Below are 1153433 nucleotides of genomic sequence, written 5' to 3'. Positions count from 1 at the left end.
GTAGCTCAGCCGCCACCTAGGGAAACCTACCAAACCTGTGCATTTCTGAAAACTAGAGACCTAGGGGAATCCAAGATGGGGTGACTTGTGTGGCTCGGACCAGGTTCTGTTACCCAGAATCCTTTGCAAACCTCAAAATTTGGCTAAAAAAACACATGTTCCTCACATTTCTGTGGCAGAAAGTTCTGGAATCTGAGAGGAGCCACAAATTTCCTTCCACCCAGCGTTCCCCCACTTCTCCCGATAAAAATGTTACCTCACTTGTGTGGGTAGGCCTAGCGCACGCGACAGGAAACGCCCCAAAGCGCAACGTGGACACAACCAAATTTTTGAAGGAAAACAGAGGTGTTTTTTGCAAAGTGCCTACCTGTAGATTTTGGCCTGTAGCTCAGCCGCCACCTAGGGAAACCTACCAAACCTGTGCATTTCTGAAAACTAGAGACCTAGGGGAATCCAAAATGGGGTGACTTGTGTGGCTCGGACCAGGTTCTGTTACCCAGAATCCTTTGCAAACCTCAAAAATTTTGCTAAAAAAACACATGTTCCTCACATTTCTGTGGCAGAAAGTTCTGGAATCTGAGAGGAGTCACAAATTTCCTTCCACCCAGCGTTCCCCCATGTCTCCCGATAAAAATGATACCTCACTTGTGTGGGTAGGCCTAGCGCCCGCGACAGGAAACGCCCCAAAGCGCAACATGGACACAGCCAAATTTTTGAAGGAAAACAGAGGTGTTTTTTGCAAAGTGCCTACCTGTAGATTTTGGCCTGTAGCTCAGCCGCCACCTAGGGAAACCTACCAAACCTGTGCATTTCTGAAAACTAGAGACCTAGGGGAATCCAAGATGAGGTGACTTGTGTGGCTCGGACGAGGTTCTGTTACCCAGAATCCTTTGCAAACCTCCGAATTTGGCTAAAAAAACACATGTTCCTCAGATTTCTGTGGCAGAAAGTTCTGGAATCTGAGAGGAGCCACAAATTTCCTTCCACCCCGCGTTCCCCCACGTCTCCCGATAAAAATGATACCTCACTTGTGTGGGTAGGCCTAGCGCCCGCGACAGGAAACGCCCCAAAGTGCAACGTGGACACAGCCAAATTTTTGAAGGAAAACAGAGGTGTTTTTTGCAAAGTGCCTACCTGTAGATTTTGGCCTGTAGCTCAGCCGCCACCTAGGGAAACCTACCAAACCTGTGCATTTCTGGAAACTAGAGACCTAGGGGAATCCTAGATGGGGTGACTTGTGTGGCTCAGACCAGGTTCTGTTACCCAGAATCCTTTGCAAACCTCAAAATTTGGCTAAAAAACCACATGTTCCTCACATTTCTGTGGCAGAAAGTTCTGGAATCTGAGAGGAGCCACAAATTTCCTTCCACCCAGCGTTCCCCCACGTCTCCCGATAAAAATGTTACCTCACTTGTGTGGGTAGGCCTAGCGCACGCGACAGGAAACACCCCAAAGCGCAACGTGGACACAGCCAAATTTTTGAAGGAAAACAGAGGTGTTTTTTGCAAAGTGCCTACCTGTAGATTTTGGCCTGTAGCTCAGCCGCCACCTAGGGAAACCTACCAAACCTGTGCATTTCTGAAAACTAGAGACCTAGGGGAATCCAAAATGAGGTGACTTGTGCGGCTCGGACCAGGTTCTGTTACCCAGAATCCTTTGCAAACCTCAAAAATTTTGCTAAAAAAACACATGTTCCTCACATTTCTGTGGCAGAAAGTTCTGGAATCTGAGAGGAGTCACAAATTTCCTTCCACCCAGCGTTCCCCCATGTCTCCCGATAAAAATGATACCTCACTTGTGTGGGTAGGCCTAGCGCCCGCGACAGGAAACGCCCCAAAGCGCAACATGGACACAGCCAAATTTTTGAAGGAAAACAGAGGTGTTTTTTGCAAAGTGCCTACCTGTAGATTTTGGCCTGTAGCTCAGCCGCCACCTAGGGAAACCTACCAAACCTGTGCATTTCTGAAAACTAGAGACCTAGGGGAATCCAAGATGAGGTGACTTGTGTGGCTCGGACCAGGTTCTGTTACCCAGAATCCTTTGCAAACCTCCGAATTTGGCTAAAAAAACACATGTTCCTCAGATTTCTGTGGCAGAAAGTTCTGGAATCTGAGAGGAGCCACAAATTTCCTTCCACCCCGCGTTCCCCCACGTCTCCCGATAAAAATGATACCTCACTTGTGTGGGTAGGCCTAGCGCCCGCGACAGGAAACGCCCCAAAGCGCAACGTGGACACAGCCAAATTTTTGAAGGAAAACAGAGGTGTTTTTTGCAAAGTGCCTATCTGTAGATTTTGGCCTGTAGCTCAGCCGCCACCTAGGGAAACCTACCAAACCTGTGCATTTCTGGAACCTAGAGACCTAGGGGAATCCTAGATGGGGTGACTTGTGTGGCTCGGACCAGGTTCTGTTACCCAAAATACTTTGCAAACCTCAAAATTTGGCTAAAAAAACACATGTTCCTAACATTTCTGTGGCAGGAAGTTCTGGAATCTGAGAGGAGCCACAAATTTCCTTCCACCCAGCGTTCCCCCACGTCTCCCGATAAAAATGATACCTCACTTGTGTGGGTAGGCCTAGCGCCCGCGACAGGAAACGCCCCAAAGCGCAACGTGGACACAGCCAAATTTTTGAAGGAAAACAGAGGTGTTTTTTGCAAAGTGCCTACCTGTAGATTTTGGCCTGTAGCTCAGCCGCCACCTAGGGAAACCTACCAAACCTGTGCTTTTCTTAAAACTAGAGACCTAGGGGAATCCAAGGTGGGGTGACTTGTGTGGCTCGGACCAGGTTCTGTTACCCAGAATCCTTTGCAAACCTCAAAATTTGGCTAAAAAAACACATGTTCCTCACATTTCTGTGGCAGAAAGTTCTGGAATCTGAGAGGCGCCACAAAATTCCTTCCACCCTGCGTTCCCCCACGTCTCCCGATAAAAATGATACCTCACTTGTGTGGGTAGGCCTAGCGCCCGCGACAGGAAACGCCCCAAAGCGCAACGTGGACACAGCCAAATTTTTGAAGGAAAACAGAGGTGTTTTTTGCAAAGTGCCTACCTGTAGATTTTGGCCTGTAGCTCAGCCGCCACCTAGGGAAACCTACCAAACCTGTGCATTTCTGAAAACTAGAGACCTAGGGGAATCCAAGATGAGGTGACTTGTGTGGCTCGGACCAGGTTCTGTTACCCAGAATCCTTTGCAAACCTCCGAATTTGGCTAAAAAAAACACATGTTCCTCAGATTTCTGTGGCAGAAAGTTCTGGAATCTGAGAGGAGCCACAAATTTCCTTCCACCCCGCGTTCCCCCACGTCTCCCGATAAAAATGATACCTCACTTGTGTGGGTAGGCCTAGCGCCCGCGACAGGAAACGCCCCAAAGCGCAACGTGGACACAACCAAATTTTTGAAGGAAAACAGAGGTGTTTTTTGCAAAGTGCCTACCTGTAGATTTTGGCCTGTAGCTCAGCCGCCACCTAGGGAAACCTACCAAACCTGTGCATTTCTGAAAACTAGAGACCTAGGGGAATCCAAAATGGGGTGACTTGTGTGGCTCGGACCAGGTTCTGTTACCCAGAATCCTTTGCAAACCTCAAAAATTTTGCTAAAAAAACACATGTTCCTCACATTTCTGTGGCAGAAAGTTCTGGAATCTGAGAGGAGTCACAAATTTCCTTCCACCCAGCGTTCCCCCATGTCTCCCGATAAAAATGATACCTCACTTGTGTGGGTAGGCCTAGCGCCCGCGACAGGAAACGCCCCAAAGCGCAACATGGACACAGCCAAATTTTTGAAGGAAAACAGAGGTGTTTTTTGCAAAGTGCCTACCTGTAGATTTTGGCCTGTAGCTCAGCCGCCACCTAGGGAAACCTACCAAACCTGTGCATTTCTGAAAACTAGAGACCTAGGGGAATCCAAGATGAGGTGACTTGTGTGGCTCGGACGAGGTTCTGTTACCCAGAATCCTTTGCAAACCTCCGAATTTGGCTAAAAAAACACATGTTCCTCAGATTTCTGTGGCAGAAAGTTCTGGAATCTGAGAGGAGCCACAAATTTCCTTCCACCCCGCGTTCCCCCACGTCTCCCGATAAAAATGATACCTCACTTGTGTGGGTAGGCCTAGCGCCCGCGACAGGAAACGCCCCAAAGTGCAACGTGGACACAGCCAAATTTTTGAAGGAAAACAGAGGTGTTTTTTGCAAAGTGCCTACCTGTAGATTTTGGCCTGTAGCTCAGCCGCCACCTAGGGAAACCTACCAAACCTGTGCATTTCTGGAAACTAGAGACCTAGGGGAATCCTAGATGGGGTGACTTGTGTGGCTCAGACCAGGTTCTGTTACCCAGAATCCTTTGCAAACCTCAAAATTTGGCTAAAAAACCACATGTTCCTCACATTTCTGTGGCAGAAAGTTCTGGAATCTGAGAGGAGCCACAAATTTCCTTCCACCCAGCGTTCCCCCACGTCTCCCGATAAAAATGTTACCTCACTTGTGTGGGTAGGCCTAGCGCACGCGACAGGAAACACCCCAAAGCGCAACGTGGACACAGCCAAATTTTTGAAGGAAAACAGAGGTGTTTTTTGCAAAGTGCCTACCTGTAGATTTTGGCCTGTAGCTCAGCCGCCACCTAGGGAAACCTACCAAACCTGTGCATTTCTGAAAACTAGAGACCTAGGGGAATCCAAAATGAGGTGACTTGTGCGGCTCGGACCAGGTTCTGTTACCCAGAATCCTTTGCAAACCTCAAAAATTTTGCTAAAAAAACACATGTTCCTCACATTTCTGTGGCAGAAAGTTCTGGAATCTGAGAGGAGTCACAAATTTCCTTCCACCCAGCGTTCCCCCATGTCTCCCGATAAAAATGATACCTCACTTGTGTGGGTAGGCCTAGCGCCCGCGACAGGAAACGCCCCAAAGCGCAACATGGACACAGCCAAATTTTTGAAGGAAAACAGAGGTGTTTTTTGCAAAGTGCCTACCTGTAGATTTTGGCCTGTAGCTCAGCCGCCACCTAGGGAAACCTACCAAACCTGTGCATTTCTGAAAACTAGAGACCTAGGGGAATCCAAGATGAGGTGACTTGTGTGGCTCGGACCAGGTTCTGTTACCCAGAATCCTTTGCAAACCTCCGAATTTGGCTAAAAAAACACATGTTCCTCAGATTTCTGTGGCAGAACGTTCTGGAATCTGAGAGGAGCCACAAATTTCCTTCCACCCCGCGTTCCCCCACGTCTCCCGATAAAAATGATACCTCACTTGTGTGGGTAGGCCTAGCGCCCGCGACAGGAAACGCCCCAAAGCGCAACGTGGACACAGCCAAATTTTTGAAGGAAAACAGAGGTGTTTTTTGCAAAGTGCCTACCTGTAGATTTTGGCCTGTAGCTCAGCCGCCACCTAGGGAAACCTACCAAACCTGTGCATTTCTGGAACCTAGAGACCTAGGGGAATCCTAGATGGGGTGACTTGTGTGGCTCGGACCAGGTTCTGTTACCCAAAATACTTTGCAAACCTCAAAATTTGGCTAAAAAAACACATGTTCCTAACATTTCTGTGGCAGGAAGTTCTGGAATCTGAGAGGAGCCACAAATTTCCTTCCACCCAGCGTTCCCCCACGTCTCCCGATAAAAATGATACCTCACTTGTGTGGGTAGGCCTAGCGCCCGCGACAGGAAACGCCCCAAAGCGCAACGTGGACACAGCCAAATTTTTGAAGGAAAACAGAGGTGTTTTTTGCAAAGTGCCTACCTGTAGATTTTGGCCTGTAGCTCAGCCGCCACCTAGGGAAACCTACCAAACCTGTGCTTTTCTTAAAACTAGAGACCTAGGGGAATCCAAGGTGGGGTGACTTGTGTGGCTCGGACCAGGTTCTGTTACCCAGAATCCTTTGCAAACCTCAAAATTTGGCTAAAAAAACACATGTTCCTCACATTTCTGTGGCAGAAAGTTCTGGAATCTGAGAGGCGCCACAAAATTCCTTCCACCCTGCGTTCCCCCACGTCTCCCGATAAAAATGATACCTCACTTGTGTGGGTAGGCCTAGCGCCCGCGACAGGAAACGCCCCAAAGCGCAACGTGGACACAGCCAAATTTTTGAAGGAAAACAGAGGTGTTTTTTGCAAAGTGCCTACCTGTAGATTTTGGCCTGTAGCTCAGCCGCCACCTAGGGAAACCTACCAAACCTGTGCATTTCTGAAAACTAGAGACCTAGGGGAATCCTAGATGGGGTGACTTGTGTGGCTCGGACCAGGTTCTGTTACCCAAAATCCTTTGCAAACCTCAAAATTTGGCTAAAAAAACACATGTTCCTAACATTTCTGTGGCAGAAAGTTCTGGAATCTGAGAGGAGCCACAAATTTCCTTCCACCCAGCGTTCCCTAACGTCTCCCGATAAAAATGATACCTCACTTCTGTGGGTAGGCCTAGCGCACGCGACAGGAAACGCCCCAAAGCTCAACGTGGACACAGCCAAATTTTTGAAGTAAAACAGAGGTGTTTTTTGGAAAGTGCCTACCTGTAGATTTTGGCCTGTAGCTCACCCGCCACCTAGGGAAACCTACCAAACCTGTGCATTTCTGAAAACTAGAGACCTAGGGGAATCCAAGATGGGGTGACTTGTGTGGCTCGGACCAGGTTCTGTTACCCAGAATCCTTTGCAAACCTCAAAATTTGGCTAAAAAAACACATGTTCCTCACATTTCTGTGGCAGATAGTTCTGGAATCTGAGAGGAGCCACAAATTTCCTTCCACCCAGCGTTCCCCCACGTCTCCCGATAAAAATGCTACCTCACTTGTGTGGGTAGGCCTAGCGCACGCGACAGGAAACGCCCCAAAGCGCAACGTGGACACAGCCAAATTTTTGAAGGAAAACAGAGGTTTTTTTTGCAAAGTGCCTACCTGTAGATTTTGGACTGTAGTTCAGCCGCCACCTAGGGAAACCTACCAAACCTGTGCATTTCTGAAAACTAGAGACCTAGGGGAATCCAAGATGGGGAGACTTGTGTGGCTCGGACCAGGTTCTGTTACCCAGAATCCTTTGCAAACCTCAAAATTTGGCTAAAAAAACACATGTTCCTCACATTTCTGTGGCAGAAAGTTCTGGAATCTGAGAGGAGCCACAAATTTCCTTCCACCCAGCGTTCCCCCACGTCTCCCGATAAAAATTATACCTCACTTGTTTGGGTAGGCCTAGCGCCCGCGACAGGAAACGCCCCAAAGCGCAACGTGGACACAGCCAAATTTTTGAAGGAAAACAGAGGTGTTTTTTGCAAAGTGCCTACCTGTAGATTTTGGCCTGTAGCTCAGCCGCCACCTAGGGAAACCTACCAAACCTGTGCATTTCTGAAAACTAGAGACCTAGGGGAATCCAAGATGGGGTGACTTGTGTGGCTCGGACCAGGTTCTGTTACCCAGAATCCTTTGCAAACCTCAAAATGTGGCTAAACAAACACATGTTCCTCACATTTCTGTGGCAGAAAGTTCTGGAATCTGAGAGGAGCCACAAATTTCCTTCCACCCAGCGTTCCCCCACGTCTCCCGATAAAAATGATACCTCACTTGTGTGGGTAGGCCTAGCGCCCGCGACAGGAAACGCCCCAAAGCGCAACGTAGACACAGCCAAATTTTTGAAGGAAAACAGAGGTGTTTTTTGCAAAGTGCCTACCTGTAGATTTTGGCCTGTAGCTCAGCCGCCACCTAGGGTAACCTACCAAACCTGTGCTTTTCTGAAAACTAGAGACCTAGGGGAATCCAAGATGGGGTGACTTGTGTGGCTCGGACCAAGTTCTGTTACCCAGAATCCTTTGCAAACCTCAAAATTTGGCTAAAAAAATACATGTTCCTCACATTTCTGTGGCAGAAAGTTCTGGAATCTGAGAGGAGCCACAAAATTCCTTCCACCCAGCGTTCCCCCACGTCTCCTGATAAAAATGATACCTCACTTGTGTGGGTAGGCCTAGCGCCCGCGACAGGAAACGCCCCAAAGCGCAACGTGGACACAGCCAAATTTTTGAAGGAAAACAGAAGTGTTTTTTGCAAAGTTCCTACCTGTAGATTATGGCCTGTAGCTCAGCCGCCACCTAGGGAAACCTACCAAACCTGTGCATTTCTGAAAACTAGACACCTAGAGGAATCCAAGATGGGGTGACTTGTGTGGCTCGGACCAGGTTCTGTTACCCAGAATCCTTTGCAGACCTCAAAATTTGGCTAAAAAAACACATGTTCCTCACATTTCTGTGGCAGAAAGTTCTGGAATCTGAGAGGAGCCACAAATTTCCTTCCACCCATCGTTCCCCCACGTCTCCCGATAAAAATGATACCTCACTTGTGTGGGTAAGACTAGCGCCCGCGACAGGAAACGCCCCAAAGCGCAACGTGGACACAGCCAAATTTTTGAAGGAAAACAGAGGTGTTTTTTGCAAAGTGCCTACCTGTAGATTTTGGCCTGTAGCTCAGCCGCCACCTAGGGAAACCTACCAAACCTGTGCATTTCTGAAAACTAGAGACCTAGGGGAATCCAAGATGGGGAGACTTGTGTGGCTCGGACCAGGTTCTGTTACCCAGAATCCTTTGCAAACCTCAAAATTTGGCTAAAAAAACACATGTTCCTCACATTTCTGTGGCAGAAAGTTCTGGAATCTGAGAGGAGCCACAAATTTCCTTCCACCCAGCGTTCCCCCACGTCTCCCGATAAAAATTATACCTCACTTGTTTGGGTAGGCCTAGCGCCCGCGACAGGAAACGCCCCAAAGCGCAACGTGGACACAGCCAAATTATTGAAGGAAAACAGAGGTGTTTTTTGCAAAGTGCCTACCTGTAGATTTTGGCCTGTAGCTCAGCCGCCACCTAGGGAAACCTACCAAACCTGTGCATTTCTGAAAACTAGAGACCTAGGGGAATCCAAGATGGGGTGACTTGTGTGGCTCGGACCAGGTTCTGTTACCCAGAATCCTTTGCAAACCTCAAAATGTGGCTAAACAAACACATGTTCCTCACATTTCTGTGGCAGAAAGTTCTGGAATCTGAGAGGAGCCACAAATTTCCTTCCACCCAGCGTTCCCCCACGTCTCCCGATAAAAATGATACCTCACTTGTGTGGGTAGGCCTAGCGCCCGCGACAGGAAACGCCCCAAAGCGCAACGTAGACACAGCCAAATTTTTGAAGGAAAACAGAGGTGTTTTTTGCAAAGTGCCTACCTGTAGATTTTGGCCTGTAGCTCAGCCGCCACCTAGGGTAACCTACCAAACCTGTGCTTTTCTGAAAACTAGAGACCTAGGGGAATCCAAGATGGGGTGACTTGTGTGGCTCGGACCAAGTTCTGTTACCCAGAATCCTTTGCAAACCTCAAAATTTGGCTAAAAAAATACATGTTCCTCACATTTCTGTGGCAGAAAGTTCTGGAATCTGAGAGGAGCCACAAAATTCCTTCCACCCAGCGTTCCCCCACGTCTCCCGATAAAAATGATACCTCACTTGTGTGGGTAGGCCTAGCGCCCGCGACAGGAAACGCCCCAAAGCGCAACGTGGACACAGCCAAATTTTTGAAGGAAAACAGAGGTGTTTTTTGCAAAGTGCCTACCTGTAGATTTTGGCCTGTAGCTCAGCCGCCACCTAGGGAAACCTACCAAACCTGTGCTTTTCTTAAAACTAGAGACCTAGGGGAATCCAAGGTGGGGTGACTTGTGTGGCTCGGACCAGGTTCTGTTACCCAGAATCCTTTGCAAACCTCAAAATTTGGCTAAAAAAACACATGTTCCTCACATTTCTGTGGCAGAAAGTTCTGGAATCTGAGAGGCGCCACAAAATTCCTTCCACCCTGCGTTCCCCCACGTCTCCCGATAAAAATGATACCTCACTTGTGTGGGTAGGCCTAGCGCCCGCGACAGGAAACGCCCCAAAGCGCAACGTGGACACAGCCAAATTTTTGAAGGAAAACAGAGGTGTTTTTTGCAAAGTGCCTACCTGTAGATTTTGGCCTGTAGCTCAGCCGCCACCTAGGGAAACCTACCAAACCTGTGCATTTCTGAAAACTAGAGACCTAGGGGAATCCTAGATGGGGTGACTTGTGTGGCTCGGACCAGGTTCTGTTACCCAAAATCCTTTGCAAACCTCAAAATTTGGCTAAAAAAACACATGTTCCTAACATTTCTGTGGCAGAAAGTTCTGGAATCTGAGAGGAGCCACAAATTTCCTTCCACCCAGCGTTCCCTAACGTCTCCCGATAAAAATGATACCTCACTTCTGTGGGTAGGCCTAGCGCACGCGACAGGAAACGCCCCAAAGATCAACGTGGACACAGCCAAATTTTTGAAGTAAAACAGAGGTGTTTTTTGGAAAGTGCCTACCTGTAGATTTTGGCCTGTAGCTCACCCGCCACTTAGTGAAACCTACCAAACCTGTGCATTTCTGAAAACTAGAGACCTAGGGGAATCCAAGATGGGGTGACTTGTGTGGCTCGGACCAGGTTCTGTTACCCAGAATCCTTTGCAAACCTCAAAATTTGGCTAAAAAAACACATGTTCCTCACATTTCTGTGGCAGATAGTTCTGGAATCTGAGAGGAGCCACAAATTTCCTTCCACCCAGCGTTCCCCCACGTCTCCCGATAAAAATGCTACCTCACTTGTGTGGGTAGGCCTAGCGCACGCGACAGGAAACGCCCCAAAGCGCAACGTGGACACAGCCAAATTTTTGAAGGAAAACAGAGGTTTTTTTTGCAAAGTGCCTACCTGTAGATTTTGGACTGTAGCTCAGCCGCCACCTAGGGAAACCTACCAAACCTGTGCATTTCTGAAAACTAGAGACCTAGGGGAATCCAAGATGGGGAGACTTGTGAGGCTCGGACCAGGTTCTGTTACCCAGAATCCTTTGCAAACCTCAAAATTTGGCTAAAAAAACACATGTTCCTCACATTTCTGTGGCAGAAAGTTCTGGAATCTGAGAGGAGCCACAAATTTCCTTCCACCCAGCGTTCCCCCACGTCTCCCGATAAAAATTATACCTCACTTGTTTGGGTAGGCCTAGCGCCCGCGACAGGAAACGCCCCAAAGCGCAACGTGGACACAGCCAAATTTTTGAAGGAAAACAGAGGTGTTTTTTGCAAAGTGCCTACCTGTAGATTTTGGCCTGTAGCTCAGCCGCCACCTAGGGAAACCTACCAAACCTGTGCATTTCTGAAAACTAGAGACCTAGGGGAATCCAAGATGGGGTGACTTGTGTGGCTCGGACCAGGTTCTGTTACCCAGAATCCTTTGCAAACCTCAAAATGTGGCTAAACAAACACATGTTCCTCACATTTCTGTGGCAGAAAGTTCTGGAATCTGAGAGGAGCCACAAATTTCCTTCCACCCAGCGTTCCCCCACGTCTCCCGATAAAAATGATACCTCACTTGTGTGGGTAGGCCTAGCGCCCGCGACAGGAAACGCCCCAAAGCGCAACGTAGACACAGCCAAATTTTTGAAGTAAAACAGAGGTGTTTTTTGCAAAGTGCCTACCTGTAGATTTTGGCCTGTAGCTCAGCCGCCACCTAGGGTAACCTACCAAACCTGTGCTTTTCTGAAAACTAGAGACCTAGGGGAATCCAAGATGGGGTGACTTGTGTGGCTCGGACCAAGTTCTGTTACCCAGAATCCTTTGCAAACCTCAAAATTTGGCTAAAAAAATACATGTTCCTCACATTTCTGTGGCAGAAAGTTCTGGAATCTGAGAGGAGCCACAAAATTCCTTCCACCCAGCGTTCCCCCACGTCTCCCGATAAAAATGATACCTCACTTGTGTGGGTAGGCCTAGCGCCCGCGACAGGAAACGCCCCAAAGCGCAACGTGGACACAGCCAAATTTTTGAAGGAAAACAGAAGTGTTTTTTGCAAAGTTCCTACCTGTAGATTATGGCCTGTAGCTCAGCCGCCACCTAGGGAAACCTACCAAACCTGTGCATTTCTGAAAACTAGAGACCTAGAGGAATCCAAGATGGGGTGACTTGTGTGGCTCGGACCAGGTTCTGTTACCCAGAATCCTTTGCAGACCTCAAAATTTGGCTAAAAAAACACATGTTCCTCACATTTCTGTGGCAGAAAGTTCTGGAATCTGAGAGGAGACACAAATTTCCTTCCACCCATCGTTCCCCCACGTCTCCCGATAAAAATGATACCTCACTTGTGTGGGTAAGACTAGCGCCCGCGACAGGAAACGCCCCAAAGCGCAACGTGGACACAGCCAAATTTTTGAAGGAAAACAGAGGTGTTTTTTGCAAAGTGCCTACCTGTAGATTTTGTCCTGTAGCTCAGCCGCCACCTAGGGAAACCTACCAAACCTGTGCATTTCTGAAAACTAGAGACCTAGGGGAATCCAAGATGGGGTGACTTGTGTGGCTCGGACCAGGTTCTGTTACCCAGAATCCTTTGCAAACCTCAAAATGTGGCTAAACAAACACATGTTCCTCACATTTCTGTGGCAGAAAGTTCTGGAATCTGAGAGGAGCCACAAATTTCCTTCCACCCAGCGTTCCCCCACGTCTCCCGATAAAAATGATACCTCACTTGTGTGGGTAGGCCTAGCGCCCGCGACAGGAAACGCCCCAAAGCGCAACGTAGACACAGCCAAATTTTTGAAGGAAAACAGATGTGTTTATTGCAAAGTGCCTACCTGTAGATTTTGGCCTGTAGCTCAGCCGCCACCTAGGGTAACCTACCAAACCTGTGCTTTTCTGAAAACTAGAGACCTAGGGGAATCCAAGATGGGGTGACTTGTGTGGCTCGGACCAAGTTCTGTTACCCAGAATCCTTTGCAAACCTCAAAATTTGGCTAAAAAAATACATGTTCCTCACATTTCTGTGGCAGAAAGTTCTGGAATCTGAGAGGAGCCACAAAATTCCTTCCACCCAGCGTTCCCCCACGTCTCCCGATAAAAATGATACCTCACTTGTGTGGGTAGGCCTAGCGCCCGCGACAGGAAACGCCCCAAAGCGCAACGTGGACACAGCCAAATTTTTGAAGGAAAACAGAAGTGTTTTTTGCAAAGTTCCTACCTGTAGATTATGGCCTGTAGCTCAGCCGCCACCTAGGGAAACCTACCAAACCTGTGCATTTCTGAAAACTAGAGACCTAGAGGAATCCAAGATGGGGTGACTTGTGTGGCTCGGACCAGGTTCTGTTACCCAGAATCCTTTGCAGACCTCAAAATTTGGCTAAAAAAACACATGTTCCTCACATTTCTGTGGCAGAAAGTTCTGGAATCTGAGAGGAGCCACAAATTTCCTTCCACCCATCGTTCCCCCACGTCTCCCGATAAAAATGATACCTCACTTGTGTGGGTAAGACTAGCGCCCGCGACAGGAAACGCCCCAAAGCGCAACGTGGACACAGCCAAATTTTTGAAGGAAAACAGAGGTGTTTTTTGCAAAGTGCCTACCTGTAGATTTTGGCCTGTAGCTCAGCCGCCACCTAGGGAAACCTACCAAACCTGTGCATTTCTGAAAACTAGAGACCTAGGGGAATCCAAGATGGGGAGACTTGTGTGGCTCGGACCAGGTTCTGTTACCCAGAATCCTTTGCAAACCTCAAAATTTGGCTAAAAAAACACATGTTCCTCACATTTCTGTGGCAGAAAGTTCTGGAATCTGAGAGGAGCCACAAATTTCCTTCCACCCAGCGTTCCCCCACGTCTCCCGATAAAAATGATACCTCACTTGTGTGGGTAAGACTAGCGCCCGCGACAGGAAACGCCCCAAAGCGCAACGTGGACACAGCCAAATTTTTTAAGGAAAACAGAGGTGTTTTTTGCAAAGTGCCTACCTGTAGATTTTGGCCTGTAGCTCAGCCGCCACCTAGGGAAACCTACCAAACCTGTGCATTTCTGAAAACTAGAGACCTAGGGGAATCCAAGATGGGGTGACTTGTGTGGCTCGGACCAGGTTCTGTTACCCAGAATCCTTTGCAAACCTCAAAATGTGGCTAAACAAACACATGTTCCTCACATTTCTGTGGCAGAAAGTTCTGGAATCTGAGAGGAGCCACAAATTTCCTTCCACCCAGCGTTCCCCCACGTCTCCCGATAAAAATGATACCTCACTTGTGTGGGTAGGCCTAGCGCCCGCGACAGGAAACGCCCCAAAGCGCAACGTAGACACAGCCAAATTTTTGAAGGAAAACAGAGGTGTTTATTGCAAAGTGCCTACCTGTAGATTTTGGCCTGTAGCTCAGCCGCCACCTAGGGTAACCTACCAAACCTGTGCTTTTCTGAAAACTAGAGACCTAGGGGAATCCAAGATGGGGTGACTTGTGTGGCTCGGACCAAGTTCTGTTACCCAGAATCCTTTGCAAACCTCAAAATTTGGCTAAAAAAATACATGTTCCTCACATTTCTGTGGCAGAAAGTTCTGGAATCTGAGAGGAGCCACAAAATTCCTTCCACCCAGCGTTCCCCCACGTCTCCCGATAAAAATGATACCTCACTTGTGTGGGTAGGCCTAGCGCCCGCGACAGGAAACGCCCCAAAGCGCAACGTGGACACAGCCAAATTTTTGAAGGAAAACAGAAGTGTTTTTTGCAAAGTTCCTACCTGTAGATTATGGCCTGTAGCTCAGCCGCCACCTAGGGAAACCTACCAAACCTGTGCATTTCTGAAAACTAGAGACCTAGAGGAATCCAAGATGGGGTGACTTGTGTGGCTCGGACCAGGTTCTGTTACCCAGAATCCTTTGCAGACCTCAAAATTTGGCTAAAAAAACACATGTTCCTCACATTTCTGTGGCAGAAAGTTCTGGAATCTGAGAGGAGCCACAAATTTCCTTCCACCCAGCGTTCCCCCACGTCTCCCGATAAAAATTATACCTCACTTGTTTGGGTAGGCCTAGCGCCCGCGACAGGAAACGCCCCAAAGCGCAACGTGGACACAGCCAAATTTTTGAAGGAAAACAGAGGTGTTTTTTGCAAAGTGCCTACCTGTAGATTTTGGCCTGTAGCTCAGCCGCCACCTAGGGAAACCTACCAAACCTGTGCATTTCTGAAAACTAGAGACCTAGGGGAATCCAAGATGGGGTGACTTGTGTGGCTCGGACCAGGTTCTGTTACCCAGAATCCTTTGCAAACCTCAAAATGTGGCTAAACAAACACATGTTCCTCACATTTCTGTGGCAGAAAGTTCTGGAATCTGAGAGGAGCCACAAATTTCCTTCCACCCAGCGTTCCCCCACGTCTCCCGATAAAAATGATACCTCACTTGTGTGGGTAGGCCTAGCGCCCGCGACAGGAAACGCCCCAAAGCGCAACGTAGACACAGCCAAATTTTTGAAGGAAAACAGAGGTGTTTATTGCAAAGTGCCTACCTGTAGATTTTGGCCTGTAGCTCAGCCGCCACCTAGGGTAACCTACCAAACCTGTGCTTTTCTGAAAACTAGAGACCTAGGGGAATCCAAGATGGGGTGACTTGTGTGGCTCGGACCAAGTTCTGTTACCCAGAATCCTTTGCAAACCTCAAAATTTGGCTAAAAAAATACATGTTCCTCACATTTCTGTGGCAGAAAGTTCTGGAATCTGAGAGGAGCCACAAAATTCCTTCCACCCAGCGTTCCCCCACGTCTCCCGATAAAAATGATACCTCACTTGTGTGGGTAGGCCTAGCGCCCGCGACAGGAAACGCCCCAAAGCGCAACGTGGACACAGCCAAATTTTTGAAGGAAAACAGAAGTGTTTTTTGCAAAGTTCCTACCTGTAGATTATGGCCTGTAGCTCAGCCGCCACCTAGGGAAACCTACCAAACCTGTGCATTTCTGAAAACTAGAGACCTAGAGGAATCCAAGATGGGGTGACTTGTGTGGCTCGGACCAGGTTCTGTTACCCAGAATCCTTTGCAGACCTCAAAATTTGGCTAAAAAAACACACGTTCCTCACATTTCTGTGGCAGAAAGTTCTGGAATCTGAGAGGAGCCACAAATTTCCTTCCACTCAGCGTTCCCCCCCGTCTCCCGATAAAAATGATACCTCACTTGTGTTGGTAGGCCTAGCGCCCGTGACAGGAAACGCCCCAAAGCGCAACGTGGACACAACCAAATTTTTGAAGGAAAACAGAGGTGTTTTTTGCAAAGTGCCTACCTGTAGATTTTGGCCTGTAGCTCAGCCGCCACCTAGGGAAACCTACCAAACCTGTGCTTTTCTGAAAACTAGAGACCTAGGGGAATCCAAGATGGGGTGACTTGTGTGGCTCGGACCAGGTTCTGTTACCCAGAATCCTTTGCAAACCTCAAAATTTGGCTAAACAAACACATGTTCCTCACATTTCTGTGGCAGAAAGTTCTGGAATCTGAGAGGAGCCACAAATTTCCTTCCACCCAGCGTTCCGCCACGCCTCCCGATAAAAATGATACCTCACTTGTGTGGGTAGGCCTAGCGCCCGCGACAGGAAACGCCCCAAAGCGCAACGTGGACACAGCCAAATTTTTGAAGGAAAACAGAGGTGTTTTTTGCAAAGTGACTACCTGTAGATTTTGGCCTGTAGCTCAGCCGCCACCTAGGGAAACCTGCCAAACCTGTGCATTTCTGAAAACTAGAGACCTAGGGGAATCCAAGATGGGGTGACTTGTGTGGCTCGGACCAGGTTCTGTTACCCAGAATCCTTTGCAAACCTCAAAATTTGGCTAAACAAACACATGTTCCTCACATTTCTGTGGCAGAAAGTTCTGGAATCTGAGAGAAGCCACAAATTTCCTTCCACCCAGCGTTCCCCCACGTCTCCCGAAAAAAATGATACTTCACTTGTGTGGGTAGGCCTAGTGCCCGCGACAGGAAACGCCCCAAAGCGCAACGTGGACACAGCCAAATTTTTGAAGGAAAACAGAGGTGTTTTTTGCAAAGTGCCTCCCTGTAGATTTTGGCCTGTAACTCAGCCGCCACCTAGGGAAACCTACCAAACCTGTGCATTTCTGAAAACTAGAGACCTAGGAGAATCCAAGATGGGGTGACTTGTGTGGCTCGGACCAGGTTCTATTACCCAGAATCCTTTGCAAACCTCAAAATTTGGCTAAAAAAACACATGTTCCTCACATTTCTGTGGCAGAAAGTTCTGGAATCTGAGAGGAGCCACAAATTTCCTTCCACCAAGCGTTGCCCCGCGTCTCCCGATAAAAATGATACCTCACTTGTGTGGGTAGGCCTAGCGCCCGCGACAGGGAACGCCCCAAAGCGCAACGTGGATACAGACAAATTTTTGAAGGAAAACAGAGGTGTTTTTTGCAAAGTGCCTACCTGTAGATTTTGGCCTGTAGCTCAGCCGCCACCTAGGGAAACCTACCAAACCTGTGCATTTCTGAAAACTAGAGACCTAGGGGAATCCAAGATGGGGTGACTTGTGTGGCTCTGACCAGGTTCTGTTACCCAGAATCCTTTGCAAACCTCAAAATTTGGCTAAAAAAACACATGTTCCTCACATTTCTGTGGCAGAAAGTTCTGGAATCTGAGAGGAGCCACAAAATTCCTTCCACCCAGCGTTCCCCCACGTCTCCCGATAAAAATGATACCTCACTTGTGTGGGTAGGCCTAGCGCCCGCGACAGGAAACGCCCCAAAGCGCAACGTGGACACAGCCAAATTTTTGAAGGAAAACAGAAGTGTTTTTTGCAAAGTTCCTACCTGTAGATTATGGCCTGTAGCTCAGCCGCCACCTAGGGAAACCTACCAAACCTGTGCATTTCTGAAAACTAGAGACCTAGAGGAATCCAAGATGGGGTGACTTGTGTGGCTCGGACCAGGTTCTGTTACCCAGAATCCTTTGCAGACCTCAAAATTTGGCTAAAAAAACACATGTTCCTCACATTTCTGTGGCAGAAAGTTCTGGAATCTGAGAGGAGACACAAATTTCCTTCCACCCATCGTTCCCCCACGTCTCCCGATAAAAATGATACCTCACTTGTGTGGGTAAGACTAGCGCCCGCGACAGGAAACGCCCCAAAGCGCAACGTGGACACAGCCAAATTTTTGAAGGAAAACAGAGGTGTTTTTTGCAAAGTGCCTACCTGTAGATTTTGGCCTGTAGCTCAGCCGCCACCTAGGGAAACCTACCAAACCTGTGCATTTCTGAAAACTAGAGACCTAGGGGAATCCAAGATGGGGTGACTTGTGTGGCTCGGACCAGGTTCTGTTACCCAGAATCCTTTGCAAACCTCAAAATGTGGCTAAACAAACACATGTTCCTCACATTTCTGTGGCAGAAAGTTCTGGAATCTGAGAGGAGCCACAAATTTCCTTCCACCCAGCGTTCCCCCACGTCTCCCGATAAAAATGATACCTCACTTGTGTGGGTAGGCCTAGCGCCCGCGACAGGAAACGCCCCAAAGCGCAACGTAGACACAGCCAAATTTTTGAAGGAAAACAGATGTGTTTATTGCAAAGTGCCTACCTGTAGATTTTGGCCTGTAGCTCAGCCGCCACCTAGGGTAACCTACCAAACCTGTGCTTTTCTGAAAACTAGAGACCTAGGGGAATCCAAGATGGGGTGACTTGTGTGGCTCGGACCAAGTTCTGTTACCCAGAATCCTTTGCAAACCTCAAAATTTGGCTAAAAAAATACATGTTCCTCACATTTCTGTGGCAGAAAGTTCTGGAATCTGAGAGGAGCCACAAAATTCCTTCCACCCAGCGTTCCCCCACGTCTCCCGATAAAAATGATACCTCACTTGTGTGGGTAGGCCTAGCGCCCGCGACAGGAAACGCCCCAAAGCGCAACGTGGACACAGCCAAATTTTTGAAGGAAAACAGAAGTGTTTTTTGCAAAGTTCCTACCTGTAGATTATGGCCTGTAGCTCAGCCGCCACCTAGGGAAACCTACCAAACCTGTGCATTTCTGAAAACTAGAGACCTAGAGGAATCCAAGATGGGGTGACTTGTGTGGCTCGGACCAGGTTCTGTTACCCAGAATCCTTTGCAGACCTCAAAATTTGGCTAAAAAAACACATGTTCCTCACATTTCTGTGGCAGAAAGTTCTGGAATCTGAGAGGAGCCACAAATTTCCTTCCACCCATCGTTCCCCCACGTCTCCCGATAAAAATGATACCTCACTTGTGTGGGTAAGACTAGCGCCCGCGACAGGAAACGCCCCAAAGCGCAACGTGGACACAGCCAAATTTTTGAAGGAAAACAGAGGTGTTTTTTGCAAAGTGCCTACCTGTAGATTTTGGCCTGTAGCTCAGCCGCCACCTAGGGAAACCTACCAAACCTGTGCATTTCTGAAAACTAGAGACCTAGGGGAATCCAAGATGGGGAGACTTGTGTGGCTCGGACCAGGTTCTGTTACCCAGAATCCTTTGCAAACCTCAAAATTTGGCTAAAAAAACACATGTTCCTCACATTTCTGTGGCAGAAAGTTCTGGAATCTGAGAGGAGCCACAAATTTCCTTCCACCCAGCGTTCCCCCACGTCTCCCGATAAAAATGATACCTCACTTGTGTGGGTAAGACTAGCGCCCGCGACAGGAAACGCCCCAAAGCGCAACGTGGACACAGCCAAATTTTTTAAGGAAAACAGAGGTGTTTTTTGCAAAGTGCCTACCTGTAGATTTTGGCCTGTAGCTCAGCCGCCACCTAGGGAAACCTACCAAACCTGTGCATTTCTGAAAACTAGAGACCTAGGGGAATCCAAGATGGGGTGACTTGTGTGGCTCGGACCAGGTTCTGTTACCCAGAATCCTTTGCAAACCTCAAAATGTGGCTAAACAAACACATGTTCCTCACATTTCTGTGGCAGAAAGTTCTGGAATCTGAGAGGAGCCACAAATTTCCTTCCACCCAGCGTTCCCCCACGTCTCCCGATAAAAATGATACCTCACTTGTGTGGGTAGGCCTAGCGCCCGCGACAGGAAACGCCCCAAAGCGCAACGTAGACACAGCCAAATTTTTGAAGGAAAACAGAGGTGTTTATTGCAAAGTGCCTACCTGTAGATTTTGGCCTGTAGCTCAGCCGCCACCTAGGGTAACCTACCAAACCTGTGCTTTTCTGAAAACTAGAGACCTAGGGGAATCCAAGATGGGGTGACTTGTGTGGCTCGGACCAAGTTCTGTTACCCAGAATCCTTTGCAAACCTCAAAATTTGGCTAAAAAAATACATGTTCCTCACATTTCTGTGGCAGAAAGTTCTGGAATCTGAGAGGAGCCACAAAATTCCTTCCACCCAGCGTTCCCCCACGTCTCCCGATAAAAATGATACCTCACTTGTGTGGGTAGGCCTAGCGCCCGCGACAGGAAACGCCCCAAAGCGCAACGTGGACACAGCCAAATTTTTGAAGGAAAACAGAAGTGTTTTTTGCAAAGTTCCTACCTGTAGATTATGGCCTGTAGCTCAGCCGCCACCTAGGGAAACCTACCAAACCTGTGCATTTCTGAAAACTAGAGACCTAGAGGAATCCAAGATGGGGTGACTTGTGTGGCTCGGACCAGGTTCTGTTACCCAGAATCCTTTGCAGACCTCAAAATTTGGCTAAAAAAACACATGTTCCTCACATTTCTGTGGCAGAAAGTTCTGGAATCTGAGAGGAGCCACAAATTTCCTTCCACCCAGCGTTCCCCCACGTCTCCCGATAAAAATTATACCTCACTTGTTTGGGTAGGCCTAGCGCCCGCGACAGGAAACGCCCCAAAGCGCAACGTGGACACAGCCAAATTTTTGAAGGAAAACAGAGGTGTTTTTTGCAAAGTGCCTACCTGTAGATTTTGGCCTGTAGCTCAGCCGCCACCTAGGGAAACCTACCAAACCTGTGCATTTCTGAAAACTAGAGACCTAGGGGAATCCAAGATGGGGTGACTTGTGTGGCTCGGACCAGGTTCTGTTACCCAGAATCCTTTGCAAACCTCAAAATGTGGCTAAACAAACACATGTTCCTCACATTTCTGTGGCAGAAAGTTCTGGAATCTGAGAGGAGCCACAAATTTCCTTCCACCCAGCGTTCCCCCACGTCTCCCGATAAAAATGATACCTCACTTGTGTGGGTAGGCCTAGCGCCCGCGACAGGAAACGCCCCAAAGCGCAACGTAGACACAGCCAAATTTTTGAAGGAAAACAGATGTGTTTATTGCAAAGTGCCTACCTGTAGATTTTGGCCTGTAGCTCAGCCGCCACCTAGGGTAACCTACCAAACCTGTGCTTTTCTGAAAACTAGAGACCTAGGGGAATCCAAGATGGGGTGACTTGTGTGGCTCGGACCAAGTTCTGTTACCCAGAATCCTTTGCAAACCTCAAAATTTGGCTAAAAAAATACATGTTCCTCACATTTCTGTGGCAGAAAGTTCTGGAATCTGAGAGGAGCCACAAAATTCCTTCCACCCAGCGTTCCCCCACGTCTCCCGATAAAAATGATACCTCACTTGTGTGGGTAGGCCTAGCGCCCGCGACAGGAAACGCCCCAAAGCGCAACGTGGACACAGCCAAATTTTTGAAGGAAAACAGAAGTGTTTTTTGCAAAGTTCCTACCTGTAGATTATGGCCTGTAGCTCAGCCGCCACCTAGGGAAACCTACCAAACCTGTGCATTTCTGAAAACTAGAGACCTAGAGGAATCCAAGATGGGGTGACTTGTGTGGCTCGGACCAGGTTCTGTTACCCAGAATCCTTTGCAGACCTCAAAATTTGGCTAAAAAAACACATGTTCCTCACATTTCTGTGGCAGAAAGTTCTGGAATCTGAGAGGAGCCACAAATTTCCTTCCACCCATCGTTCCCCCACGTCTCCCGATAAAAATGATACCTCACTTGTGTGGGTAAGACTAGCGCCCGCGACAGGAAACGCCCCAAAGCGCAACGTGGACACAGCCAAATTTTTGAAGGAAAACAGAGGTGTTTTTTGCAAAGTGCCTACCTGTAGATTTTGGCCTGTAGCTCAGCCGCCACCTAGGGAAACCTACCAAACCTGTGCATTTCTGAAAACTAGAGACCTAGGGGAATCCAAGATGGGTAGACTTGTGTGGCTCGGACCAGGTTCTGTTACCCAGAATCCTTTGCAAACCTCAAAATTTGGCTAAAAAAACACATGTTCCTCACATTTCTGTGGCAGAAAGTTCTGGAATCTGAGAGGAGCCACAAATTTCCTTCCACCCAGCGTTCCCCCACGTCTCCCGATAAAAATGATACCTCACTTGTGTGGGTAAGACTAGCGCCCGCGACAGGAAACGCCCCAAAGCGCAACGTGGACACAGCCAAATTTTTTAAGGAAAACAGAGGTGTTTTTTGCAAAGTGCCTACCTGTAGATTTTGGCCTGTAGCTCAGCCGCCACCTAGGGAAACCTACCAAACCTGTGCATTTCTGAAAACTAGAGACCTAGGGGAATCCAAGATGGGGTGACTTGTGTGGCTCGGACCAGGTTCTGTTACCCAGAATCCTTTGCAAACCTCAAAATGTGGCTAAACAAACACATGTTCCTCACATTTCTGTGGCAGAAAGTTCTGGAATCTGAGAGGAGCCACAAATTTCCTTCCACCCAGCGTTCCCCCACGTCTCCCGATAAAAATGATACCTCACTTGTGTGGGTAGGCCTAGCGCCCGCGACAGGAAACGCCCCAAAGCGCAACGTAGACACAGCCAAATTTTTGAAGGAAAACAGAGGTGTTTATTGCAAAGTGCCTACCTGTAGATTTTGGCCTGTAGCTCAGCCGCCACCTAGGGTAACCTACCAAACCTGTGCTTTTCTGAAAACTAGAGACCTAGGGGAATCCAAGATGGGGTGACTTGTGTGGCTCGGACCAAGTTCTGTTACCCAGAATCCTTTGCAAACCTCAAAATTTGGCTAAAAAAATACATGTTCCTCACATTTCTGTGGCAGAAAGTTCTGGAATCTGAGAGGAGCCACAAAATTCCTTCCACCCAGCGTTCCCCCACGTCTCCCGATAAAAATGATACCTCACTTGTGTGGGTAGGCCTAGCGCCCGCGACAGGAAACGCCCCAAAGCGCAACGTGGACACAGCCAAATTTTTGAAGGAAAACAGAAGTGTTTTTTGCAAAGTTCCTACCTGTAGATTATGGCCTGTAGCTCAGCCGCCACCTAGGGAAACCTACCAAACCTGTGCATTTCTGAAAACTAGAGACCTAGAGGAATCCAAGATGGGGTGACTTGTGTGGCTCGGACCAGGTTCTGTTACCCAGAATCCTTTGCAGACCTCAAAATTTGGCTAAAAAAACACATGTTCCTCACATTTCTGTGGCAGAAAGTTCTGGAATCTGAGAGGAGCCACAAATTTCCTTCCACCCAGCGTTCCCCCACGTCTCCCGATAAAAATTATACCTCACTTGTTTGGGTAGGCCTAGCGCCCGCGACAGGAAACGCCCCAAAGCGCAACGTGGACACAGCCAAATTTTTGAAGGAAAACAAAGGTGTTTTTTGCAAAGTGCCTACCTGTAGATTTTGGCCTGTAGCTCAGCCGCCACCTAGGGAAACCTACCAAACCTGTGCATTTCTGAAAACTAGAGACCTAGGGGAATCCAAGATGGGGTGACTTGTGTGGCTCGGACCAGGTTCTGTTACCCAGAATCCTTTGCAAACCTCAAAATGTGGCTAAACAAACACATGTTCCTCACATTTCTGTGGCAGAAAGTTCTGGAATCTGAGAGGAGCCACAAATTTCCTTCCACCCAGCGTTCCCCCACGTCTCCCGATAAAAATGATACCTCACTTGTGTGGGTAGGCCTAGCGCCCGCGACAGGAAACGCCCCAAAGCGCAACGTAGACACAGCCAAATTTTTGAAGGAAAACAGAGGTGTTTATTGCAAAGTGCCTACCTGTAGATTTTGGCCTGTAGCTCAGCCGCCACCTAGGGTAACCTACCAAACCTGTGCTTTTCTGAAAACTAGAGACCTAGGGGAATCCAAGATGGGGTGACTTGTGTGGCTCGGACCAAGTTCTGTTACCCAGAATCCTTTGCAAACCTCAAAATTTGGCTAAAAAAATACATGTTCCTCACATTTCTGTGGCAGAAAGTTCTGGAATCTGAGAGGAGCCACAAAATTCCTTCCACCCAGCGTTCCCCCACGTCTCCCGATAAAAATGATACCTCACTTGTGTGGGTAGGCCTAGCGCCCGCGACAGGAAACGCCCCAAAGCGCAACGTGGACACAGCCAAATTTTTGAAGGAAAACAGAAGTGTTTTTTGCAAAGTTCCTACCTGTAGATTATGGCCTGTAGCTCAGCCGCCACCTAGGGAAACCTACCAAACCTGTGCATTTCTGAAAACTAGAGACCTAGAGGAATCCAAGATGGGGTGACTTGTGTGGCTCGGACCAGGTTCTGTTACCCAGAATCCTTTGCAGACCTCAAAATTTGGCTAAAAAAACACATGTTCCTCACATTTCTGTGGCAGAAAGTTCTGGAATCTGAGAGGAGCCACAAATTTCCTTCCACCCATCGTTCCCCCACGTCTCCCGATAAAAATGATACCTCACTTGTGTGGGTAAGACTAGCGCCCGCGACAGGAAACGCCCCAAAGCGCAACGTGGACACAGCCAAATTTTTGAAGGAAAACAGAGGTGTTTTTTGCAAAGTGCCTACCTGTAGATTTTGGCCTGTAGCTCAGCCGCCACCTAGGGAAACCTACCAAACCTGTGCATTTCTGAAAACTAGAGACCTAGGGGAATCCAAGATGGGGTGACTTGTGTGGCTCGGACCAGGTTCTGTTACCCAGAATCCTTTGCAAACCTCAAAATTTGGCTAAAAAAACACATGTTCCTCTCATTTCTGTGGCAGAAAGTTCTGGAATCTGAGAGGAGCCACAAATTTCCTTCCACCCAGCGTTCCCCCACGTCTCCCGATAAAAATGATACCTCACTTGTGTGGGTAAGCCTAGCGCCCACGACAGGAAACGCCCCAAAGCGCAACGTGGACACAGCCAAATTTTTGAAGGAAAACAGAGGTGTTTTTTGCAAAGTGCCTACCTGTAGATTTTGGCCTGTAGCTCAGCCGCCATCTAGGGAAACCTACCAAACCTGTGCATTTCTGAAAACTAGAGACCTAGGGGAATCCAAGATGGGGTGACTTGTGTGGCTCGGACCAGGTTCTGTTACCCAGAATCCTTTGCAAACCTCAAAATGTGGCTAAAAAAACACACGTTCCTCACATTTCTGTGGCAGAAAGTTCTGGAATCTGAGAGGAGCCACAAATTTCCTTCCACTCAGCGTTCCCCCCCGTCTCCCGATAAAAATGATACCTCACTTGTGTTGGTAGGCCTAGCGCCCGTGACAGGAAACGCCCCAAAGCGCAACGTGGACACAACCAAATTTTTGAAGGAAAACAGAGGTGTTTTTTGCAAAGTGCCTACCTGTAGATTTTGGCCTGTAGCTCAGCCGCCACCTAGGGAAACCTACCAAACCTGTGCTTTTCTGAAAACTAGAGACCTAGGGGAATCCAAGATGGGGTGACTTGTGTGGCTCGGACCAGGTTCTGTTACCCAGAATCCTTTGCAAACCTCAAAATTTGGCTAAACAAACACATGTTCCTCACATTTCTGTGGCAGAAAGTTCTGGAATCTGAGAGGAGCCACAAATTTCCTTCCACCCAGCGTTCCGCCACGCCTCCCGATAAAAATGATACCTCACTTGTGTGGGTAGGCCTAGCGCCCGCGACAGGAAACGCCCCAAAGCGCAACGTGGACACAGCCAAATTTTTGAAGGAAAACAGAGGTGTTTTTTGCAAAGTGACTACCTGTAGATTTTGGCCTGTAGCTCAGCCGCCACCTAGGGAAACCTGCCAAACCTGTGCATTTCTGAAAACTAGAGACCTAGGGGAATCCAAGATGGGGTGACTTGTGTGGCTCGGACCAGGTTCTGTTACCCAGAATCCTTTGCAAACCTCAAAATTTGGCTAAACAAACACATGTTCCTCACATTTCTGTGGCAGAAAGTTCTGGAATCTGAGAGAAGCCACAAATTTCCTTCCACCCAGCGTTCCCCCACGTCTCCCGAAAAAAATGATACTTCACTTGTGTGGGTAGGCCTAGTGCCCGCGACAGGAAACGCCCCAAAGCGCAACGTGGACACAGCCAAATTTTTGAAGGAAAACAGAGGTGTTTTTTGCAAAGTGCCTCCCTGTAGATTTTGGCCTGTAACTCAGCCGCCACCTAGGGAAACCTACCAAACCTGTGCATTTCTGAAAACTAGAGACCTAGGAGAATCCAAGATGGGGTGACTTGTGTGGCTCGGACCAGGTTCTATTACCCAGAATCCTTTGCAAACCTCAAAATTTGGCTAAAAAAACACATGTTCCTCACATTTCTGTGGCAGAAAGTTCTGGAATCTGAGAGGAGCCACAAATTTCCTTCCACCAAGCGTTGCCCCGCGTCTCCCGATAAAAATGATACCTCACTTGTGTGGGTAGGCCTAGCGCCCGCGACAGGGAACGCCCCAAAGCGCAACGTGGATACAGACAAATTTTTGAAGGAAAACAGAGGTGTTTTTTGCAAAGTGCCTACCTGTAGATTTTGGCCTGTAGCTCAGCCGCCACCTAGGGAAACCTACCAAACCTGTGCATTTCTGAAAACTAGAGACCTAGGGGAATCCAAGATGGGGTGACTTGTGTGGCTCTGACCAGGTTCTGTTACCCAGACTCCTTTGCAAACCTCAAAATTTGGCTAAAAAAACACATGTTCCTCACATTTCTGTGGCAGAAAGTTCTGGAATCTGAGAGGAGCCACAAATTTCCTTCCATCCAGCGTTCCCCCACGTCTCCCGATAAAAATGATACCTCTCTTGTGTGGGTAGGCCTAGCGCCTGCGACAGGAAACGCCCCAAAGCGCAACGTGGACACAGCCAAATTTTTGAAGGAAAACAGAGGTGTTTTTTGCAAAGTGCCTACCTGTAGATTTTGGCCTGTAGCTCAGCCGCCACCTAGGGAAACCTACCAAACCTGTGCATTTTTGAAAACTAGAGACCTAGGGGAGTCCAAGATGGGGTGACTTGTGTGGCTCGGACCAGGTTCTGTTACCCAGAATCCTTTGCAAACCTCAAAATTTGGCTAAAAAAACACATGTTCCTCACATTTCTGTGGCAGAAAGTTCTGGAATCTGAGAGGAGCCACAAATTTCCTTCCACCCAGCGTTCCCCCACGTCTCCCGATAAAAATGATACCTCACTTGTGTGGGTAGGCCTAGCGCCCGCGACAGGAAACGCCCCAAAGCGCAACGTGGACACAGACAAATTTTTGAAGAAAAACAGAGGTGTTTTTTGCGAAGTGCCTACCTGTAGATTTTGGCCTGTAGCTCAGCCGCCACCTAGGGAAACCTACCAAACCTGTGCATTTCTGAAAACTAGAGACCTAGGGGAATCCAAGATGGGGTGACTTGTGTGGCTCGGACCAGGTTCTGTTACCCAGAATCCTTTGCAAACCTCAAAATTTGGCTAAAAAAACACATGTTCCTCACATTTCTGTGGCAGAAAGTTCTGGAATCTGAGAGGAGCCACAAAATTCCTTCCACCCAGCGTTCCCCCACGTCTCCCGATAAAAATGATACCTCACTTGTGTGGGTAGGCCTAGCGCCCGCGACAGGAAACGCCCCAAAGCGCAACGTGGACACAGCCAAATTTTTGAAGGAAAACAGAGGTGTTTTTTGCAAAGTGCCTACCTGTAGATTTTGGCCTGTAGCTCAGCCGCCACCTAGGGAAACCTACCAAACCTGTGCATTTCTGAAAACTAGAGACCTAGGGGAATCCAAGATGGGGAGACTTGTGTGGCTCGGACCAGGTTCTGTTACCCAGAATCCTTTGCAAACCTCAAAATTTTGCAAAAAAAACATAGGTTCCTCACATTTCTGTGGCAGAAAGTTCTGGAATCTGAGAGGAGCCACAAATTTCCTTCCACCCAGCGTTTCCCCACGTCTCCCGATAAAAATGATACCTCACTTGTGTGGGTAGGCCTAGCGCCTGCGACAGGAAACGCCCCAAAGCGCAACGTGGACACAGCCAAATTTTTCAAGGAAAACAGAGGTGTTTTTTTGCAAAGTGCCTACCTGTAGATTTTGGCCTGTAGCTCAGCCGCCACCTAGGGAAACCTACCAAACCTGTGCATTTCTGAAAACTAGAGACCTAGGGGAATCCAAGATGGGGTGACTTGTGTGGCTCGGACCAGGTTCTGTTACCCAAAATCCTTTGCAAACCTCAAAATTTGGCTAAAAAAACACATGTTCCTCACATTTCTGTGGCAGAAAGTTCTGGAATCTGAGAGGAGCCACAAATTTCCTTCCACCCAGCGTTCCCCCACGTGTCCCGATAAAAATTATACCTCACTTGTGTGGGTAGGCCTAGCGCCCGCGACAGGAAACGCCCCAAAGTGCAACGTGGACACAGCCACAATTTTGAAGGAAAACAGAGGTATTTTTTGCAAAGTGCCTACCTGTAGATTTTGGCCTGTAGCTCAGCCGCCACCTAGGGAAACCTACCAAACCTGTGCATTTCTGAAAACTAGAGACCTAGGGGAATCCAAGATGGTGTGACTTGTGTGGCTCGGACCAGGTTCTGTTACCCAGAATCCTTTGCAAACCTCAACATGTGGCTAAACAAACACATGTTCCTCACATTTCTGTGGCAGAAAGTTCTGGAATCTGAGAGGAGCCACAAATTTCCTTCCACCCAGCGTTCCCCCACGTCTCCTGATAAAAATGATACCTCACTTGTGTGGGTAGGCCTAGCGCCCGCAACAGGATACGCCCCAAAGCGCAACGTGGACACAGCCAAATTTTTGAAGGAAAACAGAGGTGTTTTTTGCAAAGTGCCTACCTGTAGATTTTGGCCTGTAGCTCAGCCGCCACCTAGGGTAACCTACCAAACCTGTGCATTTCTGAAAACTAGAGATCTAGGGGAATCCAAGATGGGGTGACTTGTGTGGCTCGGACTAGTTTCTGTTACCCAGAATCCTTTGCAAACCTCAAAATTTGGCTAAAAAAACACATGTTCCTCACATTTCTGTGGCAGAAAGTTCTGGAATCTGAGAGGAGCCACAAAATTCCTTCCACCCAGCGTTCCCCCACGTCTCCCGATAAAAATGATACCTCACTTGTGTGGGTAGGCCTAGCGCCCGCGACAGGGAAACGCCCCAAAGCGCAACATGGACACAGCCAAATTTTTGAAGGAAAACAGAGGTGTTTTTTGCAAAGTGCCTACCTGTAGATTTTGGCCTGTAGCTCCACCGCCACCTAGGGAAACCTACCAAACCTGTGCATTTCTGAAAACTAGAGACCTAGGGGAATCCAAGATGAGGTGACTTGTGTGGCTCGGACCAGGTTCTGTTACCCAGAATCCTTTGCAAACCTCCGAATTTGGCTAAAAAAACACATGTTCCTCAGATTTCTGTGGCAGAAAGTTCTGGAATCTGAGAGGAGCCACAAATTTTCTTCCACCCCGCGTTCCCCCACGTCTCCCGATAAAAATGATACCTCACTTGTGTGGGTAGGCCTAGCGCCCGCGACAGGAAACGCCCCAAAGCGCAACGTGGACACAGCCAAATTTTTGAAGGAAAACAGAGGTGTTTTTTGCAAAGTGCCTACCTGTAGATTTTGGCCTGTAGCTCAGCCGCCACCTAGGGAAACCTACCAAACCTGTGCATTTCTGGAAACTAGAGACCTAGGGGAATCCTAGATGGGGTGACTTGTGTGGCTCGGACCAGGTTCTGTTACCCAAAATACTTTGCAAACCTCAAAATTTGGCTAAAAAAACACATGTTCCTAACATTTCTGTGGCAGAAAGTTCTGGAATCTGAGAGGAGCCACAAATTTCCTTCCACCCAGCGTTTCCCAACGTCTCCCGATAAAAATGATACCTCACTTGTGTGGGTAGGCCTAGCGCCCGCGACAGGAAACGCCCCAAAGCGCAACGTGGACACAGACAAATTTTTGAAGGAAAAGAGAGGTGTTTTTTGCAAAGTGCCTACCTGTAGATTTTGGCCTGTAGCTCAGCCACCACCTAGGGAAACCTACCAAACCTGTGCCTTTCTGAAAACTAGAGACCTAGGGGAATCCAAGATGGGGTGACTTGTGTGGCTCGGACCAGGTTCTGTTACCCAGAATCCTTTGCAAACCTCAAAATTTGGCTAAAAAAACCACATGTTCCTCACATTTCTGTGGCAGAAAGTTCTGGAATCTGAGAGGAGCCACAAATTTCCTTCCACCCAGCGTTCCCCCACGTCTCCCGATAAAAATTATACCTCACTTGTTTGGGTAGGCCTAGCGCCCGCGACAGGAAACGCCCCAAAGCGCAACGTGGACACAGCCAAATTTTTGAAGGAAAACAGAGGTGTTTTTTGCAAAGTGCCTACCTGTAGATTTTGGCCTGTAGCTCAGCCGCCACCTAGGGAAACCTACCAAACCTGTGCATTTCTGAAAACTAGAGACCTAGGGGAATCCAAAATGGGGTGACTTGTGTGGCTCGGACCAGGTTCTGTTACCCAGAATCCTTTGCAAACCTCAAAATGTGGCTAAACAAACACATGTTCCTCACATTTCTGTGGCAGAAAGTTCTGGAATCTGAGAGGAGCCACAAATTTCCTTCCACCCAGCGTTCCCCCACGTCTCCCGATTAAAATGATACCTCACTTGTGTGGGTAGGCCTAGCGCCCGCGACAGGAAACGCCCCAAAGCGCAACGTAGACACAGCCAAATTTTTTAAGGAAAACAGAGGTGTTTTTTGCAAAGTGCCTACCTGTAGATTGTGGCCTGTAGCTCAGCCGCCACCTAGGGTAACCTACCAAACCTGTGCTTTTCTGAAAACTAGAGACCTAGGGGAATCCAAGATGGGGTGACTTGTGTGGCTCGGACCAAGTTCTGTTACCCAGAATCCTTTGCAAACCTCAAAATTTGGCTAAAAAAATACATGTTCCTCACATTTCTGTGGCAGAAAGTTCTGGAATCTGAGAGGAGCCACAAAATTCCTTCCACCCAGCGTTCCCCCACGTCTCCCGATAAAAATGATACCTCACTTGTGTGGGTAGGCCTAGCGCCCGCGACAGGAAACGCCCCAAAGCGCAACGTGGACACAGCCAAATTTTTGAAGGAAAACAGAAGTGTTTTTTGCAAAGTTCCTACTTGTAGATTATGGCCTGTAGCTCAGCCGCCACCTAGGGAAACCTACCAAACCTGTGCATTTCTGAAAACTAGAGACCTAGAGGAATCCAAGATGGGGTGACTTGTGTGGCTCGGACCAGGTTCTATTACCCAGAATCCTTTGCAGACCTCAAAATTTGGCTAAAAAAACACATGTTCCTCACATTTCTGTGGCAGAAAGTTCTGGAATCTGAGAGGAGCCACAAATTTCCTTCCACCCATCGTTCCCCCACGTCTCCCGATAAAAATGATACCTCACTTGTGTGGGTAAGACTAGCGCCCGCGACAGGAAACGCCCCAAAGCGCAACGTGGACACAGCCAAATTTTTGAAGGAAAACAGAGGTGTTTTTTGCAAAGTGCCTACCTGTAGATTTTGGCCTGTAGCTCAGCCGCCACCTAGGGAAACCTACCAAACCTGTGCATTTCTGAAAACTAGAGACCTAGGGGAATCCAAGATGGGGTGACTTGTGTGGCTCGGACCAGGTTCTGTTACCCAGAATCCTTTGCAAACCTCAAAATTTGGCTAAAAAAACACATGTTCCTCTCATTTCTGTGGCAGAAAGTTCTGGAATCTGAGAGGAGCCACAAATTTCCTTCCACCCAGCGTTCCCCCACGTCTCCCGATAAAAATGATACCTCACTTGTGTGGGTAAGCCTAGCACCCACGACAGGAAACGCCCCAAAGCGCAACGTGGACACAGCCAAATTTTTGAAGGAAAACAGAGGTGTTTTTTGCAAAGTGCCTACCTGTAGATTTTGGCCTGTAGCTCAGCCGCCATCTAGGGAAACCTACCAAACCTGTGCATTTCTGAAAACTAGAGACCTAGGGGAATCCAAGATGGGGTGACTTGTGTGGCTCGGACCAGGTTCTGTTACCCAGAATCCTTTGCAAACCTCAAAATGTGGCTAAAAAAACACACGTTCCTCACATTTCTGTGGCAGAAAGTTCTGGAATCTGAGAGGAGCCACAAATTTCCTTCCACTCAGCGTTCCCCCCCGTCTCCCGATAAAAATGATACCTCACTTGTGTTGGTAGGCCTAGCGCCCGTGACAGGAAACGCCCCAAAGCGCAACGTGGACACAACCAAATTTTTGAAGGAAAACAGAGGTGTTTTTTGCAAAGTGCCTACCTGTAGATTTTGGCCTGTAGCTCAGCCGCCACCTAGGGAAACCTACCAAACCTGTGCTTTTCTGAAAACTAGAGACCTAGGGGAATCCAAGATGGGGTGACTTGTGTGGCTCGGACCAGGTTCTGTTACCCAGAATCCTTTGCAAACCTCAAAATGTGGCTAAAAAAACACACGTTCCTCACATTTCTGTGGCAGAAAGTTCTGGAATCTGAGAGGAGCCACAAATTTCCTTCCACCCAGCGTTCCGCCACGCCTCCCGATAAAAATGATACCTCACTTGTGTGGGTAGGCCTAGCGCCCGCGACAGGAAACGCCCCAAAGCGCAACGTGGACACAGCCAAATTTTTGAAGGAAAACAGAGGTGTTTTTTGCAAAGTGACTACCTGTAGATTTTGGCCTGTAGCTCAGCCGCCACCTAGGGAAACCTGCCAAACCTGTGCATTTCTGAAAACTAGAGACCTAGTGGAATCCAAGATGGGGTGACTTGTGTGGCTCGGACCAGGTTCTGTTACCCAGAATCCTTTGCAAACCTCAAAATTTGGCTAAACAAACACATGTTCCTCACATTTCTGTGGCAGAAAGTTCTGGAATCTGAGAGAAGCCACAAATTTCCTTCCACCCAGCGTTCCCCCACGTCTCCCGAAAAAAATGATACTTCACTTGTGTGGGTAGGCCTAGTGCCCGCGACAGGAAACGCCCCAAAGCGCAACGTGGACACAGCCAAATTTTTGAAGGAAAACAGAGGTGTTTTTTGCAAAGTGCCTCCCTGTAGATTTTGGCCTGTAACTCAGCCGCCACCTATGGAAACCTACCAAACCTGTGCATTTCTGAAAACTAGAGACCTAGGAGAATCCAAGATGGGGTGACTTGTGTGGCTCGGACCAGGTTCTATTACCCAGAATCCTTTGCAAACCTCAAAATTTGGCTAAAAAAACACATGTTCCTCACATTTCTGTGGCAGAAAGTTCTGGAATCTGAGAGGAGCCACAAATTTCCTTCCACCAAGCGTTGCCCCGCGTCTCCCGATAAAAATGATACCTCACTTGTGTGGGTAGGCCTAGCGCCCGCGACAGGGAACGCCCCAAAGCGCAACGTGGATACAGACAAATTTTTGAAGGAAAACAGAGGTGTTTTTTGCAAAGTGCCTACCTGTAGATTTTGGCCTGTAGCTCAGCCGCCACCTAGGGAAACCTACCAAACCTGTGCATTTCTGAAAACTAGAGACCTAGGGGAATCCAAGATGGGGTGACTTGTGTGGCTCTGACCAGGTTCTGTTACCCAGAATCCTTTGCAAACCTCAAAATTTGGCTAAAAAAACACATGTTCCTCACATTTCTGTGGCAGAAAGTTCTGGAATCTGAGAGGAGCCACAAATTTCCTTCCATCCAGCGTTCCCCCACGTCTCCCGATAAAAATGATACCTCTCTTGTGTGGGTAGGCCTAGCGCCTGCGACAGGAAACGCCCCAAAGCGCAACGTGGACACAGCCAAATTTTTGAAGGAAAACAGAGGTGTTTTTTGCAAAGTGCCTACCTGTAGATTTTGGCCTGTAGCTCAGCCGCCACCTAGGGAAACCTACCAAACCTGTGCATTTTTGAAAACTAGAGACCTAGGGGAGTCCAAGATGGGGTGACTTGTGTGGCTCGGACCAGGTTCTGTTACCCAGAATCCTTTGCAAACCTCAAAATTTGGCTAAAAAAACACATGTTCCTCACATTTCTGTGGCAGAAAGTTCTGGAATCTGAGAGGAGCCACAAATTTCCTTCCACCCAGCGTTCCCCCACGTCTCCCGATAAAAATGATACCTCACTTGTGTGGGTAGGCCTAGCGCCCGCGACAGGAAACGCCCCAAAGCGCAACGTGGACACAGACAAATTTTTGAAGAAAAACAGAGGTGTTTTTTGCGAAGTGCCTACCTGTAGATTTTGGCCTGTAGCTCAGCCGCCACCTAGGGAAACCTACCAAACCTGTGCATTTCTGAAAACTAGAGACCTAGGGGAATCCAAGATGGGGTGACTTGTGTGGCTCGGACCAGGTTCTGTTACCCAGAATCCTTTGCAAACCTCAAAATTTGGCTAAAAAAACACATGTTCCTCACATTTCTGTGGCAGAAAGTTCTGGAATCTGAGAGGAGCCACAAAATTCCTTCCACCCAGCGTTCCCCCACGTCTCCCGATAAAAATGATACCTCACTTGTGTGGGTAGGCCTAGGGCCCGCGACAGGAAACGCCCCAAAGCGCAACGTGGACACAGCCAAATTTTTCAAGGAAAACAGAGGTGTTTTTTTGCAAAGTGCCTACCTGTAGATTTTGGCCTGTAGCTCAGCCGCCACCTAGGGAAACCTACCAAACCTGTGCATTTCTGAAAACTAGAGACCTAGGGGAATCCAAGATGGGGTGACTTGTGTGGCTCGGACCAGGTTCTGTTACCCAAAATCCTTTGCAAACCTCAAAATTTGGCCAAAAAAACACATGTTCCTCACATTTCTGTGGCAGAAAGTTCTGGAATCTGAGAGGAGCCACAAATTTCCTTCCACCCAGCGTTCCCCCACGTCTCCCGATAAAAATGATACCTCACTTGTGTGGGTAGGCCTAGCGCCCGCGACAGGAAACGCCCCAAAGTGCAACGTGGACACAGCCACAATTTTGAAGGAAAACAGAGGTATTTTTTGCAAAGTGCCTACCTGTAGATTTTGGCCTGTAGCTCAGCCGCCACCTAGGGAAACCTACCAAACCTGTGCATTTCTGAAAACTAGAGACCTAGGGGAATCCAAGATGGTGTGACTTGTGTGGCTCGGACCAGGTTCTGTTACCCAGAATCCTTTGCAAACCTCAACATGTGGCTAAACAAACACATGTTCCTCACATTTCTGTGGCAGAAAGTTCTGGAATCTGAGAGGAGCCACAAATTTCCTTCCACCCAGCGTTCCCCCACGTCTCCTGATAAAAATGATACCTCACTTGTGTGGGTAGGCCTAGCGCCCGCAACAGGATACGCCCCAAAGCGCAACGTGGACACAGCCAAATTTTTGAAGGAAAACAGAGGTGTTTTTTGCAAAGTGCCTACCTGTAGATTTTGGCCTGTAGCTCAGCCGCCACCTAGGGTAACCTACCAAACCTGTGCATTTCTGAAAACTAGAGATCTAGGGGAATCCAAGATGGGGTGACTTGTGTGGCTCGGACTAGTTTCTGTTACCCAGAATCCTTTGCAAACCTCAAAATTTGGCTAAAAAAACACATGTTCCTCACATTTCTGTGGCAGAAAGTTCTGGAATCTGAGAGGAGCCACAAAATTCCTTCCACCCAGCGTTCCCCCACGTCTCCCGATAAAAATGATACCTCACTTGTGTGGGTAGGCCTAGCGCCCGCGACAGGGAAACGCCCCAAAGCGCAACATGGACACAGCCAAATTTTTGAAGGAAAACAGAGGTGTTTTTTGCAAAGTGCCTACCTGTAGATTTTGGCCTGTAGCTCCACCGCCACCTAGGGAAACCTACCAAACCTGTGCATTTCTGAAAACTAGAGACCTAGGGGAATCCAAGATGAGGTGACTTGTGTGGCTCGGACCAGGTTCTGTTACCCAGAATCCTTTGCAAACCTCCAAATTTGGCTAAAAAAACACATGTTCCTCAGATTTCTGTGGCAGAAAGTTCTGGAATCTGAGAGGAGCCACAAATTTTCTTCCACCCCGCGTTCCCCCACGTCTCCCGATAAAAATGATACCTCACTTGTGTGGGTAGGCCTAGCGCCCGCGACAGGAAACGCCCCAAAGCGCAACGTGGACACAGCCAAATTTTTGAAGGAAAACAGAGGTGTTTTTTGCAAAGTGCCTACCTGTAGATTTTGGCCTGTAGCTCAGCCGCCACCTAGGGAAACCTACCAAACCTGTGCATTTCTGGAAACTAGAGACCTAGGGGAATCCTAGATGGGGTGACTTGTGTGGCTCGGACCAGGTTCTCTTACCCAAAATACTTTGCAAACCTCAAAATTTGGCTAAAAAAACACATGTTCCTAACATTTCTGTGGCAGAAAGTTCTGGAATCTGAGAGGAGCCACAAATTTCCTTCCACCCAGCGTTTCCCAACGTCTCCCGATAAAAATGATACCTCACTTGTGTGGGTAGGCCTAGCGCCCGCGACAGGAAACGCCCCAAAGCGCAACGTGGACACAGACAAATTTTTGAAGGAAAAGAGAGGTGTTTTTTGCAAAGTGCCTACCTGTAGATTTTGGCCTGTAGCTCAGCCACCACCTAGGGAAACCTACCAAACCTGTGCCTTTCTGAAAACTAGAGACCTAGGGGAATCCAAGATGGGGTGACTTGTGTGGCTCGGACCAGGTTCTGATACCCAGAATCCTTTGCAAACCTCAAAATTTGGCTAAAAAACCACATGTTCCTCACATTTCTGTGGCAGAAAGTTCTGGAATCTGAGAGGAGCCACAAATTTCCTTCCACCCAGCGTTCCCCCACGTCTCCCGATAAAAATGTTACCTCACTTGTGTGGGTAGGCCTAGCGCACGCGACAGGAAACGCCCCAAAGCGCAACGTGGACACAGCCAAATTTTTGAAGGAAAACAGAGGTGTTTTTTGCAAAGTGCCTACCTGTAGATTTTGGCCTGTAGCTCAGCCGCCACCTAGGGAAACCTACCAAACCTGTGCATTTCTGAAAACTAGAGACCTAGGGGAATCCAAAATGGGGTGACTTGTGTGGCTCGGACCAGGTTCTGTTACCCAGAATCCTTTGCAAACCTCAAAAATGTTGCTAAAAAAACACATGTTCCTCACATTTCTGTGGCAGAAAGTTCTGGAATCTGAGAGGAGTCACAAATTTCCTTCCACCCAGCGTTCCCCCATGTCTCCCGATAAAAATGATACCTCACTTGTGTGGGTAGGCCTAGCGCCCGCGACAGGAAACGCCCCAAAGCGCAACATGGACACAGCCAAATTTTTGAATGAAAACAGAGGTGTTTTTTGCAAAGTGCCTACCTGTAGATTTTGGCCTGTAGCTCAGCCGCCACCTAGGGAAACCTACCAAACCTGTGCATTTCTGAAAACTAGAGACCTAGGGGAATCCAAGATGAGGTGACTTGTGTGGCTCGGACCAGGTTCTGTTACCCAGAATCCTTTGCAAATCTCCGAATTTGGCTAAAAAAACACATGTTCCTCAGATTTCTGTGGCAGAAAGTTCTGGAATCTGAGAGGAGCCACAAATTTCCTTCCACCCCGCGTTCCCCCACGTCTCCCGATAAAAATGATACCTCACTTGTGTGGGTAGGCCTAGCGCCCGCGACAGGAAACGCCCCAAAGCGCAACGTGGACACAGCCAAATTTTTGAAGGAAAACAGAGGTGTTTTTTGCAAAGTGCCTACCTGTAGATTTTGGCCTGTAGCTCAGCCGCCACCTAGGGAAACCTACCAAACCTGTGCATTTCTGGAAACTAGAGACCTAGGGGAATCCTAGATGGGGTGACTTGTGTGGCTCGGACCAGGTTCTGTTACCCAAAATACTTTGCAAACCTCAAAATTTGGCTAAAAAAACACATGTTCCTAACATTTCTGTGGCAGAAAGTTCTGGAATCTGAGAGGAGCCACAAATTTCCTTCCACCCAGCGTTCCCCAACGTCTCCCGATAAAAATGATACCTCACTTCTGTGGGTAGGCCTAGCGCACGTGACAGGAAATGCCCCAAAGCTCAACGTGGACACAGCCAAATTTTTGAAGGAAAACAGAGGTGTTTTTTGGAAAGTGCCTACCTGTAGATTTTGGCCTGTAGCTCAGCCGCCACCTAGGGAAACCTACCAAACCTGTGCATTTCTGAAAACTAGAGACCTAGGAAAATCCAAGATGGAGTGACTTGTGTGGCTCGGACCAGGTTCTGTTACCCAGAATCCTTTGCAAACCTCAAAATTTGGCCAAAAAAACACATGTTCCTCACATTTCTGTGGCAGAAAGTTCTGGAATCTGAGAGGAGCCACAAATTTCCTTCCACACAGCGTTCCCCCACGTCTCCCGATAAAAATGATACCTCACTTGTGTGGGTAGGCCTAGCGCCTGCAACAGGAAACGCCCCAAAGTGCAACGTGGACACAGACAAATTTTTGAAGGAAAAGAGAGGTGTTTTTTGCAAAAGTGCCTACCTGTAGATTTTGGCCTGTAGCTCAGCCGCCACCTAGGGAAACCTACCAAACCTGTGCATTTCTGAAAACTAGAGACCTAGGGGAGTCCAAGATGGGGTGACTTGTGTGGCTCGGACCAGGTTCTGTTACCCAGAATCCTTTGCAAACCTCAAAATTTGGCCAAAAAAACACATGTTCCTCACATTTCTGTGGCAGAAAGTTCTGGAATCTGAGAGGAGCCACAAATTTCCTTCCACCCCGCGTTCCCCCACGTCTCCCGATAAAAATGATACCTCACTTGTGTGGGTAGGCCTAGCGCCCGCGACAGGAAACGCCCCAAAGCGCAACGTGGACACAGCCAAATTTTAGAAGGAAAACAGAGGTGTTTTTTGCAAAGTGCCTACCTGTAGATTTTGGCCTGTAGCTCAGCCGCCACCTAGGGAAACCTACCAAACCTGTGCATTTCTGGAAACTAGAGACCTAGGGGAATCCTAGATGGGGTGACTTGTGTGGCTCGGACCAGGTTCTGTTACCCAAAATACTTTGCAAACCTCAAAATTTGGCTAAAAAAACACATGTTCCTAACATTTCTGTGGCAGAAAGTTCTGGAATCTGAGAGGAGCCACAAATTTCCTTCCACCCAGCGTTCCCCCACGTCTCCCGATAAAAATGATACCTCACTTGTGTGGGTAGGCCTAGCGCCCGCGACAGGAAACGCCCCAAAGCGCAACGTGAACACAGCCAAATTTTTGAAGGAAAACAGAGGTGTTTTTTGCAAAGTGCCTACCTGTAGATTTTGGCCTGTAGCTCAGCCGCCACCTAGGGAAACCTACCAAACCTGTGCATTTCTGAAAACTAGAGACCTAGGGGAATCCAAAATGGGGTGACTTGTGTGGCTCGGACCAGGTTCTGTTACCCAGAATCCTTTGCAAACCTCAAAAATGTTGCTAAAAAAACACATGTTCCTCACATTTGTGTGGCAGAAAGTTCTGGAATCTGAGAGGAGTCACAAATTTCCTTCCACCCAGCGTTCCCCCATGTCTCCCGATAAAAATGATACCTCACTTGTGTGGGTAGGCCTAGCGCCCGCGACAGGAAACGCCCCAAAGCGCAACATGGACACAGCCAAATTTTTTAAGGAAAACAGAGGTGTTTTTTGCAAAGTGCCTACCTGTAGATTTTGGCCTGTAGCTCAGCCGCCACCTAGGGTAACCTACCAAACCTGTGCATTTCTGAAAACTAGAGACCTAGGGGAATCCAAGATGGGGTGACTTGTGTGGCTCGGACTAGGTTCTGTTACCCAGAATCCTTTGCAAACCTCAAAATTTGGCTAAAAAAACACATGTTCCTCACATTTCTGTGGCAGAAAGTTCTGGAATCTGAGAGGAGCCACAAAATTCCTTCCACCCAGCGTTCCCCCACGTCTCCCGATAAAAATGATACCTCACTTGTGTGGGTAGGCCTAGCGCCCGCGACAGGAAACGCCCCAAAGCGCAACATGGACACAGCCAAATTTTTGAAGGAAAACAGAGGTGTTTTTTGCAAAGTGCCTACCTGTAGATTTTGGCCTGTAGCTCAGCCGCCACCTAGGGAAACCTACCAAACCTGTGCATTTCTGAAAACTAGAGACCTAGGGGAATCCAAGGTGAGGTGACTTGTGTGGCTCGGACCAGGTTCTGTTACCCAGAATCCTTTGCAAACCTCCGAATTTGGCTAAAAAAACACATGTTCCTCAGATTTCTGTGGCAGAAAGTTCTGGAATCTGAGAGGAGCCACAAATTTTCTTCCACCCCGCGTTCCCCCACGTCTCCCGATAAAAATGATACCTCACTTGTGTGGGTAGGCCTAGCGCCCGCGACAGGAAACGCCCCAAAGCGCAACGTGGACACAGCCAAATTTTTGAAGGAAAACAGAGGTGTTTTTTGCAAAGTGCCTACCTGTAGATTTTGGCCTGTAGCTCAGCCGCCACCTAGGGAAACCTACCAAACCTGTGCATTTCTGAAAACTAGAGACCTAGGGGAATCCAAAATGGGGTGACTTGTGTGGCTCGGACCAGGTTCTGTTACCCAGAATCCTTTGCAAACCTCAAAAATGTTGCTAAAAAAACACATGTTCCTCACATTTCTGTGGCAGAAAGTTCTGGAATCTGAGTGGAGTCACAAATTTCCTTCCACCCAGCGTTCCCCCATGTCTCCCGATAAAAATTATACCTCACTTGTGTGGGTAGGCCTAGCGCCCGCGACAGGAAACGCCCCAAAGCGCAACATGGACACAGCCAAATTTTTGAATGAAAACAGAGGTGTTTTTTGCAAAGTGCCTACCTGTAGATTTTGGCCTGTAGCTCAGCCGCCACCTAGGGAAACCTACCAAACCTGTGCATTTCTGAAAACTAGAGACCTAGGGGAATCCAAGATGAGGTGACTTGTGTGGCTCGGACCAGGTTCTGTTACCCAGAATCCTTTGCAAATCTCCGAATTTGGCTAAAAAAACACATGTTCCTCAGATTTCTGTGGCAGAAAGTTCTGGAATCTGAGAGGAGCCACAAATTTCCTTCCACCCCGCGTTCCCCCACGTCTCCCGATAAAAATGATACCTCACTTGTGTGGGTAGGCCTAGCGCCCGCGACAGGAAACGCCCCAAAGCGCAACGTGGACACAGCCAAATTTTTGAAGGAAAACAGAGGTGTTTTTTGCAAAGTGCCTACCTGTAGATTTTGGCCTGTAGCTCAGCCGCCACCTAGGGAAACCTACCAAACCTGTGCATTTCTGGAAACTAGAGACCTAGGGGAATCCTAGATGGGGTGACTTGTGTGGCTCGGACCAGGTTCTGTTACCCAGAATCCTTTGCAAACCTCAAAATTTGGCCAAAAAAACACATGTTCCTCACATTTCTGTGGCAGAAAGTTCTGGAATCTGAGAGGAGCCACAAATTTCCTTCCACACAGCGTTCCCCCACGTCTCCCGATAAAAATGATACCTCACTTGTGTGGGTAGGCCTAGCGCCTGCAACAGGAAACGCCCCAAAGTGCAACGTGGACACAGACAAATTTTTGAAGGAAAAGAGAGGTGTTTTTTGCAAAGTGCCTACCTGTAGATTTTGGCCTGTAGCTCAGCCGCCACCTAGGGAAACCTACCAAACCTGTGCATTTCTGAAAACTAGAGACCTAGGGGAGTCCAAGATGGGGTGACTTGTGTGGCTCGGACCAAGTTCTGTTACCCAGAATCCTTTGCAAACCTCAAAATTTGGCCAAAAAAACACATGTTCCTCACATTTCTGTGGCAGAAAGTTCTGGAATCTGAGAGGAGCCACAAATTTCCTTCCACCCCGCGTTCCCCCACGTCTCCCGATAAAAATGATACCTCACTTGTGTGGGTAGGCCTAGCGCCCGCGACAGGAAACGCCCCAAAGCGCAACGTGGACACAGCCAAATTTTTGAAGGAAAACAGAGGTGTTTTTTGCAAAGTGCCTACCTGTAGATTTTGGCCTGTAGCTCAGCCGCCACCTAGGGAAACCTACCAAACCTGTGCATTTCTGGAAACTAGAGACCTAGGGGAATCCTAGATGGGGTGACTTGTGTGGCTCGGACCAGGTTCTGTTACCCAAAATACTTTGCAAACCTCAAAATTTGGCTAAAAAAACACATGTTCCTAACATTTCTGTGGCAGAAAGTTCTGGAATCTGAGAGGAGCCACAAATTTCCTTCCACCCAGCGTTCCCCCACGTCTCCCGATAAAAATGATACCTCACTTGTGTGGGTAGGAATAGCGCCCGCGACAGGAAACGCCCCAAAGCGCAACGTGGACACAGCCAAATTTTTGAAGGAAAACAGAGGTGTTTTTTGCAAAGTGCCTACCTGTAGATTTTGGCCTGTAGCTCAGCCGCCACCTAGGGAAACCTACCAAACCTGTGCTTTTCTTAAAACTAGAGACCTAGGGGAATCCAAGGTGGGGTGACTTGTGTGGCTCGGACCAGGTTCTGTTACCCAGAATCCTTTGCAAACCTCAAAATTTGGCTAAAAAAACACATGTTCCTCACATTTCTGTGGCAGAAAGTTCTGGAATCTGAGAGGAGCCACAAATTTCCTTCCACCCAGCGTTCCCCCACGTCTCCCGATAAAAATGTTACCTCACTTGTGTGGGTAGGCCTAGCGCACGCGACAGGAAATGCCCCAAAGCGCAACGTGGACACAACCACATTTTTGAAGGAAAACAGAGGTGTTTTTTGCAAAGTGCCTACCTGTAGATTTTGGCCTGTAGCTCAGCCGCCACCTAGGGAAACCTACCAAACCTGTGCATTTCTGAAAACTAGAGACCTAGGGGAATCCAAAATGGGGTGACTTGTGTGGCTCGGACCAGGTTCTGTTACCCAGAATCCTTTGCAAACCTCAAAAATTTTGCTAAAAAAACACATGTTCCTCACATTTGTGTGGCAGAAAGTTCTGGAATCTGAGAGGAGTCACAAATTTCCTTCCACCCAGCGTTCCCCCAATGTCTCCCGATAAAAATGATACCTCACTTGTGTGGGTAGGCCTAGCGCCCGCGACAGGAAACGCCCCAAAGCGCAACATGGACACAGCCAAATTTTTGAAGGAAAACAGAGGTGTTTTTTGGAAAGTGCCTACCTGTAGATTTTGGCCTGTAGCTCAGCCGCCACCTAGGGAAACCTACCAAACCTGTGCATTTCTGAAAACTAGAGACCTAGGAAAATCCAAGATGGAGTGACTTGTGTGGCTCGGACCAGGTTCTGTTACCCAGAATCCTTTGCAAACCTCAAAATTTGGCCAAAAAAACACATGTTCCTCACATTTCTGTGGCAGAAAGTTCTGGAATCTGAGAGGAGCCACAAATTTCCTTCCACACAGCGTTCCCCCACGTCTCCCGATAAAAATGATACCTCACTTGTGTGGGTAGGCCTAGCGCCTGCAACAGGAAACGCCCCAAAGTGCAACGTGGACACAGACAAATTTTTGAAGGAAAACAGAGGTGTTTTTTGCAAAGTGCCTACCTGTAGATTTTGGCCTGTAGCTCAGCCGCCACCTAGGGAAACCTACCAAACCTGTGCATTTCTGGAAACTAGAGACCTAGGGGAATCCTAGATGGGGTGACTTGTGTGGCTCGGACCAGGTTCTGTTACCCAAAATACTTTGCAAACCTCAAAATTTGGCTAAAAAAACACATGTTCCTAACATTTCTGTGGCAGAAAGTTCTGGAATCTGAGAGGAGCCACAAATTTCCTTCCACCCAGCGTTCCCCAACGTCTCCCGATAAAAATGATACCTCACTTCTGTGGGTAGGCCTAGCGCACGTGACAGGAAATGCCCCAAAGCTCAACGTGGACACAGCCAAATTTTTGAAGGAAAACAGAGGTGTTTTTTGCAAAGTGCCTACCTGTAGATTTTGGCCTGTAGCTCAGCCGCCACCTAGGGAAACCTACCAAACCTGTGCATTTCTGAAAACTAGAGACCTAGGAAAATCCAAGATGGAGTGACTTGTGTGGCTCGGACCAGGTTCTGTTACCCAGAATCCTTTGCAAACCTCAAAATTTGGCCAAAAAAACACATGTTCCTCACATTTCTGTGGCAGAAAGTTCTGGAATCTGAGAGGAGCCACAAATTTCCTTCCACACAGCGTTCCCCCACGTCTCCCGATAAAAATGATACCTCACTTGTGTGGGTAGGCCTAGCGCCTGCAACAGGAAACGCCCCAAAGTGCAACGTGGACACAGACACATTTTTGAAGGAAAAGAGAGGTGTTTTTTGCAAAGTGCCTACCTGTAGATTTTGGCCTGTAGCTCAGCCGCCACCTAGGGAAACCTACCAAACCTGTGCATTTCTGGAAACTAGAGACCTAGGGGAATCCTAGATGGGGTGACTTGTGTGGCTCGGACCAGGTTCTGTTACCCAAAATACTTTGCAAACCTCAAAATTTGGCTAAAAAAACACATGTTCCTAACATTTCTGTGGCAGAAAGTTCTGGAATCTGAGAGGAGCCACAAATTTCCTTCCACCCAGCGTTCCCCCACGTCTCCCGATAAAAATGATACCTCACTTGTGTGGGTAGGCCTAGCGCCCGCGACAGGAAACGCCCCAAAGCGCAACGTGGACACAGCCAAATTTTTGAAGGAAAACAGAGGTTTTTTTTGCAAAGTGCCTACCTGTAGATTTTGGCCTGTAGCTCAGCCGCCACCTAGGGAAACCTACCAAACCTGTGCTTTTCTTAAAACTAGAGACCTAGGGGAATCCAAGGTGGGGTGACTTGTGTGGCTCGGACCAGGTTCTGTTACCCAGAATCCTTTGCAAACCTCAAAATTTGGCTAAAAAAACACATGTTCCTCACATTTCTGTGGCAGAAAGTTCTGGAATCTGAGAGGAGCCACAAATTTCCTTCCACCCAGCGTTCCCCCACGTCTCCCGATAAAAATGTTACCTCACTTGTGTGGGTAGGCCTAGCGCACGCGACAGGAAATGCCCCAAAGCGCAACGTGGACACAACCACATTTTTGAAGGAAAACAGAGGTGTTTTTTGCAAAGTGCCTACCTGTAGATTTTGGCCTGTAGCTCAGCCGCCACCTAGGGAAACCTACCAAACCTGTGCATTTCTGAAAACTAGAGACCTAGGAAAATCCAAGATGGAGTGACTTGTGTGGCTCGGACCAGGTTCTGTTACCCAGAATCCTTTGCAAACCTCAAAATTTGGCCAAAAAAACACATGTTCCTCACATTTCTGTGGCAGAAAGTTCTGGAATCTGAGAGGAGCCACAAATTTCCTTCCACACAGCGTTCCCCCACGTCTCCCGATAAAAATGATACCTCACTTGTGTGGGTAGGCCTAGCGCCTGCAACAGGAAACGCCCCAAAGTGCAACGTGGACACAGACAAATTTTTGAAGGAAAAGAGAGGTGTTTTTTGCAAAGTGCCTACCTGTAGATTTTGGCCTGTAGCTCAGCCGCCACCTAGGGAAACCTACCAAACCTGTGCATTTCTGAAAACTAGAGACCTAGGGGAGTCCAAGATGGGGTGACTTGTGTGGCTCGGACCAAGTTCTGTTACCCAGAATCCTTTGCAAACCTCAAAATTTGGCCAAAAAAACACATGTTCCTCAGATTTCTGTGGCAGAAAGTTCTGGAATCTGAGAGGAGCCACAAATTTCCTTCCACCCCGCGTTCCCCCACGTCTCCCGATAAAAATGATACCTCACTTGTGTGGGTAGGCCTAGCGCCCGCGACAGGAAACGCCCCAAAGCGCAACGTGGACACAGCCAAATTTTTGAAGGAAAACAGAGGTGTTTTTTGCAAAGTGCCTACCTGTAGATTTTGGCCTGTAGCTCAGCCGCCACCTAGGGAAACCTACCAAACCTGTGCATTTCTGGAAACTAGAGACCTAGGGGAATCCTAGATGGGGTGACTTGTGTGGCTCGGACCAGGTTCTGTTACCCAAAATACTTTGCAAACCTCAAAATTTGGCTAAAAAAACACATGTTCCTAACATTTCTGTGGCAGAAAGTTCTGGAATCTGAGAGGAGCCACAAATTTCCTTCCACCCAGCGTTCCCCCACGTCTCCCGATAAAAATTATACCTCACTTGTGTGGGTAGGCCTAGCGCCCGCGACAGGAAACGCCCCAAAGCGCAACGTGGACACAGCCAAATTTTTGAAGGAAAACAGAGGTGTTTTTTGCAAAGTGCCTACCTGTAGATTTTGGCCTGTAGCTCAGCCGCCACCTAGGGAAACCTACCAAACCTGTGCTTTTCTTAAAACTAGAGACCTAGGGGAATCCAAGGTGGGGTGACTTGTGTGGCTCGGACCAGGTTCTGTTACCCAGAATCCTTTGCAAACCTCAAAATTTGGCTAAAAAAACACATGTTCCTCACATTTCTGAGGCAGAAAGTTCTGGAATCTGAGAGGAGCCACAAATTTCCTTCCACCCAGCGTTCCCCCACGTCTCCCGATAAAAATGTTACCTCACTTGTGTGGGTAGGCCTAGCGCACGCGACAGGAAATGCCCCAAAGCGCAACGTGGACACAACCACATTTTTGAAGGAAAACAGAGGTGTTTTTTGCAAAGTGCCTACCTGTAGATTTTGGCCTGTAGCTCAGCCGCCACCTAGGGAAACCTACCAAACCTGTGCATTTCTGAAAACTAGAGACCTAGGGGAATCCAAAATGGGGTGACTTGTGTGGCTCGGACCAGGTTCTGTTACCCAGAATCCTTTGCAAACCTCAAAAATTTTGCTAAAAAAACACATGTTCCTCACATTTGTGTGGCAGAAAGTTCTGGAATCTGAGAGGAGTCACAAATTTCCTTCCACCCAGCGTTCCCCCAATGTCTCCCGATAAAAATGATACCTCACTTGTGTGGGTAGGCCTAGCGCCCGCGACAGGAAACGCCCCAAAGCGCAACATGGACACAGCCAAATTTTTGAAGGAAAACAGAGGTGTTTTTTGGAAAGTGCCTACCTGTAGATTTTGGCCTGTAGCTCAGCCGCCACCTAGGGAAACCTACCAAACCTGTGCATTTCTGAAAACTAGAGACCTAGGAAAATCCAAGATGGAGTGACTTGTGTGGCTCGGACCAGGTTCTGTTACCCAGAATCCTTTGCAAACCTCAAAATTTGGCCAAAAAAACACATGTTCCTCACATTTCTGTGGCAGAAAGTTCTGGAATCTGAGAGGAGCCACAAATTTCCTTCCACACAGCGTTCCCCCACGTCTCCCGATAAAAATGATACCTCACTTGTGTGGGTAGGCCTAGCGCCTGCAACAGGAAACGCCCCAAAGTGCAACGTGGACACAGACAAATTTTTGAAGGAAAACAGAGGTGTTTTTTGCAAAGTGCCTACCTGTAGATTTTGGCCTGTAGCTCAGCCGCCACCTAGGGAAACCTACCAAACCTGTGCATTTCTGAAAACTAGAGACCTAGGGGAGTCCAAGATGGGGTGACTTGTGTGGCTCGGACCAGGTTCTGTTACCCAGAATCCTTTGCAAACCTCAAAATTTGGCCAAAAAAACACATGTTCCTCACATTTCTGTGGCAGAAAGTTCTGGAATCTGAGAGGAGCCACAAATTTCCTTCCACCCCGCGTTCCCCCACGTCTCCCGATAAAAATGATACCTCACTTGTGTGGGTAGGCCTAGCGCCCGCGACAGGAAACGCCCCAAAGCGCAACGTGGACACAGCCAAATTTTTTAAGGAAAACAGAGGTGTTTTTTGCAAAGTGCCTACCTGTAGATTTTGGCCTGTAGCTCAGCCGCCACCTAGGGAAACCTACCAAACCTGTGCATTTCTGGAAACTAGAGACCTAGGGGAATCCTAGATGGGGTGACTTGTGTGGCTCGGACCAGGTTCTGTTACCCAAAATACTTTGCAAACCTCAAAATTTGGCTAAAAAAACACATGTTCCTAACATTTCTGTGGCAGAAAGTTCTGGAATCTGAGAGGAGCCACAAATTTCCTTCCACCCAGCGTTCCCCCACGTCTCCCGATAAAAATGATACCTCACTTGTGTGGGTAGGCCTAGCGCCCGCGACAGGAAACGCCCCAAAGCGCAACGTGGACACAGCCAAATTTTTGAAGGAAAACAGAGGTGTTTTTTGCAAAGTGCCTACCTGTAGATTTTGGCCTGTAGCTCAGCCGCCACCTAGGGAAACCTACCAAACCTGTGCTTTTCTTAAAACTAGAGACCTAGGGGAATCCAAGGTGGGGTGACTTGTGTGGCTCGGACCAGGTTCTGTTACCCAGAAACCTTTGCAAACCTCAAAATTTGGCTAAAAAAACACATGTTCCTCACATTTCTGTGGCAGAAAGTTCTGGAATCTGAGAGGAGCCACAAATTTCCTTCCACCCAGCGTTCCCCCACGTCTCCCGATAAAAATGTTACCTCACTTGTCTGGGTAGGCCTAGCGCACGCGACAGGAAATGCCCCAAAGCGCAACGTGGACACAACCACATTTTTGAAGGAAAACAGAGGTGTTTTTTGCAAAGTGCCTACCTGTAGATTTTGGCCTGTAGCTCAGCCGCCACCTAGGGAAACCTACCAAACCTGTGCATTTCTGAAAACTAGAGACCTAGGGGAATCCAAAATGGGGTGACTTGTGTGGCTCGGACCAGGTTCTGTTACCCAGAATCCTTTGCAAACCTCAAAAATTTTGCTAAAAAAACACATGTTCCTCACATTTGTGTGGCAGAAAGTTCTGGAATCTGAGAGGAGTCACAAATTTCCTTCCACCCAGCGTTCCCCCATGTCTCCCGATAAAAATGATACCTCACTTGTGTGGGTAGGCCTAGCGCCCGCGACAGGAAACGCCCCAAAGCGCAACATGGACACAGCCAAATTTTTGAAGGAAAACAGAGGTGTTTTTTGCAAAGTGCCTACCTGTAGATTTTGGCCTGTAGCTCAGCCGCCACCTAGGGTAACCTACCAAACCTGTGCATTTCTGAAAACTAGAGACCTAGGGGAATCCAAGATGGGGTGACTTGTGTGGCTCGGACTAGGTTCTGTTACCCAGAATCCTTTGCAAACCTCAAAATTTGGCTAAAAAAACACATGTTCCTCACATTTCTGTGGCAGAAAGTTCTGGAATCTGAGAGGAGCCACAAAATTCCTTCCACCCAGCGTTTCCCCACGTCTCCCGATAAAAATGATACCTCACTTGTGTGGGTAGGCCTAGCGCCCGCGACAGGAAACGCCCCAAAGCGCAACATGGACACAGCCAAATTTTTGAAGGAAAACAGAGGTGTTTTTTGCAAAGTGCCTACCTGTAGATTATGGCCTGTAGCTCAGCCGCCACCTAGGGAAACCTACCAAACCTGTGCATTTCTGAAAACTAGAGACCTAGGGGAATCCAAGGTGAGGTGACTTGTGTGGCTCGGACCAGGTTCTGTTACCCAGAATCCTTTGCAAACCTCCGAATTTGGCTAAAAAAACACATGTTCCTCAGATTTCTGTGGCAGAAAGTTCTGGAATCTGAGAGGAGCCACAAATTTTCTTCCACCCCGCGTTCCCCCACGTCTCCCGATAAAAATGATACCTCACTTGTGTGGGTAGGCCTAGCGCCCGCGACAGGAAACGCCCCAAAGCGCAACGTGGACACAGCCAAATTTTTGAAGGAAAACAGAGGTGTTTTTTGCAAAGTGCCTACCTGTAGATTTTGGCCTGTAGCTCAGCCGCCACCTAGGGAAACCTACCAAACCTGTGCATTTCTGGAAACTAGAGACCTAGGGGAATCCTAGATGGGGTGACTTGTGTGGCTCGGACCAGGTTCTGTTACCCAAAATACTTTGCAAACCTCAAAATTTGGCTAAAAAAACACATGTTCCTAACATTTCTGTGGCAGAAAGTTCTGGAATCTGAGAGGAGCCACAAATTTCCTTCCACCCAGCGTTCCCCCACGTCTCCCGATAAAAATGTTACCTCACTTGTGTGGGTAGGCCTAGCGCACGCGACAGGAAACGCCCCAAAGCGCAACGTGGACACAGCCAAATTTTTGAAGGAAAACAGAGGTGTTTTTTGCAAAGTGCCTACCTGTAGATTTTGGCCTGTAGCTCAGCCGCCACCTAGGGAAACCTACCAAACCTGTCCATTTCTGAAAACTAGAGACCTAGGGGAATCCAAAATGGGGTGACTTGTCTGGCTCGGACCAGGTTCTGTTACCCAGAATCCTTTGCAAACCTCAAAAATTTTGCTAAAAAAACACATGTTCCTCACATTTCTGTGGCAGAAAGTTCTGGAATCTGAGAGGAGTCACAAATTTCCTTCCACCCAGCGTTCCCCCATGTCTCCTGATAAAAATGATACCTCACTTGTGTGGGTAGGCCTAGCGCCCGCGACAGGAAACGCCCCAAAGCGCAACATGGACACAGCCAAATTTTTGAAGGAAAACAGAGGTGTTTTTTGCAAAGTGCCTACCTGTAGATTTTGGCCTGTAGCTCAGCCGCCACCTAGGGAAACCTACCAAACCTGTGCATTTCTGAAAACTAGAGACCTAGGGGAATCCAAGATGAGGTGACTTGTGTGGCTCGGACCAGGTTCTGTTACCCAGAATCCTTTGCAAATCTCCGAATTTGGCTAAAAAAACACATGTTCCTCAGATTTCTGTGGCAGAAAGTTCTGGAATCTGAGAGGAGCCACAAATTTCCTTCCACCCCGCGTTCCCCCACGTCTCCCGATAAAAATGATACCTCACTTGTGTGGGTAGGCCTAGCGCCCGCGACAGGAAACGCCCCAAAGCGCAACGTGGACACAGCCAAATTTTTGAAGGAAAACAGAGGTGTTTTTTGCAAAGTGCCTACCTGTAGATTTTGGCCTGTAGCTCAGCCGCCACCTAGGGAAACCTACCAAACCTGTGCATTTCTGGAAACTAGAGACCTAGGGGAATCCTAGATGGGGTGACTTGTGTGGCTCGGACCAGGTTCTGTTACCCAAAATACTTTGCAAACCTCAAAATTTGGCTAAAAAAACACATGTTCCTAACATTTCTGTGGCAGAAAGTTCTGGAATCTGAGAGGAGCCACAAATTTCCTTCCACCCAGCGTTCCCCAACGTCTCCCGATAAAAATGATACCTCACTTCTGTGGGTAGGCCTAGCGCACGTGACAGGAAATGCCCCAAAGCTCAACGTGGACACAGCCAAATTTTTGAAGGAAAACAGAGGTGTTTTTTGGAAAGTGCCTACCTGTAGATTTTGGCCTGTAGCTCAGCCGCCACCTAGGGAAACCTACCAAACCTGTGCATTTCTGAAAACTAGAGACCTAGGAAAATCCAAGATGGAGTGACTTGTGTGGCTCGGACCAGGTTCTGTTACCCAGAATCCTTTGCAAACCTCAAAATTTGGCCAAAAAAACACATGTTCCTCACATTTCTGTGGCAGAAAGTTCTGGAATCTGAGAGGAGCCACAAATTTCCTTCCACACAGCGTTCCCCCACGTCTCCCGATAAAAATGATACCTCACTTGTGTGGGTAGGCCTAGCGCCTGCAACAGGAAACGCCCCAAAGTGCAACGTGGACACAGACAAATTTTTGAAGGAAAACAGAGGTGTTTTTTGCAAAGTGCCTACCTGTAGATTTTGGCCTGTAGCTCAGCCGCCACCTAGGGAAACCTATCAAACCTGTGCATTTCTGGAAACTAGAGACCTAGGGGAGTCCAAGATGGGGTGACTTGTGTGGCTCGGACCAGGTTCTGTTACCCAGAATCCTTTGCAAACCTCAAAATTTGGCCAAAAAAACACATGTTCCTCACATTTCTGTGGCAGAAAGTTCTGGAATCTGAGAGGAGCCACAAATTTCCTTCCACCCCGCGTTCCCCCTCGTCTCCCGATAAAAATGATACCTCACTTGTGTGGGTAGGCCTAGCGCCCGCGACAGGAAACGCCCCAAAGCGCAACGTGGACACAGCCAAATTTTTGAAGGAAAACAGAGGTGTTTTTTGCAAAGTGCCTACCTGTAGATTTTGGCCTGTAGCTCAGCCGCCACCTAGGGAAACCTATCAAACCTGTGCATTTCTGGAAACTAGAGACCTAGGGGAATCCTAGATGGGGTGACTTGTGTGGCTCGGACCAGGTTCTGTTACCCAAAATACTTTGCAAACCTCAAAATTTGGCTAAAAAAACACATGTTCCTAACATTTCTGTGGCAGAAAGTTCTGGAATCTGAGAGGAGCCACAAATTTCCTTCCACCCAGCGTTCCCCCACATCTCCCGATAAAAATGATACCTCACTTGTGTGGGTAGGCCTAGCGCCCGCGACAGGAAACGCCCCAAAGCGCAACGTGGACACAGCCAAATTTTTGAAGGAAAACAGAGGTGTTTTTTGCAAAGTGCCTACCTGTAGATTTTGGCCTGTAGCTCAGCCGCCACCTAGGGAAACCTACCAAACCTGTGCTTTTCTTAAAACTAGAGACCTAGGGGAATCCAAGGTGGGGTGACTTGTGTGGCTCGGACCAGGTTCTGTTACCCAGAATCCTTTGCAAACCTCAAAATTTGGCTAAAAAAACACATGTTCCTCACATTCCTGTGGCAGAAAGTTCTGGAATCTGAGAGGAGCCACAAATTTCCTTCCACCCAGCGTTCCCCCACGTCTCCCGATAAAAATGTTACCTCACTTGTGTGGGTAGGCCTAGCGCACGCGACAGGAAATGCCCCAAAGCGCAACGTGGACACAACCAAATTTTTGAAGGAAAACAGAGGTGTTTTTTGCAAAGTGCCTACCTGTAGATTTTGGCCTGTAGCTCAGCCGCCACCTAGGGAAACCTACCAAACCTGTGCATTTCTGAAAACTAGAGACCTAGGGGAATCCAAAATGGGGTGACTTGTGTGGCTCGGACCAGGTTCTGTTACCCAGAATCCTTTGCAAACCTCAAAAATTTTGCTAAAAAAACACATGTTCCTCACATTTCTGTGGCAGAAAGTTCTGGAATCTGAGAGGAGTCACAAATTTCCTTCCACCCAGCGTTCCCCCATGTCTCCCGATAAAAATGATACCTCACTTGTGTGGGTAGGCCTAGCGCCCGCGACAGGAAACGCCCCAAAGCACAACATGGACACAGCCAAATTTTTGAAGGAAAACAGAGGTGTTTTTTGCAAAGTGCCTACCTGTAGATTTTGGCCTGTAGCTCAGCCGCCACCTAGGGAAACCTACCAAACCTGTGCATTTCTGAAAACTAGAGACCTAGGGGAATCCAAGATGAGGTGACTTGTGTGGCTCGGACCAGGTTCTGTTACCCAGAATCCTTTGCAAACCTCCGAATTTGGCTAAAAAAACACATGTTCCTCAGATTTCTGTGGCAGAAAGTTCTGGAATCTGAGAGGAGCCACAAATTTTCTTCCACCCCGCGTTCCCCCACGTCTCCCGATAAAAATGATACCTCACTTGTGTGGGTAGGCCTAGCGCCCGCGACAGGAAACGCCCCAAAGCGCAACGTGGACACAGCCAAATTTTTGAAGGAAAACAGAGGTGTTTTTTGCAAAGTGCCTACCTGTAGATTTTGGCCTGTAGCTCAGCCGCCACCTAGGGAAACCTACCAAACCTGTGCATTTCTGGAAACTAGAGACCTAGGGGAATCCTAGATGGGGTGACTTGTGTGGCTCGGACCAGGTTCTGTTACCCAAAATACTTTGCAAACCTCAAAATTTGGCTAAAAAAACACATGTTCCTAACATTTCTGTGGCAGAAAGTTCTGGAATCTGAGAGGAGCCACAAATTTCCTTCCACCCAGCGTTCCCCAACGTCTCCCGATAAAAATGATACCTCACTTGTGTGGGTAGGCCTAGCGCACGCGACAGGAAACCCCCCAAAGCGCAACGTGGACACAGCCAAATTTTTGAAGGAAAACAGAGGTGTTTTTTGCAAAGTGCCTACCTGTAGATTTTGGCCTGTAGCTCAGCCGCCACCTAGGGAAACCTACCAAACCTGTGCATTTCTGAAAACTAGAGACCTAGGGGAATCCAAAATGGGGTGACTTGTGTGGCTCGGACCAGGTTCTGTTACCCAGAATCCTTTGCAAACCTCAAAAATTTTGCTAAAAAAACACATGTTCCTCACATTTCTGTGGCAGAAAGTTCTGGAATCTGAGAGGAGTCACAAATTTCCTTCCACCCAGCGTTCCCCCATGTCTCCCGATAAAAATGATACCTCACTTGTGTGGGTAGGCCTAGTGCCCGCGACAGGAAACGCCCCAAAGCGCAACATGGACACAGCCAAATTTTTGAAGGAAAACAGAGGTGTTTTTTGCAAAGTGCCTACCTGTAGATTTTGGCCTGTAGCTCAGCCGCCACCTAGGGAAACCTACCAAACCTGTGCATTTCTGAAAACTAGAGACCTAGGGGAATCCAAGATGAGGTGACTTGTGTGGCTCGGACCAGGTTCTGTTACCCAGAATCCTTTGCAAATCTCTGAATTTGGCTAAAAAAACACATGTTCCTCAGATTTCTGTGGCAGAAAGTTCTGGAATCTGAGAGGAGCCACAAATTTCCTTCCACCCCGCGTTCCCCCACGTCTCCCGATAAAAATGATACCTCACTTGTGTGGGTAGGCCTAGCGCCCGCGACAGGAAACGCCCCAAAGCGCAACGTGGACACAGCCAAATTTTTGAAGGAAAACAGAGGTGTTTTTTGCAAAGTGCCTACCTGTAGATTTTGGCCTGTAGCTCAGCCGCCACCTAGGGAAACCTACCAAACCTGTGCATTTCTGGAAACTAGAGACCTAGGGGAATCCTAGATGGGGTGACTTGTGTGGCTCGGACCAGGTTCTGTTACCCAAAATACTTTGCAAACCTCAAAATTTGGCTAAAAAAACACATGTTCCTAACATTTCTGTGGCAGAAAGTTCTGGAATCTGAGAGGAGCCACAAATGTCCTTCCACCCAGCGTTCCCCAACGTCTCCCGATAAAAATGATACCTCACTTGTGTGGGTAGGCCTAGCGCACGTGACAGGAAATGCCCCAAAGCTCAACGTGGACACAGCCAAATTTTTGAAGGAAAACAGAGGTGTTTTTTGGAAAGTGCCTACCTGTAGATTTTGGCCTGTAGCTCAGCCGCCACCTAGGGAAACCTACCAAACCTGTGCATTTCTGAAAACTAGAGACCTAGGAAAATCCAAGATGGAGTGACTTGTGTGGCTCGGACCAGGTTCTGTTACCCAGAATCCTTTGCAAACCTCAAAATTTGGCCAAAAAAACACATGTTCCTCACATTTCTGTGGCAGAAAGTTCTGGAATCTGAGAGGAGCCACAAATTTCCTTCCACCCCGCGTTCCCCCACGTCTCCCGATAAAAATGATACCTCACTTGTGTGGGTAGGCCTAGCGCCCGCGACAGGAAACGCCCCAAAGCGCAACGTGGACACAGCCAAATTTTTGAAGGAAAACAGAGGTGTTTTTTGCAAAGTGCCTACCTGTAGATTTTGGCCTGTAGCTCAGCCGCCACCTAGGGAAACCTACCAAACCTGTGCATTTCTGGAAACTAGAGACCTAGGGGAATCCTAGATGGGGTGACTTGTGTGGCTCGGACCAGGTTCTGTTACCCAAAATACTTTGCAAACCTCAAAATTTGGCTAAAAAAACACATGTTCCTAACATTTCTGTGGCAGAAAGTTCTGGAATCTGAGAGGAGCCACAAATGTCCTTCCACCCAGCGTTCCCCAACGTCTCCCGATAAAAATGATACCTCACTTGTGTGGGTAGGCCTAGCGCACGTGACAGGAAATGCCCCAAAGCTCAACGTGGACACAGCCAAATTTTTGAAGGAAAACAGAGGTGTTTTTTGGAAAGTGCCTACCTGTAGATTTTGGCCTGTAGCTCAGCCGCCACCTAGGGAAACCTACCAAACCTGTGCATTTCTGAAAACTAGAGACCTAGGAAAATCCTAGATGGGGTGACTTGTGTGGCTCGGACCAGGTTCTGTTACCCAAAATACTTTGCAAACCTCAAAATTTGGCTAAAAAAACACATGTTCCTAACATTTCTGTGGCAGAAAGTTCTGGAATCTGAGAGGAGCCACAAATTTCCTTCCACCCAGCGTTCCCCAACGTCTCCCGATAAAAATGATACCTCACTTGTGTGGGTAGGCCTAGCGCCCGCGACAGGAAACGCCCCAAAGCGCAACGTTGACACAGACAAATTTTTGAAGGAAAAGAGAGGTGTTTTTTGCAAAGTGCCTACCTGTAGATTTTGGCCTGTAGCTCAGCCACCACCTAGGGAAACCTACCAAACCTGTGCCTTTCTGAAAACTAGAGACCTAGGGGAATCCAAGATGGGGTGACTTGTGTGGCTCGGACCAGGTTCTGTTACCCAGAATCCTTTGCAAACCTCAAAATTTGGCTGAAAAACCACATGTTCCTCACATTTCTGTGGCAGAAAGTTCTAGAATCTGAGAGGAGCCACAAATTTCCTTCCACCCAGCGTTCCCCCACGTCTCCCGATAAAAATGTTACCTCACTTGTGTGGGTAGGCCTAGCGCACGCGACAGGAAACCCCCCAAAGCGCAACGTGGACACAGCCAAATTTTTGAAGGAAAACAGAGGTGTTTTTTGCAAAGTGCCTACCTGTAGATTTTGGCCTGTAGCTCAGCCGCCACCTAGGGAAACCTACCAAACCTGTGCATTTCTGAAAACTAGAGACCTAGGGGAATCCAAAATGGGGTGACTTGTGTGGCTCGGACCAGGTTCTGTTACCCAGAATCCTTTGCAAACCTCAAAAATTTTGCTAAAAAAACACATGTTCCTCACATTTCTGTGGCAGAAAGTTCTGGAATCTGAGAGGAGTCACAAATTTCCTTCCACCCAGCGTTCCCCCATGTCTCCCGATAAAAATGATACCTCACTTGTGTGGGTAGGCCTAGTGCCCGCGACAGGAAACGCCCCAAAGCGCAACATGGACACAGCCAAATTTTTGAAGGAAAACAGAGGTGTTTTTTGCAAAGTGCCTACCTGTAGATTTTGGCCTGTAGCTCAGCCGCCACCTAGGGAAACCTACCAAACCTGTGCATTTCTGAAAACTAGAGACCTAGGGGAATCCAAGATGAGGTGACTTGTGTGGCTCGGACCAGGTTCTGTTACCCAGAATCCTTTGCAAATCTCTGAATTTGGCTAAAAAAACACATGTTCCTCAGATTTCTGTGGCAGAAAGTTCTGGAATCTGAGAGGAGCCACAAATTTCCTTCCACCCCGCGTTCCCCCACGTCTCCCGATAAAAATGATACCTCACTTGTGTGGGTAGGCCTAGCGCCCGCGACAGGAAACGCCCCAAAGCGCAACGTGGACACAGCCAAATTTTTGAAGGAAAACAGAGGTGTTTTTTGCAAAGTGCCTACCTGTAGATTTTGGCCTGTAGCTCAGCCGCCACCTAGGGAAACCTACCAAACCTGTGCATTTCTGGAAACTAGAGACCTAGGGGAATTCTAGATGGGGTGACTTGTGTGGCTCGGACCAGGTTCTGTTACCCAAAATACTTTGCAAACCTCAAAATTTGGCTAAAAAAACACATGTTCCTAACATTTCTGTGGCAGAAAGTTCTGGAATCTGAGAGGAGCCACAAATGTCCTTCCACCCAGCGTTCCCCAACGTCTCCCGATAAAAATGATACCTCACTTGTGTGGGTAGGCCTAGCGCACGTGACAGGAAATGCCCCAAAGCTCAACGTGGACACAGCCAAATTTTTGAAGGAAAACAGAGGTGTTTTTTGGAAAGTGCCTACCTGTAGATTTTGGCCTGTAGCTCAGCCGCCACCTAGGGAAACCTACCAAACCTGTGCATTTCTGAAAACTAGAGACCTAGGAAAATCCAAGATGGAGTGACTTGTGTGGCTCGGACCAGGTTCTGTTACCCAGAATCCTTTGCAAACCTCAAAATTTGGCCAAAAAAACACATGTTCCTCACATTTCTGTGGCAGAAAGTTCTGGAATCTGAGAGGAGCCACAAATTTCCTTCCACACAGCGTTCCCCCACGTCTCCCGATAAAAATGATACCTCACTTGTGTGGGTAGGCCTAGCGCCTGCAACAGGAAACGCCCCAAAGTGCAACGTGGACACAGACAAATTTTTGAAGGAAAAGAGAGGTGTTTTTTGCAAAGTGCCTACCTGTAGATTTTGGCCTGTAGCTCAGCCGCCACCTAGGGAAACCTACCAAACCTGTGCATTTCTGAAAACTAGAGACCTAGGGGAGTCCAAGATGGGGTGACTTGTGTGGCTCGGACCAGGTTCTGTTACCCAGAATCCTTTGCAAACCTCAAAATTTGGCCAAAAAAACACATGTTCCTCACATTTCTGTGGCTGAGAGGAGCCACAAATTTCCTTCCACCCCGCGTTCCTCCACGTCTCCCGATAAAAATGATACCTCACTTGTGTGGGTAGGCCTAGCGCCCGCGACAGGAAACGCCCCAAAGCGCAACGTGGACACAGCCAAATTTTTGAAGGAAAACAGAGGTGTTTTTTGCAAAGTGCCTACCTGTAGATTTTGGCCTGTAGCTCAGCCGCCACCTAGGGAAACCTACCAAACCTGTGCATTTCTGGAAACTAGACACCTAGGGGAATCCTAGATGGGGTGACTTGTGTGGCTCGGACCAGGTTCTGTTACCCAAAATACTTTGCAAACCTCAAAATTTGGCTAAAAAAACACATGTTCCTCACATTTCTGTGGCAGAAAGTTCTGGAATCTGAGAGGAGCCACAAATTTCCTTCCACCCAGCGTTCCCCCACGTCTCCCGATCAAAATGATACCTCACTTGTGTGGGTAGGCCTAGCGCCCGCGACAGGAAACGCCCCAAAGCGCAACGTGGACACAGCCAAATTTTTGAAGGAAAACAGAGGTGTTTTTTGCAAAGTGCCTACCTGTAGATTTTGGCCTGTAGCTCAGCCGCCATCTAGGGAAACCTACCAAACCTGTGCATTTCTGAAAACTAGAGACCTAGGGGAATCCAAGATGAGGTGACTTGTGTGGCTCGGACCAGGTTCTGTTACCCAGAATCCTTTGCAAATCTCTGAATTTGGCAAAAAAAACACATGTTCCTCAGATTTCTGTGGCAGAAAGTTCTGGAATCTGAGAGAAGCCACAAATTTCCTTCCAACCCGCGTTCCCCCACGTCTCCCGATAAAAATGATACCTCACTTGTGTGGGTAGGCCTAGCGCCTACGACAGGAAACGCCCCAAAGCGCAACGTGGACACAGCCAAATTTTTGAAGGAAAACAGAGGTGTTTTTTGCAAAGTGCCTACCTGTAGATTTTGGCCTGTAGCTCAGCCGCCACCTAGGGAAACCTACCAAACCTGTGCATTTCTGGAAACTAGAGACCTAGGGGAATCCTAGATGGGGTGACTTGTGTGGCTCGGACCAGGTTCTGTTACCCAAAATACTTTGCAAACCTCAAAATTTGGCTAAAAAAACACATGTTCCTAACATTTCTGTGGCAGAAAGTTCTGGAATCTGAGAGGAGCCACAAATGTCCTTCCACCCAGCGTTCCCCAACGTCTCCCGATAAAAATGATACCTCACTTCTGTGGGTAGGCCTAGCGCACGTGACAGGAAATGCCCCAAAGCTCAACGTGGACACAGCCAAATTTTTGAAGGAAAACAGAGGTGTTTTTTGGAAAGTGCCTACCTGTAGATTTTGGCCTGTAGCTCAGCCGCCACCTAGGGAAACCTACCAAACCTGTGCATTTCTGAAAACTAGAGACCTAGGAAAATCCAAGATGGAGTGACTTGTGTGGCTCGGACCAGGTTCTGTTACCCAGAATCCTTTGCAAACCTCAAAATTTGGCCAAAAAAACACATGTTCCTCACATTTCTGTGCCTGAGAGGAGCCACAAATTTCCTTCCACCCCGCGTTCCTCCACGTCTCCCGATAAAAATGATACCTCACTTGTGTGGGTAGGCCTAGCGCCCGCGACAGGAAACGCCCCAAAGCGCAACGTGGACACAGCCAAATTTTTGAAGGAAAACAGAGGTGTTTTTTGCAAAGTGCCTACCTGTAGATTTTGGCCTGTAGCTCAGCCGCCACCTAGGGAAACCTACCAAACCTGTGCATTTCTGGAAACTAGACACCTAGGGGAATCCTAGATGGGGTGACTTGTGTGGCTCGGACCAGGTTCTGTTACCCAAAATACTTTGCAAACCTCAAAATTTGGCTAAAAAAACACATGTTCCTAACATTTCTGTGGCAGAAAGTTCTGGAATCTGAGAGGAGCCACAAATTTCCTTCCACCCAGCGTTCCCCCACGTCTCCCGATAAAAATGATACCTCACTTGTGTGGGTAGGCCTTGCGCCCGCGACAGGAAACGCCCCAAAGCGCAACGTGGACACAGCCAAATTTTTGAAGGAAAACAGAGGTGTTTTTTGCAAAGTGCCTACCTGTAGATTTTGGCCTGTAGCTCAGCCGCCACCTAGGGAAACCTACCAAACCTGTGCTTTTCTTAAAACTAGAGACCTAGGGGAATCCAAGGTGGGGTGACTTGTGTGGCTCGGACCAGGTTCTGTTACCCAGAATCCTTTGCAAACCTCAAAATTTGGCTAAAAAAACACATGTTCCTCACATTTCTGTGGCAGAAAGTTCTGGAATCTGAGAGGAGCCACAAATTTCCTTCCACCCAGCGTTCCCCCACGTCTCCCGATAAAAATGTTACCTCACTTGTGTGGGTAGGCCTAGCGCACGCGACAGGAAACGCCCCAAAGCGCAACGTGGACACAACCAAATTTTTGAAGGAAAACAGAGGTGTTTTTTGCAAAGTGCCTACCTGTAGATTTTGGCCTGTAGCTCAGCCGCCACCTAGGGAAACCTACCAAACCTGTGCATTTCTGAAAACTAGAGACCTAGGGGAATCCAAAATGGGGTGACTTGTGTGGCTCGGACCAGGTTCTGTTACCCAGAATCCTTTGCAAACCTCAAAAATTTTGCTAAAAAAACACATGTTCCTCACATTTCTGTGGCAGAAAGTTCTGGAATCTGAGAGGAGTCACAAATTTCCTTCTACCCAGCGTTCCCCCATGTCTCCCGATAAAAATGATACCTCACTTGTGTGGGTAGGCCTAGCGCCCGCGACAGGAAACGCCCCAAAGCGCAACATGGACACAGCCAAATTTTTGAAGGAAAACAGAGGTGTTTTTTGCAAAGTGCCTACCTGTAGATTTTGGCCTGTAGCTCAGCCGCCACCTAGGGAAACCTACCAAACCTGTGCATTTCTGAAAACTAGAGACCTAGGGGAATCCAAGATGAGGTGACTTGTGTGGCTCGGACCAGGTTCTGTTACCCAGAATCCTTTGCAAACCTCCGAATTTGGCAAAAAAAACACATGTTCCTCAGATTTCTGTGGCAGAAAGTTCTGGAATCTGAGAGGAGCCACAAATTTTCTTCCACCCCGCGTTCCCCCACGTCTCCCGATAAAAATGATACCTCACTTGTGTGGGTAGGCCTAGCGCCCGCGACAGGAAACGCCCCAAAGCGCAACGTGGACACAGCCAAATTTTTGAAGGAAAACAGAGGTGTTTTTTGCAAAGTGCCTACCTGTAGATTTTGGCCTGTAGCTCAGCCGCCACCTAGGGAAACCTACCAAACCTGTGCATTTCTGGAAACTAGAGACCTAGGGGAATCCTAGATGGGGTGACTTGTGTGGCTCGGACCAGGTTCTGTTACCCAAAATACTTTGCAAACCTCAAAATTTGGCTAAAAAAACACATGTTCCTAACATTTCTGTGGCAGAAAGTTCTGGAATCTGAGAGGAGCCACAAATGTCCTTCCACCCAGCGTTCCCCAACGTCTCCCGATAAAAATGATACCTCACTTGTGTGGGTAGGCCTAGCGCCCGCGACAGGAAACGCCCCAAAGCGCAACGTGGACACAGACAAATTTTTGAAGGAAAAGAGAGGTGTTTTTTGCAAAGTGCCTACCTGTAGATTTTGGCCTGTAGCTCAGCCACCACCTAGGGAAACCTACCAAACCTGTGCCTTTCTGAAAACTAGAGACCTAGGGGAATCCAAGATGGGGTGACTTGTGTGGCTCGGACCAGGTTCTGTTACCCAGAATCCTTTGCAAACCTCAAAATTTGGCTAAAAAACCACATGTTCCTCACATTTCTGTGGCAGAAAGTTCTGGAATCTGAGAGGAGCCACAAATTTCCTTCCACCCAGCGTTCCCCCACGTCTCCCGATAAAAATGTTACCTCACTTGTGTGGGTAGGCCTAGCGCACGCGACAGGAAACGCCCCAAAGCGCAACGTGGACACAGCCAAATTTTTGAAGGAAAACAGAGGTGTTTTTTGCAAAGTGCCTACCTGTAGATTATGGCCTGTAGCTCAGCCGCCACCTAGGGAAACCTACCAAACCTGTGCATTTCTGAAAACTAGAGACCTAGGGGAATCCAAAATGGGGTGACTTGTGTGGCTCGGACCAGGTTCTGTTACCCAGAATCCTTTGCAAACCTCAAAAATGTTGCTAAAAAAACACATGTTCCTCACATTTCTGTGGCAGAAAGTTCTGGAATCTGAGAGGAGTCACAAATTTCCTTCCACCCAGCGTTCCCCCATGTCTCCTGATAAAAATGATACCTCACTTGTGTGGGTAGGCCTAGCGCCCGCGACAGGAAACGCCCCAAAGCGCAACATGGACACAGCCAAATTTTTGAAGGAAAACAGAGGTGTTTTTTGCAAAGTGCCTACCTGTAGATTTTGGCCTGTAGCTCAGCCGCCACCTAGGGAAACCTACCAAACCTGTGCATTTCTGAAAACTAGAGACCTAGGGGAATCCAAGATGAGGTGACTTGTGTGGCTCGGACCAGGTTCTGTTACCCAGAATCCTTTGCAAACCTCCGAATTTGGCAAAAAAAACACATGTTCCTCAGATTTCTGTGGCAGAAAGTTCTGGAATCTGAGAGGAGCCACAAATTTTCTTCCACCCCGCGTTCCCCCACGTCTCCCGATAAAAATGATACCTCACTTGTGTGGGTAGGCCTAGCGCCCGCGACAGGAAACGCCCCAAAGCGCAACGTGGACACAGCCAAATTTTTGAAGGAAAACAGAGGTGTTTTTTGCAAAGTGCCTACCTGTAGATTTTGGCCTGTAGCTCAGCCGCCACCTAGGGAAACCTACCAAACCTGTGCATTTCTGGAAACTAGAGACCTAGGGGAATCCTAGATGGGGTGACTTGTGTGGCTCGGACCAGGTTCTGTTACCCAAAATACTTTGCAAACCTCAAAATTTGGCTAAAAAAACACATGTTCCTAACATTTCTGTGGCAGAAAGTTCTGGAATCTGAGAGGAGCCACAAATGTCCTTCCACCCAGCGTTCCCCAACGTCTCCCGATAAAAATGATACCTCACTTGTGTGGGTAGGCCTAGCGCCCGCGACAGGAAACGCCCCAAAGCGCAACGTGGACACAGACAAATTTTTGAAGGAAAAGAGAGGTGTTTTTTGCAAAGTGCCTACCTGTAGATTTTGGCCTGTAGCTCAGCCACCACCTAGGGAAACCTACCAAACCTGTGCCTTTCTGAAAACTAGAGACCTAGGGGAATCCAAGATGGGGTGACTTGTGTGGCTCGGACCAGGTTCTGTTACCCAGAATCCTTTGCAAACCTCAAAATTTGGCTAAAAAACCACATGTTCCTCACATTTCTGTGGCAGAAAGTTCTGGAATCTGAGAGGAGCCACAAATTTCCTTCCACCCAGCGTTCCCCCACGTCTCCCGATAAAAATGTTACCTCACTTGTGTGGGTAGGCCTAGCGCACGCGACAGGAAACGCCCCAAAGCGCAACGTGGACACAGCCAAATTTTTGAAGGAAAACAGAGGTGTTTTTTGCAAAGTGCCTACCTGTAGATTATGGCCTGTAGCTCAGCCGCCACCTAGGGAAACCTACCAAACCTGTGCATTTCTGAAAACTAGAGACCTAGGGGAATCCAAAATGGGGTGACTTGTGTGGCTCGGACCAGGTTCTGTTACCCAGAATCCTTTGCAAACCTCAAAAATGTTGCTAAAAAAACACATGTTCCTCACATTTCTGTGGCAGAAAGTTCTGGAATCTGAGAGGAGTCACAAATTTCCTTCCACCCAGCGTTCCCCCATGTCTCCCGATAAAAATTATACCTCACTTGTGTGGGTAGGCCTAGCGCCCGCGACAGGAAACGCCCCAAAGCGCAACGTGGACACATCCAAATTTTTGAAGGAAAACAGAGGTGTTTTTTGCAAAGTGCCTACCTGTAGATTTTGGCCTGTAGCTCAGCCGCCACCTAGGGGAACCTACCAAACCTGTGCATTTCTGAAAACTAGAGACCTAGGGGAATCCAAGATGAGGTGACTTGTGTGGCTCGGACCAGGTTCTGTTACCCAGAATCCTTTGCAAATCTCCGAATTTGGCTAAAAAAACACATGTTCCTCAGATTTCTGTGGCAGAAAGTTCTGGAATCTGAGAGGAGCCACAAATTTCCTTCCACCCCGCGTTCCCCCACGTCTCCCGATAAAAATGATACCTCACTTGTGTGGGTAGGCCTAGCGCCCGCGACAGGAAACGCCCCAAGGCGCAACGTGGACACAGCCAAATTTTTGAAGGAAAACAGAGGTGTTTTTTGCAAAGTGCCTACCTGTAGATTTTGGCCTGTAGCTCAGCCGCCAGCTAGGGAAACCTACCAAACCTGTGCATTTCTGGAAACTAGAGACCTAGGGGAATCCTAGATGGGGTGACTTGTGTGGCTCGGACCAGGTTCTGTTACCCAAAATACTTTGCAAACCTCAAAATTTGGCTAAAAAAACACATGTTCCTAACATTTCTGTGGCAGAAAGTTCTGGAATCTGAGAGGAGCCACAAATTTCCTTCCACCCAGCGTTCCCCAACGTCTCCCGATAAAAATGATACCTCACTTCTGTGGGTAGGCATAGCGCACGTGACAGGAAATGCCCCAAAGCTCAACGTGGACACAGACAAATTTTTGAAGGAAAACAGAGGTGTTTTTTGGAAAGTGCCTACCTGTAGATTTTGGCCTGTAGCTCAGCCGCCACCTAGGGAAACCTACCAAACCTGTGCATTTCTGAAAACTAGAGACCTAGGAAAATCCAAGATGGAGTGACTTGTGTGGCTCGGACCAGGTTCTGTTACCCAGAATCCTTTGCAAACCTCAAAATTTGGCCAAAAAAACACATGTTCCTCACATTTCTGTGGCAGAAAGTTCTGGAATCTGAGAGGAGCCACAAATTTCCTTCCACACAGCGTTCCCCCACGTCTCCCGATAAAAATGATACCTCACTTGTGTGGGTAGGCCTAGCGCCTGCAACAGGAAACGCCCCAAAGTGCAACGTGGACACAGACAAATTTTTGAAGGAAAAGAGAGGTGTTTTTTGCAAAGTGCCTACCTGTAGATTTTGGCCTGTAGCTCAGCCGCCACCTAGGGAAACCTACCAAACCTGTGCATTACTGAAAACTAGAGACCTAGGGGAGTCCAAGATGGGGTGACTTGTGTGGCTCGGACCAGGTTCTGTTACCCAGAATCCTTTGCAAACCTCAAAATTTGGCCAAAAAAACACATGTTCCTCACATTTCTGTGGCAGAAAGTTCTGGAATCTGAGAGGAGCCACAAATTTCCTTCCACCCCGCGTTCCCCCACGTCTCCCGATAAAAATGATACCTCACTTGTGTGGGTAGGCCTAGCGCCCGCGACAGGAAACGCCCCAAAGCACAACGTGGACACAGCCACATTTTTGAAGGAAAACAGAGGTGTTTTTTGCAAAGTGCCTACCTGTAGATTTTGGCCTGTAGCTCAGCCGCCACCTAGGGAAACCTACCAAACCTGTGCATTTCTGAAAACTAGAGACCTAGGGGAGTCCAAGATGGGGTGACTTGTGTGGCTCGGACCAGGTTCTGTTACCCAGAATCCTTTGCAAATCTCCGAATTTGGCTAAAAAAACACATGTTCCTAACATTTCTGTGGCAGAAAGTTCTGGAATCTGAGAGGAGCCACAAATTTCCTTCCACCCCGCGTTCCCCCACGTCTCCCGATAAAAATGATACCTCACTTGTGTGGGTAGGCCTAGCGCCCGCGACAGGAAACGCCCCAAAGCGCAACGTGGACACAGCCAAATTTTTGAAGGAAAACAGAGGTGTTTTTTGCAAAGTGCCTACCTGTAGATTTTGGCCTGTAGCTCAGCCGCCACCTAGGGAAACCTACCAAACCTGTGCATTTCTGGAAACTAGAGACCTAGGGGAATCCTAGATGGGGTGACTTGTGTGGCTCGGACCAGGTTCTGTTACCCAAAATACTTTGCAAACCTCAAAATTTGGCTAAAAAAACACATGTTCCTAACATTTCTGTGGCAGAAAGTTCTGGAATCTGAGAGGAGCCACAAATTTCCTTCCACCCAGCGTTCCCCCACGTCTCCCGATAAAAATGATACCTCACTTGTGTGGGTAGGCCTAGCGCCCGCGACAGGAAACACCCCAAAGCGCAACGTGGACACAGCCAAATTTTTGAAGGAAAACAGAGGTTTTTTTGCAAAGTGCCTACCTGTAGATTTTGGCCTGTAGCTCAGCCGCCACCTAGGGAAACCTACCAAACCTGTGCTTTTCTTAAAACTAGAGACCTAGGGGAATCCAAGGTGGGGTGACTTGTGTGGCTCGGACCAGGTTCTGTTACCCAGAATCCTTTGCAAACCTCAAAATTTGGCTAAAAAAACACATGTTCCTCACATTTCTGTGGCAGAAAGTTCTGGAATCTGAGAGGAGCCACAAATTTCCTTCCACCCAGCGTTCCCCCACGTCTCCTGATAAAAATGTTACCTCACTTGTGTGGGTAGGCCTAGCGCACGCGACAGGAAACGCCCCAAAGCGCAACGTGGACACAACCAAATTTTTGAAGGAAAACAGAGGTGTTTTTTGCAAAGTGCCTACCTGTAGATTTTGGCCTGTAGCTCAGCCGCCACCTAGGGAAACCTACCAAACCTGTGCATTTCTGAAAACTAGAGACCTAGGGGAATCCAAAATGGGGTGACTTGTGTGGCTCGGACCAGGTTCTGTTACCCAGAATCCTTTGCAAACCTCAAAAATTTTGCTAAAAAAACACATGTTCCTCACATTTCTGTGGCAGAAAGTTCTGGAATCTGAGAGGAGTCACAAATTTCCTTCCACCCAGCGTTCCCCCATGTCTCCCGATAAAAATGATACCTCACTTGTGTGGGTAGGCCTAGCGCCCGCGACAGGAAACGCCCCAAAGCGCAACATGGACACAGCCAAATTTTTGAAGGAAAACAGAGGTGTTTTTTGCAAAGTGCCTACCTGTAGATTTTGGCCTGTAGCTCAGCCGCCACCTAGGGAAACCTACCAAACCTGTGCATTTCTGAAAACTAGAGACCTAGGGGAATCCAAGATGAGGTGACTTGTGTGGCTCGGACCAGGTTCTGTTACCCAGAATCCTTTGCAAACCTCCGAATTTGGCTAAAAAAACACATGTTCCTCAGATTTCTGTGGCAGAAAGTTCTGGAATCTGAGAGGAGCCACAAATTTCCTTCCACCCCGCGTTCCCCCACGTCTCCCGATAAAAATGATACCTCACTTGTGTGGGTAGGCCTAGCACCCGCGACAGGAAACGCCCCAAAGCGCAACGTGGACACAGCCAAATTTTTGAAGGAAAACAGAGGTGTTTTTTGCAAAGTGCCTACCTGTAGATTTTGGCCTGTAGCTCAGCCGCCACCTAGGGAAACCTACCAAACCTGTGCATTTCTGGAAACTAGAGACCTAGGGGAATCCTAGATGGGGTGACTTGTGTGGCTCGGACCAGGTTCTGTTACCCAAAATACTTTGCAAACCTCAAAATTTGGCTAAAAAAACACATGTTCCTCACATTTCTGTGGCAGAAAGTTCTGGAATCTGAGAGGAGCCACAAATTTCCTTCCACCCAGCGTTCCCCAACGTCTCCCGATAAAAATGATACCTCACTTGTGTGGGTAGGCCTAGCGCCCGCGACAGGAAACGCCCCAAAGCGCAACGTGGACACAGACAAATTTTTGAAGGAAAAGAGAGGTGTTTTTTGCAAAGTGCCTACCTGTAGATTTTGGCCTGTAGCTCAGCTACCACCTAGGGAAAACTACCAAACCTGTGCCTTTCTGAAAACTAGAGACCTAGGGGAATCCAAGATGGGGTGACTTGTGTGGCTCGGACCAGGTTCTGTTACCCAGAATCCTTTGCAAACCTCAAAATTTGGCTAAAAAACCACATGTTCCTCACATTTCTGTGGCAGAAAGTTCTGGAATCTGAGAGGAGCCACAAATGTCCTTCCACCCAGCGTTCCCCCACGTCTCCCGATAAAAATGTTACCTCACTTGTGTGGGTAGGCCTAGCGCACGCGACAGGAAACGCCCCAAAGCGCAACGTGGACACAGCCAAATTTTTGAAGGAAAACAGAGGTGTTTTTTGCAAAGTGCCTACCTGTAGATTTTGGCCTGTAGCTCAGCCGCCACCTAGGGAAACCTACCAAACCTGTGCATTTCTGAAAACTAGAGACCTAGGGGAATCCAAAATGGGGTGACTTGTGTGGCTCGGACCAGGTTCTGTTACCCAGAATCCTTTGCAAACCTCAAAAATTTTGCTAAAAAAACACATGTTCCTCACATTTCTGTGGCAGAAAGTTCTGGAATCTGAGAGGAGTCACAAATTTCCTTCCACCCAGCGTTCCCCCATGTCTCCTGATAAAAATGATACCTCACTTGTGTGGGTAGGCCTAGCGCCCGCGACAGGAAACGCCCCAAAGCGCAACATGGACACAGCCAAATTATTGAAGGAAAACAGAGGTGTTTTTTGCAAAGTGCCTACCTGTAGATTTTGGCCTGTAGCTCAGCCGCCACCTAGGGAAACCTACCAAACCTGTGCATTTCTGAAAACTAGAGACCTAGGGGAATCCAAGATGAGGTGACTTGTGTGGCTCGGACCAGGTTCTGTTACCCAGAATCCTTTGCAAATCTCCGAATTTGGCTAAAAAAACACATGTTCCTCAGATTTCTGTGGCAGAAAGTTCTGGAATCTGAGAGGAGCCACAAATTTCCTTCCACCCCGCGTTCCCCCACGTCTCCCGATAAAAATGATACCTCACTTGTGTGGGTAGGCCTAGCGCCCGCGACAGGAAACGCCCCAAAGCGCAACGTGGACACAGCCAAATTTTTGAAGGAAAACAGAGGTGTTTTTTGCAAAGTGCCTACCTGTAGATTTTGGCCTGTAGCTCAGCCGCCACCTAGGGAAACCTACCAAACCTGTGCATTTCTGGAAACTAGAGACCTAGGGGAATCCTAGATGGGGTGACTTGTGTGGCTCGGACCAGGTTCTGTTACCCAAAATACTTTGCAAACCTCAAAATTTGGCTAAAAAAACACATGTTCCTAACATTTCTGTGGCAGAAAGTTCTGGAATCTGAGAGGAGCCACAAATTTCCTTCCACCCAGCGTTCCCCAACGTCTCCCGATAAAAATGATACCTCACTTCTGTGGGTAGGCCTAGCGCACGTGACAGGAAATGCCCCAAAGCTCAACGTGGACACAGCCAAATTTTTGAAGGAAAACAGAGGTGTTTTTTGCAAAGTGCCTACCTGTAGATTTTGGCCTGTAGCTCAGCCGCCAGCTAGGGAAACCTACCAAACCTGTGCATTTCTGGAAACTAGAGACCTAGGGGAATCCTAGATGGGGTGACTTGTGTGGCTCGGACCAGGTTCTGTTACCCAAAATACTTTGCAAACCTCAAAATTTGGCTAAAAAAACACATGTTCCTAACATTTCTGTGGCAGAAAGTTCTGGAATCTGAGAGGAGCCACAAATTTCCTTCCACCCAGCGTTCCCCAACGTCTCCCGATAAAAATGATACCTCACTTGTGTGGGTAGGCCTAGCGCCCGCGACAGGAAACGCCCCAAAGCGCAACATGGACACAGCCAAATTATTGAAGGAAAACAGAGGTGTTTTTTGCAAAGTGCCTACCTGTAGATTTTGGCCTGTAGCTCAGCCGCCACCTAGGGAAACCTACCAAACCTGTGCATTTCTGAAAACTAGAGACCTAGGGGAATCCAAAATGGGGTGACTTGTGTGGCTCGGACCAGGTTCTGTTACCCAGAATCCTTTGCAAACCTCAAAAATTTTGCTAAAAAAACACATGTTCCTCACATTTCTGTGGCAGAAAGTTCTGGAATCTGAGAGGAGTCACAAATTTCCTTCCACCCAGCGTTCCCCCATGTCTCCTGATAAAAATGATACCTCACTTGTGTGGGTAGGCCTAGCGCCCGCGACAGGAAACGCCCCAAAGCGCAACATGGACACAGCCAAATTATTGAAGGAAAACAGAGGTGTTTTTTGCAAAGTGCCTACCTGTAGATTTTGGCCTGTAGCTCAGCCGCCACCTAGGGAAACCTACCAAACCTGTGCATTTCTGAAAACTAGAGACCTTGGGGAATCCAAGATGAGGTGACTTGTGTGGCTCGGACCAGGTTCTGTTACCCAGAATCCTTTGCAAATCTCCGAATTTGGCTAAAAAAACACATGTTCCTCAGATTTCTGTGGCAGAAAGTTCTGGAATCTGAGAGGAGCCACAAATTTCCTTCCACCCCGCGTTCCCCCACGTCTCCCGATAAAAATGATACCTCACTTGTGTGGGTAGGCCTAGCGCCCGCGACAGGAAACGCCCCAAAGCGCAACGTGGACACAGCCAAATTTTTGAAGGAAAACAGAGGTGTTTTTTGCAAAGTGCCTACCTGTAGATTTTGGCCTGTAGCTCAGCCGCCACCTAGGGAAACCTACCAAACCTGTGCATTTCTGAAAACTAGAGACCTAGGGGAATCCAAAATGGGGTGACTTGTGTGGCTCGGACCAGGTTCTGTTACCCAGAATCCTTTGCAAACCTCAAAAATTTTGCTAAAAAAACACATGTTCCTCACATTTCTGTGGCAGAAAGTTCTGGAATCTGAGAGGAGTCACAAATTTCCTTCCACCCAGCGTTCCCCCATGTCTCCTGATAAAAATGATACCTCACTTGTGTGGGTAGGCCTAGCGCCCGCGACAGGAAACGCCCCAAAGCGCAACATGGACACAGCCAAATTATTGAAGGAAAACAGAGGTGTTTTTTGCAAAGTGCCTACCTGTAGATTTTGGCCTGTAGCTCAGCCGCCACCTAGGGAAACCTACCAAACCTGTGCATTTCTGAAAACTAGAGACCTAGGGGAATCCAAGATGAGGTGACTTGTGTGGCTCGGACCAGGTTCTGTTACCCAGAATCCTTTGCAAATCTCCGAATTTGGCTAAAAAAACACATGTTCCTCAGATTTCTGTGGCAGAAAGTTCTGGAATCTGAGAGGAGCCACAAATTTCCTTCCACCCCGCGTTCCCCCACGTCTCCCGATAAAAATGATACCTCACTTGTGTGGGTAGGCCTAGCGCCCGCGACAGGAAACGCCCCAAAGCGCAACGTGGACACAGCCAAATTTTTGAAGGAAAACAGAGATGTTTTTTGCAAAGTGCCTACCTGTAGATTTTGGCCTGTAGCTCAGCCGCCACCTAGGGAAACCTACCAAACCTGTGCATTTCTGGAAACTAGAGACCTAGGGGAATCCTAGATGGGGTGACTTGTGTGGCTTGGACCAGGTTCTGTTACCCAAAATACTTTGCAAACCTCAAAATTTGGCTAAAAAAACACATGTTCCTAACATTTCTGTGGCAGAAAGTTCTGGAATCTGAGAGGAGCCACAAATTTCCTTCCACCCAGCGTTCCCCAACGTCTCCCGATAAAAATGATACCTCACTTCTGTGGGTAGGCCTAGCGCACGTGACAGGAAATGCCCCAAAGCTCAACGTGGACACAGCCAAATTTTTGAAGGAAAACAGAGGTGTTTTTTGCAAAGTGCCTACCTGTAGATTTTGGCCTGTAGCTCAGCCGCCAGCTAGGGAAACCTACCAAACCTGTGCATTTCTGGAAACTAGAGACCTAGGGGAATCCTAGATGGGGTGACTTGTGTGGCTCGGACCAGGTTCTGTTACCCAAAATACTTTGCAAACCTCAAAATTTGGCTAAAAAAACACATGTTCCTAACATTTCTGTGGCAGAAAGTTCTGGAATCTGAGAGGAGCCACAAATTTCCTTCCACCCAGCGTTCCCCAACTTCTCCCGATAAAAATGATACCTCACTTCTGTGGGTAGGCATAGCGCACGTGACAGGAAATGCCCCAAAGCTCAACGTGGACACAGCCAAATTTTTGAAGGAAAACAGAGGTGTTTTTTGGAAAGTGCCTACCTGTAGATTTTGGCCTGTAGCTCAGCCGCCACCTAGGGAAACCTACCAAACCTGTGCATTTCTGAAAACTAGAGACCTAGGAAAATCCAAGATGGAGTGATTTGTGTGGCTCGGACCAGGTTCTGTTACCCAGAATCCTTTGCAAACCTCAAAATTTGGCCAAAAAAACACATGTTCCTCACATTTCTGTGGCAGAAAGTTCTGGAATCTGAGAGGAGCCACAAATTTCCTTCCACACAGCGTTCCCCCACGTCTCCCGATAAAAATGATACCTCACTTGTGTGGGTAGGCCTAGCGCCTGCAACAGGAAACGCCCCAAAGTGCAACGTGGACACATACAAATTTTTGAAGGAAAAGAGAGGTGTTTTTTGCCAAGTGCCTACCTGTAGATTTTGGCCTGTAGCTCAGCCGCCACCTAGGGAAACCTACCAAACCTGTGCATTTCTGAAAACTAGAGACCTAGGGGAGTCCAAGATGGGGTGACTTGTGTGGCTCGGACCAGGTTCTGTTACCCAGAATCCTTTGCAAACCTCAAAATTTGGCCAAAAAAACACATGTTCCTCACATTTCTGTGGCAGAAAGTTCTGGAATCTGAGAGGAGCCACAAATTTCCTTCCACCCCGCGTTCCCCCACGTCTCCCGATAAAAATGATACCTCACTTGTGTGGGTAGGCCTAGCGCCCGCGACAGGAAATGCCCCAAAGCGCAACGTGGACACAGCCAAATTTTTGAAGGAAAACAGAGGTGTTTTTTGCAAAGTGCCTACCTGTAGATTTTGGCCTGTAGCTCAGCCGCCACCTAGGGAAACCTACCAAACCTGTGCATTTCTGGAAACTAGAGACCTAGGGGAATCCTAGATGGGGTGACTTGTGTGGCTCGGACCAGGTTCTGTTACCCAAAATACTTTGCAAACCTCAAAATTTGGCTAAAAAAACACATGTTCCTAACATTTCTGTGGCAGAAAGTTCTGGAATCTGAGAGGAGCCACAAATTTCCTTCCACCCAGCGTTCCCCCACGTCTCCCGATAAAAATGATACCTCACTTGTGTGGGTAGGCCTAGCGCCCGCGACAGGAAACGCCCCAAAGCGCAACGTGGACACAGCCAAATTTTTGAAGGAAAACAGAGGTTTTTTTGCAAAGTGCCTACCTGTAGATTTTGGCCTGTAGCTCAGCCGCCACCTAGGGAAACCTACCAAACCTGTGCTTTTCTTAAAACTAGAGACCTAGGGGAATCCAAGGTGGGGTGACTTGTGTGGCTCGGACCAGGTTCTGTTACCCAGAATCCTTTGCAAACCTCAAAATTTGGCTAAAAAAACACATGTTCCTCACATTTCTGTGGCAGAAAGTTCTGGAATCTGAGAGGAGCCACAAATTTCCTTCCACCCAGCGTTCCCCCACGTCTCCTGATAAAAATGTTACCTCACTTGTGTGGGTAGGCCTAGCGCACGCGACAGGAAACGCCCCAAAGCGCAACGTGGACACAACCAAATTTTTGAAGGAAAACAGAGGTGTTTTTTGCAAAGTGCCTACCTGTAGATTTTGGCCTGTAGCTCAGCCGCCACCTAGGGAAACCTACCAAACCTGTGCATTTCTGAAAACTAGAGACCTAGGGGAATCCAAAATGGGGTGACTTGTGTGGCTCGGACCAGGTTCTGTTACCCAGAATCCATTGCAAACCTCAAAAATTTTGCTAAAAAAACACATGTTCCTCACATTTCTGTGGCAGAAAGTTCTGGAATCTGAGAGGAGTCACAAATTTCCTTCCACCCAGCGTTCCCCCATGTCTCCCGATAAAAATGATACCTCACTTGTGTGGGTAGGCCTAGCGCCCGCGACAGGAAACGCCCCAAAGCGCAACATGGACACAGCCAAATTTTTGAAGGAAAACAGAGGTGTTTTTTGCAAAGTGCCTACCTGTAGATTTTGGCCTGTAGCTCAGCCGCCACCTAAGGAAACCTACCAAAACTGTGCATTTCTGAAAACTAGAGACCTAGGGGAATCCAAGATGAGGTGACTTGTGTGGCTCGGACCAGGTTCTGTTACCCAGAATCCTTTGCAAACCTCCGAATTTGGCTAAAAAAACACATGTTCCTCAGATTTCTGTGGCAGAAAGTTCTGGAATCTGAGAGGAGCCACAAATTTTCTTCCACCCCGCGTTCCCCCACGTCTCCCGATAAAAATGATACCTCACTTGTGTGGGTAGGCCTAGCGCCCGCGACAGGAAACGCCCCAAAGCGCAACGTGGACACAGCCAAATTTTTGAAGGAAAACAGAGGTGTTTTTTGCAAAGTGCCTACCTGTAGATTTTGGCCTGTAGCTCAGCCGCCACCTAGGGAAACCTACCAAACCTGTGCATTTCTGGAAACTAGAGACCTAGGGGAATCCTAGATGGGGTGACTTGTGTGGCTCGGACCAGGTTCTGTTACCCAAAATACTTTGCAAACCTCAAAATTTGGCTAAAAAAACACATGTTCCTCACATTTCTGTGGAAGAAAGTTCTGGAATCTGAGAGGAGCCACAAATTTCCTTCCACCCAGCGTTCCCCAACGTCTCCCGATAAAAATGATACCTCACTTGTGTGGGTAGGCCTAGCGCCCGCATCAGGAAACGCCCCAAAGCGCAACGTGGACACAGACAAATTTTTGAAGGAAAAGAGAGGTGTTTTTTGCAAAGTGCCTACCTGTAGATTTTGGCCTGTAGCTCAGCTACCACCTAGGGAAACCTACCAAACCTGTGCCTTTCTGAAAACTAGAGACCTAGGGGAATCCAAGATGGGGTGACTTGTGTGGCTCGGACCAGGTTCTGTTACCCAGAATCCTTTGCAAACCTCAAAATTTGGCTAAAAAACCACATGTTCCTCACATTTCTGTGGCAGAAAGTTCTGGAATCTGAGAGGAGCCACAAATTTCCTTCCACCCAGCGTTCCCCCACGTCTCCCGATAAAAATGTTACCTCACTTGTGTGGGTAGGCCTAGCGCACGCGACAGGAAACGCCCCAAAGCGCAACGTGGACACAGCCAAATTTTTGAAGGAAAACAGAGGTGTTTTTTGCAAAGTGCCTACCTGTAGATTTTGGCCTGTAGCTCAGCCGCCACCTAGGGAAACCTACCAAACCTGTGCATTTCTGAAAACTAGAGACCTAGGGGAATCCAAAATGGGGTGACTTGTGTGGCTCGGACCAGGTTCTGTTACCCAGAATCCTTTGCAAACCTCAAAAATTTTGCTAAAAAAACACATGTTCCTCACATTTCTGTGGCAGAAAGTTCTTGAATCTGAGAGGAGTCACAAATTTCCTTCCACCCAGCGTTCCCCCATGTCTCCTGATAAAAATGATACCTCACTTGTGTGGGTAGGCCTAGCGCCCGCGACAGGAAACGCCCCAAAGCGCAACATGGACACAGCCAAATTTTTGAAGGAAAACAGAGGTGTTTTTTGCAAAGTGCCTACCTGTAGATTTTGACCTGTAGCTCAGCCGCCACCTAGGGAAACCTACCAAACCTGTGCATTTCTGAAAACTAGAGACCTAGGGGAGTCCAAGATGGGGTGACTTGTGTGGCTCGGACCAGGTTCTGTTACCCAGAATCCTTTGCAAATCTCCGAATTTGGCTAAAAAAACACATGTTCCTAACATTTCTGTGGCAGAAAGTTCTGGAATCTGAGAGGAGCCACAAATTTCCTTCCACCCCGCGTTCCCCCACGTCTCCCGATAAAAATGATACCTCACTTGTGTGGGTAGGCCTAGCGCCCGCGACAGGAAACGCCCCAAAGCGCAACGTGGACACAGCCAAATTTTTGAAGGAAAACAGAGGTGTTTTTTGCAAAGTGCCTACCTGTAGATTTTGGCCTGTAGCTCAGCCGCCACCTAGGGAAACCTACCAAACCTGTGCATTTCTGGAAACTAGAGACCTAGGGGAATCCTAGATGGGGTGACTTGTGTGGCTCGGACCAGGTTCTGTTACCCAAAATACTTTGCAAACCTCAAAATTTGGCTAAAAAAACACATGTTCCTAACATTTCTGTGGCAGAATGTTCTGGAATCTGAGAGGAGCCACAAATTTCCTTCCACCCAGCGTTCCCCCACGTCTCCCGATAAAAATGATACCTCACTTGTGTGGGTAGGCCTAGCGCCCGCGACAGGAAACGCCCCAAAGCGCAACGTGGACACAGCCAAATTTTTGAAGGAAAACAGAGGTTTTTTTGCAAAGTGCCTACCTGTAGATTTTGGCCTGTAGCTCAGCCGCCACCTAGGGAAACCTACCAAACCTGTGCTTTTGTTAAAACTAGAGACCTAGGGGAATCCAAGGTGGGGTGACTTGTGTGGCTCGGACCAGGTTCTGTTACCCAGAATCCTTTGCAAACCTCAAAAATTTTGCTAAAAAAACACATGTTCCTCACATTTCTGTGGCAGAAAGTTCTGGAATCTGAGAGGAGTCACAAATTTCCTTCCACCCAGCGTTCCCCCATGTCTCCCGATAAAAATGATACCTCACTTGTGTGGGTAGGCCTAGCGCCCGCGACAGGAAACGCCCCAAAGCGCAACATGGACACAGCCAAATTTTTGAAGGAAAACAGAGGTGTTTTTTGCAAAGTGCCTACCTGTAGATTTTGGCCTGTAGCTCAGCCGCCACCTAGGGAAACCTACCAAACCTGTGCATTTCTGAAAACTAGAGACCTAGGGGAATCCAAGATGAGGTGACTTGTGTGGCTCGGACCAGGTTCTGTTACCCAGAATCCTTTGCAAACCTCCGAATTTGGCTAAAAAAACACATGTTCCTCAGATTTCTGTGGCAGAAAGTTCTGGAATCTGAGAGGAGCCACAAATTTTCTTCCACCCCGCGTTCCCCCACGTCTCCCGATAAAAATGATACCTCACTTGTGTGGGTAGGCCTAGCGCCCGCGACAGGAAACGCCCCAAAGCGCAACGTGGACACAGCCAAATTTTTGAAGGAAAACAGAGGTGTTTTTTGCAAAGTGCCTACCTGTAGATTTTGGCCTGTAGCTCAGCCGCCACCTAGGGAAACCTACCAAACCTGTGCATTTCTGGAAACTAGAGACCTAGGGGAATCCTAGATGGGGTGACTTGTGTGGCTCGGACCAGGTTCTGTTACCCAAAATACTTTGCAAACCTCAAAATTTGGCTAAAAAAACACATGTTCCTCACATTTCTGTGGCAGAAAGTTCTGGAATCTGAGAGGAGCCACAAATTTCCTTCCACCCAGCGTTCCCCAACGTCTCCCGATAAAAATGATACCTCACTTGTGTGGGTAGGCCTAGCGCCCGCGACAGGAAACGCCCCAAAGCGCAACGTGGACACAGACAAATTTTTGAAGGAAAAGAGAGGTGTTTTTTGCAAAGTGCCTACCTGTAGATTTTGGCCTGTAGCTCAGCTACCACCTAGGGAAACCTACCAAACCTGTGCCTTTCTGAAAACTAGAGACCTAGGGGAATCCAAGATGGGGTGACTTGTGTGGCTCGGACCAGGTTCTGTTACCCAGAATCCTTTGCAAACCTCAAAATTTGGCTAAAAAACCACATGTTCCTCACATTTCTGTGGCAGAAAGTTCTGGAATCTGAGAGGAGCCACAAATTTCCTTCCACCCAGCGTTCCCCCACGTCTCCCGATAAAAATGTTACCTCACTTGTGTGGGTAGGCCTAGCGCACGCGACAGGAAACGCCCCAAAGCGCAACGTGGACACAGCCAAATTTTTGAAGGAAAACAGAGGTGTTTTTTGCAAAGTGCCTACCTGTAGATTTTGGCCTGTAGCTCAGCCGCCACCTAGGGAAACCTACCAAACCTGTGCATTTCTGAAAACTAGAGACCTAGGGGAATCCAAAATGGGGTGACTTGTGTGGCTCGGACCAGGTTCTGTTACCCAGAATCCTTTGCAAACCTCAAAAATTTTGCTAAAAAAACACATGTTCCTCACATTTCTGTGGCAGAAAGTTCTGGAATCTGAGAGGAGTCACAAATTTCCTTCCACCCAGCGTTCCCCCATGTCTCCTGATAAAAATGATACCTCACTTGTGTGGGTAGGCCTAGCGCCCGCGACAGGAAACGCCCCAAAGCGCAACATGGACACAGCCAAATTTTTTAAGGAAAACAGAGGTGTTTTTTGCAAAGTGCCTACCTGTAGATTTTGGCCTGTAGCTCAGCCGCCACCTAGGGAAACCTACCAAACCTGTGCATTTCTGAAAACTAGAGACCTAGGGGAATCCAAGATGAGGTGACTTGTGTGGCTCGGACCAGGTTCTGTTACCCAGAATCCTTTGCAAATCTCCGAATTTGGCTAAAAAAACACATGTTCCTCAGATTTCTGTGGCAGAAAGTTCTGGAATCTGAGAGGAGCCACAAATTTCCTTCCACCCCGCGTTCCCCCACGTCTCCCGATAAAAATGATACCTCACTTGTGTGGGTAGGCCTAGCGCCCGCGACAGGAAACGCCCCAAAGCGCAACGTGGACACAGCCAAATTTTTGAAGGAAAACAGAGGTGTTTTTTGCAAAGTGCCTACCTGTAGATTTTGGCCTGTAGCTCAGCCGCCACCTAGGGAAACCTACCAAACCTGTGCATTTCTGGAAACTAGAGACCTAGGGGAATCCTAGATGGGGTGACTTGTGTGGCTCGGACCAGGTTCTGTTACCCAAAATACTTTGCAAACCTCAAAATTTGGCTAAAAAAACACATGTTCCTAACATTTCTGTGGCAGAAAGTTCTGGAATCTGAGAGGAGCCACAAATTTCCTTCCACCCAGCGTTCCCCAACGTCTCCCGATAAAAATGATACCTCACTTCTGTGGGTAGGCCTAGCGCACGTGACAGGAAATGCCCCAAAGCTCAACGTGGACACAGCCAAATTTTTGAAGGAAAACAGAGGTGTTTTTTGGAAAGTGCCTACCTGTAGATTTTGGCCTGTAGCTCAGCCGCCACCTAGGGAAACCTACCAAACCTGTGCATTTCTGAAAACTAGAGACCTAGGAAAATCCAAGATGGAGTGACTTGTGTGGCTCGGACCAGGTTCTGTTACCCAGAATCCTTTGCAAACCTCAAAATTTGGCCCAAAAAACACATGTTCCTCACATTTCTGTGGCAGAAAGTTCTGGAATCTGAGAGGAGCCACAAATTTCCTTCCACACAGCGTTCCCCCACGTCTCCCGATAAAAATGATACCTCACTTGTGTGGGTAGGCCTAGCGCCTGCAACAGGAAACGCCCCAAAGTGCAACGTGGACACAGACAAATTTTTTAAGGAAAAGAGAGGTGTTTTTTGCAAAGTGCCTACCTGTAGATTTTGGCCTGTAGCTCAGCCGCCACCTAGGGAAACCTACCAAACCTGTGCCTTTCTGAAAACTAGAGACCTAAGGGAATCCAAGATGGGGTGACTTGTGTGGCTCGGACCAGGTTCTGTTACCCAGAATCCTTTGCAAACCTCAAAATTTGGCTAAAAAACCACATGTTCCTCACATTTCTGTGGCAGAAAGTTCTGGAATCTGAGAGGAGCCACAAATTTCCTTCCACCCAGCGTTCCCCCACGTCTCCCGATAAAAATGTTACCTCACTTGTGTGGGTAGGCCTAGCGCACGCGACAGGAAACGCCCCAAAGCGCAACGTGGACACAGCCAAATTTTTGAAGGAAAACAGAGGTGTTTTTTGCAAAGTGCCTACCTGTAGATTTTGGCCTGTAGCTCAGCCGCCACCTAGGGAAACCTACCAAACCTGTGCATTTCTGAAAACTAGAGACCTAGGGGAATCCAAAATGGGGTGACTTGTGTGGCTCGGACCAGGTTCTGTTACCCAGAATCCTTTGCAAACCTCAAAAATTTTGCTAAAAAAACACATGTTCCTCACATTTCTGTGGCAGAAAGTTCTGGAATCTGAGAGGAGTCACAAATTTCCTTCCACCCAGCGTTCCCCCATGTCTCCTGATAAAAATGATACCTCACTTGTGTGGTAGGCCTAGCGCCCGCGACAGGAAACGCCCCAAAGCGCAACATGGACACAGCCAAATTTTTGAAGGAAAACAGAGGTGTTTTTTGCAAAGTGCCTACCTGTAGATTTTGGCCTGTAGCTCAGCCGCCACCTAGGGAAACCTACCAAACCTGTGCATTTCTGAAAACTAGAGACCTAGGGGAATCCAAGATGAGGTGACTTGTGTGGCTCGGACCAGGTTCTGTTACCCAGAATCCTTTGCAAATCTCAGAATTTGGCTAAAAAAACACATGTTCCTCAGATTTCTGTGGCAGAAAGTTCTGGAATCTGAGAGGAGCCACAAATTTCCTTCCACCCCGCGTTCCCCCACGTCTCCCGATAAAAATGATACCTCACTTGTGTGGGTAGGCCTAGCGCCCGCGACAGGAAACGCCCCAAAGCGCAACGTGGACACAGCCAAATTTTTGAAGGAAAACAGAGGTGTTTTTTGGAAAGTGCCTACCTGTAGATTTTGGCCTGTAGCTCAGCCGCCACCTAGGGAAACCTACCAAACCTGTGCATTTCTGGAAACTAGAGACCTAGGGGAATCCTAGATGGGGTGACTTGTGTGGCTCGGACCAGGTTCTGTTACCCAAAATACTTTGCAAACCTCAAAATTTGGCTAAAAAAACACATGTTCCTAACATTTCTGTGGCAGAAAGTTCTGGAATCTGAGAGGAGCCACAAATTTCCTTCCACCCAGCGTTCCCCAACGTCTCCCGATAAAAATTATACCTCACTTCTGTGGGTAGGCCTAGCGCACGCGACAGGAAATGCCCCAAAGCTCAACGTGGACACAGCCAAATTTTTGAAGGAAAACAGAGGTGTTTTTTGGAAAGTGCCTACCTGTAGATTTTGGCCTGTAGCTCAGCCGCCACCTAGGGAAACCTACCAAACCTGTGCATTTCTGGAAACTAGAGACCTAGGGGAGTCCAAGATGGGGTGACTTGTGTGGCTCGGACCAGGTTCTGTTACCCAGAATCCTTTGCAAACCTCAAAATTTGGCCAAAAAAACACATGTTCCTCAGATTTCTGTGGCAGAAAGTTCTGGAATCTGAGAGGAGCCACAAATTTCCTTCCACCCCGCGTTCCCCCACGTCTCCCGATAAAAATGATACCTCACTTGTGTGGGTAGGCCTAGCGCCCGCGACAGGAAACGCCCCAAAGCGCAACGTGGACACAGCCAAATTTTTGAAGGAAAACAGAGGTGTTTTTTGGAAAGTGCCTACCTGTAGATTTTGGCCTGTAGCTCAGCCGCCACCTAGGGAAACCTACCAAACCTGTGCATTTCTGGAAACTAGAGACCTAGGGGAATCCTAGATGGGGTGACTTGTGTGGCTCGGACCAGGTTCTGTTACCCAAAATACTTTGCAAACCTCAAAATTTGGCTAAAAAAACACATGTTCCTAACATTTCTGTGGCAGAATGTTCTGGAATCTGAGAGGAGCCACAAATTTCCTTCCACCCAGCGTTCCCCCACGTCTCCCGATAAAAATGATACCTCACTTGTGTGGGTAGGCCTAGCGCCCGCGACAGGAAACGCCCCAAAGCGCAACGTGGACACAGCCAAATTTTTGAAGGAAAACAGAGGTTTTTTTGCAAAGTGCCTACCTGTAGATTTTGGCCTGTAGCTCAGCCGCCACCTAGGGAAACCTACCAAACCTGTGCTTTTCTTAAAACTAGAGACCTAGGGGAATCCAAGGTGGGGTGACTTGTGTGGCTCGGACCAGGTTCTGTTACCCAGAATCCTTTGCAAACCTCAAAAATTTTGCTAAAAAAACACATGTTCCTCACATTTCTGTGGCAGAAAGTTCTGGAATCTGAGAGGAGTCACAAATTTCCTTCCACCCAGCGTTCCCCCATGTCTCCCGATAAAAATGATACCTCACTTGTGTGGGTAGGCCTAGCGCCCGCGACAGGAAACGCCCCAAAGCGCAACATGGACACAGCCAAATTTTTGAAGGAAAACAGAGGTGTTTTTTGCAAAGTGCCTACCTGTAGATTTTGGCCTGTAGCTCAGCCGCCACCTAGGGAAACCTACCAAACCTGTGCATTTCTGAAAACTAGAGACCTAGGGGAATCCAAGATGAGGTGACTTGTGTGGCTCGGACCAGGTTCTGTTACCCAGAATCCTTTGCAAACCTCCGAATTTGGCTAAAAAAACACATGTTCCTCAGATTTCTGTGGCAGAAAGTTCTGGAATCTGAGAGGAGCCACAAATTTTCTTCCACCCCGCGTTCCCCCACGTCTCCCGATAAAAATGATACCTCACTTGTGTGGGTAGGCCTAGCGCCCGCGACAGGAAACGCCCCAAAGCGCAACGTGGACACAGCCAAATTTTTGAAGGAAAACAGAGGTGTTTTTTGCAAAGTGCCTACCTGTAGATTTTGGCCTGTAGCTCAGCCGCCACCTAGGGAAACCTACCAAACCTGTGCATTTCTGGAAACTAGAGACCTAGGGGAATCCTAGATGGGGTGACTTGTGTGGCTCGGACCAGGTTCTGTTACCCAAAATACTTTGCAAACCTCAAAATTTGGCTAAAAAAACACATGTTCCTCACATTTCTGTGGCAGAAAGTTCTGGAATCTGAGAGGAGCCACAAATTTCCTTCCACCCAGCGTTCCCCAACGTCTCCCGATAAAAATGATACCTCACTTGTGTGGGTAGGCCTAGCGCCCGCGACAGGAAACGCCCCAAAGCGCAACGTGGACACAGACAAATTTTTGAAGGAAAAGAGAGGTGTTTTTTGCAAAGTGCCTACCTGTAGATTTTGGCCTGTAGCTCAGCTACCACCTAGGGAAACCTACCAAACCTGTGCCTTTCTGAAAACTAGAGACCTAGGGGAATCCAAGATGGGGTGACTTGTGTGGCTCGGACCAGGTTCTGTTACCCAGAATCCTTTGCAAACCTCAAAATTTGGCTAAAAAACCACATGTTCCTCACATTTCTGTGGCAGAAAGTTCTGGAATCTGAGAGGAGCCACAAATTTCCTTCCACCCAGCGTTCCCCCACGTCTCCCGATAAAAATGTTACCTCACTTGTGTGGGTAGGCCTAGCGCACGCGACAGGAAACGCCCCAAAGCGCAACGTGGACACAGCCAAATTTTTGAAGGAAAACAGAGGTGTTTTTTGCAAAGTGCCTACCTGTAGATTTTGGCCTGTAGCTCAGCCGCCACCTAGGGAAACCTACCAAACCTGTGCATTTCTGAAAACTAGAGACCTAGGGGAATCCAAAATGGGGTGACTTGTGTGGCTCGGACCAGGTTCTGTTACCCAGAATCCTTTGCAAACCTCAAAAATTTTGCTAAAAAAACACATGTTCCTCACATTTCTGTGGCAGAAAGTTCTGGAATCTGAGAGGAGTCACAAATTTCCTTCCACCCAGCGTTCCCCCATGTCTCCTGATAAAAATGATACCTCACTTGTGTGGGTAGGCCTAGCGCCCGCGACAGGAAACGCCCCAAAGCGCAACATGGACACAGCCAAATTTTTTAAGGAAAACAGAGGTGTTTTTTGCAAAGTGCCTACCTGTAGATTTTGGCCTGTAGCTCAGCCGCCACCTAGGGAAACCTACCAAACCTGTGCATTTCTGAAAACTAGAGACCTAGGGGAATCCAAGATGAGGTGACTTGTGTGGCTCGGACCAGGTTCTGTTACCCAGAATCCTTTGCAAATCTCCGAATTTGGCTAAAAAAACACATGTTCCTCAGATTTCTGTGGCAGAAAGTTCTGGAATCTGAGAGGAGCCACAAATTTCCTTCCACCCCGCGTTCCCCCACGTCTCCCGATAAAAATGATACCTCACTTGTGTGGGTAGGCCTAGCGCCCGCGACAGGAAACGCCCCAAAGCGCAACGTGGACACAGCCAAATTTTTGAAGGAAAACAGAGGTGTTTTTTGCAAAGTGCCTACCTGTAGATTTTGGCCTGTAGCTCAGCCGCCACCTAGGGAAACCTACCAAACCTGTGCATTTCTGGAAACTAGAGACCTAGGGGAATCCTAGATGGGGTGACTTGTGTGGCTCGGACCAGGTTCTGTTACCCAAAATACTTTGCAAACCTCAAAATTTGGCTAAAAAAACACATGTTCCTAACATTTCTGTGGCAGAAAGTTCTGGAATCTGAGAGGAGCCACAAATTTCCTTCCACCCAGCGTTCCCCAACGTCTCCCGATAAAAATGATACCTCACTTCTGTGGGTAGGCCTAGCGCACGTGACAGGAAATGCCCCAAAGCTCAACGTGGACACAGCCAAATTTTTGAAGGAAAACAGAGGTGTTTTTTGGAAAGTGCCTACCTGTAGATTTTGGCCTGTAGCTCAGCCGCCACCTAGGGAAACCTACCAAACCTGTGCATTTCTGAAAACTAGAGACCTAGGAAAATCCAAGATGGAGTGACTTGTGTGGCTCGGACCAGGTTCTGTTACCCAGAATCCTTTGCAAACCTCAAAATTTGGCCAAAAAAACACATGTTCCTCACATTTCTGTGGCAGAAAGTTCTGGAATCTGAGAGGAGCCACAAATTTCCTTCCACACAGCGTTCCCCCACGTCTCCCGATAAAAATGATACCTCACTTGTGTGGGTAGGCCTAGCGCCTGCAACAGGAAACGCCCCAAAGTGCAACGTGGACACAGACAAATTTTTTAAGGAAAAGAGAGGTGTTTTTTGCAAAGTGCCTACCTGTAGATTTTGGCCTGTAGCTCAGCCGCCACCTAGGGAAACCTACCAAACCTGTGCCTTTCTGAAAACTAGAGACCTAAGGGAATCCAAGATGGGGTGACTTGTGTGGCTCGGACCAGGTTCTGTTACCCAGAATCCTTTGCAAACCTCAAAATTTGGCTAAAAAACCACATGTTCCTCACATTTCTGTGGCAGAAAGTTCTGGAATCTGAGAGGAGCCACAAATTTCCTTCCACCCAGCGTTCCCCCACGTCTCCCGATAAAAATGTTACCTCACTTGTGTGGGTAGGCCTAGCGCACGCGACAGGAAACGCCCCAAAGCGCAACGTGGACACAGCCAAATTTTTGAAGGAAAACAGAGGTGTTTTTTGCAAAGTGCCTACCTGTAGATTTTGGCCTGTAGCTCAGCCGCCACCTAGGGAAACCTACCAAACCTGTGCATTTCTGAAAACTAGAGACCTAGGGGAATCCAAAATGGGGTGACTTGTGTGGCTCGGACCAGGTTCTGTTACCCAGAATCCTTTGCAAACCTCAAAAATTTTGCTAAAAAAACACATGTTCCTCACATTTCTGTGGCAGAAAGTTCTGGAATCTGAGAGGAGTCACAAATTTCCTTCCACCCAGCGTTCCCCCATGTCTCCTGATAAAAATGATACCTCACTTGTGTGGTAGGCCTAGCGCCCGCGACAGGAAACGCCCCAAAGCGCAACATGGACACAGCCAAATTTTTGAAGGAAAACAGAGGTGTTTTTTGCAAAGTGCCTACCTGTAGATTTTGGCCTGTAGCTCAGCCGCCACCTAGGGAAACCTACCAAACCTGTGCATTTCTGAAAACTAGAGACCTAGGGGAATCCAAGATGAGGTGACTTGTGTGGCTCGGACCAGGTTCTGTTACCCAGAATCCTTTGCAAATCTCCGAATTTGGCTAAAAAAACACATGTTCCTCAGATTTCTGTGGCAGAAAGTTCTGGAATCTGAGAGGAGCCACAAATTTCCTTCCACCCCGCGTTCCCCCACGTCTCCCGATAAAAATGATACCTCACTTGTGTGGGTAGGCCTAGCGCCCGCGACAGGAAACGCCCCAAAGCGCAACGTGGACACAGCCAAATTTTTGAAGGAAAACAGAGGTGTTTTTTGGAAAGTGCCTACCTGTAGATTTTGGCCTGTAGCTCAGCCGCCACCTAGGGAAACCTACCAAACCTGTGCATTTCTGGAAACTAGAGACCTAGGGGAATCCTAGATGGGGTGACTTGTGTGGCTCGGACCAGGTTCTGTTACCCAAAATACTTTGCAAACCTCAAAATTTGGCTAAAAAAACACATGTTCCTAACATTTCTGTGGCAGAAAGTTCTGGAATCTGAGAGGAGCCACAAATTTCCTTCCACCCAGCGTTCCCCAACGTCTCCCGATAAAAATTATACCTCACTTCTGTGGGTAGGCCTAGCGCACGTGACAGGAAATGCCCCAAAGCTCAACGTGGACACAGCCAAATTTTTGAAGGAAAACAGAGGTGTTTTTTGGAAAGTGCCTACCTGTAGATTTTGGCCTGTAGCTCAGCCGCCACCTAGGGAAACCTACCAAACCTGTGCATTTCTGGAAACTAGAGACCTAGGGGAGTCCAAGATGGGGTGACTTGTGTGGCTCGGACCAGGTTCTGTTACCCAGAATCCTTTGCAAACCTCAAAATTTGGCCAAAAAAACACATGTTCCTCACATTTCTGTGGCAGAAAGTTCTGGAATCTGAGAGGAGCCACAAATTTCCTTCCACCCCGCGTTCCCCCACGTCTCCCGATAAAAATGATACCTCACTTGTGTGGGTAGGCATAGCGCCCGCGACAGGAAACGCCCCAAAGCGCAACGTGGACACAGCCAAATTTTTGAAGGAAAACAGAGGTGTTTTTTGCAAAGTGCCTACCTGTAGATTTTGGCCTGTAGCTCAGCCGCCACCTAGGGAAACCTACCAAACCTGTGCATTTCTGGAAACTAGAGACCTAGGGGAATCCTAGATGGGGTGACTTGTGTGGCTCGGACCAGGTTCTGTTACCCAAAATACTTTGCAAACCTCAAAATTTGGCTAAAAAAACACATGTTCCTAACATTTCTGTGGCAGAAAGTTCTGGAATCTGAGAGGAGCCACAAATTTCCTTCCACCCAGCGTTCCCCCACGTCTCCCGATAAAAATGATACCTCACTTGTGTGGGTAGGCCTAGCGCCCGCGACAGGAAACGCCCCAAAGCGCAACGTGGACACAGCCAAATTTTTGAAGGAAAACAGAGGTGTTTTTTGCAAAGTGCCTACCTGTAGATTTTGACCTGTAGCTCAGCCGCCACCTAGGGAAACCTACCAAACCTGTGCTTTTCTTAAAACTAGAGACCTAGGGGAATCCAAGGTGGGGTGACTTGTGTGGCTCGGACCAGGTTCTGTTACCCAGAATCCTTTGCAAACCTCAAAATTTGGCTAAAAAAACACATGTTCCTCACATTTCTGTGGCAGAAAGTTCTGGAATCTGAGAGGAGCCACAAATTTCCTTCCACCCAGCGTTCCCCCACGTCTCCCGATAAAAATGTTACCTCACTTGTGTGGGTAGGCCTAGCGCACGCGACAGGAAACGCCCCAAAGCGCAACGTGGACACAACCAAATTTTTGAAGGAAAACAGAGGTGTTTTTTGCAAAGTGCCTACCTGTAGATTTTGGCCTGTAGCTCAGCCGCCACCTAGGGAAACCTACCAAACCTGTGCATTTCTAAAAACTAGAGACCTAGGGGAATCCAAGATGAGGTGACTTGTGTGGCTCGGACCAGGTTCTGTTACCCAGAATCCTTTGCAAACCTCCGAATTTGGCTAAAAAAACACATGTTCCTCAGATTTCTGTGGCAGAAAGTTCTGGAATCTGAGAGGAGCCACAAATGTTCTTCCACCCCGCGTTCCCCCACGTCTCCCGATAAAAATGATACCTCACTTGTGTGGGTAGGCCTAGCGCCCGCGACAGGAAACGCCCCAAAGCGCAACGTGGACACAGCCAAATTTTTGAAGGAAAACAGAGGTGTTTTTTGCAAAGTGCCTACCTGTAGATTTTGGCCTGTAGCTCAGCCGCCACCTAGGGAAACCTACCAAACCTGTGCATTTCTGGAAACTAGAGACCTAGGGGAATCCTAGATGGGGTGACTTGTGTGGCTCGGACCAGGTTCTGTTACCCAAAATACTTTGCAAACCTCAAAATTTGGCTAAAAAAACACATGTTCCTAACATTTCTGTGGCAGAAAGTTCTGGAATCTGAGAGGAGCCACAAATTTCCTTCCACCCAGCGTTCCCCAACGTCTCCCGATAAAAATGATACCTCACTTGTGTGGGTAGGCCTAGCGCCCGCAACAGGAAACGCCCCAAAGCGCAACGTGGACACAGACAAATTTTTGAAGGAAAAGAGAGGTGTTTTTTGCAAAGTGCCTACCTGTAGATTTTGGCCTGTAGCTCAGCTACCACCTAGGGAAACCTACCAAACCTGTGCCTTTCTGAAAACTAGAGACCTAGGGGAATCCAAGATGGGGTGACTTGTGTGGCTCGGACCAGGTTCTGTTACCCAGAATCCTTTGCAAACCTCAAAATTTGGCTAAAAAAACACATGTTCCTCACATTTCTGTGGCAGAAAGTTCTGGAATCTGAGAGGAGCCACAAATTTCCTTCCACCCAGCGTTCCCCCACGTCTCCCGATAAAAATGTTACCTCACTTGTGTGGGTAGGCCTAGCGCACGCGACAGGAAACGCCCCAAAGCGCAACGTGGACACAGCCAAATTTTTGAAGGAAAACAGAGGTGTTTTTTGCAAAGTGCCTACCTGTAGATTTTGGCCTGTAGCTCAGCCGCCACCTAAGGAAACCTACCAAACCTGTGCATTTCTGAAAACTAGAGACCTAGGGGAATCCAAAATGGGGTGACTTGTGTGGCTCGGACCAGGTTCTGTTACCCAGAATCCTTTGCAAACCTCAAAAATGTTGCTAAAAAAACACATGTTCCTCACATTTCTGTGGCAGAAAGTTCTGGAATCTGAGAGGAGTCACAAATTTCCTTCCACCCAGCGTTCCCCCATGTCTCCCGATAAAAATGATACCTCACTTGTGTGGGTAGGCCTAGCGCCCGCGACAGGAAACGCCCCAAAGCGCAACGTGGACACAGCCAAATTTTTGAAGGAAAACAGAGGTGTTTTTTGCAAAGTGCCTACCTGTAGATTTTGGCCTGTAGCTCAGCCGCCACCTAGGGAAACCTACCAAACCTGTGCATTTCTGGAAACTAGAGACCTAGGGGAATCCTAGATGGGGTGACTTGTGTGGCTCGGACCAGGTTCTGTTACCCAAAATACTTTGCAAACCTCAAAATTTGGCTAAAAAAACACATGTTCCTAACATTTCTGTGGCAGAAAGTTCTGGAATCTGAGAGGAGCCACAAATTTCCTTCCACCCAGCGTTCCCCAACGTCTCCCGAGAAAAATGATACCTCACTTGTGTGGGTAGGCCTAGCGCCTGCAACAGGAAACGCCCCAAAGTGCAACGTGGACACAAACAAATTTTTGAAGGAAAAGAGAGGTGTTTTTTGCAAAGTGCCTACCTGTAGATTTTGGCCTGTAGCTCAGCCGCCACCTAGGGAAACCTACCAAACCTGTGCATTTCTGAAAACTAGAGACCTAGGGGAGTCCAAGATGGGGTGACTTGTGTGGCTCGGACCAGGTTCTGTTACCCAGAATCCTTTGCAAACCTCAAAATTTGGCCAAAAAAACACATGTTCCTCAAATTTCTGTGGCAGAACGTTCTGGAATCTGAGAGGAGCCACAAATTTCCTTCCACCCCGCGTTCCCCCACGTCTCCCGATAAAAATGATACCTCACTTGTGTGGGTAGGCCTAGCGCCCGCGACAGTAAACGCCCCAAAGCGCAACGTGGACACAGCCAAATTTTTATAGGAAAACAGAGGTGTTTTTTGCAAAGTGCCTACCTGTAGATTTTGGCCTCTAGCTCAGCCGCCACCTAGGGAAACCTACCAAACCTGTGCATTTCTGGAAACTAGAGACCTAGGGGAATCCTAGATGGGGTGACTTGTGTGGCTCGGACCAGGTTCTGTTACCCAAAATACTTTGCAAACCTCAAAATTTGGCTAAAAAAACACATGTTCCTAACATTTCTGTGGCAGAAAGTTCTGGAATCTGAGAGGAGCCACAAATTTCCTTCCACCCAGCGTTCCCCCACGTCTCCCGATAAAAATGATACCTCACTTGTGTGGGTAGGCCTAGCGCCCACGACAGGAAACGCCCCAAAGCGCAACGTGGACACAGCCAAATTTTTGAAGGAAAACAGAGGTGTTTTTTGCAAAGTGCCTACCTGTAGATTTTGGCCTGTAGCTCAGCCGCCACCTAGGGAAACCTACCAAACCTGTGCTTTTCTTAAAACTAGAGACCTAGGGGAATCCAAGGTGGGGTGACTTGTGTGGCTCGGACCAGGTTCTGTTACCCAGAATCCTTTGCAAACCTCAAAATTTGGCTAAAAAAACACATGTTACTCACATTTCTGTGGCAGAAAGTTCTGGAATCTGAGAGGAGCCACAAATTTCCTTCCACCCAGCGTTCCCCCACGTCTCCCGATAAAAATGTTACCTCACTTGTGTGGGTAGGCCTAGCGCACGCGACAGGAAACGCCCCAAAGCGCAACGTGGACACAACCAAATTTTTGAAGGAAAACAGAGGTGTTTTTTGCAAAGTGCCTACCTGTAGATTTTGGCCTGTAGCTCAGCCGCCACCTAGGGAAACCTACCAAACCTGTGCATTTCTGAAAACTAGAGACCTAGGGGAATCCAAAATGGGGTGACTTGTGTGGCTCGGACCAGGTTCTGTTACCCAGAATCCTTTGCAAACCTCAAAAATGTTGCTAAAAAAACACATGTTCCTCACATTTCTGTGGCAGAAAGTTCTGGAATCTGAGAGGAGTCACAAATTTCCTTCCACCCAGCGTTCCCCCATGTCTCCCGATAAAAATGATACCTCACTTGTGTGGGTAGGCCTAGCGCCCGCGACAGGAAACGCCCCAAAGCGCAACATGGACACAGCCAAATTTTTGAAGGAAAACAGAGGTGTTTTTTGCAAAGTGCCTACCTGTAGATTTTGGCCTGTAGCTCAGCCGCCACCTAGGGAAACCTACCAAACCTGTGCATTTCTGAAAACTAGAGACCTAGGGGAATCCAAGATGAGGTGACTTGTGTGGCTCGGACCAGGTTCTGTTACCCAGAATCCTTTGCAAACCTCCGAATTTGGCTAAAAAAACACAGGTTCCTCAGATTTCTGTGGCAGAAAGTTCTGGAATCTGAGAGGAGCCACAAATTTTCTTCCACCCCGCGTTCCCCCACGTCTCCCGATAAAAATGATTTCTCACTTGTGTGGGTAGGCCTAGCGCCCGCGACAGGAAACGCCCCAAAGCGCAACGTGGACACAGCCAAATTTTTGAAGGAAAACAGAGGTGTTTTTTGCAAAGTGCCTACCTGTAGATTTTGGCCTGTAGCTCAGCCGCCACCTAAGGAAACCTACCAAACCTGTGCATTTCTGAAAACTAGAGACCTAGGAAAATCCAAGATGGAGTGACTTGTGTGGCTCGGACCAGGTTCTGTTACCCAGAATCCTTTGCAAACCTCAAAATTTGGCCAAAAAAACACATGTTCCTCACATTTCTGTGGCAGAAAGTTCTGGAATCTGAGAGGAGCCACAAATTTCCTTCCACACAGCGTTCCCCCACGTCTCCCGATAAAAATGATACCTCACTTGTGTGGGTAGGCCTAGCGCCTGCAACAGGAAACGCCCCAAAGTGCAACGTGGACACAGACAAATTTTTGAAGGAAAAGAGAGGCGTTTTTTGCAAAGTGCCTACCTGTAGATTTTGGCCTGTAGCTCAGCCGCCACCTAGGGAAACCTACCAAACCTGTGCATTTCTGAAAACTAGAGACCTAGGGGAGTCCAAGATGGGGTGACTTGTGTGGCTCGGACCAGGTTCTGTTACCCAGAATCCTTTGCAAACCTCAAAATTTGGCCAAAAAAACACATGTTCCTCACATTTCTGTGGCAGAAAGTTCTGGAATCTGAGAGGAGCCACAAATTTCCTTCCACCCCGCGTTCCCCCACGTCTCCCGATAAAAATGATACCTCACTTGTGTGGGTAGGCCTAGCGCCCGCGACAGGAAACGCCCCAAAGCGCAACGTGGACACAGCCAAATTTTTGAAGGAAAACAGAGGTGTTTTTTGCAAAGTGCCTACCTGTAGATTTTGGCCTGTAGCTCAGCCGCCACCTAGGGAAACCTACCAAACCTGTGCATTTCTGGAAACTAGAGACCTAGGGGAATCCTAGATGGGGTGACTTGTGTGGCTCGGACCAGGTTCTGTTACCCAAAATACTTTGCAAACCTCAAAATTTGGCTAAAAAAACACATGTTCCTAACATTTCTGTGGCAGAAAGTTCTGGAATCTGAGAGGAGCCACAAATTTCCTTCCACCCAGCGTTCCCCCACGTCTCCCGATAAAAATGATACCTCACTTGTGTGGGTAGGCCTAGCGCCCGCGACAGGAAACGCCCCAAAGCGCAACGTGGACACAGCCAAATTTTTGAAGGAAAACAGAGGTGTTTTTTGCAAAGTGCCTACCTGTAGATTTTGGCCTGTAGCTCAGCCGCCACCTAGGGAAACCTACCAAACCTGTGCATTTCTTAAAACTAGAGACCTAGGGGAATCCAAGGTGGGGTGACTTGTGTGGCTCGGACCAGGTTCTGTTACCCAGAATCCTTTGCAAACCTCAAAATTTGGCTAAAAAAACACATGTTCCTCACATTTCTGTGGCAGAAAGTTCTGGAATCTGAGAGGAGCCACAAATTTCCTTCCACCCAGCGTTCCCCCACGTCTCCCGATAAAAATGTTACCTCACTTGTGTGGGTAGGCCTAGCGCACGCGACAGGAAACGCCCCAAAGCGCAACGTGGACACAACCAAATTTTTGAAGGAAAACAGAGGTGTTTTTTGCAAAGTGCCTACCTGTAGATTTTGGCCTGTAGCTCAGCCGCCACCTAGGGAAACCTACCAAACCTGTGCATTTCTGAAAACTAGAGACCTAGGGGAATCCAAAATGGGGTGACTTGTGTGGCTCGGACCAGGTTCTGTTACCCAGAATCCTTTGCAAACCTCAAAAAATTTGCTAAAAAAACACATGTTCCTCACATTTCTGTGGCAGAAAGTTCTGGAATCTGAGAGGAGTCACAAATTTCCTTCCACCCAGCGTTCCCCCATGTCTCCCGATAAAAATGATACCTCACTTGTGTGGGTAGGCCTAGCGCCCGCGACAGGAAACGCCCCAAAGCGCAACATGGACACAGCCAAATTTTTGAAGGAAAACAGAGGTGTTTTTTGGAAAGTGCCTACCTGTAGATTTTGGCCTGTAGCTCAGCCGCCACCTAGGGAAACCTACCAAACCTGTGCATTTCTGAAAACTAGAGACCTAGGAAAATCCAAGATGGAGTGACTTGTGTGGCTCGGACCAGGTTCTGTTACCCAGAATCCTTTGCAAACCTCCGAATTTGGCTAAAAAAAACACATGTTCCTCAGATTTCTGTGGCAGAAAGTTCTGGAATCTGAGAGGAGCCACAAATTTTCTTCCACCCCGCGTTCCCCCACGTCTCCCGATAAAAATGATACCTCACTTGTGTGGGTAGGCCTAGCGCCCGCGACAGGAAACGCCCCAAAGCGCAACGTGGACACAGCCAAATTTTTGAAGGAAAACAGAGGTGTTTTTTGCAAAGTGCCTACCTGTAGATTTTGGCCTGTAGCTCAGCCGCCACCTAGGGAAACCTACCAAACCTGTGCATTTCTGGAAACTAGAGACCTAGGGGAATCCTAGATGGGGTGACTTGTGTGGCTCGGACCAGGTTCTGTTACCCAAAATACTTTGCAAACCTCAAAATTTGGCTAAAAAAACACATGTTCCTAACATTTCTGTGGCAGAAAGTTCTGGAATCTGAGAGGAGCCACAAATTTCCTTCCACCCAGCGTTCCCCAACGTCTCCCGATAAAAATGATACCTCACTTGTGTGGGTAGGCCTAGCGCTCGCGACAGGAAACGCCCCAAAGCGCAACGTGGACACAGACAAATTTTTGAAGGAAAAGAGAGGTGTTTTTTGCAAAGTGCCTACCTGTAGATTTTGGCCTGTAGCTCAGCCACCACCTAGGGAAACCTACCAAACCTGTGCCTTTCTGAAAACTAGAGACCTAGGGGAATCCAAGATGGGGTGACTTGTGTGGCTCGGACCAGGTTCTGTTACCCAGAATCCTTTGCAAACCTCAAAATTTGGCTAAAAAACCACATGTTCCTCACATTTCTGTGGCAGAAAGTTCTGGAATCTGAGAGGAGCCACAAATTTCCTTCCACCCAGCGTTCCCCCACGTCTCCCGATAAAAATGTTACCTCACTTGTGTGGGTAGGCCTAGCGCACGCGACAGGAAACGCCCCAAAGCGCAACGTGGACACAGCCAAATTTTTGAAGGAAAACAGAGGTGTTTTTTGCAAAGTGCCTACCTGTAGATTTTGGCCTGTAGCTCAGCCGCCACCTAGGGAAACCTACCAAACCTGTGCATTTCTGAAAACTAGAGACCTAGGGGAATCCAAAATGGGGTGACTTGTGTGGCTCGGACCAGGTTCTGTTACCCAGAATCCTTTGCAAACCTCAAAAATTTTGCTAAAAAAACACATGTTCCTCACATTTCTGTGGCAGAAAGTTCTGGAATCTGAGAGGAGTCACAAATTTCCTTCCACCCAGCGTTCCCCCATGTCTCCCGATAAAAATGATACCTCACTTGTGTGAGTAGGCCTAGCGCCCGCGACAGGAAACGCCCCAAAGCGCAACATGGACACAGCCAAATTTTTGAAGGAAAACAGAGGTGTTTTTTGCAAAGTGCCTACCTGTAGATTTTGGCCTGTAGCTCAGCCGCCACCTAGGGAAACCTACCAAACCTGTGCATTTCTGAAAACTAGAGACCTAGGGGAATCCAAGATGAGGTGACTTGTGTGGCTCGGACCAGGTTCTGTTACCCAGAATCCTTTGCAAATCTCCGAATTTGGCTAAAAAAAACACATGTTCCTCAGATTTCTGTGGCAGAAAGTTCTGGAATCTGAGAGGAGCCACAAATTTCCTTCCACCCCGCGTTCCCCCACGTCTCCCGATAAAAATGATACCTCACTTGTGTGGGTAGGCCTAGCGCCCGCGACAGGAAACGCCCCAAAGCGCAACGTGGACACAGCCAAATTTTTGAAGGAAAACAGAGGTGTTTTTTGCAAAGTGCCTACCTGTAGATTTTGGCCTGTAGCTCAGCCGCCACCTAGGGAAACCTACCAAACCTGTGCATTTCTGGAAACTAGAGACCTAGGGGAATCCTAGATGGGGTGACTTGTGTGGCTCGGACCAGGTTCTGTTACCCAAAATACTTTGCAAACCTCAAAATTTGGCTAAAAAAACACATGTTCCTAACATTTCTGTGGCAGAAAGTTCTGGAATCTGAGAGGAGCCACAAATTTCCTTCCACCCAGCGTTCCCCAACGTCTCCCGATAAAAATGATACCTCACTTCTGTGGGTAGGCCTAGCGCACGTGACAGGAAATGCCCCAAAGCTCAACGTGGACACAGCCAAATTTTTGAAGGAAAACAGAGGTGTTTTTTGGAAAGTGCCTACCTGTAGATTTTGGCCTGTAGCTCAGCCGCCACCTAGGGAAACCTACCAAACCTGTGCATTTCTGAAAACTAGAGACCTAGGAAAATCCAAGATGGAGTGACTTGTGTGGCTCGGACCAGGTTCTGTTACCCAGAATCCTTTCCAAACCTCAAAATTTGGCCAAAAAAACACATGTTCCTCACATTTCTGTGGCAGAAAGTTCTGGAATCTGAGAGGAGCCACAAATTTCCTTCCACACAGCGTTCCCCCACGTCTCCCGATAAAAATGATACCTCACTTGTGTGGGTAGGCCTAGCGCCTGCAACAGGAAACGCCCCAAAGTGCAACGTGGACACAGACAAATTTTTGAAGGAAAAGAGAGGTGTTTTTTGCAAAGTGCCTACCTGTAGATTTTGGCCTGTAGCTCAGCCGCCACCTAGGGAAACCTACCAAACCTGTGCATTTCTGAAAACTAGAGACCTAGGGGAGTCCAAGATGGGGTGACTTGTGTGGCTCGGACCAGGTTCTGTTACCCAGAATCCTTTGCAAACCTCAAAATTTGGCCAAAAAAACACATGTTCCTCACATTTCTGTGGCAGAAAGTTCTGGAATCTGAGAGGAGCCACAAATTTCCTTCCACCCCGCGTTCCCCCACGTCTCCCGATAAAAATGATACCTCACTTGTGTGGGTAGGCCTAGCGCCCGCGACAGGAAACGCCCCAAAGCGCAACGTGGACACAGCCAAATTTTTGAAGGAAAACAGAGGTGTTTTTTGCAAAGTGCCTACCTGTAGATTTTGGCCTGTAGCTCAGCCGCCACCTAGGGAAACCTACCAAACCTGTGCATTTCTGGAAACTAGAGACCTAGGGGAATCCTAGATGGGGTGACTTGTGTGGCTCGGACCAGGTTCTGTTACCCAAAATACTTTGCAAACCTCAAAATTTGGCTAAAAAAACACATGTTCCTAACATTTCTGTGGCAGAAAGTTCTGGAATCTGAGAGGAGCCACAAATTTCCTTCCACCCAGCGTTCCCCAACGTCTCCCGATAAAAATGATACCTCACTTGTGTGGGTAGGCCTAGCGCCCGCGACAGGAAACGCCCCAAAGCGCAACGTGGACACAGACAAATTTTTGAAGGAAAAGAGAGGTGTTTTTTGCAAAGTGCCTACCTGTAGATTTTGGCCTGTAGCTCAGCCACCACCTAGGGAAACCTACCAAACCTGTGCCTTTCTGAAAACTAGAGACCTAGGGGAATCCAAGATGGGGTGACTTGTGTGGCTCGGACCAGGTTCTGTTACCCAGAATCCTTTGCAAACCTCAAAATTTGGCTAAAAAACCACATGTTCCTCACATTTCTGTGGCAGAAAGTTCTGGAATCTGAGAGGAGCCACAAATTTCCTTCCACCCAGCGTTCCCCCACGTCTCCCGATAAAAATGTTACCTCACTTGTGTGGGTAGGCCTAGCGCACGCGACAGGAAACGCCCCAAAGCGCAACGTGGACACAGCCAAATTTTTGAAGGAAAACAGAGGTGTTTTTTGCAAAGTGCCTACCTGTAGATTTTGGCCTGTAGCTCAGCCGCCACCTAGGGAAACCTACCAAACCTGTGCATTTCTGAAAACTAGAGACCTAGGGGAATCCAAAATGGGGTGACTTGTGTGGCTCGGACCAGGTTCTGTTACCCAGAATCCTTTGCAAACCTCAAAAATGTTGCTAAAAAAACACATGTTCCTCACATTTCTGTGGCAGAAAGTTCTGGAATCTGAGAGGAGTCACAAATTTCCTTCCACCCAGCGTTCCCCCATGTCTCCCGATAAAAATTATACCTCACTTGTGTGGGTAGGCCTAGCGCCCGCGACAGGAAACGCCCCAAAGCGCAACATGGACACAGCCAAATTTTTGAAGGAAAACAGAGGTGTTTTTTGCAAAGTGCCTACCTGTAGATTTTGGCCTGTAGCTCAGCCGCCACCTAGGGAAACCTACCAAACCTGTGCATTTCTGAAAACTAGAGACCTAGGGGAATCCAAGATGAGGTGACTTGTGTGGCTCGGACCAGGTTCTGTTACCCAGAATCCTTTGCAAATCTCCGAATGTGGCTAAAAAAACACATGTTCCTCAGATTTCTGTGGCAGAAAGTTCTGGAATCTGAGAGGAGCCACAAATTTCCTTCCACCCCGCGTTCCCCCACGTCTCCCAATAAAAATGATACCTCACTTGTGTGGGTAGGCCTAGCGCCCGCGAAAGGAAACGCCCCAAAGCGAAACGTGGACACAGCCAAATTTTTGAAGGAAAACAGAGGTGTTTTTTGCAAAGTGCCTACCTGTAGATTTTGGCCTGTAGCTCAGCCGCCACCTAGGGAAACCTACCAAACCTGTACATTTCTGGAAACTAGAGACCTAGGGGAATCCTAGATGGGGTGACTTGTGTGGCTCGGACCAGGTTCTGTTACCCAAAATACTTTGCAAACCTCAAAATTTGGCTAAAAAAACACATGTTCCTAACATTTCTGTGGCAGAAAGTTCTGGAATCTGAGAGGAGCCACAAATTTCCTTCCACCCAGCGTTCCCCAACGTCTCCCGATAAAAATGATACCTCACTTCTGTGGGTAGGCCTAGCGCACGTGACAGGAAATGCCCCAAAGCTCAACGTGGACACAGCCAAATTTTTGAAGGAAAACAGAGGTGTTTTTTGGAAAGTGCCTACCTGTAGATTTTGGCCTGTAGCTCAGCCGCCACCTAGGGAAACCTACCAAACCTGTGCATTTCTGAAAACTAGAGACCTAGGAAAATCCAAGATGGAGTGACTTGTGTGGCTCGGACCAGGTTCTGTTACCCAGAATCCTTTGCAAACCTCAAAATTTGGCCAAAAAAACACATGTTCCTCATATTTCTGTGGCAGAAAGTTATGGAATCTGAGAGGAGCCACAAATTTCCTTCCACACAGCGTTCCCCCACGTCTCCCGATAAAAATGATACCTCACTTGTGTGGGTAGGCCTAGCGCCTGCAACAGGAAACGCCCCAAAGTGCAACGTGGACACAGACAAATTTTTGAAGGAAAAGAGAGGTGTTTTTTGCAAAGTGCCTACCTGTAGATTTTGGCCTGTAGCTCAGCCGCCACCTAGGGAAACCTACCAAACCTGTGCATTTCTGAAAACTAGAGACCTAGGGGAGTCCAAGATGGGGTGACTTGTGTGGCTCGGACCAGGTTCTGTTACCCAGAATCCTTTGCAAACCTCAAAATTTGGCCAAAAAAACACATGTTCCTCACATTTCTGTGGCAGAAAGTTCTGGAATCTGAGAGGAGCCACAAATTTCCTTCCACCCCGCGTTCCCCCACGTCTCCCGATAAAAATGATACCTCACTTGTGTGGGTAGGCCTAGCGCCCGCGACAGGAAACGCCCCAAAGCGCAACGTGGACACAGCCAAATTTTTGAAGGAAAACAGAGGTGTTTTTTGCAAAGTGCCTACCTGTAGATTTTGGCCTGTAGCTCAGCCGCCACCTAGGGAAACCTACCAAACCTGTGCATTTCTGGAAACTAGAGACCTAGGGGAATCCTAGATGGGGTGACTTGTGTGGCTCGGACCAGGTTCTGTTACCCAAAATACTTTGCAAACCTCAAAATTTGGCTAAAAAAACACATGTTCCTAACATTTCTGTGGCAGAAAGTTCTGGAATCTGAGAGGAGCCACAAATTTCCTTCCACCCAGCGTTCCCCCACGTCTCCCGATAAAAATGATACCTCACTTGTGTGGGTAGGCCTAGCGCCCGCGACAGGAAACGCCCCAAAGCGCAACGTGGACACAGCCAAATTTTTGAAGGAAAACAGAGGTGTTTTTTGCAAAGTGCCTACCTGTAGATTTTGGCCTGTAGCTCAGCCGCCACCTAGGGAAACCTACCAAACCTGTGCTTTTCTTAAAACTAGAGACCTAGGGGAATCCAAGGTGGGGTGACTTGTGTGGCTCGGACCAGGTTCTGTTACCCAGAATCCTTTGCAAACCTCAAAATTTGGCTAAAAAAACACATGTTCCTCAAATTTCTGTGGCAGAAAGTTCTGGAATCTGAGAGGAGCCACAAATTTCCTTCCACCCAGCGTTCCCCCACGTCTCCCGATAAAAATGTTACCTCACTTGTGTGGGTAGGCCTAGCGCACGCGACAGGAAACGCCCCAAAGCGCAACGTGGACACAACCAAATTTTTGAAGGAAAACAGAGGTGTTTTTTGCAAAGTGCCTACCTGTAGATTTTGGCCTGTAGCTCAGCCGCCACCTAGGGAAACCTACCAAACCTGTGCATTTCTGAAAACTAGAGACCTAGGGGAATCCAAAATGGGGTGACTTGTGTGGCTCGGACCAGGTTCTGTTACCCAGAATCCTTTGCAAACCTCAAAAATTTTGCTAAAAAAACACATGTTCCTCACATTTCTGTGGCAGAAAGTTCTGGAATCTGAGAGGAGTCACAAATTTCCTTCCACCCAGCGTTCCCCCATGTCTCCCGATAAAAATGATACCTCACTTGTGTGGGTAGGCCTAGCGCCCGCGACAGGAAACGCCCCAAAGCGCAACATGGACACAGCCAAATTTTTGAAGGAAAACAGAGGTGTTTTTTGCAAAGTGCCTACCTGTAGATTTTGGCCTGTAGCTCAGCCGCCACCTAGGGAAACCTACCAAACCTGTGCATTTCTGAAAACTAGAGACCTAGGGGAATCCAAGATGAGGTGACTTGTGTGGCTCGGACCAGGTTCTGTTACCCAGAATCCTTTGCAAACCTCCGAATTTGGCTAAAAAAACACATGTTCCTCAGATTTCTGTGGCAGAAAGTTCTGGAATCTGAGAGGAGCCACAAATTTTCTTCCACCCCGCGTTCCCCCACGTCTCCCGATAAAAATGATACCTCACTTGTGTGGGTAGGCCTAGCGCCCGCGACAGGAAACGCCCCAAAGCGCAACGTGGACACAGCCAAATTTTTGAAGGAAAACAGAGGTGTTTTTTGCAAAGTGCCTACCTGTAGATTTTGGCCTGTAGCTCAGCCGCCACCTAGGGAAACCTACCAAACCTGTGCATTTCTGGAAACTAGAGACCTAGGGGAATCCTAGATGGGGTGACTTGTGTGGCTCGGACCAGGTTCTGTTACCCAAAATACTTTGCAAACCTCAAAATTTGGCTAAAAAAACACATGTTCCTAACATTTCTGTGGCAGAAAGTTCTGGAATCTGAGAGGAGCCACAAATTTCCTTCCACCCAGCGTTCCCCAACGTCTCCCGATAAAAATTATACCTCACTTGTGGGGGTAGGCCTAGCGCCCGCGACAGGAAACGCCCCAAAGCGCAACGTGGACACAGACAAATTTTTGAAGGAAAAGAGAGGTGTTTTTTGCAAAGTGCCTACCTGTAGATTTTGGCCTGTAGCTCAGCCACCACCTAGGGAAACCTACCAAACCTGTGCCTTTCTGAAAACTAGAGACCTAGGGGAATCCAAGATGGGGTGACTTGTGTGGCTCGGACCAGGTTCTGTTACCCAGAATCCTTTGCAAACCTCAAAATTTGGCTAAAAAACCACATGTTCCTCACATTTCTGTGGCAGAAAGTTCTGGAATCTGAGAGGAGCCACAAATTTCCTTCCACCCAGCGTTCCCCCACGTCTCCCGATAAAAATGTTACCTCACTTGTGTGGGTAGGCCTAGCGCACGCGACAGGAAACGCCCCAAAGCGCAACGTGGACACAGCCAAATTTTTGAAGGAAAACAGAGGTGTTTTTTGCAAAGTGCCTACCTGTAGATTTTGGCCTGTAGCTCAGCCGCCACCTAGGGAAACCTACCAAACCTGTGCATTTCTGAAAACTAGAGACCTAGGGGAACCCAAAAGGGGGTGACTTGTGTGGCTCGGACCAGGTTCTGTTACCCAGAATCCTTTGCAAATCTCCGAATTTGGCTAAAAAAACACATGTTCCTAACATTTCTGTGGCAGAAAGTTCTGGAATCTGAGAGGAGCCACAAATTTCCTTCCACCCCGCGTTCCCCCACGTCTCCCGATAAAAATGATACCTCACTTGTGTGGGTTGGCCTAGCGCCCGCGACAGGAAACGCCCCAAAGCGCAACGTGGACACAGCCAAATTTTTGAAGGAAAACAGAGGTGTTTTTGCAAAGTGCCTACCTGTAGATTTTGGCCTGTAGCTCAGCCGCCACCTAGGGAAACCTACCAAAGCTGTGCATTTCTGGAAACTAGAGACCTAGGGGAATCCTAGATGGGGTGACTTGTGTGGCTCGGACCAGGTTCTGTTACCCAAAATACTTTGCAAACCTCAAAATTTGGCTAAAAAAACACATGTTCCTAACATTTCTGTGGCAGAAAGTTCTGGAATCTGAGAGGAGCCACAAATTTCCTTCCACCCAGCGTTCCCCAACGTCTCCCGATAAAAATGATACCTCACTTCTGTGGGTAGGCCTAGCGCACGTGACAGGAAACGCCCCAAAGCGCAACGTGGACACAGCCAAATTTTTGAAGGAAAAGAGAGGTGTTTTTTGCAAAGTGCCTACCTGTAGATTTTGGCCTGTAGCTCAGCCACCACCTAGGGAAACCTACCAAACCTGTGCCTTTCTGAAAACTAGAGACCTAGGGGAATCCAAGATGGGGTGACTTGTGTGGCTCGGACCAGGTTCTGTTACCCAGAATCCTTTGCAAACCTCAAAATTTGGCTAAAAAACCACATGTTCCTCACATTTCTGTGGCAGAAAGTTCTGGAATCTGAGAGGAGCCACAAATTTCCTTCCACCCAGCGTTCCCCCACGTCTCCCGATAAAAATGTTACCTCACTTGTGTGGGTAGGCCTAGCGCACGCGACAGGAAACGCCCCAAAGCGCAACGTGGACACAGCCAAATTTTTGAAGGAAAACAGAGGTGTTTTTTGCAAAGTGCCTACCTGTAGATTTTGGCCTGTAGCTCAGCCGCCACCTAGGGAAACCTACCAAACCTGTGCATTTCTGAAAACTAGAGACCTAGGGGAATCCAAAATGGGGTGACTTGTGTGGCTCGGACCAGGTTCTGTTACCCAGAATCCTTTGCAAACCTCAAAAATGTTGCTAAAAAACCACATGTTCCTCACATTTCTGTGGCAGAAAGTTCTGGAATCTGAGAGGAGTCACAAATTTCCTTCCACCCAGCGTTCCCCCATGTCTCCCGATAAAAATGATACCTCACTTGTGTGGGTAGGCCTAGCGCCCGCGACAGGAAACGCCCCAAAGCGCATCATGGACACAGCCAAATTTTTGAAGGAAAACAGAGGTGTTTTTTGCAAAGTGCCTACCTGTAGATTTTGGCCTGTAGCTCAGCCGCCACCTAGGGAAACCTACCAAACCTGTGCATTTCTGAAAACTAGAGACCTAGGGGAATCCAAGATGAGGTGACTTGTGTGGCTCGGACCAGGTTCTGTTACCCAGAATCCTTTGCAAATCTCCGAATGTGGCTAAAAAAACACATGTTCCTCAGATTTCTGTGGCAGAAAGTTCTGGAATCTGAGAGGAGCCACAAATTTCCTTCCACCCCGCGTTCCCCCACGTCTCCCAATAAAAATGATACCTCACTTGTGTGGGTAGGCCTAGCGCCCGCGAAAGGAAACGCCCCAAAGCGAAACGTGGACACAGCCAAATTTTTGAAGGAAAACAGAGGTGTTTTTTGCAAAGTGCCTACCTGTAGATTTTGGCCTGTAGCTCAGCCGCCACCTAGGGAAACCTACCAAACCTGTACATTTCTGGAAACTAGAGACCTAGGGGAATCCTAGATGGGGTGACTTGTGTGGCTCGGACCAGGTTCTGTTACCCAAAATACTTTGCAAACCTCAAAATTTGGCTAAAAAAACACATGTTCCTAACATTTCTGTGGCAGAAAGTTCTGGAATCTGAGAGGAGCCACAAATTTCCTTCCACCCAGCGTTCCCCAACGTCTCCCGATAAAAATGATACCTCACTTCTGTGGGTAGGCCTAGCGCACGTGACAGGAAATGCCCCAAAGCTCAACGTGGACACAGCCAAATTTTTGAAGGAAAACAGAGGTGTTTTTTGGAAAGTGCCTACCTGTAGATTTTGGCCTGTAGCTCAGCCGCCACCTAGGGAAACCTACCAAACCTGTGCATTTCTGAAAACTAGAGACCTAGGAAAATCCAAGATGGAGTGACTTGTGTGGCTCGGACCAGGTTCTGTTACCCAGAATCCTTTGCAAACCTCAAAATTTGGCCAAAAAAACACATGTTCCTCATATTTCTGTGGCAGAAAGTTATGGAATCTGAGAGGAGCCACAAATTTCCTTCCACACAGCGTTCCCCCACGTCTCCCGATAAAAATGATACCTCACTTGTGTGGGTAGGCCTAGCGCCTGCAACAGGAAACGCCCCAAAGTGCAACGTGGACACAGACAAATTTTTGAAGGAAAAGAGAGGTGTTTTTTGCAAAGTGCCTACCTGTAGATTTTGGCCTGTAGCTCAGCCGCCACCTAGGGAAACCTACCAAACCTGTGCATTTCTGAAAACTAGAGACCTAGGGGAGTCCAAGATGGGGTGACTTGTGTGGCTCGGACCAGGTTCTGTTACCCAGAATCCTTTGCAAACCTCAAAATTTGGCCAAAAAAACACATGTTCCTCACATTTCTGTGGCAGAAAGTTCTGGAATCTGAGAGGAGCCACAAATTTCCTTCCACCCCGCGTTCCCCCACGTCTCCCGATAAAAATGATACCTCACTTGTGTGGGTAGGCCTAGCGCCCGCGACAGGAAACGCCCCAAAGCGCAACGTGGACACAGCCAAATTTTTGAAGGAAAACAGAGGTGTTTTTTGCAAAGTGCCTACCTGTAGATTTTGGCCTGTAGCTCAGCCGCCACCTAGGGAAACCTACCAAACCTGTGCATTTCTGGAAACTAGAGACCTAGGGGAATCCTAGATGGGGTGACTTGTGTGGCTCGGACCAGGTTCTGTTACCCAAAATACTTTGCAAACCTCAAAATTTGGCTAAAAAAACACATGTTCCTAACATTTCTGTGGCAGAAAGTTCTGGAATCTGAGAGGAGCCACAAATTTCCTTCCACCCAGCGTTCCCCCACGTCTCCCGATAAAAATGATACCTCACTTGTGTGGGTAGGCCTAGCGCCCGCGACAGGAAACGCCCCAAAGCGCAACGTGGACACAGCCAAATTTTTGAAGGAAAACAGAGGTGTTTTTTGCAAAGTGCCTACCTGTAGATTTTGGCCTGTAGCTCAGCCGCCACCTAGGGAAACCTACCAAACCTGTGCTTTTCTTAAAACTAGAGACCTAGGGGAATCCAAGGTGGGGTGACTTGTGTGGCTCGGACCAGGTTCTGTTACCCAGAATCCTTTGCAAACCTCAAAATTTGGCTAAAAAAACACATGTTCCTCACATTTCTGTGGCAGAAAGTTCTGGAATCTGAGAGGAGCCACAAATTTCCTTCCACCCAGCGTTCCCCCACGTCTCCCGATAAAAATGTTACCTCACTTGTGTGGGTAGGCCTAGCGCACGCGACAGGAAACGCCCCAAAGCGCAACGTGGACACAACCAAATTTTTGAAGGAAAACAGAGGTGTTTTTTGCAAAGTGCCTACCTGTAGATTTTGGCCTGTAGCTCAGCCGCCACCTAGGGAAACCTACCAAACCTGTGCATTTCTGAAAACTAGAGACCTAGGGGAATCCAAAATGGGGTGACTTGTGTGGCTCGGACCAGGTTCTGTTACCCAGAATCCTTTGCAAACCTCAAACATTTTGCTAAAAAAACACATGTTCCTCACATTTCTGTGGCAGAAAGTTCTGGAATCTGAGAGGAGTCACAAATTTCCTTCCACCCAGCGTTCCCCCATGTCTCCCGATAAAAATGATACCTCACTTGTGTGGGTAGGCCTAGCGCCCGCGACAGGAAACGCCCCAAAGCGCAACATGGACACAGCCAAATTTTTGAAGGAAAACAGAGGTGTTTTTTGCAAAGTGCCTACCTGTAGATTTTGGCCTGTAGCTCAGCCGCCACCTAGGGAAACCTACCAAACCTGTGCATTTCTGAAAACTAGAGACCTAGGGGAATCCAAGATGAGGTGACTTGTGTGGCTCGGACCAGGTTCTGTTACCCAGAATCCTTTGCAAACCTCCGAATTTGGCTAAAAAAACACATGTTCCTCAGATTTCTGTGGCAGAAAGTTCTGGAATCTGAGAGGAGCCACAAATTTTCTTCCACCCCGCGTTCCCCCACGTCTCCCGATAAAAATGATACCTCACTTGTGTGGGTAGGCCTAGCGCCCGCGACAGGAAACGCCCCAAAGCGCAACGTGGACACAGCCAAATTTTTGAAGGAAAACAGAGGTGTTTTTTGCAAAGTGCCTACCTGTAGATTTTGGCCTGTAGCTCAGCCGCCACCTAGGGAAACCTACCAAACCTGTGCATTTCTGGAAACTAGAGACCTAGGGGAATCCTAGATGGGGTGACTTGTGTGGCTCGGACCAGGTTCTGTTACCCAAAATACTTTGCAAACCTCAAAATTTGGCTAAAAAAACACATGTTCCTAACATTTCTGTGGCAGAAAGTTCTGGAATCTGAGAGGAGCCACAAATTTCCTTCCACCCAGCGTTCCCCAACGTCTCCCGATAAAAATTATACCTCACTTGTGGGGGTAGGCCTAGCGCCCGCGACAGGAAACGCCCCAAAGCGCAACGTGGACACAGACAAATTTTTGAAGGAAAAGAGAGGTGTTTTTTGCAAAGTGCCTACCTGTAGATTTTGGCCTGTAGCTCAGCCACCACCTAGGGAAACCTACCAAACCTGTGCCTTTCTGAAAACTAGAGACCTAGGGGAATCCAAGATGGGGTGACTTGTGTGGCTCGGACCAGGTTCTGTTACCCAGAATCCTTTGCAAACCTCAAAATTTGGCTAAAAAACCACATGTTCCTCACATTTCTGTGGCAGAAAGTTCTGGAATCTGAGAGGAGCCACAAATTTCCTTCCACCCAGCGTTCCCCCACGTCTCCCGATAAAAATGTTACCTCACTTGTGTGGGTAGGCCTAGCGCACGCGACAGGAAACGCCCCAAAGCGCAACGTGGACACAGCCAAATTTTTGAAGGAAAACAGAGGTGTTTTTTGCAAAGTGCCTACCTGTAGATTTTGGCCTGTAGCTCAGCCGCCACCTAGGGAAACCTACCAAACCTGTGCATTTCTGAAAACTAGAGACCTAGGGGAATCCAAAAGGGGGTGACTTGTGTGGCTCGGACCAGGTTCTGTTACCCAGAATCCTTTGCAAATCTCCGAATTTGGCTAAAAAAACACATGTTCCTAACATTTCTGTGGCAGAAAGTTCTGGAATCTGAGAGGAGCCACAAATTTCCTTCCACCCCGCGTTCCCCCACGTCTCCCGATAAAAATGATACCTCACTTGTGTGGGTTGGCCTAGCGCCCGCGACAGGAAACGCCCCAAAGCGCAACGTGGACACAGCCAAATTTTTGAAGGAAAACAGAGGTGTTTTTGCAAAGTGCCTACCTGTAGATTTTGGCCTGTAGCTCAGCCGCCACCTAGGGAAACCTACCAAAGCTGTGCATTTCTGGAAACTAGAGACCTAGGGGAATCCTAGATGGGGTGACTTGTGTGGCTCGGACCAGGTTCTGTTACCCAAAATACTTTGCAAACCTCAAAATTTGGCTAAAAAAACACATGTTCCTAACATTTCTGTGGCAGAAAGTTCTGGAATCTGAGAGGAGCCACAAATTTCCTTCCACCCAGCGTTCCCCAACGTCTCCCGATAAAAATGATACCTCACTTCTGTGGGTAGGCCTAGCGCACGTGACAGGAAATGCCCCAAAGCTCAACGTGGACACAGCCACATTTTTGAAGGAAAACAGAGGTGTTTTTTGGAAAGTGCCTACCTGTAGATTTTGGCCTGTAGCTCAGCCGCCACCTAGGGAAACCTACCAAACCTGTGCATTTCTGAAAACTAGAGACCTAGGAAAATCCAAGATGGAGTGACTTGTGTGGCTCGGACCAGGTTCTGTTACCCAGAATCCTTTGCAAACCTCAAAATTTGGCCAAAAAAACACATGTTCCTCACATTTCTGTGGCAGAAAGTTCTGGAATCTGAGAGGAGCCACAAATTTCCTTCCACACAGCGTTCCCCCACGTCTCCCGATAAAAATGATACCTCACTTGTGTGGGTAGGCCTAGCGCCTGCAACAGGAAACGCCCCAAAGTGCAACGTGGACACAGACAAATTTTTGAAGGAAAAGAGAGGTGTTTTTTGCAAAGTGCCTACCTGTAGATTTTGGCCTGTAGCTCAGCCGCCACCTAGGGAAACCTACCAAACCTGTGCATTTCTGAAAACTAGAGACCTAGGGGAGTCCAAGATGGGGTGACTTGTGTGGCTCGGACCAGGTTCTGTTACCCATAATCCTTTGCAAACCTCAAAATTTGGCCAAAAAAACACATGTTCCTCACATTTCTGTGGCAGAAAGTTCTGGAATCTGAGAGGAGCCACAAATTTCCTTCCACCCGCGTTCCCCCACGTCTCCCGATAAAAATGATACCTCACTTGTGTGGGTAGGCCTAGCGCCCGCGACAGGAAACGCCCCAAAGCGCAACGTGGACACAGCCAAATTTTTGAAGGAAAACAGAGGTGTTTTTTGCAAAGTGCCTACCTGTAGATTTTGGCCTGTAGCTCAGCCGCCACCTAGGGAAACCTACCAAACCTGTGCATTTCTGGAAACTAGAGACCTAGGGGAATCCTAGATGGGGTGACTTGTGTGGCTCGGACCAGGTTCTGTTACCCAAAATACTTTGCAAACCTCAAAATTTGGCTAAAAAAACACATGTTCCTAACATTTCTGTGGCAGAAAGTTCTGGAATCTGAGAGGAGCCACAAATTTCCTTCCACCCAGCGTTCCCCCACGTCTCCCGATAAAAATGATACCTCACTTGTGTGGGTAGGCCTAGCGCCCGCGACAGGAAACGCCCTAAAGCGCAACGTGGACACAGCCAAATTTTTGAAGGAAAACAGAGGTGTTTTTTGCAAAGTGCCTACCTGTAGATTTTGGCCTGTAGCTCAGCCGCCACCTAGGGAAACCTACCAAACCTGTGCTTTTCTAAAAACTAGAGACGTAGGGGAATCCAAGGTGGGGTGACTCGTGTGGCTCGGACCAGGTTCTGTTACCCAGAATCCTTTGCAAACCTCAAAATTTGGCTAAAAAAACACATGTTCCTCACATTTCTGTGGCAGAAAGTTCTGGAATCTGAGAGGAGCCACAAATTTCCTTCCACCCAGCGTTCCCCCACGTCTCCCGATAAAAATGTTACCTCACTTGTGTGGGTAGGCCTAGCGCACGCGACAGGAAACGCCCCAAAGCGCAACGTGGACACAACCAAATTTTTGAAGGAAAACAGAGGTGTTTTTTGCAAAGTGCCTACCTGTAGATTTTGGCCTGTAGCTCAGCCGCCACCTAGGGAAACCTACCAAACCTGTGCATTTCTGAAAACTAGAGACCTAGGGGAATCCAAGATGAGGTGACTTGTGTGGCTCGGACCAGGTTCTGTTACCCAGAATCCTTTGCAAACCTCCGAATTTGGCTAAAAAAACACATGTTCCTCAGATTTCTGTGGCAGAAAGTTCTGGAATCTGAGAGGAGCCACAAATTTTCTTCCACCCCGCGTTCCCCCACGTCTCCCGATAAAAATGATACCTCACTTGTGTGGGTAGGCCTAGCGCCCGCGACAGGAAACGCCCCAAAGCGCAACGTGGACACAGCCAAATTTTTGAAGGAAAACAGAGGTGTTTTTTGCAAAGTGCCTACCTGTAGATTTTGGCCTGTAGCTCAGCCGCCACCTAGGGAAACCTACCAAACCTGTGCATTTCTGGAAACTAGAGACCTAGGGGAATCCTAGATGGGGTGACTTGTGTGGCTCGGACCAGGTTCTGTTACCCAAAATACTTTGCAAACCTCAAAATTTGGCTAAAAAAACACATGTTCCTAACATTTCTGTGGCAGAAAGTTCTGGAATCTGAGAGGAGCCACAAATTTCCTTCCACCCAGCGTTCCCCAACGTCTCCCGATAAAAATGATACCTCACTTGTGTGGGTAGGCCTAGCGCCCGCGACAGGAAACGCCCCAAAGCGCAACTTGGACACAGACAAATTTTTGAAGGAAAAGAGAGGTGTTTTTTGCAAAGTGCCTACCTGTAGATTTTGGCCTGTAGCTCAGCCACCACCTAGGGAAACCTACCAAACCTGTGCCTTTCTGAAAACTAGAGACCTAGGGGAATCCAAGATGGGGTGACTTGTGTGGCTCGGACCAGGTTCTGTTACCCAGAATCCTTTGCAAACCTCAAAATTTGGCTAAAAAACCACATGTTCCTCACATTTCTGTGGCAGAAAGTTCTGGAATCTGAGAGGAGCCACAAATTTCCTTCCACCCAGCGTTCCGCCACGTCTCCCGATAAAAATGTTACCTCACTTGTGTGGGTAGGCCTAGCGCACGCGACAGGAAACGCCCCAAAGCGCAACGTGGACACAGCCAAATTTTTGAAGGAAAACAGAGGTGTTTTTTGCAAAGTGCCTACCTGTAGATTTTGGCCTGTAGCTCAGCCGCCACCTAGGGAAACCTACCAAACCTGTGCATTTCTGAAAACTAGAGACCTAGGGGAATCCAAAATGGGGTGACTTGTGTGGCTCGGACCAGGTTCTGTTACCCAGAATCCTTTGCAAACCTCAAAAATGTTGCTAAAAAAACACATGTTCCTCACATTTCTGTGGCAGAAAGTTCTGGAATCTGAGAGGAGTCACAAATTTCCTTCCACCCAGCGTTCCCCCATGTCTCCCGATAAAAATGATACCTCACTTGTGTGGGTAGGCCTAGCGCCCGCGACAGCAAACGCCCCAAAGCGCAACATGGACACAGCCAAACTTTTGAAGGAAAACAGAGGTGTTTTTTGCAAAGTGCCTACCTGTAGATTTTGGCCTGTAGCTCAGCCGCCACCTAGGGAAACCTACCAAACCTGTGCATTTCTGAAAACTAGAGACCTAGGGGAATCCAAGATGAGGTGACTTGTGTGGCTCGGACCAGGTTCTGTTACCCAGAATCCTTTGCAAATCTCCGAATTTGGCTAAAAAAACACATGTTCCTCAGATTTCTGTGGCAGAAAGTTCTGGAATCTGAGAGGAGCCACAAATTTCCTTCCACCCCGCGTTCCCCCACGTCTCCCGATAAAAATGATACCTCACTTGTGTGGGTAGGCCTAGCGCCCGCGACAGGAAACGCCCCAAAGCGCAACGTGGACACAGCCAAATTTTTGAAGGAAAACAGAGGTGTTTTTTGCAAAGTGCCTAACTGTAGATTTTGGCCTGTAGCTCAGCCGCCACCTAGGGAAACCTACCAAACCTGTGCATTTCTGGAAACTAGAGACCTAGGGGAATCCTAGATGGGGTGACTTGTGTGGCTCGGACCAGGTTCTGTTACCCAAAATACTTTGCAAACCTCAAAATTTGGCTAAAAAAACACATGTTCCTAACATTTCTGTGGCAGAAAGTTCTGGAATCTGAGAGGAGCCACAAATTTCCTTCCACCCAGCGTTCCCCAACGTCTCCCGATAAAAATGATACCTCACTTCTGTGGGTAGGCCTAGCGCACGTGACAGGAAATGCCCCAAAGCTCAACGTGGACACAGCCAAATTTTTGAAGGAAAACAGAGGTGTTTTTTGGAAAGTGCCTACCTGTAGATTTTGGCCTGTAGCTCAGCCGCCACCTAGGGAAACCTACCAAACCTGTGCATTTCTGAAAACTAGAGACCTAGGAAAATCCAAGATGGAGTGAATTGTGTGGCTCGGACCAGGTTCTGTTACCCAGAATCCTTTGCAAACCTCAAAATTTGGCCAAAAAAACACATGTTCCTCACATTTCTGTGGCAGAAAGTTCTGGAATCTGAGAGGAGCCACAAATTTCCTTCCACACAGCGTTCCCCCACGTCTCCCGATAAAAATGATACCTCACTTGTGTGGGTAGGCCTAGCGCCTGCAACAGGAAACGCCCCAAAGTGCAACGTGGACACAGACAAATTTTTGAAGGAAAAGAGAGGTGTTTTTTGCAAAGTGCCTACCTGTAGATTTTGGCCTGTAGCTCAGCCGCCACCTAGGGAAACCTACCAAACCTGTGCATTTCTGAAAACTAGAGACCTAGGGGAGTCCAAGATGGGGTGACTTGTGTGGCTCGGACCAGGTTCTGTTACCCAGAATCCTTTGCAAACCTCAAAATTTGGCTAAAAAAACACATGTTCCTCACATTTCTGTGGCAGAAAGTTCTGGAATCTGAGAGGAGCCACAAATTTCCTTCCACCCAGCGTTCCCCAACGTCTCCCAATAAAAATGATACCTCACTTGTGTGGGTAGGCCTAGCGCCCGCGACAGGAAACGCCCCAAAGCGCAACGTGGACACAGACAAATTTTTGAAGGAAAAGAGAGGTGTTTTTTGCAAAGTGCCTACCTGTAGATTTTGGCCTGTAGCTCAGCCACCACCTAGGGAAACCTACCAAACCTGTGCCTTTCTGAAAACTAGAGACCTAGGGGAATCCAAGATGGGGTGACTTGTGTGGCTCGGACCAGGTTCTGTTACCCAGAATCCTTTGCAAACCTCAAAATTTGGCTAAAAAACCACATGTTCCTCACATTTCTGTGGCAGAAAGTTCTGGAATCTGAGAGGAGCCACAAATTTCCTTCCACCCAGCGTTCCCCCACGTCTCCCGATAAAAATGTTACCTCACTTGTGTGGGTAGGCCTAGCGCACGCGACAGGAAACGCCCCAAAGCGCAACGTGGACACAGCCAAATTTTTGAAGGAAAACAGAGGTGTTTTTTGCAAAGTGCCTACCTGTAGATTTTGGCCTGTAGCTCAGCCGCCACCTAGGGAAACCTACCAAACCTGTGCATTTCTGAAAACTAGAGACCTAGGGGAATCCAAAATGGGGTGACTTGTGTGGCTCGGACCAGGTTCTGTTACCCAGAATCCTTTGCAAACCTCAAAAATTTTGCTAAAAAAACACATGTTCCTCACATTTCTGTGGCAGAAAGTTCTGGAATCTGAGAGGAGTCACAAATTTCCTTCCACCCAGCGTTCCCCCATGTCTCCCGATAAAAATGATACCTCACTTGTGTGGGTAGGCCTAGCGCCCGCGACAGGAAACGCCCCAAAGCGCAACATGGACACAGCCAAATTTTTGAAGGAAAACAGAGGTGTTTTTTGCAAAGTGCCTACCTGTAGATTTTGGCCTGTAGCTCAGCCGCCACCTAGGGAAACCTACCAAACCTGTGCATTTCTGAAAACTAGAGACCTAGGGGAATCCAAGATGAGGTGACTTGTGTGGCTCGGACCAGGTTCTGTTACCCAGAATCCTTTGCAAATCTCCGAATTTGGCTAAAAAAACACATGTTCCTCAGATTTCTGTGGCAGAAAGTTCTGGAATCTGAGAGGAGCCAAAAATTTCCTTCCACCCCGCGTTCCCCCACGTCTCCCGATAAAAATGATACCTCACTTGTGTGGGTAGGCCTAGCGCCCGCGACAGGAAACGCCCCAAAGCGCAACGTGGACACAGCCAAATTTTTGAAGGAAAACAGAGGTGTTTTTTGCAAAGTGCCTACCTGTAGATTTTGGCCTGTAGCTCAGCCGCCACCTAGGGAAACCTACCAAACCTGTGCATTTCTGGAAACTAGAGACCTAGGGGAATCCTAGATGGGGTGACTTGTGTGGCTCGGACCAGGTTCTGTTACCCAAAATACTTTGCAAACCTCAAAATTTGGCTAAAAAAACACATGTTCCTAACATTTCTGTGGCAGAAAGTTCTGGAATCTGAGAGGAGCCACAAATTTCCTTCCACCCAGCGTTCCCCAATGTCTCCCGATAAAAATGATACCTCACTTCTGTGAGTAGGCCTAGCGCACGTGACAGGAAATGCCCCAAAGCTCAACGTGGACACAGCCAAATTTTTGAAGGAGAACAGAGGTGTTTTTTGGAAAGTGCCTACCTGTAGATTTTGGCCTGTAGCTCAGCCGCCACCTAGGGAAACCTACCAAACCTGTGCATTTCTGAAAACTAGAGACCTAGGAAAATCCAAGATGGAGTGACTTGTGTGGCTCGGACCAGGTTCTGTTACCCAGAATCCTTTGCAAACCTCAAAATTTGGCCAAAAAAACACATGTTCCTCACATTTCTGTGGCAGAAAGTTCTGGAATCTGAGAGGAGCCACAAATTTCCTTATACACAGCGTTCCCCCACGTCTCCCGATAAAAATGATACCTCACTTGTGTGGGTAGGCCTAGCGCCTGCAACAGGAAACGCCCCAAAGTGCAACGTGGACACAGACAAATTTTTGAAGGAAAAGAGAGGTGTTTTTTGCAAAGTGCCTACCTGTAGATTTTGGCCTGTAGCTCAGCCGCCACCTAGGGAAACCTACCAAACCTGTGCATTTCTGAAAACTAGAGACCTAGGGGAGTCCAAGATGGGGTGACTTGTGTGGCTCGGACCAGGTTCTGTTACCCAGAATCCTTTGCAAACCTCAAAATTTGGCCAAAAAAACACATGTTCCTCACATTTCTGTGGCAGAAAGTTCTGGAATCTGAGAGGAGCCACAAATTTCCTTCCACCCCGCGTTCCCCCACGTCTCCCGATAAAAATGATACCTCACTTGTGTGGGTAGGCCTAGCGCCCGCGACAGGAAACGCCCCAAAGCGCAACGTGGACACAGCCAAATTTTTTAAGGAAAACAGAGGTGTTTTTTGCAAAGTGCCTACCTGTAGATTTTGGCCTGTAGCTCAGCCGCCACCTAGGGAAACCTACCAAACCTGTGCATTTCTGGAAACTAGAGACCTAGGGGAATCCTAGATGGGGTGACTTGTGTGGCTCGGACCAGGTTCTGTTACCCAAAATACTTTGCAAACCTCAAAATTTGGCTATAAAAACACATGTTCCTAACATTTCTGTGGCAGAAAGTTCTGGAATCTGAGAGGAGCCACAAATTTCCTTCCACCCAGCGTTCCCCCACGTCTCCCGATAAAAATGATACCTCACTTGTGTGGGTAGGCCTAGCGCCCGCGACAGGAAACGCCCCAAAGCGCAACGTGGACACAGCCAAATTTTTGAAGGAAAACAGAGGTGTTTTTTGCAAAGTGCCTACCTGTAGATTTTGGCCTGTAGCTCAGCCGCCACCTAGGGAAACCTACCAAACCTGTGCTTTTCTTAAAACTAGAGACCTAGGGGAATCCAAGGTGGGGTGACTTGTGTGGCTCGGGCCAGGTTCTGTTACCCAGAATCCTTTGCAAACCTCAAAATTTGGCTAAAAAAACACATGTTCCTCACATTTCTGTGGCAGAAAGTTCTGGAATCTGAGAGGCGCCACAAAATTCCTTCCACCCTGCGTTCCCCCACGTCTCCCGATAAAAATGATACCTCACTTGTGTGGGTAGGCCTAGCGCCCGCGACAGGAAACGCCCCAAAGCGCAACGTGGACACAGCCAAATTTTTGAAGGAAAACAGAGGTGTTTTTTGCAAAGTGCCTACCTGTAGATTTTGGCCTGTAGCTCAGCCGCCACCTAGGGAAACCTACCAAACCTGTGCATTTCTGAAAACTAGAGACCTAGGGGAATCCTAGATGGGGTGACTTGTGTGGCTCGGACCAGGTTCTGTTACCCAAAATCCTTTGCAAACCTCAAAATTTGGCTAAAAAAACACATGTTCCTAACATTTCTGTGGCAGAAAGTTCTGGAATCTGAGAGGAGCCACAAATTTCCTTCCACCCAGCGTTCCCTAACGTCTCCCGATAAAAATAGATACCTCACTTCTGTGGGTAGGCCTAGCGCACGCGACAGGAAACGCCCCAAAGCTCAACGTGGACACAGCCAAATTTTTGAAGTAAAACAGAGGTGTTTTTTGGAAAGTGCCTACCTGTAGATTTTGGCCTGTAGCTCACCCGCCACCTAGGGAAACCTACCAAACCTGTGCATTTCTGAAAACTAGAGACCTAGGGGAATCCAAGATGGGGTGACTTGTGTGGCTCGGACCAGGTTCTGTTACCCAGAATCCTTTGCAAACCTCAAAATTTGGCTAAAAAAACACATGTTCCTCACATTTCTGTGGCAGATAGTTCTGGAATCTGAGAGGAGCCACAAATTTCCTTCCACCCAGCGTTCCCCCACGTCTCCCGATAAAAATGATACCTCACTTGTGTGGGTAGACCTAGCGCCCGCGACAGGAAACGCCCCAAAGCGCAACGTGGACACAGCCAAATTCTTGAAGGAAAACAGAGGTTTTTTTTGCAAAGTGCCTCCCTGTAGATTTTGGCCTGTAGCTCAGCCGCCACCTAGGGAAACCTACCAAACCTGTGCATTTCTGAAAACTAGAGACCTAGGGGAATCCAAGATGGGGAGACTTGTGTGGCTCGGACCAGGTTCTGTTACCCAGAATCCTTTGCAAACCTCAAAATTTGGCTAAAAAAACACATGTTCCTCACATTTCTGTGGCAGAAAGTTCTGGAATCTGAGAGGAGCCACAAATTTCCTTCCACCCAGCGTTCCCCCACGTCTCCCGATAAAAATGATACCTCTCTTGTGTGGGTAGGCCTAGCGCCTGCGACAGGAAACGCCCCAAAGCGCAACGTGGACACAGCCAAATTTTTGAAGGAAAACAGAGGTGTTTTTTGCAAAGTGCCTTCCTGTAGATTTTGGCCTGTAGCTCAGCCGCCACCTAGGGAAACCTACCAAACCTGTGCATTTCTGAAAACTAGAGACCTAGGGGAATCCAAGATGGGGTGACTTGTGTGGCTCGGACCAGGTTCTGTTACCCAGAATCCTTTGCAAACCTCAAAATGTGGCTAAACAAACACATGTTCCTCACATTTCTGTGGCAGAAAGTTCTGGAATCTGAGAGGAGCCACAAATTTCCTTCCACCCAGCGTTCCCCCACGTCTCCCGATAAAAATGATACCTCACTTGTGTGGGTAGGCCTAGCGCCCGCGACAGGAAACGCCCCAAAGCGCAACGTAGACACAGCCAAATTTTTGAAGGAAAACAGAGGTGTTTTTTGCAAAGTGCCTACCTGTAGATTTTGGCCTGTAGCTCAGCCGCCATCTAGGGTAACCTCCCAAACCTGTGCTTTTCTGAAAACTAGAGACCTAGGGGAATCCAAGATGGGGTGACTTGTGTGGCTCGGACCAAGTTCTGTTACCCAGAATCCTTTGCAAACCTCTAAATTTGGCTAAAAAAATACATGTTCCTCACATTTCTGTGGCAGAAAGTTCTGGAATCTGAGAGGATCCACAAAATTCCTTCCACCCAGCGTTCCCCCACGTCTCCCGATAAAAATGATACCTCACTTGTGTGGGTAGGCCTAGCGCCCGCGACAGGAAACGCCCCAAAGCGCAACCTGGACACAGTCAAATTTTTGAAGGAAAACAGAGGTGTTTTTGGCAAAGTGCCTACCTGTAGATTTTGGCCTGTAGCTCAGCCGCCATCTAGGGAAACCTACCAAACCTGTGCATTTCTGAAAACTAGAGACCTAGGGGAATCCAAGATGGGGTGACTTGTGTGGCTCGGACCAGGTTCTGTTACCCAGAATCCTTTGCAAACCTCAAAATGTGGCTAAAAAAACACACGTTCCTCACATTTCTGTGGCAGAAAGTTCTGGAATCTGAGAGGAGCCACAAATTTCCTTCCACTCAGCGTTCCCCCACGTCTCCCGATAAAAATGATACCTCACTTATGTTGGTAGGCCTAGCGCCCGTGACAGGAAACGCCCCAAAGCGCAACGTGGACACAACCAAATTTTTGAAGGAAAACAGAGGTGTTTTTTGCAAAGTGCCTACCTGTAGATTTTGGCCTGTAGCTCAGCCGCCACCTAGGGAAACCTACCAAACCTGTGCTTTTCTGAAAACTAGAGACCTAGGGGAATCCAAGATGGGGTGACTTGTGTGGCTCGGACCAGGTTCTGTTACCCAGAATCCTTTGCAAACCTCAAAATGTGGCTAAAAAAACACACGTTCCTCACATTTCTGTGGCAGAAAGTTCTGGAATCTGAGAGGAGCCACAAATTTCCTTCCACCCAGCGTTCCCCCACGCCTTCCGATAAAAATGATACCTCACTTGTGTGGGTAGGCCTAGCGCCCGCGACAGGAAACGCCCCAAAGCGCAACGTGGACACAGCCAAATTTTTGAAGGAAAACAGAGGTGTTTTTTGCAAAGTGACTACCTGTAGATTTTGGCCTGTAGCTCAGCCGCCACCTAGGGAAACCTGCCAAACCTGTGCATTTCTGAAAACTAGAGACCTAGGGGAATCCAAGATGGGGTGACTTGTGTGGCTCGGACCAGGTTCTGTTACCCAGAATCCTTTGCAAACCTCAAAATTTGGCTAAACAAACACATCTTCCTCACATTTCTGTGGCAGAAAGTTCTGGAATCTGAGACGAGCCACAAATTTCCTTCCACCCAGCGTTCCCCCACGTCTCCCGATAAAAATGATACTTCACTTGTGTGGGTAGGCCTAGTGCTCGCGACAGGAAACGCCCCAAAGCGCAACGTGGACACAGCCAAATTTTTGAAGGAAAACAGAGGTGTTTTTTGCAAAGTGCCTCCCTGTAGATTTTGGCCTGTAGCTCAGCCGCCACCTAGGGAAACCTACCAAACCTGTGCATTTCTGAAAACTAGAGACCTAGGAGAATCCAAGATGGGGTGACTTGTGTGGCTCGGACCAGGTTCTATTACCCAGAATCCTTTGCAAACCTCAAAATTTGGCTAAAAAAACACATGTTCCTCACATTTCTGTGGCAGAAAGTTCTGGAATCTGAGAGGAGCCACAAATTTCCTTCCACCAAGCGTTGCCCCGCGTCTCCCGATAAAAATGATACCTCACTTGTGTGGGTAGGCCTAGCGCCCGCGACAGGAAACGCCCCAAAGCGCAACGTGGACACAGCCAAATTTTTTAAGGAAAACAGAGGTGTTTTTTTGCAAAGTGCCTACCTGTAGATTTCGGCCTGTAGCTCAGCCGCCACCTAGGGAAACCTACCAAACCTGTGAATTTCTGAAAACCAGAGACCTAGGGGAATCCAAGATGGGGTGACTTGTGTGGCTCGGACCAGGTTCTGTTACCCAGAATCCTTTGCAAACCTAAAAATTTGGCTAAAAAAACACATGTTCCTCACATTTCTGTGGCAGAAAGTTCTGGAATCTGACAGGAGCCACAAAATTCCTTCCACCCAGCGTTCCCCCACGTCTCCCGATAAAAATGATACCTCACTTGTGTGGGTAGGCCTAGCGCCCGCGACAGGAAACGCCCCAAAGCGCAACGTGGACACAGCCAAATTTTTGAAGGAAAACAGAGGTGTTTTTTGCAAAGTGCCTACCTATAGATTTTGGCCTGTAGCTCAGCCTCCACCTAGGGAAACCTACCAAACCTGTGCATTTCTGAAAACTAGAGACCTAGGGGAATCCAATATGGGGAGACTTGTGTGGCTCGGACCAGGTTCTGTTACCCAGAATCCTTTGCAAACCTCAAAATTTGGCCAAAAAAACATAGGTTCCTCACATTTCTGTGGCAGAAAGTTCTGGAATCTGAGAGGAGCCACAAATTTCCTTCCACCCAGCGTTCCCCCACGTCTCCCGATAAAAATGATACCTCACTTGTGTGGGTAGGCCTAGCGCCTGCGACAGGAAACGCCCCAAAGCGCAACGTGGACACAGCCAAATTTTTCAAGGAAAACAGAGGTGTTTTTTTGCAAAGTGCCTACCTGTAGATTTTGGCCTGTAGCTCAGCCGCCACCTAGGGAAACCTACCAAACCTGTGCATTTCTGAAAACTAGAGACCTAGGGGAATCCAAGATGGTGTGACTTGTGTGGCTCGGACCAGGTTCTGTTACCCAGAATCCTTTGCAAACCTCAACATGTGGCTAAACAAACACATGTTCCTCACATTTCTGTGGCAGAAAGTTCTGGAATCTGAGAGGAGCCACAAAATTCCTTCCACCCAGCGTTCCCCCACGTCTCCCGATAAAAATGATACCTCACTTGTGTGGGTAGGCCTAGCGCCCGCGACAGGAAACGCCCCAAAGCGCAACGTGGACACTGCCAAATTTTTGAAGGAAAACAGAGGTGTTTTTTTAAAAGTTCCTACCTGTAGATTTTGGCCTGTAGCTCAGCCGCCACCTAGGGAAACCTACCAAACCTGTGCATTTCTGAAAACTAGAGACCTAGAGGAATCCAAGATGGGGTGACTTGTGTGGCTCGGACCAGGTTCTGTTACCCAGAATCCTTTGCAGACCTCAAAATTTGGCTAAAAAAACACATGTTCCTCACATTTCTGTGGCAGAAAGTTCTGGAATCTGAGAGGAGCCACAAATTTCCTTCCACCCAGCGTTCCCCCACGTCTCCCGATAAAAATGATACCTCACTTGTGTTTGTAAGCCTAGCGCCCGCGACAGGAAACGCCCCAAAGCGCAACGTGGACACAGCCAAATTTTTGAAGGAAAACAGAGGTGTTTTTTGCAAAGTGCCTACCTGTAGATTTTGGCCTGTAGCTCAGCCGCCACCTAGGGAAACCTACCAAACCTGTGCATTTCTGAAAACTAGAGACCTAGGGGAATCCAAGATGGGGTGACTTGTGTGGCTCGGACCAGGTTCTGTTACCCAGAATCCTTTGCAAACCTCAAAATTTGGCTAAAAAAACACATGTTCCTCACATTTCTGTGGCAGAAAGTTCTGGAATCTGAGAGGAGCCACAAATTTCCTTCCACCCAGCGTTCCCCCACGTCTCCCGATAAAAATGTTACCTCACTTGTGTGGGTAGGCCTAGCGCCCGCGACAGGAAACGCCCCAAAGCGCAACGTGGACACAGCCAAATTTTTGAAGGAAAACAGAGGTGTTTTTTGCAAAGTGCCTACCTGTAGATTTTGGCCTGTAGCTCAGCCGCCACCTAGGGAAACCTACCAAACCTGTGCATTTCTGGAAACTAGAGACCTAGGGGAATCCTAGATGGGGTGACTTGTGTGGCTCGGACCAGGTTCTGTTACCCAAAATACTTTGCAAACCTCAAAATTTGGCTAAAAAAACACATGTTACTAACATTTCTGTGGCAGACAGTTCTGGAATCTGAGAGGAGCCACAAATTTCCTTCCACCCAGCGTTCCCCAACGTCTCCCGATAAAAATGATACCTCACTTGTGTGGGTAGGCCTAGCGCCCGCGACAGGAAACGCCCCAAAGCGCAACGTGGACACAGACAAATTTTTGAAGGAAAAGAGAGGTGTTTTTTGCAAAGTGCCTACCTGTAGATTTTGGCCTGTAGCTCAGCCACCACCTAGGGAAACCTACCAAACCTGTGCCTTTCTGAAAACTAGAGACCTAGGGGAATCCAAGATGGGGTGACTTGTGTGGCTCGGACCAGGTTCTGTTACCCAGAATCCTTTGCAAACCTCAAAATTTGGCTAAAAAACCACATGTTCCTCACATTTCTGTGGCAGAAAGTTCTGGAATCTGAGAGGAGCCACAAATTTCCTTCCACCCAGCGTTCCCCCACGTCTCCCGATAAAAATGTTACCTCACTTGTGTGGGTAGGCCTAGCGCACGCGACAGGAAACGCCCCAAAGCGCAACGTGGACACAGCCAAATTTTTGAAGGAAAACAGAGGTGTTTTTTGCAAAGTGCCTACCTGTAGATTTTGGCCTGTAGCTCAGCCGCCACCTAGGGAAACCTACCAAACCTGTGCATTTCTGAAAACTAGAGACCTAGGGGAATCCAAAATGGGGTGACTTGTGTGGCTCGGACCAGGTTCTGTTACCCAGAATCCTTTGCAAACCTCAAAAATTTTGCTAAAAAAACACATGTTCCTCACATTTCTGTGGCAGAAAGTTCTGGAATCTGAGAGGAGTCACAAATTTCCTTCCACCCAGCATTCCCCCATGTCTCCCGATAAAAATGATACCTCACTTGTGTGGGTAGGCCTAGCGCCCGCGACAGGAAACGCCCCAAAGCGCAACATGGACACAGCCAAATTTTTGAAGGAAAACAGAGGTGTTTTTTGCAAAGTGCCTACCTGTAGATTTTGGCCTGTAGCTCAGCCGCCACCTAGGGAAACCTACCAAACCTGTGCATTTCTGAAAACTAGAGACCTAGGGGAATCCAAGATGAGGTGACTTGTGTGGCTCGGACCAGGTTCTGTTACCCAGAATCCTTTGCAAATCTCCGAATTTGGCTAAAAAAACACATGTTCCTCAGATTTCTGTGGCAGAAAGTTCTGGAATCTGAGAGGAGCCACAAATTTCCTTCCACCCCGCGTTCCCCCATGTCTCCCGATAAAAATGATACCTCACTTGTGTGGGTAGGCCTAGCGCCCGCGACAGGAAACGCCCCAAAGCGCAACGTGGACACAGCCAAATTTTTGAAGGAAAACAGAGGTGTTTTTTGCAAAGTGCCTACCTGTAGATTTTGGCCTGTAGCTCAGCCGCCACCTAGGGAAACCTACCAAACCTGTGCATTTCTGGAAACTAGAGACCTAGGGGAATCCTAGATGGGGTGACTTGTGTGGCTCGGACCAGGTTCTGTTACCCAAAATACTTTGCAAACCTCAAAATTTGGCTAAAAAAACACATGTTCCTAACATTTCTGTGGCAGAAAGTTCTGGAATCTGAGAGGAGCCACAAATTTCCTTCCACCCAGCGTTCCCCAACGTCTCCCGATAAAAATGATACCTCACTTCTGTGGGTAGGCCTAGCGCACGTGACAGGAAATGCCCCAAAGCTCAACGTGGACACAGCCAAATTTTTGAAGGAAAACAGAGGTGTTTTTTGGAAAGTGCCTACCTGTAGATTTTGGCCTGTAGCTCAGCCGCCACCTAGGGAAACCTACCAAACCTGTGCATTTCTGAAAACTAGAGACCTAGGAAAATCCAAGATGGAGTGACTTGTGTGGCTCGGACCAGGTTCTGTTACCCAGAATCCTTTGCAAACCTCAAAATTTGGCCAAAAAAACACATGTTCCTCACATTTCTGTGGCAGAAAGTTCTGGAATCTGAGAGGAGCCACAAATTTCCTTCCACACAGCGTTCCCCCACGTCTCCCGATAAAAATGATACCTCACTTGTGTGGGTAGGCCTAGCGCCTGCAACAGGAAACGCCCCAAAGTGCAACGTGGACACAGACAAATTTTTGAAGGAAAAGAGAGGTGTTTTTTGCAAAGTGCCTACCTGTAGATTTTGGCCTGTAGCTCAGCCGCCACCTAGGGAAACCTACCAAACCTGTGCATTTCTGAAAACTAGAGACCTAGGGGAGTCCAAGATGGGGTGACTTGTGTGGCTCGGACTAGGTTCTGTTACCCAGAATCCTTTGCAAACCTCAAAATTTGGCTAAAAAAACACATGTTCCTCACATTTCTGTGGCAGAAAGTTCTGGAATCTGAGAGGAGCCACAAATTTCCTTCCACCCAGCGTTCCCCAACGTCTCCCGATAAAAATGATACCTCACTTGTGTGGGTAGGCCTAGCGCCCGCGACAGGAAACGCCCCAAAGCGCAACGTGGACACAGACAAATTTTTGAAGGAAAAGAGAGGTGTTTTTTGCAAAGTGCCTACCTGTAGATTTTGGCCTGTAGCTCAGCCACCACCTAGGGAAACCTACCAAACCTGTGCCTTTCTGAAAACTAGAGACCTAGGGGAATCCAAGATGGGGTGACTTGTGTGGCTCGGACCAGGTTCTGTTACCCAGAATCCTTTGCAAACCTCAAAATTTGGCTAAAAAACCACATGTTCCTCACATTTCTGTGGCAGAAAGTTCTGGAATCTGAGAGGAGCCACAAATTTCCTTCCACCCAGCGTTCCCCCACGTCTCCCGACAAAAATGTTACCTCACTTGTGTGGGTAGGCCTAGCGCACGCGACAGGAAACGCCCCAAAGCGCAACGTGGACACAGCCAAATTTTTGAAGGAAAACAGAGGTGTTTTTTGCAAAGTGCCTACCTGTAGATTTTGGCCTGTAGCTCAGCCGCCACCTAGGGAAACCTACCAAACCTGTGCATTTCTGAAAACTAGAGACCTAGGGGAATCCAAAATGGGGTGACTTGTGTGGCTCGGACCAGGTTCTGTTACCCAGAATCCTTTGCAAACCTCAAAAATTTTGCTAAAAAAACACATGTTCCTCACATTTCTGTGGCAGAAAGTTCTGGAATCTGAGAGGAGTCACAAATTTCCTTCCACCCAGCGTTCCCCCATGTCTCCCGATAAAAATGATACCTCACTTGTGTGGGTAGGCCTAGCGCCCGCGACAGGAAACGCCCCAAAGCGCAACGTGGACACAGACAAATTTTTGAAGGAAAACAGAGGTGTTTTTTGCAAAGTGCCTACCTGTAGATTTTGGCCTGTAGCTCAGCCACCACCTAGGGAAACCTACCAAACCTGTGCCTTTCTGAAAACTAGAGACCTAGGGGAATCCAAGATGGGGTGACTTGTGTGGCTCGGACCAGGTTCTGTTACCCAGAATCCTTTGCAAACCTCAAAATTTGGCTAAAAAACCACATGTTCCTCACATTTCTGTGGCAGAAAGTTCTGGAATCTGAGAGGAGCCACAAATTTCCTTCCACCCAGCGTTCCCCCACGTCTCCCGATAAAAATGTTACCTCACTTGTGTGGGTAGGCCTAGCGCACGCGACAGGAAACGCCCCAAAGCGCAACGTGGACACAGCCAAATTTTTGAAGGAAAACAGAGGTGTTTTTTGCAAAGTGCCTACCTGTAGATTTTGGCCTGTAGCTCAGCCGCCACCTAGGGAAACCTACCAAACCTGTGCATTTATGAAAACTAGAGACCTAGGGGAATCCAAAATGGGGTGACTTGTGTGGCTCGGACCAGGTTCTGTTACCCAGAATCCTTTGCAAACCTCAAAAATTTTGCTAAAAAAACACATGTTCCTCACATTTCTGTGGCAGAAAGTTCTGGAATCTGAGAGGAGTCACAAATTTCCTTCCACCCAGCATTCCCCCATGTCTCCCGATAAAAATGATACCTCACTTGTGTGGGTAGGCCTAGCGCCCGCGACAGGAAACGCCCCAAAGCGCAACATGGACACAGCCAAATTTTTGAAGGAAAACAGAGGTGTTTTTTGCAAAGTGCCTACCTGTAGATTTTGGCCTGTAGCTCAGCCGCCACCTAGGGAAACCTACCAAACCTGTGCATTTCTGAAAACTAGAGACCTAGGGGAATCCAAGATGAGGTGACTTGTGTGGCTCGGACCAGGTTCTGTTACCCAGAATCCTTTGCAAATCTCCGAATTTGGCTAAAAAAACACATGTTCCTCAGATTTCTGTGGCAGAAAGTTCTGGAATCTGAGAGGAGCCACAAATTTCCTTCCACCCCGCGTTCCCCCACGTCTCCCGATAAAAATGATACCTCACTTGTGTGGGTAGGCCTAGCGCCCGCGACAGGAAACGCCCCAAAGCGCAACGTGGACACAGCCAAATTTTTGAAGGAAAACAGAGGTGTTTTTTGCAAAGTGCCTACCTGTAGATTTTGGCCTGTAGCTCAGCCGCCACCTAGGGAAACCTACCAAACCTGTGCATTTCTGGAAACTAGAGACCTAGGGGAATCCTAGATGGGGTGACTTGTGTGGCTCGGACCAGGTTCTGTTACCCAAAATACTTTGCAAACCTCAAAATTTGGCTAAAAAAACACATGTTCCTAACATTTCTGTGGCAGAAAGTTCTGGAATCTGAGAGGAGCCACAAATTTCCTTCCACCCAGCGTTCCCCAACGTCTCCCGATAAAAATGATACCTCACTTCTGTGGGTAGGCCTAGCGCACGTGACAGGAAATGCCCCAAAGCTCAACGTGGACACAGCCAAATTTTTGAAGGAAAACAGAGGTGTTTTTTGGAAAGTGCCTACCTGTAGATTTTGGCCTGTAGCTCAGCCGCCACCTAGGGAAACCTACCAAACCTGTGCATTTCTGAAAACTAGAGACCTAGGAAAATCCAAGATGGAGTGACTTGTGTGGCTCGGACCAGGTTCTGTTACCCAGAATCCTTTGCAAACCTCAAAATTTGGCCAAAAAAACACATGTTCCTCACATTTCTGTGGCAGAAAGTTCTGGAATCTGAGAGGAGCCACAAATTTCCTTCCACACAGCGTTCCCCCACGTCTCCCGATAAAAATGATACCTCACTTGTGTGGGTAGGCCTAGCGCCTGCAACAGGAAACGCCCCAAAGTGCAACGTGGACACAGACAAATTTTTGAAGGAAAAGAGAGGTGTTTTTTGCAAAGTGCCTACCTGTAGATTTTGGCCTGTAGCTCAGCCGCCACCTAGGGAAACCTACCAAACCTGTGCATTTCTGAAAACTAGAGACCTGGGGGAGTCCAAGATGGGGTGACTTGTGTGGCTCGGACTAGGTTCTGTTACCCAGAATCCTTTGCAAACCTCAAAATTTGGCTAAAAAAACACATGTTCCTCACATTTCTGTGGCAGAAAGTTCTGGAATCTGAGAGGAGCCACAAATTTCCTTCCACCCAGCGTTCCCCAACGTCTCCCGATAAAAATGATACCTCACTTGTGTGGGTAGGCCTAGCGCCCGCGACAGGAAACGCCCCAAAGCGCAACGTGGACACAGACAAATTTTTGAAGGAAAAGAGAGGTGTTTTTTGCAAAGTGCCTACCTGTAGATTTTGGCCTGTAGCTCAGCCACCACCTAGGGAAACCTACCAAACCTGTGCCTTTCTGAAAACTAGAGACCTAGGGGAATCCAAGATGGGGTGACTTGTGTGGCTCGGACCAGGTTCTGTTACCCAGAATCCTTTGCAAACCTCAAAATTTGGCTAAAAAACCACATGTTCCTCACATTTCTGTGGCAGAAAGTTCTGGAATCTGAGAGGAGCCACAAATTTCCTTCCACCCAGCGTTCCCCCACGTCTCCCGATAAAAATGTTACCTCACTTGTGTGGGTAGGCCTAGCGCACGCGACAGGAAACGCCCCAAAGCGCAACGTGGACACAGCCAAATTTTTGAAGGAAAACAGAGGTGTTTTTTGCAAAGTGCCTTCCTGTAGATTTTGGCCTGTAGCTCAGCCGCCACCTAGGGAAACCTACCAAACCTGTGCATTTCTGAAAACTAGAGACCTAGGGGAATCCAAAATGGGGTGACTTGTGTGGCTCGGACCAGGTTCTGTTACCCAGAATCCTTTGCAAACCTCAAAAATTTTGCTAAAAAAACACATGTTCCTCACATTTCTGTGGCAGAAAGTTCTGGAATCTGAGAGGAGTCACAAATTTCCTTCCACCCAGCGTTCCCCCATGTCTCCCGATAAAAATGATACCTCACTTGTGTGGGTAGGCCTAGCGCCCGCGACAGGAAACGCCCCAAAGCGCAACGTGGACACAGACAAATTTTTGAAGGAAAACAGAGGTGTTTTTTGCAAAGTGCCTACCTGTAGATTTTGGCCTGTAGCTCAGCCACCACCTAGGGAAACCTACCAAACCTGTGCCTTTCTGAAAACTAGAGACCTAGGGGAATCCAAGATGGGGTGACTTGTGTGGCTCGGACCAGGTTCTGTTACCCAGAATCCTTTGCAAACCTCAAAATTTGGCTAAAAAACCACATGTTCCTCACATTTCTGTGGCAGAAAGTTCTGGAATCTGAGAGGAGCCACAAATTTCCTTCCACCCAGCGTTCCCCCACGTCTCCCGATAAAAATGTTACCTCACTTGTGTGGGTAGGCCTAGCGCACGCGACAGGAAACGCCCCAAAGCGCAACGTGGACACAGCCAAATTTTTGAAGGAAAACAGAGGTGTTTTTTGCAAAGTGCCTACCTGTAGATTTTGGCCTGTAGCTCAGCCGCCACCTAGGGAAACCTACCAAACCTGTGCATTTCTGAAAACTAGAGACCTAGGGGAATCCAAAATGGGGTGACTTGTGTGGCTCGGACCAGGTTCTGTTACCCAGAATCCTTTGCAAACCTCAAAAATTTTGCTAAAAAAACACATGTTCCTCACATTTCTGTGGCAGAAAGTTCTGGAATCTGAGAGGAGTCACAAATTTCCTTCCACCCAGCATTCCCCCATGTCTCCCGATAAAAATGATACCTCACTTGTGTGGGTAGGCCTAGCGCCCGCGACAGGAAACGCCCCAAAGCGCAACATGGACACAGCCAAATTTTTGAAGGAAAACAGAGGTGTTTTTTGCAAAGTGCCTACCTGTAGATTTTGGCCTGTAGCTCAGCCGCCACCTAGGGAAACCTACCAAACCTGTGCATTTCTGAAAACTAGAGACCTAGGGGAATCCAAGATGAGGTGACTTGTGTGGCTCGGACCAGGTTCTGTTACCCAGAATCCTTTGCAAACCTCAAAATTTGGCTAAAAAACCACATGTTCCTCACATTTCTGTGGCAGAAAGTTCTGGAATCTGAGAGGAGCCACAAATTTCCTTCCACCCAGCGTTCCCCCACGTCTCCCGATAAAAATGTTACCTCACTTGTGTGGGTAGGCCTAGCGCACGCGACAGGAAACGCCCCAAAGCGCAACGTGGACACAGCCAAATTTTTGAAGGAAAACAGAGGTGTTTTTTGCAAAGTGCCTTCCTGTAGATTTTGGCCTGTAGCTCAGCCACCACCTAGGGAAACCTACCAAACCTGTGCCTTTCTGAAAACTAGAGACCTAGGGGAATCCAAGATGGGGTGACTTGTGTGGCTCGGACCAGGTTCTGTTACCCAGAATCCTTTGCAAACCTCAAAATTTGGCTAAAAAACCACACGTTCCTCACATTTCTGTGGCAGAAAGTTCTGGAATCTGAGAGGAGCCACAAATTTCCTTCCACCCAGCGTTCCCCCACGTCTCCCGATAAAAATGTTACCTCACTTGTGTGGGTAGGCCTAGCGCACGCGACAGGAAACGCCCCAAAGCGCAACGTGGACACAGCCAAATTTTTGAAGGAAAACAGAGGTGTTTTTTGCAAAGTGCCTTCCTGTAGATTTTGGCCTGTAGCTCAGCCGCCACCTAGGGAAACCTACCAAACCTGTGCATTTCTGAAAACTAGAGACCTAGGGGAATCCAAAATGGGGTGACTTGTGTGGCTCGGACCAGGTTCTGTTACCCAGAATCCTTTGCAAACCTCAAAAATTTTGCTAAAAAAACACATGTTCCTCACATTTCTGTGGCAGAAAGTTCTGGAATCTGAGAGGAGTCACAAATTTCCTTCCACCCAGCGTTCCCCCATGTCTCCCGATAAAAATGATACCTCACTTGTGTGGGTAGGCCTAGCGCCCGCGACAGGAAACGCCCCAAAGCGCAACGTGGACACAGACAAATTTTTGAAGGAAAACAGAGGTGTTTTTTGCAAAGTGCCTACCTGTAGATTTTGGCCTGTAGCTCAGCCACCACCTAGGGAAACCTACCAAACCTGTGCCTTTCTGAAAACTAGAGACCTAGGGGAATCCAAGATGGGGTGACTTGTGTGGCTCGGACCAGGTTCTGTTACCCAGAATCCTTTGCAAACCTCAAAATTTGGCTAAAAAACCACATGTTCCTCACATTTCTGTGGCAGAAAGTTCTGGAATCTGAGAGGAGCCACAAATTTCCTTCCACCCAGCGTTCCCCCACGTCTCCCGATAAAAATGTTACCTCACTTGTGTGGGTAGGCCTAGCGCACGCGACAGGAAACGCCCCAAAGCGCAACGTGGACACAGCCAAATTTTTGAAGGAAAACAGAGGTGTTTTTTGCAAAGTGCCTACCTGTAGATTTTGGCCTGTAGCTCAGCCGCCACCTAGGGAAACCTACCAAACCTGTGCATTTCTGAAAACTAGAGACCTAGGGGAATCCAAAATGGGGTGACTTGTGTGGCTCGGACCAGGTTCTGTTACCCAGAATCCTTTGCAAACCTCAAAAATTTTGCTAAAAAAACACATGTTCCTCACATTTCTGTGGCAGAAAGTTCTGGAATCTGAGAGGAGTCACAAATTTCCTTCCACCCAGCATTCCCCCATGTCTCCCGATAAAAATGATACCTCACTTGTGTGGGTAGGCCTAGCGCCCGCGACAGGAAACGCCCCAAAGCGCAACATGGACACAGCCAAATTTTTGAAGGAAAACAGAGGTGTTTTTTGCAAAGTGCCTACCTGTAGATTTTGGCCTGTAGCTCAGCCGCCACCTAGGGAAACCTACCAAACCTGTGCATTTCTGAAAACTAGAGACCTAGGGGAATCCAAGATGAGGTGACTTGTGTGGCTCGGACCAGGTTCTGTTACCCAGAATCCTTTGCAAACCTCAAAATTTGGCTAAAAAACCACATGTTCCTCACATTTCTGTGGCAGAAAGTTCTGGAATCTGAGAGGAGCCACAAATTTCCTTCCACCCAGCGTTCCCCCACGTCTCCCGATAAAAATGTTACCTCACTTGTGTGGGTAGGCCTAGCGCACGCGACAGGAAACGCCCCAAAGCGCAACGTGGACACAGCCAAATTTTTGAAGGAAAACAGAGGTGTTTTTTGCAAAGTGCCTTCCTGTAGATTTTGGCCTGTAGCTCAGCCGCCACCTAGGGAAACCTACCAAACCTGTGCATTTCTGAAAACTAGAGACCTAGGGGAATCCAAAATGGGGTGACTTGTGTGGCTCGGACCAGGTTCTGTTACCCAGAATCCTTTGCAAACCTCAAAAATTTTGCTAAAAAAACACATGTTCCTCACATTTCTGTGGCAGAAAGTTCTGGAATCTGAGAGGAGTCACAAATTTCCTTCCACCCAGCGTTCCCCCATGTCTCCTGATAAAAATGATACCTCACTTGTGTGGGTAGGCCTAGCGCCCGCGACAGGAAACGCCCCAAAGCGCAACGTGGACACAGACAAATTTTTGAAGGAAAACAGAGGTGTTTTTTGCAAAGTGCCTACCTGTAGATTTTGGCCTGTAGCTCAGCCACCACCTAGGGAAACCTACCAAACCTGTGCCTTTCTGAAAACTAGAGACCTAGGGGAATCCAAGATGGGGTGACTTGTGTGGCTCGGACCAGGTTCTGTTACCCAGAATCCTTTGCAAACCTCAAAATTTGGCTAAAAAACCACATGTTCCTCACATTTCTGTGGCAGAAAGTTCTGGAATCTGAGAGGAGCCACAAATTTCCTTCCACCCAGCGTTCCCCCACGTCTCCCGATAAAAATGTTACCTCACTTGTGTGGGTAGGCCTAGCGCACGCGACAGGAAACGCCCCAAAGCGCAACGTGGACACAGCCAAATTTTTGAAGGAAAACAGAGGTGTTTTTTGCAAAGTGCCTACCTGTAGATTTTGGCCTGTAGCTCAGCCGCCACCTAGGGAAACCTACCAAACCTGTGCATTTCTGAAAACTAGAGACCTAGGGGAATCCAAAATGGGGTGACTTGTGTGGCTCGGACCAGGTTCTGTTACCCAGAATCCTTTGCAAACCTCAAAAATTTTGCTAAAAAAACACATGTTCCTCACATTTCTGTGGCAGAAAGTAGTGGAATCTGAGAGGAGTCACAAATTTCCTTCCACCCAGCATTCCCCCATGTCTCCCGATAAAAATGATACCTCACTTGTGTGGGTAGGCCTAGCGCCCGCGACAGGAAACGCCCCAAAGCGCAACATGGACACAGCCAAATTTTTGAAGGAAAACAGAGGTGTTTTTTGCAAAGTGCCTACCTGTAGATTTTGGCCTGTAGCTCAGCCGCCACCTAGGGAAACCTACCAAACCTGTGCATTTCTGAAAACTAGAGACCTAGGGGAATCCAAGATGAGGTGACTTGTGTGGCTCGGACCAGGTTCTGTTACCCAGAATCCTTTGCAAATCTCCGAATTTGGCTAAAAAAACACATGTTCCTCAGATTTCTGTGGCAGAAAGTTCTGGAATCTGAGAGGAGCCACAAATTTCCTTCCACCCCGCGTTCCCCCACGTCTCCCGATAAAAATGATACCTCACTTGTGTGGGTAGGCCTAGCGCCCGCGACAGGAAACGCCCCAAAGCGCAACGTGGACACAGCCAAATTTTTGAAGGAAAACAGAGGTGTTTTTTGCAAAGTGCCTACCTGTAGATTTTGGCCTGTAGCTCAGCCGCCACCTAGGGAAACCTACCAAACCTGTGCATTTCTGGAAACTAGAGACCTAGGGGAATCCTAGATGGGGTGACTTGTGTGGCTCGGACCAGGTTCTGTTACCCAAAATACTTTGCAAACCTCAAAATTTGGCTAAAAAAACACATGTTCCTAACATTTCTGTGGCAGAAAGTTCTGGAATCTGAGAGGAGCCACAAATTTCCTTCCACCCAGCGTTCCCCAACGTCTCCCGATAAAAATGATACCTCACTTCTGTGGGTAGGCCTAGCGCACGTGACAGGAAATGCCCCAAAGCTCAACGTGGACACAGCCAAATTTTTGAAGGAAAACAGAGGTGTTTTTTGGAAAGTGCCTACCTGTAGATTTTGGCCTGTAGCTCAGCCGCCACCTAGGGAAACCTACCAAACCTGTGCATTTCTGAAAACTAGAGACCTAGGAAAATCCAAGATGGAGTGACTTGTGTGGCTCGGACCAGGTTCTGTTACCCAGAATCCTTTGCAAACCTCAAAATTTGGCCAAAAAAACACATGTTCCTCACATTTCTGTGGCAGAAAGTTCTGGAATCTGAGAGGAGCCACAAATTTCCTTCCACACAGCGTTCCCCCACGTCTCCCGATAAAAATGATACCTCACTTGTGTGGGTAGGCCTAGCGCCTGCAACAGGAAACGCCCCAAAGTGCAACGTGGACACAGACAAATTTTTGAAGGAAAAGAGAGGTGTTTTTTGCAAAGTGCCTACCTGTAGATTTTGGCCTGTAGCTCAGCCGCCACCTAGGGAAACCTACCAAACCTGTGCATTTCTGAAAACTAGAGACCTAGGGGAGTCCAAGATGGGGTGACTTGTGTGGCTCGGACTAGGTTCTGTTACCCAGAATCCTTTGCAAACCTCAAAATTTGGCTAAAAAAACACATGTTCCTCACATTTCTGTGGCAGAAAGTTCTGGAATCTGAGAGGAGCCACAAATTTCCTTCCACCCAGCGTTCCCCAACGTCTCCCGATAAAAATGATACCTCACTTGTGTGGGTAGGCCTAGCGCCCGCGACAGGAAACGCCCCAAAGCGCAACGTGGACACAGACAAATTTTTGAAGGAAAAGAGAGGTGTTTTTTGCAAAGTGCCTACCTGTAGATTTTGGCCTGTAGCTCAGCCACCACCTAGGGAAACCTACCAAACCTGTGCCTTTCTGAAAACTAGAGACCTAGGGGAATCCAAGATGGGGTGACTTGTGTGGCTCGGACCAGGTTCTGTTACCCAGAATCCTTTGCAAACCTCAAAATTTGGCTAAAAAACCACATGTTCCTCACATTTCTGTGGCAGAAAGTTCTGGAATCTGAGAGGAGCCACAAATTTCCTTCCACCCAGCGTTCCCCCACGTCTCCCGATAAAAATGTTACCTCACTTGTGTGGGTAGGCCTAGCGCACGCGACAGGAACCGCCCCAAAGCGCAACGTGGACACAGCCAAATTTTTGAAGGAAAACAGAGGTGTTTTTTGCAAAGTGCCTACCTGTAGATTTTGGCCTGTAGCTCAGCCGCCACCTAGGGAAACCTACCAAACCTGTGCATTTCTGAAAACTAGAGACCTAGGGGAATCCAAAATGGGGTGACTTGTGTGGCTCGGACCAGGTTCTGTTACCCAGAATCCTTTGCAAACCTCAAAAATTTTGCTAAAAAAACACATGTTCCTCACATTTCTGTGGCAGAAAGTTCTGGAATCTGAGAGGAGTCACAAATTTCCTTCCACCCAGCGTTCCCCCATGTCTCCCGATAAAAATGATACCTCACTTGTGTGGGTAGGCCTAGCGCCCGCGACAGGAAACGCCCCAAAGCGCAACATGGACACAGCCAAATTTTTGAAGGAAAACAGAGGTGTTTTTTGCAAAGTGCCTACCTGTAGATTTTGGCCTGTAGCTCAGCCGCCACCTAGGGAAACCTACCAAACCTGTGCATTTCTAAAAACTAGAGACCTAGGGGAATCCAAGATGAGGTGACTTGTGTGGCTCGGACCAGGTTCTGTTACCCAGAATCCTTTGCAAATCTCCGAATTTGGCTAAAAAAACACATGTTCCTCAGATTTCTGTGGCAGAAAGTTCTGGAATCTGAGAGGAGCCACAAATTTCCTTCACCCCGCGTTCCCCCACGTCTCCCGATAAAAATGATACCTCACTTGTGTGGGTAGGCCTAGCGCCCGCGACAGGAAACGCCCCAAAGCGCAACGTGGACACAGCCAAATTTTTGAAGGAAAACAGAGGTGTTTTTTGCAAAGTGCCTACCTGTAGATTTTGGCCTGTAGCTCAGCCGCCACCTAGGGAAACCTACCAAACCTGTGCATTTCTGGAAACTAGAGACCTAGGGGAATCCTAGATGGGGTGACTTGTGTGGCTCGGACCAGGTTCTGTTACCCAAAATACTTTGCAAACCTCAAAATTTGGCTAAAAAAACACATGTTCCTAACATTTCTGTGGCAGAAAGTTCTGGAATCTGAGAGGAGCCACAAATTTCCTTCCACCCAGCGTTCCCCAACGTCTCCCGATAAAAATGATACCTCACTTCTGTGGGTAGGCCTAGCGCACGTGACAGGAAATGCCCCAAAGCTCAACGTGGACACAGCCAAATTTTTGAAGGAAAACAGAGGTGTTTTTTGGAAAGTGCCTACCTGTAGATTTTGGCCTGTAGCTCAGCCGCCACCTATTGAAACCTACCAAACCTGTGCATTTCTGAAAACTAGAGACCTAGGAAAATCCAAGATGGAGTGACTTGTGTGGCTCGGACCAGGTTCTGTTACCCAGAATCCTTTGCAAACCTCAAAATTTGGCCAAAAAAACACATGTTCCTCACATTTCTGTGGCAGAAAGTTCTGGAATCTGAGAGGAGCCACAAATTTCCTTCCACACAGCGTTCCCCCACGTCTCCCGATAAAAATGATACCTCACTTGTGTGGGTAGGCCTAGCGCCTGCAACAGGAAACGCCCCAAAGTGCAACGTGGACACAGACAAATTTTTGAAGGAAAAGAGAGGTGTTTTTTGCAAAGTGCCTACCTATAGATTTTGGCCTGTAGCTCAGCCGCCACCTAGGGAAACCTACCAAACCTGTGCATTTCTGAAAACTAGAGACCTAGGGGAGTCCAAGATGGGGTGACTTGTGTGGCTCGGACCAGGTTCTGTTACATAGAATCCTTTGCAAACCTCAAAATTTGGCTAAAAAAACACATGTTCCTCACATTTCTCTGGCAGAAAGTTCTGGAATCTGAGAGGAGCCACAAATTTCCTTCCACCAAGCGTTCCCCCGCGTCTCCCGATAAAAATGATACCTCACTTGTGTGGGTAGGCCTAGCGCCCGCGACAGGAAACGCCCCAAAGCGCAACGTGGACACAGACAAATTTTTGAAGGAAAAGAGAGGTGTTTTTTGCAAAGTGCCTACCTGTAGATTTTGGCCTGTAGCTCAGCCACCACCTAGGGAAACCTACCAAACCTGTGCCTTTCTAAAAACTAGAGACCTAGGGGAATCCAAGATGGGGTGACTTGTGTGGCTCGGACCAGGTTCTGTTACCCAGAATCCTTTGCAAATCTCCGAATTTGGCTAAAAAAACACATGTTCCTCAGATTTCTGTGGCAGAAAGTTCTGGAATCTGAGAGGAGCCACAAATTTCCTTCCACCCCGCGTTCCCCCACGTCTCCCGATAAAAATGATACCTCACTTGTGTGGGTAGGCCTAGCGCCCGCGACAGGAAACGCCCCAAAGCGCAACGTGGACACAGCCAAATTTTTGAAGGAAAACAGAGGTGTTTTTTGCAAAGTGCCTACCTGTAGATTTTGGCCTGTAGCTCAGCCGCCACCTAGGGAAACCTACCAAACCTGTGCATTTCTGGAAACTAGAGACCTAGGGGAATCCTAGATGGGGTGACTTGTGTGGCTCGGACCAGGTTCTGTTACCCAAAATACTTTGCAAACCTCAAAATTTGGCTAAAAAAACACATGTTCCTAACATTTCTGTGGCAGAAAGTTCTGGAATCTGAGAGGAGCCACAAATTTCCTTCCACCCAGCGTTCCCCAACGTCTCCCGATAAAAATGATACCTCACTTCTGTGGGTAGGCCTAGCGCACGTGACAGGAAATGCCCCAAAGCTCAACGTGGACACAGCCAAATTTTTGAAGGAAAACAGAGGTGTTTTTTGGAAAGTGCCTACCTGTAGATTTTGGCCTGTAGCTCAGCCGCCACCTAGGGAAACCTACCAAACCTGTGCATTTCTGAAAACTAGAGACCTAGGAAAATCCAAGATGGAGTGACTTGTGTGGCTCGGACCAGGTTCTGTTACCCAGAATCCTTTGCAAACCTCAAAATTTGGCCAAAAAAACACATGTTCCTCACATTTCTGTGGCAGAAAGTTCTGGAATCTGAGAGGAGCCACAAATTTCCTTCCACACAGCGTTCCCCCACGTCTCCCGATAAAAATGATACCTCACTTGTGTGGGTAGGCCTAGCGCCTGCAACAGGAAACGCCCCAAAGTGCAACGTGGACACAGACAAATTTTTGAAGGAAAAGAGAGGTGTTTTTTGCAAAGTGCCTACCTGTAGATTTTGGCCTGTAGCTCAGCCGCCACCTAGGGAAACCTACCAAACCTGTGCATTTCTGAAAACTAGAGACCTAGGGGAGTCCAAGATGGGGTGACTTGTGTGGCTCGGACTAGGTTCTGTTACCCAGAATCCTTTGCAAACCTCAAAATTTGGCTAAAAAAACACATGTTCCTCACATTTCTGTGGCAGAAAGTTCTGGAATCTGAGAGGAGCCACAAATTTCCTTCCACCCAGCGTTCCCCAACGTCTCCCGATAAAAATGATACCTCACTTGTGTGGGTAGGCCTAGCGCCCGCGACAGGAAACGCCCCAAAGCGCAACGTGGACACAGACAAATTTTTGAAGGAAAAGAGAGGTGTTTTTTGCAAAGTGCCTACCTGTAGATTTTGGCCTGTAGCTCAGCCACCACCTAGGGAAACCTACCAAACCTGTGCCTTTCTGAAAACTAGAGACCTAGGGGAATCCAAGATGGGGTGACTTGTGTGGCTCGGACCAGGTTCTGTTACCCAGAATCCTTTGCAAACCTCAAAATTTGGCTAAAAAACCACATGTTCCTCACATTTCTGTGGCAGAAAGTTCTGGAATCTGAGAGGAGCCACAAATTTCCTTCCACCCAGCGTTCCCCCACGTCTCCCGATAAAAATGTTACCTCACTTGTGTGGGTAGGCCTAGCGCACGCGACAGGAAACGCCCCAAAGCGCAACGTGGACACAGCCAAATTTTTGAAGGAAAACAGAGGTGTTTTTTGCAAAGTGCCTACCTGTAGATTTTGGCCTGTAGCTCAGCCGCCACCTAGGGAAACCTACCAAACCTGTGCATTTCTGAAAACTAGAGACCTAGGGGAATCCAAAATGGGGTGACTTGTGTGGCTCGGACCAGGTTCTGTTACCCAGAATCCTTTGCAAACCTCAAAAATTTTGCTAAAAAAACACATGTTCCTCACATTTCTGTGGCAGAAAGTTCTGGAATCTGAGAGGAGTCACAAATTTCCTTCCACCCAGCGTTCCCCCATGTCTCCCGATAAAAATGATACCTCACTTGTGTGGGTAGGCCTAGCGCCCGCGACAGGAAACGCCCCAAAGCGCAACATGGACACAGCCAAATTTTTGAAGGAAAACAGAGGTGTTTTTTGCAAAGTGCCTACCTGTAGATTTTGGCCTGTAGCTCAGCCGCCACCTAGGGAAACCTACCAAACCTGTGCATTTCTGAAAACTAGAGACCTAGGGGAATCCAAGATGAGGTGACTTGTGTGGCTCGGACCAGGTTCTGTTACCCAGAATCCTTTGCAAATCTCCGAATTTGGCTAAAAAAACACATGTTCCTCAGATTTCTGTGGCAGAAAGTTCTGGAATCTGAGAGGAGCCACAAATTTCCTTCCACCCCGAGTTCCCCCACGTCTCCCGATAAAAATGATACCTCACTTGTGTGGGTAGGCCTAGCGCCCGCGACAGGAAACGCCCCAAAGCGCAACGTGGACACAGCCAAATTTTTGAAGGAAAACAGAGGTGTTTTTTGCAAAGTGCCTACCTGTAGATTTTGGCCTGTAGCTCAGCCGCCACCTAGGGAAACCTACCAAACCTGTGCATTTCTGGAAACTAGAGACCTAGGGGAATCCTAGATGGGGTGACTTGTGTGGCTCGGACCAGGTTCTGTTACCCAAAATACTTTGCAAACCTCAAAATTTGGCTAAAAAAACACATGTTCCTAACATTTCTGTGGCAGAAAGTTCTGGAATCTGAGAGGAGCCACAAATTTCCTTCCACCCAGCGTTCCCCAACGTCTCCCGATAAAAATGATACCTCACTTCTGTGGGTAGGCCTAGCGCACGTGACAGGAAATGCCCCAAAGCTCAACGTGGACACAGCCAAATTTTTGAAGGAAAACAGAGGTGTTTTTTGGAAAGTGCCTACCTGTAGATTTTGGCCTGTAGCTCAGCCGCCACCTATTGAAACCTACCAAACCTGTGCATTTCTGAAAACTAGAGACTTAGGAAAATCCAAGATGGAGTGACTTGTGTGGCTCGGACCAGGTTCTGTTACCCAGAATCCTTTGCAAACCTCAAAATTTGGCCAAAAAAACACATGTTCCTCACATTTCTGTGGCAGAAAGTTCTGGAATCTGAGAGGAGCCACAAATTTCCTTCCACACAGCGTTCCCCCACGTCTCCCGATAAAAATGATACCTCACTTGTGTGGGTAGGCCTAGCGCCTGCAACAGGAAACGCCCCAAAGTGCAACGTGGACACAGACAAATTTTTGAAGGAAAAGAGAGGTGTTTTTTGCAAAGTGCCTACCTATAGATTTTGGCCTGTAGCTCAGCCGCCACCTAGGGAAACCTACCAAACCTGTGCATTTCTGAAAACTAGAGACCTAGGGGAGTCCAAGATGGGGTGACTTGTGTGGCTCGGACCAGGTTCTGTTACATAGAATCCTTTGCAAACCTCAAAATTTGGCTAAAAAAACACATGTTCCTCACATTTCTCTGGCAGAAAGTTCTGGAATCTGAGAGGAGCCACAAATTTCCTTCCACCAAGCGTTCCCCCGCGTCTCCCGATAAAAATGATACCTCACTTGTGTGGGTAGGCCTAGCGCCCGCGACAGGAAACGCCCCAAAGCGCAACGTGGACACAGACAAATTTTTGAAGGAAAAGAGAGGTGTTTTTTGCAAAGTGCCTACCTGTAGATTTTGGCCTGTAGCTCAGCCACCACCTAGGGAAACCTACCAAACCTGTGCCTTTCTAAAAACTAGAGACCTAGGGGAATCCAAGATGGGGTGACTTGTGTGGCTCGGACCAGGTTCTGTTACCCAGAATCCTTTGCAAACCTCAAAATTTGGCTAAAAAACCACATGTTCCTCACATTTCTGTGGCAGAAAGTTCTGGAATCTGAGAGGAGCCACAAATTTCCTTCCACCCAGCGTTCCCCCACGTCTCCCGATAAAAATGTTACCTCACTTGTGTGGGTAGGCCTAGCGCACGCGACAGGAAACGCCCCAAAGCGCAACGTGGACACAGCCAAATTTTTGAAGGAAAACAGAGGTGTTTTTTGCAAAGTGCCTACCTGTAGATTTTGGCCTGTAGCTCAGCCGCCACCTAGGAAACCTACCAAACCTGTGCATTTCTGAAAACTAGAGACCTAGGGGAATCCAAAATGGGGTGACTTGTGTGGCTCGGACCAGGTTCTGTTACCCAGAATCCTTTGCAAACCTCAAAAATTTTGCTAAAAAAACACATGTTCCTCACATTTCTGTGGCAGAAAGTTCTGGAATCTGAGAGGAGTCACAAATTTCCTTCCACCCAGCGTTCCCCCATGTCTCCCGATAAAAATGATACCTCACTTGTGTGGGTAGACCTAGCGCCCGCGACAGGAAACGCCCCAAAGCGCAACATGGACACAGCCAAATTTTTGAAGGAAAACAGAGGTGTTTTTTGCAAAGTGCCTACCTGTAGATTTTGGCCTGTAGCTCAGCCGCCACCTAGGGAAACCTACCAAACCTGTGCATTTCTGAAAACTAGAGACCTAGGGGAATCCAAGATGAGGTGACTTGTGTGGCTCGGACCAGGTTCTGTTACCCAGAATCCTTTGCAAATCTCCGAATTTGGCTAAAAAAACACATGTTCCTCAGATTTCTGTGGCAGAAAGTTCTGGAATCTGAGAGGAGCCACAAATTTCCTTCCACCCCGCGTTCCCCCACGTCTCCCGATAAAAATGATACCTCACTTGTGTGGGTAGGCCTAGCGCCCGCGACAGGAAACGCCCCAAAGCGCAACGTGGACACAGCCAAATTTTTGAAGGAAAACAGAGGTGTTTTTTGCAAAGTGCCTACCTGTAGATTTTGGCCTGTAGCTCAGCCGCCACCTAGGGAAACCTACCAAACCTGTGCATTTCTGGAAACTAGAGACCTAGGTGAATCCTAGATGGGGTGACTTGTGTGGCTCGGACCAGGTTCTGTTACCCAAAATACTATGCAAACCTCAAAATTTGGCTAAAAAAAACACATGTTCCTAACATTTCTGTGGCAGAAAGTTCTGGAATCTGAGAGGAGCCACCAATTTCCTTCCACCCAGCGTTCCCCAACGTCTCCCGATAAAAATGATACCTCACTTCTGTGGGTAGGCCTAGCGCACGTGACAGGAAATGCCCCAAAGCTCAACGTGGACACAGCCAAATTTTTGAAGGAAAACAGAGGTGTTTTTTGGAAAGTGCCTACCTGTAGATTTTGGCCTGTAGCTCAGCCACCACCTAGGGAAACCTACCAAACCTGTGCATTTCTGAAAACTAGAGACCTAGGAAAATCCAAGATGGAGTGACTTGTGTGGCTCGGACCAGGTTCTGTTACCCAGAATCCTTTGCAAACCTCAAAATTTGGCCAAAAAAACACATGTTCCTCACATTTCTGTGGCAGAAAGTTCTGGAATCTGAGAGGAGCCACAAATTTCCTTCCACACAGCGTTCCCCCACGTCTCCCGATAAAAATGATACCTCACTTGTGTGGGTAGGCCTAGCGCCTGCAACAGGAAACGCCCCAAAGTGCAACGTGGACACAGACAAATTTTTGAAGGAAAAGAGAGGTGTTTTTTGCAAAGTGCCTACCTGTAGATTTTGGCCTGTAGCTCAGCCGCCACCTAGGGAAACCTACCAAACCTGTGCATTTCTGAAAACTAGAGACCTAGGGGAGTCCAAGATGGGGTGACTTGTGTGGCTCAGACTGGGTTCTGTTACCCAGAATCCTTTGCAAACCTCAAAATTTGGCTAAAAAAACACATGTTCCTCACATTTCTGTGGCAGAAAGTTCTGGAATCTGAGAGGAGCCACAAATTTCCTTCCACCCAGCGTTCCCCAATGTCTCCCGATAAAAATGATACCTCACTTGTGTGGGTAGGCCTAGCGCCCGCGACAGGAAACGCCCCAAAGCGCAACGTGGACACAGACAAATTTTTGAAGGAAAAGAGAGGTGTTTTTTGCAAAGTGCCTACCTGTAGATTTTGGCCTGTAGCTCAGCCACCACCTAGGGAAACCTACCAAACCTGTGCCTTTCTGAAAACTAGAGACCTAGGGGAATCCAAGATGGGGTGACTTGTGTGGCTCGGACCAGGTTCTGTTACCCAGAATCCTTTGCAAACCTCAAAATTTGGCTAAAAAACCACATGTTCCTCACATTTCTGTGGCAGAAAGTTCTGGAATCTGAGAGGAGCCACAAATTTCCTTCCACCCAGCGTTCCCCCACGTCTCCCGATAAAAATGTTACCTCACTTGTGTGGGTAGGCCTAGCGCACGCGACAGGAAACGCCCCAAAGCGCAACGTGGACACAGCCAAATTTTTGAAGGAAAACAGAGGTGTTTTTTGCAAAGTGCCTACCTGTAGATTTTGGCCTGTAGCTCAGCCGCCACCTAGGGAAACCTACCAAACCTGTGCATTTCTGAAAACTAGAGACCTAGGGGAATCCAAGATGGGGTGACTTGTGTGGCTCGGACCAGGTTCTGTTACCCAGAATCCTTTGCAAACCTCAAAATTTGGCTAAAAAACCACATGTTCCTCACATTTCTGTGGCAGAAAGTTCTGGAATCTGAGAGGAGCCACAAATTTCCTTCCACCCAGCGTTCCCCCACGTCTCCCGATAAAAATGTTACCTCACTTGTGTGGGTAGGCCTAGCGCACGCGACAGGAAACGCCCCAAAGCGCAACGTGGACACAGCCAAATTTTTGAAGGAAAACAGAGGTGTTTTTTGCAAAGTGCCTACCTGTAGATTTTGGCCTGTAGCTCAGCCGCCACCTAGGGAAACCTACCAAACCTGTGCATTTCTGAAAACTAGAGACCTAGGGGAATCCAAGATGGGGTGACTTGTGTGGCTCGGACCAGGTTCTGTTACCCAGAATCCTTTGCAAACCTCAAAATTTGGCTAAAAAACCACATGTTCCTCACATTTCTGTGGCAGAAAGTTCTGGAATCTGAGAGGAGCCACAAATTTCCTTCCACCCAGCGTTCCCCCACGTCTCCCGATAAAAATGTTACCTCACTTGTGTGGGTAGGCCTAGCGCACGCGACAGGAAACGCCCCAAAGCGCAACGTGGACACAGCCAAATTTTTGAAGGAAAACAGAGGTGTTTTTTGCAAAGTGCCTACCTGTAGATTTTGGCCTGTAGCTCAGCCGCCACCTAGGGAAACCTACCAAACCTGTGCATTTCTGAAAACTAGAGACCTAGGGGAATCCAAGATGAGGTGACTTGTGTGGCTCGGACCAGGTTCTGTTACCCAGAATCCTTTGCAAATCTCCGAATTTGGCTAAAAAAACACATGTTCCTCAGATTTCTGTGGCAGAAAGTTCTGGAATCTGAGAGGAGCCACAAATTTCCTTCCACCCCGCGTTCCCCCACGTCTCCCGATAAAAATGATACCTCACTTGTGTGGGTAGGCCTAGCGCCCGCGACAGGAAACGCCCCAAAGCGCAACGTGGACACAGCCAAATTTTTGAAGGAAAACAGAGGTGTTTTTTGCAAAGTGCCTACCTGTAGATTTTGGCCTGTAGCTCAGCCGCCACCTAGGGAAACCTACCAAACCTGTGCATTTCTGGAAACTAGAGACCTAGGGGAATCCTAGATGGGGTGACTTGTGTGGCTCGGACCAGGTTCTGTTACCCAAAATACTATGCAAACCTCAAAATTTGGCTAAAAAAAACACATGTTCCTAACATTTCTGTGGCAGAAAGTTCTGGAATCTGAGAGGAGCCACCAATTTCCTTCCACCCAGCGTTCCCCAACGTCTCCCGATAAAAATGATACCTCACTTCTGTGGGTAGGCCTAGCGCACGTGACAGGAAATGCCCCAAAGCTCAACGTGGACACAGCCAAATTTTTGAAGGAAAACAGAGGTGTTTTTTGGAAAGTGCCTACCTGTAGATTTTGGCCTGTAGCTCAGCCACCACCTAGGGAAACCTACCAAACCTGTGCATTTCTGAAAACTAGAGACCTAGGAAAATCCAAGATGGAGTGACTTGTGTGGCTCGGACCAGGTTCTGTTACCCAGAATCCTTTGCAAACCTCAAAATTTGGCCAAAAAAACACATGTTCCTCACATTTCTGTGGCAGAAAGTTCTGGAATCTGAGAGGAGCCACAAATTTCCTTCCACACAGCGTTCCCCCACGTCTCCCGATAAAAATGATACCTCACTTGTGTGGGTAGGCCTAGCGCCTGCAACAGGAAACGCCCCAAAGTGCAACGTGGACACAGACAAATTTTTGAAGGAAAAGAGAGGTGTTTTTTGCAAAGTGCCTACCTGTAGATTTTGGCCTGTAGCTCAGCCGCCACCTAGGGAAACCTACCAAACCTGTGCATTTCTGAAAACTAGAGACCTAGGGGAGTCCAAGATGGGGTGACTTGTGTGGCTCAGACTAGGTTCTGTTACCCAGAATCCTTTGCAAACCTCAAAATTTGGCTAAAAAAACACATGTTCCTCACATTTCTGTGGCAGAAAGTTCTGGAATCTGAGAGGAGCCACAAATTTCCTTCCACCCAGCGTTCCCCAACGTCTCCCGATAAAAATGATACCTCACTTGTGTGGGTAGGCCTAGCGCCCGCGACAGGAAACGCCCCAAAGCGCAACGTGGACACAGACAAATTTTTGAAGGAAAAGAGAGGTGTTTTTTGCAAAGTGCCTACCTGTAGATTTTGGCCTGTAGCTCAGCCACCACCTAGGGAAACCTACCAAACCTGTGCCTTTCTGAAAACTAGAGACCTAGGGGAATCCAAGATGGGGTGACTTGTGTGGCTCGGACCAGGTTCTGTTACCCAGAATCCTTTGCAAACCTCAAAATTTGGCTAAAAAACCACATGTTCCTCACATTTCTGTGGCAGAAAGTTCTGGAATCTGAGAGGAGCCACAAATTTCCTTCCACCCAGCGTTCCCCCACGTCTCCCGATAAAAATGTTACCTCACTTGTGTGGGTAGGCCTAGCGCACGCGACAGGAAACGCCCCAAAGAGCAACGTGGACACAGCCAAATTTTTGAAGGAAAACAGAGGTGTTTTTTGCAAAGTGCCTACCTGTAGATTTTGGCCTGTAGCTCAGCCGCCACCTAGGGAAACCTACCAAACCTGTGCATTTCTGAAAACTAGAGACCTAGGGGAATCCAAGATGGGGTGACTTGTGTGGCTCGGACCAGGTTCTGTTACCCAGAATCCTTTGCAAACCTCAAAATTTGGCTAAAAAACCACATGTTCCTCACATTTCTGTGGCAGAAAGTTCTGGAATCTGAGAGGAGCCACAAATTTCCTTCCACCCAGCGTTCCCCCACGTCTCCCGATAAAAATGTTACCTCACTTGTGTGGGTAGGCCTAGCGCACGCGACAGGAAACGCCCCAAAGCGCAACGTGGACACAGCCAAATTTTTGAAGGAAAACAGAGGTGTTTTTTGCAAAGTGCCTACCTGTAGATTTTGGCCTGTAGCTCAGCCGCCACCTAGGGAAACCTACCAAACCTGTGCATTTCTGAAAACTAGAGACCTAGGAAAATCCAAGATGGAGTGACTTGTGTGGCTCGGACCAGGTTCTGTTACCCAGAATCCTTTGCAAACCTCAAAATTTGGCCAAAAAAACACATGTTCCTCACATTTCTGTGGCAGAAAGTTCTGGAATCTGAGAGGAGCCACAAATTTCCTTCCACACAGCGTTCCCCCACATCTCCCGATAAAAATGATACCTCACTTGTGTGGGTAGGCCTAGCGCCTGCAACAGGAAACGCCCCAAAGTGCAACGTGGACACAGACAAATTTTTGAAGGAAAAGAGAGGTGTTTTTTGCAAAGTGCCTACCTGTAGATTTTGGCCTGTAGCTCAGCCGCCACCTAGGGAAACCTACCAAACCTGTGCATTTCTGAAAACTAGAGACCTAGGGGAGTCCAAGATGGGGTGACTTGTGTGGCTCGGACCAGGTTCTGTTACCCAGAATCCTTTGCAAACCTCAAAATTTGGCTAAAAAAACACATGTTCCTCACATTTCTGTGGCAGAAAGTTCTGGAATCTGAGAGGAGCCACAAATTTCCTTCCACCAAGCGTTCCCCCGCGTCTCCCGATAAAAATGATACCTCACTTTTGTGTGTAGGCCTAGCGCCCGCGACAGGAAACGCCCCAAAGCGCAACGTGGACACAGACAAATTTTTGAAGGAAAAGAGAGGTGTTTTTTGCAAAGTGCCTACCTGTAGATTTTGGCCTGTAGCTCAGCTACCACCTAGGGAAACCTACCAAACCTGTGCCTTTCTGAAAACTAGAGACCTAGGGGAATCCAAGATGGGGTGACTTGTGTGGCTCGGACCAGGTTCTGTTACCCAGAATCCTTTGCGAACCTCAAAATTTGGCTAAAAAACCACATGTTCCTCACATTTCTGTGGCAGAAAGTTATGGAATCTGAGAGGAGCCACAAATTTCCTTCCACCCAGCGTTCCCCCACGTCTCCCGATAAAAATGTTACCTCACTTGTGTGGGTAGGCCTAGCGCACGCGACAGGAAACGCCCCAAAGCGCAACGTGGACACAGCCAAATTTTTGAAGGAAAACAGAGGTGTTTTTTGCAAAGTGCCTACCTGTAGATTTTGGCCTGTAGCTCAGCCGCCACCTAGGGAAACCTACCAAACCTGTGCATTTCTGAAAACTAGAGACCTAGGGGAATCCAAGATGGGGTGACTTGTGTGGCTCGGACCAGGTTCTGTTACCCAGAATCCTTTGCAAACCTCAAAAATGTTGCTAAAAAACACATGTTCCTCACATTTCTGTGGCAGAAAGTTCTGGAATCTGAGAGGAGTCACAAATTTCCTTCCACCCAGCGTTCCCCCATGTCTCCCGATAAAAATGATACCTCACTTGTGTGGGTAGGCCTAGCGCCCGCGACAGGAAACGCCCCAAAGCGCAACGTGGACACAGCCACATTTTTGAAGGAAAACAGAGGTGTTTTTTGCAAAGTGCCTACCTGTAGATTTTGGCCTGTAGCTTAGCCGCCACCTAGGGAAACCTACCAAACCTGTGCATTTCTGAAAACTAGAGACCTAGGGGAATCCAAGATGGGGTGACTTGTGTGGCTCGGACCAGGTTCTGTTACCCAGAATCCTTAGCAAACCTCAAAATTTGGCTAAAAAAACACATGTTCCTCACATTTCTGTGGCAGAAAGTTCTGGAATCTGAGAGGAGCCACAAATTTCCTTCCACCCAGCGTTCCCCCACGTCTCCCGATAAAAATGATACCTCACTTGTGTGGGTAGGCCTAGCGCCCGCGACAGGAAACGCCCCAAAGCGCAACATGGACACAGCCAAATTTTTGAAGGAAAACAGAGGTGTTTTTTGCAAAGTGCCTACCTGTAGATTTTGGCCTGTAGCTCAGCCGCCACCTAGGGAAACCTACCAAACCTGTGCATTTCTGAAAACTAGAGACCTAGGGGAATCCAAGATGAGGTGACTTGTGTGGCTCGGACCAGGTTCTGTTACCCAGAATCCTTTGCAAACCTCCGAATTTGGCTAAAAAAACACATGTTCCTCAGATTTCTGTGGCAGAAAGTTCTGGAATCTGAGAGGAGCCACAAATTTCCTTCCACCACACGTTCCCCCACGTCTCCCGATAAAAATGATACCTCACTTGTGTGGGTAGGCCTAGCGCCCGCGACAGGAAACGCACCAAAGCGCAACGTGGACGCAGCCAAATTTTTGAAGGAAAACAGAGGTGTTTTTTGCAAAGTGCCTACCTGTAGATTTTGGCCTGTAGCTCAGACGCCACCTAGGGAAACCTACCAAACCTGTGCATTTCTGAAAACTAGAGACCTAGGGGAATCCAAGATGGGGAGACTTGTGTGGCTCGGACCAGGTTCTGTTACCCAGAATCCTTTGCAAACCTCAAAATTTGGCTAAAAAAACACATGTTCCTCACATTTCTGTGGCAGAAAGTTCTGGAATCTGAGAGGAGCCACAAATTTCCTTCCACACAGCGTTCCCCCACGTCTCCCGATAAAAATGATACCTCACTTGTGTGGGTAGGCCTAGCGCCTGCAACAGGAAACGCCCCAAAGCGCAACGTGGACACAGACAAATTTTTGAAGGAAAAGAGAGGTGTTTTTTGCAAAGTGCCTACCTGTAGATTTTGGCCTGTAGCTCAGCCACCACCTAGGGAAACCTACCAAACCTGTGCCTTTCTGAAAACTAGAGACCTACGGGAATCCAAGATGGGGTGACTTGTGTGGCTCGGACCAGGTTCTGTTACCCAGAATCCTTTGCGAACCTCAAAATTTGGCTAAAAAACCACATGTTCCTCACATTTCTGTGGCAGAAAGTTCTGGAATCTGAGAGGAGCCACAAATTTCCTTCCACACAGCGTTCCCCCACGTCTCCCGATAAAAATGATACCTCACTTGTGTGGGTAGGCCTAGCGCCTGCAACAGGAAACGCCCCAAAGTGCAACGTGGACACAGACAAATTTTTGAAGGAAAAGAGAGGTGTTTTTTGCAAAGTGCCTACCTGTAGATTTTGGCCTGTAGCTCAGCCGCCACCTAGGGAAACCTACCAAACCTGTGCATTTCTGAAAACTAGAGACCTAGGGGAGTCCAAGATGGGGTGACTTGTGTGGCTCGGACCAGGTTCTGTTACCCAGAATCCTTTGCAAACCTCAAAATTTGGCTAAAAAAACACATGTTCCTCACATTTCTGTGGCAGAAAGTTCTGGAATCTGAGAGGAGCCACAAATTTCCTTCCACCAAGCGTTCCCCCGCGTCTCCCGATAAAAATGATACCTCACTTGTGTGGGTAGGCCTAGCGCCCGCGACAGGAAACGCCCCAAAGCGCAACGTGGACACAGACAAATTTTTGAAGGAAAAGAGAGGTGTTTTTTGCAAAGTGCCTACCTGTAGATTTTGGCCTGTAGCTCAGCCACCACCTAGGGAAACCTACCAAACCTGTGCCTTTCTGAAAACTAGAGACCTACGGGAATCCAAGATGGGGTGACTTGTGTGGCTCGGACCAGGTTCTGTTACCCAGAATCCTTTGCGAACCTCAAAATTTGGCTAAAAAACCACATGTTCCTCACATTTCTGTGGCAGAAAGTTCTGGAATCTGAGAGGAGCCACAAATTTCCTTCCACCCAGCGTTCCCCCACGTCTCCCGATAAAAATGTTACCTCACTTGTGTGGGTAGGCCTAGCGCACGCGACAAGAAACGCCCCAAAGCGCAACGTGGACACAGCCAAATTTTTGAAGGAAAACAGAGGTGTTTTTTGCAAAGTGCCTACCTGTAGATTTTGGCCTGTAGCTCAGCCGCCACCTAGGGAAACCTACCAAACCTGTGCATTTCTGAAAACTAGAGACCTAGGGGAATCCAAGATGGGGTGACTTGTGTGGCTCGGACCAGGTTCTGTTACCCAGAATCCTTTGCAAACCTCAAAAATGTTGCTAAAAAACACATGTTCCTCACATTTCTGTGGCAGAAAGTTCTGGAATCTGAGAGGAGTCACAAATTTCCTTCCACCCAGCGTTCCCCCATGTCTCCCGATAAAAATGATACCTCACTTGTGTGGGTAGGCCTAGCGCCCGCGACAGGAAACGCCCCAAAGCGCAACGTGGACACAGCCACATTTTTAAAGGAAAACAGAGGTGTTTTTTGCAAAGTGCCTACCTGTAGATTTTGGCCTGTAGCTTAGCCGCCACCTAGGGAAACCTACCAAACCTGTGCATTTCTGAAAACTAGAGACCTAGGGGAATCCAAGATGGGGTGACTTGTGTGGCTCGGACCAGGTTCTGTTACCCAGAATCCTTTGCAAACCTCAAAATTTGGCTAAAAAAACACATGTTCCTCAGATTTCTGTGGCAGAAAGTTATGGAATCTGAGAGGAGCCACAAATTTCCTTCCACCCAGCGTTCCCCCACGTCTCCCGATAAAAATGTTACCTCACTTGTGTGGGTAGGCCTAGCGCCCGCGACAGGAAACGCCCCAAAGCGCAACGTGGACACAGCCAAATTTTTGAAGGAAAAGAGAGGTGTTTTTTGCAAAGTGCCTACCTGTAGATTTTGGCCTGTAGCTCAGCCGCCACCTAGGGAAACCTACCAAACCTGTGCATTTCTGGAAACTAGAGACCTAGGGGAATCCTAGATGGGGTGACTTGTGTGGCTCGGACCAGGTTCTGTTACCCAAAATACTTTGCAAACCTCAAAATTTGGCTAAAAAAACACATGTTCCTAACATTTCTGTGGCAGAAAGTTCTGGAATCTGAGAGGAGCCACAAATTTCCTTCCACCCAGCGTTCCCCAACGTCTCCCGATAAAAATGATACCTCACTTCTGTGGGTAGGCCTAGCGCACGTGACAGGAAATGCCCCAAAGCTCAACGTGGACACAGCCAAATTTTTGAAGGAAAACAGAGGTGTTTTTTGGAAAGTGCCTACCTGTAGGTTTTGGCCTGTAGCTCAGCCGCCACCTAGGGAAACCTACCAAACCTGTGCATTTCTGAAAACTAGAGACCTAGGAAAATCCAAGATGGAGTGACTTGTGTGGCTCGGACCAGGTTCTGTTACCCAGAATCCTTTGCAAACCTCAAAATTTGGCCAAAAAAACACATGTTCCTCACATTTCTGTGGCAGAAAGTTCTGGAATCTGAGAGGAGCCACAAATTTCCTTCCACACAGCGTTCCCCCACATCTCCCGATAAAAATGATACCTCACTTGTGTGGGTAGGCCTAGCGCCTGCAACAGGAAACGCCCCAAAGTGCAACGTGGACACAGACAAATTTTTGAAGGAAAAGAGAGGTGTTTTTTGCAAAGTGCCTACCTGTAGATTTTGGCCTGTAGCTCAGCCGCCACCTAGGGAAACCTACCAAACCTGTGCATTTCTGAAAACTAGAGACCTAGGGGAGTCCAAGATGGGGTGACTTGTGTGGCTCGGACCAGGTTCTGTTACCCAGAATCCTTTGCAAACCTCAAAATTTGGCTAAAAAAACACATGTTCCTCACATTTCTGTGGCAGAAAGTTCTGGAATCTGAGAGGAGCCACAAATTTCCTTCCACCAAGCGTTCCCCCGCGTCTCCCGATAAAAATGATACCTCACTTGTCTGGGTAGGCCTAGCGCCCGCGACAGGAAACGCCCCAAAGCGCAACGTGGACACAGACAAATTTTTGAAGGAAAAGAGAGGTGTTTTTTGCAAAGTGCCTACCTGTAGATTTTGGCCTGTAGCTCAGCTACCACCTAGGGAAACCTACCAAACCTGTGCCTTTCTGAAAACTAGAGACCTAGGGGAATCCAAGATGGGGTGACTTGTGTGGCTCGGACCAGGTTCTGTTACCCAGAATCCTTTGCGAACCTCAAAATTTGGCTAAAAAACCACATGTTCCTCACATTTCTGTGGCAGAAAGTTATGGAATCTGAGAGGAGCCACAAATTTCCTTCCACCCAGCGTTCCCCCACGTCTCCCGATAAAAATGTTACCTCACTTGTGTGGGTAGGCCTAGCGCACGCGACAGGAAACGCCCCAAAGCGCAACGTGGACACAGCCACATTTTTGAAGGAAAACAGAGGTGTTTTTTGCAAAGTGCCTACCTGTAGATTTTGGCCTGTAGCTCAGCCGCCACCTAGGGAAACCTACCAAACCTGTGCATTTCTGAAAACTAGAGACCTAGGGGAATCCAACATGGGGTGACTTGTGTGGCTCGGACCAGGTTCTGTTACCCAGAATCCTTTGCAAACCTCAAAAATTTTGCTAAAAAATACATGTTCCTCACATTTCTGTGGCAGAAAGTTCTGGAATCTGAGAGGAGTCACAAATTTCCTTCCACCCAGCGTTCCCCCATGTCTCCCGATAAAAATGATACCTCACTTGTGTGGGTAGGCCTAGCGCCCGCGACAGGAAACGCCCCAAAGCGCAACGTGGACACAGCCAAATTTTTGAAGGAAAACAGAGGTGTTTTTTGGAAAGTGCCTACCTGTAGGTTTTGGCCTGTAGCTCAGCCGCCACCTAGGGAAACCTACCAAACCTGTGCATTTCTGAAAACTAGAGACCTAGGAAAATCCAAGATGGAGTGACTTGTGTGGCTCGGACCAGGTTCTGTTACCCAGAATCCTTTGCAAACCTCAAAATTTGGCCAAAAAAACACATGTTCCTCACATTTCTGTGGCAGAAAGTTCTGGAATCTGAGAGGAGCCACAAATTTCCTTCCACACAGCGTTCCCCCACATCTCCCGATAAAAATGATACCTCACTTGTGTGGGTAGGCCTAGCGCCTGCAACAGGAAACGCCCCAAAGTGCAACGTGGACACAGACAAATTTTTGAAGGAAAAGAGAGGTGTTTTTTGCAAAGTGCCTACCTGTAGATTTTGGCCTGTAGCTCAGCCGCCACCTAGGGAAACCTACCAAACCTGTGCATTTCTAAAAACTAGAGACCTAGGGGAGTCCAAGATGGGGTGACTTGTGTGGCTCGGACCAGGTTCTGTTACCCAGAATCCTTTGCAAACCTCAAAATTTGGCTAAAAAAACACATGTTCCTCACATTTCTGTGGCAGAAAGTTCTGGAATCTGAGAGGAGCCACAAATTTCCTTCCACCAAGCGTTCCCCCGCGTCTCCCGATAAAAATGATACCTCACTTGTGTGGGTAGGCCTAGCGCCCGCGACAGGAAACGCCCCAAAGCGCAACGTGGACACAGACAAATTTTTGAAGGAAAAGAGAGGTGTTTTTTGCAAAGTGCCTACCTGTAGATTTTGGCCTGTAGCTCAGCTACCACCTAGGGAAACCTACCAAACCTGTGCCTTTCTGAAAACTAGAGACCTAGGGGAATCCAAGATGGGGTGACTTGTGTGGCTCGGACCAGGTTCTGTTACCCAGAATCCTTTGCGAACCTCAAAATTTGGCTAAAAAACCACATGTTCCTCACATTTCTGTGGCAGAAAGTTATGGAATCTGAGAGGAGCCACAAATTTCCTTCCACCCAGCGTTCCCCCACGTCTCCCGATAAAAATGTTACCTCACTTGTGTGGGTAGGCCTAGCGCACGCGACAGGAAACGCCCCAAAGCGCAACGTGGACACAGCCAAATTTTTGAAAGAAAACAGAGGTGTTTTTTGCAAAGTGCCTACCTGTAGATTTTGGCCTGTAGCTCAGCCGCCACCTAGGGAAACCTACCAAACCTGTGCATTTCTGAAAACTAGAGACCTAGGGGAATCCAAGATGGGGTGACTTGTGTGGCTCGGACCAGGTTCTGTTACCCAGAATCCTTTGCAAACCTCAAAAATTTTGCTAAAAAATACATGTTCCTCACATTTCTGTGGCAGAAAGTTCTGGAATCTGAGAGGAGTCACAAATTTCCTTCCACCCAGCGTTCCCCCATGTCTCCCGATAAAAATGATACCTCACTTGTGTGGGTAGGCCTAGCGCCCGCGACAGGAAACGCCCCAAAGCGCAACGTGGACACAGCCACATTTTTGAAGGAAAACAGAGGTGTTTTTTTCAAAGTGCCTACCTGTAGATTTTGGCCTGTAGCTTAGCCGCCACCTAGGGAAACCTACCAAGCCTGTGCATTTCTGAAAACTAGAGACCTAGGGGAATCCAAGATGGGGTGACTTGTGTGGCTCGGACCAGGTTCTGTTACCCAGAATCCTTTGCAAACCTCAAAATTTGGCTAAAAAAACACATGTTCCTCACATTTCTGTGGCAGAAAGTTCTGGAATCTGAGAGGAGCCACAAATTTCCTTCCACCCAGCGTTCCCCCACGTCTCCCGATAAAAATGATACCTCACTTGTGTGGGTAGGCCTAGCGCCCGCGACAGGAAACGCCCCAAAGCGCAACATGGACACAGCCAAATTTTTGAAGGAAAACAGAGGTGTTTTTTGCAAAGTGCCTACCTGTAGATTTTGGCCTGTAGCTCAGCCGCCACCTAGGGAAACCTACCAAACCTGTGCATTTCTGAAAACTAGAGACCTAGGGGAATCCAAGATGAGGTGACTTGTGTGGCTCGGACCAGGTTCTGTTACCCAGAATCCTTTGCAAACCTCCGAATTTGGCTAAAAAAACACATGTTCCTCAGATTTCTGTGGCAGAAAGTTCTGGAATCTGAGAGGAGCCACAAATTTCCTTCCACCACGCGTTCCCCCACGTCTCCTGATAAAAATGATACCTCACTTGTGTGGGTAGGCCTAGCGCCTGCAACAGGAAACGCCCCAAAGTGCAACGTGGACACAGACAAATTTTTGAAGGAAAAGAGAGGTGTTTTTTGCAAAGTGCCTACCTGTAGATTTTGGCCTGTAGCTCAGCCGCCACCTAGGGAAACCTACCAAACCTGTGCATTTCTGAAAACTAGAGACCTAGGGGAGTCCAAGATGGGGTGACTTGTGTGGCTCGGACCAGGTTCTGTTACGCAGAATCCTTTGCAAACCTCAAAATTTGGCTAAAAAAACACATGTTCCTCACATTTCTGTGGCAGAAAGTTCTGGAATCTGAGAGGAGCCACAAATTTCCTTCCACCAAGCGTTCCCCCGCGTCTCCCGATAAAAATGATACCTCACTTGTGTGGGTAGGCCTAGCGCCCGCGACAGGAAACGCCCCAAAGCGCAACGTGGACACAGACAAATTTTTGAAGGAAAAGAGAGGTGTTTTTTGCAAAGTGCCTACCTGTAGATTTTGGCCTGTAGCTCAGCTACCACCTAGGGAAACCTACCAAACCTGTGCCTTTCTGAAAACTAGAGACCTAGGGGAATCCAAGATGGGGTGACTTGTGTGGCTCGGACCAGGTTCTGTTACCCAGAATCCTTTGCGAACCTCAAAATTTGGCTAAAAAACCACATGTTCCTCACATTTCTGTGGCAGAAAGTTATGGAATCTGAGAGGAGCCACAAATTTCCTTCCACCCAGCGTTCCCCCACGTCTCCCGATAAAAATGTTACCTCACTTGTGTGGGTAGGCCTAGCGCACGCGACAGGAAACGCCCCAAAGCGCAACGTGGACACAGCCAAATTTTTGAAGGAAAACAGAGGTGTTTTTTGCAAAGTGCCTACCTGTAGATTTTGGCCTGTAGCTCAGCCGCCACCTAGGGAAACCTACCAAACCTGTGCATTTCTGAAAACTAGAGACCTAGGGGAATCCAAGATGGGGTGACTTGTGTGGCTCGGACCAGGTTCTGTTACCCAGAATCCTTTGCAAACCTCAAAAATTTTGCTAAAAAATACATGTTCCTCACATTTCTGTGGCAGAAAGTTCTGGAATCTGAGAGGAGTCACAAATTTCCTTCCACCCAGCGTTCCCCCATGTCTCCCGATAAAAATGATACCTCACTTGTGTGGGTAGGCCTAGCGCCCGCGACAGGAAACGCCCCAAAGCGCAACGTGGACACAGCCACATTTTTGAAGGAAAACAGAGGTGTTTTTTTCAAAGTGCCTACCTGTAGATTTTGGCCTGTAGCTTAGCCGCCACCTAGGGAAACCTACCAAGCCTGTGCATTTCTGAAAACTAGAGACCTAGGGGAATCCAAGATGGGGTGACTTGTGTGGCTCGGACCAGGTTCTGTTACCCAGAATCCTTTGCAAACCTCAAAATTTGGCTAAAAAAACACATGTTCCTCACATTTCTGTGGCAGAAAGTTCTGGAATCTGAGAGGAGCCACAAATTTCCTTCCACCCAGCGTTCCCCCACGTCTCCCGATAAAAATGATACCTCACTTGTGTGGGTAGGCCTAGCGCCCGCGACAGGAAACGCCCCAAAGCGCAACATGGACACAGCCAAATTTTTGAAGGAAAACAGAGGTGTTTTTTGCAAAGTGCCTACCTGTAGATTTTGGCCTGTAGCTCAGCCGCCACCTAGGGAAACCTACCAAACCTGTGCATTTCTGAAAACTAGAGACCTAGGGGAATCCAAGATGAGGTGACTTGTGTGGCTCGGACCAGGTTCTGTTACCCAGAATCCTTTGCAAACCTCCGAATTTGGCTAAAAAAACACATGTTCCTCAGATTTCTGTGGCAGAAAGTTCTGGAATCTGAGAGGAGCCACAAATTTCCTTCCACCACGCGTTCCCCCACGTCTCCCGATAAAAATGATACCTCACTTGTGTGGGTAGGCCTAGCGCCCGCGACAGGAAACGCACCAAAGCGCAACGTGGACGCAGCCAAATTTTTGAAGGAAAACAGAGGTGTTTTTTGCAAAGTGCCTACCTGTAGATTTTGGCCTGTAGCTCAGACGCCACCTAGGGAAACCTACCAAACCTGTGCATTTCTGAAAACTAGAGACCTAGGGGAATCCAAGATGGGGAGACTTGTGTGGCTCGGACCAGGTTCTGTTACCCAGAATCCTTTGCAAACCTCAAAATTTGGCTAAAAAAACACATGTTCCTCACATTTCTGTGGCAGAAAGTTCTGGAATCTGAGAGGAGCCACAAATTTCCTTCCACACAGCGTTCCCCCACGTCTCCCGATAAAAATGATACCTCACTTGTGTGGGTAGGCCTAGCGCCTGCAACAGGAAACGCCCCAAAGTGCAACGTGGACACAGACAAATTTTTGAAGGAAAAGAGAGGTGTTTTTTGCAAAGTGCCTACCTGTAGATTTTGGCCTGTAGCTCAGCCGCCACCTAGGGAAACCTACCAAACCTGTGCATTTCTGAAAACTAGAGACCTAGGGGAGTCCAAGATGGGGTGACTTGTGTGGCTCGGACCAGGTTCTGTTACCCAGAATCCTTTGCAAACCTCAAAATTTGGCTAAAAAAACACATGTTCCTCACATTTCTGTGGCAGAAAGTTCTGGAATCTGAGAGGAGCCACAAATTTCCTTCCACCAAGCGTTCCCCCGCATCTCCCGATAAAAATGATACCTCACTTGTGTGGGTAGGCCTAGCGCCCGCGACAGGAAACGCCCCAAAGCGCAACGTGGACACAGACAAATTTTTGAAGGAAAAGAGAGGTGTTTTTTGCAAAGTGCCTACCTGTAGATTTTGGCCTGTAGCTCAGCCACCACCTAGGGAAACCTACCAAACCTGTGCCTTTCTGAAAACTAGAGACCTAGGGGAATCCAAGATGGGGTGACTTGTGTGGCTCGGACCAGGTTCTGTTACCCAGAATCCTTTGCGAACCTCAAAATTTGGCTAAAAAACCACATGTTCCTCACATTTCTGTGGCAGAAAGTTCTGGAATCTGAGAGGAGCCACAAATTTCCTTCCACCCAGCGTTCCCCCACGTCTCCCGATAAAAATGTTACCTCACTTGTGTGGGTAGGCCTAGCGCACGCGACAAGAAACGCCCCAAAGCGCAACGTGGACACAGCCAAATTTTTGAAGGAAAACAGAGGTGTTTTTTGCAAAGTGCCTACCTGTAGATTTTGGCCTGTAGCTCAGCCGCCACCTAGGGAAACCTACCAAACCTGTGCATTTCTGAAAACTAGAGACCTAGGGGAATCCAAGATGGGGTGACTTGTGTGGCTCGGACCAGGTTCTGTTACCCAGAATCCTTTGCAAACCTCAAAAATGTTGCTAAGAAACACATGTTCCTCACATTTCTGTGGCAGAAAGTTCTGGAATCTGAGAGGAGTCACAAATTTCCTTCCACCCAGCGTTCCCCCATGTCTCCCGATAAAAATGATACCTCACTTGTGTGGGTAGGCCTAGCGCCCGCGACAGGAAACGCCCCAAAGCGCAACGTGGACACAGCCACATTTTTGAAGGAAAACAGAGGTGTTTTTTGCAAAGTGCCTACCTGTAGATTTTGGCCTGTAGCTTAGCCGCCACCTAGGGAAACCTACCAAACCTGTGCATTTCTGAAAACTAGAGACCTAGGGGAATCCAAGATGGGGTGACTTGTGTGGCTCGGACCAGGTTCTGTTACCCAGAATCCTTTGCAAACCTCAAAATTTGGCTAAAAAAACACATGTTCCTCACATTTCTGTGGCAGAAAGTTCTGGAATCTGAGAGGAGCCACAAATTTCCTTCCACCCAGCGTTCCCCCACGTCTCCCGATAAAAATGATACCTCACTTGTGTGGGTAGGCCTAGCGCCCGCGACAGGAAACGCCCCAAAGCGCAACATGGACACAGCCAAATTTTTGAAGGAAAACAGAGGTGTTTTTTGCAAAGTGCCTACCTGTAGATTTTGGCCTGTAGCTCAGCCGCCACCTAGGGAAACCTACCAAACCTGTGCATTTCTGAAAACTAGAGACCTAGGGGAATCCAAGATGAGGTGACTTTTGTGGCTCGGACCAGGTTCTGTTACCCAGAATCCTTTGCAAACCTCCGAATTTGGCTAAAAAAACACATGTTCCTCAGATTTCTGTGGCAGAAAGTTCTGGAATCTGAGAGGAGCCACAAATTTCCTTCCACCCCGCGTTCCCCCACGTCTCCCGATAAAAATGATACCTCACTTGTGTGGGTAAGCCTAGCGCCCGCGACAGGAAACGCACCAAAGCGCAACGTGGACGCAGCCAAATTTTTGAAGGAAAACAGAGGTGTTTTTTGCAGTGCCTACCTGTAGATTTTGGCCTGTAGCTCAGACGCCACCTAGGGAAACCTACCAAACCTGTGCATTTCTGAAAACTAGAGACCTAGGGGAATCCAAGATGGGGAGACTTGTGTGGCTCGGACCAGGTTCTGTTACCCAGAATCCTTTGCAAACCTCAAAATTTGGCTAAAAAAACACATGTTCCTCACATTTCTGTGGCAGAAAGTTCTGGAATCTGAGAGGAGCCACAAATTTCCTTCCACCCAGCGTTCCCCCACGTCTCCCGATAAAAATGATACCTCACTTGTGTGGGTAGGCCTAGCGCCCGCGACAGGAAACGCCCCAAAGCGCAACGTGGACACAGACAAATTTTTGAAGGAAAAGAGAGGTGTTTTTTGCAAAGTGCCTACCTGTAGATTTTGTCCTGTAGCTCAGCCGCCACCTAGGGAAACCTACCAAACCTGTGCATTTCTGAAACCTAGAGACCTAGGGGAATCCAAGATGGGGTGACTTGTGTGGCTCGGACCAGGTTCTGTTACCCAGAATCCTTTGCAAACCTCAAAATTTGGCTAAAAAAACACATGTTCCTCACATTTCTGTGGCAGAAAGTTCTTGAATCTGAAAGGAGCCACAAATTTCCTTCCACCCAGCGTTCCCCCACGTCTCCCGATAAAAATTATACCTCACTTGTGTGGGTAGGCCTAGCGCCCGCGACAGGAAACGCCCCAAAGCGCAACGTGGACACAGCCAAATTTTTGAAGGAAAACAGAGGTGTTTTTTGCAAAGTGCCTACCTGTAGATTTTGGCCTGTAGCTCAGCCGCCACCTAGGGAAACCTACAAAACCTGTGCATTTCTGAAAACTAGAGACCTAGGGGAATCCAAGATGGGGTGACTTGTGTGGCTCGGACCAGGGTCTGTTACCCAGAATCATCTGCAAACCTCAAAATTTGGCTAAAAAAACACATTCCCTCACATTTCTGTGGCAGAAAGTTCTGGAATCTGAGAGGAGCCACAAATTTCCTTCCACCCAGCGTTCCCCCACGTTTCCCGATAAAAATGATACGTCACTTGTGTGGGTAGGACTAGCGCCCGCGACAGGAAACGCCCCAAAGCACAACGTGGACACAGCCAAATTTTTGAAGGAAAACAGAGGTGTTTTTTGCAAAGTGCCTACCTGTAGATTTTGGCCTGTAGCTCAGCCGCCACCTAGGGAAACCTACCAAACCTGTGCATTTCTGAAAACTAGAGACCTAGGGGAATCCAAGATGAGGTGACTTGTGTGGCTCGGACCAGGTTCTGTTACCCAGAATCCTCTGGAAACCTCAAAATTTGGCTAAAAAAACACATGTTCCTCACATTTCTGTGGCAGAAAGTTCTGGCATCTGAGAGGAGCCACAAATTTCCTTCCACCCAGCGTTCCCCCACGTCTCCCGATAAAAATGATACCTCACTTGTGTGGGTAGGCCTAGCGCCCGCGACAGGAAATGCCCCAAAGCGCAACGTGGACACAGCCAAATTTTTGAAGGAAAACAGAGGTGTTTTTTGCAAAGTGCCTACCTGTAGAGTTTGGCCTGTAGCTCAGCCGCCACCTAGGGAAACCTACCAAACCTGTGCATTTCTGAAAACTTGAGACCTAGGGAAATCCAAGATGGGGTGACTTGTGTGGCTCGGACCAGGTTCTGTTACCCAGAATCCTTTGCAAACCTCAAAATGTGGCTAAAAAAACACATGTTCCTCACATTTCTGTGGCAGAAAGTTCTGGAATCTGAGAGGAGCCACAAATTTCCTTCCACCCAGCGTTCCCCCACGTCTCCCGATAAAAATGATACCTCACTTGTAGGCCTAGCGCTCGCGACAGGAAACGGCCCAAAACACAACGTGGACACATCACATTTTTTCATAGAAAACAGTGCCTACCTGTGGATTTTGGCCTCTAGCTCAGCCGGCACCTGGGGAAACCTAGCAAACCAGCGCATTTTTGAAAACTAAAGACCCAGGGGAATCCAAGATGGGGTGATTTGCGGGGCTCTGACCAGGTTCTGTTACCCAGAATCCTTTGCAAACATCAAAATTTGGCCAAAAAACACTTTTTCCTCTCATTTCGGTGACAGAAAGTTCTGGAATCAGAGAGGAGCCACAAATTTCCTTCCACCCAGCGTTCCCCTAAATCTCTCCATAAAAATGGTACCTCACTTGTGTGGGTAGGCTTAGCGTCCACAACAGGAAACGCCCCAAAGTGCAACGTGGACACAGACACATTTTTGAAGGAAAACAGAGGTGTTTTTTGCAAAGTGCCTACCTGTGGATTTTGACCTCTAGCTCAGCCGGCCCCAGGGGGGGGGAAATGCCCTAAAATAAATTTGACCCCCCACCCCCCCAAACCCCACCAGCCCAGGAGCGACCCTTGCCTACGGGGTCGCTCCCCCTGCGTGACATTGGCGCCAAAAAACAAATCCCCAGTGCCTAGTGGTTTCTGCCCCCTTGGGGCAGATTGACCTAAAATCGACCAATCTGCCCCCAAGGGCGGCAGAAATGGTCTAAATACAGTTTGCCCCCCAGGGGAGCGACCCTTGCCTGATGGGTCGCTCCCCATCTCTAAAAGAAAAAACACACAAAAAAAAATTGCCCTGGCGCCTAGAGGTTTCTGCCCCCCCCGGTGGCAGATCGGCCTAATAATAGGCCGATCTGCCCCCAGGGGGGGGCAGAAATGGCCTAAAATAAATTTGCATCCCCAACCCCCACCCCCCCACCAGGAGCGACCCTTGCCTACGGGGTCGCTCCCCCTGCGTGACATTGGCACCAAACAACAAATCCCCGGTGCCTAGTGGTTTCTGCCCCCTTGGGGGCAGATTGCCCAAAAATCGACCAATCTGCCCCCAAGGGGGGCAGAAATGGTCTAAATACAGTTTGCCCCCCAGGGGAGCGACCCTTGTCTGATGGGTCGCTCCCCATCTCTAAAAAAACAAACAAACAAAAAAAAACACACACAAAAAAAAAAAAGCCCTGGCGCCTACAGGTTACTGCCCCCAGGGGGGGGCAGATATGGCCTAAAATAAATTTGCCCCTTCAACCCGCACCCCCCCCCTCGGAGCGACCCTTGTCTACGGGGTCGCCCCCCTGCGTGACATTGGCGCCAAAAAACAAATCCCCGGTGCCTAGTGGTTTCTGCCCCCTTGGGAACAGATTGACCTAAAATCGACCAATCTGCCCCCTTGGGGGCAGAAATGGTCTAAACACAGTTTGCCCCCCAGGGGAGCGACCCTTGTCTGATGGGTCACTCCCCATCTCTAAAAAAACAAACAAACAAAAAAAAAAAAACACACAAAAAAATGTTGCCCTGGCAACAAGAGGTTTCTGCCCCCCCTGGGGGTAGATCGGCCTAATACCAATAGGCCGATCTGCCCCCAGGGGGGGCAGAGATGGCCTAAAATAATTTTGCCCCCCCCTACCCCCCCTGGGGAGTGACCCTTGCCTACAAGGTCTGTCCCCTTGCGAGACGGCGCAAAAAAAAGATCCCTGGTGCCTAGTGGTTGACATAAAATCGGCCGATCTGCCCCCAAAGCGGGCAGAAATGGCCTAAATACATTTTGCCCCTCCAGGGGAGCGACCCTTGTCCAAGGGGTCGCTCCCCATCTGTAAAACAAAAAAAACTAAAAAATCCCTGGTGCCTAGTGGTTTCTGCCCCCTTTGGGGGCAGATCAGCCGAATCAAAATAGGCTGATCTACCCCCCAGGGGGGCAGAAATGGCCTAAAATAATCCCCCCCTCCTGGGAGCGACCCTTGCCTAAGGGGTCGCTCCCCTTGCGTGAAATTCACGCAAAAAAAAAAACTCCCTGGTGTCTAATGGTTTCTGCCCCCCTTGGGGGCAGAATGGCCTCATCAAAATAGGCCAATCTGCCCCCAAGGGGGGCAGAAATGGCCTAAATACAATTTGCCCCCTAGGGGAGCGACCCTTGCCTAAGGGGTCGCTCCCCACCTAAAAAAAAAAGAAAACATAACAAAAAGAAAAAATAAAAGAAATGATCCCTAGTGCCTAGAGGTTTCTGCCCCCCCTGGGGGCAGAAAAGGCCTTCCCAAAAAATGCCCCCCCTGGGAGCGACCCTTGCCCAAGGGGTCGCTCCCGTTGCGTGATATTTGCGCCAAAAAAAAAAACTCCTTGGTGTCTAATGGTTTCTGCCCCCCTTGGGGGCAGATTGGCCTCATCAAAATAGGCCAATCTGCCCCCAATGGGGGCAGAAATGGCCTAAATATATATTGCCCCATAGGGGAGCGACCCTTGCCTAAGGGATCGCTCCCCACCTAAAAAAAAAGAAAACATCACAAAAAAAAAAGAAAAAAAAAAAAGCTCCCTGGTGCCTAGAGGTTTCTGCCCCCCCTGGGGGCAGATCGGCCTAATAATAGGCCAATCTGCCCCCAGGGGGGGCAGAAAAGGCCTTCCTAAAAAAATGCCCCCCCTGGGAGCGACCCTTGCCCAAGGGGTTGCTCCCTTTTGACAGTTTCATTGAAAAAAAAAAAATCCCTGGTGTCTAGTGGGGTTTCAAAAGCCGGATTGCAAGCAATCCGGCTTTTGAAACCCTGTGAGAGACTTCAAAGGGAAGGAAATACATTTCCTTCCCTTTGAAGCCTCTCGGGGCCTCCCCCATGGGATTGAAAGAGAAATGCAAAAGCATTTCTCTTTCAATCGGAGACCCTGTGACTAATCAGGGCGCGCTCGCGCGCTGATGTCACAGGGGGGGTTGGGGGGGTCGGGGGTGGGAGGGGAAGGGCTTCCCCTTCCATCCCTGACTTGGGGCGGTGGGTGGAACCCCACAGAGGGAGCACTAGCGCTCCCTCTGGGCTCTGTGCACAGGACGTAATGGTTACATCCTGGGCACAGCAGCACTGTGCCTCAGGACGTAACCATTACGTCCTGGGCACAGAAGGGGTTAAAGTCCCCACAATTTCTAGCTAGTCTCCCATTGTACAAGACTATGAGGGCTGACAGTGAACAACCATTTGAATTACATTACTTTTACAATTTGAAACTTTCTACACATTTCCTCAAGATAGACTCATGTTGACGTTCTTCTGCGGATGACAGCTTCTTCTGAATATTAACACTGTAGAAAATAGCACAGAACATGACACATAAACTAACATTATTTCCTGCCATAAACTAAGACCATTATTTCAACTTCAATAGTTAACACAAGGAAGTACATACTGAACAGAGTGAAAAAAGCAGTAGTTTTTCACTGTGAGCTTTCAATGGGATAGCTAATAAACACAGTTTGCAAAAGAATTTCAATGAAGTCAGCATAACATCTCAACACTGTACTGTAGAAAAATACTAAAGCTTAGGCCTTTTGACTAATGCTAATACAGGAAGAATAAAACAATTTTAATAACAACTCCATATAAGTATTATATCTAGTATTTTATGACTTAATTAATATCATGAAGTACCACATTTATACTTTATTAATCAGTCAATAATAATTTCACATAATTATCTTTTGTCAGTACAAATGGTTATGATTCACCAAATTTGTTTTCAAAGTTATTTATTATTTCACATAGAAGTCAATTTGATGGACACCACAATGTTAGTCACATTTAAAACATGCACGTTTTAAATTTTTAGTACGATTTTCTCTAAATAGGCCTTTTAGTGCAACTCATGTATATGATTTCTTTACTCATAATTTATTACAAATTCTTGCTCTCTAACACTATGCTTGGGTCCTAGGGCTAGAGTTTCTATTGGACCTAGGGGTTAGGGTTGGAGTGCTGATTGGCTGATAGGTCTGGGACTGTGATTGGCTCCTAGAGCTAGGGTTTCTATTGGACATAGGGCTTAGGGTTTAGCTTTGGGTTGGTTGCTAGGCTAGGGATGTGATTGGTTGAAATGGCCAGGTCTGCCATTTTTCTTAGGGCTTAAGGCTGGGGTTCTGACTAGTTAGTTTTATGGTCTTCATTGGACAAAGGTCTCCTGAAATAGGGTTTTTAATATTAGGGCTCAGGGCATCTCAGCCCGGGAATTGAGGTTAAGGACAGAGAGGAGAAGGGCAGTTTCCTGTTTGGGCCTTTCCGGGCAGGTTGGGCATAGGTGAGAAATGCTACCCTTTTTGCCATTCACCAGCCACCACCTTAACTCATCAAGACCTTCAAACAGAATAAAACACTCTGAGCAAATTCACTCTGTTTATTTACTACAAACTAGCCTGAGCTACAATTTAGTATTTCAACAACCACTACAAAACCCAACAGACCATGCCTATACACCTTTCTACCCCAACTACCACACACTGGCACCGTCACTTTCACAGAAAACACAACTTTGTCCTATACCATTCAAAAATCCACACATCACCCATTCAACACAAAGCCACATTATACATAACTTGAATACCATCCAGACACACACTTCCTGTTCATACAAAACACCAGCTCACCCTTTTCTTGCTCTAACAGACTCCTTACTGTCACCACCAAACCTATATTGAGCCCTGCATCATATTATTCACTAACACCCTCCTCCTTTTCTTATCAAAAACATGCAACCAAACAATCCTTACAATCCAAACCATCACACATACTACCTCTTACAGCCATCAAATCTAACACGAAAACTCATAACTTTTGCCCATCCTCCCTCACACACCACATACACTCTTTTCCACAACACATCACCACCTCCTTTATCATTCAACTTCCACTCACTGACAGTACTTTTACATACAAATCCTTCACAGAAAACCACTACATTATTATCTCTTCTAACTACCCCACAAAGAAAATTAACACACACACCAGCACATCAAAAGTTCACATACACACAGTTTCATATATATTCTGTCACAAGTCAGAAACATACACCTACTCCCACCCTCCTGACTACACAAATGATACACATCTTTACTCCCAAATTTTCTCTCTTCACCAACACCCAACACAAATACACAATAACTCTCATTCACCCAGCTCTCATTCATTGTACACTTTAGAGCTGTAATACATGACCCACATGCTCCACCACCACCCCAACCCATAGACTTTCCACCCTAAACAGACACAACCAAATTAAACAACATGCCACTCTTCACAACTTAGAATCCCCATATTTAATACACATCAAGGCAATCCAAGAGAAACAACACCTCACCAACTCACTCTCAACCACCATTTCTACCACCTACACATGTAGACCCTTCAAAGTGACTTCTCAGCCTGCTGCTCAAGGAATACAATATAAAGAACAACACAATTGCTATCCTCATAAAGCTAATACCAGCACTAATGACTCACCTTCTATAACTGCAAAATATAATGCTCACACTTCTTCAAAACAAAGTCACACCACCACCAAAACAATCTCTGAACTGCATACTAATAAATGCTCACTCACTCTCTAAAACTCTAAAAACAAGCACTACATCTACAATGTGATCACTGGCACACAACCTAACTTACTCTTCATTAATTTATAATGGTTGGGAGATGATATGGCCCAAAAAGCCATTCCTCCAGACGATCAAACTATCACACAAAATCATTTAGGCAAAAGGGGAGGTAGGCAAGCTGTTATATTCAAACAAACGATAAATCCCACTAAAGCTGATGACGTTTCCATACAAGGTTGTGAGGCCCTCATCACCAGATGCAACAACACCAACCTCCTACCTTAACTTTCTTCTCCTTTACAGGCCATTACCTAGCAAAGCAACATTCCCAAACACATTTCTAGACACTGTTTCAAACATTATAATAATATACTCCAAAATATGCATTTGTGGTGACCTAAGCATTTGGTTTGACAACCCCAATATGCCCCATCTAAAAATCATCATCACTAGCCTAGTCACAATGAATCTACATCAGATTGTACACAAACCCTCACACATTGCTGGGCACATCCTAGATATTATTGTTGCTAATCCTGAGCTAATTACCTTTCAAAGGATTACTCCAGTCACACCGTCAGACCACCATTAGCTAGCTTTCCAACATAAAACACCACAACTCAATGCACCTAAGACAAACTTACAGGCAGCCATCTATCGACCATGGAACAAACTCAACTTTGAATACTTAGAAACACGACTAACATACAACACACAAATCTAGACACAATAAATTCCATTCGAAAGCTTTATGAGTGCCTACAGGAAGCTTTTAAGATCCTAACAGTACAAAGAAGAACAAAAAAGGACAAAGGAAAACAAGTACCTTGGAGACATACATAACTAAAAAAGATAGAACAACAAATTAAAATGTTGCAACACAACTGGCTCAAAACAAAAAGCAGTCAAGACAGACTTTACCTAGAGAAACTTACCATAACCTACAAGTCAACAATCAAAAAAACTAAAAAGTTACTATTCAGAAAGAATTCAAAATGCTAAATGTACAAATAAATAATTTTTAAAAATTCTCATTGAATTTTGTGGACCTAAATGCACAGAAGGAACTCATCCCATTACTCAGGAATTTACTGACAAACTGGCAAATCATTACACAGCCAAAGCAGACACATTAGACTTCTATTAAAACAAAGGAAAACCACTAGCACCAACCCATTTCCAAAACTAGACTAACCTAGCCTCTGCATTCCTTCAAACAAATATCACAAAGTGAATTTATGGATCTTTCCTAAAGACCTAAAAAAGGCATACACATACACCCATTAATAAGGAAAACAAACCTGGACCTGCATGACCCCAACAACTACAGACCGACTATGAATGGACCTTTCCTGGGCAAACTGATAAAAAGAACAACATTCACCCAGATTTCACAATCTATTGAAGAAAACTACATATTTTTAGACTGCAGGCAGGATTCCACCCAAAATGAAGCACAGAATATGCCCTCGTTGCAATTTGGGATGACCTTAAAAACACAGGACCATATTTAATGGAAAATGACAGAGAGTGACACTGCGCCAAAATTGGCAGGTACACCCTCCTTCATTTTCATTCAATTAAATACAGTGCACCCCTGTGTTGTCTCCTGCGCTGGCACTAAATTGAGCTGCCTAGCACCAAATTAACTGAAGGAGAGGAAGAGAGAAAGAAAGTAAGAGGGAAAGAGATAGAGTTGTTTTCACGGAAATGAGTCCAGCTGTGCAACCTTCACACTGAGCTATAGGGATTGTGCTTTTTTATTATTATTTTTAGCCCTTTATGGGCTTTCTGGTACCACAATAGCCTTTTTTTATTTATTTATTGATTTGTTTATTTATGTTTTATTTTTATTTTTTAATTATTTTTAACTTAAAATTCCCTTTACGGGCTACCTAACTGCAGGGGAAGCCTTAAAGCTTCAGCTAGCACAGAACTGTTTTTACAGCAGCTCCATGCTTGCTGACACATTTTATCTCTGTCCCCTGCACACGTACCGGGGACAGAGATGAAACTTCATAATTTCACAAAGCGACCTGTTTCAAAGGTCCTGCTGTCAAAACCCAAAGTGTTTGCTATGGCGTGGCTGCAGCTGAGCCATAGCAAGCAGCTATGTCCCAGGGGTGGACACCTCAGTACATAGCAGGAGCCAGACCTAGGGGGTGGCAGTCACCAGGGCCATCTGTAGCTCCACAAAGGGGGGGTCCGCATGCCCCCCTCCAATGTGAAGATAGCCCTAGCTATGGTGGTCCCCGGCACTAATGGAGGTCCAAACCGAACCACCTTTTAATTCTTTCTGGACCAAGAGCTACCTTTATCCTAAATTTGGTGTAATTCCGGCAAGTGGTTATGCGCTATTGCTGTTCAAATTTTCCTATGCGAATGAACATTGGAAAAGCACTAATTTTCAACCTCCTTTATCTCAGCCGCCACTTGACAGATCACCCCAAAAGTTTCCAGACAACAGCTCACGTGACGGGCACATTTATTTGGGAAAATTTTGTGACGATTCGTCAAGCACCGCCAGTGATATAGGCAAGCAAAAATCAACTTTTTCTATAGAAACTAGTTCCCACCCATAACTAAATATATATGTGTTTGTGTGAGTGTGTGTATGTGTGTGTGTGTTTGTGTCTGTGTATGGGTAAGTTTGTGTGTGTGTGTGCCTGTGTGTGTATTCACTTAAAAAAAGCAATGTTTACAGGGTTGTTATAGTTAGGAAACAGAATACAAAACCTTACAAATTCACTGAAAAAAACAAAGGTTACAGGGACATTTTAGTTGGGCTCACATTTCACATTTCACTTGTACACAACCAGTAAAATTCAACAGATATAGTTACCTGAGCTAACTATTGCTTACTCCTCCGCAATGCACTGCTTATGAACTCACATATTACGTAACTCATTGCATGGTCAGTGACATCACTGAAGACATCTCAAGTGACATCAATAATGACAATAATGATGACATTGTCCGGTGAGTGTGAGTGTTTTCTAAATGTTTATGAGTGTTAAGCATATATACCAAGGTACTGCAAATGTTAAAATAGTAGACTTTCTGTACTACTAATGAGTTATTCTGTTTCAGACATATATCATGTGAATGGCTGTTTGTTGTGACTGTGTGTATCCATGTGTGAGTGGGTGTCTGAGTGCCTGTATGAGTGTGTGAGTGGGTGTGTGAGTGCCTTCATGGGTTTATAAGTAGGTGTGTGAATTGCTGTGTGGGTGAGTGGCTGTGTGAGTGAATATATTGCTGAGTGAGTGGGTGTTTCAGTAGCTGTATGCCAGAGTGAGTGGCTTCATGGGTGGGTGTGTAAGTGATGGTATGGGTAAGTGAGTGGGTGTCTGAATGGCTGTATGAGTGATTAACTGGCTGTGTAAGTGGCTGCAATGGAGAGTGAGTGGCTGTTTTCTTCAGTGAGTTGGTGTGTAAGTGGCTGTATTATAGAGTGAGGGGCACACCTATACTCTGTTTTCAACTATTAGGGTCATTTTTTTGTACTCTTATTTGGTGCAAAACTAACTCCATATTTATACTTTGGGGCTAGACCCGTCTAGTGCCAAAATTATGGAGTTAAAGTCATTTTTCGGAAGTGGAAACCTACCTTGCCTTAATGAGATGCAAGGTAGGCATTACCGTGCAAAAAATGACTCTATGGCCTTAACGCCATATTTATACTCCTGTGCAAAAATGGTGCACAGGAAGGAGGAGGGGTCCAAAAAATGGTGCAAAGTTTGCTTTGCCCCATTTTTTAACACCTGGGTCAGGGCAGGCGTTAGGGGACCTGTGGGCCCATTTCCATAAAGGAACACCTTGGAATAAGCACAGAGGTGCCCTCCCCAGGTCCCAGGGACACCCCACCCACACCAGAGGGAGAGCAGAGGATGGGGGACCCCATCTCAGGTACGTACAGGTAAGTACAGGTAAGTATTTTATCTTTTAAAGTGCCATTGGGACCCCTGAAATGGGCCTCCATACATGGCACAGGGTGCAATGGCCATGCCCAGGGGACCCTGGTCCTCTGTGCTGGTCATTGGAGTGGTGGGCATGGCTCCTGTCTTTTCTAAGACAGGAGTCATGTGGTATGGATTGTTTTGCATCAGAAAATGACTCTAAGCAGGTTAGAGTCTTTCTTTTTTTTACTCTAACCTGCCTAACGTCATGGTTTGGTGAAAAAAAAAAAACCTTCTTCCTTACCACCAGCACCACACCACTAAAGTCATTTTTTTGCCGCTAGCCTACCCTTTGCACCGGCTTGCACCATTCCATAAATATGTTGCCCGGCTGGTGCACTGAAATTTGCAAGCCGGTGTTAAACTTTTTGGTGCAAAACTGAGTTGGTGCAGTTTTGCACCAAAAAGTATAAATCAGGGCCTAAGTATCTAAGTGAATGGATATATGGATGAGAGAGTGGATGTGTGAGTACTTGTATGAATGTGTGAATGGTTAGAAAAGTGGTTGTGTGGGTGTGTGAGTGCTTGAATTGGTGAGTGAGTGGCTGTGTTGAGAGGCTGTATGGGTCAGTGAATGGGTGTGTGAGCAGCTGTATAGATGAGTAAGTAGGCATGTGAGTAGCTATATGGGTGAGTGTGTGGCTCTGTGATTGGCTTAGGCATGAGTGACTGGTTGTATGAGTAGGTGTATGGGTGAGTGTGTGGTTGTGTGAGTGCCTGTATGAGTTAATGAATGGGTGTGTGAGTGGCTCTATGCTTGAGTGAGTGGTTGTGTGAGTTTGTGTATGGCTCTGTAAATCAGTATGTGAATGGCTTTGTGGGTGCATGAGTGGGTGTATGAGAGGTTTCATAGGGGTGTGATTGGCTGTGTGAGTGCCTCTGTGGATGATATCATCAGTGATGTCTGTGACCATGTCATGAGTGATGTAATATATGACGTCATAAGCAGTGCATTGTGAGGGTGTAATTTATAGTTAGCTCAGATAACTATAACTGCTAAATTTCACCGGTTTTGTACGAGTGAAATGTGAGCCTAACTATAATGTCCCTGTAACCTTTTTTTTTTTTCAGTAAATTTCTAAGGTATTATTTGTTCTATTGCCTAACTATAACATCTCTGAAACCTTTGCTTTTTTCATTCAATTTCTAAGTTTATTTTAATGTTGTGTGAGTCTCTGAGTGGGTCTGTGAGTTGATGTGTGAGTCTCTGAGTGGGTCTGTGAGTGGGTACAGGAGAGCCTGAAAGGGTGTGTGATTGGGTACATGAGTCTCTGAGTGAGTTTGTGAGTGGGGGAAGAGTATCTGTGAGTGGGTACATGAATGTCTGAGAGGGGTCTGTGAGTGCGTGCATGAGTGTCTGAGTGTGTCTTTGAGTGGCTGTGTAAGTGTCTGTTTGGCTGTGTCATTACCCATGTGAGTGACTTGGCAACAAAGGAACCTCACCTGTCCTTTTGCCAAACAAGGGACCACAGCATTGCATAAAATAAATACCCAAATGGAGTTATTTGGTCTCCATGGGTAAATGTCCAGTGTGTGTTATACAATACAGCTGCATAACAGGGCACAAGGAAATGTCACCAGTGACCTGGTGTGTGTTTTGGCAATGTGATTGTTCCTGGTGCATCTTTATCCAGAAATATGAAATAGCATGAATCTTCCAATAGAGAGACCAACAAGACTGCAAAGACATAAATCTCCACCAAAGCAGGGTCCAACCTGTTATCTATAAGTTGTACGTTCTTCTTTGTTTTTGGAGATGTCCTCATCTTCCTTGGATTTAAAAACATGCCACAAAATTGGTGGAAAAAGCACTGGGGGCCCTTTGGTAAGCTGTCAAAAGAGGAAAAACATTTGCATACTACTAAGGTGGATGGGGCTTCCAGGTGATTTGAACATTTGCATGTTTGTAGCAATTTAAAGGGAGAACCATGGACTCTGCTCTCACCAGAAGATGGCAAGAAAGAACCCACTCATCACAGTCACATATAGATTGTGCTACAATAGATCAATGGTGCTTTCACCTCTATGAAGGATTTCAGATTGTTTTCCAATAAGGAATTGCAGAGAAAACAACGGATTTCAGATCATTTTCCAGTATGGAATTGCAGAGCAAACGCACTTGCTTTACCTTTGCCAACCCAGGACTTTGAATCATTTGGAGCACCTGCTATGTTTATATTTGCAAGTGCTTCCTGGTGAGGTTTAATGCCTGCCGGGGCTCCTCTGGAACCCCAAGAACAGCTTGTGGGTAGTGGTATTCCTACCCTGCCCTTTTTCTTTTTTTTACATTTTTGTGGGACTTCGAGTGCCAAGATGGCTGCCAACACAGCTTAAAGTATTGGCAGCCAACCAGAGCTCTGCATTTCCTTACACAAGTTTGTTATTCTTCGCAAAGTCACTGGGGAGGACCCAGAGCCCTAGATATACAAACATGGATTTTCTTAAATTTCTCAACAACTATTACACAGATTTACACTAAATAACAAAAAAGCTCAATCTGCTGAACAAAATCTACCTCTCTACTAAATGCGATGTTTTTCCATCCTGCAGTTCAGGCTTTAACAAGGGAAATGCATTTTTTCACCCCCTTTTTCTCAGCCCATGTTGGATGGATCACCTTTTTTTTGGTAAAGTTTGTGACGATCTGTCAAACTGCACCAAAGTTATAGGCAAGTAAAAAATATACTTCTCCTAACTATAACCACCTACTGGCGGCTGCCAGTAGGTAATATAAGTATGTGTCTGTATATACATATATATATATATATATATATATGTATATATATATATATATATATATATATATATATATATATATATATATATATACATATATATATATCCTCTCAGTCACCATATAGAAATGGAAATATGGTCTAAGGTCGCTCGTGACCAAGGGAGCTGTGACTCCCAAAACGCATTGGGTGATTTTTGTTTTTGCCAGATCAAATTAATTTTGAAAGATGACATCGAGAGACAGATGTTGTTTCTGCTAACGGAGGAAACACAAGGATCAACATATATATATATATATATATACCAACAAGAATTGCTGCAAGCCCAGAGGTAAAGATTAGCAGATTACAATTATTCACAGAACAGCACTTCAAACACCACTACGCGTTTCAACATTTTTTTCTTCCTCAGCTGGTTTTAGTTTGTAGGCACTCATGGTTCTCATTTACCTGCCTTATATAGAAACAGGAGCATTCTGGGAGTTATAGTTCAAAGTGCCACTTTCAGAGTCCTTCTTTAAATGTTGCTAACCAATATTTGCGTTCTGCTTATTTCACAAGTAAACAAACTATGAGAGGTCATAACAGTCTCAGTGTAGTTTATGCTAAGTGCTACTCACAAGAAAGTGCTTCAATGCCTCGTCTGAGGTAGTAAGCACTGTATAAATACAATTACAAGTTCCTCATCACATAGACTCTTCAGTTGGCTAGGCTTAGTAAACCACAACATTCTTCAATGGAAATAGTGTTATAGAATCAGAAATATAATGAAGTAAGCACTATTACAGGATATTGTGTCTTTGTGTATTTTGCCATCAGGAGTGTGATTGTAAACAACAGACACAAGCCCATTCAAACTGCCAAACACAAGGGATGAAAACCTGAAATATTAATATTTTACCAAGCAACAGTCAGTTAATAATTACAATGTATCTTCAATAAGAGTAAAACTATTCATCAGAGCTTGAAAGAAAACTGTTATGCACTCTGTCAGAACCTTTGAGAGGGTCACCGGGCAAACTGTAAGCACTGGGCCCAACTGTAGGGTTTGAGAAATGTTATTCCGGATGTCCCAGGGCCAGGCTTACTATGGGTTCTGAGCAAGTAGCCCAAGTTCCACCTCTTTAGCACATGAGTCTCAGTGGTACTGTAGGTGGGTCAAACATTGGGTCAAGTGGGATAGGTTAGTGCACTTAATAATATAAGATAGGGATGGTCGTATGAGGAAAGCACTCTTGCCTAAAGCACGCATGCCAGCAACACAGTCTTAAAAACGACTGCGTCTTTGCCACGCATGGCTTTACCACGCATGCATTTACAATGAATTATGATGTAAAAGCATGTATGGCAAAGGAAGATGTGAGATAAATTAACCCCTGCTCTTGGCCGTAACACTCCACCCCAGCCCTTAAAACTGACCACCCCTCCCGAGCCCCAAATCCCCACAGCCCTGAGCCCTAAAACAGATCACACTCTGTCCCTGAAACTACTTTGATTCCCTTCCTAATGCCTAAAACCTTGCCCCCTACTTAAAACTACCTTGACCGCAGCCCCCGACTCGAGCCCTAAAACTGTCCCCAGCCCTGCTAACTGTCTCTTCCCCTAGCCCTGAACCCTAAAACCCTTCCCCAACCCCTACAAGTACCCCAACACCCCAGCCCTGAGCCCTAAAACCCTTCCTCAGCCCTCGCAACTACTCCGATCCCCCCACCCTGAGCCTTAAAATCCTCCCCTACCCCAAAAAACTAACCAGACAACCCTGTCAAAAGGTAAACCAACCTACTCCCGCCCTGAGTCCTGAAACTACTCCCACCCCTCAAAAGTACCCCCTCAAACCCAGTCCCAGCCCCTAAAAACCTGCTACCTGTTTAAAAAAAAGTAACACTACTAACGTAACGACTATAACCTTGCCCCTACTTAAAACTACCTTGATCCCAGCCCCCAACCCTGACCTCCACTGCCCTGAGCCCTAAAACAGCCCCACCCCTCAAAAGTACCGCTCCCAAACCCAGTCCAGCCCCTAAAAACGTGCTACCTCCCTAAATAAAAGTAACACAACTTCCCCCTTTACGTAAAAATTAAAATCACGCCAGTGCATGGTTTAGGCAAGCGTGGTTTAGCTTGCGGGGAAACAACATGTGTTGCTCAGCATGCTTTGTTAAGGGAGTTTCCCAATAGGAAAACATTTTCTTTAACTGGTTCTGTGCCCTGGACGAGGTGACCTCGTCCAGGGCTACAGTTCCCGTGTGCCTTGGACGAGGTCACCTCGTCCAAGGCACATGGGAACTTGGGGGAGCGCTAGCGCGCCCCCCCTGTGCACCCCCCTCCCCCCCAAGGCGGAGATGGAAGGGGAAGACCTTCCCCTTCCACCCTGAACCTCCCCCCTCACCCCCCCCTGTGACGTCAGCGCACGAGCGCGTGCTGATTTGTCACAGGGGCCTCCCCCAGAGCTTCCAGCGTGATTGAAAGAGAAATGCTTTGCATTTCTCTTTCAATCACGTGGGGGAGGCCCGGAGGGGCTTCAAAGGGAAGGAAATGTAGTTCCTTCCCTTTGAAGTCTCTCCCAGGGTTTCAAAAGGCGGATTGCTTGCAATCCGGCTTTTGAAACCCCACTAGACACCAGGGATTTTTTTTTATTTTACAGAAATTGACATAAGGAAGCAAACCCCTTGGGCAAGGGTCGCTCCGGGGGGGGGGGGGCATTTTTCAGGAAGGCCTTTTCTGCTCCCCTGGGCGCAGATCGGCCTAATAGGCCTTTTCTGCCCCCAGGGGGGGCAGAGACCTCTAGGCACCAGGGATCTTTTTTTTTTTTTAGGTGGGGAGCGACCCCTTAAGCAAGGGTCACTCCCCTAGGGGGGAAATTATATTTAGGCCATTTCTGCCCCCCTGGGGGGCAGATTGGCCTATTTTGATGAGGCCAGTCTGCCCCCAAGGGGGACAGAAACCACTAGACACCAGGGAGTTTTTTTTCTTTGGGTGAATTTCACACAAGGGGAGCGACCCCTTAGGCAAGGGTCGCTCCTTGGGGGGGGGGGGGAATCATTTTAGGCCGATCTGCCCCCGGGGGGGGCAGAAACCTCTAGGCGGCAGGGCAATTTTTTTTTGTGTGGTTATTTTTTTTTTTTTGGTTTTTTTTAGAGGTGGGGTGCTACCCATTAGGCAAGGGTCGCTCCCCTGGGGGACAAATTGTATTTAGACAATTTCTGCCCCTGGCCTATTTTGATGAGGCCAATCTGCCCCTAAGGGGGGCAGAAACCACTAGGCACCGGGGATTTGTTTTTTAGCGCCAATGTCACGCAGGGGGAGCGACCCGTAGGCAAGGGTCGCTCCCGGGCAGGGGGGGTTTGGGGGAGGTAAAATTTATTTTACGGCATTTCTGCCCCCCCGGGGCCGGCTGAGCTAGAGGCCAAAATCCACAGGTAGGCACTTTGCAAAAAACACTTCTGTTTTCTGTGAAAAAATATGTTGTGTCCACGTTGTGTTTTGGGCCATTTCCTTTCGTGGCGCTAGGCCTACCCACCGAAGTGAGGTACCATTTTTATCGAGAGACTGAGGGGAACGCTGAGTGGAAGGAAATTTGTGGTTCCTCTCAGATTCCAGAACTTTCTGTCACCAAAATGTGAGGAAAATGTGTTTTTTTAGCCACATTTTGAGGTTTGCAAAGGATTCTGGGTAACAGAACCTGGTCAGAGCCCCACAAGTCACCCCATCTTGTATTCCCCTAGGTCTCTAGTTTTCAGAAATGCACAGTTTTGGTAGGTTTCCCTAGGTGCCGGCTGAGCTAGAGGCCAAAATCTACAGGTAGGCACTTTACAAAAAACACCTCTGTTTTCTTTCAAAAAATGGGATGTGACCATGTTGTGTTTTGGGGCATTTCCTGTCGCGGGCGCTAGGCCTACCCACACAAGTGAGGTATCATTTTTATCGGGAGACTTAGGGGAACGCTGGGTGGAAGGAAATTTGTGGCTCCTCTCAGATTCCAGAACTTTCTGCCACAGAAATGTGAGGAACATGTGTTTTTTTAGCCAAATTTTGAGGTTTGCAAAGGATTCTGGGTGACAGAACCTGGTCAGAGCCCCACAAGTCACCCCATCTTGGATTCCCCTAGGTCTCTAGTTTTAAAAAATGCACAGGTTTGGTAGGTTTCCCTAGGTGCCGGCTGAGCTAGAGGCCAAAATCTACAGGTAGGCACTTTGCAAAAAACACCTCTGTTTTCTTTAAAAAAATGGGATGTGACCACGTTGCGTTTTGGGGCGGGCGGTAGGCCTACCCACACAAGTGAGGTATAATTTTTATCGGGAGACTTGGGGGAACATAGATTAGCAAAACAAGTGTTATTGCCCCTTGTCTTTCTCTACATTTTTTCCTTCCAAATATAGGAGAGTGTGTAAAAAAGACATCTGTTTGAGAAATGCCCTGTAATTCACATGCTAGTATGGTCACCCCGGAATTCAGAGATGTGCAAATAACCACTGCTCCTCAACACCTTATCTTGTGCCCTTTTTGGAAATACAAAGGTTTTCTTGATAGCTATTTTTCACTCTTTATATTTCAGCAAATGAATGGCTGTATACCCGGTAGAGAATGAAAACGCACTGCAGGGTGCTGCTCATTTATTGGTTCTGGGTACCTCAGGTTCTTGATGAACCTACAAGCCCTATATATCCCCGCAACCAGAGGAGTCCAGCAGACGTAACGGTATATTGCTTTCGATAATCTGACATTGCAGGGAAAAGTTACAGAGTAAAACGTAGAGAAAAATTGATGTTTTTTTAACCTCAATTTCAATATTTTTCTTTTTCAGTTGTTATTTTCTGTAGGAAACCCTTGTAGGATCTACACACATGACCCCTTGCTGAATTCAGAATTCTGTCTACTTTTCAGAAATGTTTAGGTTTCTGGGATCCAGCATTGGTTTCATGCCCATTTCTGTCACTGACTGGAAGGAGGCTGAAAGCACAAAAAATCGTAAAAATGGGGTATGAACCAGTAAAATGCAACAATTGTGTTGAAAAATTGGGTTTTCTGATTCAAGTCAGCCTGTTCCTGAAAGCTGGGAAGCTGCTGAGTTTAGCACCGCAAACCCTTTGTTGATGCCATTTTCAGGGGAAAAACCACAAGCCTTCTTCTGCAGCCACTTTTTCCCATTTTTTAAAAAAAACTGAAATTTTCACTGTATTTTGGCAAATTTCTTGGCCTCCTTCAGGGGAACCCACAAAGTCTGGGTACCTCTAGAAGCCCTAGGATGTTGGGAAAAAAGGACGCAAATTTGGCTTGGTTAGCTTATGTGGACAAAAAGTTATGAGGGCCTATGCGCAAACTGCCCCAAATAAGCATAAAAAGGCCTGGCACAGGAGGGGGAAAATGCCTGGCAGCGAAGGGGTTAAGAGATCTCAAGTATGAGGTGAATGGGCTTTTTCCCTATAGAGGAAGTCAGGGAGAAAACTGGGCCAACTGCTTGTAAGAAACATGTTTTCCTGTTGGTAACACATGGTGCCCAAGTACAAGAACTGCCAAACATTAAACAAAGATACTGGAACTGTCTGTTGGAGGCTGGCCTGGCTTATAGTGGGTACCTTATGGTACTTACACCTTGTGCCAGGTCCAGTTATCCCTAATTAGTAGATTAGTAGTGTTCTAGCAGCTTAGGCTGATAGAGATAGCTATAGTAGAGCAGATTAGGCTGAACTAGGAGACATGCAAAGCTCCTACTATACCACTTAAATCATATAGCATTATATCATAAGAATCACAATACTCAGAGTTACTAAAAATAAAGGTACTTTATTTTAGTGACAATATGCCAAAAATATCTGAGAGCATATACTCCCTTAGGAGGTAAGTAAAATATACAAAATATACACACAAACCAAAATCAGGTAAGTAAACAGCTAGAAAAGTAGTGCAAACAATGTAGAATACAATAGGATGCAATAGGCCTAGGGGCAACACAAACCATATACTCTAAAAGTGGAATGGGAACCACAAATGGGTCCCAGGCCTAGTGTAGTGTGTAGAGGGACGCTGGGAGTGTAAAGAAACACTAAGAGTGTCCAAGATACCCCACCCCAAGACCCTGAAAAGTATGAGTAAAGTGACAAAGTCAAGGGAAATGGCCCTGAACAATGTGGGGGCACCTTGGCTAGTGCCAGGGTGCCCTCACACTTATTAACTTTGCACCTAACGTTCACCAAGTCAGGATTAGACATATAGGTGACTTATAAGTTACTTAAGTACAGTGTAAAATGACTGTGAAATAATGTGGACGTTATTTCACTCAGGCTGCAGTGGCAGTCCTGTGTAAGAATTGTCTGAGCTCCCTATGAGTGGCAAAAGAAATGCTGTAGGCCTAGTGTAGTGTGTAGAGGGTCACTGGGAGTATAAGAAAACACTAAGGGTGTCCAAGATACCCCACCCTAAGACCCTGAAAAGTATGAGTAAAGTGACCCTACTTCCACAGAAACACACTAAAGCCGTGATAGGAGATTCTGCAAAGACAACAACTGACTGCAAAGCACTGAAGATGGATTCCTGGACCTGAGGACCTGTTAAGGAAGGGGACCAAGTCCAAGAGTCAGAAAAGTGTCTGAGGGGGGCAGGAGCCCACTAAACCCCGAATGAAGGTGCAGAAGGGCTGCCTCTGGGTGGAAGAAGCTGAAGATTCTGCAACAACGGAAGGTGCCAGGAACTTCTCCTTTGCACAGAAGATGTCCCACAGCGTGCCGGAGGATTCAGAGTTGTTTTCACACAGAAACACAGCAAACAAGCATTGCTAGCTGCAAAGTTCATGGTTGAAGAAAATGGGTGCTACTCGGGCCCAAGAAGGACCAAGAGGTCGCCCCTTGGAGGAGGAGACAGAGGGGGTGCTCAGCAGTGCAGCGAGCCCAAGCAGAAGCAGGCAGTACCCGCAAAAATACTTGAACAGGCATTCAAGAAATTTGAGCACAGTGGTCATCGCAACACTACAAAGGAGGGTCCCACGAAGCTGATGGTCAACTTAGTGAGTTGAGCAATGCAGGATAGAGTGCTGGGGCCTGGGCTCTGCTGTGCACAAAGGATTCCTTCCAAAAGTGCACAGAAGCCCTAGCAGCTCCAGATCAGATCAGTGACACAGTTAGGCACCACACAGGGAACACATTAGGCCACAACCTATGAGCACTGGGGCCCTGGCTAGCAGGGTCCCGGTGAGACATATAAAACACACCAACAAATAGGGTTTTCACTATAAGCACTGGTGTCCGGGCTAGCAGAATCCCAGTGAGACAGTAAAAACACCTTGACATATATTCACAAACAGGCTAAAAGTCGGGGTAACAAGGCTAGAAAGAGGCTACCTTCCTACACTGGCTAACGTTCTCAATAGTCCTATCTTTAATGATCACAATAGTTTTTACATTTTTGGGGCCCCAGACCATAGTGAAGGTTTTTGACAAATTTGTTTTTAAGTTTCACTGTTTCATAAATAAGGCAAATGTGAAAAATTGGTGAGTTAAGTCCGCTGGCCATACTGGTGAGCAACACAGCATCATCTGCGTACAGAAGCACTGAAATAGGTTTTTTATTTACCGCTTGAATATCTGACCCATGAATCACAAGGGCAGATTCTAGTCTATTTATATTGATCAAGAACAGGATAGGTACCAGCACTCAACCTTGATCAACCCCTCCATTCTACCAGGTAGGAAGCAGTGCATTGCTTTCCCTCCTCAAATCTCACAGAAGCAACTAAGTCCAGATTTAGAGATTTCAGGAAGGCCACCAAACCTCGTTAAAGACCCATAGATTTAAAGTACCCCACTTTTGATCGCTTTTATCCTCCATGGCCCAGAGAAGCAATCTTTCCAGAACAACTTGCCCAATGATCTTTACCATAGAGTCAAGAAGTGAGATTGGGCCGTAGCATTTTGGGTTTGGTATGTTCCTCCTTTTTAAAACTGGCATAATTCTGGATGAACACCAGAAGGTTGGTCTTCCAACCTTAAATGCAGAATTTATAGTATTTGTGAGCAGGGAGGCCCAAAATCCAGGGTTTTCCTTACATAGATGCATGGGGATTCCATCAAGCCCGAGGTCATTTTGGAAGGGCTGTGAAGAATAGCTTCTAGCACCTCAATGGCAGAAAAGATTAGATATCTTGCGGGAGGACTGAACAATCACTATTCTCTTTAACCTGGTTACAATGATTGTAGCTTTAGATTTTACCAAAATGCCGTTTCCCCTCCTTATGGCCACTATACATGTGGACCCTATTGGAAGTACAACAAGAGGGGAGGCCAGCACATACTAGGAATCTTTGGCTTTGCAAGCATACATCTGTTTTTCCCAAAGTTCAGTCTTCAGATTGGCCTTTCTCTCTTTTAGCAACAGCGTGTATTCCTTCCATCAAATTCTTATTCCTTTCTTATTGTTGGGGGAATTCATTAATTCCTTTGTAAGCTATCATTTGCTTCTCTGCACACATTGTGGAACCATGACTTATTATCAGACCTGTTATCTACAGACCTGGTAAGCAAGGCCCCTACATTGGAGCTTAGCTCACAAGAGCTACCTAAAACTACAGCGGGAACATTCATATTCTGAAAGACAAGATTTAATTGGGCACTCACAACCAGACATATTTTCACACACAATAATCAACATATTTGCAGAGTACCAAGCTAGTGTGCTTCCAGAGTCTTTCATTGAGATAGGCTGCTTTGGGCCAACTACCAGCTTCTGCCCTTTTATGGGGATTCTTATTGTGATGGTTACAGGGTTGTGTTCACTATACATGGTGGGAAAAACTTTCCCTTTAGAAACATATGTATGCATTCTTCTAGACATAAACTGATGGTTTATTGTGGAGCAAGACCCTCTACCGGTATATATTGGTGAATCATGCTGCATCCGGTTATTCACAGCACTCTAATAGTCATAAGGCACCAAGTAAGTAAATAAAAGATGACCCCTTGATTCTGAGTTTGAGTCAGAACTATACTCACATTGGGAGGTGAAGGAGGTAAAAGATGACAAAGGGAGTCAATCACCCAGCTTGGCATTAAAGTCACCAGCCAGTAAAAGATTACATACTAGGTCCAAACATGAGTTCATATTGGTCACTTTATCTATAAATTCCAATAAGCAATAAAAGTTTTGATTGTTCTTGGCAGCAAAATAATTATTGCAAAAACGAATTAAGCCCAGACCAAAATTGGGTCCTCAACTCACATTGAATCCCTGCATATTACTCCTCCAGAGGGTGGCACGTAGCCATCAAAGAAACATTGTTTTGTGCTCAAGTCTCTTTCAGTAAAATAATATTAAAGTTATTAATAAATGTAGACCAATCTTTCATCTGGAGTTTGAAAGCTAATCCTGCATTATTCCAGCACAGCAGCTTCAGGTTGAAGATAGAAGGATACGTCTGCATGGCCCCTGGTCTGATACTGAAGACACTGACTGAGGGGAGATGAGATTCCAACACTGCTTATCCTCACCAAAAAACACTGATTCAGGTGCAATCTTGTAACCATCAATTTCAGAAGATGAGTCTACAGTACTACTTTGTTCCAGGGATTATTGGAAACTAACTGGAATGACAGATAGTGAATGATTACTAATAATGGTATGCTGTCAACCTCAGAGGTTACTAGCAAGACCAATTTATAGTTTTGATCCAGCTCCCTACAGCTTTGCCAGTCATTGTCCTTCAGTCCAGACAGGTCCATAAATCTGTTTGTAGATAGAAATTAGTTGGTATGATACAACTGCAAAAATGTACAATTTCATAAGTTTTGTGAAGGCAAGGAGCGATCCAGGTAACCATAGAAGATGACAAAGGGTAAACCCTTTCTAGGCTGTAGTGTTCTTGGCCGAGCTTGGGGCATAATTTCACTGTCAACTTTGTGCTGCAGAAAGTTGACAATTATTCAGTCACTTTGAAAGTTCATAGGCAGAGGACTCAACCCCCCTCCCCCACCCTGCTCAACACTCTCATTATAAAGTTGAACATTTCACTTAACATTAGAATGAAACCAGTGGGTCACCTTATTTTAACTGAGATGAGGGCTTCAACACACCAGGGCCCAGACTAGAAACATTAACCAGCACCACCACCACATCTGGACAGGTGTCTGCAAATAGGTGGATCACTGAAGTAGCTGGTTCTGATTAACAGTTGTAGATAAATGGTCAGATTGGTCATATTCTGGTGATGGAATACTATTCCCACAAGGCTAGTAGTGCAGAACTAGACCAAAAGAACAACGTCATACTACCTCTAATTATGGACTCCCGGGAAGAAGTTGGGGAAACTGGGGGGAAGGTTGGGTTAAATTAGCACAGGATGGCTGTCTGACGGTGCTACCGCACAACTCTCACCTAGATTACTCAGGTGTTTTTCAGTTGCGGCTAGGTGATCAATAATTGGATGCAGCTTTGACTCTAGCAATGCTACCTTTATTTTAATAAGTCCCAAAAAGCGATATCAGATATAGCTGTGTTATGGACCATTCTAGCCTGCTCTGGTGTCATTAGACTTTTTGGTTCTCATGTCCTAGGCTGTGGGCTCATTTTCTGCACTTGAAACAGGGCCGACTCCAGGAGATCTCTGTCCAGCTCCTGTATTAATAAACTCCTCCCACACTGCTGCTTGAGTATTTGCTAGTACATTGTCCATGTTAGGTGAAACATGCCCATTGGTTAGGTCTCTCTCTGCAAGTGGAAACCCATAAGTAGGTCATTGTCATCAGTGGGGAGCGAGTGCCAATGCTCTCCCAGTTCTTTGCTTTTCAAGATAGCTCCTACCACCTGTGCTAAAATTCCATCAAAGTTTGTATGGCCATGAGCCTGGGATTGGGCAGAAGCAGTTTTCTCAGAATGGCATTAAGAGAGAAACTCAAGTTACGATCCAAGAACAAATCCAACCGGTGCCCCAAGCATTTATAAATACTTAAGTGACTTGTCAACCAGTCCTAAGGGAGACAATGATCTGCCGGTCACAAGAAACAAATAGGAGGTGAATGCAAACTGCAATGTGCAAAGTATCCACAGCCCAAAAGAAAAAGTCAAGGAGGGTAGCCTAGCACAGTCTCTTCCTTGTGATGATGGGAGTTGATGGTCCGCTATGGGCCCACTCTTTGTCTGAGCTTATGCTCAGAGCAACTGCGGTGCTAAAAAGCTTATCCACCCGGCCCCCACCGGGTGGAATGTTGAGAAACTTAATAGAGCAGGCAGCTAAGAGTTTCTTGGATCCCTGCACAGCAGGAGACGTGTAGCAATTCAAAAAGTCACGTCCTCTGGGCCCTCACCCTCATTGCAAGTGCAGAAGGCTGAGAAATGTAGTCCAGCATGCTGCAAAGTGTCTTTTGGGTAGGTGAAAATAATTTTGCAGACCAGCATATTGTCAAAAAAGGTAATTCTTTCAAAATATCCTCACAACTTAGAATTTTTTGTCATTACTTTACAATAGTTCAATTTTAAATAATAAACTAATTAAATATAAATACAAAATATCTCAAATAAATAGTGTTTTATATATGTATATATGTATTTGTGTACATATAAAATAAAGGCTGTAAAAAAATGTAAGAAATAAACTACATTTAAATGAATAATAAAAAATATAATATTAACGTATATATAAAACAAAACATAAAACATTATATTAAAACACACGATTAATACAAAACTAACACAATTAAAATGTAAGTAACAAATAAAACATTTATTTTTACTAAATAAAAGTAAAAATATATATATTAATACTCCTAACTAAACGAAAGTAGGGAATGTGTTGGACTTTTGAAAGAGTAAGATTTACTATTCCCACACCAACATAAGCAACAGTAGATAGAGTGTTGGACTTTGGGAGACCCCGATTTACTATTCCCACTCCAAAGGGAAAAAAGTAGAGAAAGTGTTCTTCTAAAGAGGAAGGCAATCTTACCAGAACGTTGACCGAGCACTACCAATCCTATGGTCTTTAGCCTCATCAGTTTTCGTTTGTGTGACACGAAACTAGTGAATTGCAGTTCGTTTAGAATCCAAAATATGTGATTGGCTAAACCTGACATAATTTTGTGTTTGTTATGTCAATTATTAGGTCCTATGTAAGAAGTGTTTTAGCATTTGGAAACCCTCTGCTTCGGTAAACCAGTGGGATGACAAATGCTAAACTCTTTTTTAAAATATATTAAATATGTTTAACAATTAGGAAAAGTATTTTCAAATTTGTATATGGCTTTAGGAAACCATTAGGAATTGATATTTGTTATTTGAAAGGAGCAGGTGGAGGACATCCCTTCCAAACACAAAAATCTGTTTTCAAAACATTAATATTTCACCACAAACTCAAAGAATGTGGTAACCCTTTCCCCTTTGTGAATGTTGACAAAAACATTTTAAGAGTAGGCAATGGACTATCCAACACACTGCCTACTCCTATCCTTAAAAAACCATTTGTGTGACTTTCCATTTTTTTAAAACATCCTGTTTTCCTTTAAGGACAATGGGCTGCATTTAAATAAAGATAGCTTTATTTAAAAGAAATGTTATACATAGGGGTCTGCTTACCCCAGCTTGCCACTGTTCCTGTGGTTGTGGCCATTCACAATGGTACTCAGTTTGGAGGTTTGCTACTTACCACCTGAATATTGATAAGAAAGGTCAAATTGTGATCCACTCTGATTCAGTAATTTGTGAACTAATTTGCAAGTACTCAGGTTGGTTTGAAAAATACCAATGCATTCGGTAAAAGTCAGTGTACACCCTCTCTTACCAAATCAATTTTAGTACACTGGAAATAAGAAATTGCAAATTGTGAATCATTATTACTCCCAATTTATGATTTCGTATTTTGAATCTTTGTACATGAGGTTTGCAGTCTCTTTATTGGCAGTAAAACTGTGGTTTTGAAAAAGAGACTTTGCCGGAGTATAATGTTCATCAGTGTTACAAATATATTGTGTTTTCTGCAATCCACATTTTGAGGGCAGTAACTTAGGACAAGTATTTACAAACCTGCCCCACAAATAAAGCTGCTAAACCACAGCCTGAAATTAGCCAAATGTTAGTGATATGCTTTCTAAGAAAATAACCATGAATTTCAAAAGAGCATGATTTATTAGCCTAATTACCTTGCGTTTGGCTTCAGGGGTGGGTGTATTGAGGTGCCTGTGTATTCCTATTGGGTGCTAGCACTGTGTGTCACAATGAGGGACCACACCGAATCATGTGAACTGTGTACACTATAGCGAGTCCCCCACACATGGGGCATGGAAACCTGCTGCCCATGCCTGCAGTGTGAGCAGCAGTGTTCCTTTAGCACTGGCTCACCAACACCACAAAGGAGGGCTTTATTGTATGCGACTTAGCTGCTGTTCCTGAATCCTTGCATTGAAACCTAAATAGAAATTTGGAAACAGCAACAGAAATGAATGGCTCTGCAGAAAGGCAAGTTAAATTAAATTATCTAATTAAAGTCTCTATACATAGTGCCTCTGTGTCTTTTAATCTGTTTATCCCTAATCTTTTCACCTGGCCCTACCTCTTATTTATTTATTTATTTATTTATTTATTTATTTATGTATTTACTTATTTTTTAATAGTATTTATGGAGTGCATCAATTATCCCTAAGGTGATATCACGGCACTGAGATCGTTAATCTTTCGAGTTCAAGGGCACATTCGGGTTGAATTAAAGGAAAATGGTTAGCTGGGAAAAAACCAAGGCTTTTAACCTTTTCCTGAAAATTACATGATCCTCAGTAAGCTGAATGTCAAGAGGCAGTACATTCCATTGAACAGCAGCTAGGTGGGAAAAGGAGCGGCCACCTGACCTTACTTTTTTAAAGAATTTTGTTTTGGCTTGAGCTAGATTCTGAGATTTCAGATTCCTGGAGGGTATGTAAAAGTCAAGTTTAGAGTGAAGAATCACCGGGTCGGAATTAGGTAGTGTATTACGCGCTTAGCAGAGCATTTTAAACTTTGCTTGCTCGCGCATAGGCAGCCCGTGCAGTGTTTTTAAACCAGCCGATGCTGAGCTAAATTTATCTTTGTTATAAATGAGCCTGGCTGACGCATTTTCAATTACTTGGAGGCAGGAAAACAAATAGTCCACCATTCTAATGTAAAACGCATTCCCATAGTCGAAGTGGTTTGTTACTAAAGCCTGTGCTACGGTCCAGTGCAGATCTTCAGGAATCAAGTGAAAAAGTTTCCTCAAGAGTTTGAGTTCGCCCAAGCATTTCCCACAAGTAGAAATGACTTGTTCTCACAGCAACAGAGCATTATCAGAATGCCCAGGTTTCTTGTTATATTCATGGGTTCGGGGGCGGAACCTAGAGCAGACGGTCATGTAGAAGAGTTTCGATCTCTTAGGCTTTGCAGAATAGCAGTATCTCTGTTTCTGCGGCATTCAGTTTCAGGTAATGTGTCCTCATCCTGCTTAATACCTCTAAAAGCCATTCCGATCGGTTCTCCCTAGTTTTCTTGTGATTATCCCCTATTGAGATAAGCAGATGAGTGTCATCTGAATAGGAACAGATTCCAAATCCCCATTTTCTATGATATTTTGCTCTGGATAACACATAAACATTACAAACTGTGGGTCTCAGTGCGTAGCCTTGCGGGACTCCACAGTTGGAGACACAGGGAGATGATCTGAAAGTGGAAAGTTCAATGGATTGAGTTATTTTGCTCATGAAGGATCTCAACCCATGTAAGGTATTGGAATGGATCCTATATCATTTAAGATCTTTATCAGTAAATAGTGAGACACCGTATGGAAGGCCCCACCAGGTCAAATCAAATCAGGATTTATAAAGTGCAACAACTCACTAGTAAGGGTCTCAAGGCACTAAGAGGGTTTGTCCTCTGAGCTTCAGTCGAAGACCCAGGTTTTAGGGTCCTTGCTGAATTGGGGTAGCAATGGTGACTGTCTGAGGTGCAGGTGCCGGGTGTTCCAGCTCTTTGCCACTAGGTAGGCAAAGGATCTCCCACCAGCCGAGGTCTTTAGGATGGGGGATGCAGTGGCTGGTGCCTGTTGAGCGGAGAGGTCTGGTGGGGAGTAGAAGGTGATGCAGTGGTTGAGGTAGATGGGTCCTAGGTTGTGGAGGGCCTTGTAAGCATGGACGAGGAGCTTTAATTTAATTCTCTTCTTGATAGGGAGCATCTTCAGTGTCTCTTCGGTGATTAAAAATATGTTCATGGCAGGGAATGTCCAGGATGAGTCTAGCAGAGGCGTTTTGGATGTGCTGTAATTTCATGTTGTTCTTCTAGGTAGTACCAGCATACAGGGTGTTGCCATAGTCAAGTCTGCTGGTAAACAAGGCATGAGTTATGGTGCTGTAGCAGGCCTTTGGGTTCCAACTATAAAAGCAGGAGGAGGTGACTGAGTTGACTTGGCGGGTCATGGTGAGCGATGAGTCCAGGATGACCCCAAGGTTGCATGCATGGTTTGTTGGGGTGGGGGTGTGGCAAGGATCAATTGTCACAAGGAGTCATCGCAGGTGAATGGTCCCAGGAAGAGGATCTCAGTCTTGTCAGAGTTGAGCCTGAGTTAGCTGTCCTTCATCCAGGCGGTGACAGCTTTCATCCCATTGTGTAAGTTCCTCTTGGCAGAAATTGGGTTTTCGGTCAGTGAGATAATCAGCTAGGTATTGTCGGCATAGGAGATGATGTTTAGTCCGTGGTGCCTGACGATGGATGCGAGAAGGGCCGTGTAGACGTTGAAGAGTGTGGGGCTCAGGGAGGAGCCTTGTGGAACTCACCAGCTCATCGTCATAGGTTCTGACAAGTAAAGTGGTAGTCTGATTCTCTGTGTTCGGCCAGACATGAAGGAGAATATCCACTGTAGGGCCTTTCTGTGGATGCTGGCTGCGTGGATCCTGGAGCAAAGGGTGAGGTGTGAGATCGTGTCAGAGGCAGCTGATAGGTCCAGTAGGATGAGAGCTGCTGTATGGCTGTGGTCGAAGAGTGAGCAGATGTGATCTGTTGCAGCGAGGAGGGCGGTCTCTGTGGTGTGATTGGGTGGTGTCCAGGATGTTGTTATCCTTAATGTGCTTACATAGCTGAGCATTGATGGCCTTTTCAATGACCTTGGCTAGGAAAGGCAGCAGAGTGAGGGGGAAGTTATTCAGAGGGTCGGCCGTGGGTTTCTTCAAAGTGGGCAAATCGCTGCATGTTTCCAGTCCCCTGGAAAAGTGGCTGTCTCTAAGTAACTTTTGAGGGTGTGCCAGAGCTCGGGTGTAATGGATAAGTTGGCCTTGTTGAATATGTGGTGAGGACAGGGGTCCATAGGGGCTGCAGAGTGAATGCTTCTCGTGCAGGTCTCATCTGGGGGGAGGGTGGTCCAGCAGTGTAGGGTGTGCAGTGGATTGATGGGATGGATCCTGGGGGTTGTTGGAGGGCTCGGATGGTCTTGGGATCCAAAGCTGTCATATATGTCTTTGATTTTTTGATGGAAGACGTTGGCTAGCCTGTCGCAAAGGTCTTGAGATGGAGGGATGCTTGGTGTTTCTGGTTGGGATTGACAAACTCGTTGACCACAGTAAATAGCTCTGGCACTGATGCGGTCCTACTTACTTACTTACTTGTGACTCTGATGAGGTGTTGGTGGGATTTGGTGGCTGTGTTAAAAGCCTTGAAGTCTTCCGGGGACTTTCTGTTCCTTCATCTTTTCTCTAGCTATCTGCAAGTGTTCCTAGATTCATGGAGTGTGGGAGAGAACCAGCTGGCCTTCTTGCAGTGGTGTTTGGCTGAGGTCTCACAGAGAGGTGCTAGGATTTTGGTGCATTCAGAGATCCATTTGTGGAAGGTCTGTGCTGAGATGTTAGCGTCTGTGGTGGGGGGCAGGGGAGACTTGCTGAGGGTGCTGGAGAGCTGTTCCTCGGTGATCTGGTTCCATTTTCTGCTTGGGATTCAGTCTATGTGGAGGTGGATGGGTCGGTGAGGTGATGGTGAAATGGATGCAGGGGTGGCAAGTCCAGTGAAGTGTGGTCGAGTTAAATCAGAACTGTGGCCTTGCCTTGATCTACCTCAGATCTAATTATGTCCAAAATGGCAAGTAAAATTGAATTGGTGCTATTGTAATCTCTAAATCCTCTGAGAAGGATCAACCAAGTTGTCATGTTCTTGAAATGTGGTAAGTTGCAGATTAACCAGCCTTTTAAGAACTTTTGACATGTTTGGAAGCAAAGACATTGGAAAATAATTTGATAATATGGTTACATCAATCCCCTATTTCTTTGCTAAGGGGAGTATCAAAGCATGCTTCTCAGCATTGGCTATTCAGCAGTAAACAAAGATAGGTTAACATTTTTTGTTCAAAACAGACTCAAAATATGAAATATAAAATGGGGGTAAGGATCTAAAGGAGATTCTGACTTAACTTCCAGCATCACTTTTACCACTTATTTGGTGGAACACAGTGCAAAGCTTTCAATCGCCACTGAACTTGCCAAAGGGAAATTACACTGACACCAGGAGATTTTATCTAGCTTAGGTTGTTGTTTAAGGGAAGTATAGATACTGTCTATTTTATCAGTGAAGAAGTTGCTTATGTTTCACAATGAGAGGCTGAGGGGGTAATTGTCTGTGATAAGCAAACTGGTTGTGCCAATTCTTTGTTACAATTTTAAAAAGTTCTTTGGAAGAACATCTATTTTCATCCAAATGCTTGATAAAATATTCAGTTTTAGCTCTTTTAAGTAATCGATGGTAGACGTTCAACTCTTGCTTATATTTCTGGCATTCCCTTGTGCTCCTAGAGTGCCTCCAGACTTTCCCCAGGGATCTACACTTTCTTTTCTTTAGTTTTAGCTCGGGTGGGTACCATTTTTCAGACTGTGACTCCCATTTTATATTAACAGTCTTCATGGTGGCACAATTATTCAAAGAGTAAACAATGGCTGAGTTGACCTTCTCCAAATATTTATTCAGTGAACAGCCTCTATCTAGCAGTGGTGGAATAATTGGTCAAGAAATTATTCTGTATTTATCTTGCTCTATACTCTTTTGGAATTAAAGGAAGGGTCACTATATTTATTTCAACTTAATGGTAGGGTCAGAGCAAAGTTAATAAAAAAATGATATGGCCAGAGTGGAGGATTAATATTATGAATTGTAGTGGACTCGATGTTGGTAAACAATAAATCCAAAGTGCGTCCTGCAATGTGCGTTGGTCTGGAGACCCATTGTTCAACCTGGAGAATGTGCATATCCCTCCCCAGCCATCTGCAATTTGGGCCATCGAGATTCTCATAATGTAAATTAAAATCGACGATCACCAAATACTTCTCATGATTAAGAATTAGAGGAGGTAACCAGGTCAGTAGGCTATTAAACATGTAAGACTTATGGCCTGGTGGTCTATACAACACTGTCCCTCAGAGTATTCTCTTATCATTGTGTGAGAGTTGAAACACTAGTAGTTCACATTCTATAGAAGTAGAACACAGGCCCTGATTTATACTTTTTTACATAAACCTGCGTTAGCGCAGGTGTGCTTAAAAGAGTATACCGCCAGCTAGCGCCATTCCTGGCCACCAGCCGGGCACTATATTTAAGCTATGACGCTAGCCAGCGCTAAGACCCAGATAGCGTCAAAATTATTGACGCTAACCGGGTGGGGAAGGCATAGGGGAAACTGGAGGTTGTGCATTAAAGAATGGCGCTAGTCAGGTTAGAGTAAAAAAAATGACTCTAACCTGATTATCGTCATTATTTCCACGCACAACCCCCATGGACATGACTCCTGTCTAAGTAAAGACAGAAGTCATGCCCCCCAGCTCAATGGCCATGCTCAGGGGACTTAAGTCCCCTGGGCCTGGTCATGGGGCACAGTGCCATGTAGGGGGGCCCAAGTTAGGCCCCCCTATGGCACTTTGCAAAAAAAATAAAAATACTTACCTGGACTTACCTGGAATGGGTCCCTCCATCCTTAGGTGTCCTCCAGATGTGGGTGCTGGTGGGTGGGGGTGTCCTTGGGGCAGAAAAGGGCACCTGTGGGCTGTTTCCATGGTCTCTGACCATGGAAAAAAAGCCCACATGTCCCCTAACGCCTGCCTTGACCCAGGCATTAAATAATGGTGCTAAGCAGGCTTAGCACCATTATTTAAGGCCCTCCTCCTCATGAGTTTTGCACAGGAGGATAAATAAGGCACCAGGGCCTTTGAGTCATTTTTTGCTCGGGAACGCCTACCTTGCATCTAATTGACGCATGGTGGTTTTCTGCAGGCAAAAAATTACTTTAAATTCAATATCTTGGCGCTAAACATGTCTGGTGTCAAAATATAAATATGGAGTTAAGTTTGCACTGGATTTGCGTTAAAAAAAAACGCAAATCTGGCACAAACAGAGTATAAATATGCCCCTAAGTTTGATGGTACATGTAAAGTTATCTTTAAATAGGGCAGTCTGTTCTATTTCATTTCAACATTTTGTAGCCTGCTGGCAACAGAACTCTAATATCAGGTAGGGTACAATCACTAATCCAGGTTTTGGTGGCAATATCCAAATCAGGATTAGAATCATAAACAAACCCCAAATCTCAATACAATGTTTGGGAGGTGATCTAGCACTAAAATACATACAATTCAGAGTCAGTCCAGTATCCATGTGAGTGGTACTAGCTAAGATTGAGAACTATTTCTCAAGCATTTTTCCTCCCCACCTGCAGTTCATACAGGAGAAGGCAAACTTCTTATAGTCTGGGACTCCTACCATGCAAAGGGTTGAGCCGTACTTAATAGATTTTCCTAGGGCCGGAAATGGTTCCCGTGAATATAGTGTTCTTACTGATTTTTCTGATAGGCAACAGGCAGAATCCCTGGCCCCTGATTCCATTCAGGTGCGGACGGGCACAGATGGGGATGCCTTTGACATGCCTTTGGAGCACCAGCAGTCCATTTGCCCCACCCTCGCTTTTAAGCTTGACTGCCATGCAGCTAGACCACTAACCTCCAATGGCGGTCCAATCAGTGCTTCGTGAATTCATGAAAAGTGCCCTAAAGTTTCTTTACAGCTGTGAAAATGAATTAAAAGGCACATAACTGCATTATATGAGCCCCCAATAATATTCCAATTCAATGTATACATGATTTAAATGAGAAAAAGATCAGCGCAAATCAAGCTGATTTGCTAAAAATAGCTCCAAATTTAAAAAGAGATTGTTTTTCAAAGTATTTCAAATTTTACAACAGGTTTAGCACCAGGAATTGTGCAAGGTACGGAAAAGTACAAGTGCCTGGTATAACATGCAGGAGGCAAATATATTTAGATTTTAGGTATATATTTTATACCTATATCCCTATATATTGTATTTTAGGTTTCTTCAGGCTTGTAAGGACCCTTGCTCTCTCCACTCTCCATATATATCACTTAACTTTGTACCTACAGACAGTTACCTCTTTACCTAGCTTGAACCCATCAAGCTACAACAAACTGTCTTCTAGAAATGTGGCAAATATAACCTACTGGAGACAACAAACATAAACAACTCCCTGATGGCTAAGGAAGGGAGTGATTGGTGCCCCTACACTGACATAGATACTTGTGTGACCCAACTGGAAACTTTTGGCAAGACCAACTGGAGCATGCTTCCTGCAATCCTCCAATCATATCCATATTCCTTTGCCTAATTCAGCCTATGGGGTCCCAACACACCTGCAGTAGTAGCCACTAGCCCACATTCTCATGGTGCCAGCCGGTGCATAAAATTGGAACACTCTCCCCGCTGTGCAAGATGCCTAACTGGACCAAAGACTATGGGACCCAACACCCCTTGTGGCAGGAGACACTAGCCTGCATTCCCCTGGCACCAGCAGGCACTTAAAGCTGAAACACTCTCCCGCTATATGGGACACACATCTGGGCAAAGCCTGGGTGAATGGTGTGCCCGTCTGCACTTGTCCGTGGCCAGACAAGGCTGGGCTGGGCCACTGCTCTTGACCCCTGGCCATTTTAAGGTACTGCCTTGCATGCTGCGCCCCAACTATTATACTCCAACAACCCGGCTGTGGGCTCACAAACTGAGCATCAAATATCCACTCTCATAGACTCCCTTGCATATACGTGTTGGAAGAGCAGCTGGGATGTTATTGCTTTTTTTTTTTTTTACCTATAGTGTGGTGTTGCATATTTATAATTGTATTTTTATGCCAGTTGTTAAAGTAGATTCACTCCAAGCACACAGTCTAGTACCTTTGGACACTTTCTCCTGCAGTTGCTTTCTGCTCTCATTGGCCCTATCACCTTTTGCTTCCACCCCTTTTCCTTTACCAGCAGCTAGTGTAGTGGCTTAATCCTCAACATACAATGGGTAAACCCAAAGCAAGTGGTCCTGCTCCCGGCATGCGAACCCTTGCCACATCAACTAGAGAGCCTAGGAATTTCACCCTCAGTGAGATCGACCTCTTGTTAAAAGAGGTCGAGACCATTATCACCAACATTGACCATCCTATGGGGTCCCTGGGAAAAGTGCAAAGATAGGGAAAGTCCAAACACCCTCCACACACAATCACTACCCAATATATTTTAAAAAAAAACCATAGATGACAAATGCCTAGAAAAAGAAAACCCAGCTTTAAATTTATTACATTGCTTCTAGAACTGCCCGCTCAACCAGGGACATTGCATGGCATCCCTTTAGAACCTGCTATCATTTGCAAGAATTGGTTTCAGCCTTTGCTAACCCTTTCTTCTCTGATGGGAAGCGCCGATGATCCTGGGATTCTATCCAAATCTATTAGCCATGGTGTGGCGGGAGAGCTCTCTAAAGTAATCCATACACCGTGTCAGGAGCTCCTCAGGGTAGTGAGAGAGGAGTTGGGTAAACTACATGCCCTTATTACCCAGATTATGGCTAGACTGAAGGACTTGACAGAGGTGGTTATGGATTATAAAAAGGGAGGGGATTGAATCTGGGGTAGGAGAACTCAGGGGACCACTCTAGCCAGAACACCCCCTCAGACTGAGAGTAGAAGGGCTAGTTCTTGGCCAACAGTCAGAACAAATGGCTATGAACTGTATAGGTATTAGAGCTACACAAGCCATGGACCAGGAATTGTCAGTGCTCTATTTTTGCTCACACTTATAACCTTACAATTAAAGGATGTTAAGATGTGACCACCAAGATAGTGTAGATTGGCCATACTGTAGCAACATTTCCTGCTTCTCTACCAATAGTAGGGTCCCTTCTGAAAAGCCTGTAGCAGCCACATTTGATCATGTGCCTCAGGCAGGTAGGAATTTGTCTGTTAAGAAACCTGCAAACTAAGGTGGAGAGGGCAAATCAACTTCATTTGATTAATGTTTTTAAGCTCTCTCCCTCATCTGGATATGAAGGAGGGGACTCCCTGACCAACAAGGTAATTCAGTGGATTTGGCACATCAGAGGGTGTAAATCGGTAATCAAGGAGTATATCAACTGTGCTTGATGATTACCAGCCCAAGCTATGATTATACTGAATTGACATTTGCGTATAGAAGTATAATTGATAGTTTGGTAGCACTTGATACTAGGACATGCCTGCCAAATGGCCCGGCTATACAATTTAAATATCCCCAACTTGGCTTGACACAGAGGTCAGGGCATCCTACACCTAGACATCCTCTTTATTTTTATTTTATCTTTCACGATGTAGCAAAAAACTGATGAAAACATTAAAGTACAGTTATTTACAACAAATAATAATAATAAACCAAAGTGGGACTTCATTATGCCCAAATTGGCCCTTATACATTCATACACTAAATTGAGAAATAAAATGCCTAATTTCCACACCCGAGAAGTGGTTTACCTATCCCAGTTTTTCCATATTCTATTTAATTTAATTGTGGAACCGAATCTCTTCACGTATAATGTTTCCTGAGAAAAAACTTTATTCATTTTTTATAAGCATTCTGACATTAATGGAATTTTGTCTGATCTCCAATTTACCAAAATCAGGGATCTTGCTACTAAGGCAGCAATGAATCTCTAACAGTCGTAAAGCCAAATAATGCCATATGTGCATTAGGAAAGAGACGAAGCTGCAATATTTGGCTCAATTCCCAAAAACCTCTTTGCCAAAATATTTCCAAATTTGAGCATGTGAACATTATATGAAGCCAATCCCCTTTGGCCTGATTGCATCTTAAATAAAACAATGAAATCTCTGAATACATTCTATGAAGTTTAGCTAAGGTATAATATAGAATCCACTTGCTGTACAGGGGCATCCTCCACAGATTTTTGCCTCTAACCACCTTCTCAAACTCCCTATATCTTTTAACAGAGAGACAAATTAGGCCTGCCCCAATTTTGCAGCTATCGTCTTGTCTCCCTCAATATATACTGAGCAAAAATGCTTGATGTGAGCATAGCTGAAAAAAAGGGAAGCATTCATATTAGGGCTTAAACTCACAAACTGCTGCCATCAGGAAAATTGGCCCATATAATAGAAATCTTGTAGCCTATGGAATCCCAGGCCAGACCCACGGAGACAAGACCTGGGATCCAGTTGGATAATTTCAACGCAAGATGAAAGCCCGGGAACCTGTAACCTTCCCAAATTTTCTGGAACTGATATAGAATAGCACAAGGTATCTTGTATCTCGATTTTTTGAGTAACTTTGGGATTTTCAAAAAAGGACAAAGGACAATCTCTGACTCTTTAAGCATAAGTTTTAGAAAAAAATGTGCATTTTGGGAAGTCGAGCAAGAGGATCTAATTAACCAGTTGAGCAGAGATGTCTGGTAATAGATTTTCAAATTCGATAGAGCTAACCCTCCTTCTTCTAGGTGCAACTGCAAGGCTTACATTCTAAGCCTGGGTTTTTTCTCCGCCACAGAAAATGTCTGATTTCCCTTCTGACCGTCTAAAAAAGAAAACGTATTGAATTGTAATCATATTATTAGCAAATAAAAAAGAAATAAGGGGAGAATGGACCTTTTGACTAACGCCACCCAGCCCATAATTAAAAGGGGGAGGTCTTGCCATTGATTTAAAAGGGTAAGCATCTTTTGCAAAGTAGTCTTAAAATTGAAGGCATACAAATCTTCCAGTTTTGGAAAGGCCAAAATCACTAAATATCTTATAGGTTCTGTCAAAGAGTAATGAGACTGCATAGGTATTGGTAACACCTCTGGAGAACTGATGATCAGTATGGCCTTGGATTTCAAAGGGCTAATTGTATAGCCTTCTCCTTCCGTAAACTGGCAGATTTCAGAAAAGACCCGCTGTATATTAGCGCAGCCAAGTAAAGCACCATATCATCAACAAATAGTTTTAATTTGGCAGACCCCCCATCTGGAGCTAAAAATGTCTTACCCTACCGAGGGGCAGACGTCAATGCTTCTATGAATAATGCAAATAAAGTAGTGGAAAAGGAGCAGCCCTGGCATGTCCCACAACTTATTATCTGTCCTGCTAGGTTTCCATTGATGACTACAGATGCTTTAGAATCCAAGTAAAGATTTTTAATTATTTGGACAAATTGTGGCTGGAAGGTGAACTTCGTCAATACCACAAAAAAGGATGTTCCATTAAACCCTGAATGCCTTCTCTGCATCCTAAATTATAATTGCACCTATAGTTTGACTTGAAGTAATCAATGGCTTGGATTACATAGTGTGTATTGACTGACATGCTCCTACCTTGGAAGAACCCATTTCGGTCCAGATGGATAACCAAGGGCCCCGGTGAGGAAAGATGATTAGCCATAATCTTCATGAAAATGTTATAGTCAATGGACTAATGGGACAATAGGAATTTGCATCCTGTGCTTGCTTTTCTTTCTTTAAAAAGCTAACCACCACTGCTTGAGTAAGTGAGTGTGAATCTTGGTACTTCTCAGAATATTATTAAATAGAAACACTAGAAACTGATTCAATGGAGGCATGAACAACTTGTATATTTCCACTGGAATCCCATCTGCTCCGCAAGCTTTAGCGGTGGCGATTGCATCAACTGCCTGTTTCACTTCTGCTAGAGTAATAGAGAAGATTATTTATGGCACCCAGCTAGAGCATTATTAATGGAAAACGGTAAACAGCCTTTATAACACGGCTGGAGCCACGCAGGCCATAAGCACGCATGCGATACCACGCTTGCCTGAACCACGCATATGCCTGAACCATACACACGTGTGGTTCAGGCACACAGGAAGAACAGCCGGAAGAGGAACGCAGTGGCGGGTATGTGGGTCTGGGGCGAGTTGGGGAATTTTTAAGGAAAGGTTAAGGTAAGTTTTTGGAGTTCAGGGTGGGGTTGAGGATCAGGGTAGTTTTTAGGACAGCTTGGAGAAGGTTTTAGGGTTCAGAGGCGGTCTGGGGCAGCTTTTAGAACAGGGTGGTATACTTTTTAGGAGAGGGTTTAGAGTGGGGCAGGGGGTCAGGGTACTTTTTGGGACAGGGCAGGGTAGGTTTTATTGTTTAGGGAGGGCGGTCAGGTCGTTTTTAGGACAGGGTGGGTCGTTTTTAGGACAGTGTAGGTTTTAGAGTTTAGGATGGGGGTCAGGGAAGTTTTAGGGACGGGCAGGGTAGGTTTTAGGGTTTAGGGCAGAGGTGGGGTTTGGGGTAGTTTTTAGGACAGGGTAGGGGAGTGTTTAAGGTTTTGGGGTTTGGGTAGGTTTTAGGGCAGGTGAGAGAATATGTGTAGTTTTGAGGGTGGCGGCAGGAGGTCCAGGTATTTTTTAGGCAGGGTAGGAAAGCTTTTAAGACAGGGTAGATTTTAGGGTTTATGGCGGGGGTCAGGGTAGTTTGTAGGACACAGCAGGGTAGGCTTTAGGGTTTGGGATAGGGTAGGGGGTCAGGGAAGTTTTTAGGACAAGGTGATGGAGTTTTTAGTACAGTGTAGGTTTTAGGATTTAGGGTGCGGATGGATTGGGGAAATTTTCAGGACAGGGCAGGGTAGGTTTTAGGACAGGGCAGGGTAGCTTTTAGTACAGAGTAGGGTAGGAGTTACGATTTAGGGTAGGAGGTCAGGTAGTTTCTAGGACAGGATGGGGTAGGTTTTAAGGTTTAGGGCAGGGGGATCATTTGTAGGACGGGGTGGGGTAATTTTTAGGAAAGGGTAGGTCTTAGGGTTTAGGGTGGTAGGTTGGGGAAGTTTTTAGGACAAGGTGGGGTAGGTTTTAGGACAGGGTGTGGTAGCTTTTAGGGTTTTTGGCTGGGGCAGGTAGTTTTTAGGACAGAGCAGGGTAGTGTTTAGGGCGGGGAGGAGGGGTCAGGTAGTTTTTAGGACAGGGTGGGGTAGTTTTATGACAGGGTAAGTTTTAGGATTTAATGGGGTGGGGTTGGGTAGTTTTTAGGACAGAGTGGGGTATGTTTTAGGGTTCAGGGCAGGGGTTCAGGTTTGTTTTAAGGACGAGGTGGGGTCGTTTTTAGGACACAGGTTGTGTCGGGTAGTTTTTAGGGCAGGGTAGGTTTTAGGATTTGGGACCGGGGAACGGTAGTTTTTAGTACAGGGTAGGATTTAGGGCTTAGGGTGGGGGTAGGAGGTCTGGTAGTATTTAGAACAGCCTGGGGTAGTTTTTAGGACAGGGTAAGTTTTAGGGTTCAGGGCGGGGTCAGGGTAGTTTATAGGACAGGGCAGGATAGGTCTGAGGACAGGGCCGGATAGATTTTAGGGTTTATGGCGGGTGGGAGGTTGGGGTAGTTTTAGGACCGGGTGAGTTAGGTTTTAGAGTTCAGGGCAGGGGGTTAGGGTAGTTTTTGGGACAGGGCAGGGTAGGTTTAGGGTTTGGGTGGGGGTTGGGGTAGTTTTTAGGACAGTGTAGGTTTTAGTATTTAGGGTTGGGGTTGGAGTAGTTTTAAGTACAGGGTGGGATAGAGTTTAAAGTGCAGGCCAGGCCGTTTTTAGGAAAGGGCAGGGTAGTTTTTAAGGTTTGAGGTGGGGCTGGGGGTCGGGGTAGTTTTTAGGACAGTGTGAGGGAGTTTTAAGGACAGGGTAGCTTTTAGGGTTCAGGGCAGGCGGGGTGGGTGGGTAGTTTTTAGGACAGGGCAGGGTAGGATTTAGGATTTGGGTGGCGGTTGGGCAGTTTTTAGGACAGCGTGAGGTAATTTTTAGGACAGGTTACGTTTTGGGGTTTAGGGTGGGGGTTGTGGTAGATCTCAGGACAGGGCTGGTCAGTTTTAGGTTTGAGGGCAGGGGAGTTGGGGTAGTTTTGAGGACAGGGTGGGGTAGTTTCTAGGACAGGGTAGGGTTCGGGAAAGGGGCGGGGTTGGGGTAATGTTTAGGGCAGGGAGGGGTAGATTTTAGGACAGGGCATGAAATATGTTATGGTTTAAGGTGGGGCAGGGTTTGGGGCAGCTTTTAGGACAGGGCAGGATTATTTCAGCACAAATCTCTTTAACAATTAAAACAGTTACGCCCCAGAATACAACATTAGCTGAAGCATGAAAGGAATGCTGTATGAAGCTGGGAACTTTCATAAAGGATCCTGCTGATTTAAAGTGTGTCTCGTGCAACAAACTTATACTAGCCCGAAGGGATTTAAACCAAGTGAGCATTGCTCTTCATTTCAACCTATTTTTAAAGCGATTCATATTACATTATAAAACTGTTAGGAATCTATTGGCCAACAGATAGAAAACAAAATACCCACCAATCCTATGCTTAATAACTGACCCACAATTAGCCCTCTAGTTAGACTGGTACTAATATTTACTGTATCCCGACACCCCTGCCCCTACCTCCAGCTTGCCTCCAATCACCTAGTACACTTGCCCCCCTCCCACCACACTTAAGGCAGATTGACCCAAAGGGCTCTTGAAGGGAAGCCATCCACGTTTGACCAAACCATGCCTTGTTATAGCATCAAAAAAACCTCTCCTGGGTGGCCCAGCTGCCGACCTGTGAATAGAACATTAAACCAAACTCAACAGCAGATCATGACCAATTTGTCTGAAGCAAACTAAATTTAAAACCAGTTCGGAGGAAAACTGATCCAACATCCCAGCTACCAATTATCTAGTATTGTCTACTTACGTAATTAAATTCATTGTGTTAGATCTTCCATCCTTGGCGTGGTCTCCGATGTCTTTTTTGTCTCTGCTTCCCATGTTATTACTGTGTGCTGGACTCTGTTTTTGTGGTTTTGGTACTCTGGGCTCTTTACTACTACTGATCAGTGTAAATTGTATGTGTAATTGGCTTCTCCATTATTGGCATATGTGATTTGCTAGTAGGTCCCTACTAAAGTGCACTAGAGGAGCCAGGGCCTGTACATCAAATGCTACTAGTGGGCTAATCTGCCAATTCGACCTGGCAAGTGTACCCACTTGCCAGGCACAAACATTCCCTTTTTATACATGTAAGGCACCCCTAAGGTAGGCCCTAGGTAGCCCTATGGGCAAGGTACAGTGCATGTTAAAGGTGGGACATGTACTGATGTTTTTTACGTGCCCTAACAGTGAAATACTGCCAAATTCGGTTTTCACTGTTGCAAGGCCTATCTCTCTCATAGGCTAACATGGGGTCGGCCTTCAACTAACTTTTAAGTACAGTTTGCCTTTGGGAGCAGATAGAGATATGGAGTTTGGGGCCACTGAACTCACAATTTTAAAATACATCTTTTGACAAAGTTGTTTTTTAAATTGTCAGTTTGAAAATGCCTCTTTTAAAAAGTGGGAATTTTCTTGCATAAACCATTCCTGTGACTCTGCCTGCTTGTGTATTCCCTGTCTGGGTCAGACTGACAGTTAGGCTGTTTGTAAATCTCCACTAGACAGTGACACAAAGGGAGCTGGGGTGTAGCCTGCATATCCTGATTGGCCATCTGGGCTAGAGTGGAGGAAGGAGTGGTCACTTACACCTGAAAGGGCTGTTCTTGCCCTCTCACAATGCAGTCTCCAACCCCCTGGTGTGTGTCTGAGGCCAGGCCTGGGCAAGCCAGGATCTTGAGAACAACAGCGACATTTTTTTTAAGTTTGCCAACTTTAAAGGCAGAAAGGGGTATAGGTAGTGGACCCAAAACCCCTGATTTTCAGATTACTTCTGGAACCAAAACGAACCTCTGCCAACGAGAAGAGCTGGTGGAGTACTGACCCTTTGCCTGTGACTGTGCTTTGCTGGATTGGCCTGCAGTTGCTGCTTCTGCCTGAAAGAGAACAAAGACTGAACTTTGTGGTATATTCCTGCTTGTGAAATGTCTTCAAGGATTTGGACTGAACTTGTCTACTGTTTTGAAGTCTCAGGGCCACCAAAGACTTACCCTGCCAGCATCTGGACCCTCTGCTGAGACTCCTGCCCTGCCCAGTGGTCCCCTATCCAGCCCCTGGGCCCTTGAAAGGTGAAGCTGGAAGAACAGGGACTGAAATCCACGCACAGAAAGCCGTCCAGTGAAAAGTTTGAGACACCACCTGCATTACGGTTGTAAAAACAATGTGCCACCCGCCTCATGGCTGAACTCGACGCATCACCTGCATCACAGCTGGAGAAATTACATAACACCTGCTTGCAGCTGCTGAAAACAACGCAAACCAAACACATCGCTGTTTTCCATCAGTGTGCAGACGTATTTTTCAAGCACCATCGCTAGGCGTAAAAATCAAGGTAAACCTGTGCAGAACTGAGGTGCCCGTCTGGAAAACAATGCACGGCCTCACTTGCGAGTGTGAAAATGGCGCATCACTGACTTTATCGACGCCCGGGCACTTTATTTTTTACGCAAATCATGGACTTTGTGTCACAGCAACATTTCAATTGTTTTCTATGGAGTAAGAATCTGTTTTTTTTTTAATTCATAACTTTACTTGTGTATGTTGGATTTTTGTTGTTTTGATCTTGTTTGTTTTGTCAGGGGGATTTGTCAGTGGCCCTGAGCCCCTCTTTAGCACCCTCTTTAGTACTCCTCAGACTCTGTCTCACTGGTTTAAGATTGTAGTCCTCAGGGGGTTTGTGACACGACTTTGTCATTTTTACTGTTCTTATTGCTTTCGATTTCACATCGGAATACACTCTTGTTGTTGTTGAATCACAGAATGTAGCCCTATTAATTGATCCAATAAACCAGGAGAGGGGTGGCATATCTGCTAGTGTTGAAAACAAGCCATCCAGAAATTGCTAAAACAATCTGTATAAGTGCATTAGAGGGCTTTACACCTGGCACCTGTTGTGTGGAATTAAGCTTCTCCATTTGAATTTGCATTGCTCTGCTCTTGGAGTTCTACCCAATATGATGTTTCAGAGAAGCATTAATGGTGAGCTAGTGATATAGATGATGGTGAGGGTGGGGGGACTTGCGGTAATGAGGTTTCATGGTGCACGGGAAGCCACACTTGCATCTAGGCAGGCTGCTTCTCTGGTATGTCCCACCCTCCTTGCCGACTGTGAGGGAACCTAGTGTCACCCCTGGGAGAAACCACCAGTGACTGCACCTTATAATGTCCTGTTGATACTTACTCCCTTCTGCCCCTTGTTACACCTGCTCACCTGCTCCAATCCATGAGGTAGGTGCACCTTCCTCCATACCCTCACTCCGCCTGTACCACCAGATCTAACAGCCTTCTCCCGTGTTTCCATTGTACTTAAATCACATTCCAACTCACCACTGCAGCTGCAACCAAACTTTAATTCTAAGGGTTTAGCAGTCCATGTCCCAGCTTTGGTGCCTTCTTGGCTGGGTATTACAGGTCTAGCATCTCGGCGGCACCTGCTTGCTCTCACATGCTCACTGCATCATCAGATGTCATACGACTCTGTGATCTCTGATGTGCGGTTGCTCACCCAGAAGCAGCAGCTCAGAAACTGGGCATGACGGGAGTGTCCCACCACCGAGACATCCTTGAATAGACCCAGTCTCGTTTGCAACAAATAAGAACCACAATGACCACTACTCAGACCTGGCCGATGTGAACTTACTAAAAAGAGCAGGTACTTTGTATTCTTTATTTAATTAAAAAGAGCACTCTCCATATCTATTACTAGATTAAGTACTTCCAAAATGACTAGTAGGGCAACAACCACACTTAAAAGTTAAGCAAACATCAGCTAACAGTTCTCTCTTGGAATGTGACAGGCATAAAACCGAAACAGTTACCTTATTGGAATAACTTCATAGAAAGGTTTGATGTCTGGAGACCTGGAGCTTAGAGCCTGCTTTCAAGGTCAGCTATATCAACTACTGGATCCCGGCAAATCAAAGCATTGTATCAAACCATATGGAGGTTTGCTTATATGGATAAGATCTATACTATATCACTCTTTATATGAGCTGTCAATTAATTCACCAGATATTATGGGAATCTGCATCACCTTTAGGGGGGAGCACAATTGAAGCCTTCAATATTTATGCCAGACTAGTAAGCAGTGGCAAAAGGTCCGAAACACTTGACACCTTGGAAAGATATTGGGAAAACAACTCAAATGTTGATAAGGTTCTGTCAGGGGGGATTTTACTATGACATTCGAGCCTTCAGACTATAATGGGTTTTAAGTATCACTGGAGGAGGCTGAGTTCTGGTGCATCCCACAACTTGAAGTGCCCCCTATAAAAAAATGGACACAAGCTGCATTGCAGTTGCAGTGAATAATGTTATAGTATGGCCTTAGTGCCTTAAATGGTAAGACAAAAATGAACAATAAAGGTGCTTGCACTTATAATAGGCCCAACCATGAGAGTTGCATTGACTTCATAATCATTGATATTGGACTTTCGGGTGAGGTGATCGACATGGAAGTTGTCCAGAGAAGTGAAAACGACCACAATCCCCTTAGCCTTTACCTTTCCCCCTTATGGGCTGAGTCATTATAATTTTCTCTATCCTGTATTTCAGAAGGGCATCTTTAGCAAACAAATGAAAGGTAAAATCAAAAATGGCATCTGGTTATGGCCCAACATGACATTCAGGCCCAGATTTATCATTTTCATGCAAAACTGTGCTAACACTGTTTTGCATGAAAAAGTATACCACCGGCTAGCGCCATTCCAAGATGCCTGCCGGGCGTCATATTAATGGAATGACAGTAGCCGACGGTAAGGCTTGGCTAGCGTTGTGAAAAAGGACATTAGCCGGGTTAGGGGAGGCGTAGGGGGAATATGCTGTTGTGCGTCACAGGATGACGCTTGTATGATCAGAGGCATAAAAATGCCTCTAACCAGACCAGTGTCATTTTTTTACTTAAAACCCCCATGGACATGACTCCTATCTTAGTAAAGACAGGAGTCATGCCCAACACCTCAATGGCCATGCCAGGGGACGTATGCCCCATGTGCACGGCCATTTGGCCCAGTGCCATGTAGGGAGGCCCAAGTTATTCCCCCCTAAGGCACTTTTTAAAAACAAATAAAAAATACTTACCTGTACTTATCTTTCTTACCTGGATGGGGTCCCCCCATCCTGTGGTGTCCCTCTGGTGTGGGTGGGGGTGTCCCTGGGGCTAGTGAAGGGCACCTGTGGGCCCATTCCATGGTCTCTGCATGGGAACACCTATCTTGCATCTCATTTACCCAAGGTAGTTTCCCACAAGCAGAAAAATGACTTTAACTCCAAAACTTTGGCACTTGACAGGTTTAGCGCCAAACTATAAATTTGGAGTTAGGTTTGCGCCAAATTTGCATTAAAAAAATGATGCAAATTCGGTGCAAAGCAAGTATAGATCTGGGCCTCAGTCCTTAATTACTCCAGATCTTACAAAAGCGTTTGCAAACCTTAACTCCATACTCCTAAATAACACAAACTGAAATGAGGCAAGCAACATTCATACATGCTTCTTTAATCAACTTTCGACCATCTTTGCAGCTCTCCCATCTCGATCTTCTAAGAAGTATAAAAGGTGTAATCAAAACCAAAGCTTGTTCAAAAAGGCATGTTGACAGGCAAAAGGCAATTGTGGATAGCCATCAAGTAAAAAAATGTGGGTTTAAGAAAAGCGACTTAGAAAGCTTCTAAAGACATCCAGCAAAAATCAAACGAGAGTGGGATGACTCTAGATGGCAAGATATGCTCTTCTCATGTAACAATAAATATATTTCCAAGTTTTGGGCACTTGTGTTCTGGGGAGGGCAGGGAACCACCTAACAAACGCACAATCATGTGTCCCCCAACGACTTGATTTGATATCTTCCACAGCTTATATTCTTCCAGTTCATTGGAGCCGGGCAATATACTGACCCCAATGGAACCTAGTAAACATAAGACGCTCTAGTATTCTACTTAAGATATGTTGAAATGGCCCTTGATGCCATTTCACAAAGCAAAGCCCCAGGGTCTGATGGCAGCCCTGGAGACACTTTCCTTAGAGATAGGCGAAAATGGCAAAGTATATTTAAGCATTATCTATTGCAATCTCAAAGGGTGCTCAAATCTCAGACGCCTGGAAGGTAGCTGAGGTCATGCCAATATATGAAAAGTGAGACAAATGTTTGCCTGTTAATAGTAGGTTAATAGGTCTGTTACATACCATGGAAAAGGGTTTTGTCGCCTTGTTTTAGGATCAGTCCTTGACTGGATCAATGAGATCAACACTTTCAGCAATGCAGGCAGGTTTCAGGAAGAAAACAAGTACCAAGTCTTTCGATTTCTGCTAATGTGCTAGAAGACAGTGCTGATCGGCAGAGGCCATCTCTATGTGGCCTTTGTGCATCTGAAATCCGCCTTTGATCTGGTTCCTCAGAAAAAAACTGTTGTTTGTCCTTAAGGAAATGGGCATGCCCATTAATATTTTAAACATTCTGGTCTGGCTGCAAGAGCGACATCAGGCCAGACTATTCTAGGGGGATCAAGGCCAGTTCACAGGCCCTATCCTGATCAGTAAGGGAGTCAGACAGGGTGCGTCTTGGCCCATACTTTGTTCTCGTTATAGTTAAATGATGCTGTGAAGCTGCTGTCATCTTGCCAACTTGATACCCTAAGCATCAGAAGTACGACGACACTTCTGCTATTTGTCCATGACACCCTGCTAGCCCCAAGACCCCAAGCTGTTTCAGGAAACAAAAAACAGCAAATACCTCCAAAACTAAGTTTATGGCTACCAATCAACATACATCCTTTAAAGGGAAGATGTCCTACGGGGTTGTGAAATTGAGCGAGTAGAGGCCTTTCTTACCTAGGCATCAGGCTCAAACCCAAACGTTCCGGAAATTACATATAGAAAGAGCTGCGCTTAGGCACAAGCAAGTTGTAGGTGCTATCCTAAACGAACACGCAGCATCATGCACTAAGCCAGTTGCCCCAGCGCTGAAACTCTATGATGCAGAACAGTGGGAACAGCGTTCTAAAGGGCTGCGTTATGGTGGTTTCAGAATATAGCTGTTTTAGCTAAAACTGAGAATACGTTCCAGTGAAGCTTGATGCGGCTCCGGCAAAGTACTCCATTCCAGCCTCTGAATCTGGATATGGAGAGGCGGAACATAGCAGGCAAGGGCTCTATAAGACCCATTTTATTCTGGAGAAGGCTGAGAATAACTCTGGAACTCCACCTGGATGCCAAAGCCCTCCAAGAACTTATGGAATTAAGATAGATTCCATGTCATCGAATGTCTAAAAACCATTCCGAATTGCTTATAATGAATAGGGCTAATTGATTTACGTGACTTGTCTTCAACTATCTGCATTCCCTTTAAGGAGAATGTAAAAGAGGCATTTTGGCGGTGGGTTATTCAGAGTCCAGTTCATAGTACGACTTGTGGCTCACTAACGTCAGAATTTATTAAGTTCTAGCCCTGCAGCTAGCTCGAACCGTATCTTGATTTTACTCTACTGACAGTAAACTCTGCATCCAGATCAGAATTGGAACCCTACCAGTCACCACATTCAGAGCTAAATGGTCACCTAACACAGGGTCAGCATTGACCTGCATCTACAATACATCTAGAAAATCCATCGCACATCTGTTGTTTACCTGCCCTGCGATTGCTAGCTTAAGGAAGTCATGGCTTAGACCGGTCTGCCTGCGGATGGGCACCTCAAGCAATAGAGCAGCCTTGAGGATCTTAAGATCTGACCCTAACCCCCTTTATGTTTGTGCAGTAGCCAGCTTTCTGGGGAAGGCATGACTGCAGAGATGCCAAGCTTTAGCTGTAACTTGTAGATATACAGTCCATTCGCAGGTACCCTAAACATCTGGCCACGCTGAAATTCTGTGCCACCTGTCTGTTTGATTAGATCCTTAAGGTGGATGTGATTGCATTTGATTTGTGTTTTCATGGTACTGTGTTGATTAATGCTGTGCACAATTAATGGTGTATACACAACTCTGGTTCCTATTATTAGTATTAGTATATTAAAACTGTGCATTTTGCTTTGAGGTCCTTATGGGATCTTAACATAAAAACATAACTTACTTTACAGGGACACTTTGCACTTGCACCTTTACTGTTTTTAGGCTGTAGGGACGATGTCCTGCTCAAATGCTAAAAACATTGCACTGATCTCTTGTACCTATTGGCCGAACTTGAATTATATGAACTTAACGTGCATTCTGTAGTTTTATTGAACTGTGTCGTGCTATTTGTATTCCATATGCTGTCTTTTAATTCCTTCTTATTTGGTTCTTATGAATTTTATGGCGTAATTGTCGGAATAAAGTTTTGAATCATAAATATTTCATTTTATATATATTTTTATAAGGCCTTTTGAGATGGGTTTATTATATTCTTATTTATGTCTCCTTTCACTGCAGATCTTAAGAGTGGCACTGGGGAGAGCGTCCATAGCAGCGTTTCTTTTTCATGTATGTGTTTATAAGGGAAATAAATTCTGTAGTGTGCGGGTGCATGATATCAGACAGTCAGTGATGTCTGTGTGGTTATGATTGATTCAGCCTAGCATTCCATTGAAATAGTAAATATAATGTTGCCTATTATTTTTAAAGTGTTTGACGACTTGACATGAAATAAACAAGTATTCAGGTGTATGCTAAATGTGTTTTAAGTCGCGCCTGTGACAGCGCAAGTGCTATGGTTTGCAAGAGATATTGGGCCAGATTTAAGAAAACTGTTGCTGCACCAAGTGCAGTGCGACTTTTCTTGCACCCCTTAGCTCCCCCTTAATGCCACCATGTGTGCGCCGTATCTAAGATATGGTGCAACATGGCGGTAGTTAGGGAACTAGCATCAACATTTTTGACACAAATTCTGAGAAAAACTGTTGACGCTAATCCTGCAAAGCCCATTGAGGCCCATTGAAAACAATGGTGTGCCTCGTTTTAATGCCTGCTCTGAGCACGTGTTAAAAGTGCAGAAAAAAATCACCAAAAGAACTCTCTTAGATTTCTATGCACCATTTTTTCACCCCCCCTTAACTGAGGAACGCCACCTTTGCATACATTATGCCTGATGCAGGCACAATGTAGTGCAAAGGGTTACAAAGTGGCACAATGTATTGCACCACTTTGTATATTTGTCACAGCTATTTTGGCCTCTTTGGGTCACATTAGCAGCAAAAAAAAATGACGCTACTGTGGTACAAGGAGGCGCTAGCGGCTCTTAAATCTGTTCTTTTGTTTACTACAAGGGTCTCGCCAGGGGGTCGCAAAGGCCCACCTCATTACAATTAATGAGATGGGTCGCAATTTGTGACCGCATTGCGACTTGCAACACTCACAGGGATGGTGGCCTGCTTGAGACAGCAGACCATCATGTCTGTGACTGCTTTGAAATAAAGCAGTTTTTTTTTTGTAATGCAGCCCGTTTTCCTTAAAGGAAAATGAGATGCATTACAAAATGAAAAAATGAAATGTTTCAGTTTCATTTTTGTTTTCCAGGCCATTCACAAAGGGGACCCCTTTCCTTTTGTGAATGGGCTACCACCAGTGTGACACTGGTGGTAACTGCGATTGCTTTGCGACCGTGTTTGCAATCACAAAGCAATGCAGCAATGCAGCATCATGCTGCAACTTGCAAATAGGAAGGGGAACACCCCTTCCTATTTGTGACTCGCAGTCCCGTCTTGCGAGTCGGTAACCAGGTTACCGACTCGCAAAACGGGAATTGGGCATCGCGATGTGGGTTTTGCACGTCGCAAACAGCGAAATTCGCTGTTTGCGACGTTCAAAACCTTTGTTACATCTGACCCAATGTACTGCCCACCACAATATGACAGAGCAAACCACCAGGATTTCCGAGGTGACCATCAAAAGCATGGTGGAAACAGAACACAGAATACAAAAGTCTCACTATCAGAGCAACAGAGAAGAACAACGCCTCCATGGAACTGGAACTTCAAGTCTTCCCGATGTTCATCTACACCATGCTCCACCTGGAACACCAACGCCGACGAAGACGACGACAGTGAGTACAGCCACCTAGCACACAAGGGAGGGAGGAAAAGGAGAGTGACACACACACGCACAACACACACCATACACACACACCATACACACAACCAGCTGGGGAGGAAAATCAGTCTCACTGGACACGTCATACTAATGCAAGGACAACATTTAGCCAGAACTGATAGAGAAATGTGATGCCAACAGCCACCATATTGTCCATCTGACAAAAGATATATGAGTCACTGTTCAGAAAGGGCCAATGGCCAGTCCAAAGTACAAAAGGCCCACATGGCCACAGGCACAGTCCAAGGCCTAACTTGTTCCCTGATGAAATCCGCACTACAGTGTGCAGGGGCATCAATTTGGGAATGGCCAGGCACCTCAGGGGAAAGGGGGGTGGGGGCACCTCAGATGAAGTGGGGAACATTCCCACTGGTTCTGGAGGGGGCTCCATGCCCATTTCTCTTTGCTGGGGAGTGCAAGGTCAAAGTCTATGAGGTGGGGAGCTTGCCCACTGGTTTTTAAGGGGGCTCCATGCCCATTTCTCCTTGCTGGGGAGTGCAAGGTCATAGTCTCTGAGGTGGGGAACCTGCCACCTGGTTTTGGAGGGGGCTCCATGCCCATTTCTGTTTGCTGGGGAGTGCAAGGACACAGTCTTTGAGGTGGGGAACTTGCCCACTGGTTCTGGAGGCGGCACCTTGCACAACAGTCCCTGAAGGGTGGCCTACATGCCCTCTGCTGGAGGTGAGGGCTGCTGTGTCCCAGCTGGAGGTGAGGGCTGCTCTGTCCCAGATGGAGGTGAGGGCTGCTGTGTCCCAGCTGGAGGTGAGGGCTGCTGTGTCCCAGCTGGAGGTGAGGGCTGCTGTGTCCCAGCTGGAGGTGAGAGCTGCTGTGTCCTAGCTGGAGGTGAGGGTTCCTTGCCCACTGCTATTGGAGGGGAAACCCCACCAGACTCTGCTGGAGGTGAGGGCTCCTTGCCCACTGCTGTTGGAGGGGGCCTCTTGCCTCTCTCAGTTGGTGGAGTGGGAACCTTCCCTTTCTTGGGTGGTGGAGTGGGAACCTTCTCTTTCTTGGGTGGTGGAGTGGGATCCATCCCTCTCTTGGGTGGTGGAGTGGGATCCTTCCCTCGCTTGGGTGGTGGAGTGGGATCTTTCCCTTTCTTGCCTCCACAACTAAGAGGTGCCTCACTGTCCCCATGGACTGTTTGGCTGAGGTGCTGGGCTGGCTCGTTGGGACCCTGCTCTTACGGGAAGGATGGGGTGGAGGGGGAGGGAAGAGGTCAAGTTGGGCAAGGAAAAGCTTTTTAAGGATGGTCGGTTGGGATGAGGGAGGAGGGATGGGAGTGGAGGTTGAGGGAGTGGTTGTTGGAGGTATATGTCTGCTGGACTTGGGGGCAGGTGCATGGGCAGTATTCTGATGTGGGATGGATGGCTGTTTGGTGTCTGAGTGCATGCGTTAGTGTCTCCCAGGAGGGGGCAGAAAGGGTGGGAGAGGACACAGAGGACGCATGGATGGATGTTGTGGAGGTGTCAGCAAGTGAGGTGTGTGTGCTGCTTGGTGTGGTGCATGCAGGGGTGAGTGTGGATATGACAGTGAGGGAGGAGGAGGAGGAGAAGGGGAGACAGTGGAGGCAGTGGATGTTGTGTGTACAACTGTCTTATTGTTTGTGTGAGTACTTGTGGCCTGAAGTGTGCTGCCTGTGTTTGGCTGTGCCACTTTCATTTGATGTTTTGCTTGCATGCTTGTCTTTATGTGTGCTTGGGATGGATTGGGGTTGAGGAGATTGGGACTGGGAAGTGGTAGTTGGAGAGGGGATGGTAGGAATAGGGGCAATGGCTGCCATCAGAGAGGAGGCCAGAGCCTGGAACAATCTCTGTTGGGCCGCCAATCCACCGTGAATGACCTTCAGGAAAGCACTGCATTGCTGCATCTGGGATGCCAGCCCCTAGATGGCATTCACAATGGTTGACTGCCCTACAGTGATGGATCACAAGGAGGTCAATAACCTCCTCACTCAGGGCAGCAGGGCTCACTGGGGCAGGGCCTGAGGTGCCTGGGGTGAAGGAGATGCCCACCCTCCTGGGTGAGCGGGCACGGGCAACTCGCTGAGGTGCTACTGGGAGGGCAGTGCTGGTACAGGGTGGCGGCTGTACCTGCAGCTGGGGTGGTCACAGTGGTGTCTGCCACCACCAGGGAGCTTCCATCAGAGGAGGTATCAGAGTCTGTGTTGTCATCTCCAGTCTCTGCAGTGGTGCTCCTCTCGCTCCCCGTCCACCTGGTTCCCTCGGCGTCAGTGGACTCTGCCCCCTGGGTCCTGTGGGATGCAGCTCCCTCTGTCACCAGTGCCCCTGCTCCTCCGCCAGATGATGCTAATGGACACAAGGACAGAATGACAAAACAATAAGGGGGGGGAGAGAGACAAAGGATACACTGTGTCAATGACTTCACCAACACCACTATTGGAATACACATCACTGTCAGACACAGGGATCAGGATTGAGCACCATGCATCGCACTGGCATTCCATTGGCTAGTTACCACAGCAAGATGTGAGCCAATCCCCGCCAACTGCACCCCTACTAGGAGTCACTAAGCCCTGTCTGACATGGAATGCAACCTAGCTAGGTTACTAGATTTTGCAATGCTACCATTTCTCTTGAGCTGGGTCACTCTGCAATGTCTGACCTGGCGTTAAGTGGCATCCACTAACTGACACCCACTAGCAGGATCCCATGCCACCTACCAATTATAGTTGTAATGTCCACCGTACTTACCTCCTTGTGGCTGCTGTGATGCCCTCAAGCACCCATCCAGCTCTGGGTAGGCCACCTCCAGTACGCAGGCCATCAGGGAGGTCAGGTTCCAATGGGCACCCCGCCCTCATTGGGAGGACATCCCCAGCTGGGCCTCTGTGGTCTTCCAGGCCCAGCATCTTAGATACTCACACCTTTTACGACAATGGGTGCTTCACCTGCTGTAGACCCCAGGGTCCGAACGCCCTTAGTGATGGCACTTCACAATTCTTTCTTCTGATGGGCGCTGACCTGCAGAGGAAACACAGACAGGAGGACACCCATACCTACCAGCCTGTCACACATATGGCCCACAAATACCATTTCTAGCTCCATTGGCACACACATCACCCAGCGCTCACCATGTACACTACCACCAGTCATACCACCTCCCAAAATGACACGATGCTTACACACACATCTCCATGCAACCTTGTCAAATGCATTGTGCCCAAGGTGTACTCACCTGTTGGTCTGGAGGCCCATACCACTGTCCATACTGGGGTAGGACCCCATCTACCAAGCGCTCCAGCTCCTCCGAAGTGAAGGCAGGGGCCCTTTCCACCATCACACGGGCCATGGCACGATCCAGTCACAGGTCACAGCAGCACACGCAGTGTAGGTGTTGTCCTGTGGAAAATCAAGAATCAAGTGAGGATTTAGGTAGAAAATGGAGGTCACGTCCGCGGCGGTGTACACTGTCACCACCGCCGCTGATCCCCATTGAACACTGTACTCTATAGGGCCCCATATTAGCCAATGAGGATTTGCACGGCGGTGCAAGACCACCTTCTGCCATGACGCCCAAAGTCAGTGGAGTTGCCTCACTTCCACAAGTCCCTATATTCAGGACACGCGGTCGCCATTTCATGGTGGTGGATTACATTCAGATAATCCAGAACTGCGTCATTGCTACAATTTGCACATAAATCAACATTCCCATCGTCCCTTTACATCAATGATCAATGTGCACTGAGGAGGTGGATCCATTGTTCAAATTGTGACACCCTTTTCACTCTTGTGTCCCTTAGATACCTACCACTGCGGATGAATAGGAGGAGGAGACAAGACCACGTTTACAAACCCCTTGTGGACTTTGCTACACTGGAGGACAGGCACATAATACTCACCTATAGACTGGACAGGGCCACAATCACAGAGCTGTGTGCCCAATTGGAGCCTGATCTGATATCTGCTATCCATCATCCCACTGGGATCTGCCTTCTTGTGCAGGTTCTATCAGTGCTCCATTTCCTGGCAACTAGTTCTTTCCAAGCGACAGTGGGCATGGCAGCAGGAAAGTCACAGCCAAAGTTCTTAATCGTGCTGGCAAGGGTTTTGCCTGCGTTGGTGAAACACATGTGCAGCTACATTGCTTTCCCCCAGATGGAAGATTTGGCCACTGTGAAGGCAGGATTCTATGCAATGGGACATATACCCAATATTATTGGGGAAACTGATGGTACACATGTTGTGTTTGTCCCCCCGCCAGAATGAACAGTTGTTCAGGAATTTGAAGCGTTTCCACCCACCCAATGTGCAAATGGTGTGCCTGGCGGACCAGTACATCTCCCACTGCACTGCCAAGTATCCTGGGTCGGTGCATGACACCTTCGTCCTGAGGAATGGCAGCATCCCAAATGTGATGGCACAGCTACAGCGGCACAGGGTGTGGCTAATTGGTGAGCCTGACTCCCCGCCTTATGTATGTCAGTATATGCCTTCAGGTGTTAGCCCCATACTATTCTGTAAGGCTAATGTTTGTCCCTCAATACTTGCAGGTGACTCTGGCTACCCAAGCCTATCGTGGCGCCTGACCCCTGTGAGGAATGCCAGGACAGGGGCTGAGAATCGTTATAATGATGTACATGGGTGAACCAGGAGAATTATTGAAAGGACCTTCGGCCTCCTGAAGGGCACGTTCACATGCCTCCATCTAACAGGTGGATCCCTGTGCTACTCACCAGAGAAGGTCTGCCAGATAGTAGTGACATGCTGCATGTTGCAAGATCTGGCCCTCAGACGACATGTGCCTTATCTGCAGGAGGAGGAGACTGGAAATGCCCCTTTGGCAGCAGCGGACACTGAGGACAGTGAGGACGAGGAGGCAGAGAATGAGGATGTAGACAACAGAACATCAGTTATACGTCAATCCTTTCAATCACACACAGATGAGACAGTGGAACTGACAATTCCTCTGATTATTGATGTTTTCTGTGGGACTGTAGCAGGATGGCATTCACTTCCTTTGCATCTCTACTAACTGTCACCTAAGGCTTCTCATTTTGCAGATGTTGGTAATATAACAACTGTGTACTGATGTGATGACCACATACAGCTACAGGTCATTAAATGTATGCTATCACAGTGTTCAGATCATTTGCACATGATGTGACTGTTTCTATAAATGCACATATTCATCACATAAAAGACTTTCACTCAAGTTGTGTTCGAGAGCGTTTAATGTAGTGCAAATAATTGACAGAAAAGTGCAATGGAATGGGGTGGTCGTTGAGGAAAGTCCAGGGTATTGTTCCAGTCCGTTTATAGCACAGGAACAGTGTCCAAGAGGCCATAGGAAGGGTAGCAAAGGCGGTTGAAAGTGGAAAAGGTGACAGGGTGGGACACAAAGGGGACATTCAGTAGGGTCTCATTTCCTGGTGGTCTTGATCTTGGCAAGTATCTCTGGGTTCTGTCTGGGTCGCAGGGAATGTTTGCGGGGTGGTTCACCTTCTACAGGGGGAGGGTTTCTGGTTGCCTGTGGGTCCTGTGGCAGGGCCTTCTGCCCACTAGCTACAGTGGAAGTGGTGGGCTGGTCAGTAGATTGGCTAGTGGTAGGAGCCCGCTGGTGTGCTGTCCATTCCCTCGTGATGGCCATATCTGCCAGCCCCCCTGTTACGGAGACCATCGGGGTGTTGAGGGACTCCAAATCCTCCCTGATCTCCTGATGGTGTTTCTCCTGCAGCCTCTTGTTCTCCTGCAGGTTGGTAGGGATCTGGCCCATCTTGTCCTGAGATTGATATAAGCCCCCAGGACATTAGTGAATGCCTCCTGGAGAGTCCGTACCCATTGCCTGTCCTCCCCCTGGCCCACAGCAGTCCTCCCAGTGTCCCTGTTCCCCTGTGCCTGTGTCCCCGAACGGTGTGCCCACTGCCACTGACCCCACGTCCCTGATTGTCTTGGGGGTGAGGTGTGGACTGGGGTCCATGTACAGGTGGGCACACTACTGATTGATGTGTTCTGGGGACAGAGGTGTGTAGACGTTGGGTGGGTGCTGTGGTGTTGGATACAGATGGGGGAGGGTCTATGGTGGACTGTGAGTGGGCTGTGGTGGCCGACTGACCAGTGGTCCCTGATGGGCCAGGTAGTTCATCCAGATCCTGAAGTCCAGAGTTACTGTCATCACTGGGGGCATCTTCTGTTAGGGAACTGGACAGTCGTGGCACCTACTCACTGCTGAGATTGGTTGTGGCACTTGTGGGGATATAAGTTATGTATAATGATTCATGTCTGAGACATATTGTCCATACCTAGCTTCCCCTCTATTGTTGCTGTTGCCCTGCCACCTTTGTTTGTGTATGGTTATGTGTTGTGGGATTGTTAGTTGTCCATGCTGTGCATGCTTTGGTGATGGGTGTACAGGCAGGGCTGGGAGGGCTGTCCATGCATTGGTATGGCATGCATGGCTTGGCATTGGGGTGAGTCGGATATGTAGGTGCAGTGTGGGGGATGGAGTGGAGTGATGGGAGTGAGGGTGAGGAGGTGAGTTGGCATCAAGGTATGGGGATTCATAGGTAGTAAATATTGACTTACCAGTGTCCAGTCCTCCGGCTACCCCAGTGAGTCCCTCAGGATGAAATATTGCCAAGACTTGCTCCTTCCATGCTGTGGTCTATGGGGAAGGAGTTGGGGGTCCACCGCCAGTCCTCTGGATGGCGAGCTGGTGCCTTGCTGGCATGGATAGTACCTTCCCCCGTAGGTCATTCTTCTTCTTCCTGATGTCATCCCTTATTGTTGGATGCTGCCCCACGGCGTTCACCCTGTCCACATTTCTCCGACATAGCTCCATCTTCCTGGCAATGGATATCTGCTGTACCTGTGCTCCAAACAGCAGTGGCTCTACCCGACTATTTCCTCCACCATGACCCTCAAATCCTCATCAGTGAAACGGGGGTGCCTTAGTGGGGACATGGGTGTTGTGTGGTGTGTGTTGTGCAGAGGGTGTTAAGTAATGTGGTGCGGTGTGGGATGTGGGTGGGGTGCATGACGGATGGATGGGTGTTTGTGGTGTGTGTGTGTGTGTAGTTGTCTCAGTGGTCTTCATGTTAGTCTCGTGGCAATCATTGGTATTCCTAAAGGGTTGTGTGTAATGTGGGTGTGTGTTTTATAGTGATATGGGTGGGTGGGTGTGGTGTGTATATCAGTGTCAGGAGTGTGATTTTTGTTTAGGCCAATGTTGTGTTGTTTTGCATTGGGGTGGCCATTCTGAGCGGGCCGGTATGCACCGCCAATGGTTTCCCACCATTGAATGTCCGCCGTGGTGATTCGTGGGTCATAATGTGGTGGGTGTTGTTTTGTTGGCGTACCGGTATGGGTGTTCGTACCGACACTTTGCCACTGACCTGGGATGGTGGATTTGTGAATGTGGCAGTATTCTGTCTGTTTTGTGTGTGACTGTCATAATATGGCGAAAAGATATTGTCCACCACAGCGGTATGTTGACGGCCGTCACTGCAGCGGTGAGTGACATTTACCGCCAATGTCATAATGAGGGCCATTGTCTGTGTTGCTCTAACCTCACTGACCATAAGAAAAAGAGTACAATGATACGGCCAGCACTGGCATATCGTAGCACTTTAAGATCCTGTTGCCCATTCCCTGTCGTCCATTTTTCAAAAGCGCTATCATGAGGCAGCACTGGCTTCACTATAGCACTGTTTCCTACCTTTTTAAAAAGCAAAAAACAAGAGCAACAAACTTGGGGCCAGATTTACAAGAAATGGCGCAAAACTGTACTAGAGCAGTTTTGCGCCAAAAAACTTAACACCACACTAAGACATTTCCTAGATCCATGTGTGCACTATATTTACAATATGGTGCAACATGGTGGTAAGGAAGGCTGAGTGCCTCAGAAAATGATGCAAATCTTTGCGACATGTCAAAAAAAATGGCACTGTTGCCAAAAAAGTAGTGCTAACCTGATTTGATGCATGCTACATGATGATAATCAAAATTGCATCACTTTTCGGCTAAAAGTGCCCAGGAAAAGCCAGCTAAAATGCCAAACAGAAGCCTGCAAATCGAAAAAAAAGGAGAAGTCTGGACAGGAGAGAAGCCAGTGAGCCAGGTACCAGACAGGCTACACATGGAGAATCTCGGGAGAAGTGGAAGAGGAAGTGTTGCTTCAATCAGGAGGAAAATAACATCTTGATCACAGAGGTGACAGAGCACCATCACCAGCTCTAAATTGCCATTAGGTAGGAAGGAGACCATTTGGCAGTCCTTAGTAGATAAAGTCAAAATGGTGGCAGAGGTTAGAAGAACAGTTGTGGACTGTAAGAAGCGCTGGCACGTTTGCATGGGCAGTACTAAAGAGCAATTGGCCTGCAGCTGTTAGGCAGCACTGCAGACTGGAGGTGGAAGCCCTGAACCACAGGAGCAGCCGGATAAGCTTGAGGAGATGGTGGCTGGGTCATCTCCGATGAGCTGGTGGAAGGAGTCCAGCGACAGGACAGTGTAGCCTTACAGGAGCAACACCAAACACACAGTAAGTTTCAGTGGAGAGCAATTTTGTAACTCACAAGTGACCTAATGGGGAGGGGCATTGGATGCACTGTATGCATGCTAATGGGTTGCGTGGGGGCACAGTAACAGTTAAACACCAAATGCATGTAATGTCCACTGACTACTCCCCACATGCACAGACCACTTCACTACCTTCACACCACTACTTTCACTGTGTCAAATGTACCATCTAGCCACGTCTAACTTACAATCAGCAGCACATACCAGGCATGTTGTGGATGGGGGCATCAAGGCCTGGGAAAGGCCAGCCTTTACCACTGTGAAAGGGCACTAATTAATTGTACATAAAACAAATGGTGCTTAACTGTCATCACCATCTGTTCTGCCACACATTATGCTGCCACATGCCTAGGCAGGCACATCTGCAGCATACTGCAAGGGGGCCTGTTTTTAGGGGATGATTGCTGTTGTGCACGAAGGAACTACTTCCTGCATAACAGCAAGTACAAGTGCTGTGTTTGTTCCACTATATGTTAAACACATAGCAACACACATGAAAATGTAAAAAAACTAGAACCAACAATAACGTCACAGGCTCTCTTTTCACATACACGTCTTCTCTGGGGTGGAAGCAATGCATACAGCAATCCAGGACATACACATGTGTGAAGGCATCAGCAGTATGCTTGACTTTATCAAAGTTTACTTGTAAAGCTCCCAGCAACACGCATGAAATGCCACCCAGATGCAGTGTCAAGTGTCAAAGTTACACAAAAGTACCAGGCCGTAAAAAAGGCATGTAAGGCACCTACCGTGGCCTGGTAAATATGGGCTGGCATACTGCATCACTGGAGTGTCATGTAAACATAATACTCTGGTGGGGCACTGTCTGGGACATGTGGCCTAATGTGGACCATGTATGTTGAAATGGTACAGTGCAGTGCACAAATCCTGCTTGCTGTGCTGAGTTGCATCATTTGGAATGTGCAAGTATGCCTAGTCCTCACCAACATACATTGCTTCCCTGTAGTACCATTGTTGATGGGCCACAAATAGCAGCCCTCCAGGGCCTGGTTCTCCTCCCTTATGGGGGACCTGGCCTTTGGGGTCCCTGTGTGAGGCTTCCTACACTGTTCACAGCCGCCTGCATCCTTAGGGCGGCTGCTACAAGAAATCAGCACTTCGGTTGCAGTCACCAGCGTTCTTAAGGTGGCTGCCCTTGTAAGCGACCTCGGGGAATGCAGCGATCCTTCTGAGAAGCGTGCCCCAGGCCGCTCCTTCTGTCACCTCGGGCGACAGATCCCCCGGAAGCCTCCCCAGCCCCCACAGAGCGGGCCGGCCCCTCTTGTTCGGCGGCCTGGATGCAAGAAACAAAGGCATCAGATATGGATGTCAGTTTGTGGCGTGGGGCACCTTCGGTTGGCCTCCCACACCCCAGGGGCACCACCAGGAGCGCTCCTGCTCCTGTCTTCTCCATTCTCATGCTGCAGGGGCACTTCAAGGAGCGCGCTTTCGATGCACTCCGATTTCCAAAAACGCCCGGGGTCGCGGCGGGGATTACTCCTTCCAAGCACACGGCAGAATGCTCCTCACGCGCTCTGTCCCAACAAGGTGAGGAGCTCTCTCTCAAAGTGCTCAAAACAGGGCCAGAAAACAAGTGACATCACTCTGACTGGAGAAATAAACCAATGGAGCGCTCCTCAGGTGCTGAGCTCCAGCACAGGAGCAGGTGTGCAGCGCTGTCCTCGTGCTGGGAACTGAGTACTTGTAGGGGCAGGGGATACAGCACCCAGACTCTGGGGTCACAAAGGGAGTACAGGGTAGCAGGGCCAAGCAGCAGGCCAGCACAAAGGGGATTCAGACAGTGCAGTTACTCCAAGTGACCCAGCAGGTCACAGGTCAGCAAAGCAGCAGCAGTCCAAGACGGTTCCTGGTGAGTCCCTCCAGCAGCATTCTGTGTCGAGCTCCAGGTATGTTTTAGTCCATGGTGTTCCAAATTGTGGGGAAAAAATCCCTGTACTTATACTCAGTTTTGCAAAGGTTTACCAAAGAGGGGAGAGGAGGTTCCAACCAGTTACAACTGGTTCTGGGAGTTCCCTCTATCTCCCCCCATGACAGGCTCCAAACTTCAGTTGGGGGTAAATGAGCCCTTTGTGTAAGGCCAGGGAACAGCCTTTACAGATGCATGTGTGCCCCGCCTCCCCTTCTCTCAGCCTAGGAAGTCCATTCAAGATGCAGATGAACCTCTGTGACAGCTCCACCCTCTCTGTGAACAGGCTGTCTGAAAAGTATGCCCAAAGCCCAAATGTCACTCTGCCCAGATGTGTATTGAAGTGAAGCTGCAAAACACCAGAGTCATAAGCACAGAGAAATGCTCAGTTTCTAGAAGAGGCATTTCTGTAATGATAATAAAAACATCCACCTACACCAGTAAGCAGAATTTCTCACTACCATTAAAACCATACCAAACATGCCTACGCTACCCCTAATAAATCAGACAATACTCCCTAGACATAAGGCATGGCAATCCTATGAGAAGGCAGCACTCCCAGCAGTGAGAAACCAAATAGGCTAGTTGTCACTACCAGGACAGGCCATGAAAAAAGGCACATGTTCTGTATTCTACATACATAGCACCCTGCCCATAGGACTAGGTAGGGCCTACCTTAGGGTGACTTACACGTAGTAAACGGGGAGCTGTGGGCCTGCTTCCCATGCCACTGGATTCAAGCTAGCCTGGCTGATGAGGGGTGAAACCCCGAAGCCGGTCCCAGGATGCTTGTTTCCAGTCCAGGGAAGACCTGGCCTGGCAGTTCGGGCTGGACTGTTCCCATGGGGAACAGGGTCAAGACTGATTTGCATATGGCTGAGTCCAAACTGGAATGGCATGGGTAGCAAAAAAACAATGGATTAAACCCAGATCTGTGACTGGGGGTGAGTGTTTGCATTGTCAGCACTCTGTCCATCATTCTTTTGTGTTGTTAATGTCGTCCTAAGTGGGAAGGGTATGCCCAGACGTGGGTCCCGTGCTTCCCACGCCACTGGATTCAAGCTAGCCTGGCTGATGAGGGTTGAAACTCCTGAAACCGGTCTCAGGATGCTTGTTTTCAGTCCAGGGAAGACCTGGCCTGGCAGTTCAGGCTGGACTGTTCCTATGGGGAACAAGGTCAAGACTGATTTGCATTTGGCTGGGTACAAACTGGAATGGCATGAGCAGCAAAAAAATGATGGATTAAACCCAGATCTGTGACTGGGGGTGAGTGTTTGCATTGTCAGCCCTCCGTCCATCATTCTTTTGTGTTGTTAATGTTGCCCTAAGTGGGAAGGGTATGCCCAGACGTGGGTCCTGTGCTTCCCATGCCACTGGATTCAAGCTAGCCTGGCTGATGAGGGGTGAAACCCTGAAACTGGTCCCGGGGTGCTTGTTTCCAGTCCAGGGAAGACCTGGCCTGGCAGTTCGGGCTGGACTGTTCCCATGGGGAACAGGGTCAAGACTGATTTGCATATGGCTGGGCCCAAACTGGAATGGCATAGGCAGCAAAAAAACGATGGATTAAACCCAAATCTGTGACTAGGGGTGAGTGGTTGCATTGTCAACACTCCGTCCATCATTCTTTTGTGTTGTTAATGTAGCCCTAAGTGGGAAGGGTATGCCCAGACGTGGGTCCCGTGCTTCCCATGCCTCTGGATTCAAGTTAGCTTGGCTGATGAGGGGTGAAACCCTGAAATCGGTCCCAGGATGCTTGTTTCCGGTCCAGGAAAGACCTGGCCTGGCAGTTTGAGCTGGACTGTTCCCATGGGGAACAGGGCCAAGACTGATTTGCATATGGCTGGGTCCAAACTGGAATGGCATGGGCAGCAAAAAACCGATGGATTAAACCCAGATCTGTGACTGGGGGTGAGTGTTTGCATTGTCAGCACTCCGTCCATCATTCTTTTGTGTTATTAATGTCGCCCTAAGTGGGAAGGGTATGCCCAGACGTGGATCTCGTGCTTCCCATGCCACTGGATTCAAGCTAGCCTGGCTGATGAGAGTTGAAACCCCGAAACCAGTACCAGGATGCTTGTTTCCAGTCCAGGGAAGACCTGGCCTGGCAGTTCAGGCTGGACTGTTCCCATGAGGAACAGGGTCAAGACTGATTTGCATATGGCTGGGTCCAAACTGGAATGGTATGGGCAGCAAAAAAATGATGGATTAAACCCAGATCTGTGACTGGGGGTGAGTGTTTGCATTGTCAGCACTCCGTCCATCATTCTTTTGTGAAGTAAATTTAGATGCCAGGTCCCTGTGGCAGAAAACTGTGCACGAAGGCCCTGCCTAGCAGGCCTGAGACCAGTTTGAAAGGCTATTTCAGTGGGTGGCACATGCAGCGCTGCAGGCCCACTAGTAGCATTTAATTTACAGACCCTGGGTATAGGATATAACTGTACAAGGGACTCACAGGTAAAGTATATGTGCCAATTAGGTATAAGCCAATCACACTAACTTTAGAAGGGAGAGCACCTGCACTTTAGCACTGATCAGCAGTGATAAACTGCTCAGAGTCCTAGAGCCAACAGCAAGAGGTCAGAAAAAATAGGAGGAAGGAGGCAGAAAGTCTGGGGATGAACCTGCAAAAAGGTCCGGGTCCAACAAACACACATTGGAAGATGCAAAATATAGGACCACAACTATGTCAGTCATGTGTAGCACCACTGCAGTGGCACCCCTGAGGCAGTCTAGCTTCCTGGTACATTCACTTATCATCAAGTCTGGAAAGGTGTCAAGTCCCTATTCCACTCTTTATGTGTTGTAAGAGTAATGCAAGGGGGGGTAACTGTCACCATGCATCCTCTTTGTCACCTCTTTCTTTGTGTATTACCCTGCACCATCCATAGTAAGATGCACTTAACTTGTGTTTATGTGTCCATAGAAGGAGGTGCCCCTTCATGTACAACAACACTCAGCCCAACAATGCAGGCACCTTTCACCTATGCTGCATTGCCTCCTGCATTGTTGGGCTGAGTGCATCTATCACTCGTAAAACAGCCGGGCAGCTACAGTCTGTGGGACATGGAGTTTCTCTTTGGTTCTGTTTTTTCACATCATTCCAGTGTCTCAAAAACTATGGGGCATATTTATACTCTGTTTGCGCCGAATGTGCCTCAAAATTTTTGACGCACAATCGGCGCAAACCCTGCCCCATAGTTATACTTTGACGTCCGACCCCGCGGGCGTCAAAATTCCACCATGTGCGTCATTTTTTGGAAGGGGGAACCAGCCTCGTGGTAATTATACGCAAGGTAGGCGTTCCCTTCCAAAAAATAACTTTAAGGCCTGTGCCCCTTATTTATACTCTGACGTCATTTTGATGCACAGGAGGGGGCAGGCCTTAAAAAACGGCGCACAGCCTGAAGGGCGCCGTTTTTTAACGTCTGGGTCAGGGCAGGCGTTAAGGGACCTGTGGGCTCAGAAGGAGCCCAGAGGTGCCCTCCCCTGCCCCCAGAGACACCCCCTGCCCCCCTTGCCCACCCCAGGAGGACACCCAAGGATGGAGGGACCCATCCCAGGGAACTAAAGGTAAGTTTGGGTAAGTATTTTTTCCCAATTTTTTTTGTGGCATAGGGGGGCCTGATTTGGGCCCCCCTACATTCCACTATGCCCAATGACCATGCCCAGGGGACATAAGTCCCATGGGCATGGCCATTGGGCAAGGGGGCATGACTCCTGTCTTTGCTAAGCCCTGAGTCATGTCAATGGAGGTTGGGCGTAAAAAAAAATGGCGCAAATCCGGTTTGAGGCCTGAATTTTGCCTCAGACCTGACTTGCACCGTTTTTTGACGCACAACCCCCATTTTTCCATACGCCGGCGCTGCCTGGTGTAAGTAATTTGTTTTTACGCACACCAGTCCGCAGCGCCGGCTAACGTCATTCCATTAATAAGGCACCCGCATGGTGCGTTGGAATGGCGTTAGCCGGCGGTAACATTTTTGACGCACAACTGCGTTGGCGCAGTTGTGCATCAAAAAGTATAAATATGGGCCCATGTATGTTCCCACTTCACTCTCCCGCTGTTGACCAATCAGACCTAGGCACTATCAATGTGCCCCATCCCACATAATGGCAAGGCGATCATCTCCTGACTGTTGCACTTCTCTACTACCCATGTCTTATTACATATTCCCCGAACCTTGGAATCTGTTTGAGCATCCGATGAATTGGAATCTCTTCTTGGGTCTAACTCCTTTGCAATGTACTCACTCCACATTTCACAATAGCACATGTTAAGAAATGTACTTCACCCATGGTCTGTGTCACATCTGTGTCTAAGGTTGTAGAAAATTGCACTGAATGCATGTTGTGAAGCTAATACATTGAGGGGACTATGTTCAAAGAAATGGTGCAGTGCATTTCGACAAGTGAAGTTACTACACTACTACACTGAGGTGTGTCATTCCTAAACTGCTAGGTTGGGACGTATGGAAAAGAGCAATGTCAAAGTGTGTGCTCATTGTAGTGCAGTGTAATTTCCATAGCCTATTCCCAAAACAGACATCCAAACACCACGCTGCAATGTGTGGCATTGTTGCAGGTAATGGTTGTTTTTTTTGCAGGAATGTGTCCCTTTCAGACTGTTAACAGTCACTAATGTATACTTGCCCTCTTTATGTGTGTTGTAAAATTGTGTACATATAGCAAAAGCTAATCTGTGAAGCAATACTTGCATACATCCAACATGTCCAATGCAAACTCCCCCCTCCCCCCACCCCTGGACAGGTGTTAGTTCTTTCCTATCACCTTAGGTACACGTATCATTGGATTTGTGATGCAGTGTCAAACGCAATGGGTTTTGCAATGGTATGGCCATAGCAACACCTATTTTAATGCCCCTCTGCCGCATTACCATGCTGCAGGGAAGCCCAAAATTGGCATAGAGGCACCCAAAATGCCACAATGACAACTTGTACATTTGTGAAAGAAATCATTGCCACTGTATTGTCACACAAAATGATGGCATGGTGGCGTTAGTGCATTGTACATTAGCGACTCAGTACCTTCCTAAGGGATATAGGGGGTTATTCTAACTTTGGAGGAGGTGTTAATCCGTCCCAAAAGTGACGGAAAAGTGACGGATTTACCACCAGCCGTATTACGAGTCCATTATATCCTATGGAACTCGTAATACGGCTGGAGGTATATCCGTCACTTTACCGTCACTTTTGGGACGGATTAACACTCCTCCAAAGTTAGAATAACCCCCATGGTGTCTTTGTGTCTGGCACAATTCCACATATACTGACGGCAACATGATTAGGGTAACTGCGAACTATGACGAGACCCAAGTAATACTTGAAGCTTCCAAGCATGGCATGTGTCATGTAGCATGCCTGTATTGCAATACCAAGTACAACACATGGGACTGGCCCAAGCAAGTCTGGTTGAGCTTAGAACATCAATACAACAAAGACATGATGCATGTGTGAGAATGTAAGGGGCAGGCATGAGGGACTCTGTACCAAAACCTAGATTTAGGGAGAGTTCATTGACACATTTTCTATTGACACTGCAAGTAACATACCTTCATGACACAGTGATATGCATTGAGGTGACCTGTGTCAGGATATGTATCCATCCACAACCAGAGTGCCATGTACCTTGCAAAATTTGTCTTGATTAGCTAATGTAACACTATTGGCCACCGGACAGGAACTTCAGCATAGGAGATTCTATTGTTCCATATGCCGCACAATACTGTTGTCAATATCTCTGAGGATGACGTGTTGGCAATGTGGTGACTCACAATGCTGAGTAAGGGGTATGACGCCTCCATGGTGGTTGAGATGTGGGCATTTCTGAATTGTTGCACATTGCCCACTATACAGCATGAGGGAAGTAATCACATGGTGAAATATCTCACCATGAACAGAGTTGGCATGTGCTACTTGGGGCACACAGTGCACTCACATGTTTAGAAGACAACAGATTCACAAAGTCCATACACATGTCTGACCTTCAACTTCAAGCACATTTCACAACAGTCACCCCTGTTTTTGGAACTCAAATACCATGACACATATTTTCAAGGCCTTTTCTGTACATGTTGGCACCAGTGCATTTTTCACTTGGGAGTCACATCTTAAACATTTTGTACAAATCAGTATACATCCATGTATTACATATTAGGACTGCAATGACATACCTGCAATTGTTAAATGGCATCACAGATCACCAAAGCACATTTCACACCATACTTTCACCATATATTACGTATACATATTGACACTGGCAGATTTGGGGTCAGCAATCTTGGAGACCTCTCCGATGGTATAAGGAAGGGAACCACCTGCAAGAGTAAACATGTGACACTGCATTGTGAATGTGAATGAACAGCATGGACACATATTGAACATCACAGATTTAATGATTACTAAAAAAGGACAATTGAGATGTCTTTGTGACATACATTAATAGGCCAGATTTACATGTAAGCATCAGTGCAGTGACAATACATCCATGTCTCAGCCACATTTCCCACATGTTGCAAATGACTCATCAGTGCATCATTTCTAGATCATAGACAATTGTCATGTCACTCTGCACATACGTGACTCAAATGACACATTCAGGCATGATTTCCTTTACTCCTGCATCATTTCTATCATCACATGTACATGACTGCAACACACGACATCTGTCATTTCCTTAGTGTACAAGGACATATCTTCATGTGAATGTTTTTCTTTACAGCCATGACACAGTTCTGCCACCATTGCTGCACATCATACTTGTGTCAAAAAAACATTCATAAAATACCGGGGATCAGGTAAGATCATTTTACTGTAGTATGGTGCTTCACTGGCCTTTTCATGGATGCATACTTTTTCAATTACACAACACCCACTATTCTGCCCTGATGCTTCACTTTGTATATGTTGGCCTATGTCATACAGACATGAACTCGCATGTGCACAACAGGAGTCAACCAGAATGTTTTTGTACTCACCCACAGTTCCACCGACCTCAATGCCAAGGAAGTCCAGCAGATCACTCTCCCATGCATTTAGGTCTGCTCAGCAATGTTTTGGTTCCCAGACAGTCCTCTCCACTTTGAAAATCCTGTTCATATGGGAAAGGGCCTTGTCCCAATGCAGCTTTCTGGCCTCGATCCTGTACCCATTTATGGCTCTTCCACCCAGGGCCACCAGTTGGGGGAGGTAGTGCATGACTAACCTACCTTCTGAGCACCATAGTGATGGGCTCTTACATTCCCCTGCATCCTACCATCCTACAACACTCTAAACTCAACAAAAAAAAAAACCCTGACCTAACCCCAACTGACCCAACCACATAACTATCCCAATGATAAGCACCCCACAATACAATGATGAAACAGTACAAAACCAAATATCATACACCAAATGGATACAACAATCAGTACAGGGACACAACACACACAACACATCACTCCAACAGCACTCCAAATCTCTGCTCCAAGCAATACAACCTCCCTCCAAGACAGACAACAGGTCTGTGAGTTGAAAACGAAAGTGAAAGTAACTTTGCAGTTCTTGTTTTGCAGCATGGCAGACCCATTACCTCACTTCCTGTGCACATTTGGCACGTTTTCCGCAATGCATCTTCTTTTTATGCTACGCTCGATTGCGTTGCTTTTCTATGTCACACCAATATTAAAACATGGGAACCTTCATGTGTGTCGCATGGTATGCGTTATATTTTTGAGGCACAATGGATTTAAGAAACACACATTTAGACTACGCATCATTTTTGGTAGAAATGTGTGTAATTTTGTTTGAACATGTATGGTGTCATGTACACATCTCAACATTTCTCCAGGCATAAGGATTGTTGTCCTGCTTATGAATGTTTGTATGGCACTAATGCTCTCAACACGTGTCTAATGTATGTGTAATCAGTTTACAGGGGTAATGGTACATGCCTCACAAGAATAATTAAGTTCTAAGGCAACATTTTCGTTTATTCATATACATGAAAACTACAGATATTCTCATTCACTTTGCTCATATTGGAATATGAAATGTTGTCCTTTATTGAAACATCTCTCCTGTACCTAAGTGTGAAGAGGTGGTTTCCCCATACACCATACCCTATGATACATCTTTGCATTTGCCCATGTTGAAAGTTATGGTACACTCAATGCAGGAAGCAGCAAGGGGGTACTATAAGGTAGTAATTTGGGAAAATGTTCCTTACACATACCCTTTGACTCTGGACTTCCTCTCTATGTTTTATTTCACAGACTTACTTTTGGCAAACACTCTGCATGGCAGGGCTGCTGTCAGACAACAATGTCAGGCTACACATCAGTGCAGACTAAAGTGCAGTAACAGAAATGTTTGCTACACTCCCCTGCCCTATTATCTACTAGGGACATCACAGGTCAAATTGGTGTTAGCCTTGCCCCATCATCGACTAGGGGCTTACAGGTCAACTGGTGTCAGCATTGCCCTATCATGTACTAGGGACTTAAATGACACTGAGATAATTAGTTTTCATGCACTCCTTCTGTGCTTTAATACTTCATTTGTAAATATTGGGACAGGGACATGTGTGCAAACCTGGGGTACAAAGAGTGTCAGTTACAGCATGTCTCACTCATACCAGTTGGTGCTGGGGTAGCACATAGATGAACTTGCAGACAGCGTGAGTGTGATGTAAAGTATCTTACACAATGTGTAAGCTTGTGTGTGGGCTCACATAGCTACAAAGCTGAATTGTGTCCTGATTTTTTATATTTTGTAATGATTACCACACCTTGTGTACTGTAGGCTTCAGTTGTCACTCTGCTGCCACTGTTTGCAGATATTTTATTTGCTCCTCATCTTCCTCATCCTCGCTGTCCAGCCCTTCAGGCATGTCACAGTATTTGGTCCAAACAATACTTGCTACTATAATTTGATCCATCTACAGGACTTTACCTATTTGCTGTTACATTTTCATTGTATGCAGGATTAGTGACTGATTCTCACACATTTACAGACCTCAGCCGCAACACTTGTACAGTCTGTGAATGATGCTGACAAAGTGGCTGGGCCAGTTGAGTACAGGAGTTTTTCAACTGCCCTTCAAAATGTGTGTGTTTCACCTAAGTACTCCCACACAGCTGCAGCCAACATCCATTGTCAGATGCACAATGAGTGTGGGTTGCTTGTTATGCTATGAGTACAACATGCCTGTGTCAATATGTCTGTGTCCTAATTGCCACAGGCATATTTCCTACGTTTTGAGACATTGTGTGATATACATGCAACGTGACAACTGATTTGAGTGGGAAAGGGCTGTGTCCTATGTATTTCACTATTTGTCATACATGTGAGTGCCACTGTGGAGTTTGTTGGTTGTTTTCATCTGTGATAGTGCCAGTAAGACATTGATTTCTCACATAGCTCACAGTGACCCACTGATGCAGTCACTGCCTACTGCTGCCCTGCTTATGCCTAACATATGGATAATGTTCATCAACTGGATATTAATTTGGTCTGCTGTTACATTTCAATCTGACAGACTTGTGTGATATAAGTGAGCTATGTGATATCTATGTGCAACTGGCAATGCATACATTTCACTAGCAGATTCCTTCATCAGTGCATTGTGTGTGTGTGTGTGTGTGTGTGTTGGGACTTTTAGAGTGTGTGAATCCTTGTTTACCAACTGTTGTGGGCCAGTCATGGTTGAAGAGTTGTGGCTGATTTACTGTTGCATCCTAATGTTGAAAATACTCCAAAACAGTTGTGTGAATAAGTGATTTATTTACAACAATGGTGCACAGTGGCTAATTGCTTACAATGTTCATGAAAAAAAAAAGTGAACTATATTTCTGCGGTTCCCAGCAGCAGTATTAATCAGTCCTCACTTGTGTGGTGGGGCATCATTTTCCTAATTTTCCTTCCTTAAGTCCTCCACCTGTTCCTCCAAGGGGACATTGGTCCTGACACAAATGTTGTGCAATATGGCACACAGAAGTATTATTTTGCACACAAGTGGTGGTGAATACAACAGTTTGCCACTAGAGAAATCAAGGCCTCTAAAGCGGGCTTTGAGAATGCCAAATGTCCTCTCCACCACATTCCTGGTCTTTTTGTGTGCCTCATTGTATGCCTTATCTGGGTCAGTTTGTGGGTTGCCAATCGGGTTCATCACGCATAGCTGGATGCCATATCCTAGGTCCACTGCAATGGAAGAGAAGAGACAGTATTAGACTTGTACTTGTGTGTCTTTTTCACTCATCTGGCACAGTTTTGGTATGTGAATTAGGGAATCAGACTTTCAACTGGCACTCTGTGGTTCCTGTTTGCATACATGATTATAAATGTGTGGTTTGACACACCTTCCAGCCAAGTGTGCAGCCTCAGGGGCATGGTGATTGTGTTGTTTGAATGACATGACAGTTCACCAATGCAGGATGTGTGTGATGTTGACAAAGGTGGAAGTAATCTCTTGAAACATGTGACCTGCCAAAGAGCCATTTTGCGTGATTTTGATCCTTTTGTGTGAGTTCTATGCCATGAGATAGCTGTTGTGCCCTGTGTGTAGCCTGTGGACCACCCCGACCATGGTACTCCTCCTTTGCACAAATCACAATTTCCATATTTCCTGACACACTTGCATGTGTGTGTGGGCATCATGCAAGGTGTGGCATATTACCTTGGGATGTATTGGCATGTATGTGGATATTATGGTAGCCCTTGTGGCACAGGATGGGGCAGGAATTGTATTGCTGCACCACCCTATACCACTAGTACATACCAGCAGGGTGCCATGACTACTAGATATGGTGCATTGCTGTCCTCACCCACTGCGCTGACACTTACTCAGCTGCCAAGTTGCAACATAGACACCCTAGCACCTTGGTACTATGGTGCCTGCATTGCAGGGGTGATTGTTTATATGCATGAAGGTGTCCCTTTCTGCACATGACATGTCAGTGTTGATAATTTGATATTTCTATGTGTGCTGTAGACTGCTGCACACATTGGTAGACCAACAACAAGTAAAGTGTGGAGTATTTCTCCTTTTTGAACAACAGTGGTTGCACCCCTATTGTGTGCTTAATTTTTGATGCTGCCTCAGGTGTACATATTGTTGTATATGTGAGCCAATGCCAATATGCAATGTGTTATGTGGTGGCACACCCACATCATGACCCAATCTACGGCCCTTCCACACTTAGTGGTGCATGTGATAAGGCAGTACTGACAAAGCTGCGTTGAGCCACTGAACACCACCTTGTGAATGCACAGCAGGCATATGTATTGCTCATTGTTCCTCCATGTGTCCCTATCCATGTGTAGGGAGTGCTGTGTGTGTATTGTTTGCACCTTGTGTCTTGTGTGTTGTATATGTTACGTAATTGTTGTATGCTTACCTACGAGTGGGCCATTGCCATATGGTCCTTCCTGGAAGCATTGGTTGATGGTGAAATGCGGGAAGATGTAGGAATCATGCACACTTCCAGGATACTTGCCCAGCACATTGCTGAATAGTTCGCGATGGCTACAGTGGCCTGCACATTGATTAAATGTGTGTGCTTCCTTGCAATAAAAATGTTCTGTTTCCGCAGGAGGGTCAGGTAGCAAATGCATGCAGCCCATGGCACCAAGCACATACTGGAACCCAGCAACAGTATAAAATCCCTGTTTGGTCTCCTGCTGCAGTTTCTGGGTGTTGCGGAAGGTGATGTGGCAAGGAGTGAGGCCGATGATGGCATCCTACACAATTTGCAGTAAGGCTGAGAGAGAGAGCTGAGATAATCCACTAATTTCTGTCACAGTTGACTGGAAGGAGCCAGAAGCCAGCATGTGTAGCATAGCCAGGAGCTTGGTCATGGGTGGTATGTTGGTTGACCTATGCATCCTGGGTGTAATTGCTGGTGCAATGTGGTGGAGAAGCTGCACAATAGACTCTGGCTTTACCCAATAGTACCTTATGATGGTCTCCTTTCTTTGGCCATGGATGGATGTGCGTAGTCTATATACTCGCTCATTCCTCCTACCCTCTCTTTGTAGTTGGTGTAATGGTGATGGAGGATGTTGTGGTCTTGCGGGCAGTGCTTGGTGTTGTCGCTGTCTTCTTCTGAGTGAGCCTACCTGGAGCAATAACAGGGACATGTTGCCCTGTTGGTTGCCAACGTGCTTAATGTGTGTTCTCCTTATATTCCTGTGCCTGTGCGCTATTTTAATGCCTGGACTGACCAGGCGGTAAGATTTTGATGCTATTTGGTAATGGTGCAGTTTTTCCGATGCACACATGATTTTTCTGCAGGCTTGTAAATATGGGGTGACCGCCTAGTGTAATTTTTTTAGTAGGGAACGCCTGCCCTGCATGTCATTTTTATTAAACAGCACAGGGTTAGGCGGGGCTACTAAAAAATGGCACAATCTTCTGACAGGTCTACCACCACTTTGTATATATGGTGCTGATTATTTGCTGCCGTTTTGCCAAAAATTGTTGTGCAACAGTGGCACAAAATCTGTGTAAATCTGGGCCTTTAATTTAAAAATGCTGACTTTCATTGCAAATAATACACTTGTTAGGAGCCTGTCCTGCACACATTGCCTTTGGACCTTGTAATAATTATGCATCAAATTGTATGGCAGTGTTAAAAGATTAAGGCCTACATTAATACATTTTGCCGCCAAACTGCACAAACACAGTTTTGCAGCAAAAAGTATAGTGCTGGCCATTCCACAGGGCCAGCCGGGTGCTGTATTTGTGGAATAGCGCAAGCCAGCGCTAGGCTAGCGTCTTAGAAGAAGACGCTAGCCGGGTGGGGTGGCATTAGGGAAGGAGGGGGTTGTGAGCCAGAAAATTGTGACAGCTGGGTTTGAGACAAAAAAATGCCTCTAATCAGACTAGCGCTATTTCCTGGTACACAACCACCAAAAACATGACTCCTGTCTTAGAAAAGATAGGAGTCATGCCCACCACCCTAACGGCCAGCACAAGGGACAAGTGTCCCCTGGGCATGGCCATTGAACACTGTGCCATGCAGGGGGCCCCAAGTTGGGCCCGCAATGGCACTTTAATTTAAAAATAAAAAATACTTACCCTACTTGTAGGAAGCTGGGCTGGTTTATAGTGGGTACCTAAGGTATTTACACCTTATATTTCCAGTCCAGTTAGCCCTTATTAGTGAAATGTAGGTAGTGTTCTAGCAGCTTAAGCTGTCGAGAGGTAGCGGTAGCAAAGCAGCTTAGGCTGAACTAGGGGACATGCAAAGCTCCTGCAGTACCACTATAGTTACACAGGGGCATATTTATACTCCGTTTGCGCCGGATTTGCGTCGTTTTTTTTTTACGCCAATTCGACGCAAAACTAACTCCATATTTATACTCTGGTGTTAGACGCGTCTAGCGCCAAAGTCCATGGAGTTTGCGTCACTTTTTAGCGTGGACACCTACTTTGCGTTAATGATATGCAAGGTAGGCGTTCCCGTCTAAAAAATTGACTCCGAGGCATGTGCGCCGTATTTACACTCCCAGGCAAAAATCACAGCCGGGAGTGGGCGGGTCAAAAAAAATGACGTCCAGCCGATTTTGCGTCGTTTTTTAGCGCCTGGTCAGGACAGGCGTTAAGGGACCTGTGGGCTCGGAAGGAGCCCAGAGGTGCCCTCCCATGCCCCCAGGGACCCCCCCTGTCACCCTTGCCCTCCACAGGAGGACGCCTAAGGATGGAGGGACCCATCCCAGGGAACATAAGGTAAGTTCAGGTAAGTATTTTTTTTTGTTGTGGCATAGGGGGGCCTGATTTGTGCCCCCCTACATGCCACTATGCCAAATGACCATGAAGTCCCCTGGGCATGGCCATTGGGCAAGGGAGCATGACTCCTGTCTTTGCTAAGACAGGAGTCATTTCAATGGGGGTTGGGAGTTTAATTTTTTTTTGCCTCAGCCTGACTTGCCCCATTTTTTGGTGCCCAAGCTCCATATTCCCCTACGCCGGCGCTGCCTGGTGTACGTCATTTTTTTTCACGCACACCAGGCAGCTACGCCGGCTAACGCCGGCTAACGTCATTGAATAAATACGGCGCCCACATGGCGCTTCAGAATGGCGTTAGCCGGCGTTCGATTTTTTGACGCACAACTGCGTTGGCGCAGTTTTGCGTCAAAAAGTATAAATATGGCCCTAAGTGAGGCACGTTTATGTCGAAATCATCAGACTTTCAAAACAACAGTAAAATGCATGGGATTTTTTTTAATTAAGACTGCCTTCTTGAAACAACTGCTGCTTTGAGAACATTTTTACGCAAACGGTAATGATCATAAAAAGTTTTTCGATCATTGTCCAGGGCTGAGATTTTCTACTGTGTTCTTTTTATACATGTAGCATCGGATTCCTGAAGGAATAATGGTCAAAGGCACTTGTCCGCTGCACATCGGGAGTCAGGTTCGGACTACAGACACCAGCTCGGTAGAGATGAGATGTTCACCTTTTGAGAGTATCAACTAGTTGCTGATTGCCCAGGGAAGTTCAGTAGAGCATTGGAGTCTGCCTTGCATTCCGTTTTAGGATTATATGCAGTTTGTGATTAGCTTCAGGTAGAAACCTTTTTAGGTCTTGCCTAGGCATCTCATGGCAAACGCGAAACCTATTGGCTTTGCCGATGCTTGCTTTAAGATACTTATAAGGGTTCCCATTTGCTTTATTATGAATCCTTTAATATGCCTGCATCTGGACCTTGTGCAGTATAATATAACATTGTAGGATGCATTAGGATCCAGTGATGATTCCAATTGCAGGGTTGATCCTTCAATGGGTTCAACAACATCCGAAGAAGATCTGTAGGAGTCATTTTTGTTCTGAGATGATTATGGAAGCCAGCAATTTAACTTGTAATGATTAACATACATTTATTGTGACAATTCGGAGTCATGGGTGTCGGTGTTTTTTGTACATCAAAGCGTTCAACTGATAGATCATGGCTATGTTTGATTCTGTTCCAAGCGAGCACCATACATTTATCATAATATTTACCCAGAGACTAGAAAATCCTTCGAGGTAAATACACGCACACGAGGGTTTCAATTTACAAACCATACAGGTTTATTTAAATGTAAGCATCAGATATAGAAAGCAAAAGTAATTGGTTAGTCGCTTCAAAATAAGCAAATGCAAATACATGTAAATATTGTTGGCAGAGGAAATTAGCTAGAACCGAATACAATGTGGTAAAATGTGCAATTGGTAATGAGTGAGCATTTGGCATAAGGACTGCCATTTGAATAAGGAGAGAAGGTACATGAAAAATGCAAAGTTTAGAATATTAACAGGTAGACATAAAGATAGCCTTAAGGGAATCGGTGAAAAGCTCTCCCTCCTCTCCAAAATGATGAACCTTTATACACTTCTGGACAGGAAAACTGTACTATGGCGTGACAAAAGAAGCAACATACAATGTCCAATAGGTGGATAGAAAACACATCACATGGTAATAGTGACACTTGCCCTTAATCTAATAAATATGCTGCACTGTGCCTTACACAGAAAACAATACTACATTCAAAATATGCCTTCATTGTGGGTGAGGGAAATGGCCTTTCTTGCATAAAACCAAAGATTTGTTCTTCCAGGGAACATCAGAAAAAAGGCTCACATGTAATGTCTGCTGTCCATAGGTAGTGAGGGGGAGAGAAGTTCATGTTAAGCACATGCTTTAGAAATGTGAAAAATCTGAAATCAAAAGTAGGTCTAAAGCACCCCCTTCTGATGATGTCATCATCATAAATCTATAATCACAAAACCAAATTACAGTTTGTATGCTGCTTCTTTCTTGAAAACTCCAGTACACACAACTTATTAAACACATCAGCCACCTTGTCAAAAACCATGGGTGTTAGCAAGGGATTGACCACCCATGCGATCCCTCCCCTTGATGTAAAGTAATGCAAAGCTGCGCAGAAGGTTTTTTGTATTACTTTAAAGGCTACTTTCTGGTGCAAAAACAGTTTTGCACTGGAAAGTAAATAGTTTATCAACACATTTGTGCCACTTTTTGAGACTTTACATTGGTGCTAAATGTAGATAATTCTGCCACAGCATTTCTTGAGTGAGAGGACACGAAATGCCAGGTGTCCTCTGAATTAAAGAAGGCGTAGCAGTCTCCCCTCTCCACACCGGATGGCAAAACTCAGCAGGTGAGCTCCGATGTTTGCCATTAGGTGGCGAGTGAGAACAGGGCACTGGTATGCGATCCTGGCAGAATCAGAAACCCAGATACCTTAAGTGAACTGTGCCTCACCTGGATGCTGCTTGGGTAGCACGGAGAGCTTTCCTTCAATGCACTGAGAATTCTGCAATATGGTTTCATCAGTTCTATCTCATGTTCTCCTCGAGTTAGCATTGTGAACCTTTCTTTGACATTTATTCCAGGAGTTGTCTTATGTCCAATATTTTAACTTTCCATGCTACCATTCCTCATTTTCCTCCCCTGAATCCATTATGGTCCCAACCAGATTCGATGTTAACACTACCATCCCAATCCATAACGGGCACTTTTTTCCCTATGCCTTTTCTTTCTTTATCCTACCTAGTACTTCCTGTTTATCCCTAATTAGGGAACCTGAAGTAACATGCATTTTAAACACTCCTGTAATTTTTGGTTGGCGAATTTATCTCCCAGAACTACTGATTTTGTCCTTTTTTGATTTTTTCTGCATTTTTTCTACCATTCATTCTTGGATTTCCTGTTTACTCTTCATGGACCTAATCCCCATTCACTACCAATCAGGGCCCCTATTAAGCGCATTTTGGAAGTTTGCAAAATTTAAACAACAAAGATCTCTAAATAACCCACGAAGCCGAGAGTAGTAGCATTGTCCATAGATAAGGTTGCCATCTAACCATTCTTTTATGAGCATGACTAGTATATTAATGTCCTGGATTGTATAAATATCAGTAAAGTCGTAAAACAGGGTAGCATTTTCTTCAGATCAGCAGTTCAGCAGAGTGACAGTCCTATCAGCAGCACAGCAGTTCTTCTTTCTGACAAATAATTCAGAGGTCCAGAAGTGTACTTAAAAATAGGTGTCTGAGATCCAATAGTTATACCTGGTGCTCTCCCTCTGGAAGGTGGAAGAAGCTTCTAGAGGTCCCGCTTCCTTTGAAGTCCCCCTGCATCTTTCCTTCTCTGACCTGGCTCCAGACTAACTCTAGGGGCTATGCAGCCCTTTGTGTGGAGGCAGGACACAGCCTATTCAAGTGTAAGTAGGGCTGTGTCCAGGGCCGTTCTCTCATCTTGCCAGTGGTAGCCCATCCAGGCACACCTAAGCCCTCTAATTTAAGTGGCCGTTTAGGAGAAATACACAAAGCCCAATTTCCAGCTACATCCAGTCATGTGACCCACAATCAGGCTACCGGCACTGTAGGAGACTGGCCTGGCTTGTAGTGAGTACCTTGTGGCACTTACACCTTGTGCCAGGTCCAGTTATCCCTTGTTAGTAGATTAGAAGTGTTCTAGCAGCTTAGGCTGATAGAGGTAGCTATAGCAGAGCAGCTTAGGCTGAACTAGGAGACATGCAAAGCTCCTACTATACCACTTATATCACTTAGGACTATATCATAAGAAACACAACACTCAGAGTTACTAAAAATAAAGGTACTTTATTTTAGTGACAATATGCCAAAAGTATCTCAGAGGATATACTCCCTTAGGTGGTAAGTAATATACACAAAATATACACACAAACCAAAATCAGGTAAGTTAACAGTTAGAAAAGTAGTGCAAACACTGTAGAACACAATAGAATGCAATAGGAGACAATAGGCCTAGGGTCAACACAGACCATATGCTCCAAAAGTGGAATGCGAACCATAAATGGACCCCAGGTCTAGTGTAGTGTGTAGAGGGTTACTGGGAGTGTAAGAAAACACTAAGGGTGTCCAAGATACCCCAACCCAAGACCCTGAAAAGTAGGAGTAAAGTTACCCTACTACCCCAGAAAGACAGTAAAGTCAGGATAGGGGATTCTGCAAAGACAACAACTGACTGCAAAGCACTGTAGATGGATTCCTGAACCTGAGGACCTGTAAAGGAAAGGAGACCAAGTCCAAGAGTCACGGAAGTGTCCAGGGTGGGCAGCAGCCCACTAAACCCCGGATGAAGGTGCAAAATGGCAGTCTCTGGGTGGAAGAAGCTGAAGATTTTGCAACAACAGAAGATGCCAGGAACTTCTCTTTTGCACAGAAAATGACCTACGGCGTGCTGGAGGATGCAGAGTTGTTTTCACGCAGAAAGACAGCAAACAAGCCCTGCTAGCTGCAAAGGTTGTAGTTGAAGATAATGGGTGCGGCCTGGGCCCAGGAAGGACCAGGAGGTTGCCCCTTGGAGGAGGAGACAGAGGGGGCACTCAGCAATAAAGACAGCCCCTGCAGAAGCAGGAGGCAAATGCAAAAGTACTAGAACACGGGTTCAAGAAAACTGAGCACGGCAGTTGTCTCAACACTACAAAAGAGGGTCCACGAAGCCAGTGGTCAACTCAGCAAGTTGAGCAATGCAGGACGGAGTGGTGGGAACCTGGGCTGTGCTGTGCATGAAGGATTCCTTGCAAAACTGCAGAGAAGCCCTAGCAGCTACAGTTCACACAGTACATAGGATTACTGTCTGGCGTGGGGAGGCAAGGACTTACCTCCACCAAATTTGGACAGATGGACCACTGGACTGTCGGGGTCACTTGGATCCAGCTCCTGTATTCCAGGGACCACGTACGTCACGGTGAGAAGGGACCCAGAGGACCGGTGAAGCAGAAGTTTGGTGCCTGCGTTAGCAGGGGGAAGATTCCGTCGACCCACAGGAGATTTCTTCTTGGCTTCCAGTGCAGGGTGAAGGCAGACAGCCCCCAGAACATGCACCACCAGGAAAAAGTCAAGAGAGGTGGCAGGATGAGGCGCTACAATGTCGCTGTTAGTCTTCTTGCTACTTTGTTGCAGTTTTGCAGGCATCCTGGAGCAGTCAGCGGTCGATCCTTGGCAGAAGTAGAAGAGGGAGATGCAGAGAAACTCTGGTGAGCTCTTGCATTCATTATCTGAAGAGAAGACCACAAGAGAGACCCTAAATAGCCCTCAGAGGAGGATTGGCCACCTAGTCAGGTAAGCACCTATCAGGAGGGGTCTCTGATGTCACCTGCTGGCACTGGCCACTCAGAGGCCTCCATTGTGCCCTCACACCTCTGCATTCAAGATGGCAGAAGTCTGAGAAACACAGGAGGAGCTCTGGGCACCATCCCTGGGGTGGTGATGGACAGGAGAGTGGTCACTCCCCTTTCCTTTGTCCAGTTTCATGCTAGAGCAGGGGCTGTGGGATCCCTGAACCAGTGTAGACTGGCTTTTCCAAGGAGGGCACCATCTGTGCCCTTCAAAGCATTTCCAGAGGCTGGGGGAAGGCTACTCCTCCCCAGCTCTTAACACCTATTTCCAAAGGGAGAGGGTGTAACACCCTCTCTCAGAGGAAAACCTTTGTTCTGCTTTCCTGCGACTGGCCTGCCCAGACCCCAGGGGGGCAGAAGCCTGTCTGTGGGTTAGCAGCAGCGGTAGCTGCAGTGAAAACCCCTGACAGCTGGTTTGGCAGTACTCGGGGTCCATGCTGGAGCCCCGGGGATGCATGGGATTGGCACCCCAATACCAGATTTGGCATGGGGGTACAATTCCATGATCTTAGACATGTTACATGGCCATATTCAGAGTTACCATTGTGAAGATACATATAGATATTGACCTATATGTAGTGCACATGTGTAATGGTGTATCCTCACTCATAATGTCTGGGGAAATTGCCCTGAACTATGTGGGGGTGTCTTGGCTAGTGCCAGTGTGCCCTCACACTTAGTAACTTTGCACCTAACCTTCACCAAGTGAGGGTTAGACATATAAGTGACTTATAAGTTACTTAAGTGCAGTGTAAAATGGCTGTGAAATAACGTGTGCATTATTGCACGCAGGCTGCAGTGGCAGTCCTGTGTAAGGGTTTGTCTGAGCTCCCTATGGGTGGCAAAAGAAATGCTGCAGCCCATATGGATCTCCTGGAACCCCAATGCCCTGGGTACCTAGGTACCATATACTAGGGACTAATAAGGGGGGTCCAGTATGGCAATTGAAATTGGTAAATGAAGTCACTGGCCTACAGTGACAAATTTAAAAGCAGAGAGAGCATAAGCACTGAGGTTCTGCTTAGCAGAGCCTCAGTGACACAGTTAGGCACTACACATTAGGCAGACACATTAGGCCACAAACTATGAGCACTGGGGTCCTGGCTAGTAGGATCCCAGTGAGACAGGCAAAACACACTGACATATAGGTTTTTATCTATGAGCACTCGGGTCCTGGCTAGCAGGATCCCAGTGACACAGTAAAAATTCACTGACACACACTCACAAAGAGGCCAAAAGTGGGGGTAACCATGCTAGAAAGAGGCTACTTTCCTACACCCACCCCCTCCCCCCCAAATGAAGAACAATAAGGCTAAACTTGGCCAGTTGGGACTTTATTGTCTAAGTCGGGATAAGTGGAGAGTAGATCTTCAATATAGTGGTTAAGCCCTTTATCATCCACTATATGGTTACTTCCCTGTGGGGATGTAAACCACCCTGTTTGGAGATTTTTACCTAACCAACAGTGTAAGTGTAATTTCTCAGATGTCCTATGAGCATGTTTTAAAGTTGGGGAGTGGGATTGGTCCACTGGGCCTATGTCCAATGCAGGAAATGCTGGACAGGGATGCTGTCTCAATAAAGCCATAGCTGGGCAAAAACTTTGACCATATGGCTGTAAGAAAGAACAGGGTTGCTGTTTCTCTTGAGTTGGAGCAGGGCAGGGCTGCTGTCCTATAAGTTCCGCACTAGGACAGGGCTGCTGTCCTAAGTGTTTAGAGGCAGGGCTGCTGCACTAAGGTTTCTCTGGGATGACTGGAGGGATGCTCCATATTTACTAGAATGGTGCAATTTTGCATATCTGGTTTAGTAGTTCCACAGAGAGGTACTTTTACCTCTGGGAGTCCCGCTGTGGTAGCTGAGGGATCCTTTGGTACAGGTTCCACCCCAGGAGAGGTTTCTCCCACCACAGGAATGATATCCTTAGTGGTAGGGTGGGTAAGGGATACTTTGATACCCTTTTCACCTGTTGGTGGAGAGGGATCCTGAGATTTCAGGCCTTTTTCTCTCCTTTGCTTTTTCATTTAACCAGAAATGAAAGGAAGCAATTCCTCAGGGATACCCAGCATGGATGCATGGGTACTAAACTCTACCTTAGCCCAACCTGAGGCCTCTGGGTCATTTCCTAAGTGACAATCTACAGCTAAGCTAGGTGATAACACCACCTGCTTAGGGCCAGTAACTCCACCCCAACTAAGTTGAACTACAGCTAAGGGGAGAGACTGAGTGGAGTTATTGACATCAGTAACTTGGTACTTCTGTCCAAGGAGGTGTTGTGCAGGTGACACTAGGTTTTCAGTCACCAAAGTGATACTGGCACCTGTATCCCTATAGGCCTGGGCCTCAACACCATTTATTAAGATTGATTGTCTGTACCTATGCATGTTAAGGGGACAAGCAGCCAAGGTGGCAAGGCCAATACCACCAGGTGTGACAGTAACTGTCTTGGGACTGTCTACCCCAGTTTCTATTATGGTCCCAAAAGTTAATCCAACTACACCTTTAGTTTGACTATTGCCAGTAGTCCCACCACTATTACCACTACTGCTAGGGTCACTAGAGTCTGATGTCTTAGTGGTGGTTGGCTCAGGGGTTTTACCTGTGCAGGACGTATCCCCTGGCCAATGGCCTTTATTTCTACACACACAGCACCAAGGCTTTTTCTGATTGTGTGAAGAGTTTGAAGAAGATGAAGAAGTGTTATCCCCACCCCCAGAGGAGTATTTTGGACCTGAAGAAAGATCTCTGTGTTTACTTTTGTCCCCATGCTTGTCCTAAGATTTTTCAACATCTTTTTTCTTGCCATCCTTGTCAACCCCTGTATGAGCTTTTCTGCTCACCCTTGTTCTGACCCATTTGTCTGCCTTTTTTTCCCAATTCTTGGGGAGAGGTCACATCTGAGTACACTAGATACTGATGTAAAACGTCAGAGACACAATTATTTAAGATTTGCTATCTCAGAATCAAGTTATATAGGCTTTCATAATCAGTCACCTTACTGCCATGTAACCAACCTTCTAGAGCCTTCACAGAACAGTCCACAAATTCTGTCCAGTCCTGTGATGATTCCTTTCTGGTCTCTCTGAACTTAAGTCTGTACTGTTCAGTGGTTAAGCCCAGACCATCCAAGAGTTCATTTTTAAGAACGTGGTAATGATCTGCATCATCCTCTCTGACAATCAGAAGTCTGTCTCTACCTTTGCCAAAGAAAGATAACCAAAGGATAGCATCCCACTGTACATGAGGGACCCTCCGAACCTTACAGGCCCTCTCAAGTGCAGCAAACCACTTGTTGATGCCATCACCATCCTTTTAAGGAGGAACAACTTTTTGCAGATTCCTAGAATCAAATGAAGGTTCCCTAACATTCATATTTCTAAAACTGCTGCTACCACCATGGGGAACTAACCCCAAACCCTGCCTCTCTTTCTCCACAGCCAGGGATTCCCTGTCTAAAGCCAACTGCTGCTATATTAGCTTCAGTATGGCCTCCTCTAACCTCAGCTTTTTGAGTTCCCTATCTATGGACTGGTCCTCAGGATTAGAATTATGTGAAGACTCTGAAACAGAGGTAACATGAGAGTTTGCAGAGGCAGACCTATCTCTAACAGGGGCCACTCTAGTGACCTGGCCTCTGGGGCAATGAGGGGAGCCCTACTTGAGTGTGAACCCTTACCTCTACCAGTTATATTAGGGGGCTTGTTGCAGATATGTCTGTGGAAGGACCCTCCCCAGGATTGTCATCTTGCTCCTCTGAGCTTTCCTGGTTGGAGTTATCCTCTATCCTTTCCTTAGTGCTGATTCCCTGGTCATTCTGGAGGAGGAGATTTAAGAGGTACTCCTTATTGGTGTTCTTCCCAATCCCTAAATGTCTTTCAATGCAGAGCCCCTTCAAGCTTTTGTAGTTTAAATGCTCATAGGTAGTCTTGACAGCTGTAGGGGTGGCTTCTACAGAAGACATATTGAAAGAAAAAAATTTAGGAAAGTGAGTAAAACGTTAGTAGAATAACAGAGCTAACTTTTTAGAGAAAAGAAGAAAACTTTTCAGAACTTTGTAAAAAACTTTTGTAAAGTTGAAAGAACTTTTAAGAAAGTTTGAAAATTGTTTCTAGGTATATATTATATATGCTCTAAGTATTGGAGCAAGCTTTTCTTGTGAAAAGCACAGGTAACAAAATGGTAAAGCAATTGCAAGTACTGATCCCACTGCTGCACCACCAATGTAGGAGGCTAGCCTAGTTTGTAGTGGATACCTTGGGTACTTACACCTTATACTAGGTCCAGTTATCCCTTGTTAGTGAAGTAGTAGTGTTCTAGCAGCTTAGGCTGATAGAGGTAGCTCTAGCAGAGAAGCTTAGGCTGAACTAGGAGACATGCACAGCTCACTCAATACCACTTATAGTTGCACAGGTCTTATACACAAGTAAAGGCAACACTCAGTGTTGCCAAAAATAAAGGTATTTATTTGGGTGACACAGTACCAAAAATATCTTAGAGACAGTACTCCTTCTGGAGCTAAGTATTATACACAATATATACACTAGACACCAAAATTAGACAAGTAAATAGCCATAGAACAATGCAAACAGTAGGAAATCCTATAGAATGCAACAGTAGAAAATATGTCTAGGGGCAACACAAACCATATACTAACAAAGTGGAATGTGAATCACGAATTCCTCCCTAGACAAGTGTGGTGTGTGCAGAATCACTGAGAGAGTAAGAATACAGTAAAGGTAAGTAAACTACCCCACGCCAGAGCCCAGAAACGCAGGAGTAAAGTACTGCAAGTTTCCTTAGGACACACTACACCTCGTTTTGGGGATTTTGCAGCAGCCAACCAAGTCTGCAAAGAGCAAATGCTGGATTATTGGACCTGAAGACCTGCAAATGAAGGGGACCAAGTCCAGAAGTCGAAAGAAGTTCCAGGAAGGACAGGAGCCCTGCCAACCCAGAAGGGGCTGCAAAAGAAGAGTCCCCTGTTGGTCAAGACTGCAGAAATGCAGTCTACGTAGATGCCTGCAGGTTCCGGCATAATGCAAAAGATTTCCCACGGCGTGAAGATCGTTGCAGATGAGATTTCGTGTTGGAAGGTGCCATCAAGCCTTAGCTACGACAAAAGAGGTTTTTTGACAAAATGCAGCTAGATGGACCCAGGAGGGACCTGGGGTCCTCAACTCTGTGTCAGGAGGAAGAGGGGCCTCTCAGCACTTTAGAGAGCTCTCGGGATGCCAGCCAGCACCCCCACAAGCTGCAGGATCTGGGTTTAAAGGAGGTGCCATACTCAGTTGATGCAGCACAACAAAAGAAGGTCTCACGCCACCGGAGAACAACTAAGTGAGTTGCACGTTGCAGGGTGGAGTGCTGGGGACCTGGGCCAGACTCTGCATGAAGGAATTTTGCAAAGAGTGCACAGAGGCCTCAGGAGATGAAGAAGACACAGTACACAGGGGTACCGTCGTTCTCAGGGAAGGCAAGGTCATACCTCCTCCGAATTGCACCAGCAGGACCTCAGTCTATGTTGATGATGTCCACCCTCTGTGCCCTTAGGAGCCCCCTCATCATTGTGAGAGGAGTCCCAGAGTACTGGTCGTCATCTTAGAAGGTGCCTGCTTGGAGTAGGGGAGTGACTCTGTCACTCAAAGGGAGATTTCTTTGGTCCTTCTGGTGCAGGATGAAGCCAGGGAGCCCCCAAAGCGTGCACACCATGGAATATGTTGCAGTTGCTGACTTGGAGCTGAGGTTGCTGAATAAAATTTTCTCTTGTTGACACTTTGTTGCAGTCACAGCGTTTCTTGGAGCAGGCTGCGGTTGATCTGAGGTCAGAAGGGTCTGAAGTTGTTCCAGAGGACTCCTGAAGGAAACTTGCAAGCAGAATCTGAAGAGAACCCCCAGGAGTGACCCTAAATAGCCCTGAGAGGGGGATTAGCTACTTTGTCAGGTATGGATCAATCAGGAGGGGTCTCTGATGTCACCTGTTGGCACTGGCCACTCAGAGGCCTCCAGAGTGCCCCCACACCTTGCAAAGATAGATGGCTGAAGTCTGGGACACACTGGAGGAGCTCTGGGCATCAATCCCCTTTCCTTTGTCCAGTTTCCCTCCAGAGCAGGGGAGAAGGGGTCCCTGAACCGGTGTAGACTGGTTTATGCTAGGACGGCACCCTCTGTGCTCTTCAAAGCATTTCCAGAGGCTGGGGAGGCTACCCCTCCCCAGCCTGTAACACCTATTTCCAAAAGGGAGGGTGTAACACCCTGCTCTCAGAGGGAATGCTTTGTTCTGCCTTCCTGGGACTGGGCTGCCCAGACCCCAGGAGGGCAGAACCTGGTCTGTGAGGTGTCAGCAGCTGTAGCTGCAGTGCAAGCCTCAGAGAGCTGGTTTGGCAGTACTGGGGGTCCATGGTGGAGCCCCCACGATGCATGGAATTGGCTCCCCAACACCAGATTTGGAATGGGGGACGATTCCATGATCTTAGACATGTTACATGGCCATATTCGCAGTTACCATTGTGAAGCTACATATAGGTATTGACCTATATGTAGTGCACCCGTGTGATGGCATCCCCACACTCACAAAGTCTGGGGAAATGACCGTGAATTATGTGGGGGCACCTTTGCTAGTGCAAGGGTGTCCTCACTCTTAGTAACTTTGCACCTACCCTTCAGCAAGTCTAGGTTAGACATATAGGTGACTTAAAAGTTACTTACATGCAGTAAAAATGGTTGTGAAATAATGTGTGCATTATTTCACGCAGGCTGCAGTGGCAGTCCTGTGTAAGGGTTTGTCTGAGCTCCCTATGGGTGGCAAAAGAAATGCTGCAGCCCATATGAATCTCCTGGAACCCCAATGCCCTAGGTATCTAGGTACCATATACTAGGGACTTATAAGGGAGTCCAGTATGCCAATTGAAATTGGTAAATGAAGTCACTGGCCTACAGTGACAAATTTAAGAGCAGAGAGAGCATAAGCACTGAGGTTCTGGTTAGCAGAGCCTCAGTGACACAATTAGGCACTACACAGGCATACACATTAGGCCACAACTGTGTGCACTGGGGTCTTTTGGCTAGCAGGATCCCAGTGAGACAGGCAAAACGTACTGACATATAGGTTTTTATCTATGAGCACAGGTGTCCTGGCTAGCAGGATCCCAGTGACACAGTAAAAACACACTGACACACACTCGCAGACAGGCCAAAAGTGGGGGTAACCATGCTAGAAAGAGGCTACTTTCCTACAGTACACAATCACAGCATAAGTTTAGAAAGGCATAAGGGACATGTTTAGGTCTTCCCTTCCAAAAAGTAATTTGTTATGGTATGTATCTATGTTTTACAACTGTATTCCAGTCTCAAAATATTGAAAAGTTACTCACTCACCAGTGGGAGACCCCTTGTCATCTGTGAATATAAAAAAAAAAAGAAAAATGTTTTAGGCGGCAGTAGTCAAGGGGGTGCCAAATCGACCACCACCTTCAAAAAATAAACTTTTTTTAAAATGCAGCCCCCATTTCCTTTATGTAAAATAGGCTGTATTAAAAAAAAAGTTTTTCGTTATTTAAATGCAATCACAGACATCGGGATTTGCCGACCTTGATGCCATCTAATCATTGTGAGTGACAAGTTGAGACCTACCTCATTAAAGTGAGTCGGCATGTAACCCATTAGGATTTGGAATTTTTCTGACCCGATTTATCACCACTACATTGGTTTGCGAAATACTTTTCCATTCACAAAAAGTCGCATGCAATTTGCAATCACTTTTTGAAAATGGCAATTTCGTATATCAGGCCCCTCATGCCTTTATTGCAGTGTTGATAAGAAAGCGATTCAAAGCGTTAAGCTGTCAGAACAATCACCACTCAGGATGGAATTTAATAACTCACCAGAGGATACTGAAGTGTTTTTAATAACAACCAGCGTTATGTGTCGGCCATAACCCTACTTCAAGTCCCTGTCATATACTTAAGGCAGAGCAGCACCGAGATTTAGAGGAGTACTAGAAATATCAGCTGTCATCTTTATAACATATTGGAAACGGAATCTGTCACACACTTCAAGAACTTAATATATCACTTACGACGTTTAATTTTGGAAGCCGTGACCCATGCAGGCGGCATAATTAATAATAAAACTGTTCAGAAAAGCATTTGCCACACTTCTCCGTTGGTGTGCAAATCAACATTTTGATCCCAGCATGGTTAGTTTACAAGAAATCAAATCATCTGTTGCCTATTCTGTCTGTCAGTCCTGACAGATAATTGCAGAAGATGTTTTTAATGTGACAAACGTTTGTAATGGGAAGGGTCGCTTCCCCTGGTTTGAAAGAGAATGATCTGTCTCAGGACTTTAGTACAGGGATTCGTGATTTTTAATCAAAGGACTTCCTTGTATGAAAAAAAATTGGACCATGTGGAACAAAAGTGGTTTGAATTTAGTATGCCAGAAAAGTCACGGTAAGCACCTACATTTCCTTTGCAATTATCAAGGCAATATTTTGTTGTTGTAAAGGGGCAGACCAAGGTACTCGTTTGATTTAAAGCGAAAACAGATAATATCGCCCTAATACGGATTTTCGCAAATCAAAGGTTTTGGGTAACGCAAACGTTTGGTGATAAACCCACTTGTGTGTTGCAGTTTTACTATTACCCATGACGAGGTGAAATTACCCATTACCATCACCTTCAGCCTAGTAGTAAGAGCATATGTAACAAACATAGACAAAGCTAATAGTTCTTACCTGTTTGTAAAAGGACATGGGCGTTATTTAGATTTTGGCAGGCGTTTCATTGTCCCTCGAGGGAGACGAAGCATAACTGCCATATGTAGACATTTCTTTCTGCGTGGTGGAGATCTCTGTACATTCAGAGCAACCTGCTGTAACTTGAGCTGCAGCCATGTTTTTCACGTGGCCGCTTTCCAAAGTGTTTTTTTTTTTTTAAACAAAAATAACTAATGCCCTGACGTGCAGGGGAAAGGTCTCCTCATATAGTGGGGCATTCTCTTTTGTTTTCCTGTTTGGGACTACCATAATTTCCATGGTTACCCCGAGCAGAATATGTAATGGGCAGTTGGCCAATGGTTTCCGCCAATGGAGCCAGAGGAGGGTCTGCCGAAGAAAACATGCCAGTTTGTCCAGATGTTTGACAGATAAGGTTCTGGGCCACGTTAGTGCAAAAGTAACCTTCCCACCAAATTCTAAATACGGCTAATAGTTATTTATTGATTTGTGTGTGTATAGGGGCTAGTGCGTGAAAGGCTTGTTTAAAGTATGTGTGGGTGACTTGGAGTTGGATATGTTGGATAGGAGGCTCTGTATGCGTGGGTTTGTATAGATGCGTCACAGGCGGGTGTTTGGATATGTTTGTAGATGGAGTAGTTGATAGATGAACAGTTGAGCTAATTTATAAGTGAAACATTGATTGAGTGAATGAATGAATGTATGTATAACTTGAAGGACTGGCGGATGAGCTTCTAAAGTTGTGGATGAATTAGCCAAAGAACAGAAGAGTGAGTGACCAAATTAGTGAGTGTATTTATGGATGGGATTATATCAATATATGTATTTGCGTGTCAGGATGGTTTAGTGAGTGCCAACGAATGAGAAGATATATGTGTGCAAATTAGTCATGGATGTGTTTGTGTAAGTGGTCCTGGATTGATGTATTAATTGCTGCATTTGTGACTTTGTGTGTTTGTGTGCATGAGACTGGTTTAGTGGTGCAAAATTGGATAAATGAGGCTAGATTATGGGGGTTATTCTAACTTTGGAGGAGGTGTTAATCCGTCCCAAAAGTGACGGAAAAGTGACGGATTTACCACCAGCCGTATTACGAGTCCATTATATCCTATGGAACTCGTAATACGGCTGGTGGTATATCCTTCACTTTACCGTCACTTTTGGGACGGATTAACACTCCTCCAAAGTTAGAATAACCCCCTATGTCTGTATTTGTGCATGCATACTTGTGGCCATGTCAGAACCCGAGTTCCTAGGAACAGTATCACCTTAAGGCTGCACCAACTCGGTGAAGTTTTATCAACTAATTTATGACATGGATAAATGGGGAGAAGGAATGCGGCGGAAGAGATCAGGAACAAGACGAGTGAAGAACCAGTGAGTAGAAGTGCCCATCATTATTTAGTAAGTGCTAGTTGTAAAATTTAAAAAAGTTACATGTTAGCTATGACTTTTTTACGGGACACTGATGTATGCTTCTGTAAAGTGTACTTTAGGTCAGTAATCAAACATAAATTATACCAACCAGAGTATTGCAATCTACTTAAATTGTCTTCTAGAATTATCTCTTAGATAATTGGCTTCTTATTCAGCAGTGACGCATTTATCATGTAGTTCTGTGTCCTGTTCCGGGTTCTTAGGGAATGTTACTATTTCAACACTATGTCGGTCTTTTTTGTCAATTTAACCACTCTTAGACACAAGGTTCAAATCAATTGCTATTGAAACGTTTTTTTTTAAAGAATACTTGTCTTTTCTCTCACATTTGGGGAAAATCTTGCAGAGATTGATTGAAACTACTAAGCAATGTCTGCACTGGAAAATAGTCCATAATCACTTTCCTTGGGTCTGAATGCCCATTTCAAGGTTGACGGAGAACTCAATGGCCCTCTTATAATATATGAAACAGCCTTACCGGTTTGACAGAGATGATCAGACTCACCAAACGATGGCACTGTGATACTTCCCAAAACGCTTCTCTCTCGACTGGAACAACCAGGACTCAACAGTAGTCAGCACTTCTTCTCAATAGACTGCACTGGGTGAGATAGCTGCCAAGACTTTCTACACCTGCAAGACGACTTTTCTTCATCTTGTGAGATTCTACTTTCTTTTGTGCATTAAGCAAATTACATCAATAAAAACTTCTGATCATGCTACATTTCTTGAGTCCTTCAAAGGGACAAGGTAGGCCGACGAGCTTCCTGATGTTCTCAAAGGAGGTGTTATACCCGGCATCCTTGGTGAGGTCTCCCCTGTCTTTTTTGCCTCTGCTTCACATGTTTTGACTGTGTGCTAGACGCTGTTTTTGCTGGTTTTGTTACTCTGGGCACTTTACTACTGCTGACCAGTGCTAAAGTGCAAGTGCTCCCTGTGTAAAATATATGTGTAATTGGATTATCCCTAACTGGCATATTTGATTTGCTAATACGTTCCTAGTAAAGTGCACTAGAGGTGCCTAGGGCCTGTAACTCAAATGCTACTAGTGGGCCTGCAGCACTGGTGGTGCCACATACATTAGTAGCACAATAAACATGTCTCAGACCTACCACTGCAGTGTCTGTGTGTGCAGTCTGACACTGTCAATTTCGACCTGTTAAGTGTACCCCCTTGCCAGGCCCAAACCTTCCCTTTTTATACATGCAAGGCACCTCTAAGATAGGCCCTAGGTAGCCCCATGGGCAGTTCATGTTAAAGGTGGGACATGTACTGAAGTGTTTTACATGGGCTAACAGTAAAACACTTTTAAATTTTGTTTTCACTGTTGCAAGGCCTATCACTCTCATAGGTTAACAAGGGGCTGCACTTAAATAACTTTTAAGTGCAGTTTCCCTTTGGGAGCAGATAGAAATATAGAGTTTGGTCGGTCTGAATTTACAATAAAAAAATACATTTTTTGGTGAAGTTGGCTTTTAAATTGTCAGTTTGAAAATGCCACTTTTAGAAAGTGGGCATTTTCTTGCTTAAACCATTCTGTGACTCTACCTGCTTGTGTATTCCATGTCTGGGTCAGACTGACAGTTGGGCTGTTTATGAATCTCCTCTAGACAGTGACACAAAGGGAGCTGAGGTGTAGCCTGCATATCCTGATGGGCCATCTGGCCTAGAGTGGAGGGAGGAGTGGTTACTTATACCTGAATGGACTGTGCCTGCCCTCACCCAATGCAGTTCTCAACTCCCTGGTGTGAGTCTGGGGCCAGGCCTGGGGAAGGCAGGATTTTGTGAACAACGGAGACTTTCCTTTGAAGTTTACCAACTTCAAAGGCAGAAAGGGGTATAAGTAGTGGACCCCAAACCCCATTACTTCTGGAACCAAAAGGAACTTCTGCCAAGATGAAAGAGCTGAAGACCTGGAAGAGTACTGCCCCTTTGCCTGGGACTGTGCATTGCTGGGTTGGCCTGCAGTTGCTGCTTCTGCCTGAAAGAGGACAAAAACTAGACTTTGTGGTATATTTCTGCTTGTAAAGAATCTCCAAGGGTTTGGACTGAGCTTACCTCCTGTTTTGAAGTCTCATGGCAATCAACGACTTCCTCTACCAGCACCTGGACTTTCTGCTGAGACTCCTGCCAAGCGGTGCCCTATCCAGTCCCTGGACCCTTAAAAGGTGAAGCTGGTAGAAAAAGGCTGAAATCCATGCACAGGACGCCGTGCAGTGATAATTTAAATGCACCACTTGCATTGCGGTTGTAAAAATGATGCGCTACCTGCCTTGCTGCTGAAATCGACGCACCACCTGCATCGCAGCTGGGAAATCGAAGCATCAACTGCATCCAGGCTAGAGAAATGATGAAACACCCACTTGCAGCTGCTGAAAATGAAGCAAACCCCATGCAGCGCAGTTTTTCATCAACGTGCGGCCAGATACTTATCATCGCTTGGTGTCAAAAATCAACGTAAACCTGTGCTGACCTGAGGTGCCCCATCCAGAAAACGAAACACAGCCTCACTTGCGAGTGAGAAAACAAGGCATCGTTGACTTTTTCGATGCACGCTCGCCCGGGCAGCTTTATTTTTCATGCAAACCAGATACTTTGTGTAGTAAGAACGTTTCCATTGTTTTTCTATGGAGTAAGATTCTTTTTACTTTGAAAATTCACAGATTTACTTGTGTATGTTGGATTTTTGTTTGTTTAATTTAGATAAATATTGCCTATTTTTCTAAACTGGTGTGGAGTCCATTTTGCAATGTTTCCACTGTATTACTGTGGGTGTTGGTAAAAAAAATACTTGGACATTGCCTCTGAGATAAGGCTGACTGCTTGTGCCAAGCTACCAAGGGGTGAGCAGGGGTAATCTACGTGTGTATCTCCACTGCCCTGACTAGAGAGAGGCTTCCTTCTTGGACTGAGTGCAAACTTAGTGCCAACCAGAGACCCCATTTCTGACAAGAGGGTTTCCTATTTCTCCTGAACGTACAGAATAGTACTTATGGGATTTGGTTAATTGATGGAGAGTTCAGTTTATGTCTGAATTTTGCTGTAGATAGGTTAATTGATTAATGGATGGATGGATGAGGATAGTTGACTTTTGTGGTTGCAATTACGTGGATGTGTTAGTTAATTTCTGCTAGAAACATCATAGCTAAACAAGTTTGTATGTGTGTCTAGCTGTATGGATGATTTAGTAGGCTCTTTAGTCGATAGATGGACTTAATGTAAATTTATGATAATGGATGGTAGGTGTGGGTGGGCGAAAGTGTGAATGGTTAAAACTGTGTGCATTTGTGTAGTAGAGGTACTGGGTATACTCATTTAAATAAATACGTGGATTTGTGCATATGTGTCTTTAGGCCTGGTTTAGATTTGTGTGGACGGGTTAGGATAACAGTCATTGTTGGGACAGAGTAACCCGTCTGCCCTAAATCTTAAATCCATCCCTTTGTTTGGATGTTAAAGTGGTGATGTTTTTTTGTAACATTTATTGATAGGAGTGTGCTTAGTTTCATGTAATATGCCTTTGTGTAACTATGTGCAATTTTGGCCTAATTAGGTGAAATGAAGCATAATTATGCACAATGTAAACCTGGCATTTTGGACTGTGTTTTAGTATGAAATGTGCTAAAAACACTACAAAAAAGCATTGAGAACAACAGCAGCTCATCATTTGCTGTTCCTGTGCATTTACAGTAAATTTTCACAGCAAATGGTGCATAACAAGCATACCACAAACTTACCAAATTTACACAAAATACCCTGTAGTTATTTTAATTTTGCCCAGGTCTAATTATTAAACAGCAGCTTTGTAAACGTCCCTGTTGGAATTGGCCCTTTCTGCAGTGTCACCGCAAAATGTTTTGCCTGCCTCCTCCCATTGTTACTAAATTCATTTTTGTTGGCTTTAGGACTCTAGCCACTTTACCATTCCTAAACAGTGCTAAAGTGCATGTGCTCTTTCTCTAAAACATGGTAACATTTGCTTATCCACATTCAACATATTTAATTTACTTTCAAGTCCCTAGTAAAATTGACTACTTGTGCTCAGGGCCTGTAAATGAAATGCTGCTAGTGGGCCTGCAGCACTGATTATGCCACCTACTTAAGTAGCCCTTTAAACATATCTCAGAACATTCATGTGCAGTTTCACTGTCATGTCGACTTGGCATTTAAAACTCTTTGCCAAGCCTTAATCTCCCCTTTTATTACACATAAGGCACCCCGAAGGTAGGCCCTAAGTAGGTCATAGGGCAGGGTGCTGTCTAAGCAAAAGGCAAAGCATATATATTTTAGGCCCAGATTTATACTTTTTTTGTGGTGCATTTGCACAATTTTTTGATGCAAAAGTGGCGCAAACTTACAAAATACAATTATATTTTGTTGGTTTGCGCCGATTTTGCGTCAAAAAATGGCACAAATGCCCCACAAAAAAAGTATAAATCTGTGGCCTTAGTTTTATATGTCCTGGTAGTGAAAAACTCTCAAATTTGTTTTTCACTACTGAGAGGCCTACCCCTCTCATAGGATAACATAGAGGACTCCTTAATCCATTTATTAAATGTAATTCCTGATTGGAAGGACGTAGAGCTGTCATGTTTAGTACCTATAGAATTATAATGATAAATTATCTTCAATGGTAAAGTCAAATATATCATTACTATTTTTAAAATGCCACTTTCAGACAGTTGATGTATTTTCTGGTCTTAGCCCTGTGTGCCTACTGCATGCCTCCAATACACTTCCAGTACCGGGGCACCAAAGTATAAATACTGGACTTAATATAACACCACTCCAGTGCACCTCTGGACTTGTGGATGCTCTGCCAGGAAGAAGGACTGCTGTGGTGCTGAAAGGACTGGCACTCTGCTGGACTGCTACTTTGCAGTACTCCTGCTTTGCTGTGCTGACCTTAGTGCTTCCCTGTTGCCGGGGAGGGAGAAGGACTGCACCTGCATCTGTACAAACCAGAACCCAGAGTGACTCCAAGAGCCAGCTAAATGGCCTCCTGTTTTCTGAAGTCTCAATCAATCAATCACTCAACCAGGATTTAAAAAGCACAGCAGAGGCTTATTAGAACAGCCAGGTCTTGAAGGTCATTCAGTATTCCAGAAGTTCTCAGGAACACAAATCTGCCATCTGTAAGTCTGCCTCACCAAGAGGTACAACCCCAGTCCTGGATCCTTGGAAGTGGGCTTAATGTGCTTTGCCTTCTGTGGTCTTCACAGAAAGTGCCATGAAACCTTGCAAAGCAATGCCGTGCAGACTGCTCACTGGGATTGAAGGTACTGTGTTCAGCATACCTAGGTGGGTCCCAGTATCCGACTTGCTCTCTATCGTGGTTGGCATGAACTCTTGGATTTGTACCAGTCCAGCGAGACCAGATAACCACAGTTGGAGCTTTGCATTTGTACGTGCTATTTTCACTTAAATCTTTAATATGGCATAGATCAGGATCTACTTATTGGGTTTTAGTTGTTATGGTCTTGTTTTCATCAGATAAACATGTTCTGTGCTTCTAAACTGGTGTGAAGTCATGTTTGTGGTGTTTCACTGTGTTGCTGTAATTTAAGTGTTGCACAAATACTTTGGGGAGACTGACTGCTCGGTGCCAAACTACCAGCGGGTGAGCACAGGTTAATTTAGAGAGTTAAACTGATTTACCCTGACTAGGACTGTGGTCCCTACTTGGACAGGCTGCACACCGCTGCCAACTAGAGACCCCATTTATAACAGTTCCACATTAGAGACGCAGCAAAATTCACACACCCACAAAGCTAGTACACCATTTGCATCACTAGTGCCAAATTGCTTTAGTTTCTGAACATGTTCAGCATGTTCTGCAAGTGGAGCAAATATGTATTACACATCCTAAATATTTACAGCACAGTACTTACAAAGGTATCAGCGCCAACATCTCTCATACAATGAAAAGCCACTGCATGCACTGCAGCCCTGCAGGGTTCCATACACACAAAATGTGCATCAAGAGCAGCAGTGGTTGCAGCTTTTAGCACACTGTAAAAAGGTACAATAGCAGTGCTTAGTTTTGAGTTTTTGTAAAGAAAAAAAAACTTGTACCTTTTTAATACAGTACCATCTTGCCTGCCTTCCTTGTCACAGTCCATGCCCGATGAGGTGAGTTCTAGCCTACAAAACAGCTATGCATGATTTTTGTAAAATAGCATATGCTCCCTAAAAAACTTGGTGTAGGATAGTATAAAAAGAAAACACAACAGCCCAAAAAAAAAAACAGAACACAAGAAAACAACAACACCTCAACATCACATGAAAACAACATAGCAAAGCAACAAAATAACACAAGATGTTAGAGCACAACCTCAAAACACAACAGCATCCCACAACAGAACCACTGACACCACAATACAAAAACATGACAAAACAGGGTAAAGTAGAATAATACAATAAACAATAAATAGAAACACTTTAGCATAGCTACACAAAATGCAATACATTTTTCAGTTGCGTCACACGATGCTGTTTTCTACATTTGTTGTGGTGCGGAGACCATTGGAGTTGCACTCGTGTGTTGTTTTCATGTTCCTTTATTGTCTTTTTGTGCTGTGTAGCATTTTTGTGTGGTTACTTGTTAATATGTGCTATGATTGTGCTGGTACTTTTTATTCCTTTATGTTTTCTTACTATATTTTATTGTGTTCTGTTGTGAGTTTTGTTTTGGTCTGTGCTGATTGTGTATTGTGACTAACATATTCTACCAAACTAGTGCTATTACTGAGATTTTGCAAATGCACAGACAGATAAAAAGTTGAAAAAAATGAAGTAACAACATAGCTAGGGGAGGCCAGATATTATTTTTTCTCGTCAGCATCAGTGAATTGATACCCACAAATGGCTCATTTCAGACCATTGATCTGTAATCCCATCATGTGTCCCAGTCCTACAACACAAGCCCATTGCTTTTGATGATTGTGTGGTAGCAGCAGTCTTGTGGTTTAATTAAAGCCTCAGCATTAGACCTGTGGTATTTCACAACATTTCTTTCTTTCAGGAGCAAAATTGTTTGACTGAAAGTACTCAATAATTCACTTAATAGCTTGGTCTGTGTTGATGTACATGTATAACAATGGCTCCTCAGACCATTCTGCAATAAAAGAGTAGCTTCACATAAGCATGGGTGTAGATTAAATATTTAAGAATAGATGTGCTGGTGCACACAGAGTTGCATTTTTAGACCTGGCACCCTTGGGGTGGTCATCCCCCAACTTTCTGTAGCCTCTCTCCACTTTTCTGACACTGTGTTTGCTGGTTTTAGAACTCTGCGCACTTTACCACTCCCAACCAGTGCACATGTTCGCTCCCTTAAACATGGTAAAATTGGTTCATTCCCAATTGGCATATGTGATTTACTAGTAAAGTACACTACATGTGCCCAGGGGCCTGTAAATTAATTGCTACCAGTGAGCCTGCAGCACTGGTTATGCCACCCAAATGAGTAGCCCCTTAACCATATCTCAGGCCTGCAATTACAAGTCCTGTGTGTGCAGTTTCACTGCCACATCGACTTGGCTTTTAAAAGTACTTGCCAAGCCTTAAACTCCCCTTTTTCTACATATAAGTCACCCCTAAGGAAGGCCCTAGGTAACTCATAGGGCAGGGTGCTATGTAGATAAAAGGCAGAGCATGTACATGTGTGTTTTTTATGTCCTGGAAGTGGAAAACTCCTAAATTCATTTTCCACTACTGCAAGGCCTGCTCCTTTCATAGAATAACATTAGAGCTACCCTCATATAATGTTTGAGTGGTAGATCCTGATCAGAAAGGGGTAACCAGGTCATATTTAGTATGGCCAGAATGGCAATAGAAAATCCTGCCTATTAATGAGGTTGGATTTTTTAATACTATTATAGAAATACCACTTTTAGAAAGTGATCATTTCTCTGCACTTAAAATCCATCTGTGCCTTACAGCCTGTCTCCAATCAATGTCTAGGCTGGGCTGGTTGACAGCTTCCTTGTGTATTTCACCCAGACAACCACAAACACAGGATACTCAGTCACACATGCACTTATCTGCATGCTGAATGGGGTTTCCTGGGCTGGAAGGGTAGCTAGCCTGACACTAACATTTCAAAGGCTGGTAGCCTGCCCTCACACAATGGACTGCCTAAACCCCTACAGGGACCCTGGTAGACATACCAGTACTGAAAGGGGACCTTGTGCACTTGAAAACCACCCTTTGAAGTATCCTCCACTTGAAAGGCATTTTTGCGTATATAAACTGGGTCCCTCACCCCACCAAATCAGACACTTCTGGACCTGAACCTGCAACCTGTCAAGAGGAACTGCCTGGCTGCCCAAAGGACTCATCTGGACTGCTTTGCTGAGAAGAACCGATGCCCTGCTGTTGCCCTGCTGCCCGGCTGCCCTCTGAATTTTCTGAGATGTGCTCTCCAAGGGCTTGGATTAGGCTTGCCTCCTGTTTTCTGAAGTCTCAGAGCCAAAAAGACTACACCTCTTCAGGAAACACCTTGTGCACCGAAAATCGACACACAGCCTGCCAGAAATGACACACCAATGTTTTGCGACCTAGAAATCACCAGAGAGCTGAGCCCGAACAATGAAGCCCGGCTTCCTGAGAGAAGAATCGATGCATCGCTTGCTGTGCGACAGAAAAATAGACACATTGCAATACCGGATCGATGCAACGCCTGCGACTTCTTTCAGCAAATCCCAAGATTTCCCCGCATCATCCCTGGGCATAAAAAAAAGACCCCTGCATCCAGTGAGGAACCAAGACTGCATGCCGGAAATCTACGCAAAGCCCCATGCAACTTTGAAAGAAACAATGCACACCATATTTTTCCATCATCGCCTCCTCTGCAGTCTCTGTGCGTGTGATCTTTGACGCAAACCAGGTTCTTTGTGAAACCAAGAGACAGCTGTGGATTTTTAAGATTTAAGACTCTTTTTAATCCTGCAAAAGTGATATCTCAACTTGTGCCTATTGAATCTTTATAGTTTTGACTTTAATTTAACCAGCTAAATATCTTATACTTTTCTAAACCTGTGTGGTAAGGCTGTCTGGTGTTTTCACTGTGTTACTGTATGATTTATTGCACAAACACAGTACACATTGCCTTCTAAGTTAATCCTGACAGCTCAGTGCCAAGCTATGAGAGGGTGGGCACAGGGAAATTTGGAATGTGTGTGATTTACCCTGACTAGGATTGTGGTCCCTTCTTGGACATGGGTGTATAACTCTGCCAACTAGAGACCCCATTTCTAACATTGGTAATCAGCGGTGAGGATAGGACTTGTGTTTGTGCAGTGACACACAATACCTATGTGTACACTATCTACCAACAGCTAAAAGTCAATTTGATTTTTTTCTCTTTTCGCTACAATTTTTCCTCCTTGACATTTTAATCTAATCCTAAACAACATGTCTGTGGCTGGGTCTCAAGGAGGAGCTGGAGACTTTGATCTAGCTAAGCTGGAGACATACACTGTCAGACAGCTGAAAGGGTTGTATAAGGGGATGGGAGTACCTAGACAGGATGCCTCCACGAAGGAGGAGTACCAAAAGGTGCTGAGGGCCTGGGCAGAAGCCTGTTCACAAAAGAATTTTGAAGTAGAAGAGTAATAGGATGTCTCGCCAGAGGACTTGCCAAAAGCAGTGGGGGATGACACCCCTGGATCTGTGTCCCCTGCTAAACAAGGGAGCAGTGTCTCAAGTCACGGCCTGACCACAGAGGAAAGGGTGGAGGAGAGGGTATTTCAACTGCAATTGGCAGAATTAAACATGGAGGCAGAGGAGGGGACAGCTGAGAGAGATGCCAAACAAGCTGAGGCTCCAGTTGAGAGGGCTTTGGCTGAAAAGAAACTACATTTGGCTCATGAACTGACTCTAAAAGTCTAGGCAGCCTGAGTCCAGCAGTGATGGTGGCAGCATACATACAGGACCTGCTGGAGACAAAAAGATTTGTACACCCAGAGATGTGGTGCCAAGTTATGTGGTGGGAGATGCCATTGATAAATGATTCGATGCCTATGAAGTTGCACTAAGGGCTTATGGGACTCCTGAAAAGAAATGGGGGGTGGGCTTGTAGAAATATGTGCCAGCAATTGGGAGGGGCACACTCCTCACATTACAGAAGAAGGACCAGAACACATACCCGCTAATGAAAGCCATTTTAATTGCCAAGTTTGGGCTGACCCCTGAAAAGTATCACCAAAGATTCAGGGACAGTACCAAACTCTCCACTCAAAATTGGGTTAACCTTTATGATTTCTCTAGTAAGGAACTGAGTGGATGGGTGCGGGGCTGTAAAGTAGATGATTATGTGGGGTTATATAATTTGATCCTGAGAGAGCATATGCTCAGTATTTGCTTTACAGAGTTGTGCCAGAACCTGATTGACAGTAAGCTGACTGATCCCAGGAAGCTGCTGAGGAGGAGGACCTCTGGGCTAGCACCAGAGTGTCCAAAAAGGTATCTGGAGGGGACTCACACAAGGGTGGTCAGGGTTCCGACCAGAAGAAAGAGGGGTGAGAAAAACGTACAAATAAGGAGTTCTCAAACGGTCCCCAAAATAATTCCCAAGGGAATAGTGGTAACCACTCCCAGTCTGATTCTAAAAAGAAAGAGTTTTTTGACCAAAAGACAGGGAGGTTTGTACCCCTAGCGGCAGAGTGCTCAAAGTATGGTCACTCTAAGTGCGACTCCAAGTGTCCCAAGAGGGCAAAGCCCCCCCACTGGAGGGCAGACACCTGGGTTGGCTAGTGCAGTGTTCGGGGAGGAGGTAGTTCCTGTTAGCTTTGGGGAACAGATAGAGGTAACCCTAGTGTCCCTGGGGGATGCAGAGATGTGCCAAAAGCCCACATGCCTGCAAATACTTCCAAGTATAGGCAGTGGTTCACCATCAATGGGCAAAGGGTGGAAGCTCTGCGTGAGGCAGGAGCTAGTATGACTACTGTCATGGGTTAGCTGGTGTCAGCAGAGCAGGTCCTCCCGAACACATTCCACCAAGTCATAGTCGGTGACAATCGTGAGAGCCACCTACCAGTAGCTCTGGTTCCCTTTGAGTGGGGGGGCTCTGGTACTCTGAAAGTAGCTGTGAGTCATGTCATGCCTGTAGATTGTCTGTTAGGCTGCGACCTGAAGCACACCCCATGGAAGGAGATATAGCTAAGGTCTCACTTGGAAATTTTGGGATTGCCTGAGTAGGTCTGCATAACCACAACGTCCATGGCTACCCAGGTGGGGAGTCAAGGGCATCTGGAGCCTGGAAGAATGGCCCAGACAGCTGCAGAGGAGAGGGGCAAGCAGCTTGGGAAACCGGTCCCAGAAGTTCCCGCTGTATTTGATGGGGTCCCTGAGGAGGAGGCTCCTAAACCAACTGGGAACATTGCTGCCCTAAGTGACCTGCCTGAGCTTGCTGGCTGACATGTTGAGGGTTGGCCCACAAGGGAAGAATTCTGCAAAGCACAGACAGACTGGCCTACTATTTAGGGTTTGAGGCAACAGGCCTCAGCCTAAGCAGCAGGTGAAGCCTCTGGTGATCACCTTATTATTTTGGAGAATTATCTCCTTTACAGTGAGCCTAAGGTACCGGAGGATGGGGCAGCACATGTACTGGTGATCCCCCAGTGTTACTGGGCCTTCCTACTGGGCCTGGCTAACGACATTCCCCTAGCAGGACATTTAGGGCAAGACAAGACCTTGCTAGGCTTGTCACCCACTTTTATTGGCCCCGAATGTGGACGGCCTTGGATGCATTCTGTAGGTCCTGTCCCACCTGCCAGGCCAGTGGGAAGACAGGGAAAATGCTCAAGGCCCCTCTGACCTCACTTCTCATCGTTGGCACCCCATTTGAAAGGGTGGGCATCAGCATCATTGGTCCAATGGACCCCAAAACTGCCCTGGGCATCATCATTGTTTTGACCTTAATTTAACCAAATAAATATCTTATATTTTTCTAAACCTGTGTGGTGTATTTCTGTGGTGTTTTCCCTGTCACTGTATGATTTATTGCACAAATACTTTACACATTGCCTTCTAAGTTAAGCCTAACTGTTCAGTGCCAAGCTACCAGAGGGAGGGCACAGGATAATTTGGATTGTGTGTGACTTACCCTGACGGGTGTACACCTCTACCAACTAGAGACCCCATTTCTAACGCTGTGATATTTATATTTTGACCACTGACTCCACGTTGCACTTAGCCTAGCAGCACACCGTCCCATTAGTGACCACCAATCTCATTTTTCCTATTGACTTTATTTTAGGATTAGCCACTGCCACGTTAAAAGCTATAAGTATTTTTCCAGAATAATTTATTACAAGATAAGACTGATATCTACCAAGCGGTTGTGGGGAAAGCTGATTTTTCACATTCAAGTAATGAGGAGGTTAAAAAAGGTGGGGGTCAGTGTGAGCTATATGAGCAGAACGTAGTTCGTGCACAGCCAATATTTAGATGAAAAATACAGAGTAGCCCACAGATTTTGACAGGAGTTGAAATGCATTCTATAAAATATTACACCCAGGAAGAATTTGAGGATGTTAAAGATATATTCACAGAGCTTTTGCTGAGTAAAATGTTGCCAGGACATGGAGAGATGTTGCTACAAAAGATTTTGGAGTTTGCTACTCCCCGCAAAATGCAAGAGACACAGCGATTCATGGGATTGTTTGATTTTTGGGAGACAGCATGACCCTCATCTGAGTAAAATCTTAACCCTTTGGTACAAAGTGACAACAAAAAAAACATGCATTTGAATGGGGTGAAGAGCAGCAGTCTGCTTTTGATTTGGCAAAAGAAATAATTCAACAGGCTTCAGGCTTGTGAACAGTGGAGGAAGGAGACATTGTGTTGCACTATGTAACTATTCAGGGACAATATGTAGATTGGAGCAGGTGGCAAAAGCAGAGAAGAACAGGAGTGTTCCTGGGGTTCTTGACTAAAAGAGTATCTGACGGGGCTCTGAAAAACTGGAGAGAGCACTTAAACGAAGCCCTCCAGATTCTGAATAACAGACCATTACCAAATGCTGTAACTCTCCTGATACAAGCACATGTAGCCACCAACACCATTGTGTACTGGTAAGTAAAACCTGGAGCTTCAGCTCCTTACAGAGCCACACCAGAATCTTCAAGTCTTGACCTACATGCTAACAAAATTGCCCAACTTGTCATAAGTCCAGTGTATGCAGGATTGGTGAGGAAGGGGACTGCCCTAGCCCTTCTGACAGTACAAGGAAAGGGAGGTTTTAGTTCAACTGACAAAAACCCTGGTGCTAAGGTGTGGGTGGAATCCCCAAATGGCCCTCCAGAACCTGCAGAATTTATAGCCAAGGGCCATAATAATGTCCTGCTGATCATAAAACTAGGAAAGGAAAATGGGAGCACATTTCAGCTGACAAATGTTATGTGCAAGAAAGATCATACTTCTTTCTTTTACAGATCATATTACGACCTGCCTGTGACTATGAGTGTGCTGTGTGGTCTCCCTTCGGGTGTGTGCGTATGGGGTCGGGAGGGACAGCACCCTGACCTGAACCTGATTGATCGATCATGGTGCGCAGCACCCCTGCTGCTTTTGAAGGTCATCACCTATGGATCCTATTGGCGCAAGTTGTGCTTCACAGATCAAAGTTCTGCATGGGAATAATGCAGAGTACCATGGATGTCCTATCAACCTGTTTGATTTCAATTCTAATGGAACCAACAACATGGCTTTTTATCACCTGGTGACTGCTGCCAGTCACATTAAACATGTTTAAGTTGCCAGTTGGCTGACTATACTTGAGTGGGAACCTCACTTTTACCTACATTCTAGCAAACATTATAGGTGGACCGTGTACCTTTACATGATTAGGACTCATGATGTTTCCATCTAACTCTATACCCCCTCGTTATCCTAGAGACACTATTCAATTAAGTGAAGACTGTGATTCAGTTACTATCCCAATCAGAATATGTAAGCTTAGGTCTTTCTATTGTAGGTGTGTCTGGTTTAGCTGTCTAGAATATCTGAATGATCAATAAGTTAGCATGTTTAATGGTTAAAAAATATTCTATTGCTTTAAAGTGATTGCTCTTATAAATTCATTATGTTGCTGTGTACAGTACATACTTAATTTGCTTGTAATGTTTAAAAAAAAAAGAAGAGAAGTTGATTTTAGTACTATCAGGTATATGAGTCATTGGTCAAAAGGATGGAGTATAATGATATTTGTGTTTTGACCACTGACTCCACGTTGCACTTAGCCTAGCAGCACATCGTCACATAAGTGACCAGCAAATTCATTTTTCCTATTGACTTTATTTTAGCATTAGCCACCACCACGTTAAAAGCTGCAAGTATTTTTCCACGTTATACAATGTGCTCATGTTTTTATTCTGCGTGTTTGAGTGTTGTTTCCCACCAAGGGCTTAGTTTGATAAGAATGTACTAGGATGGCAGGGAACAGTTTTGTTTTGATAGAAGGCACCTTGAGATTTTGGCCAATTCCCGATGTGTTATTTTCAAAGCTGACCTAAAGTACCCATTATTTTTTGAATAATAAACTTATGCAGTGGGAGGGAGTTTCTAGAACTCTCCTCTCTTGTGTGATCAAAGTATAAGAGGCAGAGATCTGTTAGATCTTGGACATGCTTAGGACGCTGAGGTGTGTCATCCTTCCCATGAGGATAATTAATCTCTCTCTCGATTCTGGGATCTGGCGATCTGATGCTGATTAGGAGGTAGATAAAGCAGATTTGCCCTTGACTCATGGTGATGCAATTTTAAATGAATTATTTGCTTTGCATTGTGATATAGATACATATATTTGCTGTGTATATTGCAGTGGAGAATCATTTGTACAAGTTTTTATATCATTGCTGTGACCATTTTTAAATTTGTGCTTTCAGCAGGCTAATCTCCTTTACGATGATGTAAAGTTAATTAATAAATGTCTTCTTTAGACTAAGAAGAACATTCCAGAGATTTTTGTCAGTGCGGGAGTGTTTCATCTCTGTCATTAGTGAAGCAAAACAAACACATATCATCTTTGAGATGCCCTGTACCATGTAATTTAATCCATTCACTGCTGGACCTTTTCTCCCTCAGTGAGGAGCACACTTTTTTTTGCTATTTGGGAATATTTGTGCTAAGTGATTCATAACTTCTTTCCACATAAGGCATCCATGCCACACTTGTGCCCTTTTTCCAAAATCCAAGGAATTCTAAATGTACCTAGGGTTTGTGTGAATTCCCCTGCAGGAGACTAAGAAAATTGGCAAAATATAGCAACATTTTAATATTTTCCAGAAAAATTGTAAAAAAGGTGTCTATTTTTTGCCTAAAAATTGCATCAACAAACAGTTTGCTGTGCTAAAGTCACCAACTTCCTATCTTTCAGGAACATGCAGAACTGAATCAGAAAACCTGATTTTGTTCCACAGCTTTTTAAATTTTTTAAGAGGTAGACTAATTTTCCTATTTCCTCAGTGGTAGAAACCTTTCTGAAATCCATGGGTTTTCCAGGAAAGCTATAGATTCCTGAAAGGTGGACAAAATTCCAAATTTGGCAAGCCATATGTGTAGGTCCCTTATGGTTTTTGGTAAGGAAAATAACTGTTGAAATAAAGAAATATTGAAAATAAGTAGGAAAAAATGGCCATTTATAACCACATATTCATCTGTAACTGTTTGGCACAATGGCAGATTTACAAAAGCAATATACCATCGCATTCACTTGACGTTTCTGGTTGTGAGGATATATAGGGTTTGTAGTGTAGGATGCTGGCACTCTTGGAACGAGTTCGCGTAACCACTGAACAATACAGGATTAAGTTAAGAGAAACCAGAAAAGAGTCTTCACAAAATTGGGTAGACTTTGTGAACTGTTCAATGAAGGCTTTAGAAGGTTGGTTACATGGCAACAAAGTGTCGATTATGACTGTCTATACAATCTAATCCTAAGAGAGCATATTCTTAACAATTATGTGTCTGACTTGTTGCAGCAGTACTTGGTAGACTCAGATCTGACCGCTCCTCAAGAATTGGGAAAGAAGGCAGACAAATGGGTCAGAACCAGAGTGAGCAGAAAAGCTTATACACGGGGTGACAAGGACAAGAAGAAGGATGGAAAGTCTCATGATAAGGTGGGGATAAAGATGAAGAGTCAGAGTCTTCATCAGGTCCCCAAAAATCTTCTGAGGTTTGGCCCAATTCCTCTTCAAACCAACAGAAAAAGCCAAGGTGTTACCTATGTAAAATCAAAGGCCATTGAGCAAGTGATCACACTTGTCCCAAGAGGAACACCAAGCCTCCCACCACCACAAATCCTTGTGCTTCCACTAGTGCCCCTAGTAATAGCAGTGGTGGTGTGAAAAACACTAGTAATAGCCAACCTAAGGATGTAGCTGGGCTCACTTTGGTAATGTAGTGGGGTTTGTCTAGTTAGGGAGACCACTGAGGCTGTTTTAGTCTCAGATGGTGGCTTTGAGCTTGCCACCCTGGTTGCTTGTCCCCTTAAAATGGGTACGTACAAGCAACTACCCCTAATAAATGGTGCTCAGGTTAAGGCCTACAGGGACAGGGGCCAGTGTCACTATGGTGATGGAAAAATGTATAGTCCTAAGCAACACCTACTTGGTCATTAGTACCAAGTGACTGACGCCCATAATAACACTGTTAGCCACCCCATGGCTTTTGTGAATCTCAACTGGTTGGGGCGGTTACTGGTCCAAAGAAAGTTGTGGTATCCACTGACCTACCTGTAAAATGTCTACTGGGCAATGTTTTGGGGACTTCAGCTTGGGCTGAAGTGGAATTGGAGGCTCATGCAGCAATGCTGGACTTTCTTGGGCACATCCTTGTTCTCACCAGGGCTCAGGCCAAGAGACAAAGAGGACAGGGAAACTTGGATCCTGGAACAATGGACCAAGTGCTCCCAAAAACTAGGGGTAGAAAGGGCAGACCCTTGTCCACTATCCCTCCCTCTCCAGAACATTCCCCTTTTCATTAGGAGGAGTCAACTCCTTGTGCAGAATCTACACCAGAGGAGCTTCAGGCTGACACAACTGAGCTCTTGGGTGCATGGGGGCCTGCCAGAGAGGAACTGAGTGTGGCACAGCAGACCTGTTCCACATTGGAGGGATTAAGACAGCAAGCTGCCAAACAAGAAGCAGGGGATGTCAGTGACTCTCACAGAGTTTACTGGGAGAAAACTGTCCTTTATACTGAGGCAAGGGACCCAAAACCTGGTGCTACCAGGAGACTGGTCATTCTCTTGCCATATAGGGAATTCCTCCTAACACGGGCACATGACATTCCCCTCGCTGGACATCTGGGTCAAAGTAAGACTTGGGACAGACTGGTCTGTCACTTTCACAGCCTCACATGTCAGAAGACACAAAAGAGTTTTGTCGCTCTTGTGTCACTTGCCAGGCCAGTGACAAGACTGGTGGCACTCCAAAGGCCCCCTTAATCCCACTGCCTGTGGTTGGGGTGTCCTTTGATAGGGTTGGGGTTTACATTGTTGGTGCCCTTGACCCTCCAACTGCTTCTGGAAATAGGTTCATCTTAGTGGTAGTAGAGCATGCCACAAGATACCCAGAAGCCATCCCCTTAAGGACCACTACAGCTCCTGCAATGGCAAAAGCCCTCCTGGGAATATTTTCCAGGGTGGGCTTCCCTAAAGATGTAGTATCAGAGAGGGGTAGTAACTTCATGTATGCATACTTAAAAGCAATGTGGAAGGAATGTGGTGTCACCTATAAGTTCACCACACCCTATCATCCATAAACAAATGAATTGGTTGAGAGATTTAACAAAACTATGAAAGTCATGATCATGGAACTCTCTGAAAAACTCAGGAGGAGATGGGATGTCCTACTGCCATGCCTCCTTTTTGCCTACAGGGAGGTACCTCAGAAGGGAGTGGGCTACAGCCCCTTTGAACTCCTTTTTGCTCACCCTTTTAGGAGTCCACTTGCACTTGTCAAAGAGGGGTGGCAGCAACCCTTGCAGCCCCCTACACAAGACATTGTGGATTATGTGCTTGGCCTAAGATCAAGAATGTCTGAGTACATGAAAAAGGCCACTAAAAACCTTCAGGCAAGCCAAGAGCTACAGAAGCCATGTCATGACTAGAAGGCTGTCCTGACTGAGTACCATCCAGGACAGAAGGTGAGGGTATTGGAGCCTCTGGCACCAACAGCACTCCAAGACAAATGGAGTGGACCACATCCCATAGTGGAGAAGAAGGGTGAGGTCAACTATCTGGTGGACCTAGGCACTCAAAGAAGTCCTCTAAGAGGATTTCATGTGACCTGCCTGAAACCCTAAAATGATAGGGCAGACCTGACCCTACTCATGTTCAGTGACGAGGGACAGGAAGAAGAGAATGACCCTCTCCCTGAGCTTTTCTCCAGCACTGCAGCTGATGACTCAGTGGAGGGAGTTATCCTTGCAGACTGCCTTACAGCAGAGCAAAAGGAGGACTGCAGGAACCTCCTAGGTCAATTCACTGAATTCCTTTCACTTACATCTGGTCAGACCACTTGGTGTGAGCATACCATTCATACTGGAGGCAGTTTACCTGTCAAAAGTAAGATTTATAGACAGCCTGACCATGTCAGAGACTGTAAAAAAATCTGAGGTTCAGAAAATGTCAGACTTAGGAGTGATTGAGCTCTCAGATAGTCCCTGGGCCAGCCTAGTGGTGCTTGTGCCAAAACCTCATTCTCAGAATGAGAAAAAGGTAATGAGGTTTTGTGTGGATTATAGAGGGATCAACACAGTCACCAAGACTAATGCTCACCCTATACCCAGAACTGTATAAAATCTGAGGTTCAGAAAATATCAGACTTAGGAGTGATTGAGCTCTCAGATAGCCCCGGGCAAGCCCAGTGGTGCTTGTGCCAAAATCTCATTCTCAGAATGAGAAAAAGGTAATGAGGTTTTGTGTGGATTATAGAGGGATCAACACAGTCACCAAGACTAATGCTCACTCTATACCCAGAACTGATGAGCTGACAGATACACTGGGATCTGCCAAGTATCTGAGCACTTTTGACTTGACTGCAGGGTATTGGCAGATCAAGATATCAGAAGATGCTAAACCTAAAACGGCATTCCCGACCATTGGAGGGCATTACCAATTTACAGTTATGCGCTTTGACCTGAAGAATGCACCAGCCACTTTTCAAAGGCTGGTGAATACAGTCCTCCAAGGTCTGGAAGCTTTTAGTGCAACATATCTAAATGATCCACCTGTGGAAGGTTTTGGAGGTCCTGCAAAAGGAAGACCTCACTATCAAGGCTTCAAAATGTCAGATAGGGCAGGGGAAGGTGGTTTATCCGGGACACCTAATTGGTGGGGAACAGAGTGCACCAATACAGAGGAAGATCCAGACTATTTTAGACTGGTCTCCCCTTTTGACTGTGTCACTGGGATCCTGCTAGTCAGGACCATGGTGCCTATGGTTTATGCCTGCTTATCAGTGTGTTTGACTGTTTTCTAAATTGTCACTGGAGTCCTGCTAATCAGAACTCCAGTGCTCATGCTCTATTCTACATACTAGTGACTCAGTATTTCACTATAAGGCCCTCATTCTGACCCAGAGGAAGCACCGCCAACAGGCTGGCGGTGCTTCTGGGGCAATTCTGACCGCGGCGGTAAAGCCGAGGTCAGAAAAGGGGAACCGGCGGTTTCCCGGCGGTTTTCCCCTGCCCCAGGGAATCCTCCATGGCGGCGTTGCATGCAGCGCCACTATGGGGATTCCGACCCCCTTCCCGCCAGCCTGTTCCTGGCGGTTTACACCGCCAGGAAGAGGCTGGCGGGAACGGGTGTCGTGGGGCCCCTGGGGGCCCCTGCAGTGCCCATGCCACTGGCATGGGCACTGCAGGGGCCCCCTAACAGGGCCCCATTAAGATTTTCAGTGTCTGCAAAGCAGACACTGAAAATCGCACCGGGTGCAACTGCACCCGTCGCACCCCAGCAAATCTGCCGGCTCCATTCGGAGCCGGCTTCATCTTTGCTGGGGCTTTCCCGCTGGGCCGGCGGGCGATCTTTTGAAGATCGCCTGCCGGCCCAGCGGGAAAGTTAGAATGCTCCCCGCGGTCATTTGACCGCGGGGCGGTGTTTGGGCGGTTTCCGCCCGGCGGGCGGTGCCCGCCGCCCGCCGGGGTCGGAATGACCCCCTAAGTCCCTAGTATATGGTGCATAGGTACCCAGGGCATTTGGGTTCCAGGGGATCCTTATGGGCTGCAGCATTTATTTTGCCACCCATAAGGAGCCCATACAAAGTCTTCTACAGGACTGCCATTGCAGTCTGTATGAAATAGTGCATGCACTATTTCACAGTCATTTTCACTGTACCAAGTCACTTATAAGTCACCAAATATCAGGTTTTACAACCCTGAAGGCTGGTTGCAAAGTACCTGTGTGTGAAGGCACCCCTGAACTAGCAGAGGTGCCCTCATCCAGGCCAATTTCTCCGGACTTCATGAATGCGGGTATGACGTTTTAAGAGTGCACTGGACATAGGTCAATACCTATGACCAGCTTCACAATGGTAACTCCGAATATGGTCAAGTAAGGTGTCTAGCAACTGGGTATTGTACCCCAATACTGATGCAAGAATTTGTTGCACAATCCCATGCACTCTGGGGGCTCCACAGTGACCCTCGGTACTGCCATACCAGCCTTCTGAGGTTTCCACTAACTGAAAAAGACATGTTTCTCACATTTCTATGATGCAAAGCTCTGGAGTCTGTGGGAGCCACAAACTTACATCCCCTCAGCATTCCCCAAAGTCTCCCAATAAAATAGGAACGCACTTGTGTGGGTAGGTCTAGTGCCTGCAACAGGAAAAGGCCCAAAACACAACATGGATGCATAACATTTGTCCACTGAAAATAAACACTTTTTGCAATGTGGGTCACTTTAGATTTTGGACCTGAGTCCAGCTAGAACCCAAGGAAACGTAGCAATCCTGTAAATGTTTTATAACTAGACACCTAGGGGTATCCAGGGTGGATTGGCTAGCCCGGCATTTGCCAGGTTTTTGCCCAGAATTCCTTGCAAACCTCCTACTTTGACTAAACATTTTTGTGATGAAAATTTCTCAAATCTGTGGAAAGCCACAAACTTCTATCCACCTAGCATTCCCCCAAAGTCTCCTAATAGAAATGGTGGTATCTCACTAACTTAGCTGGAACCTAGGGAGACGTACACACCCTGTACTTTTTTTTAGAACTAGACACCTAGTGGTATCCGAGGTGGGTTGGCTTGCATGTCGCTTACCAAGTTTTATTTTTACCCAGAATCACCTGGAAAACCTCAAACATTGACTAGAAAAACACGTTTTCTCACATTTCCGAGATGGAAAGTTCTGAAATCTTCACAGGAGTCACAAACTTTCATCCACAATGCATACTAAATGTCCCCCGATAAAAATGGAACCTCATTTGTGTGGGTAGGCCCAATGCCAGCAACAGCACAACAGCCCTAAACACAACATGGAGGCATCACATTTTTACACTGAAAACACTCTGCATGATCTGCAATCATGTTGGTGGCTTGACACAACGCTAAGGTGTGCGTTACCTGAGGATCCATTTACCTCTACGGGACCGACTAGGGAAATAAGACGTCTATTTTGCATTGTTGGCTTTGTCCAGGAGCACTCCTGTATGTGTAGGTGTGACCACTTTCGCCATACAATAAAATATGTACTTCTCCTGAATAATTTGTTTACCCCACCGGGATTCTGCAACTAACCGAGCAGCCTGGTATACATTGTAGACTCCAGGCCTGATTTAGATATTGGTGGATGGGTTACTCTGTCTCGACGGAGACAGACATCCCGCCCCACAAGATATAATGGAATTTCTATTTCAGCGGATGGGAAATCCATAACCATTGTGACGGAGTAACCCATCTGCCAATACCTAAATCAGGCCCCCTGTCTTTAACCCCTTTCGCTGCCAGGCCTTTTCCCCCTCATGTGCCAGACCTTTTTTTGGCTATTTAGGGCAGTTCATGCTTAGGCCCTCATAACGTTTTGTCCACATGAGCTACCCACACCTTCTTTGTGTCCTTTCAACATCCTATGGATTCTAAAGGTACCCAGAGTTTTTGGATTCACCAGGAGGAGACAAAGAAATTAGCAAAAATACAGCAAAAATGTATTTAAAAATAAAATGGGCAAAAGGGCTGTAGAAGAAAGTGTGTGTTTTTTCCCCTGAAAATGGCATCAACAAAGGGTTTTCAGTGCTAAAATTACCATCTTTCCAGCTTTCGGTAACAGACAGACGTGAATCAGAACACCACATTTTTCCACACAATTGTGGCCCTTTACTGGTACATACCCCATTTTTACTATATTTAATGCTTTCAGCCTCCTTCCAGTTATTATTTTGAAAAAATGGGGCAATCCAGTATTCTGGGACCTGGGTAAGTGAATAATGTATCAAAAAATTTTTTGGTCCCTCCGGGGGAAGGATATGAATTAACCTCCAAACAGTTTGGTTTTAGTTTTCATGTAAATAGCGCTGCAACACTTATACTAACACATAATTCACTCACACAGGAGCACCTTGATTACTTTACTTTAAATTGTTGAATTTAAGTTTCCAATAAATATGATATATTACTTACACACCTCATTGGTACAGAACGTTCTTTATGGTACAACCACTGTCGTGGAGGTTAATTAATATCCTTCCCCCAGAGGGACCAAAACATTTTTTGATATATCCTTCCATTTATTGACAGAAATGGGTGTAAAACCAATGCTGGAGAGCTAACCATTTCTGAAAAGTAGACAACATTCTGAATTCAGCAAAGGGTAATTTGTGTAGATTCTTCAAGGTTTTCTTACAGAAAGTAACAGCTAAAAGAAAAAAAAAATTAAATTCAGGTAAAAAAAAGAGCAATTTCTTTCCACGTTTCCTTCTATAACTTTTTCCAGCTATGGCAGATTTTTAAAAGCATTATACTTTTATGTCTGATTGACTCTTCTAGTTGTGGGGTTATATAGGGCTTGTAGGTTCATCAGGAACCCTAGGTACCCACAGCCAATAAAGGAGCTGCACCTTGCCATGGGTTTTCATTGTATACCAGGGATACAGCAATTAATTTGGTGAAATATTAAGAGTGAAAAATAGGTATTGAGGAAACCTTTGTATTTCCAAAATGGGCATAAGATAAGGTGTTGAGAAGCAGTGGTTATTTGTGCATCTCTCAATTCCAGGTTCCCCATACTAGCATGCGAATTACAGGGCATTTCTCAAACAGTTGTCTTTTTTACACACTGTCTTACATTTGAAAGGAAAAAATGTAGAGAAAGGCAAGGGGCAATAACACTTGTTCTTCTATTCCGTATTTCCCAAAGTCTCCCGATAAAAATGGTACCTCACTTGAATGTGTACACCTAATGCCCACGACAGGAAACGCAACATGGACATATCACATTTTTACATTGAAATCTGATGTGTTTTTTAGAAAGTGCCTAGCTTTGGATTTTGGCCTCGAGCTAAGCCGCACCTAGATAAACCTATCAGACTTGTGCAATTTCTAAAACTAAACACCTAGGGGAATCCAGGATGGGTGACTTGGTGGTCTCTCACCATGTTCTGTTACCCAGAATACTTTGCAAACCTCAAAACCTCACAAAAAAACACTTTTTCCTCATACTTTGGTGATAGAAAAGTTCTGGAATCTGAGAGGATCCACAGATTTCCTTCCACCCAGCATTCCACCAAGTCTCCTGATAAAAATGGTACCTCACTTGTGTGGGTAGGCCTAGTGCCCGAGAAAGGAAATACCCCAAAACACAACATGGACACATCACATTTTCCCAAAGAAAACTGACCTGTTTTTTGCAAAGTGCCTAGCTGTGGATTTTGGCCTCTTGCTCATCCGGCACCTAGAAAAAACCAGCAAACTTGGACATTTCTGAAAACTAGACACCCAGGGGAACCCAGGATGGGATAAGTTGTGGTGCTCTCACCAGGTTCTGTTACCCAGAATCCTTAGCAAACCTCACAATTTGGCCAAATAAAATACTTTTTCTTCACATTTTGGTGATAGAAAGTTCTGGAATCTGAGAGGAGCAACAAATTTTCTTCCACCCAGCATTCCCCCAAGTCTCCCGATAAAAATGGTCCTTCACTTGTGTAAGTAGGCCTAGTGCCCGCAACAGTAAATGCTCCAGAACACTACATGGACACATCAAAATTATCAAATACAAAACTACCTGTTTTTGCGAAAGGGATACACCTGCGTTTTTAGTCCTGGGCTCAGCAGCCATCTAAGGAAACCTAGCAAACCCAGATATTTCTGAAACTAGACACCCGAGGGAGTTCACTGAGGTGTGACTTGGGTGAATCCCCAATGTTTTCTTACACAGAATCCTCAGCAAACCTCAAATCTAGCTAAAAAAAATCAAGTTTTTCCCATATTTCTATGTGGGATCACAGCACCGGCACCAATTTCCTACCACCCAATGTTCCCCTCAGTCTCCCAATAAAAATGACACCTCATTTGAATAGGTGGGCCAAGAACCTGTGACAGGAAAAAGCCAAGAACATGTCAAAATTGAGGGGGAACCAAAGCGGGTCCAAAAGGGCAGTTTGAAAAAAATACATTTTTAGGCTGACAAGTGGGCAGAGTTTTTATCGTTATAGATGTAACAATGCTGGGTCATAGGAATTTTGTGGATTCCTGAATATTCCGTAAGGTTCCATCACAAAAATGTGGGGAAAATGTGTGATTTCAAGCAAAGTTGGAGGTTTGCAGGGTATTGTGGGTTGGAAAATGGTGTGGGGTGCATGTGAAGCACACCACCCTGGACTCACCCAGATGTTTAGTTTTCAGATGTGTCTAGGTCTCGTGCATTTTTCTACATGGTAGCGTCCCAAAGTCCAAAAAGTGCAGCCCTCACCATTCCAAGTGGGACGATTTTGGGAGTTAGACAAGCTCTTGTGGCCCAAATGTAAAACCAAAACCCAAAATAATCAAATGCCCTCTTGCTTGCCTTTGAGATAAGATCTTTTAGTGTGTGGGGGAAAGCTGAAAGACTGTTACCCCCTTGAGTTGGGGTGGGGGCATAACCATGCCCATACTGTTTGGTAGCAACCACCCCATTATTTTTTTGTTTTTATTCTCTGGCATCTAGTAGGCTTTCTGCCCCCCGGGGAATAGATTGGGGGTAAGTGCCCCATCTGCCCACTGGTGGGCAGAACAACTTTGTCCCCATTTATTTGGGGTGGGGATGGAGTATGGCCATATCCCCATCCTCTTTTTTTGAAAAAATTCTTCCCTGGTATCTGCTGGGCTTTCTTCCCCCGTGGAGACAGATGGACCTTCCAAAAATAGGCTGATCTGCCCCCAAGAGGGGCAGAAATGGCCATCAGTAATGTGGCCTCATGTGGAGCGACCCTTGTCCAAGGGGCTGCCCTCACAAACAAAAAACACACACACCAAACCCTGGTGCCTAAGTGGTTTTGCCTAATAGATATAAGCTGATGGCCTAAAATAAATGTGTTCCTCAGGGGAGTGACCCTTGCCTAAGGGGTTGCTCCCCATCTATAAAAAAATGTTTTAAAACAATCCTTGGTGCCTAGCGGTTTCTGCCTACCTTGGGGGCAGATCGGCCTAATTAAAATAGGCTGATCTGCCCTCAAGGGGGGCACAAATGGCTTAAAATAAATTTGCCCCACAGGGGAGAAAACCTTGCCTAAGGTGTTGCTCCCCTTGCGTGAAATTGGTGCAAAAAAAACCCTGGTGTCCAATGGTTTCTGCCTCCCTTGGGGGAAGATTGGCCTAAGGAAAATAGGCATATCTGCCCCCAAGATGGGCAGAAATGGCCTAAAATAATATCCCCTCAGGGGAGTAACCCTTGCCTAAGAGGTTGCTCCCCATCTGTAATTTTTTTTAAAAAAATCCTTATTGCCTAGTGGGGTCTGCCACCCTTGGGCACAGATCAGCCTAATAAAAATAGGCAGGCAGAAATGGCCTATAATAAATTTGCCTCCCAGGAGAGCGACCCTTGTCTAAGGGTCACTCCCCTTATGTGTAACTGACATAAAATACAAAAATCCCTGGTGTCTAGTGGTTGGTCTAATAAAAATAGGCAGATCTGCCTCCAAGGTAATAGGAAATGGCCTAAAGACAATTTCCTCCCCACCCCCAGAGGAGTGATCCTTGCCTAAGGGGTCACTCCCCATGTCTAAAAAAAAAAAAACTATCCCTTGTGTCTAGAGGTTTCTGCCCCCCCACCTCCCGGGGGCAGATCGGCCTAATTACAATAGGCCGATCTGCCCCCAGGGTGGGTAGAAAAGGCCTTCAAAAAATGCCCCCAGGGGAGAGACCCTTGCCCATGGGTCCACTCCCCTTCTTTGTTCACAATATGTAAATAAAGATCACTAGTGTTAGTGGGCATTTTTGCAGCAAGATCGTGAAGCAGTCGGGCTGCATAAATACTCAGAGTGACATCAAAGGAAAGGACAAGCTTTTCCTTTCCTTTGATGCCTTTCTGCTTGCCCCCACGTCGATCGGAAGTGATCCCCTCATGAGCAGGGTGTAAGACGAGGTGCTTACGTCCATGGCGCCTGAGCGCCACACCTGAGGATGTAACCACCTCGTCCTGGGCACCCGGGGGGGTTAAGTCTTCTTGCACGTTTTGCTTACAGAATGCCTTTTTGAAGGTTCCAAGATTCCACGGTTTCTAGGGAACTTCAGTCAGATTACTTTTGTCAAATCTTCAACCAACATCCTTCCCTAATTTGCTTTCAAAACATTTTATGGTTTGTCAGGTGATACCATACATGAAAAGACAGGACATCAGCTTATTTTTGTTTTATATAAAATCATACACAGCCTTCAAATCTGTTCACTTTCTTGTTCTATTTTGTTCTATAGGTATTAGTTCACTGTCTGAGCAGTGTGTCATCTGCACTAATGTTGATACATACTGAAATGTTTATTGTCCAGGTACTAAAAATGTGAAAATCATCATCATGCAAAAAATGTGTCTTGTATCATTTTTCAATAACACTGATTATGATAAAAGTTACTAATTGACTTTGCACACTTTCAAAGTAGAAGTGTTGTTGAATGAGTCCCATGGGACGTTTGTTTGACTTATTACATTTACCCTGGCTCTCGTGGACAACCATGTTGGCCCATATGATATATATTTAGGTTCTCCAAATAGCACTTCAAAATCTAGTCAAGAATTTACAATTTTGCCACACAGGGTACCCTGTGACAACATGGTGTGTATTCCATCCACCATTATGTGCAGTGTGGAGGCTATAATGGACTTGTCAATAAATATGAGAACAGAACACCTAACACGTTCAGATGGCGGATAAAGTTGTTGAGCAGGCCATAAGCAAGTCCATGATTTCATCAAGTAGAAGAACATAAATTCTACTGTGGCTTGACTAGTAAAGTAGTGGCCATGGAAGGTAATTATCCCAATTCTTCACTTTTGTATGGTACAGCATAAACAAGTAGGAAAACATAGGACTGACTGAGATGGGGACTAGTGACTGTAGACTCTCCTGCCTCTTTCCTTGCCTAGAGCAGACTCTACAAGAATGATATGGTTCAGTTGTTTTAGCTGTTTCAGGAATGTGATCAGCAAAGTGTCGATCCTGCATCCTTGCCACATTCTCCAGAGAATATAAAGTGGAGGCTGCATCTTCGTCAATGACAATCAAATGGAAGTCAAGGAAAGACTTGAGTTTTCCCATGGTGGTCTGATGATAAACAACATAATCATGAATGTTGCCATCTGGTTCAGGTGGGTAAACAGTTTCTTATATCAAGTGTGAGTTTTAAGACTCGCATTGTATGGCTGGAGAACCTGGTCATTCTTATCCACTCCACTCATGTACTTGTTGTAACCAACCAAACAGGTGGGATTGTGAGCTTTGGCCATCTGAACCCAAACCAGTACAGGGGAAGCACTCTTTCCATGAACCGTAGTGAGCATGTACACATCTTGCATATTAGAGAATTTTACTGTGAGAAGTTCATTGGGATTTTTGGAACTTCTTACAAACAAGTTCCTGTGGGAATCACTTGCAGTGACAGCACCCTGTACCACATGCAAGTTATTCAGAATATAATAAAGTATAAAACTTCATAGGTTTGCAAACAACTTACTATCTGCAGGTTAGAAACACACTTCTTAGTATCATTAAAGTAGGTGACCTGGCGAAGCGAAGTGAAGTAGTTAATTTGAGAATTACGATTTATTACTCACGAGGTTTGCAAGTCGTTCATTTCCTTGCTACATATGTAGCGTATAAAGCGTATACCAAAGATATCCACCCGATGTGAATGATATACGATTTGGGAATATATGTCCAAGATGGCTGCCAAATGGGGACATCATGTGAAGGATGAGGGAATCAATTTGTATGACACGGATCATGTAAAGGGAATGACATGATCTGGAACAGGAAGAATATCGGCTGAAGGTAGGGCTCTGCTCGGTGTCCTATACGGAGCCAGAGATGGCATGAGAGGAGGCACTGGTCCCTTGACAAGATGAGGAGTAAATGGGAGAGAGGAAAGGGGGATGATTAAGAGCACCCCCAAACGTAATAAAATGCACACATTTGACCATACGATGACTAAAGAACCCCTGATAAAAGGGGTGAGAACATGTGATTACAGACTGTGAAGGAATGCTATTTTAACATGCTGTGCTACACTGAGAGCTCCGTATCTGAACATACCATTTGTTTTACCTAGTGTTTGACTACAGGGAGGTGCTCCCATTGGGCTCCAGTTTAAGAGCGATTTAATGAAATCTAGGTAAGTGCGAGATATGATGATGAGATTTATGGCTTGGGTGGAATCACTGCCGGGTGATGTGTCTTACAACAATATATTTTTTAACATGTGAAAGAGACAACACCGAGTCACAGATCTCAGGAGTTCTCATCCATGAACAATGACTGTATGTGTGTCATGATTGTTTCTCTACCCTTTTCATTGTAGATAATCCAGAGTGTGTATATGAACAAGGGTCAAGTGTGCCCGGATATGCATAATGATAGAAGTCCTGATTAATGACATGTAGGGGATAAAAAGGATTGGGGGGTCGAAAGGTCCTGATGAAGGCCGACTGACCTTTTTGGGCAATGGAAACGGCCGAAGCATGTTGACTGGAGAACAGAGGCTGGGGTGAATGGGTAATTGTGCCCTAAATATCACTTCCAGATATCTATTTTTAACCCGATCCATGGGGTCCCTTAATAAACAAGAGGGGTGGACACCATGACATAGTTTTAATGTACATCTGTGTGTCTAGATCCCCGTATGTTTTTGGTTTGTTGCCTATTGTTTTTTGTTCCCCGCCCCTACTGCTCCATTCCGACATGGGTACATGTAGGAATGTGTTTGCAGATGCCCAATGTTGAAGCATGCCACAAATAGTGCCCATTTAAGTAGGGTTGGGTTTTTCTACAATTTTTCTTGTCCCTTTTCTGAAAGTGGCTTCATGCAACAGTGCCAGCTTTGTTCAGTTCACTCAACAGCTCTACTCCTGTGTAAAAGTTGTCCACATAAAGGATATAACCTTTATAGGAGTGGCTGGACAAGCTTGCATACAAGCTTTCTTGTGACTCTTCGGGCATATTTACAGTGTCACCTTACGCCAACCTTTTGTCATTTTTTTATGTTAAGGCGGCGTTAAGGAGGACTTTCTCCTGCACTGTATGTACAAAGTAAAACAATGCTTGCATTGCACCACTTTGTAAACTCTTGTGCCACATTATGCCTGCGCCAGGCATAACGTATGCAAGGAGGGTGTTCCGAAGCAGGGAGGCCTAAAAAAATGGCGCAATTACATTTACAAAATTTCACTGCACCATTTTTTTCTGTCATTTTCAATGCCTGCTCAGAGCAGGCATTAAATTGACACACCCATTTTAATCAAAGGACCTCCCTCTGCTTCGCGCACTAATGTCAACATATTTGACGCTAGTGCAACAAAGCGGCACAATAGCATCAAAGAAATTTGATGCTATTGTCCTAACGACCACCATGGTGCACTGTATTGTGAATATGGTGCAGGCATGGTGTTGTTACGTGGGGTATGAGCGATGCAAGAAAAGTGGTGCATCGGGACCGATGCACCACATTCTTGTAAATATGCCCCTAGTGTGGGAGGGCAACCTACAGGGTTTAGTGTGGAATCCTTCCCTGTATCCACTCTCAAGCTGTGCACCTAGCTAGTAGAGCTCTCACACAGCATGTACCACTTGATGCCATCAGAAGCACTATTGATCCTAATACACTGCCTGAACAGCAGCAGCCTTGTGTACAGGATCAGAGACCCAACAATGGCTATATTCTTTATTTCCAGTAGTTTAAAACTCTGGAACCCTGACAGACAAATGGTCCGTGACAGGCCAATTTTGAGCAGCCTCTGATGGTCTGGATGGTCTTAAGCAATGAAGTAGAATTGTCATTGAAATGCATCATTCACTGCAATAGCGGTAACTGATTGCTGCTCATGGACGGTGCAAAGATGGGTGTTACCCAAACCCTTCGAGTAGACTAACAGGACTGCAAACGTGGTATGTGCACAAGCATATTTTGAGTGAAAGTCCCCAAAATATCTTCAACTTTTCAAGTGAAGTGTTTGTCTACTTATGTGCCCTAGAATGAGGCCCTAGATTACCTCCTTGCTCCCTCAGAAATTATTAGACATACAAATGTGTTTGCTGCACAATTTGCTCATGGAAGTCAACATCAAAAAAGAGATGGGTGTAGTCAATTGGCAAAACATTGCCCATATCGACTCTAGATCCAGTGTCGCCAGTGAAAGGTGGAATTTGGGGCTAAACTAAATTGGTAGGCTGTCAAAAGAGCACTCCATCTGAGCTTGCTGCTGCACAAGCCTGCTATGCTATGGTCGCTTCACTGCACTGAGTGCTCTTGCGAAGGTTCAGCAGCATTGCCAGCATCATGTCCCCCAGAATTACTGGAAGACAAGTTATTGGATGAAACTTCGCCAACTGAAAAAACACTTCGAGATTCTTCTCCATTTTCTTCTCTATCAGATGCTGTCTTAGTATCTGCCAAATCAGTCTCTGATCCTGCTGCAGAGCTGTTCTCCATAACTCAAGTTAGGGCCTAAGCAGTTGTCGTCCACTAAGATGCCATCTCTGCTGACTGTCTAAAACCTTCCTTCTCAACACTGTTCTACATAGAAGACAGAAATATTCGTCTAAATCAGTTGTTAGATGTGTGCATCTGTGAGATGTGTGCACCAGTAAATAAACAAAAAAACATATTATTTTCAATGAATCTGCTGATTCTTCAAATACCTTCAAAAAAGACAAAAAAAAATACAATATTACTTCATCTTTCCTCATACTCAACACCAGGTCAACCATTTGCCGCTCATGCAAAACTATATTGCTGGGAGACCTGCTGGGCCATTGCCAGTATAATAGTAATTTTCCTAAAGCTACAAATCTCCCTTTGATCTCAAGAAACATACATTCACATAGTAGCCACTGCAACTCACAGTGCTAACAACAGGATCAATTGAATTATGCAGCAGGAGAGCACCAAATTTTGCAACAGGGCTGGTTAAATTATGCAGCATGAAAGAACGCAGCACTTTTCTTTTTTTATAGTATTTCTTACTTATTTTATGAATGTCAACCATGATGATACTGCCAGGGGAAATATTTCACCTCATTTGTACCAGTTTACAAATGCAGAAATAAGAAACTGAAACAACTAATACACGTGTGCTCAGGCCCTTCCACTGTGTGCAAACATATTGCCACATCTGTTAGTATATACTGCATTTACCACATAAATCTACCATCTACTGCATAATCTGTAGATAGAAGACATGTGCTATAGGCAGTAAATATATATATTTTTGAAAAATGTGGGTTTCCACTGGGGGGGGTCACAATCTGTCCCACAGGGGAAAACACACTTTTGAAAAATATATATATATATATATGTATATATATATATATATATATATATATATATATATAGGGGCGTCGACCCCCTACCTACATTGCGTTACTTTTTTCTTTTTTTCCGCAAATGTGTGGTTCTGCTGTGTGCCAGTCACGGCCCCAGTGGAACCATACATTTCCCAGAAAAAAACTGGACCCCAAAGGAGGTCGGCCCGTGTGCAAGAGAACTGACCACCTGACAACTTCACTTTTTCTTGTTTATATTTTTTGTTTTATATTCCCTTGGGAGCACAATTGTACTATCAGTGATAAAAACACCTATTAAAAAACACCATCAGGAGGCTGGCCCGTTGCCCCGAGGGCTAACCCACTTACAGAATCCCTGTTGGCCTGGTGGTTTTCCTTGCTTTGGATCGTGGCACGATCATGACTCACAGACAGGAACCATTTCAGGGACGCCTTGCTTGAAAGGGGAGACTCTCCCCTTTAAACAAAGCCTCTCTGAAACCTGGGAAGGCTGTTTTGTGTTTTTGCTCCACACAGGACCAGGAGAGAGCACTTATGTTATCCTTTCTCTGGATCTGGTGGGTGAACTGTGATGTCATGTCATGTCATGGATAAGTGGGAGATGGAAGCAATTCCAGGTCGCCCAGACTGGTTTTTTAAAAAGTGAAATACTCCAGTGCTCACAACCGAGGATTCATTGGATCTTCCCCAGTGTCAGCCAATGGCCGACATCTTCTCTGGGGAGGGTGTGCGGGTGTCAGCCATTGGCGGACACCTGCCCCAAAAGGAGGAATGCTACTCTTGGGCAATGTGCAATCTTCCATCAGAAGGCAGCACTGGAGGGACCGTCATACAATGAGCCATAATACTCTGAGGAGTCCACCCCAGAGGAACTATGAACAACTCACTGGAGTGGACAGTGTATGACCACCTCTGGTATATGCTTTGATAAGTGATATGCAGGTGGGGGTTTTCAATGCCTGTGAAGCAAATGGCCACTCGTGCTGTGCAACTATTTGCTCACTTTGATAAACATAATATCTCCAAAAAACAAGACTGAAGTTGTAAGGATTGGTGCACACATATAATGTATTTTCATGTGAAACACTTGTCTTTTCACGTATTTTGTGTACCTTTTCTTTAGTTTGTGTACAGATTAGTAGCTGGGTTTTGGAAATGTTTATTTTTTGAGTTCCCAGAAACGACAGAATATGATGTTTATATAAAAGTTCACCTTTTTTTCTTTTGCCTTTTTAGCTGACTGCGCGGTACAGGCTTATGTGTGACATGAACTAGTGCTATAATTTAATTTATTTTAGATCCTTAAAGTATAGACTTAAAAAGACATTATCATTTCGTAATGTTGTCTATGCGTGCAGGTGTTTCTGCAGGACTGCCCGGTTAAGACTGAGCAAAAGTGTGTATGCCTGTAATGTTGTCTTGCATGTGTATATGTATGTCCTCAAGCTATGCTTGTAATACGCTTGTAATTTTGTCTGTCAAGTGAACTAGAACAAAGCCAGACCCATTGCTTTGCCATACTTCTCAGAGTAAGTTGAAAACACACTGGAATTACATCAAGACATCATGAAGCTAAAACTAAATAGGACACATTAACCATGAAGACATAACGAGTACAATGTGAGAATTTTCATAATGTCCGAGTTACTCGCATAATTCCTCTATTATGCAATAACACAGTTCAGTGTTGAGAACGCTGTTATAATCAATCGGTAAACTACGTTGCCATGGTAATGTAGCGGACTGTTCACAAACAGGGAATAATAATCAACTAATGCAATAAACTAAGAGCAGACACATACCCTTTGCCCCTAGCTATGCAGTCACTCTAAAATGAACGATAAAATAAAAAACAATGTCTGTCTTCCCCCTACAAGCTTTATGGCAGGAGGCTGTATAGACTTCCTGCAAAAGGCTACTTCCTTGCTCCTCAAAACAGGATTTTTCATTTACAAATTCGGAGAGATCTATTTCTTTCCTTGTTAGTCTCAACCCACTTTGGCTGTGGCCTTAATCAGTCCCCTTTCTACACAATACCAAGCCTTACTGTGTGCATGATAAACGAGCTTTCATTGGTTCTTAGAAGTCCTTCTGATTGCTGACAGAACACACACACCCTTGCACTATGATGCAAGGGTATGTGCGTTGTGACATTGCAGCCTTAAGTGCACCAGCACAGGGGCAGAGTAAAAGAATACTCCATATCCTAGTAAGTTTCGTGTTGTTTTTCACTCTCCCTTTGATGCAACACAGCATAACACTTTGGTTGCTGTGCTGCTTTTCATCACATTTAGTAAATGTACCCTAAACCTGCTATATTACGTTGCATTATATGTCAGTGCATTTGCCCCAAAGTTATATTGCTGTGTTCCATCACAGAGAGAGTGTGAAGCAGCTCCGTATTTACTAAGATATGACTTTTTTACCTCTCCCTTGAGTCGGCAAACTTTATACTACAATGCACCAACAAACACACATTGCATCGATGTGCAGGAGTGAGCGAGTTATGTCGAACATAGGTTTTGGTGTGGAATGGGAGCCATCTAGTAAAGACAAATATGTTTTATATATTTTAGTTTCCCATATTATGTTTGCTGTAGAACGCAGCACATATGCTTACTCTAGGCGAGCATAATGGTGGAGCAATGTTTTAATTTCTTTATACTTTTCAAACGTTATGTTTGAAAAGTATAAAGAAATTAAAACATTGCTCCACCATTATGCTCGCCTAGAGTAAGCATACGATTTTGGCACAACTCGCTGTCTACGATTGTTAGTAGATAGGTATTTGTATCAAAGTCCATGGGTGGTTAGATGGAAACACATATGAACTACCCAAGGAACTCACCTTTGACTCAAATTAGAACAAATTACCGCAAAGTAGGCCAAAGCATTGCTTTGGTCAACTTTCCAATGCAAATCTGAATTTGCATTGGACAGTAAAAATCACCACAGCGCAAGAATTCTGTTACGAAACTAATGCAAACCTTTCTTTGAATTGTGGGACTTGTAAACCTGTTTAATAATAAAATAAGCACCATCACAAGTCCCTGAATTCAAAGAAAAATCCCAGACTGGAGGAGCACGTAACGCATGGACCGAGAAACCTGGCAGGGCTGAACCAGTTGGTGTTTAAGAGTCAGTATATAAATAACAATTGCAATAGATAAAATGACCTATGATAGGAAATGACGCTTAAAATCACAAACTGGTATCAATATTGGATGACCTTACGTGTAAAAACTAAAAAAAAAATGTTTATCCTATATTTAAGTCATTAGGACATAAATTATATTTTCACCAAAACTGCATACATACCATGACCACTTGCAGTCATTGACTTTCAGCAACTCTCTGATTGCAGCTTTCAAATGGAAGCACTGGATGAAGGTGTGATATATTCCCTAAGTAGATTCACATACCCTATTATATCTAACACGAGTAGAACCATAGCCAGGGCCACTGGAAGTATGCGATTGTGTGGCCGCAGCGATTTTTGCACAAATATAGATTTGCTGCATTTGCCACATAATCCATCATCTGCCACATAGTCTGCATACTTTACCCCCAAATTTTTTTCTATCTCAAGCTGTTCAAAAGTTACTAGAAATGAAGCAACATGTGTTGCTGTTCAGTGATAGGCTCTTTGCAAAGCTGGACTTGTCACCTTTCTGTTGCTTATTGCTACATATGTGTATTAAAATGGTACCAATGAGGTGAAACCAATGCTCAGACATTATTACCAAATTAAAAAATGGCGAAGTAATTAAGTAATGCTGTTACGAAATATGCTGCATTACACCGCATAATTGCCTTTTCTTCCCACATAATTTGCTCAGCCCTGTCACATAATTTTGCCTTCTCCTGGCGTGTGATTGTAGTGGCCCTGACTGAAGCCCATTGTTAAGTATATAGCTCTGAAACCTAAGCATTTTATCCACTGAAATCTAAACCATGGGTTTCATACCTGTATGAAACAATAGAAGGAGTTCGCATGATTGACACATATAATTTCTGATAAATCAATCAAAGTTACATTCTCACCGATGTCTAGTACACATTCTTGACAGGTGAATGTCTCAGTGACTCGCCCATATGCTAAGAAATGTTTCAAGTAAAACTCCTTGATGGGAGAACACAGGAAGACTGTACCTCCAGTATTACAGCAGAGTGTGTGGCCAGTTTCTCTCTTGACTACATCAGCGTAGCTTCTGTACGAGGCCAGTGAGATTTTGGATGCTTTCCTTTGAACTACAGATGGACCTAACCTCCCCCCCCCCGTACATGACAAGAGACATGATAGTCACAAGAAGTCAAGACTGAAGCACCTTCCAAATGTAAAGATGTGATCTGTAAAAATTGTGCGGACGCACGATGCGAAGATTTGGGATTGCGCCACTCCTGAAAAATGGATATGTGTCACAGCTTTAAGAAATACGACAATTGGTGTCTCAGGAGGTTTGAGAGTAACACTAATAAGTGCAGATAATTTCACTTTAAAATACAAAGCTGGGCACACCCTACAGTTTTTTCAGAACCGAAATGCTTAATCTCCACACGTGCACTGAAAAATAGCTATCACAGAAGTGGGAGCTGGCTCCCTACTTAAGTCATGCACATGGCAGTTGTGAGGATTTGGTTGTACTGTACAATATGGCTGTGAGGCCTTATTGTGCAGAACACTCACAAATACAATGTTGGGCCCAGTCAGGCTTCTTTACTTAACCTCAAGCTCAATCCTGGGTAGCTGTGGCTGTGAGCGGTAAGGATCAGCAAAGGAACTATGTGTAAAGCATTTAACAACACCAACCAATGAAATAAGAAAGCAACAACACGCAAAAGACAGAAAACACCAATTTTTAACTCTAGATTAATTTTTTATTAATGTTTAGAGACCGTGATGAACAAAAGCCACTTTACGGTTTTGGACATACAGATTATAGAAAACATTATTATTTTAAATGAACTGCAAACAATCACAGTTCAACAAAAACTTTGGAAACTTTCAACAAGTTTGAAACAGCTAGTTTGGCTACTCTGGCTCAGGTTGGGTGACCAATTCCAGCAGGACAGAGGTCTAGGGGTCCAGTGTGGACACTTTGGATAGTTACCTTGGCACCAGAGCATTTTTGAAGCAACATTTAAACTTCACAGGACAACCGTTATAGAAATCAATGGAGTGGCCTGATGCTGAGGTATGCAGGTAAAAGCTGCTAAAAGGATGCTTCATTTGTGGTATGGTTGATGGGGGCATCTTTGTGGGTTCTCCTCAGTTCATGGCTGAAGTGAGGTCAACCTGGCCACAGAGATCAGGGTCCCTTGAAGAATTCTACATTGCAGTAGCAGGCCAGCCAATGCTGGGCTACTGGTCACTCTGCATTACAGTTAGGGCAAAATCCTTAGATGGGAGCTAGTTTTCCTTGCGTGTGATGAATACAGACTGGGATAACACTTCCTAGCCAGGCAATCTCAGGTGCAATTTTTGGCTATCTCAGATTTGTCCTCTTGGGGTCCCCGGCAACTGGTAGCGGCAGAACGTCATGGGTGACTACCAACTTGCTGGTTTAGGCTAATTCAGTTCTTGTGTCCCTGGAGCTGGTTCCAGGAGATCAGCTGACTGATATTTGGAGTCACTGGAGGAGGTTGTGGATGTAAACAACTTTTCTCTGAGTCAGGAGCCACAGGCACAGTCCAAACCTTGCTGGTGCAAAGTGCAGCAGGTGTGGTCCTTCCAATTGTGCAGCCTATCTTTGTGCACGTCCAAGGGCAGGTGGGCAGTCCTTTGGTCCTCTGTCCAATTCCATTATGATCTGATGGTCAGAGAGCAGGAGTGGCATATTTATCCCAGGAACGTGCCCTGCGAGGACCAATTGGTCACTAGCCAATGGGCTACTGGGTTCCCTCCTACCTATTGATGAAGGCCTTTTGATGTGTGGCATCTGACTATCCCACAGTGCCAAATTCTTACCCGTTTCAAGATGGCACGACCCTTCTTCGGCCATTAGCAGCATGGTAGTCCACCCTAGAGGTTACATGTCAACATTAAAACCTTTTGGAGGTGAGTTTTCCCTCCTTGATCCTCTCTCCACTTTGTCTGCAGGAACGAAAGGCATTCTGCTCAGGGATGTTGGCACTACTTCCCTCACAAAGGCAGCTTTACCTTTGAAGCTTGCCTTTTGGGTTAACAGCGTGAGTGGCCATCCTGGGAGAGGAGGTGACACCTTGATCTGCGGCAACTGCCTTTGTTCCTGTGCTGGGGAGTTGTGCACCCTTCTCCGCAGGTGGTCAAAAGCTGTCTGTGTGTCAAGGCATTTTTGAGGCCTCTGGCATAGCTGGATACAGAGTGGCAACTTTGTAAAAGTTGCTTAACTTTTAATAGTGGTATTAAATTTGACCTAGGCATCAGGATGAGTTTAATGCCATTATTAGTTTGATACCCTACATGATCAAGTTAGGTAGTCTCATTTGCGAGTTAGCTGGGTTGAGGTATCAACCGGTAACCCTGTGGTAGCCTGTGGGGCTACTAACATGATCCAGAGCAACACAACAATTTGGAAGTGTTGCTGTCAAAAAATATTTTAAAAATCTATGCCTGTCTTAACAAAATACAGCTCCCTGTCATAGGGCTGTATAGGACTTCCTTAGGGGAGGCTTATCCATAGTGTTAAGGTATGTGGTGGATTTATCATTGGTGTGAATAGCAAAATCGAACTGAAAGTGGAGACACTGTCATTCCAGTCTACAGTGGCAGGCTGGGGGCCATTTTGTACTTTGTCACGAACAGGGTGGCAAACATGGGCTGCAGTCCTGAGTGGACACTCTGCTTTACATGCTCTGGGTACCATACATTAGGGACTTATCAGTAAATCAGTCCTTGCAAATTGGGTTTATCCAGTCCGACATGCAATTTGCATAGGGTCAGCGCACTGGCACTGAGGTCTGGTTAGCACCCCTCAGTGCGCTCTCAGAGTTGAAAACCCATCAGCTTCAGGCCAAAAATGTGGGGGTAAAAGTGAAAATAGGCATTTCCTTATATTGTTGTACATTGCTTACTGTTGGAGACTTGTCTGCTTTGCTGTTTGTAATCAAAAGTAGAAATCAAAGAAACAGAGTTTCAGCCCTATACTTGGCAGGCACAAAAGAAGCTGAATTTGGTTAGCACTCTGTTGGTTCTAGCCAAAAGAACCATGAATTTGTTTATTGTGCAACATGAATAGAAATACCTAATATATGGCACAATAACGTTTGGTACTAATTTGTGAGATCTAAAGCCTCAACTGGAGGATTCCAAATCTGTAAAGTCAAACTGACAAATATTACACCCTTCTTTGACATGGATGTTCATTTAGTGGTTTTAACACTACAAATGTTCCACATGCATGAACCCTAAACTCATACCAATTGTATTCCACTTGAGGCCCTTCTAGCTCCATCATCATACACATGATAGACAGATCCAAAGTGAAAATTACCTATTTCCAAAAAATTCACTTGAGACTTTATTTACTTCCTTTATAATTGTTGGTTCCATTGAGTTCAATGAACAATAATTATGGTTATTTTCCTAAAAGTTTCATTAAAGTTTCCATTTTTTAGTTTATTAACTTTCCAGTAATATGTAATAATTCAATTATTTATATTAAACCCAAACTTGTTTGGGGCCTTAACGTCTGTAGTGTGAGTACTAGAGTGCTGCTTGAATTTCTGAACGCTGTATCATAACAACTTCCTTTACTTTAGTCTGCAGCTCTGTATATGTTATGTTAGATCTGGCAGCCTTAGGGTGGCCTTTCTCCAAACTGTTTGTCTGCTTACCTCCAATTTTTGTTTAAATGAATTTTTGCTGACCTTAGGACTCTGTGCACTTTAATACGACTAACCAGTGCAGACATGCTTATGCTCACTCCCCTATAATGGTTTGATTGGTATATACCTAATTTGCATATTTAATTTACTTAGACGTCCCTTGTAGAGTGGTATACCATGTATCGAGGGCCTGTAAATTGAATGCTGCCAGTTGGTCAGCAGCAGCTATTGTTTGCCACCCACTTAAGTAGCACTTTAAAATATGTCCATGTCCTGCTATTGCAGCCTGAACTGCCATTTTGACTTGCCATTTGAAACACATTACCAAGTGTTAAACTCCCTTTTTCTTACATAAGTCACTCCTAAGGTAGACCTTCAAAGCCCATAGGGCAGGGTGCTGTGTGTTTAGAAGGTTGGACATGTACATTTAAGTTTTACATTTGCTGGCAGTTAAAACTCCTAAATTCAATTTTCACTACTGTGAGGCCTACCCCTCCCATAGGATAACATTTAATGAAATACAATTATCAACTAGGAACTGACAACTATATCATGTTTGGTGTGTACAAAAGTGTAGTGAAAAGCCTCCTTTAATGTAAAAGTATGATTTTTCATTACAATTTTGAAAATGCCACTTTTAGAAAGCTGCAATTTTGCTGCCCTTAGCCTTTTGTATCTGTAGCCAGTATTGGTTTATGTGACTTTATGTAGCTGACGTTTAGAGCTTGTGAGTTACTGCCAGACAGTCACATAATGGGGGATTAAATGTGCCGCAATGTGCCATCTGCCGGCAGGATGGGGGTGGAGCTGAGCACAGCCCCTTAAAACTGAACAGCCTGCTCTCTCCCTTCACACAAAGGGCCTAACAACCCTGCATTGTCACTGCAGCTAGCTTAAAGTCAGGGCAAGGGAGTCAGGAAATTTCAATGCAATTCAAAGAACCTGTCCAGAAGCTTCTCCCACCTTCAAGAAGAAGGGCTGCAAGGTATTAAAATAGGGCATTCAGACACACTCTTCAGTTCCCTACTGGACCTGTGAAAGGACTCTCAGAAGACTGCCTTCTGTGATGCCCGCTGTGCACTCTGCCAAAATTCTACTGTACTTGGAAGAACCTCTTTGCTGCGTGGAGCCTGCCTTGAACCCTTAGAGGCCAACCCTGCTGTTGAGTCCTCCATCTTCATTTGCATCCAGGACTACCAGAAGTGACTCCATGGGCTAGTCTGATGGCTTTCTGTTTAGAGCCACAGGGACATAATCTTCTCCCACCATCTTTCACCTGTACCTGGATGCAGTCTGAGTGCGTCCTGAATCCCCACAAGGTTTCCCACCAGTCCTGGACCCTTGGTTGTTGTGCTAAAGGCGCTCAGATGTCCAATTCCAGAAACTGAGAAGTTTTGGTCAGAAACTGCTCTGAGAACCAGGAGGAGACCGGAAAAAAAACTTGATCTACCTTCTGCCTGATGCGCATGTCCAGTTGGATTGACTTTGCTACCTCTCCTGCTGTGTTATTTGCAGCAGCAAGTCCTTTTCAAGGGTCTGTTGCTAAAGGGGTGTCCAATCTCAAGGAACTGTCTTCGACCACACCTCTCTCCCTCAACCCACTTAAGATTTTCAACTTCGATTTCTGAACATAAATATCTTCACCACAGATTTGAACCAAGTCCATTCAATGATGTTGTTCCCTCCTCCTACACCTTCTGCAGCATTACTCTACTGATCTTGACCTTCTCAGGCACTTTTTCTCAGAATGTATTTTAAGTCCAAAGATAAGTGCTGACCAGGTCCAATCTGAATTGTGCTCAATCCCAGTCAACCATATTTTTTTTCCTTTGACCAGGTCTCACACTACTAGAGGTCCGCAGTTGGGGCTTAGATCTTTTAAAATTCATAACTCTGGTTTTACTAATTGGATTTTTGTCATTTCGGTGTCCAATAATTTATAAAAATTTACTCTAATGTCCAAAATTGGTTTATAATTTTCCTTGACATATGTCTTCACTTTATTACTGTTTGTGTGCTGCATAAATACTTTGCACATTGCTTTCAAGTTAAACCTGACTGTTTTTTGTGCCAAGCTCCCCAGGGTTAAGCACATGTTCATTTAGTGACTTTTTGTGGTTCACCCTGCAAGGGATTATGGCTGTTTCCTGGCCAAGGCTCACACCCCAGTGAACCAATAGCCCAATTTCTCATATGCTACGGAAAGGTATCTGTTTGCTCTAGATTGGGTCAAAGGCAATTTAAGGCAAATGGAGTGTGAGTTGGACACAGGGACCAGGTTCATCCTGGTAGAACATTTACATTCTGACTTATATGCTTTTTTATAGAAAGGTCCTTGTTTATGATGTGGTTGGTGGTCTGGGGTACCAGCTGAATCTTTTAGGCACTAATTTGTATTAAAAACCTTTAAAAAATGCATACTTCTGTCTCTAATAATAGGAGTTTTGTTGTTTTGTCGCCAAATAACTTACTAAAATGTAACACATTGTTCTAAAGTGGTTTGGGATTTTTTTACATCCGTCTTCACTTTATTACTGTTTGGTTGCTGCATAAATACTCTACACATTGCTTCTAAGTTAAGCCTGACTGCTTTTTTGTCAAACTACTCAGTGTTAAGCACAGGTTAATTTAGTGACTTTTTGGGGTTCATCCTGCAAGGGAGTATAGCTATTGCTTGCCCAGGGCTCACATCCCAGTCAGCCAACAACCTCGTTTCTCACATGCTACAAAAAAGATAGAAGTTTTGGTTGCATAGTAGCTTAGTCTCTGCTTTATCCAGAGGCCATGTCCTTCTATGTTATACCTGTGAGCCTAGTGTTTCCTTGTGAGAAATTGGATTATTAATTAAAATAGATGGTAGTCCTCTTCAGTAATAGTGGCATCATTTCTTACTTGGTTAACTTAGGTCTCAATAATTTAAACCTGTTTTCAACCCTTGGTAGCTATAGCACAGAGTAGATAGGCTTAACTTAGGAGAAATGTGTAAAGCGTTCATTAGTACAAAAACTGTTAAAATGTAGAAATCACAACAAAATAAAATAATTCCATTCTAATTTATAAACATAGAGTAAATTTTAGTGAAGAAATAGTCGACACATTGACAGCAACTTGACTTCAAAGTTTTATATATCTCTAGCCAGAAAGTGGAACCCTCCAGCCACGTGTACCTGGATGCATTAGACTGGGTCAATATCAAAATTTAAGGCAAAAGGAGCATGGGTTAAAAAAGGGACCAGGTTCATCCTGGTGGAAAGGTTACCTTCTGACTTACTTTTTTTTTTTTGTACAAACATTTTTGTTGACAACCTAGTGGGTAAATATGGGTGTCAGCTGAATTTGAACATCGACTCACCAACTGTGGCCAGGTGAAGCACAGGACCTTGGCAGAAGCCTTGGCTCTGGTGGGAAAATTAAGGCTCTCAACATCAATAATAGTCAAATGCAGAGTTTGCGAAGTCTGAAGCCAGGGCCCAGCAGGGCATCATTTTGTTGCTGCTTGGCATTGTTCCTTGTGAAAATCCTCTGCATTCAGACATAGAAACTTTTCTGGATGTCGTGATCCTTCCACAGAGCAAGCCAGCAAGTTGTGTCCAACTGACAGTTCAATAGTGGTGGCTCCAGCTCTTTGGAGGTCTTTTGGGCGGCTCTGGTTGTTTTTGCAGAAAGTTTGAAAAAGGTTTCTATGTGTTCAGTATTGCAGTTTTTGAGGGCGAAAGGGTACACTCTAACACGAGCCAAGAGTTTGGGGCCTTTCGGGTACCACTTAGTAGTTGGGACACTATCTCCCGGAAGCCACTAGCAGGGTCCAAGGCAAATGCAATTGAAACTAATCTGCAAGTCTCAGTAGAGATTGGACTTCTTGCATCTTTTGTGTTCCTGAAGCTGAACAGAAGGCTAGCCAACTAGTGCTTGGAATCCACTCTTTTGTTTTGGGGTGCATGTGGGAAGCAGGTACTGCCCTTGGGGTTTCTCTCCACAGGTTCAACAGCCTATGCAGGTCTTCTTCTGTCTTCCACAGTTCCAGAGGTGTTCTGAAGAAGGTATCTAGGGGTACCACTTGTGTGGCACTAGTTTGTGATTGGTGGAAACTAAGGGCAACCCTAAACACTTTCACATAATGCCCTGTGCATTTGGAGCTAAACAATCCTAAAGTGCCCTGCTCTACCAATTGAACATGGCAGAATTGTTCTTTCCCTGGACAGAGCTCTGGGTCCACCCCTGATGTGTTATTAGGGAAAGAAGAAACCCCCCTGCATACTGGTGCCACAGTGGCTACTTGAACAATGGCCAGGTCAGGCCCATGTGTGAGTTATATCTGCATGTGACAGGCCATGATTGTTGGAAGCTTATGGAGTTGGTGGGCACATTCATCAGGATATCCTATAAGAAGGAGGTCACAACTCTTCCCAGGCCAGACCCTTTTGTTTCCTTTCCTGGGAGCCATTCACACCGTTGGGGACTAGCTCTGAAAAGGTTACTAGAGGAATTAGGCAGGAAAATGCCAACTTTCTAAAAGTGCATTTTTAAAAGAATCATTTAAAATCAGACTTGACCATCAGATTAGGGCCCATATTTATACTTTGTGACGCACAACTGCGCCAACGCAGTTGTGCGTCAAACATTTTACCGCCGGCTAACGCCATTCCAACGCGCCATGCGGGCGCCTTATTTATGGAATGACGTTAGCCGGCGCTGCGGACTGGTGTGCGTAAAAAAAAATTACTCACACCAGGCAGCGCCGGCGTATGAGAAAATGGGGGTTGTGCGTCAAAAAATGGGGCAGGTCAGGTCTGAGGCAAAATTCAGGCCTCAAACCGGATTTGCGCCATTTTGTTTGACGCCCAACCTCCATTGATATGACTCCTGTCTTAGCAAAGACAGGAGCCATTCCCCCTTGCCCAATGGCCATGCCCAGGGGACTTATGTCCCCTGGGCATGGTCATTGGGCATAGTGGCATGTAGGGGGGCCCAAATCAGGCCCCACTATGCCACAAAAAAAATCCTTACCCGAACTTACCTTTACTTCCCTGGGATGGGTCCCTCCATCCTTGGGTGTCCTCCTGGGGTGGGCAAGGGTGGCAGGGGGTGTCCCTGGGGGCAGGGGAGGGCACCTCTGGGCTCCTTCCGAGCCCACAGGTCCCTTAACGCCTCCACTGACCCAGGCGTTAAAAAACGGCACCTATCAGGCTGTGCATCGTTTTTTAAGGCCCACCCCCTCCTGTGCGTCAAAATGACGTCAGAGTATAAATATGGGGCACAGGCCTTAAAGTCATTTTTTGGAAGGGAACGCCTACCTTGCATATAATTAACGCAAGGCTGGTTCCCCCTTCCAAAAAAGGACGCACATGGTGGAATTTTGACGCCCGCGGGGTCGGATGTCAAAGTATAAATATGTGGCAGGGTTTGCGCCGATTGTGTGTCAAACTTTTTGATGCACATTCGGCGCAAACAGAGTATAAATATGCCCCTAGATTTTTAATTCCTATTGATTTGCATCCTTCAACCTTGGCTCTGGCTATTTCCAAACAGAATGTATATACTATAAGGTGTTATAATGTATCCCAGCGCCTTTCATTGGGAAAGCCAACCTTGGTACAGTGAAAAAAAAATATGAGATTTTTAACTGTCAGGACACTTACAACCTAATGACATATGTCCTGCTCTTTAGATAAACATGCACCCTGCCCTATGGACATTAAGGGCCTTTCCCAGCAGTGACATATTTATTATAAAGGAAGATCTAGGCCTATTAAAAGGGTGATTTTAACAGGTTAAATGGCAATTTTTAATCTGCTATGCTAGACTGTTGTGGCAGTGGTGTCCTTTGGTGGCACAATAAATGCTACAGTCCACTGTGTCATTTAACATAAAATCCCTTGGACATACATGGTGCCATATACTACATACTTACAGGCACATTAAATACGTTAATCAGGTATTAGCCAATTGTACGCATGTTTCTAGAGTCCATGATCTTGGTGCTGGATGGCAGTGCTCAAGTGTTGAGAGTCACAAAGGGTATTTTCTTAAACTCCTATCGAGGTATCACAGGGTAATCTATGAAGGGGATCCAATAGTTCATGTGCTCCCAGCCCCGCATAACAATTTGTGTTGCATGTGGCCTATCATTAGGGAAAAACATTTGAAACACATTGAGGGGGTGGTCTGTTACATACTGCAGAACCATATTGTTTTATCACAGGACTGATTTATGATGTACATGTGGTTTATCTGTAAGGTGAACAATGTGCATATTTGTCAACAATTCTTTTTGTGGTATGAACATTGTGGTTTTGGATATGTGTATCTTTCTTCATAGGCTACAATTATATGACATAATTGTATTTACTGTGTCTAGGATCCTTCCCTCCTAAAATTCTCTCATGCTTTCTATCCACTTATCCCCTGCTATCAGATGCTGTTAGATATCCATAAATATACATGCATGAGTAAGGGTGGTATGATTCTGCACATTATCCTGTGGGATCAAATTCAAGGCCCCTCAGGGGACAGCTTATGTCAAATTGAAGATGTTGGAAGTTGTTCCAACTTCTATCTTTGCTAATTGTGGTTACTCTTATCTACAAATGTAGACCATCCATTTATTGCATATTGTTTTAGCTTGCATATGCACTGATGTGACCCAGTGCTGGTAGTGGAGTAATCTGATTAATCATCATGTTTTGCATAAAAATAAAACTGTGTGTAGGTTTGTTGGCGTTTCAGTATTATATTGTATTGTAATTTGGTATAGTTGCTAAGATGATGCAATACAGTTATATATTGCATCAGCTATGTATTGTTGTATTATTATCTGTATAATGGTTTTAGTTGTCCTAATATGCACTTTGAGAGCTTTAATGGAAGGTATATTCCAAAGTCTTGATGGCTTTTGTGGTTGGTATGAAGTTGAGTGACAGGTGGAGTGTTAAGGAAAAAATAGTTTGATTGTGCAGGTGTCTGAATCAAATCATCTTTCACTTTCCAGTCATTTGAGTCTGCATCCTGTTGTGTCCTAGGGGTCAGCTTCTCATGTCTGTGTATTTTTTGATGATGTAAATATATTGTTTCCATCCAACTTTCCTGGGGTCCGTGTGTCTGGCACTATAACACTTTTGTCCCCTCACCAAGCTTGAGCATACATCGATGTAGTTGTCGAAGAAGAGATAAGCAGGAGAGTAAGAGGTGTAGAAATGAGGATGCAAAGGGGAAAACAAACAAGGTAGATTGTTGTGTTAAGAAGCATGAGAGGAAAAGTGAAGGGGAATTGAGCAATGGTTAGGGGGCCAGAAGGGGCAGATTGAGACATTAGAGAGAGACAGGGTATGGGAGGAATAGTAGAAAGAAGACAAGGATGATAACATAGTAAAAGACAGTAAGTCAGATAGAGAAAAGGGAGTTGATTATTCCAGGAGGAGGGACTTGAGCACAAATGGAGGGAGAATAGGAATGTAAAGAAAGAAGTGGGAGGGAAAAGTAGGGTGTGTGGAAGAAGGAAGGAGATGCTGAAATAGAGGCAAAATAGTAGGAGTGTGGTGAGAGAAGGAAAGAGAAATAGAAATGGTCCAGGTGAGAATAAGAAGACAAGTTGTGGACAAGGCAGGGTAGACTAATGGCCTGATTTAGATCTTAACAGTGTCACCACCAAGCTTTGTTGGCGGTGGGCCCGAGAAGACTGTTAAGTTGATGGTGTTCCCCCCCACTGTATTTAGATGTTTCAGATCTGAAAGTGGAGGACTGGCAACACATTGCTGACAGAGGAAAATGGTGGTGGGACCCAATGTACTTCATACAAAGACAGGGGCTATGGAATAGAGGTAAGTGACACACACACAGTGTACCTTAGCCATATGTGTCACCCTGCACTGCACACTATACAACACACCACATACACACCATCATCCATTACAATTCTAATACAACACAACTAGTACATGCCAGAAATACACATTAACATACATCTATGATACAACACACACACACACCATTGACACTGCACCCTCTCAAGATTCAAGCACAACAAACAACACAACACACACTCAGCTACACAAATACACTCACACAAAAGGCACAACTAAATAATTTACATCAATGTACACCACATAACTTCATCACCCACCTGAATGTTTGACATGGCAACACAACATACACAAAAACGTTGGTCTCACATGCAAGTGAACACATACAGATGCAACCACATCACTCACTCCCATCCCCTCCACCTCAACCAGCCCATCCACACACAAACACACACACACACATATATATGTACTGAATCACATACACAAAAGATAGCAGAAACCTACCAGTACAGATCCCCTTGCAATTCGCACACATGGACACCATTGTGAAGTGTGAGTGTACTGTTGTTGTGGTGCCAGCATTCATTTGCCAATAAATGATAATACCACAATGACAGGTGTGTTTGTGTGCGATATGCATGTTGTACCATGTGTGACATAATTGTCTCCCAGACATATGCATTTCATAGTGATTTACAAATATTTCTGTGACTTGTACATGCCTGAAGTGGTCCCCACCTCCTTTGTAGTGCCCACCAAACATACCCTGGCAATGAAGCATTCCTACTTGTGAGTCCGGTGACAGGAGGGTAGTGTTTTCTACATTGGACGGTGGAAGCAGTGACTGCAGGTGTTGTCCAGTCATGTCAAGTCACATCCGGAGGTGGAATAGGGAAAAAAAGGTGAGTTTTTACCCCTTCCACCCCAACCAGCCAAAACAGAAGTTGAGATGGGATGCCACCTTTTTGCTTGAAGTTAAGGCAAATCCCAATCTGCACGGCAGGAAGGGTGGATGGGGTCCCATTGACATCCACTTTCCCTTCTCCTGTTATTGATGCAAGAAATGGCCATAAAAGCACATACATAAAACAATAATCAAAAGACATAATACAATAATGAAAAGGTTAAAAAACACCATTTGCAAGTAAAACACATAATTAATTTAATGGAAATATAAAGTGTTACAAGTGAATACAATTTATTTTAAGTCAGCAGGCATTTACATAGTTTATTGACAGACTTTAAAAATAGACCCATTCTAAAACATACTTCTTGAGAATGCAGTGACTATGGTTGTTAGAGCGTGGTTCTACAATTTTTTTATCTTCACATTCTGAACCGCTGGGATAAGCCGTAATACCTACAGAAAAACAAAAAGTTCATTAGGGTTTGGTCAGATGATAGATCGCTTAGGACAACCACAGAATGTGGAAACATCTTACTGACAAAGGGGGAAGCACAGTTTCCATCTAACGGAACCTATGCAAAATATGGTAAGGAGTGATCTCTCACAGGCGCTGTAAACCCACTCTAATATTGTTTGATCCCAGAGTTTGTTTGGATCTCCACATAGGGCCAGATATACAACCCTTAGTGTTTGCGGCTTGCAATGTGAATTTGTTTGGACACGTAAATTGCGTGTCACAAACAGTGAAGTACAACAGTGTCTCAAACACTGTTTGTGATTCACAAATGGGTCGCAGAGGATCTGCCTCATGAATATTCATGAGGCAGGTTGTATTTTGTAACCCATTAGGAATCACCAGCAGTCACAGGGATAGTGGCCTGCTGGGGTCAGCAGACCACCAAGTCTGTGACTTGTTTTTCATTAAAGTATTTTCTTTAATGCAGCTAGTTGTCTTCAAAAGAAAACAGGATGCATTACAAAACAAAATAAAAAGTTTCCACTGGCTGCTCTGAAAACATTTTGGTGACCCCATTCACAAAGGCTCCTGTGATTTGCTATTAAGAAGGAACACCGTTGGCACGCCCGCTCCTAATAGGGAGTCACAAACACTATTTTGCAAGTCAGTAACAGGTTACCGACTCGCAAAATAGGGTTGGTTCATGGTACAAGGCCATTTAGCAGTTTCAAACAGCAAATTGTGCCATTTGCATCTGCTAAAAAGCTTTGTACAGCTGGCCCATAGTTTCTAAAGAATCCTAAAGTGATTAATGCCATATCCCTGTCACTGATCCCTTTCAACAGGAAACTTTCTTTCACTCACCTCTTGTCCTCCTTCTTAAAAGATGTTGGGTCATTGAAGTGACTAGAGCACACACCAGACAATCCTCCATTGCATCTCTATTAGGATATGCCAGTGCATTGCACAATATAGAGCAGCACTATAAAAGGGAAGCTAGTTTAATGCAGTCTTCCACATAATCTAGGCCAAGCTCCTCATGCACCTTGAAGTTATTACAGCTGAGGGGAACCTCTAGTAGCTTGCAGAGCACCCTATTTTCTTCCAACTGCAAATTGGCATGTTAGAACAACCCCAAATCCCTGCACAATATGTCAAGATGGGGACACATCTACCTTTGTAGATCTCTACAAGTGGACAGATGGGCTTATTCCCTATGCACGCTAAAAGACTTTAAAATTCAACCCAGCAGCATGTGTAGAACTGGAGCACCTATTAACCATATATGAGGTCCTACCAAAGTTTTCATTGAAGGTGCCATCTAAAAAAGGAAAGGGTTTTACACTCTTGATGTGCTTTACCTTAATATAGGTTGTGTGAGTCTTCACATTCTTAGGACGACAAACCATTAGAAAACGTTTAGATCTATAGTACTCAGGTTAAGGTTCTCCATATAGCAAATGAAACCATCAAGGAGAGCCTTGAGTCCGTTCGAGGTTCTGGCTAATAAAACAGCATCATTGGCATAGAGAAGCGCTTGCACCACTCTTTTAAATTTTTGGGATGTCACTACTTATACCTACCAACACAGAGTCTAGCTTATTGATATACAGAAGGAAGAGAATCAATGCCAGGACACAACCTTGCATTACCACTTGCTATAGGCTCAAAGAGTCAGAACATTCCCCATTGCTCCCATATCTCACCCTAGCCTGCATATTCAGGTGCAATTTTCTTAGACCCTGTACTAGTCGCTTCTTCACTACCATATCAGTCAGAAGATCTCACAGCCTGGATCCGTTAAAGCCATCAAATGTGCTAGACAGATCCATGAATACGAGATGAATGGCACTTTGCTTGAGCAGTTTGTACTTATTTATTATGAGATTGAGATTAATACATTGTTTACTGGTGCTCATGATGGGTTGGAACTCAAACTAGACCTCCGACAAGATGTTATTTTCACTAATTCAGAGTTCCAGCATTTATAGGATAATGCAACTCACAATCTTAACTGAGGAATCCAAAAGAGAAATGTTGTGATAACGGGCTGGATTCTGTCTATTTTCTTTTTTAACAACTGGGACAGTGATAGCAGACCTCCAAGACTCAGGAAACCCAGCCTTACTAGAGAAATTAATGAGATTCATAAGCAAAGGGGTCCAGAAGTTAATATTATCCTTGTACAGGTCCACAGGGAAACCTTCAAGGCCAGATGCTTTATTGTCCGGACAATGCTGAATAGCTGTAATATCCTCATCCAAAGGTAATTAAATTTAAATGGGAAATCCAAATTGGATTGAGCAGGGAGCAGCCCACTTTAAAAACTGTCTTTCAAAGCATATATATGTTGAAAAATATTCCTCTAGTTTCTGGTGAAATGTTGCAATTGAAAGGTAGCTTTGGTACTTCTGCCAGGGAGATATTATTGACCAGGTTCTGGAAGGCTGCGTAATCTTTTAGAGTGCAGGACTGAACCAGCATATCCAAGTGCATGTTTCTCACTTCACCTTTCCTTGCCTCCAGGGCCCATGTATAATTTCCACCCTGTACTTTGTGGTTTTCCTAAGAACAAGGTGTAGTTTCCTACATGACAACCTACAGGGTTTGTCAAATCATGAATCCACACCCAAATCCTTTCCCTTGACCTTGTTCATGAGAATCACTGTCATAACAGCTCCCAAGCACACAAAGTAATCAAGTACCAGGTGTCAGTCAGTTTGGAAAGAAAGTCAGTTTGAAAAACTGATCTGAATGCCTGCCACAAGCTTAGCTAAACCTGAAGCAGTACCAGCATGATTCCATACCAATCTGCTCAGATTAATCTTAACCTTCATTAGGGAGTTACCCAGCAAAGTGCCCCTTTTAAGCATCACAGAATAATTGACAGAGAGAGGGAGAGCATTATGGACGCTGAAAACATTGGAAATAACAGAGCTGTGAGGGAAATGAGCACCCTGTTGCAGTACCCCCTCCCCACTTTTTGTCTGGTGTTGGATATGGCCCTTTCTGCAGGGTTATCCCAAAACATTTTGCCTTTCTCCTCCTATGTTTCTGACCTTCTTTTTTTATAGCTTTAGGACTTCTGGGTACTTTACCAGTGCTAATCAGTGTGAAAGTGTATGTGTTCTCTCTACTACAACTTGGTATAATTGGTTTACACCAGTTTGGCATATTTAATTTACTTGTAAGACCCTTGTAGAGTGGTATAATATATACCCAGGGCCTATAAATTAAAAATATGTTACTAGTGGCCCTGCAGTGCAGATTGCACCAATCATATAAGTAGCCTTTCAAACCTGCGCCAGGCCTGCTACTGCAGGACCTGTGTGAGCAATTTACTGCTGCATTGCCTTGGCAAGTAAAACTACTTGCAAAGGCCTAAACTCCCTTTTTACTACACCTAAGTCACCCCTGAGGTAGGGCGTACATAGCCCTATGGGTAGGGTGCTGTGTACGTAAAAAATAGGACATATATCTATAAGTGCTTCAAGTCCTAGTAGTGACAAACAGCCTATTTAGTTTTTCACTACTGTGAGCCCTGCTCCTCTCATCGGTTTGCATTGGTAATGCCCTAACATATGTTTCTGAGGTATTGTCTGATGTATGAGGGGTGGCGTAGGCATGTTTAGTATGGTTGGAATTGTAGTGAGAAATGCTGCATACTTGGTAGGTGATTTTTGTTTTATACCATTATAGAAATGCCACTTTTAAAAAGTGGGAATTTCTCTGTGTTTCTGATTTTTGTGTTTTGCAGCTTGTCTCTATCCGTGTCTGGGGCAGAGTGACAGCTGAGCTTTGTGCATACTTCTCGGAGGTGGAGGTGTAACAGGATTACATCTAAATACTGAATGGTCTTCCTGGGCTGGGAGAGATGAGGCACACATGCATCTGTCAAGGCTGTGCCCTGACCTCACACAAAGGGCTCATGCACCCCTAACTGATGTCTGGAGCCAGTACTGAAGGAGAAAGGGGACATCCCTGGCACCGGTTAGTGCTGGTTGTAACCCCATCCCCCCCTTTTGTAGAAGCTGTGTTAAATGAGTATAAGTACAGCCGGTTGTCCCCTATATTTTTAGACACTGCGTGGACCTGCCAGAGAAACCTGTTATGCTGCTATGAGGAACCACCATCAGAACTGGTCTGCTGTGGCTCTGACCTATGGCATGTTGGCTCACAAGGAGGACTGTTGCTGTGCCCCAAGGACCCTGATGGGCTCGCCCACTGCTTGCTTTACTTTCCCTTGGACCTTTCCCAGTGATCTCTAGGGGCTGGGTGATGTGTCCCTCATCCCCCGCTTCATTACTTCAATACAGAAGGAGCACTTCGGTGTTTTCCTGGTTCAGCATGGGCAGAGCGCTTTGTGTTTTCCTATTTCTGCATGAGGAGACCACTATATTTCCTTGGATTTATAGTACACTCCACTTTTTTGTCCCCTCAATGCATGGATAGTGCTTTTGTTTTGAATCTCGCTGGCTTGGAGGCACAAGGAAGCGCTTTGCCATTGTGGTTGTAGGCTCCCCACTCTACGATGCAGGAGAGGTGAAGAGGAGCCACTGGTAGTGAATTCCTTGGTGTGGATGAGGGGTGCTCTTAGAGGTTCTCCCAGGCACAGACTGGCACTGGTTTGGTGCTCTCACCGCTGCGACCTGGCCAAACCACGAGGAAGAGCACAGTGACCCTTCCGCCGGTCCCAGGAGATTGCTGCACCCCAACGATCATGGGGCCAGCCTGGCCTGAGAGTGGTACTGTGCCTTCACCCTCGGGCCTCGAGGAGACTGATGGGGGATCCAGAGACACAAGGAGTCCCTGGGCTGTCCCCAAGCAGTTCGAAGCGCAGCGGCATGCCTGCGGGCCACCCACTCTGGCGAGTGGGGATCCCTGACAGCGGGGAGCACTGAGGGAGGCCTCCCTGCCAACGCCAGAGGTTGGGTGCCCTCCCTCACTTGGGACATCACTTTAGGAGCACCAGTGCTCTGCCAATCTATGGAGTGAGGAGCTGCGTTGCCTTGGGTGCCACCTGCGGGGGCCTTGTGTAAGGCTCCACTCTTCCCTATGTGGGGAGACCAGAAGAGGTCTTCCCTGCTGAGGGAGTAGGTGCAGGGGCCCCTCCCCCCGATGTTGCTCCTACCATGAGGGGAGGCCTTGATTCTGGAGAAGGTAGAATATTACGGTTAGCACGATGTGAGGAAATACTCAATGGAGGTCCCATGCCTGGCCAGCCACCTCTAATTACTGTATTACCCCCAAGAGCAGCACAGGAGCACCTAGATGGGGACAAGTGTGTCCTGGTTTGCCCTCATTGTCTTTACCTCACTCACATAATCTGATTCCCCCTTGATGTCGTGATTACCCTTTTGGGAGGGGTGTGTATGTTTGCAAGAGGGGTATTACCGAATGGGCTTATGGCCTGCCATATAGGAATGTTTCCATGATATGTGCATTCAGGATGAGGTCTTGGTCTTCATGATAACATGTTTGTTATGACGTGCATTTTTTATAACAATGATGACCTAACCACTGCTTGTGTTACAGAATTGTCGTAACCTATGTGTTCATCTGACTACTGCCTGCTTTTGCAGAGTACTAGTAACCTATGTGATTTTCTGACAACTGATTGTGTAGCAGGGAATTACTGATACATTTTGTGTTTGGTTTATTGGTTAATGTGCAATACAGTTTATTTTTATATAACTTGTTGCAGCGTTTCCTTAGTGGTGTATTTATTGTGTCACATATGTTGTGTGCTGTACAAACACTTTACACATTGACTCTGGGTTAAGCCTGACTGCTCGTGCCAAGCTACCAAGATGGTGAGCAGGAGATGTCTTGGGTGTGTAGCTCCCTTGCCCTGACTGGAGTGGTGATCCCTGCTTAGCTGAGATTCCTACTCTAGCCAACCAGAAACCCCATTTCTAACATATGGTTTCTGGATGCAATTTGGTCTGGAATACACCGAGATCCTGCTAATCATCTCCCCAGTGCCAGTGTTATGTCCCTAAAATTGCAAAGGTATTGATACAATTGGAAACACCTTTAACTGCCATATAAGTCCCTAGTAAACGGCACCTAAGTGCCCAGGGCATGGGTGCTAAGGGTAGTCCCCTGAGGGCAGCTGCGCAGATTTATTGTCACCCTCATGGGCTATGCATCCAGAGGTCCCCAGCACTGCCATTGCAGGCTGAGTGTCCTTGTGAAATACTAAATGCAAATTTTACATGGCACATAGGCTGTGTGCCCTCTCCACTACACACTGTATGAAATATAGGTAAGTCGCCCCTCTGGAAGGCTTTCCAGTCCCAAGGCAGGGTGCAATATACTGTATGTGTGGGCACAAATGCATTAACAATATGCCCCTACTGTGTCCTTGCTAAACCTCGGACAACGTAAGTGAACAGAGCAGCCATTTTGAATTCACATGCTCGACACTGGTCAGTTCAAATTTCACAACTATGTTAAGGCTACTCTGAACCCTGAGTTGTTTTGTGTCAAATTACTCAAAATGATAAATCCAAACTAGTACCAGTATTGGATTTCTTGCCAAATGTACCCAGGGGCCATCTTAGAGGTGACCCCTACAAAGCTAACTAACACTTGCATGGTTGCTGGCCAGTTACAACCAGCCTGCCACCACCAGACAAGATTCTAGAACGCTGAGGTGGGAGCTCCTCCTCTCTGGATCCCAAAACAAAGCCCTTCCTTGGTGGAGGTATCACACCTCCCTCTGCAGGAATGTGCACTGCTCTGCTAGTGAGCTTCAAAGGGCTTACCACCTTTGAAACTCTACCCCCAGGCCTGCTGCTAACAGCAGAGGGCCACCCCCATGGGAAAACATGCAAAGGACAAGTGGAGTGGCCTCCATCAGCTTTCACCACCTCTAAGGTGTTGCATGCGAGGTGGCCTTCCATTCCATTTTCCTCCATCTTGCATGGTAGAAAAATAGCCTAACAGGAATATGGAAGTCACCTGTGCCCAAAGGTAGTGGTCACATAGTGGGTTTAGCCACCCTAAGGTAGATAACCCATTGGTCACTACTGGGTACTACCCCCTAAATCAGAGATCCAGATTCCAAGGACACAAGGAGACCAGCAACAAAGACCCAAGGCTCAGGAACTGAAATCATCGCTGAGGGATAGCTCTGACATCAGACTCTAAAAACCCTCAGAGGACCTCCACTCTTCTAAACATTGCCGAAGATCTCCCTTCAGAGTGAAGGCATCACTCTTTTGCATCGAAGACCCAAAAGCCGGTGAAGTCTAGTTCACTGACCGGCTGCTGACCAAGGAACCGGACACCACAGCCAGACCAAATTTAACCTGGTGGACCCAGAGAATGAACCTTGCAAGTGCACCAAGATTGGTGGCACTTCAACCTCCAGGGCTGAAGAGTGCAGTAGCTAGGGGTACTGGACCCCCAACGTCAGACACTAAGAAGGACAGTCGATCCATTATGGACTGAAAAAGGACCAAGAGGAAGCCCCATTTGAGAGACTTTGGAAAACACCAGGACCTCCCACCAGAGTGACCCTGCTGTCATGCAAGCGACCCTCAAAGTAACCTACATCCTGCTACCAAGGGCACCTTTTCACGCAGCTTTTAGCTCATCGATTCACTCTGCACTCAGCCGCCCTGTACCGAAGATCCAGCTGTGTACTAAAGGTCCCCCAACCCTTGCAACCTCGAGGCTCCAAGAAGACCCACCGGACACGCCTTGAAATCCACCTGTGCAGTGCTTTTCCAAGTGGTCCCCCACAGTGGCCTTGCTCCAGCTCCAAAGATATTCTGCAGCTGCTCCCGCAAAACTGGGAGCCACCTGAACTTCTCCAGCTGTTCCATAGGGCCCACTGATGACCTCCACCTACACCTGAGAGGAGACATCAGTAAATGCATTGCCTGATTGTATATGCATTTTGAAAGTATGTATTGATTCCTAGGGTGCGTAATTACCCACAGAACTGTGACATTTTCTAAAGGTTGAAAATTCATAACTTAAAAAGTACTTACCCAATTTTGATGATCTTAGTCTTAAATATTTGATGAAAATCTGAAGTTTGTTTGTAAATTGGTCTTGAGTTATTGTTTTGAGTGTGTGTTTTCATTTACTGATACTGTGTAAATCACTCCAAGATTAGCCTAACTGCTTCACCAAGCTACCATAAAAATTAGAGTATTAGGTGGTCTAGATACATAGAGGGCCATCCTCCAACAAGCCATCAACAATTCTAGTGGACACATTTTGGGAGATAAAAACATAATCAATGGTGGAGCACTGCCTCTTCTAGTAAATGTAGCTACCTTAGAAAGTTCATGGTCAAGGAAATCAAAGGCATTACACAGGTTGTGAATGGTAAGCATGGGAAAGAGTAAGGCATCGTTGGCATCACAATCCTCACATGAAAATGAATGGAATAATACAGAAGATTGACACTCAGTAATGTCTAGTGAATCCCTCAGGTTTGCGTCAAGATTTCCGACAAATAACAGGTCAATAATCCCCCATACAGACGGGACTAGGGTACAAAGGGTCAAGTAAGGAAGAAAGGGAAGTGCAATTCTTATTAACTTTGGTAGAAAAATCATCATGATAAAAGTTCACAACCAATAGTCCAGCATTTGATGCCGGTTTTAGATAGAAGGTCTGGATAAGTCTACTACCAGAATTAATGCTAGCTACAGTGCAAGCCAGGGTAACCTTAAACAATACTAATAGACTAGCACTAGCCCGCCCTTAAGTTGACTTGAGGGCATGTTGATCAAAACTTACAAAACTATCACAGAAGACATCCTCTGTAGCCAAGGTTTCCTGGAACAGGACAATATCAAATTGTTGGACCAAGTCCAACTAGGCTTGGGACCCCATTTTAGCATTAACCCCTGAGACATTCCAGCTGTGGACACTAAGGTTATGATGCCCAACATTGACTTTGCAACATACCACTGATACTAGCCAATGTGGACCTGGGTATCGGGACTATCAAATTACCCAATGACTCATTTGGGGATCCCACTACACTCTGTTGGGTGGCAAAGGAGTAACTGGCTTACAATAGCTATGCCACAGGTCAGAGTCAGTCCACTTCAGCCAGGGTCGAGAGTGGCTTGAAACAGTTAGAGATACTAAGCCCTGAGTTTGCACCACATTAATTGGGACAGCCAGGCTCCTAGACACGTGGGCCAGAATATTATGAAAATAACAAAAGGGGCAAAAGCTGGATCAGGTTGGACTTAATCAAGCTCTTATTTGCCTGCAATATCAGACCATCCACAGTCTTAGCCTGTCTATAATTAACAACAACACAGTCCCTATCAAAGCATTTAGGTCAGGAGTCCACCCACCCAACTCTTTGCACTACTAAAATGTCACCAGTAAGACAAACAGGTAGATTTGTTTTTTAACTTAACCAGTAGGTGACCTTATTTTTCAGTTCAATAGTCATTTCAGCAGACCCCATAGGGAATACTGGGGCACTGGCCAAGACAATCTTGTACAGACTTGATGCGACCTGCAGATGTAGAATATGAGCCTCCTCCCTACTTAGTCGCACACTCATCATAATTCCCAGTGGTTGAGTACTGCCAGGGAGTATGGTGTTCTCATTTCTAAGAGAACTACACTCAGCGACCGCAGGCTGGCAAGAAGTTCCAATAGCATGGTTGAAGCCATCATCTGTAGGTTTGTAAGAGCAGCTGGTGGCAGGGATGGAGTGAGTGTGACTTTCCTGCTCCACCGGCCCAGATGCAACTTACTTGCCAAAATGTGCTCCCTTGCATCCCATGATTTTAATCAACCTAGTTTGGATAAACACCAACCTATAGATAATGGGGCTGAGTTTGACACTCATTTCGGTGTCAAATTCTACCAAGGCACCCACTGAGCTCAGGAGCTGTCAAAATGCCCCCTCAGTTTGTGACTCGAAGCTGGTCAGAATAGGTTTCACTTTAGAGGTAACAGCCCCCCTCCCACATTTGCTCACCAGGCTCAAACATTGTGACCAGATGAACACCTGCACAGAATTGTTTACTGGTTCGTTTATTTGGACTGGTGCTGACAAGATGCACAATCTCAGCCGGGTGGACGGGTTTTTGGTGGGATAATGCACTCAAGTCTGGGCTGCACAGGACATACAGGAGAGGCTCCCATGGACTGAGTTCTACCTGGTCATTGAGGGAGGAGACTGTCCTCAATCATAGAGAGACAAAGCTCTGCAAGCGTACTCTTGTTTAAACAAAACCCCACAATGTGGGCCAGAAAATCATCAATCATAGAAATTCTTGGGTTGTCAGGAGGACATAAAGATTTGTTGGAGGGAGCCTTTCTTTTCCCCATACTTTGAGCTGGCTAGATTATAGAGCGACAACTGAGCCAAAAGAAACTGGGAAAAAGAGGAGACTACCTGCCACAATCCAGGAGAAAAACCAAGGGGGGGGACTCAGCCCGGCCACTGTTGGTTGATGACAGGCAAAGCCAGGATGGGTTTTCACCGGGCACATCCCGCAAGCTACCCACGTCTGCAGGAGTACACAGTGATTAGAAGAGCTCACCGGGAAAGCCCTGCCTCCTCAGAGCCAAGTGTCTCCAGGTGTCCCCAAGGAGTTGTTGTTCCTCCCAAAGCAACTGTTCTCCGTGGTGTGCCCTTTGCCAGTGCTACTGTTTTTAGGGCTGTTGGCTGAGAATTGGCTCTGCAGGATACAATTTTTCTAACATTTGTAAAACTGAAGTCAGAGAACAGATTTCCCTTTTGATGCTCTGCTTCCTTGTGAGTTAGTGAGTCTGTATTTTAGGTATTCAGAATGCCAAGATTTAGGCCCATATTAATACTTTTTACGCATTTGCGCCGCTTTTTGATGCAAAACTTACAAAATATAATTGTATTTTGTACGTTTGCGCACCTTTTGCTTCAAAAAATGACACAAATGCGGCGCTAACTAGTTTCTTTTCAGTGATACATTTTTGTAGATTTAGCTTCTTTCTTTAGCATGACTTTTCAACAAGCCAAGAATGGGTGCAACTCACATTTTTTCCCAAAGGCTGCATAATAAATCGTCCAGGCAATATGTCCTCCACTTACACTGATTTGTTTTGCACATTTTTCAATGTAAATTCAATAAAATTGCTAAACTTGTTGTTTATAATTAATCTGTACTTTTAAACTTCATAGGCACTGGTCCAGGCACCACAGAACACCATATTAGAAAATTGATACAAAATAAGTTTACGTCTCAGATTTTCTGAATAAATCAACCAATTTCATTTTTTTTTTTAAAACAAAAAAGATTTAATTTTGCAATTCAAAATTGTCAATACTGAAAAATGCAAGAGTAGCATTCATGAAAAAAACAATATTTTTATATTTCCTAATAATCTTGAGAAAACATGGAAATTTCACACAATAAGGCCCATATTTATACTTTTTTACGCTAAACTGCGCTAACGCAGTTTAGCGTCAAAAAATTTAACGCCGTCTAACGCCATTCTGAAGCGCCATGCGGGCGCCGTATTTATGGAATGGCGTTAGCCGGCGCAAGCAGACCGGCGCTGCCTGGTGTGCGTGGAAAAAAAACACGTAGACCAGGCAGCGCCGGCGTTGGGAAAAAATGACGTTAGGGCGTCTTAAAATAGGGCAAGTCAGGTTGAGGCAAAAAAATCGCCTCAACCCGATTTGCGCCATTTTTTTACGACGCCCAGACGCCATTTCATGACTCCTGTCTTAGTAAAGACAGGAGTCATGCCCCCTTGCCCAATGGCCATGCCCAGGGGACTTGTGTCCCCTGGGCATGGTCATTGGGCATAGTGGCATGTAGGGGGGCACAAATAAGGCCCCCCTATGCCACCCAAAAAAAATAAAACAATATAAAAAATTATACTTACCTGAACTTACCTGAATGTCCCTGGGGTGGGTCCCTCCATCCTTGGGTGTCCTCCTGGGGTGGGCAGGGGTGGCAGGGGGGGTCCCTGGGGGCAGGGCACCTGTGGGCTCATTTTGAGCCCACAGGCCCCTTAACGCCTACCCTGACCCAGGCGTTAAATAGTGGCGCAAATGCGGGGTTTTTTGACCCGCCACCTCCCGGGCGTGATTTTTGCCCGGGAGTATAAATACGACGCATTTGCGTCGCCGTCATTTTTTTAGACGGGAACGCCTTCCTTGCATCTCATTAACGCAAGGAAGGCGTTCACGCAAAAAAATGACGCTATTTGCCCATACTTTGGCGCTAGACGCGTCTAACGCCAAAGTATAAATATGGCGTTAGTTTTGCGCCGAATTTGCGTCGAAAAAAACGACGCTAATTCGGCGCAAACGGAGTATAAATACGGGCCCAAGTTCTTTATCCCAGTATTTTACGAAGTGAACTGACAGAATAGAGTTTTGAGGAAAACCTCAGTTCTAATTTCAACGAAATTCTTATGTTTAGCAATACATCAAAGTAAACTTTTGCAATAATTTCACAAACTGCAAAACAAGTTAACTATGGAAAATGTAATTCTATTCCCTGTATACTTTCTATCACAAATAAATGTTATTTGTGTACAAAGTAACGGGTTAAGCTTGAAACATTTGCATTAACTTAAAGGTTTTTTTCTAACATTTAAGACAGTGTGTTATTAAATTAAAAGTGAGTATCCTCACAATCACCACATAAATAAAGTACACCTCAGGGTAAAGGTTTTTTTCTAACATTTAAAAAAGTGTGTTTATTAAATTAAAAGTGAGCATGCTCACAATCACCACATAAATAAAGTACACCTCAGGGTAAATTCGGGAATATTGTTTGCACATTGAAATGAATGAATGAGTGATTGTTATTAGTAGAGTGCAATCATCAGCGCTTAAAAATACATCTGTAAGAAATTGGATATTATTTGAGTTGGGTGAAAAATTAACATAAATAATAAACACAATCCTTGTAATGGCGAACAACTGAAGTCACTTGAAAGTCACTTAATTAACGGGTGCTCAACCCTGGTAGCTATGGCACTGAGCAGACAAGCTTAAGTTAGAGGCAATGTGTAAAGTACTTATGCAAATGTAAAACAGTACTAAAGTTGAAATGCAAAACAAGTAAGATCCCCAAATTAATTAGATAGAGTAAATTTATTAAACAAAATGACACCAAACCTGCAAAAATCCAATAGGGGGATGAGAGATATGAATTTTTAACGTTTTTTAAAGTAGAAATATTGCCAAGAAGCGCAAAGTGACAATGATATTCAATGGTCTCGGTAGAATGGGACCTAGACACAATTGTTCTCTGACCACAATGGAGTGCGTTTTGAAAACACTGACTAGGTTCATTCTAGTCAGAGATTTTAGGGCCAGATGTATCACACGGTAAGTTTCACCATTTCTGAATGCAAAATCGCCTCTCACGATGTATGAAAGGCATTCGCTGTGCAAATATAAGGAATCGCTAAAATAGCAATTGCAACTGCGACGAGTAAATGCGAATCACATACTGCGATTCACAAATACAGATGTGAATTTGTGAATCACAGTATGCAAATCGCAAATAGCTACGTGAATTTGTGAATCGCATTCTGCAAATTGCAAATTCAGTATCGCAATGCAATGAATCAAAAAGTCACAATTTGTGATTATTCGCAGAATGTTTTTTTGCACGTGCAAATTACCACGAAGTGAAATCAGGTGGTAAACAGGTGCAACTTATATAAAGAGGTCCAGAATGACTCAGCCTCTTTTCCACAATGGCTGCACTGTACGTGATGGTGAGGAGAATGAGGACCCTGGCAGATTTTAGGAGATGGGGGAGGAGACAGGAGCGCATTTTCAGAGTGCGCATTACCCTTTTTGACCAGACAGAGGAGGAGATATAGGATAAGTATAGGTTAAACTCAGCCATGATGCTCAACCTGATAGCTGATCTACAACCCCTACTGCAGTGCAACACACACAGAACCAATAGCATACCCACCCATGTGCATGTATTATGCTCCCTGCACCTACTAGCCTCAGGGAGCTATCAAGGGGTCATAGCAGCAGCTGGAGGTGTTTCACAGATGGCTCTCTCCTGCTTTTTCAATGCATTTCTCAATGCCATGCTTAGCAAAATTCAACAGCACATTCCCCAACATCCCACAGGAATTACTGCAAACAAAATTCAATTTCTACCAGAGTGCCTAATTCCCACATGTAATAGACTCCATAGATGGGACACATGTAACTATCTGTCCACCATCAGTCACAGAGTATGTTTATTGGAACCGAAAAAGTACACATTCTATGAACATACAAGTAATAAGCAATGCCTCCAACATTATAACGGATCTCGTGGCCAAATACTCGGGTAGCACACATGACTCCTACATCTTCGGGCACAGTGGAATATACACAAGACTACTTGCTGGGGAGTTTGGTGAAGGATACCTACTTGGTAATGTTATAGTTGACAATGTCACCTTGATGTAGATGTGATGTCACGGATAACAATTACTCATTTTACTCTTGTGTCATTCTAGGAGACAGTGCCTATGCAGTGCGGTCCTTCTTACTGACGCCCTATCCGAATCCTGCCACGCCAGCCGAAAGGACGTATAATGCTGCTCACAGGACGACACGCAGCATTGTAGAGAGGACCTTCGGCCTGCTGAAGAACCATTTCAAATGCCTACTCAAGAGTGGTGGTGCACTAAATACAGCCCCGAAACCACTTGCAAAATCGTGGCTACTTGTGCCATGTTGCACAACATTGCAAAAACAAGAGCATTACCAGTGAAAGCCACCGAGCCTGACTCAGATGAGTATGATGATCCCTTGCCACCCCTTCAGTCAGCAGACAGAAGCAGTACAGAAGAGGGCAGACATAGACGTCCTGAGATCACAAGGAACTATTTCTGATGTAAGTAATGACAACACCACGTCTAATTTAATGTATTGCTGTAGGTATCATCTTTATTGCCTTTACTTCAGGTAAATATATGTGTGATTAGGATATAGGTATGTACTATACACAAACAGGTGCTAGTTACAGAATCACACTATTAGCATCATAGTATCACTGATTTGCTACATGATATGCAAGTCCCCTGTACCTCTCAACATTACTTTCTACGCCTACACACTTCACGTGAGAGCTCAGGGTTCTCTGTGGCACCTCTTGTTGCGGGTTCCAAGACAGTACTGTGTCTGGTACTGCAATGCCTAGGATCCATTACAAGGACTGTGAGACTGCTGAGGCTAGAGAGCTTCTCACTATCCCCACCACCCAGTTCGCTGTTTGTAGCACTCTGTGCTGTCTGCATGGTCTCCAAAACATTGGTGATTTGCAACAATCACTGTGAACATCCCGACTGCAATGTGCCATCTCCACTTGTATGTCCACAGCACGTCGTGATACCAAAGCAGTTGTGGTCGTGAGCCGATTGACAGATCTGCAGGACCCATCCAAATGGCCCATCAATTGGTGATGGCACCTACGGTGGCTCACATGTTCCTGCTGCATCACAGTGCAGAGTTCCTTAATGGCGTTTGCCATCTCCTTTGCGTTTTCTGCTGCTGTTTGCTGTCCCTCATGCAGCTTGCACATATTTTCATTGACAGACTCCAACTGCTTGTGTATTGATCCCATGTTTTCATTGAGTGCATCCAACTGCTTGTGTATTGATCCCGTGTTGTCATTGTGAGACTTAAACTGCCTGTGCTTTGCACCCATTTTATGATCGATGGACACCAACTGCCGGGCAATTGACTTCATGTGTTTACATTGCAGGCGCTGCACTTTCAGCATGAAAGCCTCAAGGCCACCAAACAGTGATGGGTCCTCACCTTCCTCTGTGCACCGTCTGCCTGCTTTGTAACGCCTCCTGAGGGGACTGGACTGACCCTGGGGCAGGGACTGCTGTCTGTCAGTGCTTCTAGCCTCTGGGGGGTGGTGTGGGTACTTCATCTGGCATTTCATCAGAGTCCAGGTTATACTCAGGGAGAAGCAGTACTCTTGCCCTGCGTCTAGTTGGTACTTGTATAAAGGACTCACTGGTGTCTGAGTCGGACTGTGGCTGAGTTTCGCTATCCCCACATTTCCACCTTCTGCTGAGTCAGGGCCCGGAACATCTGCAACAACAATGTGCAGCATGTCATTCTTGGATTAGTACTCAATTAGTTGCGTAATAGTTTTTAAATTTACACTGGCATAGTATCACTGGGAGTCTTTTGTGTTGTTTCTCTGTTTGGTGTTACACTATCTTGCTATTTATTTGGTGGTTGCACTTTAAGGGTGTGGACTACCACTCCCATAAGGCATTGTTGTGCTGTATGTAAAATGTGGCATGAATTACTGATCACACTGCATAGTGCCATTGCTATTTTCTAAGGGGCATTTGTACATGCACATATGGGGAAACACATGTTTGCCTGAGGTGTCAATGTCAGTGACATCACTGACATTTTCAAGATACCGTGTCGACTCTACCATGTCTTCTATTGGTGTAGAAGGTGCCTAGGTGGGTGGTCCTGCTCCGGTGTTCCTTGCCTCCTCCAGCCTGCTTGCTGCCCTCTCTTTGGCATGTGAACGCAAGTCGTACCAGCGCTTGCGTATCTTCTCGATGGAGCTCTTCACAACACTCGCATATTTTAGTCTGGATGTCTGACCACAGTTTCCTCTTCTCACTTTCAGGAACCTGTAGTGAGTGTTTTCCAAAAAGTTTGTTGTAGTTCCTGACCACCTCCTCGGTGAGCACCTCCAATTCCTGCTCACTGAATTTGAGTTTGCACTTCCTGTCTCCTTTCTCCTTCACATTCCCATCAGTAACCACAATCCTGTTTGGTCCTGGCTGGAGCTTTTGGAAACAGCATGGACTGACTCATTTCCTGGTTTGATGTCATCAGGATGTTCCAGGATGCCGTTTTCGCAATTTGCGATTTGCAAATACCGATTTGCTATTTTTAGCGATTCGTTATTTGCAACTCGGAAATTGCGATTGCAAATTTTAAGAAATCTCTATTACTGACTCGCAATTATCATACATCCCATTTTGCAATTCTAAAATAGCAATTTATTAAAATTTGCTATTTCAGAAATGCAAACCGGGAGCTTGATACATCTGGCCCTTAGATTCTACCTTTAGGGACTGATGTATCATTCTTCACAATAGCGATTACCTAATTGTGATTTTTAGCGAATCACAATTAAGTAATCGCTACTGGAATGTATGAAACTCCAGTTTCATACTGTGATTCGCAAGGCTCGCAAATGGACCTCCCTCAATAATAGTCATGAGGTAGGTCAACATTTTCGAGCCATTGCGAATGGCTACAATCTCAGGGATGGTGGCCTGCTGGGCTCCGCATACCACCATGTCTGTGATTGCTTTTCAATAAAACAATCTTATTTTCTTTTTGAAATGCAGCCCGTTTTCCTTGGAGGAAAACGGGATGCGTTTAAAAGTGAAAAATTAAAAGTTTTCTTTTCATTTTTTAAGAGTAGGCAGTGGTCCGTGGGACCACTGCCTGCTCTTTAAAAACATTTTTGCATGCATTCACAAAGTGGAAGTGGTACCTTGGGGACCCCTTCCTCTTTGCAAATGGGTTACCACCAATTTGAAATTGGTGGTAACTGCAACTCTTTTGCCACCACATTCATGGTCACAAAACAATCATACATACATCTGTGTTTCGGTATTAGGAAGGGACGCCCTTGACACTCCCCTTCATTAAACCGAATCAGTATGTAGTCACAAATCCAATTTGCGATTCGGTAACAAGATACTGAATCGCAAATTGAACTTTTTACTAAATGAAATGCATTTTTGATCTGATCTGATCTTATGACCCTGCAGCGGCAGGTGATTGATTGATCCTGCTTGGTTGCAACAACACAGTCGCCCAGTCTCTGATCCAGCCAATCATATTTAAGTCCAGGAGATGAGATGATTTCTGAAGGGCCTGAAGGGAGATCTTTCCGAGTGCTGACATAAAAATAGTACTCGTAAATAAACTTTGTGAATTCCTAAAGACATAGGGGGTCATTACAACCTTGGCGGATGGTGTTAAAGCGGCGGTAAGACCGCAAACAGGCCGGCGGAAAAACAAAGGGAATTATGACCGTGGCGGAAACCGCCAACATAGACAGCCACTTTAACACTCCGACCGCCATGGCGGTACAGACAAACAGACAGTCGGAAGACAAAGTACCGCCCACAGTATTACAACAGGCCAATCCGCCATCTTTTCCGGGGCGGATTCACCGTGGATAAAAACACGGCGGAAACACCTATTTCAATGGGAAAACGCTCACCTTAACACACTCCACGAGGAAGGAGGGCACCATGGAGCCGGAACTCCAAATACTCACTGCAATAGTGTTCCTGCTCCTCTACGAACATTAGCAACGGCGGCGCCGAAGACAACAGTGAGTACTGCACCTACGACATAGGGGAGGGGGGATGCAAAAGTCAGGGACACACACACGCAACACCCCCACCCCCACCCCGACCCTCGCACACTACAACACACACACCAATGCATTTCCAAACATCACAGTAACAACCCCCAACCCCCCCGGAAGAATACAAAGACAAAAGGCAATGAGTACAACCATTGCAATATATCACAATACAGTAAGCTAATATATACAGAAATATATACAAATGCCAAAAATATACATCAAGATCAGTAGTGCAGGTATGCACCATCCAATGTCCGTGGACCACTGGGCCCAAAATGCATGGGTGAGGCCCACACACGATACCTGTCCAGAAACGGAGAGAACACTGCAGGGGCATCAGATAGAAATACAAGAGGCACATCAGCAGGAAGGGAAGGGGGGGCACCTCAGCCGGATGACAGCATCACGCCAGATCCACGATTGATGTATCCTGGGGAGTGCAAAGCCACAGTCTGTCAAGTCTCTACAGTGGGTGGTTTGCCACTGGACCATCCTGGGGAGTGCAAAGCCACAGTCTCTCAAGTCTCTACAGTGGGTGGTTTTCCCACTGGACCATTCTGGGGAGTGCAAGGCCACAGTCTCCCAAGTCTCTACAGTGGTTGGTTTGCCCACTGGACCATTCTGGGGAGTGCAACGCCACAGTCTCACAAGTCTTTGCAGTGGGTGGTTTGCCACTGGACCATCCTGGGGAGTGCAAAGCCACAGTCTCTCAAGTCTCTACAGTGGGTGGTTTGCCCACTGGACCATTCTGGGGAGTGCAAAGCCACAGTCTCCCAAGTCTCTACAGTGGGTTGTTTGCCCACTGGACCATTCTGGGGAGTGCAATGCCACAGTCTCACAAGTCTTTGCAGTGGGTGCTTTGCCCACTGGACCATCCTGGGAAGTGCAAAGCCACAGTCTCTCAAGTCTCTACAGTGGGTGGTTTGCCCAATGGACCATCCTGAACAGTGCAAAGCCACAGACTCTCAAGTCGATAACAGTCTCCACTGGTTCTGGAGGGGGACTGGTGCCCAGAGTGCTTCATCCTGTTAAGGACTGAGGTAGTGTATGCCGTTCTCCACTGGTTGTGGAGGGGGACTGGTGCCCAGAGTGCTTCATCCTGTTAAGGACTGAGGTAGTGGATGCCGTTCTCCACTGGTTCTGGAGGGGGACTGGTGCCCAGAGTGCATCACTCTCCCCGTGACGGTCCCAGTTCCGTCACTGCCCCAGCCGCACATGGGTTAGCGATGCTTGAGTTGGCGGTGCTTGCCCTGTTCAGCGGTGCTTCTCCTGTTCAGCGGCGGTGCTTGCCATGGGGGTTTCTGTCCTGTTCAGCGGTGCTTGCCCTGTTCAGCGGTGCATGCCATGGTGGTTTCTGCCCTGTTCAGCAGTGCTTGCCATGGCGGTCTTTGCCCTGTTCAGCGGTGCTTCCGCTGTTCAGCGGTGCTTGTCATGGCGGTCTTTGCCCTGTTCAGCGGTGCTTGCCCTGTTCAGCGGTGCTTGCCATGGGGGTGTCTGCCCTGTTCAGCGGTGCATGCCATTGCGGTTTTTGCCCTGTTCAGCGATGCTTCACTTTGCTGTCTCTGACCTGTGCAGTGGTGTGTGCCATGGCGGTCCCTCATTGCCCAGAAGGGCTGTGGCTGCCGGGGCCCTCCTGGGCACTGACTCGGGCGGTGGTCTCCTGACCAGTGACGATTGTGCTGCCCTCCTGGGCACTGACTCTGGCGGTGGTCTGCTTACTAGTGACGATTGTGCTGCCCTCCTGGGCACTGACTCTGGCGGTGGTCTCCTGACCAGTGACGATTGTGCTTCCCTCCAGGGCACTGACTCTGGCGGTGGTCTCCTGATCAGTGACAATTGTGCTGCCCTCCTGGGCACTGACTCTGGGGGTGGTCTCCTGACCAGTGACGATCGGGCTGGAGGTGGCGTCCTGGGCAGCGGGGATGATGGCGGCCTTCTCCGCCGTTCTGCTCTTCCCAGACTTTGGCGCTTTCTTCTGCCCCTTCCCCACCTTGGGAGGAGTCACCGCTGACTCGACACTCCCCCCGGGACCCTTGTGAGCAGCTTTGCCGGCAGGAGTCTTCACCCTCTCCCGTCGGGCACTGTCCAACTTCTGGTGCTTCACAGGGGGAGGACTGGCTGTGCTTTGGCTCCGTGTCACACTGGCTGCCCTGGTGCCCGGTGCACTCCACATACCTCTAACAGGCACCACTGGTATCAGACTTTTTTGGGCTGAGGTGCCACTACGGGACCTATGAATTGGAGGGGGGGTGGTGGGAAAGAGGTCAACGTTGCTCAGGAAAAGTTTCTGACGAACACTGGGATGGGTAGCTGGAGCGGGTCTGGGAGTGGAGGAAGAGGAGGTGGTTGTAGGAGGTGTAACTTTAGGTGATTTGGATGCAGGTGCATGTTCTGGAGGCTGTCGTGAGGTGGATGGATGTTGGGTGTGTGTGTGCCCACGTTTGTGTACTTTGGGAGGGGGCGTCACAGACACACTGGGAGAGGACACAGGGGATGTGCAACTGGTAGTGGGGGTGGTGAGTGCACGTGAGCGGGGTGTGGTGCTGGGTGTTCTGGTGCGAGTCCTAGAGGCTGTAGTGGTAGTGCATGCAGGTGAGAGTGTAGACGACACTGGGAGGGAGGAGGGAGACGACGAGGAGGGGGACGCAGTGGAGCCAGTGGATGTTGCTGTGTCTGTATGTGGGTTGAGTGCCTGTGGGATGTGTGGTGCCTATGTTTGCCTGAGCTGCCCTTGTGTGTTGAGGTGTGTGCAGGCTGGTCTGATGGTGTGCTTGGGATAGGCTGAGGTACAGGGGATTGGGTCTGGGTGGAGGAAGTTGGAGGGGGGAGGCTAGACACAGGGACAATGGCTGCCATCAGTGCTGAGGCCAGAGATTGCAGGGTTCGATGATGGGCAGCCTGACCAGAATGAATGCCCTCCAGGAATGCATTAGTGTGTTGCAACTCCCTTTCTACAACCTGGATGGCATTCACAATGGTGGACTGCCCAACAGTGAGTGACCTGAGGGCAGCAGAGGTGACAGGGGCAGGGGCTGAGGTGCCTGGGGCGAAGGTGATGCCCACCCTCCTGGGTGAGCGGGCACGGGGCGAAGCCTGAGGGACTGCTGGGAGGGCGGTGCTGGTAGGGGGGGTGGCGGCTGTACCTGTTGAAGTGGGGGGCACAGATGGGGCCGCCACCACAAGGGAGCTCCCATTGGTGGAGGAGTCTGTGTCGCTGTTTGCTGATCCGGTGACCGCCGTGAAGCTCCACTCACCCTCCGTCCCACTGGTGTACTCAGAGTCCATGGTGTGGCCCTCCATGGCCATGTGGGATGCAGCCCCCTCGTGCTCTGGTGCCACTGTACCTACGCCTGATGATGCTGATGCACAAAAGAACAGGGAGAGCACAAAAAGGGGGAGGGACGACAGAAGAAAGACAGGTTGAGTGCATGGCTTACCGCTACCGTTGGCAGACAATACAGACACAGCAGCCCCCTGCACTACGCCGCGCTCTTAGCCTCTGCAGATGCAGTTCATGGGATATGGCCTACATGGCTATGGCCGACATCTGCACACATAGATGACACAGGGCCATGAATACCTGTACTTGGTACTCTACAGAGGTGGGGTGGGGTGCCACATGGCCTGCATTACGGAGGGGCCTAGCCTACGGAACTCACCCTGGCCTAGGGAATCCCATAGCCCTCCTCCCCCACCCAGACCCCTCCACTGCGCGCAAAGTCAGCAGAATGAGAGTGTACTCACCCCCTTGTGTCTGCTGTGATGCCCTCATGCCCCCATCCAACTCAGTGTAGGCCACCTCCAGGATCCAGAACATCAGGGGCGTCATGGTGCGACGGGCACCCCTCCCACGTTGGGAGGCCATCCCTAGCTGAGCATCCGCCGTCTTCTTGCTCCACCGGCGAATGTCCTCCCATCTTTTCATGCAGTGGGTGCTCCGTCTCTGGTGGACCCTCAGGGTCCGGACATCCTTGGCGATGGCACGCCAAATATCCTTCTTCTGGTGGGCGCTGACCTACATGACATGTACAGGGGAAGAAGAGAAGTCATTAACAACTGCACAGTCGAAGTGAGTGACCCACATCCCTGCCCTTGCCATGTGGCACATGCATTCACACTCATTCATGCTCTCTGAACTGTGCCCCCTTCCTTCTTACATCCAGCCCTCTCCACCCAGGCATAGCCCATACAACTTGCACCCTATGTACTCACCTGTTGGTCTGGAGGACCGTAGAGTAGCGTGTACTGGGGGAGGACCCCGTCCACGAGCTTCTCCAACTCCTCTGCAGTGAAGGCAGGGGCCCTTTCCCCAGACGCACGTGCCATTGTCTCTTCCAGACCGAGGTCACAGCAGCACTTGCAGTATAGGTCCTCTCCTGTCGAAGATCAGGTATCGAGTGATTGAACAGATAGAAAATGGCAGTCACGTCCGCGGCGGTGACGTCCAAGGCGGTGTGTATCATCACCGCTGGTGCACTTCGTCATTGGCTCCTGGGACCCATGGGGTCCAATGTTAACCAATGCAGCATTGCGCTGCGGTCTACGACCGCCTACCGCGATGGTGTACAACGCCAGCGCAGTTACCTCACATCCCATTGTCCCAGTTTAGAGGTCAGGCATGCGCCATTTCAGGGGCCCACATGGCTTCATTTTCAACTGCGTCACACAAACCGAGGCCTGGACTAAACACACATGCAGACAACTCTTTTGGAATTTGTTTCGTGTTCTGTGTAGCTGTGAGCACATACCTCTGAATTGTTTGACTCTGTGGTCGCTGTTGTCCTTCCCATGCACCGTCAGCTTGGACATGTGAGGAGATGGCGGAATCCTCCGGTGTACCGACCGCTGGTGGACCTGTTGACAATGGAGGAGCGACATTTAATAACCACCTACAGGTTTGACCGTGCCACAATCCAGGAACTGTGTACCCAGTTGGAGCCAGACCTTATGTCACCTATCCGCCATCCCACAGAAATCCCCCTCAAGTGCAGGTGCTATCAGTGCTCCATTTCCTAGCAAGTGGGTCATTTCAAACAACAGTGGCCATGGCATCAGGGATGTCCCAGCCTATGTTTTCCAACGTGTTGTCCAGAGTGTTGTCTGCCCTGCTGAAACACATGAGGAGCTACATCAATTTCCCTCAGGTGGAGGATTTGGCTACAGTTAAAGGTGACTTCTATGCCCTGGGACATATCCCTAACATCATAGGTGCCAGTGATGGGACCCATGTAACTCTGGTCCCCCCCCACAGGAGTGAACAGGTGTACAGGAACCAGAAGAGTTATCATTCGAAGAATGTACAGATGGTATGTTTGGCAGACCAGTACATCTCGCAGGTAAATGCTATGTTCCCTGGCTCAGTGCATGACGCCTACATCCTGCGGAATAGCAGCATCCCTTATGTGATGGGTCAACTCCAGAGGCACCGTGTGTGGCTATTAGGGGACTCTGGTTACCCCAACCTGTCATGGCTCCTGACCCCAGTAAGGAATCCCAGGACCAGGGCAGAGGAATGCTACAATGAGGCCCATGGGCGGACTAGGAGGGTGATCGAACACACTTTCGGCCTCCTGAAGGCCAGGTTCAGGTGCCTCCATATGACAGGTGGTTCTCTATTCTACTCACCAAGGAAGGTGTGCCAGATCATCATCGCCTGCTCTATGCTTCTCAATCTTGCTATGCGACGCCAGGTGCCTTTTCTGTAGGAGGATGGTCCAGATGACGGTGTTGTGGCAGCTGTGGAGCCTGTGGACAGTGATGAGGAGGGAGCAGAGGAAGAAGACATTGACAACAGGGACTCAGTCATACAGCAATATTTTCAGTGACACACAGGTGAGAACACTTTCTTTACTAATACTTTTACTTTCACACTTCTACCTCTATCCTGTCTGTCAATTTCAAGCAGTATTTGGTAACTGAGTTGTACATTTCCATTTCGGTTTCACAGGTGTGGTTACCAACGTGTGTCATCTGCTTGCATCCTTCATGGACTTGTGATGTGTGACATAGGTATGTTGACATTACTATTGAGAACAGATTTTGTCACTGTTATAGCTAATACACATTTTCAATATCACAGACTGACTCCAGATTGTTTTGTGGTTCAAGGGTGTTTATTGAAGTGCTGATTATTGGAGGGGGTGGTAAAATGGTGATGGGTGATGGTGGAGGAATGCCCATGGCAGAGTCCAGTCTATTAGTCTCACAGGTGCACTGCCCATATGGGCATAGGAAGTGGAGCTGGGCCATTTCCAATGTGGACCGGGTTACAAAGTGGGACAGTGGGATGACAATCAGGGTGGTCTCATTTCTTGGCGGGGGTCTTGCCATCGTGCTCTGTCCTGCTCCTGGATCTCAGGGAACGCTTGTGGGGTGGTTGTCCGTCTGCAGGGGGTGGGGTGCTGGTGTGGTGGTCCTGTGGCGGGGCGTCCTGTCCACTAGCGCCGGCAGAGGTGGTGGGCAGTTCATCGTCCAGGCTATTGTCAGGGGCTCCTTGGAGTGCCACGGTGTCCCTCATGGTGTTCTGTATGTCCTTCAGCACCCCTACGATGGTGCCCAGGGCAGAGTTGATGGATCTGAGATCCTCCCTGAAGCCCAAATACTGTTCCTCCTGCAGGCACTGGGTCTCCTGAAACTTGGCCAGGACCGTAGCCATCGTCTCCTGAGAGTGATGGTATGCTCCCATGATGGAGGAGAGGGCCTCGTGGAGAGTGGGTTCCCTTGGCCTGTCCGCCCCCTGTCGCAAAGCAGCCCTCCCAGTTCCCCTGTGTTCCTGTGCCTCCGTCCCCTGGACCGTGTGCCCACTACCACTGCCCCCAGGTCCCTGTTGTTGTTGGGGTGGTGTGTTATCCAGGGTTCCCTGTAGTGGTGGACACATAGCTGATTGACGTGTCCTGGGGACGGAGGTATGGGCCCGCTGGGTGGGTGCTCTACTGGTGTTTCCAGAGGGTTGAAGGTCAGTGCTGGGCTGTGCCTGTGCGAGGGGAACCGACTGTCCCGAGGCCCACGATGGTCCGGGCTGGTCATCTGGATCCAGTTGGACAGAGCTGCTGTCATCACTCTGGGCCTCTTCTGTGGGTGGGGTAGAGATGTCTGTACCCTCCTGTCTGGTGACGTTAGGTAGTGGTCCTGCAGGGGTATAAAAGCATAATTATTGCATCTGTGTGTGTCATGGTGTGCAATGGGTGGGTGAGCGTGTACCCCAGTGCTAGCATTCCTGTGTGGGGGCTTGTGTGATGATGGTTAGGGGTTGTTATGGGTATGTGCAGTGGGCATGCTTTAGTAATGGGTGTCCATGCTTTGTTGTGTCATGCAGGGCTTGGTGTTGGGATGGGTGGTTTGTGTTATTAGTATGTTAGTGAGGAGTTGGAGTGAAAGGGGATGGGGCGAGGGTGGGGGTGTGTGATAGCATGCAGGTAGGGTGGGGGATATGATAGTTAAGATTTGACTTACCAGTGTCCATTCCTCCATCGACTCCTCCGAGGCCCTCAGGATGCATAATGGTCAAGACCTGCTCCTCCCATGTTGTTAGTTGTGGGGGAGGAGGTAGGGATCCGCCGCAAGTACGCTGAACCGCGATGTTGTGCCTGGAGACCACAGACCACACCTTCCCCCGTAGGTCGTTCCACCTCTTCCTGATGTCCTCCCGATTTCTTGGGTGTTGTCTCACTGCGTTGACCCTGTCGACTATTCTTCGCCATAGCTCCATCTCCCTAGCTATAGAGGTGTGCTGCACCTGTGATCCAAATAGCTGTGGCTCTACCCGTACGATTTCCTCCACCATGACCCTGAGCTCCTCCTCCGAAAACCTGGGGTGTCTTTGGCGTGCCATTGGGTAGTGTAGGAGATGTGTGGGGTGGTGTATGTGGTGATGAGTGTGGTGATGTGTAGTGGTGTGTGGTGTTTTGTGCGTGGATGTTGTGTGGGTGATGGTGTCGTGTGCCTCTGTGTGGTGGGGTTGTCTATTGCTGTGCTCACTCTCTGGCCTATGTCTCAAATTTTTGGTCGTAGGGGTTTGTGGGTGATGTGGGTGTGTGTTTTATATTGTGTTGGGTGTGTGGGAGTGGTGTTTGTATGTGTATCAGGTCTGTGTATTTCGAATAGTCCAATGTGGCGGTGTTTTGGAGATGTGTGTGTATTTTGAGCGCGTCAGTGTGTACCGCCAATGGAATACCGCGGTTGAAAGACCGCCGCGTGGATTCATGGGTCGTAATAGCATGGGCGTGTTTCTGTTGGCGTGATGGTGGAGGTTTTGTTTTCGCCAGGTTATCACTGACCTTTGGTGTGGTGGACTTGTGTGGGTGTCTGAACTTCGGCGGTTTCCGAGATGTGGGTCATTATAGCTGTGGCGGAATTCCGCGGCCGTATGTTGGCGGTCTTCTGCACGGCGGTAAGCGCCTTTTACCGCCAATGTTGTAATGACCCCCATAAACTTAGACTTTTGGTCAAAGTTTAAACCAAATGTCTAAATTTACCTTTATAAATCTGGCCCTAAATATCCATAAAGGAGGGTGTGGGGTATCTAAAAGTAGGACTTGAGTACTTAAATTTTACATGTCCTGACAGTGAGAAATCTCCAAACACGGTTTTCAATGTGGCAATATTGCCTCTCCCATAGAAAAGCACTGGATTAAATTATAAAACCATTTAATACAAAAATTTAGGCCCTCATTCTGACCCTGGCGGTCAAAGACCGCCAGGGCGGAGGACCGCGGGAGCACCGCCGACAGGCCGGCGGTGCTCCAATGGGGATTCCGACTGCGGCGGTAAAGCCGCGGTCAGACCGGCACCACTGGCGGGCTCCCGCCAGTGTACCGCCGCCCCATTGAATCCTCCACGGCGGCGCAGCTTGCTGCACCGCCACGGGGATTCCGACCCCCCCTACCGCCATCCAGATCCCGGCGGTCCGACCGCCGGGATCCGGATGGCGGTAGGGGGGGTCGCGGGGCCCCTGGGGGCCCCTGCAGTGCCCATGCCACTGGCATGGGCATTGCAGGGGCCCCCGTAAGAGGGCCCCTACATGTATTTCACTGTCTGCTGCGCAGACAGTGAAATACGCGACGGGTGCAACTGCACCCGTCGCACAGCTTCCACTCCGCCGGCTCGATTCCGAGCCGGCTTCATCGTGGAAGCCTCTTTCCCGCTGGGCTGGCGGGCGGTCTGAAGGCGACCGCCCGCCAGCCCAGCGGGAAAGTCAGAATTACCGCCGCGGTCTTTTGACCGCGGAACGGTAACCTGACGGCGGGACTTTGGCGGGCGGCCTCCGCCGCCCGCCAAGGTCAGAATGAGGGCCCTAGTTTGGAAATAGCTAGAACTGTAGATAAACAACTCAAATTAATAGGAATTTAAAATCCACACAACTCTTATCTGCCCAAGGGCAATGTCTCCAGCTTTGTGGTGGGAACAATATTTATTAAAGGGTTACTTCTTTTGAAAGGGCTTCGAGAATGTGCAAGGTCCATCCACAGCACTGGAAACCCTTGCTATGGAAACTGAGGCATGCAGAAGTGAGAGATAGGTTCCTACCTCAATAGTAAGGGGCAGCTGACTCCTACTGGCACATGAAGGTTACTTTTGTAGAAACATTTGGACTCACACTTGAACAGTATAAACAAAAGATCAGAGACACCCACAAAGATACACAACAAACCTAGGTGGATTTTGTAGACATTTCAGTGAAGGCACTAATGGGTTGGATACAAGGTAATAAGATAACCACTTATGATGTGCTATACAATGTGGTTGTAAAGGAGCACATTCCAATTAACTGTTCATCAGATTTATTACTCCAGCACCTGGTTTATTCCAATGTGTCTAATCCTAGAGAATTGTGTAAGACAACTGTTTAATTGGAATATACCTGTGTATTTAAGAGATCACAGGGAGGCAATCCCAAGAAAGGAGGCTTAGGCCCACAGAAGGGAAAATAGGGGTTACAACAATGCTCAAAAAGAGACTTCCTAAGTGCACGAAAATTTGATGAAGGAAAGAGTCCAAACCACTCCTGGTAAGTGCAAAAGTGGAAACACAGAGGGGAAGAGAACATTAAGGGAGGGCCGGTGTTATGACTGTCAGCAGTCAGGGCACAAAAAAGGAAAGCTTCATGCCCCAGGAGAGAGGATAGAAATGATGAACCCTCCACTGGAGTGACTAGTGTCTAGATTGAGGACAGATTACCTAAATGAAGAGATATTAGTATCCTTTAGTTGGAAGGTGGGCCTAGAGGATAAGCTGGTGATAACTGGGAGTAACAAGAGTAACTTTCACAAGACTACAATGAAGGGGATCCCTGACACTGCTTTGAGAGTTATGGGTTCCAGCCAGACCATGCTGGTGGAGAGGCTGTTTTCTCCAGAACAGTATCTGCCAGGAGAAATCTGTAGACTAAGGAATGACCATTGGCAGGAAAATAACCACCTTATGTCCTTGGGGTCCCTAGAATGGAGTGAAGTTCTTAGCCAGAAGAGGGTGGTGATCAACCATGACCTCTCTCTACAAAGAAGAGGTGGCTATGCATCCAAGTTCGCACATCCTAAGTATACATACAATTGCTGGGGGAAATGTATTACATTGCTTTTAATGATATCCATTGGGTGCCACAATAGTATTCACACCCAACCACCAAGGGTGTGGCTGTACCGAGATCCAATCAAGACAGAAAAGTTTATTTCGGATTACCAAGGCACACCGAAGTAGTTTGCAAAGTCTATTTTGTATAAAGTATGTCAATAAAAATTCTGAACATGTCTTGTGAATGGTTAGGATATATTTCTTCCAAGGCACAATGAGTCGAAAGACAACAGCCGACAAGTGTTTTACAATCAAGACTTTCTTAAGGCTGCAAGAATTGATATGTGAAAGAAAGTTCAGTAAGATAGAATGACAATAACATATCATAAATGTTGCTGAGGTCCCAAGAAACCAAATATTAGTTTTCAACTTGTGATCTTCACTTGCAATTGTTGAAGTGAGTGACCCCCCAAAAAGGAGGGTGGTTTTAGATTAAGACCAAGATAATCACACACCTCTTATTATCCATAGTGCTAGATGGTGGGGTTATTCACAGTGCATTGATAAAGTATACATGCAAGGCATGATTGCAATGTCAAAAAATACCAGGTCGAAAACACCTACATGTCACAGAACAGTGAAACATTGTAATGTCGATCCAAAGAAACAACCACAGTCCCAAGTGATGAATGTGCAAACATCCCAGTGTGATGCAAAGTGAAGTCAAGCCAGAGAGAATGTACGAAAAGACATACCATATAATGATGAAAATATGTCCAAACTTAAAGAAGAATTTGTGCGGTCTAAAATGTTCTTAGAGAAAGGAGAACAATGGGGTAAACCAAAGGACTCATGACAATGTATAAGCATAAGTTCAATAGTATCTCTCACCATAAATCAAAAAATATAATCAGTAACCAGGGATTTAATTTGTACCAAAATACAAAGGAAGGAAAATGAGTGTTATTGTCAAGAAATTAACTTCTGTATGCAATAATGATATTACACCTGTTTCCATAGCTGAATTCGATAGAGAAACCAAGTCTTGGATCGGGTTATAAAAGCCAGTTATGATAGGGTAAAACCACCACTGCAAGTGTGTAGACAGACATGAACAGAAAAACATACCTATAATGGGTTGTCTTCCATATACTAGAAGATTTCAGAAAAATTCAAGGATAAATGGATATGATAAGCCTATGGTGGACATAAAAACCAATGAAAAAAGAGTGATTGTTGCTCTGAAAAAATCACATTCGTCAAAAGGGATAGCAAAAACCTAATGCTCCCCATGTTTCTTTTAACAAAAATGAATTAAGGTATCATGAAACATAAAGTAGAGGGGAGTCAGTATGAAAAGCTTCCCCTTTCAAATGCCCAGTCCTAATGTCAGCAATGTACAAATATCATTTGCAGTAAACAAAACTAAGTTATAGTCCTCCGCAACATCTTAGCATGCGTGGTGTGCGTCATTGGTAGGGTAAACGTAATAATGTCAAAAGTGCAGGTGCGAGTAGCGTTAAATAAAACATGAACGGACGACTAGAAAAGTAACTTGTGAAATAAACAATAGGGAGCAGTACTACTACTGAGAGAAAAAGACCGACTTGTTAAGCGTAGGCACCAGGGGCAAAAAACACCCGAGTGCTTGCAGAGCTAGGAAACGCATCCCTGAAACGTAATCTATATAAATCAGAGAAGCCACCGATTTCGATGCTTGAATTGACAGCTCAAAGACTCACCTTATATTTTTGTGTTTTGAAGAGTGGAAACAAATGTCGCAGTTGTGCGGGAGACACCGGTGTGCAGGTATGGATATAAAGAGTACGTGGTAGTAGAAAGAGGACTTGTTAAACACAAGAACCCATATTGTGGGTTGAAGAAAGCGGAGGCACCATCATAGAATGTACAAAATGGCATGTGAAACCATTGTTAATGGCAGGAATTATAAGGATATGAACTTCATGCAGCAAATGCATTTCCACTGCATAAAACCAACTATAAAATGATGCCCATGTTGTAGTCACAATTCTTGTAACAAATGTACATGTAGTAGAGCAGTGTCAGAGACACAGAAAAGGGCATAACATTTCCATGAATAGAATTACACATCTTCAATAACATTGAATTTGGATTAAGGCCGAGGCAACCAGAAAATACGACCCTCCAAAAAAGGACCAACAATCTTGTCCTAGTGTTGATTACCTCCAAAGTGTAAGTGTTCAGAGAGTATAAAATTTCATCTTACCTACAAATCATAACAATTCAATAATGAATGATCTGTGAGCCATCATTACAACATGTCACAAATTTAAATAACAGATGAATATGGTGTATAAGTTGTAACGAATTACATTTTTTTTACGGCTTTGAAATCAGTGGCTACTCTGATTTATATAGATCACGTTTTGGGGATGAGTTTCCTAGCTCAATAAACACTCAAGTGTTTTTTGCCCACGGTATCTACACTTAACAAGTAAGTCTTTTCCCCTCAGTAGTAGCACTGGCCGCTATTATATATTTCCCAAATTACCTTCCGCCTCGTCCATTTATGTTTTGTTTAACGCTACTCGCACCTGCACTTTTGGCATTTCTACATTAAGGCTACTGATGCCGCAAACCATGCATGCTTAGATGTTGCAGAAGACTATGTCGGTCATTCTGACCCTGGCGGTCAAAGACCGCCAGGGCGGAGGACCGCGGGAGCACCGCCGACAGGCCGGCGGTGCTCCAATGGGGATTCCGACCGCGGCGGTAAAGCCGCGGTCGGACCGCCAACACTGGCGGGCTCCCGCCAGTGTACCGCCGCCCCATTGAATCCTCCAAGGCGGCGCAGCTTGCTGCGCCGCCGAGGGGATTCCGACCCCCCCTACCGCCATCCAGATCCCGGCGGTCCGACCGCCGGGATCCGGATGGCGGTAGGGGGGGTCGCGGGGCCCCTGGGGGCCCCTGCAGTGCCCATGCCACTGGCATGGGCATTGCAGGGGCCCCCATAAGGGGGCCCCTAAATGTATTTCACTGTCTGCTGCGCAGACAGTGAAATACGCGACAGGTGCAACTGCACCCGTCGCACAGCTTCCACTCCGCCGGCTGGATTCCGAGCCGGCTTCATCGTGGAAGCCTCTTTCCCGCTGGGCTGGCGGGCGGCCTGAAGGCGACCGCCCGCCAGCCCAGCGGGAAAGTCAGAATTACCGCCGCGGTCTTTCGACCGCGGTACGGTAACCTGACGGCGGGACTTTGGCGGGCAGCCTCCGCCGCCCGCCAAGGTCAGAATGAGGGCCTATATCTTGATTTTGTTTACTGCAAATGATATTTGTACATTGTTGACATTAGGAATGGACATCTGAAAGGGTAGTCTTGTCATACTGACTCCCTTCTACCTTACATTTCATGATACCTTAATTTATTTTGTTAAAAGAAATATTGGGAGCATTAGGTTTGTGCTATCCCTTTTGACGAATATGATTTTTTCACAGCAACAATCACTCTTTTTTCATTGGTTTTTATGTCCACCATAGGCTTATCATATCCATTTCTCCTTGAATTTTTCTGAAACCTTTCAGTATACGGAAGACAACTCATTATAGGTATGTTTTTCTGTTCATGTCTGTACTCACACTTGCAGTGGTGGTTTTACCCTATCGTAATTGGTTTTTTATAAACCGATCCGAGACTTGGTTTCTCTAACAGAACTCAGTTTTGGAAACTTGTGTAATATCACTGTTATTTATGCGGAAGTTCATTACTTGACAATAACAATCATTTTACCTTCCTTTGTATTTTGGTATAAATTAAATCCCTGGTTACTGAATAGATTTTTTGATTGATGGTGAGAGATACTATTGAATTTATGCTTATACATTGTCAGGGGTCCTTTGGTTTACCCTGTTGTTCTCCTTTCTCTAAGAATACTTTGGACAGCACGAATTCTGCTTGACGCTTGGACAATTTTGTCACCATTATATGGTATGTCTTTTCATCATTCTCACTGGCTTGACTTCACTTTGCATCACACTGGGATGTTCACATATTCACCACTCTGGTCTCTGGTTAATTCTTTGGATTGATATAAAACATTTTCACTGTTCTGTGACATGCAGGTTTTTTCAACCTGGTATTTTTGGACACTGCAATCATGCCTTGCATGTATACTTTATCATTGTACTGTGCATAACCCCGCCAACTAGCACTATGGATAATGAGAGGTGTCTGATTATTTTGATCTTAATCTAAAACCACCCTCCTTTGGGGGTCACTCAGTTCAACAATTGCAAGTGAAGTTCACAAGTTGAAAACAAATATTTGGTTTCTTGGAACCTTAGCAACATTTATGATTCACTGTTATCGTCACTCTACCTTATGGAACTTTCTTTCACATATTAATTCTGCAGCCATGAGAAAGTCTTGATGATGAAACACATGCCGGCTGTTGTTTTTGGATTCATCGTGCCTTGGAAAGAATAAATCCTAACCATTCACAAGCCATGTTCAGAACTTTTATTGACATACTTTATACAAAAGAGACTTTCTAGACTACTTTGCTATGCCATGCCAAGTGTGCCCCAGAATTTCAGAGTTCTTGGGGTACTGTCCCCAAATGTGGGGTATCGAGGCCCAGTAAAAGAGGAAAGGTGAGAAGGGGGAGGTCACTCATAGTGGGTGGTCCGGAGCACTGGGGGTTACCTGCTCTTAGGAGGGAACCCCAAGACTGGCACTGGTGAGGACATTGCTGACCCAAAGGTGCTGCTTGCACTGCCCAAGCAACAAGAAACAGGAGATATAGGTCAGGCCGACTCCCTCGTGACACCACCAGAGTGTATCACCTTTGACGGGGACTGTGGCCAGGCACCTGCTCATTCCCAGGGTACAGAACTTGAGAGAGCAGAGATAAGAGTGGAAGGAGGGTGTCTGCAATGTGAGGTTTTAGTCACCCACTCTGAGAAACCTAAGTGGTCCAAGAAATCCTTAGGGAAAGTGGATGACTCCTTACCAGCACACTGGTTGGAAGTAAAGCCTATGCCGGGCCCCAGATTAGAGTTTCCACCTGTCAGTGGATGGCAAGGGGCTTGGTTCCTGACATTGACATCTGTCAGTGGCCTCTACTGGATACTTACCTTTAGAGCAGCACTGGCCCTATCTTCGGAATCAAAGTCTGATTTGGAAGGCAAGTTAGGGTGAGGCTACTTACCTGCTGAGTTACCCCTTCAGGTAAGCTAGGGTTAGCTGTATCCCAGTTGGCATCTGCTGGTGAGACAGGCTCCCTCTGGACCCAGTTAGTGGGTAAGGAGGAGCTGGAGAGAGGAGTAGCACTATCCAAGGCAGAATTGGAGTTTAGGTCTGAAACTGTTGAGGTGGATCCACTCCTCACAGGGATTGACAGAGACAGGAATATGTGAGGCTGGAACTGACCCTGCAAATATAAAAGGGCATTCCAAACCCTCTATGCTCAAAATTCAAAGAGAACTACACATGTTACAGTTGTCACTCTTTGCCTTTAGCTCAGGTGGTGGGGCTTGCATAAAGATATGTTGTTTTGACATTGTCACTTTCCTTACCGTTTGCTGTATTTTGTTGCTGGTGTATGGACACGGAACTCTGGGGTGCTGCTGTCTGGTGATAGATGTATGCACTCTGACCGCTAAAAAGAATTGGCTAATCCTTGTTTGGAATATTTAACTTACCCATAAGTCTCTAAGACATGGCACTCTATGTATCCATTTGTTGTAAGTTAAATGTCACTAGTGAACTGCAGCACCTATTGTGCCACCACTAAAGTGACAAAGCAAAGTATGTCAACAGGCTTGCTCATGCCACCCCAGTGTGCAATTTAAAACTGTAAAATAAACCTGACAAAGTAAAACATTTTTCAGTGACTAAACCTTCCATTTTAATATTTATAAGTCACTCTTAAGGCAAGCCCTAAATGCCCACCGTGCAGGGGCCTGGTAGTTAAAAAGTAGGAGATCTGTACTTAGGTTTTACATGTTCTGACAGTGAGAAATCTCCAACGGGATTTTTAACTGTGGCAAGGGTGACTCTACCATAGGAAAGCACTGGGTTATGTTATAATACCTTATAATGCATAACTCCAATTTGGGAGTAGCAAGAACAGAGGGTTAAGAACTCAAATGAAAGGCCTTTAAAATCCAATCCAATATTAAAGTTGGAGTATCAATTATTATTTTGAAAATGTCACTTTCAGAAACTTGACCTCCTCCTGACAGCATAGTCTATGGGCTGTTCCCACCAACTTTGCAAACATAAGGGCAGCCCATCTTACAAGCACATGTCATTTAAACCTTGTTCTGCCTCTGCTATTGCCCAAGTAACCAGAGTGGTACTAATCCCAGCTGGAGGAAATCCTGTCCCAAAACTAGTTTTGAAAAGGGGAATCCTCATTTCCATAGACAAACCTCAGGGGTGGGCCCATAGCTATGACCGGGGATGAATGATTCTCTCATGTTGGAGTTTTTCAAAGCAGGTCACTGTGATTTTATATAGAAGTTAACCACCAGGAAATTATGTAAACATGGGTAGGAATGCCAAAGGGAGCTTTTAACCAATGGGTAAGTAAGTCATCCCTACCCACAAGCTACTATCAGGCATAAAAGAGGTACCCCTGGGTACTCCTTCAGAACACTGATAGACCTGAAGAAGAGAGAAGAAGGACTGCACCTGCTGAACCCCTTGAACTGCAGAAAGAGGGCTACCCCTTCCCTAACATATGGAGAGAAACCAAAAGGTCTGGACCTGCTCCCACTTGAACCCAGGACAGAAGAGTGGACTATAAGGGATAGTAGGCTAGCTTTCTCTTCAGCTACAGGGGCATAAAACACATCCTGAAGAGCCCAGCTGACCTGTTCCAACTGGGTTTGCCCTAGACCCTACTGGCGCCTTCCCCTCAGTGACTTATAGCTCCTAAGCTGTATCCCAAAAGGTCCTGGGGCCCTTAGGTAAGGAGTGTACTCCTCCTGCCTAATTCAAAAATCTGGGACATAGAAACTTTTTCAAATATTTTGGACAAAAGAATCAGGGGCTACCACTGAACTACAAAGGAGTTGCATACGACAAAGCTGCACTGCTGGACAGATTCACCATGCTGGTTTACCCTGTTCACAGGATACTGCTTTACAAAATAGTTTTATAGTCCAAAGGTGGAAACCTTCACCAGGCGAAGGTGTCAAAGATATTTGGCCAGCATGGAACCTTCCTTGGGTGTGAATTTCAAACTTCCACTACTCAGAGCTTTCCTGCCAAAAGTTAACTGCTTCACCAAACTTCATCCAACAGCTATCTAGCTGCCTTGTCCCACTGAGGATTTTAGACTTTCATTCTGGAGACAAAGGGCCAGATGTAGCAAGCCGTTTGCATGACGCAAACTGCGAAAATCGGTACCGACTCGCAATTTGTGAATGCGACTCGCAAATAGGAAGGGGTGTTCCCTTCCTATTTGCGACTCGCATCGCAATTCAGAATTGCTTTGTGACCGCGAATGCGGTCGCAAAGCAACTCGCAGTTACCACCAGTGTCACACTGGTGGTAACTCATTCGCAAAAAGGAAGGGGTCCCCGTGGGACCCCTTCCCCTTTGTGAATGTTGACAAAAAGGTTTTTTCAGAGCAGGCAGTGGTCCTATGGACCACTGCCTACTCTGAAAAAACGAAACCAAATGGTTTCGGAAGATTTTTCATTTTGCAACTCGTTTTCCTTTAAGGAAAACGGGCTGCAAAATGAAAAAAAAAAACTGCTTTATTTAAAAAGCAGTCACAGACATGGAGGTCTGCTGACTGCAGCAGGCCACCATCCCTGTGAGTGCAGGGACTCGCTATGGGCCCACCTCATGAATATTGATGAGGTGGGTCTTTGCGACCCCATAGCGAGTCGCAGACGGTGTCTGAGACACCGTTCTGCATCCGAGATTGCAACTCGGAAATTGCGAGCCAGACAGACTCGCAATTTCCGAGTCACAATCTCGGAGTTTCCTACATGTGGCCCTAAGGGCCTAATTTAGCATTCAACTGATGGGTTTCTGCAAAGCAAACATGATGGATATTCCATCTGCTGTATTACAAGTAATTATGTACAATGGTAATTGCAATACGGTAGACAAGATATCCATCATGTTTGTGATGGACTAACCCAGCCACTGAACTGCAAATCAGGCAGAAGATAAACATTTCTACAGGATTGTACTTGGTCCCTGTAACTGACCAGTGCTCCAACACAGTTGACCTTAACTTTTGACTTTGACCAGGTCTAGCGTTACCAGGTACCTGCGGTTTGTACTTTGCACTTTGTAGTGCTAGAAGCATCTAAAATTAAAAAAACTCATATCTCCGGTTTTCTACAATGGATTGTTGTCATTTTGATTTGCCCATTAGAATGTTACTTTATGTTATAAATTGGGGTACGATTTTGATTGTGCTGTGATTTCTTCATTTTAACTGTTTTGGTGCAGAAAAATACTTGATACATTTCTCCTAAGTTAAGCCTTTCTGCTCTGTGCCACAGCTACCAAGGATTGAGCTCAGGTTTAAAATATTGAGGCCTACCTAGACCTAGTAAGGAATAGTACCATTGTTAGTTGAATAGGACTTCCTTCTACTTCAACCAACAATCCAATTTTTCACACACAATAAGCACTAGCCTGACCTTGCTCAACCTTGTTTCTTGGCTATAGCAGTAATCAGAAGCATGACAAACATTTCAACAGGTGCAATAACTGTTACAGCAGTTTCTTGCACTGTGTATGAGCTGGAGTGGGACGAAAGAGGTGGTGTCACTTCTGGGTAACTATTTCAAGTTGTTCAGCAAGCTATTTTGCCTCTTCCTGAAATGATGTGTTGCCAGGACATAAAGGCTGCTAGGGCTATCCATAGGTCAGTTCCTAAGGTCTCAGCAATACCAATAATTTTAAAAATATGAAGAGTTGTCTGCACAGAATGTAAACTAGAGTTGTCCACTGTTTAGGCTCTTTGCAAATTCAACACAACATATGTGTCTACAGAACATATGAGAATGCACATCCTGCCTTCAATAACACCAGTTGAAGCCTGAAGAAACATTCCTGTGCCATCTTCCTTTTGGGTGCAAGTTTCCAGTTGCTCTGTTGTAGTTGTACCACTTCATTATGAAGATATCACTATTTCTTCTTAAGTAACTACAACTTTACATTGATATATTGCTGCTGGTATTAGAATACCATGTAATCAAAAGTGATTTTGTTTGATTTGATAAACTTATAGGAATTCAGGTTATTCCTCTGCCACTATTTACCAAGCTCAGTTTATCTAAGAGTTTGTTTGCCTCTTGTAGCTTGCTCAGTGCTCTTCAGGCCAACAGTTGCATGGATGCCAAAATTAATATCTATTTGGTACTGATTGGGTATACTAAACTCATTTTATATGTAGGCAATCAATTTCAAGGAAAAATCTAGAAAGGTCTCAATCTTGTCTGATGTACTCATATGAACAATGAGAGGTCAATCTTGGCTCTGAATATTTACATCAGGATCATGATGTCCCTTACCCTCTTCATCATCTGCTGGTTTTAGGGTTCTCACAATATTTAAGTAGGCATGGCTTCCCTTTGTATTTCTTAGAGACACGGTCTGACAAAGATGATGGCCAATACTGTGTTCATGACAGAAAATCGTTTGACATCAATGAAAATTTTGACAAGCTATGTACAGTTCTGTCTTGAGTGGTTAGCCTCATCCACTATCCTAGCTATGCCTGGTCCGCACATCGTAATAGGGAATCAGGAGTTTTGTTAAGTCAATTGTTCCTCCAGTACCTTTTACTAGGAGCCTATTTTATTAACACCGGCATTTACTCTCATAATTTATGTTTTTTGTGAAGAAATGTCACATTCCTCAGGTGAACAGCAGCGTATTGTGCATGGTTATGGTGTTCAGGGCATTAACAGCCATTGAAGCTTAGACAAAGAGTAAATGTATGGAGCAAAACCCCTCTCAATGCTACTCTATTGCAAGTTAGTACTTCAAATCTGCGGTGGCTATAACTTTCCAAAATTGAAAACGAGTTGGACTATGGTAACACCCTCTAAGCTAGGATCACCAAGCAACTCAGCCAGACTCAACTTCAACCTTCAAAAAAGTCTTCACATTGCACCACACCATAGGGAACTCCACTGGCTATTAACACCCATGTGCACTCAATTCAAACTCCACACACACATTCAATGCACTACATAACTCAGGCCACACCTACATAAACAGCTTACCTCCTTCCAGCAACCACACAGCTCCGCAGGACTCCTAATCGCACATACTCAATGCATGCACAGAACCAGATCAGGAGGATGGGCATTCACTTACATCTTTCCTGAAGCATAGAATAGCCTGCCACTCCACATCTAAGCCCCTTCCTCTCTTCTTGAATTTGCAAGAAGCGGAAGACCTGGCCTTTCAATTAACCAACATGCAAAAAGCAGGGCTAGGGGCACATCCCTGCTCCGTTCCAGGATTCCTTCTCAAGTGATAGTGTGCTTTTCAAATGCACATGTCATATACATACATAACATAGCATAGCATAGCATAACATAACATAGCATAACATAACATAACATAGCATAACATGACGTAACGTAATGTAACGTAACATAACATAACATAACATACCATGACATACCATAACATAAAATGACATAACATAACTAAACGAGGGTATTTTCGCACTGGAGGCTTACTCCATCCTTCTTCAGAAAGCATGGCAGTTTGGCCTCCACTCTCACTGCAGTACTTCTTGCAAGCTCTATTCCTGCCTGTGCAAGCCACATACTGCTATTTAATGGGCCTGTGAGGGCTTCCTAACATGAACGGTTTTCAAAAAAGTGTCTGCTACCCCAAATTATGCAATTGTGACTTGTTAGAACCACAGTCTAACTGTTGCTGTTTAATTGGACTTCTAAGTACTTCAAGAGTGCCCTTTTCATGTGGAACTGAGCAAAAATATCAACATAAGTATTCATAAGTATCAAGCAAATTCCATTCCATTGTATTACTTTCATAGCACTATAGAGTTGCTGAACACGTCATTATTGGTATTTGACATTGTTCTGATAACAACAATGCAGTGACGGATCAGATTAACTGGCTTCAAATCATCTTGAAGTGAAAGGAGAATAGTTTTCATGGTTGTTGTAGATGGTTTCTCTTTAGACTAATTGCAGTAAAAAGCATACCAACTTGCATGAATATTTGCTTTGTCATTGCACTCTTTACAAGCAGCTCAGAGCTATGCCTGCACTAAGTATGCTCATCACCAACTCTTTTGTCTGCCAATGTTTTGAAAGATATGTGAGTTCAAGGAATAAGATAGGAGAACGTTTCAGCTTGATGACTGGAACTGGAATTACTAATAAATAGCCAGTAGGCAATTCTTATTATCTTCTTGGAAGTACTTATTCTAATTTTGAGAATTTCTACTACTCGTTTTCGTTTCCTTCACAGGATTCTGGAAGTAAGAAATTCAAGTTCCATGGCGTGGTCCCTCCACTCTTTTTGCAGAGGGGATGCGATCAATTGCATTAAGAGCAGAAGAGAAACGTTTTCAGTTTAAAAGGAGTAGCAGCACCAATATCATGAAAATGAGCCAAAGTTAACCCTTTGTGCTACATTATGCCTGTGCCAGGCATGATGAGTGCAAAGGCGGCCTTCCCCCACTAGGGGGGGGGGCAAAACAAAGACGCAAAGAAATGCAAGAGATTTCTTTGCATCATTTTATTTGGCACTTTTAATGCCTGCACTGAACAGGTGCAAAAAGAGGGATCTCATTGGTTATAATGGGCCTCTGAGTGCTTTGAAGGGTTACTGTCAGTTGCAGGATTAGCATCAGAATTTTTTACGCTAATCCTGCAAAGCACCAAACTAGTGAAAACAATTCTGATGCTAGTTCCCTAACTACCGCCATGGTACATCGTATATTGAAAACCCCACACATATGGTAGTGTTAGGGGGCACAAAGTGACGCAAGAAAAGTTGTGCTGCAGAGTGTACATCGCCACTTTTCTTAAATATAACCCTTAGTTTAGAACCTCAAAGCACAGCTGTATGACACTTCCTGCTGAAACAATTCAGGGCCTTCACAAAGTACTTAGACCCTATTTTGAGTGCAACATTGTGGAAGTTCTCTCTCTGAGCTTTAGCTGGTCTTATACATTTAGAGGACTGATGCCTCATCTTACAATTACTGAAAGCAGTTACTCTTCCTAAGTTTAGACTTGGTTGTGCTCTTAAATTATCTCTCCTTATATTCTTAAGCTTTACATTTTCATGGATGATAAGGTCAGAAGTGTAGAAGAGATTATATTTTGGCATTTGTCTTGTATATTCTAGAAAAGGGTGCTTGTTGTTCTGGTCTTGTGGATTTAACACTGGCTGAATTTCCATATGGCTGTCCAATTCTTCTACAGTAGAAATTGAGGTACAAGTTGGGGTGGTGAGTACCCATCTCAAGTAAGATCCTCAACCATTTTCAGAGTGAATGTCAGATCTGACATCTTTGGCGTGGTCTCCCCTATATTTTTTGCCTCTGTTTTATATGTTGAGGCTGTGTGCTGGACTGAGTTTTTGCTGATTTTGGTACTCTGGGTACTTTACCACTGCTCATCAGTGCTAAAGTGCAAGTGCTCCCTGTGTTAATTGTATGTATAATTGGCTTTTCCATGGTTGGCCTGTTTGATTTACTAGTAAGACCCTAATGAAGTGCACTAGAGGTTCCCTGGGCCTGATAATCAAATGCTACTAGTGGCCTTTCAGCGCTGATTGTGCCGCCCACATGAATAGCCCTGTAAACATGCCTCAGACATGCCACTGCAGTGTCTGTGTGTGAAGTTTTAGACTGCCAATTCGATACCGAAAGTGTACCCATTTACTAGGCCTAAACCGTCCCTGTTTGTAAATGTAAGACACCCCTAAGGTAGGTCCTAGGTAGCCCCATGGGCAGGGTGCAGTGTATGTTAAACGTAGGACATGTAGTGATGTGTTTTACATGTCCTGACAGTGAGATACTGCCAATTCGGTCTTCACTGCGGCAAGGCCTATCTCCCTCATAGGTTAACATGGGAGCTCCCTTTAAATAATGTTTAAGTATCGTTTCCATTTGGGAGCAGATAGAGATTTGGGGTTTGAGGTCTCTGAACTCACAATTTAAAAATACATCTTTTGGTGAAATTGGTTTTTATATTGTCAGTTGGAAATTGCCACTTTTAGAAAGTGTGCATTTCCTTACTTAAACCTTTATGTGACTGCCTGCTTGTGCATTCCCTGTCTGGGTCAGACTGACAGTTGGGCTGTTTTTGATTCTCCACTAGCCAGTGACACAAAGGGAGGTGGGGTGTAGCCTGCATATCCTGATGGGAAATCTGGGCTAGAGTGGAGGGAGGAGCTGACACACCTGAACTGGCTGTGCCTGCCCTCACACAATGCAGTCTCCAATCCCCTGCCGAATGTCTGCAGCCAGGCCTGGGCAATGCTGGATCTTGTGAACAACGAAAGCCTTTCCTTTGAAGTTTGCCTGCTTCAAAGGCAGAAAGGGGTATCAGTAGTTGACCCAAAACCCCAGATTTTTAGATTTCTTCTGGACTCAAGAGGAACCTCTGCCAAGGAAAAGAGCTGAAGAGCTGGAGGAGGAGTACGGCCCCTTTGCCTGTGTCTGTGCTTTGCAGGGTTGGCCTGCAGTTGTTTCTTCTGCCTTAAACTGGAGAACCACTGGAGTTTGTGGTATATTCCTTCTTTTGAAGTGTCCCCAAGGGCTTGGACTGAGCTTGCCTTCTGTTTGAAGTCTCAGGGCCATCAAAGACTTCCTATGCTAGGACCTGGACTCTCTGCTGAGACTCCTACCCTGCCAAGTGGTGCACACTTCAGTCCCTGTGCCCTTGAAAGGTAAAGCTGGTTGAACAAAGGTGGAAATCCACACACAGGACCCATGCAGGAAAAAATGTGATGCACCACGTGTAAAGCAGCTGTAAAAACAGCACACCACATGCATCACAGCTGGGAAATAGATGCATCCCCTGCATCGCAGCTGGAGAAATGACACAACACCTGCTTGCAGCTGCTAAAATTGACGCAAGACTCACACAGCGCGGTTCTTCATCACTGTGCAGCTGGATTTCGCACACATCGTAGCTTGGTGTCAAAATTGACATGAACCTGCCCGAACCCGAGGTACCTGTCTGGAAATCAACACATCGCTCTCTTGCAGGAGAGAAAAAGGAAACATCAGCTACCCGACCGGAGACAAAATGACGCATGGCTTCACATGCGAGAGAGGAATTGACACATTACTGCCCGTGCAGCTTTATTTTTGACGTAAACCAGGTACTTTGTGAAACAACAACACATCCATTGTTTTATATGGAGTAAGACTCTTTTTAATTTAAAAATTAATATCTTTACTTGTGTATGTTGGACTTTTGTCATTTTGGTCTGGTTTGATTTACATAAATATTGGCTCTCTTCAGGGACGTCTCCATTAGGGCGGAGGGGCGTCACCCCCTTCCAGCAGCAGCAGCTGCAAAACCAGTTCCAGAGAACTATAATAAACTGTGTTTATTATCATTTTCTTTAAATGGGGTGGGGCATTAGAGGTGACAAGCACTCAAGGGGAGTGCACAGAGCACATGTATGTTTGGCCGGCTGTCTTGGGCTGGCCAAACACACATGCGCAGTATGCTCCCTCCAGCCCAGCTACTCAGTTGCCGGCTTGGAGAGAGCCTGTACAGGTTCCCAGTCTGGCTGGGAGTTCCCAGCCAATTCTGATGCTGCTTTGAGCAGTGTCAGGATTGTCCGGAGGGTAGGCTGGGAGCCTGTGCCTGCAGCGAGAAGACAGAGGAGCAGAGCGGCACACATCGGAGGAAGTAAATGATTTTTTAAAATCTTTTTTTTATTTAATTGTTATTTACCCTCCTGTGTGCCTCCCCGCCACTTCAGGTTGTCGCGAGGTGTGACTGGCTATTTTTCTAAACTGCTGTTGGGTCTTTTTGTGGTGTTTTCACTGTGTTACTGTGTGTGTTTGAACAAATACTTTACACATTGACTCTGAGGTAAGCCTGACTGTTTGTGCCAAGCTACCCAGGGGGTGAGGAGGGATTATCTGAGTTGTGTATTTCCCTTACCCTGTCAAGGGTGGGGGTCCCTTCTTCGACAGAGTGCAAACTGACTGCCAATCAAAGACCCCATTTCCAACAGTGAACATGCAAAGTCACTAATTTAACCTAAGCTCACTTGCCTGTTATATATGGCAGAAAGCAGATAGGCTTAACCTGAAGACAATGTATAACATATTTATGCTTTACCAAAACGATAATAGAGACAAAACAGAAAACAAAAAAAAATCCAAACCAATTTAGAAACATAGAGTCAGTGTTAATAAATACAATGACATTAAAATGACAAAAATACAAAAAGGAAATTGGAGTTATGAACTTCTAAATGTTACATATGAACAGAGTACCAAAAGTGTTAAGCAACAAGCATGGCCACCTGGTTGACCTGACCTGTACCTAGGTGCAAGCTAAAGCTGACAGCTTGCACCGCCAAAACATCACTTTTTTAGACGCACCAATGGTGGAGGATGCCTTTCTCCATATCTACAAGGCCATGCAAGGTAACTGTGCGTGGCTTTTCATGGCCTTGTGGATATGGAGAAAGGCAGCACAATTCAAGTCGCTGTGTTGACTTACTCTGCATGAAAGAGGTGTTCCATGGGTGTTACAGTGAGTGTTCCCACGCAACACCCTTACATTTTGACATATTCCCTGATTTACAAGGATTTGTTAACCTGGGAATGCTTACGACTCCCCACTTGAGGCGTAAGGGAAGCGCAACCAGGAAAAACGCATTTATTTCTCCTAGTTGTTTCCTTTTTCTATGTGTGCTGCATCTGCAGCACCAGAGAAAAAACACCTCTTGTGATTGTTTTTGTGCAGGAAGGTGCCCCTTTCTACACAAAAACAATCATTCCCGCAATGTAGACACCTTTGCACCATGGTGCAATAAGAACAGATGATGGACGGAGTGGGGAATGAATCAAAAGTTCACCCCCAATCACAGATCTTTGTATAATCCATCAGTTTTGTTGCTTGCAGTGCCATTCCAGTTTGGAACCAGCAGAATGCTAATCAGTCTTGACCCTGTTTCCCATGGGAACAGCCCAGCCCGAACTGCCAGGCCATGTCCTCCCAGGACCAGAAACAAATATCCTGGGACCAGTTTCAGGGTATCACTCTTCCGCAGCCAGGCTAGCTTGAATCTGGTGGCTTAGCAAGCATTAGACCCACATCTGGGCAAATCCTTCTCACTTTGACAGACAAATGCAAAGAGAACAGGTGGTGGACGGAATGTGGAACGAATCAAACATTCACCCCCGTGACAGATCTGATTTAATCCATCGCTTCTTTTGCTTGCCATGCCATTCCAGTTTGGACCCAACCGTAATCAAATCAGTCTTGACCCTGTTCCCCATGAGAACAGCCCAACTTGAACTGCCAGGCCAGGCCCTTCCTGGACTAGAAAAAAACATCCTGAAACAGGTTTTGGGGTATCACCAGTCCTCGACTAGGCTATATTGCATCTGGTGGCATAGCAAGCACAGGACTCACATCTGGGAATACCATTATATCCTTATGGCAACAAATGCAAAAAGAACGGATGATGGACGGAATGTGGAACAAATCAAATATTTACACCCACTCACAGATCTGGGTTTATTGCATCAGTTTTTTCGCTTGTCATGCCATTCCAGTTTGGATCCAGCCATATGCAAATCACTCTTGAACCTGCCCCCATAGGAACAGTCCAAACAAAATTGAAAGTGCAGGTTCTTCCTAAACCAGAAGCAAGCATCATAACACTGCTTTTATCATATCACCTCTCTACAGCAAGATTCACTTGAATCTGGTACCATAGAAAGCACAGGACTCATGCCAGGGCATACCCTTCCACTTAGCGTAATAAATGCAAAAAGAAAAGATGATAGACGGAATGTGGAATGAATCAAGCATTCGCCCCCAGTCACAGGTCTGGGTTTTTATTCATCACTTGTTTTGCTTGCCATGTCATTTCAGTTTGGACCCAGCTGTATGCAAATCAGTCTTGACCCTGTGTTCCCCATGAGAACAGTCCAGCCTGAATCGCCAGGCCAGGTCTTCCCTGGACCAGAAACTAGCATCCTGGTACCGGTTTCAGGGTATCAATTCTCCTCAGCCAGACTAGCTTGAAACTGATGACATAGCAAGCACTGGGCCAATGTCTGGGCATACCCTTCCCACTTAGGACAACAAGTGCAAAAAAAAAAACAGATGATGGATGGAATGTGCAGCACACCAGAAATTTACCCTCAGACACATATCTGGGTTTAGTCCATCAGTTTTTTTGTTTGCCATCCTTTTTCAGTTTAGACCCAACCATATGCCAATCTGTCTTGACCTTGATCTCCACAAGAACAATCAAGCCTAAACTGCTAGGCCAGATCCTCTCTAGACCAGAAACAAACACTTTAGGACTGATTTCACAATATCACCCTTTCTTAGCCAGGCTAGCTTAAATTTGGTGGCATAGCAAGCACGGGACCCACGTTTGGGCATACCCTTACCACTTAGGGTGACAAATGCAAAAAGAACAGATGATAGACAGAATGTGGAGCAAATCACAAACATTTATCCCAAGTCACAGATCTGGGTTCAATCCATCAGTTTTTTAGCTTGCCATGCCATTCCAGTTTGGACCCCACTGTAGGCAAATCAGTCTTGCCCTTGTTCCCCATGAAAACATTCCAACCTGAACTGCCAGGCATTCCGTCCATCATTTGTGTTAGTTTGCATTTGTCACCCTAGGGCCCATATTTAAAAGAAAATGACGGGCGCAACATTGCGGCAAAATTGGCAGCGCTGCGCTCTATCATTTTTACAACGCAGGGATAAGCTCTTAATTGAATATGGCACACCCCTGTGTTGTCTCATGCACTGGCACTAAATTAAGCATCCTGCGCCAACGCAGGCATCCTTGCGCCTTCGTGCAAGGATGCCTGTGGTGAGGGGTTTGATTGTTTCAGTGTGGAAAGGTCTCCCTTCCTGCATATAAAAAATCACTATTGGCGATTTGGCACTTCTGTGCCAAAGCGTAATTTTGAAATTATTGTTTATGTGCCAGAAGGGACACCTTTCCACACATAAAAAATCACGTCTGGCATTTTGCTATTTCTATGCGTGCTGCAAAATGCAGCAAACATAGAAAAAGCAAAAATAAGGAGGAATAAAAGTATTCCTCCTCGTTGCGCCTTGCGGCGTTAGATGTTGGCACTGTTTCAGATTTATGAAATCACATAAATCTGAGGCAGCATCAAAATGCAATGGGTGCTGCTGTGGCATGCCCACAGCAACACCCATCTCACGCCCCTCTGATGCAGAAAACTGCATCGGAGGGGCCCATATTTACAAGGAGGCGTAACGCCACAAAAAGTGGCATTACACCTCCTTGTAAATACGAAGCAGAGGTCAGCTTCATAAAGTGACACTCCATTGATGCTAGGGGTTCTTAAGTATGCCCCTATGTGCGCAGTGTATACCCAGAAGTGGGTCCCGCACTCACTATGCCACTGGATTCAAGTTAGCTTGACTGATGAAGGGTTATACCCTGCAACAGGATGCCAGGATGCTTGTTTCTTGTCCATGGAGGACCTGGCCTGGCAGTTCAGGCTGAACTGTTCCTATGGGGAACAGGGTCAAGAGTGTTTTGCATATGGCTGGTTCCAACCCAGGGTGGCATAGTGAGCAAAATAACTGATGGATTAAACCCTGATCTGTGACTGGGATGAAGGTTTGATTGGTTCCACATTCCTTCCATCGTTTGTGTTTGTTTGTTTTTGTTGCCCTAAGTGTGCCAGGTTTGCCCAGATGTGGATCCTGGGCTCACTATGTAATGAACTCAACGTAATGGGGCTGATGAAGGATGATACCCTGAAACTGGTCTGAAAATGCTTGTTTCTGGACCAGGGCGAACCTGACCTGGCAGTTCTGGCTGGACTGGTCCCATAGGGAACAGGGTCAAGACTGATATACATATGGCTTATTCCAAACTGGTGTGAAGTACTGAGCAAAAGAATTGATGAATTCAAACCAGATCTGGGACTGGGGGCTAATGTTTGATTGGTTCCACATTCCATCCATCATTTGGGTTTGTTTACTTTTGTTGCCTTAAGTGTTCTGGGTATGCCCAGAAGTGGATCCCATGCTCACTATGCCACTGGATTCAAGCTAATCTGGCTGCTGAAGGATGATATCTTGAAACTAGTAGCAAGATGCTTGTTTCTGATACAGGGAAGACCTGGTCTGACAGTTCAGGCTGGACTGTTCCCATGGGAGACAGAGTCAAGACTGATATGCATATGGCTGGGTCCAAATTTGGAAGGCGTGATGAGTAAAAAAATTGATGGATTAAACCCAGATCTGTGACTGGGGTGAATGTTTGATTGGTTCTTCTTTCCATCCATCATTTGTGTTTGCTTGCTTTTTTTGGCCTAAGTGCGGCGGGTATGCCCAAATGTGGGTCCTGTGCTCACTATGCCACTGATTTCAAACTGGCTTGGCTGATGAAGGGTGATACCTGAAAACTAGTCCCAGGATGCCTTTTTCCAGTCCAGGGAGGACCTGGCCTGGCAGTTTGGGCTGGACTGTTACCATGGGGATCAGGGTCAGGACTGATTTGCATGTCGTTGGGTCAAAACTGGGGTGGGGTGATGAGCAAAAGAATTGATGGATTAAACCCAGATCTGTGACAGGGGGCGAAACTTTAATTGGTTTCACATTCTGTTCACCATTTGTGTTTTATTGCATTTGTTGCCCTAAATGTGCCAGGTATGCCCAGATGTGGGTCCCGGGCTAACTATGCTACTGGATTCAAGCTGGCCTGGGTGGTAAAGAGTGATACTCCGAAGCCAGGGATGACTGGCCTGACAGTTTCAGCTGGATTGTTCCCATGGGGACCAAGGTCAAGGCTTATTTGCACATAGCTGAGTCCAAATTGGTATGTTGTGGTGAACAAAAGAATTGATGGATTAAACCCATATCTGTGAATGTTTGATTGGTTGTGCATTCCATCTGTTATTTGTGTTTGGTTTTATCTTGGAGATACAACAGATTCTTGCTCTTTTCTTTTGACATAGGGCAGTACCGCAAGAAGGCTTGCAGCACTGTCCTTTGCCAAAATGTAGTAAATATACCGCAAGGTTTGACCCAGTTTGAAGTTTTAGCTTCAGACTTAGGGACTGACTTAGAGTTCATCAGATGAGATACTCCATCACAAAGGTGACAGGTATCCCGTCCGTTGAATTACAATTGCCATAGGAAATAATGCACTTGAAATACATTGAACGGTATAGCTGTGATATTTGTGATGGAGTATCCTATCGTGTTAGAAATGGGGTTTCTGGTTGGTAAGTTATGTATCTAATCCAGGTAGAACCCATCACTCTAGTCAGGGTAAGGGAGTTACACACCTAAGATAACCCCTGCTCACCCCCAAGGTAGCTTGGCACGAGAAGTCACGCTTATCCCAGAGGCAATGCGTACAGCGATTGCTCAACACACACAACACATGTGATGCAATAAATATACCACAAAGGAAACACAACAAGTCATATAAAAATAAACTCTATTGCATAAAGCATCATGAGGCCAAACACAACATATCAGTAATACCCTGCTACACAAGCAGTTGTCAGAACATCATACAAGTTACTAGTATTCTGCAAAAGCAAGCAGTTGTCATAGAAAACATGGCGGTTACTGGGGTTCTGAAACACAAGCAGTAGTCAGGCTGCCATTATTATCAAGAAGGTACGTCAGACTAAACATATCACCAAAATTGCTAGTACATTATCATGACTGCACCATCACCTATATCACACATGGGGCTGTAAACCCCTGCCCCCTAGGTAAAACGTTGGAGCTCCTGTGCTCCTACTAGTGGGAATGCAGAGGGGGAATAAACTTGCAACCTGTCCCCACACGGAGCTCACACACTCCTACTACACAATATGGTATTTGTTTTAAGGAGAAAAAACTGCGGCCCCGCTCATCTATCCGGGGCTGCCACAACCAGAAATATCTCTCCAGCTGGGTTTGGACCCATTTTGGGTATGGCGGCGAAACCCTCCTGGGCTTCCTCGTCGAAAAAGAAAAGGGGGGTACTAGGTGGCAGCCACCGGTGTCCACGCCTTCTGTGTGTAGACTGGCTGGTGCCCCCAGGGCATTCCAGACCGTTACCTCTCTTCCTGGGAGGTAGCCAAAGCCCATGTGGGCCTCCCAGCTGCAGGCCAGCTCTTTTCTTTGTATACGCCGAGGCAGCACGGGGTAGTCTCTACTGTAGAAGCCTGCCGGTGCCCCGGGGGCACTAGATGAAGCACACTTCATCTGTCCTCAATGAAACCTGTCGCTGCAGTCGCCGCGGGTTTCCTTCCATCCAGGCTTCCTTATTTACCAGAAGAATGCGACGCACACATATCGCAACCCAAGCACTTTCTTCACACCAAATTGTAGGAAAGAATAAAGCTTTCTCTTCATGCTCAGGGAATAAATAAAATACAGCACTTCCCTCAGGCTGCACAAACTGAAGTGCAGGGGGAAGGGTTATAGGAGGCTGCCCTGGTTTGTAGTGGGTACCTTGGGTACTTACACCTTATACCAGGTCCAGTTATCCCTCATCAGTGAAATGTAGTAGTGTTCTAGCAGCTTAGGCTGATAGAGGTAGCTATAGCAGAGCAGCTTAGGCTGAACTAGGAGACATGCAAAACTCATGCAATACCACTTATAGTTATATAGGCCCATATTTATACTTCTTGACGCACAACTGCGCCAACGCAGTTGTGCGTCAAAAAGTTTACCGCCAGCTAACACCATTCCAACGCGCCATGCGGGCGCCTTATTTATGGAATGATGTTAGCCGGCGCTGCGGACTGGTGTGCGTCAAAAAAAATGACTCACGCCAGGCAGCGCCGGCATATGGGAAAATGGGGGTTGTGCGTCAAAAAATGGGGCAAGTCAGGTCTGAGGCAAAATTCAGGCCTCAAACCGGATTTGCGCCATTTTGTTTGACGCCCAACCTCCATTGACATGACTCCTATCTTAGCAAAGACAGGAGTCATGCCCCCTTGCCCAATGGCCATGCCCAGGGGACTTATGTCCCCTGAGCATTGTCATTGGGCATAGTGGCATGTAGGGGGGCCCAAATCAGGCCCCCCATGCCGAAACAAAAATTCAGAAAAAAATACTTACCCAAACTTACCTTTCCTTCCCTTGGATGGGTCCCTCCATCCTTGGGTGTCCTCCTGGGGTGGGCAAGGGTGGCAGGGGTGTCCCTGGGGGTATGGGGGGGCACCTCTGGGCTCCTTCCGAGCCCACAGGTCCCTTAACGGCTGCCCTGACCCAGGCATTAAAAAACGGCGCCCATCAGGCTGTTCGTCGTTTTTTAAGGCCCACCCCCTCCTGTGCGTCAAAATGAAGACAGAGTATAACTATGGGGCACAGGCCTTAAAGTCATTTTTTGGAAGGGAACGCCTACCTTGCATATCATTAACGCAAGGCTGGTTCCCCCTTCCAAAAAATGACGCACATGGTGGAATTTTGGCACCCGCGGGGTCTGATGTCAAAGTATAATGATGGGGCAGGATTTGCGCCAATTGTGCGTCAAAATTTTTGACGCACATTCGGCGCAAACAGAGTATAAATATGCCCCATAGTACTTATACACAAGTGAAGACAATACTCAATGTTATCAAAAATAAAGGTAGTTTATTTGGGTAACACAGTACCAAAATTATCTTAGAGGCAATACTCCTTCTGGAGGCAAGTATAATACACATATATACACCCGACACCAAAAAAATACAAGTAATTGGACATAGAATAGTGCAAACAATAGGAAATGCTACAGAATGCAATGGGAGAAAAGAGGTCTAGGCGCAACACAAACCATATGCTAAGAAAGTGGAATGCAAATCACAAATTCCCCCAGACAAGTGTAGTGTGTGCAGAATCGCAGGGAGAGGAGGAATATAGTAAAGGTAAGTAAATTACCCCACCCCAGAGCCCAAGAAAAAAGAAGTAAAATACTGCAAGTTTCCTTAGGACACACTACACCTCGTGATTGGAATTATTGCAAGAGCCAGCCAAGTCTGCAAACAACAAACAACAAACAGTAGATTCCTGGACCTGAAGACCTGCGAAGGAAGGAGACCAAGTCAGTCCAGAACTCGAAACAAGTTCCAGGAAGGACAGGAGCCCCTGCCAACCCAGAAGATTCTGCAAAAGAAGAGTCCCCGGTTGGATGAAGACAGCAGAAATGCACCCTTGGAAGATGCCAGCAGGTTCCTGCATGATGTAAAGGATGGCCCACGTCGTGACTTAGGATGCAGACGAGTTTTGGCACTAGATTCCTCCAACAAACTGTGGTTCCGGCAAAGTTGCGTTTTGTGTCAACTAGGTGCTATCTGGACCCAGGAGGGACCTGAGGGCATCAACTCCGTCACTCTCCAGATTTCTTCGGTCCTTCTGGTGCAGGGTGAAGACAGGGAGTCCTCAGAGCGTGCACACTGTGGAAACTGTTGCAGAGTCTGGCTGGAGCTGAAGTTGCAGAGGAAAAATATCCCTTGTTGATACTTTGTTGCTGTTACCGTGGTTCCTGGAGAAGGCTGTGGTTGAGCCGAGGTCAGAGGATGAAATAGTAGTTGCAGAGGATTTCTGCTGGAAAATTGCAAGTAGAATCTGAAGAGAACCCAAAGGAGAGACCCTAAGTAGCCCTGAGAGGGGGATTGGCTACCTTATCAGGTAGGGACCTATCAGGAGGGGTCTATGATGTTACCTGCTAGCACTGGCCACTCAGAGCCCTCCAGAGTGCCCCCACACCTTGCAAAGCAAGATGGCTGAAGACTGGGACATTCTGGAGGAGCTCTGGGCACCACCCCTAGGGTTGTGATGGACAGGGGAGTGGTTACTCCCCTTTCTTTTGTCCAGTTTCGTGTCACAGCAGGGGACAAGGGGTCCCTGAACCGGTGTAGACTGGCTTATGCAAGGAGGGCACCACTGTGCCCTTCAAAGCATTTCCAGAGGCTGGGGGAGGCTACCCCTCCCCAGCCTGTAACACTTATTACTACTACTTCTCACAAGGGGGCACAACACCCAGCTCCAGAGACAGCACTAAGGTACAGGGCTGTAGAGGCCAAGCAAGTAGGCCAGCACAAAAGTTTACAGGCAGTGGCAGTTCCTCTCAGTGATCCAGCATGTCACAGGTCAGCACAACAGCAGCAGTGTCAAGGCAGTTCCTGGTGAGTCATTCTAAGAGGCCCCATTGTCCAGTTCAGTACTCCATTAGTGTCGAAAATGTGTGGGAAGACCCCCTGTACTTATAGTCATTTTGAACAGCATCAACAAAAAATGGGAGAAGGGGTTCTAACCGGTTTTAGGAGTCTCTCCTTTCTCCTTCAGAAGAGGCTCCAGGCATCAGTGGGGGGTAAAGGAGCCCTTTGTGTGAGGCCAGTGCACGGCCTTTACAAATGCAGATGTGCACCGCCTCTCCCAGCCCAGGATGACCATTCAATATGCAGATGCACATCTGTGACATTTCCACCCTCCCTGTGTACAGGCTGTCTGAAAGGTATACACAAGGCCTACCTGTCACTCTGCCCGAGCCGTGAATTTGAGGTACGCTGCAAAATGCCAGAGTCATAAGCATGTAGAAATGCCCACTTTGTAAAAGTGGCATTTCTGTAATGGTAAAAACAATCCATCTACACCAGTAAGCAGCATTTCTCACTGTCATTACAATCACACCAAACATGCCTACACAAACCCTCATAGATAACATAATACCACCTAGACATATGTTAGGGCATTCCCAATGCAATCCTATGAGAGAGGCAGCACTCACAGTAGTGAAAAACTAGATAGGATATTTGTCAATAACAGGACATGTAGCACATAAGCACATATAGCCTACCTTTCACATACACAGCACTCTGTCGTTAGGGCTAGCTAGGGCCTACCTTAGGGGTGACTTATATATAGTAAAAAGGGATTTCTAGGCCTGCAAAGAAAATTTAGATGTCAGTTCACTGTGACAGTAAACTGTGCATGCAGGCTCTGCAGAAGCAAGCCTGAGACAGGTTTGAGATGCTACTTCTGTGGGTGGCGCAAGCTGTGCTTCAGGCCCACTAGTAGTATTTAAATTACAGGCTCGGGGTATAGGGATACCACTGTACAAGGGACTTACAAGTAAATTAAATGTGCCAAGCATACCAAGTTTAGAAAGGAGAGCACATGCACTTTAGTACTGATCAGCAGTGGTAAAATGCCCAGAGTCCTAACATCAACAAAAAAGGTCAGAAAATATAGGCGGAAGTCAAAAAGTTTGGGGATCACCATGTAAAACAGGACAGGTCCAACATATCTGCTACCTCTAAATCAAGCCCTAAGGCCCTCATTATGACATTGGTGGTGAATTCTGAATTCTGCCGTGGTGACTACCACCAACATACCACTGCGGAAGTGAACATCCGTCCACCAGATTATGACACACACACACAAAACCGAAAACAGCCACAACCACAAATCCGCCAGAACAATTGAACATTATAAACTGACGGAACTACCACCTATACCATTATGCCACCAATACTACGCCCTCCAAATAATGACCCACAAATCACCACAGCGGACATTCAACGAAGGTAAACCATTGGCGGTAAACACCGCCACAATGGATATGGCCACACAAATACAAAACAAGACAACTTTGGCCAGAACAAAAAACCCACACCTAACACAAATACACACACCCCACACACCCACCAACAGCACTATAAAACACCCACCCACAAACCTTTGCAAACATGAAAAGACCGCAACAGCTAGGCACACAAATCACAGAGACGACTTCACACACACACCACAACTACCCATTCATCCATCACGCACCACATACCCCACACCCAACCACATTACTCAATACCCTCTGCACAATACACACACACCACACAACACCCATGTCTCCACAAAGGCACCCCAGTTTCACTGATGAGGAGTTGCAGGTCATGGTTGAGGAAATAGTCAGGGTAGAGCCACAGCTGTTTGGAGCACAGATCCAGTAGATATCCATTGCCAGGAAGATGGAGCTATGGCGGAGGAGCGTGGACATATTAAACACCGTGGGACAACATCCACAAACAAGGGATGACATCCGGAAGAGGTGGAACGACCTATGGGGGAAGGTGTGTTCCACTGCAGCAAGGCACCAGCTTGCTATCAAGAGGACTAGCGATGGACCCACATTTCCTCCCCCACAGCTGACAGCATGGGAGCTGCAAATCTTGGCAATCCTGCATCCTGAGGGACTCACTGGAGTTGACAAAGGACTGGACACTGGTGAGTCAATATTTACTACCTATCACCCCCATACCTGCATGCCACCAACACCCCTCACCCTGACACCCATCACCCCACTTCATCCCACACAGTGCACCACCACAATTAAAAAACCTAAATGCCAAACCCTGCATGCCATACCCACTGCATGCATGTCCCTTCCAGCCCTACCTGTACACCCACCACCATTATATGCACAGCATGGAGAACTAACAATCCCACAGCACATCACCATACACAAACCAAGGTGGCGGGCAACAGCTATAATATAGGGGAAGCTAGGGATGCAGATTATGTCACAGACATGTAACATAATACACCACTTAGATCCCCACAGGTACCACAGCCAATCTCAGCGGCGGGGAGGTGCCACGGCTACCCAGTCCTCCACCAGAAGATTCCCCTAGAGATGACAGTAACTCTGGAGTTCTTGATCTGGATGAACTCCCAGGCCCAATAGAGACCACTGGTCAGTTGGCTATCCCAGCCGACACCCATCCACCACAGAGCTTCCCCCCTCAGGTAATGTACAATGTTTTTAACTGTAATGATCTGAATTAGCCTGTATAAATTTCCAGTAACATGTTGATCCATCCAACAAATGTGTCTCAGCAGGCTGTAAACATCAAGGCAGTACAATGTTGGAACAACACCTAAATCTGCAATAAGGGAAGGCAGAGGTGACTGTCAGGTGGGATGTAAAGGAAATGACTTGCATTATGCTGCAGTCACTGAGCACAACACTAAAAAATAGAAATGTTTAGTTCAACAGTCTTACCTGAGTGTCATTGGAAGTACTGCAGGATCAAATGTGACCTGTTGTCCACATCCTCCTCCTCTTCCTCCTCCTCACTGTCCTCAGTGTCCATTGCTGCCACAGCTGCATTGTCACCCCCTCCTCCTGCAGATAGGCTACATGCCGCCTGAGGGCCACATTGTGGAATATGCAGCACACAACAATGATTCTACAGAACTTCCCAGGGCAGTAGTATAGGGATCCACCTGTCGTATGAAGGCACCTGAACCTAGCCTTCAGGAACCTGAAGGTCGTTTCTACCATCCTCCTGTTATGCCCATAAGATTAATTGTACCTATTTTAGCCCCTGTTTTGGGATTTCTAACAGGGGTCAGGAGTTAGGACAGGTTTGGGTAGCCTGAATCACCTTCAAGAAGTAAGGGACACACATTAACCCTGCACAATGGCATGGGCTATGACTCTTAAAGGCATACACTGACTTACATTGGGTGGGGACTCTGTGCCTCTGTAGTTGTGCCATCAGCTGTGGGACACTGTTATTCCTCAGGACAAAGGCATCACACACTGACCCTGGATACTTGGCAGTAACGTGGGAGATGTACTGGTCAGCAAGGCACACCATATGGACATTGAGTGAGTGGAAACTCTTCCAATTCCTGTACACTTCTTCATTGGCCCTGGGGAGACTAAGGCAATATGGTTCCAGTTGATGGCCCCAATAACATGTGGTATATGTCCAGCCTTCACAGTGGGTAAATCATCTACCTGGGGGAATGCGATATAGCTGCATATGCGTTTGAGCAAGGCTGCCAAAACCCTTTCAAGCACAATTGAGAACATTGGCTGTGACAACCCTGCAGCCAAGCCCTCTGTCACCTGGAAAGAGCAGTTGCCAGGAAATGGAACACTGAGAGTACCTGCACAAGAGGAGGGATTGCTATGGTGCCACAGATAGCAGGTATCAGATCAGGCTCCAATTGTTGACCCAGCTCTGTGATTGTGGCCCTGTCCAGATGATAGATGAGTATGATGTGCCAGTTTTCCAGTGTAGCCAAGTCCACAAGGGGTCTGTACACAGATTTTTGCCTCCTCCTATTCCTCTGCAGTGCTTGGTACCTAAGGGACCCAAATGTAAGAAAAGAGTGACAACAGGAACCATGAACACACTACGGCAGTGTACACAGAGCATGCTTGTATGTTGGACACTGGAATTGTGTAGGTGAGGACATTTGACTACAATGAAACACTTATCAATCTGTACATGTGTACCAGCATTACAAAATGGCACCCGCCTGTCGTGTGTTCATGGACAGGTGGAAGTGACCTCACTCCGCTGGTGTTCGCGTTCGCGTGTTGGCGGGAGGCAGTTTACACTGCTCTGCAATTCTTCATTGGCTAACATGGCCCTCTATGGAGAATGGGAATCAATGATGATCAACGCAGTGGAAGTGACCCCCATTTCCTTTCTACCACTTAACTTGATTCCTGACTTTCCACAGGATGACATCTCCACTGCATGTGCTGCTGTGACCTGTGTATGGAACCTGCCATGGCTCGTGCAACAGGGGAAAGGGCCTCAGCCTTCACGTCGGAGAAGTTGGAGAGCCTCGTGGATGGGGTCCTACCACATTATCTGCAGCTGTATGGGCCTCCAGACCAACAGGTGAGTACACCATGGGAAATGGCTGCATGGAGAAGTTTGTGTGTGCTGACAGTGTGTCAGATGGGAGTATGGCTGGTGGCATTGCCAATGCAGGGGTACGGGCCATGTGTGAGCCTGATGAGCAGATAATGCTTTTTGCGTGCCATATGTGTGACGAGCTGGATTTTCTTGTTCATGGTGTCCCACCGTCTGTGTTTCCTCTGCAGGTCAAGGCCTATCAGAAGAAGGGGTTGTGGTGTGCCATTGCTAAGAACATGCGGACCCTGCGGGTCTATAGCAGGCAGAGCCCCCACTGCAGGAAACGGTGGGAGGACCTGAGACGCTGGACCCGGAAGACCGCGGAGGCCCAGCTGGGGACGGCCTCCCAACGAAGTAGGGTTGCCCGTCGGAACCTGACCCCCTTATGGCCCGTATACTGGTGGTGGCCTACCCAGAGCTGGATGGGCACTTGAAGGCATCACGGCAGCCACAAGGGGGTGAGTACAGTGTGTTTGTCAACCAACTCTGTTGCCTGGCATGGGATTTGGGTGCAGGGTTCAAGTCAGTGCATGCCCCGATATGCCAGTTCAGACATTGCTGCATGGTCCAAATCAGGTTAATAGGGTGGAAAGCATGTATTGGATAGATAGGTGGCTTCCCATCTCAGACAGGGCTTAGCTGGTCCCAGTTGGTGTGTAGCTTGCAGTATTTGGCTCCTACCTGCTGTGGTAATTAGCCAATGGTATTGCAGTGTGGTCCATACTGCCCATTCTCAGTCTCAGTGTGTGACAGTGATATCTCTGCCATCTGTGCTGTTGGTGCTGAGATTGACCTGTGCTCCCTTTCTCTCTCTCCCCCTCTCTCCTTTTGTCTACCTATCCTTGTGTACCTTAGCATCATCCGGTGAAGGAGCAGGGGCACCAGCAAGTGAGGGAGCTGCAGCCCACGGGACCCAGGAGGCAGAGTCCACTGATGCTGAGGGGACCAGTGGGATGGAGGGTGAGGGGAGCACCACAGCGGGGACAGGAGGAGATACCACTGACTGTGATTTGTACTCCGATGGGAGCTTCCTGGTGCTGGCGGACCCCTCTGGGACCACCAGAGCTACAGGTTCTACCGCCACCCTCTGTACCAGCACCACCCTCGCTGTAGCCCCACCCAGTTGCCCGTGCCTGCTCATCCAGGAGAGTGGCCGTCTCCTTTGCCCCATGAACCTCATGTCCTGCCCCAGTCAGTCCTGCTTCCCTCAGTGAGGAGGCTATTGACCTCCTGAGATCCATCTCTATAGGGCAGTCACCCATAGTGAATGCCATCCAGGGGCTGGCATCCAGGATGCAGCAGTGCAATGCCTTCCTGGAGGGCATCCACGGTGGCTTGGCGACCCTACAGAGATTGTTTCAGGCTCTGGCCTCTTCAATGACGGCAATCAGTGTCCCTGTTTCACGCATCCCCCTCCAAGTACCACTACCTGGTCCCAGTCTCCTCACTCCACCCCATCCCATGCACATATTATGATAAGAATTCACCCAAAACAACACATAAGACTTGTACAGACAGACACAGGCAGCACACTTCAGTCCACAAGCACTCACACAGCGAACACACAGATGAACACACAACATCATCCACTGCCTCCACTGTGTCCCCTTTCTCCTCCTCCCTCAGTCACATACTCACTCACACCTGCATGCACTGCATCAACAGTCCCAGAACCTGCCACCTGTACAGCCTTGCCCACAGTCACCACAACAGCAGACTCGCAGACATGCACCCCACACACCACATGCGCAGTCACCACCACCACCACCACCTCATGCAGCACACCCACCTCACTTGCAGACACCACCACAACATCCATCCACATGTCCTTTTTGTCCTCCCTACACTGTCTGCCCCCTCCAGAGACACACACGCGCTCACACTCAGACTCCCAACAGCCATCCACCTCACACACGTACACTGTCCATGCACCTGCACCCAAGTCCAGCACACCTCCTCCTCCTACAACCAATCCCACTACCTCCACTCCCATCCTTCCTCCCACATCCTGCCTCATTGGCCCTAAAAAGCTTTTCCTTGCCTGCCTTGACCTCTTCTGTCTCCCTCTCCCCCATCCAGCCCATAAGAGGAAGGTCCCACCACCCTAGTACATCAAGCGCCCAGTCTGGCACAGCTCCACCCCCAAAGTCTCCAGCTGCCACTAAGGGGCACATGAGTCCAACGCGGGCCCCCCATACCAAGGACATTCCTCCTTTCCTAAAATGGAGGGCTAAAGTGCCACCTCATCCCAAACAGACTGACAAGACCATGGGGCTACCTCCAAAACCTAGATCCAAGGAGGCCTCACCCAAAGCCCAGGAAAAGGAAGCCCCAAACAAATCCAAGGCCAAGTAGGCCACACCCGTATCCCTGGCCAAGGAGGTCCTACCAAAATCCCAGGCCAAGGAGGCGACACCAAAATCCAAGGCCAAGGAGACCCCACCAAACCCCAAGGCCAAGGAGGCCACACCCACATCCCAGGCCAAGGAGGCCACACCAAAATCGCAGGCAAAGGAGGCCACACCAAAGTCCAAGACCAAGGAGGGCCCACACAAATCCATGCCCAAGGAGGCCCCACTCTAAACCATGGCCAATAAGGCCCCACTCAAAACTGTGCCTAAGGAGCTCCATCCAGAACCAGATGCTAAGGAGCACCATCCTGAACCAGAGGCCAAGAAGCAGCATCCCGAACCAGAGGCCATGGAGCAGCATCCCGAACCAGAGGCCATGGAGCAGCATCCCGAACCAGAGGCCATGGAGCAGCATCCCGAACCAGAGGCCAAGGAGCACCATCCAAAACCAGAGGCCATGGAGCAGCATCCCGAGCCAGAGGCCAAGGAGCACCATCAATAACTAGTCGGCAGACAGCCCCCTCCAGAACCAGTGGGCAGGCAGCCCTCTCCAGAACCAGTTGGCCAGCAGCCCCCTCCAGAATCAGTGAGCGGGAAGCCCCCTCCAGAACCAGTGGGCAGGAAGCCCGCTCCAGAACCAGTGGGCAGAAATTCACTCTCCAGAACCAGTGGGCATGCAGCCCCCTTCAGAACCAGTGGGCAGGAAGCCCCCTCCCAACTAGTGCCTCCCGCTCCCAGCCCCCCTACCCCCTGAGGTACCTGCCCATTTCCAACATGATTTCCCAGAACAGTGGAGTCCCGTTGTTGTCAGGAGTCAGGTTAGGGCTTGGACTTTGCCCTGTGGGCATTTGTGACTTTGTACTAGCCTTTAGGCCTGCATGTATTTATTTCTGCAGTTGTGTATGTTTTTGAATTTTACATATTCATACAACACGAATACAGTGATTGTAACTGTGTATGTGTCCTGGGTTTCTTTACTCCAGGGTTCTGTTACTGTTTTTTTCCTCTGCATCTGGTTCTGGGTGTGTGGTGTGTGTATGGTGAGTGTTGTGCGTGTGTGTGTGTGTCACGCTACCCACCTCCCTCCCTTGTGTACTAGGAGGCTATACTCCCCATCATTGTCTTTGTTAGCGTTGGTGCTTCAGGATGGCCATGGTGTGGTACAGCATCAGGAAGACTTGCAGTTCAGGTTCCATGGCGACCGCGGACTCCTCTGTGTCCCTGGAGGTAAGTATCTCCTTTTATATGATGTGTTTCCGCCAGGCTTTTGGTGGCGTTGGTACCGCCCCAGAAATCCTGGCGGTGTGCTATGTCATAGTATGGTGGGCGGATCCTTGTCTTCCGCCTGCCTGTAGGTGGCTACCACCGTGTTCGGTGTTCATATTACCCTGGCAGTTGGTGTGGTACATTGGCTGTCTATGGGAAGGCTCACCACCATTGTCATTATTTGGCGGTCTTATCGCCAGCCTGTTGGCCGCCACATTCACTCTGGTGGACAGAAAACCACCAGGGTCATTACGACCACCTAAGTCTCTGAAATGGAAGTAAAAAATAGTCAGCAGGGCAAGGCAGCAGGCTGTGGCAGAGGAGGGCTCCATATCATTAGATAGCCACTAGTAAAGGTCTTGGTGAAGCCATAGACCTTTAGAAGGAAAGCTCCAAATGGGAGGAATTTGAATTTCAGGCACAAAAAAGTATTTTTGTGTCTTTGCCTGTTGAAGATTTCTACCTTCTGACTCTCATGACTGCCCGAGGCCAAAGACATTGGAGGTGCTTAAAACTACAAAGGGCAGTCCTGGATCCCCAGCAAGCTCTGACACCTCACCTCTGGGGACAACCACAGAGGAGCTCAATTTGGGAGTGACACAAGAGATACAGGAGCTTGAGGCCATTCAGTCCATGGCTGTGGATCAGTCCAATGAGAGGACATAGGGGGTCATTCTGACCCTGGCGGTCTAAGACCGCCAGGGCCACGAATGACGGAAGCACCGCCAACAGGCTGGCGGTGCTTCCTAGCCCATTCTGACCGCGGCGTACCGCCGCGGTCAGAAAACCCGGGGCCGGCGGTTTCCCGCCGATTAAGCCCCGTCTGGGCTAATCCGCCATGGCAGCGCTATGGGGATTCTGACCCCCTTCCCGCCAGCCTGTTTCTGGCGGTTCTCACCGCCAGGAAGAGGCTGGCGGGAACGGGTGTCTTGGGGCCCCTGGGGGCCCCTGCACTGCCCATGCCATTGACATGGGCAGTGCAGGGGCCCCCTAACAGGGCCTTTGCCGGCTTTTCACTGTCTGCCTAGCAGACAGTGAAAAGCGCGACGGGTGCAACTGCACCCGTCGCACGGCCGCAACACCGCCGGCTCCATTCGGAGCCAGCTTCTGTGTTGCAGCCCTCCTTCCCGCTGGGACGGCGGGCGCTAACATAGTTAGCGCCCGCAGGCCCAGCGGGAAGGTCAGAATGCCGGCAGCCAGAGTCGGAATGACCACCATAGACTGTTAAAGGGAGTGCTAGGCCCTAATGCATAATCCTCTTTGGCACATAATGGCATTAGGAAGCAGGAGCGGCTTCTGCTCTTACCTGAGCCACTTCTGTAAGATTTAGGAACTCTCATGAGAGTTGGGAACTCTTGTGAAAATTGGAGCTCTTTTGGGGTGCAGTTTCCTATATAAGGCCATACCCATCTGACTCATGTAGCTATTATTCAAAACTTACCTGTTGGTGTGGTTGGGTCCTAGAGTGTTCCTGCTTCTTTAGATATCTCAACTCCAGCAGCCTTCTCTTCTCTCTTTGCCTCAGACCTGAGCATCCAGCAGCCCCCAGATGCTTTGAGCTTCAATCTTTGTCCTACCTGAAACTAAAAAATAGTAAGAGAAAAGGACAACACCATTCCATTCTTTGTATATACTAGTAACACACAAGTGTGTTGTACAGTAAACAAACTTACAGTCCTTGGGAGGACTCTCCCTTGCATCTCTTCACTTGTGCCAGACTTAGAACTACCTTAACCATGCAACTGAGACATGCTCTTCTGAGTTCTGCAAAAGACATAAGTTAAAAGAAAAGATTTAAACATTGCAAGAAACATTCAAACGTTGTAAGTGACTCCAAAGCTAAGCAATGCAATGTGCATTAGCTTTGCCCCCTTTGACTATTAGCAAATAGCAAGAAAGGAAAATACTATTACCCCTAAATCCACAGGAGTTGTGGGATTACAATGAATGGCAGGAATTCCTGACTTCAGAACCTCAACCCTCTGACACTTTAATCCAAATATGCTGTTTGATAGGAAAGGGAGGTGTAGTAACTCATGTAGTAAGATGAACCAGGACATCAGAAAAACCTTATTCTTTTCTATCTAGGGATTCCCACTCCCTTACTTACTGGCTCGTGGGAAAGAAGGATTCAAGAGATAAGACCAGTCATTATTAAATTCTGAAGTGGGGTTAGTTGATTGAGGGGAAATACAAAACACTCTAATGTTGAACCCTTACAGCTCATCAGATGCTTTCTCTGAATGACATGAAGCCTCATCTGATGCTGAGAGCAGCACATACGAAGGGTACAAAGCCACCAGACCAATACAAGACAACACAGAGGCAGTCTTTGTTTCTTCTTGCAATCCCATTCCCTCACCCCCCCCCCAATGTCTGACAGATTCTCAAATCATCTATTGGTGTTAGGTTCAGTTAAACCAGGGGTAGAGTTGAGAGCTATCCCGGTGACCTAATCATTTCTCAATGAGTTTTTACACCATAAAGGTTAGTGCTTAGAAACATGATACAGACATAGCGCCTGATTTACATTTTGGAGGTTGGACCGCCCAGCCACATCGATAGTGGACACAAAATGACCATCAACCCAACTATGTGCTGCCCACCGTACGTGGATGTTACAATTTTGCAAGTGGATTGAATGGTGATGGATTGTTGATGGAGGGAGATAGTGGCGGATCCCAATGGATTTCATACAATGGCAGGGGCTATGGAAGAGAGGTATGGAACACACAGACACACACACTGCCCCTTAGCCATGCGTGTAACCCTGCACCACATGCTACACAATGGATCATATTCCCACAATAACCCATTGCCATTCCAACACAACACAAACTGTACATGCCAAAAACCCATATTGACTTACATCAATGCCACAACACACACACCATTTACACGGCAGCCACAAACAACACAACCACAACAACCAACACAACTACACAGTCAGCTATACAAACACAATCACACACAAGCACAACTACTCAGAGCATAACAGTGACCACCAAAAACAACACTCACCTGAATGTGTCCCACAGCAACAAACCATACACAACAACATTGGTCTCACATGCAAGTGATACACATACAGACACAACCTCACTACCCACCCCAGCTCCCTCATCTCAAACAGCTACTCAACAAACACAAACACACACACATACATGCATACAGACACACATACACAACAGACATCACAAACCTACCCACAATGGTCCCCTTGAAATGTGCACAAATGCACACCATTATCCTGTGTGAAGGACACAAATGGGCACCGTCATTGTGATGCCAGCAATCATTTTGCAATGAATGATGACACCACAATCACAGTTGTGTATGTGTGCGATATGTATGTGATGCCAGTTTGTCTCAAGCCTTGTATAACACCATTGTGTTCCCCACATAGGCATGTCTCAGTAATTTAAAAACAATGCCTGTGACATGTACATGTCTGCAGAGGACCTGACCTCCCATGCAGCGCCCACGCAATGTAACTTGGCAATGTCGTGTCTCTACTTTCGAGACCCATGATGGGAGGGGGGAGCAGCGATGGCAGGTGTTGTCCAGCCGTGTCCAGTCGAAGACGAGGATGGAATGTGGAAAAAGGTGAGTTTTCCACCATTTTCCCCCAATCCACCATCTCAAACATGGAGGCCATACCGCCATTTTTTTCTTGGTGGTAAGGCTCATCCAGTTTTGCAAGACGGTAAGGGTCTCTGGGGTTAAGCCGTCAGCCACTTTTCCCTATTGTGCCACAGAGGCGAATTGTCTTTCTTGGAGGAGATGGCAGTTTGAATGAAGGCTTTCGTCTATGGGATTGCCAACATCTAAATACTATTGGCAGACCATTGCAGCAGCAGCCAGGTTTTCAGTCGAAAAGTTGACTGCTGGACCTTTACCATCAATGTTTATATCAAACCCTTACTCACATTTTTGGAGCCTAAATTCTACCAGTTGGGCCAGGCAATAAACTGTAGCCAAAGAGGGCTCCTCAAGGCCTAATAACTTCTCTGCAAGGTGCTTCTGCATTATAATACTTGCTGCAGAAAAGCTCAAATCACAAACAACCTGAATCTTTGGCCAAGTGGAAGCACACCTTTGTTGAACTGGCTTGGCAGGTTCATCCTAGTCCTTCAGAGGTCTTTGGAGCCAAAATATTTCTAAGTCTCAGGTTTTAGGAAAAGTCAGGAATAATCCATATTGACATCATCCAAGGGTCCAGGACCTTGGGGACAGTACTTGTGAGTCAGGAAGCACTCCAGCAGAGGCCCACAGCAGGTTCTAGGTCAGGTCCAGTTGGAACTGGTCAGCTAAGTAGTTGCAGAACCGGCCTTTATAGCTTGTTGTGTTCAAGAAGCTTTAACAGGATGTCAGCCTTATTAACCTTGGAGTCTACTTCTTTATCCTGGGTACAAGAGAGAGAGCTGGTTCATTTGTCATGGCTCTTCTCAGGTCACAGACAGCTGGTCCAGCTCTCTTCAGTTCTTCCTCAGGTCTAGAAAGTGCTCCAAGGAGGTCAGTGTGTGTGCCACATTTATGTCTGGCACCAGTCTGTGGGTAGAGATTACACTTGGCCCCTCCCTAACCAATATCATAAAAGTTCACAATAGCAACCCTGCTCATTTTGCAGTACTTCTTGTGTACCCTATTGCAAGCAATCCCAGGATGTCCCAACCTGTCTAAATCTAACATAGTGAAACCCTTCTCTTCTTGTGCAGAGTCTGTGTTCCCATCCCAGAGTTGTGGCAAGTAAAATGAGCAACCCCTCCTCTATGATCACTTTAAACTAGGTTTGAGGGTAGTTCCTCTTCCACTGGGATTGGTGCCTGCATTCCAGGGTGAACACAAAATGGCCTAATCCAGTTTGTGACAGTGTAGGCTACTCTTAAGGTAAGCAAGTTCCTGGGCACAGCCCAGGTGGTTGTACTGCCAGAGGAAGATAATACTTCTCCACCCAAGTCCTTTGTCTCAGCTCTGGTAGCAAATTCACAGCTCATCAAGGTGGCTTATTGGCTCATACAAATTGTATTCCAGTGGATTTAGGTAGGGCAAAGCCAATTTCCAAAAAGTACCCTTTCCAAAATATTTGTTACAAACCTGACTTAAAGAATGAATTGTAGTTGTAATGAATATTTCAAAACAAAATGTCTAAAACTAAAATCTGTAACTGTATCATAATGCTTTCTTATGGAACAGCCAACCCTGCTACAGTGAAAATAGCTTTTGGGACATTCTTACTTTCAGGACATGTTTGACATTAAACTTTTACACGCACTTTTAAAAATTATACACCCTGCCTTATAGGCAGTAAGAGCTCTATAGGGGGGCTTTAATAATATTTTAAAAGGAAAGTTTAGGTCTGTCAAAGGGGATATTTAGACATGTTGGATATGTAGTCTTTAAATTACACAGCCAGGCTACACATAGCAGTAATTTAGTGATGTGTTCACTATCACTATAGTGAATGGCACATTGTGTGCTGCAGTCCACTTGTGACATTTAACTTTTAGGCCCTATGTACACTTTTGTACCATAGACACAGGACTTATATGTAAGTTAAGTAAGTCAAGCAGGGGTATGAAAATGTCATCATGTTGAATGGGGGAGTACTGGCACTTTACCACTGGTTATCAGATGTAAAGTGCATAGAGTTTTACAACCAATACAAACAGTCAAGGCAAAAACCTGGGGATAAACCACACACAAGATGATCATTTCCAACACTGCCAAATTCTAAAAAACTATATAATTGCTTTAGATTATAGCAGCGGTTCCCAAACTGTGCACAGCGGCACCCGAGTGCACCGTCAAGAGTAGCCAGGGGTGCCGCAAGAAGATGCACACCATTAGCTCATTCCTGCATCTGCTTAAAGTAGTTGTGTGTGCATGTCTCGCGTACAGGGCCTCATCAGGGGTTGAGAGCTCTATATATAAATGTAATTTAAACACTTAAAAGTCTGATCCTCTAAGTGCTAATTGACCTACTTGATCACCTTAATAACAGATTACTGTGCATTGGTCATGTGAAATGGTCATGGCTGGTGTTCTCTTAGCAGCACTTTAGCGACTCATATGGTTAGGCATGCATGGCATATCAAAAAATAAGCCTGTCCACGGTACAACTAAGAGAGCATTTTTAGGGATGTTATCAATGAGGACGTTCTCTATTCGTATAAATGCAGGACATGTGTGCGGTGCTCATTCATAGCTTCTTCGCGTTCACATCACAGGTTGCCCCATTCATCTCCTTTCCACAGTTAAACACAGAAGGCAAAATTCCCATACGCTTCACCTCTGTGTGAAAATATACCTCTTTTCAGCTCAAGACGCTCTCACTGGATATCAATATTGTATGTATTAACTGCATTGCTCTCTTACAGGGGCTGCTACCTCATTACACAAAGAAACAATGAAAACATGCCTCTGAAAACATGTCTCTGTGTCTGTGCCTGTGTTCAGTCTCATCTGGAGTGTGGGTTAAATTTGCTGATATTTGGTGAAAACTAAGGGACTGTCTGGCAATATCAGGGTGCAAGGTAACCCTACCCAACATGCACACAGTGTCCCATAATATGGTATGCCCCCTAGTAACACCCCTACCCTCCTCCAAACAAACATCAATCTGACACAAAGCACCTAGAAAATATATGTAAAAATGTACAGTAACCTTTATTCCGGCATGTGGAATGAGTTAAAGGCCACTTCGCCATCTCACCAGCACATAAAGAACACACTCTCCCTTCTGAAACACCATGCTGGACACACAGTGCAATGTTTCACCCCAGCTCTGCATGTGTGCACATCACATTTTAAATACTGTTCACTCCCTAATCCTCTCTTGTGTAGCAATAGAGCTTCCTGACAGCATCACTCCCGTAGTACTCCTCCAATGTGCATGCACATCCAAAGCCGATTTGCTTCCACTGTGCACCAAACAAAGCGGCAGCATCACACTCCTGGCTTCTAGAGCGACCTCCTCTCTGCTCATTGGCATATACACTGAGCACTAATATGCACACTCTCTCTCTTGGTCCCATCTCTCTGGACAATGTTACAACTCAGCAAATAATTGGATGAAAACTGAGGAGCAGGGTTTGCCTCTCAGGACTCAGAACGTAGGGTGATTTTATCTTGTGAGAAATGGGGTCTCAAGTTGCCAGAGGTGATGACGCAGAAAAAGAGGGTCCAACATATATTCATGCATATCATGTAATCAAAAGCATATAATGTAGTGTGATTTTAGTAAAGAAAATAATGTACGAGGGAAATTGTGCCCTCAGGGTAGTTCGCCATCATTATAAACGAGCTTTATTAATCATGAAGAATTGAAAATGTAGTAATCCGTCATAATTGCAAATGTATGCCATGATTTCTTATTTGAAACTGTTTTGCTTAGCTTAAATTTAGTAGAGGCTTTGGCCTAGTTGCCTGGTCTCAAATTCTAACTGCGTGGCTTTTCCTTGAACTAATGAAACATATATTCTTGCTTGAAGTTGTATATTTCCAGCAGAGATGACTAATACACTTATCTCCAGGGTTTCGTACTAGGCCGGTTTCATCCCCTTTGATACAAGGTCAGTCTCTGCAGGTGCGGACAATGAATGTACAGATAGTAAAATAATTGGCAACCCATGTTACAACTTGTGTTCCAAGGCTCCAAGGACAGTGTATGCATAAATGAGCGCTAGTAAAAAGACAATTTTCATTGGACAATTTGAAGCCAACCTATGAACCCTCCAATTGAAGATCCTTCAGAATTTGGAATGTTTCTTACTTAAACCCACTGGACAAAGAGAAGTCAGCCATTTTCCTTGATGCCAATTTGAAGCCAGATGCCAGACTCCATTTTGGACAACACCCTGATGCCCTTTTCTCTATCTGAGAGAAAGAGACTTTAAGAATTCTCACCCTAGAGACTTTAACTTTGATTTGCCCCGTCTTGCCCATGAAGTAACTTTGCCCCATTTTCCTTGCCGCTGCAAGGAAGCTTGCCCTTAACTTTGCCCCCTTTGAAATCGGCCCCATGCTGATCGAACTGGTACCTGAGGGACGAAGACTTTTCTTGAATGCTGATTGTATTTGGTAAATATGAAAGGATAATTGTATTATGCATTGTGTTTTTTTTCCTTTTAGTTACCAACTGCTATTTTGATAGGGTCCAAGCTAGAACTTTTCCAAATTTGTGTTGACTAAATTTGTTTTGCATGAAGTCCCTCCTGCCAATGCTAATTAGAGGTTAGTTGAGGTATTCATTCGATGCACCATGCTAATTTGAAATCTCGTTATGCTGACCAATGTATGAAATTAGTCAAATACAGTTAGTCATATTAGTGACTTGCATTGCCATAACTGAGTGTACCATTATTCAGATTTTGCGTAGATTGCGTTTTTTTCATCGTTATGGACAGCCAGTAATGTTCATATACATATATCATTTGCTTTTGAGACTTATATACATCGTGCCAGCTTTGTTAATATAGGGAAATAAATTCACTAACTTTTAATAAACTGGTGTGGTTATTCATGACTGAAAGGTCATGGTGCGCCAAAATATCGATTGTTATTGATTTCTGATGTGTAATTTTGGTCTATTAATTGAGTATTGATTGCCGATTACAATAGTTATTGATTATTGATCTAAGTGACCCGACTATTCCAGGATGAGGAGAGCCCGACTCGGCTAAAAGATTCACCGACCTCCAACGTGTCCAGGGACAGGTAATTTATAAGGGTTGGACGTGTTATCAGTAGATGGTAGCAGAGGATGGTTTCGCCCTTTGGGACCCCATCCGAACAATAGACGGAGTTAAGTTAGAATTTTCTTTGATAAAACAAGTTGGAGAGATGATGATGCCCTAAGTTCCCAATGACTTTCCCGGAATCTCGGAGCTTGCGAATGAAGGACATGGAGGTGTGAGAATGGTTTCGGCGTTTCTAGTGACGGTATGAGAGAAGTTAGGGTTTTGCACTTGCACAGCTTATTGCCGCAGATTAATTGAGAAGTTTGTAAGGATTTTATGGGGTTATTAGAGGAGTGTTACTCCAAAAGTATGACAGTAGGGAAGTCGTCGAACTTCACGTGTGTGTAGCGCTTTGTGCAGAAAAATTGTCCACGTGGTTGTTGATGTTGAGACGGGCCCTGCGAGGTCAAGAGACTCCGGAGTATGTTGAAAAGTGTATGAGACACTTGTTTGATGTTGTGATCTGGTCGGTTTAATAGGTTGACCGGGCGTGGTCAACAAGTCGGTATGAATTTTGAGGAATGAAAGAAAATCTTCGACTTTGAGATTTGACGAATTCTAAAGTGCACTAGAATAGCTCATTGATCAGTTGAGAGTAAAGTTTGCGGGTCAAATTTTGCTTGCGAAAGCGGGAAACCGAGAAAGATGGAATAACTGCAGAGGCTAGTGAAAAATCTCTAATGTTTCTGAAGCGATTGTATTACCCTCCCTGTAGTAAACCGACAGATCTGTTTTATTCTTTTGGTTAGTGCTCACGTTATATTGCAGAAATGAGTTTGTGAATGAAGTCGAATGAAAGAGGACAAGCCGCAGGACTTTGTCAGCCGCAGTGTGTGAGTGTGACGTCACTAGGAGCCGCGCTGGGATAGGTCGGTTGGTGAGAAGGGTCGCGCACGGATTGGACACAGTCCGTGAAACGCAATTGGAAGTGGAAAGGCAAGCGAAGAGTATTCCGGGAATTAAAGTCACTTATTGATTACACATTTTAGAAAAATAAAAGACGGAAAGATGACATTTTTCAAAGCATTTAAGAGTGCCATGAGGGGAGATGTTTATATTAAAGCAAATGTAGGAGAAGAAACACCGCCCAAGGGTACACCAGCTTACATCGTTATTGAAGAAAGGGGCGTAGCACCATGTCTTTGGCTAAAGCAATGGTGCAAATTAACCGAGAAGCATGGAAGTGTAGCGTTCCCTATCCACCGGTCGTTTAATCTAAGGGTTTTAGAGAATCTAAGATTTGCGTTGTATGACATGAAAGTACCTCCAAGACCAGCACAGTTTGAGGCACTAGCAAGTGGGCAGCTAATAGCTAGAAACCAACAACAAAAGAAATTTGAGACAAGAATAACAAAAGTAGAAAAGACACTAGCGGATGCTAGATGGGACAGCACACAAAAGGTTTGGAGATCGTATGTATTGCAGGGGATTAAATTGTTCCCAGCAATTACTGATGAAGCGGAAACAGAAGGAAGGAAAGCTACCTATAAGACAAATAGGAGTCAGTCAGAGATAGAGAGAACAACAGACACTCAAAAAGGTCAGACGAGTCAGACGATGAGGAGTTCATTATACAATTGCTGAATGATCGCCCGCCACCATATGTGGAAAGCGAAAAAGGCTCAAGCATTAGTACTGCCCCTCCAGAACCAATACAGGGTAATGTAACACCAAATTTGAGAATATCTCAGAGGCCGAGCATCTCCGACATGCCTTTCTCACCACAAATACCACAGATTCAGAGAATATACCCAGACGTGCCTAAATTGAAACCGGCTGATAATTATCAGCCACAGGTTCAAAGGCATTTCTGTGATGGGCATAACATGGAAATGACTTCTGATTCAATGGCGCAGGTGGGACAAAACTATCAAAGACCGACATTGATTCAAGCCGAATCAACACAGTTTTTGATGCCTCAAAAGCAGGCAGAAGAAGTGCCAAAGTATACTCGAGTAACAGAGAACCAGTTAGGTATGCCAGCAATGATGAACCATAATGTGGGGATTAACATGCCACAGAATTCAGGGAACAGACAGATACCAGACACGATATCTCTGCCTATCACTGTAGGTCCACCAGTAACCCTGTACATACAGGCAAATTCAAGCACATGCGACCAAGGGTTAATGATACAGAGTGGGACAGGGAGAAGATGCATAGAAACCACTCCAGAAACAACTCCAATAGCGGCACTGCCAAATGGATCTGGGTCCTTGTCGGAATTTAGTCCAATTCCGATTTGTGCTCCGTCAACCGTGGTAAGGTCACATCCACCACTATTAGTACCGTTAACCTCAGAGACTGAAACATTACAGAAACCATCAGTAGCAGTTGATGTAACTGCTACACTGATGGGACTGAACGCGCAACAGTTAACACAATGGTTCAACAGCCTGAACTCCCCACAGAGTACACCCAGCGGGAAGGGAGAAGAATACCTGAATAAAATAAGATTGGGTATGGAGGCAGATGAACTGGTAGAGGGAACAATGGTCTTGAACAGATTAGAATCATACACAGAGGAAGAGCTAAGATACATGTGCCCCAGGATTACAAGAGAAGTAAGCAGCATACATAAGAAGTTACAAGAAATTGCAGACAGAAATGAGATCGATATAGGTAAGACTAAACACTTGAGCAGAAGTAACAGGCTAGACTTTGAGACAAAAGACTTTGAACACATGAGATCCGCAGGGATGAAAACACACCTTAAAGAGATACTGCAGATCGTACAGGTCTGGAGATGTTTAGACAAGTGGGAAAGCAGGTGGGTTAAGAAAAAGGACAAAAACAAAGAAAATACCCCAGAGCGGAATGAGAAAGCACAACAGAATGACGACCTGATAACCATGTTACCAATGAGAGAGACAGCAGGGGGAAAACTTGTACATGTACCATGGCACAGGTGCGATATTCAATCCTTTACGGATGATTTCCCTAAATTAAGAGAAAAACCGATTGAGTGGTATCAACAAACAGATAGATTTGTGAAACTCGCAAAATGTCTCTGGGAAGACCTAAATACATTATTTGAAATTGTGGTTCCGGCAGATTTGTGGGAAGATTGTAAAAGGGCTGTAGGTTGGCCGACGAGTGAGCCAGAGAGAGATAGGGACACAGGTGCCCCATCACCTATGGTAACGAGTTTGTACCACAAGGTGATCGAGCACTTGAAAACCAAGGTTGGGTCGAAAAATGTGGATTGGCAGAGGATTGACAGAACAGCCCAAGAAGTTAAAGAATCTATACATGCGTACTATGAGAGATTGTTGAAAGCGTTTAAAAATTACAGTGGCACGGAAACGATTGAGGCAAAGGACATGCTCCATTTTGTGTTCAGATTTGTGGAAGGGTTGAGACCCGAAATCAGCCAGATGATTAAAATGCATTTGATTTGTTGGCAGTCAAAATCGATCGATGAAGTATTGAATTATGCAAAATACTGCAGTGATGAGATTGAGACAAAGCAGAAAAGGTTGAAAGAAAAGGTGATGGTGATGCAGCTTAGAGCAGCTCAGACAGGTTTGCAAGGTTTGCAAGGTTTTCAACAACAGATGCCGCAGCAGCAGCAGCAGGGAAATGCTATGTTTCAGCCGCAGATGAGAGGCAGAGGCCGAGGAGGTTTTGTGAATAATGGTCCTGACTTAAATACTGTTATGATTCCAAATGGTATACAGGCAATGAAGAAGGTGATGCCATGTCACACGTGCGGAATATTCGGGCATTGGAAACGGGAGTGCCCAGTGATGGTGCAGGAAGGTGCAGGTCAGCAAAACTATGATGTCAATGCATTTCAGAATATGAGAGGACTAAAATTGAGAGGTCCAAATCCAAATTTTCAAAACAATATAAACCAGATGCAGGGTTTACAACCCATGCAATCGCAACAGGTGCAAATGCCCTGTGTGCAAATGGCACAATTGCAGCCAATGCAACAGCAGTTTCCTACGGTACCTAATCAGCAAATGCAAATACCCTTAGCACCAATGAATCAGCAGCAAGCAATGCTTCCTCAACAGGTCACGGGTCAAGGAATGAATCAAAGTGACACAGTACAACAATTCCCATTACATAGTGAGAATGGAATAAACGATGCATGGGAGAGTGAAAGTTCAGATGAGGAGGGAAATTGTATGGTTGCAGCATCTTTGGAAGTTGATCAAAAGGGTCCGTATGTGGAGGGAAGAGTTATGGGTCAGCGCGTTTCATTCTTGGTTGACACAGGAGCTACACGTTCCACTGTTAGGAGCATTGAAGTACCAAATTTGCCACTTTCAGGGAGAACAGTTCAAGTAGTGGGAGTAGCAAATAGGGACCTGACGAACCCAATCACAGATCCAGTTCAAGTCAGAATTGGTAACTATCAAGGGTCACATAAATTTGTGGTGTGTTACTCAAGCCCGATATCGCTATTAGGGAGAGACTTATTGTGCAAATTGGGGTGTTCGATTATGTGTTCAAACGATGGAATTAAAATTCAGACAAACAGTGATGGGGAATAAGAGGACAGTGTAGGAGGGGACAAAGTGGAAACTGTCGATGAAGAGTATCCCCTGATTACTCTTTATCCAATGATCACTGAAGCAGACATTCCTGCTGAGTTACAGGAAACAGTCAGAAAGGAAGTGTGGGATATGACAGGGAAAGAAGTAGGATTGGTCAAAGGAGTGGAACCAGTGAAAGTAACTGTAAAACCCAATGTAATCTTTCCCCAGACCCCACAGTACCATATGGCACAAGACACCCTCATGAAAGTCGCCCAACTCATTGATGAGTTTGTAAAACAGGGAGTACTGAAAGAAGTGTTAAGCAGTCCATGCAACTCACCAATTATGGGACTGATAAAACCGAGTGGAAAGGTCCGGATTGTTCAGGATTTGAGGAAAATAAATAACATAATAATCAAATGTTGTCCCGTAGTACCAAATCCAGCTGTGATAATGTTTAAACTTCCCTGTGATGCTGTGTGGTTCTCAGTTATCGACTTATCACATGCATTCTTTTCTGTGCCTCTTCATGAGGACAGCCAATGTCTCTTTTGTTTCAAATTCCTAGACAGAGTCTACTGTTGGTGTCGAATTCCTCAAGGGTTTTCGGAGTCACCATCAATTTTCAATCAAATTCTAAAGAAAGATTTGGAATCATTGGAGTTACCATTCGAGTCAACCTTAGTACAGTACATTGACGATTTACTGATCGCATCCAAGACAGAAAGTGACTGTACAGCTGATACTATTGCCCTATTGAACCATTTGGGAAGGAACGGACACAAGGAGTCCCCTTCAAAATTACAGTTCTGCCAGAAGAAAGTGAAATACTTGGGTCACCAAATAGAGAAAGGGTCACGAAGAATTATGAAGGAAAGAATAACAAGTGTACTCCAAATGAGTTCCCCAAGGACGAGGAGAGAGGTGAGGAAGTTTTTGGGAATGGTGAGCTACTGTCGCCAATGGATTCCCAATTTCTCGACCCTAGCTAAACCTTTATTGAAACTGACCCAGAAGGATGTGCTGGATGAAATAGAGCTGAAAGGAGATGAGATGGATGCCTTTATTGAATTGAAAGAATGCATGTGCAGGGCTCCAGCTTTAGGTATGCCCGATTACACAAAGCCTTTCACATTGTTTTGTCATGAACGTGATGCATGTTCCTTGTCTGTCTTGACTCAAGCCCATGGTGGCGTAAACAGACCAGTAGCATATTTTTCAGCTACTTTGGATCCGGTCGCAGCAGCACTGCCAGGGTGCTTGCGTGCCGTAGCTGCAGTTGGTATCAGCCTAACTCAAAGTGAAGGAATAGTGATGGGACACCCTTTAACAGTCATGGTCCCTCACTCAGTCGAGATACTTTTGACACGTTCCCCAACACAGCACATGACTGGTGCCCGACTCACAAGGTATGAAACAATAATTCTGGGATCACCTAACGTGCAGCTGAAATGGTGCACTACGTTGAATCCAGCAACCTTGTTTCCCAGTGAAAATGCCGAAATTGAGAACGCTGAAGACATCGAGCACGACTGTCTTCAGGTGACTGAATTTTGCACCAAACCAAGACCTGATATCAAAGATACCCGATTGGAAGAAAATGATCAAGTTATTTTTGTTGATGGTTCATGTTTGAGAGACGCACTGGGAATATTGAAAGCGGGATATGCTGTATGTACGGTAACAGGTGTTCTGGAAGCATCTTGGCTTCAAGGAGTTTACTCTGCACAAGTAGCGGAATTGTTAGCCCTTACTAGAGCTTGCCAACTTTCCGCATTAATGAAAGTTACCATTTACACTGACAGCCAGTACGGATTCGGAATAGTGCATGACTTTGGACAATTGTGGTCACAGAGAGGCTTCATGACCTCTTCAGGATCGCCAGTGAAAAATGGTGAAAGAATAAGAGAATTTTTACATGCCATCCAATTACCAGGAGAGTAGCAGTGGTAAAATGCAGTGCACACTCGAAGGGACAAGACTATGGCGGTCATTCTGACCGCGGCGGTCGGCGGTCGCCGCCCGCCAAGCGGTTCCCGCCGAAAGACCGCGGCGGCCATTCCGGCCTTCCCGCTGGGCCAGCGGGCAACTGCCAGAAGACCGCCGGCCGGCCCAGCAGGACAGCCCCTTCAACAATGAAGCCGGCTCGGAATGGAGCCGGCGGAGTTGAAGGGGTGCGACGGGTGCAGTGGCACCCGTCGCGATTTTCACTGTCTGCACAGCAGACAGTGAAAATCTTTGAGGGGCCCTGTTAGGGGGCCCCTGCACTGCCCATGCCAGTGGCATGCGCAGTGCAGGGGCCCCCAGGGGCCCCACGGCACCCATTCCCGCCATCCTGGTTCTGGCGGTGGACACCGCCAGAAACAGGCTGGCGGGAAGGCGCTCGGAATCCCCATGGCGGTGCTGCAAGCAGCGCCGCCATGGCGGGTTCCCTGGGCCAGCGGGAAACCGGCGGGAAACCGCCGGCTCCCCTTTTCCGACCGCAGCTTTACCGCCGCGGTCAGAATCGCCCAGGAAGCACCGCCAGCCTGTTGGCGGTGCTTCCGCCGCACTCCGCCATGGCGGTCATGGACCGCCAAGATCAGAATGACCCCCTATGTTTCTCTGGGAAATGGATATGCGGATCAAGTCGCAAGGTTTTGCGCATTGAACTGTATATTGCTCAGGGATGAGTGGAACTTGATAAATGAGCCAAAACTTGAACCACGCGAAATCTTTGCTCTAAAGGTTGTAGATACAATGGATGAATTGAAGTCCTTACAGAATGATGTCAGTGAGGATGAGAAACTCTCATGGACCACATCGCAATGCGTAAAGAGACTAGATGAGTTAAGGGTTTCAAGTGAAGGAAAATTCGTTCTGCCAAACAGTCTTTTGACGCAGTTAGCCAGATTCTATCATGGACAAGCCCATCTTGGGAGGGATGCCATGATTAGACTATTTAAAACTGATTGGTTTAACCCCAAATTCCGTCAAGTTGCTGAGGCAGTTTGCCATTGTTGCGTCATTTGCCGATGAACAGATGAACGCAGGGAAGGGAACCGTAGTAAATTTGAGCCACATTGGAAGAGCAGGGGGTCCATTCAGCAGTATGCAAATGGACTTTATTGAGATGCCTGTGCATGGAGGCTTGAAGTATGTGTTGGTGGTTGTGTGCATTTTTAGTCACTGGATTGAAGCATACCCTACACGTAGAAATGACAGTCTCACAGTTGCAAAACTACTCTTGAGAGAGCTAATACCACGTTTCGGATTCCCGATCTCCTTAGAATCAGATAGGGGAAGTCACTTCAATAACGAAGTAATAAAATTACTTTGTACAGCGCTGAACATTGAGCAAAAGTTACATTGTAGCTACCGCCCTGAAGCATCAGGACTAGTGGAGAAAATAAATGGCACATTGAAATCAAGGATGGCGAAAATATGTGCATCAACAAATTTAAAATGGCCTGACGCATTGCCCTTGGTGCTAATGTCAATGAGAAACACCCCTGACAGAAAGACTGGACTGTCCCCGCACGAGATCCTCATGGGCAGAGCCATAAGACTTCCAGCAGTTCCTGCAAATGCTCTTTTGAATATTACAGATGATATGTTGTTAGACTACTGCAAAGGTCTAGCTGATGTGGTCCGCTCTTTCTCTCACCAGGTGGAGGCAACCATCTTGCCACCGATCCAAGGTCCAGGACACGCCCTGAAAGCAGGTGACTGGGTCGTGATAAAGAAGCATGTGAGGAAGTCGTGTTTGGAACCCCGGTGGAAAGGACCTTTTCAAGTGATTCTGACAACTACCACCGCTGTGAAGTGTGCGGGAGTTCCCAACTGGATTCACGCCAGTCACATGAAGAGGGTGACGTGCCCCACGGATGAGGAAGTCGAAGCCCTGAAATCACCAGTGTCTGATAATAAAGTGCCAAGCGCCGAGACAGAGCGAAGAGGAACTAGAAGCGAACAGGTAGAAATAGAGGAAGGAGAAATATTTTCTGAGGACGAAGCAACTGATTAATTTGGGGAAGACCAAGGAGGAGCCTCAGAAAGTGACGAAGGTCCTGAAAGTGACAAAAAGCCTGAAACAGCTGAAGGTAGCAAAGAGCCTGAGGCAGGTAACAGTGAGAAAGAGCTCAAGACAAGTGAAGGAGCAGGAGAGCCTGATCAGAGGAGGGCTTTCCCAGAAGTAGACGATACAGGAAAAGAAAAACAAAACCTGATTGACTTCCCAGAAGGAGAAGACAAGACAGGACAGAACGAAGCTGTGCAAACTCCTTCAGAAGAGGTTGCAGGTCCATCAAGTGGACACAGTGCAAAAAGAAGACAAAGCATATCGCCAGTAAAATTAAGAATCAGAGAAACATAAAACGACAGTGAAGGGCCAAAGGTGAAAGAGAAAAAAAAGGAAGTGTCTGTCGCAATAGCAGCACCAAGTGAAGAGAAGGACTTGGCCAAGGAAGAAAGCACCAGCGAGAGAGAATCAAAGAGAGATGCAAAATTGAAAAGAAAAAGGATACAGAGCAAAAGATATTCTGGTCCGGAGTGGGCATACTTGGGCCACTAACGATTGGTCAGACGAGTTCATATCCCTCAGTCTCGAGAACGAAGAGGCAGAACTTCACTTTGGCACTTGAGGAGTAAAACTCCATGAACTTTACCGAATAGAGACATTGATAATCTGATTGACTTTTCAACTGGCTAAGACATTGCTAACTTGATTGACTTTAATCCCGATTTTGAGACAACGCTGCTAACCGATAAGAGACTAAGCTGCTACAAGAAAACTGTGTGAACATTGAACTCGTTCAGCTTTGTATATATCTGCAAATCCTCTTTGATAAAGTGTCTTCAACTTTCTGATTCTATATAGATCATGACAGGCTACACTACACAGGGACGTAAGATGAAGTGTTGTAAATACATGTGTATAGGTCTAATAACTGCATGTGTACTAATCATTGTATCAATAGTTCTTGGAATGCATGGTAAGAATGAGAGTGAAACGAATGATGCTTCTACTTCCAAACCTACTGTTATTACTGAACTAACAGCCCTGAAGAGACTCGAACAAGACGAGAGACATTTGCATGATAAGAAGGAACTTTCGTCTAACGTTTTCTATCGCTTGTTGAGTGAGTATGTTGAGACGATGGATGCGAAAGATTGTTATATGTGCACACAAATACCTACCTCAGTAGTGGAAGGGGTGACGTATCATAGCATGCCTCTTACGTATGGAATTACATGTAGTATAATAATGTCCAGATTTTATGGTCAACAGTACATTCATTACTTTTACTCTAATTATGATGTTACATTTGCATATGTCCCCATAATCGAGTACCTGAGTAAAATAGCTAGAGATTATTATTTCAAGTTAATGAGAGACTTCTTTGAGCCGTTGTCACCTTTTCACACAGCTCACGCACATAGAGAGAACCTTACATGCTTGCTTTCACCGGTAGAGATACATTTCTTAGACCGCACTGACGATAGGAGTAAAGAAATGAAGGAGGAATTAAAAAGGGAATTACATAAAAGGACATCTGTAGATAACTATGCTTTTGCCGCAATAAAAACACAAGGGAAAATAGCTTTAGATACATTGCACGTAGGGAGATTCTGTATACATAGACATAAATCATATTATGACACAGTTTTTGTGGGAACGAGTGAATGCAAACATACGTTTTTGTTTCAACCTAAGTGGACGTTCATGCTGAATGGACAAGACCCAGTTATTCCTGGGATATATTATATTTGTGGACTTAACGCCTATTATCGTCTTCCTAAAGGATGGTATCGGAGATGTTATTTGGGAATAATGTTCCCAGAGATTTACCAACTGGACGACTTAAAGAAATTTCCAAAGCTGTCTGAATCACATCATGTTCAGAAAAGGGAGACAGCTTCTGGTGTGGTAGGAGATATATTTGGAGCTTTGATTCCTTCAGTGGGAGTCATATTGAATTCAATCAAAATACAAAAGTTGTCTACTATTGTGGATAACATGCTGACAAAATTTTCAGGAGCTATAATCCGGATGGACGCTGAACTCGCTGCAGAAAGAGCTATGACTCTTCAAAATCGGCTTGCCTTAGACATTCTTTTAGCAAAGGATGGCGGCGTTTGCAAAATGCTTGGTACACGTCACTGTTGTACATATATACCAGACAGCAGTGGAAAAATTAGAACGATGCTTACAAATTTAACTAATGAAAGTATAGATTTGAAGGAATTGAAAGAACCAGGAGTCTGGGAGAAAGTTGGAAAAAGATTTGCTTCTGTGGGAAATTGGCTCAGCAACATTTGCCACGGATTGTTACTAAAAATAGTGAAGGGAATATTAATAATATTAATTTGTTTATTAGGCTCTTGGGGAATATGGAAAGCTATCAAAATATTGAAAACAAGGCGCAAAAGAAAAAGAGAAGAAAAAGAACAAGCAAAAATGGTAGAAATATATAGAGAAAAATCTAAAGGGATTAAAAGAAAAAGGAAATTGACTGAAGTGCCAAATTACTATACAGAATTTTAATGGAATAAAATTTGTGGGTAGATTTGATGTGATGACATAATTAGTCATCAGAGGAGGGATTGATGACGCAGAAAAAGAGGGTCCAACATATATTCATACATATCATGTAATCAAAACCATATAATGTAGTGTGATTTTAGTAAAGAAAATAATGTACGAAGAAATTGTGCCCTCGGGGTAGTTCGACATCATTATAAACGAGCTTTATTAACCATGAAGAATTGAAAATGTAGTAATCCGTCATAATTGCAAATGTATGCCATAATTTCTTATTTGAAACTGTTTTGCTTAGCTTAAATTTAGTAGAGGCTTTGGCCTAGTTGCCTGGTCTCAAATTCTAACTGCGTGGCTTTTCCTTGAACTAATGAAACATATATTCTTGCTTGAAGTTGTATTTTTCCAGCAGAGATGACTAATACACTTATCTCCAAGGTTTCGTACTAGGCCGGTTTCATCCCCTTTGATACAAGGTCAGTCTCTGCAGGTGCGGACAATGAAGGTACAGATAGTAAAATAATTGGCAACCCATGTTACAACTTGTGTTCCAAGGCTCCAAGGACAGTGTATGCATAAATGAGCGCTAGTAAAAAGACAATTTTCATTGGACAATTTGAAGCCAACCTATGAACCCTCCAATGGAAGACCCTGCAGAATTTGGAATGTTTCTTATTTAAACCCTCTGGACAAAGAGAAGTCAGCCATTTTCCTTGATGCCAATTTGAAGCCAGATGCCAGACTCCATTTTGGACGACACCCTGATGCCCTTTTCTCTATCTGAGAGAAAGAGACTTTATGAATTCTGACCCTAGAGACTTTAACTTTGATTTGCCCCGTCTTGCCCATGAAGTAACTTTGCCCCATCTTCCTTGCCGCTGCAAGGAAGCTTGCCCTTAACTTTGCCCCCTTTGAAACCTGCCCCATGCTGATCGAACCGGTACCTGAGGGACAAAGACTTTTCTTGAATGCTGATTGTATTTGGTAAATATGAAAGGATAATTGTATTATGCATTGTGTTTTTTTTTCCTTTTAGGTACCAACTGCTATTTTGATAGGGTCCAAGCTAGAACTTTTCCAAATTTGTGTTGACTAAATTCATTTTGCATTAAGTCCCACATGCCAATGCTAATTAGAGGTTAGTTGAGGTATTCATTCGATGCACCATGCTGACCAATGTATGAAATTAGTCAAATACAGTTAGTCATATTAGTGATTTGCATTGCCTTAACTGAGTGTATCATTATTCAGATTTTGCATAGATTGCGTTTTTTTCGTCGTTATGGACAGCCAGTAATGTTCATATACATATATCATTTGGTTTTGAGACTTATATACATCGTGCTAGCTTTGTTAATATAGGGAAATAAATTCACTAACTTTTAATAAACTGGTGTGGTTATTCATGACTGAAAGGTCATGGTGCGCCGAAATATCGACTGTTATTGATTTCTGATGTGTAATTTTGGCCTATTAATTGATTATTGATTGCCGATTACAATAGTTATTGATTATTGATCTAAGTGACCCGACTATTCGAGGATGAGGAGAGCCCGACTCGGCTAAAAGATTCACCGACCTCCAACGTGTCCAGGGACAGGTAATTTATAAGGGCTGGACGTGTTATCAGAGGTATACACCTTTTTCCAAGTAGGGGCCACAATACTAGTCAGGGTAAGTCACAACACAACCCAAATTATCCTGTGCTTATCCTCTGGTAGCTTGGCACTGAGTAGGCAGGCTTAACTTGGAAGGAAATGTGCAAAGTATCTGTGCAATAACTCATATAGTAACACACTGAAAACACCAGAAAAATGCACCACACAGGTTTAGAAAAAATAGATAATATTTATCTGAATAAAATAAGGGTGAAACTCCAAAGTACACAAGCAAAGTTATGAATTTTTAAAGATTAAATCCCCCGAAAGCGCTCAGAAACACAATAGCTCCAACTGGGGCTATCACGGCGTCGCTAACGGAGCCATTCCCAATAATCCGACACCACAGGCACCGGTCATGCGCAATGACCCCCAATGACCCCTAGGTCACAATGACCCCCAGGTAGAGTACCTTTAAAAGCACAGAAATAAAGATGTTGCATGGAGTCATGGATGTGATGCGTTGCTGGAGCCGCTGCTATGTCAGTCCTGTTGCGACACCTGGGGTGATGAGGTGTTGGTTCTGCATTGTGAGGCAGGGGAGACCAGGCATCAGTTCCATCCGGTTGCAAGGGGAGCTGGTGTAGTGTTGGAGGCAAGGCGTCAGTTCCTTGTGCAATGACGGGGTCAATGGATCCAGTCAGTCAAGACGTGATGTGTTGACTTCACAGTGTCGCAATCACACTGCAGGATGTCAGTGTCCGCATCAGACTTGAGTTGCAGGTCATGGTCATTGTGTGCAGTGAGGCCCACAGAGCCAGAGCAGGCAGTGGTGTGGCTTTGGGCAGCAGCGGCAGTGCTGGAGTCACTGGAGTCGATACTGGAGTCGCTGAAGTCAGTGAATTAGCTAGAAGCTTGTAGGTGAAGTTTTTGTTGGCCCTGAGACTCCAAAACAGGAGGCAAGCTAAATCCAAGGCCTTGGAGAGCATTTCTTGGGAAAGCAGAGTCCTTCCAGCAAAGTCAGAGGCCAGCAGGCAGAAGAGCAACAAACAGGGCACCAGTCTGTCTCAGCAAAGCAGTCCAGGTGAGTCCTTTGACAGAGTTCAGGTGTAAATCCAGAAGTGTCTCATTTGGTGGGGTCAGGGACTTAGGCCCATATTTATACTTTTTGACGCTAAACTGCGCTAACGCAGTTTAGATTCAAAAAATTTAGCGCCGTCTAACGCCATTCTGAAGCGCCATGCGGGCGCCGTATTTATGGAATGGCGTTAGCCGGCGCAAGCAGACCGGCGCTGCCTGGTGTGCGTGGAAAAAAACCACGTAGACCAGGCAGCGCCGGCGTAGGGGGAAAATGGCGTTAGGGCGTCTTAAAATGGGGCAAGTCAGGTTGAGGCAAAAAAATCGCCTCAACCCGATTTGCGCCATTATTTTCGACGCCCAGACGCCATTTAAATGACTCCTGTCTTAGTAAAGACAGGAGTCATGCCCCCTTGCCCAATGGCCATGCCCAGGGGACTTATGTCCCCTGGGCATGGTCATTGGGCATAGTGGCATGTAGGGGGGCACAAATAAGGCCCCCCTATGCCACACAAAAAAAAATAAAAAATATAAAAAATTATACTTACCTGAACTTACCTGAATGTCCCTGGGGTGGGTCCCTCCATCCTTGGGTGTCCTCCTGGGGTGGGCAGGGGTGGCAGGGGGGGTCCCTGGGGGCAGGGGAGGGCACCTGTGGGCTCATTTTGAGCCCACAGGCCCCTTAACGCCTACCCTGACCCAGGCGTTAAATAGTGGCGCAAATGCGGGGTTTTTTGACCCGCCACCTCCCGGGCGTGATTTTTGCCCGGGAGTATAAATACGACGCATTTGCGTCGCCGTCATTTTTTTAGACGGGAACGCCTTCCTTGCATCTCATTAACGCAAGGAAGGCGTTCACGGAAAAAAATGACGCTCTTTACTCATACTTTGGCGCTAGACGCGTCTAACGCCAAAGTATAAATATGGCGTTAGTTTTGCGCCGAATTTGCGTAAAAAAAAACGACGCTAATTTGGCGCAAACGGAGTATAAATACGGGCCTTAGTATATATACCCAAAAGTGCCTTTGAAGCGGGGGAAACTTCAAAGAGTGGTTTTGAAGTGCACAAGTTCCCATTTCAGCCCAGACCTATCTGCCAGGATCGTTGTGGGGTGTTATCAGTTTTTTATGTGAGGGTGGGCCACTGGCCTTTGAAGTGTAAGAGAGAGTCCCTCCACCCTTCTTGACTAGGGAGACCCATTCATTATGCATATGAATGCAGATGTAACTGAGTGTCCTGTGTTTATGGTTGTCTGGATGGAATGCATAAGGGGAGCTGTCCTCCACCACAGAGTGGATGTAGATGTGGATTGGATACAGGCTGTAAGGTACAGATGGCAGTAAGTGTCAAGAAACGCCCACTTTATAAATGTGGCATTTCTAAAATAGTAATATTAAATCTATCTTCACCAGTAAGCAGAATTTTCTGTTACCATTCTGGCCACACTAAGCATGACAAAGCTACTCATTCCAGATCAGAATCTACCACTTACAATTGCATGAGGGCAGTTCTAATGCTAGTCTTTGAGCGGAGCAGGTCTCACAGTAGTGGAAAATGAATTTGTGAGTTTTTCACTACCAGGACAAATAAAACACACAGGTACATGTCCTGCCTTTTACTTACATAGCACCCTGCCCTGTGGGTTACCTAGGGCCTACCTTAAGGGGGGACTTTTATGTTGAAACAAGGGGAGTTTAAGGCTTGGCAGGTAGTTGTAAATGCCAAGTCAAAGTGGCAGTGAAACTGCACACACGGGCCCTTCAATGGCAGGCCTGAGACATGGTTAAGGGGCTACTTATGTTGGTGGCACAATCAGTGCTGCAGGCCCACTAGTAGCATTTAATTTAAAGGCCCTGGACACATGTAGTGCACTTTACTAGGGACTTACAAGTAAATTAAATATGCCAATTGGTTATGAGCCAATGGTACCCTTTTTTAGGGAGAGAGCAAATGCACTTTAGCACTGGTTAGCAGTGGTAAAATGTGCAGAGTCCTAAAGCCAACAGAAATGAGGTTAGGTAAAGAGGAGGAGGAAGGTGACCCTTCAGAGAGGGCCATTTTCCAACACATCTTAACATCAGGGTCAAGTCATTCCCACCAGAGAGTGTATTGGAGTTTCTATTGCCAGCAATGCATGTTAAAGGAGATGAGGGTGTGATAAACTGCAAGGTGGACTTAAATCCCACTACACCCTACAGCCCCATCCCAATCTCCCCACCAAAAATAAAGTAACATAATGAGGAGCCGCTGCCAACAGCCAATAGGTCATGGGACCCATGGGTCGTAAAGGTTTGGGAGCCGCTGCATTATAGAATAGATTGAAAGTTATAAACTCTGCAAATATGTTCCCAAATGTTAAATGCTGTAAATCATGTTTTTCATCTCTGGCTTGTTATTTGTGATATTCCAAATACACCCATGTGAAGCATCCTGCATGGTATATTACAAACCTAGCAATCATGTCTCCCTCATTTAGCTTTGCTCTTAGACCATCATCCCGAAGATTCACAACACTCTGCCTTACAAGGGTATCCACTGTAAAAGCTGGTGCAAGGGGCAATATTATGTATACCTTTCAAGGCCTTCATTATCACAGAAGAAACATTTCTATTCAGGCCTGCCATGGCTAGAATCATATTTTACCCTGGTAGATCAACTTTTAAATGAGCCATTATGTTAATTGCCTTATACTTATGCATTATTAGACTCAGAAAGCTCCTTTTGATTACAGTTTTCCTTCATGCTTAGCAGCTCTGCCTATTTCCTTCTGATTGTAAGTCAAATGGCATTTCATGTGTTGTTTAGCTATCTAATGGAAGAAGTTGCTATAATTCACTTGCCATTATTCAAACAATTAGATTCCATACTTTTACAGGTATGTTACTTAAAGATTCAAGAGTTTGAAGATTTGTCTCTGTAGCTTCATATCCATCCTCCTTATTCCTATTTGCATAATCAGCATGACATCTAAGTGTTGAAGTCAGGCCTAGACAGCACACATGCGCTGTCTGCAAAACCTGTTGCGATGAGTAAAGGACTTTGCTCCCATCTGCTGCTACCTGTCGCTTACTATAGATTGATGGCAGTGTCACTCTTGTTTTGCTGCCTCCTAACTGGTTTAGCAGTCAATACGTCACTTCCTGTGCTCGGCTGAGGAGCACCAGCCAAGTACAGTTTAATTATGCCCAAATTGTTTTTCTGTTATTTAGACTGACTATTTTTTTTGTTTCCTTCCTCTCACACGTGGTTTGTTTTCCGTTTTTGCCCTTCACTTGGTCCTTACTTTACATATTCAGTAAATACATGTAATTGTCTCGTGTGTGTTTTGTACATTTTTTGTGTGGCTTTATATATAAACGCCCTCACAAGATCTGTGCAACTCCCTCGCCATCTTCTTCCATCGCAAGATCAGCGACCTCCACGACAGCTTCGGACACCAGACCCAACCAAGCATCACCGAACCCACACCTCCGACCATCACCCTCAACGACTGGACCCACATCAACACCGAAGAAACCAAAACCACCATGAACTCGATCCACTCCGGCGCTCCATCGGACCCCTGCCCTCACTTCATCTTCAATAAAGCCGACGACATCATCGCCCCGCACCTCCAGGCCGTCATCAACTCCTCTTTTTCTTCTGCTACCTTCCCCGAATGCTGGAAACACGCCGAAGTCAACGCACTACAAAGAAACCTACGGCTGACCCGAGCGACCTGAAAAACTTCCGCCCCATCTCGCTCCTCCCCTTCCCCGCCAAGGTAATAGAGAAGGCCGTCAACAAACAGCTGACCACCTTCCTGGAAGACAACAACCTGCTCGACCCTTCACAAACCCGATTCCGAACTAACCACAGCACTGAAACCGCCCTCATCTCAGTCACAGACGACATCAGAACCCTGATGGACAACGGTGAAACAGTCGCCCTCATCCTCCTCAACCTCTCGGCTGCCTTCGACACCGTCTGTCACCGCACCCTAACCACCCGCCTCCGCTCCACCGGGATCCAAGGCCAGGCCCTGGACTGGATCGCCTCCTTCCTCTCAAACCGATCCCAAAGAGTCTACCTCCCTCCGTTTCGCTCAGACCCCACCGAGATCATCTGCGGCGTACCTCAAGGCTCATCACTCAGCCCGACACTCTTCAATGTCTACATGAGCCCCCTCGCCGACATCGTACGCAAGCACGACATCATCATCACCTCCTACGCCGACGACACCCAACTTATACTCTCCCTCACCAAGGATCCCGCCAGCGCCAAGACCAACCTACAAGACGGCATGAAGGACGTCGCAGATTGGATGAGGCTCAGCCGCCTAAATCTGAACTCTGACAAAACGGAAGTCCTCATCCTCGGCAACACCCCGTCCGCTTGGGACGACTCCTGGTGGCCCACGGCCCTCGGCACTGCACCGACCCCCGCAAACCACGCCCGCAACCTCGGCTTCATCTTGGACCCTCTTCTCACCATGACCAAGCAAGTCAACGCCGTGTCCTCCGCCTGCTTCCTCACCCTCCGCATGCTCCGCAAGATCTTCCGCTGGATCCCCGCCAACACTAGAAAAACCGTGACCCACGCCCTCGTCACGAGCCGGCTGGACTACGGCAACACCCTCTATGCTGGGACCACCGCCAAGCTCCAGAAACGCCTGCAACGTATTCAAAATGCCTCGGCCCGCCTCATCCTCTACGTACCCCGCAACAGCCACATCTCCGCACACCTGAGACACCTGCATTGGCTCGCAGTCAGCAAAAGGATCACCTTCCGACTTCTCACCCACGCACACAAAGCCCTCCACAACAAGGGACCGGATTACCTCAACCGTCGCCTCAGCTTCTACGCCCCCACCCGTCTCCTCCGTTCCTTGGGCCTCGCGCACGCTGCCGTCCCTCGCATCCGCTGCTCCACGGCGGGTGGGAGGTCCTTCTCCTTCCTGGCAGCCAAGACCTGGAACTCCCTCCCCACCAGCCTCAGGACCACCCAGGACCACTCCGCATTCCGGAGACTCCTAAAAACCTGGCTCTTCGAGCAGCAGTAACCCCCCCCCTTTTTTTTCCCCTAGTGCCTTGAGACCCGCACGGGTGAGTAGCGCGCTTTATAAATATTAATGTTTGATTTTATTTGATTTGAGATGGACCCAGGTATTGAATCCCTAACAGCAGCTCTCCCTGCATGGTGGGAGAGCTGGTATTACAATATTCACTGCACTCTGGGAAACTCACCCCATAATACTTTGCAGGCACTCCTTTTACAACACATTTTTGTCCACAACTTAGCCTGTGGTGGTCCTAGGACAATGGGACCACCACCAAAATATTCTGAACGATGTGCTCTTTCTATCTTCACACAAGGTTAGAGGAGGCCAAAATCATAACCTCTTCCACTATTCAGTGTATATTTCAATTATCTTATGGCTGGATCTTTTGATTTTACAGCTGAGGGGAGTTTGTGATTTAAGGGTCTTGTTTGTAATAATATTCTGACAGTTCTGCTAAGCCTGCAAATGTGTAATGCACTATGCTCTCCATGGGCTGAAGAATAATAACTGCCCCAAGGCACAACTAATTCAGTTGGCTCCACAGGGACATCTAGCCACAACAAGTGGTATTGTAGCTTCTGCTGTTGATTCTACGGGGACATCTAGCTGTGAACAGTGGAACTGCAACTTCAGCTATTGACTCTACAGGAACATCTAGAAATGATCTACAGCACTACACCATTTTGCCACTTACTCCACAGTTAAATAATATTTAAAAGGCCTGCTAATCCTGAAAATGTGTAATACACTATACTCTCAAGGGGCATAATATATGGTTACACTGCAATGTTTTTTGTCATTCTTTTTTGTGATTATGCCCTGTAGGGGCTGCCTATATGGTTACATGATCATGTTTTTTCCAAATGCAATTTATAGGCCCATATTTATACTTTTTGACACAAACCAGCACCAGCGCTGGTTTGCATACATTTTTTTACCGCCGGCTAACGCCATTCCTACGCGCCAGGCAGGCACCGTATTTAAGGATTGACGTTAGCCGGCTCTAATGACTCTAACCAGGCAGCGCCGTCGTAGGGAAAAATGGTGGTTGTGCGTCAAACAATTGTGCAAGTCTGGTTAGAGTAAAAAATCATGGCTCTAACCGGACTTGCGTAATTTTTTGACACACAACCCCCATTGAAATGACTCCAGTCTTAGCAAAGACGGGAGTCAGGCCCCTTGCCCAATGGCCATGCCCAGGGGACTCCTGTCCCCTGGGCATGGTCATTGGGCACAGTGGCATGTAGGGGGGCCAAGTTAGGCCCCCCTATGCCACTTTAAAAAATAAAGAAATTATACTTACCACTACTTACCTGTACTTACCTGGGATGGGTCCCCCCATCCATGGGTGTCCTCCAGGGGTGGGAGAGGGTGGCAAGGGGTGTCCCTGGGGGCAGGGAAGGGCACCTCTGCACTGCTTCCATAGTCAGAGACCATGGAAGTGAGCCCACAGGCCCCTTAAAGCCTGCCCTCACCCAGGTGTTAAATAACGGCGCACATCAAGCTGTGCGCCGTTTTTTAAGGCCTGCCCCCCACTGTGCGTCAAAATGACGCAGGAGTATAAATAAGGCACACAGGCCTTAAAGTCATTTTTGGTACGGGAACGCCTACCTTGCATGTCATTAACGCAAGGCGGTTTCCCGCTTCCTTAAAATGACGCACATGGAGGAATTTTGACATTCGCGGGGTCGGGCGTCATAGTATAAGTATGTTGTACGGTTTGCACCGCATGTGCGGCAAAATTTTCTGACGCACGTTCGGCGCAGACAGAGTATAAATATGCCCCACAATGTGGTGCTCTGTAAGGTCTGTTAGTATCATTACAAGCTAATGCCAAGTGTATGAGGGAATGCACAAACACAGTATATTACTGATAAAGGTTTAATGTGCGACATGGCTAAATATTTCAGCCATTTCACTGAGGACCTTGTACTTCTCCAGCCGTTTCCGGGTTTGGGGGACATTCTGAGCTTCGGACGTCAGAAGTAGTTCTGGCAGCATTCTGTGACACTGTACTCTGAATGCTTTTGGCTTCACAGGGACATCTAGCCACGACCAGTGGTACTGCACCTTCTGCTGTTGACTGTACAGGGACATCTAGCCATGGCCAATGGTACTGCACCTTCTGCTGTTGACTGTAGAGTAACATCTAGCCATGACCAGTGGTACTGTACCAGCTGTTGACTCTGCAAGGACATATACCCACGACCATTGGTACTGCACCTTCTGCTGTTGACTCTACAGGGACATCTAGTAACAAACTGCGGCACTGCACCCTCATGCCACTGACTTCACAGTTCATTGATATTTAAAAGGCCTGCTGGGCCTGAAAATGTGTAATACACTCTGCCCTGAAGGGGATGATTATATAGTTACACTGCAATGTTCTTTGACATTCTTTTTTATGTGATTATGCCCCTAAGGAGCTGACTATATGGTTACATGACCATGTTTCTTCCAAGTGCTATTTTTACTGTGGTGCTTTGTAGGGGCTGTTCGAACCATTACAGTCTAATGCCAAGTGTATGAAGGAATGCACAAACACAGTTCTGATGAAGGTTAGGGCCCAAATTTAAGGATGGCCTTGCGCCATCTAGCATCATTTTGCTGACGCTAATGTGGTGTTAGATTGCCAAAAACACTACATCATATCTACAAAGTGGTGAAATGCATTGCACCATTTTGTCACCCTTTACACCACATTATGCATGTGCCATGCATAAAGTATGCATAGGGGTAGTTCTGGCACAAGGATGCCTGCAGAAATGGCACAATTAAATCTGCAAGATTTCTTGTGCCATTTTTGGTGTCATTTTCAAAGCCTGCTGAAAACAGGCATTAAAAGGACACACAAATTGGATTTTTTGACGCTAGTGGAGCAAAGTGCCACAATAGCATCACAAATGTTGATGCTATTATTCCTAATACTGGTATGGCTTTATGCCGTATCTTAACTATGGCGCACACATGCTGGCGTTAGGGAGGTGCAGGGGGGCATAAGAAAAATGTCACTTCACAATGTGAAGCTCCACTTTTCTTAAATCTGGGTCTTAATATGCTGCATGGCTAGATATTTAAAAGGTCCCGAAGGCAAGATTGTCATTATCATTTACAATGCCAACAGCTCTGACTCTCGCTAATGCAAGAAATATTGCATTGCCAATGCTTGTTCTTTTTTGTTTTTTCACAAAAAATGCAACTATCAATTTCTTGTGGGGTAGAAACATTATCACTTCCTCCTAACTTAAAACTTCTCTGCATAGTTCATTTGATACAAATAGTTTCTAGTTGACAAACACTTCATACAACTACTGGTCTCATTAATTCCACAGTTTTTGAATTTGGATTTTTGAATTCTGCTTAAGCTTGTAACAAAATAGAGAAATTGTTACCACTTGTGCATTACAAAATAAGTAAGTAAATAAATGTTATAGTTCCTCAATTACACCACTGTTGGTCTCAGCAACTATTGCAGCCTACACTGCAAGCCATGGTCCCTTTAAATATTTTCTTAATTGAAACAAATACCTTGTTGAAAGGCAGTGAATCCCTTATATCTCTACTTTAGCACAATCTAAGGTGCAAGAGATTCCTGTATGGAAAATCATTTTGCTTTATTGTAGAAAATTAACAGTTGAACAAATTAAAAGGTAAAATATGTTGATTCGGTCAGGAGTTAGTGAAAACGTTTTATCTGACATTTTTAAATATGGCAACTCATGGTGCCTGGGGCCAACACCTACAATGCTTAAAATAAAAATTTCAATATAAACACCTTCTATGCCATGTTTCATGCTTTTAACTAAAAATATCAAGTATTTACAATGTTCTCTTAAGCAAAGGTTTTTAGGATATTTGATTCTTGAGATAACCATCTATGGCAATTTGTTTAAAGAACTGTTCTTGAGGTCAAATCCTAAATCTGCTTATTATTCTTATTTGATGGTTTGAGCTTCTTGTTGTAGATATGAAATGGACGCCTTTGAGTTTTAAACATAATTTGAGAAAAGTAGCACTTCATCCAATGTAGCACCACTTTACTTGCACTCCTTAGCGCCCCCCTACCACTACCACGTGGGCGCCGTATTTAACATACGGTGCACACATGGGGCAGGTTAGCAGCAATAGAGTCAAGATTTTTGATGCTATTGTTTTACTGTGGAGAATTAGTACCAAAATGTTGGCGCTCATCCTGCAGAGTACATAGGGGCCATTGAAAACAATGGTATGCCCCTTTAAAAGCCTGCTCTGTACAGGCGTTAAAAATAGACACGAAAAATGACGCAGTGGAATCTCTTAGGGAATGCCACCCTTGCATACATTATGCCTGGTGCAAATCTAGACCAGAGTGAAACCTAAAAATTGTGCATTTGTGGCAATTATGGTTCAGTGATCCATGGCATTCATTTGTACACTCCAATCGGTAGGATCATGACATTTTGCATCACAGGGAGATAACGAATTCCGGGCCAGATTTCCAAGGTTCTAGCGCCAACAGAGCATCACTGTTAGTGACTCTCCGGTGGCGCTATGGACTGCACAGTATTTACTAGATGGCATCAAGCCACTTTTTGTGGCTTAATGCTGCTTTGTAAATATGACCCCTTCACACGTAGCACTTTGCGTGGAATGAGTGTGCAATGGGTGTTGCTGTGGGCATGCCACAGCAACACACATTGCATTTTGACACTGCTCCAGATTTACAAGTTTTCATAAACCTGAGGCAGCACCAAAACCTAAGACCACCCCAGGGGTGGTGTTAGCATGATGCAACAAGGAGAAATGATTTCATTTCTCCTAGTTTTTTTGCTCTTACTATGTGTGCTGCATTCTGCAAATCGTCAATGAAGACTGTTTTTTGTGCAGGAAGGTGTCCCTTACTTCTCAAAAACAATCTCCCCTGCAGCCATCCTTGCACCATAGAGCCAGGGTGGCTGCATTGGCACTCAGCAGCAAATTTAGGGCTGGTGCGGGGTGAAACACAGGGGTGTGCCATATTCTATTAAATACGATGCATTCCTGTGTTTTGAAAATGATGGCGCGTGGCACTGCCAAATTTGGCGCAGCATTGCATGCCTTCATTTTCTCATAAAACTGGGCCTCTGTTTTGTGAGCTCCACATTAAATATACATATTTCATTTATGACGGTACTTTAAAGATGCAGGCTGTCATCTTTGGAGGCTGACCGTGCAATCAATTATCCATTATAACTGAGTATCATCTGCATAATGTTAGCAACAGATTGTGTTGCTGTGCAGAAGTTCACCTAGTTCTTCAATGTGAAGTTTCAAAATATGGAATGATGATCAATCCCTGTGGTACACTAAAGGGTGATAGAAGGATTTCTGAGAATGGATTGCCAATTTTGTATTTGTTTCTGTGGTATAATCTGAAACAGTTGAGAGCAGTGTTGTCAAGGCCAATTTTCTCCTAAAAAAGTGTAAAGAGAATGCCATAGTTAATCGTATAAAAAGCTGATGACTGATCAAAACAAATCACTAATGGGCATGTGCTTCTTTTCTTAGTCAGATTAACAATGAAGATAATGTTCCTGGGAAGACTTAAGGCCTGATTTAGATCTTAACAGTAATGGTTCCACCTTCGGTTTTCTGTCTGAAAACCCATCAGCGGCCATGATTGTCTGCACGCTCTATTTAGATGTTAGCAGTATCACCACCAAGAATCTGCATTTACGACGCCATAAGCAAAAGTGGCTGGCGGCAGGACTCCAGCCCCTTTTGCAACCGAGTTAATCACAATGTGCCTGCCTGCCAACTCAACTGAGGTGGCTAAACCTCCACACCTGAGTTGGTGGATTGGTTGAAATAAAAGGACAAAGCTCACCCTTCCCATTTGCTACCACCATGAATCCAATAGCACAGGTCCTGCCGGTGCTGCTCCTGGACGAACACGAAAATCAGCCCAGTCGTTGCTGGAACAGAAGGTAGGTCACTGTTTTACCTATCATCCTCAGAATTGTCACTGTAAAGTAGTACTGGAATTGAGTATGTTTGACAAAATTTGGCAAGCAACACTATGATGGTGTGCAATCCATATGTGTGTGATGTCATACTTAAACATTTTTATCATGACATACCTCAAGATATTAGTAGCACCTAACCAAATCTGACACAAACGGCCTTCATGGCAATGGACACCTACACAAAAAGTCACAGTAATCCCAGATAGAAATGTGTACATACAGTTGTGTGCAATATTTTCCCAATAAATTCCATATCATAAACATAAACAGTATATCCAGTAGGAACTACTCAATCCCATGATAATGTAACAATTTCAGTATAGCACGCTACAAGTGGGTGTATGTAGAATGTACTATGAATCTTACCTTTAAACTGAAAATATGTCAGAGATGTATGAAGGTCACATGCCTCCTTGGAGTGTGCAATATATGACAAATATTAGATGTCATTTAACTGTATAGTGCCAGGTTCCCTGTGTAATGCATATTTGCTTATTATTGACACATCATGTCAAAATAAACACACAAGCATGCTCCAGTCACAATAACAGAAACACATATAGGATTGGAGTAAGTGTCCAGTAACATGATGAAAATGAACAATAACATGTCCATCACAAATGTACAACAATCATGTATGCATTTAAAAACATATCTAAAATATACGACCTGTGCTGGTCACTGTCACAAATGAAAGTAAGTGCATGGCACACACATTAGCAGAAATAAAATCAAAAGCAAACAATTAGTAACAATCATAAAATATTGCCAGGACAAAGGTATACTCAAAGTAAAGTTTCTGTATAATAATGAGCGGACTATCTGAAAATATATTGAAGATACCTGGCAACAAAAACAGCTATGGCTTTGCCCATAAAGTCCAGAGACTGGGTTGCATGCCCATTGCTAGCCTCCTACTGTCATTGTCAAAATACACCTCCTTTAGAAGGGGCATCTATAGGGCAGAGAGCAGGCACCTCAATTATGTTTTTGGGGGAGGGGGTCCTTGGGTTTGGGAGGGGTAGGTTTGGATTTGGGAGGAGTGGTTTTTGGATTTGGGAGGAGTGGGTTTGGATGTGGGAGAGTGGGTTTGGCTTTAGAAGGGGTGTGTTGGGCGTGGAACGGTTTGGCTTTAGAAGTAGTGTGTTGGGCGTGGAACGGGTGAGTTGGGTTGTGGAAGGGGTACCTAGACGTTTGGGAGGGGTGGTCTGGGATAAGGAAGGGGTCAGTGCCACAGCAAACATTAGGTCCTCATTGGGAAAACAGGTAGGGTGTTCAGGAGGAATTTTGGTTTGGGAGGTAGAGGGAGTGGCAGTGTCCATTGTGCATGTGTCTGTTGATGGTGTGGGTGCCTGAGGGTCTGGTGTATGTGGTGTATGTTTTGATTAGTATTTTTACTGTGTGTCTGTTGTGTGGGTGAGTGTTGGAGTTGGTGTGCAGTATGTATGCTGTGTGTGGTTGTGGTGCCTATGGATGTGGATGTGCAGGTACATGGCTGTATTGTGGTGGGAGTGCTGTTTTCGGGTGTGCTGGTGTTAACTGTGAATGCTTTTGATGTGGTGGTTACGGTATGTGCGGTGTACTGGTAGTGAGTGTTGGTGTTTTTGTTGTGGTGGGTGTGGTGTCTGTCTCTATGCTTGTGGTTGTCATGGTGGTAGAGTGTGTAGTGACAGCATGTGCGTGTGAGTGTGTTTCTTGTTGTGTCTGTGTGAGGATGTGCTGCTTGTGTGAGTTTTAGTGGGTGTGTGTAAAGGTGTTCATGTGCTGTGGAAAGGGCTGGGAAGAGGGATTTGGGATGAGGAAGGGGTGAGAGTTGGGGCACGAGGTTAGGCTGGGTGGGAGACTGTGGTCAGTGAGGAAGCCAGTCCCTGGAATGACCAATGTAGGCCAGACAGGGCACTGTGAATGTCATCCAGGTAAACTAACATTTGAGTATTCTGACCAGCAAGACCCTGGGTGGCATTCAATAGTGTGATCTTGCCTACAGCAATGATCCGCAAAAGATCAACAACCTTCCAAGTTAGCGAAGCCTGTGAGACAGGGTAGGGGGTGCCTTCAGCAAACCTGACACCACCCCTTTTAGTGGAGCCGCTAAGGCCAACTGAAGGGAAGCAGGAGATAGGGTGGAGATTGAAATATGCGTGGCAGACGATGCAGGTGGAATAGTTGCACTAGGGTCTGCCACCACTAGGGACTGGTCATCTGTAGAGGCCTCTGAAGATGATGATGAGTTGCTCATGGCCTCCCTTCTAATTTCCTCACCCCGTGCAACTGGGTCCCTCGGTGTCTGTGGTGTCTGTACTAGGACCACAGTGCCCAGCATCTTCCCTACCAAAATGGTCGCTGTCACCTTCACCTTAACCAGATGATGCTGTAAAGAGAGATACATCAGTTTATACTGATTTCTTCCTTTGAAGCAGGTAAACTTCAAAGGAAAGTCTTTGCAGTGCAAAAGATCCTGCCTTTCCTGCCCTGGTCCCAAACACACTAGGGGGTTGGAGACTGCATTGTTAAGGACAGGCTCAACTCTAAGCAGTTGCAAGTGTCAGCTCCTTCCACCATTTTAGCAGAGGAAGATCCATCAAGATATGTAGGGCACACCTCAGCTCAATTTGTGTTACTGTCTAGAGTGAATTCACAAACAGCCCAACTGTTATCCTGACCCAGATGTGTATTCTACTGCCATGCAGAGGCATAGGATGGTTAAGTAAGAAAATGCCAAGTTTCTAAAAGTGGCATTTTCAAACACACCAGTTACAAATCACCTTCACTAAAAGATGTATTTTTAGACCCAAAACTCCAATCCCTACCTGCTCCCAAAGGGAAGTTACACTTAAAAGATATTTCAAGGGAATTCCCATGTTAGCCTATTGGAGGTATAGGCAATAGTGAAAACCAATTTGGCAGTTTCACTATCAGGACATGTAGAACAGACCAGTACATGTCTTAGCATTTAAATATACAGCATGCATGGGACTACTTGGAGCCTACTTTAGGGGTGCCTTACATGTTCTTGAAGGGAAGGTTTGGGTCTGGTAAGTGGGTGCATTTGCCAGGTTGACATGGCAGTTTAAAACAGCAAACACTGCAAAGGCAGGTCTGAAACATGTTTGCAGGGCTACTCATGTGGGCAGCACAATAATCAGCCCTGCAGGCCCACTAATGGCATTTGATTTACAGACCCTGGGCACGCATGGTGCACTGTACTAGGGACTTACAAGTAAATCAGATATGCCAATCATGGATAACCAATCATAATTACAGGGAGCACTTACACTTTAAGACTGATCAGCAGTGGTAGAGTGCCCAGTGTACCAAAACCAGCGAAAAAAATCCATCATCAGCAAAAAATACAGGACACATAGGCAAAAGGACAGGGGAAACCATGCCAAGGATGCCAGATCTAACACCCCTTCCCCAGCTGGGAGTGGGAAGTATTATCCAACCTCATGGGAGTTCTCATCACTAAAGTGCAAGAATCTGGAGAGACCATCAGCATTGAAGATTTCGGTAACAGGACGGTGTTCCACCGTAAAGTCCATTCCCTGGAAGAAGATGGACCACCTCAATAGTTTTGGGTTCTCATCTCTCATCTGCATCAACCATCTGAGGGGCCTGTGGTTTGTCTGAACCCAATAGTGAGTACAAAACAAATAAGGACTTAGCTTCTTCAGCGCCCAGACCACAGCAAAAGCTTCTCTCTCAATTGTGTCCCACCTCTGTTCCCTGGGGAGTAACCTCCTGCTAATGAAGTCTACAGGCTGATCTAGGCCCTCTTTATTTAGCTGGGCTAGAAGTGCCCCCACACCATGCTTTGAAGAGTCTGTATGCACAATGAATTCCTTGGAGAAGGCAGGTGCCTTCATCATGGCTGCCTTCAGGGCATCAAAAGCGGTTTGACAAGCCTCAGTCTTGATCACTTTTTTGGGCTGCTTCTTGGAAGTAAGCTCTGTCAAGAGGGCAACAATGGTGCCATAGCCCTTGACAAATCTCCTGTAATAACTGGTGAGACCTAAAAAGGCTCTCACCTCTGTCTGGGTTGTGGGGGTTCCCAAGCCAGAATAGTGTCAATCTTGGATTGTAGGGGTGCCACATGCCTGCTCCCCACCTGGTGGCCCAAGTATACCTCCGACCCCTGCCCTACCTGGCACTTCTTGGCCTAAATAGTGAGGCCTGCCTTCTGCTGGGCCTTTAACACTTCCCAGAGGTGATGAAAGTGATCCTCCCAGCTGGAGCTGATCACTGAAATGTCATCTAGGTAGGCAGCACTGAAATCCTTCAGCCCAGCCAAGACCTGGTTGACCAACATCTGAAAGGTGGCAGCAGTGTTTTTAAACGCAAAGAGCATGACCTGAAAGTGGTAGTGCCCCTCTGGTGTTGAAAACATGACCTCTCTTTGGCCCCTTCGGTCAATGCAATCTGCCAGTAGCCACAAGTTAAGTCAAACGTGCTGAGGAACTTGGCAACTCCGAGCCGATCTATAAGCCCTAGAGATGGGGTGCACATCAGTCTTAGTGCCGGCATTGAACCCACGGTAGTACACACAGGGCCATATTTATACTTTTTGACGCAAAATTGCGTAAAAAATATTACCGCCGCCTAATGCCATTTCTTTGCACCGTGCGGGTGTCAAATTTATACTTTGACGCATGGCGGCACAAACCACAGGTGTAAGTCATTTTTTTTACGCACACCGCAGTGCCACGTCGTAAAGGAAAACAACGTTAACGCGGCGGAAATGACTGTGGCTGATTTATGACACCGTCAAGCGGATATGCGGCGTTTTTTGACGCAATAGCGTCAAAATTTCCCACAAACACAGCCATTTCAGCAGGTGAAAGCCAAAATGGATTCCAGATGCCTGTACAGACCCCAGGAAGATGACAACCGACCAGGAACCAGCCAGGAGGTCCCACACAAGAACCAGGACAGGGAGAAGAAGAAAAGAAAGTGTCGCTTCACTGCAGAGGAGCAGGAAATCCTGGTAAAAGAGGTGACGGAACACCAGCACCAACTGCTTGTCACCTCAAAGTTGCTAATCAGTAGAAGAGAGGCTATATGGCAACAAATTGTTGACAAGATTAACAATGTGGCAGAAGTACGTAGAACAGTCATCGAGTGCACGAAACGCTGGCATGGCTTCAAGCGCAGGACCAAGGAAAAGATGGCCAGGAACAGACAAATGTTCCAGTCCTGTCAATTGTGAACACCCATAGTTGCCGCAAACATCAGCCAATGTCATCAACATTAGGAGCTACAAAGCACTAAGGTCATACCCATGCAGCATCTGTCAGGGTCCATCCTGTGCCTGGGTCACAATGCAACATCCCAAATGTCATACTGCTCAGACAACAGCATTGAGGGGGAGGACACATTTAACTGGTCACTGAAATACACCTGCACAGTCAGAGGAGGAAATAGGACACTGCTACGACAATCAGGGCAATCCAATCTCGACACATTCCCCAACATCAGCTGTACACATTTCCAATGCTGACATCCATATTGTGCCATAACAATGCTATGCATAGTATACGCTTCATTTCAACTACATATAAGTGGATGTGAATGATCAGAGCATGGGGCAGGTCCAGATTGTTAAGTGTGCTGCTAGTGCCATCAGAGCACCCACAGCCAGTGAAAGGTCTCACCATGAGAATGGATGTAGACAGAGGGTTGAGTAGGACAAGAAGGTGGCAAATCACTATTTGGCCGAAACCAACACCTAGAGGAGATGATGCCGACAATTCTAGTAACTTCCCACAATACATGTGACATGCATGTGGGGCATAGGCCTGGGAGAATGCCCATCTGAAGGATTGGATCAATGAACAGGAGACAAGATCACTATGTGAAATCATCACAAGGCAGGCATGTCACATCACTAATGCCACAACACAGACACACTCATTGTACCCCATTTCATTGCAGAGGACAATGGATCTCCTGTGGATATGCCTGTCCAGGACTACCCTAATGACATGGATGACGAGCTGACAAACATCAGCCACCAGACCCTCCAAGATGTCCTTGGAACCCTCCAGACCCCACCTTCAGTCACAAGGAGGAGCACAAAACAAGCAGCCATCACAGAGGAACCACCCACCAGCCCAATTGTAAGACCTGCCAGCTCCAATACAGCTGAGGACTCAGATGACACAGGCACCAGCTTTGAGAGAACTGTAGTCGGAGTACAGCGGGAGCTGGCCAAGGAGGTGCGGTTAGGATGCAAATGCAAACTATGGCAGCCAGCCTAGAGGGGGTGCGTTCGTGCATGATATCAACTGAAGAACAGGCAGCAGCCATGCAAGGGCGAACAACTATCTTGCAGGAAGTAGAAAAAAGGCTGAAGGAAATCAGCACAGCCGTAATACAGTTGACCCAACACCTACAACAGCAATCCTGTCAACTCGTGCACAAATGCAACATTGAACCCCTCAGGGCTGACCTGGCTGCCTACCATCATGATGTGGCTACTATTCTTAAGAACCAGCAGATCCTCCTTGCAGCAGTACTGCCCTTAAGACCCTCACAGGTAGCAGCTACCGGGATGTCTGACTCCACGTCTTCAAACACTGAGGTGTGTGTTGCCCCTTCACAACCCCCACCACCAAGGACAGAGGAGGGAACAGACACTTCAGAAGAAGAATACATGGAACAGATCACCTTCACACAGACAAGACCCGGAAGCACTAGTCCCTGCCACATGGCCACCTATTACCAAGGTCCTGTGCTTTGCAACATGCCAGTCTTGCAACAACTGTACTCAACGACTGTTCTGCAAACCACTGTATATCTTGTCAGCCTGCCTTGTGATTGTCTCTCACTTACTCATTGGCAAATCCTGTCCCTCTGCACTGTCTGACACATCACCCCAGCATGTCAAATGCATTGTCCTTTAGCACTTGTGTAGGATCACATTGGAAGATGTCACTATAAAGGACTCACAATCATGGACAATGTACATATAGCACTACAGCACTTTTCAATAAATAGCACTTACACAACCACTTTGTCTCTGTGTAATGTGACACATCAACCGTGCAGTAGACCACTGAATTTTGCCTCCTGTCAAATTACATAGATTGTCAATACAACTGTCTTGAAATAATGTAGTCTGTTAACTATGCACAGTGGCCTGGATTCTACCATACTCTGCCCTTCTTGAGGGTAATATCTGATGAAAAGAGAAACTATACACCTTAATGCTGTTTTGGACAGAATAATGCTTCCTCAAGGGAGATCTTAGCCATTAAATAGTGCCTGCAAAATGTTGCCTCCATGCAAAACTAACACATATAACATTGCCCACACATCTAAGTGAACAATCACCAAACTGCATGAATGGAGGTGTCTGAGTTTATACCTAAATAAGTATTCATGCTGAACAGTGTAACAAATGATCTATGTGATTCATGAACACGATACTATCAGACTGCAGTCAGACATAACACAGTGTTCCCAATACCAAATCTGGGAGCACTGTATGTGACATTGAAAACATACTTATAGAAAAAAACACGTTGGGATCCATAGTAACTGTGATTGGTGGTTGCAATGAATGGTCTAATCTTTGCAAGGTTGCTTTGGGGTAGCTGCCAATGTTACAGCTAATTTGGGATGTGTTTGTAGCATAGGACACAAATTGTAATACAAAAGAAATCATGCACACTCATGGCAAGGCCCTTATCTACAAGCATGTCACACATACTGTAAAGGGTTTACTACATATTTATGAAACTGTAAAAACAGAAGAGAAAACTTGGGGAAAAGCATTACCTACCCTAATATACCCTAACTACTCAATACCCACAACTGTCCCTAACTAACCTAAGCTAAACTTGCTTATCACATTTAACAAAACTTTCTAAACATCAATCCCCCACCCCCCTTATGAGACGGGACACATGGAGGACAACAAATACTAACCTAAACACATAGGGGGTCATTCTGACCCTGGCGGTAAATACCGCCAGGGCCGGGGTCGGCGGTAGCACTGCCAACAGGCTGGCGGTGCTCCGCCGGGCATTCTGACCGCGGCGGTACAGCCGCGGCCAGAAGCGGAAAGCCGGCGGTGTACCGCCGACTTTCCGCTGCCCATGGGAATCCGCCATGGCGGCGCAGCTTGCTGCGCCGTCATGGGGATTCTGACACCCCATACCGCCATCCTGTTCCTGGCGGGTCGCCCGCCAGGAACAGGATGGCGGTATGGGGTGTCGTGGGGCCCCTGGGGGCACTGCAGGGGCCCCCGTAAGAGGGCCCCACAAAGAATTTCAGTGTCTGCTTTGCAGACACTGAAATTTGCGACGGGTGCAACTGCACCCGTCGCACCTTCCCACTCCGCCGGCTCCATTCGGAGCCAGCTTCCTCGTGGGAAGGGTGTTTCCCACTGGGCTGGCGGGCGGACTTTTGGCAGTTGCCTGCCAGCCCAGTGGGAAACCCAGAATGACGGCCGCGGTCTTTTGACCGCGGTACGGTCTTCTGGCGGTTCCCGCTTGGCGGGCGGCTCCCGACGCTGCCAAGCTTAGAATCAGGCCCATACTATCCTATACTAAACAAATATATATATATATATTTTTTTTATTTCTTTTTTTTTTTAACACACAAGAACCCCACTATTGCCCCCCACCCACACACTCAAAAAGAAACATTAGAAATAATCAGGACTCCCCACACCCCACCCACTAACATTAACTAAACTAACAGCCTATACTAACCTAACACTAAGGGGGTTATTCCAACTTTGGAGGAAGTGGTAATCCGTCCCAAAAGTGATGGTAAAGTGACGGATATACCACCAGCCGTATTACGAGTCCATTATATCCTATGGAACTCGTAATACGGCTGGTGGTAAATCTGTCACATTTGTGACGGATTACCACCTCCTCCAAAGTTGGAATAACCCCCTAAGCCCTCGAAACCCACAAAGTATAAGCATAAGGAAAGAGGAGGGAGGGGAGGGAATCATGTCCGTCAACATGTCTATAGGTTGGCCCTCTGGAGGGTCCGCTTGATTGACTGCACCCGCTGGTTCGCATGTCACACATCTTGCCACAGGCGACTAATTTTTCGCAGGACACGGTCCAATTTATGCTGCATTTCAAGAAAAGCATCAGGGTCAATAGCTGCACCTTGGTGGTCTGGGTGCCAGCTGAGGAAGTGTGGGGCCGTGTAGTGTCCATGTCTGTGGGCTGCCCTGCAGGTGGTGCTGTCCTAGGGCCTGGAGCACTTGCTGATGTGGTTGCCGCAATGGTCACAGCTGTTGGTGGTGCCACCTGGGTGGTAGTGGTGGTGGTGCTGGTGGTGGCTGTGGTGAGCAAAGAAGGGCTGCCCTGTTGGAATGCCCTCCAGGCTCCAGAGGCCCGTTCGTGCCAGTATCTGCAGGCCATCCTTCTGTACCCAGACTCTACCTGAAGTATATGCTGATACCCCATTGCCCGCCTTTGGAATTCCCGCACCTCGATGGGTGTCATATTTGCAGCTGTGAAGACAAATCGAAAAAATAACATTAGGAACTTCATTGTGTGAAATGGCACAAGAAGTAAATCAGACAATACATCTACTGTACTTGTAACAGCTCATATCATCATACAGATCATTGAATCTCCCTGAGGAAGTACATGGCAGGCCAGCCCACAAAGGTTCTATCACACATAGCATATCCAAACCCTACAAGATGGGTAACAACTGGCATGTTTTGGCATCATAGTTCTGCCAGTTGTCAGCTAACAATCATACAGCACATCCTCCGCCAATGCCAGGGCTACAAATGTCATTGTACGGGATGGAAATCTAGGGCCACATGATCTGCCATTTGTAAATGGACTTGCTAGTATAGTACTCATGTGGGAAAAATGGTTGTGTATACTAGGCTCAGACAAAAGATTCACTGATTTTCATGTCTGTGTACCAAACTTGTATCATCAGTCCAAGGTACACTATTCACAAGCCCTCGTCTGTGTTCGAGGGTGGGGTGGTGGACTAGCAACTAACAATTTCAAACAAAATAGACACCCAGGAAGCTTATGAAAGCTGGACATGTGTTTGGCTCTACACACACACCACAGGTAAGGTGTATCTACAAATAGGAGACAGCAAACCCTTGACCAATCCCAGCACCACACATGTCTGGAAATGCAGACCTTTGTCCACATCATATACTTCCAGTAAGCCATGACTTACAACTAACACATAGATGCAAGAAAACCCCTAGCTATGATTTGCATGCACACCTAGGCCTTTGCACTCAAGTGCCACATACTCGTAGCACTACATGTGGAGCTACATGCTGCTGGGAAGTTCAACCTACAGTTTAATAAGTACATTAGTGAATAGGGAAGCCAAAGTCTGTGGGTAAGCATTTAGCAGCCCCATTCTGGGAGAATGTGGGTCTGACAGGCTGACTAAATCACAGATTAGGTCCAGCGCGACTCTTGCTGATACAAGTGTTATCCACATAACTCATTCCCATTCACATTGCGGGCCTACAGGACTGACCTAGAATCCCTAAATAAGACAATAGGATAAGCATTGGCCAACTATAAAATGGTGATAAAATGAAATCCCACTCATGGAACAAGACAAATGATGGGCCAGCGCATCACACCTTGCTATGTGTTCAACACACAGGAGTCCATCACACATCACCAGGAAACACAACACATGACAGATATATCAACACTTACTGGAGTTGTCTGGGTCCTCGAATGAAGCCACCTTGCCCACAGTGTATGGTGCGGGTCCACCTGTAAGGCATGGAAGGGAGAAATGTGCTCAAATTCTGTGCACTGTCCAACAATTTCAAAGACAAATACTATGTGTAAGATTACATAAGTATGTCAATCCACTCAGACATGATGATACTGCATCCGATATAGCACGGCTAACATGTACATACCATGGGTCTCCTGTGAATTTTACACACATATCTGCACACATGCAGTGGCCCTAACTATCACGTGGTGGCAAACATGCTCCTTCATTAGTGAGCAGACATAATAATGGAGTGTATTCGTCTCATCATGTGTATCCAAGATAGACATCCAACGCCACTTTCCTTGAGGAGTGCATTACCATTCAACCAGCCGTTGTGGCCATGACAAATTTATGACACACAGGTACAATGTACAGAGGGGCAGGGACAGTTGTAAGCCCTCATGTTGCTACATTTTCTTCATTTGACGTGGCCCAGCTATGATGAGTTGCACCAACCATAGAGATATGAACCCATGTGTATACCTTTGGCCAGCCATATGTAAACGAAAGGTGGAACAACAAACACCAAGTACCAGTCTAAGATGTTAGCTGAGGGCACCTTGACCTTTTTCCCTATGTCTCCAAATCCAGATCTGATATGTATCTGAAATGACGAAGGGCCACAATAATCCCTAACATTTTTGGATTTCCGTAATTCCTTTCCTTACACACTCACCAGACACATGAGACATATGTTTGGGCCACATTGCTATCATCAATTGACGTGAAGCCTGCACTCATTTTCAGCCTCATGTAGGCCCATATTTATACTTTTTTAGCGCCGCATTTGCGTCATTTTTTGATGCAAAATCAGCGCAAACTTACAAAATACAATGGTATTTTGTGAGTTTGCGACGATTTTGCCTCAAAAAATTACGCAAATGCAACACTAAAAAAGTATAAATATGGGCCGTAGTGTTTCAAAAGTCAGTATAGCTGTTGCATCAACAAATGTAGGTAATGATTTTGAAAATCTATACCTCACAGGCAAATGTGACCTATATCTATACATAATTGGCTCCTGATTTGTGTTGCTGTTTGACACAAAGGCGGCACCGGCTTACATTAAGCAAAAGTATTCAGTAAGTTTGCAGAGCACTTGCTTCCTAACAGCTAGCAATTGTGGTCCTTAACATAGTCCATAAATGACCCTGTATGTTTCCAAAGCATTCCACACACTCAACAACATTGCCGGCAGATATTGTACAAATCATCTGATGTCACCACAGAGCATTTAATCGTGCACATTTACATGATTTGTACTCACCAACAGGGCCACCAATCACAATTCCCAGGTGGTACAGCAGATCTTGCTCCCCGGAGATGAGGTCAGCCCAGCGGTGCTTCAACTGGTGGTCATTCCTTGGGGTCTGATAGATGCGTTGCAGGTGATGCAATACCTTTCCCCACCGGAGCCTCGGTGTGATACCCCTGTATCACCCGCCCATCTGCCTCAATCATAAGGGGGAGGAAATGGCACTCCAGCCACATGAAACAACCAAGCTCCTCCTCACCCATCCTGCCAAGACGAGGCCTACCCAAAATCTTAGCAGAAAAAAGGGACATAGGGGATAAAGGGGAACAAAGGAGAATAGGGGGAAAGTAGAATATGAAAAAAGTAGATTAAACAACTAAAACAGCCCAACTATCCCCAAACTATCACTACCCATAACAGACTCCCAAAAACAACTAAGACAATGCAATACTAGACAATTAGACACAACAAACACTCAGACAGGATACAACAACATTTTATTTACAAAATGACAAGTAATGGACCACACAGGAGACAAAAGCACAATTTAACCAGACAAAACTCTCAACACAGCCACACAGTCTAGAAGAATCACAGACTGCAAAGTAAAAGTGAAAGTACACCCACTGGACATAATCTATAAACAGGATATCCTATTACGTCACTTCCTGCCTAAAATGTCAGCTGTTTTATTGTTATGCGTCAAAAAAGTTTGACGCATACAGTATGGGCTCCATTTTGTTCGATGCACAGGAGTAAAAATGGGTCCGCATCCATATATTTGTAAATAGTCTAACACTTAACCAATTTTCTGAGGTACAGTGTGGAAGAGTCAATTGTGTTTTCAGGGCATTATGTGTGATTTTTCGGGCAAGAGCGTCAGTTTTTTACGCTTGTGCATCATTTTTTGACACGTACGCATCAACATTTCAGGGCATTAACTGAGTTTGGATCATTTTACCATTTTAATGTTATGTAACATTTGTGGCACAACTGAGATAGGCTGATTGCACCCACTTTGGTCTTGACGGTGTATGGTCACATGTGAGACATCATACTGCTGCGGACCATGTTCCACTACTTCATTAACAGGATTTTCACTCTTCGCTGACGCACTAGATGGCCAAATGTGTTGAGTACATATAGGTATTGCACAAATTGGGCATGTTTGGCGTCAGGAGAGGATAACAATGTGACACACATAAGTACAATACCTCAGTGGCTATGGTTCAATGTGTGTGCATTGGCTACTAATGTGGTTGTTCACCCAGTGTGTGTGCATCACAAGATGCATTATGGCAAATATTCTTGTATGAATGTGAAGTCAATGTGTCCAATCCTTAGATGCAAGTCAGTGTGGAAATGAGAGAGGACATGTGTTAGTCATACATGTAGCAACATCTGTTGTGTGCACTTCCAAGATTTTGGCTAAATTAGACACCACAAATGACAAAGCATGCACCGGATAGATGGCAGACGCTTGTTCATGTCAATGGTCCAAAAGTTGCCCATTACATGTCCTGGAAATTTGGATGCTGCTTCCTAGGTACTTGTTGGTGAACCCACGTTGAGTCAGGCACATGTACAGACTAAGTGGGCACCATGTTATTGACACAGAAAGCCAAAGATGACCCACAACTGTAATATCACCACACAGTTGTGGTCATATGACTGAGCCACAACTCTCCTGTGGCAGTGGTGGACCAGCAGACGAGTCAGCACGTGGCCACATATTTCCAGTGATTAATTGCACAGAGGTGTCTGATTCATGTGTGTGGTCCAATGTTGATCCTGTATATTTTTAGGTGTCTATGTTGTCACAGTTACGTCCAGGTCTCATCATGAGTCAGTGGCGGATATTCCTGTATCTACTGAGTATCCTTTGGAGATCAATGGAAGTAAAGTCGATGAGGACATGAGAACCTACATGGGGATGGTCCCACCCTGTCACTGCAGACTTGTTATGAGACTGTCAACAGGGCAACCTTGGTGTGCTGAATGAGATCATATCTCAAGAGTCATGTTCCGGCAGGTGTCATTACAACATTTGTACACAGGTTGGCCTGTAAAGTTCCCACTGCATCTGGGAACATCATAGCCTCTGTGTTGATTAATCTTGCAGCTATTCAGCATGCACAGGCCATCAATATGTTGTGAGCAATCTGATTCAGCGTGTGAACTGTCAGGGTCCTAATATGTGTGGAATTTTGATGCACATTATCAGAGGTTGCTGGTTCTGCTGGAGGCACCATACTCAATCCCTCCATACGGCCCTGGAACACTGTCACACTTTGTCGTTCATGCATACATGAGACCCAGACAAGGGATAGGCCATGATTTTGGTATTTGGAGACAAGTTTACAAATATGGTAAAATAAAAAAGCAGATTATGCTATACAATGTATTTGAGTATGCATTGTGGAAGCACCTGACAAAATACCCCCTGAGGAATGTGAGTTTTGGGAAAGCAAGAGTGGTACATATGTAGACCAAGGAACCTTTAGGGTAAAGCACAGACAGGTGCCAGTCAGGCTGACAGGATGCAGGGTCAATCAGGATCAGGCAATTTCACAGGGTACATACTCAGTGGTCTGACTTCCACTGGTCGGAGGAAGAACAAGACAGTTGACATGGAAGACATGTTTGTCCTGTGTTTTGGAAGGTGACACATAAACCCAAGGGCTGTGTTACACAGCTTATTTTTCTAGCAATGCATAACAGTGTAATCAACAAAATGGCAGCTTCTATGCTGTTCCAAGCATCTGCAAGGGCAGTGCATGTTCAAATGGGTGGTCTGCATGGAGGTGCTCACAGGTGTGTGCTGCATCAGTTTCTCACAAGTCCTGTAGGTGAGATTTGAGTTCAAATGGCCAACAGTACCTTTCACATGGGAAGCAATCTACAGGTGATAACAGGGCTTAGAAACTACAAGCCAGTGTATTAATTGACCTGACGTCCATGCAGTCAGATGTACTATGACAATGGCATACCATACGAAAGGGTGAAGCACACTGGATTACTATTGTTAGTCTGTGTGTGTAGAGGAGGGAATATCTGGGTACACATATTACCATTCCAGGGACCTCTTCAGACATGTGGGGTGAGACCAGGAGCATGGGTGTGTCAGGAGTTAGGACATGGGCTGACATGTACATGGAATGTCATGTGCGCAATGCTTGTCATAGGTGTGGCACTTGTGCTGTCTACGTTCTGCTTAAATGGAACTCTAGTCACAGATAGTCCTTGCAAAGATAGGTGCTGTACGACTTACTGCTGTCAAGGGTCTGGACATACATTCCTGTTACCCATGCAAAAGAACATCCACTGCCTCATGTATGAGGCATTTTTTTCCCTTATAGACTGATGGTGTCTTACTTGTGTGCCATATGCTGCGATGAACCATGTTGCCAACTTGTATGTGTGAAATAGGTGTGGTACTCTGCTATTGCCCTTCAAATGTGAAATGTACAGGATATATGTCATTTACAGTGTGTGTGTATGTGACTGTTGTGTAATACGCATCACAATTGGTTTGGAATGTTCTGTGTCCTGATCGGTATGTCAGCAATACTCCATGAGGCTACACTCTTATTCTGATAGTTAGAGAAAAAGGTGAGCAAAAATGATCACCCAGACCATGATATGGTGATTATTATCAGTGTTCATTTACATCTGTTGCTACAGCGTTGATGGTGAGTTGTTTCAAAAGAAACTGTTCACAATATGTTGGCGCCTATGCAATCCATCAGCTGTGTTTTGTTGTTCACCCTCATGTTGCAGGCCAGCATCCTCCTCTTCCTTCTCTTCAGGCATTTGTGGCTCTGGTTCTAATAGGGGAATGTTCCTTCGTATACAAATGTTGTGCAGGATGGCACATGTTAAAATGATCTTACAGACCCTTTCTGGTGAATATAGGAGGCTGCCATCAGTGATGTTGAGGCACCTGAATCTCGACTTGATGATACCAAAGGTCCGCTCCACTATGGTGCGTGTCCTCCTATGTGCCTCATTGTAAGCACGCTCTGCTGCAGTGCTTGGGTTGCCAAATGGTGTCATAATCCATGGCTGGATCCCATACCCCTGATCAGCTGAAAGAGAAAATGATTGGGATCATGTTGACGTATCCTTCCCCATTCATATCACCTGCATGGCAGTAGGTGTCTTGTGTTGTCTGTGGCTCTTTTGTGTTATTGTGTTGATTCCTTGGCTTCTAGGATGTAACATCTGCATTGGGTTGTTTCCTTGGCTGAACGGGTGTTTGCCTGCTGACCGGTTGTCAACAGTATGCTTTGGGATTTGCAGTACAGTGTGCACTCCCTAGCATTGTGACTTGTGATACAGGTGTCCCTGTGTCTTCACTGGGGGTGAGATGATAGTTCCATACACAGATTCAAATTGACAGTGGTGGTAACACGTTAGCATCCATGTACCCTGGACATCCCATACCTTTAGACATATGTAATGGATTAATTTAAACATCAGTGAGACGCTTACATTTTGCAAGATGACAATTAGCCAAACCTCTCCATACGTTGTGATCATTGACGTATTGACATTAGACTGTACACTAATTTCAGATGTGTTACACGTTCACTGCAGACCTATCAAACATGACTAGCGGTGTCACAACCTCAGTGTGTTCCTGTCCACATGTTGCTGTCGTGGTGTATGTGTTGTGTGTCTTAAAGGGTTGCTGTGCAGTGTGTATATAAGTAGGTTTCTGTACTGACCAACAACTAGTCCATTGCCATATTGTCCATCCTGGAAGTGTTGATTGATGGTAGAGTGACGGAAGATGAATGAGTCATGGACACTCCCAGTATACTTTGCCACGATATTGGTGATCAATCCTTGGTGATCCACAATGGCCTGCACATTGATGGAGTGTATGTGCTTCCTGTTGCGGTATAGGTGTTCAGTTGCAGCAGGTGCACAAGGCGTACATTTGTGCAGTCAATGGCACCAAGGTCGTGTGGGAATCCATTTATGAGGTAAAACCCCTGTTTGGTCTCCTGCTGCTTCTGCTGTGTGTTTGGGAAGCAGATGTGGCGGGGTGTAAGTCCGATGATGGCATCCAGTACTTTGGGCAAGAAGGCAGAGAATGATGGCTGTGATATCCCGGCAACCAGGGTGCCAGTGGTTTGAAAGGCGCCACTTGCCAACATGTGAAGTACAGCTAGCAGCTTGGTTTCTGTAGGTATGGTGCTGGGTGTCAGCAAGCTGGGTGCCAACTGTGGATCAATGTTGTGCAGCAGCTGCTGAATGGCATGCCAATTCAACCTGTACCTCTGGATGATGGCATGTTCCCTGAGGACATAAAGGGTTGTCCTGGTGCAGAATATCCTGTCCTGCCCTCTGCGTTGTCTTTGGGGTCCCTGCTGGTATTGTGGTAGCTGCTGTTGTTGTTGCTGTGCTCTGCGTCTGCATGCACGCTGGATGAGAATCACCTCCATGTCTCCCTTTTGCTGCTCTGCTGTTGCTTCTGTGTGTTCTGATTAAATACAGGTGTGTTAGCCCCATTTTAACGCCTGACCTGACCCAGGCGTAAATGTTTGACGCAAATCGGGCTGTGCGTCATTTTCCGACTCCGTCTCCTGGCCATGCAGGATTTTTAGCCGGAAGCATAAATACGAGTCACAGCCGTTTAAGTCATTTTTTGGATGGGAACTTCTACCTTGCATATGATTAACGCCATGCAGTTTCCTGCATCCAGAAAATGACACACACAGCGGGATTTTGACATCCACGGGCTCGGGCGTCAAAGTTTAAATATGGGGCAAGGTTTGCACTGAATGTGCGTCAACATTTGTGACGCACATTGAGCGCAGGCGGAGTATAAATATGCCCCACAGAATCTCCGTTCGGGGGTGGTACCTTGGGCAGCAGCCTTTGGGACCAAGACCACTGGGCTAGCCCAAGGACTGCTGTAGAACTCTATCACCACTGAAACTGGTATCTTGCAGACCTCTTCCTTGATGCCGGCTTTGACCATGTCAATTGCCTTGTAGATATTGGCCCTCATTATGACCCTTGCGGTGGGTGATAAAGTGGCGGTAATACCGCCAACAGGCTGGTGGTAAGTACCATCAAATTATGACCATGGCGGTGATATCTCCGATGAACAGCCAATGTACCACACCAATCACCAGAGCAGAAACAACAGCCACCTCGGCGGTAGCCACCTACAGAGAGGCAGAAGTCAAAGTTCCGCCCATCATATTTAGACCCTGCAAACCACCATCTTTTCTGGGGTGGCACCAACGCTAACAAAACCCCAGCGGAAACAGAGCACAGAAGTGAAAGGACTCACCACTGGAGACACAGGGAAGAACCACACCACCATGGAACCAGAACTGCAAGTTTTCCTGGTGATCTTCTACTTTATGCTCCACCTGGAACACCAATGCCAATGAAGACAACAACAGTGAGTACAGACGCCTAGCACACAAGGGAGAGTGGGAGAAAAAAGAGAGTGACACACACATGCACAACACACACCGTTCACACACACACCACACACACAAGCAGCTCCACTACAAAAACAATTTGACCCCGAAAATCTGCAGAATAATGCAAGGACAGATGGAATTGACAAAAGTGATTGTAATCAGTTCAACATCAAAATGAATAAGTCGATTTGGCCATGAAACGTATGTGTAAACTTGTATAAAAAAGGGAGACTGCCCAGTCCAAAGTTCAAAGTGCCCACATGGCCACAGGGCACAGTCGAAGGCCCAACTCGAATCCTGAGCACATCCAGATAGAACACTGCAGGGGCATCAGTTTGCAAATATGCAGACATCTCAGGTGGAGGGGAACACCTCAGCCCGATGTGGGAACAAGCCCACTGGTTCTGGAAGGGGCAACATACCAATTGCTTGGTCCTGGGGAGTGCAAGGCCACAGTCTTTCAAGTGGTTGACTTGCCCACTGGTTCTGCAGTGGGCAACATGCCCACTGCTTGGTCCTGGGGAGTTCAAGGCCACAGTCTCTCAAGTGGGTGACTTGCCCACTGGTTCTGGAGTGGACAACATGCCCATTGTTCTTTGTCCTGAGGAGTGCAAGGCCAGTCTCTCAATTGGGTGACTTGCCCACTGGTTCTGGAGTGGGCGAACTTGCCCATTGCTCTTTGTCCTGGGGAGTGCAAGGCCACAGTCTCTTTATGTGGGTGACTTGCCCACGTGTTCTGGAGGGGGGAACATGCACATTGCTCTTTGTGATGGGAGCACATCCATGGCTGGCAGTGGGGGCCCTGTGACAGCTGGTGGTGGTGGTGGTGTTTGCCTGACAGCTTCCACTGGCATGGAGTGGCTCTTGTCCCCCTGGTCATGGGTTGGGGATCCCTTACTCTAACCCGGCAGGGGTGGTGGGCTTTTCCACTCTCTGCCTGGTAGTGCAGGCTCCTTCCCCTTCCTCACAGCTCATTCAGGTTCCTCTCCCTTCTTCACAGCGGGTACAGGCTTCTTCCTCTTCTTCACAGCTGGTGCAGGCTCCTTACCCTACTTCACAGCTGGTGTAGGCTCCTTTCTCTTCTTCACAGCTGGTGCCGGACTCTTCTCTTTCATCCCAGGTTGTGCTGCCTCCTTCCCCTTCAGTGTTGTTAGTCTGGTATCCCTACCACCACGAGTAGGTGGTGCTACCACTGTCCCAGTGGACTGTTTGGCTGAGGTGCACGGCTGCATCCTTGGTACCCTGCCCATACTTGCAGGACAGGGGGAGGGGGAGGTAATATGTCAGTCTGGGAAAGGAAAAGCTTTTTAGGGACGTTGGGGCTGGAGGAGGGAGGATTTATGGGAGTAGAGGATAAAGGAGTGGTCGTCGGAGGAGATTGCTTGATTTGGGTGCAGGTGCATGGGCTGTATGCTGTTGTGAGGTGGATGGTTGTTTGGTGTCTGAGTGCTTGCATTTGTGTCCTTTCGGGGGGAACAGACACGGCGGGAGAGGACACAGGGGATGTGTGCATGGAAGTTGTGGAGGTTTCTGCCAGTGAGGTGTGTATTCTGCATGGTGTGGTGATGATGGTGGTAGTGGATATTGATGTAGTGCATGCAGGTGTGAGTGTGGATGTAACAGGGTGGGTGGTGGAGAAGGAGGAGAAGGGGGAGACAGTGGAGGCAATGGATTTTGTTGTGTCTGCAACTGAATGGTGTTGGTGTGAGTGCCTATGGGATGAAGTGTGGTGCTTGTGTTTGCCTGTGCCACTCTTGTGTGTTGTCTTGTGTGCATGCTCGTCTGCCTGTGTGCTTGGGATGGGTTGGGGTTGAGGAGAATGGGACTGGAAAGTGGTAGTTGGACGGGGGCGGTAGAAACAGGATCGATGACTGCCATCATAGAGAAGGCCAGAGCCTGAATCGATCTCTGTTGGGCCGCCAAAACACTGTGAATGCCCTCCAGGAATGCATTGTAATGCTGCATCTGGGATGCCAACCCCTTGATGGCATTCATACTGGTTAATTTCCATACAGAGATTGCTCTCAGGAGGTCAATAGCCTCCTCACTCAGGGAAGCAGGGCTCACTGGGGCAAGGCCTGAGGTGCCTGGTGAGAAGGAGATGCCCACCCTCCTGGGTGAGCGGGCAAGTGCAACTCGCTGAGGGGCTGCTGGGAGGGCAGCGCTAGTACGGGGGTGGCGGCTGTACCCGCAGCTGGGGTGGTCACAGAGGTGTCCTCCACCACCAGGGAGCTCCCATCAGACGAGGTGTCAGAGTCTGTGTTGTCCTCTGCAGTCTCTGCCATGGTGCTCCCCTCGCCCTACATCCCATTGGTTTCCTCAGCGTCGGTGGACTCTGACTCCTGGGTCCTGTGGGATGCAGCTCCCTCTGTCACCGGTGCCTCTGATCCTCTGCCAGATGATGCTAATGCACATAAGGACAGGATGACATAACAAGAAAGGGGAGGAGAGAGACAAAGGATACACTGGGTCAATGAATGCACCAACACCACCGTTGGTGTACATAGCACCCTCACACACAGGGAACAGGCCTTCGCACTATGCATTACACTACTAGTGAAATGGATAGTCACCAAGGCATGAGGAGGGACACACACCAGCAACTGCAGCACAACTGGGACCCAGGCAGCCCTGCCCAGAAGTGAATGCTAAAAAGGTAGGTAAGCAGTATTTTACATTCAAAAACTTAGCCTCCAGAGGACCTACGCTGCTATCTCTGGTCTGGCCTAGGGGCACCCAAAGACACACAACCACCACCCGAATACCAGCCAACCAGCCATAAGTTGTAATGATAGCCACTGTACTCGCCCCCTTGTGGCTGCTGCGATGACCTCAAGCTCCCATCCAGCTCAGGATAGGCCACCGCCAGTATGAAGGCCATCAGAGGGGTCAGGGTCCGACGGGCACCCCTTCCACATTGGGAGGCCATCCCCAGTAGCGCCTCCGCGGTCTTTCGTGCCCAGTGTCTCAGGTCCTCCCATCGTTTCCGACAGTGGGTGCTCTGCCTGCCATAGACCCTCAGGGTCTGCACGTCCTTGGCGATGGCACACCATATTCCTTTCTTTTGATGGGCACTGACCTGCAGAGGCAAGACAGACAGGAGTACACCATTAGACAAACCCTCCAGCCTGTCACAGAAATGGACCACCATACCCGTTTGCATCACCATTGGCACACACATAGCCCAGCCCACAACATGTACACCGCTTTGAGGACATCCACCCATCCCCCTTACACAATGCCTTCACACACAACTCCATGCATTCATGCTACATACATTGTGCCCACAGGGTACTCACCTGTTGGTCTGGAGGACCATACAGCAGTCCGTACTGGAGTAGGACCCCATCTACCAGTCACTCCAGCTCCTTCGAAGTGAAGGCTGAGGCCCTTTTCCCAGTCACACCGGCCACGGTAGGTTGCAGACACAGGTTACAGCAGCACTTGTAGTGTAGGTGTTCTCCTATGGAAGGTCAGGAAACAAGTGAGGAATGTGAAATAAAATGGCGGTCACTTCCGCGGCGGTGCATACCATCACCGCCAGCGTTGAGTCCCATTGGCCACTGTACCCCATTGGGCCCAATATAAACCAATGAGAAATTGCACGGCGGTTCACGACCGCCTACCGTCATGGCTCCTCGCGTCGGCGGCATTACCCCACTTCCACCTGTCCCTCCACACAGGACAGGCGGTCGCCATTTCAGGGGAGGGGAACAGGCCTATCGATTATTCCTGCGTCATAGGATATATAGGCACATACTGTTAAATTGCACTCAAAACATGATTGCACTATGTGGATTGCTGTTGTGATATAGTTGTTCAAAATGTGACAGCCTGCTCACTCTTGTGTCCCTTAGATACCTACTGCTGCAGATGAATAGGATATGGAGACATATCCCCATGTACAGACCCCTGGTTGACTTGGCTACAGTGGAGGAGAGGCACATTATACTCACCTATAGACTGGACAGGGCCACAATCACAGAGCTGTGTGCCCAGCTGGAACCTGACCTGATCCCAGCTATCCATAATCCCACTGGGATTCCCCCCTTTTGTGAAAGATCTATCAGTGTTCCATTTCCTGGCAACTGGTTCTTTCCAAGTGATAGTGGGCTTGGCAGCAGGAATGTCACAGCCAATGTTCTCAATAGTGCTGGCAAGAGTATTGTCTGCCGTGATAAAACACATGTGCACCTACATTGCTTTCCCCCAGGTGGAGGATTTGGCCACTGTGAAGGCTGGCTTTTATGCAATGGGACATATGCCCAATATAATTGGGGCGATTAACGGAATACATATTGCATTTGCCCCCACCCCCGTCAAAATGAACAGGTGTTCAGGAATCGTAACAGTTTCCACTCCATGAATGTGCAGATGGTGTGCCTGGAAGACCAGTACATCTCCCACGTCAATGCTAAATATCCTGGGTCGGTGCATGACACCTTTGTCCTAAGGAATAGCAGCATCCCAAATGTGGTGTTTCAACTACAGAGGCACAGGGTGTGGCTAATAGGTGAGCCTTGGTTCCCACCCAGTATATGTTTGTGTATGCATATGCTGTTGGCCATATAGGATAGTGTGTGTCTAAACGTTGCCCCTCAATATTTGCAGGTGACTCTGGTTGCCCAAACCTCTCATGGCTCCTGACCCCTGTGAGGAATGCCAGGACAAGGACAGATGAACTTTATAATGAGCATATGGGTGAACCAGAAGGATCATTGAGATGACCTTTGGCCTCCTGAAGGCCAGGTTCAGGTGCCTCCATCTGACAGGTGGATCCCTGTGCTATTCACCCAAGAAGGTCTGCCAGATAGTAGTGGCATGCTGCATGCTGCACAACCTGGCCCTCAGACACCATGTACCTATTCTGCAGGAGGAGGAGACTGGAGAGGCCCCTGTGGCAGCAGTGGACCCTGAGGACAGTGAAGATGAGGAGACAGAGGAAGAGGATGTGAACAACAGAACATTGGTGATACGTAAGTACTTCCAATGACACACAGGTGAGACAGTGCAACTTCACATTTCTATGACTATTGGTGTATTCTGTGTGGCATTGGCATGCTGGCATTACCCACTGCTTTTCCCTACTTACTGTTACCTATGGATAATAATTTTACAGGTGGTGGTGGTGTGACAACAATGTTCTGATGTGATCACAACAGCCAGCAACATGTCATTAATTCTATGCTCATACTATGTACAGTTCATTTGCAATGGTTGTAGCTGTTTCAATGTGTACAAATTTGCAAAACATGAAATACTAGTAGTTGAGTTTTATCCAAGGATGTTTATTGTTGTGCTAAAATATAGAGGGGAAAGTGCAATGGAATGGGGTGGTGATGGAGGGAAGGCCAGGGTATTGTTCACATCTGTTTGTAGCACAGGTGCAGTGTCCATGGAACATAGGAAGGGAGCAATGGCAGTTCAAGGTAGAGAAGGTGACAAAGTGGTACACAAGGGGGACAATCAGGAGAGTCTTATTTTCTGGCGGTGGTCTTGGCAAGTTTCTCTGGCTTCTGTCTGATTCGCAGGGAACGTTTGTGGGGTGGTTCACCCTCTGCAGGGGGGCTTGCTGGTGGCCAGTGGCTCCTGTGGGGAGGCCTCCTGGCCACTAGCGCAGTGGAAGTAGAGGGCTGTTTAGATGACTGGCTAGTGGTAGGTGTTCGCTGATGTGCTGTTGCCTCACTCATGATGTTGGCCATGTCTACCAGTACACCTGCTACGGAGATCAGGGTGTTGTTAATGGCCTGCAAGTCCTCCCTGATCCCCAGATACTGGCCCTCTTGCAGCCGCCTGTTCTCCTGCATGTTGTCTAGGATCTGGCCCATCTTGGGAATGTTGATAGGCTCCCAGGATCTCGGTAAGTGCCTCCTGGAGAGTGGGTTCCCTGTTACTGTCCTCCCTCTGGTGCACAGCAGCCCTCCCAGTTTCCCTGTTGGCATGTGCCTCTGACCCCTGAATGGTGTGCCCACTGCCCCCAGTTCCCTGATTGTCTTGTGGGCAAGGTGTGGCCTGGTGACCCTGTACTGGTGGGCACACTGCTGATTGACATGTCCTGGGGACAGAGGCGTGGTTACGCTGGTGGGTGCTGTGGTGTTGGTTCCTGATGAGGGAGGCTCTGTGGTGGTCTGTGAGTGGGCTGGGGTGACCGGCTGTCCAGTGGTCCCTGATGGGCCTTGTAGGTCATCCAGATCCAGAAGTACAAAGTTACTGCCATCACTGGGGGCCTTTTCTGTTGGGGGACTAGAAAGTGGTGGCACCTCCTCTCCAGTGACATTGGCTGGGGATGTAAATTATATATTTTGCTTCAAGTGTATGACATTTGTACTTCTGTAGCTTCCCCTCTATGGTTGTTATTACCCTGACAGCTTTTGCTTGCGTATGTTGGTGTATAGTGGGATTGTTAGTTTCCCTATGCTGTGCATGCTTTAGTGATGACTGTCCATGCAGGGCTGGAAGGGGTGTCCATGCATTGGTACAGCATTGGGATTAGTGAGATGTGTTGGTGGAGTGTGTGGGATGTGGTGGAGTGATGGGAGTGAGGGTGAGGGTGTGTGATGGCCTGCAGGTATGGGGGGTGATAATTGTTAAAAGTTCACTTACCACTGGCCAGTCCTCCACCAATTCTGGCGAGTCCCTCAGGATGCAGTATTGCCAGTACCTTTTCCTCCCATGCTGTGAGCTGCGGGGTAGGAGGTATGTGTCCACCGCCAGTCTTTTGTATGGCGAGATGATGTCTTGCTGCTATGGAACGTACTTTCCCCCGTAGGTCATTCCACCTCTTCCTAATGTCATCCCTTGTTCTTGGGTGCTGTCCCACGGCGTTGACCCTGTCCACGATTCTCCGTCATAGCTCGATCTTCCTGGCTATAGATATTTGTTGTACCTGTGCTCCAAAAAGCTGTGACTCTACCCTGACAATTTCCTCCACCATGACCCTTAACTCCTGCTCAGTGAAACGGGGGTGCCTTTGTGGTGCCATGGGTGTTGTGTGATGTGTGTTGGTGAGGGTGTGTTGGGTAATGTGGTGTGGTGTGTGATGTGGAGTGCGTGAGGAGTGTATGGGTGTATGTGGTATGTGTGTCTAGTTGTCTCTGTGCTCTCCTTCTCAGTATCCTGGTGGCAATTGTTGTACATAAGGGGTTGTGGGTAATGTGGGGATGTGTTTTATAGTGGTGTGGGTGTGTGGTGAATGTATGTGTGTCAGGTGTGTGTTTTTGGTATTGGCCTATGTAGTGTTGTTTTGTATGTGGGTGTCCATTCTGAGTGCGGCGGTGTGTACCTCCAATGGTTTACCGCCGTTCACTCTCCTCCTCCATTCCATCAACAGTTGCCAAGAGCGTGGTCAGCTCAGATCTCTCAAAATGTGGTTTCAGGCGGTTCACACGTAGGACCCTCAAAGTTTTCCTTGAAGTCTGCAAATTCACCAAGTAAGTGACATTATTCTTGTGCTCCACCACCTCAAAAGGCCTAATCCACTTTTCCTGTAGAGCACCAGGCTCCTCTGGGGTCATGACCCACACTTTCTGGGCAGGCTGAGACTCAACCAGAGTGGCATTTTGGTCATACCATCACTTCATAACCTCCTGGCTTACATCCAGATCTGCCTGAGCGAGTTTCCTGAAGTGCGTAGTCCGGTTTCTGAAGGCCAGCACATAGCTGTATACATCTTGGAGGCACCCACTGAGAGCTTTCTCCTTCATTAATCAGGCTTAGCGATACTCTTTCAAAGTACCCATATAGCAGCTCAATGTGGCTAAAGCCAAGTGCCTTCTGTGGTACCTCCCTATAATCAAACAGAAGACATTGCAAGAGGATGACCCACTTATGCCTCATGGAGTCTGACAGACCCATAATCATGCCTTCCAGGTCACTCATGAACCTTTAAGCCAACTCAATTCCTTAAGGGTGGTAAGGGGTGGAAAACTTGTAGGTCACCCCACACTTCTTCCATGAAAACTTCATATATGTGGATATGAATTTGGTACCCCCATTGGATACCACCTCCTTAGGGAACCCCATGCAGGAAAAGATCCTCATCAATGCCTGGCCCTCCATGGGTGCCATCACTGACCTCAGAGGGATAGCCTCTGAGTACCGGATGGCATGGGTCCACTAAGACCCCAAATTACCTGGGGCAAATGGCTGTTTTGGGGTCCATAGGCCCCACATTGTCTATCCCCAATTGCTCAAAAGGGGTGCTCATCACGGGGAATGGTTGGGGAGAAGCCTTGCATCGCCCCCACTATTGCCACTTGCCTCGCAAGTCTGGCAAGACCTGCAATTGGCATCACCGTGTCTGCATTTGAGGGCAGTAAAAGTGGGTGACAATCCTCTCAAACGCTTTGTCCTGCCCCCAATTGTCCTGCCAAAGGCAGATTATGAGCAAAACCCAGTGGGAATGTTCTGAAGTGCACGGGTACCACCAGCACTCATGATGCCCCAGGATCACCAACCTCAGGCATGCTGTACAGAAGACCATTGTCCCAGTAGATCCAATGTGTTCCAGACTCTTTGCCAGCCACCTGGTCTACAGCCTGCTGCTGCAGACCCTGAAGATAAGAGCATATCGTCTGCGCCATGCAGAACTCCTCCCTGGTGGGTCCCACTTCTTGCTACCAATGTGTCAGCTCAGAAACAACCTCCAGTCCAGTCACCTGCACCCCCTGTATGTTCAGGGGTGTCCCCTCAGGTTCATCATCCTCCCAGACCGTGGAAACTTCTGGGGCAGGTTTTCCATGCCCCATGCTCCTCCTTTTCCTGGCAGGCACCTGGGCCACTCTTTCAGGCTCCAGGACCTCCTGATCACCCTTAATGTCTGCCATTGACCGAGTGTTCATGCATGCCTTCTCAGACAGACCCATTATCTCCAAGAGTTACCTGTGTTCCACCACATGCCAAGGGGAATCCTCCAGGTCGTTATCTAGCAGACAATCATCAGGCATGGTTGGGCTCACAGTTACCCTCAACGAACCTGAGACTGCCCCCCATTCAAAGGGAACCCGTGCCACCTTTTACTGGCACTCAGAGTTGTCCACAGCAAATACTTGGTGAAACATTTTGGGGACCACCTGCCCTTCAAACACCAGGTGACACTTGACAGCAGCCACGCTGGCTCCTGTATCTCTCAGAACCTTCACCCTCTGTCCATTGATGGTCACCCATATCCTATACTTCCTAGTGATCTCAGGTACAAGGGTCCTCTGATACATCTCCTTGTCCCCTGGTGAGACAAGGGTCATCCAGCTAGGTCCCACCCATCTCCTGGAGCCAGCTCCCCCCCAAGTGCTACACTGACCAACCTCTATGACTGAACACAGGTGGGTTCTGGTGTCGACTTGGGGCACTTGGGATCCGCCCTCATGTGAACCTCCCGATCGCATGCATAACATTTGCAGGGACCCTTCTCCGCAGGCTTCCCTGTAGAGATCCAAGTCTTCTTCTCACCTGGGGATGGGAATCCTTACTCTGGGAATTTGGTTGAGGCCCCTATTTACCCTTAACCCCCAATTCTTTTAATGGGAATCCTGCCTGCCCTTGGCAGGGCCTTCCCAAAAACTCTTTTGGTCCCCAGTACTCTGCCAGCTGTCCACCTCCTTGGTAAGTTTCCTAAGGTCATTCAGCTTGCTGTCAATCAGATGCTGGTGCAACTCTTCAAAACAAAGACTATACAAGTGCTCCCATGCAATCAAATTGTACAGCCACCCCTCATAATCTGCTACCTTCTTGTCCTTCACTGAGCCATTCAGTGCTCTTCAAAAAGAATCAACCAAGTTTGGGAATCCAACTTCTTGTAGGACCTTAACTTTTTCTTGTACTGCTCTGGGTGAGACCATACCGGTAAGTAGGGTGTCCTTTATGGTAGAGTAGATGAGCCCCTGGCGATCCCCTAAGGCTGTCAAGGTGTCCCTACCCTCTACCTCAAAGTATTTCCACATACCTTCCCCCCAGTGTACCTCAGGGGCCCGATCATGTGGAGAACTGACTCATACCCCTTAAACAACAAGTGTATGTCATCCTCACTCTTATAATCTTTCACTAAATCTTTAGTAAGGTGCACCATCCCCTCAGACTGCTCCTGCGAGTAGGCTGTCACCATTCATGCTGAGTTTGGCCTGGTTGGCCTTAAAGTCCAGCTCCCTCACACTTAAATCACGGGCCAAAAGCTATTTATTTTCCTCCAGAGCAAGGTCCCTTTCCCTCTCTTGTTGCATTTGTTCAATTTCAAACTTTTTTCTTTATGCCTCCAACCTGAGCTTCTTAATTCCCATCTCATGATCTCTTGCCTGTCACCTGTCCTCCAGCTCCTCTCTGGTGAGACCTCTGGATGACGCACTGCTGCCACTCCAGGAGGGTGCACTCCTTATAGGCAGATTCTGAGCTCCAAAGTCCCTTTGTTGGTTCTGTACCTCTACATCCTCATTCTCAGACTCCCCAGTTCTTCTTGTTGTGCACAGGCCCTCAGAGGCGTTTGTACCTCCTCTTTCCAAGGAGGACAATTAAGATCCTTGCAAGACTGTTTCAATTGAGGCACCTTTTAGGATTTCAACTTCCCAGTTTCAAACACAACCTCTGCAACTTCAATTGCTGGTTCACCAGACAGAGACATGATTTGTGAATAAATCCAAGGGTTGTCAAAAACTTAAGAAATCAAAAAGCAGTATGTGGTTGAGTAATGGTCTACACAAGCAGTAGTGAACACCAATCACTGTATGTCAGGTACAAGCACAAGTCCTATCCTCATGGCTGATCACCAAAGGTTGAAATGGGGTCTTTAGTTGGAAGTCAGTTTACATCCTGTCCTAGTAGGGACCCTCACTCTAGTCATGGTAAGGGGGTCACACTTGTGAGGTAACCCCTGCCACCCACTTGGTAGCTTGATATGAGCAGTCAGGCTTCTCTCAGAGGTAATGTGTTAGGTATGTGTACCCACACAGTAACACAGTGAAAACACTACAAAGGGATACCACATCAGTTTAGAAAACTAGTCAATATTTATCTAGATAAAACAAAAACAAAATTACAAAAATCCAACATACACAAGCAAAGATATGAATTTTTAAAGATGAAATCCTAATAGAGTGCTTAGAAACACAATAGCTCCAACTGGTGCTATCAGGGCATTGTTACAGTGTCATTCCCAAAAGCCTGATGCCACTCATGAAGGAGTACAGCGCCGGTCATGGAGTCGCATGGCCCCCGGGTACAGTACCTTCGAAACAAGGCAGAGTCAAAGACGTGGCACGGAGTCAGGGAGGTGAGGCATTGCTGGAGCCAGTGCGGTATTGGTTACATATTGCTGTGCAGGAGGTGGGCATCAGTTCCTTATTCCTACACAGGGGAGGTGAGGAGTTTGTTACTAATGGAGGCAATGGAGGTGAGGTGGTGTCAGTGGTGAGGCATTGGTTCCTTACGATCCAGCAGGGTTGATGATTCCTGAGGGTCAAGGCATGATGGGGCGACTTTGCTGTGTTGCAGTCACACCACATGGCCACAGGCATTGTGGTGGTTTCGGGTGTCTTGTACTTCTGTGACACATCAATTAGGACTCACAATGTTGTGGGACCTCAAATGTGCTGTAGTTGCAGTCATCGCACTTTAGCAGGGACCATGGCTTCGGGTTCAGGCAGCGTGCAGAGTTAGGTAGCGGCACTGGTTCTGGAGTCATCTGGAGTCAATGTGACTGTCTCTTCTTGTTCTATGCCAGATTTGACTCCCAAGGGCCCAGAAATTGGGGTGGGCACCTCTTGCAAGTCAGGGTCCTCAGCAAGAGAAACCAGGGGCTGTCAGGTGAAGTCTTTCATTTCCCAGCGACTTCTTAACAGAACACAAGCTTAGTTAAAGACCTTGGAGAAACTTCATATACAGGCTACTAAGCAAATTCCAGACTTTGTGCTCTCCAATGCAGAAGCAGCAACTGCAGGCCAACCCAGCAAAAAACACACTCAACAAAGGGGCAGTACTCCCCCCCACAGCTCTTCAATTCTTCTCTTTGGCAGAGTCTTCTCTTGATCCAGAAGTGTTCTCAAAGCCTAGTGTTTTGGGTCCAATACTCATATTCATTTCTGCCTTTGAAGTATGCAAACATCAAAGTAAAGTATTTGTTCTGCGGAAGACACTGCCTTTCCTGCCCTGGTCCCAGACATACTCTAGGGGGTTGGAGACTGCGTTGTTAAGGACAGGCACAGCCATATTCAGGTGCAAGTGTCAGCTCCTCCCACCACTGTAGCCCAGGAAGACCCATTAATATATTCAGGCCACACCTCAGCTCCCTTTATGTTACTGTCTAGAGTGAATTCACAAATCCCCAACTGTCATCCAGACCCTGACGTGTATTCCACCGCCAGGCAGAGACACAGAGGGGGTCATTCTGACCCTGGCGTTAAAATACCGCCAGGGCCAACGACCGCGGGAGCACCGCCAACAGGCTGGCGGTGCTCCCTTGGGCATTCTGACCGCAGCGGTACAGCCGCGGTCAGAAACAGATAACCGGCCGCTGCCCTGGGGAATCCTCCATGGCGGCGCAGCTTGCTGCGCCGCCATGGGGATTCCGAGCCCCATACCGCCATCCTGTTCCTGGCGGTTATGGGCTGCCATGCAGACACTGAAAATCGCGACGGGTGCAACTGCACCCGTCGCACCCCTTCCACTCCGCCGGCTCCATTCGGAGCCGGCATCCTCATGAAAGGGTGTTTCCCGCTGGGCTGGTGGGCGGCCTTCTGGCAGTCGCCCGCCAGCCCAGCGGGAAACTCAGAATAACCGCGGAGGTCTTTTGACCACGCAGTGGTATTCTGCCGGCGGGACTTTGGCGGGCGGCCTCCGCCGCCCGCCAAGGTCAGAATGAGGGCCAGAATGGTTAAGCAAAAAAATTCCCACTTTCTAAAAGTGGAATTTTTAAACACACAAGTTAAAAACGACCTTCACCAACAGATGCATTATTAAATTGTGAGTTCAGAGACCCCAAACTCCACATCTCTGTCTGCTTCCAATAGGAAATAACACTTAAAAGATATTTCAAGCAATCCCTATGTTAACCTCTTTGAGGGAAAGGCCTTGCAATTGTGAAAAAGGAATATGGCAATATTTCACTATCAGGACATGTTAAACACACCAGTACATGCTCTTCCTTTTTAAATATACTGCACCCTGCCCATTGGCCTTTCTTGGGCCTACCTTAGGGGTGCCTTGCATGTACTAAAAGGGACGGTTGGGCCTGTCAAGTGGGTGCACTTGCCAGGTCAACATGGCAGTTTAAAACTGCATACACAGGCACTGCAATGGAACATCTGATTCATGTTTACAGGGCTACTCATGTGGGTGGCACAATCAGTGCAGCATGCCCACTAGTAGCTTTCGATTTACAGGCCCTGGGCACACATGGTGCAATATACTAGGGAGTTACCAGTATATTAAGTATGCCAATCATGGATAACCAATCATAATCACAATTTACACAGGGAGAACTTTCACTTTAGCACTGATCAGCAGTGGTAAAGTGCCCAGAGTACCAAAGCCAGCAAAAATGAAATCCAGCACACAGTCTAAATTACAGGAAGTAGAGGCAAAAAGACAAATCGAAAACACACCAAGGATGCCAGGTCTAAGACATGTCCCCCCAGCTGAGAGTGGGGAGAGCTACCCAATCTTATGGGAGTTCTCATCACTAAGGCGGTAAAATCTCGACAGACCATCCGTATTGGCGTGTTCTGTACCAGGGCGGTGTTCCACCATAAAGTCTATTCCCTTGTTAGAGATGGACCACCTCAACAGTTTTGAGTTCTCACCCCTCATATGCATCAACCAGCTGAGGTGCCATTGGGTCTGTCTGAACCCGGAAGTAAATCCGTAAACAAGTGAGGTTTCACCTTATTCAGCGCCCAGACCAAAGCAAAATCTTCTCTGTCAATTATGCTTCACCACTGTTCACTGGGGAGTAACCTCCTGCTAATAAAGGCTACAGGCTGGTATAGACCCTCTTCCTTTATTGTGATAGATCTGTCCGCACACCATGCTCTGAAGCATTGGTCTGCACAACAAATTATTTGGAGAAGTCGGGTACCTTCAGCACAGGTGCTGGGCACAAGGTTGCCTTCAGGGCGTCAAAAGTGGTTTGACAAGTCTCAGTCTTGATCAGTTTTTAGGGCTACTTCTTGGAAGTCAGCTTTGACAAGGGGGCTACAATGGTGCCATAGCCCTTGACAAATCTCCTGTAATAACCGGTGAGACCTAAAAAGGCTCTCACCTCTGTTCGGTCTTGAGGGATTCCCAAGCCAGAATAATGTCAATCTTGGGTTGTAGGGGTGTCATCTGGCCGCTCCCCACATGATGGCCTAAGTTTATCACCGACCCCTGCCCTATCTGTCTCAGTAGTGAGGAGTGCCTTCTGCAGGGCCTCTCAACACTTTCCAGAGGTGATGCAAGTGATCCTTGCAGCTGGAGCTGAATGCTGCAATGTCATCTAGGTAGGCGGTGCTGAAATCCTCCAGCCCAACCAAGACCTGGTTGACCAACCTCTGAAAGGTAAACAAACACAAATGGTGGATGGAATGCAAAACCAATCAAACATTTCCCCCCAGTCACAGATCTGGATTTAATCCATAAATTATTTTGCTCACCAGCCATATGCAAATTGGTCTGCATTTTGTCTCAATAAACCTCATTTGTGAGGAATGTGCACTGAAAACCAAGGTAATTCTTACAGGTGACTTTTCATTTCAATGCACAGACATTTATAATATCCTCAAATAATAACTTGTACACAGATAAATCATTCAGTTCACTACCATCTAATCACAACACTTCAGTCATGAACAAAAAGGGACCAAATAGCCTGTGGACAAAGAGGGCACAAGTTACTTTGTCAAACATTTACCACTCAAACATATACACGTTCCTCTGGGGTCCGATACAGCTGGTAGTACAAGGACAGGACCCTCCTTGTGAGCAGTTCCAGCTCCTCGGGAGAGAAGGAAGTGGCCCTGTCTCCTGCTTTGCCCAGCATCCTGGCTCCCTGAGGTCAGTAAGAGCAGCAAAAAAATGAAGAGGTCCTGTTGGCTGCAACGTTAGGAGGCAAGTGAGTCTTTTTCCCTAAGCTGCGTAAAAGTACACAATGGGCATGATCCGTGACAGAAATGGATACAGTCATTGATTTTCGTGCATAGATGTCACACACGTTAGCCTATGGCAGGGTCCATCTGGAAGTGGTCCACCTACTAAGCTGTCAACTTCCATCAACAGCTGTTGGGTAGTCAGTGTCCTGATGGCAAGGGCAGGCAGCCATTAATTTAGGGTGTGAAGCTGTGTATTTTTAAATTGTAAGTGCATCACAATCAATCAAAATGTAGACTACTGTCTTTACAAATGTGAAATGTGAACAACACTGTTTTTGGCAAGATATGACACATTAAAAAGATAACCATGACTGTTTTTGACATCGATAGTGCCGGGAGGGAAGAAATACCTCTGTTGATGGTATTTTGAAAACAAAACAAACATTTGTTTTTAATTTTGTGCAAATGCATTTCAAATGCATCATTTGCACATAATAACAAGCATTTGCAATGCAATCAGACTTGCATATCTGAAAGCTAGAGCTCTTGGCATTGAAAATTACATTTTTTTTTTTACTTTTGTTTGTATGTAATATAGTGATGATATTTGCATGTGTTATTGCCATTCGTATGACCTTGTGGCACTGGAGAACCAGAAAATTGGAAATAGGTTATGGGGTAGGGCAGACAAGAGTAATATGCTGGCTGAAAAAAAAAAGTACTAACATCCTGGAGAATGCGAACACTCATACGGAATGCAAGCTTAAGTAAGACATGTGAAATGTAAGCAGGAACAACATGGTTACCTTAACGCTTTTACACTTATTATTCAGAAATCAGTCAGTGTTTTTGTCTGAAAAGTTAGGACATGATTATAGGGCCTGGAAGGGACCCGTTTCAATGTCCATTGCTTATATCCTTATGAAACGTAAGCAGTATGGTTTAAAAAGACCACATCCCGAACACACAGCTGCAGTACACATTTCATAAACTAAAACAAGGAAAACAGCTGATAAGGACCATTTTAATTGTTTTCCAATTTATGCATCAACCAGTTACTGCAGCACATCCAAGAATGGTGTATTTCCTCACCCGGTGAAAACTATGTGGGTTATTTACAAGCCTCTTCTGCCACCGGTGCATCACTTTTGATATGGGAAAAAGTGATGTACTGGCGGCGCAAGGGGCTTGTAAATAATCCCCAATGTTATTCAAAGAAAGAGAAAACTAAAGTAGCACTCCACTTTAAAACTTTGTAAAGTGGTGTTCATGTGTGTGGTTGTGAATAAATCCAATCTGCCCACTTTGCAACCACTCTGTCTTTCTTTGTTTAGCTTTTTTCCATATTTTGAGCATTTTTTCTTTCTCTACATCCTGAGGCTGCACTTTGGAACAGAAAAATATCAGAAAAAGATGACATTTGCAGTCAAAGTGTTGTTTTGTTTTGTTTTTTTGGATCCATTTCATGGGGGAACAAATAAAGTAGAGGAGAGAAAAGAGAGGGTAAGAGTGTTTGTTGAAGTTATGGTTTTCAGCAAGTGAGGAGGAGCAAGACAGAGACAGAAAGAGAGGGAATGAGAGGAAGAGGAGGAAAGAGAGGGGGCAGCTGACAGCCACAGAGCAGAAGTGAACACTCTAGGGAGGTGGGTGGAGTGAGATGAGTGTGGTGAGAGGGTGGGGTTCATCATATTCAGAAGGGGGCCCCTAGACCGTGGTGAGACAGATAAATACATGCGATTGTTTGGATTTCTTGCAAATGGAGAAAAGACTAGCCGAGGAGCAAAGTTAAAAATTTTCCACTATGCGCATCAACCAAGTACTGCAGTACCTTCAGGAATGGAGCATTTCCCTAACGGGGTAAACAACATTGTTCAAAGAAGATGAGAAAACAAAAGTAGTGCTTCACTGGCAAACACTGTAAAGTGGCACTAATGTGTGTTGTTGTGACTAAAATCAGTCTGACCTCTTTGTGACCACTCTGTCTTGCCTTAGTTTTGCAATTGTGGGTCTGCAATAAGGAGGAATGATGGGTGGGTGGGAATTTGAAAAGTAGTAACTGAGATGAGAGGAGGTAGCATAAAGTTTAGAGCTGCCGGCTTTGGCTTTGAGAGACCAGGTCTGAGTCTCGGGGATGACTGCAATTTGAGTTTGAGCTATAAGTAGGTGCAAAAATTAAAGTCTTAGTGGGTTGGAAATAAGCAACTAAGTGAAAACGTGCGCTGTCGCAGGCTGGATGTAAACGAGCCGTGCAAAAAGAAAGAAAGGCACAGTTGCCATACTTGAAGATAAAGCACAGCATGCCGTACTGCAACAATTTAAAAAAAAAATAGTTTGCTCCAATAAAAGATGAAGAAAGCAAGCGGAAGGAAACTAGTTTTACGGTGCTTCTTTGTGAAAGAATGGAAGTGACGTATCACTACGCAAACCGCTTAGGAGGCAGCAAAGAAGAGCAATACTGGACTAAACCAATGGGAAGCAGCAAGCAGAAGCAAAGTCCTTTATTTAAAACAACATGTCTTCCAGAGACCGTATGCATGCTTCCTTGGCTCGACCTAAAGAGGTGACATGTAAAAAGTGATTTTTGAAGTAAGAAATAATTTGATAACATTGTGTTTAACAGGACACAATTAGATTTCTAATGTTACTAAGACATAAGATGTGAGTTGATTATTAAAGTATGGTGTGGCCATTAAAGCTGATATTTTCTTTTCTGTACATGCAGACATTTGAACCCAGGCATGGGTAGGAGATGATGGCCTCAGGTCTTCAGGCCATTTCCAGACCTTGCCACCATGAAGGAAAAGGAGGTTATTAAGAGGTTTCAGTTAAATAGGCAAACAATCATGGAGTTGTGTCATTTGTGACCTCAAATTGTGTTGATGTCTTGTTGTAGACTATTGGTGTTTTTGATGTAGGATTCCTATTGTGAGAGCTGGAAGTCTGGCTCCAGCTGATGTCATGCATCAATGATAGGTTGCCTATTCAATTTGATCCGATGTAATATTCCCTTTCTTCTATGGTGTCACGGTTGGGGAGTGTCCACCTCTAAATGGCACAGACTATTAGGTTATGCATGGTTTGTGAAACTCAGCTCTGACTTCGTCTAAGACTTGCTACCTACATATGTATGACACCAATACATCGGGATTTTGATTTGTTTTGTCTGAATGAAATGGGTAACATATTACCTCTTTGTCATATCTAAATTTACTTTGCAACTCACTGTTCAATAGATTTGTCAAAATGATGGTGGAAGACAGACATGAAAAATGAAATGCCACAGTAAATGTAACAACAGTCATGGAGTTTTTGTCATTGCCATTTATTTACATGACACAAAGGAACAAGCTATTGAAACAATAAAACAATAAACAAAACAAACAATAGTCTTTCAAGGTGGATGTAAATATGGTAGTAGAGGCAAAAAGTTTGAAGTCCAATGTACAAAATACAACTTCCCTCAAAAAAGGTAAGTGTGCCCCAGAAATATTTCACAGAGTGAATGCTAGACCCACACTGGAGAAAATTATGAACTGCGTCTCTTGGAGGTGGTGATGGAGGTCTTGCCATCCTCTCCTGGCGGCCTGGATAACCATCTCCTCTGGGGAGGAGGGGGGCACAGTTGCAGGGACTGGGGGTCAAAGAAGCAGGCTCCTCATATAGCAGCATCTCCTTGTCTGTGTCTGGCATTGGTGTATTTGGTCTAGATGTACAAGGACCACAGACAGGGGCAGATGATATGGGAAAAGCCGTGCACATGTGGTGATAGATATAAAAAAGCACCTCAGTCAGGCAGCTCATTTTGTCAATATGGTTGTGGATTTCCAACATGAGCTCCCTCTGCACGACCTTGACCTGGCCCATCACGTCTTCGGACTCTTGTATTGATCCCAAGACTCAGTCAACGATGGTCTGCCTGACAATGACGCCAGTGGACTCACTTTGCTGGCCCACAGCTTTCCTCCCACAACCCCTGCCCCCATTACCCTGTGCCCTGGAGGCAGTGTGCCCCATCCCACTGGTTCCTAGCATAACTGGAGGTGGTGTTGTCTCAACAGCAGGTAGGACTGAGTGACACAAGATAGGTTTGAAGTTCCTTTGTGCACAGGAAGTGGATGTATCATTAGACTGAGATGTGGTTGCAGCTGGGGTGGGAGGTGTAGGTGTGGGCCAAGAACAACGCACTGGAGCAGACAGACCAGATGAACCAGGCTGCTCCCAGTCACCCGGGCTTGCAGGAGTGGATTCTTCACTGAAGACTTGATCCTGGTCTGGAGTGAATGTGTCTTCAGTAGCAGATGGTGGTCCACTGACCCGTGGTGTTGGAACTGAGAAGAATGCAGACAGTATGAAATTAAACTCTAGTTTGCATCTCATCTGTGTCTTTAGCTACAAATGAGGCAACCTAAAAAAGTAAAATCAGACTGATAGAATGCGTAGTCCTTTTGTGATTTTCAATGTTTCACACATGCAGGGTGATTTACACAAATTAAAACTCCATTGATGATGTTGAAGAGATGTCCTGAAATGCAAACTGTTATTTCTGACATACACATTCCATGTACCAGACATTCAACTCAACACTGTGTTGAGTAGTTTAGAGTACTAGACCATTCTAAGGCAGAGGCAAGCTGAAACACATTAGCAAACTGTTTTTCAACTTTTAAAGAAATGGCATTGGTCATCATATAGAAAGTGCAAAGTAAATTGTGTGTGAATACTACTTCTTTTCAGCATGCCACATAACAAGGTATAAAATCTTGGATTCAACTGACTATGAATTATATGAGCATTTACATCAATTCAACGTAGCTATGAGAAGGTGTCAACATACTTGATGAACATAACAACTAACATTTTCATGTATATCGTGACAGAATGACTTTTGAATGCACACATTGTTTAGATGCATGCACATATGGAAATAAGGGAAAGGTAGAGCATCATTACATTGCACTATTCTGCACATACAAAAACAGGACATCATGGCAGTTGTAGTCATCTGTTGACACCATAGACAATAGTTGTTAAAACGTTAGTTACACATATCTATTCCAAAAATGATACTGGAGGTGAGTGCACAATTGCAACATGTACACACATGTGGGTATGAGGTGAATATGTGAATGGTTATGAGGTGAATATGTGAAAATACCACTTACAAGCACTATACCTTTATGTGGAAATGTTTTGAGTTTTATATACCTAGGTAGAAAGTAGGAGACTAAGCAAATGCAATGGATGATCCATGGGGAACAAAATACAATTTAAAAAAGAAAGATACAGCCATGGTGCTAGTAGTTGGGATGAAACAATACATTTTAGGGAACCAAGTTTAGGTACATCTGTTTTGGTAAGGGTGTTGAATCATTTGAAATGGCAAATTTAAGGGCAGAATTCAATTTGTGATTGTTGAGACATTGCTAAGTGCAACTGAACACTCTCCACTCCACCAGGGATCCCAGTCAGGCCTTCACGATGTAGGATCTGAAAGACCTTCTCCTCCCAGGGAAAGAATTGCAAGAAGGGGCTGGGAGAACCACCACCAGTCCTCTGGGCCTCCAGATGATGCCTGGAGACCAGTGAGTGTACTCTCCCCCGCAGGTAATTCCACCTTTTCCTAATTTCCTTCTGCACAGACAATTAGGTACATCATTCACCCCGTCCACTATTCTGGACCACATTTGTACTTGTGCTCCAAACAATTGTTGCTCTACTCTAATGATTTCATCCACCATGACAGATAATTCTCCCTCTGTGAAACATGGATTTTTCTTCCCTGCCATTGTGTATAATTGTGAAAAGAATTAGTGCCCAAGAATATGAAGGATAATCAAAAAAAGTAATACAAAAAAAAAATAAGGAAACCAGCTGATAAGGACCATTTTAATTGTTTTCCAATCTATGCATCAACCAGTCACTGCAGCACATCCAAGAATGGTGTATTTCCCCACCCGGTGAAAACTTTGTGGGTTATTTACAAGCCTCTTCTGCCACCGGTGCATCACTTTTGATATGGGAAAAAGTGATGTACCAGCGGCGCAAGGGGCTTGTAAATAATCCCCAATGTTATTCAAAGAAAGAGAAAACTAAAGTAGCACTCCACTGGAAAACTTTGTAAAGTGGTGCTCATGTGTGTGGTTGTGAATACATCTAATCTGCCCACTTTGCAACCACTCTGTCTTTCTTTGTTTAGCTTTTTTTCCATATTTTGAGCATTTTTTCTTTCTCTCCATCCTGAGTCTGCACTTTGGAATAGAAAAATGTCAGAAAAAGATGACATTTGCAGCCAAAGTGCTGTTTTGTTTTTTTGGATCCATTTCATGGGGGAACAAATAAAGGAGAGGAGAGAAAAGAGAGGGTAAGAGTGTTTGTTAAAGTTATGGTTTTCAGCAAGTGAGGAGGAGCAAGACAGAGACAGAAAGAGAGGGAATGAGAGGAAGAGGAGGAAAGAGAAGGGGCAGCTGACAGCCACAGAGCAGAAGCGAACACTCTAGGGAGGTGGGCGGAGTGAGATGAGTGTGGTGAGGGAGTGGGGTTCATCATATTCAGATGGGGGCCCCTAGACCGTGGTGAGACAGATAAATGCATGCGATTGTTTGGATTTCTTGCAATTGGAGAAAAGACAAGCTGAGGAGCAAAGTTAAACATTTTCCACTATATGCATCAACCAAGTACTGCAGTACCTCCAGGAATGGAGCATTTAGCTAACGGGGTAAACAACATTGTTCAAAGAAGATGAGAAAACAAAAGTAGTGCTTCACTGGCAAACACTATAAAGTGGCACTAATGTGTATTGTTGTGCCTAAAATCAGTCTGACCTCTTTGTGACCTCTCTGTCTTGCCTTAGTTTTGCAATCATGGGTCTGCAATAAGGAGGAATGATGGGTGGGTGGGAATTTGAAAAGTAGCAACTGAGATGAGAGGAGGTAGCATAAAGTTTAGAGCTGCCGGCTTTGGCTTTGAGAGACCGGGTCTGAGTCTCGGGGATGAGTACAATTTGAGTTTGAGCTATAAGTAGGTGAAAAAATTAGAGTCTTAGTGGGTTGGAAATAAGCATCCAAGTGAAAACATTGCTGTTGCAGGCTGGATGTAAACGAGCTGTGCAAGAAGAAAGAAAGGCACAGCTGCCATACTTGAAGATAAAGCATAGCATGCCGTACTGCAACAATAAAAAAAAAAAAGAGTTTGCTCCAATAACAGATGAAGAAAGCAAGCGGAAGGAAAATAGTTTTACGGTGCTTCTTTGCGAAAAAATGGAAGTAACGTATCACTGCGCAAACCGCTCAGGAGGCAGCAAAGACGAGCAATACTGGACTAAACCAATGGGAAGCAGCAAGCAGAAGCAAAGTCCTTTATTCAAAACAACATGTCTTCCAGAGAGCGTATGCATGCTTCCTTGGCTCGACCTAAAGAGGTGACATGTAAAAAGTGATTTTTGAAGTAAGAAATAATTTGATAACATTGTGTGTACATACAGGACACAATTAGGGGGTCATTACAACATTGGTGGTAAAAGGCGCTTACCGCCATGCAGAAGACCGCCAATACACCGCCGCGGCCGCGGAATACTGCCACAGCTATTATGACCCACATCTCGGAATCCGCCGAAATTCAGACACCCACACAAGTCCGCCACACCAAAGGTCAGTGATAAACTGGCGAAAACAAAACCTCCACCTCTACGCCAACAGAAACACGCCCATGCTATTACGACCCACGGATCCACGCGGCGGTCTTTCAACCGCGGTATTCCATTGGCGGTACACACCGCCGCGCTCAAAATATACACACATCTCCAAAACACCGCCACATTGGACAATTCAAAATACACACACCTGACACACATACAAACACCACTCCCACACACCCAACACAATATAAAACACACACTCACATCACCCACAAACCCCTACGACCACAAATTCGAGATGAAGGCCAGAGAGACTGCACAGCCAAGACAACACCACCATACAGAGGCACACAACACCATCACCCATACAACATCCACGCACAAAACACCACACACCACTACACATCACCACACACATCAACACTCACACTGCCCCACACATCACACACACCACCCCATGTCACGCCAAAGACACCCCTGCTTCTCCGAGGAGGAGCTCAGGGTCATGGTGGAGGAAATCGTACGGGTAGAGCCACAGCTATTTGGCTCACAGGTACAGCACACATCAAAAGCCAGGAAGATGGAGCTATGGCGAAGAATCGTTGACAGGGTCAACGCAGTGGTACAGCACCCAAGAAATAGGGAGGACATCAGGAAGAGGTGGAACGACCTACGGGGGAAGGTGCGTTCAACGGTCTCCAGGCACAACATCGCGGTTCAGCAGACTGCCGGCAAATCCCCACCTCCTCCTCCACAACTAACAACATGGGAGGAGCAAGTCTTGACCATCATGCATCCTGAGGGCCTCGCAGGAGTCGGTGGAGGATGGGACACTGGTAAGTCAAATCTTAACTATCATATCCCCCATCCTACCTGCATGCTATCACACGCCCCCACCCTCACACCCTCCCCTATCACTCCAACTCCTCACTAGTGTACTAATAACACAAACCACACATCCCAACACCAAGCCCTGCATGACAGAACTAAGCATGGTCACCCCTCACCAAAGCATGCCCACTGCTCACACCTATACAACCCCCTAAACCACCATCACACAAGCTCCCACACAGGAATGCTTGCACTGGGGTACACGCTCACCAACCCATTGCACACCATTACACACAGACATGCAATAATCATGCTCTTATGCCCCTGCAGGAACCCGAAGGACCGTCACCACACCAGAGGGTCCAGACAACACCACTCCACCCCCAGAAGAGGCCCACAGTGACGATAGCAGCTCTGCCCTACTGCATCCTGATGACCAGCCTGGACCATCGTGGGCCTCGGGACTGTCGGTTCCCCTTGCACAGGCACAGCCCAACACCGACCTTCCACCCTCTGGTAACACCAGCACAGCACCCACCCAGTGGGCCCAAACCTCCCTACCCAGGACAGGTCAATCAGCGGTGTGTCCACCACTACAGGGAACCCAGGCTAACCCACCACCCCAACAACAACAGGGACCTGGGGGCAGTGGTAGTGGGCACACGGTCCAGGGGACGGAGGCACAGGAACACTGGGAGGGCTGCTGTGCGACAGGGGGCGTACAGGCCAAGGGAACCCACTCTCCACGAGGCCCTATCCTCCATCATGGGAGCATACCACCACTCCCAGGAGATGATGGCGACGGTCATGGACAAGTTGCAGGAGACCCTGCGCCTGCAGGAGGAACAGTATTTGGGGTTCAGGGAGGAGCTCAGGACCATCAGCTCCGCCCTGGGCTCCATCGTAGGGGTGCTGAAGGACATACAGCAGACCTTGAGGGACACCGTGTCACTCCAAGGGGCCCCTGACACTAGCCAGGACGATGAACTGCCCACCACCTCCGCCGGCGCTAGTGGACAGGACGCACCGCCCAGGACCACCACACCAGCACCCCACCCCCTGCAGACGGACAACCACCACGCAAGTGGTCCCTGAGATCCAGGAACAGGACAGAGCAAGATGGCAAGACCCCCACCAGGAAATGAGACCACCCTGATTGTCATCCCACTGTCCCACCTTGTTACCCTGTCCATACTTAAACAGCCCCAGCTCCACTTCCTATGCCCAGATGGGCAGTGCACCTGTGAGACTAATAGACTGGACTCTGCCATGGACATTCCTCCACCATCACCCATCACCATTTTACCACCCCCACCAATAATTAGCACTTCAATAAACACCCTTGAAACACAAAACAATCTGTGATTTCGAAAATGTGTATTATCAATGACAGTGTTATAATGCATTTCCCATTGTAAAGCTAACATACCTATGTCACACATCACAAGTACTTTGAAGGATGCAAGCAGATGACACGTTGGTAACCACACCTGTGAAACAGTAATCGAAAGGTACAACTCAGTTATCAAATAGTGGTTGAAACCGACAGACAGGATAGAGGTAGACCTGTGAAAGTTAATGTAATGTCAAACATGAAAATGTTCTCACCTGAGTGTCACTGGAAATATTGCTGTATGACTGACTCCCTGATGTCGTTGTCTTCTTCCTCAGCTTCCTCCTCATCACTGTCCACAGGCTTCACAGGCTCCACAGCTGCTACAACACCGTCATCTGGATCATCCTCCTGCAGAAAAGGCACCTGGCGTCGCAAAGCCAGATTATGAAGCATGGAGCAGGCGATGATGATTTTGCACACCTTCTTCGGTGAGTAGAATAGGGATCCACCTGTCATATGGAGGCACCGGAACCTGGCCTTCAGGAGGCCGAAGGTGCGTTCGATCACCCCCCTAGTCCGCCCATGGGCCTCATTGTAGCGTTCCTCTGCCCTGGTCCTGGGATTCCTCACTTGGGTCAATAGCCAGGACAGGTTGGGGTAACCAGAGTCTCCTAATAGCCATACACGGTGCCTCTGGAGTTGACCCATCATATCAGGGATGCTGCTATTGCGCAGGATGTAGGCGTCATGCACTGAGCCAGGGAACATAGCATTTACCTGGGAGATGTACTGGTCTGCCAAACAGACCATCTGGAAATTCATTGAATGATAACTCTTCCTGTTCCTGTACACCTGTTCACTCCTGTGGGGGGGGACCAGAGCTACATGGGTCCCATCAATGGCACCTATGACGTTGGGGATATGTCCAAGGGCATAGAAGTCACCTTTCACTGTAGGCAAATCTGCCACCTCAGGGAAAATGATGTATCTCCTTACGTGTTTCAGCAGGGCAGACAGCACTCTGGACAACACGTTGGAAAACATAGGCTGGGACATCCCTGATGCCATGGCCACTGTTGTCTGAAAAGACCCACTAGCAAGGAAATGGAGCACTGACAGCATCTGCACGTCAGGGAGGATTCCAGTCGGATGGCGGATTGGTGACATCAGGTCTGGCTCCAACTGGGTACATAGTTCCTGGATTGTGGCACGGTCAAACCGGTAGGTGACGATGACATGTCGCTCTTCCATTGTCAACAGGTCCACCAGCGGTCGGTACACCGGAGGATTCCGCCATCTTCTCAACTGTCCCAGCTGACGGTGCCTACGAAGGACAACAGCGACGAATCAGTCATAATTCCTCCAGGTATGTACCCACAGTTACACACAAGACTACACCACTCACGAAGCCCTTCCTGTATGTGTGTGAAATGGTGGATGCCTGACCTCTAAACTGGGACAATGGGATTGTGGGGTAACTGCGCTGGCGTTGCACACCGTCGCGGTAGGCGGTCGTAGACCGCGGCGCAATGCTGCTTTGGTTAACATTGGACCCTATGGATCCCAGGAGCCAATGAACAGGTGCGCCGGCGGTGATGATGCGCACCGCCGCGGACGTCACCACCATTTTCTATCTGTTCAATCACTAGATACCTGACCTTTGACAGGAGAGGACCTACACCGCAAGTGCTGCTGTGACCTCGGTCTGGAAGCGACAATGGCTGCTGCATCTGGGGAAAGGGCCCCTGCCTTCACTGCACAGTAGTTGGAGAAACTGGTAGACGGGGTCCTCCCCCAGTACACGCTACTCTATGGTCCTCCAGACCAACAGGTTAGTACACAGGGAGCACGTTGTATGGGCTAGGCATGGGTGGAGAGGGCTGGTTGGAAGAGGGAAGGGATTAATGTTCATAGAACATTAATGCATGGGAATGAATGGGCCACATGGCCAGAGTAGGGAGGGGGCCACTCACAACGACGGTGCAGTTGGTAATGACTGTTCCTCTTTCCTTGTGCATGTCATGTAGGTCAGCGCCCACCAGAAGAGGGACATTTGGCGTGCCATCGCCAAGGAGGTCCGGACCCTGGGGGCCCACCAGAGACGGGGCACTCACTGCCATAAGAGATGGGAGGACATTCGCCGCTGCAGCAAGAAGACGGCGGAGGCTCAGCTGGGGATGGCCTCCCAACGTGGGAGGGGTGCCCGTCGCACCATGACCCCTCTGATGTTCCGGATCCTGGCAGTGGCCTACCCGGAGTTGGATGGGCACTTGAGGGCATCACAGCAGACACAAGGGGGTGAGTACAACCTCATTCTGCGGACTTTGCGCACAGTAGAGGGGTCTGGGTGGGGGAGGTGGGCTGTGGGTGTTTCCCTAGGCCAGGGCGAATTCGGTAGGCAAGGCCCCTACGTAAAGTAGCCCATGTGGCACTCTACCCCACCTCAGCAGAGTGCCAAGTCGAGGTATAGTTGCCCCTGTGGCATCCATGTGCGCAGATGTCCACCATTGCCATGTAGGCCATATCCCAGAAATTGCATGTGCAGAGGGCAGGAGCACGGCGTAATGCAGGGGGCTGCTGTGTCTGTCTTGTCTGCCAACGGTAGCGGTATGCCATGCACTAAAACTGTCTTTCTACTGTCTCCCCCCCTTTTTCTGCTCTCCCTGTCCTTTTGTACATCAGCATCATCAGGCGGAGGTACAGTGGCACCGGAGCACGAGGGAGCTGCATCCCACATGGCCATGGAGGGCCACACCATGGACTCAGAATGCACCAGTGGGACGGAGGGCGAGGGGAGCTTCACGTCGGCCACCGGATCACCATGCAGCGACACGGACTCGTCCGCCAATGGGGGCTCCCTTGTGGTGGCGGCACCATCTGTGCGCCCCACTTCTACAGGTACAGCCGCCACCTCCCCTACCAGCACTGTCCTCCCAGGAGCCCCTTAGCGTTCGCCCCGTGCCCGCTCACCCAGGAGGGTGGGCATCACCTTCGCCCCAAGCACCTCAGGCCCTGCTCCAGTCACCCCTGCTGCCCTCAGTGAGGAGGCCATTGACCTCCTCAGGTAACTCACTGTTGGGCAGTCTACCTTTGTGAATGCCATCCAGGGTGTAGAACGAGAGTTGCAACACGGTAATGCATTCCTGGAGGGCATTCATTCTGGTCAGGCTGTCCTTAAGCGAACCCTGCAATCTCTGGCCTCAGCAGTCATGGCAGCCATTGTCCCTGTGTCTAGCCTCCCCCCTCCAACCTCCTCCACCCAAACCCAATCTCCTGTACCCCAGCCTATCCCAAGCACACCTACAGACCAGCATGCACACAAGTCAGTACAAACAGGTAGCTCAAGCAAACATAGGCACCACACAACCCACAGGCACTCACGCAAGCCTCACCCACATACAGACACAGCAACATCCACTGCCTCCACTGTGTTCCCCTCCTCCTCTGCTCCCTCCTCCCTCCCAGTCTCGTCTATACACACACCTGCATGACCACATCTACAGGCACCATGAATCGCACAAGGACACCCAGCACCACAAGCCGCTCACCTGCACTCACCACCTCCACTGCCATTTACACGTCCCCTGTGTCCTCTCCCAGTGTGTCTGTGACGCCCCCTCCCAAAGTACACAAAAGCCGGCAATCACTCACCCAACATCCATCCACCTCACGACAGCCTCCAGTACCTGCACCTGCACCCAAAAGACCTAAAGTGACACCTCCGACAACCACCTCCTCTTCCTCCACTCCCAGGCCCCCTCCAACTACCCATCCCAGTGTTCGTCAGAAACTGTCCCTCTGTAAAGTTGACCTTTTTGCCCCACCCCCCCTCCAATTCATCAGTCCCGTCGTAGTGCCTCAGCCAAAAAGCCTCCAATACCAGTGGTGCCTGTTCAAGGTTTGTGGAATGCACCGGCCACCAGGGCAAGCAGTATGTCCCGTAGCCAAGGCACTGGCAGCCCACCCCCTGTAAAGGCTCTAAAATTGGAGAGTGGACGACCGGACCGTGTGAAGACTCCTGGTGGGAAAACAACTGACATGGGTTCCAACGGGATTGGAGAGTCAGCTGTGACTCCCCCAAAGATGGTGAAGGGCCAGAGGAAGTCTGCCCAGCCTGTTGTGACTGTCACGGCGGAGAAGTGCGCCATCATTTCCGGCGGTCGAGACACAACCGCCAGCACCGTCGTCACTGGTCCAGAGACCACCGCCAGAGTCACAGCCCAGGAGGGCCCAAGTATCGTCAGTGGTCAGGAGACCACCGCCGGAGTCATTGCCCAGGAGGGCCCAAGTATCGTCACTGGTCAGGAGACCACCGCCGGAGTCACAGCCCAGGAGGGCACAAGTATTGTCACTGGTCAGGAGACCACCGCCAGAGTCATTGCCCAGGAGGTCCCAAGTACCGTCACTGGTCCGGAGACCACCTCCACCGCCGGAGTCATTGCCCAGGAGGGCCCAAGTATCGTCACTGGTCCAGAGACCACCGCCACCACCGGAGTCATTGCCCAGGAGGGCCCAGGAGGGCCCAAGTATCGTCACTGGTCCAGAGACCTCCTCCACCGCCGGAGTCATTGCCCAGGAGGGCCCAAGTATCGTCACTGGTCAGGAGACCACCGCCGGAGTCACAGCCCAGGAGGGCACAAGTATCGTCACTGGTCAGGAGACCACCGCCAGAGTCATTGCCCAGGAGGGCCCAAGTATCGTCACTGGTCCAGAGACCACCACCACCGCCGGAGTCATTGCCCAGGTGGGCCCAAGTATCGTCACTGTTCCAGAGACCACCGCCACCACCGGAGTCATTGCCCAGGAGGGCCCAAGTATTGTCACTGGTCCAGAGACCACCGCCACCGCCGGAGTCATTGCCCAAGAGGGCCCCGGCTGCCACAGCCCAGGTGGGCTATGATGGAACATCATGCCACACACCAATGCCCAGTGTAGGGAACGCCATGCCACACACCAATGCCCAGTCTAGGGAACGTCATGCCACACACCAATGTCCGTACCAGAACCGCCATGTCAAAGCACCGCTGAACAGTCCAGAACCGCCATGGCAAAGCACCGCTGAACAGTCCAGAACCGCCATGGCAAAGCACCGCTGAACAGTCCAGAACCACCATGGCAAAGCACCGCTGAACAGGGCAACGACCACCATGGCAAAGCACTGCTGAACAGTCCAGAACCGCCATGGCAAAGCACCGCTGAACAGGGCAAAGACCGCCATGGCAAAGCACCGCTGAACAGGGCAACGACCGCCATGGCAAAGCACCGCTGAACAGGGCAAAGACCGCCATGGCAAAGCACCGCTAAACAGGGCAAAGACCGCCATAGTGAAGACCGCTGAACAGGGCAAGCACCGGGTAGGAATGAATAGACCGCCACATCAGGCATCCTTATTCCATGTGCAGCTGGGACAGTGACAGGTACTTTCACGGGGAGACTCATCCAGTCTGGGCACCAGTCCCCCTCCAGAACCAGTGGAGACCTGCATCTACTTGAGAGACTGTGGCTTTGCACTCCCCAGGATGGCACAGTGGGCAAGCCACCCACTGTAGAGACTTGAGAGACTGTGGCTTTGCACTCCCCAGGATGGCACGGTGGGCACCCCACCCACTGTAGCGACTTGAAAGACTGTGGCTTTGCACTCCCCAGGATGGCACAGTGGGCAAGCCACCCACTGTAGAGACTTGAGAGTCTGTGGTTTTGCACTCCCCAGGATGGCACAGTGGGCACCCCACCCACTGTATAGACTTGAGAGACTGTGGCTTTGCACTCCCCAGGATACATCAATGGGCATAGAGCCCTGTCGTGGATCTGGCTTTGCAGTCATCCGGCTGAGGTGCCCCCCCTTCCATTCCCCCTAAGGTGCCTGTAGTATTTCTATCTGTTGCCCCGGCAGTGTTCCCTCCGATTGTGGTCAGGTATCCTTTATGGGCCTCGCCCATGCATTTTTGGACTGTTGGTGCACGGACATTGTTATGTACATATCTGCACTACTTCTCGTAATGTATATATTTATGACTGATTTTCATATATATCTCTGTATATTTTTGTATGACATGTATTATGCCACATTACAATGTTTGACCGAATTTCGCTTTTATCTTTTCATTCTTCCGGGGGGGTTGTGGGTTGTTACTGTGATTTTTGTGAATGCATTGCTGTGTATGTTGTATTATGCGAGGTTGGGGGTGGGGTTGTTTGGTGGGTGTCCCCCTAACTTTTGCCTCCCCCATGTCGTAGGTGCAGTACTCACTGTTGTCTTCGGTGCCTACGTAGATGTTGGTCGTAGAGGAGCAGAAACACAAGGGCAGGGAGTATTTGGAGTTCCGGGTCCATGGAGTCCTCGTTCCTTGTGGGATGTGTTCAGGTGAGCATTTTCCCATTGCAAAAGCTGTTTCCGCCGTGTTTTTATCCACGGTGAATCCGCCCCGGAAAAGGTCGCGGTTTGGCGGGTTGTAATACTATGGGCGGTACATTGGGTTCTGCCTGTCTGTTGGCGGTGACCGCCGCGCTGCTTGTCTGTACCGCCGTGGCGGGCGGTGTGTTAAAGTGGATGTCTTTTTAGGCGGTTTCCGCCAGGGTCATAATTCCATTTTTTTATCCGCCGCACTGTTTGCGGTATTACCGCAGCTTTAACACCGTCCGCCAGGGTTGTAATGACCCCCTTAGATTTCTAATGTTACTAAGACATAAGATGTGCGTTGATTATTAAAGTATCGTGTGGCCATTAAAGCTGATATTTTCTTTTTTGTACATGCAGACATTTGAACCCAGGCATGGGTAGGAGATGATGGCCTCGGGTCTTCAGGCCATTTCCAGACCTTGCCACCATGAAGGAAAAGGAGGTTATTAGGAGGTTTCAGTTAAATAGGCAAACAATCCTGGAGTTGTGTCATTTGTGACCTCAAATTGTGTTAATGTCTTGGTGTAGACTATTGGTATTTTTGATGTAGGATTCCTATTGTGAGAGCTGGAAGTCTGGCTCCAGCTGATGTCATGCATCAATGATAGGTTGCCTATTCAATTTGATCCGATGTAATATTCCCTTTCTTCTATGGTGCCAAGGTTGGGGAGTGTCCACCTCTAAATGGCACAGACTATTGGGTTATGCATGGTTTGTGAAACTCAGCTCTGACTTTTTCTAAGACTTGCTACCTACATATGTATGACACCAATACATCGGGATTTTGATTTGTTTTGTCTGAATGAAATGGGTAACATATTACCTCTTTGTCATATTTAAATTTACTTTGCAACTCACTGTTCAATAGATTTGTCAAAATGATGGTGGAAGACAGACATGAAAAATGAAATGCCACAGTAAATGTAACAACAGTCATGGAGTTTTTGTCATTACCATTTACTTACATGACACAAAGGAACAGAAAAGTGTTTGAAACAATAAAACAATAAACAAAACAAACAATAGTCTATCAAGGTGGATGAATATATGGTAGTAGAGGCAAAAAGTTGGAAGTCCAATGTACAAAATACAGCTTCCCTCAAAAAATGTAAGTGTGCCCCAGAAATAGTTCACAGAGTGAATGCTAGACACACACTGGAGAAAATTATGAACTGTGTCTCTTGGAGGTGGTGGTGTAGGTCTTGCCATCCTCTCCTGACAGCCTGGATAACCATCTCCTCTGGGGAAGAAGGGGGAACAGGTGCAGGGACTGGGGGTCAAAGAAGCAAGCTCCTCATGTAGCAGAATCTCCTTGTCTGTGTCTGGCATTGGTGTATTTGGTCTAGATGTAGAAGGACCACAGACAGGGGCAGATGATATGGGAAAAGCCGTGCACATGTGGTGATAGATATCAAAAAGCACCTCAGTCAGGGAGCTCATTTTGTCAATATGGTTGTGGATTTCCAACATGAGCTCCCTCTGCACCACCTTGACCTGGCCCATCACGTCTTCGGACTCTTGTACTGCTCCCAAGATTCAGTCAATGATGGTCTGCCTGACAAAGATGCCAGTGGACTCACTTTGCTGGCCCACAGATTCCCTCCCACAACCCCTGCCCCCATTACCCTGTGCCCTGGAGGTAGTGTGCCCCATCCCACTGGTTCCTAGCATAACTGGAGGTGGTGTTGGTGTTGTCTCAACAGCAGGTAGGACTGAGTGACACAAGATTGGTGTGAAGTTCCTTTGTGCACAGGAAGTGGATGTATCATTAGACTGAGATGTGGTTGCAGCTGGGGTGGGAGGTGTAGGTGTGGGCCAAGAACAACGCCCTGGAGCAGACAGACCAGATGAACCAGGCTGCTCCCAATCACCCGGGCTTGCAGGAGTGGATTCTTCACTGAAGACTTGATCCTGGTCTGGAGTGAATGTGTCTTCAGTAGCAGATGGTGGTTCACTGACCCGTGGTGTTGGAACTGAGAAGAATGCAGACAGTATGAAAATAAATTCTAGTTTGCATCTCATCTGTGTCTTTAGCTACAAATGAGGCAACCTAAAAAAGGTAAAATCAGACTGATAGAATGAATAGTCGTTTTTCTGATTTTCAATGTTTCACACATGCAGGGTGATTTACACAAATTCAAACTCCATTGATGATTTTGAAGAGATGTCCGGAAATGCAAACTGTTATTTCTGACATACACATTACATGTACCAGACATTAAACTCAACACTGTGGTGAGTAGATTAGAGTACTAGACCATTCTAAGGCAGAGAAAAGCTGAAAAACATTAGCAAACTGTTTTTCAACTTTAAAACAAATGGAATTGGTCATCATATAGAAAGTGCAAAGTAAATTGTGTGTGGATACTACTTCTTTTCAGCATGCCACATAACAAGGTATAAAATCTTGGATTCAACTGACTATGAATTATATGAGCATTTACATCAATTCAATGTGGCTATGAGAAGGTGTCAACATACTTGTTGAACATAACAACTAAAATGTTCATGTATATCATGACAGAATGACTTTTGAATGCACACATTTTCTAGATGCAGACACATATGGAAATAAAGGAAGGTAGAGCATCATTACATTGCATTATTTTGCACATACAAAAACAGGACATCATGGCAGTTGTAGTCATCTGTTGACACCATAGACAATAGTTGTTAAAAAGTTAGTTACACATATCTATTCCAAACATGATACTGGAGGTGAGTGCACATTTGCAACATGTACACACATGTGGGTATGAGGTGAATATGTGAAAATACCACTTACAAGCACTATATCTTTATTTGGAAATGTTTGGAGTTTTATATACATTGGTAGAAAGTAGGAGACTAAGCAAATGCAAGGGACGATCCATGGGGAACAAAATACAATTTTAAAAAGAAAGATACAGCTATGGTGCTAGTAGTTGGGATGAAACAATACATTTTGTGGAACCAAGTTTAGGTGTATCTGTTTTGATAAGGGTGTTGAATCATTCTAAATGGCTAATTTAAGGGCAGAATTAAATGTGTGATTGTTGAGACATTGCTAAGTGCAACTGACCACTCTCCACTCCACCAGGGATCCCAGTCAAGCCTTCAGGATGTAGGATCTGCAAGACCTTCTCCTCCCAGGGAAAGAATTGCAAGAAGGGGCTGGGAGAACCACCACCAGTCCTCTGGGCCTCCAGGTCATGCCTGGAGACCAGTGAGTGTACTCTCCCCCGCAGGTAATTCCACCTTTTCCTAATTTCCTTCTGCACAGACAATTAGGTACATCATTCACCCCGTCCACTATTCTGGACCACATTTGTACTTGTGCTCCAAACAAATGTGGCTCTACTCTAATGATTTCATCCACCATGACAGATAATTCTCCCTCTGTGAAACATGGATTTTTCTTCCCTACCATTGTGTTTAATTGTGAAAAGAATTAGTGCCCAAGAATATGAAGTATAATCAAAAAAAGTAATACTAACAAAAAACACAGTGGGAGAGAAACACAGGAAAAAAACCTTGGATCCTGTGTGGCAGTTTCTGCTGGAAAATGGTCTCCTGCAATGTGACGGCAATGGATCATGGTCTGAAGTGGAGTGTGTCTTACAGTGTGTTTTGCAGGTGCTCACAATTGCAAATATACAGCAGATGTGGGCTGCTAGCATCTAACCAATGGCAACAGCCATAGTACTATACTGAACGGGTTCCGCAACGGACCTCTGCCATCAAGGGACCACCGCTGATACAGTGCCAGCACACCTGTGTTATCTAAATAGTCTTGGCAGGATCCTGCCATCAAGATGGTAACAGTGTACTAATCGTCAGCATTGTAGTCTGCTGCGTCAGCAGGACTGTACTTTGTCATAGCAATCTGTAGCTCATCCGCAATTCATGTAAAAATGGTCGGCGGAACACCATTGACTTGACGGTTGTTTCGGGTCCGCCGCAGCTGCGGATTGGCAGAAAGACTGTCAAGATCTAAATCAGGCCCTTAGTTCAGTAAATGAAATGAGGTTCGAGGAAGAATATAAGTGATGGGAGTGTAATTGAAGACTAGAGGGACATTGTTTGAAAGGATGTAGGCAAAGTAATTAAATGCAGGAGTATTGATGTGTGATGGGAATTGTACAAGGACAAGGAGCATAGTTTGAGGTACAGGTCACGTAGAGTTAATTGGCATTGGGTGAAGAAAATTAAGGACATGGAAAGAGCACTTGAAGTAGTGGGTGGGAAGGAAAATGTATGGTAGTGGCATCAATTGGAGAAAAGATGCAATGAAAAGAGGAAAGGTGTGATGCGGAAGGTGATGATCTAACATTCTGAGTTTCCTCTAAAACCTCTTGATGGTTTTTAGAACTGCAGAATTTAGAGGAAAGACAATCAAAAATCATTTGCAGTCGAAACTCAGGCTGTCTACTAGGACACAGTTTAAATTTAGAATCTGAATGTGTTTATGGGTGAGGTGCAACTCAAACTGAAGATGGATCGAGGACTTCTGGTTCATGCAGAAACTTGACTTGCCTGATGAAACATTTTTTCTGGTGTTGCGTCTGCTCCAATCATTTGCAAGATCCACATAAACATGCTGTGCTTAGTTGAACCTACCTACAGCTCTACTGTCAGTCCACAGAGACCTGCAAACCTAGGCCCAGATTCAAGAGGGCCTAGCGTCATTCTAACACCAAATTAGCTTCATTGTTTTTTTACACTAATGAGGCGATGAAAGGCCAAAAATGCTGCGCCATATTTACAAAGTAGCGCAATGCATGCATTGTGTCACTTTGTAACCCTTTGCTCTACATTATGCCTGCACCAGGCATAATGTATGCAAAGGGGGCATTCCCCTGTTGGGGGGGGGTAAGAAAAATGGTGCAAAGAAATCTAAGAGATTTCTTAGCATAATATTTTGTCAGCACTTTTACTGCCTGCTCAGAACAGGCGCTAAAAGGAGGCTTCCATTGATTACCATGGGCCTATGGGTGCTTTGCAGGATTAGCGTCATTAGCAACATTTTTTACCCTAATCCTGCAAAGTGCCGGACTAGCTTCAAAAATTCTGACGCTAGTCCCCTATCTATCACCATTGTGCACTGTATTTTAATTATGGCACACACATGGTGGTATTAGAGGGTGCTAAGTGGTGCAGGAAAAGTGGTGCTGCACTGTGTGCAGTGCCACTTTTTTTTAAATATGCCCCTTAGTGTCCAGTTATTTTCCTACATTGAAGTGAGCTGTGTTTTGCTTATGTGTAGCAGTTCTTCTGTGGATAGAACCACTGGAAAGAAGATAATCTCTGCTATAAATGTTAATTTTACCTCCAAAATCCTTATGAGGAGGGACCAGTACCTTATCTCATCAAATATTGAGTGTACAGGCCCAAACCTTTTCTCAAGAGCCCAATGCTAGTGCTTTCCAATGTTGCTGAACACCATAGCTGGCTTTTCTTGATTCTACCTCACCCTCTTTCATATATTATCCTACACTCATTGCCTCTTTTTCTCAATCGCATGTTCATCTTCATCCCTGAGACCCTCCTTTATCTCTGTTTAATTATATTCTTCTTCCTTTTAAAAAAAAATCACCTTTTTCTCCCCTGCTCTAGTTCAAAGACTGATGATAAAAAACTAAAGTCTGGTTTTAGATGTTGGTGGTAACGGTCCGACATCCACTTTTCAAACTGAAAACCCATCAGCTGCTGTGAAAGTCCACCCCCCATTTTTAGATGTTGGCATGCCCATAGCCAAAAGCCAAAAAACACAGCCCGCTTCGATGTCAGGACAGGGAAAAGTGGATGCTGGCAAGACCCCATGCATTCTTTCCACCTTGCAGATTTGGATTTGACTTACAGCCAACCAAAATCTTGCGGCCTGACCTCCACTTCTGAGTTGGCAGATTGAGGGGGGGAAGGCATGACAACTCACTTTTTACCTCATTCCACCTCTGTCTACCACTGAACACAGCTGGACAACACTGCTGCCACCGTCTCACGGAGAATACACAAACCCCCATCGCCGGACACACAGGTAGGAATGTCGCATTGCCAGGTTACATTGGGTTGGGACTGCAAGGGAGGTCGGGGCCACTCCAGCCATATATATGTCACAGTCATTTATAAAATCACTGTGACATGCATATGTCACGGAGACAATTGTGTCATATGGCTAGGGAAACACTGGCACAAAACATGTATTGCACACATGAATAACTGTCAATGTGGTGTCATCATTCCTTGCCAAATGAATGCTGGCACCACAATGACAGTAAACTCACCCTTGACAATGGTGTCCATGTGTGCTCATTGCAAGGGGACCTGTACTGGTAGGATTGTGCTATCTGTTGTGTACCTGAGTCAGTACGTTTATTTGTGTTTGCAGATTGGCTGGTTGAGTTGGAGGGAGCTGGAGTGGATGATGTGGTTGTGTCTGTATGTGTGTCACTTGCATGTGAGATCAATGTTGTTATGTATGTTGCTTTGCCATGTGACACATTCAGGTGAGTGTTGTTGTGTGAGGGATGTTGTTATGATGTGTGTAGTTGTGCTTGTGTGTGAGTTTGTGTAGCTGAATGTGTAGGTTTGTCAGGTGTTGTGGCTGTGACATGTGTAGGTGCAGTGTCAATGGTGTGTGTGAGTTGTATCATGGATGTATGTCAATGTGTTTTTTTGCATGTACTGGTTGTGTTGTGTTGGAATTGTAATAAACAGTGGTGTGCATGTAATGTGTTGTATAGTGTGAAGTGCAGGGGGACACCTATTGCTAATGTACAATGTGTGTGTGTGTGTCACTTACCTCTATTCCATAGCCCCTGCTATTGTGGGAAGTCCAGCGGATCCCGACACCTTTTCGCCCCATCAGCAATCCGTCTCCAGCCCTCCGCTTGCAGAGGTGTAACATCTAAATAAGGCAGATGGAACACCATCAACTTGACAGTCTTCTTGGGTCCACTGACAACACGGCTTGGCGTTAACACCCCCAAGATCTAAATCAGGCACTAAGTCCCAAAAGTATTCCTGGTATCTACCACCGTCACCAATTCAGGACTTTCTTGTGCAAAATCCTATATGTCCCACAAATCCCTGATGGAAAGCTACCAAGTTGTTCCTAATAATCTGGCGTGTTAACTGTGTTCATCAATTCTTGATTTAAGATGGAAGGCAAAATTAAAGAAAGTGTGCCCACCTTCTCAAGATTGTGCCAATGTGTGAGGCCTTGAACTTATTATAACTGTTTTTCCAGCAACTAGTTTTGTTGCTCTGTCAGAGAAAACTGTATGAAGCTCGGCATGAAGACCACTCTTTTGAAGAAAGCCCCTGTCCAGAGAAGCATTTGAACCACCAGGCTGATATGATACCAATATTCATGTAGTGGTCCAGTGTCTGACTGGTCACTCCACTGCTAGACACCCTGTAGGATGAAATGCATTGATAATGGTAAAGTCCATAGTGACAGAATGAAATAAATCTTCATAAAAAGGCAGAAAAGGATTTGGGGTCTGCTGAGAACCAAGATTGAACAGCTGCTTTGGACCAGGTCAAAACGTGACTCAGCTCTTATAATGAAGCCACCTGTGCAGGAATATTAGTGGGCCATCGATAACCACAAAAAGTCATCTGTGGGGCCGTGGTAGGGTAATGATGTGAATGCTGCCTTCAGACCACAAAGCAGTGCACTGTACTGATGATGATGGTTTTCCACCCAAAAGCTAGAATGATTTTTGTTCCTTTGAAATATGTAAATGGATGTGGCCTGTAAGTCAATGGAACAGATACTGTCACTGTTGTCACTGGCTGTGGAAACATGAACCAATGTTATCATCTCGAACTTCTATGAGAAGTAAAGGAATTGGCAAGTCACAAGGCAATACAAGTCCTTAAATACGATTTACAAAGCCACACAAGGGTCTATTTGCACTTCCTGCATTAGCTTGTAAAGAAATGATAAACGCGTTACATTTTGTTGTGGTAAATGTTCCCATTTATCCATGGAATTTGAAATCTAGATTAACTAAAGGTGCGTCACACACAGAAAGGGGAAATCACCTATTAATAGTGCCTTTGCGCAGAAAGGTGTCTCTTCCTCCACAAAAACAGTCCTACTTGTCACTCAGGCACCCTTGCAGCATGGTTCAACTGTGCCTGCTTTGGCGCTAGGCAGCCTCAAGTGCACCAGTGCAGGTAGAGAGCTGAAGAGTACCATATTTTTGCTCTCCAGCTCTTTGCATTCATGCAATTCAGTGCAGCGTTACATGAACTCTTAGGAAATATGCTCCTTGGAATCTTACTGAAATCAACACAGCCAGAATTGATGGTGGCATTGAGCACAATAACATGCTGTATCCGATCCAAAGTACCGTAGCACCACAGAAGTACAACTCAGAAACAGTCCAATGTCGGTAATATGAACTTTAGGTAGTGGAAGAGGATACTCAGGTAGGGACAGTTAGAGAGAACCACAGAGATATTCAGAGAGACAGAGAGAAAAAGTGACAGAATGAGTGAGTGAGGGGGAGCAGATGTCCTCAGTGGCGTAGTATTAGACCTGGCATCCTTTGAGTGGTCTCCCCTGTCTTTTTTGTCTCTCCTTCCCATGTTTTGACTGTGGGCTGGACTCTGTTTTTGCTGGTTTTGGTACTCTGGGCACTTTACCACAGCTGACCAGGGATAAAGTGCAAGTGTTCCCTGTGTAAAATGCATGTGTCATTGGCTTTTCCACGATTGGCACATTAGATGTAATAGTAAGTCCCTAGTAAAGTGCCCTAGAAGTGCCCCGGGCCTGTAAACCAAGTGCTACTAGTAGGCCTACAGCACTGGCTGTGCCACCCACATGAGTAGCCCTGTAAACATAGCTCAGATCTGCCACTGCATTGTCTGTGTGTGCAGTATTAACCTGCCAATTCGACCTAGCAAGTATACCCACTTGCCAGGCCCAAACTTTCCTTTTATTATATAAGTAAGACACGGTAGCCCCAAGGACAGGGTGCTGTGTATGTTGAAGGTGGAACATGTACTGATGTATTTTAGATGTCCTAACAGTTAAATATTGCCATATTCAGTTTTCATTGTTGCCAGGCCTATTTCTCTCACAGGTTAACAAGGGGGCTACCTTTAAATAACTTTTAAGTATAGTTTCCCTTTGGGAGCAGATGAAATTTGGAGTTTGGTGTCCCTGAACTCACAATTTAAAAATACATGTTTTGGTAAAGTTGGTTTTTAAATTGTCAGTTTGAAAATGCCACTTTTAGAAAGTGGGCATTTTTTTGCTTAAACCATTCTGTGACTCTCCCTGCTTGTGTATACCCTGTCTGGGTCAGTCTGACAGTTGGGCTGTTTGTGAATCCCCCCTGGACAGTGACACAAAGGGAGCTGGGGAGTAGGCCACATATCCTGATGGGTAATCTGAGCTAGAGTGGAGGGAGGAGTGGTCACTTGCACTTGAATGGGCTGTGCCTGCCCTTACACAATGCAGTCTCAAACCCCCTGGTATGAGTCTGGGGCCAGGCCTGGGCCAGACAGGATCTTGTGAACAACAGAGACTTTCCTTTGACGTTTGCCTACTTCATAGGCAGAAAGGGGTATAAGTAGTGGATCCAAAAACCCAGATTTTTTCTTTACTGCTGGAATCAAGAGGAACCTCTGCCAAGGAGAAGGGTTGAATAACTGGTGGAGGAGTACTGTCCCTTTGCCTGTGACTGTGCTTTGCTGGGTTAGCCTGCAGTTGCTGCTTCTGCCTGAAGGAGGACAAAGACTGGACTTTGAGGTATATTCCTGCTTGTGAAGAATCTCTAAGGGCTTGGATTGAGCTTGCCTCCTCTTTGAGGTCTCAGGGCCATCAAAGACTTCCTCTGCCAGCACCTGGACTCTCTGCTGAGACTCCTGCTCTACCAAGTGGTGCCCTGTCCAGTCTCTGGGCCCTTGAGAGGTGAAGATGGCAGAACAAGGATTGAAATCCACGCAAAGAATGCCATGTGGGGAAAATGTTGATGCATCGTCTGCAACGCGGCTGAAAAACGAAGAGCCACCCCCTTTGTGGCTAAAATTGAGCATCTCCCTGGTTGTTAAAAATCAACGCAAGTCTGTGTAGCTTTGAGGTGCCAGTCCGGAAATCAATGCATTGCTCTCTTGTGGGAGAGAAAAACAATGCATTGCCAACCCAAATGGAGAAGAAACGACGCACGGCCTCACTTGCAAAAGAGGAATCGATACATTGCTGACTTTTCTGACACACGCTTGCCTGTACAGCTTTATTTTTTACGCAAACCAAGTAGTTTGTGTAAAATCAACATTTCCATTGTTTTCTATGGAGTAAGAATCTTATTCATTATAAAAATTCATATCTTGACTTGTACATGTTGGATTTTTGCTGTTTTGGTCTCGTTTGATTTAGATAAATATTACTTATTTTTTAAAACTGGAGTGGTGTCCATTTTGTAGTGTTTTCACTGTATGACTGTGTGTGTTGGTGCAAATACTTCCCACATTGGCTTTGAGATAAGCCTGACTGCTTGTGCCAAGCTACCATAGGGGTGAGCAGGGATTATCTTAAGTGTATATTTCCATTGCCCAGACTAGAGTGAGGGTCCCTGCTCAGACAGAGTGCAAACTGACTGCCAACCAGATATCCCATTTCTAACACCTGGGCTTCATCTGCAACATTAAAACCCCATTCTGGCTCTTATATATATATCCTTATTCATTGCCAGGAAATTCAGCGAGGTGGCCTTTCTTCAGTTCCAAAATTGGCAAGCCAGCTCACCCTTATAGCCGGTGGGCTCACAAGGCCAGGACACCAATGAGGCTACACACAGGGTCAGGGACACAACAGACATGGACACGCTGGGTGATGGTTACGTAAAGTACTCCTGAGCAGCTACTTCACCTTTATGTAAGCCCTCAGGCTGCGCACGGCCCTCAGGATGTGTGCTCCACACATTGTATTGTAGATGCCGGATGACTCTATATCCCTTCCAACTTTTCAACAAAAGTGAACAACACACAAAAAAGAAAAACTGGTGTGGAAACCCTGAGTTGCTGTCCTTTAGCAAACAAAGGGGGTCATTCTGGGAGCACCGCCGACAGACCAGCGGTGCCCCGCAGGGCATTCTGACCGCGGCGGTTCGGCCGCGGTCAGATGCGGGAAACCGGCGGTCTCCCGCCGGTTTCCCGCTGCCCTGCAGAATCCTCCATGGCGGCGGAGCGCGCTCCGCCGCCATGGGGATTCTGACACCCCCTACCGCCATCCTGTTCCTGGCAGGTCTCCCGCCAGGAACAGGATGGCGGTAGGGGGTGCCGCGGGGCCCCTGGGGGCCCCTGCAGTGCCCATGCCAATGGCATGGGCACTGCAGGGGCCCCCGTAAGAGGGCCCCACAAAGTATTTCAGTGTCTGCTATGCAGACACTGAAATACGTGACGGGTGCCACTGCACCCGTCGCACCTTCCCACTACGCCGGCTCAATTCTGAGCCGGCGTCCTCGTGGGAAGGTTGATTTGCCCTGGGCTGGCGGGTGGCCTTTTGGCGGCCGCCCGCCAGCCCAGGGCAAATCCCAAAATACCCTCAGCGGTCTTTCGACCGCGGAGCGGTATTTTGGTGGGGGAACTTTGGCGGGCGGCCTCCGCCGCCCGCCGAAGTTAGAATCACCCCCAAAGTCTTTCAGTCTTTGACTGGGTCTTGGATTTGCCCTCAACTGACATGGATGACCTTGACTGTTCACATACTGGGTCTTAGTTTATTGACTCTTGTTTTTAAGGCTGTACCACTGTGAACATACTGGACTCACCCTGGCTGCTTCCTGCAGCCAATTTTCAATGGCAGATTCCCCACCCTCATGGGTGGTGTCTTCTTCCGGATCCAGTTAGCCAGAGGTAATTCTATTGAGCCATGTTCCTTAAAATCTCCATATTACCTCTCCTTGCAGTCGCCATACTTCCTTGCACCCTCACTACTTCCCAGGATTCTTTCTCAAAGGGTGTACAAAACTTCCACCCAGGCTGGTGACCCTTTATTAGCACCTTGTCTCCAACTCTTAGATCAGGTTCAACAGCCCTTCAGTTCCTGATGGCTCACTCAATGGTGACTCTTCTCCTCTCTTGGGCCATCTGCATGTCAATGATGATGGGCTTCCACTTGGGACCAGCCCCAATTAAATCTCCAGTTAAATCTCCTCCTCAATAGATTGCTCGGGGCACACCCCAATGTGCTGTAAGGAGTTTCATGATAGGTCCTCAAGAATTGGTGTAAGGAACACTCCAGATCTTCTGCTTTTTCCACCCCAATCCAAAATACTCTGTTCAGCGTTCTCATAAATCTTTCTACTTCTCAATTTGCCTGAAGCCACTGCAGGGTTATTCTTCGGTGTGGAACGCTGAGATGACTTAGGTATTCCTTAAACTCTTCACCTTGAAAAGGTGGGCTGCTGTCAGTCTTGATTGCATTGGGTAGTCTCATCAATGCAGGGGTCCTCCCCAGTGTCAAGTACCTCCATGGAAATCCCACCTCAATATGGACCAGGAGGGTGGCTGTGAGGGGGGAAGTCCCTTCTGGGTAACTCCTGCAGGAGGATATGCACAATGAGGGTCCCCACAGAGTATTTCTATGTGTCCAGTCTTGTCGGTGACACACAGGCCAGAGAAGGAACCCTCTGCGACATTGTCCATTAATGACAAGAGATATGCATTCTTCATAGATACAGGAGCAACAAAATTCAGTACTAAAGAGGGAGGACTCTTGATTTCAAACAGATCCATGGACACACAGGAATTCTCTGGGAAAATTAAAGGGTGCCATTTACCAAAACAGTAAATATGGAAGTAGGGGGGAGACAAATTGATGGCTGCTTACTATTCTCACCAACTGCCCCAGCAAATTTGTTAGGCAGAGACTTGATGGAAAAATTGAATATGCCCATTCATTTTAAGCCAGGAGGTAGCATGGTTTGATCCAGACCTGGGATTCCACCCTCCAGAGTCATGGTACTAATGGTGGACTTCTCCAGCAGAGACCAGACTAGAGCATGACCCACTGATTTGGAGGCATTTACTCCTACATTATATACCATCATAGCAGAGACACCAAAGCTATTGGGGAGGGAGGTTCAATGGCGCAAATAATTCCTTTTTAGATAGTAAGGACAGGACCCCGGACTATTAGAAGTAGAAGTAATTGCAGATAGAGGCTTTGGAACTAACACCTACCTATAGCATCTTGACAGCCAGTGACCATAATGGTGCTTTGCGGGCATTTGTCATCTTCCCTGATCCAGGAAAGATGATTAGGGAGATGCTGGATGAAAAGCTATTCGAGGATGACATACCATTATGTACTGTGCTAGAAGTCAGAACTCCCACACCAAGCAGATAATTGGACACAGTAGAAGAAGAAGATCTGTCACAGGTGCCAGATGTCCTATGGACTAAGGGTCTTCATGATGTTGGCCTCACTCGCACTGCTGCACCATTTGAGAGTACATTGAAGGAAGGTGCCATCTTACCTGGAGTAAAACAATACCCCTTAACCAAGGAGGCAGAGGAGGGCATTACCCACACTGTACAGGCTTTACCGGAACAGTGAATAACTTACCCTGGAGTGTCACCTTGTAACACCCCTATGTACCCAGTGAAGAAAGTTCAGGAAAATACTTGGTACATGGCTCAAGATCTGCACCTGTTGAACAATATTATGATACCTGAATTCCCAATTGTCCCAGACCCTTCCATCATCCTCACAAACATCCCACAGGACTCCAGGTACTTTTCAGTTATTGATCTTAAGAATGTCTTATTCAGAATTCCATTCAATCCAGATAGTCACTATCTGAAGCGTTCACATATTGTGGGATCCAATATTTGTACTCTTGTTTGCCCCAAGGATATTGCGAATCACCCAGCATGTTCAACAGAGCAATAAAAATTGATAATTCAAATTTTCTGTTGTGACATGGCATTGGTTTGTAGTCCTACGAGCAAGGGGCATTATGGCCCATATTTATACTTCTATTGCGCCGAATTTACATCGAAATGTTTTGGATGGGAGAACCTACCTTGCCTCAGTGAGATGCAAGGTAAGCATTCCCATCCAAAAAAATAGTGCTATCCCCATAGCCCCATATTTATCTTCCCATGCAAAAATGATGCACAGGTGTGAGGAGGGTCTAAATAATGGTGCTAAGATTACTTGGCACATTATTTAACGCTTGGGTCAGACCAGGCATTTGGGGACCAGTGAACCCATTTCCACTGTTAAACACCATATAATGGGTCCACAGGTGGCACTGGAGGATGGGGGACCCCATCCCAGGTAAGACCAGGTAAGCATTTTTTTAAAATGCTGACGTTGGGGGCCCTAACTGCATGGCACAGGGTGCAATGGCCATACCCAGGGGACACTTGCCCTCTGTACTGGCCATTGGGGTGGTGGGCATTACTCCTGTCTTAGTGGTTGTGCGCCAGGGAATGGCACTAGTCTGGTTAGAGGCATTTTATTTGCCTCTAACCAGGCTAGCGTCATTTTTTGACGCACAAACCCCTCCTTCCCTACCGCCACCCACACCCAGCTAGCATCTTTTTTTAAGACACTAGCCCAAGTTTAGCACTGGCTTGCACCATTCTATAAATACAGCGCCCGACTGGCGTTGTAAAATTATGCAAGACAGCACTTTACTTTTTGATGCAAAACAGCGTTCCCGCAGTTTTGCATTAAAAAGTATGAATTCTGGCATCTATCTCTTGTAAACACTCTTGCCTAGAGAGGATACAAAGTGGAGAAGGCAAAAATTCACTAATGCAAGGACAAGTACTGGCAGCATCTGTCATACGTGTAACACCTGAAAGGGCAGCTTCCGTTCTGCAAAGGTCAAAAATAGAAACAGTCAGAAGAATGCAAAAGTTTCTGGGTTATTCTAACTACGTGAGACAATGGTTATTTGACAATAGCACTCTAATAGGCCCATTGTTCATGGCTATCAATCAGGCAGGAGATTTGGACTTCAGAGATGAGGGAAACTTTCCAGAAACTGAAGGATGTGATAACAAATGCTCCTGTCCTGGGAACTCCAGATTATACCAAGGAGTTCTACCTAATCTGCCACTGCAATGGTCAGGTGATGACAGCCAACCTCACAGAGAATTATCTGCTAGGCCACAAACCAATTGCTTCCTCCAGTGGACTGATGGATTCAGCCATGAAAGGACACAATCCCTGTGAACAAGCTCTGGCCACTACAGCATTTGCAATACAGAAGAGTACCCCGTTACTTATGAGGGCACCATTAATGCTCTACGCAGAACATGCAGTCGTTGCTATCTTCCAGAAAGCGCAGGTGGATCAAGGAGCTAAGGATGCAGGCAGATGTACACCCCCAAAGGTACCATCAGAACCACAACCTACCCCTGTTCTGTTGGCTCAGACTGCCCCACCAGCAGAAGGCGATGCAAAAACTACCATAAACAAGGACACACCCCACTACACAGAGTCACCAAGGTTACACCTGAAGGAGCTACAGAAAGCTACATAGTCACATGAAAAGCAGTTTTTGGAAAATAGAGGGTGCATACAGTCCCCAGTTATGCAACAAGCTCTGCTTGCAACCGTCCTGCATCAGATTCATTTACCAGCTTACCCTTCCAGAGACTGTTTGGCCATCCAAATACAGGTTTGTCACTAATTCACATGACACAATAACCATGGATTTACAAAGCTGTATGGTTTGTAAACAGTATTTCCTAGTCCCACTCTAAAAGTGACTAGATCCACCATTCCACAATCACAAGGTCCCTTTAAGGTCCTTCATTTGGACTTTGTAGATGTGATTAACAGGTGTAACAACTACAAGTACCTCTTGGTGGTGGTCTGCCCATTCTCCGGATGGATTGAGGCAGGACCATGCGTCCATTGTGATGCAAAATCAGCAGCCACATTCTTAGTTCAGGAAGTGATTCCCCGATGGGGGATTCCAGAAGCCATAAGATCTGACAATGGCACTAATTTTTCGAATACAATTTTTGAACACACGACGGCAGTATTTAGGGGCAAAGCATAAATAGTCATCCCCATACCACTCAAAAAGTAATGGAATTGAGGAGAAATAATTAACTTGTGCACCATCCCGAATAAAACATGTCTCTACTGCTTGCCAATAGCACTATTTTTGCTGATGAATACCATAAGCTCAGATCATCCCATCACTGCTCACAAAATGGTGACAGGGAGATCCATCAATGTCCAAGGCCCTGCCAATAGAAATACAATTTAGAGAGAGAGTTCATCTCAAACACCGAAAAAAAGTTGTGATCCGGTGAAAGTAAATGTAGGAGATCAAATGTTCATACGGAACTTTGTTCACCGATTGAACGAGAAACGTTTATGAGGGTCCCTACACAGTCACCATAGCTACACCAACAGCTCTCAAGGTGGATGGCAGGAAAGCTTTGATCCATTACAGCCATGTGCGTCTCGACCTAGCAGCTCACCAAAAATAATGGACAGATCAAATTGAAAAAGAGGGGGGAAGGAAGATTGTCACCCTGAAAGGGTCCCCCTCAAACTATATTTTTGGACTATTTTTCAAATGGACACTACCAAAAATATGTATTTCTGTTTTTGTATTTCTCTTTTATCTCCTAAATCTATCCTTTTTCCTCTTTGCTAGCAAAGTACTCCTAAATTCTAATGTCTTTCTTGTTCAAAGAGATCTTTCTAGTAGGAATGTGACCCCTAACGCTCTTGCTAAGATGTCAGACAACATGTGGTATCTGAAGCAGCAATAAGTCATGCTTGTGTGCTCCCTAATTCCCCATGCTACTGGTTCATATAGACTACAATTCACAAAGTCCCACCAGAGCTAGCTTGCTGCCTATTTCACCTGTACTTGTGTAGAATAAAGGCCCAAATGCAATTGACACATGTCAGAGTAGTAGACTTCCTAGTCAATGCCACAAAATACAAGTTACCAGAATTATTATATATCCTCACAGACAGACACGAGATAAGGGAGAAAACAACACAAATGAGAAAAAACAGGATGCCCCACCACTGTAGATTGAGCCCAGATGGTCCTAGATCTAGGTTTCTTTCTGTAGGACAATGTCAGAGTAGTACGCTTCCTAGTCAATTCCACAAAATACAAGAAGTTACCTGAATTATTATACATCCTCTCAGACAGACACAAGATAAGGGAGAAAATAACACGCATGAGAAAAACAGGATGCACCCCAACTGTAGGTTGAACCCAGAAGGTCCTAGATCTAGGTTTACTAGGGGTAGCACACCAACCACCTGAATGTAGCAGTTATTTTGCAAACCCCTAGACCGAGATTGTGTCCAAAGGGCAGGGATCAGAGTCAGAGTATCAGTCTTTGCTCATAATCAGTGCAATCCAGACATCAAAATTTCCTGTAGTGCCATGTCTTTATGGAATGGCACTGACATTAGCAAGGATGCAATAAGGGAACAACCACATGGGATGAAAATATTCCATGCTATAACAGGGTAGACAGCATTAAAAGTCCTCAGACTGTCATGAAACTAACCTCTGCCTCCTTATGTTTCAGTGGAAATGGGACCATCAACATAGGTTGGAATATTGGTTGCATAGTCAGTTTTCCACTCCGACATGCAGGGTGGCACCTCCAGCCTTATGGACTTCTGGCAGTGTGGAGATCTACTGTTTCCTCAGTTACCACCTATTCTATGGTATCTTTGCACGCTCGAGTTATAGTGATACCAGGAATTAACATGTCCACTATGCATAAGCATCTCATGAGCCGTCCAACGACCTTGCTACATCACAACTGGAAGACGAGAACTGCAGAATACTATGGCACTACCATCCTGAATGTCAGGACTGTTGGGGGCTCTGTTACCAATGACTGTGATCTTGCTACTTATATACTGTGTAATAAGGCAATACTAGCGTGTGTTAAGAGAATAGGCACTGAGGCGGGAAGGATGTTTAAATTAGGACACCAGCACAAGCAATGGTTTCCCATGGAATATGTGACACCTGGTACCAAAGGCAGACCAGGAATTAGATAAGGTGTCACAGGCTACTCTTCATTTATGTATTTGGCCCACTGGAACTGCAGAAAGGTCTTGATTCTTGCAGGTTCTGCCTTGACCCATTTAAGGGCGTCCCTTTCTGGTAGTCACGGTGCTGCCGACGGAGGAACGCCAAAAAAACAGTCTGTGCCCTCCAGAAGGAGTCCCAGAGGAAAAAAGTCCAAAGGGAAAAACCTCTAAAGCAGGAACTCCCTGGAACAAAAAAGAACCAAAAGGTAAGTCTTCCAACAGGAAAAATAATACTGGCAGAACACTGGAACAGATGAGGAAAAATAACTGGAGAAAAAAGTAGCAGGAGCGAAGATCACCATCTAAAGGAAGTGTTGCAGCACAAGGAGAAAAGAATCACTCACCTTATATACCCAAGAACAGGAAACGACCAACAGGAAGTAGAAAGTCTCCATATTGGATTGGGAAAGAAACATAGAAACATATGGATAAAAGACACCATGTTGAAAAAGGTTCCTAAGCATGCAGGGAAAAAGAAGGTATTCTGGGAAAAAGAAAGAACGTGGCTGAATATGCACATAAAAACATGAGGAAAGGAAGAAAAAGAAAAGAAAGAAAGAAAAAATGACAGGCTGACCAGGTAAGTGAAGGGTGTGGGGGAAGGTGCCCAAGTAAATATTGAGGGCATGCCGCGCCCAAGAATCGCAGAGGCCACTTGCCCAGTTTGGGACCTCGAGTAAGAAAATAGAGCACTGTAGGGGCGCGGCACGCTACGAACTGTAGCTGCACCCTGAGCCGAATGCTCGGTGCGTGCCACGGTCTGCCGCGGCACGACATAAGGTAGTTGAAAAATCAACTAGCGGGGAATGTTGTAGGAAATGTAAATAATAAGCACAGTACTGTGAATATGAAATGTGAAAACATCACACAACATCAAGCACCAGTAGAGGCCACACTGCTGTTCACAATCAAGAAACAGTTTGGGCCAAACCCCCACAGTGACACGAGCAAGATAAAAGGTTCAGGCAAGGATGTAGCAGAATAAGGAACACAAAAGGTCATCTGCTAAAGGCCAACTCATGTATGACCAACTTGCAGGTATTTACGACACTAGCACACAAGTCCCCGGCACACTCTCAGTGCTTACAAACAGATTGCAAACTGATTAGACACTGGGCACATAGTTCAATTAGCTCAAAGCACATAGGTGCACGACTTACAATGGGTGCAGAGAAGAAACCAAATTCCAAACACCCGGGAGCCTCAGACACACAATGCTGTCAGCACACACTTCACATGAATTAGATTGATAAAAGAGCATAGGTCAAAGAATGCTTGGTCATAAACCTCTGTCGAATATATAATGAAGACAGAGTAATGTCAACCTAGGAATTCGGGGTTAATGGGTCACTTGTTTTCCATTTTAATCTGTAACTTGGAAGTTATCTTTTGTTAATCATGTGTAATAAAACATTGTACTGATTTGTATAAAAGAGCCTGTCTGTGAACAGGCAGTCCAGAAAAACTGTAGAGGCAGGTTGTTCAGGGCTGAAGTGTAGTCTTTTTCTCCATGTCGTGGCAGTTAGTAAATATTGTCTTTGGAACTGCTAAGAGGAGCCTGCGTGGTCATTTCCAAATCATGAGAGCATATTCATTCATCCAATAGCACTGTCTTTCTTCATCAACAGTCACAAAGGGTTGAAAATGGTGGGCAAGTGGGGGATAAACCTCCCACAGTAGTTGACCATTCCCAGAAAACTGCGTACCTCTGAGGAGTCCTGGGGTACAGCACTTGTCAAGAATCTGTAGCCAAAGATCTGTACTTCATTGGTGCAAAAGGAGCATTTCTTGCACAAACTACTGAGCGTTTCAAGGTGGCCTGTTACTAGGTGTAATGCTCTTTGATGGTGCTGCAGAAGATCAAGATGTCATCACTTATGTTGATGACTCCGACCAACCCAGACAGCGCTTCTTGTTCAGCTTCTTGAAAGACTTCCACTGCTGAGGATACACCGCAACTCAAACATTGGAATCATCGAAGTCCCACATGTGTTGAATGTAGTAATGTAATGACTCAACTCCTACAACAATCTAGGTCAATCTAGGAAATCCACTTTGCTCCATTCAGATCAGCCACGATCTCATTGAGGCTCGAGGTGATGTGTGTCTCCCTGTGAATGGCTTTGTTGTGCAGTCTCAAGCACATAGTCTTATTGAACAGGGCTGTTTTGGCACCCAGGGTGTAGGACCTGTCACCTTCTCAATAACCCCAACCTCTTCCAGCAGTTCCACCTAATTCTCTATGAGAGGTCAAAGATTAAATGGCGCTCTCCTGTGTCGCAAGGCTTCAAGGTGTCATTGATATGGAGTTTCAATTGGACACCCTTCAGGCACCCAAGTCCCTTAAACTGTTTCAAGAAATCAGTTAGAATGATGTCAGCATGGAACTGATGTATTTGTCTTGCAAAGAAAGCCAGGCCCAAGTCTTCAGCTGTGTGACAGCCGAACAAGGTGCTAATGTCGCTCTGTGTCACATGGAATTTGGCTTCGGTCTTCATGTTGCCATTCATTACCTCTACTTCAAAGACACCTTCCAGTGGGATGGGGTCCATGCTCCCACATGGGTAAATCTTGGCATTCATTGGGAGGATCTCCAGATTTAGATCCAGCTTGAGAAACTGCTTGTAATCAATGACATTTATGGATACCGCAGTACCAATTAGAGCTGTGATCTGGAATCCACTAACGCACACTTGACACTATAGTGAAGTTGTCCTGTGCTGATTGTCATGTCCTGTGAATGATGTCGTGAATGCCTCCTCATCATCATCGTCTTCAAGTAGACTGATATCTGTGCCATCAAACCACATCGCTCATCTCCTGTGTCCTCCAGAGACAATTGTTGAACGTTTATGTGTTTCCTTCCTTTAATGCTCGCGGTCACCCCGGCACAGGTACTACGGCAGACCTTTGCAAAATGGTTCAGTTGACCCCATTTCAGGCATGATTTCCCTTGGGTGGAGCACCCACTTGGTGAGCGGTGCCTCAGCCAGCAGTTGACACATGCCTTATTATTCACTTGGGCAATGGCAGCCCTTAGGGATCCCGTTGGGCATCATTGCTTTGTCTCAACCTGCTCTTCTTTGACCTTTACCACACTGGATGTCTTTAGGACATTCGATCCACAAATCAGTATGTCATCAAGCATGATGCCAGATTGCCACCTGATAAGGTATTGTAGGATGGATGACCGGCATCCCTGAATCAGTTGAGCACGGATTACATCTTGCTTATCTTTACCAGTACATGTGTTCACCAACTTACACAGCCTTGCAAAGAATGTATCAACAGACTCCCCTTCTGCCTGATGAGCCTGTCACAGTTTGAATCTTTTATAGTCTGGATTCAATTGTGGATCAAAATGACAATTCATTGGTGCATCAAAGTCATTGTCATCTTCTATGTTGAGAAAGTTTTCAAATAGCTCACACACTTCATATCCCCCCATGTATGACATGAGCTGCCTTTTAACGGCTCCATCCATTTTACGTTTTGTATGAAAATAATGCTGCAATACACTGGCACAACTTAGGAGCAGTAGTCACTGAATTTGCAAGCTGACTAAATGTGGGTAATGCTGTGCCTGAGGTGTGTGCACAGTGCTGTTGTGCCAGAGGGACATCTCCCTGAGGTAGTGCAGACATACTGGACCAGATTTACAAGGCCCTAGTGCCACCTTGCGCCACATTAGCAGCATTTTTTCACACTAATGTGGGTCAACAAGGCAAAAATCGCAGCACCATGTTTACAAAGTGGTGCAATACATGCATTCCACCACTTTGCGACCCCTTGTACCACATTATGCCTGAGCCAGGCATTATGTATGCAAGGAGGGTGTCTAGGTGTCAGGAGGCCCACAAAAATAGCGCAATTAAGTCTGCAAGATTTCAATGCCTGGTCAAAGCAGAAATTAAAGGATGCACCCATTAAAGTCTATGAGCCTCCTTGCACTTTCCTGCACTAGCGTCAACATTTTGACTCTAGTGTAGCAAAATGCCACAATAGCGTTAAAAATGATGATGCTATAGGCCTAACGAGTGCCAGGGTGGCCTTATTATAAATACAGTGCACCCATGGTATCATTAGGTGGCTGTGGGGGGGACACACAAGAAAGCTGACGTATCAGTACTGATGCACCAGATTCTTGTTAATCTGGGCCATTGTTTCACTGTCTTCTTTTTCTTTAATTATGAATTTATTTATTTTTGCTGTACGGTGTGTCCTTTTCACTTGCTTGCCCTACTGGTGTGCACACTTGTTCGCTGTGTCAGCTCTCTGTCCATCTTTGTGACTTGTTGGTACCAAGGCAATCCACACAGTATGAGTGTAATCAACTTTATACTCTACCTCCTTCACATTTTTTCATGTCTTTCCTTATGTTTTTGTTTTCTTTCTTTGTTTTTCAGCCAGACTTTTCTCCACCCAAGGTCTTCAACTTGCGTTTTGCTCTAGGGCAGAGTCGTCACGTTGCCAGGTACTCACACTGCATGTCACCGTTACCTGGGGCAGGATCATTCCCCAGTACGATGTCTTGGCCATGTCACTGCTGCTGCCTTCACCTGCCGTTCCACTTCAAGGTCTCTTTGTGCAGTCACCCATTCCATCCATGAGTGCGCTGACCTGCTTACAGCCTTCCGATGGAGGCACAGTACACCACTCTAATTCGGGCTGCAAGGAGGGGCTGCGCAGTTCCTCTTGGCACACCGAAGCATGTCTCAGGGCATTGAAGAGAGTCTGTTGTTGGTGCATGTGTGTTGGCAGCAAAGAATAGATTGTCTTCTTCCCAGTTGCTGGGGCTTACACAAGGTGTCACCATGAGAGGTAGGCACGCTCCCCTTTCCGCACATGGTGTAACCCGCCTCATCCCCAATGTAGCCAGCGGACTCCCAAGCCAGGATGTCAATGAGGCCTACACACATGGTCAGGGGCACGACAGACATGGAGACTCTGGGTGGTGGTTACATAAAGTAGTCTTGAGCATCTACTTCACCTTTATTTAAGCCCTCGGGCATCGCCCGGCCCTCCGGATGCATGCTCCATACTTTTTATCATAGATGCTGGATGGCTCTACAACCCTCAGATCACTTAAATTATCACAGAGATGAGACCATACAAATTGTGATACTTGCTGCAGTGCCATTTATACACCAAAGTGTTTGTATTTTACCTTTAGGACCGGTTAACATAATGACATTGCCCCTATGGACTGCCCAGTATCTGAACTATTTCATGTTTTTTCTTGGAGATCAATGACCCAATTCCGACTCTAGACAACTCTGTGAAATCCCTTTCCTATTCGCTCTTCTCTGCTCTTGCCTGATCCTAGCAAAGCAAGTATAAACATAGTGCAAACACAGAAAGAACAAGAGGCTAATGGAGCCTGAGGGAAAGGCTGAAAGGCTAAAAAGTGTGCCTTACCAGTGAAGGCTTACATGAATCGAGAAACTTCTGGGAGGCCAGAATTTAATTTAACTCAGCTCTGGGCCCTGTTGTTTCTAAATAGATTTCCATTTCCGCCATCCCAGTGAGGTACATGATACTGTTGATGGCTTGTAGGAAATAGTCATAGATGAGGAGTAAGTCATTTTTTAGGACTGTGTGTTGGACTGTATGTGTTATCAGTTGCAGTTGCATTGTACATTATGGCCCTCATTATGAACACAGCAGTAAACACTGCACCGCCGGTGGTGAGGGTGTCAACCGCCAACAGACGTGCGGTCTGAACCACCAAATAATGAACCACCTTAAACACAGGCAGCCTGAAAACCACTCACGGCCAGCAGACGAGTGCTGACAATGACCGCAGAGCCCGCCCACAGGCCGACGGAAAGGCCCTGCCCACCCATCAAATAATGAAGCACTAGACCACCATCAGTTCTGGGGCGGGAACCACCGCTACGCAAAGCGAGGTGGATAGAACCAAATAAAAGGAACATTCACCGTAGGTACACACAACACACCAAAGCAGACATGGATAGAGAGTTGCAGATCATACCAGCCCTGCTCCTTGCCATATACCTCCATGACCGAGACCGCAGACGACAATGCTAAGTACCGTAACCTACTAAAAAAGGGAAGAAAGGGCACAGTTACATACCCACTCACTCCACCCACCCAGCAACGCTCCCACAACCCTTCACAGCAGCACAAGCCATACACCCCACAGCAAAAGATGCTTACCCGACACAAGGCAAATCTAGCTGGTGGAGCGGACTTCGCCTGGGGTGCAGCAGATGTTCCAGGGCCAGCACGGGGTCTCTTTCTCACAGGGGAGGTAGCACGGGAATGGGAAGGGCAGACAGGAACAGGCTGTGACATGGAAGGAGTGGACAGGGCAAGGAAGTATGCACATTTAGGGACCCGATGGGGTGGGCCAGTGGGTTCAAACAGGTCTATACGGGATAGGACAAGTTTCTTAGGGGCAATTGGGGTGGACCTGGAGGAAGCTGTGGGAGTGGAGGTAGAGGGAGTGGACGTAACAGGTGTAGGTGTGCGTGACGTGGGAGTAGGTGACTGGACACTATGCTGAGGTGTGGTGGATGTTTGATGGGTGGGTATTTTGGTGTGTTTGAGTGCCTTGGGAGGAGGGGGGTGGACACAGTGGGACAAGACATGCTGCCAGTGTAAATATATGTTGTCTGGGTGTCTGCAAAGCTGGTGAGTGTGCTGCATGTGTCAACTAAAGACGTTGTGGTGAGTGCAGGTGTGGTGTCTGGGGTGCATGAATGGATGTTTGATATTGTGGTGACTGCAAGAATAGGGTCAGAAACATTGAATGAGGGTGCAGTGCCTGTGGGTGTGCATGTAGAGGGGACAGACAGAGAGGCGGAAGAGGTGGACACACTGGGGGAAGTGGATGTTGGTGTTTGTGCATGTGTATGGTGGGAGTGTGTATGCCTGTGGTCGGAGGTGTGGTGCTTGTGTTTTGAAGTGTACTTCTTGTGTGTTAAGGTGTGTGCCTGCGTGTCAGAATGTGTGCTTTGGACGGGTGAAGGGAGTGGGGTGCTGGAAAGGGTAGAGGTGGTTGGAGGGGGAACGGAATGACCAGGGACACTGGCTGCCGTCTAAGAGGAGGCCAGAGCCTAAAAAGATCTCTGTAGGCCAGACATGGCACGGTGAATGCCATCCAGATAGGCATTGGTCTGCTGCACCTCTGACACTAGCCCCTGGATTGCATTGACGATGGTTGTCTGCCCTACAGAGATGGTTCTCAGGAGGTCAATAGCCTCCTCCATGAGGGCAGCAGGGCTAACTGGGGCAGGGGATGAGGTGCCTGGGGCGAAGGAGACACCCACCCTTCTGGGTGAGCGGGCACGGGCAACTCAGTGGGGAGCAAATGGCAGGGCAGTGATGGTATGGGGGTGGCAGAAGATGGCACAGAATGGGTGGGCCCATTAGGGTCCGCCACCGCCAGAGAGCTCCCATCGGAGGAGGTATCAGAGTCACTACCTCCACTTGTAGTTGCCTCCCCGTGGTACTCCCCTTGCCCTCCAACCCACTGGTCCCCTTGGCGTGAGACTACTCTTTCTCTGTGGAACCGTGGGCAACTGCATCCCCACTCAGCTCCCTCTCCAGATGATGTACACAGACAACACAAGAGAACAGGGATGGGGAGACAAAATAGGAGAGACACTTGTGAATAGCTGAATGGAGGTACATAACTGGTTCACACATACACCCACCCTGAAAATATTCCACCAGGCAACACCTTGCACTATACACATGGCTATGCCCCTGACTAGTGGCCAGAACCCTGCTCTACAGACATTCCCCACAGCACTGCAGGACCTGACGTACTGCAGACTTGACCCTTACAACCCTACTCCTCACAGGGGCCATTATGTAGATGGAAATCAGTCAGAGTCCCTGCCACTAGACAGCATACATACGACCGCACACACACATATCCATCAAGGAGCCAAAGTATGGTATTTGTACTCACCACCTTGTGACTGCTGTGTAGCCTTCAAGCGCCCATCCAAGTCAGGGTATGCCACCACCAGAATACGTCGCATAAGGGGGGTCAGTGTCCGACAGGTACCCCTTCCTCATTGGGAGGACTTCCCCAGGAGGGCCTCACAGATCTTCCTCGCCCGAACCGCAGGTCCTCCCAACGCTTCCTGCAGTGGTTGCTCTGCCGGTTGTAGACCCCTAGGGTCCCCACCTCCCTGGCGATGGCTTACCTATGAGAAACACACAGAAAAAGTAACACTGAGGTCAGACAATGCCCATTATATACAGCTGGCTATACGTCCACTATGGGGCGGACATTTTAAACAGCCTAACAGCACACACACACACACAGCATGTCAGGAACCCAGGACTATAGTGTCACACATGCACAAATGTATACAGCCATCTACCACCATTACACCCATCCTTGCACCCCAATCCTCCTACTCACCTGTACCTCTGGCCAACCATAGACCTTTGCGTACAGGGGCAGGACCCCGTCCACGAGCTTCTCCAATTCCTCGCTGGTGAAGTCTGGGGCCCTTTCCCCTGCCACACGTGCCATTTCCATGACCAGAGGCAGGACACAGCAGTACACTCAGTGGAGTACCTACATGCATGAGATCCGGGAGTCATGTGAAGTTGGGGTGACGAGTTCACGTACACACCGCGGCGGTGTGCAACGTCACCACCGGCGGCGATCATGATACGCTAACACCACCTTACGCTATTACGTCAACCGCTAGCGGTATGAGGTCACTTCCACCACGACACTTCTGGATTACAGGGGGCAGACGTTTTGGCCTTAACTATGCAGTTGTAAAATCCTCATCTGCACCATGCAGGCCCTATTGTCTCCAAACACCAAGTACAAATAGACCAAGGCACACAGAGAAGTAAAAGTTCAACAATGTTCATGGGATGAAAGTAGAGCCCAAGTACAACGAATCCGAAGGCGAAGAGTAAAACGATGATTCCGGGTAGGTGTTAAGGGTAGAGTCTTTATTCACCCATACGCATGAAACAATATACATTTGCTCACCATCATGCCAGCAGTGCTGAATAGGACACATTGTGTGTAGATGTATGTGTGCTCCTCACATGTGTTCTATACTCCTCCTAGGTATAGACCCTTGTGGCGAGGGAGGGCTCCATCGGTGTACACACCACTTGTTGATGATTTGCGAAACCATGGTGGAGCGTCACATCATTATCAATTACAGACTCATTCATGCTACTATACATGAACTTTGTGCATTACTGGATCCAGCACTGAGACCGGCTAATCGTAATCAGCATGCCATCGATACTGAAGTACAGATGCTCTCTGCTCTCCATTTCCTGGCTACGGGCTCATTTCAAGTGACAATGGGCATGGGTGCAGGTTTTTCACAGCCAATGTTTAGCATGATACTGTCCAGATTCCTGAATGCATTTGTACGACACCTGCAGTCCTATGTGAGGTTTCCCCAAACTGCTGACCTCCCTGCCATCAAGTGGGACTTCTATGCCTTTGCCAACATACCCCATGTGATAGGTGCCATTGATGGCACCCACATAGCTATCATCCCCCCAAGAGTCAATGAACAGGTGTACAGAAAGAGGAAGAACTTTCATTACATGAATATTCAATTGGTGTGTACTGCAGACCAGTACATCTCACATGTGAATGCCATGTTCCCTGGATCAGTCCATGATTTCTTTGTGCTAAGGAACAGTAGTGTGCAACACAAGATGGAACAACTACAAGGGGACAGAGGATGGATCATAGGTAGGTGTGTCTGACACTTTTTGGCACATAGCAGACAGCCAGGTTGTCTGCAACTGAGGGTTGTCAGTGACAGTCCTGTTTTGCCCCCTTTTTTACTTGACCCTGGCTACCCCAACATGCGTTGGCTCCTGACACCAGTGAAGAATCCTGGGACAGATGCAGAAAGGAATTACAATGAGGCCCATGGACGGCCAGGAGGGCGATAGAGCGCACAATAGGTCTCCTGAAGGTTAGATTATGTTGCCTACATATCTCTGGCAGTTCCCCGGCCTATGGGCCTGATAAGGTGTGTAGAATAGTGGTGGCCTGCTGCAGGCTGCACAACGTGGCTGTGAGGAATTCTATCCCTCTCTAGGAGGAGGAGGATGCTGTACACCCAGACCTGCTTCCTCAGAGAGGGGATGTGAGTGATGGTGATGATGAGGAGGGGGAAGATGTACATTCCAGGACCCAACTGGTACAACTCTACTTCCAGTAACTATGTGGGACCAATCGATGAGATTGCTATCTGTGCAGCATACTGTCAGTGTACCTTTTCAATTAGGGGGGTGTTGGGTCAATAGACTTTGCCACTGTGACCAGGTCTGCATAGGACATGTAACATTATAGTATAATAGTTAGACAAATCTGTAGGCACAAAAACATGTTAAGCGTGAGATGCAATTCCTGCTACTCAGATAAGAATAAATGATTTATAATACAGTTGCATCAATACTTCAATTTGTTTCGACAATTTGACAGGGGACATTGTAATTGGTGAACTGGTGTTTTATTTGGTGCAGGGATTACGTCGTGCAGTTTATAGTGATGGGAGTGGGCTGGTGGTGGTTGTACAATAAGGCAACATGGTAGCAGCATTTGTTGGCAGTAGTGGTATGTCCATCTATGTTTTCCAGTGATTAGTGTTGTTTTTACATGGTTTGGTCGTTGGTTCAGTGGGACTCTTGGATGACAGTTCTTGCCAGAGTCACTTCTTTGAGGGGGCCTTGGTCTTGGCAGGTGTTCCTGTGCCATATCTGGGCCTGAGGGACCGTTTGGGTGCCTGGTGTTGGCCTGTAAGGGTTGAGATGCATGTCTCCTGTGTCCTGAAATGGTGGAACATGGCCAGTTGCTGCTGCTGATGTTGCTGTCTGGTCTGTATCTTGGCCTGTAGTAGGGGCTTCCTGGTCTGTGTGGGCCTCAGGCTGTGTTGGGACAAGGTGCAGCAGTGCACCTGCTATGGTGGCCATTGTGTAGTTTCCACTGCTCCATGGCCTCTTGCTTGGTGACTGGAGGCTGGGAGATTTTTTGTCAGTTTCAGATTTTTGCATCACTATGTGGAATGTTTCTGTTCACCACCAATGGTTGTCTTCTGTTAGCCGTCGCCACGGTGGTTGACGGTGTTTACCGCCGTGTTCATAATGAGGGCCTATATTTCTGTCCAACCTCCACCCAATGCTGATGCTGATGCTTCCTTCTCCTCATATTTCAGATGCCAACATGAAGTACAGAGGGCCGAATTATGCCGCCATATAATGGAGGTTGATGATGCATACCTCTGAATGACTAGGAGGTTCCGAAGAAAAAATGCATAAGGGAAATGGCGTGCCTTTCCCCATGGGGGAACCTCCAAGACAGCCACAAAAAGACACTGCAGACAAGCCATCAGGGGATGAGGGGGCCACATCTGGACCACAGCCTTCAACTTCAGCTGCATCAGTGATCACGCAGCCACCAGTACAGCCACTCACAGCAGAATGTAGCAGAGAACCACAAGTTGTTGTGCAAACATTTGCCATCCTGTGTTCCAGCCATTCACAATGTGTATGTAATCTTTATCTTGGACAAGTAAATATGGTACTTCACCTGTCATTGGTGGGGTCCTGCTAATTCATTGTTGGTAAGTGTGGTACATCTGACAGCTCCCAAGTTTAGAACTGTATTCTGCAACACTGACAGGTGGTCATCACTTATAAGGTTAGATGTTCCTATTCCACACAAATCATGTGTACTGGTACTCCCTTATGCGTAAATTATAATTGATTGGGTAATGAGCCATACATGCCGTTTGTCTAATCACAGGATATGGGTTCCAAAGCATTTAGTATACACAGTAAGTTGGTTGTAGCCCACAACACCATCATTCAGCTTCCTCTTGTTTGGATCCTAGTGTGTGGCTTAGTGTCTGACAGTCATGCATTCGAAATCATTGACATGGATTGACACAATGCAAATTTTTAGCTGAGTAGATGGATCACAGTAAATGTAGAAATGCTACATGTGTACAAGGTGCTTTATTTACAGGTGCCATTGTTATTGTGATTTCTATACAATATCCATTTCACAGATCCCATGAGTGAATATTTGCCATATGTAGCTAAATTAGAGTCCTGGGTTGAGGGACAGGTGATGAGACATGGTTAGACGCAGTGTGCATTAATGAGGAGTGCATAACATTGCCATTTGTTATGGTAAAGACAATGACCGCACATAGCAGACATTTCTACATTGATTAGGTGAAGAGGGCACATTTCATACTGCCACAACAACGGCATGATCTTAAGCCCAGAACTAAGGAGAAACTGTTCATGTGGCATAGACTGGTGCTACCAGGTGCTTTCTTTGTGAATGTTATTCTTTACACATCTTCATCCTCTGATGTGTGGGGTGCCTCCTGTGACATGGCTGATGCTATTGTGGAGGTAGAGGGGGCTGCACACACTTCAGGGGATAGAGATGTGGAGTCAAAGGACCATGCAGCGACAACACATAAGGCATCACTGCTGCAAGGGGGAATTGCTGATTCTTCAAGACCACAACAACATCATGGTGGTAGGTAGCCATGTTCTCCTTGAGGGAGGCCACTTCCAGCTGTATGGACTCCAGGGTATTCTGCATGCTGCTGGCTTTTTGGGAGGGCATTTGTTGTAGCCTCTCCTTCATAACAGCAGCTATGTCCACCAAAGACTGCTGGACTCCACGTAGTGGGGAGTGGGTGCCTCTGATGGCAGCCGAGTTGTCCTTATTTGGACTGAGACTCGTCTGCTCTCCCTCTAGGCTGCCTGCCATGGTCTCCATCTCCACCTGAATCTGCTTTGCCAGCTCCCACTGGACTCCTACCACTGTCCCCTGAAAGCTGATCTCTGGGTCCTTGTAGTCCAGGGCTGTGGGAGTACTGGCTAGTGGTGTGCGTTGGTGGCTGGGTGATTCATGTGGAGACCCTGCAATGCTGTGTGTCCCCCCTGCAACTGGAGGTGGTGTATGGAGTGCTCCTAGGGCATCATGGAGGGTCTGTTCATTGAGGGTTGGCAGCTGGTCATCCATGTGATCAGGAAAATCCAGGACAGGCAGGTCATCAGGAGGTAAGCCATCATCCTCTGCAATGAGATAGTGTGAAATCAAGTATGGATTGCTTCGGCTGTTGACGTGGGACATCATGTATTTGCCTGACATGCACTGACCCAAGGTTGTGGTTGTACTTGTATGTGGTATTGTGCATCACACATGGGTCAAGCTCACTTGTAATGGAATATGTGCTAAGAGTGGCAGCGCACCAATGTGTCAATTGCACAATGTAGCGATACACCGTAATAATTTGCATACTGTGTTGTCCGCTGCGCTGGCACTACATAGAGCTGCCTAGCAGCAACGCAGACATCCTTGCAACATCATGCAAGGATGCCTGCGTTGAAAGGTTTGATTGTTTATGTTAGGAAAGGTGTCTGTTCTTGCACACCACCTTGTAAATATGGCACAGGGCATTGCGCCACCGGAACATCACAAAAAGTGATGCTCTGGTGGCACTTGGGGCTCTTAAATAGGCCCCTAGGTTTTTTCAGGCATATGTAGGTGCCCCAAATGCCACCTGAGTGCAACTTTTGGTGAGGCTCAGGTGGCACAATGCCCTGCCCCGTATGTGGTAGGTGGCATGAAGCCACTTTATGTGTCTTGATGCCACCTTGTGTATATGGCCCCAGTAACCACTCCTCCCCCCACTCTAGCACAGATGGCTCACCAGGATATGCAGGCTACACCCCAGCTCCCTTTGGCTCACTGTACAGAGGGGCTTGACAAAAAGCCCAACTGTCAAACTGACCCAGACAAGGAATCCACAAACAGGCAGAGTCTAAAAGTAGCATTTTCAAACTAATAATCTAAAAACCAACTGCACTAACATATGAGTTAAGATACCCCAAACTCCATAATCCTATCTTCTCTCAAAGGGAATCTACACTTTAAAGTTATTTAAAAGCAACCCCCATGTTAACATATGAGAGAAATAGGCCTTGCAACAGTGAAAACCAAATTTAGCAGTATTTCACTGTTATAAGATGTAAAACACACCAGTGCACCCTGCCAATGGAGCTACCTAGGGCCTATCCTAGAGGTGCGTAACACGTATATAAAAGGAAGATTTAAGCCTGGCAAGTGGGTACACTCGCTAAGTCTTATCAGCAGTTTAAACTGCACCTACATACACTACAGTGGCACGTTTGAGCCATGTTTACAGTGCTACTCATGTGGTGGCACAAACAGTGCTGCAGGCCCACTAGTAGCATTTGATTTACAGGCCCTGGGTACCTCTAGTGCACTCTGCTAGGGGCTTACTAGTAAATTAAATATGCCAATCATGAATAGCCAATTACACATACATTTTACACACAAGCACAAGTGTCGCTTTAGCGAGAAGGAGCATGACATCCTGGTCAGGGAGCTGATGGAGCACCAACATTAACTACTCGTCAACTCCAAATTGCCAGTTGGTAGGTGAGATGCAATATGGCAGCAAATAGTGGGCAAAATAAACAGTGTAGCTGAGGTGAAGAGAACTGTCACCGAGGTCAAGATACGCTGGCACAATTGCAAGTGCAGAACTAAAGGGGAAACTTGCCAGGAACAATAAGGCAGCACTGCAGAAAGGAGGTGGAAGTCCTGCAGCAGAGGAGGAACTGGATGAGTTGGAAGAGATGGTTGCAGCAGTCATCCCGGAGCAGCTGGTCACTGGAATCGCAGGACAGGGCAGCGCAGACTGCCAGGAACCACCAAAAATGTAGGGTAAGTTGCGGGGGTGATAGCTGGAACTCCACTTATAGCAGAGGGGGGTGGCCCATAGGACACACTCAATGCATGGTAAAGGGTTGCTCCTGACACATAGGCCCTGAATCAAGACTCACCATCCTCACCAAAGCCACAAATGTATTGATGCTTTGGTTGTGTTATGCACACCAACATATACACAACGTAAACATGGGCCACTCATTATGGCTATACTCCACCATGCAAATATGCACCACATTGCCTGGTAGGCACGTGGAAATCATGTGGCTGTGCCATTACAACACCCATTGCATATAGTCAAAGCCCCTGTACCAACACAACGTGCACATCAGAGACTAGGACGGAAGCCAAAACCACTCCAGGGGGAGTCAGGGTGGTGTATCAGGCCAAAATGCTTCCCTACCTCAATGCCGCATTGCCTTTACACATGTGTGCTGCATCTTGCCGCACACATTGAAATGCCATCTCCTTAAGATTGCTTGTACATGCGCAGGAAGGGACACCTCCCTGCACATAAACAAATCATCACTTCAGGGCAGCCACCCGTCATCATGCTGCAACAATGCCTGTGTTGGTGCAGGGTGCACTAATCTATGCAGGTGCAGGGGGAATTGCAGGGCTGTACTGCATGCAGGCAAATATGGCACATCACTGTGCATCAACACTGCTGCAGTGTACTGCAACACATCATGCAGCTTCCCTAAGCCATGCCAAATGAGAAAATATCTGTCTTAAAACTTGCAAGCTGTGGAACACAACCCATACAGGCTGAACCCACAACAACTCACACACAACCATATGCGTCATATGCCAATGCCACAAAATAAAATGCATACAACACACTGTTCATGTATGTGAACATCATGTGTGAAGCTGGACAAGAGGCTGCAATCTCACCATTTGACAAGTTAGAGGGCTAGATCAAACAGAAAATTATGGTGTGTGCTGCTGTGCAAAATTAGGCAGCATCACGCACCATTGTATTAAAAAAGGCAAGTATACATGATATACATTAGAATACACCGCTCCACTGTATACCTCCCAGCACAAGTGGTAATCAGATGTTGTGACCCAGTGCAGCCACCGTTGCAACATAGTGCAAGGATGGCTGCGTTGAGGGGGAGAGTGTTTCTGTGCAGAAAGGAACACCGTCCTGCATAACAACAACCTGAAAGTGTGATTTTCTCTTACTCTTGTGCTGCATAATGCAGCACACATAGTAAAAGCAAGAAATGCAGCACAAATGTAACCATTATTCCTATATTTTGACATGCTAAACCCACCCCTGGGCTAGTGTCAGATATTAGCAAACTGTCCGGAATTCAAATATTAAAAAATCTGAGGCAGTGTCAAAACGCAATGGGTATTGCCGTAGTGCACCCACGGCAACACCTATTGCACACAACTTCCACGCAAAGTGTTGAGTGTGAAGGGGCCATATACCCAAGGTGGCATCAAGACACATAAAGTGGCTTCATGCCACCTACTACATACGGGGCAGGGCATTGTGCCACCTGCGCCTCACCAAAAGTTGCACTCAGGTGGCATTTGGGGCACCTACATATGCCCAAAAAAAACTAGGGGCCTATTTAAGAGCCCCAAGTGCCACCCGAGCATCACTTTCTGTGATGCTCCGGTGGCGCAATGCCCTGTGCCATATTTACAAGGTGGTGTGCAAGAACAGACACCTTTCCTAACATAAACAATCAAACCTTTCAACGCAGACATCCTTGCATGATGTTGCAAGGATGTCTGCGTTGCTGCTAGGCAGCTCTATGTAGTGCCAGCGCAGGGGACAACACAGTATGCAAATTAATATGGTGTATCGCTACATTGTGCAATTGACACATTGGTGCACTGCCACTCTTAGCACATATTCCATTACAAGTGAGCTTGACCCATGTGTGATGCACAATACCACATACAAGTACAACCACAACCTTGGGTCAGTGACATGTCAGGCCAATACATGATGTCCCACGTCAACAGCCGAAGCAATCCATACTTGATTTCACACTATCTCATTGCAGAGGATGATGGCTTACCTCCTGGTGACCTGCCTGTCCTGGATTTTCCTGATCACATGGATGACCAGCTGTCAACCCTCAATGAACAGACCCTCCATGATGCCCTAGGAGCACTCCTTACACCACCTCCAGTTGCAGGGGGGACACACACATTGCAGGGTCTCCACATGAATCACCAAGCCACCAACGCACACCACTAGCCAGTACTCCCACAGCCCTGGACTACAAGGACCCAGAGATCAGCTTTCAGGGGACAGTGGTAGGAGTCCAATGGGAGCTGGCAAAGCAGATTCAGGTGGGGATGGAGACCATGGCAGGCAGCCTAGAGGGAGAGCAGACGTGCCACAGTCCAAATAAGGACAACTCGGCTGCCATCAGAGGCACCCACTCCCCACTACGTTGGGTCCAGCAGTCTTTGGTGGACATAGCTGCTGTCATGAAGGAGAGGCTACAACAAATGCCCTCCCAAAAAGCCAGCAGCATGCAGAATACCCTGGAGTCCATACAGCGGGAAGTGGCCTCCCTCAAGGAGAACATGGCTACCTACCACCATGATGTTGTTGTGGTCTTGAAGAATCAGCAATTCCCCTTTGCAGCAGTGATGCCTTATGTGTTGTCGCTGCATGGTCCTTTCACTCCACATCTCTATCCCCTGAAGTGTATGCAGCCCCCTCTACCTCTACAATAGCATCAGCCATGTCACAGGAGGCACCACACACATCAGAGGATGAAGATGTGTAAAGAATAACATTCACAAAGAAAGCACCTGGTAGCACCAGTCTATGCCACATGAACAGTTTCTCCTTAGTTCTGGACTTAAGATCATGCCGTTGTTGTGGCAGTATGAAATGTGCCCTCTTCACCTAATCAATGTAGAAATGTCTGCTATGTGCGGTCATTGTCTTTACCATAACAAATGGCAATGTTATGCACTCCTCATTAATGCACACTACGTCTAACCATGTCTCATCACCTGTCCCTCAACCCTGGACTCTAATTTAGCTACATATGGCAAATATTCACTCATGGGATCTGTGAAATGGATATTGTATAGAAATCACAATAACAATGGCACCTGTAAATAAAGCACCTTGTACACATGTAGCATTTCTACATTTACTGTGATCCATCTACTCAGCAGAAAATTTGCATTGTGTCAATCCATGTCAATGATTTCGAATGCATGACTGTCAGACACTAAGCAACACACTAGGATCCAAACAAGAGGAAGCTGAATGATGGTGTTGTGGGCTACAACCAACTTACTGTGTATACTAAATGCTTTGGAACCCATATCCTGTGATAAGACATACGGCATGTATGGCTCATTACCCAATCAATTATAATTTACGCATAAGGGAGTACCAGTACACATGATTTGTGTGGAATAGGAAAAGATAACCTTATAAGTGATGACCACCTGTCAGTGTTGCAGAATACAGTTCTAAACTTGGGAGTTGTCAGATCTACCACACTTACCAACAATGAATTAGCAGGACCCCACCAATGACAGGTGAAGTACCATATTTACCTGTCCAAAATAAAGATTACATACACATTGTGAATGGCTGGAACACAGGATGGCAAACGTTTGCACAACAACTTGTGGTTCTCTGCTACATCCTCCTCCAATTTAGTCAGTCTGGACAAAATCTGCTGTGTCCCTTGTCATGTTTGGCTCAAACTTACTTGAGACTACTGCTGTGAGTGGCTGTACTGGTGGCTGCGTGATCACTGATGCAGCTGAAGTTGAAGGCTGTGGTCCAGCTGTGGCCCCCTCATCCCCTGATGGCTTGTCTCCAGTGTCTTTTTGTGGCTGACTTGGAGGATCCCCATGGGGAAAGGCATGCCATTTCCCTTATGCATTTTCTCTTCGGAACCTCCTAGTCATTCAGAGATATGCATCATCAACCTCCATTATGTGGCAGCATCATTCGGCCCTCTGTACTTCATGTTGGCATCTGAAATATGAGGAGAAGGAAGCATCAGTATCAGCATTGGGTGGAGGTTGGACAGACATATAGGCCCTCATTATGAACACAACGGTAAACACCGTCAACCACCGTGGCGACGGCTAACAGAAGACAACCATTGGTGGTGAACAGAAACATTCCATATAGTGATGCAAAAATCTGAAACTGACAAATCTCCCAGCCTCCAGTCACCAAGCAAGAGGCCTTGGAGCAGTGGAAACTGCACAATGGCCACCATAGCAGGTGCACTGCTGCACCTTGTCCCAACACAGCCTGAGGCCCACACACACCAGGAAGCCCCTACTACAGGCCAAGATACAGACCAGACAGCAACATCAGCAGCAGCAACTGGCCATGTTCCACCATTTCAGGACACAGGAGACATGCATCTCAACCCTTACAGGCCAACACCAGGCACCCAAACGGTCCCTCAGGCCCAGATATGGCACAGGAACACCTGCCAAGACCAAGGCCCCCTCAAAGAAGTGACTCTGGCAAGAACTGTCATCCAAGTGTCCCACTGAACCAACGACCAAACCATGTAAAAACAACACTAATCACTGGAAAACATAGATGGACATACCACTACTGCCAACAAATGCTGCTACCATGTTGCCTTATTGTACAACCACCACCAGCCCACTCCCATCACTATAAACTGCACAATGTAATCCCTGCACCAAATAAAACACCAGTTCATCAATTACAATGTCCCCTGTCAAATTGTCGAAACAAATTGAAGTATTGATGCAACTGTATTATAAATCATTTATTCTTATCTGAGTAGCAGGAATTACATCTCACGCATAACATGTTTTTGTGCCTACAGATTTGTCTAACTATTATACTATAATGTTACATGTCCTATGCAGACCTGGTCACAGTGGCAAAGTCTATTGACCCAACACCCCCCTAAATGAAAAGGTACACTGACAGTATGCTGCACAGACAGCAATCTCATCGATTGGTCCCACATAGTTACTGGAAGTAGAGTTGTACCAGTTGGGTCCTGGAATGTACATCTTCCCCCTCCTCATCATCACCATCACTCACATCCCCTCTCTGAGTAAGCAGGTCTGGGTATACAGCATCCTCCTCCTCCAAGAGAGGGATAGAATTCCTCACAGCCACGTTGTGCAGCCTGCAGCAGGCCACCACTATTCTAAACACCTTATCAGGCCCATAGGCCGGGGAACTGCCAGAGATATGTAGGCAACATAATCTAACCTTCAGGATACCTATTGTGCGCTCTATCACCTCCTTGTCCGTCCATGGGCCTCATTGTAATTCCTTACTGCATCTGTCCCAGGATTCTTCACTGGTGTCAGGAGCCAACGCATGTTGGGATAGACAGGGTCAAGTAAAAAAGGGGGCAAAACAGGACTGTCACTGACAACCCTCAGTGGCAGACAACCTGGCTGTCTGCTATGTGCCAAAAAGTGTCAGACACACCTACCTATGATCCATCCTCTGTCCCCTTGTAGTTGTTCCATCTTGTGTTGTACACTACTGTTCCCTACCACAAAGAAATCATGGACTGATCCAGGGAACATGGCATTCACATGTGAGATGTACTGGTCTGCAGTACACACCAATTGAATATTCATGTAATGAAAGTTCTTCCTCTTTCTGTACACCTGTTCATTGACTCTTGGGGGGATGATAGCTATGTGGGTGCCATCAATGGCACCTATCACATGGGGTATGTTGGCAAAGGCATAGAAATTCCACTTGATGGCAGGGAGGTCAGCAGTTTGGGTAAACCTCACATAGGACTGCAGGTGTCGTACAAATGCATTCAGGAATCTGGACAGTATCATGCTAAACATTGCCTGTGAAAAACCTGCACCCATGCACATTGTCACTTGAAATGAGCCCGTGGCCAGGAAATGAAGAGCAGAGAGAATCTGTACTTCAGTATCGATGGCATGCTGATTACGAATAGCCGGTCTCAGTGCTGGATCCAGTAATGCACAAAGTTCATGTATAGTAGCATGAATGAGTCTGTAATTGATAATGATGTGACGCTCCACCATGGTTTCGCAAATCAACAAGTGGTGTGTACACCGATGGAGCCCTCCCTCGCCACAAGGGTCTGTACCTAGGAGGAGTATAGAACACATGTGAGGAGCACACATACATCTACACACAATGGGGGTTATTCCAACTTTGGAGGAGGTGGTAATCCGTCCCAAATGTGACGGATTTACCACCAGCCGTATTACGAGTTCCATAGGATATAATGGACTCGTAATACGGCTGGTGGTATATCTGTCACTTTACCGTCACTTTTGGGACGGATTACCACTTCCTCCAAAGTTGGAATAACCCCCAATGTGTCCTATTCAGCTCTGCTGGCATGATGGTGAGCAAATGTATATTGTTTCATGCCTATGGGTGTTTGGAGACAATAGGGCCTGTATGGTACAGATGAGGATTTTACAACTGCGTAGTTAAGGCCAAAATGTCTGCCCCCTGTAATCCAGAAGTGTCGTGGTGGAAGTGACCTCATATCGCTAGCGGTTGACGTAATAGCGCAAGGTGGTGTTAGCGTATCATGATCGCCGCCGGTGGTGACGTTGCACACCGCCGCGGTGTGTACGTGAACTTGTCACCCCAACTTCACATGACTCCCGGATCTCATGTAACTATGTACTCCACTGAGTGTACTGCTGTGTCCTGCCTCTGGTCATTGAAATGGCACGTGTGGCTGGGGAAAGGGCCCCAGACTTCACCAGCGAGGAATTGGAGAAGCTCGTGGACGGGGTCCTGCCCCTGTACGCAAAGGTCTATGGTTGGCCAGAGGTACAGGTGAGTAGGAGGATTGGGGTGCAAGGATGGGTGTAATGGTGGTAGATGGCTGTATACATTTGTGCATGTGTGACACTATAGTCCTGGGTTCCTGACATGCTGTGTGTGTGTGCTGTTAGGCTGTTTAAAATGTCCGCCCCATAGTGGACGTATAGCCAGCTGTATATAATGGGCATTGTCTGACCTCAGTGTTACTTTTTCTGTGTGTTTCTCATAGGTAAGCCATCGCCAGGGAGGTGCGGACCCTGGGGGTCTACAACCGGCAGAGCACCCACTGGAGGAAGCGTTGGGAGGACCTGCGGTTCGGGCGATGAAGATCTGTGAGGCCCTGCTGGGGAAGTCCTCCCAATGAGGAAGGGGTACCTGTCGGGCACTGACCCCCCTTATGCGACGTATTCTGGTGGTGGCGTACCCGGACTTGGATGGGTGCTTGAAGGCTACACAGCAGTCACAAGGGGGTGAGTACAAATACCATACTTTGACTCCTTGATGGATATGTGTGTGTGCGGTCGTATGTATGCTGTCTAGTGGCAGGGACTCTGACTGATGTCCATCTACATAATGGCCCCTGTGAGGAGTAGGGTTGTAAGGGTCACGTCTGTAGTACGTCAGGTCCTTCAATGCTGTGGGGAATGTCTGTAGAGCAGGGTTCTGGCCACTAGTCAGGGGCATAGCCATGTGTATAGTGCAAGGTGTTGCCTGGTGGAATATTTTCAGGGTGGGTGTATGTGTGAACCAGTTATGTACCTCCATTCAGCTAGTCACAAGTGTCTCTCCTATTTTGTCTCCCCATCCCTGTTCTCTTGTGTTGTCTGTGTACATCATCTGGAGAGGGAGCTGAGGCACCGGCGAGTGGGGATGCAGTGGCCCACGGTTCCACAGAGGCAGAGTAGTCTGATGCCATGGGGACCAGTGGGTTGGAGGGCAAGGGGAGTACCATGGGGAGGCAACTACAACTGGAGGTAGTGACTCTGATACCTCCTCCGATGGGAGCTCTCTGGCGGTGGCGGACCCTAATGGGCCCACCCATTCTGTGCCATCTTCTGCCACCCCCATACCATCACTGACCTGCAATTTGCTCCCCACTGAGTTGCCCGTGCCCGCTCACCCAGAAGGGTGGGTGTCTCCTTCGCCCCAGGCACCTCATCCCCTGCCCCAGTTAGCCCTGCTGCCCTCATGGAGGAGGCTATTGACCTCCTGAGAACCATCTCTGTAGGGCAGACAACCATCGTCAATGCAATCCAGGGGCTAGTATCAGAGGTGCAGCAGACCAATGCCTATCTGGATGGCATTCACCGTGCCATGTCTGGCCTACAGAGATCTTTCTAGGCTCTGGCCTCCTATTGGATGGCAGCCAGTGTCCCTGGTCATTCCGTTCCCCCTCCAACCACCTCTACCCTTTCCAGCACTCCACTCCTTTCACCCATCCAAAGCACACATTCTGACACGCAGGCACACACCTTAACACACAAGAAGCACACTTCAAAACAAAAGCACCACACCTCCCACCACAGGCATACACACTCCCACCATACACATGCACAAACACCAACATCCACTTCCCCCAGTGTATCCACCTCTTCCGCCTCTCTGTCTGTCTCCTCTACATGCACACCCAAAGGCACTGCACCCTCATTCAATGTTTCTGACCCTATTCTTGCAGTCACCACAATATCAAACATCCATTCATGCACCCCAGAAACCACAACTGCGCTCACCACAACGACTTTAGTTGACACATGCAGCACACTCACCAGCTTTGCAGACACCCAGACAACATATATTTACACTGGCAGCATGTCTTGTCCCACTGTGTCCACCCCCCTCCTCCCAAGACACTCAAACGCACCAAAATACCCCCCCATCAAACATCCACCACACCTCAGCATACTGTCCAGTCACCTACACCCACGTCACGCACACCTACACCTGTTACGTCCACTCCCTCTACCTCCACTCCCACAGCTTCCTCCAGGTCCACCCCAATTGCCCCTAAGAAACTTTTCCTATCCTGTATAGACATGTTTGAACCCACTGGCCCACCCCATCTCGTCCCTAAACGTGCATACCTCCTTGCCCTGTCCACTCCTTCCACGTCACAGCCTGTTCCTGTCTGCCCTTCCCATTCCCGTGCTACCTCCCCTGTGAGAAAGAGACCCTGTGCTGGCCCTGGAACATCTGCCGCACCCCAGGCGAAGTCCGCTCCACCAGCTGGATTTGCCTTGCGTCGGGTAAGCACCTCTTGCTGTGGGGTGTATGGCTTGTGCTGCTGTGAAGGGTTGTGGGAGCGTTGCAGGGTGGGTGGAGCGGGTGGGTTATGTAACTGTGCCCTTTCTTCCCTTTTTTAGTAGGTTGCGGTACTTACCATTGTGGTCTGTGGTCTTGGTCGTGGAGGTATATGGCAAGGAGCAAGGCTGGTATGATCTGCAACTCTCTATCCATGTCTGCTTCGGTGTGTTGTGTGTACCTACGGTGAATGTTCCTTTTATTTGGGTCTATCCACCTGGCTTTGCGTAGCGGTGGTTCCCGCCCCAGAACAGATGGTGGTCTAGTGCTTCATTATTTGATGGGCAGGCAGGGCCTTTCCGTCGGCCTGTGGGCGGGCTCGGCGGTCATTGTCAGCACTCCTCTGCTGCCCGTGAGTGGTTTTCAGACTGCCTGTGTTTAAGGTGGTTCATTATTTGGTGGTTCAGACCGCACCTCTGTTGGCGGTTGACACCCTCACCACCGGCGGTGCGGTGTTTACTGCTGTGTTCATAATGAGGGCCATAATGTACACTGCAACTGCAACTGATAACACATACAGTCCAACACACAGTCCTAAAAAATGACTTACTCCTCATCTATGACTATTTCCAAAACCCCTTCTGTGTGTTTTCCTTGAGCAGTTGCAGCATTAAAGTGAGGTAGTGCTGAACAATCAAAATGAACTCCCCCAGCTCATCGCCAGATATCCACGGTATCCTCCCTTTCACAGACATACTGCTAATGCAGTTCACCTAACAAAAAAATAAAGAAAACATAACACCTAACCCAGCTACCCCAACAACTATTCTACAATACAGAGACAAAAACAGTACAATTACACTACAAAAGACAAGTTTGAGACCACTAAGGACCACACCAATCCACCTACAACATCTGCTCCACACACCCTCACACAGTCACAAAAAATAAGACTGTGAAGTGAAAGTGAACTCACTGTACCATGTTTCCCGTCATGCACCGTTTTTTAAATATATTACGGTAATGCATCGTTTCTTTCACCATTAACGTGAAAAGGTCTGTGGATGTGCGATAGACGCTCAGGGGCTAGGCATCTTTTAGCTCAGGGGTATTGCATGGTATATGCGTATGCGTGAACATTTTTGACACATGACTGTCATTTATGCACATGGTGGTTTATACACCATGGTGCGTTCAGAGGCGTGTGTAGGTGTAATTGCTGCTCAGGGCGAAGGCGTCATTTTACTAACATTGCAGTGTGTAGTAGATGCGTTTGTGTCATTATTTCTTGATGCATGATGAAATTGCATATATTTTTGCATTGTAGGCCTTGAGTGCACCCTGATTAACTTAACATGTTACATGAGTTGTGCAACAATGTTGTATATGTGGTATGGCAACGAATGCATGAATGTCCCGTACTGTCACTATAATGAACATGGTATGATGAACCTATAGGTTTGTTTATGAGTCTTCTGCATGTGATTACTCATACCTTGTGCATATGTGCATGCATTGCTACACTGTGCCCACATCCATGTGGGCACATGTGTGCTACGTGTGTAAACATGTGTATGTATACTAATTTGTAGGTGGGCTACATTGACATGTCTGAGATACAAATGTGCACATACCTACAACACAATACATATGGTGGCCTGTATCCAACACACGTGAGCTATGTGTATGTATACTAATTTGTGGGTGGACTACATTGCTATGTCTGAGATAAAAAAGTACACATACCTACAATACAATATATTGTGGCATATATGCAATACATGTGACACCCATGACAGTTTCTACTCACAGTATTCAGTGGACTTGGACTGTATTGACATCACGTAAACCCTGCCAATTTGCGTGGGCATGTGTGTCCACCCTGTGGTGTGTTGTTGGATTTTACTTCATGTTGCTCTGCTCCATGTGTGCCATTTGGTACCCCATGCATCTTAGTTGCAGGAGATGTTATGTACACATGCATTGGTGAAGATTGGTATGTTGTGTGTGTGTGTATAGGCATGTGTTTTATAGTTTCTGTAACATATGACAACAGTTGTATGTTGATGGAATGTGAAACCTCAAATTACTATCTTCCTGCATGGACACATGTTGGTATTTGACAAATACGCGTATTGTCACATCAGTGCCACCTATGTTTCCGTATGTCGGAACAAATGTTATGGTCATTTCTTACATTCACTGATCTTGTGATACCTACGCCCTTACTATTGTGCTAGGTTGCCTTTTGGTCAGAATACGTAAACATTACCATGCCTGAGCCATCACAGTGGTACATGTGTGCTGAGATATGTGGCATATGTGTGCATGCCATCAACGAGGCACTCACATTTGTCCACATCATGTTTGGTATGACTGTCAGAAACAATGGTATACCACTGTGTAACAGGGTTGCAGTCTATCATAGATGGCAGCCTACTCATCATCACAAATGTGTGAGTTTTGAATGGCAACACACAACCATGGTTGCATGTGAAGGGGTAATTTAATGGAGCTTAAGTTTACTCAGACCCCTGTACACATGCATCAGGCCCCTGACAATGTCAAATGTTAATGTATCGAGAGCAGTGGTGTGGGGGTTTAGTGAGCAAGGACCTAGCCTCTTCATGATTGCTACTCAGCTGAACTATGCACACTCCCCAGCAGAAAGACACATGAACAATTGTGGTCATGCAGACCAGGATATCACATTTCCCCCTGCGGTACTTGATGTCATCTTTCCCCTCTCATGTACAGAGCTCGGGTGCTTGCACATGTGGGACATGTGACATTATTTGATGTCCTTAGTTGTTTCCTTCGGCAGGTTGTTGGGCTTGTATATCTGTTGTGACTTCAATATTGGAAACATGCCAGGGTACAGATGCTGTTGTTTGTCAAAGCCTCCTGTCATGGTGGCATGCAATGGGCAAATACGATAGTATGTTGGTGGCCAATATGACTGTGTTATGTACTGACCTGGTCGCCCTCTCTCTACAAATATGAAATGTTGGTCTATGTGTGGCCCTTCTCCACGTATTCCTGCACTACTGGTAAGGAGTGTATAATCACCTACACTGCTCTTATTGTTTAGGCTGGTTGCACTTTGTACACATCTTCTACAGCAACATTGCCTGGTCATACTTGGAAATGATGCAACAAGTGATTTGTGCAACTGGAAGATGTACACATCTCCTTCTACTGGCTACTTGATAGTTACGGTTCCCTTGACGGTATTCGTGAGATGTCATGAGTTCCACACACACTCATTACTCCTGCCACAGCACGTGTGTTGTCTCCATATTTCACCTCCCGTGTTGCATTTGCAAGTATCTGTGGGTGTCTCAAAGCTGTCCATCCACAACCTCCTTTGAACATGGGTATGCATTTCTTCCAGCATGCCATAACCCAGGTAACTCTTACCATGACGGAATGATATTGAGGTGTAAAATCACCTCATTGCTGTACAGTTCATTTGCCAATTGCAAAATATATGGCTGGGTCTACTCCCACTCAGTTTGGTGTTGTGTCTCAGACATTTTTCAACAATGCTGAATATAGTAGCACGTCCCACATGTGATGTTGGAGGCCACAACATATATTTGGACAATTTGTTACTGTTGCTATCATGCACTTGTTCTGTCATGTGAGTGACAATGAGTGGTGTGTACTACTTTGTGCTGTGTGATGTAGTTATACACAGCATACTAGGTATACATGCTGACACATCAAGAATTGTTGATACTGGCAAACCCGTTGCTACCTAGGACATAAACCTGTACATCAGTCTTCACGTTTGTCTGGATTTGCTGTAGGCATGTGTCAAGATAGCAGATTTGGGTGACAAGTGTGGATTTCATGTACATGGAGAATATTAGACACTCTGCCTACACTCGACCCAGATAAACTTTGGTGGTGCATTGTCCCAATAAATCCATGGATTGTGACTATGAGTCATTTGTTTAGATAGTGATTCTGCACCCATAGCTGATTATTTAGTCTGGCAACCCACAGCCCACTCCACAGCCAACATGTGTGTGCTGTACGTGAAGTACAGTCCACCATATACCAGGGTTGTGCCCAATGGCAGTGCCAGGAAACAATCCCATGGATACACTGTGCAGGCTCAGCATCGGACATTGGTTAAAATCCCTGGAAATTTACTGAAGGACCACAGTTAAGAAATGATGTTCCACCCATGTCACACATGTACCTTGCAGGCAAAGCTACTGTCACCAAGAGTTGTGATAGTGTACTGTTCCTACATAACTTAATATCCATTTGTTGACAGCCCCTACCTTATGTGTGCCCCTGTAGCATACTTCCTGTTATGCATGGTGTTACTGTGGTGTCTGGGCTAGGTATTAGCACCTTACCCACTTGATAGAACAATATATGTAGTAGTGCATGGATCTAGACCTTTAGGAGTCACATGGCCGCAAATTGCTTGTCATGGATATGTGAGATGGTGACAGTAGACCCTCTTACGTCACAAACTATGTTGTTACCATACTTGACACCTTTGTGTTACTTACCTGCTCACTGAGGTTTGAGTCAAATTCCAATGGTGTATGTAGTGGAGAATGAGTAGTCCAAGGAGAATCAGTTCCAAAGTAATTTATCTGTGCTATTTACAATGTAATGTTTATAGTATAGTGCCTATGTGTAGAAGTTCTCAACAATGTGGAGTCTCCTACGAACTCCTGCAGCAGTGCTCTGTTGTCCCCACTCCACATTATCTGCTCCATTGTCATCCTCTTCCTCGTTGGGGACATCAACCTGTTCATCCTAGAGTATATTTTTTCTGACACAGATGTTGTTGAGTATTGCACATGCCAGAATTATCTTGCAAACACGTGGTGGTGCATACAAAAGCTTCCTCCTGTCAGGGCCAGGCACCTGAACCTGGATTTCAGAAGTTCAAATGTCCTCTCCACCACATTGCAAGTTTTCCTGTGTCCCTCATTATAGGCCAGCTCTTCCACTGTTGTGGGATTGGAAAATTGGGTCATCACCCACGGTTGTATGCCGTACCCTTGATCAGCTGCAAAGGATAGAAAGAAGATGTGTTGGTAAGTGTTGATAGTGGTTTTTAGTTGGAGTGGTGACAGAGACTTGCTTGTGGCATGGTGTATGTTCCTGTTTTTTTTAAATGGTTTCATTGGACTGTGTTGATGGACATGACAATCTTGGATAGCAGCTCAAGGGCCTGGGAATTTTTATGTTGATCCCAAAATGGTGGTTATAATTTAGGTAAATGTGTTGTGTGGTCCATATTTGAAGGAGTGTTCTCTTGTTAGATGGAACCTACCACCTCCTAGCACCACAATGGTATCAGATGTTAAAACATCATAGTTGTCCTACAAAGCCAGACTGTGCCGTCCATGTTACCATGTAACACTACACAAGAAGTGTGACACTTTGTGACCCTTTGTGACAGATGATGGTTGTGCCCGCCATCAAGTGTACAAGAGTGTGTATCACACATTTGTAGGATGATGTCATTTGGCGCAGTAGTATCTCAAAGCTTCCAATACATGATTTCTGACAGATACTTTCTACACATACACAGTGCAGGCTTTGGGAGGTGGCACAGCTATTTTTCACATGGGCCCCTTAGTACGGTGCATGTAAAGTCAGGTATGTCCGCTATACTCCCAACGAGTCCTACTATGACATTCATGATTGTTAGAGTTTTTTCACAGACTCAGCACCATGGTGGACCGTTTCTGGTATTTGCAACAGACATGGGAGGTCATTACGACCTCGGCGGTCTTTACAAAAGACCGCCGAGGCCGCGGGAGACAGAATACCGCCATTGCCAGCGGTATTTCTGTCTCCCTATTATGACATTTCCGCTGGGCCAGCGGACGGTAACAGTGTTACCGTCCGCTGGCCCAGCGGAAATGTCACATAAACATTGCTGCCGGCTCGTAATAGAGCCGGCGGCAATGCTGATGTGCAGCGGGTGCAGTAGCACCCGTTGCGCATTTCACTGCCCGAAATTTGGGCAGTGAAATGCACGACGGGGCTATGCCTGGGGGCCCCTGCACTGCCCATGCCAAGTGCATGGGCAGTGCAGGGGCCCCCAGGGGCACCCCAAGTCCCCTTACCGCCAGCCTTTCTATGGTAGTGTGTACCGCCATGGACAGGCCAGCGGTCGGGGACTCATAATCCCCAGGGCAGCAGTGCTTGCACCGCTGCCCTGGGGATTATGACCGCCAGGTGGAATCCTGGTGGGAAAGTGGAGGGGCCGGCGGTATGGCTGTGGCAATTCCGCCACGGCCATAATTGCTGGCGGAACACCGCCAGCCTGTTGGCGGTGTTACCGCCAACATACCGCCGCCCTCCAGGGTCGTAATGACCCCCATGGTGTTGTTAAGAGGCATTAGGGGTGCATGTGAGTTGGCACTGGAGTAGATGCTGTCCCATTTCTCATGATTCAACCCCATGATTTTCAATGGCAGATATTTTACTATACATATGTGTGTGACACAATGCCGCAGAGAGGTGTATGTGCACTCTACCAGTATGTCAGGTATATGTAGATGATATGTATTTGGTTATGGCACCACTTGGGTGGCACTTGATTTAGGTTCTGCCAGAGGTTTGCACGCCATGGTTTACGTGGGACTGTGCCTATGTGTGACTTCCTCAAAATTACCATAGACTATGCCACTGACATGCCTGTGCGTTTATTTGTTTGGTGTGATGTGTGTGTGATCTGTATTTAGGTGTCAACCTGTGGACACTTGTAGTGGTTTGTGAGCAGCTTCTGTATGCAAAGGGGACTTGCCTCCACTTGGGGTATGTGTTTGTGACATATAATGTATGCAGTGTTTTGTGACATGTTGTATATGTGTTGTTGCCTGTACATCTCTGTGGCCCTGGCCATGTGTATTTTGTGGTGTGTTTGTCTTGTTTGTCCTAGATGGATGGTGTGTTGTGTATAATGATTAGTATAGTGGCTTACCTTTGAGTAGCCCATTGCCATATTGGCCACCCTGGAACCGCTCGTTGATGGTACAGTGGTGAAAGATGTATGCATCATGGACGCTGCCAGGATATTTCGCAAGGATGTTGGTGAAGAACACACGGTGGTCCATGATGGCCTGCACATTCATAAAATGTGTGTGCTTGTGGTTCCTATATAGGTATTCCGTTGCTGCAGGTGTCACCAGTTGCACATGGGTACAGTCCATTGCACCCAGAATATGCAGAAACTCAGCAATTTGATAGAAACCTTGCTTGGTCTCCTGCTGCAGATGCTAGGTGTTTGGGAAGCAGATGTTGTGGGGTGTGAGGTGTAGGATTGCGTTCAGGACCTTTGGTAGAAAGACAAAGAAGGATGACTGGGAGATTCCAGCCACTTGTGCACCCGTAATCTGGAATGATCCAGAAGCCATCATATGGAGGACAGCGAGGAGTTTTGTCATGGGTGGAATGTTATAGGGAGTTTGCACTCTTGCTGTGATGAATAGCGCAATATGGTGCAGCAGCCATACAATGGACTCTCAGTTGAGTACATCTGGACCACATCTTACTCCCTCATTCCAAATATGGTTGTGCGTTGTCTGTACATCCTCTCATCCTCTCCCTCTATCTGCACTGCCTTTTTGGCTGCTGTGGTGGGGTTTGGTGTTGCTGCGGTGGTGGAGGGATCTGCTGTCTTCACAGATATCTGCGGCGTGTACCAAGCTGGAGCAGTATCACTTCCATGTTGCCCTGGGTGTTTCCAAAGCCCCTTCTGTGTGTTTTCCTTGAGAGGTGGTGTATGAGCCTCTTTCTAACACCTGGTCTGAGCAGGCATTAAAATTTGACGCTAATTGGACTTAGCGCCATTTTTGGAGTCTGCTTCCTTAGTTAGTGTTATTTTTGCGTCTGGAGGTAAATATGGCGCTAAGGGGTTAGCGTTGTGTTTAGGACAGGAATGCCTATCTTGTATCTCATTGACACCAGGTGGTTTCACCCATCCTAAACATGGCGCTAACTCCAATATTTTGATGCTAGATAGTTCTAGAGTCAAAATATAGATATGGAGTTAGGTTAGCTCCATTTTAGCTCCAAAATAAATGGTTCTTAAGCAACGCTAACCATCCATAAATATGGGGGGTTGTCTCTCAGAAGTGTTCCCATCTTCAGTTTTGCACAGGTTTATTAAAAAACGGAATACATACTGCATATCGACCTAAAGTAAGATTTTGCAATAATATGAACTTACAATTTATTTCTTAATGTCTATTCCACAAAGCAGAAGAAATTACTACAAAAACCTGGTCTTTGAAAACATTCAGATGAACTCTGTCTATATAATTTCTTCTTAGACCAACACCATTCAATAGTCGTACATTGTCTTCAGAATCACAACGAGAAATATAATCTTTATTTGTAATACATTTTTCACATCAAACTAACTTCTGTTTCCAGAAAAACGGCTACGTTCCAGGCACTCAAACACTTTGACATAATAATCTCTGAAAGACTTCAAAGAGTTAAAAAAAACACAGGACTTAACATTCGATCCAATTATAAAGTGACCCTAAGGATGAATGGACTGAGATGACTACACTTCGAATATCTTTTGAAGGGGGTTCTTGTTCTTTACTACCTATTTAAAAACTACTTTATTGGTGAGGGTGAAATTCAAGTTAGCCATCTTCCTTATAGGTCTACTCCAATAAGCTGTATGGTGAAATCATGAGCTCCGTTTTACGCTTAAGGGTTTTAAACGGTTCCATGTTAAGGGATCACGAAACTAAATGTTTTCCTTGGGCAGGGTGGTGATGTGTAAAAGAGTGAATGTGTGTGTACAGTCGACTTCCCGGATGCTGTGTTTACGTTAAAACACACTAATCATTTTATCTTTTTGGCAGATCTTGTGCTTTCTTCCGCAGGAGACCTGTGTCGCAACTATCCTACATGACTTTTGCTTGTTGTTATACTCTTTTGGGTGATTAGGGACAACCCAAAATGTTGCTCCTTTTGCCAATAGTTGTTACTGTCCCAATGAAAAGTAAATAACTTTACTCCAGAATTTTACCTGAACCTCAGTGCGGAGATTGCCCACTGTTTCTCTCTTGTAAATCTGTGTAGCATGTTATAGTTTATCTCCGTACTTTGCCGTAATTTCATGTGAAATATACACGACAGTGCATGGGTGCATGTGAGGAAGGGTACCATGTTGAAATCCTGCCTAGATGTCAGCATCCCAAGGGTTGCAGAGTGGTCCATAGTCATTAGTGGTAACAAGGACTCTTGTCTACAGTTCTCCATGCTGTCCCTCTGCATTCTAGAATTTGTTTGTGAAGCCAAGTAAATGTGTTTATAGCTTGAAACATGATCTTGAAGGAGAGGTACAGATCTTTTGTTGAGTCAGCTCCAGCAGGCATGCCTGTAAAGCAGCTAAAGTAACCCTTACACAAATTAATGAATCCCCTGAAGAGATGACCTGCCTGCCTAACCTCCCCTCCCCCCCTCCCCCCCCCCCCATTCCCTGTGGGTTGTGTTACTCCGCACAATATAGGAAGTGGAGGAACAGCTGTACCTGTACCTGGCTGCACTGGGCGATGTTTCACCTTGAAACAATACATTTTAAAGTAATTTTTTCCACCAAACAGGTTTTTTATTTTTTAAATTTGAGACTGATGTGTGTCTACTGGCCCGGACTGGACATCACAGCAGCAGTCTAGTGCAGCATAAACTGTGTTAACCTTACACTTAAAGGAGCTATGCATACAACCCCTGGCGGAGGGCAGGGACCAGAGACAGAATTCCTGACTGTATTTTACAATACCCAAAAGACAGAGGAAGAAACTCTGCTTCCACTGAAGGACACAGTAAAAGGAGTTTGTAAGGATGCCAGTTTATGGAGATGTGGGAGTAGCAAGACGATCTTGCCTTACTGAACAGCGACAGCAAAACACATCTCCAATCAATAACTATATCGGTTGACAATGTAGAGGACTGCACCGCTACTGTCCATTCTAATGACCATCAAAATAATTAATCCCAAAACCATCAATGTTCCCTATTAAACAAGTGAAAAGGCAACAAGTGCACATTGTATAGAAGAGAGCAGTGACAGCACATTGTCGTTTTTAGACTCTCGAGAACTTTCTGACACTTTCTCCCAGAGTTCAATCAAGAACTTACTAGAGTTCACCTGCCACAGCATCTACTTTGAGTGGGAGAAGCCTAAAAAAGCGACGTTTGTCACCTGCTACTTGCAGTCCACTTGGGATCATTATCAAAGCTAGAGCTAGCCCTCATTCTGGATTTGCACGTGTGGAATTGTGTCACCTGTGAGGGCAGTGGCTTAAATACACATTCCTTTTCTCATGTTTCAATTGAGAAATGTGAATAATAAGCTGTATAGCTAGTGAGAAGTGAAAAAACTTTCTTATTCACAAGCACAGTAGTTCTTCCGAGACATTTTCTTCTTTCACACCACTGCAGCAGTTTAACACTTTATTTGATACCTCTTTAACTTCTGAAACTTTGAGACATTTGCTGGAGCTAGTTAGAACTTTGCAATGGTTTCATAATTGAGCTTGCTGCTAACTCCATTAGAGAGATTTTTCACATCCTGAAGGATATTACTGAACCTAAGTCGGGAGGCTCTGCCCTTGAAGCCTCATTCAAACACAGTAATACGTTGGTTATATATTTTTCCATGTAAAGGTACTGCATATTTACTCCTCCTTTCCTAAAGGTACAATTAATGAAGAGCCCCCAAGTAAAGAGCCCTTACCTGCACTAAAGAAAGGGACTCTTTTAGCCTTTCGTGAACTAACTGTTAGCATTCTCTCAGTTCTTCTCTCAATAGTAAAATCAGGATCTCCCCTTGACCCTGCCCCTTTACAGATCCTACATCAGGGCCTAGACAGCATTGCCCCCATTCTGGTCCACCTGCTGAATCTTTCTCTTACTCTGGGGGAAGTTACCCCACAATGGAAGCATGCTGTGGTCAAATCTTCAGTTAAAAAACCTGGACTAGACTCTTGCTGCCTGTGCAATTACAGACCAATGTCTTTGTTACTCTGTCTATCAAAGCTCCAGAAAAAAACATGTTAACAAACATCCCTTTGCATTCTTTGAGGACAATGATATCCTCCACCCCACACAAATGAGGTTTCGACCTCAGCATAGCACTGATACAGCACTGCCCACCGTAGTTGAGGAACTTAGATCTCTTCTGGACCGTGGCAGCCCAGCTGATGTTTTTCTAATAGACTTAAGCACGGTCTTCAACACAGTAGATCATTCCACCATGATCAGCCTAATTTCCAAAGTGGGCATCATCCGCCCCCCTTAAAATGGCTCTCTTCCTTTCTTTAAAACAAAACATTCCAGGTCTTAGATCATTCCTGGTACTCTGACAGTGTCCCCCCTAAGTTGAGGGGTGCTGCATGGCCCTTCCCTCAGCCCCACTCTTTTTAATCTTTTCATATTTCCTCTAGCTTACATAGTACATTTGTTTGGGTTGTCATTGGTCTCCTATGCCAATGGCACCTAAATGGTGATATCCATCTCCCTCAATCTCATCTCTAACCATTGTAACTTGGTCACCTGCCTTGAGGTAGTGTCCATTCGGATGGTCAGATGCAAGCTCAAGCTTAATACTGATAAAAACTGAGGTTGGCATACTGGGTAGCAACCTCAGTATGGTAGTCCCAAATCCACTATCTGACTGTCTGGAAAAACTCAGACACTCTAGCCCCAAACACTTAATAAAAAGTCTTGGAATGTGACTAGACTCCAATAACACTATGGACCACCAAGTGAAAAAACTTGCAGCAATCTGTTTTGGCATCCTCAGGCTACTAAGAAAGGCCTTAAACCTTTCCCCCTACCTAGCATGAAGAATAATTGTCCAGGCCCTCATCATTTTCCCCCTTGATTATGGCAATGTCATCTATCTCAACTCTCCTCAATATGTGATAAAAAGGCTACAGATTATACTGAATGCCACAGCCAAGCTACATATGAACCCTGCAGGGCATCATTCTTCAAGAAAGGTGTTGCATGCTCACTATTGGCTTCCTGAAGAGCAATGGATCCAATTTAAGGCCTTATGCATTCTAAATAAATCACATCACAACAGAGGCCCCGCTTTGTTAAGATTGCTTACTATTCCCTAAATCCCTAGACGATGTCTAAGATCCTCTTCTTCTCACATTCTTCAAGTTCCTAAAGTGAGAAAATCCTGGTTCGGGGGGCACTCTTTTTTCCACCAAGTCCCCAAACTTCAGAATACTCTTCCTCTCGAGCTGCCTCTTGTACCTCACGGTTTCTCCTTCCGTAAGACCTTGAAAACCTGGCTCCATTCAAATGAACTTTTACCGGTTAGTTGACACTTTGAAACTGTTCTAGCACTTGGAGGCCTCCGGGTAGTTATGCATTATATAAAATCTCAGAATAAAATATTGAAAAAATTGCGAAGTTTCCCGTTTTAACAAACGTTAAAATGGAGAACTTTGAAAAAGTTGGTCTTTATTGTCCAAACATTTTGGTTCGAATGGTAAAATTCCCACTTCAGTGAAGAAAGCTCCACACTTTAATATATGATATTTAACACTTTAAGGAGAAAGAGAATTAGAAGGGTCAATGGTAGGTGTAGAAAGAAGAAGAGCACACCAACCCTGTTCTCATACTTGATGTGGTATACCATATGGGCCAAATTTGCAGAGGACACAGAAAAAGCAACAACTTTTAGGAGGATAGGGTATGTGCAATCTCATAGAGTTGATGTTTTATAAATTACAGCTAGGGTAGAGTGGGATGCTGCTAATCTGTTAATTTCTGAGACAGGCATCTGAATGGTAGAGGTGGGAGAAACTCAGAATACATAACACTATGAAGTACTGAATAGAGAGTACATTCTCCTGTGAGTGCAAGTCAGTGGTTTTCTTCCCACGTCCCCTTCTCCTGAGCTCTTCACACAATTCTTCTTATGTTCAGTCACTTTTGTCAAAACTATAGAGTAGAGATGTGAAAAACAATCAGCCTTGTGTGTCTTCTGTGGAGAATAGGTACCTTGACAGATTATGCTGCTTGTAGAGAACCTACCCCTTTCAGTTACAGTCTACATTAAAGCAATCGTGTCTTGCCATGAGTGGGCTGGTAACGCTCAGTTCGCCAAGACAGGGAGGAGACGATTTTTTAAAAAAATGTAACGCAATGCAGGAATCAAAGTTGCTGTGCTGAGGTGCGCTAAGGAGAGGGCAGACCAAAGTCATATTTATTAAATATGTTACGCTGTTGCTCTCTTCCCTCGTAGTGAGGCACACGTGGATTGATTGCCCAGCACGAAACACATATTGTTGCATCTTCCACTATAAAAATGCTATGCTTAGACAAATGTTAATGCATTTCACAAACTGGGTGTCTAATGTAGAATGAATCACACACAAGGGTGTAAAATGGTAGAGAAACAAATCCGTTTTTCCTATTTCATGCCTTTCTTGAGAAGGCATTGTCTTTTCACGCAAAGCCAGGTCCGACATTTTTCGTAGCTCCAGCTTGGTGAAAATCCTTGCGTCGCAGCAATAGAATGCCCAATTACCATCAATCAAATGACCCTTCGATGCACAGCAGAGCAAAGCACTATTTTGTGCTACTTTCAGGGCTACGATCCAGATAAAAAAAAAAAATGCCCTGGGAAGTAAATGCTTTATGAAGACTTGTACCGTTGTTCACAAATTTGCATCATTGTGCAGCAGTGGAAGAGCCTGATAAATCTGTCCCAGAGATTTCAGCTGTCACATTAGTGCTTTCCTCCATGAGTTGCCTCCAATGGCAGCATGTGTCACCTTGCTTCAGCTGTATGGAAACTTCATCTGGGACAGATCATCATGTGCATCCTTGTGTGTCTGCACCCTGGATTTTCAGCTGCTGCTTCTGTGCCCACTATCCATCTGAGCACACAAGATCCTTTGTGGGGCACCCTGCATTGACTCTGATTCATCTGCATCAATTGATCAGGTGGACCTATGTTCTCCAACCTGAATTGGCATACAGCTTCCATTACTAATGACTGTGTGAGCCCCTGTGCTCCATCTTTCCCTTGCCACCACCTCTTTTGCAAGTGATTAAAAGGTGAGCTCATATGCTACATCCTGCATTTCACATCATTTTGTATGTACCCTATGGACATGTGAGGCGTGTGCTGCACCCTCCATTTGCCACCTTTTTTACTCTCAAGATTGTGGGTGCATGTGTGGAAAAAAGGCTGAAGGAGGTAAGGCTGTTGTGTACGTGGCTTCACCATAATTCCACTTCCCCTGATCAGTTGGATCATAACATCAATGGACAGAAGAAAATAATTTGGATGAGGTACACATAAAATAGAATCATAGATAGTTAGTTGTTAAACAGATGGAGTTTTCTTCTCTAAGTTTTCCCTTGAATTAGCACTGAAATTGAAGAAATATAAAGTTATACATTAAAAACACAAAATATAATTAAATACATAACATAACAGTCAGTTGCAAAATTTCCATATTTATTTACTAAGTAAATATTTTATTAGCATGAAAAAATTATTTATAATGAAAACATTGGTTTATACTTCAAATAACTTCCGCTCCTATTCTTCAGCAAACCCATCAAAGCACTACTAAAGTTTATATTGCCAATCAAATGAAAAAATATAATTACACATCGAAAATTACAAATTATACTAAAACAATTATATTAATGATACTTACAGCTAAAAGTAATAATATGTTAAGTGGTATATATTAAAATGTTAAAACAGTTAATACAAGTATATTAATGTAAACAATATGATATACAACTGTATTTTTTTACAACAATATTAATTAAAAACGGTCTTTTTACCTTCTAAATTTGGTTCCTTGATTTTTTTGTATGGAAAATATTTTTGACACAGTACTTATGCAACCCAGTATGTCTGACAAAATGTTCTTGTCATCTTGTCATTCACCAAAAACTTTACATGGTGCATTTGAAATGACACCAAACATTAATTAAGTAAAAAAATAAGAAAACATAACACCAATTTCAATCCAAGTCAGCAAGATAGTGACCTTTGAATAGGAACATGTGCTCAAAGTTGAAGAGCATGGCATATAGGGAGCAAAAGCTAGTGACTGAAACAAAAGTTGTTACATGAGAAATATTGTAATGCAAACTGAACATTATTCAATGGACTTGTTCAAGTATGACCCAAAAGTGTTCCCATCTATGGCTTTGAGCAGGGATGGAGCACATTCAGGGAAACACTGAGGCGTGCAAATTTATATCATAATCAGTGTATTGTAGGTAAGTACATCAGAATTTTTATACCGCAGGAAAATGCACCAAGGGTAATTTCTAGTATCTTTATATCACTGCACTTTATATTGCAGATAAGTAATTATGACTATGTATATTTTCTACTTCTAAATATCTTTTACAACTAACATCAGCTTTCTTGCTGTGTTTAATTTTTACACTAGAGATTTTTTTTAGGATTGCAAACATGCTCTCTCTTTCATATGAAAGAGCTATGTATATAAATATGGTTAGAAAGAGCTCATCTAAGCTGAGATGTAACGCTACCATCATGATGCAAAGGAAAAAATAATGTGTTTTCTGTGATTCAATCTACTACAATTTAAATACATGTGATGTAATGACTGACATTCAAAAATTGATGGTAGTTGTGATTAAAAAATTCTATCGATTCTACTTTTAGAAATTATGGTTGTCAAAAAGTCTCACCCAGCCAAGGCTTGAAGATTTAGACAGGAACAGTTCCACAAGGTTGCAGAATTGAATGCTCTGGGAAGGACTAATGCCTAGGTCCTAACATTCCAGTTGGTACTTTGGGCATGATGTAGGAAATTCCAACTTTGCGAGTCGCAAATTGCGAGTCGCAAAGCCGGATGTAGGATGGTGTCCCTGACACCATCTGCGAGTCGCAAGGGGGTCGCAAAGGCCCACCTCATTAACATTAATGAGGTGGGTCGCAATTTGCAACCCCTTGCAAGTCGCAGCACTCACAGGGATGGTGGCCTGCTGGAGACAGCAGACCACCATGTCTGTGACTGCTTTTAAATAAAAAAAAAATTTTTTTTTGTAATGCAGCCCGTTTTCCTAAAAGGAAAACGAGATGCATTACAAACGAAAAAATGAAACGTCAGTTTCATTTTTTCAGAGCATTCACAAAGGGGAAGGGGTCCCATTCCCTTTTGCGAATGGGTTACCACCAGTATGACACTGGTGGTAACTGCAAATTGCTTTGCGACCGCGTTCGCGGTCACAAAGCAATTCTGTATCGCGATGCAACTCGCAAATAGGAAGGAGAACACCTTTTTACCGACTCGCAAAATGGGAATGGGCATCGCGATGTGGCTTTTGCGCCTCGCAAACAGCGATTTTCGCTGTTTGCAAGGCGCAAAAGCCTTGCTACATCTGGCCTTTGTCCCTGTCATGAAGCAACTACATTTTTGAAAGTGTTAACTTTATGAAAATTGTTGAAACGTTTCTATAGTGCTGCAACTTTTTACAGGGTTTTAGGAAAGTTATTTTTGGCACTGGTCCAGACGTTGCACACAACTCTTTTTCAGATCCACAGCAAAATGTTCATCTAAAACTATGTTCCTAGGATTCTTCAACTGTACCAATCAGCTTTGCCCCCAGTCTCTCTTTTTCCTAAGGCACAGGAGATACATTTCACAGCAGCAGGCCAGTGACATATCCAGTTATATCTTGTCTACTGATTTTCTGTCAGGCTAATGCATCTTATTGTGTCCCCAGCACCATGAGGAATCTCCAGATTATGGGCCTAATTACAACTGTGGCGGTCCAAGGACCGGCACATGCGTGGTGATTGGTGGAGCGCAGTGGTTGTGGTGGTCTGACTGCCACATTACAAGGTTAGAGGGCAGCCTTGCTAACCTACTGCTGTCTCCACCAGGATTGGAGATCCCCATGGGCTGACGGCGGTGCAGGTTGGAATCAGCAAGGGTGGCGCTCTACTCATCACTGCCCTGCTGGTTCTCTGCCAGACTTTCATGGTGATTTAACTGCCATGAAAAGGCTGGCAGAGAACAGGTGGAGGGGGCCACAGGTGGGCCCCCACACTGCCCATGCCAGTGGTATGGGCTGTGCAGAAGTCTCCCTACTCAGCAACCTTGTAATTCACACAGTTTACTGTGCAGACAGTGTGCAGTACGAAGGTGCAGGGGGGCAGCATTGCTGCCGGCTCTATTACGAACCAGTGACAATGCTGCTGCCACTTTCCCAGAGGGCGAACTGGCAGAAACCTTGAGTTCCACCGGTCAGCCTAGCAGGAAAGTCTTAATGGGGCCAGCAGTGAGGTTGCCTGCATGGTGGCAACCACCCTGTCAGGAGATTGGTGGATGGGTGTTCCCATCCGCCAAACTAATAATTGGGCCCTAAATACTGAGTATCCATAAGGAAATTGAGCTTCACAAGCTAAACTCCTATGTCCTTAGATGTCAGCAAGAGCTTCTCTAACTTTGCCCTTGGTGCAGTTCTTTAGTTGTAGAGACTCAAGCCAGAGTTAGAGACGAAGGTCTACCCAGTTCCTCAGTCATGCTTATAGGAATTGTTCAAGCAGAAACAAGTGCACCTCCTTTTCTTAAGGCCCAGTAAGTTCTCTACTGTAAGGTGCTAGGACGTGATAGGTTAAATAAGTCTGTGATGGGAGTTAACCAATGAGCTGGTCAAGCAAATCCATACCTTCTCTTTACTGAAGGTTTTCTTCATAGTGTACATTTTTAAGGATAGACTGAATTTGGTCAACCTGTACATAAAACTGTACCGTTTTTCCCAACCACATATTCAGTTATTTGATATTCTTTCTGTATTATGATATTGTAGATGGTCATAGTTGCTGCCTAACTTGCTTTTAGAATCCTGGAAGTTGACATTACACTTGAGAGGATCTGCAGATCTTTAAACAGTGAATAATCTTTGTTTTGGGGAATGCTCTTTTTTACAATAGATTTTAAAAAGTCACTCACTTGTTCCTGTAAATATTGAATGGTGTTTTGCCTTCCATCCTTTACAGACTATTGGTTGACTTATGATTTTAAATTTAAAGCTGTAGAGCAATAAATGGTAGGACATCTTTAAAACTGAGTGAGTTTGCATGTTGATGGGCAAGTTACTTTATCTAGAAAAACTATCAAACTTTCGCAATAAGGAGATTTTGTTTGTTTATTACATAGGTGGATTAAAATGGGACCGGATGCATTGCAATGTATACTGCACAGGGATAAAATGCCATATGAACAGCTGGAATTTGGAGTAGTATAAATGAATACTACTAGTGAGGAACAATAGATTGTGGAGTTTTCAAGCTTCAATAAAGACAATACTTAAGGAAAATTTTTCAGATAATCATTTATTAAATAGTGCTTGTAAATATAGAGCAATAACTTGTAACACTTCAGATTCTTTATTCATCTAAAAAAAAGTTAATAAAAATGTTCGCTTGTTGTATTTGCTTTTTTATATAATCTGAATGCCAATGATCTATGTATATAGCAAAATTCAATATAGTCACACATTCACCTGACATGTGCTATTGTTACAGTGGCCTCGGATCAGTAGAATACCTGTGCAACAATCTGTGGAGAAGCTGTGATCCTGGGAGCAAAAAAATCTAAAAATAAACAGGGTGAACACTACGATTATTGATAAGAGGCTAGGGGCCAGATGTAGCAAAAAGAAAATTTGCGAGTTGCAAATTGCGAGTCCATGCGACTCGCAATTTGCAACTCGCAAATTGGTATGCAGTACAGTGTCTCAGACACCGTCTGCGAGTCGCTATGGGGTCGCAATGACCCACCTCATTAATATTAATGAGGTGGGTCGCAAATTGCGGCCCCATAGCGAGTCTAGGCACTCGCAAACATGGAGGCCTGCTGTCGTCAGCAGACCTCCATGTTCGTGACTGCTTTCTCAATAAAGCAGTTTTATTTTTTAAGTGTAGCCCATTTTCCTTAAAGGAAAACGAGCTGCACTTAAAAAAAAATGAAACCTTTAGTTTCGGTATTTTTTCAGGGCAGGTAGTGGTCCCTTGGACCACTACCTGCCCTGAAAAAATAGTATTGGGTCCATTCGCAAAGGGGAAGGGGTCTCATGGGGACCCCTTCCAATTTGCGAGTGGGTTACCATCCACTTGAAGTGGATGGTAACTGGGACACCCTTTGCGACCGCATATGCGGTCGCAAATGGTATTGCATGCCACTCCGAATTGCAAATAGGAAGGGAACACCCCTTCCTATTTGCGATTCTGAAATGCATATTGCGAGTCGGTCCCGACTCGCAATATGCATTTCTGCATAGCAAAGAGGCATTTGCGCCTCGCAAACGGCGATTTTCGCCGTTTGCAACGCGCAAATCCTTTGCTACATCTGGCCCTTGGTGTGTTGCTTTGTGTGGGCACCTCTCTTGGAAATGCAACAGTTTTCATGCATTAATGTTCTTTACTTTGGATAATTTCATGTCATAGTCTAAAGAACAGAGCCTTTGAGATTAAAGAAAGCACAGTTCCAGATGTTCCAGAAAAGAAATGATGGAAGCCACAGTGCCATTTGGGCTCACCCTCTTTGCTTAAAATTACAGTGTATTCTATTTTCAACAAAGAAAGTTCTATGGTATAACGTTGTGACCAAAGCAAATTCCTTTTGGAACTGTAAAAATATGATGCATGAAAAAGTTAAGATGGTATGACCCACAACATGCTAAATTTGGTCAGCTAACATAATTTTTGAATGTTCTGATAGATTCCATGCTGCCAGATTCAACTTGACCTCCATGGCCAGAATTTGATTCTGCCCATGTGGTTTCTCCACAATCTGAGGGAAGACTAGGAGTGACACTGTGCTGCTAATTTAAATTTTGGGCATGCATGAAGCAGTTTGGCTAAACATTTGTTGAAATTTGGGGAGAGCGCCTTTGTGCTTAAGATTCTTTCATTTAAAGTTCTGTCACCCTCTGCAGCACAGTGTCAATTTTGGTGTAAAGCTATTTATGGCCTTGTTGCATACATTGTAGCAGGATAAGCCTGGAGTGCTTGTAATTGATTTGTTTTGTTCGTAGAAGCCAAAAGGTGGTAACATAATTGCTTTGTTGGACAGATGCATGGGGAAGACTAGTGTGTACTTGCAGAAGTTTAGTTAGGGCCTGATTTAGAGTTTGAAGGATGGGTTACTCCATCACAAATGTGACAGATATCCTACTCACTGTATTACAATCTCCATACACTATAACGGGATCATAATATGGAAGATGGGATATCCATCATGATTGTGACAGAGTACACCCCCGTCAAACTCCAAATCAGGCCCTTAGGGTCTGATTACAACTTTGGTGGTCCCACCATAGGACCGCGAAAGCCACGGGCAGGCCGCTACCACCATGGCATGGTGTCCCCCCGAACATATTTCACTGTTCCGGCTGGGCTGAGAAGCCAGAACACTGTATTATGAAGTTCCCACCAGGCTGCCTGGCGGGAACAGTGCTACAGTACTGGCCTTGGCTCCCCTAAGGGAACTGAGGCCAATACCGTAGCACTCCAGCACCAAAGGCATGGACAGTGCATGGGCCCCTCTGTCACTCCCTGCAATGGCTTTCCGCCAGCCTTTCCATGTCGGGGTGACTGCCATGGAAAGGCTGCAGAAAGTGGAGTTCTAATCAGCTAGATGGCGCTGACTTAAACACCGCCCTGGCTGATTTCAACTCTGGCCGGCGTCAACGTGTCAGGAACCATGCTCCTGTCAGAGACGGCAGTCCCCTGGCGGGTCCACCCGCCAAGGATTTAATGTGGCAGTCGGACTACCACAGTTGCGATGTTCTGACAGTCACCATGAGGCTGGGGGTCCTTGGACTGTCAGCCTCACAATGAGGCCCTCACTTTGGATCTAAAGCTTTGCTTATCTGTACTAAACCATTGCTAAGGATACTAGCATTTGAGGCTTTGTAAAAGCAAGGTAATGATTAACAGCATATTATTTGAATTGGCTTTCATTTCAAATATGGTTTTGTGGGTGTTTTTCTGCACAAAGACAATATTATTTTATACTAAACAGTGTTTGATTTCTGTGAATTGCAATTGGAGGGGCACTGGCAAAGTTCTTATAGGAAGTAACCATCCATATATGCAGCTCCAATGGGATCCTTTATTCTCTTCAATATAAAAGACAACAAACAAAGTGTTTTGTTCACCACCTGTGACTTTCCTCAGGGCATTTTATTTGCATCGAAGGTTGAAGTTTCTCATTACACCGCCTGCAAGTTTTCAACCGCATACATCCCATTGCATTATAAATTATCCTGTATTACATATTTCAAATAATACCACTTAATATTATACTTGGTAGGTAAGTGTGATCATATGTCCTATTCAAGTTATAGATAAATCTCACATTTTTAGCCCAAGTTGAAGAACATCCAAACCACCTCTCCACAGAAATCTCTGCGTGTAGGTATATAAATACATACATTTTTTAATCCTAAGGCACCATCAGCACTATACAACAAGAGGTAACAAAAATCACCTCAAGTAGAAGCACATGACATAATTAAAGATAACAGTGAAATTTGTTCTCCGTATTGTGTCCCATCTTAACACACGGAGATGAATGATCCAACCCACTTCATTTTGTTTCAACACTAGCTCCCTATCACTACCTCTAGAATTCTGAGGTACATGATCGATTCCATGGAACCAAATTTCAGCTTTACCGGCATGCTGTTCCACCATATGTGCAGTCATGGGGTACCTATCATCCCTGCTCTGTGTTGCACGCATATGTTCTTGTATCCATGCGTTTAAGGGTCTTATTATGCTGCTAACAGATATGAGGCCACATCCACAGCCAATGGCATAGGTTACAAATTTGGTTTTACAATTTATATAATGTCGAAAGTAGTATTCTCGTCCTGTGTTGTAACTAAATTGTTGGATCTTATTTTTACCATACTCACACATGTTGCTATCGCTACGGGTGTAAAACCCCTCATTCCATTCACACAACCATGTGTGGGCAACTCCATTGTCTGTTATATAATGAGGACATTGCAAATCCCTTATCGTTCTACCTCTACGATATTTTACCCTGGGTTTGGAACTGATATTATCCTCTATCCCTGGTATATCAGATAACAACTGCCAATAGTTCCACAAGAATTTATGAATGTCATTACTTCTTTTAGTATGTTGGGTGGTAAATACCAAAGTGTTATCAAACTTGTCTCTGTTCCTTTGACTCTTGTCCAAAGTACTAGTCCTAGACAGCCTCTGTATTCTATCCTCTGCTTTTTGTAAAATTCTGTGTTCGTAACCCCTCGCTGAGAAATGTTGCTTAACTAGATGCATGTGTTGGAGATATTTTTCAGTTTCACTACAATTATGTTGAACGCACACCATTTCCCCATATGGAATGTTGGTAATCATAGACTCGGGGTGGGTGCTAGTCAGATGCAGAAAACTATTGCAAGCAGCAGCCTTTCTAAATAGGGGGCTGTGAAACCTTCCATGTTTGATATAATACTGGAGATCTAGGAAGTCTATCCTCTCTTTGCTACAGGCCATAGTTAGACTTACATTATAGGATTGGCATTTGGATAATCCACCTGGTCTATCAATTGGTCAGTTGTCCCCTTCCAAAGCAACATAAAATCATTGATATATTGTCTCCCAAAGACAATATGACCCATCCACCCAGAAGCACCTTTTCCCCGGGCATGCTCCCTTTCCCATCAGCCCATAAAGAGGTCAGCGTATGAGGGAGTAAACCTGGAAACGAACGCAGTCCCTTGCTTTTGGTGATACCAGAGACCATCATGCAAAAAATAGTTTGTAATTAAAATAATCTCAATAATTCCTGGAATCATTATATTGTGTTCTAACCAGTCTGCCATCTTAGTACACAGGAAGGATTCAACTGCCTGTATGCCAAATGTCCTTTTTATACAAGTGTAAAGGCTTACAACATCCTATGTTACAAACATAAGATCCTGAGACCATACCACATCTTCAAATTTATTCAGGATGTCCTTATTATCCTTGATATAAGATGGCAAGTTATTAGCAAAGGATTGCAAAAATCTATCCACATATGCAGATAGACGTTCAGTAGGGGAGGCCAACCCTGATATTATGAGCCTCCCCAGAGGAAAAGATCCCCCCTCATAGATTTTTTGCAAGATGTAAATGCATGGGAACCAAGGATTTTTAACCTGTAAGTAACTGTAATCATCATCTGAAATCAAGCAACTCTCAGCCCGTGCACTTAGGGCCAGATGTACAAAATTCCTGAATTGAGACTCGCAAATTGCGAGTCAGAGAGAGTTGCAATTTGCGAGTCGCAATTCAGGTTGCAGGTTGGTGTCTCTGACACCATCTGTGACTCGCAATATTAATGAGGTGGGTGGCAATTTGCAACCCCCTTGCAACTCGCAGCACACAGAGGGATGGTGGCCTGCTGGAGACAGCAGACCACCATGTCTGTGACTCCTTTTAAATAAAGCAGTTTTTGTTTTTTGTAATGCAGCCCGTTTTCCTTAAAGGAAAACGAGATACATTACAAAATGAAAAAATGAAACATTTTTTTTCAGTTTTTCAGAGCAGGCAGTGGTTGATAGGACCACTGACTGCTCTGAAAAAGTGTTTTCCATGCCACTCACTAAGGGGAAGGGGTCCCCAGGGGACCCCTTCCCTTTTGCGAATGGGTTACCACCAGTGTGACACTGGTGGTAACTGCGAGTGCTTTGCGACCGCGTTCGTGGTCACAAAGCAAGGCAGCATCGAGCTGCGACTCACATTTAGGAATAGCAACACCCCTTCCTAATTGTGACTTGCAGTCCCATTTTGCGAGTCGGTAACCAGGTTACCGACTCGCAAAACGAGGATTAGGCATCGCAATATGGTTTTTGCACGTCGCAAACAGCGAAATTCGCTGTTTGCGACGTGCAAAAACTTTCCTACATCTGGCTCTAAGTCTCATATTAATGTGTGAAGCAACCTCTTTCATAGGGTTATATGTTATCAATTCATAGCAATCAGTATCACCTAACTGTGTATCAATCTCCTGTAGGTAATCTGTTTTGTTCATAATAACCACGTTCCACTCTTGTCTGCTTCCCTTATTACAATAGAATAATTTCCCTCCAAATTCTTCAATGCCGCCCTTTCATTGAAAGTTAGATTATCGGATCCCGGGTGTTTCCCATGATGTCCCTCATATAACTTATACAGATCTTTCATGACCTCATTATGGAAACTGTCTATATTCCAATGTGTTCCTTTCGGTATAAACTGTCAATACATAAGTTTTAAATAATATCCAAACTATCAGCCAATCTCTCCAAAGATATTGTAACTTCATCTGTAATAGAGAGTAACAATTGTAAATCACATAAATCTGATACAGTATATTCCGGTGGAGGCGGTCGTTCGTCTTGTGGAAGAAGTAATCTGGGAGATACATGAAAATTATTTTTTTATTTTAGTACACACACAAATTTGTACTAAACCACAGCCAATTATCACCTACCTGGGTGGGACAAAAACCTAGGCCCATATTTATACTCTGTTTGCGCCAAATTTGCGTCAAAAATTTTGACGCAAATTCGGCACAAACCTTACACCATAGTTATACTATGACGCCTGACCCCGCGAACGTCAAAATTTCTATGTTGCGTCATTTTGTGGATGCAGGAAACCGCCTTGCATTAATGACTTTAAGGCCTATGTGCATTATTTATACTCCCCAGTCATTTTGACACACAGGAGGGGGCGGGCCATAAAAAACAGCGCCCAGCCTGATGTGCGCCGTTTTTGAATGCCTGGGTGAGGGCAGGTATTAAGGGACCTCTGGGCTCATTTCCATGGTCTCTGACCATGGAAGCAGTCCACAAGTGCCCTTCCCTGCCCCCAGGGACACCCCCTGCCGCCCCACCAACCCCTGGAGGACACCCATGGATGGGGGGACCCATCCCAGGTAAGTACAGGTAAGTTAAGGTAAGTATATATATATTTGTTTTTAAGTGGCATATGGGGGCCTAACTTGGGCCCCCCTACATGCCACTATGCCCAATGGCCATGCCCAGGGGACTTCTGTCAGGGGGTGCCCTTCCCTGCCCCCAGGGACACCCCCTGCCGCCCCCACCAACCCCTGGAGGACACCCATGGACGGGGGGACCCATCCCAGGTAAGTACAGGTAAGTTGAGGGAAGTATATAAACATTTTTTTTAAGTGGCATATGGGGGCCTAACTTGGGCCCCCCTACATGCCACTATGCCCAATGGCCATGCCCAGGGGACTTCTGTCAGGGGGTGCCCTTCCCTGCCCCCAGGGACACCCCCTGCCGCCCCCACCAACCCCTGGAGGACACCCATGGACGGGGGGACCCATCCCAGGTAAGTACAGGTAAGTTGAGGGTCAAGACTCCCGTCTTTGCTAAAAAATCACGCAAATCCGGTTAGAGCCATGATTTTTTACTCTGACCTGACTTCCACCATTTTTTGACGTACAACCCCTATTTTCCCCTACGCCGGCACTGCCTAGTTAGAGTCATTTTTTTTACTCTGACCAGCCCGCAGCGCCGGCTAACATCAATCCATAAATAAGGTGCCCGCCTGGTGCGTTGGAATGGCGTTAGCTTGCGGTACATTTTTTGACGCACACCAGTGCCGGCGCTGGTTTGAGTCAAAAAGTTAAAATATGGGCCCTAATCCTTTGCCTACAACACTACGCTCTGGTTCCATTATTGTATAGTTAGACAAATGAACAATGTGTAAATACCCAATTGTATTACTCACATCACCCCCTACCTCAGTCTCAACACCTTTAACCATATCTCTTGCTACATCTTCTTGGACCGTGTTTGAACTCCTGGCCCCTCTTTTTCTTCCACTTGTTTGTAACACTTGGGACAAGAGGACGGTGCCGCTCAAGTATTTGGCTTACTGTTCTGGTTGGACGATAACAGTGTTTGATTTGTGCCCATGTTTATTGTGTATTTGATAATGCGATTTCTATTATAAACAAGAAGTGTCTCCCTTTGCTCTGGTTAATTTGTGGTGTTTCAGTTCCGTATAAAGAGCGATTTAAAAAAATCTAAATAAAATGATTTCTCAAGGAGACATGGTACATAATGAAAACATTGTAGAGTTGGAGGAAAACTTTTCAATGCAGTCTCTGTGACAATTTAGATACCAAGGTATCTAAATAAATTTCCACTTCATGTACATCTATAGCCTCAAACATTGGTTACTCAATGGCATCAGCTTTTTCAAATACCCTCTCGTGCCTGTGGGTTCAAAATTGATTAAAAATAAGCACTTAAGAAAGCATAGTAAAATAGGTGACATGGTGATGGTGGTTTCATTCCGCTAGATGGATTGGATATCAACTCCATCTGATATGGTTCAATGTTAAATCCAAATGGGGATCAATTTAGAAGCCCATTTGTACTCATGCAAGATTCACATATGGATGATGTTTACTATGATATTTACTATTATAATGATGATGTTGTAGTTACAACAAAGAAGGCAAAAATGGACAAACTGCATGGGGTACTACTGGAAACATAGGGCAATGTGTTATTTGAACTTGGATTGATTCAGCATCCCAGTTCATCAGAATGGTTTCTGCCTTCTTTTGTAGATGATTGCATTATAATTTGAAGAAAGACCCACAGTGACAGGGTTACTAGAACAAAACTGAGGGCAGGATGCCTTAGGCTGACAATTTCAGAAATACTGGTTTTGGACTAGAAAATAATCACTTGTTTAAGCAGAGGGGGCACGGACCCCAGGTAATGTCATTAGGAACCTGGTCGTCATGCCTGAAAAAGTATCAGAAGTTTTGTGAGCCCTAGCTAAAATATTCTATGAAGTCAAGAGGCTAAGAGTTTGTGAAAACATTAGATACCCAGGTTCTTTTAAATTGGGCCTCAAGGGCCATCTGCTTCTTGAGAAATGCCAACTCGGTCGTTCATTTGAGACAAGGAAATGTTAGTTCCTAAGGATACATCTTATACTAAAATCATAGTTTGATGTCCTGTGCAGAAATCCCTGTTTGGTGACAGTTATATTAAGGAAGTTAGCACTTATGCACGTTTTTTTTTCCTTCCTGTATAAGACATATACATCACTGATGAAAGTAATTGACCCGGCTTATCCAAGGGATGGCAGATTTAGGGGATGTTTTGTGGTCTACGCAAATTTCTGAAGGCCCTTCTACAATCATCAGTAGGGTTCTCCAAGCCTTTGCTCTTTTTTCAGAGAAGGAGAGAAGAATGCTGTTGCATATATTGAGCCAAGCAAGGGGAAGGGAAGCCAAAGGGAAGAGCTCTTATCCTAGCCTTCACAAAAGTTGGCGGCAGGTAAGACGTGTTGTGTAAGAATTACTTATTATATCACAAGATCCATCGGTGTTTCAGACAGTAATGGGTTTCAGTAGATGTATTTGCTTCTCTTTTTCAAAATAGGGTTCTTGTTCCAATGCATTTATCCAGGGGGAAGCGGAGCTGATTTCTTTGGAGGTATGGCATCTCCTTTGCAAATGGGCAATAGAAAGGTGTAGCAGGCACTCAGAATGTTTTGTCTGTAATATTTTCATGGTGCAGAAGAAGGACAACAAATTCTGTGCAGCTATACATTTCTAAGAACTCAGTCAGTTAATGCTATACAAGAACTTTACGATGAAGAAAATTGTCTGTTTATGGGATATTCCCTTTCCAGGCCATTGGATGATGAGGTGAGATTTAAAGGATGCCAGTGTCCATTTATCAGGGACACACAAAGTACTTCCAGTTCCTTTGGCATTGTCAGATGTACCGATTTCTGCTTTTGGACTCTCTTCAATTCTTTGGTACTTTACTAAGGTATTGAAGCCAGTGGCAGTGTATCTCACATCCAGGCTGTAAGAAATGAAGGGCCTCATTTACAAGTGGCTTGCACCACCCGTGCGTCAATTTTTATTTACCGCACCTGCAGCAAAGTTTGCAGGCCCACATCTACAAGGCACTCAAATCCACTTTGCAAGGCTTTTCATGGTCTTGTAGATATGAACTAAGGCAACGCAGCATAAGTCACTGCATTGCCTTACTTTGCGTAAAAGAGGCATTCCATGGCTGCTTGGTTTCATCAGACCAACTGATCTCCACCCTTGCCCAAGCCCTGCCACCCAACAACACCTACCCCAACACAGCCACCCTCAAACTCAGACAATGGATAGACGACTGCACCAACACCCTCGCCCCAATCAAGAAACCCTCAAACAACAGCACCAGCACCAAAGCTACATGGTTCACCGCCGACCTTGAGACCTTCAAACGGGAGTGCCGAAAACTTGAGAAGAAGTGACACCACGAACAAACAGAGACCAACCACACTGCCCTCAAGAACGCCATCCGCAGGCACCACCAGCTCATCTGGACCACCAAGAGTTACTCCTACAAGGAACGCATCGACTAAAAAGCACACAACAGCAAAGAGCTCTTCAACATCATTAAGGAACTCTCCAAACCCAGGTTCTGCTCCAACGACACCCCAGCTTCGAAAGACCTCTGCGACTCCACCTACTTTCACCCCAAGATCACAGACATCCACGACAGCCTCAACACCCCGACCCCCACGACAGCCGCTGTCACCCCAACCCCGACTCACTGGACCCCAGCCAAACCAACCTCCTGCTATCCTGTACCACATCAACAACAATAATACCATCAAAACCATGAGCACCATTCACTCCGGCTCACCATCCAACCCCTGCCCTCACCATGTCTACAACAAAGCAAGCTCCATCATCTCCCCCCAACTCCGAATGATCATCAACAGCTCCTTCGAGACCGCACCTTCCCGGAAAGCTGGAAGAATGCGGAAGTCAACGCCCTACTAAAGAAACCCAAAGCAGATCTAAGAGATCTCAAGAACTACTGGCCCATCTCCCTGCTCCCTTTCCTGGCGAAGGTCATTGAGAAGATCATCAACGGTCAACTGACCTGCTTCCTTGAAGACAACAACACTCTGGACACGTCTCAATCCGGTTTCCGCAGTAACCACAGCACCAAGACTGCCCTCATTGCCGCCACTGACGACATCAGGACCATGCTAGACAGAGGGGAAACTGCGGCCCTCATCCTCCTAGACCTCTCGGCCACCTTCGACACCGTCTGCCACCACACCCTAGGCACATGCCTACACAACGCCGGGGTCGGCCACAAAACCCTGGACTGGATTACATCCTTCCTCACCGGCAGAACCCAGAGAGTACACCCCCCTCCCTCCCTTCCAATCTGAAGCCACCAAAACCATCTGCGGCGCTCCCCAAGGATCCTCCCTCAGCCCAACCCTCTTAAACATCTACATGGCACCACTCGCCAACATCGTCCGATCACATAACCTCAATATTGTCTCTTACGCCGAAGACATCCAGCTGATCCTCTCACTCACCAAGGACCCTGCCACCTCCAGAATTACCCTCAACAACGGAATGAAGGCCATCGCCGACTGGATGGAGAGCAGTCATCCTCGGCTCCACGCCTCCACCTGGGACAACTCCTGGTGGCCGGCCACCCTAGGAACGGCACTGACGCCCACCAACCACACTCGCAACCTGGGATTCATCCTGGACTCATCGCTCACCATGACCCAGCAAGTCAACGCCGTCTCATCATCCTGCTTCAACACCCTCCACATGCTCCGCAAGATCTTTAGGTGGATCCCCACCGAAACCAGAAAGATGGTTCACCCATTCCCTCGTCAGCAGCTGAGTAGACTACGGCAACGCTCTCTACGTGGGAACCATGGCCAAACTCAAGAAAAGACTGCAACGTATATAAAACGCCTCGGCACGCCTCATTCTCGACATCCCACGCTGCAACCACATCTCAGCCCACCTGAGAGACCCCATCAACAAGAGGATCACCTTCAAGTTCCTCACCCATGCCCACAAAGCACTCCACAACGCCGGCCCAGCTTACCTCAACGAACGACTCACCTTCTACACCCCCAACCATCAACTCTGCTCCACCAACCTTGCCACCTTTCCTTTCCTCGCATCCACAGGACTACAGCCAGTGGCAGATCGTTCTCTCACCTCAACGCCACGACCTGGAACTCCCTCCCCATCCATCTACAACAGACCCGGGACCTGCTGACCTTCAGGAAACTCCTCAAGACCTGGCTGTTCGAGCAGTAGCTTCTCCTCCCCACCCTCAGCACATTGAGACCCTTGCAGGTGAGTAGAATTAATGATTAATTGATTGGTGGGTGTTCCAACACAAAACCCATGGATTTTGATGCTTTCCCAGATTTACAAGATTATGTAAACCTGGAAATGTGTTGAAAAATACCTTTTTTGCCTTGTTTTTTCTTATTATATGTGTGCTGCATTCTGCTGCACAAATAGAAATGGGAAACACCTCTTTTGAATGCTTTGTTTTTGTGCAGGAAGGTGCCCCTTCCTGCACAAAAGCAAACAACCCTACAATGCAGACACACTTGCACTATAGTGCAAGAGTGCCTATGTTGGTGCCAAGGGGGAAAAGGACAGGAAAGCGCCTTATCGCATAGATACAGTGCATTCCTACCCTTTTATTTGATTCCGGGCAGAGCTACATAAATCCTTGCAGTGCTGCCATGTACCAAAAGCTCATAAATGAGGCCCTGCGTTGTTGGTTGACTGGGGTGTGAACCTTGCTCAAGCAACAGCCACAATCCCACAGAAAGTCACTAAGCTAACCTTTGCTTAACCCTGGGTAGCTTGGCATAAAATGTAGTCAAACTTAACTTAGAGGCAATTCGTAAAGTTTTAATTCAACACAATTTCAAAAACAGAGTATATTTTAATAAGTTATTTGACAAAAATCAACAGAAATTCAATAAGTAGAACTGTAGTTATGAATTTAACTAGCTCCTAAAAGGTAAAAGTGCCAACCACTGACATCTGTTACGTTCTGAGAGGGGCCTAGTGATTAGCATATGCAGCGCACAAATAACAACACCACACCTTGCTTATTGTACTCGGGCTTCTGCCTGTTGGCGCCCAGCCAACCGGCATTTTTATTACTTAACCTGATGTCATTGAACAAACCATGCGTCCTTCATTTTACAGGGTAGTTTCCTCTGCGTGTTCCCAACACATGCCGGTGAGACCACCCCTCCACAACCTGGTATGTTCCAGGTCGCAAACATAATATTCCTCCTCAACTTTAAATTGAATTAAAACGAAAAAAAATTATACAAAAAAAATCATTAATTGATGACTTCCAACATGACCTGCAAATGTGACTGCTGGCCCAAAACACTCAGATTATTTTAGTCATAAATTCCACGTACTATCAAACATCGGACTTCAAGGGGTCCAACTACGAACACACATAGGCGGTCATTACAACATTGGCGGTAAAAGCCGCATACCGCTGTGCAGAAGACCGCCAACACACCGCCGCGGCCGCGGAATTCTGCCACAGCTAATATGACCCACATTTCTGAATCTGCCAAAATTCAGACACCCACACAAGTCCACCAAAGGTCAGTGATAAACCAGCGAAAACAAAACCTCCACTGTCACGCCAACAGAAATACGCCCACACTATCACGACACACTAATCCACGCGGCGGTCTTTCAACCGCAGTATTCCATTGGCGGTACACACCGCTGCGCTCAAAATACACACACATTTACAAAACACTACCACATTGGACAATTTGAAATACACACACCTGATACACATACACACACCACTCCCACACACCCAATACAATATAAAACACACACCCACATCACCCACAAACCCCTACGACCACAATTACGGAGAGAAGGCCAGAGAGAGAGAGCACCATCAAGAACAACAGCATCCACAGGCACACAACACCATCACCCACATAACTTCCACGCACCTCACACAACACACCACTACATATCAGCACACATATCACCACACACTCCACCCCACACAGCACCTACACCACCCCATGGCATGGCAAAGACGCCCCAGGTTCTCGGAGGAGGAGCTCAGGGTCATGGTGGAGGAAATCGTCCGGGTAGAGCCACAGCTATTCGGAGCACAGGTGCAGCACACCTGCATTGCAAGGAAGATGGAGCTATGGCGAAGAATAGTGGACAGGGTCAACGCAGTGGGACAGCACCAATGAAATCGGGAGGACATCAGGAAGAGGTGGAACGACCTACGGGGGAAGGTGCGTTCCCTGGTCTCAAGACACCACCCGGCGGTTCAGTGGACTGTCGGCGGACCCCCACCTCCTCCCCCACAACTAACAACATGGGAGGAGCAGGATTGGGAGATTCTGCATTCTGAGGGCCTCGCAGGAGTAGGTGGAGGAATGGACTCCGGTAAGTCAAATCTTAAATATTACAACCCCCACACTACCTACATGCCAGCACATACCCCCACCCTCACCCCCAGCACCCCAACACCTCATATATGTCCCAATATCACAAACCACCTATCCCAACACCAAGCCCTTCATGCAACAACAAAGCATGGACACCCATCACTAAAGCATGCCCACTGCACCTACCCATACAACCCCCTAAACCATCCTCACACAAGGTCTCACACAGGAATGCAAGCACTGGGGTACACGGTCACCCACCCATTGCACACCATGACACACACATATGTAATAACCATCCTTTTATACCCCTGCAGGACCCTTACCCAACGTCACCGGACAGGAGGTTCCACACATGTCCACTCCACCAACAGAAGAGGCCCACAGTGATGACAGCACCTCTGTCCAACTGAATCTATATGACCAGCCCGGCCCATCAGGGACCTCAGGACAGTTGGTTCCCATCACCCAGTCACAGGCCACTACAGACCTTCCACCCTCTGGAAACACCAGCACAGCACCCACCCAGCGGGCCCATACGTCCGTCCCTAGGACACGTCAATCAGCTGTGTGTCCACCACTACAGGGAACCCAGGATAACCCACCACCCCAACAACAACAGGGACCTGGGGGCAGTGGTAGTGGGCACACAGTCCAGGGGACGGAGGCCCAGGAACACAGGGGAACTGGGAGGGCTGCTGTGCGACAGGGGGTGGACAGGCCAAGGGAACCCACTATCCATGAGGCCCTCTCCTCCATCATGGGAGCCTACCACCACTCCCAGGAGACGATGGCAACGGTCCTGGCCAAGTTTCAGGAGACCCAGCGCCTGCAGGCGGAACAGTATATGGGCTTCAGGGAGGAACTCAGAACCATCAGCTCCACCCTGGGCACCATCGTAGGGGTGCTGAAGGAACTTGTGAACACCAGGAGGGACACTGTGGCACTACAAGGAGCCCCTGACACTAGCATGGACGATGAACTGCCCACCACCTCCACCGGCTCTAGTGGACAGGAGGCACCGCCACAGGGCCACCACACCAGCACCCCACCCCCTGCAGAGGGAGAACCACCCCACAAACGGTCCCTGAGATCGAGGACAAAGACAGAGCACGATGCCAAGACCCCTGCCAAGAAATGAGACCACCCTGATTGTCATCCTACTGTCCCACTTTGTCACCCTGTCCATACTGAAACTGCCCCAGCTCCACTTCCTATGCCCATATGGGCAATGCACCTGTGAGACTAATAGACTGGACTCTGCCATGGACATTCCTTCGCCATCACCCCTGTCCATTTCACTACCCCCTCCAATATTGAGCACTTAAGTAAACACAATTAAAGCACAAAACAATCTGGAGTCTCTCTGTGATTTCGAAATAGTGTATTAGCAATTACAGTGACAAAATGCTCTTTCAAGTTGAATGTCATCATACCTATGTCACACAGCTCTAGTCCATGAGGAATCTAAGCAGATGTCACACAGTGGGACCCACATCTGTGAAATCGTAAGGGAAAGTGACAACTCAGTGACCATACACTGGGTGAAAACGACACACAGTAGAGAGGTAGTAGTGTTAAAGTACATGTAGTAGGCAGCTCTGTATTCTTACCTGTGTCCCACTGGAAATATTGCCGGATCACTGAGTCCCTGTTGTGCATGTCTTCTTCCCCTGCATCCTCGTCTTCACTGTCCACAGGCTCCACAGCTGCAACAACACCGCCATCTGGACCATCCTCCTGCAGAAAAGGCACCTGTCGTCGCAAAGCCAAGTTATGAAGCATACAGCAGGCCACAATGATCTGGCACACCTTCTTTGGTGAGTAGAATAGGGATCCACCTGTCATATGGAGGCACCTGAACCTGGCCTTCAGGAGGCCGAAGGTACGCTCGATCACCCTCCTAGTTCGCCTATGGGCCTCATTGTAGCGTTCCTCTGCCCTTGTCCTGGGATTCCTCACTGGGGTCAGTAGCCATGACAGGTTGGGGTAACCAGAGTCACCTGCAAATGGTGAGGGACAACTGTTAGACACGCACTAACATGGAGGGATATCACCAGACCCAGACAACCATTCCCACTGACTTGCTTCCAGGTGCTCACCTAATAGCCACACACGGTGCCTCTGGAGTTGATCCATCACATAAGGGATGCTGCTATTCCGCAGGATGTAGGCGTCATGCACTGAGCCAGGAAACTTGGCATTCACATGGGAGATGTACTGGTCTGCCAAACATACCATCTGTACATTCATATAATGATAACTCTTCCGGTTTCTGTACACCTGTGTCAGAGTCACCAGATCCTCGGGGTCTGCGCACGTTCCCCACACGTCCACCACTGAACAGTTCCAAGACTCTGATAGATAAATCACAGAGGCTAAGAGAGTTCAAGAGGGGACGAGGGGATTAAGAAGGGAAACAGCTGGGAAGGAGACCTGTAGTAAGAAAAAGTTTAGAACACACAGTATGAAAATTATATCTCCTGAAATCAATACTAGACTATGATTCTAAGCATAGTCATTCTGAAAACATGAACAATCTAAGAATTAAGTTTAAAATGACTACTTTTCAAGATGACCGGAAACCTGTAAGGGAATCAAGATGGATTAAATTAAAACTTTCTTATTCAAGTACTTTCCTTTACATGAGAATCAGAAAAACTTTCTGACTAAATTTTAAACCAGTCATATAAATCCTTTTTTGAGAATGCGTACTAGGACCATACAATATTGCATCCAGACACTCTGATCTTCTGTGTACTCTTAAAATGTTTCAAGACAAATTGCCCATATTGTAGATTTATATGTATATACTGTATATAGTAAACACCATAAAAGGATTGTGCACCATGAATAACACAATATGGATTTAGGAAAAACAAATCACATAACTTGTCAATATTACATGATAAATATCTTAGAATATTGGCATACAATAAACAACATGAATTAAACTCAAGGAGAGAATTGTGCGTCTTGCCGATTCGTAAACCACAATGTAAATGCCAAGAAATAACAGCTCACAATGAATAACAAGATCAAAGCACAATGAAACGAATCGCGCGTCTTTTGCCAATTCTTAAGCCACCACGTAAATGTCAAGAAATGGTAGCGCGCAATGAACAACAAAGTTAAAACACCATAAAGCGAATCGCGCGTCTGGCCGATTCTTAAGCCACCATGTAAATGTCAAGAAATGGTATTGCGCAATGAACAACAAAGTTAAAACACCATAAAGCGAATTGCACGTCTTGCCGATTCTTAAGCCACCATGTAAATGTCAAGAAATGGTAGCGCGCAATGAACAACAAAGGTAAAACACCATAAAACGAATTGCGCGTCTTGGCGATTCTTAAGACACCATGTAAATGTCAAGAAATGGTAGCTGGCAATAATTAATAGATTAAATTATCATGAAACAAATCGCGCGTCTTGTCGATTCGCAAGTCACCCTGCAAATGTCACAAACACTCAAGCGCATATTTCACACATGCAAAGTACTCTGTCAAATCATAAAAGAATTAGGCCCAAGAACATGAGAGTTCTCGATAACGGCGTTGGGAGTCCAGTCCAACCACCGCCTTACCGCTCAGAACAAGGATCTCCAAATGAAGAATAAAAGTCAGATGTCTGGAAGATCAAATAGGCCACCGGGACAGGAGCTCAGGAAGTGGCTGCTGCTCTGCACCGGGACCTCTGAATAGTGAGCACTTGGAGCTGGGCTGGCTCCTTTTTATAGAGTCTTGGCCCAGCCCACAACCACACTCAGGCATGTTGCACGGAAAGTCTCTAGAAGGCCCTGGAAAGGGACCACACCCTAACACACTCTGAAAGCCTGCAGCAATACATTGCAAATGTACAGCATTTGTAAGCACATTAAAAATAAGTCTTCAGGATTGAACTCAGCAATGCAAAAGGTTAAACAACAACATATCAGCACAATGCATAAATTACTTTGTTTTGAGAGTGCTGGGTTTTTGCATTCTAGTCGCCAATAGAGCACGCACTGCCCTGGTGTTGACAACCTGTTCACTCCTGTGGGGGGGGGACCAAAGCCACATGTGTCCCATCAATGGCACCTATGATATTGGGGATGTGTCCCAGGGCATAAAAATCACCTTTCACTGTAGGAAAATCCTCCACCTGGGGGAAAACAATGCAGCTCCGCTTGTGTTTCAGCAGGGCAGACAACACTCTGGACAATACGTTGGAAAACATAGGCTGGGACATCCCTGATGCCATGGCCACTGTTGTCTGAAAGGAAGCACTTGCAAGAAAATGGAGCACTGACAGCACCTGCACTTGAGGGGGGATTCCTGTGGGATGGCGGATTGCTGACATCAGGTCTGGCTCCAACTGGGTACACAGTTCCTGGATTGTGGCACGGTCAAGCCTGTAGGTGATAATGAAATGTCGCTCCTCCATTGTCGACAGGTCCACCAACGGTCGGTATACCGGAGGATGCCGCCATCTCCTCACATGTCCCAGTGGACGGTGCCTATGAAGGACAACAGTGATCACAGAGTCAAACAACTCAAAGGTACGCACCCACAGTTTACACAGAAAAGCTATCATACACAAAAGGTGGCCTGTATGTGTGTTGAGTCTAGGCCTAGGTATGAGTGACGCAGTTGGAAACTAAGCCATGTGTGCCCCTGAACTGGCGGCTGCCTGACCTGTAAAGTGGGACAATGGGATGTGAGGTAACTGCCTGGCGTTGCGGTAGGCGGTCAAAGACCGCAGTGCAATGCTGAATTGGTTAACATTGGACCCTATGGGTCGCAGGAGCCAATGGCGAATTACACCGGCGGTGACGGTACGTACCGCCGCAGACGTGACCGCCATTTTCTATCACTTCAATCACTCGATACCTGATCTTTGACAGGAGAGGACCTACACTGCAAGTGCTGCTGTGACCTCGGTCTGGAAGAGACAATGGCTCGAGTGTCTTGAGAAAGAGCCCTTGCCTTCACATCGGAGGAGTTGGAGAAACTCGTGGATGGGGTCCTCCACCAGTACACGCTACGCTACGGTCCTCCAGACAAACAGTTAAGTACACTGGGAGCATGCTGTATGGGCTATGCCTGTGTGGAGAGGGCTGGATGTAAGAAGGAAGGGGGGAGAGTGCAGCGTGCATGAAACAATGGTGAGTGCATGTGCCACATAGCAAGGGTAGGGATGGGGGCCAATCACTTTGACGGTGCAGTTGGTAATAACTTCTCTTTTTCCCCTGTACATTTCATGTAGGTCAGCACCCACCAGAAGAAAGATATTTGGCGTGCCATCGCCAAGGACGTCCAGACCCTGGGGGTCTACCACAGACGGAGCACCCACTGCCAGAAAAGATGAGAGGACATTCGCCGCTGGAGCAAGAAACACGGCGGAGGCTCAGCTGGGGATGGCCTCCCAACGTGGGAGGGGTGCCCGTCGCACCATGACCCCCCTGATGTTCAGGATCCTGGCGGTGGCCTACCCGGAGTTGGATGGGCGCTTGAGGGCATCACAGCAGACACAAGGGGGTGAGTACACTCTCATTCTGCTGACTTTGCACGCAGTGGAGGTGTCTGGGTGGGGGAGGAGGGCTGTGGGTTTCCCTAGGCCAGGGCGAGTTCCATAGGCAAGGCCCCTCCATATTTCAGGCCATGTGGCACCCCAGCCCACCTCTGTAGAGTGCCAAGTACAGGTAGTCATACCCCTGTGTCATCTATGTGTGCAGAGGTCGTCCATAGCCTTGTAGGACAGTTCCCAGAAATTGAACATTGGAGCCCCAGAGCGTGGCGTAGTGCAGGGGGCTTCTGTGTCTGTCGTGTCCACCAACAGTAGCGGTAATGCATGCACTCAACATGTCTTTCTTCTGTCCCCCCCCACCTTTTTGTGGTCTCCCTGTTCTTCTGTGCATTAGCATCATCAGGCGGAGGAGCAGTGGCAACGGAGCACGAGGGAGCTCTATCCCAGATTGCCCTGGAGGGCGACACTACGGAGTCTGAATTCACCAGTGGGATGGAGGGCGAGGGGAGCTCCACGGCGGGGACACGAGCTGACACCAGCGACACGGACTCGTCGTCTGATGGGAGCTCCCTTGTGGTGGCAGAAACATCTCTGCATCCCGCATCTACAGGTACAGCTGCCACCCCCCTACCAGCACTGCCCTCTCAGCAGCCCCTCAGCCTTTGCCCCGTGCCCACTCACCCGGGAGGGTGGGTGTAGGAGGCTGGCCTGGCTTGTAGTGGGTACCAGAGATACTTACACCTTGTGCCAGGTCCAGTTATCCCTTATTAGTGTAGAAGAGGTGTTTCTAGCAGCTAAGGCTGATAGAAGGTAGCTATGGCAAAGCAGCTTAGGCTGAACTAGGAGTCATGTAAAGCTCCTACTATACCACTGGTGTCATATGCACAATATCATAAGAAAACACAATACACAGATATACTAAAAATAAAGGTACTTTATTTTTATGACAAAATGCCAAAAGTATCTCAATGAGTACCCTCAGAATGAGGATAGGATATATACACAAGATATATGTACACAAACCAAAATTATGCAAGTAATAGCAAAAGGAAGTAATCAAGCAGTGTAAAGTTACAATAGATTGCAATAGGAGCACAGAGGCATAGGGGCAACACAAACCATATACTCCAAAAGTGGAATGCGAACCACGAAAGGACCCCAAACCTATGTGAGCTTGTAGAGGGTCGCTGGGACTGTAAGAAAACAGTGAGGGTTAGAAAAATAGGCCACCCCAAGTCCCTGAAAGGTAGGTGTAAAGTGCACCTACTACCCCCAGAGAGCACAGTAGTTGTGATAGGGGGATTCTGCAAGGAAAACCAACACCAGCAATGCAACAACAGTGGATTTCCAGACCTGAGTACCTGTAAGACAAGGGGACCAAGTCCAAGAGTCGCGAAAGTGTCGAGAGTGGGCAGGAGCCCAGGAAATGCCAGCTGAGGTTGCAAGAAAGCTGCCAATGGATGGAAGAAGCTTGGTGTTTTGCAAGAACGAAGAGGACTAGGAACTTTCCCTTTAGAGGATGGATGTCCCATATCGTGAAGAAGCTTGCGGAGGTGTTCCCACGCAGAAAGACCACAAACAAGCCTTGCTAGCTGCAAGGGTCACGATTAGGGTTTTTGGATGCTGCTGTGGCCCAGGAGGGACCAGGATGTCGCCACTTGGATGAGGAGACAGAGGGCGTGCCCAGAAAGTCAGGGAGTCCTCACAGAAACAGGCAGCACCTGCAGAAGTACCTGAACAGGCACTTGGAAGATGAGTGAACCGGAGTTCACGCGAAGTCACAAAAGGGAGTCCCACGACGCCGGAGGACAACCAGAAGGTGGTGCACTGAAGGTTAGATTGTCGGGGACCCAGGCTTGGCTGTGCACAAAGGAAATCCTGGAAGAGTGCACAGGAGCCGGAGCAGCTGCAAATCACTCGGTACCCAGCAATGCAGTCTAGCATGGGGATGCAAGGACTTACCTCCACCAAACTTGGACTGAAGAGTCACTGGACTGTGGGAGTCACTTGAACAGAGTTGCTGAGTTCCAGGGACCACGCTTGTCATGCTGAGAGGGGACCCAGAGGACCAGTGATGCAGTCTTTTGTTGCCTGCGGTTGCAGGGAGAAGATTCCGTCGACCCACAGGAGATTTCTTCAGAGCTCCTGGTGCAGAAAGGAGGCAGGCTACCCCCAGAGCATGCACAACTTGGAAACAGTCGAGAAAGCCGGCAGGATGAAGCGATACAAGGTTGCTAGTAGTCGTCTTGCTACTTTGTTGCGGTTTTACAGGCATCCTGAGCAGTCAGCAGTCGACCCTTTGGCAGAAGGTGAAGAGGGAGATGCAGAGGAACTGTGGTGAGCTCTTGCATTCGTTATCTAAAGAATTCCCCAAAGCAGAGACCCTAAATAGCCAGAAAAAGAGGTTTGGCTACCTAGGAAGGAGGATTGGCTACTAAGAGAGGTAAGAGCCTATCAGAAGGAGTCTCTGAAGCCCCTGCTGGCACTGGCCACTCAGAGCAGTCCAGTGTGCCAGCAACACCTCTGAATCCAAGATGGCAGACGTCTGGGGCACACTGGAGGAGCTCTGGGCACCTCCCCTGGGAGGTGCAGGTCAGGGGAGTGGTCACTCCCCTTTCCTTGGTCCAGTTTCGCACCAGAGCAGGGCTGGCGGATCCCTGAACCGGTGTAGACTGGCTTATGCAGAGATGGGCAGCATCTGTGCCCATCAAAGCATTTCCAGAGGCAGGGGGAGGCTACTCCTCCCCAGCCATCACACCTATTTCCAAAGAGAGAGGGTATTACACCCTCTCTCAGAGGAAATCCTTTGTTCTGCCTTCCTGGGCCAGGGCTGCCTGGACCCCAGGAGGGCAGAAACCTGTCTGAGGGGTTGGCTGCAGCTGCAGTGGAGACCCCGGAAAGGCAGTTTGGCAGTACCCAGGTTCTGTGCTAGAGACCCGGGGGATCATGGAATTGTCTCCCCAATGCCAGAATGGCATTGGGGTGACAATTCCATGATCTTAGACATGTTACATGGCCATGTTCGGAGTTACCATTGTGACGCTGTACATAGGTAGTGATCTATGTACTGTGCACGCGTGTAATGGTGTCCCCGCACTCACAAAGTCCGGGGAATTTGCCCTGAACGATGTGGGGGCACCTTGGCTAGTGCCAGGATGCCCACACACTAAGTAACTTTGTACCCAACCTTCACCAGGTGGAGGTTAGACATATAGGTGACTTATAAGTTACTTAAGTGCAGTGGTAAATGGCTGTAAAATAACGTGGACGTTATTTCACTCAGGCTGCACTGGCAGGCCTGTATAAGAATTGTCAGATCCCCCTATGGGTGGCAAAAGAAATGCTGCAGCCCATATGGATCTCCTGGAACCCCAATACCCTGGGTACCTCAGTACCATGTACTAGGGAAATATATGGGTATACCAGTATGCCAATGTGAATTGGTGAAATTGGTCACTAGCCTGTTAGTGACAATTTGGAAAGCAGAAAGAGCATAACCACTGAGGTTCTGATTAGCAGAGCCTCAGTGAGACAGTTAGGCATCACACAGGAAACACATATATATAGGCCACAAACTTATGAGCACTGGGGTCCTGGCTAGCAGGATCCCAGTGACACATAACAACCACATTTATAACATAGGGTTTTCACTATGAGCACCGGGCCCTGGCTAGCAGGATCCCAGGGAGACAGTGAAAACACCCTGACATATACTCACAAACAGGCCAAAAGTGGGGGTAACAAGGCTAGAAAGAGGCTACTTTCTCACAGTGGGCATCACCTTCGCCCCAGGCACATCAGGCCTGGCCCCAGTCACCCCTGCTGCCCTCAGTGAGGAGGCCATTGACCTCCTCAGGTCCCTCACTGTTGGGCAGTCTACCATTTTGAATGCCATCCAGGGTGTAGAGAGGCAGTTGCAACAAACCAATGCATTCCTGGAGGGCATTCATTCTGGTCAGGCGGCCCTTCACCGAGCTTTTCAGACTCTGGCCTCAGCACTGATGGCAGCCATTGTCCCCGTCTCTAGCCTCCCCCCTCCAACTTCCTCAACCCGACCCAATCCCCTGTACCTCAGCCTATCCCAAGCACACCAACAGACCAACATGCACACACCTCAACACACAAGGGAAGCTCAGGCAAACATAAGCACCACACAACCCACAGGCACTCATGCAAGCATCACACACATGCAGACACACCAACATCCACTGCCTCCACTGTGTCCCCTCCTCCTCGTCTCCCTCCTCCCTCCAGTCTCGTCTACACTCACACCTGCATGCAGTACCTCTACAGCCTCTACGTCCCTCTCCAGCACACCCACCACCACACCCCGCTCATGTGCAGTCACTACCCCCACTACTATTCACATGTCCCCTCTGTTCTCACCCAGTGTGTCTGTGACGCCCCCTCCCAAGATACACAAATGCAGGCACACACCCACCCAACAGCCATCCACCTCACAACAGCCTCCAGCGCATGCAAATTCACCCAAAGTCACCAAACGTACACCTCCTACAACCACCACCTCTTCCTCCACTCCCAAACCCCCTCCAGCTACCCGTCCCAGTGTCTCCAAAAAACCTTTCCTGTCCACCCTTGACCTCTTTCCCACACCTCCCCCCCCGTCCGTCTCCTAGGTCCCAAACTAGCACCTCAGCCACAACATCTCCGTGACCAGTGGTGCCTGTAGTCACCGGAATCTGGAGTGCACCGGGCAGCAGGGCAGCCAGTGTGGCACAGAGCCACAGCACAGACAGTCCCCCGCCTGTGAAGCATCAGAAGTTGGCCAGTGCCCGGCGGGAGAGGGGGAAGACTCAAGCCACCAAAGCCGCTCCCAGGGGTCCCGTTGGGAGTGTGGAGTCAGCTGTGACACCTTCCAAGGTGGGGAAGGGCCACAAGAAACTGGGCAAGTCTGGGAAGAGCTGCACGGCGGAGAAGACTGCCATCATCCCAGCTGCCCAGGAGGCCACCGCCAGCACCAGCCCAGCTGCCCAGGAAGCCACCGCCAGCACCAGCCCAGCTGCCCAGGAGGCCACCACCAGCACAAACCCAGCTGCCCAGGAGGCCACCACCAGCTCAGCTGCCCAGGAGGCTGCCGCCAGCACCAGCCCAGCTGCCCAGGAGGCCATCGCCAGCACAAGCCCAGCTGCCCAGGATGCCACCTCCAGCACAAGCCCAGCTGGGCCAAGACGGACCGCCAGCAAAAGGCCCATTGGGCCATGAAGGACTGCCAGCCCCGCTGGGCCATGAAGGACCTCCAGCAGCTGAGACCCTGCAATGGAGACCGCCATCTGAGGCACCGCTGAACAGGGCACCGCCATCTCAAGCACCGCTGAACAGGGCACGCCATCTCAAGCACCGCTGAACATGGCACCACCATCTCAAGCACCGCTGAAAAGGGCACCGCCTTCTCAAGCACCACTGAACAGGGCACCGCCATCTGAAGCACCGCTAGCCCCTGAGCGGCAGGGGCACTGACGCAACGGAGTCCGTCACGGGGTGAATGATGCACTCTGGGCACCATGCCCCCTCCAGAACCAGTGGAGACTGACATCCACTACCTCTATCCATAACAGGATGAAGAACTCTGGGCACAAAGCCCCCTCCAGAACCAGTGGAGAAAGGCATCTACTACCTCAGTCCTTGGCAGGATGAAGCACTCTGGGCACAAGGCCCCCTCCAGAACCAGTGGAGACTGACATCCACTACCTCTGTCCTTAACAGGATGAAGCACTCTGGGCCCCATGCCCCCTCCAGAACCAGTGGAGACTGACATCCACTACCTCTGTCCTTCACAGGATGAAGCATTCTGGGCACCATGCCCCCTCCAGAACCAGTGGAGACTGACATCCACTACCTCTGTCCTTAACAGGATGAAGCACTCTGGGCACCATGCCCCCTCCAGAACCAGTGGACACTGACATCCACTACCTTTGTCCTTAACAGGATGAAGCACTCTGGGCACCATGCCCTCACCAGAACCAGTAGAGACTGTCATCCACTTGTGAGACTGTGGCTTTGCACTCCCCAGGATTGAACAGTGGGCAACCCACCCACTGTAGAGACTTGAGAGACTGGCTTTGTACTCCCCAGGATTGAACAGTGGGCAACCCACCCACTGTAGAGGCTTGAGAGACTGTGGCTTTGCACTCCCCAGGATTGAACAGTGGGCAACCCACCCACTGTATAGACTTGAGAGACTGTGGCCTTGCACTACCCAGGATGTAACAGTGGACAACACACCCACTGTAGAGACTTGTGAGACTGTGGCTTTGCACTCCCCAGGACATGGGAGTGGGCAACCCACCCACTGTAGAGACTTGAGAGACTGTGGCTTTGCACTCCCCAGGATGGAACAGTGGGCAACCCACCCACTGTAGAGACTTGAGAGACTGTGGCTTTGCACTCCCCAGGATTGAACAGTGGGCAGACCACCCACTGTAGAGACTTGAGGGACTGTGGCTTTGCACTCCCCAGGATGGAACAGTGGGCATCACACCAACTGTAGAGACTTGTGAGACTGTGGCTTTGCACTCCCCAGGATATGGCAGTGGGCAACCCACCCACTGTAGACACTTGAGAGACTGTGGCTTTGCACTACCCAGGATTGAACAGTGGGCAGACCACCCACTGTAGAGACTTGAGAGACTGTGGCTTTGCACTCCACAGGATGGAACAGTGGGCATGTGGCTGTTTGGCGTCGTGCACTCAACCGGCTAAGGTACCCCACCTTTCCCTCCCCTGAAGTGCCTGTTTTTGTGCTCTCTGATGCCCCTGCAGTGTTCTCTCCGTCATGGTCGGGGATCTTGTGTGGGCCTCCCCCATACCGTTTGGTCCCAGTGTTCCACGGACTATCTTAGTGCACTACCTGGACTACTATGCTTGGTATATATTTTGTACATGGTGTATATATATATATTTCTGCCTACTTGTTTTTAATATATTACAATGGTTACACAAATTTTCTATTGTCTTTGCATTCTTCCAGGGGGTTTAGGGGGTGTTACTGTGATGTATAGATTTGCATTTGTGTGTGTTATAGTGGGTGAGGGTGGGGGTGTTGCGTGTGTGTGTCCCTGTTTTTTCCCTCCCCCCGACCCTGTGTCGTAGGTGCAGTACTCACCGTGGTCTTTGCCGCCGGCGTTCGTGTTCCTGGTAGAGGAGCAGGAAGACTATCGCAGGGAGAATTTGGAGTTCCGGGTCCATGGTGTCCTTGTTCCTCGTGGGGTGTGTAGAGGTGAGCGTTTTCCCTTCGAAATTCCTGTTCCCACCGTGTTTTTATCCGTGGTGAATCCGCCCCGGAAAAGGTGGCGGATTGGTAGGTTGTGATACTGTGGGCGGTACATTGTCTCCTACCTGTCTGTTGGCGGTGGCCGCTGCGCTGTTTGTTTGAACCGCTGTGGCGGTCAGAGTGTTAAAGTGGCTGTCTTTGTTGGCGGTTTCCGCCACGGTCGGAATTGCAATTTTTTTACCGCCGGCCTGTTGGCGGTTTTACCGCCGCTTTAACACTGTCCACCAGGGTTGTAATGACCACCATAGTCATTTAATTTTTTCGGGGCCGACATGCAGGATCTCAGATTGTACCTGTCCGCGCCTCCTCGCGGGATGGCCTCCTGGTTCGTGGCTTCAGGATATCTGTCATGATGTGCTGTCTCTTCACCTTGGTCAGGCTCTCTGTGCGAGGCAACATCCCCTCCTTCACGCTCCTCGTTATCTGGGGATGGACGGCTTGGCAGCCCTGCTTCTCCCTGTGATGAGGGCCTCCAGACCACTTCATTCTCTCTCACCTGACTCTCAGCCCTTTCCTTTCCTTCAGATTCCAGCCGCTCTCCGTGGTACAGCTTGAAGCACAAAATGTTCCTGGTTACTGTTTCGTCCTTCCGCTTGACAGTCACCAGAGTTCCTTTCACTCTAGCAACGGTCCATGTATTGTTCTCAAACATTGTCTTGAATTTTCCACCCGGATACCTGTTCTTCATCAGTACCACGTCCCCAACTTTCAGTTCTCTCACCCTGGCTCGCTTTTTTTTTACATTCGTTAATTTTGGACTTGTCTGCTTTTCGAGCAGCAGTAACCCCTTCCCCCTAGCGCCTTGAGACCCGCACGGGTGAGTAGCGCGCTTTATAAATGTTTATGATTTGATTTGATTTTATTTGTTTCGGAGTTTCATTTCCATTTGTTTCTGGGTTGGTGTAGCGACTCTAACTTGAGGGATCGTGTCCCTCACCTCCCACTGTATGCAAATTGAGCTCGCGGACACTCCCGTTGTGCTGTATGGCGTCAGGCGATATTCTCTCAGGAATTCAAAAATAGCCCAGTCCAGGTTCCTCCCTCTTGTTACTGTGATTCGCAACACATTATTTAGAGTCCTAATGAATTGCTCAGCTTCTCTGTTGGCTTGAGGCCATTGCAGAGTGATCTTGCGGTGTTGAACAGCATGTGATGCCAAGTATGATGCAAACTTGTGACTTGAAAACGGGGGACCATTATCCGTTCGTAGCTCTTGTATGATCCCGTGAGTAGCCATTATCTTTTCAAAGACATGGTATTATCTTTTCGGCAACAGTGGATTCTAGCAGCTCCACCTCCGGGTATTTTGAGAAGTCGTCGATTACAACCAGCATGTGCCGTCCATCGGGCAGACTGCCTATGTCTGCACTGGCTCTTTGCCATGGAACAGACGGAATTGGTTCCATGATGATGGGGGGAGGTGGGTCTGTCGGCCCCACCAGTTGGCACAGGTGACACTGTTGTATTGTCTGTTCTACCCGCGCATCCAAATCCGGAAACCACACCTTGCTTCGCAGCCTGGCTTTTGTTTTTACCATACCCTGGTGAGCGGCGTGAGCCAGATCGACAGTTTGTTGTCTCAAACTTTCAGGGATGACAAGTCAGCTGCCTCATAGGAGGCAATCTTCTGAGGATACAGCCAATTCCTGTCGGACACGGAACAGTGCTTGCAACGTGTTGTGGGCTTCCTTGGTCCTCAATGACAAGTTTTGTTTTAACTGGTGCCATTTTCCATTACTGACGCATGACATCACCAGCTGCAGGACTTCGTCCTCCTTTGTGGCCTCTTGTATCTCCTTCACTGACATAGGTAGTGGTCGCGACCTCTCCACTACCAGCCTCACATATTCCTCAGTGTTCTCCGCCTCATCTTCTTCCCCTGCAATGACTGGTCTAGCATGGCATGATGGGTAGTCTGCTGGATTCTGAGTGCCTGGGCGGTATATGACCGAAAACTGGTATCCTTGTAGCTGGAGGATCCATCTCTCGATTCTCGGGGAGGCGGTGACGCAGTCTTGTTGAACAAAGGTATCAGCGGCTTGTGGTCCGTGTATATTACGAACAGATGACCATAAATGTAGAAATGATAGTGGCGACATGCCCAATTTACCGCAAGTGCCTCTTTTTCTATATGAGAGCATCGTTGTTCCGTTGCAGTCAATGCTCTACTGGCATAAGCCACCGGTGCCCATTCCCCCTCCTTTCCTTTTTGCGACAGTACGGCTCCAAGACCCACAGGGCTGGCATCTACTGATAGCTCTGTTTCTTTTGCAGGATCAAAGAATGCCAAGGTGGTCTCCGCAGATAGTGCTTGTTTGGTTCCTTGAAATGCCTTTTCTTGTGTTAGAATCCATTCCCACAGAGTGTGGGTTTTTGTAAGTTCCCATAGAGGGGCCGCAAGGGATGTTAGGTTTGGAATTAATCTCCCGCAATATGTCACCATTCCCAAGAAGCTGCGAACACCAGTAACTGATGTGGGGACAGGCGCTGATTTTATGTCCGCCACCTTCTCTGGATCAGGGCGAACCCCCTTCTCTGAGAAGTGATATCCAAAGAACGCAATGTCCTGCCTCAAGAATTCACATTTCTCTCTGTGCAATGTTAATCTATTTGAGTGTAATCGCTGGAATACAGCTCGTAGCCTCTGTAGGTGTGTTTCTACCATGGCAGCATGCACCAGGATGTTGTTGCTCACATTTATGACACCCTCTAGGCCCGCCAAAACACCTCTTATTGTGTCCTGAAATACTTCCGCCGCACTGGCAATGCCAAAACTCAGGTGTCGACAGCTCCTCCGTCCTACATGGGTGGAGAATATTGTTATTGCGCGAGACTCTGGAGCCAGCATCAGCTGATGGTACCCTGCCCTCAGGTCCATCTTGGAGAACCACTTGGAGCCACTGACCTCTGCCACTATGTCATCAACCGTAGGGGTAAGGTGACGTTCTCTCCTAATGGCCACATTTGGGAGGCGCATGTCCACGCATAAGCGTACCTCTCCTGGTTGTTTTGGTTTTCTGGTGACTACAATGGCCGACACCCATGGGGTGGTTCCTTCCATTTTTTCAATGATTTCCGCCTCTTCTAGTTTTCCTAATTCCGCCTCCACCTGTGGTCGAAGGTGAAAAGCTATGCGCTGGTGTTTGATGGCAACCGGTTCTATGGATTTGTCAATGTGCAGTTTCACTTGACTATCTTTCAAGCATCCGATTCCTCGAAATAGATCAGCATACTCTTCTTGGAGACTTTCTAGCTCCCCCATGTGTATGCTGAATGCAAAAACCACCAATTTTAGTTCCTCCGCGGTGCGGCAGTTGAGTAGCATCCCCGTTCCTATCTTCGTGACATACACCTTTGCTTGCACCGTTATGTCATCATGAGTGATATCTGTCACGAACACTCCTGCCAGTGGGAGGGGTTTTGTTGACCCAAAGGCAAACACCTGCATTGCTGTGTGGCGAAGAGAGGAGCGATGTGGCATTGGGTCCAATGCTGACTGTGCCAATATGTTAATTGAAGCCCAGTGTCAATCAGGGCGGTTACTTGGTGACCTGCCACCTTCACTTTGCACTTGGGGATTCTCTTCCTGGTCTGGCTGCCTGGTTCTGTGGTGTGGATTATATAGACGGTCCCTTCTGGTTCATCATCATCGTCCAAGTCGGGGATTACATCTGGTGGTTGTATTGCCTTTGCTCCGTGACTAATTTTCTGTCTATCACCCTTGGTTCAGGAGTTAGAGCGACAAACCTTGGCAAAGTGGTTTAGTTTTTGACAATTGGTGCATTGTTTCCCTAGAGCTGGGCATTTACCTCTGTGTGGAAAAGTCCCTACACACATGTAACAGGATCGGTGGGTGCTGGTTAGCTTCATCTTGTCTTTCTTTCTTGTCATGATCCCTGAGGTAACAGCATTTACGGGTTCAGTTTTGATAGCTTGTGCGAGTGCCGATTCCATGTGTGCTGCCCTTAGTCTGGATAGTTCTTTTGATCGGCCCATTGTCAGCATGTCCGCCATTGCCATGCCAGGGATCTGTAGTATGTGTTCTCTTAGTTTTGTGGAGTGACATCCTTGAATAAATTGTGCTCTTATTTCGTCCTCAGGATCCGGTAGTGTGCATGTGCTGGTTAGTTCCCTTAACTTTGCGTAGTATGTGTCCACAGACTCATCTGATTGTTGCCTAGCTTGTCGGAGGAGAAAACGTTCGTAATCTGGGTTTGCCAGAGGTTCAAAATACGCCGTTATTGCCTTTTTTAGAGTTCGGTATGTAAATGGGAGTCCTTCTTCCGCCACTGTTTTGCTAATTCTATGGAGCATTACTCCCCCCATGTGAAAAAGCATTGGTCGTTGTCTGTCCGGGTCTAGCGCAATTGCTGCAAAGTAATTTTCTAGACGTTCCACCCACGATTTCCATTTTGCTGCTTGAGCTGATGGGGGCCCCTCCATGACAAAAGGCTCCAATATTGGGAATGTGGCCATGATGTTGTCTTTTGGATTAGCTGGTGCTATTGTTTAGTGTCCCACAGCCTATTCTACAGTCTTATGTTGTGCCTGTGGGGCCAAACATTGTGTATGGGCGTGGCTCGTGGCCTCCTTTTATTCTTAATTAATTTTTTTTTTTTTATTTGTTGTATTTCTTTCACCCCTTCTGTTTTTTTTTCTGTTGGGGGGTGGGACCGCTCTCACCCACCCTTCAGGAGGCCTTCGTTGTTGGCACTGTGTAATAGTGCTCAACCCGATTGCTGAACGGTGTCACGTCCCAGCCACACAGGGTATTTCCTGCTGGTACCTGCTGAGGAGGGAGTTGCCCGCTGAGCTCCCGGCACCAGTTGAATAAACAGGGGTGTGTCCGCTTCACACCAGCTTCCCGCCACCGGCGTGCGCTGCCAAACACCTGACTTCGGCGTTCTCCTGCCGGCTCCGACGATTAACCTGTCCGGTCACTGGGGTGCTCGAGCGTTCGCACATGTGGCACTTGATCCGAACTCCGATTAATACGGTGATGATTGCCGCGCAATGCGGAGTGGCGTTCGGCTCTCTCCTCGTCGCCAGTTTGTTACATTCTGATAGGGGCCTAGTGATTAGCATATGCAGGGCACAAATAACGACACCACACCTTGCTTATTGTGCTCGGGCTTCTGCCTGTTGGCACCCAGCCAACCGGCATTTTTATTACTTGGTGTAATTGAACAAACCATGCATCCTTCATTTTACAGGGTAGTTTCCCCTGCGTGTTCCCAACACACGCCGGTGAGACCACCCCTCCGCAACCTAGTATGTTCCAGGTCGCAAACATAACAACATCTAGCCAGCGAGATGAGGTCAAAGTAAAAAAACATGGCAACTTGGCCCATTTTTGCACCTGGAATTATCTGAAATGCCAGACTAGTTAGAGAGGAAACTCCGCAAATATGCATGGTTTGGGATTAATACAAATAATTTGCTTTAATAGTGCTTAGCTTTAAAACCGACAACACAGCTGGAGCTGAGCATAGCAAATAATAGGTACTTCATTTTAACGAGGGACACATACAATAAACGTTCAACATTTGCTGGTGTAGGTTTTATGAATTCCCAAACCAGGCCAGAGAGACCACTACATTCATAAAACGTGGCATCCTTTAAACGTATGGAAATGATTGTAAACTTGACGGCCTCTCTGTTGAGTAGAATTGCAAAGAAATCCAGGATCACTGCAGAGACGATTCATAAAAGAGCTTTCTGTAGCATTATAGTGTCGCTAATTCGTACCAAATGAATGATGAAAACAGTACAGCCTGTGTGCAGGGGTGCCTTGAGGCGTTTGTTGAGGGAAATCAATTTTTCAGTGCAAAAAGAGTCTCTTGCTGCGTAGCTGACGGGCCTCGCGCAGCATCTTCACAGCCCCCGGATAAAAGAAACCAGGGTTATCTTTTCTTGATTTCTTATTCAGAGCTCAGCTCTCGCCTTGGGTGGATTGTGAAAGTGGAACACTGTTACCGTACCTGACAGAGCAGTCATTTCTTAGTCTCGGACACAAGATGAATGCCTGACTGCAGCTGCGATTTCGGTTTTCTATGACAGATCAGTACAATACGTCGGTGCTAATTGCAGCTGTAAATTCTTATAGTTTATGACCCCGGAGTAGCAGGGGTATCAGGCGGAGACGGGCAGGCCGACTAGTCCATTGCTAAAGGCACCCGGCCAAATACACGTATTGTTGTATTTTTTAGTTAGAAAGGGCCTCGGATGATCACAGCATGCCCGGATTGTGGACACAGTTGAAATAGTTAGTGAGGCTTCTGGAACATTTAATGAATTAGGCATCGTGACATGTTTTTCATTTAAGAATCTTTCAGCCAGACTTCAATGACCTCCCATTAAGCGGGTATTGCAGAAATTACTTGGAAGCGCAAGCAATTCTTTTCACTATCTATGACAATGAAAACTCTCCATGGGGATATTTCACCATTCATTCTTACCTACCCGTCTAAGCGACGATTTTTCATCATGCGCGAGACCTTTTGCTTCACTTTATACAATTATCTCTCTTGATAGCTAGAGAAATGGGTGATAGGTTCAGTGCATTCAAACATTTATGTCTCCTCTCCTATGCTGAATGAATGCATGAAAGGCTCTGTTCCGCTATTTAGAAAAAGTCTTTAACAAAGACAATACGTTTCACCTACGCACGCGCACGCACAAAGGAGCATCTTTTCAAATGCCGAGGTGAAGCTGCAGGCAGAGACGTTTTAAGGCATGGCAAAAGTGGGCAATTGCTCAGGGCGCCCACCTTTTCGGTGGTGGGGGTCGCATGGTAAAGTTCAATCTCTCTCTTTTTCACCCCTGTTAATTTCTCTGTCCGAACCTCTCAACCTCTTTTGTGCCTACCTCAATATCCGCCTCTGAAGCTGTCTCTACTCAGTGTCAATTTAAGGATTTTTGACCCTTGGGCATATTTTTATGTGACTGTTTTTGAAAATGCAACTATAATTTAGTATTCTTTGCCACTATTTGGGCTTCAATGAGCAGAAAATGAAAAATAAAATTCAAGGTTGTACTGAAAAGGGGCCCTCAAAATAAGTTTTGCCAAGGACACCCAAAATGCTAAGATGACACTGACTAGTGGTGTTACAGACCAGTGGCATAACGATCAGGCCACCCTGTAGGATAGAGCCTCTAATAGGCCCATTGCTCATTGATGTTTAGATACATTGGGCTAAAAGTAGCCACTGATGGTTAGAAGACTCCATTCCCATTGGTGCTGCAGGGGCCTGCATTGCGCTACTACTATGGACAAATTTGTAGGCCCAGGAGGAAATATAATTCCGCTTGTGGAGTTGGCAGAAATTGGTAACTCTTCAAGTTCCTGATGAATTTCGCCACTCGCCGGAATAAATTTTCCTGTTGGCACCTGATGGTGCTCACCTGATCTTGCAAACACGAGTGAGATTTGCTGGCTGTCAGTGTGATTTCCAGTCCCTACAGAGCCTCACACTGCCATTTTGTGGCACTGCTGATCGCAAGTACGTGCGGTTGCTTCTTGAATAGAGCTTGTAATAGAGAAGCAGCTAAAACAAATAAAAAACTATTTTTTTTCCAGCAGAAACGAAGTGCCACAGACACTCCAAATTATTTTTCCTCTTCAGACCCTTTTGCCTTTGCTGATGCTAAGTTATGATTTGAAAGTGTGCTGGGACCCTGCTAACCAGGCCCCAGCACCAGTGTTCTTTCCCTAAACTGTACCTTTGTCTCCACAATTGGCACAACCCTGGCACTCAGGTAAGTCCCTTGTAACTAGTACACCTGGTACCAAGGGCCCTGATGCCAGGGAAGGTCTCTAAGGGCTGCAGCATGTCTTATGCCACTGTAGGGACCCTCTCTCAGCACATGCACACTGCCTCACAGCTTGTGTGTGCTGGTGAGGAGAAAATGACTAAGTCGACATGGCACTCCCCTCAGATCGCCATGCCAACCTCACACTGCCTGTGGCATAGGTAAGTCACCCCTCTAGCAGGCCTTACAGCCCTAAGGCAGGGTGCACTATACCACAGGTGAGGGCATATGTGCATGATCACTGTGCCCCTACAGTGTCTAAGCAAAACCTTAGACATTGTAAGTGCAGGGTAGCCATAAGAGTATATGGTCTGGGAGTTTGTCAAACAGGAACTCCACAGTTCCATAATTGCTAGGCTGAAAACTGTGAAGTTTGGTATCAAACTTCTCAGCATAATAAATGCACACTGATGCCAGTGTGCAATTTATTGTAAACTACACCCAGAGGGCATCTTAGAGATGCCACCTGAAAACATACCCAACTTCCAGTGTAGGCTGACCAGTTCCTGCCAGCCTGCCACACACCAGACATGTTGCTGGCCACATGGGGAGAGAGTCTTTGTCACTCTGTGGCCAGGAACAAAGCCTGTACTGGGTGGAGGTGCTTCTCACCTCCCCCTGCAGGAACTGTAACACCTGGCGGTGAGCCTCAAAGTCTCACCCCTTTTGTTACAGAACCCCAAGGCATCTCAGCTAGTGGAGATGCCCGCCCCTCCGGCCACTGCCCCCACGTTTGGCGGCAAGGCTGGAGGAGATCATGAGAAAAACAAGGAGGAGTCACCCACCGGTCAGGACAGCCCCTAAGGTGTCCTGAGCTGAGGTGACCCCTGCCTTGAGAAATCCTCCTTCTTGAGTTTGGAGGATTCCCCCAATAGGATTAGGGACGTGCCCCGCTCCCCACAGGGAGGAGGCACAAAGAGGGTGTAGCCACCCTCAAGGACAGTAGCCATTAGCTACTGCCCTCCCATACCTAAACACACCCCTAAATTCAGTATTTAGGGGCTCCCCAGATCCCAGGAAATCAGATTCCTGCAACCTGAAGAAAGAAGAAGGACTGCTGACCTACAAGCCTGCAGAGAAGGAGGAAGACGACAACTGATTTGGCCCCAGCCCTACCGGCCTGTCTCCAACTTCGAAAACCTGCTACAGCAACGCATCCGACAGGGACCAACAACCTCTGAAGTCTCAGAGGACTGCCCTGGACTACAGGACCAAGAAACTCCTGTGAACAGAGGCCCCTGTTCAAAACCTGCAACTTCTTTGCAACAAAGAAGAAACTTTCAAAGACTTCACGTTTCCCTCCGGAAGTGCAAGACTTCACACTCTGCACCCGATGCCCCCGGCTCGACTTGCAGAAAACCAATATCTCAGGGAGGACTCCCCGGCGACTGCGAGCCTGTGAGTAACCAGAGATGACCCCCCCTGAACTCCCACAGCGACGCACGCAGAGAGAATACAGATGCTCCCCCTGACCGCGACCGCCTGTAACAAGGGACCCGATGCCTGGAACCAACACTGCACCCGCAGTCCCCTGGACCTGAAGGAACCAAACTCCAGTGCAAGAGCGACCCCCAGGCGACCCTCTGCCTAGCCCAGGTGGTGGCTGCCCCAAGGAGCCCCCCTGTGCCTGCCTGCATCGTTGAAGTGACCCCGGGTCTCTCCATTGTTTTCAATCTAAAACCCAACGCCTGTTTGCACACTGCACCTGGCCACCCCTGTGCTGCTGAGGGTGTACTTTCTGTGCCTTCTTGTGTCCCCCCCGGTGCTCTACAAAATCCCCCTTGGCTGCCCCAAGAGGACGCAAGTACTTACCTGCTGGCAGACTGGAACCGGAGCACCTCTGTTCCCCATAGGCGCCTATGTGTTTTGGGCACCTCTTTGACCTCTGCACCTGACCGGCCCTGAGCTGCTGGTGTGGTAACTTTTGGGTTGCCTTGAACCCCCAACGGTGGGCTGCCTATGCCCCAAACTTGAGACCTGTAAGTGTTTTGCTTGCCTTCAAAACTAACCTTTACTTACCTCCCCCAGGAACTGTTGATTTCTGCACTGTATCCACTTTGGAAATAGCTTATTGCCATTTTTACAAAGAATGTATGTGATATTGCTTTCATTCAAAGTTCCTAAAGTATCTAATGAAGTACCTTACATTTAAAGTATTAATTGTAAATCTTGAACCTGTGGTTCTTAAAATAAACTAAGAAAATATATTTTTCAATATAAAAACCTATTGACCTGGAGTAAGTCTTTGAGTGTGTGTTCCTCATTTATTGCCTGTGTGTGTACAACAAATGCTTAACACTACCCTCTGATAAGCCTACTGCTCAACCACATTACCACAAAATAGAGCATTCGAATTTTCTCTTTTTGTCACTGTCTTACCTCTATGGGGAACCCTTGGACTCTGTGCACACTATATCTTACTTTGAAACAGTATATACAGATCCAACTTCCTACAAGGCTTCTCTAAATGCTTTGTCCAGCTCCTGTTTACTCTTCATTAGGATGTTGAGGTGAAAGGATCACTCTTTGTCTGGAATTCCTGCTGCATACATACTATTGGATTTTAGTAAGGACGTTGTTTTGTGACATCACAAGTAGGTTAAACAACTTTTGTATAAAGGTGTTGTTAGATAGAGGGCATGCAGTAGTATATACTTGTACTTTTTATTCATTTTTTTAATGTGATTTGGTTGTGGTGGGTGGCCTGGATTTTCAGTAGGGACCTAGTACTTTTTGGTATTTAATATTTTAGCTTTTATATGGATAAAAGTTGCACAATTAAGTATGTTTTCCCCATGTTTGTTAAATATTTGTTAAATGTGCACTATTCACTTATTTTACGATGTGGCCTAGCCTGCCTATAGACCATCCAGTCAGTACTAGTCATTGGGTATATGAAACAACTGTTTCTGTGGCTCATGTTGTTTTAAAACATCGATGATTTAGACCAGCGATGGCATTGGAATAAATTCAAAAAGGGGTTTTTCACTTTTTTCCTTGCAAAAAGTGTGCTTTATTTCAAGGGGGTAATATAGTTTGATGCATTGGGAGGGTGTGTGTTGTTTCAATTGTTTTATAGCTGACTTAGGGACTGATTGCAATCTTGGTGGACAGGATTACTGTACAACAAAGTGACGGGCATCCCGTCTGCCTTCTTACGCTTCCAGTATATCCTATGGAGTTGTAATACGACAGACGGAATATCCATCACATTTGTGACAGAGTATTCCATCTGCCAGGTTGTAATTCATCCCAGAATTTTTCTTTTTGGCATTGCTTAATGAATGGTAGTATTGTCATCATTGTTTGCCATGCCTCCTTTGTCTGCCCAGTGTATGTGTGTGTGTGTTTGGGTGTGTGTGTGTGTGTGTGTGTGTGAGTGTGGGTGTGTGTTTGTGGGTGTGTGTGTATAGTTGTAATGGGTGGTAATGGTAATTTTAGGATTTGGTATGGGTAGTGGGTAAAAGGTTGTAAGGGTAATTTTAGGGTTATGGGGTAGGTAGTGATAAATGGTGTTTATGGTTATTTGAGGGTTTAGGATTTGGTAGTTGTAAAGCACTAAGGGCTTGATTACAACTTCGGTAGAGGGGATTACTCCATCCCAAATGTGACAGATATCCTGCCTGCCGAATTACGAGCCTATTATATCCTATGGAACTCGTAATACGGCGGTCAGGATATCTGTCACATTTGGGACGGAGTAATCCACTCCACCGAAGCCGTAATCAGGCCCTAAGTACTTTTGTATCTCTATATTATACCTTTTTCTGTATTTATGTTTATATATATATATATATATATGTGTGTGTGTGTGTGTGTGTGTGTGTGTATTTATATATTTATATAAATAGCCAGAAATGTACAATGATCATACCAAAGGTTAGGAATAAGGTATAGTTAGGAAAGCTTTATTTATTCTTTCTATACAAACCCAACTTAAACTGTACAAACATTAGAAATGTTTAATGTTTAGTTAAAACTTGCCATTATAATTTATGTACCACCTTCAATTTACTATAAGTAACTCATCTCTGTACCCTGTCTTATCATCTCAGTCACTACACTACTTGAACTATAACTTGCTCCTTCTCCATGCACTGGTTATATCCTTGCATGTAACACGACTCCCAGCATGTGAAATAATAGCATTGATAACCACACTTATAACATCTGAAATTACATAGTTTCTGAGAACATAGTGCATGGTAGACTGGTGAGTTATAGTTGATATGGTGTGGCAAGTGATTTAACAACTGTGTATGGAGGTGTGTGACATAGTAAATTGAGGGTGGTGAGTAAATTATAAATAAAAGTTATAAATGTTGTGCCTGGTCATAGAGTGTTGTAAAGTATAATAGAGTGGAGCGCAGTAGAGTACTACAGAGTGGATTGGAGGGTTCTACAGTAGAGTGGCATGGAGTAGAGTTGACTGCGGTACATTGTGGTAGAGTTAAGTGGCATAGAATATTGTTGAGTGGCATAGCGTAGCTTAGAGTGGAGTGGTATAGACTGGAGTAGTGGAGTAGAGTAGAGCAGAATAGTGTGTCAGAATAGAGAGGAATAGCTCAGACTAGAGTGGCACAGAGTGGATCAACGTAAAGTGGATTGGCATACAGTTGAATACCATAGAGTGGAGTGCTGTAGAGTGGCACGTTGCAGGGTACTGAAAAGTGTCATAGAGTTGAGTAGAGTGCTATAGAGTGGAGTGGTATATAGTGTTGTAGAGTTAAGTGCCATAGAAGCGGTGTACAGTAGAGTAGTAGAGTACAGTGTAGTACAGTGGAGTAGTGTGTCATATAGAAAAGAGTAGTAAAGTGGTTTGTAGTGGCATAGATCAGAGTAGAATGTTGTATTGTCAAGTGTAGGGGCATAGATTGTAGAAGAGTGTTGTAGAGAGAAATAGATTCTAGAAGAGTGTTATAGAGTGGAGTTGTATAGAGTAGAATAACATGTTGTGGAGAGGAGAGGAGCGAAGAAGAGTGGAGTGGTGTACAGTGGGGTATAGTGTTGTACAGTGGAGTTGAGTAAAGTGGTATAGTGTAGAGTGCAGTAAAATGTCACTGGAGTGCCATGCCATACAGTAGAGAGACCTGAAGTGGAGTAGAGTGCAGTGGAGTAGCATAAAGTATAGTAAATTATCATAGAATGGAGTGCTGTGTTGTACAGTGGAGTACTGTAGCATGTCATACAGTGTCACAAAATATTGTAGAGTAGAAGAGAGGAGGACAGTGTTGTAGAGTGGAGTGACAGAATGCACTAGAGTGTGGTAGAGTGGAATGGCATAGAGTGGTGTTGAAGTGAGTTGTATAGATTAGAGTAGTGGAGTAGTATGCCATAGAGTACAGTGGAGTAAATTGAGGTGAAGTGACATTAAAGGAGGTGCGTAGATTATTGTTGAGCAGAGTAGAGTATATTGCAGTGGTATAGACTGTACTAGAGCGTTGTACAGTGAAACAGATTCAAAGACAGTGGTATACAGTGGAGTTGCATAGAGTGTAGTAGAGTTTGTTAGATTGGAGAGGTGTAGAGTGTCAGAGGTTGGAGAACACTGTTGTAGAGAAGAGTTTACAGCAGTTCCAGAGACTGGAGCAGTGTACAGTGCAGTGTCATACAGTGTTGTGTCGTAAAGTGTTGTATCATAAAGTATTGTGGCAAAGAATTTCATGGTGTACAGTGTCATGTTGTAGAGTATTGTGACATCCAGTGGAGTGGTGTACATTGGTGTGGTGTAAAGTGTTGTAGCACAGTGTGTTGTGGCATACAGTGTATTGGTGTACAGTAGAGTGGTGTAGAGTGGAGTGGCATTAACAGGAATACCGTAGGTTGGAGTGGCAGAGAGTGGAGTGGCGTAGAATGTCCTGGCATACAGTGGAATAGCATACACTGGACTAATGTATAATGGAGTGGTGTAGATTGGAGAGACATAAAGTGAAGTAGCAGACAGTGGAGTGGTATGGACTGGATCTGCATATAGTGGTATAGTGTAGCGTGGAGTGGTCCTAGAGTGCAGTGGCATGCAATGAAATACCATAGAATGGAGTGGTGTACAGTGGAATACCGTAGAGTGGAGTGGAGTATGCTGGAGTGGCTCACAGTGGAGTGGCATACAGTTGAATAACATGTAGTGGAGTGGCATAGACTGGAGTATGGTACAAAGGAGTGGTATGTCTTAAAGTAGAGTGGAGTGGCATAGAGTGGAGTGGTGTAGACTCTTGTAGTGTACTGTAGAGTGGAACAGCATAGAGTGGCCCACTGTGTAATAGTGTATAGTGAACTGGCATAGAGAGAAGTGCAATAGAGTGGAGTGGCATATGCTGGGATAGTGTACAGTGGAGTGGCATAAGGTTGAGTGGCATAGAGTGGAGTGACATGCAATACAATAGCATAGAGTGCATTAGCATGGAGTTGAGTGGTGTGCAGTGATATAGTGTAAAGTGGATTGGAGTAGAGTGGACTGGCATACAGGGGAATAACAAAGTGGACTGGTCCATACTATAGTGACATACATTGGCATGTCATACAGTGTAGTGAACCTCCGTAAAGGGGAGAGGTATGTCAGAGTGGCATACTTGTCCTAGAGTGGAGTATTGTGTTGTGTCCTGGAGTGGTGCATCGTACAGTGGAGTGTTGTGTCGTACATTGGCATGTTGTACAGTCTATTGTAAGGGATTTCATGCACAAATGGCTGAATGGACCAAATGTATTTTTTTAAGAATGGATAATATGGTGTGAAGAGTAACGCAAGGCAGCACCTTTCACTGCCTTCTGTTTCTCCATATTTACCAAGCGACACAGGGTGATGCATGGGGGCCTTATGTTACTTAGTAAATCTGTGTGATGCAAGGGTAATGCAATACAATGATAAATCTTTTCCTGCATTATATATTGTGCCACAGTGTACTGCTGTAACTTTGTGTACACAGCAGTACATGCCATAGACAAGCAAGTATATAATTGACTAATGACTGCCTTTACAAAGTTAGAAGACAAGCATATTTCTTTTGTTACACTTTAGCTGTGTTGTGGGTTGTAGGTTATATTGTTGGTCCCTGCCTAGTACCACTTTATTAAAGTGTTTATAGGTAGGGAAATGTATGAATTTTTTCTATACATTTTAAAAGGTTTACGGAGTATGCACTAGTACCTAGGAAGTACCATGTTTTCAACAAAGGTACAGTTTTCAAAATTTTTGAAGTTGTGCAGCATCTTCTCTGTATTTCCACTGAACATTGTACAGCTTTTTAATAACAAATTCAATAATTAAATATGTAAAACAAATTGTAAATACATTGTCGCGCACTATATTTGTGAAATATTGTGTATTGCAGTGTTTGTAACATTGTTTTGCTTATTTTATTTTTTAAGCATTCTTTTAAAATACCTCTGTAATTCCCAGGTAGTCTCGCAGTACTCCGTGATTTCTAAAAAAAAATATGTAGATGCTATATATAATTTTTCCCTACCTAGTACCACTTCAATTATGTGGTAAAAGTTAAGGAAAAATTATGAAACCTAATACTTCCCTATATCTAAGCATCCAACCCAAAACACTGGGCAATTGACCTTAAAACAACATGATTGAAGTTAACTTTTGTAAAGGGAGTCATTAGCCAGTCACAATGACTTTTCATCACCATGCACAGCAGAGTTTTCATGTTTGCTGCAAAAGGTTTTTGAAAATACAGTGGAATGTATTTTAAATGCTAAGTTTAAATGCTATCTAATGTTAAAAATACTTACGCTACTTACCAGTGATACCAAAAAGGATCATCTGCACACCATAATCTGAAATCCTGTCAAATTGCATGCAAATCCGAGTGGGCATTTGGTCACTAGAAGTGAGTACAAATTCTATGGATAATGCATTGGTGTCAAACATATTTTACCCCCCCCCCTTTTTCTTTTCACCCCCTTGATGAATCTCCGAGAACATTTGTTTATGCACCAATGTAGAAAAAACAATAGGTCTGGAAAGTTGACCGCTAAAAACAGGCATTCTGGGTGGCACTCAGACTTGTGCAATGTGCAAAAAGAAGACTCCAGTGGAAATTCCTATTTGTAGATATTTGTGCAGGAATCAGATATGTAAGAATAGTGCTTGAGTGTATAGCACACTCTACATGTAAGTATTTCCAGTGATATACTACTTGACCCCTTGCCTTTGCCTCCAGTCTTTTTTTATCAGGCTTTACACCAAAACCTATTCTGTCTCAGACTTGCCCATCTGGAACACATTACCTGGGTGTTGACGTAAAGGGGTTTTGATAAATGTTGGTGTAAAATAGCTTGCTGTGCTCGGTAGTTGCTGCTCTTTGCACTTTGCTAACCCCTGCACAAACCTTTAGTAAAGATGGCTCCAATAAGTTGCTTTTTAACATATTTTGATATTTCCTACAGTTGATATAAATCAGATTTTGTAAATCTGTTTGACCTGATAATTGATCTAATCTACAACGTAATACATGTCATAAAAAAAGTACAGTTTTGGCTGTCTAGAAGTGAGAAGGTTTTTCATTACTACTTCGGCTAATGATGACTTAAGCATCTAGCCAAGATTTATGCCTACTCTAGTTGCTGTGTTCCCCAAGCTTTCCCTGCATTTCTAGCAGTTCTCAATTAAGAACCAGTGAAAGTGACTCAGTGCCTCTTCAGAGTAGTGACAATATTATACAATCAACATAGAACTGCAAATGACAAAATACGCATTTGTAATTTATCTTGAAGAGTAGACAAACTCACGATTTCAGGGTATCCCATGAACGCCAGATGTAATGTTTTAGACAGCACACTGATTTTTTAAATCGATCTCCAGATATTCTTTTATTTATGATTCACTTGTTAAGTAATAACAACTTTTGTCTTGTCTGAACTTTCCAGGCTTACACACCAACAGTAAATGATTATTAAACACCAAAGGTAAAGGCTTTAAAATTCCTAATTTAATAACTAAATCCTGTTGCAACTATCTTGAACACACCTGAGGAACTGCTGATATTGTTGAAAAAGTACAGATAATCACCCATAGCCCAGTTTAAACAGAATGTATTACAGTAGACAGGATGCTACACTATTGATGTCATAAATTAAAAAAATACAATAGTTTAAAACTGCACATTTTTAGGTATTTTTGTTACGTATTTAGATTCGTTTTTACATATATTGGGCGGAATAAACATATGCATGTTGTCAATCTTCAGCTGGCTACTAAATTGTGTAGATGTGAGAATAATGAGATTTATAGATTTCTGTAATAAAGTAGAGTTTAGCACTTTTAATGTATAGCATGAGTGCACAGGGTCTCTGTTTGCATTCCTCTGTGTCTCTGTATGTTACTGAGTTTAAAGCAGGTAGCCGAGTTGTGGTTGTGCTTCCATCACAAGAAGAAGCGCTGATCCATAAAAAAGCCAAAGTAACAGCTCGTAACCTGGCAGCGGCTGTTTAGAGCCGTTTCTCCACACACACACACACACACACACACACACACACACACACACACCTCAATAAAGGATTGTATTAGCATGTCTGTAGAAGATGGGCAGTTGACCCAGCCCCCAGGACAGTCTCTCTATTTCTCCCCACATGGAAGGCTTTAAGAAGCAGTGATCACCCTCAGAGTTCCCATCCTGGGAAGTGAACAATGGTAACCAATAGAGGTCTCACAGGTGTGTATTTAATCAAAAGGTCGTAGTCACCTACAAGCCTTTGCACTGTTTAGAGGGTTAAACAGTATTTATAAAAGAACTGCAAAGTTGAGTCAAACAGTAAGTTAAATAATCTCAGCACTATGTGAACAGTTGAAACTCTGTCCCTGAACATTATTAAGGCTTTAGTGTATAGTTGAGTATAGTTGAAAGGGTAAGAGCACTTCACTGAAATAGGGTGTCTTTCGTAGTTGGATTAATGGGGATATTTACTAAGATTTGATTTTGCATTGTGTTTGCATCACAAAAGTGATGCAAATTGTCCAAGATTACCAGTTGTCGTCGCAGAAGGGTGCCTGCAGAAGCAGGGAAGAAACTCTGTCACTCCTCATGAGATTCCTTCGGTTTTTCTGGTGCAGGATGGAGACAGGCAGTCCTCATAGGATGCACACATTGGAAACTGTTGCAAATGCTGGCTGGAGCTGAAGTTGCAGGTCATAGGAGTTGTTCTGGATACTTTGTTGCAGTTTCACCAGTTCCTGGAGCAGACTACGGTTGATCTGACAGTCAGAAGCTGAAGCAGAGGATGCAGAGGATTCCTGGAGGAGTCCTGCAAGCTGAATCTGAGGAACACCCAGAGGAGAGACCCTAAATAGCCCTGAGAGGGGGATTGTCTACCTACCGAGGTATGCACCTATCAAGAGGGGTCTCTGACGTCACCTGCTAGCACTGGCCACTCAGAGGCCTCCCGAGTGTCCCAACACCTTGGAATCCAAGATGGCTAATGTCAGGGACACACTGGAGGAGCTCTGGGAAACACCGCTGGGGTGGTGATGGACAGGGGAGTGGTCACTCCCCTTTCCTTTGTCCAGTTTCACGCCAGACCATGGACTGGGGGTCCAAGAACCAGTGTAGGGTGCCTTAAGCAAGGAGGTCACCATCTGTGCCCTTCAAATAATTTCCAGAGGCTATGGGAGGCTACACCTCTCGAGCCTGTAACACCCTCCTCCCAAAGGAAATGCGTTGTTCTGCCTTCCTGGGACTGAGCTGCCCAGTCCCCAGGATGGCAGAAACCTGTCTGTGAGGTTGCAGCAGCTGGGGCTGCAGTGTAAACCTCAGGGAGCTGGTTTGGCAGTACTGGGGGTCCATGGTGGAGCCCTCAGAGTGCATGGGATTGGCCCCCCAATACCAGATTTGGAATGGGGGAACAATTTCATGATCTTAGACACCTCACATGGCCTTATTCGGAGTTACCATTGTGAAGTTACATACATGTATTAACATATATGTAGTGCACGCATGTAATGGTATCCCCACACTCATGAAGTCTGGGGAATTGACCCTGGACAACACAGGGGCACCTTTGCTAGTGCAAGGGTGCCCTCACACTTAGTAACTTTGCACCTAGCCTTCAGTAAATGAAGGTTAGACATATAGATAATGTATAAGTTACTTAAGTGCAGTGAAAATGGCTGTGAAAGAGTGTGGGCACTATTTCACTCAGACTGCAGTGGCAGTCCTGAAAAAGGTTTGTCTGAGCTCCTTATGGGTGGCAAAATAAATGCTGAAGCCCATAAGTATCTCCTGGAACCCCAATGCCCTGGGTTCCTAGGTACCATTTACTAGGGACTTATAAAGGGGATCCAGTGTGCAATTTGGAATTGGCATATGGAGTCACTAAACTATAGTGACACATTTGGTAAGTAGAGAGAGCATAAGCACTGGAGTTCTGATACTGACAACACACACATAGGGCACAAACTACGAGCCCTGGGGTTGTGGCTAGCAGGATCCCAGTGAGACAGGCAAAACACACTGACAAATAGGGTTTTAACTATGAGACCTGGGGTCCTGGCTAGCGGGATCCCAGTGAGACAGTAAAAACACCCTGACACACACTCACTAACAGGCCAAAAATGGGGGTAATCATGCTAGAAAGAGGCTACTTTCCCACAGAAGTGGACAAACATATAGGGGTGCAATTATAATTGCTTCTTTAGAAAAATAGTTTAGCCAACTGCATTTTAAGTTAACCAATTCTGCACTTACCTATTCAAAGAGGCCACTGAGGGTTATCGGTAACCCCAACAGTACGGCAGCATTCTGAAATTTGAGCATATGTTTGGTGTTTGTGATCATACACTAGCTCTTTGCGTCTTCCTCAAGTTGAAACCGAATGGTGACATACACAATTAAAATTAAGACATCTTAAGTGAACCCTTGTTCTACAGATCTAACCTGGGTTTCACACTAATGCCCCCATTTAGCACTTATATTTTAGTTCACGATGCAAAAAATGTACCACAACACTGTGAGCTTTATTTTCTCATTACTTGAGAGGAAAACATTGCAAACCCACAATACAAGAGCTGTATCTGATGGGATAGCTCTGCTGTAATGCATCTGAATTTAGTATCCTTGGGATAGTTCATGTGTCATCGAAAGAAGAAAATTTCACAAAGGGTGAACAGAGCTAACATACAGCATCTATCTCTTATGCTTCATTGTTAGTACTGCATGACCAAAATTAAATTTAAACATGGAACTCTAGTAGGTGAAATAATGGGCCAAATACGTTTTAAGTTCTGATTCTCATTCAAGATTCAGCTTGTCTCTCCATCTGAAGTCTAGGCAATCAAAGCCAGTGAGGTGAGGACAAAACAATACTGGACCTTTCTCATATAGGGAATGGTAACTGATTGGGTGAGGGCAATGAGTTGAGTGAGAGCAATGCTAGTGAACTCCTCTACACCTACAGATATAATGTGATGCAAGTATTTAAATGTTTTTTAATACATCATTTTAATAAATTTTACATCATTCACGTAAAGAAGAAGGCAGAGCTACGTGTTCTCAGAATTACAATCATGAACTGTTTGTGACAAATGCAATGTAAGTTCATATAAAAGTAATCTGATCTGAAGACTACGGTGCATGGGGATGCAATACATAATTATGGCAAATAGGATGTTACCCACACATTACAGCCCACCATTGGTTCCAGGTTCTCATATGTTTCCATGGTGAGCCTAGACTTTGTAGACCAATTCCTCTGGTTTTGCACAAAAATCACTGCCTGGTCCAGTTCACGGGCCTCAACCCCCTAACGTAGACCCAAGGCAGCCCCAAGGGCAGAGTACTGTGTTTTACATGTTCTGATAGTGAAACATTGCCAAATTTGTTTTTCACTATTGCAAGGCCTATCTCTACCATAGGTTAACATGGGGATTGTCTTGAAATATCTTTCAAGTGCAGTTTCCCATTGGGAGCAGATGGAGTTGGAATTTGGGGTCTCTGAACTCACACTTTAAAAATACATCTTTTGATAAAGATGTTTTTTAGATTGTTTGAAAATTCCACTTTTAGAAAGCGAGCATTTTCTTGCTTAACCATTTTGTGCCTCTGCTTGGCTGCTGAATCCACGCCTGAGTCAGGCTGACAGTTGGATTGTTTGTGAATTCACTCTAGATAGTGACACAGAGGGAGCTGAGGTGTGTTCTGCATGTCCTGATGAATCTTCCTGGGCTAGCATGGGGAGGGAGGAGCTGACACCTGCACTTGAAAGGGCTGTGCCTGACCCCTCACACTACAGTCTCCAACCCCCTGGCTGGGGGGAGTGAGGCTGGGGTAGGGCAAGGGGGAGACAGAGTATTGTGCACTACAAAGACTTTCCTTTGAAGTTTGCTTACTTCAAAGGCAGAAATGAGTATTGGATTGCTTACCTCACAACTTTAGAACACTTCTGAATCAAGAGGAGACTCTGCCAAGGAGAAGCCTGAATAGCTGTGAGGAGGAGCACTGCCCTTGTGCTGTGTTTGTTTTGTTGTGTTGGCCTGCAGTTGCTGCTTCTGCCTTGGAGAGGACAAGTACTGGACTTTGATATGTATCCTGCTTGTGAAGTTTCTCCAAGGGCTTGGACTCAGCTTGCCTCCTTTAAGAAGACTTGGGACATCAAAGACTTCACCTGCCAGCACCTGGGCTTTCTTGCTGAGACCCCTTACTTGCCAAGTGGTGCCCCTTCCAATCTCTGGGCCGTTCGAAGGAGAAGCTAATAGAACCTGCACCCACACTGCAGCTGTAAAATTATAGCAGCACCTGCCTTGCAGCTGTGGAAATTGACACAATGGCAGTTCAGCGCAGCTTCACCATTGCGTGCATCTAGATTTTCCATGCATAGTGCTTGGGAGGCAAAACATCACCACACAGACCTGAGGCTGCTTGTCCCAAAATCGACACATCACTTACCCAGTGGGGAAAGAATCGACGTACAGCCTCGCTTGCGTAAGGAATTGATGTATTGCTTGCATTTCTGATGCACCTCTGCCCACTTGGCTTTACTTTTGAACCATTCCAGGTACTTTGTACTAAGACAACGCATCTATAGTTTTCTCTGGACTAAGACTCCTTTTACTTTAAAAATTGATAACTCTTTTTGTGTATGTTTGATTTTTGTCGTTTTGGTCTTGTTTGATTCAGATAAAGATTGGCCATTTGTCTAAACTGGTGTGGAGTCCATTTTTGGTGTTTCCATTGTGTTTTTGTGTGTCTCTGCACACATACTTTACACATTGCCTCTGAGATAAGCCTGACTGCTTGTGCCAAGCTACCAAGGGGGGTGAGCAGGGTTTATCAGGTTTTTGACTCCCTTACTAGAGTGAGGGTCCCTACTTGGACTGGGTCCAAAACACTGCCCACTAGAGACCCCATGTCTAACAGGTACGCTATGCAGGGAGTTTGATAAGAAATATAAGAGCATGCCTTATAAATCTATAAAGAAGCCATGATAGGAGTGGGTAAGGCTAATTCTGAAGGACATAAATAAACTCTGGCAGGGATATCATTTTGAACAAAGCTCTTGGAATCATTATTGACAGAGATAGAGAGGCCCAAGTCTCTTGGTCTAATTTCAACTGTGCCAGTAGAGATGGATATACATAGATCACAACCCCTGGCCTAACGTTGTGCAATCTCCATTGCCAAATATGTAAAATAATCACCAACAGTGTGTATATAGGTATGAGGTGGATATTGGCAGGCAGGTATTTCTTCACTAGGATTAACATAGGCACACTTGATTCAATTTCCTAATGGACCTGCATCATCTCCAAGGATTCTAAGGATATTAGTTAGCCTGGGAATCAAGGTAACAAGATCATGGGTGTAAAGCAGCATATCATCTTCATATAGTGAGATTGTATCCTTGGATCCATTATGCCATCTGTAGAAACCACTCTCATGCTTCCCATAAGAATAACAATACACAACAGTTCACTGAGCCACCTACAGACTGTGGAACAGGTTTAATATCTCTACACATGTCTCATCTCTCTACAGGCTCACATTACACCTAAATAACAGAAAAGAATAAGCTCTACAAACTGCTCTCAACTTTTTTGACAAATAAATTACTCTCAAAATATCCACATACAAACCATTAACATAAGAACTTCCACGTAAACAAAGGGATAAGGATGAAAGCAGAAATTGCTGCACCTCAAGGCAATGGACAAAATCCATAAGCTCCAGCTCAAGTAATTAACAGGTCCTATATATCCTCTATTAAGAAGCCAAAATTAAGAAGCCAAAAACAATATACTATCCTTACCAGATTTCCAATGCCAAAGCCTTTCCAAGGAGCTTCAAAGGAACCTAACAGAATTCCACAATCCAGAGTGCAATACCACAAAGACTACCTAAACTCATGGTTTCTGTCATTTCGTTGCAGCCAACCTTGGTGCCACAGCACAAAAACATGACCACCACTTGTGGAACAGGACACTATCCATCCAGCCCGCCAGTACCCGTATTACAAATCCATTGAATGGTAGGCACTGGTCTGTTGTCCCCTTAAAAAAAATTCCAGTCTCCAACTCCTATGATCAGGTCTGGATCGAGATGATGGATCTGTAGGCTCGTTGTCCAATGAGTTATGAAGAACATCTTAGCTTCAACAGTTACCCCAACCCAAGCAATAACTACTGTCAACAACTTCATATTGTTTTTCACCTTTCTCTCAGCCTTTGAGGTATCCTACATAGAACCACTCATAAGACTAACATTCTAAATGTAGAAAATCTGAAATTGCGTGTGATGTTTGTTCTTAGGTAAACTGATTAAAAGAGCAGTGCTCACTCAGACCTGAAACTTCGTGTAAGAAAAAAAAAATCTTAAGATCAATAATTAAGATTTCATCCTTGAAGAGGTACCATCTATACTCCGATTTCCATTTGAGACAATGTAAAGACCAACATGGACAGTAAGAGAGTTGCTGGATTTCTACTGCTGGTTGAGACTGCTTCTTTTAACACAGTTCACCCATCACTACACCCTAGTGAGAGTTGAACTTAGCATCAATGTAAGTATATCTGATGGAATCTCCTCCTACCATTACAATAGATCCAGAATAATATGGTGCCTATTTTACAACACCAAATGTCAACATTAACAGTGCTGTTCCTCAAGACCCAATTGTCTCCTCACTACTCTTCAGTGACTGCCTATGCCCACTTCCTAAATCCTATCTCTCAACCTAACATGATATAATTGTGCTAACCACATACAGGTCATCTTAAAGTTGGAAAATCATATGGAGCCAAACACCTCAGGCCTAAACCACTGCCTCCAAGTCACTCACAAACAGATACTGAGAATTCACCTTAAACAAACTTAATTTGTCCAAAACAAACATCCTAACAGGCAGCAATTGGAAGAACTACAGTCCTGCAAGCATGGAAGTCAGGAACGGGGTACTAGACCTCTGATGTTAATAGAAGTGAGAAACCCGGGAGTGACCATGGATTTTAGCCTTTCCCCTGGTCCCTACATGAAACAAGTCACAATAAATGCACTGTTTGAACTAAAATGTTAAGTTACCTGCAGTCCACATTTCCCTCACAATGCTACTGGCTGTTATGTCACTCGTTCTCTCTCCTTGGATGATCCAAAGCACTCTAGTCCAGGGTCTTGTCTTTTCTGGTCCAAAGACTGAAAAGAATCCATCTATATGATGACATGTCACATATTATCCTAGTGCTCAGTGACTTCTAATTGCCAGGTGCTCTGCTTTTAAGACTTAACTGCATTGCCTATAGGGCCTTCTTTAGAAACAGACCATCAAATATTACAACTATCAGGGGAATCAAAAACACCACATCCAACTGGCAAAGTCCCTGGATGAAAATTTCAGGTCTGAAGAACCTATTTTTCCAATATGGGTCAGAAACTTTGATTAGCGGTCCCCTTAGAGCTAATTAATAGTGTCCTTTCTATTCTTTTTCTTCAGTATTTGCCAAGGCACAACAAAAATAAACATGATAAAATCACAACTGTGGTCCTCATTCTAGACACTGAAAGTCTGTTCAACAAGGCCATATGACAAACACACACTCGCATGACGTAGCATTCTACCCCTCTTAAAATGCACTTTGATGGCTCATCAGTGGATTGAAGCACTATATAAATGCAACTGCAACATATTATTAAAAACAACCAGTGGCACACATTCAACAGGGTAGCACAGGAAACTCCCATACAGCCCAAAAACATGACATATACTCAATAATGACAAAGTTTTTTTTATAGCATTCCCATTTTTCAAGATGTCCTGAGCATTCCCTCAATTGATTCTATTTTGTTTTAAAAACCCCTTACCATGGGTGTGGACTAGCATTGAGTGAGACTTACAGTGTGTCTGCTGTACATGGGCTTTAAGCAGCAGGCCCCACTTGGTTTGATTTAAACCCGCTTCTTCCACTGTTTAATATGGGAGAAGAGATTGATGGTGGTGACCCACCTTGCAGTGATGATTGACCCCAGAGTTTGCAATTCTGGGCTAAGGGACCTTCGACCGAGGCAGACACTGACTGAGCAAGATTGTGACCAGTAATTGAGGGTCACATGATACCTGCAACCCAACAGAGCAGAACATCCATGGGTCTTCCCCACTGGCTGTAAGATGATGCACCGCTGTGGAGGTCCATTGTATAGATCAGCAGCATAGCAAGTGTGCCATGGTCCCTAGTGCAAGGAAGGAATTGGACCCCCTGGCAGCTGTTTTAACAGTGAGATACAGCAATACCCATGCTTGAGTCTCCACTCAGGTCTCTGGTCCCTTTACCACTGCACCTGCAGCAACAATGGAAGATACTCCTGGCAAAGGGGCCCTGTGTCCAAATATGGTGACAATTGATGGTGTGCGATGCTGAGGGGTCTTGGTAGGAGTGTCAGAGCTCAACACTGGCATGCTGCACAGGTCCCATAAGAAAGGGTTTGGGTTGCTTCTCTCTTTGGAACCCTTATGGGGGCAGAACGGATGGCTGCATGGAGGCATAGAAGATCTGCTAAATGGGATAGACAGCCTCTTAAGATTGTTGCAGCCTAGAAGATAGTGAAGAGAAAGAAGAGAGTCAAGATTTCAATATAGGAAAAATGTAATTTTCTCACAGCAGTAGCCAGATTGCAGTCCAGTGACCAGCTCCAGCTCCAGCTAGTGGCAGCTGCCACTCAGCGGGGGTGGCAGGGCGGGAAGTGACAGAGGGTGGGGAAATAAAAACACTTAAAAAAAGCTCACCATTGGGAGAGACTCACTTATCTCCCCTCCGTCCTCATCCTCTTCCTTCCTGGCTCACACAGACTCCCAGCCAATCACTATGCTGCTGACAGCAGCATTGTGACTGGTCTGTGCTGCCTGCTTCACCGCTCAGACTGGGAGTGGCAGACTGGGTATGTTCTCCATTCGACTGTGCAATACAAGGTTAATGCTACTGGGCCGTTCCTAAGCAGTCTAGTAGTTAGACTGAGTTCTAAAACCATGGCTGGAACAAAGTTTAGATGATATTTAAATTAAGGGGCCAAATGTAAAAATATTTGGCCATAAAATACTGGCTGCTAATTACGCCCGTAAAAGTTTTTAAGAATCGACCTATGACCTATTTAGTAAAAGGTCAGTCCCATCTAAATGGTTGTGGGTCTCATTCTTACCTCCTTCTTGAGTATTAATGAGGGAGGTTGCAGATAGCAATTCACTCTGATTGGAGGACATCACAAGGATTGGGGCCTGTTGGTATCAGCAAACCACTGTATCTTCAATTACCTGTCAGTAAAGTAAATTGTTTTCTAAATGCAGCCCATTTTCCTCCCCCTGCTTTGTTTGTTTAAAAGTTGGTAGGGGTCCACTCTTCAAAAAACATTTTTTTATATGAATGAAGCGAAAAGGGTGTCCAGAGGATCCTTTCCCTTTTACAAACGCATAACCACTTCCTTTGAGGTGTTGATAACATATCAATGTTTTGTGACTGGAGTATGGGAATGGATACATTGGATACTGACTCAGCATTTGTAAGAGACACTTACAACACACCTCATCCAGATACTAATTCGGTAGGCATTTGCAATCCTACTTTTAAAGTTGTAAAATATTTTTGTTGACTCCTATAAAAGGATAAGTACAAAAGTATTTTAATAGTCACAAAGTTCTGAATGGCTACTTTGTCGACATCTTTAACATGGGTAGTTACTTTCTCAATGGAAGGCAACTTTGTCTTCCCCAAAATGGAGTGTGCCACATTCTAGGTTCTATTTCATTAATATATCAGAGTGCAGCCCAATAAACTATGTAGTCCCATTTAAATAGTAAACTTTGTCATAGGAACCCACTGAAAACCAATAATGCTGCTGATTCATGACAAAGCATGTTGGATATTGTTCAAGCGTCTGGCTCAGCCTCTCAGTTTGACCATCAGTCTGTGGGTAATAACTTGTGGATGCGCACTTGAAAGCTCTCTATTCCTTCAGTATCTTGTTTCATTAATGAAAATTAAGTGTGCCTTCTGTCCATAAAGATGACCTTCAGCAGACCACTTACCTCCTCAACATTTTGACTGAGGCCTTATTTACAAGTGTGGAGGTTGAAGGACTTTCTGAGTGAAGAATCAATGCAGCACCTGCTGTGTGACTAAAAATTTGACGCATCACTATACCGGATCGAAGCAACATCTGTGACTTCTTCCCGCCTGCCCAGGATTTGCCAGCATCATCCCTGGGGGTCAAGGAGATCCCCGCATCATAGTGAGGAACCAAGCCAGTGCGCCAAAAAACGACACAAAGTCCCTTGCAGCATGGAAAGAAACAACGCATTGTCTGTGCTGTGTCAGAAAATCTGACGCACACCCTATTTTTCCACGCATCTCCTTCTCTTCGGACTCCGTGCATGTTATTTTTGATGCAAACCAGGTACTTTGTGAAACCAGGAGATAACTGTTAATTGTTCAGATGTAAGACTCTTTAAACTTGCAAAAGTGATATCTCAACTTGTGCCTGTTTGTCATTTTGACCTTAATGTAACCAGATAAATATCATATACTTTTCTAGAACTGTGTGGTGAGTTTATGTTGTGTTTGTACTGTGTTACTGTATGATTTATTGCACAAATACGTTACACATTGCCTTCCAAGTTAACCCTGACTGCTCAGTGCCAAGCTACCAGAGGGTGGGCACAGGATTGTTTGAATTGTGTGTAACTTACCCTGACTAGGACTGAGGTCCCTATTTGGACAAGGGTGTATACTTCTGCCAACTAGAGACGCCATTCCTAACTGTGTTGGACACTTAATGGATGACATTTACTATTCTCACTCCAATCTAAGCCACATTGGGGAGGTTTTCGGCACTAAAGGGGTGACATTTACTATTCTCTTGAATCTAAATCAATTTGGGAAAGGGGTTACACATTAGAGGGCTGACATTTATTATTCCTATCTATCTAACTGTCTAGACAAATTTGGGAAAGGTGTTGAACACTAAAAAGGTGACAGTTACTATTTCTAATCCAATCTAAACTAATTTGGGAAAGGGGTTACACATTAGAGGGCTGGCATTTATTATTCCTATCCTATTTAAATATCTAAACAAATTTGGGAAAGGTGTTGAACACTAAAAAGGTGACAGTTACTATTTCCAATCCAATCTAAACTAATTTGGGGAAGGGGTACATTTACTATTCCCGTTGCAATAGATACTAGTTTGGGTAAGGTGCTGGATGCGAAAGGTGTGACATTTACTATTTGCTCTACAATGTAAATTATTTTAGGCAAGTTGCCAGATACCAAAAATGTTGTATCCGCAAACAATACTCCCTAATCACAATGAATTTTTGATCTATAAAATAAATAAAGACCTACATATTTACATTTAAACATTAGTAAATTAAATATTACAAAATAGTAAGCATATCACAATTCACAATTAATTTATGGTATTTAATATTTATTGCTATTTCTTTGAACATAACATAACAAATCAGAACCAAAAAATGAAATCATAAAGGTTAAATAAAGTCAGTTTCAAATAAAATATAAAAAAGGTTTATTTCATCAAAATTAATACATTACATTGTACAATATATATTAGGAGAAACAGGATTTATTCCAATATTAAACATAATAAACATGTCATTAATGAAATATTGTTTCATAATTTTTAATATAGAAACCTGCACCATATATGAACATATTAATTTATATATATATATATATATATATATATATATATATATATATATATATATACACACACACACACATATATATATTTATATACATTGGATTGAGTCTATATGAATTATTCCAATCCCTTCTCCTCTACCCAGTGATCTGTCTAGACGTAGAATTGACTAGTTATAGGGCATGGCCATAATCACATCAGGGGTCGAGCCCTACGACAGCCACGTTTCTTTTAAAAACAGAACATATGGCTTGTGTTAATTCAGAAGTGAGTAAGTATGTAGCTTATGTGCTGGTAAAGAGTGGCAGTTTAATAACATTAATTTATTGACTTGTTCCTTCTCCTTTCTTATGTTTAAAGGGGATATATGATGTAAAGTTGATTGGCCTGGATTATATCTTATCCCTGAGGAATTAAAATAGGGTAGGCAATGACCGAAATTCCTTTTCTCTTTATTGAGGCCTAAGAGAAATTCCCTTGAGTAAACTATTCTTTCAGGGACTACAGTCGTGTTATTACTAGACCCTGGACCCTGCTGGACGCGGACGGGTGCAGACGGGCTTGCCTTTGGTGCTCCTTCGGCGCGCTAGTGGCACGCCCGCTGCGCGCGTCTGCTTCCAGAGGGTCATATATAGGCCTGGGAGGGAACAGCTAGACTGCTAACCAAGAGAGAATGGCGGCTCTAGCTGGAACCACCAGGACCCACCAGGAGGGAAAGATGGCCACCTGGGGAGGGGACAGTACCAAGAAGCACTTGTGAAAGAGTCGGGTAAAAACTATACCTTCCCTAAAGGACTACCGGCTCCAATAAATACGGGCGCCAGAGTCTTCAGAGTTAAAAAATGTGGCAGTTTTGCAGAGATTTAAACAAATTAAAATACACAGTCGTAATGCTTAAACTACACAGTCGTAACAATAAAAACAGTTTAAGAACAGACCGGCAGCGCAGCGTTTACCTGTTAATCAGGTCCGCTGCGCGTCTGCTTCCAAAGGGTCATTTATAGGCCTGGGAGGGAACAGCTAGACCGCTAACCAAGAGAGAATGGTGGCTCTAGCTGGAACAAACAGGACCCACCAGGAGGGAAAGATGGCCGCCGGGGGGGGGGCGGTATCAAGAAGCACTCGTGAAAGAGTCGGGTAAAAACAATACCTTCCCTAAAGGACTACCGGCTCCCCTAAACACGGGCGCCGGAGTCTTTAGAGTTAAAAAAAGTGCAAGTTTTGCAGAGATTTAAAAAAGTTTAAATACACAGTGATAATGATTAAAATACACAGTCATAACGATAAGAACAGTTTAAGAACAAACGGACAGCGCAGCGTTTACCTATTAATCAGGCCCACACTGGATAGATATTCGCACACATCTGCAGGCTATATTATTCCCTGATCTATCCTACACCGCAGATACCTTTGATAAATGGATTTCCCAATCCTTAGATATTGTACTGCTTAGTAAGATCAATACTAAAACTAATCACCAAAATAAATCCCCCTGCTTTTCCCCTCATCTGTTGCATTTAAAAAAAGATTGCAAGCGGATGGAGAGGAAATGGAGGAAAATCATATGACCCTGGCCTAAAAAAAGTTTATAGAGACCTGACTAGTTCTTTCCATTCAGAAATCAATGCGGCGCAGGCATCCTACTATACCGTTAGGATTGAACAGTCCTCCCATTCCCCCAAAGAGATCTTTTCAATTGCCAAGGAAATGACTCAGCTTCCTTCTGCCAAAAATGTGACAGAAGGCTCCAAGAAACATAGTAATGAACTAGCCTGTTTCTTTCAAAAGAACACCTATGACATTCTGGCAACTCTTCGTAATAATTTTATCAATGTGGATAAAGTGGTCTCGTCCACTGATGAGCAAGGTTCTCGAGTCCTACTTTAAACTTTTGAGCCGATTAATGAAGAGGTCGTGGCTAAGCATCTCTGCTCTATTAAATCTGGGTCCCCTTTGGACCCATCCCCTCCTTCTACCCTAGCCTTAGGATCAGAAGTCATAACGCCGGTTCTAACTAAGATACTTAACGACTCTGTCCTCTGGGCACATTCCCAGTCACTGGAAACATGCTGTGGTCAAGCCTCTGCTAAAAAATCCTAATTTTGACACAATCTCACCCCGCAACTATGCACCAATTGCTCTTCTCCCAATTGCATCTAAAATTATGGAGAAACATGTCAACTCCCAGGTGTCAGGTTTTCTTGAGAAACACAATCTTCTTCACAACACCCAAATGGGTTTTAGACCACTCCACAGCACTGAATCTGCCCTTTTGGCTGTTACCGAATACACTAGACTCTGCTTAGATGCTGTTGGATATGCAGCCATCATTCTTCTTGATTTGAGTGCTTGTTTGATACTGTGGACCATAAGACCCTTTTGCACAGAATCACTCAAATGGGAATTGAAGGCATTTGCCTCAAATGGCTTTAGTCATTTCTTGATCAGAGGACGTTTCAAGTGCTGGATCAGACATACTACGCAGACATTTTCTCCCTGACATGAGGTGTTCCACAGGGCTCGTCCCTGAGTCCCACACTTTTTAACATTTATATGGCCTTGTTGGCAAAGACCGTGGAATCCTACGGGTTATCACTTATCTCCTATGCTGATGATACTCAGTTGGTCTTTTCTTTTTTTACCGACAGTAACTCGGAATCTGCCATCCTTTCGTCATGCCTGGCGGACATTGCTGGTTGGATGGCTGATAGCAAATTAAAATTAAATGACGAAAAAACAGAGGTTATGCTGATAGGGAACTCTCGGTCCCTTCAGTCCCCTATGTTAGCCCCAGCAGGACTAAACAACCTCGCCCGCCTAAAGACACTATTAAAAGCCTGGGCTTTTGGTTGGACACACAATTTACAATGGAATGCCATGCAAAGAAGCTAGCATCCTCTTGTTTTTATGTCTTGAGAACCTGTAGGAAAATGTTCACATTTCTCCCTTTTTTAGCCAAACGGCTCATTGTTCAGGCCCTAATTTTATCTCGTCTAGACCATGGGAATATTTTATTTATGAGTTCTCCTAAATATGTTGTGAAGAGGCTGCAGGTGATACAGTATGCCGCTGCCCGTCTTTTGGTGGGCACTCCTAGACATCTTTCAGCAAAACCTGCCCTAGCCTCCTTTCATTGGCTTCCCATTGAACAGCTAATCAACTTTAAAGCTGCCTGCTATGTCCACCGAGCTCTTCATAACAGAGGTCTGGCCTTTCTTAGACAGACAATAACTCTTCATATTTCCCAATGTCTACTCAGATCCTCTTCTGCATCCCTGAGCAACATACCTCCTGTTAAGAAAGGGAGAAGGGGAGGCAGATCTTTCGCCTTTAGGGCAGTCCATCTATGGAATTATTTTCCAGCTGAGCTTCGCTTAGAAGACTCTTAGGGCCAGATGCAGGAAACGATTAGCGAGTCGCAAACGGCGCAGGGACTCGCAATTTGCAAGTCGCAAATTGGCATTTTCTTACATCTGGCCCTTAATGCTCTTTTCACAAACTGCTGAAGACTTTCCTCTTTCCTCTATAGTGTGCTAGTTTTGTTTGTTTAATTTGGTTCCGCAATAGCACTGGGAGGCCTTCGGGTAGCCATGTGCTCTATAAATTACTAAATAGAAAAAAAATTGAAATATATATGTCCAAACAAACCAATATTGATAAGTTGCACTCCAGGAGAGTATTCCATTTTATTTCAATCTATACAACACCTAAACCACCACCAACGCGTTTCAGCCAACAGGTCCTGCTCACAGCTGCATACTATTAAAATAACTTACATTTCAAAAGCAATATTTTTTACAATGATAGTACAAACAACACTTAAAATGATATTCTTAACTTTGATATTCCTGTCAGCTATACTTTTGACCTCCCCATATTTTTGACACTATGGGTCTCATTACGACCTTGGCGGATAAGATACTCTGAAATAAACGTAACGAAAAACCCACCCACTATTTTACAAGTTCCATAGAATATAATGGAACTTGTAATATGGCGGAAGGGATGTCCGTCATGTTTGTAATGAAGTATCCCATCTACCAAGGTCGTGATCAGGCACTATATTTTTGTATCACAATATTTTTAATTCAATAGTTTGTCCAAACACTGTGGGAATAGCTTGGTGGGAAACATTTGCAGTACCCGCCATCCACTGATAAACATGCAAGCCGGTAGCTGTCTTGTTGAACAGGCACTAACCTAAAGGCCAATATACATATGATTGAACTGGTTCCAAAGACTTGATTTTTATTTACATCCCGTGAAAGTCTAGTTGATTTAGGAATATTGTCTTGGTAAATGAGTCATACACTGCCTGAGGTCGGCATGTACCTTAGGGGACGAGCAGGAAGATATTGAATTGAAGTTAGTTGCTGGGAGCTGAGTATGAGTCTGAGAGAGGGAAAGTGTAAATAGAGTCCTGGAGTGGAAGGAAGGGTCACTCAGCCTCTTTTCGCCTCGTACATGGAAAAGAGCAGTCAAGTCTCTGTGGTCCGCCAGAGTTTTATGTAAACTCCAACTTATAGTCAGTGATGCTTTAAGCATTTGTGTTAGTAGTCTTAATACATGTGAAAGACTGGGAGTTTATATAATGAATAGGAAGACAGGTGTCAATCCATAAGCAATGTGCCAGGCAACCATAATTTGAGGGGGTTACAAGTTCATATGGTCATAATAGGATGATCTTAAAACATAGGCAGGACAGTTGTGTTAAATTAACAAAGATGATATGTCAGAAGGCCTATGTGTGAGTAGTTTATTAAGTGTGACATTTCATGCCTTATTATGGCAAAAAAATTACTCTGCATCCCCTTGCCCCTTGTAACTTTCCCACCTTCACCTCAATAATAAAACCCCAAACTGTTGACCTAAATCCCTTTTCCCCCAGCTCCTATCTGTTCTCTCTGAGTAAGGATGGGACTAAGTGTAACTTTCCCACTAGATACTCCTGAGTCCATGGAGGAGAGAGAAGTCATACACCATATATATTTGCCCCTCTCCATTTTTTTGAACTCTTGCAGTGGATGGATGCATTCCTTGTAGTGGGGTTTATCCTCTATGCAAAATATACTATTGTCTATTGTCTTTGTACAGAAATGGAAAGGGAGGCCCTTCATAGGGCTCTTTTGTTCTTTGGCCCCTATAAATTACAAATCATCTATTCCTGTTCTGCTGATGCACCTGACTGAGACACTTTGTCCTCACATGAGTAATCCCCCCAAAACCACCACCACCACGGGGCTACAATCTCAAACCAGTGGAATGCATTCCTCTATGGCTACTCTCTGTCACTTTGTTTCGCAGCTTAAAATACTGACTTGATTTCATTACAGTTTGAATCCACTGAGTCACAGATCATCTATAGCAGGGCTTCTTTTCCCTAAACACCTAGGTGTCTACAATGCTTACTCAAGGGGTCCTAACTGTTTAGATAATTATTTTAAAAGATTAATAACATATACATGCATAAATGTAAGATGCACAAACAAGGAAAAAGAAAAGAGAGAAGATGAAGACTTACCTGAGTCCTCCAGGGGTTCCTCCTCTCCTCATTTCCTCCACAGCAGCCTGGTGCTCTTCTTCACTCTTCCCCCTTCTGTATCTGGATGGCAGAGGAAGGCCTAGTGGGTCTGAGCTGGTGAAGACAGCAGCTCCATGTTGCCATGTCAACATCGGTAGGTCAGAGATTGAACACAGCAGCCCAGTTATGGGATGCACAGCGCAAGCGCAGACTGTCTGTGCTTGTGCTGTGTAGCCCACAACTGGGGTGCAGTGTGCACTGGGTGAGCTCCACTCTGCTGGCAGGGCTAGCAAAGTTTTTGGACAAACTCTGCTCTCCAACTGAAGCGTGGAGGACCAACAACTCCGTTAGCGTTGTCAGCGGAGCAGACCTCCACACCCACCCCTATTCAGGAGAAATCAAAAAAGTTAAGAACAACTGATCTGAAGACTGCCACAGGATGGCACAATCTCTGGAGCAAGACATAGTTGTATGCATCTACATACTTATTAAAACTGTAGAAAATTGGCTTACTAGTTGAGGGGAGTGAAACCATCCTCAAGCAACAACCACAATTCCTGTTGGTGAAACACAAGCAAACCCCAAATTAATCTGTGCTTATCTCTCTGGTAGCTTGGCACAAAAGCAGTCAGACCTAACTTAGAGGCATTGTGTGAAGTATTACACTGCAGTATACACAGTAATAAAGGGAGAACACAACACAAAAAGAACACACTAATTTAGAAAAGAAATGATTTGAGACAAAAATGACAATAATACAATCAGTAGAACCAGATATATGTCATTTGAAACATTTAAGTAAAAACAACGTTAAAAGCACAAAACACTAACTGTGGTTATATGGTAGCACCATACCAGGACATAATCACAAGTTAAGGCCGACCGTGATGGGGCACAGGAACCATGTTAGGCCCACTGAACAAAGTACCTTAACAAAGTACCCTAAATCCTGGTTGTTGAATGTTGCAAAATCCTGTGCTAAGGATGTGTCAGTCATCATTGAGTCCAGGCTGCAATGTGAGGTCCTGCTTTGAGGATACGTCAAATAGAGGCAGTCCTGAAGAATGGCTGGGCAGCTATTTGTGGTCTGCCATTGAGAATGCGTCAGTCAGCGACAGTTCATAGGAGTGGCTGGCTTGTGATGCAAGGTCCTTGATTGAGGAAGCATTACACAGAGATGATTTTGAGAAGCTGCAAGGTCCAGCATTAGGGTGCCTCATGCAGCAGCAGTTCTGGTGTGAGGCTGCAAGGCATGGCAACCCCCTGTGTTAGTTCTGCGTGGACCACAGCTGGGTTGTCAGAGCACCATAAGGCCCACTTCCCAGGGTCCAAGCCTGGGTGGCATCACATGGAGGCATGACTCACAGAACACAGAGACCAGGTGCAGGGTTCAGGGTGACTGGAGCCTTTTCTGTCACTGAGGCTCTGATCAGAAGGCTAGCAAACATGCCCTTGGAGTCACTCCGGTGGTCCTGGGCTCACAATGGAGGTCTAGTCCTTTTCAATCAGGTATCAGGGCTCAGGGCAACAGAGTGGCAGTCCTTCAAGCAGTAGAGTAAAACAGCAGTCCTTCTTCTGAGTCTTCCACAGGTCAGAATGTGCACTCAAGTGTTGGGAACGAGGATCCAATATTTATATCTGGTGCACGCTTTGAAGTAGGAGAAGGTTCTGGAGGCTTTCACCCCCAGAAGTGTTTGGAATTTCCTGCCTCCCTGTCCTGGCCCCAGCTTGTCCAGAGGCAAAAAAGATTAGTGTGAAACCCTTCAGAAGAAATCAGAGGCAGGGCATTTGTGATGTGCATGTGTGGCAGGTGACAGTTCCTTCCCCTATCAAGTCAGAGATGCTCATCCTACCAACACCTATTCCCCCTTTGTCTCGCCTAAATATCTGACACAATATATACACTGCAGGAACCTAATGATTGGGTCAAGAAAATGCCAACTTTCTGAGAGTGGCATTCTCAGAATTGTGACCTAAAATCACACTTTGCTATTATAGATAGATTTAGATTACAATTCTTCCAAACATTCCTCCCTGTTCCCAATTGAAAGTTATCAATTATTAATATTGTCTAATAACGTATCACAATGTTGTCCTATAGAAGATGCAGGCCTTGCAATATTGTGTAATACCATATCCCAATGTTGTCCTATGGAAGAGGCAGGGTGTGTAGTAGAGAAAAATTAATTTATTAGTTTTTCAAAGTTAAAAGTCCATGCCCAACATTTAAATACACTGCAGCCTACCCTGCGGGCTGTTTAGGGGCGTAGCCTAGTATTGACTTATGTTGACCTGAAAAAGAAAGTTTAGGCCTAAACCTGAGCAGAAGCAACTTAGGGCCGGTTACACCATATTTAGGGCTCTTCAGCCAGTTCTAGCTTAGCTCCAGTGGAACATTGAGCCTGGGACCTATGTCTAGGCATACCGAGCACACGTAGGGCATCAAGTGTAAAAACAATTTGATGGATGGAATGTATGAAGAGCCTTAACTACAACAAACTGGCCCTAGGTTGTCTGTGTTCTGGTTTGGGGAGAACCAGACTAGGCAGTTTGGACTCAATTGTTTCCAAGAGGAGCAGGGGACTGATTTGCATTTGACTAGGTCCAAAGTGGTTAGCATGGTGGTAAAAAAAATGATAGATAGGGATGTGGCCCCAAGCGATCACCAGTGACTGAGAATAATTCAAGCATTCTATTCATCACCTTTTTGTTTTTTCATGTTTCACAGCTCAGCTTAGCTCCTGAATCTTGAACAGCTGTTACATAACACGAAGAAACTGAAGCACTATAGTACAAGCACTAAAAAATATAATTAGTATGTTGGACTTCGACCTTTTTTCAGGGTCATCCCCAATCTTTTTGCCTCCTTCCTAATTTTTTTTACTAGTTTTTGTTGGTTTTTGGTACACTGGGCACTTTACTGCTGCTGACCAGCGCTAAAGTGCAATATATCCTGTGTAAACTGTATGTGTAATTGGAGGTGCCCAGGGCCTGTAAATCAAAAGCCACAAGTGGGCCTGCAGCGCTGGTTGTGTCATCCACCTGAGTAGCACTGTAAACATGGCTCAGACCTGCCACTGCAGTGTCTGTGTGCAGTCATGCACTGCCAATCCGACTTGGCAAGGGTAGCCACTTGCCAGGCTTAAACCTTCCCTTTTTCTACATGTAAGGAACCCCTAAGGTAGGCCCTAGGTAGCCCAAAGGGCAGGGTGCAGTGTATGTTAGAGGTGTGACATGTACTGGTGTGTTTTACATGTCCTAACAGTGAAATACTGTTAAACTCAGCTTTCACTTTTGCAAGGCCTACCTCTCTCATAGGTTAACATGGGAGCTGCCTTTAAATAACTTTTAAGTGCAGTTTCCCTTTGGGAGCTGATCGAAATTTGCAGTTTAGTGTCTCTGAACTCACAATTTAAGAATACAACTTTTGGTAAAGTTGGTTTTTAAATTGTCAGTTTGAAAATACCACTTTTAGAAAGTGGCATTTTCTTGCTTAAACCATTCTATGACTCTGCCTGTTTGTGGATTCCCTGTCTGGGTCAGACCGACAGTTGGGCTCTTTGTGAATCTCTTCTAGACAGTGAGACAAAGGGACCTGGGGAGTAGCCTGCATAGCCTGATGGGCCATCTGAGCTAGAGTGAAGGGAGGAGTGGTCACTTACAACTGAATGGGCAGTGCTTGCCCTCACACAATGCAGTCTCCAACCCCCTGGTGTGAGTCTGCAGCCAGGTCTGGGAAAGGCAGGATATGGTGAACAACAAAGACTTCCCTTTGAAGTTTACCAATTCAAAGGCAGAAAGGGGTATAAGTAGTGGACCTAAAACCCCTGAAAATCAGATTTCTTCAAGGATTCAAGAGGAACCTTTGACAAGGAGAAGATCCGAAGAGCTGAGGACAAGTGCTGCCTCTGCCTGTAACTGTGCTTTGTTCTGCCTGTGAAAGGGGACAAAAACTGGACTTTGTTGAGCATTCCTGCTTGAGAAGAATCTTCAAGGGCTTGAACTGAGCTTGCCTCCTGTTGCTGAAGTCTCAGGGTCATTAAAGACTTCCTCTCCCAGCACCTGGTCCCTCTGGTGAGGCTCCTGCCCTCCCAAGTGGTGCCCCATCCAGTTCCTGGGCCCTTGAAAGGTAAAGCTGGTGGAAAAGGATTGAAATCCATGCAAAGACCACCATGTGGGGACATTTTCGATGCACCATCCACAACATGGCTGATAAATGATGCACCGTCGGCATCTGGGTTGAAATCGTCGTCCGACCTGCATCGCCGTCGTGACCGGAGAAGAAACGATGCACAACCTCACTTGCGAATTAGGAATCAGCGCATCACTGACTTTTGTGATGCACGCTCACCTGTGCTTTATTTGTGACGCAAAGCAGGTACTTTGTGTAACAACAGCGTTCTCATTGTTTTCTATGGATTAGGACTCCAATTCTTTTGAAAATTCATATCTTTACTTGTATATGTTGGATTTTTTTCATTTTGGTCTTGTTTGATTTAGATACATATTACCTATTTTACTACATTGGTTTGGTGGCCATTTTTTATTGTTTTCACTTTATTACTGTGTGTTGGTACAAATACTTTACACATTGCTTCTGGGGTTGAGCCTTTCTGCTCGTGCCAAGTTACCAAGGGGGTGAGTGCGGGTTACCCAGGTGTGTTTCTCATTTACCCTGACTAGAGTGAGGGTCGCTACTTGAACAGAGTCCAAACTGACTGCCAACCAGAGACCCCATTTTTAAAATAATGAAATAAATAAGACTTTCATAAAGAAACAGTAATTTTTTTTATTTTTTTTTGCAGCACTAAACATTAAAGTGCTGAAATTAAAGCTTATTTTAATTTGTAACTAATGGCATCATTACGAGTTTGGCGGTCATAGGACTGCCAGACTCTCAGTGGTGGTCGGTCCACTGTGGCTTTGGCGGTCCAACCACCAAATTATGGCTTGGGGGGTCGGACCATCAAAAGCCCGCTGTACCCACTGGGAACATGGTTCCCGACGGTATGACTGTAGTCAGGCTAGCAACCAGCCCTGGTGATGCTGACCTAGAAAAGAAGTGCTGGGGCCCACAGGGGGGACCCTTCACTGCCCACGACTATGTTGTGGGCAGTGCAAAGCCTCCTGTCCAGCACCGTTGGAAAGTGCACTGTCTGCTGTGCAGACAGTGTGCGTTCCAAGGGTGCTGAATTGTTGGCCTTAAGGGAGCTGACATCCTAACATTGTTCCTGCTTGTCAGACCGGTGGGAGGATGTATTACAATGTTCCTGCCGATCAGCCCCGCAGGAACATTGAAATATGCTCTGGGGGAACGTCACCGCTATGGCGGTGGCGTCATCCCTGTGAGTTTGACGGTCCTGTGGTAGGACCGCCAAACTCATAATGAGGCCCTCAGCCATTGGATTGTTGACAGTTTATGGTCCTGGCCCGGTCAGTGTTGATTTGTTTTGCTAATACTAGTGTCTAGTCACATATATTTAGTTTGAACTATCCTTTGTCTGAACATTATCTTGAGAGAGCCTTGATAATATTCGCTTGCAAACACAACAACCACACTTTCATTGTAGCAGAAGTGAAGGAGGGGGCCTGTGCTTAATTTGAGTCAGGTTGAGGCCCCCAGGTGGGGCCCACCAGCACTAATTGTTTGGGGACTTGCACTTATTGTTCCTCACCAGATATTCTCCGTGAGCAAGAGACCAAAAAACACAAAAGTGAAAAGAAGGAGGAAGGGAGAGATGGGAAATTAAAGGGAGAAAGCAGGGGTAAGCAAGCATGAGATAACGAAGCAGCAGTGTCTAGAAGCAGATTAAAGAGGCGTGAGATATTCAAAACTATGTGGCCTTGGTATTCTGCACACTGATTTTTAATAGCACAGCTGGAGCAGAGCTTTGGTAACCAGCACTCATTCTTTTACAAATAAAGCTCTGAAGGTTACTGTGACTGACCCAACCAGCTGATGAAGAATTGACACTAGAGACTTGAAGGTGTGCAGGACTGGATCTAGTGAATAAACTTGTTTGAATCACTGAAACAGTGGTACACAGCATTGTAGCTCACAAGTAACCTGCTGTGTGTAGGCCCCTAACTGTTGCTTTGTCACTCTTGTATTGACCAAGCCTTTGAAGAGAAATATGATAAGGAGTTCCTGACTGGTTATGTTTGCGGCTCCTATTTCCCTGACACTTGTTCCTCAGAAACGAGGAATTAAGACTGAATCCCCCTTCATGGAAGATTAATTCTCTGACTGGAACCGCAGTCCCAACCGAAGTGAACATCTGCTGATAAGTAGAGCATATTTAGGAGGTTGAAACAGAGTTAGAATGCAAGTTATAGTTGCCTTAGGCCACGGGTACTAGTTACTTGAGATAACTCTAAGTATTATAGGTGAATTTCTATGGTTTTCTACATTTCAAATCTAGGGCTAACCATACCATCCCTGTAACCTTTGTTTTTTAGTGAATTTCTATGTTTTTTAAATTCTATGTCCTAACTATAAAGTCCCTGTAACCTTTTCAGTGAATTCCTGTAGTTTCTTTAACATATACCAATTTTCATTACTATACGTTAATCCAAACACTGCTGTGCACAGTGTTTAGCCATACACGATGCAAATGGCCATAGGGTCTGCGGCCAGGCCTCGAACTCAACCCTCCTATAAGCACTCAACTGTGCACGGCATTCGCCAATGCACAGCAGGGGTTGCCCAGAATGCCTGGTCTGTAGCCAATCCCTGTGGCGACCACCTAACCACCCAACCAGATGCCATGCGTGGTGGGAGTTGGCCACAGCCTGTCTTTTTGTGTCAGAGGACGGTCCTGACTATCTGATGTGCCCCGATTTTTCACTTTTGGATCACCTGGTTTGTGACCTTTGTAAGAAAACAGGGCTGATTGCAGAGACCCCCTACCTTTTGCCCTATTTTGTATTTTTTGCTGGTGTTTTGCTGGCTCTGATGGTGTCCTGGGTAACCAGTCCAAAGGTGCTCTGTGTAAAATGAGTATGCAAATTAAGCTAATTATAATTGCCTATGTCAACCTATCTATAAGTCCCTATTATATGGTTGGGTATGCAGGTTTAGTGACCTCAGCATAGGTAGTGCACCCATAGGTGCACTGTTGAGGTGCCCAGGGTCATTTTAAAGGCAGGCCCTTCTTGCTGTCTGATTTTACATGTAAGTTTTAGGAAAATTCGACTTTGCAATGAAACTTACTTCCAAAGTCTTAAACTACCCGATTTTTTCATATGTCACCCCTAAGTTGTGCTCTATGTGCCCCTAGGTTGGGTGTCATGTAACCGTAAGGAGGAACCTCATAAAAATAATTTTATAAACCCTGCTGAGGTAAAATGACCAAATTAGTTTTCCCCTCACTGTAGTGAATGACCTCCATAGGCTAAATTGGGGAGAATTTATTTTAATAAACAAAGTCCCCATAAGTGCCAGATACCTTGAGTTTGCTATCAAATTAATTGTTATAATACATCCACACAACTTACAAGTTTTAGATTTAATATAACTAGTTCAGGTAAAACATTTTAAAACTCTACCTGAAAGTTGACAACTTCAGCTCTGTAGTGCCCCTCTCTGATTGGCCAGCCTCAGGCAGCCTGGCCAGGCTCCCTTATGAAGTTGCCTGGGCTGAACACAAAGGACGTGCCTGGGGAGGAGATCTGCCTCAGCAGATGGTGGAACAGGATGAGGGGAGAGCAGCCGACCTCCGAAGGACATTTGGAGCAGCTCAGGACCTCCCCCACTTCCTGCAACCCCAGAAAATTAGGCGCCCTCTTGATTAGATTGCGAGAGGGCAGGAGAGGGGTGTGTTTAGGAATTATATCCTCACCAGTGGATGGGCTCAGCCAGACCTAATCTCCAAAATGTAGATTCTGCCATTTTGGATTTGTAAGAATGTTGCTTCCTGGGATCGATTTTTGCCACACTTCCCAGGAAGTGATAATCCAAGAGGGTAGTAGCCTGCCTGTGATTGGACAGTTGCCCCCCGCTTGTCACCTCTGGAGCAAGGACAAATATGGCAGAGCTGCACCTATTCCTCAGATCCATACAGGGAACAACAACAGAAGGGGAAGGACTGCCCTGCTGGACCCCTGACCTGCACCTGGATACTGCACTCTGAAGGACTGCACCAGCTGCACATTTGGGCTTCACTACAAAAAGGACTTTGCCTGGCTTCTACTGGTTTATGAGGGGACTTCCTGTTTGCTACAGGTGAAGAATTGCTATCCAGAGTCCCCTGCATCAAATCCTGAATAAACTCACCAGCTGGCCACTGCCAGTAGTCATTTTGGAGTTTGAGCCAGGGTCATTCTGGGAGTTGGAGTCCTAACCCTCAAGGAGCAACTCAGAGCTTCTGGAAACCTGGGGTGAGATGTAGACTTCTAAAGAACTTTCAAAGACCTTCTTGAAGAAGATCCAGAAATTGGAGAAATTTTGAGAACTTTTGAAAAAAAAAAAACATAGAGAGACCGATCCGATGTCGTGAGTCAAACCGCTATTACCTCAACCGCGACTCGGCCTGACTTGCAGGTTCGCCCTGCAAAAAAAAAGCTCTGGAGCCCCAGAAATCCAGGATTTCACCAGGGGTTCTTTGAAAGGCAATCCGATGACATTGACATGAAATCGGCTTGCTGTGGAGGGTCACCTGACATCAGAGAGAAAAAGCTCCAAAGAAGTGACAAAGTCCAAAGGTAAAAAGTTGACACAGCGTATCAAAGGAGGGCTCCAAGGACATAAGATCCAAATTCAACTTTGGTCTGGATGAAGGTTTCCATCCTGAAAAATCATCTGTCTGAATGGAGAATTCTTCACTGAGGTCTCCTGCGACGTGTATCATAAGAGGGTTCCAGGGTGGTCGGTTCAGATTGGTGACAGTCCAAGTGAGAAAAATCATCAAGAAAAAGACTAAGGCCCTCATTACAACCCTGGCGGTCGGTGATAAAGCGGCGGTAATACCGCCAACAGGCTGACGGTAAAAAAAAAGGAATCACGACCGTGGCGGAAACCGCCAACACAGACTGCCACTTTAACATTCCGACGGCCACGGCGGTAGCAACAAACACCACAGCGGTAACTGCCAACAGACAGGCGGAAGACAATGTACCGCCCACTCTATTATGACAGACCAATCCGCCAGCTTCTCCGGGGCGATACCCAATGAGGAACCAAGACGCCATGGAGCCCGAATTACAGGTGTTACCAATGTTGGTTTACCTCCTCTTCTACCAGGAACATCAAAGACGGCAGCGACGACCACAGTGAGTACTGCACCTAGCACACAGGGGAGGGGGGAGGAAAAAGAGACTGACACACACACACACAACATGCAACACACCTACCCCACACAGCACACATATAAACACATGCAGCAACATTACATTGATACCCTGTAACCCCCTGGAAGAGTGCAAGGACCAAATGAAATGATTGTAATGAGTGTAATCATCGAAAATCCAGATAGGCCAACATAAATGTAAAAGATCAGTATATACAAATATTCACAGTAAGTACACAAGTCCCGATGCAGTTCCACGTGGACCAGGGGTCCCAAAAAGTATGGGCAAAGCCCACACATGACACCTGCCTCAAAATGGAGAGAACACTGCTGGGGCATCGGGTCGAAAAAAACACAGGCACCTCACGGGGAAGGGGAGGGGGCACCTCAGCCGGATGATGGGATGATGCCACTGCTCCACGAGGGGGCTCCGTGCCCACTGCTTGGTCCGGGGGAGTGCAAAGCCACAGTCTCTCAAGTCTCTCAAGTGGGTGGTTTGCCCACTGTTTTATCCTGGGGAGTGAAAAGCCACAGGCTCTCAAGTGTCTCAAGTAGGTGGTTTGCCCACTGCTTTATTCTGGGGAGTGCAAAGCCAAGCCTCTCAAGTGTCTCAAGTGGGTGGTTTGCCCACTGCTTTATCCTGAGGTGTGCAAAGCCACAGTCTCTCAAGTGTGAATGCCCTCCAGGAATGGATTTATTTGTTTCATTTGGGCTGCCAGCCCCTGGATGGCATTCACAATGGTGGACTGCCCTACAGAGATGGATCGCAGGAGGTCAATAGCCTCCTCACTCAGGGCAGCAGGGCTAACTGGTGCAGGGCCTGAGGTGCCTGGGGCAAAGGAGATGCCCACCCTCCTGGGTAAGCGGGCATGGGAAACTCGATGAGGGGCTGCTGGGAGGGCGGTGCTGGTATGGGGGTAGCGGATGTACCTGTTGCTGTGGTAGTGACGGAAGTGTCCACCACCACCAGGGAGCTTCCATTGGAGGATGTATCTGTGTCCGAACTGTCCCCTCTTGTCTCTGCCGTGGTGCTCCCCTCGCCCTCCGTCCCACTGGTGCCCTCACTGTTGGTGGACTCTGCCTCCTGGTTCCTGTGGGATGCAGCTCCCTCCATCACCAGTGCCTCTGCTCCTCCGCCAGATGATGCTAATGCACATAAGGACAGGATTACAAAACAAAAAGGGGGGGGAGAGACAAAGGATACACATGGTCAATGGCTGCACCAACACCACTGTTGGTACACATACCACACTCACACACAGGGAACAGGCCTAAGCACTATGCAATTCACTAACTGACACACATTCCCCACCTGGATACCACCCTACCAGGCGTAAGTAGTAATGACGGGCACTGTACTCACCCCCTTGTGGCTGCTGTGATGCCCTCAAGCACCCATCCAGCTCAGGATAGGCCAACGCCAGTATGCAGGCCATCAGGGGGGTCAGGGTTATACGGCCACCCCTTCCTCGTTGGGAGGCCATCCCCAGCTGGGCCCCTGCGGTCTTCCATGCCCAGCGTCTCAGGTCCTTCCACCGTTTCCGACAGTGGGTGCGCTGCCTGCCATAGACCCCCAGGGTCCGCACGTACTTGGCAACGGCATGAAATACACCCTTCTTTTGATGGGCGCTGACCTACAGAGAAATACACACAGGGAAAGCTATTAGTCAGACCGTCCAGCCTGTTACAATTTTGGCCAACCATACCCCTTAAAATCGCCATTTGCACACAAAGGTCCCAGCCCACAAGCTGTATGCCCCTCAGGGGACATCCACCAACCCCCCCACACGAGCCCTTCACACACACCACTCTAGTGCATTCATGCCCCATGCATCGTACTCACAGTGTACTCACCTGTTGGTCTGGAGTCCCCTACAGCAATCCGTACTGGGGTAGGACCCCATCCACCAGTCTCTCTAACTCCTCCGAGGTGAAGGCAAGGGTCCTTTCCCCAGTCACATGCACCGTGGTAGGTCCCAGACGCAGGTCAGAGCAGCACATGCAGTGTAGGTCCTCTCCTGTTGAAGTTCAGGTAGCAAGTGAGAGAACAGATAGAAAATGGCGGTGACGTCTACGGTGGTGCATACCGTCACCACCGGCGTACATCACCATTGGCCACTGTACCCTATAGGGCCCAATGTTATCCACTGAGGATTTCATGGCGGTTACCTCACTTCCACCTGTCCCTCCACACAGGACAGGCGGATGCCATTTCGGGGGGGGGGGGGCACGCCCTGGATTATAACTAAGTCACAGTTCACAATTGGACATACAGGACAAATGCCACTTATACATTTAAAATCGGCATCATGCACTGTACTGTTGAAGCTACAATGTTCAGTTTGTGACCGGCTCCTCACTCCTTTGTCCCTTAGACACAACTGCTGTGGATGAATAGGAGATGGAGTCATACCCCGTGTACAGACCCCTGGTGGACTTGGCAACAATGGGGGACAAGCACATTATCCTCATCTACAGACCTGACAGGGCCACAATAATGGATCTGTGTGCGAAACTGGAGCCTGACCTGATATCTGCTCTCCGTCACCCCACTGGGATTCCCCCTCTTGTGCAAGTTCTGTCAGTGCTCCATTTCTTGGAAACTGGTTATTTCCAAGTGACAGTGGGCTTGGCAGCAGGAATGTCACTGCCAGTGTTCTCAATAGTGTTGACCAGAGTGTTGTCTGCCTTGATTAAAGACGAGCAGCTACCTTGTTTTCCCCCAAGTGGATGATTTGGTCACAGTGAAGGCTGACTTTTATGCAATGGGACATATCCCCAACATCATTAGGGCAATTAATGGAACACATATTGCATTTGTCCCCCCCAGCAAAATGAAAAGGTATTCCGAAATCGAAAAAGTTATCATTCCATGAATGTGCAGATGGTGAGCTTGGTGAACCAGTACATCTCCCATGTCAATCCTAAGTATCCTGGGTCTGTGCATGATGCCTTTATCCTGAGGAATAGCACCATCCCTAATGTGATGAGCCAACTACAGAGGCACAGGGTGTGACTAATAGGTAAGCCTTGGTTCCAACCCAATGGATGTTAGTGTGTGGGTGTGGTGTAGGCCATATGGGATGGTGTTTGGCTAAATGTTGTCCCTCCATATTTGCAGGTGACGCAGGTTACCCCAACCTATCATGGCTACTGACCCCTGTGAGGAATCCCAGGACAAGAATGTTACAATGAGGCACATGGGCATACAAGAAGGGTTATAGAACGTACCTTTGGCCTCATGAAGGCCAGGTTTCTGTGCCTCCGTCCAACAGCTGGATCCCTGTGTTACTCACCCAAGAAAGTCTGCCAGGTCATCATGGCATGCTGTATGTTGCACATCCTTGCCTTGAGATGCCATGTGCTTTTTCTGCAGGAGGATGAGGCTGGAGATGGCCGTGCGCAGCAGTGGACCCTGTGGACAGTGAGGATGAGGAGGCAGAGGAAGAGGAAAGACAATGCATGTTTGAGTTCCGAACTAGTGGTTCTCTGAACAAATTGCAACCACTGATTCTTATCTACTTTAACCAACCTTGAACTCAAAATAAAACCCTTCCTCCAGGTTTACCCAGATCTCCAATCTAGTAACCCAATATTATAATGAGCATAAACAATCAGCAATAAAATCAGCTCCATATGTTCACACAAAAACTCTTCTAACATCTACAACAGTGCAGGTGACCCGCTTCACTAAGAAGGTTGCCAAGACCTCAAGAAAACAGACTAACTGACATGGTTGACAAAGGTAAGATGGACAGTCAAATGACCCACACCGCAACTACAATACACTTAGGGGCATATTTATACTTGTTTTGCACCAAAGTTGTGTCAATTTCTTTAAGCAAATTCGGTGCAACACTGTAAGGAAATGCCTCCTTGGCATGGTTACCCCCTGACATTTTGCCTTTGCTGATGCTAAGTTTTGATTTGAAAGTGTGCTGAGGCCTGCTAACCAGGCCCCAGCACCAGTGTTCTTTCCCTAACCTGTACGTTTGTTTCCACAATTGGAACACCCTGGCATCCAGGTAAGTCCCTTGTAACTGGTACCCCTGGTACCAAGGGCCCTGATGCCACGTAAGGTCTCTAAGGGCTGCAGCATATCTTATGCCACCCTGGGGACCCCTCACTCAGCATAGACACACTGCTTGTCAGCTTGTGTGTGCTAGTGGGGATAAAAAGACTAAGTCGACATGGCACTCCCCTCAGGTATGCCTATCTAGTATAGAGAAGTCACCCCTCTAGCAGGCCTTACAGCCCTAAGGCAGGGTGCACTATACCATAGGTGAGGGCATAAGTGCATGAGCACTATGCCCCTACAGTGTCTAAGCAAAACCTTAGACATTGTAAGTGCAGGGTAGCCATAAGAGTATATGGTCTGGGAGTCTGTTATGCACGAACTCCACAGCACCATAATGGCTACACAGAAAACTGTGAAGTTTGGTATCAAACTTCTCAGCACAATAAATGCACACTGCCAGTGTACATTTTATTGTACCATACACCCAGAGGGTACCTTAGAGGTGCCCCCTGAAACCTTAACGGACTACCCGTGTAGGCTGACTGGTTTTAGCAGCGTGCCACACTCCAGACATGTTGCTGGCCACATGGGGAGAGTGCCTTTGTCACTCTGTTGCTAGTAACAAAGCCTGTACTGGGTGGAGATGCTAATCACCTCCCCCTGCAGGAACTGTAACACCTGGCGGTGAGCCTCAAAGGCTCACCCCCTTTGTTACAGCACCCCAGGGCATTCCAGCTAGTGGAGTTGCCCGCCCCCTCTGGCCACGGCCCCACTTTTGGCGGCAAGGCCGGAGGAGATAATGAGAAAAACAAGGAAGAGTCACTGGCCAGTCAGGACAGCCCCTAAGGCAACCTGAGCTGAGGTGACTTTTAGGAATCCTCCATCTTGCAGATGGAGGATTCCCCCAATAGGGATAGGAATGTGCCGCCCTCCCCTCGGGAGGAGGCACAAAGAGGGTGTAGCCACCCTCAGGGCTAGTAGCCATTGGCTACTAACCCCCAGACCTAAACACACCCCTAAATTTAGTATTTAGGGGCTCCCCAGAACCTAGGAACTCAGATTCCTGCAACCTAAGAAGAAGAGGACTGCTAAGCTGAAAAACCCTGCAGAGAAGACGGAGACACCAACTGCTTTGGCACCAGCTCTACCGGCCTGTCTCCCCACTTCTAAAGACACTGCTCCAGCGACGCTTTCCCCAGGGACCAGCGACCTCTGAAGCCTCAGAGGCCTGCCCTGCATCTAGAAGGACCAAGAACTCCCGAGGACAGCGGCTCTGTTCACCAAAGATTGCAAGTTTGTAACAAAGGAGCAACTTTAAAACTACTCGTGTTTCCCGCCGGAAGCGTGAGACTTGGCACTCTGCACCCGATGCCCCCGGCTCGACTTGTCGAGAACAAACACTTCAGGGAGGACTCCCAGGCGACTGCGAGACAGTGAGTAGCCAGAGTTGCCCCCTCTGAGCCCCCACAGCGACGCCTGCAGAGGGAATCCAGAGGCTCCCCCTGACCGCGACTGCCTGCTTCTAAGATCCGACACCTGGTAAAGACTCTGCACCCGCAGCCCCCAGGGCCTGAAGGATCTGACCTCCAGTGTAGGAGCGACCCCCAGGTGGCCCTCTCCCTTGCCCAGGTGGTGGCTACCCCGAGGAGCCCCCCCTTGCCTGCCTGCATCGCTGAAGAGACCCCTTGGTCTCCCATTGCTTTCTATTACAAACCTGATGCCTGTTTGCACACTGCACCCGGCCGCCCCCGTGCCGCTGAGGGTGTACTTTCTGTGTGGACTTGTGTCTCCCCCGGTGCCCTACAAAACCCCCCTGGTCTGCCCTCCAAAGACGCGGGTACTTACCTGTTGGCAGACTGGAACCGTGGCACCCCCTTCTCCATTGAAGCCTATGCGTTTTGGGCACCATTTTGACCTCTGCACCTGACCGGCCCTGAGCTGCTGGTGTGGTAACTTTAGGGTTGCTCTGAACCCCCAACGGTGGGCTACCTTGGACCCAAACTTGAACCCCGTAGGTGGTTTACTTACCTGCAAAAACTAACAAACTCTTACTCCCCCCAGGAACTGTTGAAAATTGCACAGTGTCTAGTTTTAAAATAGCTATATGTGATTTATGTGAAAACTGTATATGCTATTTTGCTAATTCAAAGTCCCTAAAGTACCTACCTGCAATACCTTTCATTTGAAGTATTACATGTTAATCTTGAACCTGTGGTTCTTAAAATAAACTAAGAAAATATATTTTTCTATACAAAAACCTATTGGCCTGGAATTGTCTCTGAGTGTGTGTTCCTCATTTATTGCCTGTGTGTGTACAACAAATGCTTAACACTACTCCTTTGATAAGCCTACTGCTCGACCACACTACCACAAAATAGAGCATTAGTATTATCTCTTTTTGCCACTATCTTACCTCTAAGGGGAACCCTTGGACTCTGTGCATACTATTCCTTACTTTGAAATAGTGCATACAGAGCCAACTTCCTACAAAAACTAACTCCATATTTATACTTTGGCGGTAGACCCGTCTAGTGACAAGTTTATGGAGTTAATGTCATTTTTTTGGACGTGGAAACCTTGAAGCATATTTATACTTGTTTTGCACCGAATTTGCGTTATTTTTTTAATGCAAATTCAGTGCAAAGTAACTCCATATTTATACTTTGGCGCTAGAAAATTCATGGAGTTAAAGTCATATTTTGTACATGGAAACCTACTTTGCGTCAATGAGATGCAAAGTAGGTGTTCCCGTGCCAAAAATTATTCTATAGCGTTAGCGCCATATTTATCCCCATGCTAAAAACATGCAAGAGAGGGAGGAGGGGGTCAAAAAATGGTGCAAAGCTTGCTTTGCACCATTCTTTAACACCTGGGTCAGGGCAGGCAGTAGGGGACCTGTGGAACACCATGGAAAAAAGGCTAAAGGTTCTCTCCCAGGCACCAGAGACACCTCCAATTACACCAGGGGGACAGAGGAAGATGGGGGGACCCCATCCCAGGTAAGTATAGGTATGTACAGGTAAGTATTTTCTTTTCAAGTGCCATTGGGGGCCCTGAAATGGGCCCCGCTACATGACACTGGGTGCAGTGGCCATGCCCAGGGGACCCTGGTCCCCTGTGTTGGTCATTGTGGTGGTGGACATGACTCCTGCCTTTTCTAAGACAGGAGTCATGTGGTATGGATGTTTTGCATCACAAAATGACTCTATGCAGGTTAAAGTAGTTTTTTTTTTTTTTTACTCTAACCTGCCTAACGTCATTTTTGGGTGCAAAACTCCCTTCTTCCTTACCGCCAGCCCCACCCAATTAACGTCATTTTTTTTTACGCTAGCGTTTCCTGTGCACCTGCTTGCACCATTCCATAAATATGGTGCATTGCTGGGGCACAGAAATGGTGCAAGCCGGTGCTAAACTTTTTTGTACAAAACTGTGTTAGTGTAGTTTTGCACCAAAAAGTATAAATCAGGGCCTTACTATGGGTCAATGAGATGCAAAGTAGGTGATCCCGTGCAAAAAAAAATAAAAAAACTCTATGGCCTTAGTGCCATATTTATCCCCCTGTTCTAAAATGACAAGCGGGAGGGAGGTGGGGTCAAAAAATTATGAAAAGCTTGCTTTGCACCATTTTTTAGCGCCTGGGCCAGGGCAGGTGTTACGGGACCTGTGGGCCTATTTTCATGTGTGACACCCTCCCCAGGCCCCAGGGACACCCCCACCCACACCAGCACACCAGAGAGAGGGACAGCGGAGGATGGGGGACCCGATCCCAGATAATTATATGGACGTACAGGTAAGTATTTTTTTTATAAAGTGCCATTTGGGGCCCTAAAATGGGCCCCCCTACATGGCACTGGGTGCAATGGCCATGCCCAGGGGACCCTGGTCCCCTGTGCTGGCCATTGGGGTAGTGGTAATGAACCCTGTCTTTTCTAAAGTGAAAAAACCCTCTCTTCCATACCCCCAGCCGCACCCGAATAACGTAATTTTTTTTTTACGCTAGCCTACCCTTTTCACCGGTGTGCACCATTCCATAAATATGGTGCCCAGCTGGTGCACAGAAATAGTGCAAGCCGGTGCTAAACATTTTGGTGCAAAACTGCGTTAGTGCAGTTTTGCACCAAAAAGTATAAATCAGAGCCTTTGTGCAGAGATAACCATAAAAACATTTTACTTTCACATGATTTTGTGGCTTGCTTATTACAGTGTACCAAGGCTCCCTACTGTTAGGAATGCAACTGAAGGGAAACCAAATTTAAAAAATGGCACTCACTATACTGGGCATTCTCATTCCACATACAGCCATAAGCATGACCTTCCTTTGGACTCATATACCTGCAACCAAATCTCTAACAATAAATTCATTACATTTCTAAGTAGTTAGTGGATGTGGTCTTTATGAGAACTATAAAGTGTAACAGAAAGCAAAACTTGACATTATGCTGTAAATATATTATTCTTAAAATAATTGCTAACATCCATGATTATAATGCGTAGAAGTCTATCTAATAGAGCTCAAAATTTATACACACAACCATGTGATATTACAATAGTCTATAATGGCTTTAAAATATAAGACAATCAGAAATTAAAAGATAATCCATCAATGACAGAAGAAATAACAATGATAATTTATTGCTCTATGTGTATTCTTGTTGTAGGCTTTAAGAGTGTGTTTCTATACCAACCTTGCTGTGGTATTGTTCTCAACCTTCGATTTAAACATGCACTGAATAGATTTGAATTAGTTGGTACTATCACAGGAGTGATGACTCTTCTTCACAATAGTTCTGCTTTTTTCTTTCTGGCCCAGAACAATACACTAAGGCACTCACTATGACATTGGCAGTAAATACCGCTTACCGCCATGCTGAATGCCGCCAACATACTGCCGCAGCGGATCCCCGCTACCCACATTATGACACACACCTAGCAATCCGTCACTAAACAGCCACCCACACAAGTCAAGCAGCCCAAAGGTCGGTGATAAACTAGCAATAGCTAAACCCACACTGTTATGCCAACAGAACTACGCCCACAGCATTATAACCCACGAATCACAGCGGCGGAATTCAATGGCAGTAAACCATTGGCGCTACATACCGCAAAGCTCAAAATGCACACAAACATACAAAACTACACCACAATGGATAATTCAAACTACACACACCTGACACACATACACACACCACACATCATTATAAAACACACACCCACATTACCCACAACCCTTTACAACTAGAAAGAATTGCCACCAGATAGATAGCAAGACCACAGACAAGACCACAGCCACACTCCACCATCAACTATAGACCATCCACGCACCCAGAACAAGGGATGACCTCAGGAAGAGGTGGAACAACCTGTAGGGGAAAGTGCGTACAAGACACCAACTAGCTGTACAGAGGACTGGCGGTGGACCCCCACCTCCTCCCCTACAACTAACAACATGGGAGGAGTAAGTCTTGACAATCATGCATCGTGAGTTACTGGCAGGAGTAGGAGGAGGACTGGACTTTGGTAATTCAAATCTCTATTACTATCACCCCCCTACCTGCATGCCATCACAAACTCCCACCCTTACCCACACTCCCATCACTCAACCACCTCCTACACACCCCATCATCACAACCCAATACCAAGCCCTGCATGCAACACCAATCCATGGACCCCCCAATAGACCTGCATGGACACCTATCACTAAAGCATGGACACTAGAGGGAAACAACAAGCCCACCAAATAACTACTCACACAAGGCAAAGCTGGCAGGGGAATAACAACCTTAGAGGGCAACGCACGTATGCACAAGATGTCACATGCAGAAACAATAACTCTCAATTTACATCCCTACAAGTTCCCCAGCCAATGTCACCGGAGAGGAGGTGCCAGCAACATCCAGTCCCCCCCCAGAAGAGGCCCACAGTAATGACAGCAGCTCTGGACGCCTGGATCTGGATGACCAACCTGGCCCATCAGGGATCTCCGGACAGTCAGTTACCCAGGCACAGTCCCATACCACCACAGAGCCTCCACCCTCAGGAAACACCACCACAGTACCCACCCAGCAGCCCATACCTCTGTCACCAGGACACGTCAATCACCAGTGTGTCCACCACTACAGGGACCCCAGGGCACTTCACAAACACAGGACGATCAGGGACCTGGGGTCAGTGGCAGTGGGCACACGGTTCAGGGGACAGAGGCACAGGACAACAGGGAAGCTGGGAGGACTGCTGTGCACCAGGGGGAGGACAGGAGCAGGGAACCGACTCTCCAGGAGGCACTCTCTGAGATCCTGGGAGCCTACCAACATTTCCAGGACACTGTGGGCCAGATCCTAGACAACATGCAGGAGAACAGGTGGCTACATGAGGGATAGTACCTGGGGATCAGGGAGGACTTGCAGGCCATTAACAACACCCGGATCTCCATAGCAGCGATGCTGGCAGACATGGCCAACGTCATGAGGGAGGCAACAGCACATCAGCGGGCCTCTGCCACTAGCCAGTCATCTGAACAGCTCTCCACTTCTGCTGCTGCTATTGGCCAGGAGGCCACGGAACAGGACCAACAGGCCACCAGCACCCCTTCCCCTTGTGTCTCACTCAGTCACCTTGTCCACCTTGAACTGCCTTTGCTCCCCTTCCTATGTCCCCATGGACAATGCACATGTGCTACAGAAAGACTGGAATAATACCCTGAACTTTTGTAGAAAAGGTAAATGGCGCCTGAGGGCCAGGTTGTGCAACATGCAGCATGCCACTACTATCTGGCAGACCTTCTTGGTTGAGTAACACAGGGATCCACCTGTCAGATGGAGGCACCTGAACCTCGCCTTCAGGAGGCCAAAGGTCCTTTCAATGATCCTTCTGGTTCATCCATGTGCCTCATTATAATGTTCTTCTGTCCTTGTCCTGGCATTTCTCACAGGGGTCAGCAGGCATGATAGGTTTGGGTAACCAGAGTCACCTGCAAATATTGAGGGACAACATTTAGCCACACACTATCCTATATGGCCAACACCTTAGGCATACTCCAACATATACTGGGTGGGAACCAGGGCTCACCTATTGGCCATGCCCTGTGCCTCTGTAGTTGCAGCACATTAGGGATGCTGCTATTCCTTAGGAAAAAGGCATCATGCACTGACCCAGGATACTTAGCATTGATGTGGGAGAAGTACTGGTCTGCAAGCACACCATCTTCACATTCATGGAGTGGAAAATGTGACGATTTCTGAACACCTGTTCATTCTGGCAGGGGGGTTGCAAAAGCAATATGTGTTCCGTCAATCGCCCCAATTGTTTTGGGGATATGTTCCATTGCATAAAACCCAACCTTCACAGAGGCCAAATCCTCAACCTGGGGGAAAGCAATAGAGCTGTACATGTGTTTCCTCAGGGCAGACAGGACTCTTGTTAGCTCGATTGAGAACATTGGCTGTGACATTCCTGATGCCAAGCCCACTGTCACTTGAAAAGAACCAGTTGCCAGGAAATGGAGCACTGATAGAACCTGTACAAGAGGGGGATCCCAGTGGGTTTACGGATAGCTGATATCACGTCAGGGTCCAATTGGGCACACAGCTCTGTGATTCTGGCCCTGTACAGTCTATAGGTGAATATTATGTGCCTGTCCTCCAGTGTAGCCAAGTCCACCAGGGGTCTGTACATGGGGGTATGTCTCCATCTCCTATTCATCCACAGCAGAAGGGATACAAGAGTGAGTAGGCTGTCACAAACTGAACAATGGAGCCACAACAGCAGTCCACAATGTGCAAACATGTTATGGGACAGTGTAATTTATGAAGTATGTGCCTATTGATCCTGTGATGCAGAAATTATTGATAGGCCTGTTCACCCCCCCTGAAATGGTGACCGCTTGTCCTGTGTGGAGGGACAGGTGGAAGTGAGGTAATGCCACCGACGTTGTGCGCCATGGCAGTAGGCGGTCATGAACCGCCGTGCAATTCCTCATTTGTAAATATTGGGCTCTGTGGGGTAAAGTGGCCAATGGGGATCTACGCCGGCAGTGACGGTATGCACTGCCACGGACGTGATTGCCATTTTCTATCTGATTCCTCACTTGTTTCCTGACCTTCCATAGGAGAGGACCTACACTGCATGTGCTGCTGTGACCTGTGTCTGGAACCTTCCATGGCCTGTGTGACCGGGAAAAGGGCCCCAGCCTTCCCTTCTGAGGAGTTGGAGCGACTGGTGGAAGGGGTCCTAGCAGAGTACGGACTGCTGTATGGGCCTCCAGAGTACACTGTGGGCACGATGCATGTGGCGTGAATGCATGGAGTTGTGTGTGAAGGCCTCGTGTAAGTGGGTGGGTGGATGTCTTCTTGGAGGTGTACATGTTGTGGGCTGGGCTATGTGTGTGCCAATGATGATGCAAACGGGTATGGTGGGCTATTTGTGTGACAGGCTGGACTGTTTGTCTAATGGTGTTCTCCTGTCTGTATTGCCTCTGTAGGTCAGCTCCCATCAAAAGAAGGGAATATGGCATGCCATCGCCAAGGAGGTGCAGACCCTGGGGGTCAATGGCAGGCGGAACACCCACTTCTGGAAATGGTGGTAGGACCTGAGACGCTGGGCACAGAAGATTGTGGAGGCCCAGCTGGGGATTGCCTCCCAAAGAGGAAGGGGGGCCCATCCAACCCTGACCCCCCTGATGGCCCACATACTGGCGGTGGCCTTCTCTGGGCTGGATGAGCGCTTGAGGGCATCACAGCAGCCACAAGGGGGTGAGTACAGTGGCTATCATTACAACTTATGGCTGGTGGAGTGGTATCTGGATGGTGGTTGTGTGCCCTTGGGTGCCTCTAGGCCAGGCCAGACATAGCAATGTAGGTCCTCTGGTGGCTAAGGGTTTGAATGTAAAATACTGGTTGCCTAGCTTGTTAGTATTCACTTCTGGGCAGGGATGCGATGTATGTTGCAGTTAGTGGTGTGTGCCCCTCCTCATTCCTTGGTGACTAGCCATTTCACTTGTAGTGCCATGCACAGTGCGTAGGCCTGTTCCCTGTGCATGAGGGTGCTGTGTACACCAACTGTGGTGTTGTTGCAGTCATTGACCCAGTGTATCCTTTGTCTCTCTCCCCCCTTTCTTGTTTTGTCATCCGGTCCTTATGTGCATTAGCATCATCTGGTGAAGGAGCAGAGGCACCGGCGACAGAGGGAGCTACATCCAACAGGACGCTGGAGGCAGAGTCCACCAACGTTGAGGGCACCAGTAGGACGGAGGGCGAGGGTTGCACCATGGTGGAGACTGGAGGGACAACACAGACACTGATACCTCCTCCAATGGGAGCTCCCTTGAGGTGGCACACACCTCTGTGACTACCCCATCTCTAGGTACAACCGCCACCCCCGTACCAGCACTACCCTCCCAGTAACCCCTCAGCGAGTTGCCGGTGCCTGCTCACCCAGGAGGGTGGGCATCTCCTTCACCCCTGGCACCTCAGGCCCAGCCCACTGAGCCCTGCTGCCATGAGTGGGGAGGCTATTGACCTCCTGTGATCCATCTCTGTAGGGCAATCATCCATTGTGAATGCCATCCAGGGGCTGGAGTCCCAGATGCAGCAATGCATTCCTGGAGGGCATTCACAGTGTATTGGCGGCCCAACAGAGATTGACTCAGGCTCTGGCCTCCCTTCTGATGGCAGCCATTGTCCCTGATTCAGCAGTCCCCCCCTCCAACTTCCACTTCCCAGTCCCATTCTCTTCAACCCCAACCCATCCCAAGCACATAGACAGACATCCAGGCACACATGTCAATACCCAAGAGTGGCACAGTCAAACACAAGCACCACACTCCATCCCACAGGCACTCATACAAACACCATTCAGTTGCAGACATGACAACATCCACTGTCTCCCCCTCCTCCTCCTCCTCCTCCACCTCCCTCCCAGTTACGTCTACACTCACACCTGCATGCACTACATCAATATCCACTAATACCATCATCACCACACCAAGCAGAACACACACCTCACTGGCAGACACATCCACAACATCCATGCACGCGTCCCCTGTGTCCTCTCCAACTGTGTCTGTCCCCCCACCTAAAGGACACAAACACAAGCACTCAGACACCCAGCAGCCATCCACCTTACAACAGCATACAGCCCATGTACCTGCACCCAAATCCAGCAGACATACACCTCCAACGACCACTCCCTCATCCTCCACTCGCATTACTCCTCCCTCTCTCTGCCCCAACGTACCTAAAAAAGATTTCCTTTCCATGATTGACCTCTTCCCTACCCCTCCTCCCCTGTCCTGCACATATGAGCACGGTAGCAAGGACCCAGCCCAGCACCTCAGCCAAACAGTCTACAGGGCCAGTGGTAGCACCACCTAATCGTGCTGGTAGGGGTACCAGACCAACTATACTGAAGGGGAAGGAGGCAGCACAACCTGGGATGAGAGGGAAGAGTCCAGCACCAGCTGTGATAAAGGGGAAGGAGCCTGCACCACCAGGCAGGGGGGTGTAGGAAAGTACCATCTTGCCTGGCATGTTACCCCCATTTTTACATGTATGTAAGTTTGTTTTTGCCTGTCTCACTGGGTTCGTGCTAGCCAGGACCCCAGTGCTCATAGTTTGTAGCCTGAATGTGTATACCTGTGTAGTGACTAACTGTGTCACTGAGGCTCTGCAAATCAGAACGTCAGTGCTTATGCTCTCTCTGTCTTTAAAATTGTCACTATAGGCTAGTGACCACTTTTACCAATTTCAATTGACACACTGGAACACCCTTATAATTCCCTAGTATATGGTACCTAGGTACCCAGGGTATTGGGGTTCCAGGACATCCCTATGGGCTGCAGCATTTCTTTTGCCACCCGTAGGGAGCTCAGACAAACCTTTACACAGAACTGCCACTGCAGCCTGAGTGAAATAACGCACATGTTATTTCACAGCCATTTTCACTGCACTTAAGTAACTTATAAGTCACCTATATGTCTAACATTCACTTGCTGAAGGTTAGGTGCAAAGTTACTAAGAGTGAGGGCACCCTTGCACTAGCAAAGGTGCCCCCACATAGTTCAGGGCCATTTCCCCGGACTCTGTGAGTGCGCGGACACCATTACACGCATGCACTACATATAGGTTAATACCTATATGTAGCCTCACAATGGTAACTCCAAATATGGCCATGTAACATGTCTAAGATCATGGAATTGTCCCCCCATTCCAAATTTGGTATTGGGGAGCCAATTCCATGCATCCCCAGTGCTCCACTATGGACCCCGGGTACTGCCAAACCAGCTCTCTGGGGTTTTCTGCAGTTCTCTGGGCAGCCCAGTCCCAGGAAGGTAGAACTAAGAATTTCCAGTTGGAAATAGGTCTTAAAGGCTCGGGAGGGGTAGCCTCTCCCATCCTCTAGAAATGCTTTGAAGGGCACAGATGGTGCCCTCCTTGCATAAGCCAGTCTACACAGGCTTAGGGAACACTCAGTCCCTGCTCTGGTGCGAAACTGGACAAAGGAAAGGGGAGTGACCACTCCCCTGTCCATCACCACCAAGGGGCGGTGCCCAGAGCTCCTCCAGTGTGTCCCAGACCTCTGACATCTTGGATCCAGATGTGTGAGGGCACTCTGGAGGCCTCTGAGTGGCCAGTGCCAGCAGGTGACATCAGCGACCCCTCCTGATAGGTGCTTACCTGAATAAGTGGCCAATCCTCCTCTGAGGGCTATTTAGTCTCTCTTCAGTGGGCTTTTCCTCAAAAAACGACTAGCAAGAATTCACCAGAGTTCCTCTGCACCTCTCTCTTTGACTTATGTCAAGGATCGACCGCTGACTGCTCCAGGATGCCTGCAAAACTGCAACAAAGTAGCAAGAAGACTACCAGCAACATTGTAGCGCCTAATCCTGCTGGCTTTCTTGACTGTTTCCTGGTGGTGCATGCTTTGGGGGCTGTCTGCCTTCATCCTGCACTGGAAGCCACAAAGAAATCTCCTGTGGGTCGACGGAATCTTCCTCATGCTTCAGCAGGCACCAAACTTCAGCATCACTGGTACTCTCGGACCCCTCTCATCCAGACGAGCGTGGCCTCTGGAACACAGGTGGTGAACCCAAGTGACCCAGACTGTCCATTGGTCCAACTGTCCAAATTTGGAGGAGGTAAGTCCTTGCCTCTCCTCTCCAGACAGTAATCCTGAGAACCAAGTGAACAGCAGCTACAAGGGCTTCTGTGCACATTTCCATGAAATCCTGTATGCACAGCCAAGCGTAGGTCCCCAGTACTCTGTCCTGTGATGCTCATCTCCCTCAGTTGATCTCTAGTGTTGTGGGACCCTCTTCTGCAGTGTTGATATGACTGCCATGTTCAGACTTCTTGAACCCATGTTCAAAGACTTCTGTGGGTGCTTCCTGCTTGTGCGTGGGCTCTCTGCATTGCTGAGGGCCCCCTCTGTCTCCTCACCCAAGTGGTGACACTTGAACCGTGACTCTTGCAGCTAGCAAGGCTTGTTTGCAGTATTTTGCCAAGGAAACAACTCTGCATCCTGCAGCTCTCTCTGGGACATCTTCTGCATGAAGGAGAAGTTCCTAGCACCTTTCGTTCATCTGGGGTTTAGTGGGCTCCGGCCCCCCCGGACACTTTCACGTCTCTTGGACTTGGTCCCCTTCCTTTGCAGGTCCTCAGGTCCAGGAATCCGTTTTAAGTGCTTTGCAGTCTGTTGTCATCTTTGCAATATTCCCTTTCACGACTTCAGTGTGTTTCTGTGTAAATAGTAGTACTTTACTCCTACTTTCCAGGGTCTTGGTGTGGGGTATCTTGGACACCCCAAGAGTTTTCTTGCTCTCCCAGTGACCCTCTACACAGTAGACTAGCCTAGGGTTCCATTTGTGGTTCACATTCCACTTTCTTAGTATATGGTTTGTGTTGCCTCGAGGCCTATTGCATCCTATTGTGTTCTACAGTGTTTGCACTACTTTCTGACTGTTTTACTTACCTGATTTTGGTTTGTGTGTATATTTTGTGTATTTTACTTACCTCCTAAGGGAGTATATCCTCTGTGATATTTTTGGCACATTGTCACTAAAATAAAGTACCTTTATTTTTAGTAACTCTGAGTATTGACTTTCTTATGATATAGTACCAATATGATATAAGTGGTATAGTAGGAGCTTTGCATGTCTCCTAGTTCAGCCTAAGCAGCTCTGCTATAGCTACCTCTATCAGCCTAAGCTGCTAGAACACTATGAATCTGCTAATAAGGGATAACTGGACCTGGCACAAGGTGTAAGTACCATTGGTACCCACTATAAGCCAGGCCAGCCTCCTACAGGGGGGAAGAGCCCATCCACCCCTGCCGGGAAGGGAAAGGGATCCCGAACCCATGACCAGGAGGAGAGGAGGCAATCTACGCCAGCGGAAGTAGTCACCCAAACACTGCCACTGCAAGCAGCTGTCACAGGGCCCCCACTGCCAGCCGTGGATGTTCAGCCATCAGAGAGTGCAACGGCTGACCAAAAGCCTCCTCCAAGCCATCAGAGAGTGCAGGTTCTGACCAGGAGCCTTCCCCAGCCACCACGACAGTGCATCTGTCAGAGAGTGCAGGGGCTGACCAGTAGCCTCCCCCATCCACCACCACAGTGCAGCCATCACCAGCGGCGGACGCCATGTAGTCCAGCTTCTAGTGGATACTGTGCGGCCTGACCCTTCCAGAACCAGTGGGCAAGACACCCACTTGAGAGACTGTGATCTTGCAGTCCCCAGGACAAAGCACAGGGCATGGTGCCCCCTCCAGAACCAGTGGGGAAGACACCCACTTGGGAGACTGTGACCTTGCATTCCCCAGGACAAAGCACAGGGCATGTTGCCCCCTACAGAACCAGTGGGCTTGTTCCTGCATCCAGCTGAGGTGCCCCCCCTGCCCCTGAGGTGCCTGCCTATTTGACAAAATTTGACAACTGATGCTCCTGCAGTGTTCTATTCGGATTGGTGCAGTATTCAAGTAGTGCCTTGGGCTGTACCTTGTGGCCATGTGGGCCCTTTGAACCATGGACTGGGCAGTGTCACTTTTTTATACAAGTGTACATATCTGGTTAATGGCCAAATCGGATTGTTGATTTTATTGTTGGACTGATTACAGTCACTTTCGTCAATTCCTGTTGTTCTTACATTAATCTGCATATTTTCGGGGTCTAATTGTTTTTGTAGTGCAGCTGGTTGTGTGTATGGTGTGTGTGTATGTCGGGTGTGTGTTGTGCGTGTGTGTGTCACTCTCGTATTCCTCCCTTCCTCCCTTGTGTGCTAGGCACCTGTACTCACCGTCCTCGTTTTCGCTGGCGTTGGTGTTCTAGGTGGAGCATAACGTAGAAGATCATCTGGAAGACTTGCAGTTCGGGTTCCATGGTGGTGTGGTTCTTCCCTGTGTCTCCAATGGTGAGTCCTTTGACTTTTGTGCTCTGTTTCCACCAGGCTTTTGATGGCATTGATACAACCCCAGAAAAGGTGTTGGTTGCCTGTGTCATAATATGGTGGGCGGTACTATGTCGTCCGCCTGGCTGTAGGTGACTACCGCCGTGGTGACTGTTGTTTCCGCTCTGGCGGTTGGTGTAGTACATCAGCTGTCTTTCAGGGATATCAACTCCATGGTCATAATTTGGCAGTAATTACCGCCAGTCTGTTAGCGGTATAACCACCACTTTATCACCTACCGCGAGGGTCGTAATGAGGGCCTATATCCTTTGCAGGTAAATGTTAATATGTTTTGGCCCATTCAATCAACAGGAGATACTCCACTAACCTTTTCTTGGTCAGTCAGTCAGTCATATTCTTTTATTTGACAAATTGCCACATAATCACAAATCCATAAATACAAGTTAAAGGTTTTACATTTTTAAAATTTCCCAAGACATCGGGTTAAAATATCATCCATCACAGCTTGTTTCTTAAATGTTAAAATTACATGATAAGACATTTTAAGATCGTGATCTATGTCCAAGTTAAGTTATACAACTAGATATTATACAACTAGATCAGCAGGTTCGTATTGCTATAGCAGATCTAATAAAGTTTAGAATAGAATAACAAATTTGAATAGTTGGTCGTTTTTTAACAAAGCTCATTGCATCCTTAAAGTGCCTGGATTTTGTCCTGTGCCATAGAGGCAATATAAACATATCTAGGGGCAGTACATAGTGTGCAAGATAAGAGAAAGTGACAGGTGCTTTGCATGGACCTGGCATCACAGAGACTAGTGCGTAGATCTTTTTGTCAGGTGCATTGCTTGGGAGAGGCCACTCTAAAGTGAATTAAGTTTAGTCTGATATGTGATAGAACAACTAGGTCCTAAACAACGATAACCTAAACCACTTCTGCTAAACACCTAAAACGTCTCTACAACGAAGTACTGAACAACTACCTTACCTTAAAATTCATTGTTCAGGCACTCGTTACTCAGGCAAACTTGTTGTTTAGAAAGTAGTTGTTCAGTAATTCATTGAAGAGACTTTTTAGTTGTTTAGCAGTAGTGGTTCAGGCAAGTAGTGGTTTAGACCTCGTTGTTCAGGATGTTTTCCGTCTGAACAAGGTTAGGAGTGAGCATATTAATGGTCTTTGAAACCAGACTAGATAAGGTTTCATAGTTCCAGCGGTTGAAATAAGAATATAAGGCTCAAAGGATTTCAATTTCAATGTTCCACGCAGTCTAAGGCGCATGGTGTACTCTCTATAGTGCTGTTTCACCACCTCCTTTATATTTGTGGGCAGAGACTTTGGGTCTGTAAACCTATTTTCAAGTGCCAGCTTTTGAAAAGACATTTTCAGATATAACAGCCAAGGGATTCTGTTCATATTGGCGGATTGTAGACAATCAATCAGACATTCTTGCACCAAACTGTCCTTGGGGTTTCTCCAGCATCTGACCCACAGTAGAAGGGGAGCAAGGGCAATCAAGTCCAGATACTGCAGTCCCAGTTCCTCGTGACAGATAATATTTGCTGCGTTCTTGGGTACCAACAGTATGTGCAAACTTATTCTTAATGCGTTGTAACAAATCTGCTTTGCCATAACCCCACAACCCTGCCCCATATGTAGCTGCTGATACACATTTAGAGGCATATTTACACTCTGTTTGCACCAGATTTGCCTCATTTTTTTACGCAAATTGGATGCAAACTTAACTCCATATTTATATTTTGACGCTGGACCCGCCTAGCATCAAAATATTGGAGTTAACATTTTTTTACTGTGAACACCTACCTTGTGTCAATGAGATGCCAGGTAGGCGTTACTGGGCAAAAAATGACTCTAAGGCCCTAGCGCTTTATTTATCCTCCAGTGCAAGAATCATGCATGGGAGGAGGACTGCCTTTAATAATGGCGCTAATCCTCTTTAGTGCCATTATTTGACATCTGGGTCAGGGCAGGTGTTAGGGGACCTGTGGGCTCATTTCCATGGTCAGAGACCATAGAAGCAGTCCACAGGTGTCCTTCCCTGCCCCCAGGGACACCCCCAGCCACCCCTACCCACACCTGAAGGACACCTACGGATTCCAGGTAAGTCTACGTAAGTTTTACATTAATTTTTTTTAAGTGCCATGGGGGGCCTAACTTGGGGCCCCCTACATGGCACTGTGCTCAATTGCCATGCCTAGGAGACATAGGTCCCTGGGCATGGCCATTGGGCAGGGGGGCATGACTCCTGTCTTTACTAGGACAGGAGTCATGTCCATGGCGGTTGTGCGTCAAACAAATGACAATGACGCTAGTCAGGTTAGAGTCATTTTTTTGACTCTAACCTGACTAGTGCCATTCTTTGACGCACAACCTCCTGTTTCCCCTATGCCTTCCCCACCCGGTTAGCATCATTTATTTTAACGCTAACCGGGCCTTAACGCCAGCTAGCGTCATTCCTTAAATATAACACCCAGCTGGTGTCCAGGAATGGCGGTAAACGTTTTGACGCAAACCTGCGCTAACGCAGGTTTGCATCAAAAAGTATAAATCAGGGCCTTAGTTTTATAGAGCATCACCATCTGAGGTACTGGCCTGTGACCTAGTTTACAAGCAAAGTGGAATATTGCGTCTGTATTTCTTACCAGTTGTTGAGTCCTGGCCTTAAGATGGGAGATCCATAGCATAGAGGAGCTTATAGGCATACCTAAATAGCAAAAGTCTTTCACCTTGTTAATAATATTTGCTCCTAGAGTAAATTGTTTAGACTTTGTATTTCAGGGACTACATGTCATTAAATAGGAATAGGGTTGAAGGTCCCACATAAAAAATATAAAGAGATCTAACAGACTTTGTAGGCCATTAGCAGTACGTACAATTAGAAAAGCATTGTCTGCGCACAATAAGACGAGGAGCTGTCCCCGCCCCATACTTGGAAAATCCATATCATACTTTAGAAGAAAGTCATATAACCCATTTATGTATATTAAACATAAAAATGGAGCTAAGATGCAACCCTGTCGTACTCCTCGCCTTGATGGGATGAGATATGTTCTCTCCCCTTGTAAACCGCACTGCACCGAGACCACCAGGTCTGTGTCTGAGCGTTTTGTTAACACCAGCAGATTTGAATCAATACCCAGAGATTCCATAATTTGCCAAAGCTTCTCTATTTACCATATCAAAGGTACTCGAGAGGTCAATAAATGCCATGTGTATGTCTCCTTTTTTTGCTGTTCCATATTTGCTAAGAATGAGGTGAAAGCTTAGGACTTGATCAACTGTGCCTTAACCGGACATGAAACCATATTGAATTGGGGAAAGAATCTTTGCCTCTGCCACCCAATTCTCCAGACGTGACAGGATCACACTTCCTAATATCTTAGTGGTAGAATCTATAAGGGGCATTGGGCTATAACAAGTTGTATCTTGTCTAATGCCCTTTTTGAAAATAGGGATAATAATGGCCAATTTCCAAGAAGAAGGTATGTTGTTCTTTACTATTCTTCATAGGACATTTTTGACTAGGGGACCCCAAGAATGTGGCATGGTTTTAAGTAAATCTACTGGGACCCCATCCTGACTAGGTGCCTTCCCTGACCTTAAATAGTTTATTGCTATGATTAACTCTTGTAGGTCAATAGGAGTATCTGGTGTGACTGGGTTTATTTCCACGGGTTTCTCATTTATAATTCCGTCCCCTTCATGGTGTTGTCATTTTCAGGCTGGAATACCCACGCATAGTGTCGTACCCAGGCATCTTCTGGAATCAAGCACTCATCTTCTTTTGTTACTTGATCTGGGGAGTATGGGTAATTTTTCACCCTACAGAATTTAGAGGTGTCCTTCGATTGGGTAGCTGCCATTAGATCTTACCAGGCCTTGGTTCTAATCTCAGATTTCCTCTCTTCGCGTGTTACTTTGTACTGATCCCTCACCTTCTTAACTCAGTTGCGGGAATAAGGGATTCATTAAAGCACTTTTTTTAGATTTTTGTGAGCAGCTGTGCACGTGCAGTTAAACCATCAGTGCACTGCTGGTCCAAATGTTGACCTATCAATGACCAATGCTGCAGAAATGGCATTGCTTAGATGCTCATATTCCTGTACTATAAGGTCATAAATTGGCTGATGTGTTAGGCAAAGGTTAATAGAGTCTAGGTTTTGTTCAATAATTCTCTGGTTGAACGCCTTTTGATTAACCTTTTCCAATTTCATACTCAGACCTGAGTTTTTATTAAAAGGAAGATTTCCTCTCCCTTCCCTATTCTTTAGACCTGATTTAATGTGATGGGCCAGGTTAATACACAGAGGATTATGGTCACTTCCACAATGTAGACTATCTTGAAATCAAGAATTAAATGAGAATCAGCAAGACTGATAAGGATAAAATCAATGAAGCTCCTTTTGGAATTCCCTGTAAATGTTGGCATTTTCTGAACATTTTGAGTAGTTTCGCACTTGCAAACATGTGGTCATATTTACTAATAAAAATATTTAAAACATCCCCTTTGTCAGTATGGTTAAATGGGTCGTATTCTATCTTTCCTTAATCAGGAAGCTTCATGCATGAGAACCTTCCAACTGACATAGAGGTGTATTGAAATCTCCTGCCCAGAGCATGGTTAGCTCTTTGTACTGAAGCCAAGTAGATGAATCGAGGAAATCCATTATATCCTAGAGACTTTCCCTCAAGAGGAGACATAGGGGTCATTCCGACCGCCAGGGCCGGGGACCGCGGGAGCACCGCCAACAGGCTGGCGGTGCTCCCTAGGGCATTCTGACCGCGGCGGTTCGGCCGCGGTCAGAAGAGGAAAACCGGCGGTCTCCCGCCGGTTTTCCGCTGCTCTGGGAATCCCCCATGGCGGAGCAGCTTGCTGCGCCGCCATGGGGGATTCCGACCCCCTCACCGCCATCCTGTTCCTGGCGGTTCCGCCCGCCAGGAACAGGATGGCGGTGAGGGGTGTCGTGGGGCCCCTGGGGGCCCCTGCAGTGCCCATGCCAATGGCATGGGCACTGCAGGGGCCCCCGTAAGAGGGCCCCACTTTGTATTTCAGTGTCTGCATTGCAGACACTGAAATACGCGACGGGTGCCACTGCACCCGTCGCACACCCTCCACTCCGCCGGCTCCATTCGGAGCCGGCCTCCTCATGGAGGGCTGTTTCCCACTGGGCTGGCGGGCGGCCTTTTGGCGGTCGCCCGCCAGCCCAGTGGGAAACCCAGAATGACCGCCGCGGTCTTTTGACCGCGGTACGGTCTTCTGGCGGTTCCCTCCAGGCGGGCGGCTCCCACCGCCCGCCGGGGTCAGAATGACCCCCATAGTGTACTATTTTTAAAATGTATTAACAGAATACCTTTTCTCCTCTCAATTGATGATAGAACAACCATAAAGGAAGGTGAGGACCAAATTAGGGATGCCTCCATGTTTGATAGGTTTAACGAAACAGGAACCAAGAAGACTGCTCTTGCCCTTCCTGATGTGGATAGAATCGCTGGTTGATATAAAGTTAGGTAACCATCCAGAAAGAAAGGCTCTGTCGACCATTTCTCCTGTAGGCAGATGATATCATACATAGATACAAAATTTAACCAGTCTTGTTTTTTTATTTTCAGCCTGAGTCCCGCAATGTTCCAGCTAGTCAGTGTTAAAGATATATGGCTCAATCCTGCAACGGGATCTTTCATAATGGTAGCAGAAACCAAATCCTGAGGGAGGGAGCCTGACAGGTCCACCTCTCCCTCTAATGGGGATATGTCTTGACCTTCTCCTCCCCTTAACCCAACCAAATCGGCTCTTCCATGCTTGACTGAGTCAATGAGTCAGTCATTATCCTCTAGGGTGATCAGAGCCGGATAATGATTTGCAATGGAGCATTTATATGGGCCTGTAAAACCACCTACCTTGGATTATGGTTTCGGGATACTGCAAGTGAGTCTGGAATAGAACAGAAGAATCATAAAAATGACTTAGTGGGTGCACTCAGATCCCTTCTTTTGCCGTTGCACCGTAATCCAAATCTGCCAACAAGCGGTTGACCAGACGACGTTTTTTAACACAATCTCCCTCAGATGCTTTATTTGATAGACCACCCATTTCAATCTACGTGCAAAAAAAAATCTTGTTATTTAGGTCCTCTTGATATCTAGTTTTTGACCTCAAGCAACGGGCAGATTTTCTCATCAGTAGTTGTGTATCTTCATTGTTACATCCACTCAAAGGTGGCCCATTTTCTAGCACCAGGACATATTAGGCGTGCATTCTGGGAGTAAATGCAATGTCTCTTCCAGGTTAAAAGTGGAGTTAGTGTAGGGGGGGTTTGAACTCCCAGGATGAATCCCCTTTTGATTTCCCAAATTAGGCCAGTGCATTTTATGTGAAGGTCTAGAATGAGCTAAGTGCTGAGCTAAGGGTGGACCAGTTTCATTCAAATCTGCATTATGTAAAACCTTTCTATCTTATGATGTAGGCTCTTGTCTGTGCGTTTTCCCTGGCATGGATAATTCTGGGTTCGTTATCTGGAGTAGTGCAATATTCACATTAGTTTGGCAATGGTCCAGTCTCTTAGTTATCAATTTAATAAGTTTCTCCTCCAAGGCTACACAGAATGGTGTTAATATAGAATCGATTAAGTGCGTGGAATAATTTAACATATCTTTTCTCATGGTGCGTTCCCTTGGCGTATCAGGAGCCACCTGGTGTCCAGCTTTATCTTCCAATTGTACATGGCTCCTCGTTTTTGGTCTTCGGACCCCTTTGACGTTTTTAGCTCTTCCTCCCTCCCTTCTCTTTTTTGAAAGTGGGGAATCCACCAATGAGAAATAGGGGATTGGTTCCTCATTTAATCCCTTACTTAGATTTGCATCCTGCAAGGGAGGATGAAAGGAGTGTGCGCCTGTTTCAATCTGGAGTGGGTCAGAGCCCAGGGTCTTTCGCAATGACTGTTCCATTTGTGTAGACTTTACAAGTAAAATGGGTTCCAATGGTGGCCTCTGGGAACTTTTCTGCACTACCCCAATCTTAACCTCCACTTGCTCTAATTCAGTCTCTATAAATACCATAATGGGGGATAGCTAGCTTGTAATTATGGGTTGGGCTGGAGAACCAGCGCCACTTATCCCCCTCTGCACAATATTCTTTCTCTTCCCCATTAGAATAGGTTTTTCACGTACCTCAAGTATTCCGCGCACAGCAGGGATCACTTAGCCACACAGAGGAAAGAGGGGGGCCCTGCCCGACTTCTTCAAGCAGATGGCGGGATAAGACGGGTCCTGTCTTGACCCGGGCACGCACCCGGCGCGTCCAGCAGCGGAAGTGCAGTGCTGTTTTAACCAGGCCGATGCTTGTCTTCTCCTTCTCTGAACAGCCTGGGGCTTGGAGTCCAACCCCCACAAGGTCTCCTTAAAATAGCAAGTCCCACACTGCGGGAGTGCAGCACTGTTTTAAACAGTCCGATGCCTGACTCTTCCTCCTTCTCATGGAAGCCTAGGGCTTGGAGTCTGCCCCCCACAAGGTCTCCTCAAAATAGTGCATCCCGTGATGCAGGAGTGCAGCGTTGTTTTAAACAGGCTGATGCCTGTCTCCTCCTCCTTCTCAGGGCAGCCTGTGGCTTGGAGTCTGCCCCCCACAAGGTCTCCTCGAAATAGTATGTTTCTCAGTAATTTCTCTTACTACCATGATCTTCGATAGGGGGCATCTGCTTTTCAGTAATGGCATCAACGCTTTGGAACTAGTATTTAGGATTCAGGTCAAATACAGGCAGTACAGCATGCTCAAGAGTTGGAAATGGTCAGTGACTGGTCAGTGAAAAATCATGAGATCAGGTTCAATAGGCTGATAGTTGAATGAAATCATTCACTCCCTTAATGGTGTTAAACTGATGTCCAGGAATGGCCAACTCATATTTAAGATCATTCAGGGCCCAGACTCTTCATTTGTCAATGTTTTGTTAGATGTAGTGGATATCTCAGTTTATGTTCCAGTTCACACTTGTGGTTGTCCCTCACACTTGTTGTGTTTTCCCTCTTTTGTTCCCCTGGCACTTCACATCTGTAGTTCCCTAGTTCTCTTTACCTTGTTACATTTTTTGTGGTTGTTTTTCCTTTCATAGTTCTATATCACTGGTTTGCTTGTGACATCATAATAGGGCTTATGGCTGGATTCTTGGTTGTCCTGAGGCTCAACCCAGCAACTATGTATGTCATAAATAGGAAAGCTTGTATCTTTATAGGTGATTCCCTCTTCTCTTCTCCTGGTTCAATTTACACACCTGTCCTCTTTTTTCCAGGAGGTGAGCTGAAACTATCTTTATAGAATTGGGGTTGCACTGTACCATAACTTGACTAAGATAATTCCAACAGGGATCAAGCCCCAGTCTGGTGCTTCACTGTCTCCCTTTCTTTTGTCCCTCACCAGATCTCCATCACCAGCAGCATAGTAATCTCTGACTGCCTGTGTAGGTATTTAGGGAGACAGAATACTTTTTCAGCAGGTCTACATCCTCAGAACGGGGCAATAGCATGCAGCTTTTTTTTTTTACATTTCAATGCTAGCCATCCCAAATTCCAAAATATCCTTGACAATTTGCCTTAAACTAACCCTGAAACATATATTCAGAGTGGGGCGTACGTTTTCTTTAAATAACAATTTAATTAAAAGTCAGATTGAAAAGTACCACTGTTAAAACAGAGGGTAGAGGCTTATCTCAGAGAATAAGAGTAGTCCAAATTGGAAGACAGAGTGTGAAGTGTTCCTTTGGCCAGGTTACACCTTTAAACCTTTTCCTTCACAACAGATAAAACAGACAGCTTCTGTCAGATGCCCCAACCCTGCATTACCTAGAGGACAAGGTATAAGGCTTCTTGTTGATTCTATAAGGGAACAAGGGATATATTTGGAGCATCATTTAGCATGAAAGTCCTCAGCCTTGCAGCCATCCCTGCAAGATATATTAGCTTCTAGCTTGCAGCTCACTTCCTCCAAGAGCCTCTGCCTCATCCATTTGCTCTGGCTTGACCTCTGGTACACATTGGGGAATAGATGTTCATCATTCTATTGTCAACTGAGAAAACTAGTGATATGAGGAAAACTTTAATAAAGCATAAGCATGTCTGACCTAGGCCTCCTCCTATAACAATGTGTACAGTGTCCTCTTCAGGAATCCTCTAGAATCACCCTTTTGATTGCTGTGTTTCTCTAGAGCAAATTTAGCCCTCCCTTACAAGGTTCTCAAGTGGTTGATTATGTTCTAGTGTCTTCTCTCTAGGTGTCCAATGTTGAGGAAGATATTGATGTGGACCTGTTTTCTGACTGCAATTGTCAACATGATGTAATGATAATGCCCATCATATCAGACATCAACTCTTCATTATGGTCTCTCACTACAAAAAGCTTGTAACTCCTTGATCTTAATGGTGAACTTATTTTTTACACCAGGGAACTTCACCACACCAATTCCCAAGAGTAATTCCCCTTTGAGAACATGGTTAGTTTTCCAAACACTGGGCCCATTTTTATACTCAGTTTGCGCTGAATTAGCATAATTTGTTTTACTCTAATTCAGGGCAAATATAACTCCATATTTATACTTTGGCTCTAGACACGTCTAGTACCAAAGTTATGGAGTTAATGTTGTTTTCTGGACGGGAAAACCTACCTTGCATCAATGTGATGCAAGGTAGGCGTTCCTGTCCTGAAAAGGACGATATGGCCTTTGCGCCATATTTATCCCCCTGAGCTAAAATCCAGCACAGGGGGATGGGGACCTTAAATAATGGCGCTAAGCTTGCTTAGTGCCATTATTTAATGCCTGGGTCTGGCCACGTAAGGAGACCTGTAGGCATATTTCCATGGTTGGAGACCATGGAAATTTCCCACAGGTGCCCTTCCCTGGCCCCAGGGACACCCCTACCCACACCAGGAGGACACCTAAGGATGGAGGACCCATCCCAGGTAAGTCCGGGCAAGGATTTTGTTTTCACCAACACCACTCAGGGCCCTGACTTGGGGCTCCCTGTACAACGCTGGCCCCATTGGCCATGCCCAGGGTATATTCGTTCCCTGGGCATGGCCACTGGGATGGTGGGCATGGCTCCTGTCTTTACTAAGACAGGAGCCATGTCCTTGGGGGTTGTGTGCCAGAAAATGGCGCTACACTGCTTAGAGGCAATTGTTTTGCCTCTAAACAGTGTAGCACCATAATTTGACGCCAAGCCCCAGTTTCCCCTACTCCTCCACAGCCATGTTAGCGTCCTTTCCAAGGACACTGACAGGGCATTAGCACCGGCTAGCGCCATTCCATAAATATGGCGCCCAGCCTGCGTCTTGAAATGGCACTAGCCGAAGCTGTACTTTTTCACACGAAACCACGCTAACACAGTTTTGCGTGAAAAAGTATAAATCTGCCCCTAGCTTTGCAAATTCAAGACAAGCAAGCCAGGCTTACCGTTAAAGCTGAATATGCTACACTCACTTTGTGAGTCAAATGCTGTTCCACTCCAGACATGGATGCCATTCTCACGTCCTTCCTCCTTTCATAAGGCCTTGATCAAGGGAAGGGCAATGAGTGTTTCTTCAAATGTTATGAGAATTGTGTCGTTGATAAACCAAGGCCTAGCTAAGGCTGTTGAATTTGTTAGATGAGATTTCCCAAGACAAGTGGTCACTCACCCAAAGAAGCTGGGACCAGAAACTGGTTTGCTTGCTGGGAGATAAGTGTGTCGGTCTGTCAGTAAAACACAGAAAATATATTATTGTGTGTGTGTACCCTTTGATAGCCTACACGGTAACGATTTGCATTACAACACTCTTGGAGGCTTTCTCTTTGTTGAGTTCTTCCAAGTTCATCAGTATCGCTTCCTCTCCTGATTTTGCCCAATGTACCATCAAAGGAGTTTTCTTTAAAACATATGCTTTGGACCAACCTATCACAAACAATGACACTGGATTGCATGGACCAGTCTTTCCATACCAGTTGCTTCCATTTCGGCCTCATGTAAGTTTGCTTCCTTCTTTTCTTTTACTTCCTATACCATTTTATTTAGTGGGAGATCCATTTCTGTTTTCCTCCACTGATGAAAATGAATAACAGTGGATTCTTGAGCCAGACAATACATGGGTTCCTCATGGACTTCTTAAACTCTTATACCCTGCTTCAAGATCCTTCTCCCCAGAAAAATCTACCTTGGGAGTCCAGGAGGTCCTTCAAATGCTTTGAAAAAGAGGTATGCTTCCCAATCCATCTTTAGGAGGTTTTGTGAGCTCCATCTTCCTGGTATGAAAAAAGTTGAAATTACTAGGGCAAGTGATAAATCTAAGAGCCCAGGAATCCTTCATACTTTTTTGCTATTATGAGCTGGAGAACATTCAACTTCTTTAGGACGCTGTCCTGTCAGGCAACTGGATGTGGCTGCCTGAGTCTTGCGGATGTTTATTTGTGTACCCTAATGAATCCTTCTTATCACAAATGACTGACATTTAATCAACATGGACCCCTATAGCCATTTTGATGTGTCTCTCTTGGCTTACTCCACTCCTCGATGTTCTACTAAGGTTTTAAGAGCATGGTGTTCATACTCAGGACTCAAGGAAGTTGCCCAATCATATATCCGAAAGACGTTCTTCTGATGACCCAATGCCTGAGGCACAGGCTTTTCTATTCATCCTATTCATATATGCATATTTCCAGGCTATTTACATTTCTCCAGGTTTACATGTTTTGGAACCAATTCACAAAGGCAAGTATATGTAAGTACAAAGTCGTCTAAAAGTACTACTTTATGTTCTTCAAAGACCATTGTGAGTAAATTTCTATGCATTGCTATACTCATACATACAGACACATCTTTTTTAGGTTTACATTGAAAAATGCAATTGAAGAAGTAAAACAAGTCATTTGGAATGTAATCTTATACCTTTCCATTTAACAAATGAAGACTCAATATCATATGTGTTTGAAAAATAAGGAAAGAGATGGAGAAAGGATCCAAAAAAGAGAGGAATGAGAGAATAAAAATATATTTAGAGAAGAGAAGTAAAAGAAAGGAGAAAGGTAAAGAGAAGAGGAAGCTTAGAGAGAAGTACAGCTTTCCAACTGCCTATCATGGAGTCATACAGTTGCAATATAAACCTTTGATAAAATAATATTTATGAAACAAGGATACCTAAAGAAAATAGATTTGCTTGAAAGTACATTAAAAAATACAATACATATGCATTTTAAGGGGTTTTAGGAACTTCTTCAAAAGACGGTTGATGTGAAGGACACTTATAACAAGAAAAATCGAGTAAAACAGTAAAAGGTGACCAAATAACATATCTGTGAATAACAAGAGTAATGGGATGACCATAAGCTCTATCCAGGCTATGATTGTAGAATACACCATGCCACCAAACTTTAAAAGAAACATCAGGTGCATGTTTCCAATGGTTAGTTATTTGTTGAAATGCAACAGCCAATAGGAGATCTATAATCTAAATTTTAACAAAGAGGTGGTCCATTCTTCTACTGAACTTCAGAAAAAAATATATTTGAATACAAAAAACGTATAGTAGTACGAAATAGTTCATTGAATTATGTCCACACTTTTACCCAAAATGGGTTTATATAGAAGCATTTAACAGCATGTGAAAGAATGTAGCCAGTGGATTTTGGCATGATAAACTAGTAGAGGAGGTAGCAGGGTTCCATTTATTGAAAGCAATGCTTGTGAACAAATGTCTGGTATAGAGAAAAAATAATGTATCAGAAGTATTTGCAGTTCGGGTGATTTACAGATTTTAATTTCAATTTTATTGTACAATTGTATACACCAGGACACGTTGAAATATTTTTCCCATTGAAGTTCAATTTCAGTTTTAGTCCTAGAGATGAATAAAGAGCTCTGTAAATAGCAGATGCAGAAGTATTTGAGGAAATACGCTGAGACAGATGGGAAGTGGCGACATCCAACAGGAAAAGGTTAAATAGCCTTGAGAAATGGAAGTCAATCAGATTTACCAACCACTTTTTAAAGGAATTGGGCAGGTCAAACAATGACTGTGCCTGCTAAAAGAAGAGAAATATATCTCTATTGGAAAGCTGTTGAATTCACTACAAACAACTGTCTCTCCATATTTTCCAAAAAACTGCTATATCAATAATCTTAGTCAGTTTGTTATACAATATGGAGGATTCCAAGAATGTATCCCTTTGAGTAAGATGCTGAAATAGAACTGGATTTAATAATTTCTGTGTACTTAAAAAGAGGAACATACATACAAATCTGAAGAACACAAAGGTTTTCCAACCACACTTCAAATAAAGATACGCCTACAAACAAAATGCATAGTAAGACACATATAAGCAGCCTGCACCACCAACTCTAAGAGGTCACAAGCTACTTAACAATAGGTTACCCAGAGATATAGATGACTAAAGCAATAACTTTGATTCTATAGAATGGGACTAACAAATAAAAGTGTGCGGTGATAGGGAGGTCAGCCGCTCATGACCCTAACAGTTTTCTCATATAACAATGTATGTTATCACTTCATCATTTCCTATTACACAGTAAGAATAAGCTGTAGGTAGTACTGTGAGATAAATCACAGTTAAGTATGTCATATTTCGAACAACCATAGTGTTTGAAGATGAGTGTGTTGCTTTTCATCTGTTTGTTACACAGGATATCTAAACTTGCCCCAGATCGCCAATCTCCTCAGGTGCACTCTAAATCCGCTTATGTGTACATTAAACAGATGGGAAGATACTCTAGCAAAAAATGCCCTTAATGTCAGTGGTTTAATTTTTAAGGGTTTAAGTGTATGTTTTTGAGGACTGTTACTTAGGCTTTGTTAGTAAGATGCAATTACAATAGCTGCCACATTTAAAATGGGGAATGACACCTTACATTTTACTGAATGTCACACTTTGGAGGTATCTGGAGGTTGGGAAGATTTTCCTCTGACTGTAGGGGTCCACTCTCACTAAAAAACATTCTGCAATTTCTGTGAATCATTGTTCTCCATACAGGTTATGTAAACATTTTGCCTGACACCAAAACTTTGGTATTTTCGTTCCACTCCATTTTGAATTTGCATAAATGGGCCATAATTACATTTGAAAATAGAATTAGAACTGTCCTTATCCTTTAGCTTCCCACACCACAATCATTTCGGGTGAGATAAGAGAAACCAAACAGGTTTTGACTGCTGTAACACCGACCGGGGAAAAGATGTCTAGGTTGCAAAAAAAATGTACAGTGTAATCTGGTACTGCTAAGGAGCAGAAGGGGGGTTGGGAGCACTTTGCCTCATATTCCAGCATATTTTGTCGCTTTGCATCATGGTAAATGCAGTTCACAATTAGTGTGTGTTTCAAAATTAACTGTAGTTTGTCACCAAAGTTGGTGCAAACGTTGTATATCTCTAGACATGTGTTACTGGTTTTAGACCTTCATCAGTTGAGAGCAGAAGCAGTAGAGAGCAAAGAAAAATCATCTGGGGTTGCTGGAAATGCTGCCAAATTCCTCTTGGGTCACAATGCCACTCACTGGCGCACAGGTGCATCTCAAAAGCTTGTAAACTTGCTGGATCAAGTGAGCCTTTTAAACATAAAGGGGTTGGGAGCACACTGCCTCACATCACAGCACAGTTCACCCCTTTGCATCAGGGTAATGCAATCCACAATTAGCGCTTACTTCAAAGTAGTTGTAGGTTTTCACCAAAGTTGGTGCAGACATTGCTGTATATCTTTAAACACATTTCTTGGTTTAGCCTTCATCAGTAGAGAGCAGAAGCAGTAGAGAGAAAGGAAAAATCATCTGGAATTGCTGTCTGCACCAACTTTGGTGAACATCTACAGCTACTTTTGAAGTAAGGCCTACTTATAGACTGCTTTTACCAGAATGCAAAGGGGTGAACTTGGATGGAATGTGAAGCGATGTGCTCCCAACCCCCCTACTGCTGTGAAGCACTCTGATACCTTTGGGCCAAGTTCACCTTATATAAATCTGGAAACAATTATGAACTCAGTGAAGCCTACCATTAAACAAATTATGTGCATCTCTCATGTATATTAACTTCCATTCCCCTAACGCTTTGTAGCAACGCCCTTTTTATTTGTTGAAATTTAGACAATAGTATTCATGTACACAGAGATGGATGAACGCTGTGTAGTTGCGCGTTACGCGCTAACTTCTTTGCATCGTATCCTGCCCTGGGTTCACCCAATAGCTCTCTAAGGAAAAAACAACTTGTGTTTTATTGTTGGAGCACAGTTTTCACAATACGCAAATACATTAGATTGCAGCATTGGTCTTGTAGACTATATTGACTGTCTGTCACTTACTGTGTTTGTGCTGCTTAAATGAATATTTAAAATTTGAGCATAATTTAGTGCAGCTTTCTCATCCCAAAATTCGCCCAATCTACCTGAGAAGATATTCAGAAAAGTGGTGTGTGTCTTAACCTTAGTTGTAATTTGATGCAATTAACAAGCATTTAATGAAATATTGTGTAAAAGGCTACTACAAAGAAGCATTGGCAAAGCCATCACATTTAGCTTTGAGCATATTATGCCTTCGAAAATCTGCAGTCGTGCTTTTCCAAAGTCATTATGCAGTAGACTGCAGTAACTCAGGCTGCCAGTACACTTGCTACAGCAGTCTGCACTACTTTGTGCTGATGCAAGAAGCACCGTCGTTTTTAACCACTGCTGCTTCAAACTTGGGGTTACAAAAATAGGAACATATTATAGGTCCATAAATGTCTCCTTTTGTTCAAAATAGAACTGAACAATCACAGAAGTTCTTAACTGTGCTTTGATTTGGAGCATAGGGAAACAGAGGGAGAGCGTGGCCCCAAAATGGAAATGTGCTTATTCACTATCACAAGTCTAATTATTTGTGTTTATTTTCTACGGCCTAAATAGACATTCTGATGCTGTGGTAATAGTCAAATTGATTTGAAGGTAAGTTGCAGGAGTGAGGAGGTGAGGTGCTAGATTTGTTGAACCTGGGAACCACAGAGCTGAAGTAGGGAGGGATGCAGTGCTTAATTTGTGCTTGTTGTTTCCGGTGCTGAGCACCGGCAATTATTTTTGAGGGCCGGCACTTATTCTTTTGCCTCAAGCATTTTCTGCGAGCAAAAGACACATATAGGAAAGACGGAAGAAGGAAAAACGAAAAGGTGTCATAAAGGGAAAAAGTAGGAAGCGCCAGGATGAGCTGAAGGGGCAGGGGGTCACCGTCAATGGATTAAAGAGGCCTGACATGGCTTCAGGATTACGCTGCCTTAGTATTCACTGCTAGCAGGTTTAATTACAGCAGCCGCGTGTTTAAAAGGGGGGCTTTGAGCACCGGCAACTTTTTATTTACAAATTAAGCACTGGAGGGATGGTACTGTATATAGAAGACAAAAGAGACAAGCAGTTAGAGGTGACAGAGGCGGTAGGTTGACGATTAGATGTGGACTGAAGTTTGGGAGCGAGGGTGTTGAGTGCGAGAGTGAGTGAAGATGGGAAGTGGAAAGGAATGTGGGAAAGAAGCAAGCAGCATGGTAGAATTAGAAGCGGTGAGTACTTGTAGTATTATATCACTAAAATAAATGAGGACAGAAACAGAACAAGACAATCTTTCATAAATTGCCATGGGCTTGACCGACAGCCCATCCAATCAATAACTAACTTTGAAAACTACGTGACGCCAGTGACTGAAGCAGCCTGACTCAAACCTCACTCGCTGTACAATTGTGTGTGTATTAGTTATTGTTTACTAGTAACATGAGTAGCAAGACGTAATGAAGAAAGATGTGCATTTGTTCATTACATTTATTAGTAAAAAAAAGCAGACTGCATTTCCCACGTTTTGTACGTTTTCTAGTGGTCTGTATTTTTATGAGTTTAGCACGTAGCGATAGATTTCAGCTCAGGCAACGCTTGGCAGGTAACCTTTCCTCAGCCGTAGGCGTTGTAAGCACCCGTGTGATGACAGCTTGTGTCAGCCGGTTGGAGTCTGATGATGCCCAATCAGAGGAATGAATTTCACATGTCCATTATAGAAGCGGTTCGCGTCGGAATGAAATATTGGAGCGAACGAAGGAGATTGAGGTCTGCGGGAGACGGTGAGGCTTTGAGAAGGCTGACAGAATAAACTAAAACACATCTAAAAAAAAAGTTGTTGTTCGTGGTGTCCAAGGAGCAATGTTACCTTAAGGGAGAAATCTGGTAAATGTTAGATTTGAGTAGATTGATTTTGTATTTGAGATATTGCTCCGGAGCTTTACAGAAACCTTTTTATTCAATGTGGAGCTGTCTGGTTTTATTGAGTTTGATGAACGCTTGGGATCTTGTTAAAGTGTTTCGCTGTTATGTTCTTGGCTACATCAATTTTATAAGACAAGAGCATATTCATACCTTATGAACGTTGCTGTTTTTGTCCTTCATTAGTAATTGTGTATAGTTTTTACAACAAACTTCTTCTGTTTAATAACGCTATAAATACTCGTTTCTGTTCTTTCCTTTCTGTACCTTTTTCTTAGAAGGAGAAAAGGGAGCGTTGCATGCTTTTAAAACTTGTAGACTTGTGATGGAAATATCAAGATAACAATCATACGTCTATTTATTTTGAAGGTATTTTGCTATTCTATAGGCTCTTTCTAATTTTCTGAAAAGGCCAGGGATATATTGATGCCATTAATGATGAACTATAATCTGACATTTTGAAAGAAAGCAGAAGAGCATCATGATTTACTTTTTTAATGCGCGTTTTCATTCACACAGTATGTGCCTTCATGACTGCCCAAAAACATCCTGAAAAAACTCAATTACAAATACACATCATGGGAGTGGCAATGTAAGTGAAATGTTTCTAAAAAACAATTGTTATAGTCAAAATATTTTTAGGTCTTGCTGAAAGAACTACATCTTTTTTGCCAGATCTTATAAAATCAGTATAATATTATACAAAGGGAGGTAGAATTCAGGTTATTGACATTAAGGACCAGTCTAAACAGTAGTCATCAGGAGGTGGAACTATCCGCTATGATGTATGGAGTTCTTCTCCTTTAATGTTGGATTCCACATGGCAAGGGAGTATTTCCTATGGGTAGTAGCCTGTGGGGATATGACACATTATCAGAAGTGAAGCCCCTTGTTAGCAAGGCACAAAGAACTACACCCTTGCACTTGTTGTGACTTTAATGATTGCTATAACTGTAGCAACTTCCAACGTCCAATCTGGTGTCTGACCCTTAATGTATATTGGAACCTTAATAATCTGGTGGAATGCTACTAAATTGAAGTTAGAACAGTAGGCATAGCAGATGAATGGAATATCACTAGTAGGTATAGATTGTATTCTTTTTATAACCTTAATAATATCAAACTTGGAAATAGCTAAAATTTAAAATGTATATAAAATGTTGCTTTGGTTTTCTTATATGTATGGTTTAAATTTAGTTCTTGTAATTTTTTTATATTGTGTTTTAATATTTGTTATTATATGTCAAATATGTATGGTTTCCTTATTTTTTATTGATTTGTTGTTCTTAATAGGATTTTTATTTAATCATTTTATGTTTTAATTATTTGTAATATTTTTCACTTTTAATGTCATATATATATATATATATATATATATACATATATATATATATATATATATATATATTTAAAAAGCCAAAGGTTACAGGGACATTATAGTTAATCTCACATTTTAAATGTACAAAACCATAGAAATGCACCTGTTATAGTTAGTTATCTCAAACAACTATAACTTGTGCCCTAAGGTAACTATGACTCATGCCGTCGCAATGCACTGTTTTTTCTTAACATATTTTACTGCAAATATTACATTGATATTATCAATGATGTTATCAAAGATGTCATGAGTGTCAATTTGTGGGGTAGTTAGCAGTGCATGGTGAGGGCACAAGTTATAATTACCTTATGGCACAAGTTTTAGTTCCTTGAGATAACTATAACAGGTGAATTACTATGTTTTTTTTTTTTAGCGTAAAGTAATTTTGCTTACTATACATTAATCCAACCACCACCATGCTCAGCCTTCAGCCATACACGGCGGTGGTTGGTTGCAGGGCCTGGACTGCAGCCAGTCCCTGTGGCCACCTAATCACCCAACCCCACACTGCGTACTGCCCGTGCCAGTGGACCAAGAGCTACCTTTCTGCCAAAGTTGCTTTATTTCAGTCCATTGGTTCGCTTGTTATTCCTGTTCACAATCCCCAGAGAAAAATGCATGGGGAAATATTGTTTTGTGATCCCCTTTTTCTTAGCCCCTTCTTGACGGATCATTTCAAAACTTTCCAGACTGACGCTGCAATGAGTGTCATATTTTATGGAAATGTTTGTGAAGATTCATCATACAGCCCAAAACAATAGGTTACAGGGACGTTATGGTTAGGCTAACATTACACACGTGCAAAACCATAGAAATGCAGTTATTTCAAGTAACTATAACTCGTGCCCTATGGCAACTTTAACTAGAAGCCTTATCATGCCCAGTTTTCACATCAATATTTTGACTGCTAATTTACACTGATATTTTTAATGATGTTACACAAGATGTCATGAGTACTGTAATATCTGGGGTAATTAGCAGTGTATGTGAGGGCACGAGTTGCAGTGTGTAAATTATGAACCTCATTATAATGTCCCTGTCACCTTTGTTTATTAAGTGAATTTATATATATATATATATTTACAATCTTATTGGGAACAGGATTACAATTTTCATAGTACTTTTCTGTCATTTTTACTTGGTTAAGCTAGCTTTGTACCTTACTTAATATGCAGAATTACATGAAGAGTGGATCCTTATATATGTTACCTCTGGAACTGAAAAATAATGTTGGGAGGAATGGCCATGACCTTCTCCTTTAAATGCATTATTTTTTATTTTTTATTTTTTATTTAGAGCGTTTACTATAGCGCTGGCAAGACCAGAGGGTATCAGAGTGCTTTACAACATTACAAGTAATCAAACATGTTCACTTTATACAGGTATGGTTTCACATAGGCATGTAAGTTGGTGGGGGGATGGGAATTAGAATGAACGGTGACTCTTTGGCTGAGATGCTGGTTGGTTGAGGAGGAATTCCCTTAGTTGCTTTTTGAAGATCTGAAGGGATGGGCTTGATCTTATGTGAACTGGGATGGAGTTCCAGATTTTGGGGGCGTTGCTAGTAAAGGAACATGACCAGGTTTTTTCTTTAAGGGTTTTGGGCAGGATGAGGCAAAAGGTGTTTGAGCTTCTTAGTGTTCTTGTCTGTCCTGCCTTAATGAGTTTACTGGTTATGTATTCTGGTTTCCCAGTGTGTAGGGCGTTGTGAGTTAGGCAGTTAGTTCCGAAGTTGCAGCGGGCTTCGATTGGGAGCCATTTTAGTCCTTTCAGGGCAGGGGAGATGTGGTCCTATTTTTTAATTCCTGTCACCATTCTGGCAGCTGCATGGAGGGTGGATCTCATGGGAGCAAGCTGGGTGTTAGCCATGCTGGTAAGGATGGAGATCCCATAATCTTATCTGGAAAACACCAGTGCATCTGCGCTGTGCGTGTCTTTATATCCCAATATATTTCCCCTTTAAAACTGAAAAAAATGTTGTGAGGAGTGGCTAGGCCCTTTACCTTTAAATGTATGTGCCTGTGTCTGTTTTCATGGCCATTTGTAGGCTACGGCCGAAACGCAATACCAGATTTTCACATTCATGGAGATCACTTTTTATTGTTGAAAATTAAAGAAAAATTAATTAAATACCGGAACGGAGAGTGCCACTGTCATTCGTGGATGTCTGTGAGGCGATAGATGAATGATATCTGTAATGGAAAGAGTCATTTTCTTAAAGGCTCACCCAGCTGCTGGTGCCGGTAACAAAGGAGACCACCCTCAACAGATATTTTGTGTCCACAAAGAAATTTACCACATTCCAAAGTTCCTTTAAGCAGATTTATTGATAAGAATAGCAACCATCAATACGTTTCAACTCCACTTGAGTCTGTCCACATTCCTAGTCTGGGCAAGTCAGTTCCACTTCCTAAATTCAACTGTGCTTACCATCTGGAAGCTTGGCACAAGGCAGTGAGGTTTACTGAAGAGGCCATGTGTAAAGTATTTGTGAAACACATAAATTACAGTAAAACAGAACAATGAAAATAGTACAAAAAGGACCCCACACCAGTTTAGAAAAATATAGAATATTCTTCTGAATAAAACAAGACCAAAATGACAAAACTCTGTTCAGTAGAACTCAACATATAACTTTTCAAAGGTTAAATGTGAAAACAGTGTTTCAAAGTCAATATCGGTCAAAAGGTTACTTGAGGGTTGTTGGAAAATGGGTTATTGGTAAGGGCAGGTAAGTAACTACACTTAGCAATAGGCCACTAACCTCCACTTAGGTCCAGTTAGGTCTCAATAAATTAAACCCAGCTCAACCCTTGGTAGCTTGGCAATGAGCAACAAGACTTAATTTAGGAGACATATGTGTAAAGCATTTAAAAACCGCAAAACAGTAAATAAGCGAAACACAAAACAAAATAAAAATCCAACACCAATTTATAAGAATAGATTACATTGTTATTTTTAAAATGACACCAAAACTATTAAAATCGGATAGAGGAAACCGGAGATATGAATTTTTAAAGAATCAATGCTTTTTAGCGCTTAAAAATGAATAGCTCCAATCTGGGTATCTGGTCTCATCTTGACTGGGGCAAAATCAAAGTTGGAGGGTAACCGCGATGGAGTTCTGCTCGGCTACAGCTCATGGGAGGCCTCGGTCAAACGTTTACCTTCGGACTTAGCCGTTTTCGTGAAGATTTTCTTCAGCGGGACCAAGCCAGCTGCCCAATCTGACTCCTGGAATTCTTCTCGGACACGCATCGCAGGAGCCCTCTGTGGAGATTTTTACCTTTGGACTTAGTCATTTTTTTGAGATAAAAATCCTTCGACCGGGGCAAACCTGAATCTTGATCCAACATCCTTGGAGCCCTCTTCATATCCACTGCCTGGGAGGTCCCGGTCAACTTCCTATGTTCAGACTTAGTCACTTTTTCAGAGATTTTCTTTACCGGGACGAACCTCCAAGTCAAACCGGGTCGTGGTTGAGGCAAGCCGGCTAGAGTTGCCACGAGTGTCTGTCCCTTTATGGAGCTTTTTTCAAAAAGTTCTCCAAACTTTTCCAAATTTCTGGATCTTCTCCCAGATGTTCTTTTAATGTTCTTTTGAGGTCCACGGCTCACCTCAAGGTTCCAGAAGCTCTGAGATGCTCCTTGAGGGTGCAGACTACAACACCCAGAATGCACCTGGCACAAACTCCAAATTGGACACTGGACAGTGGTCAGCTGGTCAGTTTCTTCAGGAGTTGGTGCAGGGTACTCTGGTTAGCAATTATTTGCCTGTAGCAAACAGGGTGTCCCTCCTTGAACCAGTTGAAGCCAGGCAAAGTCCTCCTTGTGGTGAAGCCCAAGTGTGCAGTTGGTGCAGTCCCCCAGAGTGCAGGGTCCAGGTGCAGGTCAGGTATCCAGCAGGGCAGTCCTTCATCTTCTGTAGTTCTTCCTTGTTGGAATCTGGTAGGGATCTGAGGTGCAGGTGCAGCTCTGCCATATGTATCCTTCTTCCTTGGTGAAAAACAGCGGAGTCCTGGTTTTCCAATCAGGTGCAGGGTCCTTCCCACTGTGATGAGTACTTCCTGGGAAGTGTGGCAAAAATCAATCCCAGAGAGCAACATTCCTCATAATTCCATCATGGCTGAAACGGATTATTGGAGGTTACATCTGGCTGAGCCCACCCACTGGTGTGGCTAAAAATCTTAAACACACCCTTCTCCTGTCCTCTCCTAATCTAATCAGGGAAGGAGGTGCTGGGTTGTTCTAAGTGTCCTTCCCTACCTTTGAAGTCCAGTTTGGCAGCCCTCCCCCTCCTGCTTCTCCATCTGCTGCACAGGCACAGGCACATTTCTTTGTGTTGTTCAGCCCAGGCTACTTCACACCTCATCAAGGCAGCCTGGCCTGGCCTGGCTGCCAGAGACTGGCCAGTCAGAGCAAAGCACTACAGGGCTAAGGTTGGCAACTTTTTAGGTAAAGTTTAAAACTCTTTACTTGAACAGGTAATATTAAATCCAACAATTGTAAGTTGTGGGATTTATTATAGCAATTAATTTGATACCAAACCTGAGGTATCTGTCACTTAAGGGGACTTTATAAATTAAAATAAAGTCTCCCCATTCTAGCCTATGGCAGCCATTCACTACAATGAGGGAAAAAACAGATTTGGCTGTTTTACCTCACCAAGGAATATAAAACTACTTTGATAAGGCTTATAGTTACATGGCACCCAACCTTCGGGGCACCTAGGGCACAGCTTAGGAGTGTTTTATATGTAAAAATAAGGTAGTTTAAGGCATTGGGACTGCCTTTAATTCCAAAGTCGCATTTGCATGTAACTTTAATTTAAAAGCAGTCAGCAAGTCAGGCCTGCCTTTAAAATGGCATTGGGCACCTTAGCAGTGCACCTATGGGTGCACCACCTATACTGGGATCCCTAAACCTACATGCCCTACCATGTACTAGGGACTCATAGGTAGGTTGCCTTAGCCAATTATAATTAGCCTAATTTGCATACTGATTTTACTCAGACCGCAGGCCCTGGGACTGGTTAGCAGTACCTAGGACACCGTCAGAGTCAGGAAAATACCAACAAAAAGTGAAAAATGGGGGCAAAAAGTTAGGGGGCCTCTTCAATCAGCCCTGTTTTATCACAATGCTGTGAGGAACCTACGCAAATCTAAAACCCAGGCAGACCACGATGGAGGGTAGGCTGGCTACAGAATCCCTGCAGGGTCTGCTGAAACCGTACCTTTGATGGAGCAATACGTCAACAGCAAGGGCACAATGCTTCAATCTTTCTACCGTATTTGGGTCACTGCATTGTCATCAGACTCTGTGTAAGTGAATGCAATATGTTGCCTCTAGGCAATGTAGAGCATTGTCATTAGGCTGCGTAGTCTGTGAATTTGCTATCATTGTGCAGCTACTGTGTCACCATCAATGTGCAGATTTTTCTACCGCACTTGAGGCGATGCATCATTTTTGCAGATTGTAGATGCAGAACCCACTTCTGAGGCCCAGGACTGGAGGGAGGACCTCGGGCGAGGGTAGGACTCAGAGACAGCAGAGTCCAGCAGCACCAGGAGAGCTATAAGAAGGTTTGATGTCCCTGAGCCTGCAAATGAACAGGGGACAAGCCAGCAAACCCTTGGAGGTTCTTGGGTTCAAGGATATAGAGAACAAGACCAGCCCTTTTCACTCCTGTCAAGCAGCAGGCAAACACACCAAAGAAAGTAGCAAATTGGCAGTCCTTCCTATAGCAGAGCAGTCCTTCCTCCTGGCAGAGTACCCTTGGTTCCAGTAGAGATCAGATTTGGTGATGTTTGGGGTCTAGTATTTATACTTTGTTGCCCTTGTTCTAGAAGGTGGGAGAAACTGGCAGGCACTGCTTTTGAAGTCTACAAGATTCCTGCCCTTCCTTCCTTGTTTCCAGACACTCTATAGGGTGTTATGTTGTCGCATTGGCTCTCATTATCCTAAATGAGAGTACTGTATTTCTAGGTAGCAGGGTCTTTCCTGGTGTGGGGGACTGAGTCTGACCCACTAAAAAGGACCTCTGTCACCTTCAATCCGGTTTTGCTCCGGCTAACTAGCAGTGCCTCATCTCTCCCAAGGGGAAGGAACGATTGGGCAGCCAAGCTCATGACATCTTTAGAACTTCTCAGGGAAGTCGTGGTCGCTCAGATCCCAACCAGCTCTCTCATTTACGGTATGATCTCATATACAAATGACAAAGGCAGTTTAAGTTTTATAGATTGATTTTAATAAAACGACTGCATTTTAGATAATAAGGCCTGAGCCGCAATAACCAGAACCACACAACACAGTAGGATTGAAATAGTCATGAGGAGAGTGAAACATAAGAATAACGCTATGATAGTGTTAACAGATTACGTTCTCTCTAAGTAAGTTCTATTTCGAGCACAGCATGTTAAGCTCTAAGCTTGCCTTTCAGATTCCCTGGGAAGACATCAACCCTCATACCTGAGCAAAGGCCTGTGATCTGGTTCAGCATCTGCAACAGGGCAGTCACGTCTAGTTGTGGTTCCCTGGTCGGAATCTCCCTCTCCCCTGTATTAGGACAAGGAAGTGTTTTTATAACTAATATGTCGATGTGGTAACAAAAACGTCCCTATGCAAGAATGTATATCGTCTAAAACCCAAAGACTAAACTCCTACCACGTCTATCGGCAATGTACCAGACTGTATCCTTGACTGAAGCACAGAGTGAACAAGAATGTGTTATTGAGAACTCCGGTGTTGAAGTAGGCTAAACAGTGTGATGTAAAAAATAAAACAAGACCGTAGAACTGGCTATTTGAAAAATAACAGTACGAAGCTGAATAAAATGCATCTAGAGCAAAGTGCACAGAGGCCCACTGCTGCGAGCAAAGGAATAAAATACATCCAGGGCAAAGTGCACAAAGGCCTAACGCCTGAAGCAAACGTGTAAAGGGTATATAAAAATGACCACACTACAATGTAAACCCTTCGTGTGGGGATAGGCACAGCCCTATTCAGATGTGAGGGTCCCAGGAAGACCCATCAGCCTGGTGATGGACCTTCATTATGCCAGCGTCATACCCAAGCTCTCTTTCTGTGTGACTGCATAGTGGGAATGCAAAAAGGCCAACTGTTTTACACCCCAGACTTGCATTCAGAAAGGCAAAGGTACAGAATAGTTTAAGTAAGAAAATGCCAAATGCCTAAAAGTGACATTTTAGACTTACAAAATAAATTCTGACTTCACCATAAGTTATGATTATAAATTGTGAGTCGAGGACACCAAAGTCTATATCTCTATCTTTTCCCAACTGTGCACTACACTTAAAATATGTTTTAAGGGAATCCCAATGTCATCCAATGGGAGAAAGAGGCCTTGCAGTAGTGAAAAACAAATGTAAGAGTTTTTCACTACCTGGACATGTTAATGTTTAAAAGTCATGCCCAACTTTATAAATACACTGTGCCCTGCACTTGGGGATAACCAGGGTCTACCTTAGAGGCGCCTTACATGTAATAAAAGGAAAGGCTTGGGGCCTGGTAATGGGTACACTTGCCATGGCTAATTGGCTGTTTACAACTGCACATACGAGTTTTGCAGCGGCAGGTCTGAGACATGTTTGAAAGGCTACTGTAGTGAGTGGCACAATCAGTGTTGCAGGCCTACCAGTAGCATTTAACTTACGGGCCCTGGGTCCATATAGTACACTTTACTAGGGACTAACAAGTACATTAAATATGCAAATTGTGGATAAGCTAATGTTATCATGTTTTATAATGTAGAGCACCTGTACTTTAGCACCGGTCAGCAGTGGTAAAGTGCCCAGAGTCCAAAAAGTCAGTAAAAGCAAAAATACAGGGGTCAAAGGGCAAAAACTTAGTGGAAAGCATATTTACTGAAAATACCAAGGGTTACAGGGACGTTATAGTTAGCTTCTGAATTTACTTACACAAAACCATATAAATTCAACAGTTATAGTTACCAGCCCTAACTATAACTTACAACTCATAGCCATAGCCAGTGACATCACTAATTACATCATCCTATCTGTGAAAGTATGTAAAAATGTTTATGTGAGTTAAAGATATAAACTAAGCTATTGCATAAGTTAAAATGGTACTCTTCCAGAGCTACTGATCAGTGATAGTATTTGTAATTTATGTCATCTCAGTGGACATGTGTGTGTCTGCATTTGTATGTGAGGGGTTATGTGAGTGGCTGTACAGTTGGGTGACTATCTGCTTAATTAGCTGTTTCACTGAGTGAATGGGTTTCAGTGAAGATGTATGGGTAAACAAGTGGATGTATAAGGAGTTCTATGTGTAAGCGAGTTGTTTTCTCAGTAGTTGTAGTGGTAAATGAATGACTGAATGCTTCTATGGCGTGTGAGTGGCTGTTTGAGTGAGTTATAGGTTGTGTCAGTATCTGTATTGGTGGGTTAGTGGGTGTGTCAGTGACTGTATACGTGAATGAGTGTGTTTGTGTATGTATGGTTGAGTGTGTGCTTGTATTAGTGACTTCATAGGAGAGTAAGTATATGAGTTGGTATTTACAAGAGTAATTGAGTGGGTGTTTGAGTAACTATATGGATGAGTGGTTCTGTTATTTGTTGTATAGGTGAGTGAGTGGATGTACACATAGTTGTATGGGTGAGTGTCTCATTGTCTTGGTGGCTGGCTGTCTGTATGGTAGAAATGGGGTTTCAGGTTGGCCAGGGTATGCACCAAAGCCAGGCAGAACCCACCCACTCTAGTCAGGGTAAGGGATTTACACACCCAGGATAACCTCTGCTCACCCCCTTGTTAGCTTGACACTGGCAGTCAGGCCTCTCCCAGAGGCAAAGTGTAAACTCATTGCACAACACACACAATACACGTGACACACTATCCCCAACACAAAGGAAACACAACACCAAGTTATATTAACTAGTAGTAGTACAAAGACTTTATTAGACTTTCAGCAAGTCATAAAAGTAACAATATTTTACATTTTAATATACAATAAATACAATAAAGAGGCTAAAATCCTAATGATTTACAATAATAAAAGATCTAAAATAGTTCAAGTTATGTTGCTACCCCCATGCGCTTTCTTGTGGTTAATACGGAGCATAAAAAATTGGCCAAGGTTCCGCACATCTCAATGGATGATAGTACCTGGAGGCTGGCGTACGCAGTACGACACTGAGGGAGATAGATTAGCCTTAAGAGAGGGACTACTAGGCGCTTTCTTTGCTTGGCGTACAGTTTGCAAAATAAAACCACATGAATTGTGGTTTGTAGTGCCTTTGTGTCATATGGGCAGGCCTTCAAGGTGGTGCTCCAATCATTCATGGTTGGGAAGGTCACCAAACGGTAGAATGTATCCAGCCTCAGTCTGGTGAGCACAAAACGATGGCGAGGATTTATCACGTTCATCGGGTAAGGCTGGATAACCTCCGTTGACAGGATTATTTGATTGTGAATGACGGTGGGCTTTTTTGATTCAACCTCCCATCGTAAGTCTTCTAAATATTTTAATGCCAGAGCACTCAGGTCCTTCCTAGAGATTGTTTCCAGGAGAGCTGGATTTGTGTAATAAGCTTTATTGCCCATGTTTGAAAAAAAGGTCATAATGTATTTAGGCCAAGGCACCCTTGTTGCGTATATAGACTCCATGCAGTCGGTCAAAATGGCCTTATTTAGTTCACTATGTTCCGAGGTCCAGATTTTGTGCCATAGCAGTAAGGGTTGAATCTTTATCAAGTCGGTAATAAAGGGGGATCCTAGTTCTGAATGAATTATTTATGATGATGTACCTTTTGGTACCATCAATAAATATCTTAAAAAGTCATTTTCAACCGTCTGTACCAGATTACAATCGGTGTATCCCCAGATACCGGACCCATACGTGGCTGCTGGGATGCACTAAGCTTTGTAAATTTTTATCATATTTGGCGGGGTAATCCCCCCTATTCTTTTCGAAAAAAACCTTAAAGCCATCGTTGTTTTTATAAGCTGGGCTTTTTTTGTCTTCCTACAATTAGCCCAAGAGCCCTGATTGTCAAACATTATGCCCAGATAGGAAAAGGTGCGCGCGGTTTCTACTCTCCCCTCCGCGGTTGTAATGTTATAGGATTTGCCGCGTTTCCCACCACAGTTCATAATAAATGTTTTTGAGTGATTGACAGTAAGACCCAATTGTGACATAAATGTAATACAAGTAGTTAATAATTTTTGTAAGGCTAACGGGGTCCTGGCCATTAAAACTGCGTCATCTGCATAAAGTAGGACCAGGACAGCGCGATTGCCTATTTGGGGTAGATCTTTGCAGTTAGTAGCCAACACATTTTCTAAGTTGTTTATATACATCGAGAACAGGAACGGGGCGAGAACACAGCCCTGGCGCACACCTCTAAAATTACCAAAAGGGCGAGTACTCTCCCCCTTTAGGCCGTACCTCACTCTTGCTCTGCACCCTGAATACATATCTCGTATAAAATGGATTATAGCTGGTTCTACCCCAAAGCTGGTTAAAATGTCCCATAACTTGTCATGTAGTACACAGTCAAATGCTGATGATAGGTCAATGAAAGCCAGATGCAAATTGCCTTCTCTAATCCTTGTATACTTTCCTATGATGATACTTAAATTCAGGCTTTGTTCCACTGTCCCAATGCCTTTCCGGAATCCGTATTGTACAGGAGATAAAGCTCTCTTTTCTTCTGCCCATGTTTGCAATCTGTTCAGGATGATTCTCCCTGCTAATTTAGCTGTTGAGTCCAGCAGGGAGATGAGTCTATAACAGGCTGGGTTAAGACGGTCACCTTGTTTATATATAGGAATTATTATAGAATCTCACCAAGAAAGTAGGGGACCTTGTATGCAAATGGCCCTTAGTGACTGCGTTAATACAGGGCCCCATAAGTGGATGTTGGCCTTGTATATATCTATCGGAAAGCCATCGGGGCCGGATTTGCTTAGAGATATGGCTTCCTCTACCTCCTCAAGGCTAAATTGTGGGGTTATTAACAAGCGTGTGCCTTCCTGTAGGGCTTGATCATATGCGGGTAATGTAGGGTTCTCTTCGCTGACTCGTGCATATGTTTTGGAAAAGTGTGCGATCCAGTCTCTTCGGAGATCGCTATTTCCATTCTGGGGGAGTCTCTATCCCCAAGCATAGGTGAGTTAATTGTTTTCCAAAAAAGAATATTATCTTTTGTGCAGCTAGCTGTATGTAGAGTTTCCCACAGGGTTCTTTTTAGGGACAATTTCCTTCCCTTCATTGCTGCTTTGTATTCTTGTCTACACTTACGTATCTCGGTTAAGGATCTTTTTGGGTCTTTTAAAGCTTTTTTCAGTTTCCTATGTGCTTGTGAGCAATTATAATCAAACCAACCAGTGGCCCTTTTTTTTCCCAGGTTACCCCTTCTGGTAGTAAGGGCTTTCTTTATAAATTGCATGATCAATGTAACCAAGTTATATAAAAATAAACTGTGTTGTACACAACATTATCAAACCAAATACAACATGTCAGTAATACCCTGATACCCAAGCAGTTGTCAGAACTACACAGTACTGTTCTTCTGCGAAAGCCAGCAATAGTCACATAAAACATATAGGTTACTGCTTATCCTGCAACATAAAAAATAGTCAAGTCAACATTACTAAAAGAATGCACATGTCATACAAAACATATTTTCATCATTGCCAAAACCTTATCATGACTACACATAGCATGACACAGCACAAAAGCTCATGGCATTAACATGCAGTAAATTATGATTACATGACTTCAACAGCAATGTGATGAATGCACATAAAGTGAGACATCACCAACATGTGTGTGCATCAAATGAAACATTACTAGAATGCACATGGCACAGTAAATATGGCATCATGAATGCCACAAGAACGTCAGGAATGCACTTCAAGTGCAACATGTAAAAGCACCAAAAACATCTTACCTGCACCGTTTGCAGCACGTCTGCACTTCTTTTACAGGGTCTATGGTATGCACAGACCCACCACCCAGGCATAGGAGCCTCCGCACTCAAATAAGGAGGAAAAAATGCATAGAATGGGTGACCCCACTCCTCACTCGGGGTCCATCTCGTCTCTTTAACCATCCGCCAGGCAGGTGCTCTCCTGACCGCCACCTTGGGCACAAGTGCTCCGTGCTTCAATGGGAGCTGGGATGGCAGACTCCAACGACACTTGGGAGTCCCCAAAGCTCCTTCTTCCTGCACAGAGGCACAAGCTCCGCTCCAATGAAAAATCACTATCCCGACTGCAGCAGTGACTCTCCTATGAAGCAATTCCTGCTGGTACCTCAGGGGCATGCTCTTCAGTGCTCCTCATCCTGGGGACACCACGTGGACTGAGATCAATACATTCTTTGTTTGCCTGTGACACAGGAGTACCTTAGGAACTGCGTCCTAGCTGCGGCGGTGACAACTCCCTCTGGGAGATATCGTGAAGTGCTCCAAATGTGCGGAGACAAAGAAAATAAAGCACCCCTCACGTGTAATGCTCCAACACCGGAGATCTACTAGGAGTTCACCGCTTAGAATACGCTTTTGCTCCACAGGCAAAGCACTCTTACTCCACCACTTCAGTGCAAGGAAAAAGGTGCAGGGGAACAGGGGCCTCAGCACCCAGCCCTGGAGACAATCAAAGGAAGCACAGGGTGGTAGGGCCCAACAAACAGGCCAGCACAAGGGGTTGCAGTCAATGGCAGTTCCTGCAAGTGAACCAGCAAGTCAGCACAACAGCAGCAGTCCAAGGCGGTTCCTGGTTAGTCCCTCCAGCAGCATTCTGTATCCAAGTCAATAGTCCAAAAGTGTCTCTCCTAACATGGGGAAAACCCACTGTACATATAATCAGTTTTGCATAACTTTTACAAAGAAGGGGAGAAGAGGTTCCAGACAATTCCAACTGGTTCTAGGAGTGTCCCCTCTCTCCTCCATCACAGGCTCCAGACATCAGTTGAGGGTAAACAAGCCCTTTGTGTGAGGCCAGGGCACAGCCTTTACAAATGCAGGCATGTTCCACTTCTCCTCCTCTCAGCCAGGAAGACCATTTAATATGCTGATGCACCATTGTGACACTTCCACCCTCCCTGTACAGTTTGTCTGAAGATTATGCACAAAGCCCAGCTGTCACTCTGCCCCAGGCATGGGTTGGAGTCAATTTGCAAAACACAAGTCATAAGCACAGAGAAATGCTCACTTTCTAGAAGTGGTATTTCTATAATGGTAATAAAAAATCCACCTACACCAGTAAGCCGCATTTCTCACTACCATTACATCCACACCAAACATGCCTAAGCTACCCCTCATAGACCAGACAATACCCCCTAGACATAAGGCAGGGCATTCCCAATGCAATCCTATGAGCAACGCAGCACTCACAGCAGTGAGAAACCAAATAGGCTGTTCGTCACTACTAGGATGGGCCACACAACCAGGCACATGTCCTGCCTTATAGATACATAGTACCCTGCCCATAGGGCTAGCTAGGGCCTACCCTATGGGAGTTCCAGGCCTGTCAAGTAAATTTACATGCCAGGTCGCTGTGGCAGGAAAGCATGCATGCAGGCCCTGCGCTAGCAGGCCTGAGACAAATTTGAAATGCTAATTCTGTGGGTGGTGCAAGCAGTTCTGCAGGCCTACTAGTAGCATTTATTTACAGGTCCTAGGTATAGAAATACCACTATACAAGGGAGAACACCTGCATTTTAGCACTGATCAGCAGTGATGAAGTGCTCAGCCTAGAGCCAACAAGAGGTCAGAAAAAATAGTAGGACAAACGCAAATCCTTTGGGGATTACCTTGCAAAAAGGGCTGAGTCCAACACTGTATGACTGGGTGTCTGTGTGGTTGTATTGCTAAGTAAGTGGGTGTATGAGTAGTTGGATGGATGTGAGTGGCTCAGTCAGTGCAAACAGAAATATGAATTGAATGTCCCCCTTTCTTGACTTAGCAAAAAAACTGAATAAAAAACAGACATTGTAGGTACATCATTGCGGTCATGCAATGATAGGGGCACACTATTTAATGAGATATGACAAATACATACAGGGATGATTGTTTTAAGCTTGCGTATGCATCTGTGTCTTTTGCTACAAGGAGCCTTATAAGAAATAGTAAGTAGATCTCTGAGGCTCTCTCCAATACATATAATAAAACAAAATTACTATGATGAACCCTTGACAAAATAGCAAAAGACTGTATGTATTCCTGACACCTACCAGGTACTGGGTGAAGCACTATTTGAGCTGTCTAGGGGTACTCTGATTCTGGGAGGCAACATGAATGATATTATGGACCTGGGGAGAGATAGATTGTCAGGAGCCTAGGAGACAGTGGGAGAAAAACCTTAGCTCCATTGAGACATTTATGAAGGCAATGGGACTAGTGGACCTTTGGAGGGAGCATAATCCAGGGGGGAACCAATACACATATTTCTCAACAGTACACAACAGTTTTTCATGAATAGATTATATCCTCCTGTCCCATCCGCAGGTGGGACAGTTCCATGGTGCTACACACCTTGCATGGGGCATATCTGATCATTCCACAGTGACGGTGGGCCTCTTGGGCCCAAGTAGGGACTGGAAGTCATCCCCAAGGTTAGACCCATGGTATTTTAAAAATGCCGCCTTCAGGGACAAAATATCGGAGCATAGCACTCACTACTTCCAGGACAATGGTGCGTTGGTAACCTCATGAGGTACCCTCTGAGAGGCCTTCGAAACAGTAATCCGGGGCCAGACCCAGGCCCTGATTGGAGGGATAAGAAAAGAACAATCCATCCAGTGTGGGGATTTGGAAACAGAAATTGCAGCTCTTGAGTCAGCAATGTTAAGTGGAGGGCGGCCAAGCCCTGAGTAGTGTCATCAGCTCTGACAGCAGGAGCTTAGAGATCTGGTGGAAAATAAGGCAAGAATATGCGCACTTGCCACCAGCGTCGCTTGTATGATGTCAGGGACAAAGCCAACAAACTAATAGCCTGGCTTTCGAGGAGAGTCAGGGGGAAAGAATGGGTAGTAAAACTCTAGAATGCAACAGGGGCGACAAATACTACCAGTGAGGACATAGCTGAAACGTTCTCAGAGTACCATGAGCAGCTACATGAGACAGAGTCTATGTATTCAGGTGAGGACTATGCAGACCTCCGGGGGGATGTCCCCCTCCAGGTCCTCTCTAGTGCGGTTTGGGGGGAACTGGCAAAAGACTTGTCAGAGGGAGACTTAAGGCAAGCCATTAGGGAGTTGCAATCTGGGAAAGCCACCGGGCCGAATGGCATATCATTTGAGCTATATAAATGTGTGGTCAATGACATCAGAAAATACATGTTACAGATGTTTCAAGCAGCTAGGAAGGAGGGGATCCCTCCAGTGGATCAGAGACTGGCCACTATATTTGTAATTCCAAAGAAGGATAAAAACCCAGAGGCTTGCAATTCGTACTACCCCAAATCTCTCCTGAACGTTGAGGTTAAAGTTCTGGAAAAGCTTCTAGCCAATAGATTGAGAAAGGTAATAACAGCAGTGATCCACCAGGACCAATTTGGGTTTATTCCCCGGAGGGGTACCAGACTCAGGCCCTCTTTATGACATTGGCGGTAAATCCTGCTTACCGCCAGGCTGACGGCCGTCAACATACTGCTGCGGTGGTGGATATCCGTTCGCCATATTATGACACACACACACACACACCAAACCGACAGAATACAGCCACATACACAGATCCGCTAAGCCCAAAGGTCAGTGGTAAACTGTCAGAATCAACACCCATTCTGTTACACCATCAAAACAACACCCACAGCATCATAACCCATGAATCACCGTGGTGGACATTCAACAGTGGTAAACCATCGGCGGTATACACCGCTGCACTCAGAATGGACACCCAAATACTAAACTGTACAACATTGATCAATTATAAAAACACACACCTGACAGCAATATACACACCACACCCACCCTCTCACACCACTATAAAACACACATCCGTATTACCCACTAAATTCCTTACGAATACAAATCATTGCCACCAGACAGACATCAAGACCACTGCGACAACTACACTGACACCCATACATCCCTCACGCGCTCCACTACGCACCCCCAATCACACTACCTAACACCCACACACTTACATACACCACACAACACCCATGGTCCAACTAAGGCACCCCCGTTTTACAGGTGAGGAGTAGCGGGTCATGGTGGAGGAAATAGTCAGGGTAGAGCCACAGCTGTTTGGAGCACAGGTACAGCAGATATCCATTGCAAGGAAGATGGAGCTATGGCGGAGAACCGTTGACAGGGTGAACGCCATGGGACAGCATCCAAGAACAAGGGATGACATCAGAAAGAGGTGGAACGACCTACAGGGGAAGGTACGTTCCGTGGGAGCAAGGCACCAGTTCGCCCTACAGAGGACTGGCGGTGGACCCCAACTCCTCCCCCACAGCTCAGCGCATGGGAGGAGCAAGTCTTGGCATTACTGCATCCTGAGGGACTCACTAGAGTAGCCGGAGTACTGGACACTGGTAAGTCAACATTTACCACTTATCACCCCCGTAGCTGCATGCCATCACACACCCTCACCCACACTCCCATCACTCCACTCCATCCCACACACAGCACCATCGCAGATGACTAACCCCAATGCCAAGCCCTACATGCCATACCAATGCATGGACAGCCTTCCCAGCCCTGCATGGACACCTATCACCAAAGCATGCACAGCATAGGGGCACTAACAACCCCACAATACACCAACATACACATTCAAATGAAGCAGAGCAACAGGAACGACAGAGGGAATGATAGGGATGTACAATATGTCACAGGCATGAATCATAATACATCACTTACATCCCCACAGGTGCCCTAGCCAATGTCAGCGGACAGGAGGTGCCACAACTATCCAGTCCCACAACAGAAGATGCCCCCAGTGATGACAGTAACTCTGGACTTCAGGATCTGGATCAACAACCTGACCCATCAGGTACCACTGGTCAGTCGGTCACCCCAGCCCACACACAGTCCATCACAGAGCATCCCCCATCAGTATCCAGCACCACAGCACCCACCCAGTGTCCCTACACCTCTGTCACCATGACACATCAATCAGTAGTGTGCCCACCTGTACAGGGACCCCAGTCCACACCTCACAACCAAGATGGTCGGAGACCTGAGGTCAGTGTCAGTGGGCACACCATTCAGGGGACAGGGCACAGGGCAACAGGGACACTGAGAGGACCGCCATGTGCCAGGGGGAGTACAGGCCCAGGGAACAGACTCTCCAGGAGGCACTCAGTAATGTCCTGGAGGCCTACCAACAACCCCAGGACACAATGGGCCAGAACCTGAACAACATGCAGGAGAACAAGCAGCTGCAGGAGGAACACCATCAGAGGTCAGGGAGGATTTGCAGGCCCTCAACACCACCATGATCTTCATAGCAGGAGTGCTGGCAGACATGGCCAACATCATGAGGGAATGGACTGCACAGCAGCGGGCCCCTACCTCAGGCCAGTCTAATGACCATCCCACCACAACCATTGCAACTAGTGGACAGGAGGCCCTGCCACAGGACCCATAGGCCACCAGCACCCCTCCTACTGCAGAAGGTGAACCACCCCGCAAACACTCCTGCAACCCAGACAGAAGCCAGAGACACTTGCCAAGACCAAGACCACTGCCAGGAAATTAGCCTCTCCTGATTGTCCCGCTTGTGTCCCACCCTGTCACCTTGTCCACTTTGAACTGCCTTTGCTCCCCTTCCTTTTGCCCCTTGGACACTAGACCTGTGCTACAAACAGATTGGAACAATACCCTGGACTTTCCTCCACCATCACCCCATTCTATTGCACTTTTCAGTCATTTATTTGCACTACAATAAACACCCTTGAACACAATTTGAGTGACACTGTTTTATGTGTTGAAAATGTGCATTTGTGCGAACAGTCACGTGGTGCATATGATCTGAACACTGTAATAGCATGCAAATAATGACTTGTAACTGTCTGTAGTGATCACATCAGGACATTGTTGTCATATCACCAACATCTGGAAAATAAGAAGCCATAGGTGACAGTAAGTTGAGATCCAAAGGAAGTGAATGCCATCATGCCACAGCCACACAGAACACATCAATAGTCAGAGTAATGGTCAGTTCCACTGTCTCACCTGTGTGTCATTGGAAGTATTGATGCATAACTGATGTTTTGTTGTCCTCATCCTCATCCTCTGACTCCTCATCCTCATTGTCCTTAGGGTCCACTGCTGCCACAGGGTCATCTCCAGTCCCCTCCTCCTGCACAATAGGCACATGTCATCTGAGGGCCAGGTTCTGCAGCATGCTGCAGACCTTTCCGGGTGAGTAGCACAGGGATCCACCTGTCAGATACAGGGACCTGAACCTGACCTCAGGAGGTTGAAGGTCTGCTCAATTATTCTTCTGGTTTCACTCATGTGCCTAATTATAACGGTCCTCAGCCCCCGTCCTGGCATTCCTCACAGGGGCCAGGAGCCACAATAGGTTTGGGTAGCCAGAGTCACCTGCAACTATTGAGGGACAACATTTAGCTTTACACAATCCTATGGGAATAACACCTGATGGCATACACTGACATACAGAGGGTGGGGACTCTGGCTCACCTATTAGCCACACCCTGTGCCTCTGTAGTTGGGCCATCACATTTGGGATGCTGTTATTCCTCAGGACAAAGGTGTCATGCACCGACCCAGGATACTTGGCAGTGACGTGGGAGATGTACTGGTCCTCCAGACATACCATTTGCACATTCAGTGAACAGAAACTCTTAGGATTCCTGAACACCTCCTCATTCTGGAGTGGGGGGACAAAAGCAATATGTGTACTGTCAATCGCCCCAATAGTATTTGGTATAAGCTCCATTGCATAAAATCCTGCCTTCACAGTAGCCAAATCTTCCACCTGAGGGGAAGCAATGTAGCTGCACATGTGTTTCGCCAGGGCAGACAAAACCCTTGCCAGCACGATTGAAAACAATGGCTGTGACATTCCAGCTGCCAAGGCCACTGTCACTTGGAAAGAACTAGTTGCCAGGAAATGGAGCACTGATAGCACTTGTACAAGAGGGGGGATCCCAGTTTGATGACAGGTAGCTGATATCAGGTCAGGCTCCAATTGGGCACACTGATCTGTGATTGTGGCCCTGTCCAGTCTATAAGTCAGTATAATGTGCCTGTCCTCCAGTCTAGCCAAGTCCACAAGGGATCTGTACACAGGGGTTTGTCTTCTCCTCCCATTGATCAATCAATCAATCAGGAATTTGTAAAGCGTACTACTCACCAGTGAGGGTCTCAAGGCACTGAGTAGGGGAGGGAGAGGAGGGGGGCAAGGTGCTGCTACTACTCGAACAGCCAGGTCTTGAGAAGTTTCCTGAAGGTAAGGAGGTCTTTGGTCTGGCGCAGGTGGGTGGGAAGAGTGTTCCACGTTTTGGCAGCGAGGTGCGAGAATGATCTACCGCCGTTTGTAGTTCTATGGACGTGCAGGACAGTTGCAAGAGCGAGGTCAGTGGAGTGGAGATGTCGGTCGAAGAGTAGAAGGAGAGTCGTCTGTTGAGGTATTCTGGTCCAGTGTTGTGCAGTGCTTTTTTTGGGTGGGTGATGAGTTTGAAGGTGATTCTCTTGTTGACTGGGAGCCAGTGCAGGTTTTTAAGGGGGTCTGTGATGTGGCAGAGGCGGGGGATGTCCTGGATGAGGCATGCAGAGGTGTTCTGGATGCGTTTCAGCCTCTTCTGGAGTTTGCCCGTGGTTTCTGCGCAGAGGGCATTGACGTAGTGTAGCTTGCTGCTTACGAGGGCTTGGGTGACTGTTCTTCTGGTTTCGGTGGGTATCCATTTGTAGATCTTTCGGAGCATGCAGAGGCTGTTGATCTGCTGTGGTAAGTATCTGAGGGACACAGGAGTAAGTAGGCTATCACAATTTGAACAATGGAACCACCACCTAAGTGTTCATGTGCAAATCTAGGCAGTGACGCATTTTATCGTTGTCCACCACCATGAAATAATGACCACCTGTACTGTATATAGGGACAGGTGGAAGTGAGGTAACTCCATGGACGGTGGGTGTTGTGGCGGAAGGTAGTCTTGCACCGCCATGTAATTCTTCAGTGGATAATATGAGCCTCTATGGAGTGCAGTGGCCAATGGGGATCTGCGCCGGTGATGACGGTGTACATCGCCGCGGATGTGACTGCCATTTTCAATCTGATTCCTCACTTGTTTCCTGACCTTCAACAGGAGAACACCTACACTGCATGTGCTGCTGTGACCTGTGTCTGGAACCTACCATGGACCGTGCGACGAGGAAAGGGCCTGTGCCTTCACTGTGGAGGAGTTGGAGCAATTGTTGGATGGGGTGCTACCCTAGTACAGACTACTGTATGGGCCTCCAGACAAACAGGTGAGAAACCTTGGGCACGATGCATGTGGGAAGGATGCATGGAGGTGTGTGTGCAAGCATTGTGTCATGGGGGGATGTCATGTGGTGGTGAGCATGGTGTGTGCCGGGTGATGTGTGTGCCAATGGTGATTACAATGGGATTGGTGGGCCATATGTGTGCAGGCTGGATTGTATGTGTAATGGTGTCTTCTCATCTGTATCACCTCTGCAGGTCAGTGCCCAATAAAGGAGGGACTATGGTGTGCCATCGCCAAGGACGAGCAGACCCTGGGGGTCTATGGCAGGCGGAGCACCCACTGTCGGAAACGGTGGGAGGACCTGAGACACTAGGCACAAAGGACAGCAGAGACCCAGCTGGGGATGGCCTCCCAATGAGGAAGGGGTGACTGTCATATCCGGACCCCCCTGATGGCCCGCTTACCAGTGGTTTCCTACCCAGACCTGGATGGGCGCTTGAGGGCATCACAGCAGCCACAGGGGGGGGTAAGTACAGTGGCCGTTACAACAATATTTTGCAGGTGGCATGGGATCCAGGTGGTGGGTGTCAGTCAGTGGGTGCCCCTTAATGCCAGGCCAGACATTGCAGTGTGATCCAGCTAAAGAGTAATGGTTGAAAGGTAACCTAGCTAAGTTGCATTCCATGTCAGACAGGGCTTAGTGGGTCCCAGGAGTGGTCTAGTTGGTGGTGGTTGGCCCTCATCTTGCTGTAGCATATAGCCAATTGTTTGGAAGTGCAATGCATAGTGCTAAGTTCTGATCCCTGTGTGTGACAATACTGTATATCCCATCTGTGGTGTTGGTGCAGTAATTGACCTAGTGCTCCCTTTCTCTCTCTCTCTCTTTTTTCTTCTGTCATACTGTCCATGTGTGCATTAGCATCATCTGTTGGAGGAGCAGGGGCACCGGTGACAGAGGGAGCTGCATCCCACAGGACCGAGGCGGCAGAGTCCACTGACGCGAGGGAACCAGTGGGACGGAGGGCGAGGGGAGCACCACGGCGGAGACAGGGGGTGACAACACAGACTAAGATACCTCCTCCGATGGAAGCTCCCTGGTGGTGGTGGAGACTTCTGTGATCACCCCAGCTGCAGGTACAGCTGCCACCACTGAACCAGCACAGCCCTCCCAGTAGCCCCTCAGTGAGTTACCCGTGCCCTCTCACCCAGGAGGGTAGGCATCTCCTTTGTCCCAGGCACCTCAGGCCCTGCCCCAGTGAGCCCTGCTGCCTTGAATGAGGAGGCTACTGACCTATTGAGATCCATCTCTGTAGGGCAGTCAACCATTGTAAATGCCATCCAGGGGCTGGCATCCAAGGTGCAGCAATGCAACGCATTCCTGGAGGGCATCCACTGTGGATTGGCGGGCCAACAGAGATCAATTCAGGCTCTGGCCTCCTCTCTGATGGCAACCATTATCCCTGTTCCTACCGTCCCCTCTCCAACTATCACTTCCCAGTCTCCTGAACCCCAGCAGAGCATGCACACAAGACATCGCACAAGTGTAGCACAGTCAAACACAGGCACCACACTTCAGCCCACAAGCACTGACACAAACACCAGACAGTAGCCCACACAACCACATCCACTGGCTACCCCTCCTCCTCCTCCTCCACCTCCCTCACAGTCATATCCACACACACCTGCATGCACGGCATCAACATCCACCACCAGCATCACCACACCAAGCAGCACACACACCTCACTAGCAGATACCTCCACAACATCCATTCATGCGTCCCCAGAATCCTCTCCCACCCTGTGTGTCCACCCAAAGGACACAAACACAAGCACTCAGACACCTAACAGACATCCACCTCACACATGCACATTGCACATGTACCTGCACCCAAGTCCAACAGACATACACCTCCAACAACCACTCCCTCAATCTCCACTCCCATCCCTCCTCCCTCTTCCTGCCCTACCGTTCCTAAGATGCGTTTCCTTGCCCAATTTGACCTCTTCCTCCCTCTCCCCACATCCTGCTCATGGAATGTGGAGGCACCTACTAGATGTGGAGGCAAGACAGTGATGGATCCCACTCCACCAGCCAGGAAAGGTAAGGATCCCACACCCCCTGCCATGAAAGGGAAGAAGCCCTCAACTCATGCCATGAAGGGGAAGAAGCCCTCGACTCCTGCCATGAAGGGGAAGGAGCCCCCACCCCCTGTGATGACGGAGAAGAAGCCCTCAACTCCTGCCATGAAGGGGAAGGAGCCCGCACCTCCTGCCACGAAGGAGAAGGAGCCCTCGACTCCTGCCATGATGGAGAAGAAGCCCTCGCCTCCAGCAGCGGCTGGTAGGGTGACACCACCAAAACCAGTGGACATGGAGCCCTCACCTCCAGCTGAGGCAGTGCAGCCCACTCCTCCTGCAGAGGGTAGACCTTCACCTGCTGACACAGTGCAGCCTTCACCTCAGCAGAGGCTGGCAGGGTGACACCACCACCTCCGCTGGTCACAGAGCCCTCACCTCCAGCTGAGGCAGTGTAGCCCACTCCTCCTGCAGAGGCTGCCCAGGAGGAACCTTCACCTGCTGACACAGTGCAGCCCTCACCTCCAGATGAGACAGTGCAGCCCTCACCTCCAGCAGAGGGCATGTAGGCCACCCTCCTGGGACTGCTGTACAAGGAGCCCCCTCCAGAACCAGTGGGCAAGTCACCCACCTGAGAGACTGTGACCTTACACTCCCCAGCAAAGACAAATGGGCATGGACCCCCCTCCAGAACCAGTGGGCAAGTCACCCACCTTAGAGACTGTGACCTTGTTCTCCCAAGCACAGAGTAATGGGAAAAGCACAGAGTAATGGGCATGGAGCCCCCCCAGAACCAGTGGGCAAGTCACCCACCTGAGAGACTGTGACCTTGCACTCCCCAACACAGAGTAATGGGTATTTAGCCCCCCAGAACAAGTGGGCAAGTCACCCACCTGAGAGACTGTGACCTTGCGCTCCCCAGCACGAAGTAATGGGCATGGAGCCTCCTCTAGAACCAGTGGGCAAGTCACTCACCTGAGAGACTGTGACCTTGCACTCCCCAGCAAAAAGTAATGGGCATGGAGCCTCCTCCAGAACCAGTGGGCAAGTCACCCACGTGAGAGACTGTGAGCTTGCACTCCCCAGCACACAGTAATGGGCATGGAGCCCCCTCCAGAACCAGTGGGCAAGTTCCTGACTTCGTCTGAGGTGCCCCCATCCCCCTGAAGTGCCTGACCACTTGCAAAATGATGTCACTGCAGAGTTTTGTGTGGATGATGTCAGGAAACAAGTTGGGCCTTGGGCTGTGCCCTGTGGCCATGTAGGCCCTTTGTACTTTGGACTGGGTATTGACCCTTTGTGGACAAATGAACATACCTCTTTTTTCCAATTGGTTCATTTGGTGGCTCTTCCCATTCAATACATTCTCATTACTGCCTTCTTGTTGTCCTTGCATTATTATGACTTGGGTCCTGTGCCATTGGTTTTACTCTGCAGCTGGTTGTGTGTATGGTGTGTGTGTGTGTCTAGTGTGTGTCATGCGTGTGTCACTCTCCTTTTCTTCCCTGTAGGAGGCTGGCCTTGATTATAGTGAGTACCTGATGGTACTTACACCTTGTGCCAAGTCCAGTTATCCCTTATTAGTAGATTAGTAGTGTTCTAGCAGCTTAGGCTGATAGAGGTAGCTATAGCAGAGCAGCTTAGGATGAACTAGGAGAAATGCAAAGCTCCTACTATACCACTTGTCTCATATAGGTACTAAATCATAAGACACTATACTCAGGGTTTCTAAAAATAAAGGTACTTTATTTTAGTGACAATGTGCTAAAAATATCTCAGAGGATATACTCCCTTAGGAGGTAAGGAAAATACACAAAATATACACACAAACCAAAATCAAGTAAGTGAAACAATCAGAAAGTAGTGCAAACACTGTAGAATATAGTAGGATGCAATAGGCCTAGGGGCAGCGCAAACCATATACTCTGAAAGTGGAATGCGAACCACAAATGGACCCCTAGGCTAGTGTAGTGTATACAGTGTCGCTGGGAGTGTAAGAAAACACTAACGGTGCCCAAGATACCCCACCCAAGACCCTGAAAAGTAGGAGTAAGGTAATACTACTTCCCCTGAAACACACTAAACTTGTGATACAGGATTCTGCACAGACCACAACAGACTGCAAAGCACTGAAGATGGATTCCTGGATATGAGGACCTGCAAAGAAAGGAGACCAAGTCCAAGAGTCGCAAAAGTGTCCTGGGCGGCAGGAGCCCACTAAACCCCGGATGAAGGTGCAAAATGGCTGCCTCCGGATGGAAGAAGCTAAAGATTCTGCAACACCGAAAAGTGCTAGGAACTTCTCCTTTGTGTAGAAGATGTCCCACAGAGTGCTGGAAGATGCAGCATTGCTTCCTTGGAGAAAGACCGCAAACAAGCCTTGTTAGCTGCAAAGGACGCGGTTGAAGAAAAAGGTATCTGCCTGGGCCCCGGAAGGACCAAGATGTCGCTACTTGGGAGAGGAGAGAGAGGGGTCCCTCAGCAATGCAGAGAGCACACGCACAAGAAGGCCGAACTCGCAGAACTCCTTGAACATGGGTTCAAGAAGACTGATCATGGCAGTCATCTCAACACTACAAAAGAGGGTCCCACGAAGACGGAGTGCAACTCAACGAGTTGAGCAATGCAAGAAGGAGTGCTGGGGACCTGGGCTAGGCTGTGCACAAAGGATTCCTTGCAAAAGTGCACAGAAGCCCTAGCAGCTGCAGTTCACATGGTGCACAGGATTACTGTCTGGAGAGGGGAGGAAAGGACTTACCTCCTCCAAATTTGGACAGTTGGACCACTGGACAGTCTGGGTCACTTGGGTCCACCACCTGTGTTCCAGGGGCGACGTTCGTCAGAATGAGAGGGGTCCCAGAGTACCAGTGACGCTGAGGTTTGGTGCCTGCTGGAGCAGGGGGAAGACTCGGTCAACCCACAGGAGATTTCTTCGTGGCTTCCATTACAGGATGAAGGCAGGCAGCCCCCAAAGCGTGCACCACCATGAAACCAGCAGGATTAGGTGCTACAATGTCGCTGGTAGTGTCCTTGCTACTTTGTTGCAGTTTTGCAGGCGTTCTGGAGCAGTCAGCGGTGGATCCTTGGCAGAAGTCAAAGAGAGAGGTGCAGAGGAACTCTGGTGAATTCTTGCAAGTCATTATCTGAGAAAGAGCACACAGGAGAGACACTAAATAGCCCTCAGAGGAGGATTGGCCACCTAGTCAGGTAAGCAACTATCAGGAGGTGTCTCTGACGCCACCTGCTGTCACTGGCCACTCAGAGGCCTCAATTGCATTCTCACACCTTTGGATTCAAAATGGGAGAGGTCTGGGACACACTGGAGGAGTACTGGGCACCACCTCTGGGATGGTGATGGACAGGGGAGTGGTCACTCCCCTTTCCTTTGTCCAGTTGTGCGCCAGAGCAGGGACTGGGTGTTCCCTGAACCGGTGTAGACTGGCTTATGCAAGGAGGGCACCTGTGCCCTTCAAAGCATTTCCAGAGGCTGGGGGAAGCTACTCCTCCCCAGCCCTTAATGCCTATTTCCAAAGGGAGAGGGTGTAACACCCTCTCTCAGAGGAAATTCTTTGTTCTGCCTTCCTGGGACTGGGCTGCCCAGACCCCAGGAGGGCAGAACCTTGTCTGTGGGTTGGCAACAACGGTAGCTGCAGAGAAAACCCCAGAGAGCTGGTTTGGCAGTACCCGGGGTCCATAGTGGAGCTCTGGGGATACATGGGATTGGCACCCCAATACCAGATTTGGCATGGGGGGACAATTCCATGATCTTTGACATGTCACATGGCCATATTCGGAGTTACCATTGTGAAGCTACATATAGGTATTGACCTATATGTAGTGCACATGTGTGATGGTGTACCCGCACTCACAAAGTCCAGGGAAATTGCCCTGAACTATGTGGGGGCACCTTGGCTAGTGCCAGGGTGCCCTCACATTTAGTAACTTTGCACCTAACCTTCACTAAGTGAAGGTTAGACGAATAGGTGACTTATAAGTTACTTAAGTGCAGTGTAAAATGGCTGTGCAATAACATGCTCGTTATTTAACTCAGGCTGCAGTGGCAGTCCTGTGTAAGATTTTTCTAAGCTCCCCATGGGTGGCAAAAGAAATGCTGAATCCCATAGGGATGTCCTGAAACCCCAATACCCTGGGTGCCTAGGTACCATATACTATCGAATTATAAAGGTGTTCCAGTGTGCCAATTAGAATTGGTGAAAATGGTCACTAGCCTATAGTGACCATTTTAAAGGCAGAGTGAGCATAAGCACTGAGGTTCTGGTTAGCAGAGCCTCAGTGACACAGTTAGGCACTACACAGATATACACATTCAGGCCACAAACTATGAGAACTGGGGTCCTGGCTAGCAGGGTCCCAGTGAGACATATAAAACACAATGACAAATAGGGTTTTCACTATGAGCACTGGGGCCCTGGTTAACAGGCCAAAAGTGGGGGCAACAATACAAGAAAGATGCTTCCTTCTCACACTCCCTCCATCCATTGTGTGCTAGGCAGCTGTACTCACCGTCATTGTCTTTGTCAGCATTGGTGTGCCAGGTGGAGCATGGAATACTTTCAGTTCTGATTGCATGGAGGCGTTGGTCTTCTCTGTGTCTCTGTAGGTGAGTCTTTCGTCTTCTGTAACGTGTTTCCGCCAGGCTTTTGATGGCATTGGTTCCACCCGGAAATCATGGCGGTGTACTGTGTCACGATATGGTGGGCGGTACTTTGTCTCCCGCCTGGTGGTTGATGGTGACCGCCGGCGTGTGTGGTGTTGACGCCCTGGCAGATGGTTGGTACATTGGCTGTCTATGGGAGGTCTCACCGCATTGTCATAATTTGACAGTAAATACCGCCAGCCTGTTGGCAGTATTTCTGCTATTTCATCACTCACCGCCAATTTCATGATGAGTGCCTCAGTCTTAGACACCTCTATGGGGTCTTGTACATGATAGGGGCCCCCGGCCATGAGGACGCAGTTGTGCTCTTGTTGGATGCCTGGATGGCATTTGAGAGTATTGAGTGGCAGTACCTCTTTGCTGTCCTTGCCACTTGGGTTTTGGCCCCCAATAATGTGCATGGATTTAACTTCTTCATCAGACCCCCTCTACGTGGATGACATCCTGCTTTATGCTACACGACCTAGCACCAAGGTGGACAGGCTACTCCACATCTTCCAGATTTTCTGTAGCTATTCAGGATAGCAGACCAACAGGGACAAGTCCCTGGTTTTCCCCCTAACAGGAAGCACCCCTACATTGCCACCACGGTGTACTTCTCCGGTGGTGACAGCTGGGTTCTGATACCTGGCTATGTATGTTACACGCAATATGAAGAAATTCATCGAGGAAATCTTTCTTTCTCAGTTGAAGCACCTCTATGCTGATGTTTCCCACTAGAGGGATTCCCTGCGTCCTTGATGGGGCGTGCCATGCTTTTCAAAATACATTCAGGGTGCCACCTACGGTGTTCCACAGAATTAACAGTGAGCTGCGGAGTCTTCAATGGGGTGGGGTAGTTCACATATCTCACTGATTAAGCTCAAAAGAGGGGTGTTTAAAGGGGGGCTGGCAGTTCTGGATATACGCACCTACTACTGGGCAACACAATTGTGTATGATAAATGATTGGGTGTTCACGGAGGGAGACAACCCGGAATTCTGAGTGGACAGAGAAGCAATGGGGTCCACGATTATCCGTCAATCTTATATAGTGGACAGCAAAGGGACCAGCTGCCATTCCATACTCAGTCGGTGGTGTGGGCATGGATGAAGGCTAATAGATTTTTGGGATGTAAGGGTAGGCTTACAATTTGAACACCACTTTGGGATAGTAAACTGCGGCATGAGGTTGGGAAATTGCAGAGCTTTAGGAAATGAGAGTTGATTGGGACAAAACATCTTGGGGAGGTCTGGAGGGGATGGGCACTGTTTTTTATTTGAGGACCTGGAGAGGGATTGTGAGATGGGAAAGTCTGAGCTCCTTAGCTTTCTGCAACTGAGGCATACACTATGCAGGTACATCCTGGAGGGGGAACAACTGCCAGAGTCATCTCCACTGGAAGACAGATTACTGTCAGACCCAATGACAGACATGGCCATCTTCCTGACATACAGGAAATTAATGAATAATTTCCCTGATTCTATGCAGTTATTAAGGGCGGCTTTGGAGGGTGACCTGGGATTAAACAAAGACGATGACTGGGTGGAGGTATTCCAGAGCCCTAGAGAGGTTGCCATAAGGGCCTGCTTCCAGTTGATATAGCTAAGCGTCTTACATAGAGCATACTTCTCTAGATTGCTGCTGCATACAGTAGACTGGGACGTAGCGACTCCAATCTGTGTGCTTGGGGATGTGGTGAGGTGTGATCCTTCTTTCAAATCCTTTGGGACTGCCCTGTAATTCAAGGATATTTGGGGAAGGTGGTACAGATCATGAACAAGGTTATGGGGCTGCACATACCGCTGGAAGACAGGTGGCTTGTTTTGTGTATCACAGGAAAAAAGAAGTGGCCCAAATATGCAAAGATTTGGTTGCAGTTGGCAGCCGGGGTCGCCAGGCAAAAAATAGCAAAGGGATGGGGAATGAGCAGACCCCCAGGGTTGCAGATTGGGAACATGACCTGGACTGGTGCCTGCCGGCTGAGCAAGTGATCTATAAATGCAGGGGATGTGAAAAGAAATACATGAAAATATGGTCAAAGTGGATTGTTTACAGAGACATGGGGGAATAATTTGGGGAAAGGGGAAAGATATTTCTGGGAGCCAGGGAGGGGTAGTAAAGACTAGTTTGGAGTGATACACCTATGTGATTGCGTGCTTGCGCTGGTAATGTCATCACTGAATGCTGTCTAATTCCATGATGCTATCGTATACCTCACCCGTGATGTTTTCTATGTGGTCAAAGCTTGTATGCTGAGAAATTGTTTAAATAAAAAGATGTTGAAAAAAAAAAGAGACTCTAAGTATGTTCTCTAAAAAACTTTCACTAGAAAATTTAATCAAGACTATCTATACAATATCCTCCAAAAAAGAACATTGGAAGGCAGTGGGAGAAGTAAAACCACTAAGCTCCCCATGTGTTTATTTGGTTGCTACACAGGACTACATAGATATAGTGGACAGTTGGTGGGCGGGTAGCTTGTGAATGCAGGGAACAGAGCTCAGCCACAACAGACAGATGCTCTTCCATCCATAAATTTGATAACAGAGAATTGGACATATTATGCTACGCCTTGGGGTATAATGAGCCCCTGGAGTAGCAACCCCCCTTTTTTTAAAAATATGAATTTCAAAATGTGAGGCTCAACACCTTGACCACGCACCTTGGAATAAGGGATGAGGTGACACTAATAAAGAAGTGAGGGAAAGGGCAGGGCCTCGTACCAGAAAAACCTGACATTCACGGTTTCACTCACTGTACGGGAGACTGTACGAGGGGGCAGGGTAGGAATGAAGAGGGTGACTCTCCTTGATAAAGTAATTGTTGGATGTTCTCTGTGTGTGTGTAAACATGCCCCTTGAGATAGTCAAAGATGGTCCTCTACTAAGAGGGAGACACAGTGAATTCTGTTCTGTGTTTTGTTTCCTTACCACCTTATATAGATCATGTGGAATATGAATTGTGAATGGGGCAGAAGTAATGCTCTCTTTTCAAATATGGAAATATGGATGTCTCTTTAGTGTGTGACTACAGGAGATGCCCATCTCCCTACAGACCATGAGGCACGGGGTCTTAAAAAAACTAGGTAATGCAAAATAAAACTAGGTAATCCAGCATGAGTCACAAACTATACAGCGTGGTTTTACTCTTACGTGTTTTGTGGTTCACAGTTTTATAGCATGCTATGTGGTAATAATGTAGAATCATGTGTGTCACTGTTGATTCTCACTTACAAGAAGTTAAAGCAGAATATTGCTATACAAAACAATGTGTGACTGCAGACTAGGAGTAGTAGTGGTCTACAAGTTTTCAAAAGATTCTGTCTCCTCATGTTTTACCTCCTGCTAGGCTAATTGACCTATTATAAAAAGAGGGAATGTAGGTCCCTTCCTGCAATATATATATATATATATATATATATATATATATATATATATATATATATATATATATATATATATATATATACGCACATATATGTATATATATATGTACATTGATATATACATATATGTGTATATATGTATATGTATATATATATATGTATATATATATATACACATATATGTATATATATGTGTGTGTGTGTATATATAAATATATATATATATATATATATATATATATTTATATGTCAATAAAACAAAATTCCAAGATATATGGATCCTCAACAGCCCTGAAGAATGCCCAAGACCAGATAATGCTTTAGAAACATGTTGGTGTAAAAGAGGTACAGAAGGGCCATAATACCCAAGTTGTTTCTCCCATCAATACCCCATTGTATTGTTTTAATATACTGATGGTAACACTGAATAAAGAGATATCTTATGGTTTGTCCTCAGGTATTTTTATTAAGCATATTCAAATAAAATAGAAATGTATCCAGATTAGATCATTCCTAAGAACTTCCTCAAGAAAATCCTCCTTAAGATTGAGTCTGCCCTTGTCGTATTATCTTACGAGGATGGTGTGAGTTGGGCAATGATGAAGCATGTCACAATACAAAAGAGTGAGCCCACCTCATCCAATTCTTTGAATTGTCAGCAGTGGAGATAATTGAGCAGACAAGTATATAAATCAGTTGGAGACGCTCAAGAAAGACTCACATACCCGACTAAATGAGTACCACATCCTTTTGTGTTGTGACGTATTTTTTCTCCACTCCCATTTTTCATTGGAAACACACTCAATATCAGTTTTTTCTTTGCCATATCTTGTTTAAGAAGGATTTGCTTGGTGTTGTTTCCTGTGCTTGCTTCAGATGGCTGAAGGAAGTGCTGCACCTCCACCTGAAGAGCATCAGGTGATTCGGGATGATGAAGAGGAAGGACATCCACCTGCCGATAAAAGAGAAAGTGAAGTATGGAGTGAAGTATGGAAATACTTCACCATCCTTTCAGGTGGGAAAACAAGGTATTGACGAGGTTCGTGCAGTGCAATTTATGTGGCATGCAGCTCTCATGAGGTACTAGTAAAATGTAGTCATGGTACTTCTAGTATGTTGAAGTACATAAAAACCATACACAAGTGTGTCTATCATCATATACTCAGGGAGAGAGCTGTAACATCTTAAGATCTCAAGACACATTGTCCTACATGTCAGATGTTAGTGGCATTAAAAGTTTCTAGTTTCACTGATTTTTTTAATAAGTAGTCAACAACCACCAATGTTAGTTTATTTTAATGACTTACAGTCTGATTTAGATCTTGGTGGTCTTACTGCCATCCCACCACCACAGTGGTTTCATGTACTCTGTTGAGTTGACAAAGTACCACCCGCCATATTTAGGTGTCAGCGGTTGGGCAGCAAACTGCCGTTGTGGTGGTTTCCCATTGCTGGCCAATTAGACTGCCACTGTCGGCCTGGTGCAGTAATACTGACCTGATTTAGATGTTCCTGCTATACCCACTGTGTGACGTGGCAGGTCGATGATGAAGGGGCAGTGTCTCCTAGGATATATGTGTTGACATAGGAGTGTTGCACCCAATGTATGTGACTACCTATGTCACACATATTCCAACCCCAAGAAAAACAAAAAACATACTTACATGTATGTTAGCGGTTGGGTAGTGTTCAACGGTACAGGCTCTTTACGTCATTAAGAAGTCCCATGTTTTGGTCACCTTTGTGTCTTGCAACAAAAGGCTGAGTGTGCTTCGGGATGAAATGTCAACAGCAATGGCAGGAGTCCTCCAGTCGTGTTCGAGTCAAAAAGGTAAGAGAAAAAGGGGGAAAAGGTGGGTTTTCACCCCCTTTCTTCCCCAATCCGCCAGTCTCAAGTTGGAGGTGTTCCCACCACAGTCAGCCTGCTGGGAAGGCACTTCTAAATCAGCACAGTGGTAACAGTGGCTTCAGGCCCTCCACCATCCACTATTCCTATTGCGCCTCAATCCAGGTTTAGATTCCTGGTGGAGTCAGTGGTACTGCTGCGGTCTGGTGGGTGTGGTCCCACCAACATCTAAATCAGACAAGCAGACCACCAGGCCGCTAGACGCAAACACCATTGAAAAAGCTTTGGCTGGACTGTTACTACCAATATCTAAATCAGGCCCTTCATTTTTGTTGCTCTGGTTGGACCATAATTTTCCCAAAAATTGTAGTTAATTCAATCCAGTTTTGTTTATTGAAAATGTTTTATGGCATTAAGATTTTTCATTTAAAACATTTAAAAAAACAAAAAAAATGTAAAAAATGTTTTGGAAATTTAAAAAAAAGTTATTTTTAGAGCCTCCATATGATCAATCAAAGAGCTTTCGTGTTTCAGTTTTGCTACATGTTTGAATAAAGAATTTTGTATGTGTAAGCATGTTAATGTGTGCATCAGTGTGTACTTGGGTGTGTTATCATTTGCATGATTGTGTGTTTGGGTGTGTTAGTGTATGGATGAGTGTGTGTCTGGGTGTGGCAGTGTATGGATGAGTGTGTGACTAAATGTTTCAATTTATTGACGAGTGTCAATCACTCAATCAATTCGTTTTTGTGTGGCTGCTCACATTTGAGGGTCAAAAGGTGCTGGGAGGAGGGGCCTCATCCAAAGAACCACGTCTTGAGGTTTTTCCTGAAGATGGTGAGCGATGGGCTTTGTCTGAGGTGCAGGGGGAAATTGTTCCAGCTCTTTGCTGCGATGTAGGTGAAGGAGTGCCCTCCGATGGAGGTTTTACATGTCTCAGTCTATATATGAATGTTTTAATTGGTGGTGTTAAGTGTATCAGTCTATGTATGAATGTTATGTTATGTTAATGATTTATAGAGCGCATGGATACCCAAGGGCTTCCCAGCACTAAAAGAAATATACAAATCCCATCAGTGCCATCAGAGTGTCTAACAGGGAAACAAAAAGGTCATCAATTTCTTACGAAAGGAAACTTCTATATGGTCTTGACGAAGTCCCAAAGGCAAAGTATTCCAGAGAAGAGCAGATTTTACTGAAAATAAATTGCCTCCCCATCTGGACTTTTTTAAAGCGAGGGGTGTAGACTTGTGCAGAAGAGGAAGACCTAAGGGGCCTAGTCAGAGCATAAAAAGACAGGGTCTGTCTAAGCAATTGCGGCACACAGTTATGCAAGGCTTTAGGAGTCATACACATCACCTTGAATTTGACTCGCTGACTTATGGGGAGCCAATGAAGAGAGGCCAGAGCGGCTTTAACAGAGGTGTGTCTGGGGATCTTTTTTAACAACCCTGCCGCAGAGTTCTGCACAATTTGTAACCTTCTGATCACATATTTAGGGGAACAGAGAAAAAGAGAATATTAATGCTTGAATAAGAATTCTTCTGGCCAAAAATGGTAAAAGGTTGATGATTTTCCTTAAAGTCCTTAATAGGCCAAAACATGATGCAGCAAGTCTTTTGGATTGGTAGTCCATAGTAAGATGTGGATCGATCCAAAAACCGAAGCTTTTTATGTTGTCCTTAGGCGACAGGAGAGTTCCAAACCCATCGGGCAAAATTGTCAGAGAATTAGAAGGGGGATGATGGCCAATGATCATTACCTCTGATTTATCGTCATTCAGCTTGCTCTTGGACTCCGTCACCCATTTGGATACCTCATCCAGACAGGCTGAGAGGTTAGATTGAGGGGTATTTCCAGAATTCAAAAAGGACACTACTAGTTGGGTATTGTCTGCATATGAGACCAAAGAGATGCTGTGGGGTTCTACAATCTTGGCCCACGGAGAAAGATAAATGTTAAAAAGAGTGGGACTTGGCAATGAACCTTGTGGAACTCCACAGGGGAAGAAGAGGGGAAAGGAATTGGAATAAAAGGCACAATCCAGCACCTGGAAGATTCTATCCTTTAAGAAGGAAGAAAACCAGCACAGTGCATTCTCCTTAAGTCCTATCCTAGAGAGTCTTTGAAGGAGAATGCTGTGGTCCACAGTATCAAAAGCAGCACTCAAATCTAATAAGATGAAAGTGTCCGTGGTGCGTCAGTGTATACATCAGTGTGCATTTGGATGTGTTAGTGCATGAAAGAGTATTTGCCTGGACATTTTAGTATATGTATCAGAGTGTGCCTGGGTGTGTCCCTGTATATATCAATGTCTGCCTGGGTGTGTCACTGTGTGTATCAGTGTGTGCCTGAATATGTTAGTGTATGTATCAGTGTGTGTCTGTGTGTGTTAGTGCATGCAAGAGTGTGGGTCTGGATGTGTCAGTGTTTGTATGAGTGTGTGCCTTGGTGTGTCAGTGTATGTATGAGTGTGTACCTGGGTATGTTAGTGTATGTATCAGTGTATGCCTGGGTGTGTCAGTGTATGTATCAGTGTGGGCTATGCTTTGTAAGTGAGTGTGTGCCCACGTGTGTAAGTTTATGTATCAGTGAGCCTGGCTGTCAGCGTATGTATCAGTGTGTCTGGGTGTTTTAGTACATGCAATATAGTGTGTCTGGGTGTGTTAGTGTATGCATCAATGTGACAGTGTATCTATCAGTGTGTGCCTTGGAGCATCAGTGTATGCAGGAGTATGTGCCTGGGTCTCTTAGTGTATGGATGCATGTGTCCCTGAGTGTGTCAGTGTATATGAATCAGTGTGTGCTTGGGTGTGTGTCTGTATGCATCAGTGTGCACATGGTTGTGTCAGTGTATTCTTCAGTGTACAACTGAGCAAGCCAGTATGTATATCAGTGTATGATTGGGTGTGACAGTGTATGAATAATTGTGTGCCTTGGTAAGTTAGCGTACAAGTATATGTATACATATATTAGTGTTTTCATTACTCTATATTAGCGTATTTACCTATGTGTGCTTTGGAGCAGTTACTAATAGTGTGGAAATGGAGACATGCACAATTAATAACCTACATTGCTCCAATGAATGGATCCATCAATCTGTGTCAAAAGAGATAAAATATAAATAGAAGTTAAAGTGCTAAAGTTTCATAATATAAATGTATCTATTAAAGCTTCAATCTGTAATTAAAAAAATTCTATTGTTAATAATAAAACATAGAAAATGTATGTTGTTGTATAGTGATTGTATATATTATTTAAGCATCTCATGTTCTCAGTTCCACTGTTCTCAGCTTCCATAATTTTAAACTAGAAATTAAGTGTCTATAGATAGATCACCCATCAATGGGAGAGAAAACAATCATATAGCTTGTAAAGAAACACATAGGTTCATAGTATGTTATCTTAAATTAACATTATTATGCATCACACTCACTAGACATAGGGCCTGATTACGACCCTGGTGGTAAAAACCGCCAGGGCCGTGGTCCGCGGGAGCACCGCCAACAGGCTCGCGGTGCTCCTTTGGGAATTCTGACCGCGGCGGTACAGCCGCGGCCAGAAACGGAAAGTCGGCGGTGTACCGCCGGCTTTCCGCTGCCCAGGGGAATCCTCCATGGCGGCGCAGCAAGCTGCGCCGCCATGGGGATTCCGACCCCCATACCGCCATCCTGTTCCTGGCGGTTTCGGCCGCCAGGAACAGGATGGCAGTATGGGGTGTCGTGGGGCCCCTGGCATGGGCACTGCAGGGGCCCCCGTAAGAGGGCCCCACTTAGAATTTCAGTGTCTGCTTAGCAGACACTGAAATTCGCGACGGGTGCTACTGCACCCGTCGCACCCCTTCCACTCCGCCGGCTCCATTCGGAGCCGGCTTCCTCGTGGAAGGGTGTTTCCCGCTGGGCTGGCGGGCGGCCTTTTGGCGGTCGCCCGCCAGCCCAGTGGGAAACCCAGAATGACCGCTGCGGTCTTTTGACCGCGGTACGGTCTTCTGGCGGTTCCGGAAGCCGCCCGCCAAGCTTGGAATGACCCCCATAATTACCTAAGTGTTTTATGTAATAGATATAAGGTTAATGTAAGTAATTTCCTATATTAAGAGTGTTGTAATGCAGTTCATATGTAGGAACATTAGCAGTACATGAGAAGACTTATAAAAACACCACCTTCATAGGCTGCATGATGTCATAGAAGCTGGTAATGCAGTAAACAGGAGTAGAGTATTTTAGTGGTCTAATTCTCTTTTTTAATGTTGCACCTGTTCTTCAAATGTGTTTGATTGTGATGTTATTCTTATGATAATCTGTCCATCCGGTTTAAGTTTTTGAAAATAAATGCAATAGCCAAACAAATATTTACGTTTGATAAGTTAAACAGTATTTCTTTCTCCACAAAGTAGTTCTTTGTCCTGGTTTGTAATTTATGATGTATGTTTCCCATTTAGTGCAATTTCTGTTGTTTCATTCTAAGAGTAAGTGCACTTCAAGATTTTGAATTGCTTATGACGATATCACTCTTGGTAGGCCGCATGCTGTCTTAACTTATTGTGTTAGAAGTCCTAGAAGTGTACTATTTCATTTTTTTAATTGGAATCCTCCTTATATTTTGCTTCAGGAAGGAGAATGTAAAAATCTGGTAGATTATTAGGCAATCTCTGCTTGAATGTAAGGTCGCTATTATCATACTCTGTCCATCAAGTTGTATTTTTAAGTAGAATGTGCAGTGTCCAGATGTAAAACTTACTCCTTCATGAAACATAATTGCTATACAGCGATATAATTTTTACCAGAAATAGAGAATTGTCCAGCTTTAAAATGTGTGATTTGTCTTCTAACTGCAGTGCATCACTGTTGCATTAGGATGATATACTTGCCAATTCTTCTTATATTCAAAGTTGATGGAAGCTCTGAGTTATATCTTGTACAGGTGTTATTCTGAGGAGGCATCTTTAAACAATTTTCCAGAACTAACAGTTTTACAGTCTGGTTAAGTTAAGTATACAAATTGTTCTGAATCTATTTGTGTTTTAAAAAGAAAAAGAAAAATGTTCACAGCCGTGCTGCCATGAGTAACTTAGTCCAAATAGGTCAACAGTAGGTACCATCTCTTCTTCTAAGATGCCAAGTAGGACCATCAAGTATTCCTGTGCCTCTTCTTGAGTGTTTTCAGAGAAGTGTACAGAGCACTGATCTGCAAGATCTCTAATACAAGATACAGAATATGTTTTTGTTCTATCACTGCCCAAGCGGTCTAACAACGTAAGGCGCTCAGCACACAATCTTTTATCCTTTTTCTGTTTAATTGCATGAACCAGAGGCGATAAAAAGAATAGTGAATTGAAAACTACGTTTACATAGCAGTTGACTCCAAAGAGGTTTGAGAGCTGGTAACCAATAATTTCACCAGTATTTTTAGTATTTTTTTCTCAAATAGTTCTTTCTTCTCTTTCTTCCTCTTTTTTCTCAGGAACGTCAGTATGATCCTTTTTAATCTTTCACTTTGGTAAGAGTCTATCTTTTTATAAGGCAGAAACCACCAAAAATGAGGAGCATAGAGGCTTCTCAAATGGTTATACTCTATCACACAACTCGAGTCAGCATTTACTTTACTGTTATCAAACTCTATCAGATCAGACAAAGTTCTATCCTGTGGCAATGTAACATATAACATACCTTCCTTAAATATGGTGCTACCATTGTTAATAAATACTGCTTCTACACTTAAACCTTGAGGCTTATGTGTAGGAGGCTGGACCTCTATCTAATGTGCAAAGCTAGGCACACTGTGCAGGTGGTCCAGGCAACCACACGCTGGTTTACAGGGGTAAAAACTAGATCAAATGAATGCTCTAATTTTTAACGTAGCTTGTTTGAGCAGTTAAGCCAATCTTGGAAAAGTCCAAAACATTTATTGTACTCACAGCATTAATCCTGCAATTCACACACTCAAACAAATAACTTGCGACCAATTTATAAACATACTTCAGATTTTCATGTACTTTTTAAGACAAAGATTATCAAAACTGAATAAGTACTTTTAGTGAAATTCATTTTTGAATTTTAATAAAAATAGTCTTTTTGTAATTACGCACCATGGGAATCAATGGAAGTTTACTTTTAAAATATACTTATAAAATTGTACAGTTGGTTTACCAAGTTCTTCTTTTGCAGGTTTATCAAGGTCGTCGTTATGCACACTGTGCCAGCTGGAGAAGTTCAGGCAGCTCCCAGTTCCAGCAGGAGCAGCGAGGAAAGGTCTACGGAGCTTGCACAGGGCCACTGCTGGGGACCACTTGGAAAAGCACCACACAGCTAAGTCTAAAGATGGTTCCTTGGGGTCCCCCCTGGAGTCTCAAGGTTGCAAGGGGTTGGGGACCCTTAAGGCACAGCAGGTTTTTTGGTGCAGGGCACAGAGTGGCTGAGTGCAGAGCCAAATGATGAGCCAGGAGTTGTACGCAAGGATGCCCTTAGAAGCAGGAGGTAAGTTGGTTCAAGGGTCGTTTGCAGGACAATAGGGATGCTCTGGTGGGAGGTCCAGGATGTTCCTGAAGTCCCTTGACTGGAGCTTCCTCCTGGCCCCTTTTTAGTCCTGAGCGGGCTGGTTTTCTTGGTGTCCGATGTTAGCTGACCAATACCTAGGGTTTTGGCACAGTTTGGCTACTGGAGGATGCAGTGATACTAAACTTGGCACACTAGCAGGGTTTTTCTTCATGGTTGTTGGTGTGTCATTTGGTCCAGCTGTGGCATCCATTTCACGAGTTAGTGGCTGGTCAGTGAAGTAACTCTCATTGGCTTGCTGTTTTCCTGCTGTTGCAGCATGGTACCTCCACTGTGAAGGGAGTTCTATGATCATTTTCGAAACCTGAAGGTCCTCTGGCATTCTTTAGAGTTTTTACAGTTATCCAGCAGCCTCTCAGTGGTGATTGTCGGGTCCTGGGTGCAGCAGGCAGGGTTTGGTGCCTTTTCTATTTTCTAATCTGAGTTCATGGTATAAGGATGGCCACTAAATACTGTATTGTTGGGTGTTGTAGGGGGAGCCTGGTGGTGACCAATGGGTCATCTACCTTAGGGTGGCTATACACCCTAATTGACCACATCCTGTGAGGAGGGGTCACTTCCCTGTACCTGTTTTGCTATTTTTCCTCCTTCCAAGATGGAGGGAAGTGAAATGGAGTACCCACCTCACAGACAACACCTTCGGGGTGGTGCATGCTAGGTGGGGCCACACCTCGTACCCTTTATGTATTTTCCTGCCGTAGCTCCTGACAAAAGTGGGGGTTTGCAATGGGGAGGTCTTCTGCTGCTAGCCGCAGGTTTAAGGGTCAGGTTTCAAGGGTGGTAAGCCCTTTGAAGCTCTTAGGCAGGGTTGTGCACAATTCTGGGGGAGGTGGGGTAGCACCTCTTCCGAGGAAGGGCTTTGTTCTCTGGCCCCAGAGAGCAATGGCTCTCTCCCCAGGGGTCCTGAATCATGTATGGTGGTAGCAGCTTGGTTGGGACAGGCCAGCAACCATGCCAGGTTAGTTAACCTTTGCAGGGAATATCTCTAGGGTGAGCCCTGAGTACATGCTATAATAAATCCAACACTGGTACCAGTTTGTACTTATCATTCTGAGTTGTTTGATACCAAACAACCCAGGGTTCAGTGTGGCCATCGCATAGCTATGAAACTCATACTGACCAGTGCCCAGCACATGTATTTAAAATGGCTGCTCTGTTCACTCACTATGTCCCAGGTTTGGCAAGAACACAGGGTTGGCATATTGCTCATGCAGCTATGCTCTCAAATACACTGTGATGCACCCTGCCTTAGGGCTGGAAGGCCTTCCAGAGGGGCTACTTACTTATATTGTATGCAGTGTGTAGTGGACAGGAAACACAGGCAGTGTGCCATATCGAGTTTGCATTTTAGGATTGCACCAGGACACTCAGCCTGCAATGGCAATTCTGGGTGTACCTGGATGCATGGCCCCTGAGGGTGACACAATCAGTGTTGCTGTCCTCAGGGTCCTACCCTTGGTATTCCATGCCTTAGGTACCAATGTGCCATTCACCAGGGGCTTATAGTGCCAGCTAAAGGTGTTGCCAATTTCCTTTGCAATAGCAAAAGAACACTGGCATTGGGTTTCTGGTTAGCAGGATCCCAGTGCACTCCAGTCCAAGTTGCATCCAGAAACCAAAAGAAAAAGTGTGTGTGTGTGGGGGGGGGGTTACTGTAACAAAGTAGCAGTTTCCCATATTATGTATTTTGACAGCATATGCTATAGATACCAGAAACTGCTGCCTGGGAACATAAAAGTATTTTACAAGTAAGAAACATGCAACAGGCCTTGCTATCTGCACCACACCTTCAACTTGATCAAATTTACCAGCTAGGTTTTCAACCTCATTTCCATTTGGATACAAATGAAATATGTTATTTTACCCATGGTTCCATTAACTAATCCTTCCTCAAGAATTAAATTACACCACAAAATTACCCTACAGTTTTTACAAACATGTATGAGTTTTCTAATCCCACAGTTTTGGAAACAGACATCTCCAAAGAATTCAGTTTTAATTTTAGTTTTTCAATCAACAGTATTGTTGTTCCATTTTATCAATTGTTGTGAGATCCAACATTTGTTCTTTCTCTAGTTGTACCAACTGTTTTTTAAAGAGGTATATTCTTGAAGAGTAGGCATTAGACACACAATGAATTTTTGTTGTTGACTAAATTCAAACATTAACTGTGCTGCAGGATTTTTGGAAGGGAATATGTTCTTTATAAGATGAGTTTGCAAGCAACGTTTTCCTTCTTTTGACAGTATTCCTACTGTAATATCCTTCAGAATATGTCTATATCGCATATCAGCTCCTTGACGCATGTTTCTAATTAGTTCTTTGAATTGAATATTCAACCAAATGTTTGCATTTCCAATACTTCCTAAAAAATATTGAGTTTCTTCACGTAAAAGTGTCTTAAACTCAGGCTGTCCTTTCATGGGGGTAAGTTCCAATAAACCACTGAAAACAATCACAAGCTTTCGTCCAAAAAAGGATAACATACTCTCTCTTCAATATCTGTTCTCAAGTACAGAAAGGCGAGCAGTAGCTTTGAAAACATGCTCACCACATCGATGATTAAAAATTGTATTTTCTTTAAAACTCTGGAAACTTTGTGAGAAGCGCCACCAGATAACCTTTGGCATTCCAGTTTATTATTATGTTCAACAGGTAGCATAGGTAGATGATGCATTGTAATTACTGTGAAGCTGTGTGCAGCTAATCCTGTAGGTGCTGGGACTACACACAACAATATGGATTCTGTAGTCATATTTAGATAGGGGGTTGGAACCTGGGCCCAGATTTATATTTAGCATCATTTATTTACGCTAATTCAGCTCAAACTTAACTCCATATTTATATTTTGACGCTAGACTAGTCTAGCGCCAAAATATTGGAGTTAAAATAATTTTTTGCTGCCTGAACCTACCTTGGGTCAACGAGAAGCAAGATAGGTGGTCCCGGGCAAAAAATTACTTTAAGGCCCAGGTGCCTTATTTATCCTCCCGTGCAAAAATGGTGCACAGGAGGGAAGCGGGCCTAAATAATAATGCTAACCTTGCTTAAGTATAGGTAAGTAGAGGTAAGTATTTTGGATTTTTGTTTTAAGTGCCATTGTGGGCCCTAAAATGGGCCCCATACATGGCACTGGGAGCAATGGCCATTCCCAGGGGACCCTTGTCCCCTGTACTGGCCATTGGGGTGATGGGCATGACTCCTCTCTTTTATAAGACAGGAGTCATGTGGGATGGTAGGTTTAGCGTCAGGGGATACTAGGCTGGTTAGAGTCATCTTTTTTTACTCTAACCAGCCTAATGTCATTTTTGGTGCAAAATCCCCTTCTCCCATACCGCCACCCCCACCTGGCTAACATAATGTTCCATGACTTAGCCCACCCTTTGTGCCAGATTGCACCATTCCATAAATAAGAGACTCGGCCAGCATCTTGGAATTGTGCTAGTGAAGTGGTAAACTTTTTCACACTAAACTGCGTTAGCGCAGTTTTGCATGAAAAAGTATAAATAAGGGCCTTAGATTAAAAGGCTTTTCCCAGTGCGAGTTGGTCCGTTGACATACAAAAGAACTGGCTTCAAACTTGAATATTTACATTGATTATTTTTGCTGAGCAATCCAAGCTCTATTTTTCTTTGACCTCTATATATATTTCTTTCTGCTCAACATTCAGTTGTTCCACTAACTGCTCCAAGTCAACATTCCTTTCTCTTGATTGTTGCATTTCTGTCTCCACCTCATTCATCACTATGGCGGCTTCATTTTCAATAAGTGGCTTTCCAAGAGGCTCTTGACTGAGAGGTCCGGAACTCTGGCTGGCTTGTGAACTATCCTTTTCTGTCTGAGTAGCCAGTGTTTCCTCTTATTTAATTTCTTCATTTAACATTTCAAGGTAGTTGGGAAATATTGAATACTCAATGCTGTCTTTTACAGAATTAAAGGGGTCTTTGTGACAGTCAAATTGTCCAAGTATTTCTGTTTCAGAATGCCAAGGTTGGAACAGCTAGAAAAAGTGCTAAGGGGAAAAATTAATTTTTCTCAGCAGTTTCAGAAAGTTTGCTATGGTTTATTAAGATACTGTTGGCATACTGAACCAAAAAACATTTGCACCTAACTACAGCATATTTCCCTTCATCAATGATTTCTGCCATATTGCTTCCGTACCCATAGTGCTGCATAATTTCATAAATACACATATTTTTGAGGTGTGGACTTCTTCTTGGATAGTAGGTATCCAACATATTTGTTTTGATATTATTTGTACTCTCCAGATCAGAGTAGGTAGGAACTCAGCCTTTCACAGCACTCAAAGGAAAGCATTTTCAAGCAGCTGAAACTGTACAATTTCTTGGAAAGAGATTTTTCTGCAGAAGTCTCCTCCCACATTTCCTTCATCTCTGTTTTCTCTGATTTTGTGATGTGTGAAGTGACGTACTGAGCAACAGCAATGGAGTTGTCTGCAACAAACTGCATGTCCGTTTTTCGATCCCACATTTCCTTCATCATGGATTTCTCTGATTTTGTGATATATGAAGTGACATAGTGAGCAACAGTAATGGAGTTGTCTGCAACAAACTGTATGTCCCTATTTGCATTCCATAATTTCAGAATGACAGGATTAGGATCATTAATTTATTTGTAGGCCTTTGAGCATCTCAGATTATATGTATTTTTGTGGTTTTCTTGTTAGTGTATGCCTGACAGCAGATAAAAAAACTGTTCCCTCTTCCTTTGAAAATAATAGGATTTGGAAATACGAAACAAGACTGTTGTAGGGCCACCACAGAGGGTATAATACTGTGAGCATGCTACCACTCTTTATCCATTTCTGCGCAACACACTCAGGCAAATCAGGGAGGTGGTTGTTGTGAAGATTTTGTTTATTCTGTCATTCTCACAGTTGCAATGATGAAAACAAAATTGTCAGGGGTCTGTTCTCTCTGTAGTCCTTCTCTTTGTTAGCCTTTTGACATCTGGTTATTTGCTCTTCTCCAGTATCTTCTCAGGCCATTCCTCACCATCTAATGTTCATAGGGAAGAAACAAAGGCTCGGCTCAAGTGAGTTGTCGTCTCTTTGTATATTTATGCATGCAGGGAAGGGGGGAAGGGGTGAGGCTTTTTTGTATTGGATGGTTAGTAACCAGCACCCTCGTGAGTCATGGTGTGTTTGAGGTTTTCTCTTTTAGGGCCAGATGTAGCAAAAATTAGCAATTCGCAAACGGCCTGAATCGCAATTTGCAACCCAGCGAAATCGGAAATGGGATGCAGAAATCCCATTCCCGTAGTGCAAATTGCGATGCGAGCCATTACCGACTCGCAAAAATTGCGACCTGATTTTGGGACCCGCAAATAGGTAGACGCAATTTGCGAGTCGCAAACCATATGAAAAAGCCAGTTTCAAATTGCTACTATTCGCAAAAAGCCCATTTTGCACACCCAAATTACCACTAAGTCAGATCAGGTGATAACCAGAACTAAAGTATAAAAGGAGACCCAGAAGGCATCTGGGTCACTCAAAGTGGCTGAAATATATGTGATAGCAAGGCGGAGGAGAGTCCACGCCACACAGTAGAGAAGGAGGAGGAGCCAGAGACAGGAGAGGATATACAGAACCAGGCAGACACTTTTCCAACAAACTGAGGAGAAGATTTATGACAAATACAGACTCAGCAGTGCAGCAATATTAGAATTAATTGATCTACTCAATCTGCAGCTTCAACGCCAGACTGTGCGCGGCAGCGCCATCCCCACACATGTGCAAGTGCTATGCTCACTGCACCTCTTGGCCTCGGGTAGCTTTCAGGGGGTCATTGCTGTAGCAGGTGGGGTATCCCAAAGTGCACTCTCACGGTTCTTCAGATGTTTCCTAGATGCCATACTCATACACATGTCCAGATACATAATCCTACCCAGGAATGAGGCAGAAATTAACAGCACCAAGTTGGAATTCTACAGAATTGCCAACTTCCCACATGTAATAGGGTGTGTAGATGGGACACATATACAAATATGCCCTCCTGCAAATCTGGAATATCTGTTCCGCAATCAGAAGTGTACCCACTCACTGAACATACAGGTGGTATGTGACGCCCATTATGTCATCACTGACATGGTAGCCAAATTTCCAGGGAGTACACGTGACTCATTCATTTTCAGGCATAGTGGGATACACCAACGCCTAGAACGTGGGGAGTTTGGAGACAGATATCTATTAGGTATTGCTGACTACACCCTGTAGCCATACACACAGGTCACTGTAGAAACCATCCATGCCCTGCTAACATTGCTTATTTTTGCCAAACAGGTGACAGTGCAAATGCGCTACGACCATGGATACTTACCTCGTACCTAACACCCAGCAATGAGAATGAGAGGCGATACAACAGTGCACATAGGCGGACCAGAAATGTCATAGAGAGGACCTTTGGACTGTTAAAGGCAAGATTCCGATGCCTCCATAGAAGTGGAGGTGCGCTCCAGTATGCCCCAATAACAGCATTCAAGATAGTTGGCGCGTGCGCTATACTGCACAACATTGCCACCCGACGTGGGCTATATCTCACCCCTGAAGACCCAGATTTGGAAGATGACGAGCAAGAGCTACCACATCGCCAGCCTGGGGATAGAAGCATTGCAAATCAAGGCAGACAAAGACGGGACCACATTGCAAACCAATACTTTGTAAGGTACGTGGTAACTGTCACCACACACACTAATGTCACATACAAAGAGCCCCGTTGTGAAGTGGATCAAACAAAACATTTTAATAAGTGAACCTAATAACTAAAGAACTGAACTGTTGGTAAGGGGCTGCACATGTCCTCACATGTGTGAGAAAGTAGCCTCTTTCTACCCTTGTTACCCCCACTTTTGGCCTGTTTGTGAGTGTATGTCAGGGTGTTTTCACTGTCTCACTGGGATCCTGCTAGCCAGGGCCCAGTGCTCATAGCGAAAACCCTATGTTTTCAGTATGTTTGTTATGTGTCACTGGGACCCTGCTAGTCAGGACCCCAGTGCTCATAAGTTTGTGACCTATAGGTATGTGTTCCCTGTGTGATGCCTAACTGTCTCACTGAGGCTCTGCTAACCAGAACCTCAGTGGTTATGCTCTCTCTTTACAAATTGTCACTAACAGGCTAGTGACCAATTTTACCAATTTACATTGGCATACTGGAACACCCTTATAATTCCCTAGTATATGGTACTGAGGTACCCAGGGTATTGGGGTTCCAGGAGATCCCTATGGGCTGCAGCATTTCTTTTGCCACCCATAGGGAGCTCTGACAATTCTTACACAGGCCTGCCACTGCAGCCTGGGTGAAATAACGTCCACGTTATTTCACAGCCATTTTACACTACACTTAAGTAACTTATAAGTCACCTATATGTCTAAACTTTACCTGGTAAAGGTTGGGTGCTAAGTTACTTAGTGTGTGGGCACCCTGGCACTAGCCAAGGTGCCCCCACATTGTTCAGGGCCAATTCTCCGGACTTTGTGAGTGCGGGGACACCATTACACGCGTGCACTACATATAGGTCACTACCTATATGTAGCTTCACAATGGTAACTCCGAATATGGCCATGTAACATGTCTATGATCATAGAATTGCCCCCTCTATTCCATCCTGGCATAGTTGGCACAATCCCATGATCCCACAGGTCTGTAGCTCAGACCTGGGTACTGCCAAACTGCCTTTCCCTGGGTTTCACTGCAGCTGCTGCTGCTGCCAACCCCTCAGACAGGTTTATGCCCTCCTGGGGTCCAGCCAGGCTTGGCCCAGGAAGGCAGAACAAAGGACTTCCTCAGAGAGAGGGTGTTACACCCTCTCCCTTTGGAAAATGGTGTTAGGGCTGGGGAGGAGTAGCCTCCCCCAGCCTCTGGAAATGCTTTCATGGGCACAGATGGTGCCCATTTCTGCATAAGCCAGTCTACACCGGTTCAGGGACACCTCAGCCCTGCTCTGGCACGAAACTGGACAAAGGAAAGGGGAGTGACCACTCCCCTGACCTGCACCTCCCCTGGGAGGTGCCCAGAGCTCCTCCAGTGTGCTCCAGACCTCTGCCATCTTGGAAACAGAGGTGCTGCTGGCACACTGGACTGCTCTGAGTGGCCAGGGCAAGCAGGTGACGTCAGAGACTCCTTCTGATAGGCTCCTTCAGGTGTTACTAGCCTATCTCCTCGCCTAAGTAGCCAAACCCTCTTTTCTGGCTATTTAGGGTCTCTGCTTTGGGGATTTCCTTAGATAACGAATGCAAGAGCTCATCAGAGTTCCTCTGCATCTCTCTCTTCACCTTCTGCCAAGGAATCGACTGCTGACCGCGCTGGAAGCCTGCAAAACTGCAACAAAGTAGCGAAGACGACTACTGCAACTCTGTAACGCTGATCCTGCCGCCTTCTCGACTGTTTTCCTGGTGGTGCATGCTGTGGGGGTAGTCTGCCTCCTCTCTGCACTAGAAGCTCCAAAGAAATCTCCAGTGGGTCGACGGAATCTTCCCCCTGCAACCACAGGCACCAAAGAACTGCATCACCGGTACCCTGGGTCTCCTCTCAGCACGACGAGCGAGGTCCCTTGAATCCAGCAACTCTGTCCAAGTGACTCCCACAGTCCAGTGACTCTTCAGTCCAAGTTTGGTGGAGGTAAGTCCTTGCCTCCCCACGCCAGACTGCATTGCTGGGAACTGCAACTTTTGCAGCTACTCCGTCCTCCGTGCACTTCCGGCAGAAATCCTTTGTGCACAGTCCAGCCTGGGTCCACGGCACTCCAACCTGCATTGCACGACCTCCTAAATTGTCCTCCGGCAACGTGGGACTCCTTTGTGCGACTTCGGGTGAGCACCATTTCACTCCACTTCATAGTGCCTGCTCCGGCACTTCTGCGGGTGCTGCCTGCTTCTGAGAGGGCTCTTTGTCTTGCTCGATGCCCCCTCTGTCCCCAGACGCAATTGACAACATCCTGGTCCCTCCTGAGCCCCAGCAGCATCCAAAAACCCTAACCGCACGATTTGCAGCTAGCAAGGCTTGTTGGTGGTCTTTCTTCAGGAAAACACTTCTGCACGACTCTACACGGTGTGGCGGATCCGTCCTCCAAAGGGGAAGTCCCTAGCCCTTGTTGTTCCTGCAGAATCTTCAGCTTCTACTGTCCAGTAGCAGCTTCTTTGCACCCACAGCTGGCATTTCCTGGGCATCTGCCCATCTCCGACTTGCTTGTGACTTTTGGACTTGGTCCCCTTGTTCCACAGGTACCCTCGTTAGGAAATCCATCATTTTTGCATTGCTGATTTGTGTCTTTCCTGCAGAATTCCCCTATCACGACTTCTATGTCCTTTGGGCAACTTTAGTGCACTTTGCACTCACTTTCAGGGTCTTGGGGTGGGCTATTTTTCTAACCCTAACTGTTTTCTTACAGTCCCAGCGACCCTCTACAAGGTCACATAGGTTTGGGGTCCATTCGTGGTTCGCATTCCACTTTTGGAGTATATGGTTTGTGTTGCCCCTATCCCTATGTGTCCCCATTGCATCCTATTGTAACTATACATTGTTTGCACTGTTTTCTAATACTATTACTGCATATTTTGGTATTGTGTACATATATCTTGTGTATATTTGCTATCCTCATACTGAGGGTACTCACTGAGATACTTTTGGCATATTGTCATAAAAATAAAGTACCTTTATTTTTAGTATATCTGTGTATTGTGTTTTCTTATGATATTGTGCATATGACACTAGTGGTACTGTAGGAGCTTCACTCGTCTCCTAGTTCAGCCTAAGCTGCTCTGCTAAGCTACCATTATCTATCAGCCTAAGCTGCTAGACACCCTATACACAAATAAGGGATAACTGGGCCTGGTGCAAGGTGTAAGTACCCCTAGGTACTCACTACAAGCCAGTCCAGCCTCCTACAACATGCAGTTAATGTGTCCTCAATGAGGACACATTAACTGCATGTGCCTCATGAGTCCTGCAGTGTTTGGGCTTAATACCTCCTCCTGGTACACCCAGCATGGCTCGTGCCAGGTGGGTCAGCAGACCCCTGAAGTGCACTGCCACGACGCAGTACACATGTGTCTGTGGCAGAAGAGCTGCTGATGGTGGACCCCTCCTCACTGTCCTGAGGTGTCTCAGCCGAGCCCCTTGCCACCTGCCTGGCCTCCAGCATGTCCACAGCGTGGCTAATGTGGTCCAGTCCCCACGCCACATCCCCTGCAAAGTGGCCCAGTCCACCTGCAGGCTCACGGTCCATTGTGACAGGCCTGTGGTGTTCACTGCAAGACAGGCAATGGATGCTGCCATGCGGTCAAATCTCTGCACTAGTTGGCGCTCACGGCGCCTTGCACTTTGTGTCTCTGCCACCAGTTCCGTCACCAGTTGGCGTATTGATAGTGCTAGGTCACTGACATTGTCATTCAGTCTTGTGAACTGTGTGTTCACTTCTGCCAGGCCATGGGTGAAATTGTGCTCCATCCTCTGCATTGCCCCAGAATAATCCTCAATTGCCTTGTTTGCAGGCGCTGACCAGATATGAGAGATGCCTCAACTGCAGACATGGATGCGTCCCCTAGATCCTCCCGGGCCACTGCCTGGACCTGGACTCTGCGTCTGCGATGGGGTGGTGCTTCTGGCTCTTGCTGTCTCACAGTGTGGCTTGGACCAGGTGTTGTGTCTCTTTCCTCCATGTCCACTTCTTCATCTGGAGGGAACTGTGGTGGGGTGGTGCTGGGCCCTGTATTGGCTGCTGCAACCTCCTGCCCTGCCTGTGGCCTGCTGTCTTCACCAAGGATGGTGTGGCTGGTGGGGGTGTCTTGTGGGAGACCTGTGGGACATAGGGAACACACTGTCAGTATGTAACCTCTGTTGTATGCCTCATAATAAACATTTGCCAATATGCTGCCTACTGTACTACATTGCCCATAATGCACCATTTTGGTGGTTGCTAGTCTGGAATGGAGCTAGTCTGTTTGTGGATGCTGCTGTGTACTGGGTGAGTGCGGGTATAGCATTTATAGGTGTACATGCATGTTTCATGGTACTCACTTTTTGATGTCCCTTGCGCTGACGTGTCCAGTGCTCCCATTCCTGACACTGCCTCAGGCTCCAGGGTCTGCTCAACCAATTACTCCATGGCTGTGGGTGGTGGGATGGTGGATTGGCCTCCTCCTGTGCCCTTCATCTCCCTGAGGCGCTCTGCCACCGTCTCCTTTGTCCTGGAGCGCAGGTCACACCACTGTTTTTTTATTTCTTTGATGCTTCTGTAGCTCACCCCATGGCATTGATCCTCTCCTGGATGTCCTGCCAGATCCTCCTCTTTTCAGTGTCTGGGACACTCAGGGCTGACTTTCCAAAAAGCTGGTCATGGTGCTGGCAGCATTCCTCTGTCAGCACCTCAAGTTCCTTCTCAGAGAATTTCAATTTCTTCTTCCTTCCTGCACTGCCTGTGTCTTCCATGTTTGCAGCTGTTCCTCCAGGTAGTTGCTGAGCAGTTAGAATAGGGTGTGGTCTTCCCTCCTCCCAGGTGTATTTGATGTCTTCCTGGCTCTGATGTCATCAGCAAGAGCTAGGAAGTGTTTTTCCAACTGTTTTGCTGCACTAGTATGCAATTTGCGGCACAGTCGCAATTTGCGATACCCGACTCGCAAATTGTGAGTTTGTTTTTAGCGAGGTCGCAAAAAGCGACCTCGCTAACAGCGGACTCGCAATCTGCGGTGCGACATCATTTGCGAGTCGCAAATTGATGTTGCTTTTTTTTGTTGGATCCCATTTTGCGAGTCGGAAATTGTGAGTCGCAATGACTCGCAATTTCCGACTCACAAATGTTTTCCTTCCTACATCTGGCCCTTAGTGTGTTAGTCAAATTCTCTCTGCAAACATCACCTTTTCGTAGTCAACAGAATTAGATCTAATTTCAGGCAAGACAGGCTTTTTCCTGATTAATCACCTGTACCATTCGTCCCTCCCCAACTTCCTCCTTCCCTCCACTGGCTTCTATCAAGTGGTTAATCTGACTGCGTAAGCGGTCTCATACCTGATAAAGCCAGGTCCCTCCAGGGATGTGGTAGGACTTGTTGTTTCTTTCAGGGTCTCTTTGCCCGTTGCGGTGTTCCCCCTCCTATGCGTGGTTCACTTCTGGTGCTCCGACAGTCCCACTTGCCTTCATAACACAGCCTGCTGGTCCGGGTTCCTCTGGTGTCTCTCGCGTGCTCTGCTGTCTATGTTCCCTGCTACCTTGGTCGGCGTCCTCCCTTCCTCCTCTTCCTCTTTCCACGTTTGATACCTCCTCTGAGTTAAAATGCTTTCCTGTGTGCACCAACATAATTCTTTCCTTCGTTCCTCCTGGGGCACTGGGCCGGCAGTCCGAGTTTCTCAGCCTTGTTAGTTCCCATGATAGGAGGCATTTCCCTGCTACAAAGACCTTGTATAAGATTTTCTTTTACATTTGTATCTTCAGCAACAATATTTGCCATATCTATGTGTTTGGAAGCATAGAGCTTGCTGTCTTAGGCTTTTTTTAATATTCTCATCTGGGATGCTGCATGTAACATACTGTTCTATGAAAGACATTACACACTCATCACTATCAGTTCCACATTTTGGTGCATCCTTTATCTATAAGAACATGTGTATATGAGAAGCACATCTTGCCTGGTATTCATTTTGCCCACAAAAAATCTGTAGCTTCTACAAGAGGAGGATTTGTTTTATTGCACACAAAAACAACATCATTTGAAAGTTTGATTAAAATACCTACATACATTAGAAGAATCCAAAGTTCAAAGTTCTCCTGCTGTATTCAAATTAATGTCCTTAATGCTACAGTTTGCTTCTCTTAAAAAAATACAATAAATCATCCCATGCATACTCTGTGCAACTGTCACTAATCAAGTAGGTGCGCCTAAGTTTCAGAACATACATTTAAGTTCTCCAGATGACTATAACAATATTCATTAGTTCCATGTTGACATTCCATCAAATTAATTGGTATACTCCAGATTGTCATTCTTATCTTGTATTTTATCAGCAAACTCCCTTGAAGAAAGGTTTTGCAGACTAACTCCTGTTTTTAGAATATGGTTCACAGCATAAGACAGTTGTGAAAAGTCACTCTCAGTAACAGATGGAATATATATGGAATACACTGGCAAATCCTAGGTCCTCTGAATATAGACTTGTTGACCTGTACTCTGCTGCTGGTATTTGTACAGGCCAGTCATTATATCAGCCTCCTGCTTCCTTGGGAAATAGCTGTGGAAAACAGCAAGTCTCTAAACTTTATTTTCACACACTCATAGCTCTAGCTAGTTTGATTTGGAAAGGATCATTGGCATCTCAAACAGCTTCTTTGGAAATAAGTGTATGAATACAGTAGTGCTCATATATTTCTTCTATCATTTATTTATCCACTTTTTCTATTTGTCCTCTTGATTGTATAACTGCATCATCAATACAAGTTACATCTCTAGTAACATCCACATTTGTGTTTTAAAAAATAGTATTTTCTTTCAAGTATAAAGTAGCTTTTTTCAATTACTCACATTTACTATCTCTTGCCAGATTTTTTTTATTTTTGGTGGGCACTCCATTTAATAGAATAATGAGTGGTTCATCTACATCTTTCTCTACGCCCACAGTGTCAACATTTTTTTAACATCTAAAGGTAAATAGACTTTTCCTTTAAGTCCTTTCTGCAGCTCTGTTGCTGGTAGTTTTCCTATCTTTGGTTCAATTCAAACTATTGCTTGAAATTGATGGACAGTTTGCATTAGAACTGATTCATACATTTATAATTGTTCAAGTTCTTGTGGGTTTGGTACCAATTTCAAATCTATTATGATTTGCTCTAGCTGGCATTGTATTATCCTCCAATTTATCATAACAACACTTACATATTGTTTGCTTTGTGGCTAAATCAAAGTGATCTTCTACAACTTGATATGCACCAAATCCCTGCCACTCTTCTTTATTATCTTGCTCAGTTTTAGAAAATATAACTACATTACCCGTGGTTTTTTTAGTGAGTGCGATAACAAGAAAGACAAGCAAACCCAGGTTTCTCAGAAGAGAGTGCACTGAACTTGCCTATCACTTTTCCTAAATTTTCAATACTAATCTTGTTGTCCTGTCACTCTACACTTCCAGTCACAACCTCCTCATTTTCCCTACACACCTCTTCAGGGCCAAAGAAACAAAACAGAATGTCTTCACAGACAGTTTTTGAGTGTACCATGCGTACTTTAAACCAAGTTCAGCAGGCGTGGTTGAATTTTTGAAAGAATAAACATACCACAAACACCAATACAGTGTTGCAATTTCTATAAAGCCAATACAAAATCAGATTACTTTTTAGACAATATCACTACATAGCTCCATAAAGAAATATATGTACAATAACATGATACATTCTAGCAAGTAGCCTCCGTTTTAATTTCATTTCAAATTTGCCTCATTCAGCTGCAGCCTTCTCCTGTGTGGTACTACACATTTCTTCCAAAATGCTCAGTGTGGATTGTGGGACACAGCTTTGTGTTTTTGGCCAGAGCAAGTGCAGGAAAATTGGTATTGACAGAGACCTAGGTTTAGGAAATGTGGATATTACTTGGGTTAGCCAGAGAGGGTTAAAGTGCGATCATGTGCTTTCTTTGGTTGAAAACATTAAGGATTGCCAACATTCAGACCTTATGAATGTGCACTGTAATAGCAATGACCTGTGCACAGTCACTGGTGTAGGATTGGAAATCCTAATGAAAGAAACTTTTGGAAAATGAACGCTCCTTTTCCAACACACTGCCTCTGTTTTCTAACATTTTTCAAAGGCAGGAGTCGAACTGGTCAACTGAATTCTGTCCTAAAATAGACAAATCCAGGAACCATGTTAATAAGGCTGTTTCTGCATTCCTCAGCGACCACAACATGGGGTCTAAACCAATTTACGATTTGATATAGATGGTATACACAGAAATGAAGGTGTTCACCAAACAGAAAAAAGCAACAGAGTATTCCTGCGGAACTTGAGAGACTGCATCCTTATTCATGTGTAGTGGTCACCTACACATCATAAACACACAGAGCCAATCCTTTTACCATAGACATATTTACTTATTTTTAAACACTTAGGCCCTCATTATGAACACAGCGAGAAACACCGTACCGGCAGGTGCGGTAAAAAACGCCAGCAGAGGAGCGGTCCGGACTGCCAAATAATTAACCAACTGAAACACAGGCATCCTGAAAACCACGCACCACCAGCAGAGGAGTACCGACAACGACGACAGAGGCCGCCCACAGGCCGACGAAAAGGCCCAACCTGCCCATCAAATAATGAACCACTAGACCGCCGTCTGTTCCGGGGCGAAAACTACCGCCACGCAAAGCCAGGTGGAAACAAACTAAATATAAGGACACTCACAGGAGGCTCACACAACACGCCGAAGCAGATATGGATAGAGAGCTCTGCAGATCATGCCAGCCCTGCTCCTTGCCATATACTTCCATGACCAAGACCGCCGACGAAGACGACTATGGTAAGTACTGCAATCTACGAAACAAAGCAAGAAAGGGCACAGTTACAGATCCACCCACTCCACCCCCCACAACCCTTCACAACAGAACAACCCAGAAATCCTACAGCAAGAGGTACTTACTCGTCACAAGGCAAATCCAACCTGACCATAGTACCCACAAATGCCCCACATCCACAAACAATGAAACGAGAAACCAGGGATCAAAAGACAGGCCCCACATAAACGTTTAATGCAGCTCTCTGAGCAAACGATTCACATAAAGGCCAATGGCCAGTCCATAGTGCCAGACTTTTTTGGGTTACAATGGCCCCAACCTGACTCTCAAAAAGTGCTACTGTACTCCACCTTATAGGGGCAACAATAGGGCATCCAGACACCTCAGGGAACAGGGGCTGGGGTGGTGGAGGTGGGGATTTATGATGGGGGAGGGCCTTGAATTTGCGTTCGGAAGGTAGAGGGGTTTGAGTTTGGCCTTGGAAGGTGGGGGAGTGTGCTTTGAGCGGGTGGAGCCAGATGGAATTGGCTCTGCACGGGGCTTCTTCCTCTCTGGGGAAGGGGCCTGGGAATGTGAAGGGCGGACAGGGGCAGCCTGAGCAGGGCTGGAAAGGGCAAGTAGGTGCACACGTTTAGGGACAAGACGGGGTAGGCTAGTGGGTTGAAAGAGGTCTGCACAGGAGAGGAAATGTTTTTTTGGAGCAATTGGGTTGGACCTAGAGGAGGGGGTGGGAGTGGAGGCAGAGGGTGTGGACGTAAGTGGTGTAGGTGTGCGTGTTGTGGGTGCAGGTGACAGGTGAGGATGCTGAGGTGTTATGGATGCGTTTGTGTGTTTTTGGAGGAGGGGGTGGATACAGTGGGAGAAGACAGGCTGCTAGTGTGAATGTATCTTGTGTCAGCAAGTCTGGTGAGTGTGCTGCATATGTCAACTACAGTAGTTGTGGTGAGTGCAGGTGTGGTGTCTGGGGTGCATGTCTGGATGTGTGCTATTGTGGTGAGTGCAGGAATAGTGTCAGCAACAGTGACTGAAGGTGCAGTGCCTGGGGTGTGCATGTAGAGGGGACAGACAGGGAGGCGGAAGAGGTGGGCACACTAGGGGAAGTGGATGTTGCTGTGTGTGCATTTGTATGTTGGCTGCGTGAATGCTTGTGGTGGGAGGTGTGGTGTTTGTGTTTAGAAGTGTGCTTATTGTGTGTTGAGGTTTTGACTGCGTGTCAGATTGTGTGCTTTGGACAGGTGAAGGGAGTGGGGTGCTAGAAGGGGTAGAGGAGGTTGGAGGGGGGGGGGACTGACCAGGGAAACTGGCTGCCATCAAAGAGGAGGCCAGAGCCTGAAAAGATCTCTGTAGGCCAGACACGACATTGTGAATAGATAGGCATTGGTCTGCTGCATCTCTGATGCTAGCCCCTGGGTGGCATTGACCTTGTCTGCCCTACAGAGATGGTTCTCAGGAGGTCAATAGTCTCCTCCGTGAGGGCAGCAGGGCTGACTGGAGCAGGGGAGGAGGTGCCTGGGGCCAAGGAGACGCCCGCCCTTCTGGTTGAGCGGGCACAGCAACTCTGTGGGGAGCAAATGGGAGGACGGTGATGGCATGGGGGTGGCGGAAGATGATACAGTAGGGGTGTGTCCACTAGGGTCCACCACCGCCAGGGAGCCCCCATCGGAGGAGGTATCGGAATCACTACCTCCAGTGGTAGTTGCCTCCCCCATGGTACTCCCCTCGCCCTCCAACCCACTGGTCCCCTTGGCGTCGGATGACTCTGCCTCCGAGGGTTCGTGGGCACTCCCCACTCACCGGTGCCTCAGCTCCCTCGCCAGATGATGCTGATGTACACAAACAACACAAGAAAACAGGGATGGGGGGACAAAATAGGAGAGACACTTGTAAATAGCTAATAGGAGTGAACATAGTGGTCATACATACGACCACCCAGAATACCCTCCAACAAGCAGCACCTTCCACTATACCCATGGCCATATCCCTGACTAGTGACCAGAACCCTGCTCTACACCCATTCCCTAAACAACCTAAGCACCCGTTGTGTAGGAGGCCTGACCCAAAAAACCCTACTCCCTACGGGGGCCATTGTGTAGATGGACATAAGTCAGAGTCCTTGCAACTAAGCAGCATAAACCCGAATGCACAGACAGACATCCATCAAGCCTTAAAGACGTGGTATGTGTACTCACCAGCTTGTGACTGCTGTGCAGCCTTCAAGCGCCCATCCAGGTCTGGGTACGCCAATGCCAGGATGCGTAGCATGAGGGGGGGGTCAGTGCCCAATGGGCACACCTTCCCCGTTGGGAGGACTTCCCCAGCTGTGCCTCACAGATTTTTCGCACCCAGCGCCGCCTGCAGTGGGTGCTCTGTGGTTGTAGACCCCCAGTGTCTGCACCTCCTTGGCGATGGCATGCCAAAGTGCCCTCTTCTGTTGGGCGCTGACCTAAAAGGGACACACAGAAATGTAACACTGAAGTCAGGCACTTGGCAAATATATACAGCTGGCTAGACGTCCACTATGGGACGGACAGTACAAACAGACTAACAGGACATACATACGCAGCATGTCATGAACCATGGCCCATGCAGGTTCAGAGGTGCACACATATGTACTGCCAACACCATCCATTACACACAACCATTGCCCACAATCCCCTGACTCACCTGTACCTCTGGCCGTCCATAGGGCTTGGCGTACAGCGGCAGGACCCAATCCACTAGCCTCTCCAATTCCTCCAGGGTGAAGGCCGGTGCCCTTTCCCCAGCAAAATGAGACGCTTCCATGACCAGAGGCAGGACACAGCAGCACACTCAGTGGAGTACCTGCTTGCAAGGGATCAGGGAGTCAAGTGAAGTTGGTGTGACAAATTTGCGTACGTACGGCAGCGGTGTGCACCGTTACCGTCGGTGGTGATCATGATATGCCAGGATTCCCCATTGGCATCCATGTTAATCAATGACTGCGCAGATGGCGGTAAACTCCGCCTTACGCTGTTAAGTCAACCACTAGTGGTATGAGGTCACTTCCACCACAACAGTTCTGGATTACAGGGGGTAGATATTTTGGCCTTAACTATGCATTCATAATACTGCTATCTGCACAATGCAGGCCCTACTGTTCACCTAACACACCTATGCATGTGACCATTAACAATGCCACACATGACAAACCCTGATCAATAATTATGGTTTGGTTGATGTTATGTCAAAAACATGTAGCATTTGAGTCCCTACAATCAAGTCAGTAGTGCTCAATGACTGACTTTGTGTGCCGATGTATGTGTGTTCCTCACACGTGTTTCAAATTCCTCCTAGGTACAGACCCTTGTGGCGATGAAGGACCCCATCGGTGTAAAGACCACTTGTGGATATGCGGACCATGGTGGAGCGTCACATCATAATCAATTACAGACTCACCCGTGCAACTATTCTCAAACTTTGTGCATTACTGGATCCGGCACAGAATCCGGAAAATCGTAATCAGCATGCCATCCGTACTGTAGTGCAGATACTCTCTGCACTCCATTTCCTGGCCACGGGCTCTTTTCAAGTGACAGTGGGCATGGGTGCTGGATTTTCACAGCCAATGTTCAGCATGATACTGACAAGAGTTCTGAATGCATTTGTACAACATCTGCAATCCTATGTGAGGTTTCCCCAAAGTACTGACCTCCCTGCTATCAAGTCAGACTTCTATGCCTTTGCCAACATACCCCATGTGATAGGTGCCATCGATGGCACCCACATACCTATTATACCCCCAAGAGTCAGTGAACAGGTGTACAGAAACAAGTACTTTCACTCCATGACCATTAAAGTGGTATGTACTGCAGACCAGTACATCTCACATGTGAATGCCATATTCCCTGGTTCAGTCCATGATTCCTTTGTGCTGAGGAACAGTTGTGTGCCACAGAAGATGGAACAACTACAAGAGGACAGAGGGTGGATAATGGGTAGGTGTTTCTGTCACTAACTGCCACCTAGCAGACAGCCAGGCTGTCAGCCTCTGAGGCTTGTCAATGACAGTTCTGTTTTGCACCTTTTCCTAGGTGATTCTAGCTATATCAACTTGCATTGGCTCCTGACACCAGTGAGGAATCCTGGGACAGATGCAGAAAGGAATACAATGAGGCCCATGGATGAACTAGGAGGGAGATGGAGCACACAATAGGTCTCCTGAAGGATAGAATTTGTTGGCTACATATCTCTGGGGGTTCCATTGCCTATGGGCCTGAAAAGGTGTGTAGAATAGTGGTGGCCTGCTGCATGCTCCACAATGTGGCAGTGAGAAATTCTATCCCCCTCTTGGAGGTGGATGGTGTTGTACATCCAGCCCAGCTTCCTCAGAGAGGGGACGAGAGTGATGGTGATGATGAGGAAGGGGAAGATGTAATTTCCAGGACCCAACTGATACAATGCTACTTCCAGTAACTATGTGGGACTAAGGGGTGACATTGGGGTTTGTGAAACATTCTGTCAGTGTCTTGTCATCTAGGGGGTGTTTGAATGTACTAATTGCAACTGTGTCCAGATAAGCATAGGACAGAATACAATTTAGCGGTTCTTTTTGTTAACATATTTGGGCACAACAACATGTAAGGTGAGTGTGTACTTTCATGCTACGCAGGTACAAATAAAGTAGTTATCAGCCAGTTGCATTCATACTTCACTTTGTTCACACATTATGACAGAGGACAGTGTTACAGGTGTGATATGTGCTTTATTTGGTGTAGGGATTGAATAGTGCAAATTACAGTGATGGCAGTTGGTCATGGGTGGTTATTCTAAATGCCAACATTGTGGCAGCCTTGTTGTAAGTATTGGTAGGTCAATCAATGCTTATATGAGTTCTTATTGATGGTTATCACTGTTTGATGGTTGATTGTGTGGGATAGTCGGTGGACAGATTGTGCAGAGTCACTTCCTTGAGGGGGCCTTGTTTTTGGCAGGGGTTCCAGTCCCATATCTTGGTCTGAGGGTCCGTTTGTGCACCTGCTGTTGACCTATAGGGGATGACATGGTTGTTCCTTGTGTTTCCTCCTAGGGTAGTTGGTGCAATGTTACCGCTGTCATTGTCCGGTCTGTCTCCCGTGCTGAAGTGTGGGCCTCCTGCACTGTGTGGGTCTCAGACGGGTTTGTGCAAGCTGCAGCAGCGCTCCTGCTATGCTGGCCATTGTGGCATTGTGCATTTTCCACTGCTCCATGGCCTCTTGGTGGTGCTCCTACTGCATTCTCCGACTCTGCTCCAGGGTGGGTACTATCTGGGCCAATCTGTCATGGGTATGCTGGTAGGCACCCAGGACCTCAGACATCACCTCCTGGGCTGCAGCATCTATCCTGTGGCCTCCCCCCTGGGCCACGAATGCCCTCCCACTGGGCCTAGCCCCCTGTGCCTGTGTCCCAAGCACAGGTCTGGTGGTGCCACTTGTTCTGGGGCCATCGTCTTCCTGCCTGTTGGTAGGGGGTGACTGTGGCCTCTGTACGTGTGTTCCACCAGTCTGTGGCCTGGATACACAGGTGTGTGGACGATTGCCCTGGGCTGATGTTCTTGCCTGGGTTGTAGGGGTGTCAGTGGTATCCTGGGTGGGGCTGCTGGATGGTGACAGTCCAGGACTGTGTGAGGGGCCAGCCTGCTCATCAGTGTCCAGGGTTCCATCCCCAGTGTCCTGTGAGGTGCCTCTGTCTCCCTGGGGGGCAGTGGCACTCCTTGTCCTGTCCGTCAGGGTGGCATGGGTGGTGGTGCCTGTTTGGGGAAATGGACAAATCTGCTACAAATGCATGATCGGATGGGGTGCACAGGGCTGGGCTGTTTTGTGCAAGTTTTACACTTTGGGCCATGCAGTGTGCCTTTGTGAGGTTTGCACTGCATTTTGCTTTTGATGTGGAGGTGCATTGTGGGTGATATAGTGCCTTTGTGATTCCTTGCAGGGGTGGGTGGCTGTGCACAGGGGGAGGGATGTGGGCCTATTAGTGGGATTGTGGGCATGCAGGCTGACTGGATGTTGTCAATGTGGGATGGGTGGGGTAGTGGTTCTGGTGGTAGTTGGAGGGGTGGGGTGGTGCATGCATTACAGGTGTGATGGATATGCAGTAATTGTAGACAACTTACCCAAGTCCATTCCTCCAGTGAGTCCAGTGAGTCCCTCAGGTTGCAGGATGGCCAGTACCTTTTCCTCCCAGTCAGTGTAGTCGGGTGGTGTTGTTGGAGGTCCTCCCCCAGGCTTCTGGACTGCAATGTGGTGCCTGGATGCCATGGCCCAGACCTTCTCCCTCAGGTCATTCCATCTCTTGCGGATGTCGTCCCTGATGCGTGGATGGTGTCCCACTACATTGACCCTGTTGACAATGGTCTGCGTTAGCTGCATCTTCCTGGGGATGGGTGTGTGCTGCACCTGAGCCCCAAACAGTTGTCGCTCCACCTTCAGGATCTCGTCCACCATGGTCCTTAGCTCCCTCTCTGTGAAGCGTGGATGTTTGGGGATGACATGGTGAGTGTGGTGAATGATGTCGTGGGTGGAATCGCGATGAGGGCGCTCCTCTGTGGTTCAGTGTGAGTCTTGTGGATTGTGGCATTCGGTGTCTGCTTCTGGTGTTCTCTGTCTTCGTTGGCCTACTTTCCTTGCAAAGGATTGTGGGCTGTGTCTGTGAGTGTTTTATGGTGTTGTGGATGTGTGTCAGGTTTGTGTGTTTCCAACTTATCCAACGTGTGCACTTCTTACTGTTGGGTCCACTTGCTGTCCGTGGCGGTCTGCACCTCCAATGGTCGTTCATCTTCCACTGACCGCCAAGGTGATTTGTACATCATTATTTGGAGGGCGGGATGTGGGTGTGCTTGGTGGTGGAGGGGTGGGAGGTCCAGCATTTCTGCCGACAGTGTCCTGGCGGTGACTGCTGGGCTGGTGATTTTTGGCAGATTCTGGTTTTTGGTTCATTATATGGTGGGTTTCTGTTTTCCGCCAATGGTGGTCTTCTGTTCACCGTTGCCACAGCAGTCAGCGGTGTTTCCCGCCGTGTTCATAATGACCACCTTAATTTTTTTAATCTCAGTCAGATCAGCAGATCCACCTGCAAATCTTGACGAACAAGGAAAAAAACAATTTGTGGCATTTTTTCCTAATTTGCAATATTTATGTCAACACCTGAGGTCAGGGAACTTCTACCCTGACCCCTTCATATCCATTGCAGCCCACATTTTAGCCACAGAACCCTTTCACGTTAGAACAAATTGGCAGCCACAACTCTGCCTCTCAGGTCGCAGCTACCCAAGACAGTATGAGTATCTGTGTGACAGTGAGAGTGTACATGAGAGTGTGTGACTGGATATCAGAGTAGCTGTAAGAGTATCTGTCCAGATGTATGAGTGCGTGTGAGTGTTGAAAATGTCTGTCCGACTGAGAGTGTGGGTGTTAGAGTGTCTGTCTGGGTGTGAGAGTGGGTGTGAGAGGTGTCTCCGGTGTGAGAGTGAATGTGGGAGTGTCTGTATTGATGTAACAGTGGATGTGAGAGGGTCTGTGTGGGTGTGTGAGTGGGTGTTAGAGTGTCTGTCTAGGTGTGTGACTGGGTGTGAGACTGGGTGGGAGGGATCTATATGGGTATAAGGGTGGGTGTGAGAGTGTCTGTCTGGGTGTGAGAGTAGGTGTGAGAGGGTGTTGCTGGGTGTTTGGGTGTGAGGTGTGAGAGGGTCTATGTAGTTGTGAGAGTGTGTGTGACAGGGTCTGTGTGGGTGTGAAAGTGGGTATTAGAGTGTCTTTCTGGATGTGTGAGTGGGTGTGAGAGTGTCTATTTGGAAGTGTGAGAGGGTGCGAGGTTGTCTGTCTGGGTGTGTGAGTGGGTATGATAGTGTCGGCCTGAGTGTGTGAATGCATGTGAGCAAGTGTGTCTGGGTGTGACCCCGGGTGTGAGACCTTTGGTCTGAGTGTGACAGTGGGTGTGAGAGTGTTTGTCTGGCTCCGAGAGCCGGTATGAGAGGATGTGACTGTGGGTGTGAGTGTGTCTGAGTGTGAAAGAGTGTGTGAGAGTATCTACCTGGCTGAAAGTGGGTGTAAGGCTGTGTATCTGGGCGTGAGAGTGAGTGTGAAAGAGTGTCTCTGGGTGTGAAAGTGGTAGCAAGAGTATCTGTCTGGATGTGAGATTGGGTGTGAGAGAATGCCTCTGGCTTTGAGAGTGAGTGTGAGACTGAGTGGGTGTGAGAGGGTCAATGTGGGGGTGAGAGGTTTTGTCTGGGTATTTGAGTGGGTGTGAGAGTGTATGTCTGGGTGTAAGAGAATGTCTCTTGGTGTGAGAGTGGGTGAGATAGTGTCTATCTGGGTGTAAGAGTGTGTGTGAGGGGGTCTTTCTGGGTTTGAGAGTGTCTGTCTGAGTAGGTGTGAGAGTGTCTGTCTGGATGTGTGAGTGGGTGTGAGAGTGTCTGTGCGCATGAGTGTGTATGAACTTGTCTGTCAGTCTGTGAGTGGGGGTGAGAGTGTCTTTCTGGGTGTGTGAGAGTTTCTGTCTGGATAAGTGAGTGGGTATGAGTGTCCGTCTGGGTGTGTGAATGGGTGTGAAAGTGTCTGGTTGTAAGAGTGGATTTGAAAGTATAGATATACTTTTTTATGTTTTGTGAAATCCACCGATCCTCTTGCGGATTTGAACTGGGTGCTGCTCTGAGCCCTGCTGGTGGATCTTGAAAAACACACAAAAATATATTTTTTATGCATTTTAACATCACAATTTACAGTTTCAACTGACTTATATCAACTCCATGGGGTCAGGGAGTACCTAAAATATATAGGGAGTCTCTGAAATATATAGGTTGCTTTTTTGTCTACCATGCAATGTTAGAGCTTGGCCTAGTAAATCAAACGATTGCAAGCAAAGGGGCATATATTATAATTTGGAAAATAATAAAGTCATACAAACCAAATTCACTATGTGAAGTTTACTGGCAACACTTACAAATTAATACAAATGCCCCATCTTGGCAGTACTTAGATGCAACAATTAATGATTTGGCTGTTTGACCATTATGGGAAATGCCCGTGCCTCTGAGTCTTTTAAAAAAGTTATTAATGGGCGGATTAAAAAAATCAGGAAGTGTTGGTAGCCATCCTGGAAACCGGCTTGAAACGAGTCCCAGTAAAAAATTAAAATAAAAAAAAAGACTTTTGCAACCTGGCCCCTTAGCTCTGGTGGTGGGGTCTGAGAGGGACTCCCCCAGAGCAGAATAGCATTTTTTAAATATTTGTATATTGCGGCAGAAAAACTAGTGTTTTTTTAATGGGTAGGGGGCCCCCCCACAACCCCTTGGACCACCACCTCCCTAGGGCAATTTTCATGGTATATGCCACTGTGCCCCACCACATCCTTGGGACAAATTGCATTTACTGTGGGGGGGTGGCCCGAGGCCTCCCCTACAACCCCGAGGACCACCACCTCCCCGGGGCACATAGCAGAATATCTAGCAGGGGTCCTTTTCAGACCCCTGTTAGCCCTGGGGACCATCATCTCCCTGGGACTATCTTTACATTGGAAGGGGTGCTGCTACCTCGTGGAGCCACTGATGGCCCTGGGGACTGCTACCTCCCAGGGACAGCTCCTGCTTAGTCCAAGGGTGCCCACCTGGGACATAGCCGTTCGCTTTGGCTTGGCTGCAGCTTGGAAGCTGAAGCTGCAGCCAAGCCACAGCAAACACTCCAGTTTCTGACAGCAGGACCTGTCAACTAGGTCCCACTATCAAAAACTGGAGATTTCATCTCTGTCCCCCCTGCACACTTGCAGGGAACCAAGATTAAAGGATTGCTTCAGCAAGCACGGAGCTGGTCTTAAAAGCAGCTCCTTGCTTGCTGAACCAATGGCACCACGAGATAGTCTTACCCATGATGCCAGATAATCCGTAAGGAGTATTTTATATATTAAAAATATTAAAAGATGAAAAACATGTAGGGACCTACTACAACTGTTTAAAGGTAAAAAAAACTGTGGTTTTATTTTTTTAAAAGAACAAATACGTTTTCCTTAATAAATTGAACAGAAATATCTAATTCTAAGTATATCATACATTAAAGCCTAAAAAGTATTTATCTCTCTCCCTCTCACTTTCTTTCTCTCTCTCTCTTTCAATCTCTTACACTCACACACCCACTGAGACATGTATGCATCCACTCACAAACCCACTCAGACACTCATGCATCCACTCACAGCCTGTCAGACCCTTACGCTCCCACTCACAGACCCACTGAAACAGTCATGCACCCACTCACAGACCCACTCAGATTCTCACACACCCACTCACAGACCCACTGACTCCCTCATGCACCCACTTACAGACCTGTGCACACACTGACACACCCACTAAAATACTGATGTACACACTCTCACACCCAATAGACATTCTCATGACCACACTCATCCCTGAATACATCCTCTCACACATATTTTGACACCCAGAGACGCTGCAAGCAACTTCCGCCGTGCACAGCCAAAGGGCCGTGCACAACATGGGTTAGGGTGTTCAGGGGGTTGGCAGCAGGGACTGGCTGCAGGCCAGCCCTTGTGGACAACCCCTCTTATGCATGGGCGAAGGCCGTGCACGGTGCAAGGTTAGGTGTTTAAGGAATTGGCCTGTGGCCAGCCGTCACCACGCACAGCTGATAACTGTGCTCAAGGGAGGTGAGATTAACATATAGTAATGAAAATTACTAAACATTAAAAAAACATTGAAATTCACTGAAAAAAACAAAGGTTACAGGAATGTTATAGTTAGGAAATAGAATTGAAATTCACCAGTTATAGGTAGTGTTGCTTCAAGGTAACTATAATTAATGCCCTAAGGTAACTATAATTCAGGTCCACCATGCAGTGCTAATTAACCCACAAATTTCATCACTCATAACATCTTTGATAATGTAATTAATAATATCAGTGTAACATTTGAAGTAAAATATTTGATGAAAAAACTGTGCATGGCAAAAAACTTGGGGACATATACTCTATTTGCGCTGGATTGGCATCATTTTTTTTACACAAATCCAGTGCAAACTTAACTCCATATTTATATTTTGACGCTAGACATGTCTAGCACCAAAATATTAGAGTTAACGTCATTTTTTGCCTGCAGAAAACTACCTTGCGTCAATAAGATGCAAGGTAGGCGTTCCCGGGCAAACAATGACTCAAAGGCCCTAGCGCCTTATTTATCCTCCCGTGCAAAATCACGCACAGGAGGAGGAGGGCCTTAAATAATGGCGATAAGTCTCCTTAGCACCATTATTTAACGCCTAAGTCAGGGCAGGCGTTAGAGGACCTGTGGGCTTTTTTACATGGTCCCAGATCATTGAAACAGCCCACAGGTGCCCTTCCAGGCCCCCAGGGACACCCCCACCCACCCGCACCCACACCTGGAGGACACCTAAGAATGGGAGGACCAATCCCAGGTAAGTCCAGGTAACTATTTTTAATTGTATTTAAAAGTGCCATGGGGGGGGCATAACTTGGGCCCCTTACATGGCACTGTGCCCAATGGCCACACCTGGGCCTGACCATTGGGCTAGGCAGCATGACTCCTGTCTTTACTAACACAGGAGTCATGTCCTTGAGGGTTGTGCGTCAAAAAATGCCGCTAGTCAGGTCAGAGTAATTTTTTTACTCTAACCTGGCTAGCACCATTCTTTCCCACTCAACCTCCAATTTTCCCTACGCCTCCTGCACCCGGTTAGCGTCATGTGTTTTGAGGCTAACTGGGAATAGCGCTGGCTTGTGCTATTCCTTAAATATGGCGCCCGACTGGCGTCCTGGTATGGAGCTAGCCGGTGCTATACTTTTTGACGCAAACCTGCGCTAACGCATGTTTGCATCAAAAAGTATAAATATGGGCCTTGGTTGCATCCTAGCTTAGTGTGGATGGCACCTCTGTACAAAGTGTTATCCACTTGAGAGCTACACTACATTAACTAGCACTCACCCCTCTACCATAAAGGTGAGCTCAAAACTGGTAACCTACAACCTATGCTACAAAGCAATATCCTATTGGAGAGTGAAACAGTACCAGAGGAATAGGAATACACCTTCAGGTAATTAATTCCACCAGGTAAGCATATGAGGAAAGAAGGTTTCAGAAAGAGATAGAAGAGACTGAACTAGGAAGATCAGCACCAGCAACTTCTACAGCTACTGCAACACCCTCTAATTCTGCATCATCAGCACTTTTACCACCACCTACTTCATCCATCCACTGTTTCTGTTCCTCCAGTACCAAGATCTACTTCTTTTGATCCATTAGGTCACCCACCACCACCGCCATTTGTTGGTGCATCTGCACCTGCTTCTGGTACTATGGTGCAATACATGTACTGAGGCAGAATAGACAAGTTATAAAGCAGTATGACAGTACTGCGACATACTGTCTCCTCTGCCATACTCTCACATTGTTTCAGGAGAGGGAGCTAAGACCATACATTAGCAGCTTGCCATGGCTCACAATTGTCTTTCCCAAAGGCTTTATGCCCCGATTTAAGAAAAATGGTGCTTCATGTCATGAAGCAGTACTTTTCTTGCTGCCCGTTGCACCCCCCTACGCCACCACGTGTGTGCAGTATTTAACATACTGCGCACTATGGCGCAGGTTAGGGATAATAGCGTCATCATTTTTTACACTATTGTTGTACTTTGCAGGATTAGCACTAAAAATGTTGGCGCGAATCCTGCAAAGTACATAGAGACCCAATAAAAATAATGGTGTGCCTCCTTTTAGCGCCTTCTCTGTGCAGATAATGAAAATGCCGCTAAAAATGGTGCAATTAAATCGCTTAGATTACAGTGTGCCATTTTTGTGGGCACAGGCATACTGTGGTGCAAGGATTTACAAGGTGGCGCAATGCAAGCATTACACCACTTTGTAAATATGGTGTGGTATTTTGCCACACTATTGTCACATTAGTGTAAAAAAATGATACTAATGTGGTGATAGTTGGTGCCAGGCTCCTCTTAAATGTGGGCCTCAGTTTTTTTTATACGTTGCCTTCTTGTCTCTACTTAAGAGTTTTTTGTTAGTTGGTCATGTTGGCCTTGTAAAACAAAAAAGTGGCAGAAAAAATAAAATAAACAGGGGAAAAAATTTATTTTCCAGAACTAATCATATATCTCAAAAGATTAGGAGCTTTTATAAATATTAATCATATTTTTCAGCTATCACAAATGTTACATGTTAATTGATATAGAAATAAATGGTAAGTGTAAGGTAATATTAAAAATGTGCCTTAAAGGCACTTCATAGTAGATGGCAAGTTAATAATAGAACACTAAACTGAAATCTGATTGCATTTAGAGTGGAGTGGAGTGTCTGAGAGTAGAGTGTTATAGAATGGAGTGTTTTTGAATAGACTGCTGCCTAGTGGAATGTCTTTGAGTAGTGTTTCTTAGAGTAGAGTGGAGTGTTGTAAAGTGGAGTGGCTTAGAGTTGAGTAGAGTAGAGTGCTGTCACGTGGAGTGCCATCAAGTGGGTCACAGTAGAGTTGAGAACTTGTCGTAGAGTGGAGTGGTGAAGAGTAGAAGGTCATAGAGTGGAGTATCATAGAGGGTTGTAGAATGGAGCAGAGTGGATTACAGTGTGTAGAGTGGAGTGACATAGAGTGGAGTAGAGTATCACATAATTTGGTATAGTGGATTGGCATAGAGTGTCGTAGAGTATAGTGATATAATGTGGCTAAAGTGGAGAAGTAGAGTTGAGTGGAGTAGTGTGTCATAGATTGGAGTGGAGTAAAGCAGTGTGAGATGGCTTAGAGAGAGTTGTGTTGAGTGTTGTAGAGTGGAGTAGAGTGGCATAGAGTATAGTGGAGTGCTGTAGAGTGGAGTAGAGTGTTGCAGAGTGTTGCAGCATGTGACAGAGTGGAATGGTGCAGATAGGAGTATAGTTTCATAGAGTTGAATAGAGTGAAGTGTTGTAGAGTATCATTTTGTAGAGTGTTATGGTGTAGTGTTTAGTGGCATGGAGTAGAGTGGTGTAGAGTGGCGTGGGATGCCATAGTGTAAAATGGATTGGCATAGAGTGGGGTGGCTTGTCGCAGACAAGAGTAGAGCGATGTGTCATGGAGTGGTGAGTCATAGAGTGTCTTAGAGTGAAAGGGCATTGAGTAGAATAGCCTAGCATGGAGTGGCATGTCATAGAGTGGAGTGTTGTGTCATGCAGTGGAGCGGCTTGTCTTAGAAAGGAGTGGCATGGAATATGGTAGAGTTGAATGGCATGTCGTAGCGTAGAGTGGCATATTGTACAGTGGAGTAGAGTGGAGTAGAGTAAAGTAAATGAACATAGAGTAGAGTGTTGTAGAATGGAGTGACATGGAGTGAAGTAGAGTGGAGTAGATTGGAGGGTCATAGAGTGGAGTAGAGTATTTTGAAGTGAAATGGTATATAGTGGAGTGGAGTGTTATAGAGAAGAGCGGAGTAGTATGTTATACAGTGGTGTGTTGTAGAGAGTCTTAGAGTGGAGAGTCATAGAGTTGAGTGGCATGGAATGGAATGGCATTTCATAGAATGGAGTGGCGTCATAGAGTGGAGTGCAGTATAGTGGAGGGGCATGTCAAAGACTGGGGTGGAATGTAGTAGAGTATAGAGGAGTGATGTAGAGTGAAATGGTGTGTCATAGAGTAGAGTGGTGTATTGTAGAGTAAAGTGGAGTGGCAAAGAGTGGAGTTGTGTGTTGAAAAGTAGAGTGGAGTGGCGTGTCATAATGTTGCATACCATAGAATTTCTTAAAGTGGAGGGGCGTAGAGTGGAGTGGCCTGTCACGTGGAGTGGCATGTCATGGAGTGGAGTGGCATATCGTAGAGGTCAGCAATGTTTTATAGAGTGGAATGGCATGTCATAGAGTGAAGTGGTGTGTCATACAGTGGAGTCGAGTGGCATAAGGTAGGGGGGCATAGAGTGAAGTAGAGTTTTGTTGAATGGAGTGGCTCTACAAATGATAGAGTGGAGTGGCAAGTCATAGTGGGGTGTGCCATACACTTTCTTAGAGTGGAAGGACATGAAATGGAGTGTCGTGCAGTGAAATTACATATTGTAGAGTGGAGCAGCATGGTGTTGAGTAGAGTGGCATGTCATAGAGTGTATCAATGATGTTATCAAAGATATCATGAGTGCCGTAATTTCTGGGGTTATTAGCAGTGCATGGCAAGAGCACAAGTTACAGTTACCTTAGATCACGAGTTATAGTTACTCGAGATAACTTTAACTGTAACATGTGAATTTCAGTGGTTTTGTATGTTTAAAATCTAAGCTTAACTTTAAGATCCCTTGTTTTTTTAAGTGAATTTCTATGGTATTTTAATTCTATTTCCTCACTATACTGTAACCGAAAAGGTTTTTTTTCAGTGAATTTCTACATTTTTTTTTATGTATAGTCATTTTCATTACTAAATGTAAATCCAAACACCACCGCAGCCAGTCCCTGTGGCCACCCTTCCTAACCACCCAACCCTGAGAAAGTGAGAGATTGAGAGAGAGAGAGAGCAATTTAGGCTTTGATGAATAATATACTTAGGATAAAAAAAACATGATTTTGCCAATTAAAAAGAATGAGACCACCCTTCAGTATGTAACTTAAATATTTATAGCTGAAAACAAAGTAATGTAGGAAGTGACCATAGACGTACCCAGACTAGAATCTTTAACCTTCTAAGTGAATGTCTGAGACCTTAGCCACTAGTCCAGAGGTTACTCCTTACTGTGCATTGTTCAGACATTCAACCCACAGAGTTTGAGGGGAAAAACATCAATGTTCCATCACTAGGAATTTTTATCTGTGAAAACACTAGAAAAGAAACAGACACACTGCCAAGCAGTACTAGGATTTGGGATTTCAGCCATCTGAGTGACAGCAAAAGACCTTGAACATAAAGCCAGAAGTGACTCTGTTCTGCTCTGCATCCAAAAGTAACTATAACATTCTTATCAAACATTTTGCTCGTCTGACTCTTTGAAGTCATTGTATGGAGAGACCATTGCAATGACAATCTCTCTCTCTTCCATCCCTTTACGGAACGGAAGAGAGAGAGAGTGAGAGTGTCAGGACCACAGCCAGCTTCTCGCCTCCTGCAGAAGCCATCATGGCTCCCACAACTAGGGAGCTGCTTTAAATAGCAGCTTCCTGCTTGTGGAAGCAATATTTTAATCTGTTTCCCTGCGCGCATATTTGAGATAAGGGAGATGAAAACTTGACTTTCTGCAAGTGAGAGCTGTTTGCCAGCCCTCAATTGAAGAAAGGGAATTGTTTGCTCTGAATTGGCGGGAGCTGTCAAAGCTCCCGCCAAGTCAGAGCAAACAGCTATATCCTGGGGGTAGGCACCATGGGACATAGCAGGAGCTGGACATGGGGGGTGGTGGTCCGTGAGGCCATCATTGGCTCCATAAGGGGGGCCATGTGGCCCCAATGTGTTGGAAAATAGCCCCAGGGAGTTGGAGGTCACGGGGGCTGTGTGAGGCAGCGCGCCCACTACAGTGTATCAGATAGAAGCCTCGGGGAAGTGGTGGTCCCTGCAGCTGTGGGGGGCTCCCTCTGCATTATGTTAGGTTGAAGCCCGAGGGAAGTGGTTGTCCCGAGGGATGCAGGGGGCCTGTGCGGTCCCCACAGATTGTATTACATTGAAGCCCTGGGAAGGTGGTGGTCCCCAAAGCAGATGGGGGAACACGCAGCCCCCTCATTGTATTAGATTGATGCCCCTGGGAGGTGCTGGTCCCTCGGGATGAACGGAAGAAGCACAGCCTCCGCACTATATTTCATCAAGGCTCGGGGTGGTGGCGGTCCCCGGGGAAGCCATTTTTTGACTTTCTGTTATCTTTGGTGCTTTTTGATGAGTCTTCACAACATTTTCCCAAAATGGTCAAATGATTCTTGTTGGACATGGAAAGTTTCAGGGTGATCTGTCAAGTGGGGGGCCAAGAAAAAGTATGTTTTCCATGTTATTTCCCATAGGAGTTTTGAACATGACTGCAGCCTGAACTGCTGGATGGACCTACACCGCAGATTGTGCTTTTTGTTATTTGCTGTTCATTTTTCAGGTAGTTTCCTAGGGAAAATAAATTTCTTTATCGAGGGCCGCTGATCTTTTGGGACACATTTATGATTATAACGGTGAATATGCAAATACGTGCGCCAGTACGAATTCAGTGATTGGCTGATGATGAGCTGAAAGCTGCAGATGCCATTTTAGGTAACGGGACACAGTCCCTGGGGTTAAAAATTTAAATTACTAGTGGTATAAGGTGTCAGGGTAGGGGTACCATGTTCCTATGTTTGGTATATAATGGGCCTTTGAAGAACCACTGAGATGTATAATGTTTTGAGAAATAGGTATCTTTTCCCACACATGATATTTGCCAATTTGCTGCAACTGTCAGCGCAGCCCCCCTGAGTAATGTTGCGATGAATTCACAAATATTAGAGGAAAAAAATTTAGACACATTCAGACACTAATTCACTCATAGATGCACTCAAACACTCATTCAACCTCTCATATACCCATTCAGACACTCGCGCACCTTCTCACACACTCACACACCCCTTCACAGAACAACTCAGACACTCATGCACCCACTTACAGACTCACTCATGCACCCACTCACTGACCTACTCAGACACTCACACACCCACTCACAGACCCAACTAGACCCTCACAGGCCCACTCACAGACCCACTCAAGCACGCACTCAGGGACCCACTCAGACCATCTCATACCCATTCACAGACCTGCTCTGACACTCACACACCTACTCACAGACCCACTAAGAGTGTCATGCATTCACTCACAGATCCACTCAAAGAAACATGAATCCACTCACACATCTACTCAAAGACTCATGCACCCAGTCACAGACCCAGTCAGACACTCAGGCACCCACTCACAGACCCACTCCAACACTAATGCACCGACTAACAAACCTAGTCAGACAGTCATGGATCCACTCACAGACCCACTCAAAGAGTCATGCATCCACTCACACACCCCCACACCCACTCACAGACCCACTGAGGTATTTATGCACACACTCACAGACCCACTCAGACACTTAGGCAGCCACTCACAGACCCACTCCAACACTCATACACCTACTCACAAAACCACTCAGACAATCATGGATACACTCACAGACCCACTCAAAGCATCATGCATCCACTCACACTTCCACTCAGAGACTCATGCACACACTCATAGACCCACACACCCACTCACTGACCCACAGAGGTATTTATGCACACATTCACAATCCCACTCAGAGACTTATGCGTGCAGGCTTGGGTAGTTGTAGGGAGTTGGCTGCGAACCCCCGCTCTGATCAACCAAGGGTGCACACACACACACACACACCACACACACATATGTACTTTCAAGGGTGAGTACATTCATACACAATCTCCTACTTAGTGTGGAACCCAGCATCGGTGTCCAGAGCAGTGCAGGTGAACTACCCAGGGATCCTCAAAATAGCTTACCAGTGGACATAATTTGTATTAATTTTCTTTGCAAATTGTAAAGACAATCAATAGATTGCAATTTCTGGGTACATCTTTTGGCGGCACAAATACTAACTAGAATGTACGGTAAACAATTCTATGAATGGAGTTTATTTTTGTGGTGTTACCTTATGGTTCTGTAGTATTTGATACACCTTTGCAATTGTGTGCATCATTTCAAATTCAAAGTCTTTAACAAATTTATTTGGAAATTGATTATTGTTTTATTTTTACTATGGTCATGGGTTTAGGAGTTGCGTGTTTTTTTGGAAGGGTTGACTATATGAGAATTTTGATGCAATTGTCCATGGATGTGTAAAGTTGGTAAAATGAAGGCAGGTATGTTTTGAACAAACTATCCATGAACTCTATATTTTTAAAGTATCAAATAGTATTTATTTCTCATTATTGAGGCTGTCATATAGGATAAAATTTTCTTGTGTGTGTCTTATACTGAGATTTTCTAGAATGTTTATCTCTTCAAATTCTTATTTTCTTGCTATTGTTCCTTTTAACTTAGGCATAGAGAGAAATTGAGCTATACAGTAGATAGGGAACTGTTATATTTCTGTGGTCAATATTCAGTAATATAATCTCCTAATGTTGTGGTCATGCTAAAACAGGATATTACCATTGCATGATGGGTGCCACATTCAACAACAGTTGTCAGGTTTGAAAACCGCCAAAGACTTACTAACTGCAATATAACACATATCTTTGTCTTTCTGCCTTCTAGTTAAAGATAAATCTTCTCTACCTGTATAACGTAGGCATGTTCCAGCTTCTCCATCACAAGGGCACACTTTCATACTAAGAGTTTGCCGGTCACAAAGATGCCTTCTCAACTACTTGCCTTTTCACTGTTTGAAAGAAAAATGTGTAATCCATGTACATACCACCAGGGAGAGCACTGTTGTAGACCTGTAAGCCGAAAACGCTCAACTAACTGACAAGAAATGTTGTTGCTGTATCAGGGCAGCATATATCCACAACATCAAACCAGAAAGAGGCAGACATCTGGATTTATAGTGTAATTTAGAAAGTTCTGTAAAGATTACAGAGTGTTTGAACAAAGCGGTACATGATGTAACAATCACAATGTGACGGAACATATATGAACAACGACTAAGGACTAATGAGAGATTGAAAATTCATAAGTATTGATTGGTACTAACAAATTTAACATTAAGGATTACTGAATGATGGAGCAGATTGAAAGATGTTGTACAGATTAATGAATAATGAGCAAATACAAACATACAGCTAGAATTAACTAATTAATTAGAGTGGTGGTGCAAACTATTTATTTTCATTTTTTTGGTTGGAATTTATGAAGCACGTAAAACCAACAAGGCATCAAAGTGTAATGCCGACTAAGACCACAGAGAGGAGCAGATCCTAGGGAACAGAAGCACAAGGAAGCCAGGCAAATACCCAGACACAAATGTTATGAAAGTAAAAATAGCCAGGTGTTTACCTGCCTGCAAAATATAAGATAGGAGTGCAGGCGTCTGATAGATTCTGGAAGAATATTCCACAACCTGGCAGCTGCAACTGAGAAAGCTTATTTCTCCCATCTAGCTTTCTAGAACCAAGGAACCATCACTTTTCCCCGACCTGTCGATCTCAGCAATCTGCTGCAAGTATACCAGTTCAAAGCACCCCTAGGATAACATGAGCCCTGCTGATTGAGAGAGTTATATAGCAGCAACAGGGCTTTAAAGTTTACCCACTTCCCCAATGGCAACCAATGGAGAGTCCTCAAACCCTCCATTACCGAACTGAGTTTCCCTGAGTATAGGCCCGGACCAACCGAGCAGCAGCATTTTGGATGACCTGTAGCTTGTTTAATGAAAACTAGTTGACATTTATATCATGGGCATGACAGTATGTAGTAGATTAGGAACAAGAAATTTAGTCACAGTTGGATGATAATCAATGCTATGAAAAGATTGGATCAAACCCAATATTCAGTTTGTGTGACACCATTAATAAAACATTGGAAATTTGGTATCAATTAAAGTTATTGAATAGGGAAGAGTTCTTATATCTTAAGGTGGTAAGACAGAGATTTCCATGCTTTTACACGTTGCCTAAGATCCATAGGAAGTTGCCTTTTCCACCGGGCAGACCTACTGTTTCGGGTATAGAAGGTCCCACGGAGAGACTATCCAAATATGTTTATGTATTCTTGAAACATATTGTACAAAACTTGCCATCATATATAAAGGATACAACGCACATTCTAAATATTCTGAATGATCTTCAATGGGAGGAAAATATGTTATTGGCTACCTTAGATGTGGTGTCCTTATATACATGTATACAACATGATGTAGGTTTGGAAGCAATAGAGTGGTATTTAAATATGAAACCTGTGAGGCTATGGCAACATACAAGAATGTTATTGGATGTGACCACTTTGATTCCTAATAATATTTTTTTCCATTTCAAGCAGAACTGGTTTAGACAGAAGCAGGGGGTGGCCATGGGCTCCAGATTTTCACCTTCTTACGCAGGCCTATTTATGGGTCTGTTTGAGAAGAGGTGGGGCTGGGGCCCGGGTTCAGCTCCATGGCAGACGTATATATTGTTTTGGGGACGTTACATCGATGACTGTATAATGATTTGGACAGGGAGTGTCAATCAGTTGATGGAATTCTGTGAATCTCTGAACTCCAATAATATGAATGTTAAATTTACATACCACTATAGTGAAAAACGGGTAGAGTTTTTGGATGTTGAATTGATAATTGAAAATGGTTGAATACAAAGCAGATTATTTCGTAAATCCACTGCATGTAACTCTGTGCTACATGCAGAAAGTGCACATCTCAAATATCAAGTGGAGTCGATTCCCTATGGATAGAGGATAAGGGCACGAAGGTACTGCAGCAGAGACGTGGAATTTGAGGAATGTATTGAGGAGATGGGTAAACGCTTTGAATTAAGAGGCTATCGAAAACAAATAATTAAAAAGGCACAACAAAGAGCAAGACGTGTGCCAAGGCACACTACTCTTAAGTCTAGGTATAATTCCAATGACAATCAGGACGAGGATAGGGGGAAGGTGAGATTAATTACAGATTTTACAGATAATGCTAAAGTATTGAAGAAATATGTTTCAAAACATTGGCATGATTTATATCAGGATGAATGTTTGAGAGAATTTGTGACGAAGAAGCCAATATTCACTTATCGAAAGGGGAGATCACTGAAAGATATTCTCAGCCCTAGTTTCCTAAAAACAATCTCTAATGTTGATTGGCTATCAGCTCAGAGAACAGGTTTTTTTAAATGTGGAGACTGTGGATTATGTAAATGGGCCTGCCATGGGAAAGAATAATTCTCTAATAAGTTGGGGGAGATATTTACCATTAGATCTAGTATCAATTGTAATACATCCTATGTGGTATATTTAGTTCTATGTAAATGTGGACGATACTACGTTGGAAGCACAATTCGGCCTCTTAGAGTGAGAATTGGGGAACATGCAAGAGCTTTAGCACAACAGGATGTTAGATATCCATTGGTGGCACATATGGTGAATTGTGAGTTTCAGAACCCACAAAGCAGTTTTGAGTTCTTTGGTTGTGAAAATGTACCAAAAGATCCGAGAGGGGGAAATAGGGAATTGACATTAAGGAGGAAGGAAGCAACATGGATAATGCGTTTTAGAGCGGTGAAGGAAGGGCTAAATACAGATCAGGAATTGGAATATTTCTTGGGAACATAGGTCCTAGATTAACCAATTAAAATAATTTGGATCAATACTACTGGAAATAGGATTGAACCATTATAAGTGTCAATGACCATTGTACCAACGATTGTACGCATTTACTTTTGTACTTATTACTGTATTATTGTATGTAAGTTTAACCTGTTGAATGCGGGCGTCGGCCACTGGCCGACGCCCACACACCCTCCCTGGTGCGGGTCACGACCAGTGGCCGACACCAGGAAGGGTATTTTTTTTTAAACTTCCCCCGGGAGACACGGAAGCTTCCGTGTCTCCCCCCGCCCCCCACCCGCCCCTTTGTGACGTCAGCGCGCCGCGAGGCGCGCAGACGTTTCAAAGGTGTTTTCCCCATCAAAGCAGGAAGCAGCCTTGCGCCCGCTTCCTGCTTTGATGGGGAAAACGGCCTTTCCCACATTCGGGAAGGCCTCGTAAGAAAGGGGAGAGTCTCCCCTTTCTTACGAGGACTTCCTGAAAGTGTTTCCTGGCCCCCGATCGCAGCACAGCTGCAATCGGGGGTCAGGAAACACTTTCAGGAAGGCCTCGTAAGAAAGGGGAGACACTTCCCTTTCTTACGAGGCCTTCCTGAAAGTGTTTCCTGGCCCCCGGTCGCAGCTGTGCTGCGATCGGGGGCCAGGAAACACTTTCAGGTTTCCTGGCCCCCCGATCGCAGCACAGCTGCGATCGGGGGGCCAGGAAATACTTTGAAAAGGCCTCGTAAGAAAGGGGAGAGTCTCGGCTTTCTTACAAGGCCTTCTGAAAGTGTTTCCTGGCCCCCGATCGCACCACAGCTGCGATCGGGGGCCAGGAAACACCACTAGACACCAGGGATTTCACTTTGGGGGGGCGCCCCCCCCCGGAAAACGGGCCGCCCCCCCCAGCATAATTTTTATAAAAAAAAAAAGGTAGGTGCCCCCTGGGGGGGGGGGGGCGTGATTGCGCCCCCCCAGGGGATTTAAAAAAAAAATAATAATAATAAATAAATAATATAAAATGACAGGGGGTCGCCCGTGGGCAGGGTGACCCCCTGTGGGGGCAATATTTTTTTTTAGATGTTGTAGGGTTTCCCTGGGGGCCATTTTGGCCCCCAAGGAAACCATACAACAACAACAAAAAAAATAGATGTAGATATAGATCTATATATATCTATGTAGATAGATATATCTAGGTACATGGATATATCTATAGATATATCTATGTAGATAGATATATATATCTATATAGAGGTAGATCTATATCAATCAAAGAGATTTATAAAGCGCGCTACTCACCCGTGAGGGTCTCAAGGCGCTGGGGTGGGGGACGGGGGGAGGGAAAGGGGCTGGGAGGTTCACTGTTCGAAAAGCCAGGTTTTGAGGCCCTTCCTGAAAAGAAGTAGGTTTTGGGTCTTGCGAAGGTGGGTTGTGAGGGCGTTCCAGGTTTTGGGTGCAAGGTAGGAGAAGGATCTGCCCCCGGTGGTGGTGTGTTTGATGCAGGGGACAGAGGCGAGAGAGAGGTCAGCTGAGCGGACGTTTCGTGTGGGGGTGTGGAAGGTGACTCTTGTTGAGGTAGGCAGGGCCTGTGTTGTGGAGTGATTTGTGTGTGAGGATGAGGATCTTGAAGGTGATCCTTTTGTCAATGGGGAGCCAGTGGAGGGATTTGAGGTGTGGAGAGATGTGTTCGTGTCGGCGGACGTCGAGGATGAGTCGTGCTGCTGAGTTCTGGATGCGTGTAGTTTGCGCTTGAGTTTTAGAGTGGTGCCGGCGTAGAGGGCGTTTCCGTAATCAAGCCTGCTGCTGATGAGTGCGTGAGTGACAGTTTTTCTGGTCTCTGTGGGGATCCATTTGAATGTTTTTCAGTATACGGAGTGTGTTGAAGCATGAGGAGGTAAGAGCGTTGATTTGTTGGGTCATCGAAAGGGAGGAGTCTAGGATGATGCTGAGGTTGTGTGCGTGGTTGGCGGGGGTGGGTGCAGGGCCTAGCGTGGTGGGCCACCATGAGGGGTCCCAGGTGTTTTTGTGTGGGCCAAAGAGGATTATTTCGGTTTTGCTTGAGTTGAGTTTCAGGTGGTTGGCTGTCATATATATATCACTTTTGTCAATATGTGTGTGGTTTCCCTGGGGGGAAAAGGGTCCGACTTGTCTAGTGGCAGTTTTAGTGCCATAAAGAAGCGCAGAAGGTTTATATGCCTACTGCAAGGAGCAAATCTGTATTTTATGTAAATAGCTGAGTACATTAGTAAAGTCTATGGAGAGATGAAGGGCACTTTTGCTGGGTGGTAATGAGGGAATCCGAGGAGGAGGGAGTGGGAGCACCAATAATGATTGTTGGACTGGGCGCAGGAGGTGCTAAAGACTGTGACGAATGGTATGTGACAAGGTGTTTTTTTAGTATCTTGAAAGTACATGCTGATTGAGGGAAGAAGCGCAGGTAAGGTGGCCTCTACTGTTGCACGTATCTCACACACACCATCGATTTTGTGACTGTCTACGTAGGCTAGTGTTTTAGAGCAACAGTTTAGCCAATAGCAGAGATGGCATCTTGATGGATGACTGCTGCCTGCACTCGGGTTATAGAGGACCGCTCTGACATAGGATCAGAGACTGAGACATCAGATACTGAGACAGCATCTGAGGGATAGGACAATGGCGCAGACTCTGGGAGTGATTTTTCAGTCAGAGGAGTCCCATTCGATAACTCCTCTTCCAGTACATTATGAGGGAGGTGATGAGGACAGTCCTGCTGTCCCTTCGCAAGCTGTTCGTGCAACTGGGTAATAGTGGGTTAGGCCAACCCAGAGAGCAGGTGAATGCGGCGGCAAGCAGAGAGAGAGTGCTCTCTTGGGAGCTCCCTAATTTAGTTCAGCCCCAAATTCCACCACCCAAATCATATTGTGGAGACATCAAAATTGTCTATGGCAAAACAAACTGGTTTTGTAAGGCAGGCACCAGTGTTTTTGGTCCTGGATTCGGCGGCCATATAGAGAAACACACTAAACCCAAACATTTCTGGAAACTAGACATTCGGGGGAGTCCACAGAGGTGTGACTTGTGTGGATTCCCCAAAGTTTTCTTACCCAGAATACCCTGCAAAGCTGAAATGTTGAAAAAAAACTCAATTTTTCTTGCATTTCTGTCACACAAACTACAGGAATATGCTGGGATCCACAACATTCCTACCACCCAGTGACTCCTCACCTGTCCTGATAAAAACACTACCCCACTTGAGCGCCTACACCTAGTGCCTGTGTCAGGAATGGATCACTCCAGGGTCAACAGCTGCCTCACGTAAGGACCAACATTGACCGTTGTGTGATCTATTCCTGTCACAGGCACCAGGCCTAACCACACAAGTGAGGTATCATATTTATCGGGAGACTTGGGGGAACGCTGGGTGGAAGGAAATTTGTGGCTCCTCTCAGATTCCAGAACTTTCTGTCACCGAAATGTGAGAAAAACTTATTATTTTAGCCACATTTTGAGGTTTGCAAAGGATTCTGGGTAACAGAACCTGGTCCGAGCCCCACAAGTCACCTCATCTTGGATTCCCCTGGGTTTCTAGTTTTCAAAAATGTGCTGGTTTGCTAGGTTTCCCCAGGTGCCGGCTGAGCTAGAGGCCAAAATCCACAGGTAGGCACTGTTTTCTATGAAAAAATGTGATGTGTCCACGTTGTGTTTTGGGGCATTTCCTGTCGCGGGCGCAAGGCCTACCCAAACAAGTGAGGTATCATTTTTATCAGGAGACTTGGGGGAACGCTGGGTGGAAGGAAATTTGTGGCTCCTCTCAGATTCCAGAACTTTCTGTCACCGAAATGTGAGGAAAACTTGTTTTTTAGCCACTTTTTGAGGTTTGCAAAGGATTCTGGGTAACAGAACCTGGTCTGAGCCCCGCAAGTCACCCCTCCTTGGATTCCCCTAGGTCTCTAGTTTTCAGAAATGCACAGGTTTGGTAGGTTTCCCTAGGTGCCGGCTGAGCTAGAGGCCAAAACCTACAGGTAGGCACTTCGAAAAAAACACCTCTGTTTTCTTCCAAAAATTTGGATGTGTCCACATTGCGCTTTGGGGCTTCTCCTGTCGCGGGCGCTAGGCCTACCCACACAAGTGAGGTATCATTTTTATCGAGAGACTTGGGGGGAACGCTGGGTGGAAGGACATTTGAGGCTCCTCTCAGATTCCAGAACTTTCTGTCACCGAAATGTGAGGAAAACTTGATTTTTAGCCACTTTTTGAGGTTTGCAAAGGATTCTGGGTAACAGAACCTGGTCCGAGCCCCGCAAGTCACCCCTCATTGGATTCCCCTAGGTCTCTAGTTTTCAGAAATGCACAGGTTTGGTAGGTTTCCCTAGGTGCCGGCTGAGCTAGAGGCCAAAATCTACAGGTAGGCACTTCGCAAAAAAACACCTCTGTTTTCTTCAAAATATTTGGATGTGTCCACGTTGCGCTTTGGGGCGTTTCCTGTCGCAGGCGCTAGGCCTACCCACACAAGTGAGGTATCATTTTTATCGGGAGACTTGGGGGAACGCTGGGTGGAAGGAAATTTGTGGCTCCTCCCAGATTCCAGAACTTTCTGTAACCGAAATGTGAGAAAAACTTATTATTTTAGCCACATTTTGAGGTTTGCAAAGGATTCTGGGTAACAGAACCTGGTACGAGCCCCACAAGTCACCTCATCTTGGATTCCCCTGGGTTTCTAGTTTTCAAAAATGAGCTGGTTTGCTAGGTTTCCCCAGTTGCCGGCTGAGCTAGAGGCCAAAATCCACAGGTAGGCACTGTTTTCTATGAAAAAATTTGATGTGTCCACGTTGTGTTTTGGGGCATTTCCTGTCGCGGGCGCAAGGCCTACCCAAACAAGTGAGGTATCATTTTTATCGGGAGACTTGAGGGAACACTGGGTGGAAGGAAATTTGTGGCTCCTCTCAGATTCCAGAACTTTCTGTCACCGAAATGTGAGGAAAACTTGTTTTTTAGCCACTTTTTGAGGTTTGCAAAGGATTCTGGGTAACAGAACCTGGTCTGAGCCCCGCAAGTCACCCCTCCTTGGATTCCCCTAGGTCTCTAGTTTTCAGAAATGCACAGGTTTGGTAGGTTTCCCTAGGTGCCGGCTGAGCTAGAGGCCAAAATCTACAGGTAGGCACTACGCAAAAAACACCTCTGTTTTCTTCCCAAAATTTGAATGTGTCCACGTTGCGCTTTGGGGCGTTTCCTGTCGCGGGCGCTAGGCCTACCCACACAAGTGAGGTATCATTTTTATCGAGAGACTTGGGGGAACGCTGGGTGGAAGGAAATTTGAGGCTCCTCTCAGATTCCAGAACTTTCTGTCACCGAAATGTGAGGAAAACTTGTTTTTTTAGCCACTTTTTGAGGTTTGAAAGGATTCTGGGTAACAGAACCTGGTCCGAGCCCCGCAAGTCACCCCTCCTTGGATTCCTCAAGGTCTCTAGTTTTCAGAAATGCACAGGTTTGGTAGGTTTCCCTAGGTGCCGGCTGAGCTAGAGGCCAAAATCTACAGGTAGGCACTTCGCAAAAAACACCTCTGTTTTCTTCCAAAAATTTGGATGTGTCCACGTTGCGCTTTGGGGCGTTTCCTGTCGCAGGCGCTAGGCCTACCCACACAAGTGAGGTATCATTTTTATCGGGAGACTTGGGGGAACGCTGGGTGGAAGTAAATTTGTGGCTCCTCTCAGATTCCAGAACTTTCTGTCACCGGAATGTGAGGAAAACTTGTTTTTTTAGCCACTTTTTGAGGTTTGCAAAGGATTCTGGGTAACAGAACCTGGTCCGAGCCCCGCAAGTCACCCCTCCTTGGATTCCCCTAGGTCTCTACTTTTCAGAAATGCACAGGTTTGGTAGGTTTCCCTAGGTGCCGGCTGAGCTAGAGGCCAAAATCTACAGGTAGGCACTTCGCCAAAAACACCTCTGTTTTCTTCCCAAAATTTGGATGTGTCCACGTTGCGCTTTGGGGCGTTTCCTGTCGCAGGCGCTAGGCCTACCCACACAAGTGAGGTATCATTTTTATCGGAAGACTTGGGGGAACGCTGGGTGGAAGGAAATTTGTGGCTCCTCTCAGATTCCAGAACTTTCTGCCACAGAAATGTGAGGAACATGTGTTTTTTTAGCCAAATTATGAGGTTTGCAAAGGATTCTGGGTAACAGAACCTGGTCCGAGCCCCGCAAGTCACCCCTCCTTGGATTCCCCTAGGTCTCTAGTTTTCAGAGATGCACAGGTTTGGTAGGTTTCCCTAGGTGCCGGCTGAGCTAGAGGTCAAAATCTACTGGTAGGCACTTCGCAAAAAACACCTCTGTTTTCTTCCAAAAATTTGGATGTGTCCACGTTGCTCTTTGGGGCGTTTCCTGTCGCAGGCACTAGGCCTACCCACACAAGTGAGGTATCATTTTTATCGGGAGACTTGGGGGAACGCTGGGTGGAAGGAAATTTGAGGCTCCTCTCAGATTCCAGAACTTTCTGTCACCGAAATGTGAGGAAAACTTGTTTTTTTAGCCACTTTTTGAGGTTTGCAAAGGATTCTGGGTAACAGAACCTGGTCCGAGCCCCGCAAGTCACCCCTCCTTGGATTCCTCAAGGTCTCTAGTTTTCAGAAATGCACAGGTTTGGTAGGTTTCCCTAGGTGCCGGCTGAGCTAGAGGCCAAAACCTACAGGTAGGCACTTCGCAAAAAACACCTCTGTTTTCTTCCAAAAATTTGGATGTGTCCACGTTGCGCTTTGGGGCGTTTCCTGTCGCAGGCGCTAGGCCTACCCACACAAGTGAGGTATCATTTTTATCGGGAGACTTGGGGGAACGCTGGGTGGAAGTAAATTTGTGGCTCCTCTCAGATTCCAGAACTTTCTGTCACCGAAATGTGAGGAAAACTTGTTTTTTTAGCCACTTTTTGAGGTTTGCAAAGGATTCTGGGTAACAGAACCTGGTCCGAGCCCCGCAAGTCACCCCTCCTTGGATTCCCCTAGGTCTCTAGTTTTCAGAAATGCACAGGTTTGGTAGGTTTCCCTAGGTGCCGGCTGAGCTAGAGGCCAAAATCTACAGGTAGGCACTTCGCAAAAAACACCTCTGTTTTCTTCCAAAAATTTGGATGTGTCCACGTTGCGCTTTGGGGCGTTTCCTGTCGCAGGCGCTAGGCCTACCCACACAAGTGAGGTATCATTTTTATCGGGAGACTTGGGGGAACGCTGGGTGGAAGGAAATTTGTGGCTCCTCTCAGATTCCAGAACTTTCTGCCACAGAAATGTGAGGAACATGTGTTTTTTTAGCCAAATTATGAGGTTTGCAAAGGATTCTGGGTAACAGAACCTGGTCCGAGCCCCGGAAGTCACCCCTCCTTGGATTCCCCTAGGTCTCTAGTTTTCAGAGATGCACAGGTTTGGTAGGTTTCCCTAGGTGCCGGCTGAGCTAGAGGTCAAAATCTACTGGTAGGCACTTCGCAAAAAACACCTCTGTTTTCTTCCAAAAATTTGGATGTGTCCACGTTGCTCTTTGGGGCGTTTCCTGTCGCAGGCACTAGGCCTACCCACACAAGTGAGGTATCATTTTTATCGGGAGACTTGGGGGAACGCTGGGTGGAAGGAAATTTGAGGCTCCTCTCAGATTCCAGAACTTTCTGTCACCAAAATGTGAGGAAAACTAGTTTTTTTAGCCACTTTTTTAGGTTTGCAAAGGATTCTGGGTAACAGAACCTGGTCCGAGCCCCGCCAGTCACCCCTCCTTGGATTCCCCTAGGTCTTTAGTTTTCAGAAATGCACAGGTTTGGTAGGTTTCCCTAGGTGCCGGCTGAGCTAGAGGCCAAAATCTACAGGTAGGCACTTCGCAAAAAACACCTCTGTTTTCTTCCAAAAATTTGGATGTGTCCACGTTGCGCTTTGGGGCGTTTCCTGTCGCAGGCGCTAGGCCTACCCACACAAGTGAGGTATCATTTTTATCGGGAGACTTGGGGGAACGCTGGGTGGAAGGAAATTTGTGGCTCCTCTCAGATTCCAGAACTTTCTGCCACAGAAATGTGAGGAACATGTGGTTTTTTAGCCAAATTATGAGGTTTGCAAAGGATTCTGGGTAACAGAACCTGGTCCGAGCCCCGCAAGTCACCCCTCCTTGGATTCCCCTAGGTCTCTAGTTTTCAGAAATGCACAGGTTTGGTAGGTTTCCCTAGGTGCCGGCTGAGCTAGAGGTCAAAATCTACTGGTAGGCACTTCGCAAAAAACACCTCTGTTTTCTTCCAAAAATTTGGATGTGTCCACGTTGCTCTTTGGGGCGTTTCCTGTCGCAGGCGCTAGGCCTACCCACACAAGTGAGGTATCATTTTTATCGGGAGACTGGGGGAACGCTGGGTGGAAGGAAATTTGTGGCTCCTCTCAGATTCCAGAACTTTCTGCCACAGAAATGTTAGGAAAACTTGTTTTTTTAGCCACTTTTTGAGGTTTGCAAAGGATTCTGGGTAACATAACCTGGTCAGAGCCCCACGAGTCACCCCTTCTTGGATTCCCCTAGGTCTCTAGTTTTTAAAAATGCACAGGTTTGGTAGGTTTCCCTATGTGCCGGCTGAGCTAGAGGCCAAAATCTACAGGTAGGCACTTCGCAAAAAACACCTCTGTTTTCTTCCAAAAATTTGGATGTGTCCACGTTGCGCTTTGGGGCGTTTCCTGTCGCGGGCGCTAGGCCTACCCACACAAGTGAGGTATCATTTTTATCGGGAGACTTGGGGGAACGCTGGGTGGAAGGAAATTTGAGGCTCCTCTCAGATTCCAGAACTTTCTGTCACCAAAATGTGAGGAAAACTAGTTTTTTTAGCCACTTTTTTAGGTTTGCAAAGGATTCTGGGTAACAGAACCTGGTCCGAGCCCCGCCAGTCACCCCTCCTTGGATTCCCCTAGGTCTTTAGTTTTCAGAAATGCACAGGTTTGGTAGGTTTCCCTAGGTGCCGGCTGAGCTAGAGGCCAAAATCTACAGGTAGGCACTTCGCAAAAAACACCTCTGTTTTCTTCCAAAAATTTGGATGTGTCCACGTTGCGCTTTGGGGCGTTTCCTGTCGCAGGCGCTAGGCCTACCCACACAAGTGAGGTATCATTTTTATCGGGAGACTTGGGGGAACGCTGGGTGGAAGGAAATTTGTGGCTCCTCTCAGATTCCAGAACTTTCTGCCACAGAAATGTGAGGAACATGTGGTTTTTTAGCCAAATTATGAGGTTTGCAAAGGATTCTGGGTAACAGAACCTGGTCCGAGCCCCGCAAGTCACCCCTCCTTGGATTCCCCTAGGTCTCTAGTTTTCAGAAATGCACAGGTTTGGTAGGTTTCCCTAGGTGCCGGCTGAGCTAGAGGTCAAAATCTACTGGTAGGCACTTCGCAAAAAACACCTCTGTTTTCTTCCAAAAATTTGGATGTGTCCACGTTGCTCTTTGGGGCGTTTCCTGTCGCAGGCGCTAGGCCTACCCACACAAGTGAGGTATCATTTTTATCGGGAGACTGGGGGAACGCTGGGTGGAAGGAAATTTGTGGCTCCTCTCAGATTCCAGAACTTTCTGCCACAGAAATGTTAGGAAAACTTGTTTTTTTAGCCACTTTTTGAGGTTTGCAAAGGATTCTGGGTAACATAACCTGGTCAGAGCCCCACGAGTCACCCCTTCTTGGATTCCCCTAGGTCTCTAGTTTTTAAAAATGCACAGGTTTGGTAGGTTTCCCTATGTGCCGGCTGAGCTAGAGGCCAAAATCTACAGGTAGGCACTTCGCAAAAAACACCTCTGTTTTCTTCCAAAAATTTGGATGTGTCCACGTTGCGCTTTGGGGCGTTTCCTGTCGCGGGCGCTAGGCCTACCCACACAAGTGAGGTATCATTTTTATCGAGAGACTTGGGGGAACGCTGGGTGGAAGGAAATTTGAGGCTCCTCTCAGATTCCAGAACATTCTGTCAACGAAATGTGAGGAAAACTTGTTTTTTTAGCCACTTTTTGAGGTTTGCAAAGGATTCTGGGTAACAGAACCTGGTCCGAGCCCCGCAAGTCACCCCTCCTTGGATTCCTCAAGGTCTCTAGTTTTCAGAAATGCACAGGTTTGGTAGGTTTCCCTAGGTGCCGGCTGAGCTAGAGGCCAAAACCTACAGGTAGGCACTTCGAAAAAAACACCTCTGTTTTCTTCCAAAAATTTGGATGTGTCCACATTGCGCTTTGGGGCGTCTCCTGTCGCGGGCGCTAGGCCTACCCACACAAGTGAGGTATCATTTATATCGAGAGACTTGGGGGGAACGCTGGGTGGAAGGACATTTGAGGCTCCTCTCAGATTCCAGAACTTTCTGTCACCGAAATGTGAGGAAAACTTGATTTTTAGCCACTTTTTGAGGTTTGCAAAGGATTCTGGGTAACAGAACCTGGTCCGAGCCCCGCAAGTCACCCCTCATTGGATTCCCCTAGGTCTCTAGTTTTCAGAAATGCACAGGTTTGGTAGGTTTCCCTAGGTGCCGGCTGAGCTAGAGGCCAAAATCTACAGGTAGGCACTTCGCAAAAAAACACCTCTGTTTTCTTCAAAATATTTGGATGTGTCCACGTTGCGCTTTGGGGCGTTTCCTGTCGCAGGCGCTAGGCCTACCCACACAAGTGAGGTATCATTTTTATCGGGAGACTTGGGGGAACGCTGGGTGGAAGGAAATTTGTGGCTCCTCCCAGATTCCAGAACTTTCTGTAACCGAAATGTGAGAAAAACTTATTATTTTAGCCACATTTTGAGGTTTGCAAAGGATTCTGGGTAACAGAACCTGGTCCGAGCCCCACAAGTCACCTCATCTTGGATTCCCCTGGGTTTCTAGTTTTCAAAAATGAGCTGGTTTGCTAGGTTTCCCCAGTTGCCGGCTGAGCTAGAGGCCAAAATCCACAGGTAGGCACTGTTTTCTATGAAAAAATTTTATGTGTCCACGTTGTGTTTTGGGGCATTTCCTGTCGCGGGCGCAAGGCCTACCCAAACAAGTGAGGTATCATTTTTATCGGGAGACTTGAGGGAACACTGGGTGGAAGGAAATTTGTGGCTCCTCTCAGATTCCAGAACTTTCTGTCACCGAAATGTGAGGAAAACTTGTTTTTTAGCCACTTTTTGAGGTTTGCAAAGGATTCTGGGTAACAGAACCTGGTCTGAGCCCCGCAAGTCACCCCTCCTTGGATTCCCCTAGGTCTCTAGTTTTCAGAAATGCACAGGTTTGGTAGGTTTCCCTAGGTGCCGGCTGAGCTAGAGGCCAAAATCTACAGGTAGGCACTACGCAAAAAACACCTCTGTTTTCTTCCAAAAATTTGAATGTGTCCACGTTGCGCTTTGGGGCGTTTCCTGTCGCGGGCGCTAGGCCTACCCACACAAGTGAGGTATCATTTTTATCGAGAGACTTGGGGGAACGCTGGGTGGAAGGAAATTTGAGGCTCCTCTCAGATTCCAGAACTTTCTGTCACCGAAATGTGAGGAAAACTTGTTTTTTTAGCCACTTTTTGAGGTTTGAAAGGATTCTGGGTAACAGAACCTGGTCCGAGCCCCGCAAGTCACCCCTCCTTGGATTCCTCAAGGTCTCTAGTTTTCAGAAATGCACAGGTTTGGTAGGTTTCCCTAGGTGCCGGCTGAGCTAGAGGCCAAAATCTACAGGTAGGCACTTCGCAAAAAACACCTCTGTTTTCTTCCAAAAATTTGGATGTGTCCACGTTGCGCTTTGGGGCGTTTCCTGTCGCAGGCGCTAGGCCTACCCACACAAGTGAGGTATCATTTTTATCGGGAGACTTGGGGGAACGCTGGGTGGAAGTAAATTTGTGGCTCCTCTCAGATTCCAGAACTTTCTGTCACCGGAATGTGAGGAAAACTTGTTTTTTTAGCCACTTTTTGAGGTTTGCAAAGGATTCTGGGTAACAGAACCTGGTCCGAGCCCCGCAAGTCACCCCTCCTTGGATTCCCCTAGGTCTCTACTTTTCAGAAATGCACAGGTTTGGTAGGTTTCCCTAGGTGCCGGCTGAGCTAGAGGCCAAAATCTACAGGTAGGCACTTCGCCAAAAACACCTCTGTTTTCTTCCCAAAATTTGGATGTGTCCACGTTGCGCTTTGGGGCGTTTCCTGTCGCAGGCGCTAGGCCTACCCACACAAGTGAGGTATCATTTTTATCGGAAGACTTGGGGGAACGCTGGGTGGAAGGAAATTTGTGGCTCCTCTCAGATTCCAGAACTTTCTGCCACAGAAATGTGAGGAACATGTGTTTTTTTAGCCAAATTATGAGGTTTGCAAAGGATTCTGGGTAACAGAACCTGGTCCGAGCCCCGCAAGTCACCCCTCCTTGGATTCCCCTAGGTCTCTAGTTTTCAGAGATGCACAGGTTTGGTAGGTTTCCCTAGGTGCCGGCTGAGCTAGAGGTCAAAATCTACTGGTAGGCACTTCGCAAAAAACACCTCTGTTTTCTTCCAAAAATTTGGATGTGTCCACGTTGCTCTTTGGGGCGTTTCCTGTCGCAGGCACTAGGCCTACCCACACAAGTGAGGTATCATTTTTATCGGGAGACTTGGGGGAACGCTGGGTGGAAGGAAATTTGAGGCTCCTCTCAGATTCCAGAACTTTCTGTCACCGAAATGTGAGGAAAACTTGTTTTTTTAGCCACTTTTTGAGGTTTGCAAAGGATTCTGGGTAACAGAACCTGGTCCGAGCCCCGCAAGTCACCCCTCCTTGGATTCCTCAAGGTCTCTAGTTTTCAGAAATGCACAGGTTTGGTAGGTTTCCCTAGGTGCCGGCTGAGCTAGAGGCCAAAACCTACAGGTAGGCACTTCGCAAAAAACACCTCTGTTTTCTTCCAAAAATTTGGATGTGTCCACGTTGCGCTTTGGGGCGTTTCCTGTCGCAGGCGCTAGGCCTACCCACACAAGTGAAGTATCATTTTTATCGGGAGACTTGGGGGAACGCTGGGTGGAAGTAAATTTGTGGCTCCTCTCAGATTCCAGAACTTTCTGTCACCGAAATGTGAGGAAAACTTGTTTTTTTAGCCACTTTTTGAGGTTTGCAAAGGATTCTGGGTAACAGAACCTGGTCCGAGCCCCGCAAGTCACCCCTCCTTGGATTCCCCTATGTCTCTAGTTTTCAGAAATGCACAGGTTTGGTAGGTTTCCCTAGGTGCCGGCTGAGCTAGAGGCCAAAATCTACAGGTAGGCACTTCGCAAAAAACACCTCTGTTTTCTTCCAAAAATTTGGATGTGTCCATGTTGCGCTTTGGGGCGTTTCCTGTCGCAGGCGCTAGGCCTACCCACACAAGTGAGGTATCATTTTTATCGGGAGACTTGGGGGAACGCTGGGTGGAAGGAAATTTGTGGCTCCTCTCAGATTCCAGAACTTTCTGCCACAGAAATGTGAGGAACATGTGTTTTTTTAGCCAAATTATGAGGTTTGCAAAGGATTCTGGGTAACAGAACCTGGTCCGAGCCCCGGAAGTCACCCCTCCTTGGATTCCCCTAGGTCTCTAGTTTTCAGAGATGCACAGCTTTGGTAGGTTTCCCTAGGTGCCGGCTGAGCTAGAGGTCAAAATCTACTGGTAGGCACTTCGCAAAAAACACCTCTGTTTTCTTCCAAAAATTTGGATGTGTCCACGTTGCTCTTTGGGGCGTTTCCTGTCGCAGGCACTAGGCCTACCCACACAAGTGAGGTATCATTTTTATCGGGAGACTTGGGGGAACGCTGGGTGGAAGGAAATTTGAGGCTCCTCTCAGATTCCAGAACTTTCTGTCACCGAAATGTTAGGAAAACTTGTTTTTTTAGCCACTTTTTGAGGTTTGCAAAGGATTCTGGGTAACAGAACCTGGTCCGAGCCCCGCAAGTCACCCCTCCTTGGATTCCTCAAGGTCTCTAGTTTACAGAAATGCACAGGTTTGGTAGGTTTCCCTAGGTGCCGGCTGAGCTAGAGGCCAAAACCTACAGGTAGGCACTTCGCAAAAAACACCTCTGTTTTCTTCCAAAAATTTGGATGTGTCCACGTTGCGCTTTGGGGTGTTTCCTGTCGCAGGCGCTAGGCCTACCCACACAAGTGAGGTATCATTTTTATCGGGAGACTTGGGGGAACGCTGGGTGGAAGTAAATTTGTGGCTCCTCTCAGATTCCAGAACTTTCTGTCACCAAAATGTGAGGAAAACTAGTTTTTTTAGCCACTTTTTTAGGTTTGCAAAGGATTCTGGGTAACAGAACCTGGTCCGAGCCCCGCCAGTCACCCCTCCTTGGATTCCCCTAGGTCTTTAGTTTTCAGAAATGCACAGGTTTGGTAGGTTTCCCTAGGTGCCGGCTGAGCTAGAGGCCAAAATCTACAGGTAGGCACTTCGCAAAAAACACCTCTGTTTTCTTCCAAAAATTTGGATGTGTCCACGTTGCGCTTTGGGGCGTTTCCTGTCGCAGGCGCTAGGCCTACCCACACAAGTGAGGTATCATTTTTATCGGGAGACTTGGGGGAACGCTGGGTGGAAGGAAATTTGTGGCTCCTCTCAGATTTCAGAACTTTCTGCCACAGAAATGTGAGGAACATGTGTTTTTTTAGCCAAATTATGAGGTTTGCAAAGGATTCTGGGTAACAGAACCTGGTCCGAGCCCCGCAAGTCACCCCTCCTTGGATTCCCCTAGGTCTCTAGTTTTCAGAAATGCACAGGTTTGGTAGGTTTCCCTAGGTGCCGGCTGAGCTAGAGGTCAAAATCTACTGGTAGGCACTTCGCAAAAAACACCTCTGTTTTCTTCCAAAAATTTGGATGTGTCCACGTTGCTCTTTGGGGCGTTTCCTGTCGCAGGCGCTAGGCCTACCCACACAAGTGAGGTATCATTTTTATCGGGAGACTTGGGGGAACGCTGGGTGGAAGGAAATTTGTGGCTCCTCTCAGATTCCAGAACTTTCTGCCACAGAAATGTTAGGAAAACTTGTTTTTTTAGCCACTTTTTGAGGTTTGCAAAGGATTCTGGGTAACATAACCTGGTCAGAGCCCCACGAGTCACCCCTTCTTGGATTCCCCTAGGTCTCTAGTTTTTAAAAATGCACAGGTTTGGTAGGTTTCCCTATGTGCCGGCTGAGCTAGAGGCCAAAATCTACAGGTAGGCACTTCGCAAAAAACACCTCTGTTTTCTTCCAAAAATTTGGATGTGTCCACGTTGCGCTTTGGGGCGTTTCCTGTCGCGGGCGCTAGGCCTACCCACACAAGTGAGGTATCATTTTTATCGAGAGACTTGGGGGAACGCTGGGTGGAAGGAAATTTGAGGCTCCTCTCAGATTCCAGAACATTCTGTCACCGAAATGTGAGGAAAACTTGTTTTTTTAGCCACTTTTTGAGGTTTGCAAAGGATTCTGGGTAACAGAACCTGGTCCGAGCCCCGCAAGTCACCCCTCCTTGGATTCCTCAAGGTCTCTAGTTTTCAGAAATGCACAGGTTTGGTAGGTTTCCCTAGGTGCCGGCTGAGCTAGAGGCCAAAACCTACAGGTAGGCACTTCGCAAAAAACACCTCTGTTTTCTTCCAAAAATTTGGATGTGTCCACGTTGCGCTTTGGGGCGTTTCCTGTCGCGGGCGCTAGGCCTACCCACACAAGTGAGGTACCATTTATATCGGGAGACTTGGGGGAACGCTGGGTGGAAGGAAATTTGTGGCTCCTCTCAGATTCCAGAACTTTCTGTCACCGAAATGTGAGGAAAACTTGTTTTTTTAGCCACTTTTTGAGGTTTGCAAAGGATTCTGGGTAACAGAACCTGGTCCGAGCCCCGCAAGTCACCCCTCCTTGGATTCCCCTAGGTCTCTAGTTTTCAGAAATGCACAGGTTTGGTAGGTTTCCCTAGGTGCCGGCTGAGCTAGAGGCCAATATCTACAGGTAGGCACTTCTCAAAAAAAAAACCTGTTTTCTTCCAAAAATGTGGATGTGTCCACGTTGCGCTTTGGGGCGTTTCCTGTCGCAGGCGCTAGGTCTACCCACACAAGTGAGGTATCATTTTTATCGGGAGACTTGGGGGAACGCTGGTTGAAAGGAAATTTGTGGCTCCTCTCAGATTCCAGAACTTTCTGTCACCGAAATGTGAGGAAAACTTGTTTTTTTAGCCACTTTTTGAGGTTTTGCAAAGGATTCTGGGTAACAGAACCTGGTCCGAGCCCCGCAAGTCACCCCTCCTTGGATTCCCCTAGGTCTCTAGTTTTCAGAAATACACAGGTTTGGTAGGTTTCCCTAGGTGCCGGCTGAGCTAGAGGCCAAAATCTACAGGTAGGCACTTCGCAAAAAACACCTCTGTTTTCTTCCAAAAATGTGGATGTGTCCACGTTGCGCTTTGGGGCGTTTCCTGTCGCAGGCGCTAGGCCTACCCACACAAGTGAGGTATCATTTTTATCGGGAGACTTGGGGGAACGCTGGGTGGAAGGAAATTTGTGGCTCCTCTCAGATTCCAGAACTTTCTGCCACAGAAATGTGAGGAACATGTGTTTTTTTAGCCAAATTATGAGGTTTGCAAAGGATTCTGGGTAACAGAACCTGGTCCGAGCCCCGCAAGTCACCCCTCCTTGGATTCCCCTAGGTCTCTAGTTTTCAGAAATGCACAGGTTTGGTAGGTTTCCCTAGGTGCCGGCTGAGCTAGAGGCCAAAATCTACTGGTAGGCACTTCGCAAAAAACACCTCTGTTTTCTTCCAAAAATTTGGATGTGTCCACGTTGCCCTTTGGGGCGTTTCCTGTCGCAGGCGCTAGGCCTACCCACACAAGTGAGGTATCATTTTTATCGGGAGACTTGGGGGAACGCTGGGTGGAAGGAAACTTGAGGCTCCTCTCAGATTCCAGAACTTTCTGTCACCGAAATGTTAGGAAAACTTGTTTTTTTAGCCACTTTTTGAGGTTTGCAAAGGATTCTGGGTAACATAACCTGGTCAGAGCCCCACGAGTCACCCCTTCTTGGATTCCCCTAGGTCTCTAGTTTTCAAAAATGCACAGGTTTGGTAGGTTTCCCTATGTGCCGGCTGAGCTAGAGGCCAAAATCTACAGGTAGGCACTTCGCAAAAAACAGCTGTGTTTTCTATAAAAAAAATAGGATGTGTCCATGTTGTGTTTTGGTGCATTTCCTGTCGCGGGCACTAGGCCTACCCACACAAGTGAGGTATCATTTTTATTGGGAGACTTGGTGGAACATAGAATAGCAAACAAGTGTTATTGCCCCTTATCTTTCTCTACATTTTTTCCTTCCAAATATAAGAGAGTGTGTAAAAAAGACGTCTATTTGAGAAACGCCCTGCAATTCACATGCTAGTATGGGCACCTCGGAATTCAGCGATGTGCAAATAACCTCTGCTCCTCAAAACCTTATCTTGATCCCATTTTGGAAATGCAAAGGTTTTCTTGATACCTCTTTTTCACTCTTCATATTTCAGCAAATGAATTGCTGTATACCCAGTATAGAATGAAAACCAACTGCAGGGTGCAGCTCATTTATAGGCTCTGGGTACCTAGGGTGCTTGATGAACCTACGAGCCCTTTATATCCCTGCAACCAGAAGAGTCCAGCAGACAAAACAGTATATTGCTTTCAGAAATCTGACATCGCAGGAAAAAGTTACAGAGTAAAACATAAAGAAAAATGGCTGTTGTTTTCAGCTGAATTTCAATATTTTTTTATTTCAGCTGTTATTTTCTCTAGGAAAACCTTGTAGGATCTACACAAATGACCCCTTGCTGAATTCAAAGTTTTGTCTAGTGTTCAGAAATGTTTAGCATTCCAGGATCCAGCATTGGTTTCACACCCATTCCTGTCACTAACTGGAAGGAGGCTGAAAGCACCAAATATAGTAAAAATGGGGTATGTCCCAGTAAAATGCCAAATTTGTGTTGAAAAATGTGGTTTTCTGATTCAAGTCTGCCCGTTCCTGAAAGGTGGGAAGATAGTGATTTCAGCACCAGAAACCCTTTGTTGATGGCATTTTCAGGGAAAAAACCACAAGCCTTCTTCGGCAGCCCTTTCTTCCCATTTTTTTGGAAAAAACTAAATTTTCACTGTATTTTGACTATTTTCTTGGTCTCCTCCACGGGAAACCACAAACTCTGGGTACCATTAGAATCCCTAGGATGTTGGAAAAAGAGGACGCAAATTTGGCGTGGTTAGCTTATGTGGACAAAAAGTTATGAAGCCCTAAGCGCGAACTACCCCAAATATCCAAAAAAGGGCTCAGCACTGGGGGCGGAAAGGCCCAGCAGCTAAGGGGTTAATATAGGGTGTTAGAAATTTTAATGGCATGAAAAGATATTTATGTGAATTTCATAAGAATATGGAAAGAATTTCAAGCTGGCCATTTTTGATCAGCTAATAGTACGGTTTAGGATATAGAGGAAAGTGGCTTAAGTCTGAAAATGCAAATGTAAATGGTCTCCTGTACTATTAGACATTGTCCCTCTATGTTTTCATTCTTTCTATCTCACTGTTACCTTATTTTGGATGTATTCACTTTGGGTCGATAAGATTGTGTCCATGCAATTCATGACACAAGACTCTTACTGACACACTTTAATTAGCGTGGCTAGGTGAGTGGGTATCTATTCTAAACGGTTATAAATATGGAGGAGTTACAGTGTTTCATACTCATGGATGGGTGAGTATGGTGGGTAAGATCATTGAGGATAACTCTAATGAGTCCTCTTTTTATTTCTATGGAGGCCGAGTTTCAGGAGTCCACTTTCTAGTGCTATGCTGGAATGGTTATATTGGGAGCCATACGGGCGCAGTGCTGATAGCGCACACAAGTCCGGCTGCTGAAAGGGTAATCGGAAACTGAGTTGCTGGCATTTATGTGTAGCTGAGCTATGGTCGAAATGAGGTAATTGTAGCAAAAAGTAGACCTTGCGGTGAGCCCGTATTACAGAGTTTCTAGATTCACTTTTACTATTATTATTTATTTGACTCCGTCTGGAGGATACGGAATATAATTAAGACTCACTGCACCTCTTATATTTAAATTGTAGTGGATAATGACGATCTAGAGGATCTCATTGAAATAATGCTCAGCGTCAATAATTAGATGGTCCTGTGTACAGATGAGGAGATCGAAGTTCTGATATTCGTTAGCTTTACACTAGGTAACTATTATTGGAATTGAAGTTGGCAGATTATTGCGATGGCTTTTACTCGTAAAGCGTCAGTAAGATTAGTCGTGTCTTTCACACACTAACAAATGAAATGTTGTGCATGCGATCTTTATATTGGACAACTTAGTCCTTGGGGTTTGAGTGTCGGTGGCACATGATTTTGATTGTATTAGGCTCACAATGGGTCTTTTTTCACATTAACAATTTGTCACTCGGAGTAGTGGGGTGAAATTGGTTTTGGGAGAATGGAGTGGGGTTTCACTCTATATTTTTGATAGATATAAATACAATGGACTTTTAGAATTTATTTTGATTTATTTTGGTTTACATTGTTCTTTGATTATCTTTGAGGCTCTAATATTTAGAAGATTTTTATTAAAGGAAGCAACCAAACTTCGGCCCTGATGAAGTCGTTTGTCGAAACACGTGTTGGCTGTGAGGTCGTTATGTAAAAGAAAGAAGAATAATTAATGACTGGGATTTCATTACGGCTGTTAACTTGATTTAAAAAGAGGATGGAAAAATAAGAATGGACTAGGAAGCTAATACGGAACTTGTCTTCTCTGTGGATTAATATGGACTTACAACATCGATTTATTAAGGAGTGTGCAGAGACACGTAACTCATGATATGTAATTTGTTTATTAAAATTCTGAATCCAAGACGGATGTAAGATCTTCTGTTGGGACTCTCTCTGAAGTTGGTAATATTATGAACAATGCCTTTCTCTGGTCATATTAATGATGAATTGAAGTACTTAATAAGTTATTGTACAAATTGATGTGAGTATTGTTTATAACGGATATTAGGTTAACGAGTGCCACAGCAGTGTTTTATGTTAAATTGATTGACTAGTTGATCAATGTAGGGGGTTTGAGGGTGTGATCCCCACTGTAGTGCACCGTTGCAGATTTGTGATTTGAACCAATTTTAATTCTAAATACTTTATGCGCCACCTCTCCCTTATGGGACACCCTATTCCTGGCAATATTAATGGGCATAACAGTAATCTAGGTGGGATGTTATAAGAGCAATGATCACTGAGACCCTTCATTCCCCGAGCAGAAACAGGAGAATTTTCTTTAAAGTCTTAATGATCCAAAAAACAAGAACTCACTGTTCTGTGACCAGAGTATCAAAGGTCAACATATTATCAAACATCACCTGCAGATTTATTTGCCACAGCAACCGGGTTGGGAAGGGGGCCACCAACAATCGATCCAGATAGAGTTCTCAGCCCCAAAGACTACAATTTCTGTGTTCTACTCATTAATTTTAAGCCACTTCTTCCTCACCCAAATACTGACCTCCACTATAAAAGACCAAAAGTTTTCTGCCACCCCTTCTCAATCATTGGAGATGGAAATTATATTATGATTTGAGTGTCATCAGCATAGTAAAACACATGGAAGCCAAAAGAACATACCAGTTTCATTATAGGGGTCACATACAAGTTAAATAAAGTGGAGCTGAGAAAGGAGCCCAGCAGAACTCCACAGGCAAGCTGGAAATGATTAGCCCTAAAATCTCCGAAAGAGAAGGACTCTAGCAGGTTTAAAGCCACATTACTCAGACCTACCTGTTGCAGCCTTTGAACCAAAACAGGTGGAGCTATAAGCATCAAAGGCTATAGACAGATCAAGCATAACCAAAATAGCTGCTCTCCCTTGATTGACTTATCAGTAAAAGTAATCAGTCATTGTAAGCAGAGCAGATTCAGTACTATTGTTGCTTCTAAACCCATTTTGGGAGGGGTCCAGGAGTTTTTATTCACTGAGAAACTGAGCTAGTTCCTGTTTGATATGTTTCTCCAGGATCAGGACTTTCACTGGGGCAGGCAGCAAGGAAACTGGCTGAAGATTTTTTAAGTCTCCCGACTCCCAATTATGCTTTTTCTTCAGGGAAATAACTATTGCCTCATTCCAGCACTGAGGGTACACTTCAGACTCCAGAACCTGATATAATTTGATTGTGAATAAAGGAATGGTGTTCCACCTAAATATCAAATCTTAAAGTACTGTAAAATCATTTGTATTTTCCAAAGTGTTTTTGGGGGTGTTGGGTTTGGGGGGATTGGTTGGTAAGTACTTTTTGAAAAAAGAACATGTGATGGACAGAATGGTAAAGAATGTCAACATTCACCCCCAGTACAGAAATCTGCTACCCATGTCATTCCAGTTTGGACCCAGCCAAATGCAAATCATTCTTGACCCTGTTCCCCATGGAAACAGTCCAGCCCAAACTGCCAATCCAGTTCCTTTTTTAATCATATATTAATGTATGTTACTTGGGGCCTGATTTAGATCTCGGCGGTAATGCTCCCGCCATCGGTTTTCCATCTGAAATACCGTCGGCCGCCATGATGGTCTGCCTGTCCTATTAAGTTCTTAGTGGGAGGAAAGATGAAAGATCGCAGATGGTTTGACGTCACCCACAAGAATATCCACCCACATCTACAGCATCATAGGAAAAAGTGGCTGGTGGTAGGACTCTATCCCATTTTGCTGCTGAGCCACTCAAGATATGTGTTCCCACCAATGCAACTGTGGTGGCTAAACCACCACTCCTGAATTGGGGAATTGAGATAGATTAAAAAAACTCACTTTTTTTCTACTTTTCCAATTTTCTGCCACCATGAACCCAGTCATATAAGCCCTGCCATTGCTGCTGCTCCTGGATCAGGATGAAAACCAACCCCATTACAGTTGAACAGAAGATGAGTCACTGTTTTCCTGTCATCCTCTGAATTGTTGCTGTACAGTAGCAATGGACTCAAGCTTGTTTAACAAAGTTTTGCAAACAATGGGACAATGACATGCAATGTTTATGTCTGTAATGTCGTACTTAGAAAAATGACTTTAAATACACACAAGAAATTAGTGGCACCTACCATTCCGGTACTAACTGCCATCATGGCAATGGATCCTATACAAAAAGTCACAGCAATCGCAAATAAAATGTGTCCATACATATGTGTGCAATAATGTCCCCTAAACTACCACATCATATACATTAACCGTATACTCAATAGGAACTACTCAAATCCATGATACTCTAGACATTTTGCTACAAAATACTACCAATGGGTGCACACAGAATGTACAACCAATCTTACCTCTAAACTGCAAACATGTCAGAGATGTATGAAGGTCACATGTCCATCTGGTTTGTGCAAATTGTGACAAACATGAGATGCCATTTAACTGTAAAGTTATGTTCCCTGTGTAATGCATATGCACATGTTATTGACACTTCATGTAAAAAATAGACACACATGCATTCTCCAATCACAAAAACAGAAACAAATACATTTTAATGTAAGTGTCCAGTAGCATGATGAATGCTTACACCAAATTTGATATGTCCATCACAAATATACAACACTAAAGTATGCATAAAAAAATAACTAAAATATACAACCTGTGCTTGTCACTGTCACACATGGGAGTCAGTGCATAACACACACATTAGCAGAAATAACATCATCAGCAAACAATTCGTAAGAATCTAAAAATAAGGCCAGGACAGAGGTATTCTAAAAATAAACATATTTTATATAATTCTCTCATAACATTTGACACATATTTGTTTAAAGAATAGAAAAACCTGTAGTCCATGAGTTCATAGTATGGGTTGCATGCCCATAACCTGCTTCCTAATTGCACTGCCTGACTAAACCTCTTCTGGAAGTGGCAGCTATGGGGCAGAGAGAATGCACCTCAATGATCTTACTGGGGGGATACTTGGGTTTGGGGTTTGGTAGGGGTGGGTTTGGGTTTGGTAGGGGTGGGTTTGGGTTTGGAAGCGTGGTGTTTGGATTTCGAAGGGGAGGTTTGGGATTTGGAAGGGGTGGGTTAGGATTTGGGAGGGGTGGTTTGGATGAGGAAAGGGCCAGGAACAGATTAAACATAAGGTCCTTGGGGGAAAAAGGTATGCTGACCTGGAGGGAGATGGGATTGGGAGAAAGAGGAAGTGTCATTGATTGTTATGCATGTGTCTGTTGATGGTGTGGGTGCCTTAGGGTCTGGTGTATCTGATGTATGTTTTGCTTTGTGTTTTGTACTGGGTGTCTGTGGTGTGGGCTAGTGTGGGTATTTGTGTTCAGGATGTGTTGGACTTTTTCCTTTTTAGGGTCATCCCCAATCTTTTTTCCTCCTTCCTCCTAATTTTTCTGACCTGTTTTTGTTGGTTTTAGGACTCTGAGCACTTTACCACTGCTAACCAGTGCTAAAGTACATATGCTTTCAGTGTAAATTGTATTGTTGATTGACTTATCCATGATTGGCATATTTGGTTTACCAGTAGTTGCTACTTGTGAAGAATCTCCAAGGGCTTGAACTGAGCTTGCCTCCTGTTGTTGAAGTCTCAGGGCCATCAAAGATGTCCTCTGCTATCACCTGGAGTCTCTGCTGAGACTCCTGCCCTGCCACGTGGTGCCCTATCAAGTTCCTGGGCCCTTGAAAGGTGAAGCTGGCAGACAAAGACTGAAAGTCCACGCACAGCCCGCTGTGCAGGTAAATTTTTGATGCACCTTCTATGACGCGGCTGATAAACGAAGCACCGCCGGCTTTGCAGCTGAAATCAACACTACACCTGCATTGTAGCTGGAAGATCGACGCAACGTGGCTGGAGAAACGACACACAACACGAAGACTGTTAACGATGCAAACCCCACGTGGCGCGATTTTGTGATACAGTGCAACCGGATTTTCAATGCCACTTTGCTGGGTGCAGAAAAGCAAAGCAAAGCTTGCCCAGACCAGAGGTACCTGTCTGAATTGACACATCACTTTCTTGCGGGAGAGGAGAAATGACGCATGCAGACCAGAGGAGGAACAACGTACGGTCTTGCTTGCGAGTAACCTGACTGCCAACCAAAGTGTGTGTATTTGTGTGTTATGGAGGTGATGTGTATGGTTGTGGTGTCTATGGATGTGCTGGTGTATGTGTGCACCAAGGTGGATGTGGTGCCTTGTTATGCTGGTGGTGTGTGTGGGTGTTTGTGTAGTGGTGGATGTGATGTTTGTGGGTGTGATGTGGTGAATGAGGATGTCTTTGTCTTGGTGGGTGTTGAGTCTGCAGGTGTGCTGGTGGTGAGTGTGGGTGTTTGTGTCATGGTGGGTGTGGTGTCTGTGGGTATGCTTGTGCCTGTTGTGTGGTGGAGTGTGTGGTGTCTGCATGTGTGTCTGTGTTGGTTGTTGTGTCGGTGTGAGAATGTGCTGCTTATGTGTGTTGTAGTGAGTGGACGTAAAGCTGTGCCGGTGCTCTGGATAGCATTGGAAATTTTAGAGAGGGAAGGGGTGGGAGTTGGGGCATGAGAATGGGATGGGTAGGAGTCTGTGGTCAATGAGGAGGCCAGACCCTGAAATGGCCGCTGAAGGTCAGACAGGGTATTTTGAATGCCATCCAGGGAAACCAGTATCCGGTAATTCTGACCACCAAGCCTCTGGATGGCATTTAATAGTGTTGTCTGCCCTACAGTGATAGTCCTCAAAAGATCAGCAGGCTCATGATTGAGCACAGCCTGGGAGACCAGGGCAGAAGGGAGGTACCTACAGCGAAGGTGACACCAGGCCTTTTAGGGGAGTGGAGATGGCCAACTGGGGGGGAGCAAGACAGAGATTGGAGATTGGAACATGGGTGGTGGATGATGATGCAGATTAAGTAGTTGGACTAGGGTCCACTACCACTAGAGACTGGTCATCTGTGGATGCCTCGAAAGATGATGATGAGTCACTTGTGGTCTCAGCGCACTGGGTCCCTCAGTGTAGGTGGTGTCTGTACCAGAGCAACAGTGCCCAGCTCCTTCCCCACCGATGTGGCCTCTGTCACCTTCACCTTGCCCAGATGATGCTGTAAAAACAGATACAACAGTTTGAGGGTATATGTGTAAATGAAGTTTTACATGAACCCTGCTCAGAAAACATTTGCCAAGTCTACAGATTACAGCAATTTCCAGGCACTCAAACTTGGCTTCTTTATCATCAGTATCTCATGCACATGGGTAGAATTCATCTAGAAATTCCCAATGCTAGCTCCCATACCATGTATGCCTTTTGTATTTTATGTATTTTTATATCTCTATATTGCAAATGGCTTTGACAGCATTAGTAAATATATAGGCCTGGAAACATTCCCAACCTACTGCAGGACAGAGCAAAAACCTTTCAACATATCCAAAAGAGACATGTTTTGGGCCAACTATTGAAGCATCAAGATGGGATACTCCAACTTCTCTGTGATGGAACAGTCCATTTGCAATTGTCATTTCAAGTATCACTTTGCTCACCATCATTGCTTTCCCATCTGGATATAACTAAGGACACTTACATTGCATTTGGGCTATGTGTAACTCTGTCACCAATGTGTACACATTCCTCTCTGTTTCAACCTATACAGTCTGGCATAAAAAGTCATGTTGGTTGACACACACTGGCTCACATGCACATTTGGGAAGGACTGAGTCTTCATGAAAACCTGCTACTGTCTACATGAAATGAACTGATTTTTGCTACTGAAAATCTTTTCAAACAGATTTTATAAGAAATGATGTAATTGTAGGGATGTTTCCAGCCCTTTTGGTGCAGATGCTCATGGTCATATTTTCATTGTACTAACTTACCAATAAAGTCTGAAACTGCAAAAGTCTCACAAGTGCTTGCTATGCCATTTTGCTAGTAATAGTGCCTACATTACGTACTCACATCTGTGATGGAGCATCATAACAGACACAGTCCTCAAATAGGGCATGTTTGGTGCAAATGTGGAGAAAGTGCAGGAATCCCTTTTTTGCATGCTGACATGTGCCTGCTCTAAACAGTACGTGGCTTGTGATGAGGAATCTTGTGACAAACTGTGGCACAAAATACATTCCAAGTACAGCATCAGACACCAACTGAACAATTTACACCTCCTGAAATCCTCATCTGCTTTGGATGTGTGTCAACCCTCATGTTAATGGTAAACTACATTGCTGTAAAGTATAAGGGTGAAACAACAACATTAGCTATAAACAATAACTCACCCCCTTGATGCTGCTATTGGGTCTTCAATTGTCCATCAAGCTCCAAGTAGGCCAATGCAAGGACACAGACCTTTAGGGGGGTTAGGCTGTGGTGCATGCACTTGCCTTGTTGGGAGGCATGGCCGAGCTGGACTTACGCTGACTTGGAGGTCCTCCCACCTCTTCCTACCATGCAGGCTGTGCTGCTTGTGGACCCCCATGGTCCGCATCTCCTTTTCGATGGCCATCCACAAATCACAATTTGACCTACATTGATGAGAACAAATGACAACAACTGAGGTTTTAAGTGATTTTTGTTGTCTGTAGTCCAGTCACACAATTTAGTAGCAACTCTCAAGAGTATGCCCAGAAAAAACAGTACTGATTATATACAAACCTTTAAATGATCTTTTGAAATACTAGTTTGCAGTAATCTGTGGAGGAGCCTCAATATGTTTTGCCTCATGTTACCAGTACAGGACACAAAAAACATCTATGTCAGGGAGAGGGAACTTATGTTTTGAGACCCACTCCAGATTAGTCCAACTAATTGTGAGCTACCAAAGGCTAAAGAACCTGAACAATATGTGCACAGAACCACACACACAATTACATTGACTTAAAGCCTAACCTAAGAGTCAAATTCTATGGTTTGTACCAAATACAGTGACAAAGGACAGTATGGCGGTGCTGCCATGTGTCAATGAGAGTGTGGTTTTGGGCAATGTGTAAAGGGGTGTGTGTAGTAACAAGTCTATCATATGTAGCTGATTGTGAGCCTGTGTCATTTAGACTGGCAGCACAGGCATGACCTTTCCCCATCAGTGGCACCATGACATGTTTAAAACAAAAGTTACTCCAATTCCAACTTATGGCATATACATTTACTTGACAGAACAGCATCAAGCAACTCCATAACTCTGAGAATTCTACTTGAAATTTAGATTTCTACCATTTCAACCTGAGCTGTATGTTTCCACTTAAACTAGTGGTGCAGTGCCTACTAACTACTGGAAGTAAGACCCCTCATTTTGTTTCATCAATACTGGAATGGTGAGCAACATGCACTGAAAATTCAGCTAAGTCTCACTGGTAACGTTTCATTTCATAGGCATTTCTAGCACCCTCAAACAACGCCCTGTACCCTGCTAAATCATCCAATTTACTATCTTCAAATCACAACACATCAGTCACATCAGAACAAATGAGTAGCAAGTTACTTTGGCAAACATTTCCCCCTCAAACATGTACTTGTTCCCCTGGGGTCCCATACAGCTGGCTGTAGAGGGAGAGGACTTCCCTGGTAAAGATATTCAGCTCCTCACAGGAGAAGGCAAACGTCCTGTAACAATACTGTTTTTGTTCTGTTTTTGTTTTTCACATTAACCCTTACTGTGCCTGGGACAAGGTGATCTCGTCCAAGGCGCTGGTTCCCCGGTGCCTTGGACGAGATCACCTAGTCCTGCTATGGGCCCCCGGGGGGAGCGCTAGCACTCCCCCCGATGGCCAGACACACCCCTCCCCTGGGCAGGGATCAGAGGCCTTCCCTCTGGCACTGGAAGCTCAGCTTCTTCCAGCGCTCGATCGAAGGAGAAATGTAAAGCATTTCTCCTCCGATCACGTGGAGGGGGCAGAGACGCCTGAAAGGAGAGGAAAGGCCTTTCCTCTCCTTTCAGGCTTCACTGTGCATTTTTGCTGCCCGATTGCGATCCGATCGAGCAGCAGAAATGCCACTAAACACCAGGGAATTCTTTTATTTTTTGTTTATGGGAGAAGGAGAGGGGCCCTGGGGGGGGCAAAATTAATTCTAGGCCTATTTCTATTAGGCTAATCTGCCCTCAAGGGGGGCAGAAACCACAAGACACCAGAGATTTTTTTTTTGTCAGATTCAATTGAGGATAGCGACCCCTTAGGCAAGGGTCACTCTACTGGGGGGGGGGGAATTTATTTTAGGCCATTTCTGCCCCCCTTGAGGGCAGAGCTGCCTATTTTTATTAGGCCGATCCGCCTCCAAGGGGGGCAGAATCCACTAGGCACTAGGGATTTTTTTTTGTGCCAATTTCACGCAAGGGGAGCGACCCCTTAGGCAAGGGTCGCTCCTCTTGGGGGGCAAATTTATTTTAGGTAATTTCTGCTCCCCTTGGGGGCAGATCGGCTTATTTCTATTAGGCCGATCTGGCCCCAGGGGACAGAAACCACTTAGGCACCAGGGATTGGTGTGTGCGTTTTGTTTGGTGGGGCAGCCCCTTGGGCAAGGGTCACTCCCCATGGGGGCACATTACTGTTGGCCATATCTCCCCCTTTGGGGGCAGATAGGCTTATTTTTGGAAGGCCCATCTGCCCCCAAGGGGGAGCGAAAAGCCCACCAGAGACCAGGGAAGATTTGTTTTTAAAATAAGATGGTGGGGGTATGGCCATACCCCTGCCGCAAATAAATGGGGCCAAAGTTGTTCTGCCCACCAGTGGGCAGATGGAGAAATTACCCCGATCCACACCCCGGGGGGCAGAAAGTCTACTAAATGCCAGGGAATAAAAAAAAAAAATAGTGGGGTGGTGGCTACCAATCAGTATGGGCATGGTTATGCCCCCCCCCCCCAACTGAAGGGGGTAACAGTTTTTCAGCTCTCCCCTGCACATTCAACATCTTATCCCAGGGCAAGCAAGTGGACATTTGATTATTTGGGGTTTTGGTTTCACATTTGGGCCATGAGAGCTTGGCTAACTCTCAAAATCGTCCCACTTGAAATGGCGTGGGCTGCACTTTTTGGACTTTGGGACGCTGCCATGTAGAAAAATCAACAAGACCTAGACACATCTGAAAACTAAACATCTGCGTGAGTCGAGGGTGGTGTGCTTCATATGCACCCCCCACCATTTTCTTACCCACAATGCCCTGAAAACCTCCAACTTTGCTGGAAATCACACATTTTTCCCATATTTTTGTGATGGAACCTACCGGAATCTGCAGGAATCCACAAAATTCCTACCACCCAGCATTGTCTCATCTATACCGATAGAAATTCTGCCGCACTTGTCAGTCTAAAAATGATTTTTTCCAAACTGCCCTTTTGGACCCGCTTTGGTTCCCCCTCAATTTTGACATGTTTTTGGCTCTTCCCTGTCACAGGCACTTGGTCCACCTACACAAATGAGGTATCATTTTTACTGGGAGACTGAGGGGAATGTTGGGTGGTAGGGAATTTGTCCCGGTGCGGTGATACCACACAGAAATGTGGGAAAAATTTGATTTTTTAGCTAAATTTGAGATTTGCTGAGGATTCAGGGTAAGAAAACACTCGGGTATCCACGCAAGTCACACCTCCCTGGACTCCATCGGGTGTCTAGTTTTCAGAAATGCCCAAGTTTGGTAGGTTTCCCTAGGTTCCGGGTGAGTTAGAAGCCAAAATCCACAGGTAGGCACTTTGCAAAAAACACCTGTTTTCTTTGAGAAAATGTGACGTGCCCACTTTGTGTTTTGGGGCATTTCCTGTTGCAGGCGCTAGGCCTACCCACACAAGTTAGGTACCATTTTTATCGGGAGACTTGGGGGAACGCTGCGTGGAAGGACATTTGTGGCTTCCCTCAGATTCCAGAACTCTCTGTCACCGAAATGTGAGGAAAAGGTGTCTTTCAGCCAAATTTTGAGGTTTGCAAAGGATTCTGGGTAACAGAACCTGGTCAGAGCCCCATAAGTCATCTTGTTGTGGAGTCCCCTAGGTCTCTAGTTTTAAAAAATGCACAGGTTTGGTAGGTTTCCCTAGGTGCCGGCTGAGCTAGAGGCCAAAATCCACAGGTAGGCACTTTGCAAAAAACACCTCTGTTTTCTGTAGAAAAATGTGACGTGTCCACGTTGTGTTTTGGAGCATTTCCTGTTGCGGGCACTATGCCTACCCACAGAAGTGAGGTACCATTTTTATCGGGAGACTTGGGGGAATGCTGGGTGGAAGGAAATGTGTGGATCCTCTCAGATTCCAGAACTCTCTGTCACCAAATGTGAGGAAAAGGTGTTTTTTTTGCCAAATTTTGAGGTTTGCAAAGGATTCTGGGTAACAGAACCTGGTGAGAGCCCCATAAGTTATCTCGTCGTGGAGTCCCCTAGGTCTCTAGTTTTAAAAAATGCACAGGTTTGGTAGGTTTCCCTAGGTGCCGGCTGAGCTAGAGGCCAAAATCCACATGTAGGCACTTTGCAAAAAACACCTCTGTTTTCTGTAGAAAAATGTGATGTGTCCACGTTATGTTTTGGAGCATTTCCTGTCACGGGCACTTGGCCTACCCACACAAGTGAGGTACCATTTTTATCAGGAGACTTTGGGGAACATAGAATAGTAAAACAAGTGTTATTGTACCTTGTCTTTCTCTACCTTTTTTCCTTCCAAATATAAGACAGTGTGTAAAAAAGACGTCTACTTGAGAAATGCCCTGTAATTCACATGCTAATATGGGCACCCCAGAATTCAGAGATATGCAAATAACCACTGATCCTCAACACCTTATCTTGTGCCCATTTTGGAAATACAAAGGTTTTCTTGATACCTATTTTTGACTCTTTATATTTCAGCAAATGAATTGCTGTATACCCGGTATAGAATGAAAACCCACTGCAAGGTGCAGCTCATTTATTGGCTCTGGGTTCCTAGGGTTCTTGATGAACCTACAAGCCCTATATTTCCTCGCAACCAGAAGAGTCCAGCGGATGTAACAGTATATTGCTTTCAAAAATCTGACATTGCAGGAAACGTTACAGAGTAAAACGTAGAGAAAATTGGCTGTTTGTTTACCTCAATTTCAATCTTTATTTTCTGCAGGAAACCCTTGTAGGATCTACACAAATTACCCATTGCTGAATTCACAATTGTGTCTACTGTTCAGAAATGTTTATGTGTCTGGGATCCAGCATTGGTTTCATACCCATTTCTGTCACTGACTGGAAGGAGGCTGAAAGCACAAAAAATCATAAAAATGGGGTATGTCCCAGTAAAATGCCAAAATTGTGTTGAAAAATTGGGTTTTCTGATTCAAGTCTGCCTTTTCCTGAAAGATGGGAAGTTCGTGATTTTACCACCGCAAACCCTTTGTTGATGCCATTTTCAGGGAAAAAAACACAAGCCTTCTTCTGCAGCCCTTTTTCCCATTTTTTAAAAACAAAATGAGATTTTCACTGTATTTTGGCAAATTTCTCAGCCTCCTTCAGGGGAACCTACAAAGTCTGGGTACCTCTAGAATCCCTAGGATGTTGGAATTTGCCGTGGGTAGCTTATGTGGACAAAACGTTATGAGGGCCTAAGCGAGAACTAATCCAACTAGGCAAAAAAGGGCCTGGCACAGGAGGGGGAAAAGGCCTGGCAGCGAAGGGGTTAAAAAGTGAACCGTGACTGTGTTTTACATCTATAGTGCTGCAGGAGAAGTAATACCTCTGTTGACAGAATTTTACATAAAGATTTTTTTTAAATGAACACCTCTGTTGATGGTATTTTGAAAATAAAAACAAAAAAGATAAGTGCAAATAATACATTTGAAATTATTTGCACACAATTAAACAATAGACATAAAAAAGTGAGCTTTGAAGTACAAAATTGACGACTGTGTGTGTGCATGTGTGACACAATAAGATTCCTAGGGGCATATTTATACTCTGTTTGCACCGAATTAGTGTCATTTTATTTTACTCTAATTCGGTGCAAAACTAACTCCATATTTATACTTTCGTGCTAGACCCCTCTAGCGCCGAATTTATGGAGTTAAAGTCATTTTTTAAAGTGGAGACCTACCTTGCCTTAAAGAGATGCAAGATAGGCGGGTGGGGCTGGCAGTATAGAAGAAGAGGGTTTAGCACCAAAAAATGACTTTAGGCAGGTTTGAGTAAAAAAACAAAATGACTCTAACCAGATAAGCATCATTTTATGATGCTAGACCTACCATGCCACATGACTCCTGCCTTAGAAAAGGCAGGAGTCATGCCCACCACCCCAATGGCCAGCACAGAGGACAGGGGTCCCCTTGGCATGGCCATTGCACCCTGTGCCATGTATGGGGGCCCATTTCAGCGCCCCCTATGGCACTTTCAAATATAAAATGCAATCTTACCTGTACTTACTTGGGATGGGGTCCCCCATCCTCCGCAGTTCCTCTGGTGTGGGTCGGGGTGCCTTGGGGCCTGAAGAGGGTACCTGTTGGCTTATTCCATGGTGTTCCACCATGGAAATAGGCCCACAGGTCCCCTATCGCCGGCCCTGACACAGGCCTTAAAAAATGGGGCAAAGCAAGCTTTGCCCCATTTTTTGACCCCTCCTCCCTCCCTTGTGCCATTCCTGCATGGGAGTATAAATATGGCGTTAAGGCCTTAGAGTCATTTTTTCCACTGGAACGCCTACCTTGCATCTCATTAAGGCAAGGTAGGTTTCCACTTCCAAAAAATGACTTTAACTCCATAAATTTGGTGCTAGACGGGTCTAGCACCAAAGTATAAAAAAGGAGTTAGTTTTGCACTGAATTAGAGTACAGACAAAATTACACTAATTCAGTGCGAACAGAGTATAAATATGCCCCTTAGCGTCACAAAATGATGCTAATGTGGTTAGAGTCATTTATTTTGACTCAAACCTGCCTAACGTCATTTTTTTTAAAGCTAGACTACCCTTTGCACCGGCTTGCACCATTCCATAAATATGGTGCCCAGCTGGTGCTAAAAAATGGTGCAAGTCGTGCAAAACTTTTTGGTGCAAAACCACGTTAGTGCAGTTTTGCACCAAAAAGTATAAATAAGGCCCCTAATGTTACCAAGACTTAAGATGTGTTTTGATTATCAAAGTATGGTGTGACCACTTAAGCTGATATTTTCTTTACAAAACATGCAGACATTTGAACCTAGGCGTGGGTAGGAGACGAGGGCCTTAGGTCTTCAGGCCACTTCTAGACCTTGCCACCATGGAGGAAATGGATATTGTTAGGCAAACTATCCTGGATTTGTGTCACTAGCTGGAGCCTGATCTTTTGACTCACAATAGGAATAAAAGAGCAAAAACACCAACAGTGAAACTTACGGCAGTAATTAATTTTGTGGCCAGTGGCTCTATTCAGTGCACTGTGGCAGTATCTAGGGGCAGGTCTCACCCAACTTTCAGTGGTGTGCTACAAGAAGTCCTCTCTTCATGCTGAAAAACATCAACAGCTACATCCAGTTCCCACGACAATCAGATTTTCCCACTGTGTAGGGAGAATTTTATGCTATGGGTGGACTACCACATGTGGTTGGAGCAATAGATGGCATGAATGTTGGTTTGGTGCCACCACAGGTAAAGGAACAGATCTACTGCAATCGTAAGAACTTCCATTTCATCAGTGTGCAAGTTGTCTGTTTAGTAGATTTATACATCTCAAGTGTGTGTACCCGTTTTCCTGGGTCAACACATGATTCATTTGAACTACAAAACAGCACCATACCCCTGAAAATGTCACACCTTGGACCTGAGATGGCCTGGCTTGTTGGTAAGTACAATATGACTTGAGGATCATTTGCTTGAATCCTAGTTTAGAAAGGTACAATAGCTTCCTATGATATTAATCCATTAATATCTTGCTTCCATGTGAAAGACTCAGCTTATCCTAACAGACCGTGATTGTTGGCACATCTGAAGAATATAACAATGTCATTGGATGTCAGCTTCAATGAGGCCAATGAAGAACACAGAGGCCAGTGAAGCGGGCTTTTGGGCTCCTTAAGGCAAGGATTAGGTGCCTGGCAAGACCGGTGGAGCCTTCCTCTACCAATCTAATAAGGTGAGCCAAACTACTGTTGCCTGCTACATGCTCCACAACATCACCCTGCAACGGAACATCCCAATCATCACAGAGGATGGATATCATGAAGAGCCACCAGTTGAGGGTGTTGAAATGCTCAATAAAGATGACAGTGGTGAAGAAGAAGGAATTGACCTATGTCAAGTTGTTCTTGACCACTTCTTTACCTGAGTATACGTTTACCTTTACATATTGTAACCTTCATTGTCAGATCAGCTTGTAGAATGGGGAACATGTCAGTCTGCAATGGTAGTTTGGTAGGAATTGTAAGTTCAGGAAAGTCCAAGACAAAGTTGTTTGTGGATCAAAGTTTCCCTACATTGATTACTCTGGTTATTACCATAGATGAACTTTACTTGTGCTAAGTATATGTGTCCTTCTAACTGATCATTTGAGTTGAATTTTATATGTAAAATCTTTAATTACCCCTTGTTGTTATGTTTCAGGGCCCTTCACCATGTGATCTTCAATTGGACATTTCAAAGTTGTAACATTTACAGTGATATTTTGCTTCTGGAAAGCACAAAGTGAACATGTGTTGATCCTGGTAGAGACACCCACTTGAGATGGACAGATCTTGTACAGAGATGACCTGCACTGTGATTTAATGGAAGTTCTTGAGACTGTATCAGACCTGGTTTCTATGGAATGTTGCCACCAAGGCAATATGAGCCTCTTAACTTGATCATACCACATGTTAATGTCAAGCCATAGCATACTTTTATTCCTTCACATTGGCAAAATAATTTCAATTTGTATTCAGTGGAGGTTGCTGTGGACTTCATAGTTGCTAGCACATTTTTAGCACACCACTCAATAGTGGTTGTGACATTGCACCAGATTCTGCCACAGTGTTCTGTAATGGTCATGTGGTCTCAAATTGTGTTACTGCCATGATGTAGACTATTGGTGTTATTAATGTAGGATTCCTATTGTGAGGGCATGATGTATGCTCCAGCTGAGCTCATGCATAAATTATAGTTTGCCTATTTAATTTGATCCCATGTAATATTCCCTTTTTCCATGGTGCCAGGGTCATGAAGTGTCTACATCTAAATGGCACAGTCTCTTGGGGTTAACCATGGTTTGTGGAACTCAGCACTGATTGCATGTAAGACTTGTTACCTACCTATGTCTGACACAAGTACCTTTGGATTGTTTTGCTTTGTTTGAATAAAATGGGTAACACATTACCTCTTTGTCATATCTAATTTTCCTTTGCAACTAATTGTTCAATGGATTTGACACAATGATGGTGTAAGACAGACATAACATTAAATGCCACAAAAAATGCAACAACAGCCTTGAAGTTTGTGTCCTTATCATTTATATCCATGCCACAAAGGTACCAACAAATGTTTCAAGCAATAAAATAATGGTAAAAAAATAAGGCTATCATGGTGGATGAAATTATAGTAGTGGAGTCAAAATTGCTGGAAGTTCAAGGTACAAAATACAACTGTCTTCAACAAAAAGTAAATGTGTTGCTGAAAAAGTCCACAGAGTGAATGGTAGACAGACACAAGAGGAAATCAGGGACTCTGAGAGGTGTCATGGAGGTCTTGCCATCTGCTTCTAGTTGTCCAAATGACTGTCCCATCTGGGGAGGTGAGAGGGCGCAGGGACTGGGTTGGAAGAGCAGTTTCCTCATGTGGCAGGGCCTCCCTATCTGTGGCTGACACTGTTGTACTTGGTCCATATGTAGATGGACCACAGACAGGGGCAGATGGTATGGGGAATGCCCTACACATGTGGTAATAGATATCGAAAGGAACCCAAGTTAGGGACCTAATTTTGTCATTATGGTTGCGTATTTCCAACATGAGCTCCGTCCGTATCTCCTTGATCTCCCCAAGCTTGGCCACAACCTAGTCCATCATGGCTTGGGACTCTGTACTACTCCCAAGACTTGGTCAATGGTAGTCTGGGTGACAATAATGCCATTGGCCTCACTTTGCTGGCCCACAGATTCCTGCCCACTGTGCCACCCCCTCTACCTTTTGTCCTGGATGCAGTGTGCCCCATCCCAATGGGTCCTAGCACAACTGGAGGTAGTGTTGGTTTTGTCTCAACAGCAGCCAGGACTGGGGGGGCACATGATTGGTGTAAAGTTCCTTTATACACAGGAAGTGGAGGCATCCATGGGCTAGGGTGTGGTTGCCGCTGTTGTGGGAGGTGTAGGTATGGGCCGAGTGTGATTCACTAAAGCTGTCTTCCCAGATAAAACTTATGGCCATGGCTGCTCCCTATCATTCAGACCTGCAGGAATGGAGTCTTCACTGAAGGCTTGATCCTGTTCTGGAATGGAGTGTCGCGAGGTGCAGGTGGTGGTCCACTGGCCTGGGGTGTTGTATCTAAGAAGAATGCAGACAATATGATATTAAAATCTGGTTTGTACCTCATACGTCTCTTTATTTACAAATGGGGCAGCCTAAAAAAGTAAAATAAGACTAATAGAATGATTAGGCCTTTGTCTGATTTTCATTGTTTTACATGTGCAGGTACACAGGTGCAAACTCCAGTGATGATGTAGATTTGTTGTTAAAAGCAAAAGGTTATTTCTTAATCATACATTACAAGTACCCAGACATTCAACCCAACACAGGGATGTGTAGATTAGAGCACTAGACCCCTCCAAGGTCTAGAAGCCAAAAACCATTAGACAAACTGTAGTTCAACTTAACAGCATACCTAACAAGCATACCCAAGAAGAATGCAGACATTATGATATTAAAATTAGTTTTTTATTGCATATGTCTCTTTAGTTACATATGGGGCGATCTAAGAAAACGCAAAATCAGACTAAGAGAATGATTAGGCCTTTGTGTAATTTTCATTGTTTTATGCGTGCAGGCTGATTTACACAGGTGCAAACTCCAGTGATCATGTTTGTAGATATGTCCTGAAATGAAACATTTAATTTCTGAAGCGTATGTTACATGTACCAGACATTCAACCCAATACAGTGGTGAGTAGATAAGAGCACTAGACCAATCCAAGGCCTAGCAGGCTAAAAAACATTAGAAGAACTGTAGTTCAACCTAATAGCATAACTGACATTGGTCATCATATGAAAATTGCAAAGTAAGTTTGGTATCAATGTTACTTATATTCAACACGTCACAGGACATATTTGGAACTATTTGATTCAACAGACTGTGAATTATGTTGACTATTGCATATTTCAATGAAGTATAAATGTGACAAATGACACTTTGATACCTAGCATGGAATGGTGAATGAAAAATGAATGGCACTTTGACACGTGCAAATATGGAGGAAAAGGGAGGTTGAGCAAGATCACATTGCACTATTATTTTCCAGAGACAAAAACAAGACATCATGGTAGTAGTAGTCATTTGTAAGCACCATTGCAATACTTGTTAACATGTGAGCTAAACAGACATATTTAAATATCTCCAGTGAAAGTGAACACACATTTACAATATGTATACTCATATGTGAATTATATAAATAGGTGAAAAAAAAGATCTTACAAGCACTGTGCCTTCATGTGCAAATAGGTGGAATTTGGAAATGTTTTTGTAAGAGCAACAACATCCACTGATACAAAGAAAGGAATTAGGCAAATGCAAGGGATGATTGATGGAGAACAACACATATTCTGACAAAACATTTTGAGCACAGTTAAAGAGAGCGATACTGCGGTGATGCTATTAATTTGGATAAAACAAGCTAATTTGGGGAATCAAGTTATATATATAAACTTATATACAAATCTATATATATAAATATATATATGTGTGTGTGTGTTTAGATAGGGGTCTTGCAACATTCTGAAAAGCTAACTTAAGGGCAAAGTCTCTATTTGTGATCTGTGATTAGCGAGACATTGCTAAGTTCAACATACCACTCTCCACTCCACCTGGGATTCTAGTCAAGCCATCAGGATGTAGGATCTTCAATACTTTTGCCACCCAGGGAAAGAGTTGGAAGTGGGTCTGGGAGCACCACCCCCAGTCTTCTGGGCCTTTAGGTGATTCTTACTCCTGCAGGTCAATCCACCTCTTCCTAATGTCCTACTGTGTGTGCTGATTGTTAGCTACAGAATTCACTCTGTCTACTATCCTGGACCACATTTGCTTTTTCTGAGATATGGTTGTATTTTGTACTTGAACTCCAAACAATTGTGGCTCTACTCTAATCATTCCATCCACCATGAATGACAAATCACCCTCTGTGAAAATGTGACAAAGTGGATTTCTCCTCCCTGCCATTGTGATTAATTGTGAAAAACAAATAGTGGCCCAAAAGATGAAGATAATCAAAAAATGTAATATTAACAAAACCACATAGGGAGAGAAACACAAGCAAAATCCTTTCTTCTGTGGGACAAATTCTGCTGGAAAATGGTCTGCTGCAGTGTGATGCCAAAGGATCATGGTCTGAAATGGAGTATGTTTTAGAGTGTCTTTTGCAGGTGTTCACAGTTGTCCACTACACAACAGGTGTGGGTTGCTATCATCAAACCAATAGCCACAACTATAGCACTATACTGAACAGGTGCACACCAGACTCCCACCTTCATGAGACCACAGCTGATACACCGCCAGCACAAATAGGCTCAGTGGTATCCCACCATCAATACACCGCTGGTGTGCTAATCATCAGCATTGGAGTCCACTGCGTTGGCTGCAGGTCGCAGCTGGCACAGCGGAGTGCACTCCGTGGTGGCGATCTGCAGCTCAGCCTCATAACATCTAAATGTGGTGGGCGGAACACTGTCGACTTGACAGTCTTTTTGGGTCTTCCATGGATTGGCAGCAAGACTGCCAAGATCTAAATCAGGCACTAAGGCCCTGATTTTTACATCAGCGGTAAAATCTAGCTACCGCCACCGTGCCGGGCACCAAAAGACCGTTGGCAGGACTACCAGCCGTCCACCATCATATGACTACAGTTGGATTTCAGCCACAAGAATAGCAGAAATCCGGCTATGGCCATGCCGGCGGATGGCGGTAAGGTGTCCCATTCCCTGCTGGAGGGCCCCCTGGATGCAGGTAAGTCAAATCTCTGACGGGGAGGGGGCTGGGGGGTGTTGTGTGTGTGTGTGGTTGTGGTTGTGTGTGAACATGTGAGCGTGGATGCAGGTGTGTGTTGTGTGTTGAATGAGTGTGTGCATGTGTGGAGGTGTGAGTGCGTGTATGTTGTGTTCTGTGAATGTGTGTCTGCGTGTATGTTAGAAAGTGTGTGCAGATGTGTATATGAATGGATGTATGCATGCATGTAAGCATGTGGGAATGGGTGTGTGTATGTGTGTGTGAAGGGGGCATGAATGTAGGAGAGGGGTGAGGGAGGTCTGGAGCAGTAGGGGAGGTGAGGGAGTTAACTGGAGAGGAAGGGGGGCAGACCCCTATCAGTGACAGTAAAGGAATTCCCTGTCACTGATGTGGCCTACCGCCATGGTTTTCATGACGTTACAAACACTATGAAAACCATGGTGGTAGGCAGGGTCATAATCCTGCAGGCGGAACAATGGTGGCACCAGGCTGGAGATGGATATCTCCAGCCTGGCGGCTGTTACCGCCGTGGCGGTCGGAGTGGTACCAACCTGCCAATGTCATAAAATGGCAGTAAGTACCTCCAGCCTGTTGGCGGTACTTACGGCCACATTAACGTCGGCCACCTGGGTCGTAATGAACCTGTAAGTCTGTTAATTTTGAGTTACCTTTTTTATGGCTAATTATTTGATTAAAAGTTAAATACATTTTTAAATTGTGTATTAAATTTTGATTTTATATTGTTAAATGTATTGAGGGATTGGATACAGAGTCCTTTCAATTGATTACTTATTTATTAATGTTAATTGATTAACTTTTTTACTATTTTATATATTTTAATTGTTATTTGTTTGTTTCATGGCTTATAAAATTTTGGGCTTCATTACGATTTAGGCGGATGGAAAAGCCCATCTGCCGAAATTCTGACGGGGAGGTTACTGCCATTATGGGTGGCTCCCCGCCGGGCCCATTACAAGTTTCCCACTGGGTCCGTGGGTGGAAACTTCAGTTTCTACCTGCTGGCCAAGCGGGAAACTGCCTACAGCATTATCTTCGGCTCGTAATAGAGCTGGCGGCCATGTTATAGTGTGCAGGTTACACCAGCACCCTTGCAAAGTTCACTGTCTGCAAAGCAGACAGTGAACACTGCAACAGTGCTTGGCAGGGGGGCCCCTGCCCCCCTTCCCTGCTTGCCTTTTTATGGTGGTGCTACCCCCAGGGAATTGCTGTCAGAGAACAAAGTTGTGGTCCCCAGGGCAGCGCGGATTAGGACCGTCAGAACCACCAGACCACTGCGGTCATAATGTGGCACTCGGATCACCGAATTGGTGGTGGTCCGACCACCACCGTGAACCTAACGGTCATGAGACCACCAAGTTTGTAATGAGGGTCTTGGTCTTTTGGTATTACATGGAGATCTAGTTGTAGGGTTTTAAGGGGTATTGCGTGGGTAGTTGTTTATTTCAATTATGCATGGATCATTGCTAACATAGGCAGTTTCTCCTCTAGGGCTAAAGGGCTACGCCCAGGGTTCGATTTCCCTTGCAAAGTTTATCCACACATCTGAGTCAAGCTCAAAGCGAAATATATATGCTTACAGGAAAGGCAGTTATCTGATGTATGGGTTAAAAATGGTCCTATCTTCATGCCCCTAACATTAATGCCAAAAACATGGATTGACTTGTGAACAACGAACATTAAAAATGTTAAGGTAATGTGTGTCAGTAATTTTGTTCCTCTCTTGTTTCACGTTTTACTTAATGTTGCATTCACCAAGAGAGTTAGCTGTTTCATCATGCTCAGTTTTTGTATTTCATTTTGTGCATTTTATTGCTTGCATAGTGCATACTTTGAATTGTGCCAGATGTTTATGAGGGGCTTCAATTGAGAGCGCTGGTGCTGAGGCTGAAGGCAAAGCAAAGTGCCTGTCAGTGTGTTGGCACCTCTGCAGAGCACACAAAACAATGGTCGTGTATTCCAGTGACAACTGAAATTCAGTATAGATGTGTGCAAGGGTTGTGCAAAGAGGTCAAAATATTTAGAAGGCAAAAGCAAGAGGAAATAAAGGGGCATATTTATACTCCGTTTGCGCCGAAATTGCGTCGTTTTTTTTTACGCAATTTCGGCGCAAAACTAACTCCATATTTATACTTTGGCGTTAGATGCGTCTAGCGCCAAAGTCCATGGAGTTAGCGTCATTTTTTAGCGTGGACACCTACTTTGCGTTAATTATATGCAAGGTAGGCGTTCCCGTCTAAAAAATCGACTCCGAGGCATGTGCGTGGGATTTATACTCCCGGGCAAAAATCACGCCCGGGAGTGGGCGGGTCAAAAAAAATGACATACGTCCGCTTTTGCGCCGTTTTTTAGCACCTGCAAAAGGCAGGCGTTAAGGGACCTGTGGGCTCTGAAGGAGCCCAGAGGTGCCCTCCCATGCCACCAGGGACACCCCCTGTCACCCATGCCCACCCCAGGAGGACACCCAAGGCTGGAGGGACCCATACCAGGGACATTAAGGTAAGTTCAGGTAAGTTGTTTATTTTTTATTTTTTTTATGGCATGGGGGGCCTGATTTGTGCCCCCCTACATGCCACTATGCCCAATGACCATGCCCAGGGGACAGAAGTCCCCTGGGCATGGCCATTGGGCAAGGGTGCATGACTCCTGTCTTTGCTAAGACAGGAGTCATTTCTATGGGGGTTGGGAGTGAAAAAAAATGGCGCAAATCGGGTTAAGGCGCAAAAATTGCCTCAACCTGACTTGCCCCATTTCTTGACGCCCAAGCTCCATATCCCCCTACGCCGGCGCTGCCTGGTGTACGTCGTTTTTTTTAACGCACACCAGACGGCGCCGGTGGCTAACACCGGCTAACGTCATTCAATAAATACGGCGCCTGCATGGCGCTTCAGAATGGCGTTAGCCGGCGCTAATATTTTTTGACGCAAAACTGCGTTGCCGCAGTTTTGCGTCAAAAAGTATAAATATGGGCCAAAGTGCTCACATTTGTATGAGCGCAGTGTATGGATGGGATGGTAAAATGAGGGAGATGCGAAGAAGTGCATTCAGGTGGCAGTGAAAGGAGGGTGGTGAAGAGGAAAGAAAGGAGATTGAAAATATGCAGATGGATGAGATGTGAAGAGATAAAGGGCATACATATCTAACATAAAACACAGATAACTGAAGGCCATACTCCTTCCACAGGCCTCAATAATATTTAATTTATAGTCTCACAATTTCAGTGTTGAAACATTTTCAGTGTTCATTATTTATAAGAAATCACGTATCACAGGCAACAACCATTGACAAAACCAATAGGACTGACACATTTTAGGTGTATGGCAGTTGTTGTGTTATATTTCTGGATGCAATAACATCTCAGAGAAAAACCAAAATACAGGTCGGTGGCACACTAAGAGGATCACAGAAATGTATTTTAAATGTCCTTTTTGGAGAGCTGCAACTTTAAGACCTGTCTGCACATATTTCCGAATGACTGATTGCAGCCAGCAGTTGTGGGTGTTTTCCAATGCCTTCTTAGAACATTTTCTTCTAAAGTTGATGCTGCATGCAGTGTAAGACACCACACAAGCATACACTTTAGTGGGCTTGAAGTTGTCAGGCTGTAAAATTTGCACATTAGAATAACTGTTGAACTTATTATTGCAGTAAGATATGGGAAGGTTTTTAATGTGTTTAATATTTCACAGCTGTACATTTGCACTTGCTTTCCCACTAAATGATTTTGCTTTCAAATGCACCATTTGTCCATTTTTGTTTTCTTTTTTCTTTTTTTTCTTGGGAGGAGGACCCACCCGAGACAGCACATTTTTCCATTGGGCTTGCTCACTTTACGCGCTACATAAATGTCTTACCAAACATTTGCGTCCTACCATTTTCAAATGTCACCAGCCACCTCTGGTTGATCTTAACATGTTAATATTTTAAAATGTTTCAATTATTATTTGTTTTTTTAGGTGTTTTATTGTTTGTTGAGATCCGTTTTAAATTGTAAGAGGGCTTCGAAACTGAGCTTAGTTGATTAGTGTAATAATGACATTGATTTGCAGATTGGCAATTGAGTTTAATGAAAAATATGATTTTGTATAAGTTATTTAAAACATGCATTGTCATTAATAGGGTGTGTTTTACTATGGTGTTGGTTGTGATTTAGTTTCAATGTTTTTTAATGTAATTTTTATATAATTATTTAATATGTATATGTTTTCATATTATGGAGAAAATCATTATTTCACAATATAGAGTTTTTCAATGTTCATGTGTTTATGGATTGGTTTGAGGTATGGTGTATATTATTGGTATTTTATTCCTTTTTTATTTTCATAGTTTAAAATATAAATGTAATTTTGCAAAATAATCCATATAACAGTTTATAAAATGTGTGAAAGGAGAAAGTATATTATTTATGTATAATGAATGTGTTCTCTCACATATATTTTCTTTCCTGAATGAATGTCAGACTGGAGTTAGAGAAGTAAATCTTCCACTGCCACTGCACATACTTTACCCAGTGTTTGTTAAAGCAGTGCTAGAACAGCAAATGCTATTTATGAAATACATATATTTTAATTTAAACTATAATTTTCACAGTTATTTATGTATTTAAATCATGTTTACAGTTAATGTGAAAGTTACATCTATTGATGTAATTAAATATATTTGTGTGTGTATGTATATATGTGTGACATAGTCATACCTTTGGCCCTGATCGCCCCCATCTTTTCACTGATAACAGTGTTTACTGACTCTGACTGTGCCCTGGCTCTGCTAACAAGGCCCAGGGCCAGTACTCTGTTAAAAAGGTATTTGCAAATTAGGCTTAGTTATAATGGGCACTGACAACCCCTGGGTGTCAAAACCACAGTGAACCTGCATGGACTAGATATTGCCCCTCAAGAAATAGACGCATCACTCTTCTGAAGGAGAGAACAATTATGCATTGCCTACCTGATCGGAGACGAAACAAGACACACTTGCGAGTAAAGATTTGATGCATCACTGACTTTTCTGACACACGCTCACCCGTGCGGCTTTATTTTAGATGCAAACCAGGTACTTTGTGTGAAAACAACACATCCATTGATTTCTATGGATTAAGACTCTTTTTGATTTAAAAATTCATAACTTTGCATGTGTATGTTGGATTTTTGTCATTTAGGTCTTGTTTGATTAAGGTAGATGATGGCTATGTTTCGAAACTGGTCTTGTGTTACTTTTGTGGTGTTTTCACTGTGTTACTGTGTGTGTTGGTACAAATACTTTACATATCGCCTCTGAGATAAGCCGGCTTGTCCTAGGTGTGTATCTCTCTTACCCAGAATAGAGTGAGGATCCCTGCTTAGACAGAGTGCATTCTGACTGCCAACAGGAGACCCCTTTTCTAAAAAGAGGTCAGTTGCAGACCACCACCTCTGTGGGCTGTTTAGGTTGGAGGGGACAGTTCTGTCCCCTCAAGGAGCCATAGATGGTCCTGGGGACTAACACCCCCTAAGACCAGCTCCTGCTATGTCCTGGGGTGCCCACCCGGGACATAACTGTTTGCTGTGACGGCAGGAGCTGGCAGCTCCCATCAAGTCACAGCAAACACTCAGCTCACAGCAAGGGATAGGATAGCTGTCAAACTGCTCTCCCTTGCTGTGAGCAGAGGTTTCCTCTGTTTCCCAGCCCACAGAGATGCAGGCAGGGTAACAGACGAAACATTTGCTCTCACACAGGTGTGGGCTGCTTTAGCAGCTCCATCTCTGTGACAACAATGCCGGCTCTCACAGGAGGTGGGGAGCCAACTGGGAATGCAGAGGTCTTCAGGCTCCGCCCACAGTCCACGACATTGCGACTGGTGCCCTAAGGTAACTTCAACTTGTGCCCTAAGGTAACTATAACTTGCCCACTCACCATGCACTGCTGATTACCCTGCAAATTACAGCACTCATTACATCTTTGATAACATCATTGATAATATCAGTGTAACATCTGCTGTAAAATTATTGATGAGATAACTGTGCATGATGGGAGCACAGGTTATAGTTACCTTAGGGCGCAAGTTATAGTTACCTTAGGACATAAGTTATAGTTACTTGAAAAAACTGTATCTATAACAGGAGAATTTCTATGGTTTTGTACGTTTAAAATGTGAGCCTAACTATAACGTCCCTGTAACCTTTGAGTTTTTAATTGATTTATATATATATATATATATATATATATATATATATATATATATATATATATATATAAATAAATAAATATATATATATATATATACACATATGTACACCAGTTATAGTTATCTCATGCACTCAAGTAAGTATAACTCATGCTTTAAGGTAACTATAACGTGTGCCCTCGCCATGCACTGCTAATTAGCCCACATATTACATTACTGATGACATCTTCTATGACATCATTGATAATATCACTGCAACCTATGCAATGACATTATTGATATGAAAACTGTGCATGGCAGGGTTATTACTTCTAGTTACCTTACAGCAAGAGTTATGGTTACTTGAGATGACAATAGCTTGTGAAATTTTGTGGTTTTTGGAGTTAATAAATGTAACGTTGGTATTAAAAATTTCACCTTTGGTATATGTAAATATTTATTTTTTGTCACTGAAAAAAATCAAAGGTTAAAGTAACATTATAGTCAGGTGTGATAAAAGGATCTCTTTTTATAGTTAGGTGAATTTGTCAATGACAACATTAATATTTGGAGCTAAAAAAACACATAAATTCTCCAGTTATAGTTAGTAACACTAACTAAAACTTGGAGCCCCACCATGCACTGCTTATGACCTCACATTTAACATCACTCATGACATGTTCTATGACATAATTTATAACATTAGTGATGACATCTCAAAATAGGTATAACTCGCATAAATCAAATTACTTAACTAGCCATATACCTCATTCAAAGTATTTGAGGGGGGGGGTTAATATTAACAATACTTTTGGCTAACTCATTGGGTGTTGGAAATAGGGGATTTTTTGTTCTGTTTGAAATTTAAGTGGCGGGCTCCCCTTTTTCTTTAAGTCCCTCTAAGCTCTTTATTTGTGGTGTGCCTAATTTGAGTGCCAACCCAGGGAACAGTAGCAGGAGCAGGCTAAATCTCAGTATATATAACTCTGTTGTAAAGTGCGAAAACTTTGTTGAAAATTAGTAAATCTGCACTAAGGAATATTAGTAAATTTAACTCTATGTTACAGACTAGTACCAAAACTCAGCACTCAAAAAGGCGTGGGGAAAGAAACCCACTTCTATTACAAGAACAACTCAACTCTTCTTTACCGATGCAATAATTCAATTTCGTTCACAGTCATTTTGTGTGGTCCTGCTTGTCATTAATAATATCCAGTATGATCAGAAGTCTCTCTTAACAATTTGAAATGTTTGGCTTTTTATGACCGGTAGCACATAAAAAACTTTCATCAGTGCTATCAATCATTGGTAATAACAAACAATTATTTGAAGAAATTCAGCCAGAAGGACACATGAAAAAAAACTGTAACAGACAATCATTATTACACATGGAGAGAGGAAGAGGGAGGAGGGGGGATAAATATGGAGGAACACTCCGTACTTAGCTCCCTATAATTCAAAATACACACGAAAGTACGGGGTTCTCTAAAAGCGGACGTCGCGGATATTAGCGTAGCCCTGGGTTGTATGTATTCCTATTTGGAAGGGTAAAGTCAGTGGAATGTCAGTTGGAAATTACCGAGTGGAACAGCGAGGGGTGGGAAGAAAGGGATTTCCTTTTACGGACTAGGTGGTCTCACACACTATATAGTGTCATGCTTCATCATTTGACCACCTAGACCCACCCAGGTAGGACAGTGCCACCTGGGCGGACTCAACCTCACTGTTAAAGGAACAGGAGGGAGTGCGTAAATAAACTTGTTTCTGGAAAGATCGGGATCCAGCTAATCTACTGAAAAACTAAAAACACCTAAGCAGACACCTGTGAAGAGCAACAAATTTAATGGTGGTGTCTGACTGGTGTAGTTAAAAAGGGGGGTTGGGACACCTCTGTGAGGACAAGGACTCACAGGGTCACCTAACTAATTACTAGCCAACATGTTTCTGCCCTCAAAAGTGAGCCAATGAAGGTCTCGGGGCATTCGTCAGGGCCTAGGATCCCTACGTCTCACGTTGGAGGAAAATACTCTATGGGGAAATCAAAGAGTGAGAAAATGAAAAATGAATGATCTACATTACCCAAGGAATTACCTTGAGGTGGCCTATGGGGAGAAAAACAATTAATTAGCACTCTGGTGGCAACCAGCACTGCAAAACCAACCAACTACACACGTGTCAAGGGGATGCATTCATGCACGAAACACATATGTTCAAACAAGGTAAAATACATGCGTGGAGTGACTGAGTGGGTATATCTACACAAGTGGACAGTCCTATCACTACAGGGAATTATAGTTCTTACCCTTTTCTTAGAGGCAGCTAGCCTCTGGTATCCAGGAGGGGGAGTGTCCCCTTATAGTCACACACTAAGGGATAGAGATGAACATAAAGACGAAGTGAGGAGAGGAACAGAAGTAGGCAGAATAGATACAGAGGGAGCATAAGGGGGGGGGAGGAAAACAAGTTCCCATTAGGAACCCACTATTGCTGGTAGAAAAATACTGGTTAAGAGAAACCGAAGTGACTAGAGACAAAAAAAGTAAGATTAAAAGCAATAAGGGCTTATCTGTGCTGCCTGTGATCCGGTATGCCACTCACTACATCAAAGGGGACGCTCGCCGTGCGCCTACTTCGTCCTCTCCTTGGACCGCTTGTGACAAGTGGCTGAGGGAGAACGGTCTATTTATGGCTGTAAGAAATTCCAGGTGCGCCCTGTTAGCGCGTAAATTGGAGTTCAATTGATGTTAATCTCCGCCGCGGGCCTCTTTGCGTTACTAGCCTCGATATGATTGCCGTAATGGCGGGCGCACCGGCCAAGCCGGGACGCCGGCATGAATGTGATCGAGTGCAAAGGCGGGCCTCTTTAGGTTGATGGCCTCGATGTGCTTTACCGCACCCGCCGGCGCCCCAGCCGTGCCGGGGCGCCGGCATGAATGCGGGCGAGTGCAAGGGTGGGGCCCGAGCCGGAAGATTCCGGCCCGAGCGCCACCAGCGGAAGGCTCGCGTTTCCAGTGACCGCTGGGAAATGTAGTTCCCAGCGGTCCCGTAGCCCGAAGGGCCAAGAAAGAGAGAAAAAAAGAGAAAAAAAGAAGAGAAAAACGTGGGAAAGGATAAAGAAAAGGAAGGAGGGGGGGGAAAAGAAGGGGGGACGAAAGAAAGGGAGGAGGGAGAGGGGGGAACAAAACGGACGGGGGGGGGTTTGGGTGTTGTAGAAGAAATGCAACCGGGGGGGGGGGAAAGAGAGACAGAACGGGAAGAAAAAGGAAAAGAGAGGGAGGGAGGAGGTGACAACCAGGGGGGGGGCAGTAGAAGAAAGGGGGGGGGGGGAAAAACCAAAAGGGGGGGGGGGAAAAGGGGAGAGAAATAAAATAAAAATAATAATGATAAATAAAAATAAAAATAAAAATAAAAAGGCGAGAAAAAGAGAGGAGAGCGGGATATGAAGGATTTTCTTTTTAGGGGGAAACGAAGAAGAGGGAAAGACATGGATAATGTAGAAGAAATGCAACCAGGGGGGGGGGAAGGGGAAGAAAAAGATAGAGCAGAAGCGGACGGAAGAGAGGACTCATAAATTAGTCAGAGAAATCATTTATTGAGTGTGAACCAGGGGATCTCATCATTAAGACCATTGGTGTCCGTGTGTAATCTCCAGACCCAACGTTGTTCGGTCTGGAGCAATCTCTGTGTCATATTGGAGGACGATGGAGATAGTTGCTCAATGACCGTCCAGTTTAAGTCATCTGCCGAATGTTTTTCCAGAAGGAAGTGGTTAGTCAATTTAGTAGCCTCTCGTTTACAACGGATCGTACTCCTATGTTCACAGATTCTTGTGGCGACCTTTCTAGATGTCATTCCCACGTATTTAAGGTTACAGGGGCATCTAATCAAATATATCACGTTTTTGCTGTTACAGTTGGTTAGGGATCTTTGAGCCCATGGAGTCTTAAGGTCTAGGTCTATTGTGGTTGACTTTTTGGTGAAACAGCAGACACTGCAGTTGCCACATGGGTAGTGTCCTCTTGGTGGTGGGAGGCCCCATAGTGTGGTTTGTGTCATTAGGGAATTGTTTTTTTCTTCTTTGGGTCTTGTGTGGACAACCATGTCCCGTATGTTTGTGGCTCTTTTAAACGCATGTAGTGGCTGCTGAAAAGGTAAACCACCAGATATAAGGATTTTCCACTCATCTTTGATGATTTTCTGAATCTTATTGGATAGTGGGTTAAAGGTAGTCACACACACAATTTGTTCAGTGTCAGACGTCCTAGTGCGTGGTTGTAGTAGTTGGTCCCTATTATTATTCCCCGCTCTTTTGTATGCTCTCTTCACCAGATGTGTGGGATAATCCTTGGTTTGCAGCTTACTAACCAATTTCTCAGCGTGTTTGCGGTAGTCTGTGAGGGTGGAACAATTCCGTCGTAGACGTAAAAATTGACCAACAGGGAGATTCTCCCTCAGGGACCTTGGGTGGAAGCTTTTGAATTGGAGCAGGTTATTCCGATCTGTGGGTTTATAATAGACCTCTGTGGCTAGAGCCCCATTGCTTTCATAGATTGATAGGTCAAGAAATGCTAGTTGGTTGTCACCTATGGTCATGGTGAAGTTCAGGAAAGGGTTAGCTGTATTTAACCAATTTACAAAATTCATCGCCTCATCTCTAGTTCCTGTCCAGACCAATAGAATGTCATCTATATATCGTTTCCAGAGTTTAATCTGCTGGAAAAACGGGTTGTCATCGTGGTTGACTACCTGTCTCTCAAAGTGATCAACATAGAGACATGCCAAGCTAGGTGCGAAAGTGCTACCCATAGATGTACCCTGTATTTGCAGGAAAAAGTTATCCTCAAACTTGAAATAGTTCCTTGTGAGAGCCAAATGTGCCAAGTCAAGTATGAAGTCAGGCGGTGTACGTGACTCTCCTCCATTGGCTTCCAAAAGGTCGCTAATGACCTGCAGAGTGGCCTCCTGGGGAATGTTGGTGTATAGGGATTCTACATCCAGGGTGATCAACAGTTCTCTAGTTGTGTCAAAAGCCACAGAGTCTAATAAGACTAACACATCCGTCGTGTCTTTTAGGTAAGTAGGAATTCTTCTGACCAATGGCTGAAGGAAGAAATCCACAAATTGAGACAGGGGTTCTAGAACCGATCCGATCCCGGATACAATAGGTCTCCCTGGTGGGGGAATTTTCCCTTTATGCATTTTTGGGAGAATATAAAAATAGGGAATCCTAGGGTTAGCCTGTATCAGGAAGTCTGCCTCATGTCGAGTAATCCAGTCGTTCTCTATGCCCTTCATCACGAAAAAGGAAATTTTGTCTTGAATATCAGGTGTGGGGTCTCGAGATAAGCGTTTATAATGGTGGGTATTACCCAACAGACGTTCGCACTCATCTCTATACATTTTAAGTGGAGAAATTACCGTTGCTCCCCCTTTGTCTGCTGGTTTAATGATTATCATGGGGTCAGATGTCAGGCCTTTCAGAGCTGAAAGCTCGGCCGTACTCATATTCTGGTATGTTTTTTTGGTGGTCCCAGTAAGTGCGTTGACTTTTAGGGATACTGATTTCTCAAAAGCCAGGACCTCGGGGGGCATCTGTCCCGTGGTTGGGCAGAAAGTGGACTTTGGGCGTAGGCCAGTGTTTTTGTCTGAAGCCTCGTAATGTTTCTCCAAGAAGAACGTTTTCAAGCGTATCTTTCGAAACAAACCCGCTAGTTCTGTTCGGGTTTTAAATAAGTCAATTTTGGGCGTGGGCACAAAGTTTAAGCCCTTGTTTAGTGCCTTAGTTTCAATTTCACTCAGAACCCGGTTACTCAGATTGATAATGTTATCTGTTTGATTATCCGTCAGGCTCGTTACAGTGTTTTGCTTGTCCCTGGGAGGGGTTCCCTTTGTGCAGTATTCTCTGGGGTGTCCTCTTTTGGCCTCCAAAGTACCTCTTTCCTTTTTCCTTTTCCCCTCCCGTTGCCTCTGTCTAAAAAAGGCTGCGGTGGCTCAGGAAAAGACCATTGTGCAGGGTGTTGGAAAAAGGGCGCCTGGTATTGAGGTGGGAGTCCATATTGGGAAGGCCAACCCCATTGTTGATTATGGTATGGAGGGCAGGGGGGTAACATAGGTGGGTGATTCCACCTTCCCCGGCGTTGCCCACGTCGTCCACGACGTTGCCGCAAATTATCTGATGATGAACTATCATTATCTGAACTGGTGTTACCACCAGATGAGGTGTCGGATATGTTGTTAGTTTTCGCTACATAATCCGATTTGGTATAAGGGTATATCTTCTCGTGGGAGAACCGATCGAGATCTTTTTGGATTTAGAAATCTTTCGCTGAGTGAGATATTCCTTATGCTCGTTCATATTTTTGTTTACCTCCTCTAGTTTCTTTTTAAAGGAGAGAATGCTCATCCCTGATTTTAGGTTATTCTCACTCGTTTTTATCTGAATTAGGAGTGCCTCGGATAACCTTGTCGCTGTTTTTATGATCAGGATGAGCCAATCTCTAGTACACTTCCATGCTATCAAAGCCCAATCCTTTCTAAATTCTAGATCTTCAAGGAATATACGTGGGGCATTGGTGACCAACAGTCCATTTGGTGCTGTATTGCTCCGGAGGTATTCAGTCAGAACGGCCCCGTGGAGAATAGTTTTGACATGAGATCGTTTTAGTTCTACTAGTGTATCCCAGTCGCCCAACTGGGACAAACTCTTGGAGAGGGTGGTATCACCAAGAAGTGAGGGGGCCGACAGAATGGCTGTCAGATCCTTATCACTGAAGGAGAGTCCTTCCGCCATACTGGGGAAGAAAGAGCACCGATATGAGGCAGTAGGGGGAGAGGGGAAAAGAAAGGGAAGAGGACAAACAACCTTAGTGTTGGTGTGTGGTCCTGGACAAAGGAGCAATAATTACTCACTAGAGGGGGGACTCTCGCAGCTAGCAGCTGCTCAACTATCATTACACATGGAGAGAGGAAGAGGGAGGAGGGGGGATAAATATGGAGGAACACTCCGTACTTAGCTCCCTATAATTCAAAATACACACGAAAGTACGGGGTTCTCTAAAAGCGGACGTCGCAGATATTAGCGTAGCCCTGGGTTGTATGTATTCCTATTTGGAAGGGTAAAGTCAGTGGAATGTCAGTTGGAAATTACCGAGTGGAACAGCGAGGGGTGGGAAGAAAGGGATTTCCTTTTACGGACTAGGTGGTCTCACACACTATATAGTGTCATGCTTCATCATTTGACCACCTAGACCCACCCAGGTAGGACAGTGCCACCTGGGCGGACTCAACCTCACTGTTAAAGGAACAGGAGGGAGTGCGTAAATAAACTTGTTTCTGGAAAGATCGGGATCCAGCTAATCTACTGAAAAACTAAAAACACCTAAGCAGACACCTGTGAAGAGCAACAAATTTAATGGTGGTGTCTGACTGGTGTAGTTAAAAAGGGGGGTTGGGACACCTCTGTGAGGACAAGGACTCACAGGGTCACCTAACTAATTACTAGCCAACATGTTTCTGCCCTCAAAAGTGAGCCAATGAAGGTCTCGGGGCATTCGTCAGGGCCTAGGATCCCTACGTCTCACGTTGGAGGAAAATACTCTATGGGGAAATCAAAGAGTGAGAAAATGAAAAATGAATGATCTACATTACCCAAGGAATAACCTTGAGGCGGCCTATGGGGAGAAAAACAATTAATTAGCACTCTGGTGGCACACAGCACTGCAAAACCAACCAACTACACACGTGTCAAGGGGATGCATTCATGCACGAAACACATATGTTCAAACAAGGTAAAATACATGCGTGGAGTGACTGAGTGGGTATATCTACACAAGTGGACAGTCCTATCACTACAGGGAATTATAGTTCTTACCCTTTTCTTAGAGGCAGCTAGCCTCTGGTATCCAGGAGGGGGAGTGTCCCCTTATAGTCACACACTAAGGGATAGAGATGAACATAAAGACGAAGTGAGGAGAGGAACAGAAGTAGGCAGAATAGATACAGAGGGAGCATAAGGGGGGGGAAGGAAAACAAGTTCCCATTAGGAACCCACTATTGCTGGTAGAAAAATACTGGTTAAGAGAAACCGAAGTGACTAGAGACAAAAAAAGTAAGATTAAAAGCAATAAGGGCTTATCTGTGCTGCCTGTGATCCGGTATGCCACTCACTACATCAAAGGGGACGCTCGCCATGCGCCTACTTCGTCCTCTCCTTGGACCGCTTGTGACAAGTGGCTGAGGGAGAACGGTCTATTTATGGCTGTAAGAAATTCCAGGTGCGCCCTGTTAGCGCGTAAATTGGAGTTCAATTGATGTTAATCTCCGCCGCGGGCCTCTTTGCGTTACTAGCCTCGATATGATTGCCGTAACGGCGGGCGCACCGGCCAAGCCGGGACGCCGGCATGAATGTGATCGAGTGCAAAGGCGGGCCTCTTTAGGTTGATGGCCTCGATGTGCTTTACCGCACCCGCCGGCACCCCAGCCGTGCCGGGGCGCCGGCATGAATGCGGGCGAGTGCAAGGGTGGGGCCCGAGCCGGAAGATTCCGGCCCGAGCGCCACCAGCGGAAGGCTCGCGTTTCCAGTGACCGCTGGGAAATGTAGTTCCCAGCGGTCCCGTAGCCCGAAGGGCCAAGAAAGAGAGAAAAAAAGAGAAAAAAAGAAGAGAAAAACGTGGGAAAGGATAAAGAAAAGGAAGGAGGGGGGGGGAAAGAAGGGGGAACGAAAGAAAGGGAGGAGGGAGAGGGGGGAACAAAACGGACGGGGGGGGTTTGGGTGTTGTAGAAGAAATGCAACCGGGGGGGGGGGGGAAAGAGAGACAGAACGGGAAGAAAAAGGAAAAGAGAGGGAGGGAGGAGGTGACAACCAGGGGGGGGGGCAGTAGAAGAAAGGGGGGGGGGGAAAAAACCAAAAGGGGGGGGGGAAAAAAAGGGGAGAGAAATAAAATAAAAATAATAATGATAAATAAAACTAAAAATAAAAATAAAAAGGCGAGAAAAAGAGAGGAGAGCGGGATATGAAGGATTTTCTTTTTAGGGGGAAACGAAGAAGAGGGAAAGACATGGATAATGTAGAAGAAATGCAACCAGGGGGGGGGAGGAAGGGGAAGAAAAAGATAGAGCAGAAGCGGACGGAAGAGAGGACTCATAAATTAGTCAGAGAAATCATTTATTGAGTGTGAACCAGGGGATCTCATCATTAAGACCATTGGTGTCCGTGTGTAATCTCCAGACCCAACGTTGTTCGGTCTGGAGCAATCTCTGTGTCATATTGGAGGACGATGGAGATAGTTGCTCAATGACCGTCCAGTTTAAGTCATCTGCCGAATGTTTTTCCAGAAGGAAGTGGTTAGTCAATTTAGTAGCCTCTCGTTTACAACGGATCGTACTCCTATGTTCACAGATTCTTGTGGCGACCTTTCTAGATGTCATTCCCACGTATTTAAGGTTACAGGGGCATCTAATCAAATATATCACGTTTTTGCTGTTACAGTTGGTTAGGGATCTTTGAGCCCATGGAGTCTTAAGGTCTAGGTCTATTGTGGTTGACTTTTTGGTGAAACAGCAGACACTGCAGTTGCCACATGGGTAGTGTCCTCTTGGTGGTGGGAGGCCCCATAGTGTGGTTTGTGTCGTTAGGGAATTGTTTTTTTCTTCTTTGGGTCTTGTGTGGACAACCATGTCCCGTATGTTTGTGGCTCTTTTAAACGCATGTAGTGGCTGCTGAAAAGGTAAACCACCAGATATAAGGATTTTCCACTCATCTTTGATGATTTTCTGAATCTTATTGGATAGTGGGTTAAAGGTAGTCACACACACAATTTGTTCAGTGTCAGACGTCCTAGTGCGTGGTTGTAGTAGTTGGTCCCTATTATTATTCCCCGCTCTTTTGTATGCTCTCTTCACCAGATGTGTGGGATAATCCTTGGTTTGCAGCTTACTAACCAATTTCTCAGCGTGTTTGCGGTAGTCTGTGAGGGTGGAACAATTCCGTCGTAGACGTAAAAATTGACCAACAGGGAGATTCTCCCTCAGGGACCTTGGGTGGAAGCTTTTGAATTGGAGCAGGTTATTCCGATCTGTGGGTTTATAATAGACCTCTGTGGCTAGAGCCCCATTGCTTTCATAGATTGATAGGTCAAGAAATGCTAGTTGGTTGTCACCTATGGTCATGGTGAAGTTCAGGAAAGGGTTAGCTGTATTTAACCAATTTACAAAATTCATCGCCTCATCTCTAGTTCCTGTCCAGACCAATAGAATGTCATCTATATATCGTTTCCAGAGTTTAATCTGCTGGAAAAACGGGTTGTCATCGTGGTTGACTACCTGTCTCTCAAAGTGATCCGGTGCGCCCGCCATTACGGCAATCATATCGAGGCTAGTAACGCAAAGAGGCCCGCGGCGGAGATTAACATCAATTGAACTCCAATTTACGCGCTAACAGGGCGCACCTGGAATTTCTTACAGCCATAAATAGACCGTTCTCCCTCAGCCACTTGTCACAAGCGGTCCAAGGAGAGGACGAAGTAGGCGCACGGCGAGCGTCCCCTTTGATGTAGTGAGTGGCATACCGGATCACAGGCAGCACAGATAAGCCCTTATTGCTTTTAATCTTACTTTTTTTGTCTCTAGTCACTTCGGTTTCTCTTAACCAGTATTTTTCTACCAGCAATAGTGGGTTCCTAATGGGAACTTGTTTTCCTTCCCCCCCCTTATGCTCCCTCTGTATCTATTCTGCCTACTTCTGTTCCTCTCCTCACTTCGTCTTTATGTTCATCTCTATCCCTTAGTGTGTGACTATAAGGGGACACTCCCCCTCCTGGATACCAGAGGCTAGCTGCCTCTAAGAAAAGGGTAAGAACTATAATTCCCTGTAGTGATAGGACTGTCCACTTGTGTAGATATACCCACTCAGTCACTCCACGCATGTATTTTACCTTGTTTGAACATATGTGTTTCGTGCATGAATGCATCCCCTTGACACGTGTGTAGTTGGTTGGTTTTGCAGTGCTGTGTGCCACCAGAGTGCTAATTAATTGTTTTTCTCCCCATAGGCCGCCTCAAGGTAATTCCTTGGGTAATGTAGATCATTCATTTTTCATTTTCTCACTCTTTGATTTCCCCATAGAGTATTTTCCTCCAACGTGAGACGTAGGGATCCTAGGCCCTGACGAATGCCCCGAGACCTTCATTGGCTCACTTTTGAGGGCAGAAACATGTTGGCTAGTAATTAGTTAGGTGACCCTGTGAGTCCTTGTCCTCACAGAGGTGTCCCAACCCCCCTTTTTAACTACACCAGTCAGACACCACCATTAAATTTGTTGCTCTTCACAGGTGTCTGCTTAGGTGTTTTTAGTTTTTCAGTAGATTAGCTGGATCCCGATCTTTCCAGAAACAAGTTTATTTACGCACTCCCTCCTGTTCCTTTAACAGTGAGGTTGAGTCCGCCCAGGTGGCACTGTCCTACCTGGGTGGGTCTAGGTGGTCAAATGATGAAGCATGACACTATATAGTGTGTGAGACCACCTAGTCCGTAAAAACAGACAATCATTAACCCATTCTGTGCTGTGGACGTAAGGGTTACGTTCAACAGCACAGTGCTCATGTGGTGAGGACGTAACCATTACGTGGTATGAGGGCTCCCTCTGTGGGCTTTCCTCCCACCCCGCCAAGGCAGGGATGGAAGGGGAAGCCCTTCCCTTTCCGTCCCCGACCCCCCTGGCCCCCCAGTGACGTTTGATGACGTCAGCACACATTCGCGTGCTGACCTCATCAGAGGCCACTTCCCCATCATGCTGGAAGCTCAGCTTCCAGCGCGATCGGAAGAGAAATGCTTTGCATTTCTCTTCTGGTCATGTGATGGGGGCCTGAGAGGCTTCAAAGGGAAGGAAATGGATTTTTTTCCCTTTGAAGTCTCTCAGAGCATTGCAGAAGCCGGATCATTATTTGATCCGGCTTCTGAAATGCCCACTAGACACAAGGGATTTATTTTTTAAAAGGAAAATGGTATGAGGGGAGGGACCCCTTGGGCAGGGGTCACTCCTCAGGGGGGCAATATTTTTCAAGGCCTTTTCTGCCTCCCCGGGGGCAGATCGGCCGATATTTAGACCACTTCTGCCCCACTTAGGGGCAGATCGGCTAATTTTTGTGAGGCATCACTAGGCGTCGTGGATTTTTTTTTGCGCCAATTTCATGCAAGGGGACCGACCTGTTAGACAAGGGTCGCTCCCGGGGTTTGCAAATTTATTTTAGGCACCTCTAGGCACCAGGGATACATTTTTGGAGTTTTTTATTGTTTTGTTTTTTAGAGGTGAGGAGCGACCCCTTAGGCAAGGGTCACTCCCCTGGGGGAAAAATGTATTTAGACCATTTCGGGCCCCCTTGGGGGCAGATCGGACAATTTTTGTCAGGCCAACCTGCCCCCAAAGGGGGCAGAAACCACTAGACACCGTGGAATTTTTTTTTGCACCAATTTCATGCAAGGGGAGCAACCCCTTAGGCAAGGGTCGCTCCCTGGGGGGGAATGTATTTTAGGCCATTTCTGCCTCCCTGGGAGCAGAAACCTCTAGGCACCAGGGATCATTTTATTTTGTTTTGTTTTTTAGAGGTGGGGAGCGACCCCTTAGGAAAAGGTTGCTCCCCTGGGGGGCAAATTTATTTTTTGCCATTTCTGCTCCCCTATTTTTGGAAGACCCATCTGCCCCCAATGGGGGGCAGAAAGCCGACCAGAGACCACAGAAGTTTTTTTTTTAAATAAATGGGGACAAAGTTTTCTGCTCACCAGTGGGCAGATGGGGCAATTACCCCTGATTCACATCCCTGGGGGCAGAAAGTCTACTAAATGCCAGGGAATAAAAAAAAAAAATAGTGAGGTGGTGGCTACCAACCAGTATGGGCCTGGTTATGCTCCCACCCCAAATGAAGGAGGTAACAGTCTTTCAGCTCTCCCCACACTCTAAAACATCTTATCCCACAGCAAGCAAGAAGACATTTGATTATTTTGGGTTTTGGTTTTACATTTGGGCCGTGAGAGCTTTGCTAACTCTCAAATTTGTCCCACTTGGAATGGTGAGGCCTGCACTTTATGGACTTTGGGACACTGCCATGTAAAAAAAATCCACAAGACCTAGACACATCTGAAAACTAAACATCTGGGTGATTTCAGGGTGGTGTGTTTCACATGCACCCCGCACCATTTTCTTACCCACAATGCCCTAAAAACCTCCAACTTTGCTGGAAATCACAGATTTTCCCCACGTTTTTGTGATGGAACCTTCCGGAATCTGCAGGAATCCACAAAATTCCTACCACCCAGCATTGTCTCATCTACACCAATAAAAATTCTGCTGGACTTTTTAGCCTATTTTTTTTTTTTCCAAACTGCCCTTTTGGACCCCTTTTGGTTCCTCCTCAATTTTGACATGTTTTTGGCTCTTCCCTGTCACAAGCACTTGGCCCACCTACACAAATGAGGTATCATTTTTACCGGGAGACTGAGGGGAACGTTGGGTGGTATGAAATTTGTCCCGGTGCGGTGATCCCACACAGAAATGTGGGAAAATGTGATCTTTTAGCTAAATTTAAGGTTTGCTGTGGATTCTGGGTAGGAAATCATTGGGGGATCCACGCAAGTCACACCTCCCTGGACTCATTCTGGGGAAAAACAGGTAGTTATGTCTTTGATAATTTTGATGTGTCCCGATAGTGTTTTGGGGCATTTCCTGTCGCGGGCGCAAGACCTTCCCACAAAAGTAAGGTACCCTTTTTATTGGGAGGCTTGGGGGAACGCTGGGTGGGAGAAAAGTTGTGGCTCCTCTCTGATTCCAGAACTTTCTGTCGCCAAAATGAGAGGAAAAAGTGTTTTCTTGGCCAAATTTTGAGGTTTGCCCACGATTCTGGGTAGCAGAACCTGGTCAGAGCCCCACAAGTCACCCAATCTTGGATTCCCCAGGGTGTCTAGTTTTCACAACTGCACAGGTTTGCTAAGTTTCTCTAGGTGCCGGATGAGCTAGAGGCCAAAATCCACAGCTAGGCACTTTGCAAAAAACAGCTCAGTTTTCTTTGTGAAAATGTGGTGTGTCCACGTTGTGTTTTGAGGCATTTCCTGTCGCAGGCACAAGGCCTACCCACTCAAGTGAGGTACCATTTTTATCGGGAGATGTGGGGGAACACAGAATATCAAAACAAGTGTTATTGCCCCTTGTCTTTCTCTACATTTTTTCCTTCCAAACGTAAGACAGTGTGTACAAAAGACGTAAATTTGAGAAATGCCGTGTAATTCACATGCTAGTATGGGCACCCCGGAATTCAGAGATGTGCAAATAACCACTGCTTCTCAAAACCTTATCTTGTTGCCATTTTGGAAATACAAATGTTTTCTTGATACCTATTTTTCACTTTTCATATTTCAGTAAATGAATTGCTGTAAACCATTATAGAATGAAATCCCATTGCAAGGTGCAGCTCATTTATTGGCTCTGGGTAACTAGGGTTCTTGATGAACCTACAAGCCCTCTATATCCCCACATTCTGAAGAGTCCAGCTGACGTAACAGTATGTTGCTTTCAAAAATCTGACATCGCAGGAAAAAGTTACAGAGTAAAATGTGGAGAAAAATGGCTGTTTTTTACCTCAATTTCAATATTCTTTTTTTTTTTTATTTCAGCTGTTATTTTCTGTAGGAAACACTTGTAGGATCAACACAAATGACCCCTTGCTGACTTTAGAATTTTGTCTACATTTCAGAAATTTTTAGCTTTCCTCCATCCAGCATTGGTTTCTCACTCATTTCTGTCACTAACTGGAAGGAGGCTGAAAGAACACAAAAAAAGTAGAAATGGGGTATGCCCCAGTAAAATGGCAAAATTGTGTTGAAAAATGGGGTTATCCAATTCAAGTCTGCCTGTTCCTGAAAGCTGGGCAGATGGTGATTTTACCACTGCAAACCCTTTGTTGATGCCATTTTCACGGGAAAAAACACGAGCCTTCTTCTGCAGCCCTTTTTTCCCATTTTCTTTTAAAAAACAAAATATTTGCTGTATTTTGGCTAATTTCTTGGTCTCGTTCAGGGTAACTCACAAAGTCTGGGTACCTCTAGAATCCCTAGGATGTTGGAAAAAAGGATGCACATTTGGTGTGGATAGCTTATGTGAACAAAAAGTTATGAGGGCCTAAGCGCGAACTGCCCCAAATAGCCCAAAGAAGGCTCGGCAAAGGAGAGGAAAAGGCCTTGCAGTAAATATACATAAAATATTAAAAACAATGAGTTGTTCTTGTAATTGAATTTAGACCTGACCACACATTGCTGGGTAGTCACTGTCTTCTCACTTTTAGAATCCTTGGCGGCTCGAGCATTTGTGTGCCTCAGAAAAACATCCTAAGGTTATCCTAAGGGCATAATTTCACTTCACATGATGAAGGACCACTAGTGTGGCAAGCTGTATATTGTCCTCTTGTCAATAGTTGTCAATAGATTTGGTTTTTGTTGTTGTCCCAGCTACAGAGTAATGATAATAAAACAGAAAATACTTTTTAGTCTGTTAGTTTTTCTGACATTCTTTATCCGCCAGTCTCTAATACCTGCTCCCCTGTGCAAGGCAAATCATACTTGCACTCTCACCAATATTTTTAGAATTTCACTTAGCCAGGAATAAGACGATAAAAGCACAGTTTTCGATCATTCTGCGCAGCTGAAACACTCGAATTTAGCGCTTTTCACTACCTAGTTACTAGCTCCGATGCTAAGGTCTCCGGAAGGTTATAAAGATGACGCATGGACTGGGTTTCAGGTTATCAAAAGTTGGCATAAAAAATGAACACTTGGTTGCGTTTCAAATTATGATGCTGATTAACACATGCATAAGGTTTGATATCATATATCCGCCAGATACATTAAACACAGTGAATCAATCCTTTTATATGTTTGAAAAAAAGAATCGGGCACCAGTACAGTGGCGCCTGCCTTATTTAATCTTCTTAATATCAGTTACACCCTGCATGGCGCGTTGGAAGTAATTCGTAATAAACAAAATAGATTCCGTGTGCAGAATTACATATACGGCAGGCAGCTGCATAACAAGATTAGGTTACCTCACTAGATATACCCCTATTCAGCACATTTGCTGTACCTTTGGCACAAGCCCTAATTGCAGCCTGACAATGCAAGGTTAACTCTTGTGTGTGGAATACCGTTTTGGAACGAGGCGAATTAATTTATAGTTAAATCACTGACCTTCAAAAATAAATATCACTGATTTAAATTGTTGAGCGCTGTGGCAGTGCTTCTTGGAAGGTGCTCCATAAACAGGAACCTTCACCAATGTGCATTCCATACAAAAACAAATAAGAACACTATATTTCACTGGATAATTAGCTAAGTGACAGGGTAAGGAACAACGGAGAAATAGATCTCTGGAACGCATGGTTCCATCGAATGTATGCTTCCTTGGATGTTCCTTTCACTTGTCTTTGTGGTAGCCAGGATAAAAGAATAAATGCCAAATAAAAACATTAGAAATGCAGACATTTTGATTGTTTAATATTTTGCAAAAGTGATAAATGAGAGAAATCCCACGTGCTGCCTTCGTACCTCCGGATTTCTTTTGCCCTGCTTACTCTGATCTTTCAACTTCTGATGAAGCTTAATGACTGTAGTTGTGGCTCTGCCCCCTTGATCCCAGACAATCTGGCTAACACTTACCTCTAGTCAATCAGACTGCTAACAGAATCATCACCTTCCACTTCCTGTTAAGGTTTTGGAAAAAGTCTATAAATCAGGGCATTATGTCCCTTCTGGATGTCAATCATATTCTGATCTTCTGGACCATCGCAAAATCGTTTCAGACTGGATCACTGTACGGAATCAGCCTTAGTTGCTGCTAATGAGGAGATCAGGATGACAGTGGATAGGGGAGGTAGTGCTGTCCTTATCCTTCTCGACCTCTAGGCCGTGTTTGACAATGTCAACCATGCTTTGCTCATCAACGGGCTAGAGAGTATAGGAATTTGAGATAAAATCCTTTCCATCCTCAGCTTGTTTCTATTGGAGAAAGAGCAGATGGTTGCATTTGGAGAGTTTTTCTATGCGCCTTTCTCTCTCTCTTGTGGGTTGCCTCAGGACTCTTCATTAAGCCCTACGCTTTTTAATATATGTGTCACCCCTTGTGCTATACTTATTCAATCTTGTAACTTCTCAGTTGACTTCTACACCAATGACACTCAATAGTAGTGTCCGTTTCTTTCGAAACCAGTGAGGTAGCCAGTAAATTAACACATTTGACAATAATTGGGACATGGATGCATGAGAACTGTCTGAAACTGAACTCTGAGAAGAGAGGGGGTGCTCCTTTTTGGGAATGACATCACCTTCTGGAACACCTCCTGGTGGCCTCTCATTCTTAGCACACTTCCCACACCTATTCGGAAAGTCAGTTCTGTTCGACAGACAGGTGTGATTCCCAGATCAAATTAATTAGTTTAAATCATCCTGTTTTTACTTGGTTAGGATTTTAAAAAAAGGTATTTACCTACATTCGCCTAAATTCATAGAAAAGTATCATTGTGGTTCTTGCCTTGTCCAGAATTGATTATTGCAACACATTGTATATGAGCTTACAGAAGCACTTGGTGCATAAAATTCAAACTTTGCAGAATACAGCAGCACAGCTGCTTTTGAGTATTCTGAATTTCGTACAGTCTCCCAAAGCATTTTTGGCATTCATTGGTTGCCTGTTGGTGAAAGGGTTTGAGGCCCTCTGCATGGCTCATAAGGTACTTTACAAGACTTTCATTGTATGCTTTCAAAAACAATTTTGTGGATATGTGCCTGTTAGACCTGGCATCCTTGGTGTGGTTTTCTGTATTTTTGCCTCTGCTTTCTGTATTGTTGACTGTGTGCTGGACTTTGTTTTTGCTGGTTTTGGTACTCTGGGTACTTTACCACTGTTGACCAGTGCCAAAGTGTAAGTGCTCCCTATCTAAATTCTATTGGTAATTGGGTTTTCCATGATTGGCATATTTGATTTACTTATCTCTAGTGAAGTGCCCTAGAGGTGCCACCCTAGGGCCTGTAAATCAAATGCTACTAGTGGGCCCGCAGCACTGATTGTGCCACCCACATGAGTAGCCCTGTAAACATGTCTCAGACCTGCCACTGAAGTGTCTGTGTGTGCAGTTCTAAGGTGCCAATTCAACCTGACATGTGTACCCACTTGCCAGACCCAAGCCTTCCCTTTATTACATATAAATCACCCCTAAGGTAGGCCCAAGGCGGACCCATGAGCAGGGTGCAGTAAATCTAAAGGTAGGACATGTCCTGGTGTGTTTCACATGTTCTGATAATGAAATGCTGCTAAATTCATTTTGTCACAATTGCAAGGCCTATCTCTCAAATTGAATTGCCTTTAAATATCTTTTAAGTGTAAATTTTTATTGGGAGCAGATGGAGATGTGGAGTTTGGGGTCTCTGAACTCACAATTTAAAAATACATCTTTTGATTTTTAGATTGCCTGTTTAAAAATACCACTTTTAGCAAATGGGCATTTTCTTGCTTAACTATTCTGTACCTCTACTTGGCTGCTGAATCCACATCTAGGTCAGGCTGACATTTGGGCTGTTCATGAATCCCCTTTAGACAGTGACACAAAGGAAGCTGAGGTGTGTTCTGCATATTCTGATGGGTCTTTCTGGGCTGGAGTGGAAGGGAGGAGCTGACACCTGCACCTGAAAGGGCTGTGTCTGTCCTCACAAAATGCAGTCCTAAACTCACTAGAGTGTGTCTGAAGCCAGGCCTGGGCAAGGCAGGATCTTTTGAATAAAAAAGACTTTCCTTTGAAGTTTGCCTACTTCAAAGGCAGAAATTAGTATAAGTAGTGAACCCAAAACCCCAGACTTTCAGAACGCTTCTGGATCCAGAGGAGCCTTTGCCAAGGAGAAGAGCTGTGAGGAGGAGTACTGCCCCTTTGCTGTGTGTGCCTTGCTGGGTTGGTCTGCAGTTGCTGCTTCTGCCTGAGAGAGGACAAAGACTGGACTTTGCTGTGTATCCTGCTTGTGAAGTTTCTCCAAGGGCTTGGACTGAACTTGCCTCCTGTTAAGAAGTCTCAGGGTTCAACAAAGACCTCAACTGCCAGTATCTGGGTACTCCTGCTAAGGAGCTGACTTGCCAAGTGGTGTCAATCCAGTCCCTGGACCATTGTGAGTGAAAGCTAGCCTGAAAACCAAGAAACACCACACACACCAACTCTTGATGACTTCAGAACCAGCGCCACTGCACCACTCCACACCGCTGCCTGCAACCTGAAGCCGTGGTACCAACTGGAGTGTGACAAACCTGACTGACGCTGCAGGCTTAACATTGCCACTGCCCCGCTGAAGTCCTGTGTCATTGTGAGTCCCAAGTGCTGTATCATCGACATCCGTGACACAGACTCCACCGTGGTGCTTGTAGCTCTGTGGCATGGTCCAGAGAGGTTTCCCCACTGCGTCTTGACCTGCCGCATTCAATAACCCCGTCTGGTCGTAAGGGACTGACAACTCGCACTGACGCTGCATCACTTACCCTGTTTTTCAGAAAGGAGCTGATGCCGCACCGGATCCAGCGATGCCTGCCCGACTCCATGCACAAGCTTCTTTTCCTCGTTACCAAATGCACTGTATCTGGGGGTCAGTACGACTCCATGGCCAGCACCACCCTCCCTTGGAGTGATGTCAGACTGTTGGGAATGGTTCCATCAACAACGTCGTGATAGCCCCAGTTGAAACTACTGTATTTCTAAGTGTTTTTATTGGGATTTAACCATTCAAAATTCATATCTTAGATAAGTATTGGCTATTTTTCTAAACTGGTGTGGAGTGTTTCTGTAGTGTTTTCACTGTGTTTTATTGTAGGTGTCTGTGCAATTACTTTACACATTGCCTCTGAGATAAGCAGACTGCTTGGGCTAAGCTACCAAGGGGGTGAGCAGTGGTTATCTGAGGTGCATCTCCCTTACCCTGACTATAGTGAGGGTCCCTGCTTAGGGAGGGTGCAAACTTACTGCCAACTAGAGTCCCCATTTCTTACAGTGCCCAACCAAGCACTTTGGTCCAGGGCAGCCAAGTGAGGCTAAATAATAAATAATAAAGCAAGATGGGAAGGCCAGACATTTTCCTGCTCTACCTACAAACTATGGAACACAATGCTCTTCCATCTAAGATCTCAACCCAATATGACTCACTTTATGAAAATGCTTAAAACTTAGGCCCTCATTACGAACCTGGCGGTCAAAGACCACAAGGGCTGTTTTGGCGATTGCACCGCCAACAGGCTGGCGGTGCAATCTTGCCTATTTCGACCGCGGCGGAAGCGCCAGGGTCGCAACTCCGGGACCGGCGGTTTTCCGCCACGGTGGTCCCGGCGGTTGTTTTCCGCCAGGGCAGCGCTGCCCAGGGGATTACGAGTCCACTTCCCGCCAGCCTGTCCATGGCGGTAGGAAGGGGGGTCGCGGGGCCCCTGGGGGCCCTCGCACTGCCCATGCACTTGGCATCTCTCCCCAGATAGGATCACACTTATGGGTTTCCCTTGAGAATGCTAGAGCCAAGACACCATTTGGTGATTGTGCGCTTTACAACCTTTTTTACTTTACTTTACCTGTCATTTTACTGATACAGTAGTTTGTGCCTGTGAGATTGATAATCAGTCATTGTGGTTCAAGTTGGCTTTACATGTTCTAAGTAGTTGTCATGCATTTTTTCATTTATTTAAATTGGAAAATAATCCTGTAGACATTTTTTAGCCATAGTTATTGTACTGCTGTATTATTAACTTTCGTGCACCTGGTTCACTGTACTTACAGACTTTGAACTATAAACCCTAATTAAGAATTAAATATTAAAACTATACCTTTTATAGAAGGGGGCAGCATGTAGATGTTTCCTAGTTAGAAAGTTTGTATGGCTCGATTTTCAAAGTCTTTCATATGAGTAGTTGTGCTGTACACTGCGTTAGTTGTAAAATATTCTTGACAATGACTTTGTAAATTCACGGTTATGAATGTGTGTTGCAATACCAAAGAGTAAGTCAGAGGGTTGCTAATGGAGACTCAAGATTGCCTCTTTGGGATCCACCCTAATCAATTTATTTTGAGACCTTTCATTAGCATGTACCTATACAATTAGCTGCCCTTCAATTTCAACTCGACAGTCATAATCCCTATAATGAATGTTAAGAGCAACAGCTATAAGGAAAGTAATTTATTTAATTAGAATATATATGCTAAAGTAAGTTACATAGAAAAACTAAGTAACGTTTATAAAATAAATTTCCATTAGAAACATTATGACTTGGGGCTTTTTGCGAAAAAGGAGCTTCTGAGACTGGTGTAGCCAAGGGTCTAAGGTTAGCTGAAATAGCAGTGCCTCCCTCAGCATGGCCGGCAAATTGTCACTTTATACGGTGGCTAAATCCCATTATTGTCACCCCAGGATGCAATGGGAAACTGGGAAAAAGCATATTAAACAAAACATGCCTAAAATGTTACATTTTGTGTGCGCATTATAGATATGTTTTGATAAAATAACATGACTACATCATTTTCCACAACTAATAGCCTTCTATCAAGACAAAGTTAATTGTTGTATAATTGTATAAAAAAGCCAGTTTTAAGACATGTGAGGGTAAAAAACAGTTTACTGAAAGGTTCATAAATCTCCAGTAGGCATGCTATTGGACAGAGTTGGGAAAAAACATTTAAAATTAAAATGGAAAATCAATCTTGTGTTAAAATCATGTATGCATTGCTTTCAAATGAACACATGAGATGTCATGAATAGAGTATACCATATCTTAGTCTCAGCAGATTCTGAAGAAGGAAAAAAAGATGACATTCCTTCCATATGAAGAAAAGTTCAGCAAAAGATACTGAGGCAATTATTTGAAGCAAAATTATGTAACTGCCAAATTATCGGAACCTAGTTAGGTACCCTACTATCTAAGTTTTATATGTACATGTCCCTGTAACATGTATACCATGGTCAGTTTCTCCCCTAGGACTATGGGGCCATGCCCCTCTGAAATTCCTGCACATCATCAATAAAAAAATATTAAATAGATCCATTTGTTTGGAGATAGGATGGTGTCTCTAAAAAAACTTGATGTGTTTAACTCTCGGCTTTCTGTCCCAGGCTGTCTGCCCTGCCTCAATTTGAAGTAGGAGAAGGAAGCCAGGTAGTAAATCAACTTTTCTGCACTGTGACATATGACGCATGGCTTAGCTTTCTAAGGCCCTTTGTTTCCATTGTAGTCTATGTTGGTATCCACTGTAGGCCAGTGACACTTTTAGCATCATGGTTTTGGGCATTGGATTCTTCATCCCTGCAGGAGGGCAGGCACCTGTAATTCACAGGCATTGATCCCACCCTTTCCCATTGGTCACGCAGTAGGAGTGAATACAAGCATGTCTGGTTTAGTGCCTTGTCCTTGGTAATGGTAAGGGTTACAATGCTAATCTTGGGTTATTTATATTGTGCTGAGAACCCTTGTTTCAGCCCAAAATAAATATGATATTTTTGTTGTTCATTATTTGTTACAAATAAGGTTCGAGATAGATAGCAATCAATAGTCGAGATCTAGGGCAACATGGACATGCAACTCAGTTAGTCGAAATGTATCAGACATCTGGCTGGTAAGTATGACTCTAGCCAATGGACTTGTATATAGGGTATTCACCTGATCAAGAAATATTTTGCTGAATCCCATCATTCTCATAAAAGACAAGAAACTCTAATAAATGACTTCTCAGAATCAATAAGGATGATACAGACCTGTCAATGCATGGTATTAGCAGCATCAAACAATCACATTACAGTATGTGTATGTATAGTATTGTGGTGTCCAGGTCTAAAGCCATGCTGACATATGTGTTCTAATGTTTTAATGACTGGTGATAGGGATGTTGCGAGATTCTTTGAATATATGTTAGCATCTGCTGATCAACAGAATGGGTCAGTGTATGTTATGTGGTTGCTGTTGGGTCAGCAGCCATCCATGTTCCTTCCACCATACTCTTCGGATCTAAAAGGAGGTGGGCTGTATACTCCGATGTCCATGCACTGTGGTGGCAGTACTGGTGCTTCACTACAGAGATGAATGCAACTCACCTAGAGGAAGCATCCCACTAGTGCAGGCTGCTCACACCACATTCTTCTCTCTGGTGGTCCCTTTTATCCCACACTTCAAGTGCATCTGGCTGGCTCCTTCCTAGGGTTCTTGTGGGTGACCTTGAGATGGAGTCATACAGTCCAATTCAAGATGGATGTTTGCCAACAGTTTCTTCCCTGAAAACCCCAACACAAAATGGTGGATGTAAATTGACATAACTTCCTGTTTCTACTCCTATATGAGGACATGATTCTCAGTTGCTCTTTGTGTTGCAGCACTCTGAGATGCCACCGTAGTGTTCTAAGCTCCTGGTCATTTTCAGAGTGTTTTTTTAATCACTACCTTCCTACACTATCCTCAAATCACCTATTTATCAACTCCATCACTCTCATCTGCCACTGTTCCTAATTAGAGATACTGATGCCAAGCCTCCATCATCCCGGCTGTCCATCTCCTGAAGGCTTTTCGCCTACAGGCTTTTTCCTCCTTGGGCTCCTTCTGGATGTAATCTACTGCTGGGTGCTGCCTGCATCAGTGGAATCACAGATACTTGAAGGGGTCACCCTTACATTTAGCAGACAAAGTCAGTGAATATTCAACAACTAGGTTAAGAAACAGCAACAGAGATCCCCCAGAGCATCATGTCCTTGACAGTATGATCCTCTTTTATCAGCAAGTTTGAGTTTCTGTAAATAGATTTATGATACTGATAGATTCCTGGTAGATTCTAAGTCAAGACCAAGATCGATCCTGCTAATAATTTGGAGGATAATGGGAGCTAACAGATCACTGAATGTATTATGAAACTCAAGAGGGACAGCATCATCACCTGCAGCTTTGCCAGATGCTATAGGTGATCACTTCATCTAATGACATCTCATTGTATGGAAAATGGCCTGCAGCATATTTAAGTGCTAAGTATTCCCTTCCTTTAAATATGTGTATTGCTGCCTTAGAATGTAAAGATCTTCTTGTATAGCTCCTAATAGACTATCATAATCTGCTGTAGTATTTCTACGGTCTGTTCTATTGATGCAAACTTCATCAATTTTAATATTTGAAATACCAGTTTTTTAACTACTTTCTTTAGTTGTATAAACCAGGACTTTATCAATAGACTGTCAATATTGATAGTCCAGACTCTAAAGCTTTATAGGTAGTGGCAGCTTTTATTCTAAGTCATCACCCAATTTTGTTTCTACATTCAGTCATTAGTAAGAAGACAACCCCTTTACTTAGATTCATATTTTGAATAGAGCTGACTTGCTTATTTTTTAGGAGCAAAAGGTATGCATTTGTTTTATTCTCTGTGATTCTTTGAGTCCTGTTCCGATTATCCACAAATGTGAGGTGTAAGCTGATTAACATGAGCTTTTAGTTTACCCTAGGCTTTGTTATTAGGAGCTGCACTCGTGTTAACTGATATGAAGTTCTGTTGGGAAAGTGACATTACTGTTTTCAGTGTGGGTTGAAAAGTAGGAATTGATAAAATGTCCACCTCTGACTCACCCTACAACCTAATTTACTCTAGCAATAATATCATCATATTATTGGGTTATGATCCAATGTAATCTTGGGCAAAAGACTATAATAATAGTGGAAAGAAGTTTATTGGGAGTAAAAATCATATAAATCCTGGAATAATGTTGGTAGATAGAGAAAAATAGTTGCAGCCCAATTGATACCTTTCCATTATCTGCTGTACATTAAGAAGTCCATATACAAACATCACATATTATATTGCACCTCCAATGTTATGCATACATAGAGAAGCTTGGTGATGCATAGCAACAATTATGTAAATCATCACACAATTTATATCACCAATAATAAATATTTTCCTAATTTATGCATTTAGTTTCTGGGCTGACAAATTGATCATCTGAGGATTATTCGAACTGGGTCCATAAATGGCAAAGAAAACATATAACATTTGATTAATCTTTAACTGGGCAGAGGTCCTTCTTCTAGAAGTATCAGCAGTCATTTTGAACCTGATCACTCATTCGGATCGTTTACATAACATGGTCCCACCCGGAGTAGATACTTTCTGCATTGTTCAAATTTCCAGATCATATCTGTATGAGCACTGAACAATCCTTAGAGGCACTATGGTGATCATTATGACCCTGGCGGTCTTCTGACCGCTAGGGTAAAGGTGGTGGTTTCACCAAAAATAGGCTGGCAGTGAAGACTGCCATAACATGAGTGTGGTGGGTTGGCACCTGGCACCCTGCCACATCTCCACTCATACCGCCATGGCAGTTGGACTTGCTGGCCCGGAGATGAGCACCTCCGACCCGGCGGTCCACAGAAGACCGCCGGCGGTATAAGGAGCTGCCTTTCCACCAGGGCTTCTGTGACGGTAGTACTGCCGTGAAAACCTGGAGGAAAGGCTACTGTGACAGGGAATTTCTTCCCTTTCACAGGTAGATTACTCCCCGTACCCCCAGCCAGCACAAACCTCCCTCACCCCTCCTCCCCCACCACCCCTCCAGGTACAGCACCCCCCTACCCGCATACATGCACACGCACACAGACACCCACACACGCTACGCATACACTCATTCACCCACACTTACATACGCCCATTCAGTCAGACGCATCCATACTTGCATTCAGCTCAGCACTCACACACGCCTTCAACCATGCATGCACACACCCATTCAAACATGCATACACACACCCATAAACACACATACACACATGCAGACAAACACCCACTCTCACACACACATACACCGCCCCCTCCCCTGTGGGATGATCAACTTACCTGGTCCAGAGAGGAGGTCGTCCGGCAGGGAATGAGATGGGGCGCTTCCATCTCCGGCCGCGCCTCTCCATCAGAACACCGCCACACCTTACTATTGCACATAGTATGGCAGGCGGTGTCCTTCTGGCGGGGCAGAGCCGGAGGTGGAACCGCCCCAGCGCCTCTGCCTGCAGCACGACTACTTCTAATTTTCTTCCCAAAGTGTGGCAGAAATCCAGCAGTACCCATAATATAGTGGGCGGAAGACCACCAGCACTGGCAGGCTTCTGGCACCTGTGGCTTTGGCGGTCTTCACCGAAGACCAACAAAGTCACAATGACCATCTATGTGTTTCAACAAGAGACAGGATGCTAGATTTAAGAATCAACTCTTCTTTCACTTATTTATGGGAGATTTTAAGACCTCATACATTACAACACATTAAATTTGGGAAAGCCATTTCACAGCTAAAATATCACACAGACCATCAAGTGATTCCTGCATCATTTAATCTCTAGTATTTTCAAAAGCTTTTTGTCTGACTAGATCTGCCCTTCTTTTCCCTTTTCTGTAACAAGACCCCACCAAACCAAAAACCTCTACTCTACGAAGCTGCCCTCACTTTTGACAGAGATGCCCCCATAACAGAGGGACAAATCCTCCCTGTTTTTTCTTGAAGACTGTAGAAGACGGAAGTGTAAGGCCACCTCCACTAGTCCACAATCCCCCTAAAAAAATAAAACATGAATATATTATCAGCCTAGTAATACCATAACATAGTATACCACATAATGCAAAATGAATGATCCTTTAGTCAATGAACATCTTTAGTAACATTGCTGTAATTATTTTTGGATGGGTCATCTCAGTTCTTTTTCCATTGTTGCAGAATGTCCGAAACGTCCAATTTAGAGGAGCAAAAGTAAGTGTGACCATAGTTCCTGATCTTGAGCTTTACAGGTTCCTGTAAAAATACCTGTGCCCCAGATGCTTTTATAGACTCCATTATTTGGCCCAACTGCTACTTATGTGCCTCAGTCAGCTGGTATAAATGGACAAAGAAAGACATTGCTCCTGAACAAATATGAGTGGGGGAAGTGTTTTCAAACAGATTGCTTGCATAGAAGAAAATTGCTGATATTAGTCAAGATGGATCTGGTCGCGGAATATGAGTTAGATTGAGTATTAACTCAAAGGGGAAAACTATGAAGTTGCTGAATTTGAGAATCAAAATTCCACGCAGCTAGCCCGAAGAATTCTTTTTTTTAAAAATCAATGATGTATTGCTGAAAATTCAATCTCTTCCAAACACTCATAGGGTATTACTTCGCTATCAACTTCCTAGGTCTTTCATTTGCACCTTTTTGGCCATTTGAATGTATTCTTCCACTGTTTTGGCTATACGTTTTTTGAGTTTGGCCAGAAGCTCTGGAAAAATGCAAATATAGCACCATTTGTCTAAACTTAGTCAACTATTGCGTGGCACTCAGACTTCTACAATTTCCCAATGTCTCTGACATGTTAGGACTAACATGAGAGTTTCAGATAAAGACAAGAGATATGAGATGCTCTCTGTAGCTTCCCTTGTAAATACATTGGGACACATTTATGAGAGGCTTGCACTGCTAGAGTGTTACTTTTTTATGTACGGCAGTGCAAGGGTCTCAACTGTATCTATGGGGCCATGCAAAGCGACTTTGCATGGCTTTGCATACCCTCATAGATATGGAGTAAGACAAAGTGATGCAAAAAGGCTGTTTTGCCTTACTCTGCACCAGCGAGGCGTTCCATGGGTGTTGCAATGGGTTTTCCCAAGAATTACAAAATCATGTAAACCTGAGGCAGTGCCAAAACTGTGTGCCTCCTTAGAGCAGGTATAACGCAGAGTAATATTTTCATCTCGCCTCATTTTTTTCTCTTTTCATGTGTGCTGCATTCTGTAGTACATATAGAAAGAGAAAAACGCCTTGTGTGATTGTTTTTGTGCAGGAAGGTGTCCCATACGGCACAAAACAATCCTGCATTCAACACAGACACCCTTGCACCATGGTCAAAGTTGACTGCATTGGCGGTAGTCAGCCAATTGTGTACCAGCACAGGGGTAAAGGACACAAATGCTCTGTATTGCATAAATACAGTATATTCCTGCCCTTTTACTTTGGCGTAAGGCAGCGCAGCAAGACTTGTGACACTGTTGTATGCCAATTCCCCATAAATATGGGCCTTTACTTTCTATTTTTATTTGGGGCAACTGCACCCATGAGTCATGCATTCTCACATTCTCTTCTGTCCTGACATCAGACAATCCTTCATAACCCAAGCACAGGAAAGATGCTCAGATTATATATAACTCATCATAAACATGAAGGCAGTTCAAGGTTCCTTGCAACTATTTGAGTGAAATTTGTTATTGAGACTTCTACCAGAACTGATATGTTTTTCCAGTGTGTTGTGTGGCACAGGTTCTGGAACAGTAGATGCAACCCTTTAATAATATTTAGAGAAAACGTCGAATTAAATGTAGAGATAGGTAAGGTGTTTTGTTAGATGAACTGAAAGAGATGAAGAAAAAATATCTCGGCAGCTCCTAGAATGCTGCACTACGCTCAAGTCAATTAGGCCAAAGCAAAATTGCCAATTTTACTATCACTGTAAAATGTGAATGCAAACACAGTCCCAGAGTAAAATTCAAATTACGCCATCGTAACTGGTGTTATTGCGGGAATTTCGTGTTACACTTGTTAAGCAGAAGCTACAAAGTTATTCTGTTACGCCACTTTATGTAATTGCATGCTAGAGTCTCACCTCACCTGTGGCCGTCCTTCTGGAGTACATTTTTCCTGCTCAGAATCACCAGAAAACGCCTGGTGGCCTTAAACAGAAAAAATGCAGATTACATTAATTCCCACTGTAAGAAAGATCTCAGCACCTCAGGGTCATTTGCTTTCTTATTTTTAAATACCAACTTGTGTAAAATGAAAAAAACTTTGTCAAAAGCACATGGTGTCCACTCTGCAAACATGTTTGCCTGAGTGCAAGCTCTTTTCAAGCCAATGAAAGGAGGCAGAGTTATTATGTCACCGATACTCTTTCAAGGGAGTAGAGACCACAGTGTCTGCTGATGTGGCCGGAATGGTGAACCCCCCGGTCAGGATAGAAACAACCTCTTTTAGTTGATCATGAACGGGTGAGCCAAGACTTTGATAGTATCTATTTTAATCCACTTAAATGAGATCAAGAGACCAAACCTTTGCAAATATTAACTAGCCATGTTTTTAAATATGGGTTTCTACAGCCATGTGTTAACAGCTGTGTGTTAAACTGGTAGTAAGGAGCTGATACGTTTTGTCCAGACCGTTGATATATTAAAAAGGACAAACAGCGAAATAATACGGCTGCACAATGTGACACACTATTTCAACGATTTGCCTTTTATTGGTGCATAGTGTAGTTAGCCCTGCCACACAATTTGATCCATATACACATGATCAAGTGGCCCTGTTAGTACGTCGTGCAGTTTTCATGGAAGTATGTCAGGGTTCTGTGACTATGTTTTCATTAGTGCTCTGAAGCAGCATCCTGAATGTTTGAAAAATAAACAAAACGACAATAATCTAAATAGTTTTACGTCAGAACATCGACTAACGAATTTTCAAGCGACAAAAGTATTAACAATCAAAATATTATGGAGGTAAGTATATATTGGTAAGCACAGATTTATAGATTTAATATATATATTGTTAGAAATGGGGTCTTTGGTTGACAGTCAGGTTACCCCCTGTTCAAGCAAGGACCCACATTCTAGTCAGGGTAAAAGAGAATCACCCTCAGCTAACCCCTGCTTACCCCCTTGGTAGCTTGGCAGAGCAGTAGGCTTAACCTCAGAGTGCTAGGTGTAAAGTATTTGTACCAACACACACAGTAACTTAATGAAAACACTACAAAATGACACAACACCAGTTTAGAAAAATAGGAAATATTTATCTAAACAAAACAAGACCAAAACGACAAAAATCCAACATACACCAGTCAAGTTATGATTTTTTAAAGGTTTAAAATAAAAAGAGTCTTTAGGTAGTTGTAACAACACACTAGCGCTGCTAGCGTGTAAATGTACCTGGTTTGCGTCAAAAATAACCCCGCACGGGCGGTGTGCGTCGAAAATAACCCTGCATGGTTATATGCGTCGAAAACAACTCGGCACGGCGATGCGCGTCGAAAAAGCCAGCCACGCGACGGTCCGAAAGTCCCACGGCGCAGGTTGCGATCTCTCAGCCTTCGTCAGCGATGCTGCGTGTCGTTTCTCCTGCTCCGGGCGTCGATTCTCCGGTTGCGTTTCCTGCGGCGTCGTTTCTCAGCTGCGGAGCCGGCGTCGCGTCGTTTCCTCAGCCGCGATCGGATTTGCGTCGATCTTTTCCCCGCACAGCACTCGGTGCGTGGATTTTTTTTTTTTTTGTCCTTAGGCTGCCAGCCTCTCCTTCAGGGTCCCAGGAACTGGAAGGGCACCACAGAGCAGAGTAGGGGTCTCTCCAGAGACTCCAGGTGCTGGCAGGAAGAAGTCTTTGCTATCCCTGAGACTTCAACAACAGGAGGCAAGCTCTACATCAAGCCCTTGGAGATTTCTTCTTCAAGATGGAAGGCACACAAAGTCCAGTCTTTGCCCTCTTACTCTGGCAGAAGCAGCACTGCAGGAAAGCTCCACAAAGCACAGTCACAGGCAGGGCAGCACTTCTCCCTCAGCTATCAGCTCTTCTCCAGGCAGAGGTTCCTCTTGGTTCCAGAAGTGTTTCTAAAGTTTGTAAGTTTGGGTGCCCTTCTTATACCCATTTTAGTCTTTGAAGTCACCTTCCTTCAAAGGGGACTCACACCTTCTTGTGAAATCCTGCCTTGCCCAGGCAAGGCCTCAGACACACACCAGGGGGTTGGAGACAGCATTGTCAGCGGCAGGCACAGTCCTTTCAGATGAGAGTGACCACTCCACCCCTCCCTCCTAGCAGAGATGGCTAATCAGGAAATGCAGATTACACCCCAGCTCCCTTTGTGTCACTGTCTGGTGTGAGGTGAAAAACAACCCAACTGTCAAACTGACCCAGACAGGGAATCCACAAACAAGGCAGAGTCACAGAATGGTTTAAGCAAGAAAATGCTCACTTTCTAAAAGTGGCATTTCCAAACTCACAATCTTAAAATCAACTTTACTAAAAGATGTATTTTTAAATTGTGAGTTCAGGGATCCCAAACTCCACATGTCCATCTACTCTCTAGGGGAATCTACACTTTAATCATATTTAAAGGTAGCCCCCATATTATCCTATGAGAGAGACAGACCTTGCAACAGTGAAAACGAAATTGGCAGTATTTCACTGTCAGGACATATAAACCACATTACTATATGTCCTACCTTATCCATACACTGCACCCTGCCCTTGGGGCTACCTAGGGCCTACCTTAGGGGTGCCTTACATGTAAGGAAAGGGAAGGTTTAGGCCTGGCAAGTGGGTACACTTGCCAAGTCGAATTTACAGTGTAAAATTACACATACAGACACTGCAGTGGCAGGTCTGAGACATGATTACAGAGCTACTTATGTGGGTGGCACAACCAGTGCTGCAGGCCCACTAGTAGCATTTGATTTACAGGCCCTGGCACCTCTAGTGCACCTTACTAGGGACTTACTAGTAATTCAAATATGCCAATCATGGATAGACCACTTACATACAATTTAAACAGGAGCACTTGTACTTTAGCACTGGTTAGCAGTGGTAAAGTGCCCAGAGTAACAAAAACAGTAAAATCAGAGTCCAGCACACATCAACAACCTGGGGAACAGAGGCAAAAAGTCAAGGGAGACCACGCCAAGGATGAAAAGTCTAACACGTGTCCCCCCCAGCTAAAAGTGGGGAGCAACTACCCAACCTCATGGGAGTTCTCATCACTAAGGCGGAAGAACCTGGACAGACCATCAGCATTGGCGTGCTCTGTACCGGGTCGATGTTCCACCGTAAAGTCCATCCCCTGTAGGGAAATGGACCACCTCAACAGTTTTGGATTCTCACCCCTCATCTGCATTAACCATCTGAGGGGTCTGTGGTCGGTCTGAACTCGGAAGTGAGTCCCAAACAAGTAGTGTCTTAGCTTCTTCAGTGCCCAGACCACAGCAAACGCTTCACGTTCTATGGCACTCCACCTACGTTCCCTGGGTAGTAACCTCCTGCTAATGAAGGCTACGGGTTGATCTAGGCCCTCTTCATTCAGCTGTGAGAGTACTGCTCCAATACCATGCTCTGAGGCGTCTGTTTGCACAACAAACTCCGTGGAGTAGTCAGGTGCCTTCAGCACAGGTGCTGTGCACATGGCAGCCTTCAGGGCATCAAAAGCGTTCTGGCAAGCCTCTGTCCAGATCACTTTCTTGGGTTGCTTCTTAGAAGTCAACTCAGTTAAGGGGGTAACAATGGTACCATATCCCTTAACAAACCTCCGGTAGTATCCTGTGAGACCTAAAAAGGCTCTCACTTCAGTCTGGGTCTTGGGAGGCTCCCAAGCCAGAATCGTGTCAATCTTAGGCTGTAGGGGTGCCACCTGGCCACTCCCCACCTGGTGTCCTAAGTACACAACAGAACCCTGCCCTATTTGGCACTTGCTCGCCTTAATAGTGAGGCCTGCCTTCTGCAGGGCCTCTAACACTCTCCAGAGGTGTTGCAGGTGTTCCTCCCATGTGGAACTAAACACAGCAATGTCATCCAGGTAGGCGGCACTGAACTCATCCAGTCCTGCCAACACCTGGTTGACCAACCTCTGAAAGGTGGCAGGGGCATTCTTCATCCCAAAGGGCATCACATTGAAGTGGAAGTGCCCATCTGGGGTAGAGAATGCTGACCTCTCCTTTGCCCCTTCAGTTAAGGCAATCTGCCAGTACCCAGATGTTAAATCAAACGTACTGAGGTACTTGGCAGCTCCTAACCGATCAATGAGCTCATCAGCTCGGGGGATGGGGTGTGCGTCAGTCTTGCTGACCGCATTGAGACCCCGGTAGTCCACACAGAACCTAAGTTCTGGAGTGGCACCAGGAGCAGCAGCCTTTGGGACCAAGACCACTGGGCTGGCCCAAGGACTGCTGGAGTGCTCAATAACCCTCAGGTTTAACATTTTGGAGACTTCCTCCTTAATGCAAGCCCTCACCCTGTCAGTCACCCTGTAAACCTTATGTTTAACAGGTGTACTGTCCCCAGTGTCCACATCATGTGTGCACAGGTGTGTGACTCCTGGGATCAGGGAAAACAGCGAGGCGAACTGTCCCAGCACGTGGCGACAGTCCCTCTGCTGTTCCTCAGTCAGGGAGGGGGAGAGGATCACTCCCTCCACAGACCCATCTTTCTCTCCTGCAGACAGGAGGTCAGGAAGAGGCTCACTCTCTTCCTCCACCCCGTCATCTGTCGCTAGGAGCATGGATAGCTCAGTTCGCTCAAAGTGTGGTTTGAGGCGGTTGACATGTAGGACCCTCAAGGGGTTCCTGGGGGATTGCAAGTCTACCAGATAGGTGACCTCGCTCTTTCTTTCCACCACCTCAAAAGGCCCAGTCCACTTATCTTGGAGAGCCCTAGGCTCCACTGGTGCCATGACCCACACTTTTTGTCCAGGCTGAAACTCAACCAGAGTGGCATTCTGGTCGTACCACCGTTTCATATCCTCCTGGCTTGCTTCCAGGTTCTCCTGAGCGAGACTCCTGAAGCGGGCAGTCTGGTTTCTTAGTGCCAGCATGTAGCTAAATACATCCTGGGGTGGTTTACTAGGAGCTTTCTCCAAAGCTTCCTTCACCAGACTGAGCGGTCCCCTCACAGGGTGGCCATAGATGAGCTCAAAGGGGCTAAAGCCAAGTCCCTTTTGAGGCACCTCCCTGTAAGCGAACAGAAGGCATGGCAAGAGGACGTCCCACTTACGCCTCAAGGGCTCTGACAGGCCCTGAATCATGCCTTTCAAGGTGCGGTTGAATCTCTCAACCAGACCATTACTTTGGGGATGGTAAGGGGTGGTGAACTTGTAGGTTACCCCACACACCTTCCACAGAGACTTCATATAAGTGGATATGAAGTTTGTACCTCTATCAGATACCACCTCCTTGGGGAACCCCATGCGGGTAAAAACCCCCATCAAGGCACGTCCCACCACGGGGGCAGTGACCGTCCTTAGAGGAATAGCTTCTGGGTACCGTGTGGCATGGTCCACCAAGACCAGGATGAACCTGTTGCCCAGGGCTGTCTTGGGATCCAGAGGCCCCACAATGTCAATTCCTACCCTTTCAAAGGGAGTACTGACTACAGGTAACGGTTGGAGGGGAGCTTTGCATTTCCCCCCACTCTTGCCACTTGCCTGACAAGTCTGACAAGACCTACAATAAGCAGCTGACTGCTTGTGCATCAAGGGCCAGAAAAAGTGGGAGACAAGCCTCTTATAGGTCTTGTCCTGCCCTAGATGTCCTGCCAAAGGCATATCATGAGCCAAACCCAGTAGGAAGGCCCGGAAGCTCTGGGGTACCACCAGCATACGAGCTGACCCAGGCTCAGGAACCTTAGGCTCACTATACAGGAGGTCATCCTCCCAATAAATCAGGTGAGTACCTGGCGCCTCGCCAGCCGCCTGGGCTGCAGCCTGCTGCCGCAGCCCCTCAAGAGTAGGGCATTCCTTCTGCGCTGTGCAGAATGCTTCCCTGGTGGGTCCCCCTTCCTGCTGCCACTGCGACAGCTCAGGGACCTCCCCCAGTTCAGCCACCTGTTCCCCTGTAGGCTCCGGCGCATCACCCTCAGGCTCTGCCTCCTCCCGGACCGTGGGAACTTCTGGGGCGGGTTTCCCGCGCCCCCTGCCTTTCCTCTTCTTGGCGGTCCCCTGGGCCACTGTTTCAGGCTCCAGGGGCTCTTGACTACCCTGATTGGCTGCCATAGACCGGGTGGATACGCATACCCACCCAGGCAGACCCAACATCTCCAAGTGAGACCTGTGTTCCACCTCCTTCCAGGGGGAATCCTCCAGGTCGTTGCCTAGCAAACAATCAACAGGCATGGTTGGACTCACAGCTACTTTCCAGGAACCTGAGACCCCCCCCATTCAAAGGGAACCTGCGCCACTCTGCAGAGGCGCTCAGAGTTGTCTACCGCAACTACTTGGTGAAGTATCCGGGGATCAATCTGCTCCTCAGACACCAGGTGACTCCTTACTGTAGTTACACTGGCTCCTGTGTCTCTCAGAGCCTCCACTCTCTGTCCATTGATGGTCACCCATTGCCTGTACTTCTTAGTGTTATCAGGCACTAGGTTTCTCTGGACCATCTCACTGTCCCCTAGTGAGACAAGGGTCATTTCTGCTGGTTCCCACCCACCTGAAACCAACTCCTCCCCAAGCGCTACACTGGCCAAACCCTGGGACGGTGCACCAGTGGGTGCCGGTGTACTTTTGGGGCATTTGGGGTCCCCCCTCACATGACCCACCTGGTCACATGCATAGCACTTACGTGGGGAACCACCTGCCACTGGCTTCCCTTTGGAGAACCATGGCTTCTTTTCACTGGGGGGTTGGGAATCCTTACCCTGGGAATCAGTTTGGGGCCCTTTAGAGAACTCATCCTGTTTGCCCTTACCCCCCCCTTTCTTCTGAGAGGGACCCTGCCCACCCTTGGCGTGGTCTCCTCCATACCTCTTTTGGACCCTGGTGCTCTCCCAGCGGTCCGCTTCCTGTGCAAGCTTCCTGGGGTCAGTCAGCTTGCTGTCAATGAGGTGCTGGCGCAGCTCTGGAAAACATAAACTGTACAAGTGCTCCCAAGCAATTAAATTGTAAAGCCCCTCATACGTGTTTACCTTACTGCCCTTCACCCAACCATCCAGTGACCTGCAACAAGAATCAACACATTCCAACCATGTTTGGGATTCCTTTCTCTTGTAGGATCTAAACTTCTCCTTGTACTGCTCAGGGGTGAGACCATACCTTGTGAGTAAGGCCTCCTTCATGACAGGGTAGGTGAGACTCTGAGCATCCCCTAAGACCGTCAGTGTGTCCCTCCCCTCTGCCTCAAAATGCTTCCACAGGGCTGCCCCCCAATGAGCTTCAGGGACCAGGTTCATGTGGAGAGCTGACTCATAACCCTTGAACCACAAGTAGATATCATCCTCCCTCTTATAATCCCTCACAAGGTCTTTTGGGATGTGTACCCTTCTCTCAGGCTGCACTGTAGAATTGCTGCCACCATCCCTACTGGACTGACTCCTCTGATCAATCTCTTTTAAACTGAGCTCATGAGCCATTGCTAACTTCCTTTCCTCAATGGCCAGCTTTCTCTGCTCCACCTCTAAACTGAGCGTTTTCAGCTTCAATTGGTACTCCCTCTCTGCCTGTCTGTCCTGTAACTCTCCAGGTGTCAGACCCTTGGAGGACACACTGCTACTTGCCCTGGAGATTCTCCCCTGAGACATAGCAGGCCCACCCACTACATCAGTGTGAGTGACTTGCAACTCCTCTTCCCCCTCTGGCTCCTCATCTGTGTGCCCCTCAGCTGCTTTGGCTGTCACCCAGGCCCTCAGCGCCTTTTGCAGCTCATTCTTCCTGGATGAGCTCTTAATGGGACAGCCAACATCACTACAAAACTGCTTCAACTGAGCCACTGTGTAGCTCTCCAATTTCTCCAAGTCAAAAGCAGCTTCAGCTAGGGCATCTCCAGACTGAGACATGATGAGAGGTTAAAAAAATATGCAAAGTTCCAAAAACAGAAAAGCAAGTTCTCAAATGAAGTTCCAGAAAAGTCAATCACAGGATCAGCGAGAAAAAAGAAACTGAATGCAGAGCAAAAACAGTCCAAGTAGAAAAAAAACAAAAATCACAAGACTAGTAGTATGTGGTCACGTAGTGGTCTGAACTCAAACAGTAGTGTACACTTAATTACTGTATGTCAAGCACAAATACAAGTCCAAATCCCAACCGCTGATCACCAATGTTAGAAATGGGGTCTTTGGTTGACAGTCAGGTTACCCCCTGTTCAAGCAAGGACCCACATTCTAGTCAGGGTAAAAGAGAATCACCCTCAGCTAACCCCTGCTTACCCCCTTGGTAGCTTGGCAGAGCAGTAGGCTTAACCTCAGAGTGCTAGGTGTAAAGTATTTGTACCAACACACACAGTAACTTAATGAAAACACTACAAAATGACACAACACCAGTTAAGAAAAATAGGAAATATTTATCTAAACAAAACAAGACCAAAACGACAAAAATCCAACATACACCAGTCAAGTTATGATTTTTTAAAGGTTTAAAATAAAAAGAGTCTTTAGGTAGTTGTAACAACACACTAGCGCTGCTAGCGTGTAAATGTACCTGGTTTGCGTCAAAAATAACCCCGCACGGGCGGTGTGCGTCGAAAATAACCCTGCACGGTTATATGCGTCGAAAACAACTCGGCACGGCGATGCGCGTCGAAAAAGCCAGCCACGCGACGGTCCGAAAGTCCCGCGGCGCAGGTTGCGATCTCTCAGCCTTCGTCAGCGATGCTGCGCGTCGTTTCTCCTGCTCCGGGCGTCGATTCTCCGGTCGCGTTTCCTGCGGCGTCGTTTCTCAGCTGCGGAGCCGGCGTCGCGTCGTTTCCTCAGCCGCGATCGGATTTGCGTCGATCTTTTCCCCGCACAGCGCTCGGTGCGTGGATTTTTTTTTTTTTTTTGTCCTTAGGCTGCCAGCCTCTCCTTCAGGGTCCCAGGAACTGGAAGGGCACCACAGAGCAGAGTAGGGGTCTCTCCAGAGACTCCAGGTGCTGGCAGGAAGAAGTCTTTGCTATCCCTGAGACTTCAACAACAGGAGGCAAGCTCTACATCAAGCCCTTGGAGATTTCTTCTTCAAGATGGAAGGCACACAAAGTCCAGTCTTTGCCCTCTTACTCTGGCAGAAGCAGCACTGCAGGAAAGCTCCACAAAGCACAGTCACAGGCAGGGCAGCACTTCTCCCTCAGCTATCAGCTCTTCTCCAGGCAGAGGTTCCTCTTGGTTCCAGAAGTGTTTCTAAAGTTTGTAAGTTTGGGTGCCCTTCTTATACCCATTTTAGTCTTTGAAGTCACCTTCCTTCAAAGGGGACTCACACCTTCTTGTGAAATCCTGCCTTGCCCAGGCAAGGCCTCAGACACACACCAGGGGGTTGGAGACAGCATTGTCAGAGGCAGGCACAGTCCTTTCAGATGAGAGTGACCACTCCACCCCTCCCTCCTAGCAGAGATGGCTAATCAGGAAATGCAGATTACACCCCAGCTCCCTTTGTGTCACTGTCTGGTGTGAGGTGAAAAACAACCCAACTGTCAAACTGACCCAGACAGGGAATCCACAAACAAGGCAGAGTCACAGAATGGTTTAAGCAAGAAAATGCTCACTTTCTAAAAGTGGCATTTCCAAACTCACAATCTTAAAATCAACTTTACTAAAAGATGTATTTTTAAATTGTGAGTTCAGGGATCCCAAACTCCACATGTCCATCTACTCTCTAGGGGAATCTACACTTTAATCATATTTAAAGGTAGCCCCCATATTATCCTATGAGAGAGACAGATCTTGCAACAGTGAAAACGAAATTGGCAGTATTTCACTGTCAGGACATATAAACCACATTACTATATGTCCTACCTTATCCATACACTGCACCCTGCCCTTGGGGCTACCTAGGGCCTACCTTAGGGGTGCCTTACATGTAAGGAAAGGGAAGGTTTAGGCCTGGCAAGTGGGTACACTTGCCAAGTCGAATTTACAGTGTAAAATTACACATACAGACACTGCAGTGGCAGGTCTGAGACATGATTACAGAGCTACTTATGTGGGTGGCACAACCAGTGCTGCAGGCCCACTAGTAGCATTTGATTTACAGGCCCTGGCACCTCTAGTGCACCTTACTAGGGACTTACTAGTAATTCAAATATGCCAATCATGGATAGACCACTTACATACAATTTAAACAGGAGCACTTGTACTTTAGCACTGGTTAGCAGTGGTAAAGTGCCCAGAGTAACAAAAACAGTAAAATCAGAGTCCAGCACACATCAACAACCTGGGGAACAGAGGCAAAAAGTCAAGGGAGACCACGCCAAGGATGAAAAGTCTAACATATATATATATATATATATATATATATATATATATACGTATATATATATATATATATATATATATATAGCAACGTTATTTGTATAGTACAGTACTTGATAGATATTGCGTACAATACAAAAAAATATTATTGCAAATGCGAGATAAACATTTAAGTCATTTACCTATTGCTAACACTATGAGTATGTTTAAAATATGAGCGGATAGTTGGCATTATAAATGAAAGCACTTGCAAACAATTGCTTACCACATAAAATGTCATTTTCAACAAGCAAAACATAAATTCTATATTTAATGATATAATGTTTGGGTATTGAATTTCAGATAAATGAAAGATATCTTACAAGCGCAGCTTTATGTGTGTTCCCCTATAGAACCTTCAGGTATGCTGATCAATTTATTTAACACTGTGCCTTTCTGAAAGCGAGCATCTGGCAATACACCAAAAATTTAACTGGATCTGAATAAAAGGCAGATCTGGATTAGATGAGTAATGTGAATTGAACTGGCCTGACCTTTGTGCTGTTATCATAAATTACTGCAGAGGACTCAGTCCATTAAGCACTCATAACTTGGCGCCTAAATATAGTTAATCTCTGTCAGCCTGACTCAGACTTTCGTTCACAGAAATAATAGGGCATATTTACAAGAAAAGATGCAGGTCTGCCTCAACACAGTGATGCTTCAAAATGTTTATTGCCATGGTACAACAGATTCTTATGCCATGGAACCGTCATATTTACAATACTGCACACCATGGCATAAGAAGCCAGTCAGCAGGTGTGCTGCGTCCTTAGGAAATATGACGGTACTGCTGCAAAAGTGATGCTAGGCTGATTAGCGTCACAAGTCACCCTAGCATCACTTTGGAGTACCAAATGTGTCTAAAAAAGGTTAAAAAAAAGCTGCATTGGGCAAAATATGTAACTCTATGTAGTGTAGCAGAGTTTTTTTGCTACTTCGCAGAGTTCTGTGTCACATGTCTATGAAAACTCAGCCCAGGCCTAGTATTAACATACAGTTGCTCTGTGAGGGTAAGTCATGCACATGCATTGGAGGGGTATTGTTAAAACAATCTGCTTAATCCAAGGATTTTTAACAGACACACTGATGCTTACCCCGTACACACTCACACTTGCATCATTTGCTTGTCACAGCAATGTTGTTTGGTGCTACTATCCATGAGTAGGCCAGATACCTGCTCTTCATGCTTGTGAGCTTGAGTAACTGCTTGCTAGTCAACATACACATCGTGTTAACTAAATATGTTTCACTCTGTCTGTGTAGCTTTGTTCACGTCTCCAATCCACACACTTCCCTTTGGCAAATAGTTGCTTGCACAATGCACCATGCTCATCTTAGTCCTGACACAAACACACATACAAACACAGGTTGTACTAAATACTTTAATTTATATATGCAAATTATTAGGAGGCTCACAGGAACAGTTCATAGGACAACAACCCCAAAATATGTATAGAGCCAGTGGATGTTCAGACAGAGTCCATGGGGGGACATGTCATGGGGCATGTGGAAGACAGTAGTGCTTCAGTGAGAAGGAAGACCACATCACCCTTAGGGTAGATTGGCCACATTGACAGTCAACAAATGTGTAAAGTCGACAGGGGGAGAATTAAATTGAGGACAATGCAGGTGACTTTACACTAGCCAGTTCATATGCACAGGGCAAAGTAGAAACTGGGTATGTGGCCCAGAGAAATATTACCAGGTACTTTTGCGTGTGAAAGAGGTGCAGTCCAAGTCCTTCTCCTCTAATGTGTATGGTGCCTCCCGTAGAGGGGTTTTGTAGGTGCCAGAGTAGAGGGAAGCACAGAAATACCATGGGTTGAAGAATGTGGATCCCGTGTCCTTATCAGCATTTCTCTGTGACAACACATAAGGCAGCACAGCAGCAAGGAAGATCTGCTGGTTTTGCAACACAATGCAATGTCATGGTGGTAGGCAGTCATGGTAGCAATGAAGGAGCCCTGCTTCTGCTGCATTGACTCCAAGAGGGTTTCGATTGCCCCCAGCTGATTAGCAGAAGAAATCAAACTTATCATGGACAGCAATGGGATGGCAGCTGTGGTCTTGTTAGACCTTTCCGTGGCCTTTGATACTGTGAGTCAGATGGTTTTATGTGAGCAGTTTGTGGGGATTGGGATTACCGGCTCTGCTTATGATCTGCCTTCTTCTTCCTGAGAAGATCGTGAGCAGAGAGTGACTCTTCAGGATTTTAACTCCAGAGCTTTGACTCTGCCCTGTTCGGTCCACTAGGGTTTGTTTTTTAACCCCATGCTGTTTAATCTGTACTTGGCTCCTTTAGCTAAACTCATTCATATGTTTGGCTTCACAACTATAGCATATGCCAACGAAATTTAGATTTTGGTTTCAATCTCTGGGAACACCGAAGAAGTGGCAGATCAATTCAATAACTGTATGAAAGTGATTGAAACTTGGATGAAAATAAACAATTTGAAACCAAGGGGCATATTTAAGAGCCCCTGGCGCTGCCTTAGCGTCATTGTTTTGACACTAAGGCAGAGCTAAGGTTACCCTTTCCTCACACCATATTTACAAAGTGGCGCAATGCATGCATTGCGCCACTTTGTAATGCCTTGTGCCACATTATGCCTACACCAGGCATAATGTATGCAAAGGATGCGTTAGGGGGCCTGCAAAAATGGTGCTGTGAAATTTACAGATTTCATTGTGCCATGTGGTTGTATTTTGCTAATAAAAAAAAACAATAGGGGGAGGCCTGTCCAGCCTTTAAAATGTGTAATGTTTTTTTCTAGCCGCACCAACAACCAGTGCCGGGGATAGCAGTGACAGCACCAACTGAGATGCGGTTGATGAGGATCTTGGATGGGTGAATGAGTGAAAGGATGCATGGGTGGATATTGGGCAAATGGATGTCGGTGAAAGGTTCGTTGAGGGCAATTTGTTTGGAATTTGGATAGTTTTCAATGGTGAAAGACTGGATGAGAAAATGTAAAGCTTAAATGGTGTGTATCAAAGCCAAGGGTGAAAAATAAGAATACTAAAAGAACAATGCAATGATGAATGGACAAATGCTTCGAATGAAGAAACAAGGGAGCTCTTCTGGATAGGGGTGTTCTTCTCACCTGCTTTCCTTACTTGAAATGGTTTCATCAAAGGTTTGTTTCAAAGGGTTGCAGTGGTATTTCTGACTCTACTCTTGACTCACAGTATTTCTCAAGTGAAGCAGATAGTAAGTATCCATTCAGCATTAACATCATCTCCCTCCTACCTATAGCATTTCGCCTGTGCCACCCATGATGACCTAACAGCTGCATGGTTCAATTTGACAGAATCAGCACTGCAATGTTGGCTGCCCAATGTGTATCTGCTTAAGTTAAATTATTGTGCCATTTCATTTTCAAAGTTTTCAATGCATGGCTATGCAAAAATATGGTTGTTTCCATTCCTTCCAGTGCCCACTCAATCAGTTACTTCCTAGTACTTCACCCCTTTAATCTTTCTTATGTCCTGTCCTAGCCTTCTAAAACATTTGAAAAATCAAATTTTTGCTTATGCCACATCTTTCTAGCCAAGTGATATATTTCATTATGGCTTCCATAATAGATTAACATTTGTACAAAGTTTTGCCTTTCAACATTTGCCAACCACAGTGACTCACACTATTAACCAAACCACAGGCACGTGATGATGATGATGAATTGATCAGTAAAGTGTCTACTCTACCTACCCAGCCCAATCCCCTCTAATGTTACCTGCACTAAAGTAGGTATGTATGTAAAGTATGTTAAGATTCCTTTTCTTACTGCCAAGCAAATGTATTTTGTTGGAAAAAAGTAATTATTGCAAAGTGTGTTGAAGGAGGGGGATGGGGACAGGTAGTTAAGTGGGACTAAGTGAGTGCCTTGCCTTGATTTTTGCTGATGGGATAGCCTGCCACAAACGTGCCAAATACAATCTATAGATCCCCTCCCTTGTTCCTTTCCCTGTACTGCAGTACATTGGTTTTGCTTCTGCCTGTTGTAAATATAGAAGCTGGCAGTGGTGGTGGTGGTGATATATGTGCCACATCATTCAGAGCTGTTTGAGAAGATGGGGTAATGCCGGACTCCACTGGAGCTGGGCTAATATCCAGGATGACTGGCTTGCCGTCAGACTTGTCATCCTCTTCTTCTTCACCCATAGCTCTAAGGCTTCCAGGAACCTTCCTCTTCATTCCTTGCCTCTCCTGGTGTGTCTCAGACTGAAGTGGCATCCAAGTGGAGCCTTGATCATCAGACGGGTAGCTTGAAGAAGAAGATGGTGGAGATCTGGAAGGCAGTGCATCTTGTAAAAGAGAGGCTTCTTTGACTTCTTCAGCATGAAGCTCTATATATTCCTTATGTGATTCTACTTTGAGAGGAACTACTATTGCTGGCTGCAGCTGAGTTGTCCAATGAGCTGAGTTTCCAGAAATGATTGAGTACTACTTTGAGAAGGAGATAATTCCAATTCAACGCCACAAAAACCCTGGTGGAAAGGCTACCAGTGACAGGAAATGTTTTTTCCTGTCACTGGCAGATGGCTCCCCAACCCCCCTGCAAACCTAATACCCCCTACCTCCCCTCCTTACCAGAACCCCCAACCCCGTTCAGTACAGCATCCCCAGCCCTCCCTTCCAGTACAACACCCCCTTCCAGTACAGCACTCCCCTCCCTCCACCTCCCTTCCAGTACAGCAACCCCCTCCCCTCCTCCTCCCCGCATACACAAACACACACACCCACATGCATCCCACATACACTCATTCACCATCACTTACATACATGTATTTACTCATACGCATTCCTACACACATTCACACAAACATTCCAACACGCACTCACTCACATGCATCCATACACATATTCACACAAACATTTCAACACTAACTCACTTCAACAATCAAACATGCATTCAAGCATACTTATATTCACACACAGAGACAACACCCACTCACACATGCACACACAACACCCCCAACCCTCCCACCCCCCTCCCCTGGCGGAAGATCGACTAACCTTGTCCGGCGACACATAGAAATTGGTAATAAAAAGGAGACATGTTGTTATTTATCCTTATTACTTCTCCCCTTGGAAGGTACACTAATTGAAAAACAGTCCTAGGGTCACATATACTTGGATCTGTGAAAATATGTTAGACAGTAATTGATGTTGCTTGGGAAACCCCACCACACAGCCCATGGAACAAATCCTTGACATAGGGTGAGGCAACAATGCACTTTGGTCTGGCTTGCCTTACTCCATATCTATGAACCCATGCAAGGGCACGCAGGCTGACTTTACATTGACACATATATATGAATTGGGGACCTGCTCCACCAGAGTATAATGGATATTGAAGTTCCACCGGCACCGTCCACTTGTACATGTGACCTACAGTGGTGAAGGCATTCTTCACATTTGTGACTTGTTGTGTTGTGTTGCACATGTGCCATGTAGTACGGTGCAAGTATGTGGGACCCTACTTGCTGCATATGTGCTGTCTCAGTCACCAAACACAGAGATGGCTATTTTGGTATACATTACTTACTGTTATTAGGTCAGTCATGTACTTCAGATGTACTTACCAACCAGTACGCTACTCCTGTATCTGCCATTCTGGAAGCGCTCAGTGATGATGAAATTTCAGAAAGTGAAGGAATCATGAACACTCCCCGGGTACCTTGCAAGGACATTGATGAAGAAAAACCCTGATGGTCCACAATTGCTTGCACGTTCATGGAATGCATGTGCTTTTGATTGTGGTACAGGTGGGCTGTAGCTACTTGAGGCACCAGTTTCACATGGGTGCAGCCCATTGCCCCTTGCTTGTTTTCCTGTTGTTTCTGTGGTGTGTTGGGGAAGATGAGGGTTTGAGGCTTATGATGGGTGAGGTGGATTTTAATGTTCCAGATGCCAGCATGTGTAGTACAGAAAGTACCTTGACCTGCGGAGGGATTTTGGTGCACTGCTGCAATATTGTCTGAAGCCTTGGTGCAATCTGAGGCAGGAGCTATAGAATAGACTCCTTCCTGAGCCAGCAGTAATGAGCAATGACCTCCTCTTCCCTGAGGTCAATAAGGGTAATCCTCTGCTGGTATGTTCGCTTCCTTCTCTTGCTCTGCCTCCATGGTGCAGGTGGTGGTAATAGTGGTGGTGATGGTGGAGGTGGTGGTGGTGATGGTGGTAGTATACTTGGTGCTCCAACCTGCAGTAGGAGTAGGTCCATAGTATCGTGGAGCTTGACAGTGATTTGGATGATTAAACTTTTGCAAGTTATAGATAATTGCACTTTTGCCAATATGTTTCAACGCAAGCGAACTTCTGTCTCCTTTTGTGTGTCTGCTTTGTGCTAAGGGCGGCCGTCAGCTCACTTATGTGAAACTGTGTTACTTTCCATTTTCACTTTATGTGGCAAAAAAAGTCCGGTTAGGAGTGCACAACCGTAATAACTTTAACTTGAGCAAACGCAAGACCTATTGCATTGCAAATGCCTGTTTATATTTGTGAATTAAATCAATTATTTCATCATGAGTGTATTTGTTTGATTTCTCTCTCTCTCTCTTTCATATTCTGCTCCACCACCCCAACCCTCATGTTCCTGCTGTTCTTGGTGATGATGCAAGAACCAGGGAGATGGAGACAGTGATAGAGTCAGTGACATGGACCTTAAAACCGGCTTGCAATTGCTCCGGCTCACGCTGGGAAATTCCCATTTAAATGAAACTGTCAATAGGGCCCAGAGATAGAATACCTACCATTGGTCCACAGTTGCGGCGGGGCCCGGGCCCAGAGCCCCCAGAGGGCCGATTATACCTTGAAAACTGCAGTTTATACCACCCTAACAGCAGTCAATGAACAAAGCACGCATTATTTATCCTGACTGTATTACTAAATAGACGAAGTACAAGTAAGCACCCGTATGCAGAGAAGGAAAATAACATTAATTAAGGTTTCTGACACGCATTGTTTCTTTGCTCCCCTGGCAGTACCTAACACAGAAAAGGCTGAACAGGTTCAGAGCTATTCGGAACAGATTGTTTTCTTTTCACTAAAAAGGTAGCAAGTCGCTTAACGAAGGCAGCCTGTTTTCAGTGACAGAGTAGAACTTCGCGTACATCTTATTGAATACTGAGGTTTAACAGCAGGGAATTGCTTTGGACGTGTGAGGTTTGGTTTCTGTAACATTAGTACGTGTACCCCGGGTGCTAATCTGGTCACTGAGCGAAGCGCTGCTCTGTAGTAACAGAAGGAAAGTAGCTCTCTGAAAGGGCATACACAGCAGAAAACATTGCTTTTTATCCACAATTCCGAGCCTGCTGTGTCTTTCAAGAGAGGTCATTACCTTCAACTTGTTTTCTACGAATGCTTCAAATTACACTTACTGTTTCATACAGAAATATAGAACATTTAACCTCCTGCAAAGCAACATTAGAAAATGCATTTAATTCGAAAGAAATTAGGTTTATGATTTACAGGACTGTGTAATCAGGTTTACTGCCTAAAGCACATTTATCCAATAGTATAAAGAACATGACCAACACATAGGCCCTCATTATGACATTGGTGATAAATCCCACTTACCGCCATGATGACTGCTGCCAACATACTGCTGCTGCTGCTGTGGATATCCGCATACCATATTATGGCACACATATTCCAATCCTTCAATATACAGACACAACTCTGCCACACCATAGGTCAGTGATAAACTGGCAGTAGCAAAACCCACACCGTTATGCCAATAGAACTATGCCCATCACATTATGATCCACAAATCACCACAGCGGACATTCAATGAAGGTAAACCATTGATGGTACATACTGCAGTGCTCAAAATACACACACTCAAACAAAACAACACCACATTAGACAATTCAAACTACACACACCTGACACACATATACACACCACACCCACACCATTATAAAACACCCACCCACAGTACCCACAACCCTTTACGAATACAATTAATTGTCAACAGAGTGAGACAGCAAGAGCACCCACACATCAAGAACCACATACCACCATCACCTATACACACCCACACACTTCACAACAAACACCCAAACACATCACCCTACACACCCTCACACACACCACTCACACTGCACATATGGCACCACAACAACACGCCAGATTCTTGAGGAGGAGCTGAGGGTCATGGTGGAGGAAATCATCCGGGTAGAGCCTCAGCTATATGGATCACAGGTGCAGCAGATATCCAATGCGAGGAAGATGGAGCTACGGCAGAGAATCATGGACAGAGTCAACGCCGTGGGACAGTACTCAGGGAGAGGTGGAATGACCGCCGGGGGAAGGTACGTTCTGTAGCAGCAAGACACCAACTAGCTGTACTGAGGACTGGCGGTGCACCCCCACCTCCTCCCCCACAACTAACAACATGGGAGCAGCAAGTCTTAGCAATCATGCACCTAAGGGCCTGGCTGGAGTAGGGGGAGGACTGGACTCTGGTAAGTCAACCCTTTACTACTATCAGTACTATCACCCCCTTACCTGCATGCCATCATATACCCCCACCCTCACTCCCGTCGCTCCACCACCTCCCACACACCCCACCATCATATCTCACCCATCCCAATCCCAAGCCCTGCATGCACCACCAATGCATGGACACCACTCATAAACCTGCATGGACACCTATCACTAAAACATGCACACCAGAGGGAAACAGCTAGCCCACCAAATAACAACACACACAAGGCAAAGCTGCCAGGGCAATAACAACCATAGAGGACAACCCACCCATGCACAATATGTCACAGACAGAAACAATAACACTGCATTTACATCCCCACAGGTATCCCTGCCAATGTCACCGGAGAAGAGGTGCCAGCAACATCCAGTCCCCCCAAAGAAGAGGCCCACAGCGATGACAGCAGCTCTGCTCGCCTGGATCTGGACGACCAACCTGGCCCATCAGGTACCTCCGGACAGTTGGTTACCCAAGCCCAGTCACACACCACCACAGAGCCTCTCCCCTCAGGAAACACCACCACAGCACCCACCTAGCGGGCCAATACCCCTGTCCCCAGGACACGTCAATCAGCAGTGTGTCCACCTCTACAGGGACCCCAGGGCACCCCACAAACCCAGTACAATCAGGGACCTGGGGTCAATGGCAGTGGGCACACAGTTCAGGGGACAGAGGCAGGGAAGCTGGGAGGACTGCTGTGCACCTGGGGTAGGACAGGCCCAGGGAACCGACTCTCCAGGAGGCACTCACCTCCATCCTGGGAACATACCAACATTCCCAGGGTACGCTGAGCCAAATCATGGACAAGTTGCAGGAGAACATGCGGCTGCAGGAGGGACAGTACCTGGGGATCAGACTTGAAGTCCATTAACACCACCCTGGTCTCCATTGCAGGGGTGCTGGCAGACATGGCCAACATTATGAGAGAGGCAGTGTCACTCCAGCGGGCCCCTGCCACTAGCAGACTACTGAACAACCCTCCACCTCCACTGCCGCTAGTGAACAGGAGGCCCTGCCACAGGACCAACAAGCTACCAGCACCCCACCTCCTGCAGAAGGAGAATCACCCCACAAATGTTCCCTGCGACCCAGGCAGAAGCCAGAGACTATTGCCAAGTCCCCCGCCAGGAAATAAGACTGTCCTGAATGTCACCCTTCTATCCCACTCTGTCACCCTGTCCACCTTGAACTGCCATTGCTCCCCTTCATATGCCCCCTTGTACAATGCACCTGTGCTACAAATAGACTGGACTCTACCCTGGACTTTTCTCCATCATCAACCCAGCCCATTGCACTTGTCCCTCTACTTCTTAGCACTTAAATAAACACCCTTTGAAAAAATACAAGTATGGAGTATGTCAAATGATTCAACCATGTATTTGTTTAACAAGGTTTAAACATTGCGATTCAACTGTACAGTAATGTATACATAGGAAAGACCTGTAGTTGGCTGCAGTGAACACACCAGGAGTGATAGTGGGGCACCAATATCTGCAAATAGAGATACCAAAGGGTACAGTGAGTGGCCATAGAAGTAGGAAGTCACAGGCTGCCAGTGACAAAGTCAAACATTAAATTGTCAATGAAATGTGAATCTAGACTGTCCTGCCTGTGTGTCATTGGAAGTATTGACGCATCACTGCAGTTCTGTTGACCTCATCCTGTACCTCCTCGTCATCACTGCCCACAGGGTCCACTGCTGCCACATGGCCATCTCCAGCCTCCTCCTCCTGCAGAAAAGGCACATGGCGTCTCAAGGCAAGGTTGTGCAACATACAGCATGCCACAGTGATCTGGCAGACATTCTTGGGTGAGTAGCACAGGGATCCACCTGTTAGATGGAGGCATCGAAACCTGGCCTTTAGGAGCCAAAATGTACTATCAATTATCCTTCTTTTTCACCCATGTGCCTCATTGCAACATTTCTCTGGCCTTGTCCTGGCATTCCCCACAGGGGTAAGTAGCCATGGGAGGTTGGGGTAACCAGAGTCACCTGCAACTATCAAGGGACAACTGTTAGCCACACAGTAACCCTTATGGCCCACACCATACCCATACACCAACATCCACTTGGTGGGAACCAGGGCTCACCTATTAGCCACACCATGTGCCTCTGGAGTTGGGCCATCACATTTTGGATGCTGCTATTCCTCAGGATAAAAGCATCATGCACCGACCCAGGATACTTAGCATTGACATGGGAGATGTACTGGTCCACCAAACAGACCATCTGCACATTCATCAAGTGAAAACCTTTTCAATTTCTGAAGACCTGTTCGTTTTTCCGGGGGGGGACATATGTTATATGTGTTCCATCAATAGCCCCAATAATGTTGGGATATGTCCCATTGCATAGAAGTCAGACTTCATTTTGGCCAAATCCTTCACTTGGGCGAAAACGATGTAGCTGCACATGTGTTTAATCAGGGCAGACAACACTCTGGTCAGCACAATTGAGAACATTGGCTCTGACATTCCTGCTGCCAAGCCCACTGTCACTTGGAAAGAACCAGTTGCCAAGAAGTGGAGCACAGAAAGGACTTGCACAAGAGGGGGGATCCCAGTGGGGTGACGGATATTAGATGTCAGGTCAGGCTCCATTTGGGCACACAGCTCTGTGATTGTGGGCCTGTCAAGTCTATAGGTGAGGACGATGTACCTGTCCTCCATCGTTGCCAAGTCCACCAGGGTTCTGTACAAAGGGGGATGTCTCCATCTCCTATTCATCCGCAGCGGTTACAATCTATGGGGAAAAAGAGTGAGGAGCTGGTAATTTTCTGTACATTGTAACCACTACAGTTCAATGCATGAGGTGATTTCAATAATTCATTAGTAGCATATGTCCTGAATGTACAATTGTGAACTGTGACGCATTTAGGATCCATGGCCTGCCCCCACCTGAAATGGTGTTCGCCTGTCCTGTATGGAGGGACAGGTGGAAGTGAGGTAATTCCGCTGACATTGTGTGCCGTTGCGGGATGCGGTCGGAAACAGTGGTGCAACTCCCCATTGGTTATTATTGGGCCTTATGGGTACAGTGGCCAATGGTGATGTGCGGTGACGGTATGCACCGCCGCGGATGTCACCGCTGTTTTCTATCTGTACACTCACTTGCTACCTGACCTTCAACAGGAGAGGACCTAGACTGCATGTGCTGCTGTGATGTGTGTCTGGAACCTACCATGTCCTGTGTGACTGGGGAAAGGGCCCCTGCCTTCACTTTGGCGGAGTTGGAGAGACTGGTGGATGGGGTCCTACCCCAGTACAGACTGCTGTATGGGCCTTTAGACCAACAGTTGAGTACACTGTGAGCACGATGCATGTGGCATGAATGCATGGAGTGGGTTGTGTGAAGGCCTCGTGTTGGGGGGTTGATGGATGGGCCCGAGGCAGCATGCAGCATTTATGCTGGGTCATGTCTGTGCGTAACGGAAATGGAAAGGGGTATGGTAGGCCATGAGTGTAACAGGCAGGACGGTCTAACTAATACCTTTCCCTGTGTATATTTCCTCTGCAGGTCAGAGCCCATCAAAAGAAGGGTATATGGCGTGCCACTGCCAAGGATGTCCAGACCCTGGGGGTCTATGGCAGGCGGAGCACCCATTTTCAGAAACAGTGGGAGGACCTGAGACGCTGGGCACGGAAGATGGCGGAGGCCCAGCTGAAGATGGCCTCCCAATGAGGAAGGGGTGCCCGTTGAACCCTGACCTCCTGATGGCCCGCATACTGGCGGTGGCCTATCCGGAGCTGGATGGGCTCTTGGGGGCATCACAGCAGCCACAAGGGTGTGAGTACAGTACCCATCATCACTACTTACGGCTGGTGGGGTGGTATCCAGGTGGGGGATGTGTGCCTATGGGTGCCCCTAGGCCAGGCCTGACATTGCAGTGTAGGTTCCATGTTGGGAAGGGTTCTGATGTGAATTTCCTTCAACTTAGCTAGTAGGCATCTACTACCGGGCAGGGCTATGTGGGTATCAGGTATGCTGCAGTTGGTGGTATGTGTCCATCCCCATGCCCTGGGGACTAGCATTGTTACTAGTAATGCATTGCCTAGTGCGTAGGGATGCTCCCTGTGTGTGAGTGTGTTGCGTACGCCAACTGTGGTGTTGGTGCAGCAATTGGCCAAATGTATCCTTTGTCTATCCCCCCTTTTTGTTTTGTCACCCTGTCCTTAAGTGCATTAGCATCATCTGGCGGAGGAGCAGTGGCACCTGCAACAGAGGGAGCTGCATCTCATAGGTCCCAGGAGGCAGAGTCCACCGACGGTGAGGGCACCAGTGGTATTGAGGGGAGCACCATGGCGGAGACAGGAGGGGACAGTTCTGACACAGATACCTCCTCCGATGGGAGCTCCCTGGTGGTGGTGGGCACCCCACCCCAGCTACAGGTACAGCCGCCACCCCCGTACCAGCACTGCCCTCCCAGCAGCCTCTCAGTGAGTTGCCCATGCGCACTCACCCAGGAGGGTGGGCATCTCCTTTGCCCCAGGCACCTCAGGCCCTGCCCCAGTGAGCCCTGCTGTCCTGAGTGAGGAGGCTATTGAACTCTGTGATCCATCTCTGTTGAGCAGTCAACAATTATGAATGCCATCCAGGGGCTGGCAGCCCAAATGCAACAGACCAATGCATTTATGGAGGGCATTCACACTGGCATGGTGGCCCAACAGAGATCAATCCAGGCTCTGGCAGCCTCTCTGATGGCAACCATTGTCCCTGTTTCAACCCTCCCCTTCCACCTTCTTCTACCCAGTCCCATTCCCCTCAACCCCAACCTATCCCAAGCACACAGGCACACATGCATGCACACAGGCCAACACACAAGAGTGGCACAGGCAAAGACAAGCACCACACATCATCCCACAGGTACTCACACAAACACCATCCAGATGCAGACATACCAACATCCACTGCCTCCACTGTGTCAACATCCTCCTCTTCCTGCACCTTCCTCCCAGTTGCATCTACACTCACACCTGCATGTACTACATCCTCATCCACTACCAGCATAACCACCACACCTAGCAGAACACACTCCTCACTGGCAGACACCTCCACAACAGCCATGCACACGTCCCCTGTGTCCTCTCCCACTGTGTCTGCCTCCACCTCCTAAAGTACACAAACGCAAGGCCCTCAGACACCCAACAACCATCCACCTCACAACAGCATCCAGCCCATGCACCTGCACCCAAACACAGCAGACAGACACCTCCTACAATCACTCCCTCTTCCTCCACTCCCAACGATTCTCCCTCTTCCCGCTCCAATGTCCCTAAGAAGCTTTTCCTCTCCACTGTTGACCTCTTCCCTAACCCTCCTCCCTCCCATCCTTCTAGTCTGGCCAGGGTGTGTAAAACCCAGGCAAGCACCTCAGCCACCCAGTCCACGGGCCCAGTAGTATCCACAGCAACTCCTATTGGTAAAGGATCCTGGGCACCAGGCATCCACATGGAAAGGGTGCCTGTCCCAAGTGCTGCCATGAAGGGCATGGTGCCACCCCCAGGTGCTGAAAGGAAGGGAAAGATGCCACCCTCATCTGCTGAAAGGAAGGGAAAGATGCCACCCCCATCTGCTGAAAGGAAGGGAAATATGGCACCCCCAGCTGCTGTATGGAAGGGGAAGGGGAAGGGGAAGGAGGAATCCCCAGCTGCTGCCAGGAAGGGGAAGGGGCCTGCTCCAGCAGGCAGATAGGACAAGGGGCCTGGTGCTGGGACTCAGTCGGTGCCCACACCACCAACCATGATGGTGCAGCCGTCCGAGGCTGCAGGGGATGGGCTGGAGCCCCCCTCCACCACCAGCTTGACCAGCAGCACCGCCACCAGCACCACCACCACCAGCAGAAGCACCATTGGGCATCAGTCCGAGGCTGCAGGAGATGCACTGGAGCCTCCCCAACCTCCAGCTCCAGCAGCAGCACCACCACCAGTAGCACTGCCACCAGCACCACCACCAGCAGCAGCACCAGTGAGCAGCCGTCCGAGGCTGCAGGGGATGGGCTGGAGCCTCCCCCCACCACTACCAGCAGCAGCACCGCCCCCAGCACCACCACCTGCAGCAGCACCAGAGGGCAGCCTTCGGAGGCTGCAGGGGATAGGCTGGAGCCTCCCCCACCACTTCCAGCAGCACCACCACCACTGCCACCACTGAGCAGCAGCCACCACCGGTGGACAGTGTGTAGTCCTGTATCCATGGGCTGTTGTGCGGCCTGCCCCTGCAAATCCTGTGGGCATGACACCCAGCTGAGAGACTGTGACCTTGCACTTTCCAAGACCTGCATCACAGGGCACGATGCCCCCTCCAGAACCAGTGGAGATGCCATTCACTTACCCCATCCTCCCCAGGATCAAGAGCACAGGGCACAATGTCCCCTCCAGAACCAGTGGAGATGCCATCCACCCACCCCATCCTCCCCAGGATGAAGATCACAGGGCATGATGCCCCTCTAAAACCAGTGAAGATGCCATCCACTCACCCCATCCTCCCCAAGATGAAGATCACAGGGCACGATGCCCCCTCCAGAACCAGTGGAGATGCCATCCACTTACCCCTTCTTCCCCCAAGGATGAGAGCCAGTGGGCAAGTCACCCACTTGAGAGACTGTGGCCTATCACTTCCCAGGACCAAGCACAGGGCATGTTGCTATCACTCCCCAGGACCAAGCACAGGCCATGTTGCCTCCTCCAGAGTCAGTGGGCAAGTCACCCACTTGAGAGACTGTGGCCTTGCACTCCCCAGGACCAAGCACAGGACATGTTGCCCCCTCCAGGACCAGTGGATTTGTTACTTCTTCCGGCTGAGGTGCCCCCCCATTCCCTGTCCAGCTGAGGTGCTTGCCTATTTTCAAACTGATGCCCCTGCAGTGTTCTCTCCGGGTTGTTGCAGGAGACAAGTGGGGCCTTGGACTATGTATTGTGGCCCCGTGGTCCACGAACATTGAGGACTGGGCAGTGTCCCTTCATTATTGAATATGTATATAGTTTTGGATTTGAATGCACGTATTTGTACTATATTTATCTTAGTACACTCACTTTGATCTATTGTTGTTGTCCTTGCATTATTCCTGAGGGTTACTGGGTAATTATGTTATAATACTGCATCTGCTTGTGTGTGTGGTGTTGGGGGTGGGGGGGTGTGTTGTGTGTTGTGTCACTCTCTTATTCCTTCCCCTCCCCTGTTTGCTAGGTGGCAGTACTCACTGTGGTCGTCATCGCTGACTTTGGCATTCGTGGTGGAGCAGGACGTAGAAGATCATTGGGAAGATATGTAGCTCGGGCTTCATGGTGGCATGGTTCTTCCCAGAGTCTCCACAGGTGAGTCATTTCCCTTCTGTGCAGTGTTTCCGCCAGTCTTTTGATGTTGTTGGTACCGCCCCGTAAAAGGTGGCAGATTGATGTGTCATAATACAGGGGGCGGAACATTGACTTCTGCCTGACTATAGGCGGCTACCACCATGGTGTCTGTCAATTCTGCCCTGGCGGTCGGTGTGTTAAAGTGGCTGTCTTTCTGAGCTGTTTCTGCCATGGACATAATGTGGCGGTATTTACCGCAAGCCTGTTGGCGGTATTACCGCCGCTTTATCACCAACTGCCATTGTTGTAATGAGGGCCATAATGTGAAAAATATTCTTGATTATTAGTTGAGAACTTGGCTCACCATTTAAGTAAGACAAATATTTTACTTTAAATATTCAACCTCTTTTAAATCTACCCTAAACTGAAAATGGCTAGTTTTTCTTCTTCTTTTAACACATTGCAAAATTGAAACATGAAAAATGGGAAATGTAGAGGCCCAAAGTTTGGCATCCAGAAAATAGAAGGTTGCAGGAAAGAAAAGGAAAAGCAACATACACTTCTTCTGCAGTCAGTCTGTATCTGTGATCAACTTAGGGACGGCCTTAGTTGGACTGGGAGTTTGAACACGCTGAGCCTTAGTTTCCCTTGAGTTCCAATGGTGTCTGTTTGGAACTTTCATATACAGGGTGCCGTGGCTGCTGTTCTAGTCTTCCTTTTCGGTCAAACTTAAAATGGCCTGCGCTAAAGGGGAGGAGAGCCAGGACTACTGTTGCATTTCTTAGCTTCTCTTGCGTTTCTTAGCTTCTAGCCAAAACTACAGCCTAACTTTTAGGAACTCTCAACACTTTGATAAATACAGAATTAACTAAAATCAGTTCTTAGTAGGGAGGTCCTTAGAATGCAATGTTACTATTGCATTTAAACGAGAGTGGTACATTATGGGCAACCATCAGTCTTGTGAGGTAAATAGCAAATTAGTTACTGTGTTTCCCATAAAATGACACATGCATGAATGTGCACTAGAGATCTTTTAAATGACACATTTAAAACATGAAGCACTATTGTCTTGTCCAAAACATGTAGAGTTACATCTATAAAAACAAACACTGAGATAGCAATGTTAGAAATGGGTCGTCTGTGGTTGGCAGTCAGTTTGCACTCAGTCCAAGCAGGGACCCTCATTCTAGTCAGGGCAAGGGAGATACACACCTAGGATAACCCCTGACACCCCCTTGGTAGCTAGGCACAATCAGTCAGGCTTATCTCAGAGGCAATGTGTAAAGTATTTGTACCAACACACACAGTAATACAGTGAATATACAGTGAAACATTACTAAATGGACACTACACCAGTTTAGAAAAGTAGCCAATATTTATTTAAATCAAACAAGACCAGAATGACAAAAATCCAACATACACAAGTCAAGTTATGAATGTTCCAAGTAAAAAGAGTCGTACGCCATAGAAAACAATTGAAATGTTGTTGTTACACAAAGTAACTGGTTTGATTTTAAAAAAAGCCGCACACGGGCGAGAGTGCTTTGGAAATGTCAGCAATGCATTGATTCCTTACTCACAAGTGAGCCTGTATGTGTCATTTCTTCTCCAGTCAGCTAGGCAATGCATAGTTTTTCTCTCTCGCAAGAGACCGATGTGTCAATTTCTGGATAGGGCACCTCAGATCTGCGCAGGTTTACAATCATTTTGATGCCCAGCAATGATGTGTGAGAAATCCGGCTGCTCAGTGATAGGAAACCACTCTGCGGGGGCTTGCATCATTTTCTTCAGCCGCAAGCAGGTGTTGCGATGTTTTTCCAGCCGCGATGCAGGTGGTTCATCGATTTCAGCCTTTCAGGTGTCTGGAGTGTCGTTTTTACAGCCATGTTGCAGGTAGTGCATCAAAATGTTCCCTGGATGGCTTCATGTGCGTAGATTTCAGTCCTTGTTCTAACAGCTTCATCTTTCTGGGGCCCAGGGACTGGAAGGGCACTATTTGGCAGGGCAGGAGTCTCAACAGAGAGTCCAGGTGCTGCCAGAGGAAGACTTTGATGGCCCTGAGACATCAAAAGAGGAGGCAAACTCAGTCCAAGCCCTTTGAGACACTTCTCATGTAGGCATATACCACAAAGTCCAGTCTTTGTCCCTTTCAGAGGCAGAAGCAGCAACTGCAGGATAGCCCAGCAAAGCACACTCGCATGCAGAGGCAGCACTTTTCCTCAGCTCTTCTCCTTGGCAGAGATTCCTCTTGGTTCCAGAAGCAATCTTAAAATCTGGGGTTTTGTGTCCACTACTTGTACCCCTTTCTGTCTTTGAAGTAGGCAAACTTCAAAGGAAAGTCTCAGTTGTTCCCACAATCCTGCCTTGCCCCATTCACACACCAGGGGGTTGGAGAATGCATTGTATGAGGGCAGGCACAGCTCATTCAGATGTAAGTGACCACTCCTTCCTTCACTCTAGCCCAGATGGCTCATCAGAATATGCAGGATACATCCCAGCTCCCTGTGTGTCACTGTCTAGAGGAGATTCACAAACAGCCCAACTGTCAGTCTGACCCAGACAAAGAATACGCAAGCAGACAGAGTCACAGAATGGTTTAAGCAACAAAATGCAAACTTTCTAAAAGTGGCATTTTCACACAGACAGTTTAAAGAACAACTTTATCAAAAGATGTATTTTTAAATTGTGAATTCAGAGACTCAAACTCCATTTTTCTATCTGTTCCCAAAAGGAAACTGCACTTAAACATCATTTAAAGGCAGCCCCCATGTTAGTCTATGCGAGAGATAGGCCTTGCAAAAGTGAAAAATGAATTTGGCAGTATTTTACTGTTAGGACATGTAACACACCTCAGTACATGTCCCTCCTTTAACATACACTGCACCCTGCCTATGTGGTCACCTAGGGACACCTTAGGGTGCCTTACATGTATTGAAAGGGAAGGTTTGGGCCTGGCACTTGCCAGGTTGAATTGGCAGTTTAAAACTGCAAACACAGACAATGCAGCGGCAGGTATGAGCCATATTTACAGGGTTACTTGTGTGGGTGGCACAATCAGTGCTGCAGGCCCACTAGCAGCATTTGATTTATAGGCCCTAGGCACCTCTAGTACACTTTACTAGGAACTTACTAGTAAATCAAATGTGCCAATCATAGAAAATCCAATTTCGCATACAATTTACACAGGGAGCACTTTAGCACTAGTCAGTAGTGCTAAAGTGCCCATAGTATCAAAACCAGCAAAAACAAAATCCAGCACACAGTCAAAACATGGGAAGCAGAGGCAAAAAAGACAGAGGGGACTATTCCAAGGATGCCAGGTCTAGCAAGCAACTATGTAAATTATTAGACAAAACAACAAAAAGAAATGCAACATGAGTCATAGTTCCCTATGGGTTTGCAACAATCTGCTAAACTCTTGCAGCCTTGTTTCTAGCTGTAGTATCAAGCACATATTAAAGCCTATCAGAGTATTAAAAGTTTCTGCATTTGCCTGCATTCCTGCAAAGAACAAATTACAATATTTTTCTGAGTTGCAAGGAGCCTAATGTAACAGCGAAGAGAGAAAGAGACTGACTGACTGGCTTAACCCACACTTCCTTGCCTCACCATCACCTCTTCAGATCTTTGACACTCTGGAACCATGAAATGGAAGCTGTTGAGTTAATCATCATGGCATCATATCATCATTTACATTGTTTTTTAGATAATTTTGATATTAAATTATAAACATAAGGGTCTTTCTCGAATGTTTATAAAAATAACAATCAGCAAATTCATCATGTGGGCCTATTTCTCCTGTGAAGGATAGTGCATTGTTGAATATTTTGCAAAATATCTCGGATAATGAACTATAGGAAACACTATTTAAAAAATGATTGCTGCACTTTCAGATAGAACTAAAGGTGACTTTGAGGTCATGGCAAACTTAATAGTGCACATGTAACATGCATTCATGAAAGCAATGTACTGAAATATAACTGAACATGAATACATGAACATATGCCTATATAATGGAAGCAATGGGATACATAAAGAAAGGGAAACACAAGGTGTATGCCACTATGAAAGCACACCCAGGGGGTTATCTTGGGAAGGGAAGGGTGGGGCTTAATAGACCAGGTTACTCCCATTAGGCCCTTTTTGCCTCCCCTCATCCATCGCCTGTGAAAAGCATAATTTCTAGGGTCCTGTCACAATTCATCTTGAGGTGTGTAAAGAAATAGCAAGATGTTTCTGTGTCATCAACTATGGACAGTAGTTTTATAAACTGCCTCATTACCAGGATCAACTGGTCATTTTCCACGCTGGCATTTTTCCCCTCGCTTACAGGATAGGGGCTATTTCCAGGCTAGATATGCTTTCCTGGCTCAACACTTCAGATGAAGCCTCCTGCAGTGTGGGGCAGTGTGATAAACTGGGCTGTTGGTTGAGTGGGATGCTAACAGCCTCAATGTCTGTCAGAGTGAACCACAAAACTGACCTGTGCTTACCCTCTGGAAGCTTTGCACAAAAACAGTCAGGCTTAATTTGGAGGCAATTTGTAAAGTGTTCATTCAGTGCTCAAACAGTAATAAAGTGAAAACACAGTTCAAGAAAAATCCCACACCAAGTTAGAGAAATATACAATGACAAAAATCTTATCAGTTGAAACCGAGTTATGAACTTTTACATTTTAATGGACAACCTAGTGCCTAAAAGATCAAAATGACAACCACGGTTGTCTAGTCACACAAGACTGATCAAAGTAGAAAAATATGGCCAACGACGATGGAGCTTGAGTCAAACAGAAAGAGTGGGTTGGGTCCAGTCTCTTCTTATCTTGGACATAAAAGAAAGTTCAGTAAAAAGTTGTCTAAGAAGGTAAAGTTCAAAGGAGCAAGGCTGCCAGCAGTGTCAGAAGGGGAGGCATTGTCATCATGGAGCCACTGGACGAAGTTGTGGTGAGGATTTCTAAATTCAGACTTAGGGGGTCATCACGACTTTGGCAGTCCCACTGCAGGACTGCTAAAGCCTTGGGAAGGACACTGCCATCATGCAGGCGGCATCCCCCCCTGTTGTATTACAATGTTCCTGCCAGGCTGACCAGCCCAAACATTGTATTACGATGTCCCCGCCGGGCTGACCAGTCAGAAAAGTGCTACCCTTGAGGGAGCTGAGGCCAATACCGTAGCACAACAGCACCCTCAAAATGAGTACTGTCTGCACAACAGACTGAGTATTCTGAGAGTGCTGGGTGGGGCACCCCTGAACTGCCCACACCATGAGCATTGGCAGTGCAGGGCCCCTCCTGCGGCCCCCTGCAATGTGTGTCTCCCAGCCCTTAAAAGGCACAGCACCCACCATGGAAAGGTTGGTGGAAACAGGGGGGTGATCAGCACAATGGCACTGAGTTCAGCGCCGCCACAAGTTCGACCAACATCAGCCCATTGGGAACCCATTCCCCGGCTGTGATGGCAGTCCCCTGCAGTCCGACACCAGGGTCATAATGTGGTGGTGAGACCGCCTGGAGTGAGGAAGTTCGACTGCCACTGCGAGTCTGGCGGTCATTGGACCTCCAGACTCGTAATGAGGCCCTTAGTCTCTTTTTTAAAGTTGAAAATCTCTAACAGGATGAGGCTGGGGGCTGGATCTGATAAACGCTCCACAAGGCCATATATCCCTTTGCTGCAAAGTCAGTCCGACTGGTGATTAGGCCTGGTCGGGGTGCATGGAGTTGCACTATGCGGATTCCTGCGAAGTGGCCCAAAAATTCCACTGTGCTACACGGAGTTTCGCAGGTGGGTAGAGTTCCCCATCGCACTCATTCGCATTGTATTTTACATCAAACGCATTCCAAATCACTTGTGAATGGCACCACGCAGGTTCGAATGGGTGCAGCCTTCTTGTTTTTCTTGCTCTGTTCATGGTGCTGGGCCTACTTCGAATCCTTCTATTATCTTTTCAATCCTCCACCTCTTAATTAAACTACACATCATGTTTATTTATTGTATTAATGTGTGATTTTGTGTCTGTGTATTTTATGGTTTTTAAAGATTGTTTTTGTGTTTTAGTGATATTCTTGGAGTTTTTGTTAATTATTTTTCTTTTTACTTCCATATTTCATTCATGTCCTTCCTTTCTTCCCCTGTTTTTTTTTTTTTTTTTTTTTTTACTCTACCCAGGCCAGCGCTATGATAGAGCAGGATGGCGAGCGGGAGAGTGGTGGCAACAGGCCTTCCCTAGCAGGCAGCAGCCACCTAATTTGCGGGCAGCTGCACCACCCAGGGGTGCAGCCCATCTTTTGCAAGGTGAAGGTGTCAGCACTCATTTTTTCTGCTGTGAAGCACCACCCCCTGTGGAGAAGGGTGTGCCGGTGTGTGCGGTGCACCAGCCAGGTACAGCTAACCACGCACCAGCTGTCACACTGATGTACTGATATCATCAACAGGGAGCAAGACCTGCTTAACCTGCTAGCTGTAGAGATTCTGGGGCTCAGTGAGTATTAACTTAATTTTTGTTTTGTGCTCTAAAATGCGAACTTTTTTTTCCAAATAGCATGCTGCTCACACTCAGAAGTAAGTAATGTTTAGGTTGCAGTAAAAATATTGATATGTAATCCAATTAGAGATAGGCAGCTGCTTGGTTCTTTCTCATCGTGCTCATTGTCGCTTGCTTTGGATGAATATTTAAGAAGCCATTGCAATGCAGACTCCACTGTCCTTCTGTCATCATAGTGATTTAGTGATATCAGTGAGTAAGCATTCTCTGTGACTTTTATCTACGTAGCTTGTACAGTTCCAAGAAATTTCATAGTGATGTGTAGTACTATTAGAATGCATCTAATCATTGCAAAAAAGGGAGACTGAGTTGGTCCATTAAAGGGCTTGAGAAATGAGAATGGAATGAAAGATCATCCATTGCAATGCATTAGTTACTAATGTAGTTTTTGGTAAGGAAATTTGGAATAGGGCTTTTTTGAGTATAGCCAACTCAACAATAGTTGATCATAGTAGTACAATAGGCGATTCGATTTATATAAGTACAATGTCACTCCATTTGCCTCTTTTAATAACCTCGTGGAGATGAACTGTACCACTGATCAATTTTTTTATCTTCTTTATTTCTTATATCAGCACCCAAGGGCAAGAAGAGGGGCAGCACAGAGGCGGTTCCGGCAAGAGCTGGGGAGGAGGTGTTGACCACCAGCACCAATGCTGATGGCTCTGCTCATCTCAGTAAGCTCTATTACTTATTATTATTTCCCTAACTTTAGCCTATACCCACTATTATACTACTTTTAATTTTATTATTTCTTTACTGACCCCTTTCTTTTCCAGCTCCTCTATCCATTTTTGTTTAATTCCTGTTTTCCCTCATTTTTTTTTTCTGTCTTCATTGACCATTGTTTCCACCCCTTCATTGTGCTTCAAAGATTCTGAGTCATCATCATCATAGGCTATATCTCTGCCCCTCCATTATGAAAAATTTTGGTTGGCTTGACCATCTGGTTTTTCTAACAATGTAAATCAGCAAAATGTCCAGAGTCATATTTTTGAATGAAGATACTGCAATGCTAACTGAAATATAGTGATGTGTTGCAGTTTTTTATTTAAAAAAATTGAAGGGGAGGTGTATGTGGCATCTAAAAATGGCGTAATGTTTTTTTCTAGCCACACAGTGACCACCAGTGGCGCTGACTCAAGTGGCACTGCAGGCGCAGATGGAGCAGGGAGAGAAGCTGCGGCAAGGAAGGGCACTGGTAAGTCACATTGCTTGCTTATCGCCAATTACTGTTTTACTCACTAGCTACAAGGACATCATCGTTATCATGAACGCCCCACATTACCAGTTACAGCGGTGGTTGGCTATGGCCTCTTTTATCTGCAACTCAGAAAAAGCACACATAATGTACGCTAAAAATGATGGCTTGATTGAAACACAATAGAATGGAAAGTTAATAGAAAGGATGGGTAAAATGAGTGAAAGTAAAGGATGCATGGGTGGGTGAATGGAAGCGTGGATGAGTATTAGGTAAATAGATGGACGTGAAAGGGTGATTGAAAGACAGGGTGGCTAGTGAATACTGAATGGATGGATAATAAATTGTGAATTTTGACCGGATGAGAAAAAGGAAAGCTTAAATCATGGGGGCTATGGGTGACTATAGTAGGACAAATGAAAGAATGTTTGAATAATTGCTTGGATGAATAAACGAGGCAGCTATTCTGGAGAGGGTAATGCTGCTCACCTACTTACTTTGTTTTATGGTTACCAAAGATATTGTTCAAAGTGGAGGGTATTTTAATTTGTGTTCTAATCCCTTGACTCACTGTATTTGTAAAGCGAGGCAGATATGTGTCCCACTCATCATCATTCATCAACGTCCTCCCTACTCATGGCACTTCACCGCCCATAACTGAAGAAGTGCAGTACGGTTCAATTCATGACTGCAGTGTTGGCTGTGAAATATGCACCTGCTTCAGTTAATGCAGCATTTACAAAGTCTGCAATGCATTGGAAACTGAACACAAAAGGTGTGTTTCCCTTTGCCCACTCAGTCACCTCTTAGTACTTCACTCCTTTATTCTTTCCTAGGTTCTTCCATTCCAGCGTACCAAACACATTAAAAACCCCATTCAAGTTTCCTTTCCTTACTGGCCAGCGAATACATTTGTTGTTTGGTAGTGGGTGAGGCCAGTAGGTAAAGTGGGACTAGTAAGTGCCCAATTTGATTTCAAGTTTGGTGCAAGAGATACACTGTGACAAATGTGCCATATCTATATAGGGGGTCATTCCGACCCTGGCGGTCCATGACCGCCAGGGCGGAGGGCAGCGGAAGCACCGCCAACAGGCTGGCGGTGCTTCCTGGGCGATTCTGACCGCGGCAGTAAAGCTGCGGTCAGAAAAGGGGAGCCGGCGGTTTCCCGCCGGTTTCCCGCCGGTTTCCCGCCGGTTTCCCGCCGGTTTCCCGCTGGCCCAGGGAATCCGCCATGGCGGCGCTGCTTGCAGCGCCGCCATGGGAATTCCGACCCCCTTCCCGCCATCCTGTTCCTGGTGGTAATTACCGCCAGGAACAGGATGGCGGGAACGGGTGTCGTGGGGCCCCTGGGGGCCCCTGCACTGCCCATGCCACTGGCATGGGCAGTGCAGGGCCCCCTAACAGGGCCCAATAAAGATTTTCAGTGTCTGCTTTGCAGACACTGAAAATCGCGACGGGTGCCACTGCACCCGTCGCACCCCTTCAACTCCGCCGGCTCCATTCGGAGCCGGCTTCATTGTTGAAGGGGCTTTCCGGCTGGGCCGGCCGGCGGTCTTCTGTCAGAATGACCGCCATAGTCCGTTCCTTTCCCTGTAATGCAGTGCATCATTTTCCCCACCGTCTACTAAGGGCACACAAGATAATATATATCTGCATTCTATATGTGACATGTGCGACATATCTTATGGATTCTGCCTCCTTGGAGTCAGGGTAGAAACTAAGTGAAAGGATTTTGGAGAAGAACAGGGCCATTGGAATTAAAGATAGATAATAGTCAACTACAGCTGCCCCAGCTGCAGACAGTAGCAAATTACTCAAAGCACTGAATAGCATGCCTCCATTAGTTTGGCACAACTTGTACTCTATAGGTCATAATACCTTACTCATAAATGAGAACCTAAAATTGTCTGTTCAGTTACTAAAAACGCATTTAAAAGAGAAAAAAAAAATCACTGTTTTTTTTTTTTTAACCTGGTGTTATTCTGCCATCGTCCTTTTCTACCAGACAACCAGTGTGTTTTCATGTGAGGCATGTGTGAGTAAACAATTAAAATTGGACTTTTGAAGCTCTTAGTGATAATCACATCAAATTCAATGTCCCTAGGGGACCAGCAATGTGCTGCTACTGTGCCACCCATTACCTACTTTTGAAGAAGTATTTGTTTAGAGCAATGTTTACAATTTGAATTTTTTATTTTGTGATACAACTACTCCTGCTAGTCAACCAGCATCACCCACCAGGTAGGAGATAGTGGTCCATCTGCAGTGGCAGAGGCTGGAGAGTAAACAGGTCGAAAACTTGAGGCTGGTGGTCCTGAAAGATTAAAAGGGGGAAATAGCTGCCTTTGACACAGGACCTAGTTCAGCAGCACTCCAGCCTCCCAGCCACTACATTGCCACCTCTGCCCCTAGCTGTCAGGATCCCTGACTGTACTTGCGGCTAACCCCTCCCGCTATAACAGGGCATTGTTCCACTGTATCCTGCAGCAGATGGATGGTATGGAGAGCCGACTCATCAGGTTTGAGCAGAGCCTGAACCAGCCCCGGATCCAAACAGACAATGCCCTATTCTGAGCCCTTATTTAATTTTTTGTTTGGTGGTAGGGATTTATTGTGAGTGGAGAGGGTGGGAAGGGAGCTGGGACGTGTTTCACTTTGTGCTTTCATTGGACTTTTGTGTGGAGGGGCTATTTGTTTGGGGACAGGGGTGTTCCTGTTGTGGGTGAAAAGGGTGGGTTTTCTATTTGTTAAAATAAAAGTGGATAATTTATTTTACTTGGTTTATGCCTCAAATGCTTAATTTGGTGTTTTAGTATGCACTGCTGTCTTTTAGTATTCCCAGTTTTTTAAATCTGCTAATAAAGTATATTGCATTTACTTATATCCTTGCTCTGCTGCCCTCTGCAACTATATTGGCCACTAGGTGATGATTGTCATTGCATATTTTGCCTAAAAAAGCTAATTACACACAAACAACATCTTATTCAGTAGAAGTTAATTACTAACTAAATAAATTCACTTCAATCCATAGTTCATCTCTTATCTCAGTGGATGAAGTGAGGGAGTCTTCTTACTGCAGGCTTTTTCCCAAGATGGCATCTTAAGGGAGTGTTAGTAGTAGTAGCAGGCTTGCGCACTATCATGGAAGACATAAGGTGCCACTCCCACCTATGCACACTTCAACTGCAGGATTAATCAAAGGGTTAACCATCACTGTCAACTAAATTGACATAAAACAAAGAGTGATTGTGGGTCATATTATATCAAAACTTTAGGAAGACTGAGACCAGACTACCACAATGACAGTATTTGACACACAACAAAGAAGAACTTATATGGTCATAAAAACTATCAATATTAACTTCTTCTGAGCAATGGTGGGGAGTTAGTATTTAGAAACTCAGTGTCAAGAGAGGTTGGACAAGGTTAAGTGTTTACACAACATACAAAACAAGACCTTAATGATGATGTTGAAGGGGTCAGTGTGGAATATTGATCAGGTAATAGAAGGTTATGCAGTGAGTTGGTGACGCTTTCACCACATCCGCCCCAGCAAGTGTGCAATCCCTTTGAGGTGTAAAATTAAGTCACACCTCAATAAAGTACACAAGGAGGAGGATTAGGGGCTCGATGAATGGATGGGAAAAGGGATTTGGGGAAATGTGTGACTTAGACAAATACTACACAAAAGAAACCATGACAATGTTCATTAGGGTGCTGGGCAGCCCCACATCATCAATTTGTTGTGAAAGCAAACAATGAAAAGATACGTATGACACAGTTCATTTGAATGCATTACAAGCAGTCCTTTGGCTCCAGAGAGACCCAATATGGTATATCTCTAAATGTCATGTATTCTAGGTTTGAAAATATACATTAAGGATGATTGAAGTTAACCCACCCAGTTTGAAAAATTATGATTAATAAAAGGAAAATTATAATGTAATACCAAATTGAGTGGTCAGTTTCCATTCTTCTTAGAATGACCGTCATTCTTGGGTGCCTGACTGAACCAGTCTGGTAGGTAAGCTGAAATGTTGAGCTTTCATCATGTTTTGTTTGTTCAGGAGAGGACTAGGAGAAGGCCTGCATATTGAAATAAACAGTAACTGTTTTATGGAGTAAAGGAGGACAATAGGATGCAAGGTAAACTTGACAGGGATTCAGGAGTGTACTAAAACGACTCAGAGGCATACTAGAATATAAGAGAAGTTTCACTTTTGAGCCAGCAATGCATCAAACACATACTCAGCAGCATTTACCAAATCAATGCACCTCTCTTCAGTCCACAGAGATGAATGAGTACTAGGCCTCAAAGTTTTCGTCATCATCGTGGTTTCTTTTTGATGTCGATAACTTTCTCCTTCTAGCTGTTGAGGTAGTCCCTCCTTGATTACTTCCATCCTTCTTCTCCTGATGCTGAGTAACTTTGGGCCAGTCCAAAACCGAGCAATGTAGACCTGTGTGGTGCACTGCTGTTGAGGAACAAATAAAGAAACAGAACTGGAATATTTTGTGTAGATTTGTGTTTGGTAAATAAAGGGACTGGTCTGGTCTGAGGAACCAGAAAAAAGAAGTGGACCTTTGCAGGTAAATTTCACCAAGTTGGAAAGGCCAAATACTTTCAGGAACAATGATCACCTTCCAGCCCCCAAACACTGCAAATCATTGGAAACAATTTTACAAATGTGTTAAACTCCCTCCATCATGATCAGCCATGATATACATAATCAATTATCACTCACAAGCATTCAATATATCACCACTCATTGATGCAATATTTAATAGTTACTGCTTCCAATTCAAGCACAGTGGTTGAACAAAATATTATCTCTATCTTTGATGGTAGCAACACATTGGAATCTGGCATTGGCACTGGCAGTTTTCTAATCAATGATCTTCTGGGACAGCCATAGTAGGTGATGTAAAACAAAGGATAGGCAATGGCACGTGAAAGGGGCTGGCATCACCTCCAATATCCTGACGGGCCCTCGGAGGCCTTCTTCTCACCTTGGGTTCAGAAACCTTAAGCACTCAGTGAGAAACCATCACAAATTCTCAGCCTCAGAGGTTGACTGAGCCTTTGGACTTGGCGACGGAGTCGGTAGTCAGAATTGTACAATCCCACAAACACATGAAATTATATCATAAACAATTTTAAACACCATGAAAGATTTAACACTAAATCAAAAACTCCGAACTGAATAAAGTTTCAAAGCTTTCTTACAATCCCAAAGTCAATGTCACATATATAGTGTGCAAAGCTAAATTATACACATACATGAAAACCATAGGCTGCGTCTGAGAAGATTTAACCTACTAAACAGCAATACAGTAAGATACTCTAAAGGAATAATGTATATTAGCAACAACAGAATATGCACATTATTACCTAATTTCAAAGGAAATGTTAGTGACATCAATAAATCATCAAAATACAGTTTTAGCAATTCAAATTCACATTTCATGTTTCAGAGTTGGGTCATTCCTAACACTAACTAGAATTGTGAGCTGGAGGTTTGGGCGTACCCCAGCGTTCGTCCCTCAGCCCAACCCTCTTCAACATCTTCATGGCTCTGCTCGCTAACATCGCCCGATCCCACAACCTCAACATCATCTCACACGCTGATGACACCCCGCTGATCCACTTCCTCACCAAAACCAACCTCTACAAAGGAATGAAGGCCATCACCAAATATATGAAAAATATCTGACTTAAACTGAATTCTGACAAGACTGAGGTCCTCATCTTCGGCTCCACCCCCTCCACATGGGACAGCTCCTGGTGGCCTGCCACACTGGGAACCGCACCGACACCCACCAACCACGCACGCAACCTGGGATTTATCCTGGACTCTTCACTATCTATGACTTAACACAATCTACTCCTCCTGCTTCAACACCCTCCACATGCTTTGGAAAATCTACACATGGATCCCCAATGAAACCAGAAGAACAGTCACCCAAGCCCTCGTAAGCAGCAATCTGGACTACGGCAATGCCCTCTACGCGGGAACCACGGCTAAACTCCAGAAAAGACTTCAACGCATCCAGAATGCCTCAGCACGCCTCATCCTGGACATTCCCGCCATTGCCACATCACAGCGCACCCGAGAGATCTGCATTGGCTCACTGTCAACAAGAGACTCACCTTCAAACTCCTCACCCACGCTCACAAGGCACTGCACAACACCGGACCAGAGTACCTCAACAGACGGCTCTCCTACTACACCCTGACCCAACAGCTTCACTCTGATGACCTTGCCCTCGCCACCATCCCACGCATCCGCAGAACAACCACCAGCGTCAGATCATTCTCGCGCCTCGCCGCCAAGATGTGGAACACACTTCCCACCCACCTGCATTAGACCAAGGACCTCCTTACCTTCAGGAGACATCTCAGGACTTGGCTGTACGAGCATTACCAATCCCCCCTCAGCACCTTGAGACCCTCATGGGTGAGTAGTGCGCTTTACAAATTCCCTCATTGACTGATTGATTGGGAACACATGCAGACAAAAGCAAAATTTAAAGAAGACAAAAATAGTTTAGAAAACATATGACTAGGGTAACTAACTATAAAAATATTCTGGTGTAAGTTACTAACTGAAAGGGAAGCAAGAAACTACATACAGTTACACCTCTCCTCATGGGAAAGCAGACAGTGTTGATTCATAGAGACGGAGTGTTCACCATCTTCTGGCGTCAATTGACAGCAGCATCAGGAGAGTGCAAAACACAAGATGCACATAGGAACGATCAGCAGTTCAGAATTAGTTGTCCTTATTAGTGCTGAACCACATAACAGAATAGGGCAATTAAGACTCATCAGGAAACATCAAGAAGAAATGTAAGAAAGCAGCCTTAAATAGAATAGACAAACTCCAACAGAGTTCTAAACAGTACCAAGCAGATGAGAAGACTATAGAAGACCTACTTCAATTCCAAAGTTCTTCACTAATTAAAATACCCAAATCCATTGAATTGGTCTATTAGGTGGTCACACTCTGGTTGTTGATTACAGCATTTCATCACTGTAGATGGCACCACTAAGGGCCATATGTACGAACATATTTTCCCATAGACACAGAATGGGTAAAACCCTTTGATATTTCTAGCCCTAAGTTCTGATTCATTCAGAAATGTTCACAGCAAAGTTCCATTGGCTCTTACTATCACTTAGTATGGTTCTGCTAAAATATTACATGTTCTAATAATTTGAACAATTCCTTTCCATGGCACACAATAATCTAAATTAATTTTATTTCACATAGGCTTATCAATCTTCCGGTGCAATTCAGCAGGTAGAACAAATATTGTTACATTAGCTAAATTGAAGCCATGCTCTCCTCCTGGAATACAATAGAACATTCAACATTACATTTGCTGCCTAAGAAAAAGAATCCAGGATTAAAGGGGGAAATTAAACCAACATTTTTCCATAGCTGCTTGCAAAATGAACTTTCAGGCTTAGTCATGTTAAGAAAGCCTATTGCACATTAATACAATTAGTACATTAATAAAACCTATTACACACCCATCAATTCAAATCAAATATGCAAAGCAAACTCTTGTACTAAACACTATTCATGTTAAGCAATTTTTAAATGTGTGTTTATTTTTCTAAACACATAATTTATAATGAAATCAATTTATCTTTTCAAAATACATTTTATTTCTACTGTTTCTAGCTAAAAATAATACTCTCATGCTAATATTCATTGTTAATTTACACATTTATAAATGCAAAATATTTTCATGTTAAACACAATGTTTGAAATATGAAAGGTAGGCACAATTGTCCACCACAATTCAAATTTCACATTTTCATTTCTACGTTATTTTTCTCTAAGATTTTGAAACTACAGATTTATTAATTGCCACATGCAACTTCTATGCCACTAATTTGCTTATGAAATGTGATCCCTCTCAATCCCTCCTCTGACGGTAATCTTGTTAGGGTTTGTACACAGCAAAGAGCATGTCCCCTCTCACTGCACTAGTGGGTTCTGTAATAGCTCCCTTTTAAACTTACTATTGAAAGCCTTTCTTGTTATCTCACCTTCCCCCCCCTAGGCTTCTGTGTATGTTGTTTAATGTGCTGTTTTGTTTACACATTGGGCCTTGCTTTTACCAAGGCTTCTTTAAAATACTCCTCCCTAGGCCATGTGTTAATCCAACTCATTTGTATAATAACTGAAACTCTGCACACCTTTCAAGAACATGTGCAGCATGTGAGGACCACACCCAGCTCTTCAAACCACACCCAGCTCTGCACACCTTCCAAGAACATGTGCAGCATGTGAGTACCACACCCAGCCCTTCAAACCACACCCAGCCCTGTCTATAAAAGGCATTCCCCGAGCCTCCCCCAGTGCTTGTGCTCGTCTACCTCCCGCTTACCTGAGAACAGATCCCTCGGCGCTGGCACTCCTGCTCCTTACAGACTTTCATTGACTTCAATGGGCGCAGCTTCTGGCTCTTCCTTCTTCCGGTTTCCGGTTCCTCCTTGCTTCAGCCTCTCTCCTATGAGTAACCTGCAAAAGAGAAAGAAGACAAGGTTAGACTGATCAGTATCTCTTGCCAGCAACAAGTAAGTGCAAAACCTTTTATTACCTGAAAGAACTTTGACAACAATTTCTGGATTCGTGTATAGACAATTTGAAACGAAATACCTTCCACGAACATTGTGATTCAAACTCTTTGTTACAAGAATATTTTGCAGAACTTTGTGAAGCAAACATTGTTTTTTCTCATGGAACTTTTATGAATCGAACAGTGGAAACCATTAACAGCAAGGCAAACAGTAAATCAAGGACTTGCACAAATTACATGCTGTATTTTGATGTAAAAGTACAGTATTTGTTTTATAAAAGATTCTGGAAATATGGGAAAAGTGAGTCTGCTATTGGGAATTTAGGCTTTAGTTATATTATGATGAATGTTTGATATTGGTAATTCTGATAACGGTATTTGTTTAATGTTTTAGAAGCTTTACAGTAATAGAAAACACATCCCAGAGCAGTAACACATTCCAAACCTGGAAACTAGAGACCAGGATCCAAGAGGTACTTTTAGAAGAGAATTTCTAATAAATAAAGGGATAGTCAGGAACCCATTTAGGAATAGGTTGCACTTATCTGTTCTTTGTTTATGTTTCATTAGGCACCAGTTTCTACAGAAGTCAGAAAGGGCCGCAGATTTGTGCAGCACTTCAACAGTGGAAACGCAAGAACAGTGTTGTCTCTCTTTTTTATTTTATCCACTTCCCCCCTTCCCTTGAGCTTCTGTTCTTAGTGCACTGTTTTAAAAACTAGTGTGCTGGAACAAGCAGTTTCAGGGTGGGGTCGGATTGTCTTCAACCTCCATCAGAACTGAACAAGAACTCAGGTGAGCTGGGCTTTGACAGAAGCACAAGCCTTAAAAAATGTCAGTTCTGTGGACGATGAATACCGGGGAAGAAATAGAGGGCATTGACGTCACGGATATGGCGCAGGCCCTAAATGAGGACTTGGCTCATAATGAATCAGTGTCTGGCCTCTTGCAACATATGCAAGAGGAAATAGAGAGATTAAAGATGGAGAATACCTCTTTAAAATAGGATTTAAGCAGGTATAAATTTAGGGGATCTCAGTGGATCACAGCTTCTACGCCTTTGTTTAAAACCTCCTCAGAGACAGGGGCGCCATCAAAACATACAACTTTGCCTTCCGCAGTTGAGGTTACTGTTAATGTTCCTAATGTTGTGCCCTTAGCAGCACCTGAACGTTTTCATGGAGATAGTAACAAATTCCATGTTTTTATCAATCAATGTCAATTACAATTCATTTGTAAGCCACAACAGTTCCCTACTGATGATACGAAAGTGGCATTCGTCTTGTCTTATTTGGGTGGCACAGCAGCCAATTGGTCAATTCCTTTCATGGATAGAGATGATCCCATCCTCCATAATTGGAATCAATTTAAACGTACCATGACCAGCCTTTTTGCAAAACACACTTTCATGCAGGCAAGTGATAATGAGCTTTTAAATCTTAAACAAGGCAACAAGGATTTATTGACCTATCTCACTAGTTTTAATCGTTTACTCACCGAGACACAGTGGCCAGAAGAAAAGCGTGTCTCCCTTTTTTATAAAGGTTTGAGAGACGAGTTAAAAGACGCGCTGGCTCATATCGTTGATTTGCCAAAAGACTATTCGGACTTTGTAGATTTAGTTGTGAAATTAGAACATAGACTAGAAGAAAGAAAGGGAGATAAATACAAACTGGAATCACGGTTAACTTTTATTAGACACGAGAAGAAAGACACAGATAATAAACTCTCTGAACCAGAGCCTATGCAAATAGGGACACTCAGAGGTCCACTCACATCAGAGGAAAAAGAAAGAAGGAGAAAATTTCAATTATGTTTATATTGTGGCAGGCAGGTCACTTTGCCAGAGAATGTCCAGTAAAGCCTAAAACTCCACGAAAGGGTGCTGTTTCCTCCACCTCCTCAACTGAATCGGGAAACGATTAAGCTCGACAAGGGGAGAGGTTACTTGTTCGAGAAAACATCTTAATCAAACCTCTAATGCTGCAGCCTTCAGGGTACCGCACATACCTAGACATTTCATAATTCAGGTCGTTTTAATTGTTACTACCCAAGTGAGGCATTCTCTCCCTGTCCTACTGCACTCAGGCGCGACAGGAAATTTTGTGGATAATAAGTTAGCTGAAATCTTAGGACTTCCTATGTGCCTAAAGCCTTGTCCAGAAGCAGTATGTGCAGTGGATGGGTCAGAATTGACCTCTGGATTAATCACAAAACAAACAAGTCCACTTGTTATGGTCTGTCAGAATGGGCACACAGAGGTGATTAGCTTTGATCTGATAGATACTCCTAATTTTGGTTTGATTCTCGGGGTAGCCTGGTTAACAACTCATAACCCAAAAATTGATTGGGTGAATAGAACTGTTACTTTGGATTCCTCTTTCTGTAGAACCAATTGCTATCAAGAAGCAGGTACAGAACAGAGCACAGTATTACACTGTGCTAGTGTTACACAAGATGAACCAAGCCTCCCTCCTGAATATTCTGACTTTAAAGAAGTCTTTGATCCAGTAAAGGCTAGTTTGCTGCCCCCACATCGGTCTTATGACTGCCGTATAGATCTTATCCCAGGGGCCCCTTTACCTAATAACAGAGGATATGCTTTGACTGACGAAGAAACCAAATACTTAAGAACCTACCTAGATGACCTACTACAGTCTGGGTTCATCCGTCATTCCACATCTCCGGTGTCATCTCCACTCTTTTTTATCCCGAAGCCGGATAAATCCCTGCGCGCGTGTATCGATTATAGAGGACTAAATAAGGCTACAATAAAGAATAAATATCCTCTTCCTCTAATACCTGTGTTGTTGGATCAATTAAGACATTCTACTGTATACACTAAACTAGATCTGCGGGGAGCTTACCACCTGGTCCGAGTAAAAGAGGGGGATGAGTGGAAGACAGATTTCAAGACAAAGTTTGGTTTATTTGAGTACACAGTAATGCCCTTTGGGTTATGTAATGCCCCTGCGGCCTTTCAGTTCTTTATAAATGAGGTCCTACACGAATTCCTGGACGTTTGTGTCATAGTATACATAGACGACATCCTCATTTACTCTAAGAACTCAGAAGAACATACCCAACATGTTCGTGCAGTATTATCAAAGTTAAAAGAAAATCATCTTTTTGCTAAGTTAGAAAAGTGTACTTTTAATGTCAACAAGGTGGACTTTTTAGGATACTGCCTGTTACCTCAAGGAATAACTATGGATGTAAAGAAAATCAGTGCTATTGCTGATTGGCCAGAACCATCCTCTGTAAAAGATATTCAGAAATTTCTGGGTTTCGCCAATTTTTATAGGAGGTTTATTGCACATTTTGCAGACATTGCGGCCCCAATAACTACCTTGTTGCGGAAAGGGCAACGATTTCTTTGGACTGATGAGGCGGCACACGCCTTTCAACTCCTAAAACAAAAGTTCACTTCAGCCCCAATTCTGAAACATCCTAATCCTGACTTGCCCTTTTTTGTTGAAGCGGATGCTTCACAAGTAGCTTTAGGAGGAGTTCTCTCTCAACGAGATGCAGTAGATGGCCAGTTACATCCTATAGCCTTCTATTCTAAAAAGTTATTGCCAGCTGAACAAAATTACACTGTGGCTGAAAGGGAACTACTAGCTATCAAAGTAGCCTTTTCAGAATGGAGGCACCATTTAATGGGAGCCAAGTACCCAGTTACAATCTTTTCTGACCATAAGAACCTACAGTTTTTTGGATCACTTAAAGCACTAACACCACGTCAGATGCGCTGGTTAAATTTTTTTAGCACATTTGACTTTGTTATAACCTATAGACCAGGTGCACAACAAATTCAATCTGATGTGTTATCTAGATACGGACATACCTCAGACATGAAACAAGATAAAATAGGACAACCCATTATTCCTCCCCAAAAGTTGTTGGCACCAGTACAACAGAAGGATTTCATCACAGATCTATATAATGCACACATGCAAATAGCACCTCAGGATTGGTTAAAGGATTCCCATAACACAATACAACGAGGTTTATTGTATCACGACAACATGCTGTTAGTGCCCACCTCTGAATTACAAACACAGGTGATAATTTGGCATCACGCCTCACCGTTGGCAGGTCATCCTGGTTGGGTAAAAACCCTGGAAAATGTGCAAAAACACTTTTGGTGGGACACTATAAGAAAGGACATTAAGCAATTTGTCACTACCTGTCCAATTTGTGCAAGACATAAATCTTCTCATAAGGCTCCTGACGGCTTGTTAATACCAATGCCAACACCCAAACAACCTTGGCCCACTGTGAGCGTCGACTTTATTGTAGGTTTACCACCTATAAAATCCTTCACAACAGTGTTGGTTATAGTGGATTTTTTATCTAAAATGGCACATTTTGTACCATTACGGAAATTACCCACGGCGGCAGAATTTGCCGATATTTTTATAAGGGAAATTGTGCGTTTACATGGTTTGCCAAGCAAAGTGGTGTCAGACCGAGGGAGCCAGTTCAACTCCAGATTTTGGAAAAAATTATGTGAAAAACTGAAAATAGATGTGGCCTTATCCACTGCTTTCCACCCAGAGACAGATGGACAGACTGAATGACTGAACCAAACCTTACTTCAAACGCTACGTTGTTTATTGGCTGATTATTCTAGTGAATGGTTGGAAGCTCTCCCTGTAGCAGAGTTTGTTTATAATAATACTGAGCATTCAGCTCTACTTTGCTCACCATTCTATTTCTTGCAGAGGTATCATCCAAGAGCTATACCCATTTTGTTAGAAGATTCCCTGTTGCCTACAGTAACGGATAGACTAACGAGGTTAGGTGACATACAAGACAAAGCCAGGAAACATTTATTAAAGTACAAGGAAAGCATGAAAAGACAAGCAGACAAACACAGGTCTGAGGCCCCAATGTATAAAATTGGTGACAAGGTATAGCTCTCCACAAAGAACCTAAACATAGAGGGATCCCGAAAGCTGCAACCATGTTTCATTGGACCCTTTAGTATAACTGCCATAGTAAACCCGGTAACAGTAAAATTAGATTTACCAAAAGAATATCCAGTACATACTACATTCCATGTGTCCTTGCTTAAGCCGTACAACTCAAAAACCCGACCTGAACCACCACCTCCACCCATACCAATTAAGGGAAATCTGGAATATGAAGTGAAAAGCATAAAAGACTCAAAAAGAATTAGTGGACGTCTGTTTTATTTAGTAGAATGGAAAGGATATGATGAATCTGAGAATTCATGGGAACCAGCATCATATGTACATGCCCCACAGCTGATTAGACGGTTTTATTTAAAAAATCCAGGAAAACCCCGTCCTGTAGGAGGGCCTTTGAGGGGGGCAACTGTTAGGGTTTGTACACAGCACAGAGCATGTCCCCTCTCACTGCACTAGTGGGTTCTGTAATAGCTCCCTTTTAAACTTACTATTGAAAGCCTTTCTTGTTATCTCACCTTCCCCCCCCCCAGGCTTCTGTGTATGTTGTTTAATGTGCTGTTTTGTTTACACATTGGGCCTTGCTTTTACCAAGGCTTCTTTAAAATACTCCTCCCTAGGCCATGTGTTAATCCAACTCATTTGTATAATAACTGAAACTCTGCACACCTTTCAAGAACATGTGCAGCATGTGAGGACCACACCCAGCTCTTCAAACCACACCCAGCTCTGCACACCTTCCAAGAACATGTGCAGCATGTGAGGACCACACCCTGCCCTTCAAACCACACCCAGCCCTGTCTATAAAAGGCATCCCCGAGCCTCATCCCAGTGCTTGTGCTCGTCTACCTCCCGCTTACCTGAGAACAGATCCCTCGGCGCTGGCACTCCTGCTCTTTACAGACTTTCATTGACTTCAATGGGCGCAGCTTCTGGCTCTTCCTTCTTCCGGTTTCCAGTTCCTCCTTGCTTCAGCATCTCTCCTATGAGTAACCTGCAAAAGAGAAAGAAGACAAGGTTAGACTGATCAGTATCTCTTGCCAGCAACAAGTAAGTGCAAAACCTTTTATTACCTGAAAGAACTTTGACAACAATTTCTGGATTCGTGTATAGACAATTTGAAACGAAATACCTTCCACGAACATTGTGATTCAAACTCTTTGTTACAAGAATATTTTGCAGAACTTTGTGAAGCAAACATTGTTTTTTCTCATGGAACTTTTAAGAATCGAACAGTGGAAACCATTAACAGCACGGCAAACAGTAAATCAAGGACTTGCACAAATTACATGCTGTATTTTGATGTAAAAGTACAGTATTTGTTTTATAAAAGATTCTGGAAATATGGGAAAAGTGAGTCTGCTATTGGGAATTTAGGCTTTAGTTATATTATGATGAATGTTTGATATTGGTAATTCTGATAACGGTATTTGTTTAATGTTTTAGAAGCTTTACAGTAATAGAAAACACATCCCAGAGCAGTAACACATTCCAAACCTGGAAACTAGAGACCAGGATCCAAGATGTACTTTTAGAAGAGAATTTCTAATAAATAAAGGGATAGTCAGGAACCCATTTAGGAATAGGTTGCACTTATCTGTTCTTTGTTTATGTTTCATTAGGCACCAGTTTCTAGAGAAGTCAGAAAGGGCCGCAGATTTGTGCAGCACTTCAACAGTGGAAACGCAAGAACGGTGTTGTCTCTCTTTTTTATTTTATCCACTTCCCCCCTTCCCTTGAGCTTCTGTTCTTAGTGCACTGTTTTAAAAACTAGTGTGCTGGAACAAGCAGTTTCAGGGTGGGGTCGGATTGTCTTCAACCTCCATCAGAACTGAACAAGAACTCAGGTGAGCTGGGCTTTGACAAATCTAGACTGTCACAAAATAATTATTCTCATTTAAAATGAGACAAGTCAAAACTTGTAGTTTGATAACACATTGGTCTATGCCTACGATAATTGTCAAATCCCTTCATTGACTGATAAAACCTATTCTCCATTTCCATTTCTACCCTCCCCTGTTTATTCTTTGCTCTTTGTTTTCTCCTGATATAATAAGCTTTGTAAAATCCATGTGCACAAATTATGAACAGTCTCACAATCAATAAAGGTTTCAGGATCAACTTCATCAAATCATTTCCTACATTACCAAAACAAGGGCCATAATTGAGAAAACTTAGTGCCATCTTTGTGCCATTTTTTCTGATGCAAACTCAGTGCTAACCTAGCAACATATTTATATTTTGTCGATAGACCCGTCAAGGACAAAGTTTTCGAGTTAGCTTCATTTTTTGGGAGCGCCACCCCACCTTCCGTTGTTTAGCAACAATGATATGCAAGGTAGATGTTCCCTTACAAAAAATTATGCTAGCCCTCGAGCTTCATATTTACTGCCTGATACAAAAAAGACACAAGTTAAGGAACTGGTCCCAATGATGCAAAGTCCGATTAGCGTCAACTTTTAATGCCTGGTCAGACCAGGCATTAAAATGAGGCCCATACACTACTATATAAGAAAAACACACAGAAGGAGATTTGGCAACCCCCTGACAACATGGAATTGTTAATGCTCCAACTTGACAGACGCCGTAGACAACATGTCCTGCCAGTACCACTGCAGCAGCCCCCAACACCAACACATCACCCACAAAGGTCATGCAGAAGACAGGAGACGATATTTTGACAGCGCACAACCATCCTTTCACTCAGGGAATCAGATTTCATCAGAACCTGCCCTCGGAAGAAGGGGAGTCCATTGTACGCCTGTTGCACCACATTATGCCAGGCACCACTGCAAGGATGGAAACTCCAACAACTATTCCACCCATGACCAAACTCCTGGTGGTCCTCCAGATCCTGGTACCAGACTCGTTCCAGACAACTGGTGCACAAGTGGGTGGTAACTCCCAGCCATCCTTCCTGGCCTTCCTTCCAAAGGTTTTGGATGCAATCATCTGCCTCACACCCCACCACATCTGCTACAGCAACACCCAGCAACTGCAGCAGGAGATCAAGCAAGGTCTCTACCAAATTGCTGGGTCCCTGCATATGCTGGGTGCAATGGACTGCTCCCATGTCCAACCTCTGCCACCTGCTACAACGGAGCACCTCAACAGGAACTGCAAACACATCCATTCTATAAATGTGCAGGCCATTGTGGACCACCGTGGGTTCTTCAGAACATCCCAGCCAAATATTCTGGCAATGTCCATGATGCCTACATATTCTGTCACTCCACCATCAACAAATGGTTCCAGGATGGGCAATATGGCAATGGACTACTTTTAGGCATGCCACAATACCAATCATTACACAGACAACACACCAACCTTGTAGGACAAACAATACATACACAACACTAAACACACATGAATAAGGGAACACAGAAGTACAGACAACAACACATATGCCACATGCCACACTACACCCCATTCATTGCACATTACACAGACATACAGCCATATCTACATAATATAGACATAGCCTGATTGGCACACCATGTGAAGGACAGGTGGAGCTATGTCTTCTTTGCATATAGAATCTGAGTCCACACCACTACAAGTGGTGACTGGTTGACAACTAAATACAGAACCCACACACATTACTCCTTACACGAAATAGATCAGCTATGTGAATGGCATTGGCTGTGTCACCCTACTGCCACCATGTGGGCCCTGTATACCATGAATGGCACACCATGGAGCAGAGTAGGTACAATAGTGTCAAGATAATGGATGCCATAGATGGACTCTGTAGGAGTACTGAGAACATACCTGACCATTTCATGCACAGTACACAGGGACCCATTCAAAACCATGGTGTGCCCCCTCCTAACGCCTGTTCTGTGCAGGTGTTGAAAGTATGTGTCATTAATCATGTCTAGGAACCTTGGAGAATCCTCTACTCCAATTTTGCTAGTACTCCTATTGTGTGAATCTCACCTTCTAAAAAGGATGGTTGGCACAGGCCTAATCTGCCATAAAGGGTCACTAAGTGTTGCACTGTATGCGTAGTGCCACATGGTAACAAGGTGGCCTGAGGTTGGCCTTTTAGGGCTACCATAGTGTCAATGCAAATGACGCTATTGTGGTGCAGGGAGGTGGTAGATTCCACTAACTTAAGGGCACGGCCTCAAATATGGACAACACAACACATAATTTGCATGGCTGAAATGTCAGTCCAGTTTTAATTTGACAATCACCAAGTTCCTGAGCCACAACTCATGATAGTAATGTCCACCACCACGCACCAATGCAACCATTCAAGAAAACAGGAACACACACATTACCAGATGCAAGTCTGAGTCACCAGTCTACCTTAAATTACCATCTGCAATGGCACATACAAAACTACAAATATGCATGACAGACACGTTCTCACAGGAGGAAGCCTGTTGTATGCACCAGCCCTGGTATGCAAGGTGATCCTTGTATGTGCAATCTTGCATAACATATGTATTCAGACTAATGCTCCCGGGGATGAACTGGTAGATGTCCCAGAGGAAGAGGATGACAATGGTGCAGCATAGGTGGAGGGGGAACAACACAACACTGTTGCAGGAGTTCACAGGAGACAACAAATTGTATTGAACTTCTACACCTAAACACTGTACAACAAAATCATCCTGTAAATATCACAATTAAATCACTTTGCACCAGATTGTCCACAGTGTACTCATTCTCTGCTACATAGACCATTGGAAAGCTTCTCCTACCTCAGAGACCAGAAAAAACCACAACAGTTACAAGGAATGTTGGAACATAGGTTGCAATGTAAGAGGGTCTAGTGCCTCCATGCTGCATATCAGTGTCACATTACTCACGTTCATGTGGCTCTCGAAGGCCTACATCCACATGACAGAAATACTAACTGGCGTAATGCAGGCACTGCGCCAATTCCGACCCCTTGTACCACATCATGCATACACCAGGCAAGATGTATGCAAGGGAGGCGTGCATACGGTAGGGGCTGTTTCAAAATGGTGTACTTGAAAATAAGGAACTAAACTGTGTCACATCTCTGGCAGGTAGCTGTAACACCAGCACTGAGCAGGTGTGACTAGGGGGAACACCATTGGTATCAATGGATCATCATGTACTGGTCAGGGTTAGCAACAACATTTTGACCCTAACCCTGCACTATATATCAGTGGCATTATATACCCTTCATGCTATTGGCCCCAACCCTGCCACATGGTGTGCTGTCCCTCAAATATAACACACGCATGTTGGTAGTGGAGTGCACTAAGAGTCGCAAGACAAGTGCAGCAGCAATGGGTGCTGATCCTCTCTCCACACATATGCCCCATAGCCAGGAATGATCAATAAAATGGGAGAATGCACCACCACATAAATGTGTGGGTAGAATGTAGGCAGAGTCTATAGCAATTCTAATGTACATTCTTAGACACATGTCACACAATTGTGTTATCGTGACATATGCCTGCAGCTAATCTAGAAATACATGTGAAGACTGCTGTATTGGTGTATGGCTTATGTAGAAAAGGGTTAGCTATTACTTACAGTGGTTGGTTTGTGTCTGCAAGGTAACCCAGATTAGTATGTATGATACCATCACACATGACATATGACAAGACACCTCTCATTGATACTCACTGTCTGACCAAGAGTAAGTGACCTACCTCGACCAAAACCCTAAAATGTCTAAGACTCCCACATGCCTATCCGGTTTGGGTTATGCTTGCAAGTCTAGCAACGTCCAAACATGTCACAGACCCATCCAAAATTGTATGGGTGAAGATGGAGACAGAAATGTTGCACCTGGCAAATTTATAGTCATAGCTGAGATGACTTTACACACTAACAATATACACTCATGGTGAAAGTTACATAGGTTGTGGAATGCAGATGTGAGTACATGCCCATATACACAAACGGATGTGGGAGAACAGCTGAGAGACTCCCTCAGACTCTTGGAGATACAACATGGGGTGGTCACTCGGACACTATACAAGTGCGGTGGCTGGTATAATGCCATGTGTGTGTGTAAGTCATATAATCTAGAAAAACCTGGAAATAGGAGGAATAGTATCAGACAGCCAATAGGAGAAGATGTGTACATCTTTAAAGTATACAAGTCTCACGTAGCATCCTGTCCATACATGAGTAGACAATGTTGCAGCAGAAGTTCTGTACAAAGGGTAAGCAGCATAAAGAATGCCAACAATTTAGGATCAAATCAGTTCCAAACAAGATATGGTGTTAATGTTAGAGAAGGAACAGACAATAACCAATACTGACTTTGCAACACAACAATGTTACCATATGATCACTAGACATATATCCACAGATGATGTCTAGGTCAGCACATAACCCATTCATGTTTCCAACAACAACAACAATGTAGTTGCCCATTCTTTTGTGACAGAAGGCAGTGACAGATTATATAATCTGTCCCCTGGTCGGAAAACATAAGAAAGTTACACTGTAGATACACGCCCTAACCAAGCTTCAAATGGAAAATACAAACAATGTATAACCATTTATGTCAAACCATGAAAAATGAGGAGATATGTCCTACACAAACAAGAAGCCAGTGCCCGGTGCATGACGGGATAAGCCTGACATCAAGTGCCCCAAAGGTAACAAAACATGCTATGCCATGGGATCACATTTGTGTAGGGGTCTGTCTGCAGGGGACTGCTCAATGCACTACTGAAGAGCTATCAAGATGAAGGTAGATGCCCGCTCTACACCCCCTAACTCCACTGCTGAGGCTACATTGATTCTTGACACAGCTAAGGGCCTGATGCTTGTGCACAGTGGACTGTGCTGAGTGGAGCACAGTCAACCTGGTTCAATGCATGCAACCATGGGCCTGAGTGGGCACACAAAGTGCCACAGGAACAATGATGACTAGGGTGCCATCACTGCATGACAGCAACTCTGCTGTACAGTTGTATGCCATTGTATGTAACAGTAAAAAAAACATGTTGTTATCGATTCTATCTACCAAGTTTGTGCCTTGTACACATATGTCTGAATTCTCAGCACACATGTACCACTTCAGTGGTACAGGCCTGGTATCAGGTATTGGATTATGCACAAAAGTACACTTTCCACAAATGAAAGTGTATATGTATCACATGATCATACATAGACTTATATGACCTTCCGATATGTTGCCATATAGGGAACCATAGGCGGCACTGATATGAATATACAGCCATGAAACAATGGCCAACATATGTCCATGCTGGAAGATAGATTTGGAAGGTTTCATATCCCATGAACACAGTGCTTTGGCATTTGTTACACATATTACACTACACGTATCTTTCCACACACACGTCACATACCAATCTTCATTGACGCATGTCAGTACACCATCTCCTTCATCATATATGCATGGGGAACCATATGTTACATGGGTAGCATGCCATCATGAGCCCTGACCATACAACACACCACAGTGTGGACACATGCACTCAAATTGCCATGTGTTATGTGAAATCAACCCAGCCGTAGTCCACTGCATCCTCTGAGTACAATTTGTCAAGGGTATGACATGCATGAACTTGTATTAGACATAGCCCATTATATTGAAAGTGGTGTTGTCAAATGGCCATTTGGAAATCAGACATGACAATGTAGTAGACCCTCAATTAACTGTTACATCACATATGTACACTCCCAATACATATGTGGTAACATGTAGGTGGGAAAAGTCTAGCAGCACATGCACATATGCAAATGGTATCAATCACCACATGTATCACACACACATACAAACATATAGTAACACATTCAAATGTTACCGTTACATATATGAATGCGCATGCACACACACACACATAGCCATACCATACTGACTACATACATGCATAGGCCTTGTAACAATGTACTGTCCTGGTACACATGTTGTAACATGTAGGTGGAAAAAGTCTAGCAGCACAGGTACATATGCAAATGATATCAATCATTGCATGCATCATTTACACATACAAACATATGGTAATGCATTGCGATGTTACCGTTACATATGTGAATACACATACACATACGTAGCCATACCATACTGACTCTATACATGCATAGTCCCTTCAACAAGATATGTGAATCTGGGTGCACTGTCAGCCTTTCCAAAAAAATCTACGCATTCCAGTTATGTGTCAAAATCTTTGATGCAAACATCAATTGTCCATACATCGCTAATCAATAAAATGGATAAAATCAGGAAGATCTACTATTGCTTGCTGTGGCTGCTTTCCACTTTGCTCTGTTTCCTGGAATGACTGGGTACTACTTTGTGAAAGGGACAAATCTAATTCAAAGTCACTGCTGTCAGCATCACCATAATTGCAGTGGCTGCCTCCCGGACGGACAAGGTTTTGGGTTAAGGTTTGGGTGGTGCTGTAGAGATAGGAGTGCTACTCCCAGGTTCCTCCCCGGAGGCTGGTGTGGCAGGCGCAAGCCTCCTGAAAAAGGGTGCAATCAGTACACCATTGGTTGAAAGCTGTTTTTTCTCACTGATCCTTTTCTTGGGAGCAAAGTTCTTTAGGGCTATCTTAAAGATCTCGTTTGGCATTGGCACTAAGCTGCACAAACGGAAGAGATTTGAGGACTTAACTGTACAGGCCTTCTCTTTTGCAGTACTGGGGATGATGTGGCATCTCTTCTCTTGTGCACCTAAAAGCAACCAAGTAAGAAAAGATTGTAGTTAGTGAAACATGGCATTGTTGCAGGTTGAAATAGTACCAACAAATGCAATCTTAGTGTGGTTGGTTACTTATATAATAACTTATATACTTATTACTTATATAATAAATACACATTTACTTAAACATTGCAAAGTCAAACCACATAACCACACCATAAAATGCCATTTCAAATCAGGTAGCACAACATGCAGATGTAGCTGATTGCTTTCTCTCCATCTATTTTAAAGGAGACATCTGTGGTAGTCAGAGAGAGGTGCGTGGGTAAATGTAATACACTTTAAAAAATCTATGGCAGCAGGGTGGTCCAGGGAAAATGGAATAATCATAAAAAAAAGAACTATGCTGATGATTTATCTGCAGTGCACCACATTCAAGGTGTCCAGGAGGAAATGTAATTATTATACACCTAAAGAAACCAAAAAATGCTCCAGTGTGGCTGTGACTTTGGTGGATGGAAGGAGGAATGGATGTGGATGGATGGATCAGGGCAAAACACAGAATTAAAAAACTAAAATTAAAAAATTTTAAAAAACTGAAAAAAGCTTAACAAACTAATATAAAAATTAAAATAAAAAAATTAAAATAAACTTAAAAATTAAAATAAAACATCACAATACAAAACTAAAGTAAAAATGTTTTAAATTAACACAAAATGAAAATAAATTAAATTAAAAAAATAGAATTAAACATTAAAATAAAAAATTAGAATAGAATTTAAATACAAAATTAAATCTAAACTTATAAACACATGATCAATAATTAACACTGTTTATATGTAAGCCTGTGGCAGAGTCATACAGCTGGATGCTTAGAATGGCTGGCAGCCACATTGTAAAACAACAACTAGGAGCAAGGAGGCATGTGAACAAAGAACACATGCAAGGCTATGGCAAAGGGACACTGACTGGGGGGACTTAGGGGCCAGATGTAACAAACTTTAGCGAGTCGCAAATGGCCCGATTTGCAATTTGCGACCCCTCAAAATCAGAAATGGGATGTAATAATCCCATTTCCGACTCGCAAAATGTGACGTGAGCCGTTACCGACTCGCAAAATTTGCGAACCCATTTTGCGACCCGCAAATAGCGAGTCGCAATTTGCGAGTCGCAAACCATATGCAATAGCAACTCGCAAAAAGCCCATTTTGCACTTCCAATTTACCACTAACTCAGAGCAGGTGGTAACCATTACCAAAGTATAAAAGGGGACCCAGAAGGCATCTGGGTTACTCAAGATGGCAGAGATATACCTGACATCAGTGAGGAGGAGAGCCCACGCCGCCCAGCTGAGGAGGAGGAGGAGCCAGAGGTAGGAGAAGATATACAGAACAAGGCATACACTCTTCCAGCAAACTGAGGAGGAAATATATGATAAATATAGACTTAGCAGCGCAGCTATACTAGATTTAACAGAATTAGTCAAACCACAGTTGGAACGCCAGACTGTGCGCGGCTGCGCCATCCCTACGCATGTGCAAGTTCTATGCTCACTGCACCTCTTGGCCTCTGGTAGCTATCAGGGGGTCATTGCTGTGGCAGGTGGGCTATCCCAAAGTGCACTATCACGGTTCTTTAGGGCATTCCTAGACGCCTTGCTCACACACATGTCCAGATACATATACCTACCCAGGAATGAGGCAGAAATCAGCACCAAGTTGGAATTTTACAGGATTACCAACTTCCCCCATGTCATAGGGTGTGTAGATGGGACACATATACAAATATGCCCTCCTGAAAACCTTGAATATCTGTTCCGCAATAGGAAGTGTACCCACTCACTCAATATTCAGGTGGTGTGTGACGCCCATTATGTCATCACTGACATGGTTGCCAAATTTCCAGTCAGTACTCATGACTCCTACATTTTTAGGCACAGTGGGATACACCAACACCTGGAACATGGGGAATTTGGAGACGGATACCTCCTAGGTAGAGCTGAATACACCTTGAAGACATGCACACAGGTCAATGTGCAAACCATCCATGCCCAGCTAACATTGTACTTTTTTGTGCCAAACAGGTGACAGTGCATATGCACTACGTCCATGGATACTTACCCCGTACTTAACACCCAGCACTGAGACAGAGAGGCGATACAACAGTGCACATAAGAGGACCAGGAACATTATAGTACGTACCTTTGGACTGCTGAAAGCAAGGTTCAGATGCCTCCACCGAAGTGGAGGTGCCCTCCAGTATACCCCAATAACAGCTTTTAAAATAGTTGTTGCATGCGCTATACTGCACAACATTGCCACCAGACGTGGGCTACCTCTTACCACTGAAGACCCTGATTCAGAGGATGAAGAGCAAGAGAAACCACATCGCCATCATGGGGATAGGAGCATCGCAAATCAAGGCAGACTGAGACGGGAACACATTGCAAACCAATACTTTGGAAGGTACGTGCCAACTTTTACCATACTCACCAATGTAACAAACAAAGAGTCCATGTGTTAAGTGGAAAGAACAAGTGATTTAATAAGTGCAAATAACCAAACTATGTACAATAGGAACAGTTCAGGGGCTTCAATAGTCCACCTGGCATGGGACACATTGACGTCATGTGCCCCAACCCCAAGGACAGTGATGGAGCTCACACCCTACGGCGGGCTCGGCCGGCCTGGCTGGTACTAGGGGGGTCAGCAGTGCTCTGCCTTGTGCTTCCACTCCGAAGCACCCTTGTGTCACCGGCAGAGACACTGCTGACAGTGGAGCCCTCCTCACTGTCCTATGGCGTGTCGCCTGTGCCCCTGGCCACCTGCCGTGCCTCCATGAGGTCTATTGCATGGCTGAGACGGCCCAGTCCCGTGCCACGTCACCAGCAAAGTGGCCCATGTCCACCTGGAGGCTGACTGTGCGCCTAGACAGCCCTGTTGTGTTCACAGCCAGCCTTACTATAGAGGAGGACATCCTGTCCAGGCGTTGCAGCAGCAGGCGGTCCCTGCGCCGTGCACTGTCAGTCTGCGTTAGCAGTCCTGCCAAGAGTTGGCGCATAGAGAGTGCAAGGTCACCCGTGTTGGCACTGATCACCTGCAACTCCGATTGTACCTGCTGCATACTGTTGGCATGATTGCATTCAAAGTGCCGCAATGCCCCACTAATCCTCCTTAATTCTTGGTTTTGCAGGCGCTGACCCTGTAGGAGTGCGGCCTCGGTTGGTGATGTGGAGGCATGCCCTGACTCTGCCTGCCCCTCTGCTGTTGATGTTCCACGTCGCCTGCGAAGCGGTGGAGGCCCTGTGTTGTCTCCCATGGCACTCTGGCTCGTACCTGGTGCAGGCTCACACACCACTACTGCAACAGGTGTTTCCTGAGGGGACATGGTGTCGGTGGTGCAGGTAGCAGTGGTGGCTGGTCTTGTTCTCTCCTATGTGTGCTGGCTGACCAGTGGCCCCTGGCTGCTTGGGCTGGTGGGGGTGTCTTGTGGGAGACCTGTGGGACATAGGGAACACACTGTCAGTGTCTACTATCTGTTATCAACTTCCTAATAAACTAATGCCTATGAACTGCCTACTTGACTACATTGCCCATAATGCATCAGTCTGGTGTTTGGTACTCTGAAATGGAGCTATCTTGGTTGTGCATGCTCCTGTGTACAAGGTGGGTGGGGGTATGGCATAAATGAGGGTACATGCATGTCACATGGTACTCACCGGTTGATGGTCCTGGCTCAGAGGTTTCCAGATCTCCCATCCCGCTTACAGCCTCAGGCTCTAGGGTCTCTTCTACCCTTTCCTCCAGGGGTGTGGGTAGTGGTACCGTCGATGGTCCCCCTCCTGTGCCTCTCATCTCCCGGAGCTGCTCTGCCACCCTCTCCTTGGTCCGGGAGCGAAGGTCATACCACCTTTTCTTCAATTCTTCCACACTCCGGTGGCTGACCCCCAGGGAGTTGACTTTGTCCTGGATCTCCTGCCAGAGTCTTCTCTTCTCTGTCTCTGGCACGGTGAGAGCTGACCTGCCAAACAGCTCATCATGGTGCTGACAGCACTCATCTGTCAGCACCTCCAACTCCTTTTCAGCAAACTTGAGTTTCCTCTTCCTTGGATTTTCAGCCATGGTTGCAGGAGCTCTGTTTGTTTGCTGTGCTGAAGTTGAAATGGGTGTGGTCCTCCCTCCTCCCAGGTGTATTTGTAAACTTCCTGGCTGTGATGTCATCATCATGTGCCAGGAAGTGTTTTCCAGAGTGTTCTGCAGCACCTGCATTCAATTTTCAGCACAGTCGCTATTTGCGACACCCACTCGCAAATTGCGAGTCCGTTTTTTGCGCGGTCGCAAAAAGCGACCTCACAAACAGCGGACTCGCTATCTGCGGTGCGACTCCGTGTGCGAGTCGCAAATTGTCCTCGCACTTTCTACCTGCATTGCAGTTAGCGAGTCGGAAATTGCGAGTCGCAAATAATCGCAAATTGCGAGTCGCTAATTTTTCACTACCTACATCTGGCCCATAATGACCACCAGCCACATGGTCAGACAACAACATGAAGCAAAGAGGCATGGGGAACTAAAAAGAGCCCGTGCAAGCCTATGGCAAAGACACACTGGCTGGGTGCAGACAATGGCAGCCAACAACATGTTAAAATAACAACAACGAGCAAAATGGTATGGCAAACAAAGAACCATGGAAACCTATCAAAAAGGTACACTGGCTAGAAGCAGAAAATGGCCACCATTTCCATGGTCAAATAACAACTGTGAACAAGGAGGCATAGAGAACAAAGAACTCATGCAAGCCTATGGGCATAGACTACACAAAATGACCAGTGACCATACCGCATGGAAAACAAAAACATGTGGTTGATGATGATCCTTTGAGAGTCCTTCCACATGTTTAAAAGTGGGTCTGAGAAACCTTTTTTTATGCCTGGTGCCTTCTTCGAAGTAGATGTTTCTAGAGAATTCCTTTTGAACTGCTTAGGTTTTCCTACCTCCCTGGCTCCAATCTGGCTACATGAACAATGCAGTGGTGACAAGTCCATTGTGTCGCAGCAGGGCACAACCTGTTCAGATGAAAGAGGGGCTGAGCCCAGCTCCACCCCCCATACTTCCAGTGATGGTTCATCCTTGCAAAATTGTAGCTTAAAAACTGACTTTATTATTAACCTCCCCACACTCTCTATTAATTTTGATAATAAGGTTGCAAGCTCCAAGAGTAATAGTTTGCCATTAACTGTTAAGGACAGTGGCCTGTGATTAGTTTGATGCTCTACTGATGTGGGAAATCTGCTGTTGGGATTTGAAAGAGAGTGCACTGTGAGTATTTTGGGGTGCCACTCAGAGGCCCTGGAGCCATCTGCTGTTCTTGCCAACTTTAAAACTCCCATGAATCATGGCAAAGGCACGTTGCACAAACCCCATTGTGCCATCAGGGGGAAGGGCAAGTCCTTGTTTGATAGGGCAAGTAGAGTTGCTAGGGACAAACTGCATACTGCTTTGAATTCCAGTCCAAGAGATCAGTGGCTCATTAGAGCCTGTATGAAAGATTACAAACTTGCCTTAATGAGAAGGAAGGCTGAGCTGTGGGGCAAAACAATGGACAGTTTGGTGGCAGCTTGCCAGACAAAGGATACCCAAGGGTTTTGGAAGCTAGTTGGGGCTGTATCAGCCCCTTGGGCTCCCCTGACAGAGTAACCACTCAGGTTAGCTCTGATTCCTGAATAGAACATTTATCTGGTTCTAACCAGGATGCTGATGGGTTGCTGAGTGCTCCCCTGGGTATTATTTCTTCTGAGGGGGTTCTTGCTGCTATTAACAATAACCCAGTCAACAAGGCTCCTGGGCTGGATGGGGTTCCTATGGACCTATTTATGGCTAACCCAGAATTTTGGTCCCCCTTACTCACTAATGTATTCAACTCTGCAGGCAAGGCTGGTAGGAATCGGTCCTCATTCCCCTATTTAAAAAAGGAAAGTTTGATGACCCTGTGTGTTGTTCTACCATCTCACTTCTCAACTCCGTGACAGAACGACTTGGGCGACTTGTCTTGGACCTCCTTCTGGCCTGGGCCGCGAGTAATATGGGTTTCGAAAAGGCTTAGGAACTGTGGAATAGTGTCTCAATCTTCATCAGCTAGTTACAAAATACAAGGTGGCCAAGGGTGCCTCCATCTTGCTGGCATTTATGGATTTGTCCAGTGCCTTTGATTGCATATATCAGTTTAAATTGTGGGTCATGTTAACATCTGCTGGTGTGGAGGCTGACCTTGTCGCCTTCCTTCGCCATCTTCATTGGGACCTGAAATCCACAGTCAGATTTGGCAATAACAATAAGTGCACCCTGACCTTCTTTGTTAGGCAAGGTGTGCATCAAGGGTGTGTCCTCCCCCCAATACTTTTCTTGCTATATGTTAATAATCTTGAAACAGTGCTAGGTATGATGGGAGCATATTTCCCAGTTGTAGGTAGGAAGCCAATGTCGGTGCTGTTTTATGTAGATGACACTGTGCTATTGGCTAGGACAACAGATGGTCTAATGTTGCTAATCACATCCATTATTAGCTTTATGGAGGAGCTGGATTTGCTGACCAAGATATTGAAGAGACATATTATGATATGTGGCCCCAAGAGTATCAAAACACACCCTATTTGTGTTAAAGGCAAATATATTGTTGGGGTGAGTCACTATCCATACTTGGAGGTTATGCTTGATGAAGTTTGTTCTTGGTCCTCATTTCATGTGACTAGAATCATTTTGTTTGCTCATGCAGTTGGATCAATTATCTCCCTGGCCACGACCCTTGGAGGAAAACCTATCAGCCCTATCCTAGAAATGTATTGGAAAAAGTGTCTTCCCTCCCTAATGTATGGTTCTGGAGTTTGGGTCCGCAAAGACAGCACAAGGGTCCACGTGAAGGAAAATAGAGTTTGTCGACAGCTTTTAAGTATTCCTCTATCCACTTTCTATTATATAGCCCATCTGGAACATGACCTTGATCACATAGAGGATCTAATCAGCCTTCCATTATTGTTATGGTGTTTTATCTGGCTCAACCAAGAGGCAGTTGTTAATCGTCTTATCATTATGAACTGCCTCTTGTGTCATTATGGGCTCAGAATTCCATGGATCAAGTACATTTGTGCGATCACCCAGGCCATAGGATTCCCCATAGTTTTGATGACTCCAGTAGCATCACCAAGAGGGAGGAAGGTTGGTTGAAGGACCATTCATTGGCTTATAGGAGGAACCAAGAGGAGAGGGTGGAGCTTTTGAAACCATCTATCAGGGATTTTTGCCTTGTTCAAACCATGGATGCAATAGCTCACTATTTGATTCTTATTCAGAATTCCTGGGATTGGGCATCCCTGATACGGTTTTGAACTGCCTCGATTAGGTGGCAGTTATGCTTCCCCTTGGGGCTATTTGCAGCTGCTGATACCCTTTTATGTCCTGTGATGATATCTCCCCCCTGTCATTACTTCATTTTGGTTTTATTTTGGTAAATGTTATGGCCTCTTTACTAAGCTGTGTTAAATTCCTTTATTACAAGCCCAAAGGATCAGGAGATACAGAGTTGCGCTGACTTTCCATTAACAGCTTGAGGGGCCTTGGTGTGCAGTGTGGTTGGATCCTTTTAGATATTTTAATTATGCTTTTTAGTCGGCATACATGTATTTGAGCCGCAGTGGACCTACCTTTCCTGTTTGTGAAGTAATTTCTGGTGAAATTAAAGTATCAATTGCAATTGTTTTCATATTTGTTACTTGTTTTTATTATATTTTTTAATTGTTTTTATTGTGTTATTTTTTGACAATATTTTTTATGATCCATATTTATGTGATCGAATAAAGTAATCAATCAATCAAGATGGTTTTAAGTTACAATTTCTCTGATACCAAGAATGAAATGTTCACCTATTTTCAATCCAAATTGATCATTTATTCAATGCCATAAGGCAACCCAATGTTATCCAAAGGGAGAGATAAGCCTCACAGTAATAAAAATCTACTTTAGACGTTTTTCACTACCAGGACATGTAAAACTTTAAAATACACGTTTAGGGCATGATTACAACTTTGAAGGAAGGTGTTAATCCGTCCCAAATGAGACGGATACACCACCAGCCGTATTACGAGTCCATTATATCCTATGGAACTCGTAATACGGCTGGTGGTATATCCGTCACATTTGGGACGGATTAACACCTCCCTCCAAAGTTGTAATCAGGCCCTTGGGGCCAGATGTATCAAAAAACGAAATTGCATTTCTTAAATAGCGAATTTTAAGAAATCGCTATTTAAGAAATGCAAAATGGTTTGTATGAATTTTGCGATTCGGTAATAGCGATTTCTTAAAATTCGCAAATGCTATTACCGAATCGCAAATAGAGAATCCAACCCCATTTGCACCTATAGGCCTGTTGCGAATGTTTTTGCATTTCCTAAATTGCGAATTCCAGGTAGGAATTCGCAATTTAGGAAAAGCAAATCCCAGGGTGCTGGGGGCTTAAGACCCCCTCTGCTGCACCCCAAAAATATTTTTACGGACATGTGGAGCACACACATGCCTTAGGGGCATGTGTGCGCTACATGTCAATTTTAAAAATGCATTTAAAATGCATTTTTAAAATTTGCACATGGTTACCACCAAACTTTTGTTGGTGGTAATTGCATTTCCTAAATGCCCAATTCGCATTTAGGAAATGCTTGATACACGTGCTTAAGAAATCGCAAATAAGGATTCCTTATTTGCGATTTCCTATTTAGAGAATCGCAATTTGCGATTCTCTAAATGGGGTTGCAATTTTAAGGAATCGCTATTTTAGCGATTCCTTAAAATTGCACTGCGAATGCCTTTCATACATTCTGAAAGGCATTTTTGCATTCGCAAACGGCCAAATTTTGCAATTCGCGCTGTTTGCGAATGCAAAATCGCTTGATACATCTGGCCCTTAGTCTTTTAATTACAATGCACCCTGATCTAGGACATATCATAGGGGTGATTTATATGTAATAAAAACAGAGTTCAAGGCTTGTCATGGGGCTTATTTTGCCAAGTCAAATTGGCAGTTTAAAACAGCATTCAGCTGGGACATGTTTCGATGGGTTCTTAAGTGAGTGGCTGAAAAGGTGCTGCAGGCCCACTTCTAGCATTAGGCCACAGGGGCCAGGGATACTGTATACTACTTTACTAGGGACTGATAAGTACATTAAATATGCTAATCAGCTGTAAGCCAATTTAACATGTTATAGGGAGTGAGCACAGGCACTTTAGCAAAGATTAGAAGTGGTAAAGTGCACAAAGTCCTAAGACCAACAAAAAAAATCAGCAAGAATAGGAGGGGTGAAGGCAAAAAAGTTTGGTGGATGTTGACCCTTCAGAAAGGGCCACGTCCAACAGGCGTGCTGAATTATTTTTACATGTCAAGATATTGATTTTATCTCTAGCCACAACAAGTGTGTATGTGGACTTCTCATCAAAATGTACTTAAGAGAAATCCTATCAAATCATAGTATCAATACCCTAAACGATCATCCCAATGTCCCAAGTTTCAAGCCTTGGATGACACCTTTGCATCTTTAACCTGACATGTGCCCCTATAGAGTGATACCGTACTACTATTTTTTCCATACTATGATAGGCACCCCAATTGCACCAGACCCTCTAGTGGCACTGCCGGGATACACACATGACATTTCCAAATATGTCCATAGATTTACCTCTATGGTGCTCCGCCTTGCCAATCGGGAACTGGCATTGTATTGGGATGGTAGGTACTGACCCACTGAATCTCCTTGGCTGAAACACATGACTCAATGCAACAAACTCAGTGAAGACTATGCACAGCTGCAACCCCATACCTCAATGCCTAAGGATATGTGGCAACCTTTGCAAGATTACTTACCTTGGAACCAAATGGCTTCGAATGAATACTATACCGTCCCATGTCATACATACTTACCCCTCTGATTCCTGGTTCCCCAACACCACTCCATGAACAGTCCATGGCTCAAGCACCATCTGCAATACTCTTATGCTGACAAACAGCAAGTAACTCATGTCTTTTGCCATTTCTTTTTGTAACTGAAGTGCCATGTGTCATGCTGATACTCATGTACCTCTATGCATGTGTTTTTTAGGAGTTGTCATTATTGCAGCATTCAGTAAACAAATTTAAAAAAAGAACAAAGGCAATAATCTACTGCCATACCTAGGGCCAGATGTATCACACTTTCCCACAGGGCAACACAGCAAGACATTTTACTGTGCTGTGCTGCATGAAGTGTAGGAAAGTACCATCTTGCCTGGCATGTTACCCCCATTTTTCACTGTATATATGTTGTTTTAGTTGTATGTGTCATTGGGACCCTGGTAACCCAGGGCCCCAGTGCTCATAAGTGTGCCTGAATGTGTTACCTGTGTAGTGACTAACTGTCTCACTGAGGCTCTGCTAATCAGAACCTCAGTGGTTATGCTCTCTCATTTCTTTCCAAATTGTCACTGACAGGCTAGTGACCATTTTTACCAATTTACATTGGCTTACTGGAACACCCTTATAATTCCCTAGTATATGGTACTGAGGTACCCAGGGTATTGGGGTTCCAGGAGATCCCTATGGGCTGCAGCATTTCTTTTGCCACCCATAGGGAGCTCTGACAATTCTTACACAGGCCTGCCACTGCAGCCTGAGTGAAATAACGTCCACGTTATTTCACAGCCATTTTACACTGCACTTAAGTAACTTATAAGTCACCTATATGTCTAACCTTTACCTGGTAAAGGTTAGGTGCAAAGTTACTTAGTGTGAGGGCACCCTGGCACTAGCCAAGGTGCCCCCACATTGTTCAGAGCCAATTCACTGAACTTTGTGAGTGCGGGGACACCATTACACGCGTGCACTACATATAGGTCACTACCTATATGTAGCTTCACATTGGTAACTCCGAATATGGCCATGTAACATGTCTATGATCATGGAATTGCCCCCTCTATGCCATCCTGGCATTGTTGGTACAATTCCATGATCCCAGTGGTACTGCCAGACTGCCCTTCCTGGGGTTTCACTGCAGCTGCTGCTGCTGCCAACCCCTCAGACAGGCAGCTGCCCTCCTGGGGTCCAGCCAGGCCTGGCCCAGGATGGCAGAACAAAGAACTTCCTCTGAGAGAGGGTGTGACACCCTCTCCCTTTGGAAAATGGTGTGAAGGCAGGGGAGGAGTAGCCTCCCCCAGCCTCTGGAAATGCTTTGTTGGGCACAGATGTGCCCAATTCTGCATAAGCCAGTCTACACCGGTTCAGGGACCCCTTAGCCCCTGCTCTGGCGCGAAACTGGACAAAGGAAAGGGGAGTGACCACTCCCCTGACCTGCACCTCCCCTGGGAGGTGTCCAGAGCTCCTCCAGTGTGCTCCAGACCTCTGCCATCTTGGAAACAGAGGTGCTGCTGGCACACTGGACTGCTCTGAGTGGCCAGTGCCACCAGGTGACGTCAGAGACTCCTTGTGATAGGCTCCTTCAGGTGTTAGTAGCCTTTCCTCTCTCCTAGGTAGCCAAACCCTCTTTTCTGGCTATTTAGGGTCTCTGTCTCTGGGGAAACTTTAGATAACGAATGCATGAGCTCAGCCGAGTTCCTCTGCATCTCCCTCTTCACCTTCTGATAAGGAATCGACCGCTGACCGCGCTGGAAGCCTGCAAACCTGCAACATAGTAGCAAAGACGACTACTGCAACTCTGTAACGCTGATCCTGCCGCCTTCTCGACTGTTTTCCTGCTTGTGCATGCTGTGGGGGTAGTCTGCCTCCTCTCTGCACCAGAAGCTCCGAAGAAATCTCCCGTGGGTCGACGGAATCTTCCCCCTGCAACCGCAGGCACCAAAAAGCTGCATTACTGGTCCCTTGGGTCTCCTCTCGGCACGACGAGCGAGGTCCCTCGAATCCAGCAACACCGTCCAAGTGACCCCCACAGTCCAGTGACTCTTCAGCCCAAGTTTGGTGGAGGTAAGTCCTTGCCTCACCTCGCTGGGCTGCATTGCTGGGAACCACGACTTTGCAGCTACTCCGGCCCCTGTGCACTTCCGGCGGAAATCCTTCGTGCACAGCCAAGCCTGGGTCCACGGCACTCTAACCTGCATTGCACGACTTTCTAAGTTGGTCTCCGGCGACGTGGGACTCCTTTGTGCAACTTCGGCGAGCACTGTTTCACGCATCCTCGTAGTGCCTGTTTCTGGCACTTCTCCGGGTGCTACCTGCTTCAGTGAGGGCTCTTTGTCTTGCTCGACGTCCCCTCTCTCTGCAGGTCCAATTTGCGACCTCCTGGTCCCTCCTGGGCCCCAGCAGCGTCCAAAAACGCCAAACGCACAATTTGTGTGTAGCAAGGCTTGTTGGCGTCCATCCGGCGGGAAAACACTTCTGCACGACTCTCCAAGGCGTGGGGGATCCATCCTCCAAAGGGGAAGTCTCTAGCCCTTGTCGTTCCTGCAGTATTCACAGTTCTTCAGCCTAATAAGAGCTTCTTTGCACCAACCGCTGGCATTTCTTGGGCATCTGCCCATCTCCGAGTTGCTTGTGACTTTTGGACTTGGTCCCCTTGTTCCACAGGTACCCTCAGTCAGGAATCCATCGTTGTTGCATTGCTGATTTGTGTTTTCCTTGCATTTTCCCTCTAACACGACTATTTTGTCCTTAGGGGAACTTTAGTGCACTTTGCACTCACTTTTCAGGGTCTTGGGGAGGGTTATTTTTCTAACTCTCACTATTTTCTAATAGTCCCAGCGACCCTCTACAAGGTCACATAGGTTTGGGGTCCATTCGTGGTTCGCATTCCACTTCTGGAGTATATGGTTTGTGCTGCCCCTATCCCTATGTTTCCCCATTGCATCCTATTGTAACTATACATTGTTTGCACTGTTTTCTAAGACTATACTGCATATTTTTGCTATTGTGTATATATATCTTGTGTATATTTCCTATCCTCTCTCTGAGGGTACACTCTAAGATACTTTGGCATATTGTCATAAAAATAAAGTACCTTTATTTTTAGTATAACTGTGTATTGTGTTTTCTTATGATATTGTGCATGTGACACTAGGTGGTACTGTAGTAGCTTCACACATCTCCTAGTTCAGCCTAAGCTGCTCTGCTAAGCTACCATTATCTATCAGCCTAAGCTGCTAGACACCCTATACACTAATAAGGGATAACTGGGCCTGGTGCAAGGTGCAAGTACCCCTTGGTACTCACTACAAGCCAGTCCAGCCTCCTACGAGGACAGGAATACAACATATCTATCTAGATATGACACATTCCTGTCTTATGGCTGCTCTGGTGCAAAGTTAGCAGCCAAGCTCCAAGGCAGGCACCCTTCTGCCATGGAACAAAGGTGTCTGTATTATGACCAGGATCGTGTGTGTGCAGCAAGGGACATCTTCCTGCACAAAAACAATCCTGTGAGGCATTTCCCTCTTTCTATGAATTCTGCAGAATGAAGCACATGTAGAAAGAGGAATGATTGAAAAGAAATAAACATATTTCGCCTTGTTACCTCCCCTAAAGAGGTATAGGATTCTTACACATTTGCAGGTCTATCACTTATGGTAAGTCGGGAGATGCACCAAAATATATGGGTGGATGTGTGGGAACACACATCTACCCATATATTGTACAATACATTTTTGTTTCCTAATTTATTGCTATGCATGGCAATAATACTGAAAAGCATAATATTCAACTGAGTGCAAGTATCAATTATTGCTTGAGAATTTGTCAGTGAAACTCAAACACAAACATGCAACTTGATAGACCAGTCATAGCACACAACTGAGTAATTCTCCACAGTAAACTTTCTTTCCAAGGGTGCCTTTTTCAGTGTTTTACAGATTTTCAACGCCTTGTAAGTTCACTTGCTTTCCAACAACCTCCTCAGGTTCATCCTGTCTCACTTTCCTATCCAACCTTAAGTGATAGTATCATAAAATTGCCATGTAGTCTCAAGCTGGGATTTATAAGTAAGCCCACTCCTCCTGAAGGAATCTTCCTCAAAACTAAAACCTTTCTGCTTCCTCAGTAACATAGGAGCGGAGATCAAAGCAAGTGATTTCCTGAAAGAAACGAAAAACTGTTCCTTCTGCACCATCAGAACTTAAGAATCCTGCTTCTTGCACAGTCAGGAACTTAATAATTTGTTGAAAGAATAATAAAAAGGGCAACAAGAGACAGATCAACCCATAGTGCTAGTGCAAAGTCAACAGAAGGTGCAAACTGGTACGAAGTGATGATTGTTTTTGTGCAGAAGAGTAGCCTGAAAGTAAGGCAGAGTAGCTCTGTGTGGATTGGCATTACTTTTGTTCAAGAGTGCATCTCATGAGTGGTGACTGGGCATTCCCACACTACCACCCAACCCATGGGGTAGTTCATGCTTAGACCCCCATAACATTTTGTCTGCATAAGGTATCCATTCCAAATGTATTTCCATTTTTCACAAAATCCTTTGGATTCCCAAAGTACCCAGGGTTTGTGGATTCCCTTGAACCGAGAAATTAGCCAAAATACAGCTAAATTTGTATTTTTGGGGTGGAAAAATGGGAAAAAGGTGCTGCAGACTAAAGCGTCTGATATTTTCCTGCAAATATCATCAATGAAGGGTTTGCAGTGCTAACAATCACCGTCTTTCCAGCTTTCAGGAACAGGCAGACTTTTATCAGAAAACCAAGGGCATGATTTAAACTTTTTTAGTGCTGCATTTGCATCATCTTTTGATGCAAAAGTGGTGCAAACTTACAAAATATAATTGAGGCCCCAAATTTTCAACCCACTTTTGGGATTTTAATAAAACATAGCCCATTTCTCCTATTTTTGTGCTTTCAACCTCCTTCCAGTTAGTGGCAGAAATGGGTGCAAAACCAGGGGTGGATCCAAGACAGCTATACATTTGTGAAAAGTAGAAAACAATCTGAATTCAGCAAGGGGTGATTTGTTTAGATCCTTCAAGGTTTTCCTATAGAAAGTAACAGTTGAAGTAGACAAAAATATTAAAAGTGAGTTGAAAAAACAGCCAGTTGAGTCTATCTGTAACTTCTTCTAAGTACGCCATAGTTTTGAAAGCAATATTCAGTTGCATTCAATGGACCTTTCTGGTTGTGGGAATATATATGGCTTGTAGTTTCACAAAGAACCTAGGTACCCAGACCCAATAACTGAGCTGCACCTTGTAATGGTTTTTCATATAAAGAGTGAAAAGTAGGTCTCAAGGAAACCTATGTATTTTTAGAATGAGCATACGTTATTGAGTTTAGATATAGTGGTTATTTGCACATCTTTGAATTTATGGGTACCCATCTTAGCATATAAATTAGAGGGCATTTCTCAAAATGACTTCTTTCTTAATCACTGTCTTACAATTCGAAGGCACAAATGCAGAGAAAGACAATTGGCAATAACACTTGTTCTAGTATTCTGTACTCTTCCAAATCTCCTGATGAAAATGGTACCTCACTTGCATGGGTAGGCTTAGTGCCCGCAACAGGAAATGGTCCAAAACCCAATGTGAACACATCGCATTTCATCACTTATAATTAACCCTTTTTTTGCAATGCGCCAAGCTGTGAATATTGGGCCCTAGCTCAGCCAGCACCTGGGGAAACCTAGCAAACCTGTACATTTATCAAAGCTAGACACCTAGGGAAATCCAGGATGAGGTGACTTGTGTGGCTCTCACCAGGTTCTGTCACCCAGAATCTTTTGCAAACCTCATAATTTGTCTTAAAAAAACAAATTTTCCTCACATTTCTGTGGTGGTACGTTCTGGAATCTGAGGAGATCCACAAATGTCTTTCTACCCAGCATTTCCCCAAGTCACCTGCTAAAAATGATACGTCATGCCCATGACAGGAAACGGCCCAAAATGCAACGTGGACAGATCACATTTTTCCACCCAGAATGAACCCTCTTTTTGCAATGTGCCTTGCTGTGGATTTTGGACCATAGCTCAGCCGGGACGTAGGGAAACCTAGCAGTCCCAGAAGTGTCTGAGTCTGGTAGGTTTTTTCAGGTGGCAGCGTACCCAAGGTCAAAAAGTGCAGACGCTCATCATTGGAAGTAGGATGATATCTGAAGATAGTTAAACTCTCTTGGCTCATGTGTAAAATCAAAATGCAAAAGAGACAAATACCTTCTTGCGTGCTTTGGGATCAGATGCTTTAATTTATAGGGGCAGAAAGACTGTTGCCCCTTTCAGTTATGTATGTGGGATAACCATGACCAAGGTGGTGGGCAGCCCCCACCACTCTATTTATTTTTATTTCCTTGGCATCAAGTGGGCTGTCTGTCCCCCTCAAAGACCCATTTATTTGAGGTGGGGGCATGGCCAGGTCCCCACTCCTCTATTATTTAAAAAAATTATCTTCTCTGGTGTCTAATGGGCTTTCTGCCCCCACCCCCCAGAGGACTGACCAGGGTTAATAATCCCCATCTGCCCCCCAGGGGCATAGAAAGACTTTGGTCATTTTTGCAGGAGAAGGGGGCATTGTCATGCCCATTCTGGGCAACCCCCACCCCTACAATAACTTAAAAAAAAATCCCTGGAGTGTAGTGGGTTTTTTGCCCACCCGGGGGAGGATCGGAGGTAATAACCCCCATCTGCCTGCTGGGGGGGAAGAAAATGTGCCCATTTGTGTTTCAGAGGGTATCAGTATTGGTATGCCCATTTTGGGAAGCCTTCAGCCCCTATGTGTTAAAAACAATCCCTGGCGTCTAGTGGGCTATATGACGCTTCCGGGGGACAGATCAGGGGTAGTAACCCCCATTTACCCCCGGAGGGTAAAAAGACTGTTTCTATTTATTGGGTGGGTGGGGGCATTGGCATGCCCATTTCGGGCAGCCCCCAACCCTATATATTAAAAAAAGAATCCCTGGTGTGTAGTCAGTTTTCTGCTCTCCCCTGGGGGGACAGGTAGGTGGATATTGCCTCCATCTGCCCCCGCAGGGTAGGCAAAAAGACTTAGGCCCATATTTATACTTTTTTAGTGCCACATTTGCATCGATTTTTGACATAAACTTACAAAATACAATTGTATTTTGTAAGTTTGCGCTGCTTTTGCGTCAAAAAATGACGCAAATGCGGCGCTAAAAGAGTATAAATATGGGTCCGAATGTGCCTAAAAGATTGAGGGAGAGCAAAAGCCCTTACCTATGGGGCCACTCCTTGGGGATTGTCCTCCAGTGCGATCCCCATGCAGGGATCCACTAGAGAGGGGTACCATTCAGAAAGGTAGATTCTCCCCTCTCCAATGATACCTCTACAGTCTGCCTAGGTGCTCTGGACTGAGATAGCTCCCTGAGCACCTAGGCAGTGACAGTGAAATGAGCCAATTGTATCATTTCACTTTAATTTTCAGTGACATGACGTCAGCGCATTGTGCACATCGATCGTCATTTCACGGAAAACTAAAAACAGCCTTAGGAGCTGGGGAAGCTACTTTTTAGCTCACAAAGCTGTTTTTGCCAGAAGGAAATCCCACTGGTGCAGGCACAGCCTTGGGAGCTGGGAATGCTATTCTATAGCTAACAGGGCTGTTTTTGGCAGAAGTAAATTCCTTTGGTGCCTGCAACAGAGGGATTGCCTGTGTGGTGTGTGTTGATGTCTGGGAGCCGTCCTATGCACATGAACACAATGATGTCAGATGGCTTCCAGCCATCCGACGCAAAGAAGGTGTTAATTAAAATCCTACCAAATGAAGTGGGAATTTGTTCAAAAGACAGACTTTGGTATTCACACTTAAAATACACTGTGGCAGGGACCACTTCAGAATTTTGGGAGTCCTGGCCCAAACGTATTTTGGAGTCCCTGTGTGCAACAACCTTGGATTTATGATCCAATTTCAGGCCTTTTATTCCCTCTTTGACAAGGTCACTGACAGTGCACAGGCACACTCCTTCACATTCTAAATGTTTTTACATCTAATATTCAGGGATGGTGACCTGTATTTTTAATATTGTAACACAGTAGCAGCTCACTAATATTACTGCAGATAATCTCTAAGACACCCTCTCATTTCTCAAATGTGAGTTCCTGTTTTGATCTGAAACAAACTTTTTATTTACAGATGTTGTATGAAACATAAACACAAACTTTCTCTGCGAAATGTCGGCAATAGACTCTCATACACGACCCACATTAATGATAAACTGAGTAAAAAAATAATAATAAATTAAGTAAAAATTGTATTTAAAACAATGGGGCAGATTTAAGAAAAGTGGTGCTGCACCCAGTGCAGTGCCACTTTCCTTGTGCCCCTTAGCGTACACCTACTACCACCATCTGTGCGTCATATTTAAAGTACGATGCACCATGGTGGAGGGTAGGGCAATAGCGTCAGCATTTTTTACACTATTGATGTACTTCTAAGGGTTACCGCCACAATTTTGGTACTAACCCTGAACAGTACACAGGAGCCCATTGTAACCAATAGTGTGCCCCCTTCTAATGCCTGCTCTGAGCAGGCATTAAAAATGCCAAAAAAATGTTGCAAAGAAATCTTTATGATTTCTTTGTGTAATTTTTTCACCCCTTGCATACATTGTGCCCGGCACAGGCATAATGTGGCAGAAGTGGTTACAAGGAGCACAATGAATGCATTGTGCCACTTTGTAAATATCGTGAGGTGTTTTTGCCATAATATGGCCAGATTAGCATCAAAACAAAATAATGCGATATATGGTGCAATGGGCTCTTAAATCTGCCCCAATCTGTTTAAGAATTATTCCAGGGCATCAGGGCAAGACTCTCTGCAGAACAGGGCTGGCTCTATCTGGGGTTTCCTTAAAGGTTGAGGCCTCGGGTCAGAGCCCACTTTACCCATGCATTAAAATGTCTCTGCACAGTGGCTGAAATAAGTGCAGGTAAGAACTAATTCAAGAATGCGCTGCAAATACGAGTCAGGTATGCTTGAAGAACAATTTCTTTAATGAGCATAAAATGGCTCAAATAGTCTAACTGATTTTAATACCTATTTCTGAGAGAACAGGGCTGATTGCAGAGCCCCCTTACTTTTTGACCCTATTTTCCACTTTTTGCTGGTGTTTTCCTGACTCTGATGGTGCCCTGTGTACTGCTAACCAGTCCCAGGGCCTGTGCTCTGTGTAAAATCAGTATGGAAATTAGGCTAATTATAATTGGATAAGTAAACCTACCAATAAGGTCCCTAGTAAATGGTAGGGCATGTAGGATTAGGGACCCCAGAATAGCTAGTGCACCCATGGGTGCACTGCTGAGGTGCCCAGTGTCATTTTAAAGGAAGGCCTGCCTTGCTGGCAGCTTTTAAACTAAAGTTATATGCAAATTCGACTTTGCAATCAAAAGTAGTTCCAAAGTCTTAAACTACCTTATGTCTACATATAAGTCACCCCTAAAGTGTGCCCTATATGCCCCTAGGGCTGGGTGCCATGTAACTATAAGCAGGGACCTTATAAAAATCGTTTTATAAGCCCTGGTGAGGTAAAAGAGCCAAATATGGGTCCGAATGTGCCTAAAAGTTTGAGGGAGAGCAAAAGCCCTAACCTATGGGGCCACTCCCCACTACCTGGTGCTTACTGGAGTGGATCTCTCCTAGGGGATTGTCCTCCAGTGCGATCCCCATGCAGGGATCCACTAGGGAGGGGTACCATTTACAAAGGTAGATTCTCCCCTCTCCAATGATACCTCTACAGTCTGCCTAGGTGCTCTGGACTGAGATAGCTCCCTGAGCACCTAGGCAGTGACAGTGAAATGAGCCAATTGTATCATTTCACTTTAATTTTCAGTGACATGACGTCAGCGCATTGTGCACATCGATCGTCATTTCACGGAAAACTAAAAACAGCCTTAGGAGCTGGGGAAGCTACTTTTTAGCTCACAAAGCTGTTTTTGCCAGAAGGAAATCCCACTGGTGCACGCACAGCCTTGGGAGCTGGGAATGCTATTCTATAGCTAACAGGGCTGTTTTTGGCAGAAGTAAATTCCTCTGGTGCCTGCAACAGAGGGATTGCCTGTGTGGTGTGTGTGGATGTCTGGGAGCCGTCCTATGCACATGAACACAATGATGTCAGATGGTGTTAATTCAAATCCTACCAAATCAAGTGGGAATTTGTTCAAAAGACAGACTTTGGTATTCACACTTAAAATACACTGTGGCAGGGACCACTTCAGAATTTTGGGGGTCCTGGCCCAAAAGTATTTTGGAGTCCCTGTGTGCAACAACCTTGGATTTATGATCCAATTTCAGGCCTTTTATTCCCTCTTTGACAAGGTCACTGACAGTGCACAGGCACACTCCTTCACATTCTAAATGTTTTTACATCTAATATTCAGGGATGGTGACCTGTATTTTTAATATTGTAACACAGTAGCAGCTCACTAATATTACTGCAGATAATCTCTAAGACACCCTCTCATTTCTCAAATGTGAGTTCCTGTTTTGATCTGAAACAAACTTTTTATTTACAGATGTTGTATGAAACATAAACACAAACTTTCTCTGCGAAATGTCGGCAATAGACTCTCATACACGACCCACATTAATGTTAAACTGAGTAAAAAAATAATAATAAATTAAGTAAAAATTGTATTTAAAACAATGGGGCAGATTTAAGAAAAGTGGTGCTGCACCCAGTGCAGTGCCACTTTCCTTGTGCCCCTTAGCGTACACCTACTGCCACCATCTGTGCGTCATATTTAAAGTACGATGCACCATGGTGGAGGGTAGGGCAATAGCGTCAGCATTTTTTACACTATTGATGTACTTCTAAGGGTTACCGCCACAATTTTGGCACTAACCCTGAACAGTACACAGGAGCCCATTGTAACCAATAGTGTGCCCCCTTCTAATGCCTGCTCTGAGCAGGCATTAAAAATGCCCAAAAAATGTTGCAAAGAAATCTTTATGATTTCTTTGTGTAATTTTTTCACCCCTTGCATACATTGTGCCCGGCACAGGCATAATGTGGCAGAAGTGGTTACAAAGAGCACAATGAATGCATTGTGCCACTTTGTAAATATGGTGAGGTGTTTTTGCCATAATATGGCCAAATTAGCATCAAAACAAAATAATGCGATATATGGTGCAATGGGCTCTTAAATCTGCCCCAATCTGTTTAAGAATTATTCCAGGGCATCAGGGCAAGACTCTCTGCAGAACAGGGCTGGCTCTATCTGGGGTCTCCTTAAAGGTTGAGGCCTCGGGTCAGAGCCCACTTTACCCATGCATTAAAATGTCTCTGCACAGTGGCTGAAATAAGTGCAGGTAAGAACTAATTCAAGAATGCGCTGCAAATACGAGTCAGGTATGCTTGAAGAACAATTTCTTTAATGAGCATAAAATGGCTCAAATAGTCTAACTGATTTTAATACCTATTTCTGAGAGAACAGGGCTGATTGCAGAGCCCCCTTACTTTTTGACCCTATTTTCCACTTTTTGCTGGTGTTTTCCTGACTCTGATGGTGCCCTGTGTACTGCTAACCAGTCCCAGGACCTGTGCTCTGTGTAAAATCAGTATGGAAATTAGGCTAATTATAATTGGATAAGTAAACCTACCAATAAGGTCCCTAGTATATGGTAGGGCATGTAGGATTAGGGACCCCAGAATAGCTAGTGCACCCATGGGTGCACTGCTGAGGTGCCCAGTGTCATTTTAAAGGAAGGCCTGCCTTGCTGGCAGCTTTTAAACTAAAGTTATATGCAAATTCGACTTTGTAATCAAAAGTAGTTCCAAAGTCTTAAACTACCTTATGTCTACATATAAGTCACCCCTAAAGTGTGCCCTATATGCCCCTAGGGCTGGGTGCCATGTAACTATAAGCAGGGACCTTATAAAAATCATTTTATAAGCCCTGGTGAGGTAAAAGAGCCAAATTTGTTTTTCCCTCATTGTAGTGAATGGCTTCCATAGGCGGGAACGGGGAGACTCTATTTTAATTTTTAAAGTCCCCTTAAGTAATAGATACCAGAAGTTTGGTATCAAATTAATTATTATAATAAATCCCACAACTTTCAGTTGTGGGATTTAATATCTTAGGCAGGTAAAGAGTTTTAAACTTTACCTAAAAAGTTGCCAACTTCAACCCTGCAGTGTTTTTACTGCTGTGCTCTGATTGGCCAGCCTCTGGCAGCCTGCCTTGATGAGGTGTGAAGTGGCCTGGCTCCACACAAAGAGATGTGCCTGGGAGAGCAGGTCTTCCCTCAGCAGATGGTGAAGCAGGAAGGGGGAGGGATGCCAAACTGGTCTTCAAAGGCAATGAAGGACATTTGGAGCAGCCCAGCAACACCCTCACATCCTGCAAACCCAGACAATTAGGTGCCCCCTTGATTATATTAGGAGAGGGCAGAAGAGGGGTGTGTTTAGGATTTTTAGCCACACCAGTGGGTGGGCTCAGCCAGATGTAACCTCCAAAAATCAATTTCAGCCTTGATGGATTTTTTAGCAATGTTGCTCCCTGGGATTGATTTTTGGCACACTTCCCAAGAAGTGGTCATCACAGGGGGAAGGACCCTACACCTGATTGGAGAACAAGGACCCCCTGTTTTTCACCCAGGAGCAGGGATAAAACTGGAAGACCTGCACCCACACCTCAGTTCCCTACCATATCCCTATCGGGAAGAACTACAGAAGAAGAAGGACTGCCCTGCTGGACCCCTGGCCTGCACTTGGACCCTGCACTCTGAAGGACTGCACCAGCTGCGCACTTGGGCTTCACCACAAGAAGGACTTTGCCTGGCTTCAACTGGTTCAAGGAGGGACTCCCTGTTTGCTTCAGGTGTAAAATTGCTAACCAGAGTCCCCTGCACCAACTCCTGAAGAAACCAACCAGCTGACCACTGTCCATTGGCCAAAAAAAGGAGTTTGCGCCAGGTGCATTCTGGGAGTTGTAGTCCACACCCCCAAAGGAGCATCTCAGAGCTTCTGGAACCTTGGTGTGAGCTGTGGACCCCAAAATAACCTTAAAGGAACATCTGGAGGAAGATCTGCCGCAGCAACTCTAGCCGAATTGCCTCAACCGCGACCCGGCCTGACTTGCAGGTTCGTCCCAGTGAAGAAAATCTCCAAAAAAAGAGACTAAGGCCCTCATTATGAACATGGCGGTCCATTCCACACCACTGGCGGTAGAAACCGCCAACAGAGGAGCGGTCCGTAACGCTAAATAATGAACCAAATGAAACTCACTCATCCCGCGCACCACCCACCGCCAGGAAAGGAGTCCCGCTGACGATGGCAGAGACCGCCCACAGGCCGTCGGAAAGGCCCAACCCGCCCATCAAATTATGAACCACCATTCCGCCGCCAGTTTTGGGGCGGGAACCACCGCCACACAAAGCCAGGCAGAGAAAGAAACAAATAGAAGGAAACACCTACCGGAGGTCAACAAAACGTGCAGCGGCAGCCATGGACAGAGAGCTGCAGGTCATGCCAGCCTTGCTCCTTGCCATAATTCTACACGACGAGACCGCCGACGAAGACAACGACGGTAAGTACCGCAACCTTCAAAACAAGGGAGGAAAGGGCAAAGTTACATTCCCACCCACCCCGCAAGCTCCCCCAAACCCTTCGCAGCAACAATAGTCAGACAACCCACAGCAAGAGGGATGTACCCATCCGAAGGCCACTGCACCTTGGTCATAGGACATACAATAGCACCACAGCCATAAATTATTTTAACAAACACCAGGGTGGAACTGCGTGCAGCCCAAACACAGGCCACACAGAAACTTTATTCAGTAGCTCAGTGAGCTAAATGATGCTAACAGGGCCAATGGCCAGTCCATAAACAGCCAATTGTCCTTGGCCACAACGGGCCACACCTGACTCCCACAAGTGCTGGGTACTCCACTCAACAGGGCCCCATAGGGGGATCCAGGCACCTCACGGAATGAGGGCAGGGGGGTGGGGGGATTTACGACAGGGGTGGGACTTTGACTGGCGTGAGGAGGTTGGAGGGGGGTGGGCTTCTCCTTTGAAGGGGGTGGGAGCTGTTTGGCTCGGGCAGAGCAGGATGCCTTGGGCTCTGAGCGGGCCTTCTTCTTAACTGGAGAAGAGGCATGGGAATGGGAAGGTTGGATAGGGGTGGGCTGCGATGTGTAAGGAGTGGAAAGGGCAAGGCGGTCGGCACGTTTCGGGACAAGACGGGGTGGGCCAGTGGGTTCGAACAGTTCTACACGGGAGAGGAAACATTTTTTGGGAGCAATTGGGGTGGGCGTGGATGAGGGTGTGGGAGTGGAGGCAGAGGGAGTTGATTTATGGGGTGTAGATGTGCATGTAGTGGGTGCCGGTGACTGCTCAGTATGCTGTGGTGTGGTGGATGTCTGATGGGTGGGTGTCTTGGTGCGTTTGAGTGTTTTTGGAGGTGGGGGTGGACACAGTCGAGAAGACAGACAGCTAGTGTTGATGTATGTTGGGTGGGTGTCTGCAAGTCGGGTGAGTGTGCTGCATGTGTCAACTACAGTGGAGGTGATGAGTGCAGGTGTGGTGTATGGGGTGCATGTATGGCTGTCTGCTATTGTGGTGAGTGCATGAAGAGGAGCAGTAACAGTGAGTGAAGGTGCAGTGCATGAGGGTGTGCATGTAGAGGGGACAGACAGGGATGCGGAAGAGGCGGGCACACTGGGGGAAGTGGACGTTGTTGTGTTTGCAGGTGTCTGTTGGCTGTGTGAATGCTTGTGGTGGGATGTGTGGTGCTTGTGTTTGGAAGTGTGTTTCTTGTGTGTTGATATGCTTGACTGCGTATCTGAATGTGTGCCTTGGACGGGTGGAGGGAGTGGGGTGCTGGAAGGGGTAGAGGAGGTTGGAGGGGGGACGGAATGGCCAGAGAAACTGGCTGCCATCCAAGAGGAGCCCAGAGTCTGAAAAGATCTCTGTACCATCCAGATAGGCATTAGTCTGCTGCACCTCTGATGCTAGCCCCTGGATGGCATTGACGATGGTTGTCTGCCCTACAGAGATGGTTCTCAGGAGGTCAATAGCTTCCTCTGTGAGGGCAGCAGGGCTGACTGGGGCAGGGGAGGAGGTGGCTGGGGCGAAGGAGAGGCCCACCTTTCTGGGTGGGCGGGCACGGCCAACTCGGTGGGGAGCAGAAGGGAGGGCGCTGATGGTATGGGTGGTGGCGGAAGATCTCACGGTCGTGATTTCTCCACTAGTGTCCGCCACCTCCGGAGGACCCCCATCGGAGAAGGTTTCAGAGTCACTACCCCATGATGTAGTAGCCTCACCGTGGAAGTCCCATCACCCTCCCACCCACTGGTCCCCTGGGCGTCCGTTGTCTCTGCCTTGGAGGATCCATGGGCCGCTGTCTCCCCACTAGCCGGTGCCTCAGCTCCCTCGCCTGATGTTGATGCTGTACCAGACACACAAAAGAGAACAGGGATGGGAAGACAAAACAGGAGAGACACTTGTAAGTAGCTGCATGCTGATACACAATGGCCAGACATACACCTACCCAGAAGACACATCCAACAGACACCACCGTGCACTAGGCCCATGACCATGGCCCTGACTACAGTGCAGTATACTGACCTACACCCATATCCTGTCATTGCATTGAAGCTGAGGTAGGTGAAACCTTTCAGGGACACCCCTACACCCTTTGGGGAGCAGACAGTAGCTGGACACCAGTCAAAAACCCTGCTCTAAGCACCATGAGCCCTATCGCACACACACACTCATCCTTCCAGGCTGAAGTATGGGCTGTGAATACTCACCCCCTTGTGACTGCTGTGCAGCCTTCAAGCGCCCATTCAGGTCTGGGTACGCCACCACCAGGATCCTTTGCATGAGGGGGGGCAGTGCCAGACGGGCACCCCTACCACGTTGAGAGGACTTCCCCAACTGGGCCTCACTGATCTTCCGCGCCCAGCGCCACAGGTCCTCCCACCTCTTACGACAGTGGGTGCTCCTCCTTGGTGATGGCATGCCAATGTGCTCCTTCTGGTGGGCGCTGACCTAGTAGGTAGACACAGAGAAGAAACATAGGTCAGGCACCTGCACAATGGCAATAGCTGGCTGATTGTTAGACATAGGACAGACAGTACTCCCAGACATGCAGGACAGTGGCATGCAGCATTCCATGCACCAAGCCCCATCCAGGCTCACAGGAGCGGACAGCTGAGCAATCCACTCCATCCATTACACACACAGTGCCCCCCAAACCCAGACTCACCTGTACCTCTGTCCGGCCGTAGAGTCTGCCGTACAGGGGCAGGACCCCTTCCACCAGTTTCTCCAGTACTTCCTGGCTGAATGCTGGGGTCCCATTATCCTGTACCATGTGGAACATCCATAGCCAGAGGCAGGCCACAGCAGTACACAGAGTCACAGTCGGCGGCAATCATGATATGCCAGGATTCCCCATTGTCATCCATGTTAGCCAATGAGGGTGCAAACAGCGGTCAACACCGCCATGTGCTGTGACGTCAACCGCTAACGGTCTTGGGTCACTTCCACAACTAAGGGGCAGAACTACATTGGGCAGACATTTTGCAATCACCTACGCATCTTGAAATCCAAATTACTCACAATGCTGGGCCTACTAGCCATATGAAGCACCTATGTCTCTATCCATAGAGTATATAATCGCACATGGTTTATTCCGTTCGCTCTTAGTGATGTCAATGTACATCTGTCAGGTTGCAGTTATTGTACAGACACTACTATGAAGAATGCAGTGAATGTGTTTAGCAAATATGCCAATGTATTTGTGCACATGACTCCTTGTTCTTACCCCTCACAGGTACCGACCCTTGTGGCGAGGAAGGGCACCATCTGTGTACAGACCACTTGTGGATATGGGGACCATGGTGGAGCGTCAGATCATTATGACTTACAGACTCACACGTGCAACTATTCAGGACCTATGTGCATTACTGGCTCCTGCACTGACGCCTGAAAAACGTAATCAGCATGCCATTCCAAATGAGGTGCAGGTGCTCTCGGCACTACATTTCCTGGCCACAGGCTCTTTCCAAGTGACACTGGGCATGGGTGCTTGTCTCTCACAGCCAATGTTCAGCCAGGTACTGACAAGATTTTTGAATGCTTTTGTACAACATCTGCAATCCTATGTGTGATTCCCCCAAAGTGTTGAGGTCCCTGCCATCAAGTCAGACTTCTATGCCTTTGCAAACATTCCCCATGTTATTGGTGCCAACGATGGAACCCACATACCGATAATCCCCCCAAGAGTGAGTGAACAGGTGTACAGAAACAGGAAGAACTTTCACTCCATGAACATCCAATTGGTATGTACTGCAGACCAGTACATATCCCATGTGAAGGCCATGTTTCCAGGTTCAGTCCATGATTCATTTGTTTTGAGGAACAGTAGTGTGCCACAAAAGACTGAACAACTCCAAGAGGACAGAGGGTGGATCATAGGTAAGTGTGCCTGTCACTAACTGACACTTTGCAGCAAAACAGCCTGTCAGACTAAGGACATTCCAATGGCGACTCTGTATTGACCATTTCTCTATGTGATTCTGGCTATCCAAACTTGTGTTGGCTCCTGACACCTGTGAGGAATCCCAGGACGGATGCAGAGAGGAAATACAATGAGGCCCATGGACGTACTAGGAGGGTGATAGAGCATACTATAGGTCTCCTGAAGGCTAGATTCCGGTGCCTACATATCTCTGGGGGTTCCCTGGCCTATGGGCCTGATAAGGTGTGTAGGATGGTTGTGGCATGCTGCATGTTGCACAACGTGGCAGTGAGACATTCAATCCCCCTTTTGGAGGTGGAGGGTGCTATAGGTCCTGATATGTTACCTCAGAGAGGTGAGGAGAGTGATGGTGAGGATGAGGAAGGGGAAGATGTCAATTCCAGAAACCAACTGATACAACTCTACTTCCAATAACTGTCTGGGACTTCAGCCTGTATATGTGGTTAGTGACTGATACTGTAAGTGTGCCATGACATCGAGGGGGGATTGGACATGATATGCGAGTCATGGACCTCTTCAGCACGGTACAGATAGACAATATATGCATTCCCTTCTTGACTGTTTAGAAATACACTGTACCACCACCATGCACATTTGACAATAAAGTTTATCCCTGCCTGTTGCATCATTACTCCACTTTGTTCAACATTGAAGACAGGGGACAGTGTTACAGGTGAGATATGTTGTTTATTGGTGGAATACAGTGAAATGTGCTATGTACAGCGATGGAAGTCGTAATGGTTGGGTGTCCTCAAAACCGACTTGGTTGCAGGCCTGTTTGATATCATAGGTGGGTCCTATTTGTAGTTTAGTACTTTATTTAGCCCTCAGCTAAGTGCAGTTGGTGAATGGGTGGGATGGTTGCTTGGCAGTAGTAGCAGTGTCAATTGATGGAAGGGGGCTTGTTTTTAGCTGGGTTTCCAGTGCCGTATCTTGGCCTGAGACTACGTTTGGGCTCCTGCTGTGGAGCTACTTGGGGTGACATGGTTGGGCCTTGTGATTCCTGGGAGGGTATTTCCTGTGCTCTTTCAGCTGCTTGGGACAATTGTTGCTGGTTGTCCAGGGCTGTTGTGGGGGCCTCTTGTCAGGTGTGGGTGTAGGAGGGTTTTTTGACCAACTGTTGCAGTGCTCCAGCAATGGTGGCCATTGTGGCATTTTGTTCTTTCCACTGCTCCATGGCCTGTTGGTGGTGTTCCAGCTGCATCTTCTGACTTTGCTCCATGGTGTTACAAACTGTGGCAACCTGTCTTGGGTATGTTGGTATACCCCCAATACCTCTGCGTTGACGTCCTGGGCTGCTACATCTATCCGGTGCCCTACCCCCTGACCCACTGGGGCACTTGGCCTGTGTCCCCTGCGCAGGTCTTGATGTGCCACTAGTACTGGGGACCTCGTCTTCCTGCATGTTGGTGGTGGGAGACTGTGGCCTTTGTTGCTGTGTTCCACCTGTTTGTGCCCTGGGTCCACTGGTGTGGGCACGCCTCCCATGGCCTGCTGGTCTTGACTGGGTGTTAGGGGTGACAGTGGTTTCCTGGGTGGGGCTCCTGCATGGTGAGCATCCAGGGCTGTGTGAGGGGCCTGCCTGCTCATCAGTGTCCAGGGATCCTTCATCAGTGTCCTGTGATGTGCCTCTGTCTCCCTGGAATGCTGTGGCACCCTTTGTCCCCTCCATTACGGTTGCATGGGTGGTGGTGCCTGTTGGGGGACATTGAAATGTTTGTTACATATGCATGAGGGTTAGAGGTAGACTGTACTGTGCAATTTAGTGCTGGCGTGCCTTTCAGTGGCCTTCGGGGTGCCTTTGTGAGGTGGACATTGCATTTAGTGGTAGTGGTGGGGTTACATTGTGGTGGGGGTTATTATTCCATTGTGGGTACGTGCAGGGGTGGGTGGCTGTGCACAGCGGGAGTGATGTGGGCCTGGTAGTGAGTTGTGGGTGATGCAGGGTGGTGGATGTGGTGGGTAATGGCTGGGAGGGGTGTGGGTCTAGGTGGGTGCGGGTGGGGTGGGTTGGTGCATGCATTACAGGTGTGGTGTATATGGGGTAAATATAGATGACTTACCCGAGTCCATTCCTCCAGTGAGTCCAGTGAGTCCCTCTGGGTACAGGATGGCAAATACCTTCTCCTCCCCGTCTGTGTAGTCAGGTGGTGTGGGTGGCGGTCCTCCCCCAGTCTTCTGCACTGCGATGTGGTGCCTGGATGCCATGGCCCAGACTTTCCACCGCAGGCCGTTCCATTTCTTGCAGATGTCGTCCCTGGTGCGTGGATGGTGTCCCACTGCATTCACCCTGTTGACAATGGTCTGCCACAGCTCCATTTTCCGGGCGATGGGTGTGTGCTGCACCACGGAGCTGAATATTTGTGGCTCCACTTTTAGGATCTCGTCCATCATGGTCCTTAGCTCCCTTTCGGTGAAGCGTGGATTTTTGGGGGGGACATGGTGAGGGTGTTGGATGGCGTCGGGACTGGGGACGGTGTTTGTGTGCTCCTGTGTGGGTTGTTATGCGTGTCCTGTCTGCTGGCATTCTCTGTCTGGCTCTGGTGCTCTCCGTCTTCTGGTGCTGGTTTCCTTGCAAGGGATTGTGGGGTGTGTCTGGGGGTGTTTTGTAGTGTTCGGGATGTGTGTCAGGTGTGTGGGTGCTAAGCCTAGCCAATGTGTGCACTGGTTGCTGATGGGCCCACTTGCGGCCCATGGCGGTCGCAGCCACCAATGGTCGTCCGGCCTCCACTGTCCGCCGAGGTGGTTTGTGCATCATTGTTTGGAGGGCGGGATGTGGGTGTGCTTGGCGGTGGCAGGGTGGGGTGGGCCAGGATTCCCGCCAACAGGGTCCTGGCGGGGAGCGGTGGTGTAGGAATGTTTGGCGGGATTGTTTTTTTTGTTCATTATATGGTGGGTTTCCATTTGCCACCACCAGCGGAATTCAGTTCACCGCCGCCACGGCGGTCGGCGGTCTTTCCTGCCATGTTCATAATGACCAACTAAGGCCCTCATTACAACCCTGGTGGGAAATCCCGCTTTCCGCCGTGCTGAAGACCACCAACATACCGTTGCGGCAGCATAATTCCACTACAGGTATCACAAACCACATCTTGGAATTCGCCACTATACAGACACCCACACAAGTCCGCCACACCAAAGGTCAGTGATAAACTGGCGATACCAAACCCTACACCATCATGGCAACAAGAATACGCCCACACTATCACGACCCACAAATCAACGCAGCGGTCATTCAAACGCGGTAATCCATTGGCGGTACACACTGCTGCGCTCAAAATACACACACATTTACAAAACACAACTACATTGGACAATTCGAAATACACATACCTGATACACATACACACACCACACCCACACACTCACAACACTATAAAACACACACCCACATTACCCACAAACCCTTCCAACAAAATGTTTTTGAAAAAACTGTGAGAGAGAGAATAGCAAACACAACACCAGCATCCACAGGCACACAACACCATCACTCATGCAACATCCACACACCTCAACCAACACACACCAACACATCCCCTCACACATCACAACAGACAGCACCTCACACATCACCCACACCACATCAAGGCACCTCAAAGACACCCCAGGTTTTCTAAGGAGGAGCTCAGGGTCATGGTGGAGGAAATAATCTGGGTAGAGCCACAGCTATTCGGATCACAGGTGCAGCAGACATCCATTGCAAGTAAGATGGAGCTATGGCGGAGAATTGTTGACAGGGTCAACACAGTGGGACAGCATCCAAGAACACGGGATGACATCAGGAAGAGGTGGAACGACCTACGGGGGAAGGTATGTTCCGTGGTATCAAGACACCAGATTGCTGTACAGAGGACTGGCCGTGGACCCCCACCTCCTCCACCACAACTAACAACATGGGAGGAGCAAGTCTTGGCAATACTGCATCCTGAGGGCCTCGCAGGAGTAGCAGGAGGACTGGACTCTGGTAAGTCATATCTTAACTACCATATACCCCTACCCCACCTGCATGCCATCACATTCCCCCACCCTCACCCTCACCCCATCACTCCAGCACCTCACATATGCCCCACTATCACAACCCACACATCCCAATACCAAGCCCTGCATGCAACACCAAAGCATGGACACCCATTACCAAAGCACGTCCAGTACAAATACCCACACAAACCCCAAAACACTAATCACACAAGGGCAAACACAACAATGGAAGCACAAGAGTAGAGGGTAACTCACCAAATGCACAAGATGGCACACACAGATATTAAAACTCTGCATTTACACCACAACAGGGCCCATACCCAACGTCACTGGACAGGAGGTGCCAGACATATCCAGTCCCCCCACAGAAGTGGCCCACAGTGATGACAGCAGCTCTGCACGCCTGGATCAAGATGACCAGCTCAGCCCATCCGGGACCTCTAGACAGTCGGTTCCCCTGCCACTGTCACAAACCACCACTGAACCTCCCCCCTCAGGAAACACCACCACAGCACCCACCCAGCAGGCCCATCCCTCTGTCCCAAGGCCACGTCAAGAAGCAGTGTGTTCACCACTACAGGAAACCCAGGCAAACCCACCAACCCACGACAATCAAGGACCTGGGGTCAGTGGCAGTGGGCACACGGATCAGGGGACAGAGGCACAGGATAAAAGGGAAGCTGTGAGGACTGCTGTGCGACAGGGGGAGGAAAGGCCCAGGGAACCCATGAGGCACTCTCCAACATCATGGGAGCATACTATCATTCCCCGAAGTCCATGGGCATGGTACTGGCAAGTTTCAGGAAACCCAGCGGATGCAGGAGGAACACTACCTTGGGATCAGGGAGGACTTGAAGTCCATTAATACCACCCTGGTCACCATTGCAGGGGTGCTGAGAGACCTTGTCAACACTGTGAGGGACACAGCGGGACACAAACGGGCCCCTAAGACTAGCCTGGACGATGAACAGCCCTCCACCTCTGCCGACGCTACTGGACAGGAGGCACCGCCAGAGGACCAACAGGCCACCAGCACCCCACCCTCTGCAGAAGGAGAACCAGCCCGCAAACGGTCCCTGAGATCCAGGAACAAGACAGAGAACATTGCCAAGACCCCCGCCAGGAAATAAGACCCTCGTGAATGTCACCCTTCTGTCCCACTTTGTCACCCTGTCCACCTTAAACTGCCATTGCTGCACTTCCTATGTCCCATTGGACAATGCACCTGTGACACAAATAGACTGGACTCTGCCATGGGCATTCATCCACCATCACCCCAGCCCATTTCACACACCCCTCCACTTATCTGCACAGAAATAAACACCCTTGATTCACCAAACAATCTGGAGTCAGTCTGTGCTTTCACAAATGTGTAATTGCAAAATCTCTGGAATATAGCAATGTCAATGTACTTGTTCACATACCAATGTTACACAGCTGTAGGCCAGGAGTAAACATAGCAGAGGACACATATTGGGAGCCACATCTATGAAATGCAAAGCCAAAGTGACATGTCAGGGTCCATACACAGAGTTAAAAAGGCAGATTTATGCTAGCTCCTACAGTAGTATGTGATGTGGGAAGCAGTTCCATCTTCTCACCTGTGTCTCACTGGAAGTATTGCGTGATGATGTTGTTTCGGCTGTCTACATCTTCTTATTCTGCCTCCTCTTCTTCACTATCCTCAGGCTCCACAACTGCCCCAAGACCAACATCAGGCCCATCCTCCTGCAGAAAACGCACCTGGCGTCACAAAGCTGTGGGTTCCCCTAGGCCAGGGCGTACTAGGTAGGGTAGGTCCCTTGTTAGGCAGGCTCTGTGGCACTCCAACCCCAATAGTGGTAATAGCCACCTACACCTAGTCAGGCTCCTGTGGGTTCCAGGTGTGCAGCAAATGGGCTTAGGCATCGTCCCCCATGGGCATGTGAATTTCCTAAGAACTGTTAGTGCATGGCTTAGTGCAAGGGCGGCTCCCTGTGTGTGGTGTCCGCCAACGGTAGTGGTGTTGCATGTACTGAAAATGTGTTTCTTCTGTCTTCCCCCCCTTTTTGTTTTGTCACCCTGATCTCGCATGCATTAGCAGTGGCACCGGAGCAGGAGGGAGCTGTATCCCACATAGCCCTGGAGGGTGAAGCAATGGAGTCTGAACGGAGTGGGACGGAGGGCGAGGGGAGCTCCACGACGGGGACAGGAGCATGCAACAGCAACAGCGACTCCTCCTCTGATGGGAGCTCCCTTGTGGTGGCGGGCACCTCTGTGCCCACCGCATCAACAGGTATAGCCGCCACCCCCTACCAGCGCTGTACCCCCAGCAGCCCCTCAGCGTGTATCCCATGCCCGCTCACCCAGGAGTGTGGGCATCTCCTTCGCCCCAGGCACCTCAGGCCCTTCCCCAGTCAGTTCTGCTGCCCTCAGTGAGGAGGCTATTGACCTCCTGAGATCCCTCAACCATTTTGAATGCCATCCAGGGTGTTGAGAGGCATTTGCAACAAACAAATGCATACCTGGAGGGCATTCATTCTGGGCATGCGGCCTAACAGAGAACATTTCAGGCTCTGGCCTCAGCACTGATGGCAGCCATTGTCCCTGTGTCTAGCCTCTCCTCTCCAACTTCCTCCACCCCGACCCAATCACCTGTACCTCAGCCTTGACCAAGCACACCATCAGACCAGAATGCACACTCATCAACACACAAGAGTGGAAATGGCAAACATAAGCACCACACATCCCACAAGCACTCCCACAAGCACCATACCCATGCAGACACAGAAACAACTACTGCCTCCACTGTGTCCCCTTCCTCCACGTCCTCCTCCTCCCTCCCTGTCTCATCTCCACTCACACCTGCACACACTACATCCTCAGCCACTACCTCCATCACCAGCCCACCCATCACCACACACCGCTCACGTGTATTCACCACCCCCACTACCATTGACACATCCCCTGTGTACTCTCCCAGTGTGTCGTGAGCCCTCCTCCCAAGGTACACAAACGCAGGTACACACCCACCCAACAGCCATCCACCTCACAAGAGCCTCCGGCCCATGCACCTTCACCCAAATTCAGCAAACGTACACCTCCTACAACCACTACCTCTTCCTCCACTCCCAAACCCCCTCCATCTTCCCGTCCCAGTGTGTCTAAGAAACGTTTCCTAGCTAACATTGACCTCTTCCCTACACCTCCCCCCCGTCCTTCCCCTAGGGCCAGGCTTTCCAGGTCCCAGCCCAGCACCTTAGCCACCAAATCCCCAAGCACAATGGTGCCTGCAACTCCAGTGTCATCGAGTGCGCCACCCATCAGGGCTTCCAGTGTGCCACCTAGCGAGGCCAAGGACATTCCGCCACTTGCCAAGGTGAAGAAGGTGCCCACATGCCGGAGGGAGAAGCTGCACCTACCAGCAAGCAAGGGCTCCTTCAAACCAAAAGGGGACAGTGGCAAGATACCAGCAGCAACATCAAAGGTGGGGAAGGGACACAAGACGAAGAGCAGGTCAGGAAAGGGCACGGGGCTCCAACTGAGGGACTTGAGTCACCCCTTCTGTCAACCACTACACCAACCTGTACGGCGGTGGACACCGCCACCTGCACTGCCACCAGCACCGCTACTTGCATCGCCACCAGCACAGTCACCTGCACCGCCACCTGCACATCTGTTGCCTCAGCAACAGTCCCCAGCATCATCCCCAGTGGGCAGCCGTCCAAGGCTGAAGGAGACGTCCTGCTCTGTCCCTCAACAGGTGCAGACACATGCACCACTGCCAGCACCTCCGCCACAGACACCACCGCAAGCACCGCCACCAGCCCCGCGACGTGCTCAGACAGTACCACCACAGCTGTCATGGCTATCATCCCCAGTGGGCAGCTGTCCGAGGCTGGAGGAGACGTCCTGGACCCTGCTCGGCTTCCATGAGGCATGACTTCCATCACTGTTTTCACCTGCAGGTGGCAGGCAAAGCCACAGCAGGGTGGGGTATGTCTCGACCTCCATGGCGTATCATGCTACCTGTTCCCAGGCAATCTCGTGGCACACACACCCATGTGAGGGAACGGGACCAGCCACACTGCATGTGATGCACTCTGGGCACCAAGCCCCCTCCAGAACCAGTGGAGAAAAGCATCCACTTCCTCAGTCCTTGGCAGGATGAAGCACTCTGGGCACAAAGCCCCCTCCAGAACCAGTGAAGAAAAGCATCCACTTCCTCAGTCCTTGGCAGGATGAAGCACTCTGGGCACCAAACCCTCTCCAGAACCAGTGGAGAAAAGCATCCACTTCCTCAGTCCTTGGCAGGATGAAGCACTCTGGGCACAATGCCCCCTCCCGAACCAGTGGAGACTGTTATTCACTTGTGAGACTGTGGCTTTGCACTCCCCAGGATAGAGCGGTGGGCAAACCACCCACTGTAAAGACTTGTGAGACTGTGGCTTTGCAATCCCCAGGATAAAGCAGTGGGCAAACCACCTACTATAAAGACTTGTGAGACTGTCTCTTTGCACTCCCCAGGATACAGCAGTGGGCACATTACCCACTTGAGAGACTTGAGAGACTGTGGCTTTGCACTTCCCAGGATAGAGCAGCGTGCAAACCACCCACTGGAAAGACTTGTGAGACTGTGGCTTTGCACTCCCCAGGATGGAGCAGTGGGCAGACTACCCACTGTAAAGACTTGTGAGACTGTGGCTTTGCACTCCCCAGGATAAAGCAGTGGGCAAACCACTCACTTGAGAGACTTGAGAGACTGTGGCTTTACACCCTCCAGGATAGAGCAGTGGGCAAACCACCCACTGGAAAGACTTGTGAGACTGTGGCTGTGCACTCCCCAGGATACAGCAGTGGGCAAACCACCCACTGGAAAGACTTGTGAGACTGTGGCTTTGCACTCCCCAGGATACAGCAGTGGGCAAACCACCCACTGTAAAGGCTTGTGAGACTGTGGCTTTGCAGTCCCCAGGATACAGCAGTGGGCATGGAGCCCCCTTGTGGAGCAGTGGCCTCGTGCGTTCATCCGGCTGAGGTGCCACCCTGTCCCTCCCCCTGAGGTGCCTGTTTCATTTCGATTTGATGCCCCTGCAGTGTTCTCTCCATTTTGAGTCAGGTATCTTGTTTGGGCTTTGACCATGCATTTTGGGACACTGATCCACTGACGATGTTTGAATACTATCCTGACTTATGTAGTTGGTGTACATATTTGTATATAGTGATTTTTGAACTTGCACTATCTGATTTTTCTTGATTACAATCGTTACAATCATTTCATTTTGTCCTTGCGTTCTTCCAGGGGGTGAGGGGGTGTATATGTAATGTTGCTGCATGTATTTGTGTGTATAGTGTTGTGGGTGAGGGTGGGGGTGGGGGTACTGCGTGTTGCGTGTGTGTCACTCTCTTTTCCCTCCCCCCTCCCCTGTGTTGTAGGTGCAGTACTCACCGTGGTCGTCGACGGCGTCTTTCATGTTCCTGAAACAGAAGGAGGAAGACCAGCATGGGCAGGACGTGCAGTTCGGGCTCCATGGTGTCCTGGTTCCTTGTTGGGTGTCGAGAGGTGAATGGTTTCCCTTGCCAGTACTGTTTCCACTGTGCTTTGGATCGCGTTGGTTCCGCCCCGGAAAAGGTGGAGGATAGGCCTCTTGTAATAGTGTGGGTGGTACATTGTCTTCCGCCTGTCTGTTGGTAGTTACCTCCGTGGTGTTTGTTTCTACCGCCGTGGTGGTCGGAGTGTTAAAGTGGCTGTCTATGTTGGCAGTTTCCGCATTGGTTGTGATTCCATCTATTTTTCTACCGGCCTGTTGCCGGTATTACCGCTGCTTTAACACCGACCACCAGGTTTGTAATGAGGGCCTACGTCCGAATGTAGGAAGTTGACCGGGACCTCCCAGCCAGCGTATCTGAGGAGGACTCCAAGGACGTCGGATCAAGATCCAGGTTTGCCCCGGTCGAAGGATTTTCACTTTGAAAAAACAACTAAGTCCGAAGGTAAAAATCTCCACGAGGGCTCCCGCGACGCGTATCGGAGGAGGAGTTCCAGGAGGTCAGATTGGACTGGCAGGTTCGTCCCATTTAATGAAAATCTTCAGAAAAATGACCAAGTCCTAAGGTAAACTTTTGACCGAGACCTCCTGCGGGCTGTAGTCGAGCCGGGCTACATCGCGGTTGGCCTAAACTTTGACTTTGCCCCGGTCGAGGTGCGACCAGATGACCAGATTGGCGCTTTTTGTTTCTAGGCGCTAGAAAACAATAATTCTTTCAAAATTCATATCTCCGGTTCCTCTTATCCGATTTTATTTGTTTTTGTGTCATTTTAAAGATAAAAATATAATCTATGTTTATGAATTGCTTTTGGATTTTTAAACTGTTTCCTGTGTTTCATTTAAATACTGTTTTGTGAAATTTGAATTCTTTACACTCTGGGGGTCATTACAACATTGGCGGTAAAAGCCGCTTACTGCCGTGCAGAAGACCGCCAACACACCGCCACGGCCGCGGAATTCCGCCACAGCTATTATGACCCACAGCACGGAATCCGACAAAATTCAGACACCCACACAAGTCCGCCACACCAAAGGTCAGTGATAAACTGGCGAAAACTAAACCTCCACCGTCACGCCAACAGAAATACGGCCACACTCTCACGACACACGAATCCACGTGGCAGTCATTCAACCGCGGTATTCCGTTGGCGGTACACACCGCCGCGCTCAAAATACACACACTCTTACAAAACACAACTACATTGGACAATTCAAACTACACACACCTGATACACATACACACACTACTCCCACACACCCAATACAATATAAAACACACACCCACAAACCCCTACGACCACAATTACAGAGAGAAGGCCAGAGAGAGACACCACCATCAACAAACTAGCATCCACAGGCACACAACACCATCACCCACACAACTTCCACGCACAAAACACCACACACCACTACATATCACCACACACCACCCCACACATCACCCACACCATCCCATGGTACGGCAAAGACACCCCAGGTTCTCGGAGGAGGAGCTCAGGGTCATGGTGGAGGAAATCATCCGGGTAGAGCCACAGCTGTTTGGAGCACAGGTGCAGCACACCTCAATTGCAAGAAAGATGGAGCTATGGTGAAGAATAGTCGACAGGGTCAACGCAGTGGGACAACACCCAAGAAATCGGGAGGACATCAGGAAGAGGCGGAACGACCTACGGGGGAAGGTGCGTTCCGTGGTCTCAAGACACCACCAGGCGGTTCAGTGGACTGGCGGCGGACCCCCACCTCCTCCCCCACAACTAACAACATGGGAGGAGCAGGTCTTGGCGATTCTGCTTCCTGAGGGCTTCGCAGGAGTCGGTGGAGGAATGGACTCTGGTAAGTCAAATCTTAACTATTACATCCCCCACCCTACCTGCATGCTATCACATACCCCCACCCCATCACTCCAACTCCTCACAAATGTGCCGCTATCACAAACCACACATCCCAACACGAAGCCCTGCATGCAACAACAACGCATGGACACCCATCACTAAAGCATGGCCACTGCACATACCCATACACCCCCCTAAACCATAATCACACAAGCTCACACACAGGAATGCCAGCACTGAGGTACACGGTCACCTACCCATTGCACACCATGACACACACAGATGCAATAATCATGCCTTTACACCCCTGCAGGACCACTACCCAACGTCACCAGACAGGAGGGTCCAGACATGTCCACTCCAGCCACTGAAGAGGCCCACAGTGATGCCAGCACCTCTTTCCACCTGGATCTAGATGACCAGCCCGGACCATCGGGGGCCTCGGGACAGTCGGTTCCTCTCACACAGGCACAGGCCACCACAGACCTTCCCCCCTCTGGAAACACCAGAACAGCACCCACCCAGCGGGCCCATACCTCCATCCCCAGGACACGTCAATCAGCTGTGTGTCCACCACTACAGGGAACCCAGGATAACCCACCACCCCAACAACAACAGGGACCTGGGGGCAGTGGCAGTGGGCACACGGTCAAGGGGACGGAGGCCCAGGAACACAGGGGAACTGGGAGGGCTGCTGTGCGACAGGGGGCGAATAGGCCAAGGGAACCCACTCTCCACTAGGCCCTCTCCTCCATCATGGGAGACTACCACCACTCCCAGGAGACGATGGCAACGGTACTGGCCAAGTTTCAGGAGACCCAGCGGATGCAGGAGGAACAGTATTTGGGGTTCAGGGAGGAACTCAGAACCATCAGCTCCGCCCTGGGCACCATCGTAGGGGTGCTGAAGGAAGTACTCAACACCAGGAGGGACACTGTGGCACTACAAGGGGCCCCTGACACTAGCATGGACGATGAACTGCCCACCACCTCCGCCGGTGCTAGTGGACAGGAGGCACCGCCACAGGACCACCACACCAGCACCCCACCCCCTGCAGACAGAGAACCACCCCACAAACGATCCCTGAGATCCAGGAACAAGACAGAACACGATGCCAAGACCCCCGCCAAGAAATGAGACCACCCTGATTGTCATCCCACTGTCCCACTTTGTCACCCTGTCCATATTTATACTGCCCCAGCTCCACTTCCTATGCCCATATGGGCAATGCACCTGTGAGACTAATAGACTGGACTCTGCCATGGACACTCCTCCACCATCACCCCTCAACATTTAACTTCCCCCTCCAATATTTTGTAGTTAAATAAACACACCTAAAGCACCAAAAGATCTGGAGTCTGTCTGTGATTTCGAAATAGTGTATTTGCAATTACAGTGACAAAATGTTCATGAAATAGTAATGTCAACATACCTATGTCACACAGCTCTAGTCCATGAGGAATCTAAGCAGATGACACACGTTGGGACCCACACCTTTGAAACCATAAGGGAAAGTGACAACTCAGTGACCATACACTGGGTGAAATCGACAGACAGAATAGAGGTAGAAGTGTTAAAGTACATGTAGTAGGCAGGAAAGTATTCTCACCTGTGTTTCACTGGAAATATTGCTCGATCACTAAGTCCCTGTTCTGCATGTCTTCTTCCTCTGCTTCCTCCTCATCACTGTCCACAGGCTCCACAGCTGCAACAACACCGCCATCTGGACCATCCTCCTGCAGAAAAGGCACCTGGCATCGCAAAGCCAAGTTGTGAAGCATACAGCAGGCCACAATGATCTGGCACACCTTCTTTGGTGAGTAGAATAGGGATCCACCTGTCATATGCAGACACCTGAACCTGGCCTTCAGGAGCCCGAAGGTCTGCTTGATCACCCTCCTAGTTCAACCATGGGCCTCATTGTAGCGTTCCTCTCCCCTTGTCCTGGGATTCCTCATTGGGGTCAGTAGCCATGACAGGTTGGGGTAACCAGAGTCACCTAATAGCCACACACGGTGCCTCTGGAGTTGACCCATCACATAAGGGATGCTGCTATTCCGCAGGATGTAGGCGTCATGCACTGAGCCAGAGAACATGGCATTCACAGGGGAGATGTACTGGTCGGCCAAAAATACCATCTGTGCATTCATGGAATGATAACTCTTCTGGTTCCTGTACACCTGTTCACTCATGTGGGGGGGGACCAAAGCCACATGGGTCCCATCAATGGCACCTATGATGCTGGGGATATGTCCAAGGGCATAGAAGTCACCTTTCACTGTAGGCAAATCCTCCACCTGAGGGAAAACGATGTAGCTCTGCATGTGTTTCAGCAGGGCAGACAACACTCTGGACAATACGTTGGAAAACATAGGCTGGGACATCCCTGATGCCATGGCCAAAGTTGTCTGAAAAGACCCACTAACAAGGAAATGAAGCACTGATAGCACCTGCACTTGAGGGGGGATTCCTGTGGGATGGCAGATTGCTGATATCAGGTCTGGCTCCAACTGGGTACACAGTTCCTGGATTGTGGCACAGTCAAACCTGTAGGTGATAATCAAATTTCTTTCCTCCATTGTCGACAGGTCCACCAGCGGTCGGTACACCAGAGGATTCCGCCATCTCCTCACATGTCCCAGCGGACGGTGCCTATGAAGGACAACAGCGACCACAGAGTCAAACAACTCAGAGGTATGTACCAACAGTCTACACAGAACACCATTCATACCTAAATGTGGCCTGTATGTGTGTTGAGACTAGGCCTAGGTATGTGTGACGCAGTTGGTAATTAGGCCATGTGGGTCCCTGAAATGGCGGCTGCCTGACCTCTAAAGTGGGACAATGGGATGTGAGGTAACTGTGCTGGCGTTGTACACCGTCGCGGTAGGCGGTCGGAGACCATGGCGCAATTCTGCATTGGGTCCCAGGAGCCAGTGACAATGTACGCCGGCGGTGATGGTACGCACTGCCGCGGACGTGACCGCCGCGGACGTGACCGCCATTTTCTATCTGTTGAATCACTCAATACCTGATCTCCGACAGGAGAGGACCCACACTGCAAGTGCTGCTGTGACCTCGGTCTGGAAGAGACAATGGCTCGTGCGTCTTGGGAAAGGGCTCCTTCCTTCACTGCGGAGGAGTTAGAGAAGCTCGTCGATGGGGTCCTCACCCAGTACACGCTACTCTACGGTCCTCCAGACCGACAGGTAAGTACACAGGGAGCATGTTGTATGGGCTATGCCTGTGTGGAGAGGGCTGGTTGTAAGAAGGAAGGGGGCAGAGTGCTGCATGCATGAAAGACGGTGGGTGCATGTGCCACATGGCAAGGGTAGGGATGGGGGCCACTCACTTTGATGGCGCAGTTGGTAATGACTTCTCTTCTTCCCCTGTACATTTCATGTAGGTCAGCGCCCACCAGAAGAAGCATATTTGGCGTGCCATCGCCAAGGACGTCCGGACCCTGGGGGTCCACCACAGACGGAGCACCCGCTGCCGTAAATGATGGGAGGACATTCGCCGCTGGAGCAAGAAGACAGCGGAGGCTCAGCTGGGGATGGCCTCCCAATGTGGGAGGGGTGCCTGTCGAACCATGACCCCCCTGATGTTCAGGATCCTGGCGGTGGCCTACCCTGAGTTGGATGGGCGCTTGAGGGCATCACAGCAGACAAAAGGGGGTGAGTACACTATCATTCAGCTGACTTTGCGCACAGTGAAGGTGTCTGGGTGGGGGAGGAGGGCTGTGGGTTTCCCTAGGCCAGGGCGAGTTCCGTAGCCTAGGCCCCTCCGTAAAGCATGGCCCTGTGGCCCCCCACCCCACCTCTGTAGAGTGCCAAGTACAGCTATTCATTCCCCTGTGTCATCTATGTGTTCATATGTCGTCCATAGCCTTGTAGACCATTTCCCAGAAATTGCACTGTAGAGCCCAACAGCGCGACATAGTGCAGGGGGCTTCTGTGTCTGTTTTGTCCACCAACGGTAGCGGTAATCCATGCACTCAACATGTCTTTTATCTGTCTCCCCCCCCCCTTTTTGGTGGTCTCCCTGTTCTTGTGTGCTTTAGCATCATCAGGTGGAGGAGCAGTGGCACCAGAGCACGAGGGAGCTGCATCCCACATGGCCATAGAGGGCAACACTATGGACTCAGAATACACCAGTGGGACGGAGGGCGAGGGGAGCACCACGGCAGGGACAGGAGCTGAAACCAGCGACACGGACTCGTCCTCCGATGGGAGCTCCCTTGTGGTGGCGGCAACATCTGTGCCCCCCACTTCTACAGGTACAGCCGCCAAGCACCCTACCAGCACCACCCTCCCAGCAGCCCCTCAGCCTTCACCCCGTGCCCGCTCACCCAGGAGGGTGGGCATCACCTTCGCCCCAGGCACCTCAGCCCCTGCCCTGTCACCACTGCTGCCCTCAGGTGAGGAGGCTATTGACCTCCTCAGGTCACTCGCTGTTGGGCAGTCTACCATTTTGAATGCCATCCAGGGCGTAGAAAGGCAGTTGCAACAAACTAATGCATTCCTGGAGGGCATTCATTCTGGTCAGGCGGCCCTTCACCGATCCTTTCAAACTCTGGCCTCAGCACTGATGGCAGCCATTGTCCCTGTGTCTAGCCTCCCCCCTCCAACTTCCTCCACCCAGAACCAGTCCCCTGTACCTCTGCCTATCCCAAGCACACCATCAGACCAGCCTGCACACACCTCACCACACAAGGGAAGCTCAGGCAAACATAAGCACCACACATCCCACAGGCACTCACGCAAGCATCACACACATACAGACACACCAACATCCACTGACTCCACTGTGTCCCCCTCCTCGTCGTCTCCCTCCTCCCTCCCAGTCTCGTCTACACTCACACCTGCATGCACTACCTCTACAGCCACTACGTCCCGCACCAGCACACCCACCAGCACACCCCGCTCAAGTGCAGTCACCACCCCACTACCATTCACACGTCCCCTGTGTCCTCTCCCAGTGTGTCTGTGACGCCCCCTCCCAAGATACACAAACGCAGGCACACACCCACCAAACAGCCATCCACCTCACGACAGCCTCCAGCGCATGCACCTGCACCCAAAGCCACAAAACGTACACCTCCTACAACCACCACCTCTTCCTCCAATTCCCAACCCCCTCCAGCTACCCGTCCCAGTGTGTCCAAACAACTTTTCCTGTCCACCCTTAGCCTATTCCCCCCCCTGTCCAACTCATAGGTCCCGAACTAGCACCTCAGCCACAACATCTCCGGGACCAGTGGTACCTGTTGTCACAGGTATGTGGAGTGCACCGGCCACCAGGACACCCAGTGTGGCACGGAGCCACAGCACAGCCAGTACCCCCCCTGTGAAGCACCAGAAGTTGGCCAGTGCCCAGAGGGAGAGGGGGAAGACTCCAGCCACCCAAGCCACTCCCAGGGGTCCCGGTGGGAGTGTGGACTCAGCTGTGACTCCTCCCAAGGTGGTGAAGGGCCACAAGAAACCCGGCAACTCTGGGAGGAGCAGCACGGCGGAGAAGACCGCCATCATCCCTGCTGCCCAGGAGGGCCCCGCCAGCCCCATCGTCGCTGCTGCCCAGGAGGGCCCCGCCAGCCCCATCGTCGCTGCTGCCCAGGAGGGCCCCGCCTGCCCCATCGTCGCTGCTGCCCAGGAGGGCCCTGCCAGCCCCATCGTCGCAGCTGCCCAGGAGGGCCCCGCAAGACCCATTGTTGCAGCTGCCCAGGAGGGCCCCGCCAGCCCCATTGTCGCTGCTGCCCAGGAGGGCCCCGCCAGCCCCATCGCCGCTGCCCAGGAGGGCCCTGTCAGCCCCATCGTCGCTGCCCAGGAGGGCCCCGCCAGCCCCATCATCACAGCTGCCCAGGAGGGCCCCGCCAGCCCCATCATCGCTGCCCAGGAGGGCCCCACCAGCCACAGCCCAGCTGCCCAGGAGGGCCCCGCCAGCCACAGCCCAGCTGACCAATGAAGGACCGCCAGCTCCAGCCCAGCTGGGCAATGAAGGACCGCCAACTCAAGCACCGCTGAACAGGTCAAGCACCGCTGAACAGGGCAAGGACCGCCAACTCGAGCACCGCTGAACAGGGCAAGCCCCGCTGAACAGGGCAAGGACCGCCAACTCAAGCACTGCTGAACAGGGCAAGCACCGCTGAACAGGGCAAGGACCGCCAACTCAAGTACTGCTGAACAGGGCAAGCACCGCCAACTCAAGCACCTCTGAACAGGGCAAGCACCGCTGAACAGGGCAAGGACCGCCAACTCAAGCACCACTGAACAGGGCAAGCACCACTGCACAGGGCAAGGACCGCCAACTCAAGCACCGCTGAACAGAGCAAGCACCGCCAACTCAAGCACCGCTGAACAGGGCAAGCACCGCTGCACAGGGCAAGGACCGTCAATTCAAGCACCGCTGAACAGGGCAAGCACCGATGAACAGGGCAAGGACCACCAACTCAAGCACCGCTGAACAGGGCAAGCACCACTGAACAGGGCAAAGACCGCCAATTCAAGCACCGCTGAACAGGCCAAGCACCGCTGCACAGGGCAAGGACCGTCAACGCAAGCACCGCTGAACAGGGCAAGCACCGCCAACTCAAGCACTGCTGAACAGGGCAAGCACCGCTGAACATGGCAAGGACCGCCAACTCAAGCACCGCTAGCCCATGAGCGGCAGGGGCACTGACGCAACTGGGACCGTCACGTGGTGAGTGATGCACCCTGGGCACCAGTCCCCCTCCAGAACCAGTGGAGACATGCATCCACTACCTCTGTCCTTGGCAGGATGAAGCACTCTGGGCACCTGTCCCCCTCCAGAACCAGTGGAGAGATGCATCCACTACCCCTGTCCTTGGCAGGATGAAGCACTCTGGGCACCAGTCCCCCTCCAGAACCAGTGGAGACATGCATCCACTACCTCTGTCTTTAACAGGATGAAGCACTCTGGGCACCATGCCCCCTCCAGAACCAGTGGAGACTGTCATCCACTTGTGAGACTGTGGCTTTGCACTCCCCAGGATGCAGCAGTGGGCAACCCACCCACTGTAGAGACTTGAGAGACTGTGGCTTTGCACTCCCCAGGATGCAGCAGTGGGCAACCCACCCACTGTAGAGACTTGAGAGACTGTGGCTTTGCACTCCCCAGGATGCAGCAGTGGGCAAACCACCCACTGTATAGACTTGAGAGACTGTGGCTTTGCACTCCCCAGGATGCAGCAGTGGGCAAACCACCCACTGTATAGACTTGAGAGACTGTGGCTTTGCACTCCCCAGGATGGAACAGTGGGCAACCCACCCACTGTAGAGACTTGAGAGACTGTGGCTTTGCACTCCCCAGGATGGAACAGTGGGCAACCACCCACTGTAGAGACTTGAGAGACTGTGGCTTTGCACTCCCCAGGATGGAACAGTGGGCAACCCAACCACTATATAGACTTGAGAGACTGTGGCTTTGCACTCCCCAGGATACATTTATTGGGCATGGAGCCCCCTCGTGGATCTGGCGTCGTGCACTTATCCGGCTGAGGTGCCCCCCCATCCTTTCCCCCTGGGGTGCTTGTTGTATTTCTATCTGATGCCCCTGCAGTGTTCTTAACGTTTTGATCTGGTATCGTGTGTGGGCCTCGCCCATGCATTTTGGGCCCAGTGGTTCACGGACTATGAATGGTGCAATACTTGGACTACTAATATTGGTGTATATTTTGTTAATAGTGTATATATGTATATTTTTGCTTACTGAATTTTGATATATTACAATGGTTCCACTGATTTCCTTTTGTCTTGGCATTCTTCCGGGGGGGTTGGGGGGGTGTAAGTATAATGTATAGATATGTATTGGTGTGTGTGTTGTAGTGGGTGAGGGTGGGGGTGGGGGTGTTGCGTGTGTGTGTCCCTGTTTTTTCCCTCCCCCTCCCCTGTGTCGTAGGTGCAGTACTCACTGTGGTCTTCGCCGCCGGCGTTGGTGCTCCTGGTACAGGAGCAAGAAGACTATTGCAGGGAGGATTTGGAGTTCCAGGTCTATGGTGTCCTCCTTCCTCGTGGAGTGTGTAGAGGTGAGCGTTTTCCCTTCGAAATTCCTGTTTCCGCCGTGTTTTTATCCGCGGTGTATCCACCCCAGAAAAGGCGGCGGATTGGCCTGTCATAATAGTGTGGGCGGTACATTGTCCTCCACCTGTCTGTTGGCGGTGACCGCTGCGCCGTTTGTTTGTACCGCCGTGGTGGTCGGAGTGTTAAAGTGGCTGTCTTTGTTGGCGGTCTTAACGCCTGCCTGTTGGCGGTCTTAACGCCACTTTAACACCGTCCGCCAGGGTTGTAATGACCACCTCTGTCTCCTAAGTTAAGCCTTGTCGCTTGTTGCCAAGCTACCAAGGGTTGAGCTGGGTTTTATTTACTGAGATCTAACTGGACCTAAGTGGAGGTTAGTGGCCTATTGCTAAGTGTAGGTACTTACCTACACTTACCAATAACCCATTTTCCAACACCATTTGTAAACTCTCCTACTCCTAATATTTTCATTGTCTTTGTGGCAATGGAATGCTGGTAAAATTGTGACCCAATTTTGCCTCAAACAATAACTAAGGGTTTTTTTATAAGCACATATCGCCTGCCCTATTTCGAGGTTGTTGTGATTTACCCAGCTCATCCATGGGACGAATGAGTGTTGTCCTTCTACCCAGGAGCTGCCACTCAATGCTGAATGGATGCACTGTTTGCTTCTTCAATTATTATTTCTTCTGTCAACTGAAAATATTTACAAATTCTTTCTGGGGGCTGCGCCACAATTTCCCAGTGGAGGAGGTGTGGCCCTTCGCTTGTATAGTCTCTAGAGAACAGGGCTACCGTGAATAAAAGTGCACATGTTGGGCTGGGCAGGAGCTGTTGCATGCCGAATCTGACATGCTCACTTTAAAAGCCTCTGACTAACATCGTAGCAGAGAGACTTTGGGATTAAGACGGCAGCACCCTTCTCTCAATTGAGCATTGAGCGGCCCTGCTCAACCCAATCTCACCGCTGCTCTCCTGTATCTTAATGAGTCTAATTCTCTTCATTTTAAAGAGCAGTGTTGAGATTGGCTGGGGTGTGCTGACACAAAGCAAACTTCACTGCATTGATTGCCATTGCTCTGAGTGGAATAGCATGTGTCTCAGGGCTCTGAGAAAGCGCCGCTGCTGAGCATGCCAGGGTGGGAGCAGCATTAAGTGGGAATCGCAAGAGGACTGGCTGAATAGCACTACAAATGACAACTGAAAGTGCATGTGGCCCTTTACGAATCATACCTAGAAAATGGCAACAGTTGTAGAAAGTCTGAACTGTTGAGCTGCAGCCATCAATCCTGATGTGCATTAAGTACAATTGTATGTCTCTCTCCATGCTTTATAATGAAAGCATCTAGGTGTGTGCACTAGTTCGTCGTAAACGTTAAGAGAAAAACACACACTGCACACATTTGGAGTTATTTTTATTGCCACAATAACGTCATTAAACTATTTTTTTAAAAGCCAAAGTGATTGTAGTGATTGTTTCTGCGCTTTTCCAAGAGATGTCCCACTCAGAAGTGGTGCTGCTCACTGATACTGAACTCTCTTTTAGAGGTCGGGGTTTGGAAGTAAGATTTGTAGCCGAAGATCTCTTCTTATTTCAGTTAGAAACATCTAAATTCGGACTTAAGAAAGTTTGAATCGTTCTCAGTGCTGTCTGATGGTTGACAACAAGTCTTGTCCTTTGTATTTTTGTCTGCCAATTGAAAATATCTACAGCTTGTTACTTTAGTGTTGAAATGCTTGTATTTTTTTCACATGTTTCTTTGTTAGGGTAGTTCAGTGGGTTACTCTCCGTATTGCTATAATCATTGTTTGGCCTTCAGACTTGTACAAATTGTGTTTCCTTGCTACATGGTATTGAAGACTGGCAATTACGCCCCACCGCTTTAAAATGACACCGAACGCCCGTAGATTTACCACAGAAGAGCTAGTGGTGGATGTACAGACTCCTGCCCTTTCAACAGCTGGACTGCAATGCCAGATTAGTGACCTCTGGCATGAATTTCCCACCGAAAAAATGACAATATTTTTAACATTAATATTTTTTTGATTGACAAAACGTGTGATGCTAGTTTGATAAATCTGCCTGTCAGACTGGATTAGATGAGGTTTCTCTGTAAAACTATATTTTATCACGTCTTACATAAGCTGTAAAATTCAACTTCCTCGTTTTGTATCATTGAGCGCTGATCTACTAGGATATATATTGTGCATTAGGAAGAGACAGTGATAAATGAGTGTTGATATGATCGAAGTGTTTCTATATTTTGCATGCCATCTTCTCCTAGTGATACTCTGTCATCACCCAGAAGCAGGATAATTATCCTGAATGTATGCTGCATCTGTTCTTTCAGCATCTGGCCTCAGGCACAGCCACAAAATACAGAAAAAATATCCCACGGGAATGTTGTGAGCTTAAAGAATGCAGCATTGAACACCTTTAATATGTTTTATATTATCTCTTATAGCCTCATTTTATGTGACCGAGTAATTCTGATTTGGGTGCAAATGGGTGTTTGTGCTAGGATCAGGGTTATAAGTGGTCCAAAAATTCTGGTTGTGCTCTTGTTCCCTGTGCAGATTTTTCCAGGTGGAACCTGACACTGCGCAGGTGTGTGATTTACAATTTGTCATCTGATGGATTTTTTTAAGTTCACAGAGACGCCTAATAAAACAATTCAATTTTTGAGAATCCCATTTTACCCACACTAAGAACCAGGAATCCATGAATAAAGTTAGGTAATTTTTATTTCCAGTCAAGAAATAATCAATCGAATATATATGTATTTCAGAAGAATATTTAAAAAGAACAAGATTACAGCTGGCAAGCTGAAATATCGAAATTAGTTCTGTCTCAGGAGCATAAAATGCAAAGGAATAACAGCCACTGCAATACAGAAACTGAGAATTTGGAACAGATGTTCAATATAACTACTTTTCTCACTCTGTTGGAAAATGGGTTATTGGTAAGGGCAGGTAGGTACCTACACATAGCAATAGGCCACTAACCTCCACTAAGGTCCAGTTATGTCTCAGTAAATTAACCCCAGCTCAACCCTTGGTAGCTTGGCAACGAGCGTCAAGGCTTAACTTAGGAGACAGAGTGTAAAGCATTCAAATATCACAAAACAGTAATTAAATAAAACACAGGAAACAGTTTAAAAATCCAAAACCAATTTATAAAAATAGATTATATTTTTATCTTTAAAATGACACCAAAACGAATAAAATCGGATAAGGGGAACCGGAGATATGAATTTTGAAATATTTTTTTTTTTTTTTAGCACCTAGAAACAAAAAGCGCCAATCGGGTCATCTGGTTGCACCTCGACCGGGGCAAAGTCAAAGTTTCAGGCCGACCGCGATGGAGCCCTGCTCGGCTACAGGCCGCGGGAGGCCTCGGTTAAAAGTTTACCTTCACACTTGGGCCCGTATTTATACTTTTTTTAGCGCCGCATTTGCGTCGCTTTTTTACGCAAAACGGCGCACACCTACAAAATACAATGGCATTTTGCAAGTTTGCGCAGTTTTTGCATCAAATAACGACGCAAATGCGGCGCAAAAAAAGTATAAATACGGGCCTTAGTCTCTTTTTTTTTTTTTAAAGATTTTTCTTCAGCGGGACGAACCTGCCAGTCCAATCCGACCTCCTGGAGCCCTTCTCCTGATACGCGATGCTGGAATCCTCAGTGGAGATTTTTACCTTCGGACGTAGTAATTTTTTCGAGGTGAAAATCCTTCGACCGGGGTAAACCTGGATCTTGATCCGACGTCTATGGAGCCCTCCTCGGATACGCTGGCTGGTAGGTCCCAGTCAACTTTTTACCTTCGGACTTAGTCTCTTTTTCGGCGATTTTTCTTTACCGGGACGAACCAGCAAATCAGGCCGGGTCGCGGTTGAGGCAAGCCGGCTAGAGTTGCCGCGGCGGGTCGGTCCCTCTATGGAGCTTTTTTTAAAAAGTTGTCCAAACTTCTCCAAACTTCTGGGGCTTCTCCCAGATGTCCTTTTAAAGTTCTTTTGAGGTCCACAGCTCACCCCATGGGTCCAGAAGTTCTGAGATGGTCCTTGGGGGGTGCGGACTACAACTCCCAGAATGCGCCTGGCGCAAACTCCTTTTTGGCCACTGGACAGTGATCAGCTGGTCGCTTTCTTCAGGAGTTGGTGCAGGGGACTCTGGTTAGCAATTTTTCACCTGTAGCAAACAGGGAGTCCCTCCTTGAACCAGTAGAAGCCAGGCAAAGTCCTTCTTGTGGTGAAGCCCAAGTGTGCAGCTGGTGCAGTCCTTCTGAGTGCAGGTTCCAGGTGCAGGCCAGGGGTCCAGCAGGGCAGTCCTTCTTCTTCTGTTGTTCTTCCTTGTTGGATGTGGTAGGGAACTGAGGTGTGGGTGCAAGTCTGCCAGTTTTATCCTTGCTCCTGGGTGAAAAGCAGGGGGGGTTCTGGTTCTCCAATCAGGTGCAGGGTCCTTCCCCCTGTGATGACCACTTCCTGGGAAGTGTGGCAAAAATCTATCCCAGGAGGCAACATTCTCTAAAAATCCATTATGGCTGAATCTGATTTTTGGAGGTTACATCTGTCTGAGCCCACCCACTGGTGTGGCTAAAAATGATAAACACACCCCTCTCCTGCCCTCTCCTAATCTAATCAAGGGGGCACATAGTTGTCTGGGGTTGCAGGATGTGGGGGTGTTGCTGGTTGCTCCAAATGTCCTTCTCTGCCTTTGAAGACCAGTTTGGCAGCCCTCCCCCTTCCTGCCTCACCATCTGCTGAGGGGAGATTCCTTCCCACAGGCACATTCCTTTGTGTGAAGCCAGGCCACTTCACACCTCATCAAGGCAGCTTGGCCAAGCTCCTAGAGGCTGGCCAATCAGAGCACAGCAGCAAAAACAATGCAGGGCTGAAATTGGCAACCTTTCAGGTAAAGTTTAAAACTCTTTACCTGAACAAGTTATATTAAATCCAACAACTGGAAGTTGTGGGATTTATTACAACAATTAATTTGATACCAAACTCTTGGTATGCATCATTGAAGGAGACTTTAAAAATTAAAATAAAGTCTCCCCATTCTAGCCTATGAAGGCCATTTACTACAATGAGGGAAAAACGAATTTGGCTGTTTTTACCTCACCAGGGCTTATAAAACTATTTTTATAAAGTCCCTGCTTATAGTTACATGGCACCCAGCCCTAGGGGCACATAGGGCACACCTTAGGGGTGACTTATATGTAAAAATAAGGTAGTTTAAGACTTTGGAACTACTTTTAATTCCAAAGTCGAATTTGCATATAACTTTAATTTAAAAGCAGCCAGCCAGACAGCCCTGCCTTTAAAATGACACTGGGCACCTCAGCAGTGCACCTATGGGTGCACCACCTATGCTGTGGTCCCTAAACCTACATGCCCTACCATATACTAGGGACTTATAGGTAGGTTAACTTAGCCAATTATAATTAGCCTAATTTGCATATTGATTTTACACAGAGCACAGGCCCTGGGACTGGTTAGCAGTACCCAGGGCACCATCAGAGTCAGGAAAACGTCAGAAAAAAGTGGAAAATGGGGGCAAAAAGTTAGGGGGCCTCTGCAATCAGCCCTGTTTTCTCACACAAGCCCCCCCCAGCCCACACGCCCAGGAGACTCAGCCCAACCCTGGGAGAGTCTTCCTGGCTTGTTAGGCGAGGAAGACAGTGAAGAAAACTGGCTGTCCCTCTGCAGGGCCTACTCTGCTTTACATCCTCCTGTCAGGGTCACTCCCTCTGGGTAGTGAACCCACCCCAACAGTGAAAGGACCCATCTCAAACTGAAACTTCCCTCTAGGGGGGTCTTCCTCCTCTCTCTCTGCCAACTTGGGTAGTGAGGTGCCCACGTCCCCTACTCCTAACTTTGCTAGGGCAACACCTAGCTTACCCAAAGAGGTCACCCAACACTTGACCAACCCCACCATGACCAACAGGGTCAGGGGGCCTACTTTGCTATTGGCCCTGGGGTCTGCCTCCCAAGCCAAGTACAGTACTGCCAGGAAGGCTAGCACCCATCAGAGGCTACTGACAGCTGTCAGTACCCAGAACCACACCCTAAGCTCTCCACTGACAGTTGGTGGAGCTGCTTTAGGGGCAACTGTGGGGTCCTGGCACCCCTCTTGCTGTCTAGAGTGGGGGGGCTACCACCTCTTGTGGCATACACCCTCCTTCCACTCTCCCTTCTGTCAGTGCAGGGGCAACACCTTGAATCTGGACAGCTGCCTGACTACTCAGGACTTCCTTGGGGTCAGGTGAGGCCTCACCAGTGCCAATTCTGGGCTCCCCCCCTACTGGGGCAAAAGTCCTTTGGCTCCCTGGAACTCTCTTTAAGAGTGGCCTACCCTTCCTTTTCTTCTTTCCTTTTCTTGGGGACCCCTGTCTCCTAACTGTAGGGACTGACTCCCCAGGACTTTGGGTTGGGGGGGGCGCCCTGGGCGACCGCCCCATCTGGGACCAGACTGACCTCTGGGAGGTCATTGCCCAGGATACAATCTAGGGGGAGGTCAGCACTGACTACCACCCTAATCCAGTCAAGGATACCCTCCCTCTCTAGGGGCACTATGGCTACAGGTTTGGAGGTGACCTCCGCTGTGGCTATCCTGACTTTCCTTGTCTCTCCTGGGACATACATGTCTGGGGTCACTAACCGGTCACTCACTATAGTGTGACTGGCACAGGTGTCTCTCAGGCCAGTGGTAGGGATCCCATTCACCTGAATGGGGTGGAAGTGCCTACTCCCACCCTCAGGGATCACCAGCTTACCATCTGGTCCTGTCTCCCAGCTCAATGCTAGGAGGACTTCATCATCTGAGGAGTCCTCCTCCATGGCTACACTGGACAGCCCAGTGCTAACCACCTTCTTTGGACAGGCTGCATCTCCTCTGAAGTGACCTGTCTGCTGACAGTCAAAGCAAGCCTTACTGTCCAAGAGCTTTTTTAACCCTGGGTCTCCTTGACTCTGCTTGTCAGAGTGGGAGTGGGATTTACTCTCCACCTTCTTAGGGTTCTGGGGTACAGAGGGAGTATCTGTGGTGGGCTTACCACCTCCCTCCTTAGGTTTTTGGGGACCTGACCCCCCTTCTTGGAGTCTCCCCCCTGGGACTTGACAACCACTCTGGTTCTCAACCACTCATCAGCTGCCTCCCCTAGCTCTCTAGGGCTGGTCAGCTTAGAGTCCACTAGATGCTGGCGTAACCTTTCTTGGGTACAATTGGTCAAGATGTGCTCTCTCATGATCAGATTGTATAACCCCTCATAAGTATTTACTTTGTTACCAATAATCCGGCCCTCTAGTGCCTTAAGTGAGGTGTCTACAAAGTCAACCCAATACTGGGTACTGACCTTCTGGGTGTTCCTGAACTTCAGTCTATACTGCTCTGGGGTCAGACCAAACTTCTTGGCTAAGCACCTCTTCATACTAGGGTATGAATCTGCCTCCTCCCCCCTTAAGGTCAGAAGCCTATCCCTCCCTGAGTTGGGGACCAACTCCCACAAAAGGGAACCCCAGTATTGAGGCCTAACCCTTCTCATTTGGAGTGCCCTCTCAAAGGCCTCCAACCACTTGTCTATGTCATCCCCCTCTACATAAGCAGGAACCACCCCTTTGGGTAATCTGGGGCAAAAACCCCCACCCAGGGACACCTCAACTTCTCTGTCGCTGCCACCATTTCTTTTCTCTCTCTTTGCCCACTTTTTCTTTTCTAGGGCCAGCTTCTCTGCCTCCAAAGCTATGAATGCTAGCTGGGCCTCCAGCTCTCTTTCTCTGAGGGACAGGTTCTCTCCTCCTGAAGGGACCCCCTTCCCCCAACTAGCTTTGGGACTGCCCCTAGTGACTGTATGTAATGAGGACCGGTCTTCCTCATCCTCACTTACGGCTCAGATGCCCTCCCTCCCCTGAGTGGTGAGAGCTAGCATCCTCCCCTACTTCTCCCTCCTCTGGAGCTTCCTCTGGGTCTACCTATTGGGCCTCAGCCCATGCTGTCAGGGATTTGATCAGGACATGCTTCCTGAGGTCAGTGGTTGCAGGCAACCCTCTTTCAGTACACAACCCCCTAAGCTGGACTACTGTCAGTGTGGGTAGGCTAGCCAGATCAAGCTCCATGGTTCCCTAGTTTTGTGTCAACAAAAACTTTTTGCAAAAATTGGAAACAAGAATTTAGAAAAATCACAAAAATTCAATAATTGAAATAAATCCAAATTAAAAATTAAAAACAATTTTTGCACTAGGACAATTTAAAGGATTTTAAATTTGTTTTACTTAAAACTGTAACGTGATACTGAACACAAGTACAGGATCCCACCACTGCTCACCAAAAATGTTGGAAAATGGGTTATTGGTAAGGGCAGGTAGGTACCTACACTTAGCAATAGGCCACTAACCTCCGGTAAGGTCCAGTTATGTCTCAGTAAATTAACCCCAGCTCAACCCTTGGTAGCTTGGCAACGAGCGTCAAGGCTTAACTTAGGAGACAGAGTGTAAAGCATTCAAATATCACAAAACAGTAATTAAATAAAACACAGGAAACAGTTTAAAAATCCAAAACCAATTTATAAAAATAGATTATATTTTTATCTTTAAAATGACACCAAAACAAATAAAATCGGATAAGGGGAACCGGAGATATGAATTTTTGAAAGATTTTTTTTTTTTTTAGCACCTAGAAACAAAAAGCGCCAATCGGGTCATCTGGTTGCACCTCGACTGGGGAAAAATCAAAGTTTCAGGCCGACCGCGATGGAGCCCTGCTCGGCTACAGGCCGTGGGAGGCCTCGGTTAAAAGTTTACCTTCACACTTAGTCTCTATTTTTTTTTTAAAGATTTTTCTTCAGCGGGATGAACCTGCCAGTCCAATCCGACCTCCTGGAGCCCTTCACCGGATACGCAATGCTGGAATCCTCGGTGGAGATTTTTACCTTCGGACTTAGTCGTTTTTTCGAGGTAAAAATCCTTCGACCGGGGTAAACCTGGATCTTGATCCGACGTGCATGGAGCCCTCCTCGGATACGCTGGCTGGTAGGTCCCGGTCAACTTTTTACCTTCGGGCTTAGTCTCTTTTTCGGAGATTTTTCTTTACCGGGACAAACCAGCAAATCAGGCCGGGTCGCGGTTGAGGCAAGCCGGCTAGAGATGCCGCGGTGGGTCAGTCCCTCTATGGAGCTTTTTTTCAAAAGTTGTCCAAACTTCTCCAAACTTCTGGGGCTTCTCCCAGATGTCCTTTTAAGGTTCTTTTGAGGTCCACAGCTCACCCCATGGGTCCAGAACTTCTGAGATGGTCCTTGGGGGGTGCAGACTACAACTCCCAGAATGCACCTGGCGCAAACTCCTTTTTGGCCACTGGACAGTGGTCAGCTGGTCGCTTTCTTCAGGAGTTGGAGCAGGGGACTCTGGTTAGCAAGTTTTCACCTGTAGCAAACAGGGAGTCCCTCCTTGAACCAGTTGAAGCCAGGCAAAGTCCTTCTTGTGGTGAAGCCCAAGTGTGCAGCTGGTGCAGTCCTTCTGAGTGCAGGTTCCAGGTGCAGGCCAGGGGTCCAGCAGGGCAGTCCTTCTTCTTCTGTTGTTCTTCCTTGTTGGATGTGGTAGGGAACTGAGGTGTGGGTGCAGGTCTGCCAGTTTTATCCTTGCTCCTGGGTGAAAAGCAGGGGGGTTCCTGGTTCTCCAATCAGGTGCAGACTCCTTCCCCCTGTGATGACCACTTCTTAGGAAGTGTGGCAAAAATCAATCCCAGGAGGCAACATTCTCTAAAAATCCATTATGGCTGAATCTGATTTTTGGAGGTTACATCTAGCTGAGCCCACCCACTGGTGTGGCTAAAAATCATAAACACACCCCTCTCCTGCCCTCTCCTAATCTAATCAAGGGGGCACATAGTTGTCTGGGGTTGCAGGATGTGGGGGTGTTGCTGGTTGCTCCAAATGCCCTTCTCTGCCTTTGAAGACCAGTTTGGCAGCCCTCCCCCTTCCTGCCTAAAATAAAGTCTCCCCATTCTAGCCTATGAAGGCCATTTACTACAATGAGGGAAAAACTAATTTGGCTGTTTTTACCTCACCAGGGCTTATAAAACTATTTTTATAAAGTCCCTGCTTATAGTTACATGGCACCCAGCCCTAGGGGCACATAGGGCACACCTTAGGGGTGCCTTATATGTAAAAATAAGGTAGTTTAAGACTTTGGAACTACTTTTAATTCCAAAGTCGAATTTGCATATAACTTTAATTTAAAAGCAGCCAGCCAGACAGCCCTGCCTTTAAAATGACACTGGGCACCTCAGCAGTGCACCTATGGGTGCACCACCTATGCTGTGGTCCCTAAACCTACATGCCCTACCATATACTAGGGACTTATAGGTAGGTTAACTTAGCCAATTATAATTAGCCTAATTTGCATATTGATTTTACTCAGAGCACAGGCCCTGGGACTGGTTAGCAGTACCCAGGGCACCATCAGAGTCAGGAAAACACCAGTAAAAAGTGGAAAATGGGGGCAAAAAGTTAGGGGGCCTCTGCAATCAGCCCTGTTTTCTCACACACTCCTAAACATGAAATGATCCTAAAGTGATCGAATCAGAGTTCTAAATAAGGAATGAGGATGGTTGGAATGAAGTTTTAGGGACATTTGGAAATGCAACAAGGTGTCAGCATAGTGAAGGCTTCAATAGAAGTCTTTCAGAAAAAGCAATAAGTGTTTAGCGTAAAGCTTCATGTAGGAAGCTGGCTCTGTATGCACTATTTCAAAGTAAGGAATAGTCTGCACAGAGTCCAAGGGTTCCCCTTAGAGGTAAGATAGTGTCAAAAGAGATAATAATAATGCTCTATTTTGTGGTAGTGTGGTTGAGCAGTAGGCTTATCAAAGGAGTAGTGTTAAGCATTTGTTGTACATACACACAGGCAATAAATGAGGAACACACACTCAGAAACAATTCCAGGCCAATAGGTTTTTGTTATAGAAAAATATATTTTCTTAGTTTATTTTAAGAACCACAGGTTCAAATTCTACATGTAATATCTCATTTGAAAGGTATTGCAGGTGAGTACTTTAGGAACTTTGAATAATCACAATAGCATATATACTTTTTACATAAAACACATTTAGCTGTTTTAAAAGTGGACACAGTGCAATTTTCACAGTTCCTAGGGGAGGTAAAGTAATGTTAGTTCTTGCAGGTAAGTAAACCACCTACGGGGTTCAAATTGGGGTCCAAGGTAGCCCACCGTTGGGGGTTCAGAGCAACCCCAAAGTTACCACACCAGCAGCTCAGGGCCGGTCAGGTGCAGAGTTCAAAGGGGTGCCCAAAACGCATAGGCTTCAATGGAGAGAAGGGGGTGCCCTGGTTCCAGTCTGCCAGCAGGTAAGTACCCGCGTCTTCGGAGGGCAGACCAGGGGGGTTTTGTAGGGCACCGTGGGGGACACAAGCTCACACAAAAAGTACACCCTCAGCGGCACTGGGGCGGCCGGGCGCAGTGTGCAAACACTCGTCTGGTTTCCAATGGATTTCAATGAGAGACCAAGGGGTCTCTTCAGTGGTGCAGGCAGGCAAGGGGGGGGCTCCTCGGGGTAGCCACCACCTGGGCAAGGGAGAGGGCTTCCGGGGGGTCACTCCTGCACTGAAGTTCCGATCCTTCAGGTGCTGGGGGCTGCGGGTGCAGGGTCTTTTCCAGCCGTCGGGATTTTAGAGTCAGGCAGTCGCGGTCAGGGGGAGCCTCGGGATTCCCTCTGCAGGCGTCGCTGTGGGGGACCAGGGGGGGCAACTTTGGTTACTCACAGTCTCGGAGTCACCGGAGGGTCCTCCCTGAGGTGTTGGTTCTCCACCAGTCGAGTCGGGGTCGCCGGGTGCAGTGTTGCAAGTCTCGCTCTTCTTGCGGGGATTGCAGGGGTCTTTAAATCTGCTCCTCTGGATACAAAGTTGCAGTCTTTGTTGAACAGGGCCGCTGTTCTCGGGAGTTTCTGGGTCTCTTGGAAGCAGGGCAGTCCTCTGAGGATTCAGAGGTCGCTGGTCCCAGGGAAAGCGTCGCTGGAGCAGTTTTCTTCTGAAGGCAGGAGACAGGCCGGTAGGACTGGTGCCAAAGCAGTTGGTGTCTTCTTTCTTCTTCTGCAGGGGTTTTCAGCTCAGCAGCCCTCTTCTTCTGTAGGTTGCAGGAATCTAAATTCTTAGGTTCAGGGGTGCCCTTAAATACTAAATTTAAGGGCGTGTTTAGGTCTGGGGGGTTAGTAGCCAATGGCTACTAGCCCTGAGGGTGGGTACACCCTCTTTGTGCCTCCTCCCAAGGGGAGGGGGTCACATTCCTATCCCTATTGGGGGAATCCTCCATCTGCAAGATGGAGGATTTCTAAAACTTAGAGTTACTTCAGCTCAGGACACCTTAGGGGCTGTCCTGACTGTCCAGTGACTCCTCCTTGTTTTTCTCATTAATTCCTCCGGCCTTGCCGCCAAAAGTGGGGCCGTGGCCGGAGGGGGCGGGCAACTCCAGTAGCTGGAGTGCCCTGGGGTGCTGGAACAAAGGGCTCACCGCCAGGTGTTACAGCTCCTGCCTGGGGTAGGTGATAGCATCTCCACCCACTACAGGCTTTGTTACTGGTCACAGAGTGACAAAGGCACTCTCCCCATGTGGCCAGCAACATGTCTCGAGTGTGGCAGGCTGCTAAAACCAGTCAGCCTACACGGGTAGTTGGTTAAGGATTCAGGGGGCACCTCTAAGGTGCCCTCTGGGGTGTATTTCAAAATAAAATGCTCATGCACTGGTGCCCTCACCTATGGTATAGTGCACCCTGCCTTAGGGCTGTAAGGCCTGCTAGAGGAGTGACTTATCTATACTGCATAGGCAGTGTGAGGTTGGCATGGCACCCTGAGGGGAGTGCCATGTCGACTTACTCGTTTTGTCCTCACCAGCACACACAAGCTGGCAAGCAGTGTGTCTGTGCTGAGTGAGGGGTCCCCAGGGTGGCATAAGCTATCCTGCAGCCCTTAGAGACCTTCCCTGGCATCAGGGCCCTTGGTACCAGGGGTACCAGTTACAAGGGACTTACCTGGATGCCAGGGTGTGCCAATTGTGTAAAACAAAAGTACAGGTTAGGGAAAGAACACAGGTGCTGGGGCCTGGTTAGCAGGCCTCAGCACACTTTCAAATCAAAACATAGCATCAGCAAAGGCAAAAAGTCAGGGGGTAACCATGCCAAGGAGGCATTTCCTTCCCCCCCCCCCCCCAAACGAAAGAGGATGAGACTAACCTTTCCCAAGAGAGTCTTCATTTTCTAAGTGGAAGAACCTGGAAAGGCCATCTGCATTGGCATGGGCAGTCCCAGGTCTGTGTTCCACTATAAAGTCCATTCCCTGTAGGGATATGGACCACGTCAACAGTTTTGGATTTTCACCTTTCATTTGCATCAGCCATCTGAGAGGTCTGTGGTCAGTTTGAACTACAAAGTGAGTACCAAAGAGGTATGGTATCAACTTCTTCAGGGACCAAACCACAGCAAAGGCCTCCCTCTCAATGGCACTCCAACACTGCTCCCTGGGGAGTAACCTCCTGCTCATGAAAGCAACAGGCTGGTCAAGGCCATCATCATTTGTTTGGGACAAAACTGCCCCTATCCCATGTTCAGAGGCATCTGTCTGCACAATGAAATGCTTGGAGTAATCTGGAGCTTTCAGAACTGGTGCTGTGCACATTGCTTGTTTCAGGGTGTCAAAGGCCTGTTGGCATTCTACAGTCCAGTTTACCTTCTTGGGCATTTTCTTGGAGGTGAGTTCTGTGAGGGCTGTCACTATGGATCCATATCCCTTCACAAACCTCCTATAGTACCCAGTCAAGCCAAGGAATGCCCTGACTTGAGTCTGGGTTTTTGGAGCTGCCCAGTCCAGAATAGTCTGGATCTTAGGCTGGAGTGGCTGAACTTGGCCTCCACCTACAAGGTGTCCCAAGTAAACCACAGTTCCCTGCCCTATCTGGCATTTGGATGCCTTGATAGAGAGGCCTGCTGATTGCAGAGCCTTCAAAACCTTCTTAAGGTGGACCAGGTGATCCTGCCAGCTGGAGCTAAAGACAGCAATATCATCAAGATAAGCTGCATTAAAGGACTCCAAACCAGCAAGGACTTGATTCACCAACCTTTGGAAGGTGGCAGGGGCATTCTTTAAAGCAAAGGGCATAACAGTAAACTGATAATGTCCATCAGGTGTGGAGAATGCTGTCTTTTCTTTTGCTCCAGGTGCCATTTTGATTTGCCAGTACCCTGCTGTTAAGTCAAAGGTACTTAAGAATTTGGCAGCACCTAATTTGTCTATCAGTTCATCAGCTCTAGGAATGGGATGGGCATCTGTCTTGGTGGCAGAATTAAGTCCTCTGTAGTCCACACAAAACCTCATCTCTCTCTTTCCATCTTTGGTGTGAGGTTTGGGGACTAAGACCACTGGGCTAGCCCAGGGGCTGTCAGAGTGCTCAATTACTCCCAATTCCAGCATCTTGTGGACTTCCACCTTGATGCTTTCCTTAACTTGGTCAGACTGTCTGAAAATTTTGTTTTTGACAGGCATGCTGTCTCCTGTGTCCACATCATGGGTACACAGGTGTGTCTGACCAGGGGTTAGGGAAAAGAGCTCAGCAAACTGCTACAGAACCTTCCTACAGTCAGATTGCTGTTGGTTAGAGAGGGTGTCTGAATAGATCACTCCATCCACTGAGCCATCTTTAGGGTTTGATGAGAGAAGATCAGGGAGAGGTTCACTCTCAGCTTCCTGATCCTCATCTGTTACCATCAACAGATTCACATCAGCCCTGTCATGGAAGAGCTTGAGGCGGTTCATATGGATCACCCTCTTGGGGCTCCTGCTAGTGCCTAGGTCCATCAGGTAGGTGACCTGACTCTTCTTCTCTAGCACTGGGTAAGGGCCACTCCATCTGTCCTGGAGTGCCCTGGGAGCCACAGGCTCCAGAACCCAGACTTTCTGCCCTGGTTGAAATTCAACCAGTGCAGCCTTTTGGTCATACCAAAACCTCTGGAGCTGTTGGCTGACCTCAAGGTTTTTACTTGCCTTTTCCATATACTCTGCCATCCTTGAGCGAAGGCCAAGTACATAGTCCACTATGTCTTGTTTAGGCTCATGAAGAGGTCTCTCCCAGCCTTCTTTCACAAGAGCTAGTGGTCCCCTTACAGGGTGGCCAAACAGAAGTTCAAAGGGTGAGAACCCTACTCCCTTCTGAGGCACCTCTCTGTGAGCGAAAAGCAGACATGGCAGGAGGACATCCCATCTCCTTTTGAGTTTTTCTGGGAGCCCCATGATCATGCCCTTTAATGTCTTGTTGAATCTCTCAACAAGGCCATTAGTTTGTGGATAATAGGGTGTAGTGAATTTATAAGTCACTCCACACTCATTCCACATGTGTTTCAGGTATGCTGACATGAAGTTGGTACCTCTGTCAGACACCACCTCCTTAGGGAAGCCCACTCTGGTAAAGATACCAATGAGGGCCTTGGCTACTGCAGGGGCAGTAGTCGACCTAAGGGGAATAGCTTCAGGATACCTAGTAGCATGATCCACTACTACTAGTATGTACATATTTCCTGAGGCTGTGGGAGGTTCAAGTGGACCCACTATGTCCATACCCACTCTTTCAAAGGGGACCCCCACCACTGGAAGTGGAATGAGAGGGGCCTTTGGATGTCCACCTGTCTTACCACTGGCTTGACAGGTGGTACAGGAGACACAAAACTCCTTAACTTTCTGGGACATGTTGGGCCAGTAGAAGTGGTTGACTAGTCTCTCCCACGTCTTGGTTTGTCCCAAATGCCCAGCAAGGGGAATATCATGGGCTAAGGTCAGTATGAACTCTCTGAATGCCTGAGGCACTACCACTCTCCTAGTGGCACCAGGTTTGGGATCTCTTGCCTCAGTGTACAGGAGCCCATCTTCCCACTAGACCCTATGTGTTCCAGTTTTCTTGCCATTGGACTCTTCAGCAGCTTGCTGCCTAAGGCCTTCAAGAGAGGGACAGGTTTCTTGCCCCTTACACAACTGCTCCCTTGAGGGTCCCCCTGGGCGTAAGAGCTCAACCTGATAAGGTTCCAACTCCATAGGCTCAGTTCCCTCAGAGGGCAGAACTTCTTCCTGAGAAGAGAGGTTCTCTTTTTGTTGTTGTGTTGCAGCTGGTTTCCCAGCTGACTTTCCTTTTCTCTTGGTAGGCTGGGCCCTTTTTCCAGACTCCAGCTCTACTTTTTCACCCTGAGCCTTGCACTGTGCCCTTGTCTTGAACCACACCAGTTCAGGGATACCCAGCATGGCTGCATGGGTTTTCAGTTCTACCTCAGCCCATGCTGAGGACTCCAGGTCATTTCCAAGCAAACAGTCTACTGGGATATTTGAGGAGACCACCACCTGTTTCAGGCCATTGACCCCTCCCCACTCTAAAGTTACCATAGCCATGGGATGTACTTTAGTCTGATTGCGTTGGTGACTGGATAAGTTTGTCCAGCCAGGTATTGACCAGGGGAAACCAGTTTCTCTGTCACCATAGTGACACTGGCACCTGTATCCCTCAGGCCTTCTACACTTGTCCCATTAATTAAGAGCTGCTGCCTGTATTTTTGCATGTTAGGAGGCCAGGCAGCCAGTGTGGCTAAATCCACCCCACCCTCAGAGACTAATGTAGCTTCAGTGTGACACCTGATTTGCTCTGGGCACACTGTTGATCCCACTTGGAGACTAGCCATTCCAGTGTTAGCTGGAGTGGAGTTAGAAGTGGTAGTTTTCTTGGGACATGGCTTGTCTCCAGTTTGGTGTCCAGGCTGATTACAGCTACGACACCAGGCCTTTTTGGGATCAAAGTTTTTACCCTTGTACCCAAAATTGTTTTGTGAAGAGGCTCTGGGCCCACCCTCCTGTGCAGGTTTTTGGGGGCCTGAAGACGACTCTTTACTATTTTTGTTTTTGGATGTCTCAACACTCTTCCCCTGGGGAGGCTTTGTGACCCCTTTCTTTTGGTCACCACCTGTGGTAGTCTTGGTCACCCTAGTCTTGACCCAATGGTCCGCCTTCTTTCCCAATTCTTGGGGAGAAATTGATCCTAGGTCTACCAGATGCTGATGCAGTTTATTATTTGAACAATTACTTAACAGGTGTTCTTTCACAAATAAATTGTACAGCCCATCATAATTATTAACACCACTGCCTTGAATCCAACCATCCAGTGTTTTCACTGAGTAGTCCACAAAATCAACCCAGGTCTGGCTCGAGGTTTTTTGAGCCCCCCTGAATCTAATTCTATACTCCTCAGTGGAGAATCCAAAGCCCTCAATCAGGGTTCCCTTCATGAGGTCATAAGATTCTGCATCTTTTCCAGAGAGTGTGAGGAGTCTATCCCTGCACTTTCCAGTGAACATTTCCCAAAGGAGAGCACCCCAGTGAGATTTGTTCACTTTTCTGGTTACACAAGCCCTCTCAAAAGCTGTGAACCATTTGGTGATGTCATCACCATCTTCATATTTAGTTACAATCCCTTTAGGGATTTTCAACATGTCAGGAGAATTTCTGACCCTAGTTATGCTGCTGCCACCATTGATGGGTCCTAGGCCCATCTCTTGTCTTTCCCTTTCTATGGCTAGGATCTGTCTTTCCAAAGCCAATCTTTTGGCCATCCTGGCTAGCTGGATGTCCTCTTCACTGGAGTTATCTTCAGTGATTTCAGAGATGTTGGTCCCTCCTGTGAGGGAAGCAGCATCTCTGACTGCTATATTTGGAGACAGGGCTTGAGAGGCCCTGTTCTCCCTAGTTAGGACTGGTAGGGGGGAATTTCACTCCAAGTCACTATCTTCATCCTCTGTGTTGCCATCCTCAGAGGGGTTGGCCTTTTCAAATTCTGCCAAAAGCTCCTGGAGCTATAGTTTGGAAGGTCTGGGGCCCATTGTTATTTTCATTGTTTTACAGAGTGACCTTAGCTCCCTCATCTTAAGATGGAGGTAAGGGGTGGTGTCGAGTTCCACCACATTCATCTCTGTACTAGACATTATGCTTCTAAAAGTTGGAATACTTTTAAAGAATCTAAAACTAGTTCTAGGTTCTAATTCAAACTTTCACAAAACTTTTAAACTCTAAAAGGAAATGCTACACAGGGACTAACACAAGGCCCTAGCAGGACTTTTAAGAATTTAGAAAAATAGTTCAAATTCCAAAAATCAATTTCTAATGACAATTTTTGGAATTTGTTGTGTGATCAGGTATTGGCTTAGTAGTCCAGCAAATGCAAAGTCTTGTATCCCACCGCTGCCACCAATGTAGGAAGTTGGCTCTGTATGCACTATTTCAAAGTAAGGAATAGTATGCACAGAGTCCAAGGGTTCCCCTTAGAGGTAAGATAGTGTCAAAAGAGATAATACTAATGCTCTATTTTGTGGTAGTGTGGTTGAGCAGTAGGCTTATCAAAGGAGTAGTGTTAAGCATTTGTTGTACATACACACAGGCAATAAATGAGGAACACACACTCAGAAACAATTCCAGGCCAATAGGTTTTTGTTATAGAAAAATATATTTTCTTAGTTTATTTTAAGAACCACAGGTTCAAATTCTACATGTAATATCTCATTTGAAAGGTATTGCAAGTAAGTACTTTAGGAACTTTGAATAATCACAATAGCATATATACTTTATACATAAAACACATTTAGCTGTTTTAAAAGTGGACACAGTGCAATTTTCACAGTTCCTAGGGGAGGTAAAGTAATGTTAGTTCTTGCAGGTAAGTAAACCACCTACGGGGTTCAAATTGGGGTCCAAGGTAGCCCACCGTTGGGGGTTCAGAGCAACCCCAAAGTTACCACACCAGCAGCTCCGGGCCGGTCAGGTGCAGAGTTCAAAGGGGTGCCCAAAACGCATAGGCTTCAATGGAGAGAAGGGGGTGCCCTGGTTCCAGTCTGCCAGCAGGTAAGTACCCGCGTCTTCGGAGGGCAGACCAGGGGGGTTTTGTAGGGCACCGTGGGGGACACAAGCTCACACAAAAAGTACACCCTCAGCGGCACTGGGGCGGCCGGGTGCAGTGTGCAAACACGCGTCTGGTTTCCAATGGATTTCAATGAGAGACCAAGGGGTCTCTTCAGCGGTGCAGGCAGGCAAGGGGGGGCTCCTCGGGGTAGCCACCACCTGGGCAAGGGAGAGGGCCTCCTGGGGGTCACTCCTGCACTGAAGTTCCAATCCTTCAGGTGCTGGGGGTTGCGGGTGCATGGTCTTTTCCAGCCGTCGGGATTTTAGAGTCAGGCAGTCGCGGTCAGGGGGAGCCTCGGGATTCCCTCTGCAGGCGTCGCTGTGGGGGATCAGGGGGGGCAACTTTGGTTACTCACAGTCTCGGAGTCGCCGGAGGGTCCTCCCTGAGGTGTTGGTTCTCCACCAGTCGAGTTGGGGTCGCCGGGTGCAGTGTTGCAAGTCTCACGCTTCTTGCGGGGATTGCAGGGGTCTTTAAATCTGCTCCTCTGGATACAAAGTTGCAGTCTTTGTTGAACAGGGCTGCTGTTCTCGGGAGTTTCTTGGTCTCTTGGAAGCAGGGAAGTCCTCTGAGGATTCAGAGGTCGCTGGTCCCAGGGAAAGCGTCGCTGGAGCAGTTTTCTTCTGAAGGCAGGAGACAGGCCGGTAGGACTGGGGCCAAAGCAGTTGGTGTCTTCTTTCTTCTTCTGCAGGGGTTTTCAGCTCAGCAGTCCTCTTCTTCTGTAAATTGCAGGAATCTAAATTCTTAGGTTCAGGGGTGCCCTTAAATACTAAATTTAAGGGTGGTTTTAGGTCTGGGGGGTTAGTAGCCAATGGCTACTAGCCCTGAGGGTGGGTACACCCTCTTTGTGCCTCCTCCCAAGGGGAGGGGGTCACATTCCTATCCCTATTGGGGGAATCCTCCATCTGCAAGATGGAGGATTTCTAAAAGTTAGAGTTACTTCAGCTCAGGACTCCTTAGGGGCTGTCTTGACTGGCCAGTGACTCCTCCTTGTTTTTCTCATTAATTCCTCCGGCCTTGCCGCCAAAAGTGGGGCCGTGGCCGGAGGGGGTGGGCAACTCCACTAGTTGTAGTGCCCTGGGGTGCTGGAACAAAGGGGGTGAGCCTTTGAGGCTCACCGCCAGGTGTTACAGCTCCTGCCTGGGGGAGGTGATAGCATCTCCACCCAGTGCAGGCTTTGTTACTGGTCACAGAGTGACAAAGGCACTCTCCCCATGTGGCCAGCAACATGTCTCGAGTGTGGCAGGCTGCTAAAACCAGTTAGCCTACACGGGTAGTTGGTTAAGGTTTCAGGGGGCACCTCTAAGGTGCCCTCTGGGGTGTATTTCACAATAAAATGTACACTGGCATCAGTGTGCATTTATTGTGCTTAGAAGTTTGATACCAAACTTCCCAGTTTTCAGTGTAGCCATTATGGTGCTGTGGAGTTCGGGTTTGACAGACTCCCAGACCATATACTCTTATGGCTACCCTGCACTTACAATGTCTAAGGTTTTGCTTAGACACTGTAGGGGCACAGTGCTCATGCACTGGTGCCCTCACCTATGGTATAGTGCACCCTGCCTTAGGGCTGTAAGGCCTGCTAGAGGGGTGACTTATTTATACTGCATAGGCAGTGTGAGGTTGGCATGGCACCCTGAGGGGAGTGCCATGTCGACTTACTCGTTTTGTCCTCACCAGCACACACAAGCTGGCAAGCAGTGTGTCTGTGCTGAGTGAGTGGTCCCCAGGGTGGCATAAGCTATGCTGCAGCCCTTAGAGACCTTCCCTGGCATCAGGGCCCTTGGTACCAGGGGTACCAGTTACAAGGGACTTACCTGGATGCCAGGGTGTGCCAATTGTGTAAAACAAAAGTACAGGTTAGGGAAAGAACACTGGTGCTGGGGCCTGGTTAGCAGGCCTCAGCACACTTTCAAATCAAAACATAGCATCAGCAAAGGCAAAAAGTCAGGGAGTAACCATGCCAATGAGGCATTTCCTTACACTTCACATTTAAAAAAATAACTTAAGCAGAAAGGTCTGCCCCGCTCAGAGTCTAAGAGAATCTACTCTAACTTCTAACAGTGTGAACATTAATTAAAACAAACAATACCTTCAGTAACAATCGTAGCTCTTCCCACCCCACCAAGAGCCAATCATTTCTCTTCTTGTGTTGGCATTTGCAACATCACCTGAATTTCCCATCCCATGGAACTTAGATGGGTACTGCATTCGCTGATCAAGGTATACAATGAATAGAAGGCTTCACCTGCTCATTAGGTCTTCTTGCCAACATCTCTGTTCTCAGGCCTTGATGTCAATAAAACAATATATACCAAAATACTTCTTTCTGTAGCTAATAAACCTTGAAAACAACACACCTGCTAAAGTAAAAGGACGCTAACCATACAAAATACATTTAAAAACTAAGGCTTTCAGTAAGACTAACTTCAACTAAACATTTAGGACCAGATTTATGAAAAAGTGGTGCGGCAAGTTACTTTGCTGCAATGCACTGTGTCACTTGGAAAGGGCAGGAATGTGCAGTATTTAAGGAATACGGTGCATTCCTGTCCTTTCCTCCTGTGCTGGTACACCATGGGCTGCCTAGCACTGATGCAGGCACCCTTGAACCATGGTGTCTTTGTTGTATGCAGGGCAGGAAGGGGCACTTTCCTACACAAAAACAATCCTTGGAGGCTATTTCCTCTTTCTATCTGTGCTGTGGAATGCAGCAAACATAAAAGTAGGAACAAATGAGGAGAAATAAAGATATTTGTCCTTGTTGCACTTCACCTGGGGGTGTGTGTAAGGTTTAGGAGTATCCTCAGGTTTACCTGGGTTAGTAAATCTGGGGGTGCATCAAAATCAATGAGTATTGCGTGAGATCACCCACTGCAATGCCATGGAATGTCTTCCATGTGCAGAGTAAGGCAATGCAGCAATTTGTGCTGCCCTGGCTTAGTCCATATCTTTGAGGCCGTTCAAAGCCACACAAAGGGTCCGATTTATACTTTTTGATGCAAATCTGCACTACTGCAGTTCTGCGTCACAAATGTTAGCCCTGGCTAGCATCATTTCTTAATGCCACCCGTGCGTCAAATTTACACTTTGACGCTGGGTGGTGCTAAGAACAGGTTAGAGTCATTTTTCTTGATGCAAACCATTGCGCCTTGTCATAAGGCAAAGTGATGTTACTGCACGAAAAATGACTCTAATCTGCTTTGCGGCATGGAAAAATGTCGCAAAATGGATATGCACCATTTTTTACCGCAATAGATTCAAAAAGAGATGCAAACTAAGCAAACAGTGCTAAGGAGCCCCGAAATGGACCCCTGAAGCCAGGAGAGACCCCAGGGAGACCCCACACAAACAGGAACCAGCAAGGAGGACATAGACAAGACCCAGGGGAGAGACAAGAAGAAGAGGAAATGTTGCTTCAGTGCAGAGGAACATGAAATTCTGGTCAGAGAGGTGACAGAGCACAAGCATCAACTCTTCATTACCTCTAAATTGCCAATTGGGAGGAGAGGCAATTTGGCAACAGATTGTGGACAAGATTAACAGTGTGGCAGAGGTCAGAAGAATTGTCACAGAGTGCAAGAAATGCTTGCATGACTGTAAGCACATGACAAAGGAGAAAATGGCAAGGAACAGGAAGGCAGCACTGCAGACCGGAGGTGAGAGTCCAGCACTGCAAGAGGACCTGGATGAGATGGAGAAGATGGTTGCAGCCATCATCCCGGAGGAAATCATCACTGGTATCACAGGACAGGACAGCGCAGACTACCAGTAAACAACACATATGCAGAGTAAGTTGCATGGGGGCCAAAAATGCCTAAATGTCAAGTGTTAGAAGGGGGAGGCACATGCCTACTACACAATGCATGTCAGCCCTGAAAATCAGGCAGTGGAAAGGGCAAAGGGGCATGGCAAAGGACTCACTGCACTGCCCATGCCAGGTGCGTGGGCTGTGCAGGGGCATCCAGGGGCACAGCACAACACAACACAACACCAACAACCTATGCATGGGGGTACACTGCCATGTCAAGGCTGCTGGACATGCTAAAGCAGACCATGAGGGTAGGGTAGAACGTAAAACTGATCTGCTGTCACAGGACAGCTTGTATTGTCAGAACGCTAACTAGAGGACAATGCTCAGTCTCAGGCCATTAGCTCAAGTGGCATTTACCATTGGCAACATTTCCCACTACTACCTATGCTCTGTGTGCTGATCAATTAGGAAATGGCAGTTAGGTGCCCATGGCACCAACACACTCAAAATGAGGGTTCAGTATGTGATCAATCACCATCAATCCCTATCCAAATGCAACTCCTGTCAACTGCTCATGTTCATAGACTCAAGAACCATCAGGCACTGTCACATACATTATGATGTACACAGCAGTAATCTGATACCCATGCTGCCCATTCCAGGGTTTACCCCTGTCCTTTTGTCACAAGGCTGCAATGGCACCATCCAACATCTCAGGTGTCAGAATGCAAAGACAACAGATTTGAGGGGGAGGGCATATGTGTGTAGCTAGGCAAACACACCTGCAGTCATAAGAAGAAATGGAACTCTGCCAGGCCCGTCAGTGCAATGCAATGTAGCATACATACACAAACATCAACATGAGAATCTACTAATGGTGACCATGTATTGTTTCATGGAAATGCAATACATGGTATGGTGCTAGGTCTCACCACTGTAGAAGGCAGTGACGTCACATTTCAACTGGCACAACACAGACACACTAATTGTACAAAATCTCATTGCAGAGGACGATGGCTCTCCTGTGGATCTGTCAGTCCTGCACTACCGTGATGACCTGGATGACCAGCTGACAACCATCAGCCGGGAAACCCTCCAATATGTCCTGTGAACCCTCCTGACACCACCTCCAGTTGCAAGGAGGAGCACACATGTAGCAGCCATCCCAGAGGACCCACCCACCACCCCAATAGTACGACCTGCCAGCTCAAACACAGCTGAGGACTCTGATGAAACAGGGACCACCTTTGAGAGGACAGTAGTGGGAGTACAGCGGGAGATGGCCAAGGAGGTGTGGGTGGGGATCAAAGTATGGCAGCCAGCCTTGAGGGGATGTGCATGTGCATGATGACGTCTGCACAACAGTCAGCAGCCATACACGTCACACAATCCCTACTGCAAGGAGTCCAACAGTGTGTAAGAGAGCTCACCACTGCTGTGAAGGAGTTGCCCAACACCTGCCCTCCCAATCTTGCAGCAGCATGCATGACAATAAGCTGGACTCCCTCAGGGCAGACATGGCTGCCTATCACAGGGATGTTGCTGCCATATTCAATAATCAGCAGCCCCTCCTTGCTGCAGTTATGCCATATGTAGTTCCACAGATTGCAGCTGGCAGGAATTTGGAGTCCTCTTTTCCAACCACTGAATTGTGTGTTGCCCCCTCAAACCCACCACCACCACCATCATGGACAGACGAGACAACACAGACATAAGAAGATGAAGATGTGAAACCCGGTACCCGGTAGCACCAGCACATGCCACATGGGCACTGATTTTCCTTTGTCCCGTGCTTCACAACATGCCAGTGTTGCTACAGTTGGTGACGTGCACTCTTCACTGACACACTGTTAACTCTACCACTATGGACTGCAATTGTCTCTCACTACTCAATTGGCAATCCATGTTCCTCTGCATTCAATGACACGTCATCTCAGCATGTCTAATGACATGTCTGTCAACCTTGCACTTGTGCTGCGTCACAATAGAATGCTTTACACTCATGGGGTCACAAACCTGGACTATGTAAATATTGCACTACAGCACTTGAAAACAAACAGCACCTACACAACAACTTTGTCTGTGTGTAATGTGACACATCTACTTTTCTGGAGATGTGTGAGCCATGTAACATGTCTATGGTCACAGAGTGTCAATACTGGAGTGCAGCGATAATGTGGGCAGATATTAACGCACAAGGGCCATGAATTCTAATTCTTCAGCATTGCATTTACATCATTTTATAAGCAAAAGCATCACAAACGTTCAAAATATCATTATATTTTGTAAGTTTGCGTTGATTTTGCATAAAAAAATTAGGCAAATGCAGTGCAATCATAGTATATTTCTGGGCTAAGGTATCTACGAGATGAAACTCAGTACTGGCCACATCCCCTACAAGAGAGTCATTGTGTATGTGACATTTGCTTTAAAAATACATGGCTCACCCACAACATACAGCAGGAATGGCTGTGTAATAGTGTTTGGCCAATAACATCAGCTGGGAGTACAATTAAAACACATAGGCGTGACATTTGTTTACTTGACCTCAACTGAAATTGACACTGTTCAGTTTAGCAGTGTTCACATGAACATCAGGCTGCAGACAGACGTCCCACAGCGCCCAACATTCTGACACAGAACCCAAACGATAAAAGCTTTAAAACCACACCTACCTGTCCAATACATGGGAACCATAGTCACGTTGAGTGGTGGGTACAATGGATGGCAGATGCATAGAGATTTAGGCCCTCATTATGACATTGGTGGTAAATCCTACTTACTGCCACACTGACTGCCACCAACTTACTGCTGCCACAGTGGATATCCATTCACCATATTATGACACACATACACCAATCCGTCAACATTCAGCCACATATGCAAATCCACCACACCAAAGGTCAGTGATTAACTGGCGGTATCAAAACCCACACCATTACGCCAACAGAACTACGCCCATCACATTATGACCAACGAATCACCACGGCGGACATTCAACGGTGGTAAACCATTGGCGGTACATACCGCCTCAATCAAAATGGACACCCACTAACAAAACAATACCACATTGGACAATTAACACAACACACCTGACACCCATAATCCATAATCCCATGACACCCAAACACCCACACCACTATAAAACACACACCCACATTACCCACAACCCTTTACCATTTTAAAACATTGCCACCAGAGAGACATCAAGACCACAGACACAATCAGAGCCACACACTATACACACCGATACACCACTCATGCACCACACATTACACACCCCAACACTTTACCCAACACACCCTCACCTACACACCTCACACTACACCCAAGGCACCACAAAGACACCCCAACTTCACAGAGGAGGAGCTAAATGTCATGGTGGAGGAAATCATCAGGGTAAAGCCTCAGCTCTTTGGAGCACCGGTGCAGCAGATATCGATAGCTAGGAAGATGGAGCTATGGCGGAGAATCGTAGACAGGGTCAATGCCGTGGGACACCACCAAAGAACTAGGGATGGCATCAGGAAGAGGTGGAACGACCTACGGGGAAGGTACATTCCATTGCAACAAACACCAACTCGCTGTACAGAGGACTGGCGGTGGACCCCCACCTCCTCCCTCTCAAATAGCATGGGAGGAGCAAGTCGTGGCAATCCTGCATCCTGAGGGCCTGGCCAGAGTAGTAGGAGGACTGGACTCTGGTAAATCAACTCTATACTACTACTACCCCCTACATGCATGCCAACACATACTCCCACCCTCACCCTCACTCCCATCACTTCACCACTTCCCACAGACCCCACCATCACATCTCACCCATCCCAATGCCAAGCCCTTCATGCTCTACCAATACATGGACACCACTCACAGCCCTGCATGGATCACTAAAGCATGCACACCATAGAGAACTAACACCCACCATACACCAACAAACACAATTGAAAGCTGCCAGGGCAAATACAACCAAAGAGGGCAATCCATGTATGCACAATCTGTCAGACACAGAAACCATAACAAACCATTTACATCTCCACAGGTATCCCAGCCAATGTCACTATAGAGGAGGTGCCAGCAATATCCAGCCCCTCAACTAAAGAAGCACATAGTGACATCAGCAATTCTGGTCTTCAGGATCTGGATGACCATCCTCGCCCATCAGGGACCTCTGGGTAGCCAGTTTCCAAGGCCCAGTCACACCACCACAGAGCCTCCCCCATCAGGAAACACCACCATAGCACCCACCCAGCATACCCATACCTCTGTCCCCAGGACACGTCAATCAGCAGTGTGTCCACCACAACAGGGACCCCAGTCTACACCTCATACCCAAGACAATCAGGGACCTGGGGTCAGTGGCAGTGGGCACACAGTTCAGGGGACAGAGGCACAGGCCAACAGGAACAATGGGAGGACTGCTGTGCCCCAGGGGGAGGACAGGCCCAGGAAACCGACTCTCCAGGACACGATGAACAAGATCCTGGACAATGTGCAGGAGAACAGGTGGCTGCAGGTGGGACAGTACCAGGGGATCAGGGAGAACTTGCAGGCCATCAACAACACACTGATCTCTATAGCAGGGGTGCTGGCAGTCATGGCCAATATAATGAGGGAGGCAGTCACACAACAGCGTGCCCCTGCCACTGGCCAGACATCTAAACAGCCTTCCACCCGCTGCCGCTAGTTGCCAGAAGGCGCTGCAACAGGACTCACAGGCCACCAGACCCCTGCCTCTGCAGAAGGAGAACCATCCTGCAAATGTCCCCTGCGATCCAGACAGAAGCCAGGGACACCTGCCAAAACTCAGGACAGGAAATGAGACTCTCCTGATTGTCACCCTTGTGTCCTACTCAGTCATCCTGTCCATCTTAAACTGTCATTGCTCCCCTTCCTATGTCCCCTTGGACAATGCACCTGTGCTACAAATAGACTGGAACAATACCCTGAACTTTCCTCCATGATCACCCCAGCCCTCTGCACTCCCCATATTTTAGCACTTCAATAAACACCCTTGGAAATAAAAGAAGTCTGCATTATGTCATATTTTTAAATATGCATTAATTGAAACAGGTACAAACATTGCAATTCAACCATACAGAAAATGAGCATAGATTAATGATGTGTAGCTGGCTGCAGTGACTACACCAGGAGTATATGTCAGGTCACCGACATCTGCAAAATGAATGCCAGAGGGTACAGTAAGTTGGCATAGAAGTGGGAAATAACAGCATGCCAGTGCCACAGAAATTCAAAAAAATGTAAATGAAATGTGAAGTAACACTCTCTTACCTGTGTGTCATTGGAAGCATTGACTGATCACTGATGTTCTGTTGTCCTCATCCTCTGCCTCCTCATCCTCACTGTCCACAAGGTCCATTGCTGGCACACGGGCATCTTCAGCCCCCTCTTCCTGCAGAAAAGGCACATAGCGTCTCAGGGCAAGGTTATGCAACATGCAGCATGCCACTACTATCTGGAAGACCTTCTTGGGTGAGTAGCACAGGGATCCACCTGTTAAATGGAGGCACCAAAACCTGGCCTTCAGGAGGCCAAAGGTCCTTTCTATTATCCTTCTAGTTCACCCATGGGCCTCATTATAACGTTCTTCTGGCCTTGTCCTGGCATTCCTCACAGGGGGCAGCAGTCATGATAGGTGGGGTAACCAGAGTAACCTGCAAATTGTGAGGGACAACATTTAGCCACATATTATCCCATATGGCCCACACCATACCCATACACTAACATATACTGGGTGGGAACCAGTACTCACCTATTAGCCACACCCTGTGCCTCTGTAGTTGGGCCATCTCATTTGGGATGCTGCTATTCCCCTGAACAAAGGCATCATGCACCAGCCCAGGATACTTAGGGGGTCATTCTGACCTTGGCGGTCCATGACCGCCATGGCGTAGTGCGGCAGAAGCACCGCCAACAGGCTGGCAGTGCTTCCTGGGTGATTCTGACCGCGGCGGTAAAGCCGCGGTCAGAAAAGGGGAGCCGGCAGTTTCCCGCTGGCCCAGGGAACCCGCCATGGGGATTCCGACCCCCTTCCCGCCAGCCTGTTTCTGGCAGTGTCCACCGCCAGAACCAGGATGGCGGGAACGGGTGCCGTGGGGACCCTGGGGGCCCCAGCACTGCCCATGCCACTGGCATGGGCAGTGCAGGGGCCCCCTAACAGGGCCCCACAAAGATTTTCACTGTCGACGGGTGCCACTGCACCCGTCGCACCCCTTCAACATGGCCGGCTCCATTCCGAGCCGGCTTCATTGTTGAAGGGGCTGTCCCGCTGGGCCAGCTGGCGGTCTTCTGGTGGTCGCCCGCCGGCACAGCGGAAAAGCCGGAATGGCCGCCGCGGTCTTTTGACCACGGAGCGGTCTTTCGGCGGGAACCGCTTGGCGGGCGGCGACCGCCGACCGCCGCGGTCAGAATGACCGCCTTAGTATTGACGTGGGAGATGTACTGGTCAACCAAGCACAACATCTGTACATTCATAGAGTTGAAGCTTCTACAATTTCTGAGCACCTGTTCATTCTGACGGGGGGCAAATGCAATATGTGTTCCATCAGTCGCCACAGTTATGTTGGGGATATGTCCCAATGCATATAATTTGCATTCACTGTGGCCAAATCTTCAACCTGGGTAAATACAATGTAGCTGCACATGTGTTTAATCAGGGCAGACAACACTCCTGTTAGCACTGTTGAGAAGATTGGCTGTGATATTCCTGCTGCCAAGCCCACTGTCCCTTAGAAAGAACCAATTGCCAGGAAATGGAGCACTGATAGAACTTGCACAAGAGGGGGTATCCCAGTGGGGTGATGGAAAGCAGATATCAGGCCAGGCTCCAATTGGGCACACAGCTCTGTGATTGTGGCCCTGTCAACTCTCTAGGTGAGAATAATGTGCCAGTCCTCCATTGTTGCCAAGTCCACCAGGGGTCTGTACATGGGGGTATGTCTACATCTCCTATTCATCCACAACGGTAGCAATCTATGGGGTAAAAGAATGAGGATCCGGTCACAAACTGAACAATGAAGATACATCAGAACTTTGCATGCTGTTAACTTGTAATGGGTAAGTGTGATTTGCCCAACATCTCCTAATTTCACCAGTGATGCAGCAAGTTTCCAGGGCCTGCCCACCCCCCCCTCCCGAAATCGCATCTGCCTGTCCTGTGTGGAAGGACAGGTGGAAGTGAGGAAATTCCTCTGACGTTTTGCGCCATTGCGGGAGGAGGTGGTAGGGAACTGCTGTGCAACTCCTCACTGGTTAACATTGGGCCCTATGGGTTACAGGGGCCAATGGTGATCTACGCCGGCGGTGCATACCGTCATTTTCTATCTCATACCTCACTTGCTACCTGATCTTCAACAGGAGAGGACCTACACTGCATGTTCTGCTGTGACCTGTGTCTGGAACCTAACATGGCCTGTGTGACTGGGGAAAGGGCCCCAGCCTTCACTTCAGAGGAGTTGGAGAGACTGGTGAATGGGGTCCCACCCCAGTACGGACCGCTTTATGGGCCTCCAGACCAACAGGTGAGTACACTGTGAGCACGATGCATGGGGCATGAATGCATGGAGTGCTGTGTGTGAAGGCATTGTGTAAGGGGGTGGGTGGATGTCCTCTGGGAGGCGTATTAGTTGTGTGGTGGGCCATAAGTGTAACATGCAGGACTGTTTGACTAATTTCATGTTCCCGTGTGTAGTGCCTCTGCATGTCAGCACCCATCAAAAGAAGGGTATATGGCGTGCCATCGCCATGTGCGGACGGACCCTGGGGGTCTATGGCAGGCAGAGCACCCACTGTCGGAAAAAGAGGGAGGACCTGAGACGCTGAGCACGTAAAACGGCAGAGGCCCAGCTGGGGATGGCCTCCCAAGGAGGAAGGGGTGCCCGCCGAACCCTAACCCCCCTGTAGGCTACTGCTTACTGGGGGAAGCCTATCCTGAGCTGGATGGGCCTTTGAGGGAATCAAAGCAGCCACAAGGGGGTGAGTACAGTGCCCATCATTACAACTTATGCATGGTAGGGTGGTATCCGGGTTGGGGATGTGTGTCAGTGGGTGCCCCTAGGCCAGGCCTGACATTGCAGCGTAGGTCCCCTGGTGGGTAGGGTTCAGAAGGGAAAATCTTGCAACCAAGCTCGTAGGCATCCATTATTGGTCAGGGCTGTGTGGGTCCCAGGTGTGCTGCATTGGTGGTGTGTGTCTCTCCCCATGCCTTGGATGCTAACTATTTCTCGGGTAGTGCTGTGGCATATTGTTTAGGGCTGTTCCCTGTGTATGAGGGTGCTGTGTACACCAACGGTGGTGTTGGTGCAAGCATTGACCAAGTGTATACTTTGTCTCTTCCCACCCACTTTTTGTTTTGTCACCCTGTCCTTATGTGCATTAGCATCATATGGCGGAGTAGCAGAGGCACTGGCGATGAAGGGAGGTGCATCCCACAGGACCCAGGAGGCAGAGTCCACTGACATTGAGAGCTCCAGTAGGACGGAGGGTGAGGGGAGCACCACCGCGGATACTGGAGGGGACAGTTCTGACACAGATACCTCCTCCAATGGAAGCTCCCTGGTGGTGGTGTACACCTCTGTGACCACCCCAGCTACAGGCACAGCCACCACCCTGTACTAGCACCACCCTCCCAGTAGCCCCTCATTTTGTTGCCCGTGCCCGCTCACCCAGGAGGGTGGGCATCTCTTTCACCCCAGGCACCTCAGGCCCTGCCCAAGTGAGTCCTGCTGCCCTAAGTGTGGAGGCTATAGACCTCCTGAGATCCAAATCTGTAGGGCAGTCAACCATTTTGAATGCCATCCAGGGGCTGGCAGCCCAGATGCAACAGACTAATGCATTCCTGGAGGGCATTCACAATGGATTAGTGGCCCAACAGAGCTCGATCTAGGGTCTGGCCTCCTCTCTGATGGCAGCCATTGTCCCTGTTTCCACCCTCCAACTTCCTCTTCCCAGTCCCATTCTCCTCAACCCCAACCCATCCCAAGCACACAGGCAGACGAGCATGCACACTAGACAACACAAGAGTGGTACAGGTAAACACAAGCACCACACTTCATATCGCACGTACTCACACAAACACCATCCAGATGCAGACACACCAATATCCACTAATTCCACTGTCTCCCCCCCCTCCTCCACCTCCCTCCCAGTTCTGTCTACACTCACACCTGCATGCACCACATCATCATCCACTACCAGCATCATCACCACACCAAGCAGAACACACACCTCACTGGCAGACACCTCCACAACAGCCATGCACACGTTCCATGTGTCCTCTCCCACTGTGTATGCCCCTCCTCCTAAGGTACACAAATGCAAGCACTCAGACAGATAACAGCCAACCACCTCACAACAGCATCCAGCCCATGCACCTTCACCCAAAATCAGCAGACAGACACTTCCAACAACCACTCTCTCTTCCTCCACTATCATTTCTTCTCCCTCTTCCTGCCCCAATTTCCGTAAAAAACTTTTCCTATGTACCATTGACTTCTTCCCTAACTCCCCGTCCTGCACGTATGGGCAGGGTAGGAAGAAGTCAGCCAAGCACCTCAGCCACCTAGTCCATGGGCCTAGTCGTCACCACACCCTCTCGTGGTGGAAAAGGATCCAGGCAACATGCCCTGAAGGTAAAGAAGCCTGCACCACGCAGCCTCAAAGAAAAGGAGCCTGCCACAGCTGCCAGAAAGAGCAAGGAACCTGCCCCAGCATTCAAGAAGGGAAAGGAGCCTGCCAAGAAGACAAAGGAGCCTGCAGCAGCTGCTAAGAAGGGAAAGGAGCCTGCCCCAGCTGCCAGGAAGACTAAGGAGCCTGCAGCAGCTGCTAAGAAGGGAAAGGAGCCAGCCCCAGTTGCCATGAAGACTAAGGAGCCTGCACCAGCAGGCAGGAAGAGCAAGGGGCCTGGGGCAGGAACTGTGACGGAGGCCCCACCACCAACCATGGTTGTGCAGCCATCTGAGGTTGCAGGGGATGGACAGGAGCCTTCCAACAGGGGCAGCACCACTACCCCCAGTCAACAGCCGTCCAAGGTTGCAGGGGATGTGCAGGAGCCTCCCCCCCCACCAGCAGCACCACCACCTCTAATGAGCAGCCGTCCGAGGTTGCAGGGGATGAGCAGGGGGCCACCCCCCACCAACAGCACCACCACCTCTAATGAGCAGCCGTCCGAGGTTGCAGAGGATGGGTAGGAACCTCCTCCCCCAGCTGCACCACCACCTCCAGTGAGCAGCAGTCCGAGGTTGCAGGGGAAGGGCAGGATCCTCCCCTACCAGCAGCACCACCACCTCCACTGAGCAGCACCACCACCGGCGGACTGTATGTAATCCTGCCTCCATGGGCTGCTGTGTGGCTTGCCCCCTGCAAGTCCAGTGGATAAGACACCCACCTAAGAGACTGTAACCTTGGACTCCCCAGGATCAAGAGCACAGGGCACATTGCCCCCTCCAGAACCAGTGGGTAAGACACCCACATGCCCAAGACGCCCCATGATCTAGAGCATAGGGCGCAAGGCTCCCTTCAGAACCAGTGGGTAAGACACCCATATGCCCAAGCCTCCCAAGGATCAAGGGCACAGGGCACAAGGACCCCTCCAGAACCAGTGGGTAAGACACCCACATACCCAAGCCTCCCCAGGATCAAGAGCACAGGGCACGAGGTCCCCTCCAGAACCAGTTGGTAAGACACCCACATATCCAAGTTTCACCAGGATCAAGAGCACAGAGCACGATGCCCCCTCCAGAACCAGTGGGCATGTCACCCACTTGAGAGACTGTGGACTTGCACTCCCCAGGACCAAGCACAGGGCATGTTGCCCCCTAGAGAACCAGTGGGCAAGTCACCCACATGAGAGAATGTGGCCTTGCACTCCCCAGGACCAAGCACAGGGCATGTTGCCCCCTCCAGAGCAAGTCGGCAAGTCATCTACTCAAGAGACTGTGGCCTTGCACTCCACAGGACCAAGCACAGGGCATGTTGCCCCCTCCAGAGCAAGTGGGAAAGTCACCCACTCGAGAGACTGTGGCCTTGCACTCCCCTGGACCAAGCACAGGGCATGTTGTCCCCTCCAGAGCAAGTGGGCAAGTCACCCACCTGAGAGACTGTTGCCTTACACTCCCTAGGACGAAGCACAGGGCACGTTGCCCCCTCCAGAACCAGTGTCTGGTTCCATCTCCCAGCCGAGGTGCCACCCTGTCCCCCATCCCCTGAGGTGCCTGCCTATTTACCAACTGATGCCCCTGCAGTGTTCTCTCCGTGTTGATGCAGGTGACATGTGTAGCCCTGGACTTTGGCCGGTGGTCATGTGGCCTATGAACATTGTGGACTGGACACATGTATATATCTAATTTCTTGACTAACTTATTTTTCTTGATGTGTTGCTCTCATCACATTCACTTTTTCGCAATTGTTTGGTCCTTGCATTATTCATCCAAGTTACGGGGGCAAAAATGTTTTAGTAATGCAGCTGCTTGTGTGTATGGTGTTGGGGGGTGTGTGTTGTGCGTGTGTGTGTCACTGTCGTTTTCCTCCCCTCTTCCCTTGGGTGCTAGGCGGCTGTACTCACCGCCATCGTCTTCGCTGACGTTGGTGTTCGTGGTGGAACAGCACATAGAAGATCATAGGGAAGAAATGCAGGTCGTGCTCCATGGCGGCGTGGTTGTTCCCTGTGTCTCCAATGGTGGGTCCTTTCACTTCTGTGCAGTGTTTCCGCCAGGATTTTTATGTAGTTGGTACTGCTGCTTGGAAAAGGTGGCGGTTTGCAGTGTCTTAATATGGTGGGAGAAACGTTGACTTCTGCCTGGCTGTAGGCGGCTACCGCTGTGGTGGCTGTTGTTTCCTCCCGAGCCGTCAGTGTGGTACACTGGCTGTCTATCGGAGATCTTTCCGCCATGGTCATAATGCGGCTGTAGTTACCAGCAGCCTGTTGGCAGTATTACCACCACTTTAACACTAACTGCCAGGGTTGTAATGAAGGCCTTAGATGTGTTGTAGCTGCCAATGTAACAGCTCAGTTGGAAGTGGGAATGAACATGTCAAGAGAGGGATGTGGATTGTGGATGCAGGACGGAATACACAGGCCAACAGACAACTGGCACTGTACACTCATGCAAAGACCGTGTGCCGTCATGCAGTAATTGAGTACCTCAATGTTTAATAACTATGTACAAAACACTAATCTAATCCATTCTAACTATACATTACCCACAACTGGCCCTAAATACCCTATGCTAAGCTTACTTACCAAATTTAACAACACACTCTAAGCATTTGCCCTCCACCCCCGTTATATGATGAGACACATGTAGGACAACATATACTAACCTAAATAGATACTAACTAATACTAAACAAATAAATATTTTTTGTATGTTTTTAATTTGTATATATTTTTTTCTTTTTAAAATAATTAAAATACACAAAAGCCCCAACATTAACCCACACCTGTCCACCCACAAACTATAATGTGATAAGATGAACCCCTCAATATACTTATCTTATCTAAACTACTACCCTATTCTAACCTATCACTAAACACCCTAAACCCACTAAACAACTGGATAAGGAATGAGGAGGGAGGGTACGGAATTAGGGGTGAGGGGAGGCAGACGTTCAGAGGGTTGACCTCCTCAGAGTCTTCTTTATGGATTTGAGCCTCTGGGTATATTCGTCCACATTCCACTTTTTCAAAACTTTACCCTCTGGAGCTGGGAAATGGTGGCCAATGTCCAATGCAGCAGATGTGGTGGTCTGTGTTGCATAGGCTGTTGCTCCTGCAGGTGTGGTGGTGGAGAAGTGGAAGGTGTAGCAGGGGTGGTGGCTGTTGGTCCCGAGGTTGACGGTGCAGCAGGTGGGACTGATGTGATGGTGACCGCTGTGCTACTGGGTGCAGTTGTGGTGGTGGATCTAACCGTTGAGGCCAATGCCAGTCCCCCTTGGCTGAAAGCCCACCATTCTCCTGTGTCTCTCTCTCTCTCTCTCTCTCTAATTGCATCTTGCCATCCTCCGTTACCCAGACTGGACATCCAAGATGTGTCTGTACCTCACTGCTCTCTTCAGTAAATCCCTCAATTTGCACATGAAGTCCAAATCACAGTACAGATGATATAATGTCCCTGACGAATGAAATGGCAATGCTGCCTACCCATCAAGTATTTAAGAGCACAGCAAAGCACAACAAGAGTTGTTCCAAATAAAGGGGGTCATTACAACATTGCTGGTAAAAGGCGCTTACCTCCGTGCAGAAGACCGCCAATACACCTCCGCGGAATTCCGCCACAGCTATTATGACACACATCTCGGAAACCGCCGAAATTCAGACACCCACACAAGTCCGCCACACCAAAGGTCAGTGATAAACTGGCGAAAACAAAACCTCCACCTCCACGCCAACAGAAACACTCCCATGCTATTACGACCCACGAATCCACGCAGCGGTCTTTTCAACCGCGGTATTCCATTGGCGGTACACACCGCAGCGCTCAAAATACGCACACATCTCCAAAACACCGCCACATTGGACAATTCTAAATATACACACACCTGACACACATACAAACAACACTCCCACACACCCAACGCAATATAAAACACACACCCACATCACCCACAAACCCCTACGACCAAAAATCTATCACGATGGCCAGAGACACAGCACAGATCAGACAATCCCACCACACAGAGGCACACAACACCATCACCAACACAACATCCACACACAAAACACCACACACCACGACACATCACCACACACATCAACACTCACACCGCCCCACCCCATGGCACGCCAAAGACACCCCCGCTTTTCCAAGGAGGAGCTCAGGGTCATGGTGGAGGAAATTGTCTGGGTAGAGCCACAGCTATTTGGCTCACAGGTACAGCACACATCAATAGCCAGGAAGATGGAGCTATGGCGAAGAATAGTGGACAGGGTCAATGCTGTGGGACAGCACCCAAGAAATAGGGAGGACATCAGGAAGAGGTGGAACGACCTACGGGGGAAGGTGCGTTCAACGGTCTCCAGGCACAACATCGCGGTTCAGCAGAATGGCAGCGGACCCCCACCTCCTCCCCCACAACTAACAACATGGGAGGAGCAAGTCTTGACCATCATGCATCCCGAGGGCCTTGGAGGAGTCGGTGGAGGATGGGACACTGGTAAGTCAAATCTTAACTAACATATCCCCCACCCTACCTGCATGCTATCACACACCCCCACCCTCACACCCTCCCCTATCACACCAAATCCTCACTAATGTACTAATAACACAAACTACACATCCCAACACCAAGCCCTGCATGACACAACAAAGCATGGACACCTATCACCGAAGCATGCCCACTGCACATACCCAGAACAACCCCCTAACCATCATCACACAAGCCCACACACAGGAATGCTAGCACTGGGGTACATGGTCACCCACCCATTGCACACCATAACACACACACATGCAATAATCATGCTCTTATGCCCCTGCAGGAACACGAAGGACCGTCACCACACCAGAGCGTCCAGACAACGCCACTCCACCCCCAGAAGAGGCCCACAGTGACGATAGCAGCTCTGCCCTACTGGAGCCTGATGACCAGCCCGGACCATTGTGGGCCTCAGGACAGTCGGTTCCCCTCGCACAGGCACAGCCCAACACTGACCTTCCACCCACTGGTAACACCAGCACAGCACCCACCCAGCGGGCCCAAACCTGCCTACCCAGGACAGGTCAATCAGCGGTGTGTTCACCACTACAGGGAACCCAGGATCACCCACCACCACAACAACAACATGGACCTGGGGGCAGTGGTAGTGGGCACACGGTCCAGGGGACGGAAGCACAGGAACACAGGGGAACTGGAGGGCTGCTGTGCGACAGGGGGCACACAGGCCAAGGGAACCCAATCTCCACGAGGCCCTCACCTCCATCATGGGAGCATACCACCACTCCCATGAGACGATGGCCACGGTCCTGGTCAAGTTTCAGGAGACCCAGCGCCTGCAGGAGGACCAGTATTTGGGGTTCAGGGAGGAGCTCAGGACCATCAGCTCAGCCCTGGGCACCATCGTAGTGGTGCTGAAGGACATACAGCAGACCCTGAGGGACACTGTGGCACTCCAAGGGGCCCCTGACACTATCATTGACGATGAACTACCCACCACCTCCGCCGGCGCTAGTGGACAAGACGCCCCGCCACAGGACCACCACACCAGCACCCCACCCCTGCAGACTGACAACCACCCCGCAAGCGGTCCCTGAGATCCAGGAACAGGACAAAGCAAGATGGCAAGACCCCCGCCAGGAAATGAGACCACCCTGATTGTCCCCCCACTGCCCCACTTTGTTACCCTGTCCATACTTGAACTGCCCCAGCTCCTCTTCCTATGCCCAGATGGGCAGTGCACCTGTGAGACTAATAGACTGGACTCTGCCATCGACATTCCTCTGCCATCACCCATCACCATTTAACAACCCCCTCCCAATTCTGAGCGCTGCAATAAACACCCTTGAAACACAAAACAATCTGGAGTCAGTCTATGATTTGTTAAAATGTAATATCAATGACAGTGTGAAAATGCGTTGTGAGATGTAAAAGCAACATACCAATGTCACACATCAAAAGTCCTTGAAGGATGCAAGTAGATGACACACGTTGGTAACCACACCTGTGAAACCGTAATGGAGAGAAACAACTCAATTACCAAATAATCCCAAGTAATTACACACAAGATAGAGGAAGACGTGTGACAGTGAATGTAATGTAAAATCTGAAAATGTTCTCACCTGTGTGTCACTGGAAATATTGCTGTATGACTGACTCCCTGTTGTCGTTGTCTTCTTCCTCAGCTTCCTCCTCATCACTGTCCCCAAGCTCCACAGGCTACACAGCTGCCGCAACACCTGGACCATCCTCCTGCAGAAAAGGCACCTGGCATCGTAAAGCCAAATTATGAAGCATCGAGCAGGCAATGATGATCTGGCACACCTTCTTCGGTGAGTAGAATAGGGAACCACCTGTCATATGGAGGCACCTGAACCTGGCCTTAAGGAGGCCGAAGGTGCGTTCGATCACCCTCCTAGTCCACCCATGGGCCTCATTGTAGCGTTCCTCTGCCCTGGTCCTGGGATTCCTCACTGGGGTCAGTAGCCAGGAAAGGTTGGGGTAACCAGAGTCCCCTAATAGCCATACACAGTGCCTCTGGAGTTGACCCATCATATCAGGGATGTTGCTATTCCGCAGGATGTAGGCGTCATGCACAGAGCCAGGGAACATAGCATTAACCTGGGAGATGTACTGGTCTGCCAAACAGACCATCTGTACATTCATAGAATGATAACTCTTCCTGTTTCTGTACACCAGTTCACTCCTGTGGGGGGGGGACCAGAGCTACATGGGTCCTATCAATGGCACCTATGACATTGGGGATATGTCCAAGGGCATAGATGTCACCTTTCACTGTAGGCAAATCCTCCACCTCAGGGAAAATGATGTATCTCCTTACGTGTTTCAGCAGGGCAGACAACACTCTGGACAAGACGTTGGAAAACATATGCTGGGACATCCCTGATGCCATGGCCACTGTTGTCTGAAAAGAGCCACTTGCAAGGAAATGGAGCACTGACAGCACCTGCACGTCAGGGTGGATTCCTGTGGGATGGCAGATTGGTGACATCAGGTCTGGCTCCAACTGGGTACATAGTTCCTGGATTGTAGCACGGTCAAACCTGTAGGTGACGATGACATGTCGCTCTTCCATTGTCAACAGGTCCACCAGCGTTCGGTACACCGGAGGATTACGCCATCTTCTCACATGTCCCAGCTGACGGCGCATCCGAAGGACAAGAGCGACGATAAAATCAATTTTCATCCAGTTATGTACCCACAGTTACACAGAACACGACACCACACACAAAACCCTTCCTGTATGTGTGTTGAGTGTAGGCCTAGCTATGTGTGACGCACAATTAAATGAAGCCATGTGGGCCCCTGAAATGGCGGCTGTCTGACCTCTACACTGGGACAATGGGATTGTGGGGTAACTGCGCTGGCGTTGCACACCGTTGCGGTAGGCGGTCGTAGACCGCGGTGCAATGCTGCATTGGTTCACATAGGACCCTATGGGTCCCAGGAGCCAATGAACAGGTGCACCGGCGGTGATGATACGCACCGCCGCGGACGTCACTGCCGCGGACTTCACCACCATTTTCTATCTGTTCAATCACTAGATACCTGACCTTCGACAGGAGAGGACCTACACTGCAAGTGCTGCTATGACCTCGGTCTGGAAGCGACGATGGCTGCTGCGTCTGGGGAAAGGGCCCCTGCCTTCACTGCTCAGGAGTTGGAGAAACTGGTAGACGGGATCCCCCCCCAGTACACGCTACTCTACGGTCCTCCAGACCAACAGGTTAGTATACAGGGAGCACGTTGTATGGGCTAGGCCTGGCTGGAGAGGGCTGGGTGGAAGAGGGAAGGGGGCAGAGTTCAGGGAACATTAATGCATGTCAATGAATGGGCCACATGGCTAGAGTAGGGAGGGGGGCCACTCACATCGACGGTGCAGTTGGTAATGACTTCTCTTCTTCCCTTGTGCATGTCATGTAGGTCAGCGCCCACCAGAAGAGGGACATTTGGCATGCCATCGCCAAGGACGTCCGGACCCTGGGTGCCCACCAGAGACGGGGCACCCACTGCCGTAAAAGATGGGAGGACATTCGCTGCTGCAGCAAGAAGACGGCGGAGGCTCAGCTAGGGATGGCCTCCCAACGTGGGAGGGGTGCCCGTCGCACTACGACCCCCCTGATGTTCCGGATCCTGGCGATGGCCTACCCGGAGTTGGATGGGCACTTGAGGGTATCACAGCAGACACAAGGGGGTGAGTACAACCTCATTCTGCGGACTTGGCGCGCAGTAGAGGGGTCTGGGTGGGGGAGGAAGGCTGTGGGTGTACCTAGGCCAGCCAGAAATGTGTAGACTAGGCCCCTCTGTAATGCAGCCCATGTGGCACTCTACCCCACCTCAGTACAGTGCCAAGTACAGGTATAGTTGCCCCTGTGGCATCCATGTGTGCAGATGTCCACCATAGCGATGTAGACCATATCCCAGCAATTGCATATGCAGAGGCCAGGAGCACAGCGTAATGCAGGGGGCTGCTGTGTCTGTCTTGTCCACCAACGGTAGCGGTATGCCATGCACTCAACCTGTTCTTCTTCTGTCTTTCCCCCCCTTTTTGTGCTCTCCCTGTTCTTTTGTGCATCAGCATCATCAGGCGGAGGTACAGTGGCATTGGAGCATGAGGGAGCTGCATCCTACATGGCCATGGAGGGCAACACCACGGACTCAGAATGCACCAGTGGGACGGAGGGCGAGGGGAGCTTCACGACGGCCACCGGATCACCAACCAGCAACACGGACTCATCTGCCGATGGGGGGTCCCTTGTGGTGGCGGCACCATCTGCGCGCCCCACTTCTACAGGTACAGCCACCACCTCCCCTACCAGCACCGCCCTCCCAGCAGCCCCTCAGCGTACGCCCCGTGCCCGCTCACCCAGGAGGGCGGGCATCACCTTCGCCCCAGGCACCTCAGGCCCTGCCCCAGTCACCCCTGCTGCCCTCAGTGAGGAGGCCATTGACCTCCTCAGGTCACTCACTGTTGGGCAGTCTACCATTGTGAATGCCATCCAGGGTGTAGAATGAGAGTTGCAACACAGTAATGCATTCCTGGAGGGCATTCATTCTGGTCAGGCTGTCCTTCAGCGAACCCTGCAATCTCTGGCCTCAGCACTGATGGCAGCCGTTGTCCCTGTGTCTAGCCTCCCCCCTCCAACCTCCTCCACCCAGACCCAATCCCCTGTACCCCAGCCCATCCCAAGCACACCTACAGACCAGCATGCACACAAGTCAGCACACACAAGTAGCTCAAGCAAACATAGGCACCACACAACCCACAGGCACTCACGCAAGCCTCACCCACATACAGACACAGCACCATCCACTGCCTCCACTGTGTCCCCCTCCTCCTCTTCTCCCTCCTCCCTCCCAGTCTCGTCTACACACACACCTGCATGCACCACATCTACAGGCACCAGGAATCGCACCAGGACACCCAGCACCACAAGCGGCTCACCTGAACTCACCACCTCCACTGCCATTTACACGTCCCTTGTGTCCTCTCCCAGTGTGTCTATGACGCCCCCTCCCAAAGTACACAGACTCCGGCAACCACACACCCATCATCCATCCACCTCACGACAGCCTCCAGTACCTGCACCCAAAACACCGAAAGTGACACCTCCTACAACCACCTCCTCTTCCTCCACTCCCAGACCCCCTCAAACTACCCATCCCAGTGTTCGTCAGAAACTGTCCCTGTGTAAAGTTGACCTTTTTGGCCCCACCCTCCAATTCATCAGTCCCGTCGTAGCGCCTTAGCCAAAAAGCCTTCAATACCAGTGGTGCCTGTTCAAGGTATGTGGAGTGCACCGGCCACCAGGGCAGGCAGTATGACCCGGAGCCAAGGCACTGGCTGCCCACCCCCTGTAAAGGCTCTGAAATTGGAAAGTGGACGACGGGACCGTGTGAAGACTCCTGGTGGGAAAACAACTCACAGGGGTCCCAAGGGGATTGGAGAGTCAGCTGTGACTCCACCAAAGGTGGGGAAGGGCCAGAGGAAGTCTGCCCAGCCTGTTGTGAGTCTCACGGTGGAGAAGGGCGGCATCATTCCCGGCGGTCGAGACGCCACCGCCAGCACCGTCGACACTGGTCAGGAGACCACCGCCACAGCCGGAGTCAGTGCCCAGGAGGGCCCAAGTATCGTCACTGGTCAGGAGACCATCGCCGGAGTCATTGCCCAGGAGGGCCCAAGTATCGTCACTGGTCAGGAGACCACCGCCACGGCCGGAGTCAGTGCCCGAGAGGGCCCAAGTATCGTCACTGGTCAGGAGACCACCGCCGGAGTCATTGCCCAGGAGGGCCCAAGTATCGTCACTGGTCAGGAGACCACCGCCACTGCCGGAGTCAGTTCCCAGGAGGGCCCAAGTATCGTCACTGGTCAGGAGACCACCGCCGGAGTCAGTGCCCAGGAGGGCCCAAGTATCGTCACTGGTCAGGAGACCACCGCCGGAGTCATTACCCTGAAGTGCCCAAGTATCGTCACTGGTCAGGAGACCACCGCCGGAATCATTGCCCAGGAGGGCCCAAGTATCGTCACTGGTCAGGAGACCACGTCCGGAGTCAGTGCCCAGGAGGGCCCAAGTATTGTCACTGGTCAGGAGACCACCGCCCGAGTCATTGCCCAGGAGGGCCTAAGTATCGTCACTGGTCAGGAGACAACCGCCGGAGTCAGTGCCCAGAAGGGACCCGGCTGCCACAGCCCCGGTGCGCTATGAGAGAACGTCATGCCACACACCAATGCACAGTCTGGGTATCGTCATGCCACACACCAATGCCCAGTCCATGGAACATCATGCCACACACCAATGCCCAGTCTAGGGATCGTCATGTCACACACCAATGCCCGTTCCAGAGACCGCCATGTCAAAGCACACCTGAACAGTCCAGAGACCGCCATGGCAAAGCACCGCTGAACAGTCCAGACACCGCCATGGCAAAGCACCGCTGAACAGTCCAGACACCGCCATGGCAAAGCACCGCTGAACAGGGCAAGCACCGCCATGGCAAAGCACCGCTGAACAGTCCAGAGACCGCCATGGCAAAGCACCGCTGAACAGTCCAGACACCGCCATGGCAAAGCACCGCTGAACAGGGCAAGCACCGCCATGGCAAAGCACCGCTGAACAGTCCAGACACCGCCATGGCAAAGCACCACTGAACAGTCCAGACACTGCCATGGCAAAGCACCGCTGAACAGTTCAGACACCGCCATGGCAAAGCACCGCTGAACAGGGCAAGCACCGCCATGGCAAAGCACCGCTGAACAGTCCAGACACCAACATGGCAAAGCACCGCTGAACAGTCCAGACACCGCCATGGCAAAGCACCGCTGAACAGGGCAAGCACCGCCATGGCAAAGCACCGCTGAACAGTCCAGAGACCGCCATGGCAAAGCACCGCTGAACAGGGCAATCACCGCCATGGCAAAGCACCGCTGAACAGGGCATGCACCGGGTAAGAATGTAAAGACCGCCACATCAAGCATCCTTATCCCATGTGCATCTGGGACAGTGATGGGACAGGAACTTTCACGGGGAGACTGATCCAGTCTGGCCAGCAGTTCCACTCCAGAGCCACTGGCGGATGTTATCTACTGGAGAGACTGTGGCTTTGCACTCACCAGGATATGGCAGTGGACAAACCACCCACTGTAGAGACTTGAGAGACTGTGGCTTTGCACTCCCCAGGATTGATCAGTGGGCAAGCCGCCCACTGTAGAGACTTGAGAGACTGTGGCTTTGCACTCCCCAGGATTGATCAGTGGGCAAGCCACCCACTGTAGAGACTTGAGAGACTGTGGCTTTGCACTCCCCAGGATACATCAATGGGCATGGAGCCCCGTCGTGGATCTGGCTTTGCAGTCATCCGGCTGAGGTGCCCCCTCTTCCCTTCCCCCTGAGGTGCCTGTAGTATTTCTATCTGATGCCCCGGCAGTGTTCTCTCCGATTGAGGACAGGTATCTTTTGTGGGCCTCGCCCATGCATTTTTGGACTAGTGGTGCACGAACATTGCTATGTGCATATCTACACTACTTCTCGTAATGTATATATTTCTGGTTGATCTTTTTATATATCTGTATATTTTTGACAGACATGCATATTGATACATTACAATGTTTGAACAGATTTCGCTTTGTCTTTGCATTCTTCTGGGGGGATTGTGGGTTGTTACTGTGATTTTTTGGGATGCATTTGTGTGTATGTTGTAATATGTGAGGGTGGGGGTGGGGGTGGGAGTGTTTCGTGGGTGTACCCCTAACTTTTGCCTCCCCCTCCCCCATGTCGTAGGTGCTGTACTCACCGTTGTCTTCGGCCGCGCCGCTGTTGGTCTTCGTAGATGAGTAGGAATACAAGGGCTGGAAGAATGTGTAATTCGGGCTCTATGGAGTCCTCGTTCCTCGTGGGATGTGTTGAGGTGAGAGTTTTCCCATTGCAGTAACTGTTTCCGCCGTGTTTTTATCCACAGTGAATCCGCCCCGCAAAAGGTGGCGGATTGGCGGGTTGTGATACTATGGGCGGTACATTGTCTTCCGTCTGTCTGTTGGCGGTGACCGCCGCGCTGCTTGTCTGCACCGCCGTGGCGGGTGGTGTGTTAAAGTGACTCTCTTTGTTGGCGGTTTCCGCCAGGGTTATAATTCCCTTTTTTGGTCCGCCGGCCTGTTTGCGGTATTGCCGCACCTTTAACACCGTCCGCCAGGGTTGTAATGACCCCCAAAGTATTCTGTGCATTGATGTAGTGCAATGTGTCACAATGCAAATGCAACAAGTACTTCACATGGGTCAGGCTGACTAATCTTTATCATCTGAGTCAACTTTAAGGCACCCAAGACCAGTGATTTGTAGATGTAATTGGCAGGATGGGATGCAGTTGCTAATCATAAGGGGTCAGTGTTGTTTGGGACACATGCATGCCTGAATGAGATGACTGTCATCTAGACTGTGACCATCATATCTACCTACATATATGTTCTTCCCCTACCCCTGTGCCTCAGGGGAGATGGGCATGCAATACATCATCACAACTGACAAGGACAACAACAAAGCCATGTCCACTTGTACAGGGATTTAGTGAGTGGAACACATGTGAGGAGGGCTGCCATCTAGGAATGAGGTATCCATAGGTCAATCACATCTACATTAATGTGTCCAGTTGTGGACAACCATCAACACCTGATCTGCCAACACAATTCCAAAATCACCCACATTGATGCCAGTACACATCTGGCCTTGATCTGCATGCACGCCTATTACATACCACATAAGTGTCACGTAAATGGAGTGCAACTTATGGGACTAGGTGCTGGGGGACAGTTACCCATACAGTCCTACATGTACATTACAATACAGGCACGCACAATTTTGTGCAGAAAAGTGGTTTATCACTGCCTTGTGAAAATGAGGGTATGACTTGGTGACAATATTCTGACACTGGAACACTTCCAAGTCACATGTGGGCCTACATGTGGCCACTAATCACCTAGTTCACATGCTGCTACCTATTGCGCAGCATAAGACTCCCAAGATATGACTCTCTGCCTGTCAATGTTGAACCCTTGCATGGAACACTATTTCAACATCCAGTCAAGTAATATATCAGATCACATGCCAGCTCATTATATCTTGCAATGAGTGCAACACACAAGAGTCACTCACACAACAGCTGCAATCACTACACAGGACAGACATTATCACACTTACTGGAAACGTTGGGGTCCTGAAATCGAGCAACTTCGCCAAAGGTATAGGGGGCTGGTACACCTGTAAGACAGGGAAAGGATATATATACTCAATGTCAGATCACTGTACAAACGTGTGGACAAAATATCACAGTGTGTAACATTTTATGTGAGTGAGCTGCTGATCCTGCATGTAGACACTCCAACAGAAATACCACTGCAAACTCACATTGACACTGACACTCCAGTGAGTGATAGACACACATCTGCACACATGCACTGGGCCTAACAATCATGTGGTGCTAAACCTGGCTACAAACTTTTGTGGCTAATCCATTTCAGATGGTACTCCATGTCATGATTTTTAATTGGGTGACAATTTCAGTGACAATTCCCTGGTGTACTGCAATACAAGTGACTCAGGTACACTGAGTTACTATGTGATGGACATTGTCAGCAATTATCATGCATTGAGTGGTCCATAACAGATGTGGCTCAGTTGTATGTAGGTAACAAATGCCCCATTGGCAGTGTTCCCTAAGCCGTATATGCCCCATTTGCCAACATGATGGCATGGATCATGTGTGTGTAATGATGACAATGTAGCGCTAGACATGGATAGCCCACTTTGCTGTCTCAATACAGTGAAATGTGGTATGCTGACTGTGTCTTACCGGATCATCATTGACAGAATGCATGGGCACAGGTGTTGTCATTGCACCTGAAATGTCTTACTAAGGGCTACAAGTACCAAGATCAGGTTTTGTGAGTCACGCACTGCAAGACTTAGCAACTCACAATTTGCAAGTAGGATGATCTGAGGTACAACACTGTCAATGATGGGAGTATTGGGGGAGAACATGGCGGCTGGCTAAATGCGGGCCGCTGAGGGGCTCCATACCGGCAGGCTGATTGAAGTGTTTATCCTGCTCTCCACGCCCGGCGTTGTTTTACCAAAAAAGATTCAAACAGAAAAATGTGGAAGTAGAGTAAGTGAAAGACTTACCTTTGAGGAGGCTGCAGCAAAGTTAAGGCCCACATCCTGGATGCAGGCCGCTTGGGAGTTTCAGCGTGGCAGGCATGCTGCTGCCAGAATCTCCCTCCGGGGGATTGAAGGCAGAGCCACCACAAGTGGGGTGGCAGACAGGAGCACGCCAGTCACACTAAATACCAAGCCTTGGAGAGGATTGTTTGTACATGCGATAGACCCTAGGAAGGAAGGTATTTGGGTTCTGCTGGGGGGTCTTACTACTGCTCCGGAGTTTTGCAATTTATTTGTCCCCCGGGATGTAGAAAATAACTACAAAATAACTACAACTTCAGTATGCAGAACACGAAGGGGGTGAATTTGGGTAAGAAGAGAGGAGGAAGTGGAGTTGGGAAGAAGGGATATTGAACTACTCATTAAGAAGTAATAAGAAGAGCCTTAACATGAAGGGGTTTCTGCCCTCTCAATTTGGGCCCCCCCATAAAAGAAATTGGAGATCTAGCAAGCTCACTGTGGTGGACCACAAAGAAATAAGGGACAAGGTCACTACCAGGTACACAGGGGCGGCAGGGGTGAAAGTAAGGGCTGCAGAATTAACTCACAGAAAAGCGAAGATTACCCCATCCCTAAGAATATTTTAAAGTTCTGCCTGGTACACAGGAGAAGGAGATGGAGGCGGAAGAGCCCAGGGATCCACTGTCAGGAAGAAGAGTAGATGAGAGCCAGCTCTTACAAATTGAGCTTTCTCCTAATAGATTTAAACCTTTAGAAGCGGACAATTTGCACTATAGTAATAACTGTGTGATTTCTAGTCAAGAGTATGGGACAGCTGCGCCTAAAGAGATCTCTGCCCCCCAACGGCAGGGTTCAGAGACAGAAGAGTGGCAAGGTGCAGAAGGAGATTTGCAATTGGAAGTGCCCACCCCCCCTCAGGGGACAGCCATAAATGATGGCTCCCTTGGTCAGTCTATTGCAGGGATGATACATGACCTAGCAGTGGAGGTCAGGGGAAGATTTGAGATTTCAAATATGAATCAGAAAGAGATAAGAAGCCTATGCGAAACCCGTGGACAGAAATTTGATGACCTTGCGGAAAGAACGGCTGCCCTGGAAATGGAAGTCTCAGACCTGAGGAGAGATACGTAAGAGAATAGGGAGGCAATCTATCAAGTAAAATTTTGGGAGGAGGATGTACAAGTAAAGCTTGAAATGGAAGAGAATAGACTGAGGAGGAATAACCTGAGGTTTTTAAAAGTACCAGAAGATTTGGAAGCTGGGGATTTGAAGAGCTTGGCCATCCACCTGATTAAACAAGGCACTCAGGTGGAAGATAAAGAAGAAGACTTGCTAAAAGACATACAGTGAGTGCATAGGGACCCCTTTAGGAAAAACCCCAATAGGGGTAAACCCAGGAAAATTCTAGTGTCCTTCCATACCTATGCCATTAAAGAGCGTATTCTAGCTGCCACTTTAAAGAAACACTCTCTAACAGCAGAGGGCATGGATTTTGAGATTAGGGCAGACCTATCCTCTATGACATTGAATCGACAGTGGGAATTAGGGAAAAGAATCAATGTTTTGAAGTGATTAGGGGCCATGGGCCAGTTGAAATTCCCTGCTTTCCTGAGGGTGATGGCAAACAATAAGATGTACATATTCAGAGATACGAGAGAGGTAGATGGTCCGATTAAGAAGTTGGACAAGGATTATCAACTGTTAGGCTAAGGGGCAAGGTATTCGACATATGTGAACTAAAATCCGGGAGTAGCCTCCCACAGTGAGTTTGCCGAGAGAGGAGATTGGGTGGGTTCTCTCAGGGATGGGTTGGAGGGCTGGTATAGGATGGGGGAGGAGGAAGGAGGGGGTGTTGCACAGGCTGCGGAGCATAGGAAAAAAATGGAAAACAATCTATGTCCTTATTCTGGTGTATCGGTTAAGAAATGGTTGTTTTTGTTAATCTCTGGTGGTTTGGGTAGAATGTGGGGAAGTGTAGGAAAATATTATGAAGAATAACAAATTAAGGCTTCTGTCTTGGAATGTTAATGGCTTAAGGGTAAGGGGTAGGCAAAAGAGGTTAGTCCAATACTGCAGGGATGTCCAGGCCATGGTGATAATTCTACAGGAAACGCATCTATCTAGTGAAAAGTGTAGTAATTTGTTTAAGTCATTAGGGTGAGTTCAGGACATTTTGTGCTCTACTCAGGCGGGGGGTAGTAAAGGGGTGGCTGTACTAGTTAAAAACCACTCAGAGATATCTCTTCAGGGAGGCCTATTGGACAAAGATGGGTAATAGGGAGATTGGTGGCCTTCAATCAAGCTCTTACCCTGGTGGACTAATATGGTCCGAATAGGGATGATCTCCAGCCTTTGCGAGAGTTGTACCAGCACTTGCTACTGCATACAGATCCGATAATATGGGTGGGGGATTTTAACACAGTGTTGGACTACGACCTGGATAGGTCTAAGGGGAGTAGAGCAAAAATGAATGAGAAAATGAGGTCCCAGGTGATCTATATGATGTCATATTTTGGGCTACATGATGTTTGGAGAGAGGCGATGGGAACATGGCGAGGGTATACTTTCAACAACAAAAAGTATAACCACCACTCCAGGATTGATTATGTATTGGTTGATGGGAGGCTGAAAGAGTGTGTTGATAGGATATCACATGTTGGAGCCCATCTGTCAGATCATTCAGCAGTAAGTGTGAGCTTTAAGCTGAGAGGGAGTAACGTGCGGTCTAGATGGACGTTAGATAGAACTCTCCTTCTAGATGAGGATATCGTGGCAGATCTGAAAAAGGATAGAGAAGAATTTTTTAAGTTAAATGTAGGATCAGCTGCATTAGAGGTGGTGTAGGATGCCTATAAAGCCTTTTTAGGAGGGAGATTGTTGAGAGAATTAAGGAGAGCTTTGAAGCTAATAGGATGACTTTTTTTTAATACAGGGAAAACTGTGGAAGACTATTAGCCTGGCAAATAAAGTCAAAATTCATGAGGAACAAAGTGGTGGAGATTCAGGAGGATAACATAAGAGGCCCTTGTAGAGGGAAGAAGGAAATAGAAGAGGCAGTTCGGGATCATTTTGAGGATCTGTGTACAGAGAGATTAGTCGCATCCCCAGGATTAGTCCGGACTTGGCTACAAGGTGTAAATCTCGCAGCCTTGAGAGATGAGGATGAGGATAGGAATATCTTGAATGAAGGAGAAAACCAGGCCGAAGTGGAAGAGGTGATACGATTTGTAAAATTAGGGAAGGCACCAGGCCCTGATGGTTTACCCCTTGAAGTTCATAAGAGTCTAGAGGATAGCATAACTAAGGCTTTTGCAGGATTGTGTGATACTATTGTTAAGGAGGGGGTAGCACTTTCCCTGGAGGGAGGCAACAATTACCCTTATATTAAAACCAGGGAAAGACCCTACATGTTGTGAGTCTTATAGACAAATCTCCTTATTGAATTCCGATTTTAAAATTTTTGCACAAATTTTAGCAAGAAGATTAGGTACGGTGGTGGAGAAACTGATCCAGGTAGATCATAAAGCGTTCATAAGGGGTAGATTTCTACAAGAGTTGACCCATGATTTGATAGGGGCCATAGATATGGCAAGTACATGTAAGGTACCCCTTGCGGTGGTGATGATAGATGCTGCTAAGGCTTTTGACATGGTTAATTGGGACTGTTTGACTGCCCTTTGTGAGTTTCTTAACTTGGGTAGTAGGTTTATAAGGGGACTAAGTCTGCTATATCACAACCCAGTGGCTAGAATTTTAGTTAATGGCTCCCTGACTCGTCCCTTTAGGATCGAGAGGGGAACTAGACAGGGGTGCCCTTTATCTCCCGTACTATTCGACCTATACATAGAACCCTTGGCTTGTAAAATTAGAAGTAATCTGATGATACTCCCCTTCCAGTGCGGAAACTGGCACAGGAAAGTAGCACTATATGCAGATGACTTGATGGTCTATATGGGTAATCTTAAGCAATTTTTGCCGGTTTTGGAGGAGTTGATAACAGACTTTGGGGAATTGCGGGATATGCGGTTAATAAAAGCAAAACCGAAGTTATGGTTTGGAATATGCCCGAAAATATGATTGTGGGGAGTGTCAAGACGACTAGAGAGCTGACATACTTGGGTATTACAATAGTAAGGGACCTAGGGGGGATATCTGAGAATTGTTTTGGGAGAGTGATGACTGAGTCATGTAAGCAGATGAAGAAGTGGGCTATTCTGCCTCTTACAATTCTAGGAAGGGTCAATCTGGTTTAAATTTTGCCGAAAGTGCTATTTATTTTTAATGCTTTTCCGTTGAGATTTGAAAAAGATTGGATGAATACATTTCAAGATAAGATCAGCAGTTTTATATGAGGCAATAAGGAGGTCTGGATTGCATGGAAAAAGTTGAGGCGTAGGAAGCAAAAAGATGGATTAGCACTACGGGATTTACAACTGTATGCTTGGGCAACGTTTATAAAAAATACAAGGAGGGCTTGTGGGGGAGCTACACCTTATGAATTGGGGTTGATTCTAAAAGAAATGATGAAATTTGAGAAGGTTGTAGAGAAGAGCTTTCTATATAAATTTGGGGACCCAAAATGTTTTAAGAAGGTGAGATTCAGACTACTAGTGGATTCAGTAAAAATATGGTATGAGTTGAGAAGGAACACCCTCTTGCCGTATTACAGTAAATTTGCCCCCATATGGAATTCTCTGGGTTTGCCCAAATGGACTAAGGATGTGCTAGCTGCTCCCTTGAGGGAGGCTGGGGTCTGTCAATGGGGACAGTTGTGTACAACAGAAGGCCTGATTCACTGTAGCGACCTTTTAAAGGATACAGCAGGAAACCTATCTAGATTTAAGTTTTGGCAAATAAGGAGTTGGGTGAAAAGTTGCAAAGGAGGAGTGGGTGGTACAAATCTGGTGGAGGAACTTCTCCAGAAGAGCGATATGGGAAAAAAAAAGAACTAGCAAGATGGTATTGGACTCTACTGAAGACGACAGATGGTGAAACCTCAAAGCTGAAGGATACCTGGAACAAATTATTGCTAGGTAAACAGATAACAGAGATGTGGCGAGTATCTACAGCATTGTTGTATTCTATAGTTAAACCTGCTTGTTTGAGAAGGAACCATCTATTTACAATTCATAGGGCTTTTTGGACCCCTGAGAAACTGTCAAGGCTAAAGGAGGGTAGCAAGGCTTGCTGCCAGAAATGTGGTGCTGAATCTGTGGGCGGTTTGCATATGTTTGTGGAATGTCCCCGTCTCTTAGGATTGTGGACGGAGGTAGGTGAATGCATTAGTCAGATCATACCCTTGAAGTGTAAGGTAAGCCCCTCTCTGATTATTTCTGGTTGTATACAGGGAGATAGTGAGATAAAAAAGACAGTGCAAAATCATTATTTTATATGATATTGCTGGCTAGAAGATAAATATGCAAAAAATGGATTAGCCCGCTGCCCCCAATGATATGGGAATGGAAAGATTCATTATTATATAATCTGGTTTGTGATACGAAAGGGAGAGGAATTAATGAGAAAAGTCTTGAATTTTGGAATCCATTACTAAATTGGTTTGATAAATAGGCAAATTGGTCCTATGATTATATACTCTAAAGTCCAGAGGACAGAGATTATGTATGTTCTAGAGGGTAACTCTGCCCAGAGATGGACTGTTCCCTGGTCTGGGAGTCATTTTTGTTGACCGATATAGAAGAAACCCACGTGAGTTTATTCTGTTAGGGCCTCAGACCAGGGCATCACTAGAATAAGGACAACAAAAAAACAATGTCAATGACACTGTTTGCAAATCACAAATGGGGTAGCAAATGACCTACCTCATGAATTTTGATGAGGTAGGTCTCATTTTGCAAACCCCTTGGGAATGGCAGCACTCACAGGGATGCTGGCCTGCTGGGCTCAGCAGACCACCATGTCTGTGACTGCTTTCAAATAGAGATGTATATTTTTGTTTAAATGCAGCCTTATTTCATCAGGGGTAAACAGAAAGCATTTAAAAAAACAATATTATGAATCAATTCTTTTTTTTGAAGCTGTCAGTGGTCCTTGGGACAACTTCCTGCTCAGACATATATTTTGGGCATGCATTCACAAAGGAGAAGGGATCCCATGGGGACCCCTCCCCTTTTGCAAATGGGTTATCACCAACTTGAAACGGCTGGTAACTACAATTGCTTAGTGCCAGCATTTGCGATCAACAAAGAATCAATCAGCGGACTGCGACTCGCTAATAAGAAAGGAACACCCCTTTCTAAATGCCACTAGCAAACCCTTTTTTGTGATTGGACAATGTGATAGAAGAATGGTAAAATTGGGGACATGCACTTGAATGAACATTTTTCCTGACGTAAATACAATAAATCTGAAAACTAGGCCATTTGTGAGAATTAAAAATAGCTTGGTACATGTGGCCTGAAGTAATAGTCAGACATGACTCAACAAAGCCCAGGACTGCATTGTTAACATGATTATGCATGTGGAATACATCTCAGTACTGGGAGACTAACAGTTTGTTCTACTTGCATTCAACATGGCCACAAATATTGCATGCAGCACATCAATACATCTGCTACTGTCACTAAGGAACATTCTACTGCACACATTTGTCAATGTGATACTCACCAACAGGGCCACCGATCACCACAGCCAGGTGGTCCAGCTGCTCCTGTTCTCAGGCCACCAGGTCAGCCCAGCGATGCCTCAGCTGGTGCTCATTCCTTGTTGTGTTAAATACACGTTTGAGGTGGTAGAACACCTTGCCTCACCGCAGCCGCCTTGCCTCTGTGTGAGACCCCTGTATCACATGCCCACCCATCTCCAGCATCAACAGCAGAAAGTGACACACCAGCCACACAAAGGCCCCAAGCTCCTCCTCACCCTTGCAGGTCAGCCTCACCCATCCCACCATGTCCGTGCACAACAATTTAAAACAGAAAATGGGAAAAAGGAAGGAAAATAAATGTGAAAAAAGGAAACTCACAACCCAAACTACGAATCCCAAATAACCCAACTAATGTGACCCCCAAACAGACACCCGGCAGTACAAAAACACTAAACTACACAAAAGCACTTAAACAGGTACAATATACAAATAGAATACATCAAAAGACACGAGAGAGACACCACAAGGTACAAGAAACGCAATCCAGACACGAGCAACACCAAGATTCAGCCACACAGTCAAGAAAAAGCAGACTGTAAAGTGAAAGTGAAAGTATACCCAAAGTACCATGTCTGTAAAAAGGATTTCTTATTACATCACTTATTGTCCCCTTTGCGGCCTGTTTTCCGCCTTGCGTGTATTATTTTGACGCATACAATGTTTGCATGAACATTTTCGACGCATTACCTACATGTGTAGCAAAATACCAGGCATTACCGGGAAACTTCTATTTTAATAGATATCCACATGCGTGTGGTGCACTGGTGGAATTAACGCTAAGGGTCCATGTATGTTTAGTTAGCATTTGCATTGTTTTTCAACACATTTGCATCAACATTTTTGACTCAAACTGTGTTTGTGTGAATTTCAATTATTTAACATGCATGCAACCTGTATCAGATGGAGATAGGATGGTATGCCTGCAGTGTGTGGTATAGTGTTACCCACATGTGGTAGAACATGCAAAGTTGCCCAGATTTATACTTTTTTTGTGCCGCATTTCCTTCATTTTCTGATGCAAAAGTGGCACAAACCTACAAAATACAATTGTATTTTGTATATTTGTGCCACTTTTGCGTCAATAATTGATGGCAATGCGGCGCAACAATAGTATGAATCATGGCCTGTGTGTGTTTTGTGTGTGAATGACCTGTAACAACAATATGTGTGCTTCTAAAGGAATGGCATACAACACATTTGATGTAATGGTCATGGATGAATGTGTTACAAATGGGTATCTACATCAGAAGGCAATCATTGATGTACAACAGTCATGATATGTGTTTGCAATATGTGTTGACTCATTTGATGTGTGTAGTTGTTTGACTTTGGGGACATTACATTTCACATGACAAACAAAACTTAGGGATGATTGTGGATGGCTGATGAGTGCTAGGGCGGATATGCTACCCCTCATATGTCATTAATTGCTGGCTATGATTTCCTGGTGACTTGTGTGTGAACAACCGATATGTCGGTCATGTGTACGTGTTTGCTACGTACAGTGTTTTAGACTCTGTGCCTTACTTCTACCCATAAAATGTTATGTACACATCAGTTTGACTCATGAAAATTACCTATGTTACTCATGCGGCTGTGGTGGACCTGCTGCTCTGGCTGCATGTGGTCATATATTTTCAGATGTGCATTCCACAGAAGCATCCAGTTCAAGTGTGGGGGCATGTGTACCCTGTGTCAGGATTGGGATCCATGGTGTTACGGTTTGGTGTGGGTCTAGTCAGGAGTCTGTTAGGGGCAACCCTTGAGTTCACAGAGTATCTTTCAATCAAAGAGTGTACCAAAGTAGAAGATCAGCTAACTGCATACGAGGGGATAGGGCAGCTATGGTAAGGCAGATAAAACAGAAAAGTGAATACAGAGCAACCTCAGTGTGGACAAATGTGGAACGGGTCAGTAAAGGACAAACACGCAACGCTTATCACTAAGATTGTATACAGGGTTGGGCTCAGAACTTTCCACAGCAACAGGGAACATCAGTGCCTCTGTGCAGATTAATCTCACAGCTAGTCACCACAGAAGCCCCATAGAAAGGCGGCAGGAGAAGTGAATCTGTATCTGGACCCCGTAGGGCACAAACAAGGATCGTACTTACATACACAAGACTAGCCCTTGTTGGTCAAGCTGGAAACAGTACCAATTCCTCAAATATAGACATAGCACACTGTCACTGGTAGGGACTAATGACTATATACAGCACTAGACAAAGGATGGGGGCTGCAAACCAGGTGCCAGACCAAATACAGAGTAAAACACTTCTAGACAGGTGAGCACTGCTAGTAAGAGGAAACAGAAAGCAAGGGAACCAACTATGAGCAAAGCCAGTCACAGAGAACAGGCTCTGGTTGACGCAAAGGCTGGAACAGGTCTTGGTACCAGAAAGCAGGCTCTGGCAGAAACAAACATGAGCAAGGCTGAGAAACAGGGAGCAGAGTCTGACTGGAATAAGCAGGAACAATGCTGGGTAAACAGAGAGCAGGTTCAGGAGCAATCAGGACTGTAACACAATCCAACAAGGGTCTGGAACACAAAGGAATCGTACTCCAATGCACAACGAGGAGCTTCAGGGAATGGCAGCTTCTAAGCAGTTTCAGGCATCAGCAAGGCCAGGGCAGAGATACATGGCTGGGCTGCACAAGAGAGGTCACAGGTGTGTGCAGCTTCAGTATCTCACAAGTCCTGGAGGAGAGAATCCAGTATAAACGGACAACCAAACTTTTCCCACAGGAAGCAATGGACAGCAGATTACAGGTCTTACTGACTACCAGGCAGTACATTATGGGACCTGAAGTACATGCAGGTTAATGTAGTTCTTCTATAGCATGCCATATGGACAAGGGAATCAAACAGAAGTCAGAAAGGGAGTCTGGGTGAGTGTTAATGATGATTCACAGGGTACAGATAGTCCACTTACAGTGCACCTTAAAGATGGGAGGGCAGAGACTTAGGGCCATATGTACGAACGCATTTTCCCATAGACACAGAATGGATAAAAACACTTGCTCCATCTGGCCCTTAACAAATGGCAGTGGCAGGACTTATTTCCAAGGTTGCACTGCGCAGGGCATGTGTTGTGAACATTGCTTGTCAAACCTGGGACACTCATGCTATCCATTGTCAGAAATGATGCACCTCTTGTCACACCCGCTCCTTGCAGAGATAGTAAATGTCACACTTACTGATGTCAGGGGTCTGTTCATAAATTCCTGTTACCACTGATATTCATATCCACTGCCTCATGTATGGTGTGCATATTTACCTTATGATTGGAGATGTCATAGTTGTCTATCATTTGCTAAAGTAGACCATGTTGGCAACGTGGATGTGTGTCATATGCTGTGGTCCTATGATTATGGTCATGATGAGGCCCAAAACACGGAAGGGCCGAAATGCATTGGCATTCTTCGTCCTAATTTGATAATGAATAAATGAATAATGAAATTTAGTTTCATTACCAAGGGAGTAATAATAACCCCCTTTGTTTGATGACTTTACTTACAGATTTTTTCCTACTATATGACCACATTCAATTCATGTTGTGTTCTTACCCAGGTCTAGTAGGGTCAACAGGGTAAACCTCCTTGTTTTGTATAGTGGTCCTATGATTTTGTCCTTCATATGTGAAATTCAAAAAATGATTTTTTTTATATGTGTGTGATGTTTGCTGTACAATCATATGCAGCACATGTGATGTTACATCAGAAGTAGTCAGATTTGTCTTTGTGACATGCTCCCTGAGGTAATACTCACATTCCTAAAGAAAATGTAATGGAGAAATAAGTAACCAGAGCAGGATTGTGTGATAAAGTAAGGTGTTTAATTACCCCCTTCTGTGCCCAGGACGTAATGGTTACATCCTGAGGCACAGTGCTCCCTCTGTGGGGTTCCCTCCACCCCCCCAAGGCAGGGATGGAAGGGGAAACCCTTCCCCTTACGCCCCGACCCCCCACCCCCTCCTGAGACGTCAGCGCGCGATCATGCGCTGACTATCACAGAGGCCTCCTCCCATCCAGCGTGATCGGAAGAGAAATGCTCAGAATTTCTCTTCCGATCACGTGGAGGAGGCCAGAGAGGCTTCAAAGGGAAGGAAAGGAATTCCCTTCCCTTTGAAGTCTCTCTCAGCGTTTTACCAGCCGGATTGCAAGCAATCCGGCTGCTAAAATGCCCACTAGACACCAGGTATTTACTTTTTTTAAGGAAATTGGCATGAGTCGATCCCAGGGAGGGCATTTTTTTTTAAGGCCTTTTCTGCCCAGTGGGGGCAGAAACCTCTAGGCACCAGGGATCTTATTTTTTTTTTATTTATTTTTTAGAGGTGGGGAGTGACCCCTGAGGCAAGGGTCGTTCCCCTAGGGGGCAAATTATATTTAGGCCATTTCTGCCCCCCTTGGGGGCAGATTGGCCTATTTTTATGTGGCCAATCTGCCCCCAAGGGGGACAGAAACCACTAGACACCAGGGAGTTTTTTTTTTCTTTGTGAATTTCACGCAAAGGGAGCGACCCTTAGGCAAGGTTCGTTCCCCTGGGGGGGAAATTCATTTTAGGCCATTTCTTCCCCACTGGGGGTCAGATCAGCCTATTTTAATTAGGCTGATCTGCCCCCAAAGGGGGCAGAAACCAGTAGGCACCGGGGATTTTTTGTTGTTGTTGTTGTTTTACAGATGGTGAGTGACCCCTGAGGCAAGGGTCGCTCCCCTGGAGGGGCAAATTGTATTTAGGCCATTTCTGCCCCCTTTGGCTGGCAGATCAGCCGATTTTAGGTCAATCTGCCCCCAAGGGGAGCAGAAACCACTAGGCACCAGGGATTTTTTTTTTTTTACGCCAATGTCACGCAAGAGGAGTGACCCCATAGGCAAGGGTCGCTCCCCAGGGGGGGTACATTTATTTTAAGCCATTTCTGCCCCCCGGGGGCAGATCGGCCTCTTCTTATTAGGCAGATCTGCCCCCGGGGGAGGCAGAAACCTCTAGGCGCCAGGGCTAAAAAAAAATTGTGTTTTTTTTTTGTTTGTTTTTTTAGAGATGGGGAACGACTCATTAGGCAAGGGTCGCTCCCCTGGGGGGCACATTGCATTTAGACCATTTCTGTCCCCCTTGGAAGCAGATCGGCCAATTTTAGGTCAATTTGCCCCCCAAGGGGGGCAGAAACAACTAGGCACCGGGGATCTTTTTTTTGTGCCAATGTCACGCAAAGGGAGCAACCCCGTAGGCAAGGGTCGCTCCCCCGGGTGGTGGGGGGGCAAATTTATTTTAGGCCATTTCTGTCCCCCCTGGGGGCAGATCAGCCTATTGTTATTAGGCCGATCTGCCCCCGGGGGGTGCAGAAACCTCTATATGCCAGGGCAAAATAATGTTGGTGTTTGTTTTTGGTTGTTTGTTTTTTTAGAGAGGGGGAGCGACCCATTAGGCAAGGGTCGCTCACCTGGGGGGCACATTGTATTTAGACCATTCGGCCAATTTTTGTTAGGCCAATCTGCCCCCATGGGGGCAGAAACCGCTTAGGCACCAGGGATTGGTGTGTGTGTATGTGTGTGTTTTCTTTAGGGAGGCAGCCCCTTGGGTAAGGGTCGCTCCCATTAGGGGCACCTTACTGTTGGCCATATCTGCCCCCCATTGTGGGCAGATGGGCCTATTTTTGGAAGGCCCATCTGCCCCAAAGGGGGGGGGGGCAGAAAGCCCACCCGAAGCCAGGGAAGTTTTTTTCCCCAAAAATAAGAGGGTGGGGGTATGGCTATACCCCCACCCCAAATAAATGGGGCCAAAGTTGTTCTGCCCACTAGTGGGCAGATGGAGCAATTACCCCTGATCCACACTCCGGCGGGGCAGAAAGTCTACTAGATGCCAGGGAATTAAAAAACAAACAAAAAATATTGGGGTGGTGGCTACCAACCAGAATGGGCCTGGTTACATCCCCACCTCAACTGAAGGGGGTAACAGTCTTTCAGCTCTCCCTGCACTCTAAAACATCTTATCCCACAGCATGCAAGAAGACATTTGATTATTTTTGGTTTTAGTTTTACATTTGGGCCATGAGAACTTGGCTTACTCTCAAAATCGTCCCACTTGGAATGGTGAGGGCTGCACTTTATGGACTTTGGGACACTGCCATGTAGAAAAATCCACAAGACTTAGACACATCTGAAAACTAAACATCTGGGTGATTCCAGGGTGGTGTGTTTCACATGCACCCCGCACCATTTTTGTACCCACAATCCCCTGCAAACCTCCAACTTTGCTGGAAATCACACATTTTTCCCACGTTTTTGTGATGGAACCTTCCGGAATCTGCAGGAATCCACACCCAGCATTGTCTCATCTATACCGATAAAAATTCTGCTGCACTTGTCAGCCCAAAAATGTTTTTTTGCAAGCTGCCCTTTTGGACCCCCTTTGTTCCCCCTCAATATCAACATGTTTTTGGCTCTTCCCTTTCACAAGCACTTGGCCCACCTACACAAATGAGGTATCATTTTTACCGAGAGACTGAGGGGAACATTGGGTGGTGTGAAATGTGTCCCAGTGTGGTGATCCCACACAGAAATGTGGGGAAAATGTGTTTTTTAGCTAAATTTAAGGTTTGCTGAGGATTCTGGGTAAGAAAACATTGGGGTATCCACGCAAGTCACACCTCACTGGACTCCCTGGGGTGTCTATTTTTCAGAAATGTCTGGGTTTGGTAGGTTTCCCTAGAAGGCTGCTGAGCCGAGGACCAAAGCAGGTAGTTTTGTATTTGATAATTTTGATGTGTCCAGATAGTGTTTTGGGGCATTTCCTTTCGTGGGTTCTAGGCCTACCCACACAAGTGAGGTACCATGTTTATCAGGAGACTTGGGGGAACGCTGGGTGGAAAGAAGTTTGTGGCCCCTCTCTGATTCCAGAACTTTCTGTCACCGAAATGAGAGGAAAAGTGTTTTTTTTGTCATATTTTGAGGTTTGCAAAGGATTCTGGGTAACACAACCTGGTCAGAGCCCCTCAAGTCACCCGATCTTGGATTCCCCTAGGTGTCTAGTTTTCAAAAATGTGCTGGTTTGCTAGGTTTTCCTAGGTGCCGGCTGAGCTAGATGCCAAAATCCACAGGTAGACACTTTGTAAAAAACACCTCTGTTTTCTGTGAAAAATGTGATGTATCCACGTTGTGTTTTGGGCCATTTCCTTTCGTGGGCGCAAGGCCTACCCACACAAGTGAGGTACCATTTTTATCTGGAGACTCAGGGGAACGCTGGGTGGAAGGAAATGTGTGGCTCCTCTCAGATTCCAGAACTTTCTGTCACCGAAATGAGAGGAAAAAGTGTTTTTTTGGTCAAATTTTGAGGTTTGCAAAGGATTCTGGGCAACAGAACCTGGTCAGAGCCCCACAAGTCACCCCATCTTGATTCCCCTAGGTGTCTAGTTTTCAAAAATGTGCTGGTTTGCTAGGTTTCCTCAGGTGCCGGCTGAGTTAGAGGCCAAAAATCCACAGGTAGGCACTTTGTAAAAAACACCTCTGTTTTCTGTGAAAAAATGTGATGTGTCCACGTTGTGTTTTGAGCCATTTCCTTTCGTGGGCGCTAGGCCTACCCACACAAGTGAGGTACCATTTTTATCTGGAGACTCAGGGGAACGCTGGGTGGAAGGAAATTTGTGGCTCCTCTCAGATTCCAGAACTTTCTGTCACCGAAATGAGAGGAAAAAGTGTTTTTTTGGTCAAATTTTGAGGTTTGCAAAGGATTCTGGGTAACAGAACCTGGTCAGATACCCACAAGTCACCCCATCTTGGATTCTCCTAGGTGTTTAGTTTTCAAAAATGCGCTGGGTTGCTAGGTTTCCCAAGGTGCCGACTGAGCTAGAGGCCAAAATCCACAGGTAGGCACTTTGCGAAAAACACCTCTGTTTTCTGTGAAAAAATGTGATGTGTCCACGTTGTGTTTTGAGCCATTTCCTTTCGTGGGCGCTAGGCCTACCCACACAAGTGAGGTACCATTTTTATCGGGAGACGTAGGGGAACACAGAATAGCAAAACAAGTGTTATTGCCCCTTGTTTTTCTCTAAATTCTTTCCTTCCAAATGTAAGGCAGTGTGTAAAAAAGACGTCTATTTGAGAAATGTCCTGTAATTCACATGCTAGTACGGGCACCCCGGAATTCAGAGATGTGCAAATAACCACTGCTTCTCAACACCTTATCTTGTGGCCATTTCGGAAATACAAAGGTTTTCTTGATACCTATTTTTCACTTTTTATATTTCAGCAAATGAATTACTGTATACCCGGTATGGAATAAAAACCCATTGCAAGGTGCAGCTCATTTATTGGCTCTGGGTACCTAGAGTTCTTGATGAACCTACAAACCCTATATATCCCCGCAACCAGAAGAGTCCAACTGACGTAACGGTATATTGCTTTCAAAAATCTGACATCGCAGAAAAAAGTTACACAGTAAAATGTGTAGAAAAATGGCTGTTTTTTTTTCACCTCAATTTCTATATTTTTTTTATTTCAGCTGTTATTTTCTGTAGGAAACACTTGCAGGATCTACACAAATGACCCCTTGCTGAATTCAGAATTGTGTCTATTTTTCAGAAATGTTTAGCTTTCTGGGATCCAGCATTGGTTTCTTACCCATTTTGGTCACTAACTGGATGGAGGCTGAAAGCACAAAAAATAGTAAAAATGGGGTATGTCCCAGTAAAATGTCAAAATTGTACTGAAAAATTTGGTTTCCAATTCAAGTCTGCCTGTTCCTGAAAGCTGGGAAGATGGTGATCTTGCCACCGTAAACCCTTAGTTGATGCCATTTTTAGGGAAAAAACCACGAGCTGCCTTCTGCAGCCCTTTTTTCCCATTTTCTTGAAAAAAACAAAATGTTCACTGTATTTGGCTAATTTCTTGGTCTCCTTCAGGGGAACCCACAAAGTCTGGGTACCTCAAGAATCCCTAGGATGTTGTAAAAAAATTTGGCGTGGGTAGCTTATGTGAACAAAATGTTATCAGGGCCTAAGCGCGAACTGCCCCAAATAGCCAAAAAAGGCTCAGCACAGGAGGGGGAAAAGGCCTGGCAGCGAAGGGGTTACATATCCTAACAAGGTGTTTAGAGTGACTATTGTTGAAAAACGTTTTGAACAATCTGTAGTGCATTCCTGCAACTGTGTTTTTATGTTCCCCCTCATTTTCCCTGGCACCATCCTCCTCCCCTCCTCCTCAGGCATTTCTTGCTCGGGCTCATGTAGAGGGATGTTCCTCCTCACACAAAGATTCTGCAGGATAGCACATGTAAGTATTATTTTACACACAATGTGTGGGGCGTATAGGAGGCTGTTCTCAGAGTCACCAGATCCTCGGGGTCTGCGCACGTTCCCAACATGTCCACCACAAGACAGCTCCAATACTCTGATTAGAATGTCACAGAGTCTAAGAAAGTCCAAGTGGGGAAAAGGGGATTAGGTAGGGAACAGCTGGGAAGGAGACCTGTAGGAAGCAAAAGGTTAAACAACACATCAGAATAAAATCACGTTGACTGTCACTAGATTTTGATTCCTAGTATTGTCTTACTGTTACCATGGATACTTTAAGGAGTGATTTTAACTAGACCTCGAGAACTCTGGATACCTGGAATAAAATCAAGGATGATTAATGCAACGTTTCATAAAAGCTTTTCATAACATGTCACATAATGTCTAGAAATACAAGAACCTTCTAGAATATAGCTTCAGAACAAACACTGCCTTATTTAACATGAGGACTAAAGGCTGTCTGAAAACCATCCCTGGAAAACAATTGGAATTATGCTAGGAACTTAATACGTCACATTTAGGATTTGTCATCTTCACAAAAGAAATGTGTGCACATTAAATAACATTACACTTCAGAGTTTTTTGTATGGCTTTGAAATGATTGCACACACTGTTTCCGATCTGGGAGTCAAGTTTTATATGAGGGAAATGAATCGTGCACTCTGCCGATTCCAACAGGAATATATAAATGTCTTGAAATGATCGCGCAAGCCTTTGCCGATCTGAACACCAAGTCTAACATGTGGGAAATGAATCACGCACACTGTCAATTCCAACAGGAATATGTAAATGCCATGAAATGATCGCGCAAACCATTGCCGATCTGAACACTAAGTTTGTCATGCAGGAAATGAATCGCGCACACCGCCGATTGCAAAAGGAATATGTAAATGCCATGAAATGATCGCGCAAGTCTTTGCCCATCCGAACACCAAGTTTGTCATGCAAGAAATGAATCGCGCACACAGCCAATTCTAACCAGAATATGTAAATGTAATGAAATGATCACTCAAGCCATTGCCGATCTGAACACCAAGGTTGTCATACAAGAAATTAATGGCGCACACAGCTGATTCTAACCAGAATATGTAAATGCCATGAAATGATCACGCAAGCCTCTGCCGATCTGAACACCAAGGTTGTTATGCAAAAAATGAATCCCGCACACAGCCGATTATAACCAGAATATGTAAATGCCATGAAATGATTGCGCAAGCCTTTGCCGATCCGAACACCAAGGTTGTCATGCAAGAAATGAATCGCGTGCACAGCCGATTCTAACAAAGTATGCAAATGCCATGAAACGATTGTGCAAACCTTCGCAGATCTGAACACCAAGATTAACATCAAAGCAATGCTTTGCGTACTCTTTAAGTTTTCAAGAATAGGCCCAAAAATTCAAGAGTCTTTTTAGAGCGGGATCGGGGGCCCAGCCCGACCACCGTCTTACCACCCTGCTCTAGGATCACCAAGAAAATGCCATGCAGGCCTAGAACTTCAAGTTAGGCCTCCGGAACAGGAACTCAGGAAATTGCTGCTGCTCTGTTCCGGGACCTTTGAATAGTGAGTACGTGGAGCTGGGCTGGCTCCCTTATAAAGAGTCTGGCCCAGCCCACAGACCACACCCAGTCATACTGCAGAGAAAACTTCTGGAAGGTCCTAGAAAGGGACCACACCCTAACACACTCAATAAGTCTGCAGCAATACCTTTCAATTGAACAGTTATTGCAAACATCATTAATAGTGTTTTCAAGGTTAAAGTCTGCAATGCAAAAAGTGAACAAACTGCATATAAACACAATGCATGAATTATGCTCTTGCAGAAAGGCTGAGTTTTTGCATTTTCGTCACCCGTAGAGCGTGCACTGTCCTGATGTTGACAGTACTCCCCTCTCCCTGACGTGCTCTAGGGCCTGGTTTGCCTGGGTTAAGACAATGGAAACATCTCACTAGTTGTGGAGCATGGACATCATGCTGAGACCCATGAGTTACTTTCAGGCCCGTAACCTTTCCAAGAGATCAGATACCACAGGTTACGTCCTCAAAGCTTAGAGTCCAATACCTGTTTAACCTTGTATTCCATTTCCCCCTGTACTAGAACTGGAGCGGGTTGGGAGCGTATCTTCTGGACTGCTTTTTTCAGGAGGTAAATATGGAACACTGGATGAATACGCAGTGACCGGGGCAACTGCAGTTTGTAGGTCACTGGATTAATTTGCTGGAGGACAGTGTAAGGACGATGAATTTTGGATTAAACATGTGCTTTTTTTAAAGTCTATGGGGGTCATTACGACCTCGGCGGTCTTTTTGCAAGACCGCTGAGGTACCGCCGTGCTGAAGACCGCCAGTGGTGGAGGTCTTCCGTGCCGCGTATTATGACCGCTGGCAGCCCGCTGTCCTTTTTCGTACGGAAAGCTGCCAGCAGCCATACTGGTGGTTGGCGGGAAAGTGGAGGTTGCTCAACCTCCACCACCACGTCAACAGAACACCGCCCACTGAATCACGTCCCATGATTCGGTGTGGCGGTGTTCTGGTGACGGTGTTCTGGTGGCAGAGCTGCCCCCATGGATCCTGTCCCCTCACGGAGGATCAAAGGACAAGGTAAGTTGATCATCCATTAGGGAAGGGGGTGGGGGGATGTTGTGTGTTGTGTGCGTGCATGGGGGTGTGCGTGTGAGAGTGTAGAGGGGGTGAGTGAGTGTATGCATGCAGGGGGTGTTGTGTGTATGGGAAATGTGTGCAGGTCGGACGGTGTGCATGTCTGTTTGTATGTGTGGGGGTATGTGTTGTAGGGGTGTATGTGTGCGCGTAGGAGTGTGTACATGTGCATGTTGGGGGTGTGTGCGTGTAGGGGTGTGTATATGTGCATGTTCAGGGTCGGGGTGGGGAGGGGTGTTGTGCCACCTTTGGGGGGGTGGCAGGGTGTTTCAGGGTGTGGGGGGTGTGGGTGGAGGATTCGTGGGGGATAGTGGGGGTGGGGAAACCCCTATCAGTGCCAGGGAAGGAATTCCCTGGCACTGATAGTGCCTACCGCCATGGATCTCATGTTGGTTCCCAACCACCGGAGATCCTTGGCGGTATACAGGGTCCTGACACCATCGGCGGTCTAGTGACGACCGCCGGGCTGGAGACCACAATCTCCAGCCCAGCGGTCTTCACCGCCATGGCGGTCAGAATGGTGAAGTGGCGGATGACCGCAGCGGTCATAATTCCATTTTTTTTCCGCCGGCCTGTTTGCGGTCTTACCGCCGCTTTACCACTGACCGCCAGGGTTGTAATGAGGGCCTATACGTCTTGTAGAAAGCCGTACTTTATCCCCTGGTTGATTCTGAGATCCTACACAATGTTTCTTGTGGTAGTGCTTTTTGTACTTTTGTTTAGCTTTTTCTAAATGCTGTTGAATCAGTTTTTGCGTTTGGTGAATGTGTTGAATCGTTTCTGACACAGCTGGTGTAAGAGAACTTTCTTGAGGAATTGTGATGTGCAGGGTGTCAGGATGATAGCCAAACAGGCCAAAAAAGGGAGTGACACCAGTGGAGGTGTGAAACGAGTTATCGTAGGCTAACTCAGCCAACCAGAGCATTGATGTCTAGGAATGAAGTGCTTTCTCAGCGTAAGCACGCAGATATTGCTTCAATGTCTGATTCAGTCTCTCAGTTTGACCATCTGTTTGAGGATGATGGCTAGTAGATAGTGTGGATGTGACTTAAAGCCTTTTGCACCATGTTTTCCAGAAGTTAGAGGCAAAATGTGATCCTCGATCGGAGAGAATCATTTTCAGCAGCCCGTGATAATGGACCACTCTGTTCAGTAGGATGGTTGCCAGTTCACTGGAGGTGGGCAATTTCTTACAGGCATTGAAATGTCTGTATTTCGTGAGACTATCTACTACCACAAGGATTACTGAGTGCTGTTGAACCACTGCTAGTCCTTTAATGAAGTCTAAAGGGATGTGTTCCCAAGGTCGGCGTGGAGTTGGGAGCGGATGCAACAAACCTGTTGGTTTTGAATGACTTGTCTTGATGCGAGCAAAGGCTTTGCAGTGGTTTACCATTGTTTTGACATCTTTTGTCAAAGTAGGCCACCAAAAGTAACGTTGGATTAATTCAAGAGTTTTTGGAGTACCTGGATGACCTGCCGTAGGTATAACATGTCACCAATGAAATGCTAACTTGCGAAGCTTGGTGGTGGGCACGAACAAACAAGCATCATGGAAAGTAGTCCTTGTTTGATGGATCTTTTGGGATCTGCTTGAGCCCATGCCTGTCATTTCTCAATGGTGAAAGAATTACGGATGTCTTCAAAGAAGTCTTCGGTTTTTATTAAACATAAGACTTTGTATGGAGAAATGATAGCTCTGGAAGGTTGGATGTTAGGCAACGTGGTAGACTCTTGGCGGGACAAGGCGTCTGCTTTGTGGTTGTCTTTACCAGGAAGAAAAGTGACCACAAAATCGAATTCGGCAAAAAACAGCATCCAGCGTAATTGCCGAGGAGTCAAATGTCTAGCTGAACTCATGAACTGGAAATTGCGATGATCAGTGTATACTGTGATTGTGTAATTGGCACCCAACAAATTATGTCTCCACTCTTTAAAGGCATCACGGATCGCCAGAAGCTCTTTTTCAGCAATGACATAGTTCTGTTCGGCTTCGTTCAGCTTTCAAGACATGTAGGCTACAGGATGGAGTTGACCAGTGTCTTTACTTTGTTGTGACAAGACTGCACCAATAGCCACATCAGAGGCATCTGCTTCAACTATGAATGAACGATCCACATCAGGATGAATCAAGACTAGGGCAGTGGAAAAAGCTTATTTCAAAGTTGAAAAGGCTTGGTCAGCTTCTGGAGACCATGCAAATTTTTCTTTCTTTGTTAATAACTTGGTGATTGGCGCCACTGTTTTAGAGAAATGATTTATAAACCTGCGATAAAAGTTTGCAAACCCCAGGAAACATTGTACATTTCGAACAGTCTTTGGAGTGGGCCAATCAGATACAGCTTGTACTTTCTTTTCTGCCATGACCATACCTTGAGGGGTAAGGATAACCCCTAAAAACTCAACTGTGGTAACATGAAACTCACACTTCGTTAATTTACAATATAAATGGTGCTTTTGGAGCGCTGTGAGAATTTTCTTAACATGTTGTACATGTTCAGTTTTATTGTCGGAGTAAATCAAAATGTCATCGATATAGACTATTGCAAATATGTCGAGATACTCTCTAAGAACGTCATTCAGGAAAAATTGGAATGCTGCTGTAGCCTTGTGCAGGCCAAAAGGCATGACAGTGTACTAAAAAACATATCTTGTTTAGAACGCGGTTTTCTATGCGTCGCCATCTCTCATCCTGACTAGATGGTAAGCACCTCGTAGATCGAGCTTTGTGTAAATTTTAGCTTTTTTCACTTGATCCAACTAGACAGGAATCAGGGGCAATGGGGTATTTATTGTTGATTGTGACTTTGTTCAAACCCCTATAGTCAATACAGGTTCGAAGATCCCCATTAGCCTTAGTAACAAAAAACAAAGGAGAGGTTGCAGGAGACTTGGAAGGGCGGATGAAACCATTCTCTAAGAATTCATCTAGATACTTTTGTAAGTGTTGATTTTCATGTTCTGACAAGGCGTATACACGACAACTAGGGAGTATAGCACCTGGAGTTAGATCGATTTGACAGTCATAAGGTCTATGATGGGGCAAGGTTTCAGCTTCTTTTTCATCGAATACGTCTTCATACGACAAATACTCCCTAGGCAACTTTATTTCTTTCTCCACTTCTGTGGCTATATAAGACTTGCAACTTTTGTCAGCTTGAGACGTCTGGAGGCATTCCATTTTACAGAGAGCGGAAGAGAACACAACTTTCTGTTCTCCCCAGTGAATCTCAGGATTGTGATGGGATAACCATGGTAAGCCAAGGATAACTCCATACTGGGGAGCATGGATCACGTCAAAGATTAACTTCTCTTCGTGTTTGGTTCTTTGATTTCCCCCATCACAGATCACTAACAAGGGGACCGTGTGTGGAGTTACTGGGCCTCCAGTCAAGAGCTTTCCATCTACTGCTTGTATTATCTCTGGAGTCTTCTTCTCAGTGTTAATGGGATCCCCCATGTGCAAACCTATTGGGCATCAACAAAATTTCCGGCAGCCCCAGAGTCTACAAGGGCCTTCTTGAAATAGATCTTTTTCTTTACTTGAACTTTTATGCCCAACTTGAGATGTCTCGACTGTGAAGGGTCCACGGTGACACCCAAGAGCAACCCTTCTTTACATCTTGGGACAGTTAGTGTTCCAACTCGACTTGTGCATTGGCTGCAAGTTTCTGGATAGGACCGCTTTTGCTCTTTAGTTTGATTGGACAATCTTTGGAAAAATGACCCTTGCATCCACAATAAAGACATTGTCCATTCTTTCGACGTAGGTCCTTTTCGTCTTTGGTCAAAGGTCTCCTGATTGTTCCGATTTCCATAGGTTCTGGAGTTCTCTCTTTCTGGATTCTGGATTCTCTATGATAGTGAACACGCCAGGAATATTTTTCAGTCTTTTTACGTGTTCCCTTTCGTTCGGTTAGACGATGATCCAGTCTTGAAACTAGGTTTATTAGATCTCGACAATCAGTAGGTTGCGGGTCTATCTGGGCAAGAATGTCTTTTAGCTCATCTTTGAGTCCTTTGTAAAACAGAGCCACTTGCTTTTCCTCTGGCCAGGATGTCTCGGCTACCAGCCCATTAAAGTTGGCTAAGTAGGACACTAGATCCTGGTTACCTTGTCGCAAGTCTAGTAGTTCACGATCTGCTGACAATGTTACAGTTCTTCGATCAAACACTCGTTCAAACTCACAAACACAATTTCTCCAATTGTAAAGCAGGGGACTGTCTTTATGTACAAGAGGGATTGCCCAGGTGGCTGCGTCCCCAGTTAGATAAGATAACAAGAAAGCCACTCTGCACTGGGCATCAGGGAAAGTGTTTGGACGACATGTAACATGTAATTCCACCTGAACCAGGAAGGACTGTGCTTTCAAGGGATCACCTGAAAAATGTTCTGGAGGAGCTAGAGGAATAGCTGAATGGACCTTGAGGTAAATATTCATAGAAGGATTACCTCCAGAAGCTTGAGAAGAAGGAACAGGCCAAGACACACCCAACAGACTTTGTTCCTTCTTTTCTACCTTTTCCTGCAACTGACTCACTCGCTCAGCTAAACTGGCTGCTATATCTTTTGATGACACTACCTCTGCTTGGAGCTGCTTAATAACCATGACTAGCTTGTCCAGTGTAACCATGCTGTGAACACACGCAAACCAGGAGGATAATAATTTGTGGGCGCACTATTCTGTCAGAGTCACCAGATCCTCGGGGTCTGCGCACGTTCCCAACATGTCCACCACAAGACAGCTCCAATACTCTGATTAGAATGTCACAGAGTCAAAGAGAGTCCAAGTGGGGAAAAGGGGATTAGGTAGGGAACAGCTGGGAAGGAGACCTGTAGGAAGCAAAAGGTTAAACAACACAACATCAGAGTAAAATCACATTGACTGTCACTAGATTATGATTCTTAGTATTGTCTTACTATTACCATGGATACTGTAAGGAGTGATTTTAACTAGGCCTCAAGAACTCTGGATACCTGAAATAAAATCAAGGATGATGAACGCAATGTTTCATAAAAGCTTTTCATAATATGTCACGAAATGTCTAGAAATACAAGAACCTTCTAGAATACAGCTTCAGAACAAACACTGCCTTATTTAACATGAGGACTAAAGGCTGTCTGAAAACCATCCCTGGAAAACAATTGGAATTATGCTAGGAACTTAATATGCACAAGAACGTCACATTTAGGATTTGTCATCTTCACAAAAGAAATGTGTGCACATTAAATACCATTACGCGTTTTTTGTATGGCCATGAAATGATTGCACACACTGTTTCCGATCTGGGAGTCAAGTTTTACATGAGGGAAATGAGTTGTGCACTCTGCCGATTCCAACAGGAATATATAAATGTCTTGAAATGATCACGCAAGCCTTTGCCGATCTGAACACCAAGTCTAACATGTGGGAAATGAATCACACACACTGTCAATTCCAACAGGAATATGTAAATGCCATGAAATGATCGCGCAAACTTTTGCCGATCTGAACACCAAGTTTGTCATGCAGGAAATGAATCGCGCACACCGCCGATTCCAACAGGAATATGTAAATGCCATGAAATGATTGCGCAAGCCTTTGCCGATCCGAACACCAAGGTTGTCATGCAAGAAATTAATCGCGCGCACAGCCAATTCTAACAAAGTATGCAAATGCCATGAAACGATCGCGCAAACCTTCGCGGATCTGAACACCAAGATTAACATCAAGCAATGCTTTGCATATGTTTTCAAGAATAGGCCCAAAAATTCAAGAGTCTTTTTAGAGCGGGTTTGGGGGCCCAGCCCGACCACCGTCTTACCACCCTGCTCTAGGATCACCAAGATAATGCCATGCAGGTCTGGAACTTCAATGCAGGCTTCCGGAACAGGAGCTCAGGAAATTGCTGCTGCTCTGTACCGGGACCTCTAATAGTGAGCACGTGGAGCTGGGCTGGCTCCCTTATATAGAGTCTGGCCCAGCCCACAGACCACACCCAGTCATACTGCAGAGAAAACTTCTAGAAGGTCCTAGAAAGGGACCACACCCTAACACACTCAATAAGTCTGCAGCAATACCTTGCAATTGAACAGTTATTGCAAACATCATTAATAGTGTTTTTCAAGGTTAAAGTCTGCAATGCAAAAAGTTAACAAACTGCATATAAACACAATGCATGAATTATGCTCTTGCATAAAGGCTGAGTTTTTGCATTTTCGTCGCCTGTAGAGGCGCACTGTCCTGATGTTGACAGCTGTCTCCTATGATGTCCAGGCATCTGAGTCTGGACTTCAGGATGCCAAAGGTCCTTGCTACAATGGTGCGTGTCCTCCGATGTGCCTCATTATATTCTGCTGCTGTACTTGGGTTGGGGAATGGGGTCATGATCCATAAGTTGGCAGCACAGAGGTGTTCACTATTGACAATGCACAATTGTCCCATGTGTGACTTGGTTCTAGCAAACCTTTGTAGTTCCCTCTGCCAGTGGCTCATGTGCAACCGTGCACCTACACTACCAAACTTGCTCCAGGTAACCTGGCTAACTGCCTTGTGGAGCTGGATGTATCTGTGCAGGAAGGGCCATCTCCCTGTACATCTGTTATTTTGATGGACAATTGGCTCTTTCAGTGTGTGCAGCAGTGTGCAGTTTGCATTAGTGGCACATCAATATGTGTTCATAGCACAGTCCACTTCCTTATTGCTACCTGGCAACGGCACCCCAGGAGTGATATATGATGTTGGGACTGCCTCAGTATTTCTGTGTCACCTACATGTGAGTCTGCATCATCATGCTATGTGTCTCATGGTGTTAGACCTGCAGCAGCACACATTGCATACCCCTTCCATGCTACATATTGCTTGAGAGCGTGTCGGATTGACTATGTGGCCTAATGTAGTAGTAAATGGTTAATCTTCCAAGCTGTACTTCCATTGCGAGCCTTGTCATTGTCACTGTGTACTTTGACATTGGTCCCTTGTTGCTCTAGAGTGGCAGCTAATGTTATTGGCAGCCATCATTTGTTCATAGGTGCGTATCCCATTGTGTCAGGGTGTACAACATAACTACCGGTGTCACACCTCAGTGCCTTCCTGCCCACGTGTCAATGTAGTGATGTAAGTACTGTGTGTCCAACAGGGTTGCTGTGCCGTGTGTATATTGCTAGGTTTATGGATTTACAGACAAGAAGGCCATTGCCATATCGTCCATCCTTGATGTGCTGATTCAGCGTGCTGTGGCGGAAGATGAAGGAATCATGTACACTCCCAGGATACTTGGCCAAGATGTAGGTAAACAATCCCTTGTGGTCAACTATGACCTGCACATTTATGGAGTGGGTGTGCTTTCTGTTCCGGAATAGATGCTTGGTTGATGCAGGTGGTACGATCTGGACCTGGGTGCAGTCAATTGCAACAAGCACATGCGGCAAGCCATGTATTTGATAAAACCCCTGTTTGATCTCCTGCTGCTTCTGCTGGGTGTTGGGGAAGCTGATGTGATGGGGTGTGAGGGAGATGATGGCTTCTAGGACTTTGGAAAGGAAGCCGGAGAATGAGGGCTGTGATACCCCAGCGACCAGGGCACCCGTTGTTTGGAAGGAGCCACTTTCCAACATATGCTAGACAGCTAGCAGCTTCGTCACCGGTGATATATAGTGTGGTGTCTGCAGGCTGGCTGTTATATGTGGCTCAATTTGCGCAGCAGTTGCTGGATGGCTTGCCAGTTGAGTCCATACCTCTGGATGACGTCTGTTTTCTGAGGCCCTGGAGGGTTGTCCTGGTCCTGAAGACCCTCTCCAGCCTTCTGCATTGCCTTTGGGGGCAACGTTGGGGTGGTGGTGACTGCTGCTGTTGGTCCTGTGCTCTGCGTCGTCTAGCATGCTGCATCAATAACAGCTCCATGTTGCCCTGCTGAGCTATGATGTTGCTTGTGTGTGTTTTCCTTAAGTGGTGGTGTGTTTGCCTCATTTTAACACCTGCCCTGATCCAGGCATTACAATTTGATGCAAGTCAGGCTTAGTGTAATTTTTCAGGTCCGCCTCCCACCTGTGCGTCATTTTTGGCCTGTTGGATAAATATGGCGCTAAGGTGTTTAAGTCATTTTTTGGATGGAAATGCCTACCTTCCATCTCATTAACGCAAGGCAGTTTCACGCATCCTTGAAATGCCGCAAACTATATATTTTTGATGCTAGACGAGTCTAGCATCAAAATATAAATATGGAGTTAAGTTTGCACTGGATTTGCGTAAAAAAATTACTCAAATCCGGCACAGACAGAGTATAAATATGGGCCAAAGGCCCTGATTTATACTTTTTGACGCAAACCTCCATTAGCGCAGGTTTTCGTCAAAACGTTTATCGCCGGCTAGCACCATTCCTGGACGCCAGCCGGGCATCATATATAAGGAATGACACCAGATGGTCAAAATAAATGATGCTAACCGGGTGAGTAAGACGTAGGGGAAATAGGAGGATGTGCATCGAAAAATGGCATTAGTCAGGTTAGAGTCAGAAAAATTACGGTAACGTGACAAGCCTTATTTTCTGATGCACAACCCCCATGGATATGACTCCTGTCGTAGTAAAAACATGGGGTCATGCCCCCTGCCCAATGGCCATGCCCCGGGGACCTACGTCCCCGGGGAATGGTCATTGGGCACAGTGCCAAGTAGGGTTGGCCCAAGTTAGGCCCTCCCTGGCACTTTTTAAAAAACGTGCCTGGACTTACCTGGAATGAGTCCCCCCATCCTTAGGTGTCCTCCAGGTGTGGGTGGTTGGGGTGTCCCTAGGTGCAGGGAAGGGGGTGGCCCTGGGTGCAGGGAAGGACACTTGTGGGCTGTTTCCATGGCCTCTGACAATGGAAAACGGCCCACAGGTCCCCTAACGCCTGCCCTGACCCAGGCTAAGCCTGTTTAGCACCATTATTTAAGGCCCTCCTCCTCCGTGCATGATTTTTGCACAGGTGGATAAATAAGGAGCAAAGGCCTTAGAGTCATTTTTTGCCCGGAAATACCTACCTTGCATCTCATTGACGCAAGGTAGTTTTCCACAGGCAAAAAATGAGGTGAACTCAAATATTTTCTAATTCAAAATATAAATATGGAGTTAAGTTTGCACTGGATTTGCATTTTTTTTAAAAAGACGCAAATCCGGCACAAACAGAGTATAAATATGCCCCAAAGTGCCTTTTCATAGCCTCATCAATGTGGTTGGAAGGAATGCGCCACCATTGCATCACAAAATGTGACACAATGGTGGCGCAAGGGGGTCATAAATATAACCCTCACTGTGCATTTTGAATATATATGCCTATACTTGCACACATATAACTTTCAAAATAAATATGGAACATGAAAACAAGAAATCAATGTTACTTCTGCAAATTCAACTTAAAGTGTAAATATGAACATGAATAACAAATATGTGCAAGAAATGTAAATGAACATTGGTGCCCAAGTTGACAAAGCTTCAGGTTCTCAATCTTTAAATGTCAGTAATGCATTTACATGTTTAACACACCTTCATATTATTTTAAGGCACACAGTTAATATAATGTTTAAAAAAATTGCGAAGTTGTACAATGATAACATGAAAGGATGGAGTCTAAATCAAACTACTCCAAGACTGACAGAATTTGTGCTAGGAAACCATAAAGAAAAGTGCAGAAGTACTGTTCTAACCTAAATTTCAATGGCTGGAACTTGGAATAAGAAGTTAATAAACGGTGTGCAAATGATACTCCCTTTAATGTTGATATTTATTGGGTGTTGTATTGCTTTTCTAAAAAGGGGATTACCTATTATGAGGACCTCAGAGTTTTCAAACTGTTAAATTGAATAAAAAAATTGGAAAGATGAGAGCTCAATTGAAAACAATGAGGCAGCAGAGGCTTATTATGCCTGGTATAGGGTCACTGCTCTCAATATCACAATCGCCTAATACTCAGCCTCTGCCTCTTTTTTTCCTGTGGCCTCTTCAAAATACATTGATTGGGAAGGTGGAATTGAAAGGAAGCGTCTGTGCAGCAGGGCATGGCAGGGCCTGCCAACTCCCTCCTCCTGTAGCTCACAGTGGAACTGGAACCTTGGAAAGAGGGCGGCGGTTGCTCATCTCCTAGATCTCCCTGGCTCGGCTGAAGAGGAAAAGCAGTTTAGGCAATCCCAGGGAGAACCAGGGTACAACTTCAGCCTCCTTTCACAGCTATTGTTGTGAATGTTTTAACAGTTGAGGCCGTCTGTGCAGCTGTTAGTTATTGAATATTTAGAGCATCATCTGTGAAACAAAGGCTTTGGAGCTGCAGGGAAGTCCCAATGCCCTTGGCTTTTCCGGAGGCCTTGTTTATTTTTAATTAGGACATTCTACCCTCATGGGGCAAAATGTTCTAATAGCCTTATATCCTACAGTAGTGAGCTAGATTCGCCACATACAGTCCTGTTCCCTACTTAAAGGTCCAAGTCAAAAGCTGGAGCGGGCCTTTAATAGCCCGGTGTAGTCCACTATTGCAGGCTATTAGGCTATATTATGGAATAGAGATAGTGTTTGTGGTGCTTACTTGCACATTACATTTATACATATACAGCCAAAATGATATACAATGTTAGAGAATGTCAACTACTTGGAAAATGTCCTACGTTGTACAAGGAATAGTAAGCTGTTACTAAAGATGCCATAGCCTAAAAATCATAACTAAGAATTGTTAATAAGAAGCATGGACTCTGTAAAGAAGGGTCTGTCCTTCTGTAAGTGGTCTAGAGTTATCATTGCTTCTCCTGGCTCTGGTTGCATTTGTCCAAGTAGCCCTGATCTTCCTGCCATTCCTCTAACTGGTCCAGCTTGTTGCCTCAACCTGCTGTGAGCCCTGATGGTCCCTTTCCTCAAGGTTGCCCACCTCCTAATTTACCTCCCACTTATCTTGCTTATGCTCCTCTTGGTCCTGTTTCTCCTGGTCATTATGGTGTTCTTGCCACTTGTCTTACTAACGTCATGGTCCTCCTGCATATCTTGTGGTCCTGGTCCAACTTATGATCATACTCTTTAGTTCTAATAGTCCTCGTTCTTCTGATTTACATCCTCTTCTTTTTCTTCTTTGTCGTCTTCCTAGTCATCCTCTCTCTTCAGGCAATAATTTTCCCCACATGACAAACAGGCATTTGAATTTGGTATAAGTGCCCGGTTCTATGAGAAACTGTTATCATTACTTTTATTTTGGCCCTTTCATCACACTAATCTAATGTGTACATACAGATCTAGGCCTATCCATGAATATGTGAGGTCCATAGCTTGTTCTGGGACCTGGACCGGGGCACAAAGCATGTCCTCATAGTGCACATTGGATTACTATCTATAAACTGGTTGTATCATATATAGCACTGTAGGCAGCATATATATTTTTTTTAATCAGTAGTATGACCATATTTTGGTCTGTGTCAAAGAAAGACAAGCCTATTGACTCAACTCATGTAAATTTCTGCTAGTATGTGAAACACAGAACCTTGCACTAGCTTCTCATGTGCATGTTGAGTGTGTGTGTATGTATTGTGAGTGTGTATCACATCTATTACAGTATTACTTTGTATATTGTATTATTCTGATTACTAGAGCCAGTGGGATATATTTTTGATGGATTTGGTTTAGCATGCCATTAGACTGAGACTGAGGTCTATGTCCCATTACTATGGAAGTGCAGTGTCTGTATTCCTAGGCTATACAGTGGAGACACACAGATGGAAGTAAGAAAGGATGGAGACAAGATTAACTTTAGAATCTCAATGAGGGTATTGTTAGCAATGGGCCACTGATTAGGGTTTCCAGAGTACTGGCATTTGGTAGATGACAGAAATGAGGAGTGAGACTCTAGTTTTTGTTTTTCAAGGTGGGAAAAGTCCTTGACATAGTCTGCTATTATGTCTGTATCTGATTACTATTTAAGACATATTTAAGAAAGACAGCTGCAGAGGTCTTACACTTCCTTGTGCTAGTGGTATGTACACTTCTAATTGGACCCAGCCCCATTGCTAGCTGCTGAGAACTATCACTTTTAACAAAGGGTGTGCCTGAGCAACAGACTGAAAATTATATTTGAAAGAGAACCAATCAAAACTGGTTCTGAAGCCTTAGACAGTGGATTCACCTTCCTTGTCTGGAAAATGTGCATAAAAATTGAGCACATTCCACCCCACTTTGTATGCTGTACAACCAGGGCTGGTATCAGATTGGCAGCCATTCTCCCAGATGTGAGCAGATATCACCTGAAACCTTCACTTTCTGCCAGGGGACCTGAGGGTCTGCCTGAAATGCCTAGAAGACTGCCTGCCTGCCTGCCTGCCTGACTGCCTGCTGAGGAAAGGAAGGAGTGTGTCTGGCCTTGCAGGAGAAGGGACCATCCAGGAGGGAAAACATATCATGTTCCTGTCTTACGTAGCACCCAGAGAAATCTGACTATCCCAGAGAGTGAAGCCAGTATTTACCTATGTCATGAAGAGGACTCCCAAGTCCTCCTTGGCATGGAGGTCACAATTGCAAAAAGTATACCATCACAGATGGCCCTGCCAGAAGGCCACAACTGCTAAACCTGCAAATGGCAGGGAGGTCCACTACTGCTGAAGATTAGGGTTGCCACATAGATCTACAAAATCCATTTAATCCAGCAAGCACTGTCCCAGGGCAGGGCTGCCCCCATGTACCCCATAAGAAAATAACTGCTGTAGTGCATTCAGGAGAATGAGCTGCATCTGCCACACTGCCACAGATTAAGTGATAGCTAGTGGATAAAAGTGTGGCTTGGCCTTCACCTGGGACCACAAATTGGCACACACAGGTGAGTCTGCCATGTATTCTTGAGATTTTTGCCTGACGGGTAAAAGATATTGAACCGAGATACACCTTTGACCAATGGGAGTATTTTACATTGTCTGCACCTGTACGTGATTGCTGCCCAAACCATAGTGCGTTGGGGATCCCAATGGCCCACCTTGATGGCAGTTCCTGTGAATTGTAGAAATGTCCTTCGAACCAATGGACATTTCTAACTTTGGTGGTCAGGTTCTCTGCCATGGTATTTGATGATTTTACTCAGGTGCCTTGTGCAAAAATTGCCTGACTGTAAAGAATTAAATCAGCCCCTTGTTTTGCATACAAGATAAACACAGGGCTGGACAAACCATTATTGTAGTAGTAACTTGACTTTTCAGTTGTGAGTACTTGTCCTTTCCCTTTAGCAAACCTCAAATACATCCACAAGGGGAAATGCTAAGTTCACAGAACAATGTCCAGCCTTCTCTTCTGTTCAAATGCAAACATCTTTCTGGGAGACTTTAGCTTGCAGAAGCCCCGCAGAGAACAAAAAATCTTCAAACTAAATTGATGTCTAACAATAAGTATTATTATACAACTGTTGCACTATCCCACTCACACCAATGAAGACACAATTAACCCAACCAATTATAGAGAAATACTATAAATGTACAAAAATCACTGGTCATTTTTTAGCCAAATCTAAGACGTTTCTATTTCGATATCTGCCTTTAATGTTATAAAGCAAACGGCCAACCAAAAAAAAAAATATATATTGAACTAGGGTTATAAATGAAATTGCCTTTAAGAAGCTACATTTGGAGACACTTTTAAACACTGACACTTTGAATACAACATGATGCCTCACCCTTCATTGTCAATGTTAGGAGATGCTATCCTAATTAGACTCAGTTGCCCCAATGAAGAAGAGAGAAATTGTGCACTTAACAGCCAACAAAATGGTGGGTATTCTTAAGTACTTAATTGTCTTAGACATGGAATCAGACATCTTGGGAAAAAAATGTCAAAGTAATCCCTATCAATCTTTGTACCACCTGTTATAAAGAAGGGGAGCATAAAAAGTAACATTTGTAAAGTGAAATGAGAGTTATTTAGCTCTTCAGTCAACCAAGCTAAACAATCTCATAAACTGGTTACATTACTTAAGTAATATGTTTTTTAATTCTAGGAAGAGTGGTTTATAACCAGCTAGTCACCATGGCCCAAGACAACAGCATTCTTTTGCCATTCCAAATTGGTTTTTGCCCAAGATTGGGTACAGTTGAGCAGTGCCTGAACTTAAGTTTGCTAATAAGTAAATAAATCTTCATTAGGCACTCACCCATTTATCTGGCATTCATGGACCGGTCCATGGCATTTGATTCAGTCAATAGGACCAAGCTCTGGACAATGCTGTTGGACCTAGGGGTGGACCTCCCCTAGAAAACGTTTTGCATTCTATGCATACAGATCTAACAGCCAAAGTGTATATGAGTGTCCATGGTGAAATATCTCCTGATTTCTCCTTAAAGCAGAGGGAGCATCAAGGGTTCATCTTGGTACCCTTACTCGTTATATATATGGGTTTATGCTCTCACTTGATCTCTAACCAGATAGATACTCCAAGGATAGCACGCATGCAGATGCCCACGTTACTCTATGCGGATGATGTGGTCCTTCTCGCTCGCACTCCTAATGCGTTGATGTCGTTGGTTGACCAATCTGTCTCATTCATGAGTAGCATAGATCTAGCAACCAACTATGGGAAATCCCACATTATGGCGTGTGGGCCAGAAGAAAATGAGGCTAAATAAGCTTACAATCAACTCTGACTCACTTACAAGCATCAGATACTTTAGTTGTTTAGGTTTAATTTTTAGCTCCCCAGTGTCTTGGCAGCCACAGCTTAAGAACTCCTGCCTCAAACTTAGTAGATCTGCAGAGACGACAGGTAATGTCATCAGTTCAAGAGGAAAGGGGACCATCTTCTTAGTCCTAAACATGTACAAAATGCAGTGTATAACCACCGCCACATACAGGACTGGAATCAGATTTTTTTATAACACCTCTATCCTACAAAGGGAGGAAATCTGAATTCTGTAAAAGCTATTGTATTTTCCACCAACTACATCCAGTTTTATCCTTCACTCAGAGCTCAATCTAGGTTATATGTCAGACAAGCTGCATTTGGCTCCTTTGCTGTTATAGGTCAGTGTCTTGTCCAACCCAGAGGCATCAAATTGCAGGGTCATTATCTTGTATTACCTAAACTTGGAGAAGGGCCCTTCAGTCCAGTGGTTGAATTATAGTCGGGAAACTCTGGATACTCTGAGTCTGCCTTTTTTGTTTAAGAATCTTGGGGAAATAAGTCAAATGGATAAATTGAAGGTTAAAAATGCTTTTCTTGAGTACCACGAGGAAGAGAGATTGAAAATGTAACTACTGAAGCACACAGTGATGGCCTATTATAGATCTTTAGCATCTGTGGAACCAGCCCTCTACCTAACCCTTGATCTTACCCACTGGGAGAGATCGCTTTTCTTCCGATTTAGAGGTAGTATTGTTTGGAGGACCACACGTTTTCAAAGAAAACTCGATTTGGTGGGGGTTTGATGCACCATACTGTCCATGCGATAACAATACTGAATAGTCACTTTTGCACTTTATCCTTTTCTGTAGTTTTTATAAATTTCTGCAAAAGTAGTTTTGTTGTCATTATTAAAAAAAAGTAGGACATTGTCATTTTAGAGATGTGCTATTCCACATAAAACAGCTGAGCTCATCTAAAATATGTTTCTGTGTGAGCTCTTTTTTAAAGTCTGCTATCAGAATGAGAAAGTCATTAGATGGGGAACATTGCCAGCATGTGTATTTATGTATTTGTGGAGGATCATTGTGATAGGTCATATGATCTGTTTTATCATGTTATTAGCTGCCGGCCGGTTGTCTCAAAGACTTTTCTGAGTGACAATACTTTCTTCATTGACGAGCTTTGGGATCTTTAAGTATTGTTATGAACTGATGTTTTACTTATAATGTGTTTTGTTTTGTGTTGCCGAAACAGGTTGAATAAAGATCCATTGATTGATTGATTGATTTATATGTTTTTCCCTCTGAAAACTCCTCAAAAGACAGCTGTTCGGAAATTGCTGAATTATTACAGTAAAACTCAACTATTTAGAAAATTGTAGATGCACAAAAACATACTCAAACCACTGAAATCCAGCCTAAAACTAAAGTAAGGACCAAAATCAGAATCCACTGAAATCCTCCCTTTCTACAGCAACCTTCTTCCTACATTGATGACTCATCCTGCATCTTGCAAAAGAAAGTAGCTCAATTTTAAACTCAACGTTGCTCAAGATCATAAACACCTTCACTGAGGAGGGCATTCAATCTGTCACTCTAGTAATCGTGCCTTAATCCTTCTAGTAATCCTGCAGATCAAAATACCACACGCCTATCTTTATCCTCCCCTTCTGACCTGGAAAACTGTGTGACAAACGAAATGAGAAACTACATGGACAACTGTAGCTGGCATAGAGTCTTAGAGGCATCTAATCAGGTTTCTGACCTGGCCATAGCACTAAATCTGCTACGCTCTAAGTTGTTGATGATGCACATACATCATGGAAAGTCGTGCCACCTAGTCTTACTTGACATATTTGAGGCCTATCCACCTTTGTCACATACCTTCTTCTCAATACTATAAATAAGAAACCACAGGTAGCAGACTCAGTTTTGAAATGCTTTGCGTCCTATCTTTCATGTTGTAAAATGAAAATCCACCAAATCTCTCCTCTTCCAGAACCGTACAGTGCCCCACAAGCCTCTATCCTTATGCTGCTTGCCACTGTTTAGGCTATATTTGGAGCCCTTGGACCTCTCCCGTAGACTGTTGACATCAATTACCAGCAGTATGTCTTGACTGAATCAAGGAATAGACATTTTAGTACAAACTATGGGCATGATTCACAAAGGCAAACACACTTTTGTGGAAGTTTACAATTCTTTGTAATTCACAGAGGTATTTTCCAAGTAATATATTTATGACTGCGGAGTCTCCACACATAAAAAGATAGAACTGTCCTATCCTTTTATGTGTGGAGACTCCGAATTCTTAAAGATACTCAGAGAGATCAAATGTTATTAATACATTAGTGGCAAATAAGTTAGCGTATGGTGACTAATTAAACTACATTTAAAGGCCTAACAGAGAAATTAACATGGAAATGTACAATATGCACGTTTTAATTATGGTGTACCATGTGGTCACCATTCGTATTTGACCTTGTGTTTTAATATGAAAGATATTTTGCATTTATATTAAATGAAGTACTAATATGAGTTAACGTTAAGAGTGGTTTTATTAAGATGAATATTAGAATGGAAAATATTAAATGAACTTGAATTAATTGCACTTGTATTGATTTAAATTGATTTTATTAACGTACATTACATGTGTGTAGAAAAATAAATGCACATTTAAAATTGCACTAACGTGTCGTAAATAATGTTTGGAATTAAATAATTTGCTTTGCTTATTTGATTTTAATAGTGAGGTGTGCAATAGGTTTTATTATTGTTTTAATTTTAATAATGTGTATTAAAGCTTTCCTAGCTTGACTAGGCCTGAAAGATTAATTTTGCAGCAGCAGAGGAAAACTATTTACTTATTCTGGTCCCTCTGACCTGAATTATTCCGCTAGGTTGCTGTCATGATATTGAATGTCCTATTTTATTGAGGTTGAAGAACATGTTTCAGTATTAACTATGTAACAATATTTGTTCTAGCTGTCAAAGAAGACGGGAAACTCGTAATTCCCATTTGAGAAATGGGTTAGTTTACTTTGGGCATTGTGAGAAAGGATTCTAAAGTAACAAAAAATTATAAAATTTAATATTTTGTTGGAACTGTGTGAAATAATTGAAATGACAATGCACATTTGTTGAGAAAATTCAGAATAGTTACAAACTTGATGGTATCACCAGCAGCCATTGGACGCTGGGTCTTGTACATAAGATGAGCCCACCTGAACAACTAATCAACGGACCATGGATATTTCTAATTAGTGAGGAACTTTGAAACTTTGAGTTGGTCTACTCCTGCCTTGAGTCTACTGATGCCTGACGAAGGCTGTTGCTGTCATTTCCACCACCTGTTCCTCTTAAAGTTTTCTGCCATATTTATTTAATCTTTGTATTACAAGTTTCTTCTAGTCTTAATTGCCCCATTTGTTTATGCTATTCAGTGCTAATATGCCCAACTAATTCTGAACTGCACCATTCTGATGCTGCTGTTCACTGATGTCAGGAGAAGATGAACTCTCTAGCTGATGAGGTACTCCTGTCTGCTGTCTATGACGAGAAGTGTAACTAAATGTGGTTTCTTGTTCTTGCTTCAGTTTAGAAAATTACACCAGCATATTTTTATAGAGAGTAATCCTAGTTATATGATTTTTCTAAATTATTTTTGCCTCTTCTTTTGCTTTTGTCCACATGTGTTATCCCATTTCCACACATGCAAGTCCAAATTTGTGTTAGTAATATGATCAGCCCAGCCCTGAAATCTGAAGGTTATTATCTGAAATTGTGTAAATTACTAATGTCACCATCATCTGTTTTTGCAATCTGATACTAATGTGCATATTGTGGTTTTGCTATTTTATGTTATTTTTTTGGAGTGTTTAACAGTGTTGCTGTTTAGTTGGTTAAATCTATTTAGACATTTAGGTCAGTCAATAGTTTTCATGTAGGTTTATAACTTTGTTTTGTGCATCATACATGTGACATTGATTTTAGGATTGCAATAAGGCTTTGAAACTTAGGGCCAGATGTAGCAAAGGTTTTTCCCCATTCTGTGTCTATGGGAAAAAGTGCTCGTACGTATGGCCCTTATTCCGTTTGGAGTTTGATTTAGTGTTAAATTGTTCGTGGTGTTCACAATTGTTTATGGCTTTATTTCATTGAGTTGTGATTGAATGAATCTGACTACTACACTCTTCACCAAGTCCAAGATTTAGTCTACCTCCAGTGGTGCAAATAGTGACCATGTCTCACCAGAGCGCTTGCAGTTTCCAAACCAGAGGTGAGAAGGAGACGTCTGCCAGCGTGCTAGCAATACTATTAGTAAAATATATTTGTGAACAGCAATCAATAGCACACTTACACATAAGTTAAGTTTAGCTTTGTGAAACATACCCGTAGTTTGTCAATACCTCAACAGTAGTTACGTTTTTACAGCAAATGTAAAGTTACAAAAAAGTGTACTTTTAACCTTTGTGAAACTGGCCCTAGTCTCAACTCTAACAAGATAGAATTTGTGGTACTATCACCTCTGTCATTCCAGACGTTTTGCAAATTCCACCAAACTAAGCAGGCCTTTGCTTGTTTTGTGATTAGAAAAATGTAATTGGCTCACAATTTCTACATATACGCCTGGAGACAGCCTCCTGCAGGCCTGTCCAGGCATTGCTTGTTCTGCCTCATAAACCCCAAATTTAAACATTTCATCAGAAAATAGTTTTAACGAGCGTTGCACGCCATAAATGCGGCCATGTGTTTTCATTTTATAATAGTGTCGCAATAACTATCAAATCATCATTTCAGACCGCAGCATAAAACATTAGTTGTATAATGATTTTGAGCAGCGAAGCTTATCAGTGACATTTAGAACCGTTTAAAGAAAACACCTAACAAGCAAAAAAGCTCCTCTCGTGAGTCAATTTACCCATAACCTGTAGAATACTGCAGCCTCTCCAAATGCAGGTGTCGTGAGTGGAGCCTGGGGAGTTTCTGTTACAGTGCCTGGTAATTAGTTCTTTTCAATGATGATGGATTCGTGAAGTTTCATATTTATAAACGTTTGTTCTTGAACATGTGGTGGCAGGAGCCAAATGTGTGTGCAGTCACTGGCACTAACAATGGCGGTAATTGGGAGCAGAAGAAAACCCGAGCCTAATATGGATGAGATTAGGCTTGTTCTTAGGAAAAGAGATGACTTTGTTCACCTTATTCAACATCGGAGACTGGTCCTGCAGAAGCATTTTACTAACGCCACATTGGAACCCGGGAGCCCGGCAACAATACCTTTAAACCAATATGCAACGCCTGAATAGCATTGCTAGTAATATTCCTTACCCCAATGCACGACAAGTAAGAGCCAAATCTATCACACTGCAGCAAGGGAAGCTACTACGAAGTAAATCAATAAACACATCAAACTTCTGTAGTGTTAAGTAAAATATGAATGTAGCGAACCAGCACCCATTGTAGAAACACTCAGCGACCCAGAAGCACCAAAGGGACCACCTCTACCAGCATATTGGAAAATGCCAGAACCACAGTGAGAAAAGCTTGGCAAACAGTTTCACAATAAATTCCTTTTACCACGTTTTAGCAAAGACACTTTTAAGGCCGTTTTGGCAGCTAACGGGCCCAATAAAAAGCCTTGGGATGTTTCTGTCCATTACGTTAAACCCACCATTCCTCCACTCCATCCCCATTATCGTTGGCATCAGTAACTACAGGGGTCATAACTTCTACCGAATACTGATTTGAGGAATTTTCATGTACCAGCCCCCGAAGCTGCATATGGTGTTAGACCCTTAAGATGCATGTCTGCATCTCCAGGCAACAATATCCACCAGCGGCAACACAATCACAGCTTCCAACTGCATTTTGTTCGTGCTAATAACAATGCTTTCATCACCATTCAAAATAAAACCGAACTACTGATTCATGGAAAATTAAAATTATTACTTTTTCGTGTGACTGTTAAGGTACCTCTGTCACCAGAGAATGACATTTGCCAAAGCATTTTTCTAAGCCACAGGAAGCTCGGTCCCAGCATCCAGCTCCTCTTTTGCACAGCGCCTCTAGATATTCGGCGCTAATTCTCAAGTTACCCTAGTGTTTAGTTTTGTTAATCCCTCTGGTATCGCATGTCATATAAACTTGGCAATACAACTTCAAGATGCTGCATTATTAACCGTTACAACAAACAATTTTATGAGCCAGATATTCAGTGATCCCAGCTATCTCACAATTATGTAAGGAAATAGTCAACACAGTATTAACAGCTCGCAGAGCAAAACAGGTGTGATGCGGAATGAAGTCAACTAATATAAAAAAAAAAAATCACACTGAATCATGCAACACTGCTACAAGGCAAGGTGGATGGTAGAAGGAGCAGATGACCAACGACACATCCATTCAGCTGGTCATGGTGTCTGTTCTGTTCAGGTTCAGCCGCATTCCAAACCCAGGATTGAATGAGTGACACACCTGGCACTGAATATACTAATGGTTACTGCAATGTGTCCATATTAATTGCCTTGTTATATTTTCAAGTTGATGGATGTTTACAATATTTTTTATAATATATTGTTTATGGTGCACATAATCTGCATGAACTCCCAATACTTTATTCATATGCTGTATTGTGGATAAAAAAGATGCTCTTGTTTGTCACACTGTGCTTCCTTGTTTACTGTGAGAAGTATCTTTAAATGAAATTGTTTCTTTCAACAGGTTTACATCCACAAATAGCATGCAAAAAATCTCAACCTGTTGTATCCCTTAAATTCCTGCATGAAAAACTGATCTCCCAATCCCTTATGTTTTTTAAATTGACCTCTGCTTCTTTCCACCTACCTTCTTGCCTCCTTCATCTGTATACAAGTTACTACAGAAATCTCATGCCTATCTGCCTTAAAGCTCTTTTGAAACCATAACAATATTAATACCAGTTAGTAACTGTGCCTCATGTAGCCGCTCTAATAATCACGTCACAAGAAACAAGACCCCCACCAGCATGCAAACTAACCCCAATAACCAATTGACTGACCACTAACTAGCCTCTGATTAGCGTGCTACTCACCGTAAATCACTTTGACACCTCATTAGGGGTAGTTAGCACTATACAAATACAACATATATAACATCAGCTCACATAGCAAAGCTGGCTTCAGGTAGCAGGAGGTGTATCTTTGAATAGCGTGTGAAATAGTCATAAACAACTTAGGGCGTGACATTGAGTATGGTGGACAGGGTCAACCATGGCACCATCTCTGACAAACTCTTGGTCTGCATGCCCAATTTAGAGTTGGGTGGGTTTATGCCAATAGAGTGACATTTAATTGGTGTAAACCTTCCTCCAACAGCACTAGGGAATATGTGTGGTAGGAGATAAACCATCTGATCATTTGGACTTTCTAGAGTGGATAGAAAGATAGCTTTTTTTATAAGGGAGGGAAGGAAGTTCTTAAAAACCTATAGATTTCATCAAAGGGCCGGCAATGAAGTCTAAATTTGTAAATCAGAGTAAAAGCAGGGTGGAGGATGTAAATTCCTCCTTTGCCCTGTCCACCCAACTCTTAATCGGGCAATGATTATTTAAACTAAGGGATTATTTACAAGGCACTAGTGCATCACATTCGAGTGGCTTGTAAATAGGCTCCTTAAGGTCTCCAAAGTTTTCTTCAAGTGAGCAAAGTTTTGCATAGACCTCAATTATCCTGGCCTTAATGTAGTTTGTGGTATTTGGCTTCCCCTGTGCCCAAGCGAAGTGTCCCATGCGACTTTCCAGTGTGGAGTGTGAAAACCCTCTATGAATAATCCCTATGAATACTCCCGACACAGTCATTAGTTTAGTCTCTCGTTGACACCAAATGAGGGACAATTTTTCTCATGTTTGCAATCACAAGGGAGCCATGTGTGAGTAATATATCCTCAGGTATGTTACTCAGCAATAGAAACACAAATGCTTTGTTTGCTCAACTTTACTGTGAAATCGAATTTGCACTGTGCTTCCTTTTCCCTGAGACTTTGCTACAAAGTGGTTGAACCTATGGAAACATTTTGTCTTGCAATACATTTATTGCTTTAGTAAACTTCAATATTTTTTTCATTTTTGAGAGGATATATACTTCAGAGCACATTTCTAACACTCACAAAATCTTGCAGAAGAGTACGCACTGTACGTGCTGACACAATACCAATTCCCTATACAAGTCCTTCTCCCTTGTATTTTATGACTGCAAGAACAGATTTTATTAGGATATATGATGGAAAGCACAACAAATGTGCATCCTTTGCCTGTACCATAACTAACATTAGCGTAAGAAAAAAAAAACTTTTTGTCACTTGTAATGCATTTCTTTTTGATGGGCTCATTGTTGAGGCATTAGAGACATCAAATATGTTTTTGTCCATAGAGCTGAATCATTTTGTGTTTTTTTTTTGCTGTTGAAGAAACATAAAATGTACGCATTACAGGTTAGTCCTATCTGGGGAAGGGACCATGAGAGGTCCTTTTGTACTGAACTCCATGCTATTGGGGTAAGAGATGTGGTGTTATGGGGATATTTACAGATTACTCTGCTAATGTGTTTGTTACTATGTGACAAGAAATTAAGTATAATGTGCACATGTAATTGGATAATTTTTCTGTACAAAGTTCTTCTCAATGTGTTAATTGGATGCATGCTTTCTTGTTTCCTTCTATGATATTTCCTGCTTTTTCGCATGCCTTCCTGCTGTCATCTTTCTGTGTGTGTTAAGGGCCCCTGAGGAAGTTCCACACTATTTGCCAAAATAGGTGGATGCTTATTTTTATAAGGCAGAACCTGTGTCTGTGAGCCATGTGGTTTAGGAAGGACCTTCATTTTGTTTGCTGAAGGTCACTGTTTTATAAAACGCTTGCCAGCCTGGGCAGCCAACTTGTGAATGTGGTCTGTTCTTCTAGGAGTAGGGGGTGGTGTGTGTGTGTTTGTATATGTTGGGATCAGCTAATTTCCTTGAATTGTCTGACATTTTTCCAATTTCCTCTCTGTGTCCCAAAACTGTCAGTAAATTGAAGCTCACATATATTATATAATTTTACTTGTCTTAATCCAGTATTTTTTCTTGGATCTTTTGTGAGGTAGTGTAATGATATCTGTGTTTGACTACTGCTCCATCTTGACCACTGACTCCATTTTGTGCTTAACTTAGCTTCAAACAACGTCACATTGGTGGTGCACATATTTTTCCGGGCACAACTTATGCAACATATCTTTCACCCACATTTTTACTTTTCGTGCCCTTTCTCACCAAGGGCAGGGACATAATATGGAGGAGTAAGGGTAAGATAAGGGTGTACCAGAAGAATGTTTATGTTACAGTAGGGAACAGCTCGGTCTTGGGAGCGCACCTTAACAGCTCGGTCTTGGGAGCGCACCTTGGGATTTGGCCAAATCTCTAACGTGCTCTTTCAACACAGACTGGTTCAGCCAGCGTTTGAACAACAACTCACAAAGTGGTGGGGAGGAGTTACTAGAATTCTCCTCTCTAGCTTGTTTAAGGCATTTAAGAGGGAAATCTGACGACTGGGGTTAGAGACAGAACTCATTCCGGGGAGGGACTCCTTTGCCCGGTTCCCAATGAGGGTTGTTTTCTATTCTTTCTGCAGTCGTCTGGGTTCTCAGCTTGAAGTTTGCGAAGAGATGATATCCCTACCTCGTCCCACGGTGATGCATTTTTAATTCTTATTTTTAGCTTTGTGTTGTGAATGACTATATAATCACTGTATATGCAGATATATATTCCATGAGTAAAGTAGTGTTTTTTAATTGATTGTTTCTATGATCATTATTATTCTACTACTGTGATTCTATTTGGAAGTGTATTCGTGTTGCTGCATTTGACCTAAATGCTTCCCTAGTGGAACCTTAAAAAGAGCTTTAATAAATGTATTACTCAGACTAAGAGCTCTACAAAGTTGGAATTTCTTTTATTCATGTTTCCTCTCAGTCTGAAATAGAAGGGGAGGGAAAAGATTAAAAATTGTAAGATTTAAAAGTGAACTGTGTTTGGCAAGAAGTTAAAGGCAGCATCACTAACCATCTCTAAAAATGCAAGTGAGATTCCAAGGTGGAGGAAAGGGCCATATAATGTTTTGGCAAACTAGGTTTCTTGTTTTTCAGGACTTTCTGAATATTGGGATGAGTCCCTTGGGAACGCAGAGCCACAACATGTGCTTCTGCATTTAAAAAAGGTACTTTTGAAACAGAATGGTGATTTATCTGTTTTAGGAAGAAGGAGGTGTATACTGGTGTCTGCCTATAAAAAAAAACATGAGAAATGCGAGCAGTTAGAACAAGAAAATCAGCAATTAGAGAAGCAGCTTGTTGACCATAAATATGCACTCTTGTCAGAATAACATATTACAAGATAAGGCTGAGCAGAATTAATTAAAACAAAGTTCATTTAGTCAGTGCCCAAGTAGGTTTAAATTGGATTTCAGATTTATGGGATGGTAACATTTGGGACAGCTCTGATTTTTCACATTTTCGTTGATGAAGAAGCAAAAAAAGGTGGAGGCCAGTGTGAGCACAATGAGCAGAACATGGTTTGTGCACAAGCAATATTTAGATGAAAGATACAGAGCACTCCACAGAATCCTGGGGGAATTCAAATGCATTCCTTAGAAGATTATACTTAGCAAGAATTTAATGAGATCATGGACAGATTTAAAGAGAGAAGTGGGGAAGCACTGCTTACATGGAGGGTGACGCTATATGACACCGGTGCTTCAGGGGTAACATTAGATTCAGGAGATTCAATGACGTTTTGCACTCTTAGCACAGATCCTTTAGTAAAGGAGCAATTCAGGAGTCATGGGAATCATGACTATACAATTGGCAGCCATGGGATGTAATAAAAAATACCATACTTAATCAGACTGACCGCCAAATCATAAGCCTTGGTACAGATTAAGAGATGCCATGCAAAGAATTAAGGAAGAAAGTATGAAAACTGCTATTCTATTAGATGAAGTTCACATTTTGTTAGAGGCTCCAATGTTCATTTCAGTATGCAACAGAATTATTTGCCTTGCCCCTCCAGCTTACAAGCAGGTGATAATGACTCAATTAATTAGACAGGGTGGAGTATAAAAGAGATGTTGGAGGCAGTTTGCGAATTAGGTGATCTTGGCGATTGGAATAAACCAGAGGGAGTCTCCCGATCAGAGGGCCGCACATATAACAACAGAATATCTAGGAGAGAAATGTTTATGGCATTACTGAAGTATATTGTCAGTAAGAAGCAGATTGATGGGATAGATACCAAAGCCTGAGGAAGATGTTCCGTAAAAGAGGCTTGGATCACAAACAAGGCAGCAGGCGGGTTCATAAGCAACATAATAAACGTGCAACTCAGCCAGTCACAGCTGCAGGAGGAAGGAAAAGAAAGGGAGAAAACATCTTGGACAGCTAGTGCTAACTTCTGGGAACAGGGACGAAGGGGAGTCTGCTCGCAGCTATGAAAGCATATATCTAGATCTGACATGGGCAAAAGTTGACAGGTTTAAATCAGACTAGGAAACTGGCCAAGCTCCAGTACAAGGATAGCTCATAAAGATAACAGACCCCATGTTGATTTAGAAATACACTGGAAACACAAAAATGTGCACAATGTTCGAGCATTGGTTAATACTGGAGCAAAAGCCTCTTTAATTTATGGAAATCCTAAAAGGTTTTCAGGTCAGCACTACACCATCAAAGGGTTGGGGGTAAAGCAGACCCCTGGCGTGCAAACTACTGTACAATGAAAATAGGGGGGACACCTAAAAGAGAATATACTCATTTGAGTGTCCCTTCTAGAGTACATGCTGGGAATTGACATTTTGAAATGAAAGACTATATTTGGATGATGGTTGTTGTCAATTTGGATCAAAGAGACACGTTTCAGTGGCAGCTATGAGGGTGGGTCATCTGAAGATAACCCCAGTGAAGGTGCCCCTAGCTACTAAGGTAATACACCTAAAGCAATACCGCATTACAGGAGGGCATGATGATGAATGGAACAACCCCCTTTGGCCTGTGTGTCGACCTGATGGGTGCTATAGAATTACTATTGATTACCGTGAGCTGGATAAACATAAACCCTTTTTGACAGCTGAAGTCCCCGGCACCATTACTTTGATTGAAAAAATACAGAAACATAAAGGGACCTGGTATGCAACTATTGATATCGCCAATGCTTTCCTTTCTATACCCTTGCCCCCTGTGTGTCAAGAGCAATTCAGTTTCTCATATTCTATCAGATAATTCAAGATGTTATGTTTGCCAATGGGGTATATACATAGCTCCACCATCTGTCACCGGCTGGTGGCAGAACACCTCAAAGAAGTATCTGCCATTGATGTGATGATTCAGGGAGAGATGCAAGAATAGCTGGAGACTCAGTTGGAGCGGGTTGTGGAACTCTTGTAAAAGTAAAGGGTAGATGATTAATTCAGACAAGACACAGGGACCCTCTCAAAATGTGAAGTTGCTAGGGAACCAGTGGAATCAGGGACACGGAGAGGTGTTTCTGCTAGCGAAATAAAATATTTTAGAGTTTGCCACTCCCCACACTAAGCAGGAGACACAGCAATTCATTGGATTGTTCGGTTTTTGGAGACAGCATATCCCTCGTGCGAGTCAGATCTTGGACCCTTTGCACAAAGTGACTAGAAAGAAACATGAGTTTGAATGGGGTGAACAGTAGCAGCGTGCATTTGATTTGGAAAAGGAGGCGATTCAACAGGCTTTAGACTTGTGGCCAGTACAAGAAGGAGACATTGAGTTGCATGTAACCATTCAAGGGCAATATGCATATTGAAGTATGAGACAAAAACAGGGGAGAATAAGGGTGCCCCTGTGGCTCTACACTAAAAAGTTACCTGAGGCCGGGGAGCAATACACTCCCTTTGAGAAACAGTTGCTTGCATGTTACTGGGCTCTAGTGGACACTGAGCAAGTGTCCCTAGGTCATAATGTGATTTTGAGACCTGAGATTCCAATAATGCAGTGTGTGATGAGTTCACCTAAAACACACAGCATAGGACATGCACAAGAAGCTAATATCATATGTTGGAAATGGTACATACAGGACAGGGCTTGAGCAGGACCAGCAGGCACAGCCGCTCTACATGAACAGGTGTAACAAGCCCCAGTGCAGGATGAGGAGAGGGTGCAGGAGGTACCACGGATAAAAGAATCACCCGTGAGATGGGGTGAGGCATTTGAATACGTGTCCCCTGAGGATAGGAAGCATCTATGTTTCACCGATGGTTCAGCTAAATATGTGGGAGCTAAAAGACATTGGAAAGCAATGTCATGTAATCCAGTCACCAAAAAGTCATTAGCTACTACAGGAGAAGGGAAAAGTAGCCAATATGTAGAGTTGTACAATTTGTATCAAGCTTTAAAACAGAACATACCTGGGACTTGTCATATTTATACTGATTATTGGTCCAATGTGTGAGTAAACAGGGCTGATTGCAGAGGCCCCCTAACTTTTTGCCCCCATTTTTCACTTTTGGCTGGTGTTTTCCTGACTCTGATGGTGCCCTGGGTACTGCTAACCAGTCCCGGGGCCTGTGCTCTGTGTAAAATCAATATGCAAATTAGGCCTATTATAATTGGTTAAGTCAACCTACCTATAAGTCCCCAGTATATGGTAGGACATGTAGGTTTAGGGACCACAGCATAGGTAGTGCACCCATAGGTGCACTGCTGAGGTGCCCAGTGTCATTTTAAAGGCAGGCCTGCCTTGCTGGCTGCTTTTAAATTAAAGTTACATGCAAATTCAACTTTGGAATTAAAAGTAGTTCCAAAGTCTTAAACTACATTATTTTTACATATAAGTCACCCCTAAGGTGTGCCCTATTTGCCCCCAGGGCTGGGTGCCATGTAACTATAAGCAGGGACCTTATACAAAATAGTTTTATAAACCCTGGTGAGGTAAAAACAGCCAAATTTGTTTTTCCCTCATTGTAGTGAATGGCCTTCATAGGCTAGAATGGGGAGACTTTATTTTAATTTTAAAAGTCCCCTTAAGTGACAGATGAAAAGAGTTTGGTATCAAATTAATTGTTATAATAAATCCCACAACTTCCAGTTGTTGGATTTAATATAACTTGTTCAGGTAAAGAGTTTTAAACTTTACCTGAAAAGTTGCCAATTTCAGCCCTGCATTGTTTTTGCTGCTGTTCTCTGATTGGCCAGCCTCTGGCAGCCTGGCCAGGCTGCATTAATGAGGTGTGAAGTGGCCTGGCTTCACACACAGAGATGTGCCTCTGAGAGGGAATCTCCCCTCAGCAGATGGTGAGGCAGGAAGGGGGACGGCTGCCAAACTGGTCTTCAAAGGCAGAGAAGGACATTTGGAGCAACCCAGCAACACCCCCATATCCTGCAACCCCAGACAACTAGGTGCCCCCTTGATTAGATTAGGAGAGGGGTGTGTTAATGATTTTTAGCCACACCAGTGGGTGGGCTCAGCCAGATGTAACCTCCCAAAATAATTTTCAGCCATGATGGATTTTTGAAGAATGTTGTCTCCTGGGATTGATTTTTGCCACACTTCCCAGGAAGTGGTCATCACAGGGGGAAAGACCCTGCACCTGATTGGAGAATCAGGACCCCCCCTGTTTTACACCCAGGAGCAAGGATAAAACTGGTAGACCTGCACCCACACCTCAGTTCCCTACCACATCCCTACCAGGAAGAACTACAGAAGAAGAAGGACTGCCCTGCTGCACCCCTGGCCTGCACCTGGAACCTGCACTCAGAAGGACTGCACCAGCTGCACACTTGGGCTTCACCACAAGAAGAACTTTGCCTGGCTTCAACTGGTTCTACAGGTGAAAAATTGCTAACCAGAGTCCCCGACACCACCTCCTGAAGAAATCAACCAGCTGAACACTGCCCAGTGGCCAAAAAGGAGTTTGCGCAAGGTGCATTATGGGAGTTGTAGTCCACACCCCCAAGGATCATCTCAGAGCTTCTGAACCCTTGGGGTGAGCTGTGGACCCCAAAAGAACCTTAAAAGGACATCTGGGAGAAGGCCCAGAAGTTTGGAGAACTTTTGAAAAAAAGCTCCATAGAAGGACCGACCCGCCGCGGCAACTCTAGCCGGCTTGCCTCAACCGCGACCCGGCCTGATTTGCAGGTTCGTCCCGGTGAAGAAAATCTCCAAAAAAGAGACTAAGGCCCTCATTCTGACCCTGGCGGTCTTTGACCGCCAGGGCGGAGGACCGCGGGAGCACCGGCGACAGGCCGGCGGTGCTCCAATGGGGATTCCGACCGCGGCGGTAAAGCCGCGGTCGGACCGGCACCACTGGCGGGCTCCCGCCAGTGTACCGCCGCCCCATTGAATCCTCCACGGCGGCGCAGCTTGCTGCACCGCCGCGGGGATTCCGACCCCCCCTACCGCCGTCCAGATCCCGGCGGTCCGACCGCTGGGATCCGGATGGCGGTAGGGGGGGGTCGCGGGGCCCCTGGGGGCCCCTGCAGTGCCCATGCCACTGGCATGGGCATTGCAGGGGCCCCCGTAAGAGGGCCCCTACATGTATTTCACTGTCTGCTGCGCAGACAGTGAAATACGCGACGGGTGCAACTGCACCCGTCGCACAGCTTCCACTCCGCCGGCTTCATCGTGGAAGCCTCTTTCCCGCTGGGCTGGCGGGCGGTCTGAAGGCGACCGCCCGCCAGCCCAGCGGGAAAGTCAGAATTACCGCCGCGGTCTTTCGACCGCGGAACGGTAATCTGACGGCGGGACTTTGGCGGGCGGCCTCCGCCGCCCGCCAAGGTCAGAATGAGGGCCTAAGTCCGAAAGTACAGAGTTGACTGGGACCTCCCAGCCAGCGTATCCGAGGAGGCCTCCAGGGACGTCAGATCAAGATCCAGGTTTGCACCAGTCAAAGGATTTTCACCTCGAAAAAACGACTAAGTCCGAAGGTAAAAATCTCCACTGAGGGCTCCTGCGACGCAGATCCGGAGAAGAGTTCCAGGTGGTCGGATTGGACTGGAAGGTTCGTCCCGCTGAAGAAAATCTTCAGAAAAGAGACTAAGGCCCATATTTATACTTTTTGACGCACAACTGCGCCAAAAATGTTACCGCCGGCTAACGCCATTCCAAAACGCCATGCGGGCGTCCTATTTATTGAATGACGTTAGCCGGTGCTGCGGACTGGTGTGCGTAAAAAAAAATGACTCAAACCAGGCAGCGCCGGCGTAGGAGAAAATGGAGGTTGGGCGTCAAAAAATGGGGCAAGTCAGGTCTGAGGCAAAATTCAGGCATCAACCCGATTTGCGCCATTTTTTTTTACGCCCAACCCCCATTGAAATGACTCCTGTCTTAGCAAAGACAGGAGTCATGCCCCCTTTTTTGGAAGGGAACGCCTACCTTGCATATAATTAACGCAAGGCTGGTTCCCCCTTCCAAAAAATGACGCACATGGTGGAACTTTGACGCCCGCGGGGTCGGACGTCAAAGTATAAATATGGGGCAGGGTTTGCGCCGATTGTGCGTCAAAAATTTTGACGCACATTCGGCGCAAACAGAGTATAAAAATGCCCCTAAGTCTGAAGGTAAACTTTTGACAGAGGCCTCCTGCGAGCTGTAGCCGAGCAGGGCTCCATCGCAGTCGGCCTTAAACTTTAACTTTGCCCTGTTGAGGTGCGACCAGATGACCAGATTGGTGCTTTTTGTTTCTAGGTGCTAGAAAACAATAATTCTTAAAAAATTCATATCTCTGGTTCCTCTTATCCGATTTTATTCGTTTTTGTGTCATTTTAAAGATAAAAATATAATCTATTTTTATAAATTGGTTTTGGTTTCTAAACAGGTTTCCTGTGTTTTATTTAATTACTGTTTTGTGATATTTGAATGCTTTACACTCTGTCTCCTAAGTTAAGCCTTGTCGCTTGTTGCCAAGCTACCTAGGGTTTAGCTGTGTTTAATTTACTGAGACCTAGCTGGACCTAAGTGGAGGTTAGAGGCCTATTGCTAAGTGTAGGTACTTACCTGCCCTTACCAATAACCCATTTTCCAACACATTGCCAATGGGTTAGCCACTTAGCTTCCCATGTGGCATGCACATAACTGACAAATACATTAAATGGAGGTTTGTGGCAAAGAGTTGTGGCTAGAAATTTGGGAAATGCTAGAGCAAAGTATCATGTAGATGCTCACTGTCTAATTTGTTCACTAGAATGCAGGTTCAACTCCCTTGTAGACAACAAAGCCAAAATCTAAAATGCAGAGGTGGCAACACAGGATTCTGACTTGGTGGGGATAGCTAAATGGGTGCACCAAAAATGTGGACATCTGGAAGAGAAAGCCACTTACAGGTGGGAAGAGATTAGAGGGATACACATTCCCCTAGATTTGATAACAACTGTGATTTTACAATGTCCCATTTGTCAACACACACAACAGAGATCTGTTCCTTCAAACTGTCAATGGTCAACTGGGGAGAGGGAAGTTACCAGGAAAGATATGGTAAATTGATTACATTGGGGGACTACTGATTAGTCGCTGGTGTCAATTCGCTTGCACAGTAGTAGACACTTATTCTGGTGACCTGATTGCTGTCCCCTGTAAACATGCTTCTCAGCACAATACATTCAAAATTTGGACCTGTTAATGTTATATTATGGAAGACTACTCCAGGTCCCAAGTGACAATGGGTCACACATCAAAAGAAAATTGCTACAAGAGTACTGTGTACAACACAACATTGAGTGGATTTATCACATTCCATATTATCCACAAGCCTCAGGACTGATTTAGAGAATGAACGGCTTGCTGAAAGCCCAATTATGAAAACTATCAGATGGAACCTTGAAAAACTGGAGAGAGCATTTAAATGAAGCTCTCCAGATTCTGAATAAAAGACCACAAACGAATGCTGAGACTCCCCAGATGAGAATGTTAACCCCTGCATTACAATTACAGCCCCATGTGGCCACCAATATCATCATGTACTGGGAAATAAGACATGGAGCCATAGCACCTTACAGAGTCACATCAGAATCTGCAGGTCTTAACGTACATGCTTTAAAAGTGTACGTGTTGAAACCAAGAGACATTTCACTTTGTGAAACAGGTGTTGGAATACAGATTCCCCCGGAGCAGTTCAGATTGATTGGATTGATTTCTCCCCGATCTGGATTGGCACTCAAAGGTATTCAGGTCTTGGGGGGAGTGATTGACACAGACTATCAAGGAGAAATAAAAACTATTCTCTTGAATAGTGGAGGCAATGACTTGATGATACAATCAGGAGATAGAATAGCAGAAATTATCATTATCCCTGTGTATGGAGGAATAGTGAGAAAGGGGACAGCCTCAACCCTTCTTACAGTATGTGAGAAGGGAGGTTTTGGTTCAACAGACAAAAACCCTGGTGCTAAGGTGTGGATGGAATCCCCAAATCACCCTCCAGAACCAGCAGAAATTATAGCTAAGGACTCTGATAATGTTCTCCTAATCATGAAACCAGGAAAGGAGCGATGGAAGGATAGCCCAGCCGAAAATGTTATTTGCGAGAATTATCATACTTATCTCTTTTACAGATCACACTACAAGGTGTCCCTGCACTGACTGTGTGGTCCCCTTTTGGGCGTGTGGTGTCAGGGAGGACCAAAAACCCTCAACTTCGAAGCAAGTGACTGACCACGTCGAGCGACACCTTTACTGCACCTGACTGAAAATGAATGGACCCACTTTGCACGATTCATACTCAACCGATTGGATTTCTGCATGGGAGCCATGCAAAGTACAGTAGATGATATATCAACCTGACTAGTGGCTATCCCTACAACTGCAAAAATTCTAAGAGATATCTTTAATTTCATCAATAAGGATAGAAATGTGCAACAGTGTGATGTGTTATCTCATTTTGCACCCTATGAGTATTGTAGATGTTGCCAAGAAACAACAGATGAATAATGGGACAATATCACACAACTTACTACTTACAACATCACCCCTGCAGATGTATGTTTTAATTTCACCGGTAATTCACCTCAAATTGGAAAATGTGCTTGACTGCGCCTCAAGACAGCAACGGGATCTCCTTAAGAGATACTGTGGGAACAAAAGGTACTCTGCCATTACCGTAAGAATTCATATTGCAAATGGATAGAAAATCCTATGTCTTGTCTTCCCATGGTGAATGCTACTAGTCACATTAAACATGTTTTGTTCCTGGTGGGTTGGCTGTTTTAGTGTGGAAATATCACTTTCACCTACATTCCCGCTAATATAACTGCTGGACCTTGTACCTTTACATGATAAGGACTGACATTGTTTCCATTTCATTCTATACATACTCTGTATTCAACAGAAGCTGTTCAATTAGGTGAAGACTGTGATGTCGAACTTCAATTATTATCCCAATCAGAATATATGAGTCTTTCTATTGTAAGCGTACCCGTTTTAGCTATTTATAATACTCAAATGATCAATAAGTTGTCATGCTTAATAATTAAGAACATTAATCACACTTCTATTGCTTTATCTGAATTTTTAGTAGACATACGTAGTACTAGATAAGCTGCATTACAAGCAGAGCTGCTGTAGACTACTTATTATTAAAGCATGATCATGGGTGCTCTGAATTTGAAGGCATGTGTTGCTTCAATTTGTCAGACCACTCTAAATACATACAGTCCCATATTGACACTTTACATGAATTAGTGAAAGGAGCAAAACAATATGCAGATAAAGGGTGATGGGATTGGTTGTTCCAGTGGTTGCCAAATTTCGGACAATTACGCAATGTCTTGGGCGGCATACTTGTGGTGATTTCTATAGTCATAACGTTGTGTTGCTGTGTAAAATGCATACATAATTTGCTTGCAATGTTTAGACCCAAAAAAGTTAATTTCACACCTGTATGTTTTGACAGTCATTGGTCAAAGGGTGGAGTGTAATGATATCTGTATTTGACTAGTGCTCCATCTTGACCACTGACTCCATTTTGTGCTTAACTTAACTTCAAACATCGTGACATTGGTTGTGCAGGTATTGTTCTGCGTACAACTTATGCAACATGTTTTTTTCTCATGTTTTCACTCGTTGTGCTCTTTCTCACCAAGAGCAGGGACATAATATGGAGGAGTAAGGGGAAGATAAGGATGTACCAGAAGAATGTTTATGATATGGTTGGGAACAGCTTGGTCTTGGACGTGCTCTTTCAACACACACGGGTTCAGCCAGCGTTTGAACAACAACTCACAAGATGGGAGGTGGGAGTTACTAGAATTGTCTTCTCTAGCTTGTTTAAGGCATTTAAGAGGGAAATCTGATGACTGAGGTTAGAGACAGAACTCATTCCGGGGGAGGGACTCCTTTGCCCGGTTCCCATTGAGGGTCATTTTTCTCTCTTTTTTTAGTCATCTGGGTTCTCAGCTTGAATTTGGCAAAGACATGATGTCCCTTACTCGCCCCATGGTGATGCATTTCTAATTCTTACTTTTAGCTTTGTGTTGTTAATGAATATATAATCACTGTGTATGCAGATAAATAATCCATGAGTAAAGTAGTGTATTTTCAGTGCTTGTTTCTATGATCATTATCATTCTACTACTGTGATTATTTTTGGAATTGTATTTGTGTTGCTTCATTTGATCTGCATGCTTTCCTATGTGAACCTTAAAAATGGCTTTAATAAATGTATTACTCAGACTAAGAGCTCTGCATAATTGGAATTCATTTTATTTGTGTTTCCTCTCAGTCTGAAGTAGAAGCAAAACAGGGAGTAGTCGGTCTTTGGCACTTACTGAATACAGGCATGCACTAACATTGGTACTTTACAATTACCTGTCCGTGTCTGGCTACCATGATAATTGAATTAAAATCTTCAATGCATATTCTGAAGTTACTAAAATGAGGTAATCACAATACAATGTATTCTGAACCATCCCTCATTTAGCAGGAATTTTCCTTTATTACTTGTATAAGGTGGTACTATAAGGAAGTGAAATAGGTTAATGGAGGTGGTATGTATGAAGAGAATATTTGAGCATATGTGTTTTGTGACATTTTGTTGTTGTGGTGATGTGTTCTGTCGTTCATTGTGCTGTTGTGTATTTGTTCTCCATTATTACAATGCAAACATATTTGTTTGTACTAGTGTTGATGTGTTGCTTTCAGTTTTGACTGTTTTGGTGTGCCCTATTTGTTTTAATCATGTTGTTAATGTTGCTTTGGGTATGTTAATGTTTTATGCTCAGTTGTTTGCTTTAGCTTTGTCGATAAAGTCTGCTACACTTCCAACCAAATTCAGCATGTGTTTGAAGTTCCTGAAATTATCAACCATTTACCACTACCTAAGGTTGTAAAATATACCTATCCCAGCTCATCTATATAAGATATCAATCAGCCCAAAGCTATGGTTTGGTCCATGTCTTAAACCTTTAGACGTGCAGTGATCACCTTATGTGAAATGGCCCAAGATATTTTTGAAGTTCTTATGGTACAAACCACTGGTTTATTTGGAACACATTTACGAGGCCAATGGCACAAGACAGTACAGCAAGTGCCTTGCTGCGTCATCCCTGCCCCACCAGGAAAGGAGCGAAATGCACCATATCTACAAGAAACAGCACATTTCTGTCCTCTCCTCCTGCACTGGTGCACAAATTACTGTTGTTCTTCAATGTAGGCATCCTTGCACCATTAGCAAGGTTGCCTGCTTTGCGGGGATGGTTGTTTTTGTGCAGGAAGGGGCACCTTCCTGCACAAAACGAGTAGGAAGAAGTGTCTTCCTCTTTCTATGTGTGCTGTAAAATGCAGCATACATTGAAAGAGGAAAAATGGGGGGAATAAAGATATTTCTCCCTGATGCATCATTCTTACGCCACCCCTGAGGTTGTGTAGGGACCTGACACAAGCCCAGACTGGTAAATCTGGGAATGTGTCATATTCCTTCGGGTTCCATGGATGTTGTGTGTGAACACCCCAAGCAGCACCCATGGAACACCCCTTTCACACAGTGTTGTGCATGAATGACGTCCATAATTAAAAGGCCATGAAAAGCCAAGCAGGGTGGCTTTGCACGGCTTTCTAAATATGGGCTGGCACACAGCGCCACCGAGGCACAATAAATGGCACCTGCTATATGTCAGCATTCCTCACTATAACCACTTTTTTGTAACCATGTGCATACCATTCATTGTGTTTAATGTACATACAGATAATTTGCAACCAAAGTGTCTAAATAAGAGTGCATACAGAACATGTTCTTCATGGAAAAAGATGCAGTCTGATGTGTGAAAAAAGCGAGAAGCTAAAAGAGTCACAAACTGGTTAGTGACCGTTATGTACGGTGCTTGTGATATAAAAAGATTTGTTAAAGGTGTCTTTCTTCAAATATACTACACTAAATATTTCATGATGGCTGAATATTTACGGATTCCTTCATTTGGCTAGAGGAAGTATTGAATCCCTAAATGTAATTACCAAATTGCTATTATGATATATAAAGCGTTAGCAAATAGAAAATTTGTTACAACACATAATTTTGCATGTGCAAAACACCAATAAATGAAAAAGGTTGGTACACAAGTGCAAAGTATAAAAAGAGGGCCCAAGTTGCATTGCAATCTTTCACAATGTCTGCATTCTAAGCTGTAGTGAAAACAATGCAGGTTATTGGAGGGGTGGGAAGGAGAATATTTTCAGACAGAGGATGACTCTATTGAAACAATCAGATGGTGAGGTTTATGTTATGTATAGGTTTATCAAAGAGATAAATTGCAAACTACTAACATGAAGCATTAGATACAAGGGCTGAAGTGGCAACATGAGCATCCTCACCAGGGCGCTCACCATGGGACTGGGTGGACAATCCCTCAGTGACAATGACTGATTATAGGCCCTTCCGGTGGCTCCTTGGGTGCTGAACTGACATCCTTGCTTGGGATGGCCGCTGGGCAGAGAACTCTTCACTGTAGCACATGGCAGCTGCATCTTCACTGCTTAATATAAATCCTACTAAGCCCGCTGATTGACCCCAGGGAGCCTGGCATGCAGTGGGCTACCCTGCCAGCCTTTGGTGGGGTGGTTGGCTTCGCCTTTCTTTGCCTCCAAGGATGTATCCCAGACCTGTTCCAGTTCTTTGTAGGGGTAAATGGGGTAGGGTTGGGTTACTCAACCTTGTTCTTGGGTTGGAGTGGTAGGTGGGTGGGTTTAGTTTGTTGCATTTTTCTGTGGTTTGTTATGGTTGTTCTTTATCCCTCACAGATCCCCAACTCAGTTAACCACTACCCTTCTATCCTGCCACATGTAGGCTATCCCATCACACTCCACAGTACTCCACCTGTGCATTTACCCTATGCAGCTATGACCACCGCAAACTGCCTCACTTGTAGTATCAATGGACTGATTGACCAAAGGAAAGCTCATTTTGTCCATGCATATCTCAACAGACACAGAACTGATGTCTGCTTCCTTCAAGAGTTCCATCTGATGCACCTATGAGCACCTGAACTACGTGCACATTGGTGAGGGGAGCCCTACACTTTCCTCTACTCCAATTATGTGTAGGCAGTTGCCATGCTACTGCATAAGGGTCTACAGTGACAATAGACATGTGCAATATGCAACAAGGCTGGCTGCTATGTCTGCCTTGCTTAGTTACTTCACAGGCAACCTGCTACTCTGGACACCATTTACAGTCCCAAATCTGATGATCCTGAGTTTATCTTAGAGGTTTGGAGACTAATAACTGGTCACAGAGCTAGGGCTATATCATGGGGTAGTGATGTTGATGGACATTAAATGGGCAGATGGACAGAGTGGGGTCCTTCTGCTGCTCACACATAGGCCCTCATTATGACATTGGTGGTAAATCCCGCTTATCGCCACGCTGACAGCTGCTAACAAATCGCTGTGGTGGCGAATATCCGTTCGCCATATTATGACACACACACACCAATCCAACAGAATACTGCCACATACACAAATCTGCCATCCCAAAGGTCAGTGCAAAAGTGGCGGTCCCAACACCCATACCGTTACGCCAACCAAGCAATGCCCATCACATTATGACCTACGACTCACCAAGGCAGACATTCAGCCGCGGTAACCCATTGACAGTGCATACCTCTGCGCTCAGAATGGACACCCACATGCAAAACAGCACCACATTGGCCAATACCAAAAATACACACCTGACACTCATACACACACAACACCCACACAGCCTACAGCACTATAAAACACGCACTCACATTACCCACAACCCTTTACGAATACAAATATTTGTCACCAGACTGACACCAAGACCACTGCGAAAACTAAACAAACACCACCTACACCCCATACATCCCTCACTCACTCCACATCACACACCCCACCATATTACTCAAAACACTCTCACCAAAACACAACACACAAGCCCATGTCCCCAAAAAGGCACCCCCATTTCACAGATGAGGAGTTAAGGGTTGAATTGTCAGGCTAGAGCGACAGCTGTTTGGAGCAGAGGTACAGCAGATATCCACTGCAAGGAAGATGGAGCTATGGCCGAGAATCGTGGACAGGGTGAATGCCATGGGAAAGCATCCAAGAAAAAGGGACGACATCAGGAAGAGGTGGAACCACCAACGGGGGAAGGTACCTTCCATAGCAGTAAGGCACCAGCTTGCTTTACAGAGGACTGGCAGTGGACCCTTACCTCCTCCCCCACAGCTCACAGCATGGGAGGAGCAAGTCTTGGCATTACTGCATCCTGAGGGACTCGCTGGAGTAGCCAGAGGACTGGACACTGGTAAGTCAACATTTATTACGTATCACCCCTATACCTGCATGCCATCACACCCTCTCACCCTCACTATCATCACTCCACTCCATCCCACACACTGCGCCTACACATCTGACTAACCCCAATGCCAAACCCTGCATGCCACACCAATGCATGGACAGCTCTCCCAGCCCTGCATAGCCACCCATCTGACTACCCAGTGCCCCATCAGAAGATCCCCCCAGTGATAACAGTAACTCTGGACTTCTGGATCTGGATGACCTACCTGGCCCATCAGGGATTACTGACATCTGGTCACCCAAGCCCACTTACAGACCACCATAGAGCCTCCCCCATCAGTATCCAGCACCACAACACCCACCCAGCGTACCCATACCTCTGTCCCCAGGACACATCAATCAGCAGTGTGCCCACCAGTACCGGGACCCTAGGCCACACCTCGCCCCCAAGACAATCAGGGACCTTGGGTCAATGGCAGTGGGCACACCGTTCAGGGGACAGAGGCACAGGCCAACATGGACACTGGGAGGACTGCTGTGCACCAGGGGGAGGACAAGACCAGGGAACTGACTCTCCAGGAGGCACTCTCCGAGATCCTGGGAGCCTACCAACATTCCCAGGACACGATGGGCCAGATCCTTGACAAAGTGCAGGAGAATTAGCGGCTGCAGGAGGGACAGTATCAGGGGATAAATAAGGACATGCAGGCCATCATACCCCACCCTGATCTCCATAGCAGGGGTGCTGGCAGACATGGCCAATATCATGAGGGAGGCAACAGTGCACCAGCAGGCCCATACCACCAGCTAGTCCATTGACCAACCCTCCACTTCCGCTAATGGGCAGGAGGCCCCGCCACAGGACCCACAGGCCACCATCATCTCTCCCCCTGCAGAAGATGAACCACCCCACAAACGTTCTCTGCGACCCAGACAGAAGCCAGAGATACTTGCCATTTAGCTTCACACAATCCATTGGGGTTAAAACCAGAGGCATACACTAACATACAGTGGGGGGGACCAAGGATCACCTATTAGCCACACCCTGTGCCTCTGCAGTTGGGCCATCACATTTGGGATGCTGCTATTCCTCATGCACCAAATGAGGATACCTAGCATTGACGTGGGAGATGTACTGATCTGCCAGACACACCATCTGCGTATTCATTGAGTGGAAACTCGTATGATTCCTTAACACCTGTTCATTCTGGTGGGGGGTGACAAATGCAATATGTGTACCGTCAATCACCCCAATAATATTGGGGATATGTCCCACTGCATAGAATCCGGCCTTCACAGTGGCCAAATCTTCCACCTGGGAGAAAGAAATGTAGCTGCACATGTGTTTTACCAGTGCAGACAAAACGCTTGCCAGCACGATTGAGAACATTGGCTGTGACATTCCTGCTACCAAGCCCACTGTCACTTGGAAAGAACCTGTTGCCAGGAAATGGAGCACTGATAGCACTTGCACAAGAGGGGGGATCCCTGTTGAATGACGGATAGATGAGATCAGGTCTGGCTCCAATTGGGCACACAGTTCTTTGATTAGGGCCCTGTCCAGTCTATGGGTGAGTATAATATGCCTGTCCTTCAGTGTAGCTAAGTCCACCAGGTGTCTGTGCACGGGGTATGTCTCCACTTCCTATTCATCCGCAGCGGTAGGTATCTAAGGGACACAAGAGTGAGTATGCTGTCACATTGGAACAATGAAACCACAACTGCCGTCCACATGGTGCACTTATGTATTGGGACAGTGTTAATGGCTAGGTATGTGGCAATCTAATCTGTGTCGCAGTTACTGTTGATATTACTCCCCCCCTGAAATGGCGACTGTCTGTCCTGTATGTAGGGACAAGTGGAAGTGAGGTCATTCCGCCAATGTTGGGCGTCCTGGCAGAAGGAGGTCTTGCACCGCCGTGCAATTACTCATTGGATAACATGGGGCTCTATGGAGTACAGTGGCCAATGGGAATCTGTGCCGGTGGTGAAGGTGTACAAAGCCATGGATGTGACCATCATTTTCTATCTCGTTCCTCACTTGTTTCCTGACCTTCAACAGGAGAACACCTACACTGCGTATGCTGCTGTGACCTGTGTCTGGAACCTACCATGGCCCGTGTGACTGGGGAAAGGGCACCTGCCTTCACTTTGGAGGAGCTGGAGCGACTGGTGGATGGGGTCATACCCCAGTACGGTTAGCTGTATTGGCCTCCGGATCAACAGGTGAGTAAACTTTTAGCACAATGCATGTGGGAAGGATGCATGGAGATGTGTGTGCAAGCATCATCTAAGGTGATATGTGTGCCAATAGTGATGGAAACAGGTATAGTAGGCCATTTGTGTGACAGGCTGGACTGTTTGTTTAATGGTGGTCTACTGTCTGTATTGCCTCGGCAGGTCAGAGCCCATGAAAAGAAGGTAATATGGCATGCGATCGCCAAGGACTTGGAGCACCCACTGTCGGAAGCGGTTGGTGGATGGGGTCATACCCCAGTACGGATAGCTGTATTGGCCTCTAAACCAACAGGTGAGTACACTTTTAGCACAATGCATGTGGGAAGGATGCATGGAGATGTGTGTGCAAGCATCATCTAAGGGGATGGGTGGAATGTCTTGTGGCAGTGTACAGGGTGTGCGCTGGGCGATGTGTGTGCCAATAGTGATGGAAACAGGTATAGTAGGCCATTTGTGTGACAGGCTGGACTGTTTGTTTAATGGTGGTCTACTGTCTGTATTGCCTCGGCAGGTCAGCGCCCATCAAAAGAAGGTAATATGGCGTGCGATCGCTAAGGACTTGGAGCACCCACTGTCGGAAGCGGTTGGAGGATCTGAGACACTGGGCACAGAAGACTTTGGCGGCCCAGCTGGGGATGGCCTTCCAATGAGGAAGGGATGCCTGTCGGACGCTGACCCCCCCCATGGCCCGCATACTGGTGGTGGCCTACCGTGAGCTGGATGGGTGCTTGAGGGAATCACAACAGCCACAAGGGGGTGACTACAGTGGGTATCATTACATATTTAGGCAGGTGGGGTGGTATCCGGATGTTGGATGTGTGTTAGTGGGTGCCCCTAAGGCCAGGCCAGATTTTGCAGCGTGGGTCATCTGAAGGGTAATAGGTGTTTGGCAAATACAGGTAACCCAGCTTGTTAGCAGTCCATTTCAGACAGGGCATCGTGGGTCCCAGGAGGGATTGCAGTTGGAGGTGTGTGGTCATCATCTTGCATTAGTAACTAGCCATATCACTGGTAGTGCAATTCATAGTGTGTAAGCCTGTTCCCGGTGTGTGTGATGGTGATGTGTATGCCAATGGTGGTGTTGGTGCAGTCATTGACCCAGTGTATCCTTTGTCTCTCCCCCCTTTCTTATTTTGTCATCCTGTCCTTGTATGAGCTAGCATCATCTGGTGGAGGAGCAGGGGCACCGGCGACAGAGGGAGCTGCATCCCACAGGACCCAGTTGGCAGAGTCCACCGATGCCAAGGGAACCAGTGGGACGGAGGGCCATGGGAGCACCACTGCAGGGATAGGAGGTGACAACACAGACTCTGATACCTCTTCCAATGGAAGCTCCCTGCTGGTGGTGGACACCTCTGTGACCACCCCAGCTGCAGGTACAGCCGACACCCCGTAGCAGCACCGCCCTCCCAGTAGCCCCTCAGTGAGTTGCCCATGCCTGCTCACCCAGGAAGGGTGGGCATCTCTTTCGCCCCAGGCACCTCAGACCCTGCCCGAGTGAGCCCTGCTGCCCTGAGTGAGGAAGCTATTGACCTTCTAAGATCCATCTCTGTAGGACAGTCAACCATTGTGAATGCCATCCAGGGGCTGGCATCCCAGATACAGCAATGCAATGCATTCCTGGAGGGAATTCACTGTGGATTGGAGGCCCAACAGAATTTGTTTCAGGCTCTGGCCTCCTCTCTGATGGTAGCCATTGTCCCTGTTTCTACCATCCCCCCTCCAACTACCACTTCCCAGTCCCATTCTCCTCGACCCCAACCCATCCCAGGCACACATACAGATGAACATGCATACAAGACAACACCCAAGAGTGGCACAGGCAAACACAAGCACCACACGTCATCACACAAGCACTCACACAAACACCATACAGTTGCAGACACGATAAAATCCACTGCCCCCTCCTTCTCCTCCTCCACCTTCCTCACAGTCATGTCCACACTCACACTTGCATGCACTACATCACCATCCACCGCCAGCATCACTACACCAAGCAGCACACACACCTGACTAGCAGACACCTCCACAACAGCCATGCACATGTCCCCTGTGTCCTCTCCCACTCTGTTTGTCCTCCCTCCTCCTACAGGACACAAATGTAAAGACTCACACACCCAACAGCCATCCACCTCACATCAGCATACAGCCCATGCACCTACACCCAAATCCAGCAGAAATACACCTCCAACAACCACTGCCTCTACCTCCAGTCCCATCACTCCTCCTGTCCCACTGTCCCTAAGAAGCTTTCTCTTGCCCAACTTGACTCTTCCCTCCTCCCTGTCCTGTCCATATGAGCAGGGTATCAAAGACCCAGCTCAGCATCTCAGCCAAAAAGTCCACGGGGACAGTGGTTACACGACGTACTTATGGTGGTAAGGATACCACACCTCCAGGCAAGAAGGGGAAGGAGCCTGCACCTCCAGGAAAGAAGAGGAAGGAGCCTGCACCTCCATAGAAGAGGGGGAAGGAGCCTGCACCTCAATCAAAGAAGGGGAAGGAGCCCCCACCTCCATCCAAGAGGTGTAGGAACCTCCACCTCCAGGCAAGAAGGGGAAGGAGCCTGCACCTCCATCCAAGAAGGGGAAGAAGCCATCCACCCCTGCCAGGAAGGGTAAGGAATCCATGCCCCATGTACTGGAGGAGACAAAGCTCTCTATTCCAGTGGAGGCTGTCAGGGTGATACCTCCACCACCACCAGCTGTCACGGGCCCCCACCGCCAGCTGTTGAAGTGCAGCCATCACCAGCTGCAGAGGTTGCCCAGGAGGCACCTCCATCCACCACCACACTGCAGCCATCACCAAATACAGTGGCTGCCCAGGAGACACCTCCATCTTCCACCACACTGCAGCCGTCACCACCAACAGACGCCATGTAGGCCACCCTCCAGGGGCTTCGTCCATTCCTGTTGTCCTTCCATTATTCACTCTCCTGAGGGACTGTGGCTTTGCACTCCCCAGGACAGAGCAATGGGCATATTGCCCCATCCAGAACCAGTGGGAAAGTCAGCCACCTGAGAGACTGTGGCCTTGCACTCCCCAGGACAGAGCAATGGGCATATTGCCCCATCCAGAACCAGTGGGAAAGTCACCCACCTGAGAGACTGTGGCCTTGCACTCCCCAGGACAGAGCAATGGGCATGTTACCCCATCCAGAACCAGTGGGCAAGTCACCCATCTAAGAGACGGTGGCCTTGCACTCCCCAGGACAGAGCAATGGGCATGTTGCCCCATCCAGAACCAGTGGGCAAGTCACCCACCTGAGAGACTGTGGCCTTGCACTCTCCAGGATAGAGCAATGGGCATGGAGCCCCATTCAGAACCAGTGGGCTTATTCCTGCATCTGGCTGAGGTGCCCCTTCTCCCCCTGAGGTGCCTGCCCACTTGCAATCTGATGCCCCTGCAGAGTTTTATCTGGATGAAGTCAGGATTCGAGTTGGGCCTTAGACCTGTGCCCTGTGGCCATGTTGCCCTTTGAACATTGGACTTGGTAGTATCCCTTTGTGTACATGTGTACATATCTGTTTCATTGACAAATCGATAATGTTTTAGATGTTGAGTTGAATACAATCACTTTCGTCCATTCCTGTTGTCCTTGCATTTTCAACTCTCCCGAGGTACTGTGGCTTTGCACTCCCCAGGACAGAGCAATGGGCATATTGCCCCATCCAGAACCAGTGGGAAAGTCAGCCACCTGAGAGACTGTGGCCTTGCACTCCCCAAAACAGATCAATGGGCATGTTACCCCATCCAGAACTAGTGGGCAAGTCACCCACCTAAGAGACGGTGGCCTTGCACTCCCCAGGACAGAGCAATGGATATGTTGCCCCATCCAGAACCAGTGGGCAAGTCACCCACCTGAGAGACTGTGGCCTTGCACTCTCCAGGATAGAGCAATAGGCATGGAGCCCCATCCAGAACCAGTGGGCTTGTTCCTGCATCTGGCTGAGGTGCCCCTTCTCCCCCTGAGGTGCCTGCCCACTTGCAATCTGATGCCCCTGCAGAGTTTTATCTGGATTACGTCAGGATTCGAGTTGGGCCTTGGACTTGTGCCCTGTGACCATGTGGGCCCTTTGAACATTGGACTGGGCAGTATCCCTTTGTGTACATGTGTACATATCTGTTTCTTTGACAAATCGATAATTTTTTAGATGTTGAGTTGAATAGAATCACTTTCGTCCATTCCTGTTATCTTTGCATTATTCTGCTGTGTGTCGGGGGAAAATTGTTTTTCGGGTGCAGCCGGTTGTGTGTATGGTGTGTGTGTGTGTCCGGTGTGTGTTGTGCGTGTGTGTGTGTCACTCTCGTTTTCTCCCTCCCTATGTTGTGTGCTAGGTGGCTGTACTCATCGTCGTCGTCTTCTTCAATGTTGGTGTCCCAGGTGTAGCATAACATAGAAGATCATCTGGAAAACAGGCAGTACAGGTTCCATAGCAGTGTCCTTCTTCCCTGTGTCTCCGATGGTGAGTCAGTTATTTTCAGTGATGTGTTTCTGCTAGGCTTTTGATGGCATTGGTACCACCCCGGAAAAAGTGCCGGTTTGCAGTGTCTTAATATGGTGGGTGGTACTTTGTCTCCCGTCTGGCTGTTGGCGGATACCGCCATATTGAGGGTTGTTTCCGCCCTGGCAGTTGGTGTGGTACATTGGCTATCTATGGGAGTTATCACCACCATGGTCATAATTTGGCTGTAATTACCGCCCACCAGTTGGCGGTATTACTGCCACTTTATCACTCACCACCAGGGTCGTAATGAGTGCCATAGTGTGGAATTGGCTCTTAATTCCATCATCCAGGACAATTTTTTACATGACATGTGGCAACAAGCACACGCAGCACACAAGGACGGCATATGCATTAGAGCTTTTCACAATGCATGGACAGTGCTGCTGTCCAAGGATGTTCTGACTTGGATGACAGGGATGGACCACCTCCCTCGTACCCTGTATGATCATGACCCAGTTCTACCAAAGCTATCCATTCCTCAATCGCCTCCCCAAGCTTTCACCTGGTGACCCCCCACATGCACTATGAGACACTGCCTTCCTTGTAGACATTTTGTGAAGAAATCTCGTAGTACTTTGCACACAACACAGCTTCTGTTTGCTCTCCAGCTACACTGTGGGAGGCCTTCAAGGTTGTCATCTGGGGCGTATGCATCGCTTTACATTCCAGGGTCTTTAAGGCCATGCGAGGGAGATTAGCTCAATTGGAAAAGGAGATCCAAGCCCTCAAATCAGAATACTTCTGGTCAAGGGGTGTGATCACCCTGGCCAAAATCTGTACTAAATTGTCGCCATTGACCGATAAGGCAGATCGGGAGATGAGGTGGAGCTACTAGATGACAACCAGATCCTTCACTTTGCCCTGAGTGAGATATTAGATAAAATGACCTCCTTCTATGCTAAAATATGCACCACCACTGATGTTCAATCTGATGCCACACTGTGCACATATCTCGATGCCCTTCTGCTTGCATGGCTGGATCAGTCACACTGCACCTACCTGGATGCACTCATTACTTCAGAAGAGCTCACCCAAGTTACTTGAGGCTTTCCCAGTGATAAGGCACATTGCATTGATGGCCTGACCACTGCCTTTTATAAAGAATTTATGCTCCTTTTGGCCCCACATATGCTGTTTATTTTCCTGGAATCCCTGGAGAAAGAGTCCCCCCCTTATCTCTCAGAGAGGTGATCATAGTGACGCTCCTTAAGCCCAATAAGCCTACATCTCTCTGTGATTCTTATCCCCCACTGTCCATGATCAATGTGGATGCCAAAATCTTCGCTAAAATTCTGGTGAACTGTCTCCTTCCATTATTACCTAAGATGGTGAGGCCTGACTAGTCTGGCTTTATCAGACAACATCACACAATCTACACCCCATCGTTGCTGTCATGCACCCACAAGTCTAGGTGGTGGCTGCTCTTCTCACTCACTCTGAATTACTCTGTCTTACTGTGACTTAGACTAGCACATATTAACACTCACACTCACAGTCATTCTCCCTCACTCGCTCACATTCATTCTCACACATACTGGTCCTTAATGTTACTAATTCTCACAAACTCTTACTAATACCTTCACTGACTCTCTTTCACTTTAACTCACACACGTATTCACACAGGCATGCTCACAGTGCTGGCATGGCGTAGGCAACCTTATGCACCTGTGTCAGCAATCAAATAATAACACTAGCTGCCTCAATTTGTTGTTGGACTTGAGAAGGGTCTGTATTTTATTTTTATTATATCAAGAGTGAATAATTATTCACTCTTGATACAATAAAAATGGACCACAAAACAAGAAGGATGTACTGTAGCTGTAGATCTCATAAAGGAAAGCCACTACTGGTCTAGGGACACCTATCCCTCAATCCAATCCATCCACTCAATCATCATTTCACGTATCCATCACCCCTTTCATCCATTCATTCAATCATCCATCCCTTCAACTATCCATCCACTTGTTTGTTCCATCTATACATCCTTTCACTCCTTCCATCCACCATCATCCCTTTAGCTCATCTATCTATCTGCCCTTTCACTCAGCCATCCATTCTTACACACATCCATCTATCCTTTGTCTCATTCATCCATTCATACATCCCTCCATGTACCCTTTCACTCAGTCATCCATCCTTTCTCTCAGTCATCCATCTATCATTAATCTATCCATTCATTCACCCTTTAACTCATCCATCCACCCTCCATCCAGACATCCATGTACCATAGTTGGAAGTACATAGTTGGAAGTGGGAAAGGATACTGGCATCTCATCTGAGACATCTCTCTCAGATATAAAATGTGCATAGTAGTTTGTGGAGAGGAACTGCTATTTCCCCCCAGACCTCTCCCTGAGATGACTGGTATGCATGGTAGTGTGTGGAGAGGGACTTCCCATTCTTCTCAGACTTCTCTCTGAGATGACAGATGGCATATTAGAGTGTCATAGGACTCTTACCTTGGGGATAAATCTGCATTGTTTAGGGTGGCAGCACCACTGAGTGTGGGTGAATGAGTTGGTCCCACACCTAGAAAGAAAAGGTGATTTGTTGCAGATTAAAACATGGCACTCTTTTACAAGGCCTGTATCACAGGGTGGTACAGCAAGTGACTTGCTGTGCTGCCCTGTGCCACAAGTAAAGGGCAGAAATGTGCCATATCTACATGATACGGCACATTTCTGCCCTCTCCCCCTGACTTGGTGCAAAATTGCTGTCATGGGCCAATGCAGGCACTCTTGCATCATGGTGCAAGGATCCCTGCTTTGTGGGGATGATTGTCCACAAAAGGTATTTTCCTCTTTCTATGTGTGCTGCAGAAAGAGGAAAAATTGGGAGAAATAAACATATTTTTACTGTTGCATTACTCTTACACCACCCCTGAGATGGCGTAGGAATCTGACGCATTCCTATACTTGTAGATTTGGGAATGCATCAGTTTCCTTTGGGTTCCATGGGTGTTGTATTGTAACACCCCAAGCTATGCCCATGAAAGGTGTCCATTTTTACAAGGCCACCAAAAGCTACACAAGGTGGCTTTGCTTGGCCTTGTAAATATGGGCCGGCACACTGCGCCACCGAAGTGTAAAAAAATAGACGCTTCAGTGACATAGTGTGCCACTAGGGTCTCATAAATGATGCCTTCGGACTCTTCAGGGAAGTTGTGGTAAGCTGACGGTACCCCTTTTTCTCAGTTACACAACGTTTCACATGTGTGAAGGCAAATGAGGAAATGTGAAATAAGTTTCAATATATTTATTGAAGCAATTACATCTGATTATAAAAAGCATGGGCTGCAATGATTAAGCAGATTAAACATAAAACAATGATCACTGTTACCATCAGAGTGAAAAGAATAAACAATTCCACCATCCTAGTATGATCCTACAACAAGTAATTCCTACCTACACCCTAATGACTAAAACATTATAGCATAGTGATGTTAGCCCTTCTGCCTATCCTGGTCTTTGGGAAAAGCTCACCACTGTATCTGAAGTGCGGGCAAGGGTCTGCCTGTTGGCTGCTGGCAATCCTTCCAGTTTACTAAACAGTCAGTGCCATGATCAGCGAAGCTGTCAATGAAATGATGGAAGTCGCAGGACAGTCATGACTGAGATGCTCTCTGCCCTCCTTAAGAACAGGCCTGATGTGATAATATGTCTAACAACACAAGGGCTGTCTCTGTAACTACTGGAGTGGCAATACTCATTAGTATATCAGGTACTGAGCATGTCAGCTTGGAGCAGGGCACAGAGTGAAATGCGTGCAAAGTGCTGATAAAAAGTGCAACATAAATAACTATGGTGGTCATTCTGACCCTGGCGGTCTTTGACCGCCAGGGCGGAGGACCGCGGGAGCACCGCCGACAGGCCGGCGGTGCTCCAATGGGGATTCCGACCGCGGCGGTAAAGCCGCGGTCGGACCGGCACCACTGGCGGGGTCCCGCCAGTGTACCGCCGCCCCATTGAATCCTCCGCGGCGGCGCAGCTTGCTGCACCGCCGCGGGGATTCCGACCCCCCCTACCGCCATCCAGATCCCGGCGGTCGGACCGCCGAGATCCGGATGGCGGTAGGGGGGGTCGCGGGGCCCCTGGGGGCCCCTGCAGTGCCCATGCCACTGGCATGGGCATTGCAGGGGCCCCCGTAAGAGGGCCCCTACATGTATTTCACTGTCTGCTGCGCAGACAGTGAAATACGCGACGGGTGCAACTGCACCCGTCGCACAGCTTCCACTCCGCCGGCTCGATTCCGAGCCGGCTTCATCGTGGAAGCCTCTTTCCCGCTGGGCTGGCTGGCGGTCTGAAGGCGACCGCCCGCCAGCCCAGCGGGAAAGTCAGAATTACCGCCGCGGTCTTTCGACCGCGGAACGGTAACCTGACGGCGGGACTTTGGCGGGCGGCCTCCGCCGCCCGCCAAGGTCAGAATGAGGGCCTATGTCTACTCAGAAAAGGCAGCTGATTAACAACAAAAACAATAAGCTGAAATCTAGCTGTGCTAAAAAATATTAAAAGGAATAACATGAAAAAAACATGAATGTATGTGAAAGGGCACCAGCAAGGGGCCTAAAGCTAAAATAAGGGTGCTAAGGGGAACTCACAACACCCTCCCAATTGTCGGTATTAGCCCCGGGTGTAGAATTCTGCTCAGCCAGCGGAGTTTGTGGAGTTCACGCACAGCACTTCGTTCTACACAGAAAACGCAGAGTTCCTGAATTTTGCAATCTGGCATGGAGCGGAGTTCTTTTCTATGTAAAAAGCTGGAATGTGTTGCTCTCTCACACCACAATACTCCCAAGCTGCTAGTGAGTGTGCACAAGACTTTAAATTCACTCATGATGTTTCCCGCCATGCATGCAAGACTTTGCATTTACTCGCTTTGCTTCTGGCTGCGACTGCGTCAAAACTGTCCCATTCATGAGTGTGAATGCACCTGGAGTAGATTTGCTACTCCAGATACACTTCAATCTAGTAAAAATGTGGTTTTTGAGTGGGTTTTCTTCTCCAATGGACCCCTCAAGTTGTTTTTTATATTGAGAAGCCTTATTTTTTTCAAACAGGAAGGAAGTGCCCCAGAAACTCCAACTACCTGTACCAGTCCCGCAGGCTGCTCCCACTGCTTTGTCCATCTACTGGAAACTTTTGACTTGGATTTTGAAGTGGAAGGTTTTCTCTCTTTGGGGGTCATTTTGACCTCGGCGGTCTTTTGCCAAGACCGCCGAGGGACCGCCGTGCTGAAGACCGCCAGTGGTGGCGGTTTTCCGCTCGGCGTATTATGACTGCTGGCAGCTCTCACTCCTTTTTTGGACGGAGAGCCGCCAGCAGCCATACTGGCGGGTGGCGGGGAAGTGGAGGTTGCTCCACCTCCACCGCCACGTCAACAGAACACCGCCCACCGAATCATGTCCTGTGATTCGGCGTGGCGGTGTTCTGTTGACGGTGTGGTGGCGGCGGAGCAGCCTCATGGATCCTGTCCCCTCCCGGAGGATCAACGGACCAGGTAAGTTGATCGTCCATTAGGGGAGGGGGGTGGGGGGGTGTTGTGTGTTGTGTGGGTGCATGGGGGTGTGTGTGTGTGTATGTAGAGGGGGTGTGTGAGTACGTGTATGCTTGCGGGGGTGTTGTGTGTATGGAAATGAGTGCGTGTATGTCTGTTGGTATGTCTGTATGGATGTGTGCGTGTATGTCTGAATGTGGGTGTGCATGTATAACTGTGTGTGTGGCTGTTGGCATGTATGTTGGTGTGTGTGCGTGTATGTGTGTTGGTGGTGCCTGCGTGCGTGTCGGGTGTGTATGTGTGATGTGATGTTGGGGGTAGGGGTGGGGAGGGGGTCCTGCCACCCTTGGGGGGTGGCAGGGGTGGTGGGGGGTGTAGGGGAAGGACTCGGGTGGGGGAGACCCCTATCAGTGCCAGGGAAGGAATTCCCTGGCACTGATAGTGCTTACCGCCATGGATTTCATGGCGGTTCCAAACGGCATGAAATTCATGGTGGTCAGCCGGGTCAAAATACTGCCAGCGGTATTATGACGACCGCCGGGCTGGAGACCCAGGTCTCCAGCCCAGCGGGCGGAATGGTTAACTGGCAGATGACCATGGCGGTAACCGCCATGGTCATAATTGCAAACATTTTACCGCCAGCCTGTTGGCGGTCTTACCGCCGCTTTTCCGCCATCCGCCAGGGTCATAATGACCCCCAATGTCTCCTAGCTATACCTATGGATTTAAGGACTTTGCTTTCGTGAAATCAAACAAGTAAGTTACACAACTATTAAAAAAGGGTATTGCTTGTCTTCTTGGGCATTCACCAATATTTCTTCTTACTTTAATTTGATTTTAAAAATGTATAGTGGCGGGTGGCCTGTAGTTTGAGTATCGGCCTAGGTATTTATTTTGCATTTACCTGATTTTTCATCTTTTGTAAAGGAAAATTGTTGCATAGCCCAGTACCTGTCCCTTTTTACATGTTTCTAACATTTGCAATATTATTTTACTATGTGGCCAACGATCTCCAAATGGCCATCTAGCCAATAGTCCCAGTACTAGTAGTCATCAGTTCATGAAAATAAATATTTCAGTGATATGTTTTAAAAACTTCATTTAGGGCAGTGATGGCATTAGATTAAATTTAAAATGTTGGCTACTGTTTAAATTAAAATTTTTTGCAGAAAGTGTATATGTTGTGTGGTGATATTTGATGGCACTGTTGTGAAATTATTATAGCTCAGGTACTTTTTGTGTTTTGCAATGCTGAACTGATGTTAGTGTTTTTACCATTGTTATCGCCATACCTCCTGATGGCCAGTGTGTGTGTGTGTGTGTTTGTCCACCATTTGTCATTGTTCTCCATGTCGTGCGGCCAGGGGCCATTTTGTGTAGTCTAAATCCATAGGCTTGCATGTGTTCTTTGTTCCCCATTCCTCCTTGTTCACAGTTGTTGTTTAACCATGGGGCTGGTGGCCATTTATTGCATTCAGCCAGTATGTCCTTGCCATAGGCTTCCTTGTGTTCTTCTTTGTTCTCCTTTTTGTTGTTGTTTGACCATGTGTCTGACAGGCATTTTGTGCATGGTGGTCCATTGCCATAGACTTGCATGTGTTCTTTCCCCATGCCTCCTTGCTCCTTGTTAATGTTGTTTGACCATTTGGCTGGTGGCCATTTTGTGCATGCAGCCAGTGTTCCTTTGCCATAGGCTTGCATGTGTTGTTTCTTTGTTCCTCATGTCACCTTGCCCCTTGTTATTTTGGTTTGACCGTGTGGCTGGTGGTCATTTTGTCCATCCCGCCAGTGTCCCATTGCCATAGTCTTGCATGTGCTCTTTGTTTGTCATGCCTCCTTGCTCCTTGTTGTTGTTGTTTGACCAGCCAATTTGTGCATGCAGCCAGTGTTCCTTTACCATAGGCTTGCATGCATTCTTTCTTTGTTCCCCTTGCCTCCTCGCTCCTTGTTGTTGTTGTTTGATCATGTAGCTGGTGGCTATTTTCTCAGTCCATGTGTGGTTTCTTCTTTTTTCCCCATGCCTCCTTACTCCTTGCTGTTGTTGTTTGACTGTGTTGCTGGTGGCCATTTTGTCCATCCAGTCAGTGTTCCTTTGCCATAGTCTTGCATGTGCTCTTTGTTTGTCATGCCTCCTTGCTCCTTGTTGTCTATGGAAAAGATACACTAGATGGATGACCAAAATGTCTGCCATCCACATGGTAAAACAACAACAAGAAACAAGGAGGCGTGACAAACAAAGAACACAAGCAGGTTATGACAAAGGCACACTGGCTATATTGAAAAAAAAATGGCCTCTAGCCACATGGTCAAACAGCAACAAAGAGTAAGGAGGCATGAGTAACAAAGAAGAACTCACAAAAGACTATTGTAAAGACACACTGGCTGTATGCGCAAAATGGCTGCCTGCCACATGGTCAAACAACAGGGATCAAGGAGGCATGGGGAACAAAGAAGAACCCATACAAGCCTATGGCAAAGAAAAACTTGCTGGTTGCCCACCTTGGCTGCTAGCCAAATGGTAAACCTACAGCAAGCAGTAAAGAGGCATTGCAAACAAAGAACACCCTGGCTGTGGCACACTGCATACAAATCACTGCAGAATAATTCATTTTTTAATGATTATATAATTTTCCCTGGACCACCTTGCTGCAAAAGGTTTTTTATGGATTGTTCATTTACCCATACGTCTCTCTCTGACTACCATAGGTGTCTCCTTTATAACAGATGGAGACAAAGCAAAGAGCTATATCTGCATGTTGTGTTGCCTGATTTAAAATGACTTTTTATGGTGTGGAGGTGTGGTTTGACTTTACAATGTTTAAGTAAATTGGTATTTATTACATAAGTAACCAACCCCACTAAGATTGCATTTGTCTAGACTATTTTAATCTCCAACAATCCCATGTTTCATTAATCACATGTCTTTCTTTTGATTACTTTTAGCTGTACAAGAGAAGAGACGTCACACCACCTGCAATTCTGCCAAGGAGAAGGCCTGGAAAGTTGAGTCCTCAAATCTATTCTGCTTGTACAGCTAGGTGCTACTGCAAACTCAGAGCTTTAAGATGGTCCCAAGGAAAGTTTCTCCTAAGAAGGTGGTCAGTGAGAAGTAGCTTTCCACCAGTGGTGTGCCAACTGCAACCTTTTTCTGGAGACGTGTCTACCACGTTGGCCTCTGGGAGGACCTGGGAGCATCACTCCCGCTTCTACAGTACCATCCCAACGTAAGCCCAAGACCATGTCTCTCAGTGATGCAACCACTGCAATCATGGTGAAGCCGACAAGCAATAGTGTTGAATTGGATTTGTCCCTTTGGCAAATAGAAACAGAGCAAAGTGGACAGCAGCCGCACCCAGTAATAGTAGATCTTCCCAAAATTGGACTGTAAAATGAGGTTGAGCCTCCTGCCGAGCAAGAACCTCCTCTTTTAGCATCAATAGCTCCTAGATCTCCAGCAAGAAAAAGGATGGTTACTACTCCACTTATCATGGCGATGATATGGATATGGAGTGGACCTGGCAGAGTCTGGGAGATGCCATGAGAGGCAAGGGAAAAGAAAAGTTCCAGAAAGCCTTAAAATCATGGAAGGGGAAAATGGTGAGGAGGATGATGATGACAAGCAAGTCATTTCAGTAGCGGGCACAGAGGAGTCCAACATTACTATCCAACCTGCTCTGAGGGTTATAGCACAGGCAGCACTGCCAGTTCCCATATTTGTAAGGCCTGAGCAGAGACCTGTACCTCAGTAGATGTATGCACTGCAAAGAGGCAATCAGCACATTCACCTACCTCTAGTTATTCTGCAAGCACCGGCCACGTAAGAAAGTACTCCTCCCCAGTTTGGGACTTTTTGACAATTAGCAAAAAGGAGGAGAACATAGCAATATGCTCCATTTGCCACACAAATGTTCATCGAGGTAAGCCTGGTTCACATTATGGTACTGGAGGCCAGATGACCGATAACAAAAAATATCATGAAATCTGATGGGAGGAGCCCATAAAAAGTAGCTGAATGTGGTTGTGTTGGAGAAGGTGAGGAGAGCTGGGAAACATCAGCTACAACTGGTCAAATCATGGTGGAAGGTGAGGAAGAAAAGGGTGAAATCCTTACGCAAATCAGCCATGTTCCCAGCAGTGCACCTGAATCACCTACCTCAGCGACCTCACAATGGCACAGGAAGACTCAGTCAGATGGAGACACAATGGCATATGATAACTGCACCACGGTGCACATATAGCCTACAGCCAGCAACATTTCAAAAGTTGCCTGCATCAGTGACATCATAAAGTAGAAAACCCAGGCTACAGTTATGGGAATATTTAGGCAGGAGGAGCCCTCTGACCACAACCACCCAATGGCTCATGTGTACTATATAAAGCAGGCAAAAATGTTACCCCTGGAACTTCTCCCTTTTTCTTTTGTGGAAGGAGTGGGATTCTTATAGTTTGTGGCAGCAATGTGCCCAAAATTGAATGTTCTAAGTTGGACCGGGTTGCTGTTAAAGCGCTGCATCATGATGTACTGCAACTGGTTAGACAAGCTTTGGAGCAAAGTGTTGTCCACACTATCCACTGAAGACAGACATTTGGACCAGTAGTCAGGCTAGTGAAAACTATGTACAGGTCTTGTCCCTGAAGACATTTCTAAGAAAATTCGGCTGCATGCAACAGTAGCCATGTTCATCATGGAGAAATCACATACAGCTTCAAACATCATGGCCATATTTATTAGAATGGTGTCTGAATGGCTGTGATTCAGAGGTTTCCAAATTGGATTTGTAGCTATGGATTTTGGCAGTAACATAGTCAAGCCCATGGTAGACAGTGGCTATTTCAGGTTCCTGTGTTTGGCAAACTGCATCAACCTCTGGTTGTGCAAGGCTTTCTCAAAAAAGAAGACATAGGCCCTCATTACAACCCTGGCAGTTGGGGTAAAAGTGGCAGTAATACTACCAACAGGCTGGCGGTAATTACTGCCAAATTATGACCATGGTGGATAGATCACAGATAGACAGCCACTTTACCACACCGACCGTCAGGGTGGAAACAACAGACACCAGGGCAGTAGCCACCTACAGCCAGGCGGAAGTCAATGTTCTGCCCACCGTATTAAGACATGCAAATCCGCCACCATTTATGGGGCAGTACCAACAACATCAAAAGCCTGGTGGAAACACTGCACAGAAGTGAAAGGACTCACCATTGGAGACACAAGGAACAAACACACCGACATGGAGCCCAAGCTGCATGTCTTCCCCATGCTCTTCTATGTGCTGCTCTACCACGGACACCAACGACGGCGAAGATGACGATGGTGAGTACAGCCGCCTAGCACACAAGGGGGGGGAGGAAAACGAGAGTGACACACACACCCACAATACACACCTGACATACACACACCATACACACAACCATGTGCACAAGAAAACAAGTTATTCCACCTAAATCGGCTGAATAATGCAAGGACAAAATGAATTTACTAAAGTGAGTGTAATAATATCAACACAGTATAAAAATAATTTAGCCAATGTTATAGATATTTACAATTGTACAGTTCAAGGTACACTGCCTAGTCCTCAGTTTGCGTGGGCCACATGGCCACAGGCCAAAGTCCAAGGCCCTACTTGTCACCTGCATCAACTAGGAGAGAACACTGCAGGGGTATCAGTTGGTAAATAGGCAGGTACCTCAGGAGGATGGGGGGTTGGGGAGCTCCTCAGCTGGGAGATGCAACATGCCCTGTGCTTGGTCCTGGGGAGTGCAAGGCCACAGTCTCTTGAGTGGGTGACTTTCCCTCTGGAGGGGGCATCGTGCCCTGTGGTCTTGATCCTGGGAGGCTGGGTTGATGGGTGTCTTACCCACTGGTTCTGGAGGGGGCATCATGCCTTGTGCTCTTGATCCTGGAGAGGCTAGGATTGGTGGGTGTCTTACCCACTGGTTCTGGGGGGCATCATGCTCTGTGCTCTTGATCCTGGGGAGTGCAAGGTCACAGTTTTTCAGGGGGGTGTCATACCCACTGGATTTGCAGGGGGCAGGCCTCACAGCAGCCCATGGAAGCAGGACTACATACCATCCACCTGTGGTAATGCCTGCTCAGTGGTGGTAGTGGTGGTGCTGCTGCTGGCGGGGGGAAGCTCCAGCCCATCCCCTGCAGCCTCGGAGGGCTGCCCACTGGTAGTGGTGGTACTGCTGCTGCTGGTGGGGAGAAGCTCCAGCCCATCTCCTGCAGCCTCGAATGGCTGCACAACCATGGTTGGTGGTGGGGTCTTCGTCAGAGTTCCTGCCCTAGGCCCCTTGCCCTTCCAGCCTGCTGGTGCTGGCTCCTTGGTCTTCCTGGCAGTACCTGGGGCAGACTCCTTGGTCTTCCTGGCAGCAGCTGGGACAGGCTCCTTGGTCTTGCAGGCAGAAGCTAGGCAGGCTCCTTACCCTTGAGGCTGCCTGGTGCAGGCTCCTTCACTCTCAGGACATGTGCCTTGGATCCTTTCCCACCACAAGTGGGTGTGGTGACTACTGGACCCGTGGACTGGGTGGCTGAGGTTCTTGGCTAGGTTTTTGCCACCCTGGCCAGATGTGCAGGACGGGGTAGGGGTAGGGAAGAGGTCAATGGTGGATATGAAAAGCTTTTTAGGGACATGGGGGCAGGATGAGGGAGAAGGTTTGGGAGTGGGGGAAGAGGGAGTGGTTGTAGGAAGTGACTGCTGATTTTGAGTGCAGGTGCATGGGCTGGATGCTATTGTGAGGTGGATGGCTGTTGGGTGTCTGAGTGCTTGCCTTTGTGTACTTTAGGATGGAGTATAGACACAGTGAGAGAGGACACAAGGGATGTGTGCATGGCTGTAGTAGAGGTGTCTGCCAGTGAGGTAGTTGTTCTGCTAGATGTGGTGGTTATGCTGGTAGTGGATGAGGATATACTGCATGCAGGTGTTAGTGTTAGTGTTGACGGACCTGGGAGGGAGGTTGAGGAGGAGGAGGGGGAGACAGTGTAAATTGTGGATTTTGGTATGTCTGCATCTGGATGGTGTTTGTGTGAGTGCCTGTGAGATGATGTGTGGTGCTTGTGTTTGCCTGTGCCACATTTGTGTGTTGTCTTGTGTGCATGCTCGTCTGCCTTTATGCTTGGGATAGGTTGGGGTTAAGGGGAATGGGATTGGGAAGATAAATTTGGAGGGGGAGGATGGAAACAGGGACAATGGCTGCCATCAGAGAGGAGGCCAGAACCTGGGTTGATCTCTGTTGGGCCACCAAGCTAGTGTGAATGTCCTCCTGGAATGAGTTAGTCTGTTGCATCTGGGCTGCCAGCCCCTGGATGGCATTCACAATAGTTGACTGCCGCACCGAGATGGATCTCAGGAGGTCAATAGCCTCCTCGCTCAGGGCAACAGGGCTCACTGGGGCAGGGCCTGAGGTGCATGGGGCTAAGGAGATGCCCACCCTCCTGGGGGAGTGGGCAGTGGCAACTCCATGAGGGGCTGCTGGGAGGGAGGCGCTGGTACGGTAGTGGTGGCTGTACCTGTAGCTGGGGTGGTCACAGAGGTGTCCACCACCACCAGGGAGCTTCCATTAGAGGAGGTATCTGTATCTGAAATGTCCCCTCCAGTCTCTGTCGTGGTGTGTCCACGCTCTCCATCCAACTGGTGCCCTCAGTGTCAGTGGACTCCGCCTCCTGGGTCCTGTAGGATGCAGCTCCCTCCATTGCCAGTGCTTCTGCTCCTCCGCCAGAGGATGCTAATTCACATAAAGACAGCATGACAAAAAGGGGTTAAGAGACAAAGGATACACTTGGTCAATGGCTACACCAACGCCACCGTTTGCGTACACAGCACACTCACACACAGGGTACAGGCCTATGCACTACGCATTGCACTACCAGTGATATTGCAAGCCACCAAGGCATGGGGAAGGGCACACAACGGCAAATCCGGCACACCTGGGACCCACGCAGCCTTGAGCCGTAGTGGATGCCTACGAGCTAGGTAGGAGGATTATCCCTTCTGGACCCTTGCCACCAGGAGACCTATGCTGCAATGACAGGCCTGGCCTGGGGGCACCCACTGACACACATCCCCCACCTGGATACCACCCTACCATGTGTAAATTGTAATGATGGGCACTGTACTCACCCACTTGTGGCTGTTGTGATGCCCTCAAGTGCCCATCCTGCTCAGGAAAGGCCACTGCCAGTACCAGTATGCGGGCCATCAGGGGGGTCAGGGTTTGACAGGCACCCCTTCCTCATTGGGAGGCCACCCTCAGCTGTACCTCCACCGTCTTCCGTGCTCAGCATCTCAGGTCCTCCCACTGTTTCTGACAGTGGGTGATCCATCTGCCAAAGACCCCCAGGGTTTGCACGTCCTTGGCGATGGCACGCCATATACCTTTATTTTGATGGGCGGTGACCTGCAGAGGGAATATACAGGAAAATAGTATTAGCCAGACAGTCCTGCCTGTTACACTTATAGCCCACCATACCCCTTCACATTACCATTTACACACACATAGCCTAGCACACAACCTGTACGCCACCCAGAGGACATCCACCCACCCCCTTACATAATGCCTTCACACACCACTCCATGCATTCATGCCACATGCATTGTTCCAACAGTGTACTCACCTGTTGGTCTGGAGGCCCATACAGCTTGTCCGTACTGGGGTAGGACCCCATCCACCAGTCTCTCCAACCCTGCCGAATTGAAGGCAGCGGCCCTTTCCCCAGTCACAAGGGCCATGGTAGGTTCCAGACACAAGTCACAGTAGCACATGCAGTGTAGGTCTTCTCCTGTTGAAGGTCAGGTACCAAGTCAGGGATTAGATAGAAAATGGCGGTCACATCCGCAGCGATGCATACCATCATGGCTGGCGTACATCACCATTGGCCACTGTGACCCATAGGGCCCCATGTTTCCCAGTGAGGCGTTGCATGGCGGTTCCTGACCGCCTCTCGCAACGGTGCACAACATCAGCGGAATTACCTCACTTCCACCTGTCCCTCCACACAGGGCAGGCAAATGCCATTTCGGGGGGAGAGCAGTCCCTGGATAATTACTGCGTCACTGTTTAAATTTGGACATACAGTACAATTCTCACTGACACATTACTATTTGACAAAATGCATCATACTGTTGTTGCCCTATTGTTCAGTTTGTGACTGGCTCCTCACTCTTTTGTCCCATAGATTGCTACCTCTGCGGATTAATAGGAGATGGAGACATACCCCTGTGTACAGACCCCTGGTGGGCTTGGCAACAATGGAGGACAGGCACATCATCCTCACCTATAGACTTGACAGGGCCAGAATCACAGAGCTGTGTGCTCAATTGGAGTCTGACCTGATATCTACAATCCGTCACCCCACTGGGATCCCCCCTCTTGTGCAAGTTCTGTCAGTGCTCCATTTCCTGGCAACTGGTTCTTTCCAAGTGACAGTGGGCTTGGCAGCAGGAATATCACAGCCAATGTTCTCAATTGTGCTGATGAGAGAGTTGTCTGCCCTGATTAAACATATGTGCAGCTACATTGTATTTCCCCAAGTGGAGGATTTGGCCACAGTGAAGGCTGACTTCTATGCAATGGGCCATATCCCCAACATAATTGGTATTATGATGGAACACATATTGCATTTGTCCCCCCGTCAAAATGAACAGGTGTACAGAAATCGTAAGAGATTCCACTCAATCAATTTATAGATGGTGTGCTAGGCAGACCAGTACATCTCTCATGTCAAAACAAAGTATCCTGGGTTGGTGCATGATTAATTTGTCCTGAGGAATAGCACCATCCCAAATGTGATGGGCCAACTACAGAGACACAGGGTGTGGCTAATAGGATGAGCTCTGGTCCCCACCCAGTATATGTTGGTGTATGATCATGGTGTGGGCCATATAAGAAAGTGTGTGGTTAAATGTTGTCCCTCAATATTTGCAGGTGACTCTGGTTAACCCAACCTATTATAGCTACTGACCCCTGTGAGGAATTTCAGGACAAGGGCAGAAGAAAGTTAGAATGAGGCATGTGGGCAAACCAGAAGGATCATAGAAAGAACCTTTGGCCTCCTGAACTCCAGGTGTCTGTGCCTCCATCTAACAAGTGGATCCCTGTGCTACTCAGCCACGACATTCTGCCAGAAAATAGTGGCATACTGCATGTTGTACAACATTGCCCTCAGACGCCATGTACCTTTTCTGCAGGAGGAGGAGACTGGAGATGCCTGTGTGGCAGCAGTGGACCATGTGGACAGTGAGGATGAGGAGGCTGAGGATGAGGATGAGGACAACAGAACTGCAGTGATCAGACAATATTTCCAATGACACACAGGTAAGACAGTTTGACTTCACATTTCATTGTCATTATTTTGAAATTCTTTGGCACTGGCATGCTGTTATTTCCCACTTCTATGCCAACTTACTGTACCCTTTGGCAATTCATTTTACAGATGTTGGTGCCTCACAATAGCTCCTGGTGTGATCACTGCAGGCAACTACAGGTCTTTCATATGTGCTCATTCCCTGTACAGTTGAATTGCAATGTTTGTACATGGTTAAATGTAAACATACTTTAAAAAGCTGACATACTCCATACTTCTATTTTTTTCAAGGGTGTTTATTGAGGTTCAAAGATAATGAGGGACAAGTGCAATGGGATGGGGTGATGATGGAAGAAATTCCAGGGTATAGTTCCAGTCTGTAGCACACTTGCATTGTCCATTGGGCCATGGGAAGCGGAGCAATGGCAGTTCAAGTTGGACAGGGTGACAGAGTGGGACACAAAGGTGACAATCAAGAGAGTCTCATTTCCTGGCGGGGATCCTGGCAATAGTCTCTGGCTCCTGCCTGGATCGCAGGGAACGTTTGCAGGGTGGTTCTCCTTCTACAGGGGGAGCTGGTGGCCTGTGAGTCCTGTGGCGGGGCCTCCTGGCCATTAGCGGCAGCAGAGGTGGAAGGCAGTTCAGATGTCTGGTTAGTGGCACGGGCCCGCAGTTGTGATACTGCCACCCTCATAATATTAGCCATGTCTGCCAGCACCCCTGCTATGGAGACCAGAGTGGTGTTGATGGCCTGCAAGTCCTCCGTGATCCCCTGGTACTGTCCCTCCTGCAGGGATCTGGCCCATTGTGTCCTGGTAATGTTGGTATCCTCCCAGGATCTCTACAAGTGCCTCCTGGAGAGTCAGTTTCCTGGGTCTGTCCTCCCCCTGGCGCACCGCAGTCCTCACAGTTTCCCTGTTGTACTGTGCATCTGTCCCCTGAACCATGTGCCCACTGACCCCAAATCCCTGGGTGTCATGGGTTTGAAGTGTGGCCTGGGGTCCCTGTAGAGGTGGACACACTGCTGATTGACGTGTCCTGGAGACAGAGGTGTGGGTACGCTGGGTGGGTGCTGTGGTGGTGTTTCCAGATAGGGGAGGATCTCTGGTTGTCTGTGACTGGACTTGGGAAACCGACTGTCCAGAAGTCCCTGATGGGCCCGGTTGGTCATCCAGATCCAGGCAACCAGAGTTGCTGTCATCATTGTAGGCCTCTTCAGTTGGGGGACTGGATATTGCTGGCACCTCCTCTTTGGTGACATTGGCAGGGATACCTGTGGGGATGTAAATGATGTGCTATTGTTTCTGTGTCTGACATACTGTGCATTGGTGGCTTGCCCTCTTTGGTTGGATTTGCCCTGGCAGCTTTCACTTGTGTAAGTTGGTATGTGGAGGGCTAGCTGATTCTCTCTAGTGTGCATGCTTTAGTGATAGGTGTCCATGCAGGGCTGTTTGTGAAATCCATGCATTTAGTAGGGCATGCAGGGAATGGCATTGGGATGAGTGAGATGTGATGGTGGGGTGTGTGGGACGTGGTTGAGTGATGGGAGTGAGGGTGAGGGTATGTGATGGCATGCAGGTAGCAGATTAGTAGTAGTAGAGAGTTGACTTACCAGAGTCCAGTCCTCCTCCTACTCCAGCCAGGCCGTCAGGATGCATGATTGCCAAGACTTGCTCCTCCCATGTTGTTGTGGGGGAGGAGGTGGGAGTCCTCTGTAATGGAAAGTACCTTCCCCTGTCGGTCATTCCACCTCTTCCTGATGTCATCCCTAGTTCTTGGGTGCTGTCCCACGGTGTTGACCCTGTGTATGATTCCCAGCTATAGATCCATCTTCCTAGCTATAGATATCTGCTGCACCTGCGCTCCAAATAGCTGTGGCTCTACCCTGATGATTTCCTCCACTATGACCCTTAGCTCCTCCTCTTAGAATCGGGGGTGTCTTTGTGGTGTCATGAGTGTTGTGTGAGTTATGTAGGTGAGGGTGTATAGGGTGATGTGTTGGGGTGTGTGATGTGGAGTGCATAGGTGGTGCATAGGTGTAGGTAGTGTATGGCTCTGGTTTTGTCTGTGGTCATGGTGTCTGTCTCGTGCTAATGGTTTGGAATGGTAAAGGGCTGTGGGTAATGTGGGTGGGTGTTTTATAGTGGTGTGGGTGTGGTGTGTATGGGTGTCAGGTGTGTGTTCTTTGAATTGTCCAATGTGGTGTTGTTTTGTTTGAGTGTATGTATTTTCAGCGCAGTGGTATGTACCGCCAATGGTTTACCGCCATTGAATGTCTGCTGTGGTGATTCTTGGGTCATAGTGTGATGGTCGTTGTTCTGTTGGCGTAACAGTGTGGGTTTTGATACCACTAGTTTATCACTGACCTTTGGTGTGGCAAATTTGTGTCTGTGGCTAAATACTGATGGATTGGTGTTTGTGTGTCATAATATGGTGAACAGATATCCGCCGCCGCCTGCGGTATGTTGGTGGCAGTCAGCATGGTGGTAAGTGGGATTCACCACCAATGTCATAATGAGGGCCATAGTCAGAAACATACTGACCACCTACAGAGAAATCTGCATTCATTTCACCCATTCTTTTAACCCGTTCTGTGCCGAGGATGTAGTGGTTACACAGCCTAGAGGGAGCGCTCTCGCTCCCTCTGTGTGCTTCCCCCCACCCCCCTAAAGTCAGGGATGGAAGGGGAAGTCCTTCCCCTTCCACCCCGACCCCCCACCCCCCATAATGACGTCAGCGCGCGATCGCGCGCTGACTTCATTATGGGGTTCTCGCCGCACAGGAAGCCATTTGCTTCCTGTGCGGCGAGAAAGGAAGAGGTGAGTTTCTCTTCCCAGTGGGTGGGGTGTTTTGCAGAAAGAGGCACCGGGGGAAAGGAAAGGCTTTTCCTTTCCCCCGGTGTCTCTTTGAGCATTCCTGCTGCCCGATCGCATTGCGATCGGGCAGCAGGAATGCCCACTAGACACCAGGGATTTATTTTTTTTGTATTTCTTTCGTGTTTTTGTCTTGCAGGGGAGCGGCCCCTTGGGCAAGGGTCGCTCCCCTTTTGGGGGGCAACTAATTACGGCCTTTTCTGCCCCCCTTGGGGGCAGATTGGCCTACTATTTTAGGCGGATCTGCCCCCAAGGGGGGCAGAAACCACTGGATCACCAGGGATGTCGTTTTATTTGTGTATTTATGTGCGGGGGTGCCCCCTTGGGCAAGGGGCACCCCCCCAAGGGGGCATAGAACTGTTGGCCTTTTCTGCCCCCCTTGGGGGCAGATCGGACTATTTTTTTTAGGTCCATCTGCCCCCAAGGGGAGCAGAAGCCACTTAGGCACCAGGGATTGTGTGTGTAGTGGATGGGGGGGCGGCCCCTTGGGCAAGGGTCGCTCCCCTTTGGGGGGCATGTCTTTTAAGGCCATTTCTGCCCCCCTTGGGGGCAGATCAGCCTATTATTTTTAGGCTGATCTGCCCCAAGGGGGGCAAAAACCACTAGAACGTCAGGGATTTTTTTTTACGTGTTTATTTTTGTGGGGGGGCATTCACCTGTTGGCTATTTCTGCCCCCCTGGGGGCAGATGGGCCTATTTTTTTTAGGCCCACCTGCCCCCAAGGGGGGCAGAAGCCACTTAGACACCAGGGATAGTGTGTGTGTGTGTGTGTTAGTGGATGGGGGGGCCTTGGGCAAGGGTCGCCCCCCACTTTGGGGGCAGATGTACCGAGGCCATTTCTGCACCCCTTGGAGACAGATCAGCCTATTATTTTTAGGCTGATCTGCCCCCAAGGGGGCAGAAACCACTAGAATGCCAGGGATTTATTTTTATTTGTTTATTTTTGTGGGGGGGCGTCCCCTTGGGCACGGGGCGCCCCCCCCCAAGTGGGACATTGACCTGTTGGCCATTTCTTCCCCCCCTGGGGGCAGATGGGCCTATTTGTTTAGGCCTACCAGCCCCCAAGGGGGGCAGAAGCCACTTAGACACCAGGGATAGTGTGTGTGTGTGTGTGTGTGTTAGTGGATGGGGGGGCCTTGGGCAAGGGTCGCCCCCCACTTTGGGGGCACATGTACCGAGGCAATTTCTGCACCCCTTGGAGACAGATCAGCCTATTATTTTTAGGCTGATCTGCCCCCAAGGGGGGCAGAAGCCACTCAGGCACCAGGGATAGTGTTGTGTGTGTTTTTTTGTTTTTTGTTTGTTTGGGGGCTGTCCCCTTTGGCAAGGGTCGCTCCCCATGGGGACACAATACTAAAGGTATTTTCTGGCCTCCTTGGGGCAGACAGGCCTATTTTTTTAGTAGGCCCATCTGCCCCTATGGCAGAATCCACTTAGGCACCAATTTCTAAATGTTTGATGGTGGGGTGTTTGTCAACTGATGAAGTATTTGTATTTGTGATAAAAAATGTTTTCCTCCTTTTTGTTCTAGTTCAAAGCTTTTGCTTTATTTGCTGTGGCTCCTTGCGGTTTTGGCGGTGGTTGACCTGCAGTTTGCACAGTTGCATGTTTTAGGTAAGTAAAAACAATTTACTCCAAAGGAGTATTGTTGCCATGCATGAATGACATGTTTGTAGGGGGTGTACTAAATGCAGGATTGTGTTTGAAATTGTCCTTAGATTTGTGCACAATGATATTTGTTTTGTCTTATTTCTTTCTTTCTTTTTAGTGGGATATCATTGGTGATTGCTGTGTCTGTGCAGAGTAGTTGCTGGTGAATCAAGGTTTTTCAGGCAAGTGAGCTGTATAGTTTTTGAGTTTATAACTCTTACTAACAAAGCTACACTTTGTTACTTGTCTTACAAAGTGCTGGTTGTTGGTGGTGATTTTGTCCAGTTAATTTTAGTAGGAGAGATCATGGCTAGCCGCAGGATGACCGCTCAGCAGGTGGTTGGTATGCTTTTTGAGTCATTGTCTGATCATGATTATGAGACGGACTCTGCATCTGAGGCAGTGGAGGAAGTGAGAGATTCTGGCAGTGATGTTTCTGTTGGAGGGGAATCTTCTGATGATGAAGCCACACTCAGTGCAGATGAAGGGCCTGTTTTAGAGGAGGACACTGATGTGCCATTAGTGCAGCAACCTGGGGCTGAAAGGTTTCCCGTTATAAGACCTGATGTCTGGGTTGCCCCAAACATGGAGCAGCCAGAGTTGCCTACCTTTACTGGTCTCCCGTGGTGTAACGCCAATACAGAGAAGTTTTTGCCTATCAATTTCTTTGAGTTATTCATGGATGATGTGTTTTTGGAAGAAATTGTTGAGCAGACTAATTTGTATGCGGAGCAGCATTTGAGGGACAACGCTGCTAGACTTAGGCCACCCTCTAGAGCTGCCCAGTGGATTCCCACAAATTTGGAGGAGATAAAAAAGTTTTTGGGTTTGACTTTTTTGATGGGGTTGATAAGGAAGCCGTCACTGGCTTCTTATTGGTCTACTAGTCCCTTGATGGCAACAGCTATATTTCCTGCGACCATGAGTCTTAATCGGTATTTGCTTCTTCTTAGGATGCTGCATTTTGTTGACAATGCATTAGCCTTGCCACAAGATCACCCAGATTCTGACCGACTTTTTAAGATTAGGCCTATCCTTGATCATTTTGTAGATCGGTTTTCGGAGGTTTATGTTCCAGGCAAAGAGATAAGTGTGGACGAGTCTTTGGTCCTCTTCAAGGGTCGTTTGGTTTTTAGGCAGTACATTCCTAGCAAAAGGGCACGATATGGAATTAAATTGTATATGCTGTCTGAAAGTAGTACAGGATATGTGTATAGTTTCCGTGTCTACACTGGTAGGGATTCCAATATTGACCCCCCTGGTTGTCCTCCCACTTTTGGAGTTACTGAGAAAATTGTGTGGGATCTTGGTAGACGACTGTTCAACAAAGGTCACCATTTGTATGTAGATAACTTCTACACTGGAGTGCAGTTGTTCAAGGAATTGTTTAGAGTGGATACTGTTGCTTGTGGCACAATCCGTTCTAACCGGAAAGGCTATCCAAGGGAGCTTGTCTGTAAAAAACTTGAGAGGGGACAGTGCTGTGCCTTGCGGAATGATGAGCTGCTAGCTTTGAAATTTTCAGAAAAGAGGGATGTCTACATGCTAAGTACCATCCATGATGAGAGTACTTCCCCGTGACTGTTTGGGGCCAGGTTGCTGAAGTGCGCAAACCTGTGTGCATTTTAGATTATAATAAGCACATGGGAGGTGTAGATAGAGTGGATCAGAGGTTGGAACCTTATACTGCTATTCGTAAGTCTTACGTTTGGTATAAGAAGTTAGCAATTCACCTCTTCCACTTAGCAACCTTCAATGCTTTTATTGTGTTTAGGGATAGGTCTCCAAAGTCAAAGATGACATTTGTGAAATTTCAGGAGTCAGTGATAGGGAGCCTTATTGTGGTGGAACAGGCCAGAGTTCCTAGAGAATCAGTGGTGGAGGATGTGGCTAGATTGAAAGATCGCCACTTTGCTGAGCACATTCCTCCCACACCCAAAAAAGACTTTTCAGCTAAGAAATGTAGAGTGTGTTTTCGAAAAGGTATCCGGAGGGAGACTCGAATGTACTGCCCAGATTGTCCTTCAAAGCCTGGGCTGTGTGTGGGTGGTTGTTTTAAGAATTACCACACCCAGAAGAATTTCTGGGAACAACCATGAGTGTAAACTCATGTCTGTTTAGTATTTTCATGTGTTCAATTTCATGGTTAGCATTTCTGTCATGTACTTAGTTAGAGCTTTTGTGTTTGTAGTTTTGTAATTCTTTCTACTTAGTTAGGGGTTCCTCTGTTTAAAAAAAAAAGAAAATGATGCCATTGTGTGTGGAGTGGGGCTTGGCTGAGAGTGTACATATTGACTTGCTGTTGGCTACTGCAACTCACTGCCAGCCAAACACCAGTACACACACTCCCAACAGCTGGTGTGATTGTTGTATCAGGCATGTGGGCGTATGTAAGTGATGGGCCCTTGTGTGGCGCTGTCTGTCGATGTGAGTGTTGTAATGTGCTGGGCCCGTGGCTGGCGGTGTGAATGGTCTTTTGCGTGTCATGTATGAAAGTTGTGTGAATGGACTGTAAAGCGGTTGGTGCCTTGTCGCGGCTTTGCAGCTCACGAGCTGTGAGTCATTGGTTCAGTTTTTTGCCTTTCAGTTATTAACAGTGCATTTCATTTTTGTGAAAGCTCTTGTTCATAAAATTTGATCCACTGAACCATCACTCACCCTCGTGCCAAATCCAACCAGTATGTGTGGTAAAAATGACAAAACCTGCTCCGCTGTAATCAGGCGTCGCAGCACACCTGTAACACGCTAGGGGCCTCAGGTGGGACCCCGATGATGAAGCATGCCACCAACTTGGTTGGTGGGTGAGGGGTCTTTTTCACATAACCTAAGTGCGTTTCTTTTCACAATTTTGGTGTTTGGCACATCACGGACGTATGTGGACACATCAAAACGATATATTACAAAACTACCTGTGTTTGGGGGGGAGGGGGCACCTATGTTTTTGGTCCTGGGTGCGGCCTTCATCTAGGGAAACCTACCAAACCCAGACATTTTTTTAAACTAGACACCCCAAGGAGTCCAGGGAGGTGTGGCTTGCTTAGATCCCCCAACATTTTCTTACCCAGACTCCTCTGTAAACCTCAAAATGTGCTTAGAAAAGCATATTTTCCTGACTTTTCTTCGTAGGATCACCGCTCCAGCACAAAATTCCTACTCCCCAGTGTTCCCCTCAGTCTCCCAAGAAAAATGACACCTCACTTATGTGGGTCCCCAAAGCAGAGTCAGTCTAAAGATGTATAAAAGAATACGTTCTTATAAACTCGCTGTGCTATCCCCTCTATCTCTACAAGTTTTGGGCCTTATTCTGTTGCAGGCACCTGGCCCACCCACACAAGTGAGGTACCATTTTTATCGGGAGACTTGGGGGAACGCTGGGTGGAAGGAAATTTGTGGCTTCTCTCAGATTCCAGAACTTTCTGTCACCGAAATGTGATGAAAATGTGTAGTTTTTGCCAAAATTTGAGGTTTGCAAATGATTCTGGGTAACAGAACCTGGTCAGAGCCCCACAAGTCATCCCATCTTGGATTCCCCTAGGTCTCTAGTTTTAAAAAATACACAGTTTTGGTAGGTTTCCCTAGGTGCTGGCTGAGCTAGAGGCCAAAATCTACAGGTAGGCACTTTGCAAAAAACAGCTCTGTTTTCTTTAAAAAAAATGGGATGTGTCCACGTTGTGTTTTGGGGCGTTTCCTGTCGCGGGCGCTAGGCCTACCCACACAAGTGAGGAATCATTTTTATCGGGAGACTTGGGGGAACGATGGGTGGAAGGAAATTTGTGGCTCCTCTCAGATTCCAGAACTTTCTGTCACCGAAATGCGAGGAAAATATGTTTTTTTAGACAAATTTTGAGGTTTGCAAAGTAATCTGGGTAACAGAACCTGGTCAGAGCCCCACAAGTCACCCCATCTTGGATTCCCCTAGGTCTCTAGTTTTAAAAAATGCACAGGTTTGGTAGGTTTACCTAGGTACCGGCTGACCTAGAGGCCAAAATCTACAGGTAGGCACTTTGCAAAAAACAGCTGTTTTATGTCAAAAAATGTGATGCGCCCAATTTGTGTTTTGGGACATTTCCTGTCGCGGGCGCTAGGACTACCCACACAAGTGAGGTATCATTTTTATCGGGAGACTTGGGGGAACGCTGGGTGGAAGAAAAAGTGTGGCTCCTCTCAGATTCCAGAACTTTCTGTCACCGAAATGTGAGGAAAATGTGTTTTTTTAGCCAAATTTTGAGATTTGCAAAGGATTATGGGTAACAGAAACTGGTCAGAGCCCCTCAACACACCCCATCTTGGATTCCCCTAGGTCTCTAGTGTTAAAAAATGCACAAGTTTGGTAGGTTTCCCTAGGTGCCGGCTGAGCTAGAGGCCAAAATCTACAGGTAGGCACTTTGCAAAAAACAGCTCTGTTTTCTGTGATGAGTCCACGTTGTGTTTTGGGGCATATCCTGTTGTGGGCGCTAGGCCTACCCACACAAGTGAGGTACCATTTTTATCGGGAGACCTGGCGGGAACGCTGGGTGGAAGGAAATTTGTGGCTCCTCTCAGATTCCAGAACTTTCTGTCACCGAAATGTGAGGAAAATGTGTTTTTTTAGCCAAATTTTGAGGTTTGCAAAGGATTCTGGGTAACAGAACCTGGTCAGAGCCCCACAAGTCACCCCATCTTGGATTCCCCTGGGTCTCTAGTTTTCAAACATGCACAGGTTTCGTAGGTTTCCCTAGGTGCAGGCTGAGCTACAGGCCAAAATCTGTAGGTAGGCACTTTGCAAAAAACAGCTCTGTTTTCTGTGATGTGTCCACGTTGTGTTTTGGGGAATATCCTGTTGCGGGCGCTAGGCCTACCCACACAAGTGAGGTACCATTTCTATCGGGAGACTTGGGGGAACGCTGGGTGGAAGGAAAATTGTGGCTCCTCTCAGATTCCAGAACTTTCTGTCACCGAAATGTGAGGAAAATGTGTTTTTTTAGCCAAATTTTGAGGTTTGCAAAGGATTCTGGGTAACAGAACCTGGTCAGAGCCCCACAAGTCACCCCATCTTGAATTCCCCTAGGTCTCTAGTTTTCAAAAATGCACAGGTTTGGTAGGTTTCCCTAGGTGCCGGCTGAGCTAAAGGCCAAAATCTACAGGTAGGCACTTTGCAAAAAACTGCTCTGTTTTCTGTGATGTGTCCACGTTGTGTTTTGGGGAATATGACGTCGCGGGCCCTAGGCCTACACACACAAGTGAGGTACCATTTTTATCGGGAGACTTGGGGGAACGCTGGGTTAAAGGAAATTTGTGGCTCCTCTCAGATTCCAGAACTTTCTGTCACCGAAATGTGAGGAAAATATGTTTTTTTAGACAACTTTTGAGGTTTGCAAAGGATTCTGGGTAACAGAACCTGGTCAGAGCCCCAAAAATCACCCCATCTTGGATTCCCCTAGGTCTCTAGTTTCACAAAATGCACAGGTTTGGTAGGTTTCCCTACGTGCCGGCTGAGCTAGAGGCCAAAATCTACAGGTAGGCACTTTGCAAAAAACAGCTCTGTTTTCTGTCAAAAAAGGGGATGTGCCCAATTTGTGTTTTGGGACATTTCCTGTCGCGGGTGCTAGTACTACCCACACAAGTGAGGTATCATTTTTATCGGGAGACTTGGGGGAACGCTGGGTGGAAGGAAATTTGTGGCTCCTCTCAGATTCCAGAACTTTCTGTCACCGAAATGTGAGTAAAATGTGATTTTTAGCCAAATTTTGAGGTTTGCAAAGGAATCTGGGTAACCGAACCTGGTCAGAGCCCCACAAGTCACCCCATCTTGGATTCCCCTAGGTCTCTAGTTTAAAAAAATGCACAGGTTTGGTGGGTTTCCCTTGGTGCCGGCTGAGCTAGTGCCAAAACCTACAGGAAGGCACTTTGCAAAAAACAGCTCTGTTTTCTGTGATGTGTCCACGTTGTGTTTTGGGGCATATCGTGTTGCGGGCGCTAGGCCTACCCACACAAGTGAGGTACCATTTTTATCGGGAGACCTGGTGGGAACGCTGGGTGGAAGGAAATTTGTGGCTCCTCTCAGATTCCAGAACTTTCTGTCACCGAAATGTGAGGAAAATGTGTTTTTTTAGCCAAATTTTGAGGTTTACAAAGGATTCTGGGTAACAGAACCTGGTCAGAGCCCCACAAGTCACCCCATCTTGGATTCCCCTGAATCTCTAGTTTTCAAACATGCACAGGTGACGTAGGTTTCCCTAAGTGCCGGCTGAGATAGATGCCATAATCTGCAGGTAGGCACTTTGCAAAAAACAGCTTTGTTTTCTGTGATGTGTCCACGTTGTGTTTTGGGGAATATCCTGTCGCGGGCGCTAGGCCTACCCACACAAGTGAGGTACCATTTCTATCGGGAGACTTGGGAGAATGCTGGGTGGAAGGAAATTTGTGGCTCCTCTCAGATTCCAGAACTTTCTGTCACCGAAATGTGAGGAAAATGTGTTTTTTTAGCCAAATTTTGAGGTTTGCAAAGGATTCTGGGTAACAGAACCTGGTCAGAGCCCCACAAGTCACCCCATCTTGGATTCCCCTAGGTCTCTAGTTTAAAAAAATGCACAGGTTTGGTAGGTTTCCCTTGGTGCCGGCTGAGCTAGAGGCCAAAATCTACAGGAAGGCACTTTGCAAAAAACAGCTCTGTTTTCTGTGATGTGTCCAAGTTGTGTTTTGTGGCATATCCTGTCGCGGGCGCTAGGCCTACCCACACAAGTGAGGTAACTTTTTTATCGGGAGACCGGGTGGGAACGCTGGGTGGAAGGAAATTTGTGGCTCCTCTCAGATTCCATAACTTTCCGTCACCGAAATGTGAGGAAAATTTGTTTTTTTAGCCAAATTTTGAGGTTTGCAAAGGATTCTGGGTAACAGAACCTGGTCAGAGCCCCACAAGTCACCCCATCTTGGATTCCCCTGGATCGCTAGTTTTCAAACATGCACAGGTTTCGTAGGTTTCCATAAGTGCCGGCTGAGCTAGAGGCCAAAATCTGCAGGTAGGAACTTTGCAAAAAACAGCTCTGTTTTCTGTGATGTGTCCACGTTGTGTTTTGGGGAATATCCTGTCGCGGGCGCTAGGCCTACCCACACAAGTGAGGTACCATTTCTATCAGGAGACTTGGGGGAACGCTGGGTGGAAGGAAATTTGTGACTCCTCTCAGATTCCAGAACTTTCTGTCACCGAAATGTGAGGAAAATGTGTTTTTTTAGTCAAATTTTGAGGTTTGCAAAGTATTCTGGGTAACAGAACCTGGTCAGAGCCCCACAAGTCACCCCATCTTGAATTCCCCTAGGTCTCTAGTTTTCAAAAATGCACAGGTTTGGTATGTTTCCCTAGGTGCCGGCTGAGCTTGAGGCCAAAATCTACAGGTAGGCACTTTGCAAAAAACTGCACTGTTTTCTGTGATGTGTCCACGTTGTGTTTTGGGGCATATGCTGTCGCGGGCGCTAGGCCTACCCACACAAGTGAGGTACCATTTTTATCGGGAGACTTGGGGGAACGCTGGGTGGAAGGAAATTTGTGGCTCCTCTCAGATTCCAGAACTTTCTGTCACCGAAATGTGAGGAAAATATGTTTTTTTAGACACATTTTGAGGTTTGCAAAGGATTCTGGGTAACAGAACCTGGTCAGAGCCCCAAAAGTCACCCCATCTTGGATTCCCCTAGGTCTCTAGTTTCAAAAAATGCACAGGTTTGGTTAGTTCCCCTACGTGCCGGCTGAGCTAGAGGCCAAAATCTACAGGTAGGCACTTTGCAAAAAACAGCTCTGTTTTCTGTCAAAAAATGGGATGTGCCCAATTTGTGTTTTGGGACATTTCCTGTCGCGGGCGCTAGGACTACCCACACAAGTGAGGTATCATTTTTATAGGGAGACTTGGGGGAACGCTGGGTGGAAGAAAATTTGTGGCTCCTCTTAGATTCCAGAACTTTCTGTCACCGAAATGTGAGGAAAATGTGTTTTTTAGCCAAATTTTGAGGTTTGCAATGGATTCTGGTAACAGAACCTGGTCAGAGCCCCACAAGTCACCCCATCTTGGATTCCCCTAGGTCTCTAGTTTAAAAAAATGCACAGGTTTGGTAGGTTTCCCTAGGTGCCGGCTGAGCTAGAGGCCAAAATCTACAGGTAGGCTCTTTGCAAAAAACAGCTCTGTTTTCTGTGATGTGTCCACGTTATGTTTTGGGGCATATCCTGTCGCGGGCGCTAGGCCTACCCACACAAGTGAGGTACCATTTTTATCGGGAGACTTGGGGAAACGCTGGGTGGAATGAAATTTGTGGCTCCTCTCAGATTCCAGAACTTTCTGTCACCGAAATGTGAGGAAAATATGTTTTTTTTTGCTAAATTGTGAGGTTTGCAAAGGATTCTGGGTAACAGAACCTGGTCAGAGCCCCACAAGTCACCCCATCTTGGATTCCCCTAGGTCCCTAGTTTTAAAAAATGCACAGGTTTGGTCACAGGTTTGGTAGGTTTCCCTAGGTGCCAGCTGAGCTAGAGGCCAAAATCTACAGGTAGGCACTTTGCAAAAAAAAGCTCTGTTTTCTGTCAAAAAATGGGATGTGCCCACTTTGTGTTTTGGGACGTTTCCTGTCACGGGCGCTAGGACTACCCACACAAGTGAGGTATCATTTTTATCGGAAACTTGGGGGAAAACTGGGTAGAAGGAAATGTGTGGCTCCTCTCAGATTCCAGAACTTTCTGTCACCGAAATGTGAGTAAAATTTGTTTTTTAGCCAAATTTTGAGGTCTGCAAAGGATTCTGGGTAACAGAACCTGGTCAGAGCCCCACAAGTCACCCCATTTTGAATTCCCCTAGGTCTCTAGTTTTCATAAATGCACAGGTTTGGTAGGTTTCCCTAGGTGCCGGCTGAGCTAGAGGCCAAAATCTACAGGTAGGCACTTTGCAAAAACAGCTCTGTTTTCTGTGATGTGCCCACGTTGTGTTTTGGGGAATATCCTGTCGCTGGCGCTAGGCCTACCCACACAAGTGAGGTTCCATTTTTATCGGGAGACTTGGGGGAACGCTGGGTGGAAGGACATTTGTGGCTCCTCTCAGATTCCAGAACTTTCTCTCACCGAAATGTGAGGAAAATGTGTTTTTTTAGCCAAATTTTGAGGTTTGCAAAGGATTCTGGGTAACAGAACCTGGTTAGATCCCCACAAGTCACCCCATCTTGAATTCCCCAAGGTCTCTAGTTTTCAAAAATGCACAGGTTTGGTAGGTTGCCTTTGGTGCCGGCTGAGCTAGAGGCCAAAATCTACAGGTAGGCACTTTGCAAAAACAGCTCTGTTTTCTGTGATGTGCCCACGTTGTGTTTTGGGGAATATCCTGTCGCGGCGCTAGGCCTACCCACACAAGTGAGGTTCCATTTTTATCGGGAGACTTGGGGGAACGCTGGGTGGAAGGACATTTGTGGCTCCTCTCAGATTCCAGAACTTTCTGTCACCGAAATGTGAGGAAAATGTGTTTTTTAGCCAAATTTTGAGGTTTGCAAAGGATTCTGGGTAACAGAACCTGGTCAGAGCCCCACAAGTCACCCCATCTTGAATTCCCCAAGGTCTCTAGTTTTCAAAAATGCACAGGTTTGGTAGGTTGCCTTTGGTGCCGGCTGAGCTAGAGGCCAAAATCTACAGGTAGGCACTTTGCAAAAAACAGCTCTGTTTTCTGTGATGTGTCCACGTTGTGTTTTGGGGAATATCCTGTCGCGGGCGCTAGGGCTACCCACACAAGTGAGGTACCATTTTTATCAGGAGACTTGGGGGAACGCTGGGTGGGAGGAAATTTGTGGCTCCTCTCAGATTCCAGAACTTTCTGTCACCGAAATGTGAGGAAAATGTGTTTTTCTAGCCAAATTGTGAGGTTTGCAAAGGATTCTGGGTAACCGAACCTGGTCAGAACCCCACAAGTCACCCCATCTTGGATTCCCCTAGGTCTCTAGTTTAAAAAACTGCACAGGTTTGGTAGGTTTCCCTTGGTGCCGCCTGAGCTAGAGGCCAAAATCTACAGGTAGGCACTTTGCAAAAAGCAGCTCTGTTTTCTGTGATGTGCCCACGTTGTGTTTTGGGGAATATCCTGTCGCGGCGCTAGGCCTACCCACACAAGTGAGGTTCCATTTTTATCAGGAGACTTGGGGGAACGCTGGGTGGAATGAAATTTGTGGCTCCTCTCAGATTCCAGAACTTTCTGTCACCAAAATATGAGGAAAATATGTTTTTTTAGCTAAATTGTGAGGTTTGCAAAGGATTCTGGGTAACAAAACCTGGTCAGAGCCCCACAAGGCACCCCATCTTGGATTCCCCTAGGTTTCTAGTTTTCAAAAATGCACAGGTTTGGTAGGTTTCCCTAGGTGCCAGCTGAGCTAAAGGCCAAAATCTACATGTAGGCACTTTGCAAAAAACATCTGTTTTCTGTCAAAAAATTGGATGTGCCCACTTTGTGTTTTGGGACGTTTCCTGTCGCGGGCGCTAGGACTACCCACACAAGTGAGGTATCATTTTTATCGGAAGACTTGATGGGAACGCTGGGTAGAAGGAAATTTGTGGCTTCTCTCAGATTCCAGAACTTTCTGTCACCGAAATGTGAGGAAAATGTGTTTTTTTAGCCAAATTTCGAGGTCTGCAAAGGATTCTGGGTAACAGAACCTGGTCAGAGCCCCACAAGTCACCCCATCTTGAATTCCCCTAGGTCTCTAGTTTTCAAAAATGCACAGGTTTGGTAGGTTTCCCTAGGTGCCGGCTGAGCTAGAGGCCAAAATCTACAGGTAGGCACTTTGCAAAAAACAGCTCTGTTTTCTGTCAAAAAATGGGATGTGCCCAATTTGTGTTTTGGGACATTTCCTGTCGCGGGCGTTGGGACTACCCACACAAGTGAGGTATCATTTTTACCGGGAGACTTGGGGGAACGCTGGGTCGAAGAAAATGTGTGGCTCCTCTCAGATTCCAGAACTTTCTGTCACCGAAATGTGAGGAAAATGTGTTTTTTTAGCCAAATTTTGAGGTTTGCAAAGGATTCTGGGTAACAGAACCTGGTCAGAGCCCCTCAAGTCACCCCATCTTGGATTCCTTCAGGTCTCTAGTTTAAAAAAATGCACAGGTTTGGTAGGTTTCCCTAGGTGCCGGCTGAGCTAGAGGCCAAAATCTAGAGGTAGGCACTTTGCAAAAAACAGCTCTGATTTCTGTGATGTGTCCACATTGTGTTTTGGGGCATATCATGTCGCGGGCGCTAGGCCAACCCACACAAGTGAAGTACCATTTTTATCGGGAGACTTGGGGGAACGCTGGGTGGAAGGAAATTTGTGGCTCCTCTCAGATTCCAGAACTTTCTGTCACCGAAATGTGAGGAAAATATGTTTTTTTAGACAAATTTTGAGGTTTGCAAAGGATTCTGGGTAACAGAACCTGGTCAGAGCCCCACAAGTCACCCCATCTTGGATTCCCCTAGGTCTCTAGTTTTAAGAAATGCACAGGTTTGGTAGGTTTCCCTAGGTGCCGGCTGAGCTAGAGGCCAAAATCTACAGGTAGGCACTTTGCAAAAAACAGCTCTGTTTTCTGTCAAAAAAATGGGATGTGCCCACTTTGTGTTTTGGGACATTTCCTGTCGCGGGCGCTAGGACTACCCACACAAGTGAGGTATCATTTTTACCGGGAGACTTGGGGGAACGCTGGGTCGAAGAAAATGTGTGGCTCCTCTCAGATTCCAGAACTTTCTGTCACCGAAATGTGAGGAAAATGTGTTTTATTAGCCAAATTTTGAGGTTTGCAAAGGATTCTGGGTAACAGAACCTGGTCAGAGCCCCTCAAGTCACCCCATCTTGGATTCCCTCAGGTCTCTAGTTTTAAAAAATGCACAGGTTTGGTAGGTTTCCCTAGGTGCCGGCTGAGCTAGAGGCCAAAATCTACAGGTAGGCACTTTGCAAAAAACAGCTCTGATTTCTGTGATGTGTCCACATTGTGTTTTGGGGCATATCATGTCGCGGGCGCTAGGCCTACCCACACCAGTGAAGTACCATTTTTATCGGGAGACTTGGGGGAACGCTGGGTGGAAGGAAATTTGTGGCTCCTCTCAGATTCCAGAACTTTCTGTCACCGAAATGTGAGGAAAATGTGTTTTATTAGCCAAATTTTGAGGTTTGCAAAGGATTCTGGGTAACAGAACCTGGTCAGAGCCCCACAAGTCACCCCATCTTGAATTCCCCTAGGTCTCTAGTTTTAACAAATGCACAGGTTTGGTAGGTTTCCCTAGGTGCCGGCTGAGCTAGAGGCCAAAATCTACAGTTAGGCACTTTGCAAAAAACAGCTCTGTTTTCTGTCAAAAAATGGGATGTGCCCAATTTGTGTTTTGGGACATTTCCTGTCGCGGGCGTTGGGACTACCCACACAAGTGAGGTATAATTTTTACCGGGAGACTTGGGGGAACACTGGGTCGAAGAAAATGTGTGGCTCCTCTCAGATTCCAGAACTTTCTGTCACCGAAATGTGAGCAAAATGTGTTTTTTTAGCCAAATTTTGAGGTTTGCAAAGGATTCTGGGTAACAGAACCTGGTCAGAGCCCCTCAAGTCACCCCATCTTGGATTCCCTCAGGTCTCTAGTTTTAAAAAATGCACAGGTTTGGTAGGTTTCCCTAGGTGCCGGCTGAGCTAGAGGCCAAAATCTAGAGGTAGGCACTTTGCAAAAAACAGCTCTGATTTCTGTGATGTGTCCACATTGTGTTTTGGGGCATATCATGTCGCGGGCGCTAGGCCTACCCACACAAGTGAAGTACCATTTTTATCGGGAGACTTGGGGGAACGCTGGGTGGAACGAAAATTTGTGGTTCCTCTCAGATTCCAGAACTTTCTGTCACCGAAATGTGAGGAAAATATGTTTTTTTAGACAAATTTCGAGGTTTGCAAAGGATTCTGGGTAACAGAACCTGGTCAGAGCCCCACAAGTCACCCCATCTTGAATTCCCCTAGGTCTCTAGTTTTCAAAAATGCACAGGTTTGGTAGGTTTCCCTAGGTGCCGGCTGAGCTAGAGGCCAAAATCTACAGGTAGGCACTTTGCAAAAAACAGCTCTGTTTTCTGTCAAAAAATGGGATGTGCCCAATTTGTGTTTTGGGACATTTCCTGTCGCGGGCGTTGGGACTACCCACACAAGTGAGGTATCATTTTTACCGGGAGACTTGGGGGAACGCTGGGTCGAAGAAAATGTGTGGCTCCTCTCAGATTCCAGAACTTTCTGTCACCGAAATGTGAGGAAAATGTGTTTTTTTAGCCAAATTTTGAGGTTTGCAAAGGATTCTGGGTAACAGAACCTGGTCAGAGCCCCTCAAGTCACCCCATCTTGGATTCCTTCAGGTCTCTAGTTTAAAAAAATGCACAGGTTTGGTAGGTTTCCCTAGGTGCCGGCTGAGCTAGAGGCCAAAATCTAGAGGTAGGCACTTTGCAAAAAACAGCTCTGATTTCTGTGATGTGTCCACATTGTGTTTTGGGGCATATCATGTCGCGGGCGCTAGGCCAACCCACACAAGTGAAGTACCATTTTTATCGGGAGACTTGGGGGAACGCTGGGTGGAAGGAAATTTGTGGCTCCTCTCAGATTCCAGAACTTTCTGTCACCGAAATGTGAGGAAAATATGTTTTTTTAGACAAATTTTGAGGTTTGCAAAGGATTCTGGGTAACAGAACCTGGTCAGAGCCCCACAAGTCACCCCATCTTGGATTCCCCTAGGTCTCTAGTTTTAAGAAATGCACAGGTTTGGTAGGTTTCCCTAGGTGCCGGCTGAGCTAGAGGCCAAAATCTACAGGTAGGCACTTTGCAAAAAACAGCTCTGTTTTCTGTCAAAAAAATGGGATGTGCCCACTTTGTGTTTTGGGACATTTCCTGTCGCGGGAGCTAGGACTACCCACACAAGTGAGGTATCATTTTTACCGGGAGACTTGGGGGAACGCTGGGTCGAAGAAAATGTGTGGCTCCTCTCAGATTCCAGAACTTTCTGTCACCGAAATGTGAGGAAAATGTGTTTTATTAGCCAAATTTTGAGGTTTGCAAAGGATTCTGGGTAACAGAACCTGGTCAGAGCCCCTCAAGTCACCCCATCTTGGATTCCCTCAGGTCTCTAGTTTTAAAAAATGCACAGGTTTGGTAGGTTTCCCTAGGTGCCGGCTGAGCTAGAGGCCAAAATCTACAGGTAGGCACTTTGCAAAAAACAGCTCTGATTTCTGTGATGTGTCCACATTGTGTTTTGGGGCATATCATGTCGCGGGCGCTAGGCCTACCCACACCAGTGAAGTACCATTTTTATCGGGAGACTTGGGGGAACGCTGGGTGGAAGGAAATTTGTGGCTCCTCTCAGATTCCAGAACTTTCTGTCACCGAAATGTGAGGAAAATGTGTTTTATTAGCCAAATTTTGAGGTTTGCAAAGGATTCTGGGTAACAGAACCTGGTCAGAGCCCCACAAGTCACCCCATCTTGAATTCCCCTAGGTCTCTAGTTTTAACAAATGCACAGGTTTGGTAGGTTTCCCTAGGTGCCGGCTGAGCTAGAGGCCAAAATCTACAGTTAGGCACTTTGCAAAAAACAGCTCTGTTTTCTGTCAAAAAATGGGATGTGCCCAATTTGTGTTTTGGGACATTTCCTGTCGCGGGCGTTGGGACTACCCACACAAGTGAGGTATAATTTTTACCGGGAGACTTGGGGGAACACTGGGTCGAAGAAAATGTGTGGCTCCTCTCAGATTCCAGAACTTTCTGTCACCGAAATGTGAGCAAAATGTGTTTTTTTAGCCAAATTTTGAGGTTTGCAAAGGATTCTGGGTAACAGAACCTGGTCAGAGCCCCTCAAGTCACCCCATCTTGGATTCCCTCAGGTCTCTAGTTTTAAAAAATGCACAGGTTTGGTAGGTTTCCCTAGGTGCCGGCTGAGCTAGAGGCCAAAATCTAGAGGTAGGCACTTTGCAAAAAACAGCTCTGATTTCTGTGATGTGTCCACATTGTGTTTTGGGGCATATCATGTCGCGGGCGCTAGGCCTACCCACACAAGTGAAGTACCATTTTTATCGGGAGACTTGGGGGGAACGCTGGGTGGAACGAAAATTTGTGGTTCCTCTCAGATTCCAGAACTTTCTGTCACCGAAATGTGAGGAAAATATGTTTTTTTAGACAAATTTTGAGGTTTGCAAAGGATTCTGGGTAACAGAACCTGGTCAGAGCCCCACAAGTCACCCCATCTTGAATTCCCCTAGGTCTCTAGTTTTCAAAAATGCACAGGTTTGGTAGGTTTCCCTAGGTGCCGGCTGAGCTAGAGGCCAAAATCTACAGGTAGGCACTTTGCAAAAAACAGCTCTGTTTTCTGTCAAAAAATGGGATGTGCCCAATTTGTGTTTTGGGACATTTCCTGTCGCGGGCGTTGGGACTACCCACACAAGTGAGGTATCATTTTTACCGGGAGACTTGGGGGAACGCTGGGTCGAAGAAAATGTGTGGCTCCTCTCAGATTCCAGAACTTTCTGTCACCGAAATGTGAGGAAAATGTGTTTTTTTAGCCAAATTTTGAGGTTTGCAAAGGATTCTGGGTAACAGAACCTGGTCAGAGCCCCTCAAGTCACCCCATCTTGGATTCCTTCAGGTCTCTAGTTTAAAAAAATGCACAGGTTTGGTAGGTTTCCCTAGGTGCCGGCTGAGCTAGAGGCCAAAATCTAGAGGTAGGCACTTTGCAAAAAACAGCTCTGATTTCTGTGATGTGTCCACATTGTGTTTTGGGGCATATCATGTCGCGGGCGCTAGGCCAACCCACACAAGTGAAGTACCATTTTTATCGGGAGACTTGGGGGAACGCTGGGTGGAAGGAAATTTGTGGCTCCTCTCAGATTCCAGAACTTTCTGTCACCGAAATGTGAGGAAAATATGTTTTTTTAGACAAATTTTGAGGTTTGCAAAGGATTCTGGGTAACAGAACCTGGTCAGAGCCCCACAAGTCACCCCATCTTGGATTCCCCTAGGTCTCTAGTTTTAAGAAATGCACAGGTTTGGTAGGTTTCCCTAGGTGCCGGCTGAGCTAGAGGCCAAAATCTACAGGTAGGCACTTTGCAAAAAACAGCTCTGTTTTCTGTCAAAAAAATGGGATGTGCCCACTTTGTGTTTTGGGACATTTCCTGTCGCGGGCGCTAGGATTACCCACACAAGTGAGGTATCATTTTTACCGGGAGACTTGGGGGAACGCTGGGTCGAAGAAAATGTGTGGCTCCTCTCAGATTCCAGAACTTTCTGTCACCGAAATGTGAGGAAAATGTGTTTTATTAGCCAAATTTTGAGGTTTGCAAAGGATTCTGGGTAACAGAACCTGGTCAGAGCCCCTCAAGTCACCCCATCTTGGATTCCCTCAGGTCTCTAGTTTTAAAAAATGCACAGGTTTGGTAGGTTTCCCTAGGTGCCGGCTGAGCTAGAGGCCAAAATCTACAGGTAGGCACTTTGCAAAAAACAGCTCTGATTTCTGTGATGTGTCCACATTGTGTTTTGGGGCATATCATGTCGCGGGCGCTAGGCCTACCCACACCAGTGAAGTACCATTTTTATCGGGAGACTTGGGGGAACGCTGGGTGGAAGGAAATTTGTGGCTCCTCTCAGATTCCAGAACTTTCTGTCACCGAAATGTGAGGAAAATGTGTTTTATTAGCCAAATTTTGAGGTTTGCAAAGGATTCTGGGTAACAGAACCTGGTCAGAGCCCCACAAGTCACCCCATCTTGAATTCCCCTAGGTCTCTAGTTTTAACAAATGCACAGGTTTGGTAGGTTTCCCTAGGTGCCGGCTGAGCTAGAGGCCAAAATCTACAGTTAGGCACTTTGCAAAAAACAGCTCTGTTTTCTGTCAAAAAATGGGATGTGCCCAATTTGTGTTTTGGGACATTTCCTGTCGCGGGCGTTGGGACTACCCACACAAGTGAGGTATAATTTTTACCGGGAGACTTGGGGGAACACTGGGTCGAAGAAAATGTGTGGCTCCTCTCAGATTCCAGAACTTTCTGTCACCGAAATGTGAGCAAAATGTGTTTTTTTAGCCAAATTTTGAGGTTTGCAAAGGATTCTGGGTAACAGAACCTGGTCAGAGCCCCTCAAGTCACCCCATCTTGGATTCCCTCAGGTCTCTAGTTTTAAAAAATGCACAGGTTTGGTAGGTTTCCCTAGGTGCCGGCTGAGCTAGAGGCCAAAATCTAGAGGTAGGCACTTTGCAAAAAACAGCTCTGATTTCTGTGATGTGTCCACATTGTGTTTTGGGGCATATCATGTCGCGGGCGCTAGGCCTACCCACACAAGTGAAGTACCATTTTTATCGGGAGACTTGGGGGAACGCTGGGTGGAACGAAAATTTGTGGTTCCTCTCAGATTCCAGAACTTTCTGTCACCGAAATGTGAGGAAAATATGTTTTTTTAGACAAATTTTGAGGTTTGCAAAGGATTCTGGGTAACAGAACCTGGTCAGAGCCCCACAAGTCACCCCATCTTGAATTCCCCTAGGTCTCTAGTTTTCAAAAATGCACAGGTTTGGTAGGTTTCCCTAGGTGCCGGCTGAGCTAGAGGCCAAAATCTACAGGTAGGCACTTTGCAAAAAACAGCTCTGTTTTCTGTCAAAAAATGGGATGTGCCCAATTTGTGTTTTGGGACATTTCCTGTCGCGGGCGTTGGGACTACCCACACAAGTGAGGTATCATTTTTACCGGGAGACTTGGGGGAACGCTGGGTCGAAGAAAATGTGTGGCTCCTCTCAGATTCCAGAACTTTCTGTCACCGAAATGTGAGGAAAATGTGTTTTTTTAGCCAAATTTTGAGGTTTGCAAAGGATTCTGGGTAACAGAACCTGGTCAGAGCCCCTCAAGTCACCCCATCTTGGATTCCTTCAGGTCTCTAGTTTAAAAAAATGCACAGGTTTGGTAGGTTTCCCTAGGTGCCGGCTGAGCTAGAGGCCAAAATCTAGAGGTAGGCACTTTGCAAAAAACAGCTCTGATTTCTGTGATGTGTCCACATTGTGTTTTGGGGCATATCATGTCGCGGGCGCTAGGCCAACCCACACAAGTGAAGTACCATTTTTATCGGGAGACTTGGGGGAACGCTGGGTGGAAGGAAATTTGTGGCTCCTCTCAGATTCCAGAACTTTCTGTCACCGAAATGTGAGGAAAATATGTTTTTTTAGACAAATTTTGAGGTTTGCAAAGGATTCTGGGTAACAGAACCTGGTCAGAGCCCCACAAGTCACCCCATCTTGGATTCCCCTAGGTCTCTAGTTTTAAGAAATGCACAGGTTTGGTAGGTTTCCCTAGGTGCCGGCTGAGCTAGAGGCCAAAATCTACAGGTAGGCACTTTGCAAAAAACAGCTCTGTTTTCTGTCAAAAAAATGGGATGTGCCCACTTTGTGTTTTGGGACATTTCCTGTCGCGGGCGCTAGGACTACCCACACAAGTGAGGTATCATTTTTACCGGGAGACTTGGGGGAACGCTGGGTCGAAGAAAATGTGTGGCTCCTCTCAGATTCCAGAACTTTCTGTCACCGAAATGTGAGGAAAATGTGTTTTATTAGCCAAATTTTGAGGTTTGCAAAGGATTCTGGGTAACAGAACCTGGTCAGAGCCCCTCAAGTCACCCCATCTTGGATTCCCTCAGGTCTCTAGTTTTAAAAAATGCACAGGTTTGGTAGGTTTCCCTAGGTGCCGGCTGAGCTAGAGGCCAAAATCTACAGGTAGGCACTTTGCAAAAAACAGCTCTGATTTCTGTGATGTGTCCACATTGTGTTTTGGGGCATATCATGTCGCGGGCGCTAGGCCTACCCACACCAGTGAAGTACCATTTTTATCGGGAGACTTGGGGGAACGCTGGGTGGAAGGAAATTTGTGGCTCCTCTCAGATTCCAGAACTTTCTGTCACCGAAATGTGAGGAAAATGTGTTTTATTAGCCAAATTTTGAGGTTTGCAAAGGATTCTGGGTAACAGAACCTGGTCAGAGCCCCACAAGTCACCCCATCTTGAATTCCCCTAGGTCTCTAGTTTTAACAAATGCACAGGTTTGGTAGGTTTCCCTAGGTGCCGGCTGAGCTAGAGGCCAAAATCTACAGTTAGGCACTTTGCAAAAAACAGCTCTGTTTTCTGTCAAAAAATGGGATGTGCCCAATTTGTGTTTTGGGACATTTCCTGTCGCGGGCGTTGGGACTACCCACACAAGTGAGGTATAATTTTTACCGGGAGACTTGGGGGAACGCTGGGTCGAAGAAAATGTGTGGCTCCTCTCAGATTCCAGAACTTTCTGTCACCGAAATGTGAGCAAAATGTGTTTTTTTAGCCAAATTTTGAGGTTTGCAAAGGATTCTGGGTAACAGAACCTGGTCAGAGCCCCTCAAGTCACCCCATCTTGGATTCCCTCAGGTCTCTAGTTTTAAAAAATGCACAGGTTTGGTAGGTTTCCCTAGGTGCCGGCTGAGCTAGAGGCCAAAATCTAGAGGTAGGCACTTTGCAAAAAACAGCTCTGATTTCTGTGATGTGTCCACATTGTGTTTTGGGGCATATCATGTCGCGGGCGCTAGGCCTACCCACACAAGTGAAGTACCATTTTTATCGGGAGACTTGGGGGAACGCTGGGTGGAACGAAAATTTGTGGTTCCTCTCAGATTCCAGAACTTTCTGTCACCGAAATGTGAGGAAAATATGTTTTTTTAGACAAATTTTGAGGTTTGCAAAGGATTCTGGGTAACAGAACCTGGTCAGAGCCCCACAAGTCACCCCATCTTGGATTCCCCTAGGTCTCTAGTTTTAAAAAATGCACAGGTTTGGTAGGTTTCCCTAGGTGCCGGCTGAGCTAGAGGCCAAAATCTACAGGTAGGCACTTTGCAAAAAACAGCTCTGTTTTCTGTCAAAAAAATGGGATGTGCCCACTTTGTGTTTTGGGACATTTCCTGTCGCGGGCGCTAGGACTACCCACACAAGTGAGGTATCATTTTTACCGGGAGACTTGGGGGAACGCTGGGTCGAAGAAAATGTGTGGCTCCTCTCAGATTCCAGAACTTTCTGTCACCGAAATGTGAGGAAAATGTGTTTTATTAGCCAAATTTTGAGGTTTGCAAAGGATTCTGGGTAACAGAACCTGGTCAGAGCCCCTCAAGTCACCCCATCTTGGATTCCCTCAGGTCTCTAGTTTTAAAAAATGCACAGGTTTGGTAGGTTTCCCTAGGTGCCGGCTGAGCTAGAGGCCAAAATCTACAGGTAGGCACTTTGCAAAAAACAGCTCTGATTTCTGTGATGTGTCCACATTGTGTTTTGGGGCATATCATGTCGTGGGCGCTAGGCCTACCCACACCAGTGAAGTACCATTTTTATCGGGAGACTTGGGGGAACGCTGGGTGGAAGGAAATTTGTGGCTCCTCTCAGATTCCAGAACTTTCTGTCACCGAAATGTGAGGAAAATGTGTTTTATTAGCCAAATTTTGAGGTTTGCAAAGGATTCTGGGTAACAGAACCTGGTCAGAGCCCCTCAAGTCACCCCATCTTGGATTCCCTCAGGTCTCTAGTTTTAAAAAATGCACAGGTTTGGTAGGTTTCCCTAGGTGCCGGCTGAGCTAGAGGCCAAAATCTACAGGTAGGCACTTTGCAAAAAACAGCTCTGATTTCTGTGATGTGTCCACATTGTGTTTTGGGGCATATCATGTCGCGGGCGCTAGGCCTACCTACACCAGTGAAGTACCATTTTTATCGGGAGACTTGGGGGGAACGCTGGGTGGAAGGAAATTTGTGGCTCCTCTCAGATTCCAGAACTTTCTGTCACCGAAATGTGAGGAAAATATGTTTTTTTAGACAAATTTTGAGGTTTGCAAAGGATTCTGGGTAACAGAACCTGGTCAGAGCCCCACAAGTCACCCCATCTTGGATTCCCCTACGTCTCTAGTTTTCAAAAATGCACAGGTTTGGTAGGTTTCCCTAGGTGCCGGCTGAGCTAGAGGCCAAAATCTACAGGTAGGCACTTTGCAAAAAAAAGGTCTGTTTTCTGTGATGTGTCCACGTTGTGTTTTGGGGCATATCCTGTCGCGGGCGCTAGGCCTAACCACACAAGTGAGGTACCATTGTTATCGGGAGACTAGGAGGAACGCTGGGTGGAAGGAAATTTGTGGCTCCTCTCATATTCCAGAACTTTCTGTCACCGAAATGTGAGGAAAATGTGTTTTTTTAGCCAAATTTTGAGGTTTGCAAAGGATTCTGGGTAACAGAACCTGGTCAGAGCCCCACAAGTCACCCCATCTTGGATTCCCCTGGGTCTCTAGTTTTCAAACATGCTCAGGTTTGGTAGGTTTCCCTAGGTGCCGGCTGAGCTAGAGGCCAAAATCTACAGGTAGGCACTTTGCAAAAAACAGCTCTGTTTTCTGTCAAAAAATGGGATGTGCCCACTTTGTGTTTTGGGACATTTCCTGTCGCGGGCGCTAGGACTACCCACACAAGTGAGGTATCATTTTTATCGGGAGACTTGGTGGAACGCTGGGTAGAAGGAAATTTGTGGCTCCTCTCAGATTCCAGACCTTTCTGTCACCGAAATTTGAGGAAAATGTGTTTTTTAAGCCAAATTTTGAGGTCTGCAAAGGATTCTGGGTAACAGAACCTGGTCAGAGCCCCACAAGTCACCCCATCTTGAATTCCCCTAGGTCTCTAGTTTTCATAAATGCACAGTTTTGGTAGGTTTCCCTAGGTGCCGGCTGAGCTAGAGGCCAAAATCTACAGGTAGGCACTTTGCAAAAAACAGCTCTGTTTTCTGTGATGTGTCCACGTTGTGTTTTGGGGAATATCCTGTCGCGGGCGCTAGGGCTACCCACACAAGTGAGGTACCATTTTTATCGGGAGACTTGGGGGAACGCTCGGTGGAAGGAAATTTGTGGCTCCTCTCAGATTCCAGAACTTTCTGTCACCGAAATGTGAGGAAAATGTGTTTTTTTAGCCAAATTGTGAGGTTTGCAAAGGATTTTGGGTAACCAAACCTGGTCAGAGCCCCACAAGTCACCCCATGTTGGATTCCCCTAGGTCTCTAGTTTAAAAAAATGCAGAGGTTTGGTAGGTTTCCCTTGGTGGCGGCTGAGCTAGAGGCCAAAATCTACAGGTAGGCACTTTGCAAAAAACAGCTCTGTTTTCTGTGATGTGTCCACGTTGTGTTTTGGGGCATATCCTGTTGCGGGCGCTAGGTCTACCCACACAAGTGAGGTATCATTTTTATCGGGAGACTTGGGGGAACGCTGGGTGGAAGGAAATTTGTGGCTCCTCTCAGATTCCAGAACTTTCTGTCACCGAAATGTGAGGAAAATATGTTTTTTTAGCTAAATTGTGAGGTTTGCAAAGGATTCTGGGTAACAAAACCTGGTCAGAGCCCCACAAGTCACCCCATCTTGGATTCCCCTAGGTCTCTAGTTTTCAAAAATGCACAGGTTTGGTAGGTTTCCCTAGGTGCCGGCTGAGCTAGAGGCCAAAATCTACAGGTAGGCACTTTGCAAAAAACAGCTCTGTTTTCTGTGATGTGTCCACGTTGTGTTTTGGGGCATATCCTGTCGCGGGCGCTAGGCCTAACCACACAAGTGAGGTACCATTGTTATCGGGAGACTAGGAGGAACGCTTGGTGGAAGGAAATTTGTGGCTCCTCTCATATTCCAGAACTTTCTGTCACCGAAATGTGAGGAAAATGTGTTTTTTTAGCCAAATTTTGAGGTTTGCAAAGGATTCTGGGTAACAGAACCTGGTCAGAGCCCCACAAGTCACCCCATCTTGGATTCCCCTGGGTCTCTAGTTTTCAAACATGCTCAGGTTTGGTAGGTTTCCCTAGGTGCCGGCTGAGCTAGAGGCCAAAATCTACAGGTAGGCACTTTGCAAAAAACAGCTCTGTTTTCTGTCAAAAAATGGGATGTGCCCACTTTGTGTTTTGGGACATTTCCTGTCGCGGGCGCTAGGACTACCCACACAAGTGAGGTATCATTTTTATCGGGAGACTTGGGGGAACGCTGGGTAGAAGGAAATTTGTGGCTCCTCTCAGATTCCAGACCTTTCTGTCACCGAAATGTGAGGAAAATGTGTTTTTTAAGCCAAATTTTGAGGTCTGCAAAGGATTCTGTGTAACAGAACCTGGTCAGAGCCCCACAAGTCACCCCATCTTGAATTCCCCTAGGTCTCTAGTTTTCATAAATGCACAGTTTTGGTAGGTTTCCCTAGGTGCCGGCTGAGCTAGAGGCCACAATCTACAGGTAGGCACTTTGCAAAAAACAGCTCTGTTTTCTGTGATGTGTCCACGTTGTGTTTTGGGGAATATCCTGTCGCGGGCGCTAGGGCTACCCACACAAGTGAGGTACCATTTTTATCGGGAGACTTGGGGGAACGCTCGGTGGAAGGAAATTTGTGGCTCCTCTCAGATTCCAGAACTTTCTGTCACCGAAATGTGAGGAAAATGTGTTTTTTTAGCCAAATTGTGAGGTTTGCAAAGGATTTTGGGTAACCGAACCTGGTCAGAGCCCCACAAGTCACCCCATGTTGGATTCCCCTAGGTCTCTAGTTTAAAAAAATGCAGAGGTTTGGTAGGTTTCCCTTGGTGGCGGCTGAGCTAGAGGCCAAAATCTACAGGTAGGCACTTTGCAAAAAACAGCTCTGTTTTCTGTGATGTGTCCACGTTGTGTTTTGGGGCATATCCTGTTGCGGGCGCTAGGTCTACCCACACAAGTGAGGTATCATTTTTATCGGGAGACTTCGGGGAACGCTGGGTGGAAGGAAATTTGTGGCTCCTCTCAGATTCCAGAACTTTCTGTCACCGAAATGTGAGGAAAATATGTTTTTTTAGCTAAATTGTGAGGTTTGCAAAGGATTCTGGGTAACAAAACCTGGTCAGAGCCCCACAAGTCACCCCATCTTGGATTCCCCTAGGTCTCTAGTTTTCAAAAATGCACAGGTTTGGTAGGTTTCCCTAGGTGCCGGCTGAGCTAGAGGCCAAAATCTACAGGTAGGCACTTTGCAAAAAACAGCTCTGTTTTCTGTGATGTGTCCACGTTGTGTTTTGGGGAATATCCTGTCGCGGGCGCTAGGGCTACCCACACAAGTGAGGTACCATTTTTAACGGGAGACTTGGGGGAATGCTCGGTGGAAGGAAATTTGTGGCTCCTCTCAGATTCCAGAACTTTCTGTCACCGAAATGTGAGGAAAATGTGTTTTTTTAGCCAAATTGTGAGGTTTGCAAAGGATTTTGGGTAACCGAACCTGGTCAGAGCCCCACAAGTCACCCCATGTTGGATTCCCCTAGGTCTCTAGTTTAAAAAAATGTAGAGGTTTGGTAGGTTTCCCTTGGTGGCGGCTGAGCTAGAGGCCAAAATCTACAGGTAGGCACTTTGCAAAAAACAGCTCTGTTTTCTGTGATGTGTCCACGTTGTGTTTTGGGGCATATCCTGTTGCGGGCGCTAGGTCTACCCACACAAGTGAGGTATCATTTTTATCGGGAGACTTGGGGGAACGCTGGGTGGAAGGAAATTTGTGGCTCCTCTCAGATTCCAGAACTTTCTGTCACCGAAATGTGAGGAAAATATGTTTTTTAGCTAAATTGTGAGGTTTGCAAAGGATTCTGGGTAACAAAACCTGGTCAGAGCCCCACAAGTCACCCCATCTTGGATTCCCCTAGGTCTCTAGTTTTCAAAAATGCACAGGTTTGGTAGGTTTCCCTAGGTGCCGGCTGAGCTAGAGGCCAAAATCTACAGGTAGGCACTTTGCAAAAAACAGCTCTGTTTTCTGTGATGTGTCCACGTTGTGTTTTGGGGAATGTCCTGTCGCGGGCGCTAGGGCTACCCACACAAGTGAGGTACCATTTTTATCGGGAGACTTGGGGGAACGCTCGGTGGAAGGAAATTTGTGGCTCCTCTCAGATTCCAGAACTTTATGTCACCGAAATGTGAGGAAAATGTGTTTTTTTAGCCAAATTGTGAGGTTTGCAAAGGATTTTGGGTAACCGAACCTGGTCAGAGCCCCACAAGTCACCCCATGTTGGATTCCCCTAGGTCTCTAGTTTAAAAAAATGCAGAGGTTTGGTAGGTTTCCCTTGGTGGCGGCTGAGCTAGAGGCCAAAATCTACAGGTAGGCACTTTGCAAAAAACAGCTCTGTTTTCTGTGATGTGTCCACGTTGTGTTTTGGGGCATATCCTGTTGCGGGCGCTAGGTCTACCCACACAAGTGAGGTATCATTTTTATCGGGAGACTTGGGGGAACGCTGGGTGGAAGGAAATTTGTGGCTCCTCTCAGATTCCAGAACTTTCTGTCACCGAAATGTGAGGAAAATATGTTTTTTTAGCTAAATTGTGAGGTTTGCAAAGGATTCTGGGTAACAAAACCTGGTCAGAGCCCCACAAGTCACCTCATCTTGGATTCCCCTAGGTCTCTAGTTTAAAAAAATGCACAGGTTTAGTAGGTTTCCCTTGGTGCCGGCTGAGCTAGTGCCAAAACCTACAGGAAGGCACTTTGCAAAAAACAGCTCTGTTTTCTGTGATGTGTCCACGTTGTGTTTTGGGGCATATCCTGTTGCGGGCGCTAGGTCTACCCACACAAGTGAGGTATGATTTTTATCGGGAGATTTGGGGGAACGCTGGGTGGAAGGAAATTTGTGGCTCCTCTCAGATTCCAGAACTTTCTGTCACCGAAATGTGAGGAAAATGTGCTTTTTTAGCCAAATTTCGAGGTCTGCAAAGGATTCTGGGTAACAGAACCTGGTCAGAGCCCCACAAGTCACCCCATGTTGAATTCCCCTAGGTCTCTAGTTTTCAAAAATGCACAGGTTTGGTAGGTTTCCCTAGGTGCCGGCTGAGCTAGAGGCCAAAATCTACAGGTAGGCACTTTGCAAAAAACAGCTCTGTTTTCTGTGATGTTTCCACGTTGTGTTTTGGGGAATATCCTGTCGCGGGCGCTAGACCTACCCACACAAGTGAGGTACCATTTTTATCGGGAGACTTGGGGGAACGCTGGGTGGAAGGAAATTTGTGGCTCCTCTCAGATTCCAGAACTTTCTGTCACCGAAATTTGAGGAAAATGTGTTTTTTTAGCCAAATTTTGAGGTTTGCAAATGATTCTGGGTAACAGAACCTGGTCAGAGCCCCACAAGTCACCCCATCTTGGATTCCCCTAGGTCTCTAGTTTTCAAAAATGTACAGGTTTGGTAGGTTTCCCTAGGTGCCGGCTGAGCTAGAGGCCAAAATCTACAGGTAGGCACTATGCAAAAAACAGCTCTGTTTTCTGTGATGTGTCCACGTTTTGTTTTGGGGAATATCCTGTCGCGGGCGCTAGGCCTACCCACACAAGTGAGGTACCATTTTTATCGGGAGACTTGGGGGAACGCTGGGTGGAAGGAAATTTGTGGCTCCTCTCAGATTCCAGAACTTTCTGTCACCGAAATGTGAGGAAAATATGTTTTTTTAGACAAATTTTGAGGTTTGCAAAGGATTCTGGGTAACAGAACCTGGTCAGAGCCCCATAAGTCACCCCATCTTGGATTCCCCTAGGTCTCTAGTTTTAAAAAAGGCACAGGTTTGGTAGGTTTCTCTAGGTGCCGGCTGAGATAGAGGCCAAAATCTACAGGCAGGCACTTTGCAAAAAACAGCTCTGTTTTCTGTCAAAAAATGGGATGTGCCCAATTTGTGTTTTGGGACATTTCCTGTCACGGGCGCTAGGACTACCCACACAAGTGAGGTATCAGTTTTATCGGGAGACTTGGGGGAACGCTGGGGCGAAGAAAATAGGTGGCTCCTCTCAGATTCCAGAACTTTCTGTCACCGAAATGTGAGGAAAATATGTTTTTTTAGCTAAATTGTGAGGTTTGCAAAGGATTCTGGGTAACAAAACCTGGTCATAGCCCCACAAGTCACCCCATCTTGGATTACCCTAGGTTTCTAGTTTTCAAAAATGCACAGGTTTGGTAGGTTTCCCTGGGTTCCAGCTGAGCTAGAGGCCAAAATCTACAGGTAGGCACTTTGCAAAAAACACCTGTTTTCTGTCAAAAAATTGGATGTGCCCACTTTGTGTTTTGGGACGTTTCCTGTCACGGGCGCTAGGACTACCCACACAAGTGAGGTATCATTTTTATCGGGATACTTGGGGGAACGCTGGGTAGAAGGACATTTGTGGCTCCTCTCAGATTCCAGAACTTTCTGTCACCGAAATGTGAGGAAAATGTGTTTGTTTAGCCAAATTTCGAGGTCTGCAAAGGATTCTGGGTAACAGAACCTGGTCAGAGCCCCACAAGTCACCCCATCTTGAATTCCCCTAGGTCTCTAGTTTTAAAAAATGCACAGGTTTGGTAGGTTTCCCTAGGTGCCGGCTGAGCTAGAGGCCAAAATCTACAGGTAGGCACTTTGCAAAAAACAGCTCTGTTTTCTGTGATGTTTCCACGTTGTGTTTTGGGGAATATCCTGTCGCGGGCGCTAGACCTACCCACACAAGTGAGGTACCATTTTTATCGGGAGACTTGGGGGAACGCTGGGTGGAAGGAAATTTGTGGCTCCTCTCAGATTCCAGAACTTTCTGTCACCGAAATTTGAGGAAAATGTGTTTTTTTAGCCAAATTTTGAGGTTTGCAAATGATTCTGGGTAACAGAACCTGGTCAGAGCCCCACAAGTCACCCCATCTTGGATTCCCCTAGGTCTCTAGTTTTCAAAAATGTACAGGTTTGGTAGGTTTCCCTAGGTGCCGGCTGAGCTAGAGGCCAAAATCTACAGGTAGGCACTATGCAAAAAACAGCTCTGTTTTCTGTGATGTGTCCACGTTTTGTTTTGGGGAATATCCTGTCGCGGGCGCTAGGCCTACCCACACAAGTGAGGTACCATTTTTATCGGGAGACTTGGGGGAACGCTGGGTGGAAGGAAATTTGTGGCTCCTCTCAGATTCCAGAACTTTCTGTCACCGAAATGTGAGGAAAATATGTTTTTTTAGACAAATTTTGAGGTTTGCAAAGGATTCTGGGTTACAGAACCTGGTCAGAGCCCCATAAGTCACCCCATCTTGGATTCCCCTAGGTCTCTAGTTTTAAAAAAGGCACAGGTTTGGTAGGTTTCTCTAGGTGCCGGCTGAGATAGAGGCCAAAATCTACAGGCAGGCACTTTGCAAAAAACAGCTCTGTTTTCTGTCAAAAAATGGGATGTGCCCAATTTGTGTTTTGGGACATTTCCTGTCACGGGCGCTAGGACTACCCACACAAGTGAGGTATCATTTTTATCGGGAGACTTGGGGGAACGCTGGGGCGAAGAAAATAGGTGGCTCCTCTCAGATTCCAGAACTTTCTGTCACCGAAATGTGAGGAAAATATGTTTTTTTAGCTAAATTGTGAGGTTTGCAAAGGATTCTGGGTAACAAAACCTGGTCATAGCCCCACAAGTCACCCCATCTTGGATTACCCTAGGTTTCTAGTTTTCAAAAATGCACAGGTTTGGTAGGTTTCCCTGGGTTCCAGCTGAGCTAGAGGCCAAAATCTACAGGTAGGCACTTTGCAAAAAACACCTGTTTTGTGTCAAAAAATTGGATGTGCCCACTTTGTGTTTTGGGACGTTTCCTGTCACGGGCGCTGGGACTACCCACACAAGTGAGGTATCATTTTTATCGGGATACTTGGGGGAACGCTGGGTAGAAGGACATTTGTGGCTCCTCTCAGATTCCAGAACTTTCTGTCACCGAAATGTGAGGAAAATGTGTTTGTTTAGCCAAATTTCGAGGTCTGCAAAGGATTCTGGGTAACAGAACCTGGTCAGAGCCCCACAAGTCACCCCATCTTGAATTCCCCTAGGTCTCTAGTTTTAAAAAATGCACAGGTTTGGTAGGTTTCCCTAGGTGCCGGCTGAGCTAGAGGCCAAAATCTACAGGTAGGCACTTTGCAAAAAACAGCTCTGTTTTCTGTGATGTGTCCACGTTGTGTTTTGGGGAATATCCTGTCGCGGGCGCTAGGCCTACCCACACAAGTGAGGTACCATTTTTATCGGGAGACTTGGGGGAATGCTGGGTAGAAGGAAATTTGTGGCTCCTCTCAGATTCCAGATCTTTCTGTCACCTAAATGTGCGGAAAATATGTTTTTTTAGACAAATTTTGAGGTTTGCAAAGGATTCTGGGTAACAGAACCTGGTCAGAGCCCCATAAGTCACCCCATCTTGGATTCCCCTAGGTCTCTAGTTTTCAAAAATGCACAGGTTTGGTAGGTTTCCCTAGGTGCCGGCTGAGCTAGAGGCCAAAATCTACAGGTAGGCACTTTGCAAAAAACAGATCTGTTTTCAGTCAAAAAATGGGATGTGCCCAATTTGTCTTGTGGGACATTTCCTGTCGCGGGTGCTAGGACTACCCACACAAGTGAGGTATCATTTTTATCGGGAGACTTGGGGGAACGCTGGGTCGAAGAACATTTGTGGCTCCTCTTAGATTCCAGAACTTTCTGTCACCGAAATGTGAGGAAAATGTGTTTTTTAGCCAAATTTTGAGGTTTGCAAAGGATTCTGGGTAACCGAACCTGGTCAGAGCCCCACAAGTCACCCCATCTTGGATTCCCCTAGTTCTCTAGTTTTCAAAAATGTACAGGTTTGGTAGGTTTCCCTAGGTGCCGGCTGAGCTAGAGGCCAAAATCTACAGGTAGGCACTTTGCAAAAAACAGCTCTGTTTTCTGTGATGTGTCCACGTTGTGTTTTGGGGAATATCCTGTCGAGGGCGCTAGGCCTACCCACACAAGTGAGGTTCCATTTTTATCGGGAGACTTGGGGGAACGCTGGGTGGAAGGAAATTTGTGGCTCCTCTCAGATTCCAGAACTTTCTGTGACCGAAATTTGAGGAAAATATGTTTTTTTAGCCAAATTTTGAGGTTTGCAAAGGATTCTGGGTAACCGAACCTGGTCAGAGCCCCACAAGTCACCCCATCTTGGATTCCCCTAGGTCTCTAGTTTTAAAAAATGCACAGGTTTGGTAGGTTTCCCTAGGTGCCGGCTGAGCTAGAGGCCAAAATCTACAGGTAGGCACTTTGCAAAAAACAGCTCTGTTTTCTGTGATGTGTCCACGTTGTGTTTTGGGGAATATCCTGTTGCGGGCGCTAGGCCTACCCACACAAGTGAGGTACCATTTTTATCGGGAGACTTGGGGGAACGCTGGGTGGAAGGAAATTTGTGGCTCCTCTCAGATTCCAGAACTTTCTGTCACCGAAATGTGAGGAAAATGTGTTTTTTTAGCCAAATTTTGAGGTTTGCAAAGGATTCTGGGAAACACTTTGCAAAAAACACCTGTTTTCTGTCAAAAAATTGGATGTGCCCACTTTGAGTTTTGGGACGTGTCCTGTCGCGGGCGCTAGGACTACCCACACAAGTGAGGTATCATTTTTATCGGGAGACTTGGGGGAACGCTGGGTAGAAGGAAATTTGTGGCTCCTCTCAGATTCCAGAACTTTCTGTCACCGAAATGTGAGGAAAATGTGTTTTTTTAGCCAAATTTCGAGGTCTGCAAAGGATTCTGGGTAACAGAACCTGGTCAGAGCCCCACAAGTCACCCCATCTTGAATTCCCCTAGGTCTCTAGTTTTCAAAAATGCACAGGTTTGGTAGGTTTCCCTAGGTGCCGGCTGAGCTAGAGTCCAAAATCTACAGGTAGGCACTTTGCAAAAAACAGCTCTGTTTTCTGTGATGTGTCCACGTTGTGTTATGGGGCATATCCTGTTGCGGGCGCTAGGCCTACCCACACAAGTGAGGTACCATTTTTTTCGGGAGACTTGAGGGAACGCTGGGTGGAATGAAATTTGTGGCTCCTCTCAGATTCCAGAACTTTCTGTCACCGAAATGTGAGGAAAATAAGTTTTTTTTAGCTAAATTGTGAGGTTTGCAAAGGATTCTGGGTAACAAAACCTGGTCAGAGCCCCACAAGTCACCCCATCTTGGATTCCCCTAGGTTTCTAGCTTTCAAAAATGCACAGGTTTGGTAGGTTTCCCTAGGTGCCAGCTGATCTAGAGGCCAAAATCTACAGGTAGGCACTTTGCAAAAAACACCTGTTTTCTGTCAAAAAATTGGATGTGCCCACTTTGAGTTTTGGGACGTTTCCTGTCGCGGGCGCTAGGACTACCCACACAAGTGAGGTATCATTTTTATCGGGAGACTTGGGGGAGCGCTGGGTAGAAGGAAATTTGTGGCTCCTCTCAGATTCCAGAACTTTCTGTCACCGAAATGTGAGGAAAATGTGTTTTTTGAGCAAAATTTCGAGGTCTGCAAAGGATTCTGGGTAACAGAACCTGGTCAGAGCCCCACAAGTCACCCCATCTTGAATTCCCCTAGGTCTCTAGTTTTCAAAAATGCACAGGTTTGGTAGGTTTCCCTAGGTGCCGGCTGAGCTAGAGGCCAGAATCTACAGGTAGGCACTTTGCAAAAAACAGCTCTGTTTTCTGTCAAAAAATGGGATGTGCCCAATTTGTGTTTTGGGACATTTCCTGTCGCGGGCGCTAGGACTACCCACACAAATGAGGTATCATTTTTATCGGGAGACTTAGGGGAACGCTGGGTAGAAGGAAATTTGTGGCTCCTCTCAGATTCCAGAACTTTCTGTCACCGAAATGTGAGGAAAATATGTTTTTTTAGACAAATTTTTAGGTTTGCAAAGGATTCTGGGTAACAGAACCTGGTCAGAGCCCCACAAGTCACCCCATCTTGAATTCCCGTAGGTCTCTAGTTTTAAAAAATGCACAGGTTTGGTATGTTTCCCTAGGTGCCGGCTGAGCTTGAGGCCAAAATCTACAGGTAGGCACTTTGCAAAAAACTGCTCTGTTTTCTGTGATGTGTCCACGTTGTGTTTTGGGGAATATGCTCTCGCGGGCGCTAAGCCTACCCACACAAGTGAAGTACCATTTTTATCGGGAGACTTGGGGGAACGCTGGGTGGAAGGAAATTTGTGGCTCCTCTCAGATTCCAGAACTTTCTGTCACCGAAATGTGAGGAAAATATGTTTTTTTAGCCAAATTTTGAGGTTTGCAAAGGATTCTGGGTAACAGAAGCTGGTCAGAGCCCCACAAGTCACCCTATCTTGGATTCCCCTACGTCTCTAGTTTTCAAAAATGCACAGGTTTGGTAGGTTTCCCTAGGTGCCGGCTGAGCTAGAGGCCAAAATCTACAGGTAGGCACTTTGCAAAAAACAGCTCTGTTTTCTGTGATGTGTCCACATTGTGTTTTGGGGCATATCCTGTCGCGGGCACTAGGCCTACCCACACAAGTGAGGTACCATTGTTATCGGGAGACTTGGAGGAACGCTGGGTGGAAGGAAATTTGTGGCTCCTCTCATAATCCAGAACTTTCTGTCACCGAAATGTGAGGAAAATGTGATTTTTTAGTCAAATTTTGAGGTTTGCAAAGGATTCTGGGTAACAGAACCTGGTCAGAGCCCCACAAGTCACCCCATCTTGGATTCCCCTGGGTCTCTAGTTTTCAAACATGCTCAGGGTTGGTAGGTTTCCCTAGGTGCCGGCTGAGCTAGAGGCCAAAATCTACAGGTAGGCACTTTGCAAAAAACAGCTCTGTTTTCTGTCAAAAAATGGGATAAGCCCACTTTGTGTTTTGGGACATTTCCTGTCATGGGCGCTAGGACTACCCACACAAGTGAGGTATCTTTTTTATCAGAGACTTGGGGGAACGCTGGGTGGAAGGAAATTTGTGGCTCCTCTCAGATTCCAGAACTTTCTGTCACCGAAATTTGAGGAAAATGTGTTTTTTTAGCTAAATTGTGAGGTTTGCAAAGGATTCTGGGTAACAAAACCTGGTCAGAGCCCCACAAGTCACCCCATCTTGGATTCCCCTAGGTCTCTAGTTTTCAAAAATGCACAGGTTTGGTAGGTTTCCCTAGGTGCCGGCTGAGCTAGAGGCCAAAATCTACAGGTAGGCACTTTGCAAAAAACAGCTCTGTTTTCTGTGATGTGTCCACGTTGTGTTATGGGGCATATCCTGTCGCGGGCGCTAGACCTTCCCACACAAGTGAGGTACCATTTTTATCGGGAGACTTGGGGGAACGCTGGGTGGAATGAAATTTGTGGCTCCTCTCAGATTCCAGAACTTTCTGTCACCGAAATGTGAGGAAAATATGTTTTTTTAGCGAAATTGTGAGGTTTGCAAAGGATTCTGGGTAACAAAACCTGCTCAGAGCCCCACAAGTCACCCCATCTTGGATTCCCCTAGGTTTCTAGTTTTAAAAAATGCACAGGTTTGGTAGGTTTCCCTAGGTGCCAGCTGAGCTAGAGGCCAAAATCTACAGGTAGGCACTTTGCAAAAAACAGCTCTGTTTTTAGTCAAAAAATGGGATGTGCCCAATTTGTGTTTTGGGACATTTCCTGTCGCGGGTGCTAGGACTACCCACACAAGTGAGGTTCCATTTTTATCGGGAGACTTGGGGGAACGCTGGGTGGAAGGAAATTTGTGGCTCCTCTCAGATTCCAGAACTTTCTGTGACCGAAATGTGAGGAAAATATGTTTTTTTAGCCAAATTTTGAGGTTTGCAAAGGATTCTGGGTAACAGAACCTGGTCAGAGCCCCACAAGTCACCCCATCTTGGATTCCCCTAGGTCTCTAGTTTTAAAAAATGCACAGGTTTGGTAGGTTTCCCTAGGTGCCGGCTGAGCTAGAGGCCAAAATCTACAGGTAGGCACTTTGCAAAAAACAGCTCTGTTTTTAGTCAAAAAATGGGATGTGCCCAATTTGTGTTTTGGGACATTTCCTGTCGCGGGTGCTAGGACTACCCACACAAGTGAGGTATCATTTTTATCGGGAGACTTGGGGGAACGCTGGGTCGAAGAAAATTTGTGGCTCCTCTTTGATTCCAGAACTTTCTGTCACCGAAATGTGAGGAAAATGTGTTTTTTAGCCATATTTTGAGGTTTGCAAAGGATTCTGGGTAACCGAACCTGGTCAGAGCCCCACAAGTCACCCCATCTTGGATTCCCCTAGGTCTCTAGTTTTCAAAAATGCACAGGTTTGGTAGGTTTACCTAGGTGCCGGCTGAGCTAGAGGCCAAAATCTACAGGTAGGCACTTTGCAAAAAACAGCTCTGTTTTCTGTGATGTGTCCACGTTGTGTTTTGGGGAATATCCTGTCGCGGGCGCTAGGCCTACCCACACAAGTGAGGTTCCATTTTTATCAGGAGACTTGGGGGAACGCTGGGTGGAAGGAAATTTGTGGCTCCTCTCAGATTCCAGAACTTTCTGTGACCGAAATGTGAGGATAATATGTTTTTTTAGCCAAATTTTGAGGTTTGCAAAGGATTCTGGGTAACAGAACCTGGTCAGAGCCCCACAAGTCACCCCATCTTGGATTCCCCTAGGTCTCTAGTTTTAAAAAATGCACTGGTTTGGTAGGTTTCCCTAGGTGCCGGCTGAGCTAGAGGCCAAAATCTACAGGTAGGCACTTTGCAAAAAACAGCTCTGTTTTCTGTGATGTGTCCACGTTGTGTTTTGGGAAATATCCTGTCGCGGGCGCTAGGCCTACTCACACAAGTGAGGTTCCATTTTTATCGGGAGACTTGGGGGAACGCTGGGTGGAAGGAAATTTGTGGCTCCTCTCAGATTCCAGAACTTTCTGTGACCGAAATGTGAGGAAAATGTGTTTTTTAGCCAAATTTTGAGGTTTGCAAAGGATTCTGGGTAACCGAACCTGGTCAGAGCCCCACAAGTCACCCCATCTTGGATTCCCCTAGGTCTCTAGTTTTCAAAAATGCACAGGTTTGGTAGGTTTACCTAGGTGCCGGCTGAGCTAGAGGCCAAAATCTACAGGTAGGCACTTTGCAAAAAACAGCTCTGTTTTCTGTGATGTGTCCACGTTGTGTTTTGGGGAATATCCTGTCGCGGGCGCTAGGCCTACCCACACAAGTGAGGTTCCATTTTTATCAGGAGACTTGGGGGAACGCTGGGTGGAAGGAAATTTGTGGCTCCTCTCAGATTCCAGAACTTTCTGTGACCGAAATGTGAGGAAAATATGTTTTTTTAGCCAAATTTTGAGGTTTGCAAAGGATTCTGGGTAACAGAACCTGGTCAGAGCCCCACAAGTCACCCCATCTTGGATTCCCCTAGGTCTCTAGTTTTAAAAAATGCACAGGTTTGGTAGGTTTCCCTAGGTGCCGGCTGAGCTAGAGGCCAAAATCTACAGGTAGGCACTTTGCAAAAAACAGCTCTGTTTTCTGTGATGTGTCCACGTTGTGTTTTGGGAAATATCGTGTCGCGGGCGCTAGGCCTACCCACACAAGTGAGGTTCCATTTTTATCGGGAGACTTGGGGGAACGCTGGGTGGAAGGAAATTTGTGGCTCCTCTCAGATTCCAGAACTTTCTGTGACCGAAATGTGAGGAAAATATGTTTTTTTAGCCAAATTTTGAGGTTTGCAAAGGATTCTGGGTAACAGAACCTGGTCAGAGCCCCACAAGTCACCCCATCTTGGATTCCCCTAGGTCTCTAGTTTTAAAAAATGCACAGGTTTGGTAGGTTTCCCTAGGTGCCGGCTGAGCTAGAGGCCAAAATCTACAGGTAGGCACTTTGCAAAAAACAGCTCTGTTTTCTGTGATGTGTCCACGTTGTGTTTTGGGGAATATCCTGTCGCGGGCGCTAGGACTACCCACACAAGTGAGGTACCATTTTTATCGGGAGACTTGGGGGAACGCTGGGTGGAAGGAAATTTGTGGCTCCTCTCAGATTCCAGAACTTTCTGTCACCGAAATGTGAGGAAAATGTGTTTTTTTAGCCAAATTTTGAGGTTTGCAAAGGATTCTGGGAAACACTTTGCAAAAAACACCTGTTTTCTGTCAAAAAATTGGATGTGCCCACTTTGAGTTTTGGGACGTGTCCTGTCGCGGGCGCTAGGACTACCCACACAAGTGAGGTATCATTTTTATCGGGAGACTTGGGGGAACGCTGGGTAGAAGGAAATTTGTGGCTCCTCTCAGATTCCAGAACTTTCTGTCACCGAAATGTGAGGAAAATGTGTTTTTTTAGCCAAATTTCGAGGTCTGCAAAGGATTCTGGGTAACAGAACCTGGTCAGAGCCCACAAGTCACCCCATCTTGAATTCCCCTACGTCTCTAGTTTTCAAAAATGCACAGGTTTGGTAGGTTTCCCTAGGTGCCGGCTGAGCTAGAGGCCAAAATCTTCAGGTAGGCACTTTGCAAAAAACTGCTCTGTTTTCTGTGATGTGTCCACGTTGTGTTATGGGGCATATCCTGTCGCGGGCGCTAGGCCTACCCACACAAGTGAGGTACCATTTTTATCGGGAGACTTGGGGGAACGCTGGGTGGAATGAAATTTGTGGCTCCTCTCAGATTCCAGAACTTTCTGTCACCGAAATGTGAGGAAAATATGTTTTTTTAGCTAAATTGTGAGGTTTGCAAAGGATTCTGGGTAACAAAACCTGGTCAGAGCCCCACAAGTCACCCCATCTTGGATTCCCCTAGATTTCTAGTTTTCAAAAATGCACAGGTTTGGTAGGTTTCCCTAGGTGCCAGCTGAGCTAGAGGCCAAAATCTACAGGTAGGCACTTTGCAAAAAACACCTGTTTTCTGTCACAAAATTGGATGTGCCCACTTTGACTTTTGGGACGTTTCCTGTCCCGGGCGCTAGGACTACCCACACAAGTGAGGTATCATTTTTATCGGGTGACTTGGGGGAACGCTGGGTCGAAGGAAATTTGTGGCTCCTCTCAGATTCCAGAACTTTCTGTCACCGAAATGTGAGGAAAATGTGTTTTTTTAGCCAAATTTCGAGGTCTGCAAAGGATTCTGGGTAACAGAACCTGGTCAGAGCCCCACAAGTCACCCCATCTTGAATTCCCCTAGGTCTCTAGTTTTCAAAAATGCACAGGTTTGGTAGGTTTCCCTAGGTGCCGGCTGAGCTAGAGGCCAAAATCTACAGGTAGGCACATTGCAAAAAACAGCTCTGTTTTCTGTCAAAAAATGGGATGTGCCCAATTTGTGTTTTGGGACATTTCCTGTCGCGGGCGCTATGACTACCAACACAAATGAGGTATCATTTTTATCGAGAGACTTGGGGGAACGCTGGGTCGAAGAAAATGTGTGGCTCCTCTCAGATTCCAGAACTTTCTGTCACCGAAATGTGAGGAAAATTTGTTTTTTTTAGCCAAATTTTGAGGTTTGCAAAGGATTCTGGGTAACAGAACCTGGTCAGAGCCCCTCAAGTCACCCCATCTTGGATTCCCTTAGGTCTCTAGTTTTAAAAAATGCACAGGTTTTGTAGGTTTCCCTAGGTGCCGGCTGAGCTAGAGGCCAAAATCTACAGGTAGACACTTTGCAAAAAACAGCTCTGTTTTCTGTGATGTGTCCACGTTGTGTTTTGGGGCATATCCTGTCGCGGGCGCTAGGCCTACCTACACAAGTGAGGTACCATTGTTATCGGGAGACTTGGAGGAACGCTGGGTGGAAGGAAATTTGTGGCTCCTCTCATATTCCAGAACTTTCTGTCACCGAAATGTGAGGAAAATGTGTTTTTTTAGCCAAATTTTGAGGTTTGCAAAGGATTCTGGGTAACAGAACCTGGTCAGAGCCCCACAAGTCACCCCATCTTGGATTCCCCTGGGTCTGTAGTTTTTAAACATGCTCAGGTTTGGTAGGTTTCCCTAGGTGCCGGCTGAGCTAGAGGCCAAAATCTACAGGTAGGCACTTTGCAAAAAACAGCTCTGTTTTCTGTCAAAAAATGGGATGTGCCCACTTTGTGTTTTGGGACATTTCCTGTCGTGGGCGCTAGGACTACCCACACAAGTGAGGTATCATTTTTTTCGGGAGACTTGGGGGAACGCTGGGTGGAAGGAAATTTGTGGCTCCTCTCAGATTCCAGAACTTTCTGTCACCGAAATTTGAGGAAAATGTGTTTTTTTAGCAAAATGTTGAGGTTTGCAAAGGATTCTGGGTAACAGAACCTGGTCAGAGCCCCACAAGTCACCCCATCTTGGATTCCCCTAGGTCTCTAGTTTTCAAAAATGCACAGGTTTGGTAGGTTTCCCCTATGTGCCGGCTGAGCTAGAGGCCAAAATCTACAGGTAGGCACTTTGCAAAAAACAGCTCTATTTTCTGTGATGTGTCCACTTTGTGTTTTGGGGCATATACTGTCGCGGGCGCTAGGTCTACCCACACAAGTGAGGTACCATTTTTATCGGGAGACTTGGGTTAGCGCTGGGTGGAAGGAAATTTGTGGCTCCTCTCAGATTCCAGAACTTTCTGTCACCGAAATGTGAGAAAAATATGTTTTTTTTGCCAAATTTTGAGGTTTGCAAATGATTCTGGGTAACAGAACCTGGTCAGAGCCCCACAAGTCACCCCATCTTGGATTCCCCTAGGTCTCTAGTTTTCAAAAATGCACAGGTTTGGTAGGTTTCCCTAGGTGCCGGCTGAGCTAGAGGCCAAAATCTACAGGTAGGCACTTTGCAAAAAACAGCTCTGTTTTCTGTCAAAAAAATGGGATGTGCCCACTTTGTGTTTTGGGACATTTCCTGTCGCGGGCGCTAGGACTACCCACACAAATGAGGTATCATTTTTATCGGGAGACTTGGGGGAACGCTGTGTTGAAGAAAATGTGTGGCTCCTCTCAGATTCCAGAACTTTCTGTCACCGAAATGTGAGGAAAATGTGTTTTTTAGCCAAATTTTGAGGTTTGCAAAGTATTCTGGGTAACAGAACCTGATCAGAGCCCCACAAGTCACCCCATCTTGAATTCCCCTAGGTCTCTAGTTTTAAAAAATGCACAGGTTTGGTAGGTTTCCCTAGGTGCCGGCTGAGCTTGAGGCCAAAATCTACAGGTAGGCACTTTGCAAAAAACTGCTCTGTTTTCTGTGATGTGTCCACGTTGTGTTTTGGGGAATATGCTGTCGCGGGCGCTAGGCCTACCCACACAAGTGAGGTACCATTTTTATCGGGAGACTTGGGGGAACGCTGAGTGGAAGGAAATTTGTGGCTCCTCTCAGATTCCAGAACTTTCTGTCACCGAAATGTGAGGAAAATATGTTTTTTTAGACAAATTTTGAGGTTTGCAAAGGATTCTGGGTAACAGAACCTGGTCAGAGCCCCAAAAGTCACCCCATCTTGGATTCCCCTAGGTCTCTAGTTTCAAAAAATGCACAGGTTTGGTAGGTTTCCCTACGTGCCGGCTGAGCTAGAGGCCAAAATCTACAGGTAGGCACTTTGCAAAAAACAGCTCTGTTTTCTTTCAAAAAATGGGATTTGCCCAATTTGTGTTTTGTGACATTTCCTGTCGCGGGCGCTTGGACTACCCACACAAGTGAGGTATCATTTTTATCGGGAGACTTGGGGGAACGCTGGGTGGAAGGAAATTTGTGGCTCCTCTCAGATTCCAGAACTTTCTGTCACCGAAATTTGAGGAAAATGTGTTTTTTTAGCAAAATGTTGAGGTTTGCAAAGGATTCTGGGTAACAGAACCTGGTCAGAGCCCCACAAGTCACCCCATCTTGGATTCCCCTAGGACTCTAGTTTTCAAAAATGCACAGGTTTGGTAGGTTTCCCCTATGTGCCGGCTGAGCTAGAGGCCAAAATCTACAGGTAGGCACTTTGCAAAAAACAGCTCTATTTTCTGTGATGTGTCCACTTTGTGTTTTGGGGCATATACTGTCGCGGGCGCTAGGTCTACCCACACAAGTGAGGTACCATTTTTATCAGGAGACTTGGGTTAGCGCTGGGTGGAAGGAAATTTGTGGCTCCTCTCAGATTCCAGAACTTTCTGTCACCGAAATGTGAGGAAAATATGTTTTTTTAGCCAAATTTTGAGGTTTGCAAATGATTCTGGGTAACAGAACCTGGTCAGAGCCCCACAAGTCACCCCATCTTGGATTCCCCTAGGTCTATAGTTTTCAAAAATGCACAGGTTTGGTAGGTTTCCCTAGGTGCCGGCTGAGCTAGAGGCCAAAATCTACAGGTAGGCACTTTGCAAAAAACAGCTCTGTTTTCTGTCAAAAAAATGGGATGTGCCCACTTTGTGTTTTGGGACATTTCCTGTCGCGGGCGCTAGGACTACCCACACAAATGAGGTATCATTTTTATCGGGAGACTTGGGGGAACGCTGTGTTGAAGAAAATGTGTGGCTCCTCTCAGATTCCAGAACTTTCTGTCACCGAAATGTGAGGAAAATGTGTTTTTTAGCCAAATTTTGAGGTTTGCAAAGTATTCTGGGTAACAGAACCTGATCAGAGCCCCACAAGTCACCCCATCTTGAATTCCCCTAGGTCTCTAGTTTTAAAAAATGCACAGGTTTGGTAGGTTTCCCTAGGTGCCGGCTGAGCTTGAGGCCAAAATCTACAGGTAGGCACTTTGCAAAAAACTGCTCTGTTTTCTGTGATGTGTCCACGTTGTGTTTTGGGGAATATGCTGTCGCGGGCGCTAGGCCTACCCACACAAGTGAGGTACCATTTTTATCGGGAGACTTGGGGGAACGCTGAGTGGAAGGAAATTTGTGGCTCCTCTCAGATTCCAGAACTTTCTGTCACCGAAATGTGAGGAAAATATGTTTTTTTAGACAAATTTTGAGGTTTGCAAAGGATTCTGGGTAACAGAACCTGGTCAGAGCCCCAAAAGTCACCCCATCTTGGATTCCCCTAGGTCTCTAGTTTCAAAAAATGCACAGGTTTGGTAGGTTTCCCTACGTGCCGGCTGAGCTAGAGGCCAAAATCTACAGGTAGGCACATTGCAAAAAACAGCTCTGTTTTCTTTCAAAAAATGGGATTTGCCCAATTTGTGTTTTGTGACATTTCCTGTCGCGGGCGCTTGGACTACCCACACAAGTGAGGTATCATTTTTATCGGGAGACTTGGGGGAACGCTGGGTGGAAGGAAATTTGTGGCTCCTCTCAGATTCCAGAACTTTCTGTCACCGAAATTTGAGGAAAATGTGTTTTTTTAGCAAAATGTTGAGGTTTGCAAAGGATTCTGGGTAACAGAACCTGGTCAGAGCCCCACAAGTCACCCCATCTTGGATTCCCCTAGGACTCTAGTTTTCAAAAATGCACAGGTTTGGTAGGTTTCCCCTATGTGCCGGCTGAGCTAGAGGCCAAAATCTACAGGTAGGCACTTTGCAAAAAACAGCTCTATTTTCTGTGATGTGTCCACTTTGTGTTTTGGGGCATATACTGTCGCGGGCGCTAGGTCTACCCACACAAGTGAGGTACCATTTTTATCAGGAGACTTGGGTTAGCGCTGGGTGGAAGGAAATTTGTGGCTCCTCTCAGATTCCAGAACTTTCTGTCACCGAAATGTGAGGAAAATATGTTTTTTTAGCCAAATTTTGAGGTTTGCAAATGATTCTGGGTAACAGAACCTGGTCAGAGCCCCACAAGTCACCCCATCTTGGATTCCCCTAGGTCTATAGTTTTCAAAAATGCACAGGTTTGGTAGGTTTCCCTAGGTGCCGGCTGAGCTAGAGGCCAAAATCTACAGGTAGGCACTTTGCAAAAAACAGCTCTGTTTTCTGTTAAAAAAATGGGATGTGCCCACTTTGTGTTTTGGGACATTTCCTGTCGCGGGCGCTAGGACTACCCACACAAATGAGGTATCATTTTTATCGGGAGACTTGGGGGAACGCTGTGTTGAAGAAAATGTGTGGCTCCTCTCAGATTCCAGAACTTTCTGTCACCGAAATGTGAGGAAAATGTGTTTTTTAGCCAAATTTTGAGGTTTGCAAAGTATTCTGGGTAACAGAACCTGATCAGAGCCCCACAAGTCACCCCATCTTGAATTCCCCTAGGTCTCTAGTTTTAAAAAATACACAGGTTTGGTAGGTTTCCCTAGGTGCCGGCTGAGCTTGAGGCCAAAATCTACAGGTAGGCACTTTGCAAAAAACTGCTCTGTTTTCTGTGATGTGTCCACGTTGTGTTTTGGGGAATATGCTGTCGCGGGCGCTAGGCCCACCCACACAAGTGAGGTACCATTTTTATCGGGAGACTTGGGGGAACGCTGAGTGGAAGGAAATTTGTGGCTCCTCTCAGATTCCAGAACTTTCTGTCATCGAAATGTGAGGAAAATATGTTTTTTTAGACAAATTTTGAGGTTTGCAAAGGATTCTGGGTAACAGAACCTGGTCAGAGCCCCAAAAGTCCCCCCATCTTGGATTCCCCTAGGTCTCTAGTTTCAAAAAATGCACAGGTTTGGTAGGTTTCCCTACGTGCCGGCTGAGCTAGAGGCCAAAATCTACAGGTAGGCACTTTGCAAAAAACAGCTCTGTTTTCTTTCAAAAAATGGGATTTGCCCAATTTGTGTTTTGTGACATTTCCTGTCGCGGGCGCTTGGACTACCCACACAAGTGAGGTATCATTTTTATCGGGAGACTTGGGGGAACGCTGGGTGGAAGAAAATTTGTGGCTCCTCTTAGATTCCAGAACTTTCTGTCACCGAAATGTGAGGAAAATGTGTTTTTTAGCCAAATTTTGAGGTTTGCAAAGGATTCTGGGTAACCGAACCTGGTCAGAGCCCCACAAGTCACCCCATCTTGGATTCCCCTAGGTCTCTAGTTTAAAAAAATGCACAGGTTTGGTAGGTTTCCCTTGGTGCCGGCTGAGCTAGAGGCCAAAATCTACAGGTAGGCACTTTGCAAAAAACAGCTCTGTTTTCTGTGATGTGTCCACGTTGTGTTTTGGGGCATATCCTGTCGCGGGCGCCAGGCCTACCCACACAAGTGAGGTACCATTGTTATCGGGAGACTTGGAGGAACGCTGGGTGGAAGGAAATTTGTGGCTCCTCTCATAATCCAGAACTTTCTGTCACCGAAATGTGAGGAAAATGTGTTTTTTTAGTCAAATTTTGAGGTTTGCAAAGGATTCTGGGTAACAGAACCTGGTCAGAGCCCCACAAGTCACCCCATCTTGGATTCCCCTGGGTCTCTAGTTTTCAAACATGCTCAGGTTTGGTAGGTTTCCCTAGGTGCCGGCTGAGCTAGAGGCCAAAATCTACAGGTAGGCACTTTGCAAAAAACAGCTCTGTTTTCTGTCAAAAAATGGGATATGCCCACTTTGTGTTTTGGGACATTTCCTGTCGTGGGCGCTAGAACTACCCACACAAGTGAGGTATCATTTTTATCGGGAGACTTGGGGGAACGCTGGGTGGAAGGAAATTTGTGGCTCCTCTCAGATTCCAGAACTTTCTGTCACTGAAATTTGAGGAAAATGTGTTTTTTTAGCCAAATTTTGAGGTTTGCAAAGGATTCTGGGTAACAGAACCTGGTCAGAGCCCCACAAGTCACCCCATCTTGGATATCCCTAGGTCTCTAGTTTTCAAAAATGCACAGGTTTGGTAGGTTTCCCTAGGTTCCGGCTGAGCTAGAAGCCAAAATCTACAGGTAGGCACTTTGCAAAAAACAGCTCTGTTTTCTGTGATGTGTCCACGTTGTGTTATGGGGCATATCCTGTCGCGGGCGCTAGGCCTACCCACACAAGTGAGGTACCATTTTTATCGGGAGACTTGGGGGAACGCTGGGTGGAATTAAATTTGTGGCTCCTCTCAGATTCCAGAACTTTCTGTCACCGAAATGTGAGGAAAATATGTTTTTTTAGCTAAATTGTGAGGTTTGCAAAGGATTCTGGGTAACAAAACCTGGTCATAGCCCCACAAGTCACCCCATCTTGGATTCCCCTAGGTTTCTAGTTTTCAAAAATACACAGGTTTGGTAGGTTTCCCTAGGTGCCAGCTGAGCTAGAGGCCAAAATCTACAGGTAGGCACTTTGCAAAAAACACCTGTTTTCTGTCAAAAAATTGGATGTGCCCACTTTGTGTTTTAGGACGTTTCCTGTCGCGGGCGCTAGGACTACCCACACAAGTGAGGTATCATTTTTATCGGGAGACTTGGGGGAACGCTGGGTAGAAGGAAATTTGTGGCTCCTCTCAGATTCCAGAACTTTCTGTCACCGAAATGTGAGCAAAATGTGTTTTTTTAGCCAAATTTCGAGGTCTGCAAAGGATTCTGGGTAACAGAACCTGGTCAGAGCACCACAAGTCACCCCATCTTGGATTCCCCTAGGTCTCTAGTTTTAAAAAATGCACAGGTTTGGTAGGTTTCCCTAGGTGCCGGCTGAGCTAGAGGCCAAAATCTACAGGTAGGCACTTTGCACAAAACAGCTCTGTTTTCTGTGATGTGTCCACGTTGTGTTTTGGGGAATATCCTGTCGCGGACGCTAGGCCTACCCACACAAGTGAGGTTCAATTTTTATCGGGAGACTTGGGGGAACGCTGGGTGGAAGGAAATTTGTGGCTCCTCTCAGATTCCAGAACTTTCTGTGACCGAAATTTGAGGAAAATATGTTTTTTTAGCCAAATATTGAGGTTTGCAAAGGATTCTGGGTAACCGAACCTGGTCAGAGCCCCACAAGTCACCCCATCTTGGATTCCCCTAGGTCTCTAGTTTTAAAAAATGCACAGGTTTGGTAGGTTTCCCTAGGTGCCGGCTGAGCTAGAGGCCAAAATCTACAGGTAGGCACTTTGCAAAAAACAGCTCTGTTTTCTGTGATGTGTCCACGTTGTGTTTTGGGGAATATCCTGTCGCGGGCGCTAGGCCTACCCACACAAGTGAGGTACCATTTTTATCGGGAGACTTGGGGGAACGCTGGGTGGAAGGAAATTTGTGGCTCCTCTCAGATTCCAGAACTTTCTGTCACCGAAATGTGAGGAAAATGTGTTTTTTTAGCCAAATTTCGAGGTCTGCAAAGGATTCTGGGTAACAGAACCTGGTCAGAGCCCCACAAGTCACCCCATCTTGAATTCCCCTAGGTTTCTAGTTTTCGAAAATGCACAGGTTTGGTAGGTTTCCCTAGGTGCCGGCTGAGCTAGAGGCCAAAATCTACAGGTAGGCACTTTGCAAAAAACAGCTCTGTTTTCTGTGATGTGTCCACGTTGTGTTATGGGGCATATCCTGTCGCGGGCGCTAGGCCTAAATACACAAGTGAGGTACCATTTTTTTCGGGAGACTTGGGGGAACGCTGGGTGGAATGAAATTTGTGGCTCCTCTCAGATTCCAGAACTTTCTGTCACCGAAATGTGAGGAAAATATGTTTTTTTAGCTAAATTGTAAGGTTTGCAAAGGATTCTGGGTAACAAAACCTGGTCAGAGCCCCACAAGTCACCCCATCTTGGATTCCCCTAGGTTTCTAGTTTTCAAAAATGCACAGGTTTGGTAGGTTTCCCTAGGTGCCAGCTGAGCTAGAGGCCAAAATCTACAGGTAGGCACTTTGCAAAAAACACCTGTTTTCTGTCAAAAAATTGGATGTGCCCACTTTGAGTTTTGGGACGTTTCCTGTCGCGGGCGCTAGGACTACCCACACAAGTGAGGTATCATTTTTATCGGGAGACTTGGGGAAACGCTGGGTAGAAGGAAATTTGTGGCTCCTCTCAGATTCCAGAACTTTCTGTGACCGAAATGTGAGGAAAATGTGTTTTTTTAGCCAAATTTCGAGGTCTGCAAAGGATTCTGGGTAACAGAACCTGGTCAGAGCCCCACAAGTCACCCCATCTTGAATTCCCCTAGGTCTCTAGTTTTCAAAAATGCACAGGTTTGGTAGGTTTCCCTAGGTGCCGGCTGAGCTAGAGGCCAAAATCTACAGGTAGGCACTTTGCAAAAACAGCTCTGTTTTCTGTGATGTGTCCACGTTGTGTTATGGGGCATATCCTGTCGCGGGCGCTAGGCCTACCTACACAAGTGAGGTACCATTTTTTTCGGGAGACTTGGGGGAACGCTGGGTGGAATGAAATTTGTGGCTCCTCTCAGATTCCAGAACTTTCTGTCACCGAAATGTGAGGAAAATATGTTTTTTTAGCTAAATTGTGAGGTTTGCAAAGGATTCTGGGTAACAAAACCTGGTCAGAGCCCCACAAGTCACCCCATCTTGGATTCCCCTAGGTTTCTAGTTTTCAAAAATGCACAGGTTTGGTAGGTTTCCCTAGGTGCCAGCTGAGCTAGAGGCCAAAATCTACAGGTAGGCACTTTGCAAAAAACACCTGTTTTCTGTCAAAAAATTGGATGTGCCCACTTTGAGTTTTGGGACGTTTCCTGTCGCGGGCGCTAGGACTACCCACACAAGTGAGGTATCATTTTTATCGGGAGACTTGGGGGAACGCTGGGTAGATGGAAATTTGTGGCTCCTCTCAGATTCCAGAACTTTCTGTCACCTAAATGTGAGGAAAATGTGTTTTTTTAGCCAAATTTCGAGGTCTGCAAAGGATTCTGGGTAACAGAACCTGGTCAGAGCCCCACAAGTCACCCCATCTTGAATTCCCCTAGGTCTCTAGTTTTCAAAAATGCACAGGTTTGGTAGGTTTCCCTAGGTGCCGGCTGAGCTAGAGGCCAAAATCTACAGGTAGGCACTTTGCAAAAAACAGCTCTGTTTTCAGTGAAAAAATGGGATGTGCCCAATTTGTGTTTTGGGACATTTCCTGTCGCGGGTGCTATGACTACCCACACAAGTGAGGTATCATTTTTATCGGGAGACTTGGGGAAACGCTGGGTCGAAGAAAATTTGTGGCTCCTCTTAGATTCCAGAACTTTCTGTCACCGAAATGTGAGGAAAATGTGTTTTTTTAGCCAAATTTCGAGGTCTGCAAAGGATTCTGGGTAACAGAACCTGGTCAGAGCCCCACAAGTCACCCCATCTTGGATTCCCCTAGGTCTCTAGTTTTCAAAAATGCACAGGTTTGGTAGGTTTCCCTAGGTGCCGGCTGAGCTAGAGGCCAAAATCTACAGGTAGGCACTTTGCAAAAAACAGCTCTGTTTTCTGTGATGTATCCACGTTGTGTTTTGGGGAATATCCTGTCGCGGGCGCTAGGCCTACCCACACAAGTGAGGTTCAATTTTTATCGGGAGACTTGGGGGAACGCTGGGTGGAAGGAAATTTGTGGCTCCTCTCAGATTCCAGAACTTTCTGTGACCGAAATTTGAGGAAAATATGTTTTTTTAGCCAAATATTGAGGTTTGCAAAGGATTCTGGGTAACCGAACCTGGTCAGAGCCCCACAAGTCACCCCATCTTGGATTCCCCTAGGTCTCTAGTTTTAAAAAATGCACAGGTTTGGTAGGTTTCCCTAGGTGCCGGCTGAGCTAGAGGCCAAAATCTACAGGTAGGCACTTTGCAAAAAACAGCTCTGTTTTCTGTGATGTGTCCACGTTGTGTTTTGGGGAATATCCTGTCGCGGGCGCTAGGCCTACCCACACAAGTGAGGTACCATTTTTATCGGGAGACTTGGGGGAACGCTGTGTGGAAGGAAATTTGTGGCTCCTCTCAGATTCCAGAACTTTCTGTCACCGAAATGTGAGGAAAATGTGTTTTTTTAGCCCAATTTTGAGGTTTGCAAAGGATTCTGGGAAACACTTTGCAAAAAACACCTGTTTTCTGTCAAAAAATGGATGTGCCCACTTTGAGTTTTGGGACGTGTCCTGTCGCGGGCGCTAGGACTACCCACACAAGTGAGGTATCATTTTTATCGGGAGACTTGGGGGAACGCTGGGTAGAAGGAAATTTGTGGCTCCTCTCAGATTCCAGAACTTTCTGTCACCGAAATGTGAGGAAAATGTGTTTTTTTAGCCAAATTTCGAGGTCTGCAAAGGATTCTGGGTAACAGAACCTGGTCAGAGCCCCACAAGTCACCCCATCTTGAATTCCCCTAGGTCTCTAGTTTTCGAAAATGCACAGGTTTGGTAGGTTTCCCTAGGTGCCGGCTGAGCTAGAGGCCAAAATCTACAGGTAGGCACTTTGCAAAAAACAGCTCTGTTTTCTGTGATGTGTCCACGTTGTGTTATGGGGCATATCCTGTCGCGGGCGCTAGGCCTACCTACACAAGTGAGGTACCATTTTTTTCGGGAGACTTGGGGGAACGCTGGGTGGAATGAAATTTGTGGCTCCTCTCAGATTCCAGAACTTTCTGTCACCGAAATGTGAGGAAAATATGTTTTTTTAGCTTAATTGTGAGGTTTGCAAAGGATTCTGGGTAACAAAACCTGGTCAGAGCCCCACAAGTCACCCCATCTTGGATTCCCCTAGGTTTCTAGTTTTCAAAAATGCACAGGTTTGGTAGGTTTCCCTAGGTGCCAGCTGAGCTAGAGGCCAAAATCTACAGGTAGGCACTTTGCAAAAAACACCTGTTTTCTGTCAAAAAATTGGATGTGCCCACTTTGAGTTTTGGGACGTTTCCTGTCGCGGGCGCTAGGACTACCCACACAAGTGAGGTATCATTTTTATCGGGAGACTTGGGGAAACGCTGGGTAGAAGGAAATTTGTGGCTCCTCTCAGATTCTAGAACTTTCTGTGACCGAAATGTGAGGAAAATGTGTTTTTTTAGCCAAATTTCGAGGTCTGCAAAGGATTCTGGGTAACAGAACCTGGTCAGAGCCCCACAAGTCACCCCATCTTGAATTCCCCTAGGTCTCTAGTTTTCAAAAATGCACAGGTTTGGTAGGTTTCCCTAGGTGCCGGCTGAGCTAGAGGCCAAAATCTACAGGTAGGCACTTTGCAAAAAACAGCTCTGTTTTCTGTCAAAAAATGGGATGTGCCCAATTTGTGTTTTGGGACATTTCCTGTCGCGGGCGCTAGGACTACCCACACAAATGAGGTATCATTTTTATCGGGAGACTTGGGGGAACGCTGGGTAGATGGAAATTTGTGGCTCCTCTCAGATTCCAGAACTTTCTGTCACCTAAATGTGAGGAAAATATGTTTTTTTAGACAAATTTTGAGGTTTGCAAAGGATTCTGGGTAACAGAACCTGGTCAGAGCCCCATAAGTCACCCCATCTTGGATTCCCCTAGGTCTCTAGTTTTCAAAAATGCACAGGTTTGGTAGGTTTCCCTAGGTGCCGGCTGAGCTAGAGGCCAAAATCTACAGGTAGGCACTTTGCAAAAAACAGCTCTGTTTTCAGTCAAAAAATGGGATGTGCCCAATTTGTGTTTTGGGACATTTCCTGTCGCGGGTGCTAGGACTACCCACACAAGTGAGGTATCATTTTTATCGAGAGACTTGGGGGAACGCTGGGACGAAGAAAATTTGTGGCTCCTCTTAGATTCCAGAACTTTCTGTCACCGAAATGTGAGGAAAATGTGTTTTTTAGCCAAATTTTGAGCTTTGCAAAGGATTCTGGGTAACCGAACCTGGTCAGAGCCCCCAAGTCACCCCATCTTGGATTCCCCTAGGTCTCTAGTTTTCAAAAATGCACAGGTTTGGTAGGTTTCCCTAGGTGCCGGCTTAGCTAGAGGCCAAAATCTACAGGTAGGCACTTTGCAAAAAACAGCTCTGTTTTCTGTGATATGTCCACGTTGTGTTTTGGGGAATATCCTGTCGCGGGCGCTAGGCCTACCCACACAAGTGAGGTTCCATTTTTATCGGGAGACTTGGGGGAACGCTGGTTGGAAGGAAATTTGTGGCTCCTCTCAGATTCCAGAACTTTCTGTGACCGAAATTTGAGGAAAATATGTTTTTTTAGCCAAATTTTGAGGTTTGCAAAGGATTCTGGGTAACCGAACCTGGTCAGAGCCCCACAAGTCACCCCATCTTGGATTCCCCTAGGTCTCTAGTTTTAAAAAATGCACAGGTTTGGTAGGTTTCCCTAGGTGCCGGCTGAGCTAGAGGCCAAAATCTACAGGTAGGCACTTTGCAAAAAACAGCTCTGTTTTCTGTGATGTATCCACGTTGTGTTTTGGGGAATATCCTGTCGCGGGCGCTAGGCCTACCCACACAAGTGAGGTACCATTTTTATCGGGAGACTTGGGGGAACGCTGGGTGGAAGGAAATTTGTGGCTCCTCTCAGATTCCAGTACTTTCTGTCACCGAAATGTGAGGAAAATGTGTTTTTTTAGCCAAATTTTGAGGTTTGCGAAGGATTCTCGGAAACACTTTGCAAAAAACACCGGTTTTCTGTCAAAAAATTGGATGTGCCCACTTTGAGTTTTGGGACGTGTCCTGTCGCGGGCGCTAGGACTACCCACACAAGTGAGGTATCATTTTTATCGGGAGACTTGGGGGAACGCTGGGTAGAAGGAAATTTGTGGCTCCTCTCAGATTCCAGAACTTTCTGTCACCGAAATGTGAGGAAAATGTGTTTTTTTAGCCAAATTTCGAGGTCTGCAATGGATTCTGGGTAACAGAACCTGGTCAGAGCCCCACAAGTCACCCCATCTTGAATTCCCCTAGGTCTCCAGTTTTCAAAAATGCACAGGTTTGGAAGGTTTCCCTAGGTGCCAGCTGAGCTAGAGGCCAAAATCTACAGGTAGGCACTTTGCAAAAAACAGCTCTGTTTTCTGTGATGTGTCTACGTTGTGTTATGGGGCATATCCTGTCGCGGGCGCTAGGCATACCCACACAAGTGAGGTACCATTTTTTTCGGGAGACTTGGGGGAACGCTGGGTGGAATGAAATTTGTGGCTCCTCTCAGATTCCAGAACTTTCTGTCACTGAAATGTGAGGAAAATATGTTTTTTTAGCCAAATTTTGAGGTTTGCAAATGATTCTGGGTAACAGAACCTGGTCAGAGCCCCACAAGTCACCCCATCTTGGATTCCCCTAGGTCTCTAGTTTTAAAAAATGCACAGGTTTGGTAGGTTTCCCTAGGTGCCGGCTGAGCTAGAGGCCAAAATCTACAGGTAGGCACTTCCAGCTCTGTTTTCTGTGATGTGTCCACGTTGTGTTTTGGGGAATATCCTGTCACGGGCGCTAGGCCTATCCACACAAGTGAGGTACCATTTTTATCGGGAGACTTGGGGGAACACTGGGTGGAAGGAAATTTGTGGTTCGTCTCAGATTACAGAACTTTCTGTCACCGAAATGTGAGGAAAATGTGTTTTTTTAGCCAAATTTTGAGGTTTGCAAAGGATTCTGGGAAACACTTTGCAAAAAACACCTGTTTTCTGTCAAAAAATTGGATGTGCCCACTTTGAGTTTTGGGACGTGTCCTGTCACGGGCGCTAGGACTACCCACACAAGTGAGGTATCATTTTTATCGGGAGACTTGGGGGAACGCTGGGTAGAAGGAAATTTGTGGCTCCTCTCAGATTCCAGAACTTTCTGTCACCGAAATGTGAGGAAAATGTGTTTTTTTAGCCAAATTTCGAGGTCTGCAAAGGATTCTGGGTAACAGAACCTGGTCAGAGCCCCACAAGTCACCCCATCTTGAATTCCCCTAGGTCTCTAGTTTTCAAAAATGCACAGGTTTGGTAGGTTTCCCTAGGTGCCGGCTGAGCTAGAGGCCAAAATCTACAGGTAGGCACTTTGCAAAAAACAGCTCTGTTTTCTGTGATGTGTCCACGTTGTGTTATGGGGCATATCCTGTCGCGGGCGCTAGGCCTACCCACACAAGTGAGGTACCATTTTTATCGGGTGACTTGGGGGAACGCTGGGTGGAATGAAATTTGTGGCTCCTCTCAGATTCCAGAACTTTCTGTCACCGAAATGTGAGGAAAATATGTTTTTTTAGCTAAATTGTGAGGTTTGCAAAGGATTCTGGGTAACAAAACCTGGTCAGAGCCCCACAAGTCACCCCATCTTGGATTCCCCTAGGTTTCTAGTTTAAAAAAATGCACAGGTTTTGTAGGTTTCCCTAGGTGCCGGCTGAGCTAGAGGCCAAAATCTACAGGTAGGCACTTTGCAAACAACAGCTCTGTTTTCTGTGATGTGTCCACGTTGTGTTTTGGGGAATATCCTGTCGCGGGCGCTAGGCCTACCCACACAAGTGAGGTACCATTTTTATCAGGAGACTTGGGGGAACGCTGGGTGGAATGAAATTTGTGGCTCCTCTCAGATTCCAGAACTTTCTGTCACCGAAATGTGAGGAAAATATGTTTTTTAGCCAAATTTTGAGGTTTGCAAAGGATTCTGGGTAACCGAACCGGGTCAGAGCACCACAAGTCACCCCATCTTGGATTCCCCTAGGTCTCTAGTTTTCAAAAATGCACAGGATTGGTAGGTTTCCCTAGGTGCCGGCTGAGCTAGATGCCAAAATCTACAGGTAGGCACTTTGCAAAAAACAGCTCTGTTTTCTGTGATGTGTCCACGTTGTGTTTTGGGGAATATCCTGTCGCGGGCGCTAGGCCTACCCACACAAGTGAGGTTCCATTTTTATCGGGAGACTTGGGGGAACGCTGAGTGGAATTAAATTTGTGGCTCCTCTCAGATTCCAGAACTTTCTGTCACCTAAATGTGAGGAAAATATTTTTTTTTAGACAAATTTTGAGGTTTGCAAAGGATTCTGGGTAACAGAACCTGGTCAGAGCCCCATAATTCACCCCATCTTGGATTCCCCTAGGTCTCTAGTTTTCAAAAATGCACAGGTTTGGTAGGTTTCCCTAGGTGCCGGCTGAGCTAGAGGCCAAAACCTACAGGTAGGCACTTTGCAAAAAACAGCTCTGTTTTCAGTCAAAAAATGGGATGTGCCCAATTTGTGTTTTGGGACATTTCCTGTCGCGGGTGCTAGGACTACCCACACAAGTGAGGTATCATTTTTATCGGGAATACTTGGGGGAACGCTGGGTCAAAGAAAATTTGTGGCTCCTCTTAGATTCCACAACTTTCTGTCACCGAAATGTGAGGAAAATGTGTTTTTTAGCCAAATTTTGAGGTTTGCAAAGGATTCTGGGTAACCGAACCTGGTCAGAGCACCACAAGTCACCCCATCTTGGATTCCCCTAGGTCTCTAGTTTTCAAAAATGCACAGGATTGGTAGGTTTCCCTAGGTGCCGGCTGAGCTAGATGCCAAAATCTACAGGTAGGCACTTTGCAAAAAACAGCTCTGTTTTCTGTGATGTGTCCACGTTGTGTTTTGGGGAATATCCTGTCGCGGGCGCTAGGCCTACCCACACAAGTGAGGTTCCATTTTTATCGGGAGACTTGGGGGAACGCTGGGTGGAAGGAAATTTGTGGCTCCTCTCAGATTCCAGAACTTTCTGTGACCGAAATTAGAGGAAAATATGTTTTTTTAGCCAAATATTGAGGTTTGCAAAGGATTCTGGGTAACAGAACCTGGTCAGAGCCCCACAAGTCACCCCATCTTGGATTCCCCTAGGTCTCTAGTTTTAAGAAATGCACAGGTTTGGTAGGTTTCCCTAGGTGCCGGCTGAGCTAGAGGCCAAAATCTACAGGTAGGCACTTCCAGCTCTGTTTTCTGTGATGTGTCCACGTTGTGTTTTGGGGAATATCCTGTCACGGGCGCTAGGCCTATCCACACAAGTGAGGTACCATTTTTATCGGGAGACTTGGGGGAACACTGGGTGGAAGGAAATTTGTGGTTCCTCTCAGATTCCAGAACTTTCTGTCACCGAAATGTGAGGAAAATTTGTTTTTTTAGCCACATTTCGAGGTCTGCAAAGGATTCTGGGTAACAGAACCTGGTCAGAGCCCCACAAGTCACCCCATCTTGAATTCCCCTAGGTCTCTAGTTTTCAAAAAGGCACAGGTTTGGTAGGTTTCCCTAGGTGCCGGCTGAGCTAGAGGCCAAAATCTACAGGTAGGCACTTTGCAAAAAACAGCTCTGTTTTCTGTGATGTGTCCACGTTGTGTTATGGGGCATATCCTGTCGCGGGCGCTAGGCCTACCCACACAAGTGAGGTACCATTTTTATCGGGAGACTTGGGGGAACGCTGGGTGGAATGAAATTTGTGGCTCCTCTCAGATTCCAGAACTTTCTGTCACCGAAATGTGAGGAAAATATGTTTTTTTAGCTAAATTGTGAGGTTTGCAAAGGATTCTGGGTAACAAAACCTGGTCAGAGCCCCACAAGTCACCCCATCTTGGATTCCCCTAGGTTTCTAGTTTTAAAAAATGCACAGGTTTGGTAGGTTTCCCTAGGTGCCAGCTGAGCTAGAGGCCAAAATCTACAGGTAGGCACTTTGCAAAAAACACCTGTTTTCTGTCAAAAAATTGGATGTGCCCACTTTGAGTTTTGGGACGTTTCCTGTCCCGGGCGCTAGGACTACCCACACAAGTGAGGTATCATTTTTATCGGGAGACTTGGGGGAACGCTGGGTAGAAGGAAATTTGTTGCTCCTCTCAGATTCCAGAACTTTCTGTCACCGAAATGTGAGAAAAATGTGTTTTTTTAGCCAAATTTCGAGGTCTGCAAAGGATTCTGGGTAACAGAACCTGGTCAGAGCCCCACAAGTCACCCCATCTTGAATTCCCCTAGGTCTCTAGTTTTAAAAAATGCACAGGTTTGGTAGGTTTCCCTAGGTGCCGGCTGAGCTAGAGGCCAAAATCTACAGGTAGGCACTTTGCAAAAAACAGCTCTGTTTTCAGTCAAAAAATGGGATGTGCCCAATTTGTGTTTTGGGACATTTCCTGTCGCGGGCGCTAGGACTACCCACACAAATGAGGTATCATTTTTATCGGGAGACTTGGGGGAACGCTGGGTGGAAGGAAATTTGTGGCTCCTCTCAGATTCCAGAACTTTCTGTCACCGAAATGTGAGGAAAATGTGTTTTTTTAGCCAAATTTTGAGGTTTGCAAAGGATTCTGGGTAACCAAACCTGGTCAGAGCACCACAAGTCACCCCATCTTGGATTCCCCTAGGTCTCTAGTTTTCAAAAATGCACAGGATTGGTAGGTTTCCCTAGGTGCCGGCTGAGCTAGAGGCCAAAATCTACAGGTAGGCACTTTGCAAAAAACAGCTCTGTTTTCTGTGATGTGTCCACGTTGTGTTTTGGGGAATATCCTGTCGCGGGCGCTATGCCTACCCACACAAGTGAGGTTCCATTTTTATCGGGAGACTTGGGGGAACGCTGGGTGGAAGGAAATTTGTGGCTCCTCTCAGATTCCAGAACTTTCTGTGACCGAAATCAGAGGAAAATATGTTTTTTTAGCCAAATATTGAGGTTTGCAAAGGATTCTGGGTAACAGAACCTGGTCAGAGCCCCACAAGTCACCCCATCTTGGATTCCCCTAGGTCTCTAGTTTTAAAAAATGCACAGGTTTGGTAGGTTTCCCTAGGTGCCGGCTGAGCTAGAGGCCAAAATCTACAGGTAGGCACTTCCAGCTCTGTTTTCTGTGATGTGTCCACGTTGTGTTTTGGGGAATATCCTGTCACGGGCGCTAGGCCTATCCACACAAGTGAGGTACCATTTTTATCGGGAGACTTGGGGGAACACTGGGTGGAAGGAAATTTGTGGTTCCTCTCAGATTCCAGAACTTTCTGTCACCGAAATGTGAGGAAAATGTGTTTTTTTAGCCAAATTTTGAGGTTTGCAAAGGATTCTGGGAAACACTTTGCAAAAAACACCTGTTTTCTGTCAAAAAATTGGATGTGCCCACTTTGAGTTTTGGGACGTGTCCTGTCACGGGCGCTAGGACTACCCACACAAGTGAGGTATAATTTTTATCGGGAGACTTGGGGGAACGCTGGGTAGAAGGAAATTTGTGGCTCCTCTCAGATTCCAGAACTTTCTGTCACCGAAATGTGAGGAAAATGTGTTTTTTTAGCCAAATTTCGAGGTCTGCAAAGGATTCTGGGTAACAGAACCTGGTCAGAGCCCCACAAGTCACCCCATCTTGAATTCCCCTAGGTCTCTAGTTTTCAAAAATGCACAGGTTTGGTAGGTTTCCCTAGGTGCCGGCTGAGCTAGAGGCCAAAATCTACAGGTATGCACTTTGCAAAAAACAGCTCTGTTTTCTGTGATGTGTCCACGTTGTGTTTTGGGGAATATCCTGTCGCGGGCGCTAGGCCTACCCACACAAGTGAGGTACCATTTTTATCGGGAGACTTGGGGGAACGCTGGGTGGAAGGAAATTTGTGGCTCCTCTCAGATTCCAGAACTTTCTGTCACCGAAATGTGAGGGAAATATGTTTTTTTAGCTAAATTGTGAGGTTTGCAAAGGATTCTGGGTAACAAAACCTGGTCAGAGCCCCACAAGTCACCCCATCTTGGATTCCCCTAGGTTTCTAGTTTTAAAAAATGCACAGGTTTGGTAGGTTTCCCTAGGTGCCGGCTGAGCTAGAGGCCAAAATCTACAGGTATGCACTTTGCAAAAAACAGCTCTGTTTTCTGTGATGTGTCCACGTTGTGTTTTGGGGAATATCCTGTCGCGGGCGCTAGGCCTACCCACACAAGTGAGGTACCATTTTTATCGGGAGACTTGGGGGAACGCTGGGTGGAAGGAAATTTGTGGCTCCTCTCAGATTCCAGAACTTTCTGTCACCTAAATGTGAGGAAAATATTTTTTTTTAGACAAATTTTGAGGTTTGCAAAGGATTCTGGGTAACAGAACCTGGTCAGAGCCCCATAATTCACCCCATCTTGGATTCCCCTAGGTCTCTAGTTTTAAAAAATGCACAGGTTTGGTAGGTTTCCCTAGGTGCCGGCTGAGCTAGAGGCCAAAATCTACAGGTAGGCACTTCCAGCTCTGTTTTCTGTGATGTGTCCACATTGTGTTTTGGGGAATATCCTGTCATGGGCGCTAGGCCTATCCACACAAGTGAGGTACCATTTTTATCGGGAGACTTGGGGGAACACTGGGTGGAAGGAAATTTGTGGTTCCTCTCAGATTCCAGAACTTTCTGTCACCGAAATGTGAGGAAAATGTGTTTTTTTAGCCAAATTTTGAGGTTTGCAAAGGATTCTGGGAAACACTTTGCAAAAAACACCTGTTTTCTGTCAAAAAATTGGATGTGCCCACTTTGAGTTTTGGGACGTGTCCTGTCACGGGCGCTAGGACTACCCACACAAGTGAGGTATCATTTTTATCGGGAGACTTGGGGGAACGCTGGGTAGAAGGACATTTGTGGCTCCTCTCAGATTCCAGAACTTTCTGTCACCGAAATGTGAGGAAAATGTGTTTTTTTAGCCAAATTTCGAGGTCTGCAAAGGATTCTGGGTAACAGAACCTGGTCAGAGCCCCACAAGTCACCCCATCTTGAATTCCCCTAGGTCTCTAGTTTTCAAAAATGCACAGGTTTGGTAGGTTTCCCTAGGTGCCGGCTGAGCTAGAGGCCAAAATCTACAGGTAGGCACTTCCAGCTCTGTTTTCTTTGATGTGTCCACGTTGTGTTTTGGGGAATATCCTGTCATGGGCGCTAGGCCTATCCACACAAGTGAGGTACCATTTTTATCGGGAGACTTGGGGGAACACTGGGTGGAAGGAAATTTGTGGTTCCTCTCAGATTCCAGAACTTTCTGTCACCGAAATGTGAGGAAAATGTGTTTTTTTAGCCAAATTTTGAGGTTTGCAAAGGATTCTGGGAAACACTTTGCAAAAAACACCTGTTTTCTGTCAAAAAATTGGATGTGCCCACTTTGAGTTTTGGGACGTGTCCTGTCACGGGCGCTAGGACTACCCACACAAGTGAGGTATCATTTTTATCGGGAGACTTGGGGGAACGCTGGGTAGAAGGACATTTGTGGCTCCTCTCAGATTCCAGAACTTTCTGTCACCGAAATGTGAGGAAAATGTGTTTTTTTAGCCAAATTTCGAGGTCTGCAAAGGATTCTGGGTAACAGAACCTGGTCAGAGCCCCACAAGTCACCCCATCTTGAATTCCCCTAGGTCTCTAGTTTTCAAAAATGCACAGGTTTGGTAGGTTTCCCTAGGTGCCGGCTGAGCTAGAGGCCAAAATCTACAGGTAGGCACTTTGCAAAAAACAGCTCTGTTTTCAGTCAAAAAATGGGATGTGCCCAATTTGTGTTTTGGGACATTTCCTGTCGCGGGCGCTAGGACTACCCACACAAATGAGGTATCATTTTTATCGGGAGACTTGGGGGAACGCTGGGTAGAAGGACATTTGTGGCTCCTCTCAGATTCCAGAACTTTCTGTCACCGAAATGTGAGGAAAATGTGTTTTTTTAGCCAAATTTCGAGGTCTGCAAAGGATTCTGGGTAACAGAACCTGGTCAGAGCCCCACAAGTCACCCCATCTTGAATTCCCCTAGGTCTCTAGTTTTCAAAAATGCACAGGTTTGGTAGGTTTCCCTAGGTGCCGGCTGAGCTAGAGGCCAAAATCTACAGGTAGGCACTTTGCAAAAAACAGCTCTGTTTTCAGTCAAAAAATGGGATGTGCCCAATTTGTGTTTTGGGACATTTCCTGTCGCGGGCGCTAGGACTACCCACACAAATGAGGTATCATTTTTATCGGGAGACTTGGGGGAACGCTGGGTGGAAGGAAATTTGTGGCTCCTCTCAGATTCCAGAACTTTCTGTCACCGAAATGTGAGGAAAATGTGTTTTTTTAGCCAAATTTTGAGGTTTGCAAAGGATTCTGGGTAACCGAACCTGGTCAGAGCACCACAAGTCACCCCATCTTGGATTCCCCTAGGTCTCTAGTTTTAAAAAATGCACAGGTTTTGTAGGTTTCCCTAGGTGCCGGCTGAGGTAGAGGCCAAAATCTACAGGTAGGCACTTTGCAAAAAACAGCTGTTTTCTGTGATGTGTCCACGTTGTGTTTTGGGGAATATCCTGTCGCGGGCGCTAGGCCTACCTACACAAGTGAGGTACCATTGTTATCGGGAGACTTGGAGGAACGCTGGGTGGAAGGAAATTTGTGGCTCCTCTCATATTCCAGAACTTTCTGTCACCGAAATGTGAGTAAAATGTGTTTTTTTAGCCAAATTTTGAGGTTTGCAAAGGATTCTGGGTAACAGAACCTGGTCAGAGCCCCACAAGTCACCCCATCTTGGATTCCCCTGGGTCTCTAGATTTTAAACATGCTCAGGTTTGGTAGGTTTCCCTAGGTGCCGACTGAGCTAGAGGCCAAAATCTACAGGTAGGCTCTTTGCAAAAAACAGCTCTGTTTTCTGTCAAAAAATGGGATGTGCCCACTTTGTGTTTTGGGACATTTCCTGTCGTGGGCGCCAGGACTACCCACACAAGTGAGGTATCATTTTTATCGGGAGACTTCGGGGAACGCTGGGTGGAAGGAAATTTGTGGCTCCTCTCAGATTCCAGAACTTTCTGTCACCGAAATTTGAGGAAAATGTGTTTTTTTAGCCAAATGTTGAGGTTTGTAAAGGATTCTGGGTAACAGAACCTGGTCAGAGCCCCACAAGTCACCCCATCTTGGATTCCCCTAGGTCTCTAGTTTTAAAAAATGCACAGGTTTGGTAGGTTTCCCTAGGTGCCGGCTGAGCTAGGGGCCAAAATCTACAGGTAGGCACTTTGCAAAAAACAGCTCTATTTTCTGTGATGTGTCCACTTTGTGTTTTGGGGCATATACTGTCGCGGGCGCTAGGTCTACCCACACAAGTGAGGTACCATTTTTATCGGGAGACTTGGGTTAACGCTGGGTGGAAGGAAATTTGTGGCTCCTCTCAGATTCCAGAACTTTCTGTCACTGAAATGTGAGGAAAATATGTTTTTTTAGCCAAATTTTGAGGTTTGCAAATGATTCTGGGTAACAGAACCTGGTCAGAGCCCCACAAGTCACCCCATCTTGGATTGCCCTAGGTCTCTAGTTTTAAAAAATGCACAGGTTTGGTAGGTTTCCCTAGGTGCCGGCTGAGCTAGAGGTCAAAATCTACAGGTAGGCACTTTGCAAAAAACAGCTCAGTTTTCTGTAAAAAAAATGGGATATGCCCACTTTGTGTTTTGGGACATTTCCTGTCACGGGCGCTAGGACTACCCACACAAGTGAGGTATCATTTTTATCGGAAGACTTGGGGGAACGCTGCGTGGAAGAAAATGTGTGGCTCCTCTCAGATTCCAGAACTTTCTGTCACCGAAATGTGAGGAAAATGTGTTTTTTTAGCCAAATTTTGAGGTTTGCAAATGATTCTGGGTAACAGAACCTGGTCAGAGCCCCACAAGTCACCCCATCTTGGATTCCCCTAGGTCTCTAGTTTTCAAAAATGCACAGGTTTGGTAGGATTCCCTAGGTGCCGGCTGAGCTAGAGGCCAAAATCTACAGGTAGGCACTTTGCAAAAAACAGCTCTGTTTTCTGTCAAAAAATGGGATGTGCCCACTTTGTGTTTTGGGACATTTCCTGTCGTGGGCGCTAGGACTACCCACACAAGTGAGGTATCATTTTTATCGGGAGACTTGGGGGAACGCTGGGTGGAAGGAAATTTGTGGCTCCTCTCAGATTCCAGAACTTTCTGTCACCGAAATTTGAGGAAAATGTGTTTTTTTAGCCAAATTTTGAGGTTTGCAAAGGATTCTGGGTACAGAACCTGGTCAGAGCCCCACAAGTCACACCATCTTGGATTCCCCTAGGTCTCTAGTTTTAAAAAATGCACAGGTTTGGAAGGTTTCCCTAGGTGCCGTCTGAGCTAGAGGCCAAAATCTACAGGTAGGCACTTTGCAAAAAACAGCTCTGTTTTCTGTGATGTGTCCACGTTGTGTTTTGGGGAATATACTGTCGCGGGCGCTAGGCCTACCCACACAAGTGAGGTACCATTTTTATCGGGAGACTTGGGGGAACGCTGGGTGGAAGGAAATTTGTGGCTCCTCTCAGATTCCAGAACTTTTTGTCACCGAAATGTGAGGAAAATATGTTTTTTTAGCCAAATTTTGAGGTTTGCAAATGATTCTGGGTAACAGAACCTGGTCAGAGCCCCACAAGTCACCCCATCTTGGATTCCCCTAGGTCTCTAGTTTTCAAAAATGCACAGGTTTGGTAGGTTTCCCTAGGTGCCGGCTGAGCTAGAGGCCAAAATCTACAGGTAGGCACTTTGCAAAAAACAGCTCTGTTTTCTGTCAAAAAAATGGGATGTGCCCACTTTGTGTTTTGGGACATTTCCTGTCGTGGGCGCTAGGACTACCCACACAAGTGAAGTATCATTTTTATCGGGAGACTTGGGGGAACGCTGCGTGGAAGAAAATGTGTGGCTCCTCTCAGATTCCAGAACTTTCTGTCACCGAAATGTGAGGAAAATGTGTTTTTTTAGCCAAATTTTGAGGTTTGCAAATGATTCTGGGTAACAGAACCTGGTCAGAGCCCCACAAGTCACCCCATCTTGGATTCCCCTATGTCTCTATTTTTCAAAAATGCACAGGTTTGGTAGGTTTCCCTAGGTGCCGGCTGAGCTAGAGGCCAAAATCTACAGGTAGGCACTTTGCAAAAAACAGCTCTGTTTTCTGTCAAAAAATGGGATTTGCCCACTTTGTGTTTTGGGACATTTCCTGTCGTGGGCGCTAGGACTACCCACACAAGTGAGGTATCATTTTTATCGGGAGACTTGGGGGAACGCTGGGTGGAAGGAAATTTGTGGCTCCTCTCAGATTCCAGAACTTTCTGTGAGCGAAATTTGAGGAAAATATGTTTTTTTAGCCAAATTTTGAGGTTTGCAAAGGATTCTGGGTAACAGAACCTGGTCAGAGCCCCACAAGTCACCCCATCTTGGATTCCCCTAGGTCTCTAGTTTTAAAAAATGCACAGGTTTGGTAGGTTTCCCTAGGTGCCGGCTGAGCTAGAGGCCAAAATCTACAGGTAGGCACTTTGCAAAAAACAGCTCTGTTTTCTGTGATGTGTCCACGTTGTGTTTTGGGGAATATCCTGTCATGTGCGCTAGGCCTACCCACATAAGTGAGGTACCATTTTTATCGGGAGACTAGGGGGAACGCTGGGTGGAAGGAAATTTGTGGCTCCTCTCAGATTCCAGAACTTTCTGTCACCGAAATGTGAGGAAAATGTGTTCTTTTAGCCAAATTTTGAGGTTTGCAAAGGATTCTGGGAAACAGAACCTGGTCAGAGCCCCACAAGTCACCCCATCTTGAATTCCCCTAGGTCTCTAGTTTTCAAAAATGCACAGGTTTGGTAGGTTGCCTTAGGTGCCGGCTGACCTAGAGGCCAAAATCTACAGGTAGGCACTTTGCAAAAAACAGCTCTGTTTTCTGTGATATGTCCACGTTGTGTTTTGGGGAATATCCTGTCGCGGGCGCTAGGGCTACCCACACAAGTGTTGTACCATTTCTATCGGGAGACTTGGGGGAACACTGGGTGGAAGGAAATTTGTGGCTCCTCTCAGATTCCAGAACTTTCTGTCACCGAAATGTGAGGAAAATATGTTTTTTTAGCCAAATTGTGAGGTTTGCAAAGGATTCTGGGTATCCGAACCTGGTCAGAGCCCCACAAGTCACCCCATCTTGGATTCCCCTAGGTCTCTAGTTTAAAAAAATGCATAGGTTTGGTCGGTTTCTCTTGGTGCCGGCTGAGCTAGAGGCCAAAATCTACAGTTAGGCACTTTGCAAAAAACAGCTCTGTTTTCTGTGATGAGTCCACGTTGTGTTTTGGGGAATATCCTGTCGCGGGCGCTAGGCCTACCCACACAAGTGAGGTTCCATTTTTATCGGGAGACTTGGGGGAACGCTGGGTGGAAGGAAATTTGTGGCTCCTCTCAGATTCCAGAACTTTCTGTGACCGAAATTAGAGGAAAATATGTTTTTTTAGCCAAATATTGAGGTTTGCAAAGGATTCTGGGTAACAGAACCTGGTCAGAGCCCCACAAGTCACCCCATCTTGGATTCCCCTAGGTCTCTAGTTTTAAAAAATGCACAGGTTTGGTAGGTTTCCCTAGGTGCCGGCTGAGCTAGAGGCCAAAATCTACAGGTAGGCACTTCCAGCTCTGTTTTCTGTGATGTGTCCACGTTGTGTTTTGGGGAATATCCTGTCACGGGCGCTAGGCCTATCCACACAAGTGAGGTACCATTTTTATCGGGAGACTTGGGGGAACACTGGGTGGAAGGAAATTTGTGGTTCGTCTCAGATTACAGAACTTTCTGTCACCGAAATGTGAGGAAAATGTGTTTTTTTAGCCAAATTTTGAGGTTTGCAAAGGATTCTGGGAAACACTTTGCAAAAAACACCTGTTTTCTGTCAAAAAATTGGATGTGCCCACTTTGAGTTTTGGGACGTGTCCTGTCACGGGCGCTAGGACTACCCACACAAGTGAGGTATCATTTTTATCGGGAGACTTGGGGGAACGCTGGGTAGAAGGAAATTTGTGGCTCCTCTCAGATTCCAGAACTTTCTGTCACCGAAATGTGAGGAAAATGTGTTTTTTTAGCCAAATTTCGAGGTCTGCAAAGGATTCTGGGTAACAGAACCTGGTCAGAGCCCCACAAGTCACCCCATCTTGAATTCCCCTAGGTCTCTAGTTTTCAAAAATGCACAGGTTTGGTAGGTTTCCCTAGGTGCCGGCTGAGCTAGAGGCCAAAATCTACAGGTAGGCACTTTGCAAAAAACAGCTCTGTTTTCTGTGATGTGTCCACGTTGTGTTTTGGGGAATATCCTGTCGCGGGCGCTAGGCCTACCCACACAAGTGAGGTACCATTTTTATCGGGAGACTTGGGGGAACGCTGTGTGGAAGGAAATTTGTGGCTCCTCTCAGATTCCAGAACTTTCTGTCACCGAAATGTGAGGAAAATGTGTTTTTTTAGCCCAATTTTGAGGTTTGCAAAGGATTCTGGGAAACAAAACCTGGTCAGAGCCCCACAAGTCACCCCATCTTGGATTCCCCTAGGTTTCTAGTTTTAAAAAATGCACAGGTTTGGTAGGTTTCCCTAGGTGCCGGCTGAGCTAGAGGCCAAAATCTACAGGTAGGCACTTTGCAAACAACAGCTCTGTTTTCTGTGATGTGTCCACGTTGTGTTTTGGGGAATATCCTGTCGCGGGCGCTAGGCCTACCCACACAAGTGAGGTACCATTTTTATCGGGAGACTTGGGGGAACGCTGGGTGGAAGGAAATTTGTGGCTCCTCTCAGATTCCAGAACTTTCTGTCACCTAAATGTGAGGAAAATATTTTTTTTTAGACAAATTTTGAGGTTTGCAAAGGATTCTGGGTAACAGAACCTGGTCAGAGCCCCATAATTCACCCCATCTTGGATTCCCCTAGGTCTCTAGTTTTAAAAAATGCACAGGTTTGGTAGGTTTCCCTTGGTGCCGGCTGAGCTAGAGGCCAAAATCTACAGGTAGGCACTTTGCAAAAAACAGCTCTGTTTTCAGTCAAAAAATGGGATGTGCCCAATTTGTGTTTTGGGACATTTCCTGTCGCGGGTGCTAGGACTACCCACACAAGTGAGGTATCATTTTTATCGGGAATACTTGGGGGAATGCTGGGTCGAAGAAAATTTGTGGCTCCTCTTAGGTTCCAGAACTTTCTGTCACCGAAATGTGAGGAAAATGTGTTTTTTAGCCAAATTTTGAGGTTTGCAAAGGATTCTGGGTAACAGAACCTGGTCAGAGCACCACAAGTCACCCCATCTTGGATTCCCCTAGGTCTCTAGTTTTCAAAAATGCACAGGATTGGTAGGTTTCCCTAGGTGCCGGCTGAGCTAGATGCCAAAATCTACAGGTAGGCACTTTGCAAAAAACAGCTCTGTTTTCTGTGATGTGTCCACGTTGTGTTTTGGGGAATATCCTGTCGCGGGCGCTAGGCCTACCCACACAAGTGAGGTTCCATTTTTATCGGGAGACTTGGGGGAACGCTGGGTGGAAGGAAATTTGTGGCTCCTCTCAGATTCCAGAACTTTCTGTGACCGAAATTAGAGGAAAATATGTTTTTTTAGCCAAATATTGAGGTTTGCAAAGGATTCTGGGTAACAGAACCTGGTCAGAGCCCCACAAGTCACCCCATCTTGGATTCCCCTAGGTCTCTAGTTTTAAAAAATGCACAGGTTTGGTAGGTTTCCCTAGGTGCCGGCTGAGCTAGAGGCCAAAATCTACAGGTAGGCACTTCCAGCTCTGTTTTCTGTGATGTGTCCACGTTGTGTTTTGGGGAATATCCTGTCACGGGCGCTAGGCCTATCCACACAAGTGAGGTACCATTTTTATCGGGAGACTTGGGGGAACACTGGGTGGAAGGAAATTTGTGGTTCCTCTCAGATTCCAGAACTTTCTGTCACCGAAATGTGAGGAAAATGTGTTTTTTTAGCCAAATTTTGAGGTTTGCAAAGGATTCTGGGAAACACTTTGCAAGAAACACCTGTTTTCTGTCAAAAAATTGGATGTGCCCACTTTGAGTTTTGGGACGTGTCCTGTCACGGGCGCTAGGACTACCCACACAAGTGAGGTATCATTTTTATCGGGAGACTTGGGGGAACGCTGGGTAGAAGGAAATTTGTGGCTCCTCTCAGATTCCAGAACTTTCTGTCACCGAAATGTGAGGAAAATGTGTTTTTTTAGCCAAATTTCGAGGTCTGCAAAGGATTCTGGGTAACAGAACCTGGTCAGAGCCCCACAAGTCACCCCATCTTGAATTCCCCTAGGTCTCTAGTTTTCAAAAATGCACAGGTTTGGTAGGTTTCCCTAGGTGCCGGCTGAGCTAGAGGCCAAAATCTACAGGTAGGCACTTTGCAAAAAACAGCTCTGTTTTCTGTTATGTGTCCACGTTGTGTTATGGTGCATATCCTGTCGCGGGCGCTAGGCCTACCCACACAAGTGAGGTACCATTTTTATCGGGAGACTTGGGGGAACGCTGGGTGGAATGAAATTTGTGGCTCCTCTCAGATTCCAGAACTTTCTGTCACCGAAATGTGAGGAAAATATGTTTTTTAGCCAAATTTTGAGGTTTGCAAAGGATTCTGGGTAACCGAACCGGGTCAGAGCACCACAAGTCACCCCATCTTGGATTCCCCTAGGTCTCTAGTTTTCAAAAAATGCACAGGATTGGTAGGTTTCCCTAGGTGCCGGCTGAGCTAGATGCCAAAATCTACAGGTAGGCACTTTGCAAAAAACAGCTCTGTTTTCTGTGATGTGTCCACGTTGTGTTTTGGGGAATATCCTGTCGCGGGCGCTAGGCCTACCCACACAAGTGAGGTTCCATTTTTATCGGGAGACTTGGGGGAACGCTGGGTGGAATTAAATTTGTGGCTCCTCTCAGATTCCAGAACTTTCTGTCACCTAAATGTGAGGAAAATATTTTTTTTTAGACAAATTTTGAGGTTTGCAAAGGATTCTGGGTAACAGAACCTGGTCAGAGCCCCATAATTCACCCCATCTTGGATTCCCCTAGGTCTCTAGTTTTGAAAAATGCACAGGTTTGGTAGGTTTCCCTAGGTGCCGGCTGAGCTAGAGGCCAAAATCTACAGGTAGGCACTTTGCAAAAAACAGCTCTGTTTTCAGTCAAAAAATGGGATGTGCCCAATTTGTGTTTTGGGACATTTCCTGTCGCGGGTGCTAGGACTACCCACACAAGTGAGGTATCATTTTTATCGGGAATACTTGGGGGAACGCTGGGTCAAAGAAAATTTGTGGCTCCTCTTAGATTCCACAACTTTCTGTCACCGAAATGTGAGGAAAATGTGTTTTTTAGCCAAATTTTGAGGTTTGCAAAGGATTCTGGGTAACCGAACCTGGTCAGAGCACCACAAGTCACCCCATCTTGGATTCCCCTAGGTCTCTAGTTTTCAAAAATGCACAGGATTGGTAGGTTTCCCTAGGTGCCGGCTGAGCTAGATGCCAAAATCTACAGGTAGGCACTTTGCAAAAAACAGCTCTGTTTTCTGTGATGTGTCCACGTTGTGTTTTGGGGAATATCCTGTCGCGGGCGCTAGGCCTACCCACACAAGTGAGGTTCCATTTTTATCGGGAGACTTGGGGGAACGCTGGGTGGAAGGAAATTTGTGGCTCCTCTCAGATTCCAGAACTTTCTGTGACCGAAATTAGAGGAAAATATGTTTTTTTAGCCAAATATTGAGGTTTGCAAAGGATTCTGGGTAACAGAACCTGGTCAGAGCCCCACAAGTCACCCCATCTTGGATTCCCCTAGGTCTCTAGTTTTAAAAAATGCACAGGTTTGGTAGGTTTCCCTAGGTGCCGGCTGAGCTAGAGGCCAAAATCTACAGGTAGGCACTTCCAGCTCTGTTTTCTGTGATGTGTCCACGTTGTGTTTTGGGGAATATCCTGTCACGGGCGCTAGGCCTATCCACACAAGTGAGGTACCATTTTTATCGGGAGACTTGGGGGAACACTGGGTGGAAGGAAATTTGTGGTTCCTCTCAGATTCCAGAACTTTCTGTCACCGAAATGTGAGGAAAATGTTTTTTTTTATCCAAATTTTGAGGTTTGCAAAGGATTCTGGGAAACACTTTGCAAGAAACACCTGTTTTCTGTCAAAAAATTGGATGTGCCCACTTTGAGTTTTGGGACGTGTCCTGTCACGGGCGCTAGGACTACCCACACAAGTGAGGTATCATTTTTATCGGGAGACTTGGGGGAACGCTGGGTAGAAGGAAATTTGTGGCTCCTCACAGATTCCAGAACTTTCTGTCACCGAAATGTGAGGAAAATTTGTTTTTTTAGCCACATTTCGAGGTCTGCAAAGGATTCTGGGTAACAGAACCTGGTCAGAGCCCCACAAGTCACCCCATCTTGAATTCCCCTAGGTCTCTAGTTTTCAAAAAGGCACAGGTTTGGTAGGTTTCCCTAGGTGCCGGCTGAGCTAGAGGCCAAAATCTACAGGTAGGCACTTTGCAAAAAACAGCTCTGTTTTCTGTGATGTGTCCACGTTGTGTTATGGGGCATATCCTGTCGCGGGCGCTAGGCCTACCCACACAAGTGAGGTACCATTTTTATCGGGAGACTTGGGGGAACGCTGGGTGGAATGAAATTTGTGGCTCCTCTCAGATTCCAGAACTTTCTGTCACCGAAATGTGAGGAAAATATGTTTTTTTAGCTAAATTGTGAGGTTTGCAAAGGATTCTGGGTAACAAAACCTGGTCACCCCATCTTGGATTCCCCTAGGTTTCTAGTTTTAAAAAATGCACAGGTTTGGTAGGTTTCCCTAGGTGCCAGCTGAGCTAGAGGCCAAAATCTACAGGTAGGCACTTTGCAAAAAACACCTGTTTTCTGTCAAAAAATTGGATGTGCCCACTTTGACTTTTGGGACGTTTCCTGTCCCGGGCGCTAGGCCTATCCACACAAGTGAGGTACCATTTTTATCGGGAGACTTGGGGGAACACTGGGTGGAAGGAAATTTGTGGTTCCTCTCAGATTCCAGAACTTTCTGTCACCGAAATGTGAGGAAAATGTGTTTTTTTAGCCAAATTTTGAGGTTTGCAAAGGATTCTGGGAAACACTTTGCAAAAAACACCTGTTTTCTGTCAAAAAATTGGATGTGCCCACTTTGAGTTTTGGGACGTGTCCTGTCACGGGCGCTAGGACTACCCACACAAGTGAGGTATCATTTTTATCGGGAGACTTGGGGGAACGCTGGGTAGAAGGACATTTGTGGCTCCTCTCAGATTCCAGAACTTTCTGTCACCGAAATGTGAGGAAAATGTGTTTTTTTAGCCAAATTTCGAGGTCTGCAAAGGATTCTGGGTAACAGAACCTGGTCAGAGCCCCACAAGTCACCCCATCTTGAATTCCCCTAGGTCTCTAGTTTTCAAAAATGCACAGGTTTGGTAGGTTTCCCTAGGTGCCGGCTGAGCTAGAGGCCAAAATCTACAGGTAGGCACTTCCAGCTCTGTTTTCTGTGATGTGTCCACGTTGTGTTTTGGGGAATATCCTGTCATGGGCGCTAGGCCTATCCACACAAGTGAGGTACCATTTTTATCGGGAGACTTGGGGGAACACTGGGTGGAAGGAAATTTGTGGTTCCTCTCAGATTCCAGAACTTTCTGTCACCGAAATGTGAGGAAAATGTGTTTTTTTAGCCAAATTTTGAGGTTTGCAAAGGATTCTGGGAAACACTTTGCAAAAAACACCTGTTTTCTGTCAAAAAATTGGATGTGCCCACTTTGAGTTTTGGGACGTGTCCTGTCACGGGCGCTAGGACTACCCACACAAGTGAGGTATCATTTTTATCGGGAGACTTGGGGGAACGCTGGGTAGAAGGACATTTGTGGCTCCTCTCAGATTCCAGAACTTTCTGTCACCGAAATGTGAGGAAAATGTGTTTTTTTAGCCAAATTTCGAGGTCTGCAAAGGATTCTGGGTAACAGAACCTGGTCAGAGCCCCACAAGTCACCCCATCTTGAATTCCCCTAGGTCTCTAGTTTTCAAAAATGCACAGGTTTGGTAGGTTTCCCTAGGTGCCGGCTGAGCTAGAGGCCAAAATCTACAGGTAGGCACTTTGCAAAAAACAGCTCTGTTTTCTGTGATGTGTCCACGTTGTGTTATGGGGCATATCCTGTCGCGGGCGCTAGGCCTACCCACACAAGTGAGGTACCATTTTTATCGGGAGACTTGGGGGAACGCTGGGTGGAATGAAATTTGTGGCTCCTCTCAGATTCCAGAACTTTCTGTCACCGAAATGTGAGGAAAATATGTTTTTTTAGCTAAATTGTGAGGTTTGCAAAGGATTCTGGGTAACAAAACCTGGTCAGAGCCCCACAAGTCACCCCATCTTGGATTCCCCTAGGTTTCTAGTTTAAAAAAATGCACAGGTTTTGTAGGTTTCCCTAGGTGCCGGCTGAGCTAGAGGCCAAAATCTACAGGTAGGCACTTTGCAAACAACAGCTCTGTTTTCTGTGATGTGTCCACGTTGTGTTTTGGGGAATATCCTGTCGCGGGCGCTAGGCCTACCCACACAAGTGAGGTACCATTTTTATCGGGAGACTTAGGGGAACGCTGGGTGGAAGGAAATTTGTGGCTCCTCTCAGATTCCAGAACTTTCTGTCACCTAAATGTGAGGAAAATATTTTTTTTTAGACAAATTTTGAGGTTTGCAAAGGATTCTGGGTAACAGAACCTGGTCAGAGCCCCATAATTCACCCCATCTTGGATTCCCCTAGGTCTCTAGTTTTCAAAAATGCACAGGTTTGGTAGGTTTCCCTAGGTGCCGGCTGAGCTAGAGGCCAAAATCTACAGGTAGGCACTTTGCAAAAAACAGCTCTGTTTTCAGTCAAAAAATGGGATGTGCCCAATTTGTGTTTTGGGACATTTCCTGTCGCGGGTGCTAGGACTACCCACACAAGTGAGGTATCATTTTTATCGGGAATACTTGGGGGAACGCTGGGTCGAAGAAAATTAGTGGCTCCTCTTAGATTCCAGAACATTCTGTCACCGAAATGTGAGGAAAATGTGTTTTTTAGCCAAATTTTGAGGTTTGCAAAGGATTCTGGGTAACCGAACCTGGTCAGAGCACCACAAGTCACCCCATCTTGGATTCCCCTAGGTCTCTAGTTTTCAAAAATGCACAGGATTGGTAGGTTTCCCTAGGTGCCGGCTGAGCTAGAGGCCAAAATCTACAGGTAGGCACTTTGCAAAAAACAGCTCTGTTTTCTGTGATGTGTCCACGTTGTGTTTTGGGGAATATCCTGTCGCGGGCGCTAGGCCTACCCACACAAGTGAGGTTCCATTTTTATCGGGAGACTTGGGGGAACGCTGGGTGGAAGGAAATTTGTGGCTCCTCTCAGATTCCAGAACTTTCTGTGACCGAAATTAGAGGAAAATATGTTTTTTTAGCCAAATATTGAGGTTTGCAAAGGATTCTGGGTAACAGAACCTGGTCAGAGCCCCACAAGTCACCCCATCTTGGATTCCCCTAGGTCTCTAGTTTTAAAAAATGCACAGGTTTGGTAGGTTTCCCTAGGTGCCGGCTGAGCTAGAGGCCAAAATCTACAGGTAGGCACTTTCAGCTCTGTTTTCTGTGATGTGTCCACGTTGTGTTTTGGGGAATATCCTGTCACGGGCGCTAGGCCTATCCACACAAGTGAGGTACCATTTTTATCGGGAGACTTGGGGGAACACTGGGTGGAAGGAAATTTGTGGTTCCTCTCAGATTCCAGAACTTTCTGTCACCGAAATGTGAGGAAAATGTGTTTTTTTAGCCAAATTTTGAGGTTTGCAAAGGATTCTGGGAAACACTATGCAAAAAACACCTGTTTTCTGTCAAAAAATTGGATGTGCCCACTTTGAGTTTTGGGACGTGTCCTGTCACGGGCGCTAGGACTACCCACACAAGTGAGGTATCATTTTTATCGGGAGACTTGGGGGAACGCTGGGTAGAAGGAAATTTGTGGCTCCTCTCAGATTCCAGAACTTTCTGTCACCGAAATGTGAGGAAAATGTGTTTTTTTAGCCAAATTTCGAGGTCTGCAAAGGATTCTGGGTAACAGAACCTGGTCAGAGACCCACAAGTCACCCCATCTTGAATTCCCCTAGGTCTCTAGTTTTCAAAAATGCACAGGTTTGGTAGGTTTCCCTAGGTGCCGGCTGAGCTAGAGGCCAAAATCTACAGGTAGGCACTTTGCAAAAAACAGCTCTGTTTTCTGTGATGTGTCCACGTTGTGTTATGGGGCATATCCTGTCGCGGGCGCTAGGCCTACCCACACAAGTGAGGTACCATTTTTATCGGGAGACTTGGGGGAACGCTGGGTGGAATGAAATTTGTGGCTCCTCTCAGATTCCAGAACTTTCTGTCACCGAAATGTGAGGAAAATATGTTTTTTTAGCTAAATTGTGAGGTTTGCAAAGGATTCTGGGTAACAAAACCTGGTCAGAGCCCCACAAGTCACCCCATCTTGGATTCCCCTAGGTTTCTAGTTTAAAAAAATGCACAGGTTTTGTAGGTTTCCCTAGGTGCCGGCTGAGCTAGAGGCCAAAATCTACAGGTAGGCACTTTGCAAACAACAGCTCTGTTTTCTGTGATGTGTCCACGTTGTGTTTTGGGGAATATCCTGTCGCGGGCGCTAGGCCTACCCACACAAGTGAGGTACCATTTTTATCGGGAGACTTAGGGGAACGCTGGGTGGAAGGAAATTTGTGGCTCCTCTCAGATTCCAGAACTTTCTGTCACCTAAATGTGAGGAAAATATTTTTTTTTAGACAAATTTTGAGGTTTGCAAAGGATTCTGGGTAACAGAACCTGGTCAGAGCCCCATAATTCACCCCATCTTGGATTCCCCTAGGTCTCTAGTTTTCAAAAATGCACAGGTTTGGTAGGTTTCCCTAGGTGCCGGCTGAGCTAGAGGCCAAAATCTACAGGTAGGCACTTTGCAAAAAACAGCTCTGTTTTCAGTCAAAAAATGGGATGTGCCCAATTTGTGTTTTGGGACATTTCCTGTCGCGGGTGCTAGGACTACCCACACAAGTGAGGTATCATTTTTATCGGGAATACTTGGGGGAACGCTGGGTCGAAGAAAATTAGTGGCTCCTCTTAGATTCCAGAACATTCTGTCACCGAAATGTGAGGAAAATGTGTTTTTTAGCCAAATTTTGAGGTTTGCAAAGGATTCTGGGTAACCGAACCTGGTCAGAGCACCACAAGTCACCCCATCTTGGATTCCCCTAGGTCTCTAGTTTTCAAAAATGCACAGGATTGGTAGGTTTCCCTAGGTGCCGGCTGAGCTAGAGGCCAAAATCTACAGGTAGGCACTTTGCAAAAAACAGCTCTGTTTTCTGTGATGTGTCCACGTTGTGTTTTGGGGAATATCCTGTCGCGGGCGCTAGGCCTACCCACACAAGTGAGGTTCCATTTTTATCGGGAGACTTGGGGGAACGCTGGGTGGAAGGAAATTTGTGGCTCCTCTCAGATTCCAGAACTTTCTGTGACCGAAATTAGAGGAAAATATGTTTTTTTAGCCAAATATTGAGGTTTGCAAAGGATTCTGGGTAACAGAACCTGGTCAGAGCCCCACAAGTCACCCCATCTTGGATTCCCCTAGGTCTCTAGTTTTCAAAAATGCACAGGTTTGGTAGGTTTCCCTAGGTGCCGGCTGAGCTAGAGGCCAAAATCTACAGGTAGGCACTTTCAGCTCTGTTTTCTGTGATGTGTCCACGTTGTGTTTTGGGGAATATCCTGTCACGGGCGCTAGGCCTATCCACACAAGTGAGGTACCATTTTTATCGGGAGACTTGGGGGAACACTGGGTGGAAGGAAATTTGTGGTTCCTCTCAGATTCCAGAACTTTCTGTCACCGAAATGTGAGGAAAATGTGTTTTTTTAGCCAAATTTTGAGGTTTGCAAAGGATTCTGGGAAACACTATGCAAAAAACACCTGTTTTCTGTCAAAAAATTGGATGTGCCCACTTTGAGTTTTGGGACGTGTCCTGTCACGGGCGCTAGGACTACCCACACAAGTGAGGTATCATTTTTATCGGGAGACTTGGGGGAACGCTGGGTAGAAGGAAATTTGTGGCTCCTCTCAGATTCCAGAACTTTCTGTCACCGAAATGTGAGGAAAATGTGTTTTTTTAGCCAAATTTCGAGGTCTGCAAAGGATTCTGGGTAACAGAACCTGGTCAGAGACCCACAAGTCACCCCATCTTGAATTCCCCTAGGTCTCTAGTTTTCAAAAATGCACAGGTTTGGTAGGTTTCCCTAGGTGCCGGCTGAGCTAGAGGCCAAAATCTACAGGTATGCACTTTGCAAAAAACAGCTCTGTTTTCTGTGATGTGTCCACGTTGTGTTATGGGGCATATCCTGTCGCGGGCGCTAGGCCTACCCACACAAGTGAGGTACCATTTTTATCGGGAGACTTGGGGGAACGCTGGGTGGAATGAAATTTGTGGCTCCTCTCAGATTCCAGAACTTTCTGTCACCGAAATGTGAGGAAAATATGTTTTTTTAGCTAAATTTTGAGGTTTGCAAAGGATTCTGGGTAACAAAACCTGGTCAGAGCCCCACAAGTCACCCCATCTTGGATTCCCCTAGGTTTCTAGTTTTAAAAAATGCACAGGTTTGGTAGGTTTCCCTAGGTGCCGGCTGAGCTAGAGGCCAAAATCTACAGGTAGGCACTTTGCAAAAAACAGCTCTGTTTTCTGTGATGTGTCCACGTTGTGTTATGGGGCATATCCTGTCGCGGGCGCTAGGCCTACCCACACAAGTGAGGTACCATTTTTATCGGGAGACTTGGGGGAACGCTGGGTGGAATGAAATTTGTGGCTCCTCTCAGATTCCAGAACTTTCTGTCACCGAAATGTGAGGAAAATATGTTTTTTTAGCTAAATTGTGAGGTTTGCAAAGGATTCTGGGTAACAAAACCTGGTCAGAGCCCCACAAGTCACCCCATCTTGGATTCCCCTAGGTTTCTAGTTTTAAAAAATGCACAGGTTTGGTAGGTTTCCCTAGGTGCCAGCTGAGCTAGAGGCCAAAATCTACAGGTAGGCACTTTGCAAAAAACACCTGTTTTCTGTTTAAAAAATTGGATGTGCCCACTTTGAGTTTTGGGACGTTTCCTGTCCCGGGCGCTAGGACTACCCACACAAGTGAGGTATCATTTTTACCGGGAGACTTGGGGGAACGCTGGGTAGAAGGAAATTTGTTGCTCCTCTCAGATTCCAGAACTTTCTGTCACCGAAATGTGAGAAAAATGTGTTTTTTTAGCCAAATTTCGAGGTCTGCAAAGGATTCTGGGTAACAGAACCTGGTCAGAGCCCCACAAGTCACCCCATCTTGAATTCCCCTAGGTCTCTAGTTTTAAAAAATGCACAGGTTTGGTAGGTTTCCCTAGGTGCCGGCTGAGCTAGAGGCCAAAATCTACAGGTAGGCACTTTGCAAAAAACAGCTCTGTTTTCTGTCAAAAAATGGGATGTGCCCAATTTGTGTTTTGGGACATTTCCTGTCGCGGGCGCTAGGACTACCCACACAAATGAGGTATCATTTTTATCGGGAGACTTGGGGGAACGCTGGGTGGAAGGAAATTTGTGGCTCCTCTCAGATTCCAGAACTTTCTGTCACCGAAATGTGAGGAAAATGTGTTTTTTTAGCCAAATTTTGAGGTTTGCAAAGGATTCTGGGTAACCGAACCTGGTCAGAGCACCACAAGTCACCCCATCTTGGATTCCCCTAGGTCTCTAGTTTTAAAAAATGCACAGGTTTTGTAGGTTTCCCTAGGTGCCGGCTGAGGTAGAGGCCAAAATCTACAGGTAGGCACTTTGCAAAAAACAGCTCTGTTTTCTGTGATGTGTCCACGTTGTGTTTTGGGGAATATCCTGTCGCGGGCGCTAGGCCTACCTACACAAGTGAGGTACCATTGTTATCGGGAGACTTGGAGGAACGCTGGGTGGAAGGAAATTTGTGGCTCCTCTCACATTCCAGAACTTTCTGTCACCGAAATGTGAGGAAAATGTGTTTTTTTAGCCAAATTTTGAGGTTTGCAAAGGATTCTGGGTAACAGAACCTGGTCAGAGCCCCACAAGTCACCCCATCTTGGATTCCCCTGGGTCTCTAGATTTTAAACATGCTCAGGTTTGGTAGGTTTCCCTAGGTGCCGACTGAGCTAGAGGCCAAAATCTACAGGTAGGCTCTTTGCAAAAAACAGCTCTGTTTTCTGTCAAAAAATGGGATGTGCCCACTTTGTGTTTTGGGACATTTCCTGTCGTGGGCGCCAGGACTACCCACACAAGTGAGGTATCATTTTTATCGGGAGACTTGGGGGAACGCTGGGTGGAAGGAAATTTGTGGCTCCTCTCAGATTCCAGAACTTTCTGTCACCGAAATTTGAGGAAAATGTGTTTTTTTAGCCAAATGTTGAGGTTTGTAAAGGATTCTGGGTAACAGAACCTGGTCAGAGCCCCACAAGTCACCCCATCTTGGATTCCCCTAGGTCTCTAGTTTTAAAAAATGCACAGGTTTGGTAGGTTTCCCTAGGTGCCGGCTGAGCTAGGGGCCAAAATCTACAGGTAGGCACTTTGCAAAAAACAGCTCTATTTTCTGTGATGTGTCCACTTTGTGTTTTGGGGCATATACTGTCGCGGGCGCTAGGTCTACCCACACAAGTGAGGTACCATTTTTATCGGGAGACTTGGGTTAACGCTGGGTGGAAGGAAATTTGTGGCTCCTCTCAGATTCCAGAACTTTCTGTCACTGAAATGTGAGGAAAATATGTTTTTTTAGCCAAATTTTGAGGTTTGCAAATGATTCTGGGTAACAGAACCTGGTCAGAGCCCCACAAGTCACCCCATCTTGGATTGCCCTAGGTCTCTAGTTTTAAAAAATGCACAGGTTTGGTAGGTTTCCCTAGGTGCCGGCTGAGCTAGAGGTCAAAATCTACAGGTAGGCACTTTGCAAAAAACAGCTCAGTTTTCTGTAAAAAAAATGGGATATGCCCACTTTGTGTTTTGGGACATTTCCTGTCGCGGGCGCTAGGACTACCCACACAAGTGAGGTATCATTTTTATCGGAAGACTTGGGGGAACGCTGCGTGGAAGAAAATGTGTGGCTCCTCTCAGATTCCAGAACTTTCTGTCACCGAAATGTGAGGAAAATGTGTTTTTTTAGCCAAATTTTGAGGTTTGCAAATGATTCTGGGTAACAGAACCTGGTCAGAGCCCCACAAGTCACCCCTTCTTGGATTCCCCTAGGTCTCTAGATTTCAAAAATGCACAGGTTTGGTAGGATTCCCTAGGTGCCGGCTGAGCTAGAGGCCAAAATCTACAGGTAGGCACTTTGCAAAAAACAGCTCTGTTTTCTGTCAAAAAATGGGATGTGCCCACTTTGTGTTTTGGGACATTTCCTGTCGTGGGCGCTAGGACTACCCACACAAGTGAGGTATCATTTTTATCGGGAGACTTGGGGGAACGCTGGGTGGAAGGAAATTTGTGGCTCCTCTCAGATTCCAGAACTTTCTGTCACCGAAATTTGAGGAAAATGTGTTTTTTTAGCCAAATTTTGAGGTTTGCAAAGGATTCTGGGTACAGAACCTGGTCAGAGCCCCACAAGTCACACCATCTTGGATTCCCCTAGGTCTCTAGTTTTAAAAAATGCACAGGTTTGGAAGGTTTCCCTAGGTGCCGTCTGAGCTAGAGGCCAAAATCTACAGGTAGGCACTTTGCAAAAAACAGCTCTGTTTTCTGTGATGTGTCCACGTTGTGTTTTGGGGAATATACTGTCGCGGGCGCTAGGCCTACCCACACAAGTGAGGTACCATTTTTATCGGGAGACTTGGGGGAACGCTGGGTGGAAGGAAATTTGTGGCTCCTCTCAGATTCCAGAACTTTTTGTCACCGAAATGTGAGGAAAATATGTTTTTTTAGCCAAATTTTGAGGTTTGCAAATGATTCTGGGTAACAGAACCTGGTCAGAGCCCCACAAGTCACCCCATCTTGGATTCCCCTAGGTCTCTAGTTTTCAAAAATGCACAGGTTTGGTAGGTTTCCCTAGGTGCCGGCTGAGCTAGAGGCCAAAATCTACAGGTAGGCACTTTGCAAAAAACAGCTCTGTTTTCTGTCAAAAAAATGGGATGTGCCCACTTTGTGTTTTGGGACATTTCCTGTCGTGGGCGCTAGGACTACCCACACAAGTGAAGTATCATTTTTATCGGGAGACTTGGGGGAACGCTGCGTGGAAGAAAATGTGTGGCTCCTCTCAGATTCCAGAACTTTCTGTCACCGAAATGTGAGGAAAATGTGTTTTTTTAGCCAAATTTTGAGGTTTGCAAATGATTCTGGGTAACAGAACCTGGTCAGAGCCCCACAAGTCACCCCATCTTGGATTCCCCTATGTCTCTATTTTTCAAAAATGCACAGGTTTGGTAGGTTTCCCTAGGTGCCGGCTGAGCTAGAGGCCAAAATCTACAGGTAGGCACTTTGCAAAAAACAGCTCTGTTTTCTGTCAAAAAATGGGATTTGCCCACTTTGTGTTTTGGGACATTTCCTGTCGTGGGCGCTAGGACTACCCACACAAGTGAGGTAACATTTTTATCGGGAGACTTGGGGGAACGCTGGGTGGAAGGAAATTTGTGGCTCCTCTCAGATTCCAGAACTTTCTGTGAGCGAAATTTGAGGAAAATATGTTTTTTTAGCCAAATTTTGAGGTTTGCAAAGGATTCTGGGTAACAGAACCTGGTCAGAGCCCCACAAGTCACCCCATCTTGGATTCCCCTAGGTCTCTAGTTTTAAAAAATGCACAGGTTTGGTAGGTTTCCCTAGGTGCCGGCTGAGCTAGAGGCCAAAATCTACAGGTAGGCACTTTGCAAAAAACAGCTCTGTTTTCTGTGATGTGTCCACGTTGTGTTTTGGGGAATATCCTGTCACGTGCGCTAGGCCTACCCACATAAGTGAGGTACCATTTTTATCGGGAGACTAGGGGGAACGCTGGGTGGAAGGAAATTTGTGGCTCCTCTCAGATTCCAGAACTTTCTGTCACCGAAATGTGAGGAAAATGTGTTCTTTTAGCCAAATTTTGAGGTTTGCAAAGGATTCTGGGAAACAGAACCTGGTCAGAGCCCCACAAGTCACCCCATCTTGAATTCCCCTAGGTCTCTAGTTTTCAAAAATGCACAGGTTTGGTAGGTTGCCTTAGGTGCCGGCTGAGCTAGAGGCCAAAATCTACAGGTAGGCACTTTGCAAAAAACAGCTCTGTTTTCTGTGATATGTCCACGTTGTGTTTTGGGGAATATCCTGTCGCGGGCGCTAGGGCTACCCACACAAGTGAGGTACCATTTCTATCGGGAGACTTGGGGGAACACTGGGTGGAAGGAAATTTGTGGCTCCTCTCAGATTCCAGAACTTTCTGTCACCGAAATGTGAGGAAAATATGTTTTTTTAGCCAAATTGTGAGGTTTGCAAAGGATTCTGGGTATCCGAACCTGGTCAGAGCCCCACAAGTCACCCCATCTTGGATTCCCCTAGGTCTCTAGTTTAAAAAAATGCATAGGTTTGGTCGGTTTCTCTTGGTGCCGGCTGAGCTAGAGGCCAAAATCTACAGTTAGGCACTTTGCAAAAAACAGCTCTGTTTTCTGTGATGTGTCCACGTTGTGTTATGGGGCATATCCTGTCGCGGGCGCTAGGCCTACCCACACAAGTGAGGTACCATTTTTATCGGGAGACTTGGGGGAACGCTGGGTGGAATGAAATTTGTGGCTCCTCTCAGATTCCAGAACTTTCTGTCACCGAAATGTGAGGAAAATATGTTTTTTTAGCTAAATTGTGAGGTTTGCAAAGGATTCTGGGTATCAAAACCTGGTCAGAGCCCCACAAGTCACCCCATCGTGGATTCCCCTAGGTTTCTAGTTTTCAAAAATGCACAGGTTTGGTAGGTTTCCATAGGTGCCAGCTGAGCTAGAGGCCAAAATCTACAGGTAGGCACTTTGCAAAAAACACCTGTTTTCTGTCAAAAAATTGGATGTGCCCACTTTGAGTTTTGGGACGTTTCCTGTTACGGGCGCTAGGACTACCCACACAAGTGCGGTATCATTTTTATCGGGAGACTTGGGGGAACGCTGGGTAGAAAGAAATTTGTGGCTCCTCTCAGATTCCAGAAGTTTCTGTAACCGAAATGTGAGGAAAATGTGTTTTTTTAGCCAAATTTCGAGGTCTGCAAAGGATTCTGGGTAACAGAACCCGGTCAGAGCCCCACAAGTCACCCCATCTTAAATTCCCCTAGGTCTCTAGTTTTCAAAAATGCACAGGTTTGGTAGGTTTCCCTAGGTGCCGGCTGAGCTAGAGGCCAAAATCTACAGGTAGGCACTTTGCAAAAAACAGCTCTGTTTTCTGTGATGTGTCCACGTTGTGTTTTGGGGAATATCCTGTCGCGGGCGCTAGGCCTACCCACACAAGTGAGGTACCATTTTTATCGGGAGACTTGGGGGAACGCTGGGTGGAAGGAAATTTGTGGCTCCTCTCAGATTCCAGAACTTTCTGTAACCGAAATGTGAGGATAATATGGTTTTTTAGACAAATTTTGAGGTTTGCAAAGGATTCTGGGTAACAGAACCTGGTCAGAGCCCCATAAGTCACCCCATCCTGGATTCCCCTAGGTCTCTAGTTTTCAGAAATGCACAGGTTTGGTAGGTTTCCCTAGGTGCCGGCTGAGCTAGAGGCCAAAATCTACAGGTAGGCACTTTGCAAAAAACAGCTCTGTTTTCTGTCAAAAAATGGGATGTGCCCAATTTGTGTTTTGGGACATTTCCTGTCGCGGGCGCTAGGACTACCCACACAAGTGAGGTATCATTTTTATCGGGAGACTTGGGGGAACGCTGGGTAGAAGGACATTTGTGGCTCCTCTCAGATTCCAGAACTTTCTGTCACCGAAATGTGAGGAAAATGTGTTTTTTTAGCCAAATTTCGAGGTCTGCAAAGGATTCTGGGTAACAGAACCTGGTCAGAGCCCCACAAGTCACCCCATCTTGAATTCCCCTAGGTCTCTAGTTTTCAAAAATGCACAGGTTTGGTAGGTTTCCCTAGGTGCCGGCTGAGCTAGAGGCCAAAATCTACAGGTAGGCACTTCCAGCTCTGTTTTCTGTGATGTGTCCACGTTGTGTTTTGGGGAATATCCTGTCATGGGCGCTAGGCCTATCCACACAAGTGAGGTACCATTTTTATCGGGAGACTTGGGGGAACACTGGGTGGAAGGAAATTTGTGGTTCCTCTCAGATTCCAGAACTTTCTGTCACCGAAATGTGAGGAAAATGTGTTTTTTTAGCCAAATTTTGAGGTTTGCAAAGGATTCTGGGAAACACTTTGCAAAAAACACCTGTTTTCTGTCAAAAAATTGGATGTGCCCACTTTGAGTTTTGGGACGTGTCCTGTCACGGGCGCTAGGACTACCCACACAAGTGAGGTATCATTTTTATCGGGAGACTTGGGGGAACGCTGGGTAGAAGGACATTTGTGGCTCCTCTCAGATTCCAGAACTTTCTGTCACCGAAATGTGAGGAAAATGTGTTTTTTTAGCCAAATTTCGAGGTCTGCAAAGGATTCTGGGTAACAGAACCTGGTCAGAGCCCCACAAGTCACCCCATCTTGAATTCCCCTAGGTCTCTAGTTTTCAAAAATGCACAGGTTTGGTAGGTTTCCCTAGGTGCCGGCTGAGCTAGAGGCCAAAATCTACAGGTAGGCACTTTGCAAAAAACAGCTCTGTTTTCTGTGATGTGTCCACGTTGTGTTATGGGGCATATCCTGTCGCGGGCGCTAGGCCTACCCACACAAGTGAGGTACCATTTTTATCGGGAGACTTTGGGGAACGCTGGGTGGAATGAAATTTGTGGCTCCTCTCAGATTCCAGAACTTTCTGTCACCGAAATGTGAGGAAAATATGTTTTTTTAGCTAAATTGTGAGGTTTGCAAAGGATTCTGGGTAACAAAACCTGGTCAGAGCCCCACAAGTCACCCCATCTTGGATTCCCCTAGGTTTCTAGTTTAAAAAAATGCACAGGTTTTGTAGGTTTCCCTAGGTGCCGGCTGAGCTAGAGGCCAAAATCTACAGGTAGGCACTTTGCAAACAACAGCTCTGTTTTCTGTGATGTGTCCACGTTGTGTTTTGGGGAATATCCTGTCGCGGGCGCTAGGCCTACCCACACAAGTGAGGTACCATTTTTATCGGGAGACTTAGGGGAACGCTGGGTGGAAGGAAATTTGTGGCTCCTCTCAGATTCCAGAACTTTCTGTCACCTAAATGTGAGGAAAATATTTTTTTTTAGACAAATTTTGAGGTTTGCAAAGGATTCTGGGTAACAGAACCTGGTCAGAGCCCCATAATTCACCCCATCTTGGATTCCCCTAGGTCTCTAGTTTTCAAAAATGCACAGGTTTGGTAGGTTTCCCTAGGTGCCGGCTGAGCTAGAGGCCAAAATCTACAGGTAGGCACTTTGCAAAAAACAGCTCTGTTTTCAGTCAAAAAATGGGATGTGCCCAATTTGTGTTTTGGGACATTTCCTGTCGCGGGTGCTAGGACTACCCACACAAGTGAGGTATCATTTTTATCGGGAATACTTGGGGGAACGCTGGGTCGAAGAAAATTAGTGGCTCCTCTTAGATTCCAGAACATTCTGTCACCGAAATGTGAGGAAAATGTGTTTTTTAGCCAAATTTTGAGGTTTGCAAAGGATTCTGGGTAACCGAACCTGGTCAGAGCACCACAAGTCACCCCATCTTGGATTCCCCTAGGTCTCTAGTTTTCAAAAATGCACAGGATTGGTAGGTTTCCCTAGGTGCCGGCTGAGCTAGAGGCCAAAATCTACAGGTAGGCACTTTGCAAAAAACAGCTCTGTTTTCTGTGATGTGTCCACGTTGTGTTTTGGGGAATATCCTGTCGCGGGCGCTAGGCCTACCCACACAAGTGAGGTTCCATTTTTATCGGGAGACTTGGGGGAACGCTGGGTGGAAGGAAATTTGTGGCTCCTCTCAGATTCCAGAACTTTCTGTGACCGAAATTAGAGGAAAATATGTTTTTTTAGCCAAATATTGAGGTTTGCAAAGGATTCTGGGTAACAGAACCTGGTCAGAGCCCCACAAGTCACCCCATCTTGGATTCCCCTAGGTCTCTAGTTTTAAAAAATGCACAGGTTTGGTAGGTTTCCCTAGGTGCCGGCTGAGCTAGAGGCCAAAATCTACAGGTAGGCACTTTCAGCTCTGTTTTCTGTGATGTGTCCACGTTGTGTTTTGGGGAATATCCTGTCACGGGCGCTAGGCCTATCCACACAAGTGAGGTACCATTTTTATCGGGAGACTTGGGGGAACACTGGGTGGAAGGAAATTTGTGGTTCCTCTCAGATTCCAGAACTTTCTGTCACCGAAATGTGAGGAAAATGTGTTTTTTTAGCCAAATTTTGAGGTTTGCAAAGGATTCTGGGAAACACTATGCAAAAAACACCTGTTTTCTGTCAAAAAATTGGATGTGCCCACTTTGAGTTTTGGGACGTGTCCTGTCACGGGCGCTAGGACTACCCACACAAGTGAGGTATCATTTTTATCGGGAGACTTGGGGGAACGCTGGGTAGAAGGAAATTTGTGGCTCCTCTCAGATTCCAGAACTTTCTGTCACCGAAATGTGAGGAAAATGTGTTTTTTTAGCCAAATTTCGAGGTCTGCAAAGGATTCTGGGTAACAGAACCTGGTCAGAGACCCACAAGTCACCCCATCTTGAATTCCCCTAGGTCTCTAGTTTTCAAAAATGCACAGGTTTGGTAGGTTTCCCTAGGTGCCGGCTGAGCTAGAGGCCAAAATCTACAGGTAGGCACTTTGCAAAAAACAGCTCTGTTTTCTGTGATGTGTCCACGTTGTGTTATGGGGCATATCCTGTCGCGGGCGCTAGGCCTACCCACACAAGTGAGGTACCATTTTTATCGGGAGACTTGGGGGAACGCTGGGTGGAATGAAATTTGTGGCTCCTCTCAGATTCCAGAACTTTCTGTCACCGAAATGTGAGGAAAATATGTTTTTTTAGCTAAATTGTGAGGTTTGCAAAGGATTCTGGGTAACAAAACCTGGTCAGAGCCCCACAAGTCACCCCATCTTGGATTCCCCTAGGTTTCTAGTTTAAAAAAATGCACAGGTTTTGTAGGTTTCCCTAGGTGCCGGCTGAGCTAGAGGCCAAAATCTACAGGTAGGCACTTTGCAAACAACAGCTCTGTTTTCTGTGATGTGTCCACGTTGTGTTTTGGGGAATATCCTGTCGCGGGCGCTAGGCCTACCCACACAAGTGAGGTACCATTTTTATCGGGAGACTTAGGGGAACGCTGGGTGGAAGGAAATTTGTGGCTCCTCTCAGATTCCAGAACTTTCTGTCACCTAAATGTGAGGAAAATATTTTTTTTTAGACAAATTTTGAGGTTTGCAAAGGATTCTGGGTAACAGAACCTGGTCAGAGCCCCATAATTCACCCCATCTTGGATTCCCCTAGGTCTCTAGTTTTCAAAAATGCACAGGTTTGGTAGGTTTCCCTAGGTGCCGGCTGAGCTAGAGGCCAAAATCTACAGGTAGGCACTTTGCAAAAAACAGCTCTGTTTTCAGTCAAAAAATGGGATGTGCCCAATTTGTGTTTTGGGACATTTCCTGTCGCGGGTGCTAGGACTACCCACACAAGTGAGGTATCATTTTTATCGGGAATACTTGGGGGAACGCTGGGTCGAAGAAAATTAGTGGCTCCTCTTAGATTCCAGAACATTCTGTCACCGAAATGTGAGGAAAATGTGTTTTTTAGCCAAATTTTGAGGTTTGCAAAGGATTCTGGGTAACCGAACCTGGTCAGAGCACCACAAGTCACCCCATCTTGGATTCCCCTAGGTCTCTAGTTTTCAAAAATGCACAGGATTGGTAGGTTTCCCTAGGTGCCGGCTGAGCTAGAGGCCAAAATCTACAGGTAGGCACTTTGCAAAAAACAGCTCTGTTTTCTGTGATGTGTCCACGTTGTGTTTTGGGGAATATCCTGTCGCGGGCGCTAGGCCTACCCACACAAGTGAGGTTCCATTTTTATCGGGAGACTTGGGGGAACGCTGGGTGGAAGGAAATTTGTGGCTCCTCTCAGATTCCAGAACTTTCTGTGACCGAAATTAGAGGAAAATATGTTTTTTTAGCCAAATATTGAGGTTTGCAAAGGATTCTGGGTAACAGAACCTGGTCAGAGCCCCACAAGTCACCCCATCTTGGATTCCCCTAGGTCTCTAGTTTTCAAAAATGCACAGGTTTGGTAGGTTTCCCTAGGTGCCGGCTGAGCTAGAGGCCAAAATCTACAGGTAGGCACTTTCAGCTCTGTTTTCTGTGATGTGTCCACGTTGTGTTTTGGGGAATATCCTGTCACGGGCGCTAGGCCTATCCACACAAGTGAGGTACCATTTTTATCGGGAGACTTGGGGGAACACTGGGTGGAAGGAAATTTGTGGTTCCTCTCAGATTCCAGAACTTTCTGTCACCGAAATGTGAGGAAAATGTGTTTTTTTAGCCAAATTTTGAGGTTTGCAAAGGATTCTGGGAAACACTATGCAAAAAACACCTGTTTTCTGTCAAAAAATTGGATGTGCCCACTTTGAGTTTTGGGACGTGTCCTGTCACGGGCGCTAGGACTACCCACACAAGTGAGGTATCATTTTTATCGGGAGACTTGGGGGAACGCTGGGTAGAAGGAAATTTGTGGCTCCTCTCAGATTCCAGAACTTTCTGTCACCGAAATGTGAGGAAAATGTGTTTTTTTAGCCAAATTTCGAGGTCTGCAAAGGATTCTGGGTAACAGAACCTGGTCAGAGACCCACAAGTCACCCCATCTTGAATTCCCCTAGGTCTCTAGTTTTCAAAAATGCACAGGTTTGGTAGGTTTCCCTAGGTGCCGGCTGAGCTAGAGGCCAAAATCTACAGGTATGCACTTTGCAAAAAACAGCTCTGTTTTCTGTGATGTGTCCACGTTGTGTTATGGGGCATATCCTGTCGCGGGCGCTAGGCCTACCCACACAAGTGAGGTACCATTTTTATCGGGAGACTTGGGGGAACGCTGGGTGGAATGAAATTTGTGGCTCCTCTCAGATTCCAGAACTTTCTGTCACCGAAATGTGAGGAAAATATGTTTTTTTAGCTAAATTTTGAGGTTTGCAAAGGATTCTGGGTAACAAAACCTGGTCAGAGCCCCACAAGTCACCCCATCTTGGATTCCCCTAGGTTTCTAGTTTTAAAAAATGCACAGGTTTGGTAGGTTTCCCTAGGTGCCGGCTGAGCTAGAGGCCAAAATCTACAGGTAGGCACTTTGCAAAAAACAGCTCTGTTTTCTGTGATGTGTCCACGTTGTGTTATGGGGCATATCCTGTCGCGGGCGCTAGGCCTACCCACACAAGTGAGGTACCATTTTTATCGGGAGACTTGGGGGAACGCTGGGTGGAATGAAATTTGTGGCTCCTCTCAGATTCCAGAACTTTCTGTCACCGAAATGTGAGGAAAATATGTTTTTTTAGCTAAATTGTGAGGTTTGCAAAGGATTCTGGGTAACAAAACCTGGTCAGAGCCCCACAAGTCACCCCATCTTGGATTCCCCTAGGTTTCTAGTTTTAAAAAATGCACAGGTTTGGTAGGTTTCCCTAGGTGCCAGCTGAGCTAGAGGCCAAAATCTACAGGTAGGCACTTTGCAAAAAACACCTGTTTTCTGTTTAAAAAATTGGATGTGCCCACTTTGAGTTTTGGGACGTTTCCTGTCCCGGGCGCTAGGACTACCCACACAAGTGAGGTATCATTTTTACCGGGAGACTTGGGGGAACGCTGGGTAGAAGGAAATTTGTTGCTCCTCTCAGATTCCAGAACTTTCTGTCACCGAAATGTGAGAAAAATGTGTTTTTTTAGCCAAATTTCGAGGTCTGCAAAGGATTCTGGGTAACAGAACCTGGTCAGAGCCCCACAAGTCACCCCATCTTGAATTCCCCTAGGTCTCTAGTTTTAAAAAATGCACAGGTTTGGTAGGTTTCCCTAGGTGCCGGCTGAGCTAGAGGCCAAAATCTACAGGTAGGCACTTTGCAAAAAACAGCTCTGTTTTCTGTCAAAAAATGGGATGTGCCCAATTTGTGTTTTGGGACATTTCCTGTCGCGGGCGCTAGGACTACCCACACAAATGAGGTATCATTTTTATCGGGAGACTTGGGGGAACGCTGGGTGGAAGGAAATTTGTGGCTCCTCTCAGATTCCAGAACTTTCTGTCACCGAAATGTGAGGAAAATGTGTTTTTTTAGCCAAATTTTGAGGTTTGCAAAGGATTCTGGGTAACCGAACCTGGTCAGAGCACCACAAGTCACCCCATCTTGGATTCCCCTAGGTCTCTAGTTTTAAAAAATGCACAGGTTTTGTAGGTTTCCCTAGGTGCCGGCTGAGGTAGAGGCCAAAATCTACAGGTAGGCACTTTGCAAAAAACAGCTCTGTTTTCTGTGATGTGTCCACGTTGTGTTTTGGGGAATATCCTGTCGCGGGCGCTAGGCCTACCTACACAAGTGAGGTACCATTGTTATCGGGAGACTTGGAGGAACGCTGGGTGGAAGGAAATTTGTGGCTCCTCTCACATTCCAGAACTTTCTGTCACCGAAATGTGAGGAAAATGTGTTTTTTTAGCCAAATTTTGAGGTTTGCAAAGGATTCTGGGTAACAGAACCTGGTCAGAGCCCCACAAGTCACCCCATCTTGGATTCCCCTGGGTCTCTAGATTTTAAACATGCTCAGGTTTGGTAGGTTTCCCTAGGTGCCGACTGAGCTAGAGGCCAAAATCTACAGGTAGGCTCTTTGCAAAAAACAGCTCTGTTTTCTGTCAAAAAATGGGATGTGCCCACTTTGTGTTTTGGGACATTTCCTGTCGTGGGCGCCAGGACTACCCACACAAGTGAGGTATCATTTTTATCGGGAGACTTGGGGGAACGCTGGGTGGAAGGAAATTTGTGGCTCCTCTCAGATTCCAGAACTTTCTGTCACCGAAATTTGAGGAAAATGTGTTTTTTTAGCCAAATGTTGAGGTTTGTAAAGGATTCTGGGTAACAGAACCTGGTCAGAGCCCCACAAGTCACCCCATCTTGGATTCCCCTAGGTCTCTAGTTTTAAAAAATGCACAGGTTTGGTAGGTTTCCCTAGGTGCCGGCTGAGCTAGGGGCCAAAATCTACAGGTAGGCACTTTGCAAAAAACAGCTCTATTTTCTGTGATGTGTCCACTTTGTGTTTTGGGGCATATACTGTCGCGGGCGCTAGGTCTACCCACACAAGTGAGGTACCATTTTTATCGGGAGACTTGGGTTAACGCTGGGTGGAAGGAAATTTGTGGCTCCTCTCAGATTCCAGAACTTTCTGTCACTGAAATGTGAGGAAAATATGTTTTTTTAGCCAAATTTTGAGGTTTGCAAATGATTCTGGGTAACAGAACCTGGTCAGAGCCCCACAAGTCACCCCATCTTGGATTGCCCTAGGTCTCTAGTTTTAAAAAATGCACAGGTTTGGTAGGTTTCCCTAGGTGCCGGCTGAGCTAGAGGTCAAAATCTACAGGTAGGCACTTTGCAAAAAACAGCTCCGTTTTCTGTAAAAAAAATGGGATATGCCCACTTTGTGTTTTGGGACATTTCCTGTCGCGGGCGCTAGGACTACCCACACAAGTGAGGTATCATTTTTATCGGAAGACTTGGGGGAACGCTGCGTGGAAGAAAATGTGTGGCTCCTCTCAGATTCCAGAACTTTCTGTCACCGAAATGTGAGGAAAATGTGTTTTTTTAGCCAAATTTTGAGGTTTGCAAATGATTCTGGGTAACAGAACCTGGTCAGAGCCCCACAAGTCACCCCTTCTTGGATTCCCCTAGGTCTCTAGATTTCAAAAATGCACAGGTTTGGTAGGATTCCCTAGGTGCCGGCTGAGCTAGAGGCCAAAATCTACAGGTAGGCACTTTGCAAAAAACAGCTCTGTTTTCTGTCAAAAAATGGGATGTGCCCACTTTGTGTTTTGGGACATTTCCTGTCGTGGGCGCTAGGACTACCCACACAAGTGAGGTATCATTTTTATCGGGAGACTTGGGGGAACGCTGGGTGGAAGGAAATTTGTGGCTCCTCTCAGATTCCAGAACTTTCTGTCACCGAAATTTGAGGAAAATGTGTTTTTTTAGCCAAATTTTGAGGTTTGCAAAGGATTCTGGGTACAGAACCTGGTCAGAGCCCCACAAGTCACACCATCTTGGATTCCCCTAGGTCTCTAGTTTTAAAAAATGCACAGGTTTGGAAGGTTTCCCTAGGTGCCGTCTGAGCTAGAGGCCAAAATCTACAGGTAGGCACTTTGCAAAAAACAGCTCTGTTTTCTGTGATGTGTCCACGTTGTGTTTTGGGGAATATACTGTCGCGGGCGCTAGGCCTACCCACACAAGTGAGGTACCATTTTTATCGGGAGACTTGGGGGAACGCTGGGTGGAAGGAAATTTGTGGCTCCTCTCAGATTCCAGAACTTTTTGTCACCGAAATGTGAGGAAAATATGTTTTTTTAGCCAAATTTTGAGGTTTGCAAATGATTCTGGGTAACAGAACCTGGTCAGAGCCCCACAAGTCACCCCATCTTGGATTCCCCTAGGTCTCTAGTTTTCAAAAATGCACAGGTTTGGTAGGTTTCCCTAGGTGCCGGCTGAGCTAGAGGCCAAAATCTACAGGTAGGCACTTTGCAAAAAACAGCTCTGTTTTCTGTCAAAAAAATGGGATGTGCCCACTTTGTGTTTTGGGACATTTCCTGTCGTGGGCGCTAGGACTACCCACACAAGTGAAGTATCATTTTTATCGGGAGACTTGGGGGAACGCTGCGTGGAAGAAAATGTGTGGCTCCTCTCAGATTCCAGAACTTTCTGTCACCGAAATGTGAGGAAAATGTGTTTTTTTAGCCAAATTTTGAGGTTTGCAAATGATTCTGGGTAACAGAACCTGGTCAGAGCCCCACAAGTCACCCCATCTTGGATTCCCCTATGTCTCTATTTTTCAAAAATGCACAGGTTTGGTAGGTTTCCCTAGGTGCCGGCTGAGCTAGAGGCCAAAATCTACAGGTAGGCACTTTGCAAAAAACAGCTCTGTTTTCTGTCAAAAAATGGGATTTGCCCACTTTGTGTTTTGGGACATTTCCTGTCGTGGGCGCTAGGACTACCCACACAAGTGAGGTAACATTTTTATCGGGAGACTTGGGGGAACGCTGGGTGGAAGGAAATTTGTGGCTCCTCTCAGATTCCAGAACTTTCTGTGAGCGAAATTTGAGGAAAATATGTTTTTTTAGCCAAATTTTGAGGTTTGCAAAGGATTCTGGGTAACAGAACCTGGTCAGAGCCCCACAAGTCACCCCATCTTGGATTCCCCTAGGTCTCTAGTTTTAAAAAATGCACAGGTTTGGTAGGTTTCCCTAGGTGCCGGCTGAGCTAGAGGCCAAAATCTACAGGTAGGCACTTTGCAAAAAACAGCTCTGTTTTCTGTGATGTGTCCACGTTGTGTTTTGGGGAATATCCTGTCACGTGCGCTAGGCCTACCCACATAAGTGAGGTACCATTTTTATCGGGAGACTAGGGGGAACGCTGGGTGGAAGGAAATTTGTGGCTCCTCTCAGATTCCAGAACTTTCTGTCACCGAAATGTGAGGAAAATGTGTTCTTTTAGCCAAATTTTGAGGTTTGCAAAGGATTCTGGGAAACAGAACCTGGTCAGAGCCCCACAAGTCACCCCATCTTGAATTCCCCTAGGTCTCTAGTTTTCAAAAATGCACAGGTTTGGTAGGTTGCCTTAGGTGCCGGCTGAGCTAGAGGCCAAAATCTACAGGTAGGCACTTTGCAAAAAACAGCTCTGTTTTCTGTGATATGTCCACGTTGTGTTTTGGGGAATATCCTGTCGCGGGCGCTAGGGCTACCCACACAAGTGAGGTACCATTTCTATCGGGAGACTTGGGGGAACACTGGGTGGAAGGAAATTTGTGGCTCCTCTCAGATTCCAGAACTTTCTGTCACCGAAATGTGAGGAAAATATGTTTTTTTAGCCAAATTGTGAGGTTTGCAAAGGATTCTGGGTATCCGAACCTGGTCAGAGCCCCACAAGTCACCCCATCTTGGATTCCCCTAGGTCTCTAGTTTAAAAAAATGCATAGGTTTGGTCGGTTTCTCTTGGTGCCGGCTGAGCTAGAGGCCAAAATCTACAGTTAGGCACTTTGCAAAAAACAGCTCTGTTTTCTGTGATGTGTCCACGTTGTGTTATGGGGCATATCCTGTCGCGGGCGCTAGGCCTACCCACACAAGTGAGGTACCATTTTTATCGGGAGACTTGGGGGAACGCTGGGTGGAATGAAATTTGTGGCTCCTCTCAGATTCCAGAACTTTCTGTCACCGAAATGTGAGGAAAATATGTTTTTTTAGCTAAATTGTGAGGTTTGCAAAGGATTCTGGGTATCAAAACCTGGTCAGAGCCCCACAAGTCACCCCATCGTGGATTCCCCTAGGTTTCTAGTTTTCAAAAATGCACAGGTTTGGTAGGTTTCCATAGGTGCCAGCTGAGCTAGAGGCCAAAATCTACAGGTAGGCACTTTGCAAAAAACACCTGTTTTCTGTCAAAAAATTGGATGTGCCCACTTTGAGTTTTGGGACGTTTCCTGTTACGGGCGCTAGGACTACCCACACAAGTGCGGTATCATTTTTATCGGGAGACTTGGGGGAACGCTGGGTAGAAAGAAATTTGTGGCTCCTCTCAGATTCCAGAAGTTTCTGTAACCGAAATGTGAGGAAAATGTGTTTTTTTAGCCAAATTTCGAGGTCTGCAAAGGATTCTGGGTAACAGAACCCGGTCAGAGCCCCACAAGTCACCCCATCTTAAATTCCCCTAGGTCTCTAGTTTTCAAAAATGCACAGGTTTGGTAGGTTTCCCTAGGTGCCGGCTGAGCTAGAGGCCAAAATCTACAGGTAGGCACTTTGCAAAAAACAGCTCTGTTTTCTGTGATGTGTCCACGTTGTGTTTTGGGGAATATCCTGTCGCGGGCGCTAGGCCTACCCACACAAGTGAGGTACCATTTTTATCGGGAGACTTGGGGGAACGCTGGGTGGAAGGAAATTTGTGGCTCCTCTCAGATTCCAGAACTTTCTGTAACCGAAATGTGAGGAAAATATGGTTTTTTAGACAAATTTTGAGGTTTGCAAAGGATTCTGGGTAACAGAACCTGGTCAGAGCCCCATAAGTCACCCCATCCTGGATTCCCCTAGGTCTCTAGTTTTCAGAAATGCACAGGTTTGGTAGGTTTCCCTAGGTGCCGGCTGAGCTAGAGGCCAAAATCTACAGGTAGGCACTTTGCAAAAAACAGCTCTGTTTTCTGTCAAAAAATGGGATGTGCCCAATTTGTGTTTTGGGACATTTCCTGTCGCGGGCGCTAGGACTACCCACACAAGTGAGGTATCATTTTTATCGGGAGACTTGGGGGAACGCTGGGTCGAAGAAAATGTGTGGCTCCTCTCAGATTCCAGAACTTTCTGTCACCGAAATGTGAGGAAAATTTGTTTTTTTAGCCAAATTTTGAGGTTTGCAAAGGATTCTGGTTAACAGAACCTGGTCAGAGCCCCTCAAGTCACCCCATCTTGGATTCCCTTAGGTCTCTAGTTTAAAAAAATGCACAGGTTTGGTAGGTTTCCCTAGGTGCCGGCTGAGCTAGAGGCCAAAATCTACAGGTAGGCACTTTGCAAGAAAACAGCTCTGTTTTCTGTGATGTGTCCACGTTGTGTTTTGGGGCATATCCTGTTGCGGGCACTAGGCCTACCTACACAAGTGAGGTACCATTGTTATCGGGAGACTTGGAGGAACGCTGGGTAGAAGGAAATTTGTGGCTGCTCTATTATATTCCAGAACTTTCTGTCACCGAAATGTGAGAAAAATTTGTTTTTTTAGCCAAATTTTGAGGTTTGCAAAGGATTCTGGGTAACAGAACCTGGTCAGAGCCCCACAAGTCACCCCATCTTGGATTCCCCTGGGTCTCTAGTTTTTAAACATGCTCAGGTTTGGTAGGTTTCCCTAGGTGCCGGCTGAGCTAGAGGCCAAAATCTACAGGTAGGCACTTTGCAAAAAACAGCTCTGTTTTCTGTCAAAAAATGGGATGTGCCCAGTTTGTGTTTTGGGACATTTCCTGTTGCGGGCGCTAGGACTACCCACACAAGTGAGGTATCATTTTTATCGGGAGACTTGGGGAAATGCTGGGTCAAAGAAAATGTGTGGCTCCTCTCAGATTCCAGAACTTTCTGTCACCGAAATGTGAGGAAAGTGTGTTTTTTTAGCCAAATTTTGAGGTTTGCAAAGGATTCTGGGTAACAGAACCTGGTAAGAGCCACTCAAGTCACCCCATCTTGGATTCCCTTAGGTCTCTAGTTTTAAAAAATGCACAGGTTTGGTAGGTTTCCCTTGGTGCCGGCTAACCTAGAGGCCAAAATCTACAGGTAGGCACTTTGCAAAAAACAGCTCTGTTTTCTGTGATGTGTCCACGTTGTGTTTTGGGGCATATCCTGTCGCGGGCGCTAGGCCTACCCACACAAGTGAGGTATCATTTTTATTGGGAGACTTGGGGGAACGCTGGGTCGAAGAAAATGTGTGGCTCCTCTCAGATTCCAGAACTTTCTGTCACCGAAATGTGAGGAAAATGTGTTTTTTTAGCCAAATTTTGAGGTTTGCAAAGGATTCTGGTTAACAGAACCTGGTCAGAGCCCCTCAAGTCACCCCATCTTGGATTCCCTCAGGTCTCTAGTTTTAAAAAATGCACAGGTTTGGTAGGTTTCCCTAGGGGCCGGCTGAGCTAGAGGCCAAAATCTACAGGTAGGCACTTTGCAAAAAAACAGCTCTGTTTTCTGTGATGTGTCCACGTTGTGTTTTGGGGCATATCCTGTTGCGGGCACTAGGCCTACCTACACAAGTGAGGTACCATTGTTATCGGGAGACTTGGAGGAACGCTGGGTAAAAGGAAATTTGTGGCTCCTCTATTATATTCCAGAACTTTCTGTCACCGAAATGTGAGAAAAATTTGTTTTTTTATCCAAATTTTGAGGTTTGCAAAGGATTCTGGGTAACAGAACCTGGTCAGAGCCCCACAAGTCACCCCATCTTGGTCTCTAGTTTTCAAAAATGCTAAGGTTTGGTAGGTTTCCCTAGGTGCCGGCTGAGCTAGAGGCCAAAATCTACAGGTAGGCACTTTGCAAAAAACAGCTCTGTTTTCTGTCAAAAAAATGGGATGTGCCCACTTTGTGTTTTAGGACATTTCCTGTCGCTAGGACTACCCACACAAGTGAGGTATCATTTTTATCGGGAGACTTGGGGGAACGCTGCGTGGAAGAAAATGTGTGGCTCCTCTCAGATTCCAGAACTTTCTGTCACCGAAATGTGAGGAAAATGTGTTTTTTTAGCCAAATTTTGAGGTTTGCAAATGATTCTGGGTAACAGAACCTGGTCAGAGCCCCACAAGTCACCCCATCTTGGATTCCCCTAGGTCTTTAGTTTTCAGAAATGCACAGGTTTGGTAGGTTTCCCTAGGTGCCGGCTGAGCTAGAGGCCAAAATCTACAGGTAGGCACTTTGCAAAAAATAGCTCTGTTTTCTGTGATGTGTCCACGTTGTGTTTTGGGGAATATTCTGTCGCGGGCGCTAGGCCTACCCACACAAGTGAGGTACCATTTTTATCGGGAGACTTGGGGGAACGCTGGGTGGAAGGAAATTTGTGGCTCCTCTCAGATTCCAGAACTTTCTGTCACCGAAATGTGAGGAAAATGTGTTTTTTTAGCCAAATTTTGAGGTTTGCAAAGGATTCTGGGTAACAGAACCTGGTCAGAGCCCCACAAGTCACCCCATCTTGAATTCCCCTAGGTCTCTAGTTTTCAAAAATGCACAGGTTTGGTAGGTTGCCTTAGGTGCCGGCTGAGCTAGAGGCCAAAATCTACAGGTAGGCACTTTGCAAAAAACAGCTCTGTTTTCTGTGATGTGTCCACGTTGTGTTATGGGGCACACCCTGTCGCGGGCGCTAGGCCTACCCACACAAGTGAGGAACCATTTTTTTCGGGAGACTTGGGGAACGCTGGGTGGAATGAAATTTGTGGCTCCTCTCAGATTCCAGAACTTTCTGTCACCGAAATGTGAGGAAAATATGTTTTTTTAGCTAAATTGTGAGGTTTGCAAAGGGTTCTGGGTAACAAAACCTGGTCAGAGCCCCACAAGTCACCCCATCTTGGATTCCCCTAGGTTTCTAGTTTTCAAAAATGCACAGGTTTGGTAGGTTTCCCTAGGTGCCAGCTGAGCTAGAGACCAAAATCTACAGGTAGGCACTTTGCAAAAAACACCTGTTTTCTGTCAAAAAATTGGATGTGCCCACTTTGTGTTTTGGGACGTTTCCTGTCACGGGCGCTAGGACTACCCACACAAGTGAGGTACCATTTTTATCGGGAGACTTGGGGGAACGCTGGGTGGAATGAAATTTGTTGCCCCTCTCAGATTCCAGAACTTTCTGTCACCGAAATGTGAGGAAAATTTGTTTTTTTAGCTAAATTGTGAGGTTTGCAAAGGATTCTGGGTAACAAAACCTAGTCAGAGCCCCACAAGTCACCCCATCTTGGATTCCCCTAGGTTTCTAGTTTTCAAAAATGCACAGGTTTGGTAGGTTTCCCTAGGTGCCAGCTGAGCAAAAGGCCAAAATCTACAGGTAGGCACTTTGCAAAAAACACCTGTTTTCTGTCAAAAAATTGGATGTGCCCACTTTGTGTTTTGGGACGTTTCCTGTCGCGGGCGCAAGGACTACCCACACAAGTGAGGTATCATTTTTATCGGGAGACTTGGGGGAATGCTGGGTAGAAGGAAATTTGTGGCTACTCTCAGATTCCAGAACTTTCTGTCACCGAAATGTGAGGAAAATGTGTTTTTTTAGCCAAATTTCGATGTCTGCAAAGGATTCTGGGTAACAGAACCTGGTCAGAGCCCAACAAGTCACCCCATCTTGAATTCCCCTAGGTCTCTAGTTTTAAAAAATGCACAGGTTTGGTAGTTTTCCCTAGGGGCCGGCTGAGCTAGAGGCCAAAATCTACAGGTAGGCACTTTGCAAAAAACAGCTCTGTTTTCTGTGATGTGTCCACGTTGTGTTTTGGGGAATATCCTGTCGCGGGCGCTAGGCCTACCCACACAAGTGAGGTACCATTTTTATCGGGAGACTTGGGGGAACGCTGGGTAGAAGGAAATTTGTGGCTCCTCTCAGATTCCAGAACTTTCTGTCACCGAAATGTGAGGAACATATGTTTTTTAGACAAATTTTGAGGTTTGCAAAGGATTCTGGGTAACAGAAACTGGTCAGAGCCCCACAAGTCACCCCATCTTGGATTCCCCTACGTCTCTAGTTTTAAAAAATGCACAGGTTTGGTAGGTTTCCCTAGGTGCCGGCTGAGCTAGAGGCCAAAATCTACAGGTAGGCACTTTGCAAAAAACAGCTCTGTTTTCTGTGATGGGTCCACGTTGTGTTTTGGGGCATATCCTGTCGCGGGCGCTAGGCCTACCCACACAAGTGAGGTACCATTGTTATCGGGAGACTTGGAGGAACGCTGGGTGGAAGGAAAATTGTGGCTCCTCTCATATTCCAGAACTTTCTGTCACCGAAATGTGAGGAAAATGTGTTTTTTTAGCCAAATCTTGAGGTTTGCAAAGGATTCTGGGTAACAGAACCTGGTCAGAGCCCCACAAGTCACCCCATCTTGGATTCCCCTGGGTCTCTAGTTTTGAAACATGCTCAGGTATGGTAGGTTTCCCAAGGTGCCGGCTGAGCTAGAGGCCAAAATCTACAGGTAGGCACTTTGCAAAAAACAGCTCTGTTTTCTGTCAAAAAATCGGATGTGCCCACTTTGTGTTTTGGGACATTTCCTGTCGTGGGCGCTAGGACTACCCACACAAGTGAGGTATCATTTTTATCGGGAGACTTGGGGGAACGCTGGGTGGAAGGAAATTTGTGGCTCCTCTCAGATTCCAGAACTTTCTGTCACCGAAATGTGAGGAAAATGTGTTTTTTTAGCCAAATTTTGAGGTTTGCAAATGATTCTGGGTAACAGAACCTGGTCAGAGCCCCACAAGTCACCCCATCTTGGATTCCCCTAGGTCTCTAGTTTTAAAAAATGTAGAGGTTTGGTAGGTTTCCCTAGGTGTCGGCTGAGCTAGAGGCCAAAATTAACAGGTAGGCACTTTGCAAAAAACAGCTCTGTTTTCTGTGATGTGTCCAGTTTGTGTTTTGGGACATTTCCTGTCGTGGGCGCTAGGACTACCCACACAAGTGAGGTATCATTTTTATCGGGAGACTTGGGGAAACGCTGGGTGGAAGAAAATGTGTGGCTCCTCTCAGATTCCAGAACTTTCTGTCACCAAAATGTGAGGAAAATGTGTTTTTTTAGCCAAATTTTGAGGTTTGCAAAGGATTCTGGGTAACAGAACCTGGTCAGAGCCCCACAAGTCACCCCATCTTGGATTCCCCTAGGTCTCTAGTTTTCAAAAATGCACAGGTTTGGTAGGTTTCCCTAGGTGCCGGCTAATCTACAGGTAGGCACTTTGCAAAAAACAGCTCTGTTTTCTGTGATGTGTCCACTTTGTGTTTTGGGGCATATACTGTCGCGGGCGCTAGGCCTACCCACACAAGTGAGGTACAATTTTTATCGGGAGACTTGGGGGAACGCTGGGTGGAATGAAATTTGTGGCCCCTCTCAGATTCCAGAACTTTCTGTCACCGAAATGTGAGGAAAATATGTTTTTTTAGCTAAATTGTGAGGTTTGCAAAGGATTCTGGGTAACAAAACCTGGTCAGAGCCCCACAAGTCACCCCATCTTGGATTCCCCTAGGTTTCTAGTTTTCAAAAATGCACAGGTTTGGTAGGTTTCCCTAGGTGCCGGCTGAGCTAGAGGCCAAAATCTACAGGTAGGCACTTTGCAAAAAACACCTGTTTTCTGTCAAAAAATTGGATGTGCCCACTTTGTGTTTTGGGACGTTTCCTGTTGCGGGCGCTAGGACTACCCACACAAGTGAGGTATCATTTTTATCGGGAGACTTGGGGGAATGCTGGGTAGAAGGAAATTTGTGGCTCCTCTCAGATTCCAGAACTTTCTGTCACCGAAATGTGAGGAAAATGTGTTTTTTTAGCCAAATTTCGAGGTCTGCAAAGGATTCTGGGTAACAGAACCTGGTCAGAGCCCAACAAGTCACCCCATCTTGAATTCCCCTAGGTCTTTAGTTTTCAGAAATGCACAGGTTTGGTAGGTTTCCCTAGGTGCCGGCTGAGCTAGAGGCCAAAATCTACAGGTAGGCACTTTGCAAAAAATAGCTCTGTTTTCTGTGATGTGTCCACGTTGTGTTTTGGGGAATATCCTGTCGCGGGCGCTAGGCCTACCCACACAAGTGAGGTACCATTTTTATCGGGAGACTTGGGGGAACGCTGGGTGGAAGGAAATTTGTGGCTCCTCTCAGATTCCAGAACTTTCTGTCACCGAAATGTGAGGAAAATGTGTTTTTTTAGCCAAATTTTGAGGTTTGCAAAGGATTCTGGGTAACAGAACCTGGTCAGAGCCCCACAAGTCACCCCATCTTGAATTCCCCTAGGTCTCTAGTTTTAAAAAATGCACAGGTTTGGTAGTTTTCCCTAGGGGCCGGCTGAGCTAGAGGCCAAAATCTACAGGTAGGCACTTTGCAAAAAACAGCTCTGTTTTCTGTGATGTGTCCACGTTGTGTTTTGGGGAATATCCTGTCGCGGGCGCTAGGCCTACCCACACAAGTGAGGTACCATTTTTATCCGGAGACTTGGGGGAACGCTGGGTAGAAGGAAATTTGTGGCTCCTCTCAGATTCCAGAACTTTCTGTCACCGAAATGTGAGGAACATATGTTTTTTTAGACAAATTTTGAGGTTTGCAAAGGATTCTGGGTAACAGAAACTGGTCAGAGCCCCACAAGTCACCCCATCTTGGATTCCCCTACGTCTCTAGTTTTAAAAAATGCACAGGTTTGGTAGGTTTCCCTAGGTGCCGGCTGAGCTAGAGGCCAAAATCTACAGGTAGGCACTTTGCAAAAAACAGCTCTGTTTTCTGTGATGGGTCCACGTTGTGTTTTGGGGCATATCCTGTCGCGGGCGCTAGGCCTACCCACACAAGTGAGGTACCATTGTTATCGGGAGACTTGGAGGAACGCTGGGTGGAAGGAAAATTGTGGCTCCTCTCATATTCCAGAACTTTCTGTCACCGAAATGTGAGGAAAATGTGTTTTTTTAGCCAAATCTTGAGGTTTGCAAAGGATTCTGGGTAACAGAACCTGGTCAGAGCCCCACAAGTCACCCCATCTTGGATTCCCCTGGGTCTCTAGTTTTGAAACATGCTCAGGTATGGTAGGTTTCCCAAGGTGCCGGCTGAGCTAGAGGCCAAAATCTACAGGTAGGCACTTTGCAAAAAACAGCTCTGTTTTCTGTCAAAAAATCGGATGTGCCCACTTTGTGTTTTGGGACATTTCCTGTCGTGGGCGCTAGGACTACCCACACAAGTGAGGTATCATTTTTATCGGGAGACTTGGGGGAACGCTGGGTGGAAGGAAATTTGTGGCTCCTCTCAGATTCCAGAACTTTCTGTCACCGAAATGTGAGGAAAATGTGTTTTTTTAGCCAAATTTTGAGGTTTGCAAATGATTCTGGGTAACAGAACCTGGTCAGAGCCCCACAAGTCACCCCATCTTGGATTCCCCTAGGTCTCTAGTTTTAAAAAATGTAGAGGTTTGGTAGGTTTCCCTAGGTGTCGGCTGAGCTAGAGGCCAAAATTAACAGGTAGGCACTTTGCAAAAAACAGCTCTGTTTTCTGTGATGTGTCCAGTTTGTGTTTTGGGACATTTCCTGTCGTGGGCGCTAGGACTACCCACACAAGTGAGGTATCATTTTTATCGGGAGACTTGGGGAAACGCTGGGTGGAAGAAAATGTGTGGCTCCTCTCAGATTCCAGAACTTTCTGTCACCAAAATGTGAGGAAAATGTGTTTTTTTAGCCAAATTTTGAGGTTTGCAAAGGATTCTGGGTAACAGAACCTGGTCGGAGCCCCACAAGTCACCCCATCTTGGATTCCCCTAGGTCTCTAGTTTTCAAAAATGCACAGGTTTGGTAGGTTTCCCTAGGTGCCGGCTAATCTACAGGTAGGCACTTTGCAAAAAACAGCTCTGTTTTCTGTGATGTGTCCACTTTGTGTTTTGGGGCATATACTGTCGCGGGCGCTAGGCCTACCCACACAAGTGAGGTACAATTTTTATCGGGAGACTTGGGGGAACGCTGGGTGGAATGAAATTTGTGGCCCCTCTCAGATTCCAGAACTTTCTGTCACCGAAATGTGAGGAAAATATGTTTTTTTAGCTAAATTGTGAGGTTTGCAAAGGATTCTGGGTAACAAAACCTGGTCAGAGCCCCACAAGTCACCCCATCTTGGATTCCCCTAGGTTTCTAGTTTTCAAAAATGCACAGGTTTGGTAGGTTTCCCTAGGTGCCGGCTGAGCTAGAGGCCAAAATCTACAGGTAGGCACTTTGCAAAAAACACCTGTTTTCTGTCAAAAAATTGGATGTGCCCACTTTGTGTTTTGGGACGTTTCCTGTTGCGGGCGCTAGGACTACCCACACAAGTGAGGTATCATTTTTATCGGGAGACTTGGGGGAATGCTGGGTAGAAGGAAATTTGTGGCTCCTCTCAGATTCCAGAACTTTCTGTCACCGAAATGTGAGGAAAATGTGTTTTTTTAGCCAAATTTCGAGGTCTGCAAAGGATTCTGGGTAACAGAACCTGGTCAGAGCCCAACAAGTCACCCCATCTTGAATTCCCCTAGGTCTTTAGTTTTCAGAAATGCACAGGTTTGGTAGGTTTCCCTAGGTGCCGGCTGAGCTAGAGGCCAAAATCTACAGGTAGGCACTTTGCAAAAAATAGCTCTGTTTTCTGTGATGTGTCCACGTTGTGTTTTGGGGAATATCCTGTCGCGGGCGCTAGGCCTACCCACACAAGTGAGGTACCATTTTTATCGGGAGACTTGGGGGAACGCTGGGTGGAAGGAAATTTGTGGCTCCTCTCAGATTCCAGAACTTTCTGTCACCGAAATGTGAGGAAAATGTGTTTTTTTAGCCAAATTTTGAGGTTTGCAAAGGATTCTGGGTAACAGAACCTGGTCAGAGCCCCACAAGTCACCCCATCTTGAATTCCCCTAGGTCTCTAGTTTTCAAAAATGCACAGGTTTGGTAGGTTGCCTTAGGTGCCGGCTGAGCTAGAGGCCAAAATCTACAGGTAGGCACTTTGCAAAAAACAGCTCTGTTTTCTGTGATGTGTCCACGTTGTGTTTTGGGGAATATCCTGTCGCGGGCGCTAGGGCTACCCACACAAGTGAGGTACCATTTTTATCGGGAGACTTGGGGGAACGCTGGGTGGAAGGAAATTTGTGGCTCCTCTCAGATTCCAGATCTTTCTGTCACCGAAATGTGAGGAAAATGTGTTTTTTTAGCCAAATTGTGAGGTTTGCAAAGGATTCTGGGTAACCGAACCTGGTCAGAGCCCCACAAGTCACCCCATCTTGGATTCCCCTAGGTCTCTAGTTTAAAAAAATGCACAGGTTTGGTAGGTTTCCCTTGATGCCGGCTGAGCTAGAGGCCAAAATCTACAGGTAGGCACTTTGCAAAAAACAGCTCTGTTTTCTGTGATGTGTCCACGTTGTGTTATGGGGCATATCCTGTCGCTGGCGCTAGGCCTACCCACACAAGTGAGGAACCATTTTTATCGGGAGACTTGGGGGAACGCTGGGTGGAATGAAATTTGTGGCTCCTCTCAGATTCCAGAACTTTCTGTCACCGAAATGTGAGGAAAATATGTTTTTTTAGCTAAATTGTGAGGTTTGCAAAGGATTCTGGGTAACAAAACCTGGTCAGAGCCCCACAAGTCACCCCATCTTGGATTCCCCTAGGTTTCTAGTTTTCAAAAATGCACAGGTTTGGTAGGTTTCCCTAGGTGCCAGCTGAGCTAGAGACCAAAATCTACAGGTAGGCACTTTGCAAAAAACACCTGTTTTCTGTCAAAAAATTGGATGTGCCCACTTTGTGTTTTGGGACGTTTCCTGTCGCGGGCGCTAGGACTACCCACACAAGTGAGGTACCATTTTTATCGGGAGACTTGGGGGAACGCTGGGTGGAATGAAATTTGTGGCCCCTCTCAGATTCCAGAACTTTCTGTCACCGAAATGTGAGGAAAATATGTTTTTTTAGCTAAATTGTGAGGTTTGCAAAGGATTCTGGGTAACAAAACCTGGTCAGAGCCCCACAAGTCACCCCATCTTGGATTCCCCTAGGTTTCTAGTTTTCAAAAATGCACAGGTTTGGTAGGTTTCCCTAGGTGCCAGCTGAGCTAGAGACCAAAATCTACAGGTAGGCACTTTGCAAAAATTACCTGTTTTCTGTCAAAAAATTGGATGTGCCCACTTTGTGTTTTGGGACGTTTCCTGTCGCGGGCGCTAGGACTACCCACACAAGTGAGGTACCATTTTTATCGGGAGACTTGGGGGAACGCTGGGTGGAATGAAATTTGTGACCCCTCTCAGATTCCAGAACTTTCTGTCACCGAAATGTGAGGAAAATATGTTTTTTTAGCTAAATTGTGAGGTTTGCAAAGGATTCTGGGTAACAAAACCTGGTCAGAGCCCCACAAGTCACCCCATCTTGGATTCCCCTAGGTTTCTAGTTTTCAAAAATGCACAGGTTTGGTAGGTTTCCCTAGGTGCCAGCTGAGCAAAAGGCCAAAATCTACAGGTAGGCACTTTGCAAAAAACACCTGTTTTCTGTCAAAAAATTGGATGTGCCCACTTTGTGTTTTGGGACGTTTCCTGTCGCGGGCGCTAGGACTACCCACACAAGTGAGGTATCATTTTTATCGGGAGACTTGGGGGAATGCTGGGTAGAAGGAAATTTGTGGCTCCTCTCAGATTCCAGAACTTTCTGTCACCGAAATGTGAGGAAAATGTGTTTTTTTAGCCAAATTTCGAGGTCTGCAAAGGATTCTGGGTAACAGAACCTGGTCAGAGCCCAACAAGTCACCCCATCTTGAATTCCCCTAGGTCTCTAGTTTTAAAAAATGCACAGGTTTGGTAGGTTTCCCTAGGGGCCGGCTGAGCTAGAGGCCAAAATCTACAGGTAGGCACTTTGCAAAAAACAGCTCTCTTTTCTGTGATGTGTCCACGTTGTGTTTTGGGGAATATCCTGTCGCGGGCGCTAGGCCTACCCACACAAGTGAGGTACCATTTTTATCGGGAGACTTGGGGGAACGCTGGGTAGAAGGAAATTTGTGGCTCCTCTCAGATTCCAGAACTTTCTGTCACCGAAATGTGAGGAACATTGTTTTTTTAGACAAATTTTGAGGTTTGCAAAGGATTCTGGGTAACAGAAACTGGTCAGAGCCCCACAAGTCACCCCATCTTGGATTCCCCTACGTCTCTAGTTTTAAAAAAATGCACAGGTTTGGTAGGTTTCCCTAGGTGCCGGCTGAGCTAGAGGCCAAAATCTACAGGTAGGCACTTTGCAAAAAACAGCTCTGTTTTCTGTGATGTGTCCACGTTGTGTTTTGGGGCATATCCTGTCGCGGGCGCTAGGCCTACCCACACAAGTGAGGTACCATTGTTATCGGGAGACTTGGAGGAACGCTGGGTGGAAGGAAATTTGTGGCTCCTCTCATATTCCAGAACTTTCTGTCACCGAAATGTGAGGAAAATGTGTTTTTTTAGCCAAATCTTGAGGTTTGCAAAGGATTCTGGGTAACAGAACCTGGTCAGAGCCCCACAAGTCACCCCATCTTGGATTCCCCTGGGTCTCTAGTTTTGAAACATGCTCAGGTATGGTAGGTTTCCCAAGGTGCCGGCTGAGCTAGAGGCCAAAATCTACAGGTAGGCACTTTGCAAAAAACAGCTCTGTTTTCTGTCAAAAAATCGGATGTGCCCACTTTGTGTTTTGGGACATTTCCTGTCGTGGGCGCTAGGACTACCCACACAAGTGAGGTATCATTTTTATCGGGAGACTTGGGGGAACGCTGGGTGGAAGGAAATTTGTGGCTCCTCTCAGATTCCAGAACTTTCTGTCACCGAAATGTGAGGAAAATTTGTTTTTTTAGCCAAATTTTGAGGTTTGCAAATGATTCTGGGTAACAGAACCTGGTCAGAGCCCCACAAGTCACCCCATCTTGGATTCCCCTAGGTCTCTAGTTTTAAAAAATGTAGAGGTTTGGTAGGTTTCCCTAGGTGTCGGCTGAGCTAGAGGCCAAAATTAACAGGTAGGCACTTTGCAAAAAACAGCTCTGTTTTCTGTGATGTGTCCAGTTTGTGTTTTGGGACATTTCCTGTCGTGGGCGCTAGGACTACCCACACAAGTGAGGTATCATTTTTATCGGGAGACTTGGGGAAACGCTGGGTGGAAGAAAATGTGTGGCTCCTCTCAGATTCCAGAACTTTCTGTCACCAAAATGTGAGGAAAATGTGTTTTTTTAGCCAAATTTTGAGGTTTGCAAAGGATTCTGGGTAACAGAACCTGGTCAGAGCCCCACAAGTCACCCCATCTTGGATTCCCCTAGGTCTCTAGTTTTCAAAAATGCACAGGTTTGGTAGGTTTCCCTAGGTGCCGGCTAATCTACAGGTAGGCACTTTGCAAAAAACAGCTCTGTTTTCTGTGATGTGTCCACTTTGTGTTTTGGGGCATATACTGTCGCGGGCGCTAGGCCTACCCACACAAGTGAGGTACAATTTTTATCGGGAGACTTGGGGGAACGCTGGGTGGAATGAAATTTGTGGCCCCTCTCAGATTCCAGAACTTTCTGTCACCGAAATGTGAGGAAAATATGTTTTTTTAGCTAAATTGTGAGGTTTGCAAAGGATTCTGGGTAACAAAACCGGGTCAGAGCCCCACAAGTCACCCCATCTTGGATTCCCCTAGGTTTCTAGTTTTCAAAAATGCACAGGTTTGGTAGGTTTCCCTAGGTGCCAGCTGAGCAAAAGGCCAAAATCTACAGGTAGGCACTTTGCAAAAAACACCTGTTTTCTGTCAAAAAATTGGATGTGCCCACTTTGTGTTTTGGGACGTTTCCTGTTGCGGGCGCTAGGACTACCCACACAAGTGAGGTATCATTTTTATCGGGAGACTTGGGGGAATGCTGGGTAGAAGGAAATTTGTGGCTCCTCTCAGATTCCAGAACTTTCTGTCACCGAAATGTGAGGAAAATGTGTTTTTTTAGCCAAATTTCGAGGTCTGCAAAGGATTCTGGGTAACAGAACCTGGTCAGAGCCCAACAAGTCACCCCATCTTGAATTCCCCTAGGTCTCTAGTTTTAAAAAATGCACAGGTTTGGTAGGATTCCCTAGGGGCCGGCTGAGCTAGAGGCCAAAATCTACAGGTAGGCACTTTGCAAAAAACAGCTCTGTTTTCTGTGATGTGTCCACGTTGTGTTTTGGGGAATATCCTGTCGCGGGCGCTAGGCCTACCCACACAAGTGAGGTACCATTTTTATCGGGAGACTTGGGGGAACGCTGGGTGGAAGGAAATTTGTGGCTCCTCTCATATTCCAGAACTTTCTGTCACCGAAATGTGAGGAAAATGTGTTTTTTTAGCCAAATCTTGAGGTTTGCAAAGGATTCTGGGTAACAGAACCTGGTCAGAGCCCCACAAGTCACCCCATCTTGGATTCCCCTGGGTCTCTAGTTTTGAAACATGCTCAGGTATGGTAGGTTTCCCAAGGTGCCGGCTGAGCTAGAGGCCAAAATCTACAGGTAGGCACTTTGCAAAAAACAGCTCTGTTTTCTGTCAAAAAATGGGATGTGCCCACTTTGTGTTTTGGGACATTTCCTGTCGTGGGCGCTAGGACTACCCACACAAGTGAGGTATCATTTTTATCGGGAGACTTGGGGGAACGCTGGGTGGAAGGAAATTTGTGGCTCCTCTCAGATTCCAGAACTTTCTGTCACCGAAATGTGAGGAAAATTTGTTTTTTTAGCCAAATTTTGAGGTTTGCAAATGATTCTGGGTAACAGAACCTGGTCAGAGCCCCACAAGTCACCCCATCTTGGATTCCCCTAGGTCTCTAGTTTTAAAAAATGTAGAGGTTTGGTAGGTTTCCCTAGGTGTCGGCTGAGCTAGAGGCCAAAATTAACAGGTAGGCACTTTGCAAAAAACAGCTCTGTTTTCTGTGATGTGTCCAGTTTGTGTTTTGGGACATTTCCTGTCGTGGGCGCTAGGACTACCCACACAAGTGAGGTATCATTTTTATCGGGAGACTTGGGGAAACGCTGGGTGGAAGAAAATGTGTGGCTCCTCTCAGATTCCAGAACTTTCTGTCACCAAAATGTGAGGAAAATGTGTTTTTTTAGCCAAATTTTGAGGTTTGCAAAGGATTCTGGGTAACAGAACCTGGTCAGAGCCCCACAAGTCACCCCATCTTGGATTCCCCTAGGTCTCTAGTTTTCAAAAATGCACAGGTTTGGTAGGTTTCCCTAGGTGCCGGCTAATCTACAGGTAGGCACTTTGCAAAAAACAGCTCTGTTTTCTGTGATGTGTCCACTTTGTGTTTTGGGGCATATACTGTCGCGGGCGCTAGGCCTACCCACACAAGTGAGGTACAATTTTTATCGGGAGACTTGGGGGAACGCTGGGTGGAATGAAATTTGTGGCCCCTCTCAGATTCCAGAACTTTCTGTCACCGAAATGTGAGGAAAATATGTTTTTTTAGCTAAATTGTGAGGTTTGCAAAGGATTCTGGGTAACAAAACCTGGTCAGAGCCCCACAAGTCACCCCATCTTGGATTCCCCTAGGTTTCTAGTTTTCAAAAATGCACAGGTTTGGTAGGTTTCCCTAGGTGCCAGCTGAGCAAAAGGCCAAAATCTACAGGTAGGCACTTTGCAAAAAACACCTGTTTTCTGTCAAAAAATTGGATGTGCCCACTTTGTGTTTTGGGACGTTTCCTGTTGCGGGCGCTAGGACTACCCACACAAGTGAGGTATCATTTTTATCGGGAGACTTGGGGGAATGCTGGGTAGAAGGAAATTTGTGGCTCCTCTCAGATTCCAGAACTTTCTGTCACCGAAATATGAGGAAAATGTGCTTTTTTAGCCAAATTTCGAGGTCTGCAAAGGATTCTGGGTAACAGAACCTGGTCAGAGCCCAACAAGTCACCCCATCTTGAATTCCCCTAGGTCTCTAGTTTTAAAAAATGCACAGGTTTGGTAGGATTCCCTAGGGGCCGGCTGAGCTAGAGGCCAAAATCTACAGGTAGGCACTTTGCAAAAAACAGCTCTGTTTTCTGTGATGTGTCCACGTTGTGTTTTGGGGAATATCCTGTCGCGGGCGCTAGGCCTACCCACACAAGTGAGGTACCATTTTTATCGGGAGACTTGGGGGAACGCTGGGTAGAAGGAAATTTGTGGCTCCTCTCAGATTCCAGAACTTTCTGTCACCGAAATGTGAGGAACATATGTTTTTTTAGACAAATTTTGAGGTTTGCAAAGGATTCTGGGTAACAGAACCTGGTCAGAGCCCCACAAGTCACCCCATCTTGGATTCCCCTAGGTCTCTAGTTTTAAAAAATGCACAGGTTTGGTAGGTTTCCCTAGGTGTCGGCTGAGCTAGAGGCCAAAATCTACAGGTAGGCACTTTGCAAAAAACAGCTCTGTTTTCTGTGATGTGTCCACGTTGTGTTTTGGGGAATATCCTGTCGCGGGCGCTAGGGCTATCCACACAAGTGAGGTACCATTTTTATCGGGAGACTTGGGGGAACGCTGGGTGGAAGGAAATTTGTGGCTCCTCTCAGATTCCAGATCTTTCTGTCACCGAAATGTGAGGAAAATGTGTTTTTTTAGCCAAATTGTGAGGTTTGCAAAGGATTATGGGTAACCGAACCTGGTCAGAGCCCCACAAGTCACCCCATCTTGGATTCCCCTAGGTCTCTAGTTTAAAAAAATGCACAGGTTTGGTAGGTTTCCCTTGGTGCCGGCTGAGCTAGAGGCCAAAATCTACAGGTAGGCACTTTGCAAAAAACAGCTCTGTTTTCTGTGATGTGTCCACGTTGTGTTATGGGGCATATCCTGTCGCGGGCGCTAGGCCTACCCACACAAGTGAGGAACCATTTTTATCGGGAGACTTGGGGGAACGCTGGGTGGAATGAAATTTGTGGCTCCTCTCAGATTCCAGAACTTTCTGTCACCGAAATGTAAGGAAAATATGTTTTTTTAGCTAAATTGTGAGGTTTGCAAAGGATTCTGGGTAACAAAACCTGGTCAGAGCCCCACAAGTCACCCCATCTTGGATTCCCCTAGGTTTCTAGTTTTCAAAAATGCACAGGTTTGGTAGGTTTCCCTAGGTGCCAGCTGAGCAAAAGGCCAAAATCTACAGGTAGGCACTTTGCAAAAAACACCTGTTTTCTGTCAAAAAATTGGATGTGCCCACTTTGTGTTTTGGGACGTTTCCTGTTGCGGGCGCTAGGACTACCCACACAAGTGAGGTATCATTTTTATCGGGAGACTTGGGGGAATGCTGGGTAGAAGGAAATTTGTGGCTCCTCTCAGATTCCAGAACTTTCTGTCACCGAAATGTGAGGAAAATGTGTTTTTTTAGCCAAATTTCGAGGTCTGCAAAGGATTCTGGGTAACAGAACCTGGTCAGAGCCCAACAAGTCACCCCATCTTGAATTCCCCTAGGTCTCTACTTTTAAAAAATGCACAGGTTTGGTAGGTTTCCCTAGGGGCCGGCTGAGCTAGAGGCCAAAATCTACAGGTAGGCACTTTGCAAAAAACAGCTCTGTTTTCTGTGATGTGTCCACGTTGTGTTTTGGGGAATATCCTGTCGCGGGCGCTAGGCCTACCCACACAAGTGAGGTACCATTTTTATCGGGAGACTTGGGGGAACGCTGGGTAGAAGGAAATTTGTGGCTCCTCTCAGATTCCAGAACTTTCTGTCACCGAAATGTGAGGAACATATGTTTTTTTAGAGAAATTTTGAGGTTTGCAAAGGATTCTGGGTAACAGAACCTGGTCAGAGCCCCACAAGTCACCCCATCTTGGATTCCCCTAGGTCTCTAGTTTTAAAAAATGCACAGGTTTGGTAGGTTGCCTTAGGTGCCGGCTGAGCTAGAGGCCAAAATCTACAGGTAGGCACTTTGCAAAAAACAGCTCTGTTTTCTGTGATGTGTCCACGTTGTGTTTTGGGGAATATCCTGTCGCGGGCGCTAGGGCTACCCACACAAGTGAGGTACCATTTTTATCGGGAGACTTGGGGGAACGCTGGGTGGAAGGAAATTTGTGGCTCCTCTCAGATTCCAGATCTTTCTGTCACCGAAATGTGAGGAAAATGTGTTTTTTTAGCCAAATTGTGAGGTTTGCAAAGGATTATGGGTAACCGAACCTGGTCAGAGCCCCACAAGTCACCCCATCTTGGATTCCCCTAGGTCTCTAGTTTAAAAAAATGCACAGGTTTGGTAGGTTTCCCTTGGTGCCGGCTGAGCTAGAGGCCAAAATCTACAGGTAGGCACTTTGCAAAAAACAGCTCTGTTTTCTGTGATGTGTCCACGTTGTGTTATGGGGCATATCCTGTCGCGGGCGCTAGGCCTACCCACACAAGTGAGGAACCATTTTTATCGGGAGACTTGGGGGAACGCTGGGTGGAATGAAATTTGTGGCTCCTCTCAGATTCCAGAACTTTCTGTCACCGAAATGTGAGGAAAATATGTTTTTTTAGCTAAATTGTGAGGTTTGCAAAGGATTCTGGGTAATAAAACCTGGTCAGAGCCCCACAAGTCACCCCATCTTGGATTCCCCTAGGTTTCTAGTTTTCAAAAATGCACAGGTTTGGTAGATTTCCCTAGGTGCCAGCTGAGCTAGAGACCAAAATCTACAGGTAGGCACTTTGCAAAAAACACCTGTTTTCTGTCAAAAAATTGGATGTGCCCACTTTGTGTTTTGGGACGTTTCCTGTCGCGGGCGCTAGGACTACCCACACAAGTGAGGTACCATTTTTATCGGGAGACTTGGGGGAACGCTGGGTGGAATGAAATTTGTGGCCCCTCTCAGATTCCAGAACTTTCTGTCACCGAAATGTGAGGAAAATATGTTTTTTTAGCTAAATTGTGAGGTTTGCAAAGGATTCTGGGTAACAAAACCTGGTCAGAGCCCCACAAGTCACCCCATCTTGGATTCCCCTAGGTTTCTTGTTTTCAAAAATGCACAGGTTAGGTAGGTTTCCCTAGGTGCCAGCTGAGCAAAAGGCCAAAATCTACAGGTAGGCAATTTGCAAAAAACACCTGTTTTCTGTCAAAAAATTGGATGTGCCCACTTTGTGTTTTGGGACGTTTCCTGTCGCGGGCGCTAGGACTACCCACACAAGTGAGGTATCATTTTTATCGGGAGACTTGGGGGAATGCTGGGTAGAAGGAAATTTGTGGCTCCTCTCAGATTCCAGAACTTTCTGTCACCGAAATGTGAGGAAAATGTGTTTTTTTAGCCAAATTTCGAGGTCTGCAAAGGATTCTGGGTAACAGAACCTGGTCAGAGCCCCACAAGTCACCCCATCTTGGATTCCCCTGGGTCTCTAGTTTTTAAACATGCTCAGGTTTGGTAGGTTTCCCTAGGTGCCGGCTGAGCTAGAGGCCAAAATCTACAGGTAGGCACTTTGCAAAAAACAGCTCTGTTTTCTGTCAAAAAATGGGATGTGCCCAGTTTGTGTTTTGGGACGTTTCCTGTTGCGGGCGCTAGGACTACCCACACAAGTGAGGTATCATTTTTATCGGGAGACTTGGGGAAATGCTGGGTCAAAGAAAATGTGTGGCTCCTCTCAGATTCCAGAACTTTCTGTCACCGAAATGTGAGGAAAATGTGTTTTTTTAGCCAAATTTTGAGGTTTGCAAAGGATTCTGGGTAACAGAACCTGGTCAGAGCCCCATAAGTCACCCCATCTTGGATTCCCCTAGGTCTCTAGTTTTCAAAGATGCACAGGTTTGGTAGGTTTCCCTAGTTGCCGGCTGAGCTAGAGACCAAAATCTACAGGTAGGCACTTTGCAAAAAACAGCTCTGTTTTCTGTCAAAAAATGGGATGTGCCCAGTTTGTGTTTTGGGACATTTCCTGTTGCGGGCGCTAGGACTACCCACACAAGTGAGGTATCATTTTTATCGGGAGACTTGGGGAAATGCTGGGTCAAAGAAAATGTGTGGCTCCTCTCAGATTCCAGAACTTTCTGTCACCGAAATGTGAGGAAAGTGTTTTTTTTTAGAAAAATGTTGAGGTTTGCAAAGGATTCTGGGTAACAGAACCTGGTCAGAGCCACTCAAGTCACCCCATCTTGGATTCCCTTAGGTCTCTAGTTTTAAAAAATGCACAGGTTTGGTAGGTTTCCCTTGGTGCCGGCTAACCTAGAGGCCAAAATCTACAGGTAGGCACTTTGCAAAAAACAGCTCTGTTTTCTGTGATGTGTCCACGTTGTGTTTTGGGGCATATCCTGTCGCGGGTGCTAGGCCTACCCACACAAGTGAGGTATCATTTTTATCGGGAGACTTGGGGGAACGCTGGGTCGAAGAAAATGTGTGGCTCCTCTCAGATTCCAGAACTTTCTGTCACCGAAATGTGAGGAAAATGTGTTTTTTTAGCCAAATTTTGAGGTTTGCAAAGGATTCTGGTTAACAGAACCTGGTCAGAGCCCCTCAAGTCACCCCATCTTGGATTCCCTTAGGTCTCTAGTTTTAAAAAATGCACAGGTTTGGTAGGTTTCCCTAGGTGCCGGCTGAGCTAGAGGCCAAAATCTACAGGTAGGCACTTTGCAAAAAAACAGCTCTGTTTTCTGTGATGTGTCCACGTTGTGTTTTGGGGCATATCCTGTTGCGGGCACTAGGCCTACCTACACAAGTGAGGTACCATTGTTATCGGGAGACTTGGAGGAACGCTGGGTAGAAGGAAATTTGTGGCTCCTCTATTATATTCCAGAACTTTCAGTCACCGAAATGTGAGAAAAATGTGTTTTTTTAGCCAAATTTTGAGGTTTGCAAAGGATTCTGGGTAACAGAACCTGGTCAGAGCCCCTCAAGTCACCCCATCTTGGATTCCCTTAGGTCTCTAGTTTTAAAAAATGCACAGGTTTGGTAGGTTTCCCTAGGTGCCGGCTGAGCTAGAGGCCAAAATCTACAGGTAGGCACTTTGCAAAAAAACAGCTCTGTTTTCTGTGATGTGTCCACGTTGTGTTTTGGGGCATATCCTGTTGCGGGCACTAGGCCTACCCACACAAGTGAGGTATCATTTTTATCGGGAGACTTGGGGGAACGCTGGGTCGAAGAAAATGTGTGGCTCCTCTCAGATTCCAGAACTTTCTGTCACCGAAATGTGAGGAAAATGTGTTTTTTTAGCCAAATTTTGAGGTTTGCAAAGGATTCTGGTTAACAGAACCTGGTCAGAGCCCCTCAAGTCACCCCATCTTGGATTCCCTTAGGTCTCTAGTTTTAAAAAATGCACAGGTTTGGTAGGTTTCCCTAGGTGCCGGCTGAGCTAGAGGCCAAAATCTACAGGTAGGCACTTTGCAAAAAAACAGCTCTGTTTTCTGTGATGTGTCCACGTTGTGTTTTGGGGCATATCCTGTTGCGGGCACTAGGCCTACCTACACAAGTGAGGTACCATTGTTATCGGGAGACTTGGAGGAACGCTGGGTGGAAGGAAATTTGTGGCTCCTCTCAGATTCCAGAACTTTCTGTCACCGAAATTTGAGGAAAATGTGTTTTTTTAGCCAAATTTTGAGGTTTGCAAAGGATTCTGGGTAACAGAACCTGGTCAGAGCCCCACAAGTCACCCCATCTTGGATTCCCGTAGGTCTCTAGTTTTCAAAAATGCACAGGTTTGGTAGGTTTCCCTAGGTGCCGGCTGAGCTAGAGGCCAAAATCTACAGGTAGGCACTTTGCAAAAAACAGCTCTATTTTCTGTGATGTGTCCACTTTGTGTTTTGGGGCATATACTGTCGCGGGCGCTAGGTCTACCCACACAAGTGAGGTACCATTTTTAATGGGAGACTTGGGTTAACGCTGGGTGGAAGGAAATTTGTGGCTCCTCTCAGATTCCAGAACTTTCTGTCACTGAAATGTGAGGAAAATATGTTTTTTTAGCCAAATTTTGAGGTTTGCAAATGATTCTGGGTAACAGAACCTGGTCAGAGCCCCACAAGTCACCCCATCTTGGATTCCCCTAGGTCTCTAGTTTTCAAAAATGCTAAGGTTTGGTAGGTTTCCCTAGGTGCCGGCTGAGCTAGAGGCCAAAATCTACAGGTAGGCACTTTGCAAAAAACAGCTCTGTTTTCTGTCAAAAAAATGGGATGTTCCCACTTTGTGTTTTAGGACATTTCCTGTCGCGGGCGCTAGGACTACCCACACAAGTGAGGTACCATTTTTATCGGGAGACTTGGGGGAACGCTGCGTGGAAGAAAATGTGTGGCTCCTCTCAGATTCCAGAACTTTCTGTCACCGAAATGTGAGGAAAATGTGTTTTTTTAGCCAAATTTTGAGGTTTGCAAATGATTCTGGGTAACAGAACCTGGTCAGAGCCCCACAAGTCACCCCATCTTGGATTCCCCTAGGTCTTTAGTTTTCAGAAATGCACAGGTTTGGTAGGTTTCCCTAGGTGCCGGCTGAGCTAGAGGCCAAAATCTACAGGTAGGCACTTTGCCAAAAATAGCTCTGTTTTCTGTGATGTGTCCACGTTGTGTTTTGGGGAATATCCTGTCGCGGGCGCTAGGCCTACCCACACAAGTGAGGTACCATTTTTATCGGGAGACTTGGGGGAACGCTGGGTGGAAGGAAATTTGTGGCTCCTCTCAGATTCCAGAACTTTCTGTCACCGAAATGTGAGGAAAATGTGTTTTTTTAGCCAAATTTTGAGGTTTGCAAAGGATTCTGGTAACAGAACCTGGTCAGAGCCCCACAAGTCACCCCATCTTGAATTCCCCTAGGTCTCTAGTTTTCAAAAATGCACAGGTTTGGTAGGTTGCCTTAGGTGCCGGCTGAGCTAGAGGCCAAAATCTACAGGTAGGCACTTTGCAAAAAACAGCTCTGTTTTCTGTGATGTGTCCACGTTGTGTTTTGGGGAATATCCTGTCGCGGGCGCTAGGGCTACCCACACAAGTGAGGTACCATTTTTATCGGGAGACTTGGGGGAACGCTGGGTGGAAGGAAATTTGTGGCTCCTCTCAGATTCCAGATCTTTCTGTCACCGAAATGTGAGGAAAATGTGTTTTTTTAGCCAAATTGTGAGGTTTGCAAAGGATTCTGGGTAACCGAACCTGGTCAGAGCCCCACAAGTCACCCCATCTTGGATTCCCCTAGGTCTCTAGTTTAAAAAAATGCACAGGTTTGGTAGGTTTCCCTTGATGCCGGCTGAGCTAGAGGCCAAAATCTACAGGTAGGCACTTTGCAAAAAACAGCTCTGTTTTCTTTGATGTGTCCACGTTGTGTTATGGGGCATATCCTGTCGCGGGCGCTAGGCCTACCCACACAAGTGAGGAACCATTTTTTTCGGGAGACTTGGGGGAACGCTGGGTGGAATTAAATTTGTGGCTCCTTTCAGATTCCAGAACTTTCTGTCACCGAAATGTGAGGAAAATATGTTTTTTTAGCTAAATTGTGAGGTTTGCAAAGGAATCTGGGTAACAAAACCTGGTCAGAGCCCCACAAGTCACCCCATCTTGGATTCCCCTAGGTTTCTAGTTTTCAAAAATGCACAGGTTTGGTAGGTTTCCCTAGGTGCCAGCTGAGCTAGAGACCAAAATCTACAGGTAGGCATTTTGCAAAAAACACCTGTTTTCTGTCAAAAAATTGGATGTGCCCACTTTGTGTTTTGGGACGTTTCCTGTCGCGGGCGCTAGGACTACCCACACAAGTGAGGTACCATTTTTATCGGGAGACTTGGGGGAACGCTGGGTTGAATGAAATTTGTGGCCCCTCTCAGATTCCAGAACTTTCTGTCACCGAAATGTGAGGAAAATATGTTTTTTTAGCTAAATTGTGAGGTTTGCAAAGGATTCTGGGTAACAAAACCTGGTCAGAGCCCCACAAGTCACCCCATCTTGGATTCCCCTAGGTTTCTAGTTTTCAAAAATGCACAGGTTTGGTAGGTTTCCCTAGGTGCCAGCTGAGCAAAAGGCCAAAATCTACAGGTAGGCACTTTGCAAAAAACACCAGTTTTCTGTCAAAAAATTGGATGTGCCCACTTTGTGTTTTGGGACGTTTCCTGTCGCGGGTGCTAGGACTACCCACACAAGTGAGGTATCATTTTTATCGGGAGACTTGGGGGAATGCTGGGTAGAAGGAAATTTGTGGCTCCTCTCAGATTCCAGAACTTTCTGTCACCGAAATGTGAGGAAAATGTGTTTTTTTAGCCAAATTTCGAGGTCTGCAAAGGATTCTGGGTAACAGAACCTGGTCAGAGCCCAACAAGTCACCCCATCTTGAAATCCCCTAGGTCTCTAGTTTTAAAAAATGCACAGGTTTGGTAGGTTTCCCTAGGGGCCGGCTGAGCTAGAGGCCAAAATCTACAGGTAGGCACTTTGCAAAAAAGAGCTCTGTTTTCTGTGATGTGTCCACGTTGTGTTTTGGGGAATATCCTGTCGCGGGCGCTAGGCCTACCCACACAAGTGAGGTACCATTTTTATCGGGAGACTTGGGGGAACGCTGGGTAGAAGGAAATTTGTGGCTCCTCTCAGATTCCAGAACTTTCTGTCACCGAAATGTGAGGAACATATGTTTTTTTAGACAAATTTTGAGGTTTGCAAAGGATTCTGGGTAACAGAAACTGGTCAGAGCCCCACAAGTCACCCCATCTTGGATTCCCCTACGTCTCTAGTTTTAAAAAAATGCACAGGTTTGGTAGGTTTCCCTAGGTGCCGGCTGAGCTAGAGGCCAAAATCTACAGGTAGGCACTTTGCAAAAAACAGCTCTGTTTTCTGTGATGTGTCCACGTTGTGTTTTGGGGCATATCCTGTCGCGGGCGCTAGGCCTACCCACACAAGTGAGGTACCATTGTTATCGGGAGACTTGGAGGAACGCTGGGTGGAAGGAAATTTGTGGCTCCTCTCATATTCCAGAACTTTCTGTCACCGAAATGTGAGGAAAATGTGTTTTTTTAGCCAAATCTTGAGGTTTGCAAAGGATTCTGGGTAACAGAACCTGGTCAGAGCCCCACAAGTAACCCCATCTTGGATTCCCCTGGGTCTCTAGTTTTGAAACATGCTCAGGTATGGTAGGTTTCCCAAGGTGCCGGCTGAGCTAGAGGCCAAAATCTACAGGTAGGCACTTTGCAAAAAACAGCTCTGTTTTCTGTCAAAAAATGGGATGTGCCCACTTTGTGTTTTGGGATATTTCCTGTCGTGGGCGCTAGGACTACCCACACAAGTGAGGTATCATTTTTATCGGGAGACTTGGGGGAACGCTGGGTGGAAGGAAATTTGTGGCTCCTCTCAGATTCCAGAACTTTCTGTCACCGAAATGTGAGGAAAATGTGTTTTTTTAGCCAAATTTTGAGGTTTGCAAATGATTCTGGGTAACAGAACCTGGTCAGAGCCCCACAAGTCACCCCATCTTGGATTCCCCTAGGTCTCTAGTTTTAAAAAATGTAGAGGTTTGGTAGGTTTCCCTAGGTGTCGGCTGAGCTAGAGGCCAAAATTAACAGGTAGGCACTTTGCAAAAAACAGCTCTGTTTTCTGTGATGTGTCCAGTTTGTGTTTTGGGACATTTCCTGTCGTGGGCGCTAGGACTACCCACACAAGTGAGGTATCATTTTTATCGGGAGACTTGGGGAAACGCTGGGTGGAAGAAAATGTGTGGCTCCTCTCAGATTCCAGAACTTTCTGTCACCAAAATGTGAGGAAAATGTGTTTTTTTAGCCAAATTTTGAGGTTTGCAAAGGATTCTGGGTAACAGAACCTGGTCAGAGGCCCACAAGTCACCCCATCTTGGATTCCCCTAGGTCTCTAGTTTTCAAAAATGCACAGGTTTGGTAGGTTTCCCTAGGTGCCGGCTAATCTACAGGTAGGCACTTTGCAAAAAACAGCTCTGTTTTCTGTGATGTGTCCACTTTGTGTTTTGGGGCATATACTGTCGCGGGCGCTAGGCCTACCCACACAAGTGAGGTACAATTTTTATCGGGAGACTTGGGTTAACGCTGGGTGGAAGGAAATTTGTGGCTCCTCTCAGATTCCAGAACTTTCTGTCACCGAAATGTGAGGAAAATATGTTTTTTTAGCCAAATTTTGAGGTTTGCAAATGATTCTGGGTAACAGAACCTGGTCAGAGCCCCACAAGTCACCCCATCTTGGATTCCCCTAGGTCTCTAGTTTTCAAAAATGCTAAGGTTTGGTAGGTTTCCCTAGGTGCCAGCTGAGCTAGAGGCCAAAATCTACAGGTAGGCACTTTGCAAAAAACAGCTCTGTTTTCTGTCAAAAAAATGGGATGTGCCCACTTTGTGTTTTAGGACATTTCCTGTCGCGGGCGCTAGGACTACCCACACAAGTGAGGTATCATTTTTATCGGGAGACTTGGGGGAACGCTGCGTGGAAGAAAATGTGTGGCTCCTCTCAGATTCCAGAACTTTCTGTCACCGAAATGTGAGGAAAATGTGTTTTTTTAGCCAAATTTTGAGGTTTGCAAATTATTCTGGGTAACAGAACCTGGTCAGAGCCCCACAAGTCACCCCGTCTTGGATTCCCCTAGGTCTTTAGTTTTCAGAAATGCACAGGTTTGGTAGGTTTCCCTAGGTGCCGGCTGAGCTAGAGGCCAAAATCTACAGGTAGGCACTTTGCAAAAAACAGCTCTGTTTTCTGTGATGTGTCCACGTTGTGTTTTGGGGAATATCCTGTCGCGGGCGCTAGGCCTACCCACACAAGTGAGGTACCATTTTTATCGGGAGACTTGGGGGAACGCTGGGTGGAAGGAAATTTGTGGCTCCTCTCAGATTCCAGAACTTTCTGTCACCGAAATGTGAGGAAAATGTGTTTTTTTAGCCAAATTTTGAGGTTTGCAAAGGATTCTGGGTAACAGAACCTGGTCAGAGCCCCACAAGTCACCCCATCTTGAATTCCCCTAGGTCTCTAGTTTTCAAAAATGCACAAGTTTGGTAGGTTGCCTTAGGTGCCGGCTGAGCTAGAGGCCAAAATCTACAGGTAGGCGCTTTGCAAAAAACAGCTCTGTTTTCTGTGATGTGTCCACGTTGTGTTTTGGGGAATATCCTGTCGCGGGCGCTAGGGCTACCCACACAAGTGAGGTACCATTTTTATCGGGAGACTTGGGGGAACGCTGGGTGGAAGGAAATTTGTGGCTCCTCTCAGATTCCAGATCTTTCTGTCACCGAAATGTGAGGAAAATGTGTTTTTTTAGCCAAATTGTGAGGTTTGCAAAGGATTATGGGTAACCGAACCTGGTCAGAGCCCCACAAGTCACCCCATCTTGGATTCCCCTAGGTCTCTAGTTTAAAAAAATGCACAGGTTTGGTAGGTTTCCCTTGGTGCCGGCTGAGCTAGAGGCCAAAATCTACAGGTAGGCACTTTGCAAAAAACAGCTCTGTTTTCTGTGATGTGTCCACGTTGTGTTATGGGGCATATCCTGTCGCGGGCGCTAGGCCTACCCACACAAGTGAGGAACCATTTTTATCAGGAGACTTGGGGGAACGCTGGGTGGAATGAAATTTGTGGCTCCTCTCAGATTCCAGAACTTTCTGTCACCGAAATGTGAGGAAAATATGTTTTTTTAGCTAAATTGTGAGGTTTGCAAAGGATTCTGGGTAACAAAACCTGGTCAGAGCCCCACAAGTCACCCCATCTTGGATTCCCCTAGGTTTCTAGTTTTCAAAAATGCACAGGTTTGGGAGGTTTCCCTAGGTGCCAGCTGAGCTAGAGACCAAAATCTACAGGTAGGCACTTTGCAAAAAACACCTGTTTTCTGTCAAAAAATTGGATGTGCCCACTTTGTGTTTTGGGACGTTTCCTGTCGCGGGCGCTAGGACTACCCACACAAGTGAGGTACCATTTTTATCGGGAGACTTGGGGGAACGCTGGGTGGAATGAAATTTGTGGCCCCTCTCAGATTCCAGAACTTTCTGTCACCGAAATGTGAGGAAAATATGTTTTTTTAGCTAAATTGTGAGGTTTGCAAAGGATTCTGGGTAACAAAACCTGGTCAGAGCCCCACAAGTCACCCCATCTTGGATTCCCCTAGGTTTCTTGTTTTCAAAAATGCACAGGTTAGGTAGGTTTCCCTAGGTGCCAGCTGAGCAAAAGGCCAAAATCTACAGGTAGGCACTTTGCAAAAAACACCTGTTTTCTGTCAAAAAATTGGATGTGCCCACTTTGTGTTTTGGGACGTTTCCTGTCGCGGGCGCTAGGACTACCCACACAAGTGAGGTATCATTTTTATCGGGAGACTTGGGGGAATGCTGGGTAGAAGGAAATTTGTGGCTCCTCTCAGATTCCAGAACTTTCTGTCACCGAAATGTGAGGAAAATGTGTTTTTTTAGCCAAATTTCGAGGTCTGCAAAGGATTCTGGGTAACAGAACCTGGTCAGAGCCCAACAAGTCACCCCATCTTGAATTCCCCTAGGTCTCTAGTTTTAAAAAATGCACAGGTTTGGTAGTTTTCCCTAGGGGCCGGCTGAGCTAGAGGCCAAAATCTACAGGTAGGCACTTTGCAAAAAACAGCTCTGTTTTCTGTGATGTGTCCACGTTGTGTTTTGGGGAATATCCTGTCGCGGGCGCTAGGCCTACCCACACAAGTGAGGTACCATTTTTATCGGGAGACTTGGGGGAAAGCTGGGTGGAAGGAAATTTGTGGCTCCTCTCAGATTCCAGAACTTTCTGTCACCGAAATGTGAGGAAAATGTGTTTTTTTAGCCAAATTTTGAGGTTTGCAAATGATTCTGGGTAACAGAACCTGGTCAGAGCCCCATAAGTCACCCCATCTTGGATTCCCCTAGGTCTCTAGTTTTCAAAAATGCACAGGTTTGGTAGGTTTCCCTAGGTGCCGGCTGAGCTAGAGACCAAAATCTACAGGTAGGCACTTTGCAAAAAACAGCTCTGTTTTCTGTCAAAAAATGGGATGTGCCCAGTTTGTGTTTTGGGACATTTCCTGTTGCGGGCGCTAGGACTACCCACACAAGTGAGGTATCATTTTTATCGGGAGACTTGGGAAATGCTGGGTGAAAGAAAATGTGTGGCTCCTCTCAGATTCCAGAACTTTCTGTCACCGAAATGTGAGGAAAGTGTGTTTTTTTAGCCAAATTTTGAGGTTTGCAAAGGATTCTGGGTAACAAAACCTGGTCAGAGCCACTCAAGTCACCCCATCTTGGATTCCCTTAGGTCTCTAGTTTTAAAAAATGCACAGGTTTGGTAGGTTTCCCTTGGTGCCGGCTAACCTAGAGGCCAAAATCTACAGGTAGGCACTTTGCAAAAAACAGCTGTTTTCTGTGATGTGTCCACGTTGTGTTTTGGGGCATATCCTGTCGCGGGCGCTAGGCCTACCCACACAAGTGAGGTATCATTTTTATCGGGAGACTTGGGGGAACGCTGGGTCGAAGAAAATGTGTGGCTCCTCTCAGATTCCAGAACTTTCTGTCACCGAAATGTGAGGAAAATGTGTTTTTTTAGCCAAATTTTGAGGTTTGCAAAGGATTCTGGTTAACAGAACCTGGTCAGAGCCCCTCAAGTCACCCCATCTTGGATTCCCTTAGGTCTCTAGTTTTAAAAAATGCACAGGTTTGGTAGGTTTCCCTAGGTGCCGGCTGAGCTAGAGGCCAAAATCTACAGGTAGGCACTTTGCAACAAAACAGCTCTGTTTTCTGTGATGTGTCCACGTTGTGTTTTGGGGCATATCCTGTTGCGGGCACTAGGCCTACCTACACAAGTGAGGTACCATTGTTATCGGGAGACTTGGAGGAACGCTGGGTAGAAGGAAATTTGTGGCTCCTCTATTATATTCCAGAACTTTCTGTCACCGAAATGTGAGAAAAATTTGTTTTTTTAGCCAAATTTTGAGGTTTGCAAAGGATTCTGGGTAACAGAACCTGGTCAGAGCCCCACAAGTCACCCCATCTTGGATTCCCCTGGGTCTCTAGTTTTTAAACATGCTCAGGTTTGGTAGGTTTCCCTAGGGGCCGGCTGAGCTAGAGGCCAAAATCTACAGGTAGGCACTTTGCAAAAAACAGCTCTGTTTTCTGTCAAAAAATGGGATGTGCCCACTTTGTGTTTTGGGACATTTCCTGTTGTGGGCGCTAGGACTACCCACACAAGTGAGGTATCATTTTTATCGGGAGACTTGGGGGAACGCTGGGTGGAAGGAAATTTGTGGCTCCTCTCAGATTCCAGAACTTTCTGTCACCGAAATTTGAGGAAAATGTGTTTTTTTAGCCAAATTTTGAGGTTTGCAAAGGATTCTGGGTAACAGAACCTGGTCAGAGCCCCACAAGTCACCCCATCTTGGATTCCCGTAGGTCTCTAGTTTTCAAAAATGCACAGGTTTGGTAGGTTTCCCTAGGTGCCGGCTGAGCTAGAGGCCAAAATCTACAGGTAGGCACTTTGCAAAAAACAGCTCTATTTTCTGTGATGTGTCCACTTTGTGTTTTGGGGCATATACTGTCGCGGGCGCTAGGTCTACCCACACAAGTGAGGTACCATTTTTAACGGGAGACTGGGGTTAACGCTGGGTGGAAGGAAATTTGTGGCTCCTCTCAGATTCCAGAACTTTCTGTCACTGAAATGTGACGAAAATATGTTTTTTTAGCCAAATTTTGAGGTTTGCAAATGATTCTGGGTAACAGAACCTGGTCAGAGCCCCACAAGTCACCCCATCTTGGATTCCCCTAGGTCTCTAGTTTTCAAAAATGCTAAGGTTTGGTAGGTTTCCCTAGGTGCCGGCTGAGCTAGAGGCCAAAATCTACAGGTAGGCACTTTGCAAAAAACAGCTCTGTTTTCTGTCAAAAAAATGGGATGTGCCCACTTTGTGTTTTAGGACATTTCCTGTCGCGGGCGCTAGGACTACCCACACAAGTGAGGTATCATTTTTATCGGGAGACTTGGGGGAACGCTGCGTGGAAGAAAATGTGTGGCTCCTCTCAGATTCCAGAACTTTCTGTCACCGAAATGTGAGGAAAATGTGTTTTTTTAGCCAAATTTTGAGGTTTGCAAATGATTCTGGGTAACAGAACCTGGTCAGAGCCCCACAAGTCACCCCATCTTGGATTCCCCTAGGTCTTTAGTTTTCAGAAATGCACAGGTTTGGTAGGTTTCCCTAGGTGCCGGCTGAGCTAGAGGCCAAAATCTACAGGTAGGCACTTTGCAAAAAATAGCTCTGTTTTCTGTGATGTGTCCACGTTGTGTTTTGGGGAATATCCTGTCGCTGGCGCTAGGCCTACCCACACAAGTGAGGTACCATTTTTATCGGGAGACTTGGGGGAACGCTGGGTGGAAGGAAATTTGTGGCTCCTCTCAGATTCCAGAACTTTCTGTCACCGAAATGTGCGGAAAATGTGTTTTTTTAGCCAAATTTTGAGGTTTGCAAAGGATTCTGGGTAACAGAACCTGGTCAGAGCCCCACAAGTCACCCCATCTTGAATTCCCCTAGGTCTCTAGTTTTCAAAAATGCACAGGTTTGGTAGGTTGCCTTAGGTGCCGGCTGAGCTAGAGGCCAAAATCTACAGGTAGGCACTTTGCAAAAAACAGCTCTGTTTTCTGTGATGTGTCCACGTTGTGTTTTGGGGAATATCCTGTCGCGGGCGCTAGGGCTACCCACACAAGTGAGGTACCATTTTTATCGGGAGACTTGGGGGAACGCTGGGTGGAAGGAAATTTGTGGCTCCTCTCAGATTCCAGATCTTTCTGTCACCGAAATGTGAGGAAAATGTGTTTTTTTAGCCAAATTGTGAGGTTTGCAAAGGATTCTGGGTAACCGAACCTGGTCAGAGCCCCACAAGTCACCCCATCTTGGATTCCCCTAGGTCTCTAGTTTAAAAAAATGCACAGGTTTGGTAGGTTTCCCTTGATGCCGGCTGAGCTAGAGGCCAAAATCTACAGGTAGGCACTTTGCAAAAAACAGCTCTGTTTTCTGTGATGTGTCCACGTTGTGTTATGGGGCATATCCTGTCGCGGGCGCTAGGCCTACCCACACAAGTGAGGAACCATTTTTATCGGGAGACTTGGGGGAACGCTGGGTGGAATGAAATTTGTGGCTCCTCTCAGATTCCAGAACTTTCTGTCACCGAAATGTGAGGAAAATATGTTTTTTTAGCTAAATTGTGAGGTTTGCAAAGGATTCTGGGTAACAAAACCTGGTCAGAGCCCCACAAGTCACCCCATCTTGGATTCCCCTAGGTTTCTAGTTTTCAAAAATGCACAGGTTTGGTAGGTTTCCCTAGGTGCCAGCTGAGCTAGAGACCAAAATCTACAGGTAGGCACTTTGCAAAAAACACCTGTTTTCTGTCAAAAAATTGGATGTGCCCACTTTGTGTTTTGGGACGTTTCCTGTCGCGGGCGCTAGGACTACCCACACAAGTGAGGTACCATTTTTATCGGGAGACTTGGGGGAACGCTGGGTGGAATGAAATTTGTGGCCCCTCTCAGATTCCAGAACTTTCTGTCACCGAAATGTGAGGAAAATATGTTTTTTTAGCTAAATTGTGAGGTTTGCAAAGGATTCTGGGTAACAAAACCTGGTCAGAGCCCCACAAGTCACCCCATCTTGGATTCCCCTAGGTTTCTAGTTTTCAAAAATGCACAGGTTTGGTAGGTTTCCCTAGGTGCCAGCTGAGCAAAAGGCCAAAATCTACAGGTAGGCACTTTGCAAAAAACACCTGTTTTCTGTCAAAAAATTGGATGTGCCCACTTTGTGTTTTGGGACGTTTCCTGTCGCGGGCGCTAGGACTACCCACACAAGTGAGGTATCATTTTTATCGGGAGACTTGGGGGAATGCTGGGTAGAAGGAAATTTGTGGCTCCTCTCAGATTCCAGAACTTTCTGTCACCGAAATGTGAGGAAAATGTGTTTTTTTAGCCAAATTTCGAGGTCTGCAAAGGATTCTGGGTAACAGAACCTGGTCAGAGCCCAACAAGTCACCCCATCTTGAATTCCCCTAGGTCTCTAGTTTTAAAAAATGCACAGGTTTGGTAGGTTTCCCTAGGGGCCGGCTGAGCTAGAGGCCAAAATCTACAGGTAGGCACTTTGCAAAAAACAGCTCTGTTTTCTGTGATGTGTCCACGTTGTGTTTTGGGGAATATCCTGTCGTTGGCGCTAGGCCTACCCACACAAGTGAGGTACCATTTTTATCGGGAGACTTGGGGGAACGCTGGGTAGAAGGAAATTTGTGGCTCCTCTCAGATTCCAGAACTTTCTGTCACCGAAATGTGAGGAACATATGTTTTTTTAGACAAATTTTGAGGTTTGCAAAGGATTCTGGGTAACAGAAACTGGTCAGAGCCCCACAAGTCACCCCATCTTGGATTCCCCTACGTCTCTAGTTTTAAAAAATGCACAGGTTTGGTAGGTTTCCCTAGGTGCCGGCTGAGCTAGAGGCCAAAATCTACAGGTAGGCACTTTGCAAAAAACAGCTCTGTTTTCTGTGATGTGTCCACGTTGTGTTTTGGGGCATATCCTGTCGCGGGCGCTAGGCCTACCCACACAAGTGAGGTACCATTGTTATCGGGAGACTTGGAGGAACGCTGGGTGGAAGGAAATTTGTGGCTCCTCTCATATTCCAGAACTTTCTGCCACCGAAATGTGAGGAAAATGTGTTTTTTTAGCCAAATCTTGAGGTTTGCAAAGGATTCTGGGTAACAGAACCTGGTCAGAGCCCCACAAGTCACCCCATCTTGGATTCCCCTGGGTCTCTAGTTTTGAAAATGCTCAGGTATGGTAGGTTTCCCAAGGTGCCGGCTGAGCTAGAGGCCAAAATCTACAGGTAGGCACTTTACAAAAAACAGCTCTGTTTTCTGTCAAAAAATGGGATGTGCCCACTTTGTGTTTTGGGACATTTCCTGTCGTGGGCGCTAGGACTACCCACACAAGTGAGGTATCATTTTTATCGGGAGACTTGGGGGAACGCTGGGTGGAAAGAAATTTGTGGCTTCTCTCAGATTCCAGAACTTTCTGTCACCGAAATGTGAGGAAAATGTGTTTTTTTAGCCAAATTTTGAGGTTTGCAAATGATTCTGGGTAACAGAACCTGGTCAGAGCCCCACAAGTCACCCCATCTTGGATTCCCCTAGGTCTCTAGTTTTAAAAAATGTAGAGGTTTGGTAGGTTTCCCTAGGTGTCGGCTGAGCTAGAGGCCAAAATTAACAGGTAGGCACTTTGCAAAAAACAGCTCTGTTTTCTGTGATGTGTCCAGTTTGTGTTTTGGGACATTTCCTGTCGTGGGCGCTAGGACTACCCACACAAGTGAGGTATCATTTTTATCGGGAGACTTGGGGAAACGCTGGGTGGAAGAAAATGTGTGGCTCCTCTCAGATTCCAGAACTTTCTGTCACCAAAATGTGAGGAAAATGTGGTTTTTTAGCCAAATTTTGAGGTTTGCAAAGGATTCTGGGTAACAGAACCTGGTCAGAGCCCCACAAGTCACCCCATCTTGGATTCCCCTAGGTCTCTAGTTTTCAAAAATGCACAGGTTTGGTAGGTTTCCCTAGGTGCCGGCTAATCTACAGGTAGGCACTTTGCAAAAAACAGCTCTGTTTTCTGTGATGTGTCCACTTTGTGTTTTGGGGCATATACTGTCGCGGGCGCTAGGCCTACCCACACAAGTGAGGTACAATTTTTATCGGGAGACTTGGGTTAACGCTGGGTGGAAGGAAATTTGTGGCTCCTCTCAGATTCCAGAACTTTCTGTCACCGAAATGTGAGGAAAATATGTTTTTTTAGCCAAATTTTGAGGTTTGCAAATGATTCTCGGTAACAGAACCTGGTCAGAGCCCCACAAGTCACCCCATCTTGGATTCCCCTAGGTCTCTACTTTTCAATAATGCACAGGTTTGGAAGGTTTCCCTAGGTGCCAGCTGAGCTAGAGGCCAAAATCTACAGGTAGGCACTTTGCAAAAAACAGCTCTGTTTTCTGTGATGTGTCCACGTTGTGTTTTGGGGCATATCCTGTCCCGGGCGCTAGGTCTACCCACACAAGTGAGGTATCATTTTTATCGGGAGACTTGGGGGAACACAGAATAGTAAAACAAGTGTTATTGCCCCTTGTCTTTCTCTACATACAGTAAGACAGTGTGTAAAAAAGACATCTATTTCAGAAATGCCCTGTAATTCACATGCTAGTATGGGCACCCCAGAATTCAGAGATGTGCAAATAACCACTGCTTCTCAACACCTTATCTTGTGCCCATTTTGGAAATACAAAGGTTTTCTTGATAGCTATTTTTTACTCTTTATATTTCAGCAAATTAATTGCTGTATTCCCGGTATAGAATGAAAACCCACTGCAGGGTGCAGGTCATTTATTGGCTCTGGGTACCTAGAGTTCTTGATGAACCTACAAGCCCTATATATCTCCGCAACCAGAGGAGTCCAGCAGACGTAACGGTATATTGCTTTTGAAAATCTGACATTGCAGGAAAAAGGTTTAGAGTAAAACGTAGAGAAAAATTGATGTTTTTTTCACCTCAATTTCAATATTTTTCTTTTTCAGTTGTTATTTTCTGTAGGAAACCCTTGTAGGATCTACACAAATTACCCCTTGCTGAATTCAGAATTTTGTCTACTTTTCAGGAATTTTGCGGTTTCTGGGATCCAGCATTGGTTTCATGCCCATTTCTGTCACTGACTGGAAGGAGGCTGAAAGCACAAAAAAATCATAAAAATGGGGTATGTCCCAGTAAAATGCCAAAATTGTGTTGAAAAATTGGGTTTTCTGATTCAAGTCTGCCTGTTCCTGAAAGCTGGGAAGCTGGTGATTTTAGCACCGCAAACCCTTTGTTGATGCCCTATTCAGGGAAAAAAATACAAGCCTTCTTCTGCAGCCCCTTTTTCCGATTTTTTTAAAAAAAATGAAGTTTTCACTGTATTTTGGCTAATTTCTTGGCCTCCTTCTAGGGAACCCACAAAGTCTGGGTACCTCTAGAATCCCTAGGATGTTGAAAAAAAAGGACGCAAATTTGGCGTGGGTAGCTTATGTGAACAAAAAGTTATGAGGGCCTAAGCGCGAACTGCTCCAAATAGCCAAAAAAAGGCTCGGCACAGGAGGGGGAAAAGGCCTGGCAGCCACGGGGTTAAAGATGGGAGCAGTTACGGATTATTCAGCATGGTAACAGAGTACCAGTAAAAGCCTTGACACAGGATGTGGGAACACGTTGGAACTCAAACTATTATATGTTGCAATATCTGTTTGAGCAGTACAAACAGATCAATGACTATGTCATCCTAAGAGGGGATGTGATTGGGAAAGTTTGACCATGGATTTGGACAAACAGTGCCTAGTCAAATACCTGACACATATACTGCTACCTTTTGAGGTTTTCACATGAGAAGTTAGCAAGGAAGACAATACAATGGGCCAAGCTAACACGTTGTTGCATCTGCTACAGGTGCAACTAAAAAAGGTGACTTAAAGTTTCAAACTCAGAAGCATGAACGAAAACCGAGAAGTGTATGCCTTAATTGAGTGTGTAATCCTTCGCTTTGCTTGTAATGCAAGGCTGTAAAATGACATTATGTCGTCCAAAGAGCACATCTGTGCAACCCTACTTGAACCACGCTACAAAACAATTCTCCACTCTTTCATTCTCTTTTCTGACAGGGATCTTTGAATATACAAGATAGGGATTGTTGAGCCAGCCAGAGAACTGGACGAAGAATGTCTGAAACATTGTGTCCTACTCCACAGTTCTGTGCTACCACCTTCAACTTTCAGAGAAGGCAGTCTTGTCTCACAGGAGCCAAAACCTCCAACAAGATCACTAGCAACAACAGCATCAGAAGAATTGGACCCTACCTCTGCATTGGCTTGGTTTCAAGCAGTAGGTCTTAAATCCAATACAGAGGTGAATGCAAAAGAGGATGAGCAAGTGGCAGCACCAATGACATTTCAGAGGATGCTCCAGGAGTATCTGGATGACCCAAAAGAGGCATATGTGGGTCAAAATACATTGGTGTATTGGTTTGGAAAGACGTGCCGTGGACAGAGCTCAGCAAGCTGGCAATTAAGTATTACGCTAGTCCTGTAGCCAGAGTGTCTGCTGAACGTGTGTTCAGTGCAGCTGGTCTAGTGAGAAGGACCAGTCTCTCACTTCAAAACTTGGTGCGCTTAACCATGATCAAAATGACCCAGCATTTCATACTGCCTGATTACACCTTTCCTGAAACACCACAGGAGGAGGAAGAGGGTGACTGGTCAAAATCAAGTGTGCTTGCTGACCAACTTCTGGGAGGTTCAGTGAACCACCTGAGTTTGAGAATTAATTCTACTTCATGGACTGACTATGCCCCTTTCAATTACTTCTCATTGAATTCTTTCTTTCTTTTCCCCCCAAAAAAATGCTAGTGAAACATTTTGTTTGTATTGGATTTATGCTGGCCCACCATTTTAGTCACATATTTGTATAGCCGGATTGGAGTTGTACTTGAAGACATTTCTGTGTGCAGTGAAGAAGCCCCCACATTCCTTTCAGGACATTAGAGACAATGCCTGCCTCCCTCACATGCCATTGCCTATCCTTTTTTTTTATCAACTAGTAGGATTGCCCAGAAGATCATTAATTAAAAGACTGCATTTGCCAATGCCAAATTCCAATGTGTTGCTACCATCAAAGAGGTGATAATATTTTGTTAAACCATTGTGCTTGGATTGGAAGAGGTAACTACTAACTATTGCACCAATGAGTGGTGATATATTGAATGATTGTGAGTGATGATTGATGATGTATGTGATTGATGACAGTGAGGGAGGGAGTTCAACAAAGTTGCAAACTTGTTTCTGATGACTGCCAATGTTTGGGGGCTGATGGTTGATCATATTTTCCTGAAAGTGATTGACTTTTCAAACTTAGGGCTAGATTTAAGAGAAAATTATGGTGCGCATCGCTGCGACAAGTTTGACTATGTTGCGCACCATCATTTTCACAACGCAGGGATGTGGCGTATTCAGTAGAATACGGCACACCCCTGTGTTGCCCCTTGTGTCACCACTGAATTTGCTGCCATGCGTCAATGCAGCAATACTGGCACCATAGTGCAAGGATGGCTACGTTGAGGGGGAGATTTTTTTTTTGTCCAGGAAGGAATACCTTCCTACTCAAAAATAATGTTAAATCACGATTTTCTCTTTCTATGCGTGCTGCAGAATGCAGCCCACATAGAAAGAGTTCAAAAAGAGGAGAAATTAAAGCATTTCTCCTTATTGCACCATGCTAACTCCACCCCTGGGGTGGCTCTAGATTTTGGGCAGCATCAAAATGCAATGGGTGTTGCCGTGGCACACCCACAATAACACCCATTGCACGCCCCTTCCACGCAAACTGTTGCATGTGAAGGGGCCATATTTACAAGGTGGCATTAAGCCACAAAAGGTGACTTAACACTACCTTGTAAATATGGTGCAGTGCATAATGCCACCGGAGCATCACTAAAAGTGATGGACTGGTGGCGCTAGGGGCTCTGAAATATGCCCCTTATTGAAATTTACCTGAACAGTCGTCACTTTTTCTATTGTGCCTCAGACCAGTCCAGTTACTTTAATGGCCAAACACAAATCTACTTGAAGTACTCCAGTTCTGTTTCTTGATTTGTTCTTCAACAGCAGTGTTCTACACAAGACCACCATGCTCAGTTTGGGACTGGGATGGAGTTACTCCATCAGAAGGAGGATAGGACTCAGGGTGAGACTACCTCAACAGCTAAAAGGAGAAAGTTATCAATTTCAAAGACAATTCATGAGGATGGCAAGTATTCTGAGGTCTAGTACACACTCAGCCCTGTGGACTGGAGAGAGGTGCATTGTTTTGGGAAATGCTGCTGAGTATGCATTTGCTTCATTGCTGGCTCAAATGTGAAACCCCTCTTATGTTTTTTCTCTTCCACCAAGCCTTCCAAGTTCACTCCTGTGAGAAAGTAGGCTCTTTCTAGCATGGTTAGCCCACATTTGGCCTGTTTGTGAGTGTGTGTCAGTGTGTTTTTACTGTGTCACTGTGATTCTGCTAGCCAGGACCCCAGTGCTCATAGATAAAAACCTATATGTCAGTGTGTTTTGCCTGTCCCACTGGGATCCTGCTAGCCAGAACCCCAGTGCTCATAATTTGTGGCCTAATGTGTATGCCTGTATAGTGCCTAACTGTGTGACTGAGGCTCTGCTAATCAGAACCTCAGTGCTTATGGTCTCTCTGCTTTTAAATTTGTCACTGTAGGCCAGTGACTTCAATTACCAATTTCTATTGGCATACTGGACCCCCCTTACAAGTCCCTCGTATATAGTACCTAGGTACCAAGGGCATTAGGGTTCCAGGAGATCCATATGGGCTGCAGCATTTCTTTTGCCACCCATAGGGAGATATGACAAACCCTTACACAGGACTGCCATTGCAGCCTGTGTGAAATGGTGCACACATTATTTCACAGCCATTTTCACTGCACTTAGGTAAATTATAAGTCAACTATATGTCTAACCTTCACTTGGTGAAGGTTAGGTGCAAAATTACTAAGTGTGGGGGCACCCTTGCACTAACAAAGGTGCCCCCACATAGTTCAGGGCCATTTCCCCGGCCTTTGTGAGTGCGGGGACACAATTACACGTGTGCACTAAATATAGGTCAATACCTATATGTATCTTCACAATAGTAATTCCGAATATGGGCATGTAACATGTCCAAGATCATGGAATTGTCCCCCCATTTCAAATCTGGTATTGGGGAGCCAATTCCATGCATCCTGGGGGCTCCACCATGGACCCCCAGTACTGCCAAACCAGCTCTCTGAGGCGTTCACTGCAGCTACAGCTACTGCCACCTCACAGACAGGGTTCTGCCCTCCTGGGGTCTGGGCAGCCCAGTCCAAGGAAGGCAGAACAAAGCATTTCCTCTGAGAGCAGGGTGTTACACCCTTTCCCTTTGGAAATAGGTGTTACAGGCTGGGGAGGGGTAGCCTCCCCCAGCCTCTGGGAATGCTTTGAAGTGCACAGATGGTGCCTTCCTTGCAATAAACAGTCTACACCGGTCCAGGGACCTCTTGTCCCCTGCTCTGGCGGGAAACTGGGCAAAGGAAGGGGGAGTGACCACTCCCCTGTCCATCACCACCCTAGGAGTGGTGTTCAGACCTCCTCCAGTGTGTCCTAGACTTCAGCCATCTTGCTTTGCAAGGTGTGGGGGCACTCTGGAGGGCTCTGAGTGACCAGTGCCAGCAGGTGACGTCAGAGACCCCCCCTGATAGGTGCTTACCTGATAAAGGAGACAATCCCCCTCTGAGGGCTATTTAGGGTCTCTCCTGTGGGTTCTCTTAAGATTCTGCTTGCAATTTTCCTTCAGAAATCTTCTGCAACAACTTCAGACTCCTCTGATCTCAGATCAATGCAGCCTGCTCCAAGAAACACTGTAACTGCAACAAAGTGTCTACAAGAAACACTTTTCTTCAGCAACCTCAACTCCAAGTCAGCGACTGCAACAGTTTTCACTGATTGCACACTCTGAGGACTCCCTGTCTTCATCGTGCAGCAGAATAGCTGAAGAAATCTCCCTTGGAGTGACAGAGTCACTCCCCTGCTCCAAGCAGGCACCTTCCTAGATGACGACCTATTCCCTGGGACTCCTCTCACAATAACGGACGTGCTCCTAAGGACACAGAGGGTGGACTTCATCAACATAGACTGCCCTGAGGTCCTGCTGACACAATTTGGAGGAGGTAAGACCTTGCCTTCCCTGAGAACAACGGTACTTCTGTGTATTGTGTCTTCTTCGTCTCCTGAAGCCTCTGTGCACTTTTTGCACAATTTCTTCATTCACATCCTGGCCCAGGTCCCCAGCACTCCATCCTGTGATGCTCAACTCGCTGAGTTGTTCTCTGGCGGCATGGGACCTTCTTTTGTTGTGCTGCATCAACTGCATTTTGCACCTCCTTTGAACCCAGATCCTGTGGCTTCTGGGAGTGCTGGCTGGCATCCTGAGGGCTCTCTAAAGTGCTTGGAGCCCCCCTCTTCCTCCTCACACAGAGTTGAGGCCTCCAGGTCCCTCCTGGGTCCATCCAGTGCCATTTTGACAAAAAAACCACTTTTGTCATAGCCAAGGCTTGTTGGCGCCTTCCAACACGAATCTCATCTGCAACAATCTTCACGCCGTGGGACATCTTTTGCATCATGCAGGAACCCACTGCCATTTTCCTAGGGTGCATTTCTGCAATCTTTGAATAACTGGGGTCTCTTCTTTTGCACCCTCTTGTGGGTTGTAAGGGGCTCCTGTCCTTTCTGGAACTTCTTTCGAGTTCTGGACTTGGTCCCCTTGCTTTGCAGTTCTTCAGGTCCAATAATCCAGCAGTTGTTCTTTGCAGACTTGGTTGGCTGCTGCAAAATCCCCAAAACAAGGTGTAGTGTGTCCTAAAGAAACTTGCAGTACTTTACTCCTGCTTTTCTAGGGTCTGGGGTGGGGTAATTTACTTACCTTTACTGTATTATTACACTCCCAGTGATTCTACACACACTACACTTGTCTAGGGGTTATGGTTTGTGTTGCCCCTAGACCTATTTTCTCCCATTGCATTCTATAGGATTTCCTACTGTCTGTGTTGTCCTATGACCTTTTACTTGCCTAATGTTGGTGTCTCGTGTATATATTGTGTATAATACTTACCTCCAGAAGGAATATTGCCTCTAAGATATTTTTGGTACTGTGTCACCCAAATAAATAACTTTATTTTTGGTAACACTGAGTATTGCCTTTACTTGTGTATAAGTACTGTGTAACTATAAGTGGTATTGGGTGAGCTTTGCATGTCTCCTTGTTCAGCCTAAGCTGCTCTCCTATAGCTACCTCTATCAGCCTAAGCTGCTAGAACACTACTACTTCACTAACAAAGGATAACTGGACCTGGTATAAGGTGTAAGTACCCAAGGTACCCACTACAAACCAGGCCAGCCTCCTACAACTCCAGAGTCCTCATGACACTTACCTTGATTCCTTTTGTCCTTCTCCTTTATTCTGTAACACAGTACTGTTTTTCATTACGCAGGCCTCCTAGTGCTCCCCTGCATGAACAAAACTTGGTGAAAGCTCAACACTCCAACTTACCTAACAGATGGTTTCAGCCAGGCACCCAAGAGTGATGGACATTCCAAGAAGATTGGAGATGCACCACCGAATTTGGCAGTAAAGTGTAATTTGCTTATCAAGAATCATAATTTTCAGAACTAGGTGGGTTAAGTTCAATCCTCCATAATTTGTATTTTTCAAACCTAGAAGACATAGCAGTTAGAGATATTCTATCTTGGGTATCTCTGGGTCAGAAAGACTGTTTGCAATGCATTTAACTGAACTGTGCCTTACTTATCCCTTCATTCTTCCCTTCCACAATAGATTGATGATGGTGTGCTGCTCAGCACCATGATGTTTATTGCTTTTTTTGTGTAGTAATTGTCTTAGTCACACCTTTCCCCAAATCCCCTTTTCCCTCCATTCATTGATCCCCTAACCATCTTCCCCCAGGCTGTCTGATTTAATGAAGTGTGACTTAATTGTATACCTTAAATGGATCACACACTTACTGAAGTGGATATAGTGAAAGTGACACCAACTCACTGCATGATCTTCTATGACCTGAGCAATATTCCACACCAGCCCCATCAACATCATCATTAAGCCATCGTGTTGTGTGTTGCATAAATGCTTAACCTTGTCCAACTGCTTATGACTTTGAGACCACTTTTCCTGATTCGAGAGTTTCATTTCCTAAGTTTAGTTTTTAAATACTAGCTCCCCATTGCTCAGAATAAGTTGATATTTCATATTTTTATTAACATATCAGGTCTTCATTGTTGTGTGATTGTTGTATGTCAAATACTGTCATTGTGCTAGTCTGGACTCAGTCTTCTTAAAGTCATGATATAATATATGATCCACTAACTGTATGTTTTCTTTCAATCTAGCCCTTTGATTAATCCCACAATTGGAGTTCGCATAGGTGTGAATGACACCTTAGGGCATATTTATACCCCATTTGTGCCAAATTTGCGTAATTTTTTTAAATGCAAATTCGGCGCAAAACTAACTCCACATTTATATTTTGACGTTAGACTAGTCTAACATCAAAATATTGGAGTTTGCACCATTTTTTAGACGAGTGAACCTACCTTGGGCCAATGAGATGCAAAGTAGGCATTCACATCTAAAAAATGGTGCTAACCCCATAGCACCATACTTATCCCCTTGTGCTAAAATGACGCATGGGTGGGAGAAGGGGCTAAATAATGGTGCAGTTTTGCACCAACAAGTATAAATATGCCCCTTGTGTCCTCCCTGTTAGTGTGCTAGCCTGCTACTACTACCACCTCCTTAAGATGCAACGTTAGAAAAAACCCTGCAGTAAGAAGACTGAGGTATTAGCCCTAACTTAATCTATTCAGGTAAGACAATAACAATGGATTGAAGTGAACTTTTTTAGCTAGTGATAAACTGCTACTGAGGAAGATGTTGTCTGTGTGTATCCAGCTTTTTGTAGGCAAAATAGGCAATTGCAATCATCCCCTCGGTCAGTAGAGCAAGGGTATATGTAAATGACCTACACTTTTTTAGCAGATTTTAAAAACAGACTACACTAAAAGACAGCAGTGCAAACTAAAATACCAAAATAAACATTTGAGGCATAAATGAAGTCAAAAGTATCCCCTTTTATTTTTGACAAATAGAAAACCCACCCTTCCCACACACAACAGGCACACCCCTCTCTCCAAACAACTAGCCCGTTCCCCAAAAAGTATAATGAAAGTCCAAAGTGAAACCTGGTCCCAGCTCCCTCCTCATCCTCTCCATCCATACCAACCCCCTCCCATCAAAACCAAACATTTTAAAAAAGGTTCAAAAGAGGGCATTGTCCTTATGGGTCTGGAGCTTGTCCAGGACCTGCTCTATGTTCCATAGCCAGCTTTCAATGTGGTTGAACTGCTGCAGGAAACAAACCTGGAATTGCCTGTACAAACAGAAGGGGTGGTCAGCTGTGGTAGTCTGGGACCCTGACAGCTGGCAGCAGCACCAGCATTGTAACGGCCTGGAGGCTGAAGGCTGGGGATGGTGTGCTGCTGAACTGGGTCCTGGGTTAGAGGAAGCTATTTCTGCTTCCTCATCCTCCAGGACCACCAGCCACAGGTATTCGGCATGTATAGTCTCCAGCTTCTGTTGCCACAGACGGGCCTCCATCTCCTGCCTGGTGGGTGGTGCAGGTCGACCAGCAGGAGTAGATATATTGAGAAAAACAAAAATAAAAAAGACAAATTGTAAACAATAATCTGAGCAAACACTTCTTTCAAAGTAAGTAGTGGGTGACACAGTAGCAGGACATTGCTCGTTCCCTAGAGACATTGACATTTGATGTGATTATGATTAATTGAGTCACAGGGCCAATTTTATTTGTTTACCCACACATGCCTCACATAAAAAGCACTGACTCTGGTAGGAAACAATTAAGGCAGAATAACACCAGTTTAAAATACTGTGATTTTTTTTTTCTTTGATAGGGTTTTCTTGTAACCGGACAGATACTTTTAGTGGAAAAATACAAATCAATTACCTCTAATTTATGAGTAAGGCAACATGTATTATCTAGTACAAGTTGTTGTGCCAAATTAATGGAGGCATGCTAACCAGTACTTCGAGTGCTTCGCTATTGTCTGCAGCTCGGACAGCTGTAGTTAGCAATTATCTATCTTTAATTCCATTGGTCCTGCTCTTCTCCAAATGCCTTTCACTTTTCGTTTCTACCCTCACTTCAAAGAGGCAATTGAATAATAAAGACATTGACACACTCATTTGTGTCAAAAGGTGTTTCTGTAGCCACTGTGCCATTGTCTTCAAGGTCCGTGATGTAGGTGGGGATCCCAAGCAGGACTTTATAGGGAGTCTGTCCTCCCAAACACCTTCTAGGCAGATTGTTTAATGCTCTCTGGACTCCATACAGGTGAAGGACCCAACTAATACCTGAACCTATTCCCTAGCTGTTTAAGATTGCTTGAAGTCTCAGTTTTTCAACTCCACTACCTAAAAGCATGCTAAAAACATCTACATAAAAAATATAAATTGTCCATGTTAACAATTTCCCTCAGGATGATAGGGAGAGAGATAATACACCCCAACACCCATTGTTGCATGGTGTCCCTGAATGCCATGGAGGCAAAAGCAGGGCCCTTGTCTCACTGGAATGCTGTGACTGCATAAGCCCCAAAGAACACTTGAAAATCTCTAATAACAGTTTGAGCATCAGCCAATCATTGTGGCCATATCCATAGGAATCTGGACCAAGAATCAACAGCAAGGATAATGTTTGTATGTACCTTCTGGTTGTGAGGGACCACAATGGTCCAGTTACACATACTGCAAAGGCTTGTTGGAAATTATGAAGGCTGTCTGCGGTGGGTCTTTAAAGGTGGACCCATTCATTTGTAGGCACCTATCAAAGTTAAAATACATGCTGCTTGGTCTGTTTTACAGTCCTGGCCACCAATAGCATTTTTGCAATAAGGAGATGGTAGCTGCCGCACCAGCATGGACAGAAGCAAAACCCTCATGAGCTTCTTTAATCAGGTCTGGTATGTAGTCTTGGTTGGGGATTACACAATCACCCACCCCTGATAGTGTTGCAAAGGCAATATTTTGTACACTTAAATCACAGGAATATTGTGCAGGGTATGCTTTTGGTAAAACCTTGCCATCAGCCGAAGCTTTCACGACAGCCCCAATTTCATAATCCACCCTTGTTTGAGAACGAGGTATTGCAGCAACAGAAGCTGTAGCAGATTCAGATTTGGCTGCTTCATCAGTCAATACGTTTCCTGCATTGTGTATTCCACAATGTTGATGACCCAATGTATGCACTTCATGAGCCTGTGGCAGCTTCTAATTGAGATCTGCCATTTTCCCCAACAAGAATTTGTGTTTATGCTGTTTGTTTCTGTGTCTCTGAATCCATGAAGGCACCAGTAATGTAAGTATTCCTTAAAGGACGGGACACAATAGTACAAATCACACACAATCAGTGTGGAAAGTTCAGGATCTGCATCTTTCAGTGCCAAGATCAAAGCTGTGGAATCTGCAAGTTGTGCTCTACAGTCTCCTAGGGTCTGCGTGTAGGTTTGTTGAGGAATTTACTGACCCCAAAAACGGCTGCTCAAGCCACAGAGTTTTGATGTTTGGTAGCTCCAACTGGTTAAGCTGAACCATTGGAGTAAATTATAATTCTGTATTGATCAGGAGGCAGAAGGTTGGTAGACATTGGGTATTCAAGTGTATACTGGAGAAATTCTTGGATCAAAAGCATAATCAACATCAGTGGCAGTCAAGGAGGTAGCCATTTTATATAACATAGATGTAGTACTTTTGCTTTCAGAATGCTTGCTTTTGTGACAGCCTCAAGGCTGGTATTGAGCTAACAAAAATGATGGGTTTCCCTTGGGCTAGTGGTCTCTCCTTTATGACTACCATCTGGACACAGTCGGTATTTGTTCTGTTGGTGCAAAATGCATTACTGCGTTAGATACAAAAGTGATTTGTGCACTATAGGGAAAATGTCACCTTTATTGAATGTGACAGATGTGAATCCGATGGCACCCATAATTACCCTGATTACCGAATTTGTTTATTTTCCTGTGTTAAATGTTTTGCTTCATGCATGTCAGACTGTTATGTTCTGAGAATCTGTTTATGTTGCAGTGTCCAGTGTTTGCTTGAAAAATCAGACAGTATTAAATCATAAAGTGGTTTGATGCATGTGCATAGTCTGGAATATATGTTCTGCCGAATTTAAAAAAAACAATCAGTGATTGTAGTTTCTTATTTTTATTTGGTGGTTGTAATTGCACCCATTTCTTTAGGAATTGTGGTGCCAGGTTTTTCCCCTCATTTGATAATTTGTATCCTAAGAATAGTACACTGAGAAAGGCAACTTTTGTTTTCTTAAAATTTAACTTGTAGCCATGTTCAGCAAATCCTAAAACAATGCTATCCACTCTGGCTAAACGTGTGTTGAGGTCATCATCAGGCAGATAGATGTCATCTACGTAGGACAATGCCTCAGGATCAGTATCATGCAATATTGATGCCACACAGGCTGAGAACACTCCTGGCCAGTTCTAATCCCCTTGACAGAGATGGCAAAATCGACATTGAGAACTCAATGCAGAAATGTGCTTAGATTTGCACTTTAAGACACTCGATTTTGGCAGAAAAAAACCACGGAAATATCCAAAGTAGTTTTGTATATTTTGCACACTATGTTGTACTGTGTGGATTCTTTATGTCAAATAGGCCCGTGTGACTCTTTAAGTGTCTGTAATCTTAGACTATTCTATATGAATGTTCTAGTTTAGCTAACGGAGGGAAAGGATTATTCATAGGAGATACAATGGGTTCAATTATTCCCTGGTACTCAAGTTGTGGGAGAATTTGCCCCACTGAGGTTTTAGCCTCGTGCTTTATGGGATATTGAGATTGCACCTATGGATTGAACTGTATTGGTATGACAAGGTAAGGGAAATCCCTGTTCTAACCCACATGTTTGAGGTACTGAGCTAGAGCATGCACCCAGGACCATTCTGTGGCATAGTATCCCTTTACTGTATCAGGAACAAGGATCGAGAAATAAGGCAAGTAGACATCTTCTCCTTGTGGGAACATACGGTTTAAATATGGTGGCCAATCTTTTTCCATCAAATAGAATGTCATAGCTTAGTCTTAATCTTCCCCATAAGAGTACTTTATTGGTGCTCTCAATGTCTCCCTCAATTTGCATTTTTAGTTTGTATATCCTGTTGGGAGAGGAGACATGCCTGTCTGCTGTTTTGACCTTAAGGCAGTTGTTAGTTGCTGTCACATCCAGAAGCTCTTGAAGATTCTAGCAAACTATTGTGACCTCTACTGCCCTGTCGAGCAGAGTCACTTCTCACGTCCTATTCTTCAGTAATGTTCTCAGTATTTGTGGCATATTTAGCTGAAATTGCTGCAACCTTTTTCTTATTGAACTGGGGTTTTTGTTGTGGATTTGTTTCTCCCATTTAAATCATGCCCACCGAAGAGAGTTATGACTTCTTTTTTGTTTCATGTACTCATTTCAGTGCTCTGACTACCCTCCTCTCTCACTCTGTTTTTAAGATGAGTCCAGGAAGGAGCAAGAAGGGCATGTGTCAGTACTGATATCTTCCGGAGTTTTACAAGTGTCACTATTTCTTAGGTTATAACACTTTTCAGACGTTGTTGTAGTTGGACTCTTACTCTAGGCAAGACGGTAGGTTTAGGGATGACAGCACTTTTGTTTGTAGGCAACTAGGCCAGTCCTACAACAAGTTGCAACTGTCGGCCCAACCCTCCTGGCTAACTAGCAGTACCTCAGCAAAAATCCAAAGGTGATTTGTGGCAGCCTTTATGTATGGACTCAAGATTGCGACATCTCAGGGGAGTCGTGGTTAAATGGAGATTAGCATTTTCTCACGTGAGCAACAAGTCTCAGTTATACACATGCAATGAAGGAGATGTAATGAAGTTTTCAATAGGTTTTGTTAACAAGTCTACAATCTACTGTAAATTCCATGGGCTGCAATGATGAGGATAATGAACAATGCAAGAAACAGAATGGTAAAAATGAGAGTCATGAATACAAAGATCCCCTCCATCTTGCAATAACATGAGATGTAAAATAGGCGTGAAATAAACCCTAATACCCTAGCATGGTGAACCTAAACTCTAACTTAAAGAGAGCTAGGAGTGTTAAACTTAATCTGCCAGTACCATATCCAGTAGACATTACCTTGGAATGAGGTCTCTAGATCAGACTCCATGGTGACACGAAGGCTGGGTCTACATCAATGCGAATTGTGGCATAGACAGCATTGATGGCATCAGTTAGGAATCCCTCTGATAATCTTGTCTGTGTGCGATGTATTTATACAGATCATGTAGGACCCCTGATGCAGGTATGCTCCCAAACAATAGATAAGAAGGCATGCTTGGGGCGGCAATTATATGAACAATTCCCTGAAAACGTACTATATGTTACTGTCACACAAAAGTGGGAAAGTACATGATGTGAATACCTATGTACCTCATTTATCTTTGACGCTGATAGTGACACCTTTACAAAGTGGCACTGATAATGTGAAGCAAAAACATCTTCCTAACTATAAACATAGCAACCATCTTGGAAATAATAATTCAATAAATGTGCTAAAACAAAGCAAGCTAAGTAGGTTAAAAGTCATTAGGTGACGGGGGCACAGACCTGCAAGCCGCAAGTCTAAGCTAAACCCCTAATGTTCATTAAAATTAAATAGGATCCACTATACCCTCTCCATTGCCGAAACAAGTATGATGCCATAATGATGATGCCAGACAAAGTGAATGAACCCAAGATAAAAATGCTTTGGACTAAAACAAGCTAAAATCATATTAAGACATAACTAAAATCAAATTAAAAACTGTAGAAGGCTGGCCTGGCTTATAGTGGGTACCTGATGGTACTTACACCTTGTGCCAGGTCCAGTTATCCCTTATTAGTAGATTAGTAGTGTTCTAGCAGTTTAGGCTGATAGAGGTAGCTATAGAAGAGCAGCTTAGGCTGAACTAGGAGACATGCAAAGCTCCTACTATACCACTAATATCATATAGGTACTATATCATAAGAAAAACAATACTCAGAGTTACTAAAAATAAAGGTACTTTATTTTTGTGACAATGTGCTGAAAATATCTCAGAGGATATGCTCCCTTGGGAGGTAAGTAAAATACACAATATATATACACAAACCAAAATCAGGTAAGTAAAACAGTCAGAAAGTAGTGCAAATACTGTAGAATACAGTAGGATGCAATAAGCCTAGGGGCAACACAAACCATATACTAAGAAAGGGGAATGCGAACCACGAATGGACCCCTAGGCTAGTGAAGTGTGTAGAGGGTTGCTGGGAGTGTAAGAAAACACTAAGGGTGCCCAAGATACCCCCCCCAAGACTCTGAAAAGTAGGAGTAAAGTGCTACTACTTCCCCAGAAACACACTAAACTTGTGATAGAGGATTCTGTGACGCTCACAACAGACTGCAAAGTGCTAAAGACGGATTCCTGGACCTGTGGACCTGCAAAGGAAGGGGACCAAGTCCAAGAGTCACAAAAGTGTCCACGGGGGCAAGAGCCCACTAAACCCCAGATGAAGGAGCAAAATGGCGGCCTCCAGATGGAAGAAGCTGAGGATTCTGCAGCAATGAAAGATGCTAGGAACTTCTCCTTTGTGCAGAAGATGTCCTACGGAGTGCTGGAGGACGCAGAGTTGTTTCCTTGGAGAAAGACCACAAAGAAGCCATACTAGCTGCAAAGGTCGCGTTTGAAGAAAAAGGGTGCTGCCCGGGCCCAGGAAAGACCAGGATGTCGCCACTTGGGAGAGGAGACAGAAGAGGCCCTCAGCAATACAGAGAGCCCCATGCACAAGAAGGCAGCACCTGCAGGAGTCCTTGAACATGGGTTCATGAAGACTGAGCATGGTGGTCATCTCAACACTACAAAAGAGGGTCCCACGAAGCCGGAGGTCAACTCAGCGAGTTGAGCAATGCAGGACAGAGTGCTGGGTCCTGGGCTAGGCTGTGCACAAAGGATTACTTACAAAAGTGCACAGAAGCCCTAGCAGCTGCAGTTCACACAGTGCACGGGATTACTGTCTGGAGAGGGGAGGCAAGGACTTACCTCCTCCAAATTTGGACAGTTGGACCACTGGACAGTCTGGGTCACTTGGGTCCACCATCTGTGTTCCAGGGGCCACGCTCATCAGGATGAGAGGGGTCCCAGAGTACCAGTAAAGCTGAAGTTTGGTGCCTGCTAGAGCAGGTGGAAAATTCTGTCAACCCACTAGAGATTTCTTTGTGGCTTCTAGTGCAGGGTGAAGTCAGACAGCCCTCAGATCATGCACCACCAGGAACCAGTTGAGAAAGCTGTCAGGATTAGGTGCTACAATATCGCTGGTAGTCTTCTTGCTACTTTGTTGCAGTTTTGCAGGCGTCCTGGAGCAGTCAGCAGTAGATCCTTGTCAGAAGTAGAAGCAAGAGGTGCAGAGGAACTCTGGTGAATTCTTGCAAGTCATTATCTGAGTAAAAATCCACAGGGGTGACCCTAAATAGCCCTCAGAAGAGGATTGAAAATCTAGTGAGGTAAGCACCTATCAGGAGGGGTCTCTGACGTCACCTGCTGGCACTGGTCACTCTGAGGCCTCCAGAGTGCCCTCACACCTCTGCATTCAAGATGGCAGAGGTCTGGGGCACACTGGGGGAGCTCTGGGCACCATCCCTGGGGTGTTGATGGACCGGGGAGTGGTCACTCCCCTTTCCTTTTCCCAGTTTTGCACCAGAGCAGGGACTGGGGGTTCCCTGAAACGGCGTAGACTGGCTTATGCAAGGAGGGCACCATTTGTGCCCTTCAAAGCATTTCCAGAGGTTAGGGAAGGCTACTCCTCCCCAGCTCTTAACACCTATTTCCAATGGGAGAGGGTGTTACACCCTCTCTCAGAGGAAATCCTTTGTTCTGCCTTCCTGGGACTGGGCTATCCAGACCCCAGGAGGACAGAACCCTGTCGGTGGGGCGGCAGCAGCAGTAGCTGCAGAAAAAAACCCAGAGAGCTGGTTTGGCAATACCCGGGGTCCATAGTGGCACCCCAATACCAGATTTGGCATGGGGGGACAATTCCATTATCTTAGACATATTATATGGCCATATATTCGAAGTTATCATTGTGCAGCTACATATAGGTATTGACCTATATGTAGTGCACGCGTGTAATGGTGTCCCTGCACTCACAAAGTCTGGGGAAATTGCCCTCAACTATTTAGGGGCACCTTGGCTAGTGCCAGGGTGCCCTCACACTTAGTAACTTTGCACCTAACCCTCACTAAGTGAAGGTTATACATATAGGTGACTTATAAGTTACTTAAGTGCAGTGTAAAATGGCTGTGAAATAACATGTGCATTATTTCACTCAGGCTGCAGTGGCAGTCCTGTGTAAGAGTTGTCTGAGCTCCCTGTGGGTGGCAAAAGAAATGCTGCAGCCCATATGGATCTCCTGGAACCCCAATACCCTGGGGACTTAGGTACCATATGCTAGGGAATTATAAGGGTGTTCCAGTGTGCCAATTAGAGTTGGTGAAAATGGTCACTAGCCTATAGTGACACTTTTAAAGGCAGAGAGAGCATACGCACTGAGGTTCTGATTAGCAGAGCCTCAGTGATACAGTTAGTCATTACACAGGTACACACATTCAGGCCACAAACTATGAGCACTGGGTTCCTGGCTAGCAGGATCCCAGTGAGACAGGCAAAAACAAACTGCATACATGTAAAAATGGGGGTAACATGCCAGGAAAGATGTACTTTCCTACAAAAACTTGTTAAAAATAGCTAAAACATGCAAAGAGACAAAAATGTCAACCATGACAAGCACAACAGGCCAAAGTTAAAGGCAATGTTTGGCAAAACTTTGAAACTTTAGAAAAAGTCAATGGTCAAATTCAATTAACAGTAGTCATGATCTTGAAGGATGTCTTTGAAGCCATCAAAAGGAAGGGCATTCAGCAAAGAAGCCACATTGTCAGATGTTAGATCGAAGATAGGATTAGCAGACGGATCCACGGAGCAGTAATGCACAGGAGTTTGAGGATCTCCTGCGAGGGCAGCACCATCCAAAGTGCCCAGAGGAGCCAGACAGTCCACCAAGGGTGGCAATAAGTCGCCTCACGAATCAGACTCATTCTCATGTAGCATGACTGTGAATTAACCCTCAACGGGAACATCACAAGTTCTTTGTCCACAGGAGGCACTGGCGGAACAGAAGGCACACCGAAGGTAGATGTTCGAACAGGCATCAGATGCAATGAAAGACTAGTTGCACACACCATAGGACTGGGAAATGATAGTGACCAATCATGCTCCAATTCTTCTAGCAACAGAGCACCAAAGAACTGCATCATGCCATCACAGCACAGCTGGGTTGGTGGTAGTAGCTACATCAATCCGCTTAACTAGGAAGGCACAACCACTGCGTATCAGGAACAACAGCAGCAGTATCCCGCCGATCATTGTCATAGTCACAGGGAAGCCGCCAAACACACTTGGAAAGAGTGAATGGATGGCAGAAGGAATGACTACGAAGACAGTCTGGAAGATTATGGGAATCCAGGCCCAACAGTCTTAAAGAAGTACACAATCCTTGTAGTACTCAAAGCGTTAAAAATTGTAGCTAACAGCTCTCCAAAGTGCTTGGGGAATATTTAATAGGAAATGTATCTTGGCTGATGGTCTTGCTATCTGGAGAGCAAACATCTCTCTAGCCGATGTCAACTCAACTTGTTTCTGGAACAGTAGCATCTTTAGTCTGCTCAGCTTGTCATAATTTACATTAGTAATATCAATGTGAGGCCACTTTTCTGCTACTCTTTTCTCTTGTGGGGGGGGGAATAAAACATATCTGCAACACATTACAATCTTAGAGACTGAAATTGCGTAGGCAATTCCTGGTCTCATACTGCAACAGCTTTGTTAGTTTAGGACCAGATAACTTCCATTCAAAAGTACATGAAATGCTGGACGAATCAAAGGGATGGAAGTATCCTTAAAAAAAAAAAGCCAAGTCCGCGACCCCCGCATTGCAAAGGCCATGAAGTGACACCTGTTTGCAGATCATTGAATGACTAACAGTAGTCTCACGTTCGCTTCCTATGAGAAAGACCTCTGTTTAGCCATTCAAACATTTATATTCGAAGGACAACTCCCACTCTTCATTAATAGATCTATCGCCTACCCGTTCATATCTGCCCATGCCAAGATGTTTCAAGCATTTTGAAAAATGAAAGGTGGAAATGTGCAGATTTATAATGCTATGCACAAGCCATACGGTTGATGGATTTTCTGCAACCTTGAATGGCAATTTTTCTATCTTTTCTATAAGAAGCACAGTGAAATTTGCTTCCCTTTTAGCCATTGTCTGTTGTTCTCTAGATAAATTAAAATCAGCAAACAGGTTGCTACTGTTAATGTACTTCCATGGAACATAGCCATTTTTCAAAATCTGTAGTGTCCAACCTAACTGCATGATGGAACGCAATTGACTTTGTCCATGGTGTAAAAAGAACATGTCATTCTTAATAATGTCAATCGCAGATGACACTATGGTGGTTATTATGACATTGGTGGTGACTTAAAGTGGCGGTAATACCGCCAACAGGCTGGCGGTAATTACCACCACATTATGACCATGGCGGTGATAACCCCCATAGACAGCCAATATACCACACCATCCGCCAGGGCGTTAACACCACTGACCACGGCGGTCGCCATCAATGGCCAGGCAGAAGCAAAAGTTCCCGCCCACATTATTATGACACTGCAAACCACCACGATTTCCGGGTAGGTACGAACACTATCAAAAGCCTGGAGGAAACACTTCACAGAAGTCCAAGGACTCACCAACAGAGACACAGAGAAGACCAGCGCCACTATGGAACCGGAACTGCAAGTCTTCCCGATGCTCTTCTACACCATGTTCTACCTGGAACACCAACGCCGATAAAGACGACAACGGTGAGTACAGCCGCCTAGAACACAAGGGAGGGAGGAAAAGGAGAGTGACACACACATACATGACACACACTAGACACACACATACCATACACTCAACCAGCTGCAGATGTAAACTAATGGCACACGACACATGGTATAATAATACAAGGACTACAGTTCAGCAGCACTGATAATGTAATAGCAAACCAACACCCACTATATGAACCAATTTTAGAACAAAGATAAATGAACAATTGTCGAGAAAGAGCCAATGCCCAGTCCAAAGTAAATAAGGCCCATATGGCCACAGGGCACAGACATAGCCTCAACTTGATCCTGACGAACTCCGCACAACACTGTGCAGGGGCAACATTTTGGAAGTGGACAGGTACCTCAGGGGAATGGGGGGTGGGGGGCACCTCAGCTGAGCGGGAACTTGCCCACTGCTCCTGGAGGGGGATCCATGCCCATTTCCCAATGCTGTGGCATGCAAGGTCACAGTCTCTGAGATGGGGAACTTGCCCACTGCTCCTGAAGGGGGCCCCATGCCCATTTCCTAATGCTGTGGTGTGCAAGGTCACAGTCTCTGAGGTTGGGAACTTGCCCACTGCTCCTAGAGGGGGCTTCATGCCCATTTCCCAATGCTGGGGAGTGCAAGGTCACAGTTTGTGAGGTGGGGAACTTGTCCACTGCTTCTCGGGGGGGGGCTCCAGGCCCATTTCCCAATGCTGGGGAGTGCAAGGTCACAGTCTCTGCAGTGGGGAACTTGCCCACTGTGCCTGGAGGGGGCTCCATGTCCGTCTCCCAATGCTGGGGAGTGCAAGGTCACAGTCTCTCAGGTGGGGAATGTGCCCACTGCTTCTGAAGGGTTCTCCATGGACAACATTCCCTGGGGGGTGGCCTACATGCCCTTTGCTGGAGGTGAGGGCTGATTTGTCTCTGCTGCGGGAGGTGTCTCCTAGGCAGCCTCTGCTGAAGGTGAGGGCTGCAGCGTCCCAGCTGGAGGTGAGGGTTTCCTGCCTGTCATTTGTGGTTGAGTGGAAACCTTTTCTAAAATTGCTAGTTGAGTAGGAACCTCTTCTGTCATTGGTGGTTGAATGGGAACCTTTTCTGACATTGGTAGTTGAGTGGGAAACTCTTCTGTAATTGGTGGTTCAGTGGGAACCTTTTCTGACATTGGTGGTTGAGCAGGAACCTTTTCTGTCATTGGTGGTTCAGTGGGAACCTTTCTGACATTGGTGGTTGAGTGGGAACCTTTTCTCACATTGGTGGTTGAGTGGGATCCTTACCTTTCTTGGCTGGTGGAGTGGGATCCTTCACTGACTTGCTTCTACGACTAGGAGGTTCCTCCATTGTCCCCGTGGATTATTTGGCTGAGGTGCTGGGCTGGGTCATTGGGATGCTGCTCTTAAGGGCAGGACGGGGGAGAGGGAGAGAAGTAGTCTAGTTGGGCGAGGAAAAGCTTCTTAGGGATAGTGAGGGGATGAGGAAGGAGGGATGGGAGTGGAGGTCGAGGGAGTGGTTGTTGGAGGAGTACATCTGCTGGACTTCGTTGCAGGTGCATGGGCAGTGTGCTGATGTCAATTACCTGGCTGTTGGGTGTCTGAGTGCCTGCATTTGGGTCCTTTAGGATGGGATAGACAGACTGGGTAGGATCAGACAGAGGGGATGCTTGGATGGATGTTGTGGAGGTGTCTGCTAGTGAGGTGTGTGTGCTGCTTGGTGTGGTGATGCTGGTGGTGGTTGTTGAAGCAGCGCATGCAGGTGTGAGTATGGACATGACTGTGAGGGAGGTGGAGGAGGAGGAAGGGGAGACAGTGGAGGCAGTGTGTGTGGATGTGTGTGCAACTGTCTGTTGTTTGTGTGAGTGCTTGTGGCCTCAAGTGTGGTGCCTGTGTTTGACTATGGCACTCTGGTGTAATGTCTTGAGTGCATGCTCATCTGTATGTATGCATGGGATGGGTTGGTATTGAGGAGACTGGGACTGGGAAGTGGTAGTTGGAGGGGGGATGGTAGTAACAGTGACAATGGTTGCCAAAGGAGGCCAGAGCCTGAATCGATCTCTGTTTGGGCGCCAATCCACTGTGGATGCCCTCTAGGAATGCATTACATTGCTGCATCTGGGATGCCAGCCCCTGGATGGCATTCACAATGGTTAACTGCCTACAGAGATGGATCTCAGGAGTTTAATAGCCTCCTCACTCAGGGCAGCAGGGCTCACTGGGGCAGGGCCTGAGGTGCCTGGGGCAAAGGAGATGCCCACCCTCCTGGGTGAGCGGGCATGGGCAACTCGCTGAGGGCCTAATGAGAGGGTGCTGCTGGTAAGGGGGTGGCAGCTGTACCTGCAGCTAGGGTGGTCACAGAGGTGTCCACCACCACCAGGGAGCTTCCATCGGAGTAGGTATCTGAGTCAGTGTTGTCACCACCTGTCTTTGCCGTGGTGCACCTCCGTTCCACTGGTTCCCTCAGAGTCAGTGGACTCTGCCTCCTGGGTCCTGTGGGATGCAGCTCCCTCTGTCACCGGTGCCCCTGCTCCTCTGCAGGTGATGATAATGCACACATGGACATGATGACAGAAGGAGAAAGGGGAGGAGGGAGAGAAAGGGAGCACTAGGTCAATTACAGCACCAACACCACAGTTGGCATACACATCACCGTCACACACAGGGATCAGGATTGAGCACTATGCATTGCTCTGGCATTGAATTGGCTAGATGCCACAGCAGGATGAGGGCCAAACACCGCCAACTGCACACCTCCTGGGACCCACAAAGCCCTGACTGACATGGAATGCAATCAAGCTACGTTACCTGCATTTGGCATACACCCATTACCCTTTAGCTAGATCACGCTGCAATGTCTGTCCTGGCATTAAGGGGCACCCATAACTCACAACCACCACCCAGATCCCATGCCACCTACCAAGTATTGTAGTAAGGCCCACTGTACTCACCCCCTTGAGGCTGCTGTGATGCCCTCAAGTGCCCATCCAGCTCTGGGTAGGCCTCCGCCACTATGCGGGCCATCAGGGGGGTCAGGTTCTGATGGGTACACCTTTCTCGTTGGGAGGCCATCCCCAGCTGGGCCAATGTGGTTTTCCTAGCCAAGAGTCTCAGGTCCTTCCATCATTTCCTGCAGTGGGTGCTTCGCCTGCTGTAGACCCCCAGGGTCCACACGTCCCAGGCGATGGCACACCACACCACAATCCCTGGCACTGACCTGCAGAGGTAATACAGACAGGGGGACTGCATTACACATACAATCCAGCCTGTCACACATATAGCCCAACAATCCTGTGTCCAAATCCATTGGCATACACATCACTTGGCGCATACCACGTATACTACCACCAGACATACCACTACACATATGACACGATGCCTGTACACACATCTCCATGCAACCCTCCCACATGCATCGTGCGGAAGGTGTACACACCTGTTGGTCTGGAGGTCCATACAGCTGTCCACACTGGGGCAGGACCCCATCCACCAAGTGCTCCATCTCCATCAAAGTGAAGGCAGGGGCCCTTTCCCTGGTCACACAGGCCATGGTAGGTTCCAGATATAGGTCACAGCAGCACATGCAGTGTAGGTGTTGTCCTGTAGAAAGTCAGGAATCAAGTGAGGTTATAGACAGAAAATGGCAGTTACGTCCACAGCAGTGTACACTGTCACCACCGACGCTGATCCCCATTGGCCACTGTACTCCATAGAGCCCCATATTATCCAATGAGGAATTACACAGCAATGCAAGACCGCCTGCCGCCATGACGCTCAACATCAGCGGAGTTACCTCACTTCCACCTGTCCCTAGATACAGGACAGGCGGTCGCCATTTCATGGTGGTGGACTACATACAGATCTTCCATAACTGCGTCATTTATGAAAATTGCACATACATTGCCATTCCCTCTGTCCCATCACATTAATGCTGTGTACAGACCCCTTGTGGACTTGGCTACACTGGAGGACAGGCATATTATACTGACATATAGACTGAACAGGGCCACAATCACAGAGCTGTTTGCCCAATTGGAGCCTGACCTGATATCAGCTATCCGTCATCCCACTGGGATCCCCCCCTCTTGTGCAGGTTCTATCAGTGCTCCATTTCTTGGCAACTGGTACTTTCCAAGTGATGGTGAGCTTGGCAGCAGAAATGGCACAGCCAATATTTTCAATCGTGCTGGCAAGTATATTATCTGCCTTGGTGAAACACATGTGCAGCTACAATTCTTTCCCCCAGGTGGGAGATTTGGCCACTGTGAAAGTGGGATTCTATGCAATGGGACATTTACCCAATATTATTGGAGCGATTGACTGTACACATATTGCATTTGCCCCCCTGCCAAAATGAACAGGTGTTCAGGAATCGGAAGAGTTTCCACTCACTCAACGTGCAAATGGTGTGCCTGGCGGACCAGTATATCTCCCACTTTATTGCCAAGTATCCTGGATCGGTGCTTCTGAGGAATAACTGCATCCCAAATGTGATGGCCCAACTACAGGGTGTTGCTAATAGGTGAGCCAGAGTCCCCATCCACTGTATGTCAGTATATGCCTTAAAGTGTTATCCCCATATCATTGTGTAAGGCTAAATGTTGTTCCTCAACACTTGCAGGTCACTCTGGCTACCCAAACCTATTGTGGCTTCTGACCCCTGTGAGAAATGCCAGGGCAGAGGCTGAGAACTGTTATAATGATGCACATGGGCCAACCAGGATAATAACCGAGAGGACCTTTCACCTCCTGAAGGCCAGGTTCAGATCCCTGTGCGACTCACGCGAGAAGGTCTGTCAGATAGTAGTGGCATGCTGCATGTTGCACAACCGGGCATTCAGATGACATGCCTTTTCTGTAGGAGAAGGGGACTGGAGATGACACTGTGGCAGCAGTGGACCCTGAGGACAGTGAGGATGAGGAGACAGAGGATGCGGATGAGGACAACAGAACATCAGTTATTTGACAACAATTCCAATGACACACGGGTGAAACAGTTGAACTGACCACTACTCTGACTAATGATGTTTTCTGTGTGGCTGTATCATTAAGGCATTCACTTCCTTTGCATCTCAACTTACTGTCACCTATGGCTTGTCATTTTACAGATGTTGGTGATATGACAACAGTGTCCTGTTTACTGAAGACAGCTACAGGTCATTATTTGTATGCTATCACAGTGTTCAGATAATTTGCACTAGATGTGACTGTTCCCATAAATGCACATTTTCAACACAGAAAATGGTGTCACTCAAGTTGTGATTAAGGGCATTTATTGTAGTGCAAAAATTGGAGTGATGGTAGAGGAAAGTCTAGGGTATTGTCGAAGTCTGTTTGTAGCACAGGTCCAGTGTCCAAGGGGCCATAGGAAGGGTAGAAAAGCCAGTTCAAAGAGGACAAGGTGACAGGGTGGGACACAAGGGGGACAATCAGGAGAGTCTCATTTCCTGGTGGTGGTCTTGGCAAGTGCCTCTGGCTTCTGTCTGAGTCACAGGGACGGAGTGGTTCACCTTCTGCAGTGGGAGGGGTGCTGGTGGCCTGTGGGTCCTGTGGTGGGGCCTCCTGCCCACTAGCTGCAGCGGAAGTAGAAGGATGGTCAGTTGACTTGCTAGTGGTAAGGGCCTGCTGGTGTGCTGTTGATTCCCTCATGATGTTGGCCATGTCTGCCAGCACCCCTGATATGGAGATCACAGTGGTGTTGAGAGCCTGCAAGCCCTCCCTGATCTCCTGCTGGTGTTCCTCCTGCAGCCGCTTGTTCTCCTGTATGTTGTTGAGGATCTGGCCCATCGTGTTCTGGCTCCCAGGATCTCGGAGAGTGCCTCCTGGAGATTCGGTTCCTTGGTCCTGTCCTCCCCCTGGCTCACAGCGGTCTTCCCAGTGTCCCTGTTGCCCTGTGCCTCTGTCCCCTGAATGGTGTGCCCACTGACCCCAGGTCCCTGATAGTTTTGGGGGTGAGGTGTGGACTGGGGTCCCTGTACAGGTAGGCACACTGCTGATTGACGTGTCCTGGGAACAGAGGTGTGGAGACACTGGGTGGGTGCTGTGGTGTTAGATACTGCTGGGGAGGCTCTGTGGTTGACTGGGAGTGGGCTGTCATCACTGGGGGCATCTTCTGTTGGGAGACTGGTTTGTCGTGGCACCTCCTCTCCGCTGACATTGGCTGGGGCGCCTGTGGGGATGTAAGTGATGTATTATGCTTTGTGTCTATGACATATTGTACACCCCTAGCTTCCCCACTATCGTTGCGTTTGCCCTGCCACCTTTGTTTGTATATGGTGATGTATTGTGTGATTGTTAGTTCTCCATGCTGTGCATGCTTTTGTGATGAGTATTCATGCAGGGCTGGGAGGGCTGTCCATGCATTGGTATAGCATGCAGGGCTTGGCATTGGGGTAAGTCATATGTGTAGGTACAGTGTGTGGGATGGAGTGGAGTGATGGGGTGAGATGGCATGCAGGTATGTGGGTTGATAAGCAGTAACTGTTGACTCATCAGTGTCCAGTCCTCCAGCAACTCCATTGAGTCCCTCAGGATGCAGTAATACCTAGGCTTGCTCCTCCTATGCTGTGAGCTGTGGGGGAGGAGGTGGGGGTCCACCGCCAGTCCTCCGTATGGCAAGCTGGTACTTTGCTGCCATGGAACGTACCTTCCCCCATAGGTCGTTCCACCTCTTCATGATGTCGTCCCTTGTTCTTGGACGCTGTCCCACCGTGTCCACCCTGTCCACAATCCTCTGCCACAGCTCCATCTTCCTGGCAATGGATATTTGCTGTACCTGTGCTCCAAACAGCTGTGGCTCTACCCTGACTATTTCCTCCATCATGACCCGCAACTCCTCATCTGTGAAACAGGGGTGCCTTTGTGGGGACATGGGTGTTGTGTGGTATGTTTAAGTATGTGGGTGTTTGGTACTGTGGTTGTGTGTGTGTGAGGTGGAGTGCACAAGGGGTGTAGGGGTGTTTGTGGTGTGTGTGTCTAGTTGTCACAGTGATCTTGGTGTCAGGCTGGTGGCAATAATCTTTATTCGTAAAGGGTTGTGGGTAATGTGGGTGGGTGTTTTATAGTGCTGTGGGTGGCTGGGTGTGGTGTGTGTATGAGTGTCAGGTGTGTGTTTTTGGTATTGGCCAGAGTAGTGTAGTTTAGTATATCGGTGTCCATTTTGACCCCACCGGTGTATACCGTCAATGGTTTACTGCCATTTAATATCCGCCATGCTGATTCATGGGTCATAATGTGGTGGGCATTGTTTTATTGGCATAACAGTATGAGTGTTGGTACTGCCACTTTAGCACTGACCTTTTAGCTCTTGGATTTGTGTGTGTGGCAGTATTCTGTCGGATTGGTGTGTGTCTGTCATAATTTGGTGAACAGAAATTCGCCTCCACGGTGGTATGTTGGTGGCCGTCACCACGGCTGTAAGCGGGATTTACCGCCAATGTCATAATGAGGGCCCATGTTTTTAAGGGAGTATATCCTGTTGGACAGAGTGTTCATGCCATTATCGACAACAGGGTAAAGCCTTTTCCAAATGTTCTTTATCTATCTGCCTTAAACTTGCAGAAGCTTCCATTTGAAAATGCTTCCAGATCTCATTGTGTATGGCATAGGTAAATATTTTAGAGCGTGGCTTTCTTGGACATAACAAGAAGTCCTGCACGTCTATATCTTCAAATAGAGTATTAAAATGTTCCTTAACTGCTGCTAAAGTGTTAGTCTGTAACCACTGCTGGCACAGCTTACCCACACTGTACGTAGTAATTATACCAGAGTGTTGACCCGAGACAAAATAAGGGCCCGGCTGGTTAATTTTGAAATCCCCTGAGGAATTCACTTTTGTTTTCGCGCCTGACACCTATTTGTGTCTATTGGCCATAATAACCACCCGCCAGGACTGGAGAGTGAAGAATTATAGATACCAGCATGAACCTTTGCATCTAATTCTTCCTATGTGATGTTGAGGAAAGACTTCCAATTGGTGAATTTTGCCAGTGTGAGAGTACTGGGCGGATTAATTTATTTTATTTTTGCTAACCCTAGACAGGATGTCCGTTGAATTGTGTCATTTAAAAAGATCATTTGGACAGGAACAACGCACGCTCTAAATAAAGCTTCTCTACCATGAACTTGCCAATCTTGTGATCCTCATACATTCTCTACATCAGTAGTGTTCTTCCAGTCGAGAAACAAAGGACTCTGAATAAATCAATTTTGTGTTCGTTATCAAAATTTTCCTAATTTTAAAAGGTGGTAACTTGAAAGAGTATGATTCTGGGCTCTTAATGTTATGCCCACAAAATATGTGAATTTATCTGCTTAATGTTTTGGGCTCCCCACTGGCGGAGTTGAACAGTGTTCCAACTGTATGTCATTGAATACTGATCTGTGTCTATTTGTTCAGTGCAGTTAGTAATGTCCCCAGGTGTCATGACAGAACATTTCCCCATAATTCTTTGAGTTGGTGTACGCATCATCACTTTCAAATACAGTATAATCCTTCAATTCAGCTAACATGGAATCAACTGTTTGAACACCCCAGTCATCAGAAAAAGCACCAAGTATAATTACATCAGTCTATGAAATTTTAAAGACATATGGCATTTGAATGACCTCCGTAGGCCCACATACATCAAATGGAACTTTATCCTACACAATCCCATCTGGACTTGGTACTGCTGAAATGTTCACAAGCGACAAGTCTCTTTGGATCTTATGTGAGGAAAGATATGGAGTTAAGACTTCATCCACCAGCTTGACAGAGCAGCGTTCAGGAAGGTAATGACCATTTATGAGGAGAAAGAAAACATTAACAAAACCAGTCCATAATAAAAATGCAAGCAATGTAAAAAATATCCACAGATAATTCCAAGGATAAATTAAATAGTTATTTTTAAGCCATATGTACAACTTATGTGTCTTTGAAACTTTTTTAGTAGCAGGTGCAGATGAAGTCGAGGATAAATCTTCAGGGTCGATGAAAAAACCAGAAGCAGTCCCTGCAAACACAGGAGCCGTTGCATTACTGATAGATGGATTCACTTTGCATGCAGGCTCATAGTAGAAGATGTTGTCTGTTTTATGTTATATTGGAGTAGAAGACAGCCACAACTTGGACAGGTGTTGTCATTGAAGTGGTAACAGGAATCAGCAAAAGCTCATTTTCTGCCCTCCCCATGCCTGAGGAGGTGTGTATGGGATTGCTGTACATGCAGTTGTAGTCAGAAGTGTTGTTGTTTCTTCTTTGAAGAAGTATGTCCTGTTGGGTAGTGAGAGGGGACCGGGAACTACCCAAGGGACCTCTGGGTCTACTGTGCAGGATTGGCCACATGAGGGAGCTTGAAGTTGTCAATGGAGATAAGTCTGTTTACTTTGGACCCTGGCAGCAGTGGTAGGATGACAGTTCTGATACCTTGTATACCCAGGACTTGGACCGGTGCTCTGTAGGATGAGCAAAATTCCTTCTTTACATCAATCTTCTCACACACCGGATCCCCAACTTTAGAAATCCAGCCAGTAGAAGTTGTTGGCACATCCCTTATTCCTAAGGTGGCAGCATGGCGGATAACTTATCATCATGAAATTGCTGAAGCTCCTGTAAGACAGTCAGACATTCATTAATGTCAAAAGGTGTATTTGCTGCCACCAAACCAGGGCCATCTAGATTTGGGACATACATAGGTATCTGAAAGAGAACCCCATGAGGACTGCATCCTCCCAAGATCCTTCTTGGCAGATTATTCAGTGCTCTCTGGACCCCATATAGGTGATGAAGCCAGCTGAGGCCAGAACCTAATACTCTAGCTGTTAAGGATTGCTTAAGATCTCAATTCCTCCTCTCCGCAACCAAATTTCTCTCGGGATGGTAGGTTGAGGAGTAATGGAGTTCAACTTCCATCGTCCCCATGTCTTAGAGGCAAAGGCAGGGCCCTGGTCTGAACAGAATGCTGCATCTGCATATGTACCAATGAAGATCAGCAAGACTTTTATAATAAGATAAGGGCTTTAAGTTCATCCAGCTGAGATTTGCAGTACCCCAGGGTCTGCAGGTAGGTAGGGTGGAATATACCATCCTTCATCACTGTGTTCACAGCTGCTCAAGCAGCTAAGCACTGATGTTTAGTACCTACAGCTGATTGTGCCTAACCATCAGTGTAAATGACAGTATGGTATCTGTCATGATGCAAGATGTATAGAGGTGCGGGGTATTCCTGATCGTATTGGAGTAATTCTTGTGTTTGAAGTTTTCAATCAAAAATGTAATCAACATCAGTGGCAGTCAGGGAAGTTACCCATTGAATCCAACGTGGATGTAATGCTTTAGCGTTTGAAACACAAGCTTTGGTGACAGTCTCTAAGGCTGGCAGGGGGGTAACAACAGTAATGAGTTTCCCTTGGGCAAGTGTACTGCAGTTACATTTTTTACTGTTGACACAAAGAGTTGTTCTGCATTGGAATATAAATGTGCATTATAGACTTTAAGCACCGTGTCACCTTTGTTAAAGGTGACATAAGTGAACCCAATGGCACCAACAATTATTCTGATGACCACATTTTTTTTTATCACAGGTGTGGAGTGTTTTGCTTCTAGCATGTGCTGTTGCAATCCTCTAAGAATGCATGTGTGTTCTACTGTCAAGTGTCTGCTAGAAAAATCAGGGCGCTTGAAACATTGTGCATAGTCAGGAATGTTAGTTCTGTCAAAGTTAAAGATGCCTAGTGTAGTTTCTCAATAGTATTTAGTGGCTGGGTTGAGCACACTTCTCTAAAAAGTGCGGGCCAGGCTCTTGCCCTCATTTGATAGGGCGTATCCCAGGAATAATACACTGAGAAAAGCTATTTTAGTTTTCCTAAAAATACATTTGTAACCAAGGGCTATAAATCGCAGAGTGATCCTATTGACCCTGGCAAGGACAGCATCTCAGGATCAATTTCATGCAATATTGATGTTACACAGGCTGAGAACAGCCCTGGACTGTTCTTTTAGGCTTGGGGCAAACAACAGAAGCATTTTTGTGAGCTAAATGAAAATGCACTCAGGTCCCGACTTTCATGTGCTAAGTTCTGGCAAAAAAAAATCACTGGAGCTATCCAATGCTGTTTTGTATTTGTATGCACTATGTTGTTAATGAGTACTGTGCTGTGTGAATTTTGTATTGCATATGTGCGTGTATGTCTGTTTCGGTGTCTCTAATCTAAGACTATTCTGTATGAATGGTCGGGCTTTGAAATGGGGAATGACAGGTTATTTGTTGCAGAGACACATGGCTCAATTACTTCCTGGAACTCCCTCACTGGAGCTTTGTCTTTGTATTTAACAGAATATTGTGGTTGAGGCTGGGGCGTGGACCTAACAGGTATTACACGGTAAGGAGAATCCCTGTCCCAACCTACATGGTTGCGGTATAGTGCCTGCTCTAAAGCCTAATTAACAGCACAGGCTTGTTTTACTGCTTCTGGAACAAGCTCAGAGAAAGAAGGCAAAATGACATATTACCTATGTGGGATATTACGGACATGCTCAGGTGACCAGTTTCTCTCAGCCAATGGGATATCACAACTAAGTTCATCCCAGAATATCATACTTATGGTGCACTCTATGTCTCTCTCAATTTGGATGATAAAATCATAAACCCTTTCGGGTGGGAGAATGCGCCAGTCTGCAGTCTTGACTGCCATAAAGTCACTAGTTGCTGCTGCATTCAGATGATCTTTCAGACTCTGGGACATATCGCGACTTCTGCCGAGCTGTCTAGCAGTGTCACTGCCATGTCTTGTTCTTCAGAAATGTTCTCAAGTTCCCTGGTATTTTTAATTGATAGTGCTGCCACCTTTTTCTTTTTAAATGTGCCTTTTCGTTTTGGGGACTTATCTTATTTTTTTGTCCGAAGACTTGTGGGGCTGTCATCAGGTTCTGTTACCCAGAATCCTTTGTAAACCTCAAAATTTGGCAACAAAAACACTTTTTTCTCACAATTCTGTGATGGAAAGTTCTGGAGTCTGAGGGGAGCCACAGACTTCGTTCTACGCAGCATTCCTCCAGGTCTCTCAAAAAAATGGTACCTCACTTGTGAAGGAAATGCCGCGAAAGGAAATGCCCCCAAACACAACATGGACACATCACATTTTCCCAAAGAAAACTGAGCTGTTTTTTGCAAAGTGCCTAGCCTCTAGCTCAGTCGCAATATAGGAAAACCTACCAAAGCTGGACAAATCTGAAAACTAGACATCTAGGGGAATTCAGAATGGGGTGGCTTATGATGCTCTCACCAGGTTCTGTTACCCAGAATCCTTTGCAAACCGCCAAATCTGGCAAATAAAAAAACACTTTTTCCTCACATTTCGGTGATGGAAAGTTCTGGAATCTGAGGGGTACCACAAACTTCCCTCTGCCCAGTGTTTCCCCAGGTCTCCCAAAAAAATGATACTTCACTTGTGTGGTTAGGCCTAGTGCCCGCAACAGCAGATGCCCAAAAACACAACATGGACACATCACATTTTCCCAAAGAAAACTGACCGGTTTTTTGCATAGTGCCTAGCTGTGGATTTTTGCCTCTAGCTCAACTGGCACCTAGGGAAACCTTGCAAACCTATACATTTTTGAAAACTAGACACCTAGGAAAATTCAGAATGGGGTGACTTGTGGGGCTTTCACCAGGGTCTGTTACCCAGAATCTTTTGCAAACCTCAAAATTTGGCCAAACAAGACTTTTTCCTCACATTTCGGTGATGGGAAGTTCTGGAATTTGAGGGGAGCCACAAACTTCCTTCTTTCCAGTGTTCCCCAGGTCTTCAGATAAAAATGGTACCTCACTTGTGTGGGTAGGCTAGTGCTCGCGACAAGAATGGATCACACCACGGTCAATGGTAGTCCTTGCATGAGGGCTACTGTTAACCCTGTAGTGATCCATTCCTGATGCAGGCACTAGGCACAGACACACAAGTGGGGTTGTGTTTTTATCAGGACAAGTGTACAAACACTGGGTGGTAGGAATTTTGTGGATCCATGCACATTCCTGTAGTTTCTGTGATGAAAAAGCAAATGTTTTTAATCAATGTTTCACTTTTGCAGGGTATTCTGGGTAAGAAAACTTTGTGAAATTCAAACATGCCGCACTTTCTTGGACTGCCTCGGGTGTCTAGTTTTCAGAAATTTCTGGGTTTGGAAGGTTTACCTATATGGCCGCCGAGCCCAGGACCAAATACTCAGGTGCCTGTCTTACAAAATGAGGCTGTTTTGTGGTAGGTAATTTTGATCTCTCCATAATCCGTTTTGGGTACTTCCCTTTTGTGGTCACTTTCCCAACCACTAAAGTGAGGCAATGTTTTTCTCTAGAGAATGCTGGGTGGTAGAAAATGCTTGGATGTCTGCAGATTCCAGGACTTCCCATCACTGAAATGCAGGGCAAAAGTGTTTTTTAAGCAAATTTTGTGATTTCAAGAAGATTCTCTGCGAAAGAAAACTGGTGAGAGCCACGCAAGTCCTGCATCGTTGGACTTCCCTGGTACTAGTATGTTAAATTTAATCCACCACTCACACTGACTGGTTTGAGCACCTTCAGAAATGATGGTTGGCAAGCATGAATACTTATCAAAGTATCTGAACATTGAGACCAACCT

Source organism: Pleurodeles waltl, chromosome 2_2, assembly GCF_031143425.1.
Source record: "Pleurodeles waltl isolate 20211129_DDA chromosome 2_2, aPleWal1.hap1.20221129, whole genome shotgun sequence".
Lineage (NCBI taxonomy): Eukaryota > Metazoa > Chordata > Amphibia > Caudata > Salamandridae > Pleurodeles > Pleurodeles waltl.
This window is presented reverse-complemented; position numbering follows the sequence as displayed.